The 1,045,146-nt window shown below is 36.8% G+C and overlaps 56 protein-coding genes, 6 long non-coding RNA genes and 1 other non-coding gene across 114 annotated transcripts; 30 read left to right on the plus strand and 33 right to left on the minus strand.

Moving 5' to 3' along the window:
• Positions 1–14,747: 14,747 nt before the first annotated feature.
• LOC145942085 (uncharacterized) lies at positions 14,748–389,407 on the minus strand. Its single transcript, XM_083048578.1, has 16 exons — positions 389,144–389,407; positions 388,487–388,608; positions 381,358–381,521; positions 367,021–367,275; positions 366,837–366,884; positions 357,790–357,910; positions 335,889–336,186; positions 335,657–335,702; positions 294,850–295,142; positions 290,907–291,075; positions 265,757–265,970; positions 259,334–259,730; positions 212,790–212,833; positions 179,388–179,659; positions 178,864–178,901; positions 14,748–15,465 (listed from the first exon to the last, which is right to left on the minus strand). Exons 9-11 carry the CDS (start codon positions 294,864–294,866, stop codon positions 265,932–265,934), a joined length of 225 nt encoding a protein of 74 aa, XP_082904704.1. The 5' UTR covers positions 294,867–295,142; positions 335,657–335,702; positions 335,889–336,186; positions 357,790–357,910; positions 366,837–366,884; positions 367,021–367,275; positions 381,358–381,521; positions 388,487–388,608; positions 389,144–389,407; the 3' UTR covers positions 14,748–15,465; positions 178,864–178,901; positions 179,388–179,659; positions 212,790–212,833; positions 259,334–259,730; positions 265,757–265,931.
• On the plus strand, positions 171,615–200,630 carry LOC145942083 (uncharacterized). 3 transcript variants are annotated; one of them, XR_014426304.1, is made up of 5 exons: positions 171,618–172,374; positions 182,293–182,423; positions 183,576–183,653; positions 199,110–200,322; positions 200,434–200,627. XR_014426304.1 is itself a non-coding variant. In XM_083048575.1 (4 exons), exons 2-4 carry the CDS (start codon positions 182,355–182,357, stop codon positions 200,136–200,138), a joined length of 1,176 nt encoding a protein of 391 aa, XP_082904701.1. In that variant the 5' UTR covers positions 171,618–172,374; positions 182,293–182,354; the 3' UTR covers positions 200,139–200,628. The 3 variants fall into 3 exon arrangements, 2 of the variants coding, with proteins under 2 accessions (XP_082904702.1, XP_082904701.1); XM_083048575.1 differs by having other exon boundaries at positions 199,110–200,628; XM_083048576.1 differs by lacking the exon at positions 182,293–182,423 and having other exon boundaries at positions 171,615–172,374; positions 199,110–200,630.
• Positions 368,467–368,538, minus strand: Trnap-cgg (transfer RNA proline (anticodon CGG)). Its single transcript has one exon. It is a non-coding gene; the product is annotated as a tRNA-Pro (tRNA).
• Positions 372,184–388,383, plus strand: LOC145942082 (knirps-related protein). The gene is made up of 3 exons (XM_083048573.1): positions 372,184–372,940; positions 378,843–378,920; positions 381,814–388,383. Exons 2-3 carry the CDS (start codon positions 378,843–378,845, stop codon positions 382,933–382,935), a joined length of 1,200 nt encoding a protein of 399 aa, XP_082904699.1. The 5' UTR covers positions 372,184–372,940; the 3' UTR covers positions 382,936–388,383.
• Positions 389,408–390,752: 1,345 nt separating the features above from the next.
• On the minus strand, positions 390,753–405,097 carry LOC145942263 (serine-enriched protein). Its single transcript, XM_083048824.1, has 10 exons — positions 404,835–405,097; positions 401,434–401,647; positions 397,396–397,516; positions 396,229–396,394; positions 392,508–392,701; positions 392,237–392,406; positions 391,945–392,127; positions 391,516–391,594; positions 391,274–391,452; positions 390,753–391,180 (listed from the first exon to the last, which is right to left on the minus strand). Exons 2-10 carry the CDS (start codon positions 401,628–401,630, stop codon positions 390,979–390,981), a joined length of 1,491 nt encoding a protein of 496 aa, XP_082904950.1. The 5' UTR covers positions 401,631–401,647; positions 404,835–405,097; the 3' UTR covers positions 390,753–390,978.
• On the minus strand, positions 393,183–394,021 carry LOC145942264 (putative small nuclear ribonucleoprotein E). The gene has a single exon (XM_083048825.1). It carries the CDS (start codon positions 393,936–393,938, stop codon positions 393,654–393,656), a length of 285 nt encoding a protein of 94 aa, XP_082904951.1. The 5' UTR covers positions 393,939–394,021; the 3' UTR covers positions 393,183–393,653.
• On the plus strand, positions 394,171–491,967 carry Fz2 (frizzled 2). 5 transcript variants are annotated; one of them, XM_083048820.1, is made up of 6 exons: positions 394,171–394,180; positions 395,985–396,074; positions 403,412–403,742; positions 403,897–403,952; positions 452,934–452,984; positions 486,048–491,967. In XM_083048820.1, exons 3-6 carry the CDS (start codon positions 403,681–403,683, stop codon positions 488,399–488,401), a joined length of 2,523 nt encoding a protein of 840 aa, XP_082904946.1. In that variant the 5' UTR covers positions 394,171–394,180; positions 395,985–396,074; positions 403,412–403,680; the 3' UTR covers positions 488,402–491,967. The 5 variants fall into 5 exon arrangements, with proteins under 5 accessions (XP_082904946.1, XP_082904945.1, XP_082904948.1 ...); XM_083048819.1 differs by lacking the exon at positions 394,171–394,180 and adding an exon at positions 394,887–395,077; XM_083048822.1 differs by lacking the exons at positions 394,171–394,180; positions 395,985–396,074; positions 403,412–403,742; positions 403,897–403,952 and adding an exon at positions 420,729–421,077.
• An 8,568-nt stretch (positions 491,968–500,535) lies between these two features.
• Positions 500,536–507,705, minus strand: LOC145941794 (uncharacterized). Of its 3 annotated transcripts, none has more exons than XM_083048094.1 (7): positions 507,270–507,705; positions 506,186–506,417; positions 504,817–505,078; positions 503,971–504,253; positions 503,318–503,506; positions 502,903–503,021; positions 500,536–502,823 (listed from the first exon to the last, which is right to left on the minus strand). In XM_083048094.1, exons 2-7 carry the CDS (start codon positions 506,249–506,251, stop codon positions 501,376–501,378), a joined length of 2,367 nt encoding a protein of 788 aa, XP_082904220.1. In that variant the 5' UTR covers positions 506,252–506,417; positions 507,270–507,705; the 3' UTR covers positions 500,536–501,375. The 3 variants fall into 3 exon arrangements, with proteins under 3 accessions (XP_082904220.1, XP_082904221.1, XP_082904222.1); XM_083048095.1 differs by having other exon boundaries at positions 506,186–507,177; XM_083048096.1 differs by lacking the exon at positions 506,186–506,417.
• An 11,296-nt stretch (positions 507,706–519,001) lies between these two features.
• On the minus strand, positions 519,002–520,199 carry LOC145941877 (uncharacterized). Its single transcript, XR_014426246.1, has 3 exons — positions 520,184–520,199; positions 519,956–520,002; positions 519,002–519,203 (listed from the first exon to the last, which is right to left on the minus strand). It is a non-coding gene; the product is annotated as an uncharacterized LOC145941877 (long non-coding RNA).
• Positions 520,200–549,250: 29,051 nt separating this feature from the next.
• On the plus strand, positions 549,251–571,370 carry Snrk (SNF related kinase). 2 transcript variants are annotated; one of them, XM_083047374.1, is made up of 9 exons: positions 549,251–549,477; positions 549,633–550,917; positions 561,970–562,173; positions 562,879–563,031; positions 563,301–563,547; positions 563,804–564,155; positions 564,256–564,384; positions 564,537–564,639; positions 564,771–571,370. In XM_083047374.1, the coding sequence occupies exons 3-9, from the start codon at positions 561,979–561,981 to the stop codon at positions 566,895–566,897; spliced, it is 3,306 nt and encodes a 1,101-aa protein (XP_082903500.1). In that variant the 5' UTR covers positions 549,251–549,477; positions 549,633–550,917; positions 561,970–561,978; the 3' UTR covers positions 566,898–571,370. The 2 variants fall into 2 exon arrangements, with proteins under 2 accessions (XP_082903500.1, XP_082903499.1); XM_083047373.1 differs by having other exon boundaries at positions 549,252–549,477; positions 564,534–564,639.
• A 125-nt stretch (positions 571,371–571,495) lies between these two features.
• Positions 571,496–592,500, minus strand: LOC145941315 (choline transporter-like protein 1). 4 transcript variants are annotated; one of them, XM_083047380.1, is made up of 17 exons: positions 591,558–592,500; positions 577,052–577,191; positions 576,650–576,763; positions 576,427–576,575; positions 575,987–576,064; positions 575,718–575,802; positions 575,037–575,100; positions 574,646–574,754; positions 574,372–574,480; positions 574,143–574,262; positions 573,902–574,027; positions 573,710–573,816; positions 573,182–573,438; positions 572,832–572,998; positions 572,670–572,762; positions 572,482–572,574; positions 571,496–572,401 (listed from the first exon to the last, which is right to left on the minus strand). In XM_083047380.1, the coding sequence occupies exons 1-17, from the start codon at positions 591,577–591,579 to the stop codon at positions 572,357–572,359; spliced, it is 1,878 nt and encodes a 625-aa protein (XP_082903506.1). In that variant the 5' UTR covers positions 591,580–592,500; the 3' UTR covers positions 571,496–572,356. The 4 variants fall into 4 exon arrangements, with proteins under 4 accessions (XP_082903506.1, XP_082903507.1, XP_082903509.1 ...); XM_083047381.1 differs by lacking the exon at positions 591,558–592,500 and adding an exon at positions 584,534–584,974; XM_083047383.1 differs by lacking the exon at positions 591,558–592,500 and adding an exon at positions 584,096–584,442.
• A 2,983-nt stretch (positions 592,501–595,483) lies between these two features.
• On the minus strand, positions 595,484–609,244 carry LOC145941318 (cell adhesion molecule 3-like). Of its 2 annotated transcripts, none has more exons than XM_083047391.1 (6): positions 606,326–609,244; positions 600,821–601,029; positions 599,211–599,346; positions 597,541–597,674; positions 596,219–596,525; positions 595,484–595,912 (listed from the first exon to the last, which is right to left on the minus strand). In XM_083047391.1, the coding sequence occupies exons 1-6, from the start codon at positions 606,360–606,362 to the stop codon at positions 595,896–595,898; spliced, it is 840 nt and encodes a 279-aa protein (XP_082903517.1). In that variant the 5' UTR covers positions 606,363–609,244; the 3' UTR covers positions 595,484–595,895. The 2 variants fall into 2 exon arrangements, with proteins under 2 accessions (XP_082903517.1, XP_082903516.1); XM_083047390.1 differs by having other exon boundaries at positions 595,484–595,885; positions 606,326–609,238.
• A 2,622-nt stretch (positions 609,245–611,866) lies between these two features.
• On the plus strand, positions 611,867–635,521 carry Nhe2 (Na[+]/H[+] hydrogen exchanger 2). 3 transcript variants are annotated; one of them, XM_083047375.1, is made up of 17 exons: positions 611,867–615,656; positions 617,929–618,192; positions 620,817–621,013; positions 622,307–622,563; positions 622,977–623,194; positions 624,420–624,622; positions 625,238–625,327; positions 625,824–625,894; positions 626,239–626,454; positions 626,544–626,679; positions 627,035–627,175; positions 627,281–627,353; positions 627,429–627,533; positions 627,777–627,878; positions 628,238–628,405; positions 628,659–628,817; positions 632,819–635,521. In XM_083047375.1, the coding sequence occupies exons 1-17, from the start codon at positions 615,191–615,193 to the stop codon at positions 633,076–633,078; spliced, it is 3,126 nt and encodes a 1,041-aa protein (XP_082903501.1). In that variant the 5' UTR covers positions 611,867–615,190; the 3' UTR covers positions 633,079–635,521. The 3 variants fall into 3 exon arrangements, with proteins under 3 accessions (XP_082903501.1, XP_082903503.1, XP_082903502.1); XM_083047377.1 differs by having other exon boundaries at positions 628,659–628,842; positions 632,819–632,958; XM_083047376.1 differs by lacking the exon at positions 627,777–627,878.
• Positions 622,496–630,965, minus strand: LOC145941320 (uncharacterized). Its single transcript, XR_014426164.1, has 3 exons — positions 630,722–630,965; positions 622,998–623,188; positions 622,496–622,631 (listed from the first exon to the last, which is right to left on the minus strand). It is a non-coding gene; the product is annotated as an uncharacterized LOC145941320 (long non-coding RNA).
• Positions 635,522–635,923: 402 nt separating the features above from the next.
• LOC145941314 (uncharacterized) lies at positions 635,924–639,600 on the plus strand. Its single transcript, XM_083047378.1, has 12 exons — positions 635,924–636,330; positions 636,600–636,677; positions 636,754–636,848; positions 636,930–637,007; positions 637,115–637,261; positions 637,582–637,657; positions 637,733–637,920; positions 638,051–638,195; positions 638,349–638,564; positions 638,857–638,978; positions 639,040–639,175; positions 639,286–639,600. The coding sequence occupies exons 1-12, from the start codon at positions 636,019–636,021 to the stop codon at positions 639,583–639,585; spliced, it is 1,893 nt and encodes a 630-aa protein (XP_082903504.1). The 5' UTR covers positions 635,924–636,018; the 3' UTR covers positions 639,586–639,600.
• Positions 639,601–639,709: 109 nt separating this feature from the next.
• On the minus strand, positions 639,710–644,483 carry LOC145941316 (uridine-cytidine kinase-like 1). 3 transcript variants are annotated; one of them, XM_083047385.1, is made up of 12 exons: positions 644,343–644,483; positions 643,633–643,756; positions 643,126–643,286; positions 642,930–643,078; positions 641,920–642,090; positions 641,691–641,797; positions 641,402–641,572; positions 641,240–641,311; positions 640,915–641,166; positions 640,614–640,823; positions 640,235–640,420; positions 639,710–640,145 (listed from the first exon to the last, which is right to left on the minus strand). In XM_083047385.1, the coding sequence occupies exons 3-12, from the start codon at positions 643,179–643,181 to the stop codon at positions 639,834–639,836; spliced, it is 1,686 nt and encodes a 561-aa protein (XP_082903511.1). In that variant the 5' UTR covers positions 643,182–643,286; positions 643,633–643,756; positions 644,343–644,483; the 3' UTR covers positions 639,710–639,833. The 3 variants fall into 3 exon arrangements, with proteins under 3 accessions (XP_082903511.1, XP_082903512.1, XP_082903510.1); XM_083047386.1 differs by lacking the exon at positions 644,343–644,483 and adding an exon at positions 643,917–644,046 and having other exon boundaries at positions 642,930–643,060; XM_083047384.1 differs by lacking the exon at positions 644,343–644,483 and adding an exon at positions 643,917–644,046.
• Positions 644,484–644,661: 178 nt separating this feature from the next.
• Rab10 (RAS oncogene family member Rab10) lies at positions 644,662–647,016 on the plus strand. The gene is made up of 5 exons (XM_083047392.1): positions 644,662–644,794; positions 645,478–645,538; positions 645,617–645,755; positions 645,845–645,934; positions 646,058–647,016. Exons 1-5 carry the CDS (start codon positions 644,668–644,670, stop codon positions 646,241–646,243), a joined length of 603 nt encoding a protein of 200 aa, XP_082903518.1. The 5' UTR covers positions 644,662–644,667; the 3' UTR covers positions 646,244–647,016.
• A 412-nt stretch (positions 647,017–647,428) lies between these two features.
• Positions 647,429–652,089, minus strand: Lfg (Glutamate NMDA receptor-associated protein 1 lifeguard). 2 transcript variants are annotated; one of them, XM_083047387.1, is made up of 6 exons: positions 651,833–652,089; positions 650,002–650,065; positions 649,358–649,462; positions 649,092–649,278; positions 648,738–649,008; positions 647,429–648,606 (listed from the first exon to the last, which is right to left on the minus strand). In XM_083047387.1, exons 2-6 carry the CDS (start codon positions 650,045–650,047, stop codon positions 648,247–648,249), a joined length of 969 nt encoding a protein of 322 aa, XP_082903513.1. In that variant the 5' UTR covers positions 650,048–650,065; positions 651,833–652,089; the 3' UTR covers positions 647,429–648,246. The 2 variants fall into 2 exon arrangements, with proteins under 2 accessions (XP_082903513.1, XP_082903514.1); XM_083047388.1 differs by lacking the exon at positions 651,833–652,089 and adding an exon at positions 651,181–651,775.
• A 289-nt stretch (positions 652,090–652,378) lies between these two features.
• Positions 652,379–655,299, plus strand: L(3)72dn (UTP4 small subunit processome component l(3)72Dn). The gene is made up of 4 exons (XM_083048182.1): positions 652,379–652,628; positions 652,736–654,275; positions 654,722–655,024; positions 655,110–655,299. The coding sequence occupies exons 1-4, from the start codon at positions 652,525–652,527 to the stop codon at positions 655,224–655,226; spliced, it is 2,064 nt and encodes a 687-aa protein (XP_082904308.1). The 5' UTR covers positions 652,379–652,524; the 3' UTR covers positions 655,227–655,299.
• Positions 655,300–656,206: 907 nt separating this feature from the next.
• LOC145941846 (uncharacterized) lies at positions 656,207–709,943 on the plus strand. 2 transcript variants are annotated; one of them, XR_014426229.1, is made up of 11 exons: positions 656,207–656,469; positions 657,480–657,797; positions 658,244–658,416; positions 660,345–660,654; positions 661,113–661,281; positions 663,686–663,992; positions 664,448–664,622; positions 666,172–666,555; positions 676,075–676,378; positions 676,600–676,639; positions 709,840–709,943. It is a non-coding gene; the product is annotated as an uncharacterized LOC145941846 (long non-coding RNA). The 2 variants fall into 2 exon arrangements; XR_014426230.1 differs by lacking the exons at positions 656,207–656,469; positions 657,480–657,797; positions 658,244–658,416 and adding an exon at positions 659,151–659,387.
• LOC145942042 (uncharacterized) lies at positions 667,484–668,328 on the minus strand. The gene is made up of 3 exons (XM_083048517.1): positions 668,091–668,328; positions 667,871–667,955; positions 667,484–667,767 (listed from the first exon to the last, which is right to left on the minus strand). Exons 1-3 carry the CDS (start codon positions 668,195–668,197, stop codon positions 667,492–667,494), a joined length of 468 nt encoding a protein of 155 aa, XP_082904643.1. The 5' UTR covers positions 668,198–668,328; the 3' UTR covers positions 667,484–667,491.
• Positions 709,944–710,138: 195 nt separating the features above from the next.
• LOC145941842 (uncharacterized) lies at positions 710,139–781,873 on the plus strand. Its single transcript, XM_083048187.1, has 4 exons — positions 710,139–711,714; positions 728,031–728,308; positions 774,152–774,442; positions 774,932–781,873. The coding sequence occupies exons 1-4, from the start codon at positions 711,477–711,479 to the stop codon at positions 775,340–775,342; spliced, it is 1,218 nt and encodes a 405-aa protein (XP_082904313.1). The 5' UTR covers positions 710,139–711,476; the 3' UTR covers positions 775,343–781,873.
• A 19,984-nt stretch (positions 781,874–801,857) lies between these two features.
• Positions 801,858–805,346, plus strand: LOC145941844 (uncharacterized). Of its 2 annotated transcripts, XM_083048190.1 has the most exons (3): positions 801,858–802,352; positions 803,165–803,439; positions 803,527–805,346. In XM_083048190.1, the coding sequence occupies exons 1-3, from the start codon at positions 802,276–802,278 to the stop codon at positions 803,856–803,858; spliced, it is 684 nt and encodes a 227-aa protein (XP_082904316.1). In that variant the 5' UTR covers positions 801,858–802,275; the 3' UTR covers positions 803,859–805,346. The 2 variants fall into 2 exon arrangements, with proteins under 2 accessions (XP_082904316.1, XP_082904315.1); XM_083048189.1 differs by having other exon boundaries at positions 801,860–802,352; positions 803,165–805,346.
• A 143-nt stretch (positions 805,347–805,489) lies between these two features.
• On the minus strand, positions 805,490–846,742 carry Src64b (Tyrosine-protein kinase Src64B). 3 transcript variants are annotated; one of them, XM_083048185.1, is made up of 7 exons: positions 846,359–846,742; positions 812,903–813,130; positions 812,242–812,373; positions 810,944–811,154; positions 810,611–810,864; positions 809,720–810,430; positions 805,490–809,620 (listed from the first exon to the last, which is right to left on the minus strand). In XM_083048185.1, exons 2-7 carry the CDS (start codon positions 812,943–812,945, stop codon positions 809,406–809,408), a joined length of 1,566 nt encoding a protein of 521 aa, XP_082904311.1. In that variant the 5' UTR covers positions 812,946–813,130; positions 846,359–846,742; the 3' UTR covers positions 805,490–809,405. The 3 variants fall into 3 exon arrangements, with proteins under 3 accessions (XP_082904311.1, XP_082904310.1, XP_082904312.1); XM_083048184.1 differs by having other exon boundaries at positions 812,182–812,373; XM_083048186.1 differs by lacking the exons at positions 812,242–812,373; positions 812,903–813,130; positions 846,359–846,742 and adding an exon at positions 812,101–812,119.
• A 650-nt stretch (positions 846,743–847,392) lies between these two features.
• Positions 847,393–849,541, plus strand: Uev1a (Ubiquitin-conjugating enzyme variant 1A). The gene is made up of 4 exons (XM_083048191.1): positions 847,393–847,695; positions 848,152–848,294; positions 848,708–848,833; positions 848,919–849,541. Exons 1-4 carry the CDS (start codon positions 847,671–847,673, stop codon positions 849,057–849,059), a joined length of 435 nt encoding a protein of 144 aa, XP_082904317.1. The 5' UTR covers positions 847,393–847,670; the 3' UTR covers positions 849,060–849,541.
• Positions 849,542–850,700: 1,159 nt separating this feature from the next.
• On the minus strand, positions 850,701–854,423 carry Cyt-c1 (Cytochrome c1). 2 transcript variants are annotated; one of them, XR_014426228.1, is made up of 9 exons: positions 854,135–854,423; positions 853,101–853,148; positions 852,724–852,872; positions 852,512–852,644; positions 852,254–852,418; positions 851,874–851,987; positions 851,636–851,770; positions 851,310–851,566; positions 850,701–850,845 (listed from the first exon to the last, which is right to left on the minus strand). XR_014426228.1 is itself a non-coding variant. In XM_083048188.1 (8 exons), the coding sequence occupies exons 1-8, from the start codon at positions 854,204–854,206 to the stop codon at positions 851,456–851,458; spliced, it is 927 nt and encodes a 308-aa protein (XP_082904314.1). In that variant the 5' UTR covers positions 854,207–854,423; the 3' UTR covers positions 851,196–851,455. The 2 variants fall into 2 exon arrangements, 1 of the variants encoding a protein (XP_082904314.1); XM_083048188.1 differs by lacking the exon at positions 850,701–850,845 and having other exon boundaries at positions 851,196–851,566.
• A 340-nt stretch (positions 854,424–854,763) lies between these two features.
• On the plus strand, positions 854,764–860,880 carry Tral (LSM14 family protein trailer hitch). 2 transcript variants are annotated; one of them, XM_083048781.1, is made up of 7 exons: positions 854,764–854,995; positions 856,514–856,668; positions 856,801–857,101; positions 857,889–858,084; positions 858,414–858,704; positions 858,925–859,101; positions 859,447–860,880. In XM_083048781.1, exons 1-7 carry the CDS (start codon positions 854,875–854,877, stop codon positions 859,736–859,738), a joined length of 1,533 nt encoding a protein of 510 aa, XP_082904907.1. In that variant the 5' UTR covers positions 854,764–854,874; the 3' UTR covers positions 859,739–860,880. The 2 variants fall into 2 exon arrangements, with proteins under 2 accessions (XP_082904907.1, XP_082904906.1); XM_083048780.1 differs by having other exon boundaries at positions 854,780–854,995; positions 856,801–856,996.
• Positions 860,881–862,826: 1,946 nt separating this feature from the next.
• LOC145941502 (uncharacterized) lies at positions 862,827–872,715 on the minus strand. Its single transcript, XM_083047612.1, has 12 exons — positions 872,434–872,715; positions 871,472–871,598; positions 871,108–871,214; positions 870,602–870,775; positions 870,137–870,270; positions 869,903–870,051; positions 865,392–865,555; positions 864,854–864,980; positions 864,631–864,737; positions 864,154–864,327; positions 863,792–863,946; positions 862,827–863,485 (listed from the first exon to the last, which is right to left on the minus strand). The coding sequence occupies exons 1-12, from the start codon at positions 872,524–872,526 to the stop codon at positions 863,254–863,256; spliced, it is 1,743 nt and encodes a 580-aa protein (XP_082903738.1). The 5' UTR covers positions 872,527–872,715; the 3' UTR covers positions 862,827–863,253.
• LOC145942244 (uncharacterized) lies at positions 872,434–873,940 on the minus strand. The gene is made up of 2 exons (XR_014426340.1): positions 873,806–873,940; positions 872,434–872,845 (listed from the first exon to the last, which is right to left on the minus strand). It is a non-coding gene; the product is annotated as an uncharacterized LOC145942244 (long non-coding RNA).
• On the plus strand, positions 873,926–882,894 carry LOC145941503 (uncharacterized). The gene is made up of 13 exons (XM_083047613.1): positions 873,926–874,060; positions 874,952–875,075; positions 875,742–875,865; positions 876,001–876,107; positions 876,547–876,720; positions 877,141–877,295; positions 877,573–877,684; positions 880,079–880,246; positions 880,738–880,864; positions 881,271–881,377; positions 881,457–881,630; positions 881,811–881,968; positions 882,371–882,894. Exons 2-13 carry the CDS (start codon positions 874,983–874,985, stop codon positions 882,504–882,506), a joined length of 1,635 nt encoding a protein of 544 aa, XP_082903739.1. The 5' UTR covers positions 873,926–874,060; positions 874,952–874,982; the 3' UTR covers positions 882,507–882,894.
• Positions 882,895–883,745: 851 nt separating this feature from the next.
• Stau (double-stranded RNA-binding protein Staufen) lies at positions 883,746–892,470 on the plus strand. 4 transcript variants are annotated; one of them, XM_083048528.1, is made up of 9 exons: positions 883,746–883,930; positions 884,704–884,779; positions 885,178–885,386; positions 885,468–886,079; positions 886,218–886,765; positions 886,849–887,374; positions 887,454–887,659; positions 887,842–888,028; positions 892,359–892,470. In XM_083048528.1, the coding sequence occupies exons 2-9, from the start codon at positions 884,727–884,729 to the stop codon at positions 892,397–892,399; spliced, it is 2,382 nt and encodes a 793-aa protein (XP_082904654.1). In that variant the 5' UTR covers positions 883,746–883,930; positions 884,704–884,726; the 3' UTR covers positions 892,400–892,470. The 4 variants fall into 4 exon arrangements, with proteins under 4 accessions (XP_082904654.1, XP_082904655.1, XP_082904652.1 ...); XM_083048529.1 differs by lacking the exon at positions 892,359–892,470 and adding an exon at positions 888,927–891,378; XM_083048526.1 differs by lacking the exon at positions 892,359–892,470 and having other exon boundaries at positions 887,842–891,378.
• Positions 891,946–893,094, plus strand: Bug22 (cilia- and flagella-associated protein 20). The gene is made up of 3 exons (XM_083048541.1): positions 891,946–892,135; positions 892,228–892,587; positions 892,676–893,094. Exons 2-3 carry the CDS (start codon positions 892,312–892,314, stop codon positions 892,979–892,981), a joined length of 582 nt encoding a protein of 193 aa, XP_082904667.1. The 5' UTR covers positions 891,946–892,135; positions 892,228–892,311; the 3' UTR covers positions 892,982–893,094.
• Positions 893,095–893,230: 136 nt separating this feature from the next.
• Positions 893,231–900,522, plus strand: LOC145942051 (uncharacterized). Of its 2 annotated transcripts, none has more exons than XM_083048536.1 (5): positions 893,231–895,504; positions 896,729–896,959; positions 897,056–897,282; positions 897,395–897,781; positions 898,036–900,522. In XM_083048536.1, the coding sequence occupies exons 1-5, from the start codon at positions 895,313–895,315 to the stop codon at positions 898,379–898,381; spliced, it is 1,383 nt and encodes a 460-aa protein (XP_082904662.1). In that variant the 5' UTR covers positions 893,231–895,312; the 3' UTR covers positions 898,382–900,522. The 2 variants fall into 2 exon arrangements, with proteins under 2 accessions (XP_082904662.1, XP_082904663.1); XM_083048537.1 differs by lacking the exon at positions 893,231–895,504 and adding an exon at positions 896,303–896,491.
• On the minus strand, positions 897,132–905,492 carry LOC145942057 (uncharacterized). The gene is made up of 4 exons (XR_014426294.1): positions 905,232–905,492; positions 904,990–905,118; positions 897,568–897,702; positions 897,132–897,269 (listed from the first exon to the last, which is right to left on the minus strand). It is a non-coding gene; the product is annotated as an uncharacterized LOC145942057 (long non-coding RNA).
• Positions 905,493–905,521: 29 nt separating this feature from the next.
• Positions 905,522–914,771, plus strand: Naprt (nicotinate phosphoribosyltransferase). 5 transcript variants are annotated; one of them, XM_083048530.1, is made up of 12 exons: positions 905,522–905,625; positions 905,992–906,168; positions 907,543–907,713; positions 907,801–907,927; positions 908,174–908,385; positions 909,129–909,247; positions 909,337–909,530; positions 910,484–910,669; positions 911,866–912,097; positions 912,176–912,496; positions 912,801–912,929; positions 913,221–914,770. In XM_083048530.1, exons 2-12 carry the CDS (start codon positions 906,093–906,095, stop codon positions 913,296–913,298), a joined length of 1,845 nt encoding a protein of 614 aa, XP_082904656.1. In that variant the 5' UTR covers positions 905,522–905,625; positions 905,992–906,092; the 3' UTR covers positions 913,299–914,770. The 5 variants fall into 5 exon arrangements, with proteins under 5 accessions (XP_082904656.1, XP_082904660.1, XP_082904659.1 ...); XM_083048533.1 differs by having other exon boundaries at positions 905,523–905,625; positions 911,866–912,091; positions 913,221–914,766; XM_083048531.1 differs by lacking the exon at positions 905,522–905,625 and adding an exon at positions 905,665–905,844 and having other exon boundaries at positions 913,221–914,771.
• A 416-nt stretch (positions 914,772–915,187) lies between these two features.
• Positions 915,188–916,600, minus strand: LOC145942056 (uncharacterized). The gene is made up of 4 exons (XR_014426293.1): positions 916,255–916,600; positions 915,661–915,740; positions 915,441–915,567; positions 915,188–915,356 (listed from the first exon to the last, which is right to left on the minus strand). It is a non-coding gene; the product is annotated as an uncharacterized LOC145942056 (long non-coding RNA).
• A 30-nt stretch (positions 916,601–916,630) lies between these two features.
• On the plus strand, positions 916,631–918,588 carry LOC145942052 (uncharacterized). Of its 2 annotated transcripts, XM_083048539.1 has the most exons (3): positions 916,631–917,116; positions 917,237–917,403; positions 917,628–918,584. In XM_083048539.1, the coding sequence occupies exons 2-3, from the start codon at positions 917,393–917,395 to the stop codon at positions 918,319–918,321; spliced, it is 705 nt and encodes a 234-aa protein (XP_082904665.1). In that variant the 5' UTR covers positions 916,631–917,116; positions 917,237–917,392; the 3' UTR covers positions 918,322–918,584. The 2 variants fall into 2 exon arrangements, with proteins under 2 accessions (XP_082904665.1, XP_082904664.1); XM_083048538.1 differs by lacking the exons at positions 916,631–917,116; positions 917,237–917,403 and having other exon boundaries at positions 917,410–918,588.
• Positions 918,589–918,617: 29 nt separating this feature from the next.
• On the minus strand, positions 918,618–920,242 carry LOC145942053 (stromal cell-derived factor 2). Its single transcript, XM_083048540.1, has 4 exons — positions 920,078–920,242; positions 919,571–919,766; positions 919,244–919,468; positions 918,618–919,094 (listed from the first exon to the last, which is right to left on the minus strand). Exons 1-4 carry the CDS (start codon positions 920,145–920,147, stop codon positions 918,926–918,928), a joined length of 660 nt encoding a protein of 219 aa, XP_082904666.1. The 5' UTR covers positions 920,148–920,242; the 3' UTR covers positions 918,618–918,925.
• Positions 920,243–921,306: 1,064 nt separating this feature from the next.
• On the minus strand, positions 921,307–922,431 carry LOC145941568 (single-pass membrane and coiled-coil domain-containing protein 4 homolog). Its single transcript, XM_083047714.1, has 2 exons — positions 922,276–922,431; positions 921,307–921,885 (listed from the first exon to the last, which is right to left on the minus strand). Exon 2 carries the CDS (start codon positions 921,873–921,875, stop codon positions 921,696–921,698), a length of 180 nt encoding a protein of 59 aa, XP_082903840.1. The 5' UTR covers positions 921,876–921,885; positions 922,276–922,431; the 3' UTR covers positions 921,307–921,695.
• Positions 922,432–922,579: 148 nt separating this feature from the next.
• Positions 922,580–927,066, plus strand: LOC145941566 (uncharacterized). Its single transcript, XM_083047712.1, has 4 exons — positions 922,580–924,675; positions 925,173–925,392; positions 925,493–925,695; positions 925,949–927,066. The coding sequence occupies exons 1-4, from the start codon at positions 922,926–922,928 to the stop codon at positions 926,353–926,355; spliced, it is 2,580 nt and encodes an 859-aa protein (XP_082903838.1). The 5' UTR covers positions 922,580–922,925; the 3' UTR covers positions 926,356–927,066.
• A 460-nt stretch (positions 927,067–927,526) lies between these two features.
• Positions 927,527–932,460, plus strand: LOC145941565 (uncharacterized). The gene is made up of 5 exons (XM_083047711.1): positions 927,527–928,042; positions 928,139–930,860; positions 931,002–931,242; positions 931,319–931,521; positions 931,697–932,460. The coding sequence occupies exons 2-5, from the start codon at positions 928,166–928,168 to the stop codon at positions 932,074–932,076; spliced, it is 3,519 nt and encodes a 1,172-aa protein (XP_082903837.1). The 5' UTR covers positions 927,527–928,042; positions 928,139–928,165; the 3' UTR covers positions 932,077–932,460.
• Positions 932,461–933,252: 792 nt separating this feature from the next.
• Positions 933,253–934,669, minus strand: Zfrp8 (Zinc finger protein RP-8). The gene is made up of 4 exons (XM_083047713.1): positions 934,302–934,669; positions 933,792–934,206; positions 933,605–933,707; positions 933,253–933,439 (listed from the first exon to the last, which is right to left on the minus strand). The coding sequence occupies exons 1-4, from the start codon at positions 934,663–934,665 to the stop codon at positions 933,254–933,256; spliced, it is 1,068 nt and encodes a 355-aa protein (XP_082903839.1). The 5' UTR covers positions 934,666–934,669; the 3' UTR covers position 933,253.
• A 499-nt stretch (positions 934,670–935,168) lies between these two features.
• Positions 935,169–936,506, plus strand: LOC145941555 (transmembrane protein 50A). The gene is made up of 4 exons (XM_083047697.1): positions 935,169–935,377; positions 935,621–935,727; positions 935,823–935,983; positions 936,064–936,506. The coding sequence occupies exons 1-4, from the start codon at positions 935,279–935,281 to the stop codon at positions 936,168–936,170; spliced, it is 474 nt and encodes a 157-aa protein (XP_082903823.1). The 5' UTR covers positions 935,169–935,278; the 3' UTR covers positions 936,171–936,506.
• Positions 936,507–936,962: 456 nt separating this feature from the next.
• On the plus strand, positions 936,963–942,359 carry Grp170 (hypoxia up-regulated Grp170 co-chaperone protein). Of its 2 annotated transcripts, none has more exons than XM_083047725.1 (9): positions 936,963–937,147; positions 937,336–937,473; positions 937,644–938,604; positions 938,699–938,961; positions 939,125–939,258; positions 939,364–939,605; positions 940,327–940,621; positions 940,739–941,168; positions 941,292–942,359. In XM_083047725.1, exons 2-9 carry the CDS (start codon positions 937,336–937,338, stop codon positions 941,676–941,678), a joined length of 2,850 nt encoding a protein of 949 aa, XP_082903851.1. In that variant the 5' UTR covers positions 936,963–937,147; the 3' UTR covers positions 941,679–942,359. The 2 variants fall into 2 exon arrangements, with proteins under 2 accessions (XP_082903851.1, XP_082903852.1); XM_083047726.1 differs by having other exon boundaries at positions 939,364–939,557.
• Positions 942,360–943,126: 767 nt separating this feature from the next.
• Positions 943,127–944,917, plus strand: LOC145941576 (uncharacterized). Its single transcript, XM_083047727.1, has 4 exons — positions 943,127–943,440; positions 943,529–943,731; positions 943,829–943,952; positions 944,360–944,917. Exons 1-4 carry the CDS (start codon positions 943,387–943,389, stop codon positions 944,585–944,587), a joined length of 609 nt encoding a protein of 202 aa, XP_082903853.1. The 5' UTR covers positions 943,127–943,386; the 3' UTR covers positions 944,588–944,917.
• A 108-nt stretch (positions 944,918–945,025) lies between these two features.
• Sbat (LSMD1 domain-containing protein Sbat) lies at positions 945,026–946,243 on the minus strand. The gene is made up of 2 exons (XM_083047728.1): positions 945,968–946,243; positions 945,026–945,488 (listed from the first exon to the last, which is right to left on the minus strand). The coding sequence occupies exons 1-2, from the start codon at positions 946,043–946,045 to the stop codon at positions 945,243–945,245; spliced, it is 324 nt and encodes a 107-aa protein (XP_082903854.1). The 5' UTR covers positions 946,046–946,243; the 3' UTR covers positions 945,026–945,242.
• Positions 946,244–946,513: 270 nt separating this feature from the next.
• Positions 946,514–948,144, plus strand: Nd-24 (NADH dehydrogenase ubiquinone). The gene is made up of 4 exons (XM_083048405.1): positions 946,514–946,719; positions 947,200–947,262; positions 947,339–947,797; positions 947,890–948,144. Exons 1-4 carry the CDS (start codon positions 946,591–946,593, stop codon positions 948,061–948,063), a joined length of 825 nt encoding a protein of 274 aa, XP_082904531.1. The 5' UTR covers positions 946,514–946,590; the 3' UTR covers positions 948,064–948,144.
• Positions 948,145–948,596: 452 nt separating this feature from the next.
• Positions 948,597–951,400, plus strand: Pms2 (mismatch repair endonuclease PMS2). Its single transcript, XM_083048137.1, has 5 exons — positions 948,597–948,698; positions 948,815–948,974; positions 949,061–950,256; positions 950,541–950,790; positions 950,953–951,400. Exons 1-5 carry the CDS (start codon positions 948,612–948,614, stop codon positions 951,276–951,278), a joined length of 2,019 nt encoding a protein of 672 aa, XP_082904263.1. The 5' UTR covers positions 948,597–948,611; the 3' UTR covers positions 951,279–951,400.
• Positions 951,401–951,466: 66 nt separating this feature from the next.
• L(2)09851 (WD repeat-containing protein 1 l(2)09851) lies at positions 951,467–953,452 on the minus strand. The gene is made up of 4 exons (XM_083048139.1): positions 953,327–953,452; positions 952,622–953,137; positions 952,121–952,522; positions 951,467–952,049 (listed from the first exon to the last, which is right to left on the minus strand). Exons 2-4 carry the CDS (start codon positions 953,113–953,115, stop codon positions 951,560–951,562), a joined length of 1,386 nt encoding a protein of 461 aa, XP_082904265.1. The 5' UTR covers positions 953,116–953,137; positions 953,327–953,452; the 3' UTR covers positions 951,467–951,559.
• Positions 953,453–953,746: 294 nt separating this feature from the next.
• On the minus strand, positions 953,747–955,936 carry Aps (diphosphoinositol polyphosphate phosphohydrolase 1 Aps). Of its 2 annotated transcripts, none has more exons than XM_083047733.1 (3): positions 955,293–955,936; positions 954,791–954,946; positions 953,747–954,618 (listed from the first exon to the last, which is right to left on the minus strand). In XM_083047733.1, the coding sequence occupies exons 1-3, from the start codon at positions 955,437–955,439 to the stop codon at positions 954,322–954,324; spliced, it is 600 nt and encodes a 199-aa protein (XP_082903859.1). In that variant the 5' UTR covers positions 955,440–955,936; the 3' UTR covers positions 953,747–954,321. The 2 variants fall into 2 exon arrangements, with proteins under 2 accessions (XP_082903859.1, XP_082903858.1); XM_083047732.1 differs by having other exon boundaries at positions 953,748–954,618; positions 954,776–954,946; positions 955,293–955,934.
• Positions 955,937–957,802: 1,866 nt separating this feature from the next.
• LOC145941579 (uncharacterized) lies at positions 957,803–962,660 on the minus strand. Its single transcript, XM_083047731.1, has 5 exons — positions 962,308–962,660; positions 961,698–962,084; positions 960,575–960,670; positions 960,206–960,311; positions 957,803–959,917 (listed from the first exon to the last, which is right to left on the minus strand). The coding sequence occupies exons 2-5, from the start codon at positions 962,077–962,079 to the stop codon at positions 959,860–959,862; spliced, it is 642 nt and encodes a 213-aa protein (XP_082903857.1). The 5' UTR covers positions 962,080–962,084; positions 962,308–962,660; the 3' UTR covers positions 957,803–959,859.
• Positions 962,661–963,146: 486 nt separating this feature from the next.
• On the minus strand, positions 963,147–967,466 carry Oxt (Xylosyltransferase oxt). The gene is made up of 8 exons (XM_083048901.1): positions 967,337–967,466; positions 966,764–967,180; positions 966,182–966,654; positions 965,959–966,101; positions 965,707–965,873; positions 964,968–965,349; positions 963,866–964,824; positions 963,147–963,774 (listed from the first exon to the last, which is right to left on the minus strand). Exons 2-8 carry the CDS (start codon positions 966,929–966,931, stop codon positions 963,316–963,318), a joined length of 2,751 nt encoding a protein of 916 aa, XP_082905027.1. The 5' UTR covers positions 966,932–967,180; positions 967,337–967,466; the 3' UTR covers positions 963,147–963,315.
• A 20-nt stretch (positions 967,467–967,486) lies between these two features.
• On the plus strand, positions 967,487–970,991 carry Ecd (ecdysoneless cell cycle regulator). Its single transcript, XM_083048904.1, has 5 exons — positions 967,487–967,760; positions 967,851–968,344; positions 968,421–968,928; positions 969,055–969,253; positions 969,364–970,991. The coding sequence occupies exons 1-5, from the start codon at positions 967,487–967,489 to the stop codon at positions 969,791–969,793; spliced, it is 1,905 nt and encodes a 634-aa protein (XP_082905030.1). The 3' UTR covers positions 969,794–970,991.
• Positions 970,316–972,838, minus strand: LOC145942305 (tether containing UBX domain for GLUT4). 3 transcript variants are annotated; one of them, XM_083048906.1, is made up of 7 exons: positions 972,552–972,838; positions 972,394–972,449; positions 972,056–972,305; positions 971,473–971,922; positions 971,033–971,390; positions 970,776–970,941; positions 970,316–970,690 (listed from the first exon to the last, which is right to left on the minus strand). In XM_083048906.1, the coding sequence occupies exons 1-7, from the start codon at positions 972,636–972,638 to the stop codon at positions 970,501–970,503; spliced, it is 1,557 nt and encodes a 518-aa protein (XP_082905032.1). In that variant the 5' UTR covers positions 972,639–972,838; the 3' UTR covers positions 970,316–970,500. The 3 variants fall into 3 exon arrangements, with proteins under 3 accessions (XP_082905032.1, XP_082905031.1, XP_082905033.1); XM_083048905.1 differs by having other exon boundaries at positions 971,464–971,922; XM_083048907.1 differs by lacking the exon at positions 970,316–970,690 and having other exon boundaries at positions 970,830–970,964; positions 971,464–971,922.
• An 89-nt stretch (positions 972,839–972,927) lies between these two features.
• Naa60 (N-alpha-acetyltransferase 60) lies at positions 972,928–976,183 on the plus strand. Its single transcript, XM_083048908.1, has 2 exons — positions 972,928–973,676; positions 974,468–976,183. The coding sequence occupies exons 1-2, from the start codon at positions 973,349–973,351 to the stop codon at positions 975,043–975,045; spliced, it is 906 nt and encodes a 301-aa protein (XP_082905034.1). The 5' UTR covers positions 972,928–973,348; the 3' UTR covers positions 975,046–976,183.
• Positions 976,184–977,105: 922 nt separating this feature from the next.
• On the minus strand, positions 977,106–981,050 carry Cmtr1 (Cap methyltransferase 1). Of its 2 annotated transcripts, XM_083048903.1 has the most exons (4): positions 980,717–981,050; positions 980,395–980,445; positions 978,285–980,298; positions 977,106–978,028 (listed from the first exon to the last, which is right to left on the minus strand). In XM_083048903.1, exons 1-4 carry the CDS (start codon positions 980,751–980,753, stop codon positions 977,545–977,547), a joined length of 2,586 nt encoding a protein of 861 aa, XP_082905029.1. In that variant the 5' UTR covers positions 980,754–981,050; the 3' UTR covers positions 977,106–977,544. The 2 variants fall into 2 exon arrangements, with proteins under 2 accessions (XP_082905029.1, XP_082905028.1); XM_083048902.1 differs by having other exon boundaries at positions 977,107–978,028; positions 978,285–980,445; positions 980,717–981,049.
• A 612-nt stretch (positions 981,051–981,662) lies between these two features.
• On the minus strand, positions 981,663–984,452 carry LOC145942249 (zinc finger CCCH domain-containing protein 15 homolog). The gene is made up of 7 exons (XM_083048792.1): positions 984,104–984,452; positions 983,729–983,936; positions 983,383–983,621; positions 983,077–983,280; positions 982,798–982,972; positions 982,522–982,716; positions 981,663–982,249 (listed from the first exon to the last, which is right to left on the minus strand). Exons 1-7 carry the CDS (start codon positions 984,170–984,172, stop codon positions 982,140–982,142), a joined length of 1,200 nt encoding a protein of 399 aa, XP_082904918.1. The 5' UTR covers positions 984,173–984,452; the 3' UTR covers positions 981,663–982,139.
• A 360-nt stretch (positions 984,453–984,812) lies between these two features.
• On the plus strand, positions 984,813–987,830 carry Eif3e (eukaryotic translation initiation factor 3 subunit E). Of its 2 annotated transcripts, none has more exons than XM_083048789.1 (9): positions 984,813–985,006; positions 985,075–985,191; positions 985,319–985,480; positions 985,608–985,730; positions 985,807–986,039; positions 986,136–986,253; positions 986,558–986,769; positions 986,858–987,095; positions 987,582–987,830. In XM_083048789.1, the coding sequence occupies exons 1-9, from the start codon at positions 984,860–984,862 to the stop codon at positions 987,609–987,611; spliced, it is 1,380 nt and encodes a 459-aa protein (XP_082904915.1). In that variant the 5' UTR covers positions 984,813–984,859; the 3' UTR covers positions 987,612–987,830. The 2 variants fall into 2 exon arrangements, with proteins under 2 accessions (XP_082904915.1, XP_082904916.1); XM_083048790.1 differs by having other exon boundaries at positions 984,814–985,006; positions 986,858–987,121.
• Armi (probable RNA helicase armitage) lies at positions 987,731–993,890 on the minus strand. The gene is made up of 8 exons (XM_083048788.1): positions 993,726–993,890; positions 993,413–993,632; positions 992,307–993,182; positions 991,298–992,192; positions 990,244–991,106; positions 989,427–989,999; positions 989,100–989,348; positions 987,731–989,011 (listed from the first exon to the last, which is right to left on the minus strand). The coding sequence occupies exons 3-8, from the start codon at positions 993,150–993,152 to the stop codon at positions 988,667–988,669; spliced, it is 3,771 nt and encodes a 1,256-aa protein (XP_082904914.1). The 5' UTR covers positions 993,153–993,182; positions 993,413–993,632; positions 993,726–993,890; the 3' UTR covers positions 987,731–988,666.
• Positions 993,891–994,586: 696 nt separating this feature from the next.
• Positions 994,587–995,244, plus strand: LOC145942250 (uncharacterized). Its single transcript, XM_083048793.1, has 2 exons — positions 994,587–994,995; positions 995,149–995,244. Exons 1-2 carry the CDS (start codon positions 994,587–994,589, stop codon positions 995,226–995,228), a joined length of 489 nt encoding a protein of 162 aa, XP_082904919.1. The 3' UTR covers positions 995,229–995,244.
• Positions 995,245–995,391: 147 nt separating this feature from the next.
• On the minus strand, positions 995,392–1,008,826 carry LOC145942246 (protein tudor). 5 transcript variants are annotated; one of them, XM_083048783.1, is made up of 14 exons: positions 1,008,703–1,008,826; positions 1,008,402–1,008,562; positions 1,007,232–1,007,921; positions 1,006,118–1,007,149; positions 1,005,623–1,006,027; positions 1,005,413–1,005,484; positions 1,004,394–1,004,950; positions 1,004,235–1,004,302; positions 1,003,183–1,004,100; positions 1,002,648–1,003,068; positions 1,002,258–1,002,451; positions 1,001,086–1,001,247; positions 1,000,729–1,000,883; positions 995,392–1,000,644 (listed from the first exon to the last, which is right to left on the minus strand). In XM_083048783.1, exons 3-14 carry the CDS (start codon positions 1,007,831–1,007,833, stop codon positions 996,558–996,560), a joined length of 8,673 nt encoding a protein of 2,890 aa, XP_082904909.1. In that variant the 5' UTR covers positions 1,007,834–1,007,921; positions 1,008,402–1,008,562; positions 1,008,703–1,008,826; the 3' UTR covers positions 995,392–996,557. The 5 variants fall into 5 exon arrangements, with proteins under 5 accessions (XP_082904909.1, XP_082904912.1, XP_082904913.1 ...); XM_083048786.1 differs by lacking the exon at positions 1,005,413–1,005,484; XM_083048787.1 differs by lacking the exon at positions 1,001,086–1,001,247.
• A 2,144-nt stretch (positions 1,008,827–1,010,970) lies between these two features.
• On the minus strand, positions 1,010,971–1,014,022 carry Rnf146 (Ring finger protein 146). 2 transcript variants are annotated; one of them, XM_083048383.1, is made up of 5 exons: positions 1,013,814–1,014,022; positions 1,013,303–1,013,554; positions 1,011,995–1,012,282; positions 1,011,614–1,011,888; positions 1,010,971–1,011,512 (listed from the first exon to the last, which is right to left on the minus strand). In XM_083048383.1, exons 1-4 carry the CDS (start codon positions 1,013,893–1,013,895, stop codon positions 1,011,641–1,011,643), a joined length of 870 nt encoding a protein of 289 aa, XP_082904509.1. In that variant the 5' UTR covers positions 1,013,896–1,014,022; the 3' UTR covers positions 1,010,971–1,011,512; positions 1,011,614–1,011,640. The 2 variants fall into 2 exon arrangements, with proteins under 2 accessions (XP_082904509.1, XP_082904508.1); XM_083048382.1 differs by having other exon boundaries at positions 1,010,971–1,011,888.
• A 1,375-nt stretch (positions 1,014,023–1,015,397) lies between these two features.
• Positions 1,015,398–1,042,011, minus strand: Axo (axotactin). Of its 8 annotated transcripts, XR_014426339.1 has the most exons (30): positions 1,041,569–1,042,010; positions 1,037,959–1,038,621; positions 1,032,486–1,032,817; positions 1,032,183–1,032,346; positions 1,031,996–1,032,099; positions 1,031,390–1,031,742; positions 1,031,146–1,031,314; positions 1,030,949–1,031,064; positions 1,030,450–1,030,556; positions 1,029,430–1,029,775; positions 1,029,073–1,029,350; positions 1,028,632–1,028,872; positions 1,028,300–1,028,530; positions 1,027,712–1,028,119; positions 1,027,379–1,027,582; positions 1,026,721–1,027,120; positions 1,026,341–1,026,588; positions 1,025,877–1,026,152; positions 1,025,595–1,025,794; positions 1,025,047–1,025,344; positions 1,024,624–1,024,774; positions 1,024,354–1,024,522; positions 1,024,076–1,024,232; positions 1,023,770–1,023,948; positions 1,021,873–1,022,311; positions 1,021,515–1,021,594; positions 1,020,856–1,021,059; positions 1,019,051–1,019,151; positions 1,017,334–1,017,391; positions 1,016,696–1,016,774 (listed from the first exon to the last, which is right to left on the minus strand). XR_014426339.1 is itself a non-coding variant. In XM_083048739.1 (29 exons), exons 3-29 carry the CDS (start codon positions 1,032,802–1,032,804, stop codon positions 1,016,626–1,016,628), a joined length of 6,048 nt encoding a protein of 2,015 aa, XP_082904865.1. In that variant the 5' UTR covers positions 1,032,805–1,032,817; positions 1,037,959–1,038,621; positions 1,041,569–1,042,010; the 3' UTR covers positions 1,015,398–1,016,625. The 8 variants fall into 8 exon arrangements, 7 of the variants coding, with proteins under 7 accessions (XP_082904865.1, XP_082904866.1, XP_082904861.1 ...); XM_083048739.1 differs by lacking the exon at positions 1,019,051–1,019,151 and having other exon boundaries at positions 1,015,398–1,016,774; XM_083048740.1 differs by lacking the exons at positions 1,016,696–1,016,774; positions 1,017,334–1,017,391 and having other exon boundaries at positions 1,018,284–1,019,151.
• Between the last annotated feature and the right edge of the window lie 3,135 nt (positions 1,042,012–1,045,146).

Raw genomic sequence — 1,045,146 nt, forward strand, 5'->3', positions numbered from 1 at the left:
GAATTAATAGATCGAGGGACCCAGGCGAATTTATCCGCTTCGCGGCGGCGAGCTTAAAAGCGACGCGGGTCTCCTTTGCATCTCGATCTTCGCGGCGACGACCGGGGGACGCACGCGGGGGCCCGTATCGCGGATACCCTGCACACTCTCTCACACGCAACGCATCGCAAAAGGCCCCGTGAGAAAGAGAGGAGACTATATAGCGAATATATAGGAGAAAGGGGAAGAAGAGGGAGGAGAGAAGGAGAAAGAGACGGCGCTGACGTTAAAGTCGAGAGCACAAACCGGGATATGCCTGCGTACACATCTATGCTATGTTCCTTCGGAGACAGAAAAGAGCCCGACTTGGCTCGAGTCGCACTCTTCTTTATAGAGAGCCTTGACCTTCCTCTATTGAAAGGATTGGTACGCCGAGAGGACGACGCGTATGCGACGGCTACGGACGACGAATGGGTAACGGGAGATAGCGTGTGGATGGATAGATGGATGGTGCGTCGGAAGTTACGCGTTACAAAGTCACTCATCGATCTTTAAATTTCGCTTATCGGCGAAAAATTATATAGGCAAGATTAAGAGTATATAGAGAAAATGCATTGTGTGTGTGTATGCATCGCGAGAGAGATATAAAATAATGCAACTATTTTCATTTTTTTGTTAAATGCATTCTAAATGAATATAGAGAGGAACAAAATGCTTAATAAATTCGCGGAAAATTCGATACAGTTTTTATTTCTTTGATACATAGGACAACTCTCTATGAGTTAATAAAGAGTTATATATAAATACTTTGAATATTTTAAAACTTTGCATAATATTGAAAATTGCGAAAATTATATTTAGTTAAACATCTGGAAAAGGAGGAAGTATTTGAAATAATGGTGAATACTATATTTAGAGATCAGAACGATGAAAAAAAAATGTGATTTGTTAAGTCGGCCTTCAGACCGCGCGCGATCGATAACGCGTGTATAGAGGATCTTTTTTTTGCAATTAAGCAACAATGTCTGTCTCCATGCCGCGATTATATGTACCTATGCACGCGTTGCACCTGCACGTCTGATCGCGGCGCGACGCATGTCCGATAATCGACTGTCGAAGAATCTTCCGGTGTCGGATGTCACGTTTGCCCACGTCATGGGGATAGTCGCAACGCGAGAACGAGCGTTGACTATAAAGAAATAGGAATGTGTTTCCATGTTTAAATCTCTGTATCATCTGTATTTGTCCGTATATTTTATTAGATTTATAATTTCGTTTTGATTAAATGTATTAATAATTTTTTTCATACATTATCGTATATAAAAATCCGTATGCAACATTCTTATTATCGTAATGCGATTTATGTTTTATTTTATTTTATTAGTATCAAAAGTATGGATAAATCAATTAAGACATAAACCACGTGTACGCGATAAGAACATCAATGACAAAACGATATTTAATATGACAGTCTAGTCGATTATGTGCGACATGCGACATCTAAACAACGAAAAGTTGTGAAAAAAGTGTCGGCATATCTTTTTTAGTTTTTATCAGGATATCGCGAGTTTCTTCAAAACCGCGCGGTGCTCATTCAAAAAAAAAAAAAATAATAATAACTTGAGAAAGACGCGAAGAGGATAAAAAAAGATATGAATAGAAAATCCGAAACATCAATGCTCGAAACTACACCGACATTAGAATTGTGTGTGCGTAACTAAAATGTATAAAATAAATGTGTGAGTAAATAGAGCCATCACAGCGATAAGATACGCAATGACAGATAGACATCGCTTGAGCGTACTTTTAAAAAAAGGACGCAAAGAGAGTAGGAAAAAGATACGAAAAGAAACTCGAAAATGCCAATAAGACGCGATGTTTCTCTAATAAGAACGAGATGTTTCGCGAGTGAACAAATTTAGACTTTCCTATTGATCATGCTCGATGACTCCGCGCGGATTATTTAAGTCAGGAAACTCGACATACCATTGATAAAAAGAAATTCTTTAAATACTATATTTGACAAATATGTACAATTATTATTTCTGATTCAACAATTAAATTTTATTCTTACTATGGATTGCATTGTAAACTTTACGCAACGCCATCGCCTTTATTTCAATCGAATAATCAAAATTAGTCGAGAAGTGATCAACAATTTTGCGCATCGTATCGAGATTGACAAGTAATAAGAGAAAGAGTGACAGAATCACTTTCATTCTTTGTATTACACATAATGCAGCATACTCATTAGCAATAAAACGAATTATACTTGTGATATTGTATATATCGTTCAATTAATTATCAATTAAATTGGTGAGATTGACATATTGCAATAGTTATTGATATTTGGCAATGATTTTCGTATTATTTATGTTTGTTCGCATCCATATATGCGTCGGTGTAATTCTGAATATTTTCTACGAGTGTAGGAAATAAATGTGTACAAATCCTTTTTGAATTCTCAACAATAAAATAATTGTAATTGTATTTAATTTGACGTATATTATTATTATATTTAATCCATTGATAATTTTTATTTGTCTCGGAAACGTTCTGTATCTTCTAAAAAAATATATAAGATTACTTTAGATATTTTTCTTTTCAACATTTTTATTCGTGAATCGACGAAATTGTGTTGAATGAATCTTTTATTATTTCTATTATTTCTTACAAAATTTGAATCATTTATATTTATATAATAATTTATTTGCAACGAAAGATCTAAATGTGCGTGGGAATAGATATATCTGGAATCTTTTTATTATGTACACCTCTAAATAATTTAATGTACGAAAATGCTGAGTTATTGAACGGCGATTGTGAAAGACATCTTCAGATGATATCACGATGACGATTCGCGGAAATGAATGATCGATAGGAGAAAAATTTATTCAAATCCTTTTATAAAATGAGACATCAAAAAAGGGGCTAACTCTATTTTTATATTTAATTTTTAAAAATTTGTACACTTTAGCACCAACACTTGTAGTATTTGTACACTATTTATTGAATGTGTATTTATGCGTTTTTATTTATGTGAATGTGCGAATGAAGAAATATGCACGTAATCAAGACAAATATTTTTTTGTCTTTGTTAACGATACTAATTATTATAAATAAAATTATGTCTACATAGAATGTTACGATTTTTGTAATATTTTATCTCATGCATAGATCTTATTTGTTATTTAATTTAATCGTGTTTCAGGATGTTTCAGAATGAATTGTACGTAAAAACATTTAATCGATTAACTGCAGTGGCCAAAGTTAGCCTACGAGAAGATGTACTCCACCGAATAATTCAGTTCAAATGCCTATCACCGAGGGGTCAATGGAGAAATCAGGTTGAATGTCGTCGGGCGAGCATTCCGCGAGCTCTCGTATGGGGGTCTTAAGTGCTCTGTGGTCTCAATCGCTCTGCCTAGGTCGCGGCTGGGTACGTTAGTGCTGCAGGGTGGAGAAGAGAAGCGCGCGACCGACGGAGGTCGAGCAATAAGGAACAGAACGGTTTTGCGGTTCGGTCTCGTGGTTCTCTTCAAGGGACCCGACTATCCTCTGTCCCCGCGCATGCACGTTCCTACGTATGCCGGCCGGGGCCGGCCATCATCAAGAAATATGATGATTGCAGGCTGCTACCATTTACAGTAGTGCGGTTTTGTCTCGTACTCTGGCGGTCTCCGCCGGGGCAGCTATATCCTCTCTCACGCACGCTCGTTGTTCCCCGGCATTCAGGCCCGTTCCGAATTTTAACTACCTTTTGCGCAACGTTATTCTTTCTCGTCGCATATCGAACTACCGCGCTTGAGAGAATGTATATAATCACACGGACCAGTATTCTCACTTCTTTTCTAAGCGTTCTCCAATATCCATAATTTTTTGTACAATTGATTATCATCGCTCTACAGAAAATTTCAAATCGCTATATTACGGTATCACGTTTGTCTGCCTGGGTTCGCGGATGCAAATTTGGATCTTTGCGTTTCGAATCTTTAATATCTGAAATGTCAATTTATTTCAATTTCATCCATTTAAATTTTCCGTTCCATTAAAAATATTAGACGACTGAGATTCCCAGATATAACGCCTGAAATTTACAATACGCGCCAATTAGTCGACGTCACTTGACAAGAACCGGAATAAAATCGACTTTATGGCGTTCTTCGGAATGACACGTGATTGCGTGCTTCGGCGAGACGACGACTTTCCGTTTCGGAACGTCCGCGTGAAGGTAGCGATCACCGGCGAGAGTCACCCTACGCGTTTTCGTATGCGATAAATCATTGCGTGCCTCCACGGTGCTCGCACAATGCCGTACTAATCTTCCATCACGCACGCACGATATAACTACGCCCGCATGGCGTCTTGTGATTTACCATCCTGCGGCTAACCTCCATTATGTATAGCGCACGGTGGAAACTGTTGAGAATACCGTGCACCTTGCACTCGGATACTTACGTACAGTGCGTTTGGAAAGTACGGATGAAAGAGACTCATCGATTTCGCGCAGCGTCTGTTCGATCGCGGCCGATCTTTCGCGATTTCCTTCCGCCTTTTACGAAACGACCAGTCAGACGATAAATTGTTATTTATTACCCGATCGCGAATTAATTAAATGTTGCGAGATATATTGATAATATTAATGACATTAATATTTTTAAAACAATTATTACACTCTAATTTAATATAATAGAGAGAGAGAGAGAGAGAGAGGGGCGGGGGAGAGAAGAGAGAAAAAAGAAATATTTTTGATATAGATATAAAATGCATACAGCATTCTTGCGTTCTATCTTCAATCTTTAGAATGACCTCGTTTTTCTAAGTAGACACGTAAAATCTTGCATATTTCCCACGATTTTTTATAGTCATAATATATCTTCAATGAAATGACACAATAATGCAAAAACTTAATTCAAATTGCAAATTCCTATTTAAATATTTCCGGAGGGCATCAAGCGATTGCTTTGTCCGCCGATTGTTGCATAGTCACGCGTACTTCCACCTGCAGATTTCTCGTAATTGTGTACGGAAAGCCCTTGGCAGCACAGAGGTTACATACACGTTCGTTACGCGGCGGCGGACGATCCAAAAAAATATTTCATTACCGAGTACTTGTACGCGCCGTAGCGATAGTATGGTTTCTTTATCGACGAGCCGAGATTAGAAAATTCGCGGAGAGAGCGCAAATAGTGTCCAGCAGAAATAAGGGGGCAACGATATTCTCTCCCGCGTACATAAATTCTCGCGGCAGATAGGAATAAGTCGCAGCAGCCAAACGATACACGAAGAATGGAGCAATAAAAGATGTTCTCGTATGTAGCGACCAGCGCCGGAAATTACAACAATTAAGCGATCATTCTGCAAAAGTTACGAGGTACTTGTGAATCGAGAGCTCGAATTTTAACGTACCATCGAAAGTTCTTCATGCTCGCGTTAAAATTTCGTACAAACGATAGAAATAGAGAGAGAGAGCTGGCGAAATGCAAAGGTAATACAATTAAACGGAGAGGTATAAAGCATTACTCAAATTGTGAAAATTAACATGATTCATAGGAAATTTGTTTGCGTAGAAATACGAAATTGGCCATTAATTTAATGTATGAGCTGTTACGAATTTACATTCGATACGAATGCATAGCGTGCATCTTAATAAAGCATTATAGTGCACATAAATATAACTGGACATCCAGATACAACAGAGAGAAATGTCTGAGTGTATCCTTTTTTTTCTTTTAATATAACAGGCACGGAAAAAGATGTTTGTGATCATTGAAAATTTTTTCTGCAACAAAGCGTGATATGCAACCCCACAAGACAGAGAGAGAATTGATGTTCGTAATAAATTTATAATATCCAACGAAAGGAAGGAAGATCTTGCGATGTATAAGAGCTGAACCCGTCGTTCTCCTACGGCTATTTTTACCTCGACGACCGGGGAAATCGAAAGCCGAGCGCGGGTTGTATTAAAGAGAGATAAGGGGATTTATGCGAGTCGCATCCGAATACGAATAGGTCGTCGTCGTCGTCGTCGTTAGTAGACCGGCGCGGCTGGAAGAATGGAGCAATAAAGGACTCCGACGTTATACGCTTACGAGTCTGGCACCGGTCTTTACGAGCGATTTTCACGGAGTAACGGTCGTCCGATAGAGAATTACGCCGGCGCGATCGGAGATCCTCTCTCGTGCTAATAGCATACAAATCGAGCGGATGATATTATTCACCGTTCGCGACCGTATATGTATCGATACATGCCATGCCGGTGCTTGCTGGATGCGTGAGGCCCTCGCCTCTGTCCTCTACGAGATTTGCGACGATGCTGGCTCGCCGATCGAACGAGCGCCTTTTAAGTTTTGCTCGCGACTCGTCGTATCGCGACTTCCGGAATTATTAGCCCCGGTGAACCGACGGATGAATAAATAGGGATCGAACAGTTCTCTCCGATTCTGTATCTTTACGATGTCCTATGTCTCCTTGTGATCGGAATTAGCAATTACAAACAATAAGAATTATTTCCTGCATAAATAATGTATCACGTATTTTTTAAATGATTATCCCTTTCTAAAGAAGGCATGTTATTGCCATTGTTATCGCTTTTCCGCGATGCTGATTGACTCTTGATTCGCGTTGTGCGTTTATTCATATCATCAAGCAGTTGTCATCGAGAGGGTTAGCAGTTTGATAGTTTGTCAAAAATAAAATAAAATTATATAATATATTATATTTTAAATAATAAGTTATAATACTTTAAAAACCTCTACTTAAAAAATATGTTTGACAGTTATCAGCTGATTTCTGTCAAAAAATATTAATCGCGGATAAAGTATTATAACATATTATATTATTTACAAAATATAATTTTATTTTTAATTATAATAATATATTGTAAATAATATAATATGTTATAATATATACTTTGTCCGCAATTAATTTTTTTGACAGAAATCAGCTGATAACTGTCAAAAATATTAACCGAATTTAAAGTATTAAAACATGTTATTTAAAACATATTACTATTTTATTTAATTTTATTTTGGACAAACTGTCAAACTACTAACTCTCGCAATGACAGCCTCTCGATGCTATGAATATAATGCATAACGCAAATCGAGACAGCTAAACATCGCCAAAAGAGGCAACAATACTTGCGAGAATCGACTTAATATGACTTTTCTAGAAAGGGACTAGAACAACACAAGCGCACGCTATTCCTCGATTTTATGTTAAAAAGAATGATACAGAAATTAGCTGATGTACATCACAAAATATTAAAACGTTAATTTACTCATTAAATTTTAAAATAATAATAGGTTATAAAAATTATAAAATATGTAGTAATATATGTCATAAATAATATGTTATAATGCCTATTAATCTGCGATTAATATCTTTTGACAGAAATCAGCTGATAACTGTCAAAAATATTAATCGAGTTTAAGGAATTATAATATATTTTATTTAAAACATATTATTTTAATTTTTATAACATATTTTAATTTTAAAGTTTAATTAACAAATTAACACCTTATTAATATTTTTTGACAGAAATCAGCCGATTAAAGAGTTAATTTGTTAATTAAATTTTAAAATAATGTTCTAAAAATTAAAATAATAATATGTTTTAAATAATATGTCATAATTCTTTAAACTCGATTAATATTTTTGACAGTTATCAGCTGATTTCTGTCAAAAAATATTATTCCAATTTAAAGTATTATAACATATTATTTATAACATTATTATTTTAATTTTTATAACATTTTTATTTTAAAATTTAATTAGCAACTTAATGCTTTAATCAGCTGATTTCTGTCAAAAATATTAATAAAGTTTAAACAAACTTTATACAAAAATATCATTCTTTTTTATATAAAATTAAGGAATGGCGCGCGCTTAGCTCGTGCTTGTGTTGTTCTAGTTCATTAAAAAATAGTCAACAGTTATATTACATAGAATCATTATCTTTTGAATTTAAGCTGTATTAGTATTGTAATATTTAATCTTGAAATACAGATGTTATTTTTACCCCAAACAATGCGAATACTATGGCATCTGACAAGATTTTTCACGACAGAGAAAAAATTACGGACAGTCATTTTTGCAGACTTTCTTAATATTAGAACATTTTAAACTTTTGCTTCAAGTAGGCTTTAAATTTCACTCTAAATAAATGAGTATTTAATAAAATATTTAATTAAGTAATAGAATGCTGAATATTTTAATTAAATTAAAATAAAATAGAAGATTTATAGTTATGTTGGATAAACATTTTCTAAGAAACTGCGAACATATTTGTACAGAGAAAGAAATTTTAGCAATGTTAAAAAAAGTAACGTTACATTAAATAAATAATATAAATAGACTGAAAAATGACGTAAGCAATAACAGAGCAGAAAGAATCGGTAGAAAAGCGAGAGACGACATCGGTGTCATCTTCGAGCGCGAAACGACGCGTGTGTCCAGCGCGCGGCGAAGCGTTCTCTTAATGCGACCCAAGTGCTCGGCAAACAGAGTCGCATTAGTGCGCACCCGATCCATTAATGAAATCAAAACGAACCCGAGAGAGCAGCGTTCCTTTCGCTCGCGATTGCATCATTACAGCAGGTCTGTTGGTCGATCGGTCGGTCGGTCCAGCGTGATGGATCAACCGTGGGATCATCGCGCAGGTCCACCCGCTGCCGACCGGTTATGTCACACCATTATTTCATCTTTTATATATCTACGCTATGTTCATTCGTATATTTCGTCAGAGCCTAGCCGTGCGTCATTAATGTACGTAATAACAAGCGACAAGAGAGAGAGAGGAATATCTTTGATATAAATTATATGTTGGAAAAGATATCGCCGGTCGTTCGTTAGCCATAAATTACGCCCTACGAGAACGGGGATTTATTTCGTTTCTGCAGCTTTGGGGTCTATTTCGATCGATTATTTCGAATTGACGTTGATCGAATTTTGGGACAAAACAATAAATGCGTATCAATGTGTGATAATGAAAATAATGTGTAACTTTCATATTTCACTTTATAAAAATGCTTAAGAATTCTTAGAAGTTAAAAATTTTAAATTTTTTCTCATTAAAGAAAAAAGATATTTAATAATATGAGAAAATAATATATGATATGTTTTTATCATTGTCTTTATCATTAGAAATTCAAATACTAAGAAATATAAGAATTTTGAATGCTAATAATTGTTTAAAAAGTTATATTTTAATTATTTTTGATGTTTTTTCTTATGTATGTACATAGATTTTATGCATATTTAATATAATTTTTACAAATCCACACCTTGAGATTATTAAATAACAAATCCTACCTTGAGATTATTAAATAAAAAAGAATTTAACACTCACCGGGATGAACAGCAGCGGAATTGTAGTACGTATAATGTTGATCTGTAAAAAATAAATATACATATATACATATATACAAATTATAAAATAACATCGAAACAATATTCCAAAAATAATTATATATATTGTGTAAAACTGTATTATTTTAACAAATAATAAATTTAATAAAATAAATATATGCATATACATATATAAATTATAAAGCAGCATCCAAATAATATTCCAAAAATAATTATATACTGTATACAACTGTATTATTTTAACAAATTAAATAAACTGTTCACCTCGTGGTTGCTCCGCTGTCGCCCGATGCCTCCCTACCCTGGACCTCCACCTCTTTTTCTCTTGTTTCTTCGTTCTTCTTTCACTCACACGATACTCGCGAAAACATAGTTAATTACGACCGCGCACTAATCATTAAAATATGACGTTTGCGTAGCTCGTTGTACACTGGCACACTTTATACTGCAATCAGAAAACAAAACAAAAAATATTAAGTATGTCTGACATTGTAGACGTTTTTAGTTTAAAAAGATTGCTATCTTATGCCAAATATGAATAGATATACAAGTAAAAATTAAAAATTAATGACTAATAAAGACGCGATGCATATGATTGCCCGAAAAAATATATATTTTATAATTATTTTTGCTTTAAATAAATTGTGCAAAATACTTTAAACGTATCTCGATTATTACTTTGATAAATAATCATCGTTTCAATACATGCAGTTCGTTAATTGTGATAATTTATTAATCGTTTGAATAAGCGATACGTGTATCGTCGTATTATGTTCCAAACCACGCAAGAAAATAAGTACGAAGAAATATGATTATTCTCTATTATAATTATTAAAATTCGTTCGATTTCTGCAACGTATAGCATTGTTTATATTTGATCGATTTGTTATTTGCATGATTAAGTGAGCAAACAGCAGCACAAATTGATGTGGCATCGTGTTATCTCTCTAATGTAATTATTATTATAAAATTATTCTAAAAGTTAAATTATTTTCTATGATTATTGAGATTTATATAATGATTGTACTATGAAACAACGAATATTTACTGAAATGCTATTCTTCATTTAATATACAATACTATATATATATTGATATATATGTGGAATATATTAAATTATAAAAGCATTTAAAAATAATTAATCGCGCGCACTGATAATTGATAATAATAATTATGCAAAATAATCGCATTTCGTATAACATTATGCATGATAATACGATAATATATGGAGTAGAAATTTCATTGTACTAAACGTCGAGGCTCTGAAATGTAGCGTGCAGGCTAGCAGATCCCCTAACCTTTATCACGGCGTGGCACTGCGTAAAATATTTCGGCATTATTATTATCACATTATCAGTAGCACGCATTAATGCCGGATTCGAGACGCGCAGCACGTTAGGTTGTATGGAGAGGTTACGCGCAAAGGAAAATCGTAATATATGTGTGAGCACCGAAGAGTGAAGGAGATAGAAACGCTGTTTCTATCTCCTTCACTCCACTTGGCGACCTTGGCGTGCTGCGCGTTTCGAGTCTGGCATCAATATATTCGCGGCTCGATTAACATACCGACCATCTCCCCTGTCATACTTACATTGATAGCGTTCTCCACTGAAGCAGCTGCACAATCGGATGAGGACAGCATTTTCCTCGCATCTCTCTTTCCAACATGTTCCCGAGCACTGTTGCAACTGAAATAGATTTGAACGCCAGATAAGCATACGTCACAAACATGGCGGGCGTAAAACGAGTGACGAAATCACTTACGTTAATTAGTCCGTTGACGATGATCCCTCGATGCTTCTCTCAATGCCTCCTCATGCTCCTGTCGATGCTTCGGATGCTGCGAGACGCTCGTAATATTCCTCGTCGACGAGGAAATGTTACGTTAACATGAAGTGGCCCCGTCTCTCGGACGGTGATAGTCACGGCGATCCAGCGAAACGGACAAGGACGGACAACGAGATCGCGAGTACCGAGATTCGCTAATTATGGTTGCTCGTAGGTCGACTGACACAACGGAAGTCTCGCCCGTCGCGAAATTCGGCACTTGCGATATTCATTTGTACGCGGAGCTCGCCCGAAACCGATAAAACGACGCGAAAATACGGAGCGATCACAGTCAGGCCGTACACCGACGCGCGCGACGACGCCCTCTGTGAATAGGTAGATGGGTGGGGGTTAGGTAGAAAATGTGATCACGTGATCGCGCGCGAGTACAACTTCGCGCGTTAACTTGGCACTGAACTATTACGACGCGGATCGATAATAAATCGATATTAATTGTACAAGTAATAATTATTCAAGCATTGTTAATAATTATTTAAATGTTAATGAACATATTAGAGAATTGATCTCATTTAATATTTATATATATCTCATTTAATATTTATATATATATATTAATATTAAAGTTACATTTACATTAAAGTATAGATTTTTTGTAAACTTGTGAGGTTGGTACCACTTGTTTCTCGCGCGTTTTGCATAGATAATTTGCGAACTTGACGTTGGTACAACTTGACGTTTCTCGCGCGCTTAAATGTATGCATAGATAATTTTGCGAACTTGAGGTTGGTACCACTTGATGTTCTTCGCGCTTAAACATATTGCAACCGTTTCCCTTACGCGTCTCATGCAACAAGACTATTGTTAACGAGAATCTCACTTCCAAACTTAATTTGTCTTAATAAGGTAAGAGTTTATCTCTTGTTGAATATGTATTTATGAATATTTCATTCTTTTTCACTTGTGAGAGGGAGAATTTCGGCGCTCGAATGCATACTAAAAAATTAGTGTAAAAAAATGTGTAAGCAGCGAAGCAAATTCCTTCGTCGTATTCGCGACAAATACACGGAGATAACAAATGCGATTGTTCTTTACGCGATTATTCGAATTAATGATTAACGAATCGTAAATGAGTTGAAGTGATATGTATTTATCGAAGCAGCTATCTCGCGCGATACATTTATTTAAAGTAGGAATAATACATTGATCTCTCTCTCTCTCTCTCTCTCTCTCTCTCTCTCTCTCTCTCTCTCTCTCTCTCTCTCTCTCTCTCTCTCTCTCTCTCTCTCTCTCTCTCTCTCTCTCTCTCTCTCTCTCTCTCTCTCTCTCTCTCTCTCCCTCTCTCTCTCTCTCCCTCTCTCTCTCTTTCTCTCTCGTAGGATATATATGTTTCGTGAGCAATATTGAATTTTGATTGTCTGTTTTCAGGGAATCTCTCATCGCATCTTAATTAACTTTATTCGGGTAATATCGCGCGATATCACGTTATACCAATGTGAATTTTTGTTTTAATCTTTTAACCGTCATTTTCGAGTGTCGAGCGGATCGTAGTTTTATATTTTATCAAGTCGCAATATAATAAAATGTGTCGTGTACTAGTGTCGTAACGTGCAAAATGTCGCGTAATCGTCGTAATCAGTTGATTAGTGCGCGCGCGATCATAATTAATTAACCGTGCTATCGCGAGTGAATACTACGAAAGTTATATCAAGTGCAATAAATAAACCAAGAGAGGAGGAGGAGAGCCAGGGAGGCATCGGGCAACAGCGGAACAACGATGAAGTAATTTATATATTTATTTATTTTATATATATTACTTGAAAAATTAATTACTTTCTCATTCACTTAATATTGTGTAATATACAATATATGTAAAATATTTTAAATTTTTATTTTATTTTAAAGAAATATTTTATTATTTAGATTTTATTTTAAAATATTTTAAAAAAATATATTATAATAAATATATATGTATTGTATAATAATAATTAATACATTTTTATGCAAATATATATAAAATATTTCAACATTATTTTTGAGATTTATAAAATGTTTAGATTATTCACATATGATTAAGTTTTATATAAAAATTAATTTTTATTTCATATTTTTCATAAAATTTTCTAAAAAATATCTTTTAAAAATTATGTAAATTTCTTATTAAAACACGGATAAAAATGCGATTTGTTTAATAATTATTTTTTAAAGAATTAATTATCTTAAGCACTGCCTAATTTGATTATGTATATTTGTATTTTACAGAACAACTTTAATATCAACAGTGCACTACAATTCCACCTTCATCGTTTTTCCTTCATCATTCCGGTGAGTGATACACAGAGAGAATTTTCTTTTTGTTAGAATTTACCCTGAAAATCATGGGACAAGGGTGAAAAGGTTTACAGCAGATTGAAGGAAAATGGAAAATGAATGGTACAAAATACATAAAATATTCAGAAATCGTCAAAAATTTCTATCTAAATACACGCACAAAAAGGAATATTAGATTATAGTTTATTTTGTCTCTTAGCAAACTATTTTTATCTATCAGATGTGTCTTTTCGCAAATCATCAGACATACTATTTTCATAAATTCATATTTTTTCGAACTTACAATAAAAGAATTATTAATAGATACATATCTGTTTATTCTTGTTATTTCAAAATACTTTGTTGCAGAATTTATTTGTCTTATCGATAAATATATAAATACATATAAAAATATTTATTAATTTTTAATTAAAATTAAAAACATGCTGAGTCTTCCTTTATATGTCTATGCTTGAACATCATTAAATCTTGAGTAGATATTCAGGTAAGAAGACCTGCTAACTCCGAAAACAATAAGCATCCTCTGCGATTGTCAAAAGTTTCGAAAGAAAATGAACATTTCACCCTTGATCTATCCTCTTTTAGGAATATATTCTCCTAATATCTATATCTCTATATCAACAAATGCAATTGTTTAAATAATAAATATAGCGATATTTTAATAATAAATTTTTATCTACAATACTCATGGATAAACGCACACACATTTTACTATTTATTATAAAAAATCGATAAAATTTATAAATGTTTATATTTACTAAGGAAACATATTCTGAAAAGAAGTAGGATACCCCACTCCCTCCCTCTAAATGGGATGCAATCTTTCAGAATATATTTTGAAAAGAAGTTCACCTCTATAGAGAAGAAACGCCTATTCTGAAATTTTTGAAAACTACAAAAGAAAGGGAGAAATGCCAAGACAACATACACATTTATACTGCTCTTTCACGGACTATTGTCAAAGGGAAAAGGGCGTATCCCAACTTTGTTACCTCTTGCAAACATATTTTTCTAATGAAGATCTCAGATTATAGTTTGTTTTGTCTCTTAGCAAATTATTTTTATCTATCAGATGTGCCTTTTCGCTAATCATCAGACATACTATTTTCATAAACTCATATTTTTTTGAACTTACAATAAAAGAGTAATAAAAGAGTAAATAGTTTGCTAAGAGACAAAACAAACTATAATCTAATATTCCTTTTTGTGCGTGTATTTAGATAGAAATTTTTGACGATTTCTGAATATTTTATGTATTTTGTAACATTTATTTTCCATTTTCCTTCAATCTGCTGCAAACCTATTTTCACCCATAGTCTTGCTTTATGTAGCTTTGTGCAGTTTCTTTTTTTTTTCGTTATTCGCGACTTGTACCGCCTAGCAAGGTATCTCTCGTCAATTCTACTATTCACATCAGAAACTGCCAGGCCGCTGCGCGGCCTAGCGAAGAATTAACACTTCTAGGCAGCGCACACGAAAGAATCGCCTCGGCGGGTTTGCTTATGCTAATCCGTATACGAGCAGTCGATCTCATACCGTCTCGAGCCACGTTGCCGACGCTTCAAATATATTAATTAACGTAGTCATTAAGCGATGCGGTTGTCAGTTTACCGGATCTCCTCCCGCGCTCTTCTCGCGGCGATTCGTGTCGCGAGGACGCGTTTCTTCCTATCTCTCCTGCTTTTCCATTTGCGCATTCGACAAGCAAACCGAGGGCATCCTCCGACCGAGGCTACAAGCCTGTCGCGCGTGTTTGCAGACGCATAATTCCATGCCGCGATCGTAATTGCGGTCGGCACATTGTCGACCCGCCGAGACACGAGACATTTCGCGGGGACGTGCTACATCGGTCGTCCGATTATGCTAATGCGATCGAGTAACGGGGCCCCGGTGGCGAGACTTCCGTGTCAAGAAATCAAGAATGCATATGTATAATATATTCGTAATAGACAGAATCATCTTCATTGAGTCGATCGAAAGCCGCCGCGTTTCGTTCACCTGTAAGCAGACATTTTAAGACGAAATTGAGTAAATCGGACGATAATATGTATCTCGTACATAAAGATTACGGTATATTTATAATATTTATAATATTTTGCGCTTTCTCTCTGGTGCAGCCGTAATTAACGTACGACCGGTTAAACGACTGCGCTGCTTCGTCGCTAATCATTTTCACCGTTGTATCGAAAATCGCTCGCGGAAGGAAAATATGACCCATCGCCACACGACATGCACCGGCCTTAACTCGATGTTCGATGCAATCGCTTTGACGATACATGATCGTTCTAATTAGACGGTAATTAGATTCGAGGTCGGCAGCAGACGACGATGCTAGCAATGCAGTTTAGAGATCTCGTGAAAATAATTAGCAAAAATTTTTGAAGTTTATCTTCTATTTTCGATGCGACAAAGAATTAAAATATAATAAAATATTAATTAAAATATAATAAAATATTGTATTTAATGCTTTAACGTATTCAGCATGTCTTTTATTAAGGGGGACATTTTTTTATAAACTGTCAATTGCGTAATAGGATGCGTGTAAAAATTATATTTTATCTTTTTCTTTCAAATGTAAAGAGTGCAGTTTTATGAATGTGATGCGAAGTCGTACAAAGGGCGACGGAGGGGCAACGTTATCAATTCAATTCCGACCCCAAATTCCGCTCGAACATCGGCCAGCCACTTCTTCCACTTCTTCTTTGTATACCCACTGTTATTTACCGCGCTCAAGCACGGCCGCGTAAATTATGGCGAGCCCGGGTTTCATAAATTCCAGGACGAGATATGGAGCGACAAATTCAACTCCCAAGACCCAGCGCCCGGGTTGCGGCGGGCGCAAAGTTACACGCGCGCATCGTGCATAAATACATGCGCTCGTGCGCGAAGACTCTTCGCGACCACGTAGCGCGCTGGGTTCAGATTATCATTTGTATGCCGACTTCCTGCTGCGATAAACACACTACCGGCGCCCTTGCCTGCTCGCGCGAAGTCGATTCGGACGCAAATCCATCTTTTCTAAAAACATCCCGAGATGTGAAAACATTTAAGCTGATCTTTCGAAAATGAATCAGGAAGAATAATGAATTTACTGATACAGTCAGAATGTCGAAATAAATGATAGACACGTATAAATAAATATTACAGTACTTTCAAAGTACAATGTTCCCATTAAATATATGCATTTTCATTAGTTTATCAAAAATATGTACATTTTTGTTTCTACTAGAACAACACAAGTGCGCGCCATTCCTCGATTTTATATCCTCGAATATATTCATTTTTATATTACTTAAAAAAATATATATACAAATTTTTGTTTTTATTACTATATTAATAATTTTCTAATAATTAATAATTCGCCACAAATCAATTACGAGTAGAAGCGATGAAAAGCAATCACGAAGGATTGCATCATGCGCGTTAATGATTTTCATAACAGAAAAGCGATGATAATGCCGACGCGGATTTATCGTCAATGATTTATCGAACACGGCATTCATACCACGAGACAAACCACGTCTATTTCCGACATTACAACACTAAATAGAGACCTTGTTACGTAGACGCGACTACCTGCTGGTAAATACAGAAGAAAGAGAAGTCGAATCGATCGGTGGAAGCCGGTGAAAAACAGCTGATAGAGAGTCGTGGGTGCCCGCGCGCTAGGTCGTATGGATTTCAGGTTTCCGTAAAAATCGGTAACATCGACCTGTACGAGGAGAATAGGTGGAGAAGGTGAACATGGATAGAACGGTGGACGGTGGAGGGTTAAGGTGGAAAAGGGTCCCGAACGCGACGTCGTGAAAAGAACCGTACGAAGATCCCAATCTCGCGTGGAGGCCTCTCGAGAGCAGTGAGTAAAAGGTGGCTACATCTCGAACATCGTCCCTGTAATCTAATGAGCACCTGCTAGGTGTGCGCCGCCTACACTGTACATATAGACACGGACGCTTCTACGTAAAGTCGCATATGTGATCCCAGGGCCGTATCCGTTCGTTTCTACCATTGTTTCCCTCAGTCTCGTCATTTGTATCGTGAGAAAATTATTCGGTTGTAAATTATCGGATTAGGGAAGGAGATAATTATCCAACAGCGAAGTGCTTAATAGATGACTCATTGTTAAATGTTTCGTGACAAGATAATAATATAATATAGATAAATGTTATACGATTATGATTCTTCGCACTTTTTTCCTTGACAATATTGTGTACGGGGAAACACTTGATATTCTTTATATTCTCGTTTTCATGAAACATCTCTCGAGAAGCGCAGAAGCGGAGAGGCGCAGATGTTGAGGTAGCCGAAGGTATCGGGTCTCGCTGGCGCGGAAGACAAATCGCGAGTCGCGGCGAGAACGTTCTCCTTCGGCAGCGCGCACCCGTTCGCATATATATCCTCGTGCGAAATCTCGGATCGCTGACGGATAACTTCCAGCAACGAATGCGCCCGCGAACGCGATCGCGGACTCGTGTCGTGCTCACGACGACGGCCCTGCGCCTCCACTCGCCATCAAACAAACGGCCAAGCATATAGCCCCGACACCCGCGGATACGAGGATACTTCGAAACCGGGAGAAAGAAAGAAGAAGAAAGAGAGACGAGGGGGAGGAAAGAGAGGGGAACTATATGTTATGAGGGTACAGGTGCCGGTTTGTTCTCTCCTCCGTCTCCACACACACCTCTATATACCCTCTCCTCTCATTTCTCTCGCGTTTGCCGGCGTTGTCTACAGGCGCGGTTCCCCTCTTCGTTCCCCTGTTCGCCATCTTCCTGCTCCTCTTTTCATTCTTCCTTTCTCCCCCCTTTCCCTGCTTCGTTTTCATAATTTCTTTTTTTCTCGATTCTTCCCATTCTCTTCGTTTGAAGAAGCCCCGCGCGTCCATGAGACGACGTTCGGGAGAGGATCAGCTCGCGTATGCGTGAGGTCGCGCCGAGTGCGGGTGAAAGTCTAACCGCGGGTCATCACCCGCCGCTCGTACCCCGCCTGCCACCTTATGTAGGTGCATCTATATCGCCGTTCGCGCACGATGGTCAACCTAAACTTTAAGCGCGTCTTTCTCGCGGAAATGCCGTACACGCTCTCGCGCTACCATCGCATCGATGCGATGAAGCGGCACGACCGGGGCCCGGCTATCCTATTATCTCTCGCGCAGCAGATTCGAAAGATGCGCCGCCGCCGATAAATCCGACGGCGAGGTTCCCTTCCGTGAAAAGAGAAGGAGGTTCCTCTCTCTTTCATCCCGAACGCCGGGCAAAATCCTCTGCAGAAACGTTATTATGATATCGCGAGTAATAACGCGAGTGATAGACGCGTTAACGCGTGCTAAGTAGCGGTTGTTACGTCTCTCCTGCGTTGTATCTGCAGATTTCAGCAGCTTACAGAATGTGGCTTTAATGTCTATTTAAGTGTTGCATGCGCTACTCGGACGCATGCTACTCCTCGTTCAACTTTCACGCAAATTGTTGCGAAAAGTTTCGACATTAACCGAAAATAGGAAGCGCATCGGGGATACAATTAATGAGAGTCTATACATGATACAATTGTGTATGTGAGAGTTCAGAGATTTATAAATCCAATCTATATTCGCGCCAGCGACATAATATTGATTCATCTATCTATCTCGAGAAAGAAATATTCTCGCTAAGACAAATCCGTCGAGACATTAATAAATATAAATTCGTTTAAAATTTATCCCATCAAATAATTATCGATAGCAATTTTATATTCTAAAATAATAAATTGTAAAAAGCTCTGATATATAAATACAAATTCAGATATGGAAAGAGATAGTAAGAGTCAAGCACACAGATATTAGATGCAATCAATTAATTTTAAATTCCTCTATACTTATTTTGAACGTTTCGGTCCTTTCATCGTTACCATATTAATTAGTAAAAAAAATTCACGTGTATAAATCCTTGCCCAATAAGCGTTATGAAAGCTACAGATGTAAGACGGGGATGCGAATTTATAAATGTGAATTGTTTTATTAATTGATATGCTAAGGATGGTTCAAACGTTCAAAATAAGAATAGAGAAATTTAAAAATAATTTGGTTGCACACTGTTAATATCTGTGCCTGGCTCTTACTAGTCTTACCTGAATTTTATACATCTCTGATATTTTTTCGCAATAAATATTCGAGCGCTCATAACATTTTCTATCAGCTGCACGTGAATCGTGTCTTCTGCTCTGAAAATTACGCGATCGCGAATGATCGCGAAGTTGAATACTAAGACAAGCCTCGGAATCGGTGAAAGCGTTGACTTGACTGTAATATTGTCGCGAGGCGTGGATCGCGGGGTTAGACCGTATGTGCTCGATTCCGCTTCATTTGAATAAGCGACTCTCTCTCGCCGGAAGAGAGACGTCGCGCCTTTTCCCCGTGCCGTACCATCGCGTTTGATTACGTGGCTCGAGATATCACGCGCACGCTGCAATCATTTGATTGATTGCCCGTTGATTAATTGGTGTCCCGACGATGACGCCATAGCCGTCATTGGGTGGTGCACCGATCGGTCTTACAAAACATTTGATACATGACAGCATTAAGAGTAACATCGCGAACATCTAAGCACACTTTAAGGAAGATTGCAACACTGATTGTGAGTGCAACAGATTAATTGCACAAGTAAATCTCGATCTTTCTAAATAATGACTGATTGTTGAGAAATTTCGTGAATATTCTATAAGCCGTAAGTTGCAATATCTATACTTATCTAAAGCGCATGCTTATAAATTATTACGAACTATTTACTATTTCACTTTCGCTAGGAATTTTTCATGCAGATTTCAGTCGCGCATCTGCAATATTCTTGCAAATTATTTCATGTCACACTTATATACATATAGGATGTTATGTCATTATATATGCATGTTGTTTGAACGAAAACAACATCGAAAGATAAAAAAAGGTATTCTCATCACGCAACTTGTCATTCAAGATACCACTTTCTTACGGGATATAAACCTGTAGCGAGGGATATTGAATTTCGAAGGTATCGAACATAATGAACTTCTACGAGCGAGCAATTGTGCACAGGCAGAGACAGCGCTTTCACGGAGCGTTGCGCTTTGGTCGCGCGTAACTCGCCTCATTCGCCGCTAGTCACGCGTCGCACACACCCGACGTTAACGCGCTTCAAAGCGTTTACCCGAACGTGTCCGTAATACTACGCGCGGATGAGACAGACCCCGGCAACGAGTCCGAGGAATACGCAATGAAATATATTTTTTAGTGTCCCCGTGGCGTTTCGCCTCTCGGTGACCGCTTGGGGCGATGAGCGTGCAATTATCTCGTTTAACATTAATACGGCGAACGCGCGGTACCGACGGCGATCATTACTCCCGTCTAACCCAATTAGCGATTCTTCGACCGCTAATTATTATTAATAGCCGGACGTACCGATACGTGCGCGATTAATCGCGAACGGTTATGGTTCGCGTTGCTCGTCCGGACCGAGAGCAAATAATCAGAATATACCGGTAATGATCGTTAGACGAACAATCGATACGCTTAATGGCCGATGTCAGTATTTTACTTAAATTCCACGCGGGATCAGCGAACTCCCTGACGGTAATTATCCCTCGTCCGGGACTTTCCGAGGTTAAAGTCAGCCGAGTGGACGAGTAATATCGAATCGCGAAGGGATAAGAGGTAGAGAGAATAAACTGAGGAGATGGTGGTGGTGGCTGTTTCTATAAGAAAGGAGGGCCTCCTGATTTATACTGTGTGCTTTATGAGCGGCATGCCTCTCATGATCGCGGTTTAAGTTTTGTCCGTTTTGGATCGGCGGGTTTCAAACGGCGGAGAGATGCATAGAATGACATCGAGGATGGCAGATCGCAACAAGTTGCGCGAGTAACCCAAATACCGAGAATTATAAGAGTACTTGATTCGTCTCTTGTATCTTCCTTCTATCTAGATTACGCTTTTATGTATACCATTCATTTAAATCTCAAGCTTTCTCTTTCTCTCTCTCTCTTTGATTCATTTTTTATTTTCAAGACTAATGGGATTCATAATTCGAGGATAAGTTCAAGACAAGAAATAATTTAGCCATATTTAATTCAAGAGTGATACTTATGTAACTCATCACATATATGTTTTACGTAGTAATAGATTTTAGAGAGATCATCCGACAACATAATAGCTTCCAAGAGCCGCTTGAAGGGGGAATGTCGCACGAATCGCGAAATAAATCCCGTCAGATCCCGCGACGATTTTTCGCGAGCAGGTATGTTGATTGCGAGCAGCGATGCGCATAGAGACGAGAGCATAGGATGCGCCGCTCGCATAGCTTGCACCGGCACTATGCACCGGCTGCAGCTATGCGCCACTATAATGCCGCAACAGCGCTTGAGCGACATCGGTTAAACGATCCTGTGCTCCCGGGTGCGCAGGACATCGAGGGATCGCCGGGCCCGTTGCCGGAGAAGAGAGAGAGATAAGCCGTGGACACGTGGGAAAATTACTGCGCGGCCACTCCGCCGATTCCTTATAGACCCCGGCCGTCCATTGTGACTTCAAGATCGCATACCACTATTGATTTATTCTAAATCGGCTTTACGCCGCGGTGCGCTTCGCGCGCCGATACGCGCGGTTATTTAAGATCGATCGGCACGTGGAAAAAATCGGCAAGTATAGCGCACTGATGAGGAAGAGATAATTAAAACGATCGGAGGGAGATTGAACGATAAAAGGGCGAGACAAAAGAGAACGGGACTCTTTACTCGTCTCACGCAATCAGGACTTTCCGTACCACGCAATCCTCGAGCTCGTTATTCAGATACCTATCCGTTAACGGATCTCTCTTCTCTTCTCTGGAGTTATAAATTGTGATTTTTGCAATAAAGAGTATCGAAGGATTTATACGTTCTATCTCGAATGAAGTCGAAGACTCTCTCCCGCGAGTAGGCAAGCCGGAACTTTCCTTTTTCCAAAATATGATTTATAATAACATTTCCAAAAATTGCATTTTTTTACAAAATTGTATTTTATTCGACCGATATGTTAAAATTCTGATAAGCATCGACTCGCACACAAAAGGTCGTATAAATGAAATCGCGACATTATCAAAGTTCCCCGCGGTCTTTTCTTTTGCCTCTCCCCTCCTTTCCTCGCGCTTCGTTTCACTCTTCGTCTTCTTGTACTCGTGTCTTTCCGACGATGAATGGTGGAGTTATTTCGGTCGGTTTACGAGGGAATTTCAATTCTTTTCTTTTTTTTTAATATAAAACTCGGATGGACCACGTGGTCCTTCCGATCGCGAGAAACGACGACAACCACGGCAATAACGGCGGCAAAGCGGCAGCTGGACGCGCACGAGGACAAACGGCGGACAAGAGGATGACTAGAGCGAAGAACGAAGGAGGCGGATATTCGCACGAAAACGAATGTTCAGACATGCACGAGCGAAAAACTGGTCATGCCACCTACACGAACGATACGGGGCCGCATAGCGAGGTGAAGGGTCGGGCCCCCACCGGCAGTAAAAGCAATTTTTGCATGGCGACCGAATGCCAATGAAAACCGGGTTATTAATAAATCGACGTAATCGCCGCCGCCAAGTATACGAAGAACGCGAAAGGGCGAGTACCCTCGAACGAATGCGGCCGTTCTTGAGCTTTTGTAATACGTCCGAATGAGAGGAATAAATTAAAAATAAAATATACAGAGGAAGGGAGAGAAAGGTCAAGCGTCGCGACATTGCATTAATAAACTCCCCGGGCAGCCTGCTTAAGGATTCTTGTGTCTTTCTTTTCCCTCAATCTCTACTTTTCTCTCATCTTTTCTTTTTCTCTCTTTCTTTCCTTCTTTCATTTTCTCTCTTTCTCTCTCTCTCTTGTTTACTTCGATTCATGATCAATGTGATATTTTTTTTCTTCTTCAATCGACGGTATCCCTTGAGTGTGACGCTTAATTCGCAGAGCCTTAACTTTCGGATTAAAAGAAGGGTGGTTAGAATTAAATTTTTGCGAACATGTTGGTTGTACGCGGAATATTTCTTTCGCAATAATGTTAACATTTTTTCATGACTATCTAATTTGTAAGAATGTTTTATCTCTCACGGATATATTGAAGAAAAATAATAAAACAACTAATATAAAAAAACATTTTAATTACATAATATAAATTAATTCAAATTAATAACAAGAGCAATTTAGTAAATGCTGTATCTTTCCTGATAAAATATTTCTATTCCTATAATATTTAGAATACATTTAACACCATATTTATACAACACAATAACAATTATCTTGTTATAATTTTAAATAAAAAAAAAAAAGTTTTTTATGAGGGGCGAGAGAACTATTCACTGACAATTGATATCGATCAATGTTTTCATGTTATCGGCCAATATTTTCATATGTAAATCGTCACACTCTCGTATAATAGTACGAACTGAGAGAAGCGATGTCGGTCTCTCCTTCTGGAAACGTTGTCTCGATACCGGTGGCGTACCGCGAAGAAGTAGTATCCTGGATACACCGGCATCTAGATACTTCCTCGGCCAGTTCGAGTCCAGTATCTGAGCGTAGATCGGAATTCAGGTACACGGTAGCGCTACCTCGGGGCATACAGCTCGTGAATACACCACCTCCGTTCGCAGAGATGGAAGGGAAAAAGTATAAAGGACAAAGGCAAGAAGTAGGAAAGAGACGCGAAGACAGGGCGAGAGGACCCCGGAGCCGGGTGGACCAAGAGAGTGGGAATCTCGCGACGAGAGAGAAAGAGACGGAGAAAGGAGTCAACTTGCGAGAACGGCCGATGCCGCGAGCCCCGCTGGCTGTCCGGTGATCTACCGTCCCGAGCCAAGCCCCTCATTAACGCCTTTGCTAAGAAATTACACGCAGTCGGTGGCAAACAAGAGCAAGAAGGTGTCGGCCGCGCGCGTTTCGATACATGGTAGAAACGAGCTCTTTCTCTCTCTCCGCCACCTCGCCACTTCCGTACAGTTCTTGCGCGATACCTGTGTACTTCCACCTTCGCCACCCGGCTCTCTCCTCTGCCGCGAAGCGTGCGAACCTCCGTAGCCAATTCGATCGAGATTCTGGTCCAGATAGCACGCGTCCGCGTCGTACGCGTTCGAGAACCTCCGCTTCAAGATCCGAACTTAAGGTCACCAATCGTATATTTCCGGCTCGGAACCCCGATTTTTATACATTTTGGTATACAAGAGACGAATCAAAGTATATTAAATCCTTAAAAAACAGATTAATAAAGTTTTCCCCAACAAAATTTTACGTATAGAACTTTGCTCAGTATTTTTTCAATATTTTTGTAGTTTACTAAAAATAACAGATTAAAAAAATATTATGTAATTTATTGGAAATAATTTTTTGGATCGTTATATTTTTTCAACATTGAATATAAATAATATGAAAGTGTATTGCAATCAAATTCTCTCTGCTACAAGAATATTTTTTTCTACAATCATGACCGCATCTTCGATCATCTTCAAAGGAATTGGACAGTGATGAGATCTAACATATGTATCGTCGTATTAACCGATTGAAAAGCCGGTTTCTCTCGTTAAACTAGGCAACACCCAGAAACGTTCGTTCCGCCTTTTCCCCCCTCCACCCGTTAGTACAACTAAGAGCTTGGAATACACTTCACGCATCGCCAATCATGAGACCAAAAAGTCATGAACTCGATCGTTGTATAAAGCGAGACGCGCGTCGGCCGAATTCCTGTAGGGTCGTCCTACCTACGCCTTCACCGACCTCTCGTCCTCCGGCGCTGATGCCTGGTGCCCCGGACGTGGTCGGTGTTACGATCGAAATGACTGACGTACTGACGGGAAACATTGCGACCCCCCGCTGTCGAATGTCGTCGGCCGGATCGGCCGAGTGACCGATGTGGGTGAATCTTCTTCAGCACAGGCGAGCGGCCGTGAGAGGCAGCGAAAGAGTCGGGAAGAGAGTAGACAAACATAGAATTTCTCGAAAGGCAGAAAGTTTTGAATGTGTATTTAATATCACAGTCAGGAGCGAGCTCTCTTGTAACGCTACGCGCTATGTGCAGACATCTTCTAATACGCGAAGTTAATTTACGTAGCTTTAATCCTCATCGCCGTTATGAGGCATGAAATAAAGTAACGTTGTTGAGAAAATACAAAGTCTCTGATAGCAAGCAGCCCCGAATAAAAGCTAACGTAACGATACATTTGAAATTACTTCCGCCATGTTTGAACTCTGGCAATCCGTGCGAAATTCACGGGCATTCTTGACAATAAGTAACGGTTGTTACGAGCTAACGGTCGAACGTCAACGAGCTAACAGTGTAGAGCCGACCGACGTCGTCTAACTGAGGGCCGATCAAAATTTTCACTCGGGCGATGCGCATAACTCGGTTGAGTTGTTGCATCCACCTACCCTGTCCGGGATGCCCATCATCGCGGCGCGGTGCCGGGGCCCGCGGTGCACCTGGGATGACGGCTCTCTGCAAGATTGTAGATCCGTTAAACCAGGTGGAGAGAGAAAGAGAGAGAGACGGAGAGAAACTCTTTCTGCGGCCGGCGAAAAGACGTCGGAGAACGTCTGGACAAAAAAAAAAGATATTCGCGTGCGCTTATACACGTGACTTCCGCTTCGTATCGAGAGTAACGCGTCGGCACTCGTGTTGAAAGTTTCGAAGGGGTCCCGAACGAGTGCAGAAGGACGAGGATGGATCGCCGGGGGTCCATCCTCGTGTCTCCCCATCTCATTCCGTATATACGCGCGGTTCCTTGTTAAGGAGAGCACGCGTGTCTCACGGACGCGAGACGCGACCGTGTAGGCGTGTAGAGAAGTAAGAGAATGTCTTCCCGTGTCTACCAGATGTCTAAATGTTGATAAGCCTCGGCGAGCGGCTAATAGCCGTTTAATAAGATTATGTCTCCGCGCGGACGGACTTGACGTGGCCGGAACACGGTTCTCTCTCTTTTTCTCGGACCGGATCCCGTTCTTATGCGTGCGGCTCGGTTTTACGGTCTCGCGGGGTACACACGTAGATTATAGTTATACACGTGGTCCACGTTGCAACGTGCTTTACATACGTAAGCGCTAGCGCGATCGTGCGTTTTTTCGTCGAGCGGATGAAAGCATCGATTTTTTTTCGAGATAATTTGACAATAATCGAAAAGCGAAACATCATCATATCGGATATCGCGATCGCATAACTCGTTTCTCTGATGTTCGACGATAATCGCTCGCGCACGATGTTCGTGGCTGACGGACGACTTTTTGCATCCGGGTAATTCCCGCCATTGTTTATGATAGCTCGAATAATAATTACGAAATAACGTTGTTGTTTTGTAACACCCCCGATATTATACGTCATGCTCGCTTGTAAGCGCTGGATGAGCGTCGTGTCGCTACATTGGACGTCGTTACACACATAGCACGACCGGTTCTACGCGCGAGATCGTGCAATTTATTGATGCATAACTCACTGTATTTTATTAGGTCAATTTAGTAATATAAGTAATTAGCAGCATAAATAATATCCGGTGTCGAGATGCTTTAAATAAGTGTACGCTTTTCCCACACACGGTGTCATAAAGCTATTCGTTTATATACGTGAAAATATACGATTAAACCTAAATAAAAATTATTTAATAGCTCGGTCAATGTAATAAAAAATACCTACGTCGTCACATAATGTAATTCAATCTTAAAACGTGTTGTCATTAACCGCACATATTATATATCATCTTAATAAGGTTAATCTATCTGAAAATTTGCTGTTTTATGAAGTATGCTATAAAACGCGCGCGTATTTATATATATATAAAACCACAAAATATAGCTCTATACACATATCATACTTTAAAAACGCGAGAAGAAAATTTACAATAATTATATACAATCATTAATGGTATGACTGGTAAAATGTATGTAAGTAGTAACGTATGTTGTAATAAAAGATATAGAAAATATCGATACGAAAAATACGAAGGAAGAAAAAAGAAAAAAATAACTGTCGAGTATTTTGCAATATAAGCATCGACTATAACAATTTAGGAGGGTACACGAGCACGGTGGCATCCGGGGCCCGGATTCAGCGTGGCCATTTGCATCCTCATTTCCACTGGGTTGAGCGGTTTCACGGGCAATATCGCGAAACTTATCGGGATACGGTATATATACGATGATATTTTACACGACGAGATCGGCGTGTGTGTGTGCGATCACCACGGGGCCCACCCATGGCGGAGTTCCAGCGCCACCCCATACATTTGGTGAGATAGAAGAAGGGGGGCCACCCCCTTCGACCGAGAGGCGGAGGGAAACGCCATAACCTCGCTATTATTCTGGTATTTATACCAGTGCGCCCGCTGCTCTCACCCACCTAAATCTTCTTAATACGCGGCGGTTAGTGCACTTTATTAAACTCGTGTTGGTGCCCTCGTCCCCCCTTCTCTTCTCTTTCTCTTTCGCAGCTTCCAACCCGAACGGGATTGAAAAGGAGAGATGCAAGTGCGATTTTAAATCCAATAAAAGTTCGATTTGTGCAACTCTCTCTTTGGTCTTCTTTTGAAATCGTTTCGAATAATTATGTGTACTTTAATTCTTCTCAAAACGTGACTTATAACTTTTATTCGGATGTATAATTATATATCGCGGTTTTTCTTTTAAATCGTAAAAATAATTTACATAAACCTTAGAATAATAGCATTACTATAATTGAGTTATACTGTAGATGTATATAATATTATAATATTGATTATTTATAGAATTATTATAAAATTAATTTTTACTAGCTAAAACTATTGCAGGACTATTTCGCAATTCACTGTAGAAATAGTAGAAAAATTATTTAAGCATTACTAAAAAATAATTTCTGAAAAATTATTACAATAATTTAAAACGCATTTTCATCGTCATTCTAAAATGAGAAAGCAATTCTCCCGGGTTATTCATTTAGAACAGGTATTCGTCGGTTCCGACCGGTGTGTATCTGCTCTCTCTCTCCCCCTTCTCCTCCACCCTGAATTAAATTTGCCTTCGAGGTCGAAGTTCTGTGTGCTCCTGAGATTTTCGAGTCACCTCAGCCGAGTCGTCTCATTTGCATACGCGACCTGACCCGGAGTCATCCGAAAGAAACGAAGCGGGTGAGGCGGCTTTATAAAACAGTCGAGGGGAGACGCATCTTCCCGCCCTCCTTTCCTGTGTTCGCCTCTCCTGCCTCCTCCACCGCGTCGGATCGCGTCGTAGCTTACCACGTAGGTGATCGCCGTCCGAAATTTATACTCTCGCAAATTCCACAGAATCGTCGGTGCCGGTCGATCCCCGGGTGTACGTTCGACAAAACGGTCGCGGGCCAACAGATTTATATAAAACTGTAATGCGGCATTGCGCGCGTGTAACGAGCAAAACCATAAGCCCTGCCTACCACGAGCGAGAGGTCGACGTGAAAGGGGGATTTTTATAGCGGTGGAGGGCCGTATCGGGGTTCGTTATACTTGCCGGGATTTATAGATTTGCCTGGATCTCGAACCCGAGCGCGCCCGGTAGTTTAGCGCACTTTTAGGACGCCACAAATAACGATCCTCTAAAATCCATCGTTTAACGACCGTTTTAAATTCGTGCATACGCACACCATCCGATACTTTCTTGCAAAATGTGTTGGTTTATTGAAACTTTGGCGGCTGATAGAATGAGTTCCATCGTCAGCCACATTATCTATTACGTCGTGAAATTATACATTTCGTTTATACAACACGTCTGGTAAATCAAATGAATAATTAATTATAGATATCTGCAAATTTACTCTCTAACAAATATTTATTAAATGATAATTGAATGTCTGGCTATTTAAGGGCTATATCCACTTGCTGTAAGAAAATACATACATTATTTTCAAAGAACAGCAAAATAAAGAAACTTTTTTTTATTATATTTTTTATTGATCAAATTTTGACAACTGCTAATTTAAAGATTTTTGTTCTACTCATAAAGTGTGAAAAAAAAGAAATTAGGAAAAAACATTTATGAAATAACTTTGAATATGTACATATACACAATATAAAAAATTATAGGATAGTTATATCATTTAATGATTAAATCATTTAAGAGATAACGAGTTAATTAGCCATTTGCTATTCTTGTTTTGCCTATCTATGTAATGGGTATAAAACATGTAATTCGCACAATTCACGCACATATTCCCAAGCCGATCGTTTTACGATTGAATTACGCGCAACGAGCGTCTCGTTATTTTCTACGATCATTTTTCTCGATCGATGAATATCGTAGCGACGAGCAGGAACTTCTCGTCGGAGAAGAACCCCGAGGAAGGGGTAAGCCAGCCTGGCTGGGGCTGGCCAGCTACAGGAAGAGAACTTCGTCTCGAGTAGGAGGAATAGGTAAGGCCACGTACGTGGAAGTCGAGTCAAGGCGGGTCGAGTAAGCACGAACGAGCGAAAGACAGCGTCGTAATCACATTACCGCGATTTTTTCGCGGCGACCGGCTATTAATTCCGCGGATGTACATGTATGCGCGCCGCGTCGAAGGAGAAAAGACAGAAAGGTGAAAGAAGAAGAGAGAAAGAGAGAGGAGGATAGGGGATAAGAACCCAAGGAACAAGGAGAAAAGGGCAGAGAAGGGGAGAAGCGAGAGAAAAGACAGAGGGCGAAGTAAACCGGTGGAAAGAAGAAGAGGAGGAGAAAAGGAGAAGGAGGAAGACGAAGACCTGCCGGATATAGGCCTGGAACCTCACCTAAGCATCTGCAAGCGCGGCCCCTAAGCATCGGTGTGCGGGTGTGGCGAATACGTGCCGGGGTCGGCGGGTCGGACCCCGATGGACCCTTGGACCTCTTGGAACCTAGATCTTCGTGCCCGTGAACGCACGCAGCGGACGCGCATGTTCCGTGTACCTACGTGTGCACCATGTGCATACATATACACATACATATATGCGTGTATACAGGTGTATGTATGGTGCATATATACATGTGTGTATGTTGTACGTGCGAGATACGGGCGTGCAACGTGCAACGAACAGGCCGAGCACACGCACACCCGAGCGGGTAGAGGATGAGCGCGAATAGGCATAGGCGTGGGAGAGTTCATTCAGCGGAGATACTATCGCCGATTTTATTTCTAGGCGGAGGATATATCCCTATACCCGTTAACCGGCTTATGGAAAGGGTGGCGGATTGAGGGACGGCAGGGAACGCGGACCGAACGGGACGCTCGATGCATTGCGGGATTTAAATTAGAGAGATAATTTTCTATTAGTTGCGCGTGATAAACGCGCCGTTGTTGTTACTTTCGACGCGAAGGTGATATCGTGCCGCTTTCTCGGCCTTTTTTTTTTTTTTTTTTTTACGACCCGATGCCGAATGCCCGAGGGTCGCTAACGTCGATCCGTGGGCGAGGGATTAAATCCTTTCTCGCAGCAGTGGTGATGCGCGGCGGACGATTAGACACCTGTTGTGTACAATCACTTGTAATTCAATGCGGTTACGCGTATCTTGTTAACAGTAAACTTTCCGCAAACAATCGTCGAAGATTCGATTATTTATTGCATCTCGCAAATGACAGTGATATATTTCTAGAGAGAAGATATTATTAATGAACGTCAAGAGAGTTACTTCTTATTCTATTTCTCTCGCTCAAAATATTAATATTAATTATATCATATATATTTATTTTAAAATATGTTAGAAAAATTAATTATCTTATACGTTAATCGCTTCTGAATAATAAGTGAAAGCTATAAGCTTGGATATAAACTTACATAATTTTATTAATACGCATCCATAATGCGATACCTGGTAATAATCTTACTAAGAAAAAAAGAACTTGGAACTTTCCTGCACACTTTGATACATTATGCACGTTTAATATTAATTTTTAATAAATTCTAGATTTTACGATGAGACTATATTGGATTAACTCTAAAATGATTTTTAGTAATTTCGCGTAATTTTGATACGTGATGGCCACAGATTTTTCACTGTCATCGGAAACTACCCGCGTATCTTCCGCGTTAATTTCCCGAGTATTGCGTGCCGCGTTGGAGACTTTCCCTTTCTCGTTGTGAAGAAAATCGTGACCCGCGGTCTAATCCGCCGCAGGTGAGCAAACTATTACGACGATATTTTAATAATGAAGAAAAACTCCATCCGCGCGAAAACGCGAATTCTCTCACGTCGCATATAAACGAAGCCGAAACGTGTTTCGCGCAGCCCTGATTCACTGGTCTCTCGCAGGATCAATAGTCGGACGCGTCGATAATCGATAATACACACGTAACCGCGGCACCGCTATGTCGTGGAGGCACAATAACCCGCGGCAGCGTCGTCGTTATCATCGTCGGAGAACGTCGAACGAAGGGAACGGGAAAGCGAGAAATCGCACGAAGGGAAAGGGAAATACGACGAAACGCGAGCCGGCATTGCGTTCGTTCGTTCGTTCATTCACCGCGTGCACATATTCAATCCGCACGATTCCGCCTAAATTATGCGTAGATATACGCGAGAACGCGACGGCGGATCATTTATTGTCCGCGCGAATCTCACGGAGCCAGCCGCGCTTTTCACAAGCGGACGAAACATTCGCCGCGACCGGGGTATCCATCGCGCCGGTGGTTCTCGCGCGGCCGGCGCCCCTACGTCTCGGACTCTTAATAGTATTGGAATTGCTAGTTAGACGCATAATCGAGTTACGACTTTTACCGCGAATGATGAAGGTGGATGCCATGGCCGCGACGTTGGTTCGCGAGATCGAGAGCCGCGCCGACTAATGAAAACGAAACCCCCCTTCGAGAGGCCTCCTCCCTCGAAATGCTCCCTTCGGGAGACGCTTTACGGGCTTCTTCGCTTCCTCTCGTTCTCTTATATCATCGCCGCGCTTCGTTTCCTCGCGGACGGCTACTGTGAGAAGCTATTCGCTCTCCCCTGTAATTTTCCGCCTATGCTATTTTCGCGTAGCGCCGCGGCGCTTTGCCGCAATGCGCGTTATTTAATTAATCGAGTCGTGTCTGATTGTCCGCTCGCGTCATAATTCTTAAGAACAGATATATATTTCTTGCGAAATATTAATAAAAATTAAATACCATTTTTAGCTTTGACAATTTCAAATCAAGATGAAAACACACCTGCATGATTATCTGATTCAAATATTACTAATATCTACTAATAGATGTATGTGAATGTCAAGTTAAGAAAAATGAAAGATATCTGTAGGGAAACTACTCGACAAACGTTACAGCATTGTTCCTTTCTCGAAAATTATTATCTAACTTCATTGAGCGCATTATCAAAGAAAAAAATTCAATGTTTGTATGTAAAAAGTGCACCAGTCAACCACGATATCAATTCGTTGGAATGTAGGCACGTAAGCGATCTTTAACCTCGGTAGGAATCATGGCACGTCCATGGGACGACATGATGGCGAAGCTATCGCGCGACTCTTTGTGGCATCTACTCTCTTCTCGCGCGCCACTCCGAAAAAGAAAAAAAAAAAAGACCGGCGAACGACACCGATCGTAGTCAAGCAGGGACAATGCTTCATTAGAGCATTGTCGATGCACAATATCACACAATTAGCCCGCTCGGCCGTTCCGAGCTTTTAAAAGGTCTCGCGCGGCGATCCCACCACCATCCGGGGCATCACTACCACGATCAGACGATCGGGCATCGATCGGCGCGATCCCCTCGATCGGCCGGTTACGTAGCGGCATTATGTGCCGGGCATAATGCTCTTCTTTATGTCCCCGCGCCTCTTACCGCTAAAACGTCCGTGGCGTCTCTCGAACATGTGTAAAGTCACAGCCACGTTTGAAAAATTCCAATCTATAACATCAATTCTTTACTCGATTTGTGTAATGTTTAGAAAAAAAATACATGCGTCTATATATGGATAAAACATAGGATCGAATCTAAGATAATTTTAATCTTCAATATGTTTATACATCGTGTGCGTTTAATCCTATCCAGCTACATCCAGCTAATGTACTTGTCAGATGTATATATTCAAGTTATATATAATTTTACGTAATTAGACACTCTCGGGGAAAAGTTATCTTCAATTTCATTTCAGACGAGTTGTTTCATCGTGCGTACACATTGTACAAAATTAAGAGTAACGTCAATTCTTCAGAGTGATTACGGAAAAGGTTTCGCGCGAATCCTACAATCATTAGCTTCCACAAAGTTGCGCTAAACGCGCGGCGCGACTTTTACATCGCGGAGTCGTGCGAACGGGCCGATTTTGATCGCAAGTCGAATGAAACCGCGATTCCCTCGTCGGAAGAGGCGGAAATTTTTGATAACGCGAAGAATCGTCCCGTTAGCGAGCAACGCGCCTCCAATGCATCTATGCGTCTCGGATGCATCTACGCGCCGCCGAGTAATAACTCTCGCGTAATTAGGAAACGGCACGAAGTGTGCATTAATCACCATCGAATTGATTTGTTACCGCGTTAAAAGGTGACTTTCGTGGGAGAGAGAGAGGTGGACGTCGTACGCGGGAACGAGAAGGAAAGGGGGACTCCCCCAAGGCGCGTCTTGGATGGATAAAGAAACGACTCTCGCTCACGCGATTTTCACGAAATTAGTAGGAGAATAGTATTTCCATCTTCGATGTAATAAACCAATTTCACTGCCGCCTTTCCTCGCTGCTCCCCTTCATTCGCCTCTCTCGTTCCGGAAAGACACACCGTCGTAGGTTGCACAACCAACCCTTCCCTAATTGGACCGCATTCCACGTGAAGGCCCTCTCCACGTATGTGCTGTGTATGCTTTACCGGAATTTTCATTAGCGCGGCGCTCCATCGTGACGGAAGGTCCTCGATACGTGGTGTGTTGCCTACGCCGGCTAACACCGATACACACGTAGCCGTGACTGTAAGTTATGCTCGGGGAAGAATCCACCGCGAGTGAATTACTATCGCGGCGAGGGTTGCTGCAGCGGGGAGTTGTACGATGACTGCTTCCCACTGTCTTTGATGAGCGTTGGCGAATATATGGCAGCGCGAGAGTATTATGAGCCTAGTGTGATCCTCGTGCGCGATGCATTAGCACGCGCGCGGATAGCCAGATAATTTATAGAAGTCTATATGGGAAACTACGACTAGTCATTTTCATGATGAACCTCCAATTACAATATGCTGGTATCTTTGCGAGACATCGCGCGATGTAAATTTATCCGAGTCTGCTTATTATTCGCGTAATAAATAAATCATATAAAAATTCGGAGCGCGCGTGATTAGCTCGCTTCCTTCTTTCCGCGATTTGCAACATCAGTTATTCGTATATATTCACCCTGCGCGAACGATCGACGTAGAGAAAGACGTCAACGGGGTCGACGGGGTACGCGCGATGACGATCCAACGGGATCAGAAGCGGGGTAGAGTTCTTCGAAGCTATTAACACGAACCGTGATTCATGATGGTGGAATCGTTCATCGCGCAGGAGAGGAACGGCGCCGTACTCGAAAGCTTTTAAACGATCAACGGGGAAAGGGGGGACGCGGTGAACCTGTCTGTCACGTCGCGGCCGAAGATGAGCAGCACCCACTTCTTCGGGGCATGCCGCGGACCCTGGTGAGAGGTGAGAGGTTAGGCAAACACGGGGCCTTATCTGATGGCCCGTCAGCGGTGCTCTCCGATCCTTTTGCCGATCCACTCTTCTGCTCTACCCTGCAACGCGCTGCCGCGCAGAGAGGTAGACGAAAAGTGGAGCCTTTGAGAGCGACGCTCTCGGCGCCGTATCTCTTTCAGTTTGATAGATTCAATTTCAGATGGGAAAGAAAAAGAGAAAAAGAGATATCTTTCACCCTTTCCCAGGTCGGCGTTCTGAAATTTTTGATCTCTTTCGTGGAGATGAATTACTTAGCGTGGACATATAAGCGTATTAATGTAAATGTTATAAAAATTCGAATTTTATCTCACTATTTTATATTTCATACAATGAATGTTAAATATAAAATTGCTATATTTTATGAAGGCAATATAATAATATTCATATTTTAATTTAATTTTTTTTATTGAATGCAATCCGTATTAAAAAGCAACATGCGTTTAATATATCATTAATATTATAAATTTTTTAAATTGACAAAACACAAATTTTTGGTAAATATCGGCAAACTTGTAAAAGATATCAGTTATGCGTGTAATCTTAATATCTTCAGGATCGACTCAAAATTTATAGTGTTAAAATAATTTGTTCGTACAATGTCGACTGCATAAATTCCAACAAATGTATGCACTATGGGAGAGCCCTATATAAAATTATGTAAGGTCAAAGAGTAAAAACGATATCTCATCCGTTTTAATAGAGTTGGTCCCGTATATGTTTTAAGAGGCACGCGAAGATTGGAGATCTGGACCGCTCAAAAAAGAATTTGTGGCACATCGTTTTCCTCGCACGATAAAAGGCGCGCGTCTTCTTTCGACAGGTATATCTACCTGCCAGTACGTCTTCTCGGGCAGACAAAATCGCCGCCGCTTCGTTCATTAATATTCTCGCTTAATACAAGATCTCATGCATTTTATAGCAATTCATAAAAATTATTGAATTTTATAGCATATAAAAATTACTTATAACTTATAACTATAACAAAAATAATTTTGCGCAATATTAATTTCGACATGCATTTTCTCTAACTAAAATTGATAAATTACAACTTCTGCTAAAATTCGACATATTTAAACAATTCATTTTCTGCCTCGCAGATAGAAAGTTGAGAATTATAATTCTTTTGACAATGTTTTATTCGATTAAATATCATTTAATTTTCACGCTACTTTTTAAAAATAGAAGACGTTAATTTATTTACTTTTGTGCCTCATTTTAGAACTCCTTTACGATAAAACAAACGAAGAGAAATACTATCTAAGTAGAGAATAATCGCGACAACCGCGTTCCAGGGAGATGTCACGTTCGATGCGCCGCGACCGTCTCTCTCGTTCGCGGGACAAAGTCTTTTACCGTAAATCGCCACGGTATCGTAATTGAGACGACTCTATCTAGGGACCTCTACAACACGAAGTATCCCATCTACCTTCCAACGCTACGCCGGGTGACTTACTAACGCAGAGACATTACCTCCCGTACACGAGCGGCGATCTCTTCGAGAATGCATTAACAAATTAATCCCGTCTGCGCTATCTTGCTCCTTCCCGCATACCCTCTACCCCCGGCGCCTTCTCGTATTCAGTCGCGATACAAGCAAGTCCCGGTCAGAAATTCCGGGAAGCCGTATCCCGCTCCGTCGACCAAATTTACGCGTATCGCATAAATACGCGATGTGATCATCGCGGAACTGATTCGGAAAGTATATGTATGTATACGTGTGTTGGCATTCCCGCCTTAAGACAAGCGACCGTGCCGATTTAGGATCCAATCGGCCGAGTTTATGCGAGCTTCGCAGCTGGGTGTACGGCCAGTCTTATTTCACGGTAACGTTATTACGTGAGTGGAGTCTTCGCTACGTAAGACCTATACGCGCGTGTACGATCTTACGTACTGCGTTCTATCGGGGCTCACAGGGTGTCTCGGAAATGTAAGAGAAATCTCCCACCGAATAAAACATTTTGTCGCTTTTCGTATCTCGCCGTACGTCGATTGTTTCTGAATAAAGACATTTTTGATATAGCTCGAAAATAAAAATGCCGCACCTGATAATTTTTGTCATTATCATCATGCATCATTATACATCATTTACTTCATTAGGTAAAGGATAATCAAAGAAGTGACTTTTAGAGGCTTCTATTTTCTCATTATCAAATTTTTTTGAATTTGTTTGATCGTTTAATCATTAAAAAAATTGCTGCTGATAGATTTAAATACGAATGAAATCAGAGCTTGATTGAATCAACATTGAGACACCCCGTAGACCTCTGTGATGATGCTGAGCAGCGTCCTCGTTCGGAGATAGGCTTGTTCGGTAATTAGGAGGTTGGAAAGCAGCTACGGGGGGTCCGTTTTGCCTCGCAAGCAAGATCGCGTGGGCGTACGCCATGCGAGCTTAAAATGTTGCCGGCAAAATTGACGACGATTCTCTAATTAGTCATGCGATCGAATAATTTTATCAGATCGCCGATACTTTTCTCACCTTTCCTGCGGTTCCTCATTATCATTCCGATCTAGAAAGTTGCCTTTGCTATAAAAAAAATACCGCATGCAAATCGGTTTTTTTCTTAATGATATATAAATAAGTATACGTATCTCAAAATGTATGATAATTTTACTGATTGTGAATGCAATTTAAAGACAGCTCTTGTTTTATTCACAGAATAAAAACTATTAGATATGTTGGACCGAAAAAAAAAATATATATATTTGCTTATCATAAAAGCATCCTATAAAGGTTGCAATCACGATATGTAATGCAAAAGCTATCGCGTGTCGTGTGTAACTTGTGCTTACAATGCACGTCGGTAGCGTCACGAAGGAAGGACATTCGCGGCTTCTTGCGATGTATCATAGGACAGAAATGAGAATAGATTCCCGGCGCATCATCGCGGCAAGAGAAGGCGTCCCTGCGCGGCGCCCACGCGCATCGCGAGCGTCCCTCGTATGAAGACATAAATCAAGTGCTTTCGTGGACGATGCTCGCAATTACACACGCGTAAGCGTAACGTAATATATAATGACGCACACGTACCGGGGCTCGTTATAATATACGCCTGGCTTCGTTTCCGAGCGAATCTCTCGCGCTGCCTTAAGCTCTCTTTCCTTCTCTCTCGTACGCGAGACAACCGACGTTAGTGTGGGAGTCGTGCCAATTTGCTCGGTATTTGGACCGCCCTTTTACATAACGAGATGCCCTTTCACCTCCGCGAGACGAACGATCGAGTTCACTCTTGCAGTCTTTCGACGGCCCTTCGATATCTCGTGGCGTAAGATATCGACGAAATATCGCCGCACATTCGCGTGGCTTTACACGCACGGAGCATATATCGTTTTTGCTTATTTTTACACAAGATACAAAGAAACGGATTTTCGTCGAAGAGGAAAATTGACGGTTGACTCTATTTAATGCACGATCATAATAAAAATTTATATTTCATGTTCAAATTTATGAATTTAAAGTAAAAATTTAAAGTAAAAATATTACAGCATACTATAATATTTTATACTTTTATATTTTTATAAGAAAACAATACATTAAAAATTAAAAAAATATTAAGTATTTATAAAGACAATTAATCATAATTTTCAATTCAATCGAATCATATAGTTTGTTTAACGTTTTATACGAGCCATTGTTTCTACCTGATTTCTTCGATTATCCCGTTATGAGTTTACGCCACTGCTATCTCTCGATAAAATCTAGTGCATCGTAGATCATCGAAGAAGAGCCTCAATAACGGCTTCACAAAACATAGCTCTACCTTCTTATCGCATTTACACTTTCGTCTTGATATTCTGCTCTCCGTCTCGACGAAAGGTCCGTATCGATAAATCATTCCGCGATCCGATCGATCTTGCCGTTCGTGCCAACAGGTCTCGTGAAGATGATATTGTTCGACAATGAAGCTTCATTCAGACTAGGATGCCATTCCATTACATTAGCATAATAACTAACTTACTAAGCAACAATTCAATATATTAGAAACATCTCTTTTTTAATAATGGATCATTTTTTTAACGCATGTTAAATTTTTTAGAGATAAAAAAAAGATTTTTTCTAAAATTATATTACATAATAATTTACTGTGTCCTATAAATTTTTAATCCGATATATTATAAATTATTATCGACTATATATTATATATCAATTATGCATTACGTTATTATGACGAAATTTCCGCCTTAAAGCGTAGGTAGCGAGCGAACGGAACGAACGGCGACGTTCGCGGATGTACGCAGTTGTTTGCTCTGCTTTAAGGTGCCCGCTGTCGTCGAAGACAGTCAACGTTTGCTCGGTAATTATGTAACCCCGTCAAACTGTTTCACCAAACAGCCGAAGACGGCTGCGTTCACACGACTCTGTACAGCGCCGGGCGGCGACAAAAGCCAGTCCGTTACAGATCACCTGCCGCTTATGTTTGACTATCTCACGATGGCGCGATAAGAAGCGGCTTCGCGCAAATGACTCGCCACCCGCGCCACCCTGACCGGTTCCGCGAAAGAAAAAAAGCGCACAATTACTCGCGGATTACCGCGTCGATATGCTATTAACTGTCAATTATCCCGGGCTAGATGGGCTTATCCGATACGAAACTGGAGAGATCAAGTGTTGCATTATTTTTTTTTTTCTTCTAAATATATGTAAAATATATTAACAAATTTTTTTCATTTTTAATTTGCTTAAAATAACTTACGCATCGCGGGACAATCTCAAGTCGATCGAGATACTTTCGTGTTATGGTCCACATCATTTGACAGAAGCTGCATTTCAAGTTTCGCACGAATCTTAGATCCCGAGGCCGGTCGGAGTCGTTAACAACAAATTATATCAATTTGTTAGTTGCACACGAGAGCGAGAGACCGTGGTCTGCGGGGGTGGCGCGTTGCATGCGTGTTCCAAGACCATAGATCAAACCGGGTCGGGTTGGCAAAGGCGTGGAAGAAAAAGGAACAGAGAAGAGCGATGCGAGATGCCGGCGGGAGAAGCGTCCGGGAACGAAAAGCGCTTGCAAAAAGGAAAGTGGTGCACCAAACTGATGGGCCCGTCGATGCGTAAACGCGTCTTAACATATCGCCTCGTTTACGCGTCTAATAACGCGGCGTAACAACGGCTTTCCCATCCCTGGCGCCGCGCCGATCGATGTCCGATTTGTCGACGGCTAAAAAATAGTATCGATTTGTCCTGTCAAAGTTAGTCTGTACATTTTTAGCGATCCGAGGACTGCTCGGTCCATCCATCAGGCCGCGGATCGTACACTATCCCGACGGTCCTTTACATTTTTCTCATCGGGCCTAGTTACGAGCGTGAAAAATGACGGCCGCTTCATCATGCCGGCTAATTTTGTACGCGACAGTGATCGAAGCGTATACGTGTTATCTGCCAACCAATGAATAAGCCCGGAAGAGACCACTTTGTTGCGTTATTACGTCTAGCGAAGCGGGCAGAAATCGGCAGGAGCGAGAACGGAACACTTGAAAGAGGACGCGATTCCAGGTAGAGGAGCAAGAAGGATCGCGAGAGGAAGATGAACGCGAGAAGAGAAAAGAAGAATGCGCGTTAAATGTGTATGCGTACGTATTGCGCTCGAAGGGGCAGAGGAACGTTAAACCGAGAAATATAACGACGAAATAGATCGCAGGTGCGTGGGTGAAAACGACACGGCACGGCACGGTGGAACGGAGGTGTTACAAAATATGAAATTGAGCCCATTTGTTCCAGTGGCCTCTGCGAGCCTCTCCGGGACCGCGCCGTGTGCCCCGGGGAACCCCGTTTGAGCCCCCCCCTGCACACTTTTGCCATCCCTCTTTTATCTTCGCTCTCTTTCGCTTTTTCTCCTCTCCGTCGAGAGAGAAAAAGCCTCCAGCTCTCGATACCATAAATCCTTCGAGGTGTTAATACGTTCGCACACTCGGCGGCTTTTTCGAGTGTGGCACCCACCGGATCTGGGCCCCCACGTGGAGAATTATTCGAAGATCTCTCCGTGGCCTTTGTCCTCGCGATATACCTACCTTATTTGTCTTACAGCGCGCGCACGTTCACAGAGTCACGGCCTGAGCACAAATGAGAGGAGAAGATATGGACGTTAATACTAATTGTATTCAGCAATTCTATCGCGCAATGTGTGTCTCCGACACACTTTAAAAAGAATTCAAATTGATAGAGTGCGAATCAATTCATTTATAAAAAAACAAAGTCTATATTTTGCTACTTTTAAAACGTTTGCATAAGTAAAAAATATGAAAGATATTAAAAAATGCTATGGCGATATATATATTGTGTATTTTTTTGAGAATGGCACGTGCGTTTTTCGAGGTTGAACCTTCTTTCGCCGTCTCCTTCGTTTCTCAACGTACTCGTTCAGACGATGCTTCGGAATTTTCGCAACGCGCCGTGAAACATAATAATTAGTTCCAGTTTAGCGAGGTAATGAGTGCCGGGCTCCATTACGGTGCCTCATAATTGTAACCAAACCCCTATTAAAATCGACCTTATAAACGTGTGCTCCGCACCCTTACTCCGTCCCCCTTACTGCGGTGCCCTGGACCAACTGAGCAGGTCGGTCAGCACTATCTTCGCTGAATCGCATATTCTCTCTCGCGCGCGCCGTGCAACGCGGATAACACCCTATAATTTCCGACATACTATACCGCCACGGCGTTATCCGAGCGATCCCCACGAATCGTCGGTCGATCGTCCGGTTTCGCTAGATTCCAAGATGGGAACTCGAGTAGGTGCGTCGATTAATGAAATACGGCTGTCTTTTTACCAAATTTTGCAGTCAAACGAATCAGATCAAAGAGAAAAAAATTATCTTTTATTTGTCTCTAGAATCATATAATTTTCGTAATTCTATACGTTACGTTACGTTATTCACGTTTTCTTTAAGATTTTTTATTATCGAACGTAGGATGATTTTATTAATATCTTTCAAATACATTCTTTCATTTTAGTTGTATAACATCACTTACGAATTATTTATATGACTGTAAATATTTAAAATCTTCAAATTAATATTTTTGTAGAAGATATACAGAATGTGTTTGAGAGAGATATACACAAATGAGACATGATGAATAAAAATCACACACATCAGCGGATATTTATATTAATATACATCAATTAAAACGTTTTTTTATTGAGAATTCAAAAAGGATGTATACACATTTATTTCCTACGTTCATAGAAAATGTAACTATACCGACAATTTTAATCGCGTGTGTTGCAACTATGAATGAAATAAATTTGGGTGGGTAAATCAAAAAATTAAGACATAAATTACGTGTACGCGAAAAGAAACTCAATGACAGATTGATACGTAATGGGACACTTTAATAGGTGATGTGCAGCACCTAACAATTAAAAGTTGAAAAAAGTGTCGGCATATCATCTTTTTTAGTTTTTCACGAAATGTCAATGCTCGAGATTACACCAACATTAGAATCGCATGTGTGTAACTAAAATGTATGAAAGAAATTTTGTGAGTAAAATAGAGCCATAAATCACCGCGATAAGAAACTCGATGACAGCTCGATATGTAGTAGCTAAACGATTTCACACCTAAGGTGTGATGTGCGACACCCTAAACAACTGAAAGTTGCGAAAAAAGAGTCGGCAAATCTTTTTTAGATTTTATCTGAAAGGAAATAGAGATAACACGAGAAGAACGCGAATAGGAAATTCGAGCCCCAATGAGAGAGAGACTGCACAGACATTATAATCGCGTGTGTGCGTGACTTAAGTGAACTAAATAAATTTGTGTAAGTAAACTGGAGCCATAAATCACAGCGATAAGAAACTCGATGAGCTATAGACGTCGCTCGAGTGTACCTTTAAAAATAGAGAAGGACGCAAAGAAAATACGAAAAATATACGAAAAGAAACTCGAGAACGCCAATAAGACGCGATGTTTCGCCAATAAAGACGAGATGTTTCGCGAGTGAATGAATTTAGACTTTTCTATTGGTCATGTTCGATTACTCCGCGCAGATTATTTACGTTAGGAAATTCGGTATGCCACTAATAAACCGTAAAACATGTCATGCGGATCACAATGCAAATTACGATTTTTTTATTGAACTGATATAAGAATAGAATGACTACGATTATTGGCTATTGAACGATGTGACTTCGCGTGAATTAATTAATATACACTTTAATATATGTATAAGAAAACCCTTGCCTGCACATCTCTAGTCTCTTTCTAAATAACAATTTTTATATTTATACAACTATTAGTCGATTAAATTTTATACATTTAGATGACAAATTGCGATGTTAAAAATGAGTTTGCGCTGCGAAACGATTGCACATCACCGATTAAAGTGTCACATTATATATCAATCTGTCATTGAGTTTCTTATCGCATATACGTGATTTATGTCTCAATTGATTTACCCACACAAATTTATTTCATTCATTTTACACACGCGATTATAATGCCCATGTAGTACCGAATATTTTCTACGAGTGTAAGAAATAAATGTGTAGAAATTCTCTTTTTAAATTCTCAACAATAAAATAATTTTAATTGACGTGTATTATATTTAATCCGTTGGTGATTTTTATTCATCATGTCTTGTTTGTATCTCTGAAACATTCTGTAGCTTCTAAAAAAATATTAATTTGAAGATTTTAAATATTTATAGCCATATATAAATGTTTAAATGTGAATGTGCGTTTAATACAATTCGCATTGCATCCTTTACGCAATGCATATCGCGTTTATTTCAGTCCAAATTACTTCGAACACATCACATCAAACACATGAATTTACGCTAATTTATATTGTCTTGCGACAACATTAATTTAATTTACTTTGCACAATGTTCAGCGCTCATTTTTATTGTTTATCGCGGGATTCATTTGATCGAGCTCTGTCATGTAAACAATCAGCAAATTTAATTTTTTAATTATAATTTTCAAATATAATAATCCGCAAATATTTATCTTTAATTTTAACTTGTACATTTATTAACTTATAAAATGCGGTATATCTTTCAATTATAAAATAAATTACAAAATTATATATAAATTATATTACAAAATTATATAAATGTAATTCTTCCAACGGATACACCTTGACGTTAGTAGGAGAGAGCTCAGTAAACACCTGAAAGATTTATCCCAAAGAGGAAGTACCCAAAATATATACACTGTACTGTCAGTTTTTAAGTATGCTACAGATTGTTCATAAACGGAGACGTAAAAAAATGATTATTAATTATATAATTATATAATAATTTATTTTTTTACATAATGTATCAATTTTATTCTAACTTTTATAACCCATCCACTTAAAATTAATAGTTTGGCTTATTAATTAATTTAAAGCAAAAATATTAAATTTAAAGTAAAATCTAAAAGATTTTATTCGACGAGAAAACTTTTTCATATAGATTGTAGATGCAGAAATTGTAAAGAAAATATGGGTCATGAGTCATGAGGTTTACAATGAGGGCGATAAATTCGACGACGAGCAGCGCGTTTGAGTTCATTTGGTAACGGAGGTTTGTTTTTGCCCCTCGTTGCTCCGTTCCGCTCCGTTCCAATCTGCTCGCGTACGCGTCGAGAACTAACTCTCACGACTTATGAGTTAGTGCTCTGGGAGAGGCACACCGGGGCCGTTAAAGATTTAGTGCCGGCCGTTAACGGTCCTTGGCGATTTGCATAAGCGAGTCGCGCGCGTGAGTAGGTACTCGCGAATTCACGCAAATTTCATTTCCCCCTTCCATCGCGTTGTCCCCTCAGTCTCACGAACGTTTATACCTTTTCGCGACTTTTCCGAGTAAGGATTCGCGCGAGAAAAATAACATGTCGCATGATTATTGCATAAATTATTATAATTAGTTGAACTTTTGCATATACACATATATATAATTTGTAATCAAATACACTATTGGGATCCCTTCCTTTTCTCGTTTATAAAAATATACATATATATAAATAAACTAAGTGGTTGTGAATACGTCAAACGATTGATCCATCGCACTGTTTCATAACGTTTTATCTTTTAACACTCGCGAATAGCGCGTTTCACCGCGCGGTGAAACGAAGTAACATACGTGTAGATGACAAGAATCCGACTCTGATAATTTATACGCGGTATCGCGGGACATAAATTAATACCAGGCAAGGGGCATATGATTGGCGTACGTTCCCTGGGACAGACGGGAGATCGGATCGAAAGTTCGCACTGTTCGCGCGGGAATCGTCAAATCACAAGCGGCGATATCTATCCGCGCACGTTCGTCGGGTTTCGTGCTAAAGACCCATCGGTTTATACCGACTTCTCGACGATCAATTATTGTCCCCCTCCGATGGACGAGCGATCTTCGAAGGCGCTCATTTTCGCGAATCCGCGCGATTCGATCTAACGATCTCGCCACGTCGAGATGCTCGTCGAGAGGATCCATCGATGCAATCGGCAACGCGATCGTTCTCTCTCGTCGACGAAAAGTCGAGAGAACTCGCGGACTTCCGGACAATAAGTGTTCCACCGGCGAGAGACACGCGATATACCGCCAATAGGCGACGAACAGGGGTCAGGGGTCATCCGCGATCCGTCGAGATAAGAGCTCGAGCCGCGATTTTACCGCGAGCGGCGTACTTGAAAGCGGCGCGGCAATAGTGATCGGGGTTCACGTGAGTTTCCGATCCGGATTATATTAAGATAAAGGCGTGCGATGGGCGTGACGGAGATCTCGTTACATTTTCGGAAAGGTGAAAAGAATTTCATGCCGATCGCGTAAAGCAGCGAGATAATCGCGCGAGGAAGAGATGCCTTCATCATCTTTGCCATGAAAAGGAATACGAGGACCTAACTTTTTGCGTATTTCTAGAATATATGTTGTGTGTATTCAATGCACAATTTTTTAGTAAATTATCTAAATTTAATATATATATAATTTCAGTGTAGATATTTTTAAAAAATTAAAGATTGTTTTTATAATAAGTTGCTTTTCTGGCGTCGTTCGTAGAAGTTTAAAATCCAATAAATATAGTTAAGCATATGTAAAGAAGAAGTTATGCGAATAATAATTTCTCACAGCTAGAGCTAATTTAAGAGAGATCATAAATATAAAGGAGATTATAAATCTCATTTAAATAAAGACAGAATATTCATGCTTTATGGCAGAAATGGGAAACCAATTTATTTTAGAAAAATTAATAAAAAAAAATATTGTTATACACCCAGCTTTTCCGCGTATAGCGATTCGTGGAAATCGGACGGAGTGATATTTCTCTCATTTGCGATTTGAAGAAATCACAAATTTAAGAGTGGACAAGCCGCGGTGCGAGATAGCTTAAACCCTCTCTCCGCAGCTTGTCCGCCGGGAAATTTATTCTTCGATTCGTGCGACGATGTTACGCGCGCACGCGAAACCTCTACGATGCATAAATAAACTTTGGAATAGTAATTAGTTATTCCGTTAGTTTCACGAGACGTTTGTTAGCGCGGTATTCGCGATTAGCGCGCGAGATTGCGAGCGGCGCGGCGCTTTCTCTATAATTTTTTTTTCTTTCTCTCTCACGATGAGATTTGCCAAGATCGTCGGGGCGAATGTGCACAAAAAACGTGCTCTCGATTAGCGCTGTTCGATTTACTTTACGAGAGGTCTTTCCGCCGAAGTTGCGAGATAAACGCCTGATTTTACAGAGGCTCGCGCGGAACCGTTTCGACTCGTTTCGTTGCTGGATCCCTGGCGTTGCCCGATCGAGAAAGAGAGAGTATAAAGGGTGCCGACGAGCATTGTCTGGCGTTTAGTGCTGGCCCGACCTTTGCTACATGTATCGAAGCCCCTTCGGCATCCCGATGAACCTCGGAGCTCCTTAAACCTTCGAGCTCTCCGGCACGTCTCGCGTATTCGCGGCGAAGTCGTAATACGCGCGCTTACGACTATTTTTCCTCCTCTCCGTCTTCCTCTCCTATGTCTAGTCGATTCGCCGTGTTGTTTTATACGCACCTTCGTACGTATAGCTTTCGTACAATTATTGTACCTGCTGAATTGCAATATTTATAGCTAGACATATTACACTTTTCATATATATCTTTGCATAATTTAAAACATAATTATAAATCACTCGTAATAGAGAAGTAATTTAAATTTAATATTTTTTATTACTTTGTTAGAGATTTACCTCACTCGTATATACTTTTAGAAAAATGGCTATAGATATCTTCCTAGAGAGAGACCAATGACAAAACTACTATATGTTTTAAAATAGATTTTGCTCCTAATCATTAACGTGATATTCGATACTCGTGGCATATAACATCGAGCTATACGTCGCGGCATTTTCGTTTTAACGCCTATCGTCGCGCGTCATTAGAGGAAAACACTCCTCGTCTCTCGTCCTTTTGCTTTAACGGTCCGATAACGGATGAGATTTTTTATCTCGTTAATTCTTTCCGATAAACCCATCGCACCGCCGCGCTTATGCCTTCGACCACTTCGATTGGCCATTTCGCGTTCGCGCGCTCATCCAAGAATTCCTTCCTAGGAAATTAAGCAGACTTTCAAAAATCGATGTGCACCTGGGGGGTCGTGGAAGGACACTCTTTAACAGAGAACGTTACGTGCACTGTGCAAATGTAAACGGCCGTTACTCCCTGACCTCGTCATATCTCCTGTTTTCCAGTTGTGTGTGACACCAGCTGGATACGCGTTAACTGGAGAATAGGATAAACTTTCTGTGTGCGCCGTTTTATGGATATACCTGCCGAGTCATAAAGGATAACGTCACGTGTACGCACGGGGAACGTATTACATTTATGTATGCGTATATCATGTATCTAATTGTAGGGTATTATCTCGATTATTAGCGTTGCGATAATACTAGACAATCGTTGATGAAAGATTTTTTTATTGTACGCGAATTATCACTTATTAGACTTAATATCCTGGATCTAGATTGCGGTCTTTACCTTGTCTTAGAAAAAAAAACGAATATACAACAAACACAGCGACTTCCTCAATTATTCCCGAAATTAAAGAAATCACTCTGTAGTTGAGAAAATATTTAAAACTTATTCATCCTTAGCTCTCGCGTTATCGTTATTACATTATACGATAATGAAATGCTGTCCGATATTTATTGGATTATTTTTAGCATCTTAACAAAGATTTGTGAAGACATGACAGAGAAGGACATTTCTCAATTGAAAGACTCGCGCTGTGTTATTTTTTTTCTTCCTATACCAATTAAACACCCAAGTTAATTAACTGTCTTTATGATGACGCGCGTCGGAGCTCGATCAATGACACCCCGATAAATCGAAGATGCGGGACGGTGCATTATTCTCGTTCGCTGGCAAGATGTCTGGCCGCGCGGTCGGTCTGAATTTTTCTCAATTGATTCGCGCAATTACCGATTATTAATGATCTGGGTGATTAGCGATGCGCGCACGCTCTCAGACAGGACGCGCCTGGACGTGCCAGGTGAAAAAGCACGGGACATATCCTATACGTCAAATTATTTACGTTGACATGTACCGCACGCAGACGGCGCGTCTCGACGCGACGCGACGTAATAAGGCGTTTATGGTGAATATGCGCGGCAAGATCGCGTTGTCTTTATATCAGATTTCATCAGCGCGTGAATGCATGTTACTTTGTCAATGTTGGTCGCTATATGTTGAGAGCACGATTCCGGTTCGCGACCGAAGACGGCGATGCCAGGCCGGCTGCTGGTCGGCAATGCATGCGCTTGCGCATTACCCAAAGATTACGATTATTTTATAGCGCTATACGCGCGAGTCGTAAAATTCACGTGCCATTTTAACAACTGGCTTCCTGCTGGTGTGCGGGTTTCGCGTTTGTAGCGCGCGGCGACAGGGCGGAGGATGCGCGCGGCCCAAGGGGGTGGATGGTTTTTAATTGATAAATAAATCACGGCACTCGCGACACTGATTGAGATTCGCATTCGACATTCTCAATTACCGCCGGCGACCCTGCGAGCCCCGCCGTGTGTCGGGCCCTTTCCAACGTCTCGGGCCATTTCTCGTCGCTCAAAATCTTGTTTATTGGCGAACGCTCGGTCTATCGCCGCGATCCGTCACCACTCAACGTATGAAACGAACGAGAGGCTGTCTAACCACGCGCCAACATCAGGCATATGAATAAATAAAGTCTTCGTGTGCATCTCTCTGTCTCTTTTTCTCGCATCGAAAAGTCTAATAAGATGAATGATTTATCGGGTGAACGAGGAAGAATGAGAAATTTGTTGTCGTGTGCATCGTGACATCTTACTGTCCTTTCGCGCATATAAATCTACTGTTATGAAATTTTTCCGTATAAGAATATACGGATCTTTGAGTTATGGGCTAAACCGTTATGCAACATCCTAACGCATTCGCTATACACAAAATGATAATTAGAGCCGATATTACCATGGGAAATATATAGGATAGCATCAACTTCGTCAAGGCGTTCTAGAAAGACCCACGGAGATTCTAAGTCAACTTCGAGAAAAATCTTCGAGACATGTCCATCTCCGCGCGATAAAGATTTGATAAACATCTGTGATTAAGCACCGAGAGCATTCACAATGGCATCCGAAGACCCGTATAAATAGCGAACACGTTAGGCACGTTAGGGGCGATATGAAAGAGTTACGGAAGTCGTGCGGCGATCATTGTGGTCCTCACAGTGGGAGCGTTTATAATATTCTGACCATTTCTAGCATTGCTTTAGGAAGCCCGGCCGACGTCTTTTGTGCGCCAGCCGATGATGCGCCGTCCTGAGTCGGCTACGTGTGCTCGCCATCTCCTCCTTGGCTACGTGTTGTACGGTAGCCGAGGTATTTACCTACTTACGCCTCACACGCGAGAGCGCGTACACGCTGTCGAGACATAATGCTCGAGAAATATGAGCTCACGACCCCCCGGTAGCGCGGATTCCTATGGTGACGTGAACAAAACGCGCTCGCCGTTTGGAGAACAGTCTCGTTGCGTTATGTATTAGAAGTTAGAAGCCTTACGTGGTATCAATTCTTAGATTTTAGTCGCGGGACATCTCTTTAGAAGAACGCTCTTAATCAAAACTTCATTTTATTTGCAATATGTATCTTTCTTATCGAGAATACATGTACATTTTTCAGAGAAATGACAGCGAATAAATATTATATAATATAGATATTGTGAAACAAGCAATGAATGAGAGAAATTATAAAAATTTAAATTTATTCGAACGATAATATATTCAGAAATGTCTTATTAAAATTATAATTGTTATTTTTATAAATACCAGAATCTAATCTTCTTAAAGAATTTTGATTATTCAATCGTTTCTCTGTGCAGAAGACAAAAGTCGCCAAAATTACAGATAATGTACGCTTATTCTACATTGATTACCATACAATACGTTCTTATTGTTAGTCAGAGATTCAATTGCGCGATATCCGAGAATGATCGTGCGCGAAATGACTCAATCAAAGAAGAGATTTGCACGTCGTCGACGCTGTGTCTCTCTTCGCGTTTTCCTCTCGTATTCTGCAATCGTGCACCATATTCAGAAGAATCTCGCGAATAGTAATCTCGCGATTGCTTCGGTAACGTGTACACACTTCTTCGTCCGAGTATGTGCACGCGTATACGCGCTCACTGTAAGCGGAGATAAAACACGTCCGATGCAATGTCGCGGCGAGGTACACAGGTGCACAATGCGCTCTCGAGAAACGAGAGTGGGAAGGAGAAAGAGAGAAAGAGGTACCGTATAGTAGACTACTTAAAATGCATTGGCAATAAGCCGCGTCGCGTTACGCGTCGTCCCCTGGGTCTGCGCGACTAGTCCAACGGCCTCGGTATACGAGGAGCTATAAGAGTTAAAGTCGTCTCTCGTCTAGTCGTATAAGCGGTCTCACCGACGGCGGCATTTACACAGAGAGAGGTTCAAAGCTCTCTTCTACGGACGCGACGGAGGACTTAGAGAGCAAAAGGGTGACGCGAAAGAGGCGATGCGAGTTCTGCCGCAGCGACGGCGTTGCGTTTAATTGCGAGATCGGAGGCTGTTGAACGTGCGATAGAAATTATTAGAGAATTACGTCGACTCTCTCGACGGTGTGTATAAGCAACTTAAGGGATAACGTCAATGTATAAGATGGAATGCGAGAATGAAGATGTCGGAAAGAATCGAAGAAATAAAATTAATCAAATCTCCTGTATAACAAGTTTTAATAAACATGATTCATCAAAGATCATGTTCGAAATCGAAAATTATTTCGTCAGCTTGTTTGCCGAGAATATTTACACTTTTTATGAAAGCATATAAAATTATCGATATCATTAATTTTGAATTTTATCGATGATTATAACTACTAATTAAAACTGCTAAAAGCCTTTACAATTTTCCTTCTCTCTCCAGCCACGTGACTCGCGTGTGGGATTCGCGTGTATAGCAAGGGGGTTGCATTAACGTCAAAGTATCCGGCGAAGGTACCGCGTGGCCGAACGAGGTGGTTGAAATGTAATACCGGTAACGAGTACCTAATTCAAGCGTGGCCGCGTCATAAGTCCGGCAAAGTATGCTGTAAGTTGCCCCCGCTGGCCATAATGGTGTTTATGGGCCATTCCCGCGACTATCTGTGGCGCGAATAGCATCCGGTAACTGTTGGCTAGCAACACAGGTATGCATCTACTCTGGAAAACCATCGATGGGACGGTCGCAATCGCTGACTGGAATTCCGCGATGAATGGAACTGGCGATATATTCAGGAGCGATGCGAAGGGGGGATTCGAAGAGCAAAAGCACGAGCGAGAATAACGTCGGGTATTGTCTCGAGCTGCGGAGTGCGTTGAGGTCGTCGGTTCAACCGCGAGGAGACTTTAACGCCCGAACAAGCGGTGTCGTTCGATGCGGAAGCCGCTACGGGAATGTTTCCCGCTAACGCTTTGTTCTTTTAAGTTTCAAGTCGTTAAGCCAGAGTATTCAATACATTCGCAAGTCAGTAATGAAAATATTCAAAATGGACCATTCGTGACGATTTCAGGAAAGAGTACTTAAATCTGTTCGAAGAAAAATTTATAAATGCTTTAATTTAATTATTTCATAAATATTAATAGATCTTTAAGTAAATTGCAAGGAGCAAAAAAGTTTATATACATTCTGATGACACATACAAGATACAAATATTAAATTGTCTAATATAATTAATGCATCAGGTATTGAACCGTAATTTTTATCTAGACAAAATGTTTTACATTTTTTTACGCGAGAACCATCCGTCCATGGCATATTACTTACAAATCAACTTTAACTTCGCGCCGTAATCTCCAAACCGAGATGCTCGAACGTGTTCTCGCTTTCGTTCGCGCGATCGTAAAGAGTGCGCATTTGAATATGAATAAATCGTGCGCAGTCGGTTTGCTTGCCCTTTTGTTCGTCCATTTGCTCATCCATGTGTCCGTTCGCCAGTCCAGCGCAACTATGGCGCGGCGGCTTGCATATCTGTCCGACTCGGCGGAGTGTTTTATACACACGTGCATTTATGGATTGCTTAATAGCGGCCGCCTACAAATTAGATGAGCGGTAAATCAAACATCGAACGGACCACACCGCGCTCGCACAATACATATGGTCTCCACCGTGAGTATTTTGTTGCTCGTGTCGTGGCTAATAAAATATTGGGTGCACAGGGGCCGTCCGTGCGACGTTATCAACGACGAAAAGTTTGATCTCCGTCATCTTCTCGCGGCTCTCTTTCGCATCGAGAGGAGGCAAGTCGAAGTCGTATATCACAAGCGAATAAAGTACGTCTCGGAAAGAAATAATGACCCGTCATGTGGAAATACGTGAGAAAACGCGGAGACCATTGTCCTCGCCGCTAATACGATAATGGAAAAAAAGGCTCGATCGTCGCTTCGCCGTAATAGCAATGGATTTTAATGTCAGTGGGTTATACGTCGTTGTTTTTCAGGCAGAACGCGCGAAATGTCGGAAATCGCATCATTTGATTGACGGTGAACCATAGCAGAAAGGTGTCTCTTTTTCATAATTCTCTCCTTCTCGTGCTTATTATATTCTTTTACTTCAATCAAAAAAATTTAAAGATTTGTTATCCGCGACATCTCTCTTCTTAGTATTTTTTTTTTAACATTAAATTATTGCAATAATGTGTTACGTAAGCAATATTAAAATGTTATTTGTTTTTCCAATTCGCTTTTGACCAGTTCACATAATATTCTATTTTAAACAAATTCAATTTTGTGAAATAATTTCTTATTTTCACGCGACCAAAAATCGTAACGTGTAGATGCTCTGCGGTGGTCCATGGATGGATGCCGGCTACAAGGAGGATAGCACTCTCGTGTTCGTCGAAGCGACGACGATATACGCGCGCGGCGAGTCGCGCACAGGAGCATTAAAAGACATACCGGCGCGCGCGAATAGTGATTACTACGAGGCTGCTCGGAGCTACGGCTGCAGGTTGATTATCTCACCTGTCCGGACTCTTTTACTCTCGCTGCTGCTATAATAGGTTCCTCGTCCCCCATACCAGTGGTCTACCGCTGCCGCACTCTCGCCGCGCGCGCGATTATATTTCTTGCTCCCCTATATACCCTCCCGCCTCCAACGCCGATCGGAGACCTCCTTCCGTGTTGCTTTCGCGACTTTGTTTTTTCCCTATATACTCGGCTCCCGTGTTCCCTCAGAAAATGATCGTCGGCAGCTGCTTGGACGCGATTTATTACCGATCGGAACGATTTCCCGATTTTTCAGCCGTCCGTAACGAGACGGCGAACGCGATTTTCTATGCGCGATGATTAGGTAGCAAAGATGTAGAATTATTTTAATGGCTGCATTATTTAATGAAAGAAATTGAAAAATAAAAAAAGGAGAAATACATTTAAAACAATTATTTTTAAATTCTCACTGAAATAATGACAAAATGTCAGAGATATATTCTTGGATTATTAATTTCATATATACGAAAATAATCTCGCAACCTTTTTCTCGTGTTCGGATAAACGGCGAACCTAAGCACGATCGGAGAACGTACATATGTATATCGCGCGAATATGCCATCCTTACTTATCCACTCTCCATTTACGAAACGAGGTTCGCGAACGCGCGCGCGGGCAATTACTCAGGCGATCGCGCTCGCGGAGGCGCAGGCGGAAGGAATAAATCGCATAATGGAGGAGAGTAAACGAACCGTCGTAGACATGATCTACGTCGCGGAATCAGATTTTTTGCCCGCGTCTATGTACGTGCCACATAGAAAACTCCATTAGGAGAGACGTTAGATCTCCTCTCCTCGTTCATCACGCGCGAGCGCGATCACCAGAGAGTGCATCGAGTCCGCCGGTGCATTCGCGTTCCCGCAACACTCGATAAAGCGAGGTAGAGACCGTTGCGAGGTAGGGGCGACCCGCGATTGGAAGGGGTTGCGCCGTCGAGAAGGAATAAAGCCGGGAGAGGTATATACAGAAGGGGAGAGGCGCGACTCTTTGCGGCGACCGCGGTGCCAGGGAGCAGAAGAACCGTCGCTTTTTTGTCCAAGTCAATATATCAGCGCGGGGGCCATGTCTAACGGGTAATGCACTGCTCGATCCCTCCTGCACGACGAAAGGAAGCTGCTGCTGCTGCTGCCGTTGCTGCTCTCGCTGCGGCTAGCGACTGTTACGCTGCCGCGAAACGCTCCGGGCAGTCGCACGATCGTCGTTGTCAGAGAAGAAAACTACTTCATTTTCCGCGCCGCCGACGACCGTCGACGAGGATGCCGTGGGGATCGAAATCGCCGGCGCGATTATTGTGTTTTTCAGCCGATACCGAGTCGATGCACCGGCCGACACTCTCCTTTCGCGAAACCGCCTTCGTCGGTACAAGGTGAAGAGATGACCCGTTTTTATTCATCCGATGATTACGATGTATATATACGTACGATGGACGTTAACACGTTTGTACGAAATGAAAGTTGAAATAACAGTAAGAAATGCATGGGGAAGATGTGCAAAATGCATTCGCGGACTCTTATATTGGCAGCCGAAGGTAAATAGCATAAATCTCTCGGAAGCGACTTGTCTAAGAAACAGATAATGCAGCGTTTCCCGCGATTGCGCCTAGCTAGACGATGGTGAGCAAGCCACTGATTTGACAAATTGCCGCCGTCTTCTCTCAGGTATAATAACTACTAGCGCGACGATATTATAAAATCGCGATGAATTTTCTTTTCTTTTTTTTTTTTTTTTTTTTCGATGCTTAGGTCAGGTCGAGACACTCTCCTCCGCTCAATTAGCCTCGCATTCCACGAGAGACAGATGCTGTTACCACCCGCAGTGTGCGACATGTGAATTTGATCACAGAGTTATAGATGAGTATATGTAATATATTCAGTGGACGAGAGTATGCACATGAGCGAATACACTTTAACTCTTCAATCTTCGACATTCAGATAATTTCGAGAAATCGATCGATGATGAATATGTTATTTCCATTCTTGCTTCAACGTTGTTATTTACAACATTCCGTGAAAATATACGAGAAAATAAGTTTACATATATTATATTTATGAATTTTTTAAAATTCAAATTCTCATTTCAAGTATTAAAAGAAAATATGCATCTTAACTATCTTTAAAAAAAAACGAAATTTACATACTTTGAGATACCTACAAATATTTCATACGTACTTTCGAACATATTTCATACGTACTTCCGAAAAAAATTTCTAATTCGAAGATACAATGAAATTACGACTTTAGAATCTAATACATACATGTTCGCAATCGTATACCGCGCAATGTTTCGTTAACTCATTTCACCCGTCGACGAATATAAATAATCGCGAATCGATTGCGTAATTGGTAAAATTGTGCGCGAACCTACGGTCGATTCTCCGTAATAGCATCCATAATGCATGCCAATTTCACCGCGGAAGCGTTTTTAGGCCGTCTCTAAATGATCATCGTTCTTCGCGGATTCGCCGAGCGAAGCTCATACGCCCCGGTGTTCCGAGACCCCTGACGTCAATCGATTAGCATCCAGACGATCGCTTGACAGCGACGAATTATTGTCACTCACGCGCTTCCGGGATACGTTAAACGGCCGCCTTCTTTTTCTCTCTCGCGCGCGTAACCAATCGGATGAACGAGACGGAACGCATGTCGTTTCTCGATCGTCCAAGGAAGTCCAGGTCATATCTCATCCGAATCGCTCAATTTTTTTTTCTCCATCGAAACAGTGTTCCTTCTCTCGTTATACACGTGCGCTGTGATTTACGGTTGCGACTAGATGTATCGCAAAACTCTACTAGAATTACTTATCGGCTTGGCGAGAGAGAATGCTCGGTTCACAGTGGTTGTCGAGTCGCGGAGTCGGTGTTATACTCTCGTGCAAGTAGCCTAGGAAGCGCTCGAGATAACTACAAGGCCATGAAAACCATAATTTATTATGATAGCTCTCGCGCCGGGAGGAATCTGGTTCACACACGATGTGCGAGCTGACCTTTTACGCATCGCCGTTCCTTCTTCGTCCCGTTGCTCTTATACAAAGGCGAGCAAGAAGCGAGAAATGAGTCTGGTTTTGTGCACTCAACTGAAGAGAAAACAAGATATACTTGGCATTTAACGCAAAAGAAAAAGAGAAGAATTATGCTCTCGCGAGTAAAAATATTAATAATATTAGTAATTTTATTAAATGTAAAAAAGAAATTATATATATTGATAATAAATATATAAATTTGATAAAAGCACGCAAAAAGTGAAACTAATTACAAGGAGAAAAGCAATCTGCATCTTAATAGTTTTAAAATGTTCTTTAAAAGATAATTCTTCAGCCAGATAAAAATCGTGTACTTTATTTGCAATATGTACAAATATGTATGTTTTATGCTGCATTTCAACTACATATAAATCAATCGTTATGTCTCAATTCATCAAACTTTACTTGATCAAAGTCGCTGCGAAAAAACAAGATACAGTCTATGATTATCCCTCTGACTCATTCCAATTTCAACGTCATTCTCTATATCTCAGCGGTTATAAGATAGAAACTAACCTAAGGTCAAGGCAAATTAATTAATTCTAGATTAGCGGCGCACTCTTAAGTTAATCGTTAAACGCGAAAGACATCCTTCCACCGAGACGGACGAAGGCCAGTTTAATACCGCTGATCCGAATCTCTTCGCCGATATTATTATCGTCATTATTGTCGTTATCATTATTATTATATGGTGAATATGCAAAATACACGAGTGAGTCGGCGAAGTCATCCTCGCCCTCGTCCGCCACGGTTAGAGAGAAGAAATCGGAGGGGACAAGAGAGGAGGAACGAGGTGCGCGACTATGAGAGGAAAGAGGCGAACATCTAAAGGCCTTCACACATCTCTCTCCCTCTTTACGTTCTACCTGTCTCTGGCCATCTCGTTCTTTCCTTCGCCTCTATACACTGTGCGCGAGTATTCGCCAATTAAGCTCTATTCAAGCAGCCCAGGCACCGCAAGGTGGCCCTCCCCTTCTACCTCACAAGCCCTCTCGCCCTCACGCCGGAGACCTCGCCGTTAAATCCAGATTAAGAGCGGCGCATGACACGTTGAATCCGCGGCTCGTCGATCCAGAAACATTTAATTTAGACGTTACCGCCTGTTGCCGGGAGGAGATATCTCTCTATTCACGAGACACGCCGACTCCTCTCCCCCGCGATGTTCAGGAGCGGACCACTTGAGGGCCTGTTCGCGTGCTCAGGGGAAAGACGTCTTCTGCAGTTCGAACAGTTAAGAACATAAAGATCTATACGCTCTTTCTCTATAATATATATGGACTTTAAAGAAGAAAATATATCTTCGAGCTTTTCAGAGTCCAAAAATTTATCCAAGTTTAATTTTCAACAATGCAAATTATGAATCCAATTTGATAGTTTTATTTTAAAATGTATATGAAAATATCTAAAAGTTTGAAGGCTTAAATAATCATTGGAAACTGCGAGGATATCTTTTCTCTATAAGCATGAACGAATCCGAAATGCAATTTGCTCCGAAAATATCAATCGAAGGATGCTGTGGAGTTTTGACTGAATAAGCAAAGTATGTAGGAAAGAGAAGGGCGTAGTAGCATGCCATCGTCAGGGGATTACGACTCGGAATCGCTAGTACAAGCTCGCTATACGTGTATATACCGAATGCCCGGCCGAACTCCACATCGACCTCTCGTCGCCTTCGATGTGTTTATCCAACGATAACAAATTACCGAACGAATATGTACAGTCATACTCTATAATTGCGCAACTACTGGCGGCGGAGGCTGGTCGATAAAGCGTCCCACCGGGGTTAGAATCCGCCAGAGAGAGTCGAAGGTGAGAAGCGCGATGTGAATACAAACGTGAATACACGCGTGTTCCGAGATCTGAAGGGGTCACCTATCTATGAGGGAGGCAGGAGGCAGGATGCGCCCGCGTCGCCTTCTTACAGACACGGCCGTATAGATCGCTTCTATTTCTATCGTCGTGCAACATCGCTCCCGCGACCCTTTTCCCGCCGCTCGTAACGTCAAATTACTACGTGCGCGCGGCCTGACCGAACGGTAACCGCGGGGCGAGATCGAGCAGGGGGGCCCCCGAGGAAAATAATACGTCAGACAGGTATTAATCCCTCGCGCGGTTCAAATATTTCCCCGCTCGGTAGTTCGCTCTGAAGTAATTCCGTCGAGAGCGGTGCGGGATTTCAAATCATTTGCCGATCGGCAAATGAAGCTATTTTGTTGTTCAAATATTGAATGCTGCCGGATCAATCTTGATAGATTGTTCAGCTAATGTATTCTATACGTTTTTTTTTTTTTTTTTTTTTACGTTCTTATCTATACGTTAATATCTATGAAGCGCTAATGCAAAGAAACATATTTAATATCATATATATTAAATAATATATATATTTAATATTATAGATATTTTACAATGTCATTGATGAGAAATAAAATTAATAATAATAGTAATTTAAATCCCTCCCATTTCAAATGTGTCTACACTTATTTGAGAAACTTGCCGGTGGCTTCTCGTCACCGTATTTATCACAGCATTCGCGCGGTCATCGATAATCTGAAAGTGTAACGTTGCAACGGTTCGCGTAGATGCTCCAGACTCGAGTAGAGAGTCCCGAGCCGCGAGGAGCCGGCAAACTCTCACGGCCTCTGAACTCGCACTCGTCATAACTGCAAATGGAATGAATACCTGCCTGCCCGCCTATAGTAGTAGCCACGAGTGGCCATTGCCGGTGGATGGTTACTGGCATTTACGGCACTAACCCACTGAATGCAAGCTCTAAGATTGGTTCGAGATATTAAGCGTTGCTGTACGTATACATACATACGTGTACCACCTACACGCGGGCGACACGCAATGCGCACGTAAACGTGCTGCACGTCGCCGTGGCGGATTCATCGCCATCATACCGATACATCGGTGCATACATATACACGTGCATGCATATATGTATATACACGCGAGAACATCGCGAGAGGTGAGGATATACCTATCTACCTGCGCGTACTACGGTAGGTAAGTAGATAGAGAACGTAGCCCCTGGAAGCAAGCCGAAGCAACGAATTACGCGATGACCCGACGACGAACGGTGCGACGACTATCGCGAAGAACAGAGTTACTATACAGGGTGAATATACTGGGTGAGAGTCACGTTTACGCCGATCGTTTCGGATGTTGCTGCGATAAGTTTCTTTGGTCTCGAATGTCACATGCGCTTTATAAATATTATTGATGAGTAGGGAAAAAAGGAATTTTTATTTTTTACTAAAATATCTATTCTTTCAATATTTTTTTACAATTAGATAGTGTATTTTTAATCGCTTCATCGCGATGTACAGCTCGAGATTGGTTCGAAAGAATTATAAAAAATTTATAAAAAATGATTTATAAAAATATTATTCGTATTCTTAGCTCCATTTCGTTGTTTTGCTCACCCTGTATAGATATCTACGATGTGGTAGGCACGCCGACGCCGGCGACGAGCGAGGTGCGAAGGTGGCATCGGCTCGAGCACCTGCTACCGTCATTATCATCAGCCCGGCACTCCAGAAAACACGGGAAGCAAAGAGACGAGATTCGAGTCTAATTTCTGCCTACGGGCGCAATCCGCTCTCGTTGCCTGCTCGTCGCTCGGCGGTAGAGCAAGCCAGATACCCGATTTAACTTTGCTTCTCGTCCAAGCCGATCATTACTAACATCGCGCGGCCGCGACAAAACCCGTGCTATCCGCGTGCGATTTGTTCGGACGCTTCCGGCGTTTCTCGATCCGTCGCGCGAGCGCGTTAATTCCCCACGACAGTTGCGCGATTATAATAGCGAGCTAATACAGCTGGCAATACTCTGGTAAATCTAATCACAATTTTTTTTTTTTTTTTTTTTCTTCACCTGGACGCACAATGTAGATCCACCGAAAGGATAAAACGTGGTTGCCTTGGTTGTTAGAATCAAATCACGAGCGCCATACGTGTGATGATAGTAGTAGTAATAGTTGTGTTTATTGACGGCCTAGGGCAAGTCTTTTAAAATCACATGACAGGCATATATTAAGCAGTACAATACGGGATACAACTTGTAAGTAAGACTGGAAAGGCATAAAGGTGCAAAGGTGTGAAGGCGTAAATTATGTACCTGAATTACGTACGTAAGCTTACATGTGGCAAAATTGACAGAAAAGATTAGGTTTCGAAAGAAGGAGAACAATAATGCCAAGCTAACGGACGTATAGCCTGTGCGAGAGATATTTGCATAAGCAGAGATGCTGTTTAGTTATATAAAAACTTTTTTATTTCGCGATTAATTTTGTATATGTTTAATTAATATTGCATCGCTACTTCATTGACATAGTAATCCCTTTTCTAAAAAGTGCATGTTAAGTCGATTCTCGCAAGTATTGTTGCCTCTTTTCCGCGATGCTGATTGGTTATCTCGATGTGTGCTGCGTTGTACATTACTTCATATTGATAAAAGCCTGTCAAGGTTGAGCGACGCATTTTGACAGTTCAAATGTATATACGCATTTTGACAGTTCAAATGTATATATTGAGAGGTTAATAGTGTATTCAATTTGTGAATGCAATTATTGTGGTTTATATTATGATATACATGATATTATGTGTACATATCATTAAATTAAATTAAAGAAAATATAGATAAAGAAGACGAAGAGATGGAGAATAAAAGAAAAAAGGTAAATGATTGAAGGAAAAGAGAGAATAAGGAATATATCAGATTATAATAATTATTAGGTATTAATTTTTTAATTGTTCGAATATTATTGTAATCTTAATAATCCTTTAAATATTTTATTTAAAGTTAAATGGGCTACTTTCGTGACAGAATTAAAATGTTCAGTTTAAAATGATCCGTGGCTATGATTTGTTAAATTTGAAATTTTATTAGAATCATCATAATTTCAGATTTGATCAATCACATCACACTAATCACAGCGTACAATTCATTTTAATTTGAATTATTTAAATTTTGTCGTGTAAGGGCATAGGAGACGAATTATAATTATTAATTATATCATTAATTTTATCATTTATAAATAAAGAGTAATAGAAAGAGAGAAAAAGAGGGAGATAGAAATACAGAGAAAAAAGAAAACAAAGCTTTATTTAAAATAAAAGAAGAGAAATATTAAGCAAAAGAGAGGGAGAAAAAAAAGATTATAGAAAAAAAGAGAAGAAGGAATATAAAATAAAGTAAATTATCTTTAAATATTTTATTAAAGTTAAAGAGATGAATTGTATATTATTAATTATATTATTAATAGATAAAGAAAGAAAGAGAGGGAGAGAGAGAGAAGAAAAGAAAAAAAGATAAAGGAAAATGAAGAGGAAAAAAGGAGGAAGTTTTATTTGAAATTAAATAAGAAAAAGAGAATAAATAAAAGAGAGGGTGAAAGAGAGAAAAAGACTGAAATAGGAAAGAAGGAATATTATATTAAGTAGTATTTTTTCAGAATTATAAAATATATTATTAAATATAATTAATAAGTTTTAAATATTATTTATATTATTTATATTATTTAATTTTTTAAGGTTCCTTAGCATTTGCTGCGGCCATGTTGGATTTTGACGTCGAAGGTGAGAAAATACACGCTAAAAATTATTGCGTGCTATTTTTAGATAAAAAAATATTTTGATGAAACATAACTTCAGATGGCTTTAGCATACTTTTAAAATAGTCCGAAAACTATTCTTTCCCTTCGAAAAACAATCAACAATCGTAAAATGATCGTGATTCAGATTTTGTCATACGAAATGCGCAGTAGAAATGAGTTTCGACATATATTACCGCGATATATGCATGCAGTCACGCATAACTCGTGATAATGTGCAGACAATGTACTGTTAAAATGTATATAAGATTAACTTTTTGCACGTTTTGAAATATCGAAAATTAAAATTATTAAGCCGCAAATCCCATACGGCGCAGATTTATATAACGTATATTGGACCAAAAAGATAGTACGCTGGTATGCTTATGGTACAAAGATAATCTGCAAACAATACATTATTGAAATATATATACGATGAATTTTTGGCTCGCCTTAAAATATTAGAAATCGATACTTTTTTACAGTTGACCCAATGCGACGCAATCTTATTCTATGTATATCAAGTTAAAACAATTGTACGCTGGTGTCTGTTTGGTACCAAATGATTCTGTAATCAATGTACTATTAAAATGTATAATCGATGAAATTTTGGCTCGTCTTAAAATATTAGAAATTGATACATTTTTGCCGCTGAACCTATGCGAGGCATAATTATTTTATGTATATCATATTAAAAAATTTGTACGCTGGTGTCTGCATGGTACCAAAAGATTCTGCAATCAATGTACAATTAAAATGTATAATCGATGAATTTTTGGCTCGTCTTTAAATATTAGAAATCAATACTTTTTTGCGGTTGACCCTGTGCGACGCATACTTATTTTATGTTTATCAAATTAAAAAATTTGTACGCTGGTGTCTGGTTGGTACCAAATAATTCTGTAATCAATGTACTATTAAAATGTATAATCGATGAATTTTTGGCTCGTCTTAAAATATTAGATATCGATACTTTTTTGACGCGGACCCTGTGCGACGCATACTTAATTTATGTTTATCGTATTAAAAAATTTGTACGCTGGTGTCTGTTTGGTACCAAAAGATTCTGTAATCAATGTACTATTAAAATGTATAATCGATGAATTTTTGGCTCGTCTTTAAATATTAGAAAACGATACTTTTTTACCGCTGACCCCATGCGACGCATCCTTAATTTATGTATAGCAAATGAAAAAGTTTGTACGCTGGTGTCTGTTTGGTACCAAATGATTCTGTAATCAATGTACTATTAAAATGTATAATCGATGAAATTTTGGCTCGTCTTAAAATATTAGAAATAGATACATTTTTGCCGCTGAACCTATGCGAGGCATAATTATTTTATGTATATCATATTAAAAAATTTGTACGCTGGTGTCAGCATGGTACCAAAAGATTCTGCAATCAATGTACAATTAAAATGTATAATCGATGAATTTTTGGCTCGTCTTTAAATATTAGAAATCAATACTTTTTTGCGGTTGACCCTGTGCGACGCATACTTATTTTATGTTTATCAAATTAAAAAATTTGTACGCTGGTGTCTGTTTGGTACCAAAAGATTCTGTAATCAATGTACTATTAAAATGTATAACCGATGAATTTTTGGCTCGTCTTTAAATATTAGAAAACGATACTTTTTTACCGCTGACCCCATGCGACGCAACCTTAATTTATGTATATCAAGTTAAAAAATTTGTACGCTGGTGTCTGTTTGGTACCAAATGATACTGTAATCAATGTACTATTAAAATGTATAATCGATGAATTTTTGGCTCGTCTTAAAATATTGGAAATCGATACTTTTTTACCGCGGACCCTGTGCGACGCGTACTTATTTTATGTTTATCGTATTAAAAAATTTGTACGCTGGTGTCTGCATGGTACCAAAAGATTCTGTAATCAATGTACTATTAAAATGTTTACTCGATGAATTTTTGGCTCGTCTTAAAATATTAGAAATCGATACTTTTTTACCGCTGATCCCATGCGACGCATCCTTAATTTATGTATAGCAAATGAAAAAGTTTGTACGCTGTTGTCTGCTTGGTACTAAATGATTCTGTACTAAATGTACTATTAAAATGTATAATCGATGAATTTTTGGCTCGTCTTTAAATATTAGAAATCGATACTTTTTTACCGCTGATCCCATGCGACGCATCCTTAATTTATGTATAGCAAATGAAAAAGTTTGTACGCTGTTGTCTGTTGGGTACCAAATGATTCTGTATTAAATGTACTATTAAAATGTATAATCGATGAATTTTTGGCTCGTCTTTAAATATTAGAAAAAGATACTTTTTTACCGCTGACCCCATGCGACGCAACCTTAATTTATGTATATCAAGTTAAAAAATTTGTACGCTGGTGTCTGTTTGGTAGCAAAAGATTCTGTAATAAATGTACTATTAAAATGTATAATCGATGAATTTTTGGCTCGTCTTAAAATATTGGAAATCGATACTTTTTACCGCTGACCCTGTGCGACGCATACTTATTTTATGTTTATCGTATTAAAAAATTTGTACGCTGGTGTCTGCATGGTACCAAATGATTCTGTATTCAATGTACTATTAAAATGTATAATCGATGAATTTTTGGCTCGTCTTTAAATATTAGAAATCGATACTTTTTTACCGCTGATCCCATGCGACGCATCCTTAATTTATGTATAGCAAATGAAAAAGTTTGTACGCTGTTGTCTGCTTGGTACCAAATGATTCTGTAATCAATGTACTATTAAAATGTATAATCGATGAATTTTTGGCTCGTCTTTAAATATTAGAAAACGATACTTTTTTACCGCTGACCCCATGCGACGCAACCTTAATTTATGTATATCAAGTTAAAAAATTTGTACGCTGGTGTCTGTTTGATACCAAATGATTCTGTAATAAATGTACTATTAAAATGTATAATCGATGAATTTTTGGCTCGTCTTAAAATATTGGAAATCGATACTTTTTTACCGCTGACCCCATGCGACGCAACCTTAATTTATGTATATCAAGTTAAAAAATTTGTACGCTGGTGTCTGTTTGGTACCAAATAATTCTGTAATCAATGTACTATTAAAATGTATAATCGATGAATTTTTGGCTCGTCTTAAAATATTAGAAATTGATACTTTTTTCACGCGGACCCTGTGCGACGCATTCTTAATTTATGTTTATCGTATTAAAAAATTTGTACGCTGGTGTCTGTTTGGTACCAAATGATTCTGTAATCAATGTACTATTAAAATGTTTACTAGATGAATTTTTGGCTCGTCTCAAAATATTAGAAATCGATACTTTTTTGACGCGGACCATGTGCGACGCATACTTATTTTATGTTTATCGTATTAAAAAATATGTACGCTGTTGTCTGCTTGGTACCAAAAGATTCTGTAATAAATGTACTATTAAAATGTATAATCGATGAATTTTTGGCTCGTCTTAAAATATTGGAAATCGATACTTTTTTACCGCGGACCCTGTGCGACGCGTACTTATTTTATGTTTATCGTATTAAAAAATTTGTACGCTGGTGTCTGCATGGTACCAAAAGATTCTGTAATCAATATACTATTCAAATGTTTACTAGATGAATTTTTGGCTCGTCTCAAAATATTAGAAATCGATACTTTTTTGACGCGGACCATGTGCGACGCATACTTAATTTATGTTTATCGTATTAAAAAATTTGTACGCTGGTGTCTGTTTGGTACCAAATGATTCTGTAATCAATGTACTATTAAAATGTTTACACGATGAATTTTTGGCTCGTCTTAAAATATTAGAAATCGATACTTTTTTACCGCTGATCCCATGCGACGCATCCTTAATTTATGTTTATCAAGTTAAAAAATTTGTACGCTGGTGTCTGTATGGTACCAAATGATTCTGTAATGAATGTACTATTATAATGTATAATCGATGAATTTTTGGCTCGTCTTTAAATATTAGAAAAAGATACTTTTTTACCGCTGACCCCATGCGACGCAACCTTAATTTATGTATATCAAGTTAAAAAATTTGTACGCTGGTGTCTGTTTGGTACCAAATAATTCTGTAATCAATGTACTATTAAAATGTATAATCGATGAATTTTTGGCTCGTCTTAAAATATTGGAAATCGATACTTTTTACCGCTGACCCTGTGCGACGCATACTTATTTTATGTTTATCGTATTAAAAAATATGTACGCTGTTGTCTGCTTGGTACCAAAAGATTCTGTAATAAATGTACTATTAAAATGTATAATCGATGAATTTTTGGCTCGTCTTAAAATATTGGAAATCGATACTTTTTACCGCGGACCCTGTGCGACGCAACCTTAATTTATGTATATCAAGTTAAAAAATTTGTACGCTGGTGTCTGTTTGGTACCAAATGATACTGTAATCAATGTACTATTAAAATGTATAATCGATGAATTTTTGGCTCGTCTTAAAATATTGGAAATCGATACTTTTTTACCGCGGACCCTGTGCGACGCATACTTATTTTATGTTTATCGTATTAAAAAATTTGTACGCTGGTGTCTGCATGGTACCAAAAGATTCTGTAATCAATGTACTATTAAAATGTTTACTTGATGAATTTTTGGCTCGTCTTAAAATATTAGAAATCGATACTTTTTTACCGCTGATCCCATGCGACGCATCCTTAATTTATGTATAGCAAATGAAAAAGTTTGTACGCTGTTGTCTGCTTGGTACTAAATGATTCTGTACTAATTGTACTATTAAAATGTATAATCGATGAATTTTTGGCTCGTCTTTAAATATTAGAAATCGATACTTTTTTACCGCTGATCCCATGCGACGCATCCTTAATTTATGTATAGCAAATGAAAAAGTTTGTACGCTGTTGTCTGCTTGGTACTAAATGATTCTGTACTAATTGTACTATTAAAATGTATAATCGATGAATTTTTGGCTCGTCTTTAAATATTAGAAATCGATACTTTTTTACCGCTGATCCCATGCGACGCATCCTTAATTTATGTATAGCAAATGAAAAAGTTTGTACGCTGTTGTCTGTTGGGTACCAAATGATTCTGTATTAAATGTACTATTAAAATGTATAATCGATGAATTTTTGGCTCGTCTTAAAATATTAGAAATTGATACTTTTTTCACGCGGACCCTGTGCGACGCATCCTTAATTTATGTTTATCGTATTAAAAAATTTGTACGCTGGTGTCTGTTTGGTACCAAATGATTCTGTAATCAATGTACTATTAAAATGTATAATCGATGAATTTTTGGCTCGTCTTAAAATATTAGAAATCGATACTTTTTTGACGCGGACCCTGTGCGACGCATACTTATTTTATGTTTATCGTATTAAAAAATTTGTACGCTGTTGTCTGCTTGGTACCAAAAGATTCTGTAATAAATGTACTATTAAAATGTATAATCGATGAATTTTTGGCTCGTCTTAAAATATTGGAAATCGATACTTTTTACCGCTGATACCATGCGACGCAACATTATTTTAAGTATATCAAGTTAAAAAATTTGTACGCTGGTGTCTGTTTGGTACCAAAAGATTCTGTAATCAATGTACTATTAAAATGTATAATCGATGAATTTTTGGCTCGTCTTAAAATATTGGAAATCGATACTTTTTACCGCTGATCCCATGCGACGCATCCTCAATTTATGTATAGCAAATGAAAAAGTTTGTACGCTGTTGTCTGCTTGGTACCAAAAGATTCTGTGATAAATGTACTATTAAAATGTATAATCGATGAATTTTTGGCTCGTCTTAAAATATTGGAAATCGATACTTTATACCGCTGATATCATGCGACGCAATCTTATTTTATGTATATCAAGTTAAAAAATTTGTACGCTGGTGTCTGTTTGGTACCAAATGATTCTGTAATCAATGTACTATTAAAATGTATAATCGATGAATTTTTGGCTCGTCTTTAAATATTAGAAAACGATACTTTTTTACCGCTGACCCCATGCGACGCATCCTTAATTTATGTATAGCAAATGAAAAAGTTTGTACGCTGTTGTCTGCTTGGTACCAAATGATTCTGTAATCAATGTACTATTAAAATGTATAATCGATGAATTTTTGGCTCGTCTTAAAATATTGGAACTCGATACTTTTTTACCGCGGACCCTGTGCGACGCCTACTTATTTTATGTTTATCGTATTAAAAAATTTGTACGCTGGTGTCTGCATGGTACCAAAAGATTCTGTAATCAATGTACTATTAAAATGTTTACTAGATGAATTTTTGGCTCGTCTCAAAATATTAGAAATCGATACTTTTTTGACGCGGACCATGTGCGACGCATACTTATTTTATGTTTATCGTATTAAAAAATATGTACGCTGTTGTCTGCTTGGTACCAAAAGATTCTGTAATAAATGTACTATTAAAATGTATAATCGATGAATTTTTGGCTCGTCTTAAAATATTGGAAATCGATACTTTTTTACCGCGGACCCTGTGCGACGCGTACTTATTTTATGTTTATCGTATTAAAAAATTTGTACGCTGGTGTCTGCATGGTACCAAAAGATTCTGTAATCAATATACTATTCAAATGTTTACTAGATGAATTTTTGGCTCGTCTCAAAATATTAGAAATCGATACTTTTTTGACGCGGACCATGTGCGACGCATCCTTAATTTATGTATAGCAAATGAAAAAGTTTGTACGCTGGTGTCTGTTTGGTACCAAATGATTCTGTAATCAATGTACTATTAAAATGTATAATCGATGAAATTTTGGCTCGTCTTAAAATATTAGAAATAGATACATTTTTGCCGCTGAACCTATGCGAGGCATAATTATTTTATGTATATCATATTAAAAAATTTGTACGCTGGTGTCAGCATGGTACCAAAAGATTCTGCAATCAATGTACAATTAAAATGTATAATCGATGAATTTTTGGCTCGTCTTAAAATATTGGAAATCGATACTTTTTTACCGCGGACCCTGTGCGACGCATACTTATTTTATGTTTATCGTATTAAAAAATTTGTACGCTGGTGTCTGCATGGTACCAAAAGATTCTGTAATCAATGTACTATTAAAATGTTTACTTGATGAATTTTTGGCTCGTCTCAAAATATTAGAAATCGATACTTTTTTACCGCTGATCCCATGCGACGCATCCTTAATTTATGTATAGCAAATGAAAAAGTTTGTACGCTGTTGTCTGCTTGGTACTAAATGATTCTGTACTAATTGTACTATTAAAATGTATAATCGATGAATTTTTGGCTCGTCTTTAAATATTAGAAATCGATACTTTTTTACCGCTGATCCCATGCGACGCATCCTTAATTTATGTATAGCAAATGAAAAAGTTTGTACGCTGTTGTCTGCTTGGTACTAAATGATTCTGTACTAATTGTACTATTAAAATGTATAATCGATGAATTTTTGGCTCGTCTTTAAATATTAGAAATCGATACTTTTTTACCGCTGATCCCATGCGACGCATCCTTAATTTATGTATAGCAAATGAAAAAGTTTGTACGCTGTTGTCTGTTGGGTACCAAATGATTCTGTATTAAATGTACTATTAAAATGTATAATCGATGAATTTTTGGCTCGTCTTAAAATATTAGAAATTGATACTTTTTTCACGCGGACCCTGTGCGACGCATCCTTAATTTATGTTTATCGTATTAAAAAATTTGTACGCTGGTGTCTGTTTGGTACCAAATGATTCTGTAATCAATGTACTATTAAAATGTATAATCGATGAATTTTTGGCTCGTCTTAAAATATTAGAAATCGATACTTTTTTGACGCGGACCCTGTGCGACGCATACTTATTTTATGTTTATCGTATTAAAAAATTTGTACGCTGTTGTCTGCTTGGTACCAAAAGATTCTATAATAAATGTACTATTAAAATGTATAATCGATGAATTTTTGGCTCGTCTTAAAATATTGGAAATCGATACTTTTTACCGCTGATACCATGCGACGCAACATTATTTTAAGTATATCAAGTTAAAAAATTTGTACGCTGGTGTCTGTTTGGTACCAAAAGATTCTGTAATCAATGTACTATTAAAATGTATAATCGATGAATTTTTGGCTCGTCTTAAAATATTGGAAATCGATACTTTTTACCGCTGATCCCATGCGACGCATCCTCAATTTATGTATAGCAAATGAAAAAGTTTGTACGCTGTTGTCTGCTTGGTACCAAAAGATTCTGTGATAAATGTACTATTAAAATGTATAATCGATGAATTTTTGGCTCGTCTTAAAATATTGGAAATCGATACTTTATACCGCTGATATCATGCGACGCAATCTTATTTTATGTATATCAAGTTAAAAAATTTGTACGCTGGTGTCTGTTTGGTACCAAATGATTCTGTAATCAATGTACTATTAAAATGTATAATCGATGAATTTTTGGCTCGTCTTTAAATATTAGAAAACGATACTTTTTTACCGCTGACCCCATGCGACGCATCCTTAATTTATGTATAGCAAATGAAAAAGTTTGTACGCTGTTGTCTGCTTGGTACCAAATGATTCTGTAATCAATGTACTATTAAAATGTATAATCGATGAATTTTTGGCTCGTCTTAAAATATTGGAACTCGATACTTTTTTACCGCGGACCCTGTGCGACGCCTACTTATTTTATGTTTATCGTATTAAAAAATTTGTACGCTGGTGTCTGCATGGTACCAAAAGATTCTGTAATCAATGTACTATTAAAATGTTTACTAGATGAATTTTTGGCTCGTCTCAAAATATTAGAAATCGATACTTTTTTGACGCGGACCATGTGCGACGCATACTTATTTTATGTTTATCGTATTAAAAAATATGTACGCTGTTGTCTGCTTGGTACCAAAAGATTCTGTAATAAATGTACTATTAAAATGTATAATCGATGAATTTTTGGCTCGTCTTAAAATATTGGAAATCGATACTTTTTTACCGCGGACCCTGTGCGACGCGTACTTATTTTATGTTTATCGTATTAAAAAATTTGTACGCTGGTGTCTGCATGGTACCAAAAGATTCTGTAATCAATATACTATTCAAATGTTTACTAGATGAATTTTTGGCTCGTCTCAAAATATTAGAAATCGATACTTTTTTGACGCGGACCATGTGCGACGCATCCTTAATTTATGTATAGCAAATGAAAAAGTTTGTACGCTGGTGTCTGTTTGGTACCAAATGATTCTGTAATCAATGTACTATTAAAATGTATAATCGATGAAATTTTGGCTCGTCTTAAAATATTAGAAATAGATACATTTTTGCCGCTGAACCTATGCGAGGCATAATTATTTTATGTATATCATATTAAAAAATTTGTACGCTGGTGTCAGCATGGTACCAAAAGATTCTGCAATCAATGTACAATTAAAATGTATAATCGATGAATTTTTGGCTCGTCTTTAAATATTAGAAATCAATACTTTTTTGCGGTTGACCCTGTGCGACGCATACTTATTTTATGTTTATCAAATTAAAAAATTTGTACGCTGGTGCCTGTTTGGTACCAAAAGATTCTGTAATCAATGTACTATTAAAATGTATAACCGATGAATTTTTGGCTCGTCTTTAAATATTAGAAAACGATACTTTTTTACCGCTGACCCCATGCGACGCATCCTTAATTTATGTATAGCAAATGAAAAAGTTTGTACGCTGTTGTCTGCTTGGTACCAAATGATTCTGTAATAAATGTACTATTAAAATGTATAATCGATGAATTTTTGGCTCATCTTAAAATATTAGAAATTGATACTTTTTTCACGCGGACCCTGTGCGACGCATCCTTAATTTATGTTTATCGTATTAAAAAATTTGTACGCTGGTGTCTGTTTGGTACCAAATGATTCTGTAATCAATGTACTATTAAAATGTATAATCGATGAATTTTTGGCTCGTCTTAAAATATTGGAAATCGATACTTTTTACCGCGGACCCTGTGCGACGCAACCTTAATTTATGTATATCAAGTTAAAAAATTTGTACGCTGGTGTCTGTTTGGTACCAAATGATACTGTAATCAATGTACTATTAAAATGTATAATCGATGAATTTTTGGCTCGTCTTGAAATATTGGAAATCGATACTTTTTTACCGCGGACCCTGTGCGACGCGTACTTATTTTATGTTTATCGTATTAAAAAATTTGTACGCTGGTGTCTGTTTGGTACCAAAAGATTCTGTAATAAATGTACTATTAAAATGTATAATCGATGAATTTTTGGCTCGTCTTAAAATATTGGAAATCGATACTTTTTACCGCTGACCCTGTGCGACGCATACTTATTTTATGTTTATCGTATTAAAAAATTTGTACGCTGGTGTCTGCATGGTACCAAATGATTCTGTATTCAATGTACTATTAAAATGTATAATCGATGAATTTTTGGCTCGTCTTTAAATATTAGAAATCGATACTTTTTTACCGCTGATCCCATGCGACGCATCCTTAATTTATGTATAGCAAATGAAAAAGTTTGTACGCTGTTGTCTGCTTGGTACCAAATGATTCTGTAATCAATGTACTATTAAAATGTATAATCGATGAATTTTTGGCTCGTCTTTAAATATTAGAAAACGATACTTTTTTACCGCTGACCCCATGCGACGCAACCTTAATTTATGTATATCAAGTTAAAAAATTTGTACGCTGGTGTCTGTTTGATACCAAATGATTCTGTAATAAATGTACTATTAAAATGTATAATCGATGAATTTTTGGCTCGTCTTAAAATATTGGAAATCGATACTTATTACCGCTGACCATGTGCGACGCATCCTTATTTTATGTTTATCAAGTTAAAAAATTTGTACGCTGGTGTCTGTATGGTACCAAATGATTCTGTAATGAATGTACTATTATAATGTATAATCGATGAATTTTTGGCTCGTCTTTAAATATTAGAAAAAGATACTTTTTTACCGCTGACCCCATGCGACGCAACCTTAATTTATGTATATCAAGTTAAACAATTTGTACGCTGGTGTCTGTTTGGTACCAAATAATTCTGTAATCAATGTACTATTAAAATGTATAATCGATGAATTTTTGGCTCGTCTTAAAATATTAGAAATTGATACTTTTTTCACGCGGACCCTGTGCGACGCATCCTTAATTTATGTTTATCGTATTAAAAAATTTGTACGCTGGTGTCTGTTTGGTACCAAATGATTCTGTAATCAATGTACTATTAAAATGTTTACTAGATGAATTTTTGGCTCGTCTCAAAATATTAGAAATCGATACTTTTTTGACGCGGACCATGTGCGACGCATACTTAATTTATGTTTATCGTATTAAAAAATTTGTACGCTGGTGTCTGTTTGGTACCAAATGATTCTGTAATCAATGTACTATTAAAATGTTTACACGATGAATTTTTGGCTCGTCTTAAAATATTAGAAATCGATACTTTTTTACCGCTGATCCCATGCGACGCATCCTTAATTTATGTTTATCAAGTTAAAAAATTTGTACGCTGGTGTCTGTATGGTACCAAATGATTCTGTAATGAATGTACTATTATAATGTATAATCGATGAATTTTTGGCTCGTCTTTAAATATTAGAAAAAGATACTTTTTTACCGCTGACCCCATGCGACGCAACCTTAATTTATGTATATCAAGTTAAAAAATTTGTACGCTGGTGTCTGTTTGGTACCAAATAATTCTGTAATCAATGTACTATTAAAATGTATAATCGATGAATTTTTGGCTCGTCTTAAAATATTGGAAATCGATACTTTTTACCGCTGACCCTGTGCGACGCATACTTATTTTATGTTTATCGTATTAAAAAATATGTACGCTGTTGTCTGCTTGGTACCAAAAGATTCTGTAATAAATGTACTATTAAAATGTATAATCGATGAATTTTTGGCTCGTCTTAAAATATTGGAAATCGATACTTTTTACCGCGGACCCTGTGCGACGCAACCTTAATTTATGTATATCAAGTTAAAAAATTTGTACGCTGGTGTCTGTTTGGTACCAAATGATACTGTAATCAATGTACTATTAAAATGTATAATCGATGAATTTTTGGCTCGTCTTAAAATATTGGAAATCGATACTTTTTTACCGCGGACCCTGTGCGACGCATACTTATTTTATGTTTATCGTATTAAAAAATTTGTACGCTGGTGTCTGCATGGTACCAAAAGATTCTGTAATCAATGTACTATTAAAATGTTTACTTGATGAATTTTTGGCTCGTCTTAAAATATTAGAAATCGATACTTTTTTACCGCTGATCCCATGCGACGCATCCTTAATTTATGTATAGCAAATGAAAAAGTTTGTACGCTGTTGTCTGCTTGGTACTAAATGATTCTGTACTAATTGTACTATTAAAATGTATAATCGATGAATTTTTGGCTCGTCTTTAAATATTAGAAATCGATACTTTTTTACCGCTGATCCCATGCGACGCATCCTTAATTTATGTATAGCAAATGAAAAAGTTTGTACGCTGTTGTCTGCTTGGTACTAAATGATTCTGTACTAATTGTACTATTAAAATGTATAATCGATGAATTTTTGGCTCGTCTTTAAATATTAGAAATCGATACTTTTTTACCGCTGATCCCATGCGACGCATCCTTAATTTATGTATAGCAAATGAAAAAGTTTGTACGCTGTTGTCTGTTGGGTACCAAATGATTCTGTATTAAATGTACTATTAAAATGTATAATCGATGAATTTTTGGCTCGTCTTAAAATATTAGAAATTGATACTTTTTTCACGCGGACCCTGTGCGACGCATCCTTAATTTATGTTTATCGTATTAAAAAATTTGTACGCTGGTGTCTGTTTGGTACCAAATGATTCTGTAATCAATGTACTATTAAAATGTATAATCGATGAATTTTTGGCTCGTCTTAAAATATTAGAAATCGATACTTTTTTGACGCGGACCCTGTGCGACGCATACTTATTTTATGTTTATCGTATTAAAAAATTTGTACGCTGTTGTCTGCTTGGTACCAAAAGATTCTGTAATAAATGTACTATTAAAATGTATAATCGATGAATTTTTGGCTCGTCTTAAAATATTGGAAATCGATACTTTTTACCGCTGATACCATGCGACGCAACATTATTTTAAGTATATCAAGTTAAAAAATTTGTACGCTGGTGTCTGTTTGGTACCAAAAGATTCTGTAATCAATGTACTATTAAAATGTATAATCGATGAATTTTTGGCTCGTCTTAAAATATTGGAAATCGATACTTTTTACCGCTGATCCCATGCGACGCATCCTCAATTTATGTATAGCAAATGAAAAAGTTTGTACGCTGTTGTCTGCTTGGTACCAAAAGATTCTGTGATAAATGTACTATTAAAATGTATAATCGATGAATTTTTGGCTCGTCTTAAAATATTGGAACTCGATACTTTTTTACCGCGGACCCTGTGCGACGCCTACTTATTTTATGTTTATCGTATTAAAAAATTTGTACGCTGGTGTCTGCATGGTACCAAAAGATTCTGTAATCAATGTACTATTAAAATGTTTACTAGATGAATTTTTGGCTCGTCTCAAAATATTAGAAATCGATACTTTTTTGACGCGGACCATGTGCGACGCATACTTATTTTATGTTTATCGTATTAAAAAATATGTACGCTGTTGTCTGCTTGGTACCAAAAGATTCTGTAATAAATGTACTATTAAAATGTATAATCGATGAATTTTTGGCTCGTCTTAAAATATTGGAAATCGATACTTTTTTACCGCGGACCCTGTGCGACGCGTACTTATTTTATGTTTATCGTATTAAAAAATTTGTACGCTGGTGTCTGCATGGTACCAAAAGATTCTGTAATCAATATACTATTCAAATGTTTACTAGATGAATTTTTGGCTCGTCTCAAAATATTAGAAATCGATACTTTTTTGACGCGGACCATGTGCGACGCATCCTTAATTTATGTATAGCAAATGAAAAAGTTTGTACGCTGGTGTCTGTTTGGTACCAAATGATTCTGTAATCAATGTACTATTAAAATGTATAATCGATGAAATTTTGGCTCGTCTTAAAATATTAGAAATAGATACATTTTTGCCGCTGAACCTATGCGAGGCATAATTATTTTATGTATATCATATTAAAAAATTTGTACGCTGGTGTCAGCATGGTACCAAAAGATTCTGCAATCAATGTACAATTAAAATGTATAATCGATGAATTTTTGGCTCGTCTTAAAATATTGGAAATCGATACTTTTTTACCGCGGACCCTGTGCGACGCATACTTATTTTATGTTTATCGTATTAAAAAATTTGTACGCTGGTGTCTGCATGGTACCAAAAGATTCTGTAATCAATGTACTATTAAAATGTTTACTTGATGAATTTTTGGCTCGTCTCAAAATATTAGAAATCGATACTTTTTTACCGCTGATCCCATGCGACGCATCCTTAATTTATGTATAGCAAATGAAAAAGTTTGTACGCTGTTGTCTGCTTGGTACTAAATGATTCTGTACTAATTGTACTATTAAAATGTATAATCGATGAATTTTTGGCTCGTCTTTAAATATTAGAAATCGATACTTTTTTACCGCTGATCCCATGCGACGCATCCTTAATTTATGTATAGCAAATGAAAAAGTTTGTACGCTGTTGTCTGCTTGGTACTAAATGATTCTGTACTAATTGTACTATTAAAATGTATAATCGATGAATTTTTGGCTCGTCTTTAAATATTAGAAATCGATACTTTTTTACCGCTGATCCCATGCGACGCATCCTTAATTTATGTATAGCAAATGAAAAAGTTTGTACGCTGTTGTCTGTTGGGTACCAAATGATTCTGTATTAAATGTACTATTAAAATGTATAATCGATGAATTTTTGGCTCGTCTTAAAATATTAGAAATTGATACTTTTTTCACGCGGACCCTGTGCGACGCATCCTTAATTTATGTTTATCGTATTAAAAAATTTGTACGCTGGTGTCTGTTTGGTACCAAATGATTCTGTAATCAATGTACTATTAAAATGTATAATCGATGAATTTTTGGCTCGTCTTAAAATATTAGAAATCGATACTTTTTTGACGCGGACCCTGTGCGACGCATACTTATTTTATGTTTATCGTATTAAAAAATTTGTACGCTGTTGTCTGCTTGGTACCAAAAGATTCTATAATAAATGTACTATTAAAATGTATAATCGATGAATTTTTGGCTCGTCTTAAAATATTGGAAATCGATACTTTTTACCGCTGATACCATGCGACGCAACATTATTTTAAGTATATCAAGTTAAAAAATTTGTACGCTGGTGTCTGTTTGGTACCAAAAGATTCTGTAATCAATGTACTATTAAAATGTATAATCGATGAATTTTTGGCTCGTCTTAAAATATTGGAAATCGATACTTTTTACCGCTGATCCCATGCGACGCATCCTCAATTTATGTATAGCAAATGAAAAAGTTTGTACGCTGTTGTCTGCTTGGTACCAAAAGATTCTGTGATAAATGTACTATTAAAATGTATAATCGATGAATTTTTGGCTCGTCTTAAAATATTGGAAATCGATACTTTATACCGCTGATATCATGCGACGCAATCTTATTTTATGTATATCAAGTTAAAAAATTTGTACGCTGGTGTCTGTTTGGTACCAAATGATTCTGTAATCAATGTACTATTAAAATGTATAATCGATGAATTTTTGGCTCGTCTTTAAATATTAGAAAACGATACTTTTTTACCGCTGACCCCATGCGACGCATCCTTAATTTATGTATAGCAAATGAAAAAGTTTGTACGCTGTTGTCTGCTTGGTACCAAATGATTCTGTAATCAATGTACTATTAAAATGTATAATCGATGAATTTTTGGCTCGTCTTAAAATATTGGAACTCGATACTTTTTTACCGCGGACCCTGTGCGACGCCTACTTATTTTATGTTTATCGTATTAAAAAATTTGTACGCTGGTGTCTGCATGGTACCAAAAGATTCTGCAATCAATGTACAATTAAAATGTATAATCGATGAAATTTTGGCTCGTCTTAAAATATTAGAAATAGATACATTTTTGCCGCTGAACCTATGCGAGGCATAATTATTTTATGTATATCATATTAAAAAATTTGTACGCTGGTGTCAGCATGGTACCAAAAGATTCTGCAATCAATGTACAATTAAAATGTATAATCGATGAATTTTTGGCTCGTCTTTAAATATTAGAAATCAATACTTTTTTGCGGTTGACCCTGTGCGACGCATACTTATTTTATGTTTATCAAATTAAAAAATTTGTACGCTGGTGCCTGTTTGGTACCAAAAGATTCTGTAATCAATGTACTATTAAAATGTATAACCGATGAATTTTTGGCTCGTCTTTAAATATTAGAAAACGATACTTTTTTACCGCTGACCCCATGCGACGCATCCTTAATTTATGTATAGCAAATGAAAAAGTTTGTACGCTGTTGTCTGCTTGGTACCAAATGATTCTGTAATAAATGTACTATTAAAATGTATAATCGATGAATTTTTGGCTCATCTTAAAATATTAGAAATTGATACTTTTTTCACGCGGACCCTGTGCGACGCATCCTTAATTTATGTTTATCGTATTAAAAAATTTGTACGCTGGTGTCTGTTTGGTACCAAATGATTCTGTAATCAATGTACTATTAAAATGTATAATCGATGAATTTTTGGCTCGTCTTAAAATATTGGAAATCGATACTTTTTACCGCGGACCCTGTGCGACGCAACCTTAATTTATGTATATCAAGTTAAAAAATTTGTACGCTGGTGTCTGTTTGGTACCAAATGATACTGTAATCAATGTACTATTAAAATGTATAATCGATGAATTTTTGGCTCGTCTTGAAATATTGGAAATCGATACTTTTTTACCGCGGACCCTGTGCGACGCGTACTTATTTTATGTTTATCGTATTAAAAAATTTGTACGCTGGTGTCTGTTTGGTACCAAAAGATTCTGTAATAAATGTACTATTAAAATGTATAATCGATGAATTTTTGGCTCGTCTTAAAATATTGGAAATCGATACTTTTTACCGCTGACCCTGTGCGACGCATACTTATTTTATGTTTATCGTATTAAAAAATTTGTACGCTGGTGTCTGCATGGTACCAAATGATTCTGTATTCAATGTACTATTAAAATGTATAATCGATGAATTTTTGGCTCGTCTTTAAATATTAGAAATCGATACTTTTTTACCGCTGATCCCATGCGACGCATCCTTAATTTATGTATAGCAAATGAAAAAGTTTGTACGCTGTTGTCTGCTTGGTACCAAATGATTCTGTAATCAATGTACTATTAAAATGTATAATCGATGAATTTTTGGCTCGTCTTTAAATATTAGAAAACGATACTTTTTTACCGCTGACCCCATGCGACGCAACCTTAATTTATGTATATCAAGTTAAAAAATTTGTACGCTGGTGTCTGTTTGATACCAAATGATTCTGTAATAAATGTACTATTAAAATGTATAATCGATGAATTTTTGGCTCGTCTTAAAATATTGGAAATCGATACTTATTACCGCTGACCATGTGCGACGCATCCTTATTTTATGTTTATCAAGTTAAAAAATTTGTACGCTGGTGTCTGTATGGTACCAAATGATTCTGTAATGAATGTACTATTATAATGTATAATCGATGAATTTTTGGCTCGTCTTTAAATATTAGAAAAAGATACTTTTTTACCGCTGACCCCATGCGACGCAACCTTAATTTATGTATATCAAGTTAAACAATTTGTACGCTGGTGTCTGTTTGGTACCAAATAATTCTGTAATCAATGTACTATTAAAATGTATAATCGATGAATTTTTGGCTCGTCTTAAAATATTAGAAATTGATACTTTTTTCACGCGGACCCTGTGCGACGCATCCTTAATTTATGTTTATCGTATTAAAAAATTTGTACGCTGGTGTCTGTTTGGTACCAAATGATTCTGTAATCAATGTACTATTAAAATGTTTACTAGATGAATTTTTGGCTCGTCTCAAAATATTAGAAATCGATACTTTTTTGACGCGGACCATGTGCGACGCATACTTATTTTATGTTTATCGTATTAAAAAATATGTACGCTGTTGTCTGCTTGGTACCAAAAGATTCTGTAATAAATGTACTATTAAAATGTATAATCGATGAATTTTTGGCTCGTCTTAAAATATTGGAAATCGATACTTTTTTACCGCGGACCCTGTGCGACGCGTACTTATTTTATGTTTATCGTATTAAAAAATTTGTACGCTGGTGTCTGCATGGTACCAAAAGATTCTGTAATCAATATACTATTCAAATGTTTACTAGATGAATTTTTGGCTCGTCTCAAAATATTAGAAATCGATACTTTTTTGACGCGGACCATGTGCGACGCATACTTAATTTATGTTTATCGTATTAAAAAATTTGTACGCTGGTGTCTGTTTGGTACCAAATGATTCTGTAATCAATGTACTATTAAAATGTTTACACGATGAATTTTTGGCTCGTCTTAAAATATTAGAAATCGATACTTTTTTACCGCTGATCCCATGCGACGCATCCTTAATTTATGTATAGCAAATGAAAAAGTTTGTACGCTGTTGTCTGCTTGGTACCAAATGATTCTGTAATAAATGTACTATTAAAATGTATAATCGATGAATTTTTGGCTCGTCTTTAAATATTAGAAAACGATACTTTTTTACCGCTGACCCCATGCGACGCAACCTTAATTTATGTATATCAAGTTAAAAAATTTGTACGCTGGTGTCTGTTTGATACCAAATGATTCTGTAATCAATGTACTATTAAAATGTATAATCGATGAATTTTTGGCTCGTCTTTAAATATTAGAAAACGATACTTTTTTACCGCTGACCCCATGCGACGCATCCTTAATTTATGTATAGCAAATGAAAAAGTTTGTACGCTGTTGTCTGCTTGGTACCAAATGATTCTGTAATCAATGTACTATTAAAATGTATAATCGATGAATTTTTGGCTCGTCTTAAAATATTGGAACTCGATACTTTTTTACCGCGGACCCTGTGCGACGCCTACTTATTTTATGTTTATCGTATTAAAAAATTTGTACGCTGGTGTCTGCATGGTACCAAAAGATTCTGTAATCAATGTACTATTAAAATGTTTACTAGATGAATTTTTGGCTCGTCTCAAAATATTAGAAATCGATACTTTTTTGACGCGGACCATGTGCGACGCATACTTATTTTATGTTTATCGTATTAAAAAATATGTACGCTGTTGTCTGCTTGGTACCAAAAGATTCTGTAATAAATGTACTATTAAAATGTATAATCGATGAATTTTTGGCTCGTCTTAAAATATTGGAAATCGATACTTTTTTACCGCGGACCCTGTGCGACGCGTACTTATTTTATGTTTATCGTATTAAAAAATTTGTACGCTGGTGTCTGCATGGTACCAAAAGATTCTGTAATCAATATACTATTCAAATGTTTACTAGATGAATTTTTGGCTCGTCTCAAAATATTAGAAATCGATACTTTTTTGACGCGGACCATGTGCGACGCATCCTTAATTTATGTATAGCAAATGAAAAAGTTTGTACGCTGGTGTCTGTTTGGTACCAAATGATTCTGTAATCAATGTACTATTAAAATGTATAATCGATGAAATTTTGGCTCGTCTTAAAATATTAGAAATAGATACATTTTTGCCGCTGAACCTATGCGAGGCATAATTATTTTATGTATATCATATTAAAAAATTTGTACGCTGGTGTCAGCATGGTACCAAAAGATTCTGCAATCAATGTACAATTAAAATGTATAATCGATGAATTTTTGGCTCGTCTTTAAATATTAGAAATCAATACTTTTTTGCGGTTGACCCTGTGCGACGCATACTTATTTTATGTTTATCAAATTAAAAAATTTGTACGCTGGTGCCTGTTTGGTACCAAAAGATTCTGTAATCAATGTACTATTAAAATGTATAACCGATGAATTTTTGGCTCGTCTTTAAATATTAGAAAACGATACTTTTTTACCGCTGACCCCATGCGACGCATCCTTAATTTATGTATAGCAAATGAAAAAGTTTGTACGCTGTTGTCTGCTTGGTACCAAATGATTCTGTAATAAATGTACTATTAAAATGTATAATCGATGAATTTTTGGCTCATCTTAAAATATTAGAAATTGATACTTTTTTCACGCGGACCCTGTGCGACGCATCCTTAATTTATGTTTATCGTATTAAAAAATTTGTACGCTGGTGTCTGTTTGGTACCAAATGATTCTGTAATCAATGTACTATTAAAATGTATAATCGATGAATTTTTGGCTCGTCTTAAAATATTGGAAATCGATACTTTTTACCGCGGACCCTGTGCGACGCAACCTTAATTTATGTATATCAAGTTAAAAAATTTGTACGCTGGTGTCTGTTTGGTACCAAATGATACTGTAATCAATGTACTATTAAAATGTATAATCGATGAATTTTTGGCTCGTCTTGAAATATTGGAAATCGATACTTTTTTACCGCGGACCCTGTGCGACGCGTACTTATTTTATGTTTATCGTATTAAAAAATTTGTACGCTGGTGTCTGTTTGGTACCAAAAGATTCTGTAATAAATGTACTATTAAAATGTATAATCGATGAATTTTTGGCTCGTCTTAAAATATTGGAAATCGATACTTTTTACCGCTGACCCTGTGCGACGCATACTTATTTTATGTTTATCGTATTAAAAAATTTGTACGCTGGTGTCTGCATGGTACCAAATGATTCTGTATTCAATGTACTATTAAAATGTATAATCGATGAATTTTTGGCTCGTCTTTAAATATTAGAAATCGATACTTTTTTACCGCTGATCCCATGCGACGCATCCTTAATTTATGTATAGCAAATGAAAAAGTTTGTACGCTGTTGTCTGCTTGGTACCAAATGATTCTGTAATCAATGTACTATTAAAATGTATAATCGATGAATTTTTGGCTCGTCTTTAAATATTAGAAAACGATACTTTTTTACCGCTGACCCCATGCGACGCAACCTTAATTTATGTATATCAAGTTAAAAAATTTGTACGCTGGTGTCTGTTTGATACCAAATGATTCTGTAATAAATGTACTATTAAAATGTATAATCGATGAATTTTTGGCTCGTCTTAAAATATTGGAAATCGATACTTATTACCGCTGACCATGTGCGACGCATCCTTATTTTATGTTTATCAAGTTAAAAAATTTGTACGCTGGTGTCTGTATGGTACCAAATGATTCTGTAATGAATGTACTATTATAATGTATAATCGATGAATTTTTGGCTCGTCTTTAAATATTAGAAAAAGATACTTTTTTACCGCTGACCCCATGCGACGCAACCTTAATTTATGTATATCAAGTTAAACAATTTGTACGCTGGTGTCTGTTTGGTACCAAATAATTCTGTAATCAATGTACTATTAAAATGTATAATCGATGAATTTTTGGCTCGTCTTAAAATATTAGAAATTCATACTTTTTTCACGCGGACCCTGTGCGACGCATCCTTAATTTATGTATAGCAAATGAAAAAGTTTGTACGCTGTTGTCTGCTTGGTACCAAATAATTCTGTAATAAATGTACTATTAAAATGTATAATCGATGAATTTTTGGCTCGTCTTAAAATATTGGAAATCGATACTTTTTACCGCTGACCCTGTGCGACGCATACTTATTTTATGTTTATCGTATTAAAAAATATGTACGCTGTTGTCTGCTTGGTACCAAAAGATTCTGTAATAAATGTACTATTAAAATGTATAATCGATGAATTTTTGGCTCGTCTTAAAATATTGGAAATCGATACTTTTTTACCGCGGACCCTGTGCGACGCGTACTTATTTTATGTTTATCGTATTAAAAAATTTGTACGCTGGTGTCTGCATGGTACCAAAAGATTCTGTAATCAATATACTATTCAAATGTTTACTAGATGAATTTTTGGCTCGTCTTAAAATATTGGAAATCGATACTTTATACCGCTGATATCATGCGACGCAATCTTATTTTATGTATATCAAGTTAAAAAATGTGTACGCTGGTGTCTGTTTGGTACCAAAAGATTCTGTAATCAATGTACTATTAAAATGTATAATCGATGAATTTTTGGCTCGTCTTAAAATATTAGAAATTGATACTTTTTTGACGCGGACCCTGTGCGACGCATCCTTATTTTATGTTTATCGTATTAAAAAATTTGTACGCTGTTGTCTGCTTGGTACCAAAAGATTCTGTAATAAATGTACTATTAAAATGTATAATCGATGAATTTTTGGCTCGTCTTAAAATATTAGAAATCGATACTTTTTTGACGCGGACCCTGTGCGACGCATCTTTATTTTATGTTTATCGTATTAAAAAATTTGTACGCTGGTGTCTGTTTGGTACCAAAAGATTCTGTAATCGATGTACTATTAAAATGTATAATCGATGAAATTTTGGCTCGTCTTTAAATATTAGAAATCGATACTTTTTTACCGCTGATCCCATGCGACGCAATCTTATTTTATGTATATCAAGTTAAAAAATTTGTACGCTGGTGTCTGTTTGGTACCAAAAGATGCTGTAATCAATGTACTATTAAAATGTATAATCGATGAATTTTTGGCTCGTCTTAAAATATTAGAAATCGATACTTTTTTGACGCGGACCCTGTGCGACGCATCTTTATTTTATGTTTATCGTATTAAAAAATTTGTACGCTGGTGTCTGTTTGGTACCAAAAGATTCTGTAATCAATGTACTATTAAAATGTATAATCGACGAATTTTTGGCTCGTCTTAAAATATTAGAAATCGATACTTTTTACCGCTGACCCTATGCGACGCAACATTATTTTAAGTATATCAAGTTAAAAAATTTGTACGCTGGTGTCTGTTTGGTACGAAAAGATTCTGTAATCAATGTACTATTAAAATGTATAATCGATGAATTTTTGGCTCGTCTTAAAATATTAGAAATCGATACTTTTTTGACGCGGACCCTGTGCGACGCATCCTTATTTTATGTTTATCGTATTAAAAAATTTGTACGCTGTTGTCTGCTTGGTACCAAAAGATTCTGTAATAAATGTACTATTAAAATGTATAATCGATGAATTTTTGGCTCGTCTTAAAATATTGGAAATCGATACTTTTTACCGCTGATACCATGCAACGCAACATTATTTTAAGTATATCAAGTTAAAAAATTTGTACGCTGGTGTCTGTTTGGTACCAAAAGATTCTGTAATCAATGTACTATTAAAATGTATAATCGATGAATTTTTGGCTCGTCTTAAAATATTAGAAATCGATACTTTTTTGACGCGGACCCTGTGCGACGCATCTTTATTTTATGTTTATCGTATTAAAAAATTTGTACGCTGGTGTCTGTTTGGTACCAAAAGATTCTGTAATCAATGTACTATTAAAATGTATAATCGATGAATTTTTGGCTCGTCTTAAAATATTAGAAATCGATACTTTTTTACCGCTGACCCTATGCGACGCAACATTATTTTATGTATATCAAGTTAAAAAATTTGTACGCTGGTGTCTGTTTGGTACCAAAAGATTCTGTAATCAATGTACTATTAAAATGTATAATCGATGAATTTTTGGCTCGTCTTAAAATATTAGAAATCGATACTTTTTTGACGCGGACCCTGTGCGACGCATCCTTATTTTATGTTTATCGTATTAAAAAATTTGTACGCTGTTGTCTGCTTGGTACCAAAAGATTCTGTAATAAATGTATTATTAAAATGTATAATCGACGAATTTTTGGCTCGTCTTAAAATATTGGAAATCGATACTTTTTACCGCTGACCCTATGCGACGCAACATTATTTTAAGTATATCAAGTTAAAAAATTTGTACGCTGGTGTCTGTTTGGTACCAAAAGATTCTGTAATCAATGTACTATTAAAATGTATAATCGATGAATTTTTGGCTCGTCTTAAAATATTGGAAATCGATACTTATTACCGCTGACCATGTGCGACGCATCCTTATTTTATGTTTATCAAGTTAAAAAATTTGTACGCTGGTGTCTGTATGGTACCAAATGATTCTGTAATGAATGTACTATTATAATGTATAATCGATGAATTTTTGGCTCGTCTTTAAATATTAGAAAAAGATACTTTTTTACCGCTGACCCCATGCGACGCAACCTTAATTTATGTATATCAAGTTAAAAAATTTGTACGCTGGTGTCTGTTTGGTACCAAATAATTCTGTAATCAATGTACTATTAAAATGTATAATCGATGAATTTTTGGCTCGTCTTAAAATATTGGAAATCGATACTTTTTACCGCTGACCCTGTGCGACGCATACTTATTTTATGTTTATCGTATTAAAAAATATGTACGCTGTTGTCTGCTTGGTACCAAAAGATTCTGTAATAAATGTACTATTAAAATGTATAATCGATGAATTTTTGGCTCGTCTTAAAATATTGGAAATCGATACTTTTTACCGCGGACCCTGTGCGACGCAACCTTAATTTATGTATATCAAGTTAAAAAATTTGTACGCTGGTGTCTGTTTGGTACCAAATGATACTGTAATCAATGTACTATTAAAATGTATAATCGATGAATTTTTGGCTCGTCTTAAAATATTGGAAATCGATACTTTTTTACCGCGGACCCTGTGCGACGCGTACTTATTTTATGTTTATCGTATTAAAAAATTTGTACGCTGGTGTCTGCATGGTACCAAAAGATTCTGTAATCAATGTACTATTAAAATGTTTACTCGATGAATTTTTGGCTCGTCTTAAAATATTAGAAATCGATACTTTTTTACCGCTGATCCCATGCGACGCATCCTTAATTTATGTATAGCAAATGAAAAAGTTTGTACGCTGTTGTCTGCTTGGTACTAAATGATTCTGTACTAATTGTACTATTAAAATGTATAATCGATGAATTTTTGGCTCGTCTTTAAATATTAGAAATCGATACTTTTTTACCGCTGATCCCATGCGACGCATCCTTAATTTATGTATAGCAAATGAAAAAGTTTGTACGCTGTTGTCTGTTGGGTACCAAATGATTCTGTATTAAATGTACTATTAAAATGTATAATCGATGAATTTTTGGCTCGTCTTAAAATATTAGAAATTGATACTTTTTTCACGCGGACCCTGTGCGACGCATCCTTAATTTATGTTTATCGTATTAAAAAATTTGTACGCTGGTGTCTGTTTGGTACCAAATGATTCTGTAATCAATGTACTATTAAAATGTATAATCGATGAATTTTTGGCTCGTCTTAAAATATTAGAAATCGATACTTTTTTGACGCGGACCCTGTGCGACGCATACTTATTTTATGTTTATCGTATTAAAAAATTTGTACGCTGTTGTCTGCTTGGTACCAAAAGATTCTGTAATAAATGTACTATTAAAATGTATAATCGATGAATTTTTGGCTCGTCTTAAAATATTGGAAATCGATACTTTTTACCGCTGATACCATGCGACGCAACATTATTTTAAGTATATCAAGTTAAAAAATTTGTACGCTGGTGTCTGTTTGGTACCAAAAGATTCTGTAATCAATGTACTATTAAAATGTATAATCGATGAATTTTTGGCTCGTCTTAAAATATTGGAAATCGATACTTTTTACCGCTGATCCCATGCGACGCATCCTTAATTTATGTATAGCAAATGAAAAAGTTTGTACGCTGTTGTCTGCTTGGTACTAAATGATTCTGTACTAATTGTACTATTAAAATGTATAATCGATGAATTTTTGGCTCGTCTTTAAATATTAGAAATCGATACTTTTTTACCGCTGATCCCATGCGACGCATCCTTAATTTATGTATAGCAAATGAAAAAGTTTGTACGCTGTTGTCTGCTTGGTACCAAAAGATTCTGTGATAAATGTACTATTAAAATGTATAATCGATGAATTTTTGGCTCGTCTTAAAATATTGGAAATCGATACTTTATACCGCTGATATCATGCGACGCAATCTTATTTTATGTATATCAAGTTAAAAAATTTGTACGCTGGTGTCTGTTTGGTACCAAATGATTCTGTAATCAATGTACTATTAAAATGTATAATCGATGAATTTTTGGCTCGTCTTTAAATATTAGAAAACGATACTTTTTTACCGCTGACCCCATGCGACGCATCCTTAATTTATGTATAGCAAATGAAAAAGTTTGTACGCTGTTGTCTGCTTGGTACCAAATGATTCTGTAATCAATGTACTATTAAAATGTATAATCGATGAATTTTTGGCTCGTCTTAAAATATTGGAACTCGATACTTTTTTACCGCGGACCCTGTGCGACGCGTACTTATTTTATGTTTATCGTATTAAAAAATTTGTACGCTGGTGTCTGCATGGTACCAAAAGATTCTGTAATCAATGTACTATTAAAATGTTTACTAGATGAATTTTTGGCTCGTCTCAAAATATTAGAAATCGATACTTTTTTGACGCGGACCATGTGCGACGCATACTTATTTTATGTTTATCGTATTAAAAAATATGTACGCTGTTGTCTGCTTGGTACCAAAAGATTCTGTAATAAATGTACTATTAAAATGTATAATCGATGAATTTTTGGCTCGTCTTAAAATATTGGAAATCGATACTTTTTTACCGCGGACCCTGTGCGACGCGTACTTATTTTATGTTTATCGTATTAAAAAATTTGTACGCTGGTGTCTGCATGGTACCAAAAGATTCTGTAATCAATATACTATTCAAATGTTTACTAGATGAATTTTTGGCTCGTCTCAAAATATTAGAAATCGATACTTTTTTGACGCGGACCATGTGCGACGCATACTTAATTTATGTTTATCGTATTAAAAAATTTGTACGCTGGTGTCTGTTTGGTACCAAATGATTCTGTAATCAATGTACTATTAAAATGTTTACACGATGAATTTTTGGCTCGTCTTAAAATATTAGAAATCGATACTTTTTTACCGCTGATCCCATGCGACGCATCCTTAATTTATGTATAGCAAATGAAAAAGTTTGTACGCTGTTGTCTGCTTGGTACCAAATGATTCTGTAATAAATGTACTATTAAAATGTATAATCGATGAATTTTTGGCTCGTCTTTAAATATTAGAAAACGATACTTTTTTACCGCTGACCCCATGCGACGCAACCTTAATTTATGTATATCAAGTTAAAAAATTTGTACGCTGGTGTCTGTTTGATACCAAATGATTCTGTAATCAATGTACTATTAAAATGTATAATCGATGAATTTTTGGCTCGTCTTTAAATATTAGAAAACGATACTTTTTTACCGCTGACCCCATGCGACGCATCCTTAATTTATGTATAGCAAATGAAAAAGTTTGTACGCTGTTGTCTGCTTGGTACCAAATAATTCTGTAATAAATGTACTATTAAAATGTATAATCGATGAATTTTTGGCTCGTCTTAAAATATTGGAAATCGATACTTATTACCGCTGACCATGTGCGACGCATCCTTATTTTATGTTTATCAAGTTAAAAAATTTGTACGCTGGTGTCTGTATGGTACCAAATGATTCTGTAATGAATGTACTATTATAATGTATAATCGATGAATTTTTGGCTCGTCTTTAAATATTAGAAAAAGATACTTTTTTACCGCTGACCCCATGCGACGCAACCTTAATTTATGTATATCAAGTTAAAAAATTTGTACGCTGGTGTCTGTTTGGTACCAAATAATTCTGTAATCAATGTACTATTAAAATGTATAATCGATGAATTTTTGGCTCGTCTTAAAATATTAGAAATTGATACTTTTTTCACGCGGACCCTGTGCGACGCATCCTTAATTTATGTTTATCGTATTAAAAAATTTGTACGCTGGTGTCTGCATGGTACCAAAAGATTCTGTAATCAATATACTATTCAAATGTTTACTAGATGAATTTTTGGCTCGTCTCAAAATATTAGAAATCGATACTTTTTTGACGCGGACCATGTGCGACGCATACTTAATTTATGTTTATCGTATTAAAAAATTTGTACGCTGGTGTCTGTTTGGTACCAAATGATTCTGTAATCAATGTACTATTAAAATGTTTACACGATGAATTTTTGGCTCGTCTTAAAATATTAGAAATCGATACTTTTTTACCGCTGATCCCATGCGACGCATCCTTAATTTATGTATAGCAAATGAAAAAGTTTGTACGCTGTTGTCTGCTTGGTACCAAATGATTCTGTAATAAATGTACTATTAAAATGTATAATCGATGAATTTTTGGCTCGTCTTTAAATATTAGAAAACGATACTTTTTTACCGCTGACCCCATGCGACGCAACCTTAATTTATGTATATCAAGTTAAAAAATTTGTACGCTGGTGTCTGTTTGATACCAAATGATTCTGTAATCAATGTACTATTAAAATGTATAATCGATGAATTTTTGGCTCGTCTTTAAATATTAGAAAACGATACTTTTTTACCGCTGACCCCATGCGACGCAACCTTAATTTATGTATATCAAGTTAAAAAATTTGTACGCTGGTGTCTGTTTGGTACCAAATAATTCTGTAATCAATGTACTATTAAAATGTATAATCGATGGATTTTTGGCTCGTCTTAAAATATTGGAAATCGATACTTTTTACCGCTGACCCTGTGCGACGCATACTTATTTTATGTTTATCGTATTAAAAAATATGTACGCTGTTGTCTGCTTGGTACCAAAAGATTCTGTAATAAATGTACTATTAAAATGTATAATCGATGAATTTTTGGCTCGTCTTAAAATATTGGAAATCGATACTATTTAACGCGGACCCTGTGCGACGCAACCTTAATTTATGTATATCAAGTTAAAAAATTTGTACGCTGGTGTCTGTTTGGTACCAAATGATACTGTAATCAATGTACTATTAAAATGTATAATCGATGAATTTTTGGCTCGTCTTAAAATATTGGAAATCGATACTTTTTTACCGCGGACCCTGTGCGACGCGTACTTATTTTATGTTTATCGTATTAAAAAATTTGTACGCTGGTGTCTGCATGGTACCAAAAGATTCTGTAATCAATGTACTATTAAAATGTATAATCGATGAATTTTTGGCTCGTCTTAAAATATTGGAAATCGATACTTTTTACCGCGGACCCTGTGCGACGCAACCTTAATTTATGTATATCAAGTTAAAAAATTTGTACGCTGGTGTCTGTTTGGTACCAAATGATACTGTAATCAATGTACTATTAAAATGTATAATCGATGAATTTTTGGCTCGTCTTAAAATATTGGAAATCGATACTTTTTTACCGCGGACCCTGTGCGACGCGTACTTATTTTATGTTTATCGTATTAAAAAATTTGTACGCTGGTGTCTGCATGGTACCAAAAGATTCTGTAATCAATGTACTATTAAAATGTTTACTCGATGAATTTTTGGCTCGTCTTAAAATATTAGAAATCGATACTTTTTTACCGCTGATCCCATGCGACGCATCCTTAATTTATGTATAGCAAATGAAAAAGTTTGTACGCTGTTGTCTGCTTGGTACTAAATGATTCTGTACTAAATGTACTATTAAAATGTATAATCGATGAATTTTTGGCTCGTCTTTAAATATTAGAAATCGATACTTTTTTACCGCTGATCCCATGCGACGCATCCTTAATTTATGTATAGCAAATGAAAAAGTTTGTACGCTGTTGTCTGTTGGGTACCAAATGATTCTGTATTAAATGTACTATTAAAATGTATAATCGATGAATTTTTGGCTCGTCTTAAAATATTAGAAATTGATACTTTTTTCACGCGGACCCTGTGTGACGCATCCTTAATTTATGTTTATCGTATTAAAAAATTGTACGCTGGTGTCTGTTTGGTACCAAATGATTCTGTAATCAATGTACTATTAAAATGTATAATCGATGAATTTTTGGCTCGTCTTAAAATATTAGAAATCGATACTTTTTTGACGCGGACCCTGTGCGACGCATACTTATTTTATGTTTATCGTATTAAAAAATTTGTACGCTGTTGTCTGCTTGGTACCAAAAGATTCTGTAATAAATGTACTATTAAAATGTATAATCGATGAATTTTTGGCTCGTCTTAAAATATTGGAAATCGATACTTTATACCGCTGATACCATGCGACGCAATCTTATTTTATGTATATCAAGTTAAAAAATTTGTACGCTGGTGTCTGTTTGGTACCAAAAGATGCTGTAATCAATGTACTATTAAAATGTATAATCGATGAATTTTTGGCTCGTCTTAAAATATTAGAAATCGATACTTTTTTGACGCGGACCCTGTGCGACGCATCTTTATTTTATGTTTATCGTATTAAAAAATTTGTACGCTGGTGTCTGTTTGGTACCAAAAGATTCTGTAATCAATGTACTATTAAAATGTATAATCGACGAATTTTTGGCTCGTCTTAAAATATTAGAAATCGATACTTTTTACCGCTGACCCTATGCGACGCAACATTATTTTAAGTATATCAAGTTAAAAAATTTGTACGCTGGTGTCTGTTTGGTACGAAAAGATTCTGTAATCAATGTACTATTAAAATGTATAATCGATGAATTTTTGGCTCGTCTTAAAATATTAGAAATTGATACTTTTTTCACGCGGACCCTGTGCGACGCATCCTTAATTTATGTTTATCGTATTAAAAAATTTGTACGCTGGTGTCTGTTTGGTACCAAATGATTCTGTAATCAATGTACTATTAAAATGTATAATCGATGAATTTTTGGCTCGTCTTAAAATATTAGAAATCGATACTTTTTTGACGCGGACCCTGTGCGACGCATACTTATTTTATGTTTATCGTATTAAAAAATTTGTACGCTGTTGTCTGCTTGGTACCAAAAGATTCTGTAATAAATGTACTATTAAAATGTATAATCGATGAATTTTTGGCTCGTCTTAAAATATTGGAAATCGATACTTTATACCGCTGATATCATGCGACGCAATCTTATTTTATGTATATCAAGTTAAAAAATGTGTACGCTGGTGTCTGTTTGGTACCAAAAGATTCTGTAATCAATGTACTATTAAAATGTATAATCGATGAATTTTTGGCTCGTCTTAAAATATTAGAAATTGATACTTTTTTGACGCGGACCCTGTGCGACGCATCCTTATTTTATGTTTATCGTATTAAAAAATTTGTACGCTGTTGTCTGCTTGGTACCAAAAGATTCTGTAATAAATGTACTATTAAAATGTATAATCGATGAATTTTTGGCTCGTCTTAAAATATTAGAAATCGATACTTTTTTGACGCGGACCCTGTGCGACGCATCTTTATTTTATGTTTATCGTATTAAAAAATTTGTACGCTGGTGTCTGTTTGGTACCAAAAGATTCTGTAATCGATGTACTATTAAAATGTATAATCGATGAAATTTTGGCTCGTCTTTAAATATTAGAAATCGATACTTTTTTACCGCTGATCCCATGCGACGCAATCTTATTTTATGTATATCAAGTTAAAAAATTTGTACGCTGGTGTCTGTTTGGTACCAAAAGATGCTGTAATCAATGTACTATTAAAATGTATAATCGATGAATTTTTGGCTCGTCTTAAAATATTAGAAATCGATACTTTTTTGACGCGGACCCTGTGCGACGCATCTTTATTTTATGTTTATCGTATTAAAAAATTTGTACGCTGGTGTCTGTTTGGTACCAAAAGATTCTGTAATCAATGTACTATTAAAATGTATAATCGACGAATTTTTGGCTCGTCTTAAAATATTAGAAATCGATACTTTTTACCGCTGACCCTATGCGACGCAACATTATTTTAAGTATATCAAGTTAAAAAATTTGTACGCTGGTGTCTGTTTGGTACGAAAAGATTCTGTAATCAATGTACTATTAAAATGTATAATCGATGAATTTTTGGCTCGTCTTAAAATATTAGAAATCGATACTTTTTTGACGCGGACCCTGTGCGACGCATCCTTATTTTATGTTTATCGTATTAAAAAATTTGTACGCTGTTGTCTGCTTGGTACCAAAAGATTCTGTAATAAATGTACTATTAAAATGTATAATCGATGAATTTTTGGCTCGTCTTAAAATATTGGAAATCGATACTTTTTACCGCTGATACCATGCAACGCAACATTATTTTAAGTATATCAAGTTAAAAAATTTGTACGCTGGTGTCTGTTTGGTACCAAAAGATTCTGTAATCAATGTACTATTAAAATGTATAATCGATGAATTTTTGGCTAGTCTTAAAATATTAGAAATCGATACTTTTTTGACGCGGACCCTGTGCGACGCATCCTTATTTTATGTTTATCGTATTAAAAAATTTGTACGCTGTTGTCTGCTTGGTACCAAAAGATTCTGTAATAAATGTACTATTAAAATGTATAATCGATGAATTTTTGGCTCGTCTTAAAATATTGGAAATCGATACTTTTTACCGCTGATACCATGCGACGCAATCTTATTTTATGTATATCAAGTTAAAAAATTTGTACGCTGTTGTCTGTTTGGTACCAAATGATTATGTAATCAATGTACTATTAAAATGTATAATCGATGAATTTTTGGCTCGTCTTAAAATATTGGAAATCGATACTTTATACCGCTGATACCATGCGACGCAATCTTATTTTATGTATATCAAGTTAAAAAATTTGTACGCTGGTGTCTGTTTGGTACCAAAAGATTCTGTAATCAATGTACTATTAAAATGTATAATCGATGAATTTTTGGCTCGTCTTAAAATATTAGAAATCGATACTTTTTTGACGCGGACCCTGTGCGACGCATCTTTATTTTATGTTTATCGTATTAAAAAATTTGTACGCTGGTGTCTGTTTGGTACCAAAAGATTCTGTAATCAATGTACTATTAAAATGTATAATCGATGAATTTTTGGCTCGTCTTAAAATATTAGAAATTGATACTTTTTTGACGCGGACCCTGTGCGACGCATCCTTATTTTATGTTTATCGTATTAAAAAATTTGTACGCTGTTGTCTGCTTGGTACCAAAAGATTCTGTAATAAATGTACTATTAAAATGTATAATCGATGAATTTTTGGCTCGTCTTAAAATATTAGAAATCGATACTTTTTTGACGCGGACCCTGTGCGACGCATCTTTATTTTATGTTTATCGTATTAAAAAATTTGTACGCTGGTGTCTGTTTGGTACCAAAAGATTCTGTAATCGATGTACTATTAAAATGTATAATCGATGAAATTTTGGCTCGTCTTTAAATATTAGAAATCGATACTTTTTTACCGCTGATCCCATGCGACGCAATCTTATTTTATGTATATCAAGTTAAAAAATTTGTACGCTGGTGTCTGTTTGGTACCAAAAGATGCTGTAATCAATGTACTATTAAAATGTATAATCGATGAATTTTTGGCTCGTCTTAAAATATTAGAAATCGATACTTTTTTGACGCGGACCCTGTGCGACGCATCTTTATTTTATGTTTATCGTATTAAAAAATTTGTACGCTGGTGTCTGTTTGGTACCAAAAGATTCTGTAATCAATGTACTATTAAAATGTATAATCGACGAATTTTTGGCTCGTCTTAAAATATTAGAAATCGATACTTTTTACCGCTGACCCTATGCGACGCAACATTATTTTAAGTATATCAAGTTAAAAAATTTGTACGCTGGTGTCTGTTTGGTACGAAAAGATTCTGTAATCAATGTACTATTAAAATGTATAATCGATGAATTTTTGGCTCGTCTTAAAATATTAGAAATCGATACTTTTTTGACGCGGACCCTGTGCGACGCATCCTTATTTTATGTTTATCGTATTAAAAAATTTGTACGCTGTTGTCTGCTTGGTACCAAAAGATTCTGTAATAAATGTACTATTAAAATGTATAATCGATGAATTTTTGGCTCGTCTTAAAATATTGGAAATCGATACTTTTTACCGCTGATACCATGCAACGCAACATTATTTTAAGTATATCAAGTTAAAAAATTTGTACGCTGGTGTCTGTTTGGTACCAAAAGATTCTGTAATCAATGTACTATTAAAATGTATAATCGATGAATTTTTGGCTAGTCTTAAAATATTAGAAATCGATACTTTTTTGACGCGGACCCTGTGCGACGCATCCTTATTTTATGTTTATCGTATTAAAAAATTTGTACGCTGTTGTCTGCTTGGTACCAAAAGATTCTGTAATAAATGTACTATTAAAATGTATAATCGATGAATTTTTGGCTCGTCTTAAAATATTGGAAATCGATACTTTTTACCGCTGATACCATGCGACGCAATCTTATTTTATGTATATCAAGTTAAAAAATTTGTACGCTGTTGTCTGTTTGGTACCAAATGATTATGTAATCAATGTACTATTAAAATGTATAATCGATGAATTTTTGGCTCGTCTTAAAATATTGGAAATCGATACTTTATACCGCTGATACCATGCGACGCAATCTTATTTTATGTATATCAAGTTAAAAAATTTGTACGCTGGTGTCTGTTTGGTACCAAAAGATTCTGTAATCAATGTACTATTAAAATGTATAATCGATGAATTTTTGGCTCGTCTTAAAATATTAGAAATCGATACTTTTTTGACGCGAACCCTGTGCGACGCATCTTTATTTTATGTTTATCGTATTAAAAAATTTGTACGCTGGTGTCTGTTTGGTACCAAAAGATTCTGTAATCAATGTACTATTAAAATGTATAATCGATGAATTTTTGGCTCGTCTTAAAATATTAGAAATCGATACTTTTTTACCGCTGACCCTATGCGACGCAACATTATTTTATGTATATCAAGTTAAAAAATTTGTACGCTGGTGTCTGTTTGGTACCAAAAGATTCTGTAATCAATGTACTATTAAAATGTATAATCGATGAATTTTTGGCTCGTCTTAAAATATTAGAAATCGATACTTTTTTGACGCGGACCCTGTGCGACGCATCTTTATTTTATGTTTATCGTATTAAAAAATTTGTACGCTGGTGTCTGTTTGGTACCAAAAGATTCTGTAATCAATGTACTATTAAAATGTATAATCGATGAATTTTTGGCTCGTCTTAAAATATTAGAAATCGATACTTTTTTGACGCGGACCCTGTGCAACGCATCCTTATTTTATGTTTATCGTATTAAAAAATTTGTACGCTGTTGTCTGCTTGGTACCAAAAGATTCTGTAATAAATGTATTATTAAAATGTATAATCGACGAATTTTTGGCTCGTCTTAAAATATTGGAAATCGATACTTTTTACCGCTGACCCTATGCGACGCAACATTATTTTAAGTATATCAAGTTAAAAAATTTGTACGCTGGTGTCTGTTTGGTACCAAAAGATTCTGTAATCAATGTACTATTAAAATGTATAATCGATGAATTTTTGGCTCGTCTTAAAATATTGGAAATCGATACTTATTACCGCTGACCATGTGCGACGCATCCTTATTTTATGTTTATCAAGTTAAAAAATTTGTACGCTGGTGTCTGTATGGTACCAAATGATTCTGTAATGAATGTACTATTATAATGTATAATCGATGAATTTTTGGCTCGTCTTTAAATATTAGAAAAAGATACTTTTTTACCGCTGACCCCATGCGACGCAACCTTAATTTATGTATATCAAGTTAAAAAATTTGTACGCTGGTGTCTGTTTGGTACCAAATAATTCTGTAATCAATGTACTATTAAAATGTATAATCGATGAATTTTTGGCTCGTCTTTAAATATTAGAAAACGATACTTTTTTACCGCTGACCCCATGCGACGCATCCTTAATTTATGTATAGCAAATGAAAAAGTTTGTACGCTGTTGTCTGCTTGGTACCAAATGATTCTGTAATCAATGTACTATTAAAATGTATAATCGATGAATTTTTGGCTCGTCTTAAAATATTGGAACTCGATACTTTTTTACCGCGGACCCTGTGCGACGCGTACTTATTTTATGTTTATCGTATTAAAAAATTTGTACGCTGGTGTCTGCATGGTACCAAAAGATTCTGTAATCAATGTACTATTAAAATGTTTACTAGATGAATTTTTGGCTCGTCTCAAAATATTAGAAATCGATACTTTTTTGACGCGGACCATGTGCGACGCATACTTATTTTATGTTTATCGTATTAAAAAATATGTACGCTGTTGTCTGCTTGGTACCAAAAGATTCTGTAATAAATGTACTATTAAAATGTATAATCGATGAATTTTTGGCTCGTCTTAAAATATTGGAAATCGATACTTTTTTACCGCGGACCCTGTGCGACGCGTACTTATTTTATGTATAGCAAATGAAAAAGTTTGTACGCTGTTGTCTGCTTGGTACCAAATGATTCTGTAATAAATGTACTATTAAAATGTATAATCGATGAATTTTTGGCTCGTCTTTAAATATTAGAAAACGATACTTTTTTACCGCTGACCCCATGCGACGCAACCTTAATTTATGTATATCAAGTTAAAAAATTTGTACGCTGGTGTCTGTTTGATACCAAATGATTCTGTAATCAATGTACTATTAAAATGTATAATCGATGAATTTTTGGCTAGTCTTTAAATATTAGAAAACGATACTTTTTTACCGCTGACCCCATGCGACGCATCCTTAATTTATGTATAGCAAATGAAAAAGTTTGTACGCTGTTGTCTGCTTGGTACCAAATAATTCTGTAATAAATGTACTATTAAAATGTATAATCGATGAATTTTTGGCTCGTCTTAAAATATTGGAAATCGATACTTATTACCGCTGACCATGTGCGACGCATCCTTATTTTATGTTTATCAAGTTAAAAAATTTGTACGCTGGTGTCTGTATGGTACCAAATGATTCTGTAATGAATGTACTATTATAATGTATAATCGATGAATTTTTGGCTCGTCTTTAAATATTAGAAAAAGATACTTTTTTACCGCTGACCCCATGCGACGCAACCTTAATTTATGTATATCAAGTTAAAAAATTTGTACGCTGGTGTCTGTTTGGTACCAAATAATTCTGTAATAAATGTACTATTAAAATGTATAATCGATGAATTTTTGGCTCGTCTTAAAATATTGGAAATCGATACTTTTTACCGCTGATACCATGCGACGCAATCTTATTTTATGTATATCAAGTTAAAAAATTTGTACGCTGGTGTCTGTTTGGTACCAAAAGATTCTGTAATCAATGTACAATTAAAATGTATAATCGATGAATTTTTGGCTCGTCTTAAAATATTAGAAATTGATACTTTTTTGACGCGGACCCTGTGCGACGCATCTTTATTTTATGTTTATCGTATTAAAAAATTTGTACGCTGGTGTCTGTTTGGTACCAAAAGATTCTGTAATCAATGTACTATTAAAATGTATAATCGATGAATTTTTGGCTCGTCTTAAAATATTAGAAATCGATACTTTTTTGACGCGGACCCTGTGCGACGCATCCTTATTTTATGTTTATCGTATTAAAAAATTTGTACGCTGTTGTCTGCTTGGTACCAAAAGATTCTGTAATAAATGTACTATTAAAATGTATAATCGATGAATTTTTGGCTCGTCTTAAAATATTGGAAATCGATACTTTTTACCGCTGATACCATGCGACGCAATCTTATTTTATGTATATCAAGTTAAAAAATTTGTACGCTGTTGTCTGTTTGGTACCAAATGATTATGTAATCAATGTACTATTAAAATGTATAATCGATGAATTTTTGGCTCGTCTTAAAATATTGGAAATCGATACTTTATACCGCTGATACCATGCGACGCAATCTTATTTTATGTATATCAAGTTAAAAAATTTGTACGCTGGTGTCTGTTTGGTACCAAAAGATGCTGTAATCAATGTACTATTAAAATGTATAATCGATGAATTTTTGGCTCGTCTTAAAATATTAGAAATCGATACTTTTTTGACGCGGACCCTGTGCGACGCATCTTTATTTTATGTTTATCGTATTAAAAAATTTGTACGCTGGTGTCTGTTTGGTACCAAAAGATTCTGTAATCAATGTACTATTAAAATGTATAATCGATGAATTTTTGGCTGCTCGTCTTAAAATATTAGAAATCGATACTTTTTTACCGCTGACCCTATGCGACGCAACATTATTTTATGTATATCAAGTTAAAAAATTTGTACGCTGGTGTCTGTTTGGTACCAAAAGATTCTGTAATCAATGTACTATTAAAATGTATAATCGATGAATTTTTGGCTCGTCTTAAAATATTAGAAATCGATACTTTTTTGACGCGGACCCTGTGCGACGCATCCTTATTTTATGTTTATCGTATTAAAAAATTTGTACGCTGTTGTCTGCTTGGTACCAAAAGATTCTGTAATAAATGTATTATTAAAATGTATAATCGACGAATTTTTGGCTCGTCTTAAAATATTGGAAATCGATACTTTTTACCGCTGACCCTATGCGACGCAACATTATTTTAAGTATATCAAGTTAAAAAATTTGTACGCTGGTGTCTGTTTGGTACCAAAAGATTCTGTAATCAATGTACTATTAAAATGTATAATCGATGAATTTTTGGCTCGTCTTAAAATATTAGAAATCGATACTTTTTTGACGCGGACCCTGTGCGACGCATCCTTATTTTATGTTTATCGTATTAAAAAATTTGTACGCTGTTGTCTGCTTGGTACCAAAAGATTCTGTAATAAATGTACTATTAAAATGTATAATCGATGAATTTTTGGCTCGTCTTAAAATATTGGAAATCGATACTTTTTACCGCTGATACCATGCGACGCAACATTATTTTAAGTATATCAAGTTAAAAAATTTGTACGCTGGTGTCTGTTTGGTACCAAAAGATGCTGTAATCAATGTACTATTAAAATGTATAATCGATGAATTTTTGGCTCGTCTTAAAATATTAGAAATCGATACTTTTTTGACGCGGACCCTGTGCGACGCATCCTTATTTTATGTTTATCGTATTAAAAAATTTGTACGCTGTTGTCTGCTTGGTACCAAAAGATTCTGTAATAAATGTACTATTAAAATGTATAATCGATGAATTTTTGGCTCGTCTTAAAATATTGGAAATCGATACTTTTTACCGCTGATACCATGCAACGCAACATTATTTTAAGTATATCAAGTTAAAAAATTTGTACGCTGGTGTCTGTTTGGTACCAAAAGATTCTGTAATCAATGTACTATTAAAATGTATAATCGATGAATTTTTGGCTAGTCTTAAAATATTAGAAATCGATACTTTTTTGACGCGGACCCTGTGCGACGCATCTTTATTTTATGTTTATCGTATTAAAAAATTTGTACGCTGGTGTCTGTTTGGTACCAAAAGATTCTGTAATCAATGTACTATTAAAATGTATAATCGATGAATTTTTGGCTCGTCTTAAAATATTAGAAATCGATACTTTTTTGACGCGGACCCTGTGCGACGCATCCTTATTTTATGTTTATCGTATTAAAAAATTTGTACGCTGTTGTCTGCTTGGTACCAAAAGATTCTGTAATAAATGTACTATTAAAATGTATAATCGATGAATTTTTGGCTCGTCTTAAAATATTGGAAATCGATACTTTTTACCGCTGATACCATGCGACGCAATCTTATTTTATGTATATCAAGTTAAAAAATTTGTACGCTGTTGTCTGTTTGGTACCAAATGATTATGTAATCAATGTACTATTAAAATGTATAATCGATGAATTTTTGGCTCGTCTTTAAATATTAGAAATCGATACTTCTTTACCGCTGATCCCATGCGACGCATCCTTAATTTATGTATAGCAAATGAAAAAGTTTGTACGCTGTTGTCTGCATGGTACCAAATGATTCTGTAATAAATGTACTATTAAAATGTATAATCGATGAATTTTTGGCTCGTCTTAAAATATTAGAAATTGATACTTTTTTACCGCTGACCCTATGCGACGCAACATTATTTTATGTTTATCGTATTAAAAAATTTGTACGCTGGTGTCTGCATGGTACCAAAAGATTCTGTAATAAATGTACTATTAAAATGTATAATCGATGAATTTTTGGCTCGTCTTAAAATATTGGAAATCGATACTTTTTACCGCTGATCCCATGCGACGCATCCTCAATTTATGTATAGCAAATGAAAAAGTTTGTACGCTGTTGTCTGCTTGGTACCAAAAGATTCTGTGATAAATGTACTATTAAAATGTATAATCGATGAATTTTTGGCTCGTCTTAAAATATTAGAAATCGATACTTTTTTGACGCGGACCCTGTGCGACGCATCCTTATTTTATGTTTATCGTATTAAAAAATTTGTACGCTGTTGTCTGCTTGGTACCAAAAGATTCTGTAATAAATGTACTATTAAAATGTATAATCGATGAATTTTTGGCTCGTCTTAAAATATTGGAAATCGATACTTTTTACCGCTGATACCATGCGACGCAATCTTATTTTATGTATATCAAGTTAAAAAATTTGTACGCTGGTGTCTGTTTGGTACCAAAAGATTCTGTAATCAATGTACAATTAAAATGTATAATCGATGAATTTTTGGCTCGTCTTAAAATATTAGAAATCGATACTTTTTTGACGCGGACCCTGTGCGACGCATCTTTATTTTATGTTTATCGTATTAAAAAATTTGTACGCTGGTGTCTGTTTGGTACCAAAAGATTCTGTAATCAATGTACTATTAAAATGTATAATCGATGAATTTTTGGCTCGTCTTAAAATATTGGAAATCGATACTTTTTACCGCTGATACCATGCGACGCAATCTTATTTTATGTATATCAAGTTAAAAAATTTGTACGCTGGTGTCTGTTTGGTACCAAAAGATTCTGTAATCAATGTACAATTAAAATGTATAATCGATGAATTTTTGGCTCGTCTTAAAATATTAGAAATCGATACTTTTTTGACGCGGACCCTGTGCGACGCATCTTTATTTTATGTTTATCGTATTAAAAAATTTGTACGCTGGTGTCTGTTTGGTACCAAAAGATTCTGTAATCAATGTACTATTAAAATGTATAATCGATGAATTTTTGGCTCGTCTTAAAATATTAGAAATCGATACTTTTTTGACGCGGACCCTGTGCGACGCATCCTTATTTTATGTTTATCGTATTAAAAAATTTGTACGCTGTTGTCTGCTTGGTACCAAAAGATTCTGTAATAAATGTACTATTAAAATGTATAATCGATGAATTTTTGGCTCGTCTTAAAATATTGGAAATCGATACTTTTTACCGCTGATACCATGCGACGCAATCTTATTTAATGTATATCAAGTTAAAAAATTTGTACGCTGTTGTCTGTTTGGTACCAAATGATTATGTAATCAATGTACTATTAAAATGTATAATCGATGAATTTTTGGCTCGTCTTAAAATATTGGAAATCGATACTTTATACCGCTGATACCATGCGACGCAATCTTATTTTATGTATATCAAGTTAAAAAATTTGTACGCTGGTGTCTGTTTGGTACCAAAAGATGCTGTAATCAATGTACTATTAAAATGTATAATCGATGAATTTTTGGCTCGTCTTAAAATATTAGAAATCGATACTTTTTTGACGCGGACCCTGTGCGACGCATCTTTATTTTATGTTTATCGTATTAAAAAATTTGTACGCTGGTGTCTGTTTGGTACCAAAAGATTCTGTAATCAATGTACTATTAAAATGTATAATCGATGAATTTTTGGCTGCTCGTCTTAAAATATTAGAAATCGATACTTTTTTACCGCTGACCCTATGCGACGCAACATTATTTTATGTATATCAAGTTAAAAAATTTGTACGGTGGTGTCTGTTTGGTACCAAAAGATTCTGTAATCAATGTACTATTAAAATGTATAATCGATGAATTTTTGGCTCGTCTTAAAATATTAGAAATCGATACTTTTTTGACGCGGACCCTGTGCGACGCATCCTTATTTTATGTTTATCGTATTAAAAAATTTGTACGCTGTTGTCTGCTTGGTACCAAAAGATTCTGTAATAAATGTATTATTAAAATGTATAATCGACGAATTTTTGGCTCGTCTTAAAATATTGGAAATCGATACTTTTTACCGCTGACCCTATGCGACGCAACATTATTTTAAGTATATCAAGTTAAAAAATTTGTACGCTGGTGTCTGTTTGGTACCAAAAGATTCTGTAATCAATGTACTATTAAAATGTATAATCGATGAATTTTTGGCTCGTCTTAAAATATTAGAAATCGATACTTTTTTGACGCGGACCCTGTGCGACGCATCCTTATTTTATGTTTATCGTATTAAAAAATTTGTACGCTGTTGTCTGCTTGGTACCAAAAGATTCTGTAATAAATGTACTATTAAAATGTATAATCGATGAATTTTTGGCTCGTCTTAAAATATTGGAAATCGATACTTTTTACCGCTGATACCATGCGACGCAACATTATTTTAAGTATATCAAGTTAAAAAATTTGTACGCTGGTGTCTGTTTGGTACCAAAAGATGCTGTAATCAATGTACTATTAAAATGTATAATCGATGAATTTTTGGCTCGTCTTAAAATATTAGAAATCGATACTTTTTTGACGCGGACCCTGTGCGACGCATCCTTATTTTATGTTTATCGTATTAAAAAATTTGTACGCTGTTGTCTGCTTGGTACCAAAAGATTCTGTAATAAATGTACTATTAAAATGTATAATCGATGAATTTTTGGCTCGTCTTAAAATATTGGAAATCGATACTTTTTACCGCTGATACCATGCGACGCAACATTATTTTAAGTATATCAAGTTAAAAAATTTGTACGCTGGTGTCTGTTTGGTACCAAAAGATGCTGTAATCAATGTACTATTAAAATGTATAATCGATGAATTTTTGGCTCGTCTTAAAATATTAGAAATCGATACTTTTTTGACGCGGACCCTGTGCGACGCATCCTTATTTTATGTTTATCGTATTAAAAAATTTGTACGCTGTTGTCTGCTTGGTACCAAAAGATTCTGTAATAAATGTACTATTAAAATGTATAATCGATGAATTTTTGGCTCGTCTTAAAATATTGGAAATCGATACTTTTTACCGCTGATACCATGCGACGCAATCTTATTTTATGTATATCAAGTTAAAAAATTTGTACGCTGTTGTCTGTTTGGTACCAAATGATTATGTAATCAATGTACTATTAAAATGTATAATCGATGAATTTTTGGCTCGTCTTTAAATATTAGAAATCGATACTTCTTTACCGCTGATCCCATGCGACGCATCCTTAATTTATGTATAGCAAATGAAAAAGTTTGTACGCTGTTGTCTGCATGGTACCAAATGATTCTGTAATAAATGTACTATTAAAATGTATAATCGATGAATTTTTGGCTCGTCTTAAAATATTAGAAATTGATACTTTTTTACCGCTGACCCTATGCGACGCAACATTATTTTATGTTTATCGTATTAAAAAATTTGTACGCTGGTGTCTGCATGGTACCAAAAGATTCTGTAATAAATGTACTATTAAAATGTATAATCGATGAATTTTTGGCTCGTCTTAAAATATTGGAAATCGATACTTTTTACCGCTGATCCCATGCGACGCATCCTCAATTTATGTATAGCAAATGAAAAAGTTTGTACGCTGTTGTCTGCTTGGTACCAAAAGATTCTGTGATAAATGTACTATTAAAATGTATAATCGATGAATTTTTGGCTCGTCTTAAAATATTAGAAATCGATACTTTTTTACCGCTGATCCCATGCGACGCAATCTTATTTTATGTATATCAAGTTAAAAAATGTGTACGCTGTTGTCTGGTTGGTACCAAAAGATTCTGTAATCAATGTACTATTAAAATGTATAATCGATGAATTTTTGGCTTGTCTTAAAATATTAGAAATTGATACTTTTTTGACGCGGACCCTGTGCGACGCATCCTTATTTTATGTATAGCAAATGAAAAAGTTTGTACGCTGGTGTCTGTTTGGTACCAAATGATTCTGTAATCAATGTACTATTAAAATGTATAATCGATGAATTTTTGGCTCGTCTTAAAATATTAGAAAACGATACTTTTTTACCGCTGACCCCATGCGAAAGTAGCTAATTTCTATCAAAAAATATTAATAAATACTTTCGTCTATAAAATCATATCTCGACGTTATGATTATCTCTATTCACAAAAGATTCTTATAGATAATTCTATTTTGTTCGCACTTCTGTTTTAGATTTAAATACTGAATTTTTATGTATTGCATAATTAATTAATATATATTTTTCTATGCCGTGATTGCAATACATGCCTGAGAATATGTCAATTAATTATGCAATGCATAAATATTTATTATTTATATCTTTAACAGAGAATTTAAAAAAATAGAATTTTCTACAAGAATCTTTCGATCAAAATATCTGCATTTCTATTAGATTCGTTCGTCTGTACATACACACACATCCATCGCGCTGCACGTTTCGCGCGAAACTGACCGCAAGACTCTGTGCAGCGGTATCGCCAAACACAGCCTATACGTCTATCACGCTGCGCGCCTCGCGCGAGACTGACGATCAGTCTCGCAATCACAATGTCTCGAGAATCAGTCTCGCGCGAGATGCGCAGCGTGGAGGATGTGTAGGGTGTCGGGTGCGCTTGGCGATACCGCTGCTCAGAGTCTTGCGGTCAGTTTCGCGCGAGACTGCAGTGTGTTGGATGTGTGTGTACAGACGCATGAATCTGATAGAAGCATAGATATTTTGTTCGAAAGATTCTTGTATATAATTCTATTTTTTTGGTTTTCTGTTAAAGATTTAAGTAATAAATATTTATGCATTGCATAATTAATTCACATATTTTTATGCATGCATTGCAATCAATACATAAAGAAGTATATATTAATTAATTATGCAATGCATAAAAATTCAGTATTTAAATCTAAAACAAGTGCGAACAAAAAAAATAGAATTTTCTATAAGACTGTTTTGATAATCGAGATAATCACAACGTCGAGACTAATTACGATTTTATGGACGAGAAGATTTATTAATATTTTTTTATAGAAATTAGCTACTTTAAACTCGGTTATTATTTTTGACAGTTATCAGCTGATTTCTGTCAAAAAGTATTAATCGAGGATAAAGTATTATCAACATTACTACTTTAATTTTTATAACGTATTATTACTCTGAAATTTAATTAGCAAATGAATGCTTTAGTAATATTTTTTGACAGAAATCAGCTGATTTAAGCGCCAATTTGTTAATTAAGTTTTTAAATAATATATTTTAAAAATTAAAATAATAATTTGTTTAAAATAATATGTTATGGTATTTTAAACTCGATTAATATTTTTTGACAGTTATCAGTTGATTCTGTCAAAAAAATATTATTATTTTAATAATTATTTTTTAAAATATGAAATCAAAGAATGGCGCGCGCGTAGCGTGTTGTGTTGTTCTAGTCAAATAAAACATATATAAGAATTTAATATTTTTAGTGCTTTATTGCAAATATTGTTACAGCTGTATCGTTAAAAATAATGTCTATGTTAAGCTTAAAAATAAAACGCAACCATATCAAAATAAAATTAAAAAGAAATTTTTTTTCTTGATGTTATTTTTGTTACTAATTGATTACTTTAGTTCCGAGTTTATTATACCACTTTCAATACAGGACAATTATTCTAATTTAAAGTAAAAAATATAAATATAGAAGATTGAGATTTATCGAAAGTATAGATATGAGCATACGGATTGTGGCTCACTTATAAATTGCGATAGATGGAAATCTTAGCAATGTACTGCAAAGAAAGATACACATAGACATACATACAAATATGTATCAGATAGTAAACGATAGAGCAGACTCGCGAGAATTGGAACGGAACAAAAATAATTATCACATTCAAATACCACCGAAGATTTTCGTAAGAGGAAAAAGACGTGCATACGCTTTCTCCATCGGCGAATTGAACGACTTACAAACAGCTTGATCTATCGTGCCGATCAAATTCAAAATAATTGGACGCTTATCCAAGGCAATGAAATCGATTCTGATCCGCGAAACTGATTGCTTGACCTCTTATAGATTCTCTGTTATCTATTTCTAATCCGTTTGCATGCCTGAATTATATCGACAAGTTTTACTCGTATTAAGCTATGAGAAAAATTATGCTGCAAAAAAATATATTTTTTAAATAATGTTGTGCCAATTGCTCTAAGCTAATTAAGATAACATCATTGTTTATTGATAGTGATTTTTACTTTATTTTGTTTGATTCTGCACATTATATGCTACTATTATAAGATAGAAGCGCCGAGGCTTCAATTTGATCAGAGTCTTGGCTGCAGATGATTATATCGTCAAGCTGCATTGTCCGCGAAAAATATATAGGCATATTAAAAATTTTTTTCGCACATATGCATAAATAAAATTCTTAGTATGTTCATGCAGAAGTTCGAGTCGAGATAAAGAGATGGCAGTAGGTACACTACTCACGCGTACTTTAAACTTCGAGTTGGTCCCTTCTCTTTAAACAGCTGAGGCGTCTTGAAAGCGAGAAGAAATTATGTGACGATACCTTATTAATACTTATATCATTTCGACACGATGATACGTGTTCGCGAATTATTTCGCAATCACTATCGAAGAGAGATGGACAATATAATGCGGAATAATCGGTCGGAAATCATCTCCTCGATTCGTATCGAATTTCCGAAGCGCACAATAGACGATCGCACGTATAGGTATAAAGAACACGGAAGGAAATGATGCTGGTCCGCTCGAAAGCGAGAAGGTGGAGATGTACTGGTGGGGATTTACCACCCAGCGAAAAATTAATAAATCCTGCTCTTAAACAAACAAACTCCACCTACTCGCGGATCGGATAAGAGCCTGGCTATTGATTTATTAATTTAGAGCTGCCCATTCTAAGACACGGTCAGGAAAGGGAAGGGGAGAAAAAGAGAGAAAAAGAGACGAGGAAAGAGCGAAAGAGAAGAGGTCGGGGAAATATATCTGCTCGCTCGCTCGCGCGCGCACAGACGCGCTTCCTTCATCGTGTAGCGCTTCGGGACCCGAAGTTAAGGGATCCGCTATCCAACGTGGTATCGGTAATTATAGCCCTGAACGCGGGCGCGCGTTGGTTACGTTCATTACTGAATTATCGGCTTCGCTCGGCAAACAATGTGCCTCTTTCAACCCCTCCGTCCCCTTCTTCTCCCCCTCTGTCTTGCCCCCGCACAACCCCGTTCCGTCCTCTCGATCTCCTCCTCTTCCCTCGGATGCGACGCGATCGAGAGAGCCGCCTTCCTTTCTCTTTCTCTCTTTTTCTCTTTCTCCTTGCGTTCTCGCCCTCCTCTCTCACCAACGGGATGTACCGCAGCATACCTTCTTCTCGCTTCACCCTTGAACGGAATCAGCGTCCTATCTGATGGGCCACGGGCTGAACTACGATCGTGTACCTCTCTTCGTGGTCTCCTCTCTCCCGAGAGAGAGACTCTTTTCTTATTCCGGCTCTTTGCCGGAATATATCGCGGCGATGATGCTTCTCTAGACTACACGATAACGCGATTATGAGAGATGCACTACGAAATAGATATTGTTACCGATGTAAATGGAGCCGAGCACGATTTTTCGGTAGTAAAAGTTTCGAAGTTCGTGAAGAGAAAGGAAACAAAAGCGTGGGGCTTAGCTCTCTATAACCGTCAGACGGAATTTATCGTTGCGCCGTTCGAAAGCACGCGAAACCAAAGAAGCTGATAGCGGTGTACTATTACTTCCTTTCTCACAGTGTGTGAACAGGAACTTAATCTTCCCCCTTTCCATCATAAGCGATGTATATAATATATAAAATACGCTTTAACGAGCGAGAAGAGCCGGGAGACGAGATTAACCGCGTAGAGGAAGCGGGAACGCTGAAATCCCGCGCGTACAGCTCCGAACGGTTTCATTTAGACGTCCGTCGCGCGAGGGGTTAAAGTCGCTATCTACGAATGTGAATTCACCTTAATACACGAAGAGTCAGTCCGCGGAGGCACAAGCAACACTGCCGGAACGATGAGCGGGCAAGGGGGACTTACGGTATATCACGCGGACTATACGAGAGAGATGCGAGTCCTTCTATGAGGACGCGCGGCATGCTCTTTCGCTGCGTCATCCACGATGAGGAACGCAAGAACGCGCATTACCCACGGATCGTCGTGGCTCCTCCGGTCGATCGTGCGACCACTCGAGCCACCACCACCACGGCCGCGCTTTATTCCGGGCTTCTTTTTCGCGGCGCTACACCATCCACCGCGGATTTCGATCCGCGGCGCCTATCAGCTACTACCGCACGACATGACGTCGCGAATAACTTTTATGAGCGGTCAACACAAGTTGGATAAAAATTATTACATTGGAGAACGGATATACATTTATCTGATGTGTAAGATAATCGGAGAATATAAACTGTATACCGTCAACTATATATGTATATATAGATTTAACTAATTTTTTTAATTTAATCATTTTTAAAAAATAAGGTGTTTTTCTCCATCTCAATTAAAATACCAAGTTTCATCGAACATCATCTGCACTCGTGTTTAAGTAGTCATTTCTACAACTGATAATGAAGCGAGATAAAATTGAAATTTGCAACACACCGTTTCTTTAATCACTCCTCATTATTCAATTGCACATTTCTCAACCTTGTTCTCAAACGAGATCCTGATATAAAGCGTTTATTCATCTCTCTTTCTTTCTCTCTTATCCTCCATGTAAGTAGCAGACGTGTCTTCCACTAGGACAGCCCGTTAATTTGTAGGACCATCGAACCGAACTTTTTATTAAACACGACGAGACCACGGACTCGAGTTTTGACACATTTTGACACAAGGACCACACAGAGAGTGCTCCCGCTCGTAAAACATTCGCTTGGCGACGGCTGATCTGCGGCGCAAGCATTAGGCCACGAGACACTCGATAGACGCGCAAGAAGCGGACGCTGGCTGCAACCGTCTACCGGATAAGTTATTAGCGGTACCGGCAAAGAAAACCTATGCGAATATCAATGGCGAGCTCCCCGCGGTCTTTTATCTCCGATCCGCGATGTATTTATTACCTTCGATCGACTTTTTCCCGTCTGGTGCGCGACGGAAGATCCAGGTCGAATTATTGTCGTTCGCTGTTGGTGCCGTTTCCGAGACGTCTTTAGCATTCTCAAACACTTCTAAAGCATTGATAGTAGATTATCGTCGAATGGTGGTACGATTAATAAAAATTTAAAAAAATAGAAATTATGCAAAAATAAAAAAAAGATAATTAAGTTGTTGTAACCATTTTTTAAAGTTAAAATTGAGTCGATTAAAATATTGAGCTACTTCTTGAATCTCTGTCTAAATCTTAGAGTGAGATCTCTTTAAGATAATTAAAGTCTCGTCCTGGCATAAATGAGTTATACGCAAGTGCTTTCGAAATATTGTTGGCATAGATCTTCCAGAATCATGGCATTGACCCCGGGTCCGTGGATCGAACGACCGACGTGGGGCTCGTAATAAAATCGCTACTGACCCCGGGGAGGTACGAGGTGTTAGACAAACAGCTGATTCGAACGCACAAAGACGCATTTTATACGTTCGGGCTTCAGCAATATTACGTACACCACTCGCGTATGTACATAGAAATTTCTTTTAGAATTTACCCTGAAAATCATGGTAATCGTGGGAAAATATAGTATGGAAAGTTAAAATTAATGATAAAATTAATCAAACATATTTTTAAAATTCTTTCCATACCATATTGTCCCATGATTACCATGATTTCAGGGTAAATTCTAAGAGAAAATTCTCTGTGTACGAGCAACGATGTGGAGAAAAGAGAAGAGGGAAACAGAAAAAAGACAAGGAGAATGAGAGACAAAGCTAGGAAAGCATCATCACGGAGAATGAGGAGAGACAGGGCGTATATAGATACGTCGAGTGCAAAGACTCGCCTTCTCTTCCCTCGCTCTTCGACCTCGCGTAAGCTGGCTCTTTTTCTCTTTCTCCTTCGCGTACCACCTTGCATCGCATTCCTCACGACGATAAATCCCTCGATACTGCGACCACGTGTCTCACGAACGAAAATCACGTCGTCGTTGTTCTATGATGTGTCGCTGAACCGTCCAGCTTGTCATCAATTCGAAAGAACCACAATTCTCAATTTCGTGAATTAATTAAATGGATTAAATTCGTAATTAATAGAATTTAACAATGATACACACACGAGATTAAATATTTTAATTGAGCAAATTGAGGTGCTGCTAATTACAAATTATAAAAAAATAGATGAGATTTATCTTCTTTCAAAATATTTTATATGTATATACTTTTAAATCTAGCTGATTAAATTTCGGATAAACGTAATAGACATTTAATGAACGAGCGTTGGGGAGACGCGTGTCACTGAAAGACGAGTAACCGGGCGTTCAGAAAACGGCGACGAGTTGAACGAGCAAGTTATAAGTTCCCATGAATCGCCCACGCTACGTGAAGAAGGTGCTCGGTGATGTCGTCGTCGCTCGTCGTCGGGAGCATAAAAGTGTCCGTGGACCGAGACCCGAAGATCTCAAGTGCTCGGACCACCTTGCACGCTGCGTGGGCGATCCGCTCGCGAGCAGTTAGCGAAGCTTGCGCAAGCTTAACTTCGGGAGGTCGGATCTGTGATCCGGTTAAGTGTTCGGTAGCTACGATGGGATGATGACTCATGGGTGTATATATACGAGAAAAAGATCTAATTAAATCTACACGCATCGCGTATATCTATTCCTTCGCATCGAATATCTAAATATGTGTGTGTGTGTAATTTTTATTTCATTAATATATTTTTTTTTCATTAAATATATAGCAAAGTAGATTCTCTTGATTTTATAATAAATCCCTCTCTAAAAAAAGGCATGTTGATTCTCGCAAGTATTGTTGCCTCTTTTCCACGATGCTGATTGGCCGTCTCGATTCGCGTTGTGCATTATATTCGTAGTATCGAGAGGTTGTCATCGCGAGGATTAGCAGTTTGACAGTTTGTTCAATAAAATTAAATAAAATAATAATGTTTTAAATAATATGTTATAATACTTTAAATTCGATTAATATTTTTTGACAGAAATCAGCTAATAACTGTCAAAAATATTAATTGTGTTTAAAGTATTATAACATATTACCGCATATTACTAAAACATTCTTTTTTAACAAAATCGAAGAATGGCGCGCGCGTACCGCACGCTTGTATTGTTCTAGTATATTATACATCTTAGAGTTTCTCAAAATAAGGCAAATACGAAACAAAGAAAAATCACTTCCAGATATTTATCTACCTAAATTATGTATAAGATGACGCACATAAACTAAGCGTAGACGAGCAACGCCGTATCTAATATATTGCCAGGTACAAAGGAATTACATTATTCCAGTCGTGGTTGGACTACGTATTACATTGAAATCCATTCTGTTATCATAATGTAACACGCCAGCGCTACGATTGCACGGCGTATTAATGAGGGACGAGAAGGAACGAGCATTAATCTTCGTGTCGTCGGAGATTCGTAACAGCGGTCTCTGCCACCCAGGCTGATATCTAAAAGCGAAATCCTGCAAAGTGACCACGCGGCTAAAGGGATGAGTATAGAGATTAGCGCGTTTTCTAGGAGGCCGCAAAGCAAGGAAATTCCGATTTTCGGCGAGAATCTTTTTTTTTTACAGCGGACGACGGAGATAATACCGAATAAAAAAACTTGCAATTATATCGCGGAAAAAGCTCGCCAGATATACTTTTATTACGCGTAATCTCGCGCGAGATGAACGCACACATACACACATGTCTAATATAAATTTTCCTTATTCCCGACCGCCAGCAAATTACTCTCGCTGCCCGTGGTTAGAGATATCGAGGCGGCTCTGTACGAGTTAATATTTCATTCCGACGATCCGCGGCGATCGTACGTTATCGCGATTCCGGTAGACCGCGCGTCGGGAAGTCAAAGTAATTCCCCCCTCGCGCGCCGACACGTCGGATCGCGATCAATGCGGCTCTCTTCCGGTTCTCGCGCGTGCACGAACGGAAGGGACTCGCTCCCCCCGAGGAGGAAAAGAGGACGAGAAGGATGTCCGACAGGAGGATCGCGGCCTCGCCGCGTGAGGGTTTCATCGCCGTCGTCTCCGCGCGCGACGCGCGATTCTCTTCTCGTAAGTAATTTATCGTTACCATTAAAATATAGCCTCGTCGTCGTCGTGGTGGGTACGCGCTGTTATGGTCGAATATAACCGTTTCTATGGGTGCACGAGGCGTCCACCGCTTGATTTACGGCACTCACGGAGTTATGATGCGAGACGTGCCCACACACTCTCGCATTCCCATACTATTCTATATGCTCCCGCTCTTGCGAACGAATGTACGAGCGTATCTCTCTCTCTGTGGCCCTTGGGAGTATTACGCCAATACCATTAACTAGAACTTCACCGGACAATTAATGCGCGCATCCGCGGAATGAAAGAGCTGTGTATATTAATAAACGCCTTACAATTCGTGTGTACATACTTGTGGCGCGCATAGCTTTTGCATTTCCAAGATGCTTTCCGACTTGTACAAACACGAAATGTGTAATGTACGCTAGTGTAAGAATAAAGTAAAGTCAATCAGGAAGAGAGATGTAGAGAGAATCTCGGTGATGTTATCGCGAAGTTGGTGCTGTTATTGCGGTTAAATAAAATAGATGAATAGAAGAATTGAAATAATTCACAGCTGTCAAATATTTAACTATTATTATCTCCTCTATTATCTGTATGTGCGTATGTGTGTCATAATTTTTTTTATTTTTCATTGAAAATGCGAAAACAACACGGTTGTAAGCTGAAGAAGTACGTATATACGCAAGCTAATTGAGTCTCTCATAATTGTGCAAATTGCAGAAGCGCATTTGACTAAAATCTGGGTAAACGTCTCCTGGAAACTATAGGTTCTCCAGCAATAATGAGAAAATCGATGCGATCGTTCATGTGAAGGATGTTCTTCCTCGTTTCGAAGTGATCGGTAGGTGATGCGATCAGGCCGAGACGCGCGTTGCTCGCTTCGCGAAGGTCTCCGTCCGATTACACGTCAGGGACACGAAGGCGATCGATGGCAAACGATCGACACGTCGCGTCGCGGCAGATCACCTTCTCTTGGATCAACAGCGACCATTCAGCCCGACGGATCGTTACGCGAATGCGGTTTCAAATACCAGCTCGGTGAAATACGGCCCAATAAAAGGGCACTCTGGCACAGTCTCTCGAGATGCTCGTCCATTGTTCGGCGAAACTCGGCCCGACGATCTCGAGAGAGCGCAGTTTCTACAAGCGCGCGTTTATCGCGGACGAGAAACGACGCAAATTTTTTCACGCGTTGAGAGAGCGCGATATGTCACGTTTCGATCGTAAAATCGATTGTCGGACGACACTTTCACGCATCTGGCGACAGGCCTGTAAGTCTGCGCACGACGATTAATTTCAAACAGAACTCTGACTATGGCGCGACATTAATTTATATGAAATGAGAAATAAATGATGCTTATAAAGAGAACCAATTTTTTTATACACGTCTTTTTTCAAAGACGTCTCTTGGAGATGTTAAACAGCTTTAGAACGTAGAGAAGAGCAATGTAGAGCGGATTTCATTGAAAGAGCAAATCGCGAAACGAAGAAACGGCAAGAACGTTTGGCATTCCGGGAAGGTAGTAACGAGCGAGGTCAAGTAATTAAGTGACGAGCAAACAGGGGACAAAAGGACTCGAGGTAGAGTCTCTAGCGAGAAGCATTGGGACGTATTTACTCACAATTAGTACGCTTCCATCGCGACTCTTCGCGTTCGCCGGCGGCGGCCGTAAAACCGTCCTCGCGACGAGGTGCGGCGCGAATTCTACGCGACACCAACGACATTTCGATAATTAACGTCAAGATTATCGACGCTGTAATCTGACCTCGCGCGCGCACGCAGCAGCCCGCCTAGTAATCCGCGATTTCACTCGGTATCGCCCAGCTTTACGCCGGGATATCCCTTACCTAAGCGCGCCACTTCTCAACAGGATCTCCGGAACGAAGGTGTCGCCGGTAGGGTGACGAGTTTTCACATTTAGTGTCAATAAAAATGGTGAAAGGCGAAGGAGGTTTCTTCGTGAGGCAAATGAAGATGTGCGCGAGAGAGAAAGAGAGAGGAGAGATAAGCCGTCTCTCTTTTTCGACTCCCTAATAAATTACCGCTACGGCGTTTGATCGTCGGCGTAACATTTTTCACGAGATCCACCAGCGTTTTCACCAATCTTCTTCCTCGATGGGGAAAAGGGAGAGGGGGCGATATTTTTTTTATGACTGTTGGCCGGATTTTAACGACACCGCGTGGTCCGATTTAAAGCCGCGATGTATCTCGAACGGAAATGGATTTAATAGCGACCGTATAGACACCTGCCACGTTTTCTTGCGTGCTTGAGACTCTTTCGTGTGTTACGGCATTCCTCCCGCTCGTCGAATGTCTTGTCCGAAGTATAATCATTATCGATAATAACCATCTGTGCAACTTTGTAAGGAACTGCTGGCATATATGCTTAAACTTTTATGTACCATAAAATTGGAGAAAAATTTATTAATTTTAACTTTTACATCACACACTTTTATATTGGCGCATTATTTTTATTCGACACAACGCGGCATGCAATTAAAAATTAATCTGAATACATTTATCGAATTAATTGCAAGATAAAATATTTAACGAATGATTCCTGCAATAGAAAATTGTCAATTTTATATACATACGTAATATATATGATTTATTTTTTATATTGGAAAGAATTGGAAAAGATTATTTAGCGTAAACCTCAATTACATAAATGCGTGTGACATATGACATATACCGTTTTCGATATCTGTCAAAATCAGCTGTTTTCGCTACGAGCGCGTTCCGCTTGTTTATCGCGAAAGATAATCCCGATTCGAAACTGATTATCCCTTTTTTCCGTTGCGTGACACACATCGCACGACTCAGTGTCGTCGGATACGCGTGAGGGAACCGATCGCACCAGCCGCGGACTCCCCGCGGCGTGTTACGAATCCTGCCAATCACCAGAGTATAATCGATATCAGGGCCCGAAGGTGAGTATCGGGCCGATACGATCGGCTCCGCCCCGGGCGTGTCGCCGGCCTGGACGATTTATAATGTTAATATCCCCGAAGCAAAAGAGAGGGGCTCCACATACTTTCCGCTCGATTTGCTTCCACCCTTCGCCTCATCCTGCCGCACACGTTTCTGTTCCTTTTTACTCCTCCTCGCTCTCTCTCTTTCTCGCTTTTTCTATGCCGAGTACAAAGCTAAGATGACCGCATGATGGGATCTCGAGGAAAATTAGGTTAGTTAGTTAAGTGGATAAGTTTGTTCTGTATTCCGACCTAACTACCGTCTACGTCCTAATGACTACCCTACACTTGGCCAGAAAACATAGAGAATTACGGTGGATAGCGTATAATTAGCGTTACTCAGCGGTGGTGAACAGACGGCTAGCGTGAAGCGTATCACATATTATACGCGTCCAAGAAATTCGATATCGTGAAAATTATAAAATTGAGCTTTATCTGGAAAAGAAGCAAGTAATAAAATTCAAAAATATAACAAATTTTAATGAAAAATGCTTGAAAAATTTCGGAAACCCTTTGAAACTATTTCCTTCACAGTAATAACGCTAGTGCCGATTTTCCACGCCGCTATATTTTACGCCAACGACCAGTTGAATAAAAATCTAGCGCGTCATAGGCCGCGAAGTCGAGAGAGCTTAGAGGTTTTGTTCGCGTTGAAGGGACTCTTGGCTCGTTCTCTATGTCGGGCGTAAATCTACGAGAGCGCCGTTACGAGACGAGACGAGGAACGCCCAGTTACATATTTGTATTTCCCACGATACGGTCACGAAGTGACTTGCAAACGTCATGCTCCGAGTGCACTCGCCGCCGGTGGCTTCGAGACTCGATAGCGTATATAGCGCCTTAACCGGTTGACGCGCGTTTCAGACGGATGTTTATACGCGCTGGAAACTCTCGTTCGGCTTCGACTCTCGACCGCTCTTCATCGTGTATATCGCGCGCCTACGACGAGCAGCGGACTCTTGGAGACTCGGATGGAGAGCTCCAAATTCGAGCTAATAGGCGGAACATTATCGTGATCCTGTCGCGCGAGCTGCTCGAGGATGTTGCAACACGGTGTGTACATAACGCGTAACGGGTTACCCGCAAATCAAAACGTTAGAATGCCGAGATGATATGGAAGAGCTCGTCCGACTTTGCGTTCTCGCTCTGAACGAAACTTATTCACCATCAACGGATTCCGCGATCGAACGACGATATTCAGACATGAAATTAATATTTTAATATAAAATCTCTTTTTTAATTATCACTCCATACAAGTCTCCATGACAAATCTTATCTTCTGTGAGCTCTGTTCTTATTCGAGAAAAATCTGGACTTTCCAATCTTAAATTCTTTCGATGCTAAATACAATTTACATTACGAATTTAATAAAAGTTCTGCGTAAAGGATTGGAAAAAAGATCGGGTACGCAGCATAACGAAATCGTACTTGGCGAGGACTACGAATTGTGTCGAGACTGGGGTCGAGGTCAAGTCTTCGCGCAAGAAACTGACGTTTAATATCGGGGACTGTATGTACGCGATCGATTTACAGCGTGGCGAGGAGAGGAGGTGAATTCTTTCGATATGCGTACAATAAATTAGCATTATGGTCGCATTATCGATGCTGTGACGCGGTTTTATATACGCGACGTCGCGCGCAGGATCAGCTCTCTCTAACTCTGATTTATACCGCTTATACACGCGTCGTATTCTCCTTATATCGTTCCCGAGGTACGTACGGAGTTACGCGAGCTACGCGTAATTTATCGTATCTGCTGGATCGCGGATGTAGAACGAATTTTCGAATCACTATAACGATGCATCATGATACTTGAGTCAACTTAAGTACGTATATCAATAGAACATGATAATCTCAAGTCGGACTGTTTCTCTTTTCCCACGTGCATCTCGCGTACAAATTTATATGCATTATATTTACTAATCATGTATCTTCCTTCATAGTTACGCGTACACGTTTTATTTACAATAAACTTGGCTGCATAGAAATATGAAATCCTCGAAATCTGCATACGTTACAATAGGCACACTTGTTAACAGATACTTTGAGTATAATACTAAAAAGAGAGTATAGCGAACCATATTATATTTGCGAATAAAGCGGAGGCGCGTACTTCGCCGCATGTACATAATTCAAGTTCAAAGAAAATGTCAATATCTACACGCGCATGTCCTCCCACACTCGTACATTGAACGTACGAGGAGAACGGAACGAGTCCGATGAGTACGACGATCTATCGAGTGGTTGCGATAATACTCGGGCAAGTATATGAGCGAGCGCGATTCTGCGGTGATCGCGAGAGAAGCGGAGGCGGCGACCGAGAATGAAGAAGAAACGGCGCGGAGAAAGAGAGAGAAGAAGGGAAGGGGGTGGCGGCGGTCCGAGGGCAACAAATTGCAGGATCGGCTATCGGGCGGAGTAATTAATTAAATACAATAAAGTTAGGTCGACCCTCGTATCTGGCATCGGCCACTCCTCCTATCGACCGTCCAACTCTCGCATCCAGCCGTCCTCGGTCCTGATGCGAGCTCGCGACTCGCGGAATACCGAGAAAGAGATGCGAGCCGTTCATTTCTGTCCCCCTGTGCTCGACCGACCGTGGGATTGCGCCAACAAAGAGACAAAAATGAGAATTCATATCGAACTACGGAGCGAAATGTGTATTAAACAAATTATTTTATTGCGATTTGCATTAAATTATTCTGAAAAATATATAACTATAATTATTGTGAGTTCAATCATTGCATTTTCTCACTCTGTGATAGATTGAAATTAATTCAAATAACATGCTGAGTAACATAACTTAATATATGTTGCAAATATCCGACATCGCTTCTTCGTCATAGGTCTACGAGACTAGCTAACGAAGAGGCCGCATAGAATTCTCGAGCGCAATGAAGAAGGGGAAGAGACCTTTCGGGCTATCTGATAAAGCGGAATATTCTGGTGCACGAGATCGACGGGGCGCAGGATAATTATAATAATTGGCCGATAAATCGGTAATTAATCAGGAAGTTAATTACGAATTATGGCCATCGCGAGACAATGCTCGGCATTGTTTGCGGGGACCGCGTACGATGGCAAGTGTGGGAAGTTAATGAGACATAACGTAGAAAGTTATAGGTCGAGAAGTCGCGCAATCGAGTTTCTTTTCTTTTTCTTTCTGTCGCGATCGTGGCGTCCAGACTAGGCAACGATAGCGAAATATACGCGCATCATCTGCATCGATCTTTGATTCGTGATTAACGTGAAGACCTCGAAGGTATATACCATTCGATGTACGTGATTCATGCGTGAACCTCGCACTTTCGACATCGTTCAGTCTCGCAGGTGTACCCAATTACGAGAACGGACATCTATTATCCGCGTTGCGCTTCGTCTATCGAACACGCCACGCTTGATTCCCTCCGACAGAGTACTATCATTACAGACGTAAAATCGGTACTATCGAGACACACACCCGCACGTGTTCAGTGTCGACCGTAGTAGTTAATTTCTTCATCGCATAAAGCGTGTCGTCACAGTTCTTAATTGTTAACGCTGCCGATTCTTCGGCTTCTTAGATTGATTTATATTTAGTAATAAGAGCAGATATAAAATATTCATTTTCATGTTGTAAAATTAACATTTATATTTCTGATACCGAGTATTTAAAACCAGATTCAGATAAATCAGTGCGTATTTCTATTTTTTGTTCTGATATACATTTATGTATTTACTTGTGATTGTAAATTAACGTATTTAACAGCTTCCGCTGTAACGCGTTAAATAGAGTTTTCGGGTGTGGGATTAATCGTAAAATAAATCTGAAAAATCACGATCCAGATAAATCGGAGCGCATGTCTCAACCTTTCGAAGAAGCCAGCAGTCAGAGAAGGGAGAAAGGTGATATATTAACTCAGTCGGAGATGACCAGTTCGTTTCATCCGTGAACGATCATTTCGCATCTTCGGCTACTCGTCGCGAGACGGCCGAATTGAGGAAAAAAAAAAAAAAAAGAATGACCGCTTCGAGGAACGAGAGCGCGAGGCAAGAATGAGAAAGAGAGATAGCGGAGGGCACAAGAGCGCGACGAGACGAGAGGGAATCAAAAAGAAATATTGTAGAGAGGATCCGAGGGGCAACACTCGAAGGTGTCACTCGGCGCATTCACGAAAACCCAAAACATCTATTCTCGAGCGACGCGGACAATAACGGACTCACTGACCGGGCCTGGCCTAACAATAGAGTCAGGAGCGCCCTGGCCACGGCCCCTCGGTCCAGATCGAAGATAAATTTCGCATTTCTAAAGGATCGACCACGCGCGACCAAGCGCTTGAAAAGTGGGAGGATCCAGCAAGTTCAGTTCGAGGACCAGTTCGATTTTCCTTGCGCGGGCCGATCACAATGACAGCCGACGTTTCTTTTATACCGATAATTGTCGCATTCCTCGAACGACAATATGATTCCGGGTACCCCTGGAAGGCGCTCGAGCGCCGATTTCACGAGATAATGACAAACGAATGAAGAGAGCCGGGGGATAGAGGAATAACTGGCGGGTTTAGCGCGGTCTTAAGTGGTGCAGCGGATCGTTTATACACCTGGACGATCCCGCGACGGTATCGCGATCTTTACGGCGCTGCTCGCGCGGCCAAATATTATTTCGAGCCGATACGATATATACGAACGAGCGCGCAGGTATAACAGTCCGCGGGTGCGGACGCGCGCGGCGTTACGATAATATTTTCTCTCGAAATAGAAGCTACTTACGATGCACTTGTCTCGTCGTGTGTGGTCCGCGAGATCTCCGGCTGCGGAGACGCGAATCTTCTCGCGTAAAGAGAAAGAGGAGAGATAGCGCGGGACGATAGTACTCGCCGATCGTGCGGATTTGTTGGCGCGATCGTGCGTGCCTCGTAAGGGCATATCGCGAATACATTACGTCTAAAGATTATTCCGATCCTTGGTTAGGTATTGTCATTTAATTCGGCTCTTTCGCTGGAATGCTTGTTGAATCGCGCACGATTTAACAAGCGAGGTCATAATAATTTCGCGTGAATAAAATTAAATTGAATTGTTATTTATCGGCCTTTATTTTATACGCGGCATGTTACTGGCGGAATTAAACGAATTCGATATTCGATATTTATCAATCGCGTCATTAACGAGCGAAAAATATCCGAAACGCATTCGCGAAATTTATTTGAAGAATACGCGCATGAATCAATTTTAAGCGCGTTATTAGACTTCGCATGAGCAATCATTTCGCGCATTTACGAGACTTACGAAAATGCGGCAATTATCTGAAAATCCTTTCGCTCTATCGCGAGAGAACGTGATCTCTCAACCAATCAGCGGATTGATTTTCATGTCTGGCGCATTATTACGCGAAATACCGCGTAAATTGCTTCCACGATCTCGCTAGCGCGCATTTTCGCGAAATCGTAGCAAATTCCGCACGATAAATATGTCGACACTCGCGCAAAATCTGCGTACGTCCACACCACACGAATGTGAGATGAGCGAGCGAACGAGCGGCGGGCGGAGAATCCGTGAAAGATATTGCGGGGAAAGAGAGAAAAAAAAAAGTCAGTCAGTCAGTCAATCAGACGCTGTACGCGTTAACCTTAGCGCGGAATAATCCGCGTGTAACTTCGCGCGCGCCGTGTAATGCGAGCCCGCTTGCGTACGTGCGCGCGCGCTGCAATGTTAATTGGAATTACACATGTGTGGTCACACGCGAGAACGCCTGATCTTGAGAGAGGAGCCGACCAGGCCGCATGATGTATGCATCATGCCCCGTGCTATCCGCACCGAGGTAGTAGACAAGGACGGACCGACCTCTCACTCGAGAGAGATCATCTTCGGCCAGGATACACTCTACTACTCCTAACGTTGGCGATCTCCTCCTCCGCACGACGTACACGCATGCGATTGCAAATCGGACTCTTTTTCCGTGAACACCGCGACTGAATTCAAAAGTCCAACGTGGGATATGGATATTTTCCTCGAACGCACGCTCGACTATATTAAAAGAGATTCTCTCTCTCGACGGTTCTCTTATATTTACAGTCCGCATTTAATCGTAAACATTGCTATACGCGACTCTATGTCCCGCAAAATTGTCTAATATGAAGATTCTAGTTGACGTTAAGCGTGGGCTGCGAATTATATGACCGTGTTTAGCATTAAATGTGGGATGTGAATACAAGATTATTGTTTCGTCTCTCGTACATGTTCCCAGGCATTTCGATCAAACGATTCGAAGTATTCGTAAGCTTGGAAACGGAATGCACCCACAATTCCAATATGTATTTCCTTACATGTATATAAACATTCACTCAACAGTAGATAATAATTAAAACACTTCTTTTTCAATTAATTTCAGAGTGTGAATTATTATAACTGTGCAAAAATGAACGATTATGGCAGCTGTCAAAATTATATCCCGCATTTCGAGAAAGAATAGATATGTAACGATTGATTATTGACGCATTGCTTTTTATTAACGCGTTCTATGAAAATTATTTAACAAAAAGATTCAATGAAAAGTATAGAAAGTATAGGAAGAATTGTCATAATCTTATGTGAGATCTTCATTAGAAAAATATGTTCCGTAAGAGGTAACAAAGTTGGGATACGCCCTTTTCCCTTTGACAATAGTCCGTGAAAGAGCAGTATAAATGTGTATATTGTCTTGGCATTTCTCTCTTTCTTTTATAGTTTTTAAAAATTTCAGAATAGACGTTTCTCTTCTCTATAGAGGCAAACTTCTTTTCAAAATATATTCTGAAAGATTGCAACGCCCATTGGAGGGAGAGGGTAGGGTATCCTACTTCTTTTCAGAATATGTTTCCTTAGTAAATTTAAACATTTATGAATTTTATTAATTTTTTTATAACAAATAGTTGAATGTGTGTGCGTTTAACCATGAGTGTATTGCAGCAAAATAAATATTTGTTGCAATGCCCATTGAAGGAAGGGGATATCCTATTTCTTGTCAGAATATGTTTCCTTAGTAAATATAAACATTTATAAATTTTATCGATTTTTTATAATAAATAGTAAAATGTGTGTGCGTTTATCCATGAGTATTGTAGATAAATATTTATTATTAAAATATCGCTATATTTATTATTTAAACAATTGCATTTGTTGATATAGAGATATAGATATTAGGAGAATATATTCCGAAAAGAGGATAAATCAAGGGTGAAATGATTCATTTTCTTTCGAAACCTTTGACAATTGCAAAGGATTCTTATTGTTTTCGGAGTTAGCAGGTCTTCTTACCTGAATATCTACTTAAGATTTAATGATGTTCAAGCATAGACATATAAAGGAAGACCCAGCGTGCTACGTACTTTCTATATTATAATGTTAAGTCGAGATCGCTCAAAAGAGTGAAAAAAAGGCAAGACTGTATCTTCTTATACTAATATAAAGGAAAGAAATGAGAATAGTCTATAATGTTCCTTTTCTTTCTTGTAACAAAATAGTATATATAGCTAGTGTTGAATTTATTTTTATATATCTGTGATTCAAACACGCTGACAATTATTTATTTTTATGTTCTCTCGCATTTCTATTTGCTGTTTCGTTTTCGCTTTTTATAAATCGCAGATAAAATTTTGGGAATAGTTTATAAAAGGAAAATGAAAATATTTCCCTTAACATCTCTCTCCTTTTCTTTCTCTCCCTCTCAGCAGCATATTTCAAATAAAATGAGATTCTATATATTTTAAAGTGGAACTTTAAATTACCAAAATACATGTTTAATCAATTTTAATTCATTCTTTAATCAAAATCAAACATCTAAACAATCGAAAGATTTGGGGCCAATTTTCCAAGCGCGTGGAATATTTTTATATTAACGCGTGCAATTTTTTTTCTTGCGCCGCTATTTATTACAATCTAGACGTGACCATGAAATTCCATAATCCTTTCGCAAAGATAGATGAGGGGAATCGACATCGGGGAACGGACGAGAAGAGGCAAAAAAAGAAGTCACAAAAGAAATCTCGAAACGAGCGGCGGCATTAATCGTCGGACCTTAATTGGGCCACATCGTTAGGCAAGCGAGAGCGACAAAAGTAGATATGTAATTGATCGTAGGCACAAAGCGCTCGATTGCGCCTTACAAGGAAGACGAGCGCAAGGTCGACGACGGTATTACGTGTCCGTGTGCCTATGCATGCACGTGTATGCGTGTCGCAATTACTCCCACGTCATGGCACATTGAAATACTCGTATACCAGACGGCAGTAGTCGAGAGCATATGTGTGATTATGCGAGAAACGAAGGAATATCGAGAGAAAAGAAAAGTATTAGTATTTTTAGAAAACATACGATATTTATTATAAAGATCGCGTCTCGAAAAGTAACACATTCTCGAAGAATTGTATTAAATATTGTATTAAATATTTCAATTTGATCTGACATTTCTGATTAATGTCTTTTTTCTGAAAAATTTCTAGAAATATCTAATATTTTATCCAAGATCTTTAAAAGCAATCTTTTGTCGAGAATTCGATTCGGTACATTAAAGCCAAAAATAAATTTGCGGAAACCCTGATGTGTCTACCGCAAGGTCGCGCTTCGGAATTTAAAATTGCAAAATGAGAAAAGCAAAGAGAAAAGAGTGAATAAAGGTAGTAAGATATTACACCCACCGCGCTTAAGATCAAGGCCCGTTGTTGTTCAAACGATCGATGAGCTGTGTCATACATTTCGCAACGCGTCTCGCATAATTTAATTTCGAGGCGCATCACAGCACGCATAATTGCGTAAAACGTAATCTCGATTGGATATCGACGCACGCTCGAACACGATCGCGATCCGCGAATCTCTCGGACCTTTCACGAGGGGAAAGAGGACGATAAATATATATATGAAGAATCGAATCGCTTTTATGCACGATGATTATATGTGAACGGAACGAGGAGGAAACGCGAGAAGAATAGGGTAAAATAAGTAGATAGTGACTTTCCACGATCGAGGGTAATCTTAATGTCCTTAATGTCGCGATTACATAAACCTAAGACGTCGTCGTCGTCGTCGCGATGACGAAATCTCCGCGAGAAGTGGCCGCATAGTGGCATCTCTTGTATCATCTGCTGATCTTGAACTAACACCTTTCAGGGCATATTCCGCCATTTATTACGGACACACAAGGTGTTCCAATAATTGCGCAAACGCAACATGGGATTGCCTGCATACGTAAGTCATCGGTAATCGTTCCTTCACGAGGAGCTCACGTTTCTGTCTCCCTTCTCTCAACGCTCTCCTTTTACGTTTTCTCTCTCTCTCTTTCTCTTTTTATTTTTTCATCATTTTCTTGTCCGCATGCTCTACCGAAGAACGTCATATAGTCCTCGCGATTCTCGCGGCACCTCTCGCCAATGGTAGCACGGTAATATTCTAGCAAAAAAAAACTACAAGGGAGAAAAAAGAAGCCGCTGGCACCCGTCACTTTCGACGAATGATTACAGTGCGCCGCTGTCTACGATAATTAAGCTGATGATAATTTATCGCACATTATATAACAATCACAGATCACACAGTCTCATTAATGAAATAGTATTACAATAGAAATAGTATTATATAAGAAATAATATTACAATAATATTTTAATATATATGTATATGCGAAAAGAGAGATAACATTGAGAAAGTATATTATTTAGATAGCTACTATTAGCATTCTCTCTCTAATGTAATGTGCCATTCTTCGCAAATTTTCGTAAATTCGTGCGATACGATTAGCACGTGCGAATCTGTGGCAAGGTATAATTCAGTTAAGTTGACTCTTGAATGGACCGGTCTTCTTGTAAACCTCTGCGAAATAATGTGTGCGAACGGTAGCCTGTGTGCGATCCGCGCTGTATCGATACGAATGGTTGGTACTATATCCGTCCCCGTATAAAAATTCGAATTTATCGAGCTGCAGTTCTGCGCGACATAAACAATCCGAGTGCAGAATCGCGAATGCAATTACACGCATTTTACTTTACAAAAAAAAAAAAAACAAAAAACGTGCCCGTGACACGCAAATCTATTGGTCTCGGCTAATTGATAAAACTTCATTGTTTTAATGCTGCGTTAAATAAGAGATAATAATTGTCCAATTATTCTGCAAAAGAGATAGTGATAGCTTGAATTTTTAAGTCCTTGTGCTAATTTCACGGGACTCTTCTTTTAATTTTAATTAAAAATTAATAAATATTTTTATATGCACCTATATATTTAAAGATAAGACAAATATGCAAATTATGCAAATTATATCTATAAATAAACCAACGGAGATTGACACGACTTTTGTCTCTCAGGCGACTCTGACATTTTTATTATTCCTTTTTTTTTACTTGGCTATATAGTATCTCGTAGTGAAGAGAACTCTTATTATCTGTTAATATAAATTGTTGTTAATTTAAAACAAGAAAAGACAGCAAAATTTTTAATATTTTACATCTTTTAAACAGAAACTAAAGTAAAAAATTCCATTTTTTACTTGTTCTCTACATAACATAGCATGAAAAAAGTGAAATTCGCCAAAATTAATACTTGTTATAGCAAATATACTGTTATATGACCGCCAGCGACGTGATCGATACAAAGATACCATTTTTATCGTTGCTGTAAATTTACCGGCGCGACCCAAAATCGTCGGTACCCGAATTTCGGAAAATAAGACGGCAATGCGCGCGACATCCACGCTCGTATTCATAATATATGGACGAACGCGCGTTCGCGGTTCTTTCTGCGAGCTCTCTCGCTCGCAAGCCAAAGATTGGGGACACGACGACGACGACGCGGAACGTAAAATTCACGAGCGTAACTTTTATCGTCACGTGGACATTCTCACGTTGTTGCTCGCTCGCTCGCGCGGCGCATCCGAGTGTGTGGGCGCGATTTTACGACAGAAAGCCGAGCAACGTCGAGTCGTTTTACGCGAAAACGGCTTTTTGCCTCGCTCCGACGTGCGTGCGGTCATCTCATTCGCCGTCGTAATAACGAGCCCGGAATGGGTCGACGCAGTTTGTCGGGATTCAACGTACGGAAGCCGCCGATTGCGGCGGATTATGGCTGCGGGTCCATTGTATCGCCGGCCGAGTCAGCAATACGTTCTAGCGGTTTCCGCTGACCCGAGCTGGCAACCGGTTAATTTTCAATTAGCATTCTAAAAATAATGCAGTGGCACACGCGAGGCACGTGGAACAGAAAACGCCAGCTCCTTCCGCCTCTTTTAATTAAACAAGATCGATATATTCTTTAATAGATGCGCTCGAATTAACGCGCTCACGAATAGATAATTATTGATAAATTAGGCGCGCTTAAAATAAAAAGATACAATGAAATTTTATAGTTGTACAAAATTATTTACAAACGATTTGTTGCAACGAATTCTCGCGTTGTAAATATAACTAGCCAAGAATGCCACTTTTGTGTGGAATGACTAAATTCTTCAAAGAAAATAAAAAAATAAAATGGAGAAATATTGGCTCTATTCCTACAGAAAAAAAAAATGCGGCTTTTTTGACACTTCAAAGGCAACTCGTGCAATTTTTTAAAAAGAAGAAAAGAAAGAAACTATTAGAATTTATGTATTCAGAAATTTTCTCTTTCGAAAGGCTGCAGACTTAAAAAAATCTTTCTCGAACCCGAACGAAAACCGGAAAAATAGTTGTGAACAACAGTTACTTTGAGGGTCATTGAATATCGTCGTATATTGAAAATGTACGGTATATATTGTATAACATCGTGTATGTTATGTGTTAAGCGATCTCTTATCGTTCATTATTCTGCGGTTTATGCAGCTTCTTCTCTGTCTATATCCTTTAGCTATGCACATGGAACTGTGTCATAATTAAACATTTACGTCAACGCGTATGCAATGAGATAACACACCCTTTAACGCCCGGTTTCTTCATAAGATGCAATATTTATATCCTACTTATATACATTTAAACATGTATGCATATTGCTACGATGTAACATGCAGATTTAACGTATATGAATAAATATGTGAAAAAAAAGTTCGAATTATCTCTTGTTGAAAGCGCATCGTGATCTCGAAATAAATTCGACAAGCGGAAGTATTCCACCGACATGCTTGAACGAGAGAGAAAGATGAAGGCAAGACTTTATCGGTGGAAATCTATAGTAGGCAAACGTTTCGCGCGACGTCTGGGAACGCAAACTGTGTCCCGCAATTGGATCCACTTACACATGTACGGTCGTGCATTCAACGCTCTGCACAATGGTTGCATCCTATCCTATAGAAAATCAAGCGTTCAATTCTATCGAACGATGCACCTCCGTTCGCCGCGAGTTTAAACCGCTGATTTTATCTCAATCAGAAGCGACCGAAAGCGTGGGGACGTGTCATGGGCAACAAAAAATGTTTTCATTCTGGCACAGAAGACGTGATTTTATATATCCTCTTTTGTAAATATCTATATTCATACGCTTTTCGTAAAGTTTGCGTTAATTTTATTTATATAAAATTGTTCCAATATTAAATTTAAATTATCAGGAAAATATTGCATATCATCCAAACTGTGCGTTCGCGCGATTATTTTCACATCATTGTCCGTAGCAAACGACGTAAATATTCGACGAGATTCGCATCTGTACAAGATTGTAAAAGAAAAAGATCATTTGTGTGATACGAGAATTGCAGCATGAACTTTCGCATTTATGGTGCAAAATACTCGCTATAATTTCTCGGCGTATCATTCCTCGCTGCATTTGTACGCGGTAGCGCGACTATAATTATCAAGGACGATCGCCTCTCGATCCATTCGATGGTCGTAAAAGCGAAAGAGGATTGTTCGTATGCGACGTAGGAAGGACGAGCTATGTTAGGAAGCGAATCGCCGACTATTCCCGCGAATATGACGCGAATCTTCCCATTCTCGATAAAAATTAGTTAAACATTTTATTTAAACATTTTTAAAAATATATACATATTTAACTGATTTTTCTCTTGAACTGCGAAACTGCAGATTTAACAAATTTCATCTCGCGAAATGCAATTACGTGCAAATTAATGGGAATATTGGAGTATATACGAGAGATGTATAAAAATATACATATCTAAAAAAAATATACTAATCTAAATCTTATTAATTAAAGAAAGCAATTCTCAATTCGAGACTACGGTAATTAAATCACAACGTGATTATTATATCATCGAAACAATTGAAACGATCAACGGGCGGAAATAAATAGCGGCTCTCGGGTTCGAGGCTGACAATAAGATGCGATGGCACGTGAACAAACGAAGCCCTTAATTCCCGAGCACGCGGCAGACGTTCGATGATTCACGACAAGCCGGTTATAAGTTGCCCTGCCCGTCGCTTCTCGCCGACCCGAAGCTATTTTCTCGCGGCGCTATTTTCTGCCTATTCGAGGGCGAAAGTTTATAGGGTATATAAGAGTGTCCGTAGCAGGGTCACCGTAGTCTAGCGAGAAATTCCGCGAAGCCGTAGCTGATCTCGTTCGAAATCGTTTCTCTGACAGCGAGTTTATGATTGTGTTGCGGCTTCGCCGCGAAAAGTGGAGCGAGCGAGACGCGGAGATGTTGGAAGAGAGGTCGAAAGAGAGAGAAGGCGACGTGTCCACCGGCAAAAGGCTAGCTGACCGATTCTACTAAGGTCTAGTCCTCCAGCATCGGGCATTATAGATATGCGGCCCGGTTGCGTTCGAGTTGCGTCGGCGGATAATTTATGCCGCGGCGATACCGCACCGCCTAGTTCGCCCTAAAAATTATTTATTTGATTGAACGCCGCTTCGAGGAAGGCTATTCTTAGTCCGAGTCGAACGATCGTCCGCTCGCGGGAACGAGTTCTCTCTTTCGAATCCTCTCGTCCAACAAAGGAAGGCAAGATTGTACGAACGGTGGCGCACAGGTGGCTAAGCCGGCTTCAAAAGAAGTGTCGTGATGGACCAGCTGATATCCGATCCTTGATGTCGATCAATCAGCATCGCGTCGAATCGAACTCACCACGTATATCGAAGGTATATAGCCGAAGAATCGGCAGTATTAACAATTAATAACTGTGACGACATTTTAATTGTGAAACTGTTGGATGAATTTCAATACTGTTAAGAAAATGGAGGCTGTAACCGAGAATAAATAGAAGTAGAAAAAGAATCACGAGAAAAACACATGTATTTAACGTCTTTAAGGCCACGTCAGTCACGCTCTGGTTACGTCATTGCACTCACGATTACAGTACGGAGATAATTGCGGCTACATAGTAGTATCGAGCGAAAACAGATGTTTTCCATAGCGACGATAATACGCCACGTCCATCGAGAATAAGTAATTCATGCATTCCGCGAAAACAGAACAATTTTTTATCCATTCAACCATGCAACGCCTTCGGAACAGGATTCGAAGCTGATTATCTGTCTTCCATATATAATTTATCTTTCGAATTACATTCCTACGATATTTTTCCTTCCATGATTGTTCACATTAATGTAATGTTTGTGTGTGTGTGGTATTTTACTCCTCTGTTTTGGAACACATTAAACATAATAAAGGATTTGTTTCTATATTATTGTGCTGCCTAAAATCTCTGCATATTTAGTGAAAATCTAGACATTAACATCTTGACTCATAAGTCATATTGTTCCACATATTGAGGCCACATGGCCCATCCGTGGGACATGATTCAGTTTCAGTATTCTAGTTTTTGAAGTCATATGAGCCATCAAATCACGCTGCAATATTACTATTTTTTCCAAATAATAAGCTGAATAATCAATTCTTTAATTTCTGTATAATAGTCAATGTTATAAGCTATTGATATATTTTAAATTATTTATATTTATAACATAAAATAAAAAGAGAAATATAACACAAAAAGATACATATTTAATTATTAAAATGAGTCATATTTTTGTTGCAATATATTCAATATAGCATTCAATTTAAATCAAATAAGTAATTGAACATTAGCATATTTTTCACATAGAAATAAAACCACTTTTGCTCGACAAACATGCGATTCCCATAGATAATTTGCGCCTGATGTCTCGAAGAAAATGGAACGAACATCTGTCATAGTTTTCCGACCGATCATTAGTACAAAGTAGCGACACGTTTCGAGTCCCGTAAAATCCCGAGAATCTCGTTATGCGTAACCGAGTACACGGAAGTAGTACAATGGACGTTTGGTCGGGGGGGAAAAAAAGGGAACGTTTCGTCCCTTAATCTGACGGCGCACATAAATTCGCGGGAACGAGTCAGTTTTCGTCGATACAAATCCGGGACCGCGCCTAAAAGGGTTTTTGCCAGATGTTCAATCGGGGTAGCTCTCGGCGAACCGTCAAGAAAAGTTATTAAGGTTCAATAAACGTCGAAAATATGCTCTAAAATAGAATTCAATGACAATAATGTTTACTAGTTTTATAAAGTCAGTTATCAAAAATTAGAAAAAAGCTACATGTAGCATATGGCGTGTCGTTTTTACAAATTCTTTCCTTGTAAATTTTCATTCTTATTTGTAGAAAAAATAGGGATATGCCATAATGAACGCCATTAGAAGGTAGTTTTTACGGTTGGTCGATGTTGCATGTCGCAGGGATTGACAAATGTCTCTGGTTATTTTTTTTTTTTGTAGAAAATGGAAGCAGATTACGGGAATAGGATTTTTAGGGACATATGTATAGGCTGGGCAATGTCGAACTCAAAATCTTCTCGCGGTTCTGGTGCGCGCGTGTGATGACCCCGGTGCACCGGCGGTGCGGAGGTAACACGCGCGCGGTGCGACCGAGTGCCCTTGAATTAAAATGGTAATAGAAATGTACGAGATTTGAATTGCGAATGTCATAGCGTGCGCGTTGCAGTCGAGAGCCCGGGATATGTATATGCTAAGCAGCGCCTTGTTTTGAATTTAGAACAGGCGCCATCTTGCCGCCAAGCGGTTTGCTCTTTGCCCCCTTCTAGCGAGCAATTCGTGCTGAAGATCGTCGCGACCAATGGGAATGCATTCAGGAAACCACATACAGTACAGTAGTAACTTGTAGGAGGTAATATATGTGTCTATTTCGAAGGGCAATAATGCCTTTTGCAGCAAGCGAACTTATTAACTTCAACCTCTTACCTTTTTCTTTATTGCTTTTTTTTCTATAGCCTGTCCTTGTGTTGTCTATACAATCCTTTTCACAGTTATTGACTATATAATATAGCCTGTCTTTGAGTTATTTATTTGAGTTATTAACTTTCTTTGTAAAAATTTCTTTTAAAACAGTAGTAATAAATACATACTTATTGTATGCCACATAGTTATCGTAATAGAAATATAAAAAATATTTTCATTCATATTATCCACGTAGATGAATAAAAATTATATATATATATATATATATATATATATATCCTAATATTAATAAGTAATTTTAAAAAATATGATTAAGACACAAAATATTTCATATTTTTTTCAAAAAAACTTTCTCACTACTACACAATACAATAAAACCATAAAAAAGTTATAATAATAAATCTTACAGCTTTAATAAATGTTTAGAATCCTCTTTTCTCTAAATTTAACAAACATATTTAGCTTCAAGAGTCAAACAATAGAGAAACTGTAGGGATATATTTTACTTTTCATTATTGTGTAATAGCAATTAAAAAATTGCTTGGAACTAGTAAGTAAGCCTTTCTTCTGTATATCTTCTATAATTCTTTAAATTAAGCGAAAAAAGAGTGTATTTTCAAACATAAAAAAAGATGCAAGCGGATGAGAAAAAGATGTAAAGAAAAAGAAAGAGATGATTCCGTCTTATTCCCCATGGGCACAAATCACCAGCATCCCTGCCATTGTTCGGATCTTTCTCCACATCGTATTATCCGCTCACCTAAGTCAACAGTTCCTTTTAAGACGTTGGCATAGTACAGTCTTCTCTTTCTAACTCTTTTTTATCCGTCGACACCTTGCGATCATCACTTGTGACCATCACATACTTTTCAATGAACGCAATTCGCCGACCAATAGCAGCAGAAAAAAGGAATTCAAAATTATTTTGACAGTTATGACACAGCAGTGGCAAAAACAAATAAAACGATGGAAAGTGTATCAGAAGAGCATAATGACAAAGAAATAATGTATAATGTAGTTTAAAGCTTTTAAAAGCTGGCCAAAATTAAATTTTAAAAAAATAATACATAGTAGAGTTCCAAATTTTAAGTATAATTTTTTAAATATCGAATTATAATTTTATTTATGATTTTATTGTACTGATATTTTATTAATAAGTCATAAAATTATCAGAGCAATTTTGCTCTTTTCTATCTAAAAAAAATGTTAAAAATGAATGATTTTAAGAATTTTTTAAATTGTTAAACACAGTGACTAATATTTTATTTCATTTTTTTCATTTGATTTTATTTCGTATAATTTATGCAAAAATAAAATCTCATTTAATATTAAAAATGAGATCATGTTTAATATGTTAATTTTGTTTCTTATAAAAAAACTGCACATTTTTATCTAACACAAAATCTATAAAATCTATTTAAAAATTCGTATCACAAATAGTTTTGAGATTAAAATTGAGAATAATATTTTTGGAACTACTAATATAATTACATTTTCAATATAAAAAAACCACAGGAGAATAATTCTACATGTAAGCTATTACATAAGATGCTCATACATGTGTAAAAGTGACCAAAAATAAAGTCGATAAAACGATTGCATTATCTTTGCAAATTTTTACGATCGCATTATCATATTTATGCATATTCTCATTTACCAATTTACAGAACATTCGTACGTTGCATACAAATTCTTAAAAAAATTGCTGACTCTGAAAGATCAGACGTACAGAATATTAACAAATCGAAATGACGCTTTCGAAAATTATTAAGACTCTTGTATATCTGTCTAATTGTATGATTTTAATTCGCTCGCGCGTCATTTCAGCGCATATTACGATTGGATATCGAAAAGTGTGTCGTAATATGCAATCGCGGCCATCCGCGTGATGTCCGATTTTAATTATGCCTTACAGTTTCAGTGGCATTACGTAAGAATAATAAGACGTGGATCGATTTCGACTGGATCGTGCCAGCCTCGTTCGAGAGATTCTTGCAAGCGGAAAATTCCATCCGTTTATTCTTGCGGAAAGACACAGCGGGTTCCGATAAGAATAATCCTCCTTCCGAGAAAAAGATTTCCGGAGGAACGCGCGCGCATATTTAATTGTTTTTCCGCACGCAATACCGACTTTACGCAATCGACAAATGTACATACACACGACGAGAGCGAGGTATTGGCGATGCGAGTTCAAAACCACAGGGCGTCGCGCAAATGTTTAATTGGCGTGTAACGTATGGATTATCTTGAAGTTTTATAAGAGTATCAAAGCGTGCGGCGGTATTTCCGGTAATAGAAATCGCCACATATATCGATGCGTTTTTTCAATACTCTTATTTCGATACGATGACATTACCGCACAATCGACATATCGCACCGGTTTAGTCAGCGGAGAACCGCCGTCTGCGGAACCATCCGCAAGGAATGTCAATTACAGGTGCTTCCCCTTTTGACCCAAGCATGCCTCTCGCGTCGGTTCGCGAAAAATTTTAATACGCTCGCGTCTCGCGTGAGCATTTAGATCTTAAATCTCTGCCAAAGCTGCGCTGCGCTCGAGAGCAGAGGTCTAGCGGAAACGAATAAAGCCTGGTAATTATGAGATATGTATCTCGATGTAGTGTTAATTTTAAAAGTATTGATGCGCGGATATATATTATAAGCGATTCTTAACAAACGGCTGTAAAAAAATAATAAAATGTGGAAAAAGTTGAGTTGGAGAGTTTATATCGCGAACATAATTTGTAATTTTTGCATACGATTAATATACAAAGTAGAATCGTATGAATTTTATATTATCTTTTATAAAATATATTTAATATTTTATTATATATATATTTTTTGTCTTTTAAGCTTTGCTTTTAGGATTAATTTAAGATTCTTTAACGCAAAAAATAATAATCTCGTGCATTCATGCTACAAGGTGTTTTATTGAATTATTTCGATTATTTCTATGAGAATTAAAACTTGTTTTATGAAGTAATAGATTTGACATTCTCACGCGTATTTTGAGTATCCTCCAATTATATTGTACAAATCAGAACTAATATGAATTTAGCCAATTACGCATTTCTCTCTCCTCTCTCTCCGCGTCATGTGTTGCGTATCGTTCGTTTTCGACGTGAGGAATCGACTTCCGCATCGATGGAAACGTAGTCATATCGATGCGCGGCCGCAGACACAACCAGTATCTCGTGTGTGGAGCGTTGTTCGCGATCAATAGATCGCTGTAGCGGCGAATCGGCGATCTGGCGGGATCTAGCAGCGGGAGATCGTGTAGCGATCGTTCGTTTCGCGATCGCGCACAATACGAATCGTACGTTCCGGGGTCGTACCGGGGGCGACCGTCTATGTACACACCACGTTAGATCCGTGAGAAGTATCACCGATCTTGCGTATAAAAGATATTTTTCAAGTGTATACGGGACCGTTTCGTACTGCTATCGAAAATCGAGACCGCGTTGCGAGACCGGCCGTAATTTGCGTTAATCGATGTGCCTTTTTTCTCGCGAAAATTAAAAGATCGGGATTTCGTCACAATAATTATTTTTAAAGATAAATTTTATTGAGTAATATGTATATGAAAGATTTTCAATTATATATCTCTGACGAAAACTAAAGAATAATTGAAATATGATTTTATGAAAGTTCAATTAAAAATAATTAATTTGCAAGAATAATTAAATTCAATTATCAATTAAAAATCAAGATGTGTGTCTTTAATTCATCCTCCAACTTGATATCTCTTCGTTGAGTCAAAATTTCTACGCAATTATTTCGTAAAATGTTCGGTCAAACGTCAAATATAATCTAATTTTAAAACATAATACGGAGCCTTTATGTCCTCCGCATGATATGTTGTTTAAATATACGCCACGTTCTTTAAATATTTGAGAACAAGCCGGGTATTCATATGTATGTGTCATTTACATGATTAGACTAGGCATGTCGCATGTACTTACGAGGCATATTCATGTTCATCTTCGTCACCTCCCTCTCGAAGAAACACGCGGAGTATTCATCGCTCGCGAAAAACATGCGATGTAAAGTATCTCGCCGCGAACATTATATTACGCCAAGAATATCTGATGCCGCGCATATATAGGGTGTCTGATAACTCGCGTTTTACAGGCATCTTTCTATATGGTCTCGCGAATAATTTAAGAGACGTAAAATTTCTTACACTTTATGACTCACTTTTCTAAGATATGACAAAATTTCGTTTTCCTCGTAAAAATCAAATCCCTGTTGTAAAAGATAATAAATAAAAAAAATTCCAAATTATTTCGAGTTTTATTTTCGTTAAATTGTTCGTAATGGCAAATCAAATTGCGTTCTCGTAGACTGCGTATATCGGCCACCTTGTATACCTGCATCCGCCACACTCATGTTGCGCCTGACGAGTACGAAATAATGTAAAGATCGGACGCGGCAGCTGCCGCCAGTCTGTGCCGTATCAAAGGATTTGCTGATTCAGACCCGTGGAACGAAAGGAAGTCTCGTTTCTTAACTAAGAATCGAAACATCGATCGATCATCGAGGGCGTAACGTCTTGAGCCGCGTGTATCTGGCGCAGAAAGCAGTTTTCAAAGACCGACAGTAAGAATTATACCGAAGATTTATTTCGTACAGCGATATATGTTGCGTGGGAGCAAGCACGGGTATTTCCCATAACATATATCTCCTATAAACGCTTTCCAATGTGTGAACGATCTGTTAAATATGATAAAACATTTTTACTTAGATAACTCAATTGTTTGAGAAATCCGAGATTATCTCGTACCATAATTTCTGTCATATTTTTTTAACTGTGCAAAAAAATATTTTCTCTTATACAAAGAAAATAGATTGCCTTGCATCTTGTTCGTATTTCGAATATGTCAAACGAAAATTTCGGTTACATCTATTCCAAACAAAATGATTAATGCACAATAGAATTCGACGATCGCGGCGTTTTATTGATCAAATACGATTTTCTACGATACGAAGAAAAAAAAATGCGTAAGAGATTATCTGCGCCAACCGATCGCGATGACTATCCCGCAGTCTCGTTTTTCACGAAATCAGTTTTCCCTCGATCGCGAATGACAATCCGTTTCCTGGCTTCTGAATGCGCTTATTTCGCTCGATGCAATCCGCAGGGTGTCCCGTACCAAAGATGTTTCGCAACGCGATTTATCGGCTGTTTAGTTATTTCGGTCGCTTCCCGTCAGACCGAGTCGACGATACCGTGGTGTCGATCGCTATCTTAATTTTGTATTGTGATCAGCCAAACCGGCCCGGTGTTGTGTGGGTCTTAATACAAGATAGCATATCTATACCTATACGCGATGTTTGTGGCCTCTATACTCTTTGTACATTTCAGATTACAAAGGGATCCTCTTGTAAAAGAAGACATAATGCCAACGAATTTCGTCATTTATGAAACGTCGTATCGCATCATGTCGAGAATCGAGCAATCAACACGTCCCGGAGATCGCGCGATCTAATCAATGCTTTTAGCATCGCGTATTTTACGTTTCACGTCATCGTCGTACGTGTAAGAATAGTTCAGAACAGTGTGCGATAAAGCATGAGGAATTTAACACAATCTAGATTAATGAATCATGGATTGTATATAACATTATTAAAGATAAAGATAAGATAAAAAATAAATTTGAGAACTTTCTTTTCTTAGAATATTTTGTTTTACAAAAATACGAGTATTTAGATTAATTTAAATGTTGCCAATCTTTTGCTGGGGGGGAAAAAAAATCTGTAAAGATCGAAACTAGTTTTACGAAGAACAGTTGGACGAAACTTGTATAACGCGAATATTTGTGCCGACTCGTGTATTAGCCTAGACACTTTTATTTAAATTATTAAAAATGTAAAAATAAGTACACAATAGCACAAATCGCGATCTAATAGATTTTGATTGATATATTGATTTTATATTTGAAATATATTAATATATTTCACATTTTACTGATTACTGTTAATGACGCTATAAAATATCTTTATTATTCATGAAAAAAATGCATATCGCGTTAATTAATTTATGACTACATTAACGATCAAGGTCAGTTATATCGCGCCTCGCCGCGAATCTTGCCGCTGCGCTCTTAAAGTCGCTCGTTAAATTCATGAAAATGGAAGGAGAGCACGGCAGACTTATAAAGTCGATAATTTACGCATTCGAGAATATCTCGGCTAAGAGATCCGCGGCTTTCGGTCCGAAAATTCCCGAGATGACAAGGCAGGTAGGTAGAGACGGAGGTATATATATAGGCCGCGCCGTGTCCACCGATTCAGATGCGTCACGATTAAGGCCGTAGGCGGGTCTCGTGATCAGATTAATGACGTCATAAACTCAATAAAATATCACCGTGAATGCCAACAATGCGGGCGAATCCCTCGGGGAATCGGGAGCGAGGCAAAGTATAGATCGCCCTTCTCGTCGTTCTACTTTTATATATTTTATTTTTCGTTCTCACCCGTTGTCGGTGTCTATCTCTGCTCTCCGGCATGGCACCCCGTGCTATATGATTTTCTTTTTTTCGACTGATAGATGATGCAAATAACTTTGCCTCGTTCTAACGCAACCATCGAACGTGGAGTCTCACGAGCACTTTTCTCAGCAGGTAGCTGGTGCTTCTTTGAAGAAGGAAAAACAGGAAACGAAAGGGATAGAAAAAGAGAAATACACATATATATATACATGTCCAGAAAATTCAGAGCACATCTATTTGTGTTGCTTCTTTTCTTAGTAAAGAAGAAATGAGGTGGATTATTTGGCATGTGAATAAATAAAAATAAAAGTCTACTTCAATGCATTGGGAGATGTGCGTCAAAATTCAAATTTTATAGATGATTTGGTTATGAAATAAAAAATAACTACATATCTAGCGATTTTCTATAAAAAAATGTTAAATATTATATTGTAAAAAAAATAGCTAAAAGTAATCTGTTTTCTACTTTTCAGTAATGAAAATATTGTATTTTCACATAAATATAACATCGAAATATCATGAATATTTGAAGATAATAAAAGATAATGTTACTATATGAAAGTACTATGTATAAAATAATAATGCATTATTAGATTGCAGAGATAATGGAAACTTTTAAATTTGGAAAGAGAGAAAGGTGAGTGACTCGCTTAAATCAGATAAAATTCTTTAAAAATATTAACGTGGGATGGGGTCTGGAGAAACGAGCTGCAGCACATCACGATCTACGCAGGTGACTCGTAAGACAGTCGACTATTAGATGAAGTCGATAGCGTGTGGCAGCGTCTAGTAATGAGTGAAGAAATAGTCGCGCGTCAAGTAGTCCAAATAACGGCATGTCCGCGACGAGCAGTCTGTTTACCAGCCATTCCACGTAACGAGCCGTACGCATAGCCGGACGCGCTGCGTTAAATGACATTAAATAACGTTTTACGCAATCCCTTGGCAATATATACTTGCGAGAATTGTATAATGGAAAGGCATAGAGCAAGCTAAGCTTCGGCTGCTTGCGGAATCCTCGTATGATCTTTATCCCGGTCTATCGCTTATACTACGTACGTTCGGATTCTTCGATCGGGCCGTGAACGCGCGATATTTAATCGCATCGACGTTTACCGCACGAACGAGCAAACGATGCGATCGGCCAGCGAGAGAATGATTGCTCCGGTCCAGCGATATATTGTGACGTAGCTTGTGGAGCGAGAAAGAGAAAAGGGGCAGATCATCTAGCTTCTCCGTGAGGGTACAACGACAAATTCGTGTCCCGTGACGAAGGGGGCGGATCTGTCACATCCGCGAAGAGTAATCAGAACCTGCAGCCTTCGCTGTACATCGGGCCGTTTCGCTCCGTGTAAGAGGCACGACTGCTATGACAAGCTGGGGTCGCGAAGGGTCGGATATCGATACCTTGAATCGACGGACGATGTCTCTCGTCGTGCTCATCAAGAAGCGACAGGATGGTCCGCAGGTTGCTGCGTCATTCGCACCGGGACACGAGATGCGTGTCTGCTGCTCGTGGCTCGGCCTCATCGTGTACTTTTGTTTCTACATCTCGCGCCGTATGAATATTCGTGTGCGCATTTGCATCAGGTCGAGTTGAAAATATTATTCTTAATAGAAAAGCATGTCGCATTTAGACATATGGAAATTTATAAGATTAATAAATCATATAAGTATGGGGGATTTTACAAAAATTAATAGCAAAAGAACATGAGAGAAAATTATATTTTTTATATATCTTAGTTTCTGATCCCTCATTCACATATTAAATTATATCAAAAATAAATATTTTACCAGTATTGCACAAGAACAAATTTATATCATTTTTCGCTTTTGACGTTATAATTCAATATAGCTGCAATGAGAAATCGTCTTTCAGTTAAACTATATAAGATACAAATTTATTTTATCACTTTCGCAATATGTGCTGTAAAAAACGAGCTGACATGTTTTATGGATATCAGAAATGTTAAAAAAAAGAAGCACAAAGAAAGATTCAAGCTCTTTTCTTATTGTGTCACTAGAACGAGATCGAAGAATAGAACATAATAAAATAGAAAAAAAATAAAAAAACCTTTTTTTACAACCAAAACAAGATATAGTCCTAAAAAGATATATCATGATTTGCAATTTTTGAAAGTAACAAACATCTGTAAATGTGTCCAAGAGATTTAATGATATAGATTTAAACTTTTTTTACCAACAAGAACTAGCATTGAGCGGGTAAATAAAAGTAGTTGCAGAAAAGAGAATTTATATAGATAAAATAACTATACATAAATTATTGTATAATACAATATAAATTGTAATTTTATAGGCTCTCTGGCTGGTTTTAGACAATTCCATTCGTAACGGTTACACACACAAAAGCGATTGTAAAAAAAAAACACAAATATCCGTTTTATAAAACCGAAAACTAAAGACAATATAAAGGCTTTAGTATAAACCTTGGTGATGTAAAATTGTCACTCTCTACGTATAAAATAATTTTATGTAAAATTCTGAATATCGCGACTAAATGTCGAGAAATAAGGACAGGTTCCTTACAATCAAGTCATTAATGAATTATTCATTATGCTCATTTTTCCCAATTTTATATATAAATATTAATAATAATCTTAAAGAAGCTCTGCTCAAAATTATAATTAATACTTATACATGAAAAAAAGGTGTGAGTATAAATAAAATGGAAACGTTAAAGCAAAAGAGAAAAGATAGAAGTAACGCGATCACATAATTAAAAAAATGTATCGGAGTTTATCAAAGCGCGATATGAATTTTCTTCAGTTGCAAAAAATCAAATGCATAGTTTGAAAAGTTGAATTTAATTTGCGTATTTTACTATATGTCTTATCGCAAATGACGAATAAAAAAGGAATCACATGAAGAAACTGTCGTTTCAAATTGCACTGCGCATGAATTAATGAATGTAAGTGATAGCGAAATATATCTGCATTAATGGTGTATTTCGTTTTTTTCTCTCATCTAATTCATCTGATCACATATATATCTTAATCACGAAGACCACACATATAGCTCCTGCCATTAATTATCAGTTTTAACCGTTTACACTAAATCGTCTGCTAGCTTATTGTTACAAGCTATTCGAAATATCTGCGAGTCACGATTCCGCAATTTCCCTTTTTTATTTTTATTTTAACCTTGCACTTTTTGCCATTTTTTTCGCTTCAACGATTGCGTTCTCGAGAAAAAAAGCGTCGTAAAGCAATTAAAATAAATTTTCTTTTGTGACGGCATTCTACTGCTGACATGATTTTGACCAAGAAAGTTACCGACATTTAATTTCGTCAGTAATGGTGCGGTACTATGTCCTACGAGACATCCTTTCTATTGTTAAAAAAATTCTATTCTTAAAAAATGTACAGTTCGCTTATTTCCGGTTCCGTTATCTATCACTCTAAGAAAACCAAAGAACGTTGTAAAAAATCGGCTCAGAAGGAGAAGGGTTCCAATAAATTTTCATTGTTCAGTTCAGGAAATAACAGCATCTAAAGTGTTTTTGTTCTCAGATTCAAGGATTTCATATTGTCACTTTAAGATTTATTTTTTTAATTAAGAAAGAAAATTGTATATAATACACACACACACACACATATATATTTCTAATATATATAAAAAATTATCTCTTTATGCATATATTTTCATATATAATTCCATTTTTTCAATATTAATAAAATGGTTTATTGTTATCGAAACACAATCATCGTTAATGCAAATGTATTTATGTATCCACATGTAATAAATCAGATACGAGAAGCGGATTCGTTCGCTGGCATCGCGTCGCGTCGCGTCGTATCGCGAGTAAATTCGTCCGAATCACGACGGAAGAAAGATCCTCGGAAAGGGGCTAAAGTGGAGCGAGCGTTCTTCGTGGTAGTTTTCGTGACGTATCGTTATGTGAAACCGGCATCATCGAAGCATAATGAGAGCCTAACGACGGGCATTCATGGTGCGCGCCCGTTTGCTCAAGTGATATGTAAAAATCACCCTCCCAGTACAGCTGAGATATAAGAGGCCTCTGGCTGAGGATGACTAGCCCGTCCAATTGGCTCCAAGGGTGAGGCAAAGAGGATAAGGAAGAAATATATTAAAAGGGAAAGGGAGAACGAACATTTCTTTCTCCGTTCTCCACTCCAGTTCTCCAATTCCTTTCTTCGAGAGCCGAGAGGATCTACGTCGAGCTAATTCAACCAACAAAACGGACGCTTACGCCCGTTTTACATAAGCGCTAAGTCACGGCGGTTCTATTTTTTTTCTTTCTCGCTCTCGTTTTACCGCCTCTCTCGCTTATTAGAAAAAAAAGAGAATCGTCAATCAAAGATTAGAGCATCTTTCGATATTCTGTCACAAGAAAAACAGCTGATATACTGTCATTCTTTTCCCGTCATTCTGTAAAATATATTATTTTGAAAAAAATAATGGGGAAAAAACGGAACGTAAAAATAAATAAATATTTTTTCCTCAACGATAATAAACAACGAAAATTAAGCAAAAAATTTGCGATTTCCTTTTCTCGCTTCCGGTCGTCTACCGTCGAAGATGCGCGAGTGCGTGTACCATCATCGAGAGTCAATATAATAACTTCGAAGAGCCTCTATCAGTTCGCTCTCGCATCTACTGGCAGCAACCCCGTCGAAAAGCAATATAAGCGCGACCGGACGGATCGCATGCAGAAACAGGAGTATGCAGAAGAACCGAAGCGCGCAGAGAGTGGATGGATCCCCCTGTCCCGTCTCGCTTTACCGTTGGCAATCGCTCATTCGGGATCACGGTATATCACGCTTCATATAGAAAGCCTCGGAGCCGATGAATTATTGACCGGACAGCGCCATTCGAGGCCGCAGTCCGGCTCGCAGAAGCGATCGACCATACCAATTCCGTTCGCGGCAATGATGAATCCAATCATAATTTAGTTACATCTTATTAGACTCCTACCGCGCCGACTCGCCGTGAGACCGCCAGGTATATAACCTTCTTAATCCACGAAATGCATCTCGCTGCTACCCCTTCGCCCGACTCTCTCTGCCTGGCTACCTTCACTCCCTCCCTCAATAACGCACGAACGGCAGCAACGGCAGCAAGAGCGTATCCTTCCTCGCTCGCAGCTCCCAGAGAGAGGTTGATATTCGTGACTATGAACCCCGGTCGCTTTTTGTCTCGTTCCCCGGTTAGCTCATGAGCCCGCTCGATTTCATCGAGGAGTCGATTACGGTCGAAATTTGTACCGTGTCCCGGTGTCGTATATACGGGAGAACGGCCGACTGGCGACGGACCACCCGCTGTTTTGTCCACGGAAAATGTCAAGTCCCCGTGGACGATTTGCTTTGTATCCTCCCGGAGGGATCTAATTGGACGTGCGCCTCGATTGGAGTCGTTCGGAGCAACGTTTATTAGGTCTTCCTCGTGGATGTGATCGCGGTGATTTAGTTTACTCGCTAATCAGATGCCGATGCCCTTTCGGCAGGACGGCATATTTCAGAATGCAGCGTTGCAACTTACATGTTGAAAGTGATTATTTTCGGAATTGATCGGTCACGTTTCATTTCACGTTTCAACGATCGTAATTTCTGTCATAAATATATTAATTATCGCAAATATATTAAATTAAATCAAATTAAATTAAATGATATTGGTCAAGTAAAGAAATAAACTAGGTCACGAGATAATTTACATTAAAGTATTTGTGAAAGGCGCCGAGGTAAAACAAGTATTCAACAAAATTCTCAAGAATCTTAAAAAAAACATGTAATTGAAATATATAAAGTCTAGGATATTTTTAATTGGTCTCACACCAAGTAGAAAGATAGTCGCTGTTGTATGACATATAAGTTGTTTATAAATCACAGTGTGACGCGTGAAAAGTTGCATCCAATTATGCAACACTTTCAGTTGCGTGTTACCGTGCGTTGCTAGGAAATTAAACAAAATATACGCGTTCGCCAACGGCGCATTCTGAAGCACCCGATGCGATCATAATTGCCGTGTAGGTCAGAGCCCGAGTCTATACTTTGTACCTGTCTTCTACCGACAACTCAGTTCCCTTCGAACGTATGCCCGACCCGACCCGACCTGTAACATTCTAATTTGCGAGATTTCGAAAACAGGCTGCGAGATTGAAGACCGAACGAAGAAGCACGACTGGCAAGAGTGCTATACGGCTTACGAGCGAGTATGACGAAAAGTACTCCCGCGTCTTTAAACGCGTCGGGCGCCAACATCCGTTTTAATCCATGTATACGATTACGTGCCTCGTCGCCGATCGGTATTTCCGGTATCGCACACGCGGTGCAACAATCTTTTCGTCGAACTGCATGTGTTGTGCGAGCAGCGCATGCGCCTGACTCATGAATTTTATGGGCCGCGACCCCACATTTCGCGGTTCTCACGCTGGCTCGCTGGCGTAGGAATGCTAAAAAGCCGTTCCTCATTAAACGAACTGGAACGGAATTCCGAAACGGTACTGCAAATTCCGAACCCCAAACGAACATTAACTAGAGGCGAGTGCGGATCGCGTGCTCGCCGCTGTGCCTTTCTTTCCTTCGCGTGTTTTTCGCGACAGATATATGAAATACAAATGTATAGATGTATATGGAAATTTCGACATCGAGTCGATCGAGATATTTCAGTTTCCCTCTTTCCTTCCCCCTTCAATCGATTCCTTCCAACTCGAGTCTTCGTCGCTGTCGTGAAATTCGTGTCGCAGCCGAAACTCGAGCTGATCTTATATGCAATTTGCGAGCCCAACTTCCGCGTGAGGAGTCGCGAAAGCCGGCGCGAAGTTCGCATCGCAGGAAGCTTTCGAGAAACGCCAGTCTGAACAATGACGACCAACAATTCTATACACAGGCACGTTTCGCTAATCAGCCGTGACTAACGATCTGAAGACTATCTCGGGAACGGCGGGAAAAGTTTTGACGCGGTTCATCGGCTTGTCGAATGTTTCCCTCCAGTCGCGCATGTGTACATTTCGCACGCAACATTATTATATACAAAAACATGATGTGCGATGTTAATATCTGTAGATTTATAGATAATAACCAATAATTTCATACAACAAACTCTTTTCGTACGTGTATAATCTAAGTTTAACGCAATATACTCGTATACTCGAAACAATTATCTGAAATAATATGTTTGTTGTATACATATTGAATTTTTTTATTAACATAATTAGATTCCAAATTGATTTAAAAGTTGTGATCAAAATTTATATCGTCGAAATTAAATGTCTCGTATAATTTTCATTGATTTTCTCAATTACTAATCTCTTATTATGCTTTTCTCTAATTAACTGCCTCTCATTGTAATTACGCGTCGATGATATTGCGTGTCTTGTTTCGTAATATATATATACATGTTCTTTTTTAAATTTTAATATTCCAACGTCCTTGAAGTGGACCGGTCAATGATTGTTCGTTCGAGCGGCGCGACTAGGAAGCGAGTACAAGCGGTCGGCGTCGCTCTGTGCTGACATTCACGTAAACACGCCCCGACGGTTGTCCGATCTGCCCGCGAAAAAGAATCCGAATTGTCGGCGATTAAACGTTTCGTCGTAAGCCATTAAAGGCCTGCCGTGTCGGCGTAGATCTCAGCGCGACGCGTGACGTTTCTTACGTTCCGGCGTCCCGGTTATGCGCGCACGCAACTAATACGTAGGTACGCAGGTGCGTTAGGAAGAAGCGGACAGAATCGTAAACGGGCACGCGGCGACCGTTAAATCGCGTACGGGTAAAATCGTGCGGAGATGGATAGATAAATGTTTATTGGGGATCTCGCGACCTGGGCCTCTTAAGAGCATCATAATTGTCGAGATAATGTTTAGATAAGTACACCGCGTCGCCGGGTGCATCGTGAAGAAATGGTAGGAAAGCAGGAAGTCTTGCATAATGTTCATCGGAGGAAACGCTTTTAACAGATTTTTTTTTTAATCAAAAACTGCTGGAAGAAGAACGAGACGTTAATATGAAAGTCGTAAATCTTTGGCTTGTTCCTTTTGCAACCCGGAAAACGCTAACACAATAATGTTATGAAACTTGATTGCGAGTAATGTCTCACGTAATACTGATATAGAATTTATTAAATATATAATTTATGAAATAATTCATAGCACTTGAAATTGCAATGATACTATTCGATTTCCTGTTAAAGAAAAATATATAAGAGCGACTGGACGATTGACACGATGCTATAATTTCGCGAATGTTCATTAAATCGTTTGCCAGTGCAGATTCGCGCAGCGATTTGTGATAATAATAAGTTCATCCGAATCCTCTTCGTATACGCTAGCATTGACTTAACGAGCAACACCTGTACTCTCGAGAAGCGACCGCGTTTTCAGTTAACCACCGCGTCGTGCTCGCGACGTGAAGGCGAGGAGGAGCAAGCCGCTCCAATTCCTCGACCCCTAACCCGGCCTTGCCGTTGATTTACGGTTTCAGCAATTCTTCGCCGATAGCGGCACGATAGAGGAGGAAGGATCCGCGGCGGTCTTCTCTACCTGCCGCGGGGCTTCGGGGGAAGATCGGGGAGGAACGATGTCGAAACGAACGAGAGCCGCTCCAGAATCGTGGTAGTCGTGCATCCGATAATGAGGCTCGCACGGCATTTTCGATCCCGTGCCGCAAATAATCCCTTTTCCACATGGGAGGCTCTCATTATCGTGCGGAGGCAGAAGAGATGAAAAGAACGGCAGAAAAGAAGAGAAAACGACGAGGAGGCAAAAGAACGGCAAATATGATATAGCGAGAGAAAGAGAGTCTCTCGGGCGGGGGAGAGACGATCTCGACGTTTTATTTTTTTCAGAAGCTGATTGAGATTGAGATCATTTACCGGTCGACCTGCTCCGAGGCCGGAGACTAATCAGATCAATCAGAGGGAATGATCGCGAAATGAGTTCGGGATCATTATCCTCTCGAGATCGCGGAGGGGCCGCTTCTTGATGACTCGGTCCACCATGACGGGTCCCCGTGACCGCAAATCGAATCGCGGAATCGATTTCAGGACGTGGTCCGTAAGGCCATCGCGCGCGGATCCCTTAAATACATACATGCGATGTAATTCACTTAGGTATCGGCGGCGGAATTCGATCGACAATATCACCGTATCGAGCCGTGTATATAACGCTATTCCGCGTAATGAAGAGATTCTTCCGTGAACACAAAACTGCTTACTTTCTGTTTCAAGATTCTCCGAGCAGTGGCGAACGAAATAAATCGTGATGTTGATTATGAGAGAGTTCTTCAAGCATATATTCCAATAACTATATATATTCAGATTTCAGTAATTAATTGCTGCTTAGATATGCGTAAATTTATGAGCAGATATCGTCTAAAACTATATACAGTTTAATATACAAAAATATATCAATTTGAAAAACAGAGGAAGTATTTCTATTTATTTTAAGCGCATTTAAAGCTCCCTCCAAAGTGTAATCAGAGTTTATTATAACAAAGCAAACTAAGCGTATCTCCTCCGTCTGTAGGATGTAAGATAAAATTTCTTATTGGACTGAGAGAGATAAAGATATTTTATGATACTATCTCCCTTGAATTGTGGATTTCAGTGTTACCCTCTTATTATCGGAATCATGTAATTTCACGCACACGCCCCTGACACTTCAGTATATCTCGCCCTACGATGAAGAACGCACTTGAGTCATTTTGTCCTATCCCACCTAATTATTCGCTCATTTGTTACTATAAAGACTTTGGTAATGATCCAAAAATGTCCTGCTGCCGTAACGTATTTTTTAACGGACTATATAATTCTTACGTTATATCCGTTGTTAATGCGAACGTTAATACGAGAAAATTTTCGTTAAGTACAATTTCCATTAAGTAAATAAAAAAATTATTAATTTACTTTTATTTTAAAAAGATTAATTAAAGTAGTGCCTAGAACAGCACTAAAAATACAATCTTGCTCCTGCAAAAAAGCGACATTTTTTAAATTAAATTATTTGTTTTAATTATTGTTGAAATTATTTAAAAAATTTTTATTCAAATTATTTTTTTGTCATGAATAATATTAATTTGATGTAATTTCAATGAATTGCAAATGTCCATATTATTTTCTCGTTTGTAAAATTGTACATTCTATTAGTTTTGCATTCTATAAAAAGTTATTTTCTTATGGAAAACTGTGTGATTTGTAATGCTGTCCATTTATTTTGAAACGCTCTATACGAGCACTGAAACTCATCACTCGCGATCAATCATCACATGGTCCGAAACAATTAGCCGGCACGTTAGATGAATCAGTACCGCGAGCGCCAACAGTACTCTGGTCTTTCGTCATGAAAATTACTTTCTTCAGCTCGTCAGACTTTAAGATCATGTCTCGAATTCTCATTCCCATGGAATAAATAATTTGGCTATAAATGTTTAGTAACTTATATCTTTTACATTCTCCTTATTGACTCAATGAATAAATATATAGATGAAAATACATGATTAGAGATTATATGAGATAAAACAAATAAACAAATTTAATTATATTTTACGATGCATCTCTCTAATAAAATTTTTCTTAAGCACTGTCTTTCTTTTTGTAATATGATTTTATAGAGTGAATTCTCAATCTGTTTTATTCATATAATTAACGAACCTCTCATTTTCCCCAAACATTAATAGCAGTATCTGATACAAAGCAAAAAAACTGAAAATCAAAGCGATGAGTAACCGCGTAAGAGCGTTCTCTGGAAAGCAGGACGTCCGACAGGATATCGGTCAAAAAAACCTTACATTAGGAGTGAATAATTATACCTGGCGCGTTTGAAATTAGAGACAAATTCCAGGCTTCGAATCCAAGCAGAACCCGCAATTATTTAAAGCCACGTGGCTTCGGTCACGCTCTCTTTTCAATGAACAGGTATTACATAAAATTGTTGCACAATCTCGAGCAGATTCCTTCTCGGCAATCAAAGTATAATATGTTAGAACTAATGCTTCTTCCTTTTTCAAATCAATTTTTATGTTACAACAGGTAATCTTGATGTTACTTTTTAAAAATACTTTAATATTTCTCTTTCTTGGCATCGTGCCTGCAATTATTATCTATTTTACAACGGAAAGAAAATTTCAGAAAAATCAAGAAAAAAAAATAAATCTTGCAAGAAATACATATCGATAAAACTTTCTTTTTCGACGTCTCAATAAACGTCCAAGTCGATTTTTTTGTCCTGGCAAATGTGCATTCAGATTTATTGATACTAAACGTTCAGGTCAAATTTTCGATTGTCCTTAAAGAAAGGTAGAAAGAAAGAGTCAATGATACGCGAAGCGATTTCTACCACTTCCTGCCGGCGAAATAATTTACGTGGGGAGGTCGGGAAAGTCAAACGAAGTCAAAAGTGAGGGAAAGATAATTACTGCGTAACAGCGTCGGGGACTTTCTCTTCTAGCATTAACGCTGCCGGCCGTTTACACGTGCGTAAACGCAAATGCTCGCGAGCGATGTGCACGCGCAGTAAAATTAATGTCATGCTAATAATAGGCGCATGTTTACATCATTCGCGTGATTTGAGGCGTTCAATTAAAATGCACAGAGAACGAACATACTTTTCGCTGTTCGCAATCTAATCTGTTCTTTTTCTCGCGACTCTCTACAATTGCAGAACTAATAAAATATTTCTTTTTCAATATTGTATTTTGCATAATTAAAAAATCCGATTTAACAATTATAATAATTGCAGTATATTAAAATATTCATAGTGTAGCAAAATATTTTTTGAAAGAGTAATTTCAAATAATCTTATTAAGAGAAACATTTTTCATCCCTATTTCATATAAAGAAATCTATTCGCGATTTCAGCATCAGTAGTGTACAAGACACGAGATAGTAATTGACACTCGAAAAATATAACGTATCGAATTATAAATCAATATCGAGGAGAATTTCCTCCGGAATTTTTCTTCCCCTACGGGGATGTCCTTGATATCGAAAGGACGCGGATCACGGCCGAAAATTTTCAGATGGGCGCTGCGTCTACCGTTGCTGGGAAAAGGCTTTCAGATCGAAGCGCCGCCGAGAGTGCGGCAGTTGCCATGCCTGGCTCATTTTGATTGATCGGGCAATATAGCCTGCTCGCCCCCCCGCGGTTCGTGCATTACCCGGTGCGACGTGGAAAAATTGCCGGATTGAGATGCACTCATTAATAATCCCCGTGTGCTATGTGTGCGCGCGCGAGCCGAGGATCGTTCGAGAGCTCAGCTTTCGCCTTCGCGTCTAAATGCCGTGACGTACCGCGAACGAACGTCTCGTGCGTGCGTGCGTGCCGTGTAATTTCACACATATACATATAGATTGTTGGAGGATACCCTCTCGCTCCCTCTTGCCTTCCTCCCGCCCCGATGCGCGTAATTCTTATGGAGCGCCGAAGGCCGTTTTCTTATTAAGATGAGAAAATCTGTGGAAAAGAGCACGGACACTCCTCTTGAATTCTTCCCTACGATATAAATGTGCGATATCTAGATACTTAATAAAGAAATAATAATGCGAGAAACACGCAATTTATATTTATGATTACGAATAAAATATAATTGACTAATCAATTAAATTGACACAGATTTTTTATTTTATTTGATGTTAAATTAGTAAAAAAAATGTATATAAAGGAAATATGAAAGATTCCCGATCTGCGTACAGTATATCATCGTCAGAAGTCGACTCTTTAAGAATGCCGAAACCCGATGCAAACGAGCTTAAGAAGGCTCTCAAACTCGCAATTCGCACGCATTTGCCGTGACGTGGGTAGACGCGAATCACGTCTTAAATCCATAAGGGCAAACGGAGGGAATAAAGGGTTTTCTGGCACGGGTCCGTAGGATTAGAAACGCTATAAGGATTCCCGCGAAATTCAATATCCGTTTATCAAGAGGCACCACTTTGCTCTCCAGATCCGGTGAATTGCCCCCGGTTTTTCCCTTGTCGCCGATCGGAACGTAAAGTAGGCAGGATACATACAGGATATATATATGCATAGCCTGCGTGCGCGGAACCACGGATAGTTTTATGACGGCCCCTCTGCCTTTCCGTAATGCATTCGGCTAAGAAGCCCTCTCTTTCCTCTCCTTTTGCAAGCGAAAGCGAGAGGGGGAGGAACGATCTTAATATCCTTTGATTTATCTCGGCTGGGTCACGGCTGGCGTTCGTTTCTCTACCTTGGCTTCGCCATCGCCCCCGCCCCCGCGCTCGCATGGGCGGGCCAATAAGTTTTTAAATAACCATAACTCCTGGTTTTATGGTCGAAACGGCGCGCGATGGCCCTCGGCCATCACATTCTCTCTCTCTTTCTATCTATCTATCTCTCTCTCCTCGCTTCTTCGTTTCGCGCAAAGTGTAGCGAAACAACTTGTTTGCTTTGTCCGCGGGCTGTCCGATCAGTTACGCGCGGATAATCGGCAAACGATCCGATGGGGCTGTTTTGCGAGCAGAGATTCTCGCCGTGCGATTTCTCCCGCGAGTCTTGTACGGCCTCCCTATCCTTTCTTGAATTGCAAACCGGGTGCATAAATAGCGGCGCGATGTATATAATATCCAATTGCTCGAATATAATCAGAAATTCATAATTATATTCATTCGTCGTCAAATAATGATCGACTATCACTATGAATATCGGTCTCGTGGGAGTTTTGGGAAAATAAAATACTCTAAACATGTTTCTCGAAATGTAATAAAGATACGTTAAACATAATTTTTTACGTGGGAATTTTTTATTAACGTTTAGACAAACGTTACGTTATTTATTGGACTGAAAGAATTTAATCGACGGGTCAAAAATCACATCTGTGTATCAGAAGTTGTGTAAGACGGAATGGAAGCTAGAACAGCGAGGTTGTTCGTTTATCTCATTCGGTAGACGTATCGGTCTGGCGTGCGGTTCGAATAAAGCATCATGTACCCGGAGATGCTCCTACCATGACATCGTTCTAGTCGCTGTTTGATGATGAACGATGGTCGTTTGTCGTACGATTGCTCGAGAGCACGCGTTACGAGGATATCAAGGCTCTCGAGTTCCTTTCGTATCGTTTCATTCCTTATTCTTTCCACCGAAGAAATATCGAATCGTTTCCTGGCGATTCATAAGTAACGTCGCGAACGAGCAATCTGTTAATCTGTCTGAAACGAGGTATCACGCTTATTAATCCTAACAGTCTGATCAAATAAATAAATTCGCCCGGCATTCTTGGGCAGTAAATTCTTGTCTAATAAAATTGTAACTATGTGATTATATAAATTCTAAATGAAGGGACATCTATCTCATTGTATACCGCATAATATCTATCTCTCTCCTTATAATAATACATAATGCAACTTTTATTTCGAATTATCAGAAAAGAAAATAATTGTGTAATTTGTAGCGACATTAACGTTTGACTTATTCTTGACAGGATCATGGGCCTCGCGCAAAAGCGAATGGATGGTCGCATGAAGTTACGTGGCGATCGAGAGCGAACACAAACAATCGTCTCTCGTTTTTTCGGGGCACGATGTGAACGCGTGACGGAGATAAACACACGCACGGATGTGGCACCCAATGAGTTTAAATCATGCCGACGCTCCGCAGGACTAAATAGTAAGTAGAAGAGAAACACGAGGAGGTCGATTTGGAGAGGCGAATTTATTTCATGACATTTCGAAGAACAGCTGACTGACTGACTTCACGCGTCGTGGGAGTTACGATACGAATTTAAAAAAATAATGAGCAGTATTATCGAATAAAAAATTCAAAAACGTGATCCCCTGGAGGTATACTCTTTTTTAATACAGTAGAACTTTCGAATGCTCGTTTTTTTTTAATCTGTCGGCTTTCAATAAGTGCCCCGCGTGAATCGCAGGATACTTCCGTCGCGCGCGATGTCGTTCTTAATCCTAACAAATCGAATTTAACCGTCGCAATGCCACGTACGAGAGCCAAAAAGGTCGCGCGCGATGGAAAGACGAAGAGATAGATCGCGCGAACGTTACCAAGATAGAAACAGGAGAAGAGAATAGGGCGAAAGAACAGGGGAGGTAAGGGGCCGGAGGTAGAAAAGGAGAATAATAAAGCGAGTCAGTGCCAGGTGCCCGGTTGGCATAAGAAGAAGGCGTCCAAAAGCAGTGCGTGTCATTAGAGAGCGTGAAAGACGTGACAAATGACAATCTGTCTGGTCTTGAATACGCATTGGCGCCCCCTATCGCTGCCACTCGTTTGTTTGCGGTCGCATATTGTCGCGCTGCAGAAGAGAGCACAGTGGACCTCTTCTTCTTCTTCGTTCATCGTGGAACCTCCGCCGCTGGCATTTGCCAGCGACGACGACCGCGTCGCCCCGTCTACTGTGAGAATGTGATTCGCTATGGATCCTTGGGGATGTTTTGACGGCCGCTTGACGAGCGATTGTCCTTTCGACTTTTGCGGCCCTTCGAGTACCTCGCCGTGCCTTTTTTTTTCCCCTTTGCCTCCGTTACCGATTCGCCTTTCTCTACTCTTCCCCGTGCGCCAACTACTTCCGGAATCGCGCGCGTTTTCGCCGACTCATCCTAAAGCTTCCATTTCTGAGAAAACATTTGCACAGCAACGATCTGTATTGAAATTTTTTGTACAGCACCTCGGGGAAAAATACAAGATGCTTCGTATGTTGATAAAATAGCAGTTGTGTGCTTTATATTAAAATAAAGAACAAATATAATAAGATTGAGTATAGCCAACTCTTTGAAAAATAACTAATACTCATCGTATTAATTAAAGGGCTTTTAAGATCATTTTAAATTTGATTTTATTGATGCCGAGCATCGTTGGTGGCCGACATTAATCACACGGTGTTTACGAACGGCGTTTCATATATCCCTGTCCACCAGTAAAATCTAATCGCATAATTATGTCACGCAAACACGTGTCCTTACTCCGTGACAAGTAGCGAACGTTATCGAGGAAGATCTAGCGGAGCACCTGATATAGCTTGAAAGCGTACAGATCGATATGTCACGTACGGATTCATGTATTAACACAGATCGGCGCTAATCGTTCACGTTTTCGCCATAATACTTGATTCACTACCGGCAGCGCTACTTTACGGCATTGTTCGACGCCGCGCTTGGATCGCTATCTTAACTAGCTGGCCCTGCGGGAGCCGGTAGCTTTCAACGCATCCCGGCTGACTCCTCTAGGCTCGCAGACACGATCGTTTCTTTCCATCCGTGTTCCACGTTCGTGTTCGACTTATACATGACGGCAGTAAAGCAAACGGTTCAACCACGAACTTCTACGATCAAAGTACAACAGCAGCAGCAACAAAGGCAAGTTGGAAAATTTAAGATCAAAGAGTGGTACAAGGAGTGCTAATGGTTTTTTCGTCTCGCCTTTGTCTCTCCTTTTCTCATCTTTCTTCGAAATAAAGAATTCTGCGAGAAAAAGAAATTATCTTGGAATTTTTTTTCTCTATCTTTATATCATAATTACACATGATGATATAATTTAATTTATTAATTAATTAATATATTTATAATAAGAAAAAGAAAGAAAAATTGTTTTACATATAATATGTAGGAGAAAAATAGAAAGATCTATTTCTATGTTCTTATTTATTTTTTTGTATTTCTTTCACACTTTTCTAGCATTATAACATCTTTTCAACAGATTGTGAAAGAAGGGTATGTTTTCTTCTTTGAAACCATACTGTATGTTTTCTTTTTTTGACACTATTTATTGTAAGTGTCTCGAAGACACAAAAAGATGGAGCGAGAGCTATCAATACACGAGGGAAAGCTCCTGCGAGGATGGTTACCAAAGATCAAATTGCGTTAAGTTTCGAAGCCCTTCAATGCCTCCTCAATCTTTCTCTCTCTTCTTTTTCCTCTTTCTCTCTTGGTCACCATATTTTCTCGAGGTCATGTCCTTCCCGCGTGCAACGATTTGCGGTTACACGATAATACACAGCGGGATTGTGATGACCGAATAGATACCAAGTACGAGCGGTTTCGTGTCCGCTATGTCACCGAGCGTTTATAGTTTCGAGCACAGCATTCTCTTTACGTCTACTTTATAATGATCATAAAAAACCCTGTCAATTTTAGATCGTTAAAAGGTTTTGCTTAGCTATCTAAGTAATTGATCGTAATCGTCGTATCGTTCTATGTCATAAATAAATTTATGATATTTATTTCACGATGAATCTAAAGTTTTTTCTCTAATAATCACAGATTATTACTCGCTTTCGCGAGATGAAATCCCCGTAGCTATGGCAAGCGACTTAGATCAGTTTTTAATGTCTTTGTTGTCGCTCGATCATTCGGAAATCGATCGGCTTGATGCATAAGACAAGATCCGCGAGGCAAACATATCGGCGACATGAGCGACGAATGAGCGAAACGAGTGACAGGGTATCGATCTTAATAGATTGTCCATCAACCGTCATCTATCTTCGGGCGCTTTGAATCAACACGGCGGGAATCGGCGGTTTTGAGTTTAAAAGCCTGTCGAAAAGCGCCGTAGCCAGTGTCGCACACGGTGACCGACTGCAACGTATAGGTGGAGTATCGTAACGATCGCACACGGGAGAAAGAGAAAAGAGAAGTTAACGTACGTGGGCACCGACGGCCATTCGTCTCTTTCAGCGTCGCTGGAAGTGACACGCGAGCGACGTCGTATTAATGCCTACTTAGCGCCGAAGATATACGGTACTACTCGACCAAGTTGAAGATCAGGGCCGCCGGTCATTACCATCGAGGCGTTTGTCGCGAGATTAGTAGCCGCCAACCAGAGATCGACGCGATATTCCACCGCGTCGCTCTCTAGAGATCTCTTTCTCTCTCAGTTCGCGAAGATTTATCTCACGCACCTGTCTTCGTGCGATTATTGTCATATAAATATCGGGCAATTTTCTTCAGCCGACTATGTACAACGGCTAGTTTTTCCACAAGGTGAAATTACACGCGAATGGTTTCATTAATAATGAATGTCGGGGCACCTAACTGACACCGCGAATGAAGACTCACGATATTTCCTAGACCTACTTTATCCTTATATCACTCGAAAAAGCAGCCGCCGCCAAATACGGAACACGCGGAACGAAAGATTAAGCGCAATGTATCTATACCACCATATGGTCGTCGCAAGCAACGTGTATCTACCATCAATCTCTCGACAGCGGTCTTCTTTCGCGAAGTTTTAGATTCGTGCGTCAAGTGTAATGCGACGATGATGTAAAAGTCGATTAAATTCTACAACAGATCGAACCTTCTCTTTTTTTATATCATACCGTATTATATTTAAACTGTCTAGCCATTTTTCGAATGCAATCTTCGCTCATGACATTTTTTATCCATTTCGGATGTAAAGAAAGAGATTTATCTCAATTCAATCGAGATTATTAAATATCGCGCTCTTATTATATTATCATATTTAAGTGACTTAAGGAAAGCAAAATCAACTTGTGAACGTGATTGAGAAAATATAAACCGAAAGGTGATTCGTACAATGACACGCCATGCGGCTCTCCTTCAAATCGATTATTATTCATTAGAGTGAAATTCCAGCCGATCGTCTAATTGTTGAACGTTTAAAAGTTTGTGCGTGCCGGGGAAAGTAGCGCTACAGAAAATCGCGCTAACAAAATTGTCTAGAATGTTACGACGTTAGAAATGTGACGACATGACTAGCAAGCAATTAATCGGCTTTCTTAAAACCAGGCGTACTTGACGAGACAAAATTAGTGCAATTAGTGCAAAACAGATTAAGAAATTAATCCATAATTAGTATCTGATATAATGAATACTAATGAATACTACGGCATATGTAATTGAAAATAATACGCGAGTTTATTCACATTGACGTCTTTCTCACGATGGAAAATAATACCTTGAATGATTATTATAGTTTGTTAAATTAGGGAGAAAAACAATTGTGATAAATATTATACATGTATAGTATTATTAATTTATTATAATTAATTTCTTCAATATCAGGTTTTTATCTAAACTCAAATTTTATATCGCTAATGTATTAAATGTCATCAATTTTTCGCCGTTTCCGATAACTTTGGCCCATTTCTAGCAAAAGTTTTTCGCTCCATATTAAAAGAATGAGTTTTTGTAACATATATTTATTTTTTATATTTTTGTATTTAATATCGTATTTGTATTATATCATATTCTCTTATCAAAATACTTGGTAATTACAGAATTAAATTTATTGCAGCAATGTTATTTATTTTTATAATTATTTAATGGCATCGAGAGCTGTATATTTCATCTGATAAATTTTAAATATTAATCTGTTTAAGAAAATAAAAACGTACAAAGTTTGGCAATGTTGATTAATGTAGATGATCATAAATTGATCTAATCGATTTATGGATGAGTGTAGTGAAAGTAATTAAGTCTTTTGTGCTGAAGATTAATGATACTCAATTCACCTTAATCGAAAGATGGCAAAGTTAGAGTAATTTATTTTTGCTTGGTTATTTTCTTAACAAAAAAAATAATTGTCAAATATAAAAAGCATTCTTTTATATAATAATAGCTGAAAGATCAAATGACAAAAATGTTTACAGAAATTGTATGGTTCCATTAATGGGATTGGAACTACCAAGAGCAACATATAAATCCTTTTTCTAAATTATTTTAAGCAAGACAAATGGTCTTTCATGAGATAACAAAACATTTTAAGATAAAATGTCAAATTCTAAAAAATCTTTTAAAACTTGAAAAATAGGAACCATAAATCTTATATAGAATGAGAATATTCATTGTAAGATGATAATCTCATTTGAAACAATTTCAACTCTTTTCTTAATCCAGTTCTTTTAAAATGTGCCGAAGAATGTTTGAGTTGTCTTCTTTGAATTATATTCTTCTTTTGACCTATATTCTCTTTTGAATTATATTCTTTTGACCTAAATTTGAATTTTGTTTCAAAAAGATAAAGACATTGACAATTCTTCTTATTGTTAGAAGAAATTTCAGATTCCATTTAGAAAAACCATTTAGAAACTCAAACGTTTTTCAAATAATAAAACTATTAATTATACCATAATAATTATTATTATACCATAATAATTCAAAACAGAAGTCTTTTAACGATACCGATAAAAACCTGTAATTGCGACATAACCAGAGATAAAGAAGACTGTTCAAGAAAAATAGACTAAAAAATCGAAGTAAAGAATCGAGTAAAATCTTGATACTGAAGTCGCTTCACGGAAAACTGGTATGACGATACGCAAATGATCGATTAGGGCCTGTTTCTACCAACGTCGGTTAACTTTAACCTCCGGTTAAACTATATCTTTGACTCTTTTTAAGAACATATCTGAAAAGAGATAAAGATATAGTTTAACTTATGGTAGAAACAGGCCTTAATCTCCTATTCTATCCTAAAAATTCCAGAGGATTACATATTATGCACGACTGCACATCCTAAATGCTAATACGGTTTGCGACTTTATTCCGCCCTTTATTTTGCTAATTCTCCACCGTAACGACTGACCTTTCGGAGAATCCTAATCTTACTTTAGACGTAACTTAACACACCTCTCTTTCGACCGTACGGATTATGCATACCGATTTTACGAGCGCTTGTGGTCGCGTTATGCGGCGGAGACGCATCCGCGAGTGACAAAGGTGAAACGGGACAGATCGGTGCCGATGTTGCGTTGACCGGACACTGCGGCTGGATCGTAATTAACTACACAACTAAACCTATAGGACAATGAGAAAACAAGGAAAATCTAAGAGCTGACCTAGAGTGTTTTTCTTTTTCATTTTGTTTCGAGTAAAGGATTTACTATATATACATATATATTATTTATGTAAATCCGTTTTCTTCTTTAAAAAAACTTTTTTTACCTGAAATGCAGATGCAGAAATCTTAGAAATCAGTTTAATCCCTTATTGTTTCGTTCGAAACAAAAAATATATATATATATATACTATAGAAATAATAAATCATATAGATATTTATTTTGAGATTTTTACTATGACAGATTATCCGAACCACTTTGTCAGAGACAGGAAAATGAAATTGCAAGAGTGCGAGAAGACGAGAAAGAGAGAAATAAAGGGAAAAGAGGTGCTCGTTATCTCTCTCGTGAGAGGACGACTTGTCCCGAACTCTTTATGCAAAGATCGTAAAAAAAGACGCGGCGATTTACAAAGCGCACCACCATAGAAATTGGGCCAGCTTACGACAGACTGAGAATGAGTAGAAAACACGATGCAGAGAAGTGGAGGCGAGAGAAAAGAGAACTCGACAAGAAGGAGCGACTTCTTAACGGAACACACTTGTATGCCGGAGGATCGTCAAGATGATCTCATTCTCGGTCGTCGCTATATTTTTCGACACGGAACACAAGATTCTAGCTGTAAATTGGCCTCGAGATCGTATCGGCGTCGTTTAAAGAGCAGAGCGGTGATGCTCGCAATTATGAGATTTTACGGTGCGCGTATCTGACATTTCTCTGAATAGCGAATTCCATACCAAAGATGACAATATTAGCAACATCATGCTAGTAAAAAAAGCCAAAATTCGGTAAACCACAAATAATATTTAAAAACTCTAAAGATATTTTTTTTTCTTTCGTGTCACTGACAAAAATATTCTCGTATATTTTATTATTTTCGGCACGTCGCCAGCCATTCGGCTCGTCCGACCGGAAACACAGATGCGTCCGCCATAAAACAGTAAAAAACTATTCAGAATCGACGCTCAATTAATCAATGCAGCATGGTTACAATTGATATTTTTGAAACTTTGATGGAAAAAGCATATTTCGGTGTTGTAAAGGATCAAGCGGTGTTATTTTATCGTTTATGGAATTCTTAACTTGACCGGTACCCGTACGCATTGTAAAGACGGCAAGTTAATTTGTCGATAAAGAATCCTACTTAAAGTTTGTCGGGTCGGCGATATAGCTCCGGCAATTTAAATGCTAATCTACGCATCACGGAACAAAGCAGCATCGAGAAAGTTTCACCTCTCTCTCCCTACATTGTCTCACGTATTCGCGGCGCGTCATACCGCCGACCATTAGCCAACCACGACACGATTTTCCGCCAGATTTGAATTAGATTTGCATCAGAGCTAATGTACCGCATTGTTCGTTAAACACATTACGCGACCCTCGATACTCAAAACAATCCATGTAATGTTAAATATATTAAGTCTCCTTTAAAACAAATTAAATTAAGATCTTATTTAAAATTAAATAAAGTAAGATTTTTGTGTTATATTAGATTTTTAATATATAAAGTAGATTTTTTTAGAATTATACATATATATATACACCTGCATATTGCTTCTTTCAATTTTTTAAAATTTAGGCTAATGTACCGCATTGTTCGTTAAACACATTACGCGACCCTCGATACTCAAAACAATCCATGTAATGTTAAATATATTAAGTCTCCTTTAAAAAAAATTAAATTAAGATCTTATTTAAAATAAAATAAAATAAGATTTTTGTGTTATATTAGATTTTTAATATATAAAGTAGATTTTTTTAGAATTATATATACATCCGCATATTGCTTCTTTCAATTTTTTAAAATTTAGGCGAGTGATGACACAAATACCTTTATCAGATTTATATAATAGTTACGCGATATATCAGTTCCGTCAAAATAATCAAATGACAAACGTCCATAGTATTACGAGCTTTTGTAGCAGATGAGATATATCGATTCCACGAATCTGTATTCCCGAGGGTGTTCAAGCTCGTAAACGCTGCTCACCGTCAGCGCAGCTCGCATGCTCGATAATTTAGCGAGGAAATAAAAAGGGAAACGGCGACGATGCGGATTCGACTCGGCACTCCCCCAATATTTTGACTACCGTGTCAACGAGCCGGTCTCGTCCCGCATTCAGTATGCTTGCCGGCCCGTAACGCTATTCATTCAACTCTCGACGTTAGCGCGCCAAGCAGATTTATCGAACGATGTGTCGCCGGTTCAACGCCGCGCGTCCGTGGTTAAATTTGTGGCTCTTGTGGTCTTGTCCTACGGGATAAAAGGGGGACCTTGCCAAAAGGCAGACCAATTGCAACGAACTTTACGTTTAGCCACCGTTCCGTCTGGAGCGCGACTGCGAATTGCCTTCGGAATTGATCGAAATCGTCGCAATTTAGAAGAAAAATCATGCTAATATCTTTATGATATGATCGAAAAATTGTAATAAACAGAAATGACAGTAAAATGACATTTCGCAAAAATTGTATATATAAAATTATATTTAAATATATATTAATTCCAGGGCAGATGCTACTATCTGGGTATTTTTGCTGTAAGTAAAACAATAAAATATAATCACCGATATTTTTTAAACACCAGCAATTGCTTCGCACGAAATTGGAAATAGCTAAATAATGTATGTTTACTACGCAGATAATTATAGCGAAATAATATATGGTTTTCAGGGGGACAGTACTAAGTGAAATATATATATTTAAAGAGATACATCAAAGAAATATTAGTATGCATATCCATTTTTCTTGATTTATATGGATGGATTCCTTTTAAAGATTTATAGAATGTACTTTCGTACTTAAATCACCGTACAAGCGAGATCCTGCCATCAACGATCGCGCAGGGTGCATCCGTAGGATATATCCAGATACCGGAACGTGACGATAACGACCAGCCAAGGGTCCTAGTGCTCCAGAGAGATCGAGAGAGCCTCGTGCGAGGGGAGAGAGAGGGAAGAACGCGTTTAATCGTGCGGAACGATATTCGTTCCGTGGTTCCGTGTTATGTGCTGCTGCGGTAGTTTATAGTTGTCATCCATTAAGTGTATTTAGACAGCAGGGTACCTCGTCATCGACGAGACGGATCGTTGCTGCTTGTCGTCGACATTAAATCGGCAAAAAGCCGCGGCGACTATTATCGATTCACGCGATATTCATTCGATGTTTTCGCTCGCATCGTATTTTCCTCGCTCAGGAAGATCCTTTATTTTACGGATTTACACTCGCGAGTGTAAAGTCCGTGTAGACGTTCGAAGGCCGTGCGATTTTCTGTAATTAAATATGCTGGACTCGCGCGCGAGTGGGCGGTAGGCGGTGGGGAGTCGATTTATCGTGAAAACTGTGGAAGACACGATATTAAATTTAAGATAGAGCTTGATAGTCTATACATATTGCATTTCAATGCCGCTTTTACGAGAATATCGATAATTTTGTTCTCGTTCGGAATAAACTCGGATTCGATAATACAACGCAAGATCAAGCATTAAAATTCACGGAGAAAATATTCAATTGGAATTTCCGAATATTGGAAAGTCTAAAGGAGTGTGTTTGGAAAGGCATTCGCGGTGACGCGTCGCACTTTGATCGACTTTTATAATTGCGATGGAGGTCGAGTAGAACGATCGCGGAAACCTCTTGTAAACAGTGCGGCTGGACTTTCACTCGGCCGATTCCTTAAGTGAAAGAAAATGCGTGGCCTGTAAAATGCGCCGCCGACAAATTACCTGAGAATCAGACGCGCGTAATAATGAAGATTCTTGTCAACGAAAGGGGGGACGCGAAATAAATCATTCCTCAGGTTTGTCATCAAATGAAAGATATGTATATACCTATATACATTCGCGCCGGGTATATCGCAGCCGTTTGATTTTCACAGGAAGTGTTTTTCCAACGCTGCGACATGATGCGCGATTGGATGCGGTCTCTCTCGAGAGAGAGTCGCGCGGCTTCGATCGAATCCGCCACTAGACTCTCGTTAGCGGTATTCAGAAATTATTCACAGCACGCCGAGCTCGTGGCCTGCTGCCGTCATTCTCGGAGCTTGCTTGAAATATCGCGCGGGAAAACGTCCCGTGACAAATCGGGCAGATGTCGAAGTAGTTAGGTATCCATGGTGTTTTGTCACACCGGCACTTCTAGACACTCGGTGGCGGACGTTAATCGGCCGATTCTGATCTTTGTTGATTCGTCATCCGTCGGCCGTTGCCCGTCGATACCCGAGCATGTATCCCGACAATTTTTTTTTCTCCTCGGGACTCTTGATCGATACGGTATACTCGTTAGTTTAGGCTTGTAAGTAACAGTGGGGCGCATATAGAATATCTATACGAATCTCGACTATGTTTGCTTTATGAAAAATCACTCACGTTATGCGTGCGCAACGAGACAGTTGAGATATTCTATTCTTTAAAGAATATGTAATAATAATTAATCTAAAACCAATATTTATCTTTTAAAGCGTACGTCCTATTCTAAAGTAAAGTCTAAATTGAAGTTAATAGACTTTAGCATTTCTATTTTTCTATTTAATTTTTTTTAAAATAAGCTCCATCGAGAAATAAACACTGTCAATATTTTTTTTTATTGCAAGATTTTATAAATCTAACTGCTAAAAAATCCAATTCGCGAGTCCATGAAATTTCGTGTGAATTCGCCGAAGATCGCGAGTCTTCTGGCTTGATTAAAAAAAAACTCGTATTTTTTAATAAAGAGATGAGCTACTGGCCACTTCTTTATTAGAGTTAAAGAATGTGTATTGTATGCAAAAATAAATAAAAATTAGTGATTGAAATTCATTAATTCAAACATGGTTTCTCAGAAGTGATTTTAAAAAGTAATATTACGACGTGGCCTAGAAAATTATTCGTTATACTTCATCGCGCTTTTCAACGCGGTTCATCATTTTCAACTACAGCTCATAAATCGCGAAACGGTATACATACTCGTAAACGTAAAGTGCAAACGTATGTTTTCACGACTGAGAGCCCACTAAAATCCCAGTGACAGTGATATCGGCTATCGCGGCCTCAGACAACGGGAACACTCGTAAACCTTTCTACGTAGGGCATGGAATTTGCATCGCGCTCGTATTTCCCGACTGAATTGGCTTGTCGTGCAAAAATACGATTCGCAATCAGACATAAAGCGAATCCCCACAAATATAAATTAGAGTAGAGAAGTTACAACCGCGATTCCACAATAATTCTCGCGTAACGATTGAATAAAAAAAAGGGTATTTTAATCTGCGCGACGACATTCCCCCTTCCAGATTTCGCAAATCATCAAGTAGTAATCTTCTGTTTGAAATTGAATATCATTAATTTTGTTTTCATCTATTGTACTTGAGAGACATTATGTATTCTAATAAGATATTTTTGAAATAAAAAAATGCATAAAATATCATAAAGTCTGACAACATTTAATCTGTTGGAAAAAATAATTGAATGTTTATTTTTTCCTCTCTGAACAGGTGTATAATTAATATTTAATACAGCGTGGCTGTCTTCCTCGATTTGTTAAATACGTATGGACAACAAACGTCAGAGAAAATATAAAAACGTAAGCATGTCATATTGCTAACACAAACGATAATCAATCACGCTTTATTCGATATATACAGGAATCGGTGATGAAATCAATTAGATTTATTATTTTGCCATTTAATTATGCTTTCTATAGTTACACGGTACAGTTATTCCTTAATGATCTAATGAATCTAATCTAATTAATGTTGTGAATATGAGGGCTCTTCATAAAGAAATTAAACTTTAAAAAAAGCGTCCAAAAATGCAATGGAAACCATTTGTCTTGTGACATTATGTAATGAGATTCTTTAACAATTTTCACAACATGTATACATATAACATTATCGTTCTCGGTTTACGTTTTATGGTGGCTTGAATTAGGTTTGCGTTTGACATACGTGGCGATTTTCTACCTTTAGACGAAAAAAATGAAAACTCTTGAAAAACGTGTGTGTTAAATTTTGTTTCAAATTGCGGATTTCAATGAGACTTTTAAAATGTTACAACAAGGTTTTAGGGGAGAGAAGAATGAACCGTACAAAATTTAGCACACACATTCTTTAAAAGCCTTCATCTTTATCCATCCTAAAACATAAATTAAGAACAATAGCGTCATGCACGTGAAATAATTTCTAAAGAACTCTTACACAATGCCATCACACAATTGCCACAAAACAAATGGCCATCGCATTCGGGCACTTTTTTTAAAGTTTGATTTCTTTATAACAAATAGTATATACACTTTTACCTGATTTCTCCACTTTTTCTTTAAAATTAAGGATAACCCCGCCAAATAAAATAGATCTACGAAGAAAAGAGTGAGATTTACAGTTTTACGAATGCGCGTTTGTGCGTAACGTTGGATTTCTCGAAATAAAATGTATAGTTTCTGGCGGAGAGAAGTGCGACATAGATCCAAGTCTTGATTATAAGATGATGTACTTAGCAAAGAAACGCCGATAGCGGTACGTGAAAACCGCGCTGAGAAATTAAATTACAAAGTTCGTTTGGCATTCGACGTGGCGAAAAAATGGCGCGACATCCGCGAGATTTCAGGAACGTGACGGCAACGAGGCGTTGAAAAGCGCCGATTGCTAAGCGGCACGCTTGGTCCCATTAATCGAAAACACGCGGAATGTTGTAAGAACGAGCGAGTCAGGCGTTTCTCTATGTTGCGGCTAGCCGAACGAACGAACGAGCGAGCGACGCGACGGCGTGCGAATCGTCGTTGCTGTAATTGATTACCACGAGAAAATTATTAAACGCAGTCGGCTTCGCCGAACGAAGAAATCTCATCCTACAGTGTGCGAGGTCAAAGGGCCGTCACACAGCCGAGGTGATTGTGCGCGCCCCGTGAAAACTATCGAGGATCTCGCAAACTACATTTCCGATTGCGAATCAATTACATTCACCTTTCTAAATTTCTTCTGAATTTTTCCGCGAATTATTACATCTGTCATTTTTTACTGAAAGCATTAAATATGTAGGAGACAAATATATGTTGCAAGTTTTTTGTACGATCTTTTCTCGGCATTTTGCAAAAAGGCACAAAATTACAAAAAATCTATTTTAGCAATCACGGAACTATCATGATTGATAATAATACGGGTTTTTTTTTCTACAACAGTGTGAAAAAAACCGAGCTAATCATCTTTTGTTTCGCGTCCTATAACTCATAGCCTATAAGATCAATAGTGCAAGATTACAGAGTAATGTTTCGCGGAAACCCCAGACATACGAGCAATTAAATTGTGGATTGATGGCTAGTTTATACTTCTCGGTGATTATTAATTTTTATGAAACCTTAGAAAAATATGAGATAACGAGATATACATAGATCTTATTAGCATTTTAATATAAGTGTTTAGTTGATAACTTATCTATGCATTATATATCAAGATATCATCTCAACACAGTAATTTTACCATTATATATATATTCTCTGCCATTATATAATATTTATAACTATACATACATATCGATATTTTATACTTTCATAATCTATTTATTGCACTCGCATCGAAATCAATTCGCAAGATTTAAGATGTCATTGAAAGTACTTCATCTGCATTTCCGAAGAAAGTGCGATGAAAGAAGTTAGACTGCGTACGGTGGCGTATCGATTTCACGAAGGTCAAGATCGAAGAATTATTTCTAGCGAGAGAGCCGCGAGAAAGAGGAAACAGGATCTCTCGCACGCGTGTTCTTCAACGAGGATCCTCCCGCGGAAAGAGAGGGCGTAGGCGAATCTTCGATCTCGAGAACTGAAAGTCAACCTCCGTCGGCGTACGACGGGAGTTGTCCTTCACTGGGAGTCGCGTGGTATCTCGAATCTACTTTGTGTCCTTTTATACAAAGCAAGAAGATATACAGATACGCCGATCTGGAGGATGTACGTTTCAGGTGAGTGTGAAGCTATGTTTATAATCCTTTAGTTTTAAAGAGTTAAGGTAAAATTTCGTCCTAAAATTCATTTCATAATAAAGTTTTAAGTTATAGTTTAAGTGTATAAATTATTAAATTAGAAAAAAATATAAGAGATCAATATTGTTTGTGAATGAAAAATTATATTCTCTAAGAATATAATTATTTTTGCATTCCGTAAAGCTTTTTCTCCTCTCTCTTTCCAATTAACAATTTTAAAATTAATGAGTATTAAAATTAATATATGCAAATATAATCTTTATGCTTTTTCTCTGCGTCTTCTAATTAAATTCATCTGTATAATTAATTTAAACGGATACAACAATTCGTCATATATATATTTTACATTTTAATTGTGTAAATTCTGTGTCGACACACACAGCTTGGAAATAACGAACAAACCGAATGATCTGACGCACACTTTCTCGCTCCTTTTCCTAGTTTCTTTTTTACTCGTGAATATCCGTACGATATCAGGCCGATTATGTTTTTTCAGTAACACGGGGCGATCAGAGCAACATGTACGGAACGATAAATCTTATTTGTTTCCGTGTCGATGGGCAGCTACGACACCTTCGAAAGAATGAGTTCATATCTTCGGGAACAGAATCGAGTCTATATTAGTCCCATCTGCCTTCTCCAAAAAGACTTCTACATGAGCGAGCATGCATAGTAGGACGAGACTGCGACAGACAAAAAGGAACGGACGCGTAGATACATCCGGATTATGCGCGGCCAATTGATCACGAATCTGAACGTGTCTGCCGTGCCTCTCTTGTTGCCATACATCGGCGAATTTACAGGAGTTTCTTTAGCAGAAAGTATCTTCACCTTATTGCGATCAATAAAACTTTAAGAGAACACGCCTTTATAAAAAAAATAATTGTTGTATATTATGCAAAAATGTTTTCAAGTTTTACTTAATTATCATTATAATCTTCATATATCATTCGAAAATGGCTACTTAAAATATTTTTGTTTTATGTTGCATACATGTGCGATACACATAATGCACACACATTGTCAATTTTATTTATTTAAATATAAAATATAAAACTTTTTTAAGCACACAAAATTTGACTAATTTATTTTATTAATATACATATTTAGAATATGCACTGTTGAAAAAAAATTAGATTTGACACGGAAAAAAAAAATAAAGATTGCGAATAAAAGACAAAAGCAGAAAAATATATATTCGAACAAATAAAAGGAATAGAAAAAAATGAAAGCTTAAAAAAATAGAGAAATAAACCAGAGAGAAGAAAAGACGAGAAATGATGCGCGTTCGAAAGTTTATGGTATAATTTTTAAGAGCGGACATCTTCCTTAATTTATAGTGCATTGTTCTACGCGAATTTTCGAATATGCTTGCATTTTCGAAAGATTTCAATATTATGAAGGAAAGAGTACACCTCTGATATAGAAATTGTTCGGTCGCGTATATAATTTAAATTTAGTTGATGCGGGGGGGTTCATCGCATGTACTAATTGCAGTAATTAATTTCGCGAAGATAAAATATAAAACAACGAAACCTTTTAATGATGAAAGTGTAAGAAAAGGACAAAAGAGATTAAAATCGGCATTTATCGAGCTAGTGCATTATAATTGAATGATTGGATAAATAATATTTGTCATATTACGGATTTTTATATTCTCATAAAATAATAGCTAAATTGTACGGCAAGTTTACATACACACGAATAATTAAATTGCATTGGAAGTAATTGTTTATTTTTGTATATAATTCTTTTACTTTGATCATGTTTCTTTGTTCTCTTTATTGTCAAATGATCTTTAATTGGTCGGTAGGACAGAAGTAAACTATAAGTATATGCATACATAGCATCATAATGCGAAAGATACACAAAGAAGTACAGGTAGTCGTAGCACAATTTTATAAGAACTGAAAAATTGCCTTCTTTAGAATAATCTTTAGGTCAGTGTACAACGACAATCATGATTAATTATTGAAATCTTTGCTCATTTACACACTTAAAAAAAATATGGGAACAAGACTAGTTCCTTTTGTAATAATTTTATGCTGAATACGATTTCAATTTTTAAGAGGGAATTTTTAAAAGGGACTTTCTTTCATGAGAAAAATTTTATTATTATATAAGATTAACTATTGTAAAATAGTTCTATTCAGTAAAAAAAATGTAGCAATCCTGCCGATTAAAAATATTAACAAAATCGTTAAATATGTTCGAAAACAAGATTTATGTTGCTTGCTCATTTCCAACGACATTAGTCACTGAAAAAAATGTGGAAAACATATGCATGTAAGGCGCTTAAGTCAAATCTCTGTCGGCACCATAAAGAGTTTTGTTGGAACTAAGTTGGAATTTTGTGGAGACTAATCTCTAATCTTTTGAAAATTCTAGATCATCGTAAGTTGTTTTGAATACCAGGTACCGACAAAAGAAAATTTTGTCTGTCTTTAAGAAAAATAAAACAATATTCGCATTAGAATAAATTGAAAATATTTTTAACCAGGAGAAAACGTGTTGTATGGAAAATCCATTGGCGTAATTTAAACGTTCGTATATATGATGTGAAAATAATAAGAAATTACTTATTAATGTATTAAAAAAGAGACATATCGTCACAGAAATCGGTTTTTTAAGGCAAGATATCTGAATGAATAAGATCAATGGAGATGTTTCATAAATTTAAATAGCAATTAGTAAAATAACATAGTTTTTTGTGTTTATTAATATAAAATAACGTAGCAAATCTAGTATTCTAGCGCTTAATTCTGTAATATAATAGACCTATCTAGTTCACACTATAAGAGAGACGAAAAGAGGGAAATGAAAAAAATAGAAAATTCACATAGCAAACTTGCTATGTCTCCGCTGCTCATACATTAATTTCTGTAACATAAGGGTTCAACGGTCAGCGAATAAACTAGCAAAGTAGTAGTATTTGTGGCTGACAAGAGCTTTCAAGAGTGGTGGACCCAGTTACAAGTGGGGACTTATGGGTGGCACTTATATAGCCTAGGTATCAAGAATCCACACCGATTGGTTGGCCGATCGGTCTCAGACTGGGTCCGTTGGCAGGCCCATTCACAGGCGTGAACCGATAGGTGAAGAACAGCTCCCCAGATGGCTCACTACACAGATGATAATCCTTTCCTTCGGTATAGAGCACGGGTCTCCTTCGATGCAGTCAAACAGGTCTGAGAACGGCTCCAGTCCTTTCTCGTCCATCGCCGTAGTCGCACCGTCACATGTGCGTATATGAGAGAGATAGAAAGAGAGAGGGGGAGGAGAGAGAGAAAGAGACAGAGTGTATACAAAGCAATCACGAGCAGCGAGGAAAAGAGGTGAAGGAAAAAATCGCGAAGAAATAGCAGGGCAATTAGAGGAGAGAAGGGAAGGAAAGATAGAAAAAAAGCGCAAATGAATAAAATAGATCAAATTAGACGAGAAGGTGCGTGAGTTACGATCAATCAGTGTCGTATACATTCAGCGATATTGAATCAAAGCGACGAAAATTACCGGTAGTGTTTTACAACAGAACGAGATTTAGAAAAAACGAGAAGATAGAAGTAAGCCTTTCTACGAAAAAATAAACTGATTTTCTTCGGATTTCAACATTAAATAACTGAAGGAGTGTGTGGTCCAAAATTCTAGAGAAGAGAGCGAACATTTTCCAAAAAATAGTACAAGAGAAATATAAAGTGTAACTTATAATAAGACTCAGTTAATCTTTGTCGGGAATAGATTCTTATTGTCGGCTTATTGTTAGTGAAACGGAACGAGCGGAACGGACTGAAAGGGGACTGACAACGTGGATACATAATTTATTTGAGGTGAGTAACCTTATTTCATTCATTTGACAGTGTCTACAAAAATATTTCGTACCGTATTAATGACATTTGTTAGTATTTGTCAGTTGCTATTGTAATTATATGTAATATTTTTAGTAAGTAAATTATAAGATAAATGTATCGTTAACGCAGTACGAAATACCGTTAAGTATTAGTTTGCGAGCATTTAAAAATTCGTGGTGAATATTTACACTTATTGTCAGAATATTAAAATAAAGAAGAACACTTTCAGATAATATAATTTCGCTTTGTATATGTTACGGTATAAATGCGATTACGATAGAATTTTATGATTGTTTCTTCTTTGCAACATATATTTTGTAACATCTATTTATTACTTTCATAGTAAACTAATTGTTAAATCCGTCCTTTTTATCTTTAAATGATCATGTATATAAAATAATAACAAACTTGCTCAAAATATGTATTTAAAAAATATATAAATGTGATATATTTTTTAAATATAAAATATATATGGCTAAATGTTATATATCTTTTTTGTTAGTTTAAAAAACCTTTTTAAGAGAGATAATTTGTTTTATTTTTAAATTATTGACAACAGAGCCAACAGACGTTTAATTTTTATTTGAAACGAAACATAAGCTAATTAAATTAAAAATCCAGTATAAGCTTTATTCTTTTTAATTACACTGTATTATATTCATTTTTATACTCAAAATGAAATAAATATAATGAAATTTAAAAGAAAAAGTATATATAATTGACTGTTAGCTGTTGACAATAATTTAAAAATCAAACATAAATTATCTCTTTAAAAAAAAATTTTTTTTAACTATATACATGTATAAAAATTAAAAATTGTAACTAAGAGTATCCCTTTGATCTCGAAAAAATTTTTATGGTTTTTATGCTTTCTTGACCGCCAGAGAGGAGGGGGTAGATGACGGAGCTCTCTCTTCAACGTGCGATCTCACGTGCGGTTAGCCATCATCAAATGAAAACATTATCGTTACCCCTCATCTCCCGCCTGTTGCTATAATATTTGCCTACTGGTAGTCCGTACAGTAATTCGGTAACACAAAGGGTCCAAGGATAACGTTATGCCCGTGTCCTTATATCATAAGAGCGCAACAGAGACAGCCATTGCAATTATTATACATAAGAACGTCGGCGAGGCTCTCCCATGTCAAAATATATTTATTGCTCTTCCCCTGCCCGCGCGCCCTATATCCTTGGCCCCTGCTGCTCTTTTTCTACATCGACCGCGGTGTGTCGGCCACCTTTGTTACCCTTTCATACGGTTATTACCCACTTGTATACCCGGCAAGCTCTATGCCCGCGAGAGGTCCGAGAAAAAAGTCAGAGAGAGGTGTGTATTTTCTCTCTTTCTCATCTCTGATCTTTCTCCTATTCTTGTTCTTCGCGTACCGATTCATCGCGCGCGCACGTGCACGCGTATATCCACGCACCGAGTTGCGTGCGCGTTCAAGGATGCATCTTCATTTCGGAACTAAATAAGAAAAACAATATAAATTTTCGCGCACGAAATAAGATCACGGACGAATTTACAATAAGATTAAAATTGACGAGTTAAACTATACATAGACTGACTTGTGAGATTTATTTAACTAAAGATTTATTATGTGTTTTTTGATCATGAGAATTATGAGAGAATTTTACTTTGATTAATTTTAATACTTAAATTTTGAATATTTTAATGACAAAATTATTAATTTCTTTTTGGAACCAAAAACTCAATGTAATATAGTAATCGGGGTCACAAGATTTCTCTTTAAAAAAATTTAAGAAAAATCGTGTATTAAAACTATGTGTATTATTTTTTTAAATCAAATTATACGTATTCTATTTTTTATATTTATATTTACATTACAAATACGTAATTGTGGAAGCATTTCCTCGCATCATCCTTGATCTAGTGATACACAAATATTAGATTTGCATGGTATCTTAGTGCAACGGGCGACGTAAGAACCTAAACGTTGTGTCGCATCTTATTTACATATTAACCCTTTCCGGCTCGTCGTCTCGTCACGGGGTCGTGATCTGACTTAACGCCTTTTTGCTGCCACTACATTGCTACCCTTTACAACAGTCATGCGGGAAGTACCGAGAATCGTGACAAATACGCGTATTATCTTTTTTGTCCCATTCCGAATGGAGCCCAAGACCCTGACCTAACCGCGGCGGTAAGGCATAAATGAAATACTCGAGAATTCCTAGCGTTATATATTTACATACACATTTCTGTAATGCATGTTAAGAATTTTCGAAATATTCAACGTCAATACAGATATCGGTCGAGAGAGAAAGATTATTTTCCAGTATTTCTAACACACCTGAGTCCGAGACTCGGTCGTTCTAAGTGAGTCTAAGAGTTCGGGCAAGGAGACCTAATACAAAACCAAATAAAGCAGTAGAGTATATACGTATAACGGAGTAACCGGATTGCGCGTGCTCTTAAACGGACAGACGCAGATACGGCTCGAGATAAATCGCGAAATGAAGAAAACAATAAGCGCGAAAAATTATGGCGCGAGAGTGTAAGATCGAGGTGTAAGAGCAAAAACGCGAGAACAGCGCAAAAAATTCCATCGTCCTAATAACCAAGGGAGAAGGGGGAGGGAAAGGACAAAACACCTCCGAGAAGCGGCGTGCATTTGCAATAAATCACGGAGAGCACACATATCAAGTCTTTGCGGCGAACATGTCGGCTGTAACTGGCAAACTGTTACCATTTACGCAGAGTCTATCGATTTTACAAAAAGATCGCGATGCAACTGTTATCGAGGGTATCTGCACATCGATGTGGGCCAAGGTTGATTTGTATCATCGCGACGAATTGATCCTTGCACGCGACATCGCGCCGACTTCGAAATATCTGGCGAGAAATCGTCTCGCATATAAATTCGCACATTATCGGAATAGATATCGGAGTAGATATTGTTCGATCAATGTAAAAATTACGCGCAATTTCTCTCAATTTGACCATCAATGTCATTGACATCTTCGAAAATTTAGTTCATAGCGCCGTACACGCGAAACAGATGAAATGAGAGAAGAGTCAGAAGGAGAAAAGGAGGGTCACTGGAGAAAAGTCTCGCACGTAGACGCACAGTGTAAATACACGGTGCCTCGTACCCCAGTTTCTATAGAGTCAATATTTACCCGGCATCGGCGCGTTAATGAAGTCGATCGACTCGCAGTGTCTCTGCTCTAAATATCAGCTTACGAAGTCTCGACCGTAACAACGACGACGACGAGGATGACAATGATGACGATGACGATGACGATGACGATGACGAGATCAAAAGGGTCAGAAAAGTCAAAACCCTTTCGGGTTTTGCTAAATGTCATCGCAACAACCCGTGTGCGTGTGCGTGCACGTATACCTGCGTACGGGGGCACATAGTAGTTTACGCGCCATTAAACACAAGTCCCGTGTGACGTTTATCCTTTTATGAGGCCTTTTTCACTATCCGACCCGAGTACCGGCAACGCTTTCTTTGTCGTCTTTACCCCTCGCTACCGTCATCTCAACCCTTGCCGACTTCGCACTCGCCGCTCAATCGTAATCTTCGTAATCGTTTTAATAATCGACGACGGGATTCTTTCTCTTTTATATATACGTTACACTTGACGGCAAAAATACAAAAATATTAGTACGTTTTGGCTGAAGAAAGAATGTGATATATAAATGTATTTATATAACACATCTGAGATTTAATTATTGTAAGAATACCGTAAATCTAAAAATTTTTTAAATCAACTTATGTATATAATTATACATATATGAAGTATATAATTTAGTGTAATGTGCATTGATATATAAAATTCAAAATTAATTTTAAAACATAAGAAGCGAATTTTTTTAAATTTCTTTGAAGACGTAATGTGTTTCGTATTGTGACAAATAATTTTTTTTTTAATTTTTTCTCGAACTAGTTTACATATTCAAAGTTCTTGCATTAGAATATCAATGGCAGCAATAACTATTGACAAAAAATGCATATGATATAAGTTTGCGAGCACGTGTATATGCGAGAATATCCAAGAAGAATGAAAAGATTACGAAAACATCTCGATTGCTTGTAATAGTGTCGGAGGAAGAAAAATCATTTGTTTGGTAAAACGAGATATAAGATTAAATAAGATTAGTGACATCATCATTTACATAGCGTCATGTATGAAATAATATGCGTTTCTTCGTATTTGATTTCTAGGATTTATGATTTAGAAAAAATAGGCCTTTGGGACACACGCACACTTTGAATATATGTATATATTCACCCGCGGAGATAATATATGGAGATCGTTTAGGTTTGAAGGTGCTAAATTTCAATACGCGAAGATCGACCGTTATAAGGAATCTCATCTTACGAAGCGTTTTGCGCAAACAGGGTTAATCATTTTTCAGCAATGTTCGCAGACGCGTTCATCGTTATAATTCTTCCCAGCAACGAGAGTACACATTAGAAACGCGGTTTGCGCGATATAATTAATCGACGGTGTATTAATTCACATATTTATTACACTCCGCGCTAAGAATGAGCACTTGATTACTGTCCGGGCCGTGATATACAGCCGGTGATTTTTCTCGTTGCGTTAATGAGTCAATGAATCTACTCGAAAGAAGGAGTCGATATATCACCCGGGATACGCATTTGAACACACGCGCGCGCGGACATTTGTGCACGAAAGTTCCTCGTCTCGATGTTATCGGTGCTTAATTATGCGCGAAAGGATTACGCGCAAATGAATGCATACGCCGTATATAATCGACTATTACCGGATTACATAAAGTAAACAGGATTTTGCACGCGCAAACGCGAAGCATAGAAATCTTATGGCGAAGTGCGAATGTGATGGTGGGAAACTTTGGCGCAAAGTACTGGTTCTCTCGTTGAACACATTACTGACATGTTTTTCGACTTATACGATAACATAAATTAAAGATGAAAATTTCTTAATGATTTTACAAAATTTTATAAAAATAGAGCCTTATAAGCAATCAATGAAATATCCTATAAATCATATCATGATTATAACTTTTTAAAGATATTTTTAAAAATTTTAGCAATTTTAAATAAAAAAAATTAATTGTCATTATTTGCGATATAAATATAAAAATAATTCAATATTTTTTTGCATTAAGATGTATCCCCTCCCTTATCTGCTTTCGGTTCACGTGTTATTTGTTAAATATGATCAAAACCAAGATGTAGATTGGAAATTACGAAATCGTTGATTCACGAAAGAATCCCGGAAAAGGCCCAGAAACGAAGCAAGAATGTAACATGCGGCTGGCGCAATTTGTATTGGCGTCAATGCGTTTTTAACGATCAGTTTGATGGATGGTGGTCGTTCATTCACGGACACGTCGATCGAATCCTTGAAAAATGATCCTGTGCATCGACGCGCACACATATCTTAGCGGGAGTATATAGATATAGCAGTGTACCCAGTATACAGGGTGTATATAAAAAATAGTGTAGTATATTTTTATAGAAAGAAAGATATGCAAAACTAAAAGAATAATAATTATCGTAATATTAGAACATGAATAATCCTGATTTAAAAAATTAAAATTAAATATTTTTAGCCAATTAAACTTTAGTAGCTCAAATAAAAAAATTTATCTAATAAATTTCAATAAATATTTATTTTTGAGGATTTAATTTGATTGAAAGATAATGATTAAAAAATAGAAAAGATGACATGAAACAAAAAACTTTTTGTCTCAGGTTTTTCTAAGAATCTCTAGTTGATACAGTATGCATGATTTTTCATCACACTCTGTATATATCGTTTGTACATCGAACATATGGCAAGGTAGAAAGCAGAGTTCCTTTTCGGTTAATGTTTTCGCGATCTACAATGCGCCCGGCCGGGAGCCAAAGACAATTAATAACCTTCTAGAGGATCATTTATCGCGACAGTTTAGCCTCACGTTAAAGAAACGAGCGAGCACGTCCTACCGGCGTATGGTGGAGCATATAAACGCGATGGCGCAGGTAGCCACGTCGTAGATGACGACGACGACATTGTCTGTCTCCTCGAGCCGTGACCGATCCGATTTTTAACAGCGATTCTGCGTCCGCCACTCAAGAGTCAATCGAGAACAATCGCGCGGGACCCTCTCGCACTTGTGGGAATCGCGATGGGTGCTCCTCTCGAAACTACCGTGATTCGTTATGCCCGCGTTATGTCCTCGTGCATGTGAATGCATGCATGCAACGCGTCGCATCAGCGTTTTAAAGTTTTAGACTAGAGTCAGCTGCCTCCATAAGGCACGATATGTTTCGCGAATGGCATGTTCTGAAGTGTCAAACGTAACATTGTCACGAATTCGATGAAAAAGATTACTGGCCGATTTAACAAGAACAGTTGCCGCATTATTAAATTACTTTGATTGTGTCTTGTGAGCAAGACATTCCATGTAATCGAATTATCGCTACAGAAATGTTATAAGATAAATAATTTCTCACTCACCGATGCAGCAACGGAGTTGTAGTACACAGCACGCTGATCTGAAAAGAAAATATTTAAATTAGTATATATTTCAAAGTAATTAATATGCGCAAATTTTTTAAAAATGTGTTTCTTAAAAGAAATGTTACTGCATGTGTAAACTTTTATAAAATATAATAACTATAAAAAAGTCTCCTATATAAATATAAATATCTTATATAAAATCTTAAATATAAGTATAAATTTTAATTATGTATTTATTAATATTTATTAATATTATTTGTTAAATATTTATATTGTTAAATATTAATAAATATAATTTTGTATAAATAATTTATATAATTATCTATATAAAAATTTTTATATATAAAAATCTCAATTATTATAAATATTGAAGCAAGGATTTTAAAATAAAATTTCTAAAATATTTTATATGTATAAAAAATAGTTGTTATAATGCAAAATAAATTTCATGGTATAAATCAAGTAATTTTACCAGCGAATTAATAAATTGAGTATGTTATAAATTAATTTATTTTGCATACCTCGCTGTTGCTCCGCTCTTGCCCGATGCCTCCCCGGGCCTCCTCCTCCTCTCTCGGTCCATGGTAGCACTCACGGCACTCACGACACTCGCGAAAACACGAATAATTACGACACTTTACACGGCACTCCCGACGCGACGCGTGAGTCACACGCGTATTTCGCGTATTGCACTTGCAATGAAAAAATACGATACGAAAACAATCGCACGAAGCAACGTCCGTTTGGCACTCGAGAATCTCGTAGTCACTCGCGTGCAGTTCTTATCAGCTACCTGTAATAACAAATAAAATACATACATTAGAGCAATCTTATTTTGCATTATAACATACATGATATAAATATGTAAGAATTAAAAATAGATATATCCGCGAGTCTCTCTCGCAACACATTCGTGCGCGCGAAAACAGATTAGGTTAGGTTGGGTTATGTTGGCCGGCATAGATTTTGCACTGAATTTCTCGCGAAATATACGTTTCGAACAATTACGACTACATACGAATGTTGAAATTATGATATGCGATTGATAAATATTACAATACAAAGGTTAGAAACAATTATGCTTACTAATTAATCACAGCGGGACGCAGCTCCAACTGCCTGATACTCGCGACGTTTCGGTAATGGCCGAGGCTATTCACTATTCTATAAACATCGGCAACTTCACTCTATTGGCGTGCGCGCGCGCGATATATGACTTAATGTTAATTACTAATTAAATATTAATATTAATGATTTAATATTAATAAATTTAATATTTAATTTAATATTAATAAATATTAAATTCTCGAAAACTGACTGGCGTCTCATCTCAATATCTATAGATATAGGTATTGTTTTTATTTTACCTTAATTAATATTTTGTTTTTTTTTGCTTTTAGAAGGCATAACTCTTTTTAGAACTCGTGTAGAATTATAATTTTTTTGAATCCTGATAATTACTGATAAAAATAATGTAGGACAAAGTGAGACGCTGCGTGAAATTGGTGTTTCAGTTTGTCCCAAGGTATTTTCGTTGCTTTAAAATGGCTAGAATTATTTGTTTAAATTATCAAGAACTCTAGAACTATTGAAAATAAAGCCAGAACTCTTAATTATTTATGAGTTTTATGAGTTTCCACAAAATCAGACGCCAGCTTCACACACACCCGAATATCTCCGAATAAAATAAGCGCGTTCATCACGATTATATTATAATGAATAGATATTATTCAAAGAAAAAAAATTGCAATAGAATAGTTAAATGTATATCCTCGATTAATACATTTATTAAATATATAACCATCCAGCACAGTTGTGAGAAAAACAATATTCGTATTGCATATATCATTTTTCGCGAAGTGAAAGAAATGAACAATTGTCGAGACGGAACTCGTTAAATAACCACGTATTATAATGATGGGTCCCTTCAAATAAAAGCTTCAGATTTATATCTGTCTTCCGTTTACATTCCAAGACAACACAAGACCGGTATATCTCGCTGGCGCAATTTAATCTCTCTTTATTTGACGATTAAGTGTACCATCACTGATTTATAATCTCATAAAAGGCCGAAGATACGGTCCTGTATAACGATGCCTGCAATATTGCAAACTGAAAGATTTTCACCGGAAAATTTTCATGTATATGTGTATATGTATCCATATCGATATAGTTTATTTGTGTATTCAATTATGTGATCGCGCGTAAGCCGCGATTTAAATACGATTTCCACGAAAGCGACATTTAAAATGTAATATGTGATCTTGTTGTAAAAAAATCTTCAAAGTTCTCGACGTTAACTTAATATAAATGCACAATTTAAGTAATGTAACACACATTGTCTAAAAATACATTAAATTTTTACCACGAATCTTAAAACTTTGCAGAGAAAGCGCATTTCATTTAAAATTATTTAAAAATATTTATATTTCAATAATTCAATAATTTTATTACTAAATAGCTATTTCATCATTTTATAAACATGACACACATTACACAACTATAGTTTTGTTTAATATGGAAATAATCACTTGCAAAGAAATTTCTCGCTGCAAGTTCTAACAGCTTCAAGCAACTGTATCACGCATAAATGCTCGAGAGAATGTATATTCGCGATTATCTTTCGCTCTCGTCTGCAACGAGTTTCACGCGATAAGACGATTCAATCGTCCACTCAACGCAGGTGCTTTTCGTAAGCACGTCGTCATCTTAACGGAAGCGGGACCAAGTGTAGATCGGTGTAATTCGTGTTATCGCGCCGAGCGAACAAAGAGCATCGATTTAGATTAGAAAAGTAACGGGTAATTTGCGTGCGTACCGTTAAATGCACCTTTTTAAACGATCTAGATAAGATAAAAGGAGAGACAGACATTTCCACGCATTTGCACGTTTCACTCAAGTCTCGCTCGACCTCATCGTTTTGCTGTGTCTATTCTAAGAAAATGTTCTAGTATATTTTTTTTCTAACAATATATATAAAGGATACGATTACTTTTTCTCACGTAAATCAACTTCAATTCAATTTATCTATAAGAGGAAAAAAATAATTTCAAATTTTTAGATGAACAAAGACTATAATCTAATAATCTAGTTTTGTGCATTACACATTAAGAAATTTCTATATTTATACATAAAAGATTTTTTTTTCCTGATCAATGCGACGTGACTATTACGAAGAGTTGGATTTGAAGACACAGAAGTCTGAGCATATTATATGTATAAAAAATTTTAAGCAAAGATTAAAACAAAGAAAAAATATGTGTGAAGATTTTATTTATATTTATTTTTATATTTTATTTTATTTATTTAACTTTTGTAATTTCTGAATTTTTGTATAACATCGCAGAGGATAAAAACATTATGAATACTTGAATAAATTTTGGGAATTTTTATTTTTTATTTATTTATTTATTTTTTTTTTTTCAGAACTACAATCGTGGAAACTGGTGCAAGTTGAAATCATTAACTTTGACCAATTGTTTGATCTGATGATTTTTCCGAACGAGAACAGCCAAATGCCGTCTAGAAGAATGAATGGAGGACAAAGAAATCGAGAGGTACAGATCTTACTTTTTTTTAAATAAAGCGCAATAAAACAAGTGAAAGAGGAGAGTTAGCAATCATGTCGCGAGAAAATTTTAAAATCTTAACAAACCGACTCTTCTTCAACTCATTTTCTTTAGTTCATTTTCGTTTTATCATCCGTCTTTAGCAACCCATTTTGGATTTTCGTTTAAATATTCCTCTCCCCCCTCCCTTTCTTTCTCCATGTAAACATTTTGCAGTAAATTTAAATTTTTATTTTCATTATTTAAAAAAAAATGTATCGTGACTTCAATCAAGCTCAATCATTTTATTATAACTATCAATCTTTTCAGCGTTACATAGAATCTTATTAAAATTACGACTCATAAAAGCTGGTCTTTCTGAATGTTGGTTCCTTTTTTCATCGTATAAATTTTAAGTCGAAAATTTTTATACCATATCGTCGATAATCAAAGAACTCGAGAACGATGAAAAACACCGTTAATTGTAATTTCCTTATCGGATCATCAATATATGGTCTAATTTTATTCAGTTTATTCGAAAAATAGGTTTCTCGCTCCGACACTAAGTCGAAGCAGATGGCACCGTTTGCCGAGATAGCGCTGATTTATGACATGCCGGTGGGTTAAAACGAGTTTCGATTCAAGCATTACGACAGGGTAGAGAAACATAGATTCGGAAAAGAAGAGAACCTAATGATTCTTCGGATATCCATTTCGTGCCCTTGGGCAAAGATGTAATCGTCCTCTGCTCAAAAACTCCGTGTCCAAAGAATATATACACGAAAACACTCTCATCATCGCGATATTATTAACATTATATATACTTTGTAATTCAAAGTTACACAAGACTTCATTTAAAAAAAAAAAAAATCGAGAGGAGACATTCTCGAAAGATCTTTATTGTGCTATCATTGTCAGCGTATTCGCGTATAAGAAGTTCCGCCATATTTCCAATTAGTTTTCTCGTACTCTAAATCCTGTTTAAACACATCTGTAAGATATTGTGGGAGGAAATAAAAATCGAAACGAACGTAGAGAGAACCGGTTTGCGCCCCACCATTCAACACCAATCGCGCTTTATTCATCCAAGGATGAGTCGAAGCAACTAACTCTCTGACATATCTTTTCTTTGAATAATTCTTATAATTTCTATAATTGCAGATGAACCATAAGTGCAGCGTATGCAAGGAGCCTGCAGCTGGTTATCATTTTGGAGCATTCACATGCGAGGGTTGCAAGGTAAGAGACGATGACAGATTTGTCAATATATAATAAAGATTACATGATAAAATCCGGGTTAAATTTTACGGACTTTGTAACATGACGCTGACAATTCGCACAACAATATCTCTCGTCACACATTCTGTTCGTGTTGCGTGCGTTATATAACATTTGTGATGCAAATTCTACAGCCTTATGAAGAGCAACGCAAATTACGAAGTCGCAGCTCCGCCACGTTTTCAAATAAGCGGTAAATAAGTCTGTCTTTATTTCACGGAATTATCACAACTTTGCATACACAATTCAGATTATAGTTCACATCAGAATTCACTCTCAATAATAAGTCAATAAGAATTGAAAATTATCATATCCTCATTTCATTGCCAATAGTATTCTGTTAATTTATATTATTAAAAAAAATTATACATATGATATACTACGTAAAATCAAAAGAAAAGAGAGATATTGTCTCCTAATAAAACCACTTGTGCGCAATTCTAATGTAGTGAAAAGAAAGAGAAACAAAGTAAGACAACGATTTATCAGCAAATTCTCATTGAGAAAAAAAACAATCTTTGACAAGAAATAAACGGAAGTAGTTTCTACCCGATATTAACCTGCTGCGAGGATTTTGCAAAGTCGTAAAAGTCGATACGCCGACGATGAGTCGGCGTATGCGATGCGTGCACGCGTTTCGCACTCTAGTTTAAAGAAGAAGCAATTTAATAAGCCGTGACAAATGCGAAAACGAAAAGACTCCGATGGTAGAGATCCTCCGTCCGTAGTAATCACGGTCAACGAAAGAGGTGAGAAAGTCTGATATATGGAAAAGGTGAGCGCACGCGAGAGGCAAACGAGAGAAAAAAAAAGAAGAAAAATCGCTTGCCCGACTCGAATCCATAAGTGGACGAGAGACTCGAGCGCGACTAATCGATTATCTCGGATCGTCCTCGTTCGACGAAGATGCTCGGGTTGCGGCGAGTCGCGACCAGTATTCCGGAAATAACGTATCGATAGAATAATAACATTATCTCAAAACATAATGGGCCGCTATACGTTATCACTTTAGCTAGGACCGCAAAGTAAAAAATTATATGTTTCTTTCTAATTTTTGATTTTATTCTATTACTTTGGCGCGATGTGTAATTAAAGATTTTATAATTGTTGAAACAAATTAAAAAATAAATAAATAAACAAATCTTTCTTGAATCAGTGCGGAAAATAATGAAGAAAAGCGGGGATATTATGTCGATCGCGGTTCGCTCCCGCGATTAGTCACGTGGAGCGTTACAGTCGCGAATAACATTCAACAGGTGGATTCAACAGGTGGCATTCAACAGGTGGATTCCGGCGCAACCACCTGTTGAATCCATGCGTACGCTTCTAGTAGTCAAGCACGCAGCATATATATGTATATGTATCGATAAACGACGACGACGGTGATCGAGTCTCGTTAAACTGCGCTTAGATCTTCGAGAGGTATTGACTCTTGTTCTCGTCCTCTCATTAATGTACATTACACCGTAAAATATCGATAGCCATACTAACATAAGTGACCTATCTGATAATAATTGAGGTTCATTAAGACAATAACGGGCAACAGTGTTGTTCTTATCGCGCGTTTTCTGAAGCGAAATAGCAGATAACGTTTGAAAGTCAATTAGACTTTCCTCTCGTAATTAGAATGAACTGGGAAAAAATATAGCTGTGCCTGGGGATCTTAAGAGAATAAAAAGAAACGTTTTAATTGAATTTATTAAAAATCCATTCTTATAAGATTATTATAAATGATATCGGCATTAAACAAATTAATTTATATTATATAAAAAAACTTTTATCCACATACACATAAGATCGATTATGAATCTTCGGGCGCGATAAAATTGTCTATAATTCTGTCTTTTTTTCATTTCCAAACTATGCCTTTCGACACGATTGGTTATCAATATAATTATCATTCGCGCGCAAGTAAAATTAATCGACATTTTACACCTCGCACCTTAATTAATTAATGAACGCGAATGACTGATTTAATAGTACGATACCACCCGAAAAATTAATATCACCATCGTATACGTCACGTCGTGTAGTTATGCAACTATATACCAGCGGGAAGGATCGCCGCTCTCACGAAGTTTCGATGTTATCGCGAGATATATAATAGTGTCATCGAAACCCTGATATGAAAAAGGACGAGCGAGGGAGAAGGAGAGAGGGGGGGAAGGACACAAAAGTATCGCGACGAGAATTAAAAGGTACTCGCTCGGGCGACCAATTTTTCTCGCACACACATGCACAACGACATAGGGCGAGCACCGCGGGTGCATAGTACTAAGTTCCATGATCTCTAACCTCGGTCGATTCACCTTCTCCCTTCGATGGGCATTTGGAAATATTTGAAATAATTTAGCGGTCGTGCACACACACGGCGGCCACGGACGAAGAAACGAGGTACACTCATTAGCATACTAACGACTGTCCCTCGAATTCTCCGCGTAACATCGAGAGGGGGGCGCGAGTTCCCCTGTGCTTTCTCTCTGTTCTACCTTCTTCACGTGCGCGACGGCGACGACAACCGCGTGTGGCCCCTTTTGCTCCACGCTCCGGATTTTTTCCTCTCTTCCATTTTTGGTACCAAGCGAGCAGCACGCGCGCGAACGTTCGCAAACATATGAAAGATCCAAAATATGATGTTACTTTGAACGCGAAGCAGGAGCGGATCGATCACGCGATAATCTCGCTCGAACCCGATTCTTTTTGCAATCGTAGAAATAAAAAATCTTTTGCCGATAATGCTGTACAAAATAAATCCTAATAAAATTAAAAGAAAACTACAATTATGATTAGTTTAAGCGTCAACAGCTTTGGTTTTTTCTCTCAAAGAAAGTGACGCGGTTAATTAAGCGAGAGAATTCGCGTGTTACCGATGCGTCCCTGTTTCGTGAATCGTCATGGTTTTTCGGATAGCGTCCGAATTCCACATTTGTCGTCCGGAACGCGTTCAAATAAAGGAGAGCCAGGTCGTTCGAAGGCCGAAGCATAAAGCAGAGCCGAAGGCAGGATCGCCAAAAGATGGTGAATCGTCGTGACGCGTCGCATATGATGAATATTAACGCGAGCGACCTGGCCCAGGGCCTTTTCCTCTCTCCGTCTCTCGCTTCTCTCCGGTGCACTAATTTGCAGAAGTTCGCTCGCTTGTTAAGAGGAACACAGAAGACGGCCAAGATCTAGATTCGGGTCAGGCGTCGCGTTTTACTTATAATGTAAATGCCATTGTTTTTCGAGACTTCAACGGTCCGCACATTATGCGCGGCCGACATTGCAAAAATTTTTCGCCGCTTCTCGTCTTGCCCTCCTCCTCCTCTTCGACCGAAGAAGAAGAGTATGATTCAGAGGACGCGGTTATTCATCGTTCAACAATGAGGGCTCTCGTCCGAAAAGTCAAAACCATTACAACCGATCCAGGACAGAGTTGGCATAAACGCGTACCCGACAAGGATTGCTTTCTTATGCATCGGAGTCGTCGCGTCGACCACGACTGACTTTTTATGCCGAGCTTCCGGCAACGACGAGAATTCGAAAAGACACTTAAGCGAAGAACAATGACTTCCGGCGAGAGCGATACACGTTCGAACGACGGAACAGGATGAAATATATTTCAAGGAGTCAACCATGTACATAGGGTGCATAGAAATTATCCTTCGAATTTAGTTACCGCGTACCATAGCAAATAATGTTTATTTGAAAAAATCCACAAAATGGCTATATATGTACTTTTAGCGTATTTAAATCAGTGAAGAGTTTTGATGAGATAAAATAACAAACATTAAAAATAAAATATCTAAGAGAGATTACTGGATATAGAAAGTAAATGAGATTTTTCTCGTTGCTAAAAAATCAAAATGTGAACAAATGGCCATTAAATGTGCACTTAAGGAAAATCAAGGAGCACGTTCGAAGTATTTGACGACGTCGACGACGTGTGTGCGTGTACACGAGCGAAACGAAAGTGGCAGTCCGGCGAAGGAGATAACACTCTGAGAATAGCGTGGTAAAAATTGTCGGCTCGCTTGATTTCCTCGAGCGATTTCTCGGCCGCGGTAGAGATTGTCGAAGTCCCGTCACGAACGACAAATTAGGCGACCAATTTAGCTTTTCCCTTTTTCTTGCCAAGTCCATCAGTCCGTTCTCTTGAGGTGATATATATCGACGCCCTTTAAACACGGAGTAGGTTCGCGTCTCGTGTGTCACCGTCGAGAATTGCGATCCACACGTTTTCCTTTTGTCGCAATCGTTTATTTCTTGAATCGCGACGATTTGCGCAAAATCACGACACAGAATTAATGCTACTGTTTGCGATAATCTCAACGAGTGTATATGTACATAGTACATGTTCTTTGTACAGTTTAAATGAGAGTAAAACGTATTAAATAATTAGCAAAATAAGAGCATAAAATAAATGTGTATAATACAATATAAGAACGGGGCAAAGCGAGATAAAATGAGGGAGCGGGACAAAACGGCAAAGGAGACACGGAGAGAGAATATATATTCGCATTATAAGAGTGCCGTAAAACCGATTATAGACCTAATCTCTTCGCCCTTATCTTTCCTAGTACAGTTAGCTCTCTCGTAAAGCGACATTACGACGAGAAAAGAAGGCAGAGAGAAATGGCATAAGTTGTGCTCTTGGCACGTGTTAACACGCGGCAAGAATCCGCGCGGATAGTTTTCCTCGCCTTCCTAGCTCCGTCGCACGTAAAGCGGATCGCCGACTTCGTGGAAGCGCGAGGTTGCAAAGCGCTTTTTAACTGCGGCTATTACGTCGCCTAATTGCCGGTCATTTAAATACCGCCGCTGCGAAACAGATAGACCGCGATACGAGGAGACCGCGGGCAAAGAGCGCGAGAGACTCGGGAAGGAAGCTTAGCTTAGGCGCCGGCCGACATTGACTCTCGAGCGCGCAGTCGTTGCATTCGATAATTGTAGAAGCGCGGCAGATTGCAGGGTGGCGAAGCTGCACCAAGAGTTTCGGATCGTGACGCTGAAAACCGCCTCGATCTATAAATCCGAATCACGAAAAAAAAAAAATATATTAGCTAAATTATTACACCTGAAATTTATTAGTTACCATGTCTAAATTTTAGCTCTCTCTGGTAAATTTCAGTGTCAAAAAAATCGGTGCAACGATTTACATACACATCGATTTGTCAGCATGCTCGGTTTATTCGCTCGTATAATTGTCCGCGCGATGTAATTGAATCGGCGACGCGATTCTGCCATATCGAGTTCTGAATCTCGCCCACGGAATCGGGAAAAGTGGCAACCTCAAGAGTCGTGGATGACCGTCTTTCGCGGATAAAGATTGCGTCGCTGAATTCCCCGAGACCAGAGATCGTCGTCGTCGTCGTCGACTGTACTCACTCGGTCAGCTATACGTACGGATAGTCGGACAGTTGTCCCCCGACAAAGGGGGACAACGGGATTCGCGGGATTGCGTAACACCGTGCGTGCGAGCGCGTGTTCGGCTTGGCTTTACAAGTTTTTGCACAATTCGGTTACTCGTCCGATCGTTGGACGTACACGGGGTTCGGGCCAAGATTGGCGACGCAATAGCGACGGCACCAACAACGACAAAACAACCGGTCCTCGTCCGCGCGGAGAAAAAGTACGCCATTTAGGGGCGCGTGCGACAAATGCCGAGAGAGAGGCTGAAATTATCTCAAATCAGCTGGCATGCCCGGAATCCTAGACCGATTTGTAACGCCATAAAACGACGTAGAGAAATCAAAATCGTCCGTGATCGTGAAAAGAAATGAAAAACTATTTATATAGAAAGCGAATGCGGCTAATAAATAATTAATAAATTAAAAGTAATTAAACAATAACAATCAAATAAAATAATAAATTACACGCTAAAAGGCCGATAGAATACGCAACCAACAACGACGTTGTAGTAATAAATTATTTGTGATGTGTAAAAATGTAATATAACGGTACTGAAATTACGTGATAATGACTATGTTCAAACATGAATATAAAAAAAACAATTGGAAATAATCTTGAGATGATGGGAAAATAGAGACAGAGAGTAATTCTCGAACGGTGGGAATCAGGGGAACTGAATATTTTTCCCGGATAAATGAGAATGTCACATTGCGGAATGACATTTCGGTAAGTCGATCAGCGGCGAGGCGATAATTCTTCTCGAGGGAGAAAACGCGACAGTTTTCCGTACGTGAGGAGAATCGAATGGAGAACCTCGCATTTTACGCCTTGCCAAATGGAGAACACGAACGGTGCGAGTCGCGTGATTCGAACGTCGATCTACACAGATCGGCGTTCCAGGAATTCAGTTTCCCGCGAGAACGACGAAACGTGTCGCCGGACCTCTAATCGCGATCCTATGAATTGATTCCGCGAATGAGTTACGTGCGCGTTTAGCGCGGCTATTATTCACGTGACGTTATGTAGTTCTTCGCGATGAGCTAAGTGACGCGGCAAATATAATTTTCGCTTTGGCAACGCGACACGTCGCGGATCAATACACGTTGCCGCGATCAAATGAGAAAATCTGTGCTCGAGGTTGCAGTAATTTTCATCGCCTCACGTTCGCGACCTAGTGACAAATTTGTCTTTGTATAAGATCTTTGTTGCCTTGAATTTGATTTTAATATGCTTGATACATTGAATGTAAATACTTGATTTTTTTGAAAGAGAATCAAGTTTATTATAATTTTAATTTGATTAATATTGCAGAAAATAGAATATAATTAATGCTTTATGATTTCGTATTTTATATAGAAATTCCGCATTATTAAATTTAATATTTATACCATTTAATATTCAATATAGAGGATTTATATTTTGTCAACATAAAATATATACACCAATACTTACTAATCTTTTAGCTTGAATCGTTAGATAAAAATTTGGTTCTTTAATTAATATTCAAATTTTAATTTTATTAATTTTATGACTTCGCAAAATACATGTATTATATGTATCTGTTATTCTTACGTATCATATATGTCATATGAAATATCGCTAAACGTTTGGTCCCACGCCAAGCGAAAACGTAATAGGTGCCGAGCGCGGCGATAGTCACGCTATTACCTAAAGGGACGATTAACCCCCGCGAGAAACGTGAATGACTCGCGAGGAAAAAGACGAAAATTACTTTTGGAAGTAAGAGCATAGGCTGCGGTATTATCAGATTTCTCGTATAAACGTTCTGCGAGAAAGCCCGTTGTGGCACATCTCGCGGAATTCGGCGTGCAGGATCCGTCGTGCACGAATCCCGAGGTCACGGCACGAACGCGTGACACGGGGCGATGAGGGCGATGAGGTGAGTTAGGTGCGTGATTATATATGTATATGCATGTATATATATATATACATCTTCGCGGAGATGTGCGGGGAGGGATCAGAAAGTCGAGAGACAGTCGACACGGCCACACCGCGACTCCAATAGCATCGCCGGCATAGCTGGACAGGCCATTTCACATTCCCACGTCCTTAATATAGATTGTTGATAGGCGCGAGCGAGCGAACGAGCGAGACGGGACGAACGGGAATATACATAATGGTACCGGGGTGATGGCGACGGAGACGAGAGGAAAGAGACGGGCGCACGTTTGCAGGGTCACGCGGTGCGAAGCGCGGCGAGGGACGAATGGAAAGAAATGGACCGAGAGAGGAGACTTAGATGCGCCGCGAGTGCGACGAGAACGCGATTCGTTGCGTTACGACCTAGAGAAAGAGAGAGAGAAACGTCGCGGCACAGGTGTCTCGCCAAAGAGGATGAGAAAGAGAGACACGACTGCCAGCTTCGGCGGTGGTCATATCATTGTGCGATCACCCAGCGAGCGACGTACAATTACGCGAATAATCGTCGAGTGTCGTCGCTACTCTGACAATCGATAGAGCGGATCAGCTGAGCGATTGACAGATCCTCGACGGAGTCCATCTCGTCCAGGCGCAAACCGGAATATTTATTATTACTTAATTATCCTCTTTTAAACAATCTAATCTCTAGCGAGATACCATTCACAAAATTTGGAGGTGATAAATAGCAACCGCGAGAGAGGATGCGATCATCAATCGTCAATGCGATTCCGCTTGTGACAACTCGAGGCGACTCGTTAACATCTCGAGCGAGCACGACATTAGCATATGAATGCGCGTATCGGCGAGTGACCCTGATATACGCTTGGTCGCGAAGCAGCTCCGTATTTGCGCGTCATCATTGCGCGACATCCTTGCTCGCGACCGATCCATCCTTTGCCTCTCCTGTTTCCTCGCTCGCTAGCTTTCCCAGATGAAGATGACGCGGCACGCGTAATTTACGACGATCTGGATTTCGTATCTTGGCACTACGTGGCACTTGTTCTACCAACGCGGTCGCGACTGCGCTAATAATAATCGATTACATAGCCACCGCGCCGTTTCCGCTGCGACATATGTCGTAATGCCCGCTAATGATTTTTCCTCTTTCCCGATTGTGAATTATCCCGCAATTTGCTCCGACACGGATTCCAGATAGAGCTTAAGCTACTCGAGGAAAGAGTCGACTGAGGTGATTAATGACGCTGTTTCCGCGTAAAAACGTATCTAGATCCCGTCTGGTTATTTTTAATCGTTTATCGTTTCGCGGCAGATCCGCGTTCATTACGGCACAGGATAATTGTGTGTTCTCGCAATTACGTAGGCGCGCCGTAACAGACGTATGTACACGTAAATCGCGATCCGCTTCATTACACACCGTGGAATCTATCCGATAATCTGCTTTCGAGATAAATCCAATTTGTTCGTATCCGCTAATAAAATACAATATCTGCTTAAAAACATAGCGCAACATAACGAAATACAAACATTTCGCAGCGTGACGTTTGTTTTACTCAAAACGCTATATAATTGAATGATCATTTTTTACCGATTAAAACTTGAGATCGGAGATTGTTTAAAAGGCAGTTATTATCATTATTTCTATTAATATTTAGATACACTCTACATTGCATACATTTATTCAAACGTTAACATTTGTTATATAACAATAAATATTCGCGTAATAAATATAAAGGAAGCAATTATCATTACGATCAAATGTATGATATTTATACGAATATCTGTAAATTTTGTTATGAAGCTCGAAAGTAACTATGTTACGGATTTTTTGGCGCGGCTCCAAGAAATCTAGTGAAACGAGATCGTGGAAACCACGAATGAGAAGACGAAGACGGACATGACGTCATTCGGTGGCATGAACCTTGAGCCTCGTGTGCTCTGCATACTTATTTCAAGCAGAGAGCACTCTCATTTTCGTTTCAAGTGATTTCTAATCACGACGAGCATTGCAGTTGATAAATGGGTGACGAGAGGCGTTGATATTTCCGTGAATCAAAATCAATGATGCAAATAACGCGCAATAATGACTATACATCTTAGATCGATTGAAAAATATTTATGCGATTTTTTGCATTGTTGTGTGTCTTAACGTGGGAATAGCATAAAAAGTATCTTGGTCAGTTAGTTAACGTCAAAGTTCTCGTTTTCATCCTTTGCTATAAAAACATCTGCGTCATTTTTATATAACATCTATTATAGCTGAATTTTAGTTGTGATAATTAATATTTTCAACTATAATTTAACGGAGAATTTCCTCGAAACTATAACTTAAAAATATGTATAAATTCATGTTGCTAAAATTTAGGCATAATAACTAATTTCAGGTGTAATATAGGGATGCCTAAAATTTAACTATGATAGCTAATATTTTGTTCCTTGCATATAAGATAAATTAAGAGTCTAACAATATTTCAGTCTCATTTAAAATTGTAGCGATTCATTAGCAATGTATTACTAATCGAATTATTTTTCGAAATGACGTTTCTGATACGTCGCGCGACTCGACATATTACAAGCTCGAGGGGGCAGTTCAGTTTATCACGTGTGACACAAAATGCTTACACGTCCTACGGTATCGCGCCGATTGAATTGCAGATAGGCACGCACAACGACAGTTCCTAACTACAGAAACAATGGGCGTCGGTTTATTGTATGCTGATTTTCTCTCGCGGATTTTGAAAGTCCGTTTCTCCGAGGAGTAAGCGCGCGCGCCGCAATAAAATTTAATAAACCGGTATATCCGGGGTATTCCGTGGCATCGCTTTTCACCGCCGATGCATATAGCACTGCGGAATATCTCGCCGTGCTTGATATAATAATTACGATATTTGATGACGACCGCGACGCGCAGAAACTCAATCACATTTTTCAAACGTCAGTATATCATGTGCTTTTCTCTCCTATCGTTGAATTGAATTTCCCTCATCAATTCTATATACGGAATAGTGTTCGCAAGAAAATTTAATTCTATATAAAAATTACGAAAAAGAACGAAACGTCACTTTCTAATCTATTGTAACAAAACAGTTAACAATAATTGCTGCAATTTCTTCAAACAATATTAAATTGCTCTCTCAGCGCGCTACTTCATAAATTGTCTTTTGACATACGAGTACAATACATTATCTCGATATATTTCTGGGGGGGTCCAAGTTAAATTATTTTATAACTACAATATATAGTTGTAAAAAAAAAAATTTACTCTGACTGGAAATATGTCGAGACGAAACCTCGTATGTCTCGTAAGACAATTTTTCAGAGTAGTCTCTCGAAACGCGCGTTAAAAAGTGACTCACAGTACGATGTTAATCACCTGAGAGAATGGACCGCGGCCGACCGCGGCCGGTCGTTCTGTATTCGCTTTACCCACGCTTTATGGTTAGCGTCGAGAACGGCAAGATCGTATGTTAGAAACTTTTACGACGCGCCGATATGGTCGCGGGGATTTGTCCTCGGGAGCTATTTGCTTACATTAGAATCCGCTTCGATTCAAGGGAAGAGGAAGCGTTTCGAGCCCGCGTAAATACTCTCGGTCTCTCTTTACTTGAGACAGAGACGAGTACGGATTGATGCACGAGGACGATCCGCTTCGAGAGAAAGAGAAAAAGGATGAGATGCGTGCGCGGCCATATACTCGACCAGATCTGCTTCTCACGGAGAGAGAGAGAGATAAGGCTTCTCTTGACGAAGAATGCGCGGGAAGAGCTATACGACTTCGCGGGGAGATAACTGAAAACTCCGCGAAATGGATCGCCGCGAACTTGAGAATTATTTCTTCAGATTGTTACATTCTCTCGAGTGAGGCTGTCTTCAACCACGGTTGTTAATGTAATTTTACTTCTTTGGATTATCTCGCGCTATTAAATGGCTTCGCTTCAGCGTTGCCGTTAACTTTCTTTTTTTTTGCTAGTAATCATCAGGCATGGGAATAATTTCGTTTAATTATAGTTAGTTCTCTTCTTAATGTCGAGAAATAAATGCAGTTTTTTAGGTGAACATATTTTGCGCATTTATTGCACAAAAAATATAGAGAGTCGAAAGTCTTTTTAATATATATGGTAACCCAGATGTTCTATTTTAGGCGAACAAGAAAGCTGGAGATTTATGTCTGCTTCGCTTTCACGGTGAAAGTTGAGGTAATAATATCGAATAATCGCGTTTTCAACCCCGCTTTGCGCGTTACTCGTTCATTGTCGATTACTGTACTTTTGTTATCGGAGCCGCGATATTCGCGTCTAGCTCTAAAGCATAAAATGCAATTGTGTAGTTCGGTATCTAAAGCCGACTACACGGAGTGTAATAGATGGAAACGGTAGTCTTTTATCGCTGCCGACCACATTAACGCGAAAGTAATGGAATATGTACTGTTAAGTTCTGAGCAAACGATCTAAAAGAGTTCCTGTTTGCGACAAACTGCAATGACAAGCATTCACGAGCATCAACGCGCGCGAGATGGAAGAAAAGAGATATATTATCCACTGTCATACCAATTATATATCGCGCGCGCGTATTGATAATCCGTGAAAGAATGACAAGTGTTAAACAAACTCGGTCGAGATGAAGAAAAGCGAGGGAAAAAAATCACAGCGGCAAATCGCAGAAACACAGAGGTTGCACGTTCGATTTATTCTATTACGGTTCTATGACTTCTGACAGCCGGGACATCTGGAGAACGTCCGACGCTTCTCGTTAATCCTCATTGACCTACGCGGTAACGGTAGCCGGCCGCAACCCTTTCGTCCGCGTTTCACAAAGAGACGACTAAGGTGAATTACATGATGCGTACATAGATGCACCTGGGACAACGCGGTCGCGAATCGTATTTATTTCTCCGCGGTTAAGTCGCGCGACGGCAAGCCGAGGTAAATTCTTCTCTCCGCGCACGATGAGAGAATTCGCGAGGATTGCACCAATCGATCTCCTTTTCCGTTTGCGCAACGCGATCGTTCTGAAAAGATCGACCGCATTCGCGGACGTGAGGTCGGCGTTGCGCAGGACGCGACGACGACCACGAAGAGAGACGACCCATACGAAACCGCGCGCATGTACGCTGAATGTTAAACGTCGTTGCTCAAGGGCGCGCCGGTATAAGAGCGCGATGCGATCGCGCACCGGGCGTGAACTGGGCCACATGCGAGAGCAGGCGATCGTTCTCGTGCGACTTTGCTATTTAGCTCGCGCGATCGTATCAACCCTTTGCGCGGTGCCGATGGCAGTCGTTTACGTCACGTTATCATTCGTATCTTCAACGTTTCAATAGACGCTCCAGTATCCGTGTCCCGATATGTGGGAACTTTGTCGAAACGTTTTAAATCGAGAAACAGGTGAAGATAAATGTAGAAAGATTATTATAAAGTTACGAAATATCTAACTTATAAAACTGAGCGACTATATCGGTGCGGTATTTTCGGATAATTGTGTGTCAGATATTAATATTTTGGAAATTCTGAATTCAGCGGTGAATTCAAAGCGCCGATTGTCCGGCAGCTCCGTGGAACGTTGTCTCACATCGAGAGATCCTTTCATAGATCGCGATTTATCGGGTCGTAAACCGGGGCGTAAAGCCAACGGTCGCCATGCGGTTTGGCCCACATATGTACGCGGTTCTTCCTTTCCACTGTGCCGCCTGGGTCGCGGCCGTAAATCGCCGTTTTATACGATCGACCGATCGCGCCGTGGTGCAGTTCGCGGTTTCCTTCCCGTAGTTCTAACGTGCCATCTCTAGCAAGCGCGACGGGTGTCGCGTCCTATACAAAAAGAATGAATCCGCCGACTTTCCGGCAAATATCTCCCGAAAAGTGCGATTAAATCAATCAATTTTTTTCCTATTCGCACGATCTAACAATAATAACTCGGCGCATTACGACAAATTCATTTTGATTAATCGAAATCACGATCTAAGATAAGACTTAATTACATTAAATAATTTTTACTGTAATCACTCTGAAAAATATCTGATTTGATAAATTCGAAATACGATAAACGCTGTTTGTTTAAACGAAGAATTGATTGCGCTCGATAAATCGGTCTGCTTTTACGCGTACCGATAATTATGATGTTTACGAGACAATTTTCGAGCATAACCGAACGATAAATATATGCTTCACTGATCATTGGGATATTCTACGAATTACGTGAGAATGAGCGTACGAGTTTTTCCAACAACCATTCCTATTATTCCGGATGACTCAAACGGTGACATAAATGGCGCGATGATCAACCGGAAGTCCAACGAATCATGCGAATATTATACCGAGACCGACATGTAGGTCGTGAATTGGCCGCCGTGGACACTTCATCGAACGACTCGTTATTCCCGATCGGGACGTGTACCGCTACACGCGCGAGCTTTCAGGATTTCGGACCGTTACCAGCTCGCCCACGTGGCTCTTCGGTCAGGTGGAGTCCGCGGAATCCGCGTCCTTCCGCGACGACGACACGGTGACTTTTTACGTCTTATCTTCCGCCTCTTGTTCCGTAACACGCGCGTGCTAATCGATCGTGACGTAATGATTTAACAACGAGGGAAAACGTGAGAACGCGGATACGCGGAGTTGTGCGTAGATCTCGTAACAGTTCTAACGTATGCGATAACTATATATTTTAACAAAACACGATCGTGCTCTATCTTAAGGAAATCAATCTCATGAATAAAAATCACATCTACTTATGCTTGAGCATGAAAATTAGAACAGATAATCATTTGGATCGAATAAATAGAAAAGATATAAACCAATTTTTTTTTAAATTAAATATTAATGTTGATTAAACTTATGATACAATCCACTTTATGTATGCAAATGTTTTTTCTGATATTCTCTCTATATGTTATTTCATCTGTTATTTTTCAAATATTATATTTTTTGCTGAATTCTCAATGTAGGTATTTTTAGATAAAAAAAGAAAGTAAAATGTATACATATTTCTAGAAGGAAAAAACTATTGCATGCTATTAAATTATTTGAATTAAAATTAATTTTGTCTTTGAGTCCTTTAGAGAATTAAGTATGTGTATACCTTTTTAAATAAATCATCAGATTCGATCAGAAATTTCGTTTGAACACGCAAACTTAATCGAATCGACGTCTAGCCGATCAGGTGGCGCGCGCTCGCATTTTTTGACGTCTCTTGAAATTTCTGGAGGGTGTGAAGCGGCGAAAAACTGCGAAGTCGCGTCGTAAATTAGTACTCGATGACCGTGCGAGCGAGACCGCGTGCGCGCCTTTCGAAGCAGCGGGGTTTTCTCGAGGCAGTTTTATCGTCGGCCGACAGGCGTTTAACTTTACGAGCAGCCACGCCACGTATATACTCTATCTCCTCCCCCTCGTCTTTCCGCTCTTTCTCTTGCATCTCTCTACCCATTCCCTTCGCCCTTTGCTCGCTTCCCTTCGCGCATCCTCTTCGTCATTCTCTCTCCTTCTTTTCCTTTCTCGTGCGCGCCTCTCTTCTAGGCGCAGGCATGCTAATTCACGTGACGCGCGTAACATTAAACTCTGACGTTTAATCCGGTAGAAATGTGCGTGGCTTACACGCGGGCACCGACCGTCGACCCTTTATATGGTTCGGTCGTACGGAGGTTTCTCTCGTGGACGTATCTGATAATATCCGGCGTGAAAATACGACGCGGGCCTCGATCGTGATAATGCTTCGTTTGTCTTGATAATCCGATTAATTTATACGAATGCGCCGCTTCGCGATTCCCCCCGACGTGTCGAAAGTCAAAGGTTGAGCCGGAGATTTCGCGCGAAAATTCATGATCAATCGACAATCGTAAGACTATTATAAATGTACAGTACGACGGATACATACATACATTTGTAGATCAATTTAACGAGCGTGCATTAATTTCTACAGATGCGTCAGCAAAATATTCCGTTCTTTAATCTCGTTATGTGATTTTCAGTGGCGTAAATCTGAAGGTGTTATCAAGGTGTTTTGAATGTGAAATTGCTAATTTAACGCTGTAATTGCAATAATAAATTTGCGACTTCTTTCATAAAGATTTCTTTTATATTTCAAAATTTTTATATTTCAATTAACAGCAATTATTATTATTTTCTGTTACAGTCTTTCTTCGGTCGCACATATAGCAACCCCGCTAGTGTGTCAGAATGTAAGAACGGCGGTAATTGCGTGATTAACAAGAAGAGTCGTACATCCTGCAAAGCCTGCCGATTGAAAAAATGCTTGTTAGCCGGTATGTCCAAGGCAAGCTCACGTTACGGCCGACGTTCGAATTGGTTTAAGATGAACCACGCATTGATCCAGTCGCTAGAGAAGGAAGAAGATAAAGGGAGCGAACATCTCCACGTTCCGTCCTTCTTTCATCTATCTTCTTTACTACCGCAATCTTACGTCCCTTTAGAGGATGAGAGAGATGCTGCGTCGACCAGTCAAGCAAACTCAGAAAATCATGCCAACGATGCCGCGAGTTCTCACAACAACTGGCTTGCCAAGTTTCAGTCGCAATTACCTGTCACACCTATTCAACCTATCCAAGTATCTACCTTGAATGAACTTGTATCATCGTCGGTAGATAATCAAATAAGGCAACAAAGCCCAATTACAATGCAATATGCAATGACTTTATCAGAGCCCTATCGATCGGCGGTATTGGAAGCAATATCAAGAACTACATCCGAGAGTGATTTCAGCGATGAAGAACCTAATCTCGATGTAGAGTCTAAGAGCAGTTCGAGCCGAGTTTCACCGTTCACCAACAAGATAGATGAACCAACACAATCCAATTCTAGAGTGTCGATCAATGGCAGCCTAATGCTTATGAACACTCATAATCCTTATTTAAACACGTTATATCCGATACCAAGTATGATCACACCGACGACATACTCGGTGAGAGGTGGTGACTCACTTCTGGTCAGTCCTAATCCTGGTGGTCTCGCCGACGAGCTGGACGAACCGATAGACCTCAGCATGCGGGCGAGCGGTAGCTCATCGCAATCTAATGAGTCGCCGAAAAAGAAGGGTGAGAAGGAGGAGCAGATAAATGACAGCGACAGCTCGTCTACGGAGGAAGGCGCGGCAAACCCACTCGATTTAACACTCGACGCTACACCCTTGAAATTAAATCTTTAAGATCTACAAGTCGATCTAAACAATTTCTAAAGAGAGAGAGATATCAAACGAAGAATCTATGATAATGATAAATTTATTGATGAAAAGGAAAGAGCTAAATAATAGTGATAAAGGAGATTACTTCCGCGATGAGAAGACAACAGCGATGCTGATTGAGAGAAAATGTCGGTCGTTTTGATTATTGGTAGGCAGTATCATCATGAAAATGTGTTCATTTTGTACAAAGAAAGGAGTGTACAAAGGAAACACGAAGAGTCCTTTGTATCTGTATTATAAATGATTTAATTTATTTCAGATTAGCTGAGTAATCTCGTACAGCCTTTGAATGGATGCCGTTTTAAACAAATCAAGAATCAAAAATAATAATTACATATAGTTACTGTTGCCTCAAATATTACACCGACATAACTATGTAAAAAGATATTACATGTATATCTATTCAGAAATTTCATTATCAAATTTGTCATTTTTTTTATTGCATTTTAAATAAAAGAAAAAAAAAAAGATATACACAAACTTAGTCATATTATTTAAATAGATTTCCAAGAAATTATTGATTGTGAAGAAATGCGCTTTTTGCTGATAAAATATAAAAAATTAATTATATAATTAATAATTACGCATAGTGAGCCAAAGTGAAATATTTTGATATTGTTTGAACTCTTTGCACTCATATATCTACTCTCAATTATGTAATGTATGTTTTTCTATGTTTTCTAAAATACATTTGAATTTATAAATATAATTATAATGTTTATTTAAGTGTATATAATTATTTATTTTTAGAAAATCATATAATTAAGAGTACAAAAAATGATGAAAAATCTTGTAAAATCTAAGTCACATTTCATCATTTCTTTCTTATATTTTGCATAAAAAACAGGTCAAACAATTTATTATTATGAGTTGGCTGATACACTGTATTTAAATTATTATGAGTGCAAAGGGTTAATTTAATATATTTATATATCACAGCATATTCAATTGTAGGGCAATTAAATGAGAACATTTAAATGTTTCTGTTGCTTTTAAAAATAGAAAAAAAACTTTTAGGAAAAAGATATTTTTACAAAAGTTGTTTTTAGAGATTTCAAAACTTTTTTTTTTTAAATATTATGTTTCTTTCTTATGCAAATCGATGCTAATCATGCATTATAAAAATAAGAAATATGAAAAGTACGAAAGCATTTATCTTTCGATTATCTTAATATGCATTTTATAGGAAATACGCAGAATAGGAAAAATTAATTCATAGAAGAGAAAATGATATGATCCACTTAAAAACACATAGTAATGATCTTGAAATATCTAAAACAATAATTTTAAAGAGAAATTTATTTCCACCCTCATATTATCCTCCCTCCATTCTCAATACATCAATGACATTACATTGGAGGATTTAATGTGGTGGATAACACTATTATTATATACACGTACGATTTCCATACATGTACGTATAGCTGAGCATGTGTGTATGCACGCACGTACGTATTAATGGGGATAACAAACGAGAGAGACAGACTTGAGGCAGTACATCAGTCCACTGCGACTGGTTGCACCAGTCGAGCAATAAGCAATCGTTTCAATCCGTCATGACTCTATGCATGAGTTAAGCAACACTGTTGTGTACAGAACAATTTTAACCGTCTGCGCGCGACTCCCGCTCGGCACGAATGAAATATCGACAAGTTGGCTTACAAGTCCGCGATTTGATCGCAACAAAAGCGAATTTCCACGAGAACGGTAGCGATCGGAGAAATTTCTTTTAACATGAGTGTAAATCTTGAGAAATGAAGTACATAAACGTAAGGAGTGATTGATTACTACCATTATTTGTTCTATTTGTGTCGGAAATTCGCTTAGCGCAGAATGGTAATTTGTATCATAGTAGATAGAAAATATTTGTTATTAATTTTAATTCAATGTATATATATAATTATCTTTAATTATTTTATTCTTTTTATATAATAGTTTTATATAATGCAATTATGTAGAATTTGAGTATTGTCAAGAAGAAATACGACTATTTTCTTAACATGATTTTTATACAGAGAAAAACCGAGATAAACCCATATAAGTTCGAATCTTATTTATATCCAAGTCTGCTGTTATCACGATATAAAAAAAAAAAATTCATCGAAAAGGAAGTTCCATCAGATTTGAAATTAAATCAAATTAATATAGCACGATGTTTTATTTATTTATTTTAAACAGTCCTAATGATAAATAGGCAATCCTATTAATTTCGATTTTCGTTATTATTAGACTTTTATTAATTATAACAAATAAAAAATGCAAAATTTCAGAAATTATTTAATATATCTAAAAATCATAATCTAATTACGTCCATTATTATGTAATAACAATGCGGCGCGTCGATTAAATAATTTGCGTATTAAAGTGTCAATTTAATTTTTATCTAAGATGTTATAATATTAAAAATGCTTTTAATTTTTATTTTTTGTAATTGATACTAAACAAAAAAATAATCCGCTTCGCTTATTATTAGAAATTTTATTTCTGCGAAAATTTATATTGCAAGTTCTAATATAATATTATAAATGGAGAATTCATTCTTTTAAACAATTTTAAAAAAATTCGGCACAGTTTGCTTTTAAGATCGTAGAGACGTAAAAAATTGTTGATAGATCGATCTCAATCGAAATGCGAAACCAACGAGGAAGAAAGCCATCGACAGACAGCGCTGCGCAGATTTCCGCCAGACTGGACGTGATCGAAAAGCCAATATCGAATAAGCTTGCTCGTTCCCGGCCGCGAGAGAGAAACGATCCGTCTAATGAACCGATCGCTGTATCGATTAACGCCGGTGGAGACCAATTGGTTGCGTGTCTCGTCAAATTTGTCAATGGGTGCGAACCTGCCACCGACGTAACGGTCTCACGTGCTCGAGCGTAACCATTTAACGAAATTAGACACTTGGAATGTAGAGGATATACAAGGATAGAAATAGGTGTTCGAAAAAAAGTGTAATGGAACTAAGAAGGTGAAAAAGAAATAAAGTGGTGATTAGCGGCATTATGCGACGAGGATGTTACAAATTGCCATGTTTGATTATAGCATGAGCGAAAGATGGCCGTGAGTAAAAAGTGTTTAACAAAAAGTGCAGTCGAATAGCAACGGGGCTTTTTACTGATTACGCCATGTCTGCCTCGTGTTAAAAAAAGATTCATCAGAAATAAATGGCGTTTCCTTACTACCAGTTAATTTGCTCCCACATTTTAGTATTGTCTCTTTCATCGAAATCGTCGTAAATCTCATTACTTATGCATAAATAATAATAATTCTTTAACTTTAATTTATTCTTAATTAATTTTTACTTAATTTTATCTCTGAAATTTTTCATAGTTTTTCACTTTCGCAAAATCAATTAAAGAAATCGTGATCATCGAATACGATCGAAACAAATCGAAAAAAAGAGTATGCAATAGGAAAACGGAAATAAAAAAAAAAGTCACGACTTGCTCTATTCGTGCGCATATATACTTCCATCAAGTACGTCCGCGGAAAAGATTTCAGTATCGTCGTTCCGTGTCGACGTACACGTTCATGCCGGCCAATCAGTAATTTACGATCGTCGAAGGGCGCTAAAAGCATCCAGATTGAGTCTCTTAAATGCAAGCTGTAACGTTTGCTCCTCGGGACGTCTCTCTTCTATCCTTTCTTCGCCTTTTCTCTCTTTACCTTTTACGTTCCTCTTCTCGTGCATGTCGTACGTTGTACGCGCATACATATACACGTAAACTCGCGCGTGCGTGTGCATAAGTGAGGCGTGTTAATACATACGAGAGAGACTCTTGAAGAACGGAGCCGCTCGACGCGGTCCAATTACTTTAAATTGAGTTATAACCGGATCAAATTGCCGATAATTGGCGATTGCATAGCTTAATCGGGTGCCAGGCCTCCTCTCGTCTTTTCCCTCCCTCAATTCCATCGAGCCGACACCGTCAACGAACGCGCCTCTCATCCTCTCATTTGACGTTGTTCACCTTGTGTATGAAGTTATTTTGCAAAGTGGTTTTCAAAAGAGAGGGTGGGCGTGCAGAAGAGAACAATGAGAGAGACGGATTGAGGGCGAGAGAGGTTTTTTTCGCGAGTATATGAGAGTGAGCGACTGAGCGCGTGCGTTCTTATCCTTCGACAATACAAATTGCTGATTATGCGCCCGGCTTTTATGTGCCTTCTAATTGGGCCGCCTCGACTCTTGGGAAAGATCGACCGATCGCACGATCGGCCCTCGTTAACCCCTAACGCTCTACGTGCACGCCAGGGATCTGTATAAGCCTACATACTTCACGACGTCGTCTATCGGTACCGACGAAAGCTCTCGCGTCGCACTCAACAAGCGCACTCAACGCGGTTATCTCCTTAACTTATTTATGACATCGTGAAAGAATCGGAATTAAAAAAAAATTATTTTTTCTTTTTTTTTAAACACGATTGTTATATTTGTTTTTACGATAAGAGAATTGTGGAAAGAACTATAGAATTTTCTGATAAATTTTTAGGAAGAGAATGCGTTTGCGGAAATGATTTAATCCGAAACTTACGCGAAGCACTGTTCAGATTTAATCAGATGAAATCGTACATCTAATCTCAGCATGCTGACTTAATCACCGCAGACTTAATCGCCGCGGTTTGTTTCTACAGTTAATTGAGCGCGGCTTATTATTATAGTTTATAAGAGTAACATATCTTCGTGCTCTCATATATATCCGTGTTTCTTACATCATGTATGTATAATAGGCTTATTCGAAATTGCAGCAGCGATAACATCTCCCTCGAAGTCTCGTAGTTAATTTGAATAAAACGTGTGAATATATAGAGAAAATACGTATGCTTCGTTACGTCAAGCGTGTTATAATGTTACGTTGTATACGTACAATATAAATGTATTATTCAAATAAAACTACCGCGATTGGTTGCCTTATCGTCGAAAACGCGTTGACATATTAACCTAAATGATTACAATTCCACACGAAATTTATTTTTTATCACGCGCGCACGATGTGCCTGTCGTCGATTCCAGCGTAATTTTTATAAACAAAATGGATAGAGCCACTTTATAAAACCGTCAACAGTTCTAAGAATTAATAATTACGCGGTGACACGGCTCATTACTCACGGTCGCGTTCGTGGTTTTACGCGAACACCGCGTTTTGCGCAATCAATTAGCGCGTCAATTTGCGCAATAAATTTAAGGTTGTCTCTTCGAGTTATTAATTTGCTTAATCAAGAAACGGGTAAATGAAAAAAGAACGAGAAATCGTGCAGGAACGAGCAGGTCGCACGTGAGATCATCGACGATTTCTTAGCGTCGCTGTCTGGAGCGGAAGCGAGTTGTCGACTATCGCGCTCGCTTCGCTATCTTGTCTGTCGGGTCCCAAGAGAGCTATTGGCATTCTGCTTGACGCATTATGCTCGCACGATCTACTGCATCTCCCTCTCTTGTTGTCGCCGCTTCGGGAAATTGCCGAACGTGTATCTTTCGCGAACTGCTTCGAGGAGAAAGCGACCGGTGCTTCCACTAAAGTCCAAACCGCGATGCGGTCCAGTTTTAATATATCTCTTTACAACTTTACACGATTCGTTCATGAGGATGATTTTTTTTATTCTAGCAATCGGACGATTTTAAATTAATTATATACATAATATAAATTTTCTAAGATAATTATTTAATAAAAATCCCTGTATCATATGTGTCAAACCGTTCTATTTATTCATACATGTAAATAAGTATAAGTATTTCATAAATATAAATGAAAGCGTGAAAAATAAAAATTCAAAATATATTTCTGCAGGATTGCGTGTGATTCAAATATTTGCAATTATTCAATTTCTTTCTATATGTACATATTTTATATACGTTCTAAGTTTATTACATCTATTTTCACATATATTATGTATATAAAGACTTTATGCGCGTGTACGAAGATTGGAAACGAGAAAAGAAAATGGAATTGTAAAGTAAACGCATAAATATATGGCTTAATGTGGTCTTAATCGGACTATTAATCCGCAAAAAAAGTTTAAATTGACAAACTTGATGTTCTAGCATTGTAACACAGCTTCGCCTCTCTTTAAACTCTCTTCCCGCAATTCACCGCATTGTTCCTGATGAGAACCTCGTTTCGCGGCGGATTTCGCGTGCGGTTTCTATCCGTCGCTAGGCGCGAAGCAATTTCCGTGAAACCCCATTAACCCTTCGTAGATGAACGACGGGGAAGTGGAAGGAGACGGCGCGAGGGTTTCAGAGAAGGATAAGGCGAATCGTGCGGAAGAGGGCGAGATGGAGGAGGGAAGACGCGGTGGATCGCACTTGTCGCTTGCCACGCTGGTGTGTTGCGAAGGCAGCCTCCACTATGCAACGCGGCGCGATGTTTCACCGTGAAACAGAAGGAAGGCGGAGTAGGAGGAGGAAGAGCAAGAAGAAGAAGAAAAAGAGGAAGAAGAAGTGGCCCTTGCGAGGCGAGGGGTCACAGTCGCTTATGTAAACCATATAGAAGCGTACACTATCTAGCGGCGCGCCGTTTATCTAATAATATTATGGTGCAACGCCAGCGCGGTCCATAAGAGACGCTCGAGATGCACCGGTCGCGGTGGTTCGCATGCACACGTACATAACAAACATACGTGCACATGCGGATATCCGTGCGAGAAGCTTACGTACACGACGACAACGGGAGAAGGCAGCGGATTCCGGCGAGGAGGGTAAATTCTCCTTCCCGTGCATCGTCCGGCTAGTCCGGGCAAGGTGTGCATGGGGGTGTGCAAGCACTTGTTCCGATGTTATCAGCTGATATTCCGCGCGATAACCGGTATGCGCACGCGCGCAAAAACTCGCGATATTATCATTGCGGAACCGAGCGTTTTTCCGCGACGCGCGCTGGGAACGCGCGGAAAGTGGTATCTCGTTGGAAGGATGAGAAGACTCGCGTAGCGTGTGGGCGATACGTTTAATTTCAGCGAAGGAGGAGGTCCTACGATACACGCGCGCGTGCGATAGTAATTAATTGTAGTAATTAATTATTGCATTCCTTCGCGCCTTAGAGAACGCGATTTCGCTTCGAAAACAAGCTTCGCTGAACGTCGAACATATCATCGTTTTTATATTTCCTAGATCAAAGTTTCTATAGAGGATCTAATAATATATCAATATATTCACATGAAAGGATGATTAAAAATGAAAATGCTGCCTCCTTATTTGTCTCATCGTTTTTATTTACGGGACTCGGTTCTCTTGCGGCGACAGCCCACGGCAATGTTAAAATTAGTACGGACATTAGCAAAAACAAGGCGTATAAATGATCATCGAAAGTCTCTCGCGATAGTTTCGAGGCGCGTCGGGAATCATTAGATGTTACTCTTTCGCACACAGCCGTGCTTTTTTCCAGCTCCCATACTCGTCGCCAGGAATGGTCATCCAGCACGCAACCAGTAGCACACGCGACGCATTAATTCCAGCTATTTTTCTGCCGTGTCGGCATTAACCTTTAAAGCAGGCGCGTGATTGCGACCGATCACGCGTGCTGTCCGTTAAATCGCCTATCGTTCCACTTTGCGCGGCGCGGCGCGCTCTGAACTCGCTACTCGATTTTTGCCTTCTTAATTCGATTCGGTCGTGCCGTAGTATAACGCCGCGATATATAGTATCCCCGAAGGAACGCGATCGTACGCGCGGCTAACGATCAACCTCTCTCGGCATTAACCTCCACCGCGAAACCGTAATAGCGGTCGATCACGCGTGCTGCCCGATCTTAAATCGTACCAGTTCTTTGTGGGGTCCATCACCATTTCCAATTTCTTGTTATTTTCAATTTCACATTAATATGGATCATTTCAAAGAGCTACGCTAAAAGCTTTTTAGCGAACCGTTTCCCGGTTGATCTTTAAGATCGCGTTCTCCAATTTCACGATTCATGTAATATTTCTTTCCTTCCATTCGTATTTCAGCATATATCAAATATTAAAAAAATTATTCATTAGCAAGAAGGAGCAAGAAGGAGCAAGAAGGAGAAGGAGAAAGAGAGAGAGAGAGAGAGAGAGAGAGAGAGAGAGAGAGAGAGAGAGAGAGAGAGAGAGAGAGAGAGAGAGAGAGAGAGAGAGAGAGAGAGAGAGAGAGAGAGAGAGAGAGAGAGAGAGAGAGATTGTCAAATCGTAACAATTTGCTTATACCCACAATCGAATTAAATTCGATAATCAAGCGAGAGTCAATTAGTCTATTTGCGGCGCAAACACGATGCTTCTTCGGTGAGGTAAGAAACGACATCTCCGGAGGTCTCGACGCCATGGGAAAAATAAAACGAATCGATAAAAGAACGCCAGATGCGTTTACGGAGGTATGCAAGATATGCTATTCTCTCGTAAGCGAAACTCAATTGTCGTACGGTATAAAGATAATTGCGCGCGAGTACCAGTACCACCGAGCGGCGAGCGAGCCGGTCGTAAAGATCGATGGTCTCTCTCGATGAAGTCGCCGGGCATCTTCACGCATAAAACCCCATGGACGATGTGTCGAAGGAGATTAACGCGCTGAGGCGAGGTGCGGTTAGAGACGCCGATGGGATATAACGTTGGCGAGCACGTTGGAAAGAAAACCGGGAGGAGGGCGAATGGGATGTCTATCTCCGCGCCTAGACGCGGGCGCGTCGCGGTTGCCACTCGAACGTAATTCGAACCGGCAAACTTAATTACGCCGAGCCGAGCTGAGCGACGAGATCGCGCCTCGCTATTTGCCCCTAACGACTCGTCGGATAATTAATTAACGGTGCGACCGTTTCTCGTCGCGCTCGAAATCGAATGCTATTGGCTATTAAATGCGGGAATCGCGACGGTTGAATCGTAATCGCGAATTATCGCGACATGGATGCGCCGATATCGCGATATCGATGATCTTGAAATCGGCGCTTCGCTTCCGGCCCGAGAATTCAAACGGTAGCTCGATACATATTGCAGCGAGTATAATAGCTACTTTGTAGAAAGTCGATGACTAGCAGCAGTTAAATAATTATCGAGAAGTCGTTTCTCTCTCTCTTTCTCTTTTTTCGCGGACAATTAGCAAGGCAGAATCCAGCCGCCCGCAGCGAATGCACTCTTATGCCAGATCTTTAAAAATATGCGCATCTCGGTTTTTATTGTAATTGCTTGGTCGACAACGATGTTATCAAAGTACGATCTAATGTGTGATTACATACTCGAATGGATGCATGCTGAGAGATAAAATCATATTTAATTACTTTTAACTTTTACGCGCTTTTACAATCTCTCGTCGAATTGAAAATTCATGAACCAATATCATAATCGGTCTTCGCGATTCACCGTTGATAAGAATGAAAAGTATGTCTCGTAATATCGGACGAAGCGGATCGGGATGGCACAAAGAATCCATCGCAATGTCCAATAGAAACATGCTTGCGGTAGTAAGAGATGCGACTCCTCGCGACGACCATAGTTGAATTTAGAAACGACAAGAGGACAAGAAATAGAAAGAGAGAAAGGGAGTGTGAGAAAGAGAAAAACATAGAAAGAACGGGATGGACTAAGGATAGCGAACTGCCCCATGAATATTTAGAGTCCAGTACTCCCGCAATGGAATATTTATTCGCGAATGCCGGTTTTATATATCACTCAACGAGAAGCGACGACGAGAGGCCAAGAGTCTGCGCTTACGCCCAAAGAGCTGCCGACTTCTCAAAGGGACTTTCCCGATTCACGAGATCGGATCTGACATTGAGTTTCACCGTAGAAGTATGTCCGCCGTTGGTTTAAAATACTGCAGCGATCCATTAACCACACTAAACATCCGGCTATTGAAAACCTCGGTGCGACGATTACCAATAAAAGGCGACTTTCATATAATACGTGCAATCTCGTTAATATATATAATAACTAATAATTATTCATATATAAGAAATTTTACTGAAAGAACAAGATATTTTTTATATGTATAAAAGAATCATTAATTTTTTAAATAAAAATATAAAAATTAAAATGTTTTAAATAATATATTATAATGCTTAAAACTCGATTATTATTTTTGACAGATATCAGCTGATTTCTGTCAAAAAATATTAATCGCAGACGAGGCATTATAACATTGTTTACAACATATTACTATTTTAGTATGTTATATATATATGTTTCTTTTAACTCTAATTAATATTTTTGACAGTTATCAGTTGATGTTCAGACTTTCGAGAATCAACTTAACAATGCCTTCTTTTAGAAAGGGATAATAATAATTTTATTTCAAATATAAAGGAGACCGAATAAAATAAACGCCGAGAATAATTAATTTTAAAGAGTACCAGTTTTTCTGCAAGTATGTCAATTTTATTTTGCTAATGCACACGATATATATTCCATTCATTAGACGATGAGAATTATAAAGCGATGAAAGATTCGAGCGCAGAAAAAGGAGTCGCGAATGAAACCGTCGAGAAAAGAACTATTCTGTTCTCACTGCCTTTCACCACTGCTTAATTCTCCCCCGAAGCCGACGCATCGATCGTGTTTACACGCGGTTGGTTGAGATTCGAATTTCCAATTACCATCCCATTTCGAGCTGCTAATTCCACGTCATTCCGTTGATGGACGAGTCTTCGAGGAGCGAAGAGATTTCATCACTCGGCACCTTCAGATCGGCGCGACGAGACGATTTTCTCGCGATCGCAATCGCAAAGCTTTGCACGCAATAAGTCTAACCACTACGATTTCGTCGGTCGAGCGCCGATTCGTGATTTATAGATCACGCGCGCGTCGAGAGTTCTCTCTGTTACAAAAACGCCGATGAATAAAGGAGCCGAACAATAAAAATGGAATTAAAAAACGTCGACGGGGTGTCGAACGGGCCACGAATTAATTTCGCGCGGCGCGAATCGCGTGAAATGTGACTTGCAAATCGCTCGTCGTCTCGACCTTTCGAATCGGCTCGATTTCCGCGACTTCTCAACGATGTTTGTGCACTCGTCTAATTTTTTTCTCGTTACACGCGCGCGCACGGAAAGAAATCGCCTGCTCAAGATCAAAAGAGATATACATGTATCTATATGCACGATCTATAATATAAGATGCGTGTCACCGACTGAAATGCAAAAGAGACATCCTCCTCGTAAAGATTCGCTCGGGAGATAGGAAGCAATCAAGCGACGATAACAAAGACGCGATAATTAAGGCAGTAATAAGAATGAGCGAAATTAGAAAGCGAAATATCACGTACAAAATCCGAGCGGAGAGAGGAAACGCAAAAAATGAATGCGAGATGAAAAGAGGCGGCAGCGATCAGCGAGAAGATGCCCGCAAGCGCATGTAATTTCATATATCTCTCCCTCCCCGCCCATTGCCGATAATATCGGCTTAATAAACTTCACACATAAATGCGATTTTTAATTTAGCTAATAACCGACCATTTTTTCTAGCCATTTTCTATAATGTTCCTACGTTGTATATGTTAATGAATCCGTAGGGTTACATCCGCTGAAGATGCGCGCGGTTCTTTCCACGTACGACCTACTTCGCTATCGTAGTTGAAGACTAACGGGATCAACGGACGTTTTCTCGATCGCGTCTTTAGTGTCCCTAATCTCACACGAATTAATGTTGTCTCTTCGTATACGATATTGTTTTTGAATGACATACAATTTCGTTCGGTTATTTCAATTAGATTTCTGATCACAAAGTCATATGTTATTTTCAGCATTCTACTTGTTTTTCGTTGCGAAAGAGAGACGAGCTATCGGAGGCGATTGATCGATAAATTATAGCAAGGACAGCTCAGAAAGGGTATACGTGTTATATGATATGTGTTGGTCACCAGTGTCGTAGTAACAATCTAACACCGTCGCTTATTTCTTTGCTAATAACTTCATAGTGTGTTTACTCGCCGTGAAAAATTATCAGTCGTAAATTCGGATGTTCGCAGAAGCAGCGAGGAGGAAGAAACGCAGAAATCGATGGACGATTTCATACGTCGCAGAATGCACGTGCGCTTTGTCGACGCAAGATGTAGCCGAATCTATCGCCCCGCAAGAAGAGGATGTCGGAGGGAACAAGGGGAAATTATTGAGGGGGGACCGCCCAGTTCTTCCCCCCTCGAGTTGCCTCACCTTGCACGCCACGGTCCACGTAATAACATGTTGCCGCCACGGCCCGACCAATATATTAATTACCGCTCAATATATTAATTACTGACCCTATAATCACGCCGGGACGCGCCGTGGAATCTCGCTACGGAACATTCGGACGCGGTCCAACATTCTACGGTCATCTACATCTTGCGTCCATTATTCGTTCATCGTCCTTCGTCCCTTTCTTTCACTCATCTTGATCCGCGAACTATATATATATATATATATATATATATATATATATATATATATATATATTCTATCTCTTCGTGTTCCATCATTCTACGGTCTACGGCTTCGTCAGAGTTTCCGACCGCGTATCGCGACGACATAGCGCAAATAATTTATTTTGAAGCTCTAAGGGATACTTTAGGGTACAAAATCAATCGACAAATCAGCGAGATCGTTAGTGATTGAACGATTGTATTATATGTGGGATGCCGCATATAACTTGAGAATAAATCAACGCGTCAAAAATTTCAGAATTAAAAAATAATTTCTCACTCACCGATGGGTACAATAGCGGAGTTGTAGTACACAGCACACATTGATCTGAAAACAAAATATTCAAATTATGTATATGCATATGTGTGTCGAATATCTCATAAACAATGCAGTTAGAAAAAATGTTTTCATATTAAAATAATATAATATGTTTTAAATAATATGTTATAATATTTTAAACTCGATTAATATTTTTGACAGTTATCAGCTGATTTCTGTCAAAAAATATTAATCAAAAATAAGATATTATAACAATGAATATACATCATGGCCCTAAGACAACAGAGCGTGGACTAGCGCAGCCCTTGTTGGAAGTGCGCTCTTTTTCCATTAGTCAATCTCGACACTCGACGACAGCAAGATAATGCATGCTCCAAACAGAACTCCCACGTAACAAGCGTTTACATACACATGCGCATAGACTAATGATTTTGCGTACACGTAGATTAAAGCGTCGACAAGTGCTACATTTTCTCCTCATTAAATGTAACTTGCGTAAAAATGCGGAAATTGTTAAAAACAAAAAATTCTATATATCAACCAACAAAATTATACTTTATCTATGCATTGAGAGAACGGGAATTTCGAGATAACTCATCAACGAACGCGGGCAGATGTTGAGCAATATAATATATTTCGCAATGGGGGCGAGACACAAAAGGTGAGGAATATGCAAATTTGTAGGCGCGTATTAAGATCAAGATCTCCATACTCCCCGTATATATTTTTTCGAGTGACCCGAGTTAACTCGCGAACATCGACGGAAACGGAGGATCGCGCGGAGACAAGAGACGGCTTTACGTAGCTCGTAAACCTAAAAGGCGATCTCGAAGGGCTCGCATACCGCCGGGTCCTTCGATGGAGCGAACGATACCCGCGCGGAATTCAAATGAGACGCCACGAATCCCGGTCGGCGTGCATTCCAACGAGCTCCTCGAGCTCGGCCGCGAGTCACGAGCGCGAGCTCTCGAAAGCTCGCGATGGTACAGCGGACGACGTTGCAGCACATTGATCGCTCGCATCACAACGCGTCAAGATCGCGTCATCGCACGGGGGATGAGGGAGAATTTTTATTAAATCAAAGCGACTGATCTTCGTCGACGTGATAAGGGCACCGGCCTGTCGACAGGTGGATTCGTCTCCTTCGTTCCAAACACAGGAGCGGCTCGCGATGGAGCCGCGATAAGCCGAAGGCTGAAAAACCCCCGGATACGAGTGTCACGCGCCGCGTTCATTCTCGCTTGTAACTATGAGTGATCAAGCATGAGCGAACTCGATACGATGGCTGATATGATTAACAAGCTGCGCGAGGGATATTAGACTTTGAACGGTATCGGTCCCGGTATATACCCGTGCTTGGTTTAATGGCTACACAACGAAGGATAAGTATACGTTTCGTTGTAAGGCTGAACGATGCTGAAAGGTATAGTTGGTACGTTCGCGTGAACTTTCGGCGCTTTCGTTTCTGCCCGATCGAAGGCGCGCGGCTTCGAGATCGCCGTGACGAATGTATTAATTTAACGTCCCTCTATTGATAGACTCGTAGATCAAACGCGCCGCGCTGGAGCGGAAGTGCGAGCGAGTCGGTAATTGTTCTTTCTTTCCTTGATGAAACATGTGAAGTTACATTAGAGGCGATTTTTAACGGTTTACGTTCTATCCGAGGGACTGGTCGTAATTCGTATTTAATAGGAGGAAGTTATCGATAGCGAAAATCAATTAATCCGCTAATCGTGCGCCTAAAACCGATTCTCGATAGGAATCGAACGCGACTCGCGCGTACGCTGTGTGTAATAACCATCACTTATCCGTAATTACCATCGCGAGTAATTTTAAGTGATCTTTATGACCACGTCGTACAAGATAATGGTAGGTTTAATCTAGGACCACATGTGTGTGCGACTAACCGCTCGTTCCGCGAGCCACGCAATAGGTACCGTTTTCCACACTTTGTTCGCCGTGAGAACGACCTTCGGAAGCGCCACGAAAATTAGAGGCGCAATACTCGATGTATGATCGACTGAATAAGGCCGCAATGTAGTCCTTATAATTCGGTCGGTCCGCGCGAACCTTCAATTATACCGGATGAGTCTCGCGCGTTTGGTAACTTCTGCCAAAATCCCACCACACTCGACTTTGAAGAAACTGAATATCGTTTATGGGAACTCGAAAACAAAGTGACAATAATTCGTTAGATTATTATTTGTCAGAGATTTAAGTCCATCATATTATCGATTATCCTCGAAATTTGTTTTTCTTCTTTTATATTTCAGTAAACTATATCTGATTATTTTGATAATTTATTATTTAATATATAATTTTCTTATGTAATCCTATAAAAGAATCTTGATAATGAATTGAAATTAATTTATCAATATTATTTTATATATAATAATATTTTATCATTATTTATCATTATTAATCAATATTAAATATGCTGATATTTATAAAATATATGTTCAATATACATTTTTTTAAATGTTTACATTACAACTTAAAAAATATAATAATTCTGAAATTTGCCAAACTCTGAATAATAAATTATTTTGAAATAAAAAATTATATCGATATAATTGGAAGATTCCTTTTCTGTAGTCAGCATCCTAAAAATGACCTCGCTCCAGCCTATTCGAATTGCGAAAGAGCCAGTTTGCGTAAAGGCTACAATCATCATACTTTTCGCACGATTATTTCTCTGATTATGGATCAACCGGCTCTCGCGTGTTTCAAGATTCAGAAGATATATTGCCCCAGATATCTTCGGCGGAGCATCGGGAACTACCGCGAGAAGAGAGGCCGCGCAGGAGCGAGAACGAGTCGTGATCCACCGTACGCGAACGGTTAGAGGACGACGGTGGGATCTTTTGCTTTCTAATCATCCTCAAGGTTAAACCCCGTTGAACCTGCCGGCTCCTGCACGATGTCGGCTAGAGCCTTGTCCGATACTCTCGTCCTCCTCCTCCACCCTGCCCCTTTTCCCCCGCCCCCCTCATGTGTGCTATATAGATCGTCGTATAAGGGTACGACCTTAGCCGCGGGAATAAGACGTCGTCGACCTGCTTCGCTCGCTCAGCCCGCGATTGTCTCTGTCGGTCGGCGAGGAGGATATTTCTATACCGTTAAGCTTAAGCGATCGGAACGCCTCGCGCTCCATTGTCTCCATGAGCGCATATATATGTTTATCTGCACAAAGAATATTTATGTCTACATGCCGGCACATTGCTGAGAGAGAAAGAGGGAGAATTCTCCTTCTCTTTATGGGTTAATTACCGTCGGACTGAGTGCACGCGCATCGATAGCAACGAGGCATCGATCTACGACGGAAATCTTGAACTCGATGACTCGGTGAGGCAATGAAAGATACGAGTTCTCGCAACGGCGTGAAATTGAAAATTGTTCACACGCGGTGATTCAAGATAGATCCAGTAATCGCTTCAAGTAAAGAAATCAAGACGTAAAATCATTATTTTACGAGATATTTGTTATTACTATATTAATAAAATTGTTTATTGTGTTAGAAAATTAATTACGCTGGCTAAGATATTTAAGATTGCTTCGAGACGTATATAAACAATGATATAGAATGCGCTTCTATTTCAAAAGTTTTATCTATTTTGAATATCTGCTTCACAATGATCGATGATATCGGGAGATAGTTCCCGCCCTTAGAATGTAAGATGCACATACACATACCCGCAGATCTCGCGAACAGAGAAGATAGTGTCTTAGGCATCGTTCGTCAACGTTTACGCGGCTTGTCCCTTTTACGTCTAAAACCACCCAAGTAGCCGAGTGTAACCAATCCTCGGTCGAAGCACGCCGCGGGAATAGGTGAGAGAACGAATCCAAACGAATATGTCCGTCGTGTCACGACAAAGGCCGCGCTATCGGGGCCCCGCGTTCGCGCGCGAGATAAGTAAGTGCTTTAATTTATTCGAAGCACCTCGGTTATTAATCGTCCGCCTCGCGGACCAGGACGCACGGGACTCACGGACCTCGGAGGTGATGCCCGGTCGGAGGAAAGGAGTTGGGGGCGCGACGAGAAGGGGTTAAAAGGTTGGTCCCCCTTTCCCTCCACCCTATGCGTGTGTATCGTATGTTCGCGAGTTCGTGCGCCCTTATACACACGCACATAGTCATATATACGCGTATAAATACGCGAGTACAAATAACAAACACGCGGTCGTGTCTCAGCTGTGAGGCTCGTTGGAGGCGCAACGCACCCAGAGCTGAACCAGAGAAATGTTTTAAGCGAGGCACTCCAGGCGCCCACGCTCGTCCGCGGCAACAGACGCGCCGACATGCGCGTGCACACGCCGGACCCTTATTTTAACCATAAATTAATGTTCCATCTTCTACGTATATGCATAATTGTGCGAGAGAGCCTTCTCCTCCTCCTCCTCTTTTTCTCTCTTCGTCCGCCCTTTGCTTTTTCGCGTCTGACACAGACCGGACCGACCGCGATGACATCGCTGCCACCGCCGCCGTGGTTGATATCAATGACGATGACACGTAACCAAGGCTCTAATGGATATTCGCGAGCACGAAGATACGCAACATACGCCGTGTACGTACACGGTATTATCGATGGACCGAATATGCACCCGTGACGCGTTACTTGCAAGAACAATACTCGTACCATCTCATATCGCGATATCTTAGACTACATACAGCTGTTGTACCAGCGCATGCTATATTTATAATTTGAATGCTAAATTTATGACGATTTTTAAGAAATGTGGAATATTTTCAACTTTCTAAGAAAACGTAATCTGAATTTCGTTCTTGTCGCGGGATACAAGTGCACTCACCAACGAGATAAATGGCGTGCGGAACGGCGTTATCGTCGCCTCCGCGTCCACGACGAAGTATGAAAAGGCGCAGCATCACGAAGGCGACACATGTGTACCAGCGTGGGTACACCGGCGCCGCGCCGGTGTATGCAAAAGCACGCGGCCGATAAAATCAAATCCCGCGTACGTACCCCGGTACGTGACTGACAGGTCGGCTTCGTCACCGCCAAGACCCGAGAGATAAAAGCTAGAGCGCATAACAAGGTGCCTCTCTCGCGAGAGCGCGACTCGCGGAGAAACAGCGTGGAACCCGAGCGACACGTACGTGTCGTGTCGAGAGAGACCGCGGTTCTTTTACGCGGTACCATTTTTCTACGAGGGTCCATTACTTCGCATGCTGCTTTCAACGTTTCCTTTTCGCGCAGCTAAATAAATAGATATGTTCATTCAAGATGGGGGAGGAAAGTAATTTTTATTTTTAATCGGTCAAGCACCATAAAACGTTTCTCACGACCCTGATGATGATTTTTGACACGATGACAATGTCTTAATTGTGCATGATATTTGCGCTTCGCTCTCATTATTACAAGATCGTTATGTAATTGAAAGACCAGATGTTATTATTTCAATATTGTAATTGAAAATGGTGGGCCGTCACACTGCATACTATACATGAATAAGTAACAATCGTATATCGCAGGACAAAGCGAGGGAAAGGATACGTATTATGCGCGTGCTTATTATGTACGCGGAGTATGGCATTACAATACTTACAATACGCGATCGTGTGGCCGAGAGCGACATTTGTTATGTCGATAGAGTTATTCGAAGATCGTGGGGGGCATTAAGTAATTTTACTTAACCAGGGCAACGGTAGATTTAGCGGGGGAAAGAACACGTAAAAATAGCATCGAAAGCGAATCGTGGTTCAAGAGCGAAGGCCTCGGCTTATTGAGCGAAAAAAAGACAGCCGGAGAGAAAGAGAGGAAGACAATAGGTCGAATGTAAATGCAGGAACGTGATACCCATCCTTATTATTTCGCCGCTTGTACGACGATACAAACGGAAAGTGATGCTCTGTCTCCTTCATAATAATTCAATGCTGAGCACTCGGCAGTCTTGTATGTGATCTTTTTTTGTCTTTTTTAATAATTATTATAGATCAAAACTATATGAAAGAAATCACCGCGCGCGTTTGTCTGTCCCTATTTCATTCATTGGTAATCGTCATTTTTTCTTCTACACGTATCGTAGGCTATAATCACGAGAAGTCATTAATCAAAATAATTTATTGAGACAACCGGGCGTAAAAGATATCTAATCACGCTCTTCTTGTTGATGTTAGTTTAATTACGATCATTAGTTTTGTGCAAAAGACACGAAATTGTATTTATCATAAATATATCATAAATACTATTATCAGCAATGCTATTTAATCTTCACAATGGATTATATGTATAAAATATGTAGAAAAAATAAAATTTTTATTTTATCTTCATGTACAAAGATGTGAATAAAAAAAAGATCATAGAAATATTTATATATTATATAATATATAATATTTGAAAGATATTATAATCATACATTTTTATTCGCGCGTGTGTAAAGAAAAATATCGGTATATGATGCCGAATATAAAAGGCAAATTCTGAGCACAGCTCTCCTTTTACGATACTTAATTATAACATATATGGTATGAAATAATTTTGTTTATCGCATTTTAATCAGTGAATTTGCATGTTCGTCTGCCACAAAGAAGACAACAAGGCAACCACGAGCGAGTGACTTGAATTACTTTGCCGGACAGCGATCTATAAATCGTGATGATTTTAATAGGCGGTACACGTCGGATGTTACTATTGGAAAGGCGACCTCCGTATAAGTATCATGGTCGTGCACCAAGAACATACAAGAGCGTATGTGGCTCGCGTTTAAAACGGCGAATTAGCGTTCCGCCCGCCTTAATATCAACCAGCAGCACGACTATTTTGGAACATACGACGATTTGTTCAAGGTCGGTCTAAAATGGCACGAAGATCGCGAACAGTCCGTCGTTGCGTCGGCGATCGCGATTAAGCAAATTTTTGAAGAAACCAATGAGAAGAGAGATACAATCATAGTGAGAGAGATTTATGACATACATATGTATAAGAGCGAAGAAATATGTGAGCAAAAACGCGGCATTGCGCGATAAATAAATCGAGGGAATCGTGTAAATTAAGAGAGATCGCACATATGGTAATGACGATGACGCGGCTCTATCGTGATTATTGTGGAAGATCGCGAATACGAAGGATACAGTATTCTACTAAAATGTTTAAGTGATGCGCAGAGACGATTCTCCTGAGCGAAAGAATGCCGCGCAGAAGGGAAAGTGAAAGATGCGGAGTTGTTTCAAGGATGTATACCAGCGCGCGAGTATAACCAAGTTACTAATTATATCGATTAACCGACTAATGTATCTATTCCGCGCGGTTAAAACTGCCCAAGGACTCGTGTCCTTGACTTTGCCCCAGCGCTCGTTTCCCGCTACGATTCCTGGACTCCTTCCTGTTCCCTGGCATCAAGATCGGCGATAACGATCTGACCCCAAACCTGCTAGCATACACCTACGCACGTGTCTGTTGAATACATTGAAAAATGAGAACTGAGATTTGATAGTGATCCTCTTGGAATGAAAGTTGAGGCTTAATTAAAGCAAGATAAGCCATCGCAGCATAATTTAATGACGTTCTAGAATCTTAATCGCGAAGACGGCTGATCTTTCCAGGAAGGAGAGTTAAAAATTAAATCATTAGGGAAACAGAACCTGTAATAATTTAATAAAACTTTCGAACTTCACAATCGCGTCAGTATTATAAACTCTACTATCGCATCATCGCGTTATATCGCTTCGCTTTCGTAATACAGACAGAGTCTCGCTTCATGCGCGTCAGCGTGATAGAAAATGAACGTTTGAGAGAAGCGCAAAAATATTTTATCAATCGATCGAAAATAATGGTATGCAGAATGTAACGCGGACGACGATGAAGGCGCTTCTTTGCGTTACTTTTCCCGGAGCTCGAGGGATCTCGAGGTTATAGACAGGAGAAGAGTTTATATTTTCATTAGCAAGTAACTATGCCAGCGGTAAGATTAAAATATTGTTTTAAACTGTTTAAAGGCCAGAACTATTATTAAAATCTATCGAAATGACTACTATGCGAGAACTGTCGACAATGATCAAAAAAGCGATGGAAATTGCTAGCGCCGCATAGTTCTCGAAAATGCAGTGCATGATTATAATAACAGTATGTTTGGTGCCGCGTTGTAATCTGTAAAGAAAAATGATAAGCGCGATGGGGAACAAAAAGCAGATGCCGTCATGAATAATGCTGATATTAATAATTTTTAAATAAAGTTTTTAAATAAAGTTTTTAATAAATTTATTCATCACTTTTTCTCGCAATGTATAAAAATTTAAAATCAAGAGAAGAAGGAGAGAGAAAGAGAGAGAACGAAGAACGCTTTCAACTATAGAATCGACAATTTTACATCTATATTTCATCTATATTATGTGCGACAACTCTATGAACACGTCAATCTCTATTTGTCAGCAACATTCATCCATCAATATCTACTCGCGAGAGTAAAGGACTCTGAGTATAGAAAGGCTGCTCGCAGATTATCTCTCGGCGATTAGTCTTCGCGAGATACAATGACGACTGAGTCAGTTGGCGTAATGCGCCTGCCATGCTTTTACGTATTTGTCGATAACAGAACGGCTGCGAGCGCGATGAATATGTAAAAGCTGGTAGGTAATCATCATTTCTCTCTCTACCGTGATGAGTACCATTCGAGAAGAGCATGATTTTTAACGCGTTTACGGACTCGGGAACGAGTATTGTGCGCGGCAACCATCTCCGCCGACACTTCGACAAACGTTGTCGCGATCATCGGTGTTGGTAACGAGCAATAAACGCTTCGCCTCATGAACTAATCGATTAAGAATCAGCGCAACAATTCGCCCCGCGAGTTATCATTCCTTATATATATGCATAATCATTTCCTGTTAAATTATCTTCCGAAAAAATCAGCGCGAGAAAAATTGACAATGCGACGCGATTATTCCCGTTGTCGATGAAATTGTCGAGCAACGTCAAATTGATGCAAATGATTTGTCAAATCTGTGCAACCTCAGGCGCTAAAACCTTTTAAAAAAGGAGGGCTATCTTTGATAGAATCTCGCGGGAGGAAAATCGCGAATTGGATGAAACTTGTCTGGACGATAATAAAACGATGTTGTCATCTCGGCGATCTCGGCGATCTCGGCGCGTTTGTGTCGTGATTAGCTTAGCCCCGCGTGTGTACACGGACGGCGCAACATGTAACGGTCACTGGATGCGCGCCTTCCCCTGGACCATTCTAATATCAAGGACACCGAGACACGGCGATGCGATGGATGCGACTGCGATGGTGTGCGGTAAAGGGGGAAAGGGGGAGGCGCGGATGGAGATGGGAGCAGATGCGGACGACCCCCGACCTCCGGCATGCTGAAACTCGGATATCTGACTCACGAGACGCGCGTTCTATCCTTCTATCCGGTGCGACACGCGGTATGCATACATCCGCGAATCCTGCTGTCATCCTTTAAAACTGCGGGACGAATCCTTTTCGATCTCGCTCGTGTCTGAATCAAACTTTGGACGTGAAACAAAAAGTCTGAGATTCGATCTTGAAATGAACGATTGAGCTGTCAATACGGAATCTTGTAACGCGAAACAGATTGCGTAATTAACATACTGCGGTCGATAAAGTGAGAAAAATTAATTTTATAATGTCTCGAGAGACTTGTAATGATTTTGTTTATCTACGTTTCGCTATATTTTCCGACGATTGAGCTAGGAGGAACTTGGGGGAGAGGGGAAGCTCTTCTCGTGCGCGGCTGTAAAGTAAAGCCGCGACGCTGCAAAAGACGGGGATGGCGCGTACGTGATCGCCGATTGCAATCGTAGACGAATGGTTACGCTATATGGTTACGGGATATGATGATTATTGGTCGACCGAAATAATAATTGTAATCATCGCCGGCAGATAATGACGAGTTGACGGCAGGCTATCGCGGTAAAGGCGCAGTGCCAGAGGTGACACACACGAACTCGCGCGACGCGTTAGCTCCCACACTGCCTCCCTCCTGCACAACTATCAAGTGCCGTCTAACGGATTGCACAGAAACGAGATTTATTGCGACGAATCGACGCCAACTGCGCATCATTATAACTTGTTCTCTTTCAATCAACATCGTGCGAGAACGACCATAAAAATTGCCAGGCAAAGACAAAGTTACGCTACTGAAATATCTTTAATTATGCTCTTTTTCATATATTATGAAATTATGCTTTATAAAAGCAATCTAAATTTTCTGACATTTAATTGTACATCTGAGACTGTTTGTTTTTGTATTTTATTTTCACAATTTAATAATATATATTTTAAATATTATTTTCACAATTATTATGAATAATATAATTGCTTGTACGTGGAAATATATATACGCTTTATAAAATGCAAACGCGCTTCAATATTTCTCGGGTCGGCCGATTGAAAATGGATAGGTTCACTCATATATTTGCACAGATCCTGGCGAGTCCCCGAAGATGCTTACAAATTGCTAGCGAGAAAGAATAACGAATCCGCGAGAGCGACCCTGAGATTTTGATCCTATCTTACCTCGATACTCGATCGAAGGCCATCTCGATTGACCGAGATGGAAAACAATGTACCGAAGAGGACGGGAGAGGATCTCTCGCGTATTGCAAATTATCCCGGCGGCGTAATTACACGGCGAAATGATGATCTTTCTCATAGGCGAGTGTCGACGGACGATCGATTTCGATCGCCGAGCGAAGCCGAGTACCATAACGAGACGAAATAGCTGCGCGCCTTTAATATCTTTTCGAAGAATCACAGGTGTGAAATAAATACATAAAAAATTGTTTAAAAATATTTAAACGTTAGATCTATTATTAAAATTTATCGAAACGGTGGGAACTAAGCGAGAATTGTCCAGAACTGTCGAAAAAGCGATGAAAATTATGAATAACAGAATAGAGATATGTTAATTAAGCTACAGAAAATTAATGAATAAAAAAATTATTTCATTTTAACACACTATATTTCAAATTAAATTTCTTTCTTAAATTAATCTTTATATATTTATCTATCTATATGTCATATCTTTGTTCTGTCATTACTATAATTATGCGAGATTATTACTAGTAAACCGCCCGAATATAAAAACTTTATATATTTCGTATAAAAATAAATGGAATAATTTGTGGGGCAAGCACGCGTGAGAATTTTTTTCGTGTAATTTACAAAGTTATATAATACGATAAAGCATATAGAGATCGAGAAGAATTAACGAATTCAAAAGGAGTAATTTGCGAGAATGGATGGACAACACTCAACGCAAGAGGCGAACGTGCGACTGCGTAGTCTGAATTAAGGATACAGGCAATAGTACCATGCATAGGATCGCGTGAACGTGGTCGCAAAAAAAAACGCATAATACACGGTTCTTAGAGAAGAAGAGGAGAACTGTTTTGAAGCGCCCGGAGCGATTATACGAGCGTGGAATCCGCGGATGGAACGAGCGGCGCGTCCGAGATATTTTTGACCGGTCGCGATCGGCGATCGCCTGCGATTACGCAAGGTAGAAGGCAGGTAGTAGATTAGGGAGATCGTCATAAGCCGCGCAGTATCGGAGGAGAGAGACCCAGTTCTCATCTATTAATGCAATTACCGGCAAACAATGTGATTACAGGCGCGTTTAAGTTGTTACGCGACGCTTACGGAGCCGCCTCCTTCAATCGACTCTTGCACTCGATTAGTGCCTCTTCCTCTTCTGTCTTTCTCTCTCAGTTTCTCTTTCTTCCTCTGACCGTCGTCATTTCGCCATCGACCGCTTCGTTTCACGGCCGGTGTTGTGCGAAGAATCGTGTTGCGTCTACGCCAGAGATCGAACCGTCCACCGCGACGAAAATCAATGATCGTCTAATTTGATACGATGAACGGCCGGGACGGGACGTTTTAACGAACGGCGGCGGCGACCGGTCCTCGCAAGGCCGATCGATCTTGTCGAGGAAGATCGATCGACTGCGCTCGGCAAATAACTCGACCGCATGCATTGTGCATTAGCGAAGGCGCGAGGTTCAAGGACGTTACAGTGGAGAACAGTCGTCGTCGAGAGTGTTACGCGTTTCGCCAAGTTCCGGTATCGATCGCTCGATGAGTCATCGAATGTATAATATAAGATGAAATAAGCGGGTGATCAGAGATATATATATAAAAAGCAGATATAACTTCTCTTAGAACTGGTCGAGAGCTTTTATCGTCACACGGATAATAGAAGGAAAAATGTCTGCTCGGAGGAATTATATATCCTTTAGCAGTTTCGTCACAATTTCTTACTTTTGCACCCGGAAGCTAGTCAGCTCGTCGTTAATCGTTCGTAAATTTCGATCGAGCAAAAAACTGGATCGCGTGATGCCGTAATATGCGTTCTCAACGGGCGCCAGAGTCCAAGGATGCGCACCATATGCGAAGATATTTAATAATGCATTAAAAGAAGTTTTACTGGTCCCTGCTGGATCACGAGACAGATATCTGTTCGTATTTCATCGAAGACCGCTCGTATAACATTATTACGGCAGAGTCTCAATTCACAAAGTTTCTCGAATTATGTAACAGTACTCGCGTTATTATTAAAACGAATGCTAAACTTTAACGCGGTGAGAATATTTCGTTGCGGCCATTTAAGACCGCTTTGCGGGTTGTCGCACCTTTTTATGTACGCCGTTCCGTAATCTTAATCCTCGTCGCTCCGAATGACTTTTATTGCGAGATGTAAGGTAATTAGGGATCCCGCAAAATTATCGCTGCTTTCGACCCGGATAGCAGTGTGTCACGATACATCGTAGCATACAGCAAGAATGGCCTGCCAGCGTTGAACCGTTAAACAATAATAGTCTCTAGAAGCGAATGCGCTACGTCATCGAGCGTTCACACGGTCGATCTGCTTATAAATTTACAATTTATACTGAAAATAAAATTTATTTGCGCATTTAACCGGAGAAAGAAAAGCGAGATATATGTGATGCATCGCTGAGATATGTGACACGTAAGCATCACAAAAAAAAATCGGCTAAAAAAATCTGCGCAGTGATCTCGATCATTTTCCTCAATCTCTCAATCTATAGAATCTATTGAATTCTCTCACGGCGTTCATTGAATTGATCCTGTATATCTATGTGTGCACACGCAGACATGTCATTTGCTTAGCATGTTAAACGAAAGTAGCGTGCGACGGATACCGCACAAATTGCTATGCTCGTAACAAATTCATTAATTAGAGACCATGACTCATGTCATCCTATCTATCAGCAACGCCTTTTATAGATGTTACATCGCGGCAGGTCTTTATACCGGACAAGGATAATGAGATGTTTCTCGCAACTTTTTTTCGTAATTTGCAAACCACATGTGAATTATCTTAAAATGAGCAGTTTGCGCATTGTCCAATAAAAATAAAAACATTTTTTGCTAAAATAAATAATTTTTAACGTATATCAGCAATATCAAATTTTAAAATAAACAAAAAATATTTATCAGATCATGATTTAGTTATTGAATTTGTATTTTATATATAACGATGAGTTTGTTAGTATTTCTAGTATTCTTTAGTATTTCTAGAATTTCTAAATAAATAAAAAATGTATTTTGTATAATTCCGGTTTGTCTACCTAGAGCGAAAGAACAATTGATATCATTCTGAGACTTAGAATTATCAAGAAGAAATTGTCGTATGTTACGTATAGGATATTGGTTTTTTTTATACGCGCAATCAACTGTTGAATTATTAGTTTCGAAATTAGGTTACGGACGGGAAATAAATTTCATACCCCCCTCCTGATTTTTAGTCGCACATATCGCGAGTAAGAAAGACAGCAGGTTCTGACGGCAGTGAATTATCGATGCTCGGGATGCTTCGAACGATTCGGGTCATCGAAAATTGTGGGGCTTAATTTTAACGACCCGTACGTCTTTCTGTGGCCGAGTCCGTGGCACGTTATATCGAGAGAAGAAACTGCGTCTTCAATTACTGGAGCAATTCAGAGCGTGATGGTAGCGATGACTCGCACGACCGCTTTCACCTTCGGATATTTTCGCCCACGTTGCAGAATAATTGGATTTTCCGCGACATAAAGAATACACCGTGCCGCGGGACTTACCGCGTGTTAGAGTGCGCGAATGAAGCGAACGTAAAGACCCGAGTTAACAAGAAAATTCTAATCGCGCACGTGACACGCGTGCACGTCGCTCGCGCGAGCAATAATAATGCCGGCACGATTCTAGCCACGCATCGTATGAGGACGCCTTTCGGCGCCGACTCGTAGAACGAATCAGCGCAAATCTCAAGGACTGTGAGAAAGCCCAAGGGCGAAGCCGTGATTAAGTCGGGGAGAATGGGAAACGGGGAGAGTTCCGCGGACTATAGAGACTGATAATATTAGTCGGCGATTATTGAGAGACGCCAGCTTCACACACGTATTAAATAAATAATCTAATTTTTTCGAAATGTAAAGGAGCCAGCTTAATATGGGGACCATAGACCATAAACTATAGACCATGAATCATAAACCATAAACCAAAGATCATAGACCAGAAACAAATTATGTTATTAAATTATAAATAAAAAAATAAAATGAGACGCCAGTTTCACATACATGTAATAATTAAATATTTTTTCGAAATGTGGAAGGGCCAGCTTAAAATAGAACCAGAAATTCATAAATCATAGACTATAGACTAGAAACCATAGGTATCGGCGGAATTATCGTAATCCGCGATTCTCGAATGATAAACGCGCTCTTAATGCCAACGTATTGTAATAAGTATATCAAAAGTGGAACTTCTCTGATTGCTTATGATCGCGCGAACTTTCCGACCAACATCAGCCGGCCGATCTCACGATCTTACCGGGCGATTGTCGAGACACGATCGACCTTGGTTAAAGGTAGATATAACGTTATGCGGCAACTGGCGAGGAATCCCGTAATCCGCAGCATCTTTACTTTCGAGAAGGTTGGGGAGATGCTTTGAATCTTCGGCGGCGGCCTAACAAACGAGAGTTCGCCGAAATTTGTCAGCAATTATTGTGCAAATCTTTTCAGCAATTGCTATTACAATATTCTCTTTTCTGCCTCGTACACGTATTTGTAACATATTATTTTATCTACAACGCGGCGAACAAATCACAGCCTCCCGTCGAGCCGGCATTATCCGAGAAACGCGCGGAAGTTCCACGAAAGCAAAGACAAAAGGAGCGCTCGCGCGTTGAGGCAAACCACACGCATGTCAATGCTCCGGCAATTAAACCTTGTTTGGCGTCGTGCCGTTTTGTTGCGCGCTCGTACTTCCCTCTCGTCCTGCCTGTCCGAGACTCGCCAACGCGAAAGTACACGCAGAAGCGCCGCGCTGATTTATTTCCGCGGCCTCTAAACGACCGCTCGCTTTTTTTTTTTTTTTTTTTTCCCCCCCCCGAGAATCTACGCACGTATGTACCTGTCTGCCTATCTCGCTAGTCGTTTGTCGTCGTCTTTGTAGTTGTGTTGTCGACCGCAGTCGTATTCGCAAAGTTTTACGATCCGCGAGCTAAACTGGAGCAGCGTTTTTCGCTGACGCGACCGACGAAAAAGTCCGGAAGACGAAGCCTTTTACGAATCAACTTGACGAGAGAGACCATTGACGATATGTGATTTTTCTTCGATGGTGTGTCAACTCGCGGTCAGATTCTGTCGCGATTAAACGGCAATTTATCAAGCGACTTTCTGTCGACAGTGATCGATGTGCGACGCTCTAAATCAGGTCGTGTCCCGAAATGGTCGCCGAACCGCGTCGGTCTTTTGATTGGCGACACGGCTGGCCAAACAGGATATCAATAAATTTCATTGATTGCGTTATTACAACGTATACACATTTATTAGCATGCGCACGAAAAGGTTATTGGACCGCGCTGCCGGCAGAGGGATGTACGACGTGCGCTGTATCTCGTCACCGTGTTAATTACAGTGCGATACCTAATTAGTAATTAGCCGATGATATTTCCCTCTACGAATAATTAATAGTAATTAATTAATAACCATGAAAGATTAAATCTATCTACGTGTATGCGCGCGCAGATGATTGCGACGAGCGAGAGCGAGAGATGATCCACGTGGATGCCCACGAGCCACGTGTCGCTTCCGTGAGAACGTCTGAAAGGCAGACGGAAACAAAATTTCTCGCGGCAGCTGGCAGGTGAGCGATTTTCAGGTGCTCGAGAGTTACCGGTTAAATTTTTTCCCGCGAGGTTGTGACGCACGCATCGCTACTACGATCGGATCGGATCCTCCGAATAATGACCGAAGTCCCGGAAGAAGAATGACAGTTTCACACGCACTATACGAATAAAAAATAATAGATATGACACGTGTCTAGCATACATACATACACGAAAGCGACGAACGTGTTACGATCCTGGTCATTAGCTACAATTAACCATAACAGTCCCTGCATTCCTCGCGGATTTATCTACTAATTACGCTAATTAATTAATCTAATTACGCTAATTAATTAATCTGCAGTGCATTCGCACCGGTTCTAATTCTTGGTTCACTTTCTGGCATATATATCAGTCGCGACACGCGCTACTCGCGGTTTCGTGTTGTGTAAGCGCGAGATTGCCTTAATTTTAGCCTGTAATTAGAAATCTAACTGACGCACATTTGATTCTTGCGATGCTTTCCGTTTCGTGATGAAGAGTTGGCATTTTATTGAAGATGTAACGCAGCTCAACGTTGCAGCCGGTTTTCAACTTACATAAGTGCATTACACTCATGAAAGTTTACGAAAAATTAAAAATTGTAAATTAAAATTGAAATAGCATGTTTTTTGTTTTATATATTTTAATTATAATTAAATTATTATAATTAATTATCGACCGTGTTAAACCGAACCATAAAAATAATATAATTTTTTTGAAATGTGGGGAGACCAGCTTAATATGGAACCAGAAACTATAGACCAGTGACCAGAAACTAAAGACTAGAAACCAAAGACCAAAGATTATTTCTCTTTTTCTCGAAGCAAAAAAAAATGATTAATGCATATCAATAATATCGATGTCATGCGCAAAAAAATCTTGTTTGAAAAAAAATATTAAATTAAAAGTTATAAAAAAATATTCTATAAAAATATTACATAATACGGAACATAATATATAGAATTTAACGTTCATATGTTATTTTTATGAGACGCGTGGCTATACAAATTACAAGACACGAGATTAAGACACAGTTTACAGCTATTTAATGATAATAATCATACAAAATTTCTCCTTACAAAATTTCTCCTTACCCAGCGATAATGATTGATTTTAGTTAGTGTGAAACGGGATGATAGAGCACGAAGGTCAGGGCTGTGTCGTTTGCAATCGAGAGAGATCTCTCACGAATTACGGATCCGTCGACGATGATTCGAAGATTTTGATCGACGCGCGCGCGAATCTACGAGTGAGTAGGATCGATTTATGGTCCAGCGACCGACAAGAAACAACGTCGCCCGGGGCGGGGTCGAATTGAAAAGCAACCGAGAGAGAGTTTCGGGACGTGGGAAGCGCTCGTTTTCTTCTCTTTCTCGCGCGCGTACGAAGACATAGGCCGCCGTCGCTGCCGCGAGCGAGTCAGTGAATAGTGAGTGAATGAGTGAGTGGTGAGTGAGTCACCTGTAGGAGTGGTGACTCGCCCCGCGATCGGCGTGATCGGCGGCTCTACGATCGTGTTCCGTTCGTTCCTATTGCGCGCGCGAGCGACCGGCGGAACTCTCCTCGTGTCTTGTAATCGTCAAAACGGATGACGTTCCGACGTTTTACACGACGGCCGCGAGTCCGGCGTTCCTCGCGGACGCCGACGTTCACGTCAACGTCGTCGATGGCGTGCTCGGAATTGCATGGAAAGAAAGTCGGTCGGACGAGCGTACGAGCATATCGTGTAGCGATACGTTTCGATCATTTAAACGAATGCAAATGTTTAAAGAAATTAGTATTTTGATAATAAGTCCCAAGTCAAGTTAAAAACGCCAAGAAGAAATGCAATGATCGACGGTTGTTGATCTTGATTGCAAAAAAATATTTATCGACTCGAATATAAATTTACAAGTTTAGCTGCAGTATATTATTTGGTTATTAATCGTTGAATTCTTTCGTCTAATATGTTTGCATATGTATCTATATATCATAATTATGCAATGCATTTTTCGTATGAAATTAAATAATTTTACCCGCGTAGAATATTTTTAGGTCCCGTAGACCCCATAATCAGAGACCATAGACATTTTTCAATACGCAATCAATTCATACTTAAAAGTTAAAAAAATTGAATATGATATAATAATTTATAGAATCTTTTTTTCGTTTACAAACAGCATATTTTTCTGTATTTATGCACGCATGTAAATGTTTTTATCATTAATTTCTATTATTTCTCAAGCTTATATCTTGTATAATATTAATTTTATTTTCATAATTTATAACTTTGTAATGCATTAAATGCGGGTAATTGACAAATTACTAGTTTCGCGGTTTGAAGAGAAAATTATGCTACCTGTGAATTGGACATGTTCTGCAGCTGACAACATAACGCGTTAATAATTATAACAAGCGGTAGCTATTTAATTGCTTCATTAGTACTGACGAATCATACGCGACCGCGGCGCGTTACCGCGGCAGGAGTGCTACGGCTCATTAAAATGCAACGATTGCGCCGAGACTGCGCACCGCGATGTAATAATTAGCAGTAACAATTTGTACTACCGTTATTATACCATTGACGAGTCCATCCACGGAATTTCCGGTACTTTGCGGCCGATAAAGCGCGTTCTACTCCCTAAGATAACAACACTCGCAACGGTGAAAAATTAGAAGCACGTGAGATACTGTTTTTTTTTTTAACGTCGAAAGCTCCGCGTGAGAAAAATCGAGATAGCTCTCTGCGATCAGAAACGATGTATGTTTATAAACGGTTATAGTCAGGAAAGTGTAGAATTTATGTTAGTATTTTCATTTAAAATGCAATAGATTTAAATTTTGTATTTTTTACGATCGCACATAAAATTACTCTAAAGCAGCATGTGATTATGCAGATCAGCTCCAGATCGATTTTTTCACCAAATTTATATACATTTATCGACTAATCAAGAAATATTTGTAAATAGTCCTCGTGAATAATCATTAAGCATTTCATTAAAAATAATTTACACGGGCGAGAAATAAAATACGAGAAAATAAGATTTAAATGCTGGAAACACAAACATTCCATTAAGACAGTATATTGCTCGAATACACGACAAAGTCAACGGCGTTTATACATTTACGAGACCTCGAAAAAAGAATCTGAGCTCACATTAGTTTTCAAACAGTAGGGAGCATGCATAAAAGACAGAGTACCAGAGGGGGGGAGAGAGATCTCGGCTCGCGTGCAGAACGGGCGCCGGCCGTTGTTGCATTCTAGATTGAGACGACTCTCAGCCAACCTCGGATACCGGGGGCTTGTTTACGAGGCCATATAGCCACTGATATTTACAATGATGTCGTATGTGCGCATGTAAAATCATTGCGTCACGATCGTGCGCGGACGCCCCTCCGGCTTTACGCTTAAACATACATACATCTCGACGTTGCATTCATGTCACCGATCGTTATCCGAAACTAAGCCAACGTTGAGAATAATTATGATATAGAAATTTTAATAATATTGTGAATAGAGTGATAATTTTTTTCACGTGCATAAATAATGCAGATATAATATCAAATTATTAATACTGTATCAAAATCATTATTTAGTTACTGCTTTTATTATTATAAAGATTAGATTTTAAAATTGTTGGCATGTAATCATTATATTATTTTAATTAGTTTTTTTTTATTATTACTAAAGCCGGTTTATATCAAAGTTTCACGAATTGTAGTTTGCATTTAATTCCGAGTACGTTTCCCTAAGAATGGAAGCGGAAATTGGAGCTTTTTTGCGCGCAGTCGCGAGAACAGAAGAATTGCAGAACCAGGATCAAAGATCGGACCGATCGAGCGTCTCAAGGGCGCCGATCTTCTGCGTGTCCTTTCACAGAAGTTTTTATTATATTTTATGGTTCCTCGAACTAACGATCCCACTTTTTTGCGATAATCATAATCAAATATAGTTGTTACGGATGAGCATTACTAGGTCGATAGGAAGCTTATAATTAGCATTTCATCACAATGTGATATCATGGTAATCGTAGATCTAATCGCATCACGCTACGTAATTCATCGTCACGCAAAATACCTAATGGCCAGCTCTCCGCTGTCTTTTCTACGTATCTTCTTCAAGCGTGTTTTCGTATTAGTAACGCGCGATCAATAAAATTCTCGTGACATTCAGCCGTTCTCCGTTCGATCAGAAAGAAACGATGTAATCGATCGATGGATGGCGCGATGCGACGATGCAATGGTTGGCGTACATCGTTAGTGTCGTTTCATCGTAGACTCGATCGTCTCGCAACAGTTGGAACGCAGAGACAGATATCGCGGTTAAATGTCACTACGACGTTTGCTTAATCGAGGGATTGGTTCACACGACTCATCCCGTTCCGTTTCCCCGATCGGCTAACTAGTCTACGAAGCGAGCCATTACCGTCACGCGAACCCGACAGAATCGTTTGACGTCCGGCAGCAGCGGGTGCAGGCCGGCCGAGGTCGTGCGGTATTAAAAGGGATCGGCAGCGCGGTAAAAAAAAAAAAAGCAGAAACTGGGAAAAGGTTGGCCGCCCGCCACTTCCTCAACTATAAATGTAAATAAATACGGTGTGTGGATATATATCTTAATTATATTTAAATTATTATAATTAATATTATCGATCAAGTTAAATCGAACCATAGAAATAATATAATTTTGTCGAAATGTGGGAAGGCCAGCTTAATACGGAACCATAGACTATAGACCAGAGACAAACTATATTTAATATATTAAATTATAAATTATAATAATAGTTATACTTTGATCTAAAGGGGAGTAAAGGATCGCTCGAATTTTTGAAATGGTAATCGAGTCGAGTGCCAGAAAGTCGGCCTCTCTCTTTATGCGTTTCGAGGTGTCCCACCTGCGGCGACGAGATGCCGCGTGCGATGCCCTTATCCGACCGAAATATACTTTCGCCGCTTGCGCGCGAATCCCCGGAGGCTCATCCTCGGATCCGATATCCCCAACGTGGTGTCCTCTCTTTGTCTCTCTCTCTCTCTCTCTCTCTTTCTCTCTTTCTTTCTGTCTGTCTGTCACCTGACGCCAATGGCATGTACGCGAGCCTCTCTCCGCTTTTGGCGCTCCTCGCTTTTCGGTGCCGCGACAAATTGGAAATTACCCTCTCGCGCGCGCGCGATCGCTGTGAGATTGAGATTAATTGATTTTTTCGACGAGAGCGAGGCTCTCACCGCGGCCACGGCCGGCCCGCTTTACCATTTTCGGATGAAACTCACGATCGAGATCGTGAGAAGCGTGACGCGCGCGGGGAGCGCCTCGGGAGAGGAAGAAAAAGCAAAACAAGGCGCAAAGAAGCTTCGCTTTTCTCTCCGCGCGCCGTATCTCGTCCGACGGTACGGGTTGCGTCACACACCGAAAGTATCGAGGCGAGTGCGTCGATGACCGGGATAATAACGATAAAGCGCGGAGGAGAAAAGAGAGGAGAAATAAAAACCACGCGGAGAAGCGACGCGACAGCGCTCGTAATTGCTTGCCGCCGAAATTGGACCGGTCCGCTTATTCGCGAGGTTCTCTACGAGAGAATGCTTTATCGAAGCAAGAAGAAAGAGTAAGAGAGAAGAATGCGTAAGATTGGCTGTCGGGCACGCCGGGATAATTAAGCGACCGTTTGAATTAGTCTCGGCATTAATCTTACTCAACATGCGGTCCGATCATCGATGACGTTTCCCGCGACGTCACCGCGCACGCGAAAGAAGATAAATGCTCACGCGCTCTCTGCCGATCGCCGATCGCGAGAAAAATCTCCGGGAAGGTGTTAATCGTCTCCTGTCGCTATATTGTAACGTCGAAATGAGAAGATTGTTTCGCGGGCGATCGCGACGATCCCGATTTTACAACCGCGATCTTTCAAACTGTCGTTTACTTACTCGACTCGCGCAGTAACGGGCGATCTTTATTAAGGGCGGAACCTTTAAAGGAAACTCAATGTCTGGCGGCGATATATTAAGGCGCGAGGCGCGAAGTACCTCGCTTTTAAAAGACCGAGACAAGTTTTAACGCCGAGTACAATGCATAGCCCGCGGCCGGTTGCGAGATATGCCTCTGGTACTTGTAACTGGACGAGTAATGTATGGGCACCATGCTCGTAACTCATAAGCAAGATTATTAAATTAATACGAACGGACCTACACCTAGCGAGCGAGAAGACATATAACCACAGGTTTTCTTTGGTAATACGTCACTAATGACATTGGCCGGTCGTTTAGACGCTAGGAAAGGTATGCGCGAAAAACGAGCGCATCTGCGAGGCAGCGCAACGAACGCTTTGATTGCTTCAGCTACACTCTTTTTGCATCGATTATTTATTATTCTGTTTTGTTACGAAAGAAATTGTTTCATTCTCGGTTTCTCAATTGCCTCGGAACAATATGGCAAGAAAGAGAATTATTTATTTAATTATTTAATTATAAAGCGATAGAATAATATTGACCAGAGTATTTAGGTGTTTCGTGACTATTTTTGATTCATTTATAAAGTAGCCTCTCTAACGGAAGCAAACGACCCGAAACGATCGCTCGCAATCAGACTATGCGACCGTCCATTCGTATCATCCAAGATATCGCGCAAGCTGTCATTTAATCATTGATCATTCAAGTGTTCCGCTGTCCGTGAGCCCCGTGATCCGGGCATAATTAATTGATTTTTTCCGTCGTATTTCTAAACAATAATCAAGAGCGAGCTTTCGGCCCTCGAGCGACATATCCTCATTCGGAGAACGGTCGGCGCGATTAAAAATCCTGGCGCGCTCAGTATTTATTCGAGAACGTTTTAATGATCGCGGGGACGATTTCGTCGGTCGGTCGAGCATTCTCTCGCACAGGCTGACTTTAATATCTCGCTCCGAGTCGGATTGTTACATAAGCAACGTGTACGCGCGTATCAGTCTCTCTCCGACGACGAGATAGGCGCGTTATACGGGTCGTGCTCGCAACTAGAGAAGAGACGTGACCACGATGCATAGAGCGGCGATCGTGAGCCAAGGGGTCTGTCTGTGCGGGGCCTCGCGGAGAAAAAATCCCATTAATTGCTTCTATGGTGATAAATTTCCCCCTGGCGGTGCACGATTTCTCTCTCAGGCTGTGAAGAGCAGAGCTTCACGAGAGATCCGCGCTCCTAACGCCTGCTATGTTAATTTTCAGTTTAATAAAATGTACCAGGAAGTGATACACCGGCGATGAGCTAGCGTGGCGACCGGGCTGGCTTCTCGCGTGCGCGACGAATGCCGGGTGAAAATGTCGCGGCAGTGTACTGACATTTCAATTAATGTTTACGGCCTTCGCGTGGGAAGAAGTATACCGATCTTCCACGATTCTTATTGCGATATAACCCGGGAGGACCAACCCCGGAATATGATAAAAGTACATCGGAAGTCTGGGTAGACTTCGCAATAAGAATGGAATAGATTCCCTAATTAGAGTTCGAAGAAGAATCTTTCGCAACGTGTTCCCGCGTATCCCGAGCCCAATTATCAACTCTTCTGTACTCGCGTACTTTTATCATACCCCGGGGGCAATTGCAGAAAATTTCTTTAAGAAGAAGTGAAATATTAAATTGAAGCGATTTTCAGAATTTTATTCTTTGCATTTTAGTGCTCGTTTCATTCAGCAAAAAAAATTATCACCCGAGATAGAGAAATTTTATCGCGTGTTTTTCCACGAATCCTCTTGCATAATCTGACATTACGATATGCTTAAAATATGCGTGAAATGCGACCACGGAGCATACAGGAGAGTATTTGCGCGAATTTATTACGACTCTGAATTTTTATTACCGAAGAACAATAAAAAAACAGCGGTAAATAGGAGCGAAAAAGTGACGGGAGCAGAGGCGAAGATTACTGGCGTATTTTCTCCGGACGTAAAGTCCAAAGATAGACATGTAATTTTATGCAAAGGAGTCGGGACCTGACTCGATCCGTATTGCCGGTACTATCGAAGGAGGGAGAGTAAGAAGCTCGGACGGACTGATGTACGTTACGTATATCTGCAGAAGTATCGAAAGAAAAGAGAAGTCGAGAGAGAAAGATTCAGAGAGAGAACCAGACTCCGGGAACGGGAAGAGCGAGTATGGTATGAGGACGTATGTACGTGTATACGTGTATATTTCGCGGAGGAGAGAAGCGCGGGAGGTGCAACGGGAGTGGGTAAGAATGTACTCCGAACTCTCGACATAACGGGTAGCAATGTAACCAGATCACGACGAGAACGCGGGCCTGCCTTTATCAGAGAGGAAAGGCGAGACGAGGAGCAGAGAGGAGGAAAAGAGCGAGGAGAGAAGCGTGGAAAGTCTGCGGATGGTGGTGTGTGTATCGCGACGGCGAGTATCGCAATTATTAATAATTCTATCTATGTATCCTTCATTCTTTTCCCTCGAATGTTCATCGAACTGGAACATCGACTAGCGATTAAAGTAGTCCTTCATCTAGAAATAAGATCACACATTCTGTCGACATTGTTTCGAACTCAAGACGTCACGGCGCGATACTACATGCAATAGATATCGGGAAACAATCCGCAAGATAGTCTAATCTGCTCGCGATGGAATACCGAGATTACGAGATGTAGAGAGGATTGCACAGATACGCAAAGAGCACGCTTAGAATGCAGAGAGCGAACGATGTATGCCGCAATGAGCGCAACCTTCATTAATGATTCATCTAATTATACGTATATATAACTATAATCTTGTGTGTATTTAAATAGTTAGAAATTTTTGCTTTCCTTCCTATGTTTTGTACCAAAATATGCAATTACTGTAAATCTTTTGAAAATTTCACACAATAGAGAAAAACTTATCTCTAGCAATGTTTCTTTGTAGAAAAATTAATCGAGAAAATATATTAAAAGTTTAAGAATTTTAGCATACTAATGAAACATTGTTAGTTCTTATGAAACTTTACGTAATTTAGACTTTAGTTATTTAATTTCATCACAGAAAAAATTATTTTAATAGTCTAAAGTTATATCTATTTCACTAATCGTGTCTAGTAGAATACAACTCAAGGGGAATATAAAAAAGAAAAATTGCGACAATTAAAACCAGACGTTTTCTAGATGATAATATTAAATAATAATAAATTTTCTGATAATATTAAACAATATCGAATAACACTGAGCTAGAATGTGCAAATCAGGATCCGTAAGCATGCTCGATGTTATTGACGATCGAAAAACATATCGAATGTACCATTATGAAACCAACATATGAAATCCTCGGACGTGGCCTGGCGCATCGCGGTACACCGGTAGCGCGAGACGATCAATCGTCGAAAGGAGGATCGTCGTATAGGTACGGAGGAAGCTCTTGGGTCACGAGCATCACGAGTCATCGGCGGTAGCGAGCGTGGTAGTCGGTAGGCCAGGTTGAATCATGCTTCCTCTATGGTATATACAGGAGTCAATTGGACGGTTACGCCGTCCTCGAACTAAAGGGGCAGCTACGAGCGGAGGCGCCTTCATCTTTACGATGAAGTATCCTCATAACTCCCGTCATTCTTCCTCTTGCTCACTCTTGTTGGGGCGAGAAGGTTTCGTTCACCCCTCCTGCCTCTACCTCTTTCTCTCACGATACGTATAAACATGCAAGATTCTTAAGCAGATCGTCACTTTCCTTTTCTTTCTCTTTCTTCGTTTCGTATGCGATCGCGATTTACGTCGTCTTTCGTCGGGACACTCCTTGCGAGAAAAACATGCGTCGTATTTACGCGATTTATATTACGAGAAAAGATTATAAAATGGGGTGACTGTAAGCGATATAATGAAGGAGATGTAGCACAAGAACGGCAGTGGCGTGTCACTATTCGCAGAATTATCTCACGAGCGTTAAACTTTCGTAATCGTGACTAGATCATTGCTATACCCGTGTAATTTGACATAAATATAATCTTTGTTTTTATAATGTGAGGATAAGAATCTTGCGGATCCTGAAACGTAACTCACTTGTACGCAGCGTTTAAACCTAATACGGCGTGTAAAGAGTTTATTACTCCGCAGCAGTCGTGCGGATCTACGAGACACTTTAATACGCCATTGATGTAACATGCAGACTTTTCACCACAGGAAGGTATCAGTAATCGGGCATAATTTCTTTTTCTAATCCGTCGAGCATCCCACGCTTGCGTCGCGCAAAACGTGGAAATCTGAGAGTCATATCGACATCAAACGATTCCTTTCAACCGCGTGCTTCGACGTGAAGAAAAAAAAAAATTTGTGGTTGGAAGGTCACGCGGCCAATCGTGGCTCATCGACACCGGCTAAGGTCGCGGCGCGCCGTGCGAAAGCAAGTGCCGACCGCTCCAATTACAGGCGATGGAAGTATCTTCCGCGAGTTACCCGCAGGCACTCGTGATACACGACTCGCACAACAAGTCGTCCTTACACGCCACTCGTGAGCGTTGCGTCGATCGGGCCTCACGCTGCCGATATACTCTCGTCTATCGCTGCCGTGTAACGCGGCGAGGGTGAGGCTACGCTCACGAAATAGCTTTCGCACGGTGACCGGAGCAACTTCGGATCGTTGATCGCATGTAGGATACTATCCGCGCGAAATGTATACGTGCCGGTATCCTGCATCGCGTTCGAAGATATAATTTCAGTCGTTTAATCGGCCGAAGCGGGATACGTCGCGATCGACCGCGTGTTGCTGTCGGAGGCTGATAATGGCGTAATTTTGATGAGAACCATTTTCCGACCAACTACGTTTTAACGCGCGTCAAGGGCTCATAGTCTCGTGATTTATCACCGTTCGATTAAGATGAATAAGACTATATACATATAATTAATTATATATAATTGTAATAGTTTTTTTATATATGTAGATTATATTTTTATAATATTTCTCATAGCAACTCAAAATTGATAATTAAAAATTTAGAGTTTTTAAGAAATATAATTTGTGCAGATAAAAAAACTTAAAAGAGATAGGAACGAATTTAACAGCAATAGGCATATCACGTATCACGTTTAATTCGCGATAATCCGCGCGCATCTACGACAACAATATTTCTAGGACCGAGGAAGACTGACGTTAGCTTCTTTTCATTTCGAAAAATGATAGGACAATTTTATTAAATCTGAGCGAGTTCCTGGCGCGATTCCGGATGCATCTATCGTCGTTGCCGGCGCAAGGAAAGCGCGAGGAGAGAATGGGAGAGATGGGAGGACGACGGAATCGGTGAGAGAATAATTTGGTTCGGGTCTCGGCGAGGGCGGTGGGCCCGGCGCTGACATCTCATTTGACTCGCGCGGGTAGGCTATTTTATTTAATCCGTGATTTACGGACGCGAACGAGGCGACCGCAAGGCATTCCCTCCGTGAACAGCGGACCGCGCTGCGGGTACGAGCGGAAAGGAGATGCCACGAAGATAAGTCACCCGGGTCGAGAGTCGGAAGGGGAGGGATCGACCGAGATGCATAACTTAACCCTCCCGCGCGGTCGCAGTATATAGGGGGAATTTAATCTCCACTTCGGCGCTGCCCCGCGCCTCTCACGAGCGGATAAAATAAATAAATAGGACGCCTTCGAAATATGTCCCCGTCTAGTTGAAATATATATAGAGCGGCCTGTATGCCGTCTCCGAGGAATTCTCGGGATGACCATACAGTTCTTTCCCTGCGCTCTTGTTGCTGTCCCCACCGACGCGACCCGCTCCTTATTTCTTACGGAGATCGAGAATTCTTGGCTGGCGCGACTCGTGCATCTTCCCGAGGACCTCTCTGCGTGATTGTATGTGCAACGTGTGCATATCTGTGATATCAAAGCGCACGCATACGACATACCATATCGTCGAGATAAATAAGCGCTCTTATTTTTAGGATGTATCTCTTTTATTCTTTTTGCATATATGTATATATAATCAGGAATTTGAATTGCAATTCGTATATTGTTCTTTATATAGTATTAATTATTACTTAATTTTCTATAAATTTCGTTAATGAGATTTTATATGTATATTAATTTCCACGATATGTCAGATATAGGATCGTTAAATAAATATCGTAACTCACTGAAAGATAAAACATTTTTATCTTTCATAACATTAAATAAATGAATCAGTCTATTAAATAATATAATTTTTTCGAAATATGGAGGGGCCAGCTTAATATATAATTATATATCATTCATCAACGCGTATATCACAAAGATGGAATTGTCTAACGCGAATCGGTGTGCCGGGTTGTCATTGTCAGTTGTTGTGTCGCCGTTGCCGTCTATTGATGTCATCGTCGTCGTCGTGTACCTGCCGCGCAGATAACAGTCACAAGAACAACGTGCGAACAGGTCGCGCCGGCGTCTCGAAGATTACAAATGTGGCGTTGACCCCGGTTGTTTCGGGGTCACGTGAGCGCTCCAAATTATATGGAGCGAGTCGACGGATGGCCAGAGCACGCCATGGACGTGATGGCCCGATCGTGGCTAGGTCATCACCCGCTTACCAATCGCTGTATACACACATACAAACACATACACACAACATACACAAATAAGTGACCAGCGTCACTCTATTCCTATGCCACATATCTGCACGAGGATCAAAGTCGTTCCGGTATATCACAATCGCGTCGATGATAACTAGAGAAAAATTCGATGACGATTACGATAGTGTCCACGATGAAAAATTTTCTCGATTTCTCTAGATTCTTAGTTATGAAATAAATATCTCACTGATAAATTTTCTAAACTATTTTCTATCGTCTTTACACATATATTTATTTATTTGCAATCTTGAAAAAAGAAAACTGTATTATATTAGATTCTAATAAATTTAATATTATCAAGATTTATATGATAGTGATATATTCGGTTATCAAGTCTTTAGTCATTCACAGATTTATTAGACAGATCTATTCGCAGGTAGAATAACATAATTAATAACCTGATTTAAATATATATAGATATTGTTAAATGGCAAGCACATTGCTCTGCGATTATTTTAAATTTATATCGCGCAACAATGTCTGCCTCTTTTCAGAAATGTATCATCGGAGATCTTAGACGAGAGACCATAGACAAAAAACCACAAACCATAAACCCAGAGATTATGTTATTAAATTATAAATTTAATTATAAATTAAAAAATATAATTTTTTCGAAATGTGGAGGGGCCAGTTTAATATGGGGCCAGAGATTAAAGATCAGAGACCGATATCATCCTTTTGCCAGGTTAAAAGTTCGCTCTTTTTCCTGATACACAACTAATATACCTGCCTCTTCCCGCTGCTTTGAATCTTAGCCCATTAAACAGGCAAGAGGAAAGATCGAGGTGAAAGAACAGGGATAGATATAAACGCGCTCGCGCGAGAAAGAGTCGTCCGCTCTCCTCTCTTATTGTTAGAACAATCGCTTCCTTTCGTTTCATCAAGTCTTAATCGACTTTGTAGGTCAGAACGTAAACGGCCTTCATCGTTGTTACTAATCGCGCGCAGCAGGATAATCCAGCGGATTACTGAATTGCAATGAATATTTAACGCTCCACAAATCACACGGTGTATCGCCATTTGCATACACATCCGATAAGCCTCCGGCGTCTGTGATATAGTATCCGCGTTAAAATATCGCGTACCGACCTGTTCCCCGAGAATTAGTAACGCACCGACTACTAATCTGCCAATGCGTGCACCCATAAATCACGCCTAATTAATTGAGTCAACATATCGAATCGCTCACGGGAGCTTTTCAGGACGACGCCCCGACGTAACTTCCGGTGTTCTCGACTCGCGCGCTGGACTTGGCACCAGCAGCTCTCGCAAAGATTACGTTCGGTGTCTCATTCTCTCTGTTTCTCTCGGACAGCCACGCATCATGCTTCGTTCTCCCCGTTACGAGCGAGTAGGAGATCGCGGGCCTACCTACTGCGCGCGGCCGCGATTTGCATCTGGCGCTTGTTAGCCGCTCGAGAGCGATTTTCTCAGCAGCCATGAAAAATCGATCTAATCTCCGCTGGGTGCCTTCTCGGATCGCCATCTGCCAGGTAAGTTACGACAGTGCGCGTATAGACGTCTCGCTCGCATACGTGGCAAGGTACCAGGACCACCGTGCCGCTATTCGCGCCGCGAATGAAAACAATTTCTCGCTCTGCGATTATATTCAATGGTAAATATCATATACATACGATAAATAGATCGAACATTCACAATGCTTTAATTTAAAGATTAGATGAAAAAAATTAGTGACATTACAGCAATGAATTATAATAATATAGAAATCTGACATATGGTTATATGATCGAAATTCAACTGTTCTAATTGCCCCTCACTTTCTTTTTCATTAGAGAAAAATGCAATTATGTTTTCCCTTATTTCTTTCTATTTATTTAGGCTAACAATAAGCTTAAATCAATGCTCGATCCATTTATATTACGTCTATGGTAAATATATATAACCGATATATATAGATATCATTTGAAAAATGTATAGTAAAGATATTTTGAAAAATATAAGACGGAATATATGTTATGTGTAACATGTGCTATACGAGCTTATTTTTCGAGTATTAATAACAATCTCTGATTGAAACAGAAACGCGCTACTCTTGTTCGGCGATATACATATACGTATAGGTTTGCGATTTAATATCACTCATAAGCGAGAAGATCCGGTCGAATAAAAAAATACGTTGACTCTCATCGACCCATGGAAGAACTTCAATTCTTTCACCTGCTTTCTCTCAGCTTTATAGTCAATTAATCACGGAGGACAGCTTCGTTCTCGGACAAGAGCGCGAGGCGTTGGCCTTCCGTTTGCGAGATAAACGCGCGAAATTTTACGACCCATTATCGGCGCACCGTTTATTAGGAATCCCAAGCAGAAGCGTCTCGCGGCGAGAGAGCTCGTTCGGCGCATTACTATTGCAACGGAGATGAATCGTATTCCCACAAGACACGTAGAGGGATTATATAACCTTTGATCTTCCTTACAACGGTTCATCCATTGTAGAGGTCTTTCTCCGAACCGCGGGCGCGCAGGATCTAAATTATTGCTTAGAACTTTCTTAAAGAGCGTAGATTATTATTTATCATCGTGATTTACACAAATGACTGAACATTTTGAGCCACCAGATGTTTGCGTTTAATAGTCATGCGCGGCATTTCATGCGCGCGATCATCTTGTAAATAACGTATTGGATAGATCGATATCATATCCCGCATCGTTTAGCATTATAGGCGATTTGAAAATCACTCGGAGGTCATTCGGAGCACGCGAACGTTCTCGATACGCACCACCACCCGCTGTCGTTCGTCCATGATACGCCTTGTCCTCGACTTCTCGCCGTCCCGAAAGGTATGTAAACGCGCGCCTCGGGATATCTCTGCGTGCATCCCGTGATCCATTAAACTATGAAGCATGACGATAATACGTAACGTCGTAAAGGTGATATCGTAAAGAAAATATTACATCGCTTTATGGGAATTTATTCGCGAATCAATATATGAATAATTCTTGAATACGGAATCGAAGTTACGAAAGATCTATAAATGTAAAAAAAATTGTAAATGTAAATTTACATTATTAAAATATTATTACGGACTGGAGAGAGTATTCGTTATAAAAAATTTGCCAAGTTTGAGTGCACTTCTTCAGCTAATCCTAAGTGGCGTGACGTGTTAAAATTCGAGTACGCGCGACTCTTCGGAACATCAGGTAATGTTTCTCGAGAAAATACGAAGAGGTCGATACGTCGCTGAAAGTGAAAAGGCGATTAGGGCTAGGAGGGAGAGATCAGAGGAGACGAGTGGGGAGAGGGAGAGAAAGCGAAGGTGCACGCAGCGCGCGCGCGAGATCGGTGCATCGGTGGTGGCGATGCGATGGTCGTTACAGTTGAAATTGCTCTCTCGCTTCTCTCTCGCTGACGCGCGCAAAAATCGCATCGCGATCGGCTCTCTCGGCGAGACGCGAGCACGCGCGCGCGCGCGATCGGGCAACCAACCCAGGCAAATGTCAGGTCGTGACTTTCATGCGGTCTACCACCTGCCATGGGATCGGTAAGTGCGTCGTTATTAATGGCGTCCCGATCCGATCGCATCCGGAATAGGCGTAGGTCTACGACGATGCCTCGATATTGCCTCGCTCTTCTTGCTGCGGGCATTCGATCGTTGTTTGCTCACCGATACATGCTGCTCGAATGGAACAGCTCGAGTTTATTCAAGCGCTTCTCGAACGAGAATGGTCGCGGAAAGGTGCGATGTAAAAAAGATGAACTGCCGCACTTTTGAGAATATCGCATTACTTCTGCTACGAAAATTTCTTTACCGATATATACGACTAATATTTTACAAAGAAAATTGAAATTTGACACATTATACGTCATAGTCAGCACTGGTATTTACTTCGTACCGCGAGTGCCACTTTGACAGACTGGGTGTTATAGTTACGTATATCCTGTTCGCGAGAGAGAATAATACTGTCCTTCGTTCAGTCGCTTGCTTGTTTTATTCATCGTTACAAATGCGTTACTCACGCTTTCTAAGAACTTTTCGAAACGTTGACAGTTACGCAAGGTTCGAGAATCAAGGGCTCCGTGAGTGCGTCGGCGGCACATGCTAGCACAACTACAGTGTATTACGATTCGGTGTGGAAATACAGTTGCCCCGTTTACATCCAGTAACCGTGTCGACTCCCACGCGACGCGGTTGACCCGCACGAGATTACGTGATCGTGTATTTTACTGCACAAATTCGGCGTCTACGGCGGATAAAGAATGATTGTGCATCGATGATCCTCTTTTTTCTCTTTTTTTACGGCGCAAAAATATCCCGCATCGTGTATACGAAGAGAGCGAGAGAGCGAAAATCATTTATTACGCCCTTTACATTTGCAAAGTTCAAGATGTCACAAGAGCGCTATTATTGTGTCCATTGAAGCTCGTGTTTCATCGTATTTTGCGTGAACGCGAATTCACATGATGAGGTACAGAGAGAGAGAGAGTCTTTTAGATTGTAATAAAGGGTATACCTCGCAAAGAGAGGCATTCCATACCGAGCACTTCCGTCTTCATTTCACTTTAAGCCAATGAAGTTCGCTGAAGTGATATGCTCATCCAATCTGACTTGGAAAATTTATCTTACGTATATAAATTTAAAACACTCGAGAGTCTCCTTACACACGTTCCTCTTTCGTACCTCTTTCTCGCGCGTTCTCGACTCGCACCAAAAAAGGACTGCCCGTTCTCTCTCGTAAATCGAGAACATCGCGGAATCTTCGGCCCGAGGCCAAATTCGTCGTACTTATACGTACGTATGTACGGTACACTCGTATACAGAATCGCCTGGATGCGCTCGCGTGATATATCGATGACACGAGCGTGGGTGTAAAGCCGGAAAGTCGATCTGGCCAGGACGAACGAGATGGAAAGATGAGAGAAGAGGAGAGGGAAACAAACTTATTAAATAAAAGATTTTCTCACGGTTAGAATGTAAGGAATTGGAGTACGTTGCGTCAAGTTTATCTCGTGGAGAGACACAGAGAGAGAGAAATAATTGCAACATATAATAATCTTGCTGTCTTAATTCCATAGAAAATAAAGTTCAAATGTAACTTATCCTATTATTATTGTATTATGTAATCTGTCCCGGTGTACGTATGTGGATTATTTCACACAATTTCTTTCAAATTTCTATTTCAGCTTACGCAATTTTCTGAAATTTATTATTTTGAAACTTTAACAAAACAGATGTTAAAATTAAAATTTGCCTCGCACAAGTTGAGAATTTTAGGAGCGCGTAAGATAGAGAAGGAAAAGTAATTATCTTTTCGGAAACGAATAAAGAGGCGAAAGTATGTTAAGGTATGCATACATCGTAGAATTAAAGAGTCGTGCCTGCACCATAATCGAAAGCAGGAAAACGAAAACGAAAACGAAAACGAAAACGGAAACGACACGGTACGGTACGCGTCACACGAAAGACGATCTCTCCCTCTTTTTCTCTCGTGCGCTCGCTCGACCGGTGTATAGGTATTATAAGAAAGGTAGGTACCACTCTTTCTTTTTTTTTCTCGTCTCCGCAACGAGCGGTTGCGATTCCGCGATTTACGATTCGTTCCCTGCCGTCGCGGATTCCCGGACAGGCAGCGCGACGCTTTATCGAGAGCTCCGCGGTAACCTTTCCATAACTATCGCGTCTGTTGCCGTAGATCAACGGTAACGCTGCGACGACCAATTTACCGGACGACCTCTCGGCCGACCTCTTCTCCGACCAGGCCTCCTTACCGCGGATAATACACGTACCTCGCACAAATATATATATCCCATCCGCGATGTGTAACCCGTACAGTACATCGCGTACAGCATCTTCGGATCCGGACGAACGACGATGAAGACGATGAGGCAACCGACGAGGACGAACGCGACTTGAGCGAACTGCGGCGAATAAATTTGCGCGATTGCGTCTCCGCCGCCCAGCAACTATGTCATCTCATTATCCGTTTAATAAGCCGCACGTTTACGCATGTTTACGAGCCTCGGTGTTGCTGTGTTGGCGCCGCTAACTAAAAGCAGTAGCGCACCGCGAGATTTGACGTCTCTCAATCTCAATAAATATATTCTGAATTTTGAAAGCGCCGTATCTCTCTCTCTCGTACCTCAGTAATGAATTACACGCTCTCATGTCTGTTAGTCAATCGAGGAATGCGGAGTCAGTAAACCGAAGGAATGCGCATGGCGCATATGCTTTATCCGCGTTGATAATGAGAAGCCGAAGACAAGGCCCATTGTATTAGGCGGACGTCGAGCGAATGATTTTATTGACGGGTCTTTTTTAAATCAGAGCTTTGCTAATTTGATCATTGCGTGAATAAAGCGAGTATATGCGGCATTTAATACACGGGATTGAGATTTAAATTTTTCACAACTTTTCGCATTCTCTTGCACAATTACAGTTGCGGTGTTAACAACGTCGTTTTGTTCGCGATACAAAAGATGTCCATTATCGTCAGAGTGATGAATATCCCAGTCATTAACGACAACGACGAACTTGCGTGTGGAAATATTTTACATCTATCTTTCCTCCATCTAAATTCGTTTTCCAGAATAATTTTACGGCTGTTATATTGCATATCTGCAATTCTCTCCTCGCCGCATTCCAGTGGCAGGTTCGTCGACGCGTCGCCGGAGCCAGGAGGAGAAAGGCCCCACGGCTTACACGTCCTACGTATATGTTAATTGCGTTAAACCGACGAAACCGCGATCAGCATAATGAAACGGACAATCAGTGAACGTTGCTCGGGCTCTCGTCACGATTTCACATTATAATGCCCCGGTGCAACCGTGCGGTCCGCGACGCACGGTGGCCCGCAGACCTTACGTCCCCGAGCGCGGCTAGGCGAGTGCATTAGATCGGGGTACACGTCGTTGCGGCATGTCGCGGCCTTTTTTTGTCCTGCCTGGTGAACGAGAAGAAAATCGCTGCTATACTCCGAGACCCCGATCGCAGGACGTATGTACACATCGAGCTTTACGATTGACCTCATACATTAATGTAAACGTTCCGGCTTGTGCCGGCAAGTAATACAGACGAAGGAAAGGAAGAGAGGAAGAGATAGAGATTGTCCGCGCGCGGGACAAGGAGGTGGAAGAAACAAACTCTTTCGTGAATCCGGAGAAGATGGATAGAAAAGAGAAAGAAGAAGCTGAAAGATAGATGGATAGAACTAACCGAGACGAAGCGCGGAAGAGCGCATCGAGGTAAAAGTACGGCTCGTAAAAAACGCAGGCTCGAGATGCATCGTCGGGACTGTACGTTTCGGTCGGTTAAATCGACTCGACATATCGCGTGCGACCGATCACGATCGATCGACTTATCCATCCGTCGATCGATTCTACGCAGCATGTACGTGTTGCATTGCCGTACACCGGGGATATCGCGAGGAGAACCTTGCTTCGGAAGCGACAACATGCGACGGAACCGCGTTTTGCGAGATGAGCTTTCCCCTGCGAATTCCGACGATCGGAAGGAGAACTCGCATACGTGTATGCATATACATATATATACGTATACGAGCGACCGTCTCGCAACCGGGCCATAAATCAGACTCCGTTTCTTGCGCGCCAATCGTTTGCCATCGCCATCGGGTCAGAGAGGATCTTGTCGACGCAATTCCGTTTGGCTACAATCTTTCTAGGCGAGGAGATGCGTATACTTTTTTCGTCTCGTCGTACGGTACGATTCGTACGATATCACGACACGGTGATCGCATACGGAAATCCCTCATCAATGAAGAATCACGAAAATAAATGAAGAAAATACCTTTCAATGATGAAAATTCTACTATGATTTATGCAAATTAATATTTTTATGCGTCTGTCGGTCATGTGATAAAGATTCTGCGTTATCTGGCTAATTCTCAGATCGTTCGTAAATGATATGGCATTTAAGAGAAATCGAAATCTTAGACTTAATATGCTAATAATATTGCAGGCGATCTCTCTCTCTCTACATAAAAAAATTAATTAATTTTCGCTAATTTCTAATAAGAACAACTAATAAAGACAAAAGACGATAAATAACTAGAGAAGATAAAGGACAATTTGTATTATTTTATATAGTGCAATAATGAATAAAACTTCAAAAATAAAAAATTTACATTATTTATCTTTTGAAATTTATTTTTATTATAACTGTTAATCTCTGATCGTGATATAAAGTATCCGGTAATAATCGCCCCGAAAAGAAAAGTTCATCTTGCGATCATCGTAATAATTAATAAGAAATTAATTTTAAAAATCGGTTAATCAATATAAGCGTGCGGCGAGAAGAAACATCCCACAATTATAAAAGGATATATAAATGATATGTATATATTTCTTACACTCGTAGAAAATGCTTGGAACTATGTTGATGTTATAATCACGTGTGTAACTAAAATGAATGAAATAAATTTGGGTAACTGTGAATTGAGACATAAATAAAACGTGTACGTGATAAAAAACTCATGACAAATCAACATGTAATGTGACACCTTAATCGGTGATGCGCGACACCTAAACAATTAAAAGTTGTAAAAAAGTGTCGGCATATCTTTTAAGTTTTTATCTGCATATCAAGTTTTGTCAAAGTCGCACGATGCTCATTTAAGTGTACTTTTAATAGAAAAAGAAATAACGCGAGAAGGATGCGAAGAGGGTAAGAAAAGGAACCCCTGTTGAGCTGGCCCCCCCACTTTTCAAAAATAAAAAAACAAATAGGGCATATTAATGAGCTATTTATGAGCTTTCATATGCCGCAAATTAAAATTTTTGAGCTCGTCATACCAAGTAGGAAATTAAGATTTTTTGTGGGGGGCTGAGTCAACGTTGACTCCGTCAAGCCGCGCGGTGCTCGAGCTCGAACTTAAGCGTATCTTATAAGAAAATAGAGATAACGCGAGAAGGACGCGAATAGAAAATCCGGGCCCCAATGCTGAAGACTACACATATATTATAATCGCGTGTGTGCGTGACTGAAATATACGAAATAAATTTGTATAAGTAAACAGAAGCCCATAAATCACAACGATAAGAAATTCGATGACAGCTAGACGTCATCGCTCGAGCGTGCTTTTAAAACAAAATAGAGGTCGCAAAGAGAATACGAAAAGAATGCGAAATCGCGAGAACAATAAAACACATATATTTACATACGAATAAACGAATCTGAACTTTTCTATTGGATTTGAGAATCGAGCGACTTTGATTGGTCATGGCTCGATTACTTCGCATGGATTATTTAGGTCGACTCCGCGCGGATTATTTAGATCAGAGGGTTCGGCATGCCATTGATAAATCATAAAACGATTATAATGCATATCCCAGACTATGATTTTTCTATTGAGCAATTATTAGAATAGAACGATTAATTAATTAATTATTGGCTACCGAGCGATAACTCCGCGCGAGTTAATTACATTAATACATATGCTAAGAAAAACCTTGTCTGCACCTTGCAATTTCTATTTTCTCTCTTGAGATTTAATATAAACTATTTGTCGATTATATTTTATATAATTATATGACAAATATTACAATGTTAAAAACGAATTTTGGAGATCATAGACCAGAGACCATATATCAGACAAATTATGTTATTAAATTATAAATTAGAAGATAAAACGTCAGGTTCACACGTATTAATTAAATAATTTAATTTTTTCGAAATGTGGAAGGGCCAATTTAATATGGGTCCAGAGATCATAAACCAAAGACAAATTATGTTATTAAATTGTATATTGTGTGTGTGTGTGTGTATAATGTATATAAAATAGGTGAGATGTGTTTTTACACTACATGAATACGAGGTTGAGAACCATAATGTCATCTCGCGGTGGAGTCACGGAGAGGTCGCTTTCGAGAGTTAGGCTCTATGATCCTGTGCGCGTAGCACAACCGGTTGTCTTCTCTTTTTTCAATGCACGCTTCTCGCTCTGTATGCGTGCACCTGTAGAGACTCACGCGCGTTTATTCATAGACGATGCGCGCGACGAATGGTGTGTCTGTGGGCGACTTCGAATGGTCTCACACGCACAATAAGCAAATATATGTAATTATATAAATCTCAAAGTACGCGGAATTTCGATACAATAATCCTGTTGAGGACGGAAATATTTTATTGTAAGTGAATTCAATGAAAAGAAAGAAAATTAATCGTACTGTTTATGATATTTTTGCGGATTGTGAAAAAAGCGCAAGCTCAACACGTTCAACTCAATAAATATCGATTCAAGAATAAGTTGACGGTCGGTGATAATTTTGAACCGTGGCATATAAATTGATTGCTAATCCGATCGACAAATTCCCACGTGGCATTCAAATGAGCGGGCGAGTTTTTATCTTGCGCGTTCGGATACTCGCAGAGTCTACTTAATGGTATAATTTCGCTATTAATCTCCGTATTGCGTTACTCGACCGCTACACGCAGAATCCAATCGGTCATGTATACACGATCGTGCGTATATGTATGCGTATGTTCATACAGATACGCACGATTGACATTTAGCGCGGTAACCCACTCCAATTATGCGCGATTTGATCGGGATTTAACGCCGTTATTCGCCATCAATTTCGAAGTCTTATCCGAAGCAGTCCGCGCGCCCCACAGTCCACCAAAACGAAGAACCGAGGAACTTTAAGATCCATCAGGCTCGCCTCGAACTTTACGATCGGTCATCCCAATATCGCACCGCTCCGAGAATAAATAATTCGATTTCGAAATCAGAGAAGACATATTCGCTTGTTCATCGCTATCGACTACGTCGTTATTTCTGGTTTCTCCGCTTTTCCATATAACCATCGTGCCACTTTATAAAATACATGCCGTCCCGCGTAACCATAAAAATCGAAGTACTAACGCGAACAGAATGCGTAAGAAAATATAATGGAATTATGTGTATTCCTCGAAAAGTCACCTCGGCATTTATTAATTGTTTTTGTGTGATATTGGATCGACCCTTGTGCTCGCGATAGTTGGATCCAAAATAGCGCGATTATTATCGATTTCGAAAAATATTTATCGAAATGCTTATTTATTAATTATAATCCAGTATGGATTAGAATACAATTTCTTTAGGTTATTTCTTAAATCGCTTTGAAATATCATGTTATCGTGATCGAGAGAGAGAGAGAGAGAGAGAGAGACCTGCAAATTTGGAGACACTGAAGTTAATCTAATACTTAAATTAGTGGATTGATACACGTGAGCCATCAACGATCCGTAGTCATAGATAAATTTTCGTATCTCGTAAATGAGCTCATCGAGAGCGAAAAGAAAGTGAAATTCTTAGAAATCTTTGTCTTAACTTAAGAACGAATATATTTCTATATTAGATTAAGATCTTTTTTCTAAATTATACTAGAACAACACAAGCGCGCACCATTTTTAATTGTATATTAAAAAGAATGATATTTAAAATAATAATATAAAGTTTGTTTGAATTCGATTAATATTTTATGAATAATTTTTTGAGAAATCAGCTGGTAACTGTCAAAATATTACTTTAGAGTATTAAAACATATCATTTTAAACATATTATTATTTTATTTAATTTTATTTTGTGTGAACAAACTGATTAATTTTTTCAGTAAATATATTAAACATTTATTAAAATTCATCATTCTGATTTTTAAGAATGGTATATTCGAGAAACCGCAATAATTCAGAAATCGTTGTCAAAGCGCTCCTTGAATGAACTGACTTTCGTAAAGAACGTTCGAAACTACACTAACGAGTGCAATCGCGAGTACATGTGACTAAAATGTATGAAAGAAAAAGTTTGTCGAAAGATATATATTTTTTGCCTCAATTTTTATCTGCGTATCGAGTTTTCGAGCCGTTTTTTATTGGATCATGATAACAGTAAAGTAAAAATTTGCTAATTAAATTTTGAAATAATAATACGTTATAAAGTTTAAAATAATATGTTATAATACTTTAAATTAGATTAATATTTTCGACAGTTATCAGCTGATTTCTGTTAAAAAATATTAATCGAGGATAAGGTATTATAACATTATTTACAACATATTACTATTTTTAATTTTTTAAACATATTATATCAAAATTTGATTAGAAAATTAACGCTTTATCTATTTTTGACAGAAATCAGCTGATTAAAGCGTTATTTAATTTGTCAATTAAATTTTAAAATAAAAATGTTTTAAGAATTGAAATAATAATGTTGTAAATAATATGTTATAATTCTTTAAACTCAATTAATAATTTTGACAGTTATCAGCTGATTTCTGTTAAATCCACGAATGATCGCAGCGCGTCGAGGTCTTGAAATAGCAAAGTTGCGATATGCTCCAACTACAGATCTCTTATAATCGTGGATCCAAATGTACGGCTTTTGAAATCGGATCCGCCAGATATTCCTCGACTTGGGACCCGGGTTAGGGGGGTCGAGTGGGGGAGAAGGGCCGCGAGAAAAGCACATCGTCTCAGTTACAATTTGTGTTCGCACTTAAAAGAAACATTACCTGGTGGGACCAGGTCGAGGATAGCGCGGACGCCTCGTGTGTGGTCCTACATAACGTTCCCCGGCGGTATCTCGAATCGTTCGTTACCGATTCGATTGGAGTCGCGTTTGGGGCGCACCTTCCAGTTGGGAAGAGATTCGCCCTCAAGAAGTGCTGCCACTTAAAAGTAGAGTTCCCCCCTCGATTTCATCGTGGCCGTAAAGGATACCCGGCAGATAGTGACGCGGTCGCTTTTTCGGAGTAGATCGCATAGAGAAAGAGACATTGACCTCATACGCCACGTTTTTGAAATTATTTGAAATTGTGCTCTATTTTGTTAAATAAATAATATAAAAAAGTATAATACAAATTCACATATATATACAGACACACACACATATATTCATATATATATATATATACATATAGTTAAAATTGTATTTTACAATTATAATTTTAGATTAAAAATTTTGTGGGTTTTATATATTATTCTTCAATAAAAAACTTTATTTAAGATAAAGTACGTGACTTGGAGTTAACATTAATTTTAATAATGCAATATTTTATGAAATACTAGCGAAAGTCTGATTAATCCGGTCTACGATTAGAGATCAAAATCTCGCAAAGATTTAGCGACAACAATTAGTATTTTTGGACATTTGGCTATATCGGGCTTAAAAGGAATATAAGATCATGGAATGTGTGTATGTAATCTTGCATCCGTTCATTTTTGTCAAGCTTTCTCATCGTCAGTATAAAAACGAGAGTATTTAAACCAAAGAATAATTAATTATTGATCTCAGGCACAGATTCGGCATGCAGGAGGAATAATTCACAGAAATAATTCTCACGGCTGACTTTAGGACACTCGCGATTACATCTCGCTTATATTCGACGACGATTTCGCGCGCGACATTTAACACACGCGGTGTCCTCGATACGATTCCAAATAATCTTGGCAATTGATCGCCGCAAGTCTGACGATTAAGTCGCGCGTTTTAATGTTAGCCACCGGCGTCAGTCGCTTTCATAACTTAAATGTAGCCTTTCACATTTTATGGTAATTACCGTCGCTAAATTATCACCGCGAGCGAAATGAATTTTCGGTACCGAGAGGACTTAAAGTATGCAAACTTATCACTTTCCGTAATGGAGAGATTTAATGTCCCCAAGCCATGTTATTAAACCTTTGATGTTCACACAAATTTTAAATATATATACAGTCCACAGTGACCGTCCACTGTGATTTTCTTTATCAAATAATTTTAAGATACAAAAATTAGTACGAAATTTCGAGATTATAAAGAAATTCGGGATGAAAAAATATGAGACGAGCGTTCTAATAAAATTGCGAACGATACATCCGATACATTCAATTAGCCAAATTGCTGTTACAACAAAAATTAGAATTTCAGATTTCAATCCAACATAAACATAGAATTCATTAATTTAGAAATCTGTCAAAATCAATCTGTTACATAAACAATTTATAATGAACGACACGCGCATTTGAATTCGGCCAAAGTGAGTCATCGTCGTTGTTAAAATCCGATGACGGAGAGCGCGAGAAGTAGGACACGGTAAATCTGAAACACGGCGGCAGCGATGAATGTTAATCCGCCTCCATTTATGCGACGTGACGCTACTATATGCAAAGAGGGGTCGCGCGCGACCACAGAACGGAGTAGATATAAGTATAATCGTTGGCGCGAATACGTGGGCATTTAATCGCGCGTCTTACGCGGACCACACCGGAGACGATACGCCTCGAAGGATATCATCGGAACGCGTTATCGCGACCTATTAGACACGCTCGTCTTACGACCTGTCGTAACCGAGTCTACTCTATGTCGCTTTACCGGTTCTCGACTTACACTTATCCCTGGGAAGAGAGTGAGAGGGGAGAGAAAGAGATACTAAAGCTAGAGATGCGGAACGAGTGTGAGCAACAAAGAGAGGCAGGAAGGACTGAGATAGGTCAAGGGTCAATTTCTTTCGGTATCGCAGCCAGCATCGTTGCTGGAACGAGGCGTCAGGTGTCCTTGGCCGTCGATGGCGATTATACGAGAAATCGACGCGTGTTGAGCGACAGTAAAACAGCCGAGAAAACGATAGCGATAATCAATCGATAAAACATGGCTGGTCGCGTTGTAAAGGTCTCATGATCTATCCTCTATAAACGACGCGGATAAAAAGGATCTCTCGGATAATCGATCGTTGTTGCGGGAACACGACGCGGACCTCGATGAGAAATGTCGAACCGCCGTAGTATTACGAATAAATCAGAACCGATATAACAGGACGCAAACGTTTCGGCGAGAATCTGCCGAATCTTACGTAATCGCTGCGCGCTCCGCTATGTAACATTACGCAAGCTACATCGTTCTCTCTACGTCTGCTATATTTTTTATTCGATTTTAAATATATTTCGAAAATATATAACTTCGCAATTTTATGCTCGAACATAAAAATAAATTGTAAGAATTTACGTATGTCATATGTGTATGTTAATTTTTGATTTTATTTCGTATACCACTAACGTTATAAAAAATTTATCCGTAAATGGATAAATAATGATCAAAACAAAAGAAAATTAAATAGTTTAGTCATAAACAAAATATATTTCTACATAATAGATTCCTATCGAATTATTAAGAAGCGGAAGAAGTCGTGAACTCGCATATAATTTTGGTAGCGGTTTTCATGTACCGGCTGTAAAAGAATACGCATTTCGTGAGAAATAAAAATATCGAATTAATTTATTCGGTTTTTTATCACACCGCCGGTTGTTACAGCCAGCAGTCGAATAAGATACAAACTCTGAGAGGCTCGCCATACATGAGATCGTCGTCGCACGTACATGTATTGGCTCGCTAAACGTGCGTCCAATTACCGACTGGACCGCCATGTAATACGAGCTTTAATGTTCACAGGTAGCAGCTTATTAGAGAACGAGGAAAAGGGCGACGAGAGAGGAGAAAAGAGCTTTCAACGCGCAGAGACGAGACGAGGGACGAAGGGAAGAACGATGAAGAATACGAAAGAGACGACATCCCGAGGAAGATCGATGGGTGAAAGACAGGGGAGAAAAAAGGAAGCTGATATTCTCGCGTGGCGAGCTACTGTCGGGCATCGGCAGATCTATGGAACCGCTACCAGTTTTTCTCTCCGCGACGGTCTCGATCTAACGCGATCGTGTTGCGTTGATTTCCGCGCGCAGCATGATCGCATTTAAGAACTTCGCGCCGACGACTTCCCGGGAGCGATGTCGGTGGCTCTTTTAACTCATACAGCTTTCCGAGATGGGTTTAATGAATTATTACGCGCACGGTGTGAAGCAGCGAGCGTGATACACGTGTAGACACGTGGCAATTAATACAACGCATCATCGTTTAAATTTAATTGAAAGTACGTCGTTTCTATGCTCAATATCATTAAAAAAAACAGGAAGAACTCTAAAGAAAGTGACAGATTATATCAATACGTTAAAAACACAACATATTGTATGTGTGACAGCAAAGTAATAAAATAATTCCCCTTTTTAGATTTTAGGAGTTGGGTGTGTGAAGTTGGCACCCCTATGTTATGATATTATAGTTCTGTTAATATGAGTTATTTAGAATCATAGGAAGAGTTCTTAATAATTTTTAGAAATAGTTCCGGTCATTATGATAATGAAAATCAATTTCGAAAAATAGGGGTACCAACTTCACATTTTTTTACACATCGAGTTCAAATAGTTCTGAGCAGAGAGTTTTAAGATTCTTTTAAATAGTTACATAGTTCCTGATTATTTCTTGAAAGAGTTCTGCAATTTTTAGATAAAAAAAACTTTTATTATCGAAGATATTTCTAAAATATCAAGTTCTGGTGAAAAATGTTAGAGTTCTGAATCGTACTCGATAAAACAAGAAAAAATGTGGAAACCGCATGGCTCTATTATAGTTTCCGAGATATCGATTTTTTCACTTTTTCCCACTTTTACGTCGGGCCAGAAATTTTTCTATGTTCCGATGAATAAAATTATGGCCCGACGTAAAAGTGGGAAAAAGTGAAAAAATCGATATCTCGGAAACTATAATAGAGCCATGCGGTTTCCACATTTTTTCTTGTTTTATCGAGTACGATTCAGAACTCTAACATTTTTCACCAGAACTTGATATTTTAGAAATATCTTCAATAATAAAAATACGTTTTTTTATCTAAAAATTGCAGAACTCTCAAGAAATAATCAGGAACTATGTAACTATTTAAAAGAATCTTAAAACTCTGCTCAGAACTATTGAAACTCGTTGTGTAAAAAAATGTGAAGTTGGCACCTCTATTTTTCGAAATTGATTTTCATTATCGTAATGACCGGAACTATTTCTAAAAATTATCAAGAACTCTTCCTATGATTCTAAATAACTCAGAACTCTTAACAAAACTATGATATCATAACATAGGGGGGTGCCAACTTCACACCCCCTTAGGAGTTTAGGTAGGCTTCCCAATAAGGGAGGAGAGATATCAATAGCGTGAAAAACTCTTTTGTGAAATAATAATTATATTAATTATATTATTTATATACTAATTATTTATATTTTGATATTAAAATTGTAAGACTTAAAAAAACGCAATTATTTTTGCGGACTATACTTTTATCTTAATTTATTTTTTGAAGCTGGAAATGCGGTTCTTAGTATTACAACGTTTCGATCGAAAGCGCATCTCGAAGATGACGAGCAATCTCGCCGCTGGCGAGAAAATGATCGACCCGATAAAAATAATATTAAAATAATTGAGACACGCACGTGGGTGATTGCGCGCGTATAGGTGCACGTAATATCGAGCAATCTCGAAGCCGGCCCCAAGCTTCTGACCGAGCTGTCGACCGAGTTTGACGTTAATTGGCTATAATTACGGGGCAAACCGCTTAATTAGGTGGACCCAGGTCGACAGAGGCGCCAATTCCGAAATTTATCGATGCACGGGGTCCGTTGCGGAGCCTTTCCGATCGCCGCGATCGAGCGAGAAGCGGGAGGATAAACGAGGTAAGAGAAAAAAAAAAGGCGAAGAAAGAAAAGAATCTTTCGCGAACGGTGTGACCGCTATCGCGCTTCGCGATCTCACCGATACGGCGTTACAACAGCGCTAGCCGATGCTGCTGAACGGCGTTAATTAACCGGGACCGTCGCTAGAACGCGTTCTTCTATACCGCGTTGCGCACGATCTCTGCGCGGTCTCTGTACACTCTGTGGGGAACGAATTTTTCTTACATCGCATCGATATCTGCCGCTCGGAATCGATGAGCGTCGAGTCTTCCGACATTCCATCCGCAATGGAGAAAATCGCGGAAAGAGACTTTAGGATTGCGTTAAACATAAAACCGAAAATTGCATCATTTCGATATCCACGAAATCCGGTAAATACTCTGGTTAATATTCTATCGCTTTATCAATAAAACAAATAATTCGACTCACATTTCGACGTTTTCTCCGGTCTCTAGGCTCCGGATTCCTCGCCGACAGCATTTTTCCTGTAGAAAATCAACCTTCTGGGTCGGGAATCTGCTGTCCTCGTAGAAGTAGTTGGAAACACTTTGCACTCGCGTTATTTTTTCCGTTCGCGACGCGCGGCGACGCCGGGTTTTAGCTAGTATATAACATTTTCGACGCGTTTCGGTAAAACGCGAGATTCGCGGGAGCTTATTCGCGCGCGCACAAAACCGATGCTCCATTTTCGCGTCGCCGCTTTTTTTCAAGGCCCGTTTATCGGAGGCCCTTATCGAACGACGATGGTGACTTTCCTCGGGACGCATTCAGGAATCGTCTATATTCTTCTCGACGTACTCCGGATTCCTCGCCGGCAGCATTTTTCCTGTAAGAAACCAAAAAAATCTTTTCAAAAAAATCTGTTTGATGAAAATAAGAGTTAATGCTACTATGCGGAAATTTTACAAGTATTGTTAATATTAATTAAATAATATGATTTTTTTCGAAATGTGAAGGAGCCAACTTAATATGGGACCAGAGACCAAGGAAGGAGAGACCATAAACCAGATTTTTATATATTTTAAACCCGCTAAAAACGATACAGTAAATATTACAAAAGAACTAGAAATAAATATAAATGAAAAAAATTAATAGTTTTGAAACAATTAATATTCGACATTTAACCGGCAACGAGGAAAATAAAGAAAAAGAAGAAAATAATAATAATATTATAAAACAAAATAATGCAGATATTATAATAATGAGACAGATCTGATAGTTAAAATTTCGAGGAAGATCTAGAAAATCTAGAAAATAATATTGCAAGTGTGTGTGAAGTTGGCGTCTCATTTTGTGGAAATTCATAAATAAATAAGAGTTCTGTATAACCTTTTAATTTGAACTGTTTGATTTTTAAATATTTAAATATTTAAAAATCAAACAAAGTTAAAAGATTATACTAGCACACACAGCATAGAAAATATAATAAAGGTTTATTTTTAAATGTAAATATTAATGAAAAAAATATGTTGTAAGAATATCTTCACTTTATTGGTTATAGCAAAATAAAAATAGTTTATCCAGTAATAGATTATATCGAGTTCGTGATATGAATATGAACGTTGCAAATAAGAATAAAAAATCGAGTAAAGAACTGAATGTGATTAAGAACGTCAACTCCCACCGATGACTAATTCAAGAATGTGCCATGGCTATTCGTTGTTATAGATGCAATACGTTTATTACATTTTATCAGCTGCGAATGCAGTCGATGCGAACAATTGCCGAATATGCAGTTCACGTTCAAATAAAGCGCTCGTTCGCTGATTAATTTTATATTCCTTCTTCTTACATCAGAGAATAAATCTTTGATCTTAGGAAGGAATTCTCTCTCAAAGTGTCGCAATAAACAAAACAGTAAAGATAGTAGATGTTACACACATTTGCGATTCATTTTAAGAGCCGGGTGCCTTTTTTATTAACTTTAAGATTGAATTTATCGTGTCATTAAACGCGATCTAGCCTCGCGCATCATTCAGCATGTAAAGCAAAAGGAAACGATCGCTTAAGCCGCATTAAAACGAACGAGCTGATAGTGGTGCGATCGGCGGAATGACTTTTATCGCGAGTATCGAGTTCTCTCCCGGTTGGGCGGCACGTGCGCTTCCTGCGAGATCGCACACGAGACACTTCGACGTCGCCACAGTATACTCCCACGCGCCGAGACCGGCGTGCACGTACATACGTAAGATCGTGCAACGGATGAGTGCGTATGGTAATGACAGGCCGAGAAACGCCGGCGAGGCGCCAACGGAAGCCCGCGAGCTATCCACAGCCACCGATATATAGATTCTCTTGAAAGTTGCCGAGATACGCGCGAGCTTAAATAAACGCCAATTTTGCGCCGAGGTTTCTTTATTAGCTGTTCGATTGTGAAGGGAGTGAATATTTGGCAAAAGCGATAAGAGATCTCCTTCATTAATTCCGTTACAATTAGATAACGTATCAAATCGTGTCATCTTTCGCGGAATAAAATATTTTGCTAAAGTTCGGCATACGTCAAATAAATTTGTTCAAACATATTATTAATTACATCATTATTCAATATATGTAAACTTTTAAGTGGTATTTTTTGTGTGTGTAAAGTTAGCATATCATTTCGCGGAGGATCATAAATAATTGAGTTCTGGTTTTATTTTTAATAATTCTTGATAATTTAAACAAATAATTCTGACGATTAAATAAAAAAAATACCTAAAGACAAACTATGCCAACTTTACGCAGTATATCACTTTGTCCTGCGAATTTTCTTTATCAATTAATTGTTCAAATTTAAAGTTCAACTATAAATCTTTTAAATTTGATCAATTATTGATAAAGAAAATGTCGTAGAATAAAGTGATATCCTGCATTAAGTTGGTATCAGTTTGTTCTTAAGTATTTTCTTTGGTTTAATCGTCTGAACTATTTGTTTAAACTATCAAGAACTTTAGAACTTTTAAAAACAAAGCCAAAACTCTCAATTATTTATGATCATCCACGAAATATGCTAGCTTCATACAAGATTTTTTAATTATTTACTTCTTTAGCTTTGACTCGAGTGTATAATGTCAGTAAATGGATACGAAGTAATATCATTTTCGACATAAATGTAGCATATACATTAATAGTTAACTATCAACTCACTACAAAGCAATTTTAAGCGTTCGCAAATGTGCGTTTTGGTGTAATTTGCAAACGATGTAGAGAGAGATTTATGAAAAATATAATAAGAATATAAATTAAAGAATAAAATTTATATATATATATGATAATTTGATATGAAATATAATTTGAATCATGAGAATATGAAGAATATTAACCATATAAAGTATAAAGAATATGAATGAATGGCATCTCTTGATAACGGATGAGAGCCACTGATGGCGGAAAGTATCGCCACCGGGATGCAGAACGGAGACCGTTCCGAGGCACAGAGGCCCCCATTACTTGTGTCCACAATGTCAAGATATTAACCCGCTTCACTTGAACGCTCGCCGTGCATGCTTCGCGTATTCCTCACGGTATTCCTTCGCCGAGAGAACGCCACAGCGATGCGGGGTGGAAGGTAGGAGGAAGCAAAGGAGGAGGAAGAAATACGAAGAACGACCGCACTCTTTACCCTCACCTTGCCCTCCCTCACCGGCACCTTCGTACGCTCGTAGAGTCGTGCCACTTGTCCTGGAATTCTTGGGGACAAGTGGCGTTCGAGTGGGTCGTCTTCCGCGTTCGGCGAACGCGCTCGAATTCTACCAAGCGCGTTCTCTACTTACAGTAAATAAGGCTACTCGGGGGAGACTTGCCTACTCTACACCGTGGCATTCGGAATAACTTTACCTGTAAGGTATGATAAGCATCGCGTATCACGCGCATACGGGATGCGTATCGAATTGTACACAGAGAGAATTTTCTCTTAGAATTTATCCTGAAAATCATGGTAATCGTGGGACAATATGGTATGAAAAAAATTTTATAAAAATTTCTCTGATTAATAATTATCACAATAAATATAATAATATCTACACGTTAAAATATAAAACATGTTTGAGTAATTTTACCATGCAGTTTAGTAAAATTAATCGAACATGTTTTATATTTTATTGTGATAAATATTATTGTTTTAATTGTGATAAATATTAATCAGAGAAATTCTCATAAAATTCTTTCCATACCATATTGTCCCACGATTACCATGATTTTCAGAGTAAATTCTAGGAGAAAATTCTCTCCGTGTACAGGTAAAATTATTCCACTATCTCCACTAAATATCCTCGTCGTGAAATGTCTTGCAAATCAAAACGTTTGTCTTGCGGGATAGATTTATAAAAATATAGCAAGCAAAACTAAGAGAAGATTAAATAGATATTAAGAATATATTATTTAATGACTCCATATATATAGTTATTATAAAAATATATATACGTATATATTATTTAAAGAATATATATTACATTTAAAACTAAATGTTCGTTTTGAATTAATTTATGATCGCGATTATTGTTTGATCGTTCGGCGATCTTTATTGCCATTCGTTCCATCGATCTATGAGTAAGAACGGTATCGAGTGCAAAGCGGGTGCACATTGTATGACAATGACTCCTCGCACGCGGCCTATGCGCCTACGTATTCCTTCGCAACATCCGAGACGATAATAAGGATTATAACTCGATTTTATTATCCACCTTTACTCTTTCTCTCTTTTCATCAGCAAGACATTTTCTGGCGTGACGTGCCCTCTTCCGATTCTCGCGCTACACAATGCACCGCTTTCACGCCGTTCTACTTATACTTAATGCACCGTGGCATCACTAAACGCATCTCTGATCTTAATACTGGCGATATAATGCGCGAAATTAAATTACCCGTTGTATCACGAGCAAGGTTCTTCGCACGAGCGTAACACCTAAATGGATCAAATATTTCTCTCCCGTCCTCATTAGTTCGCAACATGAGTGAGAAGAGAGCGTTAATACGGTCATTTATTACGGGAGACCAACAGACATGCATAATTTCTTTACTCGTTCAACTCTTTTTTCTCGATTGCATCTCATTAATCTAATAATTCATTAATCCGCACATAAATATTTTTTTTTTGCAATCGTGATCTTCAAAGATATTTATACGCAAAATACATTATTAATTAAATATAATATTAATAAATGTAATGCAATTATAAAGTATAAAACAAATTAATTCGTGATTTTATCACGAGTTGTCTTTAATTTTGTAATAATTTCTTCTGAGATCGTAGATTATCAAATGATTGCATTATAGGCATATTATATAACGGTTGAATCGCAAAGGTACAATTGCAGGAAGACACGCAAATCGAAGCAAAACTTTCGTGCTCCGTGACGCGACGGGGCGACTAAAATGCATCCGTGACGCATCATTCACGATGACCCAGCGCTACATTCTGCAACGACTCAAGAGAGGCGTAAACAGACCGGCTATATAAACCACCAACAGAGAACCGACGTGGAGATGCGAACGTGGTACAGTCGGCTGTGTAAACTCGACCTCGATTTTCCTCCACCGCGACAATCTTACATTACGACGCACAATTTACGCGCGCGCCATTCTTCGATTTTATATTAAAATTAAAAAAAAAACGATAAATATTTTTTGACAGAAATCAGCTGATAACGATCAAAAATATTAATCGAGTTTAAAATATTATAATATAAGTATTATCTAAAATATATTATGTTAATTTTTATATATTATTTTGAAATTTAATTTTTTGCAAATGTTCGCTTTATTAATATTATTTGAGAGAAATCAGCTGAATAACGTTAATTTGTTAATTAAATTTTAAAATACTAGAACACATAATTTTTAATTATTGGTCTCTGGTCCCATATTAAGTCGGTTTTTTGAAATTTTTCGACGTATGTCAAGTGAATCTTAATGAATGTTCAATATATTTACTGAAAAAATCGATCAGTTTAAAATAAAATAAAATAAAATAATATGTTTTAAATGATATGTTATAATACTTTAAACTAATATTTTGACAGTTATCAGATGATTTCTATTAAAAACTATTAATCGAGGATAAGATATTATAACATTATTTACGACATATTAAAAAAAATTTTTTATCATATTATTTGTAAATTTAATTAGCAAATTAATGCTGTATTAATATTTTTAACAGAAGTTAGTTGATTAAAGCGTTAATTAAATTTTAAAATAATAATGTGAAATACATTAAAATAATAATATGTTATAATACTAACTTGATTAATATTTTTGAGTTATCAGCTGATTTCTGTCAAAAAATATTAATCGAAGATAAAGTGTGATAACATATTATTTACAACATATTACTATTTTAATTTGTATAACATATTATTTTAAAATATAATTAGCAAATTAACGCTTTAATCAGTTGATTTTTGTCACAAAATATTATTTGAGTTTAAACAAACTTTTTATTATTAGTTAAAAATATTTTTTTAAATATAAAATTTAATATAAATGAATGGTGCGCGCGTAGCGCATGACCAGAGACAAATTATGTTATTAAATAATAAATTAATTATAAATTTAAAAGAAATTCGACACCAGCTTCACACACACGTATTAATTAAGTAATATAATTTTTTGAAAATGTGAAAGAGCCAGCTTAATATAGGATCAGAGAGCAAAGATTAGAAATCATAGATCAGAGAACATGGACCAGAAATAAATTATGTTATTAAATTATAAATTAAAATATGAATTAAAAAATAAAATGAGACGCCAGCTTCGCACACGAATTAAGTAAATAATATAATTTTTTTCAAAATCTGTAGAGCCAGTTTAATATAGGACGAGAGACGAAAAATTAGAAATCATAAATCAGAGATCATAGATAGAAGTACTCACCAAAAATCGATGAAGAAAAAGAAGATGAAAAAAACGCTGTCCTTTGTCTCGTACTGTCCATCCGTTGTCCATCCATCCACTCGTACAATCCATTGTAATCCATCTCTCGATGCCAGTCGACGCCTCTCGATGCTTCTCGATGCTTCTTGATGTTCCTCCACTTTCTTCGATGGATTCAATCACTCGCGAATTCAGTCACACAGAATGCGCATATCTGTAAACAAATCGTTCAATAGACGTGATTAACAACGAAATGCGATCGATCTGTCGATGCCGAAAAGTCTATTTGATTAACGCATCGCTCGTACTTATTCGACACTCCCGACACGGGATTGTACTCGTGAATAAACAACGTGTCCGTAAATAAAGTCTCGATCAACAGTTTTGACGGAACGCGATCTATATTGTCATTATTTCACTCGCGGTCGCGACTTTTTACTTTTCATGGCGTACTGACCGTTGACCGTTACGGACTGTTACCAGTTTCGACACGCACAACACGCCACGTCACGTCATGCCACGTCACGTAATGGAGGAGATGCGCAAGCGCCGGCGCTTATGCTTTCGTTGAACGTCCCCCCAGGTTATAGACTTACATGCTGATATTGAACAAATTATCGATGAATACGCCCGTAGATTTATTCGGCACTCCCGACCTTAGAATATATATATCAATAGAAGGGGAATTGCTTAATATTTTCATGGAATGAGCCTGAATTCAAGAGGTGTGTGTGTGTGTGTGTGTGTGTGTGTGTGTGTGTGTGTGTGTGTGTGTGTGTGTGTGTGTGTGAGAGTGTGTGAGAGAGGGGGGGGGGAGAGAAAGACAAAAACTATCATCCGTAATATGCATATGCTGATATCGTCGTTGTTACGGGACATGTTTGTTTGATTTGATACTGATTTTGAATTTGTCAAAATCAAATCATCAAACAAACCATCTCATGGCAACGACGATATCAGCAAATGCGTATTGCGGATGATAGTCAATCGCTATCGTTCTCTCTCGCACACAGCTCTTGAATTCAGCTCTCGATGCTCACAATTCCTCTTCCAGCGAATATATGTTATAAGCTAATAATTAATTATAATTAATATTTATTAATGCTCGAAGCCTGACTATCAGAACTGTTAAAAATTATTTATTCAGCGGGACATAGAAATTTTTCGACGTATGTCAACTGAAAAAAATGTTTTTAAAGTTTCTATAGTTTTCTTGACAATTTTGGGTACCACCTGACGAGTTTTATTAACAACTATTATTGCTCGAAGCGCTCAGATTGTTATATAAAAAGTTATCGCCACTTTTCGTATGACAGGTCTAAAAATTTCTGGCCCGACGTAAAATTTGCTAAAAGTGAAATAAATCGATATCTTTTAAACAATAATAAATAGAGACATGCGGTTTCTACGTTTTTACTTGTTTTATCAATAATTATTAATTCTCCAAGCCTCATTATCAGAACTGTTAAAAATTATTTATTCACAGGGACATAGAAATTTTTCGACAATAAATAAAAATATTTTTAATGTTTCTATATTTTTTTTAACAATTTTGGGTAGCACCAGACGAGTTTTATTAACAACTATTATTGCTCGAAGCGCTCAGATTGTTATATAAAAAGTTATCGCCACTTTTCGTATGACAGGTCTAAAAATTTCTGGCCCGACGTAAAATTGCTAAAAGTGAAATAAATCGATATCTTTTAAACAATAATAAATAGAGACATGCGGTTTCCACGATTTTACTTGTTTTATCAATAATTATTAATTCTCCAAGCCTCATTATCAGAACTGTTAAAAATTATTTATTCACCAGGACATAGAAATTTTTCGACAATAAATAAAAATATTTTTAATGTTTCTATATTTTTTTTAACAATTTTGGGTAGCACCAGACGAGTTTTATTAACAACTATTATTGCTCGAAGCGCTCAGATTGTTATATAAAAAGTTATCGCCACTTTTCGTATGACAGGTCTAAAAATTTCTGGCCCGACGTAAAATTTGCTAAAAGTGAAATAAATCGATATCTTTTAAACAATAATAAATAGAGACATGCGGTTTCCACGTTTTTACTTGTTTTATCAATAATTATTAATTCTCCAAGCCTCATTATCAGAACTGTTAAAAATTATTTATTCACCGGGACATAGAAATTTTTCGACAATAAATAAAAATATTTTTAATGTTTCTATATTTTTTTTAACAATTTTGGGTAGCACCTGACGAGTTTTATTAATAACTATTATTGCTCGAAGCGCTGAGATTGTTATATAAAAAGTTATTGCAAACTTTCGTATAACAGATCTAAAAATTTCTGGCCCGACGGAAAAGTGGTAAAAGTGAAATAAATCGATATCTTTTAAACAATAATAAATAGAGACATGCGGTTTCCACGTTTTTACTTGTTTTATCAATAATTATTAATGCTCGAAGCCTGATTATCAGAACTGTTAAAAATTATTTATTAACCGGGACATAGAAATATTTCAATAAATAAAAATTTTTTTAATGTTTCTATATTTTTTTTAACAATTTTGGGTAGCACCAGACGAGTTTTATTAACAACTATTATTGCTCGAAGCGCTGAGATTGTTATATAAAAAGTTATCGCCACTTTTCGAATGACAGGTCTAAAAATTTCTGGCCCGACGTAAAATTTGCTAAAAGTGAAATAAATCGATATCTTTTAAACAATAATAAATAGAGACATGCGGTTTCCACGTTTTTACTTGTTTTATCAATAATTATTAATGCTCGAAGCCTGATTATCAGAACTGTTAAAAATTATTTATTAACCGGGACATAGAAATATTTCAATAAATAAAAATTTTTTTAATGTTTCTATATTTTTTTTAACAATTTTGGGTAGCACCTGACGAGTTTTATTAACAACTATTATTGCTCGAAGCGCTGAGATTGTTATATAAAAAGTTATCGCCACTTTTCGTATGACAGGTCTAAAAATTTCTGGCCCGACGTAAAATTTGCTAAAAGTGAAATAAATCGATATCTTTTAAACAATAATAAATAGAGACATGCGGTTTCCACGTTTTTACTTGTTTTATCAATAATTATTAATTCTCCAAGCCTCATTATCAGAACTGTTAAAAATTATTTATTAACCGGGACATAGAAATATTTCAATAAATAAAAATTTTTTTAATGTTTCTATATTTTTTTTAACAATTTTGGGTAGCACCTGACGAGTTTTATTAACAACTATTATTGCTCGAAGCGCTGAGATTGTTATATAAAAAGTTATCGCCACTTTTCGTATGACAGGTCTAAAAATTTCTGGCCCGACGTAAAATTTGCTAAAAGTGAAATAAATCGATATCTTTTAAACAATAATAAATAGAGACATGCGGTTTCCACGTTTTTACTTGTTTTATCAATAATTATTAATTCTCCAAGCCTCATTATCAGAACTGTTAAAAATTATTTATTCACCGGGACATAGAAATTTTTCGACAATAAATAAAAATATTTTTAATGTTTCTATATTTTTTTTAACAATTTTGGGTAGCACCTGACGAGTTTTATTAATAACTATTATTGCTCGAAGCGCTGAGATTGTTATATAAAAAGTTATTGCAAACTTTCGTATAACAGATCTAAAAATTTCTGGCCCGACGGAAAAGTGGTAAAAGTGAAATAAATCGATATCTTTTAAACAATAATAAATAGAGACATGCGGTTTCCACGTTTTTACTTGTTTTATCAATAATTATTAATGCTCGAAGCCTGATTATCAGAACTGTTAAAAATTATTTATTAACCGGGACAGAAATATTTCAATAAATAAAAATTTTTTTAATGTTTCTATATTTTTTTTAACAATTTTGGGTAGCACCTGACGAGTTTTATTAACAACTATTATTGCTCGAAGCGCTGAGATTGTTATATAAAAAGTTATCGCCACTTTTCGTATGACAGGTCTAAAAATTTCTGGCCCGACGTAAAATTTGCTAAAAGTGAAATAAATCGATATCTTTTAAACAATAATAAATAGAGACATGCGGTTTCCACGTTTTTACTTGTTTTATCAATAATTATTAATTCTCCAAGCCTCATTATCAGAACTGTTAAAAATTATTTATTCACCGGGACAGAAATATTTCAATAAATAAAAATTTTTTTAATGTTTCTATATTTTTTTTAACAATTTTGGGTAGCACCTGACGAGTTTTATTAATAACTATTATTGCTCGAAGCGCTGAGATTGTTATATAAAAAGTTATTGCAAACTTTCGTATAACAGATCTAAAAATTTCTGGCCCGACGGAAAAGTGGTAAAAGTGAAATAAATCGATATCTTTTAAACAATAATAAATAGAGACATGCGGTTTCCACGTTTTTACTTGTTTTATCAATAATTATTAATGCTCGAAGCCTGATTATCAGAACTGTTAAAAATTATTTATTAACCGGGACATAGAAATATTTCAATAAATAAAAATTTTTTTAATGTTTCTATATTTTTTTTAACAATTTTGGGTAGCACCTGACGAGTTTTATTAACAACTATTATTGCTCGAAGCGCTGAGATTGTTATATAAAAAGTTATCGCCACTTTTCGTATGACAGGTCTAAAAATTTCTGGCCCGACGTAAAATTTGCTAAAAGTGAAATAAATCGATATCTTTTAAACAATAATAAATAGAGACATGCGGTTTCCACGTTTTTACTTGTTTTATCAATAATTATTAATTCTCCAAGCCTCATTATCAGAACTGTTAAAAATTATTTATTCACCGGGACATAGAAATTTTTCGACAATAAATAAAAATATTTTTAATGTTTCTATATTTTTTTTAACAATTTTGGGTAGCACCTGACGAGTTTTATTAATAACTATTATTGCTCGAAGCGCTGAGATTGTTATATAAAAAGTTATTGCAAACTTTCGTATAACAGATCTAAAAATTTCTGGCCCGACGGAAAAGTGGTAAAAGTGAAATAAATCGATATCTTTTAAACAATAATAAATAGAGACATGCGGTTTCCACGTTTTTACTTGTTTTATCAATAATTATTAATGCTCGAAGCCTGATTATCAGAACTGTTAAAAATTATTTATTAACCGGGACATAGAAATATTTCAATAAATAAAAATTTTTTTAATGTTTCTATATTTTTTTTAACAATTTTGGGTAGCACCTGACGAGTTTTATTAACAACTATTATTGCTCGAAGCGCTGAGATTGTTATATAAAAAGTTATCGCCACTTTTCGTATGACAGGTCTAAAAATTTCTGGCCCGACGTAAAATTTGCTAAAAGTGAAATAAATCGATATCTTTTAAACAATAATAAATAGAGACATGCGGTTTCCACGTTTTTACTTGTTTTATCAATAATTATTAATTCTCCAAGCCTCATTATCAGAACTGTTAAAAATTATTTATTCACCGGGACATAGAAATTTTTCAATAAATAAAAATTTTTTTAATGTTTCTATATTTTTTTTAACAATTTTGGGTAGCACCTGACGAGTTTTATTAACAACTATTATTGCTCGAAGCGCTGAGATTGTTATATAAAAAGTTATCGCCACTTTTCGTATGACAGGTCTAAAAATTTCTGGCCCGACGTAAAATTTGCTAAAAGTGAAATAAATCGATATCTTTTAAACAATAATAAATAGAGACATGCGGTTTCCACGTTTTTACTTGTTTTATCAATAATTATTAATTCTCCAAGCCTCATTATCAGAACTGTTAAAAATTATTTATTCACCGGGACATAGAAATTTTTCGACAATAAATAAAAATATTTTTAATGTTTCTATATTTTTTTTAACAATTTTGGGTAGCACCAGACGAGTTTTATTAACAACTATTATTGCTCGAAGCGCTGAGATTGTTATATAAAAAGTTATCGCCACTTTTCGTATGACAGGTCTAAAAATTTCTGGCCCGACGTAAAATTTGCTAAAAGTGAAATAAATCGATATCTTTTAAACAATAATAAATAGAGACATGCGGTTTCCACGTTTTTACTTGTTTTATCAATAATTATTAATGCTCGAAGCCTGATTATCAGAACTGTTAAAAATTATTTATTAACCGGGACATGGAAATATTTCAATAAATAAAAATTTTTTTAATGTTTCTATATTTTTTTTAACAATTTTGGGTAGCACCTGACGAGTTTTATTAACAACTATTATTGCTCGAAGCGCTGAGATTGTTATATAAAAAGTTATCGCCACTTTTCGTATGACAGGTCTAAAAATTTCTGGCCCGACGTAAAATTTGCTAAAAGTGAAATAAATCGATATCTTTTAAACAATAATAAATAGAGACATGCGGTTTCCACGTTTTTACTTGTTTTATCAATAATTATTAATTCTCCAAGCCTCATTATCAGAACTGTTAAAAATTATTTATTCACCGGGACATAGAAATTTTTCGACAATAAATAAAAATATTTTTAATGTTTCTATATTTTTTTTAACAATTTTGGGTAGCACCTGACGAGTTTTATTAATAACTATTATTGCTCGAAGCGCTGAGATTGTTATATAAAAAGTTATTGCAAACTTTCGTATAACAGATCTAAAAATTTCTGGCCCGACGGAAAAGTGGTAAAAGTGAAATAAATCGATATCTTTTAAACAATAATAAATAGAGACATGCGGTTTCCACGTTTTTACTTGTTTTATCAATAATTATTAATGCTCGAAGCCTGATTATCAGAACTGTTAAAAATTATTTATTAACCGGGACAGAAATATTTCAATAAATAAAAATTTTTTTAATGTTTCTATATTTTTTTTAACAATTTTGGGTAGCACCTGACGAGTTTTATTAATAACTATTATTGCTCGAAGCGCTGAGATTGTTATATAAAAAGTTATTGCAAACTTTCGTATAACAGATCTAAAAATTTCTGGCCCGACGGAAAAGTGGTAAAAGTGAAATAAATCGATATCTTTTAAACAATAATAAATAGAGACATGCGGTTTCCACGTTTTTACTTGTTTTATCAATAATTATTAATGCTCGAAGCCTGATTATCAGAACTGTTAAAAATTATTTATTAACCGGGACATAGAAATATTTCAATAAATAAAAATTTTTTTAATGTTTCTATATTTTTTTTAACAATTTTGGGTAGCACCTGACGAGTTTTATTAACAACTATTATTGCTCGAAGCGCTGAGATTGTTATATAAAAAGTTATCGCCACTTTTCGTATGACAGGTCTAAAAATTTCTGGCCCGACGTAAAATTTGCTAAAAGTGAAATAAATCGATATCTTTTAAACAATAATAAATAGAGACATGCGGTTTCCACGTTTTTACTTGTTTTATCAATAATTATTAATTCTCCAAGCCTCATTATCAGAACTGTTAAAAATTATTTATTCACCGGGACATAGAAATTTTTCGACAATAAATAAAAATATTTTTAATGTTTCTATATTTTTTTTAACAATTTTGGGTAGCACCAGACGAGTTTTATTAACAACTATTATTGCTCGAAGCGCTGAGATTGTTATATAAAAAGTTATCGCCACTTTTCGTATGACAGGTCTAAAAATTTCTGGCCCGACGTAAAATTTGCTAAAAGTGAAATAAATCGATATCTTTTAAACAATAATAAATAGAGACATGCGGTTTCCACGTTTTTACTTGTTTTATCAATAATTATTAATTCTCCAAGCCTCATTATCAGAACTGTTAAAAATTATTTATTCACCGGGACATAGAAATTTTTCGACAATAAATAAAAATATTTTTAATGTTTCTATATTTTTTTTAACAATTTTGGGTAGCACCTGACGAGTTTTATTAATAACTATTATTGCTCGAAGCGCTGAGATTGTTATATAAAAAGTTATTGCAAACTTTCGTATAACAGATCTAAAAATTTCTGGCCCGACGGAAAAGTGGTAAAAGTGAAATAAATCGATATCTTTTAAACAATAATAAATAGAGACATGCGGTTTCCACGTTTTTACTTGTTTTATCAATAATTATTAATGCTCGAAGCCTGATTATCAGAACTGTTAAAAATTATTTATTAACCGGGACAGAAATATTTCAATAAATAAAAATTTTTTTAATGTTTCTATATTTTTTTTAACAATTTTGGGTAGCACCTGACGAGTTTTATTAATAACTATTATTGCTCGAAGCGCTGAGATTGTTATATAAAAAGTTATTGCAAACTTTCGTATAACAGATCTAAAAATTTCTGGCCCGACGGAAAAGTGGTAAAAGTGAAATAAATCGATATCTTTTAAACAATAATAAATAGAGACATGCGGTTTCCACGTTTTTACTTGTTTTATCAATAATTATTAATGCTCGAAGCCTGATTATCAGAACTGTTAAAAATTATTTATTAACCGGGACATAGAAATATTTCAATAAATAAAAATTTTTTTAATGTTTCTATATTTTTTTTAACAATTTTGGGTAGCACCTGACGAGTTTTATTAACAACTATTATTGCTCGAAGCGCTGAGATTGTTATATAAAAAGTTATCGCCACTTTTCGTATGACAGGTCTAAAAATTTCTGGCCCGACGTAAAATTTGCTAAAAGTGAAATAAATCGATATCTTTTAAACAATAATAAATAGAGACATGCGGTTTCCACGTTTTTACTTGTTTTATCAATAATTATTAATTCTCCAAGCCTCATTATCAGAACTGTTAAAAATTATTTATTCACCGGGACATAGAAATTTTTCGACAATAAATAAAAATATTTTTAATGTTTCTATATTTTTTTTAACAATTTTGGGTAGCACCAGACGAGTTTTATTAACAACTATTATTGCTCGAAGCGCTGAGATTGTTATATAAAAAGTTATCGCCACTTTTCGTATGACAGGTCTAAAAATTTCTGGCCCGACGTAAAATTTGCTAAAAGTGAAATAAATCGATATCTTTTAAACAATAATAAATAGAGACATGCGGTTTCCACGTTTTTACTTGTTTTATCAATAATTATTAATTCTCCAAGCCTCATTATCAGAACTGTTAAAAATTATTTATTCACCGGGACATAGAAATTTTTCGACAATAAATAAAAATATTTTTAATGTTTCTATATTTTTTTTAACAATTTTGGGTAGCACCTGACGAGTTTTATTAATAACTATTATTGCTCGAAGCGCTGAGATTGTTATATAAAAAGTTATTGCAAACTTTCGTATAACAGATCTAAAAATTTCTGGCCCGACGGAAAAGTGGTAAAAGTGAAATAAATCGATATCTTTTAAACAATAATAAATAGAGACATGCGGTTTCCACGTTTTTACTTGTTTTATCAATAATTATTAATGCTCGAAGCCTGATTATCAGAACTGTTAAAAATTATTTATTAACCGGGACAGAAATATTTCAATAAATAAAAATTTTTTTAATGTTTCTATATTTTTTTTAACAATTTTGGGTAGCACCTGACGAGTTTTATTAATAACTATTATTGCTCGAAGCGCTGAGATTGTTATATAAAAAGTTATTGCAAACTTTCGTATAACAGATCTAAAAATTTCTGGCCCGACGGAAAAGTGGTAAAAGTGAAATAAATCGATATCTTTTAAACAATAATAAATAGAGACATGCGGTTTCCACGTTTTTACTTGTTTTATCAATAATTATTAATGCTCGAAGCCTGATTATCAGAACTGTTAAAAATTATTTATTAACCGGGACATAGAAATATTTCAATAAATAAAAATTTTTTTAATGTTTCTATATTTTTTTTAACAATTTTGGGTAGCACCTGACGAGTTTTATTAACAACTATTATTGCTCGAAGCGCTGAGATTGTTATATAAAAAGTTATCGCCACTTTTCGTATGACAGGTCTAAAAATTTCTGGCCCGACGTAAAATTTGCTAAAAGTGAAATAAATCGATATCTTTTAAACAATAATAAATAGAGACATGCGGTTTCCACGTTTTTACTTGTTTTATCAATAATTATTAATTCTCCAAGCCTCATTATCAGAACTGTTAAAAATTATTTATTCACCGGGACATAGAAATTTTTCGACAATAAATAAAAATATTTTTAATGTTTCTATATTTTTTTTAACAATTTTGGGTAGCACCAGACGAGTTTTATTAACAACTATTATTGCTCGAAGCGCTGAGATTGTTATATAAAAAGTTATCGCCACTTTTCGTATGACAGGTCTAAAAATTTCTGGCCCGACGTAAAATTTGCTAAAAGTGAAATAAATCGATATCTTTTAAACAATAATAAATAGAGACATGCGGTTTCCACGTTTTTACTTGTTTTATCAATAATTATTAATGCTCGAAGCCTGATTATCAGAACTGTTAAAAATTATTTATTCACCGGGACATAGAAATTTTTCGACAATAAATAAAAATATTTTTAATGTTTCTATATTTTTTTTAACAATTTTGGGTAGCACCTGACGAGTTTTATTAATAACTATTATTGCTCGAAGCGCTGAGATTGTTATATAAAAAGTTATTGCAAACTTTCGTATAACAGATCTAAAAATTTCTGGCCCGACGGAAAAGTGGTAAAAGTGAAATAAATCGATATCTTTTAAACAATAATAAATAGAGACATGCGGTTTCCACGTTTTTACTTGTTTTATCAATAATTATTAATGCTCGAAGCCTGATTATCAGAACTGTTAAAAATTATTTATTAACCGGGACAGAAATATTTCAATAAATAAAAATTTTTTTAATGTTTCTATATTTTTTTTAACAATTTTGGGTAGCACCTGACGAGTTTTATTAACAACTATTATTGCTCGAAGCGCTGAGATTGTTATATAAAAAGTTATCGCCACTTTTCGTATGACAGGTCTAAAAATTTCTGGCCCGACGTAAAATTTGCTAAAAGTGAAATAAATCGATATCTTTTAAACAATAATAAATAGAGACATGCGGTTTCCACGTTTTTACTTGTTTTATCAATAATTATTAATTCTCCAAGCCTCATTATCAGAACTGTTAAAAATTATTTATTCACCGGGACATAGAAATATTTCAATAAATAAAAATTTTTTTAATGTTTCTATATTTTTTTTAACAATTTTGGGTAGCACCTGACGAGTTTTATTAATAACTATTATTGCTCGAAGCGCTGAGATTGTTATATAAAAAGTTATTGCAAACTTTCGTATAACAGATCTAAAAATTTCTGGCCCGACGGAAAAGTGGTAAAAGTGAAATAAATCGATATCTTTTAAACAATAATAAATAGAGACATGCGGTTTCCACGTTTTTACTTGTTTTATCAATAATTATTAATGCTCGAAGCCTGATTATCAGAACTGTTAAAAATTATTTATTAACCGGGACATAGAAATATTTCAATAAATAAAAATTTTTTTAATGTTTCTATATTTTTTTTAACAATTTTGGGTAGCACCTGACGAGTTTTATTAACAACTATTATTGCTCGAAGCGCTGAGATTGTTATATAAAAAGTTATCGCCACTTTTCGTATGACAGGTCTAAAAATTTCTGGCCCGACGTAAAATTTGCTAAAAGTGAAATAAATCGATATCTTTTAAACAATAATAAATAGAGACATGCGGTTTCCACGTTTTTACTTGTTTTATCAATAATTATTAATTCTCCAAGCCTCATTATCAGAACTGTTAAAAATTATTTATTAACCGGGACATAGAAATATTTCAATAAATAAAAATTTTTTTAATGTTTCTATATTTTTTTTAACAATTTTGGGTAGCACCTGACGAGTTTTATTAACAACTATTATTGCTCGAAGCGCTGAGATTGTTATATAAAAAGTTATCGCCACTTTTCGTATGACAGGTCTAAAAATTTCTGGCCCGACGTAAAATTTGCTAAAAGTGAAATAAATCGATATCTTTTAAACTATAATAAATAGAGACATGCGGTTTCCACGTTTTTACTTGTTTTATCAATAACTATTAATTCTCCAAGCCTCATTATCAGAACTGTTAAAAATTATTTATTCACCGGGACATAGAAATATTTCAACAATAAATAAAAATTTTTTTAATGTTTCTATATTTTTTTTAACAATTTTGGGTAGCACCTGACGAGTTTTATTAATAACTATTATTGCTCGAAGCGCTGAGATTGTTATATAAAAAGTTATCGCCACTTTTCGTATGACAGGTCTAAAAATTTCTGGCCCGACATAAAAGTGGTAAAAGTGAAATAAATCGATATCTTTTAAACAATAATAAATAGAGACATGCGGTTTCCACGTTTTTACTTGTTTTATCAATAATTATTAATTCTCCAAGCCTCATTATCAGAACTGTTAAAAATTATTTATTCACCGGGACATAGAAATTTTTCGACAATAAATAAAAATATTTTTAATGTTTCTATATTTTTTTTAACAATTTTGGGTAGCACCAGACGAGTTTTATTAACAACTATTATTGCTCGAAGCGCTCAGATTGTTATATAAAAAGTTATCGCCACTTTTCGTATGTCAGGTGGAAAAATTTCTGGCCCGACGTAAAAGTGATAAAAGTGAAATAAATCGATATCTTTTAAACTATAATAAATAGAGACATGCGGTATCCACGTTTTTACTTGTTTTATCAATAATTATTAATTCTCCAAGCCTCATTATCAGAACTGTTAAAAATTATTTATTCACCGGGACATAGAAATTTTTCGACAATAAATAAAAATATTTTTAATGTTTCTATATTTTTTTTAACAATTTTGGGTAGCACCTGACGAGTTTTATTAACAACTATTATTGCTCGAAGCGCTGAGATTGTTATATAAAAAGTTATCGCCACTTTTCGTATGACAGGTCTAAAAATTTCTGGCCCGACGTAAAATTTGCTAAAAGTGAAATAAATCGATATCTTTTAAACAATAATAAATAGAGACATGCGGTTTCCACGTTTTTACTTGTTTTATCAATAATTATTAATTCTCCAAGCCTCATTATCAGAACTGTTAAAAATTATTTATTCACCGGGACATAGAAATTTTTCGACAATAAATAAAAATATTTTTAATGTTTCTATATTTTTTTTAACAATTTTGGGTAGCACCTGACGAGTTTTATTAATAACTATTATTGCTCGAAGCGCTGAGATTGTTATATAAAAAGTTATTGCAAACTTTCGTATAACAGATCTAAAAATTTCTGGCCCGACGGAAAAGTGGTAAAAGTGAAATAAATCGATATCTTTTAAACAATAATAAATAGAGACATGCGGTTTCCACGTTTTTACTTGTTTTATCAATAATTATTAATGCTCGAAGCCTGATTATCAGAACTGTTAAAAATTATTTATTAACCGGGACAGAAATATTTCAATAAATAAAAATTTTTTTAATGTTTCTATATTTTTTTTAACAATTTTGGGTAGCACCTGACGAGTTTTATTAACAACTATTATTGCTCGAAGCGCTGAGATTGTTATATAAAAAGTTATCGCCACTTTTCGTATGACAGGTCTAAAAATTTCTGGCCCGACGTAAAATTTGCTAAAAGTGAAATAAATCGATATCTTTTAAACAATAATAAATAGAGACATGCGGTTTCCACGTTTTTACTTGTTTTATCAATAATTATTAATTCTCCAAGCCTCATTATCAGAACTGTTAAAAATTATTTATTCACCGGGACAGAAATATTTCAATAAATAAAAATTTTTTTAATGTTTCTATATTTTTTTTAACAATTTTGGGTAGCACCTGACGAGTTTTATTAATAACTATTATTGCTCGAAGCGCTGAGATTGTTATATAAAAAGTTATTGCAAACTTTCGTATAACAGATCTAAAAATTTCTGGCCCGACGGAAAAGTGGTAAAAGTGAAATAAATCGATATCTTTTAAACAATAATAAATAGAGACATGCGGTTTCCACGTTTTTACTTGTTTTATCAATAATTATTAATGCTCGAAGCCTGATTATCAGAACTGTTAAAAATTATTTATTAACCGGGACATAGAAATATTTCAATAAATAAAAATTTTTTTAATGTTTCTATATTTTTTTTAACAATTTTGGGTAGCACCTGACGAGTTTTATTAACAACTATTATTGCTCGAAGCGCTGAGATTGTTATATAAAAAGTTATCGCCACTTTTCGTATGACAGGTCTAAAAATTTCTGGCCCGACGTAAAATTTGCTAAAAGTGAAATAAATCGATATCTTTTAAACAATAATAAATAGAGACATGCGGTTTCCACGTTTTTACTTGTTTTATCAATAATTATTAATTCTCCAAGCCTCATTATCAGAACTGTTAAAAATTATTTATTCACCGGGACATAGAAATTTTTCGACAATAAATAAAAATATTTTTAATGTTTCTATATTTTTTTTAACAATTTTGGGTAGCACCTGACGAGTTTTATTAATAACTATTATTGCTCGAAGCGCTGAGATTGTTATATAAAAAGTTATTGCAAACTTTCGTATAACAGATCTAAAAATTTCTGGCCCGACGGAAAAGTGGTAAAAGTGAAATAAATCGATATCTTTTAAACAATAATAAATAGAGACATGCGGTTTCCACGTTTTTACTTGTTTTATCAATAATTATTAATGCTCGAAGCCTGATTATCAGAACTGTTAAAAATTATTTATTAACCGGGACATAGAAATATTTCAATAAATAAAAATTTTTTTAATGTTTCTATATTTTTTTTAACAATTTTGGGTAGCACCTGACGAGTTTTATTAACAACTATTATTGCTCGAAGCGCTGAGATTGTTATATAAAAAGTTATCGCCACTTTTCGTATGACAGGTCTAAAAATTTCTGGCCCGACGTAAAATTTGCTAAAAGTGAAATAAATCGATATCTTTTAAACAATAATAAATAGAGACATGCGGTTTCCACGTTTTTACTTGTTTTATCAATAATTATTAATTCTCCAAGCCTCATTATCAGAACTGTTAAAAATTATTTATTCACCGGGACATAGAAATTTTTCAATAAATAAAAATTTTTTTAATGTTTCTATATTTTTTTTAACAATTTTGGGTAGCACCTGACGAGTTTTATTAACAACTATTATTGCTCGAAGCGCTGAGATTGTTATATAAAAAGTTATCGCCACTTTTCGTATGACAGGTCTAAAAATTTCTGGCCCGACGTAAAATTTGCTAAAAGTGAAATAAATCGATATCTTTTAAACAATAATAAATAGAGACATGCGGTTTCCACGTTTTTACTTGTTTTATCAATAATTATTAATTCTCCAAGCCTCATTATCAGAACTGTTAAAAATTATTTATTCACCGGGACATAGAAATTTTTCGACAATAAATAAAAATATTTTTAATGTTTCTATATTTTTTTTAACAATTTTGGGTAGCACCAGACGAGTTTTATTAACAACTATTATTGCTCGAAGCGCTGAGATTGTTATATAAAAAGTTATCGCCACTTTTCGTATGACAGGTCTAAAAATTTCTGGCCCGACGTAAAATTTGCTAAAAGTGAAATAAATCGATATCTTTTAAACAATAATAAATAGAGACATGCGGTTTCCACGTTTTTACTTGTTTTATCAATAATTATTAATGCTCGAAGCCTGATTATCAGAACTGTTAAAAATTATTTATTAACCGGGACATGGAAATATTTCAATAAATAAAAATTTTTTTAATGTTTCTATATTTTTTTTAACAATTTTGGGTAGCACCTGACGAGTTTTATTAACAACTATTATTGCTCGAAGCGCTGAGATTGTTATATAAAAAGTTATCGCCACTTTTCGTATGACAGGTCTAAAAATTTCTGGCCCGACGTAAAATTTGCTAAAAGTGAAATAAATCGATATCTTTTAAACAATAATAAATAGAGACATGCGGTTTCCACGTTTTTACTTGTTTTATCAATAATTATTAATTCTCCAAGCCTCATTATCAGAACTGTTAAAAATTATTTATTCACCGGGACATAGAAATTTTTCGACAATAAATAAAAATATTTTTAATGTTTCTATATTTTTTTTAACAATTTTGGGTAGCACCTGACGAGTTTTATTAATAACTATTATTGCTCGAAGCGCTGAGATTGTTATATAAAAAGTTATTGCAAACTTTCGTATAACAGATCTAAAAATTTCTGGCCCGACGGAAAAGTGGTAAAAGTGAAATAAATCGATATCTTTTAAACAATAATAAATAGAGACATGCGGTTTCCACGTTTTTACTTGTTTTATCAATAATTATTAATGCTCGAAGCCTGATTATCAGAACTGTTAAAAATTATTTATTAACCGGGACAGAAATATTTCAATAAATAAAAATTTTTTTAATGTTTCTATATTTTTTTTAACAATTTTGGGTAGCACCTGACGAGTTTTATTAATAACTATTATTGCTCGAAGCGCTGAGATTGTTATATAAAAAGTTATTGCAAACTTTCGTATAACAGATCTAAAAATTTCTGGCCCGACGGAAAAGTGGTAAAAGTGAAATAAATCGATATCTTTTAAACAATAATAAATAGAGACATGCGGTTTCCACGTTTTTACTTGTTTTATCAATAATTATTAATGCTCGAAGCCTGATTATCAGAACTGTTAAAAATTATTTATTAACCGGGACATAGAAATATTTCAATAAATAAAAATTTTTTTAATGTTTCTATATTTTTTTTAACAATTTTGGGTAGCACCTGACGAGTTTTATTAACAACTATTATTGCTCGAAGCGCTGAGATTGTTATATAAAAAGTTATCGCCACTTTTCGTATGACAGGTCTAAAAATTTCTGGCCCGACGTAAAATTTGCTAAAAGTGAAATAAATCGATATCTTTTAAACAATAATAAATAGAGACATGCGGTTTCCACGTTTTTACTTGTTTTATCAATAATTATTAATTCTCCAAGCCTCATTATCAGAACTGTTAAAAATTATTTATTCACCGGGACATAGAAATTTTTCGACAATAAATAAAAATATTTTTAATGTTTCTATATTTTTTTTAACAATTTTGGGTAGCACCAGACGAGTTTTATTAACAACTATTATTGCTCGAAGCGCTGAGATTGTTATATAAAAAGTTATCGCCACTTTTCGTATGACAGGTCTAAAAATTTCTGGCCCGACGTAAAATTTGCTAAAAGTGAAATAAATCGATATCTTTTAAACAATAATAAATAGAGACATGCGGTTTCCACGTTTTTACTTGTTTTATCAATAATTATTAATGCTCGAAGCCTGATTATCAGAACTGTTAAAAATTATTTATTAACCGGGACATGGAAATATTTCAATAAATAAAAATTTTTTTAATGTTTCTATATTTTTTTTAACAATTTTGGGTAGCACCTGACGAGTTTTATTAACAACTATTATTGCTCGAAGCGCTGAGATTGTTATATAAAAAGTTATCGCCACTTTTCGTATGACAGGTCTAAAAATTTCTGGCCCGACGTAAAATTTGCTAAAAGTGAAATAAATCGATATCTTTTAAACAATAATAAATAGAGACATGCGGTTTCCACGTTTTTACTTGTTTTATCAATAATTATTAATTCTCCAAGCCTCATTATCAGAACTGTTAAAAATTATTTATTCACCGGGACATAGAAATTTTTCGACAATAAATAAAAATATTTTTAATGTTTCTATATTTTTTTTAACAATTTTGGGTAGCACCTGACGAGTTTTATTAATAACTATTATTGCTCGAAGCGCTGAGATTGTTATATAAAAAGTTATTGCAAACTTTCGTATAACAGATCTAAAAATTTCTGGCCCGACGGAAAAGTGGTAAAAGTGAAATAAATCGATATCTTTTAAACAATAATAAATAGAGACATGCGGTTTCCACGTTTTTACTTGTTTTATCAATAATTATTAATGCTCGAAGCCTGATTATCAGAACTGTTAAAAATTATTTATTAACCGGGACAGAAATATTTCAATAAATAAAAATTTTTTTAATGTTTCTATATTTTTTTTAACAATTTTGGGTAGCACCTGACGAGTTTTATTAATAACTATTATTGCTCGAAGCGCTGAGATTGTTATATAAAAAGTTATTGCAAACTTTCGTATAACAGATCTAAAAATTTCTGGCCCGACGGAAAAGTGGTAAAAGTGAAATAAATCGATATCTTTTAAACAATAATAAATAGAGACATGCGGTTTCCACGTTTTTACTTGTTTTATCAATAATTATTAATGCTCGAAGCCTGATTATCAGAACTGTTAAAAATTATTTATTAACCGGGACATAGAAATATTTCAATAAATAAAAATTTTTTTAATGTTTCTATATTTTTTTTAACAATTTTGGGTAGCACCTGACGAGTTTTATTAACAACTATTATTGCTCGAAGCGCTGAGATTGTTATATAAAAAGTTATCGCCACTTTTCGTATGACAGGTCTAAAAATTTCTGGCCCGACGTAAAATTTGCTAAAAGTGAAATAAATCGATATCTTTTAAACAATAATAAATAGAGACATGCGGTTTCCACGTTTTTACTTGTTTTATCAATAATTATTAATTCTCCAAGCCTCATTATCAGAACTGTTAAAAATTATTTATTCACCGGGACATAGAAATTTTTCGACAATAAATAAAAATATTTTTAATGTTTCTATATTTTTTTTAACAATTTTGGGTAGCACCAGACGAGTTTTATTAACAACTATTATTGCTCGAAGCGCTGAGATTGTTATATAAAAAGTTATCGCCACTTTTCGTATGACAGGTCTAAAAATTTCTGGCCCGACGTAAAATTTGCTAAAAGTGAAATAAATCGATATCTTTTAAACAATAATAAATAGAGACATGCGGTTTCCACGTTTTTACTTGTTTTATCAATAATTATTAATGCTCGAAGCCTGATTATCAGAACTGTTAAAAATTATTTATTAACCGGGACATAGAAATATTTCAATAAATAAAAATTTTTTTAATGTTTCTATATTTTTTTTAACAATTTTGGGTAGCACCTGACGAGTTTTATTAACAACTATTATTGCTCGAAGCGCTGAGATTGTTATATAAAAAGTTATCGCCACTTTTCGTATGACAGGTCTAAAAATTTCTGGCCCGACGTAAAATTTGCTAAAAGTGAAATAAATCGATATCTTTTAAACAATAATAAATAGAGACATGCGGTTTCCACGTTTTTACTTGTTTTATCAATAATTATTAATTCTCCAAGCCTCATTATCAGAACTGTTAAAAATTATTTATTCACCGGGACATAGAAATTTTTCGACAATAAATAAAAATATTTTTAATGTTTCTATATTTTTTTTAACAATTTTGGGTAGCACCTGACGAGTTTTATTAATAACTATTATTGCTCGAAGCGCTGAGATTGTTATATAAAAAGTTATTGCAAACTTTCGTATAACAGATCTAAAAATTTCTGGCCCGACGGAAAAGTGGTAAAAGTGAAATAAATCGATATCTTTTAAACAATAATAAATAGAGACATGCGGTTTCCACGTTTTTACTTGTTTTATCAATAATTATTAATGCTCGAAGCCTGATTATCAGAACTGTTAAAAATTATTTATTAACCGGGACAGAAATATTTCAATAAATAAAAATTTTTTTAATGTTTCTATATTTTTTTTAACAATTTTGGGTAGCACCTGACGAGTTTTATTAACAACTATTATTGCTCGAAGCGCTGAGATTGTTATATAAAAAGTTATCGCCACTTTTCGTATGACAGGTCTAAAAATTTCTGGCCCGACGTAAAATTTGCTAAAAGTGAAATAAATCGATATCTTTTAAACAATAATAAATAGAGACATGCGGTTTCCACGTTTTTACTTGTTTTATCAATAATTATTAATTCTCCAAGCCTCATTATCAGAACTGTTAAAAATTATTTATTCACCGGGACATAGAAATATTTCAATAAATAAAAATTTTTTTAATGTTTCTATATTTTTTTTAACAATTTTGGGTAGCACCTGACGAGTTTTATTAATAACTATTATTGCTCGAAGCGCTGAGATTGTTATATAAAAAGTTATTGCAAACTTTCGTATAACAGATCTAAAAATTTCTGGCCCGACGGAAAAGTGGTAAAAGTGAAATAAATCGATATCTTTTAAACAATAATAAATAGAGACATGCGGTTTCCACGTTTTTACTTGTTTTATCAATAATTATTAATGCTCGAAGCCTGATTATCAGAACTGTTAAAAATTATTTATTAACCGGGACATAGAAATATTTCAATAAATAAAAATTTTTTTAATGTTTCTATATTTTTTTTAACAATTTTGGGTAGCACCTGACGAGTTTTATTAACAACTATTATTGCTCGAAGCGCTGAGATTGTTATATAAAAAGTTATCGCCACTTTTCGTATGACAGGTCTAAAAATTTCTGGCCCGACGTAAAATTTGCTAAAAGTGAAATAAATCGATATCTTTTAAACAATAATAAATAGAGACATGCGGTTTCCACGTTTTTACTTGTTTTATCAATAATTATTAATTCTCCAAGCCTCATTATCAGAACTGTTAAAAATTATTTATTAACCGGGACATAGAAATATTTCAATAAATAAAAATTTTTTTAATGTTTCTATATTTTTTTTAACAATTTTGGGTAGCACCTGACGAGTTTTATTAACAACTATTATTGCTCGAAGCGCTGAGATTGTTATATAAAAAGTTATCGCCACTTTTCGTATGACAGGTCTAAAAATTTCTGGCCCGACGTAAAATTTGCTAAAAGTGAAATAAATCGATATCTTTTAAACTATAATAAATAGAGACATGCGGTTTCCACGTTTTTACTTGTTTTATCAATAACTATTAATTCTCCAAGCCTCATTATCAGAACTGTTAAAAATTATTTATTCACCGGGACATAGAAATATTTCAACAATAAATAAAAATTTTTTTAATGTTTCTATATTTTTTTTAACAATTTTGGGTAGCACCTGACGAGTTTTATTAATAACTATTATTGCTCGAAGCGCTGAGATTGTTATATAAAAAGTTATCGCCACTTTTCGTATGACAGGTCTAAAAATTTCTGGCCCGACATAAAAGTGGTAAAAGTGAAATAAATCGATATCTTTTAAACAATAATAAATAGAGACATGCGGTTTCCACGTTTTTACTTGTTTTATCAATAATTATTAATTCTCCAAGCCTCATTATCAGAACTGTTAAAAATTATTTATTCACCGGGACATAGAAATTTTTCGACAATAAATAAAAATATTTTTAATGTTTCTATATTTTTTTTAACAATTTTGGGTAGCACCAGACGAGTTTTATTAACAACTATTATTGCTCGAAGCGCTCAGATTGTTATATAAAAAGTTATCGCCACTTTTCGTATGTCAGGTGGAAAAATTTCTGGCCCGACGTAAAAGTGATAAAAGTGAAATAAATCGATATCTTTTAAACTATAATAAATAGAGACATGCGGTATCCACGTTTTTACTTGTTTTATCAATAATTATTAATTCTCCAAGCCTCATTATCAGAACTGTTAAAAATTATTTATTCACCGGGACATAGAAATTTTTCGACAATAAATAAAAATATTTTTAATGTTTCTATATTTTTTTTAACAATTTTGGGTAGCACCAGACGAGTTTTATTAACAACTATTATTGCTCGAAGCGCTGAGATTGTTATATAAAAAGTTATCGCCACTTTTCGTATGACAGGTCTAAAAATTTCTGGCCCGACGTAAAATTTGCTAAAAGTGAAATAAATCGATATCTTTTAAACTATAATAAATAGAGACATGCGGTTTCCACGTTTTTACTTGTTTTATCAATAACTATTAATTCTCCAAGCCTCATTATCAGAACTGTTAAAAATTATTTATTCACCGGGACATAGAAATATTTCAATAAATAAAAATTTTTTTAATGTTTCTATATTTTTTTTAACAATTTTGGGTAGCACCTGACGAGTTTTATTAATAACTATTATTGCTCGAAGCGCTGAGATTGTTATATAAAAAGTTATCGCCACTTTTCGTATGACAGGTCGAAAAATTTCTGGTCACACACACACTTATTAATTAAGTAATATAATTTTTTCAAAATGTGAAAGGGTCAGCTTAATATAGGATGAGAGAGCAAAGATTAGAAATCATAGATTAGAGAATATGGGCCAGAAATAAATTATATTATTAAATTATAAATTAAAATATAAATTAAAATATGAATCAAAAATAAAATGAGACGCCAGCTTCGCACACGAATTAAGTAAATAACATAATTTTTTCAAACTCTGAAGAGCCGGGTTATTAATATAGGACGAGACGAAAGATTACAAATCATAAATCAGAGATCACAGAACAGAGATGATAGATAGATGTACTCACCAAAAATCGATGAAGAAAAAGAAGATGAAAAAAATCCTGTCCTTTGCGTCGTACACATCCATAGAAATCCATTATCTCTCAATGCTTTTCGATGTTCCTCTATTTTCTTCGATGCATTCAATCACTCGCGAATAATCATTCAGTCGCACAGAATGCGCACATCTGTAAACGAATCGTTCAATAGACGTGATCAACAACGAAATGCGATCGATGTGTCAATGTCGAAAAGTCTATTTGATTAACGCATCATCGCTCGTACTTATTCGACACTCCCGACACACGATTGCAGCGAATAAACAATGTGTCAGAAATAAAGTCTCAACGAACAGCGTTTTGACGGAACGCGATCAATATTGTCATTATTTCACTCGCGGTCGCGACTTTTCACTTTTCGTGGCGTACTGACCGCTGATCGACCGCAGACTGTTGCCAGTTTCGACACGCACAACCGTCGACGCTCGTCACGCCACGTCACGTAATGGAGGGGATGCGCAAGCGCCGTCTTGGCGTGCTGCGCGTCTCGAACGTGGTATCTTATTTCACGTCTCGTCTCGTCGTATTATATTATATTTCGTATTATATTTCGCTGCTCGCGCTTAATGCCGGACGTTTCCCCGATTATAAACTTACATAGATAGCGATTCTCCATTAAATTAAAGCAGCTGCACAAGGACAGCATTTTCATTGCGTCTCTTTTCTTAACATACTCCCGACTTGTTGCTATATTCTGACTGAAATAGATTCGCACGGGAAGATTAGCATACGTCACAAACACGGCGAACAAAATGCGCGTGAAATCATTTACGTTAATTAACTTATTGACAATGATACCTCGATGCTTCCCCGTGCTCCTTTCGTTTCGGATGCTGACACTCGTAACGCTCGGCGACGAATAAGGTCAATATTATATTTGTCGTACGACAAACTTTTCAAGCTCATTGATTGGCTACAAAATAGAGACTCGAGAAGTTGCAGCCAATCAGTGCGCTTAAAAAGTTTGCACATCTGTAAACGAATCGTTCAATAGACGTGATCAACAACGAAATGCGATCGATGTGTCAATGTCGAAAAGTCTATTTGATTAACGCATCATCGCTCGTACTTATTCGACACTCCCGACACACGATTGCAGCGAATAAACAATGTGTCATAAATAAAGTCTCGACGAACAGCGTTTTGACGGAACGCGATCAATATTGTCATTATTTCACTCACAGTCGCGACTTTTCACTTTTCGTGGCGTACTGACCGCTGATCGACCGCAGACTGTTGCCAGTTTCGACACGCACAACCGTCGACGCTCGTCACGCCACGTCACGTAATGGAGGGGATGCGCAAGCGCCGTCTTGGCGTGCTGCGCGTCTCGAACGTGGTATCTTATTTCACGTCTCGTCTCGTCGTATTATATTATATTTCGTATTATATTTCGCTGCTCGCGCTTAATGCCGGACGTTTCCCCGATTATAAACTTACATAGATAGCGATTCTCCATTAAATTAAAGCAGCTGCACAAGGACAGCATTTTCATTGCGTCTCTTTTCTTAACATACTCCCGACTTGTTGCTATATTCTGACTGAAATAGATTCGCACGGGAAGATTAGCATACGTCACAAACACGGCGAACAAAATGCGCGTGAAATCATTTACGTTAATTAACTTATTGACAATGATACCTTGATGCTTCCCCGTGCTCCTTTCGTTTCGGATGCTGACACTCGTAACGCTCGGCGACGAATAAGGCCAATATTATATTTGTCGTACGACAAACTTTTCAAGCTCATTGATTGGCTACAAAATAGAGACTCGAGAAGTTGCAGCCAATCAGTGCGCTTAAAAAGTTTGTCGTACGACAAATGTAATATTGGCCTAAATGTTACGTTAACGTAAAATGAGAATATTAACGTCATTTAATATTTATATTAAAATATTCTTAGTATTTATATAATACATATTTATATTAAAGTTACTACATTTTTACGAACTTGAGATTGGTAACACTTGACGTTTCTCGTATGTTTTGCGTAGTTAATGTTGCGAACTTGAGGTTGGTATCACTTGACGTTTATCGCGCGCTTGAATGTATGCATAGATAATTTTGCAAACTTGAGGTTGGTAGCATTTGATGTTTCTCGCGCGTTTAATATGTTGCAACCGTTGTTCTTGCGTGTCTCGTGAGAAGACTATTGTTAACGATAATGGTAAGAATTCTCTTGAATATGTAATTATAAATATTTTATTGTTTTTCTTGTGGAGGGGGAGAGACGGTCGATTTTTGCTCGATAAAGCACGCACTCTTGTTTACACTTTTTTGTTGTCATTTAGGCGACGAGATTCAAGTGTGTAGGCAGCTAAGCAAATTGTCGCTTTATCTTCCCAAATGTGATTGCGATGAATACAGAATATTAAACGCGATTATTCTTTATGCGATTATTTGAATTAGTGATTAACGAATTGTAAATGCGTTGATGTGATATGTATTTATTTCGCGCGATTCATTTATTTAAGGTAGGAATAATATGTTGATTTATCTCTCTCTCTCTCTCCCTTCTTCCCTTCTCTCTCTTTCTCGTAGGATATATATATTTGGCGAGCAATTTGAATTTTGATTGTTTGCCTTCAGGTATTTATTGCATCTTAACTACTTCTATTCGGGTAATATCGCGCGATATCAAGATATACTTTGTGAATTTTTTAATCTTTTAACCGCCGAAATCTTAGAGTATCGAGTGAATTATATTTTTATTTTTTATCAAGTCGCAATATAATAAAATGTGTGTCGCGTGCCTGTGTCGAGAGTCTAACATACAAAGTGTCGCGCGATTGTAATCGTAATTCTTCGTGTATTATTTTTCGCTTACCTTTAGCTTGATGCCTTCTAAATATGACGTTTCGATATACGGCGGATTACTTTCTTTTATATACTGAAATATTCTCTTCTCATCCTTCATAAATTCTATTTTGTGCAGCAAGCCGAGACGGTATGGTTGCAGAACAAGATAGCCTTCATGTGCTCTGCCAGCTTCGTGTCTGCAAATCGTGGAACATATCACGTTAGTATATACTATCGTGTAATTCTGACAATTGACGTGAGTAAACATTGAGCTAAATATTATTACGAGATTGCACTGACAAGGATTATGAAAACGTGTTAATTTATGTTTTCATAAATGACAATGCAAAATATCTATCAAAAGAGACCAAAAGTTTAAATATATTTTTATATTTTTGTACATACTTGATTAAATTTTACAATAGACTCGATAGAGGTTTAGTTATTCGCATATTTTTATTTTATATTATCATTTATTATTTATCATTTGTTTTGACTGTATATTTTATAGATTAAAGAATATTGAAATCTTGCAAATATATTAAGATATACGCGTTGAAAAATTATTGTACAATAACAAGATTTTTATGAAATCATAAAATCGTTATTGGATATATTTTACATATTCTACAAGTTATTTTTGGACTTTGTTTACAACGGAGAATTTTTCTTATATATACATAGATCGTACTGACGCGATGGATATGCAAATTATATGTATTTACACCTGTGTATCCCCATCACGTAATAATGTCAGACGATAGGTTAAAAAAATACATTGTTTTATTATATAAACAAGAATATGATATAACAAAAAATAAAATATATACATGCACATATAAAATATATTTAATACTTCATAAATTGAGAGAAAGTTAAGATTTAGTATTAGTCTATTAAACTTAAAAAAAAATATTACTGCGTTATGTAATTATCGAAATTTAAAATCTTAATAAAACAAAAATGAGATACGACAGGATATATCTAATTTTTTTTAAGTAGATAATTAAACATAAAGATTAGAATAAGTTCAAAATTAAGTAATATCTTTTATGAAGAGATCTAAAGAAAAGAATTTGAAATATATTTGGGAAAACTTGTTTTCACTTCGTTTAGAATGATTAGAACTTAAAAGCTATTTATATTAAAATCGTATTGCAAAAAATAAAATCGAATCGTCCAAATACACGATTCTTTAATTTGTTGGAACTTTTGAATTATTAAAGACAAATGCGACTTCCGTTACAAAAATAGAAATTTCTCTAATATTCATGTTTTATACGATAATATAGATATGGATATATTTAATATATAATGGATAAATATGGATATATTTAATATGGATATAATTAACTGCAGATGAATTGAGATGTAAAAGTTGATGCACATCAGTTTTGGTCGTGCAAATTTGGCATAAATTTTATGCAAAAGTGTTATTAAACCTACATGCCTATTATGATGCGAGATATGTCTTTGCGATAATTATGGACTTATATAGTTATTAATTATATATAATTATTAATAAATATGCCAAATAACGATATCCAAGATATTTATGAGTAATAAAGAATAAGATAAATCAGTTAATTACCGCGCGCGATCATAATTAATTAATCATACTATGACGATTAATTTAATTCGTCATCAATACAAAGAAGATACCTTTCTCAAAAAGCATAGCTCGAGATTGTAGAGCTGTTTTTTTACGTGCAATGACTTTTATTCATTTGAAGAAAAAGAATAGCCGCGAATTTCAATAGCGCATGAAAACCGTAATTCGCGACGTGCCATTTTAAATTAGTTTGCAAATTTTATCTAAAATAACAATAATTATAATTTAATAAAACTAATAATTATTATATAAATGCATGAGAAGAGGCTATGCGCGTACCACAGAAAAAAAGAAATGTCAAATCAATACTTATATACTCGTATATACGCAACACAATATCTATAATCTTTTTACAAGAATTTGCTAAATCTTAAATTTCAACAATATTACAGTCTTATTTCAATAATATAAGTGTCATCTGAAGAATGTGAAAAAATATATTATTTTATATGAAAATATGTTATTTTCTATCCAACATTTTCCTTTTCCATTCAAAAAATTATTCTTAAATAATAAGATTAATATTTTTCTTGGTTGAACTATATAAAATGTTTTTATTCAAGCAAATTTTATATAGTTCAACCAAGAAAAATATTAATCTTATTATTTAAGAATAATTTTCTTGAATGAAAAAGAAAAATATTGGATAGAAAATAAAAAATTTTTATATAAAATAACACATTTTTTATATTTTTCAAATGACAATTATAATATTGAAATAAGACTGTAATATTGTTGAAATTTAAGATTTAGCAAATTCTTATAGAATTCTTAATAAGATTATAGATATTATTGCGTATATACGAGTACATAAATTTGATTTGACACTTCTTTTTTTCTTTGTATCCAGTTTCGCAATTCCTCGATATATGAGATGTGAAAGTTAATTAATAGAAGAGGAAATATAGTGTACAGATATTATTTTCAAAGACAAATATAACAATTATATAGGAAACAATCTTTAAAATTCTCTACCGGCAAGGTAATTCTGTATCATCTCAGAAGACGATCTCCACCCATTTCCATCTCGCGGGCTCAATTTTTAATCCGAATCGCCGGGGATAATTTAGCCAAAGTAAGATAATTTAGACGGGGGTACAATAATGAACGGTAGCGCCGGCACAATCGCCGGCTAGATTAAAGAAACAAGAACGGATACGGATTATATCGCGAGAATGCGCCGCTTCTCTATAACCGTAATAACCAGTTAAACGTTTTCGCGATCGAGTTCGCGGAGGTGGAAGAGAGAACGGAAGAGAGCCGGAAAGAGGAGCGGGTGGACGTGAAGCGAGGACGAAAACTAATATCGAACAAACCCGACAGGCCACCGGCAATTGTGGTTGCCAGGAACGGCCCTGGCTACCGGGCGAGTTCCACGCCCGGAGAACTTTCGTCCGTGATGAGGCCGCGGACATCGACCGCCACGTCCGCGAATCGGACTCAATAATTTCGCGGCCAGTAGGACTAATTTTGAATGCCATTAGTTAGCACATGCCGCCTGGAATGATCCGACCGGCGCAACGGATTGTTATTTCGTTCATTCTTCCTCGCTGCTTCGTCCTCCTCTTTCTTTTCCACGACGTTATTTTCGACTTTTGCTTTGAAGAACCACGTTTCTGCTATCTCGAAACTGTTCATTCGCTTCCTCTTTGTCTGCAGATTAATGCTACTGTATTATTTCTTGCAAAAAATATGAATGAAATTAAAAAATTTTCATATTTACCATACACTGAGAGAATTTTCTCTTAAAATTTATCCTGAAAATCATGGTAATCGTGGGACAATATGGTATGGAAAGAATTTTATGAAAATTCCTCTGATTAATATTTATCACAATAAAAATAATAATATCTATCACAATAAAATATAAAACATGTTTGATTAATTTTACTAAACTACATAATGCATTACCATGATTTTCAGGTTAAATTCTAAGAGAAAATTCTCTCTGTGTATGAGAATATGAAAATTTTTAAATTTAATTTTCACTCAAATTTTTTGCAAGAAATAATACAGTAGCATTAATCCGCAGACAAAGAAGAAGCGAATGAACAGTTTACTGTTTATTATAGAAGTAATAAAAAAGCTAAATAACTAATTTTCTCATATATTTCTGCTCCATTTATAAAATTCATGTCTTATAAGTAAATTAAAAGGAATTTATTAAAATTTATTCTAAATAAAATTATAAATTATATTATTATAAAATTAGAGAGATTAGAGATATAAATTTTAAGATTTTTCACGTTTAATAATGCATATTTCAATCAAGATACGTACATATAAAATATTATGCATCGGGCTTAAACCTTTTATTTCCTTTACCGTTCTTCTCATCCGTCTGAAATTCTTCACCTACCTTTGTACAATTCTCATCTTCTCTCTCGCTTCCTGCTTTATATCCTTTTCTTGGCTGGCCGGCGCCACCTCTGATTGAATCGATCGTGATATGGACGACGATTCGCCACGTAGCTATGCGCACGTCCACGCACTGTCGACTATGCAAATTCCACGGGATCATTTCTGCCGAGCATTTCCCAGCATCGGCTGGTTGGAACGTGTGATATTAGGTCAGCGAGCGCACGCGGCCTCAGCTTTGTTCTTCTTGTTCTGTGTAGATAATGTATACCTCGCCGCCCGAATTTATGTTATCTGCAATTACGAATATTGGGAATTAGATAATCATTTAAGATGGGTATTGAAAATACTTGTCATATATAATATTCATATTCCATACTATGACAAAATATAATTATTCTTTTGAAATGAACAATTTATAAAATAAAATATATATCAAGAATGAATTAAATATCTTATTAAAAAATATATTTATAGTTATCTATTAATTATAATTAATCAAAATTAATTTAGAAAGCTGTAATAGGAGACATAAAAGTAATTGATGCATGTATAAGAAATATAGAGATACATTCATAGTACATATCAGTTTTAAATAACACTTTAAAGGCAAATATATATAAAGACATCCCGGATATTCTTCAAGCGCCGAACAATGTGTTATTCGGTGATCAATGCGGCGTATCGATAGCACGGCAGAGCCGGTCTGGTATTGTCTCGTAGTCGCTCACGTAGCCATAGCTTTGATGTACACCGCGCTGCGGTGCATTGTTGATGCATTATAATGCATACCCGCTAAGAAGCACGCGGGTATATGTCGGTATTATGAAGTACGCGCCTCTCCCCGGCACCGGTCGAGGTTCGATAATCAAAAGCGTCCTCCCCGCGCCTATGTACCCGGCTAGGATTATATGAATAGAAAGGCGCCGTGATACGTGATGGGCGTATGCAATTGAAAATCGTATTACGTAAAGGAGATGGGGTAGCGGCACGGGTATATACGAGTGAAAATTTGCCGTTTCTTTTTTCGGGACGACCTCTCATCCCCTTCGCGCGTGTGGGATTAACAGTAAAACCGTTGTCCGGGTATCGGTCGTCGCGAATAGGCTGATTATTAGGCTGGACACTCTTTCAGGAGAATGTAATCTTCTGGGCATGTAGAGTGGCCCCGACGTGCACTATGACGAAGGAAAATGAAGCGCTTGTAGTCCTCAATAGGGGCGACATAATGTAAGAGAAGGCTCTCTTGCCATCTTTTACGTAATAATATTGAATATTATTAATGACGCGCGTGTCAAACACTATGAGTGATTGAGTCTTTCTTCAGCTTGTGCGTATGGGTGCGTATATACGTACGTAAAGTAAAGTATGCGGCTCTATAGCTCGAAGCATACTCTGATCTCTCAGATGCTATTTGCACTGTTAAAAAATTGTTTAATGACGCGTCGTTCCAATCAATTAAACTGTTAACTGTGTTCCTGCTGCTTATTGAGCGATATGCTTAATCATTGGAAAGCTTTTTGCTTGATACAGATTTATTATCACGCTTCTCATTGATATTTTTATTATTATATATTTATGACGTAAAATAAGAGATTATATAAAAGTACAAAATATTTTAAACGCGAAAGAGAATAAATACGTAAATACAAGTAGTAGTATAAATTGTATGTATAAGTTAACACATAAATCAGCAGCGATAGATACAAAGGAACATAAGTCTGGATCAATCGACAACAGCTCTCTCATTAGACGGTGCGAAGATCTCGGTAATCACGCTCGGTGAAGCGATGCATAACGCCGTCCAATTAGTACGGTGCGCGGCTTCCCTCGCAAGGGATAGCCGGAGTCCGTCGTTCGCGCGAGTCCGCGTACACGTGGAGAGGAGAGGAGAGGAGAGAAGAGAAGAAGAGCGCGGAGAAGCGTGGTCAAGCTTCCGTGCTACACCGGCGCTATACTCCCGCTGGCTTCTACTGGCTTCTGCTGGCGCTAGTCTGTAATTTGCGCGGTCGTGCCCTGAGGATCCATGGCGTCGTCGTCCTCCACCTTGCCTTCATCGTCTTCCCGAGAATGATATTCTTTCTCCCTTCCTCTCTCTCTCTCTCTCTCTTTATAACCTTCTCCTTCTCCCTCGGGGTAGGACAAGGGGCAGCTTTGTACCCTATTTGTATCCCTGTTGCTGGTCGGTAGCGGCTTTCCCCCCTTTCCACCCCTTCTTCTCCCCGCGCCGCTATCACTCGCAATTACAACGCTCCCGGTCGTTTTTAATCTCGGACAACCGGCAAAAAACGTAATAACCTTTTTGCCGCCGTTCGTCGAACATTACGCACGGTGGGCCCCGCTACCACTCTCGGCCGGCGGGGCCCGGCCCGCGCGAGTCGAACCCTTGATACGAAATTGGGGACTCCGCCCCCGCATCCTACCACCGCGCAGGGAACGAGGATAACGACCAAGCCTGTATGCAAATGCCCGGGGTTTGCTTAGATTTCGCGAAGATTATTACGGCGGTCGTGCGTGCCGCGGGAACCCCTTTTCGCCCCCCATCACGCTTTGGGAATTACGCGCATTGAAATGGGGCTCGCCGTGCCCGTTTCGCAAAAAAGCCCCTCGCAGTGACATTACCGCGGGCCTATCCTACCCGCGAGGTAAGTCGCTGACAAGTTTTTAACGAGGACGCCACTAATTTTACTTGTCGCCCGCTCATTTCGTAGTCAAGTAGATACCACTCGGCCGGTCGTTTGGCGCCGTTAAGCACCGTAGTTTGCACACGAGTACGCGGGGGTACCGCCCTAAAAATCGCTTCTCAGCGTTATTAACCCCTCGATGCTTTTTCTCCGTGTTCGTCAAATTCCCGCGGACTAGAAGAAGATTTGCTCGACGAGCGTTTTGCATACGTGATCTCTTGTAATTGCATACATAAGTATACGATTTACGCCAAAGAAAAGGAACTAAAGTCTCTAAAGAAATTTTACAAGAAAATCGCTACCAAAAATTTATGCGAGCAATGTGTGTACAATTTATTTTTTTTTTCTTTCGCACAGTAAAATTTAATTTTACTACACTTTATATATACATATATATATACACAGTCAGATTTTTTAAATCGTCTAATTTGCCTTTTCTCCACCCATTTGCAACGATAATTTGATAAATAAGATAAGCAAGAGATATTTATATATACATACAAATTTCGATATAATTATATGTTGTAATAAATATTATATCCTCGACGTACGCAAAAAACGTATATAATATGTACCTAGGTATAATTCCTATAATCTCAACGCGTGCGCGTGATGCATTCCGGATAATGTCGATTCGCACAAGCAGCTGATATACTATTTTCAAGTATGATAAAATATCCGCGAGATTCGCGATAATCTCTCTTTCTCTCTCGAGATAGCGGTATTTTTTCGTCACCAATATATTGTTTCAACTCTAGCTATTTCTGAATCATCGCGCCCGCATTTGCGCGGGATACGAGACAGGAGTCGGCGGAGGCGTCATTGTCGCTCCTTTCCTTCGTTTCTACAATTGCGTCATAACGCACGAGCGGCGGCGGTTCTCGTAGATAGAAAGCATACAAATCGAATCGCGCCAACGATCATTTGTCAAGCGAGAATGTCCGCGGAGCGTTGGCGCGAGCGGCTATCGCGCTTAAGACCGCGGATTACCGAACAGGAACATGCAGAAGCGAAGAACGAGAAGAAGTAGGAGTAGGAAGGAGAGGAGAAGCAGGAACGCGAATGCTGGTAATGCTGGTGGTGGAAGAAGACGGTAAAGTCTCCTTGCACCTACCGTATCTCGCCTGGGAGAGTGATATTTCTATCGTCGACGTTGAAGCAGAAACGTGTTAACAATCCTCGCCACGGCGTTCCGCGATTGATGGCCGTGGAAAGCGGGATTTATTAATCTCGACTATTATTATCACTGTCCGCCGCGACGCGACCCTTGATCGACGTTTGAATCATGTGCGAATAATAGTAAGCGATATTTTCGAAAGGATCATTTTATCATATTCTTTACGTAACTTGTGTCTTTATGCAAATATATCATTAGGACACCTCGTTGTTCACACTCAAAAACGAATTCGAATTAAAAAAAGACTATGTTTTTTTTCAATTATAAAAAATACATTAATGATATTGAGCTTTTTATATTAATATAATTACACTACATTTTAAACAGTATAAAGAAAAGTTTTAAAGAATTTGCAAATATTATATATATAAAAAAAATACGTTTCTGCATTTAATTGATGAACACAACGCGAGGGAAATATTTGGTGAGATAGAGTGTGATTTTGTGCCACACACATAGTTGCGCAATTATATGATACGCAAACGGTCACTTTCATCGGCCTTTCGAGGCGCAAACGCGCGATCGCGGTTGAGAAAGAGAGGAATCGAGATGTCGATGCGTGGATTGCTTTATTAAATTTTGCGCAATGCAAACGATTTTCTAACTGCAACGATGCGCGCGTTTAAGCAATAAATCACGCGACGCAATGACATATAGGCACGACGATTCCATCGGTTCTCCAGTGTCCATCATCCTTCCTACCCTCCTCAATCTCTCTGACGTGTTCTCACTTTTGTGTCACCTCTGATCTTGTCATGCCTAAGTGCAGACCTAAATTATACTTTGAGTTGTTTATACGTTTCGCTATATAAAATTATCGAAAAAGTTTTAAAATAAATAATGTATTTTTAAAAGTCTCTAATGTAGAATACATATTTTCCAAAGATATCGAATTTATCTCTTAACTTTTTTTATAAATTAAAAAAAAATTATAAAAGATTAAGAAAAAAGTATTAAGAATTTTTTTTAAATCGATCGTTCGTAAACACAAAAAATATATCTCTTATATGTACTTTCTCGCTTTTCGCTCGAGGGCATACCGCGCATCATTTACTTACATAAATGCCTCCTAACGTGGCCAACTGGTGAGAACACAAACACCTCGACCGAGGCATTAATTTAAAAAGCGAATTTCGAAATTCCGATAAACCGGGAGAGCCGCCCACCCACGACGCGATCGAATTTTCGCTACGTTCCCTGGGATTATACATTCCGCGTGTAGACTATAATATAAGGATTCAGCAAATTATCCTGGTGCACGCATAAAATAAGGTACACAGAGATTACGATAATGTTTATTCTTTCGAATCATTAAGAAATCATTGATGCAGTTATCCGTGCAGCTTCACGGTACATTAAAGTCGAGCACACGTGATTGTATATACCTGGTGAGAACGAAGCGGGAAACGTGCGCGCGGTAATACTCTATAATACGTGTGCATTGTCTCTCATCGCGCGAGATTAATTCCCAAACCTTTCTTATTGCAAAATTCTCGTTCGGTTAATGCAAGCTAACTCGATAGTACCATATATGTATATAATACCGAGAACGCAATCGTTCAGGTGTATCACACGCTTAATATTCCGAAAAAATATCAGGCGCGATTAATCACGACGCCCGAAAATTAGATTTCTGCTCGAGTCCGATAAGATCCGGCGCGCATCATCAGGGATCTCGACAGCCACTTTATCCCGATCGACGTGCCGGCTCGTTGAGCACTGGAAACGTCTATCAGGAAACGTCGAAACGAGCCGAGGGATCGGTCAGTCTCGCGGGGGTGGAAACACCCCGCGGGTCACTCTGGACGAGTCTGGTGTGTACACACAAGGTTACGATATTTCCGTGTATGTATATTATACGAGGCCCGAGAGTGGCTCGCGGTAGAATGATTGATAATCGATCGTGCCGAACTGGCTGGAGTCTCGCGCATCCAACGAAGATGAATTCGTTCTGCGCCGAGGCCTAATTGTGCGCAGTCAGTGGTCCACCGTCAGTGGACTTTGTACCGGGTTAAAGCACATCCGCACCTACGCCGAATGAGAGAAAAACGAAGACTACGAGGCACAAGAGGAGAGAAGAGAGAGAGAGAGAGAGAGAGAGAAAACAACAGGAATGAGAACAAAGTTGGAAGAGATAGAGGAAGAGACGAGGCTAGGAGGAAGAAGAGATTGTGCGGTAGAGGAAGGAAGACGAGGAAAAGAGAAATGAGAAAGGCGGCAGCATCGGCTCGTGCGTGGCTAACTAACCTCGTGCTGACCCCCTATCGATATTTCCACCTGGAGTTCGACCCCTGAGAATTCCATTTCTTCGCGCTCGCGTACCTCGAGCGAGAATACGAGCTCTTCCAAGGAGGAGCGCTGAAATTCTTTCTCCCCGAGACTCCTCTGCCTCGACTCTCTGGCTCGATATCCGCGCGCGAGCAAGCGAGCGAACCGAGCGGGCCGCATAAAACCCCGCGGGGTTAATGCACTGCTATAAATATAACGCCGTTGAGCCGTGCTTTGCGCGAAATTAATTACGTAACGTATTTACGCCGATGCAGTGCCGTTAGGCGTGATCGAAGACCCCGTGCGGTGAAAATGAGACGAGTCCGCGCCGCATGGAGATAATGAATTATCAACCGTTTGGCTGGTCGCGCGATAGCGCCACACTGTGCAAATTGCACGCGTTGTCTTATTCTTGTTCATATTTTTAGGGAGACATTTAAATGTGATCTTTATCAGATCGTAAATTTTTATGCTCGATGCCACTATAAATCATAAAATTATATTTGAATACAATTCGGTACTTGACGGTAATTTTTATTTAAGTTTGGATTTAATGTATTATTTCTTGTAATTAATCAAAGATTTTTTTTTTAAGAAGAGTATCTTACAAATTATTCCCTTACAGAATAATAATAATAATAATCGTACAATAATAATCTTACAGTTTGCAATATTTGAAAAATAATATTTCTCTTTTGACTTTATATATATTTTTTTAAATTTACTTTCGAAACTATTCCAATCCAATTAAAGCAAGTGTATCGGTTAACGCTAGAGTTGAACGTATTGGAACAACAGAACAAATCGATTCTTCAGCATTGTATCGAACGTATTTTCTAACGAATTCCTTCTTAATTGAGCACGAGAGCGACCGGTCCATCGTAAATTCCTCTCCAAAAATTTCTCCTAACCTTCGACCTACCCTATACCGTAAACTGGCATATCCAAAAGTGAGCGGCCAACTAATCTCTTTAATCAAATGATAAATTATAATAGAAGACACCATATAAATTGCGTGTCGAATAGAAACGAGGACATTCCGGTCAAGTTTCATTACAGGGCCAAACTGCTGACTTCAAACAGTAACGAACTTCAAAAGACGACTTTGACTGCGCGACGCATAGTGATCGATAGCTGAGCTAATAGATCGATTTGATCGATAGATCAGCCATTTGAGTTTTAGGGAGAGAAAGGATTCATCTGCCACGCGGATGTCGGTCGACCCATCACGCGAAGAACAAACGCTATATATGTGGTCTGTGTTTGCGTGTGTATTATTTTTAATTTCTTTACCCATTTCTCGGAGAGATTACTTTCGAATCCATGACGATATCCTTGACTCATATTTAGGTCAAGAAATTTTCAAAGCATCGATTATTTTTAACTACTTAGTTTAGATATTCAATAAGACATTCGTAGAACTTTCCTCATTTGCCATTTCGCTATATATAGTTACAATGTGAAATTTACTCGCGACAACTTTATTAGATAGAGAGAGAGAAAGAGAGAGAAAGAGAGTTTCGTGTAACATTTGAGATTGTGCGTTTTAGATTATGATGCTGGGACGCGTCGTTCTCGTCGCGGAGAAGAGGAGTCGCGCGGATTCTCTCTCCCGTTAAAGGTCGCGCTTCCTGCGAGTGCCGTACGGATACGTTATAAGTATTTTAGCACGCTGTTTGCGGTTTCTACGGGCACGGCTTACTTACGACCGCGGCGATCTCGCCTATTGACGGTTGATTAGTTTATGGTGATAAGACTTCACACACAGTCGGGAGAGGCGCTCCGCGGGGCGCGCAACGGGACCTCGGCTGCGAGACAAACGGCGCGATTGCATAGCCGGGTCGGGCTAAGAGCGATGTGTAACGAAGTAGCCAAGTATGCATCAATCGTAGTGACGGGGCACCGGCGCGATATCTCTCGCGTCGGAAAGTCAGTCTCTTCTGGCGTAATCTTGGTCGTCGGATAATCGGGCATCGATTCGTTGTACGGCAAGAACGGGGCGATAAATCTCGCCGACACCGTTACACGAGCGATGCGTACCTGGATCTGGAAATCGCATATTCATATCCCTCGGACGTGGCCGGTGTCATATCGTTAAACCGCTGCGAGACCAGCCGTCGCGTCGGCTGGAAGGGAAGAAGAAGATAGAAGACGAGGAAAAGAAAACGGTGTGCGGCCGAGTTCGCGGGAAAAGTCAGCCGGTATTAGCGTCAACGACGACTGTGTCGGCGGTTGAATGCGAAATTTCAATTGTTAATCAGACCGCGCCAGCGGGCAGCCTTTGTCGCCCCTGAAAATCACCGCAGGGTTTCGCGGCTCGCGCCAATTTTGCCTTTCATCGTGATTGCTTCCTTGTACGGCGCCGACTACCACGAGTACGGTGCCCATGCGGTGAAACTCAAATTAAAATCCCCACCGATGTGTCAGGCGATAATGATAACGAACCACGTCGGAGGTGCTAATAGCCTGACAGGCGTGGATCATCGATTTCGTAGTGACAGAAGCTCCATCGACTGTTTGCGGAAGGAGGCTTGTCGTTAATCAGATTCCTTTCATCTCGCGTGCGTTTACCACGGCCCTCTAGGACGATCGAAGAACGTTAGCATTATTCCAGCCGTCGTATAATGTTTCATTCTCCCCCCATATTATCCGAAAAAAATTATTCTCTATTCACTTTATAAAAATACAAAATTTGTTCGCGCGTCGTGAAAGAGTCTTTTTAATTTTCTAATAAATAATGAATTTTTAACATATACATACATTGATGATCTTTAACAAAAGCCATTTAAATTTTTTTAATGAAAACACTCGTCAACTTTATCTTGCTTGAAATTGATAGATGATAAAAATACTCCTGCTAGAGTTGATCGAGCGCGAATGAAGTTAAATATTCTAAACGCAATTAAGTAGAAAGCGAATGCAAATGAATGTACAATTGTGTTGTCTCTAAGAAAAGAGCCGCTGGCGCAATTTCTCGGCACAGCCGTGCGATCATGCACATTCTTCATGATCGCGCGGTAAATGCACTTTCCATAGAATTTTTGGTCGCCGGCGCCATGAACTCGAACAAGATACACGAATATGCCGTGTATATAAGCTGTGAATTCACATAATCCGCTCGCGGCACGGCCGTGTTGGTTCGTGCCAAAATAAATCAACGGTTCGGCGTATGAAAAATAGCCCCGAGGCGTCGTAGGTGTATATATTCGGGTCGCGAGGGCGAACGATCCTAACAAATTGGTCCCGAAGCAAATGAGCCCCACGATGCCGATTTATTATTATCTATTTACGATGCGCCTTAAATCACGCGTACCCGAGAGCCGTCGGCATCTCGCCGAGGAAATCGTGAAGAGAGTCGAGAGAACAACAAGAAGCAGATAGTAGTATCCGAGGTGCATTACGAACCATTTAACCACCCGATGGGCACCTCGTAACTCCGAATAAAGTGTAGTAATATGTGCCAAGTGTTATTCCTTCATCTCGGACATAGAACTTGTAATTTTCTGCTACAGTTCGTTCGCGTTCTTTTTACGTAAATCAATCAATATTATTTTTTTTTTTTTTTTAGATATTGATATAAAAACGTGCAATTTTAAGTTTAATTTTTAAAAATTCAATACCACCGAGAAAATATCCCGTGTATAATTCAAGAATGTGGTTTAGTTTATCAATTTTTCAAAAATGAAAAAAAGAGAAGGAGTACGTATTTCATATGTAATTAAAAATGTTTAAGATTAAATTACATGGCATACATATGTATGACATATATATCTACAAAATATAAGTATGTTATATTGATCACGTACCAAGACGTCGGATTTAATCGCGTACTTTATATTCGCTAACGAGCGATCGGCAAAAAATGCAAAGACATCGATAGATACCAATTGTTCGTGATCTCGAGTAGTTTAATCGCGCAAGTAGTTTCGGCCTGAGCGAGTCCCGGCGGGCGGCGAGGGATCGGTATACCTATCGGTGACGTATTGACAGACGTGAACAAATGACACGGCGCAGCTGGGGGGTGCCCGTAGCGAGCCACGGCTAACAAAGCGAAGAAGGTCCGGCTGTATATCGCGGGACCCCGGCCACGGGACATTATCATATTATGCTCGTTTGTAACTACAAATTGAGTTACCCCCGCGCAAACCCCGCGGCAGTTCGCCGAGATCTCTTGTGTGTGGACCACTCTCATTGTCAGATACGCATCTCGAAGAAGGTCGGCGAACGTCAATCCGCGAACGATACCTTCCTCATGCGATGGATCCTCGACACGCGTTGGAAACAGGTCGACACGATCGCCGGCGGGTGGTCGATAGATTCCCAAACAGCTCCGTTTCAGTATGCAAGGTATTTTTTTTACAAGGTTTTTACGTGAAACTTTGACACGACATTCTCTGACATAATTGGAATAGAGATTTATAAGTTGAATCGAGAAATAGCAGAAGACGTACGATTAATTTCTCGCATAGTCGATCTAGTGTAATAAATTTCGAGTCATCATTTTTAAGACTAATTGCAGGCTGAAATATTTTATGTAATTACAATGTCTCGCAACGTCATATAATCTAATCACACATGTACGTAAGTCTATCATAATCTATATTTAATCTGAATCTCGTGTGTCGTGTGTCAGATCTCTCACTGATTAAATAATGCGGACTAGACAGGCACGTTTAGCACTAGATGTAGATTATGTATGCGTCATAGTGCCCACACTTCCGAAGGGTATCCGAATGAATAATATAACTTCCGCGTTCAAAGAAACCTCTCGCATATCTCAGTATATCAAAATTGGAGTTACACTATTTCAAATTTATGTGCGCGATACGTGACGCGGTCAATAGCGCGGCGTAACATTAAGGCGTTATTATATAATATGTACACGTTAATAACGTCTTGCCTGGTTCCTATATGTCTATGAGATTACGAAACCGCCATAATAAGCTCGCGAATAAATAATAATAAAAATCGGTGTACATAAAAACGTTAGAGTCTCACGGGAAGGCGTTAAATCCGGCTCGTTCCCGGCAGATGAGTAATCCTTGATTTGACGGGACAGCCGTGAAGAAACTGTTATACATTGTTCCTTGATCACGACTGTAAGTTGTGTGGGCGATTCTCGCTGTTAGGCTTATATGCCCGTGACGTACACGAGACGATGTCTCGTTATGTTTACGACTCGGTGGGTCGCTATGATTTCACGAAATTCTCTCATTCTGTCGAATTTATTTCGTCCGTCACACTACTTTGTTTGCTTTGTCAAAAATAACTGACAATGAAGAACTATTATGTTCCGAAAAGCATTTTCCATAAAGTGTCCGGTTGTTTTTTTCTTTATTGACGTTTCAACGAAATCTAAAGAGTATAAGTTGTAGTTAATGCGACAGTTATTTCTTCCTCTTTTTTTTCTCAATGCGGAAGAAAACTCACAATAACTATTAAAAATGAATGTGTGTAACACTATTTTTTACTGTCAATGTTATTCGACACATAAATTGGATCCAGTTAATGACTGGTTATTTGATCGCGCAGCTTTCATTTTTATTACTCTTTATTTATTTGTCGGCCGAAATGAGTTACTCAAATGTGGTACTTAAAAGGCATCAAAATATCCTGTTCTCGAAAACTCAATTTGTTATCAAAAGAGTACGTCGTTAACCATTTCTGACATATCTTAAAAAATGATACCCCCCTCCCTCCCTTCCATAAACAACATATTATACCAACATTTATACCAACATTTATACCTATATGCATTTGCAATTTTGAAATTAGATTTATTTGAAAGTGCAAGATTTTAACAATATATATTTTTATATTTAATAAGCTAAAAGTAAAACAAAAATATTTTCAAAGCAGTCACTTACTGCGCGAACAATCGCGCAGGACAACAGCAACTTGCTCGCGATACGTCATAACGCTCCTCCGTCATTTCCGATATCATCCAAGCGTGATGTCTCGCGTCGAATTAGCATAAATCGTCGTAGGAGGACAATAAAGAGAAAGGGAGAGCGTGGCACGAGCGAAAAGATTCGCGCCGGGTGCATTCACTGCCGCAATTGTATGTACATGCACTGCATTTGTGAATACTGCGCATCTGTATGCGATTGCGCAAGAGAAGCGGCGGTAGCTTCCTCCACTCGATGGTGGTACACTCGTTTCCGCTGGCCATTTAGGGCCGGCGGGGGTTGACGGAGGTCGTGTTCCAATTACTCAACACTCGAGGAGCACCCACCTTCGTTCTCCACCTCCACTTGCGCGCACCACCTTTACCCGACGTCGACGCTCTCTGCTGCTTTTGCGCAGCAAAAGGATGCAACAACCGCCGGAGAGAGACGACAATCGACCGGTGGGTGGACAAACGATCGTTTACCTACGTGCGCGCGCGTCTCGCGACTCGGATTCGCTCATATTACGTTATATTTCGCCACCGCTTCTTCGTAGGTCCTACCCTACCTCGTGTGCTTTACGGAGATAATCCCGATATCTCGTATCCGCCTCGTTTCACGCGCGTCTCGCCGAGGCGTAGAAACTCATATCTTAGCGTTCTCTCTCGCTCGAGCGTACTTGTCAATTAACGGGATTTAAATTGCCCGATGTGTGTCTGGGTATACAAGGCGTTTCGCACGGTCCGAGAAAGTGACTAGCGCAATTAAACAATTTAAAATAAAATTTATTATTCCACATACGGGACGCCATAGGTCGCAGCATTGCATATACAGGCTAATAATTTAATTAAACTCTGTCTATATGCTTTCATTTTGTATATAATAAAAGACAAAAATTAGATTTTTCTAAATTTAACTTCATAGTTACGTAATCGTAAAGAGATTTTATTATTTTCCTTTCATTATTATTATATATATGCGCGCCGCAATGTTTTATGGAGCGTGATTAATCAGTTGTCTGTCAAACCGAAGTCGCGAAACATTTTATGAATTCTAATGTCTCGGAGCGCACGTGGAGAAATAATTAAAAGCATCACACCTACGTGCAATCCGCCTCGGGGAACTTACATAAATAGCACGCGCGCGTCCAGAGGAGCCTGAAGCGTGATTCACACGCGCGCCCTTTCGCTCGTCACCCATCAATTAAGAGATCGAGCGCGCGTCCGCGTTCACGTCCGCTCGATGCGTCGCGTCGAGCGAAAGTGCCGCGGCAGGAAGTATTTACTTACACGCTCGCGAGAGAAGGGACGGACAGCAGCAGCCGCTTTGGGAATTGTCGGAAACTTACGAGCTGGTTCTCGCCTTATCGTTGACGCCCGCGCAAGATACGATCGATACCCCGTCGCCGATACCGATCGTGTTACAAGCGCGGAGTCCGCTCTCGCGGTTAATTTACCTACTTGCTTACGCGATGCCCGCTTCCAGCTCGCCGGAAGATATATGCGCGACCAAGCCGGACATCGGGTAATTATCCCCGCGGATTTCAATTCCTCGCGGTTTATCGCGGGTTTCTCCGCACCCACGCACACGCGCGCATGCGATTGTTCTAATTTTGTTGCCGCAACTTGGCCGCGAGATCCAGCGGCGTGAATTGCATCATCGGGCAACGGCGCGATATCGAAACCCGAAGACACATTTGGAGTTAGTCATTCGTAGTTGCGCGAGCGTGAGAGAATCAACGTGGACTCGCGTCGATTCTTGCGCATGAATCACCCGGCTACGCCTCGATCGAACTTCCGGCGTCGATCCTCGTGATTGCGCGCGAGAAATCAGAATTATTATTATTATTATATAGTGATTATTGAACCCCTGGAGCAAGCTTTCTAAGGACAGATGATAGCGGAGAAATGCAATTACAATCTTAAAAATTGATGACTTAAATTATAAGATTATAATGGATATAATTACAGATATTTAAAGACTAATGACATCGTGCGCATTGAAAGATGAAAGAAGAATAAATTCGAGTAATATTAATTATAAAATTGAAATAGTATGTACGTGGTATGCAAAAAGAGTTTGATTCTATTGAGATGACTATGATGGTATCGTACGTTATAAACAGAGCGCGGAAGTTTGTTCGAGGCGAGTTTTCCCAGACCGAGCACTGAAACATATTCTATCGGTAATCAAACTAAGGTATCTCATGCATCTCGCGTATCAATCTTCTATATATATATTACAGTTCATCCTACTGATGATACTTTGTCGTAACTCTTATGATGAATAGATAGATGCGAAACAATCCGGACCTAGATGTAACTATGTTTACTGCCATCACTTATAGGAGAAAAAGGTAAAGGCGCGCGGTAAGATTGTACTTGGCACGAAACATATATTGTATGTATACACACTTGCATACAGATATATAATATGCACGTATAGATATAGTGCCTCCTCGCCAGAAGCAGTTACACTGATTGCCGTGTTTTCAAACTCGAAAGAACTCCTCCCGGTCCCGTCCGTGGGAACCCACCGAGCCCGCAGACGTACGTACGTATGAGTGTGGTCAACCATGGAAGGAAGAGCAGGACGAGAACAAGAAGGAGAAGGGAAACTGAGGTACAGCCGAGGGGAAAAAGGGAGCGAGAGACGGCAGCGAGTGAGAAAGGGAGTCACTCCGGGCAGCTCATCACTCGCGAATTAACCCGCCGCTTCCAGTACCACCTCTTCCATTTGCAGCATCAAGCACGGCCGATTCGATCTCTGATGAGAATTTACGAGCAACTAGCGTAGCTTTAAACGGTAACGAAATGAACGGATAAGTTTGTCCGAAAAATTAGTGGTCGATAACGGATTATTCGCTACTACCGTTTCGCATCTTGATTTTCTCATGATGAAGAAGCGACTATGAGAGTCGTCAAACTTTACGCGAGATTTTTCCGTAGATATACGTCGTGTGACGGCGTTATCGTTTTGAATGATTCTTAGCTTTTTATCTGGGAGATCCTATTGTCTCGCATCTTCGCCAAAAACACGTCGCGTCTACGCATCGGCATAATTTTTCAATTTGCTAGACCCGCCCCGAGATTTTTATCTACTCTCTCCGAGTCCTCGTCGGGGTTGCTCCCTTGAGGTGCTGGCGGATGCTCCGCGGCGAGGGACGCGGTAGGGACGATACGGAGGAGAGAGAAAGACACGAAGAGAATGAGGAAGAGGAAGAAGGATAGGTGTAGGGAAGGTGGTCAGTTTCTTCGTACGTGACCTTTCGCACGAGAGAGGACAGGAGCCCCCCTCGCGAGGCACTTCACTTGCGCCATAACTTTCCGTGCACGTATACTCGTATTGGTTCCCTTCCGATATGTCCGCGGAATCTTAAAATTCTCCGACGATGATCCTTTCCATGGAAATCCCGCCAAACTGAAAGCGCGTGATCGGTCTAACAATATTCGGATGATCGACGACGTTAATTAACACCGTATCCGTAAAACATGATCAACGGAATGACAACCGTATAAACGACGAGTCACTAATAATAATTATCATTAATGCGGCTGTAAAGCAACGAGCGGAAAGAAGCCGGGCATTAATAAGAGCCGTTCAACCGCACGCGACTCTTAGCACGAGAGAAGTTACAAGTTCTTTCACCCGTAAACGATCGCCTCGAACTGTGCTTGAACCACATCGCTTTTCTCGTGACCCCACGTCGAAGGTTCGAGAGAAGTTTCCCTGCTCTTACCCGTTATTCCATTTTATATGGCGGTCGTCGCGTCCTGTCGCCAGTTACGAGCAAAATGTTCGCGCGATTGTCGCCCGAACCATTAGGTATACAACATCGCAAATCGTCCCTCCGCGATTCTGCGGCGCGGAAAGGCTACGATTTTCGTCGTCCTCTCGATCTTCCTCTTTCCTTCCGTTTTATTTGCGTTTTCGCTCTCCCTCTCTCTCTTTCCTTTTTTTCGCATGTATCCTCCAGGCGAGATCCTCCACCCATCCTGAGAACCGGCGAAAGAGACTGCGGTGCTCAAAATCGATAAAGTACCACGAGAGAGATTCTAAAAACGTGAAAGATGATCTTCTTCGCGAACTCGATGGTACATGATTTTCGGCAGTTTGAAATTCAACAACTTAATCCTTCGATAAAGAGTTTTACGCTTTTCGGAATAATGTTGCGATTCGCGAACGGGAAGTCCCGACGTTGAGAACCACCTTGGTGTGTCTGCGACCTATGACCCTTCGCCCACACGAGGACGCCATGCACCGCAACGCGATGCAACGCAGGCCAGGGGCTAGTGGGAGGGCGGCTGCTCGTAGAACCCGGCAACGGAGCCCGCGGGGACCCGGGGGTGCCCTCGGTCACCGAGCCCGTACAGGCAAGCCCGATCGCGCGCACATCGCCTCGCGCAACCTGCAAACTCGTACCAACGGCAAAAATGCTCTCCCTCGCGCGAGACACTCCCGCATACGTATCTTCGCCGACAGGCTTTACCCTAAAGCTCGTCTTAGCCGTTGCACCTATGCGCCATGAGAGAGAATTTAACTAGACAATAATCTGCGAACGCGATTATATACAAGTTAACATAATATACAGTTAATGCTTGTTTAAAATGTGATTTTTATAATAATTTTAGTCGTAAGCAATATTTCAATCAAAATGCTACACGCGTATCTAATCTCCTTTATTTTATACTGAATTTTTTTTAATAATTAAAAAATTAATCTTCAAATTAAAAATATGCAAAATGTATATAAAGAGAAAGTATATTTTTGTAAAAATTTGTGCGAAAATCTATTACGTAAAAGTTTTGCACTGGACTTAATTCGAACAAATGTGTTTTACAAACAGTTTTGCAAGGTATGGTAATTAAAAAATTCTAAATTATACAGGATGTACCGGATACCCTTTATATATCCATTATTTAAATAAGTACATAATGATCAAACGATTTGTGATTCTAAATCGGATGTCAGTAATTTACGTTGTATTTATAAATTCATGATAAGATAAGTAATCGGTGTTCGATAAAAGAAATGAGCAAATAAGTCCGTCGTGATAGTTCGTTATCGGAACCAGTTCTTATGGAACGCGAAAAAATTTAACATTGGACCATTCCGTTGTGGGTCGATTGAACTTGTCCAACGGGACGAGCATGACAACTTTGTCATAAAGACGACCGAATGACGACGATGTAACTGGAGGCGCAAGTCATAAACTTGGCACCATGCGATAGGACGCAGCCATAATTCGGCGCGTTTTATTACAAATTAATCGTTTTTTAACGGTTATTCTTAATGATAATGAAAACTTGAAATGAAGGAATTATCGCAAGTTTCTCGCTGTTACTTTATCCGAAGAAATTCAACACATGTTTTTCTTTCACAACGTTTTAAAAAAATATAAGCATAAAGTTTAAAATAAATTAAAGGGCTTTTATTTTAAAAAATATATTTTTAAAAGAATATTGATCAGAGACTTTTTTTACTTCGCCGGATATGACAGAAAAATATATTCAAAAATATATGTGATAAATAAAAATATAGCAGAAAATTCTGGAAAATAAATTTTGTGTCATCTAGCTTGTTTATGCAAATTGGATACTGTTTTCTCGCTTCCTCTTTGGAATACAAAACCTATTGTTGGTCCCGCATGACCAAGATCAACCTGGCCACGACTCGCACTTTCTATTCGGTGGTCGATTGTCGCTCGTGCCGCGTTTTCCCCGGAGCGGAGCAAACCGAGCAGAAGCGAGATATCGCGGCGCTTATTAAAGCCTACTTTGAAATCGGATGGTTGATGGCGCATTCACCGCGAAATCGGCCACGAAGCTAATCCGAATTACAGCGGGATATTTCTTCGTCGTCGAGAGCAGCGCACCGATATTATAGATCCCGCAGAATATGCCGAGTCGCGATTCGTGCCATGATGAATGATACGCCACGACGACGTGCTTCGGTGATGATGATCCCGCGAGGCAACCGGAAGCGGGCTCTCGATCCCGCGGCATAAACAATCGATGGTACCTGTGCTGCTTACGTAACGAATTGACGCGGAAGTCGGTCGTCGCGAGAAGTTATCGTTGTTATGCTTGCTCTTCCCGTTGAAAGCGGCCCGGCGAAATTGTATTATCCAACGGGTTATCTTATTGAGCCATCAAGCTCGTGCAAATGACGCGCCGCGACACAACGAAGTCACGTCCTCGTGACAGGTGAAAGCTCAAGTAAAGATGCAAAAATTTGATTATTCTCTATTTCCATCGCGAACAGTGATATTCGCGATAGCGGATCGTAATTAACCTTATTTCTCCATTATATGCGTAAATGGAATAATAATTCTTGTTGCATCTTCGAGTAAAATAGAATATTATTAGACATTCGATTTTATCAGACATTTTTTAATTATTTTATTAATTCGATAATGTAACGTAAATTAATTTACGTTGGAGTGTCATCAAGATGCAACGCGATATACCGATCTTTGAGCTAGAAGCAATAAATTCTACGTCTCGCTCAGTTCGCCGGCTTTCAGTTATATTTATGCATCGACCGTCTATCTATAGCGCCGTCCTAGGGTGCCGAGTTATGGAATAAGGGGGTATCCGGTAAGGGGGAGTGTGAGAACTTGGCATGAGTTATGGTCGACCCCATAAATCGCGCCTGGGTCACCTGGTAATTGGCGGGCTCCAATTCTCGCACCCAATCAGCACCATGAACCCGATGACGTCACACATTATCGGCGATATACACGAGGAAATTAGAATCTCGGCACGTGTGCCTCGATATTTCACAACACAACGTGCCGGCATAATTTGTTTTGAGAATCTGATTAAGCAAACATGTCTATACATCTTCTCTCCATAACGTTATCCTCTATAATATCAATCATAAATCTTTTAAAACATTATTTGTTTTTTTATAATACAGAGATTTTAATATAAGGCAAAGAAAAAAAAAATCCTTTAATGTCGTAACGTTATAAATGACTATCTAAAAGATCGCGCAATTTCTTCATTTGACTAAAGATACTTAAACGTCAGGTTTTTACATATGACACGTGTCGCTGTCACTCTGCGTTTCATTCTACGATCTACGTGAATCGGTAGACCATAGACTCTCGTAGTGTTAATCTCTCTATCGCTTTTAGCAGACTGCGCTGTAATTGTCGCACGTACAGTTCCATAACGAATAAGCGACGAGGAGAATGAGAGAATTGTGGCGAACGCGGAGGGGCACGAGAAAGCGCACACGGGAGCGAGAAGGACAGCGGATCTACAAGCCGCTTAACTCTGTTAATCATCCGACCAGCTGTCTTAGGATTAATTGCCTGCGATTTATTCGCAGCACTGTTAGGTGTCGTTTGCACAAACGGCCGTCAACTAAGACAATTATCCGCGGGAGGCTTCCGCTACGACTATTCTGCACGAGCGAGGTCAATTACGTGCCCGATAAGACGAATATATATTCGCTCATCAAACGTAAAGAGCAGAACGACGTCTACCTTTCAATTCGCGAGTTTCGAGTTTACGAGCAATAATTTGAATGAAAGTTAATTTATACAGCGTGTCCCACATAGACGCATATCAGCCGTTTATTTTGTTCGCATTTATATTTTAACAAAAAAAAAAACTAATTCTTTAGTAATGATTACTCGGAAAGACGCATTTGTCTGTCTCATAAACTGAATAGTTTTAAAGCAGCTAGAAACTAATGATTCATAATAGGAGCGTCTTCGCATCCAATCAGTCGTCGACTAACACGTTTCTATTTTCGAGATTCGCTCGCTGCCTTACGGTTCTTTCTCTTTCTCGTCTCTTCTTCCTGCCCTCGACTTGCCCGCCGTGCCCGTCTTTTTTCTCGCCACTTGCCGATCCGATCTCTCGACACTCCTCGGAGAAATTGCACGTGACAGTGATCATTAGAGAAGTAGTGAGGTTTCATTAAGCAGCGAAGAGAAGTACCATCGATATCGGACGGACACGATGCTGAAATGACTGGTTTCGGTAATCGCGACGCGGATGGCCCGCGTTTAGAAAGTTGAAAATCTATCGTCGTTATAGAGGCAAAAGAGCATCATAAACGAGAGCGCGAATGAAAGAAAAAGAGCTTCTCTGAAAACAGTAGACGATAGATACAGTAGAATCTAGTTCAAAGTATTTTTTAAAAGAGACAAAGATTTCGTAAAATTTTAAATTTCGGGCAATTTTTTTCATTCTCCATAAAATTACTAATAAAATGACAGTTATGATTTCATGGAAGATAATAGCCATTTTTGCTACATAAGAAAAGAGGCTATATCGTGCGAAAAGAAAAGAAGCAAAGAAATGATAAAAGAAATCCGGAATTTCCACGGCATTCCCGGGCGAAACCGAGATCGTCCGATCTCGGAATACGTAAATATACCGCGAGGCAATTTACAAGTATTTTACGAGTCAATTTGTAGTTTGTACGCTTCTAATTTAAACTGCGGGTTTCGGCAATCTCCGCGTTTCTCATGACGACAATTCAACAAGCTCGGGGCTTCTCTCTCTCGAATGTTGCCCACGACACGGCTGGCACATCCGCAAACCTAGCAACTCTAGCGACCGCAAAACTGGCCTATTATTCCCCAACGACGTTTTCATCCTCTTTCTTCTCCTTCCTTAGATATGCCCGCCGACGTTCTCGTCAACGACATCTTTCATCTGCTCGGATCGGTAGAGTAAAACTGCGACCGTGCGATCGCGTGTAATGGAATTCGCGGATTGTCAGCGTAGACAGCTCGTCTGCGCGTCATTCTAAGTCAGTCATCAGTTCTAATCTCGACAAAGGTGAGATTGTTTGCAGCACGTGTTTGCGCGTAAAAAAGGGACGCCATAATCTACCATTTAAGAAGAGGGACGTGAGATGCGGTAAACGATTGTGTGCCGCAAGCCCGAATCTCGTTAGCGTTGGTGACGGCAGTCGACCAGGCAGTCGAGGTTGAATCGCAAAGATGCGCTCGGGATTCGCTTCGCGCCGCGAGCAAAACGGTTAAATATCCGTTATTTATCGGTTCTCCACGTGGCAAAGTGCACGTAAACGCAACAATCTTTTAGCGCGGGATACTCGCTAGGAATGCATATTTCGCCGGTGATACTCGCCCACGCCGTTGCTGGTCGGTAGGTCCGATTGTTCTCAGGATATACCCCGGGCCGCTTCACTCGTCTGGTTAGCTTTAGCTGGTTAGTTGACTGCCCAACCTTCAGCCTGGATACCCGGCATAGTTCGCCTACAGGTCCTGCGCCGGCGTGCGCACACTCTCCTCTTTTCTTCTTTCTCTCTCTGTCTCTTTCATTTCTCTCTCAATCTGTCTTTCATCTCGTCTCGTTTCGTCTCATCTCGTTTCGTCTCATCTCATCTCGCCTCGTCTCATTGCGCGCTTGTCCTACCTCCCTCCTGCCTCTCTCTTTCGTCGAGTCTTTCCTCGCGCGATTCGCGCGTGTGACGCATCGCAGCCACCCTGAGAAACGCGCCCACGTAACGCTCAGACTCGCTTGCGATTCATCGCCTGCAGGCTACACCTGCTGTGTTCCTACCAATACCGGATAATTCCAAAATCCGGATTCCGCCAACGCCTGTACCGAGAGATGCCTTTACCTCGCGTCTCACGATCACTTCCTGCTCCGATGCGAAAAAATTATATTAAATTCTTGAAGAGAGAAAAACGCGGAACTTGAATATTTTTATAAATTTTTAGACGTATACCTTTAAATGTTCTTGAAACGCAGAATTCTATAAAATAGGATTAATTGACGCAGAATTATGCAAAAAAAGTCCAGGATAACTTTCTTCCATTTTAATTTAATGAAAAATTAAGGAAAATTAAGAATAATTCTTACGGGTCGAGATTTATCGGCGAATCAATTTCGAAAAATTTGCACATGAAAGATTTGTGGGATGGTTTGTCAGTCAATGCTTATGCATACGCCTTCCGCAAAGACGATACCGGATATAAAGGGAAGCAGACAGGAGGGAGAGATCCGCAATACACGTAATTACAGGTTGCTTCTCGTTCGGCGTTGGCTCCAGGGGCCTATTGCGTGTGCGCGCACGCAGAGGATACAGTACCTTCGTGCCGGTCGAAGGAGAACGTTCTGGTCGCGATGGCCAGAAAGGGGCAGGGCGCCGTATACTGATTTATTGAAACACGGCACGGCCGTAGCCGCTAATCGCGTTTTAATTATTAGACGTGTCCCGGCCACACTCTTTGAAAAAAAATTCGGGAGTCTAAAGCTCGCAAGCTTTATCTCTATAAAGCGGCTTTGGGGGGATACTTCCTAGATATTTCCTTGTGAGATTTCGGATAGAGGAGAAAAGAGTCGTAAGAGTCTCGAGAATTATATCTATAAGATGACAATCGTTAGATGAGATCTTATCTAGTTTCTTGTCTAGACAGTTAGATCAATTTCACTGTCATATCGTAGCATCGATACTTTTGCCTAAAACAGGAGAGAAAATTTGGAAACTCGATATTAAATGTTTTCCGCAAGAAATGCAATGTTAAAACATTTTTTAAATGTAAAAGTTGAATATAAATGTTGCGAAAAATTGTCAAAATAATTATCTGCGTTGTTTGCGAAGAGATAACATAACAATATCAAAAATATTCGCTACCAAACAAGAACGAACGATAGAAAATATCAGGTTATCTACATAGCCGTAGGAATATCCGGACGCCGGCATCGTAAATCTGGTCGAATGAGACATATTTTATTGCGCAGAATGTAACGAATGGATACCCTCGCGCCGTGGTACGCACTGCGTGAGTATCGGTTCCGCTACGAAAATATTAATGCAACTTCATCAATCACGCTGCATAAACAGTGGGTCAAGAGGAGGATTTACTGCTCGCAGCACAGTACTTGAAGAGTGCGTGCGGCAGCCTGGAGAACGAAACCGCGAACGATTTTATGCGAAACGTAATGTAGCATCATTTTATTATCACGCATATTCTCATGGGGATTTCTTAGGAAACGATATGAACGAGCGTGAGCCTGAGAAAACGAGCGTTTAGAATGGTTCGTGAAGCCTGCCTTTGGATTCGCCTCGATGATTTTTAAAACAGCGAGGTGACGACAATTTTAAAGACAGGTGATTTCCGTGACGACTATTTAATTGTAAAAAAAAATTGACGTCTCTTTAGATATTATAAGAAATTATCTTCGCATTAATCGAAGAATCTGTCATCAAAATTATTATGATCAAAGATCTCGAGATATTTCAACGTGGCATCTTTCTCTCTTTGTTCCTGACAGCGCGAGTTCAGATATAAGATGCTAGTTAAAATTGCGCGTTAAATTTCAACAGATTAAACGCGTGTCAAAGCGAGCGACCTCAATTTCTCAAAGAGAGCTAATCTCGATATAACCGAGAAACGATGAGTCAACCCGTGGTTTCGCCCGTTTGCCAGGCCCTCGGGCATATCGCGAACGTCGTGACGAGAGGGAAACGAGGGAGGGACGTGCGTGAGTTTCACCGAGCGCGTATTCCCATGGGGTCACGCAGCAGATTTCTGGATTACATACGATCCGGGTCTTTGATAGAAACTTATATGGCAAGGAAGCGGATGGCGCATTCGGCATTAAGGAAGTACGTGAGTCTAGAACGCGCGGTGCGCTTATGGGTGCGTTTTCACATCTCTCTCTCTTTTCGCAGATGCGCGTCTCCTACGGGTCCACGTCTTCCGCGTCCTCCCTCTCGTTCACTGATCGCCTATAACTCCCACTTAAATGTCATCCAGTAAATCCCTTTCTATTCGTGCATAAAATAATTTTATTTAACAAGTTTTAGTATTGCAGAGCGATTTACATTACGGTTTCCGGTTCTGCGTAATATTGTTAAAATTTATTAATTTGGAAAAGAAGCATCTTTCTGAGATCCTATATTTGTAGAACTCTTTTCTATTCTTATACTCATAAAATGAATCGAACATGAACGCGGAAGGAGAGCGCGATATGAAACGATGAGACATCTTTGTATGCGTACACGCGGTGTGTTTCGGTGTGATTTAGCCGAGGTGTAAATCACACAAGAAAAGACCGCGCAAGAGAGGCACGTACCTCTTCTCGAAGGAAAGCTCTCTCTCTCTTCTCTCTTTCGCTCCTCTTATTCTCCGCGCGCGCTTCCTCTCGTCTGCTTTCTTTCTCTTTCCCAGAGCTGTCTCTAACCGCGGTCACGATGGGAGCAACTCTTAGCCGGGGCCATCTCTGGTCGCTAGAGCGGGCATCAGCTGCCTGACAAGGCGTATAATTAATCCCTAATGACGCTGGCATAAATCCATCTCGGTAGGCCGTTTGCCCGATCGCCGAGGCTCACGCGCCGCTGGGTTTACTAGCGAAATCAGCGCCAGCTTTGTCGCTGTCGTCCATTTTCCGCGTTATTTATGCGCCCATCACTAGAACCGCACTGCCGCAAGTTTCGAATCGTGGCCGGGAAGAAAGCTGTGACTCTTCCTTGATGGATCCGCCTGTACCGCTCCCGCGGAAGCGCGACATGATCTTCGCGACGAGCTCGTTACATTAGAAAATATGGAAAGTCATTTCACTATTAAGTATATATATCATCCTATTTAATTAACACAAGAGTTGATAAAAAAAATATTTTTTTCTGATACTGAATTTTCTTAATATTATAACAATATAAAAAATTTATTTATATACGATTATTTCGCGATACACTTTATTTCATGAATCTCAACTATGCTGCCGACAATGTCGAGCACCATCGGCGACCTCGTGCTCGAACGTTTAAATTACCGGCCTGGCGGTAAAACGCCACGGAACAATGGAGCGATAAAGCCGTTGAATAAAACGCAACGCCATCAGCTATAAATCCCGCGGTGATCCAGTTTACAGCGCAGTGTACCATATACACCACTGCGAAATACAAGACGACGCGGGGTTGACGTTGTGAAACTATAATCTCGACTTATGTCGATTCGCATAATCCCTCGTGAAATAAGACTTGGTTTTATTGTATTACCGTATATCTTTATAAATGTATACTTAAAAATCGCAAATTTTTTAAATCATTTCTCTCCGCATTTTATGAAAAATGCTGCAAATGTATTTTAAATTGAAGAAATTAACAGAATATCAAAATATAGCAGGATGCACCCAAAATACCCCCCGTACTTATGCAATTCCAGAAGCGAATTTATGCAATTGACGTATAAACGGGCAAAGGAAGGAACAGGGAGGGGAAGGGGGGAGGAGGAGGGAAAGGGAGCGAGGAAAAGTAAGTAAGCATTTACTGATTCCTGGATAGCGGGTCCTTCTTGGAAAGGATCGAACCGCTCGCTTGTTCTTTCGAGCACGAAGAGCATAAGCGAGGGAGGAACGAAGAGGGAGAGGGAGCATAAGCGTGATGCGCTTCCACGGAGCTTCGCGCTCGTCTGGAACGGACCGCAACGCGGTCCAGGGCAAGGAAAGGGCGGCAAAGGAAGGGAGAGAAGACTCGCGCGTTCGCGCACGCGGCGCCGTGAACTCCGCAAAGAGGGAACTGGCGTACCGAATTGATGCACACGAAACGGCATGCCCGGAATGTTATAATCGCGAACCTTTGAACCCAAAGCCGAGACTCCCACACCACCCGGGATCGCGCGAGCGCGCGGGGGGCTTCGTTTCCATCGTTGAAATTACTCGTGTTACTCTCCTCTTTCGTGCCACACCGGTATCGCGCTGATACGCTTCCACGAAAGCATCCCGACCTAAGAAGAAAAAGAAAGAGAGAGAGAGAGGAGAGAGAGCACCATCGTGTGCGCTCGTATAATAATTCCTTTGCGTTTCTTCTGGATCGCAACCGAACCGATACGCTTCGGGACGCAGCATAATTCGGAGATTTGCTTATACCCTCTTCCCTCATCTTCCCTGTCGAGAAATAAATTCTCTCGCGTTGCGCCCTCGTTGGGTTAACCGGGCTCGCAAGTGAGAAAGAAGATCGCGCGATGAAAATTAATCGCGAGTTATCGCGCGATATTTTAGCGGAAATTACGAGTGAGATGTCGCGAGGCGATAATTCGAGTATACCCACACGGCGCATTTGCATATCCCGCCGAAGGAAGGAAGAAAACGGAAGAGAACACGAGGACACGCGAAAAAGAGGACAAAGTAGTTTGGTAGGAACGAGTCCAAAAAACTTGGGGGCATCCTAAGAGCTAGACAACGGGCGAGTCGCTATGTACTCCCACGAGTACCCTACGGCAAAGTCCTCGCCGCCTTCGTTCGGGCGTGCAGCCGCGGTGGGCGTTACGGTAATTAATTTTTGCTCGATAATTAAGATATACCCGAAGAGCGGACGCTGAGATATACCCTGCGGTAGTATCATTTTTCAAGCGCCACTATCGTATGCTCTCGCTGCGCGTGGCCTAAAAACAGCCGACGACTATATATGTCGAAGCCGCGAAGACACGACGCCGAAGAATTGTTTTGTTCTTGTTGTTCACTTTTAGAAACGGGCAGCTGCAAAAAGCGATACGTTAAGATACGGAGCCGGCGCCTATGTTAATTCTGCGCGTTTGCGCTCCTTCGACATATGTAAGAAGGCTCAGATAAAGCAGTCGCGTATCATCGTCTATCATGCTGTCCTATCCTGCCGTGTACGTGATACCCTTGCATGTATCATAAACAAATAGCGTTGCAAATTGGTGAGTTTTGTCATTAGCAAGCATCAGCTGCACGCGGGACACGGGACGCAAAAAATTCGTGATTAAGATATGGAAAGTCGCGATAGTGAAAGTTTCGTAATGCGGCGTGAAATTTCACCAATTTTTTTTTTTTAATAAATTCCGCATAAACGCTCTTGTCGTTTTCCTTTTGTTCGTGTCGCAATGGTGAACGGCAGAAACGCGACATGAGAGAAAGAAAAAGAGAGAGTAAGAGAGAGGAAACGGGAGAGCGAAGAGGGAGACGGAAGGAGCACGTCACGGAGCTGAAACATCTGGCCCACGGTGCTGGTGTGTTTCGTAGCCTCGTGGGGATTATTAATTGTTTCATCTCGGCCCTTATCCGCGCCTCTCCGTTTGCACGACTAAGCAAATACAGGAGGCGTAACCCACACGGTGATGTACGAGCTTAAAAGCCCTCGCGATCGGCCACGAGAAGCCTCTCTCCTACGTCGAGAAAAAGAGAGAGAGAGAGCTGGAGAACGAGAGAGAAAAAGAGGCAGATGGATAGATAGATTAGAGAAAGCGAGAGAAGGTGGGAGGGAGATGAGAAACGGAGTCAAAGGAAGAAAACCGAGACAGGGTTATCGTCTGATTTATAATTTGAGGCTCTCTGGGTGCACCTCCGTGGAATACATCCCGAGCCGATGTTTTCCGGTTCAGGAAACGTAATTGGTTGCCAGCACGATCATAGATAGCCGCCGGTTCGAATCGGGCCTCGAAAGCGTTCCGAAGCCGATTGGAGAATAGCTTCGTCTCTTCCTCGCCTACCCGAATCCGTAGCCTCGTGTCTCGGCTTTGTATTTTCTTTTGCTGCCACTTCTGCTCGCTGTTATCTGCCGGAACATTTTTAATTCCTGTTCGAGATCACGAATATCGCGGCCGGGTACCAAAGGGTATAAATTGTGAATCGATCCGGGTAGCTGTTGGAAGTCGACGAGATACCTGCCGCCTTCGCCGGAGCTCATCTCTAAGAGCTCAGGCATTTTTGCAATTAGCCGCGATTTCACTCTCGCAGGCATCCGCTTGCTCCAAATTAACTGCACGCTGCAGTCATAGTATCTAGACTCTAGACATGTATCCTCTATATCTTGAAATTATTTTAATATACAATATTATTCTCCTTGTATATGTAGAGAATGTGCGATATATACAATTGCAAATTATTATACATATTTAACTTTAACGTAAAAGTGTGTATATTTTTTTAAAGACATATTTAATGTAAAGTATATTAGAAATAATTATTTTTGTTACTTTGACAGGATGACATTAAATTGTCATCACATTGTGAGAACCGCTATCATATAAAACGACGCGCGATGCATGGCTGGATGATCCGATCGGGAAGGATCAAAGAGAGATCGGAGTACCGGTCTATCTTCCAAAGCGTCGGATTAAATTGAGTCGATCGGCAACACGCGAGGGAGCGATCGCGCGGAAGGACGGCGGCAGCGATCTCGTCGGACGCACGCACGCACGCACGCACGCGTGCCGCTCACGCATCTTCTTCTCGCCCCGCAGCCACTCGATGGCTTGCACATATACATGCCGACGATTTGTTATAACCGCGGGCTCGCACGGACGCATTTGTATCTTTCCACGTTGGCTCTCGGTGCGTCAGCGCCGACATCTTCATCCGACTCTCAACACGACTCGACTCCGACGCAAACGCGAACGCAACCAGGTCCAATCGCGGTCCGAGTGTAAAACACGCGCGCGCGCTGAATTATGGGGTGCGAGAACACCCACTTCCTGGTCATCGAATCCCACGCATACCGACGCGTCTCATCCGGGCGCCGTGATAGATCCGCCGTGAGCCACCAGCATCCCAAGTCTTCCTCTCGCCGTTTTTCTCCCTCCGCGTCACCGTCATCACCCTCTCCCGTTCTCCATCTCTCTCTCTCTTTCGAAAACGCAACGTTATATGGTGCGCGTGCACGCGTGCCCTATCATTATTCGCCGAGCGATTCGTTAATCAATCATTTTATCTAATTGGCCGCCACGCTGTAGCGGAACGTTTCATTTCACGCGGAGTGAACCATTACATTCGCCTTCGTAACGAAAGCCCTGGATCGCGGATTCTCGACGGTCTGAGGAAGACGTATGTATTTGTGGCGAGATGCAATTGTCTGGCAATCGCAATAATATATGAATGTCAGAAGGGCGAGTTCCCTGTTGTGTCCCGACACTCTTCTTCTCGTCGACGGGCGCCGAGGAGACGCCACGAGAGACGCGTTCGCGAAGAGAGAGGCGAAAGGAAGCGAGAAAGAGGGCCCATAGACGCGGACGGTGAATTCTGAGATGGGACAATAAATTGTTATGCATCCGGCATTCGACATGTCGGTCGGATAAAAGAAGAAGGAGCCACAGGAGAGACAATGCCACGGCGTCGTCGCGCCCGAGAACCCCCTCGGCGCATCCGGTGCGTTTTCAAGGAAGCTTTCGGTGCGCCGTGACACATATCAATTGATTTTCACGGGCGCGAGTCCCACACGTTCGACATATCGCCTCGCACGTTCGAGCGACGAAAAATGCGCGCGGGTATATATAAAGGACGGGCCCCGTTCGATCGAGACACGGCCGCGTATAATCTTTCTCCGAAACCTCGGATATTACATGCGTGTGCCGTGACGCGTTTTCGGATTTCGGAGCCGACCACCGGCTGCGCCGACGAAACTTCGATGAGAATATATCGGAGTTTTGGTCATTGTTAGTTATTACAGAGACATTTTACTCCACCTGACTAATAAATCAAAATTGTTGGAAGACTCTTGGAAGGATTTTTCACGAGAGTTTGTTGAGTAAACTATAAAAATAAAGCTGCAAAAAAGATTAAATCAAATTTCTCTATGTGATTATCTTTATATTCATCAATCTAATACAAATAAAATTCCAAGTCACTAATACAAGTCTAATGAAGCTGTCGTTCTTTTGTTAAAAGGAATTTAAACTCCGCTTTTCAATCTTAGAAAACTCGATCACGCTCAAAGACGAATCGTGGTGAATGAGTAAACACGATCGAGCGATCGTCGAAACTTGAAATTATCCGGACGATGACGCCGATGGATCGATCAATGGTTCCGATTGATCCATCGTCATCGCGATCGCGCGTCACCTATAAATTCTATCAAGGAGCTGGAACGCCTCCCTCTTTCCTCGGAAACTACTTTGTTTTACGGCTCGACACCCACGTCTCGTATCTATGCGCGTGCACGCACCGTCTTTGCGTTCACAGACGAAGCCTCCCTTACGGTCGTCATCTTACACAGAGCACGCGCGCCGTTCAATGTAAAGCGTTAAAGCGCTACGTGATCGAATTTGACAAGCGACCGGACACTACGCCAGTCCGAGCCACCATTTCGCGCACGTTGGCCGAATATCAAGGAGAGAGATCGTTAGAAACGTATAAAATTAATCGCAGCTTTTAACAAACAATGATTCGGATCAATCGATTCGTGCCAGAGTTACATGTATTGATTGCATACACACATTCCGTAGATAAAATAAATCGCCTCTGTGATTCTCGATACATAATTCAATTAAAATACGTTTTATTATATTTTTATTGATTCATAATATTTATTTAATATTATATAAATGTTTTTTTAATATAATAACACATCAATTTTTTTTTGAGATCGAAATAATTTTTTATAAGGCTTTAAAGTAAACGTCTTTGCGTAATCAGTGTATCGATCATGAAACACAAGGATCACCTTGATCCACGAGACGTTCTCTCGGCGTTTGTCTTCTTCTAACTCCATCACGAGGTCGGCTCGTTATCTAGTTATACATATCGCAAAATTGGATCACGGAGCTGACCGTGATTTATTTATCGTGAATTTATTTATCTTGGATTCTTTAAGGCGTATTAATGTTCTCAACATCTTTCAATGCACATATTTATATGATAATGAGAATTACAAGAAGCAATTAAAAATCCGTTCAAATGATATAAATATTAATAATTGTGTATCTCAACTTGTGCATCTGACGTGTGCATATAAATTACACGCTTGACATAAAGGACTTATTATAAAAACAACATTTGTTCTCACGAGTGATCCGAGTGCAAGATGAACGCTGAGGCACTGTATCTCAAGAACGAAAAATTCTTTCCTAGCCATCGCAAGATTTTCAGAATGTATCGATTTCACGGTAGGATAGATACGATAGGTAGATATACTCTGAGCAGACGAGCATCCGTTTCTTCGTACGTATCCGACGCGATCGACAGCCGGGATCTCTACGTATTACTCGCAGCGTGTTTCGATTCAGCACGCATGTTCGAATTCCGATCCGATCGGGGGGAACAACATGCGCGCAACGTTCACGTAATATTGTATCCGACGCGCGATTCATTCGCCCACACCAGAGGGGAGCTGCCGCGAAGAGATCGTGAGAAGTACTCCAGATCGAGCGAGCAGGATCTGCCAGGTACATATCGTCCCGGCTGGCCGTTAAACTCAGATCGCTAACAAAGTGAGGATCAAATAATAACACGTTATGATCGCGCTGCTTCGAAGATAGATAGAGCACGGTGTGAGTGAATAATTTGATAATGGCGGCGGCGAAGCGTCTTGTCGTACTCTTTTCGCCCTCGCTGCCTCCGTCCGGAGAGATCGAGGACGACGAAGAGCACGGCCCAAGAGGGAAGATGATCTCCGATCGTTGCCCGAGATCTAGCACTCGTCGCTCTCCCTCTCTTCCTTCTTCTTCTTCTTCTTCTTCATGTCCTCCCTCTCGACACGTCGCTCTTTCCTCTCCTTTCCCTTCTTTCGTTCACCACTCCCGTCCCCTCTCGACCCCGTCTTATTTTCACGCTCCCTGTCTCACCCTCCCTTCCCGCCGTCCGCCCGCAAGATCCACCGATCTCTTCCCTTCCGATCTCGAAAGATCATGCCGCGAAGATGCCAGAGCTGCTCGTGATATATCCGGACGGACGGATTATATACCACGAGATCGCCTCCGCCGTCTCATGTAAAAGGATATTCCGGTACTTTGGATATTTTTGTAGACGGCCCTAATGGCGGATGATTGTGTGGCAAAGGTAACTTCAGGTGAAAATGAAGCATCCCCGAGAACCTTGCCCTTTTTTCTCTAGCTCTCTTTCTCTCTCTTTCGACTCTTTTGCGCAACGTGATCGACTAAAAAGGTTTCGCGCAGCCTGGGAGTTTTTATTGCACTCGTTCTCATACATCATTTGCCAGCGATTCATGTCGGGTGGGTAAGGTAAATGGATGGGCGTCAGGTAAAAAAATAATTTTTCCCGGCGAAACTTTCGATACGAATAACGATAATTAGAGAGGTAACGAAATAATATATTTATTATTTCACAATAATATATGAATACTTATTTACACACGCATTGCGGCGAATCTCATTGATCTTAATAAATATTGTGGAATGGTGTGTATCATGATATTGACAAAGGAAAATATAATTATATTTTTGACGTAATTTATGAAAGTAAAAGTTCTCATCAATTTATTGAATTTTCTATTTAAACACCATCATAAAATTTCCGCATGGAGGGCTTTCTTTTATGCCGCTAAGGTTGCAGAAGAAAAAGTCGCGCTGAGTTTTACAATCGTAAAAATGGAAAGGTAATCCCATCAATTTTTTCGATAACTTCACACCGGTATATATTGGCACTTATTTCACGGAAGGACTTTACGTCGAACCCAGGGATACACACTCCCGCATACAATACTATTATTTTCCACACACACACTTTCCGCATCGTAACCGTGAAAAGATATCCGAGAGAAAACGGACGGCGACGAGGGAAAGAGTATGATATCTGGCAGCAAGAACAGGTACGGGAATCGGCAACACAACGAAGGTCTCGAAACACGAGAAAGAAGAACCGACGGGAAAGAAAACGCGAGAGGAGAAAGAGAAAGAGAAAAAGAGAGGAAGGAGAAGGAGACGAGGAAGATGAAGAAGAAGAAGAGGAGAAGATGCTCGCGGCTCGTGAGGATCAGGCATAGTAAGTGGCACTTATGTTTAATACGTGAGTGTGGATGAGTAGTCGGTCCTGCACGCGATCCTCGCGTCGGCACGGTCTTTCCTGACCTCGCGTTCGCTAGAACCAATTTCCGCGGATAATACGAGCGCTCCGTAAAGTCTGAGGCGTATCTCTCGAAATGGAGCAACGAGAAGTATGAGGGATACGAGCAGACCGATCTGTCATATATGTTTCTTTGATATCGCGCTGAAATTGCATCCACGCGTACCTACTCAATTCTACTCTGATATAAATTCGAAATATATACGATTAAAAAAAAATCAAATTGCTGACAGTCAGCTAAACGTCCGCGCGGTGTGATTGTAAGTTTTAAAATGTGAATATGTGCACCATCGGCAACGAGACGGAATTTTAAATGCAAAGATGCATAGCTCTATATTTCTCGTTACATTTATCAAGTCTGTTGGCAGGTAACGAGTTGAAGGCACGACTAAAGACGATAGCGCACGACGTTGATTTTTCCATTCGACCGTCGTCGTTTCGAAACTCGAAACGCAAGGTGCGGAATCCACGATTGCACTTTTTCACATACATTCCGCGATCTCTTTGCGCGCCTTTTCCTTCCAAAGGCAAAGTAGTGGGGAAAAGACTCGTTTCTCACGTTGGAAGGACTCGCAAGCTGAGGACGATCGAGCATTTACAACTGTCTCAAATGAGAACAATTTAATTTTCATATCGCAAACGCACATCCTTCTCAGTTTAAAAAAAAACCGCGGAAGAATATTTAAGAAATGCTTCTCTCACTATTTTTTGTTTCGACGAAAATTTTGATCAGCCTGCATGAATGAAAAATTGCGATAATCGAGTATATCCTTGAAACATTTACATTGAGATGTGACTTTCGAGAGTAAAGTATTTAATTACGAATAAAAACAGACAAATGCGCGCTTAGGCAGATGCTCAGACATTCGACTGAAAGCGGAGATTAAAAGCCAATCGGAAAAAAACTAAGAACGGGTTAGGTCCGTTCGTGCATTATCCAAACCGCTAATTAGGTTCCGCCATCGAATAACCCCGTTCCCGTTTTTATCAGGCCACGAGGATACGAGAGTGTCCCGGCCCTCGTTCTAAACGCGACGTTCTTATAGGCGCCGATGGTGTACTTAACTAGCGATGTTAGGAGCAAATGGCTGGCTTGATCGGCTCGAAACATACCGCGTTAATGACCAGCCGAGAGAAGTACGAGCTGCTGATCGGTGAACGTCCGTGGGAACGAAGGAGGTCACTGCCGGATGACCTTTGCCGCGGCTGGCGGTGACAAATCGAGCGAGCGATTAGCGCGTTTGCGAATTTTATGGCGAGTATTTTATGTCGAGCACATATAATAAAGTGAAAAGTGAAAGTTAAAGAAGAAGCGACCGATCTTTTTTTTCCCCTTTATTCTCTTTATACGAGGAGAGAGAACCGACCTATTCTTCATTCCGTGCGCCATAATGCGGAAGGACGAAATGCCGATCTGATAGAGTATCGACTTACGGATGCGTCGAGGGTTGGCAAAGATCTTCTCGGTAAGCAGAGCCCATCCGCAGAGGACAAAAGGAAGAGTCCTAGAGATACTTTTGACGGATGGGGAACAATTCAAGTATACCTCTCGGATCTCGCACAAAGAACCATTTATATAAAAGATGACTCTTCGACGTTTCAGGCGTCTTCATTCTCATTTCATCGACTTGTCGTGCGTTCACCGTAGCGTCGTAAATGTGAGCCACGATAGATAGTACGTACGTACATACGTACGATGCAGACATATTGTATGACTTGAGAAACGGACGTTGCAATTTCCATTGTTCTAAGACAATGAGACGAATAATATGACATAATAAAAACAGAAATGTCTTTTATAGACTATTTTCATTGCGCGTGCAAAGCCACGACACATTGATTGAGATTAAACGCGTTAAATAAAATTCCTTCCTGCTTTTCATCCGCGTGAATAGTAATTAATAATTTTTTCACCTCGTTTACACTCGCTTGAGCTACACTCGTCGCGCTGACGACCACTCGGGAGGATTTATCGTCACGGTTGATCGCGCCGATTGTGCGAGCCGAGCAGAGATTTCCAAATCTCCAAGTCGTACGTGGAGACTCGCCACGGTCAGGAGCGACTCATTTGCATTTTCCCGGAAAGGATGCGCATCGCGTGCATTTCAATCCCCGGGGACACCCCGACGAAATATGCTCGAGAGACGGAGAGAAAGAAGCAGCATCGACGAGAAAAGAGGAGGGGAAAGCGTTACGGTTGCACGTACGCGGATGGTGGTTTAAGAGCAACCGGCCGCGGTATCCAGAGCACGTCCAGAGCGCGAACAACTTATTGTCATGTGCGGTGGCCGGCGGGGCATTTTAATATTTCCGCTGAATGCAACGCCGAGAACGGGAGTGTGCATGCGTTCCCTGTGCTACGAGCCAGGAGGGCTACGAAAAAGGAGGCGGAATCGTCGTTACGCGACCGCCACCAGTCTTACCCGGAGAGTCCTTTTTTTTTTACGAGTTTCCTGCGGCCGAGACGACGCCGGCGCGCTCGTCCAGGAACTGCCGGCGTGAAGAGCATAAGCGAGAGACCGTATTTGAATATATTCGTGACTCTGTCCTTCTTCCTTTTTTTTTTTTTTTTTTTTTACTGCGTGTCGCGTCCATTATCTTAAAACGTTCGTTAAGAGGCTTTAAATCATGGTATGTATATGCGGGAGGCTGCGCTATACATGGTTACATAATTGTAATCTGTAGATCTATGAGTCCCTCTACGAGGTTTAATAGGCCTTAACAGGGTCGTTTGCTTTTAAACTCAAAATATGAATGCAGCATGTAGGATCGCGATCGCCGGAAGCGATTAAATGTCAATACGTAAGAATAGAACAGCATCGGAACAAACATAAATATATTTCACAGCAAAGCTCGGAATTTTATCGCTGGTAGCCCGAAACAGTTTGTCCATTCGTCGCCGTTGTAAATGCACAACGGCGTTCACCTGCATGCGGATCGCATCTTAAGGAAAGTGCATATATTTCCCATCCATAGAAGCGCGAGAGAGAGAGAGAGATCTATCGTTCGAATTCGCCGTGCTCGGTCGTGAATCGATTTCGAATATATCGCGCCGCGGACGTAGTCGTCGTTGATTCACGATATCTCTCGCTTCTTGCCAGCCAGCTAGCCTTGATATAAATCGCGAGACTCGTATTACCGTCGTGGTTTATCGCCAATTCGCACGATACGAATTGCTGCTTCGCCGCGACGCGTCGCGCCCACGTATTATGCGCGCACAGTAGCCGCTTCGATAGCGGTGATAAACGATTGCGTTTCAGCGGATTGTACCCTCTCTGGACTGGACATAAAGAATTCACGTCTCGTCCTTGCGGAGGACTCGAAAGGGAAACGATTCGAGGCGATTACGAGGCAGGAAAGAGAGACGAATGGTTCCCAAATGCATCGCTGTCTCTCCCACGAATGGCAGCTGAACGGAAGAAAACGCAAAACCGGATGATTACCTGTCTAGAATCCGTTATTTTTTTTTATCCGGAACGAAATCTAAATTTTGACCGAGAGACGAAACGAGCCGCAGAAATATTTTGTCTGATAGTTTTTTTTTGTTTTAAAAAGTAGGAAAGATTTTATATATTTTTTTTATTAATTGAATTAAAATATATTTTCTCTTCTCATGCTCTTCTGATATCAAAGATATTCTAGAAAGATTCTTCTTCTTCATCTTAACTTCATCTGCAACTTTGTCCGCATCTTAAGCAGGTTCATTGAAAGTGATAATTGCGTCCTTCACCGAAACAAAGTACACGATCTCATCTTCATTTAGCGTGAGTGAAAATTACCTTGTTACATCGAGCCGCCTCTTGACGGATTATGGTAATTAAAGTAATCGTCATTATCTCTTGGCAATGTTAGAAATGTCAGGGAACAACGAACACGATCGTTTCGATTTTTGCGTTTACATGTTTTGCGGAATATACGCTGTTCCCTCGCGAGTAGAAATAGATTCAACTTTTTAATAATAATAACCGCCAACGAATTAATCGTCGCTAAAAGAGCAAAAGAAGTTTAGGAGAGACAAAGAAGATAAAAGCGGCGCGTGTACGCGTATCGGCAAAAATTGCGACACGCGTCCATCGGGTCGTTTAGTGCACCCGGCGCAATTGCTATACACACTGTAGCAATACGAGTGTTATATCGTTTCTCCTGGCACGCGATCGAAGCGGTCTCCTCCTATTGGTAATCGTAATTGCGAGGAGCATGGTATTTACGCTGCGCCTTACGTAACGAAATCGCCAATAGTGCGGCGCCCGGGTCTCGCGAGATCTCTGGATGAGCCCGACGAAGAGGAGGTAGACGGCGGTTGGAGGGGAAAGATGTAGAACTCATCCCTTCACGCGTGAGAGTGATCAGCGCGGATCTGCCCCGCGCACACATTGCAATGAAATCTTCAAATCGTCCTGAATCTTAAGTTACGAGAGAGAAAAAGGGAGAGAATAGAGAGTGGTTTTACCGGCGAGATAGGTGTAACATGCAACGCGAACAAACGACTGATTTACTTTGATCGTTGAAGCGAGTTCGGGAAAGAATGTCCCTTGACAACAGAGATGAACGGTGCTAATGCCAGAGTGCCACATTGTCTCTCTTTCTTTTTTCTCTCTCTCTATCTTGAAAAAGCAAATCTTAACGCGCGGCATCGAGTAAAAGAGCCAGTCAGTCGTTTTGGAGCGATTACTCGGGTAATAGCGGCGATTCCGAAGTGCGAGAGAGTAGCGATTCGCCGCTCGTGAAGTTTAAAGCCTTGATAAATGATGTGCTGTAAGTAATATAGACCTAAGCCACGAAGAGTGAAGAAAATTTCAGCAACTATCTGATTCGAGTAAATAACTTGCACCTGTGTTTCGACACAAAGATCTCGAATTACAGGAATAAATAAATAAATCATCCTCATGCGCAGAGTTCAACCGCGATCATATATATATATATCTATAATTTCATTTTAATAAAAATAATATTTTTTTCTATTTCTATACACACAGACGGCGACAAGGTTTACTCGAAAAGAATCATATCTTTCTGTCTCGCATGACCGGATACGCGTATGCCTCCCTCGCTTCCGGTCGTTAAGGCCGTCTAGGTTCATTGCCATGCGCCTCGCATCGTCTGCCCTCGGAATATGAAAACAAAATCATATTCTTCGTCTGTCGCTTACCGATGAGCCGCGCATCTCTCCGTTCCCTTAATTACTTTCGTTATCTTTCCTTCCTCGTTTTCCGTCCCCCTCGGCCATTCACGCCACCAACTTTGTCGCCCGCTTATTCTTATTCTTTCATACGAGAGCGAAGATCCACCTGCCCTTTTGCTCGGTATCGGGAAGATCCGACCGACCGCGGAGTCAGCGTCTTTCGTCAGGCCAATGCAGTTTCTCAAGATGGCTCGTTAAGCGGCAAAACACACGGCCGGATAATTGCGGCGATCGTACGTTAGTTAGGTTAATAACTTTGCATTATAAATGTATTAAGCTCGAATCCAATTACAAGCGCGCGAGGGATCGAGCAAGTCGGCGAAATCTTGCAAAATGACGCCAAGTAAATGCGAGCCTGAGCGTCTGAGCGTAATCTCAAGGCGATGAGGGACTGCCGGTGAAGTAAGGCGAATCGTAAATCAGAGAATCGAAGTTGTACTTCATTATACTAACGTGTACATACGTATACCAGCGAGCTCATCGAGAGAAGCGACCCGGGTGAATTAATCCGATCCGGTGGAGAACACGCGAGGATCGAGGATCGAAGTTCGTCGTTATTTGTACAAATAATTGCGCTCTCTCGCGAGCGTGTCAACCATTGTGAAAGCGTCGTGGCTGGAATCGCAACGATCATCTGTATACTGCGACAAGCCGCGATGCCGTTTCGAATACTCTTCCCACAATTTGCGATCGTGAACGCGAAGCGCATCTGGTGCCCTCGGACACGTCACGCTCTCGACCGATTTTAGCACGGTTAAAACAGCTGTCGCAGCGCGACATTTCGCCAATCTTCCGCCAGTGGAGCGGAACAGACTCGGTAAATTATCTTGACTTTTGCTCGAGTTTACGCTGAATGTGGCAAGAAGATAGATCTCCGGATCGAGATACCTCAGACTTCCCGGACAAAGTGTTAAAAATATATTTAATAATCACAAGCGTGGATAAATAAATAGGTATTTAAAGAGACGACTCTGAATAAAAACAGACGTTAATTTATATTTTAAAAGAGGATGAAATTTTCCTGTCCGCGTGTATATGACTGATGAATACAGAAATCGTGATTTTTTTTTTTTTTTTTTACGAAAATTAATAATGTCGGTTTGCAAGAGCAATAAATTTACAAACGATAAAGCAACATGAACTTGAACGTAAGTAGCAAACTAGAATTAAAATTAATGACAGCTTAAATAAAATCACAAAAATTACGAAACGTTATTAATTATCGTGTCTAGGACGGGGGGGGGATAGAATTCTAGAATTCATTACTGCGTCCCATCACTTGTGCGCGAGCTCGAATGAAAAGGATGCGCGCTGAATGAGGGGCTGTGCGAATCGTGACAGCGCAACGCGATGCGGTCGTGAACCCGCGTGCAAACGCGCGTAGACCGCGATGAGTGTCGCTCGCGGCAATTAGCCGCACCGCTGCAAAAGGTCCGAAAGTTGCGAAAAAAAGCGTGATCTCCCCACGCTGTAAACGCGCGGTTAAAACGAAGGCTAGGGGCGGCTAGGGGAACGCGCGTCGCGGAAAGAGGGGCGTTACGCGTAAGCGTGCGCGAGTGTGTCACGGATGTCATAATCTTACGTAATTGGAAGCCACCGTCGGACATTTGTAAGCCGCACGCATGCGAAAACGGGCCGCTCGCAACTCGGCTGCAATGCACAGCAATTTGCTTTGATTCGATACTGTAAACTGTGTCGCGGGAAACGTATTGTCCCTGGTCGAAGAAAGGATGGCGAACGATGCGCGAGAGATCGAATGTACGAATCGGCGAAATGTGTCTTATCGGAAACTATCATCGAGCATCGTCGTGAAAAAATTTTATCTTTCACGCATATTTTACTTATCTTTTTGGAGATGAAAACTCTCGCGAAAAGAAACGCATGGACTGTCAATGAAATCATTCATAATCTATCAGCGATCATGAATGGATGCTATTTTAAATCTTTGACATTTCTCATATTTATGTGTATTCTCATCCTTCTCTTTCCTCTTGTAATAAATAATATGTAATATATATTTCCTCTTCTCGCACGACGAAGAGCGGTCAAAATATTTGCTATTCGCGACACGAGGTCGAAGAATTTCTTTCGTAATATGCCTCGATGATATGCGACGGACGCACCACCCGCGACCATTATGAAATAACGATATATATATATATATATATATATATATATATATATTTCACACGAGCATACCTGAATATTACAAAGGCGTTACGGCGATGCGCGATTACCTCTGCTCTCGGATACTTTGCTCGTGTCAACAGGACACGATTTACAGAGCGCGTACAAGATACATTTTGTCACGTTTGAATCTATGCCTATCGCTAACGAGTAGATAAGTGCAATTTATGATAACTCCAAGTCACGCCAAAGAGCAAGCGGTATATTATATAAATGTCAACGGTGCGATAAACAGATCGAAAGAGCGAGACTAACAATAAGTGATTCGAATAAATTTGTGAGTCGGCGAGAAAAGAAAAAGATATACACATATTTGGAAACAAACATAAATTCATTTCTAAAACAATTAATCCATTTCTATAGCGGTAATGTTCTAAATGTTTAAAAAACAACGTGACGATTGGCGATCGTCAGCGGTGCTACTCTGAAATATTTGCTCTAGAAAAGCCAGGAGAGCGATAATTAATTACTGAAAGTTATGATTGTAGCGGGAATCGGAAGTTGCGAGTAATTGATTTAATCGCGAAGCTATCGTAACAATGTAATTTGTCTTGATATAATTTCAGTAATGATCTATTTTAATACACAAAATATTTTATATCAGGAATAGCTTCATACCCCCATTACCGCTATATAAATGTTATATAAAATAAACAATTTCTCACTCACCAATACGTGCAATAGCGGAGTTGTAGTATGTACACAGCACATTGATCTGAAAACAAAATATTCAAATTATGTATATACATGTGTGTTATCAGTGTTATTATAAATATTTTATATGCATAAAAATAGATATACATATAATGCAAAATAAATTCCATAGAGATAAATCAAGTAATCTCACCAAGTAGCGAATTAATAAATTGAGTATGTTATAAATTATATTTATATTGCATACCTCACAGTTGCCCCGCTGTCGCCCGATGCCTCCACAGGTCTCTTCTTCCTCTCTTGGTCCATGGTAGCTCTCATGACACTCGCGAAAGCACGAATAATTACGATCGCCCGACACTTTACACGACACTCCCGACACGCGAAACTTTACACGGCACTCCCGACGCGACGCGTGAGTCGCACGCGTATTTCGCGTACATTGCACTTGCAATGAGAAAAAAACGATGCGAAAACTAATCGCGCGAAGCAACAATCCAGAATCTCGCAATCAAACTCGTGCGCAGCATATCAGTAATGCTTACCTGTAATAACAAATAAAATATATATAGAGATACTTAAATATAACAAAAGTTATGTATATCAAATTTTCGCTTTATTAATATTTTTTGACAGATTAACAATTAGCTGGTTAAAGCGTTAATTTATTAATTAATTTTTAAAATAATATGATATAAAAATTAAAATAGTATTATATATATGTTTCAAATAATATGTTATAATATTTTTGACAGTTATCAGCTGATTTCTGTCAAAAAATATGCATCAAGAATAAGGTAGATTAGATTAGTTTTAAATATATGTTATAAAATATTTTAAACTCGATTAATATTTTTGATAGTTATCAGCTGATTTCTGTCAAAAAATATTAATTGCGGATAAGGTATTATAACATATTATTTACAACATATTACTATTTTAATTTTTTACTATATTATTATTTTTAAATTTAATTAGTAAATTAACTCTTTAATCTGATTTCTGTAAAAAAATATTAATCGAGTTTAAACAAACTTTATATTATTTTTTTTTAAATATCATTCTTTATAACATAAAATCGAATAATCGTGTAACATTGAGAAGAAACATAATCACGTATTACGAATTCGTCGGGAGACAAACACGCGGTGGAATGTGCTTTCGCGATATCGTTATTTAATTTCTCATTAATGACCGCGATCTTACGGGTAGAAAATCAGGGTGGTCGGCAGAAAAAGAATACGTGGGGCGTGTCGATGGACAGAAGCGACAGCGGCAATCAATCGGGTTAATCGATAGTTCGCTCGATCGGACAATTTGACAAAAACGGGTAGCCGAGAAGACGAGGCTTCTCGCGATAAAACACTTGGTGACGGCGTAGAATGCTTCTGAGTCGAGAACTCCGTTGAAGAAAAGGGGAAGACACGGAGATGGAAGAAGAGAGAAAAAAAAACGAAAGAGAAAGAGAAAAAAGGCAGAGGAAGAGAAAGAGAGAGAGAGAGGGAGATCGTTCTCTTCGTTGCTTAAACCGCCCCTAAGAAAAAGCGGTCTCGCTGGGCTGCACCGCCTCCCTTAGGCCGAATTAGCAAATCTAACGTAATAATTAAATTATCGCCGTACGGGCCGCCGAGGCAGTTAAAGGCGTGCATTCCCATACGGATCGTGCTAATGAAGCGTCCCGCGCATACGACGACGGGAATAAATTTGAATTTCTATTACACATCGCGCTAGTAACGCGATGCGAATTTCTATTTAAGCGAGGATGGCGAATAAGGGCGGGAGAGGAACAAGGGCAGAGCGCAAAGGCGCGAAAAAAGCTCGAGCAAAGGGAAGAGATATCTTTCCCGCGGGTCCGCCTACTTGTCTATCTCTTACCTCGGTAGCATACGATTAACATTCTACGAGAATAGATCTCTCGCTACAGCCACGCGTTTATTGCTAGATTTTTACATATTCATTAATGCTCTTGCATTATTTTCTTTTTTTAGCAATGGTCTGTTTTTGCAGACTTGTATGGAATCCCGAATAAGGAAACGTTGTGCATTTATTTGCGAGTTCGAGATCAAAGGTATACTTAAAGATCAAACGCATCTTATAAATTACAAAATAATGATATCGCAATAAATATCGCATTTTTAGTAAGTTAAAAAATATTTTTTAAAGGTATGATTTTTATTTTAAGAAATGTAATCAAAATTTCTTTTAATCTATTTTTTGTAGTATTAATCATTCACTTAAGTTATTACGTCTAAATGGGTAAATATGTCTCTCTGTCCTTTATCGACTATCCTGATTATCACTCGTTTAATTTGAAAATACGTATCAGTCGTTATTAATATTAAACTCCTGCCATAAATCTAACATTTGCATCGTTGCATATTTATTGACATTATTTTGCGATTCTAAATATGCATGCCATATCGGGACATGACTGCGAGAAATTCAACTCGTTCAAATTCTAAATCCTATTTCGGAATCCTAAACGAGATGATTGCCGGGCCAAATGTTTAAAACACATAATATTATTTCCGATTCGATAAACACTCTCGAAAACTCATGGTACAACCAATATTATCATTTCAACCATCTGTTCGCTCGATCGACGATCGTCAATGAACGAAATCACAGTAACAACCGATTTAGAGCTCCGTGCCGAGATGAAGGTTCGCTGATCGTAAGACATGAAAATAACACCTATGATTATCGTAGCAATTACGCGTAGATTCATGCAATAAGCGCGCGAATCGACGTTAACGATCTCTCGATCCGATCAAATGGACCGCCTTGGAAGTCGACAGTTGATTACGTCGCTGGAGCACGCTTTTTTTACGAGTTTTGATCACGTAATAGTATCGCAAGACAGTCGTCGTCGTTCATCCGTTTTTATTCGCGCGACGAGCGAGCGTCGCCGGTGCGAAAGTTCAAGATACCGATTGCGAAAACGAATTGCACGTCGAGGCGCGCACGACGAGTGCCAAGATCGACACGAGACCCGCTATCGTGAACCCGGGATCACTTGTCGTCGTCCCAGCGCGATCCTTAACCCATTTGCATAACGTATTAATTTTAATTATTATGAGGATGTACAAAGCGATGCAGAATACAGTGTGAGAATATAAATTGTGATGTCGATTGATGATTTCAGATTTATTATTTCAGAGAAGTCCATCATATGTCGTCTCTTTTTACAAAGTATAGACTGTATTTTTTTTATTCGAATTAAAGAAGCTTATAATATCATATAAAATGTATAAAATGTTTTTATATTAAAAACTTTTTATACTAAAGACATTTCAAATCATATAGTGCCGATTAAAAACTAAATAGTACACCTATATTCAATCGTGCAAATTGGTGCAAAGACAATCGATTCAGAGTATTAAAGCAATCTTAATTCACTTTTATATCCCGTGTCTACCAGGATGGCGAAAGAGAGAACGGTCCAATGCTTACCGCAACTCAAGAGATCACACGAGAGAAACAGCTGACGTGAATTACAGAAATTTTTATTTCTACAAATCGATTCCATATTCCCTCGCTTCTTCTAGACTGTATATTACGACATCGATCATCAAATATGACAAAATATTTTTTATTATACCTGATATTTAATACAGAATTTTTTTTTAAGGCAATAGCTCTTCTTCAAGTATTTTTAATCGCGTAATAGCAATGGTTTCTCGAAAAATCGTTCGAAATTTCGCGCAAGCGACGATTTTGACGCGGCTGTTTCTTTTTTTTTTTCACGTAAACTCATTTCATATTCCCGTGCCAACGTCAGGCACAATGCCACCATGTACATTCTAAGAGACTGACTCAGCCAACTGAGTCCAGTGCCTCCTCTTCATCGACACAGGACGCTCCGCGTCTGGTCACGTTCCGCGGTACGGAGAGGTGCATTACGCACCCTTCGTACGCGCTTCTATGCGCGCCCAAGTCGTAACCAGGTGCATACGACTCACGCGTACGAGCGATGACACTTGGACGAGTTCCCTTGTCGAGCGAAGGAAACAATAAGTCGTTCGCTGCGTTTGGGTAACGTTGCCTCGGCAGAGACACTATTATATCTGCACCGCGGAAAATTTTATGAACGTGTCATTCAACTGTCGCACGCTGCCTGAAAGTAAACTGAACGAGGACGGCATAGAAATAGCCGCGTTAAGCAACGGTATGGCTTTCCGTAAGTGTGTTTTTAGATTATATACGTAACATGACTGCGATATGTGCAAAGTAATGGCGAATTTATGACTTTAAATTTAAGACAGATTATATTTTTTTCTCTTTGATATGGAAAATTTACGACTTAAAATAATAAATTTGCTATAAACCTAATTTGCTAACTTATGCATTACATCTACATCAACACATTGCGTACGGAGCTCGTGCGAAAGAGTCTGTCGATGCGTATCCGACTGTCCACGTGCCGGGCGTTGCGTGCGACACGCCCAGTGCGTGGCTCGGACACCGCACGCATATACGTGACGCACGGACCGAGATTTATGCCATTGGCTGCGAAGCGTGCACCTCGTCGCGTTTATCGGCGACCGACCGTTTCAGGCGTGCAGTGCAGATTCGAGTGAACGCTCGACAGCATCTCTCGATCGGTCGTTCAACAACCGCGAATCAGATCGGCGATCCTTCACGCCTGTCGATTGCTATTCGATCTATTCGGTCGACAGCGTGATCTTCCAATAAAAACGATATTTTTTAAAGAATATTATAATTATAACATCAAAACTTTATACGTCAATTAACATCTTAGTGTTAAATTCAAAAGGAATAAAAAATATTTGGCAACTTGTTAATTAATTCATTGGTTTTACGTGAAATCATGGAATAAAACGCATTAGACAAATTTTAATAGAACCGAGAACAATTAAAAAATAGTCAGAAATAATAAAATATTAAAGGGCATTATTTATTTTTAAATGTTAATAGTGAAATATAGATGGCTTAGATGGAAAAATTTATTTAAAATCGATCGGACGCAACCGGCGAGGAGATTGATCGTCGTGAAATCCGGTAACATACATCAGAGCGGAATGAAAAAAAAGGGAGAATGGAATAGGAAAAAAAGCGAAGTTCCGCCAGTCTCTTGGTTCGGCGACGACGCGACGAATTTCTTTGTCGTCGTCGTCGTCCCGCACTCATGGCCCGCGAGCTTGCCGGATGCGGCGCCTGCTGCATCTGTAACGAAGGGATGCGCGTCTTCGATAACCGTGCTGCATCGCACCCAACTAGGCGCGCGCGCTGCATAAAATCGCCGAGCGGTTGCATCGGTTGTCGCGCTCGCGATCTCGCCGCTGTTGTGCGCGCGCGTTACTTATCCAGCCCGGGGCATTGAAATGCAATCCCTCGCGCGGATGATTTATACCTTGCCAGTGCCCGCCCGCGGGGCAGGATGTCGCACGTTCCTTCTTTATGTCTCTATCGTTCGTCTCGAAAATATCCTGCAGCGCGAGCGGATCAACGAACACGGTTTGACAAGTACGTTTATTCGCGCGACCAGCATCGCTCTTTGCGGATCAAAACGGGCGCCAACATACCGGAAGAATGGAGGAATACGTAATGCGAAATCTTCAATATACGTTTCATCTCTAGACAACTCGAAAAGACTCGATAATTGGCGCTTGCATCATTGAACATTATTTTATATACGTATACATGAAATTTTTTTAAATTAATTTTTATATAAAAATATTGCCTCGCCTACGGATTTGCTAATGTTAAACTGCTCTGAAATCAATTTGTCGTGTTTTATTTATACACCCGACCATGTAATCTTCCGGCGTTATACGTCAAACCATTAGTCCTAATTGACAATCATTCCGTGTTAGCGTTCTAGTGCTAAAATATCCGATTGCACTTAGCGTGCCGCGAGAGATCGAAACGAGATCTACGTCGGAGGGAGCTCGCTAGCATCGAGTTAATAGCCGGTCGGGAATTCGCCGGCTAAACACGGAGAGAAAGCGGTTTAACGCGTCATAGAAGACGACGGTTCCTTTGTTTCTGGTTATAAAATCGAGCGCGAGCGGGCGGGATCGCGCCGATATCAATGGAATAAGCGCGCGGAGAAACTTAGGGCGTCGTCCTAAAGCGAGCGGATTGCAACGCGGAGTCCGTCGCTCTACATCCGAACGCACTGCGGGAACGCCCGTGCGCGTAATAAGCCGGGACTTAAAAATTAGCATCTGTCGGGTCTCGGAGACAATAGCTGATTTGAATAACAATGTTCGCTACCGTGTGGGCTTCTAAGTCCTAACTACGGGTTCTCCAGACGCGACGCGAGCCCGCGCTACACATATATCGGACTCTCTTATACCAGGCACCGGCGGAGCAAATGACAATGCCTCTCTGCCCCCACGATTCCTTTCTTCCACCTAAGGATCTTGTATCTCTCTTGAAAAAGAAAAATATCGCGCGAATGATAGAAAAATAAAAGACACCTCTTTTATAAAGAAAATAATAATAATTTGTTAACAAAATAAATGATAACTGTCATTTTACAACATCGACACAATATATATATATATATAATTATAGTTTATTTTCTTAATTTCCTCTGTATATTTCATCCATCTTATTTTCACGGTGTTCAGATATGATTCAGTGATAAATACGTGTCATCGCGAACTGAGAGAAATAGAATTTATATAGAAACCGGATATCGGTGGTATCTTAATCACGCTACAGCACGGATAGTTATGCATAACTCCCGCGTGATATAAACTCACGCGAGTGGTATACGAGGGCCACATATCGATGCGTGAACGGCTGACCCTGAAGTGTCTTCACCCTCTTGTTGCCGAGTCTTCTTTATGTTACACGTTACACACGACCGAATGCTCATTCGTGAGACAAATATAGTTTGTGCGTGACCAGGGCTACAAGTTTCGTATACCACTATTTATATTCATCTAGCAAACTTTATTCTGTACGATCAATCTATCTTCATCCGACTTTTATCCATAATAATAACCTTACAGAATATTTCGAGGAAAATTAATTTTTATAACAACTATTTTCTACAAAATGTGATGTTTTCTATTATATAATATCGAGAAAAGAAAAACGCCCATGTTTATTTCTCTTTATTTACTCGAAATAAAATTTTCAGTTTGTTTGCAACACAAAAATTTGTTTACAAGTTAAAATTCGCCAACATCAATCAGACGTGATGAACGAGATAAATATCGGAAAATATTTCGGAGAACATCAGACACCGCCGACCGACACTGCCAACTTGACCTGAAGTGAATGCGCGTTCCCGAGTGCTAAAAACCGATCCTAAACACACTACTCAACAATGGTCCATAATCATTTCTTTTCGACCGCCGCTGCACACGGACGAATGCGGGCAGGTGCGCAGCAGCTTCCTCCTCGGGGCTATAAAATCTGGACTGTTCGACAACCGTAAGAGTAAAGATAAGATAGAAACACGGACGATCTTCGTGTTTGGGACACTGACGAATCAATTTGAGCTTTAGTTCGTCAAGGGTTTATTGCGGGCAGATTGCGGGCCGAGATAAACTTGGGGAAAAGTGTGCCTTTCTCAAAAGAATGCCGCCGAATGCAATTTGGAGTAATAAATCGTATATTTGATCCTGCACAAAAGGATCTCGCCGACAGGATGCAACTTTATCGAAATGAGTTTGGATGCTGATTCGAAGTAAATTGACATAATGCGTCGTCGACGTAGGTCACATCATGTTTCGTGAACCTGCTAACGGATCTCGAATTCGCTCACGGGAACGTATCACCTTAGGCCGTAGATCGTGCCACTCGCCGGTTCTTGTTGAGAACGTTTTCTTCTTATTGGCTATGTACTGTCGATTTCTGGACTACCTAATCGTAAATCACGGCCGGGACAGTACTCGTGTGCACGTACATATCCATGCATTCTTGAACGTACACGCTATAACTCGACGGTCGGCATAAGAGCACAGTCGAAGACTGCGCATGTGAACACGATAAGAGATTAAAGTGACATCGATAATAAGCTTTAGCGTAGGAACGCGTTCGATATATAGCTTGCTGATAGCCAAAGTTGTTTGTTCACTGACATTTCTGTCGCGTTATACATAAAATTATGTTGCCATATATTAGTTCTCTTTAATGAGTATAAATATAAAATTTCAAGAATTTTGACAATTTTAAATCGATTAACTTCTCTATTAAATTATGATACCGTTGTGTCATGTCAAGGCTCTCATGAGATGTTTGTTGAGATTTTAATTCCTCGCGATAACTGCAATGAATGCAACCGGCGTGATGACCCCGCTCATTCTTGAAGAATAGCGCGCATTTTCGCTTCGCTCTGTCGAGCAACGAGAGAGCGAGCGGTGGGTCTCTCGATCTCGATGGCTGCAAAACGGTTTCAAGGTTTCCTCTAGGAGCTTTCCGCGCGCGAGGTAACGAGGGCGCGATGCGCGTCTCCGCGGGGCACAGGTAGGTCAAAACACTTGCACAAGAACGGTATCCCCGTTCACCGCTGCGGCCCATTCGCTACGACACGTCCGGAGGAAAGGAAAAGCGTGGATCTCGCAAGGCAGAGGCGCATCGCTCTTGTCGGAGGTGGTAAACGAGCTCTCGGGAGTCGGGAGAGTGAAATGAAATCGGTGGAAGAGGAGAGAAAAAGATGATGTATGTACGTACATACGTACGTACCTATACATGCGGATACACATACACGCATACGGGACGGAGAGAAGAAGGATTCGCCTCGTTGGTCGTCGCCTGACGCAAGGACCCACGCTCGCATTGTGTTTCGCGTCCGACTCCAACTTGTCGCTCTCGCCTGTTCATTCTGCACCGGCCTTTTCGTCCCCGTCTTGCCATCATACCCGCACTCGCTCTTCCGTTCGGTGAACGATCGGACGAGCGGGCGAGCGGGCGAGCGGCGGCGAGCAGTATACATTGGATTAGGTGGGTAGAAGACGCGTATGAGTCACCTGGAGCGCACGCGAGTGAGATTTTCTTATGCACGCGGAGAGTCGACGCCCTAACCCACATAAATCCGTGGCATTAGCCGGCCAGGAAAGGCCTTTTCTCGTATGTGTCGGCATCGAACGAGCGCGGCTAAACCGAGTGAGGACGGTGGGAGGCCCGTCCGTCGCCCCTTTGTTCGCCCGCGGCGGATGGAATCTCATCTGGCGTAATCGGGATTCTTTTATTAAGTCATTCAGCATCGATGATGCACGAACGAGGAGGCGTTACATTATGCGCCTGTGATCGAAGGCGTTGCGCGCTCGCTTTCGATATCGGTCGGAGATATCATCCGCGGCGGGTGCAGGAGGATCGTTCTGCAAGCGCAAGTCGGCGAACGCGAATCCTGCGATCCCGGTTCGTAGAAAGTTGGTGTACATTAAGAGAGCGCGAGACTCGACCAGAGAAGATTGTCTCGGCAGAAGATGAGAATTCCTATAGGCTTTTGAATGAGCGTGGGTGGTGGCAACCGAATTTTTTCTTCTACTCGTTCGATCTACACCGCGAGGTAATGCTCGACTTTTCGACGAGCGTGGGTTGCATCGCTCGTTGCGGTGTGTGATCGATCCATTAACGTGATAGAATATGATAGAACACTATTGAAATCCTCGGATTGAAAGCATGATAAAATATATATTAACAATTTACTTCGCTATTTTCCTCGTGTAGCATTCTATTACATTCTTCTCCCCACGCTGACTTTTAAATTAAATATTTCAAAGAGTCAAGTTCTATAGAGAATACCGACAACTCTCCGAGAAAGAAGCGTAAAGGTAAAGAGAATATTACGATCTTGTTAATTTAATTAATTTTGTAATACAACAATGCTTTATAATTTGATATGATTTTTTGGAAGCAAATAATTGTGCGATCGTGCATTTTTATTAAAAATTTTAATTTTAGTTTAAAAAAACATCTTGATGTATCAAGAATTTCCTCCGAAATTCGTAGATCTCGATGCATGTACAAAACAGCTCTATCTCATGTTCCCACAAAGATCTTGTCAAACATTGCTAGTGGCATGTAAAATAAAGTTAAGATCATTCGGATAAGTCTTATGATCGGCATGCGCATGAGAAAATTATCCTCGTCTATAATCAATCGTTCTTTTTAAAAAATTTTGCACTTCATTTATTAATTATTATGAAAGAAATCACTAATATTCTGAATTTGATTGGATAGTTTCGAACGCTAGTAATTTAATAGCGTTCTACAAGCGAGAGAATGATCGCCTACACCGGCATATCTAGCGCAATCGAGCGATTCAGATCGCGACCAATCGAAGTCGGAACGTAGGTCGGCAAATGAAAAAGAGAAAGAGAGAGCGGGACCGCCATAAGATGCGGGTGGTGTGCGGCGGGGGAGTGCGTGGAACAATGGGAACCACTGTCCGAGCATTGCCTGGCTGTACCGCACAACTCGCGCAGGAGAGATCCGATAAGATAGGGAGAAGGTCCCTGTATCTCTCGCTCGTAGCCACCATTCATCGGCGCCGTATCGTCGTGGGCACCTCTTTACCCTTTTCACGGCGCGGCATATTAGAGCCATTGTGTTATCTGTCATGTCGGGGATATCCGAAGGGCCAACAGACGGGACGCGGTGTCCCGCCAAAGGAACTAGTCGCGTCAGAGGCGTGAAAAGCACCTCGCGTGGGTGGCACGAGGCCCCGGCGCCGCTTTCGGGACCGAAAATCGATGAATGCGCGACCGAGATCGACGAGTATATATGTATGTATACATGGCGAACCGGTAAAATGGCCTGTGTCGAAACGCGACGCCGGCTGCGATCGATTGATCGATCCGACCGATAATTATGTTTGTCTCGCAATATCACGCGCGACGTGTCTTTCATAAAAGTGATCCGGTTGAGTCACACATTATGAGGAATACTAATACTATAGAGCCACCTCCCTCGTCCCCAGACTATTACGTATACGCAAGATTGGTCTAACGGCCACGCAACGATAACTCTCTTTCATCACCGGAAGCTATTATTTTTTTAATTATATTATTGTGCCCGCTCGCGAGTCAGTCGTTTCCCTAATTGCGCTCCAGTAAGAATTGATTTCTGTACACGTGCGCGATCCGCTTCATATCGACGACAACAACTACGATGAAGACAGGTTGGGAGGAGCGCCTGCCCACGTGTTGTACGGAGAGTTATCTATTCATTCGTTCATCCACCTACCTACTTGACACCTACCCAACTCTATCCCTTCATTCGAACGTCTAGCGCACTCGCTCGCGCTGTTACTTTCGCGCGCCCCGAATTATTGTAAAAGGCCGCCGTAATATACTTGCAACTCGCGAGTTCGCCCGGATAACTGCCGCCGTGCTACAATAGCGGTACACGCCACTCTGACGTTTCTCATGGCGATTAATTCGCGAACAATACGCCGATTGCATCACGACAATTAGCGACAACACTTTTGCCGACAGGCGAGAGAGAGAGCGAATTCCGCGCGAGCGAAACGGAAGAGTCGCGTGAGCGCCGCACGCACTCACGCAAGCACACGCACTCGTGCGCGCATTATTACGACCGCTCCAGTGTACGTTTTGCTTACGCTTACCTACGCGCCGTCGTTCGCGCGTGCCTACCGCGCTTTGCGTATGTAGAGCATGGGACCGCCATTGTCTATTGTTGTACGTTTTATTATTCCCCAGGTCATGGTCGGGTTGCGCCGACTGCTTGACTCGAAATCGCACCACCACCTAATTCCCCTCATCTTATTGTTAGATAACCGCGATATACCTTCAAATATATCTTGCAAACATACGATCGCTTGTGCGATTTAAATCGTTAATCTCGTGGTAAAAAATTTCTATAAAAGAGTTTTCAAAAAATTTCTTCCGCTGCTCTCGTATGTCAAGTTCTATAATTTTCTGCAATTTATTTAGCAAAATTAACCTGCAGTATTTCTGCTTTAAATTAAAGGAGCTATTATGTGGAACTGTTCGAAAAGATGTTCGATTGGAAATTATCATCTTGTTTCGTCTTTTGACCTTCGCGAATAAAAGACCTAGCGAAGACGTCTTCCTTCTGTCATTCAAAGAGAATCGTGGTTCTATTAGAGAGCGAAACTCATTTTTGAAACTCATCTTTCTTAAAGAAGAATGAAGAAGATGAATTATCATGAGATATGCTGTTGTATCAACCTTTCAAACATGACACAGATGATGTTTGACAGATATTACTTGTAATGTCTATTATTAATAGCCTATTAAAATATACATATAAATATACGATTAAAAATATATATATATTTTTTATATCATATATTAATATAATATATTCTAGTAATGGCAAAATGAAGATCATTAAAAAATGATGCGACAATAATCGAAATCGTTAATGCTGTTTATTACATTTCTACAATTCATTAGTTGCTCGTCAGATGCTCGGTAAATCACGTCGATTACAAATGAAGCAGATACTCGCTCGAGACATGTTTATTCACGCACGTCCGACTATTACTAAGCAATATAGCATCGCTCGCAGATGGTTCTCGCAGTGGGAAGAGGGCGACGTACGGCAAAGGAGAGTAAAATAGAGAAGAGAAAGAAGAAAACGGAGGAGAGCCTTATAGGAAGAATAAAAGAAAAGGCAAGGGGGCGAAGAAGGCGTCGGAACGGTCGCCCGCAGTGCCGCTGACTATTTATCATAAGATCGATCGGTATCTCGAAACGATACCGGTCCGATCGGCGTCGTATCGATTCTTCTAAGGGCTTCAATTAACGTTATTAAAGCACCATTAATCTCCGGGTCGACACGACATGCGGCATGCACGGCATCCCGATCCGACCTCCTACGATTCTTTCCTCGCATTCGATCCCGCAGGAGGATTCACCGATATATGGATCGATCCGAGCTCTCGATCCATTTATTTTACAATTCCCTATTGTGTCCAGGTACGTAGTCGAGTCAACGACCATGTTCGAATAGAACACGTAAGCATATATTTGTAAACGTAAATACTGAAATTATTCAACCATCTATTTTTAAACATCCTATAAATCCCGCAGTGATTGAAATGACAAACACCGAAATTAAACAAAGAAAAATATATATCCACCAATATTAATTATTTAACATTATATACTATAAAACACATAAAAAGAGATATATTAAATTTTATTATACACAAAGTTTTATTTTACTGTTTACGAAAAACAGTCAAGATGTTTATTCAAAGATTTTGTCAAGAAATATAGTATTTTTCGCGCAAGAAGATGAGAGACTAAATTCCAAATACCTTTGTCACTAGCGCAACCGTCACGCTTGGCTTTTGCCAAATTGCATCCGTCGGAACTGACGGACATTATTTCTCGAAGCTTCTTCTCTTTTTTTAGGCATAAGAACTATCGTTGCGCGAATGCTGTAATACTATACAAGTACCTTGAATAATTGCCGCATGTCCATTACCAGATACATAATACGCGAGGATCGCACGCGAGGGGAAAAAGTATAAAATCAAGCGTTTCTTTGAGACGAGCGATGGCTTCTCGTGGTGCGGTGCGTAAATCATACCGTGAAAGCTTTACGATAGGTCGTGGCTCTAAGTATGCGCAGGTACTCTTGTTAACTAGCAAATTAGAAGCATCGGCGGCGCAAAGACCGTTTGCAAAATCGCGTTTCATGATTAAAGTCCGAACATCTGTCGAGCATATTTGTGTAACTGTAGCAAAAAAAATAAGGAGATATCATAAATTCCGAAATTGCGCAATCCAATATAACGTTATATTTTACAGCATCTTAATAAAAATACCAAAAGTAATTATTCGCGGAAAATTTTTATCATCAATTCTAGTCTTGACAAATCATCACATATTTTATACCTATTTATTATGTGTGTGTGTAAAAAATAATTTAATGTTTTATAAAGTTTTTCTGTTTTCGGAGTAAGATTATATAAAGAAAATAAAAATTCAGCAAGATATATGTATGCTTGCATTGTGACATGTAGATTTCGCCAGAGACGGATGAATCTTTTCTATCAAAGCTTCAATACGACGGAGACATGCTGACATAAATTCATGCGCGATTAGCTTTCGGTGTCTCTCGTGTTGTATGTAAAATCGTGTTTTAAGCACGTATATACCCGACTCGTTCAGTCCGCGCTAATGAAGTAGACCAGACGCTGAAGCAAGAAGCACGGTCCATACCGCACTACTACTGGGGCGTGGTCGCATACATGAATACGAAAAACGTGGTCCCCGAACGAACGAGTGCACGAGGCATCAAGAGGCCCGAGAAGCGTCAGAAATAAGGGGGTATAACGTCCCTCGGGAGGCGTCATCACATCACCGATGCGTTCGGTAGAATCGCGATTCTGCGAACGTCAAGTATAAGAACTAGAAGGAGTAATTCGAGAAAACAGTATTCGTTTATGTATCGTATCTCAGATAGCCGTCAATTACACGCAAAAAGTTTATAGAGATGTATCACGCAGATGCGATCCTTTTCGATTATACATCCGTATAATCGTGATTTGACTTCATGAATTTTAAATTGATTATATAATATAATTATATATAATTTGATATATATATATATATATATATATAAATATATATTTAATTATAATTGAATATAATTTGATATATTCAAATTTTCCTACGTTTTGTTATATACAGAGTTTAGCTGTTTTCTTGTTATTTTTATCTGTATACTTCTGTTTATCATTCGTCAATTGCGGCATCGGCTTTTAAAGTGGATAATTACATTTCCGATGAATCAAAGGGTAATCGAGTTCCTCGACCGCAACAAACCGATCTCCAACCTATCTATCTCCGCGTCCTCTTTTCCGTGCATTACGAAAACCGTGGCTTAACCATATTGTTAAGAGCGCATCGCATCGCGACAGGTCGCACGGAGTATATTTGTGTGCTACGAGCCGCGAATTTCCGTTTCCAGCAGTCGCAGCACGTAAAAGAAGAAACCTAGCTAGCTTGTGCAGCGAAGGATGCATCTGGCGCGAGGTCCCGGATTGTCCTTGTCGATTCTGTCGCCGGAAACGCAGCCTCTCGATCCCCCTCTCTTGATCTCATGTACGCAACTCTTCCGGCAACCAGGACGATTAGAGAGAGCTCGAATTCGTTTTACTAACAATAAAGGAAAATGTCCAAACGAAATCGCGATTGGATATATATAAAGTCTACGTATTGCAAGCACAGCAAAAATAGCATTAAAGAAAGGGTTAAAGTTGCAGTTATCCGCTGCAATTTTTGACTTAATCTTTTTTACAGTTTAAAGAATTTTTGATGCATTGAAATGTATCAAAAAATTAATTTACTGTCACAATTCAATAGATTTTTTAAAAAATAAAATTTAATAAGAATAATAATAAGATTGCATGTTTCTAATTAGCTTAATGATATTTTTTCTAAATAAATCGCAGTGAAAAGCGCATTACTTAATCAATATGCCCTTTTGCTGTACCTACTCGCGAATTACGAATCGAGCGAGTCCTTCATCAGAACTTTCTTGGGATCGCGACACCTGCCGCGAAGTAGGGATCGATCGAGAACGAGACAGCGGGTCGACGTGGAAAGGGTGGCAAAGCGGAGTTGAGGGAAGATAGAAGAAGCACGAGGAGAAGAGAGGAACGCGGAGAGGATGTCCAAATGGAATCAGGATCGGCATGGGCAGAGAACCGTGCACTAAGCAGCCTCGTCGACATCCTGCCAGGATTGCGACACCATCAGCTTCGTGGCTCGCGCACGGAAAACACACTGTGCCTCGGGAGCGGAAGCAGATCTTGCGCAATCGGGCCGCCTATTGTCTTGGGATCCTCCGCCACGGAGTCGGCTTCAGCATTAACGTCGACATCTTTAACACCGCGCCGTATCTGCCTGCGCGAACATCTCGTACTATCGGGTCACGCTCGACCTTACCACGAAGCATATCGATCGCATTTCGAACGAACGACTTGCAATCGTTCGATTCTTCTCTGCCTTTGATATTTCGCGTGTCCCGGTATTTCATCATTAATTCTCCCGCGTGAAATAGTCCTAATGCAAATAAGTCTAAAACAATCGCGTGTAATTGCAATTGGATTGCACGCTACACCGTTATTTTTAGAAAATTTGCCATTGTTATTATTTTTAAAGGATTCTCCTTTTATTATTTCTCCTAATTATAAGTGTCAAACTAATGTCATCTTTAAGTATATCCGCAAGTATAACCGCGTTTTACGGTCTCAATCAATCTTGCAGTTTTCTCATAATGAAGTGTTCAGGTAATCGTGATTACGGGGGAGCGAGCCGCGACTCTACGATTCTGCGTAAGTACGCAATTTTGCGAAGGACGCGTAGGCATAAGGTAATGCTCGCGCGGAACACGATTGCTACACTATTTCCTTCTCGCGCAATTTTACACTTTGCGTGGTACACATGCGACCGCATGTACTGTACGTACGCGGCGTAGGTCGAGCGCCAGAAAAAGAGGCTCGCGCACATGTGAAATCTATGAATCATCTCTTCTCGCTTGCCGCGCCGTCCGATCTAGTAGGTATACAAAAGCGAAGCAAAATATGTAATAATTCTTAGACGCGTCTCCTCTTCGGTTAACTCCGGCAGACCGGAACGCGTTTATCGCGCCGCGCTAAAACGCGTTCCCAGCGTGGGAGGATTATGTAAAAGGCCGACCTCGAGAATGTGCACGCGATAGAAGTAAAATAGGTGAAAATAGTTTCAACGGAACTATATACGTGCGTAAAATGACGAAATAATTCTAACAAAGCGCAAACTAACTAACGAAATTGCCTAATGAGCGATTACTATTTTCCTCACGTGGACCACGTTGCCTTTCTAAACGGATAATCGGCGGTGATTTGTTTTTCTCTCTACGATCGCGCGATTCTCGGGCGCATTTCCTGGCGATGCGCTTTGATTTTTTTTTTTTTTTTTTTGCGCCACTTTCTCCGGTCGAAATGTCCCGAGTTAGACCGGCACCGAGATCTTTTGGAACGTCGCCGTCGCGATTAATTAAACACGACAAGCGGTCGCATGAGCGCACTTATCGCGAGTACAAATGGCGAAGGCGGATTAAACCGACGTGCCATATTTTTTTTCTTTTAGAACCGCTCCAAGGCAGTCGGGTGGCACGATCATAATCGAGACGAGCTTCATCCGGCAGTGCAGGTTGCTGCAGATACGCAAGGATAAAATATTACGCGAGTGCTAGATTTAGAATACGATAAGGAGATTGTTAATCTCCGGAACGACGCATATGGAAGAGAGAAGACGCATATGTTTGTATAGCATTACATCGTTGTAAGTGAAATCGTGTTAAAAGTGAATGTCAAATCTCGCCACAGATAGAAACTTACGCAAATGATTGACCTTGAGGTCTTTGATTATTATCCATCATATAATTATTATAATGCAAACACATATATAGATTTATAACACTCGTACACGATTTATTTGATCGAGTTTCAATTTCACGCATCGGACTAGGATTACACTTTGTATTAATATGTAAACGGATCAGTGTGACACTGTCACCCTCCTTATTCATGTATATGCGGATGAATGAGCAACGGAATCGCGTAAGGTATCAATGTAACGCAGAGAGGAGAGAAGAACTTGACCCTCCCTTCCCTCTCGTGCGCACATACGCATCTACATTAACCTCCCTTACCACGAGATCACGTTGCGGCGAAAAGACGATTCTATTTATGCGCGCAACCGACTCGGACCTGGGGTTAATACGATGATATCATTCACGGGATATACTTACCTACGTAAGTCGATTAGCGCAGGAAAGGCAGGGACGAGTTTTGCGGTCGAAACCGAGCACGGTGGAGCCGAAGTATATCTTTCTTTCGACGTAAAGAGGGTTCGTCGAGAAACGTGAGGGACAAAACAGGTGAAACTAGTTTTCTAGCTCTTCCTCGAGATATTTAAGCTTCTGATCCGTTGTGAAAAAGTCTATTTCTGATATTATCTGCGTAAGTTGCATACGTATCAAACGAATCAATCTGCGAATGAAACTTTTAGCATTTTGCGGGGTTTAGATCTGAATCTAGTTTAATAGAAAAGAATAATCGAATAAGCGATTCTTTCAACATTCAAGATAATGTTGATCACATAATGCAATAGAAGAAACGGAAAACCACGAAAAAGGAGAGAGAGAGACGTTCTATCTCTCTCATGAATTATATTATAATATTATATTAACACATAATTGTGTATAATTACATATTACATCTAAGAAAACAAAAATTGAAGATATATATTATTTTATATCTCATCCAACATATAAGAAGAAAAAGAGAAACCGCTCTAAACTCGAATACGTGATTCTGGATCCGTTCGGGTCTAGAAAAAACGAGGACCCTAAACGACTCGTACGGTACTCGCGAGGTCGGCAATAAAATATAACTCGCTACGTCGTAATTATACTCGGCGAGCCCTAAATATTTTCTCTCCGCGCCTTCCTCTCTTTCGATCTGTCGGAATGCGGCGTACGAGACCGTTCCTCTTTTCTCCTTCTCCTCGTTGTTTGAAAGGTAGCGCGATCGTTCTGTCTTCCCGCTCGTCTTTAGCTATTTTTTTTTACTCTCCCTCTGGGTTCCTCTCCGCGCCGCGCTGACTCGTGAATACATCTTCGAGTTAACGAATTTCGTGGCGCGCGAACCTGGCACCCTTCTAATCCTGACTAACGTCCAGAACGTCGAGAAGGAAGCTGGCGGAATACGCGAGGACGCGGGGTGACTAGCGGCTTAAGTCTTAGGGATCCGCAGGATCCCGACGGCTCCGACCCTGTTTCGCAGATCCCCTGCGTGAAGGGCGCGAGATGCTCTGGGCGACGTCTTTATCGTCTCGCATCTATCTCGTTTCTTTCGCTTCCCGTGTGTCAAGGTAACAACTCTAACATTTCATCACGACGTCTCTTTAGATGCACAATTATCTCGCGAGAAAAAAAGCTCATTAAAGGCTTTAAGCTGAAATTTTATTAATAAAAACGGCACTCTCTTCACGCAATATCAAGATAAACGAACGTCTGCAGAATATTATTTCCATTCTTCAGAAATATAAACAGATGTTTATAATAAGACACTTTGGAAATATTTCAATTGAGTACTTATCATTATTATCATAAAATATATCATTTCGTAATATAATGAATAGAACTCATTTACTTAAATTCTTCTTAATTATAGATACCTTAACGAGTCGGAATTCTTCATTCGATTATCTTTCAATTTATTTATTGATAAAACTTCATGTCGCGATAATTGCAATATACAACATTGACGTATACTTAAGCTAAAAAAAAAAGTGAGTACAAGCACGGACTTGTGGAACAATGGTAAAAAAAAGTGCTGCTCCAAAATAGTCTCAAACGTAAGTACCATCTACTTGAAAGACACGTGTGTGAATGAAAAAAGTTAACGCGACGCGCTATTATTAGTCTCATTGACAAAGCGTCGCGGAGTCTGGTTAAGGTCTGGGCCGAGGAGGGCTCGTCAACGTTGAGGGCGTCTTGTCGAAGCGGCGACAGAGTTGCTCTCTTTATTTTTCATCCTTTCCTCTGCTTTACATACATCGCGTGGTGACGGCGCGGCGGGGCCATCGTCCTCCGACCGCTGTTGCAATGTTGCAACGATTATTGTGCCTCGGTACCTTCACACGGTAGCAATGTGCGGTAGCAACAAGCAACTTCTTTTGTGCGAGGATGCTGCGCGTCTCGCGCGGCGACACAATGGCTCGTTTCAGCGGCGACCGGATTTCGGAGTCCGCGTCGCTGAATGGGCCATTGGAGCGAAGGGCAGACGCACGTTGCCGAAGCCAATGAGGTAGTAGACATCACGATAATAATGTGCATGGGTGTTAACATATTAGGAGCGATTTCCGTTACATTGTTGACCCGTTCGGCTGACGGTCTTCCGCCGAGCGGAACGATCTCTCAAGCTCATCGCGTCATTTTTCGCTGCACTGTTCAAAAATCACAACTCGGTTCAAGTGACGTCAATGCCGTATGTGGAAATTATCGCAATGTGAAATGTAATGTCTTGAATAAATTAAGAGACGGAGACTCGAATAGTTTTTTGACTCGATGATATTAATCTCGTTGAAGTAGAATAACCAAATAAATGAATTATATTATAAAATGAGACTATTTCAGACGATGTTATATTATATCCCAGGTTAAGAATGATAATTAATCAATTGTTTTATTAAAGAAATCATTATCATAATGGAATGAAGAATTGAAGAAATAATATACAATGTAAAATTTATATGAACCGGTTTGCTATAGACAATTATCTAATTCTTCTTCGATCCTTCTTTAATGCGATACGTGTCTCACCGCTTAAAATATAAGCAGATCACTGTATTAGCATAAGGATGACCAATTAATTAAACGAATATATGTTGGCACGCAGACGCTACGTGATGACGAGATTGCATTGCGTAACCTTGATTTTGTTCGTGCGTAAAACTATTGTCCGCGAACGGTTCTTCTTCGACGAGCGGATGAGTGCGCGAATTCGAGAATTAAGAACGATTCGTTTGCGGCATTCGACTAAAATTCAAGGTCCCGGATTCCACTTCCGCGATCTTGTCTCCGTCTTGTCGATAAATGTGTCCTCGACTCGCTCTCCGGATTATCCAAATTTTTTCAAGGACGCGGTTCCACACGGACGGGGACGGTGTTGGTCGATTCGGGGAAACCGGCTTGCACGATACATATTACACTTACGGCCGACATAAAATGCACGTGTTTCGATATTTCAGACAGTCTTAAGTGGCATCCGTGTTGCGATTACGCAAGATAGCGTACACGGCATTCATTGCCGAAGCCGCAACAACGAATCATTACGCGCAGCCAGGCGTTACGGATATATGGAGCAGTATTTTACCGGTGTTTTAGCAGTAACAAAATCGTCTTAATTTTTCTATCGACTTTGTATAATCCCGGTAGTGAAAGATCGATAAGAGATAATTTAATATATGACACATTTGATGGTATTTTTTGATTATTTCGGAAGAAATATATAGAACAGAAATATCGAAAAAAATATAATTTTATATAAAATTAGATTTAATCTTAATAATCTCTATTTTATTTAATATATAAATTTGCATAGTTTATCAACTTATACTGAATGACATAAATACTGTTGCTGTATAGTCATAAGTACAAATTGGCAGATTACGCAAACGAAATTGGATGATAATAATGCGCGGTGATAAAGAAACAGGGAGAAGAGGGACGCAGAGACGGCAGAAGAAGGCGTAGGGCAGAAACTGGAAGGAAAAAAAGAGGAAGTATAAAGAAGAAGCGCGCGAGATCGCGGTAGCAATCGGCGGACCCATCATTAAAAATCAGTTAACCTCGCAATTACCGTGCGAGTCCCAGCCTATTAAGTGCGCGTAATCGGAAGAGGCTTTTTTCGAATAATCATTCGCGGAGAAACGAGCTCGCTCGCGGGCTACCTGCCGATTATGCGACCGAAGGAAGCGCTTTGTTTCGTAGCGAGGGCACGAAGGTAATAGCCGGAGTCTCTCCTTCGAGCCAGGACATTTGCGAAATGGGTTATTTGCGCAAACATTGCTTGATAAATTCGCTCATTGCAGAAATTTCAGACGGTCTCCTAATGACGCATCTTCAGAAAAGAAAATTTCCTATCTAAGAAATAGACGAGCTATTCTCTTTTTTCTATTCAAATCTCTAAACTAGTTTCTTTATTACAGTCTAACAATGAAATTTTCTACACAGAGTTTCAACCTTTTCTATTGATAAAAGAATTTGACAAATTAGTTTTACTAATTAGTCAATCGTACGTCTCTTTCTTTCTCTTTCTCGGAGACACGAACAAAACTATTAAGCGAGAAAGTTTTTATTTAGTAGCGTAAATGGCCATTTACGAGTCTATAACTCTTTCTTTACATTGCTTCGTTAAAGCATTAAAAAGCATTTTTTCCTCTCCTAATTTCCACCGTTCGAAACGGTTGACAGAAAATTATTTGTCGGAGTTACTTCCAACTATTGCCACTCGTGCACTTAATTCTTTGCCATAAGACTACCAAAAGAAGTTTGTTTTCGATACATTCGACGAGATATTGAACAGAGCAAGAATAAAACAGAGCAAAGGTCTCTGTTCAGCGTAAAAATATAATATCTGAACTCGGTATTGACGATACACTTACCTTACTGAATAAACAGCAACTTTGAGGTACAAAAGGAAGTGTTTAAAGTCCACTTGGCTGCTTCGATTGATATGAATAATCCGACGTTTTAATCAAAGCACTGGTCAACAGCTTAGTGAACCTGAAACATTAATCATAATGTATTTACTCTTAAGTATTAGATATACAACCGTACTTATGCATATATATTAGTATTATGTAGTATATATATATATATATATATATATATATATATTTATATTAGTATTCATATATTAGTTTTTAAGTGCATCAAACACATCAAAAAGATACATAAATTAAAATTTCAATATTGTATGTGTATATTATTGTATGCAAATATTATTTATATATAATATTAAATAATATCATTTGATTGCGCGAGTTACTATATTCTAATCATTGTATATATAATGTCCACGTTAAAACACTGTTTTCTCCTAAAACGATATAATGAGAGTTTAAAAATAACATTTACATCTACAATGGATGATGCAAATGTATTTTTACTACGATGATATCAATTTTGCATACAATGATCTTCTCTTGATAAGATCGGTCATATCACGTCGCTCGCTTTTGTTGATTACTCGCGATGGGAAGACAGGCGAAGCGAGTCGCAGTGGACCAACAAAGTCAGAGTCTGGCTTGTGGGCCTCGGCTGTATATGATTAATGCGACCCACTGTGGCGAACGCAATATAGAACGACGTGCCTCATTTGCATCTGCGTTTCGAGGACCACCGTGTTTGACGTCGAAAACCTCTTAACGAGAAATTATTAAGGAACAATTAAACTCTCGACGAAACTCACGGTGTACATTGTCGACATCTTGCAAAACGAAAACCGTCCAAGAAAAAAATGTTCAAGCGTTGTAATTGATCGTATGTTTTATCTGATGTTTTCTAATGAGATGTGTTTATTTTTTTCTCACGACAATCTGACAGAAAGTCTAACAATAATATATATTCCCTAATTTTCCATTGATCTACTTATTTTTTATATTATGTATATGAAATATAATTTATATATACATATATAAAAAAATTTTTTGTTATTTTAGATTACTTAAAATATACATAGTTGCCTCTCTCTTATACTCTATATTTTATGTTCTCACTTTATTAATAACTATAGATATAAATATAGATATGTGTAAACTTATAATTTATGTTTAAGAAGAATTAATGTAATAAATTTAAAGTAATAGATATTACTTTAAAATTGCTACTGTGTCTTTGTATACGAGATTTGCAACATTGTCGCAAGGGTACTTCCAAATTATTACTTTATAACAATAAGAGGTCTCGAAAGAAAAGTGTCCGCGCAAGCAGCAACATGTATTCGCAACCGCGTGGGCGTTTATTGGCGACCTGTTTAACACAGGCAACAGTTAGTGGATTCAATGATCGTGTAATTGTCAGCGGGAAACCGGACTACCTCTTCTTCGCTCTGCCCGCAAGCTATTTTGCAAATCTTATGATTACTCCAAGGCAAGATGAAGCAGCACGAGAATCGATGGGATACCACTAACATAAGTTCTTTTGTGCCAATAATGTCGTTTATTTCATTCAAATTTATGCAAAACTGTTTCACAAGCGTCACTTAGTATGAGAGGTAAAAAAAAAAATCAAACACATCGCAATATTTCATCGAAATTCACATTTTTCTAGAATTATCACACACATTTACTACGTTTTCTCAAATAAGTAATAGAACTGACAATGAGAAAAATATTCTTAAACTCTGACTCTTTTAACTCACACTAGTCTAGCAAAAAAAAGTTTTATATCTTTGCGAGATCTTTCTGAGACTTTCCGATGCAATATTATACCGACGATTTTCTTGCGATGTGTTGACGTTTCTTTCAATGACGTCACTCAATAATCTCATCAAGCGATCGTAAAGATATTGCTTCTCTCAGCTGGAAACCGTTTCTCATATTTTCCTACGGCTTTCCGCGACGCGATAAGCAGCCGCCGATGAATCCGCGAGCCGCGGATAAAAATGATCGGAGCGCTCAGAGAAATCTTCCGCGAAAGACGATGTTCCATGTAAATTCGCATATACGCCTACGCGAAGGGACACGCGCAGGTGCGTGCCCACGGGTTCGCGGGGGTTAATGCGTCGAGTAATAATTAAAACGCCATTTCACGCGGAGAAAGGAGAGAGAGACGCGAGGCGCGATTATAAAGGCGCTGCCGCGCCTATTTCGTAACGGTTTGGTAAATGGACCTCGTATATATTTTTTTATCTGTGGACAATCATATTATATATATTGTAGGTATAGTATAGTATCCGGTGAATACGAACGGAAAGATATGTGTAACGACGAGATCGCGTACATCTAGCGGAGAACGGAGAACGCAACAAGATTGTTCGCGACCTCTCGAGAGACCTCGGAGTCATCTCCTCTCAGATACCAGAAACCATCGACTTTCGGTCGAATCGGTACTCGATCTCTCGTCGATGTACTGTATCGCGCGTACGATCGTGGATACCGACGACGTTTTATTAAAAAGACCGGCGGCCTCGGTGTGTATATCCCGGTAATCTTAATAATGGCATCTCGGCGCGATTCTCCGCGGTATAACGTAACGCGCGATATGCGAGGAGGAAAAATTTTTTCAGTTCGTATCGGATCATTCCGTATGCAGGCGCATATACGCGCGCGACCGGTCATAAGAGCGTTAAACGCGAGTACACATTATAAGAATGATCGCGCGCGAGCGCATGTCGCAATTAACACTTACGTAACAAGTAATTGAGAAACCGCGCAGCTGCTATCTCGTGGGCAAGATGTACCGTATCGGAGGAGGAGGTTTATAATAATTCGGTACCGTCGCGATGATCCACGTATTCACGTTTACGTTTAATTTCCTGACAACCGTGCCGCGGCCTCGTTTGACTCAACAATCGATCCTGTGCTCCACGCATTAAAGTTTCCACAAGCGCATGTGTATAAAATCGCGTATGTATAGCGTTTATCTCGCTCCAAGCGATTTATCGTTACATACGTCTTCTCGTATCGATACGGCATCTTCTCGTTGATAAAAAAATTGCTTCTCTTTATTTTGTATTTTTTTTCTTTTACTTGTCGGACACGATGTGTCTTATATGTAGATGCGTTTATATGGTAATTTGAGATGTACGTATATATATGTATTAAAAGGATCTGAGATCACTAAGAAGGATAAATTGATGACGATAAGAGATACACGAGACGATTGGCTTTTGAAGGATAAGATGAAATCTCTTAATGAGAATGAATAAAATTAAAATCGAGAATTAACGAATCGATTTTGTAGGTGACAAAATAAGTAACGTCAAGATTATTAAACGAAAACCTTCTTACGATACTGTACGAGGAAAGTCTGTTAATTATGAAACGTACGTGTTAAATTTAGTCACGATCGACGACCGACAGCCGCGCCTCGGACTCCTCGTCCTAATCATAGACGATTAGACGCGGTGAAGCGTTCACGAGACATGACAAAGAACGAGGTGTCGATTTTTGCCCCTCGCGAGCAATTATTAATCGCACTTAGCACTAATGATGACCGCGCCGCGTTCGTATATATATGCTAATGAAGCGTTCTCCTCTATTTTCCACGGCTATAATATAACATTGAACGCGCCGCAATGTGATTAGCGGTGCGAGCTTCGACGATGAGGCGATTCCTCAGGGCGGCCGCGAGCGGATGAGTGCATAAGGGGAATATCCCTCAATGTCGCGCCGGCCCGATGAAGACCTCACTTGGACCTCACCTCACGGGGGTGGCCGGGAGCCTTGACCACGTACCATCGCCTTAATCCAGCGTTTTAACACGAGCGAATAAGGAGGCATGACTCTCTCTCTCTCTCTCTCCTCTTTCTCTCTCATGCCACTTAAACGAGCGGTCAAAGTGCGACATCCGGTTATGCGTTAACCGGCGTCAAAGCGAAGAAATATTGCCCCGTATGCTTGCCCTTTCATATTTTCATGTATTCTCATTTATTTTCTTGCTCGTAAAAAATTAATAGCGATTCGCGGCGTCGTTAGTAGAATGAGTTTTCTATTAGATCGTCTCTTAATAACCAGGGAGATAGCATTCTAGCAAATATTATGCTGCCTATGTAGACTTTATTAGTAATTATTTTTGTTTTAATTCAATATACGATTTTTTTTTCGTATCGTTCAATATATTAATTAACGCATTTTAATGTAATTTTTAACAACGACGACGGTTTGGAACATACCACGCAAGTCGCAACGAGTAACAAGATGAATAATTAATAGCATTCTCGGTAAAGCGAAACTAGAATAATTGAACGCTTCAAATACCGATTAACTACGCAAATTTATCGTGTGTTGCAACGTCAAGGCTCGCACGGCTCGCGATATGCGTGAAATTGATTTAAGATTAAGTCACAGACGCGTAGCTATTAATGGTAAAAGAATCATAATTTACGAGAAATTTACTACGCCACGTATAGTATTTAATATACTTATTTGAAAAACAATGCGAAAACATATTTTATTTAAAATACGAATGCATATGTACAAAAAAACTAATATGCACATTGTCATAGTAAAATACTTATTGTATTTTATTTTAGTTATACCTTAAAGATTGCGATTTTCAGGCCGAGAGTAGCACGTAAAGTCGCATGTAAAGTTAGCGCAAAATTGCCGGAAACTGCATTGCCAAATATCCGCGGCGATGTACATCATTCGTGAGAATAGTTATTAGCAGTGTGACACAAGACGCAATTAAATTGCGCGGACGAGTCCCTGAGTACGTGATGCACGCATCATGCGACGCGTATCTTTCTCTCTTCGTGTCTCAGATGACGCTGCTTCGAGGGTGAATTAATACGCGAGTGAGACGCGACGCGCGCGTATTAAAGATAGAGAGAAAAAGTACGTAATTACGAATAAAAGTTTCAATTAACTCCCGTCTTAACGTAAGCGCGTCCCCGCTCGTGATTCATAGGCTATATAACTGTGCGCATCGTAGTACCAAGCATAAGGTGCACCGTCGAAGGATAGTGCTCCTTTCACTTTGTTTTCCCGGATGCTTGGCTAGATGTTAACCTCCCTGCCGGAGATGAACATTCTCCCTCCGATATCGCTGCTCTAAGGAGTATATCACCTCAATTTTCGAGGAATCTTTTACTTTAGATAATTTCAAGAAAATTAAATAAAAATATACGACACTGTTAGACTCATAACATTATGATAAAAATTTTAAATATTTTACGCGCGCACATATTTTAAGATATAAATTAAAGCAGAATAAATCGAATTATTTGTGGGAGTGGGAGGGAAGGACAGTTGTATAATTGCTGAAGACAATATGATAGAACATTTGAATAAAATATATTAAAAAGGTCGAAGAAAAACATCTTGAGCTGATCAAGTTTCGTATTCTCCTAACAGCATCTCTTTCCTAGAATTTTATCGAAACATCGGCTATTCGCTTACAAGCGTAATTCGCTCGTCTTCCAGCATCGCGTCCAGTCGGAGCCGCGGGTGTGACGTTAACGAGCAACGCGACCTGTAATGGGATTACTTTGCGTAAATCACAAAACTAGCCGGTCAGTCTCACAGCGTGTCGTATACGACGTGTCTTCGACGGCTCGCCTCTTTCCTGCTTTGAGATATGTCGGACGTTTAACCCTGAGGTCCGCGTTATGCTGGAAACACCCGGAATCAACCGCTTGTCTACTATACGTCGCATGACACGCAGGTTCTTGTTGGCGACTTGTTGGCACGCAGGGTGTCAGAATTTCAGTTCAATATCGTGCAACAAAATGTCGATAAATTTTTTTTTAAATAAGTTAAGTCTAAATGTAATGTAGACTTAACTCTCCCTCTAACGATAAATTACACATTAATAATAAAAAAATTATAAACTTTATGATATTATTTCAACTGTTATTTATACTAATATTACATACAAAATCAATTTCTTAAGTTAAATTTTTATAATTTCCACAAAAATGTAATATACACTAAAATTTTGGTACATGTTAAAAAATGTGTAATTTATTGATTCTAATTTTAATTGAAAATAATTTAAAATAGTTTCAATTTTTTAATTAATTTTTTAATTCTTTTCTAGCACTTTGACAGTAATATAAAAACTGTAATAACTGAAATATAACTTGCACAAAAAGATTGTCTTTGCAATACATATCGCAGCTCTTCAGTGATGTGCATCCGATAATAATTTTACGGATCAAAAACATAGGCCCACACGTAGAGAAAAATAAATTAACGACTTGGCCCTAATTGCACGTTCAAATTTTTACGGGCGACCCTGTCATACGCGAGATGCGTGCGAGATTACAAACACAATCGAGTGGAAGAACGTGAGAGAAAGAGAGGGACGGTGGGGAAGTATATGACGTAGGGCTATAATTACTGCGAGCGTGCCCTCGTGAGCGGTAAAAAATCAGGATAAAACGATGCCTCTATTAATTACCTATTACTTAATCGCACGTTCTTTCTCTTTCCCCCTTCATCGAGCAACGGCGCAAAAAGCGCCGAAGAAGAAGCGTAAAGAATAGAAACGCATTCGCCTTTAGTTGTCGATAAAAGAACTCGTGGTTCAAAGGTTCTTCTCTGTGTAAGATCAATTGCACAAACACACTTTTGCCGAAACATTCATTTCTGCAACTTTACAAACAATTGAAATAATTTCTTTTGCATCGTACGATCTTATGGTTACGCAATTCAATCTTTCCTTCATTTTTTTTCTTGGATGTATCCGACACAGCTTGTCAAATGTCGAAACTTTTGCCCCGAATTAGCCGCGATTGTGTGGCTTTACAGATTCGTGAATCGCGCAAGTAGCGATGGCTACGAGACATCCGTGTGTAAGGAAACAGATTTACAAGGTTATTTCTTACACAAAAAATGAGAAATAATATAAGACCGAAATAAAAATGTTATGATAAAGCATCATAAAATTAACATACGGCATTATTTCTTAAGTTTAATTATGCCTGTGAAGCTGTTGATTTCGTGCAGTCAAAAAATTCAATAAGACGAAATAAAGGAGAATAATCGCGTAACGTTTCCTCAAAAAAATCATCCACGGGGTTACATCGAATATACATATTCGTAACGAACTAAAAAAAAAAAAAAAAAAAAAAAAAGATGAGATTAATGGTCCAGGCTCCATTTCCAACGCGTCAGCGAATGTCGTTCCTCGCATAAATCGTCGCGCTTCAGATATATTTTCCTTCACGAAATGACTCACACAATTTCGGACACAGTGTCGGAGATATGCGCGCACGGTAGCGGACCCACAGATTTAAATAACCGGAGTTTACGATCACGATGTGCCCCGATCTTGCGAAATATTCGCAGAATATGTCCGTCGGTGGACAATTTATTATCGCGATAAATCGCGCCGAGGTTCGCCTCATGATGTTGCAAAATTTCAATTCCACGCTAATTTGATATTTCGATGTATAGGCCGATTTTTCATATTTATTGCCGTCGTCGCACGAGAAGTCATCGAAAGATGACCGCCGATTGACATTTATAATTCGCGCGGCCTTTGCGTTTAAGAGGCATCAGAAAAAAAGTAATATAAAAAGTATGCAAAATTGTACAATAAATAATGAAAATGTATAACATGAATATCACAGTTCACCAAAAATATACTAGTCAATAAAACGAGTTTCGTCGACGTGGTACGCTCGTTTCCGTCACTACGCGTCGAAAAAAGAAATAATTGTTGCTGCTCGCGCTATACATGATGTTGATTATCCCGCAATAACATTTGACATGCGATTAAGGCGAGAGCCAAGTGGCAACGGGCACTTCGATGATTTTAGAAACTACGTCATCGTTAACGGGCCGACAATCGATCACGACGAGGATCACACGACGCGTATTTTTGTCCTATACACACCAGCGATAATCTACGAAGCAGGAGAATTCTTATTTGTCAAGGTCCTTTAATATCGCGGGTCTTATTCGTGAATCTGTTCATCGAGCACTGCCTCTGTGTGGCATGTATGTATGATATTAATAACTGTGTATCAGCATTTATTTAGATTTAGTCAGCATAAATAAGTTCATTGTCAAAAAGGATCACACATGTTTCCAGTGTTATTACAAATAAAAAATCATTTCCAGCGTTACAAATAAAAAATCGTGAGTACATATCACAATATTCAATTTATTGCAAAATAGAAAAAGTTAAAAATACGACTGATCCCTTTCTAAAAAGGCATGCAAAATCGATTGCCTCTTTTCAACGACACTGATTGGCTGTTTCGATTCGCGTTGTGCATTATATTCGTAGCATCGAGAGGCTGTCATCGCGAGGGTTAGCAGTTCGACAGTTTGTTCAAAATAAAATAAAATAAAATAATAAAAAGTTTTAAATAATATATTATAATACTTTAAACTCGATTAATATTTTTGACAGTCAGCTTATCAGCTGATTTCTGTCAAAAAATATTAATCGAATTTAAAGTATTATAACATATATTATTTACAACTTATTACAGTACTAATAAGTAAAAAAAAATAGTAAAAAATATTTAATATATTTAATATTTTTAACATATTATTTTATTTAAAATTTAATTAACAAATTAACGTTTTATTAATATTTTTTACAGAAATCAGCTGATTAAAGCGTTAATTTGCTAATTAAATTTTAAAATAATAATATGTAAAAAATATTTAAATAGTAATATGTTGTAAATAATATATTATAATACCTTATCCGCAATTAATATTTTTTGACAGAAATCAGCTGATAACTATCAAAAATATTAATCGAGTTTAAAATATTTTATAACATATATTTAAAACATTTTATTTAATTTTATTTTGAACAAACTGTCAAATTACTAACTCTCGCGATGACAGTCTCTCGATGCTACGAATATAACGCACAATGCGAATCGAGACAGTCAATAAGCATCGCGGAAAAGATGCAACAATACTTGCGAGAATGGACTTAATATGCCTTTCTTAGAAAAGAATGTTATAATACTTTTAACTCGATCGAAATAAAGAAAAAACAATTTCTCACTCACCGATACGTGCAATAGTGGAGTTGTAGTACACAGCACACACACACTGATCTGAAAACAGAATATTCAAATGATGTATATATATGTATGTGTGTGTATGTATGTGTACAGGGTATTTTGAAAATCTGGAAACGGTCGAATATCTTAATGCAGTTTAGAAAAAAATGTTTTCAGGTATTTTACATACCTCACAGTTGCACCGCTGTCGCCCGATGCTTCCCCGGGCCTCCTCCTCCTCTCTTGGTCCATGGTAGCACTCACGACACTCGCGAAAACACGAATAATTACAATCGCCCGACACTTTACACGGCACTCCCGACGCGACGCGTGAGTCACACGCGTATTTCGCGTATTGCACTTGCAATAAGGGAAAACGATACGAAAACTATAATCGTACGAATCAACGTCCATTCGACACTCGAAAATCTCGCAGCAATGCTACCTGTAACAAATAAAATAAAATATTCCTATTTTAATTTTTATAACATATTATTATTTTAAAATTTAATTAGCTAATTTTCGCTTTATTAATATTTTTTCACAAAAATCAGCTGATTAAAGCGTTAATTTGCTAAATAATTTTTTAAATAATATGTTATAAAAAGTAAAATAATAATATGTTTTAAATAATATGTTATAATGTTTTTGACAGTTATCAGCTGATTTCTGTCAAAAAATATTAATCAAGAATAAGGTATTATAACATATTATTTACAACATATTACTATTTTTATTTTTTACCATATTGTTATTTTAAAATTTAATTAGCAAATTAACGCTTTAATCAGCTGATTTCTGTGAAAAAATATTACTCGACTTTAAACAAACTTTATATTATTATATATTTTTTTAAATATCATTCTTTTTAACATAAAGTCAAAGAGTGGCTTGCGCTTGTGTTGTTCTAGTTTAATGTAAAAAAATGAATCTTATAATGTGTAACAAAACTCATTTACTGTAACATAATTTGTCAATTTATCATGTATAAGATTAATCGCGTTTAGGACTAAAAATAGAGAGTTTAGAGAGGGTTTAGCACGATTTTATACAGGACCCTGTCCTTGAGAGGGCAATCAGGATGGATATCCCGTTATCGGCCAAATAAAAAGTCTATCTTTAGAAACGCATTAGAACATCAAAGAGGCCGGTGTTCGAATTAGAGGGCACCGCGTAGCGCGCGATGTCCTAACACAAATCCGGGTCATTAATGAGATATAATTCAGGGATTATACAAGTCCTCACTGTGCTAAAAAAAGGGCGTTACTCTGGCTGGGCAACAGCGTGTGACCCAGATATTAATTGTCCACTTTGTACATGGAGCGACTAACATGCGTTTACGCAATACGTCGAGATATCATTCTTAGCATTTCTATTTTTTTCGCACGCAGATAAGGAATTAATTGACGATGATAAATAGCATATAATTATCTACGTCACGCTAGGAAATCGAAGAGTAATGATTCGGTATTTTTTTGTAGACAGATCTAATTTTTTAAAATAAGGAAAAATATAATCTCTAAAATTATATCTGAAATCTTTAATAAAATCTAGACACTTAATATCATATGTGTGATATAATATGATTCACAGTGATGTGTACTTAGGAAGGGGAAGCAAAAATAAAGTACTCCACGGGCTCGTCCGGGATTTGAACCCGGGACCTCTCGCACCCGAAGCGAGAATCATACCCCTAGACCAACGAGCCATCTTGACTGGCTCTTTCTTATGAAAATACTAATACAACAGCCACAAAGTTACATTGGTCTAATTAGTGATCTTACAATACGATTATATGAAATATGTGTGATTAGTGTTCCAGTTACCGCACAAGTCCAGTCACGCTCGTGTGCGTTCCGCGACTTATTTTTATCTCGGTAAGAAACGGAAACAAACATTATATCTACGATCTAACCAAGATATATAAATGAATTTAGCTTTTAAAAATTTTAAATTTAAAATACTCCTTTGATAGTAATTAGTTTATCCCAATATTTAACTATTGAATATTTCATTTTGTCATTTTATCCGTATTCTTTCGCGATAATACTTAAAAATATTCTTAAAATTGTTTTCTCACCAACCTTAAATCGTCAATCATTACGATGATACTTTGATTACGTACCTTATATTATACAGATGATAAGTGTTTCGTATTAAATCTGTGTACAAAAGGCACAAACGAAAAGTAGTGATAAAGTACATTTAAAACAAAATCACAGAAATATACTGACATATATGCAAAGCGAGGGCGCTTGATCGAGATAGTAAGAGGCACAGAGGAGAGATAGGTGGATAGGTGGGAAATCGAAGTCGATACGAAACCCATGGCTCCATCTGTAGTCAGCGGTAAATTTGAGTTGCGTGTTACTCGCCCCAGCATCCGCGCTTCATCCCATCGTGGAATAAGCGGCGTGTTTTGAGAAGTGCATGTGGCCTACAATAAAGTTGAGGAAAGGTCACGAAGCGTGGGTTGTGCAATTACTTTTCATCGAACGTAATTGCGAGACCTATTCGCGCGCAAAAAAAAAAAGATGGGAGAAGCAAAGGCGAGGAAAGAGGGAGGAAAAACTTTTCTATGTATCCGTTTCGCTCGAACCTTGTGTTAAATGCAAACGAGGGTTTCGTGAAGTAAATTTTCAGCCAGGGGCTAGATGAGTAGCTTCTTTAAGAGATGCAGCCTTACTCGAAACAGGCGAAAGGAAAGTGAGCAAGATCATTTACGCGACATTATAATGACTTTGAGAACGGAATATATAATGCTACATTTATCATAGAGGGATTTCCTTACATCCAGGCTTAATCCTCTCACAGATACATTCTCGAACAGATTATCAAAGAATAAACTTAAAAAATAATAAAAATTTGAAAGTCACTCTTCCTTTCTTTCTTTTTTCTTTGTGCTACATAATAATAAAATTTCAATATCCAATCTTTTGTGTTCTCCAATTGTCAAAAATATTCTTACAAGGAAGATAAATGAAACTCTTTAAAACTTTTTCTATAAAACTATTCGACTATGAAATATCAAAAATAATAGCATTCACAGGTAAAAAAGGAAAGGGTCATGCTATTCATAGATGTAGATCTGCGAAAACCTCAATATAAATGCAGACTTCAAAACGAGAGCAAATGTTTCAGATGTTATTCTAAATACAGGCCGTTTTTGTAACGTTATTAACGTTAAACATGTAATTTTTAATTAAACATGAGTAATTTTTGATATCGTAAAAGGCCAAGGGATAGTTTAAGTGATTCGATAACTATCACCATCGCTTTACGAAATTTTGATCCATATCGAGACAAAACATAATAATGTTGGATTATTGTTTTTTTTTGCTTTTCCTCTCCGTTTTCATTCCTAAAATTTCAAACTTTATCGAGATTTCGTTAAAAGTATGAAAATTTTAAGAATGTATTTAACTGACATGTATTGTTTATAATATTACATTTTTTACATATTTATCTGGTACATTTATTATGCATTTATATCATTTTAATTTTAAATTATCTACACTTCTCTCTCTTACGCATATTTTCTACAGAACAAAGAATATAAAACATGTAAACAGCAATAGGTATTTGTAAATAATCTTTAATGTTTTATATTCTTTTTTCGAGTACTTTACAAAGAAGTACAAGAAGTAAACACAAATGCTAAACAATTTACTAAATACAAAACTAAAGAAACGAGACTATCTGGAAATAATACTAAAAAAAAAAACGCTAGTAATCATATATATTTATAAAGCTTTGTAAAAAAGGCGGAGGTGCTTAATATCAGAAGTCTAATATTCAATATATATATACATTTGATATGTAGACATTATTATTTAAATATTTATCATATCATCTACATATAACTTTAAGAATAAAGTTTACTTTTTTTATATTGATAACGTATTTGTTTTAGGCAATATCTTGTTTCAGACAATACTAACTCGATGATTAGGAAAAAGACGCCGTAAAAGAAAAAGCTACCAAGTCCATAATTTCGATTTCGGTAACATTTATCATTATTTTAAATATGTCTAAAATTAGGTTAATCACCATTCAATTAATTACTCGGTCTTTATAACTCCGGGCAAAATATCACTTTCCAGTTCCAACTTTTTCGTTTTACGAAATATCATTCAGCATAGGCAGATATGAGAAAAGCGGCGTGTTTTAAGAGAAAATACCGACAAAAATTCCTGGCATACAAGCGAGCGATCGAACGTTAGCATTGAATTTATTTGCCATCGAACACAATCCGAGATCGCCACGTGTTACCACGATCGTTCTTTTAAACGGCGTGTTTCGAGAATCATCTTATTACATGCATTAGTGTAAGTACGTAATATATTTGCTTAAATCGAGTCATATAAAAACGCATAGTTTTTTTTAACGCGTAGCACATTAACGCATTTTGCAAATGTCACATTTTAAATTCTAGCAAACTGTTATGTAAAACAAAATGCTGTAAATTATTTCCTTGATACAGAAGCGAAGTTTCGACGTGTCATCATTGTCACTATTGCTGAAAGAGTTTCCCACGTTAATACTTGAAAAAATAACACGAAAATGACCCTAATATGTGCTGACATTAAGTTGACATTGCAGAAGAAAGTATAAATAACTCACTGTGATTAAAGATTTTTTTTCTTAAAGTTTTATACACTTGAAATTTATGATATATACGTAAAAAAAAAAAAATAAATAAAAATTAATTACTCAAAGTATACGAAATTGATTTCAATCGAGTTCTTCTTTATATCATCGTAAATTTTAGCTTTAAAAAAAATAGAAGTAAATTTGTACAGATCTTTTTAAGATTTATTTTTCCAATATAAAAAAGGATTATGAATATTTTAAGTTAAAATTTTAATAGTTAAAATATACAAAATTGAAAGTTAATATGTGGTAATGTTTTTTAGTATCATTATATTCAAATAAAATCAAAGCTCATCTCTGAAATTTATTTTATAAACAATCTTTTGTATTGTGTATTCTCTTTTGAATTTAGCCATCGATTTTTATATGGCTCAATATAGCACTGAAAAATTATAATAGAAATCGTAAATCCTTATTTTCTTTACAAAAAAAAAAAGAGGAAAAGTCGAACTTATTCATATATCGCAAAGGCTCTGCTTCGAGAGTCTGAGGTCGTATGTTGTAGGTAGATATCTAAGATTCACACAAAGGGTAGGAGAAGATGCAAAGAAAGAAGTAGGAAAAGACGAGAGGAAAGGGTAAAGAGTTGAGGCCCCTCCCTCGTCATCCCCCACCGTGAAGTATAGAAGGATTATCCGGTCGTTCAGCAAAATCCCCACCAAAGCTACGACAGGACCGCAACCCACCTGTACCACTTGGATAGACTGTGCCGATCCGACGCACAGTATGCCTATAAGGCCCATTCGAGAAACACTTACGAGAGCGAGCCGTGCCGTACGGCAGACGAGCGAGCGAGCGGAAACTCGATCCAAGTGGGACCGTGGAAAATAAATGTGCAGAAGTGGGGGCCGATTCAAGAATCGACGTGGACACCCTCGCCTACCAAAGTCATTCACCTAACGGTCATCGGCGCGTCAAGAGTCTTCATTTTCTTCCGTTATCCGGTCGCACCAGTCGCGAGAATTCGCATTCGCCGTCGTCGGTTCGCGACCTTTTGCACGAAACTAGTCGCGGCAAGGTGCAATCAAGAGGCACACGGACTGGTGCGGTTCAACTCTGAGGTTCAAACTGTTCGATGCTGTTAGTAGTGATTTCTCTTCGATGTCGAGCGGATATCTTTTCGGATAGAAAACTTGACACATGATAATAGCGGCAAGAGACCTTATTTAGAAATGTATGCATTGTGGAAAATACCCTCCTAAAGTGTGTTTGATTGACCGTGGAATTTTGTGACGTGTTACTCTATAATCTGTGATTATTCGAGGACAATGAACAAAAATTTTCGGTGTCTTGTGTCTTGTCAAATGCTAATGTTGAGGTGACCAGTGGTGGCGAAGAGCGCCACTAGAAGACTTGCTTTCAAAGATTAGTGGTGATTCAGTGGAATAAAATCCAACTGAACCAAATTGCTGCTGAATGCTGTTCACATCTGTCGTTAATTTATCGTAACAACAAAAGTACGTATTATAATATTTCCTAATAATTTCGTCGTCTCATTGAATTAAGAATGTTTTATACCAGAACGCGATATCGGAGCAAATGTCGGAGCATTATCGAAATACTTAACGCAACATTTGATTAATTTTAACAAAATTGTGTTGTTGAAATTATCTAAATAAATCTCTAATAGCCTGCATAGAAAAAATAGAATTAGCTATAAAAAAAATAATTTATTCAAAGCCGTGCAGTCATAGAGAAAACATGGACATAACGATGTTTGATTCGATAAATGGTATGTCAAGATAATCAATGATAATCAAAACTTTCGATCAATTAGAATTTTCTATATGATTCATTGTAATTAACTAATTTTCTAGCCGCGTTTCGTGTTCGATATGATCTTAATGATATCGATCTTAATGATGTCGTGCCGCGAAAACGTCGATCGAGAACGCGAGAGCGATGAGAATCTGCTTCGGAATCGTTTCGTCGCGGATTAGGTGCCGTGATGAGGTCTCACTCGTGACTCGTCAATTTTGACAGACGCGCGTGCATCCGCGAATTTGTTTGTCATCGTAAACCGTAGCATTTGAACTGCGATTTCATACAAGCCGCGACAAATCGTCCGCGTGTCGATCGTGCGTCGGTTGCAATAAATAGAATAGAATCGGAAACATTGTGTCGCGCGCAGCTCGATGCAAAGGCCGATTGGCAAAACGTACGTTGCGGAACGTCGCTCCGTTTCGAAAGAACGGAAGTTGCTCTTCGCGAATTGGAGCACCGCCGAGATGAGGTTGCGAGATGCCGGAATCGCTTCCTAGCAAGCCGATCGATCGCCGTATTGATTGGCGATCGAGCGAAATATCCTCGATCAATTTGGGTGAATGTGCACGTGCGAACGATCGACTGATATTTGGTATCGAGCGACCTGTAACCGATCGCAAGATGAATCCGTCGGCCGCCGCTATGTCTAATATATACCTATACATTGCAAATCTTACATACATATGTATGCCAAGTTTTTTGAAAAAAGAAGCATAGGATCTTTCTTTGTTATTTAATAACACATCAGTTGTTTGTCAGTGTTTGACCTTCTATAAAAACAAACAGTAAAAATGTATCTGCCTTTCTACGTTTTTATCCGGGTTCATGTTTAAAAAAAATTCCGCATTGTTTATTTCTTTGTTTATAATCATTCGTTCCACTAAAGCCAATTTTTAACGATTAAAAAGTAGAGACGCAGTTTTGTCATCTTATAAAAAAATGCAATATTCAATAGAAAGCGAAAAAGATGTGAAAAAATGAAAATGTACGCAGTATTTTTCGCGATGGTACGCTATAATTGGCGAAAATATTTTTAAACATTTTTTTCTTTTCCAAGAACGATTTTTAAGGATTTATTTTAAAGGCACATTTTTTTAAGGACACATTTTTTAAGGATTTTAGGTATACAATTTGGAGCATCTCTGTCCCTTTGTGTCCTACATAGCCTTGAAAATACTAATTACAAATCAGTTTTTTAGGCTTTATTTATTACCTAGTGATTTTTTCACAATACAATGGACAAAGGAATTTCAAAGTTTTATTTCCATATATTTCTTCCTGAGCGGAAAAATTAGGGTCAAAATAAGTCTTTCGGATTGAAAGAATCGAGAAGCATTTTTTTACGTTTTGGATTTTCTGTTATCATCTTTTTAAAAGAATATAGATTCATTTTTTATCTACTCAGCGAAAAGCTTGAGGATGAAGTGAGAATGATTTTTTCTTTCTTTTCTTTTTTTGTTAGAATTATGTGTCTTCCATTTTTTTGACCGACGTGAAAGTCTATTTTTTTCGATGAAAGACACAGTGGGTGGTTGTTTGTGTCGACACCGGGAAAGGAGAACAAACGCGGCACGGTCTGCAGGAATTGCAACGATCAAATGCTTTGCGAACGTTCTTAACAGATGTGCAGTCGAATGTCTCGCAGTCACCGTCGATGATGATCATCGGGCAGAGACTTTGCGATCCGCGGGAGTCGTTACGATTCTCACGGCTCGCTCGAATCCGCGCTTGCTTGGCGCAACAGTCCGCAAGGTCAGGCCTCGTGGCGGTCGATCTTGGCGATGATCGTTGCCGCCGAGATCCGCTCTCGACGATAATACGCGCCGAGTCCCGTCGTCGGTAGACAGGAGTGCCGAGAGAGAGACGAGTACTTATTACGGAGCACCTTTGCGCCCGCACGAGCGGGCCGCCGATCGGCGGCGAATCGAAGATCGGGTCGGGATTTTTTATTATTGCCGGAGACCAGATTCGCACGCTCGTGTCCGGGTGTCTCGGGAGAAGTGACTCGCTTCCGCGGCGACGCTTCGTTATGACAATCGTAAAAAATGGGTATAACCGAGCGGACGAACAATGAACGTACAACGTATCCATCTTAAAGAGACGAGAAGCAGACTCTCTCGCTGTCGTGAGGAAACGATCATCGGGAAATTGCAGGGAAGACAATACGTATAGCTCGCGATAATAGCTCGTAATCTCTAATACCGCGTGCGGAGTCGCGCGGGCTATTACGATTACCCAGCCGTGAATCAGCTGTTTGCATGTGCCGACCGAGGCGGACAGAGATCGGCGTAACAAGCGCGCGGCGACCACTTACGTTGTCAAGTGTAATTGTGAAATTCCCGATTATATATACGCCGAATAATTCTCGCGAATTGAGATAGGTAGATAGCGTGTATTAATCACCTAGGTAAAACCAACGATTTCGTTTATAATATCATACAGCGCAAGTAAAAATCATCCAACATTTTATTGGAATTTTTATGTCTACTGTCGTTAAGGTTTTTCTATCATCAAATTTTTAAATATTTTTAATAATAATTATTTTGTATGTGTATAATATTTCAATTTATTGTTTCATGACATGCAATCTTCCTCTCTTTTCTCCTTCCGATCTGCGGTCGCTTTTTTCCGTCACATATTTTATTAAGTTTAAATATTTTGATGTTTTTTTTTGCATTTTATTTGTCACGTTATTATTAATCTACTTTTATCTCTTAATAAACTTCTTGTCGTAGTTATAGAAGTACAGATTTCTTATCTTGATTAGATCCTATAGCAACATAGTATTATTATCTCGCCTTTTGCTTGTGTCTATTAATTTGTAATTTTTTTATATATAATACCAGTAACCTTATTTGCCTTATATACTTATTGAGTTTGCACTGAATAAAGTTAATAAGTAATGTGATTTTTTTAGATCTTAACATTATTGGTTTATATTGCAAAATAATTATTATTAAAGTAGATCGAAGTAAGTAAATCGAAATTATTCTATATATTATTAATTAATTATATTTTTTATACATTAATATTTTTATTTATACCTCATAATATCATAATTATTTATATTTCACGGCTATTTTTTATTTGTTTAGCAGAATCTAATTCGCTAACCTCGTTCGATTTTATCTAACGACATTGTGTGTATCTCGTTGCGACACCTCAACACGACACAATATCATTTAAACATCGCGATTGCATCGACGTGGAACGCGATGGGCATCCACCGAATGAGATTTACCTGTTACCGGATGTACTCTACCTCTATTAATACTGGTTGCTATTGGTCAAGCATTGGGGTCCATGATAGTTTATCAAAAATATCATTTAGTCCTTATCTACGAAGAATTCAAATTTGAAAAACGACCAAACAGGCTCTCAGGCTATTGTTAATGAATAGCGTGTAGAATAATTTGATTACAATTGAGAAATACTCGGCGACGTTGCTCAAATTTATCATCGAGCGTTAACGAGTAAAAAATGCGACACGCGAATACGCATTTTTTAACTATATTAGAAAAATATCGCAAACTGTAGCAATAGAATGATCACGTAAGAAGAGATATCTGTGCACTGAACGCCACACGTAACAGTGCACTTTAAAATAAACTATTGATTGTCGATATAAATCAATTTACAACATCATAATATAATAATGTAATGTGTAATTTTATCCTATGTGTGTAACGCGGCGGGAAGTAAGCGTGCGAACGCAGATAAATGAAAAAATACAAACGCGGAATTGCGTGATGCTTACAAGCGTAAGCCTGTAGAATATACCGCGGCAGAAACGGCGGCATCCGCGAATGACAAGTGTCAACGACTGTTGGGTGTAGGTCAGGAGAGAGAGACTCCGTTGATCAAACAACGTAGATGTCTCTTCCATTAGTTGAGATTTACTTTCCCATTTAGCGACAGTCCGTCACGTATGAAAGTCGTCGAAGGTGGGCACAGTTGTGCCCTCGGGCCGCGGTACAAACATCTAGGTCACAGCTATTGTCCCATATATTCGTGATCTTCTGACATTTTGTTAAAAAAAAAAAAAATAATAAATAAAAATCTGGTGGATTGCCAGAAACTCGAATGACATTCGCGAATGAACGAGTTGGAAAAAGGAGAGACGTAAGAAAGAACAAGGAACGTTACAGAGTAGAAGTCGATTGTCTCTGTTTTGGATCGCGGCATCGCTTCGCTGGCCTACACAAATGCAAGTTATGCAAGGAATCGCGGCGAGGTATAAAAGCGACGAGGTGTGAAAACGAGACCGCGGAGCCACGGTCCGTTTTCTGGACGATCAGCCAAAGAAGGCGAAAGGAGTCGCCTCGGCGGAACGGGCGCGAGAAAGAGAGACGGAAAACAACTGACTGAAAAGGGGAAAAAAAAGCAAGCGCAAGAGTTTTCCGCTCGTTGAACGTAACACGCACCGCTTTGCCACGATCCAGCGATTCGCGCTCGCGCTCGCGCGCTGCACTGCAAACTGCAAAGCGCATTATGCAACGCGCCTCTTCTCTTACTCAATCGCGCGCTCGATCGGTGTAGGCGCACTATAAAGATTGCATCGCCGACTTGTCAAACGTACCTTCGTGTATCTTCGACCGATCCACTTTCCGTTTCCGTTGCATAGGAAGTGATTCATTAGATTCATTAGAAACATCGCATTATCGTTTTATGGTATTGCAATGAGAATTTATATTAGCTTTTCTTTTAGTATCTAAATCTCTATCTCTAATAATTCATAGATTTCTAATATCTCCTAATGACATATATAAGTCATTCGACAAACATTTAACACGATAATGATAATGTGGAAGATCTGGGACAGAGCGTAGAAATTATGAATAAATATAGAATTATAAATGAATTAAACGTAGCGCAAAATGAATCAATTTTGCTACGAATCTCTATTTCACTTATTACTTTGAGGCACTGTTTATATATTATTATTGCACAAAAACAGTGCAACAATTATCTAGTAAATAGAGTTCACTTTCAAATATTGTATAATTTCGTGTATATATAATCAATAATATTAATGATAATTTTAGTTATCGCTGTAGCGATAACCTACGCTATTAGCAAGAAATGCTTGATATCTAAATGAGAACGAATTTCTATTTTTGATAAAATTTAGAGAAAACAAAACGAGAACTAACACACATATACACACGCACGCACAGACACAAGACATGTACATAACATGTCACAAAGATCGCGAACACAATAATAAGTCAATAACAATCATATGTTATCAGACTTTTTATTTTACTGTGAACCAATACTGTGAACAATTCAGGCTGTTAAATATGAAAAAAAGTTTAATATCTTTTTTTTTAAAAAGAAGGTATTTTTTAATGCAATATCTACACGGAAAAAAATATTAGTTAGCCATAGCAAAATTTTATGTATCTCTATATTACACCTGAAATTTAGCTAATGATAGTTAATATTTTTCTGTGTAAGAAATTGAAATTTTTCTTGCTTCAATCTCTGAAATAATATATGTGCGTTAGCATTTGTATAAAATATACACGAATTTATACGCAGCTCATTAATGCAACCAGAAATCGATTGTACTACTATTGTTTTCTCTTGCAGATGAACCAGCAGTGCAAGGTATGCGGCGAACCAGCGGCTGGCTTCCACTTTGGCGCATTTACCTGCGAGGGCTGCAAGGTAAATCTAATCGTCTAATATTGAATGTCTTTTTCTTTTAACTTTGGAATATTATTAAATTGAAAAAAAATCATCGACAAAATATCATCGATAGCATAAGTCTCCGACTTCGCTTTAATATTAAAATTTAATAATAAAATAAATTTAACATCTTGTGCAATGATTTTCGGTAAACAATCTAAAATCTATGGCGTTCTAAATATATATATCATCTGCATAATCATTATCATTTGCATTTTTTATATTGAAATATTGAGACGTAAATAAAAACGGAAATAAAAATTAGATGAGACAGAAGGAATAAACATTAAACCGAGTCGAAACTTGTTTCCTCACATAATGTGATCGGGATATCGTCACCGCAAGCGGGGACACGCGTTCCGGAGAATCGCTCTACCGAGAGACAATGAGCATAAAGGAAATCGATCTCGCTGCCAAAAAAGCGCGGCACGTTTGTGACCAAGAGAAGAGAACCTCGCTCCTGATCTATCGGTCTAATAGCAGTTTTCCTCGGTGGCTCGTTCGCGCATTTTCTCGGTCTCTCGCGACACGCTGCGCCGAGCGGGGCGACGCTCTTTCTCGCGGTTTCGCAAAGGCCCAGAGCGGCAGGTCGACAAGCGAGCGGTCGCTTTCACGAGCAGCTCCGTAGCCGAGGTTAAACGTTCGGTCAGGCATGCGTGTCAACCTAGCTCGAGGGGGTCCGAAAACGGCAAGCGTATATATACGCGCGATTCGATTAAAAAGCGACGAACACCAGGTCGATCTCCGCGCGGCATCAGCTCGAATCGCTCGCTCCGAGAAGCGTGAAGCGAGAAAAACGAGAGCTGTAACGACGGGGGAGGGTCGCGGGATTGCGCAGAGAAGGGAGAACTGACATGCTACGATGGGCCTGAAAACGAAAATAACGAAACGAAACAATGTCGTGCTGACGTAACCGTGAACTAGGGCGGAAACAATTGTGGCGGACAAGTGCGAAGCACCGGAAGCGGCGTCTCGAGGCGGCACGATGATCGGAACGAGAAAGGGGGATCTCCGCACGTGCGTCCGGCGGGGGGTCCTCTTCTCTTTTCGTGTTGAAAAATCTTTCAACGATTGTAATTAAATTCTCTCGCGTGTAGGATTACAAACGTCATAACAAAGTATTAAAAAAAAAACCATAAAAATAGGATTAAAAATAAATTAAAAAACAAATTTACTTTTCGAAGAATAATAAACTGTTGTTTCTCCTAAAATTATTCAACATTTAACGATGATAATTGCGAGATAACGCAATACAATTTAAATTTCCAAAATTCATTGATTTCTCTCTCTTTTTTTTCTTGCGAATATATTAAAACAAACTTGCCAAAGATTCCTCCAATAATGATCGTAGCAAAGCTAGTGCGACGAAACGAGCGTGTCGTGGCTTTCAAGTAGGGCCGTTTGCATAACTTCAGCGTGCACAACGAATAAAGGGGGCGTGCAGCCGAGAAGGGGGGGAGGGCACGTAATAACGGTAGCATTTTCTCAATTGTGTCATCGCTTCTGAAGCGTCGCGCGTTCCTTTTCTTACTAGCGTAAGCGACATCGACAAGAAGGTGGAGGACAAACGTCGACGACGTCGACGGCGAAAATAAGTGGAACGCGATGCCGGCCCATAGGTCTCGGCAATGCGCGCATCGGGACCACCAGGCCGCAGGAAGAGCTCGTTTCCAGGACAAACGAACCAGAAACGATTAATAATATAGCGTGCGTACGGGCAGAAAAAAAGCGAAAGTGGACAACGCGGCCGCGCGCGCGTCCCTTTAAACGCTCGACGATTCGCGATGTGACAGTCCGCTGTGCGCCGAGCGACATATTAATCGCGACGATTGAGAAATTCTAGCTGTCAATTCAACCGAAACTGTTGTCTCGCAACGATCCGGTTGTAAAAGAAGCAACATTTCGCAATAACGATACGATTTGAAACTATTATAAAACGATTATTTAAGATTCAATAAAATTAATTGATATGACTTCTTCTCTATGACGAAATTTGATAAGTTTTTCTAAAATTTATTTTAAGATAATGGAAATAAAATTAGAGATGTCCATATACATAATTAATTTATTTTGATTATTATTTTGATAAAATTGGAGAGATCCATTTATATTTCGGTCGAAATATGTAATATGTAAAACAGTAAGATAGCTTTGTATGTTTCCTCCTACGCAAAAAGAGGATAAGAGAAAGAAGCGTATATAGGCACATCGTTGCTCGCCATCTCCGACACGAAAGCAACGAGCACGGTGTGTCGGAATCACGTGGAATTGCACCATTTGGGCAATTAGCACGAGAACAACAGGCCGCACGCGCCTCCGACCGTCGACCTCACCGCACCTCCCCCTGGCACTCGCACGTCATGAATGAGACAACGAGAGCGTACGGTTACATGCTAACAACTCGGACGTTACGTACCTTTTACAAGTGTTACAATGCCGTTGCAGTATCGCTGGTTTCCAGGCCTTTCGTCTCTCGTCGCCGTCTTCGCTGAAACGTGGCTTACATGATGATTCCGCGATACCGATTCGACGAGTCGACAGCAGCTGATATTGTTTTCAGTAGAAACAGCACAAATGTATCTGTAAAAAAATATACAATAACGAAAATTAAAACAAATGTATTTTTAAGAAAAATACGCGGTGGTTAATTTAACCTATGTTAGCTAATTAACATAATCGTCTTAATGAGAGAGATATCCCCTAAAAATTAAATACGGTTCAAGGTTAATTAAATAAATTTGATATCTTACAAATAGAATTAAATTAAATGTTTTGTGTAACATTAAATTCTTCTTTGGAAAATGATTTAATCTCATGTCCTGCAACGTATATTATATCATTAGTTTTAATTGATTTATGATTTTTGTTACAGTCATTCTTTGGGCGCTCATACAATAACCTGAACAGCATCGCCGAATGCAAGAATGGCGGTGAGTGCGTGATAAACAAGAAAAATCGTACTGCGTGCAAAGCCTGTCGCTTAAGAAAATGTCTCCACGTCGGCATGTCCAAGTCTGGTTCACGATACGGCCGCAGATCAAACTGGTTCAAAATTCATTGTCTTTTACAACAACAACAGCAGCAGCAAATGGAACAGCAACAGCAACAGCAGCAGCAGCATCATTATCAGCCACCTATGATCGGTCGACAGCAGCTGCAGCATCAGCTCTCGCAGCAGCAGCCGACGAATTCTCCTATTCACGGTAGCCAACGCAAAGACGAAACCATGATGCTCAGTCTAGACGACTACAAGAATTCGAATTCGCCCAGCATCAGCTCGCCTGAGTCTCACAATAGCGACAGCTCCGTCGAGGTCTCCGAGAAAAGAGCAGTTTTTATCGGACATCCCACTTTCCGACCGCTGCACCCGCCACTGCAGTTACAGCAGCCTGATCTGTCCGTCTTGAGCAAGGAAATGATGGGTCTACCGTTGGGTTTCCCACTCAGCAACATGTCGCTGCTGCCGTCGGCTTTCCTGCAGCCGCCCGGTCTTACCATGTTCTCGCCCTACGCTCACATCTATGCGACGCATCACGGCGCATCCCATCCCCTCGTGCCGAACCATCCGACAAGCATGCTGCGACGTTCACCGACAACGAATGAGGAGAATGATAGTCCTGTGACATCCACCGTGACGTCGTCGACGACGACGACGATCGGATCAAGAGTCTCGACGTCGTCCATCAATGAGAACGACTTTTGCGAGAGGAACAACAATAACGATCGATTCTGCCTAGACACGGCCCTGAAGAACGAGCGAACGTTGTCGGAAAGATCGTTGACTCCGAAGGAAACGCGAACTTCCGAGGACGAATTATTCGAGTGCAGTCCGGAACGGGAAGACGCTTGCCTGCCACCGCAGGATAATCCGATGGATCTTTCCATGAAAACCATCGCGATACCCGTGAACAATCATTTACAGGACGACGAAATAGAGAGCGACACAGAGAGTTCGTCCGCGAAAAAACCAATAGATTTAACGACGAGGTCTTAAAAATTTAGAAAAAAAACTTTAATTAGAAAGAACAGAAACAATTCAAATAATATTGAAAAATACATTTAATAATACTATTTACTTATTATTTATTTTTTATTATTATATTTTATGTTCTTATTTCGCTATTACAAAATGATCCAACAGAAACAAAATATATCGGAATATCTCCGTTGCATATAAAAAGTGAAAAAAAAAATATCTACCCGTGTCAAAATGTTGCGTCTATTTTTAATCTCAATTTTTTCACATTTGTGCATTCTAGAGGATTTCAGTAGATTTAATTTATATAGAAATTGAGCTTCTATTTTATACCTCAAATAGAGTAAATGTACTACTTAATTTAAGTATACTTTTCCTACTTAGAGGTTTAAAAAAAGAGCTTTTGATAAAACTATAGGTTAAATATATAGTTTCAAAAAAAAAAGATAATTTGAACTGTTTAAAATATCAAAATGTTGGATGAAAATTGAGATCAAAAGTAGAAGAAAATTTTTGACTCGGGTGAGGAAAAAATTTTGTATAATTCAAAGTGGCAACACTATTGCACAACTTTTTCTTTGGATATTTTTTTATTCTTAAATGCAGTGGAAATATTCCGGTATTGTTTCTGATGGACTCTTTGTAAGATCCATATATACATGATTATTTTTCTCATCTTATGATTGTTTTATCGCTCATGATTCAAAAAGTATAATCGCCATGGGCAATTCTTCAAAAAATTAAATTTGAAAATGAAGAGCGTTAATGACACAAAGGATCTGCGAGAAAAAAATCAACAGATTTAACGTCTTTATCTATAGAAACTAGATTAAAAAAGAAATAAAAAAAAAGCAAAAATATTTATTTTATATTTTTGCATCTCATTGTTCATTATAAAATCTGTCTGTACATGTGAGTGATTTTTTTCATTGCATTGTTTTATCACTCGTGAACAAGAAGTCGTGTACATACAATCGCCATTGACAATCCTTCAAGAGAGTAAATCCGAGTCGTTTAGTATTAATGTATTAGATTAGATATACAAAGCTTGTGTGATATTTAAACAAGTACGTTTAAAAATTATATATTGTATATCTTTTATTTTATTTAATGAATTATTTTATTTAATTGACTTGGTTCAACGACAAAAATATTTTAATGCAATTAATAAGTACGCAAGAAAAACTTATCTAAACTGATTGATATAGCGAAGATAAGTATATATCTATTATGATCTATCTAAGAGCATGCTTATATCATCGAATAAATTCGAAATTATTTTTATATTATTTGAAAGAATATGATAAGGCATATATACATTATATAGGTATATCAATATACATATACATATACATGTCTCATCATATTCTTTTACGTACATATATACATACATATATACATATATTTATGTCGCATTTTTTTGGAAGAAGGCTGAATTTATATATAAAACCTGCGACAAATAATTAAAATAAATATTAATATACATTATGTGTCTGTATATATATGAATATCTCTCATGTACCGATATATAACATTAATAATAATATATGTATATATAAAAATATATATTAGTATATGTACATTAATATACATGCATGCATGCATATTATAGTTCAAGATTATATTGTGCGTATGCGTGTACAAAAATCAAATAGCTATTAAGATCTTGTTACATTTATACATAGATATTATTACATATACAAATTAGATATGTCATATTTTTCTCTTAAAGGTACAAATGTAAAATATGTTCTAACAATAAGCATCGATAGCGGCGTCAGTGATTAGTGTTAGACATAATGGCCATAATATTCTCACCGTTATTTGCAATGTCAGTTACATGTCTTGACTTATCGATCTGACAAACTGATATTTAGTAAGATTTAATATGAATGTTTGTATCATGAGAAGTTATGCAAAGAAGTTAATCCATCGCATATGCAATATTTTCAAGTATACAGTATTTCTGAGACGCGCAATGCAGACGATAAAGTCAAATTCGAGATGCTGCAAATGCATCATAAATAAAAAAAATTCTAAAATATATATAAGATATATGTATTACATATATATAAATGTATATATACATTTTATAAAATTATAAAATGTATATGTATATAAATGTATATAGATATAATATATCAAATATTAATATCTCTCCCTTTTCTTATAATTCTATAAATAAGAAAAAAATATTTTTTTATCTTTTATCTTTTGTACTTTTTATATTTTATTTTTTATTCTACATTTTATTATTCTCAAGATAAAAATTCTTTAATTTTTATCATAACGAAAGATTATTTGAATAGATCTCTTTCCGCAATCTTTATTCTATAAAAATAAAATCGAGATATAAAATTACAAAAGTATTCACAAAATCTGAGAGATTTTTCAGTGCATAAGAATCCTTTTAAGACAAAAATAACTTCTTTAATTTTTCATTTTAGGATTGAAAAAAACTCATAATGCAAACATTTCAGATTAAATCCTATTAAATATCAGTAAGGTAACTGACATAAAAGAGCAGCGCGTAATGATATAGCGTGTATGACAAGTTTCATCTTGCATCCCTTAATTACCTGCTCGCGCGCGAACTCATCGAATTTCCGATGACCCCTTCTTCTTCGCGCACCCTTATCCATGATCGAGCCTAAGTAAATGCGAGACACGCGCGTTCTATTCACACAAGTAAGCCTTGGAGAAAAAATTACGACGGCCGACATCTCAATTCCTACACGAACGAGCCGTCGATCGATGGTCACTTACGCAACAGTCAATCGACTTTAACGAGATTCCGCCGTTTTAATTAACGAGCGCACGCGTTCGCTCGCTCCCTCATTCGCGGTAATTATGCGAGACGAAGACGAACGACGGAGGATAGAAACGTCGCCCGATAAATACGTCGTTTCAGCGCATATGTCGCGTACGCACGTGTTGGCGTGTACACTCACGTACATCGGTGGCCGTTTTATCTTACAAATGCTCACCGATGTCGATTCCGCCGCCGTGGCCTTCTCGTTTCCTCGTGAAGTATCCGGAAGCAAAGAGGGAACGCGTGCGCGAAAAGAAAGCTTTGAAGATATCGGCATTCTCGTATTTTATTCATTTCATTTTTTAACACGATAACGTGATGAATACGTACTGTCATGCGGTATATGTGTTATGACAGATACACAGAGAGAATTTTCTCTTAAAATTTACCCTGAAAATCATGGTAAACATGAGACAATATGGTATGGAAAGAATTTTATGAGAATTTCTCTGATTAATATTTATCACAATAAAAATAATAATATCTATCACAATAAAATATAAAACATGTTTGATTAATTTTACTAAACTGCATGGTAAAATTACTCAAACATGTTTTATATTTTAACGTGTAGATATATTATTATGTTTATTGTGATAAATATTAATCAGAAAAATTCTCATAAAATTCTTTCCATACTATATTGTCCCACGGTTACCACGATTTTCAGGGTAAATTCTAAGAGAAAATTCTCTCCGTGTAGAAATTAACTTAATTATGCAAAAAATAATTAATTTCGTTTTGTAAAATTATGAAACTTATTTTTGCGAAAAATTATTATATTGTCAATCACATATTTTTTTTTTGCTTGTAATCAATATCAAAATATTTTAATTATATGTAAATATATGTAAAACATGTATAAAAATTTTATAACAGTTTTATACCTTTCTAAACTTTAATTTTACTTTTTAATTTTTTTTAAATTTGAACTTTAGATATACGTGATATATATTACTCATTTTATTATTATTATCAACGTCTATACTCGAGAAATCTGTTCTCTCTGAGATAAATTCGTAAGGATTCATCGTGAATGCCGAGAATTTCGAGTAGATATTCTCTCCTGCGCATCCAAATTCTCACACAAGTGTCACGGACGATACTTTTACTTGTTTTTTTTTCCGGCAGCGTAACTGTCGAACACAACTTCGCTTTTAAGACGGAATCACGGCGCGATTTGTAGACCGGTAGTGCCTTTCTGGAATTTAAAGCTACTCGGAGAACACATAAATAGTTTCGCGATCCGTTTCATGTATCTCGTATCGGCTACATGTCCGGCGATCGATGCTTTGAGATTTTCATCGGGGAAAATAAATGAGAAAGAGAAAGAGAGAACCTGGTGACGATTGTATGATGAGTCACGATAATTATTTAACATTAAAAATCAAAATTGTATCACATTTTACATAAACTAGACATTGAGGATGTAAATGTAAATATATATAAAAGTTCTCGTCCTTTAATTGTTTCTAGCTAGTCGTTAGCTTAATAAAAAAAACATCTGATATTAATATACCTTATATGATAATCACGCGGTTGCCACCTTTTCGAATTTACTTCCAGAAATAAGGTCTTTTGCTTAAATAGAAAATCTCCTAGCTATATGGAGCGAATCATTATTTCTCTAATTTTTTTAGAAAAAATAATTTAGTATTATTAAGTAATAGGAATATTTTAGGAACTTTATGTTGTAATTGTTATTGCGTTCATATATTTTATCTTGTAAATAATGTGATCCTTAGTAATGTGGGTTTGTATGTACATATATATATATAATATTCTCTGAGGAAATAAAAGTTGCATGATTTAAAAATATTTGGAAAATGATGTCTCTTGTTTTCTTTTTAAAGAGAATGTAATAATCTAATCATTGAACAAAGATTTATATTAAGTGGTGGCAATCGTGGTACTAAAAGCATGAAAAATTATCGCGGATGGCAAAATTAAATTGCATAGCAAATAGCAATTAAGCCCAAGTTTTTTTATACGACGCTTCTGGATAAATACTCTCGTAAATACTATACAACTTTACGTATTCCAAATGTAATTCTGAATATTTAGAAAAGATTCGTGTACATATACATATAAAATTTGTATATATAAGGCAGACGTATGTATATTATCATACATTATCACATACGTTTGTTCGTAGAGCAATGCAAGATTCGTCTTGTATTTGATGTATAATTGTTAGATATAATTTCAACGAATTACTTAATTATTGTTGATCACTGTTGACACTACGTCTCGTTAGCATTCTTTGTAGATTGAATGTAGTCAATAAAGGCCAGTAATATGCAATACTAAGAAATCGTTTTATCCCGGACACATGTATAATATATATATATATATATATGCATATTATTATACATATATTTTAAGTCTATTGTATTTAATTGATCGTTTTGGTCAAACGTATGCGAAACATGTAAAATATTTCGTATATGTTGTTTAATAGTGATAAGATGAAGACAATTTGTAAATAAATGATAGGCATGGAAACGGGACCGGGCCAGTAAGTACTTACTTGTACATTGATAATGGATGATAATAAATTTATTAATGAAGTTAAAGGCTCTGGTATTAAATATATATCCAAAACATAAACGAGAAAATAAGGATTAATTAAGAGCCAAATGAAATATATTAACATGTACACTGTTAAAAAGAGATTTTGCCAAAAAAACTCATCGAGATTTTCACGATTTGCTCGTGAGATGGAGAAAATGCGAGTACATTATTAAAGGTACTTACAAAAAACTTAATTGATGAATAGATGTATCTCAAGAGCCTAGTGTTAAATTCATAAGCCGGACTGTTCGCTTCGAATTGTCATCTCGTCAAATAATTCACTATAGCTGCTGGCCATGCATCATCTGTAATATTATCGAATGAAAGACTTTTATTAATATTTTCTTATTATTATATACATATTCATATATACATATACCTATTCGCGTATATATATTCATATAGATATTCTATAGAGAGATATTCGATAGATATATTCATATAAAGAAATGTAACCTCGCTTCGCGAGAGACGCGAAGTAGGAACTCGAAATCTAACCTCACAGCCAAGAATGAAGCGGACCCGGCGAAAACATTTCTCTTTCTAATCTTTTTATTAGACTTGTGCGTTCTATGCGTTTGCTACGCTGCATGTTTTCGCGTGAGACTGATATTTATTTGTATTATAGCATCATTATATATATAATTTTCTCATTTCGTTTGATCTAACTGAATTACACGCGCGAAGCGAAGTTATATTATCTTTGATAATAAAATGTCGAAAATTGCAATGCATGCATAAAACTACCTATATTAATTAATTATATAATGCATACAATTAAATATTTACAGAAAATGCGAACAGAAAAGTAGAATTTTGTACAAAAATCTTTCAAAGTACCTGCGCTTCTATTAGGCTCGCACGTCTCTATACGTTACACTGCACTTCTTCCGCAAGACTGGAGCATGGTTCGTGGTGTTGTCGCCTGACTTCATAGTCAAGCCTTCCAGCCACGTAAGAAGAAGAAGATGACTTCATAGTCAAGACTGAACCGAGAATTTCTAACGTCTGCCACGCTGCACGTCTCGAGGAAGATGAATATGGTCCATGGTGTTATCACTTGACGTCGAACTGATTTCACAGTCAGGACTGAACCGAGGATCGAGGATTTCCATACGTCTGCCATCTTGCCATGTTGCACGTCTCGCGCGAGATCGAGTATGGTCATGGTGTCGGCATCTGACGGCGAAACCTGACTTCACAGTCAGGACTCAACCGAGAATTTCCAACGTCTCTGTATATTAGATTCGTGCGTCTCCATGCGTCCTTCACGCTGCACGTTTCGCGCGAGACTGATCCCAATCACCAATCAGAAGCCTCCATACGTTTAGAGGCTTCCGATTGGTGATTGGGATCAGTCTCGCGCGAGATGTGCAGCGTGAAGGATATTGGACACATGCGAATCTGATATACAGAGTCTTGCGAGTGGTGAGTGGTGATCAGTCATCAGTCTCGTGCGGGACGCGCAACGTGGCAGACGTTGGAAATTCTCGGTCCTGACTGAAGTCAGGTTTCGATGCCTCGCGCGAGACATGCAGCGTAGCGGACGCATAGACACGCGCAAATCTAATAGAACCTTTGATCGAATCCTGCACATCGGTGTTGTCGCCTGATGACAAAATTTCACTTCCAAGCCAAGAATGAAACCGAGACGTCGAGAACCGAGCCACGGTATGTTGCCGAGCTTGGCGAAGACTACTTCGTCTGATTAGACCTAAAATTTCTTTTCTTTTCTCTTTAAGTATCAAATGCCAGTATCTGCTACTTTTAACTGACAATGAGTTCTAAAAATTGCAATATATATGTATATACATTTGGTACTTAAAGAGAAAAAGAAAAGAGATATATAAAAGAATTAAAAAATTTTAATTAAAAAGCTTAATGAATATGAGATAACATTTTGATATTTGATTGTAACATATAAAGATAGATTCTTAATAATAATAATAATATTGTTCTAATGCATTATTAATAGAATATATATACATTCTAATTGTAAGATTATTATTAATAATAACAGTCTTGTTCTTTAATACAAATATGAGCAATTGAATCTTGTGTCTCGATGTTAATATATACATGAATTCACGAAAAACAAGAATACAAGGTCGGTTAAACTGATTTTACAAATGTAACTGTTTAACATAGTAATGTTAGGTGACAGACGGCCGCATTTAGTCATAATACTTTGATATGAATATTCAATGTACGTATGCCAAGAATACTCGAGAGGTTAAGTTAGTTTCGTGAATACACATTCGTGTTGCCTACGCTGACGTGTCTTTTTCGCAATGTTCTATTTAACAAACATAAGTCATGTATTACGTATAGTTCCACGAGAGTATAGAATACTTATACCTACTTTTGTAGACTATCGAAGTGTCGAGTGAGTACATACTGAGTAGGTAAATTTGATATTTATTTGAGACGTTATTACAAAAAATATCAAATAAGTATTTATACAATAAAAGTAAAATATAATTATATAAAAATATAAAATCAGTCTTTTCTATGTCATTTTTTGAAATAATATTAATATAAAAATATAATTGATACAACTCGGATAAATTATTGCCATTTTTTAATATGCGAATAAACTGTGAACGAAATGTAATGAATAAAATAAGTATATTACTTAGCGAAGTATTTGTCAAATTAATTTCAAAATGATTCATTCAATGATTCGACTTGGGAACAGGATGACTTGGTGTGAAAACTTCATAGTCGATTACCGAGAAGTGATAGTCTCCCATAAGTAATTGATTAGACGCATGATCCCCTTCGTAACTATGTGGAAGATTGCTATAGCTCTCCTTGTTGACATTGCAGTTACTCGATATAAGTAGATCAGCTCCGGCACCAAAGATCGGTCCTATGCTGTAACATAGATTAAATAAAAAATTAATTTAATTTGAGAAATTTAATTTTTAATAACTATAAAAATTTTCTACGAAAATCGTGAATTTTTACTCGGGATGATAGCAGATTGCGAACGATTTCTTCACGATATCGAACTTTGTCGGCGGTACATCTTGATTATTCGTCAATGTGAACAGAAAACTCTTTTCTGAAGCAATATATTGTGCCTTTGAGTTAGTTTTACCCCATGGAACGTCGCTGAATCCTCCGCATATTTCACCGCGTACTCCCTAAGATATAATAAAAGATACAAAAAATGAAATAAAAAATTAAAATAAAAATATTATACTCACCAGCACTATCACATATGTTGGGCAAACGTTATCACAGTGTCGATGAAAAGACGCAGCAGAATAGCCATGAGTGGATGCTCTGAAAGCAATAGTTTGTAAATCATACAATTATACAATAAGATATACACATTTGACATATTATTGCATATTTCTAGCAAATGAATTTTAGTAAAACAAATATCTACATTTTTCCACAGACAATAAAATTATATAAACACATGTAAACAATGTTTAAAATATTGTTTAATAATTTTATAATTATGTATAAATGTATGCATAAGTCTTTGAGAAAATCATTTATTCATCAAAACACTTTGACAGATAAAAATAAAATTCTTACGCAAAGACTGATTTTATTAAACTATTTAATTCATCGTCATTTAATGAATTGCATTTTAATGTATTGCTTTTGAAATAGTTGAAACCTACCGGTAGACTAATCGCCAACTCTGTTTAGGTACTCCGTACCATTGATTCAAGAGTCGCTGGAAACTAACTTTGTCCCTGGAAAGGATCTGCGAGCTTGGAAAAAGGAATGGACTCACTCGTGGATGCAATCGTTTGTCAGAGCAAATCTCCGCGTACTTGTTTGGCAGAGCTGCATACCTGTACCTAAAGCAAAACGTCGACATTGAAGGCGATATCACCAAACAGTGAGTGACCGTTAAATCACACTTGAAAAATTTTGCCATTTAATCAATTAGGATTGTAAAATTCGTACCTGTCCAACGACATTTCTATTGGCACCGCTCCAGTCGGTTCTACCTCTTCTGCAAACACTTGGCTGTCTATCAGCAACAGCCTTACATGATTTATCACACCAGACAAATGCTGACACACCCTTATACGTTCCTCCTCGGTCCAATGTTGCGTGGGTTGTGTCACCCCAGCCTAAAAGAATGATACAATTAAAAAATATGCTTAAATTGTCTTAAATTGTTACGGTAAATTTAAAGCAAATCAAGAAATCGAATAAAATAAAATAAGCAGACCTGATATTTTGCCCAATTGAGAACAGCCCGCCATACATCCTCTTCTTCCAAACCGAGATAATCTGATGATATCAATTTTACCAAAGCATCCTTTGGAAGATTACAAAATGCTGTCGTCTTTACAGTATCCACAGCATTCTCTCCGATAAAAGCAAAGCATTTCTCGATAAAAGATGAACATGCAGTTTTCCCACCTAAACAAATAAATAATGTTTATCTATAAAATCGTTCTTGTAAATATTACTTAAAATTAAACTGTTTAAAACTGATTACTTGCTTTTTTTAAAATAATTAGAAAGAAACAAATTTATTTTAAAAATATAAGAAATATGTCTATAAAATATAATAAATATATATTAGATTTTTTAGTAAATGAATCATTTTAGTATAAATAAATCATGAACGTATATCCTCACCTTTTATAATTTTTTGAAAAATATATATATATATATATTCTTTTGTAAACTTATCTTATATAGATTTCTTTGACAGTCTATTCAATCATATAACTCTCTCGATATATATTTAAATATTATTTCTTTATACACAATATCATGTTTCTTTACTATCTTTTCTACTATTTAGAGATCATATATTTGTAATAGGTAGTCGCGTAGGTGAAAATAAATAGAAAAACATTTTTTAGAGAATATGAAACTATTAATTATTTATATTTATTCTAATCACTTCTTATAGTCACACAATACACATTCAGCATGAATTTCAAAAACCATAATACAATCATGGAATCCTATGTTTGTATCGATAATAAGCACTCGCAATGTATGATAATATATTGTAAAGAATATTTGTTCACATAAATTTAAAGTAAATAAATCGAATATTGCGCGTTGACATAAAATATCGAATGATTCTCTTTCATAACAAAATTTAATCGTATTTCGTATTCATCAGCATTTATACAGCAAAAGTTTGTATCGAATTAACTAAAAGTATTTTACAAAATAGAAAATCTCCATCGATACATTCATCATTCACGCAAATATATTTTTCTTACGCCTAAGGAAAATCGTCTCTTTTTACAGGTCAAACAATCTCCCTGAGTGCTCTTCCCATACAGTCCAAGAAAATTAGGAGAATTCAGGGTCTGTAAAACTTGCTGGGTTGAGAGGTTATCCAACGCCATTAATTCACACTGGGATTAGTGTTTTGTATCAGCGTAATATTATCGCCCTTCAACATGATCCGTCCGAGCGGCTTCTTGATTTTCGTCTTCTGGTGATACTCCTCGGCGTCATCCAGCACCAGGTTCATGTACTCGTCGAAGCCGACAATGTGTCCCTCGATACGCAGATTCACGTTCTCGAAGAGCCAGACTTGTACTCGCGAACGGTTTTGCAGATAACGGAATATCAAGTTGATGGGCTGGACCATCACCTTCTGCACTTTCTGCGGCCCCTTGTACGACATTTTCGTGCCGGTACGTACAAAATTGGATAATGAACAACGAGCAGCGTACTTGGTAAATAAATGCTCTGTACTCTATAGCGTGAGCTGCGTGAGACGCCGACAGATATGGCGGCAATCACGCGGCACAATGTTGCCAACCTGAGAACTTGCTCCACTTTCTCAGCTACTTTGTCTCGATTGGTCAGTCGAACAACCAAGTCCGCTCTATTCTCTCGCGGTGACAACCCCATCAGTAATATTCGGTATATATAATAATTTATTGAAATTAGTTTTATATATCTCGGGAGATCATATTTCTAATATTTATTGGAATATTTCAAATCATATTTCCGTACACATGTATTGCAATTAAGGGCCACTTCGACCATTAAACTATATCTCTCTCTCTTTTTAAGAACGTATCTGAAAAGAGACAAAGATATAGTTTAATCGTCGATTAAAGTTAGAGTTGGTCAATTTCACCAAGGTCGGTTAACTTTAATCTTCGATTAAACTATATCTTTGTCTCTTTTCAGATAAAAAGAGACAAAGATATAATTTAATTGCAGGTTAAAATTAATCGACGTGTTGGTGAAATTGGCCCTAACCCTAAATCATTCTTTCAAGAGAGAGCCTCCGTGTTCTCTCGATCGTTTCGAGCTTCGATATATCGAGAGTCGCGCCGTTCGATAGATCGCAGTGATGTCGGGACGAGCCGTTGCCAAGTCGTGTCTACATCTACATTGCTCCGTGTTTCTCGTGATTCTTATCCTCTCAACAGAGCTTTCCGCGCCAAAAAGTTACCGCGAATCTTTCTCAAAGTGTCGGACATAACGCGTTGAATATCGCGTGCAATCCGTATTGTGCGACTTTGATAATCTGCTCCTTTATATCCGGAGGATGTCGGGACGCGTCGTGGTTATGTCGTGAGGTCGCGTTTATCGCTCCGTGTTTCTCATCCTCTCAAAAAAGTTTTCCGCGCAGCAAGTTATCGCGAATGTTCCTCAAAATGTCGGACATAAATTCGTCGCCGTTAAATATCGCGTGCAATCCGTATTGTGACTTGGATCATTCGCTTAATTGTTTGTATCCGCAGTAGTGCCGTTTTCTTCTCGAAATGCAATGCGCCGCAATAAATGTGCAATAATTATTTGCATCAGGTATTTGCATATTTTTATTTCTACAATTAATATCGTCAACGATAAAAAGTTGCCGAAATAATGTTGCTGAGTTCATATTTGAATATCATTGCATACGATAATAATTCTTCTGTTTATTTATGAATAAATAAAAAATACGACATAAGGTTCTTTTTTGCATATACGTCGTATTGAAAATTAAACACGCCGAAATTATATCAATTTTAATTTTTCGTTAAAATTCAGTTATACATATTTTTGTTTATAATATTCGAATAACAATAAATGAATAAGACTAAATGTTGCCTTCAATCGATGAAATGCTGTTAATGCTATTATTAATAGCCATAATTATAATACACGTGTTTAATTAAAAAATTATTTTACTAAAGCTCGCGATATTATAATCATTAAAAACAAATAGTTTTTATCTGAAAACTTGTCTTGTATTTTATCTTTTTTCAGATGTTTTTCAGCAAATAGTTTTTTTATTATAAAAAATATTTTACGTTTAATAAAATATTTAAATAAATTATTTTGCAAATATTTGATCAAATATAAATAAAATATATATATATATATATTTCGTTCGAGCTTTATTTGAACAATATTAAATTAACACGATGATGATTTTTATTGTTAAAGATTATATAATATCATATTGTTTTATATCTTTATATTATCTTTTTTTTATACTTTGTTATTATTTTAACGCAACATTTTTATACAAATGCATTATTACAAAAATTTTAAATAATTTTTTTTGAATCTGTGTTGAGATTTTATATATTTTATTTAGAAGCACATATGTATTATAAAAAATATAAAGTTTTCCTTATTAAATTATGTATACATATTTAATATAATATATTAGTATGATAATAAATTTATTTATCCATATATTTCATGTTTTATATTTTATTTCTAGGCAAGATGAATCGAAGATTCTTCTGTAACGTGCTGCCGAGAATGTGTATGCAGCGAAACATGATATCGATGAGAGAGTAATCTTTGTTTGGTAAGTGAGTAAAATTTTTCTATATTTTTTTCATATAGGTATATGTATATTATAATAACGCGAATGGCGAGTCGAAAGTTTTCAAAGTATCTAATTTGCGGCATGCAATATGCAAATTGCGAGAAATTATTAATGTATGTGTTCAAATAAATACCTGGAACTCGTTCTTGAGCCTCCAAAGCGGCAGTTAAAAGAGCACATGCGTTTCCGGGACTTAAAGTGGCAGATACATGTTCCTCGCAACTTCTCCAAAGTTCTTCAATACCAAGTTCTTGCGCCAATCCTAGCATCTCAAAAATCCCACTATCTTGTAGTATTATCTGCAATCAATTAAGAAAGAATTTATGATCATTTATCATAATCTTGCAGAATACAATAGGTTTATTAAATTATGCACACAATAACTTATCATTTAAAATACAGTATAGAGATTTAAAAATTTACTTATTCTACATGTGCAGTAATTAAAATCTAATATTGAACTTTGTGAGATAGAATTTTATATTTCTCACAAAATTAATCACTACACTGAGAAAATTTTCTCTCAGAATTTACCCTGAAAATCATGGTAATCGTGGGACAATATGGTATGGAAAGAATTTTATGAGAATTTCTCTAATTAATATTTATCACAATAAAAATAATAATATCTATATCACAATAAAATATAAAACATGTTTGATTAATTTTATTAAACTGCATAGTAAAATTGATCGAATATGTCTTATATTTTATTGTGATAGATATTATTATTTTTATTGTGATAAATATTGTCCCACGATTACCATGATTTTCAGGGTAAATTCTAAGAGAAAATTCTCTCTGAGTACTAGAAATAGATCAAAAATGCAAAAATAATATTAACTTTTTTTATAAATATAAAAACATTTTAAATCTATAAAAGTAACTTACAAAACATTTTATGTGATTAATAATTTTTGTACATATTTTCTAATTAATACCAAACAATATTTCGTAGATATGAATATTCATTTAGAGTTTCTTCGCGAAATTATCTTCGTAAAAAATATTTTTTTATAACTTTAGTGTTTTTTTGATAAGAACAAAAATTTTTAATATTTTTTGAAATTAATTACAATAATATCAACGAGAAATAATATGTTATATATTTGTGATATATTTATTTATGAAATTTCCATAAATTTTTTATTCATTTAAAAATGTTTCCTTATTAAATAAAACGAGATTATGCGCGGTGTATTAAAATGTGCTAAATAACAAAATGCGATATTGCAAAATCGCTGATCTGATCTTGTTGACTGCATATAGAGAACTATCAAATTGCACATATGATACCTACCATGCCGGTGTAGATGTAACGAATAAACTGACGGAATGTTTCCGGATGTGCATGCGGCATTCGTACCGGTGTTGGATTACCGGCTGTACCGATCCTCTTGGTGGCCGTGAAATTCTTGCACCTGCGAAATGATTTTTTAAAACAAACGTGTCTATTGCTCGACGTCGCGTTGCGCTTTATGCAGTCTGTTATTCCGATGCATTCTCTCAGAATAAACAAGGGCCTTTCCGCCGTTTCTCGTATACGCTATTTTTCGCACAACGCTTCTCGTAACGAAAGAGCTTAATTGACTTCGTCACGAAGCTGTAGAGACACACGAAACCGAGGCAGAGGCGTGTTCTTCCTACCTTTAGAAATTAATGGCAACCTTCAGAAGTACCCTCGCGTCACGTATCTCTCTCTGCATTACGCCAGGAACAAGATAGTGAATAAAAATACGTTGATCGAGAGGATATCCCTTCCGTTCTCCCTCATATAATCCATTAATTATTCGATCTAGACCTTTCAAATCATACGATAAAGTTTACTCTATCGGTGTAATAAACGCAAACATATGCGTGCAAAGGATGAGATAAAATAGGTCGATAAACTTTAATAACGTAATAAAAACTTGTTGCTTTACAGATATTTTCATTATTATTTAAAAATAAGATAGTTTCTCTCTAAATGTGAATAAGCTGTATTTGATGCTAGCAAATATCGAGTTTCTGTTTTATTATCACCTTCGAGTGAACGCGTGCAGCAATATTTCAAATATTGACATTGAGTTTGTATAAAATTTTAACACACAAAGCCAAACGTTTCACATATGTCGCTATTCTATTCGGTGAACAACATAATATTGCATAGAATTTATTGAAACGAGAACTGATATATAATTAAATGAAAAATCGAATAAACGTCGGGTCCAGAAAAATACAATCCGACATTCTAGTGATATATACTATTGTGACTTTCTCGATATATCGAAACGAAATTGAATTTACGAAGTGGAGTGTTTTCCAACAAGGAGAAAAACAGAAAGAAGCGAGGTTACGCAGCACAGAGCGTAAATTGATTCGTTTTTTTAATCGACTCAGACGGACTTTGTTTTTATTCCGCTTAGTCTTAGCAACGTTAATTAATTTTGCCAGACAGCTCCATAGAAAGAAAAAGAAATCCATGATAATTCATACTTTCAATAACGATGCTCGGAAGTTAAATCCGTTAATAGCTCTTGTAAAATTCTGCTTAACTGCTATTCCGCGAGCACTCGTTGCAAGAATTTTTTTTATTAAATATATATTGTGTATATATATATATATATATATATATATATATATATAGTAATTTTTCTTTTCACGAAATTCTGTAAGATTATATGACTCTAATATTGATTTTAATACGATTTAGTATAATGTAACATGTCATACTCATTAATACAATGCACTGGTATTGTTTTAATTTCATATTTATTAGCGGTGGGAATAAATATTTTCATTTCAAATACTCTATTGATCTATAAAATCTTGTTACTGCTTTAATCAATAACATTTTTACTGATTCAGTTTAAGAGAACAAGCGCGCGTTAGGAACATGCAAAATATATGAAAGGTCTAGATCGTGTGAGAAAACCGGAGGTAAAGTGGATGAAAAGCGCGAAAATACAGCCGAGCGCTCCGGTCTCAGTTAAGCTGAGCGTTTTCGACGTGGCAAAGTTTCGAGTTCTCGACACGAAACTCGAGAGTGTTGACAGTGCGTATAAAATCAGGGAAGGGTGAAATGATGTTTATCCAAATAAACTGGTATTTTGTAAACGCGCGTATTACCCGAAAATATTATGTAAAAGATTACTCCTGTGCTGAAGTTTGGTGAAAAATTGTTTTGCCATTCGACAAACGAATCAATAATTAATTTTCATAATCGATTCATATATAAATAGATTGAGTTTTTACAATTCATATCTTTTTGTATATGATATAAAGGATTATAAATGTCATTTATTTCATATTTAGTTAATTATCAGTACTATTTTAATGTAATTGTAATGTAATGGAATTGTCACAGGCACGATCTTTTTCATTGATGCAAGACAAAAATTTGTAAAAATTTCTACAAAAACTCAACAAGACTAAAAGCATTGATTTGTTTTGAAAATTATATAATCGCAAGAATTTCTGTTTAAATATTTATTTTTATTTATTATCAACTATTTATTATTAATATCGGTATTTTAATTATATCCTCTCTTTTTGCACTTATACATATACATACACACATTATATATCGTTTGGCTTTAACTTTCCTGCCATTTACATTTGTGCTCTAATATCCTCCGCCGGAACTCCGTCGAAGTGAAGATTACCCGAGGCCTACTCAAAGGGAGGGAACAGTAATACGCTCTTAGAAAATTTTATTTCCGCCTTTTTAGCTAGTACTCATCGCTGATGGCGAATTCAAGTACGCGTCTCTTTATCACGATTTTCAATGCGGAAGAGCGTCGTAAAGAGTTTGAGCGCACGGTAGCATGCATTGTCCATTCGTTTCGACCGCGGACATCTGTCACGAGCACGCGTAACTTAATTTTCCCAGGTTCGCATTGGCGGATGGCCAAATCGAGAGAGCGAGAAAGAGACAGAGAAACAGAAGAGAGATAGAGATAGAAATAGAGAGACAGAGAGAAAGAGAGAGTGCCAGAGGGTGGAAATGACGGCGCGATGACAAAGGCTCCGCCGTTACTTTCCGCGCCCGATATTAAAGGGATTCACGGAAATGTCATAATTGACTTTACAATTAGCGCCGTCTTGTCTCACGATGCGCCAACCCTTCGGACAAGTTCGCCCTTCCCCTAAATATCAACTGAGTCCTCTCCTTATGAATCCGGGTAAGGGAGAGGAAAGAAAGTGCGTCGAAAGATGGAAGCGACGCAGAGTTCCGGAAAAAAAAAGAACGCTCCTTTCAGTCTAACTAATTAGAACAGCCGATCGATTCGTTTCGCCGTAACTATCTTTATAAGCCGTAACATGCCCTTAATTAAAATTCATTAGTCGCACGAACTTCGGCGCGGAAGAGTTCAATAAATCGCTGCCTTCTTTCGACAATCGTACCTTTCCATTTTTTTCTAATAATATTATTTTCTGCGCATTAAGAACGACCAACTTTATTCTTCACTTCATCTGCAGTTCGCGTGAAAGGGAATCGTTGGTATTTCAATGGAAATGGCTTTGATTCTTACAATAACATTTACTAATTAGTCGTTAAGTAGTACATTTCTTATTGTCATTAAAGATTTGCAAGAGAATATCCGTTTATATACAACTATTTCATTTAACATGAAACTTAACTCTTCGCATATATTGGCATTCAAATTATCGTAATTGATACTCGCAGCGAAAATATTATGTATCAGTAGCATGTGCATTATTCTAAAATCTCGATATTGACTCTCCCATGATGATTCATCGCAAACTTGTACAGAGTATTTAAATTCTCCGAGGAAATCTCACTGGTGGCAGTTTGATGGACAAAATAGCGTGGTGGGATGTTAAAATAAAAATTACTGTTGGCAATTAATGCAATATTCCCAGAGTGCATCACGCTTCTTCATTTATCGAAGTAACTTGCATGCAGACTCGTAATTCGAATTGTACGCTATCGGAAAATATCGGAAACTACTCAATACAGAACGATATTATTTCTTCTTCGAGAACTTTACACGAATAATTCATCGGGTTGCATTATATCCAATAAATCTCTGGTAAAATCTCTAATTACCGTAATTACATTGTGATGCGCCTAACATTTTTAAAAACAATGTACGGTTTTAAATATTTTTATTTATAAATATTTATTATTTAATTACTAAATTATTTAAGAGAATATGTTTTATATAAAATATTTAAATATTGCCGGAGCTTTTCTTGCAATATTTAAAAAATTTTATTTGCTACTTACGTAACTTATTAAAAATATCACGAGAGGGATACTATTTTCTTGTTTCTTTTCAAATTAAGAGTAGAATTAATGCATTTTCATAAATAATGGCTCGTTAAGACCGACCTGGCTTGAAGTATTATTCTGTGGGCATAAACTGGGGTCTCGTCCCTCCCTAGCAGAAACACGATATCAGCTGAGTCCTTATCCTCAGAGAGTCGCGCCAGATCTTCCAACAGTCTCGGTACACCAGCCAGCCCTGCCTCGCCAGACATCCCGGCAGCACCTGCCGCCGCCGCAACGGCAACGGCCCTAGTACCCATTGTTCTCGTACTTGTCCCTGTATACAGACGATCGTTAATCAAAAGTGAATTAAGTAATATCGGCTCGAGTAATTAACAAAACAAATCCTCCACAGCAGAAACTTGTCGGCCGCGCTATAAATATTCGCATTACGTTCGCAGATCCCACTTAATTCTTACATCAAAAGCACAGACGTGAATAATGATAATTTATTTAATTATATTTAATTATATTAATATATAATATTTAATTTATATTTATATTTGTCCTCTTAAAAAGAGATTTAAACGTACTGTGGCTCTTTTCTAAAAAATATTAAAACTATATATATAGGAAAATAATTATCTAGAATTAAAATCCACAATTTTAATTGGGATTCAATTCTCAAAGATATAACCAAAGAACGTATTTGTTCTAAAGGAAGCATTAATTTATCATTTATTTCTTATCGCGTCCACATTGCCGGGAAAATCTCATTACGGAAGAACAACGGCAGCAATTTGCGATAATCCGAAATTAATAGGACTGCACAAGAGGCAAGAAGATGACAGTTGCGCCCGCGCGCGCGGATAGCGAATTTTTTGCGGATGGCTCGCGACGCGTCACGGATGTGGAAATTTTGTGGGTGTTGGGAAAAAAGCGACAAAACCGATTAAGGTACAATCGGCGCTAATTGCGCTATTAATATTTAATTTGCGCGCGCGTTCGTTGATACGTTCGGTCGATCGCGGCGCGCGGCCGAGAGGGAATTCTCTGTGCGATGCGACAGCACCAATGACGACCGGGTCTCCTTGATTCCCTTTTAATTAGTTCGGGTTTTGTAGTTTTCGAACGCATCGGACGTCGATTGTACCGTGACACGAGAGCTCGCAATCAGCGGCAGTCATTTACCCTTCCAGCGCATCGCATTCCGGGCAATGTGATTCGATTAAAATGTCATTGCCAGAGATGCTCTAACGTCCGTCTCTGATGATTCCATAAAGAACTAATTAACGTTTAGATCGCCTCTGCACACGCGGACAAAAGTTTATGGGGCAATATATGCATAAAATTGGTGCGTGTGAAGCTATACAGAGAGAATTTTCTCTTAGAATTTACCTTGAAAATCATGATAATCGTGGGACAATATGGTATGGAAAGAATTTTATGAAAATTTCTCTGATTAATATTTATCACAATAAACATAATAATATCTACACGTTAAAATATAAAACATGTTTGATTAATTTTACCATGCAGTTTAGTAAAATTAATCAAACATGTTTTATATTTTATTGTGATATATATTATCATTTTTATTGTGATAAATATTAATCAGAGAAATTTTCATAAAATTTCTTTCCACACCATATTGTCCCATAATTACCATGATTTTCAGGGTAAATTCTAAGAGAAAATTCTCTCCGTGTAGCATATCATTTAATGAAAGATCATAAATAATTGAGTTATGGCTTTATTTTCAATAGTCCTAGAGGTCTTAATAGTTTAAATAAATATAGTTCTGGCGATTAAACCAAAGAAAATGCCTAAGGACAAATTGATATGCCAATTTTACACAACATATCATTTTGTCCTACGGCATTTTCCTTATCAATAATTGTTCAAATTTAAAAGGTTTATAGTTCTACAAGAGTTCTAAGAAGAGTTCTGCCTTCTAAAAATAAAAAATATTAATTGAAATCAAATACATCGATCCGTGGATATCTATCGTTAATTCTAGTTTACATATTTATATTGTGTATGTTATAATGCGAAATAAGATTATTCTAAAATATATATGTATGTATTTTATTTGTTACAGATAGCATTGTGATACACAATGCGATTTACGTGTCGTGTCGGGAGTGCCGTGTAAAGTAAGCGCTACTGATAAGCCGCGCGCGCGAGTTTGCGAGATTCTCGAGTGCGAAACGGACGTTGCTTCGTGCGAGTATAGTTTCCGTATCGTATTTTCTCATTGCAAGTGCAATGCGCGAAATACGCGTGTGTCTCACGCGTCGTGTCGGGAGTGCCGTGTAAAATGTCGCGATCGTAATTATTTGTGTTTTCGCGAGTGTCGTGAGTGCTACCATGGACCAAGAGAGGAGGAGGAGGCTCGGGGAGGCATCGGGCGACATCGGGGCAGCTGTGAGGTATGCAAAATAAAAACATTTTTTTCTAAACTACATTGTTTATGAGATATTTGATCGTTTCTAGAATTTCAAAAATCCCTGTATATATACCTATATATACCTATATATACACAAACACACATGTATGTATATAATTTGAATATTTTGTTTTCAGATCAATGTGCTGTGATGATCGTGCTGTGTACTACAATTCCGCTATTGCATCTATCGGTGAGTGAGAAATTCTTTATTTTATATAACATTTTTATAGTGGTAATAGAAGTGTGTGAATAGCTTCACATACACATAATATAATCGTTACTGCTTTTCGCTCAAATGTTTAATGTATATGCGTTTTTCATCGATGTTTCTTCAAACGGTTTTATTAAGTTTCGACTGTAACGATGTATCAGACATCATGATGAGTTTACACTCGAGTTTTACATCCCTACATTTATACTCGTACGATCATGAAAATTTTTAATCGTAGCAATTTAAGCATCCTATTTGTAATACGTAAATTGGAATTTATTATATAATTTATTGCATCACATATAGATATTTTAATGGAATGCAAAAGTTTAAGATATATTATTTAATAATATAATATTATATTATTAAATCCTTTTATATTTAAAATATTTGAATAAATTTATGGATGTGCTTATGTCTATTATAGATAAATTTTTCTACGCAAAATACATATACGTAAATTTTCCTGGCTCCGAATATAAATCAGATTTCAAAATAATCTGTACTTAACTAATTTAATTAAAATTAATTTAAATAAAATTACATTAACTCATTCACCTCATTCTTTAAGAGAAACTAGTCTATATCATCCTCGATTCCCTGATGTTCGAAAAAAGAACAAAAAATTAATCCATTTTAAAATTTATTGTAAAATTTATCTATCGTAAATAATTAATCTTAAAAATCACTTAACAGTAATAATAGACATAGGCACGATTTCTCCAAATTTGTCTAGACATCGAATATATATTATCAATTACTAATATTAGCATCGTTAATAGAACAATTAAGAAACGTCGTTTCTTCGTTAAAATTTTCGAAAAATCTAATAATGCGAACGATCAGTTGGGCGATGCTTACCTTTACGCACGACCGAATCAGCTAAACACGAGTCGAGAGCAACAGAGGAACAAGTATAGTAGATCACATGGAGTACGCGGGTCTTATACTATCTGTACTTCTTCTCTCGTATGGCTGCTACAGCGTCCTTGATTTTAGATAATTCGACGCGAAGAAAAACGCCGCGAGAAAAAAGATCTTCGGGAAAACTTTAGCCTTTCTCACTCGTTTCACGATCGCTGGACCAGACCTTCGCGCTCAACTATGCTGCTTCTCGGGCATTCTCAACGGTCCGCTCTTTCTCTCTTTCTCTGTCTCTTTTCACCTCCCACCTTCTTCTCAGCTCAGTCGCACTACGGTTGGGACTTACACGGTTCCTCTTTTCGCTCGTGTTTATCGTATCTCTGTCTCACGAGGCCTGTACTCCCGCAAGATCACTGCTTCTTGGGCCCCGTTGTTGCCAGATCGTCCGTGGATCACACGGTCGAAAAGCGTTCACGATATTACATTCTCACGAACTACTCTTCCACCTCTTCGGGTTATTATGCCTTCGTAATTTATCATACACAAATTTAACAGTTCTAATATATCCGGAGTTAATATCTACTTGAAAAATTAATTGGAAATTAAATTTTCATGTTAATTAAGAGAAGTAATATATGTATGCTTAATTGTAAGGAATTTAATTCTCATAAAGTTCAGTCAGCAATCTATTTGTAACCGCACTTCCTGAAAGAAATTTTACATACCTTCGAGTTTGACATTATATGACAGGAAATATATAGTTACATTTGAAGCTGACGCTATTTTGAAAATAACTTTGCATACTTTGCGGTTTTGCGGTGAAGCGATCTATACAAGGCGGTTCCGTTTATTCCTTGAAGCAGGAAGACTCTTTTGTTCGCTTTTATCATTATATTTAAACTTTCTTCCGATTTGGAACAAATTGTTGGAAACCGCGGAAACAAGTGCAGTCGTGCGCGTAATAATTTTAATTTCTTACTCGCGATATAATTGAAATATTTTCTTGTTAATTATTTATAACAAATGAAATAGTTTACATTTATAAGAACATTAGTGTTTTGTAAAAAGTGTATAGGACAAAATATCTTTACTAAAAATAAATTCTTAGATCCACTTTAGACGATCTATAATTTGCGAAAAAATAAAAGAATTTATCTATATGTTTTATGTGTTCGTATGATACAGAAATATTTAAACAAAACACACATCTTTACAAAATATACACATTCATTATATAGAATATGCGGTATATAAAATTATAAATAGATTTCTGTCTTGAATTTTGTATCGCAACTTACAGGTCGTTCTAAAGCGTGTTTTAAATATATAAGAACATTTTTTACAATATATATATATATATATATATTTTAAAAATATTATCATACATTTGCATCAAAATATTATATAAAAACATAAAAAGACTCTTTTATTATTAGAATATTATATTTTGTAAGAAGGATTTATGTGTGATTATACGAAAGAATAGTCATTTATTACATTGTCTAGAAACAATAAATTTGAAATCTAATCTGATCAGATTTTTAAAATGAAATTTATAATATCTTAGCTGTTTATTCTTTTTCTGGTTTTCTCACACTTTCTTCTCTGATTCGTTTTCCTCTTCTGCGACTCCGCAGATATTGAGGCTGCTCTCTCGTCAGGTATACAACAAATACAAAGATGATTGAGGGTGTAGAAAACCGGTCTTGTTAGATCTGAAGAAATCATCGGTTGACGGTAAAACAGCCTTAAAATTTTCGTGATCCTTCATAGATGTCCAACATTGATCATTGATCTCGCACAGTTAAATTAATCGTGCAATACATATATGGATTATAATGCGATGATTGATTTTACTATCACTATGCAATCTAAACAATTGAAAAGATATCAGTTAATTATTTTTTAATTAGTCTATTTTTGTATATATTTTTTTAAATTTATTTTTCTTGTTATTTAATATTAACATAATATTACTAAACTATATAGTCCAACTATTTTAAATAATAAATATAAATATATTGCCCAAATATAATTAACATAATTTAAGCTCAATTAGATTAATTATTATGTTTGTAATATCATGTAAACTTTATCACTCTATCGACGAAATTATCGTACAAATACTCACCATGTCATTAAGGTGATAGTAACGTCAAAGCTTTTTCTTTTGCCGAAACAGAGTCACAGCTGACATGTAATTATCGCTAAAAGACCATAATGACCCCTCGGGGAAAGGGTCAATGGCAATTGTTCGCATCTCTGAATTCATTTTTCTAACCGCTAACAAAGTTGTCGCATTATATTACTTATAACGGAAATTGCACGAGGCACGAAGATAGGCAAAGCAAAAAGAACCATAAAAATGAGAGACGCAGCCTTGCGGAGAACTTTGTCAGAACGAATTGAATGATGGGAATAAAAGGAGACTTAAAACAGATAGAGATATTTTGCATAATAGATTTCATGTTGATGCATGCTAGTGTAAATAGAAACGAATTCCTCGGCGCATTCGACGTAACAATCGAATCGGTAATCAAGCCGGCCTGAATAATCGAATCAGAGCGGGTACACGTGTAATTGAAATTTCACAGTCGACCAGCGCAAATACTATGGCGCGCAGCCATTCTTCGAAATTACGCCAAATTTCGTTTTGCTTATCGGGGACATAGATGACACAGGATGAACTACGCTCGTGGGAATTCCAATAGCAAACGTGTTTGATTTAAAGACTAATATGAACTATACGGGTCAATAATTGACAACGAGATACTAACCGAGGAAACTATTAACGGGGAAATTTAATGGGGATTGATAATTTACTGCGACTTGATTAATTTTCGGCATCGACTATTTTAGTGTAATTAAATCTCATACTAAAAGTCTACTAGACCTCTACTAAAAACTAAGATACATTTGAAATTAACTTAAGTAATGAAGCTCCGCGTATACACTTATTTTATACTCCTAAATTCATACTTATTATACTCTTAAATTTAATTTACCAAGAGCCTTTAACTCTCAATGTTAAGCAATTACAAGTAATTGAGGTAAAAGAAATTCATTAGAAAGTTTGTTATTTCGTTAATGGAAAGGGTAATATTAGTAAAACACAGTTCTCTCGTGTAGCTGCGATAAAAATAATTTCAAGTACATCGTGACTTCGCGAAAGAATCTTGAATACGAGGCAGACGTAGAAATTCTAGTGATCGAAACTAAAACAATTGAAACACCGAGTAAATCAAGGAGCCACGAGTACTCTTGGCGAAGGATTAATTACCATAGAACGGGATAGACACTCAATTATCGCAACCACTCGCAACGGGGGCGCTTTTATTCCCGTGGGCGGAGTCGGTATCGGGGTGTAGTTCAGCGCGAGGGTAAGCAACCGACGTGGCCGAGCTTTAACGTAAAAGAAAGAAAACAAAGACAGCACAGAAAACGAAGATCCGAAGAAAGCGGCGGCGAGTCGCCGTCCCTCGACCTCGTCGTCGCCTTCTTCGTGCAAATTGACCCTAGCAAAGAAAGCTTTTCTCGCAAACTACATGCCTTTCCGCCACCCCCGCGAACATTACCCACCCCCCTGGAGCGCGGCTTTGTCCTCCGGGACAAGTCCCGCGAATCCGTGGAGCGTGCACGACCTGGGAATAATGCGCCAATGTCTCTAGCGACTCTTTACCAATACCAAGCGACGGCCGTTATTATCATGGAACCCCGACTACCCGGATAACCAGCACCACGAACCTCGAATCACTTTCCATAGTCCAGAACACCTTGTTTTCAGCGCGTTCAACAACGACTGCGGGAATGCCAGGAACGTTGAATGCAGGCTCAATACATTCTCCGCGTAACGACAGGTGCACCGACATCGGTTAGCGTAAATCACGTTTAATCTTCCGCGTTTATCTTCTACGTTGTACATCAGAATGCGGAGAAAATGTTGACACAAGTACACTTCGAGGATTAGTCGCGCTCGTAAAAAAAATAAGTGACAAAACTTTTATAAAGCTAAGTTTGACAACCATTTGTTGCCATTCTCGTTTATACAGTCTTTTTTATCACGCATTCTCTATTGCGTCGTGTATTTAAAAATTGTATGACATTCTTGTCTATTATTTTGTCTTCAAATTATTTTTTATGATATTATATATATATATATATATATATATATTATATTTTATAATATATATTCTGCAGAGACTGTTCACAGCAATAACACCAATGATATATCAATTTCAAAATTAATTTGCGAGCCCTCCATCCGTGCGTTCTATTCATCTTACATCCGGTAGCGCAGCATCCATCCTCTTTCTCTCTCCCTCTTTCTTCTCGCTTTCTTTCTCTCTCTTCATTTTATTATTACGATGGTTATTATTACGATGTAAACACAAAACTCGCATTGCGAAAGGCATACGACGACCTTCCGTCATGTATATGTATACACCTGCCGAGAACGTGCGCGTTGGATATTTTTTCTAAAGACGGAAGACACACAGGGAATGCGTAATACGCCGGACAATGCTCGACACGCTTTCCAGCGACTTTACTTACATTCACGCATGGCTCGCGCCATTATCTTTTCAAGAACGTCCACTTTGTACAGTTTGCGCGACTCGCCTGGACCGGAACGGTTTCACCCCTCGCACAGATACGAGAATCTCCGGTTCTCTGGTACGAAGTACACGTCAGAGCACACGTGCGCGTACATCACGAATTTCATATCAACGATTAATCAAACTGGCAACTGGCTTCAACCCTCGCACGCTCCACGAATGATGATGCATCATCACCTATTTATGATTTTCAAGAACTAAAACTGCATGCGTATGGCGAACGTTAAAATTTATATACGATATCAAACATCTGCCTCGAGCTGTTAAAAGCGCGGTATATAAAGATTATGTTACAAAATAAAAAAAGAAACGAAATTAAACGGCAAAGATCGCGAGTATCTCTTTGCGAAGATATAGCTACAATCATCCTTTAATTTCATAACGAGGCGGATTCGCGGAATGGCGACGCAATTGACTAAATTTCGTGTGCAAGCGCGAAAATTACGTGTGTTACGCGATACGAGAGAGGCTCGTCCGTGACGTACGAACAATAGTCCAGTATGCAAAATAAACGCGGCCGCTGCTGGCTCGACAGTTGAGTGTATCTCGAAAACGGACGAGGCGTTTCGCGCATATAATATTCGGCGTCGCGCTATTGTGACCGCTAATGGAGAGTTCGATGAGAGAAAGAGAGAGAGACTGAACCAGGGGGAATAATGGAAGAGCGATATCGACGTATATTTCCGCTTACGCGTCAACGCGACGGGCGTCACCAGCGTCCCTCGCTCTGGAGCTGATTCTAGAGCGCCAGAGCTCTCGGCTCTCATAGAGCTCGTGTAGAGAGTAGAGCACGTTCTGCGCTCCCACAGGACACAAGCGCTCACACGCGAATCCACCTCTGTCATGACGACCGCGTTTGACGCCTGGGTTCTATCTCTACCTCTTCCTCTCTCCCGTACCCCTCTGTGAGTTCCACCGCGGCTATTATGTGCGACTATGAATGGAGTCCGCGTTCGAGTACGAGATTCGAATCGGCGCGGCACCCCCGGCCCACACTGCGTCGACACTTCGCCTCTGTTCGAATCGTCAATGGAGTGGGACCCGCGCCGAGAGGGAGACGCGGGAACCGACGCTTTTCGACAATGGAAAGACCCCGCGCCGTCGAGGCTAAGCTTTTTTTCTTCCCGATACCGATTCCCGGTGGCTGTCACTCTCGTGACTGACACTGACGTCGTACTCCAGCGAAAGGAGGTCTCGATGCTGAAGTTAGAGATCGGGATAACGCGAGAAAGAAAGAAAAAAGAGAGAGAGAAATAAAGAGTGAGCTGGACCGCGATGCAGAGTCAGCGCAGGATTCGTAATTAGTTTCATCACTAGAACGACCACCAAAAATTTCCACGAGACTTTCGAGAGAGATCTTTGAGCTCGCAAAGCGGATTATGTTGAAGTTCACGATGAAGATTTTTCATAACTGCATTTTTTACTAGAACGCGTGCATTTTATTGAATTCCCTGAAGCACTTTTTATTCTTACGCAGGAGTGTCTCATAATCACTAGACAGTGTTGAGCGTTTTTATTAAAAAATTTATTATAACTTATATATATGAAATTATATTGCGACTAAAAAAAAAATTTCTAATAAGTCCAAATTCACGATTAAGAAACATAATTATTTGTACCTTTTCTATTTTAAAATAATGGTTCGAACGATAACATAATAATTTGATAAAGACATCGCTTTCTTTCAAGTTATCAATACATTTCATATCTTGGATGAACACGCGTCGATTCTCAAACAAGCGAATTTGCTCTGGCAATCGGACGACGAGAGCAAATTCCATCCGAAGTTCGTGGATTAAATCACTTGCGCTATTCCGCCCTCGAGTTAATCCGATTACTTTCTTTGATTCGCGATTGCTCGCAGGCACGCACACACCAGATTACCCTCCGATCGTTCCGTTCGAGGGCGATTCGCGTTGCTCGTGACATCACGACGGATCGGACGGTCTTGCTCCGAAATCTCGAGAAGTAAATTCGAAATTGCGGGTCGCCGGTGGTTGTTCCGGTTCGTACGCATGCAACTACCGAAACGTAAGAGACGATAACGAAGAGAGCGACTTTCGCCCCCCTGTGGCGACCAATTACTCGCGAGGGGTCCGAAGAAATGTCGGGGGCTCGCCAACGCTTTGTAACGACAAAATCGTTACTTCGTTTTGACCTTTATGTAGCTCCTATAACTCTCGTCGAATATGCGGACAATCGCGCTCTCCGCCGGTGGTAGCAAAGCCCGTGGTTTGCCCTTTACTCCAAGTACTCGTGCCAAGGGTTTGCCAAGGATCACCTGCTGTGTAACGTACTAGTTGTAATCGTACGCGCAAGAATTTGGCAATGCCGTGTAGCAGTTACACTTGTTAGTTAATGATGTAATAATTATTTCTCTTTCAAATTCGTTTATCAAGGTGCAAAAAATTAAATGATATATATATTTAGAAGCATTTTACGTACATTTGCGCACTGAACAAGTAAATCTTGATATCGACGTTTTATCTGTTCAAAGACTAGATTTTATCTATCAGTTAAGAAAAAAATCGAGAGGTATTTCAATTCTTAATCAGATTTGCGCAATTTACTTTTTATATTTTATCTCATTAAAAATTATAAATTTAAACATTCTTGACTTCCTTTTATAATTGATCGAGTTGAAACATAATTTCAACTTATCTCAAACTGCTTCTTATCGTTCCATGAATAATTGTTCGTTACGTGTCAACCCTCCGGCATAATTATTATCGTCGTTATTGTATCGCACGCCCACAAGTTTATTCCTCCGGTATTCGTTTGATCAATAGTTCAATCGCGTATTCAGCTCGCGGCGTCTTTTTTGCAGAGGTAGAGAGGCGGGTATCTCAGTGCGATTTCAAGGAGGCGGCGACATTTTCGCCGTAATTCTCGTTTCGGAGCTGCTTGGGTAAAACCACTAATGCCGCTTCCATTATAACGTCACATTCGATTTGGCATATCGCTTTGGCGAACAACGGGCGAGCACACTCTCCCGTGGGGCGGGTTCGTGCGAGATTCGCAGAGAGGCGGGAAGGGAACACTGTTATATGTATCGAGATTCAAATTTCCATGATGTAATTCCAAGACTACGCATATACAATAGCGACTCTCATTTGCATTCATTGGATTAAAAATACCCGCGTCGCCACCCATGACGTATCAGTGTAAAGATGAAAGCACAAATGGAGATTTTTTCAAGTTTTAGACGAATGACAAGTTCCTTTTTGTAATATGAAATAGTGTTTCGTAATCAAGTCATAACAGTATAATTTTATGCGAATAAATTAAAGAAAATTAAATATAATTAATATAAATAACGGGGTATATGTATATTAAATGTATGAAATATATATTTTATATCCATAAAAAAATTGATCTTCAAATTTTGACGAAAATATCTCAAGACCGCGACTCGTGCCAGGCTGCGTGCAATGTTTATAAAATTTATAAATAGCCGGGAGATTTAAACGCTATAATTTTTTACCAGCGACTCGACTTTCTCTGATTTCCTTTCATCTCACATCCTCAATTTTTCGTCTGTCAAGTGGTCCGCGCACGCGGAACAAAGTCAGGCGATATTGCAACGTATATACGCGAGTTTCTCGAAAAGGATGCTGCGGCGCATCCCATTTCACACGGATGATATTTAACGCTCATGCGAACTGCGCAAGAGCGATTCGAGGAAAACAACCTCAAAGGAAAATAAATGAAGTTCGGTGGATTACGTATGAAGGGAACAAAAAATGTGGCAAAAAGAAAGTGCGAGAAAGAGGAAGAAAATGCAATGGTAAAGACGAGGGTGTGAATGAGAAATGTAAGGAAAAACGGGATGACGAGGGAACGATCGCATGGTAGAAAAGAAATACCTATTTGTAAAGCATTGCATCTCCTATCATAAAATGCTCAGAGAGAGAGAGAGTAACGCGATACGAGAACGTCAAAGCGCATATCCTTTAATCCTTTAATTGACATTGCCTTGCGAAGACCCTCCCCCTTCTTAACTATTGCAGTTGTGAACTTTCAAGATGGCAATATGCCGACAATAAAAAGTACAAGTTACAGAATGAATGAAATCTTTCGTTCTCATAGAGATTTATGCCAGAAAATTATCGATATAAAATTTGAAATTTAAACGAACATCGCGTTATGCGTTTTATTTACAAAGACAATTCGCCAAATCTATGATTTTATTGCAGTTCTTAATGATATAGAAAAATATATATTTTTCAATTCTTAATTTTAAATGTCAACATATTAAGTCGATTTAATAATTATTTAAAAATAATCCCGCATCACATTTCTCCGAAGACACATATGTATTTAAAACGAAAAAATAAAATCAACATGAAAACGAGAGAGATTTCATCTGCGCGTGGTTCAGTATAATGGATATATATCAGAAACAGCAATACTATTTCTTGACGATGGGACGCGGTTGCATTTTTGTGATGGATTTCGCGTCACGATCATGCGCAACGAGTAAGAAAGAAAGAAAGAACATTTGGAAAGCGAAGAATATGGCAGTAAGAAGAAAACATGGCAAAAGTCCATGTGCCATCATTGATCGGAGTCGTAGCGCAGAACAAAACATTTCAACACAATATCTTTAAAAAAATATTATGTTACTTTTTTATGATTGTTAGTCTTTCCAAATTTTCTTTTCAAAATTTTTGAATACATAGAACGTAAATATTTTTAGCAGTTTTAAAATTTACGTAATATTATATTATTTGTGATAAATGTAGCTGTAATATTATATTTTCTTAAAATAATATCTTTTCGTGTAGTGAGTTTTCTCAATATAAAATGAATATCAATTTTGAATGAATGTGTGTTCACAAAATGATTTTAATATTAATTCAATTTTAATATTTTAATATTAATTCAATATCTTTTGGTAAATAATATGCTAGCATTAATCTTTAAATGAGATATAAGATATAGTTTTACACAAATAATAATTAATATAAATAATATTTAATATATTAATAGAATTAAATTAAATCCAAAACAGTTAATTTACGAAAAGTGCATTTTATTCCTAAATACGTGCTTTATTATCACGCGATACACACACACACACACACACACACACAAATGATAGGATATAGAAACGCGCATTCCCTCAGCAAGAAATTGCACAAAATACGCATGTATACCCGAGATTGCACATACGCAAAGTATTTACATACGTACAATACAAGCATTCGGTATCCATGAATACGAGACTGAGAAAAAAGACCGAGATAAGTAAAGCCGCAGTTCTTTCCAGTAATTAAAAATTACACAGTTGTCGCCCCTATGTGTTAAAGCGCGCGACTTCGTTAATACATTCAGCTGTGACTCCGGTCTTGTGAGGTGTGACAAAGTCAATGCTGATTTCTATTTATTTTTCTTTTTCTTCTCTTTCTTTGCATCATCTTTTTCATTTATGTCTGAAGCTTCGTTTTCTCATCGCGCAAAATCCTTTTAGATTCCATTCTCGTTAGGGAAACAACTGCTTTCATGAAATCGTTTTACGCGTAATATTTCTTAAATAGATTCTTTCAAAGTTTCTATTTTAATGTCATTCGAAGTTTTTTAAATACAAAATAGTGATTCGCAAAAGCATGTTATAACAAGCGATATTTTCTTTTTTAGTAATATAAAAACAAGTTGCGACAAAAATATTATACCTATATTTGTGCCTTAGTTTGTCACTTCTTTCATTAATCGTTCCAGTACAGTTTTAGTAGTTATATCAAAACACATTTTGTATACATATTCGTATTTGTGTTATATATTCGTATAATAAGAAAAACTGATTATTTTTTAATTCTATCCAAAATTATTTTAACATTGGTTAAAGACTTTTTAAAAATTCAAGAAAAGCTGTAAAAAAATATCCGAATGTTGATGATTTAACGAGCCATTTCTACGATCTAAAATCATGTTACAAGGGCCGATCTCGCGTGTTTCTTTCTTCTCTAGCTTTGTTATTGCGATAGGGCTGGAATAACAAACAAGAGAAGACGGAACGTGGATTATTTTTCGGCATCGCCATAAAACTGTCTGGAACATCGTCTAGCAATCATCACTTTCAGACACACGCTGCTCGATACATAATACTCGGTACTCTGTCGCTTGCTATATAATGCTTACAAGAAAGAACAACAAATTTTGCATATGTGATTTCTTGTCAACATGTCCTATCAACATTTATACGATAAAGGTTTTTTTTCTTCACGAATGACAAAATAATTTAATTATATAAAAAAACCAATTGAGAAAAGTATTATAAATAAATTAATAAAGTTTGCGCGAAACAAATAATTATATCATTTAGAGCTCATAAAAATTTTATAAACGCACGTACCATTAATTCTGCAATATTTCGATCTAATTGCTAATAAAATCAAATCACAATAATTATTTGCGAAACTTTTATGGCGGGAGTCAATAAAGTGATTTGTCGTTGTGCTTTATTATCATGTTTTATGATAGCGTTCCATACGCAACAGTATATTATGACTTGCGAAGTGATAAAATGTTTACACGCTTCGGGCATATGTTGAAGGTAAACGAGAAGTTTGATTAAACCTTTGTTACCTGTGCAATCAATACATTAACTTCTCGCTTGGTAAGAGAAATAACACTGAGTCAACGAAAAAATTAAATATAAGTGCACACCTCGTTAAGTTTTATCCGTGCAAGTTTTATCGTTAATTTCGTTACGAATATTAGTAACAACAAAACTAGAATGCGGGACACCTTATCACATGCTCTAATTCTTTGCTATCAGTGACTAGCACAATGAACGACCTATATTGAAGCGTTCGCTTACTTGCAATTTTCCACTTTAATGAAATTTGCCACTTCGATAAGTCACTTCATACGATCCACATTTACACCGGCTTAAATTTAGGTACCTATTGAGGAGACTCTTTTAGTTTTAAAACGTCGAGAAACGCACTTTGCGAAACGCAATCGAGTGACAATACAAAAATAGGCTAACATACGATGTAAAAATAGAAGAAGATATAAAGATCTATCAAAACACGCAAAGAGAAACTTTATCAGCGCGTGATATATGCATATATATTTTTTATAAATTATATTTTGCGAAACAATTTTTTAACAACCTATTATTGAAGATTTATATTATTGATTAAAACAGCATTTTCTTTCTCAGCTTCACGCAGCGAAATCGAATTAACGATAATGCAACTAATTAATTTTTTTTTCATCAGGACTAAATAATTAATTCTGACGACCGCATAAATTTGCAACGTATAATTTGGAGCGAGATTGATAATTTAAATGCGCGAGAGCTTATACAGTTGTTATTCGTCAATAATTATTGGTTGTATCTCCGGGGCGGACGCTAATTTTTCCGCGATGAAGGAAAATAGCAAGAACTCGATACGCGCACGATACCCTCGACCCTTCTTCTACGGCGATCGTTATATAATGTTTCGCCTTAATTGCGGATTCAAATCCCAGCCATCCGCGCGCGCAACGGGACTGCCGTCGCTGCCGGTGATACACTTTTAATTGCATCCAGATTTACAATTCAGATTTGTCAGATTCAAATCGCACGCTCGTCCCTCGCCCACACATCCTAAATTCGCCCGAGTGCATGGACCGAAATATGACACATTGCGTGCGGCGGCGATACGCGCGTGGCTTTCAATCGATGGATTAACTAAAAAAAAGAACGGTTTGATGAAAGTGCGATACATTGGCGCGGATATTGTAACAATATTGTTCCATCGGATATTCTCACGCTTTCCGGAAACGAGACTACAATACGTTTGTTATTAATCTATTCTAGTTTACTATGATCGAAATGAAATGCTCTCTCTCTCTCTCTCTCTCTCTCGCGAAAATGTATTTTTTTTCAATTTTAATTTAAAATAAAAAAAAAGATTTTCGATGATCGCATATCTTATTAAATAATTTTAAAATCTTTATTGTATAAAATTATTTCTATCGATATACAATGTAATCCTGTTTTGCCTAATACATGAGAGAAACACGTGTTTCATTGTGCTCACACGTATGATTGGCATTGGTGTTTCTTTAAATAACAACACCGCGGTTCTTCAACTTCGCGTGTCCGGAGGGTATGACGGGAAAAAGTTTGCCAAGCTAAAAAAGAAAACGACCACATTTATTATTTATTGAAGTCTGAACTTTTTATAATCGCTCGCTTTAGAAAATTCGCATTGCAAAAATAACTTAGCAAAGACAAATTCCCACGATTCAATAACTATAAATATATCTTTAAACGAGTTTGTATTCGGCAATAAAAAATTAATAGATAGCTAACAACTGCTACAGTAAGTCCCTTTCACGGAATATCGCGCGCGAGACCCGGTGGTGAATGTTCGAGCAACGTAATTCTTGGCCGTCTTTCTTATCGCTTTTCCAATATGCTCAGCACACGCTACCGTCCGTCCGATAAAATGGCGAGAGGCGCAAGCATCACGCCGGATGGGAACTCGATCGAGTGGCCGATTCTCCCTTTTGAAGGAGCAGACCGCGGCTTCTTCATCGCCGCGGCGCATTCTCTCCTCTTCTTTCCTAGCCAGCCCTGTTGGCAGTGTAACGGGGAGCCAAAGACGTTCTCGACGGGTGTTGCCATGACACCGTGAAACCTGCATCCCACGTCGAAATCTCTCTTCTTCGGAGAGCACATTTTTCCCCCGCGGCGTTTCTCTCTCTCCCGAAAAAACTGGCGTTTCTCTGATAGGCATCTAAATGAGCGGCGAGGGGTAAAACCGTCGAATTGTATGAATTGTGTATGAATTGTATCTATTCATCGAATCCATATATCTTGAGCGGGATACGTTATAAAAATGCTTACAACACGTGAATTATTCTCAAAAGTACAATGCAGCTTTACAATCGCCGTATTTGCTTGCTCGCCGAACGAGCCATTTCATTAGACGAAACTTACCACGATGCGCGATCATCATTTCGCAGTTTAAAGGATGCTGCTTAATTCTTTCTGGCACGAGCCCTGCGGTAGGGAGTATCGATGCCCATTTGAAAATGCAACCTGGCTGCGTTCCAGTTTATTTCTCCAGTTCTCTCCTCTATCTCTCGACTTTTATTGTAGAACGATGCGTTTCTCCTTTCCGTTTTCCAACGTTTCAATTCTGACGTCCGCAGCTCAGTACATTTTACAATTGCTTCCGAAACAGTCTGGATCTGTATTTGATCGCCAGTTGGAACTTTATCCATTATTTATGCTTCGTCTGTCGTTATTCATCGATATCAATCTTATTTTTATCGCAGCGTAACCGGATCGATAGAATCTTTTGAGTTCGTACAGGCGGTTATCGGGGAGGGAAGGAGTTAACAGCAACGTTTTTAAATATATTTTTAAGCTGATACAATCAATGTCTTTTACACGATATGCCAAGTTTGCAAATAATTTCTGTTGATGAAAGAAATTTCACTGTAACGCTTAGTTGCATTAAAAAAGAAATTTAGTTAAAATTTTTATTAAGCCTTAACATGTTAACTGATATACTGTCATTAAAATGCAATTTTAATATAAGTGGGTGTGACACATGCTTTTAAATTTCTTTCTATTTCTATTCGCAAAAGTTTGCAGTTATTTAAAAGATAATAAACGTTCACACAAGTTTTAATATTTTATCATATTTGAGACCGCGTTGTCGCATTTTACTGCAACCGCGCAAATAAATCTCGAGCCTATTCCAGCGGTCAAGTTTAAAACCGCGAACTATTTTGCGTCTGGACGCGAGAAATTTATCTTCCCTCCGCAAGAACACTCATACTTGTAAGGAACGCCGCGAAATGAATCTCTGGATTTTTCTTTTCTATGAAAATTTGCCGATGTACGCGCTGAAATTTACGACTGCAGAAATTTACTGGAAAGCGTGGCCCGCCGGCTATCCTTTCCGAACGATAAATTCCTTGGACTTTATCCAGCCACGTTTATCCGTGATTGTCTTACGCATAGTTTGTTCTACTTTAGTTTGCTCTTTCGCCGCTTCGTTGATTCCTTACCGTTTCTCCTACGTCGTGCGTTACCGACGACGCAATATTTCGTCGCACTAACCCTCGAGCGAAGTGGAACAAGCTGAAACAAATTTCATCTCAAGCTGGATCGCACCTCTCTGGTGCGATCTAGCGTAAAGCCTGAAAGGAGAGAAGAAATCATTCTCCTTTTATTTTTGCTTAAGTGAATTCATAGTTTATTAACACACCCCCGTAAATCATAATTTCTGTGACTCGTAAAAGTTTATGTCACGAGATATACACATTAAATTAAGAACAAAGAATGTTAAAAATATAAGAAAATTGGATAGAAAAGAAATAGAAAATGAAACATAAATATAAAAGATTTAAATTTAAATTCATAATCGGGATTTGTATAAGTTTAAATAATATCGAAACTTTAAATGTGTATATGTCTCGAAGACTTTATAAATCCAGCTAATTTACAAAAGACCTGGAAAGACTTTTATAAAAAGTTGGTCTTTCGATTTTTATACATAAATTTTACAAAGAGCTGATAATTAATATATACATATGTATATCATATTGATAAAAATATAAAATAAAATCGTAATATGTATAATTAATTCTTTGAGTATTTAATAAGTATAAGAGAACAGTTTAAGAGGAGGTTCTCTTTTTAGTACAGGGAAAACTTTGCATACTTCACAGTAAGTACATTGCAACATTATTTAGTATGACAGGTATCTCTAACTATGATATTTTAGAATATATACGCGAATGACTCTCGGGAGTAGGGTTTCTTCTTTCGCAAGGTTCTCTAAAAAGAAATATCTCTAACATGATGCGCTCTTTGCGCGAACGATTGTAATACACCTTCGAGGGATGCACGCTCCGCGATCATGGTAAAGAGTCGAACGGAGGCACGAGAGAGGACGAAGCCCTCTCGTTCCGGAAAAAAGCTCGCCGACGAACAGAGGAAAAGAAAGAGGAAGAAGAGATACACACAGAATGGCAAACGCGCGAGAAAGAAATTCCCATTACTTTGGCGCCGGCGACGTCTACAACCCTACCGTCCGCGTCTTCCTCTTCTTCCGCTTCCTGCTCGCAATCCCCCCGGTCGCCTTCGCCTCCTTCGCCTCGTCGTCGTAGGTTTCTCCCCTATAGCAGGGGAACGATTGAGAGAGAGAAAGAGAGGGTGGGCGGGAAGAAAGGGGAGAGAAACTGTGATGCACGCATGTGCCAGAACCATTCTATCGATTTCTCTGTTTCACGCGGTACTCACGGGGAGTCTCCGGTGTGTCGCGTCCGCGTTTCTCCCGCCGGCACTAAACGCGCCACCCAAAACAGCCTCGCGTATACGGTCGTCACCAGGTTTCCTTTTCAAGGTTAACCCGTTAACCCTCGCTCGCCATCTACGTGTCAAACGAACGTCGGTCGTTTGCTCGAGTAGAACCGTCGAGGTGATCTTCGCGCGACTCGTCCGGTTTTGCTCCGATTGTGCGCCGCGATTGTGCGAGTGACCCGAGATAGTTTTTCGAAAGAGCACCGGAATCACGAAGGCAACACGTTCGAGAAGAATATCTCCGCCGTCGAGACCGAGAACCAGCGTGTACCCCGAACAGGATCGTAACACGTACTTTCACTTTCCGGTGAGTAGATATGTTTCGAAAAAAATCTGCGAGAAGAAATCACAATTGAACACTGATAATTCCAATAAATTCAGATTTTTGAGGGTAGAAAGAGGGTAATAATTTTTTCTTGATAATTAAGCTGCATTTTCCGTATCTTTGATCGTCGAAAAATATAAAATTAACGACTATCTGTTGGAAAAGTCAAATCTCGTAGTAGACTTCTGTAATGTTCGTATGACGTTTGTATTACACAACTGTTTGACAACATATTTTTTAGTTGTCATGTATTAGCGTCAGTTAGCGGTAGAATTCCTTTTCACAATACAGAAAGGTCGGCAATACATAAATATAAGTTCTTGGAATTTGAATGTATTTAATGGATTATATGTTGTGTCTCTTAACGGTTGAGAAATTTCGATTTGATTATTAGTACAAACTTGTTTCTTCAATCTTGAAAGTTTTTCATCATAGCCCAGGTAAAATGCATATAGCGTTGTCTCGTATCGCTGAAATATTCATGTATAGCAATATGAATTTCATACATAACATTAAATTAATCTAATATTAATGAATAATATATTAAATATAATCAAATCTATCATGTTTCGCTCGTATTATAATCTCGTTTTCAGCATACATATAAAAATATTTTTGTTCAAAAAGTATATCCGTTATCTGAAGTATAAAAATATATCCGTAAAAGTATATCCGTAAATCTGAAAGTTAAAAATAAATTCATGATAAATTTATGATATTTTTGTAATAATGATAAAAATGAGAAAAATACGTAAATATCACTTCTTGACATTTTTTAAGTATATATTTTAAACTAAGTTTGACATATTTATTTATTAACTGTTATTCATCGAGACTTTTTACAAATCTTTTCTCTCACAAACGAGACTTTTTTACAAGCTGCTCTACCGTGTATAGAATTACATTTACATTTTAACTGTCCTTTTAACCGATGCGATTTATAACGGCATCGTTAATAACAAAGTTCTCGTATTCAACCGCTGTACAATGGCACGCGACAATTTTTCTCGACGAATACCGTTACAAATACGTGAGGCTGTAAGCGCAGCCGTGAGCGATGTTGGCCGACAATATGGGTTTTTTTTTAACGACACTTTTCCCTCCTTCCATCCGCGATAAGCGCCGTTATCTTTCACCGCATGGATAATCTAAAGGATCGTTTCAGCCCTTCAGGGAGACTGCGGGCGCGCGTTATCAATGAACAGATGATGCATTCGAGAAAACGCATAGCGAGTAATCCACAAACTTGTTACTCGCTCTTTTTATTCTCTCCAGTCATTGCCTCTCTTCCCGACCGATCGCAGCAGCCAAGAGAGACTGCATCATCGCTCATTTATCCATTCTTTTAGCACCTCGGTCTTTCGTACACATTCGCACGTTCTCTTCGGTGCTAGATAATTTGAGAGCAATTTGAATTGACGTGCCGTGCCGTTAGAGGAAAGTAATTACAGGGTGGCGAACTCTGCGCGAGAGAGCGGCGGACTTCACCGCCAGGATATTGTACGATATGTACCAACCTGTCCACCTGTGTGCGTAATCTATGCGTGGAGCGTACGTGGCGCACGTGTGCCCGCGTAGCCACGCATATATTGTAGTTTGCGGTAACGTTGATTAAAATTACTATGCAAATTAGATGAAACCGGGAGATAGGGCGTGTGCGAGAGCTAAAATGCAGAGAGAGAAGAAGTAACGAAACTCTCTCTCGCTCGGAGAAGCGCAGAGAAGCTCGGCGGCGCGGCGCGGTCGTTAACGTTTTTAGTAGCTTGTCTACAAATTTTGTCGCCGTCCGTACGATAAGCGGCTTGTTCTTAAACGGCGCTGCGGCACAGATAAAAAGTGATCTTAATCTTCAGCGTACCGTGCCGGTGTAATTTGATTATATAAATATTTCTTCATTATTACTGCATGTACGTTATAATTGTCTCCATAATACATTTTTAATTACTAATAGATGTATTAATAAATACAAAGCTATTTTATTAAATGCATTGTTGGAAATATTTCTTTATTGATATTCATTGATATTCTTGCAAATTTTAAATATTAATTTAAAGCAAAATTTGTCAATGCCTTTTTTATTCATAATTTATAATGCTAGAATTTATGTTTTAATTGTATGTTAAGTTATAGATTTTTTTGTAATTTGCATAGAGTTGATGATTTAGAATTTCGTTGTGTTTAAAATATACATATTAATTCTACAACTAAAAACAAAATAATGATTATTATGAGAAAAATACTTTAATTTCTATTAATGCAGTAATAATGATTAAATTTTATCTTTGGAAACAAATGCGTTTCTTTCTTTCTTCGTGCTTTGGTTGGCTTTTCAATTTGATTTCTATCTGAAAACCAAGGAATGTAGGAACATTTCTTTCATATTGTCCCGACGATTCGTAACTTCCATCGATTTCATGAGGAACGCATGATCTCTTCCTGCCAATTCGGGCTCTCGTAAGAGAGGAATGCATCTTCTCGCTAGATCGAGAGGAAGCGTCGCGATTCCTCAACAAGCAGCGAGCGGACAAGGCACAAGGGTAAGCTTCACCCTCGAAGCATGTGCGCGTAGGGCAGGCGAATTGATCGCGTTGGGGTAGAATCATCCATCACCGAGTGACAGTCCCGAGCTACCTACCTACCTACCTACCCTATCCCGCAATCCCCTTCGTCCCCTCGTCCCCTCGGCTTTGCTTCTCCTTCTACGAGAGGGACGAGGCGGCGCGGCGAAGGGTGCAAGAAGGGTGAATGTAACCGAGGCGGCGAGGGAGGATGATGGCAAATGGTGGCGGCCTCCAGCAACGGGCGACGAAGCAAGCAAGCAAACCCTCTCGACAATGCTCAAGCTGATCCCACGGGACAACGCGTGCCTCTCTTCGTTCCTTCTCTCTCTTTCTTTCTCTTTCTCTCAATCTCTCTCTCGTCTGGCGAGATACCGGGTGTTCCTTCTCTCAATGCTACACCTACCGCTACTCGCTTGTGTTCGACTCTTCTGCAACGAACTGCTTTACCTTAATCGCCGTACTCTCGCATTCTCGTGCCTCATCTCGCGGTATTTAACCCAACGTTTTCGCGAGCTATTACGACGTACTGAACGGGTAGTTTTGTTAAATGCTGGTATCAGCGCTCTCCTCTATCGCCGTTTACCGCTTACATTACGGACGCTTCTCTACACGCTCATTTACATACATTACCGAATCATTAACAACTTGCTGCAGCGAGTAGTATATTTTGCACGTTCCAATACTATGGTGGATTAATAACTAATTTTGATGTTGCCAGCTATCGCTATCTGCACGTCAAATAAATTTTATGATAAATTCCGCATAACGTATTTTGCCTTAAGGACGTTTTTAAACCGCTCTTTGCGTTATCGTCCCGCATGTATCCGCGGCGCTTGGCAATCACCGCAGGCAACGCGACGGGTTTTTTAAAAAGATGCAAATGCAAAAGGAATCGAAGCGCGACTACAAACGGTTACGCCGTGGATTACGTATACCACTTGTCCCACGATGAGCGATGAATATTCAGTCGGCTTCCTACCGCGCAGCGATCCCGCGGAAGAACGATAATAACATTACTGTATCACATCGGGCTCGCGGTGCATTACTCAGCGACGGGTAATCGCATCACCGATTCCCGACCCCTCGGGCCCTGCGTCTCCTTGCCCTGCGCTGCTGCAATTTTCTCGATCACGCGACACAAAGAGCGGAAATCAATAATATTAGGCAAAGTTCCTATTACGAGCCAAGCATTTCTTTCTGACCAGAAAATTTCCGACATTAATATTTCCTCGTTATTCGAAATCGGTTTTAATTTATAGATATACTCGATTATCTATTTTAAATCAAAAACTACCGAGTGATCCGGAGTGCCTCTTTCATGTTTTTCTCCAAAATACTCCAAAACTTGAGTTTGTCTCATTCTTTATGAACTACAATGGTAGAAAACGTGTTCTCCAAATTGTTACAAGGACAATGACCGTTCGCGCTTCAGTTTTCCGTGGCTGAGACTTCAGAAAAGGGCCGCGGGTATTAGATATGTGCAGACCCTGCGCTTCTGTAATCTTGAGGCAATATTTGCGCTGCGCGTACTCCGCCCGGGGGCGATATCACGCGCTCTGCCTCCACGTTGCCGCCTACTGTTCGCGAACACCGATGATTTCGCGCGTGTGGTTAGTGCCGTAATTGAAATGCTGTACAGGATATCAAGAATATCGCACGGATGTTGGGAATAAATTCCCCTGAATTTAGAATCTTTCTCAGGGGGGGAGACTATTACTTTATAACTACCTACATACATCAAATATATTAATAAATGCCTGCTAAAAATCTTTATTTACGATCTGAATAAAATATTGAGAATATCGTATTGTAATTGTAAGTCGCGATAAATATTAATTCTTCATAATTGAAGAAGGATATTTGAAATTCTAATTTTATAAAGATTCTGATAGCGCATGTTATACAACAATCGATAGTAGCCTTCAACAATGGAAACGATTATTTAACCGATTATTTTGCGTCGACAGTGCGCCATTAATTATATCCTCGATGTAGGACTGCATAAAAAACGAGGAGGAGTTGCAGTTTTAGTTGACAGCAGGAGACACGAGGGCGTTTATCACGTAGGCGGAGGACGCACATGTGCGTTTTACATACGTCTCAATTATGCTCCATTCGCTCTCTAATAATGAATTTAGGAACTGCTCGTGTAGGATATAGTAGACCCACCTACGTGATGGTCGCGACGTTTAATGTGAATCTCATCTGTCCGTACATTGTGAATACAACGTTAAATACATATGTGACGAGGAATATTAAATTATATACAAATATATTTTTGAAGTATAAAGATTAATTACTTATTAGAAAATTTATGTATTACGGAATTTATCTTTTCCTTTATTTATTCGATCTCGCGATTCGATTGTTTTATTGCGCGTTCTAGATTCGAATTATATATAATATACATATATCGATCATCGAAAAGTTGGCGGAGCGTTTCGCTTCATTATTTTTCTATTCGGCGCGCGAATAATACACAGCCGCATGTCAACAATAACGCGCTAGATGACACCAAGGCCGAATGCTTTGTTATTGATAATTCGTTGCCGAAATAAAATATTTTACACGCTAGTGGAGATATACAAACGGTCTGCGCGATACATTCCACAACCTCTCGTCATCATTCGCAGATTCAATCGAGAAAGTAAGAAGAGCTTCAATATATAAATTCCATAATACATTAATTAAAAAAGAAATGAACAAATTTTCATTAATTATTTCATCGTTTGTCGTATTATTGATAACATCGAATAACTGCGTCTTACATTTATGGATATTTATTTTCAATTTATTTTATACACCCAGTAAACGGAAGACAATTTAATTTTTCGCGTTCTATTTTGATGTTTCCTATATTGATATGGACTGCACTGTTGTGTATAAAAATAAATAAATAGATAAAAATAAATATATATAATATACATTTTCCATTTTTTATATATATAATAATATTTATTATTCGCAAAAATTCTTTAAAATTTTGCGAATTGCATCAATAATTAAAGCTCACATAACACGCTGCAGTTCGAGTCTCGCGGAAGTAATTTTTCATTAGTTACGATTACTTTGATAAAGCAAATGATGCAACGCTTTCGAAAAAGAGTGCATCTTCCAGCTCGTGCTTTTCCAATTTTGTTGACATCATCGGTCTTGTATTTCGCTTTAATTTGATCAGTTTCACACACATCAGTTCATCCGTTCTCCTTAATATCGCATCGATGCGTGCAAGGTGACTTGTTTCAATCGCCCTATGAGGAGCTCTTTTGAGGTTAACGCTATGCACAGTACGTACGAGGTGAGAGAGCATTGTGATCTCATAATGGACCAATATTTGCAATATGCACGCTAGGGGTTACCGCGGCTTACACTCACTCGCAACCTTTGCTGCGTAACCATCGCTGAAATTTAATGAAATAATTACGAGCAAGACTTTTCCATAGGGAGGTGAAATAATAACCGATTTATATCAACACTGCGTTGTTAATATATAAAAGATAAAAAATTATATGTATTATTACGTAAAACTATAATACTTTTTGCCATAATAATTAATATCACACACAAATCTATTCTGTTTAAAAACTACTAATTAGAATGTTAAAATGTTAGGATATAGATTTTAGATCTTTAATGATTTTATGAAAATTAGAAAAATGCTTCTCCGCAAAATTCTATGCATGCAAAGTTATTTTAATTAAAAGAAGAAATAGTTGAATAACAATCAAATGTCCAATAATTTTTCTTTCTGATTTGAAACTTGAATTAAATATGAAATGAAACAAGATTGATCTCTTTATAATAGCACTCATACAACGTAGGATTAGGATGTGTCGGAAAGAATAAACGTGTGAAGATGCATGTTTGTGCGACACTTATACAGCGGGCCATTTTCGCCGGTTATGCCGAATCTGTCGACTTTATTGAGCATCGTTGCGCGTGGGATGGTGTTTCGGTGGGTCGGCTATTCATATGAAGACGTAATTGAGCCGGTTGACAGTTTCCGAGTCACTCATTTGACATGTAACATGATTCAGAAGCGTCGAGTCGTTGTCACATCTTCAATTGGCTCCTCCGTTCGAACAATCAGCGTCCCGCGACCAACAAGAATCGCATCGCCTTCGTCATCTTTGTCCACTATCGCTTGTCTCATTGCTCCTTGTTTGCCACTTCGAAGTTTGTGCGACAATCGCAGCCCTCTTTTTTTCCGCGATGTATTGGAACAATTCCATTCGCGACACATTTGTTTAATATATATATTTGATCTAGATTTTCTTGATTATATATATAATAGCGTTTATAGAACGCAGAATATTCAGGCGAGAATTTTACAGTTTTATTTTTTTTCCATGTGAAAATTGTGTTTAATATTTGATAATTGTAAAAATAAATATATAATACTTTCTCGACTTTCTTAGAAAGTCAGCGAAATCGATTTATCGGTAGAGATATTATATAGGAAGAAATTAATATATCATCATTATAAATTCAGTCATGACTTTCAAAGAACAGGCGTGCTATTGACATCTTCTTTAATGTCAGTTGGTATCGGTAGTAATGCACACGAACGAGGAAATATCGTACAAGGGAGATGGTGGCAGCTGAAAGGTTAATCGTACGGCGTAGATTTTCCATCGATATGTCAATCATATTGGTCGCAGGTGGCACGTTCCGGATATCGATAACGGTATACGACCCGTCCGTAATGTACGTTATTATGCACGTACGTCGGCGTTACACCTGTCTAACTCGAGGGTAAATAGAAATCCTACGCGATAACGAGCGACGATGACGAACGGCGAGGAACGCGAGATTCGCTGGTGTTCGGTTCGGTTTGGTATATGCGGCTCTCCTCGGAATTTGTTTATCAAAGCGTTTAGTCGGAAATGATAATTTCCAGCGGACATTAATCGTAATTATACCCGACGCGCTAACCGTACATTATTAGACGTTCGCCAAGTGCCTGACATACAACTGCGCGCGGTGTCGAGATCCGTACATAGTATATCCGGTGTTCTCGTCTCATCAGACGCCGATCGTTGGAAAGAGCGGCCACAATCCGACACTAGAAATCCGCAGTAATCTCTCGCGATTCCCCGTAAGCTCGTTTGCAAATGCAGCAAAACACCGGACGAGAAGGACGCAATAGGAGACGGATGGTGAGATTGCGTCAATCTGGGTGAACCAAAGTGTGTTGTCAATCGTGCGAACTCGATGCGTTATCAAACGGGATCGATCTTGGGCGAGGCAAACGCACGATTGAGCACCCCTGCGTGGTTGGCAACAAATCAGCATGACAAAGAGTACGGGAAGGAGGAGGTAGTGGTGGTGCTCGAGCGAGTTCGGCTCGGTATACGCGCTGCCGGTTGAAGACTGAAGGGGTGTGTGGCCAGTGAAATCTGTCACCCGGATGTCAATCAATATTTCGTGGGGTTCGTACGCGCGTCCCCCTCGCGCCAACCTTCTGCTCAGCCTCTCTTATCCGCGCGTCCCCCCCTCGTGCATATTCTCGTCTATGTCATCTCTCTCATATGTATACGCGTCGACCGGCTAGGCGAAATTTGCAGGACCGCATGTGCGACCGCCGCCGACGTACGAACGACGAACGGACAGCAAACCCTCCCTCCAAGTGATTAATTTTCTAGTGGAAATTAATCAAGAGGAAAAAATACGTGCTGGGCGTGCGCGAACGAACAATGAAGCGATTTGATGGGAATGTAACAGCCGGTCGTAATCGTATCGTTTCTCTTCTTCCTCCCCTCTCTCCCTCCTCTCCTCACAACACATAATGTCTAAGCGAAGTACTCTGTCCATTAATAAATCATAACAGGTTCTTCCGATTGCATTGCGTTAATACGCCAGACGTACTATGGATGGCTGACATGCTTCTCTATTATCTCGTGACACTTTAATTTTCCACTAATGAGATCGATGAAAGATCACATTGTCTTTTAACTCTAGCTATTAACTTATCACGATTCATTTTTCTTTTTCGCGAATGAGATATGCCACGCACATGTGAAGAAAGAATACATACATCTGTACGTTCAAATTAATTCTATAACACTTGGCGAGTTTCTCGCGCTAAAGTATCTTCACGTCGCGTCATAGCTCATCGGTATTAAAAGTAATTGCCACCAATTCGCGATAGACATAATCGAGCGAGAGATAACCCGTTAAAGAGTGAAAAACGAAATGCGAATCGTGATTTTCCCGTGAATGCGAAGCGACCAGACGTACTTCACATTCAATTCCGCGTCGACGCCGACATGAACGACGCTCCCCATCATCATCGTCATCATCATCACCGTGTTAGCCAGACGGCTCTCGCAGTTATCTGCGCGCCACGGAATATTACGAAAATCGGGGGTGCGCGTTACTCGTGCGCGTCCCTCAAAATAGAGTTACGAAACTGTAACTACGTTTCGATGCATTAATGCGACATAGGGTCTAGGGTCGGACCCTGGAAACTTCGTCGGAATTCATAGCGGCGTGGCGCGGCCGCTCGCTGTAACGAATCGATCGCGGTTACATCGCTTTTCAGTTCGCCAGGAGGTAAAGCCGTTTACGACAGCCTGATCGCTTCGCTCGCTTGTGAATGTTACTTTACTATAATCATCGAACAAAGAGTAGAGGGTCGGAGACGTGATGGCATAGTGAAACGGATTTAAGATCGTGTTTTAATCCACTTATAATAAGAGCATAGGGTTATCTGTTGCTTCGGCAAAAAAAAATAAGACAACATTGTGATTATAAATATAATATAAAAGTAGGATACAATGGAGAAAAAAATAGTATATCGATTAATTCATCCTGCAACTGTATTTTTTAACACGAGAGATATATATTTTTCTGCAATGTATAAGAAAATGTGATGATAATAATAATGACGTGAATTATTTTAAATATTATCACTCATTTCAATTGTAGCAAAATCAGTAAAAAAAAGCGTAATCGTTTGTTGTTTCTCAACAAACAGCTTAAAACGTTTTTTGTTGATCCTCGGCATATGTCTACTTTTACTTCGTTATATTGTTTCGTGCAGAATTTAACCGGCGTTCTCGCATAAGAGGATTATCCTACAAGGTTTAGCAGCTAACTAGCGAGTGCTATGATAACACAATTTGCTTTGTGCATTCATTACACATTCTAAACTTATTGTCAAAAAAGTGTAAAAGCATTTTAATTTGTCTAAAGAGATTACATATTTTAATATTTATTCTATAATATAAAAACGATGAGACAAAAAATCTGACAGCATGGATGCGACGCGTCGCTTTCTTTAGAAATATCTTGAAGGCATCGTGGAACGCGAAAAGATGCATATTTTTCGTAGATTCTTGTTACATCAGTAACAGCAATGCGAATCACTCGCAAGTGGATCGCAAGCTATGAGTACAAAACCAAAACTGACTTCGTGACTGATCTTGAGAAACTCGAATGGCGTTCGGATTATCCGCGCTTGGTTTCTACACAGATGCATTAAATTCCTACACCGAGACGCTTGAGCTTTCGTCGCAGCAGCCCACCGACGTCGCAGAATGTCTCGCGTCGCGACTAGAACCGGTGACGGTACTTTAAGAGCGCGGAGTGCCGCACTCGACAAGCGCCTCACAAGCGTCGACCTTCGTCACTGGCGCGTATTACATTCAAGAATATTATTTTTTTTTTCACCCTTTCGCCGTTTAATGAATTTCCTCGAAAGTCGCGAGATTTATCGGGCAGAATACGGACTCATAATTTATTATTAAAAAAACATCAAAATTACGTTTGCACGATAAATAATTTTTGCTTATATCTTATCACTAATAATGTAATAATTAATACACGCAGCAAACAAGATCAGAAACGTGTACAGAAATTAATAAGTAATATTTTCACGAGACCGAAAGTCTGCGCGTAAAAAAAATCTATGCATACATATGGTACTGCGTCATTCGTCTGCTATAGTGCTCCTCGTCGTCAATGACGGTGTCGCGGAGTAAGAAAGAGGGAGGGTGCGTCGCACGAGAGTAATCCTTTCTGCTTCTCGCAGCATTTCCTCGATGCAGCAAAGCCCTCGCGGCATATATACAAGCGCAGGCTACTTTGATCGCCACTAAAACATTTTCGCTACCCTTCTTCGCTGAATATCGTCGACCCCTTGCCTCGCCGCCGCCGATAGTAGTAGCTGCTGCTATATACACCGCGATATGACGACGGCGGGCGCGGTCGCACATTGCCCGCTACCAACTAATTACAGCGCGGATCAAAGAATTCATCGACGCGACGACGCGCGCATGGAAACGACATTCGAGCAAGAGGGAACACAGCAGCCGAGGCTGCTTACGTGTTATGTAAAACCCGGGTCTATATGGACGCGTTCGTACTTTCACGCCAGAGAGAACACGTCACTATACATTTCTATTATATACGCAACGGACTGTGAGCATCCGGACTAGCCTGAGACTAAGGTTACCAAAGAGATAAATTCGTTTGTGGATACCGAGATCCATGAAATGCAATTTCATGAATTCGACACAAAGGATTTTAGCACAAACGAGTCGTGATACGACTTTGACGAACGAACGATCGCATAATGTTCTCCTGAGAATCATTATAACGTTATCTACAGTTGTTTTCACTCAGCCAGGTTTTTTTTGCCCCTCTACACTTGTATCTTATTATATTAGTATCGTGGCGTCTCTTTGACATTTGACAAGCGCATAAAAACATCGAGAACATATTTTTCCCCTTTCAAGAAGACTTCGATTCGTTTCAAGTCGTCATCGCTGTCGACCCATTTTTTCATCTTGGTTTTTTTTTCAATTTTTTTCTCCTCTAATCAAGCGTGAGTAGCATAAGTAAACGAATTCGTATGTTATGTCGATGAGAATACAAAGCCAAAAACGTTTTCCTTGTCACGAGCGGCTCCACTCGATGCTGTAACGTGATTTACATCGCAGAAACTACTGTCGCGTCTCATCAACGCGATCTCTCCCGTCGTAGCCTTTTCTTTGCAAAAAATTTGTCAGGCAAACATAACGAGCGACGGGAATGGCGAAGAGAGAGAGAGAGAAACTTAGAGTCCCGACGCATCAAAGCAAGAATGCTCCCTCTGTCGGAAAATTAGGCCGCGTGACGTCTTTGAGGATTCTTCCCCCCGTCGCCAACCCGTCAGCTATCGGCTCCGACATTACTCCGTTTCGACATTAACGAGAACATTCCGCATCGGTAAAAAACAAAATTATTTCTGCGCGCTCATCGGAGTGCGAACGAGAGTTGCGCGCATCGTCTTTGAGATCGTCGGGTTCCTCCTCTCGTGCTGGATCTTCGATGAGATCGCGAAACCAACCATCTACCATCGAGGACTGCGATACGCGCGCTCGAGTATTACGAATTCATGAAAAAGCAAGCACACTCATTAAAGGTCTCATCGTGGATTTTTTCTTCTCTTTGTCCCTGCGTACGCGAGCGAATGTACTTTATACCGCGCACTCGACCGTCATTCGTCACAAAGACTTTTCGGCCGTTGCTTCCCGTTTTGTTCCTTCATCCAGCTGTACGAAAATTAGCGTGCAAACGACGAGTAGCTGATGGAAAGGGGGAAAAAAGGAAGAGAGGAGAAGAGTGGATCGCGTGTTCGATGTGCACGCACGTGGGAGCTATCGTCAAGCAGATGAAGAGCGTGAGATCAAATTTGTAATAGGATTCAGATGAGACAGAGAAAACAGCATGCCGAGAGAGGGTGAGGAATATAAGGAAGAAGAAACAGAAAAAGGGAGCCTCTTTTGCTCTTGACCGGCCGATGTCACAAAGTATAATACGAATTAATTACCTCAGCGTTGTCAAAGCTACACTCGACTACCACTAGGGGACAATAATAAGTGGGCACTTTTGTCAACTTTTGCATACGTGGCATCGGAAGCGAATTCTCCTTTAAACCTGAGAAGACAAAAGGAAAGAAACAGTAGGAATCAAAAATCTGGAACAGGAAAAGAATAAGAGAAAGAGAGAAAGGAAAAGAACAGCGGAATGTCCTCGAGAATCCGCAAAAGATCGACAGAGACAAACTTGGAAAAGTTTCTTTTCGGCTGATTAGACCTGCAATACGAAAAATGTTGAAGAAGAAGAAGAATGAAAGAGAGAAAGAGCGAGCGCATGCATATTGTCGCCACAAAGTTTCATCACCCTCGACTTGCTCTTCTCCTCTCTTTTTCTCTCTCTTTTTAGCGTGCAATGCTGCGTGCACTAGGGAATAAATCAAAGTAGGTATCATCCAGTTACGATGACCATCGTGCTTCAAGGGAAAAAACACTGTAATTAGCCTCTTCAGCGTACCATCTGGATCCCGTTTTATCAGTCGGAGACACGTTCGACAACATTATCACTGTATCTCTCATACTCGAAGAAGAGGCATAAGAGAAGGGGAGGGTTAAGGGTGTCGGACATGGGTGCGTACATGAGGACTTGTCTCTCTCTTGTTGTTATCGGCGTCGTCGGTCGTCGTTCCTTTTCGCAACGCATTCGAAAAGGCCGACGCGGGGGACGAGAGCGAAAAACTTCAAAGCCACCGAAACGATTGTTCGGCAACGCTCGTTCTCGTGCGTGTGTGCCTCGAGAGGCAGGCGAAGGGGCGCAAGCACTCGCGAACGTGCGCGCCCACCCCTTTGATTACCTTCGAGCTACTCGTACTCTTGCTCCTTTCTTCTGGGGACTCTCTCCCTCTTTGGACAGAGAGAGAGAGAGAGAGGAGCGGAGAGAGCCGAGAAACGGTGAAAACATACGGGCGAGATGCGTACGGTTCTTCCTTGTGCGCAAACGAAGAAAAAGCATCTACACGATGAAGAAGCGTCCCGATGTGTTAAGGCGATGAGGAGGGCGTCGCGATGGAACGGAGTTCATTGATTTTACGAGCGTTCTTTTGATCTCGCCCTCAAGGCGAGGAAGAGATGGCGGTAATTATTGCATCTCAATCTCTTCGTTCGTTTTCACCGAAATGATTTTTAAAAATCTAAATTGTCATTAGCTTAGATAAAATTTTTTTTCATACGGCGTTTTATTCACGTTGACTTTTAATACCAAAAACTTGTAATTCTCAAAATTTATGTTAATTTTTCAAAAAGTATAAATAATAATTGTTTTTATGTCTGAATCTCAAAGTTCTATAAATCATAATCAAACTATGACAAGTCAAAATTATTCGTGAGTTTTTTATAATTAATTTAAGCTTTTCAAAAGTCTGACAATTGTGACTCGACAAATTAATCTATTGTGTATTATGATTGCAGGTTTTTGCAAAGAATAAACACGAACAATTAAAGCTTTCAAATAATCCAAGTTAAATAATTTGCACGCCATATGAATCTTTTCGGCTTTTGTTATCTGTCAACATGGTTTTAGTCAACTATTCGTCGATATTGTGAGAATAAGGCTAAATGTCCGTTATGAACATCATAACTCGCGTAGTATTGATTCTCAGAGGCGTCATTCAGCCATTGCGATCTGAATATTATCGTCGAGAATTACGAGAGCCATTACATCGATCGGAGTAGGATCTGACTTTTCTCGTGCTTCAAAAGATATAGATCCTCGCCGTCGAGGTATCCGACCAGTAAAGCGTGTTATATATTATTACATCACCGTCACGTCAACATAACGTCAAATATTATTATATGGATTTTAAATGTCGACAACCGTCCAATTCTGTAATATAATAGTCTGTGTATATTGCATGTGAGACACATGTAAAAATATTCGATATTACGTTGACACGATGGCGACAGTATAGTGTGTATAAAACGATAATAAGCTGTTACTCGATTGCGTTTTGTAATTAAAATTATGACTAAAATTAAATACGATTAAAATTGTTATGATTAAAATTAAAATTACCTGTAATTAAAATATGTAATTACATTCAAACGTGACCGCGAAATAATTGTCAAAGCTATAAATTCGACTTGGTCCACCATTTCTTCGTGTTTTGCCTACTCTGCTAGATCATCTAATTTACTTAATGAGACGATTTTGCTTCGATGAGAATTTTTAGTGATCTCGACTTATTTTCGAACTTGAGTCTTCTCGATTCAATGTTTTCAGTTCGGGATTTTCTGTTTTATTCCATACCCCGTAGACCCGTTCTCGATTATATGACGCGAATAACAGCTGCGCCCGAAAGTTATTAATATCTTAATTACGACAGGCTTTCGTTTTTGCGAGGATGTCTGGTCGATCGATTCTTCAAGGCAAGACAAGAGTCCGCTTGCACCATTAGCTTTAGATGCGATATACAAGATTGTCGTCTTTTTATTAGATCTTTATTAAATTCCTCTATCATATCATACAACTGGATTATTAACAATTATCATAATTATGCTTAAAAAAACTTGTAGAAGTGTTGATTCCGTTAGACAAGTGACGAAAGAGCGCGAGTAAATTTTCATCTCTGTCTCTCTCTGTCATTCTCAACATTCTCAAGTCGTTTTTCAAAAATATACGCTTCTATATCATGGTTTTTAAATTTACAACATTTGCATTCATCGTATCTCCGGTCTGCGAATCGGCAAGTCATAATTTTACATAATCGCGCCGGTTCATTGGCGCCGATGTCAACCTACAAGGACTTAATCGCGGGCGGCATATAAATTCGCGATGGACCCCTCCATTAGGTCGCGTTGCGTTGTCGCGCGATCGCGAGTGATGGTACGCACGCGCTCGCGATCGAACGCGCCGAATCGGCTGAAAAATTAGTGGCGACGAGCAGAGGAGACGCGACGTCGTCGGCGTCAAACGGGGGAAAAGAGTCACGAAAAGTGCGACGGCACACGCGGACGTGCGCAGCTGACGCGCCGATAAAAGCCGAGGGTCGCCGTGCCCGCGTACATTTGTCACGCATCCGCGAAACTGTCATCACAACCGCGTAGCACGTGGGAAGACGAAGACGCGCGCGAAAAGATCTCGCGTAAACCACGAAGATACCTTGAAAACACCGCATAAATCGCCCGTCATCATCTTCTGTGACCGCGAGATAAACCTCGCAAGATAATCGGCGCGTGCAAGTTTCATGCTCGGACGCAGACACTCCGAAGAGAAGATAGACCGACTGCTCCGACATTCTTGACTTTTTTTTTATCGCGCTTCGGACTTCGAACGGAGATAAATCTGGTCGCGTGGGCAGCTGGTTGTCCAAGTTATATGACGATTTGAAGCAGTGGCAAATGATGCGAAGGCGCCGGGAGCGCGATTTGCCGCGGAGAAGCGACTAAGACGAATCGAAGGTGACAGCCCGGGGCTTGGATCCAGTTGAGAGGAAAATCGCATCGGTGTCACTCGGACCGTGATATCGACGACATCGTGGAAGACATCACTGACTGCGACAAACGCGACGAAACGAGGATCGAGAAATCGAAAGAGAGAGAGAGAGAAGAGAAAACGAATAAAAGAGGTCATCCGTACGATTGCTCGACGCATCAACACGCATGACTCAGTGAACTGATGAATAGTGAGCGAAGTAATCGTTGCGTGATAATAACTGGAGACTACATCGATACGTTATCAGTGGACAGAAAGTTCGTCTAGAAAAGAAAATATTGTTCGAGAATCAAGGATCCGGCCGCCAACGTTGTTTAATCTAATCAGCATCGAATGTCAGGTGAGAATCCGCGATAACGAGATGTAGAACCGGCAGTGTATGTGTATTTTACTGTTACATCGCGTTATCGCGAATTAATCAGTTGCCACGCGATCGAATTATCTCACCGGATGATTCGCAACGATTAGATGCGCCTCGGTCGTTGCCTCGAAACGAAACTGTCTCGTAAGGAAGACAAATGTCTTCCACAGCAATTAAGAACAGGAAGATAGATATTCATCTTGACGAAATTCTCCTTTTCTTTTTTTTGACATAAAAGAGAGATTTCCGTGTCTTATTGTCGACTTGACATCGCAGACCGGAAAAAAAATCGAGCAGAATACGAATGACGATTTTATTCGCGTGCATATATCAGCAATAAATATACATTATAGGAGAAAATGTAGTGTGTCGTAATATACAAATGCAAATCACGGCGATAACCCATCCATATCTAATTGTCGTTAATTAAAATGATTAATGAAAAAAACCCGTTAACACGCATGCAGATAACAATCAGATTCAATCAGATTAGCGAAATTTCAATCTAGATGTTACGCACCTTCGTAGATGTTCACGGTTTATTTAAAGTCCAACGTCGCATGCAAATCATGAATATTTATGAATAATAGCACAAGCATTGCCTGCACTAATCATTCTTACTAATCGCATGAAATCACAGTGATAAGAAGTATCTCAATCTTTCAGTCTATATCCTCATTGCGCACGTCACGAGCTATCTAAAATCTTGCCGGTTTACCGTTCTGTAATTCGATATAATTTATTAGTACCACTAGAATAATCCACTTTTACCCTGCTCTTATCAGCAACAGAGAGTCGCAGTATTTTTTGCCACAAGTACTTGGCGCGAATAAATTCGCGCTCTTGTTATAATACGAAAATGAAACCGCAATCCTCCCTGTCGTATACTTCTTAAATCCGATCGTATCGAGATCGAGGAAACGCGCGTGCTTCCGGGCACGAAATAAGTTTCGCGAATTTTTCGCTCGCAGCGGAATTTCGCGTCACGGAAGAGATGAAAGTCACGCTAGAAGGAAAGGAAAAAGACCGAGCCGACTTGGCCAGGGCGTTCCTCGAATTACCGGGCGGAATTAGCCGCGGCGGCGGTACATCACAATTAATTCGTAATTAAATCCTTCGGACGGAGGGAGGGAACCGGTGGTTCCTCCCTTTCGTGTGTACGTCTCGCGTGGGCGGTCGAAAGGGTGCTTCGAAAGTGTGCTTCAGCGAGCGAACGCGACGATATGGGGAAGAGAGAGAGAGGGGTCGCGTATCGCCCGCGCCGGTGTGACAGCAGGAAATAAAGGGCAGGCCGTGCATTAGTGTCGACGGTCAAAGGGTCGCTCGAATATCGACCGAGACGGTGTTAAATTGCCATTTGTCGGTCGGGGAATGCCCTCGCTTGCACTCGCAAGCGCCGACTGTCGTCCGATATATTGTCGTCCACCTTCTATGCGCTTTGCCTTTCTCACAGTGAAAATAATACTTGCAAGAACACAGACACACTTACAAATCATCAGATATTTTATGCGTTTCGACTCATTTTTTCATTTACATATCTGCCCGAGATTCGCGACTTTCACCGCACGAATAATTGCGACGAAATATTGGAGTAAGAATTAAATAAATCGTGACACTCCTTCTATAACGAGGTTTCTCAATTGTTTCTTCTCTCTTTCATTTTATGCATTTCGAATAATACGGAATAGTATTTAGAATTTCGAGGGAGAAAGAAGAAAGAGAGATACGGTATGTGTAAAACGTACGAAACAGTCAGATCTATTTTATTATTTGTCAGATAAATCTGTGTGTGATTCTGACACATGATGCTTTCTCTGTGCCTTGGCTTTGAATTTGTTTTATATTTTAAACTTTTATATAAAAATATATTTAAAATATATACAATCGATTTATATTTTTAAAATACTAATCTTAAGAATAATTCTTATCAATCATATATACATTATATCAATCACACAAATATGAATTAAACTTAAATAATATTATGTAAAAATAACCTGAGTTTTTACGAATTTCTTTGCATTCTTTCAATTCTATTTTGGTCTTACTTTTAAAATTGCCCTTTAATTATCACAGTTTATAAATTAATAAATTATTTGTATTTATTAGCATCTTTAAGAATCTGATTATAACATTCGGTTATAATATCTAATTCGTAAATTATTATTGATCTAATAGTTTGAAAAAGATTAAAAAAGAAGCTTTATTTTTCACAGACTTAAGTGTTCTAAAAATAAAATCTGTAGATTAAAAAACTCCTTCTTAAACTGTTATTAATAATAGTTTATGAGTTAAATATTATAACCGGAGTCGGATATGAATTTTCAAATGTCAATGAATAGCTATTTATATAAACGACTTATTGACTAATAAACTGTAATGATAATTAAATGACAATCTTTTTTTTTAAATTTTATCAGAATAGAATTGGAGAAGTGCAAAAATAAAATTCGGGAAAAAATTTCTTCTTAGAGAACTTTCTCACAAATATAGTAGCTCTCAGATTGTTTACCATAGAATCGTGTTTGACGCGGCCGAAGATTACTTTCGCCATCCTGATCGCGTTTCCGATCGAGTTCCCGGGCAGCACGGAAAACTCGATACGAATTACCGCTTCGGGGTATAATATCGGCCATTCGAGCCGAGTTGCATCCCCTCCGACGCCAAGTGGAAATCCCGTCTGATCCTTTTTCCCGGTTTCGCGTGCGTCACGTTCATCCTCCCTTCACTCCACATCGCGTGGCTTTTATTGCGCTCTTATTATTAAGACGATACGAAGTGTCAATAAAGAGCATTGACGAGAAGCGTGAATCTACGAATAATCCTGAAACAATTTCCACAATTAAACCACCATCGTTCGCGCCAATTATTGATGAATACTTTTCGATATTTAGAACGAATATATATGATATATATATATATAGAATGATATATATAGATATATATGATATATAGATGAATATATCTTTTCCAGTATTGATTATTTCATTCAATATAAATATTGCTAAAATATTTTATTCCAACGCCAATTCTTCATTCAATTCTCCAATCTGGGATTTCTATCTGATTAATTTTTTTGGTTATCTTAATCTCGGGATATAAATTCGGAAAATTAGAGTAATAAATTTCAACAATAAATTAACACTTAATTATATTATATATCGTCATGTATTAACAAGGTCAATCATCTTTTTTGTTACAATATATATATAAAAATTATTTTAGAATTAATGTCTATAAAAAATTATTACAATTCCCTTGTAGAATTTTTTACAATGTTTTATTAGATATCTCATTTTTAATCAAATGTCTAATTTATGAATGCTATGTAAATTATAAATATGGAAGGCTGAAAATTTATATTTTTCTCCTTTCCAAAAGCCCGATTCTTTTTATTTTCGACAGTAGTATAATGTAGCTTCAAAGCGCTGTAACAGACAGATAACGTGAGCGGCACACAAAATATAAGCAAAACGCGAATTCCCACGTTTCTCGTTTAACACATACACTCCCATAAAGTGTTTATCAGACATGACTACATATACAGATGCAAGATTCACCTTCGTCTCCTGAATCCCGCTATTCTCATTCACCTCATGAACAAATTTTAAGCCAAGTCCTAACTGAGAAACTGGATAAAAACAAGTTTAAGCCGCACAATACTACTTTGAGAAAAAACGTCCAAAATTTTTAAAATCCCTCTAATTTTAACAGAAGAAAAAATATATTTTGTGCGCAGATTTATATCATTGTATTTACAGGATTAATTTTCTTTTCTAAAGATACTTATTTATGAATTGTTATTGCCTCCTCCCCCTTAAATGGATTCTTATATACAAAATTCTTACAAAATATATATCATCCGTGACAAAAGATGCAATTCTCAAAATAAGCTAAATAGGAAGTAATGTTTTTACAAAATCCCGCCTGGCGCAATATCAATAAATTGATCAGCTGATCAGCTGTCATCTGTCAGCTGACATTATTGTTGCAGTCAGCTTCTCGATTCGTCTGATCGCGGATGTATAATCAGTAATACAGTTTTATTCTACGTTGCGACTGTGCGAAAGTCTGTCGAGACAGAACGAGGAAGACATAGTCGCGTTACCGGTAGCGCCATTAGTACTATGTCAAAGGGGTAAACCGGTCACGCACACGCGCCCGCTTAGGAGTGCGCGCATAATAAATTCACTCGCGGGTGACTCGCGGGAGCATACTCGTTAAAAAATGCACTCCCGCGTTTATTATACATATTGCATACACGTGTGCGCATCTGAGGGAGTGCAGCGCGCCGCGACGCTTTTGTCGCGTCGACATCGCTCGACTACCGCGGCAAACCGACGCCGGAATTTCGGTAGCGCGCACGGAAATGCTCTGAGAAATCATCGCCACCGAGTTCACGTATTTTCATGCAAATTCGCACCGTCGCGACCCCCACGGTCTTTCTTCTCTCTCTCTCTCCTCTTCCTTCGACATGCCACCGTTCATTCGCCTTCATGTTCTTAACTCGCGTCGCGTCGTCCTCCCTGCGCCATCGTCGTCACATCTTTTGTCTCTTTGCTGGTCCGCGTAAAACGGTCCCTAGAATTAGTATTCGACGCCGCGTCTCCGCGGCCTTTTTTCGTATGCCTCGGGGCAGCTCCAAAGCCAACGAAACACGCGGAGGCAACCGAATTTTTTCTACGACTTTTCCCGCTTTTTTGACGCCGAGACGAGTGATGCACTCATTGCACGGCCGCTGGGTATGTACCTTGAACCGGACGTACCTCGAATGCGAATTGCCGTTTACCACAATCACGGTTCAAATACCGAGAGTACCGCCTTACTCGACGAATTCCTCGTACGTGTAGATGCGAGTTAAAAAAAAATTACGTAATTATACACTGCAGTAAGCAAGTAAATTAATGCAAATTAATATATTAAAATATGGATAGATAAAATGTTTTATCATATTGATATTAGCGACTTTTCTACAGCGACAATAAGATAAATGTTTTTTTCTTAAATTTGTTAATATCGCATATGTAAATCTACGAGTTAATAATTCTGAGAAAGTAAATTCCGTTAGCATCAGACTCTAGAAAGGTTTGAGTAGCTAAGTTTCTCACTTATCAAAATTATTGCTGGCCCTTTTTATCTTCGTTCGTTTTTCAATCCTAAGTGTAAAAATACTACTCAACTTGGACTCTTGAAATCCGAAGATCCGGTTATCTATCTAGATGCTCTGTCTTTCTTTCTCTGCTTTTTGGCAGACGATCGTCGAAATATCATCATGTTTCGTCGCGCTCGAGGAAGAGCGACGACGGACGGATCTCCATCGAAAAGAGGCTTTCAAATAGGCGAGATTAGGCCGCGTCGAAAGTAGGTAAATCCTTGTCAAAACAGAATTCCAGCGCGCGGCCTGAAAAGCAGGTCTTATCGTTTCATGTCTTTAAGCATGCCAGATTAGTTTTATGCATTGACAGGTATGTCGCGCTCGTTCGAACGACACGAATCCGAACGATCGTGATGCATATTGATTAGGCTCCAATCGTCCGTCCGTTAAATCGCATCGGACAAAGATAGTTTGATTTTTCGTTAAATAAACTAATGCACACATGTTGCAACATCTAATTTATATGATAAATTTATTATGATAAATAGTGATTTCCATACAAGTGTACAAATATAATTATATATACATGAATATAATTAATAATATCAATGTAGAGTTTATCACATGTTTTTAAACACAGAATACATCTAATAAAAACAAAAAATTTTAATTATATATTAGAAAATATAAATCTATTTTTTTAAGAGCTTTGACCGTTTGAAATTTATATCTTTCCTCATCGCAAACTAAATTGATTCTCATACATTTATTATTATTTTTATTAATTATTTCTCTACATTATATTTCTTTAGCCTTAATTTTTCGTTATCATTTAGCATTTTGCATTTCCAATCACATGCTTTCACGAAAATATTTTATGCAAAGATATTCCATATCCCTGTCAGCATTACCGTTGCATTACCGTTTGACGTTATTCCTCGGAGTTCGTGACTCGAAATCACTTTGTTTCCTCCCCGCTTCATCTCTCATCGATCCTGCAATTATCTTGCAGCGCTTCTGTTTGCTAAACGGACGATAGGTATCTCGTATCTGAGCTTAAATTGCCATTATTTATACGCGCGGCACGCGTCTCATTGTCTCGTTGCTCACCGGATAGGTCGTCTACTGTGCAGCAATAAAGTAATGAAACATCCGCGCGCGCTTCCGCAACATTGCTTCGTACAAGATAATCGCAATGTTCCGATGTCCGATTGCGAATTCCAGCATTGAGTTACGATGAGAGTATACCAATAAAATTTGCCATTATAAAAAAAATATTATATAAAGCAGAATTAAAAGATCTAAAATAATACTTATGTCAATTATCAATTCGAAATTTGTTGAAAAAAAGGCAGTAAATATAATATAAGGTTTTAATCCTGCATTATTATAAGCATTATAAGTAATAAAAAAACTTGTGTATTTTATTCATTTTTCTTGCTAGTAAAAAAATTTTGCGAGAGATTCCATTTCTATGATATTTTCTGATCGATCTTATATTTCATTTTATTTTTTTCTGCGCCATTTTAAATGAAACTAGCACACCGCACCTAAAGCAGTTTCGTGCCAGCGATTTATCAATGAGGAATATACAAGCATGCCGAAGCAGCGCATAAAGCGCGCTCGATGAAGAAGTAGATCGTGAAGGAGGAAGAAGCAAACGAGAGATGCGGGAAAGGCAGCGGCCTGCGCGGGGAGGATCGCGGAAAGAGATGGGAGAGAACGAGGAAAAGGGGTGCAAAAGGTAGCGACAGGGAGCGCCCGTAACTAACGCACCGTGAAATCCACTGGGCACGCGCCATTTCACTTAGCCCATGGCGGCTTCTTTTCCATGCAACCGCGAACGTTATGCCGTTCTTCCTCCCTCTTTGCCGCGTCGCTGGTTTTCCGTTCTCGTCTCGTCGTCCTCGCTTGACGGTCATCGATTCTCGAAAGTCAGGAACACGCGAATTCAGAGCCGTTTCGCGGAAATTCGCCGCGTAAAGCGTATAGAAAAAAAAAGAAACAACGTCTCTGTATATCTTATCTACGCGTCTGTTCGTCTCGACGAACCTTCTGTTTCCATTCGACGAGACGAGCATTTTGCTCCTACAACGATCGAAACCGCTAACGTAGTTAGCGTTGATCGTCGAGAATTTTCGCCGTGTATTTTCGCTTTGCCGAGCGCGGCGAATCGTAACAAATGTATCGACCACTTTACCACTGCAGCTAACGACCTTTTTCGATAAGTCGCGCCACACCGTGCTATCGTACAAAGCCGGTCGAATATTCAAAAGAATTTCTAACTGTCTTTCTCTCTCTCTCCGTCGATGCTGCCTAGCGAGCAGAGCGCGAGTTGAAACGCGAGGGGCAACGAACTTTGGTTGAAGTCACGGCAGCAGACACGGCAAACGCCACGTTAGGGATTCCGTAGTGATATGTGTCGCTTAAATAAACTTCAACGAGAATAGATCGTCGAAGTGGAACATTTGATTTTAGCTACGACTGTCAAAGGTGTACGTGTGTTTTTATCACGTTATGCAAAGTGCGATATATTCGCGCTTTCACGATTAGGATTTAATTGCGACATATCTCGTCGCACACTTGGTCAATTTTTCATAGAGTTTACGTAGAGCGTTATTATATTTTTAGTTAAAGATAGCATTTTTTAAGAGTCAAAGATGTATCGAACCTCTATATCGAGATCTAAATATAATCTCTTAAATGGAATCAATGTATTATCACTAATAAGCAGTAGTTTCAGAATCAGCAATAATAGCTATTTCAATCAGTGATGTTTAAAAAAATGCATCTTATATTATAATATTTATTTATAATATGTAATATATAGAATGTCCAGTAATAGTCGCCCTATTTATTGTGTCCAGGTAGAACGGGTTAAATGTTAGTAATAATTAATGAGAGATTAATTAAAAATGGTCGATCAATTCGCGCGAGTATAAGGGCACGACGAAAACGATAAAGGTCTTTCCTACTCGATTTAACCCGCTCTATCTGTACACGACAGGTGCAATGATTATTACCGGATACCCTGTATATATATCCCCCTATACTTTCTACATTAACCAACAATGTGTAAAACGTTAGCTTCCGGCATTTAGATGGAACTGGAAAGTCATCGTCAATCGTTCGATCCGTTAAAAATACGCATTCACGAAGCGAAAGATGCGATCGATCAATGTGACATGTACAATTAAGTTTTGACGGAGAATGATGCGCGAAATAAATGTCGTATGTAATGGATGGTCGAATATCGAGATTACTCTGCTATAGAAATTATGTAGAAATAAAAATAAATTGCTCAATTACGTTTGTGAAAAGATCTCTGAAACACTCGCATTATATCTGTCATTTCTCCGTTTGAAATGATAGCGCCATTTAATACTTTGTATATAACGTGACGAATCCCGGCTATGCGTTCAATTTATTCCCCCTTCAACCCTCCCCCTCAATCCAACCCCTGTGCGACAAACATCTTCGCCTTCACCTTTCGTGCCGTTTCGCGTCGTTCGTGTTCACGTCTTCGAGAGTCCTTTTACCGCGCGGTTAGCGGAGGGACGAGGTGTGAACGAAGAACCACAAGTGGCCCAGAAAGGGGGTGTCCCTTCTCGCCCTCGGGGGTAACTCAATCCGCCGGCCGGCCAGGTCGGCCGTCGCCCGCGACTTTTACGGAGTTACGCGTTTTCCTGCCGCCATTACATTCGATATATATACGGGACGTCGGTGAAGGTCCGATCAGCCACGGTCGATTGGAGCTACGCCCTTACACCACGGGAATAAGCCGCGTGCCAGAAAGGGACAGATCGAGCGAGAGGGAGAGAGAGGGAGAAAGAAAACGGGACCTGAGGGGGTTTGGCGGATCGCCAGGATATCTCCCCTCCGCAGGCCGAAGCGGAGATATCACGGCGCGATGGGTGATTCACGTGCGCGCGAGCGAACAGTTACCGAGCGACGATGCAACAAATTAACCGGCAGTAATTGGTTGTCGTATAACGTTACCTCGCAATTCGCGGAATTCTCTAGGGAGAGGCCCGCGGGGCGTGCACGTCAAATAGCAACGTCCGTCGTATTATTTCAATAACAGACCGAACCGTTACATGCTGGCTGGCAAATGTGTTACTGCCTGCGTAAATCTCACTTGGCTTAAATCACTTAATCTCTGGCTACAATGCGCGGGGATTTCGGAATTTCTTTTCTAAACGGTGGGTCCTGCGTAGCTTTTGGGTAGACGTGTTTATTTATGTTAGGACTGCCGTGTGAGTTAGCATCTTTCGAAGAGTAGAAGCACGAACAATAGCGTACCCTCTGAATGATGGATGGAAAGAAAAAAAAGAAGTAGCGGTTGATTTTTTTTTTTTTTTTACATTATATTGCGTGCGCGCACGCGCTTTCATTTTATATATTACTTATATTATATATCTATGTATGTATACGGAGAAACACGTAGCGTACTTATATATACACACACGTATACATTTGACAAGACATTAATTTTGATACAACTTGTCGCTCATTTATCTTCAGAAATTTAATACGCAATTTAATTACCAAGTCGATTAATCGCGCAGAAAATTTATATTAATTCAACGTTTAGAATATTCATTCGCTCCTCATCACTTGTGTTAGGGTACTTGAATAATTTTTACAATGTATAATATTAAATATTATACACACAACACATAAACTTATGTTAAAAGCCAATCCAATTTTCAGACAATCTCCGAACAAATATTTCGCCAGTTCATAAATTTTCCGAAATTTTCCTTCATATAGGACGGCCGTATTACAGCTATGGCATTAAAGCGTAACAAGTATCACGGATTAAAGAGCCGCCTCCGAAAATTAATTGGCGCGCGACGATCTCCACGGCAGCCGTCCGACATAGTAATTGGGAAGAGAAACGAGCGGGCCAATTGTGGCCACCTGTTCTGTTATGGGTGCGTAAACGGAAGGGGCGCCTTAAAACACTTCGCGTACGCGTTTCACAATTCCCAACCGTTACCTAGCTCGCTCCCTAAAGCGTCGAGTACACTCAAATAATCCCCAAGCAGGACCTCGCGCACCACGAATATCAAAACTCGGTGAACCTTCGCGTAGAGTCTACAAATGTCAGTTAACATCGATCAAATAGAATTACCGAATATTAAAATTTTATTTAATTTTTTAAGAAATAAACCAACTTATACAATATACAATTAAAATATATAATTTATATCACGAGCATGAAAAAATTGTGATTTAAATTCAACTTGTTTGAATTTAGAAGTGAGAAAAAAGAAGGAAGCACATATGGCCATTAGAAGTCATTAGCTAAATAGGTTATGCATAAAAAGAGGATTTACATAATTCACACGTAGATTATTGTTGCTCGTACGACCGCTTGAAAGTTTCTTCGTGCCATTCATCACACTATAGTTACTCATTTATATTGATTCTCGAGAATCTCGAGGTATAAGCGTTTACGAAAAGGTACGCGTCACGCCATGAAACGCGAAACTTTCACGCGAGAGAGTTCTCTTTTATATTAGAGAAATTAGGACCCCCCGATCGCGTCTCCATCCGGCGGCTCCGTTAATAATTTTTTTGTCTCGCGCTCGTCTCGAGGGGATAACGACTCTCTCGAAAACTAAATAGCGAGCAAGCAAACCTTGTGAAACCCGTCAACTGTTTCCAACGAGCGACGGACTTATACTCTCTCCCCTCCGATTCTCTCGTTAAACGATGCTTACTGTGAGATACAAGAGACGTAGGTAGCATCTTGCCGGTTCCCAGGGATACATGCGGGCGCGCGCGATAAACATCGAGATAGGCTGAATCGTGTCGAAGAGGGAGCAGGTAGAAATTGTCGGGACAATTTTTAACGACGGCCACTACCGTCACCCACCGTCAAAATGCGCCCGTGTCTACCAGCTGTCCTCGAGATGATGGCGCCTCTTCTCTTGGCAGTCTCAAGTATTGCTCGCTGTTCCGGCACTCGCTACCTACACTTAAACAGGGACCATATTTTTCGGAAATAAATTCATGACGTTGATGTTGTGGTCAGCACCCTTTTGTAACCGCAGATTCGTAAAGCAAAGTCGCAGTAGGTTCGAAGCGAAGCAGACATTTTTAAACGCTGCATTTCAAATAGGATATGATGAGAAATACTATTCGAATTCAAAGTTCTTAATAAAAAGTTCGGTTGCCGTAGGGTTATCTCGTCTGATCAATCAAGAAACTAATGGCAGGTGGTTCCCAGCAACACACTAGAAAATCGAGGAGAACGGCGTTTTAACTACTTTTGCGTAAGATAAATTTATCATAAATCTTTCCTGTCCGAGATTAATTGCTAGATGAAGATTAAGCCATGAATCTTTCCAAAGAGGAAGAGAATGTTAATAAACGATTCGATGGATTCTTCGCTTGAAAAATGTCGTTGTCAACAACGAGAGATTATTACACAGTCGGAGATTCCATGGGAAGTTATAGAGCGAGATTGCATCTTAATGCCTTCGCGCGCGCAGAGAACGAGAGAACAAAGTTTATTTATCGCCTCTAGTGCACACTGCCGCGTGTTTGTCATTACCGTTAATGCAGTTTTAATAACTCAAAGTTTCTACTCTTCTTTGATATTAACAATCCTACTTCAGCATTTCTCTGTCCGCCATTGTCACGATGATGCTCGCTTCCAGCATCAAGTATGCGAGATGCAAAAAATTATCAGCGTGGATGCGCGCGGTCAAGCAAGCAGTCGCTGTTCTCCAGCACTTCTCTTTCAAGCTGCACGACCGACATATCGTATGTCGCGTTCGTTTTTCACTCGCATATATCTTCCGCGACGCTTACAACCTCTTCGGCAGAGTATTCAGGCCGCGGCGAGTGTCCCGTTTCACGAAACCGACCAGCCACCAAAATGGTGCCTCTCGTAATAGGATCTACCACTACAAGGAGTAATCGGAAGTTTCCTGTGCAGATGGAACGGCAAGAGAATTCAAACGTTGCTCCTATAAAACCATCCGCGCTAACGACGCTAATAAATCCCACGTCGTACCGACGTCTTCAGAGGGACAGGAAGGGGCGGGAGAGGGGAAGAGGGCATATCACCGGACGTTGCAATATATTGCGGGAAACGGCGGGATCGGGATGAGAACCACTGCGATATCGCTTGTCATAAGTCACTCAGCGTGTGGCATACAACGAACATGGGAACACGTACGTAGGATCTCTACACACAAGCCCGAGTCTCTCTCGACTTCTCTTCCCTTTCATTCTATTTTCCTTGGTGCTCTTCTCGCGTTGCCTCTCAGCCTCCCTCTGGCTCTCTTTCTTTTATCAACCGTCTTCCTCCAGCTTGCTCGTCTACCTTTTCTTCTTCGTCCTTCACGCGCTCTTTCTCTCTCGTCGTCCATTCTCTCGTTATACATTCAACCAGTTGATCTTACGAGCATTTTACGGACACTCCCAGACCAGGACATCGCGCGTCCTGCATCCCCGCTGGGCTGGTCCATCGCTATAGAACGAGCGGGTTCATCTTGCACGCTAATCTAGTCGCATCATCGAATTCGGTATTGCGATATAGTTTGGTTTAGTCGTTAAACGAGACAAGTAGAGAAAACGCCGATAATTCATTTTACGATTCATGTTTGAACAAATTTCATACAAGAAAGAGAGGATAAGAAAATAAGAGGATGGAGAAAAAGAGAGATGAGAGTCAAGATATTTATTACGCATGCCGACGCAAATCTCACGACGAGTCACGGTGATAAGAATCTTTTGATATAAGACATTACTAAAAAATAAAGAAATTTCGAATTAAATCCAATGCGAGCTCTCTTACCACTTGCGATATAAATAGTGATCTCGAATAAAAGATAGGATTTAATAAAATATAACACCATAATATAAGAAAACGTATATAAGAAACTCAAACAAATGCTTTTCTTCTGTGCGTAGAATTCTTTATGTCGAAAGAGACAAGCAATTTATCGCTATAAATTTATGTCTCCATTTGACTTCTCTAAGCATCATATAAATATAATTATTATCAGTTTTTTTAAATATTACCGTCTTAATATATCATCTGTCGTAATATATAAAATGAAAAAGGCTGTTATTCTTTACACACAGCAAACGTTTATAAAGAATAGAAGATACTATCGACGTTGGATTATTTGCACAAGTGACTGAGCACAAGAAAGAAACAAAAAAAAAACCAAGATTTATAATAGTCGTAAAATCAAACGAAGAGGAACTCTCCAGGAGGTACATTCTCGGATATATCTCGGGTTTCCGATTTCGAGAATTTTTTTTCTACTCGCACGCGGGGTCCAGCGCGCTACCTGGCAGAGGAGAAAAGTTTCTTACGCTGTCGAGTCCAATGTGACAACACGGTGTCATGTGACAGTTTATTCCGAGTCTCGAATTTCCCGGCAATATTTAATCGATCCCCCGAACGAGAGAAGTTCGAACGGCATTTCTCAACGTGCGACACCTGGAAGTTAATTAATGTTTCGAATTTCCAATTCAAAGATATTTTCCCGCGATCTTTCTTTCTCTCCAAATCGCAGTGCGAGCACCAGTAAACGTCGATATTCTCCGACGAAGGCGCGCAATCGTTCACGCGGGTACAAAAATAGCATTAAGGCATCTGGCGCGTTGCTTTGAGACAGTTGTGGAATCGATTCGTTCGGCCACTGGTAAAATATACATTAAAAAAAAAAAAAGATTGTATAAATTATAAAATCCGCGCGCGCGCGTAAATACATAGCTAAAGAGATTAAACTTGCAATTCATCTTTTCGAGGTCGTGTGTTGTATTTCCGAGGATTTATGTATGTAGCAGCGTGACTTGTTCCAGACGATGTAAATCCATATATATATATTCTCTGTCTGATCAAATTTTTTTTAGCATCCAATTTATATGTAGCGCGACGCGTTCTTATTTACACGATTGTTTTTACACCTTGTGAATATGAAACGTTTCACCGTACATACTTCTTCATTGTGTATTCTCTCTTTTTTTTCTGTGTTTTTCTCATTCCTCTGTCGAAACAGTGCTCGCTTCCGTTTGCCACCCGACATGACGAACGTCTACGAGGCGAGAAACGAAAGAGAGAGTAAAGAGAGGAATCGGGGGAAGGAGGGGTTTGGGGAGAAAGAGGGAAGACACATAATGTCTATTCATCGCCGATCGAAGATGGACGTTCTCTTTCGAAGGGTCTGCTAACGTAGCACGCATTTGAATATGAAAATATGCCACGAATTAAAATAACACTGACTGTGGTGAGCTACGTCGGGCGCGATCTTAAATAATTCATGGGATTTTTCACTTTACCGCAACGTATCCCGGAGTAACCGCGATCTTGATGCTGAAGCGCCCCGCCCGATCTTGTTGAAGAATATCGTAGGAGTCAGCTGTTTTTTTAAACGATCTAAAAAAAGACTTGTGATAGCTGCGAGAGAAGCTTTCCGAATTGCATTATATTTTATCAAAGAGTCTAGAGAATTCTAATTCTCTTGGCGCAATATTTCTTTGACATTTTGTAACTCGAGTAAAATACGAAATTGATATAAGCATTATCATTAATTCGCGAAAGTTCAAGACGTTATCGGGGAAAAAAATTTTATTTGCGTATTGTGCCATAATGCGGTCCCCAGGCATCATAAACTATTAATATACGAGACTGACACAAAAAGATTGTGCAATATCAACTACTTAAATGAGGTCACGCATAAACGATTTGTCGTACATCAATATAAAGAAGTCTCTCGATTCAATGTAAATGGACATGTAAATCACAATTTTTCGTTTTTAAACATAATTGATTTTCTATTATTCTATAACATTTACAACATTTTATTATTATTGAAGCGATATTTATTTAACGAAATAAAAATTCTCTCATACTCAATATTATATAAAATAAATAAATAATTTCAATGAAAAAGAAATATGATACAACGATATTTATAAATATATCCACATAGCTAAAAATATGAAAATACGACATGAAGGCGGAGTTTCGAATAAAAATAATTGAAAGATCACTAACAGAAAATTAATCAATTAATTAGAAAGAAAATTAATTTACTTTTTAACTAATCTAAATCTTCTCTAAATAATTAGAGAAATCGAATAAACTAAAAAGACAACCTTGCCGTATTCTTAGACACGAAGAATTATTGTAGGATATCTCTTTGATCTAAAGAATGCGGAAGCTCAGGTCTTAAATTCCTTAATACTGACTTTACAAATAATTGTCATTGTTCCAATTTAGAAGCGGCACATCTAAAAAATTTCACGTAAACTTGTCAAAAATATTACCGAGTTTAAAGTATTATAACATATTTTATTTAAAACATATTATTATTTTAAAAATTAATTAGCACAAATTAACGTTTTAATCAGCTGATTTCTGTCAAAAAATATTAATAAAGCGAAAATTTGTTAATTAAATATTCTAGCTTACATATTTATATTTATATTGTATATGTTATAATGCGAAATGATAAGATTATTCTAATATATGTATGTATTTTATTTGTTACAGGTAGCATTGCGGTACACAGTGCGATTCACGCGTCGTCTATTGCACGTATCGGTGAGTGAGAAATTGTTTATTTTATAACATTTCTGTAGCGATAATGGGGGTGCATATAATATGTTGAAAATATTAAAATAATAATGTTTTATGTTTTAATGTTTTTTTTTTTTTGCGAACAAGGATAACTTGCGGGAAGCGTAATTAAAGCGAGACTTAAGTGAGACGGTAAATGTGATTTGAACTAACAAACTTTCTCTCGCGCTGAAAAGAAAACTTTCGTCCGTAATCTCGGGATTTATGAGCGCACGCGCACGTTGTAGATACCGGCAATTTACACGTTAATCTATAGCTGGGCGTATATTATCTCGCGCCCCATCGTTTCGCGATTTTGTAATCATTGCTGTATAAATCAGGTAATAACTGACTGTCTACGTTACATATTATACTCGTTAAAGTCGTGACATTACGTTAGCCCTTTGAACGTAACTTTCTCTACGGCCGGCTGCGACACGTGTCACGTACCTTCTCTTACCTTATCGTTATTTACCTGAGTTTGTCCGATTTTTAAGTAAATACGGACCACCATGCAGCTTGCAATGGTACAGAGATTTCTTTATGCCTGATTGTCGAAAGGGTCTAACTTGAAGATAAACCAGACAGTTGGTCAAATTTTTTCGCGAGGCTACCGGTAGTTATCGTAGTAAAAAGAGAGATAAGGCGGTATATTTCCGCCACCGAAACAGATAATCTTATAACATTCTCGTAACATTACTCGCAAAGAATTTTACCTCTATTATCATTTCTTACCTGATATTTAAAAAGTCGACTTCCGACCATATTTTTTGTGTATAGACTCTACAATAGAAGTTGATTTTTTTCATTTTTAGAGACCTTCCTTTTTTATTCCTAAAATTCTAAAATTTCTTTATCTACTCATTTACATAACAATTATCTGATAAGCAGCTTAAAATAAAAATGACTGATCAGGTGACGTTGTAGGTAAAAATACAAAAAGTTAGCAATAATTCAAGTCTCATGATTAAAATATACATTTAAAATATTAATTTGTATTTGATATTCTAGTATGTAAGGTATTTGACTTAAATTTTAAAAATGACAATTCTATTAATATTAGGACATCAATACTTTTTATTTTTAGGAGATTAAGCGTTCAGGCAAATTATAAGCTTGAATACATATGAAACTTTTTTCTCGTTCACATTGATTGATTTCGATACAAACAGGAATTTTTGATTTAACATTCAATCATCAGGATACTTTCGCTAAGAAAAATCAAAATCCAATGGATAAAAAAAATAGTGCATACATATTGCGCGAGTGCGGAAGACACCCGGTGCGCAAAAAAATGTACACGTCGTACAACAGAAATTCCGTTTTACGCGTAACATTTTCACACGTCCGTGCTTTTAATGGTCCATTTTAATGTACATAAAAAAATATAGCGGCGTAAAAACGAGCGTCGGCGAGAGCGAGAGAAATTAATTGCGAATGGCAAGCACCGCGGATGGCGGCGCGTTCCAGGAGATTACGCCGTGTCCCTGTCCCTGGTGTCTGATGCGGATACCGTGTAGCAGTGGTATAGAAATCGGTGGATTCGACTCTCTGATAAATATACGCGCGTATATGTACACACACGTCGCGTTTACACGCCGAGAGGGCCGAGAGAGAGGCGTGCATGCGCGGTTTTATACGATGAGAACCGACACGTCGGTAAATTTCAGCATGATCACCGGCTACAAGCCTTACGACAAACGAAAGGCGCGCAGGCCACGTATACCGTAATATTCTGTCGAATTTACGGGGCGCCGTATGTTACGACTTTATTATAGGATCCGCGGCGCGCGCGGAGGCTCGTAAGCCACGAGGGTGATGTTACGTTTCAATGCAGGAATGTATTTCCATTTCGCTCCGATTCAACGTTGATTATCGTGAGACTTGGGTGTACTGTCGCGCGAAACAGCATACGAGGGATCCGCTTGTCGTAACAACTGCGACGTGTAGCTCGGATCGCTCGTATAAAGCCCCGACATCATTAATGTTGTCTTTACAATGTATGTATGCCACACGTGTCAATAATTTTCCCAGATTTCGTTACGAATTTTAGTATTTTATTATTTACCAAACAATGTAATATTTAACAATAATATTGTACAAGTCGAATTATTATATGCGCGCTCGAGAGAAATACATTTTTTAAACATTTTTCAACCGATTTAATCACAAAGAGCTTTTTTACGGACCTATTAAATTATTGGAACATTAATTAAATTTGAATATGCATTCTCCGCGATGTTATTAGACGCCATACAATTAAGTCGAGTGACTGCACTCGCATACTCGATGTAAATTCTGATTTATGGATCATAATGGGTCCTCGTTATTCACTGATAGATTATTATCGGCACGTCATGTAAAGAAAACTATCGACATGATACAATTTTCTCTATAAGAAATTACGGATAGAACATGATTAATTTCGATCGTTATCGTGAAATTCTTTAATTAACTAGCGACATGCTAAAACGACACACATGACGAATGTATATACCGCAGGATGCTAATGAAAAACGCTTCGTCATTTGACGAACTTCACCGTGTATATGTATATACGATGGCACCGTCGGTTTGATTGACAATCCGAGTTTATTACGTTCCCTCTTGCACAAGATAGAAATTTACATTTTTCCACAAGCCGTTGAAAATCGCTACCTATGAATATTATTTGTGAAAAGAAGCTGGTTACACGACTGGTTATACAGACCGGTATAACAAGGTCACGTCGTTTAGCACGGAAAAAATGGTTTTACATGAAAATAGAGGGCAAATTAAGGGCTTAGTCCAGGAGCCCATATAGTTCCAAGAGCCGTAGTCGAGTAGGAGGGACCCAGCAGTCGGAGCGATTTCAAAAGTTGCAACCATTGAGACTGACAGAGGGTGGTCAATGCTATTGAAATGCTGTTGAAATATATTTTACATGCCGAAAGGAAGTGAGAATTTTGCTACGCACCGCATGCCGAACATTATTGTTGCCGAGAAACCAAAGAATTAATATTCAGAAGCTCACGAATTTTCAGAAAACTATAAATCTCTTGTGTGTATTTACACTTTTACACCTCCGGAAATCGAATCAGAGATTTGTATCCTGTCGCTGGATAACAAGTTATAAAAATATTTTTTTTTCGGACGCGCTCCAAAAATCTCACGGACTTATTTACACAGCCTGCGAAAAATATATATGGAAAAAATAAATATTTCGAATAAAATGTATCTTTTAAAGTACACAGATCAATCAACGTACAAAAATACTTAAAAATATTAAACTTGAAATACTAAGAATATAAACAATTTAATCAGATCAGATACGATTTGTTTAGTAAATTTTATTGCACAAAAACTAATTTAATTAATTGATATATTTTCTGTACAGTTGAAAATTTTTTCTTATAAGATATTTACAAGAATATATGTAATGTCTACGATCGAATCGCCGTCGCAGGAACTGTTAATTAGGACCTTTGTCCCCGAATCGATAGCCTAAAGCGGAAAGGGATTTGAGAGAGTGCAGCCTAGTAACACAGATGATAGAATCCGATAGGGCCACGTAGTGGATCATGCAGATACGATCGGGATTCTGTATTTTCGCGACTAAGCCAGCGCACCACTGCGCTCCCCGGGCGGACTGTTATATTTTGGTGAGATGCATCGATCGTCGGGCGGATACACGTCCCACGAGGCTCGTTAAAGGGAGACGATCACACGTATGCGCGCGCGCGCGCAACAAGGACGGTATTATCGTAGAATGGCAAGAAATCCGACTCCCCGTAGGCGGCTTTATAATGCTAAGACGTCGCCTACCTGTGCATCGTGGCACTTATTAAATCTCGCTCCGGCATCTCTCTCCTCGCCACGTACATACCTTTCATCTCGGATTACCGCTCGACCGGTACTCGCAACCAATCGTGCTGCCTACGCCTCGAATGTCAGAGGCTTCGCGCGTCGCGAGATTTGTTGGAATCAACGTCTTTTATTCTCGTGTTTCTCGAACATTTCATCGTCAGCCGAATGTTCGTCGAGGTCGTTTTAACTTTGTATCCTCGTCGACATCTGCAAACTTGCATTCGTCCTCTTTTTTCCACGCGCAACATGCTCGAGAATATATATGTATGTAGCTGTATACGTATATGGTATATATATATATACATATATGCGAGCAGACGCATGAATCAAAAGAATCCTTTCGAGAGCATCCTCAACGTCTCGAAAAAGTCGGAAAAGCGTATCGGTTCGTCAAGAAGTCTGTTATTAGATTTTTCATTGGAAAACTTTCTTTGACAAGTTTAGACGCACATTGCGCAATACAGTTGCATCGTGCAAGTTTGCTCGCTACATACAAAATGTAAAAATAAACGCGCATATACGAAAGATTTTCAAAAGAAGCATATAGATGAAAAAATAGTTTGATACACAATTGTGTATCTCTATAAATTTTTCAATAAAATCTTAGATATTTTCTATATGAATGGCAACAATTTCGTAATCTCTCTTTTACATAAAATAAATAATTGCAATCTTTTAATGCAGGGGGGAAAAATTGAATAACAAAGAACAACAATTTATATAATAATTATATATAAATAATAATAACATTCTATATTTTTTATCTATCATTTATTTAATTCAGCCTTTCAAAGATATTTAGCCGATATATGTATATAATCGCATTTCTCAATTCCGACTTCAATTGTTCGGAGCAACGTGTGAGTTCGATTGAGAGGCGGGGCGGTCTTTTTATGTTGTTTGCAAACTTATGCGTGGGTACCCGCGCGGGGAGGGTGATCGCGCGCTTTCCAAAAGCGAACAATAGAAGGGAAGCTGCCGTCTAGACTCTAGACGTAAAAGCCGAAAAAGTTGTGACTGCATCTTGCAGCGAAGGATTCGTGAGCGAGACCGTATCCTGAAGATGGCCGACAGACCCCCGGAGAGCTCATATAGTATATCGCCCGGAAAGTATCCTTCGTCGTCCTTTCCTCTCCGACGCAGCCGACCGACCTGGCAGACAGAGAACGAACGTTTTGGTCACTTGACTCTAATATCAATTTGTGGCACTCAAAAAAGAAACGTCTCTACCTAACATATACATGATGAGGGTTTCTCAGAGAGCCTCATCTCTCTCTCGTTTGGAAAGCACTTAATTTACATTAATTTTATTCCACGCTCAGCAGAGAGAACGTAGACTCTCTTAACAAGACTATATTTCTTTAAAAGTAAACACTTGCTCGCGCATTTTGATTGGCATTCTGATGCCGACGAACGGCTTTCATAATTCCTTTACCAAACGATCGTGCAAAAAAAATCAAGATGCGTGTGCGATTATAATTTAGACTCGTCTCAAAATTACTCGCTAGACCCATCCAAACATGTAATAAACTCATGTCGGATATGTTTACGAGTCTCAAATGAACCAAGACTAAATTATATCAATGCATGACCCATTATTATGAGAATCTTGACGCATTGTTATGAGAACCTTAAAAGCGCGATGCAAGAGTGCACCTGGAACTGGTGCAGTGTTCGCGCTGATATGACGGCGTTATCAACGGCGGACCGTGATCACCCGACTCTAGCGGTGTGAGCGCGACGCATTATGTAGCACATACCATACGGATGATAGGTGACAGGAAGTCGTAATCTACCCCTTCGCTATCTCCCGACAAAACCAGCGATTGTTTACATCGTGAGATTTTTAAATAAGCTGCTAAGTAATTTATTCACGCCCCTCCCTCCCGCTCCCTACATCTCGTCTCATTATATGATGCTCCGAACCTCTAACGATTCACACGATAAACCATAACACAACGGCGTGCATCGCGTGTAGATCTGCGATTGACTCGTGAGACAATGCTTCGTCGGCCGTGGAGAGAAATCCGGAGAGGGATGGGGAAAAGGGGGAGAAGAATTCGGAGGATTCCCTTTCTCTCTTTCTTCCCAGAGAATCTTGTAGACGATTCACTCGAGATGTGAAAGCCGCGCGTCGCATCTATAAGCTAATTTCACGTTGAATAAAAACGCGTAATCCTCTGAAAGGAAAATCCATTTAACGTTCTCCTCCGTCCTCTCAAGATAAATTGCTTTTCGGGGGTGCCTTTCTAAAACGACGTTGCAGGAAAGTTCGGGGATGACAGAGTTTCTTTGCAAAAGACCTGACGAGACCTCCCCCGAGAATCCCCTATTTTGGTTTCGTTGACTGGTGGACGCCAAGCGTAACTGTCAACCATGACCTGACAATGAACACGAACACACGTTGCCGAAAATCCACTAGGGGCAAATACTTTAATGTAGACTTCAATATGCGTTGGTGTCGTATTCTGTATATATGTATTTCTCGTTCCTTTATGCGTCTCGGCGGTATTGAGTATTTTCGCTCCTTCAGAAAACTTATCAAACATTCCACACAACGTCTCTATCGTATCTAGGAAAAATTCGTCGAATTTGGTGTGAAATAGCAGCATCAATATTTTTTAAAAATAATTTTTCAGATAGTCAGCATTAATTCTTTTATTCTATGAAAGAGAAAAAAATTATCACGGATAATTTTTTACTTTATTCTAGATCGTTTTATATGTATTAGTGAGACATGTTGAAATATAATTGACGCTGTCTGCGTTCTATTTATAACTTTTCTTGATAATAAAAGGAGATTAAAGGGCAACGACAATCGTGAAAGTAATAAATTGAAAAATAAATGACAACTTCGTATAAATAGATTATTATCCGCGCTTCGTGACGATTATTTATCACCCCCTGAGAGAAATTATATTTATATGCTTGTAAATCACTTTTACAAATGGTGCATTCTGATAAACCGCGTTAGCAAAACATTTGATTATTTGCTCAAGCGCAGTGATTCTCATAGCTCGATGAACGATCTGAAATGACATTTACGCGTCTCTTTAAATCTTCCTTATTTAATCTTATATCTTGCGTTGGATTACCATCGACGCGTAGATTGGAAATAGATTGGTCGCATTCTCTCGTATGTAATTCACCGCATGTTGCAAACGCTGTCACATACCGGCGCAGCTCGCTGTTAAATTGGATCTAAGCTGCTGCGACCGCAAACCCGCGAAAAGGAATAGACAGTCTCGCCGTGTTTTGACCTTTAAACTCCCGTGTAGAGAGCTTCCTTCTCCCTCCTCGATCCGATTACCAAGCGAGAGAGATTGCAACGCGGACCACCTGGCTCGTACAGGGAATTACATTCGCTCCTCGGACGAGTAACGCGTCTATAGAAACTCTAACGTCTCTGAAGCCTCGCGAAATGGTAATCGGAACCAATTCCGAACCGATCGTCGCCGTTCCTTTGCGGACGCCAACGGCAGATGCTGAGGAGAAGACGCGAATCATCCCTCGACTTCCTTCCTCCTCGTTATTGCTCTATCAGGGAAAAGCGTATGCCCGAGGGTCTTGTGTCCCCTTGCAGAATCCGCGGGGGATATCGGCCACTGCGAGGATATTACCTTCGCTCGCAAGAAAACCGATGATATATATGTATATATATATTTATTCGCGAGAATATAGCAATATATTTCAAATAGTGATGTCTGTGCGCGATGAAGGAAGGTGTTTGGCGTCAGATCGCGATACGATGCGAAATTTATACGACGTCGAGAACGTCGGAACGAATACTTAGCATGAATGAATCTGTGAGATATCGCTATTGACACAAGGCGATGGCAAAGTATGCACACATCGCCAATGTGTCAAACTTTAACAGAAGTTTCTCGACGAGTATAGAGCTGTTTTTTTTAATTAGAAGAAAATCTTTCGTAGCTGAAAAAATATTCTTTCCACAACATTTTTATATTTTTATTATACGTCTCTCGAATAAGAGATAAAAGTTATTTAAAATGGACTAACAATATATAAGATTTTTTATTGTCTGTTTATATAATTAAATATTGCGCCGTCTTCTATTATATATTTTTTCATTATGTCCATATTGTGGGGACGCCTTACATAAAAATAAAACATACGTAACGTTACAGAGATTCCAGCGTACGCAAGATATAACGATATACTCGCTTCCTCGCACGTGGCTTTTACGACCGTAATAAACATGCCAGTTCTCGATTTTTTTTTTAAACGCGAAAACCCTAATTTTTCGCATGCGTGTCCGCCACGGACGACGTCCGCGAAAGCACATAAAATTCGGACAGTAGCAGACAGTTACGCGGTGCTCCTTCTTCGGGAACGAGGCTGGACAGTTTCATTTTACATCGACGTAACTCTCGAACGCGATAACGACGATCGAGTAGAAAAAAAAACGAAGGTCGACGGTATTTTTAGCTTGGAGTTGTGCGACAAAAAAGTTTCTCGCACGCCGCGTTTAATCAGCTTCGCGCATCGCAAGTGTTCCGGATGACGACGAGGACGAACGACGACGTTATTCGACTCATTAATCCGCTTGTCCCGAGATAGACTATTTAAAATAAATTATTATGCATTTTTGCAGACATTTTTATCGGGGACACAGAGTCTATCGCCCGAACGAACATCGGCGACAAATCGGTCGTAGCATAACGAGACGACAGGCGTTTCATTTAACAGCGGCGACGCGCGAATTGGAAAGTTTATCGCGTCTCGACCCGGGATCGTCGAACTCCGCCGCTTCGTGTCCTCGAGCCTCGATCTCGATCTCGAAGAGGTAGGTCCTCCTCTCTCGGGAACCGGTCGTGACCGTACCTACGCGAGACGTCGTTAATGTCGTTCGCGAGAGAACGAATCCACCTACGAGTCGAGGGGGTGACCACGTCTCGCCGCTCGTAACCAGCCCGAAAAGAAAGCAGTAAGTCGCTCGAAGAGCCTTCAGAGAATAGAGGAGGAGAGAGAGGAAGAGAGAGAATCGCGGACCGATAATAAGCGCTCGTGAATCCCGAAGACCCCGAGCAAGGAGAAGGATCCTGCCCGAGAGAGACCGTCTCTCGTTATCCACGGCGCCCGAGCGTGACGTCATCTCGCGTGCGATGCACCCGCGGAGGGATGCATCCGTGTCGTGTGTGCGCACACCTGCGTGTACACACAGGTGTGCGCACACACGCTACAGGCCGTGAACATCTACACACGTACACGCGTGCATGGTTAAACGCGAGCTAAAGTCGGACACTCGCTCGCGCGAGAGTTGCGACAGCCAGCGTCAAGAGAGATGCACGAGAGATGCTGGATGCTGCGTGATTCGCTCGCGTGTACCAGTCGAGCCGAGGACCAAAGAAGGGGGGCAGGCAGAGCCGAGGGGCCGGTAGCCCCGTCGCGCCGAAAGTCGACGAAAACACACGAGCATAAAGCAGCCGCCACTTCCACTTCCACCTTCCCCACTCGCCGTTTCCTTTTCGCTCCTTCTCTCGTAGCGATCAGTCGCGCTTCGTCGTTGCGTTGACTCCGTCCTGGCGCTCTCGTCGTGCTTTCCCGCTCGAGTTCGCCTCACTTCGGAGTCGAGTCAGTGCGCCCGTGTCCGTCGTTGGGATAGGGTCGCGATTCGTTTGTTTAGTCACACGTGCTTCTCTTTCTTCGTCTCGTGAATGCGCGCGTCTGTTCCAAGCAAAATATTTGGAGAAACTACTGTCGCGTGTCTGTGCGTGATATGCGCGCGAGACTCCGGAAGTATATCGATATATACGTAAATACGTAGCCACGAGACGTTTCATGTGCGCGAGATACGAGACGCTTGTTTACGCATCTGATTTAGTGCTCCCGATCGCTCATACATCGTGTATACACGCGCAGTAGCAAGAAAGCAAATGTGTTCTATCCATCGGGACTGAACTCCGAGCTTCGTGTGTTTTTATTCTGAATCGAGGCTCCATTCGTTTTTATCAGTACACCAGGGATATAATGGATTAATTTTCGCCGGGTGGCTACCCGACGCGGCGGCTGCGACTACTCGACTCTCCGCAGGCCGAACAACCGGAGCGGAGCGCAGCAGGAGTCCGCGATAAATCAAGGTGAGAATCCGGCTTTGTTTTCGAGAAGGGTTGGCGCGCGATAGCCGCTCTCGGTCTTCCATTGACCAGCCTCGCCGCCCGGTGGAACTGTTTTGCGTCCTCCTCCGTACCTACCTACCTTTCTCAGGTTCTCTCAATCTGTCTCTCTTTCCCTCTCAGACACATCTCGTTCCGACGAGGCTTTCTCTTCCTCCCCTCTCCCTCGACCCTCGACTCTTTCCCGTTGCTCTGTCCCGGGGCCCTCTGCGAATGCTGCAAACGAGCATCCACGAGCGCATAGCATATATTCCACAAGCCTCCTCCACCTCCTGGTCCTCATCCTCCGTCCGTACAGCCGCACGCTGTTTCTCGCGCACAAGCGGACCCAAGGGAGATAGAGGAGAGAGAAAGAGAGAGATGCGAGAGACGCGTCGTTTCTCCGGGTTCGGTTCCGACGTCGGATCTTGATTGCAATTTTGCTCTCTCTCTCTCTGCTATATATCGCCCTGTCTCCCTATGCAAATCCACGCCGGCGGAAAGTCGTCACAGTTGAGAGACGCGCGTGAGGATCTATGTTTCATTAAATAAGTCCTCTCTTTTTTGCCGAACGGAACTCGCGGATCGCGAGTTCGACAACCTTTCTTCGAATTAACGACTGTGAAAAATCTGACGGTCTACCGTTATTACAGTGAAACGCGACGTGAAAAAATTGACTATCAATTCGATGTTTCGATGTTTCGCTCGGAATAGCGTTGGCCGGACAATCGCGAGCTAACGGAGATCGATGAAGCTAGATAAATCACATCTTTAAGTGAGCGTCGAAGAGTTCCGAGAAAGCGACTGGTGAAATCGATCATTAATATCCAACAGAAATTCAAGTTGATATAAGACTTCTTTCTACGATGTGCAAATTAATTTGAGATATATGAAACAGATATATATCTGTTTCTTTAACTAAAATTTTCTCAATAAACTAAATTATTTATGAAACTAATTATATATGAATTATACATGACTAATTATATATGAGATTTTAGAAATAAAAACTCATTTTCAAATGTTAGATTCTGAAACAGAATGCGCGACGATTCGCGAATAGATGTTATGCTTTATCGGATATGTACACACCAAGAGTGCTTAATACAGTGCAATCATTGTTATCCCGCGGGATGGCGGATGCTTATTTGCTTAATATCCCAGTTGACTGTACGAATCTGTTGCCGCTTTCTGCTGTCTTGAAGTCCGCACGGAACTTCATATTAGCAAAATGTATACATTATGAATTACACGTAATAATATTTAGATATAACTACTAAAGAGATGAGTATAATTATATACAGATTTACAAGCATTTCAGATTACATTTATTAATATATCAGTATGACATATATAACAATAAGTTATAATTTATTCTCTAATATAATTTCTCTCCACAATTTTATAATATAAAAGAGATATTTTAACGTCGTTTTTTTTTCCAAGAACCGCGTGTCGGAATTTAAATTACGATCATTAAGACGCGAAAGATTCACATTTTCGCGAACGACGAATTTTCGAAAAGAGAGCGCTTTTTTACTCATTTCACCATTATCACGTAACAACAGCGCGGACGAATGAGACACCATGCTAAAACGTAGGGATTGCGCATTACCAACGTATTACCATAAATGCGCGACAACAATGCGAAGTCGCGCAAGCAAGCGATGCCCTTGGCTTAGGGTTCGCGTCGACGAGAAAGAGGCGATGTTCGCGTTTGCTCGTAGCAAACCCGTATAATGGAGAATCCGTCGATGTAGCAGCAGGTATTATACGCTCGATGCTGCCGCGGATGTAAATCACCGGGAAAAAGTCGGGCCGCGCGATAAAATGTAGCGCTTGTCTGGACTCGTCCCCGCATGATCATATGATCCGATGAGAGACAGAAAAAAAGAGAGCGAGAGAGAGAAAAGAAAGCCCTGCAAAACCGCACATCCGACGTTTATCTGTCAGCCTTTTTAACGACTATCGCGCGCAGCTTCCGGCGTATATACTATCGGTGTTCTCGTTAAATTTACGTCGCGTACACACACATATACACACAGAGGCTATTTACGAGCGCGCGCGTATTTTTCGCCCTCGCGATTATTTGCGTTCTCTCGCTATCGTTTGGATTTGGCGCGTGATGCCGTTAAACACCCGCTTTATCGCGCCTTAATTTTCCCGGCGGATGGATCGGATATTTACGAGCGACGATAAGAATGACACCCGCTTTGCTTTGTAGTCGGGAAGTTCGTCGTATAGGGAGCCCGCAAAAGAGCCCGCCCGTCGTAACGCCTAATTACGTTCGCCGCGGACATATTGTAGGTACATTATACATATTTGCATCGCAAATCTTCCACCGTCGTCGACGCTGTTAATTTTGTTACGCCGGTCTTATATAAGTACGTCAAGATGGAACACACCGATATGAGTGTCGGAAGGGAGTATATCGATATCTTTTAACAGTTTTCAAAATGATGTATTGCATTCTAAAATTGAATCAAGAGATATTTAAAGACGATTTGCGATCTACATAATTTCTATTTTACTCGGAGGAAAAATATATTGTGCCTGTATAACGTATCATAATAATACATATTTGATACTGAGAGACTCTTTTATACGATATTGATACATTATACTTTCAAAATATCGGAACATCCCAAAGTATCGGAATATTGAAGCACCCACAGTATCTTCGATATTTCCATCATATATATCGCAGTATATCGTTACTTATACCGTCGTAAAAAAAAAAACTCAATGGAATTTCGACAAAACTCTCGAATGGAATTTCACATCGCCATAGCAGAAAATGCTCGAATAGTCTTACCCGCATTTAGGAGGGACAATCTCTTCGATCGTTGTTGGGAAGCGATGTTATCTTATCGTCTCTTCGGAGCTCTCGCGTGACTCTCAACTGTTTCGTTACGCGAAGTCGCAAGTTTAACCCTCGACCGGAGTCACGATGTTTCAGAGTGAACTTGAAATCGCGGAGTCTCGTTCGAGTTCCATGTATATATATAATGCTGGCCGCGCCAGGACAAAAGCCTGAAACAATGTAGCAGCAGTAAAGCAATACTTTAGAGTGTGCTTCGGAGAATAAACAAAGCTCGAAGTTTCGCTGGCTCGAGACTATCTCTAAACTCTTTTGTATCTCTTCTCTGCAAAAACTATTGAAAAATATTATACCGCACGATAATACTGAAATATACATTTTACATTCTGTTAATTAAAGATTATAAAATGAGAGGTATAAATTAGCTCTCTTTCCTTCTCGAAAATAAAATTGAAAGACTCGCGAGCGGTATTTAGGGACAGTAATAATTACTTGTTTTAGTCGTGTGCTGCGATCGTCGCTTATATAGCGAGGCAATAAAAAGTCCGAGTTCTCTCGTTTGTAGTGATATATCGTCCTGTGCAGGTGGGAGACGTCTATGAGCAGGCAATCTTCTCCTTTTTTGTCTCTCTCTTTCTCTCCCTTTCTCTCTCTCTCTTTGCGACCCTTTTGGATATTTCAGAGCCCGACTGGAGCCTTTTACAACTCTCTCGGGCGAGGCTCTGCTACGTCGCCTGCGCAATTAGAACACGCTATAATTGACTCGTTTCGAATGCCGGCGAGAAGGTGAATTATGTCGCGAACGCGCCGAACGGCTTCGGATAAAACCGGGTCGAGTGTACGGTAACACACATCGGAAAACGATACAATTCGCCCGGCAGTGCGATTATTTTATGGCCACTTTATTGGGGGGGCCGGGCTTTGGGGCGACAACGCGCTAAGCCACATAGAGCGATTTTATAGACCTGCGCTCCCGCTGGAAGAGACCATAAATCATTAACGCGATCGAGGGTTTGCCGTTGCGGTTCTTGTATTTATTCCCGTAATTCTTGGCTAATTGTTGAAACTGAACGTTCTTTGCTTAATCGTCAAGTATTTTAACTTTTCGAGCGAAACATGTATCAAGATTTATCTTTTGTTCGTTTTCTTATTTTTTTTTTTTATTCATTTTTTTTGTTTCTCTTCTGAAATACTTTTACATAATTTTAATATTTTATTATATAATTGCATAATTTAATTTTTCAGTAATACACGTAATTTAATACATTCAAGATCTAACGCATTCTTGTCTCCAATTGTATGTTTACTTTATTCTCGCTTTAATTTACGTTCAATTGAATGGCGCGATCGAACGAAAACGCATGACGCATGTTTCACGAGAGACACGCGAGCTTATGTAAATGGAGAATACATTTTCACTCGCTTCTCTTTGCCAAAAGTGTACTTTGGCACACTCGACACAGGGTTCTGGCGACATGTCCGTCCGTTTTGTAAATGGATTCGCCGAGGCTCCAGTGACTTTTCGAGAAGTCTAAAAAAAATTCCGCGAATAACAGAGACGATTTGGGGAGCGGTGTGAAAAGAAGGAGGCTTAATGAAAGAAAATGTTTGCGGAGAAGAAAGGTGTTCTAAAACCTGCCTAAGTTGTCGTTCGCGCACTTCTTTTTTTCCCCCCCTTTTTTTTATTCGAATACTCGTTAAAGTTTACGGCTCTCTATGTCGCGATCGAGCCATATAGATGAGAAGCATCAGATTTGCAGAAAAGAATGTTATCGTCGTATTTGCGATCTTGGAGATAGTTATTACTTGCCGCGAAACTTGGCTCGTTCTCTTATTTGCGAATGATGGAACGTAAGATAAAGTTCTATCTTCACGAGGGCAACATTGAATTTCCATTATTTCTCGTTTCTGATTATTCAGTTACTACTTATCGAAGTGGCTTGTCAAGATCGCGATTTGCGAAAGAAATATATAATAAATTTATTTATTATGAAATAATAAGCGCGCTCGCTATTCAGGAAGAGAATATGAAGGTAACAAAGTGCAGGCAAGGAATTTATTAGCATTAATTAATCCGCGCGGAGTCATTGTTCGCCAATAATCATAATCATTCTATTCTCATAGTTCGATTGAAAAAATTGTGATTTGGGAGATGTATTCTGTATCCGCATAGCACGTTGCATCTCACGATTTATCGATGGTATGCTGAATTTTCTGACCTAAATAATCCGCGCGGAGTCATCGAGCGATGACCAATAATCCAAAGTCATTCGACTCTAATCCAATAGAAAAATCGAAATTTATTTGACTCGAAAAAGGTCTCGTCTTATTGGCGAAACATCGCGTCTGATTGGCATCTCGGATCTTCTTCTAGCCATCCTTTCGTTCCTCCTCGTGTCTCATTTTTTTTCATTCGAGTCCGCGCGGACTCGAGCTCGAGCGACTTTTTTCGCATCTTTCTCTACTCCTTTCTCTCGTCTTTTTCGCGATTATCTTATCTCTTATTCCCTTATAAGGCACGCTCGGCCTCAGTTCTTCGATAGGTAAGCAAAAACTGAAACTAAATATGCCAACACTTCTTTTTTTACCACTTTTCGATTGTTTAGGTGTCGCACATCGCACCTCGAGGTGTGAAATCGTCTAGCTACTACATGTCGAGCTGTCATCGAATTTCTTATCGCGAAGATTTATGTCTCAATTTAGTTACTCGTACAAATTTTTTTCATACATGTATCTATACACGCGAATATATCGTCTGTGTAGTTTCGAGTATTGACGTTTCGGATTTTCTATTCGCATCTTTTTCTTATTTTCTTCGCGTCCTCTTCTCACTTTATCTCTAATTCTTTAAAAGGCATGCTCGAGCCTTGTCGAACTCTGTACACAAAAAACAAAACAAAACCGAAACAAAAGATGCCGATACTTTTTTTAACCACTTTCAGTTCATTTAGGTGTCGCGCATCACCGTTTAAGGCTTTAAGGTGTCACATTACATGTCATCTTTCTTATCGCGTATGTATATACACGTGATTTGTATCTCAATTTTTTCATTTACGCTCAAATTTATTATTTCATTCATTTTACAATTAGTTATACACGCGATTATAATATCGGTGTAGTTCCGAGTATTTTCTACGAGCGTAGGAAATAAATGTATACACATCATTGATCTTCTTAAATTCTCAGCAATAAAATAATGTTATAATTAACATATATTAATGCTAATCCATTAATTATTTTTACTTGTATTTCTCTTGTGTAGCTTCTAAAAAAATATTATTTATTATCAATATTTTATTTATTATTAATAGTGTGAAGATTTTAAATATTTATACTTATACAAGTAAATGATTTTGCGCCTGAGATGTAATACTTGTCATATGTTTCTCTGAAGCACTATATGCAAACAAATACATAATATAAAAATCATTGCCAAATATAAATATTTCAGTGCACAATGTCAATCACGCCGATTTAATTTAACAATTAATGTGCAGTTAATTAGGTATACATATAACTTATACATTATAACTTATTAATTATACACATGAATCTTTCAATCAAATAAAATAAATGAATAATAAAATTATACGTAAAAATTAGTCTCTATCAAACAAATTTAATTTGTTGGGAAAACTACTAATGAAAGACAGCACGAAAACTAACTGCGTGTCACTATAATACACGCATATCTTTTGTGGTGAGCTTATTCTTTCGTCATTTCCTCATTGCATTATTCTGACATTATGAAATAACTCACGCATTTGTAATATGACTCATGTTAGCGAATCAGAGTATATATGAAAGGTTTTCGTGCTTAATAAAGAAACAGATAGAGTATGTATAGAAGATATATATAGAATATGCTTGTTAGAAACACTTCTAAAATTCGCGTGCTATATCGACGTGATAACGTGGATTTATCGATAAGAGAGCGGAGTAGCGATAGCAAGAGATATCGTCTATCAAATCCAATATTTGACAACCTATGATTCGTCAACCGTATGTTCCTACAAGCTGTTAACATATTTAATCCCCGTTCTTTTGTGACATCTTTTCGACTCGTCACACAAGTCAGCACGAGGTGAAAGGGGGAGAAAAAATGTGTCGGCAAAGTTATGCATGCAGCATCAGCAACAACTCTTCTCTTAAAAAATATCAAAACAACGAAAAATCCAGCATTGTCAACGCGCGCTTGAGTCGAGAGAGTGAAGATGTATTATAACATCTATTCTCGCGTAACATTTTTTTTTAATTCAGCCGACATTTTTTTCACGGCGCCGTAATTTTCGCGTGAATTTTTTCGACGCGCGCGGAGGTTAAACGTAATTATTTTCGCCCATTATACGCGCGTCCGCCACGGTGTTTCCGTTCCTGTTGTTTCGCGGAAAAGCTCAACGAGCGTATCTCGCTCCACCGGATTTTTTCACTTCCTTCCCTCCGTCACCGTCGCTGTTGCTGGTGCTAGCTAGTGCTGCTGCTGATGCTGTTTCCCTCGCGGGCGAAACGTTTTACAAGGGAGTTCGCGCGCCGAGCCCACTTCCGAACAACTCGTTCCACCTTCCTCCGCTGCTACGGCAGTTCGTCACGGTATAAACGGAGAAACGAGAAGGAGCGAAAGCGACACCCTCCCTTTGTCTTGCGTTTCTCCCTGCGTCGAGGCAGGTGAAACCGGGATACGCATGTGTGTGTTCACTCGTGCGTGCGAATGCATCCACGCTCTGCAACATTAGTTATTCACTAACTATAGACTACGGCGAAGACTGTGGTATCGAATCTTCGCGATAAACTGCTCATTGTGGTATGGAATATAGTAGTCACTCTTATATACAGAACGATATTCATCGTAGGAGCTTATTGTTTGGGGTAGACTGAAAATATATAATATCTATTGTATTATTTCATTATACTTATATCCATTTTGTTACATCTTCTTCCTAATTTTTATGAATTTGTTCCTTTTCTTCTTAAATGTAATAATTTTATTTTTAATTCGTGTTATAATGTTTAATCTAACTCAACTGGCAAACTGAAAAATATATATAAAGGGATTCTCTTTATTCTTTATTATATTTTACGTTAACTTGCGTATTTATATTTGTGTGTGTAAATTGTAGTCTATTATATTATAATGTTCTGTGCTCTTTGTTCTATTAGAATTCACGAGAATAAGTCATTCTCTTTTGTAATATCTTTATGATGTATAATGAAATGACGCAATATATCGAAGCCTTTTTTTATTTCAAGATTATTAATAAATATATAACAATATATATACATATAGAATATTAAGAAACGAGAGAAATGGTATAGCAATTACGTTGACTGTATATTTAATATTGCGATTTTAATAATACGTACTTCCGCAGAGACGCGAACTGGTTCTATATATATTAGCTGTACTGTTTTCTTGATTAATTGCCATGCGGAAACGAGCCACAACGACAACGACGGGTATTTTTTTGGTCGCTTTACTGCCATTACTCTGGGTCCTAACGCGGTTTTCGCATAACAATTACGTCGTTAAATCACCTCGTGCGCTCATCGTCGTTAGCGGTCGAATTGTTGCCACGTTCGCGATTCTTCTCATTTCATTTAAACCGGAGGCGGGAGATGGAGAATCGCTTCGAGGTGCGCTTTTTTTACGACGCGCCCGGTAGAAACACGATATCTCGCACGCCTCGTCGCGCTGACCGGAAGAATACGCCATTAAGAACGATTTATCGCGGATTTGAGAGAGGCAGCCGCGGGCTTTATTTACCTTACAAAGAGTGCCAGTGAGTTAAGCGAGACAATGTCGAGGGAAGCGCACACGCAAAACTCCTTTCGTTCATCACCGGTGAACCGGTTACGCACCGACAACAGTCCGGTTGAGCTAACTCTTAGTTAACGATTCGCCATGCCTCCCTAGATTACAGTGTTAGTCGTAATATGCGGAAAAACTCACGGCGTTCAGAATCGCTCCGAATTTACCAAATCGAGAACACAAACACGCGTTAATGATGCGCAATCTTGCGTTAACGTTTTTCACATCCTGCCTGTAGAGTATCTACGTAGGTGGCAAAATCGAACCTCTTTCCTGCTTACCGCATATTCTTTTTAATATAATACATGTATTTATAGTTTACAAGCATATTGTCTTTTATTATATTTAGTTGTTGCGATCTCAATATGGATATATATAATCAAATATATATACCAATCAAATATATATTAAAAACATATATATTACTTTTAAATCGATTCACATAATGTTCCACATACATTAATTCTTTGCTACTTGCATTATTACTCAACGTAAATTCTATGCTTATATTAGACAAAAAAATATGCAGTTACTGAATACATGAATATTTCCAGAGAAGCACGAGAGGCTTAAATTTAAATTAAGTTAATCTAGATTAACAGCAACCCGCGTAGGTGTAACCAGCCTCGTGGCGCCCGCCCTCGGTGTCGCGATATCCACAATGCACCACCTTCGCATTTCCTACGCGAGAGAAAGACGGATCGCGTCTCAGCGTAATTAGCGCAATAGCGTATAATTCGCGCATTTCGCTAACGCGTGGGCCGCGCGTTTCCTCGGAATCGCAAATGCATCTTAACGTCGCCGAAAAAAAAAATCGAGAGAGGAAAAAAATTACCGACCGTCTTCTGTGCGTCGTTCGTCGTTTAAGTCGCGCGAGTTAACACCCGAAAGAGAACGGATGGTCACAAGGACAGAGGGTCGAGGAGGAACGGGGCAGTTAGTCTCTTGGGCTTCTTTTCATCCTCTTCCTCGCCTTTCGTTTGTCCGTGTCGGTCGTCTCTATTTTCTCTCTTTCTCTCTCCGCCTTCGCCTCCTCCTCTCAGCAGACTACGGCAGGAATCTGCATCGAAACGTGGAGGTCCCTTCTAGGGAGGTCAGGGGACCCCCGTGGATTGCCGCGAGATCCCCGATTGTGATTCTTCGACTGGGAATCTGTGGGTCCCTCCGTCCCTTCATTCCAGCATGAAGCGGTGCGCTTCGCGAATAAAGAAACGGAGTGTCACCTTTCGCGCTGCAGGTTGCCTGATTTACTGAGCGGGACGAGAAACAGTATGCAGAGACGCGAGAGGGTCGGAAAATGTAAGAATAGGATATATATAGAGAAAAAAAAGGAATAAAAAATTACTGTGATGCACAATAGAGCAATAATAATGTACTGCACGATATATAAAAGATACAATAAAACGCACATTTTCACGTTTATTGGACGGTGCGACGCAGAAATAAAATATAAAAAGGAAAACCGTACACGTTTATTTATGTGTAAAATATTTAAAGAGAATTCACACACACACATAATATGCTGATTTTATTAACTTGTTAGTTATTTTTTATTATTTGTGCTTTATTACTGTTCTTTTTTAAATTCAATTATTTTGTGGGTGTATTATATAGGAGAACAGGAAAATAATTACGAACTAGTTTGATCGCGTGCCGCGAAATCATAACTTTGTCATTTCATCGGGACGCGTAATTCGGAGGCAGACACAATTTTGTCGCGCGAGATTTTGTTCACCACTTTATCGTCAACCTATACTTAAACTTTAACCTGCATAATATATTGTAATAGAGTGTTCATGTTTTTGCCGCAAGCTAATTTTCGAAATTGTAGCTTTAAGAAACACTTTTCTGATAATTAAAATCCAAAATCTTTCTTTCAAATTATTTCAACAAATTTTTTTTATGATGCACATGGTAATGAATGTATGCAGTTACAAGTATAAAGCTTATACAAGTTCAATGTTGAATCAAATTGATCATCAGTTCAATTTGTATAAATTACAAAGTAATGTTTTATAGATATTTCTTTAAAGTGCATCTAGAATTTGAAATAGATATTTATTCTGTTCTATTGTATTTTATCTAAATTGCATTGCATATATCGCAGAAAATACTAAAAATTGATTTTGATCTTAAAGTAGCAAAGTTTTCCTCAGAGATATAAAATTTTCTCGGCAAAATGTATATCTTCTTCGTATAATAATCATTTACGAAATATCGAAAAGCTTTCGAGTTGGCGCTTACTCGCTGTCGTTTCGGAGCAAAGTACATATGTATATACGTGTATTTTTCAAATAACTATTTACGTTTACGTTACTCTCGTGTCCGAAGCGCGATGGCTGATTCTGAAAATTTAGCATACAGCTCTCGCGGGAGGCAAGGTTGGGTCGATAGCAACACCACCCTTGGAAAGCTCTTTCAAGGGTGAACCTACGGTAGGGTGGGTGACTCGTCGGTGGTGGTAATGCCGGCGATGGAGGTGGTGGTTACGCTACGCTGATGGTGGTGGTGTGACTATCGACCGAGTGCCGACGACGTGGAACATCGTCGTGGTTGCGCCATAAGATTTCTTGTCGTCTGGAGCGCGGTTTCTTTTTTTTTTTTTCTTCTTTTTCTTTCTTTCTTTCTTTCTTTCTTGCCGAGAGTTTAATCAGGCGTACGTTCTTCTGGAATACCCCTTTATAAATAACATTTTTTCCGCCGAAAAAAAATGAATAGGGTTAGGCTAAATGAGAAATGTTCACTTTCTCCATCAAATTTCAAGATCTCTGCTTCTCTCGCGAGACACGATATATTTTCTTTACAAATTAATTATTTTCCATTATACTTTTTAATCATATTTAATTGTCTATTTACTTTGGAGTAGAAATCATGCTATAAATCAGTTAAATACTTCTCTCTTGTTAAGATACGCTGAATTTCAAGTTCGTCTGAAATTGAACCATATTTATCTTGCAACAAAAGCTCGCTCCGCGCTGATCCACGCGCTCTTCGTGGAAGCAAACGAGGAACGTACCCGAATCTTAATTAGTTTCCTTGTGGAAACTGCGGAACAACAAGAAGCCGGCAGCGTAGAAAGCTAACTTTGCCGTATTCCATGTTGGTCAGCAGGCGTTCGATCGCGGCGGCCGGTCTCGTTTCATCCGCGATCAATTAATCCTCGTCGGCGAGAGAGTTCGCGATCGCGATCGAAATAAGATTTCCATGCAGCGCGCAAGTAATTCCGGTCGCGTTCACGACCATGCATACGTGTATATGCTCGGGTCCAGAGAGAGAAACGCCGCCTCGGCGACGGTTTCTTTCTTTTTCGCCTCGCTCCCGCTCGAAAAAGCCACCGTTTCCTTAAAGGAAGCGCAAAATAATGACGTACTTACCTGTCTCGTCCGAGCGAATCGTTTTTAGACGACACCGCCCTATGCACCCTTTGCAGGTGTGCAGACTTTCGTTCCAGAAATCTGCAGGTTAATGCATACAAATTCGTCGATACATTAATAAAATTACGCGATATCTTGATTCGATGATCATCGATAATGTGTAAGAATTTTTAATCGACGAGAAAACTACGATAAAAATTGCAAATTTAATATTTTTAATGCACAGTTGCTTATCTATTAAAATTAATAAATTTTAGTCTTAGTTTAGAATTGATTTACATCTTCCGAATTTATATATATAGGTATATCGTCACGTGCAAAGTAATAAAAATCCTCACCATCATAAATCGTATAGTTTCATAAATCATAAAATAAATCAACTTTGTATCAATTCTGCTAATTAATAATCTAATTCTTTTGAAGGATTTTTCTACAGAGACTTCAGTTTGACTTTCGGTCGAAATAATATCCGACGAAGGACATTCAAAAATATTATCGTGCGCAGACGTCGCGTTATGCGCTTTATCTCGTTAGTCCACAGATAATCCGTGTAAACGCGTTGGATTCGTTTTATGTTAGGCACGTTAAGCAGGGACGACGCATAGGCGTTTGCGTATCGGTCGTGCCCGGCCTGTTTCTCCCCGGGTCCGTTGAAGCGGACGACGACGAGCGGGAAACTTTATCGCGAACACAACGAACGGTTGACAGCTCCGTGATGCATCGGTAGCGATTTGCATTGGCGTCGACCGCACGGGAACCAGCTGGGATATCTGTGTAACGTCGACGATGAAATTCTTACCATACTTTGGTCGGCATTCCGCTCGCATACTTATCGCTAAACACGCCTGTTAGATTCTCATCTCACGTTCACGTCGTATACTAGCTTCGTTATTAAGTAAATTGACTTTGAAACGAGATGATATCACATTTGACACTAAATGATGTAAACAATACGGCGGGAATATAAATATTTCTGATACTGATATTTGATTTTTTATATTAATTTCATTGATATTATATGAATATATATATTAATATTTTAATATATATACTTAATATATATTATATAATATTATATAATATCAATACATATTAATATTAATATACTTAATATTAATATATATTAATATTGACTTGGTATTAATTCAAAATTCAATTTCGAAAGGTATGTATGAGATTCTGATTAAATAGTGTTTAGCAATCTGTAATCATTTAATTATTGGCGTTAATTCGCTTTAATTTCCTGGTTATTCGGATGTTTGTAAATGTGTGTAAATAATAATAAAAAACCATTAGGAAATTGATTTTCAAATTCAAAAATACAGACATCTCTCGAATGAGAGCGAATCGTATCTTAACTTTGTTAATCTTTCCATATATTCTCTGCGATATTGTCGCAAAGTCGAGTACCTACGATAGACACGTCAATCTAGTTCAATTAGAAAATCGTAATTATATAGGAAATCGTAATATTCGCAACAGCTTGATATACTACCATTTTATCTTTGCGGTTGTTTTCATTATTGTTATCACATTATTGATTCGATTTTATCGTTCTATCTCATAATTAGCTTATAACTATCTTTACTTGGTATTGTATGATTACTTTGATACTTATTGTTATCATATTATTGCTATTATTATTATCATTTAATTTTTATACATAATTAGTTATTATATATATTTTCAATTAGTTGATGGAATATATTTTTTGTGCTGAACCTATTTATGTTTATAGAAATAACATACATGTGTAGTAAAAATTTTCATGTCTAATATCCGTTGTTCTTAAAATTTAACAAAATACTGATGATAGGATTCTATGCAAGCACATTGACAATCTCTTCCGCAAAAATTACTTTGACTCTCGTAGATTTGTCAATTCCGGCATGCAAACTACCGCTATGAATCATCTTTCATCGAGCTTGTAAAATTCCCGCAATGGTCCGATTATCATCGCGACGCGCGCAGATTCCGTAGATATAGTCGACGCGATAATGTTGTTAATTTGTCTCATGGAAAACGCTTCCCACGCGCTTGCACTGGCATTCATTCTCTAGCAGTGCCGTGGGTTTCTAAGGCGCGGAAAATAATCAGCACGGTAAAACGAGGTGACATCGATTAGAACGTGTACACATACTGCATATATAATGTATGTACATACGCAAACGTAATTAAGCTGGTTATATATAGAATATCGGTAGAAAGAAATGATTAGTAAAGCAACATAAGAAAATTTAAAACATAAATTAGATCGGAAATTTTATTATATAATCCAAAAAAAAAAAAAAGATTAATCAAATTTAATAATAACAAAAGTGTATAAAATAAGATATTAAATTTGTGATATTAAATTATAGATGAAAAAGGATAATGAAATCAAAGTCCGAAGCTATCATAATACAAGTCTTCTCTGTAATTTATAAAATAGCGAGCATAGATAGAAGTGCATATATAATGCGGCATTAGTGAGAAACCAGTTACGAGAAATTTCCCGTCCGTGTTTCTCTTAGTTCGCGATAACATTAAACGTGATCTCTTCATATCAGATAATTCAGAGATGAACAGCAACGTTTAATGTTATAACGGTGAAAATGCAGATATATACGCGAGTTTCTCGGTCTCCGGGCAGAGATCATTTCCCTTGGAGGATAAAGGAGATGCTGCTGTTTTCCTCTTTCGTCTTTCCTTCGGATTTTCATTTAAACCATCGCGGGGAGACTTACGACACGCTGCTTAATTCTTACAAGTAATTAAACGGCGCGAGACTACTTGCAAGATGCTTGTAAATGTCGGCCCAAGCCGGTCTCTTATCTACGTTCGTCGCGTTAAGAGTGCTTATAAAGGACAACTGCTATAAATCGGGTTTCTGTGATCTTAATTAAGGGCCAACTACGGAATCTACCTTCCGCCAAATGCATCCTACACATCCTCGACATCCTGTTTCTGGCTCTGAAAAATATCATCAAGACGTCAGTAATTAAAATGATACCGTCTTCATCGCTAAATATTAAGTAAAATGCAACATTAAGGATATCGAATTGATCTATTAGAAAAATTGTACGGAGAAAAGCGATAAACATCTAGAAAATTAAAAAGATTTAATAAACCGTATGAATTAAAATTCCACAGCGAAACATCGAAATGTCACTGAAGCAAAAAATTAAAAATCTCACGGCTGTCGCGCGATAAATATCATTGTGGAATCACCGTGTTATCTCATGCATACGATCGAAGGTCGAACTGCAAATTAACCTCGCATTCGTCGAACGGTTCGCATAATCATCCAAAAGATTCGGTGGGACACTTCGATCGGGGTCGAAATGTCAGGTAAGCGACAGATCATCCCGGATACGAGTATTAGAAACCGAAAGCAACCGCATAACGAGCATCTACCTCTCTCTCTTTTTCTCTCTAATCCCTCCTCCACATCTCCACGCATCTCCGGCCTACCTGTTTGCCCATTTATCTCTCTCCCGATCTTTCCTTTTTTTTTTTTCCCCTTCGAGCTTCTCTTTGCTTTCTCGCTTCCTCGCACGCACCGTCATTCGCGCAGCGTGTAAGGACGATGATTTACGGTTCTAAAGTTCTCTCGCTCGCGCTCATCGCCGACGAGAGAGTCAGGAGGGTCTCTCTCTCTCTTTCTCCGGGAAAAACTACTCGGCCGGTTCCAGCTGGCTTCTTCGTAGCGTCAAGACGCGCCTGGATGGTCGCTGCTAATGCTGCCCGTCGCACGTGAAAAGTAAATAGCGAACGTGGCAACGACTTGTTCATCTTCCACGGTTTGCCCATCTCTCCTTTTGCAGGTTGGCTCTGCCTTCTGCCATCTTCTCCCTGTTAGCCGCGAGCGAGCTTTTCTACGATCGTCAGAGGCACACGGCAGAGAGCGAGTGTGTATATATCTTATCAATGTTTCCATCATACATTCAGGGACGTACGAGCGTGAGACGCGACTAACTTTTTTCTCATCCTTGCCGTTTTATATATACAAAAGATGAGATATATTCGAAATACGGCGACAGCATGACTCTTCTATCTTTGCCTAATATTCTTAGAACTGATCATCAAACGATTACCGTTCATAGAATTCAGATCGCTTCGAAAATTAATTTTGACCCGGGAGCGATGACCGAATTTCTCTCGGAGAAACGAAATCTTCTGTTCTTGCCCTCTTCCATCTCCGCGAAATAAACAAAACTCTTCAACGATCGCGGCGATAACTCGCTAACGACGGACTCATTATGGGGCGGATGCTACTCGGTGCGAAGTTTCGGGCAACACGCGATACATCGATAAACTCGTCTCGATGGCAGAGATATGTCGATAGCAACACGCGATGCAGTTAGAAACTACTGCCGCGATTATCGCGAGTGTTTTCTCTCTCTCTTTTTCTTTTAAGCGCGAGCCAAGGTGAATCGCGAGAACGAGCAGCTCTTTCTGAGACCGAGAGCTTCGCGCCTCCACGGGGCGACGGATCCAATTAGGCGAGCATGAATCCATAATTCATTCCCTGATTAATTAGCGCGCATACACACGAGAGGAAGGGAATGCGCGAGGGACGAGAAGTCGGAGAAGGGATGTAGAAGAACGTTGAAGAAAGGGGCGTGACGAGATCAGTGATCCTTCTCGGCCGCAGTTTATTCGCGAGAGGTAGTAAGGTGTGCGCAGCCTTGTATAAGCGCGTCGGGAACAAAAGGGTATCGCCTCTCCGGCCACACAATCCTGCGATATAGCACCTACCATACGCTTTTATTCGTATTCGCGACCGCAAGGTGTGTGCGCTCTCTTACATCGTTTTATAGGGAGATAAAAGGTATCCCGACATGACAATCTCGCTTACCAGACCCCGCAGGAGATTATTATGAGCCTGTGTATGTGCGAAATTCGGATTCTCCACGCAGGATGTTGTAAAGTTATTATATGGAAGGCTTCCAACACTTTGCACAAGCGTTGCGATAATGCGCGCTAAAGATATGATTCACCTGATTATAATTTTCACGTGGAAATTATTTCATACGTATAATTTCGTTTCTCCGTTGCGTTTATCGTTTGTCCAAAAGTCTAATTTTCAAAACGTTTCAAATTGAAAAGGAAAAACTTTTCTACATAAATATAATTTATATATGTTATTCTTTTGCATATATGTATCATGGAATTTTTAATAGAAGATGATGAAGGCGCTTGTAAGGTATATTTTAATTGATACAATTGGCAAAAAGATTTTCGAAGAATTACAATAATATGAAACACACAATCGCACGAAGAAAAATGCCCCGACTTGGAGTTCATCGACTTCCGGTCGACTCGCGCATCACAATAGAACAGGATACGACAACGTCCAATGTTGCTCGCGCGAAAGAAGCGTGTTTTCGCATTACCTACTGTTCGCTGTATTAAACGCGATGATTGTTGAGAACGTGATGAGTATATAGCGCGTGCTCGCTCGCGAGAAAAAGATCGCTACACCTCCGGTTTCACATCGAAGACAGACGGTACAGAAAGGAAACTCGAGACGGGAAATAGTTATATCAAAATCCGCCCCGACAAGCATTAGCGTCGACGATTACACGCAGGTAGGCACATGGGGGATCTTCAGCTTGGACAAATGATATGCTCGTGCATGTCGTGCGTGCGTATATGTCTCGATATCTGCAGCAACTCGTGCAAAACTCGATGATGCGATTATCGGGCTTTCGCATCCTGATTGAACGAGCGATGTATCATCCGGCTGTTACGATTCCCTTCATCGCGCTTGAACGGTGTGAGCTGCGAGACGAAAATAGAGAAAATGGAAGGTGATGGATCGCGAGCGCGGTTTGCAGTTTGCCGCACGTCGACGCAATTACGAAATACAAATAGCCGAGCCTGAGCGCGATACGAATTTTTATTTTTATTTTAACGATATTCGATCGCGCAAAATTTCGATTTAATTCTATCGCGAGAAATAAAACCCCCTCCGTTCTCGAAATTGATTCAAGAACTTGGCACTTACGCTCTTTATTAGCCTTCGCCTCGGAATCCTTTAATTTTCAAGATCAATCGAGTCAATAATTACGTTTCCGTTTCAACTGTCACGAGGGAGAGACCGCCGCCAAATTGATCAAAGAATGCGTCTGAAGTTTGACGAAAATTTAATCGGAAATGCCATGTATACCGTCGCAAAACGTGCCGCGCTTTCACGCAGGCTTTGGTAAATCCGATCTTACCCGTGTATTCTGGGAATTGGGCGATTCAACTAACTGCGGCACGGTCTCTCGCATAGCTGCGGCGAATATATATGCGAAAGAGGGAGGCAAGAAAGACCGTATTTTCAGTTCGCGGAGGTTCGTGATATCGGAAATATCCTCCTTTTTATATCGGTGGTTGAGCGTTCCCATAATCGCGAAAAAGATGTACCTCTTGTGTCGTATTGTGTCGTATATATAAACACATCGTAGGAATATCAGTATACTCTATCTCGTAGCCATACACATTCTATTAGAGAGAAATTTGCATTCGTAAAGTTTGATTTTTTTTAATGTCAAATGCTGCGGGCAATATTTTTAATTAATTGATATTATAATTAACTAATATTTTTAATTTACTGTAATTAAATTTATTTGGAGCAAATCCTTGCAACGTCTCTCTCCGCATTCATTCAAGAATTATAAAATGTTATTTAATTGTTTTTAAGCTGGTTTTCTCCTAATTTTGGAGCCGCAAATATGTTACAAAGACGAGAGGCGCGACGAAATATCAAAATATCCTGTATATTATGACTCGCAGCGAAACGTGACGCTTGATAGCGTTCTGTGTATATTCGCACAAAGGCCCGAGGTATACAGTTGTCGGGCGCGAATGTGCGTATCGCACCCGGGGGCTCTAACAAATAGTTCCGGTTATCGGTGCTTTCGCGCGCGACTTACAATTAGACTCCCTTTCTCTGCTTCTCTCGCACTCTTTCTCTCTCCGCACCGTTGCATCGTTAATAAACTCGCCCAGGAGGAGAGTATATGTATGTTCGAAGGCCAAGTTTAGATGTCCAGATTCGTCGGGCAAGATAGATACCAGAAGGAGCTTGCATGCTGCGCATGTAAACTATGCTCAAGTTAACTTCCTGAGATACTATATACCTATATATATGCAAACTGTACGTCAAACACTCTATTCATATCGAAATTGTGCTATTTTATATTTCCAATGAAAGTTGTTTCAATGACGAATGCATCCTGTGTGTATAATATTTGTTAAGAAAATACATTCTTTCGTAAGAAAGTCATATGCACATTAAAATAAACTTGAATGCATTTTTCTTATGATATATAGTACTCTTTATATTTTATATTATTTATGTTTTATTTATTTTTATTTATTAATTATATTTTATTTATATTTACTAGAACAACACAAGCGCACACTATACGCTATATGAAAATAGTTATATGTTGTAAATAATATGTTATAATGCCTCTGCGATTATAATATTTTTTGACAGAAATCAGCTGATAACTGTCAAAAATATGTATTAATCGAGTGAAAGTATTGTAACATATTATTTAAAACATATTATTATTTTATTTTGAACATAGTAGCAGCAGTGAACAGCTGAGCCTTCCTCGGATAATTTCTACAAACGACAGTGTAAACTCTCTCTCGGGCGATGATGCAAAATCATCGAGAGACAGCGGGCGTTCTGTTCCTTGTTTTTCTTAGGCCTTCGCCGTAGTTCAGGGTGGCGGGGGTGAGCACAGTGAATTCATGATTAATGCTCGTGACGCGGGATTTGATATAAAACCCGACACCAGTTCGGACCGCCGTCAGTTTTACCAACTAACGAGGGAGCGTAACGCATACCTTATCCATACTTCGCCATAAATCTCACCACGCGTTTTGATTTACGTACCTTTAGCAGCAGCAGCGTTCGCAAAGAATCTCGCGCGATATTTCGCCGAACCGCTGTTGCTTCTGCTCGCTCTCTCTTCTTGTGCCTCATCGCTGTTTGTCCCTTTTACGAGCGCGAATACAATCCCGATCCTCTGCCCTCGGCGAAAATTGAAAGTCTCTCTCGAAGAGAAACGGATTGACAGCTGACAAATCGCTATAAATAAATGCGTTGCATTTTAACGCGAAAGGACGCCTTTCGCGACGACGTTTTTTCCTTTCCATCCGACTCGCCGAGGTGAAACGAACTTCAGTCGACATCGATCGAACATGTCCAAAATTAAATGCCACATATATATTTAAAAGGATTTGTGAGCTATTAATATGTATAAACTTTTAATTAGTTGTTGCGTCACACAACCGAGAGCTAGGCGCATGTTATTCGTAAAAACTAGTTATGAACGAGGATATAGAGAGCAAAAAGAGCGCTAAATTTCCATAAAAGAGGAGTGTATCGTAACCCACACACAACATCGGCCCCCGCATATTCCAGGCAGCAAGGGCTAGACTTTAAAAGTGATTTATGGCCCGAGTCCCTCCTGCCTCTTACCCCCCAATATTACCTTTGCTTTATGCGATACATTAATGGATATTCATTTCATCAAATAAATTTAGTGTTATTATAGTTCCACGAATCGCTTGCTGACATACCAGCAGCCCGCAGGATCAAGTTCGATATATCACGCACGATCCTTGTAGTATCGATCATCCTCCTACGTCCTACGTAATCCTCTTCTCTAAAAAAAGATTCTCTTCTACCTCGATAAAAAAATGAGTGATGTAAGAGGCGAAATTTTCGCATTCATTTATATATATGCATTTGGTAAACTAATCAATTAATTATTTTTGAGATGATGCAATGAGATGTGAAATATTCGTGTGATATTCGCAAACGCGGAAATATATTCGCCGACGATTATATGATCGATGCGGGGATTTATTATATCATCGAGGCAATCGTTGCAGAATATGATTTATAATAAAATGTATCCTCTCTATAACATTTTATTGAAAGTGCAAAAGAGCGGAATTATATCGAAGGGATACATATACGTATACATATGTATCTCGTTGACGGATTAACGATACTCCGAAGCGGACTTCGTAACGAGGCGAAAATCGAAAGCGCGTACATCTCTATTGAGCGGCATCGGGGGAGTCTCGCGTTGCAGCTGCAGCGGATGCATCTCGCAGATGCATTTCGTACGCCAATCGGCCGTATCGGGGATACACGAGCCACACACGTAGCAGTTTCTCCTCCTTTATTTCAACGTGGTTAAATGCACGCCGTCCGCTACGGCGTCTTATAAATAGCGACGCGCCCGCGTCGAGGCGCTAGCACAGTTAACAAACGGTAAAACTAACACCGCCTCCTACAATAACATTTCGCTCCGGTCACGTGTTTTCCGCGGGTCGACTATTATAAGATCCATGACTGCTTCGATCCCCTCTGTCTCTTTTTCTCTCCGTCTCTGATTTTCGCTCTCCTTCTGCCCCCCGTCCTTCCTCACTCTTTGCCCTTTAGCCTTTGCGTTCCCTCTTCGTACCCTTTTCTCTGTACCCGATCTCCGAGAGTCTCCGTTTCGACACACAGTTGTATTTTTCGAATAAATTTTTTTTCAGTTCGTTAATTGCGCGAATATAAATTTTTTTTACATTATAAATATAATATGGAACGAAATAATATGTATTAGCATTTATTGGTATCATCTATTTCACATAGTAGCATAAAACGGTGTCTTAATTAAAACTCTAATTAAAACGTTTCATGTAATTTTTTTTCAATGACAATTCAATAACAATTTATTCACCCCAACTTGAAAGATTCTTTATGCTCATCATAATTTATATATTATAATAAAATTTTATTCGAATATAAATCATATCAAATCATAAAACAAAAGTAGTGAGAATCAAAAATAAATCAGACATTCCTTGAGGAATTAAAGCTTCGACAAAATACCTAAATTTTTTTTGGAGGGAGGGGAATTTTGATTCTATCAAAATGCAAAACAATCAAGTATCATCATAATCAGCAAAAATTAGCCGTCGCTTGTCTACAGAAAAGAATAGCCACAAATCATAAAATAAAAGTAGTGAGAGTCAAAAATAAATCAGACATTATTCCTTCAGGAATTAAAGCTTCGACAAAATACCTAAATTTTTTTGGATGCATTTTTATTTCTTATCCATGAATAAAACTTTATTATTTTCTCTCTCGATCTCTTGTGTTATTATTTGCTATTTGTTATTGGTGAATTTATTCGGGCCCTCGAGTGCCGAACCCCACGATTCTGCGAGAAGAGCATACCGGTTTCGGGTCCGGGTATCTAGCCAACGATCGAAACCCCGACGTTGATTTATGTACGAGACATCCGAACGCTACGCCCTTGCTCGTTAAGGTCGAGCGAGCTGCCAGACGCATCCCGCGCCGGCCGGCTATTTAGGCATCGATCGCCGGCTCGAAACTTTTACGAAACAGCGCGGATACACGCAGCACGACTCGCTGCTGCAGAGTTACCCGACCGGGTTACCGAAACGGCTCGGCTGCGTGTGTGCTTTGATAGTCCGAATTGCAAACGAAGCGGCGCGTGCATTCGACCGGGTCGGCTGTTCTCGCGCACGTTATTCCCTCTCTTTCGCTCGAGATTAAATTCGAATCTATTCGGTATTCCCATAGTTTCCTCTGTGAAACGCGAATGAAATACTCTATCTCCAGTAAATATTCTCTCATTCTGCGAATGGATTACAAGCTATTCCGAGAAACGAGTTATTAGCGAGAATTGACTCTCTCTTGATGCTGGAAAAATATTACTGAAAGAGTGGATTATTAATACGTGGTGTATGGTGTATCACATGTAAAAGATTATATAAATTATTAATAAGAGACTTTTTTTAGATAAATCAAACTCTTTAAATTTATCTTTCACGTATATTAAAATATAATTAGAAAATATGATTCTTATTATATTAATTATTAAATATTATATTGTATTAATTCATGAAACATTTTTCAATGTTTACTGATTTATAATTATAATTAGCAATTAATGAATAAAAATGAAATTATAGAGAAACAATGGCTAAATATGTTGCGCCACTATGCTTCTTATAATATAATTAATTCCATCGTGGAAAATGATAAAAGAATACCATTTGTTGCAGGCGGCAGTTATGCGAGCTACGCAGTCATGAAGAGAATATCCTTGAACATGAGACCCGCACGACGGACGAAGCTCTTTCCCGCACGAACGATGACGTGCCTCTTGACGTTACTGCTTTTCACAATCACGTTGTCAAATGTACAATCGGAATCGGTGATGAATCCGATGGGTACCATCGTCGGCTCGGGATCGGCAATTTCATCGTCGTCCTCGTCCTCGTCCGGCGGCTCCTCATCCTCTTCATCGTCGGTGATCGGCGTGGTGTCGGACGGCTCCGGTTCCGGTGGCAACGGGGTGAACGGAAACGGCGGTAACGGGGTAATCGGTAGCGTCGGTGGAGGCGGTATAAGCGGAGGCGGAGGTGGACATTCAGGCATCGGGGCTGGCGGCAACAACGGAAATGGTAGATGCGAGGAGATCACGATTCCCATGTGCCGCGGCATCGGTTACAATCTCACCGCCATGCCCAACGAATTGAATCACGACACGCAGGACGAGGCCGGCCTGGAGGTTCACCAGTTCTGGCCGCTCGTCGAGATTAAGTGTTCGCCGGACCTCAAGTTCTTCCTGTGCTCCATGTACACGCCGATCTGTCTACCGGAATATACGAAGCCACTGCCCGCCTGTCGTAGCGTCTGTGAAAGAGCACGCGCGGGTTGCGCCCCTCTTATGCAACAATACGGCTTCTCGTGGCCGGAGCGAATGGCGTGCGAGCGTTTGCCGAATCACGGCGAGGATCCGGAGAATCTGTGCATGGAACAGGACAATCGCACGAGCAGCAGCACCGGTCCAGGCGGCGGCAACGGGGGCACGGCGAGCATCGGTGGCGGGGCACCACCAGGTCCACCGGCGCGGCCCACTCGGCCCAGCAAGACGTCGCAGCCGGCTCGCTGCAAGCCGGGCAAGAATCAAAAAAACTGCCAACATCCCCCAGGGGAGAGGACGAGGGATTGCTCGTGCAGATGCAGAGCGCCTCTCGTGCCTCTGGGGGCGGGTGGCGCGGTGATACCGGGTCCGATAAGCGCCATCAGCGGCACCGTCATCGGGAGCACCGGGGCCAACGCGGGAGCTGGTCTGGCCGGCATGGCCGTAAGTGGAATAATGCCGGCGCCGGCGCCACCGTCGATGGGGGGCATCGGACGAAGCATCATCCAGGAGATCGCGGGGGTGCCGGATTGTGCCCTGCCGTGTCGCGGCGCGTTCCTCACCAACGAGGAGCGCGAGTTCGCGGCAATCTGGCTGGCGTTATGGAGCGGCCTGTGCGCCGCCAGCACTCTCGTCACCGTCACCACGTTCCTGATCGACACCCAGCGTTTCAAGTATCCTGAGCGGCCGATCGTCTTTCTGTCCGCCTGTTACTTCGTCGTCTCCGTGGGCTATCTGTCGCGCAGCATCTTCGGCCACGAAGAGATCGCCTGCGACGGACCGGCTCTGAAATCGGGCGCCCAAGGCCCGGGCGCGTGCGTTACCGTTTTCCTCATGATCTACTTCTTCGGCATGGCTTCCTCCGTGTGGTGGGTGATCTTGGCGTTTACCTGGTTCCTCGCCGCCGGCTTGAAATGGGGCAACGAGGCCATAGCTTCGTATTCACAATATTTTCATCTGGTAGCATGGTTGGCGCCGACGGTACAAACAGTTTGGGCGTATGTGGCGGGTGGTGTGGCCGGTGATCCGGTGGCTGGAGTCTGCACGGTTGCTCCCGAGGGAGTGCGCAACTTCATCCTGGCGCCTTTATTCGTTTATCTTCTGCTTGGCACGAGCTTCCTACTGGCCGGTTTTGTGAGTCTCTTCCGAATCCGATCGGTGATCAAGCGCCAGCCTGGTGCCAAGGCGGACAAACTCGAGAAGCTGATGATACGAATCGGCGTGTTCAGTGTTCTCTACACGCTACCAGCCGGCGCGGTGTTAGCTTGTCACATCTACGAGTCATCTCTGCGGGACGAGTGGCTCAGCTCGCTGGCATGTCCCTGTCGACCGCGAGCGAGACCACTCTATTCCATCCTAATGCTGAAGTACTTCATGGCTCTCGCAGTTGGTAGCACCTCAGGCGTCTGGATCTGGAGCGGCAAGACGGTCGATTCTTGGAAGCGACTATGGAGGCGTTTATTCGGCGGTAATCGCGGTTCGGGCGGTCATATGGGCCCGGGCGGTGGCATGGTGGCTGGCGTGACCGGCATGAGCAGTGGCATCGGCAGTGTCGGCATCAAAGGCGTCATGGGTCGCGGTATCGCGGTACCGTATCAAACGGCACCTGGTCCGGGCAGCGCTTTACTACCGCCGGGCAGCGTCGCCAGTGCGTCCCAGCATCATCTGCACCATCACGTACTCAAGCAACCGCCGCTCTCACACGTATGACGTCACCAATCGGCGGGGGGCGACATGAACACCGCTGGATGCGGCGATCAACAGCCACAGCAGCAGGAGAGGCCTTCCGCCCTCAGCAACTACGGGCCCATCTAGCCCTTCGCCTCGGCCTCGCGCAGACACAACGCGACGCCGCACACAGCGCCGCATACGGCACCGCATACTCCCCATTCGGCGGCGACCATCTACTCCAGGAGGTCGCTCGCGTCCACGACGGGGCCGCTGACGCCGGCGCACGGAATCGCGCCCTCCTACACGCAGGCCACCGAGGTGTGAAGGAAGAAACACGTGTGGAGACACGCGTGGAGATTGGACGACGAGCGGCCGCGGTGCTTCTCGATTACCGATATACGTATTTAGCCTGTACGTGTCTTCTCCCGCGGGAATCTCGAGGAATCCTCTCTTCAGCAACGGACCATCTCGTCAGTGTCTTCATTTCATGTTGATTAATTTCAAAGAAATGGTATATCGCGAAAGAATGAATCCTGGTGAGTGATTGGAAAAACGATGCAACACGTTCCTTTTTTTTCTTCTTTTTTTATAACATCGACGGGGAGGATCGCTCGAGTGCCGCGGTATAGTGAGATTGTGATTTAGAGGAAAAAAAAACTCAGTGGCACGCGTAGAACGTACATACGTGCGCACGATAGCAATGAACGTGGTGTCGATAGATTTATCTGTCTTTAATCCGTATCTCTATCTATCTCTCTTTAATCTTTCTTACATCTTCTCTCGTAAAAAGCGGTGCTCGTAAAGCCCGCTAACGTGTCCGTCTAACGTGTATCGTCTCGTCTATTTATCTAATCTAGCCATAAAAAGCCATGTCGGGAATGTACACACACGGATGCGACGCGAAAAGCGGCAGCTTGCTTTTTCCTCTCTCCGTTCCTGAAAGGGGAGGAAACTTCTGTATCCTCCACGAAATCGCGCTATAAAGTCCAGGCTCTTTTCATACCGACTCTTCGTCACTGCCGCTCCTCGCAATCGAAGGGAGTCGCGAAACTCTGAAAGTATTTCCGATGAAAGCAAGCTGTCGCTCGCCGCTCGCGACGATGAACCCGCGACGATGGGCAAAAGCGAGTGTACAGGACAGACAAGTTAGAGTAAGTGGGATGGACTATTGTAAATATTGTTCTTAGATGTTAATTGATGCTGTAAATAAAAACGGTCGCCAGGTACGTTGTAGGGTGTTGACGCGAGGACGATCGTGCTCGTGGCGAGCGTTGCACATTGTATCCTTCCACAAGCCCTTATCAGCCAAAAGTTGTCGCACTCGATGTAACCGGGAGAATCCGTTAATTGAGGACGCTTTGTGTCAAGTTGTCAAGCCGAACTGGAATACGCCGCTATTTTGCCAACTTTTCTCGAGACAGATAACATTCAATCTCTTTGATAGTTAAAAGATCTTATTTTAATCATATATATATTACTTTATTTTATTTAATTTAAAATTTATTGATCGTCAAAAGTTCTTTTAACTCAAAAAATCGAATCTGTGGTGAAAAAATGATAAATCATCAATGATTTTTTATTGATTGATTGATTTATGATTTTTGTTGAAGAAAGAAGCTTGAGGAAGGTTGATGAAATTTGGCATAAATGTTATTTTGTTGAGAACTTTTATTTGATAAGTCTATAATTAATATTATATCACAAATTATATATATATATAAAGTTATATATTTTTTAGTTTTATGATAAGAATAATTTAATTTCAGATTACATAACAATTTTTGAGATCTGCTTCCGCAATAATAGACCGACCAAAAAGCGTCATTATTGCCACGAGGGGACGATCGTCATGAAAACTAGGTCCACAGTACGCATTCGTACAGATATATAAGTATATACATATAGGTCTGCCTCGCGAAGATCGTACGATATAATTTAACAAACATGTCAATGTATTAGATCGAACTTTTTTTATACCGTAAAGTAAGAGCGTGTCAGAGTCTTGTCGCGTTCATGTCTTAGATCATCATAAAGAACCTATGATAACGGAGAAACAAAAAAAAAGACGCGACGCGCTTTTTATTCTAACTACATTTCAATGCGATGATCGGCTCTTTTGCGCCACGTGTCGCGAATAAGGGTGAACGAAACGAGCGATGGGACGATTTTGCCTTACGGCGGGCGCAAAGGAGCGCGAAAGGAAATCTACATGCACCCCGAACCGTAGTAGATGGAGGAAAATTATGCACGCGCGCGTATGTCATTCTCATGTAAATCCCGACGATCTAGAAGTAGCCCCCAAGCGTGAGATTACGCGCGAGATATAACGGAAGTAACAGCCCTTAAGTATATACATATTATACGTGTGACGACGTCTTGTCACTAGCAATATCAGCAGAATCTTTTCTAGTATCGGAAATCGTAGACAGAAAATTTGAATCAGAGAACACTATGGCATCTCGTAATAGAACTACGATCGGATATATTGAAACGTAATTATTCCGACAATATTTGAACGAAAATTTTAGATAATACATATATTTATTGGACTGCGGGTTTTTTCAAAATCCGTAAGAATGTTATAATGTGCAATTTGTAATGCAAAGTTTTTTATTGACCGTAACTAAAGATGAGAACAGAGAGACGGCATGACGATTCTAAATCACTGCCCAGCTGTATTTCTTTACGAGATGTTGCGAGTGCACAAAAGCGAAACGACTGAAAACGAAAACTGCCTCATCCAACTTAAATGCCGTCGAGACCGTCGTGTCTTGGACGGAAACCTCTGCCAAAACGGAACGTACACGCGTAATAGTGTTTTAGAGTAGCAGGAGTAAAGACGTCTTATAATTAGTATTCACATATCACGCCAATACATAACCGAGAGGGAGAGGAAAGGGGGAGGGGAGGGGGAGAATAGTCGATATCGCGTTTAAACGAAAGTGAGAAAGAGGAAAGAAAAAGGAAAGTGCCAGAATGCGAGTCTTGAATACAAATACTGAGAAACGCGGTTTCTCCTCCGCGGATATTCAAGATATCCCCAAACCAATCTGTAGAGAGATGACGTTAGAGAGAAACCAATACGGAGTTAGGAGTCTTTATAAGTATTTGTAAGCCACTTTTTGTCACACTAATTGTCAATAAAAAAGAGAATACTGTGTGTATCACGAGTGTGTGTTTCGAGAACACGTGTTCCGAGATCGGCATGTTAGAATATATCGTCCGCAATATTTTCCGTGCTTCGCCGAAGCGCGATACACATCGGAGCCTCTCTCTGCTGCCTCCCCTTCTTTAGTTTTCATCCGTGCGTTTTTCCTCGTTCAAGCATTTTTACGTTATTCTCTGACTCGCGTGACGAGTTTCACACGCGGCCGACATTGGTCGCTTTGTACAATTTTTACGTTGCCATAGTAACTGTAGATGTAAAAAAAAAAAAAAAAAATTAATCGACCGTCTCTGTCGCGGTCAGTCGCAAAAAATAATATAAAATATATAGATATATATATGTGTATATATATATGCACACACACACACGTCCGCGTGTATATACATACGCGTATATTCAAAAATGTATACGATTTTTAATACATTTTATTATTATTTAATTTCTCTGCGTCTTAGTTGTGCTTTCCAGTGCCTCATTTTCTCGTCGACGACGATTTCCCTTTCCCCATTCCCCCGTTCGTTTTTCTTACCCCAGTTTTCCTCGAGCACCCCTCGGCGCGAAAGCGCGAATGCTGAAGGGCGTGGCGTATCGACGCTTTGCATCTCACGGATAAAAACTGCGTTTCTCACCGTTGCTTGGTAAAACAACGATTTATTTATTGATACTTTTTTTACGTACATATAATCTTCACTGATAACATTTACACATTTTTATTTGTGCTCTGATTGTTCTTTTTTTATTATTATTTTTCTTATTGTTGGAAAGAATGACATTTTTATTCTAATGAATTTATCTACTTCGTGTTAAAATACGTATCAAAATTATTCTAATCTTATACGAAGAACGCCACTCAAAGAGATAGAAGTATTCTTTATTTAACACCGCCTCGGTATAACTTACATAACTTGCGCATTTTAAAGAGGAAATATATTTCGATCTCCTTTTATTCAATTTACAAAGTTACCGCTACGTTAGAAAGTTTCGTATTCCTCTCGCACAACCTTATAACAATAAGAAGAAGAAGAAGACAACGACTGCATCGGGCACACCGCCAGCCAAGTCAGGGGCGAATCACCCCCATAACGTGAGTCACCGTGCAATGGGGCTGAAGTGGAAGGAGACGAACTGACGGAGAAGGGTTGCGGTTCAAATTTATGGTTCACTTGGAGTGTTATACGTTTACAGTCTGGTTACTTGGGTAAGAGATAAGAATTTCGCTCTATCTTTCTCTCTATCATAGCTGCTCATAATTATTATTAAATTAATAGGTCGAATTATATACTGCTTTTTTCTAATTGGATCGTCTCGGACGAAAAATATCGCCGCGAAAAAAGATTAACTGCAGTATCATAAACGTTCCAAACGAGCATTATATCGTATTAGAATATTCATTACATCATATAAAATTAGTTTTCAATATCATATGCAAGCAAGTTGTTCGAAATTCTTTATAATAAATTATTGGTACATTCAATGATCTTTTTATATATTACTGATGAGCTGATTCTAATTATATCCGAGAACATAATCAGTTCTTACAGTTTCATTTATTTCACAATTAATCTAAATCCGAATCGAATTTTGACCTAATATAGCTTACTTATATAATTTTAATAGAATCTGAAATCAATTGCAGAAAAAAAGTATTTAAAACATTCGAAATAATTTAAGCTTCAAGTTGATATGAAAAACGAGACAACCAATAATGACAAATAAATCACGAAATAATGTTATGATTGGAAATCTGATAACATTTTTATGACCGACATTTCATGCTAGAAGGAAGCCTATTAATAATTAATAAAGCAGTAATTTCCTTTTGCGTTACTAAGCGACATGGAAATATGACTCTTCGTTCCTTTCGATGACCAGTTCATTCGATAACTCGCTCGTTGGTCAATAATTAATTTGAACTGCGAGTCGCGGGACATAAACGTTTATCGTGCCTCGTTATTGAAATAAACGCTCACCGTTGTTGTCATCTCGAGTCGGCCGAATGTGAATTATTATTTTCCGAGGGAGAGAGAGAAAGGCGTCGCATAATAGCGCTATATCGACTCCGCAAAGTCATAAAATCGAGGTTTCATTGGCGGTATCGGATATCGGCCAACCGACTGCATTTGCATTTATACATTCATTATGTGCTCTCATATGTACAGGGTATCGTAGAATCACCGCTATTTATGTCGACTGACAATTCTTTGGTCAATTCATCTTTTTATAGAATATGAAGTCACTCTTATTATTAGAAGTATTAGATATATTGAGATTAAAACATAAATTGTCATACAAAATTAGAGAAAAAATTACATTTTTTATTCGATATCAAGAGTTGTAATAAAATTTAAGATATTTTTTTTTAAATTGTGACAAATCAAATTTTGACTAAACAAACTGTGCCTCAAAATTAACAAATAAATGGATCTGAAACACCCTGTACATCGCTTTGAAGTACACAAGCAGTTCTTGTCTCAATGGCAAAGGTCGCGCGCGGTTGCGATAGCGGGCGATTCGATTTGTTTTTCTCCGCGAAATCAATCTCCGCGGTAATAATATATAAAGAGTAATGATATACAATTGGAATGTGCAATATGATTCTTTAAAGGGGTCGACGTCGCGTTGACCCCTGAGACGATTGATTGAAAATTCCCGAGAATATCAATGCTTTCCCGTTTGTTTGCATTCGCAGAACTTAGATTACCGAAAAACGATATATGTACGTCGATGGCTTCCGGCGAAAAATCCTTCTAAATTAGATCACCCTAGAACATTAATCCTCGCTGCAATTGCGAGAAAGAAGATTGGCAGCCGCTGATCCCTCATGATTAATTCATTCTGGAAGCAATTAAACGGAGAGAGGACAGTCTCTGTCTGTTCTTAAATGCACGTTGATCCAACTCCTTCCGTTATTACCATAAGGTCGCATTAATTAAATAATTATTTCCATTTAGCTCGTGCAATCTCAAAGAAACATAATTGGAAGCATTCAGCAAAAGTACGCATTTAGAGAAAAAAATCAATATTATCCACGTGCAAAATTTTTTAATTATATACGTGAAATTTAATTGAATGAGAAAAGCAATATTATGAAAAATTATATAAAATCAGAATCAACATCTCTACTTATTCTTTGAAAAAGAAGGAATGCATATTGTTGTTTCATAATGAATACGCAACTTCCGCCTATTCGATCGTCACGTTAGCGAATGAATAGCGTTTAGGCCAGATATTAGGTGGCGACGTTAATGCCAACAAAGAAGAAGAAGCCTCGTCATTTTGGCCCTGAAATAATAATATGAGCCTGCCCGCGGAGTCTCGGCGCGTTGAAACAATATTTTCATAAGGGCGTCTGTCCGTCGCGTCGTAACCCAGAATCCCGGTTATAATATCGTTGTTTTTCGACCAGCCATCTCTCATCGCTCCGGAACGTTCCGACGTGCTTCGGTCACCGACATCTCGTTGTGGATCGATCTGCGGAGAGGTAAATGCGCCAAATCTCGCGTTCCAGGAGAGCAGCACGAAACGGCGGAACCCGAAGCTATAGAGAGAGTGTTTTTCGCGAGTGTTTTTCATACAAAATTTACGTACAATTTTGTATGAAAAAATCCTCATCCGTATAAAGCGTGTGTACATATATCTGTCGTCATTTATATAGCGCAACCAAAATATGCAGAGTTTATAGGAACTGATAATTTCGCGAGACCGTCTGCTCGGCGGAGCAGAGAGAAAATAAAGCGTAACGAAGTATGTTCGCATATGCGCTACACGTCCTGTGTCATATTTTATCGTTCACTGCGACACTCGTGCACGGTTATTCGAGCGAGGGTGGCGACAGTTGGACACTGTAACCCTCTGGGTGTTCCCGATATGTATCTCGCCTAAGTATGCTAATTTTTTCCTGCCCTAGGAGACGGCGCGCATTCGTTCGATGACGCATAATGAAGGCATCGCAGAGATTGCATCGAGGCTTATACGATCGCAAAAGTGCATATCGTAAATATTTATACAATTTTTTGTTTCTAATATTTTTGCATGCATCAAATGTTTTCTTCACACACACAATAGTTTAAACTTTGATCCAAATTTAAGCTATTATTGAAAAACCAGCCCTAAATCTCTTATATTTTATATAATACTAATTTTCATATCTCTTGTACTTTATTTAAGTTTTCAGAAAAAAATTATTCTCGGATATAAATATCACAATTTGATTTGAATAAGGTATATAATAACTAGCCAGAGTTTCGCGACTTTAATATCGCATTTATAACAGCAAAGTATTCAACTTGTGACGAAAACGTTAATTTCGCTTCAAGGAAAAGAATTTCATTCTCACCGTACAATTGTCAATGCGTATTTAAGACTTATTTCGCACAGCCAGCAAGGAGCGATATACAGTATATTAGTCATACGCAGTCGCCCGTGTCTTATGAGATAAGATACGTTACTGCGCGGCCGCATTATCGGGATGAATTTACAACGCCGTTTGGCGATCCGCACTTCACGTGCGTGGACCATAACGAACCTGTTAGTGCAGAATGCGCTACATAGTTACGGCGCCCACACACAGCGAGTACGGTTTTAGCCAGCAGCATCTCATGTGCGCGACCACCTTTTTTTCCCAAATAAATCTGAAAGCCGACGATATCGTACACGCGCAGAGTCGTATCCGATCGTTTTAGCGAACTTTTAGCTAAGTTAATTAACGGAACGACAAAGACGTCAAGACGTCAAAGTGTGGTATAGACAGGAAACGACCCTTCGCAAATAGACGAGATGGCCTTCGATCGATTGAAAGATATAAGATTCAATATCCTATGGCTTTTTCCAATAAGATATTTATTTACGAATAATAATAATTGACTGTTTAGATTTTTATGACGTTTCATTTATCGTTGTTTACACTGTGGTTTTAAATATTTAATTTTCACGTTGATAGACAATCGAGACGTGTATAGCAAATCTGTATTCACCCCATTGAAAATATTTCATTTTTCGGTGTAATTTCATACATTTAATTGCATACTACGCGACGTGGAAATTTGTTAATTCGATAATGACACACAGTTTGAACAGTTTTACATTTATTCATTAATTGTCCCCGAAACTGATAGTACATACCCGCGAGAGCATATCGATATGCATTTTGTATTGCCATAATATTGATATTATTTAAATGAATATTAAATTTCATATATATATATATATATATGTATGCGAACGCTTTTGTATACCAAATTGGATAACTAAAATATCGTATGAAACTTAACAGCACATTGATATTCAATTTTCATCTCATCAATGTTTGTCTACATTCGTGCCCGAGAGCAATTCCATTTCACGCATCGTCAATCGGTCGTTGAGCTTCTCGGGATAAACTGCAATCGATGTCTGCGTCGTCCTCTTCCCGTCTCGGTGAAAGGACGAGAAAAGGAGGACTAGGAAAAAGTTGACGATTAGGGATTTCCCTATACGTTATGTATGCATGTGCTCGCATATGTTTGAAACGCTTTCATCTCTCGAGTCTGCGAGTTTACCAGAATACATGGAAGGAGACTCGCATCCGTTTCCGTCTCGTATATAAAGATGTTCACAGCATAGCTGTGCAACGTCAGTCGGAGTTTTCTCTCCGCCTTCGAGTTTCTCAATTAAAGAATTATCGAAATATTTACTCGGTGTGTTTGTAATTAAAAAAAAATAACATTTATACCCGAGACATGAATATAATCAAAATGACGTATCTCAAGTGACTGAAGGAAACTAATGTTGCAATACTAACAATACTCGGATTAATGACTGTAATTGCAAGACACTAATCAAGACAAGAGTCAAGTCAGTGATTGAGTTTGTACTTTGGAAACTTTGGCCCGGATTGCTGTTTCTCGCGTCATCGTTGTGTCGAGTTCTATCCTGTCTTTGGTATTCCGAGCCTTCGACCGGAGACTCAACCATTCGAGACTCGAAAGTCGGTCCGAGATTAATTCAGTCCTTCCGAACACCTACGTAGAAATGGAAGACGGTAATCCGACACTCGGTTGTCATCCCGACAGGAAACGGACGGAGAAGAAGGAAGAGGAGACGTACGCGCGAGCAGGGAGAGTGTGACGAGCGACATAAACTTGCTCGGCGACGACTGGGGAATTCGCTCGTCGATATATTTTATTGTCGCGCGGATCGTAAAAGAGCGAGAGACGCGTCTTCCGCTCGGCGTAGGTATATATATGTCCACTTTACGCGACGATTATAATAATCGAGGGACGCACCCCGGGGGATTATTGCCGCATCTCGTCGCGGCGGACGCGTTTTAATCCACATCGGAAACGGCGACGTCGGCGGCCGACGATAAATCGAATACCGCATTTCGAATTAGCGACGGGAGCCGGCGGTGCCCTGGCAATCGTTGCGCGATGATTGCTTTCGATTTGATCCGATTTCGAGCGCCGACGAGGACGAGGACGAGGACGAGGCGACGGGGAGGCGAGAGCAGAGAGAGCGATGGGGTCGCGCGGCCAGTGTTGCATTTGCACGCTCCATAAACGATTAATACGCTCTCTCGTCACGTCCCACGTGTCGGGTAACGTTGCAACCTAGCGCGAGATCGGCAGTTCTCTCTTTTCGCGACGGAAAGGTCCTTCCTCTCGAAGCCGATACTCTTTTCGCCCGCTCGAAGGGTTCCCATGTGAATATATTGTCCCACTCACATACTCGGTGACAATTCGTAGATTTAGATATTCTGATACTTATCGCATGTATAATCTGCAGATTCATTAAAGAAACATGCATACATACATCGTACATTAATTATTTTATTAAAAAATGTACGAATGTATATTTTTCTTGCGACATTGGCTTCTTTAGTTAAATGTAATCTAATATATTAAAAAATGAATAAAGTTTGTCAAGTATTTTATGATAATTAAAACAATAAGAAAAATAGAAATGTTTGATAAAACGAAAACATGTGTGACACATGGTTTCTTTAATTTATCTAAATAACAACACGTGTTCATATTTGATATAAAATGCAGCAGTTGTTCTATGAATTGATGATAACGCCGAAGGTTATTTTTTATATTGGACCAATGGTTTTTGTACATACAATCTTGTTAAATTGCATTCACCTACACTTATTGTTAGCTGAAATATTTTAAGAGTTTAATATTTTTAAATAAATGGAAAATCTGTCTCTCTTTTAGCTTTTTTTTTCAAATACATACACACGATACACATGCAATATATATGCAATAATGGTTATCAATTCAATCGTAAAATCAATAATCTGAAAATACCAAATATTAATCTTTTGGCTACTTGCTCTTAAAATTAAAATTGAAAAACGTGCAAAGAGTAAATTGACGTTTCCATGCGGAAAATTTGTAAGGGGGGAACTATGGTTTTATCCCTAACATTTCATACGTCTTCATGAACCGAGCTTACGCATACAGATCCCTGACTTCGAAACAAACAAATCCAATCGATCCCGAAATAGATGTCGAAAGCGATGTGTAACGAGGATGCAGAAGGTTGTTGGATGGTAACAACGAGGGGGAAGTTGTGGTACGCCATTAACACCAATTGTGGTTTCATCAATTTTCATCCGCATGGCTTTTGGACCGATAGCAAAGGTGTCGAGCGTGACGCTCGGCAGAGTGACGATCTTCTGTCAACTACGTTGATAGCTGTATTCTATGATCGTATCAAGGACAATCACGATTATATTAGTGAACGGACACGATCAATAATTATTTGGCAGCTCCCAGTAGTCCAGAACAATTAAGCTCGTGCAGTACCATTGATTCTGATATTCCGAAGGATATGCTATTAAAGCAACCGTATAGTTCATAATTTATTAAACTAGGTAGTATCCTAGTAACAATTAATTAATTGATCGATATATTAATTTATTAACAATGTCTATGAAAATACATCGCAATCGTAGAAATGGATGATCTCGTCTGCCATGTGGATGAATTTATGTAATAGTATGACGCGCATTATTAAAAAAAAAAGTCAATTAGTCAATTCCACGAATAACGTTAAACTTGAACATTAATTAACGCACGCGTCGGGAAAGTTCCGAGTTTTCGTGTGCCGCAATATTCCGCTCGTTAGTTCCCGACGATAAACAACAAACTACCTTCGCGTCTCGCGGTCCTTCGTATCTTTCGCACGTCGCCGCGTTACTTCTCGGCGTCAAAGACGACGGTAATTGCGCCTCCTGCGCAATATGCGCTACTTACGTATCTCTTAATTAATTCGTGCCACGACCCGCGTCCGGGGAATTATTTTCACATCGCCAAACGCGCACCCTCTCGTGGTCCCCCGCTGCTCCGTCATTTCGCCCTTCTCTCCCTTACTCGCGATCCATCCTTACGTCGTCCTCGCTCTTCGTAAGAGACGCTAATAGCCGCGACATCTCTCTCTCTCTCTCTCTCTCTCTCTCTCTCTCTCTCTCTCTACGACGGCGCAGTTTGGAGTTTAAGCGGAATTCGCCGTCGAAGGAAGCTTATCTAATAGTCACGGCTGCCGCCGCTCATAAATCAGGTAATATCAAACACCTACAACTTATTAACGACGCGACGCTGTGACATTAAAGATCTATCTCTTTACCTAGCAGTCGTACACCAGCAAAAGTATCATCTGTTGTAAACGGTCATGTATGCTGTATCAGAGATTCTTTTTGTTAATCTGCTTCAAAAATGGCAGAAAATGAAATATGATAATTCTATAAATGATCAGTGCAATACGTGTATCAGCTTATATATAACATAGATAATATATATGCACGTATATTGTAAAACAGCATATGAGTTTGAAGTGGTGTCGTATAATTTATTCAAACATTGTATCTCTCCATAAAACGTCGAACGTATCTCGCTTTAGTATTTTTATTAATCATTAGTGCATGAGCGAAATAATAATTTATTGCAAGATGACATATAATAATAGAATAACATTAACATTTTTGATAAGAAAAATAAAATAACATGAAATAAGAAATATCTCCTTTCAATAATAATGTGGCTTTAAATAATAGCAGTACAAATCATCGCTTTACATATATTTCACATTCTCACGTGTCACGTATCCTTCAAGATTTATTAAGGTTGTATTAAATGGTGAGCTATATTAATCCCTAATATCACAAAAAGCACATATACATATATTTAATTAATTCACATTCCGCGAATCTTTTTTTGTATGCCGCTCCCAAAGAAAGATATCTGATGTAATAATATTGTAAATATCAATAAATTCATATTAAAAGAATGGAAAGAATACTCACGTCATCGACGATACGAATAAAATTTCTCATCGTTTCTCCACACCATCGAAAACGATAGAAGGCTAACGGCTTCGACGACATTCTTGCACGGTGCATCTCTTTCGAGACGTGGCACTAATTTTATCCCGTTATGCTTGATGAAGCGAGCGACACGTGGCGATATAAGTATCCCTTAAAACTAATGAAGTATGATGCACGTAACGCGATGTCCTCGTCTGTATAACGCGCTGTCCTGTTATAATATTATTTTCGTAACAGCTTTATTTTACCTGTAAACATCGCGTAGTATCTTATTTCGGAATTCTTGGCAATTTCTGAAGCAACAACAATATCAAAATTATTAGATACAGTGTCAAAATTATTACACAAATGTGCATTTTAAATTATGTTGCTTGAAATATTTTCGTTTCTTTCATAGGTCTCTTCATTTACATTGAATCTCATCGGAAAAGTACTTTTCGCCAAATATATATCTCTGACAATATTTGATCAGCTTCGCAAAAGCTTTAATTCGTCTGCCATCAAGGATAATTCGAGGATAATCATTTTTTAGTTTAAATCTCAGTTGCTCGCAGATCGGTTGCCGCTACCAGTGGAATCCTGTCTGACAATATTGATTCTCATCGGCAGTAAGGCACCCTGAGCGATGCCGTAGTGTTCGTATGCATCTTTGCCGTAAGTCATGGTCATCTCCTCGGTTTGGTGAGCAGGTTTATTTACGTTTGACGACGAATTCGCCGGTGAGGGTGACGAGGATGTGCCCGCGATACTCTGCAGAGCGTTGAAGCTCTGCATCGCCAAGTGAGAGGCGGCGGACATAGCGAATGCGTTCGTCGCTGTTGTAATTTGCGACGAACTTTCGATTCGGCTAGGAAGAACGTTATTCGGATGCTGGGGCTCGGCCAGAATCGCGTTAGCCGTCATCGACATCGCGGATGCTCTATCAGTTCGAACGGCAGATGGAACAGCTGATCTAGTCATTCGCGATGACGTAGCGACAGAGGTATTGTCAGCTCGATATATCATCGGATGCGGCGTTCTCGTTGATGTCTTCGTTGACGTTTGAGGAGATGGGCCCTCTGAACTGGTTTCCGGGGTTTGCAAAACTGTCGCGGATTGCGTCCTCCTCGCCGAGTCTCGATTTCGATTCTCGGTCGATCGCGCGTCCGAAAACGGCGCGGTGTGAGCGCGATTCTTCCTGGCTGGGATTTGCGGGCTCATCGGAACTCTACTTTCAGCTCTGGCTTTAACTGTGTCCGGATCGCTCGACGTAATTTTCGGTGGTGACCGTTCAGCCGAGAAAGCAACAACCGCAGAAACCGGTAATTCATCTCGAGGACTATCGACGTTAGTTTTCGCGGAAACCCTGGTGTTTTGGCCGTTGGCGCTGAGCACGGGAGATCGAAGATCGCCGGAGGGTAAATTGTTCGTCGTTGACGATACGTCGGAAGTGGTAATATCGGTCACGATGAGATCGCGCGTCTGATCGCTGTCATTTCTTACAACGGCGAGACTCGGATCGCCATTGGGGAAACTGGCGAAGCGTGCGATCGTTTCTCGTTCCTCGGCCACTTGAGGAGCAAAAGGTATTTTCCTTTCGATGGGCTTTACGGCCACTTTGTTTTTCGACGCGGCTCTTCGGGCCGGCGCGACCCTGCTGTCTCTTCTATTTCTAAGATCCTTCGTCGTGACGCTCGGACGTCTCTCCGGGAAATGTCTGCCTCTCATGGGGACCGGCTCTGCCTCTTCACTCTCGTTCCCCTCGTTGTCCCCGTCTTCATCTTCATAGAATTCCGAGTCCTCGTACATATCCGACTCGTCTCCCTCGGTCTCCTCAACGATCGCGCTGGCCTGTATCCACTCCCTGATGCGATCCTTTTTCTTCGAACGGTCCACCGTCGTCTCGATGCCATACGTCGTGAGCGTATGGAGAAGCTGATTCTTCTCCTCCAAGGAACTATGGAAGCTGTACATAGACGGACAGAGCTCGTCTCTCTCGTCGGCGCCGCCTGCGGGAATATAAAAAGGAACGTCGCATAAGACATTTCGATATATCGTCAACAATGTCGCGATGCAAAGCCAACTCACCGTTCAATGCTTTTTCGGCCCCGAGTTTCGCCAACCATCTGTCCTCCAAATATTTATTTACCTCCAGCACGCTGATCGGCCGCTTGTCAACCTTTGGATCCAGCAGCCTCTTGAACATTCTTCGAAAAATATCAAAATGTATGTAAAGCGAATTAATTAATTTTTTAAATTTATTTACACGTTCTGTATTATAACAGAGCGTGGTTGTAATTTAAATTTAAATATTTTATTGTTTGTCACACGAATAAATTAAGTGCTGGTGACAATTTGACGAGATGATTGAATAAGAGAATAATCTAGTCTAGAATATAAACTGACAGCTATATAACTGCATTAAATTAGATATTCTTGGAATGCACGCCGATTGTGGCGCTTAATCTCGCATTCTCTCTCTGATTCCCGAGTAGTAACCCACCTCTGCGCCCGCGAGCTGATCAGCTGAAATAATTTCGGTTTCTTGGCGATGTTGAGCGTTGCGTTGTGCCAGTTTTGATACCTCGTGTACCGCGGATCGTCCAAAGCCGCCTTCTGCCACGGCAGGCATCCGGTCAAGCAAACAAATAGGACAATGCCGAATTGCCAGACATCGTGCGACGTGCGAGCTCTGAAAGTTGTCCGTCCGTTGCCGTTAGAGTAATATATCTTTGATAACCGAGAGCTATACGTTAAGTATCATTCATACGACGCACGAGAGCGCGGTTTTCTCCGCGGATGTCACGCTCTTGACATCTGACCAGAAAATTATGCGTTCGTTTAAACAAAGAAAAATTACAAAAGATTCAAAAGAAAGTAAAAAAATCAAGCAAATATTTTTTTGCAAAAGATAGAGCTACGAATACGTCAAAGAGATTATACATTCTTTTCTTAATGTATACATATTGAACAGCATCATCATAATATTTTCCGAAAAAATAACTTTATTTGTCTCTACTCATCAGTTGATTTTATCTTCTGCTCTTCTCTATCTCTTGACTTTCTTTTTCTCTTTAATTTCTAAGGATATATATATCGCGTAACGTTAATGGCGCATGTGTAATAATTAATCACAGCATATCACAGTATAATTACTTGTACGTCTCGTCAGTGTCGATCTGCAATACCTCGGGCGGCGAGTACGGCAGCCACTCGTTGTGCCTTCGCACGACGGTGTTGACCCGCCTGGTCTCGCCGAAGTCGCATAGCTTGATACGCGAAAAGTCGCTGCGAAACACGAGTATGTTGTCGAGCTTGATATCGCGATGCACCAGCTCGCGGCTGTGTATGTGATGCACCGCGGCAGCGAGTTGCCTGGCCACCCTCTTCGCGTGAAGCTCGCCCAGCCCCGTCTCTGTCACGTTTGACGTGAGATCGCCTGAAAATCGATGACTAAGGAAAACCGCGTCTAAAACGTATTCGCGTTATACAAATGCGAATGCCGCTTCCTCGCTTTCTGTTACGACAATCACTTGAAACTACATCGTTTACTTGCGATAATCGATGAATTATTTGAAGCCATTGTTCAGTCTCGTTTGTATATCATAACTATACAGTGAGAAGTACTCAAGTTCAGTTTCGTTTCAAGGAAAACAAAGATTAATGTCGCTCTATAATTTTTGAATTTAAATGGAGCGTTACAGATTTAGTAACAACAAAAAAATTTATCTTTTAACAAAAGTATCCTTAATTGATTTTCTTTTCAGATCTGCAATATATTTTTCTTAATTGCGATAATTAAATAACTTGAGCTGTGATTCTCGCGTATGATTTTAACTATTTGTCAAAATGAGATAAACGTTATATAACTTACTCTTAAGTAAGAAAATAAATTGCACTAGGAATTCGAGCGTAAAAAACTTAAACTCGTTTAATTTGCAAGATATAAAAAAATCCAGAGCGCGCACGTGCGAGCGAATAAACATTAAAAAATTCTCTCACCGAGCGGAGCGTATTCCTGACTAAATACGTAAAAGCCGGCCGTCTCGAAAGCCACGTCGTAAGTAGTTATGACGTTTCTGTGCGCCGACAGATGTAATCCATAATGAAATTCTCGAAAGAAGTCCGAGATGCCGGTGTACGCCTTCGGTAGCGCCTTCAGCACCATCTCGGTTTGCGTACTGCGGTGCTCGGTCAGCAGGATCTTGCCGAACCATCCCTCGCCGACGATCTGCAGGATGTCGAACTCGTCTATCAGATTTACCTGGTCCAGAAAGTGGTTATTTCTCGAGGCGTTGTCCTGCATAACGCGGTCGTGAGATCGATTCACGAGAGTCACGTCGTTACTGTATACGAGAATCCCGAGGATGAGGATATCTAGGCACTTTCGCAGTCGAGGCGCGACCGATACTCAAACCCGAGAGACCGAGCTTTGGAATAACTGAAGAATCCGAGCTTCGGGACAAAGAATACGAGCGCGAGCACGCACGACGGTGTCGCAAGGGAAATACAACTCCGAAGGGAGACGTAGGGATCTCGCGAGCACGACGGCGTTATCCGCGCCGCAAGCTGAATACAACGTCGACGTTCTCCATTCGGCGCGGATCTGTACGCAACATCTATTTTTACTCCAACGCACGCTTCGAACACACGTTTCGATCCCAATGCGAACCCGACACGCTGCGACTGAGACGGTTTCCCCTTAACATGGTTTCATTGAACCACATATCTTACTACAACGCAAACATTATCGCCTTCCGAACTGATAGATAAGGAGCGAATAAAAATTGCGAGAATTTTCTTAAGAAAATAAAATTACTTTTTATTCTAATATTTTTTTGAAGAAGCGATTAAATGTCATAATTATAAATATTGTGAAAAATGTATTTAACGCTCAAGAGTACTCGCAAAAATAATTTTAATTAAAAATAATTTAATTAATTAATTAAAAATAATGAAAAAGTTTTAACTGAATAGTAAAGTTCTTAAGCTCTGCGTCATCATCAAGAAAGTGATCACAGAAAAACTATGAGTCTGATTCAGTATTAAATATGTACAAAGTCACAAAGCAATCCAAGCGAGCGACGACGAATCACGGCAAAACGTCGTCGTCGTCATCATAGATCTTCCGTTAGGAAAACATTGATGCAATGCCAGACATAGGAGAATGGCCATTAGTCGAGCGAGCATAATGAAATACTGCTCGTTCGCGAATCCTATTTCGGGATTCTCAATGTCTCGAAACTGGAAAAGTTTCGTCTCGGTCGTTGTTTAGGCTTTATTCTCGACAGATGCGTCCGGGCTTTAGCGAAATCCGATTGCGACCGATTTTCATAAGAAATACGATAGAAGAAAAGGAAGAATGCATTACCTTCTCGAGTTCGAATTCACGTATTCTGTGAATGGATCCACCGATCGCCTTCTTCATTCCGCTCATCTCGATAATCTAAATCGTTCCTTTTTATCACGAGAATAGATTTCACTGTTCGATATTTAATTGTGGATTGCCAGCGATGTCTTACATCTTGTCGTTTATGAATTTTTGCGATATCTCACGAGTCATTGCCCCGCGTTTTGAAAAAATTCCGCTTCTTGAAACGCAGCTAAAAGATTTTTGCAAAATATTTAATCGGCTTATGAGAATAACATTATGACTCGATATAGAAATAATAAAGATTATGCAAAGCTATGATATATCGCGTGACAAAAGGATTGTTCAATGCAAATGCGCAATAAAGAGATAAATAGAATTGAAGGACATGAGAATTAATGACGCGATTTTATTCCCAATGAGAAATTATTAATAGCTCGAAAAATTGCTATTTTACGAGTGCATTCTGTCGGTGCATCTCATTAATCAAATAAACGCCGGCTAGTATTTTTATACCATGTACAATTGTTGTGCAAGACGCCGGGCGAAAAAAGCTACAAGTTTTACAAGGAATCTACACGCCGTTTATATATATATTTTATTTGGCAAATTGCATCATCGACAATAGATAGAAGATGAACGTTTCTAGCAATTGGAAAGCGAACGTATTTATGCGATTTGCTGATGCACAAAAGCATTGCAAAATATTTGTGAATAATAAATCAATTATAAATGGTATTTTTTATTTCCGGTCATCTTTTATTCGCACACAATGAAAATAAAAGTATATATGTGTGTGTCTTTCCCGCATTTTTGACAAAATATGCATCGACTTATTAAGACCTACGATATTAAAATTATTTGACTTTTATAAAAGGCAATAATATCGAATTAGATTAATCAAATCCAATTCTTTCAGCTGGACAAATGCAAATTTTATCTGTCATTATTTTATTGTTAGATTACTATATATAAAAGTCACTACGTCCGCACTGTAAGAAAAAAACTTTTAGTACGAAAATTGACAGAACACCTGCAATGAATGCATTTTATTTAAATTCCATACATAGGCGTATAAACTTACGATTGATAAAACTGGCAGCGAGTTGATTTTCCGTCTTTCTCGTTCTCGTTATTTATGTAAGTGCCAATTTCCGCATTTCTCGTAATTAACAGAAACGCGAATTCAGAAGTATAAGATTGTCCGTATAAGTTTACAGATCGCGTGCTTTCAGGTTTATTCACATGTCGCAATTCAAAGAAAAGAAAAGCACACAGTACGTGAAAAAACACAATTAATACCAACAAGGAAGTGCACGTTTCTTCCCGAGAAGAAAAAACACATGCGCGAGTAAAACTGTCGCTTTAAAACGCGAACACATGCATGCGTGCAAGGCGAAACTGGAGAGAATCCACGTGAGAATATATTAATATATCCTCTTTTCTCGAAGAGGCGGATACGTCGCGCTCGGCCACGCACCTCGAACGATTTCCCGACTGATCCACCGTGTTCGCTGCACTGTTTGCCCGTCTGCAGTATTTATAAAACGCGAACCGGAAAGCGCGGCTGGCGAGCTGATCTTGGCGCCTTGCCTTGGTTTGCTCGCGCGCTTGCTAAGGGTGCGCGTAACGTTGTATTATATACTTTCGAAACGAAGGACTATTCTATTAGAATTTTCCTACATTTTTTTTTTTTATACCATATTCTATCATTTTTTAAAAGAGTTTTAATTAAAAGTACATTTAATCAATACTAAGTGTATTTTCGTACCTAAGCGACACTAAGGTTTATACAATTGGTTTTAAAACTTATTTGCCAGTATCAAATTATAATACGAATATATAAGACGCTTATACTAAATAGTAATAACATCAAAGTGTTGCTTTTTATAATGCAATTTTTTTATAATGTCAGACTGTAAGCTCTGATTGGCGTTTAATTTATGTGTGAAAATAATTCTACAAATGATAATACGTGAGAAGAAAGAAGCAAAAATTACTTCTTGCATAATTTTACTTAGGGAACTTCTTTTATGACTGATAGGATGAGCGTAGGATGTATGATAATTACTAATACAATATGAAAGATTAATAGCTTTTTTACCGAAATTGTTTTTTTTTATTTGCATTTCATAGATTTCTAGCGCTTTAGCTATAACACTTAATGCAACTATTTGTATTGTATAATTTTTTATGCTTGATGAATACAATAGATTCCACATAAGATTTATGAACAGAAAAAAATTTTGCAGTCACGGACAGTTTCTGTATCATCGGTGTATTTATTTTACATTGTATATACATGATTTGAATTTACAAACGAGCAATGAAATTAAACATTCATCACGTCATCCGAAACGTGTGACGCTGCGTAACTCCAAAATCAACACAGACGGGTTTGCAATATTCATTGGACATTCTGTTCAAATTTTACCTCTGTGACACGACTTGCCATACATCAACGAAAAGAATAGATTTTAACATACTTGGTTGCTTTTGTGATTAATATTTTTTTTTAGTAAATTTCGTAGATAATTTATATCTATTTTTTAAATATTTATTCATCTTTATAAAAAATTGTTCTTTTGGTCAATATAATGTATAATGTATAATATCCTATAATTTTTTACATCAGACTCAGCTTTATTTTTAAAATTAATTGTAAAAAAGGTTTAATTATTATTTTTAAATGTAAGATGTGCATTAAAAATAATGTGCAAATATTTTAAGGTTTTTGAAAAATAACATTTTTCATTGCAGTTAAATATCATCTTACGACATCACTCGGGAATTTATCGAACGTCATCAACAGGAGTAGACCGACTGAGTATGTTATCGTTCTTTATTAATTGTAAATATATTTACCAAAAATTTTATTTTACTCTAAATGTGAGATATACATATATCATTAAGAGATATATATATATATTATTAAGTTTTAATTGCGTTTTATATATTTTATATATTTTTTCTTTTTTATTCTTTTATGAAAACATAAATTATCTATCATAACTTTTAATTGCAATAAATACAGAAAAATGCAATTAGCATTTTTTATTTACATGCAGCAAATCTTGATTTAACAAAAATGAATTTTTATAATATCGTATTTGTAATTACAAATGTATAATGATGTGTGCATAAAAAACAAATTGTCAATATTTGACATTATAAGACATTACTTTCAAAAAATTGCCACGAGCTAACGTCCTCTCAACAAATATTGCACAGTTATAATATATTGTCGTAACTCGATACTCAAGTATTGACAACAATCCCTATCTAAAAAAAGGCATGTTAAGTCGATTCTCGAATGTATCGAAGTCATCTCGAAAGTCTCGAAGTGTATTGTTGCCTCTTTTCCGCAATGCTGCTTGGCTCTCTGTCGATTTGCGTTGTGTGTTATATTCATAGCATCGAAAGGCTGTCATCGCGAGGGTTAGCAGTTAGCAGTTTGACAGTTAGTCCAAAATAAAATTAAATAAAATAATAATATGTTTTAAATAATATGTTATAATACTTTAAACTTGATAAATATTTTTCCGGAAAAGAGGCAACAATACTTGCGAGAATCGACTTAATATGTCTTTTTCAAAAAAGAACTAGAACAACAAGCGCGCGCTACGCCATTCATCGATTTTATATAAAAAAGAATGATGTTTTTATATAAAGTTTGTTTAAACTTGATTAATATTTTTTGGCAGAAATCAGATGATTAAAGCATTACATTGCAGATTAAATTTAAAAAAAAAAATATGTTATAAAAATTAAAATAATAATTTTATAAATAATATGTTATAATGCTTTATCTGCTATTAATATTTTTTGACAGAAATCAGCTGATAGCTGTCATAAATATTAATCGAGTTTAAGGAATTATAATATACATTATCTAAAACATTATTATTTTAAATGTTATAACATATATTCTTATTTTAAAAATTAATTAGCAAATTAACGTTTTAATCAGCTGATTTCTGTAACAAAAATATTAATCGAGGATAAGGTATTACAACATATTATTCACAACATATTGCTATTTTAATTTTATAGTTTGCTGAATTTGCCCGATAAACGTTTAAACTTGAAAAGATTAAGGCCTCTATAAAGCCTAATAGAACATTTCTTGTTCTAGGCTTTATAGAAGAGATCTTTAAAAGATTTCTTCAAGACTTACAAAATGAGCCGACAGAAAATGTTCTGGGCTTTATAAAGGCCTTAATCTTTTCAAGTTTAAACGTTCTTTTAAAGATCTCTACAAGACGAATTTTAACGATCTTTTAAAGATTTCTTCAAGACAAACAAAATGAGTCCTCATAAAATATTCTACGACTTACACAAACCTTACTTTTTGAATTCAAAGTTTAAACGTTTTTTGCGAAAATTAAGGCCTGTGTAAGTCGTAAAACATTTTATTTGCACGTGTTTTAAAAGTCTCTTCAAAGTCTTAAATTTTAAATCAAATTCTAAAAGAAAATTCTTTCTGTAAAATATTATTATTTTATTATTTTGTAACATATTTTCATTTTAAAATGCATTTAGCAAATTAACGCTTTAATCAGATGATTTCTGTCAAAACATATTAATCAAGTTAAAACAAACGTTATATATAGATATCAATCTTTTTCAATCAAATCAATAAATGGCGCGCACGTAACGCGCGCCTGTTAGATCGAAAAGTTTGTACGCTGGTATGCTGATGGTACCATCATAATGTGTAGTCAATGTAATGTTAAAATATATGAAAGAAAAATTTTTGGCTTGCTTTAAACAATTGAAAATTAAAATTTTTAAACCGCGGATCCCATACGGCGCGGATTCATTTTACGTATATTAGATCTAATAGTTTGTACGCTGGTATGCTGATGGTACCATCATAATGTGCATATAATATACAATTGTAATAAATACAAGATTAATTTTTGGTTCGCTTTAAAGAATTGAAAATTAAAATTTCTAAACCGCGGATTCCATACGGCGCGGATTCATTTTACGTATATTAGATCAAAAAGTTTGTACGCTGGTATGCTGATGGTACCATCATAATGTGCATATAATGTAGAGTTGAAATATATACAAGATTAATTTTTGGCTCGCTTTAAACAATTGAAAATTAAAATTTTTAAACCGCGGATCCCATATGGCGCGGATTCATTTTACGTATCTTAGATCAAAAAGTTTGTACGCTGGTATGCTGATGGTACCATCATAATGTGTAGACAATGTACTGTTAAAATATATGAAAGAATAATTTTTGACGCGTTTTAAAATATTGAAAATTAAAACTTTTAAGCCGCGATTCTTATACGGCGAACAATTATATTACTCATATTATATCAAAAAGTTTGTACGCTGGTATAACAATAATTAAAATGATTAAACTTATCACACATCTAATTTAATTAAATTATATAAATATTCAGATGGGACCAATATCGTAAAAATGAAATTATTACATAATGAAGCAAGAATCAAATTCTTAATGAAAATACATTCAATGTCTTTCAAACAGTAATTAAGATGATTGAAATAATCTTAGATCTCAGTTATTTAAATTATATAAATATTTAAATAGAACCAATACCGTAAAAATAAATTTATTACATAATCAAGCACAAGTCAAATTCTAAATAAAAATGCATTCAATGTCTTTCAAATAAGTAATTAAAATGATTAAACTTATCACACATCTAATTTAATTAAATTATATAAATATTCAGATGGGACCAATATCGTAAAAATGAAATTATTACATAATGAAGCAAGAATCAAATTCTTAATGAAAATGCATTCAATGTCTTTCAAATAAGTATTTAAAATGATTAGACTTATCACACATCTAATTTAATTAAATTATATAAATATTCAGATCGGACCAATATCGTAAAAATAAAATTATTACATAATGAAGCAAGAATCAAATTCTTAATGAAAATGCATTCAATGTCTTTCAAATAAGTAATTAAAATGAGTAAACTTATCACACATCTAATTTAATTAAATTATATAAATATTCAGATGGGACCAATAACGTAAAAATGAAATTATAACATAATGAAGCAAGAATCAAATTCTTAATGAAAATGCATTCAATATCTTTCAACTAAGTAATTAAAATGATTAAACTTATCACACATCTAATTTAATTAAATTATATAAATATTCAGATGGGACCAATATCGTAAAAATGAAATTATTACATAATGAAGCAAGAATCAAATTCTTAATGAAAATGCATTCAATGTCTTTCAAATAAGTAATTAAAATGATTAAACTTATCACACATCTAATTTAATTAAATTATATAAATATTCAGATGGGACCAATATCGTAAAAATGAAACTATTAAATAATGAAGCAAGAGTCAAATTCTTAATGAAAATGCATTCAATGTCTTTCAAATAAGTAATTAAAATGATTAAACTTATCACACATCTAATTTAATTAAATTATATAAATATTCAGATGGGACCAATATCGTAAAAATGAAATTATTACATAATGAAGCAAGAATCAAATACTTAATGAAAATGCATTCAATATCTTTCAAATAAGTAATAAAAATGATTAAACTTATCACACATCTAATTTAATTAAATTATATAAATATTCAGATGGGACCAATATCGTAAAAATGAAATTATTACATAATGAAGCAAGAATCAAATTCTTAATGAAAATGCATTTAATGTCTTTCAAATAAGTATTTAAAATGATTAAACTTATCACACATCTAATTTAATTAAATTATATAAATATTCAGATGGGACCAATATCGTAAAAATGAAAATAATACATAATGAAGCAAGAATCAAATTCTTAATGAAAATACATTCAATGTCTTTCAAATAAGTAATTAAAATGATTAAACTTATCACACATCTAATTTAATTAAATTATATAAATATTCAGATGGGACCAATATCGTAAAAATGAAATTATTACATAATGAAGCAAGAATCAAATTCTTAATGAAAATACATTCAATGTCTTTCAAACAGTAATTAAGATGATTGAAATAATCTTAGATCTCAGTTATTTAAATTATATAAATATTTAAATAGAACCAATACCGTAAAAATAAATTTATTACATAATCAAGCACAAGTCAAATTCTAAATAAAAATGCATTCAATGTCTTTCAAATAAGTAATTAAAATGATTAAACTTATCACACATCTAATTTAATTAAATTATATATATATTCAGATGGGACCAATATCGTAAAAATGAAATTATTATATAATGAAGCAAGAGTCAAATTTTTAATGAAAATGCATTCAATGTCTTTCAAATAAGTAATTAAGATGATTAAACTTATCACAAATCTAATTTAATTAAATTATATAAATATTCAGATGGGACCAATATCGTAAAAATAAAATTATTACATAATGAAGCAAGAATCAAATTCTTAATGAAAAGGCATTCAGTGTCTTTCAAATAAGTAATTAAAATGATTAAACTTATCACACATCTAATTTAATTAAATTATATAAATATTCAGATGGGACCAATATCGTAAAAATGAAATTATTACATAATGAAGCAAGAATCAAATTCTTAATGAAAATGCATTCAATGTCTTTCAAATAAGTAATTAAAATGATTAAACTTATCACACATCTAATTTAATTAAATTTTATAAATATTCAGATGGGACCAGTATCGTAAAAGTGAAATTATTACATAATGAAGCAAGAGTCAAATTCTTAATGAAAATGCATTCAATGTCTTTCAATTAAGTAATTAAAATAATTGAAATGATCTTAGATCTCAGTTATTTAAATTGTATGAATATATAAATGGAACCAATATCGTAAAAATAAATATATTACATAATAAAGCACGAGTCAAATTCTAAATGAAATTGCATTCAATGTCTTTCAAATAAGTAATTAAAATGATTAAACTTATCACACATCTAATTTAATTAAATTATATAAATATTCAGTTGTGACCAATATCGTAAAAATGAAATTATTACATAATGAAGCAAGAATCAAATTCTTAATGAAAATGCATTCAATGTCTTTCAAATAAGTAATTAAAATGATTAAACTTATCACACATCTAATTTAATTAAATTATATAAATATTCAGATCGGACCAATATCGTAAAAATGAAATTATTACATAATGATGCAAGAATCAAATTCTTAATGAAAATGCATTCAATGTCTTTCAAATAAGTAATTAAAATGATTAGACTTATCACACATCTAATTTAATTAAATTATATAAATATTCAGATGGGACCAATATCGTAAAAATGAAACTATTAAATAATGAAGCAAGAGTCAAATTCTTAATGAAAATGCATTCAATGTCTTTCAAATAAGTAATTAAGATGATTAAACTTATCACAAATCTAATTTAATTAAATTATATAAATATTCAGATGGGACCAATATCGTAAAAATAAAATTATTACATAATGAAGCAAGAATCAAATTCTTAATGAAAAGGCATTCAGTGTCTTTCAAATAAGTAATTAAAATGATTAAACTTATCACACATCTAATTTAATTAAATTATATAAATATTCAGATGGGACCAATATCGTAAAAATGAAATTATTACATAATGAAGCAAGAATCAAATTCTTAATGAAAATGCATTCAATGTCTTTCAAATAAGTAATTAAAATGATTAAACTTATCACACATCTAATTTAATTAAATTTTATAAATATTCAGATGGGACCAGTATCGTAAAAGTGAAATTATTACATAATGAAGCAAGAGTCAAATTCTTAATGAAAATGCATTCAATGTCTTTCAATTAAGTAATTAAAATAATTGAAATGATCTTAGATCTCAGTTATTTAAATTGTATGAATATATAAATGGAACCAATATCGTAAAAATAAATATATTACATAATAAAGCACGAGTCAAATTCTAAATGAAATTGCATTCAATGTCTTTCAAATAAGTAATTAAAATGATTAAACTTATCACACATCTAATTTAATTAAATTATATAAATATTCAGTTGTGACCAATATCGTAAAAATGAAATTATTACATAATGAAGCAAGAATCAAATTCTTAATGAAAATGCATTCAATGTCTTTCAAATAAGTAATTAAAATGATTAAACTTATCACACATCTAATTTAATTAAATTATATAAATATTCAGATCGGACCAATATCGTAAAAATGAAATTATTACATAATGATGCAAGAATCAAATTCTTAATGAAAATGCATTCAATGTCTTTCAAATAAGTAATTAAAATGATTAGACTTATCACACATCTAATTTAATTAAATTATATAAATATTCAGATGGGACCAATATCGTAAAAATGAAACTATTAAATAATGAAGCAAGAGTCAAATTCTTAATGAAAATGCATTCAATGTCTTTCAAATAAGTAATTAAGATGATTAAACTTATCACAAATCTAATTTAATTAAATTATATAAATATTCAGATGGGACCAATATCGTAAAAATAAAATTATTACATAATGAAGCAAGAATCAAATTCTTAATGAAAAGGCATTCAGTGTCTTTCAAATAAGTAATTAAAATGATTAAACTTATCACACATCTAATTTAATTAAATTATATAAATATTCAGATGGGACCAATATCGTAAAAATGAAATTATTACATAATGAAGCAAGAATCAAATTCTTAATGAAAATGCATTCAATGTCTTTCAAATAAGTAATTAAAATGATTAAACTTATCACACATCTAATTTAATTAAATTTTATAAATATTCAGATGGGACCAGTATCGTAAAAGTGAAATTATTACATAATGAAGCAAGAGTCAAATTCTTAATGAAAATGCATTCAATGTCTTTCAATTAAGTAATTAAAATAATTGAAATGATCTTAGATCTCAGTTATTTAAATTGTATGAATATATAAATGGAACCAATATCGTAAAAATAAATATATTACATAATAAAGCACGAGTCAAATTCTAAATGAAATTGCATTCAATGTCTTTCAAATAAGTAATTAAAATGATTAAACTTATCACACATCTAATTTAATTAAATTATATAAATATTCAGTTGTGACCAATATCGTAAAAATGAAATTATTACATAATGAAGCAAGAATCAAATTCTTAATGAAAATGCATTCAATGTCTTTCAAATAAGTAATTAAAATGATTAAACTTATCACACATCTAATTTAATTAAATTATATAAATATTCAGATCGGACCAATATCGTAAAAATGAAATTATTACATAATGATGCAAGAATCAAATTCTTAATGAAAATGCATTCAATGTCTTTCAAATAAGTAATTAAAATGATTAGACTTATCACACATCTAATTTAATTAAATTATATAAATATTCAGATGGGACCAATATCGTAAAAATGAAATTATTATATAATGAAGCAAGAGTCAAATTCTTAATGAAAATGCATTCAATGTCTTTCAAATAAGTAATTAAAATGATTAAACTTATCACACATCTAATTTAATTAAATTATATATATATTCAGATGGGACCAATATCGTAAAAATAAAATTATTATATAATGAAGCAAGAGTCAAATTCTTAATGAAAATGCACTCAATGTCTTTCAAATAAGTAATTAAGATGATTAAACTTATCACAAATCTAATTTAATTAAATTATATAAATATTCAGATGGGACCAATATCGTAAAAATGAAATTATTACATAATGAAGCAAGAATCAAATTCTTAATGAAAATGAATTCAATGTCTTTCAAATAAGTAATTAAGATGATCTGAACATCTGCTCTTAAAAATGCGATTATATATATATTTGAATAATTTTAATTCATAATTTTAATTTTATATATAGTTATACAAATATAATATAATAATTATATATATTGTTATCATTTACGTATACATTAATCTATTTTACTATGTGTTACATCGAAAAAAAATTTATTATAATTTCTTTGAATATTATTGTTGAATTTAATGTGAAAAAATTATCGTTATAAAAAAAAATGTACAAAATTTTTTTTAAAAATATTTATATCAGATAAAATTAATTTCATAAGAATGTGATAATATGATGTAAATAATTTGTTATAATATTTTAAACTGGAATATTTTATGACAGAAATCAGCTGATAACTGTCAAAAAGAATTATGACATTATTTAAAACATATATTATTATTTTAATTTTTATAACATATTATTAGTTTAAAATTTAAATTAATCGTTAATTTGCTAATTAATATTTAAAATAATAATAGGTTATAATAATTAAAATAGTAATATATGTTGTAAATATATGTTATAATGCCTTAGCTGCGATTAATATTTTTTGACAGAAATCAGCTGATAGTTTTCAAAAATAACAATCGAATTTTAAGTATTATATTATATTATTTAATACATATTATTATTTTAATTTTTATAATATATTATTATTTTAAAATTTAATTAACAAATTTTCGCTTAATTAATATTTTTTTACAGAAATCAGCTGATTAAAGTGTTAATTTGCTTATTAATTTTTTAAATAATATGTTTTAAATAATATGTTATAATATTTTTGACAGTTATCAGCTGATTTCTATCAAAAAATATTAATCAAGAAGAAGGTATTATAACATATTATTTACAACATAATACTATTTTAATTATATTACTATTAAATATATTACTATTTTTACCATATTATTATTTTAAAATTTAATTATCAAATTAATGCTTTAATCAGCTGATTTCTGTGAAAAAATATTAATCAAGTTTATACAAACTTTATTTTATTTTTTTTTAAATATTCTTTTTAACAAAAAATCGAAGAATGGCGCACGCGTAGCGCGCGATTGTGTTGTTCTAGTAACTAGTATATAAAATCGAAGAATGCGCGTAGCGCGCACTTGTTTTTTTCCGGTGTTTAAGAAAAGACGTGTCATAACTTGAAGTTATGATAATTAAATCGCGACATTAAACAATCAAAAAAATTAATCATTGCACCTAATAATTAAAACTTGTTAAAAAAGATGAAGAAAGAAAGAGCGCATTTAAATATATGAGAAAACATGAATAAAATAATTCTCACTTCGATAATAGAAAATATTTAAAAAAGACTATAGAAATTATCTTTTTTTTTTTAAATTGAAATATTCATCCTAATTAATTGTGTGTTTATTCATTTTGAGGTAACGGATAGTAACTATCTACAATCTACAGTCTACAATCTACATTCTAAATCTACATCTCTACAATCAAATATTTATGAAACCGTTACCTCGTAATAAAATAATAGTTTATCACTTACCAATCGATGTTCAACAGCAGAGGAGATAACTGCATCGAAGCTACGTTGATCTGTAACATACAAATAGAATATAAATTATAACAGTGTTTTAAATAATTATTATCTAATTAGTATTTTAATATCTAATTAGTATTTTACACATTAAATTTTATATTCGACGCGTACAATAATCAGTAGATAGGTATATATAATTGAATAATTTTATAAATTTTGTAAAGATTATTTTTTTAAATATAAAAAACTTTTATAATATTTATACATATAGAGTTATTTCTCTCTAATTTTCCTTTATTTAAATTATTCAATATATAAATAGAATTATATAATATCTATGCGTAAAAAAATACGTGATTTATAACAAATCAAATATTATACATATACATCATATTATATAATTATTATATAAATAATAAACACTCACCATAAAGTTGCTCCGCCGGTGCCTGATGCCTCCTAGTCCTGCTCCTCCTCTCAGGTCAGATTGATCAGGATTGTTCAATAATTCAAGTCAAAGTCTGCTGATTGATGATAACGCGCGATACTTTGAACGATACTCCCGCACTTAAACGCGCGATACTTTGAACGACACTCCCGCACTTGAACGCGCGACACTACCGTCCGATTGTGTCTTATTGTTAGACCGTCGTGTTGCCGATCATATCGCTCAATTTTATGGCGATGTCAAGCACACCATATGTGCTTCATTAGTAATAACTGTCATTTCTTAATAATTACTATTCTATAATATCGATAACACCCCCCTTTAATGAAAATTATAATAAATTAATATTATATATAAAAGGAATTTTGTACGTTCTTTGTTATGAATCCGCGAAAATTCGATAATCAATTTTAATATATTCGCGGTTTGCAGTTTATTTCCGAATTACACGATAGCGCAATCGATGAATCACAAAAGTAAAAAAAAATAAAATAAAATAACATAATTCGTACTAAAAATTTTAAGATATTATCATGAATTTTTCTGCAAATTTTATATCACTATTACTTTTTCTTTTAGTCCAAAATTATTATATATTCTCAAAATATCCGCAAAATATCTGATATGTTATATATTTTAAAATATAACTTTATTTTAACTAATGTAAACTCAAATGATCAATCAACATAAATGAATGGATTACAAAATATATAATATAAAATCTGTACATTATAATAATAAGTAATTATAATTATTTAATCATTTAAAATTTATAATCACACATACAATTAATATAATTGTTAGTATGTTCTTTTAAAATAAATTAGATTGAATATATTATGTATTACTATATAAAATGTTTCTTTTCCTTTTCTTAAACTGTAATTTTTAAACTGTATTCATAATCTTTATTATACTTTTAATCTTTAATAACCCATTCATTTTAAGGTAACGGAACTATCTACAAAATCTACAGTCTATACACAAGCTACAATCTAGATCTACACATTTCCACACAATCTAATCTCTACAAAACCGTTACCTTTTGTAATAAAATAATTTTTCACTCACCGGTCGATGCACAATAGCGGAGTTAACTGCATTGAAGCTACGTTGATCTGTAACATATAAATAAAATTCAAATTATAGAACTGCTCAAAATAATTAATACTTAAAAAAATTATTATTTTGTATGCATTAAATTTTATATTCGATGCATACAAACAATAAACAGCAATATAATTAAAAAATTTTATAAATATTTATTTAATAATAATTGAATTAATAATAAATACTTACACAATAGTTGCTCCGCTGGTACCCGACGTCTCTCCCAGACCTCCTCCTCCTCTCAGATTGTCAAGATCATCAGTCGTCAGTTACGTTGATCTGTAACATACAATTAAAATTCAAATTGTAGTAGCGCCAAAAATAATTAATGTTTTAGAAAATTATTACTGTACGCATTGGATTTTATTTTCCATGCCTACAATAGAGAGCAAGTAGAAATATAGTTGAATAATTTTATAAATTTTTATTTAATTTATAATTTTTATTTAATTTACAATTATTAAATTTTTATTTAATTTATAATTATTTTTTATTTGATTTATAATAATTTTATTATTTTATTTTATTTTATTTTATAAATTTTTATTTAGTAATTGAACTAAATAAAGTCAATAAATACTCACTCCATGATTGTTCGACTGGTGCCCAATGTCTTCCAGACCTCCTCCTCTCAGATTATCAAGACAGTCAGTTATGTTGATCTGTAACATATAAATAAAATTCAAATTGTAGCAGCACACAAAATATATAAATATTCAGATGGGATCAATATCGTAAATATGATTTTATTACATAATGAAGCAAAAGTCAAATTCTTAATGAAAATGCATTCAATGTCTTTCAAATAAGTAATTAAGATGATTGAAATAATCTTAGATCTCAGTTATTTAAATTATATAAATATTTAAATAGAACCAATATCGTAAAAATAAATTTATTACATAATAAAGCACAAGTCAAATTCTAAATAAAAATGCATTCAATGTCTTTCAAATAAGTAATTAAAATAATTAAACTTATCACACATCTAATTTAATTAAATTATATAAATATTCAGATGGGACCAATATCGTAAAAATGAAATTATTACATAATGAAGCAAGAATCAAATTCTTAATGAAAATGCATTCAATGTCTTTCAAATAAGTAATAAAAATGATTAAACTTATCACACATCTAATTTAATTAAATTATATAAATATTCAGATGGGACCAATATCGTAAAAATGAAATTATTACATAATGAAGCAAGAATCAAATTCGTAATAAAAATGCATTAGTGTCTTTCAAATAAGTAATTAAAATTATTAAACTTATCACACATCTAATTTAATTAAATTATATAAATATTCAGATGGGACCAATATCGTAAAAATGAAATTATTACATAATGAAGCAAGAGTCAAATTCTTAATGAAAATGCATTCAATGTCTTTCAAATAAGTAATTAAGATAATTAAACTTATCACACATCTAATTTAATTAAATTATATAAATATTCAGATTGAACCAATATAGTAAATATGAAATTATTACATAATAAAGCAAGAGTCAAATTCTTAATGAAAATGCATTCAATGTCTTTCAAATAAGTAATTAAAATGATTAAACTTTTCACACACCTCATTTAATTAAATTCCATAGAATCGTTTTCATTAGAGACTTTTTAGAAGTCATTAAAATATTCATGAGATTGTTAATACAAATGCTTATTGAAAATATATATAATGTATAATTTAAATTTCTTTCTGAGCTAATTTAAAAAATAGATTTTTTTAACCAATGTTATATTATTGCGTTTTTGGAAAAAAAAAAAAAAAGAATAACTTTAAGATATTTATGAAATTTTTAATGCGAGTACTTATCGAAAATATTATAAATTTAAATATATGTATATATGTATAATGTAAATTTATTTCTGAGCTAATCTCAAAAATCATTTTATATCCTAAACAATATTATGTTATTATTATATTAGCGGTTTTTATGTGCTGGCTAATATATATTTCAAATAAATGGCGATGATAGGTATAATTAGTTAAATAAAATCAATTTACTCACCGGTCGTTGAAACGCGGTTATATTTTCGTTGATTGTTGCGTCGCTTCGGAAAGTCGTTCCTATAAATAATATTATATTATTATTATATGAGCGATTTTCATATGCTAGCTATATATTTCAGGTAAATGACAATGATATAATCAGGTAAATAAAGTCAATTTGCTCACCAGTCGTTGAAACGCTGCCATATTCTCGTTGATTGTTGCGTCGTTTCGGAAATCATTCGCCGAGATGCATTTTCATCGACCAGGCATTACAGATTTCGATTTCCCGCATTAAATAATACGATAGAACGATCACCCGTTACTTTATACGGCATTCTCGACACCGATTGCACGCACTACGCACCGGATTGCATAAATAACAACGGATAAATAAGGACGATATATAACCATCCGCCACTTTCGATATTCGCGATATGTAGTGAAGTAGTACGCTGTGACGTAGTACATCGTGACGTAATGCAACACTTTGTGCGGCGCGAACTTCGCGCGGTTCGCGCGCGACACAATCATCTGAAAACGATAAATTATGTATTGATTAAATATCTCACATCCAAAATATAGTTTTCCCAAAGCACAAAAGCTTGAACGCGATGCGATTCGTATAAATAAATGACGCCAAATGATACATACCTCTTAATAAATAGAATGTTCAATGAGATCGATCGATTCGGAGAAAAAGCGGCTAAGCGGCGTAGCCCGGCGGATGCAGACTGTCGTAGGTTGATTAACCGTGATCGCACGAGTTAATTAATACTTCCTGCTAATTTCCCGTGGCACGATTCAATACTCCCAACATTTGTTTGTACGCGGAATTCATTCTTAACGGGAAAAACGCGTGAAATATGCGGAGCCGATTGAGCGCGATACCGTGACTAGCGAGAGGACGCGAGGGACGAAGGACATGACGTAGTAACTACGTAAGTCGACACTCAGCGCGCCGCGCGCCAAATTCAAAAACCATTATAGGCTGTAACTTTTGTACTTGAATCATCGTCTAAATTATTACTGTGTATTTAAATTTATATTATATACGATTCAATATTTCGATTTCGTAATCACTGCGATTGTAATTTCAAGTGTGTCATTTATACGTGTGTGTACGGAACCTGACATACATACATATTAATTTCAAATTTCGAAAGACTGATTAAAGATTAATCGCGATTGCATGTATTAAGTAATATTCCAATAATCGTCCATCAATATTTCTTGCATATTGAATATCGCTTATTCAAGTTTAACATCGCGTAATAAAAATCACATAATGTATCATGCTCGTTAGCAATTAAACAGATTGTACTTATACTTAATATCGTATTTATCATTCAATTAATTGATTAATATTTTGTTGCAATATTTATGATATTGACAATAATTTTTTTATTATGTTAAAATGTAAAATATATTAATATATATTATAATAAATAATATATAATAATAAAATATAATAAGATATAATTTTTCGATTAATTTTTAATTTTTAATTTTCTTAATTCTACTAATTAAAAATATAATTTTAATATAATTTTTTTTTTTTTTTTTTTTTTAGATAAGTGAATCCGTAATTCGGTCGTCTGATAAAGGTCTTCATCGTGTCTTCTGTCGACCCTTGAGTTAATTTTGCATAATGATTTGATTTTATTATTATAAGTATTATCACAATTAAATTATAAATTATCAGATTGTAATCGCCATCTAAGAACGATCTGCAGTCCCGAATTATGTCAGTGTGATCATATGATTGCATAAATACTTACTACACAAGAATTATTTTCATAAATTAACATAGCAGCATTAATAAATATCTATGTATCATTTTATATTCGCGTTTCATATTAAAAATTAATTGATACTATGATCCCTGTAGCAAATTATTATATTCCGTTTGCACCCGGAATAGCATTTTTATCATATAAACTTTATGGAAGGGCATTGTACATATGTGCAACTATACGGGAACTGTTCTAGAGATAACAGAACTCTTGAGATTTAGCCCGATCTGATCTTCTTATTCGAAAATACGAGTTTTTCGTAAATATTAATTGTTAAAACTAATTTCTATTTATTTTTACCACATAAACTTTATGGAAGAGCATTGTACATGATTGCCACTGTACGAGAACTGTTTTAGAGATAACAGAACTCTTGAAATTTAGCCTGATCTCATCTATTTAATCAAAAATACGATATTTTCGTAAAGAATAATTGTATAAAAAATATTCTATTTATTTTCATTAAATAAACTTTTGGAAGAGCATTGTACATGTGTGCCACTGTACGAGACCTGTTTTAGAGATAGCAGAACCGTTGAAAATAGTAAGTATTACAATTTTCTATGCGAAAATACGAGTTTTTCGTAAAAAATAGTTGTTAAAAATATTTTCTCTAAAAAGATCAAAAAGTTTGTAGGCTGGTATGCTGATGGTACCATCATAATGTGCAGGCAATGTACAGTTGAAATATAAAAAAGAATAATTTTTGGCTCGTTTTAAAATATTGAAAATTAAAATTTATTAACCGCGGACCCCATACGGCGCGGATTCATTTTACGTATATAATACCAAAAAGTTTGTAGGCTGGTATGCTGACGGTATCATCATAATGTGAAGACCATGTACTGTTGAAATATATAAAAGAATAATTTTTGGCTCGTTTTAAAGTATTGAAAATAATTTTTAAGCCGCGGATCCCATACGAGGCACAATTATATTACGTATATTATACCAAAAAGTTTGTAGGCTGGTATGCTGATGGTACCATCATAATGTGAAGACAATGTACTGTTGAAATATATAAAAGAATAATTTTTGGCTCGTTTTAAAGTATTGAAAACTAAACTTTTTAAACCGCGTATCCCATACGAGGCACAATTAAATTACGTATATTATAGCAAAAAGATTGTAGGCTGGTATGCTGATGATACCATCATAACGTGAAGACAATGTACTGTTGAAATATATAAAAGAATAATTTTTGGCTCGTTTTAAAGTATTGAAAATTATAATTTTTAAACCGCGGATCCCATACGAGGCACAATTAAATTACGTATATTATACAAAAAGATTGTAGGCTGGTATGCTGAAGGTAGCATCATAATGTGAAGACAATGTACTGTTGAAATATATAAAAGAATAATTTTTGGCTCTTTTTAAAGTATCGAAAATTAAAATTTTCAACCCGCGGATCCCATACGACGCACAATTATATTACGTATATTATACCAAAAAGTTTGTATGCTGGTATGCTGATGGTACCATCATAATGTGAAAACAATGTACTGTTGAAATATATAAAAGAATAATTTTTGGCTCGTTTTAAAGTAATGAAAATAAAATTTTCAAACCGCGGATTTCATACGGCGCACATTTATATTTCGTAAATTAGATTGAAAAAATAGTACGCTAGTATTCTTATGGTACCAAGATAATCTGCAAACAATACACTATTGAAATATATACATATACGATGAAATTTTGGCTCGTCTTAAAATATTAGAAATTGATACTTCTTTGCAGCTTACCATATGCAACGCATTCTTATTTTGTGTATATCAAATATAAAAATTTGTACGCTGGTGTATGTTTGGTACCAAATGATTCTGTAATCAATGTACTATTAAAATGTATAATCGATGAATTTTTGGCTCGTCTTAAAATATTAGAAATCGATACTTTTTTGACGCGGACCCTGTGCGACGCATCCTTATTTTATGTTTATCGTATTAAAAAATTTGTACGCTGGTGTCTGCATGGTACCAAAAGATTCTGTAATCAATGTACTATTAAAATGTATAATCGATGAATTTTTGGCTCGTCTTAAAATATTGGAAATCGATACTTTTTACCGCTGACCCTATGCGACGCAACCTTATTTTATGTATATCAAGTTAAAAAATTGTACGCTGGTGTCTGTTTGGTTCCAAATGATTCTGTAATCAATGTACTATTAAAATGTATAATCGATGAATTTTTGGCTCGTCTTAAAATATTGGAAATCGATACTTTTTACCGCTGACCCTATGCGACGCAACCTTATTTTATGTATATCAAGTTAAAAAATTGTACGCTGGTGTCTGTTTGGTTCCAAATGATTCTGTAATCAATGTACTATTAAAAAGTATAATCGATGAATATTTGGCTCGTCTTAAAATATTAGAAATTGATACTTTTTTAACGCGGACCCTGTGCGACGCATCCTTATTTTCTGTTTATCGTATTAAAAAATTTGTACGCTGGTGTCTGCATGGTACCAAAAGATTCTGTAATCAATGTACTTTTAAAATGTATAATCGATGAATTTTTGGCTCGTCTTAAAATATTAGAAATCGATACTTTTTTACCGCTGACCCTATGCGACGCATCCTTAATTTGTGTATAGCAAATGAAAAAGTTTGTACGCTTTTGTCTGCTTGGTACCAACAGATTCTGTAATCAATGTACTATTAAAATATATAATCGATGAATTTTTGGCTCGTCTTAAAATATTAGAAATCGATACTTTTTTACCGCTGACCCTATGCGACGCATCCTTAATTTATGTATAGCAAATGAAAAAGTTTGTACGCTGTTGTCTGCTTGGTACCAAAAGATTCTGTAATCAATGTACTTTTAAAATGTATAATCGATGAATTTTTGGCTCGTCTTAAAATATTGGAAATCGATACTTTTTACCGCTGACCCTATGCGACGCAACCTTATTTTATGTATATCAAGTTAAAAAATTTGTACGCTGGTGTCTGTTTGGTACCAAATGATTCTGTAATCAATGTACTATTAAAATGTATAATCGATGAATTTTTGGCTCGTCTTAAAATATTAGAAATCGATACTTTTTACCGCTGACCCTATGCGACGCAAACTTATTTTATGTATATCAAGTTAAAAAATTTGTACGCTGGTGTCTGTTTGGTACCAAATGTTTCTGTAATTAATGTACTATTAAAATGTATAATCGATGAATTTTTGGCTCGTCTTAAAATATTAGAAATCGATACTTTTTTGACGCGGACCCTGTGCGACGCATCTTTATATTATGTTTATCGTATTAAAAAATTTGTACGCTGGTGTCTGCATGGTACCAAAAGATTCTGTAATCAATGTACTATTAAAATGTATAATCGATGAATTTTTGACTCGTCTTAAAATATTAGAAATTAATACATTTATGCCGCTGACCCTATGCGACGCATCCTTAATTTATGTATAGCAAATGAAAAAGTTTGTACGCTGTTGTCTGCTTGGTACCAAAAGATTGTGTAATCAATGTACTATTAAAATGTATAATCGATGAATTTTTGGCTCGTCTTAAAATATTGGAAATCGATACCTTTTACCGCTGACCCTATGCGACGCAACTTTATTTTATGTATATCAAGTTAAAAAATTAGTACGCTGGTGTCTGTTTGGTACCAAATGATTCTGTGATCATTGTACTAGTAAAATGTATAATCGATGAATTTTTGGCTCGTCTTAAAATATTAGAAATCGATACTTTTTTGACGCGGATCCTGTGCGAAGCATCCTTATTTTATGTTTATCGTATTAAAAAATTTGTACGCTGGTGTCTGCATGGTACCAAAAGATTCTGTAATCAATGTACTTTTAAAATGTATAATCGATGAATTTTTGGCTCGACTTAAAATATTAGAAATCGATACTTTTTTACCGCTGACCCTATGCGACGCATCCTTAATTTGTGTATAGCAAATGAAAAAGTTTGTACGCTGTTGTCTGCTTGGTACCAACAGATTCTGTAATCAATGTACTATTAAAATATATAATCGATGAATTTTTGGCTCGTCTTAAAATATTAGAAATCGATACTTTTTTACCGCTGACCCTATGCGACGCATCCTTAATTTATGTATAGCAAATGAAAAAGTTTGTACGCTGTTGTCTGCTTGGTACCAAAAGATTCTGTAATCAATGTACTTTTAAAATGTATAATCGATGAATTTTTGGCTCGTCTTAAAATATTGGAAATCGATACCTTTTACCGCTGACCCTATGCGACGCAACTTTATTTTATGTATATCAAGTTAAAAAATTAGTACGCTGGTGTCTGTTTGGTACCAAATGATTCTGTGATCATTGTACTAGTAAAATGTATAATCGATGAATTTTTGGCTCGTCTTAAAATATTAGAAATCGATACTTTTTTGACGCGGATCCTGTGCGAAGCATCCTTATTTTATGTTTATCGTATTAAAAAATTTGTACGCTGGTGTCTGCATGGTACCAAAAGATTCTGTAATCAATGTACTTTTAAAATGTATAATCGATGAATTTTTGGCTCGACTTAAAATATTAGAAATCGATACTTTTTTACCGCTGACCCTATGCGACGCATCCTTAATTTGTGTATAGCAAATGAAAAAGTTTGTACGCTGTTGTCTGCTTGGTACCAACAGATTCTGTAATCAATGTACTATTAAAATATATAATCGATGAATTTTTGGCTCGTCTTAAAATATTAGAAATCGATACTTTTTTACCGCTGACCCTATGCGACGCATCCTTAATTTATGTATAGCAAATGAAAAAGTTTGTACGCTGTTGTCTGCTTGGTACCAAAAGATTCTGTAATCAATGTACTTTTAAAATGTATAATCGATGAATTTTTGGCTCGTCTTAAAATATTGGAAATCGATACTTTTTACCGCTGACCCTATGCGACGCAACCTTATTTTATGTATATCAAGTTAAAAAATTTGTACGCTGGTGTCTGTTTGGTACCAAATGATTCTGTAATCAATGTACTATTAAAATGTATAATCGATGAATTTTTGGCTCGTCTTAAAATATTAGAAATCGATACTTTTTTGACGCGGACCCTGTGCGACGCATCTTTATATTATGTTTATCGTATTAAAAAATTTGTACGCTGGTGTCTGCATGGTACCAAAAGATTCTGTAATCAATGTACTATTAAAATGTATAATCGATGAATTTTTGGCTCGTCTTAAAATATTAGAAATTAATACATTTATGCCGCTGACCCTATGCGACGCATCCTTAATTTATGTATAGCAAATGAAAAAGTTTGTACGCTGTTGTCTGCTTGGTACCAAAAGATTGTGTAATCAATGTACTATTAAAATGTATAATCGATGAATTTTTGGCTCGTCTTAAAATATTGGAAATCGATACCTTTTACCGCTGACCCTATGCGACGCAACTTTATTTTATGTATATCAAGTTAAAAAATTAGTACGCTGGTGTCTGTTTGGTACCAAATGATTCTGTGATCATTGTACTAGTAAAATGTATAATCGATGAATTTTTGGCTCGTCTTAAAATATTAGAAATCGATACTTTTTTGACGCGGATCCTGTGCGAAGCATCATTATTTTATGTTTATCGTATTAAAAAATTTGTACGCTGGTGTTTGCATGGTACCAAAAGATTCTGTAATCAATGTACTATTAAAATGTATAATCGATTTTTTTTGGCTCGTCTTAAAATATTAGAAATTGATACTTTTTTAACGCGGACCCTGTGCGACGCATCCTTATTTTCTGTTTATCGTATTAAAGAATTTGTACGCTGGTGTCTGCATGGTACCAAAAGATTCTGTAATCAATGTACTTTTAAAATGTATAATCGATGAATTTTTGGCTCGTCTTAAAATATTAGAAATCGATACTTTTTTACCGCTGACCCTATGCGACGCATCCTTAATTTGTGTATAGCAAATGAAAAAGTTTGTACGCTGTTGTCTGCTTGGTACCAACAGATTCTGTAATCAATGTACTATTAAAATATATAATCGATGAATTTTTGGCTCGTCTTAAAATATTAGAAATCGATACTTTTTTACCGCTGACCCTATGCGACGCATCCTTAATTTATGTATAGCAAATGAAAAAGTTTGTACGCTGTTGTCTGCTTGGTACCAAAAGATTCTGTAATCAATGTACTTTTAAAATGTATAATCGATGAATTTTTGGCTCGTCTTAAAATATTGGAAATCGATACTTTTTACCGCTGACCCTATGCGACGCAACCTTATTTTATGTATATCAAGTTAAAAAATTTGTACGCTGGTGTCTGTTTGGTACCAAATGATTCTGTAATCAATGTACTATTAAAATGTATAATCGATGAATTTTTGGCTCGTCTTAAAATATTAGAAATCGATACTTTTTTGACGCGGACCCTGTGCGACGCATCTTTATATTATGTTTATCGTATTAAAAAATTTGTACGCTGGTGTCTGCATGGTACCAAAAGATTCTGTAATCAATGTACTATTAAAATGTATAATCGATGAATTTTTGGCTCGTCTTAAAATATTAGAAATTAATACATTTATGCCGCTGACCCTATGCGACGCATCCTTAATTTATGTATAGCAAATGAAAAAGTTTGTACGCTGTTGTCTGCTTGGTACCAAAAGATTGTGTAATCAATGTACTATTAAAATGTATAATCGATGAATTTTTGGCTCGTCTTAAAATATTGGAAATCGATACCTTTTACCGCTGACCCTATGCGACGCAACTTTATTTTATGTATATCAAGTTAAAAAATTAGTACGCTGGTGTCTGTTTGGTACCAAATGATTCTGTGATCATTGTACTAGTAAAATGTATAATCGATGAATTTTTGGCTCGTCTTAAAATATTAGAAATCGATACTTTTTTGACGCGGATCCTGTGCGAAGCATCATTATTTTATGTTTATCGTATTAAAAAATTTGTACGCTGGTGTTTGCATGGTACCAAAAGATTCTGTAATCAATGTACTATTAAAATGTATAATCGATTTTTTTTGGCTCGTCTTAAAATATTAGAAATTGATACTTTTTTAACGCGGACCCTGTGCGACGCATCCTTATTTTCTGTTTATCGTATTAAAGAATTTGTACGCTGGTGTCTGCATGGTACCAAAAGATTCTGTAATCAATGTACTTTTAAAATGTATAATCGATGAATTTTTGGCTCGTCTTAAAATATTAGAAATCGATACTTTTTTACCGCTGACCCTATGCGACGCATCCTTAATTTGTGTATAGCAAATGAAAAAGTTTGTACGCTGTTGTCTGCTTGGTACCAACAGATTCTGTAATCAATGTACTATTAAAATATATAATCGATGAATTTTTGGCTCGTCTTAAAATATTAGAAATCGATACTTTTTTACCGCTGACCCTATGCGACGCATCCTTAATTTATGTATAGCAAATGAAAAAGTTTGTACGCTGTTGTCTGCTTGGTAACAAAAGATTCTGTAATCAATGTACTTTTAAAATGTATAATCGATGAATTTTTGGCTCGTCTTAAAATATTGGAAATCGATACTTTTTACCGCTGACCCTATGCGACGCAACCTTATTTTAGGTATATCAAGTTAAAAAATTAGTACGCTGGTGTCTGTTTGGTACCAAATGATTCTGTAATCAATGTACTATTAAAATGTATAATCGATGAATTTTTGGCTCGTCTTAAAATATTAGAAATCGATACTTTTTACCGCTGACCCTATGCGACGCAAACTTATTTTATGTATATCAAGTTAAAAAATTTGTACGCTGGTGTCTGTTTGGTACCAAATGTTTCTGTAATTAATGTACTATTAAAATGTATAATCGATGAATTTTTGGCTCGTCTTAAAATATTAGAAATCGATACTTTTTTGACGCGGACCCTGTGCGACGCATCTTTATATTATGTTTATCGTATTAAAAAATTTGTACGCTGGTGTCTGCATGGTACCAAAAGATTCTGTAATCAATGTACTATTAAAATGTATAATCGATGAATTTTTGGCTCGTCTTAAAATATTAGAAATTAATACATTTATGCCGCTGACCCTATGCGACGCATCCTTAATTTATGTATAGCAAATGAAAAAGTTTGTACGCTGTTGTCTGCTTGGTACCAAAAGATTGTGTAATCAATGTACTATTAAAATGTATAATCGATGAATTTTTGGCTCGTCTTAAAATATTGGAAATCGATACCTTTTACCGCTGACCCTATGCGACGCAACTTTATTTTATGTATATCAAGTTAAAAAATTAGTACGCTGGTGTCTGTTTGGTACCAAATGATTCTGTGATCATTGTACTAGTAAAATGTATAATCGATGAATTTTTGGCTCGTCTTAAAATATTAGAAATCGATACTTTTTTGACGCGGACCCTGTGCGACGCATCCTTATTTTATGTTTATCGTATTAAAAAATTTGTACGCTGGTGTCTGCATGGTACCAAAAGATTCTGTAATCAATGTACTATTAAAATGTATAATCGATGAATTTTTGGCTCGTCTTAAAATATTAGAAATCGATACTTTTTTACCGCTGACCCTATGCGACGCATCCTTAATTTATGTATAGCAAATGAAAAAGGATGTACGCTGTTGTCTGCTTGGTACCAAAAGATTCTGTAATCAATGTACTTTTAAAATGTATAATCGATGAATTTTTGGCTCGTCTTAAAATATTGGAAATCGATACATTTTACCGCTGACCCTATGCGACGCAACCTTATTTTATGTATATCAAGTTAAAAAATTTGTACGCTGGTGTCTGTTTGGTACCAAATGATTCTGTAATCAATGTACTATTAAAATGTATAATCGATGAATTTTTGGCTCGTCTTAAAATATTAGAAATCGATACTTTTTTGACGCGGACCCTGTGCGACGCATCTTTATATTATGTTTATCGTATTAAAAAATTTGTACGCTGGTGTCTGCATGGTACCAAAAGATTCTGTAATCAATGTACTATTAAAATGTATAATCGATGAATTTTTGGCTCGTCTTAAAATATTAGAAATTAATACATTTATGCCGCTGACCCTATGCGACGCATCCTTAATTTATGTATAGCAAATGAAAAAGTTTGTACGCTGTTGTCTGCTTGGTACCAAAAGATTGTGTAATCAATGTACTATTAAAATGTATAATCGATGAATTTTTGGCTCGTCTTAAAATATTGGAAATCGATACCTTTTACCGCTGACCCTATGCGACGCAACTTTATTTTATGTATATCAAGTTAAAAAATTAGTACGCTGGTGTCTGTTTGGTACCAAATGATTCTGTGATCATTGTACTAGTAAAATGTATAATCGATGAATTTTTGGCTCGTCTTAAAATATTAGAAATCGATACTTTTTTGACGCGGATCCTGTGCGAAGCATCCTTATTTTATGTTTATCGTATTAAAAAATTTGTACGCTGGTGTTTGCAAGGTACCAAAAGATTCTGTAATCAATGTACTATTAAAATGTATAATCGATTTTTTTTGGCTCGTCTTAAAATATTAGAAATTGATACTTTTTTAACGCGGACCCTGTGCGACGCATCCTTATTTTCTGTTTATCGTATTAAAGAATTTGTACGCTGGTGTCTGCATGGTACCAAAAGATTCTGTAATCAATGTACTTTTAAAATGTTTAATCGATGAATTTTTGGCTCGTCTTAAAATATTAGAAATCGATACTTTTTTACCGCTGACCCTATGCGACGCATCCTTAATTTGTGTATAGCAAATGAAAAAGTTTGTACGCTGTTGTCTGCTTGGTACCAATAGATTCTGTAATCAATGTACTATTAAAATATATAATCGATGAATTTTTGGCTCGTCTTAAAATATTAGAAATCGATACTTTTTTACCGCTGACCCTATGCGACGCATCCTTAATTTATGTATAGCAAATGAAAAAGTTTGTACGCTGTTGTCTGCTTGGTACCAAAAGATTCTGTAATCAATGTACTTTTAAAATGTATAATCGATGAATTTTTGGCTCGTCTTAAAATATTGGAAATCGATACTTTTTACCGCTGACCCTATGCGACGCAACCTTATTTTAAGTATATCAAGTTAAAAAATTTGTACGCTGGTGTCTGTTTGGTACCAAATGATTCTGTAATCAATGTACTATTAAAATGTATAATCGATGAATTTTTGGCTCGTCTTAAAATATTAGAAATCGATACTTTTTTACCGCTGACCCTATGCGACGCATCCTTAATTTGTGTATAGCAAATGAAAAAGTTTGTACGCTGTTGTCTGCTTGGTACCAACAGATTCTGTAATCAATGTACTATTAAAATATATAATCGATGAATTTTTGGCTCGTCTTAAAATATTAGAAATCGATACTTTTTTACCGCTGACCCTATGCGACGCATCCTTAATTTATGTATAGCAAATGAAAAAGTTTGTACGCTGTTGTCTGCTTGGTACCAAAAGATTCTGTAATCAATGTACTTTTAAAATGTATAATCGATGAATTTTTGGCTCGTCTTAAAATATTGGAAATCGATACTTTTTACCGCTGACCCTATGCGACGCAACCTTATTTTATGTATATCAAGTTAAAAAATTAGTACGCTGGTGTCTGTTTGGTACCAAATGATTCTGTAATCAATGTACTATTAAAATGTATAATCGATGAATTTTTGGCTCGTCTTAAAATATTAGAAATCGATACTTTTTACCGCTGACCCTATGCGACGCAAACTTATTTTATGTATATCAAGTTAAAAAATTTGTACGCTGGTGTCTGTTTGGTACCAAATGTTTCTGTAATTAATGTACTATTAAAATGTATAATCGATGAATTTTTGGCTCGTCTTAAAATATTAGAAATCGATACTTTTTTGACGCGGACCCTGTGCGATGCATCTTTATTTTATGTTTATCGTATTAAAAAATTTGTACGCTGGTATCTGCATGGTACCAAAAGATTCTGTAATCAATGTACTATTAAAATGTATAATCGATGAATTTTTGGCTCGTCTTAAAATATTAGAAATTAATACATTTATGCCGCTGACCCCTTATCGACGCATCCTTAATTTATGTATAGCAAATGAAAAAGTTTGTACGCTGTTGTCTGCTTGGTACCAAAAGATTGTGCAATCAATGTACTATTAAAATGTATAATAGATGAATTTTTGGCTCATCTTAAAATATTGGAAATCGATACCTTTTACCGCTGACCCTATGCGACGCAACTTTATTTTATGTATATCAAGTTAAAAAATTAGTACGCTGGTGTCTGTTTGGTACCAAATGATTCTGTGATTATTGTACTAGTAAAATGTATAATCGATGAATTTTTGGCTCGTCTTAAAATATTAGAAATCGATACTTTTTTGACGCGGATCCTGTGCGAAGCATCCTTATTTTATGTTTATCGTATTAAAAAATTTGTACGCTGGTGTTTGCATGGTACCAAAAGATTCTGTAATCAATGTACTATTAAAATGTATAATCGATGAATTTTTGGCTCGTCTTAAAATATTAGAAATTGATACTTTTTTAACGCGGACCCTGTGCGACGCATCCTTATTTTCTGTTTATCGTATTAAAGAATTTGTACGCTGGTGTCTGCATGGTACCAAAAGATTCTGTAATCAATGTACTTTTAAAATGTATAATCGATGAATTTTTGGCTCGTCTTAAAATATTAGAAATCGATACTTTTTTATCGCTGACCCTATGCGACGCATCCTTAATTTATGTATAGCAAATGAAAAAGTTTGTACGCTGTTGTCTGCTTGGTACCAACAGATTCTGTAATCAATGTACTATTAAAATGTATAATCGATGAATTTTTGGCTCGTCTTAAAATATTGGAAATCGATACCTTTTACAGCTGACCCTATGCGACGCAACTTTATTTTATGTATATCAAGTTAAAAAATTAGTACGCTGGTGTCTGTTTGGTACCAAATGATTCTGTGATCATTGTACTAGTAAAATGTATAATCGATGAATTTTTGGCTCGTCTTAAAATATTAGAAATCGATACTTTTTTGACGCGGATCCTGTGCGAAGCATCCTTATTTTATGTTTATCGTATTAAAAAATTTGTACGCTGGTGTCTGCATGGTACCAAAAGATTCTGTAATCAATGTACTATTAAAATGTATAATCGATGAATTTTTGGCTCGTCTTAAAATATTAGAAATTGATACTTTTTTAACGCGGACCCTGTGCGACGCATCCTTATTTTCTGTTTATCGTATTAAAAAATTTGTACGCTGGTGTCTGCATGGTACCAAAAGATTCTGTAATCAATGTACTTTTAAAATGTATAATCGATGAATTTTTGGCTCGTCTTAAAATATTAGAAATTAATACATTTATGCCGCTGACCCTATGCGACGCATCCTTAATTTATGTATAGCAAATGAAAAAGTTTGTACGCTGTTGTCTGCTTGGTACCAAAAGATTGTGTAATCAATGTACTATTAAAATGTATAATCGATGAATTTTTGGCTCGTCTTAAAATATTGGAAATCGATACCTTTTACCGCTGACCCTATGCGACGCAACTTTATTTTATGTATATCAAGTTAAAAAATTAGTACGCTGGTGTCTGTTTGGTACCAAATGATTCTGTGATCATTGTACTAGTAAAATGTATAATCGATGAATTTTTGGCTCGTCTTAAAATATTAGAAATCGATACTTTTTTGACGCGGATCCTGTGCGAAGCATCCTTATTTTATGTTTATCGTATTAAAAAATTTGTACGCTGGTGTCTGCATGGTACCAAAAGATTCTGTAATCAATGTACTTTTAAAATGTATAATCGATGAATTTTTGGCTCGACTTAAAATATTAGAAATCGATACTTTTTTACCGCTGACCCTATGCGACGCATCCTTAATTTGTGTATAGCAAATGAAAAAGTTTGTACGCTGTTGTCTGCTTGGTACCAACAGATTCTGTAATCAATGTACTATTAAAATATATAATCGATGAATTTTTGGCTCGTCTTAAAATATTAGAAATCGATACTTTTTTACCGCTGACCCTATGCGACGCATCCTTAATTTATGTATAGCAAATGAAAAAGTTTGTACGCTGTTGTCTGCTTGGTACCAAAAGATTCTGTAATCAATGTACTTTTAAAATGTATAATCGATGAATTTTTGGCTCGTCTTAAAATATTGGAAATCGATACTTTTTACCGCTGACCCTATGCGACGCAACCTTATTTTATTTATTCAAGTTAAAAAATTTGTACGCTGGTGTCTGTTTGGTACCAAATGATTCTGTAATCAATGTACTATTAAAATGTATAATCGATGAATTTTTGGCTCGTCTTGAAATATTAGAAATCGATACTTTTTTGACGCGGACCCTGTGCGACGCATCCTTATTTTATGTTTATCGTATTAAAAAATTTGTACGCTGGTGTCTGCATGGTACCAAAAGATTCTGTAATCAATGTACTATTAAAATGTATAATCGATGAATTTTTGGCTCGTCTTAAAATATTAGAAATTAATACATTTATGCCGCTGACCCTATGCGACGCATCCTTAATTTATGTATAGCAAATGAAAAAGTTTGTACGCTGTTGTCTGCATGGTACCAAAAGATTCTGTAATCAATGTACTATTAAAATGTATAATCGATGAATTTTTTGCTCGTCTTAAAATATTAGAAATTGATACTTTTTTAACGCGGACCCTGTGCGACGCATCCTTATTTTCTGTTTATCGTATTAAAAAATTTGTACGCTGGTGTCTGCAAGGTACCAAAAGATTCTGTAATCAATGTACTTTTAAAATGTATAATCGATGAATTTTTGGCTCGTCTTAAAATATTGGAAATCGATACTTTTTTACCGCTGACCCTATGCGACGCATCTTTAATTTATGTATAGCAAATGAAAAAGTTTGTACGCTGTTGTCTGCTTGGTACCAAAAGATTCTGTAATCAATGTACATTTAAAATGTATAATCGATGAATTTTTGGCTCGTCTTAAAATATTGGAAATCGATACTTTTTACCGCTGACCCTATGCGACGCAACCTTATTTTATGTATATCAAGTTAAAAAATTTGTACGCTGGTGTCTGTTTGGTACCAAATGATTCTGTAATCAATGTACTATTAAAATGTATAATCGATGAATTTTTGGCTCGTCTTAAAATATTAGAATTCGATACTTTTTACCGCTGACCCTATGCGACGCAACCTTATTTTATGTATATCAAGTTAAAAAATTTGTACGCTGGTGTCTGTTTGGTACCAAAAGATTCTGTAATCAATGTACTATTAAAATGTATAATCGATGAATTTTTGGCTCGTCTTAAAATATTAAAAATTGATACTTTTTTGACGCGGACCCTGTGCGACGCATCTTTATTTTATGTTTATCGTATTAAAAAATTTGTACGCTGGTGTCTGTTTGGTACCAAATGATTCTGTAATCAATGTACTATTAAAATGTATAATCGATGAATTTTTGGCTCGTCTTAAAATATTAGAAATCGATACTTTTTACCGCTGACCCTATGCGACGCAAACTTATTTTATGTATATCAAGTTAAAAAATTAGTACGCTGGTGTCTGTTTGGTACCAAATGATTCTGTGATTATTGTACTAGTAAAATGTATAATCGATGAATTTTTGGCTCGTCTTAAAATATTAGAAATCGATACTTTTTTGACGCGGATCCTGTGCGAAGCATCCTTATTTTATGTTTATCGTATTAAAAAATTTGTACGCTGGTGTTTGCATGGTACCAAAAGATTCTGTAATCAATGTACTATTAAAATGTATAATCGATGAATTTTTGGCTCGTCTTAAAATATTAGAAATCGATACTTTTTTAACGCGGACCCTGTGCGACGCATCCTTATTTTCTGTTTATCGTATTAAAGAATTTGTACGCTGTTGTCTGCTTGGTACCAACAGATTCTGTAATCAATGTACTATTAAAATGTATAATCGATGAATTTTTGGCTCGTCTTAAAATATTGGAAATCGATACCTTTTACAGCTGACCCTATGCGACGCAACTTTATTTTATGTATATCAAGTTAAAAAATTAGTACGCTGGTGTCTGTTTGGTACCAAATGATTCTGTGATCATTGTACTAGTAAAATGTATAATCGATGAATTTTTGGCTCGTCTTAAAATATTAGAAATCGATACTTTTTTGACGCGGATCCTGTGCGAAGCATCCTTATTTTATGTTTATCGTATTAAAAAATTTGTACGCTGGTGTCTGCATGGTACCAAAAGATTCTGTAATCAATGTACTTTTAAAATGTATAATCGATGAATTTTTGGCTCGACTTAAAATATTAGAAATCGATACTTTTTTACCGCTGACCCTATGCGACGCATCCTTAATTTGTGTATAGCAAATGAAAAAGTTTGTACGCTGTTGTCTGCTTTGTACCAACAGATTCTGTAATCAATGTACTATTAAAATATATAATCGATGAATTTTTGGCTCGTCTTAAAATATTAGAAATCGATACTTTTTTACCGCTGACCCTATGCGACGCATCCTTAATTTATGTATAGCAAATGAAAAAGTTTGTACGCTGTTGTCTGCTTGGTACCAAAAGATTCTGTAATCAATGTACTTTTAAAATGTATAATCGATGAATTTTTGGCTCGTCTTAAAATATTGGAAATCGATACTTTTTACCGCTGACCCTATGCGACGCAACCTTATTTTATTTATTCAAGTTAAAAAATTTGTACGCTGGTGTCTGTTTGGTACCAAATGATTCTGTAATCAATGTACTATTAAAATGTATAATCGATGAATTTTTGGCTCGTCTTGAAATATTAGAAATCGATACTTTTTTGACGCGGACCCTGTGCGACGCATCCTTATTTTATGTTTATCGTATTAAAAAATTTGTACGCTGGTGTCTGCATGGTACCAAAAGATTCTGTAATCAATGTACTATTAAAATGTATAATCGATGAATTTTTGGCTCGTCTTAAAATATTAGAAATTAATACATTTATGCCGCTGACCCTATGCGACGCATCCTTAATTTATGTATAGCAAATGAAAAAGTTTGTACGCTGTTGTCTGCTTGGTACCAAAAGATTGTGTAATCAATGTACTATTAAAATGTATAATCGATGAATTTTTGGCTCGTCTTAAAATATTGGAAATCGATACCTTTTACCGCTGACCCTATGCGACGCAACTTTATTTTATGTATATCAAGTTAAAAAATTAGTACGCTGGTGTCTGTTTGGTACCAAATTATTCTGTGATCATTGTACTAGTAAAATGTATAATCGATGAATTTTTGGCTCGTCTTAAAATATTAGAAATCGATACTTTTTTGACGCGGATCCTGTGCGAAGCATCCTTATTTTATGTATATCAAGTTAAAAAATTTGTACGCTGGTGTCTGTTTGGTACCAAATGTTTCTGTAATTAAAGTACTATTAAAATGTATAATCGATGAATTTTTGGCTCGTCTTAAAATATTAGAAATCGATACTTTTTTGACGCGGACCCTGTGCGACGCATCTTTATATTATGTTTATCGTATTAAAAAATTTGTACGCTGGTGTCTGCATGGTACCAAAAGATTCTGTAATCAATGTACTATTAAAATGTATAATCGATGAATTTTTGGCTCGTCTTAAAATATTAGAAATTAATACATTTATGCCGCTGACCCTATGCGACGCATCCTTAATTTATGTATAGCAAATGAAAAAGTTTGTACGCTGTTGTCTGCATGGTACCAAAAGATTCTGTAATCAATGTACTATTAAAATGTATAATCGATGAATTTTTTGCTCGTCTTAAAATATTAGAAATTGATACTTTTTTAACGCGGACCCTGTGCGACGCATCCTTATTTTCTGTTTATCGTATTAAAAAATTTGTACGCTGGTGTCTGCAAGGTACCAAAAGATTCTGTAATCAATGTACTTTTAAAATGTATAATCGATGAATTTTTGGCTCGTCTTAAAATATTGGAAATCGATACTTTTTTACCGCTGACCCTATGCGACGCATCCTTAATTTATGTATAGCAAATGAAAAAGTTTGTACGCTGTTGTCTGCTTGGTACCAAAAGATTCTGTAATCAATGTACATTTAAAATGTATAATCGATGAATTTTTGGCTCGTCTTAAAATATTGGAAATCGATACTTTTTACCGCTGACCCTATGCGACGCAACCTTATTTTATGTATATCAAGTTAAAAAATTTGTACGCTGGTGTCTGTTTGGTACCAAATGATTCTGTAATCAATGTACTATTAAAATGTATAATCGATGAATTTTTGGCTCGTCTTAAAATATTAGAAATCGATACTTTTTACCGCTGACCCTATGCGACGCAACCTTATTTTATGTATATCAAGTTAAAAAATTTGTACGCTGGTGTCTGTTTGGTACCAAAAGATTCTGTAATCAATGTACTATTAAAATGTATAATCGATGAATTTTTGGCTCGTCTTAAAATATTAGAAATCGATACTTTTTACCGCTGACCCTATGCGACGCAAACTTATTTTATGTATATCAAGTTAAAAAATTTGTACGCTGGTGTCTGTTTGGTACCAAATGTTTCTGTAATTAATGTACTATTAAAATGTATAATCGATGAATTTTTGGCTCGTCTTAAAATATTAGAAATCGATACTTTTTTGACGCGGACCCTGTGCGATGCATCTTTATTTTATGTTTAACGTATTAAAAAATTTGTACGCTGGTATCTGCATGGTACCAAAAGATTCTGTAATCAATGTACTATTAAAATGTATAATCGATGAATTTTTGGCTCGTCTTAAAATATTAGAAATTAATACATTTATGCCGCTGACCCTATGCGACGCATCCTTAATTTATGTATAGCAAATGAAAAAGTTTGTACGCTGTTGTCTGCTTGGTACCAAAAGATTGTGTAATCAATGTACTATTAAAATGTATAATCGATGAATTTTTGGCTCGTCTTAAAATATTGGAAATCGATACCTTTTACCGCTGACCCTATGCGACGCAACTTTATTTTATGTATATCAAGTTAAAAAATTAGTACGCTGGTGTCTGTTTGGTACCAAATGATTCTGTGATCATTGTACTTGTAAAATGTATAATCGATGAATTTTTGGCTCGTCTTAAAATATTAGAAATCAATACTTTTTTGACGCGGATCCTGTGCGAAGCATCCTTATTTTATGTTTATCGTATTAAAAAATTTGTACGCTGGTGTTTGCATGGTACCAAAAGATTCTGTAATCAATGTACTATTAAAATGTATAATCGATGAATTTTTGGCTCGTCTTAAAATATTAGAAATTGATACTTTTTTAACGCGGACCCTGTGCGACGCATCCTTATTTTCTGTTTATCGTATTAAAGAATTTGTACGCTGGTGTCTGCATGGTACCAAAAGATTCTGTAATCAATGTACTTTTAAAATGTATAATCGATGAATTTTTGGCTCGTCTTAAAATATTAGAAATCGATACTTTTTTACCGCTGACCCTATGCGACGCATCCTTAATTTATGTATAGCAAATGAAAAAGTTTGTACGCTGTTGTCTGCTTGGTACCAAAAGATTCTGTAATCAATGTACTATTAAAATGTATAATCGATGAATTTTTGGCTCGTCTTAAAATATTAAAAATTGATACTTTTTTGACGCGGACCCTGTGCGACGCATCCTTATTTTATGTTTATCGTATAAAAAAATTTGTACGCTGGTGTCTGCAAGGTACCAAAAGATTCTGTAATCAATGTACTTTTAAAATGTATAATCGATTAATTTTTGGCTCGTCTTAAAATATTGGAAATCGATACTTTTTACCGCTGACCCTATGCGACGCAACCTTATTTTATGTATATCAAGTTAAAAAATTGTACGCTGGTGTCTGTTTGGTTCCAAATGATTCTGTAATCAATGTACTATTAAAATGTATAATCGATGAATTTTTGGCTCGTCTTAAAATATTGGAAATCGATACTTTTTACCGCTGACCCTATGCGACGCAACCTTATTTTATGTATATCAAGTTAAAAAATTGTACGCTGGTGTCTGTTTGGTTCCAAATGATTCTGTAATCAATGTACTATTAAAATGTATAATCGATGAATATTTGGCTCGTCTTAAAATATTAGAAATTGATACTTTTTTAACGCGGACCCTGTGCGACGCATCCTTATTTTCTGTTTATCGTATTAAAAAATTTGTACGCTGGTGTCTGCATGGTACCAAAAGATTCTGTAATCAATGTACTTTTAAAATGTATAATCGATGAATTTTTGGCTCGTCTTAAAATATTAGAAATCGATACTTTTTTACCGCTGACTCTATGCGACGCATCCTTAATTTGTGTATAGCAAATGAAAAAGTTTGTACGCTGTTGTCTGCTTGGTACCAACAGATTCTGTAATCAATGTACTATTAAAATATATAATCGATGAATTTTTGGCTCGTCTTAAAATATTAGAAATCGATACTTTTTTACCGCTGACCCTATGCGACGCATCCTTAATTTATGTATAGCAAATGAAAAAGTTTGTACGCTGTTGTCTGCTTGGTACCAAAAGATTCTGTAATCAATGTACTATTAAAATGTATAATCGATTTTTTTTGGCTCGTCTTAAAATATTAGAAATTGATACTTTTTTAACGCGGACCCTGTGCGACGCATCCTTATTTTCTGTTTATCGTATTAAAGAATTTGTACGCTGGTGTCTGCATGGTACCAAAAGATTCTGTAATCAATGTACTTTTAAAATGTATAATCGATGAATTTTTGGCTCGTCTTAAAATATTAGAAATCGATACTTTTTACCGCTGACCCTATGCGACGCAAACTTATTTTATGTATATCAAGTTAAAAAATTTGTACGCTGGTGTCTGTTTGGTACCAAATGTTTCTGTAATTAATGTACTATTAAAATGTATAATCGATGAATTTTTGGCTCGTCTTAAAATATTAGAAATCGATACTTTTTTGACGCGGACCCAGTGCGACGCATCTTTATATTATGTTTATCGTATTAAAAAATTTGTACGCTGGTGTCTGCATGGTACCAAAAGATTCTGTAATCAATGTACTATTAAAATGTATAATCGATGAATTTTTGGCTCGTCTTAAAATATTAGAAATTAATACATTTATGCCGCTGACCCTATGCGACGCATCCTTAATTTATGTATAGCAAATGAAAAAGTTTGTACGCTGTTGTCTGCTTGGTACCAAAAGATTGTGTAATCAATGTACTATTAAAATGTATAATCGATGAATTTTTGGCTCGTCTTAAAATATTGGAAATCGATACCTTTTACCGCTGACCCTATGCGACGCAACTTTATTTTATGTATATCAAGTTAAAAAATTAGTACGCTGGTGTCTGTTTGGTACCAAATGATTCTGTGATCATTGTACTAGTAAAATGTATAATCGATGAATTTTTGGCTCGTCTTAAAATATTAGAAATCGATACTTTTTTGACGCGGATCCTGTGCGAAGCATCCTTATTTTATGTTTATCGTATTAAAAAATTTGTACGCTGGTGTCTGCATGGTACCAAAAGATTCTGTAATCAATGTACTATTAAAATGTATAATCGATGAATTTTTGGCTCGTCTTAAAATATTAGAAATTGATACTTTTTTAACGCGGACCCTGTGCGACGCATCCTTATTTTCTGTTTATCGTATTAAAAAATTTGTACGCTGGTGTCTGCATGGTACCAAAAGATTCTGTAATCAATGTACTTTTAAAATGTATAATCGATGAATTTTTGGCTCGTCTTAAAATATTAGAAATCGATACTTTTTTACCGCTGACCCTATGCGACGCATCCTTAATTTATGTATAGCTAATGAAAAAGTTTGTACGCTGTTGTCTGCTTGGTACCAAAAGATTCTGTAATCAATGTACTATTAAAATGTATAATCGATGAATTTTTGGCTCGTCTTAAAATATTAAAAATTGATACTTTTTTGACGCGGGCCCTGTGCGACGCATCCTTATTTTATGTCTATCGTATTAAAAAATTTGTACGCTGGTGTCTGCAAGGTACCAAAAGATTTTGTAATCAATGTACTTTTTAAATGTATAATCGATGAATTTTTGGCTCGTCTTAAAATATTGGAAATCGATACCTTTTACCGCTGACCCTATGCGACGCATCCTTAATTTGTGTATAGCAAATGAAAAAGTTTGTACGCTGTTGTCTGCTTGGTACCAACAGATTCTGTAATCAATGTACTATTAAAATATATAATCGATGAATTTTTGGCTCGTCTTAAAATATTAGAAATCGATACTTTTTTACCGCTGACCCTATGCGACGCATCCTTAATTTATGTATAGCAAATGAAAAAGTTTGTACGCTGTTGTCTGCTTGGTACCAAAAGATTCTGTAATCAATGTACTTTTAAAATGTATAATCGATGAATTTTTGGCTCGTCTTAAAATATTGGAAATCGATACTTTTTACCGCTGACCCTATGCGACGCAACCTTATTTTATGTATATCAAGTTAAAAAATTTGTACGCTGGTGTCTGTTTGGTACCAAATGATTCTGTAATCAATGTACTATTAAAATGTATAATCGATGAATTTTTGGCTCGTCTTAAAATATTAGAAATCGATACTTTTTTGACGTGGACCCTGTGCGACGCATCCTTAATTTATGTATAGCAAATGAAAAAGTTTGTACGCTGTTGTCTGCTTGGTACCAAAAGATTGTGTAATCAATGTACTATTAAAATGTATAATCGATGAATTTTTGGCTCGTCTTAAAATATTGGAAATCGATACCTTTTACCGCTGACCCTATGCGACGCAACTTTATTTTATGTATATCAAGTTAAAAAATTTGTACGCTGGTGTCTGTTTGGTACCAAATGATTCTGTGATCATTGTACTAGTAAAATGTATAATCGATGAATTTTTGGCTTGTCTTAAAATATTAGAAATCGATACTTTTTTGACGCGGATCCTGTGCGAAGCATCCTTATTTTATGTTTATCGTATTAAAAAATTTGTACGCTGGTGTTTGCATGGTACCAAAAGATTCTGTAATCAATGTACTATTAAAATGTATAATCGATTTTTTTTGGCTCGTCTTAAAATATTAGAAATTAATACTTTTTTAACGAGGACCCTGTGCGACGCATCCTTATTTTCTGTTTATCGTATTAAAGAATTTGTACGCTGGTGTCTGCATGGTACCAAAAGATTCTGTAATCAATGTACTTTTAAAATGTATAATCGATGAATTTTTGGCTCGTCTTAAAATATTAGAAATCGATACTTTTTACCGCTGACCCTATGCGACGCAAACTTATTTTATGTATATCAAGTTAAAAAATTTGTACGCTGGTGTCTGTTTGGTACCAAATGTTTCTGTAATTAATGTACTATTAAAATGTATAATCGATGAATTTTTGGCTCGTCTTAAAATATTAGAAATCGATACTTTTTTGACGCGGACCCTGTGCGACGCATCTTTATATTATGTTTATCGTATTAAAAAATTTGTACGCTGGTGTCTGCATGGTACCAAAAGATTCTGTAATCAATGTACTATTAAAATGTATAATCGATGAATTTTTGGCTCGTCTTAAAATATTAGAAATCGATACTTTTTTACCGCTGACCCTATGCAACGCAATCTTATTTTATGTATATCAAGTTAAAAAATTTGTACGCTGGTGTCTGCATGGTACCAGAAGATTCTGTAATCAATGTACTATTAAAATGTATAATCGATGAATTTTTGGCTCGTCTTAAAATATTAGAAATCGATACTTTTTTGCCGCTGACCCTATGCGACGCATCCTTATTTTATGTATATCATATTAAAAAATTTGTACGCTGGTGTCTGCTTGATACCAAATAATTCTGTAATCAATGTACTATTAAAATGTATAATCGATGAATTTTTGAGGTGCAGTCAATGTACTGTTGAAATAGATGAAAGATTAATTTTTGGCTGGCTTTAAAATATTGAAAATTAAAATTTTTTACCCGCGAACCCCATACGGCGCGGATTCATTTTACGTATATTAGACCAAAAAGGTAGTACGCTGATATGCTGATGGTACCAAAATAATCTGCAAACAATACACTATTGAAACTTATATATGATTAATTTTTGGCTCGTTTTAAAATATAGAAAATTAATATTTTTAAGCCGCGGATCCCATATAGCGCACAATTATATTACGTATATTACACCAAAAAGTTTGTAGGCTGGTATGGTGATGGTACCATCATAATGTGCAGGCAACGTACTGTTGAAATATGTAAACGAATAATTTTTGGCGCGTTTTAAAATACTGAAAATTAAAATTTTTAAGCCGCGGATCCCATACGGCGCGGATTCATTTTAAGTTTATTAGACCAAAAAGGTAGTACGCTGGTATGGTGATGGTACCATCATAATGTGCAGGCAATGTGCTGTTGAAATATGTAAACGAATAATTTTTGGCGCGTTTTAAAATACTGAAAATTAAAATTTTTATGCTGCGGATCCCATACGCCGCGGATTCATTTTACGTTTATTAGACCAAAAAGGAAGTACGCTGGTATGCTTATGGTACCAAAATAATCTGCAAACAATACATTATTCATGCATTTATGTTAATGATTAAATGATAATTTTATGTTAATGATTAAATGATTGCGCGACGAAAAGGCGTACTGAGAAATTGTTGACTCGTACTACTTAATTTCTCTACATTCTTACTTTTTCGCATAATAATGTCACGATATATAAAGTGCGATTTATTATTTTATTATTTTTGACTCGAATTTAATATTTTATGCTCATGGCAGAGTAATTGCGTGACAAAAAGGTTGAATTATTTTCTTTTCTAAAAAAGATATGTAAAATCGATATTCGCATATATCAAAGCTTATTGTTGTCGCTTTTCCGCGATGCTTATTGGCTGTCAAGATTCGCGTTGTATGTTATATTCGTAGCATCGAGAGGCTGTTATCGCGAGAATTAGCAGTTTGACAGTTTGTTCAAAATAAAATTAAAAAAAATAATAATATTAGTTTTAAATAATATGTTATAATACTTTAAACTGGATTAATATTTTTGAAAGTTATCAGCTGATTTCCATCAAAAAATATTAATCGAGAATAAGATATTATAACATATTATTTACAATTTTACAACATTTTACTATTTTAATATTTTAACATATTATTTTAAAATTTAATTACCAAATTAACGCTTTAATCAGTTGATTTCTATGAAAAAATATTAATCGAGTTTAAACAAATTTTATATTATTTTTTAATAAACATAAAACCGAAGAATGGCGCGCGCTTGTGTTGTTCTAGTTATATAAAATCGAAGAATAGTGCGCTCATTGCGCGCACTTGTGTGTTGTTCTAGTAAAGATAAAATTAAAATGACGATTAGTTTGAAGATAAAATGATGATTAAAGTGAAACTAAATTGTACATATTTATACATATATGATTTTGCTTATGTACGTACATATAATATTTATTTATATTTATTTGTATTATATAGTATCATTATATATATTTTAATTTTTTATTTTGTTTAATATAACTGAACGAAGCGAAGATATACCTATTATCTTTGATAATAAAATTTTAAAAATTGCAACGCATGTATAAAAATTATTATTGCAATGCATGTATAAAACTATCTATATTAATTAATTATGCAATGCATCAAATTCAATCTTTTCTATTTAAATCTTTAACAGAAAACTTCGCAGTCAGGAATGAACCGAGGATTTCCATACGTCTGCCACGCTACACGTTTCGCGCGAGATTGAGCATGGTCCATATATATTGTTCATATATTGTTGCCTGACGGCGAACCTGACTTCACAGTCAAGACTGAACCGAGGATTTCCAACGTCTGCCACGCTGCGTGTCTCGCGCCAGACTGATCCCACTCATCAGTCGCAAGACTCTGTATATTAACTCGCGCGTCTCCATGCGTCCGTCACGCTGTACGTCTCGTGCGAGACTGCTGATTACTGATTCCAATAACCAATCGCGAGACTCTGTATATTAGACTCGCGCGTCATTGGAGTGCCTCATAGGGAGAGAGTGGCAAACTCGATCGCGTGACCTTTCTTCTGATTGGATGAGGCGTTAGAACAGAGATGTTCTAACGCCTCTATCCAATCAGAAGAAAGGTCACGTGATCGAGTTTGCCAATCTCTGGGCTTCTGCACACAGGACGCGTTGACGCGTTACGCGTGGTGAGAAGGCGACGCGATAGCCAATGGGTGCATCCAGTACAACGTCCTTTTAGTCGACGAGTGTACGTCTCGAGCGAAACTGATTCCAATCGCCAATCTTAGGACTCTAAACGTATGGAGGCTTGTGATTGGTGATTGGGACAGTCTCGCGAGACGTGTAGCGTGTAGTGCGACAGACGCACGGAGACGCCTTCGTCACGCTATTGGTTATTGGAATCAGTCTCGCGCTAGACGTGCAGGGTGACGGACGTGTGGAGACGCGCGAATCTAATATACAGTCTTGCGATTGGCATTATTCTTGCGCGAGACGCAGCGTGGCGGACGTGTGGACATTCTCGGTTCAGTCCTGATGGTCCTGATTGTGAATTCAGGTTTCGCCGATCAGACGACGATACTATATGGACCGTGCTAAGTCTCGCACGAGACGTACAACGTGGCAGACGTATGGAAATTCTCGGTTCATTCCTCAGGTTAGATTAGGTTAGGTTTCACTGTCAAATGGCGATACCGCTACGCAGTCTTGCGATCGATGATAAGGATCAGTCTCGCACGAGACGTTCGAGTTTTAATATATATATATATACATATATGTGCAAAGTTTATTAATATCTGACAAAGATTTTAGTTTGATTCCAGATTACAGAGAAGAAATACTTCATATCATCGCGCCACTCCTTCACAAGAGTCCACGAATCGCCGCGAGATGTCAGCTGCATCGGACAGCCGGCTAGCGCCGCCAGCGTTCCGAATCCAGAGTATCGTCGACTGCGTCGAATACGCTCTCTGATGCTCTCGAGTCTCCAGCTTTCTCGTGTGTCACCGTGTCGTGAGTGTGCGTGCATCCGTCTCGTCTTCGCGGGACCGTTTCGTCTTTAGTCGAGGAAACAGAACCGAGATTCCGAGTGTCGAGCGTCGGTTTCGAGCATCCGTGTCGCGGATCGTGCGTGCGTGAGATCGTAGAGGCGAGTTGCGCGATCGAAACAGTGAGAGAATAACGGAAAAACGGTCAACGGGACGACGTGTACGCTTTCCCGAGTGCGCGGCGCTCGTGTGTGTCCCATATATGTGTTGTACGCGTGCGCGTGCGAATGCGAGGAAACGAGACAGGCAAAAGTGTTGAATCGAGGAGGAAAAGAGAGGGAGAGAGAGAGAGAGAGAGAGAGAGTGAGAGAAGAGGAAAAGTGGGTAGTGAGTATTGCGCGCGCGGCACACATCGTCGTCATCGGCGAGGAAACTGTCCGGAAGTCACCTTCTGCTGGCGCGAATATCTGCTGCAAAAGATAGACCGATAGAGAGAGAGAGAGAGAGAGAGAGAGAGAGAGAGAGAGAGAGAGAGAGAGAAGCGCGATCGCGAGTGGGCGAGGTAACTCGATAGAAGAAGGAGAAGAAAGAAAAGTAGTGAGAAAGATAGAAGAAGAGGAGTTCAGAAGACAGTTGTATCAAGAGAAAGAAGAGGCGATCCATCAACGGTGCACGAGTTTTGCGAGACGGAGAACGAGAACAGTTAGTGACCGAAAGAGAGAGAGAGAGAGAGAGAGAGAGAGACGGAGATTGCGTCGCGGACGAAGGAATGTGAGAAGCGACCGAGCAGTGCCGTGTAAACACGAGAGTCTCGAGTGAAAACGAGGCGACCCACCAGCGACATTCGATGTCATTGCCTCTCCCGTCGTCGCCGTCGACCTCGTCGAACGGCATCCTCGACGGTTCGACGTCGTAGAGAAAAGAGAGCTTGTGCATCCGTGTGACATCGATCATCATCATCGTCGTCGTCGTCGTCGTCGTCGTCGTCGCCGCCACCACGCGTACATGAATTCGCATCACAAATGACGGCGCACCGGATCGTGGGCGGATTAGCAGCGAGGTGTTGGCTCGACTCGTCGTCGTCGTCTTCGTCAGTTTAGGACAAAGAGGTAAGTAACTCTATCGTGTCTATGTTACCTTTAGGTTTTTTAAATCGTCTCTTATATACGGTCCTCAGTGGACTCTTCGGTAAAAATGGCTTCGGGAATTCCTCGTTGCAAATACGATTGTATTATTTTTAAGCGGTCGTCGCACCGATCTTTACTCGATAACATATAACTTTGACGCAAGATTATATATTGACACCGATGACGTTCCGTCAATGATTGCTTTCGAATGATCGTATCGATTGTTTGACGAATTTTGATTGCGACATCTTGCTTTGATCGAAATTGAGTTAATTATTAGAATATTAATTTATTTATAGATGAGCAAATTCATTTTTAAATTAATTGCAGTTGGTATATATCTTTTCATAAATCTCATCTCATTCTTCTTCTCGAAAGATTTATCGTGTAATATCTATATATAATTGTTCCATTTCAATTGTATAATTGTAAGAAAGCAGTTTAAAGAGAAACCTATTATATGCATATATTGATTAACTCTTGTTCCATTATTCGTACGAAAATGGAGTATCATTTTCATACATTTATGCTTATCGTTACTGCGGTTATGTCAGAAGTGGCACATTATCAATACATTGAGGGAAAGACTTTGATTTTCTATATTTTCATATTAAAATAGTCATCTTCAAAGTGAACATCTGATATTTTCTCGATTAAATTAAAAAGATTCTCACATTTTGATGTACGTCATTGTATAGCAATCTTGTCTTGCCGGTAATATCTTGGCAATATGCATACATATTTGCCAATGAATAATATATGCCAGTAGTTATTAGTATAGAGACTATATTTACGACGTTATCGCGCAATATAATATCGATCCTGCAGGAGCTCTACTCCGAGAATTTCTCCTCTCCCCGAGATATTTGGGTGGGTCCAATAAATTCACGATATCTTGCACGATCTATGATTTCGCGTGAGTTTAGATGAGTAAACACAAGACAAATACACAATGTAATTCGAGTTGAAGGAGTTCTCCGTCTCCTTCATCGAATTGTCTATATAACTTTGTATCGCTTTATACTATATGTACATTGTGAAAGATTGACGAGGAAACAATAAGAATTTCCGTGGGCCAATCAATTACCGCTTTACGAGAACTTGGTATTTCCGAAGTAGTTGTAGATTGTCTCTCTCGCAAAGCTCTTTTCAATGTTGATAATTACAATTGAAGAGAAAAAAACTGAGTAGATTAATATTTATTTATGAATAAATGACTCCTAAATAGATCAAGAGCGATAATAATTTTGCATTGCATTAAACTTGTAAAATACGACGCTGATATAAATATTTTATTGTTTCGATTTCTAAAATAACGGATCAAATTGCGCAGCAGTATATATAATAATAAAAATAAATCGGAGAGAGAGAGAGAAAAAAGAAAATCTATATTATTACAGAACAGAGAAAATTATGCTTTATATATATTGTATATCTTTCGTTTATATCTATTTAATAACATAATAATTATATCTATCGAAATTATTAAAATAATAATTCTTAATACCATATTCCAATATTCGTCAGAATTATTAATAAATAAACCGATTCTATTAATATGTAATTAATTGGAAACGGCTTTGTGATTCTAATAAAACAGAAAAGAGAGCTTTGTGCAAATCTCTCTCGCATAAATTGCATCTTTGAAATTATTTCATATTCTTTCATCTAAATAAACATCTAATGTTTGAATAAGCCGGCGAAATTAAATACATGAAACAATAATATGGCTCTTTTGCAGAAATTGCAATTTGGACATAGTGACATAAATGATGATACAGCTATTCTGAATTTAATGACGATATTATATATTGAATATTTGTATTGAGTTTTGTCTGAAATATTTGACGACAAATATCAAGAATTATATTTACTATATGAAAATATTTTTATATAGAAAATGTAATTATCAGAATATTTCTTACAATAACACGCACATCCGATATCGTAACAATGGGAAAAAAAAAAAATGCCACGAGGAAATGGAATTTTATCTGTCGCGAGTCTTTCGTGTGTAGATAAGAAATAAATGCGATCTACGATTATCGATACATAAACGATCATATATATGTAACCCATATTCATGACCTCAACTAGCACGTTGCACGATAATAATCAGTGTGATATCATATGATATGTCTTCATTGTAAGGTCCAAAGTTTGCGTACTTGTTCGTTTACAATCGACGATTTGTCATTCATATATCTATAATTCGAAAAGACGAATAATTTCGCGCTTTCGGAAAAAGTACTTTAACCCAATTTAATTATTCGATATCTATTGAGATTAAGATAATTTTTCGTTAAAAGAGAGGACAAATAAAAATTCATCAAATTAATGAATTTTTAATTCATTGTTATTCGATATTTTTAATCTGTCTATTTAATACATCCCGATGCTGTTTACTTCAACAAACTTTACCGAGATTATCTAACTTTATCTATTTGTAAGCTTATATGGGCAAGGCTTTTAAAGTTTTTATAAGTATTTTCCAACGAGTGTTGTGTATTACCTTTAACAGAAAGATGTTTTACTTTACTAACAATAAGTTAAGATTCTCTTCCAGAAGTGCCAGACCACGCTGTAAGACAAGTTGGAAATTCCATTAAATTGATATAAATAGTTAACTGTTATATAATTGACCGTATCGTTGAAGTTAATAAAGTTTTCCCGTCATCGGCCACGCACAGAGATGTTTCTCTCTCGCCGCAATAAAACGGACGGAAATGTTAGCCAGTAAGATTGAAGTATTCCCGGGAACGAGAAAAAGCTGACCATTATTCCCAGAAACCGACATTCCTCTGTCTCGACCCCGAAACCCTTGAAAAGAATTCGGTTAAATCGCAGGTCGTTTCTGCTCGCTAATTCTGTTCGCGAACTATCTGGCTCTTTTCGAATAATTATTTGACTTTTCGTAGTTTTTTCGTACATACATGTCAATCCCTTCAGATATTTCCATCTCTAACATATTTTTCGTAAAACGCATAAATCTTTGACGAATAAATTAAATCGATTTTTTAAGCAGAATTTTGATAATCTTTATCTTTTAATTTATGAGGATATTTTTAAGAAATAAAATAAAATAACTTGTTAATCAAAATTTAGATTATAACTTGTATTAAAGCAAAAGGCATTCGAAATTAAATAATATAGTTTTGTTACTTATTTGTCTTTTTTTAAACTTAATTTAATTGTTCAAACTAAAAAAAAGCTAATACGCAGCAATGCTTTTGTCTAGGGAAGATTTGACTTTAAACCTTTGAAAGAATATTTTTGTTGAGATTGAACAGACAGGAAATAGAAATAGGAGATACAGTATATATTGTGTTATATTCTCTTGCAGAATGTTCTGTGCGTCTATTCATGCGCTCGGCTCTGTTTAAACATGTGGTACTATCAAGACTTTTGACATATTAAAAATTGAATATTCAATATTAAGAATGAAATATTCATTAGGGAATATTTAAGAAGCTATGATAAAGTATGATTACTTGTTCGTACGTCAGCGGGATAAATGACGAAACATTATTGCATAATAATAATACTAAAATGGAAAAAAATCTTGACATTTTATTACAATACATTTTTTATCTGTAATATTAATCCATCGCTAATAAAATTATGCTAACATTAATTATAGTCGGTAGATGCAATAACATTAATTATAGTCGGTAGATGCATATATAAATATTTTGTCGATGTATATTAATATTTTTTTCAAGAAGTTCTCTTACATATCGTTTCTAAAATAGTATTTTCGTTATTAAGTTCTCCTTAAAATTAATTCAACAAAAAATTTAACCAAATTTGTGCAGAAGATATAATATAGGTGCTGTATATTTATTATATGTTAATGAAGTACATAATAATATTTATGCATTTTATCATTCAAAAGTTTTCCATCGCTCGAAGTGGGACGGATGAGTTTTTAATTTGTTTCTGAATGAGAAATTATTTTTCACTTGCATTTCCACCCACATGTGTGAACTATTGTTGTTTACTACCAAACGGCCAACGGTGTTTGCGAACGAAACGACTAGCGCAACGGCTTTCGGAAGCGGAGATCAATCTGCTTGTCGAGTGCATTATCTCAAATTACACAGATCCGGTCGCGTCAAATAATCCGCTCGGTGCCAACTCGCACTAGTAGAAATGACACTGGCGCGTGTTATGTTTCGAGAGCGAAGAAGAAGCGAGAAAGGCCGTCAAAAAATATTAGCGTCTCTCCTGTCATGATATCTCCATATCAATAAAAAAAGAACGTAACAAGGAAACGAGAAAAAAGTTCGCAGAACGAAGGGATAAAAAATACCGCGTACTATATTCCGTTTCATGCATAGAAATTAGCAATAGTCTCCATCGTGACATTTCCGACATTTCTTTCTTTTTATTTTTTTTTTATTTTTCTTCTTTTTTCATTTTTTATCGAACAATATGAGGAATTCGCGTACGCAGATTCATTTAAAAAAAAAAATTTTTCGTCAGATCTTTACGTAAAAGATTTCCATATATTTCTGATAAATTATCGATACTGTCTCCGCAACTTTATTTATCAATATTATTTAACGACATCAAATATGTCATCGAGCGAGTGAATCAATGCGAATGCGGATTAAATTTATAGAACTGTGAGCAGTGTTTATGAAAGACCGGAACATATTTCATAAGGTTTCTATCAGACTGTAGAAACGTAATCTTCGATGACTTCCACCGCTGCGAAAGTTTAATTGGATGGCGTTCCTAATTGGATTTTTCCTTGTGGCTTCTGACTTTTTATTTTTCACCAACACATTGCGTCGATATATTTCTATTATACATATACTTTATTAATATTAAATAAATAAAATCTCTTACATAAAAAAATCTTTTTTTTGTATATACAACTTGCTTCTTTTATTTGGATCGTTATATAATGCAACTCTTTCAATTTTTCTTTCTACAAGGGATCGATTTATTTATTAACAATAATAATAATCTGCGATAAACCGAAATCTATAATATACTTTCTCTTTCAGTATACTTGCCTCTACACTGACAATGCAAGAATTTTCTCTTATAATTTACCCTGAAAATCATGGTAATCATAAGACAATATGATGAAAAAGAATTTTATGAGAATTTCTCTAATATTTATCACAATAAAAATAATAATATCTATCACAATAAAATATAAAACATATTTGATTAATTTTACTAATATTTTATATTTTATTGTAATAGATATTATTTTTATTGTGATAAATATTAATCAGCGAAATTCTCATAAAATTCTTTCCATACCATATTGTCCCACGATTATCATGATTTTCAGGGTAAATTCTAAGAGAAAATTCTCTCTGTGTATATTATGTTTAAAGTTCTTTTTCGAAAGCGAAGAACTGTGCTACGATTAATTTCGTCCTTGTTCGCACATAGTTGCTCTCTATATGCATGCCCGGCGTGGCAGTTCAAACGCTCTAATCGGCCGTAATTATCATCCTCGTGAGGATGAACGCCGCTGTTATTCCCACCGACGGCGGCGCGGATTAGTCGCACTCCCCAGATATCATCGTATATTTCTTCCTCGCGAGTAGTGGCGCCGTGAAATCTCGGTAACGGTACGGTGAGCATTACCTGTTACGTGCCCATATACCTACCTTACGTACGTTACGCATTGTTATCACGAGCCGTATTATCTCGTCGCTTAGATCCGCGTAGGAGGCTATCGCGCGCACTAATTACCGTTATAACCGCTGGTACCTTTGGTTTTTGCGCGAAGAAAGCGATTTTTACTCCAATAGAACATCTCGCGTATAGAAAATGACATGTTTTTACGAGAAAAACATGTCATTTTCTATATGCGAGATGTTCTATCGGAGATACGCAAAGGACTTTTCAACTCTTCAATTTGTAATAATGAATTCATTACACTGAACTTGAAGCCAATTCTTCCCTTTAAAGATGAAATTTCGTGAGAATTACTCTGACAAGTTGTGCTTTCGTAAAATCCATTATAGAGAAGATTGAGAGGAAGAGAAAGAAAATATATATTATTTATATATGATATAAAATATATAATTATAAAATCGTTGATAAAATTTGTAAAAATTTTATAAGGAAAATATCTTCTCAGAGAGAAATGTATATGTGGATTTTTCATGTAGAAAAATCTTTTAGTTAGCATCAAATAATTATAAATTTTATTTTATAAATATTTTTTTATTGTATAACTAACAGAAAAAATATGATATAAATTAAATATAAAATAAATTAAGTGTTTATTCAGTGATTATGTAGAATTATGTGAAGAATGTGCGAGGGTGGAAACTGCGCAAGTCTTTGTTAATAATTTGCGATTGCCTTTTCTGACCTTTGATAAATATTGCAAGAATACTGAAAAATTCCTTTTTCTATCTCTCTTTTTCAAGATATTCTAAGAAAATGTGTCAGTTAGATTTCTAGATAGATAAGACTTTTTAAATCCGACATTACTCGGATATTTCGAACGTTTTTCGATAGAATGAAATAACAGAACTGAAATAATAGGATTGAGAAATCTCTCTTTTTAAAAATGATAACTCTCTACATAATACGGATAAATAATTTCCATTGCGCTAAAAAAAATTGTTATGGAAATTGTTAATTTATAAACTGCATTTTTTTACATTTTGTGCTAATTTACATTAGTTCAGAATATTTATGCGAAAGACTACTTTAATAAAACACTTCATAGAATTAATCTAGATTACTGTGCGACAAATATATGTGTAATTAAAACGACTATTGCAAAATCTTAGTGGTTTTTCTTATGAAATCATTTCAATACGTCATCTCTCTGCATATAAATATGAAATAAGAACGGATCGTGCAAGAATATTTGTAGCACAGAAACGCAAATTAAATTTCGTAAAATCTTTCTATATTTTACCAACCGTATGTCCATTCATCTCTTAATGACTAATCGTATCCTCGTAACGCTGCTCTTTTTTTATTTTTACACAGCCACATTATGCCCGCTCGCCGGACTCCGCGTGCTACATATTGGAGAAGCAATCGTTTTTTAAATGTCACATTTTCCAATAGACAATAGACCACTTTTCACGAGGCGAGATACGCCTCGTCGGATAGATTAATTGATTTATTGACCGAGAGAAAGACGCGCGCGGCGCAACATGTAGATCAGCGAACAACACAGTTCACTCGCGAGTATATATATTCATGAGTAATGTGTCGACACTGTTATCAACTCGATTCTTCGGATAAAATAGTTGTCGACCGCGTTGGCACTACATTGTCGATTTTTCTGCAACACTCCATGAAGTTTCATCGCGAAAAGCGCTCTGTCACAGTCCCTAACTATTATAAATCGTATACTGACTATTATAAATCGCAACGGTACATTTATTTCGATCCGCTTCATCGCGAATCTGGAAAATCTATCTCACGATGTTCCATATACATATACTTGACGACTTCCGCATCGGCGCGAACGCGAAAGTAATCGAGAGAACATTAGCGTTTCTGTTTCTCAATTGTGCGTCCCGGAAACTACGCTGTTGTCTACGGAGGAGAAATGTGTAACAGGATTTAAATTTCAAATGCGAGTCCATACGCGCCACGTTTATTATTAGAACGGATTACGCTTTCTATGCGCGAAGTTTTTAATGCGGAATTTTTTTTTTAGAAAATCCATATAGCCGAGAAACCGCTTCCGCGCTTTTTCGCGAGATAAACCCATTCCGCGCTTTTTGATGCACCGAAAAGATTATCTGGAAGGAGTATTTTTAGCCTTAAATATTATTGCAACATTGAGGGATATATATCAGAGTATTTATACTTTACACATAATCTCAGTTATTATTTTTTTCGTGTTTGAGGGAAATCGAGAACGGGATAGTTTTCTTACTTTTTAAGAAGACACTCGTCTCTTGAAATAAAAACACGCAATGTATTATATCCGACATCTCGTTTAACTCTTGTCACAGTTGGTATGAATGCTCATTCCATATACTCTCGCCCCGAACAGTCGTAAACTTATTACGTGTAACCGACGCCCATGCATCTCATTACACGGACACATGCGGTAAAAGCAGGTCAGACTGATATTACGGATGTGCCGCAACCAGGTAGATGTCGTGATATCGGACGAGCATCGTTATCGGTTAAATGCCAAGTTCAATCCGCCGTGACATGACGGATCCGAATAAAAGATGATCGTCCAGACTTCCGTTTTCCTTAGAAAATTACCACGGTATAGTAACTGACGTGTGTGAATATCCAAAATCGATATTAATACTGTGGTTCAAATGACGAGTTATTACACAGTGACAGATTGTTACTTGTAAAGATATTGAAAAACAAATGCTATTTATTTTAAAAAATCTTTTAATTAATATAATGAATTTCTGAATAGAGAAAATTAATTTAAAATATATTATGAATTTTATTTAATTATTTTGATTATATTAAATCGCATATTTTTATAAGGTTGTATTTCGAACTTCGCGTTAGATTATTCGACAGTGTATGGGTGATGTTTTACTTAATTTATTTTCTTTCCGCAGTGTATTATTCCTGCACGATTTGCCCCGCGCTACGAAAACGTTCGTATTTTCTCAGGATCGTAATTTTCCAAAGCGCTTGTGTCGCAAAACCACGGTGATGGTTTAGAAATCTCCTTGACCTAAATAGCTATAATATTGTTTACTCGGGTCGAAAAACTAATATGTGAAATAACGGAATTAAAGTTATTCATTCATATTCACGCGTAGCTGTATATATTGTCGATCACACTCTGGTTGTTAATTGGGATGAATAAGTCGAGATAAATCTGCAATGGCGAAATTGTTGCGGTAATCGCATTACTTCCCCTCCTCGTTATAATGATATCAATTGCAATTACATAACCGGTGATTAATTTCCCATAGCAGCGGGAAGAACTCGAATTAAACGCGCGTCAATATGACGTCCGCGCCGTGATTTATTTTAATTGGATCTCTGCCTCGAAACGCAATCGATTATCTCGTCGTGCGACAAAACATTCGTCTTCGCGTATATATATATATATATATATTTAATATTCGCGCGGATATTTTTTGATATCTGCTAATAAATCGATCGTTTTGATTCGCCTCAATGGATTAACATACATCGACAACATAATTCATCATCTTAACAATGAAAAAACGAAGCGGCGCGGAAAACGTTTGTCCGATGTAATAATAAATACTGGCGAATGAATACTCGCGTCTTATTTATATCGCGACGTAGGCATAAAAAGGCGTTCACGCAAAATAAAAGCCGTAAACCTCTCGGTGAGTGAATCTCTCTCACAGTCTTGCGTCAGCGTTTGCTATAAATTGCATAGCAAAGCGCCGCCGGATGAAATTCGATCGATGAAGCATTAATCCGATCTGTTTTCGTCCGAGCTCTGATTGAGAGGAAAAGATTTTCAGCCGGTTTCTTACGAGGAGAGAAAATTTCGCGCGTGACGAGATAGCAGAGAGCGATCCGCCGAGACGAGAGGTTCGCCTCCCTTATATTGGTGCCTTCGCCGTTCGGGAAGGTTTATTTTTACGTTCCTCGTAATCCTCGTAAAGAGCATCCGGAGCATCCGCACATAGCAGAGAAATGATTCGCCGCAGCTCCCAAGCGAAATGCGGCCGCGTTCCGCAAGACGGAAAGCGCGCGGCGGAGACGCCCTTGTGGATCCCGAAGGAAGTTGCGGGTATATATATGTATCGAGATTTTCGCGACCCGGTATTCATACATCGTATATTTTCGTGCGTCCTCTTATACATATATACATACATACACACGGAATGCGAGACAGACGTCGCGCCGACGAATCGCGGTCCGGTTCAGCGCGTCGCGTCGCGACACGACGATGTGTTTCGCAATTACGAAGACAATGCGTTCTCCTCCTCGAGGCGGCAAGCAACGTTGGCTTGCTATTCCCATCGCCGTCCAGCGCTAAATTTGGTCCCGCAGTTCTTATCCCGTCCTCGCATTATATAAGGCTTGTTAGACGAATGGAAAAGAGCAGGTGAATGAAAAAGGCTCTCACGTTTACGATATTTTTTATGAATCATTCCATCTTTTTATAAAAGTACCATTTTATCGAATCGGATTCCGATTTGATGCGATCAATGAATGAACTAATTTTCGCGTTTAATTATTTGAATTTTTCATTCGATACCCGCGCCGAAGAAAAATCAAGAAAATTATGTATGATTTCTAAAAGCTCTTCATAATCCTCGATGTTAAATCTATTTGCCAATAATAGTAATGTATAATATATATAAAATACATATATATAGTATATATATTTTATATATATATTATATATATATATATTATAGTTGGCGCACGTTTAAAGTGCATCGCGTATATATACGGTCCATTAGTTTCACACTTTTTGAATTTTTCCGAATCGATAGTTTCTTCTTGCTGTCATTCTACCGAGTGTACTTTTTTCTACCATTGCCGATCACATGTTCACGAAGCGATTAATTATTGCTCCTACTTACGCTAAAAATAATAGTGACCTCTTTCTCGGAGTAGACCGAACAGCTGTGCTTCGCTATGCGACTGTCGTACAGGGTTTAAACAATCGATAAGAATTCGATATTTGGAATACATCGATTCACCCGTTATCGTACGGACGCGAGTATATATACATACACAAAGACGACGAAGAATTTATTAAAAAATTGCAATACTCATAAAAATCAACACGCGTGTAGAATAGTTAATCAACTTTGACAGAGCAATCAATACTTGTCTCTCTTGTTCATAAACCTCGAGAATCTTTCAAAATGTACATAATTCAATGTTTAGAAGATTTTTAATTTACGAAGATCTCTCATATCCAGATAAAAATCTGATTTAAACAAACACACTCATCTGCACTTTGTCTCTTATTAGTATCACATTTTATTCATGAATGAAAAATATTTTCTAATTTATCTAATAATTATTTTATTAGATAGATGACGAATAACATGCCTCTTTTTCCATTCACCACGTAAAGAGAATTCATGATTTGCATTGCAGTGACACGAAATGTATCGAAGAGTAGGATACAGCAATTACGATGGCAAGATCGCCGGGCTCTACGACTTGGAAGAGACCCTCGGCCGCGGACACTTTGCCGTGGTGAAACTGGCCCGGCACGTTTTCACTGGTGAGAAGGTCGCAGTGAAGGTCATCGACAAGAGTAAGCTCGACGAAGTCTCGAGGGCGCATCTCTTCCAAGAGGTGAGAGAAATTGTCATTTTTTTACGGCTTTGTTTTACCATTCTCTTGTATGCCGCGGTTGTCAGCAAATATATTCCAAATTCTTCAGCCAGTTTAAGCTTTTATATATTTTTTTTTTTTTCAACGGAAAGGAAACGAAGAAAATGTCTCTCTGCTAAAAATAACTAAATGTTAGAATGTAGAAACAGAGTTTACAGAAAACATATGAATTTAAATTGCTTTTCTTTCTCTCAGCTATTTCATTTCTCCTTTTTATTTCTTTTATATAAAATTAAGTTGCATTGCGCTGTATTTCAGATTTATTTTTTATCTCAAATTTATTTCAAATCAAAATACGACAGATAAAATTCGAATGGTATTCGTTATTTATTTCTATTTTGCATAGTTCATGAATTTGCAATCGCGTCAGAGTTGCTTTCGGTCTCGAATCTATTTGATGCTTAATGGATATAGCAGAGTCATTGAGAGGACATCCTGATTCGCGTAATGTGATTTTAATGGCTGGTTCGATAATATAATCGGAGATCGAATAGTCTCGCGCAGTTACATCGCACGGACTTTATCGCGGCGAATCTCGTTAAGGTCAACGAGATAATGATGCAATTGGACGGCTGACAGAATCGTTGACCCTTCCGGATACAGATTCGCTCGGGCAAAACAAATTTTGTTCTTGCGAATTATGATCGCGAATAATCTGTGTCGCAGGTGCGGTGCATGAAACTGGTGCAACATCCCAATGTAGTGCGGTTATACGAGGTGATAGACACGCAGACCAAGCTATACTTAATTCTCGAGCTCGGGGATGGCGGAGATCTCTACGATTACATCATGCGGCACGACAGCGGCCTCAGCGAGGAGGTATTTGTTACATGATTATTGTCATTTTGTTATCCTTATCAATTTTTAATTATCGTGCAAAGAAAAAATACGAATTTAATTCTGATGCATAAAGTTGGCATATTAAATATTAATACTAAATACTAATAAAATTAATTAATTTGACAAGAACCTATTTTTGTACAAAATATATGTCTATTAAGTAATTATAAAATTCTTCGTAATAATTGGCCAAGAATTTGCCATGCATAATGTTTGAAATATAAAATATAATGATTTTTATTTGTCAGCTGGCCAGGACTTACTTTCGACAGATAGTTCGGGCCATATCGTACTGTCATCGCTTACACGTAGTGCACAGGGATTTAAAGCCCGAGAATGTTGTGTTCTTCGAAAAGCTTGGTACGGTGAAACTCACGGACTTTGGATTCAGTAATAGATTCTGTCCTGGTCAGAAGCTCGAAACCTCGTGCGGCTCATTAGCGTATTCCGCTCCAGAGATACTTCTGGGTGATAGTTACGATGCCCCCGCAGTAGGTAAGCTCGTTAATTAATATGATTAAAGATCCAGAAAGATGACTTAAGTTATTAAGACTTGCTATCTATTTAACCATCTCTAAGAATTTTAACGATAAGTAAAGTTATTTCTTTTGTTAAAATTTTGATTTAAAGTTATTTTTTTTGTTAAAAAAAAGTCTCTAAATTGGCTTGATATTTAAGGAAAAAAAAAAAAAAAAAAAAAAAAAACAGTAAAATCTTATTTTGATAAGTTACGTTTGTCGTTTTGTTGCAGATGTTTGGTCATTAGGCGTGATATTATACATGTTAGTATGCGGCCAAGCACCGTTTCAAGAAGCGAACGACAGCGAAACGTTGACGATGATTATGGACTGTAAATATTCGATCCCGTCTCATGTGTCCGACGGTTGCAAGCGGCTGATCGCGAAGATGCTCGTGCGGGAACCCGAAGGCAGAGCGTCTCTCGAGGAGATCGCGGCGGATCCGTGGTTAGCGATCGGTTCCGATTTGGACACCATGGAGACGTTACCGCTCGTGTCGCGTCAACAGGTCTCCGATGATCATCATAATCATATAATTACCAAAATGGTTAACGGTAATATCGCCACCAAGGAAGAGATATTGGAGTGAGTAGAAGCCTTGCGGTGTTAGTATATATTTTAAGCACGCGTGTTCGCGCCGGCGCGATTTTCTACTCGATAATTCTCACCGTGGATCTTCTTGCAGCGCGCTAGACAAAAATGAATACAACCACATCACCGCGACATATTTCTTGCTGGCGGAAAGGAAGTTGCGCGCTCATCGTCAGGAACAGATGCAGAAAACTCGGCCGGAGGCTCTAGATGTTTCTTCGAAGTACGTATGTTTTAAATACTGAATCACACATTTATTAGTGTTGCTTCTACGTGTGACTCACTAAAATATGCGAGTTCTAAATATTTATACCACACGTCAACTTGAATGACATCACTAACATACTAATGTACGTTGCTAATTTTGTACAGCAGGCAGGATGAGCTGACAACAAATCTGCGAACAGATCAGAACTCTCTGGGCACTGTTAATCAATCGCTATTGAGCGTGCCACGGACGCCTGGTGATGTACCGCAGGTACGTATCACATGCTCATTCCGTAAAACGATGTCGACTAATGTGACCAAACGTAACGTTAAGGAATCAGACATAAAATACCGGCTGCCGAATAGCGCTCGAGAAAATAAAGATGGCTGTTCTTATTGCAGAACGTGCGTACGCGCAAGTGCAGTATAGTCCAAGAGGAGGAAGACGAAGATGATGTGTCCTCCTGTTCCGGTCGTGATGAGCGCGGCAGTAATTCGACGTTAAATTCCTTTAATCGCCGTGGCTCCCGTTCCGAGGGAAAGCTTTCGCATATCCTGCAGGAACGGTTATCACAGCTTCCGGAGAAGACTGGCACAAAACCCGTGCAGGGTCAACGGCATTCGAACCAGAAAGATGATACCGTTATCGCCGACAGGGGAGAAAGACTGAAGCAGAGTTCAAGAAACGAGAAGGATAATAAAAAATCATCGTCACCGGTACACTCGAAGACGGCAAAAGTCCAAACGGGTAACGTTCTCTTGGAGAAGCTGCCCACGTCACCGCGGATTACCACGACTTGCGAGGAAAATCTGAAGAATCGATTAAGTGACGCAAATGCTCCAACCACAGGATGGTCTAGGAAAACCAACAACACGGAGGTCAGACCCAAATCGGTGACGGAATGTTTAAATCGGACTGGCGCATCGGTACCGACAAACAAGTGGAGGATGGGTACTCAGCATCATCGGTTCAGCGTGCCGCTTACGGAGCCCACGATTTCCTCGAAAACTCCGTCCCAAGTCCCTACGAAAACAACAGTGACGACAACTACTCTACTCGAATCGTCAACCGTATCTATACCTCTTCATCCGATTAGCGACAATCAAGTGACGTTAACGCCTAAATACAAGACGATGCCGTCCCCCGGCAGCGGTAATTCGTCTACAACGCAACTCAATGAAATCCTGGAGGATGGGGATGGCACGCAGGCATCGGTGAACTCCACAGAATGCGGAGGTTCGACGACCAAGTGCCGCGTTGTGAGGCGAACGGCGTATGAGCAGCGAAGAAGCAAATTCCATAAGACGCGCACAACCTCCTGCTCGAGTTCCGACGCCAGCGACGACGACAGCGAAAGCAGAAAGAAGAGGGCGCACAAACTTGGAGCCTCCACCGGCAAACCCTTACCTCCAAGACGCGACAGTCACGATGACTCGAGCGACTCGCAGGATCCAGGAGGATGCGGCGGCGGGCGAGGCGGGGTGGTCGGCGGTGGAGGGAGCGGTGTGAGCAACGGCGAACATACGACGACCGAAAGCAATCGAAACGACAATAGTAGCGGCACTAACACGACGAACACAAATACAACGACGACAACCGGAGGTGGAAGACATCGATGTACCGAGAATCAGGTTATATTCGGTAGGAGACATCGCGCCGGTAGAAGAAGAGCCGGCGAGACGCGTTTGCGAGAGAGCCAATCGTTGAATCGTATCACCGAGGTGCAGGAAGCCGAGGCCCCTTCGTCCTGTCACAATCACTGTCATGTATCGCGTAATTCAACCGTAATCGGCGCGACAAACGTCTCCTTGTCATCATCGTCAATGTCACAAAACAATATGACTTCCCAACACGGCGCTGTTCAGCCTGCCTCTCAAGCGGCAACCACTACGGTACAGAAGGCCAAAGGTCTCGGAGCGAGGCTATTGCAGTCGCTCGGCGGTGGAAAGTCTCTATCGCAAAACTCGAACAAACACTCCGCTCGTAGTCCCGATGGCAGAAATAATAACTATCGTCAATCGGACAACAACTGTCAAACGATCGGCAACGACGAACATCGCGGAGAACATCACAAGTGCATCAGTCAAGCGGCGTGTAACGACAAGGAGAATCGTAATAGCAATGGCTCGATGAATCGAAACGAGTGTAAAAACCGGAAGATTCGGTTGCTGAGCCGTTATTTCGCCATGCACAAGAAACTCTGCGTACCGTTGCCGGGCATCTTCGGTAAGGGACGCCTATATAAGGCTCGCTCGTGCGGCAGCATCACGCGCGATCGCGTGAGTCCGCCGTCGCCCAAGTCGATGCTGTTTTGCTCTACAGCAGCAGCCGAGGACAAGTGGCGGGAGCGTCGTCAGTGGTGCGATACCGCGACGAAGCAACATCGCGGCAGCGACGGCGACATTAATCAGAATCTAGGTCTCGCGCATCTCGTGCAGGAGAGCATCGTGGGCAAGGGCTGCGCCAAGCTGCCCGCCGTGTGCCACATTCATCTCGGGGACGCTTCCAAGTGCTGCAGCCTTTGTTGATGAATCGCTTACGCTCGGAGGAGGCGGAAAACTCGAGTGCAAAATGAGAGACACATGTGCGGGTAGGTAAGTGAGTTTCCAGTGCCAGTGACATAGCTAAATAGCGTAAAACTTTTTTTGCGCGACAATCTTTTCTGTAAATTGTATATAATTTCTAGCGAGTTATTTTATTGATACAAAAATATTCTTATCGTTTAAAAGATCTGATTTTCGGGGTTTTTTGGGAGGGGAGGGGGGAATTTTTAAAGCAACATAGATGCCAAATGTCTTGGCATCTTTCGCTTTCTAAAAAGAGACAGCTGTTAAGGATTTTCGAAAGTCTCGAAGTATTGTTGCCTCTTTTTTACAATGCTGATTGGCTGTCTCGACTCGCGTTGTGTGTTATACTTGTAGCATCGAGAGGCTGTCATCGCGAGGGTTAGCGGTTTGACAGTTTGTCCAAAATAAAATTAAATAAAATTAAATAAAATAATAATATGTTATAATACTTTAAAGTTGATTAATATTTTTGAGAGCTGAACACATTTGTATCAGCTGATAACTGTCAAAAATATTAATCGAGTTTTAAATATTATAACATATTATTTAAAACATTATTTTATTTAATTTTATTTTGGACTAACTGTCAAACTGCTAACCCTTGCGATGACAGTCTCGATGCTACGAATATAAAGCACAACGTGTATTGAGACAGTTAATCAGCATCGCGGAAGAGACAACAATACTTGCGATAATCAATTTAACATAACTTTTTTAGAAAGAGATTAGAACAACCGAAGCGCGCAATTCGCGCTCGCTATTTTTCGGTTTTGTATTAAAAAGAATTATATTTTTTTAAAAATAATATAAAGTTTATTTAAACTCGATTAATATTTTTTTTTTTTTTTACAAAAATCAGCTGATTAAAGCGTTAATTTACCAATTAAATTTTAAAATAAAAATATGTTATAGAAATTAAAATAATAATGTTGTAAGTAATATGTTATAATACTTTAAAATCGATTAATATTTTTTGACAGAAATCAGCTGATAACTGTCAAAAATATTAATCGAGTTAAAAGAACTATAACATATAATTTAAAACATATTACTATTTAAATTTTTATAACATATTATTTTAAAATTTAATTAGTAAATTAACGCTTTAATCAACTGATATTTATCAAAAAATATTAATCGAGTTTAAACAAACTTTATATTATTTTCTTAAAAATATCATTTTTTTAAATATAAAATTAAAGAATGCTGCGCGCATAGCGCGCGCAAGTATCGATGTCAGATATGTTCATATATAATATATAGAAACAACGTCGTAAACAATTCAGAGTGCAAAATGTGTGTACTCGCAATTAATATTTCTTCCCCCCCAAAAATATGATCTGTTCCTCTCGCTGATACCGAAATTAATATTAAGTTAAGGACACGCAATGCGATTAATATCAATTCGTATGGTAACCTTTAATCGCGATATATTACGTGGTTTTGGTCTGCCATCGATTTATTTGACTGATTACATCATATCCCCGCTGGTCTACAGAGCACAGGGATCAAGGTAAGAATAAGAGAAAAAAAGAGAGTGTACTGATTCGTTGGTCACTCCGAGAGAGCTGTATCTAGTCCATGAACAAACAATGTATTAAATATTGCAGAGTTTATGATGATTATTATTATTATATTATTATTATTATTAATATTATATATTATTACGATTATATTATTATCACTCTACACTATTCTAATGTGCTCTATTACTATTATATCCGCTACTATTACTATTACAATCGCTATTATTATTGTGAGAGATCAGTATCATCTCCACGATTATCGCTATTGTCATTATCATCATCGCCGCGTCTTCATTATCCTTCTCTTCCCCATTTCTCTTTTAAAAACCTAACGATATAATAATGCATAATGCGTCGAAAAAGTCATTTGCATCACGATTCAGATGCAATTTATGATCGATTGGGTACAAAGTCGCGCAGTGCGAATAGTGTCTTCCTCGTCGTATTTTTTTTCTTTTTCGATTCCTCCATTTTCTCGAAAAAAAATACGATCTCTTCGTCCTTTTTCCTCCCAATATGACATTGCCTTCACACAAAGCTTCCTGACTCGTTAACTTATTAAGTACGGAGTACAGATACCTATAGTTTCCGAATGGCGATTGACTATATATATATATATATATATATATATATATATATATATTTATATAAATTAATGCGAATTGTAACCAAACACAGAGAGAAAGAAAGAGAGAGATGCGAGTGCCCTACATCAGATAGCCTGAGTTGCGTTTAAACGAAAGGAATGATTAAGGGAGAGAAAGAAACTCGCTCAATAATGTTTGTGTGTATAATACGTTCGTTAAAAACGGAAGTGGAAGTGTATTTCTTGAGCGAGCTATATGCGCGACGTGTATATAAAAGCCCACCGAGCGCATAATACTGCGCGCAGATATTAGAAGCTTAAGAGTAAGCGACGAGAGCAATCGTCATTTATTGATCTATTCTCTTCTAGATCTATAAATAATCGACAGCGAACAATAGGTATATGAAAGATCTGTTTTGGAACGTGCTTGCCGGTTAAGCACGTCTCGCGATGTTCTTCGATCTCGCGTCTACGGATATCGTCGATATTAGTCATCGTCGTCGTCTCTCTATCATCGTCATCATCGCGAGTGCTGTCGACTTAACTTTTAATAAAATGCCGCGTTACAATCATAAATATAAATGTGTGTTTATTGTGCACGATGCAGCGAAAACTTGTCGGGCGATCTCGTCTTTTCTTTTATATCGCGAATATTTTTTTTGCAATTTATTATCACCCGATCGTTTATTCGCTTGTTCCGCGATTCTTTTCTTACGCTTTTGCGTCACTTTTTACGAGTCTCGATGATCGAGTGCTGGACACTCGATATATATAAACGCCGAAATATTTAATTAATTTCTTTCGAGTTCACGTTTTCAGCTTCCTCTCATTTTTGTATTAATATTATTAAGACGAAAATGTAAGATATATATATCCATTTAAACTCGGATTATACGTCGTATGATATTAATTATTTATTAATTATAAGACGCAATTAGTGGACTCGTAACGTGGCGACTGATCGTCGAACTCTTTCCTTTCCTTTTTTTATTTTGTCTGTCTTTAAGCTCGCAGGACAAAATGCGTCGATTATAACTTCTTTGATAAAGACTGAGAATTTTGCAATAACTTGAGTAATATATTTCGAGTATCACAGCTCTATATTTATGCGTCGCACGATGACGATGACCTAACGAGACCAAAAAATGATAATTCGTAAGATTCACAGACCTAAGTTTGCGCTAGCTACAAAGTGCAATACAAAGTCGTACAAAGCCAAGTACCTTGCGTCGGTGTAGTCGTTGATTTTAAGGATTCGATTCGATTTTATCTTTTTCACCCTATTATAGCGTATTGCAACTCAGAATCTACTTTTGAAACTCGGAAACTAACAATCGCGGTGTATATGGGCATTAACGTTATTTCGGTGTGATGAGAGAGTATAATATCTCGGGGAATGTTAGAGCAAATTTTAGGATATATACAAGGATCTCTCTCCGCCATTAATAATCGGACAAAGTTGTAAGCGACAAAAAGAGGGAGAGAGAGAGAATATCTAATGCAAAGCTCAAGCAAAATTTCCTCGTCGGGAGATCACGCGCGGCTTGTGTCGGTCCTATATATTTATGTAATAAAAAAAGCGTCCCTCGCGCGAAATTCGAACAATGTATATTCTGGAGCTGCAAATAGAGTAAAGTCTCTTCCATCAACGTAAAAAGTGTACATATCTTTGGCATTTTCCTGTCTGTAGGAAAATTCATTTATTCTAGACGAGCTATTGATAAATAAAAAGAAGAGAGAAAAAGAATAAGATATTTTCGTGCTATAAAACGGAATGTGCTATAATCGATCTACATACACATATACACACACACAACATACACATATATACATTGGGTTGATTTCCTCCTAAGATATGCGATATACGCACATAACGTATATATAATAAACGTATATGTCGCCAAAATGCAAATTAACGTAATCACATCGAATGCATGTAGTTCTGTTGCAAACCTCGGCTTCGTTGTTGTTACGCTGTTCGTAAATTGCCCCCTTCCTTCTTCACCACCGATCACAGATTTTTAGCGAATAAAAATCGCTGTTTCGAACGTGTTGCATCTACGAGTACGAGAAATAATTTTTTTAACGATTTACTCATTTGACTCTCGTCCTAATGCCTGAATCCGGCCTGAACAGACCAAAGTCCCCGCGTTATGTCCCGTAGCGTCCGATTCCCGTCATTATCCCGATTTACTGCCAGCTAAGAGTGTTAACGACACACCACTTTGCTAAGCCGGCAATAAGATGAGATCTGTAAATCGCCAAGCATGATTGTTCATGCACTGTGTGCTCGGACAAAATAAACTAAAGTGACAATGTTAACACCTACGTCGTGAAAATATCGTATTCCTCCCGTCGTATACTTTTTTTTTTTTCAGTGTATATATGATCTTCGTCTCATCTTTTACAGACGAAAGGATAGAAAAAAGTAAGTAATTAGACTTACGTGTATCATAAATTTTTATATATTTTTTTTTGTTCGTCAATAACATACAATGTAATATTAATCTCTGCTTATACGTATTATAGATACATAATATTTTTTTTTCTTTCTTTCAAAATAACTACTATATATCATCGTTATCATCATCAAGCTGTTTAATTGTATCTTACATCTTACATGGCATTTGTATCAAAATAAAATTATCTACATATAGGCACTTGTTTATAAAAAAGAAATATTTACAGCGCTGAGAATGAATACATTGTAACTTTACGTATATAAACTCTAGAACGCGGAATAGGCATCTTATATATAAATAAAATTGTTCGTTAATCACTTTTCTAACAATACGAAATAAGTTCGGGCTGCCAATTAGCGTCTTTGCATTAGCTGCACGAACGTCGCATCTATTTCTCAACTAACATTAGATATAGAAATACGCTCATTCTCTTGTCATATAAAAAATATTTTTAGAAATAGGAACTTCGAAAAAATATATAGAATAGATCATAACATTTTTTCGTAATGTAATCAGTCCGTTGAATCGATCGTTGGAACGATCATTTGTGTGCAACAATGCGCTTCGTTGGTATGGAACGACTTCGGTAACTATGCTATATAGACTAATAGAAGACAGCTTGTGCGTATATAAGAAAATTCTTCCGCGATTTCGTAATTATCTTCCGAGAAGATCATTAGATCCAATACTATTTACGCAATATTTCAGCGCGATTTCCACGTCGATAAATATTATACTTATAGTATTGGTCTTATAACATTGAATTTTCGAAACAATCAACGCGATGCATTCTTTCCAGAGAAATATTCATTTAAATTTTAATTCTTGTTACGCAGCCGCGGATCCTTATTCCAGCTGTCTTAAAGCTTTCTTACTGTTCTCCACGAATTCCTAAAGAGAGAATTGTTTTTCACAAATAATTAGAATTATTAAGAAATGTATGTGCTGATGCACGGTGATATAATACGAACCATTAAACCGCGGCTCATGAAATAAGGTCGGCTGATGCCGTCGTTCTTTTCGCAATCTTCGCAGAAGCAGAGGAATATCGTGTCAATAATCATCTGCGAAGAAATAGTTTTTCCACAGAGATTATTTAAATATTTCTTTAATGATATATATTTATTATATAAAGGAGGATTTTTTATATATTATTTACCTCATAAATGGATATGAAGCAATGCGCGACCAGGAATGCAAATATCCCCGCGAGAGTGATTGGAATCCAAGGATGATTAAGCCCTTCTTTTTTCTGCGAAATTAAAATATTTAATAAGAAGTTTTTGGAATAGAATATTATATATGATTAATTTACTTGTACCTGCATCAAATAAATCCCTGAGATGACTGTGAGGGTGACAACGAGGACTTTACCCAAAAATAAAACAAAGTCACCGACACTATTAATTGCTGCTACTCGCAAAATGTTGCTGGACAAAGCTTGAAATGCCTTTCTTCCGCCTGTGCAGAAATTGCATCCGTATATGGCTGAAAAGAATATATTATTTTTTATGAATATATATTAACAAAAATACAAAAATATTTTATGAATTTCTACAATTATATTCTACAATTATATCACTGTTCGCAAGAATTATGAAAAAAGCTTTCTATCGAAAAGGTTCAAATCTCTAAGTAATCGATGATAAAATGTATTGCGATTATATATACCTGTTTCGATGTATGCATTCCTAGTGAGGAATTTTAGAGCACACTCGAAGCACCAGAGACAACATTGACAACACCATATTATTCCTTTTACGAAAGCGTTGTCATATTGTTTCAGATGATTTTGAACGAAGGAAATCATGGCTCTGATCAGTCGAACAATACCTATTATCAAAGCTCCGAAAGCAACTGTACCCATGTGATATCTTATAAGATATCCGAAGCCTTTTACCACTGGTAAAGAAAGACGTCTTTTGTCCCTATTAAAATAGTTTTCGATCAATTTTCTGATGTATGATATTACAGTACGATTTTGATGGCTTAAATATCGTGTATCGACAAGAACACATATAAGAGAAAATATTAAAAAGAGATGGAGTAATATTACATAAAAGGGTATTAAAAAGAAATGGATAAGCTACCAAACATCAAAATTGATATAACAAAATATTCCTGTGATTATCAGCAAAATAATATAATATTTTGTAAGCGAACCAATTTTTATTTTATTATTATTGCTAAGATTCTCACCTCGTAAAAAACCATCGAGCAACGGCGCAAGCGACGACCATATGTTGACAGCCCAGGTAAAATTCGCACGCCACAAAAAATAGGAACAGATTGTACCATCTCGTCGCCTAAATTAATATTTCACTTATTAGAAAAATATGTTTTTATCACAGTCTGGATACGACAAGAACTGACAAAATAAATAATACGTACAATGAATAACGCATCTTTCTTGAAATGCACATGGTTCTTGCTGTTCAAGTAAATGTCACCAGCACTCTCGATCCATAACATACAGTAAATCCACGCCACCACCGTGAATCCGATGAACAGATACGTCTGAAAATAAACGAGAATAAACCGCATTTGCGAGAATCCGATTCGTTGACATGAAACGACGATATGAGACACTGATGTAATCATTGATAATAATTGAATGAAGATATATGCTCACATAAATCGGCTGAAACAGCAACGCCGGCATCGCGCACACGGCTTTACCCGCCTCCCGGAAGAGCTGCATGACCAGCTCGATTCTCTTTCTCATCACCAGAATCACTAGTAACACGATAACCTACGAATATAAGTATATATGTATATATATATATATGTATAAGTATATAATATATGTATATTGTGCGCGCGTGTGCAAAATGTTCACAAAGTTTGCATGCTCGTCTTACAGTAACGACCGACATAATGATAGCGTAGATGAAGTAAGCCTGCAGGCTAGAATCCTCCGGGTCAATCTCTTGCCTGTCCAGGCTCTTCTTCTCCTGATACCATGCCAACCTACATTATAAAAAGGATTAAATTTCTCGTAATTGTATACTAGTTGATTGTAGTAATTAAATATTCTATTTATATGAAAATTTCTAAATTCTAAATTTCTAAAAGATTTTATATGTGCGATTTTTATTTCAATTTAATCTTCGGTTTTGAAATAATTCCCTTTACCAGAGATACGTTGTGCCACCGATGCATGCCAAAACTGCGCCGATCAATACGATATAGATGACGTATTGTACCATATAGCGGAAAGCCACCAGGATACCGAGAGAAAGTGCTAAAAAATTGTCGATCGTAATCAATCACTCAAAATCTCTATTTTATGTCACTCGAAAGCGATATAAGAATTTATTCCCGAAATTTAATTCGCAAAAATCACATTCTCGATAGAATGAAAAAGTTATACTGTTAACGCAGAAGAAATTATTGAAATTTTTCAGATTTTCATTACACTATAAATTGTTTGGAATATTTTTGAATTCAATAAAACGTTCGATTTAATTGGAAGTTTTAAATAATATAATTCTGAAACAATAGATTGTATTTCTGGAATACGTACCCAAAGCTATAAGTAAAAGATAAATTAATTCGTGCCATGCAATTCCCAGATCGGTGACTGCGTCCTAATAATAATATAAATTATTGTTATTTGTTTGGCTAATTAAGAACAATTATATAATTACACTTTATTTTATTTAAACTAATTGACATAAGCTGATCTATTTATTTAAAAATTTTTAATATATTTTTTAAATATATTTAAAGAGCATTTATGTAAAAGCAGTTAATTTTTAAGCAAAAATTAATTTAAATAAGCTTTATTTAAGTATGATGTGATCATCAAAATAGATTATTTTTTTCGAACTACTTTAAATTAAAGTTTAATAATTTTTCGAGCCTGGCAGATGATTCTTTCTCGTAGAATAAACGCATTTTCTCTCGTTTTTCGGTCAATAATATGAGCAGAAAGAAATGTATCGATTTTTGATATAAGAAAATAGAGTAAGATAATATAACATGAGAAATATATTCTCGATAAGTGCTAAGCCATCTCTTATTGATGAAACTGCGCAGAAATACAATCTGAAAATATATGAGAGACATTGACGAGACATATAAAAAAAATTATGCATGTTCCTTTAAAGCTCAGAATTGGATTCCAGCAAAATAAAGAGTGGATGTTTTTTTACCTAAATATAGTGATAATTATAGACAATTTTCGCAATTTACGATTACTTACATTGTAAAAACTGTCCAAGCGAAGAGTCCTTATTATGGAGCTAATGGTGTCCGTCACCTTCTTGTGCAAACAACGATTCAGGAATCTGCGAGATAGAAACAAAACTTTATATCGAAGGAAATGAAAAATAAAATGATCGAGTTTGCATACTTGATATGCAATATCTTTTGCATTCTGTGATTACTAATTACTTTGATTATCGCGAAATATGCAATCGGATATGCAAGGAACAGAATATTATACGAGTTTCAATTTCATACAATACTAACTTGAATTCGTCTGTCGTGCAGTTTGCGACGCATGTACGTTTTTTCACTCCTGTCGATTCGACGTCAATCTTGAGATTCCTAAATAGACGTGGGATATAAGTTATTAACGAAGACACAACGATTTGTATGATTTTTCGACAGCATAATAGTTGGACAGATAATAGATAAATTGTCAAATCATCGCGATTATATGTTTAAGATGCATTTTAGCTTTTTGTCGATTTTATGCATTTGTTCTTTTTTGCTTGACTGACTTTATTAGAGATCTGATACTATAAAGACTTTATTTTTAATTAATTTGTTACTTAACTTGTTATTTGTTTATTTATATATAATTAATTAAGAAAATATATCATCTCGGATTTTTTATAATTCTTGGCTCTGATATGAATAAATTACAAGGAAATTTCATTTTGGAATAATACAAAGACCATACTCACTTTTTATCGGTGTAATCGCCGCCTTTACCACGGAATTTCGGATCGCTTTCGTACGAGGTTACGCGACCGCAAACATTTCCCCAATCGTCGTATCCATTTATCACGCGGTAAATGTCACCTTTCTTTGCCACGTTCGTCATCAGGAAGACCTGCGTGCGCGAATCGCGAAACGATATTTAGCAAATGTATTGCCTTATGCAAGAGAAAAAATGGTATCACTTACGAAACCACCCGCGAGAATAAGTAGAACAAGTAGAGCTAGAATGTCGGTACATGATCGATCCTTTACGAAAATCTTCTCTGAATAGCTCGTCGGCGAACCTTGACCTTCGGGTGTCTAAAAGAGTAAGAATCATAAAAATAACCATGCAGTTGTCGAAGGAAATTTACTTTTGTATATATATAAAAACATTAAAATTAATTAAAACGCACATATATAGAAACACATTAGATTAATTAGTTTAATGAATGAGACTATATTGTGAGAGCTAATTTAAAAAGTTCAAGTTGCGTGTATAAGAAACTTTATGTTTGAATAATATACACAATTATTTCTGACGCGAAAGTACGCCACATTTAATAAATATTTGATTAATTTTTAATATGCGAGAGAGGAAATGCTTACCGTGGGCTCCACCTTACGCGAAGGCTCGTCCCCACAGCCGCAGCAACCCATCTCTAAACTCAGAGCCGCTAGCTGCTCCCAACAGCGTTGCTCGTCCTCCTGATCACCCTTTGACAAGTTTATCGCTTCCGATGCGCCAGCTTTAAAAACACAAACATCAGAGATTATCACTTTACTATTGTTGACGTTAGTAAATCTTCGAGGATGGCCTTCGAGATGGCTTACGTAATAGCTTACAACACGTGCAATAAATACAAATACAAATGAGTGTGCGAGATAATCATTTTCAAGTGTGAGAAAAAAAGAGAGAGATTTGTTTTATCTGTGTTCCGATGTATATTAAAATAACCCAAGTCAGATTAAAACAGCGATATCCCCCTGAATTTGCGTTGGAAACCTGTTGAGGCAAAAATATTCGATATACTGACCTTTCAGAATTCCACCGAAAATTTAATAGGAATTTTTATTAATTTAATTCTTGATGATTAAAGAATCAATTCTGAACACGCGGTTTGACTTGTATGTGTTACGAGTTACGACATATAGAAATGCACGATAATTGGGGATGTGACTGCGATTCGATAACGATTGCCATCGCTGCTTTCCGGAAGGCGCTCTTTGAAAGAAACCTGGGTCACGCTCTGATCGATCGATTAATAATCGCCTGGAAAATTGCATGGTCGGATATTGTTGTCGCAACGCCGATCAGAAATACATATCATCCATGGTAACATAGGCGAAACATAATTACGCGGTCATTCAGAGAGATAAAATATTGAAAAATTATTTAATACATTAAAAGTTTTTTATAAACTCGTAGGAAATGAATAAGTGACCTGGTCAATTCATTCTTATCAAATATGCATTAAAATGAGAAATAAAAATAATTACTGTATAAACAAAAAATTTAATGTGAATGACATTTATTTAGTGATAAATTGCACTTTTAATTATTCTAAACCAAACATAATTAATATTTAATATTATTGATAATATTTATGATACGATAATGGTTGATACCTTATTGTAGATTAAATCTGTAAACTATATACATACGTGAGATATATCGTATAAAGAAGAAGGCGCGTGTATATACGATTTATTTAGTGAAAACAGCTTTTATACCGTGACGGAGAATTTATAACAATTACTGAAGATATACTATGGAAAAGTCACACGAATATATATATATGTATATATTGAGTGCAGTAGGTTAATGTTACTTTCGTGTTTCAGTAAGAAAGAAACACGAGGGAAGTTTTATCAGGCGTATATAAAAGCGTAAGAAAGCCTTAGTCACGCGTATAGTGTTGAGTGACAATCATGGATATGGTTTATCGCTCAATTGAGAGAGAGAGAGAGAGAAGACATTACAATTACGTCATTAGCTAATCTTACAGCGAGATATTTCGAACAAAATCACCAATCGTTTTCGGCATATCACTCCGCATGTTTTTATTAAATTGCAAACGTAATAATACATCAATTTATTTCTATATAAAAAATTTAAAAAAAACGTTAATTTTTAATTAGTTTTGCATAAAATTGTCCCTTGAAATCGGATTAAAATTTAATTCTTCGTTGAAATATAATTATCGGAACGCTCAATCAAAAATCGACGCGATCGCGAATGAATTAAATTTTAACGCGTCTGGCCCGCGATATAATCAAATTGTTCCTCCATGTGTGCACACCGTCGCAAGAAATATTCATTAGATATAACATAGATTAACGCTTTCCTGACCCGCTCGATATCACTCTGTATCGAGTATGACGAGAGACATGAACATTGTCAGCAATTTCGCTCGTTTTAAAATTATTTATCTGGAGCTAGCTATGATGACGTTTAATCATCACGTTAGTTATATCGTGTTTTTTGCACGATACAAATAATCAGTGATTGGTTATCATTATCATAAATGATAGGTTCGACATTAATATACATAAGAACTAATATTGTTGTGTGTAACACGTGTATTATTTTTTTATTATTTTACATATATCTCTCTCGACTTTTTCTTTCTCTCTCTCCTTTAGTTTAAAGCACCATGTGTATAGATTATCGATTTTAAAATTACGTATACGTGTATATGTAGTGCAATGACTCGTAACCCGATTATTCCGGAATTACTCTTTCCGAATGGCTTTTCTGAAAAATGAGTCGTTCATCGCGCCATTTCTTATCATAATTACCCGCGATCTATGTCTGAGAATCCTACTCATTTACACAGCAAATCGGCGTAATCCGACATTTTGAATTTGTGCTGCTTCGAATACGCTCTATTTAACTTATTGTTAAATTTAAATGTAGAGAAAGAGAGCGAGGAGAGGGGGCTTAAAGCTAATATTAAGGTGCCTTTTCATGCTGACGCTCGACGCTCATTTTTAGCGGCAAAAGACGTCACGTGACCAAAATTGACGAATTGGTATCTTTATTTTTGGTCACGTGACGTCTTTTGACGCTAAAAATGAGCGTCAAGCGTCAGCATGAAAAGGCACCTTTAGATGGCTTATTGTTAGATTGCCACACACACGTACATGCATTATGTATGATTTATCAACAGAGTACCTTGCTAATAACATATCTCAATGAAATCATAGTGTAGGCACTTGTAAAGATACAGCAATCATCAGAATGCATCGATAATAAGGACTTGCTAACCGCTTTGGCATTGCAAATTATTTTCGCGCTGGTGATCTGCCAGTCTGCATCTATTTTCGCGTATCCGAAGGCATTACCCGTAGATTCAGCCGAGTTTCGCGCAAAGTTATGAAAGACGTATTTCTTGGAAACTTACGGGGGCATCAGGCGACGTATACCTTTTCAATGAAACTTGGATGAAAAGCCTCCAGAGAGAGAGTTGTACGTATTTTCCCGAGGAAAATTTTCCAGGCAAGAAGTTGCGAATTTTTCCTGCGGATCAACACTCCTCAGCCAGTGACTGGATATATAATCTCGTCCCCACCGTCTATAGATCGTTTCGATGGTATGAGAGAGAGAAACTTAGCCTCAGGAACGTCCCACCGTCTGGTAAATTTTTCACACGTTCACGACAATGAAGATCATCCGAAATAATACACGCAATAAAAAGACGACTAAATGGCGAGTTAGAGCGAGCTTTGCGCTAATTATATATACACTTGTACGAAGACACAAGAAGAATCGTGAGTCACACACAAACATCCGCGAAACGTACTAAAAGTGCAGTCACGACGCATATCGAGAGCATAATGCACACAATTATGTTTCTGATTTTGTTTATTATTATTTTCAGTTAAATTATATCTGTCTATCTATATGATTAATAATTAATTATTCGGTGTCACTTGCCAAATAATTATTTCAGTGTAATTTATACATCTTCTTGTGTTGTACGGATATATTTTATTTCACACTATTATATTTAATTATTTAATTCACACTATTAATTATTATCGCGCTTTTACTTGTTGAATTCGATCAATATATGTACATTGCAAATAAAACGATTACAATCAATTATGGACAGACCGGCACGCTAGGTCCAAGTAGAATAAAGGCATGTCTACTTATTCACGCGACTTCTTCCCCTCTTCGAGCTCAAGTACTTTTTCAATCGGCAAATTCGTCCAACGATATCATTACAAAAGAAAGTCTCGTTCGCCGATGATAAAATCATGATAACACGAAACGCCGCGCCGTGTCGAAACAATATCCATCAGATATAACTCGCGATTCGACGATATCTACGAATTACATCCCTTTATTGTGTCTTTCTTTGGAAGACGTCTCGCGTACACACGTTTCCACGTTCCGGCATTTGCGGATCTCAAACACGTGTGAAATATCGGAAGATAAATAACGAGTCATCAACACTCAGATATCAAATAAATGGAGAGGAAACGAAAATAGCTTTGAACATTTTAACCGACAACTAAGATGCACGAATATTTAGACAAGATATGCATTCGTCTGACTTTAGAAAAGATCTACCTGATGTGATTCTGAACGTACAGTTTTCATGGACCGAAGAAAAGTATCTGGACGAAACGTTATACCGAGGGATACCGAGACGAACCGACCAGGTCCGATTTGCTCGCAGCTTCTCTTTGTCCCTGATCTTTACCACCCGCCTCTCTGTCCCCATTGACGGTATATTTTCTACGTGCAGGTATATTTTTAGATTCCAGGCTCTCTGAGGTTTAGTTTAGGTCTATTTTTCCAAAGTTTAATATTACAAATGTATACATAAGTATCGTGCATCAATGTCACGTTTCATTAAAATTATATATGTCAGCCATGTATGCTTAATCGAAAGATATCTAATCTTGTTTCAATTATGTAACTTCTAACGAATAATGTAAATTCGCGTTGTTATCCTAACAACGTGGAAATCGTTAACTTTGAATGGATGCAAATTGTCAGATGATACCTACGTCAATCGCCCAGGCTCTTTTTTGCGTCGGTTATTTCTTATAATGATTTATGAATAGACTCCCGGATATATCCAACGGATCTGGTGATTTCAAAAATTACTTCCGGTTCCAGTACTTAACTTTGTCAATTTCACCGGAGCTTTCATAACGAACTATCTCACAATGGAATAATAACGACCGGCTATGTGCAGAATTCTCGCGTAGGTGCGAAATTATTGCTCCCGGAATTACGCAAGAAGCTCGTTGCCCACTAACGATATATTAGGCTTAAAAGTTAAATCGCTCTACAGTTATGCGTCTAACTCTCCGAAATGGAGCAAATTACTGAATAACAGATTATATCGATCTATCTTTATCCGTAAGATATAATATCATCTAATAATGTCGGAAATTTTACGGATTTATCTAAAAGCCTAATAAATGAAATCGATTCGAATAAAAGATGAAGATGATTCATTCAAATATATTTATCAATGAGAAGATAAAAAGAAGAAGATAGAAAAAGCACAATCTCTCGTTTCGTGAATTTTATTTTACTTTTACATTTATTAAATACGAATTTATTTAAATATGCACTTATTAAATATTGAATTATTTTAAATTTTTATCACTTTCTCAGCGTTTATACAACGTTATAAAAAAATATCTTTTCATTAGACGTATGAAAGACAGACATACTCCGTCTCAAGTTTAATCTCGACAGAAACAATAGTAATATGTAAGGATTATTAGCAACGTAAATGGATGTAGGTCGTACCTTGATGAGGATTTCTCGCGGCGTCATTCACACATTATGATAATCCTACATTCGTCGCTCTTTAATTATTCATGAAGCTCGCTCTAGCAACGGATCTCTTTTTGGGCTTAGGTTTCTCTCCTTCTCGCTTAAACTTTTAAATCATTCTTCTCATGATCCATTCTTGAAATTACGATTCTCCATATTTTGCAAGTGAAAATAAGTATACAACGAGCAATGAGAATATCTTTATACTAAACAGAGAACACGCACACACGCACACTAATGTATATCCTTGTCCTTGCGCATCATTCGAACTCATGTAACCTCTGAGTTGTTACGATCGATGTACTATCAACATAGCTGCTTGAAGATAGCGCAGTTATTTGCCCGATTTGATACATATGTATGTACCGTATGTTTCCGTAGAGATATAAAAAGAAATGCAATTTTGTCTCGTACAAGATCTCATAAAGACACGACATCGATGTCTTACATGAAATATACGACGAATTATATTTTGCATTTTATTCAACAGCGTATCATTTCGTATCGTTTATCCGTCTAACATTAATAAATTTTGCGATAACAAAAAAAAGATATTAAGTCGAACGAGATAAGCTAGATTCTGCAAAAAAAAAGATGTGAAGGATAGAATTTAAAGACACTTAAACTAGGACTGTTCCATTTCCGATCAAGGCTCTTTGTTTTTCTCGCATGATTCACCGACCTTCGCGAGGTATTCTTTAGCCTCTCGATTCATTGTTCGTTGTTCGTTGAGCGCGGTAGACTTCAATTAAAATGCAGAAAAGGTAACAAATCATGTGCTCTATGAGTTAGGAATTTGCATGCGCAACATAACATTAATCTGTGTTAATATGCATACGTAATTAATCGGCGTAAAATTAAACGATTTTGCATGCAATTATTAGCTCTCGCCGGTAAATTCAAAGTCCGCAGGATAGAGCCGTTTGTGTAAAGCACATTTGAGGATATAATAATGCGGTATTATCGCATTTTGTTTATAACACAATTACTTGTTGCGTTATAATTATTGAAATTATAATTGGTCCACTTTATTTCAACTTTGCTAATGGCTCTTCGGAGAATCGTATTAAGTTAACTGATGTGTGTACACCAGCATCAAGTAGTACTTTTTAATATTAACGTGACGCACACAGGAAACGCTATTATTAAGACGCATTACCGTCGCCCTGTTGGTTTTTTTCTTAATTAGATGCAACGCGCGGCACATTTGTCATCGTAAGCATATCACCTCATTCATCGTACGTACATCACCCATATGCATCCAAGAATTTGCACGTATACGTGTGCACCTGCGACCATAATCCGCACTTACGGATATGGAACTTGTTCGATTTTTTTCTGAAGATGGAAAAAATATGTTTACTCGTCTAATCATCCCGAGAGAAGATATCGATATTTACTTTTCTAATGGTCTGATAAATTATCAATGTTGACAAATATCGAAGAATTGTTAATACCGAGAGTAATAAAGAGGCGACTTCGTGATCCGCAAAATATATCCCGCGCGTTGTCAATAAATATTGATAATTCAGGTCACATTTTCACATTATTATTATGATGAAATGGCTGAACAAACTTTCTCGGAGCCATATATCTCTTCACCGACGTGAATTGAATAACAATAAATGTGTAGAAATTAACATCCATTTATTAATACGTATATCAACAATGAATAACATTGGTGCTCGCGTATGTTTTAAAGCGATACAATGTTGTACGAAGAACGTACAGCAAAAAGACCCCGAGCCATGCATATTATTCGCAAAGCGGAAAAAAGATCTCCATCGTTATGCAACTGCGCCAAACCGTAAACCGTCACAATCTGCGTAACGATCGTGACACACCTGTAGGCGCAGCTTGGAATGGACGAGGGAAAAAACCGTGCAAAGACTTGAAGCGTAGAAACAGCAATGATTCCAACCGACAACGTCATTCAAACTGCTCGTCTGTTTCCTGCTCCGATATCAGCTGACGTCTTATCGTGACCCGAGGCAAAAGCGACGAGACTAACACGCGCGTCTCTCTCTCTCTCTTTCTCTGAATCATCCCAAAAAAAATCCTCCGATCTCGATAAGATTACAACAACAAGCATGGCGACGCGACCAGTAAACCGTTAGCATTCCAGCGAAAAGGAACGGCAGGCAAAAACGCCATTATCGTGCCTCCTGAAGCGGATCGGTTCGCCATCCAAGGTCCCGACAAGTTGCGAGGTTGCACTGCATCATCGATCACTGTGCACTGCGAATCGATGTATCGAACCGGTTTAAAGCTTAGAGACGTACCTCTCTCGGATCAGTCTTCCCGGACCTTTAACTCTCTGATGTCGGCGGAGACTGCTTCGGCGGAGACTGTCTGATCCGCGCGAGAAACTTCCTCCGATGAGATCACACGTGTTACGATCTAGACGAGAGCGAAGGGACGTTCGTACGAGCCATCGGAATCCGAAAGTGAACGCGTCGCTCTGTTTTTGCTACGACGCGCGGACTCGCGACGAGTCAGCTCGCACTCGAGCTCGAGCACAACACTACGCTACGGACTACGGTTGCCGACTCCGTGTGATTACCAGCGGGGTCTGGTCTGGAGAACGGACTATCTTGTGTGGCCGCTGGTTAACGATACTCACAGTCGTGCAGTCATGCTTCATTCTTCGTTCACCACGCTCGCTCTTTCTCTCGCACGCTCGCACGTTTTCCTCCCACTTTTACGCATACTCTTCTCCCACATACTCTTCTTCCTCCCCTCCTGGTCTCTCTTTGAATCGGTCTCTTTGTCGGGTCGTCCATCCGTCACGCACACATTCTCTCTCTTTTTCTCCCTCTCTCTCTCTCTCTCTCTCTCTATCTCTTTCTCTCGCCTGTCTTGACCTTTCTGCCTTTGCTCTTTCTGCCTCTCTCTGCTTGTATTTCGCTCTCCAGCTGTCTCTATTCTCTGGTTACGTCGTCTTCCGGATCTCGCTGGTATATCTCCTTCGGGTCGAGTTTACGAATTATCCGCGACGCTCGAGTCGAGTTTCGGCTTCATCAAGGTCCTCATGATACAAACGCTAACGAGTATGTTACGCTAATCACCGTGATAACTTTGTTAAGCAACTTGTCGAGGGCAATTTCGGGCATTGCGCGATAGCTTATCAATTTCTGGCCTGGCTGATGTAAACGACTTATGCTACGCGCACAGTTTGTTAATTGTTTGCCCTGTAATTTCGTGTTGTTGCAAGCAAATTACGTGGCAATTTCTATAAATAATTCTCTCTCTCCTTTTTCTGGCCTTTGACGAGATAACGGCGGATCTCTGCCTAGTTACGTTCTCCAGCGATTCAAAGCAGATTAATAAGATCTTGCGCAATGGTCCAAAGTAACTATCGTTTCTTTTTATGTGAGATTTTAATCTCTCCTCGAAGAAATTGGAGTCGACTTTTGCCGGGCAAAAATTACCGGGCAAGAACTTATAATTACAGAACTATTTACCACCGAGAAGTTAAAGATTCTCGGTCTTTGCGAAAGAGAGAGAGAATGTGTAAATAGATAATAGAACTTTATCTTTTGGCTAATTTTAAGTGGACTTTATTCAAAATTTTATTCGAGAGAGATTTTTAATAGTTAAAATATTCCTCTGAACACATTTCTTTTTAAATTGCAAAAAAATCACCGATTGCTTCGTCGATTTTCCATCGAGGAAAAAATCAATTCCGGAGAGAGAACCGACGTCGCTGAACTCTTGTCATTATATTTTTATGCCGCGCCAGCAGTGGACAGTACGCTGTAATGTCGCGCATTAAACATGTCGTGCGTGTCAAGCGTCGTTTTGAGAGAGATTTGTATGCGTATGCACTTTCTACATACGTATATTCTACACACGCAGGAGCATGCAAACATTCGCTATGTGCGCGTAATTGAAATAGGCAAATAATAAAAAAGCAACGGAGTATATAACATCAACCAGTGTTTTTCTCCGCTAAACATTTGTCTTGTTATTGCATAATATTATTGTATACGCGGGTATATACATATAATTATCCAATGCTGCGCTGAAATTCAGCCCCCGAATTTTCCGCGCGTTTCCCTTTCGTTTAATATCGGTTTAAACGAGACCGTCGAGTGCATTTCAGCAAGAGCGAGCTCGCCGGCGAGCTCTTTGCGCGCTAATAAAATATAACGATTCTCGCTTCTGGCACTTTCTCGCTTCGTAAGAAACGAATGCTCTCTCTGTATCGTCGTTGGCTCTGACCAAGAGAGCGCCTTTGAAATTCCACGGAATTGTCCGCGGAAAAAAGACCGGGGGACGCCTTGTGAATATTTCAGGGACGCTCTTTGAAAGGGCAGAGCGTAATTAAACCGCGCCGGTAATCCCGCTGAGTGAACTATTGAAAAACTGATTACCTTCAAAAGACGGTCCCCGAAAGAACGGATGAGGTCCCCTGATAAAGAAATTTTCCCGTAAGAAGGACATTCTTTTGAAAGACATCTTTGCGCGGACATTTTCTCGCATTGGTATATAGTAGACCCACACTGATGATAATGACCGATCGAAGGCGATCGATGTAACGAGAGTCGGACGACGAGGAAAACGTCAGATATATTAATGCATTCGCGCAAGCGTGACATAATCGAATAATAATCCCATCCCGCGTAATTTTTATCGGTTCGCACCCTGTGTCTCTCTTTATCTAGTCGGGGGCTGCGTAAAGCTCTTACGGCTTTACATACTCTTGCGTATACTTTCGCGTTCGCTCGTATTCCGCTTGGACAATATCGTCGGTTGCGACCGGTTGAAAAATAGCGGTCATTGCACCGTGAATTTTTTATGCGACGCGGACGAGTCCGCACAAGCACGCGACATGTCGGGCGATGCGTTACGGATAACTCGTAACGTGTATACGGTCGCTGAATAATAGCTGCAATGCGCGCGGAGAGAAACCGTGCTGCTTCGATTCCGCCAGGTTACCCTGGATACGGTGACACGGAGACGCTCATCGCGTATCGGCATGCGTAATATACGTATTGGTAATGATACCGGTAATTACGCAATGTCAGAGAGCGAAGGGAATGCAATTGCGAGCCGTGGCGAGAGACCAGCTGATGCTCCGCAACTGATCGTGCGCGAGCGCAGCACGAGGATAACTGTGTTCAACTAATGACATTATCTTCTGTCATCGTACCGCGTCATTTATCGCCGGTTCTGCAATCGACTGCAATTATAAAGGACATTCGCTCTGTAAACAAGCCGCTATCGGCCTGCAAAAATCATTAGGTACATATAATAGTACATAAACTTCCCGTTGGTGAAGGTTCATCGATAATGAACCTTTGTGTCTCGTAATCTCTCTCTCGCCCCTTCTATCTGATAAATTTATATCCAAATACATACTTAATTTAATATCTAAAACAAATGGAGAGAGAAGGGTACATATTTTTTATTGTGCCTCTCTCTCCATACGTCTGGAAAATATTATTCTGCGATATATTTATTAAAACTTTGACATATTAAATGTTATATTTTTAATTTAAACTAATTTTTATAATACACACAAAAAGATATTATAGTATACAAAGAATTTCCTAAAACTGATGAAGGATTAAAGCGTTAAACGATTTTTCCTTTAATTCCAATTAATTACAGATAATAAATGCAGAAATAATCGATTTTTTTGATATTTCGATAAGTGACGAGGCGATAAGATAACGATCGAGTTTGCGTAAGACTAATGCGAGTGTAGTTTCGAGATACGACACGTTGTAACTTTTCGCGAAAGAGGCGCCAACTCTCTATCTAGGCGTTTTAAAATTTATCGTAAAATACATTTCTCTAAGAGCCCTTCACTCGAGAGATCGCCTAAATATTTATTTCCGAAACGTTGAGTTAAATTTTTCGAGTCGGCGAAAATTGTTCTTGACAAACTCGGGAACAGGGCGTAACTTGCGTCCCCGTGGAAATGGAGCACGCATTTAAAATCCAGACTTCAGGGTTTCATATTCTCATATCGCGCATTTATGTTTCGAATATGTTGTATATATTGATATTAATCCTAAATAGATACGTATGCACGCATATTTATATCTCTATCTATGTGTTACGTTTGTCATAAAAGGAGAAGCTGAGGATTCCTACATACAGGGTTTCTATAAAGTCTGTTGTCACCCTTATATTTCGCAAACGGCTCAAAATTATGAAAAACCGCGAAATACGTGTATGAACGTTTCGAGGAGCTACTCTTTTAAGAAAGTTGAAGGGGATGTTCCTTCAAGAGGTGCGTATTTCGCGGTTTTTCATAATTTTGAGCCGTTTGCGAAATATAAGGGTGACAACAGACTTTATAGAAACCCTGTAAAGGGACGACAATTGACAATTTGAGCCGATCGGGGAACGAAAACGCTATTAGAATCGCACAACTGCGTTTGACGCTGAATGCGACGAGGTGGTTTAGATAGACGAACCCAGGTGACCCCGGATGGTATATTTGCTAGGTATACGAGAGGTCGTACTTGAGCACGCACGCGTAACGGCTCTGGACGAGCACCCCGAAAACGACGTTAAGCCAGTCGCACGCGGTGCATGGCGCCCGGTGCTGATATATATATATGTATGCTGGGGGTGGCAGGGAGAGAGAAGAAGTCTCTCACACAGACTCGTGGCCGCGAGATAATTCGCCACAGATAGGAGCTCCTGAAAAATTTAAGCCCGCATTAAATTAAGAGCGGCGAAGCGCGCGTCGCGACTCCGCGCTCGTTTCAGCTCTACAAAGTCGGGAACTCCTGGCGAAACACGCCCACACCGTGACGAATTAAGCCATTCAATTAGAGCCGCACGAAATACGCTCTTTTGGGATGCGCGTGTATCGCACCCCCGCTGATAATGAACACGCGCGTCGGACACGTTTCCCTCTCGCGAACGCACACGCTCGATAAATCGCGGATCGGCGAACAAAAGCCTATGTCGGATGGTCTCTGTACAATTCGGAGCAAAATTCGTTACTCGAGAGATATCATGTATAATTGTCTACAAATAATATCTGCATATCTAAATACGCGGAAGAAAACTTTACATTATGCTAATCGTGTTCGGCTTCTAATTATATATATATAAAATTAGTTATATATTAGATATATAATTTTATATATATATTTATTTATTTATTTCAGTGTATAATCAGATTATTTTTCCATCATTTATTGTTTTCAAATTTGCATTATCTCGTTGCTTATAATTATTACATTTTATGCATTCGTATATACGATAACTTGATAATGGCACATTTGAATAAGAATTATTTAAATCTCCGTTGTTGGATATATTGTGTTAACTAAACGTGCAAACGTAATTGAATAGTGAATTGTGGATTAATTATTAATCGTTAAATTTCTTTATTATATTAAAAATAAAAAATATATATATACATGTTTTACGGATTCTAATTCGTCAAATGTACTTTCCATGTTACATATCACATTACACACCTTGTGAATTCTCTTGCGAATTCTGTCGCGAATACTGCAGATCGTCTAAAATAGAGTTAATGTAATTTCGCGCGAATGTAACTTTTATTTCAAATGCAACTTGCGTATCCCGCGTGTAATTTCATCGTTTCGTAACGTGCAAACTTCTCTCTCTCTCTCTCTCTCGAATCATTATTTTCTAGTCTCATTTTATTTTCTCTTTCTCTTCCTCCTCTCTCTCCCTCTCTCCCTTTTAATAATAAGAACTTCTGTGACGAAACTTACGTTTGTCGATTTGCGGCACTGTCTACGATGTAATAAACGTGCGTATCACCATGTCACTCGCAATTCATGGTGACGATCGCAGATTCCGCGATTGCATGATTCCTTGCCTCGCTGGAGCATCGATAGGCAAAATGGGAAAAATTATTGACTTTCCGGAAAAAAAGGAAATAAAACGGCAGATAATTCCACGAGATACGGAAGTCGATACGTTTCGCGGAAATGACACAGCATAAAATATCGGAATTAATCCTCGAGTTTTTTTTTTCATCAATGAAATCCAGCACCAGGCTGAAAATGGCACGTTATTCTTTCACGTATCATATATCAAAACCCAACCGGGGGTGGAAAAAGGGTGAAGGAGAAGGGGGAGGAACAAGAAGAAACAGGGAATTGTCGCGTATCGCCGCGCATATTTTATACGAGCTTTACATAGTCATGTAAAATGCAGCTGCAAATGTAACACGCTTTATTAGCTCGACATATATTTCGTGTGCACATTAATTGAGTGTAACTTATTCATACGAGCGATGTGTTTACAAGCGCGAGCTCGAAGCGGTAATTCGTCGCTTTTGCGCCGTCGCGATCGAAGATGATCGGAATGAATATTCACGAGCTTTCGCGAGGTGCGCGCGTCATCATCAGCTCGTCCGACCTGAGCCTTCTGAGCGATCGCGGAATCATCGAACGTTTATTTTCCCAGCTCGTTATTTTTTTATCGCAGGGGGAGAGAGAGGAAAAAAAACCCCGAGGAAGAGGGTGGGGAGACATTATCGCAATTAATCAAACGTCGTATCGATCGTGTCACTGACGCGCGCAAATTGCGGCGCGATTATCTCCGCTTGATTCCGCTGGCGGAATCTGTGGTGCCATCCGTTATCCAGGGACAGAAATGTTTCGCGGGAATATATATTTTCATCTGGTGTGCATGTATTCTCCTAGAAAGCACGTTACCTGTGCAAGATGCGGGTGAGCTCTCACCGAATGTGTTGCACTTGGCAAGGCACAGTTTATCGGGAGCACCAGTTTTTCTCGTGCTCGTGCGCTTTGCAGTTCACCCAGTTATCCTCGGCGCATGCGAGGCCAGAAAGTGGAAGCATAAATGTTGTGACGGGCAACACACATGCGAACGTTTTATATATAATACATATAGGTGCCTTTGGCAGGTTCGATCGTCCAATATTTTACACGTCGTACATTACAAAATGTCACGAGATAAATTTATATTGAATCTTTTTCGTCATGTCTCATCTTCGTCATAATATATCTTTATGAAAATATATAGAAAAATTATAATTCTTAATTTCTCGTGATAGAGACAGTCGCGAGTAAAGTTTTTGAATATATCTCAATTAAACAAAAAAATTGAAACTTTCTCTTCGATAGACAAAGACTCTGAGATAATGAAGAGTAAAGCTTAAGTAATGCAAAGTGCTCTGTCATACCCAGAAAATTGACAAATTTCATGCGAATTTATTGACGTGTCGCAAATTGTTCTGCCCGATACATTTTGAAAAATTTGTCGAGAAACTTCGAAAGCAGAGAACTCTCAGGTGTATTACAAAACAGGCGACATGCAGTCTCCGGGACTTACTCTCCTCCAAAATCGACTCCATGGAATCTCGGGCAGAGGTCCAACAAGAGAGTTCGCGAAAATTTCTTTACGATGACGGCAGGCTGCGAATATTCCGCGCTTCCGCTGGTCCGGCGCCAAGAGATCTCGCTGTTTCGTGCCGCGTATTCATCTGTCGCGATTTGTCATCGTCCCGATTCACAAGCGTCCGCGAAATACTAGTAAGACGCGCCCCATTTTCCGCGACCGCGCATCAATATCGGCCCCGCCGAGTCAAAGGTCAAAGTAGAAATACACGGGGAAGTAATTCCGACCTGCGTTATTGGATTCTCTTCGCGGGATGCTACACACCACCCCCAACGTACTCTCTCGTAAGAGAGCGATGCCTTTGTCGGAGATTTCTCACGGAAGGTCGGAATGCATTACGCGCATTAATGCATTTCCATTAGGGTTGTCGATTGTCGAAGAGTTTGTGTGTGTCTCGGGGTGGTGCATCGTTTTACATCTCTCTGTAGAGAAGACGGTACTTCGAGGGAATTAATTATTAAGATAACGAACGCGAAGCGTAAATTGCGTGCTCGCGGTTTAGTCGCAGACGATCACCCGGGGCGGTCGAGGACAATATCGAGAAGGATGAACGTGGAAAATTAACTCTCCTCGAATATCTCGTACCAATCTGAGTATATCCTATGTAGAGGATCGATTAGTGTTTGCTTTTAGATTATACTTCCAAAATTCACGATAACGCTTATACATGTGAAAAAAGTTAAATCCGCGCACGCGAGTACTTTCTACCCCGAGGGAGACCCCGAGGAGAGTGAGATGGCAGAATATTATCGTCGTCGCGATCCGCGAACCGGAATCGAGGTTTTCGCGAACTTTCGCCGCGACGGAGCTCGATTTGAGTGAAATTTTCGCGAGGCGAGAATTTTTTAGCTCGCCGCCCCGATGGCAGAATCGTCCAAACTGCCGGCGACGACCCTCATCCTTCCTCAAATCCCCGACGTGACGCCGCTCCGGTTTTCACCGTCGCCAGGCAACGGAATCCGCATTCGTGTGCGAGTACTCGCGTATTGGGTTTAACTGGTGTATCCCGTACACCAGTATCCGTGAGCGTCTGATATATACCTATATATTCTCGTGGCCTGGCGCCATCGATTGCCGCCAGCCGCTCCTGGCCTCATGGACCACATCCGAGGATTGAAACTAAGGCGCATTCTCTCTCTCCCTCTCTCTCTGTATTGAGTGAAATACTCTGTATTGATTGCAATAGATACGCGATAAAAAAAATCTTGCACATTTACAATTAATAATAATTAATTTTATTCTGTTTATTTCGGCGGAGAGAAATTTAATGTTTTTTTTCGCACAAACGAGCAGCATCGAATGAGCGAGATTATATGTATAAGCTTCGAGTCACTAAATCACGCAATACGTGTTTGCAGCTGCCGAATGACGTCTGTTTTCTTTCATCATATCACGGCAATTACAAGTGGCAACTGAAGTGACGAGAGGATCCTTTATTCTACATAAATTATGAATGTTTAGCTGTGAATTGTAATTTTTTTTTTTTTTTCGCTCAAACCGCATTTATTTCATAAAAATTTATTCATATATTATTTATTCATGTAGCGATTGCGTGAAATACTAGAAAAATGTAAAACTGAAAAAAAATTTATAACTTCGGGGCGCGAATAAAGAATTCAGTTTCTTCGTTATTGAAGCACCTTTACAGAACTCTTTGAGAAAACTACAATCTCCATGCTGACAAGAGGAGCATTTCAGTCAATAATCACGTTCACAGATTGTTATACTATTGCATTCTGCGAGCACTTCAACCGTATATTCAAAACGATGCTTAGGAGATAAAAGAGAAAAGAGAGATAAGAGAGAGAAAGAGATTTTTTAAGACCATCTTATCGCGATCATTTCGATTAAATATTCATAAAATGAAAATTTTTAAATAATTTAATATTTCTTTGTCAAATTATAAAATTATATTATTTTTGAAAATTGTTTTTAAAATTGTTCTGCTCGAATTTGTCACATTCATCAATTCAATTGCGCGTATCGTAAAAATTGACCGTAATAATTAAAAAATTATTAATAATTGGAAATTATAGCTGAAACTTGTGAGATCTAAAGAAGAAGAACAAGAAGAAGAAAAGACATAATTGTCACAGTCAGCAAAGTCGATATCTCAGGACAGTAACCCGCACTTCCTGGCACTCTATTACAAACTCACAAGTATCAGTACTCGCCCAGTTACATATATGTGTTTCACATAGCGGTATACGGTAAACATTACGGCGTGCAATAATCGAGTTATCACATTAACGGCGTGTGCACACACGTCGGTCATGCATAAATAAATATAATAATCCGCAAAGCGGCGTTTCCTCGATTCGCCAAGCGAATTAACGCGCGCTTTTGTCGAACGATATTTTATTTAATGTTCGTGGGAATCATGTGTGCGTTTTCACTGTGGCATATAGCCCTCTTCTTTCGCGTTCGCTTGCATTATTTATGCAGCGGCATTGTTTTAACACCGATTCGGATCGTTTAAAATGAATAAAGATATTGGGTATATAACGTATATATAGAAAATAAAATTAACACACCGTCGACGCAACGCATAAATAAAATAACGAGTAACAATTAAATTCTGCTTCCTAGCAACACGCAGAATATAATTGTTTTGTACTGGTATCGCTGCGCTTATTATTGTAAGAATTATATTTTTTTATAGCCATATTAGCGCCGAGATGCCAATATTCATCCAGAGATTGTTATACGCAAAAAAAAGTATTTTATTCGACACTCTTTTTTGCGATATTCTATTCTTATAGAATAGAATTTTGCGTTTTTCTTACAGGGCGATTTGAATGCGATTTACAGACACATCAAAATATTCGCCGAAAATGCTCAATTTAAAATGAAAATCGATAAGCTGAAATTGCGGGCGATATAATTTATGATTTCATCAGCCGATATTTGATGAATACACAGCGGACAATAGAGTCTATTTGCATAGTGAAGAAAATATTAGAATATGAACGGTTTTTTGAATTGCAGCCAAATGTGAGAAATGGAGGAATATATTCACACACGGATAAACACACACAGGAGAACACAATTTAGTTAAATGAATTTATAATAAACTCCATAAGTCTGTACATCAATTAAATCAGCTTTGTTAATAAATTAGTTACACTTTAATACGAAATATGGAATAATCGAGATACACAAAGTTGTCGTTATTATATAACTCGATATAGCACACATTTTTTTCCTCGCTTATTAGTATATTGTCTCTAAATAGCAACACAAAAGAAGTTCGCGCGAATATCCGATTCAGGTACATCATCTCGCACACTGTAAAATACTTAGGCGGGCCGCAATATATCCTCGATCACTTTTCACTTATCGATTATTCGTACAGAGAGAGAAAGTGTATGTGGTGTTGATAAGTGTAAGCATGTGTGTCGAATAATGTTTTTTTTTTTACGCATTCGCGTTTGTCGCGTACATACATGTCTCTGCATATGCGTGTATTATATGTATTATGTGTGTATGTATATTTGTATGCTGTCGAGGAATACGCACGTACATTCATGTTACACATTATAGTCTCTTTCTGAGTTATAAAAGTACGAAAAAAAAACTATCTTTCCATACGATGCGACAAAACGTGCTATATATATAATATATATGTATACCTACACATTGCAAACACATTATCCCGCTGGAAGGAAGCAAGAGTACATGATCTAATAATAATAAAAAATATCTCCCGATATATATATATCGTAATATACATATATATCGTAAGAATATCCAGCTGTATATCCAGTCGTCGCTATAGTGCTTTTTGCAACATTCGTTGATCATTGGATGTGTGAACGTCGAATAAATCATCTCGTAAGAGTTTGTCCTCGTATCGTCAATTGTTTTTTTTTTTTTTTTTTTTTCTTTAGTTTCTCCTGTCCCTCCCCGAAGCAGATCGAACTCCCAGCCGCGCCCCGTCACTTCCATCCCTCCGCCATACGAACAAGCCTTTCAGGTTTCAACGCCTTGACGTGGCCCAAGGAGCTCCCTGTGTTCGCTCCGGTTGTATATTGCTGCTGTCGTGGCGATCCGAGGCGATCCCATAGAGGAAACGTCATCATCGCACAAAGCGCCTCGCGAGCTCTCCTCTCACAAGCACGTCGACATACGCAAAGTGTTCCAAAGCGCGTTTCCCGAACGATGCACGATACGCCTTTAACGAATGACGATTAGAAGAAGCGCAAACAATTCCAATACGAGCCTCGTCGAGGGTCGCCGGTTCACCGTGGAGGACCCCAGCACTGCAAAAGATTATCGAACGAGACGGTCTGTGATAATAGATCCTTCTTGCTTTTTCTCGCTCGATTAAGACGTGGAGGAATTTAGAATGCTTCAAAGACCACGGTTTTCTGAATGCCTCGACTGTACGTAATACAAACGTGCTCGTTCAAAGAGCTCTTCGGATGTTGTGTTCAAGCTCGGTTCAAAATAAAGCGATCTATATAGGCACCCTCGTTCGTGTTAAAATTCTCGAGGTTCTCGAATTTCGATAAATAAGCGAGAAATATTCGCGAGAACGTGTATTTTATCGAACTGCTCCTTTGAAATAATAAAAGATAAGAAGAAGCTTTTACCTTTCACTCCGACCTGCCCGTCGGGCTTCTTCTGACCGGTCTGAAAATTCGGCGGCGGCTGCAAGTAGTCGATGCCGACCATAGTCGCGGCCGGCTCGTAATGTATCACCCGTGGCCGATCTTCCTCGGTGCTGACCTCCGTGCTCTGCCAATAAATATCGTATATCGACGCGCTGCAACGTATTTTCAGTTTGCCGGTCATGAAATGCTCGGACGTAACCAGGAACTGGAGGCCAATTTGCGAGACTTGCCACTCCGATTCGTTCGTGTCGAGCGGGCTGTACATGCGAACGTACGACTTGAGAGGCTGAGGAAGAAAGAACATAAAAAAGACAAAAATCAATCAACGATATCTAAAATTTTTCTGAACGTATATGTGGACAACTATAGAGATATATATGTATGTGTGAAAAAAAAGTAATAATTGATAACGAAAGCTTATTAATTTTTTTGATCACTCATGCATTTAGAGCCCATACATGTGCTTTGACGGAAGTATAAATTATTTCAAATAATTTTAATCTTAAAATATAAAATAATCAAGTTTTATTAATCGATTTAATCGGTACGCAGTGAGTTGACAATATAAAAGGATGAACACACTATTGCAAGATAAATTACAATTATACATTTAACTGATATTACGTTATAAAAATGAAAAATCATTCTTTTGCGTTATTTCATACGTTTTTAATGCCGTTGTTATATAAATTGTTGGTAGGATGGCGATTTCATTTTTCCATAGTATTCGTATCCAGCACGTGAAATAATTTACGTACGTGTACGTTAATGTAAGGTAATTATGAAAGCTATTTTGTGAAAATAATGTTTTTATGAAAAAGTATTTTAAATTGTAAAACTCGCTATAAGCTTCTAGAAAATTTTCAATTTAAGAGCACAGTTTCCAGAATATTATCTGTAACATTTAGAATTTAAGATATTTTGACGTATTGACGTATTGGCTACTTAAAGATTTAAAAGAATTTCCGAACATTCCAAATTATCCTATTTCAATAGCATCTTAATTAAGTCCAAAGGATATTTATGGAAATATACTGTACATCGATCGCGAGAAGAGATCAGAATGTTGAATGATTTCCCATCCTGCGAACGTTGCCCTCTCTAACTTTGGAACATGTCGAGGAGGAAGGTATCCCATAAGCTCCCTTGTCTCCGACGTTTGATCAGGGATAATGGATCAAAGCCAAGGTAAACTAAATAGAGGTATCTGTTTCTCTCCCTCCTCCACCGTTCCCATTCCTTTCCATCTCTCCTCTCGTCTAACCACACGCGCATTACCATCATTAGCAGTTGGAGCATACCTGTCGATCGTTGATATACCAAGTGAGATTCGCGGCTGGCTTGCTCCGGCCGGATGTACAGTTCAAACGCAGCGTATCGTCAACATGGTATTTCCTCTTTAGCCCTTGTATCGACGGCATCTGAGAGGGTAATTCTGCGAAGGCAAGATATATTCCGTGTATAATACCGAGTGTCCCAGATCTAAGCTCTTCAATCTTTATGAATCGTCATATTTTTGATAAATGTTTGCTCAGCGAAAATATCGAACTGTCATTCTTTTTTTTCACATAAGTTTTAAAGAACTTTCTTTATTAAAAAACATATTCTTCTAAAAAATATATTCTCAAATTATAAATCTCAAAGAGTTTATTGGAAACTGATGATGAGAGAGGATAATTTTCAAGGAAATTCTTCTCTTCTTTTTAACTGCACATAAATTAATAAGTATTAGCTTCTCGATAAGGACTTTCTGACAAGGACTGACATTGAAATCACAGAATACATATGTATGTAAAAGGTGACTGGCTAGGTCTGGGATACCCTGTATGTATGTATACACGCGTCTAAACATTCGCACGAGCTTGCGTGCAGCCGAGTCGTCGTCGCTTTGACCGGGCTTGACCGGACCCGTCGACGTTCACCAAAGCCCGACACAGCCCGAAACTTTCGGCGGTGGTGACGGTCGGTCGATACGAGGGAACGAACGCTCTCCCCTCGTATTCTCGTATCGCTCGTAGAAGAAACTCTCTTTTCTTACGATATGGCTTCGATTTTTGCGTGTCCGACCGTCTCTTTATAACGTCGTACGCATGTATATACAACGCATGTGCACGCAATTATTACAAGCATCCGCACGTTGTGTCACCGTCAGAGTCCCCGCTCGCGAAATATTACTTTTTTTTTTTTTTTAGCTTTTTACGAAGGACGTAAATTCGTATGCTTCGTCGCGCCTTTACGGCGGCGGAAAACGCATGACGGATAAAAATGTCGCCGCTCTGACGCGAGATGCGCGAATATTGAGCGGATCCGTTCTTTCGAAAGATTTGTGTCGCATCGGAAACACGAGCGAGCGTTTTCACGGATATACATATATTTCTTGTTTTTCATTCGCGAGCGAGGCTGGTTATGACGTGCGCGAGAGACACGAGAGTAATTAAAAAAGATATTTAATTCTCTCCGATGAGAAGAAGAGAGCTCCGCACGTATACGTAATATCGGAATAGATTACAGGGTATTCTTCGGAAGGAAGTGGACCCGGGTTGTTGGCGCTGAATTTATCGGATGCCACATTTTAATGACAGAATCTTGCAAAATTGCAATTTATGTTGTCGGAATATATAGCCGGATACGACCCTTGTAAATTTCGAAAGATGACGCTTTTTCTCGCTAAAACGTTCCGCGCGGGCTCGTCGATCGTATAATAAATTGTCGTCGATCGTAAAAGTTTTATCGACGCGTCGAGAAAGTACGATTTAAGTGACGCGCTTATTATTATTATTATTATTATTTCCCTTATCATAGGACTCCGCGATATTACGAGGCCCGATGGGGCACTGTAAAGCGAACGCGCGCGTCAAATCGTCCCCCTTCGCGATGATTCTCCAACGTGTTTTTACACAGTTGATCCTAACGGCGTCCCGAGTTTATTAATGTACGAGAAATAAGAGGATTAAAGAGAGGAGATACTTACCGACGACGTTCATCGCCGCGTAAACTATAGCCGTGTGGAAAGAAGGTTCATCAGCTGATACTTCGCAGCTGTACTCGCCCGCCGCCTCCAATTCCAACTTTGTCAGCACGACTTGAGTCGCGTTGCTCTCCGTTTTCTGCGGAACAACGGTAATTCGTTACTACATCCTATGGTTCCTTCTGGCACGAGGCGTTCTCGTCTTCGCGATTATCGAGGACACCAAAGATCGCGGGAAAAAAGTCTCGCGGCGAAAAGTTCGCGCGGCACTTTATCACGAGAGAGAGATACAGGTATAAAAAAAAATCGGTTCAATCCATTAATGATCGATATTTTTGCCGATCGCGCGACCCGCGACCAATCCGGTTATTCGATACATCAGCTCTCTCGTTTATTCCCAAATGGGATACCCTCGTCTCGCATCTCCGGCCGCGCTTTTATCCCGTTACGTTAAATATTCGCGATGCATTCGTGCTTGTTTTTTTTTTGCCTTTTTTTTTAACATCATCCAATTGCCAATCCGAGTGCCAATTGCGCGCGAATCGTTATCGACGATATTAAAAGTAATAAATATCGTAGCAAGGTGTCCGGGCTTTTCGAATTGAGTTTCGAACGAAAACACGTCCGCGGCTCTCCGGGTACCTGGGGATGATCCCGTAAAAATAAGCGTAAGCAACCGGGAGAGAGTCGACGTTAAAAATCACGTGTATGCGAATGCAAAACGTTCGCAAATCATGACAGAGTTGTATCTCACTGTAGGCATTCGTTAAACAAACATTATTAGGTCGTAATCCGAGCTGTCACGTGTCTGAAACGCGAAATTCTACATTGGGCTTTGCTAGACCGCATCTCTCTACATGGAGCGCGCAAAATTATATTTGACGGTGTTTTAAGCAACTAGGTTGAAGCGTGTAAATGAGACATTCGCGGATTTCTCCTAGTATATATATATATATATAAAGTAGAATATTCTTTATTTAAGATTGAATATTCTCCGCAGACGTATCTCTTTATTAAGCAATATAATGTAAAATATCAAGATATGTTCAAAATATGTTGAAAGGTTACGAAGATATATTTAAAGAGAAAAAAAACTCTCTCTATATGAAATATACGATTCTATAAATCGAGCATAAAATTGCAATAAAAGATACAATAACTCCTGTACGTTTAAAAAAAATCAAAAAGAAAAACAAAAACGCGTGAAATTTAATGGAGAGAGAGCGCGCGACACCAGAACGAGCAGCACACATCGACGAGGGCCATCAGTTACCCCTCTCGTAGGGAGACAGCTCGAATTCAAAAACTTCGATCGACCGATATGTAGAACGCGCCTCGCTATACATCGAGCAGGAACTGTACGTTCCGGCGCGTTCGGTGTTATCGTGTTCCATTCGCAACTTCTCGACCGCAATAAATCCTCGCTTTTGCCCTCTCCCTCTCTCTCCTCTCTCACTCTTCTCGACACGGTTTTTTTTCTCCGCCCGATCCCACTGGGACGCGAAAGGATCTCTAGATTTCGCGATGACTCGCGGGACATAGAAAGGTTGTAAGCTCGTTCGTCAGAGGGTTCGTGAAGGAGGGAAGGAAGGAAGCAGGAAGAAGGAACTCACCTTCACCGTCAGATTTCCGATGGGGAAAGTCTTGACCGGCGGCTTCTCTTTCGGGGCATAGCGATAAAACTCTCGACGCCCTTTGTACCACTTGACGGCGTACAACGGGTCGCCCTCGGTGTCGTACCAACAATTCAACGTCGCCGAATCGCCCTTTTTCACAGCCGTCGGCAACTGAATGCGTACCTCCCGCAGACCCGAGCAGATTCCTGAGAAAACAAGGAAAGAAGAAAAGAGTTAGTTAATTATACTTAATTGGTTACTTCATCGGACAGAGAGGGAGCAGGAAGGACCGTATTATACGTCGTTAAAAACGACAATACGAGATAGTTTGCGTTTGGTTCTACGGCTCATATCGGAACGGATGATCTCGGCGCGGTTATTAGGGCAGATGCAGAAGGGGACGGTTCACAGAGGATACTCGCGTATGGATCCGAATCTCGACTCATGCCCCCGGGGGAAAAGAGGAAATGAAAGCCGAAGGTGAGTTTCTGCCGTGTCATGTCATGAGAGGCAGCTCTGAATATCGCCTCGCGATGCATACCTCATCGATTACGTTTGCGGGCAGTGCCTCCCAAATAGGAAAAGTGACGGGCTCTTTTATGTCTTGCCGAAGGACTAGTTGAATAAAGGTATGTACGTGCCGCGGGTCTCTCTCTCTCTCTCTCTCTCTCATAATATTCTATAGATATCGATTTTATAAAATTCAAGAGATAGTCTACTTTGACGTGGTATTTTCGCGCATGGACCACTTTTCTCCGTGTTTCAACGTCGCTAAAAATATCACCTCGCTATCTTTAGATTGATGATGCGACGATATGCGAAAGTAATAATCTATCTCTTTCTTGAAATCGCGCACAACCGTAAATGAAAATAATCATATCTTCTCCTTCTATCGTGCCTTATTCGTGCGCTACGCTCGACGACGAAACAAAAGGCCGATAAAAAGGATACATTACGTTAATTAAAAGATTATATTTCCAGGACCGTTCTGCGCGAACGTCGTAAGGAAGCCTCATCTTTTAATTAGATCAAATGATCCTGCGTTGCTCAAAAGAGAGCTTTGGGAACCACTGGGCTTCGTCGTCGTTGCAAACAGCTACGCGACTGGTTATCAGAGCGACATCGTCATTACGAGGAAGTCCCCGTAATGAAAGCAGCCGCGAATATAATACGACCCCGCGAGAAATAGTTTCTTATAATAATGACGATGCGCAAAATGCGCTTTACCTCTCTCTCTCATCCGCGAATTCGAAATTATTCGGCGTATCCCCAACGCCGACCGTCGGAATCCTCTATCGATCGCGAATACAATCCTTTCGCGTTGCCCCTGTTCCCCTTTGCCCCCTTTGCCGTCCTCGCGGTGCCGACCAAATTTTCTCATTCACGAGAAATGGAATCGATCTCACACGCGAGAAACAGAACTTACGCGTTTCCGTATGAATTTCGGTCCGTGCCGCGCGCTTCGGGAAATTTTCGCGTGCCGATATATTCGAGAGACGATTGTTCGACCCCCTTTCAGAACCGACCCCCTTCCATTTTACAGCTATTTATGTCGCGAGTTTTGCACTAAGCATTATGTAATAAATCTATAAATTTCCACACATATATTCCGTGCCTTGCTCCATGAATTGGAGTCCTATTATGGACGATTGTTTACTAATTGCGGATCTTCCAAGCGTATTGTATCTTGAAAAAGAGAGTAATTTAAAACTTTAAATTTTATACATATGTATATATATATAAAATAAAAATTTTCTCATTTATCACGTTCTTCTATAGTGAAACAACATAGTTAAATTTAAATTGGAAATTCTGTTTATGTAAAGGAAATCTGCGATATTAAAAAGTTGCCGTGTAAATGATTCATGTGCAGTACACGTAACAAATAACGATTTCAACGCGACATTTTCAACGCGAACTTTTCCGCGCGTCGGAGAAGAGAAGCTCTTAACATTTCTTTTCTCGGGATCGATATAATCCGACTCGCAGTTCCGCGGATTGGATGAAAGTTTCGGGGAAGTTGTAGGGAAATATTGCCCCAGCGCATTAAAGGGTGTGACGATCCCGGCGTAATGCCCCCCTTTCTCCTTCTTCCACCGTTTAGAGGCACTTTACGGAGAGCTTACGGGTATTTAGTTACAAAACCACGAGAACACAATCTCTCTCTCTCTCTCTCTTGCGCAATCGGTCGTTAGTCGTTAATAAAAAGCAGATTTGTGCGACAAGACTGACGAGTAGAAGAAAGAGGGAGGAACACTGAAGTAAGTGTCCGCCCTTACACTCGAGACGCCAGGACTTGCTATCGTCCTGTCGAGACTGAAAGTGACGAACGTGCCGTCGTGCGAAAGAAACAGATAAGCACGCACGAGGAACGTAACCACCCTCTCGGGCGACGACGATTAAGGCTGGAAGGTTTAACGAGCCGAGTTGGCTCTCGAATCACCCGGGAGAGAGAGAGAGAGAGTTTTTCGTCGTTGAACGCGTTATATTCTCTCGCGAAAAAAAACCAGACAGAAGAGGGGTAAAAAAGAAAAACGGGCGTGTGCAAATCGTCTGATGTGTCACGCAATCATTTTCGCAGTCCAGGGTCCGAGTATGAAGTGGCGAAGTGAATAGCACATCAGAGAGTCTCTCCGCTCGAGAAGCAGAGACTCATCTCGATTCGGAATATCCCGATGCCGATACGAGAAACGGACTCGGCTTAATTCGCTTACACTAGTCCCTAATGGCGATACGCTCGGTTTAACGGACTGCTCTCGCGCAATGAATGCGATTTCGCCCGATCGGACAATCGCGCGAGCAGATCCGCAAAACGGATATGATGTTCGGTAGAGCGATCGGCTTAATTAGCTGCCGAGCGAAGCGACGCGTTTTCCAGGGAGAGAGAGAGAGAGAGAATGAGGCCCGTATCACTTCGACGTTTCGCACTCCCGTGAGCCTCAATAGGGAGCTTATCTTTTGTCAGAGAGCCGGCGAAGGCTCGCACGATCGAACGAAATCATCGACTAGCACACACATGCTTCCTCGTAAGAGTACTTTGAGATATCGCGAATAGCAGCGTTATCTGAATTATACCATTGTTCCTTTTTTTACAACCGATAAATCGCAATAACGTAATAGCGGAACAATTGCGAGCACCCCTCCTGGATGCTACATTATGAATGGTGCGCGTATATAGATAACAGCCAAGTTCTGTCACTTTTCCAAGAGCGAGAAGGAACGAATTTTTAATAATTCGCTTTTCGCGAGTATAAAAACGTTAATGTTCGACGTGAGAGAGATACGTACCTCGTTTAATATCGAATTTTTGCATCCGTTCAATGATCAACTTGTACGGTACTCATCGTTTTCGAAACAAAATGTTTGTTAACGACAGATGCGTTAGTCTTTATGATATTGATAACGTGGAATGTGTTTTGCACTTCATTTATCAATCGTTATTATTTGTAAGAAATTGTTATAATTTTCAATAAATCTAATTATCGATATCCTATAGAAAAAAAGTATCTCTTTGTGCCATTTATTTTTGTTATGATGAAAAAACATTGAAATTATTTTCCCATATATATCTATACTTTTAGTATTAAACTCTTAAATTATTGCCAATTTCAGTTTGTCATTCGTTATTGATGCATATGGAATGTATTCTTTATGAGTGCCTCTTATCAATATCAGCGTAATAATTTCGACAATTTTGGTTTATCGATTTAATGATTCATGACTTATTAGTAATTTCTATCGAACAAACCGATAAAGATGATTTTTTTAAGTATATATTAATCTATTGTGATACAAAATTATGCACCACAAATAAGATGAGGATAAAAAAAAGATTGTCAAAAGAACTAATATCGACAAAAGCTATTTTCGAAGTACATATATATGCATTTTTAAAAGAAAAGCAAGCGCCCAAAGCGGCGAACACATGCAGCTTCCATTTGCAAGCTTAGAAGAGTCGCGAATAAAGATCGGATTACTCCGCAAAGTTTCAAGACGATCGAATATTCGATTGTTCCAATGACGTTAGGGAAGAAAGACATCGACGACAGACAGAAAGGGAGAAAGAAAGCAGAGAGTATCGAAGCGGCAGATCGTCGGAGCGCGAATTCATTCGCGGAGAGCTCTCCGCTCTCTGCGTGTGTCATAAAATCGCATTCGCCGGAATGCCATTAATGCGATTATACCGTCGAGATGGGAATTCGTTAAATTCGTTAATGCCCCATTACGAGGAACGCCCGCACGTTTTACGGCGAACGGCCAACGACCCTGTCATTCCTGGAGTCCCGCCGCTGATCTCTTCTCGCTAAGAAGAGGATCCCTCTCTCATCCGGAGAGACGCGTGTGTCTGTGTCTCTCCGTTAATAGTTTTTACACTTTGTGTTCTCGCCGCAAGAAACAACGCCCATCGAGTTTCGTACTCCGAGAAATCCATTTCGCGTGCCTCCGTGAAATCCTGACAATCCAACAAACATCCCTCGACATTCATCCCTAACATCGTTCGCATCGCGTTACCTATATATGTAGGGATATACATATATGCGTACTTACGACGTTTCGCAATCCTCGCACGTATGTATGTACATGCATGATATATGCGTGCACTTTATGCTAATATCCGTAATGAGGGAACTTTCTTGGAGATATCATAAAAAAAGTGTCTCTCTCTCTCTCTCTCTCTCTCTCTCTCTCTCGCTGACCCAGAGCGCTCAGGTACCTTTTACGACGGAACGAAATTATCATGATAGAAATGTATATAGTCGTTCTCTCTCGTGACTAGAATTTCTTATAGTTTGGCACACAGCATGTTTGGCATACACCACAGCATTTTTGTATGATAATGATAAGATAATTTAATTATGCTTAATATAATATCGGCGTAATTTGATTTAATCCCAATTTAACGTAATCAATAATTAATTTATTGTCTGAGCTTAACGTAGTAATAAAATTGGACCGAGAAAAGTCGAATATAGGTGCACATGTAAAATTTATACCATCGGTCTGCAAACAGATATTCTCATATAATATTTGTGCATGATTCAGTTTGTTTTACAGTGACTCGAAACTTAAGGTATGTCATTGATGACGCAAAGATCCATCTCGATGTTTCGATAGGAACGGAATAGTTTGCGTACATGCAATCTATTCTCATCGATAGCTATCGGGTGCAAGCAATCCGCAATTCGGTCGACGGGGGACACGGATCTATATCGAATATATACTGCCTGTGGGGGCGATGTGAACGTATATAAAGCAGCCAGCGAGCGAGTCGCACACTTGGGAGACACGCGATTTTTGCAGAACACGAAAACGTTCCGGAGAACGCCTGTCTGTCGTCGACATAACAGCGACGACAGAACTGTAACATTGATAAACCGAATGTGTGAAAAAGAAGGAGATTCTATGTGTCGCATGCGTGTGCGGAGAAACACGCAGTGCATCATACGCAAGGGATGCAGGGGATGAAGGCGCGTCACGTCGCAAGAAGGCCAAGAGACTTACCCACGATGTGAACCCACAGCAGGATTTTCAATTCCATGGATGCTCTTGTCGGTCGTCCTCGTCGACGTGACTGACTAGGGCTGTCTGCGATCCTCGCTCGTCGTCTATCGTCGTCGCATCGAAAGCGTCTCTTCGCATGTCGTCCGGAGAGGCACCTCTCCGCGCGGCTTCTCTCTCTATCTCTCTCTTTCCCTCTTGCCTATATCCGTGAGGCTCTTCAGCAGCAGCAAAAGCAGCAGCAGTAATAACCGACGACGCGTAACGTAGAGAGAAACGAGAGCGACGACAGAGGCGGCAACATTTCCCTTACATAATATACGCCGGGTGATGACTGGGGTCGTCGACTCTGTGCGTTTACGCGGCGATCTGCGATTACCCGAATAAAATACCCCGGATATGCGCGATCCGCCGAGCCCGGCTTCTCTCTGGTGGTTGCACGGCTGGCTCCGCTGGAACCCCCCCGGTTGCGTTTCGCGCAGAATCAATTTCCTCGCGAAACGACGACGGCGCGGAGCCGACGACGCGCGCGTCGCGAATGCGCGAACACAATCGTGCGAGAGCGCGCTTGCGCCCCCGCATATGGTGTCTTGGTGTGACTTGGATATTATACATACATATAATATGAAGACACGTACACGAGGCAACACGCATCCCCCGATGGCGCCGCGGGGGTGAATGTGCGTACGTATACGAGTAAAATCTGGTCCACCGATAGATTCCGAACAACCCCGAGAGCTGGGGCTCCCCTTCGATAGGCCAGTTCCCCTTTCTGCCCCCGTGTGTATATGTGTGGATGAGGATGTGTATGCATTTGCGGGATAAACGCGCTCTTGCTTACGTGGCGGGCGGTCTTGTAGTGCGCGATGTATTTCCTTCGTCCTTTTTCGAGAGATCCCGCTATCGATATTCTATCAGACCAACCTATCCGTTTGTCTATTTGCAGGTCTGGCTGTTCTGTATCGCTGTATTTTATCCGAGTGTCTATTCGAGCGAAAAGACTGCTTTGTTCCTTGTTTAGAGTATTTGTACATTCCGCCTCTCTTGCCAGGATTGATCTTGATAAATAATTGCGATTAATTTTTCGACAAAGGGTAATTGTTATTTGATTGTTATATACCTCGATTGTGTAGTTACTTAGTTATTTTTTCATATATTTGTATACTCTTACATATGTATATTTATATATCTATACGTCTATATCAGAGAGTATATAAAACTACCTTACTTTAATAAAGAAATAAGAGAAAAAGATTTATGGCCAAAAGTTTAAATAAAAGAAACGATCAATCCAGGATATTTGTTCATCTGTTTGCTTACAAAAATATTGTCCCGTCCTGGCTATTTCCGGTAGAGCAGTTAAAACGTAACACAATGAACGCGACTTGTCGGCAGCATAGATATTGTTCAGCCTTTATCCTCCAGAAAAATGTACGAACATAACTTACATGAAGAGTATCATACACACGGGGAGGAATACACGGATATCCTCGATTATTTATCGTTGTCGCCCACCTCGATGTAATACAAGAAAGTGGAATGGACAAAGAGGGTCGTATCGCAGTAGTACAACACGATTGCGTGGTTTGCGTAAATAACATTGGCGTGTGTTTGTACATCGATTGCATGACGTCATCAAATAAAAAAAAAAACGTAAATCACAGAACCGGACATAGACTCCCGCAATCCCCTCGAGTAACTTTGCGAAAGGATTGTTCGATTCTCAATCGGCGCAGCTTGCGTAATCTCCGTTCTCTTCTTTCAGATGATGTTAATTTTAATTAAAAAACGAATTTACGTCCGCCGAGCAGCTTTCGGTCTCGCGTGTCCAATTAAGAAACTAAGGCGAAATAATAATCCTCCGAAACTTGAAAAGTGTCTCTCGACTTTGATGGTGCATTTTTATATTAGCTTTGTCACTCGTCGTATCCGCGTTTCTCCGCGAAATCAAGCCGCGCGTAAATCTCCTCGTTGCACGTTCCAATTTAGACTCCGACTCCTCGTCAGGAATATAAATAACTTTAATCATTATTGCATCTACGCGTAGCTGCATGTCCATTAAATGGCATCGACAAACCAATATTTGTGTCGTTACGTCGGACGACACATTTACACGGGGAAATTTAAATTCACGCCGGACACTTCTCGCACATACATGTACCGCGCGTTTCCGGATAAACTAATTACACTCACCCATCGTCCCCCTGATTGAATTACCCGCGATGCGCCAAGCCGGTGAATTTCCGCGCGATAAATGTTCCTGTCGTAAGTAAATCGCGTCAACACGCATCGCGAATGCAAGAGAGAGAATGAATATACGAGTCGCGCCTTTGGCGGTGTGCGCGGGTAAATGATCCTTCTGTAGGTCCTATTTACGCTGCAATAAACCTGAAAGGTCTCTGGTGAGACGCGGGAAGATCGATGGTACGTTTTCAGCTCGAGGCAGCAGGTCGTTCGCGCTGAAATGCATCTGATTGTATACGGCGGACTGGAGCCGTGAAAGAAATCTCTCTTCCCCTGTCGCAAAAATGAGAAGAGGTAGAGCGGTTAATCGCGCGAGAAAAAATATACTTGTTAGAAAAAAAATCACACGGCTAATTTTTTCATTCCAGTTTGCGTGAGTGACGTTAATAATCATCTTTGCACTTGTCAATCCGGCCGCGTCTGGTGACACCGTAGAATTGCGCTACAACAGGCGGATGATGATGATCGCGGAGGGAAGGGAAAGGGAGGAAACACGATCTCATTTCGGATTCATAGGGACGCGATTGCGCGAATGAATAGCAGGCTAATTAATAACCCATTGGCCCCGTGTTCGGCGTTTGTTTAACATCTTAATTACGATTCATTCGGGAATTCGCTGCGAATTATCCAACAGACTACCGTGTTCTATCGCAGCGAATCGTGAATTTATCATAAAATTATAATACGATCGATTCAGACTAGTCTCTGCAATCGTGTCAATCCGATATTTTTTTTAAGAGAAAACAAAAAATCGCTCGTCTAATCGCGCAAGTTATAAAAATATTGAAAATTGCAATACGAATTTTCCCTGTAATCTAAAACGTCTCAATAAACTCTGACGCGGATACTCGAGGGATGTATAAGCGCCCTCAATCGCCATTCAATCTTGCCGGAAATAATCCCGATTGGGGGAAGAATCGCAGAAGTTAACGAACTCGAATCCTTTCTCGTATAAATAGAAGATGTTCGTTTTTATGTCCTCGAATGTTCCATCAGTCTCAATGAAGGACGCGCAGCATCGAAACGACCGCTACCGATTATATAAATAGCGCTCATCCGGGATAGATGCATTAATATGCAACGAGCGACGAGTTATCGTTCCAACATTTCGCCGTCACTCTTCGGGAACGGGGCGTCGCTGATAAACGAGAATTCGCGACGCGCCGTCGATCGTTTCGCCGACGCCGACATTTTCAAGGCATGAGCTCGCTCCGTAAAAGAGAATCGCTACTTTCTTCTCCCTCCTTTCGCGTCTCGCCACCCTCATCGCATGGAACCCTCGCTCTCACCCTCGTCGTCGCTGCCTCTCGCATCGGGGGATGGAAAGCGAGCGACGGGGATGACTAGCGACTCTGCGTTAACGCAGCATTGACCGAGTCGAGGCGAGGCGTTGTTACTTCTTTCGAATCATCGAGCGATACACGAGCGTAGTTGTGCGAGATACACCCTCTAAATAACGTAGAAGCTCATCCGTGCGTTGGGGGGATATATATATATAAGCGTCTCTACCTACCCAATCTTGCCGGGAATAGAGACAAGAAATAAGGCGAGCGAAATAATTCGCGACTTCATTAAATCTCGCGCGTACTCTCTCGGAGAATTAGGGAATATTGGAGCGGAAAGCGCTGATCGCGCTGAAAAACCATCACCGATATATCCCGCGTGTAGAACTCTGTATTAATTCTCTCCAAAATGATATAAATTTAATGGATTTTACGCTTTTATATCCGATTGGAAAAGTTGCGTTTATCTATATGCATATTTTGTATTCATATCAGAGAGATATATATATATATAGCTATAGCGAATATATATAGATGTACATTTGTCAATACGCATTTAAACTTTAGAATGAAAAATTGCTGCTCTCGTATTACAAGAATACGTTGTCATCATATTCGATTACGTATAATCTTGTTATATGACAAATATATAGCTGACATATAATTCACATGTTATATAACTGCGAGATCCAACTTATATACAAAAGGAAAATTATGGACATACATGTATATATGTATGTATATATGTATGTATATATGTATATATAGATAGTCTATTGTTATTTTAGTTGCGCGATACCACTCGCGAGCAAATATCTGTTTTGGGTGCAATAATATCTCGCATTGTAAATCCTAGTCCGCGCGTACAATGATCACCGAGAAATTCATTGTTAATATGTATATGCACCCCGAGCCCAATCTGATTAAAAGTCTACGACGGTCGTAATTCACGGCTATGTGTAGAGTATATACGTCGCCGTCGAGTCCAGAATGCCCTTTAAATTATGGAGCACGGGAAATGTTGTACGTTACGATTGCGTGCCCGGTTGCAACAAGCGGTCGTTCCCTACAGGGTTGTTTGCAAACCCTTGCCTTACTCGCGCAACTCCTATCCGTAGGTAGGTATAACGCCGCCCGGGAATGATACCCAGCAGGCTAATTTCAGGATAAGCCGCTGTAATACCGCGTACAATCGTCACGCGGTCGGCGACACGAAGAGGAAGAGGATGAATTCGGAATCCGGGCAGCCAGCGTCTCGTCGATATACGACTTGGATCAATGTTGCCTCCTTCATTAGAGTACCATTTGGCCGACCCTTATCCGTCAGGAATATTAATGGCGAAATTACATTAGATTTCTCTATAATTACCGAAATATGGTATAACGATCGTATAATATACATTTGTTTATACAAGCAGACAATAATCGTGATCTCTCAAATTTTCACCCCACCTTCGTGCTCGTCTGACTTGATTCGTGTACTTTCACTTGGTATTGATGCGGAAATAATCTCACGATTATGCTCGATGAAAAACGCGACCAATCCAAGGTTGCACGTGGCGTAAAACATAAAATCGATACTTGCTAGGCACGAACGAGTTAACGAGAGAGAGAGGCGGAAGGAAAATAAGTATGTAGGGTGCGATATCCGCCGCTATCGCGCTGCTCTTATTATATAGATAGATTCTGCGATGATATTCAAGAGACGATATATATAGCAAAAATATCGTTTAAATAATTCAACGTATGGAGTTTTAATGACGTTTCAACAAATTATACAGAATGTATAATAATATGAGATTTTTTATTTAGTTAATCGGGGATGAATTTAAAAAGAGAAACTCGGTTGTGTTAAACCACAAAACAACAATCTCACAATAAAATATTTGTGAAGAAGAAATCGACCCATTTCCTTAATCTGTCGTCATTAATGGGAGCAGCGACAGTGACAAAGAATTACCGTGTGTAAGAATGGAGAACAAAGATAGAGCCATTTTTCGAGCGGTTTGCGTTACTTTTATCGTCTCGTCCCGATTTTTCCATCGGATAGCGCGATAATGGGTTACACTAAATCAAACAGCGAACCGACTTCATCGCATACGGTCGTGTACGAAAGTCCACAAGGATGAGCAGATCGTTTCTTATCGTTCTACAGCTAATCGTACCTTATCGTTATACAAATAAGCTATTCCTCGTATGCTGGCGTATACAAGCGACAGCGTAACCAAATTGATTGCGCTTTCCGGCCGGATGATTATCTTTTTTTTATTAGGCAAACGGACTCGTCGACCGTGGAACACGCGACGAGCAACTCGGAAAATAGTCAAATCGAGACGTCGTAGCAACTTAAAGCAGATTCGTTTAATTAATCGTCTACTGGGAAAGAATGAAATGCGAGAGAGACGGTACCTATGTCAAATGCAGCACTCGGACCGGCAATTTTTACATCCCGGTGGATTTGCCCTCGCGCGCGACAACGTACGAAGGGGTTACCGTAAGCTGTTAGATCTTGATAAACGTCAGACGGTTGTCGAGAAGTACGTACGAGGTGAAAGATAAGGGCGACGAAAAAGGGAGAAATACCGCGTGTCTCTCTATCGCTCCGCAAACTGCGGACGCCTTTTCTACCGCGAATCATTTGTCAAACAGAGAGAGAAAAAGCAGCTACTCGTGATAATTTTTTTCTTATGCAAATAGGCCGCGCCATAAATCGTTATCTCTCCGACTGCACATTTCCTCATCGCGCGCCGCGTAAATTCCCCCGGTCTTACGTCTTACGCAAAGAGAACGTGGTTTCTCCTTCTCGATTAATCCGTCGCGTATCGGCGTCACGATAATTACCGGAGCCGTCAAGGAAAGAGAATCTCTAACTAAGAGAGAGAAAAATCCTCCTGCTCCTCTCGCCTCCGTAGTTCGCGTCCGCGCGTCGCCACGATAATACGCGATGACTGATACGCGTCACCGCGCGCGAGATGCCAAACAAGCTCTTTCGCGCATACGCCGAAATCTCGGAGCCGACCCGCGGAGCGGATCCGCGGGCGGCATCGAGCGATGCCGGGCAAGGTCAGGGTCAAAGCGCGGTGCGATGTGTGTCTCCGAGACCAGCGACAGCGACGTGACTCCGGTTTAAGGTCGGCGTCAGTCAGGTCTCCTCGTGCGCGACCGGTAGACGCCCGGCATCGTGACGCCTCGTAATAAAATGAAACGTCCGGCGCGTGTCATCGCCACGAGCGAGGGTGAACCGCTCCTTGTAATACGGGAAAAACAACCCCGGAGCGAGGAGGCGGGCGCTCTTCGTCCCTAGCTACGAAACGAGAACATTGTCTCGCACGACGTGGTGCTACGAGGTCGCTGAAAACCCTTAAAACAGAGACGGTCCGTAAATCCGGACTGCAAACAAGCCGCACGTAATAAACGCGTCGGGAGAGACGACGTCTCGGAGTATTTCTGGAGAAACTCTGGAGAAAAGAAAGCATCGGCGTAGCGTGTGGCAAACGCGAAACGTGCAGACGCATATACTTCTCGACGCCGCTGCGACGTCAAGGGTGGCTATATCGGGGCGTCGCGACGCTTGCGCGGATTTCATCGACGATCAGCTGGTTGGGAGCGCGCGTCTATCGGGTGGGAGCGATTGACGAGAAACTAGGCAGTAGGTAAAGGAGGAGGAAGAGAGGGCGGATGACGAAGAGAAGACAAAGATAGGTAGAGCGAAAACAGGGAGAGACATCGGGTTCTATATCCACCAAGTCACCCGTTGTACCTATCGTCGCCGACGACGAGGGCAGTACCGACTACGCGCCTACGCGCGTCTTCGGCAGCGCTTTCCCGTTGCTCTCGGCGTTCATCGGCGTCATCACCGTCGGTCGTCCACGACGACGACGACGGTAGTGCGCGTCAGTACGCGGCCGTGCTGTGCAGTTGCTACTGCTGTTGTGCTACGTCGTCGGGCTGGTCGATAGAGTCCACGCCGGCCAGAAGGTGCGACGACGGTTCGTCCGGTTCGATGAGTCCGTTCGCTTGTGCTTTATCATAATGCGGCACATCCGCGTTATCATCGTCACGCTTCTTCCTGTCCCTCCACCATGTCGTCGCCGTCGTCTTCGGGCCGCCGCGGCCGCGCGTCGATCAGCCTCGCGCTCGCCGCCGGGCGACTCCGTCAAGACTTGAGAACGTCGCGGTTATTCGCGAGCGGCGCTCAAGACGAGCAGCGTCGCGCTTGAGACGAGCGTAGCTCCCGTCCCCGTCGTGGTTCCCGGTCGTTTCCTCGTCGTTTCCCCGTCGTTTGACAGTCGCGATCGTGTTATCGAAGTTACATTAATTTGCATAGATATATACGCGTTTGCTCGCACATGTCAAACCAGTTGTGAGAAGAACAGTCCAAGACGGAGTCAACCTGAGCCAAGTAGAGGCTGTTTTTTGGCTCCTATAATCTGCGACCGCAGTTGAATCTTCATTCAATTTCGGAGCAGGTGCGAGTATTCCCAACGACAGTGGTTACACTCTGACGACGTCGTTCCTCTCGATGCTGTTTCGCGCGAGGAACATGGACCAGCAGCTGCTCATCGTTGCGCGCGATGTTTTTTGGCGCCGAAGCAGTGTGAGTCACGCTTAATTATTGAGTTTGACATTTCAATGATTTACGGCCGTGATTTGTTATTGTCGTTTGTTTCGATCGTAATTTATACTTGATCGCCGGTTTTATTTATATGTTTATTTACCTCAAAAACAGTTATATCCTTACTCGTCACTGCGAAGACAACATTAGCTCTTTGACCAAAGAGAAGTACACGCGAAATCGCGAATAAAATAAAATTATTCATCATCGAGGAAAAACCTTTTACTTAATAAGAGTTTAGAAAGGCGGAGGAAATCGTGTATGACGTGTCTCCCAGGAAAGAAGAGCAAACAATCCTTCTACCTGAAAACGGATTGGCGTGCTGCATAACGTGACCCAGGAAACGACCACGCTGTGTTGGGACGTGGCGTTGGGTAGCGCGGTGGGTCTGTGCATGTGTACGTGCATACGTGTGCCTGTGTATATGTGTGATTGTACTCGGAGGGTAGCGAGCTCGTCAAAGGTAAACCGCCCCTGATCGTTCCACTACGCTACGGAGAGATTAGGGGAGTCGGTCGCGGGGGAAGTTCATATAAAAGTGCGAGCGTGTGCTTGTCCTGGCGGTTCCCTTCTGATGGTACAGCGAGTGGCAGCAGTGACTCACCGGCGACGAACGAGCGCGGACGACGACGCGGACAATCGTCGTCCACAACAGAAGCACCATCATCGTCGTCGTCGTCGTCGTCGTCGCTGTCAATCCGTCATCAACCTACCAGTAACGTTATCATGGGGCCCACCGCGATGATCATTCCCGCGCTCCTCGTCGCCGTGTTATACTGTCCAGGATGCGGTCTCGCCGCGCTCGCGCGTTTCCACGAGTTCGGATCCGCGGAGCGGATCCCGGCGGAGAAGCATTCCGCTCCGCATGGATCGCAGGCCGACACCGGCGAATTTTCCAGTGATCTCCACGCGACGTATCCCGGCCTGGGCTTCGGGCCCATGGGTCCGGTCGTCCGTTCGGCTCTGCCGAACGACGCCACCCTGCGCAGCCTCTCGTCCGCCAGCGGTGCAAACGATGCCGCGCAACATCCCGAGGGTACCCAACAACTGACCGCACGCGACTCTACCTCGGAGCATGGCGTCGAGCAGTCGCCGAAGCCTGAGTATCACATCATCACCGTCGAGTTTCCGCGCGTCGAGACGCCGTTCGTCATCGGGATATGGATCTTCTTCGCCAGTCTCGCGAAAATCGGTAAGTGTTGGCTAGTTTGAGTTGGGAGATGATGGTCGAAATTTATTTTCCTTCTTTTCTGAGATGATGGGCGAAGATACGTGTAGGTGTGAGATGTTAGGCTCTTTGAAACACATCGTGTTCAACATAAACGAGTTCTCGATGTTTGAGGACGAACTTATTGTAGGAGATGACAGGCGGATATGACATTTGCGATAAACATTTCTGATAAATCAAATAAGTTCTTAAATAAATTCGATATGATCGAAGAAACTAACGTTTCATATATCTATGTATTTTCTCTCGAGACATTTACCAATACTTATCAGTATACTTATCTTTAGGAAATTTACTCTTTATGACGTCAAAAATTTTTTAAATCAAATTCTATTTTTGTTTCTTACTATAAATAAAGCGTAATTTCTACCACTCCTTAACATAGTATAATAAGAAGTATAATATAATAAGGGTGTGTAATATAGTGTAAAAAGAATGCTAAAATGAATAAAAATTTCCGTTCTAATTATAATTCTGAAGTCATTCTTACGTAATTAAATTTTTGAAATCATAAATATGGACGATAAAATTATAAAACCAGTAAAACTAGACAATGTAATATACGTAATATATAATTTTAAACCTCACGATAAACAACATGTTATTTGAAAATTGTACTGTAATATGTTTTGTATCCATTGTTGTAATCAAAAACACATCTGCCATACTTATTATCCGCTTATGCATATCAGACCAATATAAATTTTTATAGTAGCGACGCTTTTCGATGTGAATACATTAGCACGCATCATATTTTTCCGCTTGCTTACGTAACAAAAACGTGGCAAATGTCATTGAAAAAGCAAGTTGTAATATTCGTTACGTTATGCAAGGCTCATTATACCGTTTTGCTGCGATAAAATTTATTTTTAATAATTTAATATATTATATATTTGCGATTATTCGGCATGCGAACAAAGAGTCCTCATTGTATCGAAAATGTAGCTGAAAATTTGCATTTAACGCATATTTGACCTGTAATCTATTTCGTATAAATCAGCGGAATATATAACAAGAGTTCGCATGCAAGAGCTCTTGAGAAATTGCTCGTGTGACGAAGATATTATGATTTTTTTTTGCATTTTGCAGTAAATAAAGATGTAGCTTAACGCATCGAAAAATTTGAGAATGAAATATCTTGTGACATGTAGATTTATTCTTGTGTGCGTAACGCACGATAACGATGTGTATATTTGTGTGTGGAGAGATCGGACAAACTCGAACGTGAATATTCCATATTTACCGGATACCTGTTCGAGCAATCTGATACTCGATGGATGCAATTTTTCTCTCCGATCCGTGCAATTTCACTTATGCACACGCGTAGAGCAAGTAAGCACGCGACAAGACGTGGCTAATCGAAAAAAAGCATTTTTATTGTATGACGAGTGTAAGATGATTCGAAATATTTAATATTTAGCTTATTATAAGCTACTTATAAGTCGAATTATTGCTTTGAATAAATATGGAGAATTTAAATACAGAGAATAAACTTTATAATTTGCGATGAATGGAAAGGTAAAATGTCTCGAAAGAAAAGAATCAAATTTAAACTGTGTCGCTAATATTTCTATTTCGTTTGATGGCGAATAACGATGAAAGAATTTCGAGTAAATCGAATTTAAGAATATAAAAAAATGTACGTAAGATTTCAGATTTTGTTCTTTTTATAGAATTCCGCATAAATATTTTCTATCGTATAAATCAGTGAAAATAATTGACTGTTTTCGTGAATCTTGTTTTCGATAATAAGTCAACGTGATTTATACTTGTTCCGTTTAACGAGTCGATTATTGCATTCGGGTTGCACATGATTGCAGCAGATTTTATAAAAAAAAAAAGTATATATCTATATATAGCACCGTACATAAAATATCCGACACCATTCTCGAATGGCGCGTATTGTTGTGCGATATAGCACAATGCGGCTACACGTGAACGAGACACCTCGGCGAGTTATCGTGTCGAATGTTAAATTATGGGGCACGCACGCGACGCGTTACACCATCTGCTGGAATCTTCGATGCACGCCGTATATTTTCAATATAAAGATCGAGATCAAGATCCCTTTGATGAGTTCAATTTCCGATGCTGTGACTAGAGGTGTCATTCTCACGTTTCTTCAGCATCGGAATTCGAAATTCCGAGAGAAATCTGATTTTCGATCATCGTTTTTCAATTAATGATGATTCGTTAAATAATTAACAAAAATATGACACGACCTTTCGACGTACAGGCTTCCACATGGCGCCGAAACTCAGCAAGATCTTCCCAGAGTCCTGCTTGCTGATCACCGTCGGCGTGATCATCGGCCTCCTGCTGTTCCAGGCGAGCAGCGTCCACGTGTCACCGCTGACTCCTGACACGTTCTTCCTGTACATGCTGCCGCCCATCATCCTGGACGCAGGCTACTTCATGCCCAATCGGCTGTTCTTCGATCATCTCGGAACGATACTGCTGTTCGCCGTCCTTGGGACTATATTTAATACGATGTCGATAGGTCGGTAAGACGACGACGACGACACACGGCGCGTTCAACTGACGCACCGGGCAAATTTTCGAATCGAATTATTTCCTTTCCCTCGACGCGAACCGGTCGTTTCTAACTCGGGCGCGATTTCGCCTCGCCCACGTATAACGTGCGGATTTTGTATCTAGAAACGTGGACACGTATATCCACCCACCTATCTAGGATCCCAGGAGACACCTGAGCATGTTATTCGAGTGATTTCAGGCATAAAATGTCATGAAATATAACTTGGATATTGTTGTAAATTATGACAGTCACGTATCGGGATCAAAAAATAACTTTCAGATTATTGCATTATGATTTTTATTGTATGACGAGTGTCAGATGATTCGAAATATTTAATCTCTTTATATAAGTCGAATTATTGCTTTTAATAAATATAGAGGATTTAAATATAGAGAATAAACTTTAGAATTTTCCATGAATGGATAAAAAGGGAAAATGTCTCGAAAAAGAAAAGAATCAAATCTAAATTTAACGTGCAAATCTGTATACAAAATTATCAAGGCTTTCCAGACTTTGTGCAATAATAGAAACGATCATAAAACGCTAAAACTGAACGTGTCATAAAATATAGGAAAAATTAATAGTCATAAATATTAATAGTGACAAAATATAAAAAAGTAATTAAAAAATATTTAAAAATTCGAATAAAAAATTCACAAACGAATTGATTTGTGTATACATATACAAGGAAGCACATGTGGGGAAAATTGATTCCGCCGAAATCGAATAAAGTTTTCATTCTTCGCTTCTATGCTCGCAATCTGTTCGAGCAGATGTTCGATCTGCGAGAAAACACAGCTTAAGAACGCGCGAACGAAAATAGCGCGTGCGTCGAAGGGAACGTCGCGATGACACGCGGGAACATGCGCGTTATTCGTGTCTATGTGGCGATGACTATCGCGCACATCCCTGGTGATAACTACTATCACAATATGATACCGCGATTATTTCGATGGTGACTCCATGATAATCTCGAGCGAAATTATCGTCGCGACAAAAAATAAAGAGAAACTGGCGAGCGATGTTTGATGGAGTCTGAATTAAAATTTAACATCCGATAAAATCTCGTTAAGAGAAGCAGATGTGACGGGCGTAAACGACGGGCGCGATAATCGATTAGGATTGAAGACTTCATACATAAAGAGATTGTCAGTGTCATATATTTTCAGGCAATTAGTTTTTATTACAAGGAAGACGCCAAGAAAGCTAACCAAGATTAATAGCGAAAATAAAATAAGAGCTATTCGTACGATCATGTACGAATAAATTATAAATGCAGAAACCACTTTTTTTTATAAATAAATAGAATGTTATAAACTTTTCCCCGCGTACGCGAGAGAAAGATTTTCTTTAGCTCTTGTGGCCTTAATTTATATTAAGTCTTTAATTATTTCAATTATAATTTCGAATAATTAGATTTTATTTAATAAGCACACGGCAGCAGAGAAACGTGGACTAGTACTGTCACAATTAATTAGAGATTCTGTTTTTTACTAGATTCTCTAATAAGAAACTAACTGTCAAAATCATAACTTACAATCTTAATTAATGTACAGATGAACGAATAAATATAAAGACATGAATTTCTCATTCAGAAAACAAAATTTCAAAGATGATTCTTGAAGGAGAGCAAAGCGAGATAAAAGGATTGAAAAGGCCGCGATAAGACGTTATGTTAAGACTTAATTATTTTTAACGACGTTTATGATAATTATCGCGATAAGTCTCAACGATCTTAACTGAATTAATCAAGGAAAAAAAAAAAAACACGGCGGAAATGAAAACTCCTCGCCCTTTCCAGGAACGTGTCATGCATAACTTTCAAGTAGAAATGGTTCGGGGGTAAGCACAACAATAGTGTCGATCGATAATAAGAAATTATACGGTCTTAATTAATGTACACGATCAGAGCAGATTAAAAATTATACCGTAATCGTCGTGAATCCTCGGAGAACTTAATATCTCGACTGAGAGCGAGAAGGAAAGCCTTGATAAGTACGATAACACACGTGGGCGGGGCGCCGGTATTCGATAATGCAAATTTCTATCTTTGGCAACGTTAATCGTTCTCTCTCACTTTCTCCCTCTCTTTCTCTTTCTCTTCCGTATCGCGGTAGCGTTCAATGACTTCGCGAATCGATAGGATAATAATAATCTCGTTGAATTGACAATTTATCCGGATGTACTGAAATCGGATTAGGAACGATAATTCAACGATATACAGAGAGAATTTTCTCTTAGAATTTACCCTGAAAATCATGGTAATCATGGTGGGACAATATATGGTACGGAAAGAATTTTATGAGAATTTCTCTGATTAATATTTATCACAATAAAAATAATAATATCAAACATATTTTGTATTTTATTGTAATAGATATTATTATTTTTATTGTAATAAATATTAATCAGAGAAATTGTCATAAAATTCTTTTCATACCATATTGTCCCACTATGATTACCATGATTTTCAGTGTAAATTCTAAGAGAAAATTCTCTCTGTGATACGATAATTAGCCCGGTTCGATAACAATATCGAATATCACATACGCGTTCTTATTAGACGAAACGCTCTACGTTTGCTTTAGGTGCGTCCTTATGGTTATTGGGGAAAAGCGGCATATTCGGCTGTGATACACCTATCCTCGACATGTTCCTATTCTCGGCGTTGATCAGCGCGGTCGACCCCGTGGCGGTGCTTGCCGTCTTCGAGGAGATCCACGTAAACGAGATACTCTACATCGTCGTGTTCGGGGAGAGTTTATTGAACGACGCGGTCACTGTCGTGAGTATTACATTATTTATATTACACGATCCTGTGTACGTCAAGGAATTCGCTATGTGGGTGGTACAATGAAGCTGCAAGAATCTTTGTCTTTTTTTTTCTCGTAAAGTGTTAAAGGTTAAATCTCTCTCCGAGAGATGCCCGATCAACTTTGGTCGCGCGAAGATCTTTGTGTCCCATGTTCGATAAATAGGCATCAGAAGGAAATATATCCAAAGGAAATATATCTTTCTCCTTTTGAAATAATTAATATGATATAATATGACATAAAAATATCTCTAACACAAGAATGTTAGAAATTTTTATAGAAGTGTAAAATATAAAGTAATTAAATTGAATACACGCAAAGAAACAAAAAATGATGAAGCATATTATATCTTTCCGCGAAAAGATAAGTCAGTGATTGCGAATTAACACGAATATATAAATAATCGGTAATATGTGACAAGAGAGAGAAAGATCAATATACCCGCCATATCATTTTATGTATGACCCGATCTCTTGCTGTTCTCACACCCGTGTTCAGGAATTGGCCCTGAAGCTGACGTAGATTAATATTTTTCTGTCAAACGCTTGCATTAGAATATCTGATATCGTAGAATATTAAAGTTTACTTGTGATTTCGCGAAACGACAAGCAACTCGTCAACCGAGCGATCGATATAATATCGATCACGTTGTCCATAGTAAGCGAGTCAAGTACCAAATACCTTTGCCTCGCTTGAAAATTAATATCGTATTTATTCGTGAAAGACACGATCTGCGATCTATGACGCTTCACTTGAATAAAACAAAACGATGTAATGCAAACGCGTTTTGTAAACAGGATCGTCGCGATGACTTTACTAAATGCACTGGCGCCTCGACGATTATTAATATCATTCACGGGCAATTAATTCTCCAAAAGTATCTGTGTATCGCTCAGTCAAAAATAAAAATAGCTGCGCAAATTGCATCGACTATAAATTCATTTGCGCTAATTTTATTGCTTATACACAGGGAGAACATGAATATTCTATAAATAAATGAAATCGCGGTATATCACTATTTCTGAATTATATTTATAATTTATTTAGTACTTACCGGGTCATTAATTGGTCGGAAAAATGTTTCCTTTTTATCGCGATAACTCAAGTCAGATCGGGGCTAAGAATGGTATGCGAAAAAGGTTGCGCCGTTAACGATCCGCTGCTCATTAAATTCGTGCTATATAATGCGAATAAGCGAGCGAAGGAAAGTGTCAGGGGTTATTGCGACAACTTTAAGTAAAAGACCATTTAATACGGATACGCAGGTGCTCTATCACATGTTCGAGGCGTACAGCGAGATGGGCCCTTCCAGGATCATCTACACGGACGTACTAGCGGGTTTAGCCTCGTTTTTGGTCGTGGCGATCGGCGGCGCATTTATAGGTATAGTTTGGGGTTTAGCTACCGGCTTCGTGACCAGATTTACTTACCAGGTGCGCGTGATCGAGCCGATCTTCATATTCGTGATGGCGTACTTGGCTTACCTCAGCGCAGAGATCTTCCACTTGTCCGGTATATTGGCGTAAGTAAATGATCCGTTTCGACGTATTGCGTTGGCATCTCCAGCCTCGAGAAATAGTTGCAGCATCGCTATATTAAAAAATTTTAAAAACTCGAGGTTATTTGTCTTTGTCATGATTCGCGAAGAATATTATTAGTCATGAAATAAAAATTCATCAATGAATGTCAATCATTTATTAGTTAGTTAAAAAGAATTGAAATAAATGCGCTAAAAACTTGTCGTAGACGAAAGATTAAATGAAATAGCATTAAATAGAGAAACGCTTTAAATAGTAAACGCTCTAATTCCCGTAGTCTGTCATAATTGCTCGCGTTTTTAGATAAGACTGCCACTCGCGCGCTATTAAAATCATCGAAATAACGACGATTGTCATGCTATTCATTTTGTATCTCCCTCTAATTCTTTTATTCCAGAATAACCTTTTGTGGCATTACCATGAAGAATTATGTCGAGGCCAATATATCACACAAGTCCCACACGACCGTCAAGTACACAATGAAGATGCTGTCGAGTAGCTCGGAGACAATCATTTTCATGTTCCTCGGTGTCGCCACAGTGAACAATACTCACAACTGGAATACATGGTTCGTCGTCATGACGATAGTCTTCTGCTCCGTTTATCGAACTGTGGGCAAGTAAAAGCCAGATTTTCTAATTTTAGGAACTTCCTTTCTACAACCACACTAAATTCTTATCTTTAAATAGCTATTATGAAATACGCAAAGAATTATTTAAGCTTTTTACACGAGTAATTATGTTTTTTAATTACGCGCGTGCTCTTTATATATAAATCAACGTATTTGCTTACTAATTCTAATTTATAAACTTTCTCTTGTGATATAATCATAAGCGATAATGGATGTAGAGTTTCAAAATATTTTCTAATAGGAAAGCCAACTACTTGATATAAACAGATAATTATCTTTAGCCAGAAAGAGAATCATATATTTAGAAAATTTATATAAAAAAATATTTTTAAATCTAGGAAGAGATTTTAAAAAAATTATTTTTTTAAATTAATGAATAACAAAAGCTTTCACTTTTTATATGTATGGTGTGTGCGCGTGTGTCTTTATTTTGTTCATTTTTCTCCTAATAATAATTTCAACTTGCAAATCTATTAGCGTGGAAAAGAATTGAAACAATATTACGAGAAAAGAAATGAGGAAAAGTGGCGTGAGATAAAAAAAGTGGAAATTCGTGTCGAAGAATTCTTACACGATCGCGCGGACCTTGACCAGGCTAGCTGGACGAGGCGTTAAGGGCATCGCTTTGCCAGCGAGAGAAACGATGATACGATGTAAGGCGATATGATTAAACGATGGAATCATAATGGGACTTAAGACAATTGACTCCTGCTTACACGAGCATCTTACGTCACGCGTATTAACGCGTGCGACGCGCTTCACTTATGGCTTCTTCTACTAACCGGACAATTCGTCGTTCGATCATGCGGAAAGTTTGTAATAGGGGCGAGCCCGAAACGCGTTTGTTCTATTAAACGTTCCATTAAACGTTCTATTAGATATATTAGGCTGGCATTCTTGCGCATCTTTATAATTGATAATTATGCATTTACAATCGAATAAAAATATATGTGAACTTGTATAAAATAAAGATTATATAATGTCCAAAAATATAATTTAATAAAAACTAGTTTTTATTATATTATATTTTTAGACATTTTGTACATTTTTTATTTATACATATATATAGCACGATTTTTATGTGTGAATTCCTCTAAAAAAAGTTTTTTTTAGTTATCGTGAGTTGTAAAACATATTGTATCAAATAATGTTACACGCGTTCAGGATATGTGTGACAGTTGTAATCACGCTTGACCTCGTGTGCTTCAGGCGTGATAGTGCTCACGGCGGTGGCGAACCAGTTCCGACTCCACAAATTGGACAAAGTGGAGAAGTTTGTGATGTCCTATGGCGGTTTGCGTGGCGCGGTGGCATTCGCTTTGGTGCTTCTCATAGATCCTAAGCACGTACCCCTACAACCCATGTTTGTCACCACGACTATCGCCGTCATCTACTTCACCGTGTTCATCCAGGTAAGATTACGGTTGTATAAGATTATTGTACGATGCGTGATCACGAACGGCCAAGATCGATAGAAGAAGAAAACGCGATGCAAACTTCGTCGTTGCGTAACGTCGCGCGTGTTACTTCAAGAGGTGCAAGATGTAGACCTTGCACGAGTGAAAACCGGACAAACCCAGTCAGCTCTTCCGCGGAACAGATGACTCGTGCGTATTTTGAGACGCGGCCAAAGGTAGGCACGCGTGTGCATGCCGAGAAAAGCATCTTTCTCCGATGAGAGATTATTTTATTTTCGGAGCAGGAGAACGCGAAGAGAAAAGAAAAGAGATCGCGACTCCGTCATTACATAAATCGATCGTCCGTTTGATCGACAATTAATGAGCGGCAAGAGTTCGATGAAGAAAAGTCGCAAAAAAAAAAAATAGAAAAAAACTCTGTTCTCGGCACGTGTGTCTTTGTTGCGCGATCGATCGGAAACCTAATATCTCTATGTCGTACACACTTGAGCGTACACTTTTGCGTCGAACGTTTTATCAGCCGCTTGGAGCCGACCGATAATCCGGTTCACGTCAGAAACGGTCGCGTCTCGCGATGACAGGCCATGCTTAACGCGCTCTTATTTTTAGGGAATCACCATCAAACCCCTCGTCAGGATTCTGAATGTCAAGAGGGCTGAAAAAAGGAAGCCGACAATGAACGAGAGAATCCATGAGAGGGTATGTTTCACAATATGAATAAGACGGTTTTTTCTACTTTACGTTTTGGTAACTGGAAAATCGAGGTTATTGAAGAAATATATGCGTCTCCCGATCGAAATCGAATATGCAAATGTAAAAAATTCGATAAAAAATTCGATGTAAAAATTCTATTTCGGAGAGAATTGTTATCGTCCTCCCCGACGAGCCTGTTGGCTCTCGAGTTCCGACGTATTTTTCTTGAACGAAACGACAGAACCAGCCGTACAATCGATACGAAGAATAAGGTCGAATTATGAAATAGGATAACGTTTGTCATTGTCAAACCGCATTATAGAATGTGTACATAACGGCAATTTTCACCAGGACTTTGATACAGCATTCTGCTTACGTTTGCATTTGTCGCGTAGCAAATCCTCGTATTATAGATACGTGACACATCTTGTTCGTCGCATAAAGTGAAAAATAAATAATTGTTTTCTAATCTGATTATCTTCTAATTTAATCTAATTCTCAGATAATGGATCATACGATGGCGGGTATCGAGGATATTTTGGGAAAACACGGCAATTACCACGTGCGGGATAAGTAAGACGCTTAGAGATAAAACTTTGTTTAATTTATTCAATTCACTGACATTTGCGATCAATCAAATAGAAATGCATAAAATTATCGATAGACTAAACAGAAGTAAGATAAAATTAGTGAATCTGTATCTTTCATTCAAATGAAAGTAAAACTTTTATAAGATTTTTTAATTAAAATAAAAAATAATACAGAATTATATTTTCTAGAGTATAATAATTGCATGTTTATAACAATTATAACAAAGTTTCAATTATTGTCATTATTGTTTACTAATTATTTATAACTAATCGTCAGACTATGTTCTATTTCCGGATAAAAATAGCATCTGATCTGGTTTGCTGTAGATTCAAACGATTCGACACCAGATTCATCCGACCTTATCTCGTAAGAAATCATTGTGGCGCAGAGCCGAAAATTTTGGAAACCTATTCGAAGTTGGCAATGAAGGATGCGTTGGATTATATAAGAAGAAATGCCTCCACTATTGGCAATATTAGCGGCACCGAAAGTATGTCGGCAATATTCCGTAATTACAGTAATACCGGACAATTTAACGGAAGGTGCGCAAAATCTCGTTGTTTCTTTCTCTGCTGACAATTGTCGTATTCAAATAAAAGCGCAGTCTAAATCGCATTTTTTTCCTCTCCAGTCCCAGCTGCAGCCAGCTTGAGGCCGGATGGAATATCGATCTTCAGGAACTCGAGTACAATCCTTCTAAAAAAGACCTAACGGACGCGAGAATCCACCATCTACTTGCCGAGGAACTTTGCAAACCATACAAAAGGGTAAGAGATTATGGCCAAATTTAGATTTTTTTAGATCTTTTCATAATATATGATCTCTTACATGTAATATATTAAATATAAAATAGTAATTCTATTAGTCTATATTCTATCTATATCTAATTTTTTAATCATATTTCTTGACGAAAAATTTCAAAACTTTAATTTAATCAAATATCAAATATCATCTATTTTAATTGTTAATTATAGCTTTAAAAACTTATTCACTATAACTTCGATATTTCGACATTTTGTGTTTAAAAGAAATTCCAAATTTGTAAGAGAAATTGTGGCCAAAAAAATATCAGTACATCTTGCATATATTGTATCTAAAGCATAAAGAGAATTTTATATTTAGCATCGGCGTTTGAGCTACAGTCGACACGCAGTAAACGATCGGGATTTGTCAACACAAGTCAATTACAAAATGCACATGAATATTCGACGGATGATGGGAGAACACAAGCATCGCCACAAACGTAGCAAAAAATTGCTCAAAGTAAGACTCGATTAGTATTTCTTCAATTCATTTCTCATATGTTTAATTTCGATATTTTTTTTCTTTTATCGATTTCTTTTTTATTTATCGATTTCGATTGTATAGGACGGCAAACAGAATCACGTTAGTTTCCCAGAATTTCAACAACAAAACGGCTCGACAAAATTATTTACGCAAGGTATGTGTAAAATGTCGCGGATAATTAATCGTGTCACGAAGTATCATTATTTTTTCATGTATTATCGTGCGATAGATTACATCAATGGCGTGCTGTACGAGTTAGAAGACGGAGAAACCTCAAAGCCTTCTAGCAAAGAGGATTGGGATTCGGCGATCACATTCACCGCACGAACGTCCGGTGAGAAAACTTTTTTATGAATTATTGAATTAGATCGCAAAGAATTAAATCAAGAGAGTAATGAGTGTATGTCGACGCGAATACAGCGATTAAGCGATCAAGACGTCAAGAATAACCGATTTTGATTTTTTTTTTTTTGATAGTCAAAATTATATCTCTCACGACACATAAGTGTACTTAATTGCTCTTTCAAGAAAAAAAACAGCCATATAACTAATAAATTTAAAATCTCTAAAATGGAAGACTCGCCCAATGTAAACGCGGAGAATCAACATGCTACCACTGCTACTACGTCGATGGATACGATAAATACGGATGAAGGAGATTTGAAAATAGGACGCGACGGTACGTTCTCGCAAAGAGAAAAAAAAAGAGACCAAGCGTTGATTTTGTGTTGCTTTGCGAATCGTTCTTTTTTTTGCGTATTTGTTACATTGATCATCATCAAGCGTTAACTTTGTATTACCGCGAATTGCTTTTCTATATTTTTGTGTTTTTTTTTTTTTACTGCTAATAACTATTATTTTTTCGAGCGCTTATTCGTCTTATTTAGAGAGGTTGAATCCGATACGATTTCGATGCATTCGAATCTCATTATAGCTACAGTAACGAAGACTGCATTCTTGCTGAAATCGTAACGGTTTCAGAAACTCCGTTTCGGTATTCCTTTTAAAATTGTATGGCATCTGCGGTATTTGGTTTAGGCGCAGAAGGGTATAGGGTAACCACCCCCACGGCCACGGAAACTATGTTACCGTGGAAACGTGAAGACGATTATGAGTCAGGTCATCCGATCAAGCAGAACGAATTTCCAGCTTGGTGCTCCAATAAAGAATACCTCGCCTACAGCTCGCCTTCTGCCACTTTCTTAGGTAAATAATGAGGACAGATCGATGGTTTACTAAGTATCAATTTGCTACTACATTTTCGATGGTTTTTATAAAAAAAAAGTAATGACACGATTGTTATATGTTTACTTCCAAAAAAAAAAAAAAAGAAAATTTCTTAAAATTTGTTTTAAGAAATTTTCCAAAAAAAAAGAAAAGCTCTTAAAAAGTGTTTAATATTCAAGAGAGCTGTCTGTTCACTACTAGCGAGATCCATTATGTCTTTCCGTTTTTTTAGGTGGGATCGAACAGCCGAAAGTTCAATCCGTGTTTGGCCTATTTCGACGTGAGAGCGTGTGCACGCCCGACAGTATCGATTGCCAGGAGACCGTCGACGAGGCGGACGAGACAGACGAGTACACCCCCGCGCAATTGGATTCCCCCGTTAAAACCAAGGGTACGTGACGCAAAGCAGAAGGAGGGTACGTGTGTCGCTTTTTATTTCTTCTTTATTTTGTTCCCCTTTTTCTCTCACGCGTTTCTCGAGCGAGACAAATTAAGTATGCTACTAACTATCCTATACCCTCGTTTACAACCGCGTGGAATAAGTGCTCTTGACCGAGATATACATACATCGGCGCATATGTCTGAAAGAATGTTTCCAAGAATTGCAGAGAAATACGTAACTAACGTAATTCGAACAATATATCAAACAGGAAAGATTCTCAATAACGATTATAAATTATAATTGTAGTATAACGTGATAAATAAATAATTTAAGCGGCTGAAAGTGTTCTAAATAATGCACGAAGGCGCAAAATGTTGAGAACCTCTGGACCTCTATACTATTTTTTCATGCGTGCTGACGGGTGTCACTCATATTGCGTTCTATGTACATCCGGAGCTATTTTTGCGAGCAATTGCAAAATGAGCATCGACACGAAAGGCGCCTTACAACGTTAACTGCTAACTGTTTTGCTATAGAAATATTTTCTAAAATGTATTGCATGCATAAATGTCTAACTTGATTTGTAGAAATCTTATTACTTTGCTATAAATTTTGCAATAAATATTAATGTTGTTATCTTCTTTCTAAAAAAACAGCATGTTATTGATATTGTTGTCGCTTTTCCGCGATGCTGTCTCGCGTTGTGCATTATATTTATAGCATCGAGCAGCTGTCATCGCAAGGAGGGTTAGCAGTTTGACAGTTTGTCTAAAATAAAATTAAATAAAATAATATTAGATTTTTTAAGTAATATGTTAGAATACTTTAAATTCAATTAACATTTTTGACAGTTATCAGCTGATTTCTGTAAAAAAATATTAATCGCGGATAAAGTATTATAACATATTATATTACTTACAAAATATTATTATTTTAATTATATAATAATATGTTGTAATTAATATAATATGTTATAATATATAAACTTTATTCACGATTCAGAAATCAGCTGATAACTGTCAAAAATATTAATCGAATTTAAAGTATTAAAACATATTATTTAAAACATATTATTATTTTATTTAATTTAATTTTGGACAAACTGTCAAACTGCTAATCTTCGCGATGACAGCCTCTTGATGCTATGAATATAACGCAATAAATCGAGGCAGCTAATGAACATCGCGAAAAAGAGGCAACAATATTTGCGAGAATCGACTTAACATGCTTTTTTTAGAAAGGGACAAGAATAACACAAGCTATTTGATTTTATGCAAAAAAGAATGATATTTGGACCCTATACTGCGCATATATAAATTATATATATTAAATAAAAAAATTTGTACGCTGGTGTCTGCTTGGTACGAAAATATTCTGCAAACAATGTATTATCAAAATATATAAACAATGAATTTTTGGCTCGCCTCAAAATATTAAAAATCGATACTTTGTTGCCGCGGACCCGGGGGGCATTTTTATATTACGTATATTACTATTTAGAGAATATATTTAGAGCATTGAATTTCTGGGCTATAAAGTTTATGCTGTGAAATTCCACTCAATTTCTTTAATAACATTAAAATGTCGACAGTTTAAAGGGATGATGTATTTCTTATTTTTCGGATTTTTCGTTATATGTATATGTATATGTATATGTATATATTTTTTTCTTATTTTGTTTAATCTAACCGAATATAATTACGCACGCGAAGCGAGGTTGTTATTCCTTGATAATAAAATCTTCAAAAATTGCAACGCATACATAATTATTATTATTGCAATGCATGCATAAAAATATACTAATTAATTATGCAATGCATAGAAGAATTCATCAATATTTAAATCTTTAACAAAAAATGCGAACAAGAAAATAGAATTTTCTACAAAAATCTTTTAATCAAAAATCAAAATACCTGCACTTCCGTTAGACCTGTGCGTCTCCATACGTCCATTACATTGCGCGTCTTTATACGTCTGTTACACTGCACGTCTTCATAGGCTTGTTTTCTATTCCTGCACTAATGAACTGGTGCAATAAGTTAGAATGAGACAAGTATATTTTGTCTCACTCTAACTTATTACACCAGTGTGCACAGTTCAGCCAGTGCAATATAAAACAAGACTCATATGTCCACTACACCAAAACTACACTGCACGTTTCGCGCGCGACTAATGCACTAATGTAGACTACCGATCGCAAGACTTTCGTACCGGTGTCGCCACCTGACGGCGAAACCTAACTTCACAGCCAAGAAGGAACAGAACCCGGCGAAGCATCTCTCTCTTCGTATCCGTTCCGTTAGACACGTGTGTCCCATGCGTCTGCTACGCTGCACATCTCAACCAAGACTGATCCCCACCACTGACCACAATATTTTGTGCAGCGGTGTCGCCAACTGACGGAGAAACCCAACTTCACAGCCAAGAATGAAGCCGAGGTCGAGAGTCGAGAGTCGAGATCAGTGATCAGTCTCGCGCGAAACGCGCAGCATGATGGATATGTAAAGATGTGTGAAACGTGCAGCGTGGCGGACGTATAAAGACGCGCGAAACTTGCAGCGTGGTGGACGTGTAAAGATGTGCGAAACGTGCAGCGTGGCGGATGTATGAAGACGTGCGAATAGTTCTAATAGAAGCGCACAGGTATTTTAATCGAAAGATTCTTGAGAAAATTCCATTTTCTTGTTCGCATTTTGTGTTAAAGATTGAAATATTGGATTTTTATGCATTGCATAATTAATTAATATATTTTATGCATGCATTGCAATAATAATTTTTATGCTTGCACATTGCAATTTTTAAGATTTTATTGTCAAAGAATAATATAACTTCGCTTCGCGCGCGTAATTATATTTTAGATTAGATTAGGTTAGATTAAACGAAATAAGAAATATATATATATGTATATATTGCACAAGATCGTTTTTTATCTTGCTAAGAATTAAAAGTTGTTCTCATAATTATCTACTATTTATGATCGTAAACTCTCTCGCTATATACGTATCTATGAAATGAAAATCTGAAATCGATATTAATGAATGGAATTTTAATATTATTTGTATATTTCGATAGTATATTGTAAAAAGATTATTTTTATACCAAACAGATATGAGCTTACAAATTCTTTTATTTTATATACATGTATGCACAGTATAGGGTTCGCGGCAACAAAGTATCGATTTTTAATATTTTAAGGCGAGCCAAAAATTCATCGCTTATATATTTCGATAGTATATTATTTGCAGAATATTTTGGTACCAAGCAGACATCAGCGAACAAATTCTTTTATTTAATATACATAATATAAGAATGCGCCGCATAGAGTCCGCGGCGACATAGGCCCATATTCTAACTTCTTTTTATTGATAAAAGAAAATCCAGAATATGGGCCATTGTGTCGACATTTAATATTTTAAGACGAGCCAAAAATCCATCGAAATATACGAGCGATGAATTTTTGGCTAGCCTTTAAATATTAAATATCGACACTGTCTGCTTGGTACCAAAATATTCTGCAAACAATGTACTATCAAAATATATAAACGATGAATTTTTGGCTCGCCTTATAATATTAAAAATCGATACTTTGTTGCCGCGGACCCTATACTGTTTAAACAAAGTTTAAACAAACTTTATATAAAAATATTCTTATTTATATAAAATCGGGGAATGGTGCGCGCGTAGCGCGGCACTTATGTTCTAGTATGTAAGAAGTAAGAAGAAAAGATGGTATAAGCTTCTTTAGTTTCTTCACTTGTTTTTCTGTGTATGTAAACACAGTTCTTTTAGAGCTAGCTTCTTATACGAACATTGGTATCCGCTACGATACATATTTGCGATAGTGCCGCGGCGGACATCGATCGTTTAATAAATAAATTTAGCATTCAGTTAATGTATAGCTTGAGATATTCAGTTCCTATGACGTATCAATTTTATTATCGCATTTTCTGCATCAAAACAATGTGCAAAATTGCGCCTTTCTCGAATAAAATGAAGAATTATCTCTGCAGGCAACTCGAGAGTGCCCGCGAGACGGAGGGTGTCGATGATGGAGCTCTGTTCCGTCGAGCGAAAGAACTCGATGGACAAAACACCAGGGGACGACGGTTCTCACTCCTTGCCGGACTGCTGGAGCGGTCAGAGAATGCGTCTTAACTCCTTCGCCTGCTCGTCCACCCAAATGCCGAGCCTGTCAACCGCCCTGATCACCTCCTCCACGTCGGAATCGTCGGAGGACGTGGAGGACGATGAGCATGAGGAGAAGGCTTGACCTTTAGGGACCGTCGCCGAGGAGCGACCGTCCGTATACACGGACGACGTCGAGCGTCGACGACGTCGTCCCTTTCGACGACCGCCGCGACATTCGTTGCTCACGTCGCTCTTGCGACGCCCAAGTGCCCCCGTTTGAGAGGACCTGCTCTTGACAAGTCACCTTTTGCAGGAGGAGACTTATTGCGAATCGCGACCCGAATCTCATTGATGCGCCTCTGCTCTGTAATTGTGTAATTTTTAATCGCAAGAAGCGATGGACGAATTTCAGAAAGGACGGCGAAAAAAAATGCGTTGATGTTTTTCGATTCGGATTTTGTACGAGGAGAAATATATTTATAGGGAAGCGCGAAAACCCTCTCGCGCTGATTAGAAAAAAAGTTTACGCGAGGAGAGAGAAAAGAGAAAGAAGATATTTTTCTAAAAGTTAAGTAATAAGTTTCTCTGCTTATATAATATGATGAATCTTATTAAAGCGGGATCTTTTGCTTGCGTTAGAGATACTCTGATCGTTACGCGATTCGAAGAAAAACGGAACAGGACAAGTATACGAAGATAGGAAAATTTTAATCACCGTTTTTTTCCTGCAAAAAAAAAAAATTATTCGCGAGAACGAAGGCGCTTGTCAAGAGCAACGGCTTATTTCTAAATCCGTCTGTAAGACGTCTTGGAATCGTGGCCTTAAGGACTGTGGAAGTACTTGAACGCCGACGATCGGTCGTAGTCGTCGGCGCAAAAAGAAAAAAATTCATTTGTCGGTGCTATCGGTAAATATCTTGTAGAGAAATGATTGCGCGGCGCCGCAAATGACTTGTCCCAAGATTTACCACGAGTTCCTTCTCTCGGAGATTGATTTGATGATGAGCTCACACACCGCGATCGCGTTCGATCCGATCATCGCTGCTGTGTGCTTCACGACTCGAGCTATGGTCAAACTATCGACTTAATAAAAAATTATACATGCGCAAATTCGAACGAGAAAATTGTACTTTTTGCAATTTATCATTTGATTAAATAAAGCGACGTTCATTTTTGGTGAACCAAGTCGCTAGTTCGATCGCAGCTATCTCGCAATCTAGCATTAGGTGTGTCGCATCGTTAGCAGTCCCGTTTGTCACGGTTTCTGACGCATGTACGCACGCATGCATGGCACGCAGTATGCCGCGGTATAGATGATATCCCATATAGCGGTGCATCCCCGGCCGAATTTAGGAAATTTCTTTTTATTAAGCAAACGACTTGACAGTCAAACTATACCATTACATAGAACCAGCGCGAGTGAGATAAATAGCGGACGCGTCGTTCTCCCTTCGAGTATGGCCTTAAAAAAAAATTTTCCTGTAAAAAACGGATACTCGTGTGTAATAACGGTGCATGTGGTGCGTATAATACACTGTCACACATTGTTAATATCGGCACCACAGCACCACTTGGTCAATATTTAGAAAAGAAACAGCCAGCATGTACATACAAATTTTTCTTAGAAGAAGATACGCTAGAAAATTGTCAGCATCCTCATCATTTTCTCAAACGGCATTTTCATCCTTACTATTTTTGTTAACGTTTAGTATTATTTCGTCGCTTCAGAAAACAGAAGAGAAAAAAAGAGGCACGGAATGCGAACCATTTAGAGCATTCGGTAATCTAGTTATTATAGTTACAATTGTTACTCTATCTCGCTAGTGATGAATGCTAGTTTTACTAATAATCAATAATGCGATTATATAGCCATTGCAGACAGGAAGCGGAAACGCGTCGAGCTCTGCTAGATTTCGAAAGTCGAGGGGAACATCGACTAGAATTCTTTGACAACTGGAGATCATTAATTTTGATTATCAAAATATTGTCGAAAAAATATTACATAACAGAGTTATGTTAAACGAGATTATCTCGCGAATGGTGAACCTTGTCATCGAACGTCCCAAAAAATTCAATATATAGAAAATAAAATTGCGATCTTTATCACTTTGTTCTTTTTCGCATCACTTATGACAATTAATGGCAATTTTATTAACGTCATCATTAGCCTTAGACTTTTAATAAAACCGGATCCTTTTTAATCTTTGACTATATTATACTCCATAATTCTTGGAGACATTTTACGCTTATACTTCTTTTTAAACGATATTACGGAGCACTTGATTGAACATTCATGATCTCTAATATTGAACCACTTTTGCACAAGGGTGACAGGGTAATATAAATTTGCTTTGTCAAAAAAAAAAAACAAACAAAAAGAAAAAAATGGAAAATTTTCTCTGACATAGATAAAAATGATTTTGCACGGATATATTGGGAGTTCCCCTCGCATGGAATATTCCTCGCGGCCTTTAGTTACTTAGACCGGGTAAAAAAACGTGTCAGACTAGTTTCTAGACGCTAGTCTCTACGCTGTTGATTTGTTAAAAAAAAAAAATAAATGTTTATTTCTTAAAAGACCGTTACATCGACTTTTGTATTTATTGCATATATCGCTTACCTGTATGATCTCCTTGAAGTAGCCTGTCCTCTCGCCAACGACACACTTGAGTATTAGACGAACTTTTTCCAAGTCTCTAAATTCCCTTCTTTCTCTTCTCCTTTGCTGATATTCTCCTTTCTGGAAAAAAAAATAAAAATTATGAAATACAAAAAACTACAAATGTTTTTTAATTAATAATTCTTCAAACATTTCCAAGGAAGAATATTTTTAACATCAAACACAGGTCTTCAATCATCTGAAGACAGCATTATTGAAGCCGTCGTCATTCGCTAAACAATTACGAGCCAGGCAATAAAGTAATTATCGTTAGCTAATTGATCGTTAGAAATTGGTATCTTCGATCTTTTAAAGATCGTTCGAGATGAAACGAAATAGAGAAGCCTTGACGGTCGGACAATACAGATCGCGTGAGTGATTTTTGCATTTTTGATAAAGTTTCGTCGACTTTACGGAACAAACATGCCCGGGGGTGTCGTATTTCTTGTCTGCATTCCCACCTTGAGTTACGAACACGAACTTGTGTTCGGTGTACCGCTGAAACGTTCTAAGAAAATCGAAAAGAGCAAGAGTAAAATCGCAGCATCGCCGAAGGTGGATCTGCGTCTGAAAGGAGCGAAAACACGCGCGCAATTGCTCTCGATCGACGACGATCACGGCCACATCGATGATGACGACGACGACGAAGACGACGACGTCGGCATCAGCTCCAGGAAGCGTATTCACGGATATCCCGCGCGGTCGAAAACGCCAGTTTTCGTGTCGATGGAAACGGTAGAATATAAAAGAAAACATCACTATTAAAATTCAATGATTCAATCAATTATTATACAGAATTATGAAAAAATGAATTATGTTGCCAGATTTTTCAATCAAACGTATATATACATTTATATAATTTTAAATTCCTCTTCGTGACTCGATCAATTACTCTTCTCCAACTATTCATCTTTAAAAAATAAAAGTCAAATTATTCTTTGACATTCATATAATTATCAAATTATTATTCATTGTTTCGCTAAGTGTTGTATTCCATATCGCAGGTGCTGGAAGAGCTCCTCAAAAAGCTGAAAGTAGAACATGTCGTATGGTGCAAAGATAAAGAGGATATGTATTATGAGGTATAGAAAAAAAATTGCAAATATTTCTTTTTCTTTTCTAAATGTTTGTGAATCCAAACGAAATTTTCCGTGGAAGGTAATATTTCCGGTCCCTGCCGGCGAACCCTGCGAAAATTGCATACATTGTCTCACTGAGATGGGTATCGGCGTTAAAATGAACTCGATAGTAAGGTGATTTTATGCTAAGCTAAAAATCGTGTACATATATAATATGAGTTCAACATTATGACAATATTGGTTAATTTTTCATAGCGTAATCCCGACGCAATGTACGTATAGCGGTATGAGCGCTGCAGGATTGTCGGCTATCAAGGATGACGTTGCTCGCAGGTTTCTCTAATTAATTCTGTTAATGAAATTAATATGAGAGTAGAGTTACACATTATATTTAAAAATATTGACTAACATATATAACATATATATTTTATGCCATTCAGACGAAAGGAATCGGAAGATCGTAAGAATGCTTGGAATGGTTTCGTAGACTCTATCAGATCAAAATTGACAGTGAAACAGGTGGTCGATGGTGTTCGCAGCGGCGGTGATCTTACTTTTGATTATGTGCTACTAGTATTAACTGCAGAGTAAGAAGGCAAAAATTATTACTATCATTTTTTTTATATACGCCATTCCTAGATAAATAATTGATCAGATAACAAGACAATTTTTTTCGATAAATTTATCTAATATTACCAAAAACATTCTTATCACTTATTATTGACGATTTTTATTTTGTTGACTGCATTGTTTCATTTTATTATTACGCAATGCTATTATCACATGATTATTTCACATGAGAATTATCAAATGACTATGAAAATATAAAATACCATATTACTCCAGTAAATAAATTCTAGTGATAATCGCGCGTAACTTTTAACTTGCAAGAATTATAATCTTACAGCTGTCTTGCTGCACTCGGTCTTATCGAAAACAATGCGCCTAACGTCGTTGCAGCTATGCTAGTTTCTCCTCTTATGGTAAAACCTTTTAATGCAACATTATTAATTATTCGTGTTCACATTTCTCTGATCATGTCATATCGTTGATCAAAGGGACCTGTGATGTCTCTGACCTTCGGGACTATCATAGCCGACAGAGACCTGCAAGTGGTCGGCCTGAAGAGTTTGATGCTCGGTATTTTCTTATCAATACTCTTCGGCTTTATATTTGGTCTTATCCTCGGTACAACCAAGATGCCTTGGGGCTACAATGATTGGCCAACCGAAGAAATGAAGGGTAGGTACGTATCGCTAAAAACAATCAAACACATTGCAATTCATCATTTAATAACTATAGCTACATAACTGCAGCTTTAAATTATAATCGGATCGTAATCATAAATTTTATCTAAATAAAATTTTTTCCTGTAGAGGCAACTACAGATCGCTCTGGATGGGTGTTCTTTGGGCTCTTCCATCTGGCACAGGTGTCGCAGTCGCCTTGCTACAAGGTAGCAATGGGCCATTAATTGGCGTCGCTATATCGGCTTCATTACTGCCACCAGTTGTTAACTGCGTAAGAAATAATGAGCGCATACAGTAGAAAAAAATTAAGTCTATGATACAATAATTACAATTGTAAAGATATCCATTGTCTTCTTTTTTTTTGCTATGATTGTCGTCAAGTAATCGCATATTGATCGAAGAGACACACATTTATTTTTTCCAGGGTTTATTTTGGGCTCTAGGATGCATATGGCTTATATATCGGCCTATAAAAATGCCCCACATCAAAGGCGAATCTTATACGGATTTTAATAGCTCGTACACGTACATCTACAGCAATTATTTGCCCGTAGAATTCTTTTGCAACGGCATTATCAGCGCGTGTCTGACGTTTATCAACGTAATATGCATCTTTATTACGGCGATAATAGTCTTGAAGGTAACTAAATTAACACGCGATATAACGACTGATAATAGTCGAGAACAATCACAAATTATTGCTATAGTTTGCCTCGCTTTCATTACGTCACCGCGATAAAAAAATATATATATAGCGCAACGTATTAATTATAAAATTTGATTATCAAAATACATATATATAAGTATATTGATACAGCGCGCGATAGTTTATCAATTTTTTTTAATACATTACGCGTACATTATGTACTTTGTTATCGTTATATGCGCCGATTATTTTTATCTCCGCTGTAATCATTCGTTCACAACCGCAGATTAAAGAAGTGGCCGCACCGTATACATCCACACCGGAATTGCGCCGGTTTTGGGAGCACGATATCCGTTTGGTTCGCGATAAGAATATCTCTTCCAGAGATAACAGTTCCCTGGATTCGAGGTAAAAAAAAAAAATTCGAATGTAAATATCAAACATTATACAATTTATTAACTTCATTCAGTTTTTACGATGGATTGAGCAAAACTAAACAACGAGCGCTCGAACGCACATTAAACGAAGCGGTCAGAGAAGCGATGAATGATGAAACTTTCCGAAAAGTGCAAAGACTCAGTTACGGACAACACGGACCGGAAGAGGTACTGCAATATTCTTAATATAATTTGAATTTTTAAATATCATAATTTGCTTTTTAAATTATTATCAGAAATATATATTTCTCATAATTAAAAAAAAATATATATTGCAGATTGGATCTCGATTTGGTCTTCAGAATCGCGGAAACGTAAAGGAAAGCGATCGTGTCGAGGAGATAGTAGGCAGAGATCTACGTTCGCACAAAGGTTTAGCGAATTCTGGCAATACGAGCGAAGACTTGGCCGCATTGGACCGTTTGATCACATACCTTCTGAGCCCAAATAATCCCCCTAATAGCAATTTAGATTCGTGGAGACGTTCTCATCGAGCTAGTTCACGAGGATATAGACAGTTACGTGGCAATGCCGCCGATCTCGCCGAAACTGGTGATGTTGGCACAACGCCTCTTTAAATATAAATTAATATCTAAACAAAAATCTCAACACATTGCAAAATTAACAATATAATAACAAGTTTTTTAATTTAAAAGCGATAAATAAAATACCTGCAACATGGATGTAATAGATATAAAAATGTTGATATAACACACTTTTTATTAAAGATATGACAGATTATTTTAATATCTGTATCATGTATCACAATGTACACAACGTAGCGAATATATATATATGTAAGTACTTTAAGAGATCTATAAATCTATTAATCATCGGATGGTTCGGTGCCAAAGTACCTATCGCCAAAATTGCCGATGCCAGGCAATACATAGAACTTTTCGTTTATCTCAGGATCAAGTGCGGAAGTGACGATCTTTACTCGAGGAAAGGCGTACGCAATAGAGTGCACGCCGGATTCCGCCATGAGTAAAGATGCCAACAACACATTTTCCTCAGCAACATCATGATCTAATAAAACTCTGATCGCCATGATAGCGGCGGCACCGGTCGCAACAGTGGCATCCATCAATATTACTCTGTAGTCTTTGATGTCCTTTGGTAATCGAAGGTAATACAACTATGTGCCGGAAATTAAATATATTACGATTGGTCATGAAATTTATAGATAAATTTTGTTTTAAAAGAAAAGTTTACACAAGTACTTACTTCGGGCTCGCCAGTCTGTTGATTAGTTTGAATAAGAATCTTTCCTATGCGTATGTCTTTACATACGTCCCGAACAGCCTGTTCCATGGTTTCGCCGGCACGCAATATCGACACGCCGCATATCTTATCTGTTGCACCCCGCTTGCCGCCATACAACACTCCTTGTGGTGTTTCGACGGTTACGTCCTTCATAAAAAAACAATACGCTGTGATATGCCAATTTCTCTTTAATTCGCATACATAGATATAAATTTGAACAGCAAATTGAATATATTTATTAGTGAACACAATGCGCGTCATAAATAATCTAATTTATCAAAGTTCACTTATAGGCAACAAAAAAAAATAAAATAAAATAAAATCTCGCGTGCATATTTACCTCAAAAGGCAACAGAGACAATGCATATTCGATGACCAGGCGAATCAACCGTTTGGAGTAAAAAATAAATTCGTCTCTATACGTCTCCTTGTTACGTATAAACGTATGAAGACCCTTTATCTGCGGTGTGTCTGGAAGTAAGTACAATGATGAAGGCAACGGCTGACCAATGTACGAGTGCGCCAACTTCTCCCTCAATTTGAAACCTCTCTAAAAGTGACACAGACAAATCGGTAGCACCGATAATGATTTTATAAACAATTCTATTTAAAATAAAGTTAAATAAAAGCTGGCAATTTACCAATTGAAGTTGAGTGTGAACGTGTTGTACGATAAGTTCTATGGCCACTTCGTTTTCTCCTCCGCGCGGCACAATGATATCCGCATGAACCATGAGAGGCGCTATATAATAATAAAACGCCGGCTGGACATGTTTCATATACTGTTTCAATACACCTTCCAGATCTCTGCCTCTTTGCAAAATGTCCCTCCGCAAACGTCTGGCTAGTCTGACATCCGCATCGGTATCGACGAAAACTTTCATGTCGCACATCTTATGAAACATTTATTTTGTTATTTTCGATCTTTTACGTTATGCAATCTTTAATATCTTTTTGTTGGCTTACTTTCAATACGTCGACATTGTAGAAGGTTAGTATTCCTTCGAAGATAATGACGTTGGCACCATACATGATTTTCTACCAAACAAAAGAGGAAACAACTGTACAAATTGCGTTGCTTGCTTGCACACAGAATAAAAAAAAATAGTAACGAGTATGTCAACTTACCGTTCTACTTTCCCTACAATGTGTTACAAAATTATAAATAGGAACTTCTATCATGCGTCCTTCCTTCAATCGTTGCAACGTAGTCTTGAGGAGCTCAAAATCAAATGCATCAGGGTGATCGAAGTTGTACTCATTGTGCGCGGCCATCTCATGCTGCTTCTCATTTAATACCTGTATTCGATAATGTCTGTTACATTATCGAGTTATTTTCCATCATACTAGTGATAAACATGCTAAATTGTGCAAAGATATTTTCACTACATTCTATTGATTAGAATATTTAACGTACTTTATAAAAGGAGTCCATGCTAAGGAGAGTCACCCATGGTACATCTAAAGATTCTATAATTTTAGTTGCAACTGTTGTTTTCCCAGAAGCGCTGCCACCACAGATACCTATTGCACAAAATATCTTTTGATAATATACTAAAATTTATTTCTATTTTACATAAATAATTTATATCATATATGAGATAATTAAAAATTAATAATAATTAACAATAAATAACTATACTAACCAATTACAAAAGGTTCTACTTGTTGACCAGCTGAATTGTACCAAGGAGGTCTACCAGCTGTATAAATGGTTCGTGTTTTGCTTCTGAGGATGGATTCCGCAGATGTCTTCTTACTCGATTGTGACATACTGGTAGTGCGTTGTCTACGTGATCGTGGAGATTTTTGTGAACCTATTACAATTATATAATACATTTTTCTTTGCTCTTTTGAATTTTTGATTATAATATTTATATAATCAATACTTTATCTAGAATATTAATATAGTTATATGTGTAATTTTATTTTTATTTCATATATGTGTGAAATAAATAAACAATAAAAAGATTAAAACATTTAAGATTTCACACATTTAGGACATTTAGGATCTTCATTAAAGATTTAAATACAGAAAAAACGAGAAATTCATATATATTAAAAAGATTTAACATTTAGAATGGTTAGGATTAAAGAAATAGAATTAAAAAGAGGAGAAGGATTTTCTATACTTTTACTATTAGTCTTCATTATGAATTCATTAGGGATTTATGGCATTTGATTGTTTGCATCTTCTCTTACAAGTGCAATTTCATGGGACCACTGAGTTTGTTACCAATGTATCTGTATGGGGCTTAAAAAATGACACATAAATTATACAATACACCAAAAAAATCTACTTTTATTTTCTTAAAATAAATTTCATTAGAATCATTTCATTTACTGATAAGATTGATTCCGCTGATGCAATATCAGCTGATTCATTAACAAATCATGACTAACTTTGGTCAATTAAGATATCATTCCGTTATCAACATCATATCTAAATAAATCTTAATAATATTGATATATATAGATGCAAAGAATTTCTATAGAAAACATGTTCAATATAATTTTATCTTACAAATTCCACAAGTAAAATAAAAATCGTCGACGATTTGTAAGACCACGTTGAATTCACATGTAGCCATATTTAAATTGTCCAAGGGAAAATCGGACGTGAAGCCGTACAAAAAAGTTGTCTAAATGAATTTACCTGTGGACGGTGGACGCGGGGATTGTGGTGTCGGAGTGCCGACGTCAGAGCGTCTGTAGTGTTCGGCATCCTCGCATAACTCGTCAGCGAGAAAGATCTCGCGATCGTCCAGGCACACGTCGCCGTCGTCGCTGTGAAAAAATGTCCTTCTATTTACTGTTTGACGAAGGGAAAGCAACAACCTCGTAGCCCTTACCTCTCGGAACTCGCTGAACTTGGTGGCTCGAACGGAGGTTGCACCTTAGCTGCCATATTCCGTCGATTCTGGCTCTCGGGAACTCGTCACCTCCCGCCGACAACGTCAACGTCGACGAGGACGATCGCTTGCGATCTACTACGTCGTTCGTGAACGCGACACTGTGAATAGGAAACGTATATACAATGAACACGCGGCAACGCACAGTATCGCACATTCCAATGTCATTTCCCAGATCGTGGGAAAAATCCCCACCATTCGGTCACCTCGCGATGCATTTCACGCATGCTTGCAAACGCGCGCAACCGATCACGTGACTACTTTGCATAGCCAGCAAAATCTCAACGTATAACATGTTATGTTTCAAGATGATGCATAAATAAATCAATCTTTCATGTTTTTTCGTTATATGTACGTAATGGCAACAGATTTCAAAAAAGATCATGCTTGCGTATATTAAAATTATTAGCAAGATTAAATCAATAAAACTTGTATTATGTCCATTACCGTATTTTCCATTATTTCGTTACTTCCGTAGATACTGTCTAGACAATATTTAAAATCTAGGAAACTTCCTCTTCCACATGATATTCCAAGTAATATTCGAAATAAAAAATCCGGTATTTGGAATCTGCAATAAAAAAACAATAATGTAAGCAAAAACTATATCAAACCCAAGCACAAGTTTTAAATAGATGATTTAAAAGAAAAAGAAAATGCAAATTCCGGTCAAATATATATGATAATTTTACAGTTTACGAGACGCCAAATACAATTAAAAAAGCACTCACAAACATTTCCGCAGAAATTGCACGAGAAGCTTTATTTACTACGTTCACACAGAGATAAGTGATGACGATCTCCCGCGATATAAATAAGGGTTGCGTTCCAAAATTTCCCCCTTTGAAGTAGAGTTCGATTGACCAATCAACAGAAAAGAAAAAAAATTCTTCGTCCCGATTGGTCGATTAGATACTCCGCTCCAAGAAGTATATTTTGGAACGTGACCAAGCGGGGTCCTGTCATCGGAGGATACATCAGTCAGTCGTGCGTCGTCGCGCCTTACGTCACGTCGCGCCGCGGAGAATCGTGCACTCATTCAGCCGGTAACACTGGACCGCTCGATCTCGTTGTTGGCCGGCCGAGTAGTAGCGTATATAACGTGCACGTAGAGAAAGGGAGAGACAGAGAGAGAAAGAGAGAAGCAAAAGAGTTACCCCGAGTCTACCCCCGATGGCTTCTGCGTCGTGTCGACTCGGTCGCGTCGCGTGACGTCGCGCCGTCTTTTAATAGTACGCCGCCTCCTCTCCAACCGGTTCGCCCGAGGATATACGTGCACAGCTCTCTCGTCGGGAGAGACGCGCCCTCGTTCGACCTTGAGCGACTATAACCGGTGCGTAACGTTCGATGAACGTAGCGGAGAGTCATCGCCGCTGCTGATCGCTGAATAAGTCGAGGTCCCGCACTCCTTCCTTCGTTCGTCTGTTTACTTCCCTCTCGGCGGCGGCGCCTAACTCCTAGCGTAATAACCGCGGCCACGAAATGGCGAAGAAGACGTACGATCTGCTCTTCAAGCTACTCCTCATCGGTGACTCCGGGGTCGGCAAGACGTGCATACTGTTCCGCTTCTCGGACGATGCCTTCTCCACGACGTTCATTTCTACAATAGGTAAGAAAAAAATAAGAAAGAAGAAAAAAAAAATATATATATATATATATTCTTTATATGTATACGTATATATATATATTTATATATATATGTATATATATGGATAGAAAGACCGGGAATCGTGAGTTCCTCCGTTGACGAGTTCGACTCGCAATTCTTGCGGACGATTAGGTTAGAAAACGCTGCACTGTCGTTGGTAAAAGAACAGCCGTCACGCCTCATTCTTTAAAATCAAATGCGATGAAGCCGATCTGCTTCGTTTCCGTGTGCGAAAGTTTATGGAGTATACATACACGCGCACACATGCGGATGTCAACCAGGATGCGATTACGAGCGTTTTTTTGCAAAAAAAATTATCGTACTTTGCTTTCGCGAGATTTCACTGGTCGTACATGATTAATTTAACGATGACAATCGCTTATTGTACATGCTGCAAAAAAGATCTTTTATATAAGCAATTTTTTTAGTTTATATGAATATGTATATTATATTCTTTACATGTAAATAAAGACTGATTGGACATATTGATTAAACATATATAAAAATAAAAATATATAACATATAAAACTGTATATGCGTATATAAATATTTGTATACATATATATAATTTCTTGAAATTCTATAGAAAAATATTTTATTCTTCTTTTTAATGTGTAAAATGTAAAAAATTTCTTTTTTTATAGGTATTGACTTTAAAATCAAGACAGTGGAATTAAGAGGAAAGAAAATCAAATTACAGATATGGTGAGTTGTCATATATATATATATATACATACATATACTTAAAAAGAAATCAATGTATTTATGTTTATATATTTGTAGGGATACAGCTGGACAAGAAAGATTTCACACTATTACAACATCATATTATAGAGGAGCTATGGGAATTATGCTTGTTTATGATATTACTAATGAAAAAACATTTGAAAATATTGTGAAGTGGTTGAGAAATATTGATGAAGTAAATATATAACTTATTACATATATATCAGAATATTTTAGCATATGTTTAAAACAAATAATAATTTTGACTATAAATATTTCCTACAGCATGCAAATGAAGATGTGGAGAAAATGATATTAGGAAATAAGAGCGATATGGAAGAAAAACGTGTAGTCAGCACTGAAAAAGGAGAAGCGGTAAATACTTTCAATTATTATATACATATTTTAATATATTATGATAAAACAATATAGTAACTAATCATTTATCACACAAAAATATAAGATATAATTTCAATAAACGAAATTTTTTATTTATAGATAGCGAGAGAACATAGCATTAGATTTATGGAGACGTCTGCAAAAGCAAATATCAATATCGATCGAGCATTTAGTGAGCTAGCAGAAGCAATATTGGACAAAACACATGGCAAGGAACCACAAGATGCGCCCGACAGAGTGACGGTTGATCGAAGAGTAGAAAGAAGTTCGAATCGGTGCTGCTAATTTTATATATTATTTATTTTATTAACGGTGCATGATGAACTATATATCAGCTCGTGCCACACTTGGGATAGAGTTCTCGATAGATTTAGAGCATAATTTAAAGCATAATAACATACTTAAACATTTCAAGACACTGCCTGATCAGATGTAATCCAATCTCACTTTTGCTCTGGTAAAAACACATTTTTCTATGCTGCAATCAAAACAAACTTTGCTAAAAAAAACGATTATTCGATTATTCAATATATTTGAAACTTTGTGTATTATGTTTCTATATTTGAAAATTGTATTTCGGATTCTATATTCGAAAGTTTTTAGTATAATTATATTTACACAAGTGTCAATAAGTTTTAAACAATATGCTTCTCCTCATGTATATATTATAGAATTATATCTATAATATATAACTTGAAATTTTATTAGTTTACATGGATGACGAAACAAGTTTGCATAAACATGCAAGTTTTTGTAATGGATCTTTATGTTTCACGTGAAACGCCATTGCATTGTTGCACGAACAAAGAAAACTAGGACATATTGTTTATTATGAGGCTGCAATTTGTTACCATGTTGAGTGATATGAGTATGAGTGTCAGCTTTGATCTTTATAAATCTTTAGATATTAAAAAAAAGCTTTCCTCCATGGATAATTGCACCAAACACGTGCTTATTTGTATATTAAGTTAAGGTGAAAAAGTTTAAAACCAAAAGCTTTTACCGTTTTGTGTACGGCCGATTTACTATAAATATAAATATCCACAATTTCGATATTATTTTGTTGTTATTTCCTAAAAACATACACATACATATATGCATTTTGCATGAAATCTTTTTAGATCCAAAAATTACAGCTATATAAATGTCAATTTATATGTAAACAAATTATGTATCAAGAGCTCTAAAAATATTATACGATTCAAATTATATATTTCATATTTTTTGTATATATGTATTGATAAAAATCAGCGACAATAATCATTAATTATTTCTTCTATATTATATTGAAAGATATTATAAACAAGATTATTATGCATTACGTAACATTACAGGAGACCTGAAATTTTGTCTTATCATATATACATACATAAGAATATTAACATATTTATATCTTTAAACAAATGTAGATATTAAATATAGAATTGCAATATACATTGTTATTTGAAATCGGAAAGAAGAGATCAGAAATATTGGAGAATAATTTTATTATTTAAATATATATGAACAAAGAAAACACAATCGTAATTTTCTAAATATATATATATGTATATGGGCAACCACAGGTACACACCAAGCATCTTTCAAGGTTGCTTCTGGAATTACAGTCAGGTCCAGATAACACAATACTACAACTAATGTGGTGTTTTAATCACATTAATAGACATGTATATAATATATTTATAATAATTATATTAATAATCAGTTTTGCTCTTAATTAATAATATAATTAGATATATACTTTTAATCAATCATATTAGAAAATCCAAAAGAAAGTCTTTTAAAGAAATAAAAATAAAAAATATAAATTTTATGGTTGTTTTTATAATAAATGATTCTGATGATAATTACGTATACCAGAAAAAGAAAATAATACAAATAAAGAAATAAAATTGATACTTTTTTTATAATGACAATAATAATATTATTAATATATGCTATCCTATTAAAGATAAGAATTATAAGAATTTGGTTTCATACCCAAGACAATAGGAAACACTTTGTTGTATTATGCCTTATAGAACTAGACAAGGGGCTTCGGAATCCAAAGTGTGCTGTTTGTACACAATCTTTGAAAATTTGTAAAAGCTATCTGTTTATAGAAATTAAAGTCTTGCCAATATTATACTTCTTTACATTTATACTTCTCATTATTTGCTCGCCTACAGTGCACTCTCAGGATGATAACTGCAGAGAGCCAGAGCAGGACGACAATAAGTAAAAGCTGGTTGTGTATTTTGTAGTAGTTATAACACAACAAGTTAAAATAGAAAGAGAATTGACAGCAATTAGTCTCGCGAAGCACCAATAATAGTCAGAATGTAGATAAAAATGTTAACGACATCTAGATACAGGCTCAACGCGGCAAAGATATACTCCTCCGGTGAAATTGAATATTTGTGCTTTCCGCCTAACATCATTTGCGTGTCATAGACCAGATACAAAGAAAATATTAATGCACCAATTGACGCATAAATCAAAGTCATAGTTTTTCCAGGCCAGATCATCGCGACTATGCCAAAAATAAGCAAGACGAGCACAGCGACAAATAGGGCACCGTGTAACCCTGTAAAATCAATTTTTGTTTGAAATGCAAATATTGTTAATCCTAGACAAACTGCCGCTGTAATTCCAACAGCTAACATAACCTGTAAAAGCATTATAGACATCAGTAAAATTTTTACTAATTACGATTTAATATAATGTAGTAAAAAAATTATTCGCACATATATACACATATTCGAAAAAAAATCGATATATTACAATATTAAAATCTTACTTCCTCCTTCTTGTAAGTCGAAGCAGCTATAGCTAGCAGGAAAGCCTCCGCCAGTGTAAATAAAAACAGGAATATAAAGTTCATCGGGGCCTTACGTCTCACATTGGTACAGCAAGCCATACATATAATCAAGACAATTGTTGCAGCAAAGGCGATCCAAAACAATTCTGAATGTCTCATGACCCATTGCTGTGTTGGTCTATGATAGAGGAACAAACAAATCATCCCAAATGTGATGAGTAACTGACACATCAGGATGCTGTATACTTTCCTGAAAAAGAAAAATATATATTTATATTTTGTTATAAATTACATATAGAGCATGTTAAAAGTTTTAGAAGTCATGAAATTTACCTGATGAAGCCATTTCTAATGGTTCTGTCATTAAACTCAAATCCTTTGACCTCATCCTGCAGAGGATCTTCTCCATAGCCAGACCCGTACATTCCTGATTGAACTGGTGGTACTGCTCCGAATCCTGAACCAATTGGCGGTGCCTCACCGTAGGATGGAGCACTTGGTGGAGGTATAAATCCTGGACCTATTCAAAAACAGTAATGCTCGATGAATAAATAATGTTATGATATTTTTTAATTGCTTAGCATTTATGTTATATTTACCTGGTGGATTTCCACCGGGATAAGGTGGTGGGTATCCTGGATTTGGAGGATACGGATAGCCTTCTTGTGGTGGCGGATACCCTGGATTTTGTTGAGGATATGGACCTGCACAATCAAATTCGAGAAAAACATAGATATCAACGTTGCAATATCATATTCATTGAACCTTGATAAGCAGTAGCAACTTGAAGAACTTTGTGCACTAACAGCAGCTACTACTTTTTACATAGTGCATGTTTTGTGCTTTTGTAAGATTAAGTTTCCATATAGTTGTGCAGTAAATTGGCTTCTCTTGAAGACACTAATTATATTTGATATAATTTGCTGAAATATATGTATATTTGTAAATATATTATACAAACTATAATCTTGATGAGATGATATTAATCAGTATTTTTTCTTTTAACACGCTATACTTACATACATATTAACTTACTAATATTTTTCTTATTCTCTCAAGTGTCAATTAAAAATCATATTAACAAAGTGCTTTAAAATGTATAGAATGATATATCCTTTTTAAACAAGTGCTATGATGCTAACTGCTGACTGAACGGTCGGTATAGATTCAGAATTATAAAAAAATAATGAAATATAATAATAGAAAATATATTAAAAACACAAGGAAAAAGAGAGATCAGAACCTTGTCCTGGATAGAATCCCGCACCTGGTGCTTGCCAAGTTGTCATCTTTTGGTTTTGTTTTAGCTGAAAAAGAACCTATCATTATATATATAGCTAGAGAGAAATCTCTTTTACAAAAAAATATCAATAAAACTGTATGAATGCATCAACAATATTAGAAATATATTTTTTTAAATGTTTGAAAAATATTTATTCTGTACATCTTTCATTCTTTCTCTTAGATTAACATATATCGTTAAAAAAACATAAAAACAAATTATTGTAATAAAAACAATCATTTATATAAACATATTAATGTGTATGTTTTACAAATTCATTCTTGTGAGAATATTATTTATGTCGCAATTTACATGCTTGTAATTCTAAGCTGCTAACTTACAAATAACATCATTTTATCATTTATCATTTTTTAATATTTTTTTCCTATATAAAAATGCATTGTAAGTACATAATCAGCAACAAAAGAAGATTAATGTTTCACATTTTGGCATTCAATGAGTCATGGGTTAACGCCTGAGAAAATATATACTTGCTCTAAAAAATGAAGTACTATTTTGGCTCATGCAAACTATAGGCTACAAAAAATTTAATAGCTCTATCTCGCAATCTTACTCAGATTTATTTTTTCATTATCTTATACCTTTGAATAATCTTTCGAATAAATAGATACGATTAACTCAACTTGATGCAATTGTTAATAATTGAAAAATTCGAAAATTAATAATAATATCTCTTATAGGGAAAAATACATTTTAATATGCAAAAGTACAGGTACTGTTTATCAAATAAATAATTTTAATGCACAGTTAGTAATATATGCATTGTATATGCATATATGTGCATATACCTACATATGTGTCTATCACTTTATATAAAAACAAAGAAAAAAAAAAAATAAACTCGCACTGCACATTAAATTAATTAATATATATATATATGTATCAATTAGAGTATTACTTTGTCGCAAGCTATAGTTTAATGTTTGTGAATGATAATAAGGACTGGTTTTTCACCAAAATATTAATATTTAGTTGTAAAATGGAACAGGATATGCAATTACCAAACACTTTTCAACTCCAATGCATTTGATGCAATACTTTTAACACATGTAATGCTCTTTTCTTTTCTTGTCAAAATATAATAAATAAGGTATATGACGCTGTGTGTGTTTTTCTCACCGAAACACGATATCTTGTCGTATATACGGATGCGTGTGTATGTGCACACACACGTTCTCACATGCCAAGTAAATATACATAATATAGTATATATATATATGTATATATGTGCGTATGATACGTCACGTTATTTAATCACGATAAAACGTCAAGATGTAGAACAATAGATGCGATGACACGATGTGTCGAACGATATGGAAAATAAATAAATAAATAATACCTCTCCCGGAAAATTTAAAAATGCGAATGTTTTGAATTTCGAACGCGATGCCACCCCGTTCTTTTCAATGTATTTTTTTACGTTACAGCAAGGTCACGCGGATTATCGAGCCGCGGAAATGTATCCGCGCGATTATAATCCTCCCCTTCCCGCCCACAAGGCGATGACTAACGTAAGGAAACGGCGCTTTCTTCCTAAAGCTTGCTGCATGCAATGTCACACCGAGTGCGCGAACGACAATTTTGCATGCAATTGTTATACAATGCGCGCCTTCGATGCAAACTTGGTTGTTCGCGGGAGCGAAGGAACGCGATACGTCAAGATTCGATACGTCGTTCGTTCTTTACGGAAATAGTCGCAATCGATAATTCGCGTTCCTCGAATGCGGCCCCGAATATTGCAATGCGTTGTGTGTGTGTGTGTGTTATTTACCTCGTTACTTCGCACAGGAGCCCGATGACGCTCCGGTCAGCGGCACAGTAATATCGCGTAGCGCAAGAAAAAACAAACTTCGTTATTTACTTCGATCGCGGACGATGCAATCACACGCAACACACTTCGCGCGAACACGTTACGTTAGGAACACCCGCGACAACTATCCGGCTTTGCCTGTCGACTGAAGTTGCACCGCCGAACAACATGAAACGGACCGATCTTTCTGGGGAGTGTCAGTGGTCAGTGCTGGCGCCTGCGTGTTGCGTCCAGTGTTGCCAATTTCAGGTCGCGCAACCATAGAATATATAATATATAATACTAGAGCGCGTGTCGATGTGCGCGGCGCGTTCGACTTTTGAATCGACTTTAACCTTCAAGCGGCGCTGCGTCGCGACCGCGAGCTGCGACGGGCGGTGGGGGGAGCGGCGTGGTGGGGGGTGCGCGCGACGTTTTGTCACGTGACCGCGTCACGTGGCTGCGTCACGTGGTTTAGTGGCTGCGCAGAGGTGGGGGTAGGTGGTGGCTAGGTGGTGGGGGATGCGCGCGCGGCGCACCGGCGCGCCATTCCCCCACCCCGCATTGGCAACATTGGTTCCTTCACTGATCTTTTGATCCTTAACCTAATATGCAATTTGTACCACGTGCATAACAGTTACGATTATGTTAATAATAATATAATTATAGAAATTATGGCTTCATATCGCATACATAATATAAGATTTTACAGTCTAGAACCGAAATCCGTGACTTGTTTGTCTCACGAACCAAAAACGAAAAAATTAGCTCTTGCAAGGTTAGTTATCATTTATTACTATATAATATTTATATAATAAAAACGCATTATTTAAACGTGCAAATTTTTGTTAATTATCTTTAATTTTTTTTCTTTATTTTTTAAAGGAACAATAACTCCATAGAAATCTGGAATGTCGAGAATGCGCCGTTTGTTGAGTGTACCATAGCCGGTCATGGCGAGAACTCGGTGGAAAGTATACTCTGGATCGGTCCCAGACTGTTCTCGACTGGATTACAAGGTGCTGTAATAGAATATGACTTAACGACGTTGGGAATCAAATATGAAGTTATGGTGATTGGAGGCGCAGCTTGGTGCATGGATGTGAATCATGAGAAAACTCGCTTGGCTATTGGCACGGAGGATGGATATATCAATACTTTCAATGTACATAAGGATAAATTGAGTTTTGAAAGAATATTTGATAAGCAAAAAGGAAGAATCTTGTGCATTAAATGGGATAATACTGGCGAGATGATTTATACAGGTTCCCCAGACACTATCAGAGTGTGGAGTGCCATATCTGGACATGCAATACATAAAATGACGACTTCTAGAAGTAATGTTAGGAAAAATACAATAGTTTGGTGCCTTGCGGTCACTGATGACAACATAATTATCTCTGGTGACTCTCAGGGCTTTTTATGCTTCTGGGATCCGCACATGGGAGTATTGATAGAGTCTCATGAAAGTCATACAGCTGATATATTAGCTATCACTTTGTCGCATGATATGAATGTTGTATATTGCGCAGGCGTGGATCCAGTTGTAAGAAGTTTTTGCAAGGTTATCCAAAAATCAAGTGGAAAGTTTCAATGGGTAAAAGGAATCGAGAGGAGGCTGCATATTCATGATGTCAGAGCACTTGTAGAAGCCAATGGAAAACTTTATTCAGCTGGAGTAGATGGGTACCTCGCTGTATCGAGTTATCCGCCAAAAAATCTTGTAAAATATCCTCCATTACTGCAATCACCGTGCGCTATAATTTGTCGAAAATCTAGATGCATTTTGTTGCGGTACACAAATTATCTGGAGCTATGGAGACTCGGTTCGATCACTAAAGATCCCCCAGAATTAGTACGCTCGTCCATGCTACACCAACTGGATGAAGAACCTATAAAACTATTACAATTACAAACAAAGGGTGATGAAAGCATAATCTCGTGTGCCATTAATAAGGATTCCAAAACAATCGTGTATTCAACGGACACTCACGTCAGAGTTTTCAACTTTGACGTGGTCGAGGGAGACGCCCAATTGTCTAGAAACGATACGGATCTATCTCTGAACCGAATACAAAAGATGCTGTTTAGTCCGAACGGTAAATTATTCATCACTATTAACAATGATGGCAATGAAAATACCGTGACGCTATTTAAGGTGGATAAGAAGAGTTTGAGATTAATCGGTTCGTTCCACACGACAAAGGAGTCAATTACAAACGTCAGTCTCGTCTGCTTCTCTCCGGACAGCAAATATCTCATATGCACGGACCGACAATGCGGAATCGCTGTGTATTTCATCGGTAACGGTGTAACAGCGGAATCTTTAAAGTCGTGGCGATTACCTAAATACAGTTGCCCAGCAACGGCGATTGCAGTGCAAAAAACCACGCTCAATTTAATTATAATTTATTCTGATCATAAGGTGAGATTATAGCATATCACATATATATATGATTCAATAATTTTTAAATCACCTAATACACAAATTTCCTCTGTTCTAATATAATGCACTATCGTAAAATATTATACAACATTAATAACTTGCTATTAAAAATTCACAATTTACACATGTTATTGCAGCTTTATTTTTACATAGCGATTTTATACAAATTGTTTCTATTTTCGTTATTGAATTAACTGTTTATATATATTTTATAAAGTCTTTTGTTATAATTCATTATCTTGGTGTTAATGGGCAATATTAACTTTTAAGATGTATTTATGGAGGGGATATAAAATCATACAATCTAAATTGAAAATTACAATTTTAAAATTAATATGAAACAATGAGCACAGCTAATGTTCTTCTCAATGTTCCAAAGTGTTAAGATGTTCTTATCGATGCTAATATAAACAATTGTTTTTCAGATTGTCGAATACAATATTCCTGCGAGACAGTACACAACGTTTTCCAATAATTTGCAAAATTGCTTGCCAAAACAATGGTTAGCACGTCCATTCCCGATAACAAATATTATATTTGATTCGCACAACGAGAATATTATAATAATGCAGGATGATTCAAGCGTTTATGTTATCAATAAAAATAGTGAATTGCCAGAAAAAGAAGCAAAGATACCAAAACGTGAAAATGGAGAGAGTACAGAAGACAGCAATTCAATCTCTAGTTCACAATCTCAGCACGCATTTCAAGTTGTCAAGAAGTACAAGGTAGTGTTGTCAATGGAAAAGAAACATTTTAAATAATTAAATAATAAGAAGGAAAGAAAACATCTCATGATTTTATTATTTGCAGCATCTCGCCTATTTAAATTGGTTAAATGACGAAGAATTGATTGCGGTTGAGGTGAATCCAACTTCGTTATCAGAGAAGTTACCACCCACGCTAAAGCAAAAATTCTTTAACATGTAAATATTATAAAATAATCATCTAAGAATACACCAAGAAATAGATGTCTTTCAAGAAATAAATGATATTATCAAAAGGTATTTTAATAATACTAATAAATAAATAAATTTCATATTATATTTCTATGTTATGATTAGAGTTCGCTCTATTTCATTTTGATATTGCAGTATTATTTTCATCATCGGATAATTTTGTATATATGTCAAATAAATTATTGCGATTCCCTATTTCGACACTTTTAATTATATGTTCAATATATTTTTGAAATTTATTTATATATTATATATTTAAAAATTTATTATATTTTGATCATTTCTAATATTTATTGAAATATTGAATTTTTTATTTCTATACGAGAAATAATTATAAATATTATCATTTTAATGATTTATAATTATCTTTCGTAGAAATAAAATAATGATAGAATAATGATAAATTTTATTATTTTCAAACATTTCAATACTTGGAGACTCATACTATTACATATCGAATCGTCATTACGCGAAACATGCCGAGACGACAGGACACGCTCAAAACTGCTCCGTATTTTTCGCAGGTATTATTGTCTAAAAGTCAATCTCGTGCGCAAAAAATTATTGCAAGTATATCTCATAACGTCGAGCGTTCGTCTAAACAATATTAAACATCGTGATTATCATTATTACAATATAGGAATCTCTGTGTCGTTTTTTTGTATATTTTATTTTCGTATATATATATTTTCTCTTCGAAATAAATCATGGGAAACAGGTACATAATTATCATCTTGTATATATATTTTTATTTCGTAATTTATTGTATTGATTATATTTTTATGTGTAATAATACATTATACGTTTCGATCATTTTTTGATATAAATGTCTAAAATTTTTTTATTTTTACGGGAAATAGTCACTGCCATTATCTAGTAGTCTCGATCGATTCGATATTTCGAGAATCGCAATATACGTCATATCGATACATCTCTGGCAGCCATCTTGGTTCATTCGTGCTCGCGCGGCGACCGTTGGGTCGCACTCAAAACTGCTCCGTATTTATCGCGGGTTTTGGTGTCTAAAAGTTCGTCTCGTGCGCGAAAAATGATCACGAATGTCTCTCGTAAAGTGTCGGGCATACGTTGAAACAGTATTAAACCGTGTGTTATCGTTATTACAATATGGGCCCCTCTGCACCGGCGATCCACGTACCGAAATCGCTCTCTCGTATACTTCACTTTTCCTCTTGGACCTAAACCATGGGAAACAGGTGCATAATTATCATCTCCTATATATAACTTTATTCTCTAATTGATTGCATTGTTGTTTGTGTAATAATTCGTTACATATTTCGACCATTTGCTGATATTTATATGAACGTCTCGAATTTCTTTATTTCTAGGAGAAAATGTCGCAGCCATTTTGTGTATGTATGTTGTCCCGTTTTCTCAGTATTTTTCAATCGAAGAATAATATGATACACGAAGTCCTAACATGACTTATAACGCGCTATCGTTTGTCACGCACGTGTCAGTCGCATGTGGCGTACGCTTTGATGCCAAGTTCGAGTCGCGCAGCACGTAGTTTTATCCTCTGCATTACGACTTGGCGTGCTGTGCGTCTCGATTCTGGCATCAGGTATCGTCGTATCGTGTCGGGAAAGACAGCAGCTCGGATTATAAAGTTTTCATTTTAATATCTTTTCGATCATTAATTAACAAGTCATAAAACGAATCTACTTTGACTCTTTGAGTAGTGTGGCGTTATGACGCATTTTAAGTATATATAGTTGTATTTAATCATTTATTTTAATTACATGTTATATTTATTATATAATATTATATTATTATATTTATATCTTACTGATATATTATATAAATTCGTTTTAATTCGTTTTAATTCGTTCTAATACATTATTGCTATATGTATAAATAATGAATTATTAGTATGCAATTGCGTAATAACAAGAAACAAAGAACCATCAACACTTTTATTGATATATGTATGAATGTAACACTTTTATTGATACATGTATAAATATTGAATTATTATTTCACAGTTGCGTAATAATGTGGCTTTATATTGTATATATAATATAATATCTTACAGTTTGGAATCAAAATTCGTGACTTGTTTGTATCATAAACCAAAATGTAAAAATTAGCTCTCGCAAAGTTAATTAACATTTATTATAATATAATATTTATATAATAAAAACGCATCATTTTAATGTGCAAATATTATAATCATTTTTCTAATTTTTTTCTTTTTTTTTTAAAGGAACGATAACTTCAAAAATCTGGAATAGTGAGAACTTGATGGAAACTATACTCTGGATCAGTCTCAGATTGTTTTCGACTGGATTACAAGGTGCCATGGTAGAATATGATTTAAGGATATTAGGAATCAAATATGAGATTATGCTGATTGGAGGCGCATCTTGTTGTGTGGATGTAAATCATGAGGAAGCTCGCTTGACTATTGGCATAGAGGATGGATCAATGATATCAATACTTACTTAAATACAGTTGCCCAGCAACGGTGATTGCTGTGCAAAAAGGCACGCTTAATTTAATCATAGTATATTCTGATCATAAGGTGAGACTATAGCATTTTACATATATATATAATTCAATAATTTTTAAATCACCTAATACACAAATTTCCTCTGTTCTAATATAATGCACTATTGTAAAATATTATACAACATTAATAACTTGCTATTAAAAATTCATAATTTATACAGTTTATTGCAGCTTTATTTTTACATAGCAATTTTATATATAATTGCTTCTATTTTTGTTATTACTTGTTTATATATACATATTTTATAAAGTCTTCTGTTATAATTCATTATCTTGGTGTTAATGGGCAATATTAACTTTTAAGATGTATTTATGGGGGGGATATAAAATTATATAATCTAAATTAAAAATGACAATTTTAAAATTAATATCATGAAATGAGCACAGCTAATGTTCTCAATGTTTCAAAGTGTTAAGATGCTCTTATCGATGCTATTATAAACAATAATTGTTTTTCAGACTGTCGAATACAATATTCCTGCGAGACAGTACACAACGTTTTCCAATAATTTGAAAGAAAAAGAAGTAAAGATACCAAAGCGTGAAAATGGAGAGAGTAGACTGAAGATTTAATCTCTTACAGTCTCAGCTTACAATCTCAGCACACATTCCAAGTCGTCAAGAAGTAAAAGGTAGAGTTACCAACGGAAAAAAACATTTTAATTAAATAATAGGAAGGAAAGAATATCTCATGATTTTATTATTTGCAACATCTTGTCTATTTAAATTGGTTAAATGACGCGAAGAATTGATTTCGGTTGAAGTGAATCCAACTTTGTTATCGGAGAAATTATCACCCACTAAAGCAAAAATTCTTTGGCATGTTAATATAAAATAATCATCTAAGAATACCAAGAAATAGATGTCTATCAAGAAATAAATTGATAAATTTGATAAAATTGATAAAATGATTAAATAATATTATGAAAAAGTATTTCATTAATAAATTTATTAATAAATTCACTAATAAATAAATAAAATTTATAGTATATTTTTATGTCATGATTAGAGTTTGCTCTATTTTGGATCATGCGTTTTGATATTCCAGTATTATTTTCATCATCGGATAATTTTGTATGTATGTATGTCAAATAATTATTGCAATTCTATTTTGACACACTTTTAACTGTATGTTTAATATATTTTTGAAATTTATTTATATATTATATAATTTAAAATTTATTATATTTTGATCATTTCTAATATCTATTGAAATATAGAATTTTTTTATTTTTACGGCAAGTAACTGCCATCACTCCATGTATAGCTGTCTCGATCGATTCGATATTTCGAGAATCGCAATATTGCGTCATATCGATACATCTCTGGCAGCCATCTTGGTTCATTCGTGCTCGCGCGGCGACCATTGGGTCGCACTCAAAACTGCTCCGTATTTATCGCGGGTGTTGGTGTCTAAAAGTTCGTCTCGTACGCGAAAAATGATCACGAATGTCTCTCGTAAAGTGTCGGGCATACGTTGAAACAGTATTAAACCGTGTGTTATCGTTATTACAATATGGGCCCCTCTGCACCGGCGATCTGCGTACCGAAATTGCTCTCGTATACTTCGCTTTTCCTCTTGGACGTAAATCATGAGAAACAGGTGCATAATTATCATCTCCTATATATAACTTTATTCTCTAATTGATTGCATTGTTCGTGTAATAATTCGTTACATGTTTCGACCATTTCCTGATATTTATATGTACGTCTTGAATTTCTTTATTTCTTGGAGAAAATGTCGCGGCCATTTTGTGTATGTATGTTGTCCCGTCCTCTCAGTATTTTTCAATCGAAGAATAATATGATACACAAAGTCCTAACATGACTTATAACGCGCTATCGTTTGTCACGCACGTGTCAGTCGCATATGGCGTACGCTTTGATGCCAAGTTCGAGTCGCGCAGCACGTAGTTTTATCCTCTGCACTACGACTTGGCGTGCTATGCGTCTCGATTCTGGCATCAGGTATCGTCGTATCGTGTCGGGAAAGACAGCAGCTCGGATTATAAAGTTTTCTTTTTAATATCTTTGATCATTAATTAACAAGTCGTAAAATGAATCGACTTTGAGTAGTGCGACGTTATGACGCATGTTTAGTATATATAGTTGTATTTAATCATTTATTTTAATTACTTACATATTATATTTATATATATATATATATATTACTTATATATTATATAAATTCGTTTCAATTCATTTTAATACATTATTGCTATATGTATATACATATAATGAATTATTATTACGCAACTGCGTAATAACGAGATACAAAGAGCCACCAACACTTTTATTGATAATGTAACACTTTTTGATACATGTATAAATATTGCATTATTATTACGTAGTTGCTTTATATTGTATATATAATATAAGATTTTATAGTTTGGAACCAAAATCCGTGACTTGGTTGTGTCATAAATTAAAACGTAAAAATTAGCTCTTGCATAGTTAGTTAACATTTATTATAATATATTTATATATTAAAAACGCATCATTTTAATGTGCAAATATTTATTATAATCATTTTTCTAATTTTCTTCTTTCTTATTTAAAGGAACAATAGTTCCAAAAATCTGGAATGGCGAGAACTAGATGGAAACTATACTCTGGATCGGTCCCAGATTGTTTTCGACTGGATTACAAGGTGCTATGGTAGAATATGACTTGAGGATATTAGGAATCAAATATGAGATACTGATTGGAGGCGCATCTTGTTACGTGGATGTGAATCATGAGAAAGCTCGCTTGCCTATTGGCACGGAGAATGAATATATCAATACCCACTTAAATACAATTGCCCAGCGATGGCAATTGCTGTCCAAACAGCCACGCTCAATTTAATCATAGTATGTTTCGATCATAAGGTGAGACTATAAAATATCACATATATATGATTCAATAATTGTTAAATCCTCTATTATGTGGATTTTCTTTGTTCAAGTCTAATATGATATCATAAAATATTATACAACATTAATGATTAGGCATTAAAAATTCGCAATTTACAAATGTTATTGCAGCTTTATTTTTACATAGCGATTTTATATGTAATTGGTTTTATTTCCATTATTAAATTATTCATTTATATGAACTTATATAAAATCTTTTGTTATAGTTCATTATTTTGGTGTTTACGAATATTATTAATTTTTAAGATGTATTTTATGGGATATTATGTTACAAAAATCATACAATCTAAATTGAAGATTGAAAATGGCAATTTCAAAATATTTTGAAATGAGCACATCTAATGTTCTTCTCAATGTTCCAAAGTGTTAAGATACTCTTATTGATGCTAATATAAACAATAATTGTTTTTCAGATTGTCGAATATTCCTACGAGACAGTACACTACGTTTTCTAATAAATTGCAAGAAAAAGAAGTAAAGATACCAAAGCGTGAAATGGAGAGGGTAGACTGAAGACAGCAATTATTAAATTGCTCTAGCTCGCAATCTCAGCACACATTCCAAGTCGTCAAGAAGTACAAGGTAGAGTTATCAAGGGAAAAAAACATTTTAAATAATTAAATAATAGGAAGGGAAGAAAACATCTCTTATTTTTATTATTTGCAATATCTTGTCTATTTAAATTGGTTAAACGACGAAAAATTGATTGCGGTTGAGGTAAATCCAACTTTGTTATCGAAGAAATTATCACCCACTAAAGCAAAAATTCTTTGGCATAAATACAGAATAATCATCTAAGAATACCAAGAAATAGACGTTTATCAAGAAATAAATGATATTATCAAGAAGTATTTCATTAATACTAATAAATATATAAATTTTATATTTTTAATATTTTTTATTTTTATATTTTTATGTTATGATTAGAGTTTACTCTATTTGGATCGTGCATTTTGATATTCTAGTATTATTTTCATCATCGGACAATTTTATATGTATGCCAAATAATTGCAATTCTCTATTTCGACACTTCTAACTATATGTTCAATATATTTTTGAAATTTATTTATATATTATATATTGAAAAATTTATTATATTTTAATCAGGTCTAATATGTATTGAAATCGAATTTTTTTATTTTCAACGAGAAATAGGGTCAGTTTCGCCAACGGATTTTTGTCTGAAAGTAAATCTCGTGCGCGAAAAATTATCGTGAGTTTTTCTCATAAATTTGGGCATTCGTCGAAATAATATATTAAACATCGTAATTATCGTTATTACAACATGGGACTCTACATCGGCATATCACTCTTTCGTATTTTATTTTCATATATATATTTTCTTTTTAAAATAAACTATGAGAAACAGATGCATAATTATCATCTCGTATGTATATCTTTATTTTGTAATTTATTGTATTGATTATATTTTTATGTAATAATTCATTATATATGTTTCGATCATTTTATGATATAAATGTTTAAAATTTTTTTATTTCTACGGGAAACAGTGCCATTATATGGTAGTCTCGATCGATTCGATATTTCGAGAATCGCAATATGCGTAATATCGATACATCTTTGGCCGCCATCTTAGTTCATTCGTGCCGCGGCGACCGTTGGGTCGCACTCAAAACTGCTCCGTATTTGTCGCAGGTGTTAGTGTCTAAAAGTTTGTCTCGTACACGAAAAATGATCACGAATGTCTCTCGTAAAGTGTCGGGCATACATTGAAACAGTATTAAACCGTGTTTAATCGTTATTACAATATGGGCCCCTCTGCACCGGCGATCCACGTACCGAAATCGCTCTCTCGTATACTTCACTTTTCCTCTTGGACCTAAACCATGGGAAACAGGTGCATAATTATCATCTCCTATATATAACTTTATTCTCTAATTGATTGCATTGTTGTTTGTGTAATAATTCGTTACATATTTCGACCATTTGCTGATATTTATATGAACGTCTTGAATTTCTTTATTTCTAGGAGAAAATGTCGCAGCCATTTTGTGTATGTATGTTGTCCCGTTTTCTCAGTATTTTTCAATCGAAGAATAATATGATACACGAAGTCCTAACATGACTTATAACGCGCTATCGTTTGTCACACACGTGTCAGTCGCATGTGTTGCGTACGCTTTGATGCCAAGTTCGAGTCGCGCAGCACGTAGTTTTATCCTCTGCACTACGACTTGGCGTGCTGTGCGTCTCGATTTTGGCATCAGGTATCGTCGTATCGTGTCGAGAAAGACAGCAGCTCGGATTATAAAGTTTTCATTTTAATATCTTTTCAATCATTAATTAACAAGTCACAAAACGAATCTACTTTGAGTAGTGTGGCGTTATGACGCATTTTAAGTTTATATAGTTGTATTTAATCATGTATTTTAATTATTTATATTTATATATATTATTATATTTATATTATAGATATATTACTTATATACCATATACATTCGTTTTAATTCATTTTAATACATTATTGTTATATGTATATATAATGAATTATTATTACGCAATTGCGTAATAACTAATAACAAGATACAAAAGAACTACCAATACTTTTATTGATATATATATATATATATATATAAATAAATGTAACACTTATTAGGTCTGTTCGTTTTGACTGAACTCGCTGCACTAGTTCAGAGTTTTTCTTTTTCCTTTCAATGTCGAGCAAAAAAGATAGACTCTGAACTAGTGCAGCCAGTTTAGTTAAAACAAACAGATTTATAGATACATGTATAAATATTGAATTATTATTACGCAGTTGCTTCATATTGTATATATAATGTAAGATTTTAGTTTGGAACCAAAATCCGTGACTTGTTTGTTTATGTCATAAATTAAAATGTAGAAATTAGCTCTCGCAAAGTTAACATTTATTATAATATAATATTTATATAATAAAAACGCATTACTTTAACGTGCAAATATTTATTATAATTATTTTTCTAATTTTTTTCTTTCTTTTTTAAAGGACCGATAATTCCAAAAATTTGGAATGGCGAGAACTCGATGGAAACTATAGTCTGGATTGGTCCCAGATTGTTCTCGACTGGATTACAAGGTGCCATGGTAGAATATGACTTAAGAATGCTAGGAATCAAATATGAGATTATGCTGATTGGTGGCGCATCTTGTTGCATGGATGTGAATCATGAGAAAACTCACTTGCCTATTGGCACGCAGAATGGATATATCAATACTTACTTAAATACAGTTGCCTAGCAATGGCAATTGCTGTCCAAAAAGCCAATTTAATCATACTATATTTCGATCATAAGGTGAGACTATAAAATATCACATTTATATGATTCAATAATTGTTAAATCCTCTATTATGTGGATTTTCTCTGTTCAAGTCTAATATGATATCGTAAAATATTATACAACATTAATGATTAGGCATTAAAAATCGCAATTTACACATGTTATTGCAGCTTTATTTTTACATAGCGATTTTATATGTAATTGGTTTTATTTCCATTATTGAATTATTCATTTATATGAAGTTATATAAAATCTTTTGTTATAGTTCAACATTTTGAAGTTAAAAAATAATATTAACTTTTAAGATGTATATCATGGGGGATATTATATTTCAAAATCATACAATCTAAATTGATTGAAAATGGCAATTTCAAAATATCATAAAATGAACACAGCTAATGTTCTTCTCAATGTTCCAAAGTGTTAAGATGCTCTTATCGATGCTAATATAAACAATAATTGTTTTTCAGATTGTCGAATACAATATTCCTGCGAGACAGTACACAACGTTTTCCAATAATTTGCAAGAAAAAGAAGCAAAGATACCAAAGCTTGAAAATGGGGAGAGTAGACTGAAGACAGCAATTATTAAATTGCTCTAGCTCGCAATCTCAGCACACATTCCAAGTCGTCAAGAAGTACAAGGTAGAGTTATCAAGGGAAAAAAACATTTTAAATAATTAAATAATAGGAAGGGAAGAAAACATCTCTTATTTTTATTATTTGCAATATCTTGTCTATTTAAATTGGTTAAATGACGAAAAATTGATTGCGGTTGAGGTGAATCCAACTTTGTTATCGGAGAAATTATCATCCACTAAAGCAAAAATTTTTTGGTATATAAATATAGAATAATCATCTAAGAATACCAAGAAATAGACATCTACCAAAAAATAAATGATATTATTAAGAAGTATTTCATTAATACTAATAAATATAAAAACATAAACAAAAATATAAATAAATTTCATATTATACTTTTATGTCATGATTAGAGTTAGCTCTATTTGGATCATGCGTTTTGATATTCCAGTATAATTTTCATCATCGGACAATTTTGTATGTATGTCAAATAATTATTGCAATTCTCTATTTCGACACACTTTTAAGTATGTTTAATATATTTTTGAAATTTATTTATATATTATATATTTTAAAATTTATTATATTTTGATCATTTTTAATATCTATTGAAATATCGAATTTTTTATTTTTATGAGAAATAATTATATAAATATTATTGTTTTCAATTGTTTTGATACTTGGAGACTACTATTACATATCGATAGATCTCAAATCTTCATTACGTGAAACGCGCCGAAACGACGCAGGACGCGCTCAAACCGCTCTGTATTTTTCGCGCATTTTTGTGTGAAAGTAAATCTTGTGCGCGAAAAATTATCGTGAGTTTTTCTCATAAATTTGGGCATTCGTCGAAATAATATATTAAACATCGTGATTATCGTTATTACAATATGGGACACTACATCGACATATCGCTCTTTTTCGTATATTTTATTTTCATATATATATTCTTTCTTCGAAATAAACTATGGGAAATAGGTGCATAATTATCGTCTTGTATATATAGTTTTATTTCGTAATTTATTGTATTGATTATATTTTTATGTAATAATACATTATACGTTTCGATCATTTTTTCATATAAATGTCTAAAATTTTTGTATTTTACGGGAAATAGTCACTGCCATTACATATATAGCGGTCTCGATCGTTTCGATATATATTTCGAGAATCGCAATATTGCGTCATATCGATACAACTCTCGCCGCCATCTTAGTTCATTCGTGTCGCGGTGACCGTTGGGTCGCACTCAAAATCGCTCCGTATTTATTGCGGGTGTTAGTGTCTAAAAGTTCGTCTCGTGCGCGAAAAATTATCACGAATGTCTCTCATAAAGTGTTGGCCATATGTTGAAATAGTATTAAACCGTGTGTTATCGTTATTACGATATGGGCCCCTCTGCACCGGCGATCCACGTACCGAAATCGTTCTCTCGTATACTTTACTTTTCTTCTTCGATCTAAACCATGGGAAACAGGTGCATAATTATCATCTCGTATATATATATTTATTCTCTAATTGATTGCATTGATGTTTGTGTAATAATTTGTTGCATATTTCGACTATTTGCTGATATTTATATGAACGTCTCGAATTTCTTTATTTTTAGGAAATAGTCACGGCCGTTACATCAGGGGTCTCAACTTTCGATGTTTCGAGAATCGCAACATTGCATATCGATATATCTCCAGCCGCCATTTTAGTGCCGCGTCGCGGCGATCACAGAGTCGCATTCAAATCGCTCCGTAGTTCTCGCGAGTGTTATTGCGTCCAAAAGTGAACGCGAAAGAATGTCGAGAGTGTTTCTCGGAAGTGTCGGGCGTTGGTCGAAACATTCGTGTTAAATGAGCGTTATCGTTGTTATACATCTATATGGATATCTCTGGGACAACGTGATCCGCCTGAATTGCCTGGACATGGATCGAAAGCGCATCTTCGCATCTTTCACGTCTTCTCTCCGCAGTGCAGCAAAAGTGCAACTTATGCACGCCAAGTATGTGCATGTCATTGTTCTGTAATTAGCTGCGCCGATACTTTTTGTAATAATTCAATATTGTGGTCACTTTTAAACTTTGAATTTTTATAGCTTTAAATAGCTGTTCTGTTTACGACTTTACGAGTGTTCACGTCAATGGTTTAAATATCATGAGAATCATAAATGATCTTGATCATTTTGGTTATCTTGAAGAGACGCAGCTTCTTACTTATGTATATATACATATGCCTGATATTATCGACAGTTTCCAGTTATTTATATATGTAATCAACTTTATTCTATATTATAATATTAATTTTACTAGTTTTATTTAAGATTGTTCCAACTGTCTACTTCGTAGATATATTATGTATACATATAACCTATATATAGCTTATTTATATTTACAAACGCAATATGTTATATATTTCCGTGAACTGAAAACAGTCGATAATGTCAACATTCATCAATACTGTCGCTTGATAATTATGAAAATGTCGTAAGGCCAGCCTTCAATGCTTCATCGTTTATACATATATATGTATAAAGTAAACTTTACCCCAATACTTAACCCAAAACATAACCCTCATAAAATGTTTCGAGAAAAGCTATTTTTCTAAGCAAATATAAAATTGCTATTTAGTCTTTCTTTAAAAAGTATATGATATATTTTTTTAATACAGAAAAAATTAATTTATAAAAATATTATTAGGGAAATAATAATATTTATATTGTAATAATACACATTATTTTTTCACTCTTTCGCTTTTATAGACATGTTATATTTTAACTGAAATATATGATACAGAAAAAATTAATTTATAAAAATATTATTAGGGAAATAATAATATTTATATTGTAATAATACACATTATCTCTTCACTCTTTCGCTTTTATAGACATGTTATATTTTAACTGAAATATATATGACATCATTTTCAAATAATCGAAGCTTCAACCTAGAAAAATAAATTTTTGTTGCGTCACGCGTAATTCGTCAGCTTTCGTGGGGGGTTCGATCGTCCACTTTGGCGAGATAAATAAACGACCCGCGAATTCCAAGCTATATTCCGCGCGAGACGAACGGTGACCGATCTGGGCGGATGTCGTTCTCGGGAAGGCCGGCGAAGCTTTCAAAGGAATCGGTGAACGTTCGATCGCGTCTTCCGGCGAATCATGCTCGAAGGTATTCACCGGAAGTCCCGCTTTTTTGCATTCCTCCGCCAACACCTACGGTCAGTGACACGCGTCGAACACATTGAAATTTGTCTATGGTCGCGAGTTTGTTATTTTTTTTCTGTCGTACTCGAAGGACTGATAGTTTTTTTTATACCTCTCTGAAAAATTGCCCACTTAAATGCTCGTATTTCTGCGACCATAACCGTTGCGATACGTTTTCGAGGAAGTTTGTTTCTTTGCTGAATTTAACGAAACAATTATCTCAATTAATGTGACGTATGTTAGAATGAATTTATATATAATTATTTTGCGTGCGAGCAACAAAACTATTATTATTTTAATATTTCCCATGACAAATACGTATATATTATTACCGAATATTATCAGCGACCACTTCGTTTCTGAAAAGATCACCGTGTTTTATAAGTATCACTCTTTCGGCCACTTTTTTGCTCTCTTTATCTTTCTTTTCCGCAGACATTCCGATATTATTCACACGACGAACGCAGCCTTTAATAATGAATCCGACTAAAGCATGCGCGTGGTTTGTTCGATACTTTGGATTGTTGCTATCGTTATCGCGCGGTAATATTGAAATTCTTAACCTACGTCTTTCGGAATAAGCATAGAAAATTTTCGAGTGAAATATATGAATTGTATTGTGAATAAAACTTAAGTAAAGTATCGTGTGCCAAAAATGCCTCGTTTTCTTCTTGTTGGATAGTTTCAAATTTTCAAATTTTATCAACGCGATTTATATCCGTGATGATGTGAATTTTTTAATTTTTCCATATTCGAAATACACTTAAAAAAATCGGAATCCGAAATTTAAATGATAGAATGGACGAGAAGACGCTTTATCTCGCCAAAAATCCCCTAAATAATCTACTATCCGGTAACGTTTATCGCGATTGCATAGTAACATCGTCGTTGCAAAGTCAGCAAGATGAGTATCGGGAATTTTTTTTTTCGATTATCAAAGTAGCCGGAAATATAATGAAACGTTCGACATAATATTGTATCGTAGCCGAACCGATTTCATATATAAAGTTTATGACTAATAATTGACACTACAGTACATTGATATTGTATATATAAATTGAAAAAAAATTTGTTAATTTAACTAAACCTTTCAACTAAATTACTATTTTGTTAATTGAACATATATTAGTATTTAAGTTAAATATACGTTTTGTTATAGATTTAATGTTATATTTAATTTAAATATTTCTATATGTTCAATTAACAAAATAATATTTAGTTATTTGAACGATTTAGTCAAGTTAACAAATTTTGTTTTCAATGTACACATCGATGTTCAGATATAGAAAATCGTACGACTAAAATAGGGTGCTGATATCGAGAAAAAAGAGAAAAAAAAATGCGTAATCTACTACTTAAATCTATTACTTAAAATTAAGACTTTTTTAATTTAAGCTTTTATAAAAGAGGATAAAAATCTAATCAATCTTTCATATAAAAAAAGAGAGTAATCTAAATATTTATAAACTTCTTAAATAATGCAAAAATATTTATACATATTAATATAGTAAAATATTATTTTATAATATTATTTTAATATATAGTAAAATATTATATTTTACTATAAATTATTTTATAATATTTTACTATAAATATTTGGAAAGTTTCGAAAGTTTTATTTAGAACACTTTATATGTGCATTATATTACCATATGTAAAAAAAATCTACCATAGAAAACGAGCAATTAATTTTATTAGTAATCAATAATAAAGAAATTTATAAATGTTGCTTATTCTGCTATTGCTTCGTTTGATGTTTTCTTGGATTTTCTTTTCTTCTCTTGTTTATTTTTTATTGCTCATTCATGGCATTCATAAAGTATTCATTCGCGAAAATATTATTAATTACGATCGCACGCGCATTGATTAATAAAATACGGTACTTCCGATTTTAATCACACAGAAAGAATTTTCTTTTAGAATTTATCCTCATAGTAAATTGTCATAGAAAATCATAGTAATTGTAGGACAATATGGTATGGAAAGAATTTTATGAGAATTTCTCTGATTAATATTATTTATCACAATAAAAAATAATATCTATCACAGTAAAATATAAAATATGTTTGATTAATTTTATTATATAGTTTAGTAAAATTAATCAAACATTTTATATTTTATTGTGATGGATATTATTATTTTTTATTGTGATAAATATTAATCGGAGAAATTCTCATAACAATTCTTTCCATATCATATTATCCCATGATTACCTTGATTTTCAGGATAAATTCTAAGAGACAATTCTCTCCATGCATGTGACTTTATTATATTGAGAACATCACGAAAATTATAATCTACTCAGTATTCCAAAATCGTATGACGAAATTCACTCGATGTTATTCGTTGCAACAATGTAACTTTGTTGCCAACAAATAGCGTACTTCCATAACTATTGTTTAACTATCTCATAATTATATCATAAACACAAGTAGTTGTACTCAATCGTGTATTTTAATTACTTGCAATTACGTAGTAATAATTTGGTATTTATACATATATATAATTAATGTATTAAAACGAATTTAAACACATATAATGTTTTACATGATTTGTCGAGATCTATCGCGCAAATAATCAATAAAGCAACGATATACATGTTTTCGGATAAAGCATTTTGCAATATTTATATTTAATTTCAATTTGATAATACAACGCGAGATGATAGAGAAATAGAGAATTATAAACAAAGAAAGAGAGACTGAATTTGTGGCTACACGATTTTAGAAGTTAATCATAATTTCGCGTTGTTCTCTAAATAATAAAATACACGTTTTGTGCAATTAATGTCGGGAATGTTCTGTGCAAAATACCATACCATCGCTGTATTCTAGTGATTAATACGCGATCGTTATTGTGTTTTTATACGAAAATTCTTATGAGTGTCATGAAGAAAAAATAAAGGATAAACAGAGAAAAGAAAAAACCTAGGCAGCATCAACTGACAGTGATGCAATCATAAAGCACAAATTTTACAAATTATTTATTACTTATTGTTAAATTATGTAAAATATTATAATTGCGATATAGTAATTTATTTAACATTATTATTGCAATATAATGTATGTATAAAGTATGTTAGATTTTACTTAAAAATTTATAAAATATTTATGATATTTATTTTATATACTTATATATATTACTTTTAAATTGTTTAGGTTTATAATTATTTACATTATTAAATTATTTAACTAAAAATTAAGTATACTTTTTAAAATGCAACAAGGTTGCTTTGCCTTATTTTTCAAGCCGTATGCAGACGAATATTTTGTGCTTTGGAATTTAATTCTATAATTATAGAATTACAATACACAATTATAGAATAATTGCCGTAAAAATCTAACTATATGGGAGGGAAAATCGAATGGACGATTACATTCAAGCATTAATAAAAAACAACTATACATGTATACAATTTGCTACGCAATTAATTTACAAAATTTTGAATATCCAAATCTTACTAGCAATATCTACTAACTAGCATTGTTCTACTAATTAGCATTAAATGCGTGATTATTAAAATCTCGATAAAATAATTATTTAAGTTTTATACAATAACAATTAATAACATTATATCATTCAGTGCAATTATTTTGTTTTTTACGAAATGCTTTAAATTAAGTATAAAAGAAACGATCTCACAATTTAGATACGAGATTTACGATAGCGTGACTGAACTTTCGATCCTAGTCACTCGAGCTGGTATCGGATGGCAGAAAAATGAAGAAGCGTCAGACCGGGAAGGGCGGGAACGGATGAGTGGGACCGAGAAGGGGGTATGCGGAAAAACTCAAACGCGAGGACGTGCAAGCGCGATCTTACAGAAGAACGAAAGAGATAAAAAGAGGAAAAGAGCGATGAAAAAGAAAGAATAAGGAGAAAGAAAGAAAGAAAGAGAGAGAGAGAGGGTGAGAGAGGTAAGATGGGTTCGTGGGTGTAGAGACACGGTGGGGTGCGCTGTAAATTACAAGCGGAGCGCCAAACCGCTATGGTCTTCTCTCGGTGGCGCAGGGGTGTCTAGACGTATAGATAATGCCAGGCTGGCTTGGTGCGGGGTAGACGCAAGCTAGACGGTCCCCGGTTGATCCAGTCAGCCGAACCAGCCAGCCAGCTACTACCCGAACCAGCCAGCCAGCCAGCCAGCAAGCCATCAGCCAGTCAGCCGGGTTGCGCTAGACACATCGACCATGTTCCGTTTCTCTTCGTTTCTCCCGTTTTCACTATCTAGCTATCTATCCGTGTCTCTTTCTCGCGTCCACCGCGATATCTACAAGGTGGTTCTAAATTAAAAACTTGTCAAACTTAACGAGAATATGCTTTAAAAAAATTTGCACTCGTGTTTTTCTTCGTGTAGCAAAAATTTGATCGATAATTTTCATTATCAATCCTCAATAGGTATCAAATTTTGTTAGATTTTTTAGTTTAATAGGATTCTTTTTTATATGAAAATTTATTTGAAGAGAGGTTTATAAAATCTATAAGAAAACTCTCGTATCATTTTTTAAATATTTATTATTGATTATGTAATTATATTACTATTAAATGTGTAGGCACAGATTTCTTGCATTTCTTATGCTGTGATCTAAATCTAAAAAAAATCTTACCCTATTGAAGATTAAATGCCACTTTGTCTCGATAATTAAAAACATTAAATTAGCAAAAATTTAAGAAAAAAATGTAATTAGAGAACACGCGTATAAAGTTATTACGGTTTAATTCGAAAGCACCCTGTATACGTACTGACTGCATCCTCGTCTTACTCGCCTATATATGCGGTGCAACCGGATTTCCCATCGTTCTCGTCGCGCCAGCCGGCTCACGGACGAGAACCTCACCTCTCATGCATTCGGCGCGGCCAGGAGATGCAAATCCCCAATAGCATCACCTGATATCCAAGATCCCATTGGCAGCGATCGTGACGTGGATGATGCACGAGACCGTCGCCCGACCACCATCGTCTCTCCTCTCGCCTCATCCATCTTTTTCTCTTTCTTTCTCTCGTTCTCTTTAATTCTCTCTCGACACCCGCGCCAACAACCACTCGTGTATGCACCACGAGCGCATAGAATTATTCCGTTTCTCCGCGTGCCAGGGATCTCTAGTCTTTGTCGCGTCCTGGAAAACACCCGACCCTTAAACGCGAATGCTGCACGCTCTTGCACTGACTGCAGCAACGGCTGCAATCTCGAGAAAATAGGACTCTTAGACGCCGCTCGCAATCCTCGCGTTGTAAGATGTCCGGATTGTTGTATTTTTAAAAAGCTTATTTTTATATAAAATATTTTTCATTGTTAATTTAATCGCTTTTCTCGAAACATGTTTAGAAAAGAGGAAAATCCCTTCTATTCGATTATAAATTGCGTGACATTTAAAAAATAGGATGTTAACTTTGTAGAGATAATATTATTGCAATGCAAAAGTATTCTTCTTTATTTCTTCGAAAATGGACACGTCTTTTCATAAAAAGTTATATAAGATTATTGTAACCGTGTCGCTATGATGATGGTCCTGAGCCTTCAAAATGTAACATTGCAATGTTGATACTGACATCTACGTCGCATTGCATGATCGCGCGCGGCTTTGTCACATAAAATTTCTCGTATGATGTATTTTTTTTCATTCGCGCCGAGAAACCAGATGTTTACAACGCGCGTCGAAGTACTTTGATCGCCGGCGTAACTGTTGGCTAAATGGAAGACGAGTCGGACGCATTAAGTCGGATCACGCGGCTAGGACTCGCACGTCGCCGAAGGTAGTAACGTCGTCGCGTAATCGTTTTCCGTATTTTTCACCGGCGGTGATCCTCCATTCCGCCGGCGGGAGTTGCGGCTGTTTATCAGAGCGAGCTATAACGAGGGATTAAGAGCACCGAGATACGACGGCGACCAACGTCTCTGTATCCTTCCTTCTTCTCTTTCCTCCTTCCTGCTTCTCTCGAGGCAGCCATCGCTAACCGCGGTAGCGTTTTAATCGGCCGACTCCAATGCATAAATCCACGTTAAATAATACGGTAGTTAGCAGCGTCATTAAGCCGTTTCGAGATACTACCGTGAAACCAAAAGCGCGAACCGCCGACAATATTCCTGCAAACTCAGTATTTATTGATATACCGTCATAGAAAAAGAAAAGCCAATGTCATTCGATAGCGTCGCGACGCGTAACCGAGAAATATTGTATCATCTGATGGGACCAAATATGCTTCGCAATTCTATCTCTGACCGCTGCATGCATAACACTTCTCGTGAATCATTCAAAACACAAAATATTCGCGAATTAATTCGACTGAATAAAGTATATTGTATATTGTATTTGACAGAAATTAGCTGATTAAAGCGTTAATTTACTAATTAAATTTTTAAATAAAAAAATGTTATAGAAATTAAAATAATAATGTAAATAATATGTTATAATACTTTAAACTCGATTAATATTTTTTGACAGAAATCAGCTGTCAAAAATATTAATCGAGTTAAAAGAACTATAACATATTATTTAAAACATATTACTATTTTAATTTTTAAAACATTATTTTGAAATTTAATTAGCAAATTAACGCTTTATTCAGCTGATTTCTATCAAAAATAATAATAAAGTATTAATTTGTTAATTAAATTTTAAAATAGTAATATGTTGTAAAAATTAAAACAGTAATATGTTGTAAATTATATGTTATACTTTCCGCGAATATTTTTTGACAGAAATCAGCTGATAACTGTCAAAAATATTAGTCGAATTTAAAGTATTATAGATAATCCATAGACATATAATCATATCTATGTATTTGTTAATATTAATATTTAAAACATTATTTTAATCTTTATAACGTATTATTATTTCAAATTTTAATTAGCAAATTTATGCTTTACTATTATCATGATCCAATAAAAAACCGGAACTTTAAAGAGTTGTTAATTTGATAAAGTATCTCGCGATTTTTATTGGTGTAGCGTCTCATATTATCTGAATTAAATAATTCGCGTCAATCGATAGCCAATAATCGTAATCATTCAATTTTTATAGTACAATAGAAAATCATTGCAAGACAAATTAATTATAATCCGCGTAACACGTTTCACGATATATCGATGACATTCTGAATTTTCTGACCTAAATAACCCGCGCGAAATCATTGAGAAATTGCCAGTATCGCTCTATTCAATGAAAGAAGAGAGATTCACTGTGACTCTCGAAACATCTCGCATCCTTCTCTATTCTTTTTCACGTCCTTCTCTTTCGAAACCTAGCATCTCGCGTCTTTCTTTATTCCTCGTCGTGTCCTTCTCACGTTATCTCCAATTCCTTTACGCTCGAGTGAGCACGGCTCGGAAACTCGAAACGCGCGTCCGAAACTCGATACGCAGATAAAAACTGAGGCAAAAAATATATCCTTCGGCGACCTTCAATTGTTTCGATGTCGCGCGTCACTAAATAAGGTATAAACATAATCGTCACGTACATACCAGCTGAAACCAGGTTTCTTATCGTGCATACTTATGTGATTCATGTCTCCATTTACTCACACAAACTTTTTCTTTCATACATTTTAGTCACCTATACTCGCGATTGCATTCGTAGTGTAGTTTCGAACGTTCTTTACGAAAATCAGTTTATTCAAGGTGCGCTTGGAGAACGATTCTGAATTATCGCGATTTCTCGTACCATTCTTAAATATCAGAACGATGAATCTTAATGAATGTTCAATATATTTACTGAAAAAAATCAATCAGTTTGTTCAAAATAAAATAAAATAATGTTTTAAATGATATAGGATGTTTTTTAAAATGATATGTTATAATACTCTAAACTAATATTTTGACAGTTATCAGCTGATTTCTGTCAAAAAAATATTAATCGAGTTCAAATAAACTTTATATATTTTTTTAAATATTCTTTTTAATATAAAATTGAAGAATGGTGCGCGCTTGTGTGTAGTGTTTTAAAATTTTATGTGTAACGTGACGATATACTATTATTCTTATGTTATTTATTCGTGTCACGCAGCGTCTTTGTCCTACGGCATTTTCCTTATCAGTAATTATCAGGATTAAAAAAATTTATAGTTCTACATGAGTTCTAAAAAGAATTCTGCCTTCTAAAAACAAAAAAAATATTAATTAAGCTAAAATAAAGACCGGATATCTATAGATATTCAGATGAGACGCCAGTCGATTTTCGAGAATTATATTTATTTTAAAGCTATATCTTTTCGAACCTTCTTCTAGTTTTAATTATTGTTAGCTATATATTTATATCATGTATGATATAATGCAAAAAATAATAAAATCTAATATGTATGTATTTTATTTGTTACCACAGGTAGCATTACTGATCAGCTGATGAGTTTGACTACGCGAGATTCTCGAGTGCCGAACAGATTGTTGCTTCGCGCGATTATAGTGTTCGCATCGTATTTTCTCATTGCAAGTGCAATACGCGAAATACGCGTGCGACTCACGCGTCGCGTCGGGAGTGCCGTGTAAAATTTCGCGTGTCGGGAGTGCCGTGTAAAGTGTCGGGCGATCTGTGTTTTCGCGAGTGTCGTGAGTGCTACGAAGAAGGTCGACCAAGAGAGGAGGAGGAGGCCCGAGGAGGCATCGGGCGACAGGAGGGCAACTGTGAGGTATGCAATATAAATATAATTATAACATACTCAATTTATTAATCCGCTACTTAGTAAAATTACTTGATTTTTTCCATGGAATTTATTTTGCATTATATACATATATTATTTTTATGCATATAAAATATTTTATATTTTCAAAACCTTGTTTCAAAAATATTAATAATAAAATATTTATAATAACACACATGTATTACATAATTTAAATATTTTGTTTTTAGATCAAGCTGTGATACTACAACTCCGCTACTGCACGTATCGGTGAGTGAGAAATAAACATTTCTATAGCGTTATTTCTATAGGTAATGGAGGGATGTATGCAGCTATTCTTGATATAAAATAATATCTTGTGTATTAAAATAGATCATTATATATACTGAAATTACGTCACGACAAATTTTATTGTTATACGATAGTTGTTATACGATAGCTTTGCGATTAAATCAATTACTCGCAACTTCCGATTCCCGCTACAATCATAACTTTCAGTAATTAATTATCGCTCTCCTGGCTTCTCTAGAGTAAATATTTCAAAGTAGCATCGCCGATCGCTATAATCGTCACGTTTCGCCAGTGCTGTCTTGGCGCTCGTTTACGCCACGACGAATAAAGATTCAAAGCGGATACGGATCGTTAATCAACTGACCCGGACTCGCGCGTTCTCGTTGGTAGACAGGGGGACAGGGGGGAACATCTTGTTTCCGGCAGCTTAATGCCACCGCGCGACGCGATTCATTTTTCGTTTCTGAAGTTTTCGACGAGAGCGATCGTCGGGGACGATTCGAGTCGTTGGCCACAGTAATTTCACCGCCATGTCATCCCGCAACATTAATAAATCATGAGAGCGGCGCGACGTGTCCCGCTCTTAACGACAGACTCCTTTGATTATTTCTATAACGAAACGCCGAGAAAGTGATTCCAGGATGTCCCGGGGGAGGGTAGGTGCATGTAATCGCATCTCGGGGTAACGCGGCAGGTTGTAAAGCCGCGGCCGTGCGGTAATAATCATAACTCGCAAGGACGCGTACCCGTCTCTCTTTTGTCCTTTCGCGCCGCGGGTCTCTTCTTTTTTCTCCTCGCTTTAACGAGCGGCCGCGACAATCAACGCGATGTCTGCAGCACCGCCGTCGTCGCGACCGCGCGACCCAATCTCGTTCGCGCGCGCGAGCAACTTTTTACCGCTGCTCCCTTCCGTTGTCCCGCCCCGCTCGCGAGGTCACGAACCCCCGTGCATACATCCCCTTCTCTTCGCGAATTACGCGAAAACGGTAATCCTCCGACAGACAGTTTTCTCGGCGCTGCGTCGCGCCGAAATGACTCACTATTTCCGTACCCCGTGCTGTGAAACAAGAAGTTAACGCTGCCCCTCGTTTACTTCCGTTTACAGTCCTCTTTAGTTTAAGGGATACGACGAGAAGATCTTATCGCGGTCTCGAGACTTTTCCCTCCGAGAGAGAGAGACGACCCTCGTCTGCAGAAATTGCGTAAAGTTCTCGGAAACCTCTCCATATGCATTCGAAATGTCGAAAATTTTCTCTTGGTACTATTAATTATGAAACGTTGCAATATATTACTGACAATGAATAACTGTAGTATATTAAAAGTAAAATAGTACACCCACAAATAAAACTCACAAAGTTTTTAAAAGAAATAAATTAATTAATTTATATAAAAAGACATATATATATTTTTATATATAAAATAAAATATTTTATATCAAAAAAGCTGATATTACTCATGGCAAAATGAAAAACTTCGAAGAAGATAATTTAATAGTTTATCGCGTATATTACGGATGCGCACACTTACTGATAAAGCAAATTAGACATAACAAAATCAGGCGATGTGTGCAAGTAATTAACACTCTTTTCTCGACGCGTGCGTATTTAATTCGAAGAAAACATCGTCTCTTATCGTGCGTGACTTTTATCGCGTATGACGTCAGGTTGTCGTCTGTAAAAATACACGAGGAATCGCGTGAGATCTTAAAATAGCGGAAAATAGCGGACAATAGCGGAAGTTTACTTTCTCATGACGCAATATTAGTTTTTTTTATACGCGCACGTGTATGTGCATCTGTATACGCTTGATAGAAACAGACTCGGAGATGCGACCTTCATCTGCACGTGCAATAGTTAATAAGTACACAGAAATTGATAGAAGATGACATAATGGCATAACATATTTGCCAATCGTATTGCTCAAGCGCTAGACTTTGCATTGCGACATCGACGCTGTTGTGAACTCTCTTGTCGCATCTCCAGAATTGCATATAAAAAGTGCTTATACGTGCGCGCGTGTCATCATTCATGTAATGTTCGGATATTAATTAATTATTGCCCAGTAAATTGATTGAAAATAATTTCATCTATCAAATAAAATTTTTGAAAATAGCGATTACAATTTGGGAATATATGCTACTTACATTATTTTTTTAAATTAATTTAAAAAAATAATCTTATAAATTCTTATACTCAAAAATCATAATTTCTTAAATATTGTCGTAGATTACTAGAAAAGAAACTTCAAGAATTTGTTCCATTGAATTAATTCCAGATATTTATAATTTCTTCCTTGTGACGATTCTTATCGATCGAATCAAATGAGATCGATATTAGTAAAATGTAAAAATATAGCGCAATTAAAATAAACGGGTCTGTTATTTCGTGATTTCGAGAAAAACAGAGAAACGTAGAACGATTATTTCGCTGTCGACTTTTGATCTAAGCGGAAAGTGCTTAAATTGCACTTTAATTCTATCCTATCGGAGCAGGAGGGGGCAACGCGTACGTGGCGAAATTCCGAAAAAAGGTGCATCAAAGCGGCAGGGAAACTGCAGGGCTGTCTGCTGCAGACGCGAGATGTGGGATCCATCGCCGAAAGAAAGACGGAACGATTCGAATAAAAGCTAAAGTCCTCGGAACCACCCTGCGGAATCGTTCTGTGCGCCGAGTATCACGTCCGCCACCCCGTATGGCGCCCCTTCTCGTAACCCATTCTCAGTCGCCTCTCTTTTCCCCCCCGTCTATCACCCCTTAGTGCATTTCACCAGCGCCAGACGTCAGACGTCCTCACCGCAGTCGCAGCCACAACAGTTATAACCGTTGACGTTTTTGCCCCTTGTTTCATCGTTGTTTCGTCCTCGAATACAACACATAGTTTCGCGTGAAATTCTCTTTCTCTTTTTCTTCTCTCTCTTTCGTCGCGGTTCATCTGGTTATTATCTGACTACTTGCAGTCTCTTCTTGGCCTTCAATTAACGCCTTTAACCTGCCATTGCCCGTGCCATTGAGAAAGCGCTCCATTAAGTTCTGTCTTATTAGGTATATGAATGTTTAATTCTCGGAATAGTATTATGAGTTCCACGTATCTCTCTTAAAGTGAAATTGACAGCGAAACGTTAAGAGATTTATATTTAGAGTGACTTGATCGTCACGATGATACTAAAATACTGGAAGAGAAAAGTTATTCTCGAGAATTATTTACTCGGTTAATATAATATATAATTATATAAGAGATTTTGCGTTTCATATATTATATTTTATAAATACTAAATTAATGAAAATTATAATCAATTTATCTACAAATTCTCAGTTAAACAAAACCAAAGTTATTCTCATAATTTTTTTAAATAACAATTTTTTAATTAAATCTATATTTATTTTTTTCCTAACGTTTTCTTCAACCGATGCTATCTCGCTGATGCTCCTCTAATACTGAAGAGCAACAGGGGAGTCGACTTAACACCAATATCATATATTGTTTCCCTTTCATAGATGCAATCGCATTATTCATGTATATTCATTGTCGTAACTGCAAGGTCGCCGTCAAGGTGCCTCATTCTCGAAAATGGATCGATGCGACCGTCTCGAAGAAAAGCGTTCGTTTATAATTCATAGGGATTGTAGAGTGTAAAATCGTAAGGACTATGCATCAAAGTTAACGCTTTAAATAATAATGAAAAGTATCTATTTTTAACGAAAACGTTTACATCGAAAACAAAAGAAAATCTTTGTTCTACAATAATAATTTAAAAAAAAAGTTCATATATTTTAAATGAGATCGCGATATAAAAAAATAGATGATAAATGATTATAAATAGCTGAACGTACTTTATCGAGGACGCGAAATTTCGCACATAGTCCTCGCCGATCGCTCGTCCGCTCGAAGTCACCGAGGGTGACTTTTCATCCCTTCCCCCCCTTCCCCCCAAGCGAAGTATCGTGGAGACGTAACAAGGGGAATCCCGATACCGGCGAGCTCCTCGGGGAGAAGACGAAACGAGACGAGACGGGCACGCTATACGCGATGTAAGACGTCTAGACGCCCCGGAGATGCCGTGCCACTTGGAGATGCCGTCTCGCCCGAGCAAAGGATCGCGTTATATCCCGACGGGAGGAAGTGCGGGAATAGTTGGATTTCGTATGCGAGATGGTAGGGTAGGTAAAAGGAGAAAGAGTCTCGGAACAATGGCGCGTAAACGGTATGTGCACGTGCACCGCACCGGTGCGACGAGGTGTCGCGACGCGTCTCTCCGCGGACGGATGGACGGCGCTGCGGGAAATTACGTCGTACACACGGAACCGACCGCGAAACCGTAACTCTCCTGTGTCGTCCTCCCCGACTGTCTGTCTTCCTTCCCCGTCGTCCTCCCTCCGGTATCCCTCCGAGGCATTAGGGTCCCGCGATGTCCTCCTTCCTGTCCACTTGCGGACGTCGGTCAGCCACCTGTCTCCCTGCCGTATCCTGCTTCGGTCCCTTCGCCGTCGCCTCGTGTTCACGCTTCCGGGAGACCGACGATCACGGTTCCACGCCGACGAGAGACGGATACAACGTCGAAAGACTCGTTTTCACAATTCCCGCCGCCCGTGCATATATGTCCTAGAATCAGCAATTGTTTTTGATATATTATATATTTTTTATTACAATTTTTTTGGTTAATTTATAGGTTTTATGTTAGCAAGAATATAAAAGTCATTCTTTGTTACATTTTTCCAATCTTTAACATCGTATTTAACATCTAATATTTAATACTGTGAATAATATTTATGTTAAAGTAATTTAAGAATATGATTTTATCTTCTATTTTAACTTATTGTATTCCATTCTTAATTATTCGAAAGCTATAGATAATTGATTTTTTTCAAGAAAGAAACTGATATTAAATCGGTCAAATAATCTTTAATTAATAAAATATCATTGGGACACACACATAAATCAGCAATTGATACATTGATTACAAATTACGGTCATTCTTGATCCCGAATACTTGAGATATTACCACAAATTATCACGAATAATTACTGTATCACGCGAGTAATTATAAAAATTGCAGTAATCCTGCGTTACGGCAATTGTCATAATTATCGATAGAATTGCAACTCTAATTCGCAATTTTAATACATCCGTGGAATTCGCGCGCGAATAGGTGCAGTAAAGGATTAGTGGAGGATAAAAACGCGATGCGAATTCACGCGTATGGATATCGGAGATATACGTAGTGAGAATTCCGTCGCCTTGACAGCTCTGTATTCTTTAAATTGTGCGTGCAAGCGACGCAGAAAGTCGAGTGTTACATCAAAGAGAATGAATAACACTTTTGCAACGTCAGTAAATCCCTTTTTTATCTCGTGCACACGCGACCTTAATAGCAATATCTCTTTTTCAATTTTATAACGTACGAAGCGACGACGATAGTCGAGCTATCTCGCTGTGCAATTTTTGCATGTTATTAAATATTAATTCTCAACACGCATTAATTCAATCATCATCTCGGCCACGAAAACAAATTTTCAACTGATTATAACAAGAGATAGCAAGTCGTATTTATTTTTTTTCTTAAATGATCAAACGCGAATCATTTGCGTTTCATATCTCCTCCTTAATAAATCGAAAACATATACATCTGAAAAAAATTTTCATTAAAACAGCAATTGTTAGGTATAACAATGTTTATTATGAATAATAATTTTCAAACTATCAAAATTTTGTTCTTTTCTCTAGAAATATAAAGATATAAATAAGATCTCTCACAAAAATCAACTGAATATAAAAAAATATTTGCCGTTTTTCTTTTTTAAAAACTAAAGAGAGAAATTTTTTTATTACAAAAAAATGTGATAAAAATCTTATTTGCTAGATTCATATTTAGTGAGTTAGAATGTTAGAAAATTCATATTTATATAATAATATCAACATTAAGACAATTTTAAGAATTCATTTTTTTATGCAAAAGCATTGCAAGCGGGAAAACGCGAATGATTCGCGCGATATTCTTACGAGAAAGATGAGAATGACAAATGTCTTCTCATCTAGAATACCTCTGTCTCGACCTGAACCGATCCAACTCCAAGTGCGAACTCTCTATCGTCACTTGATAAAAAACAGTTCGCCGTATCTCTGGTTCATTCCGATGCATTGGCGTAACATGCTGCAGACCTCGAATGCATCAAAACAAATGAATCTAATATCATTGTTGATACAAAAAGATAAGCGTTAGTTTTAAAAAATGCTTATTATATTTCAGTATTATCATAAAAAATTTATTGAAAGAGATCTGTCGTATAAATATCTTTTTATTGCAAATATTGTTACGTATTATCATATAATTTATCATATAATTTATCCGTAAATAATATGCATATTAGATATGTTAATTTCGTTGATTCTGGGTAAGTTAAAAAATGCATCTTAAGAATTACTCGTTAATAAAATTATTTTTATCGCACGATTCTGAAATGTTATTCGAAACAATTATTCGAACGTTAAATATCAAGTATCTACAGCACATGGCACCTGGACAAGCCATCGATGCACACCGGTCGTGCATTTGCGCCTTGCATATCTAATCGAGACACGTGCGTCCCTCGACAAAGGTCGGTGCAGGTGCGAGACGACGACGATTCCGGGAGGTCGCGTCGGCGTCGTTGCACAAACGCTTGCTTACGCCAATTTCCATCGAAATGTCGTCGAATGTGTCCCGGTGTGCGTCGACGCCACTGTAGAAATTATTCCCTGCGACCCCCTGGACCGTCTGAGCGGTGTCTAGCCAGCACCCCCTACCTCGAACCGGCTGAGCTCTCGCCCCCGCTGCGCCCTATCTATCTATCTCTATTTCTCTTTGCCTTTCTCTCCCTTCCTCCCCCTTCTCTCCTCTCTCTTTCTCTCTCATTCGGTCACCCTGTTCTCCCCCTTGCCCCTTTCCTGTCTTCCGTTTTCTCTGTCGGGCACGTTCGCGCCCACGTTTTGTTCGTTCTCCCTCGTGGGGCCCGCCTGAAACCCAACCAACCAACCCGACCAACCACCCGCCCACCCACTTTGCCTAACCCGTCGCCGTTCCCCGCCGGTATCCACAATCTCGCGTTCTCTCTCTCTTTCCCTCTGCACCGACCTTTTCTCCTCGGTCAGATGCAGGGGTACGGGGGTGCAGTCTAGCCAGCGACTATAGTTCCCATGTTATATTATATATCAGGCGGCCAGATGCACCACGTCGAACGGATCGCGCGAACTATATCCGTTGGAAACCCATCGATGGGATGGAGACGCCGCCGCCGTCATTGAATCGCGGAGGAGTCCGTTTTTTTTTTTCGCGCTTGCTCTAAGTGCGCCCGCGCTCCGTATATAGCACCAAATCGACAGATTGTATCTAGTACTTATTGGAAAAGAAATTTAACAGACATATACTTATGTAAAATAATTGCTTACATATAAATTCACATATATTTGCGAGGCAAATGATAAATTTTATAGAATCAAATATTTGTGTACTAATTCTTTGTGAGATAGTTAGATATCAAATAGACATCTCTACTAGTACTGCTAATACCTAATATAATTTAATAATGTTTTAGTAATATAAGTTACATACTTGTACCTACTTAATTTATATGTATATACTCGTAATGTATAAGTTAAAATCTTAAAAAATTTAAAGGTTTAAAAAAATTTTCCCAGAAAGTCATGATTATATATTGAATAACAAATTTCTATTTGTTTAATATTTTGATTTTGATAGCAAAATTTCATTATATTTATATCATGAAATTATTTAATTATTTATACCCAATTTAGTATCTAATTTAATAATTTTTCTAAATTTTAAATTATAAAAAAAATCAGAATTTTTAAAATACTCCAATTCAATTCAATATATAAAGGATTTTTAAAAAAATTAATTGATTAAAAAGATAACCGTAAAAAATGAGTTTTATTCCAAATGTTAATTAAATTCTTTGTCACCGAAAAAAAAGATTTCCATCTATTATATGGATTTACTCACGATTAAGAAATGTCTGTTGGATATAATATGTCGATTTGTTTCGGTCGACAGGATGCACAGTTTTTAGAGGGATCGTTTGCAAATCCCGTGAAATACAGTGACCGAACCGCCCGATTCGATAGGATCGAAGTGATTTAATGGTCTCGCGTATTAAAGGAGCTCTAATCCCGTTAGAGAGACGGATCAGATGGGCGGGAAAGGGGATGATCTTGTTCGAACAACAGTATCTCGATGTTTGCGATTCAGATAAATTAGACGCCGGTGTTTTGCGATTGCTTTATCGTTTTATAATTGTATGTTGCACAATTGAAATATTCCATATATTAAAAAAGTTTTACACAGAAACAAAGTTTCTTTAAATGCCACTGCAATAAACTCTCGAATTAAATAAATCTGTTAAAGTAAAACCGCACTGAATTTTATCGGAAAAAAATAAGATTTTTAAAATTGATTTATATTTAATGCATATGTATGTAATTCGATAGTACCCTGTAATTTCTGATATCAAGTGACTCTTATAGTATATTCATTAGAAAAATGGAATACATTAATAAATCTACCAATTTATTAATGTCAATAGTAAGACTTTTTGCGCGTTTAGTGAATGATGCAATTCAATAATGTTAGTTCAATAATGTTGCCGTTTAATCGTACTGTGAAAGCTTTTCTTGCTCCGCGAAGATTTCGATGGCATCATCGCTAATGTTCGCCAAGCCGCTACCAAGTGAATGGTGGAACGCACGCGACAGGCTCCCTTGCGCTTTTCAAACTCGCCTTCTTCTCGTCGCGTGACTCAAGACGATTACTGTGCTTGTGCCCTAGCAGGGAGCGCAGTTCGTTTAGTTGGTCTCGCGTTTGATTGGGGTAGGTCCCAACCGTAACCGGGGCGTTATCGCGATGCAACGGCCAAGGAAAGATTTTCGTCTGCGCCGAGGTCAGTGATGATCGACCGGCGTTAATTACTATACATACATAATATCTTGGAGTGGCATTAATAAAAATATCCGTGATGAATATTAATATAATCTGCATAATTTAAAATTGCATTAAGAATTGTTATTCTTTCAATGTACGATAGAAAACATTCTTTGATTCGTATTTTCGCTTCTATTTAACGTCGCTAAATGAAGAGATAGCCAGTATCAACACGGGATGCAAATCACGATGGCATATTTATAACGCAAGCAAAATAAACGTCTTTAGCCGAAGTTTTCATTTACACTTAGCATTTGGTTGATGTTGCTCGTGCTTTGAGTATGACTAATACCACGAGCGCGTCGAATGTCAACACGAGACGAGAAACGGACGGAGGCAGACGGGGGGGGGGACGCTATTTAGCGCTAAATATGCGCCGAGAATACGCACGGCCTTTGTCTCGCGTACATATACGTACGTACGATGTGTCAGAGTGGTTATTGACTTTGATATCGAGGTGAGCCGTTATGTACGTAGCCAATGGTAACGTCGCCGAACAGGCTCGCCCCGGCAGGGCAGGAGCCAGATGGTTGTCGTAGGTTAGTGATCGATAAAAAACCCATTTCTTCCGTGCATCTGCGCGCACGGTAGCCGTGCATTTACGCGATTTCCATTACCAAGTTCTATGCACATTTTAACGCGCGAGGGTTCGAACGGCGTCATCGTCATCGTCATCGTCATCGTCATCGTGGGGTGGTTTTGTTGCGTTAGTTCGCGTGGAAGATCAATGGACGGACTTGACGACGACGACGACGATGATGACGCCAACGAAACTTATTGAAAAGCACGGAAATTGGACGAACATACATGAGCGATAATGCGAGCAAGGAAGTACAAGTCAACTGCGTATTCAACGAACATCCTGCGAGTTCGTTTTACCGATACGGGAAATTCAAGGCCGATTCTTGATACGAGCTTAGTCAGGGATATTTGTTTGATACTATTTTTCAGTAATTTTGTTTTTTAAGAATAAAATATAAAAAACAATTTCAAATTATTTGTAAATAATTTTAATTGACTCTTTACATTGCAAAAGTCATAACGTTTGATTTTACTTGTCTCAAAATTGATTGATTTTAAATTTAAATTTTCTTTTTGTCACGTTTTATAATCTCGACATTGTTAAATTTATAAATATATTTCTGCTGATAACGCTGAGTAAAGTTCTATGAGAAAGAAAATTTCATCTCAATATATAGAATAGGATCGCACAAATATCATTACAATCAGGATGATGTGGGATATCTCTCGTTGCAACCCTCGGCCAGTTGTTGGAGAAACACGCAAATAAATTGGATGCGTGTATCTCTTCTGCGAGTCCAATTTATTTGCGTGTTTGTAATATAAACGTGTGGTTACAATGTCTCTCATCGAGCGAAATTGCTGTAACACATAATAATCGCATAAATACGTATTTACGCAATTATTATATAATATCCGGTGAACTGGATCAGTCAGCTGACTAGATGCATCTCGATAATAATTAACTTAAGTTACCTAAAGTTAATATAAAGTTATATATATGTGATATGGAGAACTCGATATTTATTTGAATAATTTTTTCAATATATTGAATAATTTTATTGTACATATTTTGACATCTATAAAATACATAAAATATTTTTTTAATAAGTAATATGTAAATACATATAGGTAATACACATCCATAATATATACAATATTTGTGTATATGTAAAGGATGCAATTTATTCTCTGTGCAACGCTTTTTTTTACTTATGAATTTTTTGATAAAATTAGAGATGCGATTCTATAAAGTACTTATCCCAGGAAAACTTGTTTTTATTGATTTCACAGATCTTGAAATACATTTTCGCGCGAATAATACAATCAATCGTCTTTAACGAACGCGCTATTTCTCGCAAATTTCTCGAACCGCTCAGTCGCGGAAATATACATGTTCCCCGAATGTTTTGGTACATGTTCGCCGGATGTTTACAATTTTTCGCATCTTGAAAATCTTTTCATGCGTGTTTAACCGTGTGATGTAACGCGGCGATGTACTACACGCGGGGCCGCCCGCGCAAAAATACATGAGGACTCACGCACTCACGCACGCACGCGCCGGTATGCGCGTTCGAACGAAAACACGCTTCTCTGTGTCCAAAAATAGTCGCGCGTGAGTCAACTCGAGGGTCTAAATAGGAGGTTTGCCGCATTTAGAGCTCGTATCTAGATTATATACGGTCCTCAAACGCGAAATAACCCAGAAAATGCACGACTGCCGAAAGAGGGTCGATCGTAACGCAACGCGCTGACGCGCGAATCAGCGTCGCGGAATAACGCGATGAACCGCGAGATGTACAAGATACATTACTCATCTTCTCTCACGTCGGATTCGCGAGCGAGCGTTTCAACGCAACAAATCAGGAATTTCTATTGTCAACGAAATTCGATACTCTTTTCGCTTCGATCCTGACTGCTATGTGATAAAATTGCTTGTAATAAAATTTGAGAATACTATGACAGTTGCTGGTAATAAAAATACAATGCTTTCGCGATATACATATATGTACGTCCACAGCGGTATAAAAGCTATGAAATTTTTTAGTCGGAATATTATTTAACTCTTATATATATAATTATTGTTTATAGCAAAACAATTTGGGGAATTGTGCCGTGATAATGGCCGAAAGTAAGTGAAATTTATTCTGACGGATATAACGGAAAACTTTCATCGATGACAAAATCGTTCGTCTCGCTTCGATCGAAAGCTGTCAGGCGATAATTACTCATTCGGACCCATCGTCGCGATAAATGAAATAATTCGTGCGTTTGCGGCCGCGCCTTTGATTAAAGAGAGCGGACCTGAAGGGATAGGCCATAGGGTCGCGCGAGGAGAAAGAGTTGCCCAGGTCATCGAGGGGTGAGGTCGGAGAGGGGATACTGGGAGGCAAAGTCAGAATTATACACACTAACCCCCTCCCCTCTCCCTCTCCCCCGCCTCCCTTTTTCCCTCCGCCCCGAGGAAAATTCAATTCGCGGTCACTTTGACGTGTCCTCTCTCGTTGAGTCGTCCGATACCCGACCGATACGACACTTTCTCCACGAGGTGGTGGGTACGTCTTTTTGTTCGGGCCGTTCGAGTATATACCCACTTCTCCATCCCCCTCGTCGCCGCAGCGGTCGCTGCCGCCCCTCGTCGTTTACGAGCGCACAATCTCGACAGTTTTATCCCGCTGCCTATATCACGTCGTGCTCTCTCTCTCGCCGACGCACATGTATAGGGATACACGGGCACGGCCGCAACTCGTACGTACGCAGGGCGACCGGTAACAATTCCTAACCAAAAAGCCGGAGTCACCCTCGCCTCCTTCTCCCCTTCCCGGTGCGTCTGACTGCGACCGTCATCGGAGCGCGGCATCGAGACGGCGGCTGACGCCGGGGGTGGCGACGGGGAGGGCGAAATGAGAGACAAGAGAGAGAAAGAGAGGGAGAAAGAGGGTACCAAACACCCGGCGTAGGACCGACGCGGAGAGAGTCGGAAAGGGCGAGAGAAAGAGAAAGGGGGAAGGAAAGAGTCCGCGGGCTTTGCGGGGACATATACCGAAAGAGATGGCAGAGGAGAGAGAAAGAGAGAGAAAGAGAGAGAGAAGGACGACGGGACAGGCAAGGGTGACGGCACGATTGTCTGCGCAAGGGAGCAAGCGAGCGAACGAACGAGCGACCCGGTCGCGCGAGACGGAAAGGGGACGACGAGGGGGAGATGTACGGACCGACGGCGGCGGGCCATGGGGCCGCGGCTGGTGCCGAGGGGACGGGGCTAGGTATTCGCGTGACGTTGCGTCTAGACGCCCCCTCCATCTCAACCCAAAACGACGTGGTGCGGCGCAGAACGACGGCGGCGGCCGTGTAACGCTCGTTGTACGAGCAACGTTTCGGCTCCCTCTGGACCAAGTGCACATGAATCGGCGGCCGCCGGCGTTTCGGACTCATGTTGTTAGATGGCAACACGCGGAGCCTGTTGGATCGCGAGATAAAATATATTTCTTTCATTTAAAGATAAAATAAATAAAAATAGAGAGAGAGAGAGAAGCATAAACAAGTATCCTCCAATTTGAAATATTTCAGAGAAATGTCTTTAATTTTGCATATTAATGGTGTGATTATCATACTTCAAGTCTCCTTTGAAGAGATATAAAAGTTTGGAATAATATGTACACATACATATTTTATACTTTACTAGGTTTATATTAAAAATCAAAACAGGGTCTCGGCTCTTAAATTTATTTACTTAATCAGTAATGGATATTTTTATTCGCGTTTACAAAAGTTTGAAATACGAAAATGTTTGAAACTTCGTCGAAAAGTATTTATTACACAATAGAAATTTATATTATAAATTTTATTATTAAAGAACAGTAGAATTATATTTTTATTGCGTTGAAAAATTAGTGCTTTTTCGAATTTTTCATTTCTTGCTTAATCTAAATCTTTATTTTTATTTTGAAAGATTTGAATTTTGTTAATAAATATTAGTAATATATTGACTTGGTTTTTTTATCGAAAAGTTACGCTTGATTACGCACAATGATTCAAAATAATCGCTTACAATCGCGAATAAACGATCGAAATCGCATAACACGGTTGAATTATTACTGGAGTAGCATGCCAATCGATAATTACGAATAATTATCAATCAATAGAAATGGCGCGCAAGAGAGCAAGGGTTAGTGCCTAAACAAGTATCACATCGTATCATTTGAGCGCGATGATCCGGATTGCATTCTCGACGAGTGCGTCGATCGTTCAATACGCGACGATGTTGTTAAATCTGCATACGATCGTGAATGTGGACTAGGTCTCACGTTCAGACTAAACAGTGTAGCAAAAACTGTTTGCATTTCTTTCTAGCGTTTCTCGCGGTATTATTGAGGCCAAGGCAGTTTGCGACTATTTTCTATTATGACTGCGACCGAAGGATAATGATATAAACTGCAGCTGAGAAAAAGATTGTCGTGTGAATCGCCTGCGTCATGCATCGCTGTGTATACATATAATATAGAATACATATACACACATGTGCTAAATGGCACTGGCAAAGAGGATATTTCACAGCTTCCTTGCAGAAATAAATAACATGGAAAAACATTTTTTTAATAATATAATTAATTAACTCTTATTAAGAAAATAATAAAAATATTATGACAAAAATTACTATATAATTCGCATAGTAATAAAATATAAATTATTTTTATATAGTGTTAGAAATAAAACAAGATTATGTAAATTATTTCATATTGAATGCTGGGAAGTTTGAAATCCACTTTCTGGTTCTCGCGTCATGGCTATAACATTGTTAGGACGTATCGTTGCGTTGCTTACATACCTACATGGCAAGCTAAGAATGGGAACTATTTTAAAAACGTGCTTCTCGATCGGCGACTAAATTTAATTGCAAAACGAAGACGCACTTTCTCCGTGCTTGCTTCATATGTTCTCACAATCTACGTCTCTCTCTTGCCAGTCGATTTTTATCTCTGCGGGATTTGATAAAAAGTACGAGTATCGATTTTATTAAATGATTTTATTATTCCTATTTATTTATATTTTCTTGGGAGAGTTTCTAGGTTTTTCTAAGTTCTTATAAAAATAACATGTAGAATATAGTTCAGTCTAAGAAATCTTGACAAAAAATGCTGATATGATCGATAATTCTTAAATAAAATCTGTATTATTTTTGATGAAATCGAATTTTCTTCGCGTTCTAGAATGAAATCAAGATTAAATAATTAAAACGAGACCCATATTCGCCGATACAGCGGTAAAATGCATATATAAATCCACTATTCGATCTCGCATCCGCCGCCTCCGCTTTCCTGTCGACAGGGCATTCGTTCCTTTTATGACATACCACATAAGAGGTTTAACCTGCCTGTGCATACGTGCGCAAAATCTTTCTCTCTATTTTCTGTGATCGCGACCGCAAAGAATGTCCTCGCATCTTTCGAAAGCGCGGCAATCCGTCTCCTCCCTTTGTCCCAGCTCAACTTCCCCACTTTCTCCTTTACATTCTTTTTCTAGCATTTTTGTTTCCCCGATCATCCCGCGTGCCTCTGTTTCGAGCGAATCCTTACGTAAATTTCGCCGACGATATCGCCACCGTTTGCGCACAGTCGAGACGCCTTGTATCCTTCCAGAGTGAAGGCAAATCGAATCGCTCGCGTTCATTGTTGATAGCGACAAACCCCGAGCAACACGACCACGTTTCGAATCCAATTTTCCACGAACGCGTATTTTCTCGTGAACGACGCGGTATAGAACGACTGAGAATGAAAAAGAAAACAAAAAACGAGTCGAAAATAAGCCATTATATGTTGAAATAATCGATTATTTACTTAATCCTTTTCTTTCTCAAACAATATGGTTTTTTTTATCCATTTTGCGTATCGTGCCCTTGCTATATTATTTTTGCTACTGATAAAATCTTGTTGTCAAGTTATATACATTCTCACACAGTGCAATCAATATTTCTTTTTTACTTTGAAAAATGTGCTGAGATCACAGGCAAGACATTTCTGTCTTATTCTGCTACGTCATTTATAATCATACTCATAATTCTAATTTTCTACAAAAATTAATGTTTAATTTATTATGTTAGATTTATGGGCAAGAGCGAGACTTTCTTCAAAAACTTGTTTGTCGATTATCGCTAATTTTTTTATGAGTGTTTGTCATCTATTACAGTTTTCCTCGTTGTTATTCGACAAAGCCTTCTTTATAATTGGTTTTCGAATGGTATTTGTATTAATGATTTAATTAATGTCTGCGCATTTCTCAGTCGTACGTATCGATGATCCCGCTACAAAGACTAATCGCGCATTTGCTCGGCCTTAAAACAAGGAGCGCGGGACACCGAGGATGCCTTAAGGGGCCAGCCAATCGAGCTTTACGAGCGCAGACTGCGATCGTCATAAACACATGCAGCTACTGCTTGTCACGTATTCGATTGTTATAGCTCTCGTTGACGGCTGAAGAAGCCAAACGAGGCATTGAATCTGGATCGAGCTTTATTTGCCTGTCTGGCGCATGAATACGTATGCGTAGCGTGTACGTGAAAAAATACCCGCCAGCAGAGTGGCCAATGTCCCGGGATAATATTAAGATTGTCTGTTAAGCAAGATAAGTGTCGAGAGATATTGATTGTTCTTTACAGACATGTAGATTACATAGTAGGACGAGAATCGTGGAGCGAGAATTCTGAATTAAATCTGTATGAATTAATTGTGTATATACAAACAAAAAAAAGATGTCGTAACATTATGTCTAAATCTAAATACGACTATAATTAACTACTGATCGGTTTCAATGTGTACATGAAAGACAGATAAGCGTGTCCTCTATGTGCTTTAAGTGCGTTATAGATTTAAAAATACGAGAAAGTAAGAAATTTATAGCCGCGCAAGGAGTCTTTGGAAAAAGGGTCAGAATATCTTTTTTATTAGTCCTTTAATATTGAATTTGACGCTGCAATGATAAAATCTTATTTTTTATTTAATGCCAAATGGATTTTGTTTCAGCAGCAATTTTAATTCGAGAGTTAATTATTACCAAGAAGATTAATTTTATTTGGATTAATTTTTTTAATTCGGAAAAAATTAATTATATTTGAGGCTCAATTATTAAGGGATATTTAATATTGAAACTGTTGGGAAATATTGTGTGTGCACAGTTACACATCAATTCGTTTTATTTAACATCGCTTAATCTCGCGCGAAAGAAGGACCCCCGATGTAATACGGTTGTATTTGCAATATGGTCGCGGCTATAAATCTCCGATCGAGAGCACGTACCGGCGGTGGTTTACATCGGCGAGAGACACGCGAACGAACGGGGGGAATCGCGACAAAAATGTTTTTGTCGGTGCCTCCGTGCGCATACTTCGACGGTCCAACAATTACATTCCGCGCGTCGTTCATCCCTGAGAGTACCGGCGTCTCCTCTTCGTTCCGGCGCGCCCGATCTATATTCCATCTCTGGCAGTTTCTCCGGACGACCCTCCCTCTCTCTCTCTCTCTGTCTCCTCTCTTCCCCCGTCCCCCTCGTCGGGAAAATTTCGATACACGAGACGCCGGAAGGTCACTCGCGAGATCAAAGCTGCACCCCTTACGTGCCCGGCATTTCAATACGTCTCCGTCCTGTCCTCGGCGGACTTGGCCCCGGATTCCGCTTCTGATTTCGCACGAGGAGGGCGTCACGTCGTGACGTTTCAATTTGTACCTTCCAAGCAAATTTACAGGGCGACCTTCGAGATTTACGCTATATTGGCCCGGCGTCGTCTCACGAAATTTCGATACGCATCGTGAATTAACAGTTTACCGAAAATGCTATTCCTATGCAAATAAAATGCATGTTTCGTATATGCTTTATATGTGCAGACGCATAAAATTAATTTTTTTTATTAATTATGATAATACACAATTGCTTCAAAATGCTGTATATATAATTTTTTTTAAAATCGATCGGGATTATTAAGAATAAAATATGATTTGGATCGTGATCTTATCACTAATCATATTTTATTCTCAATAATCTCGGATCAATTTTTTAAGAAATATGGTCATGTGATCAAAATAATTAATCTATCCTTGTTGGAGCGCTTTGAACGTGCTCGCAGTCTTTGTTCCTATGTGCAATATCATATATTCTCGCAATATCTTTCGTGCATTATCCTGCGCCATCTAATGATATGGGATACGGCGGCTGCATACATACATGCATGCGTATGCACATCCGTACGCACGCACACTGCTACAATTGTCGTCGTATTATCTAATGTTCGCAGCATCACGTGAATTTTAAACTTTCGTCGTTGAAATTTGGGACACATTTTCGCCATATTTCTCCGCGCTTATTTTTTTTAATACATAATTTTTTTAATGTAGGAAAAATTTACATTGTTTAATTTATTAAATTAATTTTTAAAAACTATTTTTGTTTCCGCGAATTTTTGTAGAGTTGTTATTTAATACGAATAGGGAAAATCACCGACTTTTTAATCGATCGCAAACTATTTGCAGCGTCATATCCACGACATTCTTCGACACTCAAAACATGTAAAAATGCCGACAATATTTTTTTAAGCCAGTGAAAAAGTTGACATTCAATTTATATAGTACAGAGATTGTATCCTATTGATATGGATTAACTGTCGTATCACAGATATATTTTTTTCTGGAACTGCAACTGGACGATTTATAAATCTTGTAAATTGATAACACCCTATTCGTTAAAATAAATAGCGCTTTTGCACTAAAAAAAAAAAACCGACTGTTTTTCACTAATATTTTATAGGCGACATTATAAAATATAGCTATATAAAAAAACAATGAACACTTTAGCTAATGAAAAGGTACTACATCAACAGTTCTTCTTCATTCTTAAAAAAAAAACAAAGGATTTAAAAGATTAAAAAAAAACAAGTGCTAATATATCGAATAGATTAAAGTCAAATTAAACCGTAACAAAGTACTTTTACGGCTTTCTTTTTCATTTTCATAAAATCAGATATCAAAGCCCAAGCTTTAAACGCACACAAGGTTAATTGCGTGTACGGTGACGCGTGCGTTGCGCGAATAAAACGACGATCCTCTTTTTTTTCTCCGTCAAGCAGGTCTGTGGCGAAAATTTATTTGGCCAAGGGCATCGTCGGCGAAGCTCTCTCTCGCTACGACACTGTACTCGCAATCTGTCTACTCGCAGTCTGAGTGGTGGTGTAGCGGCGGCGGCGATGTTGGTGCAGACGGCGTTGCTCCGCTGCCGGAGAGAGGGTGGAAGTCGGGGGTCCTCCCGTCTAGACTAACCCCCCGATCCACCCCCGGCAGACAGGCCAACCAAACCGTTCGAGTGAACTGCTCTCTCCGGCTCCTACTCTGCACTGCCGCCGCGCACCCCCTTAAAAAGTTAAAATACTCTGTCCTCGCGCCTCCGTCTACCAACTCTTCCCCTCCCTCTTTGAAGCCTTCCCCCTCAGACTGTTTCACCCCTCGTGCTGCACCGATCCGTGTCGGTCCGCAGGCTCCTTCGTCGTTTCGTGCCAACCCTTCTAGATTTTATTATTACCATTTCTAGTAGACACCTTCCTTCGCTCTCTCTGCTCGTTCTTATTCGTTCCACCGTCCCGCGTGCCTTTTTGGCACGAATGGGAAAGAAAGGGCTGAAGGGCACGGGGGCACAGCCTAGCGCGCGTTTCCGACAAGGCTTCTTTGAATTTATTTCGCGTAGACGAGGCGCGGCTGAGTAGCCCCGTCTTTCAAATTGTTTTAATGGGGGATGTATTGTACGCCGTCTGTCGTATCGCGATCGCGTCACTTGCGAATCTCTCTCTCTCTCTATCTCTGTCGAGAAAAACGTCCTCTTTGGACGGCAAAATAGATGTCTGACATTTAAATGCGAAAGCGCCCGTTAATTTGAAATTCATTCCTTTGATAGTCGGCTCCTCTCCGCGTTTGATTCGCGCGCGAAGTTCTATTCGTTCCCTTGTCCTCGTCTCAAGCCTTTCTCTCGAATAATATATCCATCGTGAGTATCGAACGGGTCGCACCATTGAGAAACTAGAGGATATATGAAACGTTTATATAAATTGGCCTTGACTTCTCCGAAAGTCCGAAGAGACGTCTCTGAGAACGCAAACTTATTTTCTCAAGTTTTCTGAGGACTTTAAAGAAGATATTGTCTGTCAAAATATACATCTCTTTAATTAAACTGCATTTTCACGATTTCTTTTCTTCTAGTAACTGATTAAGAGACGATACATTGAGCTAAAATAATACAGAGGGGGAACGGTAAACGTCATTAATGTTTTATAACTTCTTACGACTGTGCGCTGAGCCGTGAAATTTTCTCTCCCCATGTTTCAGCACTTAGATTAAGATAGGTATATAATTTCAGTGAATTTAACTTCTCTCATAACGTTTTTTCGAGACCTTGAAATGTTTTATATGAGTCGCTCCATTTGCACACATGATCGTGGATAAATTATTAAGACTTTTTTCCATTTAGATTATTGTTAGAGATTATCAAGATTATTAAAACTGTTAATTGTCTAGATTATTATTAATATAATATGAAAAATTTGTTATCGCACAAATTAATTTACATGTGTGTAGCTCCATATATAAATACTAGTTAAAATTAATTGAGTCTAATTTTGTTTATGTAGAGATATATACAGAGAAAAATTTAATATTTGTGGCTAATTAATCACTATAATTTATTCTACACATTTTATTTTTTTCTACATTGTATAGTACTTGCTCTGGATAAAGATAAAATAAGCAATTTAGTTGATTATAATTTGCGCTAACCGACATTATTAAAATCAGACTAAAGTCTTGCAGCATTGAAATCCGAGTTCTGCGAAATTCAGATTTCAATCTCTCTGTTAGCGCATTATTACCCTTGACTCCTAACAAGCAAACGAACCGAGGATTTTTGCTACACTAAGCGCTCTGACATCATCGTCCATAGTGCGAGAAGCTACATCTGCGATACGAGAACGGCTTGTTGTCAAAGGACATCTGCCGCATCTTCGAACGAATCAAATCGGATGATTGCTCTTGAACTCTCGCCGAATGTTTATTGGATCGATTTATATTTTAGCTGTAGGTACTTTTCCTCTTATTCCTTGCATTTAAAATAAAATATATATTAGGGGGAGCGGGAAAGAAGAGGCAGAGAGAAACACAACGTATATGTAGAGTGCAACCAAAAAAAAAAAAAAAAAAAAGAGTATCGCGACACGGGATGCATCGGGAACGAGCGTCGGCGAAACCGGAGGGCGGTCGAGGACGTGAAAAGGGGGGGACCGTCGGAGGAACGGAGGGAAACAAGAAGGAGAAAAAAAAGGAAGCATCGCCGGAACGTCTAGAGTCTAGAGTAACCGTCAGGAGAGCGCCGGGAGTTATCGTCTGGCGATAAAAGTCGATGGCGATAATAACGGCGATATACTCCTTCTCTCTACGGATTTCTTTAACCCCGCCGCCACCGTCCTTGTCCGCGCTTGTTCGTTTCTCCCCCTTCACTCTTTTGCTGTCCCCCGCCTTCCCCCCTTTCCGACGCTCCGAGCGGGCTGATGCACTGGTCTGGCCCACGTCCGCCCGTCTGGCTGTCAACGGGTCGTTGAACCCCCCCTCTTCGCCGCCTCTTATCCCGCTGTTGACCGGTGTCTTCAAAGCCCCGAGACTTATCGCCGTTTGTGAATGCAACACCGCGCGGTCCGTCACGGCTGCACGCAGAGAGAACTCCGGGGCTCTTTTTCCCTCTCTTCCTCCGTCTCCCTCTTGACCTCGATCGTACCCTTCCTCCCTCTCGCCCGCGCCCGCCGAACGCACACTCGCGCGAATTTCAGCGATGGGTACCGATTCCCGAGGGAGGCGCGATACCGATGAGGTCGCCGCCTCGGCGATTCGATTGCTGCTGGCCGAGTACGAATGCACAGGTCGATGGGCGATGTGCATGTGCACGGGTGTGTGCACGTGTACGTACGTGCCGTATTACGCGCCGCGTGTGTCTGCGTGCGTGATTGGATGCGTGGCAATTGTCAATGAAATTGTCCGCAGTTACGCCGGCGGAACACGAGGGTCGTGTTCATCGGGTGACGATTGATCGTCGTGAGCGACGGCGAACAGGATCGACCGTTCCACAGGTATTCAGAGTGGAAGGTCGAGCGCAATGAGAGTGAGAATGGAAATTCGGCATCTTTTTTTCAACGGGCAGACGAATTTTCTCTCATCTATTTCATTAAAAAATTGACCACACTACGTTATACATATAACTCCCGTAGTGTTCGAATATATTTTCGCTGCCATTTAAGATCAAATAATAATAATAATTTTATTTCTTTTTTGAAACTATAATACATTCCATCATTTCTATCTAATTTGTCTAATAAGGACATCATAATAATTGCATTAATAATAGATCAATATTTATTTCAAGTGTGCATTGTTATTCTGATGATTTCACCAAATCACCAAGCAACATTGCGTTCTATCTATAGTGAAATTTAATGTTTAATATTTCCAATACATCCCAGCCGTCTGGGATGCGTCTCTTATCATAATTCCCAAATCGCTTAATTCGTCGTCGTCCGTTGTTTTTATGTTTGTAGCGTTTGTGTCCTCTTGCATAGATATTTTTCAGCGAAAGGGGGCAATAAATCCACCCGTTTCTCCTCTGTCTCTCTCTTCGCACGGATGTTAAACGCCGTCGATGTTCGGCGATAAGACGCGCGGCACAAAGGATGAAGTCTTTTTTCAGGGGGATTTGATCGAATCTCGCGTTCGATTATCGGTAATCCAATTTACCCTTGACGCGTCTCGCGAACTGGTATTGTAGATACAAATATACGCGCCGTCGAAACGTACATTTTTCAACGAACACGTCGGCCAGATGCATCCCATCGTCCAATTATCCGAAATGATGCGTATCGTCATGATCAAAGCATCAATGAGGAAGAAAAGGGACATTCCCCCGTTCGTCATCGTACTCTTGTAAACACTGCGAGAGCTCGGCGATGCAGTGCTGTCACGTATAACTGATGCGCGCGCGCGGCATATCAATTTTTTTCACGGTGCATTCGACGTGATATTTAACTTTACGCTGTCGTTTGAACGCTATCGAGTTTGAAAATTTTATAAATTGAGTAATTGAAAAGAATAATTGAATGTGGATCGAGATTAATCGAATCAATCAATTCCGTACGTGTGTCATTTCGTGTATATTTATTAAAACATCGGTGATCTTTAAATTAATTAAATCTATAAATATATGCCATCTTTTTAATCACAATTTTAGTATTCAGAGAAATATACAAAATTGAATTAACTATGATTAATGCTAACGGACGTTAACGTAAATATAGTTAGGATTATATATATATGTTAATATCTCATATATAATAAATAAATTAAAATATGAAATGCTTCAAATATATATAGATAATGAGGTGTTTTTATAGGAAAATAGGTATCTCTTTGATTATTTTCACGTCTGTTAAATTCGTAACTGACTCATCCATCATGAGACATATGCTACCGACGACGAGATATAATATTCAACGTAATTTACCATAATTACACGTAATTTATATACATTCATTACGTAGTATATATTACAACATAATATACACATCATTTCCATTTAATTACGGATAATTACATGGGACATTGCATTCAATATTATCGGGCTGAGAGAGATGAACCACGGGCAAATTGTCGCTCGCTGCAATGCGGGTAAACAAAGAGAATTTTCCGAGTTACAAACCGATTTCTTTTATTTTTTTTACAGTCGGGCTCGCGTGACTGACGCGTAGGTCCGCGTCATAATACCGTGACTCAACGAGGAACGCGCATCTGCTTTGTCACGACGAGCGCGATCCGTGCTTTCGTTTCCTCTTTTTTTTTTTTTTTTTTTTTTCTTTCCTTTTCTCCGCCGCTGACGATTCGCGCTATCTTTCTCTCCTCTTGTCTTTGCTCGTCGCATTGTCAGTTTAGCACACAAGACTCGTCCGCATATGCCACGCATGAGGTACGCGGCGATATGACGCCGTTCGCTGTGCGTGACGTTTACGATCGGTGTCTTGAAAACGGCAGGTGTAGCCATGTACACATCAGCCGTAAAAATTCAGTTTGTAGTAGCAGAGGAGAGAGGCTCTACGCCTCTGCCGTGTGCATTTCTCTCGTGCCTGCTCGTTGGCTTGTTCATGTTTGATGAAACAATAACATTCGCGCTTAAATGCATACGTCGAAGTATCGCTCTGTACATTTCAACGAAATCTCATAATTGCTTGACACAAGACAATGGATTTTTTTTTATTTCGTTAAACAAATAAAAAAATTTGACTAGACAATTATTTTTATATTTCACATGTTTCAATAGGTATATTTTTTGGGATACTTTTATTTCGTTTTGATAATATTAATCAAAGAATATAAAAATAATTAAAGATATAACAATACAAGAATTATTAATGAAAGGATACGAGACTCGATTCTATCAAGTAAAACTGCGATCTAGAAAAAAAAAATAAAAGATTAGTTAAAATATGTCGGCAAAGTTTAATTTAAAAATCATTCATGCATTTGTCTTGCAGCAAACAAAGAATATATTATTTATTCCTGACACTGGAATGATGGGTCACACCCTTTGCCGCACAGTATATTTTAAACGTGACAATAATACTCGCTCGTTCGATTGTTTCTTGTTATCTGCATTGAAGCCGTCACGCATGGATTTCCATAAGAGCATAAGCATAGCGCGTAAGAGTGTGTATCGTCAACCGAACGAGAGAGAGGCCTATCCTCTCTCGCCGAGTATTGCAAAATAATGCGGCGTTTCGCGCTCGTGCGTCGCGCTTGCGGCGTTATGCAAATCCGCGAAAATCAAATCGTCACCTCGAGCGGATGCGATGCGTACAAAAAAAAAAAAAAAAAAAAAATACGCGAGTGGGAACGAACGAATGGTCTTCATCTGGCTAACGTGTCTGGGATGCAAGGAGCATAATAAATTCCAACGAGCAGCGATGCCGTGCGGTATATCTCGCCGGGGCACCTCGGTGTATAGATCGCTTTTGCCATTACGGGACATCATGGGGCCGCCGACAAAAATAAACTCGCCTTGACAAAGACAGATCGCCTCGCTCATCCGCGAGTACTGTACGCGAGCGCGAATTTACTCGCGCGCGTCCCCTGCAATCGAAAGAAAGAGAGAGAGATCCAGGGAGAAACTTCACCATCTCCCGAAAACCCCGGGCGGGAGGAATCGCGATTGTGCACACTAAAGACACGGGGAAATGCAACATTGTTGCAACGGTGTTCCTTTGGTCTTCCGGTTACATTTCGTTGTGCGATGCCCGGCGTCGGCTCGTCCATCGTCAGTCTGTTTGTCTGTCTCTCTGTCCGTCCATTCGTCCGTCTGTCTGTCCGTTGTCTGCCGCAGACAGAGTGCATCGCCGTCTGGCCCCGGCTCCAGAAGGGTCTTTGACCGATTATCACTTGGTCTTTATGGTCTTTGAGGTTCTTTTAAACCACCTCGCCGCTTCTCTGCTCCGTGTCCGTCTGCCCTCCCTCCCTCATCCCGTGCGCCCTCCCCGCCCTCGCCGCCGTCGTTGGCGCCGACACGACGAACACGGTGACCGAAGGGAAGAAAATCGGCGGGACGAGGAAAGGTGCGAACGAGCGACGAGGACGGCCGGTCATCGCAGGCGGCGGTAAACAACGCCGTACATCCTACTCTCGCGAGAGTATATACCTTTGTGCAATGCGTAAAGCTTAATGCATCGCGGCCGCAATGGCCACTCATACGCGGTTTTTCGGGGCGACGACGAGCGAGAATTAAATTACGTTTATTGTTATAACGAATGGCGATTTGCCAATTAGTTCTCTCTTTGGATATTCGTATCATATACATACATAGCGAGTGATGGAGAGAAATAGATGGAAACTGTATTGTATCGTACACGTACATATGCAATAAATATAAAAGATCTATGCATGAAGAATTTAAATTGATAGACGTGGAATTATTTTAAATGTCGAAATTAGATGGGCTACGAGAATAGAAAGGGGAGTATAAAAATTGTGAAAGATTAAGATGCTATATGAAAGAGCGAGCGCTATGAATGCCGAGCCTGCAACATAATCAACGAGACATTTCTAACATTCTCCAGTCTCTTATTGACACGACTTATATTCTACATACATATTTATTCGCAACACGCAAAAGCTCTTGACCACGCATTTTTATTGTTTTTCTAATAACATTCGACATTCCACTTGCGTGACGTAATGACCATGTCGTGGATAATAATATACATATATGTACATATATGATGCAGAGACGGTAAATAACGAAGTCTTCGATCGAAAAGAAAATTTGCGCGACATCGAAGCGTACTGTATTTTTCTTTCTCTCCGGAGGGAGTATTTCGAAATTCCTACGTCGAACGTCACGAATTCATTAAGTAACGAATTATTGAGGCCGATCGCCTGGTTAAGCTCGACTCTGACGTCTTTTGTCGCTAAATAAAGGAACCGGAGTGTCGTGACACCGATATTGTAATTTCGCGAAGGAAAGGGGACGTATGAACAAAAAAACGTAGAGAGAGAAGAGGGGGATCACTCCGTCTCGTAGATATGAAAACACACGAGCGCGTATCATCACGCGGTATCTGTGTTCCACGATTACTCCCAACTCCCCCATCCACATCTCTTTCCTCCCATTAATTATTTTCACTGACCCGGAATACGTCAGCACATCCGAGCGTATGTCAGCGCGGGCGAGATATGTCTGTTCTTTCTTTTCTCGCTACCGCGAAACAGATCGACAGATTTAATTCGATCAATGTCAGCCGAGATGTTTCGCTTCGAATCTTTTATTTTAAAAAAGTAGTGCTTAAAAGTTCTTACTATGATACATATGTCAATCAAGAGACCAACATGAGAGAGCAGAAAGCTTCTTAGCTCGTGCATATTAATCTTTAATATTCTTTTCTATCTTTCTAATCCAATCAAACCTTTCTTTTATTATAATTTTGTAGCTACATAGTTTATTTTTTTATTTTATGTACTGAGGAATAGTAAAAAAATGTATGCTATCTTACTTAAATGGATCAGTTTTGACATTTAATTTACAACAGAATATAAAAGTGCGAAATAATATATGAAAGCATTGTCTTTCAGACAAATATCATAATAGGAATATTACATAATATAGAACGCATGTAATATTGTCATTCTTTCAAGATTTCAAGAGAGATATTAAATCGTCAGTCTACAACATATGATCGACCGACGCGGCCGGACAATACAAATGTCAAATCGAATTTCCAAGATGACGAGAGAGTCTCGCCACCCTCGCGAGGGTGTCGCGAACTTAGCGCGAGAGATATCGGAATACGCGATGGAACACGTACCGTACCACATACTCTAGACCTCGAGAGAAGAGAGCAGAATGCCGCGAGGGGAGGGACGTGGCGCAGCATATCCGATGCATACTCGTCGGGACGGAAAAGGGCGGAAAGCGACGAGCGTCGCCGAGATGAGACGAGACGAGACGACGAGGGCCGAGGAGGGTCGCGCACCGCGGCGCTGAACGCAGTGCCATCCGATAGGCAGCACCGCTTGCTCCGTGGATCTTCAGCTCGCTCCTCGACTCTCGAGCTCTCTCTCTGCGCTCTCGTCGTAGCTCCGCCACGCTCTCTCGCATATCCAGCTCTCTTCTCTCTTTTATATACTTTCTTTTTTTTTTCTCTCACGCACTCTCTCTTCTTCCTCCCCCTCACCCCTTCCCTCCTTCGTTTCTGTCCGCTGTATCTTAAGCGTGGCGTGGCAGCCGCGACAACGATCAAGGAAAAAGCAGTCGTCGCGGGTGGAAAACGCGGGACGCGGTGCAGCGAATATACGGCATCGTATCTCTCTCGCGTGTATATCCGGCCGCGTGTGCCTCGCGCGTAGAAGACCTCTCCTGTACGTGTGTGAGCGCCCGGCGCGCCGCTGCACCACGAGCGTGTATATCGTCGTTCCTCGTCGCGCGACCGAAGAGTGGAGGCCTCCCCTTCCCCCGACCTGGATGCGCGGCAGGCTGTATGGTGCGTGTGTGCAGTCTATCTTCTTTCTTCCACCCTGTCTGTGTATATCTCTGCATCTAATATTTATTTATCTGTGACCGAGGTCTGCTCGCTTCTCTGCTTATATCTCTCTCTCTCTCCTTCCCTGTTTGCCTATCTGCCTCTATCTCTCTGTCGCGCACGCTCCATTCTTTCTCTTTCTCTCTCTAGCGTTTTATCTCTCCTCTTTCATTCGTACGTTGATCTCGCTCCTTCATACGTTTGTATCTCGTGATCGAGACGCCCGACATATAACGTGGCGTGTCGGATGAATGTCGGTTTACGGAGATATCGGTTCTCGAGATACCGCGGTTGCGCTGCTTTTCAGCACATATGCAAAAGGTGCCTCATTCTCAGAACGCGACGGAGACGCAGCATGGCCGCCTAAGCACGAAACGAATCGGAGTTCCTTGCCGGTGTCCACGCTTACACACAGGGACAGGCACACGTTCGCTGTCTGCTTCTTACTTTCGCAGTGCAGCCCTCTTTCTCTCTCGCACCTTTCGTGTGTCTCTCTCGTTGTCTCCGTCTACCTTTGCGCATCTCTCTCCTCTCGTTTCTCTCTCCGCATATTCGCAGACTATACTTCTCTCTCTCTCTCTCTTTCTCTTACTCTCACAAACACACTCTGTCTCTGTCTCTTTTTCTCTCATTCTCTTCAGCATCGTCTCCGTCTCTTCTCGCGCCGCCGCAAAGCTTTCGCTCTCTCGTGCTTCGTCTCGCTTGTTTTTATATTGCATCTTTGTTGCGCGAATGTACTTTTCCTTTCGCTTCAGCTCTTTCTCTCTCTTCCTATTCTCTTTTCTTTTCTCTCCTTTCGCGACAGCTCTTGTGCCTCTCTTCCCTTCTCTCTGTTTTGCATCTTCTCTACCAGTGGTAGCGTCTCTCTCTGTCTCTCTCTTTCTCTCTTGCTCCCTCTTCTCATATTGCTCGCCAGAGCACAAATAAAGTCTCTCTCTCCTCGTTCCTCTCGGAGGGAAGGGAAAGACAGGGCTCTCGTTCTGTGTCTCCCTTCTCCCTTCCCCTCCCAGCGGGTTTTTCTTCCCCTCTCTCCCCGATTTCTACATTAGTCTCTCGTTCGTGTCCCCTGATCGTGTGTTTCATTCGAAAATAGAATGTCAGCGCGCGTGCCACGCACGCATTTTTGTCGTGAAAACAGCGAATTCCCGCGAGCAGGCGAGCTCGTCCGAGCACGCGCTCGATCGAGCGAATGACCGGCTTGTATATTTCGTACATTAACTCTTTGGAAGATTATATATGCGACCGTTTCTTAACGAGCTCACGCGTGCACTCATTGACTGGAAACGGGCATCTCTCCTTCATACTCTTTCCATCCGAACCGCATATCGCATCGCCGAGATGATCGCATATTAATCTCTAGAAATCGCGAGAGAGTTTTCACATAATCTATGCGCATGATGATACGCTGATGACAACACGAACTGCGACTAATTTGGTCGGGATCGGCTCTTGGTCGACTTTCAGAGAACTACGAAATCTACTTTTCAATATGTTTACGATAATCTTGGCTTTTATTACGATATAAATTTATTATTAAACTAAAATGATGGCGGTGAAAATACTTTGCTTTTAATCTCTCAACGTTTTCAAAAATTTGCTTAGAAAACAAATCGTAAATCTCCTCTTTATATAGACACCTTGGAAAATGAAGTTAAATTTACTACATGTATGTAATTAAATTACAAATCATCAAAGATAATTAAAAGAGATTCCCGCAATTTTGCTTTTGAAGATAAATTTAAATCGCAAAATTCTGTAAATCGAATGTGAAATAATTTACTCACAATATTATGTTATGTATTTGATTACTATAGACATTTATCCATCGATTAACATTAATCGTTAAATCGTGTATTTGCTGCAAAAAATAATAGTAGCGATTATACAAATATAGTTATTTTTTAAATAAATGTCTGAAATTATTCATGCATACATTTTTTACCGTATTTTGCAAACTACATTGAAAATTGAAAACCCTTTCCCTCCGCGATCAACAAAATATTTCTCTTAGAATCACCGCGAAAATCCACGTCTAGCGTATCCGTCCGATCGATACGTCGTAACCCAAATAATCAGACACTTTAATACACCAACTATATCGCATACTCCGTTCTAAATTAAGTTACTTTAATTATTCACGCACCGTGATAAAATACGTCACGTAACACAAAGGTGAACGCCTGTCGAGGAGAAGAGGAGCGCGTGGCAGACGCGCGCGACGATATTTTGGCGGGAGAGTCGTAAAAATAGTGCCTCCGCGGTTTCCTTCCTTCGGCTACGGGACTATAATTAGCAGATATTCCGCGTTTTACGTACGACGGATACATAGACGCGTGTATTCGCGAACGCGCGCGCGCGTGATCTCTCGCGTTTTAGGGATAAGAAGATCAATCGGCCGCGTGCCGCAACTCGCGAGCGGGTCCACCGCGCGGAGATACATACCGATCCGCGTGTATCCTCCAATCGTTATCAACAAGCGTACACGAATCTCGCATTAGACCGGCGCACCGAGTAGAAGCGGACCCTAAGTCTAATGTCCCCTGGTCTTTTTTGAGATCTCTGCCATGCCGACGACCCTCCACCACGTAGAAATTCATTATTCGTGCGATACAGGCTGTCCCACGTGATTTTAAAATCTTCAAATTGTTTCTTCCTCGAGAAGAATGTCGAGACAATTAATTGTAACGATTAAAAATAGATTTTCTTTAATAATATCAATACAAATTGTTATTAATTATGATATTAATGTTGTTTAATAGCGCTTTAACAATAATTAAAATTGAAATAGTATCAATGATAATAATAAAGTTGAGATTTGTTACTTTTATTGTCCCCCCAGAAAGCAAAATAAATTCTCGATTTATAATTGACGAATAAGATACTTAATATATACCTATATTTTTTAAATTTAATTATATAAATTAAAGGGATGAAAATAATTGTCAAAGACAAAAATACGATATTTTCTCTTGTCTTTTATGTATAAAAGTTTTTTACACGCAAAACAACAAGAATCTCTTCGTTACAAGTTTTCTTCTCTGAAAATGTTTTTCAATGATAAAATTATTGGTCATATGTTTAGCTTTTAATTCAGGTAATCGTTTTAACCCAATCTTTATAGTCACACGCGTGTCGCAGCGATGATGACGATAATCGCGACGACATCAACGATGACGACTATACGACCCGGTCGACGGCGGCGTCGTCGCCGAGACACAGTCGATCGGGTACAACAATGTTCGCGCGGCGCGTGCTCATAAAAATAGCATTTTCGCGGTTTCTCCCTCCTTACGGCTATACTTAGCCCCGGGCACCGGTGTCCCTCGGCGTAGTAAACAAATTTCAGGAGGGTCGACCCTCGTGTAACGAGAAGCGCCGCCCGTATATTCCTCACTCACTCGCCCATCTATTTTTTCAGCGCGTGTCTTAAATATTTTTAGAGGTAGCACACCGTGTGTGTAAAAATTTTTTTTTCCCCCACGTCTCCGTTTAAGAAAATATTCAATAAATAATTATGTCGTAACGTATATTAGGCACGAGATCTCAAATTTACCATTCCTTCTCTTAATGAGGAATGTGTTGTGAAAGTCGAATTAAAAAGAAAAGAACTCGAAAAGAATTGGTTTATTTTATCATGTAAATAATATGTAAAGAGAAATAGGGAAGTATTACAACATTTTTGAAAGATTTCGGAGTTGTGAGATAATATAGAAGCAAATGTGATTAAAAATAAGATTTTTAAAGAATTAAAATTTAAGATGACGAGACTTTTGACTTGTTGTTTTATTAATTAGTCTCAAGCGAGAGGTTCACTTTAATAATTTGGAGCTTAACAGCGCTTTATAGGCTCGCGCGATCTCCTCTACTCTCATTTCCCTTTATATTTCCTCCGTTACACTTTTAGATCAGTCACTCCCATCTAGACGCCCGTATTTCTGTGTTTCTTCGCTCTATGCAGATGGCTTGCCGTGTCACCTTCATTATGTACGGGCATCAGTTTTATATTTAAGCTATTTTGCTATTAGGGAGAAGAAACAATGCTTAAGTATTTGAAATTTAGAGCATGCGAAAGCGCGGTCGATTCTTTTTGCGTTGTAACGCGCGATTCCAAAATCGGCCTGCTGATTAATGAATGGAATATCGAAAATGTATAACCCACTTGTCGAGAATCAATTGGAGCTCGGCATGCTATATTCAGATAATATAACGATACTTTTCAACATATATATTATAAAATAACATTATCAAAAGAGATACATTTGATGCATCACAAATAAAATATCGTAGTTTTATACACAATGTATTATATATAAAACTGTTTCAAGTCTAAAACACACACATATATATATATATATATATATATATATATATATTATACGCAAACATAATCTGTAAACACTGTCTGTAAGATCACTGCCCACTATCTACAGATTGTATATGAATAGTCAACATAGTTTTCCGTCCACGTTTATTCGATGTGTCCAATAAAATTTGAAATTGATTCATTTTTTCATTGCTGGTCTTCTATAATACTTTCAATTTATAACACTTCTAAATTTATAGACTTTTATTTAATATTTCCATTTTGAGCGGGATATTATTCGCGTACAGTCTGCAAATACGCAGATTCCAAGTATATTATCCGCAGAAGCATATCTGTGAGCGTAGATATATTAGGCATAATGTAAAATAAATAATATGTATTAGGCTTATTAGATTTTAGAATATCTGAGATTATAATAAAAGAATTATAATAAAACAAAATTTTGTTAACGATGCTTTCGACAATATATAACGGTTGTTTAAACTTTTGTCGGATTCCCTAGTGAGTCTTATGGAAAATGTTTTGATATTCACATTGAAACACATATGTACTATTACATTTGTACTTCTGCTCGTTATTGGACTATTTAACTCTTCTACTCCCGACGGGATAATTGCGTCCTGTGAATAATTGGTGGCAAATGGTATACATGAGCTTGATCACATCTCATGTTAACTAACCGACTGTTAAGTGAACCGAAATTTTCGTATAAACTTGTCATAAATTCTTATCTTCATTTTGTGCAACGTTTATCACTTTATAATAATTATACATATATCTCAAGTATAAATTATAAATTCTATCAAAGTCAATTTGTAATTAAAAAAGAAATATAGTTTTAATTAATTTTAGTTCAAACTAAATTTAGTTTATATATAGAAAGAGTATAATTATAGAATAATTATACAGTTTAGGAAAACTAAAAGAATAGAAAATAGAGAGAGAAAAAATTTATAAGCAAAATTTAAATAATCAGTAAAAAGATTATTTAAAAGAAAATAAAATAAGATTCCGATTGATACATTATTGACAAATTTTAATTTAAAAAATATTAAAACATTAATTCTAAAAGTATATACAAAATATAGTATTTTAAGTTATAGACCGAGAAATTATCGCAATGGAAAAATGTATAAATTTCTGTGCGAAAATGCAATATTTATCGGGCAAGAGAATCAAGTTAAAAGAGTCAATTCAATCGTGGAATATTAAGACGCGGACTTTCTCGATTGTTTCAGATCGCACTGTCTTGTGAGCGCTATCCGGACCTCGAAGTAGATAGCGAGGACGCGGAGGAAGAAGCGGAGAATGCCGGGCGACGGGCAATATAGATGCACCGAGCATCGCCGGGACGCGGGTCGCGGTACCGGCTGTGTTTCGCGGGGCGCGCGATGATGGCGGAATGCGCGCGGACAGAACATACAATATTGTCCGGCCCGTCGATCGAGCACATGGTGGAGTCGATCGCCCATCGCGGCGGCAACATCGAGCGCAAAAGGGGCAGCAGCACGTGGCTGGTACGCGTGACGGAATAATAGATGCCAAAACGGCACTCCGCCGGCACGAGCCGAGGTGGACCAATCGTCGTCGCGACGCGTCGGGGCGTAATCGTCGAATGCGGACAAGTGCTCGTGGAAGAAAACCGCTGGGCAACCGCGTGGTTGCATGTAGATCGCGAGGAAAAGAAGAAGGAGAGAAAGGAGGAAGAGAGGGAGAGAGAAAAGAAGAGAGAGAACGACGACGAGGCGCATCGTTGCTAGCGGATCGCGGACAACTAGACTGAACGGCCGCCTCGCGGATTTTCATCGCACGGCAGGGGGTAGCGGGTGCCACCACGGGGGCGGGGGTGGGCTTGCCCCTGCTTCTTCTCGTTGTTGCTCTCCTCGACGATCTCACGCGCGCGACGACGGCCGCGCCGGTGATAACCCAGCCGCTGGACAGCCTCCATCCAGCCGACGCCGCTGCATCTATTCATCTGCCGTCGCGAACGTACGATCATCCGTTCGCGCGGCGTCTATTTCGAAGGACGATTCGAAAGTGCGCGTCCAGCCTTAACGAAATCGGTACCGAAGATCGCGCGAATCATAGAACTCTGGATCATCTTGCTACGTTGACGACGCGTCTTTCGCCTTCGTCCGCGCCGCCGTTGTTGTTGACGTCGTCTCTGTCATTAACATCGCCGCTATTGTTGACGCCACCGCTGTCGTCGTCGTCGTCGTCGTCGTCATCGTCATCGTCTCCGTCATTATCGAGAGCGCCGTTGAATATTGTCGTCGTCAGGCATCAAGATCTCTCCGCTCTCGAGATCACACCGGATCGTAACAACGAGGATGAAGAAACCGCAACGCGACGAGAAAGAGCTAAACGAGTACCAATCAGCAAGAGATCGAAGCTAAAAGATCAAATCTCTCCGAACTTTATCAACCCCTGGCCGGAGGCATGGCGACACAATGACGAACACTCTCTACAACCTCGCAAGCTGGAATCCGCGCCGCCCATCGACGATGGCTTTCGTCCTGCAGTCCAAGCTTTCACTCCGCTGTTAGAGCCCGTCTTCAAGTTCGGAGAATCGATATTGCGCCCGGAGAATTCCCTGCGGGATATCCTACTTCACGAGAGCGCTTCGAAGACAACGTCGACGACGACAACGGCGGTGGCGGCGAGAACGACCACGCGGGACATCGCGTATCTCGGTGCTACTCGGCGAACCGGAAGCACCGAGAAAGATGACGTCGGGGAAGTGACCGAGGACGGAGTGAAGGATGGTAATAAGAGCGGGAGGGAGTTGGTGCTCGTGGGGAACAAGGATAATGGTGCGGTTGTAGTTGATAGTGATAGTGTAATCGAGTGGACAACGACGACAGTCGCCGGGCCGATGTCATCGTCGCGGTCCGCGTTCTCCGGAGACGATGTGCAGGTGGCCGAGCGTGTAAGAGTGCGCGCGAATTCCGAACGAAATTCACCGAGGAACGAAGAGAGCGACGAGGAGCAGGTCAAGGTAACCGTCGCGCACGACGTCGAAGATTCGTTCGTATCCTCGACGACGACCACGACGACGACGACGACGACGACGCAACGTCCACCACTGACTCAAGACACCTCTATGGAAGCACGTGAGTACATAAATAATATTTGAACTGAATAAATGTCTCGCTTAATGTGTTTGTGTGTGTTAAAAAATATTTTATTCGGATATACTAAAGATATTTTCTTTGTGAAAAAGCAAAAACTTTAATTCTCATATCATTCTCATACTACTGATCTTCAGAATCTTATACTTGTCTACAAATTTTTAGTATGCAGAATGAATAGTAAAAATTGATTATTATGATTTGTATATTATAATATTAAGATTGAGATTATGACGAAGATATTCTTTTTCAAATTTACTAAGAATTGTTACGCGTATTTTTCGTGCGTTTAGCTAGCAACTCTCTTTTAAACCCGTGTTATAATTCTTAGAAGAGAATACGAATTTTGCGCGATTTGACCCTCGTATCTACCCTCGTTAAAAAAGGATCTTCTATATCGAGGGATTAAAGGGTTATAGGCTTTTTTTCGAAGCGATATAAAAGGGCGAGAAATTTAACCGAGCGATCGACTCTGGGCGATTTTCATCGGTTCTCTTTGGCTGTGTCGCGCTCTCTTATTACGACGTATATCTCCGGGATTCGAGGCCGGTACAACGCGTTAAGGGTAGCGGCAACGGCAGCCGGTAGGTTACCGCAGAGCAGGACGAAGGGGGGCCCGCGGGCCAAGAGCGAAAGGGCTTCGTCGCTATGGAAACCCTGGCACACGGCTCTCCGACTATTGTGGGGTGCCTCAAGTTTTTTATGGCCCGAACGATCGGAGGGTCGAGGCTCTAAAAATCGTTACACAGACCTAGATACTCGTCCTCTCGTCTCCCCTTCTTTTTCTCCTCCCCCTTGCTGACGCCCGCTGTCGGGCTGCTCCTGTAACATTCGCCACCCTTCCGGTCACGGACCTTACGCAACAACGTTTCTGCGCTGCGTTATTTCGCTAATTATTATATCGGGCAATCTTTATATCAAAGGCGCATAGAAATCAATACAACGTATTCTGCCTCGAAGACTTCTATCTCGCGTTTTTGTTCTTGCCACATTGCGACTGTTACATTGAGAAATATCTAAATACTTCGTTTGTCTTACTTTGACTTAGGCTTTAATAATCGGATAAAATATTCACATCGTCGCGCGAGTTTATTTTAATTCTATATATATAAATATAAGACTTTTATAGTAATCGTTTTTGCAACTTTAAAAATATTTTTTCTATAATATAAAATGTTTTCTAATTCTAATATACTCTTTTCAACAGTAAATTCGCAATAACGAAATAGGCAATAAATATTTTATAATTCTTATTCTACCCAATCAGCAAGCTTATATTCTTGTAATATTAATATTACATTCATGTTTTATTGAGTATTTGACATAAAAAAATCTTGTAACTTTTTTTATACCTAAAGTTTTTATTTTTTAAAAAAGATATGAAAGACTTACAATATTGTTATATACGAAAAGATTGAGAGCAAAAATGAGAGAGAGAGAAAGAGAGGCGCAGAAAATAATTTTATTTAATTTAAAAATAGGATGAGAGAGAACCAAGCTTTTCGAAATGATTAAAATAAGAGATTGCACTGGTTCGTAATCGTCATTTTTACGCATTCACAATTTTTCGCGTAAAACTCCAACCCGTCCCGGTTTGGTTGCTCGGTGAAATTTACTTTCTCGCTCCCGGAAGTCGCGTTATTCCTTCCGGACGGAGGCGAGTCCCGAGAGCCGTCTGCCAACATTATAGACACGGTGCTTACGGTGCTCTCCCTACAACGGGGCGAGTCAATACTTTACAGTTCGAAGTGAACGCTCGCTCGTATTTCGCTATCACCTCCTCGTCGCGCGCACCCCCTTCGGCTACGAGCCGTCGTGGAGGGTGCCAAGAGCACCGGGGGCTTTACATCGTTCCTCTCCTGCCCTTTCTGCCCATCGTGCGCAAATACGACCAACGTATCGCGAACTCTGTCGGTCTGGAAACGTTCTTTACGAATACGAAGAATAAAGGGATATATAAACGATTTAAAAAAAATTCACTAACGTTTGACAACTAATAAGGAAAAATATTTGAAAAATAATTCAATTTTCAAATTTTTTAATTACATTTCATATAACAATAATTGTTAATTTTCACACTTAATTTCACACTTTAATTTTGTCATGCTTTTCGATTGAAGTATGCGTAGGTATAATATTGGCAAAATATTTGCAATTAAATTGTTGAAAAAAATTATATAATCATGTATTTATATAATTTATTATTCAGAAATCAATTTTTTTCTTTAACATTACCGGCTCTTGAAATAAATTTTTCATCAAGATTAATCTACAATGTCTTCATATATTATATATTCTTCATATTTATATATTATAATTTTTAATTTTAAAATTTGCAATGTGGAGGGAGAATTTTATGCAAAAGTAGATGCGGAAAGCGCAACCGTGATTGCTCTGATTTTTATCTTATGAAAGATTCAGCCGTAGCACATTCTGCAACGGGGCGAATGGCGGAAAGTTAAGTATTCGGATATTGACAGCTTCGCCAATACGCGCGGCAATTATACACGGGGCGATAGTTTTGAGAGAATACAGAGTCGCGAACGACCGACAGACTAAACAAAAATAACCTCTTGTGGTGCACGTTCGCCCGCATGCACGTGCAAAGGATGTCTGGTTGCGACACCAGAGAAGTGGAAGAAGTATATGGCATGCCATAAACACACACAACTGAGAGAACTAACGGGGCTTATCGGATTATATTGATATTTACCTTCGATAACGCGAATTATTAATACTATTCCCGAACGTATAGTTAAAGTATCGAAGAACTGTCAATATGTGCCGGAAATTTTCGAGATATTGTTCATCGGAGGGGATATTTTTCGCACTGTCGATTAATATTGATGGCACATGTAAGGTGATGTACCGATATGTTTAGAATGGCTGTCGGTTGCTAAATTTGACGTAGATTATATCAGCTTTTTCTTGAGCGAATCGTTTCGTATTCATAATTACCACATCTAACGCTAAATAAAACCTTATGATTCTTAGAGCATACAGTGAGTAATATTTAGTAACATGAATAATTTAAGAGTTTTCACACACATTTACATAAGAAATTTAAAAATTAAATTATGATACATATAGTTTTGTATCGCATTTCCATAAACATATTTATTAAATATCAAAATTACATATTGGGGACGAGAAAAAATATATTAAAAATCTAATATATCTACTAACAATAAGTACTATAGATTTGAAAGAAATATTTGTTCTGATTGTTTTGAATATTATATAATCACGAATTTTCTTAGCAACATAACAATTTTTACAAACGCTTTATTCAGTCATTACAAAGAACTGTAAACGTCTTTTTCAGTATTTTGAAAGATATTACATTCTCTACAAAGTATAAGACGATCTCTCGTTTGATCCTTTAAATTCATCTGAATGAGATTCGCGCGCGTACTTTTGTATCTCTCGCCAAAATCCCTCTCGGATCACCGGTTCACACACGCGAGTATGCGATCAGCGTCGTATTCGTTTTGCCATGCTTGAGCTCGCGTTTACAGGAACCGCAGGATCCTCGCGGTCAGAGTTATTTTTAACTATTCCAACCGTGCGCGCAGCCACCTTCCCCATTTCTCCCTTGTGCTTCTTTTTTTTTCTTTCGTATCTTCTCGTGCACAATCTCGCGCTACCTTTCGCTCACAACGAACAGAAATCGGAGCATCGCTCCGTTCGACCGGATCGAAAGAAGGGAGGTGCTTCTTCGAGAACTGGTCGGCCCCTTTTTTTTTCTCTTTCTCCCGTTGTTTCACCTAGCAATTTTTTTTATTATTTTTTTCCTTTGTGCTCGCCATTGCGAAAATGCTTTTTCCGCGCGCGCGTAAAGGATGATGGATTTTCAGACGTGCTCTGTACTTATTCCTCGCGCGACTTTTGTTTCAATATCCCCCCGATATAAATATAACTTTCGTTAACGAAATGCGAAAATATTTTCCCACGCAGCAAAGTTTAACTCGTGCTCAATTTAATTTGTCATGAACCGTCACAAATCAGCTAAAGATAAATGTATATCAATAAAAGAGAGAAGGAGGGAGAGAGAGAAAGCGTGTGTTGATACAAGACCGTGTGTCACATAGTTTGCATATATCGTGTGTTTTTGATTATGTCTGACTGCGTACACGGATCGTGACTTCGCGTAGAAATCAGCCGATCAGTCCTTTCGCGCATCGACCGAACGTGTACTTCTTTTGTTTTTCCCGTCCTTACCCCTTTTATACCCTATTATGTCTTGTCGCACGTGCGAATTATGCAGCGCGGCCACAATACCGAACGGCTACAACGTCGTTGAAGAACGACGATCGAATCCTCATCAACCGCGACACATCGTTCGCGTAAACTTAACTTTCGATTCACGTACAAGAGTGTCAGCGAGAGAACAAAGCTCACAAATACTCGTATTCCTCTTTAAAATTTGATGTGGACATTTCTTTCGTGAAATTTCCAATCCCAAAGCGCACAAATTAACTATGGTATATCATGATTTATTAGTGAGAGAGTTCAATTCGTCGCATAACGTTTTAATTCTCGATCGATATATCATATCTCTAATAATATAACAAGCGTTACTATGACTGTTCATTATATTTTGATCTCTAGTATATCGAATTAATATAATTACGAGAATACTGATACGTTATGTTGCCTAAAATTATGTTGTCTATCACAAGAAAGAGGTAAAATACAATTAATCGACATTCCTATGAATGTGTGCTATAAATATGCTCGAATTTTCTAAATATCGTGTATTTTGATTTAATTTGGCCTGAATAAAAAATTCGCTATTTATTTGCCGTTCGATTGCGGTTATTGCGCGCTACCCGTACATTTGTATCATTACTTAACGCGTTTATTTCCGTGCTCCTGCAAGAGAGCGGAGAGTCATCCTTCTCTTTTACGATCTAATTCGTGATCTGGACAGTGCCCAACGATGAGTTCTCGTGACTGCGTGATACCCGGTATACCCGGTATAAGAGGAATGACTAAATGGCCTGACTAACCGGTCAGGCATCCCAAAACTCGCGATTTATTTTCGTATCTCTAGAAAAGAACTGACGCGCACCGGTGATACACCGACGGAGAGAAAGTATGAAATTTCTTCGTCGTGTGAATTCAAAGAAATATTGCGCAGAATCATTGTATTCTTTGCGAGAACGCCGCTTTCGAAGAAAAAAAAAAAAAAAAATTCTCTATTGACTCGTATGTCTCTTTGCAACCTAGGGTTGTAATAATTTGTGATTATAATTTGCGGTAATAATTTGTTAAATTGTAATTTGTGGTCTTTGGTCTCTCGTCTCTGGTCTATGGTCTTTGGTCTCTCGTCTTTGGTTTATGGTCTCTGGTCTGGTCTATCGTCTCCGGCTTCTGGTCCTATGGTCTTTACATATATATTAAATTAAAATTTTTGTGCATGTAAATAATTGAGCAAATTTTTTTAGTATTTATAACGTACATTTATAATGTACATTTCTATATATTTTGCTCACAATCATGCTTTATTCATGTAGAATCAATTTCTAATGCTACTCCGCGAAAATGAAGAGTACCTGTCACATTAATTCCGCGACACATTTTCTTCAAACAAAAGTGACACTTTCGTGGCATCGATTCGTGCCACGCATTATTATATCATCAAATAAATATACAACTTCATATCATGATTAATCATGTGAAATATATACTGTCATATATTTTATTAAATATGATTTTCAATATAGTTTAACAAAGTAAAGATAATATCTAATATAGGCGCGGGCTAATATCCTGAAACGAATCTTTGACATTTTTATCTCTCTTACACCCTGCTAAAAATAATACTGTTTCTTAATTTTTATTCGTATCCAAATTTTGCATTAGATACTTACAATCGTGCACAAACGGTACTGCAATTTTTTATAATTAACGACTATTACATAACAATTGTACGAAAGATCGCGTACCATATATAAAAATTTTTATGCATCAGTTTTCAGCTCAACTATTTAAAAGTAAAGGATATTTTTATGAGAGTTATTATTTAACATATAATGTGCGTTGCACATTCGCGGATTAACGAGAACAAGCCTGTTAAAAGACAATGTTATGCGACGAGACTTCTTATTATATGCATCATTAATTATCGCGTCTTGCACAAGAATTTCATAAAAGTGCAACGACTACTCTCGCAAGATATTTAAATGCCGAAGCGACGTTTAAATGCCGAAGTGGATTTACGAGCGTGGGGGCAATGGGTGGAAAGCATTATTTACTACGTTAAACTCCGTTCGCGCGCAGACTAAGCCGTCTCGATTGCATAACGACATAAACAGCCGGTGTAATAGTGGCTCAAGGTCTATTATACGCATATGCATTGCGTCAGTCGCCGCGATTTTAACAAGTTACATCGCCACGCTCGGCACGTAAAACCCACCTTTGAATCTAGCATATTAATTGATCTGCATCAATATAAGTTTGATCTATCTAATGCAATTTAATTACACAGAATATTTTATACACAAATATTTTTAAACTGCATAATATTCTTTTATCGCTGTTATATTCAATGAAATTATTTATAAATTAAGAAATATTTTTTTCAAAATTATTTTTTGTTTTCAATTCTATAAACAATGCAACTAGTTTTCGTGTACCAATGGTTTTTATAATTATTTCTTCCCTCGATATAATTTTTATGTGATGTATATACAGTACATGGATTATAACGGGACATTCTATATTTACGTATAACGTAATCATCGCAATCATCGCAACGCGCAACGGAACAATAAACGGTCTGTGAATTTCATTTCGTCATGCTCTTTGATATACGATACTGTCTGGCTGATTGGTTATCCAATTGTGCGGCTTTTTAAGAATAGACCTTTATTCAAGGACTTTGGCCGAGCAGACGAGGACCAGACGTGCCCGCGGCACATGGACAGACGACTAGCTGTATTTCGCCAACATAAGTTCTCTGCTTGTTTCCACACATGCGTATACGTGTGTGTGTGTGTATGTGTGTGTATCCTTCTCTGACACGTAACTAAACAATTCTCAAGCCAAGTTTATACTTATTTTATCACGCTTTACTTTATTTAATTTCAGAAAATGGCTGTGATTTATTCACGAAATTTAAGCATGTATAGAAAAACATATCTTGTTTGATGAATTTTAAAAAGTTGGGTGGGATATAATTATATAAATATTCTTTAGATAGTATGTCTCAAAAAATTTCTTCATATATTTGTCATAATTAATTCAGTATTTTATGAGTATTTTTTTTTTTAATGTATTTTTTTATATATTCAACAAATAATGTAGCAGAAAAAAAATTATTTTTTATACGCGCAATATATCGAACGCAATATATATTCCAGGATGAAAACTCTTCTTAATTAAGAACCTATAATATATAAACGTTCTTATTTTTATCACCTTGATTCAGGTTCTCGGCGATTATTATGGTTTATTATCGCATCTGTCACTGTACCACGCAAGTTTGACCGATGCGTCACATTGCGTAGCATTCCACAGCAGGGATTCCCAAACTTTCCAGTCTTTCGCTCAATTATATTGTCGAAAATCTAACAACTATTCGACTATTAAACATAGATGCATTATGCATGATATTCATTAAATAATGAAATGACTTAAAAATATCTATTTTTAATCTCCTGTAGCTCTTATTTAATTTTTTATTATTTTAAAAGAATGACATAAATTTCCTGCATAATTATTCTATAATTTATTCCAAAAAATAAATGCGATTAATATTCTTCTATCGCGAAAGATGATTAGAGAATCGAATTTACATACATGTACAACAAAAGAACTTTGTCTTTAATTTTTACGTGTTTCCTCCAATTAAATATTTTTATTAATTAATATTTTGTTTGGATTTTTTCGACAACCCCGCCTTGCTTCTCGGGCAACATATCTTCGGTTTGGGAACCAGTGCACTGGAGTGATGCACGTGAATAGTGCGCTGACATCCCTCAGAGTTGCAAACGAGAGCAGCACGCACGCGCTTCCCTTTCCTCGCGTTTCATCGTCACTCGGTCGAGCTATTGTTTCTTCCATATCAGCGTTGACAGATCATGTCTCGCTCTTCTAACATTGATTTGACACGTGTCAATGTCGATGCGTATACTGGCTTCGCACCTCCCGGAAGAACGAAACGTGTCGATGACGCGAATGTACGATTCAAGAAAGATTAATCTTCAGAAATTTCCGACAAAGTTTTTCCCTGCACTTTTCCGATCGAAGTTAATGAATCTTAATGAAATAAATTCTAACATAAAACGAGATATTTCTGATCAATAAATTCGTCATTAATCTTGATGAAACATGTAATATATTGATTATCTTAACATTAAAGATTGTGACAAATATCGTTGTAATCTGTTTTAAAAAATATACAAGTTAGCTAATTCAAGATAAATACAAATATTTGGTTTTTTTATATTACTTTTATAAACTTAATTTGTAAATTAAAAATAGTTCATTTTTCAGAAGAAAATACATGTTGTCAATAGAATGTTAATTGTGCAAATAACATCCTAAAATATGCTATCACATCTATATTATTATAGAAACTTGCGCTATTTCTTCAGGAAAATTACGCGTAATTACGCGTAGAAAAGGAATGCGGAAAATGACAGTGCTTGGCGAACTAGCGATGATCGCGAGATAGATCTTCGATGCATCGTCTTCGAGATGCAAGCCGCGTGCATCGCGCTGCACCGGCGGTCGGTAGATATTCATAGCCGTTCTCGTAGTTTGTAATCTGTAGTCGGTAGGTAGGGAAGCTGGTGGTCGTGTGGCCTGTGATGGGATCCGGGACCAGTCCTAGCGACGAGCCCTACGAGATCGCTAATTTCGATCCGATTCACGCTCGAGTGGCTCGGCTTCGTTTTTCCGATCTCTATCTTCGTTTGATTTACCGCGTTCTACCGCGATACTCTCGGTATGCGATCGGCGTTTCTCTCCTCCTTTTTTTTTCTTTCTTTTTTTTTTTCTTCACCTTCCACCTCACCGTGCACAGCCTTCGGCTCCTCGCTTCTCGAGACGATGACGCGCGCGAAAACAGGAATCGCCCCGCCGGGCGCGCCTCGTATTATTTACATTCCGCGGTCGCACTTTCAGTTTTTTCTCTTGCAACCGCGACACTCTCGCGCGTGCTTCGCCGCGATTTGTCAGCGAGAAATTGCACCGCGTTGGCCTAAGGTAGAGAAGCGCATGCTCTAAAGAATAAAGATGCAGATACACGAGAAAAATGTAGTTTATTCTATTTCTCTTATTTTTGTCTAAAGTTACACTCTTCGAGATTGTAATTTACGCACAAAAATGAAAATTCTATCTACAGACATATTTTTCCTCTCTCACACGAGATGAAGATTCATATTTCTGTATTTTAGACACTTATTACATCTCATTTGTCGCGTAAAAAGATGACAGTTTTCGTTGTAAAAAAATTGAAAAATAAAAATACGTAGAGAGAGATCAGAGGGAAAAAATTCCTTCTAAAAATTTCAAAGACATTCTTTTACGTTTACGAGATATAAAACTCCATTTTCGCATTTGACTGTTTTTTAAATTTTACTCGTCATTTCCACAAGCATCAGTAATTTTAAACGCGATTTATTTCGCGCCAGATCGTAATCTTTTCAAAACGTCAGTGTACAAAAAAATTTTTTTCGAGGCATATTTCTTCTCTCTTTAGCGAGATGATCATTCATCTCCGCGTTTGAGCGATCGTCAAATCTCGTTCGTCGCTGCGAGAGAAGTCACCGTCGTGTTTCATTCATCGTTGAAGATTCTCGAGGATAATAATGCAGATGAGACAGGAGAGGCCGCGCGTTTTGTACTTTATCTCTCAAACGCGTTACCTCGTCGACATAATATGTAATATTGGTCGCGCCGACGGAAACGCGGCCGTCTCGCGAACATCCCGTGCAAGACTACTTGACGTTTAGCGCGAATGTCTATCTGTCGGTCCGCTGGCCAAGGACGCACTTGTCGACGGCGCGAGGCGTAACACCTAGCGCGATAGAGTTACGCGCTACTAATGTGTGTCACGCGTACGTCGATTGCGTCACGTCAGTCTCTCTCGTCGGGGCCGGCCCCGTCTTCACGACGGCGACGCGACGATCCGTCCAGACCGAGGTAATCGGTGTCAAGTGCCAAAAAAACCGAGACGTTCCCGGAAATAGCGATTAATACGTACGGTCATCGTGCGTACAGATGTTTGATGCTCTGACGCACGAGTCAATCTTCATCCTTCATATACGAAAGTCGCGTGTAATATCTTTTAGAATTATATGGGATTATATAAAAAGCTAAGTTCCATAATTATTCATCCTCATCAATCTTTTACAATTAAATTGTTATATTACATCTTCGTAATTATCTTTTAATGTGTAATTTGGAAAAAAGTAATTTGTGAGTCTACTTTCGCACTAAAGAGAGTTTGCGTACTCGGTTATTTTTTTATTTATTCAATTCGATATTTTCAAAAAAATTATATCATTGTTTTTCCAAAATATTATGCATTTATGATCTGTATTATGAAAAGAGAAAGACACATTATTTGCTAAGGAATTCTCGTTTATAGAACAATTTGTTTTGAAACTGATCTTTTAGAGAACATCAATTTTATTAAAATTGCATCTAATTTATTAAGAAAAATGTTTAAAAGATATATTCATGGAAAAAATAGCGCATTCGCGCTTTTCGCATCACACACAAACGCATTATTGCATCAATATATATTCCTATGTTGAAATTTGTGAAATTTTTATCTAGATAGGAAATTTTTTCTTTAAATGTATATTAGCCGCCGCTAACAGCGAACGGATCTCTATAGAGTTTCCATCCGCGAAAGATAAGTTAGGATGCAACATGTGCGCCGAAACGCGTGTAGTTAAAGCGGACTAGCTCTCGCCTAGACACTCGACAGACTCGCGCGCTTTGCACAATAGTAGGAAGCGCTAAAAATAATCCACCCCGGCACATCACCGCGTTCTGGCCTTGGCCAGCTTCGGTCCTCGCAACCTGACCGTACCGGTACTCTCTCTCTCTCTCTACGACAGCCTCCTCTTTCTCCTCCTTCGCCTTCATCCTCCGTACACAACACCTACACATTCTCGCACGTGACAGCCGTTGCGTGGGTGCGAGCCGTTTTTTAACCTTCCTCGCCGCGCGGAGGATCGATTAAAAGTTTGCTCCTTTCTTTTGCCGTCTCACGCGACCCCCGTTTAACCCTTTTACTCGGCAATAAAGTGAAAGAAAGACGGAGAAAGGATTATTTTTCCACGTCGAAATGAGAAAAGCAGCAATCTATCATATATCGGACAAATTAATTTCATTATAACGCGGTTCTCTCTGCTCTCTACATCGATTTTACTTAGAATTTTTTGTGAGGAGAAGCGGTTGATTTTAAGAGATTCGTCAATGAGTCGATGTCCCGGGCGAAATCCTCGCCTACCGAACGAAAGATAAAATCGGGAACAGCGTCGTTAAGGATCGTCCTGGTACGACAAACTCGACAGCCGCAGATCGTCGTTGAAAAGCGATCATTAAAGATATTTTAACGAGAAGCCACGTGTACAGACGGGACAATAGTGACAGGAATCGCTGTTCTCCCCCCTTTAGATCTCTATTGGACGAACGCATGCGAAATCTGCTCGGATGGATCGCTCGACGAGAGAATGAGATATTAAATCGAAAAGGGAGACATTAAATTCCCTGTCGCGTGATTTACTTGACAAAGTAGCGCGTTCGCGGAGATGCGACTCTAAACCTGGCATGCGGTCTCTCGTGGCATCCTACGGATATTGCCGTAATGCACATGGCAACAAAATACGAACGGGGAAACACGACCCCGCAGACTATTTTAAAATAAAAAAAGTCATTGTTTAAGCGTCTTTCGGAATCCGATATCCGCGTATTAGTGTTTAGTCTGGCGTCGCATTTCACCGGGTAGACGCGCCGGCTTCATACTGCACGTGCCATCATTTTTCGATTTTACCCTCTTCTTCCATCGTCCGCGATCTGTTTTCGTCACACACTGCCGAAAATTTTGCCATCGAGCATTAATTACCCGGGTGCTCTTCGGCAATGTGCACAGGCGATACTGTGTAATACAATGTACGATTCAGTGTTTTCTAACTCCCGCACGAGCTAAAATGCTGTATTCGACTTTGTCGTCGTTTTGTGTCACTCCATAGATTTTTTTTTTAATTTTACGGAATGGTATTTTGATAGAAGGTAAACTTAAAAAAAAATTTTAATATTTAAAACTGAAAAAGCTAAGCAGCGTTCTAGCCATAAATCGACACTGTGTAACACAGTGTATGATTGTGTTGCTGGAAAGCACCCTACAACATTTTTTGTCGGACAGAAATATTCGCTCCATTATGCCTCTCTTAAAATCTGATTGCTTATAATTCGTGCGGAATATTAATAGCTCGACGCTTTTCTATTCGAGAGTATAATCGATCACAGAATTTTAAATCCATCGGAGAATCTTTCATTAAAATTCAAAGCGAGAAGACATATCCTATAAAATACACTGTTTAAGAATTATGAAAAAAATAATGCTATTCGATTCTTCCCTAAATCATATCGTTATATAATTTTTTTCTTTATCTTCGTGATGAAAAACGAACGCCTTTTTAATTTATCGCGAAGATGGCGAATCGTGAGATCGCGCCTGAAGCTACCTCGCAGTCTCCAGCTCGTAGATCACGAGACGACGGGGCGTATTGTCTCTCCCTCTTGCTCGTTAACGTCTGTGTGTGCGCCTATTATCCGACTCTATTTTCCAATCTATCCTCGTACGCGAGGCGCACCTTGTCTCGTCCAGGCCGCTGCTAGTCTTCCTCTCCAAGCGAGTGCGGAGCGATGCTCTCTTTGTCTCGTAGCACTCCAAATAGGCGGCACTCAAGACTCGGCACAAAGAGCGGCGAATCCGAACGACGTGATAACGGAAAGCTCAAGATAAGACCGAGGGGCCTCTCGCGATATCGCGCCGCTCTCTATAACTTCGACTCATTCTCGAGGGAATATACACAGACACGCATACGGTACGTTGTTCGTACGTTGTTGATAGCCTAATCGTCAGGCTAATCGAGTTGAGTCTCGAAATTGAATTGATCGTACACTATAGAGAGAATGACTTGCCATTAATTTTATATTTAATTTGACTACACTCTTCGAAAAATTTTTATTCATTTCTGCAACGATATTGTCGCTTTATTTTAGTATAGATTAAATTTTTTTAAAAATCTGTGATAAAAAGAGAACATTAAATATTTTTTTACGAATGATTATATATATTCGATTGCCGATTTCTCTTTTCAACATCCCTAGCTCGAACAATCGCGAAGTCTCGCTCATCGTATCGCGATGCACGCGATACTCGTGGATGCACTCGGCGAAGCCGCGCAGCGCATACGTTGCATACGCACACACACGTACGCGATGCTCATCGCGAATGAGAGGGAGAGAGAGTCGTTCAAACGAGGGGCCCGCAGCGCCTGGGCTTTGGGCCTCGTCACGTGTTTTTGCCCCCCGTCTGGCCCCCACCGCGGCTCATCGTTTTTTGTCTGGTGCACCGCATGCTCTGCACAACTCACCTCACCTCCTCTTCACCTCCTTCTTTTCCTCCACCCTCTTCATTTTCTGTCGAGTTCTCGTCGTGCTCGCTCTCGCTCTCCCTCTCAATCAGGGCCGGCGTAGATAGGTATACGCTTACGATAGGTATGCTTCGTTTGCAAAGTATCAATGCTGAATATTTTCGATTGCTATAGCTTATTTTCAAAGGTATATTCTCTCTTCATAAAAAAAATATATATATAGATAGAGAGAATTTTCTTTTAGAATTTACCCTGAAAATCATGGTAATCGTGGGACAATATGGTATTTACTAAAAGTATGGTAAAATTAATCAAACATATTTTTAAAATTCTTTCCGTACCATATTTTCCCACCATTACCATGATTTTCAGGGTAAATTCTAAAAGAAAATTCTCTCTGTGTGTGCGTATATATATATATATAAAGAATTCAAGTTTTTATATAAAAACTGGAAAATAGACTTTTAAAATTTTTTCTGGAAACAAAAATTTAATAGAGATTTATGTCTTGATAATTTTACTTGAATTTTTCCGAGCTGAAACTGATTTGAATTAATTTTCCCTTTAAATTCCGAATCAACGAAAAAAATCGTATCATTTTTGCTTTTCACCAAGAAGAACTTTATACAATAAATATAAAAGATATATCGAAACGTAACTATTTTTATAATCAATATTGCTCATGCAACGACGTGCTATCATGACGCCCAATGAAATAATTATTCGTATCCGATACAAACAAATTTAAGTAGAAACTTGAATAATATTCATTATCAAAATAACTCGAGCCATTACTAAATTTTTCTACGAAATCAAATGTATACCACGGAAGATGGATGTTTCACATCCTCGTATTTCGTGAAAATTAAAAACATTATCCATAGAATTCATTAAAAAAAAAAAGACCAAACTGTTTTACATTGAATCGTAAAGACAAACGGTTAAGGAAAGCGAGCAAATAAATCGATGAATCGCCGGTTCGGCGAATATTCGTAACCCGTCCCTGCTCTCTCAATCTCGTCGTCATCGGTCCTTCGCCGCGCTGCATCCGGACGGGTATCTCCCTCGGGCCCCGAGACACGCGCACGGACACGCGTGTCCCTGCCACGCGGTAGAAAGAGGAGGAGAACAAGGAAGCGGTGGAGGCCATCGCGCGTCGAACGAAGCCGACGAGACCGAGAAGCTGTTCCGTGATCGCTACCACAGGCGAGTAGAGAAGGGAAGATACGGTCGCTCGATCTCCCGATGCACCTGCCGACGTTGACGTTCGCGGAGCCGAACGGCGTTTCGCGAGCTCTCGGACTCGGACCGCTCGTAAGATGTTCGAAAAGAATCGCGAAATCGCGGATAGGAACGATTTGGCCCTTCTGCGACTCGCGAGTCCTCTTTGTGAAATTTATTGATGCTCCTCGATTAAGTGCTCCGCCAATCTTGATTAATTATTTAAATATTTGCCGAAAAATTGCATCCAATAATGTTAAAGAATATTAAGTTAAATCGCATATTATTATTTTTTTAAAGTCTCAGATTAATTTCTCAACAACAATACATATATCAGAATGATTTTTCTGAAAAAGTATATATAAAGAAATGTATCTCTCTAAAATCATTTTACATGCATAAAATTTTTATTGTGGCTTTATTAATGGTACACGTGGCCTGACTTAAGATACATAATTTGATAGGTGAACACTTTTATGGAAATTTTAATAAAGAATTCAGAATGCCGGAGAAAGACAAGATCGCCTGTTTAACACTTCGCTTGGAATCAAATACGAATGTATCGTATAATCAGACGCTAATTAGAGACTAATCGCTCTCTAATGAATTTATTACCATAATACATGCTGAATACGTGTTTCTTTTGATTTATGTGCGTTTAGCCACACATTCTGAGACGATATTACGTGACTGATAACACGGCGGCTTCGCTCTTCGTATATGTTGCGAGACGCGTCTTTATGACCGCGATTATGCTCGCGAGTCCTTGGCAGCAGTAAGGAAAATGACATTTAATCGTTTCCACGTGTCGATGATATGTGTGCCGACTCGGCGAACCGCACATATAGGACATTACTCGCGTCGCGATCGTTTGAGTTCTAACAACTTTGTCCTGAGATACGACACGCGAAAATACAGGCGACATTTTAACACTATTTAACTTTATATCTTAAATTTCTGTAAGTAACAAATTATTCATCTTTTTTATTCGCATCATTAATATATCATTTAATGTATCCTATTCTCATTTTTATGTTACATACATAATGTAATATTGAAAAATTATGTAATATAATGTAATATTGAAAATTATTATATTATTTTATTATAAATGTGTGTGTTTGTGTGTGACGTGGCGCGGAAAAAGAAATATTTATTCATATACCTTTAAGAGTACGTAAAATATATTGACATGCATTTAAGAAAGTCATTTTGTGCAATACTGGATTAAAATATATCAATTAATAAATATCTTTGAATTATCGGCTAAAACTCACAAAAAAGAGAGTGTTTCGCATATATCGAATAACTCAGCATTAACGAGTAACTTTTCGTCATTGAGAAATCGTGATATGGAAGGGGTAAATGTGAAAATGACCAAGATTGACGCACGACGAGTTTTTCGATGGAAATGGTTTACTAATCGTAATGTCTAATTTTTGTTCGCAGTGAGTGCGAGCGGCTACATCGTCTCGGCGGCGCTCGTGCTGATAGTCGGAGCACTGGTGGGTGTCCTGGCGACGATATCGCGTCATCTTCATCATCGTCGATTGCTGGTGCACGAGCCGGTCCCACCCGGCTCCGCTTCCTCCTTTTCCGCCTCGATTCTCCATCACCATTATCGGCATCACCATCATCGTCATCGACATCGTCGCGAAGAGCCACCGCCGCCGCCGTTACAGCGCTGTCTTCTGCTACAGGATCATTGCCGTCATCCTGATACACCGGTGAGTGATCAATTGAACATTATTTTCGCATGAAAAATTTTGAGAAATTATTTCTCCGCTAAGAAAACCGTAAACCATGTCGAAATTCGATTCCAATACTGCCATATGACGTATATCAATATACATATATGATGTGGCTAAAGGGATAAAAAAATAACACGCAACCAACAGGTATGTGTGTGCGCGAGAATGTTTACCTCTACAATATATATATATTTATATATCCCTCCGTCTCTGTCTCCGGAAAATAAAATATCTAATATTAGCGAGCATTGAAAGAGAGATGAATTTATAACGATAACAGATGAATTTGCAATAAATCGCGTTATTGATTTATATATTTATATTATCGCATTTTCTCTCGAAGCTGTGTGTTCGAAATAAAACTTCGAAAGCAAACTTCCGCGTATATTCGTTGAAACTGTATACGTCGTACTAATTTTAGCAGACTTGACCGAGTTCGTCGAATAGCTTCTTTATACAAATAACGACTCGAAGAACGAGTCGACGTATCACATTCCAACGGAACAGGGTTCTCGTTCTTATTATTTTCTGTCGCATATTTCGCCGAACAATCGATCAGTCGTCGTTACACATTCTTGATATCGCGAGTGCAAAAGGCAAAATGCGCTTCTTTCCGCCAGGCAAACTAGATAGACGCGACGTTATCGTTGCAACACATAGTTTGCCGAACACGAAGAGAACTATGCGTAGGTCAAAAGAGGGGAGGGAAAGGAAACGCGATTTCTTATCCAGCGGAGGTGGTTATCGGTGACGTTGTCGACCTTCGACAAGATTATTACGTGATTCGCGGAACGTCGAAGGCTCTTTGTCTAGGAAAGAGCTACTGATAGCTTATCTAAGTCACGGCGCAGCTGTGTCTATCTGGTGCGTTTTTTCCCTCTCTTTCTCTCTTTTCTTTTTACTTAACCGGAAGAGCAGACCATACAGTGGCACATAACTTCCCGTTTCTCCATTTTTCTTCTTCCGTCCCGGTGTCCCGATTCAATTATTCCAAACGTGCGCGATAACACGCAACAACGAAGACGAATCTGGGGCACGAGAATGATTCACATAACTTCATCTACAACCGTGATAGATAATAGGTACGTGCTACAGTTTCGCTACGAGTTTTCAGATGAAAAGATCTTGTATTAAACAATAACATTCATATTTATTTGCACAAAGTAGAGATCCTAATACACGCCATAATATAATACATTAAATAAATAATATTTATTAATGAGTCATTCATTTATAATAATTTTTATTTCTCTTTCTCTCTTCTTCTCCGTGAAATATAATTTTAAGATATTAATTTTGAGATGTATTAATTGCAAAACTCGATAAAATAATTTTAATATTTTATTATCATAAAATGAAAAGCAATAATTAAACGATTTAGGTCAAAATTTCTTTTTAGATTTCCTTCTTCCTTAATTTCTTGTTTCTTAATTTTTAAGTAATCCAGCACGATAAGAAAATATTTTACAAAAATTGTTGCCTCAAGAAATATTTAATTCAAGACAAATGCATTTGAAAATATCTGTGATGTGTGTTGAATATATCGATGAAGTTTTCGGCACACGATAATTTCTCCTTGCCCAAATAAATTCTCCAGACAATTTTGCCGAGACCAAATCTTAATCTACCTAAGCAGCATAATGCATCTCAGTACACTCCACTTATCGTCTCCCGATGGCGAGAGACGCCGGATCCCGGCATCGATCGGTGGCGAAGCCCCTTCCTTCGGTAAAGCCCCGAGAGTAACGAGAGGACGAGGTCTCGTAGACGAGGTTGGTCCACCGCGCGCGCTTTCCTTCGGTTTCCATCGGCATCGGGGCGGCGGGAACTTAATTTGGAAGTTACCGGTCCCGTGATTACGTCGAGGAGAGTCGGCGGGAAGTTCCGTCTTTCCTTCTCCAAGTCTCGCACCGCTAGACGTTGCGATGCACGTTTCGTACCGTCGTCACGCCTGCCCCTTTCCGCCGCGACGTGAACCATTGTTATTCTAGATTGCATCGCAAATTAGATTACGACGTACTATACTAGACTCTCTCTGTGTCTCTCTCTCTCTCTCCCTCCCTTCTCTCGCCCGCTCCGACACCGATGCCGACGACGACGATGTCGGCGCTCTGCTCTCCGCTCTTTGGCGGAGAGACCGACGAGATGCTGCCACTTTCTCCGCTTCTCTCTTCTCCGTGATCCTCTCTGTCCCGGATCCGCGCTAGATTATGCGAGCGTGCTCTTCAAAGCGCAGCCTCCTCCGCGTGCATGAAGATGCACCGAGTGACACGATGGGACTTTGGTTCACGCGACCGCAATGTCAAAAATTTACTCGGTGCAGCGATTTCCCCTTTCAATATTCTCTCTCGGAATTTTTATACGCAAATTCGTATCATCGTTTAGATACCGACTTAGAACATGCAAGAATTTATTTTTTGCTTAATTTAATTTAATTATATAAAGGAGGGAAAAGGTTGATATAAGCAAATTAATTTTAATTACTGCTTTTGAACGGTAATTTAAAGTTTTACAAATTTAATTAATTGTAGCACCGACTATTCATAATTTTTATTTTTTGTCGGAAAACATTTTCTGGATACGCGTGCATTTCTGACCTTCCGGCCGACCTTTTAAGACGACGGCGGAGTCGCCGACTGTAGACAGTCTGCAGACCGTAGAAGGGTAAAGAGGGGTAAAGTCCGGGTAGGAGTAAATGTTATGTCTAGCGTTCTGCAACGGTAGTCTCCGGTTACTCCTATGCGCAGACTTGCCATTGTTTTTCTCGTACCCTGTGCATACTCTTTTGTATTCGCAAGAAAACTCTCGCGGACAGGTTGCGATAAGATAATACTAGGAATCGATTTCTTTTTTGGTCTTTCCTGCAGACGCTCTCTGTGTAGACATCCATATCCATAATCAAAACATTCCAATGTATATTCGCGTTTATATTATCTCGACCTTGTCTGGTCATTATCTCGAAATAGCATCGTCTATTATACGTTTTCTTTTATCATAACTGAGAGTAAATGAGAACGAGAAAAAGTTGACAACGATAAAATACAAATTAAAAAAAGCAGAATAAACGTCGGCATTTTCCATGACGGAACGAAGCATCGTGGAAAATGCCGGCGTGTCGCAATCGTATACGGCGATATCGGACAGTGGTGTTTATCTACTGTCGCGTCGTCGCCGAGAGCGTCGTCGACAGATGATGCACCCTAAACCACCGCGCGAGAAAGAGAGAGAGAGAGAGAGGCGACGTTCTATGGCGGGCGCTGTGTAAATCCCGCAAATCAAACGACACCCGGAGGCTTCCCCAACGAGTAACGTTAAACTCTCGTGCGCGCGGGGAAGCAATGACCTGATTTACAATTTATTACGTTTGGGCGACGTCCAAGTACGGCGCATTGGCGCCGCTGCCAAAATCGGCGCGGTACGATCAGGGATGTAGCGACGTTCCCGCGTGGAGAAAAAGAAGAGAAAAAACGAGAGCGACACGCGGCGAGAGGAAAACAATCGACGAGACAGAGTGAGACGGAAAGATAGAGAGACAGAGAGCGAGAGAGACGAGTAGACAAACAGAACCGCGAATACACGCGAGATACGCCTCGAAATTCCGGTACACGGACCGCGAAATCGCGAGTCGAAATTTCCGGACGCGTTCTCCGTCTCGGCGACGATGGAGTAAACACGCGTCGTGACAAATCGCTTCGGGCGAAATGTTTCTCGATTCGCGATCGTCGGGTTTACCTGTTCGCGTTAGATTGATTCCTCGGTTCTCGCGTTTCCAATTGCGAAATCTCGCTGTCAATGAAACTAGATTCATCTGTAATCCAAGTCACCTATCGAAAACATTGTAGCCTTCCCTTTGAAAATGATATCTCATCTTAAAGAGAGAATTCTAATTTAGCCTCTCCCGCTAAATATGCAATAATAAAGATATGTATAAATATCCTGTAAGATATTTATAATAAATTCCAGTAAATTCGATTAAAGAGTTAGGAGACTCACCAACGATGGTGGTCTTTTTTTATCAAATTTCTGGCGAGGGAAAGCTAGACTCTAATCTGCAAGTAAAAATGAGGTCAATGTGCTTGAAAAACATCTGGTGTATAAAATAAACGCTATTCACACGCAGGCGATGCTATAAGTGGCTCTCGTACAATACCTACTTCCCGGCAATCGGTTACAGGCTATTGACATTTTGGGAACGGTTGGAGGCTCGTGAACGGCCGGCATCCATATGTGTCACGGGGATTTGTAACTTGCGGATGGAATTATATAGAATACAGTACATATGTATATATGCGTAATGTGATGTAACACAGAGCGACCGCCTGATCTTCTGGTGACGTAACGTCTCGCTTCGCGATAGCGCAGCCTTCGTCGCGACCGCGTGATACGCGAATACGCGGTGCACGTGTCTCTATTACCTTTTCCGGGAAATAACGATGTCTAGACGTACGCGTGAATCATCATCCGCCGATGCAAACGGTAGCGAGATAAAACGCGAACGACGATAAGGTCGCGAGACCGCAAAGCGTCGCAAATTAAGACCCGTACTAAATACGGTTTTACGATCTCTTAGAACTTGGGTTAAAAATAAAACAGGATAACACTCGATATGCGATTCCGTGGTGCATGTTAATATTTTAACGAGGGATCCAGAAGACGTACAAGGCAAGAGAAGAATGTTGTGTGAACGTAGATCGTACGGTTTTATTTTTTACGTGTCATAGTAAATTATAGAAAATACGTGCTCAAAGTCTTCAATATTAGTACTATGCCTTCTATCTTTTTTTTACTTATTTTTATTTATTTTATTAATGAAGCAACTCGTTGAGATCCTGTAAATGTATGTTCGTTAAATTATTAATGAAATTATCTAAAAAAGGGTAAGGTATTTTATATTCTCTCTATAAAGGTTACTTTGCACAGCGAAAGAGTTAATTACGATTCCGCGATTTCTGGAGCAAAATGAGAGGAATTTGAAACGAAACTACGCCTATGGCAAACAGCTACGCGCACGTGCTAACCACGACATAACTACGCGAGTATCTATCGTCACGTGCTGACGTCATAACACACACCGACGCCGAAAACAGTATCGACGACGTCTACGCGGCGTCGAGCCGCGACGAAAGTACGAGGGCCATTTATATTTTTCGCGTGAAAAAATCTAGATCGAATCGGTAATAAAGTGACACTTTTTTTGTTGCACAAGTCAAAATACAGAAAAAGAAAAATTCTCCAATTTTCCATTTTACAAAGAAAAGTATAAATAAATAAATTTTTCTAAATTGATTGACAGTTAAAGAAAAAAAAAGCTAAATATAAAAGGAATTCTACAATAGAAAATGTATCTCGATAACACACCGCAAAACATCCGAGGTTGCTTTGTGAACATAAAATATTTTTATCTTCAATTTGTTTACGTAAACATCTGTTTGCGTCAATAATTTTATATCGCAGTATGACGAGAAGAAAGAAATGTCGTCTCGTATAAAAAAAAAACTCGTTTTATTTGCCGCTATAATACAATGTGTAGCACTACAGTTTAACGTGGTGGACGATTAACGCGCGACATCACAAATATTTACACGTTCCGCGCGTATTGAGGAACGCGTATTGCAGATAAAAAAAAAGCCAATATTTCACCTCCCACTCGACCAGAAATAAACGTCTTCGCGACGTTTTAATTCCAGACAGCTCAGGAAAATAATCGTAACGTAACGGAGAATTTCTCGACGCGCAGGTGGCTACAACCGACAGTCTTTCTCCTCCAACATCCTCCAGTGTTTTTCATACGTCGCGAAAGTCTCGCGTGCCAAATATCACTAGTAACGAGTTCTCTCCATCCGATTATCTGCCGGTGGAGGAGGACCCGCGTTCTCTATATATTGGCCGATATATCGACTATCGCCCCGGTACAGGCGGCAGCCCGATTTCCCTATCGACTTTCCCGCGGCGGCGACCCTGACCCAACGAGACGCGGCTCCCCGTCCTCCTCTGGGCGAGCCAAACACATCCGACCGACCAACCACCAGCCGCCCTTCGAATCGACCACCCGACACAGGCCTACGGCGCGACGCGGCGATGTTGATTTTGATCGTTTTCGAGGCTGCTCGCAGGTAACCCTCGGATACGACCTACTTTTCTTTCGCGCTCGCTATAGCGACGCGCCTCGAGGGTGGTGAGCGTGTTACACATAGAGGTCGTCTGCCAAGGGCGTAGCCGCTATGTATCAAGAGTAACGGGAGAGTGAGGCATTAATTACGCGAATCCCCTCCGTTTATAATCTTTCTCGCTCTCTCTAATATTTATGTATAGTAATATTTCTAATGCATATATGACCTCTTTCTTCTTCAATATTATCAGACGTCTCTTGCAATATATTGTAGTTTATTCAACTATTATCATCTCTCCTTCATACACACATGCACTAGTATTCACACTCATGTATCAATGTATCAAATTGAATGTCCATTTGTCATTCAATTTGAAGATAAATCACAAATTAATCAGACTCGATTGTAAGTAAATAAAAATCCTTTAAATATAATATATCATACGATAAGTAAAGAAGGGAGATGTATTTACTATCTTTGTAACTTTATTACATTAGAGAGCAACCTCTCTTTCTTCCTCTTCTTAATTACTTCTTAATGTTTCAATTTAAATGACTGGTTCTCGAATGTATTATTAATTTTCCCTGGGTCTATATACTCTCTACAGAATTAATTCGAATCTTCGCACTCGAGTCTTGCAAGCTTCGTCAGTGACTAGCCGTGAGAAGTGCGGGGCAGGCCGCGCACCGCAAGCCGCGTCTGCGGTCCTTCCGGCGGCGTCCGTTCTCTGCTACTTTTCGGATTCGCTTCCTTCCTCTCTCTCAGCCTCTCTCTGCCTCTCTCTCTCTTTCAGCTCCGGGTCCGCCTGTATTTATCGATCGCTCCACGTCGGAGTTCCGGGCGACGAATTAAGCTACCGACTATGAAAATGAGCAATCAACGGCGCTCCGTAAAAGACGATAATAGCACATCTACAAAGTATATTCAATCGAAATACAGTCTGTCCGAGTGTAATTTCGTTTCTCCAATTTGCGCGAATATTTATTTGAAATTTCCGCAAGCTGCTAAAGTGAAAAATGCGAATATAATTATTACTTTCTTTTCGGTGCACATATAGAATTTGTCTACCGTTATAATAGATCACTTGTGTAAGAAATAAAAGCTGCACAAGTAGAAATTACAGAATAAAGATACGAAATAAAGACATAGTAAGATAATAAATATACAATTGAGAGTTAGATATTATAATTAGTGCATTTTCACACACACAAAAAGATTACAGGATATATAATTTGAGATACAATTAATGTTTGTGTAGTTTATTGTTGAAATATCGCTATTTATACACTTTGCACGCGCGAATGTGTACGCGAATAAATAAACTTGGGAATTTTCTCTTCTGTCGCGAAAAAATAAGCCACTACAGTTGTCATTCTCCGCCACACTAGCGCATAGTAAATTTACATCATATTTCGAGAGAAGCTCTTAATTCTGAGATGAACGACACGACTGTTTATCAACAAGGAGCGTCGGTTCACCGACCGGTCCCGTTTCCGACCGAGACGTAAAAGTAGCTGCATGGTGGTATAGAGGCTATACACGCGAGCTAACGCGCGTACATCATCTCCGCTGCGGTCAGCTCTGTTTGCGCGCGTTTGGCACACAACGAAGCGAATCTCTGTTAACATAATACTCCCATCGCTAGAAATCACACAAATTCGGATTTATGGTCAGTATGATTAGGTACTAATTAATTGCAAATTTATGGCTCAAATTTATCGTTCCTTCACATTAACAGGAAATTAATGTTTAAGTTACATGGATTAATATATGTATCACAAGTGTGCTTTTAACATCTATTTGCGAGACCAATTAATTCTGACTTATCTTTTTTTGAAATTTATTATTCAGAGGTGTATGAGAAGGTACTTTAATATTAATTTCCCGCTAATATAGGAGCAATAAATTCTCGGGATTAAACTAACAAATTAGCAATTAATTAGCAGCTGATTAGACCATTAATCCGAACTTGACCCCCTGAGAGCATCAGATTAATGAAGGTACTAAAAGCAATCACGAAGATATTACTCTTTTGCCGAGTCTATATGTCACGTGTATCATCGTATCGCGTCGATTCGAGAAAATTCGATCGCGCGTGCATTTTTCCTCTTCGAGGCAAAGGCCAGGATGCGAGCGTACTTTTCCGACCACCGTCGGCCGTCACGCGATTTAACGAGGTTGATTAACATAATGAAAACATTTGCATTCATTATAACGTACGGTAACCCTGACGAACGTTTTGCCTTAATTGGCCCTGCCCTCGCGCGCGATCCGCGAAGTGCCACCGCGATAATAACGCGATAATAACGCGATGAGAATCTCTCGGAACGTTTCTATTATGTCTTCGTTGTTTCTTGTTACAATGCTGATGACATAAATCTTTTTTTTTACTGGTTTTGCTGTAATCGCAGAGATCTCTCATATTGAATTTACATTGAATTATGTCTACAACTTAATTGCGCGAATAATTTTTCACTGAAACACCGCGAGAGAGATATTTCAACAACATGTTAAGCGACGAACGACAGATGACTTCGTCCTCGTCGAAAATAATACGATTCTGCCAGAAAGCAGGGGGAATTGAAATAGGACAGAACGGGTTGTAGGACATTGGGACATTTACTTTATCAAAAGATGAGGAAGAAGGGGACGAGAGGAGAAGAGAGAGACTGGTTAGAATTGATGCGGACGAGACGACACTTCGCGGCTTACGCAGCGGCGCCCACGACCGTGACTTCTTTTATGGAGCGGGGCCCCAAGCAGCCTCGTCCCAGTCCCCGGACGAGGCCGCGACCCGAAAGCCGACGGTAACCGGGTCTTAACCTCGGCCTCGCCGTTGTCCCCGCGCTAGCCTCTTGGACGATACCGAAGCGGTCGTCTTCGTCGTCGTCGCTCGACACAAGCGCGAAACTAGTAAACAGGGCGTGTTAGGGATTTGCATACGGGGACCCGAAACAGCTTCGTAGGACGACCTGTCGCGTTCTTGTCTCAGTCAGTCGGCGGACGAGTCAGGCGAGAATCCTCGTAGGAATACCGGACCTTTATTTACGAGCTGGTCTCGAGTCGCTCTAGCAGGAGGAGTATAATTTTTTGGATACAAGAAAGTAACGTTCATCTCTTTCCCTCCCTCGCTTTTTCGTATCAGAAAGGTTTTACGACTTATCGCTGTTTTGTACTATGCAAGGTGTTCCACTTTTGCCGCGTTATTTTTTTTGTGATTCTTAATTCTATGGCCAGTTTGTGGAATAGATTGTTCTTCCACGAAAATATATCGAGACAAGGGACTATCTAAGGGCGAAAATGGACGAAAAGATATTTTTAAGTTATTCTCAAATAAAAATTAATTTTATTTCGGTTAAATTAAAAAGAAATATATGAATTATACAAACACTTATAGAATTTACAGTGTTTGTAATTTCAACATTGCGATAAATAATGAGTTTTCTCGAGATGTTTTCGAAGAAGGAAAATAAGTAATCAAAAAATTTATTATTAAAAATTATAATACTATGGCTTAAAAGTAGCACATTCAACATTTGCGATAATTGATATAATGAATAGACAATCAAGATCTATTATTAAGACGACGTTTTTATAAAATATAAATGCATTAGATTTGATTACATAGCTGATTGCATAGTGTGTGTATGTGCTATAATAATTGTTATTATATGTTCACCGACGATAAAGTTATGAAATATCTCTGCGGCTGACGAAAACTTTTGGAAAGTTTCATGAGTCAGGGACTGCAATCGCGTCTACAACGAGCACCGCGAGAATGCCCCAAAAAACATGAAAAATTCTATACATTCATGAAAAGCCGCTTGTTAGGGCGCATTTGATTTCCCTTGTGTTACCAGGATAGTACAATCTTTCTCTAGAGTCTAGAGTATCTCAGACATAACTGGGCATCGCTGACAATATAAAAGTTAACACCTACATGTAAAAATAACGTAAGAAAAAAAAAACCTCTGACAAATAAGAAATATATATATCAATTTTAATTCTTTCAGAAATATAATATTCAGCTGCAATAATTACGATTAATTTTCGATAATATGAAATTATTAAAACGAAGACAATTTTACTTTCATATTTCAGTAATATTATAATTGTTGTTGACCGATTACGACACGATGTCTGGAAAGAAACGTCAGATTCATAATAGATCGTGACACGTGACATTCGAAGAATGTTAGATAACGCCCATGTGTTACATTACATGTTAGATACGCCGATGTACATCGGAGAATCTAATCTTTTTAATTTTCTCAAATAAAGAGAGAATCACTCGACATATTTATATTTACTTAAAGAGCTAGACAGCCATTTCACCATTACGTTATATCTTTCACGCTATCGCGACAAAAGATTCGGTGCCGAGTTTCGAAAGGCTGTCGACCGGTTTACTCGTCTTCGTATCGACAGCCACTTCTGGCAATCGAGCTTTATGTCCCGCGAGGCGTTATCCAACACCTCGTGATCGTGCACGGGATACTCGTGCGTACCTACCTACCTACGCGATTACGCTTACACGCATCTCTCAACGACGTAATAATATCCCGGTGCGTCGCGCTCGTCATCGCCATTGACTGCCCGCGCGCGCAATCCGTCCTTGGCGAAGTCGATAAGAGCGATAAAACGCGCGGCGGCCGGCTAGTCTAGACGATTACGCAATCCCCTGAAAAGGCATTGATTGACGTCCCTACGGAACGGAACGGAGAGCGAGGCGGGACAGGACGGGACATATACCGCCCGTCGTCCCCGAGTCGTCATCGAGTTACGTCGTCGTACCCGTTCGCTCGTAAAACCATCGCGAATTCCGCAACGAGAAGAGAAAGAGAGAGCGAGAAAACACGGCTTTCGCGTCTACCTACGCTTTTGATACGATTGAGATGCGATTGTCACCGCGTTTCACTCGGTGAAAATTCGCTGCAAAATCGAGTTGCAACAAAAATGCGAAAACTGGCAAACCCTTAAGCGTATACGATATTTCGAAAAGGCAATTTAATGTGTTTTCTCTACGTTGCTCAAAGTCGATTTAACAATTGATAATACATGTATATACGTATACCTATTTGGACGATGTTAAAAACCGGAATATATTTTATTAAATTTTATTTTATTTTATTTTATTGCGTTATGATTCATTTGTGAGTGATCTGCTGAAAATTTAAACTGGGCTATCACAGTTGATTGCATAGTAGTGTGGATATTTTAAAGACCCGTAATGGCCTCGGTTAATAATGCAAACGTTGCTCCATATTCTCTCACTGCGCGTTTAGCGCTAAATGTGACTGTCTGATCCTCTTCTCTCGTACTCTCGACATTGAATGCAATCCTCATATCAGACTAAATTAGACCGATAAATTGCAACACATTAACTGTGGGTAGCGCGTTTAACATCAAATGTACACGATACAAGACATATTTCCCATCAGATTTCTAAATTTGCAAATATAAAAGTAATATATATATCAGCTTGCTATTTATATAAAAGTAATATATACGCATGCTATTTCAGGATAACTCTTTCAAATAAGCAGAAGCAATTTTTAAAAATGTTATCTATCGCACGAGAAAATAATTTTGCTACAATCGTGTGCACTTTAATCACCGTCTATTACGAGCGGAATCCGCATTTTGGAAAAATCTGTTTATAGCTGCTAACCATCGACCCACGAACAGCTAAGAGATAAGAGTTAAAAGAGATTAAGCGTTAAGCTATTGAGCACGTCCAAGCCGATAGGTCTAAGATTCCACTTTTACGCGGACTCATTCGCATCGGAAAGGGCGGTAAACGGCTCGACAGCTGATTCATCAGGCGCTGATTCTCTCATTATTCGGCCGTATTGTCATTATGAAAACGAGTAACGACGCGGGCTTAATCGGCTAGCGAAATCCGGACTGATTTCTACGTTTATATACATAGCTGCAACATTCAAAAGATTTAACAATCGTCATAATATAAATTAATGTACAAGTAGTTCAACACAAATTTAGCAAGTCACTATTTCCTTTGGATTCAAATTTGGAATCGATTTTTCCTTAATGAAGCTGTGCATTGTTTTTTTAAAATATATTTTTCAATAATTTTAAACTTATTAATAAATGTCAAGATAAAGGCTGCGTGTCGTAAATGAATATATGCAACAGAAATAAAAATAAACGCATATACGAATATGCATTATACGACGATGTAAAAAATGTGTATTCCTGAAATTTTTTTTTTACATTCTCTGTAGATAAATTAAACTATATGCATTATAAAATTGATAACTGACAGTGGTAACCTATTATTACGTGCTTAAGCACCACAGCATCATCGGCTCTAACCGTAATCGTAGAGAGACAGAACTAGTTTACGCAGTTTGCGCGCTAGATAACTACGTCTTTACGTCGCGATATAATCGGATCGCGCGTGATAGCGTTATTACACATTATTATTATTATCGTATACGCGAGACGTAATCCGCTTGCGGGCAAATCTCCACTAGTTTTCTAGCTCGTTAACGCCAACGTACCCGCCGGACGCATTCGCCATCGTTATATTATCCCCTCATTTCCCTCCCGTGAACACCATCGTGCTCGGTTCCACGGTTCGATAGAGATCGAATCTTCCTCGGCGATATGGGGGAAATTTTTTTGCAGCACCATCATTTTACTGGTATACATAAAAGATGAGCTAATCAATCAGTCTCTGAAAAATTTGGCTTATTATAAGAAGGAATTTCGAGTACGCAATTTAATGGTTATATATATTGCAAAAAGGACATGTTATAAAAAGAAAGCAATTTTTTAAGAATCAGAAAATATTTTTATAAAATTATTTAATATATATTTTCCATTTCACAAAGATTGTTGTTAATGAAATAAATTTTGATGTGCCCTCGAAATTATATCTTTAAAATCGATACTCTTTTGTAAAAATGACATATTTAAATGCTCCAGTTTATTTTACTGTAGAAAATTATTTTACATCATTTCCGCAATTGCGTATATGAATTCATCTGAAAATTACATGTTACGAGATAAATCATGAAATTTACATTGTTTATTAAGTTATTACAGATTCAGCACATTTCGTAAAATATCGCGCGCGAGACTTTACGATGAAATATCGCTGCGCTTTTTAAAACTCATTTTTCCCCATTTACCCCCGGGCGAGTTCGGCTTCCCTCTCAGGCACCATCCTCACGAGGCAATAACACACGGGATTCGCGACTACGCGAAATCGCAGCTCGGGAATCGGTATCTCGATTACGTGTCCTCGCGCGCGCACGTACGCCTTATCAACGAGACTACGTGGCTGAAACGTCCAGCAAGCGCAGCTTGCGCAGAGTCGGCAAAAAAATCGGCCGTTGACGTGGTCCCCGACCCTCCGTACCTCCATGTCTCTCTCTCATCGGCGGGCCTGACCGCGACGTCGGCAAGACGCGACATCGAGGTCGGTCACCCTGCGGAAGATCGGCCGGTCGGAGAAGAGAGAGAAAGAGAGAGAGAGAAAAAGGGAGAGCAGGAATGCAAGAGAGACACCGGCCGGCCGGTCGCTGAGCCTTCTTCGGTCGTCCTTGCGCTCCTTCGCGAACCGAGAATAATCGCTTCATCGTCTCTTCGTCTTCTTGTCGGCTTAGATTTCGCAAGCACCGCACCGAAACGATCGTCTGTAATCCGATCGATTAATCCAGGCCTGGAACTGTCAGCCGACGACAGTGTCTTTTAATCCTTACCCACGTGAAAAAATAAACGGCGGTCTATTCGGCCGACTTTGCCTTTTCTTTACCTTCTCGCTTACTTTGCTCTTTGCGTTCAAGGCAATATCAATAACCGCCGAGTATTGCAATTTTTATTTGATACCTTGCCACGAGCAGTTTCTTATAACAGAGGCTTCTTATAATGTTTCTTGCTTCGTATAATAATTCTACTGGACTTTATGAAATACAATTATTTTATTTCACTAGTATCTTTTAGCAATAAATTTTATGATTATTATCATAATTTTAGCAATAAATCATAATTAAATATTTTATTTTAAAAATATGATAATCGATTTATCATACTCAACAGAAAAGAAATTTTTAATTTGAAAGAGAAAGAGAAAATTATAAAGATTTGTTTAACAAGTAAAATATATAAATATAAACTACATACATATACAATCAGGATTTAGATTGTATTTAATTTTTGGATAGATATATTAATAATATAATAAATTGCTGCATTTTACAGTACATTTACCGTTTTAATTCTCGTCTATTGGGCTCACATAAAAATTATTTTCATTAGTTTATTATCTTATTAGATTTATTACATATATTTACTTTGTATTATTTGTAAAATATTTCTCTTTCTCTACATGTGAGAAATGTTCCGCGTCTTATCGAAAGAGGAAAAAAAATTCCACAAGGTTGCGACAGATTTTTCAATATTAATCGGCGCAGTCTAAACATCTCAGATATTATCATCCCCGGGCTTGCGTCATTACGACCACGAATCCGTCATGTCCGCAGCTCGGCCACGACTAATCGGTTTCGACGCGTCGACTTTTACGGCGCGCGAATTCTTCCGATTATCGTGGGGGTCACCGCCGTTAATAAATCACTAGGTGTTTCGCGGACAGGCCATGTTCCTCCTATCCGGTGTTTCGCAAGCGGCGATGAGATTAACGGGAAATCCGCGAGCGAAAATACTACGTGACGGCGTTTTATACACATCCTCGGCACCGCGTGCGTACTTTGGCACGCATTTAATCGCAATGGAAACGATTACGGTTCCGCGCGCGTTTTCGCGGATAAGAGATTAATCGGGACTCACGCACTCCTGCCCATCCGTGTGCGTATCGGCCGAAATTATCGTTTCCATTAAAGTTCATCTTATCATGCTTTCTCGCTCGCGGACTTTTGTACGATAAAAGTAAATCATTCCGATCGCCTCTCTTTCTCGTCGCCGCTCGACGCATCGCGCGCCTTTATCGGAGTAATTAATGATATTATTAAAGACACAGTCTTGATAAGCATTGCGAGAGAACTCGCGAAAACAAGAAAACGTAATGAGCTATTAAAGTCCCCGCAAGAGAGAAAGAGAGAGAAAGAGATTCACGCGCGTGCGCAATTTATCTGTTTATGTTTTTCCTCTCGACGACGACGACGACGACGAAGACAACGGTGGTTCTTATCCGCGTGTAACTCGTTTGCTCGCGCGCGTCTAATGCATCGTTAATTAACATCGACACGATTGCCACGAGCGAGCGCACGCGTGACCGCTCGCGCTCGTGGCATCGCGCACGTTTGTTTACGTATGTACAGAGTGCTTGAGAGAACTCTGTCGATTACCGATACGCGATTGAGCACACGCGGCTCTTCTTCACGTTTCACCACGTGTTTGTGCTGGTAAACGGTATCCCGACCTATTAGACCTTTGATTTTAATTCATCGCGAAACGTTCTTGGATATATGTTAAACGTCGGGTTATTAAAATTTAATTATATGTGTAAAAGACGCCATTTATACGCCATGTAGAAAAGTAACATTCTGCATTAATTTTATTGCATTAAAAGTTTTCGCGTTTCTTGCGAAATTGATAAAATGATATGTCCAAAGTCGGTTTAGCAATATTATTCATGTATGTAGTAATGTAATGTAAAAATATATTTACTCGCTCTAATATATTTATTTCATTGACTTTATCGATATTATTCTTGATTATGTAATTAATGTAGTTGTACTAATATTTCGCAATTATCATTTTATCATTCACTCCTATAGCGGAAAAAAAAACAGAATACATTATGCATGGAGTTATCGTTGCGTTTATGAATCCGCGTGTTAAAACGCACGTTTCAATCAACTCATTTCTCGGACGAGAAATTATTTGCAACGAAATTATACAAATTTAGGCATGTATTTGCTCGTCGAGTTGCCCGAATAATTAACCTGCTAACAACATATTTTCATGTCGAGACAGCCGCTGACCAAAGAGTAATAACTTACATAATCGTGACACTAAGAGAATGTATAAATTTATAGATTATTTAAGCTTTAATAATAAATATATAATAATATAAGCGTATATATATGTGAAATAATTAATTTTAACTTACATAAAAATCATAATCATCTGGAAATATATATCTAATCAAAGATTTTATTAAATAAATAATTCAACAATATTATCGAAAACTACGTTAAACGTGGAAGATACAAAAAAATGTAAGAAAATTCTAAATAACCATTCATTATATTTGAAATATGTACATTTATCGGTAGTATAAAAATATAACGATACGAAATTACAAAGTTGCATATTCGCATCAATCAGCTCGAATAACATTTGCGTGAAATCCACATTTATTAGCGCTTTTACGTGCGCGAAATTGTTTCATAAAATCACGACGTTGTAGCATCAATGCACAAACACCATTGGTGCTCTCTCATCGCGGTAAATCATCTTCAATTATTCGTGACAAAATGTCGCGTATACCAGACGGCCAAGAGCGGTTTTGCGATATGGCCAATGCGAGAGTGCACGCCAACATTAACGGAACATTGCCAAAAATGATTATAATACCGCGGTTGTGCGGCACACATTTTCGCCAAGAAATCTCGCGTATTTCACAAACCGCGAAGACGTAAACAGAATTCTCTTCTGCAAAACGTTTGGAAGACTTCGACGAGAAATAACTCGAGCGAATCCGATTCCGCATGTTCGAAAGATCATTAGTTCGCAAAAATATCTCAGCTTTTAGAGACGCATATTTCGAAATACATATTTTCACTTTGATTTTATTTCGAAAAACTGAAAACTGAACTTCTCTCTCTACGCATTCCTCGGGAGAGAATCGATGAAGACCAAAACCTATTCCGCAAAAAGGCCTCGATGGAAAGCAAGTCGAGCGAAATTGAACCCGTTCGGAAGATACAAGGCGTAAAATGCGGCGAGAGAAGAAAGGAAAGAGGAGGGTACGAATTCTTTATCGCCATCCCCCTGTGTGTTCGAAATCAACGAACGACTGCGACGAGTTGACGCGTCTCTCGAGTGCATCGCTCTTGATTGAAGCTGCAATGAGCACTTGCTCCCCCTTCGCCGATAACGCACCGAAGTCTCCGCGAAGGGCAGATAAGAGTAAAAGAAAGAAAAAGAAAAAAAAAAAGAAAGCGTAATCGGAAGAAGACCAAAAAGAGTTGTGCGGCGGAGAGGCGAATAGAAGAAGAGTTATCGCGCTCGTCTGGTCTCGTCGTCGCTCTGCGAGGAGGATAAGGAAGAAGAGAGCGGCAGGACGACAGGAGAAAGAGAAAAAGAAAGAGTGAGAAAAGAGCGAAGAGAAAGAGTAGAACGAGAAGGAAGAGCAAGACGAGTGGGTCGGAGGAAGAAGAGAGGAGGAAGAAATCATACGAAGAGGTAGTGGAAACGAAGATGGAAGTGGTGGTAGATAGCGATGGTGGGGTAGCTAGTGCCGTGATCAGTTTGTTTGACGAAGGTAGCATATATCCAAGACATTATTTTATTTTTAAATAATTTTTTTATATTTATAGAGAGGAGATAAAATTTTATTTCTGATTTTTCTACGAACTGTGTTTTATTTCAGATATATTAATTTCGTTTTTGCTCTTCATACATTGAAGATTTAATTAGCTATGACAAGTCCTGGCTACATTATTTTTTTCAGATAATTTAATTTCGATAATTTTGAAACCATTCGTATTTTTTATCATAATATCAATTTTATTTATATGCCATGTATTAATTTTAATCTGTAAGTTATTATAGATTAAGATATTAACATCACGTGTAAGTTATTACTCTTCGGATTGTCTCATCACGAAAATATGTCGTTAGCAGGTTAATTAATTATTTGGGCAATTTGACTAGCAAATACATGCCTAAATTTGTATAAATTCGTTGCCTTTAATGCAAATAATTTCTCGTCCGAGAAATAAGTTGATTGAAACGTGCGTTTCTCTCTATATATGCATTTTTTAAAAGAATATAGAGAAATATTATTACATCTTTAAAAACAAAAGAAGAGAGGCTAATATTTCTTTGATTAAAAAAACAAATTATGTTATTAATTATAGCTTATTTATATATATATATATATATATATATATTAATTTGATCTTTACGTATATAAAAGGGGGAATGAAAATGTAACCGTACCGATCTTCGTTGAGGGTGCGAACGGCAGTTGTTACGGATCTGGAGGTGGTGATATCGGGTTGATGGTGGCGGCGGTGGCGGGTGATGGTGGCGGTGGTGGTGGTGATGATGATGGTGGTGGTGGTGGCGGAGGAGATAGAAGTTATGCCGCGGATCGGCGCGCCGCAGAGACGAGAGAGTGCGACAAGGAAGGAGGAAGGGGAAGGGATCGTCGGGGAGAGAATGGGGAACGGAGGACCCGCACCGACGACCCTGAGATATGATAGCCCAGGGGTGGCCAACCGAGCCTGAACCGAACCCTCCAGAAGGTAATCATACCGCTCGCACGACAGCTGCTGCTCTGAAGAAGTATAAACAAATCGTCGTATTTCCGAAGCCTGTTCGAACTTAATTTTTCTATCTCTTTCTTTCTCCCCCCCCCCTTTCTCTCTTCTTTTATTGGACGTGCACTCTATGCACAATAAAAATTATGCTCCGAAAATATCGAATAAATATTGCAAAATCAAGAAATTGCATCGTCATGAAGAATATCGATACCAAATCATATTGTTTTCAATTTAAATACGCAAGATTAATAATGCAACCCTTTAAATCGATGATCAGAACATCTTTACGCTTATACTCTTGTCGGCCAAAAATTTGATTGACATTTATCTTTTTACGCCCCACGTGGAAAGAGAGAGAGAGAGAGAGATGGGAAGGGAGCAGGGGATAAAGCGCGATCCTACGAGTGTATCGTAGCGACTTGGACATTTGAATCGCAGAATCGCTGAATGATCACCCCGGTGATAGCCGGTTATCATGCCTCCTCCTGCCCGCTATCTCCCCGCTGTCTCGCTGCCCTCTCTGGCCTTTTTCCACCTCCGCCGAGAGCTGCGCTGCTCCTCGGTCCCTTCGCCGCGCTGTTGTCTTTCCACCCATTCCCGCCGCGACCCTCGCCTTCGGTCCCAACAACCTTCCGTCTAGACGGCGCGCGCACTCACACACCCGGAGCAGCCGTCTCTCCTCGCGGAGACTCACGGAGGAGACTCGTTCGTCGGCCGTGTATTAAGCGGCATACACACACGCATGACGGGGCCATGTCGTTCGCAGACACGCGCCAACGATAAAGCTTGAATAGGAGATCGCCGTCGTACTCGTCATCGTCGTCCTTAGGTCGTACGTGAATCGGAGGAAAAGCGCAATACCGCACGCGCCGTCTCGCGCTAGTCATCGTCGTATAAAGTGCAGCTATAAAATCTCGCGTTCTGCAAGAAACACAAAAAAAGAGACAGTCATCTTTTTATCGTACACCATATATGTATAATAAAAACTATCGTCACGACTCGAGAATACAAATTTTGTTTTTATAAGAGTTGTTTCTTTCACAACATTATAAATTAGAATAGTTTCATCAAACATCGGGGACACGTGAATTTCTGTCCACTTCCGCGTGGACGAGCGACGTGGGGAACAATTTCCTCATCGTCTGGTCTCATCTCGCCTGCTTGGCGCGAGTCGGGCGCGACGAGGAGTTAATTATACGCGTTATATCGCCGGGCGTATATGAAGCGGTTAATTCGAGCTGGTAAACAACGACGTCGGAATTTCGCGAGCGTGCCGCGAGCGCACAAACACCGGCTGCGACGAAGACGGCGGCGACGGGCGTCTGCACGTCGCGCGGGTAAATAAGAGATGCGAGAGAGAGAGAGAGCGCCTTGGTTTTCTCTCTTTCTCTGTCGCGCGATGATGACTATACACAGTGTGCATCGGGATCGTCGACAGACGAAACGACGGTTCGCCGACGACAGGCGACCTTGATCGCGGCGAGGGTTCCCCTACATCGCGGCTGGGTGCCCCTTAAGGTGCGACTCCATCGACGACGACGACGGTGACGTCGTCGCGAAGGGTGCGCGAGAGCTCACCTTTCTTTCACTTTCGTCTCCTTTTTTTCTCCCTTCGCTTCTCGCGCTCTTTATCCGGTCGTGGGTTTCTCTTTCTCTTCCCTCTCCTTTCGATCCCTTTCTCTCCGTCGCTGTGTTTTTCGTCCCTCATCGTCATATACCCTGGACACCGGTGCGGTGCGACGTCACCGCCATTACCGGCTTTCTCTCCCTTCTACTTTCTCTTTTTCTCGTACCCGGTTGCTCCGCTCGACCGTATACTCTCGCTAACTCGCTCTCACGGGCGCGGGTGTGAGAAATCGTCGGTGGGACCGACCGGCTCTCTTTCTTTCTTTCTCTTTCGATACGGGACGACGACGATGACGACGACGACGACCGGTGGGGGCGACCGACGTCTGGTAGTATCTTAACAGCGTGCGTGTACGCGCTCGTGTATCGCGTGTTGTTGTTGTATATACGCATCCGTCACGTAGACCCCCGAGCTGTCTGCTCGTGATCCGGGGCAATGTGGAAACTCTGTCAGAAAAACCGACCGCGTCTGCCGCAGCCACGATTTCTTTTTGCTAGATCGAGAACGAGGACGCCCGATCTCTATTGCGTCACAATAGGCGACTAATAACATAGTACGTGAACGCACGTGGAAATCCGCCTCCGATGATTTCGTCTTTGCTTCATCCTTCATCTTCTCTCCTGGCTCTCCTCGCAGCAAGGCGCGATCAAAACATTTCAATGTTTGTCTCGTGAGACATGCGATGAGATTTTCCAATAATATCTTTTTGACAAAGCTGACAGTCAATAGTGCATTGCCAAAAAATTAAGAGACGTAATTAAGAGAAGGAGGAGCAGAATTAATTAATTTTATAATATTTATACTGAGAGTTTCAAAGAAATTTGTGAATCAAAAGATGTAAAAAGATAAAATCATTAGATGGATTTCTAGTTTAGAAAACTGCATTTTATTTTAAAGTTTAATTTTGTTGAAATATATTTTTTTAATTATAATTACAAGAACATTTTCGTGCAGATTTAAAGTATGCACAGTAATCATGTTTTCATAAAGGAGAAACCGAACACATTTTTCTAATAAAAGAGTCCTACAATTCTAGAATAATATTATTCACCCTCGCAACTTTTAAACACAATATAAGTACATAGTAAAATAATTGAACGAAAATATATAACGATCTAATAATAATAATTAAGGTATGATGAGATATATGAGAATATTCTATAATTAATTGGTATGTATTTTAAAATTATACGAGTAATAACTATGTTTTTTTCTATATTTATTTAACATTTAATATGTATATTATGATATTTTTCTATCTGGGGGGGGGTATACTCCATTTCTATTATATATATATACTCCATTATATTATTATATTCCATTTCTCTAAAGAAGGAAAAGATATTCTGCATTAATGATATGCATCTAAAACCGGATTGATTTTCTCCAAGAATCTGAAGCGGAATTTCTCGAGTTTTGCGGATCATCGCAGCGTATAATGCTGTTAATAAAACGAAGTCTTGCCTTTTAGTGTATAATGCGCGAATGCAATTTTTAAGAACGAGACGAGATCGCATCGATATTTCGCGCGCGGATTAATCGGAGTATCTCTCGATCTACGACGCATTAATCTTGAACCGAATGCGGCATCGATCGATCGAACGCCGGTGGAGACTGAAATAACAAGCTAATATAATTTCAAGCGTAATTTCATCCTCCACAGAGAGTACGATGCGATGCGCGCGCGAATTAACAGAATCGATTGTAATGCCCCGTTGTTACGACTAACTCGCGCGAATTACGCGCACTTAAGCGCTCGCGTTGCGCCGATTTTCTGATGATTGACCCTTCGGCACTTTGCCCGTCTCGATTTTTTCGCCGCGCTATTTGAAGACCGAAGAAAGAAAAAATAATAACCGATTCCACGATTAAATTTCGTTAGCGAGCATTTCATCGTTTCCACGCTCTCATCCGAAGCGTTTTAATAACTGTGATGGAAAATTTTATCCTTGGGGGGGAAAATTTTTATCTCTCTGACTATCGATCTCGTAATTATCTCATAATTACAGAAAAATCGTTCTTGAAAGATTGTGTTTTAAATTAATCACGCGCATTAAATCATGGATAATTATCAAACGAGATTAAATTTTGATTAGACTGGAAATTTCGAAAGTGTGGTGCTTCGATAAAAATAATAATCCCTCCCATAATAAAAGTTTAATCAAAGTGCAACAGGTGAAAAGAGTGCGTCGAAAAAAATGTATCTTATTTAGAATCTCGCATATATATATCGCTGATCTAATTCATCAGTTTCATTGTCATTCGCTGAATTCAATTGCATACGCGACTTATCTCGCGATCTGAAAATCTGAAAATCAATCATAATTAAAGCTATTTTTCCAATCTACGTTCTATTAATAACATGCTACGCTACGGAAGATCAATTTCCGTTATATCTTCGTACATTACACATTCTTTCAAAAGTCAAACCAATCATTATATCGGAGCAGCCGCGCGTCTTAATCGGAAGCCAGTCGAGGCGTTGCCGATGCATCGCTGCGTAGCTTGCGTCAGGGGAACGTTCGAAGAAGAGAGAGAGAGAGAGAGAGAGTAGACCGAGCGTGCGAGCGAGCACGCGGAATGCGGATGATTTTTGCGTCGTGCGACGACACGCCGGGCTAATCAGCCGGTGGATCGGCACCCGCGATACATACACGCAGAATACAGGATCTGATGGCGTGTCGAACGAGCGGGAATGAGCGAAGAGAGAGAAAGAGAGAGGGAGAGAGAGAGAGAGACATTGGAAGAGAAAGCGACCGGTGGTGAGTCTCTCCGCTGCCTGCACCCTGCGGGGAGACGAGACGAGACGCGACGCGGTGCGGCGCGACGCTTCGTGAGGAGCGGAGTGAGAGGAGAAGGTAAATGCGGCCACTGCGCCGGCGGCGGCGGCGGCGGTGGTGGAGCTGGGTTGATGGTAGTGGTGGTGATGATGATGGTGCGATGGGAGCCGAAGGGGAAACGCTCTGCGGCTTCGAGAGCGTGGAGAACGGAGAGTGGGAAGAGCGAAGGGGACAATGTTGAAGAGGAAGGGTGGCGACGGTGCTGCGGCCTGACAGACACCGGACGCGTTCAGTCTGCCGCCGAACCTGGAATGCGTCGGGTGTTGTGTCGACGAGTGTCCTCGTCGTCGTCGTCGTCGTCGTCGTCGTCGTCGTCGTCGTCGTCGTCGTCGCCGTCGTCGTCGTCGTCGTCGTCGTCGTCGCCGTCGTCGTCGTCGTCGTCGTCGTCGTCGCTGCCGCTGTCGCGACACGAAGGACACCCGCGTCCTCTGGTCCACCTAAACTGGTCGTCTGAACACCGACGGGGATAAACGTCCGTGTTCGTCCGGAGTATACGTGTTTGCGATACGACGACGGGACGCGAGAAGAACGAAACGAACGAACGAATACCGTCCTCTGGGGATACGACGTGTGACATCATAACGCGCCGCGTGTGACTTTCACAACGACGCGACGCGTTGACATTTCTCTTGTGCATCCAGAGCGAGCGGCGGGAACTCGGCCAACAGCTTGTCCCTCTTGCCGCTTATCCTTTGCCGGATCTCTCTTTCTCCCTCTCTCTCTTTCCGCGCTACTCCAATTCCCTCTCCGATTGTCGCCTTCTCTCCCTGTTCCCTCGACCGTGAGACGAATTCATGTACGAGGGCGGAGATCCCTGATAGGACGTGTAACGGTGTGGTGGATCTCTCGGAATGAAAAGCAAGAAGGGTCTCTGATGGAAAGATCGAAAGATCTCCGCGGACTGGCGGACGTGCAACGACGACGGCGACGCGAGCGCGCGAGATGATTTCGGGAGTCAAGGTCGGGCCTGTCTAGACTGCCGCTGCCTGCTATACATCTCGCCGTCATTCAACGTCTGCGAGACGGCGCGCGCGCAGACCTTTCCGATAATACTGACTGGCCGAGAGTGCACTCTCCGTGTGCACTCGTCCCTCCTCACTCCTCCTCTCTTGGAAATCTCTGGGAATCTCTACATTACGACGAGATAGCAGACGGTTGTGTCGACGAAGAGCGAGAAAGAGGGAAGCCAGCCTCCTCCTCTTCTCTCCCTTTCTCTCCCGGCGATATACACACGACGGCAGGGAAGGGGATAACACGACGACGGAGTCGCGTCGCTGCTCCCATTAGATGCAAGCCGTTAAACGACCGTAACGCTTATGGTCAAGTGGGATCGCCGGCGGAGCACCGGATACAATCGAATTAAGTGGGAACGGGGTCGCTTCCTCCTAACGGGCCCCGCCGATCGATCGTCGTCGTCGTCGTCGTCGTCGTCGTCGTCGACCGGGGTGAACCGAGCACCACGAGCGCGTTGAAATATCGATACGACGAGAACGGAGCGCGTAGTAGTGCTTCATCAATTAGCGAAATGGGAAACGTTGCGCGACGAAAAGATTAATAGTAATTATTAGTGATCAGGAAGAGGACCAACGAGGCTTCCTCGCTCGAGGAAAATTGTCCGAGGAAATCGCGGTGGACAAAAAGTGTCTTTCTCAGTGGTGGGGCGTTTATGTCAACTCGACAACGGGGACGGCCGACGTCGACGGCCAGTGGTTGTTTCCGGCACGCCGACGACAACCTGGCGGTTTCCCCGTTCAAATGAAGCTGAGGCGTCGCTACATGCAGACGCTCGGCGTCTCCGTGAAACAGCTGCGCAGGAAATTACTCGAGCTGGGCGCGCGAATCCTCCACGTTCAGGGGTCGAAACCGCGCGACATGGCACTAGTGGTACGTGTCCGGAATTGTGTTTTTCATTTTATTCTTGTTCCTCTATTTTTTTTACATTACACGACTGCTCTCGATTGTCGCACGCATCTCCGTTCGCATCGTTTCCGACGAGTATCGAATTTTCGTTGCACCTTGCACGAACGAGTGGTGCAACGATCGTGCAAGAGAGAACTATTGTATTATCCTATGAAAAAAAATTTTTTTTTTAACTTTATATTGCACTTGTTTTATTTACTCTCTATATCGAAATAATAGAGAATATTTGACACCGTCGCGATGTCAAATTTTAATGGCACATTTTTGACGTATCTCTGAAAGGAGACTGATCGATATAATTTTCGGGAGTTAATGGAATTGGTCGATATAAGTTCGCGAGTTGAAATTTCGATATTACAGACACTCTCATATAGAAGATAATCTATATGTTTATCTGTGACAATTCCCGTCAGGATATATCTTTTGCGAGCACTCGGAACTCTGTAGCATTCAAGATCTAAGTCTGTCATTTCTCTCTGCGAAAATTTAACGTGAGTTTATTCGCGCTTCTTCAATCTCCATTATTAAACATCCTGTTAATCAAGCCTCAAATGAAATTTCCGCTGAAGTAAAACTAATTTAAAGTTAACCGAGAGACAAGTTTCTGCTCATCCATTTAGACGCTTAAAACTTAATTTGCAAAAGCCTTCAATTTTCAATGTAAATATCCTCATAATTAAAGCGATAAAATCGATTATAGGAGCTGTCGTTAAAATTTCACACGTTAAATATTCATTGTTGTAGTATTCTGTATATTATATATATTTCTCTCTCTCTTTCCTCGTCTCTCTATTAACTTAAATTAAATTAAATCGATATAACGAGAAACGTAAATCGAGACAATTTCACAAAAAAATGCTCTTTAGTTCGTCCATTATTTACGAATCAAGTAGCGCAGCGAATTCTCTAAAGAGGGAACGTTGCGGCTGGATATTTACGATCGCTCACGAATATTTAATATCGCGGTTCTAGGCGAAAGTATTGTCCGAGATTTTATTTCACCTGACAGCCGACACATATACACACGTATACTAGCGCGTATACTAGCGAAATAAATTATAACGGGCTTGCGAGATGCGTCACACATCGGTGAAAGTATTTTATGTTGACTGTGTGCGCGAAAAAAAAATATCAATTCTTCACCGAGGTACCCCTCGGTGTGTTGCACCTTGCGTATAGATGATTTACATACGTAGCACGAAGGGATATAGTCGGATATAGTAGGATCCGAATATTGCACCCGACATGGTTTTGAATTTCAAAGATCAGGCCAGTGAAACTTAATAATAATGCGGTTTCTCCCTCTGTGTGCAGATTTTCATTATATTTCTCTCTTTCTCAGATGTTGAGATAGATAACTTTTTGACCGCTATAAAAAAATCTTTATCCAATTTTCAGGTGTTAGCTGTAACCATAAAATAGTTCATAAATCTTTATCTTTCTTCATTTCTCATATCTTTTTTGTAGTCCCTTATACATTAATATTTATTAGAATCTATATAAACGTTATCTTTAGCTTCATTTTTCAGCTATATATTTTCTACTTTTTCTAGCTTGTATTTTTTGTTTCAAAGCTGAAAGAAATATTATATTTTTTTTTGTACTAAAATGATTATTTATGTACACACATATATCTGCGAATATAAACATAAATTAAATTGTTAGAGAAAGGAAACGAGAAAGCCCAAGTGCTATATATGTGATGTCTCTCGAGATTATCACAAATACGAATTTTGATCAGATCATTTTATTCAAATTATTCTTATTTTAAGGATGGATTTCTATATTGAATATTTAGCAAATATATAACAAAACAAAAAATAAGATATAAAACATGAACAAAGAACAATTAAAAAATTCTAGTATAAATTTTGTGTATGAAAAAAAAAACCCTTAAAGGGAAATTTGATTAAGAATTATAAGCGTACACGTTCAATATCGTTTGATACGGAACTAGTACACGTCCGGATATTACACGGTATCTGGAACACCGAGATCTATTTTGTCGTATTTCTCTTTCCTCGGGAGGATGAGCCGAACAGGCGTCGCGACGATGACGAGAAAAAGGAAAAGAAAAGGGATGAAAACGGGGGTGGAAAGGCGCGTTCGAAAACGCTTGCGAGAGCGAGAGGTGGTATAATAAAAAAGAAGAGAACACAAGAAAGAAAGAAAGAGAGAGAGAGAGGCCATTACACTGTCTGCCTTGTATGTTTCTTCCGTCTGGCCCAGAATGCGAGGCAGGCTTTCACTGCAGTTTTCTCGTCTGAGTCGACTGCTCCGCTTCTACGTCTCGTTTCTTCTTTCGCGCCGACGTGGCCTCTCTTTCTACATCTCTCTCTCTTCATCTCTCTCTCTTCAGTCTGTTGTGAAAGAAAGAGCGAGCGAGCATGCACGTCGGTCGATATCTTCACGTGGCACTTTTAAATGTCATCAGCCTGCGAGTCTTCTGAGGTCGGTTTCAAGCGCGAATCTCGAAGAATGGCAATTCATTAGTAGGCTCTGTGACACGCTGACCTTTAACCCTCGGCTGATATCACGTGGGATCTTAAAGAGTCTTCGTTTTAATAATCGTTTTTCAACCAAGTCACATGATACCGAAATTTATGGCGCTTAAAATTAATTGCGAAACGAGTCCGTCCACTTACATCCTTGACGCTTAATTTACCAAAGCTGCTTAATATCTTATGCTAATTATCTTTGTAATTCCGTAAAAAAAACTAAAAACGTGAATTTTAATTTATAATCAAGGTTTTCGGTAAGGAAAGGTCGAATTTGCAATTTCGTCAAACTTCAAGTAAAATCCACGACTCTTTTTTTTTTTTTTTTACGATCAGCTAAAATTGACAATATTTTGTAAATTATTCTTTATTTATATTGGAAAAGGAAATTGAATCGTAAGATGTATTGTTAAAAATTTCTTGATTGTCTTCTTGAAATCGATTAAATTAAAGAATGCGATATGATATCGCGAGAACTATAGAAAGCATTGCAGAATTTATTTTATCGCCAGACGCGACGCGATATATAAAAGATGAAAATATAAAAAATATTTTTGCGCGATTGTTCTTTCGTATTATTCGCGATATCTCTGTAAACAAGAATGTATCTTTATTCTACCTGGATTCTAGTCGCTACTCCAATACGAACAAATTGAAAGGCATTCTGTTCGGTGGAAGATCATAAAATGGCTTTAAAGACGCTCCGTTTTATGAACCTTCTTTTCAAAGTAGGACTCCGTTTATTCATGTCGCTACGAAAGCGATAAAAATGTCGACTCTGTTGCGACGTCCTCGACGTCACTTTGCGATAAGCGAGTCATAAATACATTACGCGCGAATTCGATTCATCGTTTACACATGAAAAACAATTTAACAAATGTGTAAACAATCTGTTTCTCTCTTCTGCAAATATGCAAGCTGCAAATCGAAAGATTATTGTCCGCCAATTTTTATAATACATCTTGTCTAAAAAAATATTTAAATAGATAAAAAATTAATAAATAGATCAAAACGATCACGTCACAAACGACGATGAATCTGTGGAACGTATAAATTTTTAGAACGTGTGATATTGTGCGTAAAAATATATACAATATAGAAAACTTTCTCCGTATTTTTATAGTATGAGGATACTCTGAAATCGGGCGTTCTTTCTCTCTCTCGTTTCTCAGAAAAACGCTAATGTTTCGGCGGAGATTCGTTGAACAGCGGATCTAACGGTTGCTCTAATCACGCTCGTTAGTATAGCGAGCACGATATGCTCGTTAACATGCGTCGGCTCGTAGCTCGACACGCCGCACGCATAATTCGTACTTATGGTAAGTGCATGCGCGTATTTAACCGCTAATTGTAAGTAGGAGACACTGCACAATGAGTGGATCGCTTTTAAACCCGTTCGCGAATAAAACCGTCTAAAACGGAAAATAAAACATATTACTGTCATATTTAAACAATGTACTCATTAATTTTTACATTAACGTTGTGTGAAAATAATTGAAAAGAAATTGTGCTCGGAACAAACTGAATATATACATAGAAATTACACTAGATTCATCATAGGAATCGCTTAAAATTATCGCGAATTAAATCATCATTATTAATTTCTTAACATTTTACTATGCGTTATTAATGGAAATTAATGTCCAATTAAGTAGATTGTATAAAAATTTAATTAGATTAATTAGATCCCTAGAAATATATATTTGTTTAGAAATTTACCGTTTATCAGGAACTATATCATACTTTTTAAACCAACACGTGGATAAATCGTGAACGGGATAAACAAATTAAGAATGCAATATTTTTCGTTTTATTTTTAGATAGTTTTTACTTTTAAATAGATTACATAGATCGAAAAAAATCCCCCATGTGCGTATCAGGCGCGGCTGTCACCGTAACAAAAAACCATGCTTGTACATGGCCGCGCCTACGCATAATTGGCAAATATTAGCTCAAATCGAAAATTAGGTCAATAGTCGACGATTTTTTTTGTTTTATTGGGCTGCTCGGACGAGGGCCGTGGGAAACGACAGCGAGAACGTTTACACGAGTGCTTCCTTGTGCAAGGGTGACTAGCTCGATCATATCTCATGCTCACTGTATGGAAGATATGATTTGACGAAGCCCATCGTGTCTGATAAATTAAATATCTAAATAATAAATGTGTGTAAGATTTTGTTTTTTTTTTTTTTTTTTTGACACGTAATATACTATTTACTATAAATGAAATCACAAATCGATTAAAAGGGAATATTTGTGGATGCATCACAGATATTGGCAAATACTCTCAATTAAATGTTAAATAAAATTGATAAAATATAAAATTCACGAAAAACTAGAAAAATATAATATTTCATAATTTAATTAACGATTTAAACATTGAATATTATTATTTACGCATTAAGTATCTAAATATATACACATTTATCATTATATATCACGTATAAGCTCTGCCAAGCTTTTATTCGATTAAATGCTATACGGCATTAGAACTGTAGAAAAATTATATTCTTTGAACGATTACGTTTCGCAGTGTTTAATTAACTCTGCAAAAAAGTCTGGCAATTTATCAAAATTCGTAATATGCGCTCAAAGCGTTCATTTGGAAATAATATTACGGACACTAAAAAGTTTACGCTATAAATATCAGAACTGTAATAATTCTTGAGAGAAAAAGCACGGTCCGAGCAAAGCTTTAAATTTATAATCATATAAAATTTATCTTGAGTACGGTCAAGCATTTTTATTTCAAAATTTGCATAACACTGTCAATACTAAATTTGGTAAATACTAAATTTCGGAAAATGTCAATTTGTTGAAGCTTAAAGATTAAACAATACTATTCATTTGATATATATATATATATATATATATATATATATATATCAAATGATTTAAACATTATTTTAAAAAAATATACAATAGTTGGAAGAGAATCTTGAACATAATCGTAAAGCCTCGTCTACAATAGTCGCAAGGACTGTGTCGTAAGTAGTGGTGTCGCAAAAAATTTGTCGCATATCGTAAGCGTGTCGAATGTCTACAATAGTCGCAAGGATTGTTCGCGATACGTCAAGTCGACTGCAGCCACATGGACGTGATGGACGATCGGCAGCGATTATTTTTACTTTTTCTGCAACTTTATTCCTAATTTTTAAATTTAGTATCTTTATATATGGTCAATGTACTGTGCTGTGATTGAATGATTCATGCGACATGCTTGTCGCAGATGTCGCAGTCGCAGAAAGTTGAACTTGGCTCAACTCTGTGCGACAAGGGCTCTTGCGACTGCGACAGCCTTACGACCGGAAAAGTATTCCTACGACATGCTCATACGACATACGACACAGTCCTTGCGACTATTGTAGACGAGGCTTAATAGACTTTCTAAGGAAAATTGGAAGATATTCTAATTTATTTTCGAAATTATGAGACTAATATTGTGCACGCGCGAAACATAATTTCGTATTAACATTCACTTGGCCAGGAATGAAGCTACTCGTTTAACGAATGTCGCAAATAATCGTGACGTTTGGCATGTCTTGTTGCCGATGACGAAAGATTTGTGCATGTATATATCTCTCAAGGATCTCTCGTCGATGGCAAGAGAGAGAGACCATTATGACGCACGAGAAACTCGTCGTAGAGAACAAACACTTCGAATTATTCGAATTTTTAAAACCAATTTCTGCGTAATGTGTCTGACTCACTCTACTACTATACGTCTACGGACGATCAAATTTCAATGAAGATATCCTTATTATGTATACATAATATATGCAAACTGTACTATAAGATATAAGTAGAATTTGCAAGAATTCAGTAGCATCCATTTTTTAGAAAATTATAAAAAATTAAGTCAAAAGATAATTATATAAAAATTAAATCTTAACTTTGCGAGTTAAATTTTTAGGCAAACTCTTCATGGGAAGAATCGCGAATTTTCTTATATTAATTATATTCTACAATTAAGTTATTTTAATTCTATCAAATCATACAAGTATTCATGAAACAATACTATTAATTTAATATTTGAATAAAAATGCATGACTTTATAATTAAAGAATCTAAAATATTTACAAATTCTACGACGATTCGCTCAAGAGAACGATGAGACAAAAATTTTCAACGCTATTATCCGCTACCGAAAAACTTTCTCATCTTAAAATTCACGTTTTTACGTAATTTTGTCTGAGTCAGAAAAACAACGTTACACTGACGCAGTTCTTGCGTAAAAAACACATTAACGCACGCAAAATATCTCACGCGTATCCCGCAAATTGTAATCAAGCGACTCCTCCTTCCTTATTAACTATTCGAAGCAACGTGAAACGCGACGCGCCTTGTTCTCAGCCTGAAATTGATGTATTTCGCGCCTCGATGTGTGAAAAATCCGTTCATAAGAATATATATGAAAAAAATAAACGCGTTTCCGCGCATGTCGACATAAAGCATAGCAGTAGAATAATTTTCTCGTCCATAAAGCGACGCTTCGCCAGTGGTGCAACAACGGTGAAAAGCTTGGAAACGAAGAAAATTACATATCCGCGTTTACATTCTTTTCCGCGGTAAACGGCCGCGCGGGAAAGAAAACCTCGAGCAACTCGCGATCTTTTAATCAGTTTATTTTCTAATTTAACAAACCGTTAGAGAGAGATAGAGAGAATATATGAAACGCTTGTTAAAAGAAATAATTATTTTTTATATTCATTCGCTAATTAATTTTGATGGCATAATATTAGCAAAAGGGCTAAAAGCCTATACCAATTTCTTCCTTTAGTGAAGCTGTTCTATTTATAAAGAAGAAATATGCTAAAAATATAATCAAATTTAAAAGAGGTATTTATATTAATATGATAGTAATTAAAATGGTTTGTTTATCGTGAAAAAGAAAAAGATTTTTCCTTTTTAATTAGGTATATAAAATTCAATTAAAAATTATCTCGTTATTATCGAGCGGTGTATTTACACATATAAATATCACAGATTCAAGACACAAGCTGAATTTAGAAGAATAATATACTAACGGTATCCTCGAAAAAAAAAATCGCGATTTTCGCATCGAAACGGGTCGCCGCTTATCGCGGCCTAAAAAGCGTCGTGGCGCCGTAACGTTTTAAAGGACATGTCGCAATCATCGCGTCTAGACGGTGCGCCGACGCTATTATCCGGGCCTCGTTAACGCTTATCTCTGTCAAACGGGAAGCGTCTACGCAATCCCAGGCGAGAATGCATAAGTGTGCGTATATATGTATACTATATATTCCCCGTCCCCCCACGTATATTCATGCACTTCCACCTATTCGAACGCGCGAATTGCGTCACGTTTTGCGCTTTTCTGCCTCTCTCTCTCTCCATCTCGTTTCAGCTTATTGACCTGCGTCTAGCCGGACACACGTAATTAATTCCCTATAGATGCGCGTCGCCGAATCACACACGCGACATTCACTGACGCTAATGTTTCCGGAACTTTTACGCACGTGACACACGCTACCGTCGTTCGATTTCTGCCACGAATTCGCGAAATCCTGAAATAATTCTGCGACTTACTGTTGGACGATATTTTATTCATAGAATTATAGCTAGTTTTATTTTTAGCTTAATAACACTAACTCAAAGGATTTATATATTTTTAGAATTTTTATTATAAGAATATATAATTATTTTTATAGAGAGAGGAAATATATATTTTGTGCAACTAATATTTTGTCACACTAGTATAGATTAGATTATGTTTAATAATATATATGATACTGCATATATTCAGAATATATATTATGCAAGATTAAGATTATAATATATATAACTTAATTCTCTAAACAAAATAATTTTATAAATACAATTGTGCATTTTATTTTCTCTTTTTGCTGGTTAATTAATTTTGCTACAAATTAATGAAATTATTGACGCGAAGACGAGAATTACATACGTTGAATGATAAATGACAGAGTATAACGAATATCGTATAACGAATATGCAACTGCGACATAATTTGTGTGCCACTTTTCTGTGCTGATACAAACATAACGGGAGTTAGTCACTTTATAAATATGGCAATGTCAGGATTGGCGTCATGCAAATTGGGAAACCCACGAAAGATCTGATGCATGCGTGTAGGATTGTCTCTTCGTGTATCATTTGACGTAATCGCGAATAAGTGCTCGTACCGCAAACGAAACCGTTAGATCATCAAGTTCTGCACGCGTGGTATCCCTGCATATTCATATTTCTCTTAAGTGAAATACCTCAGAATATTTCTCCACGTTTTCCTATTTTAACACATAATGGGTAACAGTAATCGATATCCAATGCCAATCAAAACCAAATAAATGTTCTCAATTTAATTTCGCGAAGAGAGAAGCGGAACGAACAAGTATAGGAAGAGATATATTTTTTCTGCGTATCGCACATTCAGCGAGAATGCATTGGACAAATTGCATTAGACGAATTTTGCAAGAAAATTCTGAATCATAGTCGGGAAAATTTATTTATCGATATCGTAAAGTCGTAAATGAAGCGCGACTTCGCCTCGCGTGCGTCGATCAATTGATAGAAACGTGTATCTATAAAAAACACGCACAATCTGAATAGTTCATTGTTCAAATGTTAAAAATCGTTGCAGATAATTTTCCCACGATCGAACGCTTTTGCGGGGTCAACGCGAGCTCTCAGCGTACCCGGGGCTTTATTATGCTCGCTCACAACGCAGAACGTCAAGCGCGCGCGTTGATTTACAGTCACTCCGTATCGAAGGCAAAGTATTGTATAAAATACGATTCGCTTCGTCGAGATCGATAGGCGGGATGACGAAACGTTTGCCCTTAAAGTGCAATGAAAATGTAGGGGTAAAAACCACCGATTAAAGATTTGTATACACTATATTCACATAATACGTACAAATGTATTAAATGAATATTGAATATATAGTAATATAAAATTTAATGAATATTGAATATATAGTAATATAAAATTTAATGAATATTGAATATGTAGTAATAATTATTAAATAATTATCTGATAGCAATTTTAAGCAATTCTTTCTATGACGTATCTATATTAATAATTGTAGTTTTAAACTTCGAGTTTTAAAAATTTAATCAATTTTACTTTATTAGATTTACTGCTGAAGAGAAAATATGTTTCGTACATATTTACAGAACTTTATTTTACTCGGTACATTTTTCACGCACAGAACTTTTATATTTAAAATGGAATTGCTTATAATCTTAGGGAACTTGATTAAGGAACGATTCTTATTGCATGTACATTATATTTGAGTGACAACTCACAGAGTTGCTTCGATATATTTGCTATATAGTACGCTGATTTGCCGTCACTCCGTATCGCAAAGTCTTTATTTGTCTCGGAGGTCTTTCTCAATCCGAAGAAGTGCGCGTACTTGTATGAAAGTAGTCGAAACAATTGAGTCTCTTATCGCTCGTTCCCCTTATATTCGTTCCCCAACTCTTCCGCCTCTTTTCTCTCGCATCTATGAGAGTAGCCGACTATTATTTGCAGATCACGAAGGGAGGCATAAGCAGTGTTCTGATACTGCCTTTATCGCTCTTCTTCTCTTTCTATTTCTTCTTCTTTTTTTTTTTTTTTTGCTCGCAAAGTGCCGTAAGTCAAGGATATTTACGTTGTTTCTTTAATACGCTCCGTTTGTCGTCAGCGTACGATGATGCTTCGAACTGAGAATCGATTTATGTCAAGTCGAGACACTTACATGCAATAGGCAAGAACATATCTTTGAATATTTTCTGTGAAATTCGTAACTCACGTCATAAATAACAGAGAAAGAGAGAGAGGATGCGTAAAAAAATTTAGAAAATTTTTATTTTTGTGCCTTCTAATTCGTGTTCTAAATCAGTTTTTGATTGAAAATATGGAAAGAGCGCATTGTGCGATTTTTAGTGAAGAGAAAATAAATTTTCTCTGTGTCAAAATTAAAAGATTATTTTAAATTTAGACTTTTAAAATGGAATTTCATATAATAGTGACGTGCATGTATAAAACTGCTATATTATTTCATGCAAATTCATAAATTATTACAGTTCTATTATACAAGTTCTATAGCTTTATTTTCGACAGCTCTATAGTTTAAAGAAGTGATCATTAAATCAAAGAAATTATCTCAGGGCAAACTGAGCCACCAAGTTCACGCAATATTTCATTTTATTTTGAGAGACCTTCCCTATCATTTTTTATTATATTTCAGACAATATAAATAGTTTAAAAAATTGTTCACATTTCTTATCACATTAGAATTTTTAATAATTCATAAGTTTCTATACATAAAAAAAGACGTCAGCTTTATACATACAACAATAATGTATGTATATATAACTTATTTTTCGAAGAATCTAACAAAATTAATGTACATTTAATTTTCTTACTAGAATTTCAGTTTTCTCGACATTTTTTCGATAAATTCCCAAAAGAAATAAATTAAATTAACGTTGTGAATTTTCGAAGTATTCATAGAAAGTCAGAGAAAGTTATTAAATCTTTGTAATACAAAAATAATTCGTAGAACATAGCAGTGAAAGAATCCTAATTTGTTTAATAAATTACTCATTGACCATCGCCCTTTAGACTACTGCGAAAGATCAATAGCGTTTAACTCTTTCTATATAAAAACTCCAGACGTGATGACCCAAAAAGCCGATCAGACTTTATAATAATTTCTAAGAATATATCTCTCTCTCTCTTTTAATAAAGAGTATGTATATAATATATGTGTCTCATAGCAATGCCTCTCGTAGTCGCATGTGTCTCGTTAAATTATAAAAATGTATATGAAATACTACGAATATCATTATCAGAAATTAGTCGATCGGTTTAACTTGCACATCTTAATTCTCACACGCTGTTAAAATTTTTGCTCGCGATTCCATCGAATGGGAGCAGATTGCGTGAAACACGAAGGTGCAAACGCGACATCGTCCCGCGACACGGCAGCTCTTAATGAAAGCCACGATATTTCTTCGCCCCCTAATTAATCACGTGACGTGTGTCGGATATGACGTAATTTATGAACCATCAGGAAATCGTAGCTCGAATCTTAATCCAGTAGGAAAGTTGCATTATTTTTTTCTTAATTTCTACATTTAACTTCTATCTTATCATTGCTAAACAATATAAAAAATATACGCGCTATACTTTTCAGATATTTATGAAGATTTAATAGAATGTAGCGTATATTTTTTTGTTACTTATTTTTTTCATATATTTATAATATAACAAAAATACTCTCTTCGCAAATGTATGCAATTATACTATTACGTAAAATGTTAAATTACTAATTGTGTAATTAAATTAGAATAAAAAATATAAAGCGAACATTTATGGTAATTTCAGAGTTATAAGCAATTAGCGTAGTACTTGAATTATAGCCTATCGATCATTCTATTAATTTTCATAATTCAACTAATATGTCGACTTTAATTGCGCTATTTTATTTTTTAGTTGTTATAAAGGGAAATCTCTCTACTGCTTAGATTATGATTTTGATTTAATCTTGATTTAAAATAAGACTCAGTTTTTAAAGTTTTTATCTTGATTATTATTTATAAAAAGATTAAAAGTTAAATGTTTAAGACTATAAAATTTCAACAATTTTCATTGTCTCAGATATACATATATTCTCAAATATATATTATACATATATACTGTTCATTATTCTGAGCAAAAGATTCGTTTATTCAGAATCTTTGCATTTACATATTTTTTTCAAAATTGAATAATTAATTACAATTATACGCTTTATCTTTTCTTTGCGTGTTTCTTAATATTTACTATTTATAAATACATACATCAATCACATTTTTTTTGGTAGAAGAAAAAAGTACGTCAAGTAGTTGACGTAAGAATGTACCGTGCGAGAACCGAGAAGACGATTCGCGAATATTTACATGAATGTGAAGTGAGACTGATGCAATACATTGCATTGATACTACCGATCTGTCTACTGGCCTTGAGCGATAATTAACAATAATTGGCAGCGTGATTACGCGCGTATTGTGGGCAAAATACTGTTGCGCGATAGATTAGAGCCGCACCTCTAATAGCACTAGTCGACAGATCTCGGAAATCTAATCTATATATATGTATATATATATATATATATATATGTATATGTATATATATGTATAATCCTTTCAACTACAAATACCATTTATTATATAAGGTGTGCCAAAACTTATGAGCTTAATTTAAAGATATGTCAATTTTTTTATATATTAATTTCATGGAGATAATTTAACGTGTCATAGATAAAAGATTAATGCTGTGAATATATATACTATATATATATATATATATATATATATATATATATATATATAATCACGATGATATTATTTAATAAGGGCTAATATTTAAATGATAAAGTGCGAAATATTTTTAACATTTTACAGGATAATATCGATGTAGGAATTATTATCTCAGAAAAAGCTATAAAATTAAAATGAAAGACAAGTATGAAATATAAATGTGAAACAATCGTTATCAGTAATTTTTAGCGTGTTATAGAAATTCGTATCTCACGCGCGAGTACATATTTTTTTAAAATTAAGTATTAGTAAGAGTACGATCACATTTTATATATAAAATCGTTAAATATCCCACGTGGAATGGAATTTCTCATTACGACGTTCGGAAATCGATGTTTTGCGCTCTGGAAGGATTTTTTTTTTTAGAACGACCTTTGTGCGCGCGCGAAGGTGTAGCAGGTGCTGTGAAAGTATAGTCGCAACGCTTTACAGCGTGTGCATGATATATCCCCGGTGCATTGCCCTCATGCAGGGTGGTACGTTCTCTTCGATCGATACGTTTTACCAAACGACGACGACGACAACGACGACGAAGAAGACGAGAACGACAACGAGAACAATGTTGGAAAGCATATGGGAACAAACGATTCTTTAAAAAATTCTGCAGTTTCAAATACACACTTTCGATACTCTACAAATTGACAATCAAAATTATTATTTGTTGCATTCTTGTAGTATACGCGATATTAGACTAAATCAATAATTATTAAGATAAGATATTTTCAATTGATCAATGCGTGACTAATTTAACGTGAAATATTGCAGACTGCTATCTAGACTCTATTTATTCATTTTACAGTAAAATTTTTTAATGCAGATAAATAATATTGGAGTAAAAAGGAGATTGTTCGAGTATTTGAAAAGTGCGTGAGTTTTCGCGAACTATGTAAAGAAGAGCAAATGTAATCACGCCGAATTCGATTTATATCCGATGTGATTTATATACGTATCTGTGACGAGCACGTTAGAAGGAAGACTTACACGAGTTGCAGCTTATCGTCGGATCACTATCTCCCGCCGTCGTAAAAGAGATGTCTACGAATCGATCGCGATATAACGTCACCGGAAGTTCTTTCGATAGGAAAATTGCGTACGCGAACGTAACGCGAGAGACTACGAACGTTCAATTTTAGTCCTCGATATTCGACGAGAAAAATAAGTTTGATCTGAAAAAATTCTTTCTCTTTCTCTCTTTTCTTTGTCATACATTTTAAATTATTAATTGTTTGCATGCAATTATATTTTTGCCATTTCTCATTTATATTCGATTATACATGCTGCATTAATAAATTTTATGCACATATTTTATATATCGAAATATCTGAAGACAGTGAAGTGCATTCGCACTCTGTGTTGAACATAATATTTTCAATGGAAAGAGATAAAGTTAAAGACGGCGACGCAGAGATTACGTAATCTTTAAAATACGCGCTTATGTCAAAAACGTCAAAAATTATACACGCTTTATCGGTGACATACGATTGGTTGATGTATATATTAATCGTTGTTTGTCAGCACGAGACATTGATCGAACGATGCGAGTAACGTCGCACAAATATAATTTTTTTCATAAATATCTTCCGGAAGAAAATATTTTTGGTAGATTGTCTCTGGTAAAAAATATGTCAAAAATTAGCTGACATGAAGAAATGAGGAAAGAAAACTATTATTACTACTATTCTATTATTATTACTACCGCTATATATCATACTTTCTCCTGAAAAATTTTCCAAAAGAAATAAATTTTTTTCGGAGATAAGTATTTTTTTCACTTAAATTATCACAGTATAATAAACTAATTGATTTTTTTACTAATAAATTATACATATTTATTAGTCAAGAAATAAAGGCCAATTATTTATCATTAGCGCGGTCAATCGATATCAATTCCTTGCGAAATATGTCTTCGCTTTCGATCTCGATATCCGTCGTTTTAGTATTCCGATATGAGCGACGAAAATAACCGACAATACAGAGATTCATCGATCGCGTGACTGCAGCGTCGAGAATTGAACTTTGTATTCCAAAGTTACGTACGCCGACGAAGCCTCCTGGTCGAAGTATCGCTCCATTGTCGCCGACGACTTTGACGTTCACACTCCCCTAGGGAGGCAGCGACTCGGGGTGGAGGGGAGCGGGAAAGCGAGTTTCTCAGGGCATACAATACTCTCGCGAGCGAGAGCGATCGATCCGACCAAGTTTACCCTTTTCTGAAACTGCAATTTCAATCGAGCCGAGCAATGACGGTGTGTAACGTTTCGAGCGAGCTGCAACCGCGAGCTACGGTTTTATGGTCCACCAGGGTGCCAGCGTGGTTTTCGGAAGGCCGTAAAGTCGGTTGTATAACACCACGTTTCCCCAACACCGGCTAACTCTATCTCCGATCGATCGACCGAACAACCTCGCACTCTCGTATACTTCTTTTTCATCTTCGTTCGTTCTCGCGTTGTGTCCGGATTGTTTTTCACACAAAATATTTTCCAAAAAATATCTCATTCTTTTTCAGAGACGAGTATTTCTTCCTTTCGCGAATTATTCAGTCATTATGCAAGTGTGGAAACATGAAGTAATAAAATTAATCGACTAAAAATTAAAGCAAAAATAAAAGCAATTTCTGTATTCAATCCTTTAGAACCAAGAAAATTCAGATACACTTTTTGAAATATTTTTAAACTTTATCAGATATCTGTTTTACTTTACTAAAGAGAGGAATGAGATGAGAGAAATTCTTCACTTTTTTGCACACTATATTCGCCAGATTTGAATTATTGGATGGAGATGCAATCTAAATCAACATTTTAAGCATTAATAAATTTTCGGATGACATGTGTCATATGTCACATCGACTGTGATACAATAGAACATAATTCTCTAATCAAATAATCCGCTATTAAACTATGTTCCTCTTCGTATAAAATGTGAAATGGAGGGAATGTATATAAACCATATATACATATATTCGCTATATATATAATAAATCCTTTTATCTCAAAGAATGACATTGGTTCTCGTTTCGACGTACGCTTCGACAATTTTCTCTTTAAATCGCAATTCCCTGCTTTTCATAAGAGCATTATCAGAATCTATATATTCTCATCTCTTTTAATATTGTATCGAAATGGATATACATACATTGAAATAGAAGCAGATTTTTGTCATTTTCTTCTATATGCCATCCTTATTTACATTTCTCAACAGAATAACTTTTCTTTTGAGAAACGTAATGGCAACAAATAAACAAATGTAGTCATCGGGAGATGTAAGAGCGCTTGAAACGCGAATCTGAGGGAAAAAAATATCCGAGACATCTTCGTCAAAGGATGCACGTCTGCGTTACACCGAGCGGTAACGAGCGAGCGTAATGTTGCATCGCGAATCGATCGATACGAATGGTACACGAAGCGGCGCGGGATGGGACATTCATCCCTCTGTGTGTCAGTCGCTCTTGTCGTTGCCGTCTCCGCCGCACACCCTCGCTCTGTTGTCGTCGCAGCCGCCGCGTTCCTCTTCCGCTTTCCCTTTCGACGGCCTCGGACGAACGCGAGAACGCGAGCGGAGGGGTGCTGAAACCCCCTTTAAAGCTTTAACGCGACCGACCGAACCGTCGCGTCGGTCGTTAACGCGCGCACGTGTCGGCGAATGCTCGCGACTTCCTCTCTCTTTTTTTCTCTCTCTCTCTTGTTCGTTAAATCGCAATCAAATTATCGTAAAATCAAACCATACAAGTAGAAGCATACTTCGGTCCAGAGATACAGTCTAGAGATCTTTGCACTTGCATATAAAATTAATAGTACAAATTTTTTTTTAGAAAAAAAAATATCTTATTATAAGTAGGTATATACAGAGAGAATTTTCTCTTAAAATTTACCCGGAAAATTATGGTAATCATGGAACAATATGGTATGGAAAGAATTTTATAAGAACTTCTTTAATATTTATCACAATAAAAATAATAACATCTATTACAATAAACACAAAATATAAAATATGTTTGATTAATTTTACCATGATTTTCAGGGTAAATTCTAAGAGAAAATTCTCTCAGTGTATAATAGAAAATATATTTATGATAAAATATATTTCATATATTATAAGTTATACCTATTATATGTATAATGCATACTCTTTTATAATATAATTGTGAATATATTGTTCTAATGTCAATAATGATTTGTGGGACATAATTTTTTCCAATATTTTTTTATATATTTGTTGCATTGACAATTGATAAGAATTGTATTATAAATTTGTGACAAATTATTTGGGGTGTGTGAAGTTGGCACCCCTATGTTATGCTATCATAGTTCTGTTAAGAGTTCCCGATTATTTTTTGAAAAAGTTCTGCAATTTTTAGATAAAAAAACGTACCTTCAATATCGAAGATATTTCGATATCTTCGATATTAAAAGTATGTTTTTTTATCTCTATAAAAATTGCAAAACTCTTTCAAAAAATGATAAGGAACTATGTAACTATTAAACAATTTAAATTTACTCACCTCACGGTTGCTCCTTTGTTGCCCGATGCCTCCCCGGGCCTCCTTCTCGTACAAGTTTCGAAACACTTGCGCTCGCGTTATTTTTTTTCGTTCGCGACGCGCGGCGACGCCCGGGTTTTAGCTATCGCGATTACGATATTGGTACGTGCGACGCGATCGGATTTATACAATAATTAACCACCAAAGACGCTAATTAATACACTCGTCCTTTCGCGGACCGGCAAGAAGCGCGCGACCGAAGAAGAGGACTGGAGGTGGAGCTAGACTGGCACTGCCAGGTTCGGAACGCGCAACGATACGTCGCGCCGAGTCGTAGTGGTGGGGCATTGTGGGGATCGCGACGTGGGAGCTCGGCGAATCACGTCGCGACCCCCACCAGGTCGTAGTGATGGGGGTATGTAGTCGCGACGTGATTCGCTGAACCTCGCACGTACGTTGCGTCGCGTCTCTTACAATGCCCCACCACTACGACTTGTCGCGACGTGTCGTTGGTCGTTGCGCGTTCCGAACCTGGCAGTCTCAGTCGTAGTGGTGGAGGTATGTAGTCGCGACGTGATTCGCTGAACCTCGCACGTACGTTGCGTCGCGTCTCTTACAATGCCCCACCACTACGACTTGTCGCGACGTGTCGTTGGTCGTTGCGCGTCCCGAACCTGGCAGTGCCAGTCTAGCTCCACCTCCAGTGCTCTTCTTCGGTCGCGCGGTTCTTGCCGGTCCGCGAAAGGACGAGTGTATTAATTAGCGTCTTTGGTGGTTAATTATCGTATAAATCCGATCGCGTCGCACGTACCAATATCGTAATCGCGATAGCTAAAACCCGGGCGTCGCCGCGCGTCGCGAACGAAAAAAAATAACGCGAATGCTGCAAGTGTTTCGAAACTTCTACGAAAAGGAGGCCCGGGGAGGCATCGGGCAACAAAGAAATTTTGCGACGTATGTCAAGTCGACGTATGACATACGTGAAGGTACGTTTTTTTATCTAAAAATTGCAGAACTCTTTCAAAAAATAATCAGGAACTATATAATTATTTAAAAGAACCTTGAAACTCTGCTCAAAACTATTGGAACTCGATGTGTAAAAAAATGTGAAGTTGGCACCCCTATTTTTTGAAACTGATTTTCGTTATCGTAATGACTGGAACTATTTCTAAAAATGATCAAAAACTCTTCCTATGGTTCTAAATAACTCAGAACTCTTAACAGAACTATGATAGCATAACATAGGGGTGTCAACTTCACACACCCAATTATTTGTTTTATTCAACATATATAACATAGCATGTTTAAAAATATATTTGCATTTCGAAAAACTAAAGTAGAGAAATTTATTTAAAAAAAAGTATTAAATATATCAAAAATATGAAATATATATTTGATATTATATGAATATCGCGATTGGAATTTTATTTTACGCGGCAGAGATTTTCGTCGCGAACGCGATCGATCGATGCTACGATCTATGATCGATTGGGCAGATGTGCGAAATGATCGAAGACGCATCGAACGAAAACGAAAGCACGCTGATCTTGAGTATATATGTTTGCGACCCCGTTCTTTCGCCGTTCGTCGGCACTTGAAGCTCGTACGACCTTCTCTTCGTCTTATACTATCTCTCGAGGTGCGTACCGTGAACCTCGCCATTCCAACTGTCACGACGTGACGTTTCTCGGCCCGCCTCTTACGAGCGTGTCGTACGCGTGCGTGCGTGCGTGCGTGAGCAGATGTTTTAAACCGGATCCATTTCGGTGTTTGAAGGAACGAACGAAGAAATTTTCGCTAGAAGGGAAGGAAAACGATCCGAATGAATTCGGTTAATTGTAGTTTTACCGAGAATCGGATTCCATTCGAAGAATTATATACAGAATCTAAAATTATACATCGTAAAATGTATAGAATTATATACGGAATCCGAAAGAGGAGATATGTATAGGGATATACAGGGTGTCCGGTAATAGTCGCATCAACCGTCGTGTGCAGGTAGAGCTAGTTAAACCGAGTAGAAAAGTCCTCTACCATTTTGCGATATTCTCAATAATAAGAGAGATATTAATTAATAAAGATCGGCCAGTTCGCGTGACGACGGCGAGAAGAGACAGCCCAGTTTTATGTCGTTACTAAGCATGCGGCGAAAAGAAACAGTATAATGTTACACGGTTGCTAAACGCGCGATGAAGCGGGGAGGAGCGCTTTACAAAAGACAGTAACTCCATACGAGTAGCGCTAACTCTGGACCCCAGAGTGGGCTGTCTCTTCTCGCCGCACGCTTATCATCGCGCGAATTGGCTGATTTTCTTTAATTTATTTCTCTCTTATTATTGAGAATATCGCAAAATGGTAGAGGACTTTTCTACTCGGTTTAACTAGCTCTACCTGCACACGACGGTTGATGCGACTATTACCGGACACCCTGTATATATAATCGATTAAACCTTGGTTAATTTTAAATAATATTTATGAAAGCAATCTCTAAAGATTGTCTTGTGGAATTTTTAAATTCACGAATATCTGCACTACATAAGCATATAGCATTCAGCGATTCTTCTGATACTGTCAATTATATTTAAAATATTGCTCCAACAAATATTATTTATTTTTGTTTCCATTAAAATATTTATAAACGCGTATCTAAAAATGCATTGCAGATTTATCATAGGTTTACATATATAATTTTTGTTTAAAGCAATGTGCGTTTCATATACGATGGAAGGGATCACGAATCAAATTCGAGTATTGGATTGTATGAATAGTCGATGTCACAGAGAAATTAATCCGGCGGATATAATGGTATGATTTATATGCAAGTTTATGTGAACCGAGTGCAACGACACGATACTAATGTCTATATCCACGTGTAATGGGCGCTTTCCTGATCGAATGGTTGAACAATTTCATTTTCTGCACTAATTTATTCACCGCTGTACATCGTCCAGGGTATACATGATCGGAGTACGCCGAGTAATAATAGCAACCACCCTGTGTATATGCCTTATTAAGGCGAAACGAACAAGTTTATCGTATTTTTAAATATAAATATCCATTGCCGGAATAAAGTAAAATTTTCGAAGAGAACAATTATCCTTTTCTCTTATTTTTAACTCTATTAGCGACAAAGTAATCACGAGTACAAGACGCGATGCTGCATGAAGGACGATTGTCAGGTGTTGAATGAAATGTGAATAGAAAAAAATCAAATAATATAATTTAGATTGTCTAATTTGGAACAATACGTTTTAATATTATAGTTTCTTCAAATGATGTAAATTTCTCAATAATTTTAATTTTTTATGAAAACAAAAATTGATTATAATCTTATAACAATCTGAGCAAAATCGATCTCTCCTGTAAAAAGCAGAGCAATTGTATGTATATAATATTCTTTTACATCTCACGCGGTCTAATAATATCGGAAATTTATTTATAGCAGTATTTTTACTACGATACAACAGATATATCGCGCCATCGTATCCTGGACATTTTTCAAAGGCGTAAAATCGATCGTCGACTTTGCAGATGCTGTCGGTGAGCCAAGGAATGGAGGTCGGCAGCAGCGGACGCGGTGCATCGGCGGGAGATGACCCGACCGCCGGTGCGGCGGGCGGTGGAGGCGGAGGCGGCGGCGAAGCTAGGAGACGTCGCGACATACAGGAGGTGATGATCGCCGCGGCGAGGGATCGCGCGATCCGCGCGGACAGCGTCCGGCAGGATCTCGCTCTCAATCTACCGCCGCGACTCGAGCTCCCGGACGGCGAGGAACACCCATACGGGGCGCACTCGGATCTTCATCTCCGCAACCCGGAGCAGGTAAGAGCAAAGGGCGCAGTTTCTTCAAATCAATCAGCTGTTTTCCGCTTTTCAGCATTTACGATGAATTTGTTCGTCTTTTTTTTTGTTAGCATTGCGAAAGATTACTCGAAATAATATCTCAGTTTTAAAAAATGCGGTATTTATTTCCAATTTCTATTTACATATTTCGCATAAAATAGTTCTTCAAAGAGCTTCAGTATATTTTCCTCTTCCTATCTTGAATCCTTTTAATATATACTATATCCTGAGTACCTACCTGCTTTTGAATTAGATTTTCTTTTTAATAAAGTTCTGCATCCTTTCATTCATTCAATCATTATCCATTTAAATAAAATATACAAGAAACTTCATTTTTATCTTCTCGCGTCCAGCGCGAGAGCTGAAGAAATGTCGTCAAACCTCGACATCGACCCAGGTTCTATTATCTTGAATCACATAAGTCTGTCATTCTCTGACCTTTGTACTAATGAACTTTCTCGTTTCCAGGAGAGCGAGATTTACCAAAAGTGCGTGCGGGCGCCTCCGAATCGCACAGTGTTCGACAGCGAGAGTCCGCCGCCTTATCGGACCCCGCCGCCCGGTAGCAGCCAGCACATCCACACGGGGTTGTTCGATCTGCCCGGCGATCGGATATCGCGAAGTCAGAGCCCCAGCAGCAGCAACTTGTTGCTGAATACCGCTCGCTCGATGTTCAAGATGTTCCCGAGCCACACGACGCCGTCGTCGACGTCGGTGCCGGTCAGCAAACCGCCCTTTTCCAGTTATTCCGAGTCCAATAGTAACATGAGCAGTAATCTGAGCAGTAGCAATCTGTCCAACATCACCGTGGTGCCCTGCGAGACCGATGAGAGCCGGCAAGAGCAACAGCATCAGCAGCAAGTCCATCAGAAGGTCTGATCCGCGGCGTCCTTCTTCGATGTCATTGTCGCAGTCGCAGTCGCATCGTCGCGTTCGATTCTGAGAACGAGCAATGGTTTTCAAGATCGCTTCGTGTAACTGCAACGACAATGACGATGCCCTTCAAGACTGATTATCGGAAGAAACGTCAACAAAGAATCCCATCGGTCGTTCCATCATGTTCAGCAACGAATATCGCATATACGCGAGAGGAGATGATATCCCGGCCGATGGTATCCAGGTTGGATCGTTCTTTCGGCGTTCTTCTATAAAGAAAGATAGAGAGAGAGAGGGTCATCCGTTCGTGGCCTACAGGAGGGCCGGCGGAGATATAGAGAAGCCGGCTCCTGGTATAGTGATTGACTGAAGAGTCAAATCAGTCATCGAGACTGCGCTCAATCGCCGTGCGTTGATTCACGCCTTTGTTCTCTTTGTCTTTTCCATTGAGTGAGAGTCGATGCGCCGCCACCGTCATCGTCGCCGACGCGTCATTGTGCAATTCCACACGCGGCCAGTGTCTAGCCTAGATCTCAAATTATTCCAAAGCGGTGGCACGAAGATTACGATTGTTGCTTCGAGCGTCGGCATCAGAGAGGAGGATCGAAAGAAGAAGCGCGCAGGACGAGAGCGAAGGAGGCGGTCGAAAGCCAGTGTGAAAAACGGGGCGTTATCAACGCGCGGCGCAAAGCGATGGCCTATCCTGGATAGACAAGAAGCTCCCCTGTCCGGGAATTACACGGCGAGAAGCTTCGCTTCGAGGAGACACGAGTTTATTAGCGATTCCTTTCATATGGACTCCACCATATGGACTCGGCGACGAAGCGGATCCGCCGGATCACCCTCTTCCAGCTCTCGACGGAGGCTCTCGACATCGCGGAGGTTTGTTCATCGCGCGCGACAAAGACTTAGTAAATTATTTATTGCCAATATAACATTTTATTCGCGACGGACGGCTGCTGCGCGACGGCCGGACGGGACGAGTGCGGTTTCACGCGATGGTGGTTGTGGAGAAGAAAAGAAGAAAAAAGAAATGAACGGACAGGACACGAGTTGTTGTATGATCGTTCGTTGCGTGAGTGCGAGACCAGACGTGCGTACGAGTAAATGCAAGCGCGCGTGTGCGGAACGAGTAGAACGAAAGACGCGCAAGAGGCGCGGCTAATTGCAGGGTCGAGAGAGGAAAAAAAAGGGAGAAAGAGCGAACTTGTGCGCGCGCGCGCGCGTGTTTGTGTTGTATGCGTGTAAGGAGATATAGGAGGATAATGTAGTGCCAAGAGTGAAAACGGAAACTCTGTACATATTAGGCTAGGTAGTTCAATATCAATATACTTATTACGACTAAAAAAAACGATATGCTACATACCGATTTAAAAGTAAAACATCAAACATACGTTACAACACGCATACCATTAAAAAACACGAGATGGCCGGCCGTATGAAACCGTAACGGGACGCGCACACGCTTTAGATTGTATATTCTTCTGGCATATGTATATATATTGTTTAAGTCGTCGAATATATTCTACTTCGAATGCTATATATTTTGCAATTGACAATATTAAGATTCTAGTTGACGCTAATAAATAAATTTATTAGTTTATTTTTAATCTTGATGGCGCGTTTATATTGCATTTGCGTCAATTCGATGTATCGATGTATAGTTTAGAGAAAAAAATTGTAGTCTATTATCGCATTATATCGATTTGACGCGAATGCAACAAATAAATGCGCAAGTTCTTACAATGAAATAAGATTTACGAAATTGCAACTGCGATAGTCGAGTTGGAAAGGATTAAAAATTGATTTTTTCCTGACGTCTCAGTGTTGAATTAGCTAAAACGTTCCTTTTCTTTAATTTAGAATCATGGTTGTAATATGAGGAGAGCTGGAGCATAAACGATTCCATGGCAAATATTATCTAATTGAATAATTTTTGCTTTTATATATAGCTACATTCGTCTATCTCTTTTTAGATTATCGATGTAAGATAATCGATAAATATAAGAGAAAAAGAGAGGGAATAATGAATTAATAATCAATCATAGTATATTCAAGCATCGAGGAAGAATTGAACGATCATTTTTTTATATTTATTTTACAGATAGACAAATTATGTTCAAAGCGTACGGCGTGCGTAATAAAATAAATAATAATAAATCGATCAGAATGTGCGTCCCCTTCGCGTTTCAGAACGGCTCGCACTGTGTCCGACATAACGCTATCTTTATTATTATTCAAATAGATAAGGCCTCAGTTTTGACAAAATAGGACGAGTTCTGTTCGGATGAGGATTCGAGCTCGATGATGCGTTTTATGTCTTGCTTTGCAGTCTAATAAATAAAAAATCGCACTTAGATTTCAGCATAATTCACTCTAGCAAAAATCGATACGATAGATTTTCAATTTTATAGATTTATAAATTTATCGATGACTTATATCTATAATGAACCGTCAAATTAAAAATACAAATTGAATCGGGATTACTTTTAAGATATCGTCGATATTTTATATTGTCGGGAAATTGTATTTAATTTTCGGGGGGAAAAAAACGAAAAAGCGAAAACGCCTCGTTAATTTCGAATCTCAATTTCGAGACAGAGCGAATCACTCGATTATTTCACATGAGAAGTCACCAATTATTATTATATTTCTTAAGAGTCCGCGACGCAGGGAGAAATTGCAATGAAATTATACATTTCCCTTTGTGATTACGGATCGTGCGTGGCAAATATTCGAAGAATTGTCGCTAGACAAGCGACAAAGAGAAGGTTTGCCGCGCGCGTAGAGCCGAATATCAACTCTCGTGTGCACTTCGTTGGCGTGAATAATTTCGCGAGCTTCCGCTTCGTTTCCGAGGAAATGCCGAATTAAACCGGGTTGTGGCACCCTTAGATCTTTCGGGATAGATTTCGGATTCTAGTTAAGCGCACAAAATTTCTCAAATCACTCCCGCGAGTAATTCGCCCACATTATTCGGCATCCAAACCGTAACGTGTCTCGAGAGACGGCGGCGAGGTCCTCTAATTATTATCGTTACACAGATTCTCTTCCTAAGCGAGAAAGAAAAGTGAAATTGTAAATTGTAATCTTTGAGAGAGAGAGAGAAAGAGAGAAGTGTCCGGGCAATTGTGTGCGCACGGCGACGTTGTTTCGTTTCATATTCATTAAGTCGCTGTGTCGCGAGTCGAGGGAGGAAATATATCGTCTTTCTGTTTCACCTTTAAAATGTGTTCACACGCGCATGCAATATTAGACGACGAGGTTTAATCGTATTTTATTCGTAAAGAAAAAGAAAAAATTAATTAAAGCGCGTGCGGAGCGAAGCGATCGAGAAGGAATATCGGAAAGAATGTCTGATATCTCTTTTTTTTTAATTATTATTATTTTTTTCGAATTTACCTCCATGTCGCTCTCTCTCTTCGTTTCATCTTCTCGTTCACTACACATCTCACATATACGCGCATTCGTTTCTTTAATACGTAATAGAAAAGATGTATTTGCATACGCGCGTTTGAGATTATGGACGAGAGACGAAACGGAAGGAGAGAGGAAACGACGGGAACGAATTCAAGAAAAAAGTTGTATAATTCGATGGGTCCTGTGCAAGTTTTCGGTTAAATTTGCGACGTCGTCGATTATAGATTGAATTTAAAAAACGACGACGCGCGAGCGCGAGATATTTTAGACGATAAGTTCTAGGCGAAGTGAAATTTTTAGCGAGCTATTATCGATTACTATTATCGCTATCGGACATCGTGATATATCTAGCAATTTGTTAATTGGGATTTTGAGAGGTGCGAGACGTATGAGTATAATCGTGGCCTTTCGACACGAAAGAGAGAGAGAGAAAGAGAGAGGGAGAGGGAGAGAGAGAAAAAAGAAAGCGACGAGATAAAATATTCTTTTGTATCTCCGCCCGAATCCACAGCTCAACCATCGAAAGAGATTGCTATTTTAAACGATTTGAAAGCGAAAATTTTATCTTACGTAGAGTTTAATTGTTTAGCAAAGTTGCGCTAAAGTTGTTAAAGTTCACTAAATTATCAAACCAAAGCTTTCGAAGCGTTAAAAAAAAAGAGAGAGAAATATAATTCTTTAATTAGTATATTTAAATCGGACGTCACTTGTTATCGTTATCGAGTCGAGCAAATTTCGTAAATAACTCTTATCGAATAAATATGCACTTTCAGCGTCGCGCGAGTAAGATTCCATTCTTAGCGATCTCATTGCAACGCGAAGCGCTGGCTTGATCATGTCATATCGTCGCCGGTTCACGACGTCAGCAAACGTTCCACGGCGAATCGTAATCGCAATGCTTCAAAGTTCATCGTAAAAACACGAACAAGAAAGTGATAAAATATCGGAAACGCATGCGAAAGCGGAGACGACTGACCAATTAGATCGATCGTGAGAATAAAATCGAAGGTTTCTGTAAGATCGATTTAATTTTTATTATATTTAAATAATCGAGATAAATAGAATATATATATTAGTTATTAGCTATCTAATTATTGTGTATAAATATATTTTGATTAATAATCGTTCAATAATTATATTACTTTTTTTAATTTTAAGAATCAAAAATCGTTTATATTTTACTTCGCGCGTTTCTCCATCTTGATTGCAACGAGTTCTTCAAAGTTAAATGACGTGCCGCGATCGGTCGAGCGATCTGCAGTTCTCGCGAGGTTCAAGATCGAGAGATGTGTGATCAAGTCGGCAATTACCGATTAATCTAGTCACGTTGAGCTGTGCGTTCGGTCGGGGAACATTTGCCGGTCCACCGTTTCGGATAAACGTCGCCCTTATCAGCGAGTTTAACGGCGGAAAGGATAAAGAGACTTTCTCTCTCTCTCCCTCTCTTTTTATCTTATTAGGCGCAATGTGATTTCCCAAGGTGTTCCAAAATAACTCGCGTCCTCCCTCCGACGAAATTGCGACGCGGAGCGGAGCGGTTGCAAGCGAAAGAGGGGTCGCAAGCGGTCCCCCTCTTTTCAAGCTTTTGTTTCTAAGCTGTATAATTATAATTGTACTGTTGATAAGATCGGTATGTGTGTCTAGTCCCTCGCGGTGGAAGGGAGGTCGAGAGCTTCGTCATTGTCCCTCTCGCGAAATCCATCCCTTTAAGTCTTTCGACCAATTGATCCTAATTTTTTTTCCCCTTACCTCTTCCTCCCCTTGAATCAATCATTCGTGGCGTTGAATCCGTTCGATTCGTCGCGATTCGCGATTCTTGCGTCCATCAGTCGATTCGCGAAGCAAAAAGCGTGTTCAGTCGTCATCCCATCTCGACAGTTTTTTTTTTGTTTCTTTAATAACATCCAAAAAACTTCGCGCTTTTATGACATACGAAAAGCCTCCGGAATGACCCGATTGACGGATGCAAAAGTGCGAATCGTATCGAACAAACGAAGACAACATCAAGGACGATGTCTCGTCATTGTTCGTAGGTGCGTTGCGTCCTGCAATCAACCCTCCTCCAGTTGCGTGCTGATGAAGGGAGCCCGTAACGTGCGATTCTTTTTTTTATACGATTCAATTGTTCCATGTTCACAAAAAAAAACGTAAGGGATCGATGAATCGCACGTCACGAGCTCTCCTTATGAGTGCAAAAGTGTTATTATCCGAGCGAGAGAAAGAGAAGCGCGTTGCGGAGAAGTGTGACGAAGGCAGAAGTAAAAAAGACAGAGCTTGTCGAGTTCGGCAAGTTCAAACAACAAACTGTGGCAATGCGCGAGTGCGGGCGAGAGTGAGAGACAGCGAGAGAAATAAGAGAGAAAGAGATAGCGGAAATCAGGACTCCTTTTTTTTCAAAGTAATCGATCGATGTCGTAGGAACAGTGTCGTTTAAAGTAGTAGATCGCTTCTACCGAGAGTAACACGAAAGAAAATCAAGATTTACAAAGTAAAAAAATCTCATCTCTAAGGAAATAAAAAAAAAGTTTGCATGGTTTGGTCGCGAAAAGCAAAGAGAAAGAAGAAAAGATGCAGACAGAAAGAGAGGAAAAGGAAAGATCGTGCGAATTCGTGCCGCACTCGGAGAGAGGCGCGTCGCGTTTGCGAAATTGCAAATTTCGAATGCGAGTCACGTTTGTTCGAGCGCGCCAGGATGGCAGGATGAGAGAGTGAGAATGAGAGAGAAAGAGAGAGAGAGAGATTGTGAGCGAGAGAGAGAGAGAGAGAGAGAGATGTGAAAGGGAATTCTTTTTATACACTATAGAGAGTCGTACCACACTATCACATAGGGAAAAAAAGAAAAAAAAGACATGTTCGTTGTTCATTGCTCTGGCTTGCTAGGAAAAAAAAAGAAAGGCAAACGATGTAACACACGACGGGTCGACGGGGAGATTGTTCGGATCTTGACGAGGAGTTTGATGAAGATCGAAAGCCGTCGTCGTCTCCGAACAATCCTCCCCGCCTTGCCTCCAATATAAATCGGCAACACTTCGACATTGCAAGATTATTGGTGTACTTATCACGCAGTTTTCTACAAAATAAAGAAAACGGTTTTGACAAAAAAATGACAAAGAAGGAGACGCATTTGCGCGCGATGATTATTTCGTATAAAAACACCCGCTTCCCTAATCCATTCGAATACCTAAAGCGTATCAATGTTAATATATAATATATATATATGTTATTATATTTCTTTCTATTGTTAATTTTTAAATAGGCATAAAAGATTGCAATAAGCGGGTATATAAAATAACAGGTAAATGAATTGAAACTATTTAAGCTCACATATGTATCACGTATATATTTAATGTTAAAGCTGATTTTAAGTTGTAGCTCTGTCAATATGAAATTTTATATACTTTATTATATGTTATTTCTGTCAAATGTTATTAATTAGGAAATATTTTTTATTTAATTAGTTAATTGTTTAAATTAAAACTAATTAATAACATTAATTAGTTTTAATTTAAACAAATATTTTTAGATATATTTATTTAGTTATATATACCATATCGAGGAGACTTTTTATGTGCAAATTGCATAATATCAAATTTATTTAAAGCGCTATATTTGAAACTACGATGGTATTTTTCACAATAGTTGCATTAATGAATTTTCAAGTTATAAAATTACTCGTAATGTTATCTGAAATATTCTGATTGATTATTAGAACTTTCAATTCTCAATTGGAGCATTCATCGTAATTTAAACGGATGTAATTAATCAATGACATTATATTTCGTAAGACTGTGTTTATCACGAGAAGCTACATTCTGCCGATAAAATGGCGTTTATTTGTATATAACGTAAAAGACAATAATTTCCTACTTCAAATTCAACTGGATGTTAAAAAAATGCGCAAATATATAATACATATATATATTTTTAATTGTATATAATAAACATCTTTATTTTTAATAAATAATTCTAAACATTTTTTCAATTAATATATAGATTATATTTTCAAATATAATTCTATTATTTTGAAATATATTTCTATAATAATATTTCTGAACATTCCAAAGAATCTAAATATATGTTTATATATTATGAGATAAGCATGAAACACATGAACCGCCATTAGTAAGTGAAATAATTCATCAAACGACAGCGTCCGAGTGCAAGTAGAAACGTTGGCGTGTGCTTTTACCGCAAGGGGAGAACCGCAAGAGTTGAACGCGCAATTACAGTTGTTTAAATGCGTTCGCATCCGCGGCGAGCGCGGTCGCTTAATGAACGTGAGAGACCGACCAGGTCCGCCAAAATGGCGTGCGGACGTGCGGGTGGCAGGAAGAGAGACGAACGCGGAGGGAAACTATATACGTCGTAAAGGCGAGTGGCGTCGCATATATTTGGTAAGCCGCACATCCGGAAATAGCCGTCCCTTCTTACATTACCTTATGAATGCGCTTCCACTTCTCGTTGCCATGCATTTTCGCCGTATACTCTTACGCGCCCTCATCGATCTTCGATCATCCTTTTACATTCCTTACAATTTTCCTTAGTAAAGCCTGATAGCCATTCCAAATATGGAAGAAACTATTAAAATTATAAAGTTCATAAAATTTGGAATAAAATTTACTTTTTCTCGCTATAAATATGCTTACTGTAAATGTGCGCATTCGATTTTTTTAATTTCTAGTCTTTGAATGGACTGAAAAGCCAAACTTTCTAATTACCGAAGCTAAATATACTTATTAATAAATCTACGTTTTTTTTTATTAAATAAAATTTTAAAAGTTAGGGTGGATAAATTCTATGTCACGTTTAGACATTTCGCTAATTATTAATTATTAATTCGTTTCACTCGTAAAACACAATAGACAGAGCCTATTCATATAATAAATAATGTATATTATATATAATTCATAAAATATTATCCCAACTCTAAAACTAAAATTTAAAAGAATTATTGATAAAAAGAAAGCTGAAAATAACTTTTCGTACATTTATAAATATAAAACAATCAAATGTTATAATGCTTATTATAATGTTATTTTGCCATTGCCTTTTTTTCGCGCAAAATTCCAAATTACAGCTGTAAAAGCAAATATCTTATTATTATTATTATTATTATTATTATTATCTAATTCTTTTCTTTTTACTGAAAAATAGAAAATAATAGTTATCTAAAAAAGTCGGAATAAAAAATGCTCGCTCAAGTTTTATTTTATGCGTTTCTTCTTGATTCTGCTCGTCGCTTTTTCTCGCGATGATCGAAGATGAAAATAGCTTATATATATTCTTGGGTTGAGGGAAACGCTAGCAGACAGCCGTTCAGTGGATCATCAGACTTTTTCATTGGCATAACGAATTTTGATATTAAATATTCTAAATATTACACTGAGAATTTTTTCTTAGAATTTACCCTGAAAATCGTAGTAATCATGGGACAATATGGTATGGGAAGAATTTCATGAGAATTTTTGATTAATATTTATCATAATAAAAAATAATAATATCTATCACGATAAAATATAAAATATATATTTGATAAATTTTACTAAAGTATATAGTAAAATAATCAAACATATTTTATATTTTATTGTGATAGATATTATTTTTTATTGTGATAAATATTAATCAGGGAAATTCGCTTATAAAGTTCTTTCCATTTACTATCCATATTATCCTACAATTACCATGATTTTCAGGGTAAATTTTAAGAGAAAATTCTCTGAGTGTATGTATATGTTAAAAGAAATATATAACACGTAATATGTAGCAAAATAAATTTTTTAATTTAATCCATAGATACATATATCTATTCAAAATTATATTCCACGATGAATTTTGTTATTAGAGTCGATAATTAATTACATAGGTAACTATCTGGCATTCTGAATTTAATAATTTAATCTTTTATTATTTTAGATAATGTTTCTTTCTCTCAGTTGTTTATATTTATATTTATGGAATTAAAAATTTAACATATTTACCGCAGCATAATTTCAGGTATCCGCAAATTATTGACGGATTATCGCGAAGCTTTCGGGCGAGTCATAAAGCGCGGAGAATCGAAGCGACGAGTTTGTTTTTTTATATATCGCAAATCCAGATGGCCACAAGTTTTATTTCAACGACACCCAGCCGTTTAACTGTATCATTTGGCGTCTATTTTTGCTTAACGGAAGTTTCTCCGAATATTCTTTGCTTGTACGGGAAAATTACTTTAATGTTACCCGAAAACTAAATAAAATAAATAATTGCAACTAAATAAAATAAACTCAGTGCAATTTACGATTAACAACATACGAAAGAAAATAAATAATATAATTTTTTATTGTCTGTTTTTATAAATGTGATGTATAATAATGAATCGCGTATAATAATAAAAAAGTGAATTCTGTAATATTAACATATTGCAAAATATTGTTAATTAGACCATTTCTTATGATAATTTCTCTATTCATTGTAGCAAGAAAAAATGAAAGTTTTTATGGTTTCTTTATTATTTCCTGATATGCTTTTGTCATTTCTAATTTTAATATTTCAATATTTTCACAGTTTTCTAAAATTGTGCGACACATTACGAATGTATGTGTCTATAAAAATGCAGCATCTTTGTCTGAAATATTTGGTAAAAAATGTGAATTCTATAGACTAGTTCGTCGAAAACATTAAATAAAATTAAGTGAAGCTATACTGCTTTTCGCAGACCTGCGATTACATAATATGAGATATCTGATTTTTATTTCGGGATCTACAATCGCGCATAATTGTCGAGTGCAAGCCTATAATTTTTCTCCCTTTACCTCTTCTCCTTCAAGTATGTTGCATTTAGAGATTCAAAGTTGTGGTATCGCGAAGGCGCGTCACTCAAGCATCGCGATTCGCTTTGAAGATACGACGAGTGTCGAGTTTGAAAACTCTCAACTGCGGATCGTCGATCATCGATGTCGATCATTGATCTCGCGCTAACGATCGTCTCTCAAGAGTTTCTTCGGCCTATAAAAACAGATGTGATCGCACGATTCTCAACGACCCTCTCGGCCGATCTATTCACGGCATTCCAGATTTAAAGTTCCGAAGAGACTTAGCTATTATTGCACACTATGAGATTTATTTTTTACTGAAATTAATCATTATTGCAATATTTTTTAATAATTATCGCGCCACTATCGGCAGTTTAATGCAGCGATTGCCAGTATTACATTTAATTGAAAAAAAGTTCGTATTTTTTTTATCAGGATGAAATAAATATATTTATAGATGAATAGAAGAAACTCAATTTAAAAACATTTTTTTTTAGAAATTTTTGAAACTCTTCGACTGTTGTTAAGTATTTTTAAAAAATTATAAGAAAATTTTCATCCTTTTTTTAGTTTGTCAAATCTATTGTGGTCATTAAAATTCTTAACACACTTTTTTAACTCTACATAAAATTAATATTTGACGAAATAGAATAGAATAAAAAGGAATTATTTATTATGCAACAAGATTGCAGTATTGAAGTAAGATAAAGATGCATTCTACGAATAAGATTATATTAATATTGTTATAATTACATAAGAAAATTTTCAAAATTTCAATTCCGAAAATGCAAATTAAAAAAGAAACAAAAGTTTTATTTTTCTATAGCGTACACTGAAATAATTTTCTCTTAGAATTTACCCTGAAATTTATGGTAATCGTTGGACAATATGGTATGGAAAGAATTTTATGAGAATTTCTCTGATTAATATTTTATTGTGATAGATATTATTATTTTTATTGTGATAAATATTAATCAGAAAAATTCTCATAAAATTCTTTCCATATTGTCCCATGATTACCGTGATTTTCAGGGTAAATTCTAAGAGAAAATTCTCTCTGTATATAATTAATAATAAATATAATAATTATGGATTTGTTGCAAAGGCAATGAAAAAGGATGTATCGGTCTATTAATATCTAAAATATTTTTAATTGATCGAAATAAATCTGAGAACGATACTCATCGCGCGTGCGTAGACGTGTGTGTAATTGCGTGGGTGCAGCACGGGCCCAAATAGATGACGGAAGGAAGAAAGGCGGCGGCCGGCGCGTGCGCTTTTGATGCTAAGCGTCGCGACGCCTTCTTGAATGAAACACCGACAGTCAGTCGCATCGAGGTGATCGAGGCATCCACCCTCGCATCGCTATCACACTCGAGGGGTATCAGTCAAAGAGAACTTGTTGTTCGGGCCGCGATTTCTGCAGAACGCACGATGAGGATCGCGCAGACTCAGAGATCGGGAAAAGTGCGACAGTGATTTAATCTTTTTTTTTAGAGAACTTGAAGAGATCAATCTTATACAATAGAATTCAGATTTGTATTTAAACTTAATTTCAAATTTTAGGTTTAAATTCAGGTCGTGGAATTTTTCAAAGTCTCTAAGAAAAGGGTTGAATCACTGTTGTATCGAAGTCTTTAATAGTCGAAATTTTATAGATCTCAAGGAATTCAAATTCTAAAGTTTCGTAGATGTACGCGGTATTTCCTGCGAAACTTTCATGTATCTATCTGCTTTTATTTCCGCCTGTTCTAAGTTAGTCTACTTTCCCGATTTTACTTCGCATCCTATCCTTAGATTCACCGACTTGTCCGAACTTTCATTTTTTTTCGCAATTTCATCGACCTCGCAATACGCTGCACGGAACCGGAAACGCTTTAACTTTGCTGTGCATCATTTCCACTTCCGGACAAACAACAAGATCATGTGCACTGATGGTATCATGAATTTGAAGAAAGAGAAAGCTCAAAAAAAGTAAAAAGAATTTAAAGAAGAAGAGTTGAAAAATGATAAAATAAAAATGTGAATATAACGGAGGAAAGAAAAGAAGATAAAAAAATATTAAGATGAAAACTAATCATATTTGGCTTTCGTCCAAAGAGAAACGCTTTTCTTGATCTAAAAAAAATCTTATAGCTCTATAAATAATCTATTATAAAATTAGTCTCTACGAAGAGAGTGCATATCTTTAAATTTAATTATAATACGTATAAAATATCAAGAACAGATAATTACTAGATTTTAATGACTAGTTCTTAATTTAATTTCAATGAAAAGAAGTAAAAAAATAGATATATGTATATCTCTGTACAAACCTTTCGAGAGGAAAGGCAACGAATGTTTCTCTAAATAATATCCTAAGTTGCATTTCTCTTATAATATGTATGGTCTCAATTCCAACATGGAATTTGATGTTCAAGAAGAATGTTGGATATTAACGGTTGCATTTCAACATTGCTATTATATCGAAAGTGTACCACAAGCTATGTTAGAAAATTGCATGTAGAAAAGTTCCCGTTGCAGACCTTAAACATCTTCTTGTATGAAGTTTGAGTACGTAAGTAATATTTATATATTATTTCTTGTATTATTCTGGATATATATCTATAAAAAATATATATAATTGCTTTTTTATAACTTCTAACTTTTATACTATCCACATAAATTGCTTTTTATACGTTTATGTTATAATTAAAATCGAAAATTGGCTTACATTTGATAAAGGAAATATACTGCTATGTTCTCAATTTTCATTTAATAATACTAAAATAAAATCGTGAAAAATGCAAGATACAATGCAGTGAAAAACTGTAGAATATTCCGCAAATATTCTATTTTGTGTATGATTTAAATGTATAACTAAAGACATATAAGCTGATAAAGATAAATAGCAGTTTTCATCTGTAAGAAATTTTATATAAAGAGAAGAGAGAAGAAGAGTGCGAATTCTCTCTCTTTATCTCGCGATGTAAAGAATGTATTATCTAAATTTTATATTTGAATATAAAATATAAAATATGAGAGAATCGAATCAAATCGATTATCTCATCACTAGGCAATTGTCATGTTGAAATACGCATAGTGCCATATATGTTAGTATATGTCAAACAATACTAAATATCTTTGAACGATGATAGAATAATAGAGGCGTAAAACTTGTTACGGAACTTAACACGAGTTTGAAATGCCAGAAAAATATATCCCGTATATTATATGTATATTAAACTTATTCTCGTTGTATGTGTATTTATACAGGACGACTAAATTGCATACTTTCGTAATAAACAGATTTTGCAAGATGTGATTATATTTTAATAATATATTTAGAGATTTAGTAGAAATCTCTTTTGCGATGATTATAGTTCTTGAATATAAACACAATAATAGTTTCAGCTTTTCATAATAATAAAGCGACAAATTCGAGGAAACAAAAGAAAATGAAGTGATAGTAATTTCATATGTGATTTAATTTATGATGAAATAAAGACCAAAATCGTATTTGAATTTTTATTAGTTTGATAATATTTCTTCGATTGTCTTTGCCGCGATATTTTCAATTAATCATTAAATTAGTGTCTTATATGTTGTGTGGCATATTATATTGATTCTATTGCATATCTTATAAAAAGTATAGTAAGAAGTTGGGATAAATATGAGTTAATTAGGAGAATTTTACAGCTCAATTATATATATCTATTTCAAATTAATTGTAAGAGGCGATAAAGTGGCAATATTAATCTCTAATATAATTATCCACATATATAAAATAGAATAATTAAAATATAATTTAATTATCATTCCTTATTTCGATATTATATACGCTAAACATCTTGGCGAGCAGGACGAAAATTAAATGATCATCTTCAATTATCTCGCGCTGTATATATCATTTAGCAAGGGAATCATCACAATGTTCAACTTTCTACAATGTATATAGAGCCAGTTTCGTCAACTGCACTTAGCTGCAACAGAGTTGCAAATCGCGACTTAACTCGCGCTCGAGTTCGTCGAAATTACACCGCGCGTGCGGCATATTAAATGTTCATATACATTCGCACATGGATATGAGTATCCGTTACGTAAGGAGGATCTTAATATAGCGAAACACTCGCTGGATCTTAGCCACGACTTCGCACGCGGATATTCGAATAATATCGTCGCGCGGGTGGAAATGCGTGCGGTGGATTTTATCGTTATTCGATTTCAGATAGCGTCTGATGATCTCGCATGCGATGATCTGGACCGTACCAGTTCTATCTCAACAGAGATCTGCTCTCGAGAGAATATACGTAAATGAGGGAACGAACGCGTTAAGATCTCAAAACTTTACTTCAATCATTCTGTCCCTAACAAGAAGGAGGAAGATAAGGCGGATTTTTTCTCGTGAAATTATTGTCTAGTCTCTCTGCATCTTAAATTAATTGCGGATTTATTTATGAAATTGTTTATTGAGATAGAACTGATTTATTCGAGAGATTTATAAGAGGTGAGAATTAATTTATCCCCGAAATTTATGAAGTGCGAAACGACGATATATTCCTTAGCGTGTGAGATGTAAATTAAAGTCATGAACGCGCTTTCTCCCGGATACTTCTCCAGAATTAGCTTGAACAGAGCGAAATCGTAGCTTTATTAAACAAAGAGCGATATGATGGTGCATATATAATCCTCGTAAATATTGGAAAGAGAATACAATACTTTGCGAATCGATTTTGCTTCTTTGAATTCATTGTATCGCCGAATGATATATAAATAAATAGAATGCACATTTTTCGATATAGTTATTATTATTATCATCGCAAAAGATATCTTTGGAATGCGAGGCGTTAAAATGGCAACAATTAGCGTTGATGTGTGGCACCGAGGGAGAATTCGGATAAAATATTCTCGCGCGATCCTGCGACATCCTCCGACATGCGATCCGTCACCCGATCATCTCGCGTCATTTACTAAACAAACAGACTGACGGACGCCTCTTCCACGTATATTTTCGACCTGCCGTAAGTGCCAAGATCTCATGTCGACTTGATTGAGTCGCCGAGATCATGCCAGGCACCTCCGATTAGTACACGTACAAAATAGTCGAGATGCAACAGGTACATTATTGTTTGAGACATCTAGATGCATTATGTCGTTCACACAGACCTGACAAGTACTATTTACAACCATTATTCTTTAATTGGCAAAAAGTATATAAAATTCAGCTCCAAAATTTGTGATATTAAAATTGAATTTGCTAACAATTATTGCAACAAATATCTGTAACGCCAATATTTTTCTTCGTTTATGATAAAAAAAGTTTTGTCATTTATAATTAAAATATGTGATCCTTTTCACGTGAGATGAGATTTAATAAAAATTCAAGATTTTTCAGATCTGTTGAAGGAGAAGTATTTCGAGGAAGAAAGCAGATCATGAGACGAAACGGAAAGCACAACGAAATCGGATAAACTCGGAAGATTCTCTATGACACGAGCTAACGTATGTTTGAAGTGTTGGTCGAGGATGTGTCTTTTTCCGCTTTGCTGCCGTTGATATGAAATTCGCCAGCAAAGGGGAACAGGCCGATCCTCTCGCACAAAAATAAATAATTTTTTATAATTTTTAACGAGCAGTACGTTGCGCGGCACGAAAAAGTTTTCATCTACCTCGTGTTGCCATGGTAAGTTAATTCATTGTCAGTCTGATAAAAATAGTCCCAAGGAAATAGTCGCGACATCCTGATCTTTATGATGACATTTTCATTTTTTTTGTCAAAATAACGTTCGTTAGAGTGTAATATAAAATTTATAAAATTGTCTTAATCTAACATCTTGTTTACATATACATATACATGTAATAGTATATGCAATTTTATATATTAGAAGGAGATTATAATTAGATTATAATGATTTAATTTGCAATTGTATATTTTCGTTTTTCCATCTGCTTTTCTCGTTTATTATGCTATAAAAATTTTATCTTTCATGGAAAAGACGATTCTAGAGCGTATATGATTATTACTGCGACGATCGAATTTGTTGGCTCGTAGCCGGATGGTAGTATTGATTCCCGTCGTAAACGACATGTCAGTTAATTAATGAATACTAGAGCGCGAACACTGATTTTCGACGCATGTCGCATCTGTCGTCGAGGATGTCGGTTTCGCCGAATGATACACTCACGAATCGGTTCAAAGTCAATGACCGACGAGCGAAAACGACGAGTGGTACCGAAAATAAAGGTGAACGAAGGGCAAAACGCCTTCCGTCCGCCTTATATCGGTCAATTTATCCTGCTCACACGCGATTTATTGTGAAAAAAATCGTCTACTGAGAATTATCCTGAATAAGATCGAAACGAAAGTAAAATAATTGTGGTATCTTCTTTATGTAATGTATAATTAATCTGGGCAAATTATATTTTGTTATTACTAAGGAGTGTAAACAACTGTCATATAGTTTAGTTGAAGTAATAAAATGATTATTATTTCAACCAAATGCGATGAAGGAATCACATTTAAAATAATCTATAAATTAAATTTTTTGGAATGAATTGTATAATGATTTAATAAAATGTAAAACTATAATTTAATAAAATGTAATATATGTATAATTTTGTGTATAATAATTAAGTTATATATTCAATAGCTAGATTTACATTCCAAATATTTTAAAAACTTTTTGAAATAAAATTTTATTCAAAGAATTATAGTAATTAACTTAGAAATTGAGCAATTTATGTGTTCCGAGTCATCTATTGTCATGAAAAATTTAACTTCTACACTAATAAAAACTCTAATATATCAGTAGCATTTTTTTCATCACATCCAAGTTCTTACACTTTCCTATAAATAATATTACTGAACTTTCTAGACTCTAGACAATGGACGTAACAAAACTTATATAGTGCAGATATCTGTCGCGAATATTCACGGCGGTCGCCAAAGAGGAGAAGTGCGGCGGATGATTTATGCAAATGCGTTTAATGACGACAAGAGCATCAGGGACAGAGAATGTCGGATTCTAAACGTTTCATCTGCGTGCAAGCAGACCGTCCATTATAATCCGCGTAACCGCTATATTTTCCTGACAATGGACAATTTTAATCACTGCGCCGCAAATCATCTCTACGGTATGCTCTTTACGATCGTTCATGCCGTCACACTTAATATGATTTACGAACGCTAAAAACGTTCTGTCTTACGAGACGTACCATAATCGCGATGCTCCTAAAAACGTTAATTCGACGATATTACTTCGCGGTTCCTGATGTTCACGCGCGTCGAGTGCGCGCATTCATTAAAATAACTCTGACATCGCTTGGCAGTTAAAAAGATTTTCATTCTTCGTATATAAAAATTTATTTCCCGAAGAAAAAATAATGTTACAAAAAATTATATTAGTATAATTAAAATATTAATCAAACGTAATTACTATTTTGTTTATCGCGAACGAATATTGAGATCTTGTTAAAAAATAGCGCAGTAATAAATTATATATAAAAATAATATTTTGTTAAAACTGAAAGAGATATATGTATATATAAATGAGTTTTGTATTAAATAAAAATTATTATTAGAATTCTATTGATTTTATTCAAAAAGACAGATGCGAATCAATAAATGATCCTTGTTTCTTAGTTCATTTAACAACAAAGCAAACAAATTTTAATTGAAATATAAAAACAGTTATAATAGATCCAAAAATTAATACGTCTCTTAAAAGCAGTACGACGCGTTTATGCATTCATTATGCGTTAAGTTATGCGACTTTTATGAGCTTTCCGTAAATCTTTACGCGCATGTTGAATTTCATGTCGATGTAACTGATGCTGTCAACTTATTTCTTCATCGTAAAATAGGATGCGAGTGATCTAAAATGATGCAAAACGCGAATAGTGTAGCCATAATTCCAACGTCGATATTTTATCATTAAATAATGCCTATCCTACCTTTTCTTCCTTCACATATTCATTCGCGGAAAAAAAATTAGCTATCATAGTTAAATTTCAGCTGTTTCTATATTGCAACCTGAAATTTAATTATCATGCCTAAATTTTAGCTATGGTAACCAATATTTTTTAGCTATAGTTTAACGGAGATTCTATAGTTAAAAAATCTTATTGTTAGCTAAAATTTAGGCATGATAACTAAATTTCATGTGTAATATAGACAGCTAAAATTTAGCTATGGTAGCTAATTTTATTTATTACTTTATTTGTAACGCTATTTGAAAAATATACTTTTTAAATAATTATCTTAAATAAATGATTGACGAAATATAATTCATTTTTATTATGTTCAGGTTTTTATTTTTCGTAATTTATATATATGAAAATTGATATTGTCAAATGGAATATGTGAGGGATACGAGAAAGTAAAGGACGTATTCTTATATATGTATATTCAATTTTATTCCTATATCCATAGAATTAAATTGGACTCTTCTAGTGCAGGATCAAAAAAGATTGGAGAATATTCGTTTGTTTTTACAACCACTATTTTCAACAAACACAGACTACAATCCTCTTTCTGTATCTATTCTTGTCTAACGAGAGTTTGGAAAGCAAGTTGGAAAGCGCGTCGCGCTGTTCAACTAAATTTTATACGCAATCTGTTATATTGAGGCAATCAAAGTATGCCATAGATTTACAATTATGTAGCAACAACCGAGTATTAAGGGGCGAATATTATTAACAAATGCATACGACGTATGCAATCGTATGCGATTTCATCCAAATCCCGAAAACTGAAAAGATCATCATGTCTATCACACTTGACGAAGTGCGACACGAATTGTAAATATCTTTCCGAATCATCAATATGCAAGACTACAACTTTGCCTTTTGGTTTGCTAAAACGTAAATATCTGTTTATCAAATGTTTTAAACAAGTTACAACGCATAAGCATTTAACCCTTAACTGATCTAGAATAAGAAATTTATGAAATATAACTTTATAATATAATTATGTAATAATAATCACGTATCACGAAAAATGTATTTTTTTTTGCTGTATATTAGATTAAGTAGGAAAAATTAATAATTCTCCTGGGTGCTCACCGCGGCCATATTGGAATCGTGACGTCAGAGGCGAGAAAACACACGTTATTTTTTTTAGATGCCATTTCTAAATAAAAACATATTTGCATAAAATAACACTTAAGATCTCTTTAATACACTTCTAAAAAACGCCGAAAACTATTCTTTTCCCTTGACAGTCAATCAACAACCCTAAAATGATCGAGATATCAGACTTTGACATGCGGAATGACCGCATGTGCAAAGACCAGAAGGACTGGGCCTCACAATATTACATTTTACAGCTGTTGATTGATTATAAAGGGAAAAGGATAGTTTTCGGCGTTTTTTAGAAGTGTATTAAAGAGATCTTAAGTGTTATTTTATGCAAATATGTTTTTATTTAGAAATGGCATCTAAAAAAAAATAGCGTGTATTTTCTCTGATGTCGCGATTCCGACATGGTCGGCAAGGTACCAGGAGCCTTAATATTTGATATAAGAGAATTCTTCCTCATCTGATTATAATATAATACACATATTCAGTTTTTATATTGAAAGAGATTGTTACGTGATTGTTACTTGTTCAATTATAAGTCAAATGAAAAATTACTTTCATAAACAAGCAAGAGCAATAGCATCAGGTTTATTCATAGCTTGATTACTCGAAATAGTCGTATAAACTAAAAATATAAATTTTCTGCTGTATACAGTTAATTTTATACGCCTTCCGAGCTATAATAACGTGCCTTCAACAAAATATCGCTTCTGAAAATACAGTGTTCTATTTTTCTGCTCGATTTTCAGTTTGCGAAGTGTTTCAGTCACTTTCAGATCGGGACACTGTAACGAAGCGCGACGCGCGTTTCTCAACGTCGTCGCGGTTACAGTAAAGGATCCTGAAGAAAATAGCGAACAGCACGGGCAGGAAAATACGATGGAACATTAGATCTCACTTGCTACCAGGTCAAGTCGCTCTACTATGTTGGATTATTTCCGTCATCGTTTCTCGCGCCTACCGCCCCCGCTTTCTGCCAACACTTATATACGCGTGCCAGCGTTTCTCGTAAATATCGCCCGGATCGTGAACTTTTTGGTCATGGCGATGTCGGCGCAAACGCACAAATATAGGCAGAACGAAAGTATCGTTTCTCTACGAGAGTTTAGTTTTTGTCGCTGTAGATATGAAAAAAAATTTCTATCTTTATTCACGACAAAGAAATCGTAGCAATTGATATGAGATATTTCCCAAATAAGCTGAATTGTATTGGTTTCGATTTTTGTGCGAAACAGAATAATATTTATTAAAAAAAGTATGCAATTAGAAAATATATTATAAATTTTTCTAATACACAATAATTATATTATCATAAAATGGATATTATTTAACCCTAAAAAAACCTTTCTACACACAGAGAATTTTCTCTTAGAATTTATCCTGAAAATCATGGTAATCATGGGACAATATGCATAATAATATCTATCACAATAAAATATAAAACACGTTTGATTAATTTGATTAAACTGCATAGTAAAATTAATCAGATATATTTTATATTTTATTGTGATAAATATTATTATTTTTATCGTGATAAATATTAATCAGAGAAATTCTCATAATATTCTTTCCATACCATATTGTCCCACGATTATCATGATTTTCAGCGTAAATTCTAAGAGAAAATTCAGTGTACAGAAGATAAAAAACCAAGTATATAAAAAAGAGTATTTAAATCCATGTACGCTACAAATATATGTATACGTTTAAAAAATAAAAAATTAGTGAATTGTCAAAAAAATAATTGTACAAAAACATTGTACAAAGACATTGATGAAATAAATGTTTGCAACTAGTTCACTAGAGTTAATTATACGCTATTTATAATTAACTAGAACAACACAAGCGCGCGTTACGCGCGCGCCATTCTTCGGTTTTATATTAAAAAGAATGATATTTTTAAAAAATAATATAAAGTTTATTTAAACTCAATTAATATTTTTTGACAGAAATCAACTTATTAAAGCGTTCATTTGCTAATTAAATTTTAAAATAAAAATATGATACAGAAATTATAATAATAATGTTGTAGATGTAGATAATATGTTATAATACTTTAAACCCGAATAATATTTTATGACACAAATCAGCTGATAACTGTCAAAAATATTAATCGAGTTAAAAGAACTAATATATTATTTAAAACATTATTTTAATTATTAAAACATTATTTTAAAATTTAATTGGCTAATTAACGCTTTAATCAGCTGATATCTGTCAAAAATATTAGAAAGGTGTTAATTTTTTAATTAAATTTTAAAATGATATGTTATAAAATTTAAAATAGTAATATGTTGTAAATAATATGTTATAATTCCTTATCTGCAATTAATATTTTTTGACAGAAATCAGCTGACAACTGTCAAAAATAATAAGAGTTTAAAGAATTATGATATATTATTTAAAATATATTATTATTTTAATTTTTATAACATATTTTTATTTTAAAATTTAATTAGCAAATGAACGCTTTAAATAAATTACTGTATTTTAAATTGCTTATTTTGAGTAGATATATATATATATTTGACAGAAATCAGCTGATTAAAGAGTTAATTTGCTTGAATGATATCGATCACTTCGAAAAACATCGGATGAAAAATATTTGTGACTCGAAAAGTTAAACGTTAAACAATAAAGAGTCGATAAAATAAAGGACGATATATATTCGACTCTAATAATAAATATTGCCGAAATATTTTACGTATTATGTGATATATATGTATATATATATATATATATATGTATCTACTCGAAATATTAAATTATATATAAGCAATTTAAAATACAGTAATTATTTATTTAAAGTCGCTCGCAACACTTATCCGAATAATCCTAACCCGATGATATATATCTTGCTGTATCCGGTTGCAAGTATCTCCCCAATTCTTTAATTAGCTCGCTATATCCATATCCATAGATGTGCCACATAACTTCCTGCACATTCGTTCGCGTTTTATATCAATGATTTCCGGATAATTTCGCATTTTTAAATGTAATATATCTTTAGTTTAAATAATATTATATCTTTTATTTTAATATTAAACTCTTTTTTATATTTTTTCAATGAGAATTTGATAATTTTAGTTTAATTAAATTTAGAAATTTTTATTCTTTCGATATATCACTTCTATAAAAATATATACATAGAATATTTTTAATAATTTTTTATTTTTTTATAATTTTTTTATTTTATAATAAATTTAACATTTTTTTGGAAACAGAACAAGCAGTACAAATTCTTCTTTTCTTTTTTCTCTAGATATTATGAAATAAATTAAATCAAACAGTTTAATTGTTGCTATTTTTTATTTTCCAATACCTTTTAAGACTTAATGATATTGAATATGGATATTTATATATATATAAACTTAGACTTAAGTTTAATTTGATATTAATTAATCTCAAAAAATCTTCCGAAAATTAATAAAAAAATACACGCCAAGTATATAAAAAAGTGTATCCGAATTTTCAATATTGAAAAACATAATATAAAATATAAGATAATATATAAGATTTAAATCATAACAGTGCTCAAAATAATTAATATTTGTAGAAATAATTGTACGCATTGAATTTTATATTCGTTGTCGTAAAACGAACGAATGTGCAGGAAGTTATGTGGCACATCTATAGATATAGCGAGCTAATTAAAGAATCGAAAACATATATCAATCTTATACAAGAAAAATATTATTAGATTTTTTATTATGCCATATTAGAATTGATTTAAATTAAAAACACATTTTACATTTTAAGATATCCAGTTAAACTATTTGGTGGCATTTCAACAATGCCATAAACATAATTACACGACCAGTCGCTTTTTGTAATAATAAAACTAATAACTTTATAGTGTTAAAAACACAAAGTATATATACAATAAAAGAATAGAAAAATATAAATAAACGAAAGGCTGGACGCCAATAAATGGGGTCAACAATAATGCTGCTTTTATGCCTAAAATTTTTTAACATCGCGACGTTACCGCTTTTTTAAAATTCTTATTAAATATTCAATATATTAAAATATTGAATTTACATTGCAAATTATTTCTACGACACGTCCAACTGTAAATCTTAAACCAATCTTAACTCTTAAATTAATCGCTTTCAGGAAGGAATATCACTTTTCAAAGAATTGATATTACTTTTCCTTAGAACGATTCAATTTACATCCATTTAATAGCCAGTTTCAAATGTATCAAGTGCCATGCGAGAGTGCATCAGCAAAATTGCATAACGTGTTGATTTGCGGAAGAAAATACGGCGCGTGTGCGATCTATAAAGATCACCCGAGCCTAATAACGGTGGAAAACATAACTTTACCGTAAGAGAAACATGGCGTTCCGCACCGGCGATTCGCCGGGTGATCGCCTCCTGGACGTTGCAACGGATATGCGTAGGTGCAACGTGCATCTGTATCCCGATGTCACGTTGACTCGGAAACTTCGTTGCACATTAATGTAGACGAAATTTTGGCGCGTCGCCAGAGCTCATTTCTAACCGATTAAATAGCTAAATTTTCGAACTTTCTCGCTGCTCTAAAATTTTCAATACATTTTTTTTTTTTCAATTCTCGTCTTTTAAACAAAAATTTTATACATAATGTACAGAAAAGAAGTCGTCTATAGCGTACACTGAAATAATTTTCTCTTAAAATTTACCCTGAAAATCATGGTTATCGTGGGACAATATGGTATAAAAAGAATTTTATGAGAATTTCTCTGATTAATATTTTTATCACAATAAAAATAATAATTTAAGAAATATTTTTTAATCGGCTCTCAATATTAATAAATAAATAAATATGATGTTTTAGAAGTCGGCCAATAGAGCCAAGCTCTATGAGTGAAAATTAATTTTTAATTTTTCGGAACAGTATCTCTTGGTTTCCGTTGTAAGTTCGAGGTTAATTAATAATTAAACAATGGAACTCAGTAATCTCAAACCAAGAGATACTGTTCCGAAAAATTAAAAATTAATTTTCGCGCTTGGCTCTATTGGCCGACTTCTAACACATCAAAAATAATAATATCTATCACAGTAAAATTTAAAATATATTTAATTAATTTTACTAAACTGCATAGTAAATATTAATCAAACAAATTTTATATTTTATTGTGAAAGATATTATTATTTTTATTGTAATAAATATTAATCACAGAAATTATCATAAAATTCTTCCCATACCATATTGTCCCACGATTACTATGATTTTCAGGGTAAATTTTAAGAGAAAATTCTCTCTGTGTATAATATACAGCAATAGATTAATAGATAATACTGCTATATCATGCTGTATCATGCGATGGGCAATTTCTTTCATGTTCTCTTTCCCGACTTTTATATAATATTTATATCAAATAATTCTATAATATTTATATCAAATAAAGAAGAAAATCTAGATTGAAAGTCCCCAAGTAGCAAAAGAATGTATAAAAAATGTTTAAAACTCATTTTCAAAGATATTTTAACATTTTTCAAATATCTTTGAAAATAAATTTTAAACATTTTTTTGCTACTTGGGAACTTTCAATTTAGATTTTTTTCTTTATTTGATATAAATATTATAGAATTATTTGATATTATGAAAGCCACGAAAGAGAACATGAAAGAAATTGCCCATGATACTGTATGATATAACAATATTATCTATTAATCTATTGCTATGTTATACGCTATAAACGACTTCTTTTCTGTATATTACGTATAAAATAAAATCATATGCTTCTCTTGCAATTACAAATTAATATCAGAGATGAAAAGAAATAAATTTTCTTGCTATATGTAATACCTAAGTGTTTCAATCGATCTCTCTCTCTCGATAGTATATATAATGCATGTCGAAGATACTCGATGATATAACATTGTATTGAAAATTGAAAACAATTCGGAATGGAACGCGCTTTTAGCGAGAAATAGAGACCAGCCGTTTTCTCCTTGCTTTCATGCTTTTCGGAGCAGCGGAAGAGAATTCGTAAATGTTTCAGCTGTACGTTAAAATAAAGTTGAGCTGCGAAAGTGCGTCAGCATGTAGCGAAGTTCGCCTACTGAATCATCGAATTTTATATGCAGGGAATCGGCTTATATATGCCAAACTCAGAATTACAGTTTTACACAATGTCAATCTAGTAAAATGTGCTAATAATATATTTAATTCTCTCTCTCTCTCTCTCTCTCGGACATTAGGAAACAATAAATAAAATAATATGACATGACTGTAAGCTTGCAATCTTTAATTATGCTCGTCATAAACGTGCATTTTTTGCGTCCCACGAAAATTCGCAGAGCTATCTTTAGTCTGGTGACATAATCTTCGATTATATTGAGACGAGAAAAAAACGAGTGCAATATTTCAAAATCTTTTCATTGCTGATAGTTTCGGATAACGCATACATGCGAAAGATTATAAGGATATCATAATATGGCAAGCATTTTTTAAAAGAAATCTTGAAAAATTGAAGAGACATAAATCGATGAACAAAATAATATAACAAACAATGAACAATATAATATAACTCATCATGTTTTCTATTGTGAGAAGTTTAAGAAAAGTTTACAAGACTATTTACGTAACATTTATTAATCATAAAAAAAATAATTGAAAAATTAGTAAAAAAATAATTTTCGTATTATATTTTTTAAAGAAAATAAAATTTTAACAAATGAAAGAAAATGATTATATATGTATATTTATTTAAAAAGAAAAACTTGTTTATATATTGCCATTATATGTATATATAATTATATTATATGGATATATGCTCTTTTTCCTTTTATATACATAACCTTACCCTTACCTTTTATATATACCTTTTATATATAATTATATAATTTCTATCAATTTTTTTCTCAAATCATTTTTCAATTATTCTTATGATTAAATATTATATATATATATAGTATTAAATTATAAATAATTTTATATATATAACCATATATAACCATACATGAATGGATATTTTACCTGGACACTGCGTATTTCGTACTGTGAATTTCTGCTTCCACTAATTTATACCACCGTTGCAACAATCAATTTAGTTAGAATCTACCAATATTAATATTTATTCGTCGAATATTTACACCATCTTAATAATAATAATAGGAAAAAGATAAGAAAAGGCGCGGAAAATATCTCTCGATGCTACCGGTCTTCGCGGTTAACGACAAAATGTCGCGTCGATTTAAAGCAATGTGGTCACGTGATCTCGCGCAGCGCCATCTAGGACGACATCTTGTTCCGGTGTCTTCGGGAGTCGCTGGTCGCTGGTCTCCGATGCCGCGCAGTAGCAGTGTTTATTTACGTACGTCATCGTGTCGTCCGATTAATTGATCGCGAGAGTTTACGCGCCTCCGAAACTCGGGTTCAACGCGAACGCGTATCTGTCATTTCTTGCGAGCGCGTTCAACGCTCGCGCGGAAAAGCGTACGCGAGCTGTCAAAGGCGACAAGAGGACCGAGGACGGGGAATAATCGCTCGCTACGCCATCGTCGTCGTACATAAGTCGCACATAATGTCGTCATCCCCGTCCCTGCTGTCTACGTTCTAACCTATCCGAGCGATCCGTCGTGTCGCAGTTTGTTGTGTTTATTCTGGATCCCTTCGAGATACCCGTCTGTCAAATCCGATGCTACGCTTAAAATAGCTCGTAGCTAAGTGACTATGGGCGACGAGGAGGACGTGCTGCCGGCGCGTCTACAGAGGCTCGAGATTGATCGTCGTTCCAAGAGTTCCTCGCAGTAAGTCTCTAGTTACGTATCAATCGAGATAAATTATTCGTAAACGTTGAAGAAGCGAGGATAATTCTCCGTCGAGATCGTATCCCCCGCAGGTTATTCTCTACGTTTACATTCGGGATCGTCGACGGATTGTTGTGTTGCATTTAAAGTTCTTCCGCACTTCTAGCGTCTTGAAAGTTTGGCTTCTTTCTCCATCGACGTGCCTCCCTGTTGATCAATCGAGCTGTCGAGAAACTGTGTATACTCTTTGCAATCGCGGTCAAGGTCTGCCAATAACGTCACGGTACATTATTTGCGATCATACGTACGAACGTGCTTTGTTTGTCGAAAATCGTCGTTTTAAGTATCGGATTCTCCGATTTCTGCACGATGGAATTGATCGAATAAAGAGTACAGCTCGATTTGATGGAAAAAAATATCTTAGACGCTCTATTTTTTAGACACCGAGATTCCCCGTGATGCTGGAAATAACGTAATAGTCTTAAGAAAGAAAGATCAAGCGAGGGAAAGGATATAACATTAATAAAGCATTTGACAGATTTTTTTAGACGACGTAATAATATTTATGAGTGATATTTAACGATTGGATAGAAACTTGTATGTCTTCAATGTTGTTCGATGAAGCTAAGAGCCAAATATTTCTTGTAACGTAAAGTGCTTCTTTGCTTCCTTATTTTTCACCGCTGTATAGCTTGATGTCTCGTATCTTAAAGTTACTTCGGGTAAAATTAATAAATGAGACATTTCAGCAAATTTATTATCTGTATTTTCATGATGTTTTCTTGCAAACTAATTTCTTAATTTTTTTTCAGCATTACAGCGACAGACAAATCAAAGGTGACAAATCTATTCAGGATATATGGCGAGACTTCTGATAGCAGCTACTTATTTCGAAGGAGATCCATGCCTGACAGGTTCTCAGTCAATCCAAAGAGCATTAAAAGTACAACGAACTTCAAGCCGTCTAAGAATGAGAGAGCAGTCGAGAAGACAAAGCTGAGCATCCTTAGAGATATTCTGAAATCAAGCGCTTCTGGAAGTAGCGGTCCTAGTGATAATTCGGTGGATGCGCTGTTCAAGGACACGTGTAAGCTCAGTATTCCCATTAAAAATTCCAAGATAATCAATCATAAATCGGTCATGAAGGACTTCAAGGCGCTGAGAATCAGTAAAGATTGTAGACAGGCCAAGGACGACACTAGCATTCAAGATGACGAGTGCGAGGCCGGCGGTTTTCAGCGTGCTCGTAGTAACACGATGCCGAATCTGAAGAGGGGTCCTGGTCCAGGTGGCGGTGAACAACGAACGGCGGTCGGACAGTCGGATGCGAGTAGCAGCTCGTCTGGCCAACAGTTGTCGAGCTCGCCAAACACTTGTTCGGCCCAGGCGCGAATATCACCACCCTCTTCGAGCGACGTCACGATCGGCGAACTCGCTGGTTACTTCGAAGAGTTCGTCCATATTCCAAAGAAGATGTCACACATGGCGGAGATGATGTACACTTAATATCTGTAAAGTATCTTGAATCTTGCATATACCGGATACAGACTCTCTTTCCGCACACAGTTATCTCAGACTGTGTATTTCATTCTCTATACGATATCATATATCTCTCTGTTTGTTTATGCCTAATTTAATTCACTAAATTATTCTTTTAACATATTATACTTATAACAGATAACATTGGCAAAAGAAAAAGAGAGAAAAAGATATATTCACTTTTTGTTTGTGTATAGTCTCGAAATTATTTAAATATCTTATATATTTAAAAATGTAGTAAGATATACTTTTTTTTTATTTCTTTGTTTTCTTTTTTCATCTGTGTCTGTGCACTATTTGGTTTTCTTTAGTGTATAAAAGGGAATATGGAATATATTATCTGTATTTAAAAAAGAAACTTTTGTATTACGAGAAAGAAGAATAATTGGTTTTAGAATAAATCGCATAAACTGAAAATTAGTATCGAAGTATCTTTCGAGCACCTACATAATCAATAGATATTTTTATACGAATATTTCTGTATCTTTGCATATACTTCGTCTCGCATTAGCTATATTTGATTGACGAATAAAATTTCTGTCTTGCGCGAATAAAAAAATCCTAACATTTTCTATATAATACATTCATTAATAAAGGTGCGGCATTAATATGATACATAATATATTTATCTGCATAGGCTTACGACAATTAATAATAATATAAAGTAATCGTTAAGTTACTTAATGATAATAAGCTTTGGTATATAAACAATGACAACAGTGTATTGATCGTTTTTCGCTTTAGATACAATACGAATGAAAATGCACGTCGACGCGTGATGGTGATACGATGTGAAGAAAACTCGAACGAAAGAGAGCCGGGCGTACGAGAAAATATTATTGGCTACTTGATGTGCGCATCACGTGAGACAGTTCTGTTCTATAAACGATTATATCGTGGATAATCACTGTCCTTTTTAGTGATACGATACTTTTGTGGCTGCCGCGACAATTAATGTCGTTATCAAAACGAGTGAAAGAGAGAGAGAAAGATTGGTTCCTATATCACAGATTTACCGAAAATTTTATTTGAGCGGGGCCACGACGATAGAGTCTTTCTCTCCGAGGAATCGCGCGAAATCCACGATTAATTGAGAACGCAATTTTAAGTACAATGCATAAATTCGCCAATCTCGCCCTTTGTTAGGTCGCCGTATAATTTAATAAATGTCATTTGCAAATAAAAGCATGCGCGGGAACAATACGTCCGAAGTAGTTTCCCCGATAAGTTCTACAATGCGTACGATTATATCATTATCAATATATTGCACGAGAATTACATAATTAATTATACCGGAAATTTGAAAATATTGTTCATTTATGAAATTTATATCTTTTTCACCGCGTATTAATAATAAATATAATATTTGTTTTGCAATGCTCAATCGATCGAAACATTATACAATTATGCAAACGATAAAGTTATCGCATTGAAAATAATTTGAAAAAAAAGAAACTCGCACAAATAGTAAAAGAACAGTCGGACATACGGTTCCCTTGTCGAGAGCAAAGCGCGTGAGCTTAATTTAAACAATATCAGTCTCTAAATCCAGTGGAAAAAGGCCACGACGCCTTTACCATAATAATTTGTAAATACGTGGTCCAAATGTGATCCGAATGAAAACAGTCTACGCGAATATATAACGCGAACGCTTCGGGTCGCTTTGACAACTCGTCACTTTCTTCAAACAACAGAAAAGTCTGAGAAGCATCTAGAACATTTAGAAGTCTTTTCTTCTTCAAATGTCTTTCAAAGATGTCTAAAAAGACATTGAATTTTTCATACATCCTTTAGACGCTGTAAAAAAATTTCTAAAAGATGTTTTAATTTTTAGTCATATTATATGTACACTTATACGAATTTTTAATTTTGCACATGTCTTTACGATGTTTGTGAGACGTTTCTGTTGTCTAGATCGTTCCGGTTGATCTTAATCAGTGTTCAAACCCTATGCATTTCTAATCTACGACCTACAGCAGCGATCATCATCATTATCATCATCGTCATTATTATAGCGAAATTTCCAAGTGATCGTTCATCATGAGAAAACAAGTTTATCGGTATAAAACGCTCATAGAAAAAATGTACTGGACGTAATACACCTACTCTCTAACGCTACGTAAACGCGAAAGCCTTTTCACGTGCACTCTTCCATATGACGTCGTTATAATTTCATTGAAAACACGCTGCACGACGTAAATATCGCCATCAAAACTCCATTTATGGATCCCTTTACAAAATAAGTATCGAAAGTAAAGATCCCGACATTAAAAGCTATGTCTATCTTTATTTTATTTTATAATATCTAGTAAACCAATTTTTTTTTTGTTTGTTTGTTAATGTTATTTCTAACGAAAAACGAAGAGGTGAAATTCATATTACGATTTTTTAATTTGTCGCGCAATAATTGATGAATTCATAAGGTTGTATAGCGTTATTGCTTACGATATTCTATTGTTTGATCGGAAGACACACGTGAAAAGAGGACCGCGCTGACACGTGGATGTAACAATTCTCTACGTTCGTATGCGCGCAACACACTCGCATTTTGCTTCCGCTTTAATCACTAATATCTATCGTATCGTAATGGCTCATCGTATTTATCGTGACAATAAAATGTATACAGTCGGGATCGACCGTACCTCGGTTAACCAACTCTGGTTTTGTATATAGTCGCATGTTTCTAAATCGATTTAATTACGATATAGATAGAGAAAAGGGGGGAGAGAATTGATTACTACCTCTTAAATTAAACAAAAAGTGACACAATTATTGTTTTAGAAAAAAGTAAAATCTCAAAATTATATGTTCTATTTACATCAGCAAGTCATTGATTTTATCTTAATTTATATAGATATAGAAAAAAAAATAAACCGTAACTATTAACAATATTGACAGCGATGGAAATCCAGATGATTGCATCAACAATCTAGATTGAACAATTTCAATTAGTGAATTGCCAACTCTTTCTATATTACAAATTACAAATCTGATCTTACAGCGCAGATCAAGAAGCAAGTAAAGGCAGTACTCATTACAACATTAAAGTTTTATCCTCCCGCTTAATAATTTTTCGACACGACGGTTCTTAGTATATTCAGTATTATATAATATATATATATGTATAATAAAAACGCCTTTACAATATTTTTCCGTTATCCGCGATACTATTAATAATCTATTTTACGTATTTTTTTATCTTCGCTTCTTATAAAGCTTTAATCGCGTTAATATTGAGGTAATTAGATAAACTGACATTAAAACCAGGGCTGGTTTGAACCGAGATTTGGCACAATCGATTCCGTCTCGTGTGACACGCCTCGCAGAGACGACATTGGATTTTGGAAAATCGGATGCGGTTCGCGAGAATATTTTTTTTTCCGGCGAGCCGCGAAGAGAGCAAAATCGCCGATCCCGGCGAGACTGACACGCCTATCACCTAAGAATCCCTATTCTAAATCCGTCGTTTGTGTGCATATCTCCTTTCCTTTTTAGTAGAAAATTTACAATTCTTCAAACACTTTGTACGAGTAACATCGATGACTTAAGTTTATCCGAGATTGCATTTCCGATTTTACTCCGTTACTCCCTGGGCTGCGTAAAAAAACCCATCGCATCGCTCGACGCAGAGCTCGGAGATATTTTTTTTTCTTTCTCAAACGTATTCATACACGCACATTCGCATTTATCCGGATATTAGTAACTTTTTCGCCTCTCTCGTGTATTTTAATTTCTATATCCTTCTTGTTTTCTCTCTCTTTAACAAAATCAACGATACTTCGCAAAAGAGCGTCGTAATTCACACACTGTCAAAATAAAAAAAAAAAAGAATGACAACGCCAATTTGTGCGAGGTATTTACTGCGCTTTCGCAGAATGCTTGGATCAGGCTCGGAGACATATATATATATATATATATATATTCATGCGTACGTGAGACAACTTATATGCTTAGAAATGACGACGATATTAAATGCATCAATATATTGCGCCAAAAAGAAAGAGTTGTACAAACAAAAAAAATCAGTAGAAAGCTACAGGATCTGATTTGTTTTTGGCAGACACATTTTTGTGCATACTCGGAGAGACTTTCGAGCGAACAAGTTGCTTTCATGGAATAAAACGCCGAGACTTTCGTCAAAGTGATATACGTATCATGCTGTGATTCGCGTGTGTCTTTTTACAATCAAGATAAAATTATTGCATAGCAATAACAGACAAGCGTACGTATTATATAAACTCGTATACACGGTTCTTAGCACTTAGGAGGAATAAATCGTCGAACGTTATAATATCGTCTCGAAAATAAAGCTCCGCGCGGCTGTGTGCAATAACCATTTCCATTTTGAAAATACTCTTTTCTTTCAAACTTCTCTCGATGGACAAACTCTACATGAAAAATTCATATTCTTTATATCTAATTTTATCATCCGTTAGCGTATTCAGCCTTCGTTTGAAAATTATGTACTCACGATTGAGTTTCACCACACAAACACAGTAATATGTGTACGTAATACCAAAATTTTTCTCGAGGACTGTGTGTATCCAAAAACTGGATTTTAGGAAAATTCGGATATAACCGCGATGAATCGGATGATCCGAGATCAATAAAATGTAAATACAATGTACTCTTGTACGACAAAAGTCACGTTCACAATATACACGCAACACATACACACACGCATACATTCTTTCCTCTCTCTTTTTCACGCTATATATATCTCGTAATCATACACACTAACATACGATTATATTGTATAATCTATAATTTCGAATTTCATTCTCCAAGCTTATATATCACGTTACTCTCTAATACCGTTTAAATTTACCGGCATTGCTAGTGTCTTTATTGTGGTTGCTCATCGTCAAAAGTATGAAAACACGTTTAAGTAAGTGATCGCAGATTTCCAAGAGGGAAAAGAGGGGGCAGGTAAAGCATGTCTCTCCCTGCGATCTTAGGATTACGTTTTTCGTTTCTAAATACGATTAACGCCTGATTGGTCGTAAAGATTAGAATCTTTAATTTCTTCAATTCATTTCTGAACGGTACTCTTACAAAAATACCGTGACACTCGACTTGCGATCCGTTTTCAATACTAACGTTAACACTAAGGACATGTAAAGGAGTGGGAAGGAAAAAGAGTGGGGAATCACGATGGAATTTTCGGCAGCATTTGACAGTGATAGTTCAGTGAGTTCGCGGCATTTTTTTTTTCGTGAGGATTGATCGCAAAAAATCTATCGGTAGAAAAATTTCGCAGTCGAAAAAAATGCCACTCTCGCGACAACGATGCGGAATATTGCGAGGGGGAGGGTCTCCCACTAAAAAGTCTTTTCTCTCTGCGAGAACGATACAGCCAATCTGCGATGTTTTTAATAAGGGCAACGAGATATACGCTAAATAATTTACTTAGCAGTAAATACCATAAAATTCCATGGCACAATTGATGTGGGCTGGATGAAAGTGACCGTGCGGCGGCAGATGATGGTTTTGCATATACTGATGGGCTGTATATCAGTCCGTCGGCGGTTCGAGATACGGTATTTCGCTAGTGACATTAAACGACTCGAAGTAGTGATTCAGGAACTCGAACGTGGGTCGCTTCTCGGGACTGGCATCCCAACACTGTAGCATCAATCGGTAGATGCTGTCAGGCAGCGGATGACTCAACGGTTTCGGCATACGATAGCCCTTGTCCACTTGCTCGATCACTTCGCGCCCGTGCATACCTGAAAGACGAAATTAACGTTAATATATAGAATTCTAAAATGTAAATTACACTGAATAATAATAATCGTCGCGCGCGAAAATAAAACAGCGATACTCACCGGGATAAGGAACTTGTCCGTAAGTGAAAAGCTCCATCAGCAAGATTCCGTACGACCAGACGTCGCTCTTGATGCTGAACCTACCGTAAACGATGGCTTCCGGCGCGGTCCACTTGACGGGGAACCTGCTGCCCTGCTTCGGACAGTACTCGTCGTCCTCGATCACCCTGGCGAGGCCAAAGTCGCAAATCTTTGCCTTGTTCTTCTCGCCGATCAGTACGTTTCTCGCCGCGAGATCTCTGTGTATGAGCTGCTTGCTTTCGAGATACTCCATACCGGAGGCCACTTGAGCCGCGATGTAGATCAAATCTTCAAACTGCATGTACTTGCCGTCTCCCTTCCGAAGGAAATCCAATAGGCTACCGTTGCACATGTATTCCTGTACGATGTAGATGGGCTCCTCCTTTGAGCAGACCGCATACAACGCAACCAGATGCCTGTGTCGGAACTGCTTCATTATGGCAGCTTCTTGCAAAAACGCCTCGGTCGACATAGTCCCCGGACGTAACGTCTTCACCGCCACTTCGATCTTGTTTCGCCACTTGCCGTAATAAACCTTGCCGAAATTGCCGTTACCCAATTCCGAGATCAGCTGTATCTCGTTCCTATTGATCTCCCACTTGTCGCGTAACTCGGGCCCGAGATCCCACATATCCGGTTGTGGTTTCGGACAAGGCTTCGACAGTACGTGACAGAGGCCCAATGCGTTTTCTAGATAACAGAAATACGAAAGATGAGTATCATTCAATACAAAGATATTTCGTTAACTCTGATTTTATTTCTGAAATCATTAATTGAAGAAAACCAGTAGTAAAAGTAAAAGTATCAATATAATATTAATGCAAATATATTAACGTTTATTAAGACATTATAAATTCAAGAAGCACTTACTGCTGTATGCCATAACGAGAGCCGGTAAGCTGGAAAAGGTTTGATTGGTGGCGATAAAGAAACCGCCATTGTCGAGCGGCTTAATCTTATAATGTTTTACGTGATGGCCCCTTCCTTCCTCCCAGTCCTTCACCGACAAGCTGTAACCCCGGGGATTGTGCTCGCTCGGCCTCACCAAGAACGTCCCGCGAGGATTCTCGTCCACCAGCAACAGCTTGCCCGCCTCCTTGCGCGATACATTTTCGAAGAACCAACTGCAAAGAACGCGATACATTAGATACATGATATCTCAAGAGGATTGAAGAAAGAATAGAGAAAACAATAAATGCTCACTCTTCGCTCTCGACTGATCGCTCGACGGCCACGAAGTTCCAAGGAATCAGGCCTTCCTGCAGGGTCGTTAAGTGCAATACTCTCCACCAGTCCGCTTCGGAATCGTCGAGGACCTCCATTCGGTCACCTTTCACAAAACTAACATCGGTGCTTTCCCGCGCCGTATAATTGTACAGGGCCACCACGATCTTGTTGGATCTTTGTGAGTGTGCTGTATAACGGAGAGAAGCACAACATGTACGTCTGTCTCATCAAAGTATTCTCCGAACAATGGAGAAACCAAGAAACTCGAATCGGTTAAAAGTGATTTAACTTTGAAGAACTTATATATTAAAGTGACTTGAATAGGAAACCTATTATCATTATTTAAAGTAAAGAACCGGAATATCCTAAAATACATAGAAATATATATGTAGTGTCTCGATTTGTATTTATAGACATAAACATACACATCGAATTTATATTCTAAATTTATTTTCTAATTTTATAGAAACATTATTTTAAAACAATTTAATACAATTATAAGAACTCTCCTGAATATAATGAAATCGAAATAAAAAATGTGATAATAAGAGCCAAGCGCAGAGTAAGTAAGGCGCGTATATTTTATTGTAAATATTACTGTAAATATAAAATATGCATATCATCAGTATAAATATCGTTTCGGTCTTCTTTTAAATATAGATTAATATCACATAAATAAAATCGCAACGCAATCAAACGGGTAAAAATAATAAAAAAAATTATTAATATAAAATTCAAATTGAGAACTCTCTCACGTCGTCCAAGCAGTGATGAATTCAAAGTATAACTTTCAATGCATTTACAGATATCATAGATGCATATTTTATATTTAAAATAATTTTATATTTACAATAAAATATACTGCGCTTGGCTATTTATCTCGATTTGATTATTTTTAAAACTTTATATAAAAAACTAGTATAATTTTAATGAGTTTCATTTTTGAATTAATAATAAATTTAACGTAAAATTTCATTTTTTCATTATCGTCAATAAATATAGTGATCATTCTTATGCGGAATGATATGATTAAAATTAACCGATTCGAGTTATCGATAGAAACATTTAAAAAAACAAGACAACGATTAAGCTAACGCTAAGCGATTTCGCAATAAAATGTAAAATTGGATTACTTGCAACAAACGAAATTCTCTATCTTCGCCCAGACGGCCGTTCTACATAAAAAATAAAAGAAGAATAACATAAATACACACATGCAGACTTAACAGGCGGATTCGTTTTACGGGGTTGTTGATGCGATATCTGTAGCTTACAGGGTGTCGGTCTCGGTCGGATAATATCCGCCCGAGCTTGCACGCCTCTCTGATTTGGGTCGGCGGTGTATCGGTCCAAGGAACCTCCATTGCTGTGCTTTGAGCTGAGTCCCGTCTCTGCCTTCTTATAACCTGAACAGAGAGAAGAATCCGTCTCTCGTCAAAGGGGGGACCGATCCGATGAGAAATATATCTTTTGTTTGTACAAATCTTAAGTAACTCTCTCGACCTGTTTATGCACCGTCTGATCTAAAATAAACATTTTTCTTGAGAATTTATCCCGGTTTACGGGTCACAATATCAATGTAAAAAGATTTAGAATAAAATTGAGAAGACAGAAATTAGCAATAATTAAATTTAATTGACAATTACTGTTTTTAAAGAATTACTTATATCGCCTTCAATATAATTTTTATCCATTTAAGACGACCCATTTAAGACTTTAAGACGACTTTTTTTTAATACTTCGAAAAATTAAATTCGATTATTATAGACAGAAAGAGAGAGAGGGAGGGGTGGAATTTTTTTTCTAATCGTAGTGGTTTTTAATGCAAACAATCGATTTTCATGCAACATGTTTTGCTGGTAATTATTACAGTAAAATGACGCAATAATTACTCCTATAAATAACACGTGTTATCGATGAGGATAAAAGACTCACCGATCGGTTGAGGCTCTTGCCGTTTACTGCAACACTTCCCCATCCTGAATCTCGTTCCTGATCTGCCTCTGCGCGAGTCCTACGCACCTTCTATCCTGGATCCATTTACAGGACAAACCTCCATCGTCCGGTGAAACTCGACCCGGATGACCTGTGCGATGTATCGCTACGAACTCTCAAAATCCTCTCACCAGTCCACCCATCGCCGTATTATCAGACCTGCCACTCCTGCAACATAAGACAGACAAGATCTGTCATGATTTCGTGCGAGGATTATTATCACAGCGGCAATAATCACAGGATGCAGTGTCGCGATAAAGGCTCGCGAATTAACAATCGTTCGACAACGGAAAGTGTTGATATGCTTTGATGAAGTCGATGACGTAATTGCGAAGTCACCATGAAAGAACATCGCGTAAAATGACTAATTACAATATTACTGATAGCGTCATTCCACGGTTATTATTTATTATTCCTTATCGTTTTATTATTTTCCGATTAGTTTCTTCATAATCAAACTGATTATCAAAATTCTCCAAAATAAATGTCTAAGAAGCAATTTTTTAAAAATATTTAAAGCTCAGAAAGACTTCGCTTGCTCATCCTCCAGCTTGCTCATCCTCCAGCATATACAGAGTTTTTAATTAAACAGCCAAGCCAAATGAGAAATGGGTCATAGAATTTTCAAGGAAAAAATATAGTCGAGATATGTGTAGGTACATAGAGTATGTTCAGTAATGAACATATGTGTATTGTAACATTCAACGATATTGTCGGAAAGTATAAAATATTTTTCCCTTTACACAAAAATGTGTCGAGATGTGAACAGCAGCGTTTAAAATAATTATCAGTTATAAAAATAAATAGTAAAGATCGTCAAAATCATTATTATATATTTCTATATTCTGAAATGCAATTAATTAAAAGAGCAGATTTTTGAATCGTGTTTTATAGCTATGAATAAAGATTTAATAGATCCTTATATCTTTAATTCGTTCAAATATTTTAAATAAATCTTAATACTCTTGATTTAAAGTTAGCTTTACGATGATACTTAACGTTGAGGATTCGAAAACTGCGAAAAAATGTGCGCTGCAATGAAATTCTCATGAAGGGGGAAAATGATTTCAGTTATCAACAGGCAACATGGTCGGCCCTGCTTAACGAATGCGTCCGTCACGGACCATCTCCGCGTTCATGGACACGAGAAACAATTGTCGTGGATCGATTTTGGATGTGGGTCGGTCCTACCCTAGTGCCAAACGCCGCGGAAGCGATGGCGATACGACCACTACGTTGTCTCTCGTTCGATCGGTAGAGCTCGACTACAAGAAACCGCTATAGGATGTACAATTCGTATACTACACCATCGCTAACCCCTATCCATGTTCATATGTGTATGCTTATGCACATGAGAAGCAAAACGATCGATATCCCACGGTGTGGGTTCGCATATACTATACGATATACACTCGCCATCCGGCAGAGCTTTTACGTGGCGAACAATGCGCTTCTACCGTGGACAAAGACATATTAACGTTAGCATCAGGGCGAGACAGCCTGATCCGAACCGACGTCAGCTCCCATAGGGAGTTGTTAAGTTTCATAAGAGAGCGGAAAATTGTAACAACTAATTGTAAGCTTGAATAGCTGCAGTTATCATAAAGTCTTTACTTAAATTCACTACTTAACACTTTTAGGCAAGTTCAGTCGAGTAAATTTTCCGTCTATCTAAAATGTATTTAAAATTCAATATTGAATAATTATTAAAGTGATTGAGAAAGATATCTAATTTTTTATTTGTACACGGAGAGAATTTTCTCTTAGAATTTACCCTGAAAATCATGGTAATCGTGGGACTATGCAAGTTTAGTAAAATTAATCAAACATGTTTTATATTTTATTGTGCTAGATATTATTATTTTTATTGTGATAAATATTAATCAGAGAAATTCTCATAAAATTCTTTCCACGCCATATTGTCCCACGCGATTACCATGATTTTCAGGATAAATTCTAAGAGAAAATTCTCTTACTGTAGTATTAAATAAAAATTGGTTGAAGAATCCTGTACTAACGTAAAGAACGCGAATTTCAGTATATATTTTTTTATATATGTATGTATATATCATGAAAGATATTTAGAATAATAAAAAATACATAGAAGCTTCTGATTTTAAATATATTATAATTTATTTAGATAAAAATTGCTTTTCCTGATAAAATATTTTTAATTATTATTCAAAAGAAATTCTAATGCTAAAATAAACTAATAAAGGAATTATTGAGTATTCTCAATAAATGTATTCGATGATTATTTTATCTGGAATAAAAGGCTATTGTTATCTCAATATAACATATTTTACAATAAAGAGTTGTATTCTTATCGCGTTTTTACACATGAGATATAGAACTGCATAATATCAAACGCATAATTTCCCTTCAAATCACTGCCACCAGCATACTCGTCCTTACTTTTACTTCCGCTTTATGATTTCGCGGTACAACAAAGTACTCTATCCTGTCTCGTACGATAAAGTATAACAGCTAACGCGTTTTAGAAACGACGTGAGAATTTATCGGCCAACGACGCCGCGTGTAGATACTAACCATAAAAATAGATCGTAAAAGCAAAAGAGTTAGTTATTGTTGCCGATGCAAAGTATCTCTCTCTCTCTTCCTCTTGAAGTAACAACTTTGTTGTTTTCCTACAGATTGCACGCCGACAATTTCCCACATCGCCTGCATAAAGTCGTAAGACATACAGTCAGAACATCTTAATGATATTAAAGGTGACAAGGAGAACTTTCTATAAGTTCTCTGTTGAAAATATATATGCACATAAAGCGTTTCAAAATCACCAAAATGCCAATTTAAAGCCAATTTTCTCTCGTATTCATTATTACTAATTTGTAGCACAATTTTATTTAGCAATCCATAATATAACAATTATTTGTCTTGTTAATTATTTTTTGAAATTATTATTCATACAAAAAATTATTATTGTAATCCAATTTTTTTACAAACGCTTTTATAGCTTCCTCTCTTGGCCAGAACAAATTAGAGAATATTTTTATCTCTCAATTATATTAAACAAAGTGAAAACGTGCGTGCGTGCGTGCGCGCGCGCTCGCGCTCCCCTTTTGCTAATCTTATTTTCGTACTAATCGATAACGCTTACGCGTCCGAGGTAGACAAAGGAGCAACCACGATTGCGAAGTACAAGGTAAAAGTTTGCGCGCGTTGAAATTAAAGATAGAAGAGACGGTATACGTAAATCTCGAGTTATCTCGCTGACGTTATATGGGTGGAAACGTAAGTGCGTCATCTCTTTAGGCTGACTAAATCCGCTAATTAATGCTTCAAATCGATCTGTGAGACATTTAATTGAAGAACTAACTTTTAATTCGTGAAAGTAATTCGGTAAACTAAAGATCATATAATTATTTTATTCGTAATAATGATCGCGTATTAATTTTTTCCATTTAATTTATTTCGTGTATTAGGCCCTGCGCACACACAATAGGAAAAATATTAGGAATAAATATTAAATATTAGGAATAAGAATTATTTTAAAATAGTAAAATCGGAAAAACTCTAATATAAAAATACAAATTTGAGTATAAAGGACTAGTAAGGGCTAACTACTAAGAGTCCTTTATACTCGAATTTGTATTTTTATATTAGAGTTTTTCCGATTTTATTATTTTAAAATAATTCTTATTCATAATATTTAATATTTATTCCTAATATTTTTCCTATTGTGCGCAGGGCCTTATAAATCATTGTATATGTAAAGAATATAATTTTTTTAAATATTGAAATTTCTTTCTACTATGGCGAAGATAAAAGCATAGAGATTACGAGTAAAGTTTGAATGACAGATTACAATCACATATTGGAATCTGGATTGAATCATAGAGTTTCGAAACTTCCGCGTGTCGTGACAAGGATCATAAATGACTGCAATATCGCATGAAAAGTACGAATCTTGCGATTCGATTTCCGATTCCAATCGGTGATATCAATCTGCCGCTTTATTTAAAGATTTAATCAGGAAATCATTTGAATGCTCTAACGATTCGGATTTGAAACTGCATATTTTGTTTTATATCGTTATATGTATAAAGCGCTCGTAAAATTTTATCTCACAATAAAAAAAATATTTTAATAATAGATATTTAAATTTTAATATATATTCATACTTTTTTTAGAATCGCATATTTTATTTAGTTCGAGTTTAACTTTAAATTAGATATATATGTTTATAAAATATTTAATATTATCATTTTATTTATAAAACTACAGTAAAAAAAATTTAAACTTTTAATTTATATTCCGGTACTTTCAATTATTGTGTCTTAAAGGTGATACCGTGAGAAAATTTATAGAAATATCTGCTTTCATTATTTGTACGAAGAAAAAATTAAATTTTTTGTTGAGCAGCGGAATTAGCGCATTTCCGTTAAAGATGTGTCGTGATTATAGGAGTGGAAAAGCTGTTTACGAAGAACTACTCGGCTCTCTTGCCTCTCTCGTCCAAGCCAATGTTTCTCAATCACGAAGCAAAACGGAAATGCGTTACTGTCTATTTTTCCTTGCTACTTAGCGGTAAGACAGACAAGAGCTTCTCTTGGTCGCGCGACAATACAAGGCGTGCGGAAGCAAGAAGATGTTCTTGTCTTCACATTTTAATCCTCGCCGTTCGCGCTATCAGCTCTCCTTCTTCGAGAGAAGTCCGGGCTTTCGCCAAGCGTTTAATTCATAAAACATTCATCAGGCTATAACATGCCGTGACGGAGGTTTTGTTGCACGGCAAAACGCACGTTACTAGATTCTGTTTTTCGCCTCGATCTTTCGTATCAAGAGGAAAACCCGCTTCTGGTTGGATCCTTCAGCTGCACATGATATATATCAAGCCTTGACGCGCCATTTAATAGATAATAAATTACTACGCTTGAGAGATTTTAGTTGGAAATTCAAATTGATGGCATTTGGAACGATAACTAATATAAATGTAATTAATATAGTCACTATAATAGTTGAAAATTAGCAATATAGATTAAAATCGCGATTTTATTTAATTAAACATTGATGCGAGCTATTAGTATGAGATATTTTGTACGCGTGTAAAATTGTGTCACAAAAAATTTAAATTTAAACAAATACAATTTACTAAGTAAGAAATATTAAAATATGAAATAATAGTGAATATTAATAGTGCATGGCATAAAAGTATGTGCTGAAGGATTAATAAATTCATTGAAAAGCAATCGCGAAAAGATAACTTAATAATTTTTAACGAAAAAATCTATCATAATAAAATTATATAACCAAGTGATAAATTTTTCGTCGAGAGACTGGAGATAATATTTTTAGAGATCAAATTCTACTATAAAAGAGAAAAAAAACTGAAAGATTTCTTTTTTCTTTTTCGTTTGCACAACTATTTCAACAGAGATATATATAAAACTATTATCTTTCGTACGTTCGTCATTATTCGACAAACACAATCAGTAGCAGTGAGACTCTCAGAAAACTATGCCGAACAAACACAAACATTAAAACAATAAAACTTAAAAAACTTTCGTTCCGCGCAGCTCCACGCCAAGCACGCGACTAACTGGAGAGGAAACGTACTTTCATCATTTCCGACAATGATGTAAAAAATAATATTCTACACCGCAGTCGTTGTATATATTTTTAGTCGAGCTCGCGAACAATGGAAAATGACAGATGCTTTCAGGGAATTCAACGAGTAACATGCCAACAAAACTCCCACTATGAATTAACGTCACGGTAAGAGAAAAAGGGAAGCAGAAAAATAGACTAAGAAAGAGGGAGTTTAATCGCGCAGATTTCCGCGAAGCCCTAGACAAAAATAAGGGCCTGATACATGTTGTTTCATGGTCGTTCCCGCGCGCACGAGGATGCGACAGGACGCGCATACTTACAGAAGGAGGGCTCGACTGACTTGCCAGCAGTCATGACTGACAATGAGTCACGTAAGGTCTATGAGTCACGGGTGCACCTCCCTCAGGAGTCGAAGAATAGACGTCGTTAAGTGGTACCGACCTGAGAGAGAGAGAGAGAGAGCTCGGTGCATCTGGGTCCGCAGTGAGACCCGGTAGGGCCTCCTCGCGTACTTACGATTCCTTTGTACAACCTAGCTCATCGGTTACTGACACTGGCAATGCGACACGTGAAAAATAGAGCGCCCGAGGGATAAGTCATAAAAACGCGCAGCGTAAAGACATCCCTACTTCAGTCCAAGTGTCGGACATACGTCTTTTTATACGTAGCTCGAAGATAGAGAGACAGAGCGTATAAAGGCATATATAAAGTATACCTTTGATAAAGTCCCCCTCTGTCAGTAATGGTCGAGAGACACTTTTTGTTTCTCTCTTCTTCTTTATATTCCAGTATATAATCTCTGCATTGATTTATTCTCGTGTATAAGTCAAGAAGATAAAAATGTGTTTTCATAGTTATTAACACGTTAAAAACAAAATGTATTAACGTTTCGAGACAGAAATATTATATCTCAATTCGTATAACTATTATTTTTGTATTTTGGTATTATTATACTCTAATATTTTTTATAATATAATAAAATTATTATATTACAGTATTATATTACATTATATAATTTTATTTCAAATTAAATCTGAAATAAAAAGAGAAAACAGTTTAACTTACAAAATTAAATAGAAAATATATTTTCCTTTTGATTGTAACGATGATGTGATTAAGAACTTTGTTTAATTGCAAGCATAAAATATTCGTAAATATAATAAAAGCAGATGAGAATTTGTAGATATTTGTTACGAGACTCTATAGGGCGCTATTCTGTCTAGATCAAGACATTAGTAACCAAAAATGAAGAAAATAATTCTGCGGGTCATCTCGTGTACAAAATACTGTTCGCCTCGTTCGCTATCTCGTGAATTACGTGATATTTCACTCAATTGGAGCGGCAAATCGCCTTACTTCTTTCTTTGCTCGCGCCGCACCGGACTACAATTTTTCTCCTTATCCGCTCGATGCAAGCGCGGGGAAAGCCGTAGAACGCGTTTTGAGATACTCCAAGGCCTCGTCCGACAGTTAAATGGGATCGACTTTGCCTCCATTCTCGTCGTTTTATATCCTTGCTTGCCTGCCTGTGCTCTGCTTAACGTGTTTCGAGAACGCGTATCGTATATATTCCTCCTCTGTATATATGTATATAATATATATATAAAAGACTAGACGCTTCTCCTGGCTCTATCTTCCGCACAAGTATGTGGAAAAGTCAAGGAAAACGAAAAACCTGAGAAATAATTCTGCCTGGGAATCCGAAGCCGAGAGACTCACACGAATCTTTTCTTTTTAACACTTTTAATCCGATAGCGGTAGTCTTTTAACCACAAATTTTTAAATTTAATTTGAACTTTGTTTTATATGCAAAAGTAAAAGTAAATTAAAAGGCAATATAAAATCCAGTTTTCGTTTTATGTTAAATTTCTATCTCAAATTTAGTTTATTTAAATTAAGAAAGCTTAAGGCGTGTGAAAAAAACTAAAATAATATATATGTAGACTAATATTTGACATATTTTTAAATTGTCTTGATTTCATTAATATTATTATAGAATATCGTAATGGCATAATAGCTTTTTACCGAGTCCTTTTATATATTAATATTATTTTTTATCGTTATTTTAATATTATTAATATATTTCGAGATATTCATAATATTAAAAGAATGATAAAAAATACATATATTATTAAAAATATATATTCCTTCTGATTAATTTCTGTTTTTCATCAGAAAAACAGAAAATTTATTGCAATCTATTAGGAATTTAGTTTCTGCTTTTTGTTGAATAATCGGAAACCGAGCATTTGACGTTTGAAACTTCCTCGCAGAGTTTCTAGGAGCGTATTCCGAGAGAATTATAAACGATGGCCAACCTTCCGGGGGGATATTAAGAATTCAGGGAGTACCGCATGGTTCGCCGCACGTTCAAGCATATAGATGTGCGAGGAAGCCATTATTGCGCGTTACGATCTACCAGCTACCAATAAGTTCTACACGTACATATATCTACGAGCCGAATATTCCGAATATTTCACTCGTCGCAGACACTAAAACCTATGAAGCTTGTTATGGGCTATCATCGTCGGGGCACATCGTTACACTCTACGTGTTAATTATAAAGCTTAATGAATTGCCCGCAAATTACCGCGTAATAGGATACAGGCTACTCCATACCTAACGAGCCACTTCTCTAATATAAATTCCGCGGAAAGCCAAGTATGTGGCGACGAATATGACAACAAAATTATTTAAATTCTTCAATAAAACAAGATGTGTAATTGGTGATAAATTGCGGTCCTGATTAACTCGACGGCGTTATTTTTTGCAAAATTTCCATTTTTTCCATATCGAAACAATCGAGAAAGGTCATCACTTTTCACAACCTTTCACATTTCGATATTCGATGTCTTAGTAACTGAGCCTCAAAGAAATTCTGCTGAAGGCCACTTTCAGTTGAGCGATTGAACGATAAATAATACTCTATATAATTTATTTTTAATAATTTATAAACAAACAATAATTAAAGCGTCTCGATATCTTTTACCAACAAATTCGTATAAAGAATGATGCCCGAAAAAAATTTCAGAATGTTATATAAATTTCTATAATCATCTGCAATATATTTTTCTCATTCACATTTTCATTTTCAGACAATCCATAACCATCTTAATATTCAAAAAGAAATGCATAATATTACAGTTTTATCGCTTCCAAGTTCCCGATATTGTCGATAAATAATTCCATTTCAAATATTCGTACGAATATTCGAGCGCGCACGCGAATCAGTTTTGAATAATCATTAATAATTTAAAGGTCTCCATACGGTCGCGATAAATCGTATTATCCTGTCATTCCCGATCGAATGCTTAAGACCCGACTTTCACGTACCGCCGATATCGGGGGCCCAGATCTAATCATGGCAAATCTATGCGCGAGCATAAACGGGCGGGCGTGAAAAAACGCGGCCAATGTCGAAAAGGTGTCGACACGATCATTGCATTGCATTGCATCGCGGCAGGCAGGTGACTATGCACCATGCAGACGCGTTAAATCGATCCCTTTACCCAGACTCGAGAGTGAAGCGATTAACTTCGCGACAGCGAGCAATGAGAGAAGAAAAGATGCGAAAAAGGGTGAATAATCGAGGAAGAAGAGAAAGAGACTCGAGCAAGAACATAATCGAAGCAAGATGTAAACTTACAACTAGAAGGTCTTCGAAGCTTTCTTTTTCTAGGTAAAAAATTATATATTTTTTTAAGACATTTCTTCCAGCAGAGAGCTGGTTGAATAAAAAAATCAAAATCATTCGAAAAAGCTTCCTTTCACATAGCTTCTTATCGTTCAATTTATTGAGGGGTAATCAGAAAAAATATTATAATTTATTATTTGAAATATTATAATATATTATTTGAAATGTTATAATATATTATTTTAAATATCATAATATATTAAAATATTATTTGACGTTAATAGGAAAAGAATATTTTGAATAATATGTTAGTGAAAAACTGTTATTGCAAAAGATAAAGTTTTGGATATTAGCTTTAGAGGATACTAACTATTTGACTGAGACGACAGCTTCTGAAACAGTTCAACAACGCGGGGGTGGCACGCGAAGCGCTATAACATGGGGTAAACGTCTCTCTCTTCCATCGGGCCGTGCTAATGCTTCGAATCTGCTCGGTCTTCCGGCCAACGCGCCGACAAAGCTTTGATATACCCTCGTACAGTTGGAAAAAAGCTCGCGGAAAAGACTAGTAAGATGACTTGACGGAGGGGGATTACCGCAGGGAGATGCGAGCAACGAGATTGGAGAAAAATGTAATTATATGCAAGATAATTTTAAGAATACTTAAGAAAGAATTAAAATTATGCAGTAATAATGTATGTATATATAATATGTGTGTATGCTGGATATATAATAGGAGATATATTTAATAAACGACATAAATTCGCGCGATTTATGTTCGTGTTACGTTTGCATTTCATTGTACACAGTTGGAAAATTTGTGTTTTCTTGTTAAAAACGGTCCCCGTTAAAATTTTTGTGTTAAATATTTAACACATTCATGTGTTAAATTAACATATTGCTGTTGTGTTAATTGAACTTAAATGTTAAATTATTAAAATAACTGAAAAAAAGTGTAAAAATAACACAATGTGTATTTACTTTTAATTTTACACAATAAATATGTTCGGTATTATTAGTGACAAGATTTATCTGTTAAAATTTACAGAAAAAAGATGTTAATTTTACTTTATAATATAAGTAGGGATGATAAATATTAACAACTTTATTAGTTAATTTTTACATTAAAACTATGTTAATTTAACACAAAATTTATTTTAAGTTTACTTGAAGTTTGCATTTCTTTTATGTTAAAATATTAACACAATATTCGTGTCATCATTTAACATATCCGTATTATGTTAAATTAACACAAAAATTTCTGTGGACCGTTTGAGACATGTGATATTTGTTAAATTTAACACAAATTTTTCAACTGTGTATCAATAATCAGTCGCCATTCGATAGAGCGTAAAAAAATTGAAATCAATTAAGCTAATCGTACATAAATAATTTCGTTTTCAAGATCTATATGGATTTATATTAAAAAGTTGTTATTAGATGCATTTGGTGCACCGATTTACACACAAATAACAAATAATTGGTTATTCAATCAGTCGAAAATATCGCGTTACCAAGCGATTGCTCCGCTTTTAACACCCTTGCATTTTCAGAGACATCCATCTAAAGAAATGCGCAGAGATCCGGAAGTAGGTTACGAACGAACGGCTGCGCATAAACTTTCCGGGCGCGCGTAAATTACGCATACATACTGCACGATTCGACGATATTTTTTCTCGCGACATGTTGAACGCGATAAAATATTGACCCGCGCGTTCGCGTCTTAATAAAGAGCACGCACGCAATTGCAATTTGTCGACCGGACAATCTCTTTCATGTGTTGTAAAATTCTGCGGATTTTTACCGGAATGCACACGCGAGAATTTCGCGTAATGTAGTCGCGCTCGATGCATCCGTGCATTTGACGCCAAACGGGAAATTCTCACGCGCGATGCAGCATTTCGTCTCGCGGAGTCCCGGCGCGACGACTGCTACACGTTTCTCGCGTTTCCACTCGTCGGATCGGATTTTCCATATGCACGTCGGGGAATATCGTAAGGACAAATATATGTACGCGAGAGGGCTGCAGGGAAAACTCTCTCTCGTCGAGGGGAGAAATCGATCGATGCGCCGGTTCGCCCGGAAACTCCGTCCAGAAATAAGCCGGCGAGGGAAGAAGAAGATGGGGCGCAAAGAGACGACGACGAACGTGGCTTTAATGATAACTCGTGCGAGAATTCGATCAGCAATTTTATCTTTTTTTTTTCTCCTCGGAGTCTCTAATTCTAGCCTCGATCCATTTCCTAATTCATTTTCTGAATTATGGATTTATTTACTATATATCTATTAAATTATTTATGTAATGCTTCCAGTATTTCGATTGAAATCATTAATATATTATTTTTGATATTATGATGAATATATAAATGAATTTGATTTTAGTAACTGAACAGTTCTTAAGATTATATCTTAAAGAAATAAATTTTTCCTCCTGAACAAACTCGTTGAATTCTTATTAAATATCTCGTATTATTTATATTTTATACTCCGGCACACACATATATATATATATATTATACATTATTACTGCACAAAAAAAATCAACTCTTTCTCAAGTATTCTTAAAATTATCTTACATTTGAGAGATAAATGTTTCCTTTATTTTACCTCCCCCATTGTCGCGCTGCATGTATAATAGCAACTGTACACTTGAGAGAATTTTCTCTTAGAATTTACCCTGAAAATCATCAAAGAATTTTATGAGAATTCTCTGATTAATAGTTATCACAATAAAAATAATAATATCTATCACAATAAAATATAAAACATGTTTGATTAATTTTACTAAACTGCATAGTAAAATTAATCAAACATATAGTATATTTTATTGTAATAGATATTATTTTTATTGTGATAAATATTAATAAAAAAAATTCTCATAAAATTCTTTGATGATTTTCAGGGTAAATTCTAAGAGAAAATTCTCTCTGTGTATTTATTTATTTACGTGCACTTTCGTCGCGATAATATTGCGCGTCGCTTTTCAAAACGAGATGGCTGTTATAATTTCCAGATTATAGCGCGATCATAATCGTGAACCAAATCAACAATTTTCAGGTTTCTGGAACACTTGGACGTACAGTTTCAAGGGTCGGTGCCCTGTTCCCCCCCTGGCGCGACTAGCTTACAAGCTCATCGCTCGATATCTCGAAGCTGTTGTTAGGTCGAGCTTAAGGCGACTTCCTGACGGGCGAAAACTACAACACAACTCGCCGTTGAATTGACGCTGTGCTCGATAAGGCATCCCTTGTTAAGGATGAGTTGGCAAAAATTATGCAATCGGAACACTCATCGATCCTCAACGAGGATGCCGCCTCCGTCTTCCTTCTCTTACAACGAGTCTGTCTAGACTAGATAATTTAGACTCGCGAAAAAAATCGTACATAAGGACGTTATCTCTCGAGTTATAAAAATAATGTTTATTTTTGTCGCTAAAAAATATTTAAACACGATTTAAATCAAACGTCTTGTTGCAAATTAAGCAGTGTTACTACTTCATGGGATGCAAAAATAGATTGATCTCCTCAGAGTGTTAAAATTAATAGTAATTCGTAACACACAATGCTCAATCACTTTAGCAAGAAAGAATCGCATTAAATCAGTTAAAGAATACATACATTTGTAAATCTCATATCAACAATTTTCGGACAAACACTGCTCTTTTTCTTTCCCTCACGCAATCGCCATTTGTGTGTGCCTGACTGCCTGACCCTACTCTCGACGCCACTGTGTGAAAGACTCGAGGGTAAAGTAAGTAGGTACTTGAAGCCGACGACCGAACTATTGATAGCACTGCCAACGTGGCTGTTGAGAGATTCGTCTTGGCCTAGCTTTTTTTTTTTAGACGTCTTTATTCGACTTTCTGCGTGGGCCTAAACACGTGATGCCTATTCACGTCGTCGTCGTCGTCGTCGTCGTCGTCGTCGTCGTCGTAGATTCTACAATTTGGCTTAGAAACTTCAGCTAACTGGAGCTTGACATACGAAAAATCGCGCATTGTGCCTCACTGACAGACTACACAATACCAGTCGAGTCGCTATCATTTATTCGCGTCGTATCGCGATGTGATGTAACTGGCTAACGACCTGCGAGCAACATTTCTATCGTGGACTACATTTGCGATATCAAAACAGAATAGCAAGACGTCGTATCTCTCCAAGAATGAGTTCATTAATTATTTTCGCGCGTGATTATTCTTTAACATAGAAATAAACGTGTATCACTGCTCAGTAAAATATGTCTCTCTGAGAAGGAACTTTTATGAAAACTTTATACCATAAAAATTTTATTATCTTTAAGAATTGTTCTTTTGTAAAGAATCTTCCTATTTTATTTTATTATGAGGAACTAAAGTGATACTTTTTTTTTTAATGAAGTAAAATCAACTGACGTGCTAACACATTGAACAATTTTTGCAATATTAGAAAAGCATATGCATATATCTCAATAAATATGATAAATTTTCTAAATTATTAGAAAGCGGAAATTTATTGATAATTCCGATGAAGTATGAAATTGCCTCTAGCATATTACCTTGCCGATTGAAGTGTAAATTACAGTTTGATCATTTTCGAATTAAACATGTTTGGCACACGACGATATTCTGCTATTTAAAATCAAGCGAAAGTCAAAGTTAAAAATAAAAAAAAAGGAATATAATTATAAGTCAATAAGTCAATATATTGTAAAATTATAGCACTGATTATAAATACATAATATATAATTAATATATTAATACTAAAACCAAATTAGTATATCAACTGTTTAGAATACGTCGATAATCGAGTGCAGAAAGTTCGATTAAAAATGCAAGAGGTTCTATTGAGAAAAGCGAAAAATCTAATACTATCGATAAACAATGGCGGTAGCGGAGAACCGAACGCGATAAGAGAGAGCGTACGTTGTTAACCGCGAATTCAATCACGAAAATTCACCGGCGAGCCTATCGAAACGAATTGTGTGCGCGCTTCGATGTAATTACGGTCCTCGATATTGTATCCTTGGTCGCATTAGCAGCTGTGATTTTCGATAGGTAATGTTGTGCCGCGCATACAGGGGCACGCGATCGATAATTTACAATATGTTCTGTGTGTACACAATACGTCGCGGAAACTATACGCTGTTTTAACGCTAAGTAATGCGATCGACATGCATGCAAACTTCTCAGTTAGAATTCTTGGATTAAAGAGTGAATATAATTTCTGTGTGTGTCCACAACGCAAAATTGAACATAACTTCAAACACGAAATTATGCATCGATGCATTTCCACTATCGAGCGCAAAATCGTTTCAAAACTGCGAAATGAGCATCTGTAATTTTATAGATGATTAACATTTTCTGAAATTGTAGCTTTATTCTACGTTATGGTATGACTTCGAAACAAATAAAAAATATTTTGTATACCACATAAATTGGTAAAAAATGCAAAAATGTGCGAGAAAATGAAATTGTTATAAAATTCTGAAATGCTTATGTGAAATAAATATGCATTTAATGTATAAAAAATAGTAAAATTTCTTTAATATGAGATCTATAAATATATGGCATATTATGCACTAAAAATACATATAAATTATCGCAATATAAAACAATATGATTCTGATTTAGTATACAAACTGCAATCTTTAGCTAAAAATATAAAAAAATAATATAATTTTCAATGCATATCATTATACAATGAAACACATATAATTCACATGTTCACAAAGTGAAAAGACTTCATCTAGTTGATCTCATTTGAGGCATTTAAGCAACAGAAGGGCGCGTTGAAACATGATGATAGGGCGCTTGTACTTGTTTACCGATACTTCGACAGGAAGCTGAAGCGACGCATACTTTAACAGGGCAAAGGCATCGCGAGAGTCGATAGAAGCGTCAATAAATCCGCGTGTTCATAACCGCGAAAGAACGAACGAACGAACGAACGAACAAGCGAGCTTCCTTGTTGCCACACGAGATCCGAAGCTACGGCCCTGGAAAATTGCTCTGCTTTGGCCGAGAGATAGAGGGAAAAAGAGGAAGAGAAAGAGAGAGAAAGAGAGAGAAAGAGGACGAAAGAGCGACAGAAACGTAAAGGGTGGTTACCGTGCGCCGCTGCCGGTGTCTATTAATGTCGCGGGCCTATTTCCGGATATATCTCGTTGCTGTGCGAAAGTTTACCTCCCTCTCGCGGAACGGATATCGATCGATACCGCGCTCGCGATGCGCGGTCGAATAGGGGTTCGAGAGAGCGCGAGCGCGAATGAGCGCGCGCGCCTTTGCCGATTTCGTAATAAAAAAAGAAGAATATAAATAAGAAACGACGAGAGAAAATGAGAGGGAGAGAGAAATTCCATAGGACCGTAGAAGATCATTTATAGAAAAGCCTGCTATTTTCATCGCGCATTCAGAGCTGAAAGTGATTCTGCCATTTGATTGCAAATTCTGATTCCATTTAAACTAATCCCAGAGATTTTGTGTAATTAATTATATTTCATATATATCATATAATATTTCGTATCTATCATGTATCAATATTAATTGAAATTTTAAATCTTTTGTAGATTAAATACTTTTCGTACTTTTCCTCGTCGTTTATTTAAACAAAAAAAAATATAATTTTTATTTCAAGTTTCGATTAAACGTATATTCATTCTCTATTTTATTATAATGTACTATATAAACAGTACAAAAATAAGAACGCATATATAATTAGAAAGAATATATATTATCTAAACATGTTCTTATACATTAAAATGAAAAATCCGGAAAAATCTTTTTATATATATTTATAAGTTTTTTTTTTGTTTTCTCTCTCTATTTCTCTACTTCTACCTTATTTTTTCCTTATTTTTATTTATCTTCATCATCGATTAATTTAGGCAAGATAACGATCGAATGTGACATGACAATTTCCAGCGTATTGTATTAAGCGAGATATTTGCAAACAGATATATCAATACCGATGCAAAAATCGATAAAAGATGCGATTTGCGATATTGCATAGCATTGGGATAAACGCTCGTATATCAGGAGTGCAAGATACTTCAGTTCGCGGACGGTATATCGAATGAACGAACAAATTGCTCGATTGCAAGTCGCGGCACGGCCGACCGATCGATGCCGCCGTAGAGATTTCGCAGTTACGGGATGCATCGCGAGTGAAATATCAATTTTATTTCGCTGCAACCGGACGCGAGTACCTACATATTATAAAATGCAATATGCATCAAGTAATCGAAAAAAAATTCTTCAGATAGGTATGTTTCGCAAGTTTGGCATATGTATGAGAACATGGTATTTTTACAATAAATTTCAACTTGTGTACTAGTATAAAAATAAAATGACGTAAAATTATGAGGAAAACAACGCGAGATCATTTTTATTGTGATAATAAGAGGAAGAATCGTATTGTTAATAGTCGAGATAAAACAATACAGGAAAAGGAAGAACAGAGAATCTATATATTTTTTTTAAACGATCGCAGCTGCAGTTTGTATATTGAGATTAGATAATACTAGTTGCTGTATCTCATATTCTGACGAAATCTCGCGTGTGCATCCTGCTTCAATAAACATATATCCTTCCCGAGAATGACATTTCTTTACACAGGGAAAATCTTATATAAGGTAAACATTGTAATCTTATACTAACATATTTATCGGATATATTGTAGGGGACTGTGTTTAAAGAGCTCAGGAAGAGAGCATTTTTTATCTCGCAATAAAGCAATTTTAATCATGATATTTTATGTCGCAAATTTTATATATAAAATCAATAAGAAATAAATATTTTATTTTTTATGAAATATTAATAAATTAAATTAGCCTAAGAATTTATTAAAAATATTACGCTATTAAAATTTTAAAGCACTATTTAAATATCCTTTAAATTATTTGAGACTTTATATTATAAAAAATAACGTCATTATACTCTCTTTCTCTCTGCATTTCTTTTACGAAATATACCGCTATTATATAAAAATTTATGCACAATCAGGTAAATAAATTTGTTTAACACACAATTAACATGCACATGTTAATCATAAATAATTTTATCCCGACACATAGTGTATATTAATCTCGAACGATCGAAAAAGCAAAGAACGCAATGCAAACAAGATTAGCACATATTCATCGTTTTCAGCAACTTTTATTTAATTTGGGAAAAAACCTATTCCCTAAATGCCAATGATCATGAAACTTTAACCGCGCCGAGCCAAGGTACGAGGGAGGGCTACGATAAAGAATCCTGTGAAGCCGGTTGCACGAGACGAACGTACGCGTGTAGATGTTAAACGGGTGAACGAATCCCGAGCACGTTTCCCAAGCTGACAAATTGCATGCGTAGACAAAATCGAGCACAAGAGCGAACAAAAAATAACCGCGGACGACGCGACGGTACCGAATCCATTTCTCGATCATCGTTAACCAAAATGCCGTCTAATATTTATTTCCCTCGTCAAAACAGGGAACAAGAGGACCTGGAGCATAATAGCATTCACCACGTGGCGCACAGATGGGCCCCTGGTGAGTCGGTTGTCCGATTGTATGCATTCATGCATGCGAGCACGCATATTAAACCCTTTAAGCACCGTAAAGATATTTTTTTCGATTGTTGAAAATAAACTCGGTTAAATCAAGAGAGAGAGAGAGAGAGAAGATGATGGGGTCCCCCGAATTCGCGAAGATAGAATGTGTATTATTTGTCTCGAAAAATATGTATTTATATTTCAACGATTTGCAAACGAGTCTCTATATAGAGAGGATATTTTATATCTATTATTTCAACATGTAAGAAATACACTGAAAAAAATATTTGTGTAAAATTACATGATTACAGATATGTAATTTCATATAAAATATATATTTTCAGGATTGAAAATATTCCACTGAACATAGAATTACACATACGAAATGTTAGTAATGTTATAAAAGTATAAATGCTATAAAATAATGTTATAAATAAAATGGATAAAATAAAGTTCTAATAAAGTAAAAATACTAAATTTTAAATTACAAGTGATATTTGCATAAAAATAGTAATTTTACTGATATTTTATATATATTTTACAATATGTATTTTTACTTTAAAAATTATGGAAAAAAAAATTTCAGTGATAATTAGGTAATTTTTTCAGTTTTGAACAAGTAATTTCCATGTAAAAGTACATGAATTTTTTTCAGTGTACAAAGATTTATTGATTTCTTTTACTGAAATTATCTTGTAGTTACTAAAAAATAATTTTTGTAATTATAATTCCTGAAATTTCGATGTGAAATTAAAACATCATGTAGACTTGTTTTTTTAAAATTATTTTTATATATATATTAATAACGTATTGTAATAATCACTGCGTGTATACAACGGGCAACACGATTCGTTTGAAGGATTCACGGTCGAGGCCGATTCGAGGACTATTAACCCTGCGATGGATGAGTGACGAAATGGGACGCGACTGGAGTCGAGTCGAATCGCGATGTCTCAGAGATTCGAAATAGGAAAATCACAAGAAATAAATTGCCCCGTCTATTTCGATGTCTTGTACCGTTTATTTTAGACGTTTGTAATATATGCGCGAGGACATTAAAAATATTTTTAAAATAGATACATCGAGACACACATCAGAAAATATATATTCACTTATTTATATATCTATATATCTATATTTGTATTCTTTCTGTTTTAAAATACAATCTATCGTATTTCAAAATATGTTGGAAAAATTTCTAATTTCAATAAATTTAATTATCTATTGTGTTACTTCCACTATAATCTCTCATAATGATTAATCTTTCTCTTTTCAGAGAAACTATAATTTCTTGCTAGAAGATTTGTTCATGTATTGTTTTTTTTTTATTTTATATTTCCAAGATACAAGAAAAGCTGATTCAAAAACTGAAATGTTCAATTAAAATTGAAACAAAAACCGCGAGAAACATCTGAAATGCATAATATTATTACATCGTTATTTAATAGCAAGAAATTAATGATTAAAATTGCCTTTCATATATAAAGAAGATTGATTTAAATTTAACTGAATGAAATATATGCGAAGGAAAAACTCAAGAGCCTGTCATATCTACAGCTACATTATGTACACGAAAAATAGCTATTTTTTAAATAGAATATTAATGTAAAAAGAGGCAAATCTCCGGGATATCACGGGAGGTTGATCGCTAGCTCGCATCTCGTACGCGACACGTCCTCTCTCGCGGTATGCACTTTTAATACTCGCGGAGTGCATTTCGTGTCATCTATACGGTCTCTCGACGCTGTCATCCATGCGGGGCGATGACTCGCAGAAAGCGCGCGTGTTCCTTTTAAGAAGCATTGGCTTATGTTTTATTTATTCCCATGCCCACACACATATGCGTTAGACGCATCTCGACCGAATTCTTGTCCTTTCTTGCCTCTCCTATATCATACTTTATCTCTTATCCTTCCCCTTCCCTTCTTTAGGTAATGCTCATCTGAATAAGAAAATATTCGCAGGATATAAAATCAAGAAATATCTACTTTATTGAAAATTGCATGACTGATTATATTCTATCGCGTTGATATTTTATCATTTATTCGTCTATCTCGCTCGTCTATTTATTTAACCGACTATAAATAAGGCTAAGTACATGACTCTATCTCCACTACATCTTCTAAATGAGATTCGCACTTGTACTCTATTCTGCCGAGCATCTAAGCGACATTGATAGCACGTCTTCCGTAATGTATATCTCTCTGAGATTTGATTAGCTCTGATTATCTGTATTGAAGTCGACGTCTGACCTACAATCTCACAATTCACTCAGGGCGATACGATTCGATTTAATCCTTAACTGATGGTGCGGAAAAAGTCGACACAATTGATGCTGAAAGGGTCTCTTTCTTTTCTCTTACTTCTTATATTTCTTTTCTTGGATGAGTTTTTTTGAAGACGTAATAAAGTAACGAGATAATTACTTTTATTGATTATCTAAGATATCTAAAGCTCAAATAGAAGCAAAATTATTATAATAAGCTATCTTTATTTTATTCATTTTTCGTACAAATAAGATCGAAAAACTAAAATGTCCGGAGATTTTATATATCTTTATTAAAGATTAAATTTAATTCGCAAAGCAATAAACATATATCTTGACAAGATAAAACTGTATTCTCTCTCGCTCTCCATCTCTCTTTGATCTTTATCGCCTTTTAAAAGTTCATTTCAATATAAAGTTGATGTAAATGTTTGGAAAAGTTAGATGAAAGATATTTAAAGTTACTCAAGAGAATTTAAGAAAAATTATTTCGTGGAAAATCATCTCATTAGGGGAGACCTCAAAATGTTAGTTATTCGAAGGAAGGATGAAAGCAGAGAAAGAAAAAGAGCAGACAGCGCCGAACGAATGAAAGATCGCCAGCTGACTCGCGTCTGCTGCTGAAACCGCCTCGACGGCGAAGAAATTATTGGCCACGCGGCCGATAAAATTGAGCTGCTCTTTCCCCCTTGTTTCTTTCACACTCGAGTGCGTCGATCCACAAGAAGATAGGCTATCGATACGGGTATCTTTCAATGACTTCTACATAACTTAGCGCGTCTTAAGAATAAGTACTCCATATACGCTTGAATTTGTTTGTACATAAGGAAGAAAAGAAACGAACACCTGCCGCACTCAATAACGAAGTCAACAAGGATTGAAAGAATTCCGATAGTTTAGACTTGCTAATGTGACCTATTCTATGTTAAATACTATCAGCTATGATATTTGTTGAAAACTTCCACGTACGAAAACTAAAATTGAATATAGAGAAAAAAGATGAATAGAGAAAAAAAAAACAGAATTCCAAAAGAGACAAATATTTTTAAGAAAAAGAAAATGAGAAAATAAAAAAACGTTAAAAATGTAAAGAGATGTATAGCACATAAAATAAAGTTGTAAATTTTATTCTTTATATATAGCAGATTTAAAAGTAGCGTAATTCTCTGATTCAAATTTCGATATTACGACAATATATGAAAATAATATGATGATTTATTTGTAACACTATAAATCACAGATATTTTTTCATATTTATAAAATATTTAAAAATAAATTCAAACTAGTTTTTATTTTTTACATAAAAAGTGTGTACAAATCTCCGATGGAAATCTATTTGGCATGTTTCTCTGATTGCTTTATTGTGTTATACATCAAAGTGTTAATTATTTTATTTCCTTTTTAACAATTTTATAAATTTTTAATTGAATCCGAATATATGTGTAACTATGCTCTAAAAGCAAACTTTATCTCAAATATTTTTCTCGTTAAAACTTTAGAAATTTTCTTAAATGACAGGCAGCGACCTTTCTTAAGTAAGATGTACGTCGAATCACAACGTCTATAAGCATCGATACTAGGTCACCGCGGCACGGTTCGATGAACGCGATATTCACATAAGGCCCGGCTTCTTAAGCTCGTGAAGAGCGCCTAAGCGCACTGAATACCGATGAGACCTTCGCATTGTCAGGTAACGTTCCAGTTCCGTTTACGCATTTTTCATTCGAAAGAGAGAGAAAAAAAGAAAAGGATACAGATGGAAAACCTTTCACATGCCATACGCCTTACGTAGCTAATCTGTTCGGTCAGTAAATGAATTTTATTGTCTCTCCGTGTAAAGAGAATGAAGTAAGTTCGTACATAATAAATTTTATACTTTAGGCATAATTATACACCTTTGTATGTCTTTTCATTTTGTAACTCCTGTATACATTATAAAGTTACTTTACATTAGAAGTAGCGTAGAGCATAAGTATACAGCTACAAGATGATGTTTGAAATCTTCTCGAGAGAAGAAGTGAGTGCATAATTTGTAAAATAATGTAGCACGGAACGAGATCGGAATAAGTTCATAATTCGTGAGGAACAGAGCGAGGAAGATAGTGAAGAGAAAGAGATTTGCTTTAAATATAAAGACGCTTCTAAAGCGAAGAGAAGTACGGACTTATAAATTATGAACTTGGAACCGTTGCACCAACAAGTCACTTGGAGGAGCTAACTTTAAGCGAATTTTCCTTCTCTATCTATATTAAAGATGCAGCTATGTAATGTCAAAAAGAGAAGAGAATATAACGGATTTTGTTGCTAAGCCAGGCTTACACTTCATTCAACTGTCGGCGCAACCAAATCCTCATTTCGCTCTTGATCCAAACGCGATGCAAACACCGCATCGCGCGGAAATTCCGCGACGCGTTACAATGCTGCATCGTTAACAGTTGGAAAGTGGCCCCGTCGTTCCTGCACCTTTTGTTCGCCAGCGAGTGCTGATTAAACTTCGTCCCCGGCGTTTCACTTTTAACGCGTCACGCCCGTCGTTACGCTCCCGTTTCTCGATTGTCGCGTGCGAGCAATGGAAGTTCGCGAATTCCGAGCTTATACGCTCCACCCGATTACAATCAAGAATTTTCGCGTGAAAGGATTGGAGTTCCGGAATCGAGACCTTGCAGCAGAACGCGACTATACGATTTTCTTACAGCGGTTATATAAAGTTATTTTGTAAGATACTTTATAGCTTTTTAATGATATATCATTATTCACGTATTTAAAAATTTCTGATATGAATTAGATTAGATAAAAAATTCTAATTTATCATCGTAACGCGAAATATATATATTTACGTCTTATACAATTAAAAACGTGATTTTTATAAAAACAATATAATTGTCACATATTAAATATTTAATTTGTTCTCATAAAAAAAAGATAAGATAAAAAGAGTTCATTAAAAAAATGTGTGGTACAGTAATACTTTAAACTGATACGAAAAAATCAAGCTTATGTACACGATATAAACCGCGGGAACAGCAATTTGATAGCGCTTTTTTCTCCCCTTCTCCCTTTCCCTTCTCGATGAAACCTGTGATCATTTCGTACGCGTTCAATTATTTCGCGAACGCAACACGCACCGCGCCTCGTTACCGGTTAAAATCGGGGAAACAACAAAAAGTGGAAAAGAGCCTGTATAAGGGAGGCAATCTCACCCCTCATAATTCCAATCATTCGGCAGATTTATTCTCTCCGCGTTGTTTCAAAAGCGTCCAACGCACCGCATTTAACAACGCATCGCATACAGGGTGATTCGTAATCATCATAATAAACATCCGCAGGACAGATAACCTGCCAAATGCAGTTGGACAAATTCAGCTTTTAAAAATAATAAATAAATATATATATTAATAAAAAAATATATCAATATAAATATGTATATTAAAAATGCATCAAACAAATATAAATGATTTGATATAATTAGATTTCATGAAGGTCAATATCAAATTAAATGTAGAAATAAATATTAATTTAAATTTGATGCGGGTTATATAATATGATAGACCGGGTTATAATATATCCCGCATATAAGGGCTAAATCTGAGACGAGAATTCTTATAAGAGACTATATTAGGACAAAAACTCTTCAAATTTCTAAAGTTAAATATATCTCGGTAATTGGACTTGAAATAAAAATTGTTTAAACTCTGTTAAAACAAAATCTACTTAAAAGTACATAAACGCAATAAGGAAGTCCTGTCTATTCACATTTTAAAAATTTTGCGAGAATTTCTTCTTCACTCTTATTCATTGACACAAATGAAAATGATCAATTTTTCAACATTCTCTCGCAAGAGTTTTCGTCTTAGATTTAAACGATCGATCCTCGACCCCCCGTTTTCTTACATTAAGTCGCGCAAATCACCGTGTATAACAGCCACGTTACCGCGTCTCCGTCTTTGTCATGGGGTCGCACATTGCCGACGACGAGAGATCGCCCACATAAAAGAGAGACTCTCGATAATTCAACGGAACAGGGCGAAAAAATCAATAGTACAACCACCCCGATGGTGGCGCGCGGACGTTGCCAAGAGGGACGGTTCCGCGGGGGTAACGAGCGGGGACAGGGGTGGCGGCGACCGGGGAAAAGGGGAGCCCCCTAACTCACCCGGACACGCGTGCATATATGCGAGAGAGCGCTACGCTTTCTACCGCATATACTTAATGAACACACGGCAACTGACACCCGGCCTGCCGACCGGCGAACGACTCTCTCGTCGTTTATTTCCTTTTTCTGTTTTATCTTTCTCTCTTTTTGTCCCTCTCTCTCTCTCTCTCTCTCTCTCTCTCTCGGGGGAGCGCAATAACCTTTCAGCCTCTGCTCACTTCGGAGATACGCCGTCGCTCTTCAGAGAGCCACCTAGCCTCCGCTTGTCTCCCCGAAGTGCACGAGGTGCGAAAGCGGAATTAAATTGAATTTTTCCGGCAACCATTTCCGTGTTATTTTACTCACGTAACGATAATGGAAAAATTAACAGATAGAATTGAACACGCTCATCACTCATTTAACAGTTCATATATATATCATGTGTCATTTCTCTATGCCTCAAGTAATACTTGGTGTATATCGTACCTGAAGTGAAGTTTATAATTTATGAACTCAATTTACACTTACATTGCACGATTCATTTGCTGACTGAACGCATTGGCTACGTAAGGCGTATGGCATGTGTAAAACATTTCTCGTCTATATAATTTAATTATCAGAGCATTATTAATTGTGAATAATATTTTAAATATAAAAATAATATCGATAGTAATATATTGGGAAATATAAGAGATATAACTCTCTCCCTCTTTTTTATCTTTTAAAATGCTATCTGAATAATCATATTATTACATATTGTAGGATTCATTTAGTCACTGAATGCACACACACATTGTTGCGGAGACTGTTTAGGTTCTCGCATTCAAACTAATACGACTAACAAAGCCATCCTTCGTAAAGTGACATATCTGATTATGCGCAATTAGGTCATCGCGATATACATATTCCTTGAAACACGAACAATGCTACACGATTATTTAAGAATTATTTATTAAAATCGTGCAGCAAAATAAGGATAATAAAGATAATAAATGCAAGAGAATTAGATTTATCTTTTAATATATCGAAACACTTCTCTTGTGGGATTGCATTTTTTATAATTTATTTATATAATACTTATTTATGGATATTTATTAATGCAATAGATGTACTAATTCGAAAATTTGAAAAAAAATATATATCAAATTTTCTTACATACGTGCTTTTAATGCATAATATGAATGTGTAAATCAGCAACTAACCTCTTTGCGAAAAATTCAGCTCGAAAGAAAATAAATGTCACTTTTCTTAAAGTAATGGACCACATGACAATGTCGTAGAGTATTCGCCAAATTGGGTCATTAACCACTTTGAAGTTGTACAGCACCGAAATAAGATCACAGGACTTTCAACGTCATTTAAAACGGTAGCGAGCGATCTGAAGAGGGATACCCTTTTTAGATAACATCGTGGATCTTTGCTTCCTTTCAGTCTTTTATATAATGCGCTAAAGTCGATTTATATAACATCGTTTGTTTCAAGAACTATTTAAAAAAATGCAAAAAAGATATTTATTCCATCTTATTCTCTTTTTTAAATCTATAAATATGCATATTACAAAAGTAATACTTGTATAAATCGTCTGAAAAATAAAATCTAGAACTGTATTTGCACAACTGTATAAAATTGAGATATGTAATTAATTATCTGCCAACTAGTTTTCATTAGTAACTCAAAATATTTTAAACACACAAATGTTTTAATAACAACTAATACATACATCTGTAATTCTGTAAATAAATTTCAAAACCAAAAAATTTAAAAAAATTGTAAAGTTGGCAAAACTTGTACTCATTAACTATGAAAAGAGTTTCAAACTTAAAATCAGTTACAATGCTGAATGCAGTACCAATTTCAGATCGCTCTACGTACCAAAAACAATGGATAAAACATAATTATCGGTTTAATGAGTTAATATTCAAATTGATCGTGAAATAAAAGCCCCGACGTTTAGTCGGCCGAGCTCTCGACGCAGCTACGTGCACGATTTTCACGTCGACGCTGATCGAATTGTGTTAGCATTAGCGCTGAATCATTAACGAGGGGATAGACCAGCGCGTATACAGATATCATGGCGCCACGAGTTCGCCGGCAAACCAGATAAAATCATTCCCCATTCTAGGGTTTGCGGAAATGACCGGGACATCAAGCACCCCTATATGTAAGCTCTCTTTCGTGTATATCCAAATTTATTTAAACCTCGTACCTTTATATCGTCAAAATGTCTGCTTTAAAATCAATACAAAAAATGATAGAAAATATTTTTGTGATATAAAATATTATTATTACTCTCGTATCTATTTCATGAAAAATTCTTGAGTTCCTATAAACATTAATTCATTATATTTTTATAAAAATATATCAATCATTTCAATATTATGTCAATTATTTCTTGTCAAAAATCATATCGTCCGTGACAAATAAGTCGTTAATCAAAAATTTATATATTAACTTAATACAATATTATAATCACATAATAATATGATAATTTTTTATTCATTATATACAATAATATACTGTTAAATAATATTTTTACAACAATATAATTGTAATTATTCTAAACAATGTTTTTTTATGTTTAGCCAGTTAAGCAATTTTGTGAATATTTTATTCAAGTAATACATGTTTTGTCATGTCAATTTTATACTGCAAAATATTTCAAACAATCTATTCTCAAGTATTATCTGATGTATAATAAAAAATAATTTTGTTTTACAGGAAAAGAAAGTATATAGTGACATATGTTATTATGTGACTATGTTTCTTCGTGAGGATCCTCATTGGGATCGTTACTGCATCTCGGGAAAAAAAAATAAGGAAGAACACCTATTTTCTATCTCTTTTTCTTTCTCTCTTTCACATATACATACACACAACAGCAGGAGCAATAAAAGTGGCAGGGCAAATGGATCTAATCGCCTTCTGAGATGCATAAACGACCACGAAAGTACGGACTTTTCACAGCATCTGAACTAGTAAAGGACCCCGAAATGAAAGAAGAAAAAGCCCAATCCCGTGTACTGTACGTCATTCAGCAAATTGTGATTTTCCGCGACTTAAACGGGAAATTCAAAAGAGAGAACTTAACGTTGCAATTTGTGCTCGTCTAATTATTTCGTTTCTCGCGCGAGAAAATTGTAGTTCTCATCATCGTTAAAAGATTGCTTATAACGGAAATTTAGAAAGGAAATTTAGTTCAGGTTGAAAGGAAAGTTGATTAAAATAGTAGTTATATATTCAATAGATGGCTTTACGGTGCTGTATATAATTTATAGCAGCTATTGAAAATGCCATTAACACACATATTAAAGGCTTAATTAGTAAATATATAACGCTTTTAATTAAAACAATCAATTTACCAATTTAATCTATATAAAGCAACGCCATTATACTAATTTTTCAAATTTTAATATAAATAATTAACAAAAATACGAAATGCATAAAACTGGTCGATTATCATCACATTTATGTGTATGTATAGATAGAAAAATTAGAAATAAATTCTGAATTTTGCAAAGATACATTTGTACGAAATTTACGTTATATACACGGAGAGAATTTTCTCTTAGAATTTATCCTGAAAATCATGGTAATCGTGGGACAATATGGTATGGAAAGAATTTTATGAGAATTTTTCTGATTAATATTTATCACAATAAAAATAATAATATCTATCACAATAAAATATAAAATATGTTTGATTAATTTTACTAAACTGCATGGTAAAATTTCTCAAACATGTTTTATATTTTAACGTGTAGATAATATTGTTTTTTGTGATAAACATTAATCAGAGAAATTCTCATAAAATTCTTTCCACACCATATTGTCCCACGATTACCATAAATTTCAGGGTAAATTCGAAGAGAAAATTCTCTCTGTGTATATTTTCCAAAATGTCTTTTCTTCTGCCGCAAATATTTTTGCGGCAGATACGAATAACATTGATTGAACTTAAATATTTACTATTAATTTTATTAATTTTTTTTATTTATTAAAAAATAAATTTTGTATCCATAAATATTAAAATTCAATCAATGTTATTCGTAAAAATAAGAGTACTAATATTTTATGCCTTTCATCTTGGAAGCCATACAACGATGTGTTGGTTGTTTTAATCGCGGAGTATTAATAGAACCCAGCGGGACTATCAGGATTGAAGTGACAGCGTGCTAATAACGCAGTCCGGTGGGATATCTATTATCTCGTTATAGTCAGCATCGAGACTATCAGAGGAAGCTCGATCCTGAGCACGCGCGCACGCTCTTTCTTCCTCTGATAATGGTTTCCGCAACAACGACAATGGCATGCGGAATTCCCCGTGTTACGAAATGGGAATGCCTTGTCTGATGAATTGATCTTAATTGCGCGCACGACATGACGAGCGATTATGGCGAGATACCGAATAAATCGCGATGCAAACTCGATGTTCCTAAGAATTATGCGTTAATTATGCATTACTTTATGCAACTTTCTTAATTAACAGCTACGAAAAGTGTAGGTGAGAGTATTTATGAATAGAATAGAAAAATCTTTTCTCAACGCGCGAACTGTGATTGAAAATACGAAAAAAAAGCACGCGGACAATAGTCTCAAAATAAATTCATGTGATAAATATATGGATTGTATAAATTATAAATAAAGAACACACAAAAAGTATAAATAAAATTTAGAATAAGACCAAAAAAATCTTTAAAAACTTTGTTCTCTCTTGTGCCTAATAGAGACTTATTCGCAATAGCGTGTTTCAGATATCGTAAACTCTAATATGGTCAAGTCGCATGTACAGTAAAGGCCAATATAAATGTGAGATAAAAATCGTCACGACAATCTTGTAGTCGAACTTTGGATAATTACGAAATCGAAATAAGATTTATAGTAATTTAATGTATTCGCACGTGCAATATGGTATTACCAAAACAGCTGATATACGACGATAATAGCAAATTCGCGCATACTTGTCAGATGACACGACGAAAGTGCAAGTGAGAGGTGCGATGTGAAAAGAAGAATTTATTTTTCGTCGGCAACCTCGGAAAAAAAAGAACTTGCTTCCATAAAACGTCCAGGTTTATAAGGCGGCCATTCATGCGTCAGCAGGCAGCTGTTTTGCCAGGCTGTGTTTCATTTCGAGCATCGCTCTACGAAAGATGCAAAGGGTCGCCTTTTCGTGTAATTATACGGTGAAAGAATTTTAATTAAAATTAAATAGCTGCTATATATTATAATCAAATTAGAAAAAAATATATCAAATGCATTCGCATGTGTGCATGAAACTATCATCGAATAAATATTAAAAATTTATTCATTTCACGATATTGTGGAATCTTTAATAAGTGCGTAAATATTTTAATATAACTGTTAATATTTTTTCAGAATTTTTGTATTATATATATATTATAGTTCTAAAAATTTATTACTATTCTTAGCAAAATACATTATAAAATTCATCATTGATATTTAGATATAGCCTAAATTCATTCATTATGCTATTTCCCTCCAAAAGAAATTTTTCGAGAAATCTACGATTAATTGTGCATAAATAAAAATTAATTAAATAAAAATTATAAAGCGATTAAAATCAACGTTTTATCGAATCCTTTCCCTTTTCATTGCCGCGCACTCTCAAGCACGAAATGAATTTATCTCTGCATCGCGCAATTCCTGATTAATGTTCCTCGCGATACAATGATATCGGATACGAACGATAACACTCGCATAGCAAACGGTGAAAGCTTTGTGAGCATAATGCGTGCGCGTGCCGATCACCGTGCGTAATGATGAATTTTGCGATCGTGGAAAGTTTGCAATGCGATTATAGAAAACGCTGTATGAATAGACCGAGAAATAAAAAAAAAATTCACCATTAATATTTATCGTTTTAGACATATTTTACTGCCAATAACGTATTGTTTTAGAAGCATTCTATTTACATTATATGACGATAATTTTCTAAATTTAATATTCAACAATTAAATAAAGAAATATGTAATTTATACTTAAAATATAATGACAATTAAGAATAATCTCTGTAATAAAACATCTTAATTGATTGTAATCTCTGTAGTAAAATATGTTAATTGATTGATTCACAAAAGAAAAATTTTATTTATAACCTATTACACTGAGAAAAAAGTTGTTAACTTTACTAAATGCGTTCAACTAATTACTATTTTGTTAATTAGACATATATATAAGTATTTAAATCAAATACGTTATGTATGTATTTAGATAGATTTAATATGTTGTATTTAATTTAAATACACTTCAATATGTTCAATTAACAAAATAGTAATTAGTTGAACGCATTTAGTCAAGTTAACAACTTTTTTCTCAGTGTATATTATATAATACAAAAATACGTAATATGCATAAACAGTAGATGCGTGGAGTAATATTGAAATAATTTATTTAATAAATTTATTATACGAAATGTACTCACCAAAACGATCATATTTATAGAAGAAAAAAATAAAACTCATATTTAAAAAGGATAGAAAAGAATTGCTCCAATATATCTAGACCGTTTGCATGAAAAACGAAAAGTCTCTCTGTATATAAATATTGTACAATTCTGACATAAATTGTACAATAGCGATTGTCTCATTTCTAATTATGGTTAATAGTGGAAAAGATTAAGAAGAAGAGATGTATCTTCGTAAATGCAACACTCACAAGTGACAACTTGATTGACCCATATAACAAATGATATACTGCATGGCAAAATATCGATATATCGAATATCGTGAATAAAAATTGTTAAAATTATTAACAATTTATTTGATTATATGTATTTAATATATACGCTTAATATATGCTTAATATAATCAACTCTGTATATCCGAGAAATTAGGAAACCTAATACAAAATAAAATTAATAAAAAAAATAAAAATAAAATAATATTTGAAAGAATAAATTTGTGCATTCGATATACAATAATATCGATATATCTTTAATTAAATGTTCGCAAAATTAATTAAATTGAATTAATACAAATTAAAATTATAGTTTGCGCGAAAGATGCAAAAAAAGGTGTGTTAAAAAAGTTGCTGCACGATTCCGTACAGTTTTTATGAGATTTGCGACCAATTCGTGGTTCTGCCAATCTCACCAGATATCTCTCTCTCTCTCTCTCTCTCTCTCTCTCTCTCTCTCTCTCTCTCAGGCGCGTGTACACGATATTTATCCCACAAGGATGCATGGTGACGCGTGCAATTTCCGATGGAAGCGAGACCTCGCCGCCAACGTGATTTAAAGGTTAAGCCGAGGTTGGCCGCGCGCGGTCGGCCAATCGACCGTAAGGGCTCCGTGGTTAAACTTAAATCAGACCTGCACATCGATTTAAGCGGGCCCGATCGAGTGCTCGTTACATTTAATTTTTATCTAAAGGTGCATCTAAAAATTCGGACACGACACTTAATGTCCCTTGATATAGTGTTTCTCTCTCTCTCGATTCTATTTAATTTTATTTAGACGAATTATTCATGGAGAGTAGCACAAAAAAAGAGAAAGCGACTTGTTTTTACTAATCTGTTGATTAATAAAAAGAGAAAGCGATTAGTTATTACTAATCTGTTGATTAATAATGAAAAAATATAATAATTAAGAATAAAAAATATGTTTTATATTAGATTTATATATTAGTTTTAAAAAGCATTATTTCCACACAAAATACAATTTTATTAAATAAATCTGTTACTATATATTAACTGGAATATTGTTTTCAGTATAATTTTATTTCTGCTTTAATTATATAATCTTTCTTTTCTCTCTCTCTCTGTCTCTTGGTATGTAAAATGCAAATTTACGGCATCGATCGCAAAGTTAATCAAGGAAATGTCGAATACGTGAGTTTCAAGCTTATACAATACTCCATTTACGCGATTAAATGTTTCGTAAACTATTGGTATAAGTTTGAATGCACACAAATTAATGGTTAACATAATGGAAGAAAGCCATGTCAACTTCAAGCAAATGTAAATGATAGAATGCTCCTTCCTAAAGGGTTTCCGTGTAGATACGATTAGCCGGATACGCCCTTCTTATATGAAAACAAAGCAAACTTCGAAAGAGTCCTTTTTCCCAATATTTTCTCCATGGATTATTTACGGCGAATATTCGATCGAGACACACACAAACGGTTAAAAAACAAGCATAAATTTTTCATAATTTTAACAATCACGTGCAGCGATTAATCCACTGATAATTAACGTAAATTAATAATTAATTAAATGAATAATTAAATAATTAATAATTAATAATCGATCGCGTTGCCAACCGATAATATTATTATATTCAATTGTGATTTAGCGCACAAATCATAAGTATTTTGTTCGACTATTATGCTTTCTCTCTAAAAATTATATTTTTATATAATTAAGACAATGACGAAAAAACAGAAAAGATCTTGTTCAAGATAATAAATACAAATTTTATTTTACTCTGTAAAAAATACTCAAAAGTTTATATTTGTTAATTAAAATTAAAATAATTAAACTAAAATAATATTAATATTTAAAATAATATTCTGCAAGAGAAAAGAACATAACTTTTCATTTTTTTTTAATAAAAAATAATCACTTTTTGTCTCTGTCGGCCGCTAGGTATGTCGATAATTATTATGCATTATTATGCGGTGAAGTTTGCTTTACTTGAACGACGTCGACAGCGTTCTATATATCGACTTATCGAAAAATAAGAGACGCAATGTCAAAGCATTGAAGTCTCCTCAAAGTACATCGATATTCAAATATGCGTTCAAGGTATCCGTTATCACTAACTGCGTCCTTGTATCGGCGCCACGCGCACCACGGAAACTAATTGCATTCGTAATCATTCGTGAACGCGGTAATGACATGACAGGAACGACGATCAATGTCACAGGAGCGTCCCATATCGCGTATAAATGTAACGCCCCCATGCAAGCGCAGAGACTCTCGCGCGATTGAGAACAACAAATCATCGTTAATGGCGAGCAGCACCATCGTGCACTTTGTCCGAAATCGAATCTTCGCGACCGAATTATATCTATATCCGAAATAATTAATTCGAAATTAGTCTCCTCGACGATCGCATCTATCGGACGAATTCCGCGACGAAGGTCAAAAAACGAAATCCGAAAACTCGTTCGCGCAACCGACAGAGAGAAAGAATGTGAGAGAGAGAGAGAGAGAGAGAGAGAGAGAGAGAGACACGCGCGCGCGTTGTCCCCCATCGGGACTCGCCGCGATCAAAACACATCAAAACACAAACAATAATGCACAATAAATCGCTACTCACCACTCTGCTCCGCACTGCTTTCTCGTAATTCTTCACCGCGAATCTCCTCTGCTCGCACTTGTCGCCGCTCTCTTCAAGTAATCCACGTCGGCCAACGTCGGACGGCAGGACACACCAACTTCAACGATCGTCCACCGGCATCACGGGCGGCACATCGTCGTTGTCTCTCTCTTCACAAAACCGGCGGCCACACGACGCATCGCGCGACGACGAAACGCACATCCACACGGAACGCGAATTGTTACGAGTTATCGCGCGTTGTTCATGTTATCGGAGGGAAAAGGGAGGAAAAAAAAGTCTTAACTTGCGCTAGCGCGCCACTCGCGACCGTTCCGATCCGACGCCGATGCTGCGATGTTGAATACTGGCAAACTTCGCACCGCTCCCCACTACCGCCCCCCTACTGCGCGGCGCAGCGGCGCGGCCGCTCCCCCCACCACACTCCCCCCCCCACTGCCTGCGCATCTCTCCGGCGCGGCGGCCGCGGCGCTTCAATCACCTTGCGACGTCATGACCTTTCGGTGTTCACTCTCTCTCTCTCGCTCTCTTAGACTAGACGTTCCATTTGATCTTCCCAATGCTCCTGGAATTATTTCGACAAATTTTTATTCTCTTTATGTGGAAAATGTATATATCTTCTTGCCACAAGTTTTATTTATCTCCATTATTATAAAGTATTTATTTGCTAAAATATATATACGTATACATATATGTATACATATTTTCCATACCTTGTGCATTTAAAACAAATGAAACTTTGGTGGGACAAGACGAAACAATAAATCTAGCGTAAAATGTGCAATTAAAATTAGACAAATAAATATGTCGGCTACACTTTCCCCACATTTTCGGCGTTTAAAGTGAAATAAACTGATGTACGTACATATATTCGAGCTTCGAAAGTGCCAGTAAAGGAAGAAAATGTAGACGGTAAAACCGAGAGGGACAAACCCATGGACAAACCGTTTCGAGATGACACACACCCTGTCGTCGCGAGGCGCGCGACACTCGCTCGCGAACGCGACGATGACGTGATCTAGAGTGCGACTAGTCCGTGGAGAGACGGGCGATCTCTCGCGGAGCGCGGAGGTTGGCTGAATTTTCGCAAAGTGTATTTTCGTATCGGGGCGAGATAGCGCAATCTGGTCCGCAGGATATCGCGACGTCCCCCGGGTGATGAGAAGCGCACGCCGCAATTAAAAGCCGCGCCAGCACCACGTGTGACATCGCCGTGCGCGCGTTCGCCCGCCTTGTACTTTAGGGGGGAAAAAAAAAAATACGGCGCTTCGCAGAAATACAGAGTACAGAGATCATGGCGGTGCCCAACACCGGTGTAGGTGAGTTATTTTGCCGAGCGAAATATATATGCACGCGCGCGAGCGCGCGCGAGACTCTTTCAATCCGCGACGCGATTATTATTCGGAGAAACGGGATAATTTCGAGAGAGCGGGATATCTCGCTCGCGCGTCGAGGTGCTTCGTCGCGCACTTTGCAGAAACGCGAGTTGACAGCGGATGTCGGGGGGGTATCGCGAGACCACCTTGTATTTCTCGCGCACGCAGGATGATCGGGACGAGATACAGGAATCCTTCTATCGTTCGTCGAAATCTTCTTTCCCTTACCTCGATCCAGCTTCTACGCGAGGCATCGTCGAGAGACTCGGTGGTGTTGAGAGGTTAACCATGCTCAATGCCCGCCTCGATCCATAACCTCGTATCGGGCGCGTAATGTCGCGCGGGTATATTCGTTTCAGCTGTGACGATGTGAATTGATCGCGATGAATCTCGTTTCAGTCGTGCCCCGAAACTTCCGTCTCTTGGAAGAACTGGAGCAGGGCCAGAAAGGTGTGGGCGATGGCACGATCAGTTGGGGTCTGGAGAATGACGATGACATGACCCTCACGCACTGGACTGGCATGATAATTGGGCCACCTAGGGTAAGATACGTTTTATTTATGTCATTTTCTCTTCGCAATTGTAGTAGGAATTTTTGTCATTTTTTGTATTTGATATAAATACACTTGTACAAATTTTTCTTGTATATAAAAGCGACATTATTTGACTAAACTATTTCTGAAATTCTTTTTACGTTAATAGTCAATTGCAATAAAATATTTCATTTCTGATGATTAATTGTATAATTTGTAACAAACAGATCGTAGATATAAAAATATACTTTGCTATCAATATATAAATTATAATGTATATTACACTATATAGAAAAAATAGGAATTTTATATTAAAGCAAAAAAATGACTATAAAAATTGATTCTAAAATGGATGTTTTTGATATAACATCAGAGAGACTTATAAAAAATATATATTAGTATACACTCATCTTTTTTTTTAGACGCCGTATGAAAATAGGATGTATAGTCTGAAAATTGATTGTGGTCAAAGATATCCAGATGATGCACCTAATGTAAGATTTTTAAGCAGAATCAATATGAATTGCATTAACAGTGCTACTGGAGCTGTAAGTATATAAGATTGTAATGTGTATTTATAACGAGATAAAAAAGTACATATACTTAGGATAACAAATAAAATTTGCATACCAGGTGGATAATCGCAGTGTTCCAGTCCTTGCAAAATGGCAACGAGAATATACAATTAAAACAGTTCTTCAGGAGCTCCGTCGTTTGATGACGTTGAAAGAAAATATGAAACTTTCTCAGCCTCCAGAAGGCAGCACTTTTTAGCCTACCCATACAGAGACATCTTCCTTTTTGCAATAGCACGAGGCGAGATCTATAATGAAGGTACCAAATGATATTAAAATGGTGCCCGCTAAAAATATATGTTTAAAAAGAAACAAAAAAACACGAAAAAAACAACTTTGTGAAAGAAAGGAGGTAATAGCTTGGAAAGTTGAATGAATGTGCCGAGTTTATGTATAGATAGAAAAGTTGATAAGATATTTGTGTTTGACACAACTGTCTAAAACTTTTTTTATCGAAATTCTTCATTAAAAATGTAGCATCCTTCTCAAATTCCGATTAATTTCGCAAATATATTATCATATGTGCATATAATAATAATTAAATTCACATATGATCTAATTTATAGAAACTCTGCTCCAGCTTTTCAAGCTAGTACAATGTAAAGCGAAAAGATCATATTTTGAATCTTACAACCGAAGACACAGACTGTGTAATAAAATGGATAATCAGTAAGAATATAACTTATGCCTTTAAAGTTTTTTAACGAGATGAAAGATAACGTCTGGTATTGTGAATCATTTTAAGACTTCTTCTGTTTGCGCATAAGTGCCATTTCATCTCTTGTGGAGGTGTCTCTCACTCGGTAATGTTATAGAAAATTTGTAAATTCCAAATCATAAGTCTGTACATTCATTTTACTTTTCCATGCTGCGTACCATTTCAACTGGCGATCTTTGACGTGCATATATTGGCAAATTTTGTCCTAGAAACGGCCTCTCACGTTAAACGAATTACGTTTTGTAATCGTCGAGATGTCACTTCGTAAATGAAACATACGTAAATGTTTGATTTTGTAATATCTCATATGATGAATGATACATAATGTTGTATGGCAAAGTACATCAACGTATGAAGCAACGTGAATGAGATCTTTTATTTAATATCATATTTGAATATGTGTATTGAAAACTACCTATTGAAATACATATGTGTATGTATATTTGATTATAACTATTAAAATATAACATAATTAGCATACAGATCAGGCTTCATGATTGATGTATTATGAATACAATTATTTTAATTATAATTTTATTACAATTATAAAAAAAAAAAAATCATATATCTCTAATTCTTAAACACATGTAAAATATACAAGCTGCGTATTCATTGTTACAAAATCAGATTTATCTCACCTTTAGTGCAATTATAATTATAAATTATATGCATTATATTACTGAAAGAGAGTCGAATTGTATGCAGCCTATTGATGATTCCCGATAAATGACATGTTATGTTCCAACAAGAGCATAATTATATATAATATTATTATGATGTCGTCTTGAGATTTATATCGTCCAATTAATCGAAAGGATATCTTTATACCTTAGACTAAAGCAAATGCCACCAAAGTAGATTTCGAAATATCTTCACATTTGTGTAATTAACAAATTTTCGATTACCCAAACGTGCAACGCATACACGTGGAATATACATACCTCTTTGTCCGCTTTGCATTTCAGTATTACACTATCGATAATATAATAGTGTAATTTAAAAATCATCCTATTGAAAGAGTAATGAGTCAAGAACTCCATGTGGACGAAATCAAGCTTAAGGAGAATAAAATGATTTCCTTAGAAATAAGCGTTGCTTTTCTTTTTTACCCTTGTATACTAATGGCCTTTCTTTTTAACTTCTTGAACAAATCGATGCTTCATCAAAATCAAACAACTTTATATATATTTAGGCTTGCAAGTATTCCTCTTCATGTGTTTGGATAAATTTTTAAAACATACCTTTACTTATGTGATCTTGGAAAATGCTTTAAATAAAAATATGTAATAATAAAATTTGAAGTAATTTGTAAGAAATGTTGGAATACAGAAAATCTCATATATATATTTAAACAAAACTCACAGAATATAAATTTAAGTACATTTATGAATATTTCTCAATGTGCAAGAAAGATATAAAAGATATATTTTAATTTTATTGAATATATTATTTCTATTGATTTTTAGTAAGTTTTAAATATGTTTATGTGTGTGTGTCCTCTTTAATTTCTTTTGCAGATTGAGAAATATTCATAAATGTACTTAAATTTATATTCTGAGTTTTGTTTAAATATCATCAATTGCATTGTACATAAACATCATATTAAATAAATGGATGTTCTTTATGTTTAACAATTTATTTAAATCAGACGATGGATCCATTTATATATAGCTATGTACAATGTATAATTTAATTAAATTTGGTGATGACAAAATTGACAATTCAACTCACGTCAAATGCTATATGAATAAATTTGAATCTTCAGAGAGGAGCCATAACTTGCCGGATACATTGCTTAAATTGTGAAACTACATTCCGATACCAGCGCAATATTAGCTAACATCGCAGTGTTAATTTCCAGCACGAGCTATAGCTAACTATTTATATTTTTTAGGAATAAACATCAATTTTGTGTTCTTTATAGTCGTCCATTTATGTCGTTTGAAATAATATGAAGCAGCAGTGAGAATTCCCAGTATTCCAATAGCCTAAATAACATTAAAGTAATTGAGATAAGATACATTAGAATAAAATAAAATTCATGGTCTTTAGTTTACCTTGATAGCCATTCTTTTTCTATCATCGAACTCATGATTGGCAGTCCACATTAGGAATGTGGTAATATCTTTTGATACTTGAGAGGCAGTTGCAGGAGTACCATCTTCATATTCCAACACTTCGTCATAAATAGCCTATAAAAGATTCGAATTATGAATATATTTTTTCTTTTCTTTTCTTTTATTTAAAACACAAAATCTTGCTAACATTTCCCATTTAAAAAATGATACGACTTACCTGTGCCATACTAATGGCACCGCCTACGAAATATGGATTGAAATATTGTCCCTCTCGCAAAGTTATACCAGCTGGCGGATCACAGTATCCAGTCAATAAAGAGAAAATGTAATTCTGAAATATGAAATACACTTTCAAATAAAAGTTATTTGTAATAATATTAGAAATCATTTCAACATATATGTCTAATTATATATATAATTATTCTATAAGTCTAATTACACACATATATATTTCTAAAATCATCTGTACAATCGAGTTAAAAATTTTAGAAAAGAAATTAAAGTCGATCTTTTTAACAAAAATTTTGCACATAAAAGAAATTGTTGTAGATTTAATCGTATCTTTTCTCTTTCTATGAAGGCTAAGACCTCACTTACTTCTCCATTATGCCTGGCGTTGAGTAAATAAGATAAATCTGGTGGATAAGCACCATTGTTCGATGCTCTGGCAGCTTCTTCATTTGGATATGGAGATGGTACATAATCGAATAATTTTCCTGGACGTTTATAATATTCTCCTGTTTCATTAGGGCCATCTTCTATCTATTATCATAAAAATACATAAACTATTATATTTTATATTCTATCAAGTTATATACATGGAATATAATTTCTTGTAATTGATATAAAATATACCAAGACTTCTTCTGCGAGAGCTTTGGCTTCTACTTCAGTGTGAGTAACATCAATAAGGTGACGGTATGCGACATATTGCAAACTGTGACAAGCTGCACACACATTCTTATAGACCTCCCATCCTCGTCGCATACTATAAAATAATATAGATTAATAATAATAGTAACATTTCTATTTTTGGTTAATATTTATTTTTGGCTAAAAAATTGTACCTAGCATGATCCAGTGAATTAAACATTCCGTAGAAATCCCACTTATATGTCGGTGGATGAGCTATCAAATCGGTAGCTCTTACTGAGCTATCTAAAGCATAAATGAAGGCACTGATGCCTCCGGCTGTCACTCCTAAGCATGTTAATAACTGTAATTAAAAATGTTATAGATATTACTATTTGCTTTCTTGTAGTATAGTTTATATAATGTCACTGGCACATGTTACATAATAACATTGTTGTAGTGAGATAAATAAATAAACTAGAAATTCTCTAACTTACTATTAATACATGCAATTTGAAAAAATTGTTTCTGATAGATGAGGAATAGGACAAGGTTGGGATATCTTCAATCGAGATAAATTAAATTCACATACCACTTTTCGACCCCTAGACCAATCTTTCACAGTGGAGAAATTGTTGGTCTGCAGAAATAAAATTCAAAGTTCAAATAACATAATATATAGTTTATATTTTACAAAAATAGGGGGAAATAAATACTCGCATTACTACTTTATGTATGCACGTTTACCTTTATTATATATATTTCTATTTTTCTTTTCTCACACTGGTCAGTTTGATATTTTTTACTTCAATTATTTTAAATTTATAAACATCTTTTATTTATATATTTCTCACATATTTATTATTTATATATATTATTTATATATAGATCGACTGTAAACTGAATTGTATGAAATTAAAGTATATACTTTCTGTTAATCAAGTCAAAGATACATTAATACCTGCTGATAAATAAAGAAATTTGAACTTGCAAGTATTACATTCGTTCAATTTTTATAAATATTACTGTGATATAAAGAAATTAGAGAAAGAATATGTGTGATAAAGAGGATGGCTTAAAGTAACAAGTATAATAACACTCGGTTCAACATTGACAATCATATACAAATGACAATTCGACAATATATTTGTTCTTCCAATTAAGAGCGACGAGATCATGTCATGCATATTGAATAATTCATTTGTGATAGCGAGTACGATAATACACATTCACCTGCGTATTCACCGCGCATTGAAGCTACATCACCAACACATGTTTATCATGGCAGCATCTCGATTTTCGGTATCGCTCGCTATTACGTAACATCTGTTAAAGCATCGTCGAAACCGCCACGGGATGACGTTCGCGCGACGTCGCAGCCTTCGCCGACGTCCGGACGTCTCGCGAACGTCCCGTGGGATATACAAATATGAAAAATTATGCTGTAACATAGCAGCCGACACGTCGTGTCGCCCACGAGTCGCCCACGAGTCGCCCTCGACGAGCCCTCGGGTCAATATCGGGTTACGTTATTGACACTTGAACCATCGTGATTTCTAGCGTGAATTTTCACGTGAAAAATACCCGCAGACGTCGCTATGATGCCGGCGCTCGTCGTTCGCTTACCTGGCCGATCAGGGTGCCGTAATTCGGTTTTAAAAGGCCCGATTTACAAATCCGACCTAACGTCGCCGCCATGTTGGCCAGAGATGCAATGTGCGAAGGGTTGCTTTGCTAGTCAGATGAAGGGTGCGTTGGACGATGGACGAGGATTCGCGACTCTCGGAAAAATCCTTCCGCGATTATTCCGATTTTTTTGTCACCGATCACGAGGTCTCCGAGGGAGGTTAAAAGAGTCGACGGAGGGGATATCGAGATGAGGACTCTCGAGATCGAACTCACGCAGGGATGCCAACGGAACCACAAACGTCACGCGTTCAAATCGGCTCATTCATGTGCGGGATAGATGCTATGTAAAAAATATAAATAAATAATATATAATATATAATAAATGGAAAATATATATATATATATTTAAATATATAAAATTGCCGCCGATATCACGTTACATACGTTGATTTGGAACTGCAAGCCTGAAGCTTTTGATCGACCAATCAGAGCGAAGACTCCTTCGTTCCGATTGGTCCGCGACTGACGTCGCGAATATCGCAACGCTTGAAGATCCGCCCGAATCGAGCGGCGGGTGTCGAAGTGGGGGGGAGCGCGTCGCGCGCACGCGCGGCGTGCGGTTGGCGCTCTTCGGCAGTCCGCCGTCGACCATTGCTGTCAGCTGGAGGGTATCGTCAGATGGTGTCGTGAATCCCGTAATATCACATCGATCAGTGCGCGACGGAGATAGAGTCAAGATGAGCGGTGGTATGCCAGAGCTGGGCTCCAAGATCAGCCTGATCTCGAAGGCGGATATTCGCTATGAGGGCCGACTGTTCACCGTCGATCCGCAGGAGTGCACGATCGCCCTGGCTAACGGTGAGTGGCATCGACGGGAATCCAAAATGGAGTCCCGGCCGCGCCGCATCTACCATGCACGATCCGCCGCCAACGCCACCGAGAACTTTAGTATCCTCGAATTAGTATTCTCGCTCCCGTACAAGAGTCTCACCGCTAGTGAGGATCTCTCGCGATAGATTAATTTCATCGATTTCAATTACGTGGTATATCGCGCGTAAATTACACTTTCGTGCGATTCGCTTCACGTTTTCGCGGATAAACACAAGAGAGGTCATCCTCTCGTGACTCCCGCCTATGAACTCCGATCGGATCGAGCCGGTTTCGTTCTTTGTTCGAAGAGAAACCTTGGTCGAAACCGCTCGCGCGCTTGATTAACGATGACAATTCGCCGTCTAAGATTCCTTTGTCGGCACGTCATGTCGCCGATTCTTCCGCCTCCGTTCGTTATTGCAAAGCGTTGTTCCGCGATTCAGCCGGCGGACATATCGCGTCGCAAAACAATCGGGGTCGCGGTGACCCCGGTCTCTTCGCTCAACGAACGTTTTCCAGAGGACACGCCGGTTCGATTCTCGAGAGTTTCCTTCGTGATCGCAAAGTCCTGATTTCGCCAAATATATTAATCACCCTCGGTGTCGCGCGATTTAATCTTGACGGAAACTTGACGAGTATCAGATAATCATCGAGATGATTGTTAAAGGTCATTCAGTTGAAGATTATTATGATAAATTCATGTGATTAATTCGCCGCTAACGAAAATTGTCGTAAATTGTTGCATTTTTTTAATATTATGATGGTGAGTATTAGGTTTTTTTGATAATTTTCAATTACATCGAGTATAGATAGTAAATTTGGCAAATTAAAAAATTTGTGCAAACTTTTTGAATTTACAATTTGTTGCGTTGCTATAATATTATTTTAAAAGTTTATCTATTTTGTAGTACGTTATTGATGATGATATATAATTTTGAATTTGAATTTGGTATGTGTAACGTTTATGTGGAATGTTTGTTCTCTTTCTTTAGAATGTTTACATGTCCTTGAACTTCTTGTCTCCTTAGATCCAACATGTAGACAAATGACTTTGGAGTATCTCAAATCTGATGAACAAATATTATTCTTGGAAATCCACTATATCGAATTTATACATTGTTCTCTGTATGTGTTACACGAGTAGAATAAAAAAAAGAACAAAATTTAAATAAAATTTTATTAAATATTTATAACATTACATAAAATTTCTCTTTTTGGATGATGCTAATTAATGTTAAAATATTAAATAAAAATTGTATACAATAAATTATTGCAATATAAGTAATAATGTTGTTAGGATAAAATAATTTCTAGATATTGTTGTGGACATATTTTATTATTTTAAATATTACTTTTTAAAAAGAGAAGCTATTCTAATTACTTTAAAATAATTTAGATATATCTCTGACTACGTAATATAAACCTCTCAATATTAATATAACAAGAAATTGTAGCAATGTTTCTTTAATTGCAAAAACTTGAAATAAATTATTTATCGTTTTTTAGTGCGCTCCTTTGGTACTGAGGACCGAGAAACTCAACTTCCTGTGGCACCGCAAAATCAAGTATACGAGTACATTCTGTTTCGCGGATCTGACATCAAAGACATCAGAGTTGTCAACAACGTTAGTTCTATTCCCAATGATCCAGCTATTGTGCAGGTAATTATTTTAGCAAATTTCTATGTTTTTCGCAAAGAAATATTCTTAAATTTAACACAGACGCAATATGTCTAAAACAACAGTGAAATTAATTATATTACACATTATTACATTGTAATGCATTTTGTTTAGATGACAGTACAGCCCTCTATGGGTCAGCAATCGTATCAACCGCAGCCCAGTTATGCCCATCCAATGATGGGTCAAATGGGTCCAATGGGTGGTCAATATGGAGCTCCTTATGGCATGGGTATGGGACCCATGGGTCCGGTAATGGGAATGCCAACCGCAGCTAGAGATCCTCGCGGAACGATTAATAAACAGCCAAGTGAGTTGAGCTTGGGCTCTGCTGAACCCAATGCCATCTCTATCCCAAACTCACTGCCAACGGCCAATATCGACCCATTACCAAAAGATCAATCTCTGGAAGATGGTAAACTGTTTTTGCTATGAAATATCCCTTGCCTTGCTGGCATGCTTCTTGCTGCTCCTGCTTTGGTAATGCCTGCAAAGCTTTTTTTCTATTAAACTTTGTTCTGTTACAAATTGGTATAAAATGTATGAGAATATATATGATGATACTTTAGCAGCATCTTTTTATACTTATGATCAACTTTACAACGAATTTTAAATTGTCTGCTCTATTAACTAGCCACTCTTACACGCTATTATTCTGCAAGCTTTTTTGCACCTATCTTCTTTGTATATGCATCTTAAAATGTTAATCGAGTAAATTGCTTTGTACTTTTTACGCATGATAAAATTTCTGTATTTTAAAATCTTAATATTTTGATAAATTTTGAAAAAGATTTTTAATAATGACTATTTAAATTTTGCACATTGCATAACTTTTATATATGTAATTCAATACTTTTATATTTGATCATTTTTAATGCATGATATTTTTTGCATATGCGTTTTTCGATTTTATTCCATTTATGCTTATATCATACCAAAAAGAAAAATAGCAAGAACAGTAATAATGAACAATAATAATTGTTGAAAAATCCTCGAGAGATTTCTTTTACATCATATACGAAACTTTTGTAGAAGTATACAACCTTTTATTTAAAGTAGGGAATGTGAAAAATTTTATATTTTTTTATATACTAAAAAGTTTCGTGTGGAATTAGGAATGCTTACATCTTCAATCTGCTATTATTGCCTTTTTGTATTAATAAAAATATACATTACTTAATGCATTTATTTGGAAATAACAGGTGTATTGGATCTCATCAGTGGTGGTTCTCGTTCTACCACTCCTACATCATCCTTACTGACGAGGAAAAGCCCAACTATGGATCAAGGTATTCAGGTAGGACATGAACAACAATCGCAACAACAGAGTAACATTGGAAAAATGAATGATAAGTCAAACATGAGGACCGTCCAACCACCTCGTCGAGACCATGACAGGTACTTATAATTCTTACCTACTATATCTACGAATTAATCAATTTAATATAATGAAACTACAAAGGATTATTAAAAAAAAATTTTATTTGTTTAAAATTGATATAGAAATGTGATTGCATTTATAACTTTTTATACTTTATTTTTAGTTATTATTTAGTATTGGATTTTCTAATTATAAAATTGACTTATATATATATATATATATATATATATATATATATATATATATATAGACACACATACATAGACATTTATTACTGTTACTATTAATGTTATTTGGTAAATAAATTGTAAAACTTTAGAATCTTAATAGAACATTTTTTTCATAGCCACGGAGGACCTAAGGTCAATATGGGCATGTCTCATTACAATGATGCAAAGAGGGATATGATGAAGCATGATGGCCACCATGGTCATCCCCAAGGTGGACGGGGCAACCGTGGTCATCCCCAAGGTGGTTGGATGAATCGCGGTAACATGAGAGGTAGAGGAGGGAATAGAGGACGTGGTAATTTCCGTACGATTCAAGCAGGCAACGCTGGTGCCAAGCCTAAGAATACACTCAAATTTGACAACGATTATGATTTCGAGCAAGCCAATACTGAATTCGAAGAATTGAGGTAAGAATAAAATATTCATTGAATAATTAATTCTGCATGGTTACGTGCCGGATTCATTTCAAGTAATCGTTGAAATGACCAATGTGGACACCATGCAAAAGTAAATCAATGTGAATTTAAAGCAATCATATGTCATATATGAATTGTTTACGCTTCACATTAACATTGCGATATTATAAAATTACTTTCAATGATATAAAATATATTTCATATATTTCAGGTCGCAATTGGCAAAGACGAAAATCGATGGTGCTGACAATGAGAAGAAAGACGACAGTGGGAATGAAACAGGTGCGGGTGAAGGTGAACCCGAAGAAGAACCAGAGATTGTTCACTATGATAAATCGAAATCATTCTTTGATAATATTAGCTGTGAAGCTGTCGAAAGGAGTAAAGGGTAGGTGTTATTAAGAATGTCCAATGGTATTACCAAATATAATTACTGATGCAATTAAAAACAAATCAATCATCACAACAGCATCTTAACACGCGCGTATAAAAAAATTTATTAACATCTTATAAAAAATTTGATAAGAATATTTAAATCTAAGTTCCTCTGTTTATTTTAATTCAAATATAATCTTAATTTTCTCAACTTCAAAATTAATTTTTTCAAAGTTTTTTATTTATATTTTAGACAAGATTGTTACATTAAATTCTTTAATTATTTCCTCACCAATATATATAATTTGATGTGATATAAATTATTCTTTTAATAAATTTGTTTTAATAAATTTTTTAGGCGATTCCAACGCACGGATTGGAGAACGGAACGAAAACTGAATTCGGAAACGTTCGGCGTGGCTTCCACGAGACGCGGAGGATTCCGCGGCCGTGGTTATTTCACTCGTGGAATGGGAAATATGTACAGAGGCAATCCCGGTGGCGGCAACCCTGGTTTCCGGGGTGGTTATCGAGGTAGCAGGGGCGGTAACCGAAAGCCACCTAATCAACTACAGAGTAATACGGTGAGTCAAAATCGCGCGACCAACGAACAGTCTGCCTCTCAATCGCAGACGAACTTAAATATTTAACGAGTTTAAATATAAAGGAAGAATGTAATTTGTCACCGGTACGGCGTAAAAGAGTATAAATGATATGCCGCGGAGTATAAGCGAGATGCGCTGCTATATATAAGTATTGAACTATAGATTAAGATTTTTACGATATGTGGTCTACCGTTACGGACTGATTTGGGTTAGAATTTGGCAATCGAATAATAAATAAAAGATACACGCGGCCGGCGTAAATGTAGATTATATTGTATAAGGAAGCGCGCCTTTTTTTTCTTGCAAGCGCCGAACCGGTGGTTACGTGTGGAGTTAGATGACAAGAATCGCACATGTGGACGTTTCTGGCGCATGACTCTTTGCATCGATATTTTGCGACTAGATGATCGAAGAAGGTACTTTTAGAGACAAATTTTCTTACCGTTTAGTCGACAATGATCACGATGAGTTGGTGTCGAGAAAAAAAGTATTTTGTCAGAGAAGCAAAGTCAATTACAACTAGAATGTTGTTCTTTATCTTTCTTCTTTTTTATATTAATACTTATTTGTGAATTTACATACGCAAAAGAATTTGAGAAAGAAAATTATCTGAGAAGAATAGTCATAAGTTTTATTTGAAGTATGTCTATTGATAAAATTCTTAATCTGAAGCCATACTTTAAACAAATTAGTTTGTAATTAGTTGAGGAAAAATTGTACAATTCGATCGTGATCATTCTTCAGTCCGGTTTTCTCAAGACTTGACTATAAATAATTATGGAGTGGCTTTATGATGATGGTGACTTGATGATACTGGTCGTTATGGAATAGTTGGTTTGTATCCGTATATCGGAAGTGGATGGCAATAGACGCGCATAAAAGTACTTTCTCGTCAAAGTATATAAAAGTCGATTATCGATATCTAATTGCATTTGTCGAGAATAGAAATATTGTGAAATATATAGTACAAGGCAAATTTGGCAAAAAAGATACCCTTTTATTTTGTTGTTTTTTTTTTTTTTTTTGAGCGTACGCAGACAAAATTCTTCGAGTGCTTAGCATGAAGTTCATGTAAACATATAATTTTATTAAGGTGGATCATTATATAATAAGTGGGAAAATGAGGGAAAACCAATTTATACAGAATTTTTCTATTATTAATAAATTGGAAGCTTGCGGTCTGTTTACTCTTTCTTTGTATGATCTGCGTTTAGAATAATGAAAGCTGTAAGCGTCAGTCGTATTGTTGTAAGTAGCTAAGTTCTAAATCATGTTACATTATTGTCATCGTGCAACTAAGGATTCCTCGATTGCTCTCGAATAAAATTGGACTCTAAATTCACATTATATATAATCAATGATAAATTATATAAAATTTATAATTTATGATGTACCTATTAAAATTTATATTCTTCAAAGGTGCACGCATTATTTATAATTATATCTTAAATCAATATTTTGCCAATTATATATATGTACCTTTTTCTTTTTTCTTTTTTTTTTTTCTTTTCTTGTCTTTGAAACTCTAATAATGCATACTCAGGAAGAAATTGAAATCCTTATATTCAATATACATATATGTGGAGAGAAGAAACAATGTATTTAAATAATTATTTATGTAAAATAACATACATGTATATTCGAGTAAAACTGTAATTATTTAATTGAGTTTCATTTTCTAAATTTATTCAATTGTTCTAGTCTTGAAACAAGAACAGGTTTTCTGTATGCGTAAACGACAAACTGTGTTTGTACGCGTCAAGTATAAAAGTGAATCATGGCAAAGATTTCCAAAGCGTTAAACGCAGAGAGATAATTTTTGTCATTGTAATTCGATTGTAGTAGACGCTTTCGAAGAATCCTTTTTGATACACGACGATACTGCGCGTAGAATTGTGTTAAATGGCGATACGAATAAGACTAAAAACATGATAATGTCCTTAAAGATATAAGACGTGGAAGAAACAAAATAATATTATTTGCGACTATTATTTTTCTATGGCTCGTACAGAGTCCAACTCATACAGATATTATATAAATACATACATAAAACATACACACATAACTTGAAATTTATATAACTGATAAGCAAATCTCCAATAAGCTGTCAGAGGAAACACAGAGTAAAATAAAAAGAATCATAGGAAATGTAAAACGAAACACGCGAATAGAAAGAAATATAGTGGTGAGAAAATTTAACTTTAAGTTTCATGCCTTGCGCATGTTAAAAGAATAAAATAAAAACATAATATACGCGAGAATTAATTTTTGTTTTGTACAGCGGATATATTGTGATTCCCGATACTGAATAATATTGAACTGATGAAATAACACGTCGTCGTGTCATTTCCAATCTCCTACGCACTTCTTTCCATAGTACTCGAGTGTAACATAAAAAAATTTTCTCGTTTCCTCACGAAGTTGTAATGTCGAGAAAATATTACTGTAAAATATTCATATAGATATCCTTCTCTTGTGCTTCCTCTTCGATGAATGCGTGAGAGAGTTTTACAAATTTAAATGCCAGATTACGTGAATTTAAAGGAGCGATTTGAGATGTGTAAAAGATAAGTATTGTGCGGTTTCCAAAAAAAGAAGAAAAGATACTTGGATGTAAATAGAATTATATAACGTCTTTACGTAGGACCCTAACGTATGTTAAATACAAGGCTATCGTGTGCTTAATACTACTGAAATGTGCTGCGTATTACATACGATGTGATTAGAATGTGCGTAAAAAAACTGCGTCTTCCACGCGCTACATCCAGTGTTTTTTTAAATGCTTGATAAGCGATACAAACTAGAGTGATTTATTATCGTCCTTTCAGATTAACAGGTCGCGTTAGTTTATCACGAGTCGGACATACCGAGAGCAATTATGTCTTTCTATTTCTGCACATGTGGACTTGTGTTTTTATGTTTTTAAATGGCGCATTTAAATGATTCGAAAATGATCGCATACTTGTCGTTATTGTGCATACTGACTATCAAACTTTTAATATCAACGTAACCAAAAGAAATTCCAATGTTCCTCTGTAACGAATTTTGAAGTTTACAGGATATAAGGAATTAAGTAAAAGTATTCATATGAATCTATGAAATTTGCTTGGGATCTCATTTCTATACATCGATATCATTTTTCAAATTATTTATTATAAATTTTATCACAAAAATATCTATATACAATCTAACGTATTTAAAAAAAAAAAAATAAATAAACTCAAATACGTACGCAATGTGCCAGAAAATTATGATAGAAATATAGACCATCTCGCGAATACAGTCAGATGGCAGAAAATGCGCGTAAAATTTCTTAATAATCGACGGAGGATGCGTGATAATCGCGAAAGAACATATCTTTTGCGAACTTATCGCGACTTTTCGCTTCGACTGCACTTCATCCCTTTCGCGCTTTCGATTATATTTGTGTGTGAGATGTCGTAATTGAAGTCTCGACGAATGACCGCATCCGCCACGTGGACGTTGCGCGAAAAGATTTTTGACCCTAGAGCGAGAGAGATACGGTGTCGAGCCCTTGTTTAATTATCGGCGTGCGTTCGTCAGGCGCAGCTCATCAGGCCTGTTCTACTGTTGTCGCAGACTTCCCTTATCGCGCGACCTTTCACGACCTTAGTGTCGACGTACGAAAAGTTGTTCTTGTAGTGACGGCGTAACGTTTGCGGATTCGGCACGTAAATCTCGTAAGGCGCTCTGCCGTTCTCGATGACCCAAATACTGCCGGACTCGCCGGTCCTCAATATCGTCATTAGACCCTGCGCGACCACATAAGGTCTGGAAAAAACAAGAATACGATTAAATAACGAACATTGAGAAATTTATCTCTCGAGTTAGTGATTACACGTAACCACCGAAGGAGAGATAAGTAACGTTTCACTACAGGATCGGATTTACAAGCTAAACGCGAGCTACATCTTCTTCGTTACGAGGAATCTCGGCACTCGCGGGAGCTCAGAGAAAAATACTTGTAAATAATTTAATTGCGATTAAAATATTGCACAGCGAGCATAAATTCAGCGCTCTTATCCGATTCATCTATCATGTCGATGATGTAAAGACAATAGCAATGGTATAACTTACGTCTGTATCGAGTATTGTTCAAGACTTTTGACGAAATCCGCCTTCATGACTCTGGAGAGTAACTTGTTGGGACTATCTACCGTCAAAGCGGTTTCCGTCAGTCCTGGACACAAAGTTATTACGGAAACACCGGTCTTCTCATAGTGACAAGGATCCTGCCAAGAAGTGTGAAGGAAAATTGAATTCGTGGATGATGAAAATTGAAGACTTTGATATTTCTTATAATTTAAAAGATCCGCTCTAACAGATAATAGTATAAATTGGTCAGAAATTTTATACAAATAGCCACTTGTACTTGCTTAAATAATTGAAACATTTATAATTGTATTTAATTTTATTTATCTAGATATAAATATAATTACCGAAAGAGACTCCGATAAACCAATGACGGCGTGTTTCGTGGCAGTATAAACCGGAAGCTGAGCCGTGTTTCGAATATCCGTGTGTTGGCTCACATTCACCAAAATACCACCATGACCACCCGTATCTCTACTCATGAATTTCATAGCTAACATCGCAGTATTGATCATGCCACCCTATAATGAGACCGATGTATTACATTAGGATTTAAAGTCAATTCTTCGATTTCTACTATTACTCTTATTAATAATGTTTATTTTCTAATTCTTTTATTGCTTATGCGCAATGTGCTTGTGAAATTATTTCGCAACAACAATCTTGAAGAACTAATTGAAATGTAAAATTGAATATGAGATATTCAAGGTCTTAGGAAAGTATCGTGTAAGAGCACAGGGTAAGGAAATCATGAAATTAAAAAATTATCATTAATAACATTAATAAATTACTAATAAATCAATATTGTTATTAATGATACTCACAATATTTACCGCGATTTCCTTTTCCCATCTTCGCTCGTCCAAAACTCCGGCGTTGTTAATCACGATGTCAATGCTTTCCAACAACGACGATGCTTCTTCAAAAGCATCTACAAATTGATATAGCAGACGCAAAATAAGATAAGGATATTCGATGGAAGGTCCAGCGATTATAATGTCCGAATAAACATCTGTACGCAATTTTAGAATATTGCCTCATATTTACCAGTCATTCGCTTGTGATTAGATACGTCGGCGTGTATAAAGTGTACCTTCTTCTCGCCGCAAGATTTTTCGATGCCGAGTGCGATCCGTTCCCCGGCTTCAATATCGATGTCCAATATAATTACTTTCTGCAACAAATACGAGTAAAAATGTATAACAATTATAATATATATATAAAAGGACCAATATAATTTTGTAGATTTAATAAGTAGATGAAAAAGAATATCTTTAGAGATATTCATATTTAGATATATCATTTTTTTGTTTATACAAAATATTAATTGTTCTAATTTATAAAGATATTAATATAAAAAGATACACATTTATAACGAAGAGTTCAAGCTTTATTTAAATATAATAGATATTAAATAATAGATTTTATATATATATACACATGTGATTTAATGTCTCATTATAGATTTTCTTCATAGAATTATTTACACATAAAGCTATTTTTGTAGATATTTTTATAGAGAGAGGGAAACAATTTTTTTTAAGTCTTATATTATAATTTTGTTTATTTTAATCATGATGCTTACATTTGCTCCGTGCTTTAAAAAGTGATTGAGGAAAGCGTTGCCCAATCCTGCTGCACCGCCAGTTATTAAAATATTTTTCCCAGAAACTATGCAATTAATTGCTTCTATTTCCTTCGCTCTTTCGGATGCTGACGAACGTCGGCGAAACGTTATCGGTTTGGGATCTGTAATATAAAATTTGCTCAATAAATGGAGAAGAAAATTCATTTTAATATATTGAAATAATCATAACAATTCGTATTAATATTGCTTTATGTTATTTAAAATTATATTATATTTATGTTTATTATTATTTATATGAAATTAAATGTGTAGATCTCTTGAAAAAGCGAAAGTACAAAAAGGCAAATTTTTTTATATTTTTTAGCAATAGTTTGTTTTTATTTGATATGTATTGCATAATTATCCATTTATATATATAAATATATATAAATAGTAATAATCATGTCTAGATCATATATCTCATGAAAGAAATGAATAGTCTTTCCAGTTTCAATTCTTATTGCATCAAATCTATATGTTTTACTTTAACATTTGAGATATTTAATAAGTGCAATAACTTTTACATTTTTATTCATTTATATATCATTAATGAAATACTGCAGCAAAACGTTTATCAAAATTTTCAAATGTCTCTTTAGTAACTTTTTCATTTTTTCGTAACTTAAAAAAAATAAATATTTGATTCTTTCATTTATTAACTTTTTAATACTTATAAACTTTCTCCACTGAAAATTTATTGTATTTAACTTCCAAAAAGAACAATCTGTTGACAGCTGTTCTGCATTTTTAAAATAAATATCACATAATTTTTATGCGATTTTTCAAAACATCTCGAAAATCCGAAGAATTTCACAAGATTCAAGAATCCCTTCTTTATATTGCACATTTTTTTTCATGTCGAGGCACTTTATCGAATCGCAAAGTGACTTCGAAATATGGTAGATCTCGTGATAAAGACCTACCCATTTTCTTCTCTGTATACGAAACCATTATGAATACTTAAAATATAGGCACAGCCAATTTTCGAAAAGTTTAATTTAAAGTAAAGTTGAAACGAGAAGAATCGAGAGCTCGTGCTAATACGTACGTTTTGACTGAACTTCGAGACGGTCCTCCAAGTATTTATATATGCAGTAAGCAGCGATGTGGGATTCTCCACGATGCCGCGACTTCATCGTGGACTTTCGTCGTGGCGGGGATGTTCAGATGGACTTTGGATTAAGCGTAGATCGAACGATTACGATCTCTCAAAAAGAGAATTTTCTTAACTTTCCTATAAAAAGTTAATATCGTCAATGGTTTCAAAAGCTTAAAAATCGACTATCGTCTTGCATTTATCTCTGATATACTTATTCAACAAAAGTGTTCAAACAAATACATTAGATTGATTATATAAGAAGTGTTGTTAGATTCATTAGATTAATAGATAATTTAATTTTTCTACGAAAAACATTTTTTAGATGTATTATTTCATGTGATTACTAAAATAAGAAAAAAATATGATCATTATCATGACGAATAGTTCATTATAGTAAACTTATTTTATATTCTTATGCTGTGAATCTCAAAATCTAGAGCGAAATAGACCTTAAAATATTGAATTTCATGTAATAAGTGATTTATTTTACAAGATTGTTATTTTCGATAGTCATATTTTACGATTTTTTAATCTATTAATCGTGATTCTACGCTTTTTCATTGTCTCTTGCTTATCTTCCCTTTTGCTAGACTAACCAGATACTTTTCCCGTCGTTCTCTTTTCGCGCCGCATTCTTGATAACACACATTTCCCCTAATTAACCCCTTCCGCGAAGGCTAATTAATCGCGTCGCAACTCGCTTTCCGATACTGAACATACTGGACATAAATCGAGAAACATTAAACAGTTGTACTTTTCCTTTTACTTGAGGATAATAGCGGTATAGTTACTATATCGCGACAGGTCATGATCCAAGTAATGCGTCGCATTAGGTGATTGCGTTCTCTACAATTATGTGTTTGCTTTTCATTATTAGCAGTACCTTTTACTAATATAAGAGAATGTAAATTTTAGTAAATAAAATGTGTATAATGCTAAATCCATAAAATTTCTAATCATTATTGATCCTTCAAAGAGATGTATCGGCAATTTGTCTATTACATTTATTATTTAAATGCTATACTATTCTTGTTTATTTTTAGCATTATACACGAGATATTTAAAAAAAGACTATTAAATATTTTTAAAGCAATATAAATAATGTCAACATAAAATATGCTAGAAATGCGGTCAATGTTCGAGCGGCGAATAAAATTAAAATTTATTGAAACGCACTCCAGTTACGTGCATTTAAAAAATTTTTTTCACGAAATATTTGTTTTGCATATTTGATCTCACCCTAGCGAGCTTCCATTAATAAAAATGTATGACAGCTACGGGACGCAGAGCTGGCTGGTAGATCATACATTATATTCGCAGCACGAGGTGTGATGAGAAGAAATATTTTTGCCCTTTTTCCAGTCTTCTTATGAATAGCTCTCGTAAACAAATGTGTATCTTCATAATACTTTTAAATTACTTCTTGTTTTATGCCTCTTAATAGTTCTTAGTTCATCTTTGGTACAATTGCAATTTCTTCTCTCTTTTTCTGTAAAATATAAATATACATACATTACATTTTAAATAAAAAAAATATAAGAAACTGCAACTAAAGCAGATTCCATATAAGAAACGATTGCATTCGATATCTTTATATCATTTTTGTCAATTAATGAAACAAGCTGAAATTGCGTGTTTTATTGAAAAATAACAGAGTAATGGCATATGACGTAAACGACATCATACTATTCATAAAATATGGCATATAGTTTATAAAGGTCAAGCCCAAAGCTAACTATCGGTTCCGGGTATTTAATATGCGATGATCATCTTATATGATAACTTTTGATCGACGAATTCGAACTGCATTCGCATAATTGTATTGCTGCAATGTACATAAGAGCAGTGCGCAATAAAAAATTATCGATCGCCTTATCGTCGTCAGTCGACTCTAATCAAATGTGGCTGACCTTCCGTGACCTTATCATTTAGTGGTCTTTTTGCATTCTCGAGTTCGGGTATACAGATAACACGAAAATTCAGAAAAATCGATGAAGTATTTATTTAGCTTAGACAATTGCCGCAATAGAGATGAGTTTTTATATAATTTTTATATTTATTACATAATTATATTATACCTCTATATATTTATACATTGAATCTATATTAATATATAAGATTGATATTTACATTTAAAGTCATCTGATATCTTCTTTTTATCTCTTTTTTTAGCCAACTTATTAAATATGTATGCATAAGAGTTCAAGACCAGAAGAAGAACGCGAAAGAAGCTGATGATCGCTGCGTTCCTGGAATATTTTCAAATTATCTGGCGCTTATCACCAATCACTTCGTGGTATCGGCGAACTTTAGAAATAACGCATTCAGTGCAGTCGTGTGGCACAAAGCGGTGATAAGAGCTTGACGTGCGCACAGCTCGCGCTCGCTGCGTCTTATCAATAAAAAAAGTGCACTTAACGTCCGGTCGGCGTCGTGCCGACGATAAATCAGCAAAGGAGAAATCCACGAGGAGGAATCAGCCTCGAGGAGATACCAGTATCCGGCACGAGTCGGCTTCGATCGAACTTTACTCCGAATCGAGACAAAAGTAATTTCTCTTTTACGATTTTTGCTTAATTATCACATTTACTTAATTATCACGTGTTACATTGCGCATGGTGAAAACGCGAAACTCTTTTCTGTGTATGTTTATGCGTTTATCGGATTCGAATGCATCAGTTCACGAATACGTTCACGCATATCTGCATAAAATTACAGTTTAATTGCCAAGCAGTTAATATCTGACTTAATGACTGTAGTTTGTTATTATTCAGGTATTATTATCGTAATTTCTTTTTTTTACGCAGTGGCAAATTTTTTTAGATATACATGCACGTGCGTAAGTATGTAATATTTTATTTATATATAGTTTTGTATATTATATAGATTCAATGTGTATATGTATTTGTTATATATATTATTCTGCAACTTGCCTTTTACAATTAATATAAATCATTTAAAAACGCAGACGAAGGTAATAAATATCCATAAAATCGGAAAAATGGGCTAATTAAAAGTCAGACGCGGTAAACAAAGCGCGGATTCCTTTCTTCTAATGAGATTTATTGATTACTTAGATAAATGATGCAATATTTACCTAACAATAAGTAATCGCGTCTGGCTTTTAATTAGCTCGCATAACAATAAAAACGTTACAAATGAACAACATAACAAAATATATAACAATGTTTATTTTATTGTTATATATATTAAGTGTTTGTTATAAATATTTCACATCACATTATAATTTTTATTAATCAATAATAAATTTATCGAACAAGGTACTTTATATAAAACACTAACTATAATCAATATTATTTGTTATTTGATCGATGTGAAATATTTAATTTCCGATCAACTTCGTATTAATTTTCCTTCAAGTCGATCTCGGTTTTCTTCTGCGGCAGAGTGTCGGGAAGCTGCACCTCATAAACTGGTTTTCCATCCTCGCTAATCCACACGCTGCCATTTTGCGCGCAACGGATTACATATATTAATCCATGAGCAACGCTATCCATCCTATTGACAGATTTTATTTTTACATTCTATACAAATTTTGAGAGCTCACTAAAAAAGATATGGATAAATGGTGGATTAATCTTACCTCTGAGATCGATACTTTTGCAAAATGTCAGTGCTTGAAATATCTTGCGGGAGATCTTCGAAAACTGGTGTACCGATCAAACCAGGACATAGAACGTTTACTTTTACATTTGTTCTGTCATAGTGATAAGGTTGCTATAAGTCGAAAATATTAGATTAAGACGATTCATTAGATGAGAATTTCTATTTGAGCGTTTTTTTTACGTAAAATACTCTAGAGATATTATCATCAAAGTTTTAATTTAAAGAAGAGATTTCTTGCTATAGAACAACAATAGAGAATAAAACAAAAAATAATTCTCACTCACTTATATTGTTAAAACATTATACAAATATATATATCTTGGCTTTCGCAAAAAAAAGTATTTCTGTATACTGAAAAATCTAATGTTTCTTCCTCTATTAATTTCTTATTTTTTTGTTATACTGGATTTTTTACAGTTTATTTTTTCATGTAAATACTCACTGCAAAAGACCGGCTGAAACTAACTACGGCATGTTTCGTAGCAGAATATACCGGAAGCTGAGATACTGCTTGTAATCCGGCAATGGACGAAATATTTACGATAACACCACCTTTGCCTCCAGAGTCCTTTCGCATTTGTTGAATTCCCAGGAGGGTCCCACGAATTACAGATGTCTGTAATAATAAGATTAATAATTCAAAATCTTATTTTACTTAAGATTAAGTCCCTCATTACGTGATTTTATTTATAATTAAGGTACGATTAGTCACAAGTTCGTATTAATAAACTTTTCTTTTAATTAAATGTTTAATGTAACTGTGTAAAAGCTTGCTTATATGTGATTATATGTTCGCAATACTGTTGCAATTACATACAGAAAAGACTATCTTACCAAAAAATATTTCACGAATTCATATATGAATCTTAAGTCACTTTTTTCTTAAATTCAATAATTGCGTAATTGATAAGTGCGAAATTGAAACAAAATATTAAAAATAAAACTTACCACATTAACATCAATAGCTTTGGAAAAATCAATTTCGTTTATTACGCCAGCATTATTTATTAAAATGTCCAGTCCACCGAGAATCTTGATCGCCTCTTTAAAGGTGACTGCATTAAACAAATTTCCACTTTAAATAGACATTCACCAAACATAACAAATTTAACAGCGTATAAATATAATTTTTGCATCTCGCAATAAATGCAATAAATTTGATTTTTGCAGATTATTTACACGCAAGTAATTAATTTGCAAATTAATAAAATATACATTAACGTAAAGTGGATTGCGTGAAAAAAAAATTTCTAAGCATGTATCCTTTAATGGTAAATATTTTGTTTTTGCTGATATGTATATACATACTTACCGTCAAATTCAGAATTATTCGCCACATCGCAATGCAAAAATACAGCACGTTTACGACCAAATTCGTTATTTAAACTCTCTACAGCTTGTTCTCCGGAAGATTGCTGAGCATCGATTAAAACTATAATCTAAAAATATTTACGTTCCTATTGTATAAAATGATTTACGTGCACTTCATAAATATTTCAGAATTATTATATACCGCATTTCACTGATTAAAGGAACTGTTATTTTTTACTATTAATGATCAACTTTATCTTGTAAACACGAATAATATTATCCGTATTTTTAAATGATAAACATTATCGTTTATTTTTATTTAAATTACGTTGTATAAATATAGCAATAATGAAGCTATTTCGTATTTTTGCGTTTTTTTTTTGTATATTTAAGATGTATTTCGAAATCAATGATAATAAAAACTACTTATTAAGTAATACGAAGAATTTTAATTTTATGTATATGTGTGTAATTGTTTGTATCTAAAGTACGATATTTCTTTATAATCATTTTTAATATTATATTAGTCTATTTAGATTAGATTATATTAAAATATAAATACACTAATTATATAGTAATTTATACATTGTAAATAATTTATATACTGTAAATAAACTGTAAATAAAATGTAATAAGCTAATAAGATATTTAAAACTAAATATAAGTCATAATATAATATCAGAAAGTATAGGTTGAAAAACTCTATTGGCGTTTAACTATGTTCATTGCTCTATTAATCTTTACAAAAAACGATTATTCTCATTGATAAAAAAAAAGAAGATTAAACAGAATATGTAAAGTCATTAATAAATCTAACGAATATTTTGTAGAATAAAAAGAGAATGTATACAATAATATATGTGATGTGTGTGTGTATGTATGCGTGAGGAATTATTAATGACATTCAATACGAATACATTAATATTAAATGTATAATCTAATTATTATGAAATAATAACGTACCGAGGCACCATTCCGCAGCAGCTCCCTGTTAAATGTCAGACCCAAATCACTTGCCGCTCCAGTCACTATAACCCGTTTATCCTTGATCTGCATCTTTCTTGTCAATTTTGCCAGCTACTGATCTTTTCTGAATTTACTCTTCACTTATAAAAGAACTCAACACTTTTAAAATCATCAACTTTTGTTCGCGAATTTTACGTCGAATTTTATGTGAAATTGCACGTAATCGACAAGCAAATATGCTGCTTTGGATGCTGTGATCACCAGTTGCGATGCGGATCTTCGACCGGTCTTGAGAACCTCCTTGAACTGATAGAGAAGAACCCAGTGTTTTCGTTTGACGATCTTTGACCCAGCGATCTGCGTGTGACGTTCGATTTATCAGGGTCTCTCCTCGCGCGAGATGCATTATCTGCAAAAGCAATGTCGTTTTAAGCGTCATCTCTTGATTATCTAATTAAGATTTCTATTATTTACATTACATTTGAGAAAATTTTTTAAGATTTTTTTTAAGATTCTTCTAAGAAAATTAATAAAATAATTGTGTTAATTAAATCTTACAAAGATTTCTATGAAAAATAAGAAAAAGTCGGAAATAAAATTGGACAGCTAATACTTTGATCCGAGATGAGATGCTGTGCACATTTAATGTATTAATTTTTAATATCACATTATAATAATGCTTTTGCGAAAATAAACAAATATTCAATGCGACTCTACTTTCTGCTACTTCCAGAAAACTTTTAAAATCGATTTTTTATTCAAATCTCTTTATGATAATAAAGTACTTCGTAAACATATATATAGTAATGATAAAATCGATAACTTTTTTGAATCATTATAATTTTATCACTAAGGGGAATGACTGATTATATATGAAACTGAGAAAACGAAGTATGTCGAAAACTGTAGATTGAGATATAATTACATTGCCTAATAATTTATAATTCTTAGCAAAAATGCAAAGATTTAATTATGCGATTTAGATAATTGCAAGAATCTTCTAGTTCGATCAGCTTATTCAAAGTATTATAAACTCTAGAATAAAAATTATCAAGATGTAAAAATAACATATTACAACTGAGAAAACGAAAGTAAAAGCGGAACATATTTTTATACAATTAATTGCCACTAATGAATTAATTGTAATATGCTAAACTTTAAATTTTACATTTGCAAGTGCGAGAATCGCCAAAAAAGTCCAGTACTTCTGGAGAAAGATTTCGAACTTTTGCTTTCGGGGCGCGGTCGTTTTTTCGGCGCCGTTCTAAAAATAAAAGGGACCACGGGACCGACGACGATGTGCAAGATCGCCGAATAGTCTGTCTCGGAGAATCACACGCATTTACGCACGTGCGTGAAGGGCACGTACCGGTCGACGTCGCGCACACCCGCATGGCACGCAGACGCACCAATCAATATCGGGCTATACCGGGTGTGCACCCCAACCGTCCTAATCGTCAGTCAGCCAGTACACTATCAACCACCAACCACACCTTCCGCTGCTTCGGTACTGTCAATTACGTCTCTTCAGAAGAAAAGCATCGTCTGGATCACTGTATCCGAACCCGCAAGCTGTCCAGTTCGCCAGTCGCGAAAAGTCAACGTGGGCGGAAGAATCTAAAAGGTACACAGTGAAAAGAACGAATTAGTGAAACAAACTTAATCTCGACAAGGCAGACAGAAAGAACATCCAGACTAGACAATACATAGATTTTTTGTTGTGGATGTGTTTTATTCGCGAGTGGTTAATATCAATTTTGAAAATTTGATGAATTTCTTAAATTTTTGGAATTAAATGTGTTTAACTTGAGATCCTTGATGCCTGAATTTTGACCTTTCACTGATTTCGAGATATACTGATCAAAGTGACAGGTGAAAAGGCGGTGAATACTAACAATAAGTGTGCGAATGTCCGCGTGAATTCTATTGAAACACATAATGAATTAATTTTTCATAAGAAAAAAAGCCAAGGGTGATTTGTAAAAATCCACAGACGTGTACAGTGTTAGATTGCTGAAGGAATTCAAAATTATTTTTTGAAAAAGCTTTACTATATAAATACAAAATCAGGTATAAAGGAGTAACAAGACGCAGATATTAGGCATGACAAAATTGTTTTAAAAATTTCCTCTAATTATTTTGAATGTTTTGGTCCTTTCTTTGAATTATCTTCAACAGGTTGACTCAGAAAACTCCAAGACGAATTCAAAACAAAACCTTCCTCTGAAAAATATACAAATTAATCAGACAAGTATCAAGTGTTAAATAAATGAAGAAATTTTGAAGAATCTATATTACATTAATTGTGACAAAGTAGCAATTAAATTCGATTTAATTAATTTTAATGCGCTAAAATAAATAAAAGATTCGTTTTTATGCAAAGAGAGAATGTTAAAAACAATGTTATACTTTTCCTATTATATAAAAACATTAATCTAAGCATATTTTTATAACATACTTTTATACATATAGCTATATTTAAAAATTTTTTGTATTTTATTTTTTAAATTTGCAGGCTCAAGGGTCGACAAGAATTTAAGGAAAAGATGGAGATAAAAGGGCGAGTTGCCCTAGTGACAGGTGCCGCATCTGGCATCGGCAAAGCATATGCCATTGAATTGTTGAATCAGGGAGCCAAGGTATATATCTATTATATTTTTTAAGAGAGAAAAAAAAATATATATATATATATATATTTATTAAATTTTCTATACTTTTTGTACTGTTAAATTATCTTTCTTTTAAGAAAAAGAATTACTTATTAATAAGACTATTCGATTTTCTTTCTGAACAATGAGTGTAGTGTGTTTTTATGAATTTTACGCAAAAACAACGCTTCAGGAATCCTTCGTGTTTTTTTCCAAAACAACCAATTTAAATTTAGATTGCTCTCAGACGGAGGAAAAACTTATCGCATACTCAAGATGAAAGCAAATCATCATTTTTTGGCAATTGATATATGTATAATGTACATATTTCATTACATATTTTGAATTATATTTATTTAACATTCTAATAAATTTATTTAACACTCTCCCTTCACTCTGATATTTATCAATATATTTTATCTTTTTAGAAACTTTTATTTTATTTTCTATCAACCTCGACAAAAATAACACTTAAAGTTTTTTAAAAAGGAGACAAATAAACTTAAATTATTTTATAAACATATCAAATTTAACAATAAATTTTTATGAATTTAATAAATTTAATTTAATAAATCTCTATCTTTCTTTTTTCTGCAGTTTATTTTAATTAAAAATATTCAAAAATAATAATTAGCTTTTAAATTTTATTACGTATAGGTGGCTGTATGTGATATCAATACCGAAGAAGGGGAGAAATTGGTGGAGACATTAGCCGCGAAATATGGCAAAGATCGTGTGATCTTCTCGCAATGTGATGTCACGGATTATCCGCAATTCGAAGGTATGATAATTCGCGCAATCTTTGCTCTATTGCACATTTATTTTTATTCGCATAAGCGACTAAACGCATACATATATACGTATTTTGCTTTTATTCCTAATGCAATTCTTATGTAGCATACGATTCAATTTACAGAATCGTTTCAGACAACGATCGCAGAGTTCGGTCATATCGATATCGTTATCAACAATGCTGGTATCATGAATGATCGATTTTGGGAGCTTGAAGTAGACATTAATCTTGTAAGCAAATATCCGATAGATCCCTTTCATTATGCTTGCATGTTTTATCTTATAGTGTATAGTGTGTTTTTGAAGACTTTAATCTGTTATTCCTCACATTGAATTGAAATAATCTGTATAGCGATCTGTCTGCCTTCCTTCTATATTTGTATCTTATAATTTATGATTCTATATTGTGTATATTAATTGCATATAAATTCGTAAAAATTTGTTGTTAAATTTGATATGTTTATAAAATAATTTAAGTTTATTTGTCTCCTTTTTAAAAAACTGTAAGTGTTATTTTCATCAAGATTAATAGAAAATAAAATAAAAGTTTCTAAAAAGATAGAAAAAAAATATAATGATAGCATTATCAATAAACTTTCGATAAAGTAATTTTAACATCTGTGAACGATATCTGTGTTAAAAATTTAACGTCGTTGCAAATAATTTATAGAACGGAGTGATACGCGGTACTTTGCTTGCTCAACGATTTATGGGCACGGACAGAGGTGGTCAGGGTGGAGTCGTTATTAACACCGGCAGCAACGTCAGCATCAACCCTTACGTCAGCGTGCCAATTTATTCCGCGACAAAAGCGGCTATCGTCAGCTTCACCAGAGCTTTTGGGGTAAAAGTCTACTTATATCTACTTATATATCAATTTTATATTATCGATCATAACTACTGGAATAACAGAGATGTAGATCATCAATTTATCTATCATTTAATGCGTATATCTAACTATATAGAGATCAGTTTGTTTGAATCTACATTTATATTATTCTATCAAAAAGTATGCTATATTAATTTGCAATTAAAACATTTTTTGACAAAAATAATATTTTATATAAAGATAACAGAGAACAGAAATACAGTATTTATTCAAAGTTAGCATTTGCTATTTGCAGCGATTACAGACTAATTAGACAATAAACAACGAAATTTCTACTTGCAATAAATTTAGAAAACTTTTAAATATATTTAAATTTTTGTTAAATTAAATGCACATATAGAGAAGTATAAATTTTTTTTCTCAATTTTTGAATAGGATCAATATCACGTAGATTTGACGGGCGTTAAAGTGATGGCACTTTGTCCAAGCGCCACGGACACTAAATTAGTACGAGATGTCAATAGGAAGCTTCTATTGGCTCGTTACGAAGATGCCTGGCAAAGGGATACAGCCTCATCAAATCCTCAAAGGTATACTATCATACTCTTTTTTGAATCTCTGTATAACTAGCTTCATAATTATATATGGTTTGCTAATTATAAATATGATAATGAGAGTATACTATTTTAAGTATACTAATAACTATTCCTAACACCTTATTTGCAATTAAAGATCTCTTGTCTCTATCTAATAGAAATATAATAATTGTAGCGTGATAAACAATATTATGTTTAGAAAAATGTTATTTTCTCCAAGCATGGAAAAATATAAATACGATTTGAAAATAATTTGAAAATGATACTATAGGGCGGAACACGTGGCAAAGGCATTGGTACAAGTGTTAAACACTGGCAAAAGCGGAAGCGTGTGGATGGTGGAGAAGGACCAGCCACCGCACGATATCAGCTTCGCGAAGCACTAAGATAGAATCGACACGATCCTCTCTCGCTTCGCTGCAAATATCTATGCCGTACCGCACAATTAACTGTAATTTGTATCGAAATATATCCCGTCACCTGCCAGAGCATCGTTATCGTCGTTATCAAGAAAGCGGACGCGAGCAAAACTTACATAACAGTTACTCACATTTTCATACGATGTATATTTTGGAGAACCGGTACGTTTTTTAGTAATGACAAAACGAGTGTAATAATTATTCAAAGCTAACGTCACTTCCAATTTTTGATAGAAAGTTTTAAAATACTTTTGGTACATTTTATACTGACTTATATTAACAGAATCCGCGAGACAGAACGTGAATGTGAATAATACTCGGATTTAATAATTATGAGAGAGAAAGATAATCGCGATATTTATAAAGAGGGAGAAAAATCCGCGCAATATCGACGTGCGTCGCGATAACGAGAACATTTATTATATATATATATATAAAAAAAAAAAAAAGAAAACAATGTAAAAACGTAAATGGCTTTCGCTTCCGTCCCGCACTCCCGAATGCAAATTTGCGTCGGTTTTTTGTACGGGCTTTAACAATGCACTCGCTTATTGGCCCCAAAAAGATCTCGATCTTGAAAAATAATTTCTAAATGTTGCGCGGACATTTGTGTATTGTATACCGATGAAATATTATCGCAACGATATCTGAATCCTGCCACACTCTTTGTAATCGTCCCATATAACTTACTCATTTTTCTAACGCATTCAACATATTAATATCGTCGATTCCGTTTAATCCATTCCGTTTAATAACGCTAAATGTAATGTAATCACATTTCACTAGGTCGAATATAATAATGACACTTTGTATTTATTGCTTGTATGAGAAAAGCAGAAAGAAGCGCGTGTGAAAGAAATAGAGTGAGAGATAAACATTTATTTTGCGCTCTCGAAGCGTAGAAAAATAACAAAAGAGAGACAGATTACGTCCCTTACTTTTCACTGATGCAAATAACTCTGGCTCGATGGAAATTCCCTTTACGGAATGTCATCACAAATCTTTATATTTATTATATTTATTAATAAGAGGAGGCATAATCAATAATTAAATAAAAGTGAGATAAGTCAAATGTAAAAATGTACAATATCAGACACAGTCTTTCACATTGAAAATATATTTACGCATTAATTTAAATATATTTATTGGAAGCATTAAAATGACTTGGAAAATTAGAGCATCTTACAGAAATATGATAGCCAAAGAAATTAAGCAATTTCATTCAAAAAACATAAATAATCCACAACATTCTTTATGCCTTTTTAAAAATTTATATAAAAATTAAAATTTTACTTGTGCCAATTCCCACTTCGAAGTTCGATAATCCTCGTGTGTCAAGGGTTATTTGCATCAGTGTAATCGCGAATGCAATTAAACCGAAATCCATCGGACGATTACTCCAAGCGAAACAACATATTTCAATAATATCGTGTCTATAATTTTTCTAATCTTTTTGAGGGAAACAAAAAAAATTAGGAATATAGTATATAGCGATAGAAGTTAGAATCTATACAAAGAGCCTAAGTGCAAACACGACGCGATCACGTTTCTTGATATTAGATATTACGACTCACGAGGAGATATATGTATGATGCGCGATTGCATCGAGTTGCAAAACTCAGATACAAAATTCAAATACAAAATTCGATACATCAGTTAGATATCTAGGTAGCTATAATGGGTTTTGTTCGAGAGATATCGCCCGTAATAATTCTTTGTAGCTTTCAATCGACGACGCGATTAGTGGCGATTGTTGATTTTGTTTTTGTTACGTGTTATAGTATGTATGTTGCTAGCCTGCCAATAAAATGCATTGCCTTTTAATAAAATCACTGGACGGAATTTGTATTGTTTTATACGAGAAAAAAACTATCTATATTTTCCAATTTATTCCCTGCAAAATCTCTTTGATTTAAAAAAGATGAACTGTAATATTATACGTTAGTTGAAAGATTACGAAACAGTACTAACTAAAGTTTCAAAATAAAATAATAAAATTCTTTTGTATCAATCCAATCCTATTACTGCTAATGCGATATTTTTTTGCATATTTAATACGCCTGTAATGATAATCCTATCCATAAGAATAATGATATCTTATACGAAATAGATTTACGCTATTTCTCTCATATTCAGATTTCGATTATTCAACGCGCGTTCCTCGTGCAGCATCAAATGATTTTGTTCTCGCTGCCTCTTGCCTATCGGTGCAAATCCGATCTTGTTTACCTCGAGAACGGGTTCACATTATCCGCATCTGATATTCTATCACATACCGTCGACATCTCGAATGTCAACATCTGCGGTGTCATCCTCTTCAGCGATACCTGACAGATTCATTTGCGAATTAGTGCCTGACGAGATCGAGCCGAGTCGAGATCCGAAAATCGTGATCAGCATTTATCGTCTCGAAAAGAGCAAGACGCGTCTGTAATGGAGATTCAGGAGAAAACCGTGCTTATCACCGGCGGAGCCAGCGGGATCGGTTATTGCACCGCTCAGGAATTACTTCGACGAGGAGCAAAGGTGATTTAGCGAAATTCCACAAATATATGGAATATAATATAGTACACAATCTGCGATTAAATTATGTGTCACATATTGGAATAATAATAAAATAAACTGCGCGCGCGAATGTAAGCGTAAATGGAAAGATCCCGGTAAAAAAATTTTTATATATAATCATATATAACAATATAAAATTATATTGAAATATATAAAATTCTGTGTAAGTTATGTATAATTATATATAATTTTATATGACTTATATTATATAATTATGTATAATTTTATATTAATGTTGGCTCCTAGCTCTATAATTTAAGTCATAAAATTATATGTAATTATACATAACTTATGCGTAGAATTATATATATTTCAATATAATTTTATATTGTTATATATAAAATTATATATAAAAATTTTTTTACTGGGTAATATATTTTAAATAGTTTAAAACAGATGCAGGAAGGAATGTATTATTAATTAATTTGATACTTACATACTATATTTTGCAGGCTGTCGCAATCGTGGATTTGCCGGACTCGAACGGCGAAGCTGCTGTTGCAGAATTGAAGAAAGAATTCGGCGCAGATCGTGCCATTTTTCTCGTCGGAGATGTGGCGAGTATCGAAGAACTGACAGGTATTGTATATCAGTCCTACTGCTGAACATATCTGCATCTGTAATCCAAATATATATTAGTAATAATATAAATTAAATTATAATAATATAAAGTAATAATATGAATTAAATTGAACTACAAGTTAATGCACGTGCCTTCTTATAAATCATATTCAAGATGAATTATGAAAGCGAAATCTTTCTCTTTCTTTATATTTTTATATTTTAACTATATTCATATCAACAATAAGATGCATCATACGTAAATAATATCAATAATCTTATTACGAATCAGTTTATTATCAGCTATTGCAAATTATATGACGTTACAAACGTTTATCTTTAAACTATTTTAAAATAAAATAAATAAAGATTCTTTCTTTTTGATTTTAACTGAAACACTTTTCATTAACATTTATATTTGCAGCTTGTTTCGACAAAGCGGCCGAGTCATTTGGTACACTGGACATTGTTATTAATAGTGCCGGCATCATGAACGACGCGGAATGGGAGCTGATGGTTGATATTAATTATGTGAGTCATGCTTTTTTTATTATATCCATTGGAAATCTGTTATCTTCAGATATTCTTAACATATTATCTTTATAATCAGAACGGAATTATACGCGGCACAATATTGGGTTTGAATCACATGGGAAAGCACAAGGGTGGAAAAGGCGGTACTATCGTTAATATGTCATCCATAGTTGGATTGCAAAGTAATCCGCTCGCGCCGATTTATGCCGGGACGCAGTTCGCCATCGTCGGATTTACTTTATCATTACAGGTAAAAATACGACTCTTTTATAATAAATAACGAATCTGAAAATTTATCTATTCATTCCCTCTCTTTCGAATTTATTTAAATTATATGCTATTATTGTTATTTTATCTTTTGGATGCGCGATATGCTCAAAAAGTTAAATGTTATAGTTTTAATAAAGAGTTTCACATATTTTCTTCGCAGACTTTCTACGAAAAGACCGGCATACGTGTTTTAGTAATATGTCCCGGTCTCACGAATACTGCCATGGCCTCCAAGTTCATGTCAAGCAAAGTCTATTCAATGGACATTCTCGACGACGAAATCGCTGCCAAGGAAATGATAACGATGGAGAGTCAGCCGTAAGTCACAAATATATGCCAGAGAGTTCTGCATTTTTATATAATAAAATTTATTTTCAAAATTACTTATCTAATTTTAATAACTAAAATAAAATTATGAAAATAAATAAATCAAAAATATATCAAATAAATTAGAATTTACATAGATAAATCTCGTTTTGTATATAATTATATAAATTAAAAAAATAGATTAAATCTAAATTATATAAATTAAATTACGATGAGTTAGTGGATGCTTTTTTATAAATCATATTTAAGATAAATTATTAAAAATGCAGTCTTTTTCTTTTTCTTTACATTTTAACTATATTTATTTTATTTTAACTATATTCAAAGAACTGATTTATCAAAAAACTCTTCGATAGATATATATATGTAATAGTATTTTATTTTGTTTAACAGACCTGAGCATGTAGCAAATGCTATCGTGGAGTTGATCGAAAAGGGAGAGAATGGTGCGGTCTTTGTCAGCGAAAACAATCAACCTGCATATGCTGTGCAATTGCCATCTTACACCGATCTGAAAGTTTCAGTCTAAATTGTAACGAATCATTTTTGGTACACAGATATTTAACGTCACGATTTTTCATGATTCATAATAATGGTTAATTCTTGTTGGAATGGTACAAATTTGTATTTTTTTCTCATTGTGACAAAAATTTTTCAATCATTAAAAATCAACTTGCATTGCATTAAAATTTTTCTTCAGAAATAAAATTTATTTATTAATTTCTTTCTACATGTGTACAATTAAAATATATATTTAAACTCATAGTTGTGAAAAATTGAAAAATAATGACGTTTAATCGTTTGTTTCGATAAATATAATTATATTTATCGAATTATATGTTAGAGAAGCATTGTAGGACTTTTTTCTTTTAAAAAAGTAACATTAAAGTAAATTCTTACCTCTTGCACTTTGTCGAAGCTTGAATTAGTAGTAAATATTTAAAAATAGAAATTCTTCTTCTTCGCTATAATAACTGTAATTAAATATTTGTTTATTTAACTAGAATTAACAGAATTAATAATATAGTAATAGACATATATACATATATAGTTCATCAAAAAAATAAATAAATATCGCAGACTCTTTATAATGAATCTTTTTCCTTCTAACAAAACTAAATCAAATAATTATAATTAATTATCGTATAAGTATAATTTGAGATATATGTATAGGGATATATCTTTAGATATTCATGCATTGTAATTAAAAACTGCCCAATAATTTTAATAACAGCTGCGATAAGTATTCAACGCGAGAGATTGAACACAAAAGATAAAATCACAGATTATGCAATAATTAACAATAATTTAAAAGAGAGAAGAAAAATATTTATTACATTCTAATAATGGACAAGCACGAATATATTCAAACACGATACATGCATTCGATACCTGTGTGAAAGTGTATCTAACTAGAGATACTTGAAGATAATAAATGGCGATAAAGAATTCGCCATCGAAAGAGAAAGTTCGTCTCCCTGAGTGTAAAAAATTCTGAATAAATCTCTCCAAATTTCTCGTTTTAATCCGTCCGTTACTACTTCCCACGGTTTGATTCGTACCACCCCTCTCTCGAGTCTCACGGAGAAGAAGGGTGCGTTCGAGGATCCTACACTCGCGAGCTAAGAGTAACTTCTGCTCGACCAATCGGGACGGGGGAAGTAAAAATTTCCTTCATCCCGATTGGTCGATCGGAGGCTACTCGCTCGCGGGTCGGATTGCCGAACTCGCCCGACGAAGCGTGCCGGCGTGACGTCACGCGCCGCCGCCAGCCGAGCCTCACATCAAAATGGCCGCATTTTAGTCTACAGGACACTTTTCTTTACTGTTTGCCAATAGCCGTGCCGTGGGCCTGGCGGTGATTCTCTTAACGTCGTGGCCGGTCTGTTTCGCCGGAAATTTCGCCGTGTCGCGCCACCAAGTTTCCGTGAAATAGAACGAACGTTAATAAGGGTAAGGATAGAAAGTGCGTGCGAGAAAAGCGTGTTCGCGGCGCGAGTTCCCACGAGTTCCGTGAAGATCGCCCTCGTCGTCGCCGCCTCGGTCGCTCGACCGAGCCCATTTCATTCGATACCGAATTTTCTTTACTCGTAGACAGACGTCCCTCGATGTCGCGACGTACGAAATCGCGCTTGCCATCGTAACCGGCTCGCCCTTCCGCGAAAAGGTTATCTTCCTATATATCGAAGTCGATCGGATTATCCACGCCCACCGTCAGTCACTTTGTGCGCGTGAGATTTTGTCTCAAACGTTCGAAAAGCGTGAGAAACAAAATTAAGCCAAGTACCGCGTGTACAATGACAATTCGTTTCTGAGTCTTTTTTTTTTTTTTTTTTCCTCCCTTTTTTCTTTCTTTTTTCTTCATGTAGTCGAAAGAGCTCGGTTGCGTCTCCCTTTGGCACGAGCGATACAATTCGTGGACTATTTGTAAATTGTTTATTCACTGGCAATGTTAAAGAGAGAAATGAACGAATTTGTCTTCTTCACTACTTAGCAAGATAGCAGAAGAATTGTTTATATAGTCTGCTGATTGCTGTATGCGACATACTCATTCGTAGAAGACAAATGTATTTTGATGAAAATTCTTGTAATTTTCTATTAGCCGATTGTGTAGCAATGTGACAAATGCACAAATGTAAAAATTTATATATGTGTGCAATATAATTGTGTTACTTGTACTCTGTAATATATGTTGAAGTTGGATTAATAAGTTTTTCGTTTTACAGATTTTTCTGCGTATTTTAATAAGATGTTACGCCACCAACATCACACAATGCAGAATCAGCTACGGGATCATAATAGGTTAATATCGAGTCAATTTTTATATTATATTTATTTTGACAAAACATACTTAATATTTATATGAATTAACTAAGAAATTTCTTAACAAGTGTATTTAATGATTTGATATAAATAAACTTGTTATATTAATGACTTGTCTACATAGCATCGACATTTCTATATAGAAAAATTTTTGACGAGCCATTATATTGATTTTTTATATATAATGAATGTATGATGGAAACTACTGCATTGTCTCTTTGCTTTGAAAAGATTAAATATCTTAGTTAGGTAAATTACAGATGCAATAATGATTACATATTTATTAATGTAGAGAAAATTAATATCATAAATATTAAGAGTGTATTTAGTAAGATTTATTGATATTAATTACAATAGAACAAAAATAATGTTTTCAGAATGGCAGGACCGATGCGGCCTATGCAGCAGGCTAACATGACCCAGTTACATCAGCCGCAGCATCTGCTGCCGCATCGGAATCCTCATCAACCGATACTGTCCATGCCCCCCCATCAACAGCATATGCATCACATGCAGCACCCTGGCCCGCCGCATGGAAATCCGAGGCAGCCGATGTTGATGGGCATGAATGCGCACAATACAAATAGTAAGCATAGATACATTGTAAAAGAATTAATCTTTGTTCTCAATTATTAAGGCAAAAATTAATTCAAAACGTTTACTTTAGATACCATGGTTAGCGTTAGCATGAAGGACCAAACAAACACAGTTTCTGTGACTCTTCAAAACGTGCAACAACCTCAGTATCAACATCAACAGTCGCAACAACAGCAGCAGCAACCGAATAACCAACAGAATCAGTCTGTTCAACAGTCACAATCATCGCAGCAGCAAGTGCAACAATCCCAGCAGCAACAACAGTTGCAACACATGCCGCAGCAATCGAACATAGAACAATCAAAGGCGATAACAAACGATGCCAATGGAGAGTCCAGAGACGACAATTCGTCCAATCAAAATCATGCTAACGCAACTAATCCAGCCTTGGCAAACATGAAAGAAAAAACACCCATGTGCTTGTTGAATGAGTTAGCGAGATTCAATAGGATTCAACATCAGTATAGGTTGACCAACGAGCAGGGACCGGCGCACAAAAAGAGATTCACGGTGACATTGAAACTCGGCGAGGAGGAATACGTCGCGGATGGTCCCAGCATAAAGAAGGCTCAACACAGCGCGGCGACAGAGGCCTTAACGAAGACGTGGTATCGTCAACCTCCGCCTAAACCTACCAAGGCCATGAGAATCGGCCATTTGGGCAAATGCCCGACAGGTTCTGGTAATTTCATATTAATTCTATTTGTGCATACAATAATATCGATTTATAAAATGATCTTTGTATTTAGTTTCAATTTTAATTCTGTAATCATTGTTATTATTACACAATAACATTATTTTGTATTATTTTGTGTTACAGGACATTTACCACCCACCGTTGAACTGAACGCTCTAGCGATGAAACGAGGTGAACCAACCGTTTATACGTTCCGACAAGCTCCGCCGGCTACATTGCAACATCAATTTATGCCGCACAATTTTAATAACTTTCAGCGAATGTACAATCCTCGAGTCGCGTATAATCGCGGAGTTCACACGGATATTCAAGGATTGTATCTCGTTACGCTGAAGGTCGGTGAACGCGAATTCACGGGCAGAGGTCTGACAGGTCAAGCGGCACGACACGATGCAGCCAGCAGAGCTTTGGAGCAACTGCGACAATTGCCTTTACCGGAAGAAATCGCGAGCGTCAACAATAGTAGTGAGAATGGTACGCTGAATGGTATCGATGATCCAAACGCCGAGTTGAAAAGTCCGGTATCACTGGTTCACGAGACCGCTCTGAAACGTGGATTGTCAGTCAGCTTCGAAGTTGTATCCGAGAGTGGTAAACCTCACATAAGAACCTTTATGACGAAATGCATCGTTGGCGAAAAAGTCACTGTGGGAGAAGGATCTTCAAAAAAAGTAATCATTTGTATTTTTTTCAGGCAACGAAAAACAACAACAATATGTAATTTTTAATACTCGTGCTTTTCTTATTTCGTCAGGTATCGAAGAAACGCGCTGCCGAGTTGATGTTAGAAGAATTGAAACGTCTTCCTCCTTTACCGGCTACAATACAGAATCGATCGATGCGAGTAAAGCGTAAACCACCGGCAACAAAAAAGAAATCTCGTAATTTAATCAAGGTTTACCAGGAGCCCCGTTCAGAGAGCGAAGCCGCAGAGGAAGTCAATCCGGTCTCCCGGCTAGTTCAGATTCAGCAGGCGAAACGTGAAAGAGAACCGGTTTACAATTTGATAGACGAGAAGGGCGCCCCAAGACGCAGAGAGTTTGTCATGGAAGTAACAATGGGTCAACACTCCGCGCAGGGAATCGGACCTAACAAGAAATTGGCTAAAAGAGCCGCGGCTGAGGCTCTCTTAGCGCAATTAGGATACAGTAAACCGTCGCCGCAACCCGCAAAACCATCTATAAAGACGGGAGAAAGCGAGAACGCGGAATCGAAACCCAGAAAGGTAACATTTCTTGAAGACGAACAAGTGAACGACACTCAACCTCACTCGGTAGGAGGTAAGAGAAAAGAACGTAGGTAGGTTAGGTCGTCTGGACTACATTCAATAAATTTAAAAAATTTATTTTTATTTATTAGGTACTATAGGCCGTCAACTAGTACCTGGTCTTTTACTGGTGGATGGAGGTCAAGAATCTAAATTAGGAAATGGACCCAGTGTACAAATAGTTGCTGAAGAACTACGCGGACAACAACAAAATGTAGCTGGTGTTTCCGCTAAGGATCAATTACATTATTTATCTCAGTTATTTAATTTTACCGTAGAATTCAGCGATTTTCCCAAGGTAATTTATCATGATTATTTAGTTTGTACTAAAAAATAAAAAAATTAAAGTTTTAATTAATCAAAATAAGATAAAAAATGCATATATAAACAGGAAATAATAAGTATAATATTAATATATCGTGTAAATGGGCAGTTATTTTCTCAAATTATTCAAATAATTAATTCAAATTAATATTCCAGGGAGTATCTATAAACAAGGAATATTTATCACTTGTGTCATTAAGTACTGATCCACCACAAGTTTGTCACGGAAATGGGGCGACAATAGCCGCGAGCCGCAATCAGGCAGCGCTAAGGGCACTTCGCACCCTCAGTAAATTGGGACTTGACAATGCCTCGAATGCAGCGCAAGTGAAGAAAGACAAAGGTGCGTCTGGTGATGGAATACACATTAGCATTCAAGTTAAAAATAACATGGATGGAGCTATTGATAAGTAACCAAATAGCTTAAGACTTATATATGATGTTGAGTTATATTTCTGCTTCTTTAAGACATTGCAGAAGAAAATTAATTATCATAGTTGTTAAAGTTTTCCACAAAATTGTTTGATATTCCTCATTTATTGCTTTCATTATCATTCTTCATTCATTTTCATTCATATTGAGAAATTATGTTGCTGCTTTGTGTAGATTTTTATCCATTCTTGTAAAAGCTTAATTTTTTTATATGGAATCTCTATATTATATTATTACTCTGTATAATAATTTGGTTGTAATTGTAAAAATGCATTCATCTATTGATGCAAGAAATTGGATAAAGATTTAAAGCACATTGCATGATTTATATAATTTTTATTTTATGCATTTATATTGCTGAAATGTTTATTCACATTTGTTTAAATATGATAAAAAATCGAACAGAGATAAATTTTAATCAATTTATATACAATTATCTATAAGTTATAATTATCAGCATATATTATGCATAACCTTCCTAATCTTTTGCAGTGTCTTAACTATATTGAAACGCTGTTCAAGCACCAATAAATGAGTATTTAATAATTTATGCAAGAATTTTTTTTATTTTTAATGTATAAGAATGTCTGATCGGTTACATTAGGTAAAACCAAAAGAGCATCTGTGACTATCAGAAATCTATTGTTATAAAAAATGTTGGTATATTGAACGATTCGATATATTACAATGACTCTTGCAAAATTAATAGTACTGTGGAATCACAAGAAATATTGGTGCTTGATCATGATTGCGATCCTAGCAGTGACAGCTATAACTGCTATATTTATTGTAACATTTTTCATTGACAGGATCACAATTGCGATATACTTATCTATGATAATTCAAAATGGTCATTCTCCAGTTTTGGTCTATGATCATATGAACACCGTAGAGAAACAAAGTCACGACCTGGAGATGAAATGCGACCATCTCTTAATTTCTCAATCAAATTCCTTGGCTTTCTCATTATCATGAATAAAGAGAGCTATGTCTTGTTACCTAATACACAAATTAGCAATCGTAATAGTTTTTTCTTTTTCTTTTTTTTCTATCCTCAATCTACTATCCAAAAAATTGATTGTTTTATGGTGTATATTTTTCATTGTTTTATTGAACAAAACAAATTAACTTTTTATTGAGTCGCATATGGAAATTATACATAAAATCACGTCTGTTTCCAGAGCAAACTCTGGCTATGTGCGGCAGAGGCGCATATGAAAATTATACATAAAATTACGTCTTTTTCCAGAGGAAACTCTGGCTATGTACTGATTAAATAATTTTATGAATTATTAAGTATCTAAACTTTTAATTGGTAAACATAGGTAATGGGATATATACTGTCCCTATGCCCCAACTTGCTTTTTTATAGGGGCCAGAAGCATCCTGGGGTTACATATTCATGTATCGTGAAATATTGAGAAGTAAAGAGAATAGAAATTTCCCATGCACCCCTATCATTAGAGATACAGGATAATGATAGGCTGCATTGAAAATTTCAGAGAACGTAAAAAGATAATAATTAAAAATCTGTCCCATTGCGTCAAGACCATTACAAAATTATTTTAATCTCGCTAAGAAAATAATCCGTAAACAGCTGCGAATTTTGTCTGGTTAAGAAACAAAGGGAATAAAGAAATTTCCATATACACATCTATCGTTCGCAGATAAATGGTAATGATAAGCTGTATAGGAAATTTCGAATCTAAAGAGAAAAAAAAGAGAAGATAATCCAAAACTTGTCCTATTACGCCTCAGGATTATATTACAAAATTATTTTAATTTTGCTAAGAAATAATTCTGAAATAATGGCAAATTTTGCGTTATTGCCGAATAAAAATAGTAGAGTCCAAGAAACTTAATGAGTGAATATAAACATTGAGAAAACGGTACAAACTTTGAATATCCGTCTAATAATTTTTACTCAAGTTCTATATACTTTGCGCAAAATACAACGCTGCTTCTTGTAATTTTGACGATGTAATGATACAGAGTTATGTACCGACGTTCTCAATCAAGTATCTTGCTATCTTCTATTCATTATTCGTATTAAATGGAATTTATTGAACAACAAATACATACGGTTTTAAGTAAATTGTATTATTGTTCATTAAATTTGTACGCACTTTATTCGTAATACTCGATGCTCGATATATTGAAAATATGTAACAAGTGTTTGCGACGATTGATCTACCGAAATTAACGCGAGTTACATTCGATCAATTCGAGGATAATTTAAAAGACATACACTGAAAATTATTTATTGATTTTTCGAGACGCTAGTTGGATTTTTTGTCTGATCGCTTTTATAAGTGGGCCTTTCTTGTTCATGTCACGATTCAGTATTATGAGATACAGTAGTAGATTCCATTATGTATAATTTTTCGAGAGAGACGAACAGAAAGGAGAAACGAATTGAATAGCTTGCGTCATGTACGCTGCAAGAAGAACAATTTTATGCATATAAACTGTAATACCATATAGTTAACATTAATGATAGATAAGGAAATAAGGTATCAATTTACCGAGATACCGAGAAAAGGGAAGGAGAGCCTGCTAATACTAAGAGATCAACTTAGCACATTGTCGGGTTTGATTCATAAAGTGTTAAAGAAGTACTAGCCAATGCATCGATGAAAATTGGTCGATGAAAAAGGAGAAAAATAATTGTGAAACATTAGTTTCATACATTATTTATATTGCGTTTTGTAATTTCATTTTATATACAGTCACACATACATAAACGCTGTGAAACATTTGCTTACTTTTGAGTAGAACTAACTTAGAAAACTATTTTTTTAAATTTGTTATTACTTTGGTAAAATATGTTATATATTCTCGCAATTTTTCACTTGGTTGACTGAATGAGTATCGAGCGCAAGAAAAAGGGATATACTGGATATTATAATATAATTTAATTATGTTAGATTTATGTCTAAGTAAAGCGATTTGTTCTCGTATGCTGTAATGTATGCTGTAACAAAATACAGTTACATAATGCGAGTTTTCAGCAGCCTCCGTATTGAAAATAATTGCTTCTTGAATACGTAAGTCCTAAGAATCGAAAAGATTCTTCATACCGACAAAGCTTTAATTGCATTTTGAAAATGAATTATACAATGTATAGGAATCTACTGCTTTCCTTTATCAGCATCAGTTTGTATTTGACGTTGATAAACAATTGTAGAAAGGTTTCACATATATGTATATGGCCTTTTTACTATGCGTTTCAAATATACGCATGACAAGGTGGCACACGAATCTCGGAATATATTTTATTTACCTCTATGAAAGATTTTGTTCAAATATGTTCTTTTTATCAAATGTATATTAATTTATTTGCAAGATTTAATTTGTTAATTGAGTTATTTGTAAAATTTATTATACTATAGGTATATTATATTGATATTATTATACTATATGTATTAAATTAATATTATATTTGTAAAATTTATTAGTATTATAAAAAACTGACACACGTTTTTATACAAATTTTAAGATTTGAAAAAGTGTGAAAAATTCTTGTTACAAATCTGAGAAATCTCGTAAATATGCGATGTGAAATTCAAAAAACTATTTTCTTACTAATTTTAAATATCTATAAATGCGAGCTCTTAATGTATATTTCATTTGTATTTGTTATTAATCAAATTTGTTTTGTAAAATATACTGATTGGTTACTATTGGAGGAAAATTGTTAGAAAAATTCTCTAGCCAATAGTTAGCCAATCGGCATATTGGACGAATTCGTCGCGCATGAAAATCAGCCTTAAAGTTACTAGCGACTAGTGTATAATAGAAAATGGCGTATCGATCAAACGTTTGATTAGGTTAGAGTTGCCGTTAAATATTTTGTGAAAGACGACACTTTATTAAGAATGGTGAATTGAGATTGATTGAGATAAAATGAAAACCGATACATGAAAAGCAGAAAAATCATTCTCAAATATAAGCATGAATTTCTAATTCTCTCGTTTAATAATAAGTTTTCAACTCGATTTTGTCAAGATGGAAAAAGGTTAGCTCTGCGATTTTACATTCTCACTCACTCAGTTTTGCACGCAAAATACGACATTGAATCTAATTCCATCATTAAAATATGTATTACAGATTTGAAAAGAAGATAATAGACGAATAACTTTATTTTGATAGAGCAGAGAAAATTATCGTAGCAGCGAAAATATAAATAAAAAAATGTTCAAAAATACTTTTCAAAGTGGGTTCTTATCCATTTTGTACAGCATTGGCAGCAAGCCGTTACAAATTTGGGATAAAAAGGTGAGAAATGGACATATCAAGAGGATCACCGACAACGACATCCAGAGCCTTGTTCTAGAAATACTGGGCAGCAATGTTAGTACAACATATATTACATGTCCTGCGGATCCAAGAAAAACTTTGGGTATAAAGTTACCTTTCTTGGTGATGATTATTAAAAATCTGAAGAAATATTTCACATTCGAGGTTCAGGTAAGCTCTTATTGTACTAGTTTGTCAGAGAACCTATTCATCAACTTTATCCGATCTTTTTCTTGATCTAATAATATTTATGTTACAGATAATTGATGATAAAAACGTACGTCGTAGATTTCGAGCTAGCAACTATCAATCTACAACAAGAGTAAAACCATTTATCTGTACTATGCCGATGAGACTGGACGATGGGTGGAATCAAATACAATTCAACTTGGCGGATTTTACACGTCGAGCTTATGGAACAAATTATGTAGAGACATTGAGGGTCCAAATTCACGCTAACTGTAGGATACGACGAGTGTACTTCTCAGATCGGTTGTATTCGGAGGACGAATTGCCAGCGGAATTCAAATTGTTCTTACCCATTCAAAACAAGGCGAAATGTTAGGATCTACTGAAGAAATATGCGTTTTCAAAAGGAAAGTTTTTAAAAGGAAAGTATTGTCCAATTCTTTTTAAAACTTATTTAAATTTATTAAAATAAAACATTTCGTATATTGATGACTGTCTTTATAAATCGATTGTCCTCGATTTATATTTTGTTCTTATGCTCAAAAATTTCAATTTGTTAACTATTTCCATGATTTATTAATTATTCTAGAGAGAAATACTATAGATTATGTTCTTTTCTCATTTATCTGCATTTGTTTCTTTTATTCGTTCTTTTTATCGCGATTGTCAAAAATACTAGCATAATAAATATTTTTGATATAAAAATGATATTTATTTTTCAACAAAAACTGATATAACTAATAATTTTATATATTTTTTTTTTCCACAAATAATAAGTAACAAATGCAGTAACATATACACAAGATGTATTTTTTTAATTTTCTCAAATTTTTTCGGGAATTATAACTTTTTTAAATAAAATTATAATAATATTAAAATAAAAAGAAAATATATAATATTCATATTTTTTTAAAGATAATTTTATTAATACAATTATGGATATATATTTGTATTATTTATTTTTTATACTTTCGTTCAATTTATTACATTTTGTAATAACTATTATACATTACAATTAATTCAGTTTGTCAATGAGATAAGATGCATAACTAGGCATTGATTATAAAGACATCTTTATTATTAATTATTATCAATTATCAGTCATCATTATCATTATTTTATTACATTTTCATAACTCCACACGTATCTGTATCCTCGCAAAAACAATTTTCTCTATTTTTATATATATATTTCGAACAATGAAAAACGACATATATCGCCGGGGAACAAAAAGAGAGAATATAATAAACGTCGATACGAATAATTAATGAAATAATGATTGTATCATTATACGAACGCGATATGTGATTAAGGGCGGGGCGGGATATAGACGGAGAATGGTAATCGGCAGACACACGCGCGCACACATAAACTCCGCGCGCGTATTAATTGCTAATTATTAAGTATTGATTTTTTTAAATGGGGACGCGTAGCGCCAACTCCCGTTCCTCCCCCTCCGCTTAAGGGTGAGGAACGGGGGAGTCGCGTCAAGCGTATCCGCGGACTATTTTCCGCGGCGTGCAAAAACGAAGCGCGCGTAGTAACATCCGCCGCCGCAAGAGAAATGGCGGGAAAGCGCGGGATCGCGAGGCGGATATTACAAGTATACAAGCGCGTTTACGAATAGGAAAAGGCGCGCGGCTTGCTCGCCGGAACGCGCGGTTGACAGGAGGGCGATCGGCGACGCGGACACGTGGTTTCGCGGCGCGAATCGCGCTCGCGCGATCACGATCGAGACGAAAAAAATTGACGAGTCCGCCAAGATGGCGGACTAATTAAGAGAGAGAGAGAGAGAGAGAAAGTGCCCCGCGCGCCGTAGCATTTTATTCTTTGCGCGCCGCATGGCCGCGTCCTTGTCATCGATGTAATAATATGGGATTTTCGGATGCCAGCGGCGCCGCCGCCGTCGACGACGCCGCAGATATATGTATATATATAAAAGCGGAGAGCGTCGCGCGCCGCGCCGCGACGCGGAGCGCCGGCGGAATCCATAAATAAAACAATTGGTTATATACATATGTTTTTCAAATCGACGAATGCTATTATATATTTTGTATTGAGCACTCTCTCGGGGGGGAGAAGGACGGACGGACGAAGGCACGCCGACGCCCGACGACTATCCGCGCGTCTGTTTTTATTAAAGAGTGGCACGACGTCTCGCGTCGCGTCGCGCCGTGCCGTGCCGTGGCCGCGCGGCTTATAATCTCGCCCAATCCGCGGCTTCACTCATAAAGTATACGGCGGAACAAAAAAAGAGGGAAAATCGTTATAGAATAATCAGCGAGGGCCGTCGCTCGCTCGCTCGCTCGTCCGTTCGTCCGTTCGTTCGTTTGTTCGTTCGTTTCGGCGCCGGGAGACATATACACGCGCTTCTTCTCGCTCGCCGCCGCTCCTCGTAACCGAGGATGCGTCGCCGTTCCCCGTTGAGATAACGCGTCTTATTAGCCGTCGTTAAATTCACGCGAGAGAGAAAAAAAAAATAAAAAAATCGCTCGTCGTGACGTTACTATACTAATAATATATTGCGCGAGGATCATCGTAAAGAAAAAGTCTTCCAGCCGTGGAACAGGAAGAAAAAACTCGGTCCTCCCTTCCCCTGGCGTACTATTTTTTTATCATTTTTTCCCTCGCCTCTCTCTCTCCCCCGTCTGTCTCTCGTCCTGCCTTTCTTTCTCCCTTTTTTTTCCCTGCTCCCGTTTTTTGAAATATGGGTACGGCGGCACACGATCTCGAGCAGCAGCGCGATCGGCGAGCGGACGAGGACCGGCGAGGATCCGCGACTCAGTGCCGGATCTGTGCGGCCGACATCGCCCTCGTCGACGACGGGATGCACATCTTCGCGGAGGACGGCCGACGTCATTATCTGCAGACCAAGATACGGAAATATCTGCATATCCTGGTGAGTCCGCGAGCGCGTCTCGCGCGCATTTTTTTCGCTCCTCCCCTCTGCCTTTTTTTTTCAAAATTCGTCTCCCTCTATGCGGCGGCGTCTGTGTACGTGTGTGTATATTGTATATGCGTGTCTGTCACGTGCCGGTCGCGATAAATTTCGGAGAAACTCGCGTTGCCGATTTTCCGGATAAGCAACGATTTCCGGCGATATCGAGAAACGAGAGATATGAATCTGTACAGCAATTTATTTCACGATCGCGCGATTTTGATGCGAAAATCGTCGTATCATATATATGCCGATCTTTCGCGCAAAAAATCTATTGAGAAAAATTATTTCTGCTTGGATAAATTCCTTGGGCTCGAATATCCGATTATATGAGATTGCGAAATAGAGATATAATTGTCAAATTGGTCGTCTCATTAATTTCCTTTTTTTTTTTTTGGGAGGGAAAAGGGGGATTAATGACATTTCCCGAGTCGCGAATAAATCGACTCGTTCGTCTAAAAATAACGACGACATTTTCGGAATTTATAGATGCTTAAGGTGCGCAGTGACGTGTCATTTCGTTTCGCGAAAATTATAATTGTACCGATCCTTAAATCTTAATCAGTCGCGAAATGTCAACGAACTTATCGTATGCGCATAGAATAATACGATAGAGGTGATTATATACGTGCCAAATATATTGTCTGTCGAGCGCGACCATTTTGTGCGGAGCTACAAAAGTGTTAAAAATTAGCATTTTATTGATTGCAATAAGTATACCGTGTTCTGTATATATGTGTACTATATAAGTACTACATCTATAAATATATAATCGGAAATGAGGGCCGCGCGTCGGGGGAGCGGCGTCAGACGGAATAAATTACGGAAAATGCGTCAATCAAAATGTATTGTGTAAAAAAATACGGCGGCTTTTTCTTTAAATAAGCGGCTAGACCTTATTTCTACACGAGCCGAAATTGTCGGCGCTTGTTACGAGCCGGCAGCTAGGTTAATTGCAGGATAAGATAAAAAAATTACAATGCAAATAAGAAATAATAAATATAACGAAAATTAAAAAATAATTTAAACAATAATGAAAATAAAATACAATATTTTGCAGAAAGATAAATATATTTAAATTATGACATGCAAATATAAATAATAATGTAAAAATTTTGCAATAATGTTCTCTTTTGTTACTAAAGATGTTAGAATTATGTACTTATTTTTAAAAATATTTTTTAGGTGTCATTGGAGGACAAATTTTCAAAAATGGTCTGTTCTATATGCATTAAGAGACTGGAGGGTGTCCATCGCTTTGCAATGATGGCATACCGTACCCAAGAAAAGTTGAGATCACAGCTCTATAGTAACATTGACAATACAAATCTTGTACAAGATGATGAAATGCAGAATATTAAAGATACTTCAAAAAAGACAGAAGATCGAGGGTTGTTACATTCAATATTGACAAAGGTACGTGTTATATATTGTAATTTTATTTCTAGTAGTTTTATTTATATTACATGTGTTTATGTATAACGTATAAATCATTATCACTATGTTCTGCAGGGTGTGATAGAAATTTTAACTGAAGATGAGCCATTGGAACCATCGGAATTAAATTCCCAAGAGGACAAACGTCACACTCCAAGCATGGAGGAAATGGAGGTAAAAGTGGATCCAATGTTATTTTTACAATGCGGTATGGAACAGTCTGCATCGGAAGCTTCAGATTCTTCGGACGAGGAAGAAATAATAGGAACACATTCACCTGAGCCACTACCTTTAACAAACAAGTAGAAATTTTTTTACTATTAATATAAAGCATAATATTATATATAAAACTGTTGTTTATCTAACAAAATCAACAGCTGGACTTATTTAACACAAGTTCGTTATTTATTCTAGAAATATTGAACCAGAAGAAGAAGATGAAGAGAAAGATGAAAGCGAGTCTAAATTGCACGAGGACAGTGAAAAAATTACGTCTAACGCATCAACCAAACCGCATGAATGTGCAATATGTGCCCGATCTTTTATATCGCAAATCGGTTTGCAAAATCACTTGTGGTCACACTTACCCAGAGAAAGAAGATTTGACGGAAAGCCTATTTTACGATCTCAACATGTTTATTCCACAAATGGTGTACTTCACACAAACAATGATAATAATTCGTCCAGCAATTTCATCTGTCCAATCTGCAGTAAAAAGATTTCTACAAAGGGAAATTTGAAGGTGCATTTAGAGACCCACAGGCCTAAGGGAAAATATGGATGCGACATATGTGGCAGAATGTGCGTTTGTATTGCATTGTAATAACCGTCATAACACTTAATTTATAAGAATTTTATTAAGACATATAAAATATTAGAATTGTAGTTAAATTCTTAGATAATAATTAAATTATTTTGTACAATTTGCATATTAATACTTTTTATATTCCAAGTTTTTAATTTTATAATATATGTTAATCATTATCTGTTAATTTGCTAATTATTTTCAAGAGATTTCCATAAATATTCACTAAAGATAATTTTATTTCTTACAGTTTTAAAACGCAATCGAATCTGTTCAGACACAAGGAATATCATGGTGGCATACAGTTTCCATGTAACGTATGCGGGAGAGTATATCCAACAAATTCAACGTTACGTGCCCATAGTATAACGCATTCGGATTTAAGACCGCACGCATGCCCACTTTGTGATAAGACGTTCAAGCGAAATCAGGATCTAAAATTCCACATAAATCAGCATACGGGTGCGAGGCCTTATCAGTGTCCTTACTGTCCGAAAGCTTTCGCGAGCTCCGGCAACTGTTTTTCACATCGTAAAAGAATGCATCCTCGGGAGGTCCATCGGGATCGACAAAGAGCGGCGGATTTAATGAGATGAACCATGGGTAGTCAGTATGAAGACTGGTCTTAGAATCTCAAATTAATATTCTGTCGAGTGATGATCATGTATCAGTATCTGTCGTAAACTTTATTTCCAAAGAGTAACGGTGCTAATGTACGAAAACGGAAAATTTTGTATACTTTATTGTTTTTAACTTATTTATATACATTTAGCATTAAGTATGTTGTTGTTGGTATTATATACTTTGTTAGTTATTTAATGGATATGTCTTTCTACTGTCTGGATAGGAGGATGTTTGTTAATATGAGATATTGGTGAACTTCCATCGTTGTTAGTGAACCTAGCGATGAAGTACTTTACTACAGTAGCAGAGAAAGTAAGTTTGAAATTTCATAACCAGATTTAAGTATTGATACTTCTAGTCTTATTTTCAAAGCATATATATATATATATTAATGCAATTATATACATTACTTTAATAATAGTAAATAATTGTGAAATGTTTTTAGAAATATAAGTATTATTTAAAGTTGATAGATGTTATTTGTTATCAGAAATTAATTTATCAACATATTTTATTTTTGTGATAAAAATATCTCCACACTGCCATTTTACGCATACTTTATTTTTAATATTTCTTTGATACTCTCTCTTAAAACAGTATTGGCGTAGATGGTGAAAATTATTATTTATAATTTATTTTTATAAAAAACGAATTTGTATATGTAGCAAAGTATTGTAAAACTAGTTTTATACTCTATACGTACATACGTGACATTATCTTAACTACTCTGTGATAATTGTATTGGTACTGATCGTTTTTTTATCTGGTTATGAAATTTACAACTCACCGGCTGATATATATAATAGGAATATTATTATATGAGCATATAGATTATACATGATTGTAGCATTATTCAAACAGTGAAGATTCTAAAGAAAGACAGTTATTTTATTCACAACAATCGAGAAGGGAATTTCACAGGGAACTTTATACGGGACATATATATCGACCAAAAAGAGAAAAAAAAAAGAAAATTTGTGGAAAGAAAAAAAGTTTTGTAGTCTGTGACATATTTTTAGCACAATACGAACATCATCATAAATATTAAGACTGTATACGAAAATTATGTGTCAAATTAGGTAGTAATTTTAAGGATAAACACACAAGACCGAACGTTTCAGTCATATGAAACAAATCTAGTCGTCGCAGTATTAATTATCGATAAGCAAGACGTAGAAGCCGTAGTCGATATTATACAAATACGATCGTGACGTTATTCTTATAAGCAAGATATATGAGATAAATGTTAAACAGAAGTCTGAGTAGTTTTATAGGGAGACATAATTAAGTTAATTTATTTATTAGTTCGTGTAAAACGTAGATAATAGTCCGTGCTTCCGTATAATGTATACATCCACACACATGCTGAAACACCGCAGAAAACATAAATAAAGAGTATACACATGTCCGAGAAAGAAGTATAACGCATATAACAGTCAGTACACACATTCACAGAAACAATAATAAGTAGTGTACTATATATCACAGAAATGAAGAAAAATAACACATGTAATCACATAATTAATGCAGCATTATTAGCTCATAGAGATACAAGCGTGTATTTTGCGATTACGTTTTTCTGGATGCTTGCCGACGTATGTTATATATACATACTTATAGAAATAGGCAACAATAAATATGTATATGTATACAAAAATAATCAATTTTTGATAGAAGGAGAGTGTCCGAGGTGATCTAATGCTCGCGGCTCAATCGTCATCATACTTGCATCTTTAGATCTTAGAGAATCAAAAATTGAGTATTTTTCTAAGCGCCAAGACACACCAAAGCCCTAGTAATCGGGACTAGTGATTAACAATACTTCAGAAGTGCCAGTTGTAATGCAAAAAAAAATTAAAGTAGTGTATTCAGCAGCAGACAAATACTGAAGGAACATTTTGTAGAGTTAGTTAGCGAACGGAATACACACCATCTGTGACATATATATATATATATATATAAATAAATTCGTTGTATAAAATATGAGTCGAATTGTATTCTGCATTGACATTCGCATGACAAGAAAGACGCGTGTCGCTTCAAAATTGATACGTGTATTATCGATAATTAAAACGACGACTATGTAATTACGAATAAAAGCGATTTCAAACAACATGTTATTGATCCGAGATGAAGTAAAAATTTTATGACATTTTATCGATGCGTGCATAAATAAACAGCGAAACTGTGAAATGTGATATTGTAATCATGGAGATATCTCGAGAGAAATTTTATGAACGTTTTGTTAAGCTTTACATTTACAATATCGTTTTACTGCAAGCGGATGGACGTTAAAATCTTATCAAAGGAAATGCTTTGATGTCTTCTTATTCAAGATAACTATTGCTTTTCCATTCCAATATACTACGCATATCTCATAATTTATTGTTTATTTAAATTTATTCATCTATAATCTTCTAATGAATGGATTTTTAAGTTTTCCAATAGAGTTAATTGTGTTAAATTAAGATTATATATATATATATAAAGTATTTGATAGAAAATTTACAGACAAAATTGAAAAAATAAAAAAGCTAGTAAAATATACAAATATATATATAATATATATATATTATATATATATTTGTATATTTTACTAGCTTTTATTTTTTCAATTTTATGTCTGTAAATTTTCTATCAAATACTTTATAGATATGATAATTGCAAGTCCATTTTTAATAAAGGATTGACATTAAATGATACTATGGATGATGAATATTTTGATCGCGATAAGATGGCATGTGGAATGAGCAAGTTAAGCCCCTCGCACAATGCCAGGCAACAGGAAATAGGAACAGGAAATAGAAAGTATCCATCAATAAAAGCAGGGAATAATATCTATTCCCTGCTCTTATTGGTGGATATTTTTTATTTCCTGTTCCTATTGCCTGTTGCCTGGCATTGTGCGAGGGACTTTAAACGTAACAAGTAAATTTCCATATATTACTTAAAACTTGGCAAAGACAACAAGAATCTATATCGGGCTCAAAATACATATAAAGTCTATCTCCCCACGTGACACACATATATAGAGATTGAGATATACAAGCGACCAGTTTGCTTCGGTTTATTACGTTTTAAGTTAATGAGGAACAACACAGCTATTAGAATTAATGGTCGTTTAATGATAATTAATGTACTTTTTTCTAGAATTTTAGGATAAGTTTTATTTATACGCGACTGCGTAGTTTCAGATAGTCATATATTTGAATATACTTGATTAATTGGCGTAGTATTTTTCAGATTGTCGCAATATATTTCAGAAATTTATTTGTTTTTCTTATCTGTGGATATATATATATAGTTTTATAAAATTAATGTGCATACTTACATAATGAACAATCTATATAAGTAACACGCAAAACTAATATGATATAAAACATGGTAACTATTGATTTGTTTTAATTGTTAACAGATCAAATGATAAATTTTAATGATTGATGTTTAATGACAAAAGTCACAGTATATTTATTAGATCTTCTATTTACTATGAAAACTAAATGAAAAAATCTGTATCTTTTACAGGAAAGTTTTATTTATAGAAGTCGTGTCAATGTGGAGCGATATGGACATGGTCATAAATAATCTTCGTGCAGTGGAATTTCTATGAAGAACAAATAAGATAATATATTATGCGTCATTAATACATTTTTTGACACATGGAATTACACAGCAACATTAAGAAATATTGATCGCGATAAATTTGGAATCCTTCCTCTACGCTGCGGAGTTACTACTGGTTACCAGTAAATAATTTCATCAAGAAAATTGACATATATGTGAGTTTATATATATACGTTCAAAATATATGCGCATTGCGGATATAAATTATTACAGGCAAAGGATATCTGATTGTCTGTTCCACACATACACAATTTTTATAAAGTGCATAGACACTGTAACATTTCTCTAACAATCATCATAAAATAATATTAAAATTTGTATTAACTTTTATACTATATTATAGCTTATATTTTTTTAAATTTTTTATATTTGTCGTCATTAATATATTTTTTTATTATTAGTAAATGATAATATTTTTTGTAAATTTTTAAAACTACGCGTATACTTTAAATATTATATTTAAATATTTTACTGCTCTTCTCTCTAATAAGAAGAGAAATCGCATTATAACACAAATAGCGAGAAATTATTGCCCTTTGGATTCAGAAAAAGAGTTGATTGATTTGCGTTCCGCAAAGAATAAATTAAAAACCGAAAATGAATTGTAGATCGAAATACAAGTTCAACGGCCCTGATATCGCATATCAGCAATTAATGTCATTCAGTTATAATACTTTTGCAAACTCGATAAAGATATACAGTCTTAGTGCTCGAATGCGTAGTAATACGCAATGGACCTAATAATTAAAATTTATGATTCAATTTTGAGAAATTCACATCTATAGATAGATAGAACGCGCCTGATAAGATATAATTACATAATCGTCTAAGATTTATCAGTATATATTCAACGATGCAGCAAACAACTAAGAATATGCAATTAAATGATAATGTGTAAGTCGCGTGAAATCATTTTATAATCGTTAATTTTTAAATTCACTAATCATATCACACACAAAGAAAATTTATCTAGACAATTGCTAGAGAAAAACCGCTAAATTAATTCTAATAATAGAAGAAGAATAAATCTATCATATCATGAGTCATGAGATAAAATTGTGAAGAATTTTAATATAGACAATTCTTATCTTTCTGTAATATAATATTAAAATGACTTTATGCGGAAATTGATTTATTATCAAATATATTATCGAAATAGAGCTTCATGAAAGACTCAAATAAAAGCACTCTGCGGAAAAAAGGGATCCATGTAGATATATTATCTAGTCCACGTAATCCCGATTAAATAAATATAAAACAGTTTTAAATAATATTATAACGAGTAATATAGAATGGTTAATAATGTAAACAACAACTATATTAACATAGTAATTATGCGATATTACGAAAACATTATATATAATGCCAGTAGTGTGATACATTGGAAAAGTGATGAGTCTCGAGGCCCCCTGTAACCCCAACTTCTCTATGTAAGAAAGAGATATGATTCATAAAGTAAAATTCCGCATATATACATAATAATTCTCTTTTTCCCGCAGACGAACTTCGATCGGTCGAAAAGCTTTTTTTTTATTCTTTTCAAGACAGAGACGAGATATTTTGCCGCAGTGCGCGACGTCAATTGCAAGGTCGGTTCAACAACGTTGTTGCCCCTAACGATACATATGTTTAATCGAACTATCATCTAATTGCCATCGTTAAACGCGCACTATTATATATATATTCCACTTCCCTTACCGCGATCTTCAGATGTGATGTAATTCGATCTCTGAAGAAGTATTTATAGGAGGATTTCGTGCGAAATTAAAGATTTTATATACATACATATGCATGTATCATATGTATGTATATAAAGGAAATACGGAATTTATTAGATGATAGTCGACGTGTAAATCTAATTTTTAATTACGAATGTCTTATTAAAGAAAAATCAATTAATATAAATTCATTAAAAAGTGTCGTTATAAAGTTATACGCGAATTTTTAAAGGCATTCTGTCTATTCGATACTTCAATCGATCTTTCTTTGACGTATAATTGTATTCTTCTGTTAATTTGAAGTAAACTTTAATAGAGTAATTTTAAATTAAACTTTACATTTATAAAAATACATAATATCAAAAATTGAAAACATATATGATAAATGCGGTGACTTATAAAATTTTAATAGAGCAATTAAGTAGCGATTAAAAGAATGATTAAAGTATCTTGTGTGTGATCGTTATTTGCATTTAAGAAAAACTTCACGAAATTATATATGCATGCAAACATTTTTTTTGTTACATAGATTTTGTTACAAGATTATGCGTATAATTGTCGTCCTTTTAAATGAAACTTTATAGTAATTTAAATTAAACTTTATACTTATAAAAATACATATAATATCGAAAATTGGAAAAATATATGATAAATACGATGACACTTTATTTTCCATATTTTTCCTAGGAAAAGATTTGTAAAATTAAAAACGTTAGAATATTTTTCAATTTTAACACAACGTGTATAACGATTAAGAGAATGATTAAAGTAATATCGCATCGATCGATATTTGCAGAGAAAAACTTCACGGAAATAAAATTATACGCACGTAAACAATTTTTTTTATCATTGCGTTATATTCGTTGTTACATAAAGATGATGCATATAATAATAATATATGCCATCCTTTAATGTCTCTAATCTAGTATTATATTATTGCATAATTAATTTATATATGAAATTTGAGAATTTTTATATAAAAGAAAAAGAAAAAAGCTCTATATATATATATATATATATATATATATATATATATATATATATAGAGCTTTTTTCTTATATATATATATATATTCATATATATATATATATATATATCAATGAAAAAGAATCATATATTATTTATAAATTTTCGAAGATGAAATCAAACAAAATGTTAACATACATATATATGTGAGCTTCGAAAGAAAAAAAGATAAAAACTAATGTAAAAACTAATAGTAGTGCGTGCATCTAACCTGAATGAATTTTTCATTCTTTATCATCGGGCAAATTTATAAAGCATTCTTCTTCTCTCTCCAATGAATACATCTTTCCTCTTGCAACGCATCATCACTCGTGTTTTTATATCTTTCAAAAAAATTACACTGAAAAAAAACAAGAAAAAATGAGGCAATACGCTAGACTTCATATATATATGTATATATATATATATATATATATATATATGTATTATGTGTGTGTATGAATTTATACGTACATCTGTCTATATATTTCTTTTCTTCTTCTTCTCCAAATAAAAAGATAAAAAAAGCCATCGATTCGCGTGTGCGAAATCGATGATGCTTCGCCTCTAATCTCGTCAGCCATTAATTATATACTCGCGCGCGGGAAAATAGATAAGAGATGTAAGCGCGCGCTCAGTTTCGGGCGTCTAGTGATTTTCTACGAAGGCGACGGTGATTGGCGGAATCCGCGGGGTGACAGGCTGGCGTCAAACGTCCTTCAACGTTCCCTATCGATTCCCGCGCGCCTGTAACATAGCACATATATATACATCGCGGCCCGCGCCGAAGCATGCTAGTTATTGCTATCACGTCGACGTTGTCGGTTGGTGACGGTGCGGTCTTTGCCGGTCTTTCATCGGTAGCGAGGTTTGTCCGAGCGTTCCTATTTTTTCTATTTTATTTTTTTCTACACACCTGCACTTTCTTGTGCCTTTTTTCCCTCCGCTTGCACGAAACGCGCGAGTTGCATAGTTTACCTACATCGGGTCGAGCGAGTTTTCATTCGGGCCTTACGCGAGAGAATCGGGGAAAGAAAATTTCACATCGATAATGAGGCGTTTAACTTAGAAAACTGGCGCAAGTATCGTAAGCTAATGTGTCCCGATAACCGTGTGTGTGTTATCTTTCAAATATATAGATAAATCTTAGATAAATCTTAGAGGTTAGATGCGCGCGATATTGCAATCGTTGCAACATGCAACGTAAGTATATCTGTCTTGTTTTTTGATGCAGAAAGTGAAGGGTGACAACAACGGAGAATCGGCGGGGGACGAGGAACGGAGAGAGACGTCACTTTCCCGGAGCGAAGCACGCACGCGAAGCGGCCCTGCAAAATGTCAGCGGACGACGACGGCGGGAGGACGTGTTGCAATTCGCGGCAGAACGGCGTCGTCCAACCGTTGCTGACAGGTACATACAGATCACGAGGTCCTCCTTTCCCTAGGAACTCGTCGATACCATCATGCGCGTCGAACTAACCTCAACGTCGCCTTCCTTGTGTCGCGGCATATTTTTTAATGACTGGCAAAATTCAAGGCAAAGTTGTGAGGAAAAATTTAATAATAAATGTACCAGCTTTTTTCAGTCAAAAGCGCAAAAGGGAACAAATTCATGTTATGTCATGTAAACACTCTAGAAAGGAGCGAAATTTATTTCAATATAAAAAGAATGTTAAAAACTTTAAAAAATGAAAATAAATAGACGCAGATATGTAGCGGGAAATTGTGTTTTTAACATTCTTTTTTTTTTTTTTTAATATGAATTAGAGATCATGTTCCATTCACGTGCACAGGGAACAATTTTCACAAACTCTCGCGCGTTTGATTGTAAACATGTTTGCGTATCTCCGATGGATTTGGAGATAAAAAGCGAGGTCGTGCAAAACGTGATCTCGTCGTAAAAAGTCTCGTCGACAATAGCGAGTCGAAAAAGCAACGTTCGCGATAAGTTTGCACACGCGAAATTAGGTTAAATTATTTATGACCGCGACACCGGAAAAAGCACTTAATTCATCCTTGCACGAATGCATGATGGAAGAGCATGATTATGCTTGTAAATATGGACTGATCGTCACGATGATGTCAGTCACGTGCGTTTCAACATCTCAAGAGAGAGAGAGAGAGAGAGAAGGAGAGAGATATTGGCATACCTTACAGAAATCCATCTTACAGAAATCAACATAAGATTACTTAACATGCGACATAAAATTATACCTTTTTTAGAAATCCATATTTTCTTTGCTATTTTTACTGCACATATAATTTCCAATATAAAACAATTGTGCAATTTGTTCTGCCAGCAAAAAACGCAATGTACATATTACGCAGTTTTTAATATGTAAAATGTAAATCATCATTAAAAATATCAAATATGTGGTTTAAATCTTTTAGTTTAAATAATTGTTTCTTGTATGACTTTTTTATTATTAATTAGGAAAATTTTATTAATAATAAGTCCCAATCTGTTTTATACAGGGTGTTTCATTTTAATTGACGCATTGAAATAAGTGGAGAAAGACACGTGGGATTGAAAAACGTTTGAGACAAAAGTTGTATGGATCGGAGGGGGAAATAAGGCCATCTTATTTCCCCCTCCGATCCATACAACTTTTGTCTCAAACGTTTTTCAATCCCACGTGTCTTTCTCCACTTATTTCAATGCGTCAATTAAAATGAAACACCCTGTATAAGTTCTTTTGAATAGCTAAAATTATCAAATGTTTAGTCATTTTATATATTTAAAGAAGAAATGACGAAAAGGAAATAAGAAGAATATTACTTTCAGATTTGTATCAAATTACCATGGCATATGCCTATTGGAAGAGTGGCAAAATGAATGACCAAGCTGTATTTGATTTGTTCTTTCGCAAAAATCCTTTCCAGGGGGAATTCACAATCTTTGCCGGTCTTGAGGAGTGTATAAAGTTCTTGAATAAGTTTCATTATTCCTCCAGTGGTGTGTACTCACAGACATTAATTGTTATGTATTTTATTTTACTGTGAATTATATTAGATAATTTTATATTACAATTTTCTATTACAGATATCAAGTACCTGAAATCAACTATGCCTGCTACAGTAGACCAAAGATTCTTCGATTATTTGCAAAGTCTTACTGCAAAAGATGTCACGATATATGCTATAGATGAAGGCTCCGTTGTATTTCCAAGGTGAGTTTAAAAGAGAATCTTATCTATTATATTATTCATAAAAATTGCGGCTTCTCAGCAAAGTAGAGTATTATAACAAAGATATAATTAGTTCTTAATTTAGTTTAGAATTATAATTTGTAAAAATAATAACTGAAAGAATATTTTTAATTATATTTTTGTTGGCACACAAGCTTTACTTTCTTTTCTATAAATTGATTGAACAGATTAAAATTTTCAGATCTAACATGATTTAAATGTTTATAGAGTTCCATTACTAAGAGTGGAAGGACCATTGATAATGGTACAGCTTTTAGAAACAACTCTATTAACGTTGGTGAATTATGCAAGTTTAATGGCGACTAATGCGGCGAGGTATCGCATGGTAGCCGGGAAAAATATAACATTACTGGAATTTGGTCTTCGAAGAGCACAGGGACCCGACGGAGGATTAAGCGCATCTAAATACAGCTATGTTGGTAAATACTTTATTTATATTCACTTTGTAATCATGCAAACCACTTTTCGGAGCACTTGAAATGATTTGTCATGGAATATTGATCATTGTGAAATATGTTGTAGTTTAAAGGATGTCTAAGTTTAATTTACTGAACATTTTGCAAAATTTTGCAAGATATATTTTTCGTAAAATCACAATTGTACAAATTGTACAAGTGTAATTTCTTCACAGTTCAGTCTTAGATCTCATTCCTTGACACATATATAATATATTTCAAACTGATAAGAATCACATAAGATTTTAAATGCTCCAAAAAGTGATTGTTTTTGTATTGACTATTTATAATTAGCATTATAGTTATTTATAATTATAATTTGGCTAGTTTAATTTAATAAATGTCATGTATATACATATATAATATATATATATAAAGTCGCAATTTTAATTGCCAGCACTATATAATGAGTGATGGAGGTGTCTGGTACCACTCTGCCACTACACTCGCACACTATACTTAACAATTTCATGAAAAGTGAAATCAATACATTGTTCCACTCAGTACCAGTTGGTACTGCCTAGGTGATGAGTAACAGTTTAGGAGGTCAAGTTGAATGTGTATATATAACTTTTATACACACACACACAGTATATATATATATATATATATATATATGTGGATGGATCTAGATAAAATTTGCAGTCATATATTTGCATATATAAATTAAACTAAATTAAATTAAATTATATTTTGGTGCGTTACAGGTGGATTTGATGGTACTAGTAACGTTTTGGCTGGAAAATTGTTCAATATACCTGTATGCGGTACACATGCACATGCATACATAACATCCTTCACCAGCATCAATGATCTGCATGGAAAAGTAAGCATATTTGATAAAAAATCTGGTTATCGATTAAAACAAATTTTTCGACAAATATAGCAAAAAGAAAAATTATCTCTCTCTTATAGACATTGGCACACAAACAAACGGGCGACATTCTAGATATACTGGAGCTCGCTTGCAAGCATCGCGAAACTATAGCCGACGATTTAGGGGCTTTAGCCTCACAGGCATCTGGTGGAGAATTGGCGGCTTTGATCAGTTACGCCGTCGCTTTCCCGGAAAGATTCACTGCTCTCGTGGACACGTATGATGTTAAAAGGTACGTACTTGCGTTGTATTTGTTTAAAATTTCTAAATTTATGTAAACTTTTTGGTTATATTTTTTTATTTATATAAAATGCATCAACTTTATAGCTTTAAATCATTTCTAATCTTTTGCATGAGCTGCTTTACTATTTGGATTTATTTTTATATGAATGTTTGTTATTAGTATATTATCTCAATTTCACATCTCATAATGTACACTATGTTTTTGTGATTATTATTACATACAAGTGATAATATCTTACTTCTGTTTTATACTAATTCTTTGATATTATAATTTTGACGTTATATTTTTGTCATATTTACTAGTATTATCATGCATTGCAATTGTAGTCATATTTACTAGTAATACTAGAGTATAACATAGTACGCCTAAAATTTATTGATTATATAACATGTTTAAATTATACATAAAATGCACGAATGTATAATATTTCAAAAGGATAGATTCTTTAATAAGTTCAAAATCGATCTATTTAATTCAAAATTGGATTTAAAAGAAAATATGTAAATTACAAAGTTAAAACATTACATATGTATCACATAAACATATTAATTGTTGTTTATATATTTTATATATTTAGTTTATACAGTTTATATATTTTATGTATGTGGTAGTTTTTGCACACATACGCAACAGTTGTTTGCATAGATAATATATATTATCTATGTATATTAATATATGTTTAATTATGAGTTCAAAACTCAATTATATATTACGACTGTACAAAGTCTCTCTTTTACAGTTTTCTCTCATTACTCATCTCCCAGATAGATGAATAAAAAATAATTGGCATACCCTAAAGTAAATCCATATTTTAATGAGACGGAAATATATTCTCTCGTAATTTGATCTCGTTGGCGGCTATGTAATTTAGTTTTGTCAGTCGCCCACAGCTATAACAACACACATGTACACACGGTAGCCTAATAGGAGTGTGTTTATAGCATTGAGGCGTCAGCCAAGGGGCAGGCACAAGTGGCCAGCCTAAATGTAAAGAATAAACTTCTAACTAATGGGTCCAATACACACGCCCAAAACAGTGTGAGAAACAACTCATTTATATCAGAGTCAACTACGCAACTTCAGAATGGCTTTTTAAGACGAGGTGAATTGGGTGAGCTCTATGTGAGGTACGATATTGCTACGTTTGCCTGTTTTGCAAAATGCAGATTTCTTTATTTCCTCTCTCGATTCTCAAAGTTTACGCTTCATGAGCGATACATTTTTTGTGGTACCAAAACTTATTAACACTTTCTAACGTAATACTTTATAAAGATTTAAATCACATTTTTTTAAATAGCATACAGAGAAAGCTAATTTCTATATATTTTTATAAATCAACTCTCCTCTCTCTCTTTCTTTCTCTCTACTCTTTCTTCTTTTATTGAATTCTTTTTTCCTTTAATAGCTGAAATAATATGATAATTTAATTCTCTGCTGTTTTATTTTAGAAGAAATATTCTGTAAAACAGGCAAATTGCAAACTGTTTATATTATCACATCATGTTACTTTCATGACATGCCAGTTAGAAATAAAACGATAAGAATTTCATTTTTCATTACAATTTAGTTGTTAATCTTTTCACATTTGTGATCTTATATAGTGCCCCTCCCAATTCTACCCTTTATTCTCTCAATAATTAATATGAGGACATTTCATTACACAAATGTTACACGAATTCCGATGTATTTTGATTCTTATTTGAACAAATTTCAGCAAATTTTAGTTCTAAAATATTATGTAAAAAGAAATATAATACAAAAGGCGAATATTTTTAAATCAAATTTACTGTGATTTGAAAGTGAATGATATTTATTCTAATTAACAACAATAAATGTGCATATTTAGGTAGTCTCTTAGCCATTTTATTATGCTTAATCTTTTATGTATGAGATATTTCCTGTCTATAATTCTAAATTAAATATAAAAATGTGAATCTGATATTGTAGCGAAAAATACAAAGATAATATGATAAAAAATCCAACAAATTAATTTTTTAATTATCTTGGACAAGTGTGTAGTAAAAGAATTTTCTTAAGTTTTAAAAAAGGAAAGATATATCTTTTATATAAACATACACTTTTCAAATCTTTTAATATTAAATAAGCAAAGAAAAACAAGATTATTTTTATATAATACACTATTAAATTTAACGTTAATAATAATAAATAAGTGTGTTATACAATATTATATAATGTATTATAATATTATAATATACAAAAAGTATGTAATGTGCATGATTAGATTAGTTTTCAATTCAAACATTTAATCATCAAATAGAGCTATCACACAGTAACGTTTCATAGATACATATTTTACAAATAGGAGCGGACTGTTAAACTTCTGCGCGGTAGCATTAGCTCTGAACGACTTGGGATACAGAGCCATCGGGATTCGGATCGACAGCGGCGATCTGGCGTATCTCAGTAACGTAGCGAGGGATATCTTTGAGAAAATTGCCGTCAAGTATAATATACCTTGGTTCGCGAAACTGATGATTTGTGCGTCGAACGACATCAACGAAGAGACCATCATAAGCTTAAACGAGCAGGTAAAGGTGCGAGTAGATTTGCGAATCGCGAATGTACTAACAATAGATAAATATCGTAACATGGAGATGTGAATATTTTTTTAGAGCCACAAAATCGATTGTTTTGGAATCGGGACCCATCTCGTTACGTGTCAGAGACAACCAGCGCTGGGCTGCGTTTATAAAATGGTAGAGATCAACAACGAGCCGAGGATTAAGCTCAGTCAAGAGGTCGGGAAAGTCACGATACCAGGCAGGAAGGACGCCTATAGATTATACGGCTCCGACGGTTATGCATTGATAGATCTCTTGCAGAAAACGACGGAAGAGCCACCGCAAGAAATGCAAAAGGTTCTTTGCAGGCATCCATTTCAACAAACGAAAAGGGCTAATGTTACGCCGTCCCGAGTAGAATCTTTACACAAGGTATAATCTAATTGAAATAATAGATTTTTAGATAATATTGTATAATACATATTATGTACCATATATGAATATATCAAGAAATATTATGCACCGCTCTATTTAGTTTACATTCTTTGATTAATTTGAAATTCTGGAATAATATTTGTTTCTCTAGCTTTTTTAAATTAATAGCAATATGGGATACATAGCAGAAATATTATTTTATAAATAGCTTTATATATGTCATTATTGGTATTATGTATTATCAACATATATATTAATAATATCTATATAAATTGTAATATAAGTAAAAATGTATGCACAGATATACTGGAAAGATGGCAAACTATGTCAACCATTACCAGCATTAAAAGAAATTCGCAACAGAGTACAAGAATCTCTCAATACGTTGCGTAACGATCATAAAAGGATCTTGAATCCAACACCATATAAGGTAAGAATAAATATTTGATATTTTGGAAGCTATTTTCTAAGGACAAATTATTAAATAAAGGATATTTTTTAAAATTGAACTAGGTTTAAAATTGTTTGAAACAAACAAGTTCAACAATCTATTACAATTATACAACAAATATGCAATTTTTTATATTTGTGTCTATAATATTTTAAAATTATTTTCAATTGTATGCATATTATTATAAAATAGGATTCGTATTACTCATTGTGAAATTTTGGGAGTTTACAGGAGATTGTTTACATGTTCTTTTCTTGATATTTGTTACAGGTTGCTGTCAGTGATACTTTATACAAATTTATAGATGAGTTATGGTCTCAAAATGCGCCGATTGGAGAACTACGGTGAAGCATACTACTCTTATACAGAAATATTGTTAAACTAGTCTCTAGCAATTATGAGTGATAACACAGAATCAGGATTTATCGATATATTATGGAAAATATATAATAAATCCTTCGCTAAAAGCAATGATAATTTATCATTGCAATTGAGCATATATATATGCGCATCGTGATTTAATACGATTGCGCTGTAGAATATATCACGAGAAAACAAGGGTCCTAGAAACGTATTTTTTACAATTTCGATTGTTGAAGAATTCGAATTATATTATCATCACGATCTATTTTGGTAAATTTTTTGCAAATCATAGTATAAAACATATTTATATAGTTTTACACAATTTATATAGAACGAATTATTTCGTTACAGAAATCTATTTATAAATCTATATTTTCTGTCGCATATACATACACATGTACTTAATTCTCTTCTTTCTTTTGTTGTTAAGAAAAGTACAAAATAGTACATGTGTGCGTGATTTTAGATATGCACAACTCAAGTTTCTAGAGTTTTAATAATAATTAACTTTCGAAAATTAATCTAAATAAATATATATACACACGATTAAAGTACTGCAAAAAAATGGCAATGTAAGGTAGCATAATTATTTAATTATGTTTCGATTTTATTGTTATACTGTTTTTTCTTTTCTTTTTTCTTCTTTCTTTTTTTGATCAATTTGTTTCAATTGTTATATATGTAAATTTCAATTATTACAATATTTATTACTAGAGACTGCTTTAAAGATTATTCTCGTATAAGTGATACATTCGATTATTTAACATTGTTTACTCAAATATGCAAAGAGTGCAAGCATAATTATTACACATTTTTATCATTTTACATGTATAATATGTATAAAAGTCTATTGATAGAGAAAATTATGTACCAGATGAAAGAAAAGAAAGAAAAGGAGAAGAATGTATTATACCTCAAATTAATATCTGGCAATTAATAGTTGAGCAAATTCAAAAGCCAATCTTTTATTGGCTATGTTTTATGTAAATTCGTATAATGCTTTAATTATTCCACTATTTGTTCAGAAAAGTCTGTCATATTCTTGGCTGAGTAGTTTTTAATATTAGCCTATATTTATAACATAATAATTATAGGTTCTACATTTTAAATCATGATTTATCTTATATTTTTAATATAGATCTGTTGTTCTTTTTTTGTAATGCAATTCGTTTATAGTATTATATACAGTATAATTGTAAAGTATACCCATGTTTTTTATAGTGAGAATAAATAGCATATAACTGTTATACAACAGTTTAATTATCAGATCGTGTTTTCCTATAATCTGTTTTATTCTCTATATTTATAATCTAATTTTTTCAAGTCGGATAATACAAGAGGATTCTAGCTGCTATAATTATATATATACACTAAACTCATACATTATTTTTATACACTATACTTATATGCTATTTGTAAATGTTTGTTTTTTTAAAGCTGCACATTCTATATTCTTTATAGTTACTTGATTCTTCGATTTTATATTAAAAAAAATATTTTTTTTAAATAATATAAAGTTTATTTAAACTTGATTAATATTTTTTGACAGAAATCAGCTGATTAAAGCATTAATTTGCTAATTAAATTTTAAAATAAGAAAGTGTTATAAAAATTAAAATAATGTTTTAAATAACATGTTATAATTCCTTGACTCGATTAATATTTTTAACAGTTATCAGCTGATTTCTGTTAAAAAATATTATTTTAATTAAATTTTTATAATAAAGATTGCTACGAAATCTTATTAATTGTTAATTTGAATTTATGTCATTTCATATTAATATATTAATCTAAACTTTACAATATATTAATTGGTATAAAACTCTATTCCTGAAGAAATATATAGTTACCTCACGAATAATAGAATGCAAAAGAGAATATAAATAAGTGTATTTTTCAACACTGCAGAGGATTAACAACGAAGGGATATGATTATCATTCAAGACTATACACTCCAGTTCAATTACTTCTTCACGAAATGGTTCAAGCGCCTGATCCATTCCATCTCACAAAACGCGTATCTATAGGTCAGAGTGACACATTCTGCAAAATATAAAGGAATCGAATTATAAACATAGAACAATTATGCGATTTGTACTACATATTTTATCTGAATATTTCTGAGACCTTTTGTATCCTCACTGTTCACTGTGTGTATAAAGTTTCATATGACATTGCATTCCTTCGTAATGTCAAATATTTTATTGAGTTACGCTCATTCCCCAGGATGTAGATATTTATCAAGATCTATAGACTGTAAGAGAGATTAGTAATATATATAAAACGATAATACATAGTTATAGTTACGATCTTATTTTTATTGTGATTATGATATATGTATACTTACATCTGTCTCTATCATCTGCAGGTTGAACATTCCCAAAGTGACAATAAAATCTCAGGCAACATTTTGAGAATCAAAGATACCTGGTGGTTAAAATTTACTTTAAACAATTGTAATAAGTCTGTCGATTTGATGCACAAATGCAATTTCACATAATATTATTTGAACAAGATAAATAATCATATTGTATACAAAAATATTTATTCAAATTATATGTATAAAATGATATCTATAATATATATATAATTAACAGGGTAGTTAAATTAATCGACCACACTAGCCAATGAATTTTTCTAAGTTTTTACTTTATCGACCATATGGTTGTGGTCTTTATAAAGTACAACTTGAAATTATTAATTACAAATTTTTCATAAGTCACTTATGAAAAATTTGTAATTAATAATTTCAAGTTGTACTTTATAAAGACCACAACCATATGGTCGATAAAGTAAAAACTTAGAAAAATTCATTGGCTAGTGTGGTCGATTAATTTAACTACCCTGTTGATTATTTTACTAGCGATATAAAAATAAAAAACATATATATATAATTGTTTATCTTAAATCTTATGAACATGTTATAAAGAAGAGAACGTACCTATTTTAAACGTAGTCGCTCATTCTCACTTTATTTCTATTATCGCTTTATCATTATTAATTTCAAATTATATAATATAATCAAACATCTTGAAGTTTTTTAATTTGTTTGTAAACATTAGCTTTGGAAAGCTCGAAATTATAACCTCTGTTTATTCTCAAAGGCTACGTTCCACTTAACGACCGCAACGCTCGCGAGCGTTAAGTGGAACGCAGCCAAAACTAATCTTGAAAATACGTGTTTTTTAAAACCTCTTCGCACAATATGGTCTCCTAATACATACTTCTTTGCAACATATGTTTTGCTATTAACTTCGCCTGGCGACACGGAGAACATACTCTGTAAAGAAGTATGCATTCGGAGATCATATTGTGCGAAGAGGTTTTAATTTCAGGCGTATTTACGAGCATTTTACGAGGCATAAATGTATATGTATATGTATATGTATATGTAAAATGACTGATCGCAGTCGTAATGCGAGAATTAAAAGTAGACCTACATTTTCTATTAAAAATCGCGAATGATATATGGAAATTATTTTTTATAATTAATGCGTAACAAAGCAAAATAAAAACAATATAGAAAAAAATATTAAATTATCAATAATATTAACTAATGATAAATCATCTCTAGTATCAATTGTATGCACATCACATATACATGCTATATGCTATTAGTGTATAGTGTGATACAGTGACACATATGTCAAAACATGCGTTACTACTATATGAGAATATGCAGTAATAATTTAAAGGAAATTGAATTATAACAATCATCTAGCTATTTCGAAGAAGCTTCGACTTATCAAGTTGAACAAAATTGGCGAAACGTGTAAAAATGATTCATTAAGGTTATGGCCAAGGTTAGTGAATATAAATCAGTTTTATAAAGTTAAAAGATAATAATACAATATTTATTGATAGTAATAATTTAATGTTGAATCGCATAATAATTTATCTATTAAAGAAACATTTTCTTTCAGCATAAAATAAATCAGAATAAGAATAGTGCTCATACACATCAAGAGAGATATCTGTCTGATAAATTATCTTTACAAAAATATAATACATATAATATTTCAAGAGAAGTTTTTTTATAAAATGGATAAACTTATACATTATATCTAAAAATTGGATTTATGTATCACGTGTACGTATAAAGTTAGATATTAATATATATATTCATTGTGAGACAATGTCTCAGGCTCAGTATATAAAAATTTGTATAAAGATTGTTAAAAAATTATGTCCATTAGTGACGTTAATATGCACTATATTTGTCATTGTGATTACGATTTACATCAATCAAAAGATCTCTCCGATCTTTGTCTTTCTTTGTATACAAGTATACTTGAATTGGTACTCTATATATAGCATCAGTTACAAATCAAATCCAATGAAAGTTAAAGAGGTACAAGATAACTTGTACAGTGTGATCACCCAACAGCGCAAATTTGAACAACCACTGCCTAATGTGCAGCAGCCACCGGCTCACAACACGGCCTACAGATTCTGGCATTGCGAGAGATGTCAGAGTTACATGTGTAAGCCGACGCAGCATTGCACCTTCTGCCGAAAATGTTTTCACTTCAAGGATCATCACTGCTTCTTCTTAGGTGCTTGTGTACTGCGCCAGAATATGGGCAACTTTATATTGTTTTGCTTTTACACTTCTTTGACGTGTTTATATTCTCTATGCGTACTGGGACCATACATGTACGAAAACATTAATCACATAGTGAAAAGCGACGCGGATTACTTTAACATATTCCTGAACTTTTGCTTCCCTATCGCCCTGGCAAGACTGCTGCACTCCAAAGACAGTTCGAGTATACTTCTAGTCACGATATTCGACATGCTGATGTCGATTTTATGTATTTGTTTAGTACTTGGTATTTGGAAATTGCACAGTTGTTTAACCGGCAAACAATGTTATGTGAACGTAACGGGAAAGCAGAATCTGAAGGAAATCTTTGGAAACTATGGTCTATCAAATATTATCTTTCCATATAATGGTCTCATAGGCACAAGAGATATCAATGGCAAATATGAATTAAAGGAAGTATGAAACTAGTCAGACAATGGATCGAAATTAAGTCTAAGACGTATTTTTTTTATTATGTACTTGTATTGTAATAAATATAATAATAATAATATATACAACGCATTCTTACATACAATAGAACACAAATAGCGCTCTTTAACGCGATCAACGGAAGATTTAAGAAAAGAGGGAATTGTTTGTACTAAATCGTAGCATGAATTAAATACATATAATCTATAATCCTTATTAAGAAATAAGTGACACTTTCTCGAAATGACAAAATTGATACAATTGCTCTGATAATAAAAATATGGTAGCAAAAGCTGGGAACATTTGTTTAACTTTAACTTTAAACTTTCCAATATAATTATTATATTACTTCGTGAATTTAAATAATTATGTATAAATTCTGTTTCTTTTTTAAATAAACTATAATATTATAATTTTATGAAATTCTTGAAAGTGTAATTTTATGAAGAATTAAACTAGTCTCATAAGAAAATATCAATATAAAAATGACATAATTGAATAATGATTTTATCAATAGGATAATATAATGCATTTTCCCAATTTATTTACGCATTTTCGTATAGATAATGCTAAAAAAGTTGCTATAGAAAAATTGCCTTTATAATTCTGTGTGTCGATGATGCTGTGCCTTGAAGTCATTGGGATGAATAAATAATCCTTCCATTGTCGTCCATTGCGTGTGAGCACTATTTGGAGAATATTCGCTCATTACTTCGAGTTGTCCATTTATTGGAGCACTATAAGCTCTGCCACTGACAGCTAAATATCTAAATATATAACATTTAAAAAATTAAAGCTATGTGCTATTTATTCTCACTATAAAAAATACAAATATATATGTAATGTACATAATTACTTTGCAGATTTGGTATTTTTTTTTATTTACATTTAAATTCATGGAGGGGTGTATACTTACGTATCAGTATCAATATGCTTCAATTTAATTGTATCATCTCTCTCCCAGAAATCATTATTGCATAATAACATCCAGTTGTCACCAGTATCACCCTCTGCTTTGTGATCTCCGTATGCCGACACTTCTTGCTTTCCACTCAAGGGTGAACTAACGAGATGTGAATGAAGATTTTTCTTTGTTGTAGTGTGTTCCAATCTGATAATTTCTCCACATCTGATTGGCTTTCTATAAAAAAATTTCCACAAATTTATTCATATACAGTGCATATATATATATATGTATATAAATTGGCAAAAAATTGTATAATAACCATAAATTATATCTTACCCTCGCAAGCATTGTTTTCCTGATTCTGCTTTAACAAGCCAATAAGAATTACCATCTTCTTTGACATTTGTACCTGTTACTGATTGCTGTCCACTACCGCTTCCATATTTGATTTCGTGGGAATGTAGCCTCACATTATAGTCTACATTCACTAGTTTCACTACAGACCCACAAGTTACATGTTGTGTTCCTCTACCTGCAAAAGATTTTAATAAAATTAGTATATTTAAATAAAAATTACATACATAAATTAACATTTCACATTATGTCAAATATTAACCTATTCAATTATACATATTAAAGATATTTATATATGCAATTGAATATATTTTTAATTATAACATAAATATACGATCAATTGTATCATAAGTATAAAAATACATCACAAAACAAATCGGTGATAAAAAACTAAAATATAATATAGATGACACGATGATAGTAATAACATAACCCATAAGTATATTTATTGATAATTGTATTCTTATGAAATAAAAATATGAAGAGTACCTTGGATGCAACTTATATAAAATGAAAGTATTGCGAAACTTGAAAGGAGCAGACGCATTGAATAATCCATCGCGATCGCGTATCTTGATAATAATTGAACAAAGAAAATTTGAGCGAAAAAGCGATACCGGCACGATGACAGCCTCCAATTGCCTCCAATCAGCCCCAATAGGGGCGTAAAGACGTGTTAACTTTCCATTGGTCACATTTCACGTTCCACGTGCCTAAGTTGACACAAACACTTGACGATGTTTTTTTTTTTTCTTCTGTCCTTTTTTATATATATTATATATTATGTTGGAAAAATATTTAGAATATATTCTTCCACCATGTTATATATATTTGAAAAAGATAAAAAGAAAACCTAAAGCTTTTTTTTTTAATTATTTGTGTTTTTTTTTTTATTAATAATATATATATATTTATGAAAATATAATTTAAAGCAGTGTAAAATTATTTATACATTATTATTATAATGAAAGAAGAAGCAGAGTAATTAAATTGAAAAAAATATTGGATTTTTCTCTTATTTTTTTCAAATATAAATTTTTGTTGCAAATATTAATAATTATATTATATATTTTTTTTTAATTGGCCTTTAATCATCTCTTAATTCAATCAATATTTGTATTAGAGATTGATAAGTTTTTTTTATAAATTCTTCGAAATTATAATATAAAAATAATCTTTACTTTTTCCTGTTTCTCTCTCACTATTTAAATTGTGTAATAAAATTAATAAAAAATAAAATATGAAATTTGTATTCTTTTTGAAGCATCAATATTAAAAATTATATTTTTAAATTCGAAAATTTATGAAGTTTTTTTAAGTTCAATTTTACTTAATTAAAAAAGTATACACAGATAAAATTTTTGTATCAAAGTGACAGAATATATAGTGCATAATTTTTAAATTGGAAGAGAGGAGAAAATACATAAATACAACACAATTTATATATAATAAATATATTTTTATACTGCATTGAACCCATATTCATTATTTAAATGCTTTACAGACTAATGTCTTCCCCCAATTTAATGTAACATTTATTAGAATTTATATTTAATAGATATGGACTTTTCTTGGTTTTTTCTTACATATAAGAGATGAACTAATTGACAGAATTATAAAGTGAAATATATTATACTTATATATACTTTTTTATCTAACATTATATTAAAAACATGCATATGAAAGAATTAAGGAAGACATAAATAAATATAAAGAACTTATATTATTCGACGTTAATCAATTTTATTATTTATTAGAAAAATGCAATGTATAAATTAACTAATTCTTCTCATATAATGCTTTTGTAAAAAATATTGCCCCTCTTATACCTTATCCAATAATGACATCTTAATATTACGTAATATTCTTGGCTTTAAAAATCTCCTTATCAAATCAAATGATATTTGCAAAACATATCGTTTCCAATATGATTTAGGTACAAGGTATTGTAAAGAGAACAGTGGAATGTGCCTCTTTTTAGAAAAACTTTCACACATTCATAAAAATGCAATGAGAAATTATCCAAATATAGCATTGCTATATTGCATTGTTCAAATATAGCGCATATCTTGTTTCAATAAATGGATGACAAAAATGGCATGTATCGTTAGTATTCAATGAGTTTTGGACGGGTTTTAACATAAATGTATGCTGCTATTATCACAAATATTGCAGCTATAGTGGGCAATACAATTGTGAACAATCTCTGCTTATTCTCCAGAAATTCCTTTTTCCGTTCTTTCTTCTGTTTGTTTGTCTCTTTCGTCTTTCCCTTTAGCTGCCGCATGTTTTTCCCACTGTAAATCACAATGAAAAATTGTATTAAAATACAAATTTATTTGTGCGTATATATTTATCTCCTATTTTATTAATATATATTAATAAATCAAAGAAAAAATTAATATTAATCTTAATCAAAATTAATATATATTAATAAATGGAAAGAATGTATGTAAATATCGAAATTGTTTTTTAATCTTTCAACTAGTGTCTAATTACTGAAAGAAATAAATAAAAGAATAAAATTTTATAAAATATCAGAGCGATGACGATTGAAACTTGAAACTTGTCACATATGTTTTATATAACATTTGCTTTGACTTTATGAAATAAATAATTGAAAATTGCGCGATACGCGCGATTCTCCATCTCGCCGAATGGATCGAGAAGCATCGAGATGCCGGTACCTTGAACTTTACTCGCAGCGAACAGATACGAGAAACAAGTCCGGAAAGACAAGGCCGCGCCGAACGTCAGTCGCTCGTACAAACAAGATTTGCCTACATGACACGTAGCAAAACGGTTAATGCACCACCAGCTGGGCTGTCACTTTCGTCCGCGCACAGGTGATCGCGTCAAGTGCGTTCGAAAAACGCGATATGTGTGAACGTGCCTTTCCTTGCCCCTCATTCGCAATTTCTAATTAGTTGCAATACGATCACATTCGTACGACAAAATGTTTTATGATTGGTTATCGGCTAGAGAATTTTTCGTGACTCTAGACGCCAGCCAATCGTCAATCGACAAACATTTTACCGCACAAGTGCAATTTTATGCTGCGTTTACATACTTTTCTTTCATCGATGGCGGCGAGGATATATCCGATCCACGTTGGGGAGTCTCTTTTTTTTATTTTTTATCAAATGTGTAGGATAAGAATTAAAGTTGATATACATATACATGATAAAATAGTTAAAAATGCAAAAAAAGAAGATTAAGAAGAGCGCGTAATTTCGGAGATTACGAAAAAAAAAGAGGTAGGAAGAAATATTTAGGAAAAATATTTATGTTTACTTAACATAAGGGTTATGTGCTTCCGAAAACGTGATCGAACGTTATGGAGAAGACGCGGGAATATAGTAAACTTTCATCAAATATATTCAGAGAACAAAATTTGACAGCATTAAATCTGCGCAATAATGAAAACGGCGTAATAAATAATGAAACGGAACGAAGAACTCGGGGACTTTTTTTCGAGAGAAAGAAGAAGAGAAGGCAAAAGAAAAAAGTGGCATCTATTCCTTTTCAAGAGAATAACACGCAAATCCATATAGAAACGAATGATTCAAATAAATCTCGCAGTTTACATCTCGTTAATAATAATTCCATTTTGCCAGAAACAACAGATTTATCGAGTACTAGCACTGAGGAGGATAAGGTAATTCAAGCAGCAGATAATTCAATCGATTTAAATACACGTACCTTGAAACATTTGTTAAAAGAAAATACTGGAGAAGCTTCTGGTACGAAGAAGGAAGATAGAGAGACATTCAATTTTTTGCAACAGGACGAAGTAGGAAATAAACAAATCGACATAGATAATTTGATTGCTGGAGTTAACACTTTACAGCTTATTAGGAATAAAGACAATGACAATGCTTCTGTTTCACCAGAAACAGCTGATTTACCAAGTACTGCAAAACACGATTTAAATAAAAATATCTCTACTCTGCAAAGCTCATCGACAGAAGATATTCCAGAAAATGTTCCTTGCACAAGGAAGAAGAAGAGAGCATTTAATTTTCTGCAAAAGAATGGCAAGCAAACTGATGCTAATTTACCGAATACTAATGCTGTCAAACATGAGAGCATAGAAGACACGAATGACAAAGGTAGCTCTACTTTACAAAGTCCAAAACTTATTTCTTCTAATATTGATTATGAGTTTCATGAAGCAAATCATGCCATAATCGAGACGTTTGCTCTCAATATATATTTTTCTCTGTGTGCCGATGACAGGAAAACTTATTGCTTAGTGTGTGATAAAACCTTACGAATTCAAAACAATTTCCAGGAACATCTTTGTAAACATATTCGATCAAATAAGCATATTACCCTATTGTCCCAGATGATAGAGGATGATAAGAAATGTTTGAAGGCTGGAAAACAATTTAGTAAGCTAGGATTGGCACGAGAATACATGAGAAACAAAAATGGTATTGTTGAATGCTTGTTATGCGATAGTAAGAATTTCTCTAGCGAGGTGCAGAATGACGATGTATTGTTACACGAACACATATTAAGTAGCGAGCATGAGAATTTTAAATTGTCCTGGACATCGTCGGTAAAGGATATACTGCGAGACATTCATAATAAATTCCGAAGCGTGTACAACGTCAAGAATTATTGCTGCGAATTTTGCAATTACGAAAGCACGTCGGAGATCTATTTCGCGAAACATCTGCGTGTACCTCATCACACGACACGATTAGTTGCAATTCCCGATCATACAGAGAAATTTAAGTTTTATCACTGCGCTGCATGTCTGCGCTTGTGGTTCGGAAATTCCGATATGTTCGAGCAACATTGTGAGAAGACAGAACACATACGCAGCGTAACATACGGTTCTGATTTCAATCATTTGCCAGAACAAATAATACAACTCTTAATTATGGCCAACCAGAATGCTGAAGCATTGCTTATACAGTCCAATAGCATATGTTATGATAAAACGATTAATTATATTTTGCGCGACTTGATAATTGAGCTACAAAAATTTATCCCAAATATAAAGGCTTATCCTTTTGGATCCAGGATTTCAGACTTAGGTTTCCGTGACAGCGACATTGACATCTTCCTGGATTGTGGTAAATTCAATTTTAATCTATAATGTAATTTACATATTTTTGTCTACATATCACATCAATTGTCTATATATCTTTGTCTACATAAGTGTATAATTTGCATCAAAATGTTTATTTGAATATTAAAATTTAAAACAGACTATATAAGCACTATTGCATTTGCTATAAATTAGGAATATTAACATTTTAGTATAATTCTATTATATTACTTTCTATTTACATAAATATATATATTTTTATAAATTATTTATTATGCAAAGATAATCATTTTAATACCAGTTAATATGTATAGATTATATTATATATCCACACAATTTTGAAATATTACAACATTAAGAAAAAACTTACAAAGAAAACTGTTTGTTTCAAATGTGTAATAACATGTAGCATATATAACAATTTGAAAATTATTTTTTCTAACTTTTATTTAGTCTTTTCTTTCTTTGTTGTGAATTATACTTATTCATTAATATTAACTTTTGTTTTAACATTTTATACAGGTAATATGTATGAAGGAAGAAATTCATCATATCAGCGTTGTCAGAACCTTATTACACACATTGTACATTATCTATCCCTCAATAAAACAATTTGGAAAGTGCAGGAAATGATATTACATAGTAGAACGCCAATTATGAAAGTACAGCATAATCCCTCAGGATTTATATGTGACGTTTCAGTTACAAATGGGCTAGCAGTGGAAAATACAAAAATAATTAAGTAAGTCTTTTACTGCCTCCTGACATTTAATTCAATAAAAATATCTTTAATATATTGTATATATTTATGTATTATATAAATTAAAAAAATGTTTTTCAAGGTGTTTTAATCATGCTTTTCCACTATGTCGAAAATTGATTTTATTTCTTAAACAATGGATGCACAGCAGTGGTTTATTAGGATCACATCTTATAACAAGCTATGCTCTCACATGGTGCGTTATTTTTTATCTGCAAACTCTATTAGTGTTTCCCAGTATCTCACAACTAATAAAATTGAGAAATAATTCGTGGCGAATCAGTGGTAAGTCATTATACATGTATACATATATATACATATAAATGTTAATATATATATATGTATATGTGTATTAGGTATATAGAATGCAATAAATTTTTTTCAAAATTTAATTTGATTTTATTAAATAAAAATTAAAATATTATTAAATGTGTATTTATTATACATTATTTTTCTAATTAATATGTTTGATTTATGTTATATACTCTTATTATGTATGAATTTCTTTATATATATTTTTTTTATTTTTTTTATTTAGGTTGGGAAGTTGGTGTAAGCTACAATTTTCCAGTTAGGAAAATAAATCACACTTTTGAGGACCTTTTATTAGGATTTTTTATGTTTTATGCGGATTTTAAATACAAAAGTCTTGTGATTTGTCCATTGTTGGGTCAGCCAATAGAGAAAAATGCATTTGCCAATACATCAAGTTTACCGCAAGATATGGCACCATATATTGCTTATATGCGTGATGTTCGTACAAAAGAGAAACCTCAAGCTTTTTTCTTATCACCATTATGTGTACAAGATCCATTCGATTTATCACATAATCTCACAAAGGCAATGCATAATCGTAAGTTGAACAAGTTTCAGAGCAATTGCAATTATAGTGCAAATGTACTGAAGAAGACTTTTCCGTACCTGAAGCCACCATTGTTATCTTAATTTAATCAATATCTGTATAGAAAATGTCTGTATTTTTCTTGATATGACTTGATAATTTTACAATTTTTGTTATGTCTTCATCTATAATAACTATTAATAATTGACAATTTACAGTAAAATCATTGAATTAATTTTTTAAAAACTGATATATGGCAGTTACTTATGTTTAGATATATTATATTCATGAATTGATATAATAGTGATATATCTTGATTTAGAGATTGAATACCGAAATAATTTCGTTAGCGATTATATACCATATCGTTTAAACCTCTATTAAAAAATATTTATCAAGATCCTAAACTATATGATAATATCCTAAACGATGTTATATAATATATTGAATATTAATATCTATTGGGATATAAAGTATAATCATTAATCTGACTGACTTAATATATTATTTAATAAAATATTTAATGAAATAATATTGTAATATCAATATAATACCGATATTATAGCGGTATTGATATCGGTATTATGTATATACCGATATTATATGAAAATTTCGGTTATTATACTGGTATTAAATGTTCAAATATCGATATAAATTAAAGATTTTTAGAATTACGATTTTTTAACAATAGAGGTATATACACAATACCGATATATAATTACTGGCGAAATTATTTCAATATTCTCAATCAAAAAATACTAGTACATAAGCGGTATTTTTCGTCCCTATTAGATATATCAGTAGCTCAATAAATATATATATATATATATATATATTTTTTAACGAGATACTTTTTATATATTAATTGATTAAAAGTATCAATTTTTTAGTTTGATTAGTAATTAGTTTTATTGCTAATTATATATATATATAATTTTTAAATATAATACTTGTGCTGTGATGTTATTACATCTATATTGTTTTGTAAAAAGAGATGACTGTAAAGGCAATAAAAAAATCGAAAAAAGTTATGAAATGTATATATGTATATATTGATTTCGATTATTATAGCCTGAATTTTTTAATAAATTCATTATAATGAAAGTTACTACTAAATTTTATTATTGTTTTTCAATTTAAAAGATTAATATTCTTATTTGTCAAAGAAAAATTGTATTATGTATGTGTGATTTTATTTGTATATTTTTTCAATCCTTATTTAGCTTTATAACTTTATATATTTTTTGCATTTAACATAAATGTATATATTAAGAAAAATATAATGAAAAAAATGTAAAGTTGAAAAGGCTTATTTTAAACCTTAAAGGCCGTATTACACAAAATTACGAGCTCGATTACCATTAACGCGAATTCACCAATCAGAGCAAAGCAGATGCCAACTGATTGGTCAATCCAAGTAGTAATCCTAACCGATAGTAAATGCGTTTCCGAATGGTATGATTCATTAATGAGGAATGTGTGTAGGTGTAGTGTGTGTAGGGAATCCCAGAACTTTCAAAACTGTTTTAATTATAACAAAGACTTTTGTGTGCGTGCGTGTATCTGTTACCTCAAGTTACCTGAGCCAATCTCATTGAGCCGTTACAAGATTGGAAAATAAAGAAATTCTTTGTGTGATGGAAATCCGTTATATACGCACTGTGTTCTGTGTTTTTTGTCTCTTCATTCACGTGTGTGCTGCGTACGTATAATTGTCTCATTATCTGTGATTAATGCGAATTAAAAGCTGCGAATGAATGATACAACGATAATACGCCAAGTAATAAACAGGTAATTAACCTAGCCTAGCCAGTCTAGTTTAAAAGCAATCATAGTTAATTATGTACTTTATAATAATATATACTGTATTATATTATTTAATTACAGATTATTTGTACATATACATAAAAGAACATGGAAAAGAACATGAAACTTGTTGAACTGTACAAATATGTTCGAGCACGATATATAACATACTGCAATGGACAATGGGATTGTTACTTATGCAAGTTGAAAAATTTAACAGATATATATAGTCATTTGCAAGAAGTTCATCCAGATATTACAAGTTCATCCAGATATATTCCGATCTCAGATCTTTCGAATAAATCTATCGAATTGTCAGATACAAAATGTAGAGAATTATTGAATCGCGGAATAGTAATGAATGTATCACATAAGTACAATATAATGTTTTTTTGTGTACCATGCAAATGTTCGATACATGCTTATACTTTATATCATGTTTATGAACATTTGAAAGGGAGAAGACACCGAACACGTACAAATAATATAACTATACCAGATGTTACAAATGAGCAACAAAACTCAAGTGAAAATATAAATGGCAAGCAAAGCATTGTTTCTATTAATGTAAAAACTCAAACGGAAGTTGCAAGTAAATCAAAAATACAGCCAATTTGTAAAAATAAATTGGCAAAAGATCACTCGACAAAAGAAGCTATACTTTCTTCTTCCTCTTCTGACTCTGAGGCAAAAGAAGAAGAGAAAAGTATAGTTTATGAGAAAGATAGGAATAGTAATGTTTTGCAAATTGAAAGAAGTGTGAAGAATATGTGTTTCTGTAGTTTGTGTGATAAATTTATGCATAAATATTTTGTAGAGGAACATGTACATAATAAAAAACATGTTTCTGCTATATCTGCATTAAAAATTTCCAATCAACAAGCGACATATATCATAAAATTGGAAAAAGATAGAAAGATTGTTAAGCCATTGCAATTAAACAGTAGAAAATTAGATGGAACAATGTGGCCAGAATACATGACTACATCAAGATATACTTGTGATCAATGCAATGAAATAATAGAAAAAAATGATATAATAAATCATGAAGCAACAGTACATAGAAGCAACATGATTTTTTCTATAAATTACAGCCCTAATTTGAATGATATTCCTAAATATTATCCAATGTTTAAATGTTCATTCTGCAATGAAATAATACATAACATATCACTGTTACAAGTTCACTTTTCTAAATGTCAACATAAAGAAAATATTAAATTGTTAATTGAGACTAAAAGACAAGAATATAATAGCTCTAAAAACATAGAAAGCTTTTTTGAACTTCTCGAATTTTTAAATCTAATGTCTTTTGAGAATAATGGCAACACTGTTCAAATCATGGACCAACCTGTAATTTATATTAAAAATCATCACAAATCTTTCTGTGATTTGAATAAAAATAATTTTACTTACATTTGCATTGCCTGCAAATGTAAATTTTATGCAATTGAAGATGTAATTGGTCATTTATGTAAAAAGAAACATTTAGAACACTTTCAAAATATTTTGCTCACATATAATCACATACAAACCATAAATGCAAGAATAGAACTTGATATAAGTAAAACACAAGCAATGGAATCTCCAATTTCTACCAAGGATATATTAATTGATACATTGGAAAAATGTAGTATTAATGAAACACCAATAGTACAGCATATTGATGATAATAGCGACTTAGCTAAAACAAATACTGATAATAAAACTGATACATTATCTCAAAGTGGAGAAAGTAATTCTGGCTTATTCATGTCTCCTGATATATTTGCAGAAATTAATAACTTAATTACAAATCAATTTATTGCAAAACCAGTAGAAAGAAATTGGTATAAGTTACAAATAGAGCAAAAAAAGAGTAATGCCTTGTATCATTATAATAAAATGTATTATAAAAGATTTCTAGATTTTGAGAAAATCATGTTTACTTGCAATAAGAAGAAGCTGAATGAGATTAAATTAAGTTTACGATTGTATGCTTTTAAAGGCACAAATATGCATTGCCTTGCATGTAATGTTACACATTCGTACAATATACATATATTGTATGGACATATTCGTTGTGAACAACATATTATGCAACTTACACAGCTGTATAAAAGCGGCAAAGAGCAGAGGCTAAAATTACTACAAGAATTAATTGAGATAGAGTCTACAAACTTGAAATGTTATGCTTGCAATAAAAATGAAAAGTTGATACATGATAAATCTAAGAATAAATCTAAGAATAAATCTAAGATCGAGGAACATATGCATTATTCTGTACACAAGAAGAATCGTAAAGAAGTACTTGAAAAAACTATGTATTTATTACAAGAATTCAATAATTTATGGTATAACATCCGATACTTTGCTTGCGTCGAGTGTATGGCAAGATTCCAAATAAAGATAGAATTTATGGAACATCTTGACAAAAGACATAATGAACTTCTAAGTACACAGGATAATTCAAAATTTGATTTCTGCTTAACATGTACCACTTTGTGGTATAATAAGGGGAATTCAGTTTATGAACAACACTGTCGAAAGCAGACGCATCAGTATTTAGCAAAAAGTAATGACTTTGCAGTTATGTCGCTACCACAATCTCTGCAAGAATTACTGAAAGATGTTAATGGAACTGTCGTTAATCTGTTTAAACTATCGAACGATACATTAAAGGATTCAAGAACAATTCAACTCGTGGATGCTTTAAAGCAAACTTTCGAAGCTCAACAGTTTCACGTAGAAGTGTATATGTTTGGTTCGAGAGTTACTGGTTTAGCGTTGCCAAACAGCGATATCGACATATATCTTGATTTCGGTAAATATATATTTGCTCTATATAATTTATTTTACACACACACACACACATATACACAAAACATAAGTCATAAAACTTTATAAGAAATATTAATGATATAAAAGAAAAAAGAGAAATTATAAAAAGAATTTTCTGTTTTAGATAAAATTGAGTGTACTTCAGTGAACTATATTAATACATATTGTGACAAGGCATTAAAACTTCAGATGAGGAGTAAACAAATTCAAAAGTATTTATGTACTGATGGTGAGAATTGGGAAATAGAATTAATTTTGAACAAATGCAGGACACCCGTAATAAAAGTAAAGCACAAATTAACAGGAATACAATGTGATATCTCGTATACAAATGGCCTTTCAGTAGAAAATTCTAAACTTATCAGGTATGAGAAATGTATTTTAAAGAGTATATTTTAAGAGAATGCTTGTAAGACATATTTCATAAAATGTTACTTCTAGGTCTTTCAATACGACGTATCCGCTTTGTCGAAAATTAATATTGTTTTTGAAAAAGTGGATCTTGTTGGGTAATTTGACTGGTTCTGATGGAGTAACAAGCTATGCTCTCACTTGGCTAGTCATCTTTTATTTACAAGTTAAATATAAAATACCAAGTATTGCTACTTTGATTAAAAACCATAATCACTCGAAAATTATATGTGGTAAGTTGAATAATTTATTCAGAAATAATATATCTGTATAGCTTACATGAAATCTCTGTATGATTGAAAAAGAGAGATTATCTCGTTTGCTTTATAATAATAAATTATAATTCTACATATTCTCTTTTCAGTGTTAATAGCACATAATATAGTCTTAATACATTTTATATTTTAGGCTGGGAAACTGGAGTCGGTAATATTGTTCCTATCAATGTACCTGAATTACATACATCAATACATACATTGTTATTAGGATTTTTTGAATATTACGAACACTTTGATTACATGGATGACGTTATATGTCCGTTGTTAGGCGAGACATGCCGTAAGGAATTTTTTACAGAAAAATCATCGTCCTTACGCGATACCATGAAACGTTACATTACGCAATTGCAAACTGCAAAACCGGAATATTTTCGTATTGATTCACCTATGTGTGTGCAAGATCCGTTCGATCTTTCGCACAATTTAACAAAGGCTGTGCCAATTTTAACGCTTAAACGCTTTAAACAATATTGTAAAGAAAGTGCATCGATGTTACATCAATGTCGATAGACATGTTTGTTGGAAGAAAGATACGTAATGTTATAGAATCCATCTTTTTTAATTAATTAATATGATAGAGATCAATGTATTTTTGATTGGACTATAGGATTAATGATCTAACTAAAAATATTTCACAAGATAATTGACAATGACAATGACAACTATTTTCTAACTACATATTTCTTGTAATATCCATTCTGATGGTGATAAAGTATTATACATAATATGCATATTTTAATACAATATTATTATAATATCAATTTGCAGTTTATATCTTTAAAAGATTATAAATATTGATTCGATTTGTAAAATAACGATAACTGTAATTATTTTTTTTTATTTGATTCTCTTGTATTTAATATACATTTGAGAATTTTTATTGTTATAACAGAATGTTGCCTAAGAAAACTTTCAGTGATGTATTCAATGATATATTCATTGTCATTTTACGTTTTCAAGAAAATGTAAAGTAATTTAATATGTAATATATTATTGAAATAATATATTTTGGTAGTTTTTATTTTAGTATCCTTTTATTTTATTATGTGGTAATGATATGATCATAGTGAATTGAAGATTTTACGACAAACTTTTATCGATTTACAATATTATCATTGAAAGTAACATGGTTCTTAAAATGCATTTTGTTTTAGGAGACATTTCTCACATTAAAATATTACATATCTTTATACTGTATTTTTATAAATAAATATAAACTGTATCTTTTTTATTGTAATATTGTTCACTTTAAGATTCCTGTATCCCTACTACAGCTATATTGAATTATAACATAATAAGAAACGAAAAATCATGAGTTTTATTCTTGTGAAATACATCAAAATAAATAAATTTCTTTTTTTAATTAATCTTATGACAATCAAGATTTACAGTTATTTATTAATTCACGAATCAAGAAGAGTTTTCGGTATACTTTATTAATCCATATTATTTAACACAAATGTTTGCATTCAAAAAACTTATTTATTTCGATATATTTTGCAAAAGTAAAACTCGTATGATTTCCATATCAGCTTTATTGTCCCATTTTATAATATTACGGTTTACTTGACTAACAAAACTTGTAACAGTAGAACACAATTCGTATAACCAAAGTGTAAGATTTGTAAGTGTAATATTCAAAAAAAAATTGTTTTTAATGTATACCAAAAAAGCAAGGCGAATATATTCATGCATCTTTGTTTATTTTCGAGTCAGTTTCTTTTTGTACAATATCTTGCTTCCATATGTATTCTTTTATGTACTTACCATTAAGTGCACAAGATTGTTTGCATGTAAAAACGACTAATATTCCCCAGTCAAGACACTTGACAATATCTTTGAAGCCTAAGAAGTTTAATAGCTGCGGCATTATCTGCAAATTATTTTATATATTTTATATTTATATAATAACATATAGACAATCAATATGTACATAACATGCAAAAATTTATGCACAATTTGTCTTTCCAATCTCAATGTAAATTTTGAATCATTATTTTGCATTACAGTATGTATTATATAAGTAAACTCTACATACTTGAAATTCAAACTGTCTATTGCTATTGCATTTTGGACATTTTGGTATATCTGTTATCTGGTTTTGTTGCGATATGTATAAAACTTTTCCTCCTCTGTCATATCTATTAAATAAATACAGATTGTTATACTAGATTAGAATACAGATTGTTACTTACTTCAAATTTTTCTACAAAGAAAAGATATACCTTAAAATCTGATCTGGATAATTATCTATTCCCATACGAAACTCTGCAAATATTTCATCTTTTTCGTCACTAGCTATCTGTAATAAATCATCATTAACGTCTTCATGCTGAAGACTTCCAGCTTTATCATTTTGGATCATTGCATTATACTTTTCAATCTCCTTCTGTTCCTTTTCAAAATCGTCTTGCTCCATATTATCTTTCATAGAATTATCACTCTCTACTACAATCTCATATTCAGGAAACAAGAAATTATTGTCACTACTTGCTTCAGTGCCACATGTATGTTTATGTCCATTCTTCCAGTCATATACTTGATGCGCACGACAGCAATAATTGACAACTTTACATTTGGCACAATGACTCGGTGCTGCAATCCCACATATACAACATGTTTTTGTCCATCGTGACACGTCTGAAAACAAAGAAATACATATTATTCTACATTATTCCATGCACGTTTACAAAGTCATTAATAAAAAAAAAATAATGTGTCATATTACAATATACCAATGTCTGTTCTCCAGTCTTTCTGTTCGACAGGCGGTTCAGACGGATAAAAAGTATTGACTCTACTCAATTGCGATCGAAAAACTTTCAAGTTTCCATTCTGATTCGGTCTGCAGCAATCTACGTTCTTGCATATAAAAATATATATAGTCCTGTGAAACGCATCGTCGTTCTCCTCGTACGGTGCGTAAATCTGGCACAGAAATACGCAAACCTCGTTGCAGTACTCGCATTCTAGATCACTTTTACCGGGAATATTTTTTAGCTCGAGCCAGGCCGGCTTACCGCCCACTTTGCTAGGAAAGAATCTGCTTGTCAGTCGCCACGATTCGCATTTCTCTACGAATCCTAAATCGATTGCCATATTTAAGACAAAAGATGTCACGTGACCAAAAATAAAGATACCAATTCGTCAATTTTGGTCACGTGACGTCTTTTGACGCTAAAAATGAGCGTCGAGGGTCAGCATGAAAAGGCACCTTTAATCCCCATGTTCCGATATTACTGCCAGGGACTTGATTCTTGAATTCATTCGCAAGAGAAACGTATACGCAAATTCGGCTCTTACAGAAAAGTTGCAAGTTGATTGGTTATCGTATGGCTTTTAGCCAATCAACTTGCAACTTTTCTGTAAGAGCCGAATTTGCGCATACGTTTCTCTTGCGAATGAATTCAAGAATCGAGCCCCACTGAAAATATATAATATACGTAACGTAAACTATAGCTTTTCAGTACTGGCAGTGTATATCGGAACATGCCCAATGTAGCATGTAGCTTCCATGTTGAAAATGACTAGTTCATGCTAATCGCCACTTTGCGTTCCAGCGCTGTCTGCATCGAGGAATCTTTTGCGATTCGCCCTTCTCAGTATTATATATACAGTTGTATATGTTGATATCTGTCATTGCGTTTAAGGTTAGCTGTGTAATCGCGGAATCCAATATATCCTTGTATTTCCGATAAAAAGCCCCGAGAAAATGACGTCCTGCTTCGAAAGCATGCAAGTTCCGACCTGCGTTTGGTTCGAGGGCGGCGAGAAGAGGAATGCGCTGGTTTCTATGCTCGCAGGAACACTGGTAAAAAAAAATCTATATTTAAGTTTATATAGTATATATAGATCTACGTTTAATAAATATACGTGTTATGAATCGTAATATCTTATCTATAAGAACGTGAATATTATTTCTTTCCATTGAATCCTATTACTTTATTATAAATATTTATTCAGTTATAAAGATACTGTGTTTTTTTGTCTCATTTCATTTTACAGGTAATATATAAATGTCATATATAATAATTTCACTGAGGTATTGTTTTAGTTTTTCGTAGGATGGTGGTTTATAATAGATGCACATGCAAAATATTCAGATGAAATGTCAAATGCATATCATGTATGCGGAGTGTTTGGTACCATATCACTTTTTATGTAAGTAATAGATTAATAACATTGTTAATTGGATTTTTTAAATTGTAGTATGATAATATTATTATATGCTGATTACTGGAAAAATATTCTTGTAGGGTCAATTCAGTGACAAATGCACAAATAAGAGGAGAAGCTTACAATGGCGGTTGTTTAGGAGCAAGAGGTGCAAGGAGTTGGCTATTTGTTGGATTTGTTATGGGATTTGCAGCGGTAATAGCAGCCTGTTGGATTTTATTTGCTGATTTTGTGGCTGCAGGTATTTTCTCTTTTATATAAAATGTTATACATGTACAATAGTTGTACAAAAAGAGATATGTATTATTATTATTTTTATAGGTGCACCACATCATTGGCCAGGTGTGGGATTGTTCCTGCAAAATGTGTTTATCTTCTTGGGTTCACTCACATATAAATTTGGACGGTCTGAGGATCAGTGGGGCTAATAGAGCCGTATCATTGATTGAAAATATTTTTACTACTATAGGATCAAATTAAGCACAGCACGCAAAACTCGACTGAGAAAAAATCGCAAACTTAATACCCTGTACTGCTTCAAACATAAAATCTAATTACAGCGGCGTCAAATTATTGCTATAAATTATATAATAATTTTTATTTATATTCATTGGAATTGAGAGTGATTACACGTTACATGTATGTATGAGACTTATGATAATTTAAAAAAATAAGAAGATTAGATTATAGTGACTTTTGTGTGATAGCATTACATGCTAGTTATATTCCGCTAATAATCTTTCCAATTATATCAGATAATTATATACACCTTTCAATCTTTGTATTTCCATCTTTATATTTATTCATTTTGTTGTAAGATGTAATAAGATGTATATCTTTTGTCTTAAAATTTTTATAAAGAAGATAATTATAAGTATCTGGTATCGAAATTAAATAAAACATTAAAGCAATGATTAGATCATTATTAATTTTTAATTAAAACTAAATAGTTATGTACATTCGTGAATATGGAAATAATCAGACATAGAAATATATTTAGAAATCAATATTACATTAATTATATTATTATTATATTTATATTTATTTATATATTTCCTATGTCTATGGAAATAATTCATCATTTTTTTTTTTTTTTTTATGACCGCGAACACTCCTGAGAATTAAACAGCGCAGTCGCACGAAAATTGGCTCCGATTTGTCAACGCGGCCCAATGTGAGCCAAGTATTCTCTCATCCTTTTACCAATCGCGATGTGCCACACCGACACATGGTGTCTGCGATGCGGAATATTGCGGAATTTCACGGAGAGCGGTGGAAGAGAAAGATTACGCTTAGACATTTGTTGATTTGATAAAAGATTGCGATATGCACATACGTGTTTTCTAAATGGTCTACAGCTGAGAATCGTTCTCGAATAACGTGTTGTCGAAAACGTGGATACAGGGTGAGCGTGCGTCATTATTTTGCCATTGACATATTTTACGGCGCCGGTATTCATAACCAAAATTGACAGCTAGTGCCTCGTGTATCAATTGACACATCTCATCAATGAACACGTATACGAGTCCCTGAATTTTTTACGATTTTTCTCTCGCCGAAAAGGTATATCTTGGATTTCCATTTCGTTTCCAGATGGAGTTTTCATCAAGAAGTATGTCGATGGCATCATTAGCTTTACTCATCATCGCTACCTTCATCGGTATTAGTGAAGAAATTGCCGTTATGAGCATCGACCTTGGTAGTGAATGGATGAAGGTCGCTATTGTTTCGGTACGTAACATAAATAATCGGTTTTTCTAGTGACTATGTATTTAGTTTACAGATTGATGATTCTGTATTTGAAAATTATTAATCGAACATGTTTGCTGTACTTTTTGTATTTGAAAGATCGATTATATTCCTTGTTAAATAAGCCTTGTTTATTTTGCTCTGCTTTATAGCCTGGTGTTCCTATGGAAATAGCTTTAAATAAGGAATCCAAGAGGAAAACGCCAGTTGCGATTGCATTCAGAGATGGGGAAAGATCTTTCGGCGAGGATGCCCAAGTGGTTGGAGTGAGATTTCCTGAGAACACTTTTTCTTACATCCTAGATCTTTTAGGAAAGCCTATAGACAATCCAGTAGTACAACTTTACCTGAAAAGATTTCCTTACTACGACATCATTGCTGATGATGAGAGGAAAACTGTATTGTTTAGATTAAATACAAATACAACATATACTCCAGAAGAGTTACTCGCACAAATACTGCACAAGGGCAAGGAGATGGCGGAGTCTTCGGCCCATCAAAAGATAAACGAGGCAGTTATCACTGTGCCAGGATTTTTTAATCAAGCCGAGAGGAGAGCCTTGATTCAAGCGGCGGAACTTGCCGAGTTGAAAGTATTACAGCTCATAAACGATTACACAGCGGTCGCTTTGAACTACGGTGTATTCGGCAGAACTGAAATAAATGATTCTGCACATTACATTATGTTTTATGACATGGGAGCCAGTAGCACTACGGCGACGGTTGTCAGCTATCAAAACACGAAGACGAAAGAGAGGGGTTTTGTCGAGACAAATCCTCACGTTAATGTATTAGGCGTGGGATATGATCGTACACTTGGCGGACTAGAGATGCAAATTAGATTACAGAATTATTTAGCAAAAGAATTTGACGCGCTAAAAAAGACACCAAATTCTGTATTTACAAGCCCGAGAGCGATGGCAAAACTCTTCAAAGAAGCCGGACGCGTCAAAACTATACTCAGCGCCAATGCAGATCATTTTGCCCAGATAGAAGGCTTAATAGATGACATTGACTTCAGAATGCAAGTTACAAGGGAAAAACTGGAGGAAATATGCGCTGATTTATTTGAACGTATAACAAATCCTGTGAAGATTGCTTTAGAAACTTCAGGTGAATACCTTTTTATAAGTAAAACACAAAATTGTGATTCTTTTAATAGCCAAATATTTATGTACATACTCAATATATTATAAAATTGTTTCAGCTTTGACAATGGATGTTATATCGCATGTTGTACTGGTAGGAGCAGGTACTCGTATGCCAAAAGTACAAGAGACATTGTACCAATATGTAAAGACAGAATTGGCAAAGAATGTAAATACAGATGAGGCAGCTGCTTTAGGAGCTGCATACAAAGCTGCTGATCTCAGTCAGGGTTTTAAAGTGAAGAAATTTGTTACAAAAGATGCTATATTATTCCCAATTCAAATAATTTTTGATAGAAATAACGATAATAAAGTTAGAAAGGTATGAGCTGATTGTATGTGTGTATTATCTATTAATGTATTTTATTTTTTTGTATTGAATAACTATATTATATATATATATATATATATATATATATATATACACATATATATGTACATATATATGTAACCACAAATTTTTCAAAATTTATTTTTATGTACAGGTGAAAAAGATGATGTTTGGCAAAATGAATCCTTTTCCACAAAAGAAGATTATTACATTTAATAAACATACACAAGATTTTGATTTTCATGTGAATTATGCTGAGTTAGATTATTTATCTCCAACAGAGATAAAGTAAGTATTTGTAGTTTTTATATTTAGCTTTAATATTGGAAATAAATTTCAAGTATTAGTCGATATTATTATGTTTAAAACTACAATATCTAAATTTTTTTACAGGTCTATTGGAGATTTAAATATATCCACTATATTGTTGAATGGCGTAGTTGAAGCTTTAGAAAAGCATGCTAAGGAAGATGCCGAGAGTAAAGGAATCAAAGTGCATTTTAATATAGATGATAGTGGCATATTAAATTTATTAAATGTAGAATTAGTATCGGAAAAATCAAGCACTGTTGTTGACGAAGAAGAGGGTACTTTCTCTTCAATACTTGGCTCAACTATTAGTAAATTTTTTGCAGGTTTGTGCTGAAGGCAATGCAAAAAATGATGCTATTAATTTTTGTTGCATGGATCTCAATTTATTATATTTACATGATTGTCGTTCTTTTTTATACTTTGTGTATATTAAAGAACTATTTATTTTTCAAAAAAATGTTTTATTTGTATGTGTAATGGAAACAAAAATATGTCATATTTGCAAGAATATATGCAAGAATATTTTGTCACATTTTGATATCATTTTTTGCAGAAATTTTTACAGTGATAATAGATTTGTACAATAAATATGTAACAAAAAGTATATAATTATTATTGAATCAAATTATATTGTTGCAGTGATAATTAAATACTAATTAACTGTAAATGTGCTTGTATAACAATATAATTTCTCGAAAGTTTATATATATACACATTTACAATTAATTAGTATTTAATTATCACTGCAACAATATAACTTGATTCTATAATAATTATATATTTTATTATGTTTAATTATATGTTTTATATGTATATATTATATTCTATTTAATTTATATATATATATATATATATATATATAAATTTAATAGAATAGATCTCATATTATATACATTTTTTACTTATAAAATGTGTGCATCGTATTCTATTAAATGTTATTTAAACTTTAGAAGACCTGCATTTATATATCGAATAAGTTTTAACCACTAATTATATATTATTCAAGTATTTAAAAAATTACATAATAAAATCTTGATCTTTTAGGTTCTCAGACAGAACAAGATCCACCATCAGAAAAAACAGAGGAAGTACCAAAAGAGGATATAAAACCAGTGCATGAAGAACCAGAATCTCCAGAGCCGTCAAAGGATACAGAAGAGAAGGAAAAGAAGAAAAATGAGACGAAAATAGACGATGATAAAGCTCCAAATAAGACCGAGAAAGCGGATAAAGAAAAGAAATCTACCATTATTCAAATCAAAGAACCTATCAGTTCAAACGAGATTAAATTAGGATCACAAATCTTATCCGGCAAGAAACTTACGGAATCTCGAGAAAAGTAAGCAAACATATGTTTACATATACATATTCATATATATACATATTTAGATACTAATATTTGGCACAATTATATTTATATTAAACAATATTTATATTTGATAAAACTGTATTTTAGAATACATCGTTTGGATGTGCATGATTCTGAAAAAGTGCGTCGAGAGACCGCGTTAAACAATCTCGAGTCGTATGTAATCGACGCGCAGCAGAAGCTCGATTCCGAAGAATATTCGGTTGCAGCTAAAGACAAAGAGGCCGAAGAAATCCGCAAAGCCTGTGCCGAGATCTCCGAGTGGTTGTATGAAGATGGATTCACCGCGACTGCGGAAGTATATGAGGAGAAGTTAATAACATTGCAAAAGCTAACTAACGATGTCTACGAGAGAGTTTCCGAACACCGAGATCGTCCGGAAGTTCTGAAAGGAATGGTTTCTTTACTCAACGGCAGTAAAACGTTCTTAGAGAATATGCGTAACTTGAGTTTAACGACTGAGATTATTACGCAAGTTGAAGTCGAGACGTTAGAAAAAGCAATTAACGAGACGCAGGTAATTATGTAACTTTGATGATATTTCCATTTTAAACTAATAATGCATTATGTTATTATTACATATAATAACATAATCTTTATAATGCTAGTATATGATATATAAAAGAGTAATATTTTTCAGGATTATTACAAAACAATTTTGAACTATTTCGCGGAAGCACCGTTAAACGTACCAGTAAAATACAAAGTCCGCCATATCGTAAATAAAATGGAGCTACTTGACAGAGAAATTAAATATCTTTTGAATAAAGTGAAGATTTGGAGGCCGAAACAGGAAACTGTGACGAATCAAACGACTGATAGTAAAACAGAAGAAAATGAAGAATCAGCTGCCCCTGAAACTGAAAATGACAAATTTACTGAAGAACAAACTGCATCAGATAATGCGGAAGAACAACAAGAACCGATATTGAAACCAATGGACGCTACACAGGATCCATTAGTTTTATCAGAAAGCGAGGAACCGCAATTAAGTGACAAGCAAGAAAAAACCCATCAAGAACTATAAAAAATAATTTATTTAAAAAGAGTGTGTGATTCTGTTTGTTATTGATCGACGATATCTGTCGATTTAGGCAATTTCTGTAGATTATCTCTTCATTCAGTGCATTTAAAATCAGAACGAGAATTCTTACGTGTGCTGTGGTTGGATAATTATTCTGCGAAAATGTGAATACAAGTTGTTCCCTCTCATTTAATTAATAATATGTATTTATACCAGGATATACATAGTTTTACTATTCATTCATTATTAAAGTTATTGGAAAATATTAATTTTATCTGGCACTATTTGCGATAATTATGTTACGTGCCAAACAATAATGCAGATTTAAATATTCAATTTATTTGATATGAAACTTGTTAAAATTTATTACATAATTTATTAGATACAAAAGAGAAAAGAGGCTAGTTCCATGAAAATTTTACCTCAAATATCCTCACAATCCTTAACATAAATTTTTGAACTTGCATATGAAATGTCTTTTGCTGCAAGTATATCTTTTATATATTATTACATAGAGAATTACATAAGGTATACTACATATTTGTAAAAATGTGAGTAATGAAAACAAAGATTTTGCATATATTTCTTAAAGAATAATAATCTTTTTTTTTTGTAGTATATAGTTTTATATGCTTATATTACATTTGTATCTTTTTTAAATGAAAATTTACATGCATAAATCTCTTTCTATTTTTTATTATTTATGAACATATTGCATAAAAATTATTTTAGATTATATATATATATATAATATATATATATATATATCTAAAATAATTTTGTAGTATATAATAGATAAAAATTTATCACTTAAAAATAATGATAAGATTGGTTTTTCAGCTCTCTTCTCTCTCTCTCTCTCTCTCTCTCTCTCTCTCTCTCTCTCTCTCTCTCTCTCTCTCTCTCTCTCAATGTTTAGAAAAATCCTCTAATAATCAAAAAATCATACATGACATTATTCTATAAATAGGCATTTTGATTCAATGAATTCTTATCCTTCTAATAAAGACAATTGTGTAATTTCGAATGTTACTTTAGGGCATTTATTAATTTGAATAAAAAAAAATAAAAAATATATATATAAAATATTATTGTGTGATATATACGAAAAACAAAATTGTCACGATAAAAATACATGATTATGCTTTTATTTTTCTTAATTATATATATGTATGATATTGTGTGTGATTATGTAAGACATGTTATTTTTTATTTTATTTTTATTTTATTAAATCGAAATTTTGATAATTGAACATTTAAAAATGTTCCGTGACAAATATTTTATTTTTAATTTATTTATTTATAAACTAAGATTCTTTTGCATAAAATTGATTACACTTTCTACATTTAAAATATATGCCCAGTGTTGAAGAAAAAGGAAAAATTAAACATTAACAAATGTCTATATTCTTTCAACCTTTTTATTCTTAATTAATCTTCATAAACTTAATCTTTACTCTCGTGCTTCTCTCTTTCTCACTACCATCTGATTTTGACAAGTGAGGTTATAGAGAATATAGTCTTCTATCGTACTCGCTTTCTTTTAATACGCGCAATGACATTCTTATTTTATAGATATATTAAACTCTTTGAATCGAATAAAGACTAAAAGGGATAAATAAGAAAAAAAAGTTGTCAGAGGTTACTCGATTTGAACATTAGACAGTGGTTCGACTATCTATAAGGTTAATTATATATATTGTCAACAAATATGTCAATGCGTCAGATTTTTAGAAAATTATTAAAAAATATTAAACCTGCTATGGTGAGAATATTTTATATTAATTGTCATTTAATATTTTAATATCTTTCTGCATTGTAAAAATTAATAAATTTCTTGTTTTGATATACAGTATACATCAAGCATGTTATTTACCTATTGTACTTCTTCTGAAAAGCCTAGTGCAGATAAGAAGTTACAATTTGAACCCGTGGACTTAAACAAACTAACTCACGAGTATATGATAAAACAATCTGTATTGAATGCTGTCAATAGTGCAACACAGACATTAACTGTCACTTTTATGACAGTAACGGATTTGAGTATTGAATATAGGTAAATAAAAACAAGATATAGATCTGTGAAAAATGAAACATTTCTGTGATATCGTTCACTATAGAACATTATTGAACAAGCTTAATTTTTTTTGTAGAGAATTACTGAACAAACTCATTTCACTTCTTCAAGAAACTTTAACGTACAATGTAAGTGATGAGCATTGGGATTTGATTGTAGAAGTACGAAATGAAATGCACGAAAAGAAGGAGCAACTTGTGGTAATATTACTGCAGAAAATAATGATAATGCTATTGCATACAATAATGATTTGTGCTTAACATCATATTTTAAACACCTTTCATATATAGTAAAACTTCTGATAATTATTTTAAGAGCCATCTTTATTACTGACTTTGATTTTAATAAATGTTGGAGTAAATAATTTTTAGAACATACATTAAGATCAAAATTATGAATAAAATGGTTTCTAAAGTAATTAATATTCAAATAAAATTTATTCTTTTATACTATACATATAAATAATATTGTGTAATTTAATGTCACAGCATACAAATGTATGCACGCATGTGTGACATACATATAAAACACAAACATGTTAAAAATATGTTGTTAAGCATTATAAAAATTATATATAATTATATATAATGTACAAATATCTTTTTAGAAATTATCTAACTCTATGGAATATGTATATAATATAGCAACAACTACCTCACACCTAAGTTATTTGTGTGAGATGGAAAATTTGTGCAACACACTTTTACAAAGAATAGATGATACAATGAGTAAAATTAAAGCAGAACTTGATAGCAATAGAGAATTAGAACTCGCATACTGGCATATACAGGGAAAGTGTATCAAAGACAGTAAGGAAACAACTGAAAAACAATAGTACATTCTTCTAGGGAATGGTTTTCAATGCTTGGAATATGTTTTATGTTTAATTTTATTAAAAAAAAAAAAGATTAAAAATTTATGTCATATTATGGTAGATTGTATTAATGAAACATTTTCCTCTCATATTTATTGTGAGGTGTACTGTACATATTTAATGTTGATCTCACATTCAATTATCTCAATTCTTGTCGTTATCTATTTTTCAGATAAAAATGCATTTATGAAATCAAAGATATTTAAAGCAGTAGAGCTTAATTGTTCTCATAAATCTTCCATTTAGGATTTACCTTCATGATAAAAATAACTAAAATGCCTTGCTATTCTATGGGTGTGTCTAGTCTAATTATACATTGAAAAAATTACTAATAAAGAAAAAAAATTTTTTTTGCATTATTTCTAATTTTTTAATATTTTTCAAATAAAATTAATCAAGTAATACGAATGTTTGTTATATTTGTTAGATCAGTAATTAACAGTATCAACAATTAACAGCAGTATTTATATCTTTTAATTCTCACTAACTTATTTATGTCGCAAAAATTAAGCTGTCAAAAAGGCAAATATAGTATACTCATAATATCTATGTCAGTAAATAATAAATAAGCATAGAGTGGATTATATATTTACAGACTTGTAAGAGCAGTGCCGTTTTAAACATCTAGATGTATGGAAACAATATGTCGACCAGGCACCATTACCAAACCTAAAACTCTTGCTTCCGTATGTTCGGTAGATAGATATTCAGTGCACGAGCCAAGAATAACATTAGCATCACGATCAGTACACAAGAATGCTCCTCTTAAGACTCTTCCATCAGTCATTTCAATTCGCAAATGTTGGTTTAGCCAACTTCTTAATTTCTGCTTTGCTGGTGACTCCTCAGGAACAATTGCCTGCTACAATTATATAGCATAATAATATTTTGTTCAAGAGAGTATAATAAAATTTAAATATCTCTAGGAAAATTTTATTCTATCAAGTTTTTTAATAATTCTTTTATTACATTGCATAACTTGTGAGAGATTGCTTGATAAATGTATATAAAATATTTGCATTTGAAAAAGCACATATTTTGCATAAATATAATTATCTATTATTACAATAATTTTAATGTCAAGAAGGTGAACAAAGATATATATATATATATATATATATATATATATATATATATGATAATATCTGTCATAAATTTATATATAGATCAATAAATTTATGGAAAAATTAATATAACATAACCTATAAGCGCACTTGACGATTTGAAATTGATCTTGTAAGAAAGATAAGTCGTCGATAAGTTCTCAAACAAATAATAACAAATATCATAAAAGATTAAAGAAATTAATGAAAGAGTCCAAGATAGAATTTGCAGAATTACCTCTACATTTCCATGGATATGTTCGTTGTTCACAATATTACTCAAATTATGCATTGTTTCTTTCATACTTGCACTCATTGCACTCTTGTTGTCTTTACTTTTATTTACAAATATGTAAACTTTTTCTCAAATATATATATATATATAAATATATTAGAGATAAATTGCACATTCTCTTCAGATATAAAACTAAATTTACTTCTCTCGCGATTATACATATGATTCAAATTTATTTTGATTTGCTCACTTTTGGCTTATCCACATGAATTTCTGCAGCAGCATGCAGTGTTGCCAATTTCAGGGGCGACCGCGTGCTGTGGTGGGCGGTGGGGGGAGTAGCGTGGCGGGGGCCCGGGGGTGCGCGCGCCGTTTCGTCACGTGACCGCGTCACGTGGTTTGGCGGCTGCGCAGAGGTGGTGGTGGGGGGCACACCAAACCACGTGACGCAGCCACGTGACACGGTCACGTGACGAAACGGCGCGCGCACCCCCGAGCCCCAACACGCCATTCCCCCCACCACCCGCCGCGGCTCGTGGCTCGCCCCTGAAATTGGCAACACTGGCAGCATGGCGTCTCATCTCATAAGCACGTAATTGATTACTTTCTGTGTCGTCTGCTTTTTCATGAATATAGCGGAATACGAGTTTTTGACGTATGCTCCAAGTGTTGTGAACAAGAATTTTCTCGTATCGGGCTTGACATTCAGCTGTATTGACATGTTGACGTCTCTACGTCGAGCTTGTGGGCTCCTCGTGAGTGTATATTTTAATTTTATTGTAATATTTTGCGGAAACTTTATCATTTCTATATATTCGCCGCAATTTATTTCTCTGCTATAACCTCAAATACCTTACATAATCTTTGAGCCTTTTAATTTGTGTAAATTGACTTTGTACAATTAGAGACGATTCGTTTTTTGTCGCGAAAACTTTGTAAATTATATCTTTTTAATTATAATATTTTTACACACGCACAAAAAGTGACAAGAGTCTCTATATTTTATTCAATATAAAGTATGCATGGTCTTATTTAAAAAGAATATTTTTTAAATATTTTTATCTTTATACTAATTTTAAATTTATGAAAAGCAAAATAAGTAAAGAATAAAAATATTTGAAATCTGACAAGAAGATTATTTCTCTCTCTCTCTCTCTTTGCCTATTTGACATCTGTCACTTGACCCCTTGCTCGATCATATGGTTCTTATTTAAGAGTAATTTTATTCTTAACAGGCTCCAAGAAACATTAGGGGAGTGCAGACAACAGTGAATCGCGCATCAGATCAGCTGTTTGTGGTATGTATGATAAATAATAACATATCATTTCAATCAGAAGATATTAACATGATATTACATTGTATTCCAATTTTAGCACAGAGATAGCGAACATGATAATCCTAATACACCGTTCGAATTCAACGAGTCAAATGAGAAACGGATCCAAGCTATTCTCGCCATATATCCCGAAGGTCACAAGCGTGGTGCCATGATACCTCTGTTGGATCTAGCACAGCGGCAACACGGCTGGCTACCTATTTCTGCGATGCACAAAGTCGCAGAGATATTGAATGTGCCACGTATGAGAGTTTACGAGGTAGCCACATTCTATACGATGTTCAATCGCAAGCCCATGGGCAAGTATCACGTACAGATCTGTACCTGCACACCGTGTTGGTTGAGAGACTCAGATTCGATAGTAAAGGCTGTGACGGCGGCTACGAATTGCGAACTCGGCGGCACCTCCGCGGATAAACTGTTCACGATTTCGGAGGTGGAGTGTCTCGGTGCTTGCGCGAATGCTCCGATGTTCCAAGTAAACGATGATTATTATGTATGTATAATTATCATCTTAAAAATAAAGGCGATAATTTTAACAGTAATGAAAAACTATATTTATTTTTGTTTTCTCTTTCTCTTTCGTAGGAGGACTTGACTCCAGAGACTGCAACAGCTGTAATAAATGCTCTTAAGAAAGGCGAAAGACCTCCACCGGGTCCACAGAATTCTCCAAGATTCGCGGCTGATCCTGCAGGTGGACTTACATCATTAACATCTCCACCACCAGGTCCTGGATTTGGAGTTAGATCTGACTTGTAAAATTATTTGTTTTCGGTAGGGTTCCAGTGTGTATATTAATAATGTAAAAAAAGTTATCAATAAATATATCAAAATGTATTATATATTGACACACATTTTGATATGTCATTTCTGTTATTTTTTTATGTTATAAATGAAATCTTTTTATATCTACAAATATCTAAATTTGCCATAATTATTTTTTCCTATTGTATAATTGAATATAGTTAAATATCGTCTATTTTTATAAAAACGAAAATGAATACAAACTATATTTGCTATATGAGAGTGTGTGTGTATATATATAATTTTCTATTATTGAAGAACGTGATAAAAAAATTATAATCACTCGAAATTCAAAGAATTTCATTGGCATAAAAGAAAATATATATTATCGCACATAAATATATCTTATATATAATATGTAAATATACGTTTATAGGATTTTATCCAGTGTAAAAAGGTTATGCCGGTAAATACATACCAAACAACGACACGGGAAACTGTAAAAATTATTAGAATCATTAACGTTAATTTGAATGTAATGTAAAGTACAAAAGGGCGAAACGATGGAGGAACCTGTCGCAACAACAGAAAAGTCGAAAAAGATAGAAGCTATAAATAAAGAAACTATTCATCACATTTGTTCCGGCCAGGTAAGGTTAAGTTTATATAAACACAAGTTTGTAACATAAAAATTGATTTGTTATAAATCAATTTTTCTTATCGTATAGAAAAGAATTGAAATTATATTATATAAATCTCTTACTAGGTAGTGATCGATCTCGCAATCGCCGTCAAAGAGTTAGTGGAGAATAGTTTGGACAGCAATGCCACAGTGATTGATGTTAAACTTATTGACTATGGTAAAACCTGCATTAGTGTCAGTGATAACGGTAGTGGTGTTTTAGAACAGGATTTTGAAGGCTTAGGTAAATCTATAAATAAAAATAATAATTAAAAATCAATTTATTTGGTTAAAATAATTCTTAAAAAAATGTTTTCTCTCTACTCACAGGCTTGAAACATCACACATCAAAGCTGCGGGAATTCACAGACTTAACTGAAGTAAATACATTTGGCTTTCGTGGTGAAGCACTGAGTTCATTGTGCGCCTTGTCCGAATTGAGTATTGTCACCAGGCATTCGAGCAGTGAGCATGGCTTCAAATTGGAATTTGATCACAATGGCATACTTACGAAAAAGGAACCATGCGCTAGAGAAAAGGGAACCACTGTGCATATAAAGAACATATTCAAAAATCTACCTGTAAGGGCAAAGGAGTTTCAGAAAAATCTGAAGAAGGAGTATGCACGCACAATTCAAGTCTTGTATAGTTACTGCTTGGTTTCCACCAACATCAAGATTGCGTGTTCCAATTTGATAACGAGCAAATCTCCTCAACTTATAGTAGCCACAAGAAATACGGATAGCATATTGGATAATATAAATTCGGTGTTTGGCAAAAAGGCTCTAGATGGAATAATTAAACTTGAATTACAGCCTCCAGACGAAGCAATATTGCAAGAATATAATTTGTCTAACGACATTACAATAGACTTTGACTGGGAATGTTATGTGAGCACTTGTGATCACGCGATCGGACGTTCCTCGCCCGATCGACAATTTTTTTATGTCAACGGTCGGCCGTGCGATCTCACGAAAGTCAGTAAACTGGTGAACAATGTGTATCATAAGTATAATAATAAGCAGTATCCATTTGTTTTTCTAAATATCAAGTTAGATCGGCAGTGCGCCGATGTTAATGTTACTCCCGACAAGAGAACGATATTTTTCACGCAAGAACGTCTCATATTAGCAATATTAAAATTTAGTTTAACGACAAAATGGGATAAACTCCAAGGAAATTTCATAGCCAAGCCTTTAACGGAGTTCAAGTCTGGTTTAAAAAGGACAATTTCACCTAATTATGCTCATCCACCAGCAAAAAAGTTACAAATATCATCTTCAGAATCACATACAGTAAAAAATGATTATATTCAAACGAATATTAAATCAATGAAAAAACCTATAGATGTAGAAATGATGATAAGCTTTATAATGATCAAAGAAAAATTAGAAGAAAAAAAAAATATTGTTAAAGCATCTATCAATACAGGAAAAAGAATAAAATATAGAATACAAATGGAAGCCAATCAAAGTGAAGCTGAAAAGGAACTGCAAAGAGAATTGACAAAAGATTCGTTTGGCAAGGTTGGTAAAATTATATATATGTATACATACAATTTTTTAACTGATTTTGCTACATAATCAATTGATATATCATTATAAATAAAATATATGCAAGAAATATGTTAATATTATACATAATGCATAAATATATGTATATATATTAATAATAAATAGTAAAAAATAAATGTAAAAATAGTAAATCTGTTTATATATTATAATATATAAACATATATTTATACTATGTAATATTAATATTTAAAAAATACATTGTATATTTATATTTTTAATCTAAACATTTTTTATAGATGGAAGTAATAGGTCAGTTTAATCTGGGTTTTATAATAGCTCGATTGGAAGATGACTTATTTATCATCGATCAGCATGCTACTGACGAAAAGTTTCGCTTTGAGAAGCTCAGTAACGAAACAAAGCTGAAAACCCAAAAGCTCATCGTGCCAAAGCCACTGAATTTTTCTGCATTGAACGAAATGATACTCGTAGAACATCAACAAATGTTTGAGGATAACGGGTTTACCTTTAATATCAATGAGCAAGGTATGTACACGTATTTAATTCTCATACGACAAATTATAACTAATTTATAACTAATTTATAATTAATTCGATTTACTCGTTTGTAAAAAAGTTAATGAAACAAAATGTCATATTGATGAAATATTATAATTTTACTGAAATGATATTGCAATAATCGTTTTAGCTGAATCTGGCAAGAAGATAGAATTAGTAGGAATGCCTGTGAGTGGTCATTGGCAATTTGGTCCAGAGGATATAGAGGAATTAGCATTTCTCATCAGAGAAGCGGGTAACGAAAATAAGGAGAAGCAAATATATCGTCCTAGTCGTGTTAAACAAATGCTGGCGTCCAGAGCGTGTCGAAGTGCGATAATGATTGGCACAGCTCTGAATACCAATGAGATGCACAAGCTAATAATGCAAATGGCACAAATGCAGAATCCATGGAATTGTCCGCATGGCAGGCCTACCATAAGGCACTTATTGTCGTTATTATTAATAAATAAATGAATAATCTACAATGTCCTAATAACTATTTTATGAAAATAATGTTTAAATACATACAAGTGAGCAATTCTGCAACTTTTATCCAAATCTGTCTGTATATAAAATTTTGACTATTAAAATTAAAAAATTAGATAAAATAAATCTATTTTAGGAATTAATTTAAAAAAGGAAATTTGTTGGATATATTTTACATAATATATTGCCAAAATAAAATATTTATATACTGTCATTTATATACAAAATATTTATTTCTATTTTTTTTTTTTAAATAGAGGTGTTCTCTATTATATGCTAATCGTACGGAATATATTGAAACCTGAATGCGCAGTTGTTATCATAGTTCCTGTACATTGTGGATGCCAGTGTAATTCTTTTATTTCCGACTGACCTTGATGTATAAATAACAATTGCGGCGGCAACTTGGCCAATTCACTGTCTTGTGGTTCCTCTGTACGATCTACTTCTACTGACAAATCCCATTGAGCGACTACATCGTCGGCTCCGCCGGAAGCGAACACCGTGGCTTCTGTTGGATGCCATTCCACAGTGGTAACTGGTGCGATATGTTGCTTGAAAGTAGCGACTGGACTTGCACCGTTAGCTCCAAATTGTCGTAAATCCCATACACATAGCAGCCCGTCGTCTCCGCCTGATATCATAAATTGACTCTCTTTCGGGTTCCACGAGATAACATTGACATCAGCTGTGTGAGCGCCGGACGCCGTCAACATGCATGCATTCTGTGGACTCGCTCGAGTGTCCCAAATTTTTATGCTGTTATGAGAAATCTTTATGAAATAATTTGCAAGCTATATAAAATATATATTTGAGAAGAATATACGAACCTCTTATCTACTGAACACGATGCCAGTACATTCTTTTCATTTGGCGACCATTGCAAATCTTCCACACTGTGCGGAGCATGTGAATTGTATGGTCTTTGATCTACATGCCAGGATGCACCGCTACTGTCAATTCGCCATATGTGAATGTTACCTTTGCAATCGCCAGACGCTAAAGTGCCCGGTTCTGTACGGCACCAATCGAGACCAAAGCCTTCAGAGAGATGGCCTTTGAATGTATACAATGGTTTAATACCACTATCTGCTTTGGCGTACTTGTTACGATATGCTGTTAATAAGCTGGGATTTTCAACTGCACTTAACTGCTCTTGCAAGTTCCAAATATTTACACGTCCCAATTCGCTCCAACTAGCAGCTAGTATTGTTTCACCAAGCTTTGTACATCTGCAAATGTTACAAATTATAAAAATGTCTAAGTATACATTTTTCTCACAAGTCTTTGTCAAGAATTACTTTTCTATAACATAAAATATTATAAAATACCTCACTCTGTTAACACATCCCTGGTGTTTTATAGACGCAACATTCATTACTGGCTTACGTTCGTTGCTCTCATCTTCAGAATCACTCGATTCGCTTTCTGAATCTTCGGAGCGTTGTTCAGTGCCATGTAAATTAGACATTTTCATGACAAGGAGATTATTGACGTGCGTCTTGGCAGCTTGTGTCCCAGCAATTATGTACGCGGTCAAAGGATAGTTCTCCCTGCAGTTGCCTAAATCATCTGGTATTATGTCAAAGCTGAGACATGGTGCACCAGATTGCGCGTGATGCAATAATTTGTACGCTGATTTGTCGACAATAAGTTCCTCTCCCTCTTCCAAGGCCTTTCCTGGAAGGTACACTTTCGATCCAGTCTCCTTAGGATCCTCGTTCGCGTTTTCCATGGATTCGTCATCACTGCTCTCGTCTTCGTTCGCGACACCTTCCATCGGTTCCTCCACTTCCTCGAGCGTATCATTAAAATAGATAGGCATATCGGACGGACAACAACGTTAACTGCAAAGACGAATTTTATAATTATTAATAAAATATTTGGAATAATTCGTATATTCTATTTAAAGTGCAAATATTGTATACATGTAATATATATCCTAACCTAATCAAAGAATGCCGATCTTAAAATATAAATTATACAGCTAATTAATAATTAATTAAACATATTTTCGAAATTAAATATGTACTTACTTGAAGAGATATCACGATAAATCTATTATTGATATTATATCTTTCTTAAATTACGAAATTAAATGAGAAATTGTTTATCAGTTAAAAACCACAACCACGTGTGATTCTCTTATTCGCGCATGCGCATTCCTTTGAGCTTTGAACCTGTTATATATATAAAAAAATATTGCTTTAAATTTTAAAAAATAATAATAAAGTAAAATGCAAAAATATAGCTAAAAAGAAAAAGATCTAAGATTTGTTCGATATATATGTATATACTTGCACTTATTTCACATTTAAAATAAAATAATTATATGCAACTTAATGTTACATCATAAGATTGTATTATATATAATTATATAAAATAACTCATAAATAACAAAACTTTGATATTTTTATCGAACAGAGTATAAAGTGATATTTTCGCACTCATTTTCTTTATATACTTCGCAGAAATCATTACAAAATTTATTCAAGAAGTTAATATACAAAGTACATAATTTATCATTTTTATGCTAACAAGTACACGTAACTTTTTCTTCGCCTTGAGAAAATGTAGAAAAAGTTACCAAGATATTCACACAACGGTGTATCCAGGGTATGAGATGTGTGTGGAAAAGAATCATGTGTATGACATTCTACGTACATATTAGGCACAAAACGCTAAATATAATAATGAAACAATTGACTTAAATTATTCTTCTCTTCCATAAAAAAAATCACATCAGAAATGAGAACCTACTACAAAAAAAAGTGTTCCTTTACGAAACAATTCATCATCAACAATCTATATATAAGTAAACGTAAATACAATAGTAATAGTAGTAATAATTAACCTAAGAATAATATCATGATAATAAAGATAAGTGTAGGTAGGTAATATAAATTTATATGTATAAAACACAGCGGAGTAAGTTGTTACCGTGTAAATCCCTTAAGGGGAGAAAGGAGGAGCAACAGCGATACTTCATGGCGATCGAATTTTCGATAGAAATGTATGATTCACGATGATATTAGCTGTGTTCACTTAAACGTGAATTGTTACTAGAGTTATTCATCAGCTCGATAGATGCCATCGTGGAGTGCGAATGGTTGGACAGCTGAGAAATGGGATTATGTCGAGGATTAGTGTTGTGGAGGCTGTGCAAGTAAGAGCGTTGGACGGGCTTGTGCTGGCCAAGTTGCAGCAGGGCCTCTGCTATGGTGAACCACTTTCTCTTCCGACCGATAGCACGCGAGTCTTCCCACTCTGGCAGCTCCTCGGTCACCCGCATGACCCACACTTCCGTTCTGTGTTTGTGTTCTGTGTTCTGTAAAGGGAGATCATTGGCGTGTCTCAGACAGCAGTACGCAATATACAAGATTGCTATACATGATTGAGATGCATAGAATAGCAGCGTATGACAACAAAATCATGACGACACTGAGATGGAGCGTAACATAATAATATCTGTTTGTATGGCATACATCACGGGTTATAACCTCAAATGTGCCGAGGCAACGGCCCAACTGTCCTAGAACGCCAGCCTCTTCCCGGACCTCGCGAAGAGCCGTGACCGCTGGTTCCTCCTCGGGTTCGACACCGCCGCCTGGTACTATCCAACTGTCGGGTCTTCGACTAGATGTAACTAATAGTACCTGCAATTTGCAAAGAGAATTAACAACGAGAAGCTACGCAAGAGAATTCGCTCGATCTTCGTCGTCTCGACGATAAATGTGTCAATCAGCTGATTGACAGATCATTTTTTCTTCTTTTTTTCGCAAGCAAAATAATTCGCTCGAGAACACGCGGGATATAAATAAATGTAACTAAACGATTTGTATATTCGTCGTCTCGACGATCAATCAGCTGATTGACAGATCCTTTCTTTCTTTTTTTTTTTTTTCCAAGAAAAATAACTCGCTCGAGAACACGCGGGACATAAATAAAAGGATCCACGTGCCGGCAAAAATATCGGGAGGTGCCATCTGCTGGCTGGCTCACCTCGTCCTCGAGATCATTTTTGACGCAGATGCAGGCAGCTCTACGTCTGTAGCCCTCGGAATCGTAGATGCGGATCGAATTCGCCTTCTCCTTCACCATGTTGTTGTATCGTGGACACCCTCTTTTCAGACCCCTCCGTGTATTCATAAATAATCGTCAAACGGCCCGATGGGCCATCCTGTGCATCCGCGTCGTCCTGAAGTCGTTTGTGGCCGACATATTATCGACATCGAGTCCACTTTGCCGTACGGATAACGCCGTGAATGTTGAATTCACGTGAACGCTGGGCTGGCTGCTGTCGTCGCCGAAAATCGCTCCTGCCACCCAGGATCGGCTGGACTCGCGCGTCTCTTCGCTCGCAACGACGAAACGTGTCTGCCGGATCTATGATCGCTCGCGCGTTGATCCCCCGCAATTCAGAGAAGCACGATCCTCGCCGGACGATCCCGTTCGGTATAACCTCAAAAATCTTCCCAAGCCACCATTACAACCAACCAGCAGCCAGCCCTCGCCACTGCGCCCGCGTCGCAGCCAATTCGATATATCCCTATGCGTTCCTTTTACGAGTCTTGCACATAGGACCACAAAATCGCCGGTGACCAATTAGCCGCTGCGTATTTCTATGCTCGAAAAAGTGGGAGATGTGTGAACAGCCGCAAACATAGATATACCCTTGATATACCTACGAAAAAAATTAAATGTTATTAGAATTAGAAAAAATAAACAAGCCGCAAATTATGTGTATTAAATATTAATGAAAATATTTTTTAGATTTTTTTTAATCAACAAAAATCGCAAAAGAGTTTCAAATATAAAATATATATATTAATTTAGACTTGAATAGCAACGTAAAGAAAGTATAGAAATTGCATTGAAAAAAATGCAATTAAGGATAGATTTTTAGTAATGCGATACATTGTTTCGAATATGATATAATTAAATCGCAAATTAAAATTCTCGTTTCTGTAAAAATTTTTCTTCAGTTTCTTCATCGCAATTAAATACAGTTAAACTTGTAATGTGTAAAATCAAGCATATGGTATTAAAAGATAAATAACACGCAATATATACAACATTAAATTGACAAGAAAAATAATTCTGGATTCTTTTAATCAACAAAGTGTATATCTCTATTAATCTCCTATTAAAGTTATTCAAAAATCTTTTAATTATAAATTATAATTATGGAAAATCTTTTAAATTGAGTACTATAAAGTTAGTTAATTAGTTTCAAATTTTATAGATATCTCGATGGATTTTCTCTACTATATTCGTGTCATATATCAACTTGATATCGATTAGGATTGATTTGAAAAAATAATAGAAGCTACGTTTTAAGTTAAAATTATGCTATTCATAAATTATGTTGGCTTTAGATGCACTTACAGTGGATATATAGGTCCTTTCAAGTCGCTGAGTCACATGTAAAGACAGAGACTCGGTCGAAATATAAAGATTAAATTCCTTGACAGCCGATAAGGAAAGGCCATTAGATAAAAAAGATTTACACATAATATGTGATTCACCTAAATATATATCCGATATGTAATGTCCTATACATATTTACATAATGATTAATATAGCAAGAATTTTTAGTCGAATTAGAATAAAAATATCTAAATAAAATTATTCGGAGTATTAATATTAGTAACTTAAAATTAAGAAATTTTTCGCGAGTTTACCTTCAAGTTATATGTGCGAATAAATGGTCAATTTTATTTAATTCTTTTATAAATTATAAATAAATTTTACTCTTAGACATTTTAAAATTCAATTCAATACGAAAAATAGGAAAAAATGTTTGATTCAATTTCGAAGATAAGAAAAAAAATCGATGTCGCAGTCTAATCAAAAATTAATTGTACGGAGAATATGTACGGACTTGTCGCGTCTCGTGTATATTACAATTGTCCAAAATATTTACCCGTATAATTTACCGCGATAGGCACGATTCATCGTGCTGCTGCTCGCACATAAAAAAGCAGCTCCTAAAATTATATTATAAATCGAACATAGCTTATAAACTATATATTTAAGTCAATAGTGTCATACATACAAATGTTTCATTACAACCTGTGCATCCACAGTTACAATCCTGTGAGATTAGGCTTCCTCCGCCTTTCGCGATTTTTTTTTATTCTACGGAGCTAATTAAGCTACGCACTTTTGGGCTCTGGCGATTTATTTCGTGATGTGATCAGATCGTTATTGTTATATAGCCCCCTTGGATAGAGGAATTCCGTATTGTACGTTTAGTATCGCGAAAAATATAATTTTTAAATTTTAGTAAATAAATAAATTTATTAAAATAAATTTTAGTAAAATTTTAATTTGAAATTTCTTTTTTGTTATATCGAAAATTCCAAATTTTTACTAAAGTAGTTTAGGGACACTTTGTATTTCGAATAACAAAAATAAAAAAAAATAAAATCTTGCATGTATTTATTTTGTCAAATTTTTTTTTTAATAAAACGCTAACAAAGTTATTGACTCTTTTCGTTTCAGTTGCACTTCTTGCATTTTATTTGTTCCCGCTTGCTTTTTTCAAGCCTTAAAATATATCTTTTTTTTTTTTTAACTTTTTAATAGAAAGAGTACAAGAAGGTACAATACTAAGACGAAGAGATTCATTTAATATGCAATACGGAATATCATCACGGGATTGAGAGTGAGGCGAACGCACATGTTACATATATATACACATACATATAATAACATGATTCCCTCCTCTTCCCGTGAACCCGTCGTGCGCGCTATATAAGATACGCGATCTATTTGCGTCTCTCCTCGTCTCACTGCTCATTACCCTCTACTTTCTTTCTCGCATTCTGTCTTTGTATATAATCGGCGCATATAACAAACCTTACATATCGTAAAATCGATAAACGACAAGCCGCGAAACAATCCACGCCTCGATCAGTATAACGAAATGCAAAGAAAATTTCCTTGCAACATGTTATCGCTATTTTATTGATGTTCTCATAATTTTATTCTGAATTCTTTACACGTGTTTTTTCCTTTTTCTTTTTATTTCTTTATGAAACCGGACCTATCGTCTTTACGATCACTTACCTCTCGTAGCTTAAAAAAGATACATACATACATATATATGTACATATACATACACAAAGGATGTTTAGGCACTCTCGCACACTTTCTCTTTAATACACATATAAGATTTTTAATATTAAATGCACATTTTATATACACAAAAGATTCTTTATAAAGATTATTTGCAATTTAACTCTTTTTACTTATCAAAACTGTTCAATTTGTAATCGGTAATCAGTGAAAAAAGTTTTTAGCATGTTTGGAAATAATTGCAATCGCAAGAGAAAATGCACGAGAGCATACATATGTATACATGTGTGTATGTATATATACAGATACATACATACTCGCACACACGCGCACACACATACATACACGTTTATATGCATTCAATTTAATTAACGTAATTTATTTTTAGTTCCTTTTGTTCACTTCACTGTTCTCATTTTTTTCCTATGTCCTTTCACACATCGCTTTATTAGCTTTCATTTTAATGTCACGTAATACAAGTCCGAGCCGAACATATACGGTTTGTGTATATTACTGGAACAATGATAGACTTTGATTGTTCGTATTACAAAAACTACTCCTGCTGGGTTATGTCAATCCTTATCCATATACAAAAGAGATTAATTATATAGTAGGTAATCCTCAGTGTAATCGACAATAGACTGTACATCTCAGTAACACACGGAGCGTGTCAATTCTCTCTAATAACAACAAAAGAGATTATCACATTAGTATGAATCTCAGTAAGGAAGGTTAAATCAGAACCTTTATTGTTACTACAGCATCAACAGCATTAACGTCATCTCCGGCGCTCGAAACTCTTACACATTCTGGCTCTCCCTTTTATGAAAGTATCAAAAATATCCTTTCTAGCACTCATCCCCCAACAGACAACGAAAATTACGATACATCGTCTCGATACTAAAAATCAATAAAAGTATAACTAACTTATCTAAGGTAGAGCTCACCTGCTCTTGCGCAGGTCTCCTTGACTAAGATTCGTTCTGTCCCTTTTTTCCAAAAAAAAAAAGAAAAAAACAAAAATATTAAGAAAAGAAAAAATCATGATCGATAATAAAGATTGTCCTGCTTAAGCGCTAAATCGAGTTCAAGATGTAAAACTAAGTAAAATTTATAAATATGGTACAATTGATAGTAAGCGATAGAGCAATAATAGATTAATTATAGATACGTATAGGTAATAGCATTGTGTGTATCGTTGAATCCTATGGCGATTTTTTTTGTTATTTAAGTTCCCCGCTTAATAATAGAGTTGAGGATTGAATTAAACATGTGTTTCCATGTATTCGATTTGATGAGCGAGTCTCGTTCAGTCGAACAATTCACCGCACGCACCAATCACCATTGCGGACTAGCAGCCTCCTTGACTAGCTTCTTTTTTTTTTTATATTTCTGCCATTTTTTGCCATCTCAATCCCATTGAGGTGAATGTCCTCTGGGCCAGCATCTTGTTCCACTGTGCTCCGCTAAGTTCAACAGGTACAAATCAATCTCCAGGATGTTCAGGGCAGCTACGATTTACTTGAAACCACTTATCAATGCAGCTAAAAAGAGAGGCACGTCACAAACTTTATACTATCCATCCTATATAAATAATGTTATATTATTTATTATCTATTTAATTTATATTATTTAATTATCCAAGTGATTAATTTTTTATTTTAAAATATAATTCCATTATATATTAGAAACTAATAAAACTTTTGTAATTTAATATTATATATTTTTCTTACTACAGCAGTTTTTGAAATAATCCTAAATATATCTTTACTGCTAATAAAATTTTTGTCAGCAAGGAATAAGAAAAAAAATAATAGATAAATAATACATACTTTTTGTGATATATACAGAGACAGGGCAAGCGAGCTATAAGATCACCAGATTGTAACTCCTCAAGGCAAATGACACATTCACCCTTACCATCCGTTAGCACGTCCTCTGTCATATCAATAAAAAGATACTTAGTTATCTTCCTAACAATTTCCTAACACTTCCTAACATTGTTGATACAATACATATCAAATAAAATCATTTACAATAAATGTATTAAAAATATAAAATGAATATTAAGATATTAAATAAAACAAAAGCTTTGCTCCTCAAAGCTATAATTCACTGACTGGCAAGTATCAAACCAATAATAATGTAAAGAATAGATTATTTATCAAGTAAATGCAATTTTATCACATTTGACAGCTTACCATTGTAACTGAGCCGTGGTTTGGTCAGGCACATGACCAGGTGACATTCTATATCATCCGGTAGGATAAACTTGGAGCATACAGGACACTTTAGACCTTGAAACACAGACGAAGAATCTCAGTAAAAAAAAAAACCCGAAGAAAAGTGCCTGTACGTGAGAAGGGGAGGTGGGTGGAAGAGACAGGAGACCAGGGGGAAGGAGGAAGATTGACGGAGAAATAAACGACGTGTTCAGAAATGAAAGAGAGACATTATAATGTACCGTAAAGGACCCTCCTCACTCGATTCACCGGAACCACCGCCTCATCTTCGTTCTCGTTTAAACACGAGCTCACTATAATTCCCATAATAGACCCGACATAACCTCAGCGGTGACCCGTTGTCCCGCGCGATGATCCTCTCACGAGTCGCATCTTTCTTTCTCTCTCTCTCTTTTCGCGCGACGATCACGCTAGCCCTTTATTTTCCGGTCCTCTGCGTCTTTTCGCCAACCTCTCGATATTTATCGCTTAAGCCAACATTTACCTAGACCGCTGACGCGCGGCCCCGAGCTCACGTCTCATCGATTGTGGTACGCGGTTACCGGGCCAACCACCCCGGCAACACGCGTCAAAACAAAACGCCCCCTGTCCCACCCGCGAAGTTTCGCGATCGCGCCAACATAACCTCGTTTATGCGGCGATTAGGTTAGAGCGATTAATGAGGAATCGAATGACACCCGTTGTTTTATCTAAACAATTTTGGCCCCCAACAGATCGATACGCGTCGATTAGTCGGAAGCTAAAAAGCAATTTATCTTATATCTCTATTTGCGATATCATTTTCTCCCTCACCCCCCTCCTCACTCTTTCTCCCTCGCTCTTTCTCCCCCTCTCTCTCTCTCTCTCTCTCTCTTTATTTAAAGGTAGAATACTTGAAGACCTCGATGATTTATGACGCCAAGAAAAGATAAAATAATGATTTACATATGTAAATTTTCTCGGCATCTTGAGAGGAAATAAATTGATGGTTACAATTGCATATGCATGCGCAATAGACAAATTTGACGATTTACGATTATAACCTGAAAGATAGTGGTGAATACATAATACAAGCGAGGGGAATAAGTCGAGATAAGCTTACCGTTTAGGGACCAAATGTGCGAAGGCAAGCTATGAGCGGCGTAAACGCGACCGCTCTCCTCGTCCGTGTCGTCGGAATCCAGCTGCGGCAGCCCGAGCGCCTGGCCGACTCCGACCCCAACCGAGGTGGAGAGGCCGGCCTGCTCGGTCGAGGAGAGGTCGGGAACGGAGCTGAGAGAGCGGGCACGCTGCCTACTGTCCCCGGACACGCGTGTGTTCTGCGACTGATTGTTGGCCTGCTGATGCTGGTGCTGGAGTATCCCGACACCGCCAGGCAGGGAGCGGAGCATGGAGAAACCCTGCATCGTGGTCTCGTTGGCCCCAGTGGAGGACTGTCCGTTGCCATCAGCGGATTGTGCTACGGTGCTCGCCTTGGCTCCCATTCCAGCTGAGATTATCAAACTGTCACCACGTGTTCGCTCGCAATTCTCCTATTTTATTTTTTTTTTATTTTTTTTTTCCTTTGTCTATCTTTCCTCCTTTTTTTTTTTTTTTTTTTTTTTTTTACGTCTATATCTATGGGTCTATCTAGCTCCTCGGCAAATAATTTAACAATCACTTGCTCGGTTTACGAGAAAGAGAGGAAAAAGAAGCGAGAGATATTCGGGTACCTCGCAGGTCCTGGCAGTGGTACGCGCGGACACACACATACACTGGCACAGTCCTTCGTTTTGGCTCTCGTCTCCACCGTTCTTTTTTCCGTTTCGGCGTCGACGGCGACGGACGACTGGACGACGTGGCTCGGCGCTACCGGCGTCGCGATGCTCACAACACTCTGGGATTTAATTTAGGCCGGGATTTAGCAGACGTGCGCCACGACAAGCAAGTCATTTCGTCGTCCGCGAGCATACCAGCGGCTCGTCGCACAAAACATCCCCCGACATCTTGCGATAAACTTCCTAGATGTCAATGCGATCGCGCAGATATTCCACTTCGTTCGGAACTTTGTTACATAGACTATGAAAATTGACTAGATTGGCTAACGAGATGTCCATTTCGGGCTCTGGTTTTGCGTGAATCTGATTGGCTGCGCCATATTGTTGTAGTACTGAAAAATCATTCATAATTTATTATAATATATGAACCTAAATATGATCTCTATGTATTATTATCTATAGTATTTATATATCAAATTTAAGAAATTATCTTGTTAAATAAATACAATATGTACATTACATTACAAAATTATCATTAAAAAGCATTTTAAATATTCTTCAAACTATTTTTCTTGATATCTTAAGATAAAAAGAAGTATAAAGACACCCATTTTTTATCAATATAATTCCTTTAATGTGAAAATATTAGACAGAGTTATTAATTATAACATATACCAAAAGTTTATGTATATATACATATATATATATAATATATATATATATATATATATATATATGTATGTATTAATTATGTATACATATGTGTACATGTTTATGTATACACATGTATACATATTTTATATGTATGTATACATCATATACGGCTTTTTCTTATAAATATGAACTATATGTACATAGTTAAGTTGATATAAAAATATCTAAAGACATTTTATAATCTTTATATACACACATATAATAAGTTTCAAAACGGCGAAAATGGCACGTAGTTGATAGAATAATTAATCAGTAGTTTTGACATAGGTTACGAGTATCAGCCTTTAAATCGGGGCTCAGAGAGCTCCAATGGGTATCGACACACTTTTGTAGCTTTAATTCGGTCTCGACCTCGCCGGCGTCACATATTTCGTCGATTTTATAATGCTCATATACTAACCTATCTATCCAATCATTGAGATCTTCACCGATTCTATTTTGACTGTGCGTAATAATCTGCTCATTTGCCATCGTAGATTTCATTAATTTGGACCAATTTTTGTTCATTTCCTCTGTAATGTGATAAATGGTGCTCCGACTATCTATTATTTCCTTGAGTTTCTCCGAGTCTATCTTCTTGGCCCTCCAATAGGACAATGGAATTACCAAAAATTTCAATTTTATTATCAATTGAGTATCAACAATTAACAATAGTCGCCAGGTACCAATGGCTAATTGCTCGTTCAGTTGTGGTTTAATGTGTCCTACCTAAACAGACATATATAACAAAGTTACATAATATTATATTATAAAATTGGAGTAGAAAAAAATGTAATAAAAAAATTAATATTATAATTACCAAAGTCATCTCCTCAAGCAAAATATGATTCACATCAGCGAGGCGGCCATATGGATCGATCCACAAAACTGATATATTTTGTGGTACCGTAACACCTGCATCAAATTCGTAAGCTAAAACCGGACTCGAATACGGTCCTATGCTCCCCATCAAATTTCTAAACTTTTGTTCCTTTTGATCGTAATCCGTACCAACTGAGAGACTCCGTATCTTTCCCGACCATCCTGATCCTAATCTAGCAGCAGAGAAGTTATATTGCATAGAAATCAGAGCTTCCACGCGTATCGCGCGATTAGATATCGCAGGCATGTCGGAAGATTCATCTTTATATTCCGCAAGAATTAATACACCGATGAATCGATTCTCGCGAAAGTACGCGGTGTTTTCCAATAAACGGACGTTTTTACTATCCATCTTTAATTTACGATAGCTTAGCCTTGCCAAGGAATACGAAAGCGTTAGTAACGCATCATCCGGTAGCGGACTCAGATCCGCGTGATGATACAGACTTTGCCAGTACATGTTGTAACCCCTGACAGTTTTATTTATTCTGTCGGGATACAGCCATTCTTCCACGCGGTCGATAATTCTATGATCGATGACGGGTTCGAATTTACGAGCAAAGAATATATTACGATTCTCCGTGTTTTGTAATCGATTAAAATCCTCGAGTTTAAAATCGTTTGGACTGCATCCACACCAATCCACCACGGCCTTATACTGGCACTTGCAACCCAACTTCCTCTTCCAATTAGTCATGTGCAGATTATTGTCTATATAAGTGTTACAAAATCGCGAGTTTCTCAAGACTGTATGTAAGAATGATTCGGCTGGCAGCAGGGTGTACTTGAACAGTTTCAATAGATCGTTTACCAAAGGATCAGGATTCGGACTCGCGACGTACTCGACAAAGTCGCGACTTAAAGCGAACCAATCACTACCACCGTCAATTTGAATACCTAAAAATAGTGAAACAAATGTATACACGACATTTATGCAATTTATAAAAACAATGCTTTACTATGTGTTTAAAAAAACTAAAAAAATATATATGTATATAAAATATTATATATAAATAATATAATCTAATAAAATCACATACCATTTGGCAATTTTCGATCGCCGACTCGCCACATGCGCGCCTCACATTCAACAAAAGTCTTATCCAGACCTTGTTTCGCTATAAAACGTTGAACTTCTCTTCCATGTGACTTTGCAAAGTTCATATCCTTGTTCCAACTTAGAAATTCGGTCAGTTGGCTATTGTTTTTCAGAGGAAAGTCAGATTCCGAAAGATTTACAAGAAAATCCCAATGTTGATGATGTGCGAGCATTTGTTGCGCAGACTTAAAAAATGTCGTCAAAAGACTTGCGCCACCCCAAATACTCGCGTGTCGCAAACCTTCCCCTCTCGCCACTTTGATATTGTTTAATTTACATGATCTTTCTAGTTCTAACATTTCTCGATATAAATAATCTTGTCTCTGGAAATATATCAATGACTCGATTGAAATATTGCTTTAATTTATTTATCAGATTTAATATCAATTGTGTGTTAATATTGTATTACATTTAATACTAATGCATATATATATATATATAATAGAGGAATAATCTTTTTATAAAAATCATTAAGGATCTAAGAATCTAAGAAGATTAAATTCAAACAGAAATATATACTGAAATTGTAATTAAAAGAAATTTATGTCTCTTCACGATGTAACTCTTTATAATTTATATCAATTCATCAAATGTAATATATATAAATGTAATATAAAATTCTATCTTTTTAATATATATAAATATACATATAAATAAATAGAATTTGTTGCACTACTTACAGCATCAACATGAATATAGAATAAATGCGAAGGATGATACAAAATACCAATGAGTCGTCTCACTTGCCTACTCGCCCTGCCATTCACCGTCAGAAGATAGGCTATTCGCACAGGTTGCTCAAGTTCATTTCTTAAACTCGAGTTTCTTGCCTCTTGAGGTTTAAATTCTGCCAAGTTAAAAAAAAATCTTTAATAATTCTATGGATATCCATAGTAGTCGAGTATAGTATATAGTTTCGTGCATTCACGTACTTCGAATTCCAGTCCAATATACATTAATAGTTAAATAGCCACCACACGTTTGTCTCGGATTGCCGGAACATTTCATATTGCAGCTAGAATCTGGTAACCGTTTCGTCTGCAATGGTTCCTCCATTCCACAAAAGCACTCCATTCTAAAATTATATAAAATTTTATGATGTATTTTAAAAAGATTAGACCAATGTACATGCTGTAAATTTTCAGAGACACTAACGAGTATTCTGTACCGGCGTATGGAAATCCCGATTGAAGACACATATAAGCGCAACGCTCCGGCGTATTGTTCCCTTTAAAGATGTGATAATAACCAGAAAGCACTCTCAATGTCTTATCATCTTTATAGCAGCCCAAGTTGATCGGCATGCCTGTAAAACCTGGAGAATGAGGACACGAAGATTGTATTCTTTCCGGGTACAATAAACCCTGCTGGCTAAGGCACGTCACATTGACAATGCGTTGCTTGCATGCTTGATTCTGAGCACGCGTTATGGCACTCACTGCTTCTCTGACCGTAACCTCGCACATAGGTGTAAAATTTAACGATTTACGATCTAACTTAATTCGGGCAGTGCGATTTCTCAATTGCAGTGTTTGCTTGTTGAAATTTGCTTGCTTGTCAGGTGGAAGTTTCAGTTGACGTAAGCCTTTCGGCAAGCCTTCATCTTCTTCAGGTTGAGAAGAGCCACCCTGCGATTTAACAAAAAAATATCAAGTAACGATCTATAAATCGGTAAATTTTTCATCATTATTATTATATATATGTTTTCTTTCAGGAGAAAGGTTAGATGAGAATTACCTCTCCGGACGACAGCCGGTTGGCCTTATTTCTGCCATTGTCCAGACCGAAAAATGTATGTAGGTAGATCTGGACGCATAATACGGTTATGCCGAAGGCGAAGAGCAGCCGATACTTGCGCAAACAGCTCGACGATCGGCCGCCCGGGTGGCTTTTGGTGGTCGCCATGTTCTGCGAATTTTACTCGCAATTACCGTATATCAATTACGATGTACAACCCGAGGAGCCGGGTCCATCGAAGCCAACGATCTTATCAGGACGACAGCTTCATTTGTACAGCCCGGATCGGTCCGCATCCCGTTTTTCTCTTTCAGGGAAAAACCATCGAATCCATTTCTCCACTCATGCGCCTCATATCGCATTCCATCGCATGCACTTTGCAGTTTGCAAGCACCGTGATGTGACAGACAGCATCCTCTGAAAGCTCGCGAGTGTTAGGTTAGATTAGGTTAGGTTAGGTACGCGCGTCATAGCGCGTGCCTGAGCTGCACCAATTCGACGACGTTCGCATAGGTTATGGTTCGCGTATCCTGAATAATGCAGTAAACAACTTTAGTCACGCTTTTTTATCACCTATGCGGTGGTGATCTCCGAGGAACGCCCATGGGAGCCGAGCATCGTGAGGTCGTCCATTCCAAGTTGACCCGAGTGAACGAAGTGACGTAGAGGGTACGCGCGCGTTTTTGACAGATACTGACGTTTTTATTTGGAGAGAATTGTCAGATGTCACGTCAGAAAATGGCAAATCCCGCGGTCACGCACAAGGCCAAGGAGGAGGATATCCTCGAGTGTTTCCTCTATCCCAAGTTCTGCTACGCGTCCGACCCGGACGCGGTGACGGAGGCGAGATTGAGCGAAGAAATCGCCAAGTACAATGAAGAGATCGCCCCGTTCATCGCCGATCACATCTGGCACGGTGACAGCTTAAATTTCCGTCCTAGAACCAAGCAGGCGATGTTACTGAACAGAATTCTCGAGGGATCAGCGGTGGAGGAGGGTAAAATATTTCATCCCTATATGTGTCATATTTTTGTTTCTCTCTAGAAGAATCACTAATCAATGATAATAATTCATCATTTCTCATTAGATTACCATACCTTGCCTCATATTTATGCGCATCTGCGTTTCGACGAGGACATAGGCGACGAATGGCTGACAGTATTCCTAATATTTAGGCTTACCAAAGTTTTCGACGGATTGATCGCTAGAGTAGTGGACTCGGATGGAGAATTTCTTCTGATAGAAGCCGCTAATGTCCTGCCACTGTGGGCCAGCCCCGAGACGTGTCAGGATCGTGTGTTCATTCACAACGGTGATATTCATGTCATCAGAGAAAGAGGAACGTCGTTCCCTAATTTGCTAAATAATATAAATGGCAAGCCGCACATCTCCAAGATGTCTGAGAAGGTGCAGCTTGTATTGCAAAAGCGAATCGGTATTTATCCCGATGAAATTCAGAAGAGGAAACATAAGACTAGGGCGTTCCTGCCGGAAAAAGCGGCCTCCATACTTCGCCTAGAACCAAGACTCATAGCTCCAGTCATTAGAACCATCTGTCATTCGGATCCACTCGAACGCAAGGTACGTACATATAATTAAAGTTATATATAATTGCCTTATATTACATATGTGAGTATACATATTACTATTTTTCTAGGTTTGTCGCGCCATGAGATATTTTCCACCCGAACAACGAACCATGGTCAATGTCAGAATGACCAAGTGTTTGTACGCGATGGCGACGCACTGTCGTTATACCGGTGATCCAAGAACAGGTTGGAACATACCACCTGCGACTTGCTCAAAATACAATGCTCATGTCCTCGGAGTTAAGATAGCATGCGGTTTAGAGATGCTAGTAGCTCGGGCCAATGAGGAACGTAGAAAACGTACCAAGGAACAGTCGGACGTTCCCGATGACGCTGAAAAATTAAAGCTGAACGAACCAGCTTTCAATGCTTACCTAGCTCGTTTAGAAGCGAACGGTTACTTTAGAGATCTGTTGGAAGGTAGCCAGGAACGTGAAAAGTTGCTGTCTATAGCAAAAGAGTATTTCTTGAAGCATGCGACTTTATTTGATAATCTGTCAGATTTGTACGAAAGCGATGCTCAAAAAGTTTTAGAAGCATGGGAGAACATTCAAACGAATGACATTGAGATGCATGGTAATTTGTTATCTATCACTTTGAATTTATATTTTTAATTGAGACCTATTATAAAGTAGCATAGTAATTTTTCGATTATGTTAAATCATATACTTGTTGCTACATTCAAATACTTTTGACGCATAGCTCAAGATGAAACTATGCTCAGTCCTGCGGATAGCGATAGTTGGCTGAACGTGGATCCGGCGCAATTGGAAACGTACTTGAACCAACAATGGGGCAACGTCAAGGATAGAAAATTTGAGCAAGAATCTTTAAGTCTCCGAGAGAAGGTGCAATCATTCCTCAACCAAACTAGCGACGTTGATGGCGTGCATTTCTTAGGGTATGATATCTATATATCAGGAATAGAATATATTTTGAAGAACCTAAATCAACCTAATTTATTCGTAATTTAGTCGAAAATAGAAAATACAATTGTGCATTTAATTTTAGGGAACAATCGATGGAGAATGACATGCAAGATGCGGAGGATGGTGCGCGAATAGACTTCGACGCGGACGTATTCGATAGTACATTGAGAGGTATCCTCGATTTAGTTGTTCCGGGAGGAGAGGGGGAGTTCGAAGGTAGCTCGGAGGGATCGCTAGGCGGCGACGACGAGGACAAAGGCGGCGACATGGACAAGTACATGCGACTGTTGGATTCGCAACTGCAATCGCAGATGGTAAAAGATGAGAGCACGGTAGCGAATGACGACGCGGATAACAGCGCGGATCCCGTAGAGGCAAATTTGCGAGAAAGTATCGAAGCCGAGGCCGGCGGTTCCGGCCCGATCGGGAACATAATCGGTGGTCCTGTTCGAAGGCTTATGCACTTGCAATTGCAATCGCCCACAACGGTACCGCCCGACTTACAAAGTTAATGGCACCTCGACAAGTAGACGATTAATATAGTCGATTCACATTAACAAATCGCAGACATTATTGCAATCTTTCGCTTCATTCTGCAAAATACATAAGCATTCACCATTTAAAAAAGAAAAGAGATAACTTGTGATTAAAATCTCGTTACACTAATATTCAAAAATTATTTATTACTTAAAAAAAAATATATATATATACTTAATGTTATATCGATCAAAGCACCTTTATCACACAGTTACTACCATTGCTGCATATTTCACACGATTGTACTTTTCATCACTCGACTCTCTATATAACACCGTTTTTCATACAAATTATATATATACACAGATATATAAAATGTTATTACTGCGGCCATAGAATTAGATTGTAAGAACTTTACTATTTGTATATGTAGCATTTTGTTTTCACTTTTATAACTAATTTTACTAAACATTGAACTCTCTCTCTCTCTCTCTCTCTCTCTCTTATGTGTACAGCTTTGTACATTTCAATTGGAATAATGAGATACACGTTGGACGTTTGTTGTGTACAGATTTGTATATTTTAGACTTGCTGAAAGGACGAAACATGTACCCACATACATGTTCACACCATACATGCGCGTACACTAGTAATTTGCATAAAAACCCCGTATAGAATATTATTTATATTACAATTTGAAAAACCATCTCTTTCTCGGTGCTATTAGCAAAATAATTAATAATTATTTGGAACCTGCCTGTTTGAACCATTTTGGTGTCTTGTTTTGATTCCGAGCTGTTGACGATGACGATGACGATGACGATTTACCGCTACCACTTGGTCCCGGAGTAACATGATTGCTTTTGCTCTCGACAACTGTATCTCTATCATCTCCAGGCGCTGTATCTTGTTCTTTTCGTATCGTAGCGGTTCTATATAGATAAACATAAAATTTAAAGACAATCGACATCAATAATACAATCATATAATACAGTCACATAATACAGTATACTTTACCTAGATCTTATAGCTTCGATACCAGCAGCTCTAGGATCTGTCAATTTCGTTTTAACATTCGTCCTGAGCGGCGATTGTCCGGAATAATAAACGATAGCCGAGGGAACAAGATCTTCATCTATTAATCGCGCGTCAGGATTTAGGATATGCTTTGGCGGGCTAGTGTCTGCAAAAAGTAATAAAATTTTACTACAATAAAATTATACGTTTACTTCATTCACATGGAATGAATACGATAATTGCATGTTATTACTCACAGATAACGAATTCGCAATTCGGATCGTCCAAATAATTCTTGATAAAGTTCTTCACAGTTTCAACAGTCTCTAACGGTCCGAACAAGCCCTGAAGAACAAATTGATCGGGGAACTGTATGCGAATTACAGTACGCCGATACTTGTTCAATCGGTCCAAAGTGCGAGTATCTTGATCCAATTGACGCTGCGCCTCTGTCAGAAGCGGAGCTTCCTCGAGTTGTTCCCTGCGACGCTTAGCATCTCGAAGGAGAGTCTTCACGTCGTGTAAATCGAGTTCGAAGAAGTTATCCGGCAGTTCGTCCCTCGGAAATGCCTGAGTCCCGGCTTGATTGAATACTAGAGCGTTTCTCTCCCCTAACTGTAACATAAAATTAACAATAAGTAAACGTGTCATTTGAATGAGATTGCACGTCTGCACAATTACACCTTACAAACTTCACTTTGTACACATCTTCATCGACTTTTGTGCTCGCCTCTGTACTGCACCGATCTCTTCTATTCTGATGACTCTCTTTGCGATTAGATGCAGCAGCATGACTTTCTTCTATCGTACATGTATCCCTTTCTTGTTCTTTATTATCGAGCACATTTACTCTTTCATCTTTTTCATCGATCTTTGCTTCAGATTTTTTATTTTCCACATTTGATACATTTATCGATGAATCATCCAGTGTCTTACTACAGTGCGGTATGGGTGATGGCATTCTCTGGGAACAATTTTCATCGCTTGATGTTTTATCCACCGCTGACTTTGGAAGCAAACGGCTAGATACATGTGCTTGAGTTTTTAATTGTTCGGGATCGCGATATATCAATCGTAATATTGCCTTTCCACTATTGAGGCCTAGTGACTTCAATGTTGTCTTTTCTAATGCTTCTCTCCCACATATCTATATAGAAAAACTTTAGATATATTTTTCTTTTTTTTTTTTTTTCACACTTGCGGTTTATATTTAATAACAGATTATAATTAAGATATCAATTTTTTTCTACGCAAATACATATGTATATGTGTACACATACTTCTCGATGCATATAGATTAATACAGCCCTCTCAAGATCCGAATCGGGATATACTTCTAACAATGCTTGAGCTAACGTTGTTTTAGGCGGAAATTCGCGCATTATTCTCTCTCCCTCCTCCGGTTGAATGCCAATTGTAACATTCGACGTCGAACGCGTCTTTGTGCAGACTACCATCTCCAGTTGAGCGTTATTTGGTAAACCAGTAAAACGAAATATCGTGTTAGGATCTAGTATCTGACGATTGTGTCTGTAATAGAGATGAGAGATGTAACATATGAAAAATTATATCACACTACATTGTGCAAAAATATTCAAGTGTAAAGCGTTATACTCACTTTATGTCATAGTCATCGACGTTGAAACCCTGCCTCTGACATACTTCCTCCAGAATCTGCAAAGAGAACCTTCGTATGAAGATTTTTCGAGAGACGGCACTGATCCTTATTCAGCGAACGCAAATGTCACAAAGAGCCGAGTCGATCCATTTATTTACCTGTAAGATCGTCGTGTTGATCGTAACCTTCACATTCTGCCGGCGACCGTTCGGCGCAAGAACGTTGACAGCTTTGTTTGCCGCCATGGTGATTATTAAAACTTGAAAGCGGTTCTATAAGCGGCCATCAACAGCTGATCCAAAGCAACGTCACTCGCGCAGACGTTTCACACGTCACTTTCGCGACCGCATTAAAGTCCCGTACTTATGAACTATCTTCTATAATTTAAGCGTCATTTTTGCGATTGACCAATCGGAGCAAAGGTTTCCTCGTTCCGATTGGTCGAGTAGATGTTCGAATCGCAATCATGAAAATCGATTAATCCGTGAAAAAAAAAAAAAACGCGAAATTTGCGCGTTGATCTTTGGCGGAGAAACTGTCGCATCATCCGTCGTGGGATCATCATCGGGGGACGCATTCAAGGATACAATATACATCGTCGGAGCTGCTGTCATCGGTATATCTGCAACAAAACAACGATGAATGTGCAGGATCGTTTACACGGCGCGCGGCAAGAGACAGCGGATGCGCGAGTTGGCTGTTATCGCGGCGTGAAGTGCGGGTTCGCGTGAATCGCGATAACAACAATAACAAATCGGACCTACAACAAACGGAGGAAAACAAAATGTCGACGATGTGCCGCCGCTGCGTCGTGTTTACGAGCGGCAGCGGTCGCTGTCACTCCGCGACGACGTGACGTACTCGCGTATTCCGCGTATTCAATCTGTAGCCCGCGATACGATATATACGCAAATGATAAGCGGTAAGATGAGAACAGGCCAGCCGCGGTCGCGCGATGGCCGTATCCTTTAACCGATATTTACCGGTGATCCTACCGGAGATCGAGGTCAGCGAGTCCGGCCGCGTGGTGAACGGGATCGAGCCGCTTGACAGCTCGAAGCAACGCGCTTCCTACATCACGGATGAGACGGTCGCGAGGGACTGTCCGACAGCCAGCAGCATCTGTAGCGGTTGCCCAACGACGACGACGGCGGGAGCAGCTTCCGTGACGACGCCGGCTGTCACGGTGCCGCTATGCGTCCTGGGCGAGGTGCAGCTGCGCTTCCTCTGCCCCGACGACCTCGAGGAGGTGCGCTCGCTCTGTCAAGATTGGTTCCCCATAGGTGAGCGCGCACACTTCGAACAGCGTGTGCAAGTGCGACAGGATTGAAAACATCTTGCAATGTCATTTAAATGCTTTATCTTTTTTTATGAAATCGCCTCTAACTTCTCTAAAAGAAAAATGTAAATATTTGGGAGAGAAGAGAGAGAGAGAAACAAGAAGGCGAGGAAATGATTCTATATAGAGACAGAGGATGTAGGCATAAGAAAAGAAGAGTTTGAAATTAAAATAATTGTAATCACAAGAAAAAAGATTCGCTATCTATACAGCATGTCCAATTTTAAGGAGGAAGTGTGTGTGATTGTAGAGAAAAATGTTTCGTACAAAAGTTTTTTGACTTCGAGAGGGACATAAGATGGTTTATTTTGTAATATCAATAAAAATAATAGGTTCTATTTAAGAAATTGAAGGTGATCTTCATGTAATCTTCAAACAACTATCCAACGTCAAACCGATGACACCATCTTATGTTCCCCTCAAAGTCAAAAAACTTTTGTATGAGACATTTTTCTCTATGACCGCGCCCTGCAAAGTTATGAACAATGATAGATTAAAATTGGACATCCTATATAATGTCAAATTTTTCTTTTAAATTTTGTTTTATATTGATATTTTTAAAAATATTTTTTTAAATACTTTTCAATTACTGGAATATGATTTCATTAGTTTTAGAATTGTATTGTTCATAATAATAGGAATGTAAAATGCTTTTTACTAAAAAAATATAAAATTTTTTCATATGTCAAATTATATATATATAATGCAGCTAATGTTTAATTTTCATCTGTACAGATTATCCTTATTCATGGTACGAAGACATTACAAGCTCGTCGAGGTTCTACGCGCTTGCAGCGGTGTACGGTGGAGTAATAATAGGGCTGATCGTTGCAGAGATAAAGCCCTACGCCAGATTGAATAAAGAAGATCGTGGAATCTTGTGTTCCAGTCTAGGAAAAAATTGTCTAGTAGGTTATATACTTAGCTTAGGAGTACGTCGCGCGTATAGGAGAAATGGAATAGCTTCGTTGCTGTTGGAACAATTGCTGGCTCATGTCACCGCTCCCGAACGTTCCTCTGTAAAGGCAGTCTTCCTACACGTCCTCTCCAGCAATGCTCCTGCTATATTGTTTTATCAGAGGTGTCACTTTCGGTTGCATAGTTTTCTTCCATACTATTACTCGATACGGGGAAAGTGTAAGGACGGTTTTACGTATGTTCTCTATGTCAACGGTGGACATGCACCGTGGGGCATCTGGGATTGGGTGCGTCACTTGGCCGGCGCGATGACCAATCTTGTGCCATGTAGAGTACCGCGTTGGATCTGGCAACGTCTTCTATGGGCGACCACCATTCTTTCTTATCACAGATGATACATTTTGTGATTTATCATGTTCCATGTATGTTTATTTTTCTTTTTTGGATTTTAAAACTATATGCGCATTAAAGTGCCATACATCATCGATTCACTTTTATAAGGGATTTAGTTAACGACAGAATCTATACGATTTTATTATTAGATTTGTGCTGATGCAAAGTTAGAAACAGATATTAATGATCCGTGAACAATGCCAACGAATATCTAAATTCGTCTAAAGCTTGGGGGAAGCAAAGACTACAAAGTATTTTAGCACAACTTTTGTTACCAAGGATTACTAGTTGTTGAAAACTGTTGCTATAATAGTATGATAATAGTTCAAAATATGTAACTGCCAAAAATAATTAAGTTGAAAATAATTTGCATGTTAATTATCTTCCATTGTACTCTTAAGATACAAAGTAAAATTTTATTTTGAACTTAAAGAATAAGAGCTTCGAGGTAATTATATTTAATGTGATATGAGACTAAAAAAAGACAGTTAATTGCTAGCGTTTATAGAAATTTATACATTACATATGCATCAAAAAAATAAATGTATACACAGAATGGAATGAGCCATTATGTCTTTGAATGTGTTCAACAAATTATTTCTTTTAAAATATATCTTTCAAGAAAAAATTATATTAGCCATCTCTTAAATATCTAAAGAAAAACTTTACATAGTGATAAATTATATATCTTTAGAGCAACTTTTTGTAGACATACATATATAACAAATTAGATCTATATATAATAATATTACACATGTTATATAAAGGCACAATATTAATCGAGTGGCATAATATTTCAGTGATAAAAATATGATACATAAAGTCTCATTTCAAACTGTGTATACATATACATATTTAAGAAAATATTTATAAAAAATTATATTTAAATTTAAAATTATTTATATTTGTTTTTAAATACTTGAGATAAACTTTATTATTTTTTTTTACACATATTGAAATATGGTTACTTCTACTTTAAACAGGATACATTTAAAAACCGAGTGCGAAAATGACATGTGAATGTGCGTGCAGAGTGATATTTATACACATAATGTAAATATAAATATACATATAAACATTAAAAATAGCTGTATATAATGTATTGAGATTGTTTATAATAAATTAACATGTTATAATTTATGTATAATTACATTGTTTCTTTGAGTAATTATAATATTTATATTATATTAATATTTATAGTAATTATAATTGCTTATAATTGAAAATATTTTTTTTAACAGTATATTAAATAACAAATATATATATATTACAATTTATTTTATTAATATTATGTTTAATGAAATATAATTCTTGTCAATATAATAGATAATTTGTACCTCAGAAGCATATATACACAAAACAAACATTTTATGAAATTAAAATAAAATTATTACTATTACATAACCAAATTTTAATTTGCAAAATAGGAGAGTAATTTTTCTATTCATTAAAATTTTTTTTAAATATGTAATAAAATACAGAGAAAATAATAAATAAGTATAAATTGTAAATAACATATATTGAAATTTAATATAATTAGCATATAATAGCTTTCGAAATTTGTATGAAAAATTTCTTATAAAAAATTTATGTAAAGATACAATCCACACACATTTCTCTTTCCTACTTATCAGATTGCGGACTGACAGACACTTTAAAAGTATGTCTGGTGTGGTTAAAAAATGTTCTCCTATATTAGCGTTGAAATGCACATTGTTTAAGGCACATGTGCGTAATCATTAATTCTTATAATAATATTTTGTTTTTTTTTATTTTGTTTACAATATACAACTATGTTTACAATAATTATGTACAGATTAAAACAATTATCAGAACAATCATTATTCGTTAATATATTAATATAGATTATTTACATAATTGTTTCGACATAAAAAAATACATAATCACAAAATCGTATAAGAGATCGCTCTTATATTTTTCCTATCTAAAAAAATTATTTTTTTTAATTTTCTAAATATTTTCTAACAAATTCTGTTCAATTTCCTATAATTTTTAAGATATTAACTAAATGAAATTAAATGAAACTGATACACAAATTACTTTTGATCAAAAATAATGTTGAAAATAAAAAGACTGACTAAAATAAAATTGAAAGGAAATTGAAAAGAAATTGAAAAGAAAAAGTTATATGCATATAAGTTTGCATAATTGTACAATAAACAATGATAAATGTTTCAAATATTTTGCGATGGATTTCTCATTATATAAACTAAAAAATATTATATATATAGAAGATGCAGTCTTTTAAATCTCTTATGTCACCCTAAAAATGAAAATTTACTACACCATAATTTCTTAATAACTAAATTTCTTAATATTTTCTAATAATTTTTTTTAAAATTTTGATAACATTTTTGAAATATTGACTATTAGCTGAAACTATGGTATAGTAAATTACAAACTAAAAGAATGTGTTAAAAAAAAATACTAAAAAAAATTTGGTAACATAAGCTTACGATATGTACAATATAATACATGACTCAGACATGTTGCGGTGGACTGATCATCTCAAGTAAATTGTTCATATTCAATGCACCATCGCTAGGCCATGTCCAAATAATACGTTTCTCGAATGCTTGTATAAAACTGGCTTCGGCTGTGCGCGGTCTATTATTTTGACCGTTTCGGGTTTCGTATTCTGATTTGTTAGTAGCCTCGTTAGAGACATAAAAATGTTTCGTTTTTTGACTAAGATGACGTGACCAAGGTTGAGCGATGCTTGATAAGAAAAGTACGCTGTTGAATGTATAATATACAGGTTCCGTATCGTTGTCGTTCTCACGTTCCAATAAACTCTTTGGCCACTCAAACGTAATGGGAATTTTCATACGACGTTGCGCGGGACGCAATCTCTTCTCTATATCCATGGGATTCAGCATGAACATCGGTTTAGGGCGCACACATACGTACTCGTTCGGAAATGGTTTCCACAGTGCGTCGCAAAATTTCCTAATAGATCTATACCTGTGACAGATATTGCAGAAAAATATTAGATATAATTAATACAATGACACTATTTACTTGTAGCAAAAATTCCTCTTTAGTAACTACATTCTATTAAACTTTTGCTTAAGAGTTTAAATCAATAGTAATATCAATAGTAAATTTATTTGTATCCATTTTTTAAGCGACATGTTACTATATTAATAGCTCAGAGCATGCAATTGCTGATAGCTTAGAATTTTCTATTATATTTGATAAATAAAAGAGATTTTCTTACCGATCACCTAAGTATCGTTTGCTTACATCTTCTCCACCAAGCATATAACCATCCAAGATATGTAACGAACGTGTCTTGGAGAAGTGTTTTCCTGTCCATGTTGCTTCATATACTAGTTCGGCGTATACAAGAGTATCAGGTGGCAGTTCTATCTGTACATCACCAATCGTTTCCCACTTGCCTTTTGTGTAGCGAAACACTTTCCGTCTTCCCAAACCCAAATAAAACGTTGCTGCTTTATCCTCTTCGACATAGGGACCTGAACCGCAGGGCATGCAAAACCAATTGTATGGTCGATTCAATATACTTTTTACATTATCGCTTTTCAGTTTCTCTGCTTCGGATCTCATGAAACATTCAGAACTGCATTCAGAACGATTTAAAATCTCCCGTATTTTATCTTGTGGTCTAACGATTTGCGGCCTCACGCGAGTTTTATCGAGTATATTCCAATAATTTAAACATTCCTTCCGCATATCCGCTTGTTTTGGCTCGGTCAGCATCGGGTCCTCGCAAAAAGCCGCGATCTTTAAGAGTCCTATTATCTGTTTTTTTCCTAGAGCATCGTTGGAGCTTCTCAAATACGTTACAAACGCCTTATCTGCTTCCAACACGTCGGGCGGTACTAGTTGAACTACATCGTTGCTGTCATTTCTCGATAGAAGTAATTGATTAACATGAGAAAGATAAAACATTACTGCTTCTGTATCCAGTTTTTTCCTTTTACATATTAAATAACGTTCCGAATTAGCTGGTCTAGAAGTATTGGGCTTAAAGATACAAATATTTTCGAAACATCTATACATTAGATAAATAAGTCCAACGCTGAAAGGTGTAAACAAGTCGAACAATTTTGTCACAAAGTGTCCACCTGGCCTTACTATCATTAATGCCACCAAGCACTGACACAGATATAACTGTTTAGACAGAATCTCTTGTATGTTTTCCTGACCTTCCACAGAGAATCCTCCATCTGACATCATAAAATGTACACCATTGCCATATGTGTGTTTCATTACCAAAGATCTAAATTCTTGCTGATTTTTTGGGTCAAATACGTCTCCGTTGCCTTTAGAACCGTAGAAAGGATGAAAGGTTTCACACGGGCCTGCAAAAAACTCGTCCAATGTAAAGTCATTTTCGTTCTTTAAAGTGAATCCAAATCCTTTGGCGTGCCATTTCTTTCGAGATAAAATATACTCGCTGAAACCTCCTGGACCAGCACATACATCGGCGAAGTACATTAATTCATTGGGATGTAAACCCTTTGGCTTGGTAAACATAAAATTACATGCTCTGTCTATATTTGCCATTTTGACAGCTGCACGATTCAAAAAATTGGCAGTACGAATAGTTTCATAAGGATTCGAACGTGTTCTCGCTTTACGCAATTCAACTTTATCCAATTTGTCAAATACTGTTTTCGACATGATAATTTGCTCTAAAATCTCTGGATTGCAAAACGTGGTTTCGTCGTCTATGGTGAGTTTCTTCCGTCCTAATTTTATCCAATTCATTATAATCTCACTCAGAAGCATATGAGAATGCACATTTGGTAACCATTCGATATCTTCCATAGCTTTAATTTCTTCCTCTTCAGGATCCCATTTAAGACTTGCTTCCTTGAGACCTGGTACAAAATGTCCAAATCCTCTTCGACCTCGTTGTGTAATTGCTTCTATTGGTTCTACGCGACCTTGATCATCTTTTCCAAGACCTTTTCCTAGCTTGTATCCCATTTTCACCATCATATTTTGAGCTTTGGATGTATGAGATACATTGTTTTTGCTTTTATGATTAAATATTTTTGATGACACAAGAAATTGAGTATGTTTTTCTTGCTCTATATTATTAATTGCATCTTCATTATGTAATTTTCTTCTTTTATTCTTCTGATTGCACATACTTTCACCGTGATTGTTAATATTCATTTTGAATTCATATGTTGACGAATTACTATATTGTTGATCATTGTCATCAGAAGAGGAGGAGTGACTGGATATTTTTTTGTGATCTAAATAATTATCATCGTTATCAAAAGCAGTCAGTATTTTGTGTATCTCAGAATAATGGGGACTTTGATGATCTTGAGAATAATTATCAAACGAACCTGCTGTTTTCAAATTAATATCTTCATTACTCAAAATGCTATCGTCCGTGCCTAGAAAAGAAACAAATTAAACCAATTAGACTTTGGAGTTTTAGATCTAAATATGAGAAAAATGCAAAAGAAACGGGTAATTATGAAAGAGAAGGGCTTTCTTATCGATTTGGTTACTTTTTTCCTAATTGAGAGCGACAATTTTAACTTGCAGATTCGTGTTTTACGCACCAAGATACACAAAATTGCGAAGTTTCAACCAAATCGGTGAGAAAGCCCCCTCCTCTCCTTTATTATAATTACCAAGAAACGGAAGATAAAAGATACTTACTGCTATCCATTTTTGTTGATGTCAATTCTATTAACATAGGTAACACTTTTCTAAAAAAGTATAATGTTCTATAAAGAATTCTAGCTTATAACCGACTAAAATAATCTAGAATCTGGAAACTTATTAACTTCACTTTGCTCAACTGATAATTATACTGTTAATGATAAATGGGCAAAAGAAATATAAAATAATTAATAAAATAAGAGAATCAAGCAAATATTGAGTCTAAGCAAAGAGCACAGAAATATGTTTTAATACACGTCCTATCTCAGCCACGGCTAACAACGGTGTGTAATGTATAGCGTCGTATAGTTTGTGCGAAATGGCGATGTATAACGGAAGTAGATGGCCCTGATCGCCAACCTCATAATAAATCGACCAATCACAGTCCAACGTGCTTGACTGTCATTGGTCTAGCTCTTTTTAGGGCTAGAGGCTCTTTTGTACCGGAAATACCAACGCATAATTCAACTTATTGTTCGAATTTTTTTCATGTTAGGTTATTTTTCTCAAATATTCTCGAATTTTCTGGAATATTCTACGAATTTTAGGGCCGGAGCACAGACCTTTGCATAACGCATAAAGAAATCAACCAATCAGAGGGTCCCCAGAATAGAAATGAAGAGCTCTGATTGGTTGAATCTCTTATGTTTTATACATTATGCGTTATGCAAGCTGTTCCAGCCCTTACCTATTATGAAATATATATATATATTACCATAAAAATTGATTACTTTAAATTAGCACAGACTAGTTATATTAAATTATTACACCATGAACAAATTTTTGAAATAATCGATTAAGTTATAATTTTTATTTTTTTATCTATATTTCTAATTAAAATTACATTTATAAAAAATTTTGATAGATTAATAAATTTCTAGTCTTTATTAAAATTCTAGAAATTTTCTAATCATTAATCAATCAGTTAAATACAGCCAAACTTTTTGTTCTACTAATGTACATCAGCCTTTTATTATATTTAGTTTTTCTCTATTTTTTTTTATCAAGAAAAATCATATATGTACACAGGAGTGTTATAAAAATAAGATATGCACATGTGTATTATTTCATGTGTAGCATTAAATATTTTGATATTCACAGATAATCATTGGATATAAACTCGATATTATAAAAAGACAAATTCAAGAGCGAAGATAGCAATTGAATCAACATCGGATTATTATGCTACATATCTAGGTATCAGGTGGTTTATGCGAGACCAGCTCTTTGTATACGTACCCGAATACACAGATTGAGCTGCAATTGATGATACAATGTTGTGTGAGAATAGGATGCAAATTATATTAATATACAATACATCACATTTGAGACTGGTTATCTGAGTGATACGTATTAAAGGAGATAAAACACAGGAGCAACATGATGTAGTGAGGAGAGATGCACGATCGGGACAACTGGATTACTCCTCCAAGTCCAGGTCCCCCAATTCTTCTTCTAAACCCTCTAAATCTTCTTCTATGAAAAGATTTTCGTTAATAGCTACCGCTGCGGCACCGTCTTCCACAGTTACTAGAATAGAAATTTTTATGTTAATATTACACACTCAACAATACAGCACTATAATTAATATACATTCATTGTTCACATTTTGTGTGCGAGATAAAAAATGTCTTGTGTTTAGAAAACCATAATCTATCGATTACAATGACAATGATTATAATTTATGGGCTTCTAAAATTGTATTAGTCTAACTTATACATAATTTACAAACACTTCTAAATTTGAAATGTTTTACTAGTAGATTATGAATATATTAATATAATAGTTATAATTATAATAACCTGTAACATCTTTATCGTTATCGGTGATACTGTTGACCTTTAATCGATCTGCAGCAGCCACAGTGATACCATTACTGTCGATTTCGCTAGCTTCAAAAGCGAGACGTTCCATATCGAGTTCTCTATATTGTACATCTTCGAAATCATCTTCTTCGAGAACATAACTAGATATTGCTTCATCTCCTTCGTCGATACCTATTAACACGATTAAATAATAATTTAAAATTTATTATATTAAGAATTTAAGCAAATTGTATCTCGCAAACAAGATCTTACCATCTCCCATTGCAAGATCTGGATTAAAGTAAAACATTTCTCTTCCTGATATGCCAATTTGGCGACCAGCCTTATAATCATTTCTTTTCTTCTCTTCATCTTTGATCGCCTGTTCTTCTTTTTCTTTCAATTTTCTCTTTTTCCAAGCCAAGAATGTCTCCAATGTTATCTTGGTCTGTTAAAATTTTGTATTGCATAAAAATATAATCAGAATATTGAGTTTTATGTAAAATTAATTTTTGTATAAAATTCCTTATATATTTAATGCAATATTCATACCTGATGAGGTCCTAAATTGGCTCTTTCTCTTTCTATTAAATCTTCCAGGGAGATTTCATCCTTCTTGTCTTCCTTCTTTTTATCTTTCTTTAAGACAAATCCAGGAGGTAAAGCATGCCTGTAAATGCACTTCTGACCGGATGGACACTCCCAAAACCAACCATATTTTGACTTTTCTACTGCTTCCAAGAAGTATTTGCAGATCTAACGAGAAAAAAACATTTTTATTTCATATTATTCTTTCTTGAGCAGAATTTTAAATGATTGATTTTTCAAGAATGCTAGTTAATTCTTTGCACAACTTACAATGTCAGTAGTAGGACGATTGCCACCACCATGTTTCTTCTCTACAACTTCTTTCAGCTTATCTTCATCCCATTTATCCATTGTATCCTCTTCCTTATCATCATCTCTCATATCGCAATACAATGAACGTTTTTCAGCTTTTCGTTCAATGCTCAAATCATGAGAGAATTTACATTTATCTCCCTTTGTACATTGTCCTTGTTTAAAAAATGCACACACAACAGACTTGGGATCTATGCCTGTAAATGTTGTTTCATTGTAGTATTTTTTTTTTTTTTACTTGAAAGATACATCTATTTTATATAGTATTTCATAAGTTCTCTTACTTCATCAATATATTCAGTACCTTTATCTATCTTTTGTATTTGAACAGGTTTGAAAATAAGCGCCAATTCTTTTTGCTCTTTTAGCTTTTTTTCTTTTTCCAATTTTTTCACATTAGGATCCTCGACCTTGCGCGGATTTACGCCGCCCGATTTTACTTGTTTTTCAACTTGCTGAATAAATTTTTGCTGCTTTGCACCCTTTTTGTTTTTTATACCAAATGTCTTGTCCTTGAATAAAAGAAGAAAAAAGTCTAAGTATTAATAAAAACATATATTTCATACATATTAATAGAAGCTAAAACATAAATTATAAATCATAATTCCACATTTCATTTAAGAAACATGTGGAAATCTAAAATTTTTTGGTTAGAGGTGAAGTCGCGATCGCTTCTTACCTCGATAACCTTTTCCTTTTTTTTTTGATCCGCTTTCTTGCTCGGCGCTGGTGCCTTTTTCGGTGGCATTTTTAAAAAAATTCGAATTTCTCTTTAGTCAATAGAAAAACGTCTAAAATTCTAAGGAAAGTCACAAAACCTCCATCCCCCACATTATTTGCATATCAGTGGTTCTCTCCCAATCCCAGGGTAGTGAAAGATTTTTTCACGCATGCGCCTTCATCACTCTTGTTGATAACTGACCATTTTTTATTTATTGTTAAAATAATATTTTAAAAAATACAGATATTGCTTAATAAATTAATCGGGCTTGATCAAAGTGATCCTTAAATTCACGAAGAATGTTTGATTATACAGAATAGAAAATCAAGGCGACATGTATATGTATATGCAGTGCCGTAACTAGCTTTTTATATGCCCTGGGGAAGGTTTTATTTTTGAGCCCCTTAATTTTTTGGGGGGAAAAATAATAATAAAGCAAAAATGATATAACAATTGTTTATAAATAATTTTTGTGTACACAAGAAATAAGATGAGAAATTTAAAATTTGCAAATATTATTATATTTGAACAATTTTTTGTTCAGTTTTATTTCAAGACCCCCTCTTCGTTCTGGGCCCTGAGCCTGTGCCCCTGTTACCCCTGCCTAGTTACGGCACTGTGTATATGTATACGTCATTGTATTGACGTCACTGCGCTACGCATGCGCGAAAAACCCGGCCCATTTGGAGTGACCGTCCGTCACGCACGCGGTAAATGTCTCCGTCTCTTGTCGTTGACAACGCAATTAACGCGAATATAACGGGAAACACAATGGCGAAATTCGACTTGACGTCTCGTATAGGTCAATATTTGGATCGACACTTGGTATTTCCTCTGCTGGAATTTTTGTCGGCGAAACAGGTACGAGGAAACTAGAACATTGCAATGCGGTGTGACGTTTTGGTTATGTCACATGTGATATGTTGCAGATTTACGACGAAGATGAGTTGTTGCAAGCGAAACTCAATATTCTTAGTAAGACAAATATGATTGACTACACTATCGACATTAGGAAACAGCTTTATCCAAACGTGGAAGTGCCGGAGGTACGTTTTACTGTGTTACACATATGCCATTATAGGAGCGTACAAGAATTGTGAAATTGTGTAAGAATTGCAATCATGTATGCATATTCTATGATGGTCGTAAGTTAGAGCAATGTGTTTGTTGCAGGAGATAAAAGCCAGACGTGCCGATGTACTCCAAGAGCTCAGTGTACTTCAGAATAATGTCTCTGTAGTCTTAGCTCTTATGAATAACGAGGAAGTTATGAAAAAGATGGAGAACATGCGTGATTCCAAAGCACTTAATAATTATCTCACCCAAGAATCAGATGTAGGTAGAATATACTACATTAAATGATAAAAAGATATTAGATCTACTATGTATCGAAATGATGAAATATTGAGTAAAAAAATTTACTTTATAGATTTAATGATCTAATTCTGTTTGTATTTTGTAGTTTAGGGTAGAAATGATGGATAGCTTTGTAAAGCTAGCAAAATATCGCTACGAGTGTGGCAATTATTCTGTCTCCACATCGTATTTATACTTTTATATGCTGATTATGCCCCCTACTGATAAGGTATTATTAGTTTTTCATAAATTGAAGTATTTTTTATATAATATGCTATACTGAAAAATATATATTTAATTTCTAGAACTACTTGAATGTCTTATGGGGAAAATTAGCATCAGAGATTCTTGTACAAAATTGGGAAACAGCACTGGAGGATGTAAACAAGTTGCGAGAATACATTGACAGTAATGTTATTGGCAATTCACTGCAAGTATTACAACAACGCACATGGCTCATTCACTGGAGTTTGTTTGTGTTCTTCAATCATGTGAAGGGCAGAGATCTCATTATCGAGATGTTCCTCTATCGGCCACAGTATGTGGCACAATTTAAAAAATATATATAATGATAATTTTAGTGAAAATTGGTTTATAAAAGAAGCTAAGAGATGCTTTTAATATACTGTTACAGTTATTTAAATGCTATTCAAACAATGTGTCCACATATACTGCGTTACTTGGCTGCTGCAGTTATTGTCAATCGTTCCCGGCGTTCTATTTTGAAGGATCTTGTAAAAGTGATACAACAGGTAAAATCTTAAAATTATATTTAGCATTTTTATATAAAGCATATGAAATTGGTCATTCATCACTATTTGTGATCAAGTTTTTTTTATCAAATAGTTAATTCTAATTAAATCAAATCTGTGAAAAAGAAAAAGATAAAATATATTTAATTTTGTTGAGAAAAAAAGGATTTTAAATTTGAGAAATTTATAATTACAAGAAACTATGCAAATTTTGATGCTTGCTCCATATATTAGTGAAATGTTCTATATACAGATAAGGGAAGAGAGAGAGATATTTAACTAAAATTTTTCTTTTTATATATAGGAATCTTATACCTATCGAGATCCCATCACAGAATTTCTCGAGCATTTGTACGTCAATTTCGACTTTGATGGCGCTCGGCAAAAATTACAAGAATGCCAGACTGTTGTCTTTAATGACTTCTTTTTAATTGCTTTACTGAATGAATTTGTAGAGAATGCACGATTAATGATTTTCGAAACATTCTGCAGAATTCATCAATGCATTAGTATCCAGTATGTAAACCATATTTTTATATTATATTATATGATTGCAAAAACAACATTTCTATTAATATTTATCAATTATTTTTATTTTTTATAGAATGCTTGCGGAAAAATTGAATATGAAGGCAGATGTAGCAGAATGCTGGATTGTGAACTTAATCCGTAATGCACGCTTGGATGCTAAGATCGACAGCAAATTAGGACACGTAGTAATGGGTGGGCAACCAGCGTCGCCATATCAGCAATTGGTCGAGAAGATTGAGACTTTGAGCGTACGAAGTGAGGCACTAGAGAATCTAATTGAGAGAAAACTGAAAGCAAAAAATCAAGACCCAGTAAGTATAGTGTGGAACTAACAGAGGTCAGTATCATTCACAATCATATTACGCGCACAGTATCATATTTATTTAATAATTTAATGCATAACTTGTGATAAATAAAAAAAAAGATTTATATATCTTGAATCATAGATATATATATACTAATACACAAATGTATTAACTCAATGCTTCAAACATAATTCATTTAATTTGTATTTAATTGTATCTAAAATCTAATTCAATTTCCTTGTAATTAACATATTATTTCAAGATATGTTTATTTATATTTTGTATTTCACAAATGCAAGTTATGTTGAATAATTATCTTTTTGTTATATTTTTGTCCACCTCCTTCTCTCCTTCCTTTGTTTAGCTTTATCAATTATTATTTAAAGAGATTTTCTATATCATTTTGCTGTTACATATAATTGTTATAAGTTTGATACTCTGAAATGTATTTTCCTTGCATTTGTACAATTCAAACATTTGTTTTCGTTTTAGTATCAACACTCATGGAATTTGGATTTGTGACAACTTGACACAACATGGAGAAGTAATATCTAAAAGAAGTATTCCAACTCCGACTATAACAACTTGAGATGTAATGTGTCTCAAGTTTAAAAAAGTAATGACAATTTCACAACTTGACATTATGAATGACGAATGTATTTTTATTCGCTGGTGTATTGTCAATATTTTGGAATTGTTATTTGATATTGTAACAAATAATAAACAATCTGTAACATTTTATACATATAAGAGAAAGTATCACATTTATATAATACCCTGTATATAATACCCATGTCTCTATAAATGATACTTTTAGCTTACGAGTTCTTACACTTAGGACACATTAGTGCGTTCGTGGCGATAAGAAGCGACATAATAGCCGATTTAACTTCATAAGAGTGAAAAGTTGATTAGTATAACGCATTGACATATCTTGCTTGCAAAAGTCAAAAGAACATCTATGACTATAAAAAATCTATTATTACAGAAAATGTTTGTGCATTGAATAACTCGTATATTATGATTCACAAAATTAATAGTACTGTGGAATAAAAAAAAGTTGCTTTATTATGATTGCGAACAGTGGCAGCTATATTTATTGTAACATTTTCATTGACAGGAATATAATTGTGATATATTTATCTCTAATAATTCAGAATGATTATTCTCCAGTCTTTTTTTTATATCTTATATTTAAAATATTTTACGCTAACACACAAAGTTTTGAAAAATAAAAAAGTTGCATATTTTAATCAAAAATTGAAAAATATCATTTAGCTTCTATTGATTAAATATTGATGGTTTTGTCATAAAATAATGTGCAAGAATTACAATTTGCTAACCACTATGTTATATATATTATTAATATATTATATTAAATATAAATATATACATAAAATATAATGGTATATATAATATTTATATACATGTGTTATATAACATATATAATATATATACCGTAATGAGATTAGCAAATTGTGATTCTTGCACATTTCATATTATAAAAAAACCATTAAAATTTTATATATGTATATATAAAATATAAGAATTATAACTTCGAATTATATTGCGAGATATTATATGAAATCTATCATATGAGGAGATACGAAATTACACCCTGTATATGCATCATTTTCGGTACAATACATCAGAATATTTCTCCAATATGGATCTGAAGAGAGTAATTTCGGATTTCCTACGATAATAAGCAAAGCACGTGCACGAGTAACCGCAACATTAAGTCTTTTTGGCGAAGCGATAAATCCTAGTGCATGCTTAATGTCCTCGTCAACTAAATCATCGCATGATCTGACAGTCGATAGAATAATTACTTTCCTTTCTTGACCTTGAAATCCTTCCACACTGCTAATTTTTGGTAATTTAAGATCTAACTCCAATAATAAATCTCTAATTTGCGATACCTTAATTGGGAGAAAGAGTTTTTTCGTAAAAGAAACAAGGTGATTTTTATAATAAATGATAGAGAATTGTTTTAAAATATCTGTTTACCTGCTTTTGATAAGGAGTTATAATTCCTACATCATCCGGTTCAAGCCCATATTTGTATAGCTTCAATAAATAGAGGTAGACTTGTGTTGCTTCTTCGAGATTGTACCAACTTGGGCTGTCAGTATCTCGATGATTCTCACCATTGACTCCGTGAAAAACTACAGCCGGTGGTGATGATTCATATCTCTGAGGTAGCTCCGCTCTCAACATTTCCAATAGTTCAGCTTCTTCACTGTTTTCGGATGATATCTAAATAATTAAACAAATTGCAATTAACTATAACGTAATACACATTACATTTTAAACAATAATTTGCACATGGCATACTTGTGGTTGTAATTCCGAATCGTAAAACAGCGAATTTGTTAAATCCAATATCTCCGGTAAACTTCGATAGTTCATAACGAGTTTCGTAACGAGTCTGGGATCGTAACGGAATTCTTTGAATCCTTCCGGATCTTTTTGATAAGGAAATTGCTGCAACAGTCTCGATAGGAACGATTCGTCGAATCCAAAATGTGCCGCTAATTTACTGTGCACGACAGGTCCGAGTTGCATCGGATCACCCGCAAGGATCACTTGGCCATTCTCGGAATGAATGAAATTCAAGGGAATCATAATCTCCGGCTCGGTCGCTTGACCGGCCTCGTCGACCAGAACGTGCGAGAAATGTCCACGGGGAAAACCCATGTTATACAGTATTCCCAATGTAATGCAGGTGCCGACGGTAATTCTATGACGACCCAGAATCGACATGGTGCAATTCAATTTTGGTCCATTCTCGCGATGACAAAAACGATTGACCGAACCCTCCTCGGCTAAATCTGCCGTAGCGCAATAAGGTAGCAGTCTTTCAGGAATAGAATCATCATTCAGGCAATGACGAGCTATTAGTCGAATCTACGGCATAACAATATCGAATATACAATGATTATAAACGCAAGAGTATGCAATAAAGAATAAAATATTTAACGATTTTTTATTATTTTTTTTTTTACTTCTATTTTCAATCGATGTCAAAATTTTCTTAACTTCGTAAATGGAAATTTATTTATTGAGGAAATAAATATATAATTAGCAGGATTTAAAAATCACACCGGATCATAAAGCATTAAAAAAGGATTTACATAAAAAGAAGTCATACCAAATCACCAGGCTTGAGTATGTTGCTGTCCAACAGACGTTCTGTTATTAAATTTGCCGAACTGTTTGATGGGGTCGCTACAAGAAGTCTGCTTTCAGGAATCACAGCTAGAATTTGTAAAATCGTCTCACACAAAGTCACTGTCTTTCCTGTTCCAGGCGGACCAAATATCACATAGGGTAATGGACGCGCTAATCCCTGTATTATGTTCCTCACAGCTTCCTTTTGATAATAATTCAATTTTTCATTGAACCAATTTAATTTCCGTTTTTTTATTTGAGCAATATATGATTCTATTTCATTATCGCACGCAATCGTTTCATCTGGTTTCCTCGAAACTGTGGTATTAGCTATGTTAATTTTACTATTACTGGTATTCTTTGGTAAATTTGTTTCAAAATTCTGATTTATTTCTATGCTTGCATTCGATGTTTCTATTTCTTCAAGTGAGGATGATTCAACGGACTTAACGTTGAAAAGTCTTTCTGCTACTGAATGTCTTCGTGGAGACATTTTGATTATGTTATTGAAGCCTGACAGACTGTCACTGAGAGAAATACTATTAGAAGATTCGTTATGTTCGTGACAAACTTGCGTGTGACTGGGTTTCTCCTCGATGTCATATTCTTCCAAATGAAACTGTGGCTCTTTTTCCACCACTTTGGTAGGAAACAGAAAATCAGATCCGAGACGATTAATGGCTAAGTTGACAGCATTGTGACAACGTTGAATAGAGGTCTCTGAGCATTTAAATGTCACCTGACAGTCCTCTCTATCGTACTCTTGATGAAACTTCTCATTAAATTTCAAGAAAATTTCATTGCCTGTGATTCTGTGAATAAATCCCTCGTATTTTTTCTGTCCTATGTTATAAAGAAAAAATGAAAAACATAAGTATAAATGTTACGATAGGTCAAAAATAATTTTACAATTACTTTATTTTATCTGGATATACTATTTGTAATCCAGTTTACATTGTTTACAAATTATTCTTATGCATATAGGAGTAAGTAGATATAAAAAAGTAGATTTTTAAGTCTTTTAAATATATTACCTTGAGACGTATCCCATTTGAAAGATACTATAGCTCTATCACCGACAATAAGAGAAGGTCGTTTTTCCGCTAATCCTGGTACTTCGAGTGCAAGATAATCTCCGTGTCGTCGCATAACTGCGCTTTCCATATTATATTGTTGCAAGTGGAGCTTTTGGTGTATTTCCTCGAGATACAATAAAATGTGAAAACGGTCCTTATATGTATGAAAGGAAAGCGGTTTCAGAAGACAAGGTATCTGATTTCCAACAGCGACTTTCTGCTCATTCAGCGATTTCTCACTCTGCATAATATTCAGAACTGCGTCCCAAATATATCGCGGTACTTTGAATATCCCGTTACGTACTTTGATAAATGCAGGTGCTTTATACGGCCTTACACCAGGAATACATGTAGTCTCGTTTAATTCATCCAAATCAGCTATGTTAATTTTACGATACTTTTTTTGTCTACTAGACGCGGAATCAGTCTTTTGTGAAATGTTTATGTTTATCGCATTGATAGTTATATAAAATATTCTACCGATTTTGAAATCTTTAAAATTAAAGGTAAATAACTCCTCGGATATGCCGACAAATTTTGCTTTACATTTGAATGTGTATGTAACACTTTCAGAAGGTTGTATTACTGTATTAATATCTGTATTTAATGGTGATTGTAATGACAACTGAGATTCAGTCTTTTGCAACACGAAAGAGCCACCCCGTAACACGTGAGTATAACTGCCATTATTTCGTATAGAAACTTTCAAGATGCTTTCTTCTTCTATGTTCAAATTGAATTTCAACTCATCATCTATGAAAATTCCATATTTGTTTTTTAATAAGTCATCGGTATCTGCTAATATTGAAGAAATATCAGTTGTGACTGGTGATTTAATGGATTTCTTTGAAAACTGAAAAAAAATATAAGAAAATTATTCAGAAATTATATTATATATATTATATATAAATATATGTGTATATGTGTGTGTGTGTGTATATGTATAAAATGATATAAATTCTTTTACCTGAATTAATGGAACTATGGTTAGTGATCTCCAACTGTACTGTCCTTGATCGCTTTCTATGCTATCGCTTACGACTTTATCACCAATGCAAGGAATGTAACCTGGCTCACATGCGCGTTTGTGAAATATGACACACTTATCAATTACTCCCACTTCACTTTGTGGATCATATTTCGATACCACTCCAATATCTAGTTTAGATCGTAACGATTTGATTCTATCCACTTCTAAGACTTCACCACTCAAATCTGTAGAATTGCCATTTAATTCGACCAAGGAGTCTAATGTTAACCAATCGCCGACCAGGGGAATAAAGTCGGATTGCACTTTGCTTAAATCAATACGAATATTATTCGGCTCAACAAAGGCGATTCGGCCTTCGCGTTTCGTTACTTTGGCGACTACACTTCTTGGTATCATACGAGTGTGAATTATGTCTTTCTTTGATTTGGCATTTGAATTATCCCAGGCGTCATCTATCACATAGATAATTTTTCGTACTTTTGGCTCCGCCTTCGTATCTCGCAGATATAGCGAATAGTAAATTTCATCACCTACTTTCAGATTGCTGGTCATTTCATCATCTTTTTCGTACGCATAGCAATTATCTATGAGAACATGATCCTTAGCAACATAAGTGATACTTCCTGTTTTGTAATAACATCCTTCTTCACCCAGTGTTCCTTTTTTCTCTATATTCTTTTGTCCCTTTGCATCCACATCTGCATCTTCTTTTATATACTCTATACGAGATATGATCTCATCTATGTTTTCGTCTTCCTTAGTTTTATCCAAATGTATAAAGCTTAGAGCATATCGAAATCCCTTATAGATTAACGACAACATATTTAATTTCTCTGACTTCTATCCAAATACCTGTAAATGTAAATTGATAAGATCTAAGCATTTTATATGACGTTAAGCTTAGCGTTTAGGTTTCTTCATTTTTTGAAATTGAACTGATCTCTATGCTCTTGCTAGCTAACAGTATATTTAATAATGTAAATACATATTAATGTAAATACATATTATATTAAAAAAAAAAAAAAAAAAAAAACAAAGGCACAAGAAAGTCAGAGGATAAATACTAAAAAACAATGATTTACCGGTCTATGGGCTGGTATCTCCACTCCGTCGCCTTAAGATAATCTAATTCCTTTCGCAAGGATTGTACGCGCTTAGCATGCAGCTCTTTGAGAAATTGTTTACGCTGCTTTTGCTCCTGTAACTCGGCTTTCATCTGATTTAGAATCTTGGACGTTTGAGTCGCACTAGATGTTAGTTCCGAGTCCTGTGATTCCGATGTTCTCTGTCCCGTTGAATGTCCTAAAGTGCTCGGCGATAAAGTGGACGAATTCATAATTTGAATTGTAACTCGAGTCACGCTTGCCTCTTGTTACGATATTAACCTAATCTAACCTTAAACGAGAGTCTTCATAATACTGCATATTTGCACGTAAAAGAATTAGGACTCTTTAAAAAAAGGTTGCAAAACGTTATGTTAGAAATAAAGACAGACTTCCTTTTTAAATAAGCAAGAGAAATGCGTTTATTTGAAATTCTATACCATTCCTCTCCCTCTCTGCAAAGTTGCGTTCGAAAATCTATTCCTCCAAGTACAAAACCTTTTGATTGGCTAAGATTCCTTTGTCCTGATTGGTCAGTCAAAGATGAATAGGTTTGCGAACGCAACCCGGAAATTTTTAAAATTTTGAAATTTTATTGATAGAGCATAATTATCATCACATGTATTGAACGATTAATAATTATTTTTTTAATGAAGAAATTGAAAATTACCCAAAATATCTCTCCTTTTTGAAGAAATTATCGATAAATTTGAGCTATTTCTTTCTCTTTATAAGCTGTCCCCCATGTACAAAACCTATATACAAAAAATCATTAAATTAATTAAAATTCGAATGGCAATTATCATCTTTTTATTTTTAACAAAGTTTTTTTTAAATAAAAAATAGACCGCAATTTTACAAACATATAGAAACAGAAGTTAAAAGAAGGACTAAAGAAATGAAAAGTTTTTCCAACATTTAGTATATGATTAGACTTCTCTCAATTGTTTTTCTTTAACATTAATTCACAAATAAAAATCAAAAGAATATTTCACAAAATTACAATCAAAATAATGTGACTTTTCAGCAATATTAATCGCGGTAAAACAGAAAAATGATTCTTAAAAAAAAGAACATATATATTCGACTAAAGGATAATATATCCTAGAAAATGTATGCAATATATAAATGATTGAAAAAAAATTACGATAACATGAAGAAAGTATCGAGCAAACGGATCCTTCCGAAACTGCCTCCACGTTCGCAGCTACCTCAGAAACCGTACGGATTCTGTTGCGAGGAGAAATTTCAAGACCTTGAAAAACGTTACGATATGCGAAATCCGCCCTACGTGTCATCCTTGACGGACGTAATCCTGGACAGTGGCGGAGCCGGCGTAAAGTTCCGTGTCCAGGACACCGGTCGACCACCGTATCCGATTCAACGCAGAATTCTCGAAGCCAAAGGCATAGCTTATCTAGGACGTTGCAAGCGTTGTCGAGGTCCCCTGCGATGGTACTTGGAGGACGAAATTGCGCTCGCGCGCGAATTTTTTGCTAAAAAGAGACAGGATAATTACAATGCGAGTGTAAAAAGAAATCTGATAATTGCCAGACAAAGAGGTAAATTATACTTATATCTTCTATAGGTTTCAATATGTGTGAAAGAAAATCAGTTTAATTGTATCTTGATAGTTTGAATTTTCTTTCGCATAATATGTATATTTAATTTAATTATAATAAATCATTTATATTTTAATTGAATTTTCAATGAAGCAAGAAAACGCAAAAGTCGCATTAAGAGAAGAAATTTGCGGAGGATTATTCCAGAGCTGAAAGTTACACAGGACAATTAAAAATTGGAAAAATGAGTCTGAAGAAATCCACTATAAATTTCAAAGCAATGTAAGAAAATATTTTAAATATAAATTAATAATGAAAAAATTTGCAATATTGTTTATAAATTGCGAATTTAATTAAATGTATATAAACACGATAATACATATTTTGATTGTTTATTAGAAAATATATTTTAGCAGAATACAAATATTTATACAGCTTTACCTATTACTTACTATAATTGTAACATTTTATATTAATGTTGATATACAAAATATTGTAGGAAGCAATAAAGGGAATTATATAGAATAATATATGGCTCTTACATATATATGTAGGAGATTTAGAGAATAAATTCATCATAATTACATATTTCCCCAATACATACATTTCAGAGTATGTGGAAAATGTACATAACGTAGTTACGACACAAAATGCAGTTTTTCCTTTTCCTGCAAATTTTGAATAATTATACGTTATTAAATGTAAAAAGTATATATAGAGCCAAACATATTTTAAATCTTTTTACAGTGCTCAATCGAATTTATTGCAATACAATTACGTTTTGGTATTATATAGCTTATGTTTTATAATTACATCATACAAAATAATTTCTAAATATTATTTGCTTCTTTTATAAATTGTGCATTAACCGAAAACAAAAAGGTGATTAGTGATTGCACTATTTTCTTTGTTATTAAAAAAAATTGTCGTGGTTACGTTATGTAATTAGTGTAATGTAATTAGTCACATGTAAAAGACATATATCAAACAAATAAAACATTTAGTTTTTTGTTCTTATATCTCGTTTAGTCACAAAAGCAGTCTGTTATATGTATGATTATATTTTATATATAGAGTTATGTAAAGAAATTTAATTATTTGAAACTGAAAGCAAAGTTAATTACCAAATTTATTGCAACTTAAAAAAATTATGAATATGAAGCAAAATTGTGATCATTATTTGATATCACAGGCAAATAAAACATAAAAAACAACGTAAATATAAAGTCGTCAATTAGATGAATTAATCTTTGGTCGCATACCTGATGGTCTGATATGTGCATTGTAGCGACAACATATAAATATAGATTCATAGGAAACGTAGCAGATTTCGTGTAATAAGAGAGAAAACAAAACGCGATCATTAAGGCGTGATATAAATATTTCCTTCTATCTATAATATATATTTATATAAACATAAATAAAAAAAATAAAAAAAACAAAAAAATAAAAATGAAAAATAATGTAAGCTTTGTTTATGAGAAATCTGCATTTTTATACTGCAGATGTATATACATTATCTATATATACATTTGCAGTATATGTCCACTTCATTTATAAAGCTACGTCATATATTTAGGAATGTTGTCCTCTACAGAGACAGTAAGTATCTCATCCTCTTCGTTCACGCTATAGGGGACTGGTTGTACGATAGGATTTACAACACCAGCTACGAGCTTCTCCGAATATGGTGTTTTTGGTGTGACAGGTCGCTTGCTAGCTTTCGGCTCACTGGGTGACTCGCCTTTGGAGACACATTCGGGAATTATCTTGTCCTCTGATCGTCTTTTCGAATTACTGTGTTGCTCAGATATATCAGTCTTAATTACGTATGGCGTCGATTCCGCTGCTTTTACTGTACATGTCGATCCTGAGGAAATGTTTGAATCATTATCCGTACTTGTAGTCTCGGATTGAGTTTCTAAATCGTTATTCTTGTCCATGCTTTCAGGAACAGTCTCGCTCTTCGTTAGACTTTGTTTCTGTTCGAAGTTTATTTCTTCTTTCGCCGAGCACGATACTGTTTCTAAAATTTGGGAGTCGTTCAAAGGTTCGTTTATATCAGACTGTATCTCAGGATGTATTTCTTGTTCCTTGATGTGATTATTATCATGTTGCACGACATCTTCAACATCCTGCGAGTCATTCGTTACTGATAAAATTTTCAAATCTTCTACAACTTTTGTCGCGATTTCCAAAATTTGTATATCTGAAGAATTATTTATATCTATAGATTGCATTTGAGAAAGTAATTCTTGCTGCTCGTCAGTTTGTGCGCCATCAGATAATTGCGTTTCATTTGCGATTGGTAAGTCTGTATGATCGATTTTTCGCGGTTCTAGATCCTCCACGGTGTCTCTTCTCATATTTTGAACTATCTCGTCAACACTAAGTTCTGTTACGTGAAGCGAGGATTCCTCAAATGATGTAGTGGATGTAATTGCGTTTATAGGAGTCGTTTCATTCTTGACGACATCTATATCTTTACTAGTTTCAATATCTACATCTTTACTAGTTTCGATATCTACATCTTTACTAGTTTCGATATCTACATCTTTATTAGTTTCGATTATATTTTCCGATATTTCTTCCATATTTGAGGTACACTCAGCTACCGTAATTTCAGATTGTTCATTCTTTTCTTCCTCGATTTTATCAAGGTTCTCGCTTTGTTTCGGTTGTTCTTCATTACATTCGTTTTCTTCATTTATATCAGAAATCATAAACGATTTATTCAATATATCTTCGCAAATTCCGTTTTCACACTTTTCCATTTGTTCATTCTTTTCTTCCTTGATTTTATCAAGGCTCTCGCTCTGTTTCGGTTGTTCTTCATTACATTCGTTTTCTTCATTTATATCAGAAATCATAAACGATTTATTCAAATCTTCGCAAATTTCGATTTCACTCTTTTCCATTTGATTAACGCAATCTAGATTATCTGTTTGATTGATTATATGTTCTTGTTGAACTTCCTCTTGCTTATCTAAATTTGAAGTTTCTTCACTGTTGTTTACTAGTTCGTGATTCTGGATCTGGAAGACTGTATCTTGTTTCTCGCTTGTATTGGAAGTAATCTCTTCAACTACCGATGATTTTTCGATTACTTCTTCAATTTCTGGAGAAATATTTTCTTCTTCAATTGCTGGAGAAATATTTTCTTCTTCAATTGCTGGAGAAATATTTTCTTCTTCAATTGCTGGAGAAATATTTTCTTCTTCAATTGCTGGAGAAATATTTTCTTCTTTAATTTCTGGAGAAATATTTTCTTGTTTAATTTCTGGAGAAATGTTTTCTTCTTTATTTTCTGGAGGATTATTTTCTTCTTTAATTTCTGGAAGAATATTTTCGAATCCGGCCAATAAAAGATCAACAACGTTCGTTCCGTTTAGATTTAATAGAACGTGCATCGGATCGTCTTCGTCAAGATTCTCAAATTGGAACATAGTCGCTCCTTCGGCAGCGAGTTCTTTAAACTTCTCGCAAGTTTCTTCGCTCCACGCAGCAACGTGGCTTGGCTTCTCGAGTGTGCATCGTTTCGACAAAATAGAAATATTCACAATATCCTCTGGCAGTATTCTCAATTCTTCCGTGACTGCAGAATTGCCATAATCCATGTACAGGACTTCCGTGCCCGTTTCGTGACGTGCAATTATCTTCGCTCTGTACCAACATTCGTCCTCCGGATATCGAGCGGCGCAAATCGTGCCGATGTCGGGGTTGTTCAAGGCGAGGAAACTCTCTGCGTCTCGCAGACGATCCGACATCACTTCCAGTTCGCTTATACTACTCTCGGCTTGAATCCAAAACTCGTTCGGAGTGTTGATATGACTGACTACTACGTTGGGCGAATTTTCCTCGCCTAGCGGTGGCAGCCTTTCTTCGATAACCGGTTGTTGCTCGCACATACTCGCAAGAATATCTGCGACATTTTGGCCGTCCAGTGTGAGCTTCACCAATGACGTTTCCTGGTCCTTCAATACATCTAGGAGGAAGATGGTCGCACCATCCGCGGCCAACTTGACGAATTCTTTGTGAGCTTGCTCAGACCATTCCTTGATGTGCGGTGGCAATTGTAAGCAGCATTTGCGCGACAGAGGCGATATACTCGCCAGATCTTCCGGAATGGCGCAAATCTCAGTGGACACAGCGGAATTTCCGTAGTCTATGTATATGACTTGCGTGTCCCCGTTGTTATCGCGAGAGATTACGCGCGCTCTATACCATTGTTCGTCCTCTGGATATTTGGCGACGCACAGCAGATCTTCCTTTACATCGTCGACTTTCGGGAACATATCGGCAACTATGAATCTGTCTGCCATCACTTCCAAATTAGCAACCGATTTCTCCTCCTGAACCCAAAACTCACTCGGCGAATTGACATGGCACACGAAAGCGGAATGTGGATCGAGCTCGAGATCGACTATTTCATTCACTAGCTCTTGCTCGGTATTAATTATAATGGCGTGCTTCTCCTCGACCAACGTCTCGCTGACACTCTTGCCGTTTATGAACAGTTCTACACGTTTAGATACGGTATCCGCTATTATTTGAGCCTGAAGAGCCTCTGTGGACGTTACTAGATTCTCGAATCTTTCGCAAGTCGACTCATTCCAATCTTCCGCGTTTACAGGAATAACATCGAGTCTGCATTTCAGTGCGAATCTCTCTTGGTTTTTCCAAGCATCCGGTATTTGTCGAATATTGTTCGTCTTATTATCAATGACGTCCGTATTGCCGTAGTCGATGAATCGAACCGTTGTAATGTCCTCGTCTGCATCCAATACCTCGGCGCGATACCAAAGATTATCAATCGAAAAAGTAGCAACGCACAAGGTACCTTCTTCCGGTATACCGTCTATCATCGAAAAATTAGACACTTCCAACTGAAGTTGTTCTTGTTTCTCATTGAGAGACGCGATCTCGTCTACTCGTTGCAACCAGAATTGACTCGGAGAATCAACGTAAGATACGCATACGTTGAATTTGTCTATCGTTGACGCTTCTTGAGTTTGGGAGTCTGATGGTTTAAGCGCTGTCTGTTCTTCTGTAACTAGATTTAGTGAGCGGAATTTATCGCTGAGTTTTTCTTCGTTTTCGATCAGATCGACAATCCACTTCTTGTGTACGTTATAAAAGATAGCCGTTAATTCTTTGTCCATCAAATGAGTTTGCAGTACGTTTAGCTGTTCTGCCTCAGTACCGATAAGAGTTATCGATAACGATACATTTGTCGCTAACTGATGAGGTTCGTAAAACTGCGGTTCTAAAATCTTGATCGACTCCAGAGGAACTTCCTCGTTATTGCCGTAATCAATGTAATTTACATAGGCAGTCGTTTCGGTGTGGCTAACGATTCTTCCCCTGTACCAATTTCCGTCCTCCAAACATTTGGCCGCGCACAACAGATTCACTTCCGGTTTCAAATTTTGTCCACTTTTAGTGTAATATTCTTGAAGATCTGTTAATAATGTGGTCTCGAGATCTACGTCTGAAGACCGTTGCAACCAAATGTTGGCAGAAGTCTCCAAATATGAGACAAACACTTTGTGAGTCGAGCTTAAAATAGGCGTCGGACATATGGGTGATATTTTTTCTTCTGTATTCATTATTCCATTGCCAAAGAGATCGTAAAGTTTTACGAGAAGTCTATACAAATAAAAAGATACATTAAAAATTAAAAAACTGACATTTTTATATTTGCAATCATTAAGTGAAAAGAAATGTACAAACCTGCTATTATCGACTTCTTCCACCATAATCAGTACTTCTTTTCCTTCAAGCTCTTTCAATCGTTTATCTGAGTCGGACGACGTTGTTACATTTTGCAGAGAACATTCTAACGCCTGGTTCTGTATGATAGCGAGTTCTCCAGGTAAAGCCAAAGCCTAGATTATATATATTATATTGTTGTATTAAAAAAAATAGAAATCTTTATATATATATATATAAAATTATAAATTTCTAATCAACAGATTTAATATATCACAATCGCATGTGATAACGATGTATGGTATTAGCTGGAATCTTACAGCCGAGAAAATTTGTATAAAAAGTTTTTGTGAACATCTAATTGAATATCTGACTCACACCATCCAGGATCTCTTGACACATTCCGGTATCAATGAGTTTTACACTAAATCCGTTGGATTGTGAACAGTTAATTACTACAGCTCGTTTCCATGTTCCATTCACATTGATTAAACAACCCGCATCAAGACATATCTCGGCGCTTGATAATCGCGGCATCACCTAACATTATCATAACTTTTCCTTATCAATATAACTTGAATATAATTCATGCGATCAATTATACATACATTAAAGTGAATGACATGGTGTAAGTTATTTTAATATTAAATTACTATGATTTCAATTAAATTAAAATTTAAATATTATGATGACAAAATGAAACATTCACGAGAATATTATAATTAAATATTGATTATTTATGTCGTTAATACCATACATCGTGCAAGATTAAATACGTTTTTTATGAAGTTGTAATTATTGTTAGAATTTCAGAAGAATATGATTTAGTTGGCGATAGATATTATAAATATTTTTATACGATTAATAAATATATATATATATATATATATATATATATATATAAATCGATTTATATAGGTGGTACATATATAACATTAACCATTTACATCAGTGCTTAAAAATTGCATTTTTCAACTAATTTTTGACAATTCTTAACTTAGCATAACTTGACATAAAAATTTCGAACACTTATTTATATATTTTATCTATCACATTGTAATGTATTAAATTTGAGAACTATAAATGTGCAAAAAAATCATATTTTTATATATAACATAGAGATTTTGATCTTATCTCAGATCTCTCTTCAATCTCATTTAAAAAACTCATGAAATTTATTATAAATATATAAGATTTTTATTATTTTTATCATTATGCAACTGCAGTGTTATAAAACAGCTTGTTATTAAGACGAGCTGTTAGTAATTATGTGTTAGAAAATTGGAGGATAATAGGTTGAATAGATTTGTAAGAATCTAGGTTTAAAAGCAATATCATAAGCAATAACATTTTGCTGATGCTTAGCTTATGAAATTCTGTTATATTTTTAATAAATAATTTTTTGTGTATGGCACCCATTTAATAAAATTATTAAAATAATTTTTTATAATATTTATGATCAATATATATATTAGCATCTGATAATATCACAAATTGCAAAAATATATATATATATATATTTGCAATTTGTTATCAGATGCTAAACGTACCTCTGTATTTTTATCAGCCATGTATTTGTGGACAATATCTATGCATTTTGTGGCTGATAGAAGTTGGACATGAAATAGAGTTATGCCTTCTACATTAGAAATTTTCATTTTGAGAGTTTCACCACTCAAAAGACTTATATCCACTCTTTCTACATCATTGAGCGTTTTTACTTCTGCATCAGATGCTTCTGCAGCTAAAAGAGATATGTTAAACTTATATTTTCAATATATTTATCATATTTTTTATATTTAATATATCTGCGGAATATATAACTTTCATTATAAAAATAAAATATCTCGTGTGATTTTTTAAGTGGATTTTAAAATAATCTATTAATCTATTAGTTTAAATTTAAATATTTTATTACTATATATTAAAATAATCTTTACCATAGACTGTATCGACTGAAGTTTTTGTAGCAAAGGCCGCAAGATTTTTATTTATTAACATATCACCCACATTTTGTCCATTATGGATTAATGAAATCATGTATTGATTGTCATTAAAATCATGGAAGATGCATTTATACTTATCGGCATTAAAGCAATTATCGAGCACATTGTTGTCAATTTTGGACCAGGTTGAATTATTATTAGGTACAATATCTCTCAAGGAACATTGTATTGCTAATTTAGGCAGTTGCATAAATTTCTTCTCAACAGAATATATATTTTGTAGGTTTACGCTTGCGCAATTTCCAAAATCTATGTACTGAACTATGTATGCATCCTTTTGCGCACCAGTATTTACAACTTCCGCTCGATAAAGAGCTCTATCTTCGGAAAATATTGCTATGACCGCTGAACCAACCTAAAATAACAATTATATTTATTTATTTTATACACACTATACACATTACAGAATTGCATTTAAAATAAAATGTAATAAATTTTGATAAAATAAGTGTCTAAAAATATTAATTACCTGTAATTTATGTGTTGTAGGTTTTCTACCAGCATATGTTTCCTGAATCTCACTCATCATTGCTTTAAATTCTGTTTCTTTAGTTAATAGTTGACAATAAAATTTATTAGGATTTATGAACCATGTAACAATAGCATCATATTCAGATTCAAAGTCATATAAAATTGTTTGCCATTTTGAATCAATGGGGGCATAATCTGGAGCTCCTTGTACACTCTCCGTCGTCGTTTTAAATGTTTTTTGAAGTGCTGCAGTTTCCTTCATTTTTATTATATCTGCGATTGCGCAAAATTTTTCATTTATATAATTAATATTTGGTACGTCATTGATAATTTCGCGCAACAGTACTTCATATATTCCATTTTTTTCAGCAGTAAATACCACCTCTAGTGATTTTCCTTCGACATTTTCTGAGAAAATCACATGTTCGCTCTCCTTATCATTGGTCAATCTATATCCAAGTAATTTACAATGCACTGCTTGCATTGGCAATTCTAGAAACTTTTCCTGAATAGCTTTAATTTTCGTAAAATCGACTGATTCCGTATTTCCATAATCAACGAATTCTACAGTCGCACTATTCTTTTCTACAGATTTGATTATCACTCGGTACCACTTAAGATCTTCTGAGTATTGAGCGATGCAACATATACCACATTGTATCTCAGAGGCTTGCATTGTTTCTCCATCATTCTCATAAGTTGCAGCTATACTTTCCATAATAGTATCTAATTCTAAGCAATCAGGATTTAATTGAACAAAAAAATCCAATGGACTGTTGATGAATACCACTTCACAATGTTTTACAGAGCCAAGAGTAATATTTATCGACGAAAATTGGGATTTTCTATTAGCAGCAATATCATTCTGTAGGTTTTTATTAGAATTATCTGTATCCCAGGATTCACAAGTATTTATCTGCAAATGACAATATATACATATATGTAATGTATTTGATAAAGAATTGACACTTATCTCAAATGTAAATATATTCATAATACTACAGTTAATTTATATAATACTAATTATTAATTAATATTTTAATTTATTACCTGATCATGTAAAACATTGCTTGTATCATTTTCTTTATCCTTAAATTTCTCATTACTGTTATAGTCATCTATGTTCAACAAAAATTGTTAAATAAAAATTATATTCATATTATATAGAGATATAAAGTATTATAAGTAATATATTTAAATGTTAAATACCGGTGAATTTTCCATTTTTGTAGTTGGACCTATGAGTCATAGCTGGTTTTCTATCACTCCACTTTCCAGTTTGCAATCTGCTTGATACTCCACTATCATAGCTCTCTTCTCGTCCATTGGTGAAACTATCACGATCAAAATTATTTCTTCCGCATCTACTTTTAAATGAAGTATCCAAATCCTTGTTGTCGTTATATGGTTTATCAGAATTATTACGATTGTATCTCCGTTCGTGGTCATTGAATTTATTTCCATCATTATTTCGTGAGGTTTCTCTGCTACCTCTGTTGAATGTATTTACTTCACTCTTATCATATTTATTATATGATCTATCTCTGCCAGATCTATTGTATGTAGTTTCATTTCTAATAAACCGATCATTCTGCGAATCATCACGATGGGAATAAGCGCCGGTTCTATCATTTCTATTATCATGTTGTTTCTCTTGAGATTCATCTCGCCAGGAATTTGATTTGTTATCTTGAGAAGATTTAACATTTTGATTACGATTCAAAGAATCTATGTTATTTTTTTTATCATATCGCTCTTTATTTCCACTGCAAAAGAAAAGTGATGTATTGAAATAACACGATATAATAGACAAGAAATAACATAATAGTGCAATAACATCAGAATTATTTAATTAAATATATTTTTTCTGGATTTATACATATTTATACACAACATTTATACATGCAAAGAGGATAAATTGTCAAATCATTGAAAATTAAAATATAAAATTTATTGCAACATAAAGTCATGTAGCACAGTAAATAGATTGTGACTAATAATCATAAAATGCTACTATTTGCTAACAATAATAAAAATATATATTTCATGGCTAATTTTAATAAAAGTGCAATAAGAATTCTATTTCAATAAACGTTCATAAAAAAATACTACTAATAATTACTACAGATAGTAAAAATATATAATTATAATTTACATATAACAATTAATCTTTTCTCTCAGCAATGTTATATTAAAAAGCTAAAAAAGCATTGTGTTATTATGTTTACCGTGTTGCGTTTATATTTTTTAGTCTTAATCTCTGTCCTTGAATCAAATTTGCTTGATTTTTCATACGAAACCTGTGATGCAATAAAATTGCATCTTATACTATTATACTTCTGATGTTAACTTAATTCTTATTTGTACATATAGATTATTACAAAATATTTTATAATTTTTTAAAATAATATTAAAATAATAACAATATTTTCTCTTACCTCTGGAAATTATTTATTGGCTTGATAGAATGTTGAATTTCTTCACTTCGTGAACTTGTTGAATTCTTATCACAGTATAAATTGTTTATGAGTTGCGAATGAATGCTGTTCATTGTGTCAAATTCGAATAAATCGACTAATAGGCCTTTGGGTTGTGCAGCAACTACTTGCATATAAAAACGTTTCTCGAGTGTCAATCTTTCGAAATGATTGGAGACTTCTTGATCTGACGAAAGGAGTTCGTAACCATTTAATGCACACTTTACAGCTTGTGCTGGTAAATTTGTAACTAAATCATTATGAATTGCACGAATGGACATTATGGGTAATATTTCTTCATTTCCATAATCAACATATACCACTTTAACTTTATCTCCAGTAACATTAAGAATTTGTGCACGATACCTGAAAAAAAGAAAAAACATAGTTATTATTATTAATTTACAGAAATAATCACAAGAGATTAATAATGGAGAATGCAGTTTTAAAATTTACCATTGTGAATCATACAGAGCTGCACAAGGTAATTCTGCCTTTAGTTGTGTTGTATTTAAAACAGATGCCATTTTAGCATATTGTGCTAAGCCAGCCATTATTGATTCGAGAGATTTTATTCCACTGTCAAATTGCACAAAGAATTTCTTACATGACTCTACATAAGATACATGCACAACTTCTTGAACATCTTTCGATAATTGTTGTAATTGTGGGTACGAATATGTTATCGATTTTGTTACAATAGGTGATGGAAATGCTTTCTTCAGCATATCCTTTATGTTAACACCATTGTCATACAAGTCGCCGTATTGAATCAATGGCGGCCCTTCTGGCGGACGAACATGTAGAATAAGTAATTTTTTGTGTACCAGTTCTTTAAAGCACTCTTTCATTTCTTTCGTAATGTTGAGTTCCCTCAGACCACTTAATGTAAATCTAATGGAAAGCACTTTGGGATTAATGTATTCAGGTGGCAATTGGAAGATGTCTGTATATGGTAAAACTTCCGTATGACCAAAATCAACATAATACAATTTGCATTTATGCTCCATCACACACATTACAACTGCCCGACATAATACTCCATCTTCCGCATTCTCTCTGTATCGTCCCAAGCAAACCGATCCTGGCAACGGTGGTTCTTGCAATGGTTGTTTTGGATGGTTGTTTATCTCATTCATCAGTTGACTCAATAGAGTTTGTGTGCTTTCAACTTGTACAGAAAACTTATGTGGACCATCTTCCACATGTGATACTAAAACTTCATATTTTGAATTTACATCTAATACTCGAGATTTGAATACAAGTGCTTCTTGAACAGGCGGCGGTTGTGAAGGACGTTGATGAGCATGTTGTTTAATGTCAGCAGGAAAAGTCTTATGAAATCCTTGAACACTGGAATTCTGATTCATATTTAGATTCTGCATTATTGGCATTGCTGCACAGTTATTCATATTGCTCTTATTTTGTTGTTGATACACTGGCAATTGAAGTGGTTGAAGCATTTGAGGTTGCAGTACATGCTTTGGTCTAAAAAATAAATAATTATTTAGGCAATTATAACATACAAGTGGAAAAAAAAAAAAAAGACTAAATATAAAAAATATTATACCTGGACATATCATGTGCCGCAACTGGTAAAGCCATGTGTTGCCTCACTAACAATTCGCTAAAGTCTTCATTATTGTACCACAATTTTATTAAACAGTGATTATTCGTCATATAAAGATGAGCTCTATACTCATTGTAACATAGAGTTTTTTTAATTGCTTCAATTGTTCCACTTTCCCAAACACCATTTATAGGCAATACATTAATCAATGTGAACTCTGCTGCCATAGGTGGATAAGCTCGCAGAGGTTCCATTTGCGGGATGTTATCACACAAATGGATCTCGTTCGGTGATACAATTTCCACATTGCCATAGTCAATAAATTGTACAACTATCATGCCATCGGGACATACACTGAGTATTTTTGCCCGATAATAGCCATCTGACTGAAATCTGGCACAGCATAATGTACCAACAAATAATCTGGTTGTCTTGGAAGGACAACCATATCCCTGATTGAACTGTTTTATCAAAGGATATATGTAATGCTCTACAGTAGTAGCAGCCTGTTTATCTAATTGACCCCAAATTTTCAAGTATACATCATCTGCCTCAACATGAGTGATGAAAATGACAATTTCATGGGGCGATTGCTGTGACATTTTGGTTCACTCATTCACACTTTTAGGTTGAATCGCTTTTGTATATAATAACCTCGTTCGGACGTTCAATGCACAGTAGCTTATCAATCTGCAAAATATGAGATATGTTAATTTCTAAGATCACAATCTTTTGTTTCAACTGCTAATTGAACGAAATTGAGTTATGTATCGCGACATTAATTATGCATACGCAATTTATGTAATCGAAAAAAAAAAAGAAAAAAAAAAGAGCGGCGACCGAACATCTTTGCCCTAAAATCGAGCTTCAACTTGTCCTAATTCATGTTTTAATTGTTTGCAATTTTATCCCTTACGTTCTTCCGATTCATACAACGACGTAGTAAATATTATTTATCCAAGATACTTTTACCATAATCGCGATTTTTCTTCTTACGTTTTCCGACAAATTCACGTTCATTGAATCTCTGTGTCAATTGTTAACACAATCAATTTTGTCCTTGCTGTCGACCCCGAAAATATTTGTATACATATCGACGCTGCCGTACGTAAACTTTTGACGAAACAACGGGAGGTAAAAAAAAAAACGATTGAACGTTCATGCGATTACCTGAATATATATCGCAATATTCCTTTCTCGCGCTGCTTCTTCCTCGCTACCTTCAATCTTCAATCCTTTTCCGTATCGTTAACGACGCGGCTTCTGTCGCATCTCGATGTAGCTCATGTTACACTCTCGTATCAGTTACGGTATCGGATGTGATCCTTTGTCTAGCGGGAAAAACTTTGATAAGACTCTCTTACATAAAAACGCGCTAAATTCGCGCAATTTGAACGATTGTGCGAGACCGATGAACTTGTTTACGATACTTTATATTTTAAATAGTAGCTTCGTTATTTTATTCAGATACCTGTGCGTTTGTTAAGATCTCTCCTTGATACAGGATAAAATATGTCGAATTATTTTCTTCTATTATATGTTTATGTAGGCCAGATGCGCAACTATCTGCGAAATACTTGCTATCTGGTTTTTGCCAATGCGATTTTTGATTAAATTACAAGATAACCAACGATGAGATGTAAAAATTTCTATCTATATTGTATATTAAGGCGCGTTTCATTCGACGTTACAAAAGTTTCTATCGTTTGAACGACCAATCAGGAGGCAAAGATTTCTTCGCTCCGATTGGTCGATCAAACTTTGTCGCAACTTTAGTTTCATACGAAACGCACCTTTAGATTGTGGTAGAGGAGAAGTTAGAAGCATGTTTGATTGACCAATCATTTTTTTTTTTTTTTTTTTTGCTCCATTATACTCCTTTTTATCTATTTATATTTTCCCGCCTCAATGCAATGATACTCTTTTCCACCAGTTGATGGCCGTGTTTACGATACGCCATAAAGATGAAGAAGACAACGAAGGGAAACTCTCTACGCAAAGTTGCGCTGGAAAATTCCGCGATTAGCCTCCATATGTTCTAGGGACTTTAGAGAATGTTCGACTGTGATTCGTCGATTAGCTTACGGCGAGAGGGAGAGAGCGCGTATCGATATGCGCGCGCGTTCGACTTTAACCTTCAAGTGGCGCTGCGTCACGTGGTCGCGCGGCGGTCGGAATTCGGCGGCGCGGAGTGGGGGAGAGTGGTGGGGGGATGCGCGCGCGGCGCACGGCGCACCCCCCACCACTCTCCCCCACTCCGCGCCGCCGAATTCCGACCGCCGCGCGACCACGTGACGCAGCGCCACTTGAAGGTTAAAGTCGAACGCGCACGCATATCGGTGGCTGATGTTCCATCTTATTTATTACGTATTTTATTACGTCTGTGGGCCGTGTTTTTATTCCTCCTTCCTACTGTTATGGCACGTGAATTTTTCAATCATTTCTATCATTTGAATCATTTGATTGATCAGAGCGAAAGAGATAAGGATTTCTCTATCCCGATATATCGATCAAATATTTGTAGCGTCAGTTTAAGCGTTAATTTAATTTAATCTCATTGTGTTGTATATCAAATGCGTTAGTTGCACTTTGTATATACCGGTGAGCGAAGTGAAGTTAACCAGTTACTGTTTGATTTAATTTTAATATAAGGATGCGATTTCACTATCAATTTGTCGCTAGCGTCTAATTGATCATGTGATCTGATTTGTGACGCTAGCGTCAAGAAAAAGCTTGATTTGTTCAGCTTTCAGAGAACGAAGAACGAGACGCTTGTCATAGTGTAACTTGGACGCTAGGCTGTTTTCACGCCAGCGTCAACAGACGCTAACGTCAATTTGTTTTTATTGATGCTTGACGCTGAAATCCAGCGTCATAGCGTCAAGTGAAAATGCACCCTTAGACGCTAGCGACAAATTGATAGTGAAATCGCACCCTAACGCGATCGTGTAGGAGCCAATAAGAAAAAGAAGAAGATTGACCAATCAAAACAAAGAGTGAAGATTCTCTTCGTCTTGATTGGTTAATACAATATTTCGAATTAGTAACAGTAACGTCTGTACAGTAACCCTGACCGCACAATGAAGATTGTTAGTTTGCAAATTAATTAACAATCAAGTTTAAACAGCGTTAATAAGACAAGTATCAGTCTTCAAATATATACAATTGCGACTGGAATATTGATATGTATGTATTTCTCTCTTTGTATATTAAAATATCAAACTTAAAATTTTTATATAATTATATAATTAAGATATATATATATATATTTCAATACTGAAAATATATATATTGAAAATATCGAGGAAAGCAATGCATTCTTTTTAAGTGTCGTAAAGTTCGACAGGAGTTATATACTAAATAAATTATAATTTTTATATATTTTTTGTGTATTAGAGGATGAATATTCTTGTAAAATTTATATTCTATTTGAGTTTACTTTGTTTAAAGAACATAATTTGCATAAATTGCTGAAGAAAATGTATCTTTTATTTCTATGTGTAATACAAAATAATTTCAATTTTAAACATCGAAGATGTCGAGGAAAGCAATGTATTCTTTTTAAGAGTCGTAAAGCTCGACAGGAGTTATATACTAAATAAATTATAATTTTTATATATCATGTGTATTAGTATGAATATTCTTGTAAAATTTATATTCTATTTGAGTTTATTTTGTTTAAAGAAAACATAATTTGCATAAATTTGCTGAAGAAAACGTATTTTTTATTTCTATATGTAATACAAGATAATTTCAATTTTAAACATCAAAGATTACACGGTTCATTCAAAACTAGCAATTATATTGATTATTGAATATTGCACTTGATTTTCATAAGAATAAATAACCGTTTTTTTTTTTATTATATTAATTTTCTTTCACGGGCCTTTTTCTAAGGCATGAACACATTTTTATTAGAAACTTTATTACGTTTTAAGACTATATTTTTACTTTACCTTATATGACTAATTGTTTACACTGTATATGTATTGCTATACAATAATACAGTGGCTTTTAAAATTAACTTTTAAGTACATTATTTATCAACAATTACATTGTAAATTATACATCTATCTTTGTAAACTATTATTATGCTCAATGATAATTTAATTAATATCTTTTGACATATAGATTGATAAATAATAAGTGGATTTTAAAAACAAGAAATTAATATTTTCCAAATAAGGAACTCGAAAGACTTAATTGTACATCAACTTTCATACGCCTGTAGTTGAGCAATCCAGTTTGCTAGATCAATATGTTTTGTACATTTACGCATTTCTAGCAAACATAATGTATATTAATGTATTATATTATCTTATTGAATTGAGCAGTAATACAAAGAGTTTGGAAACAAATTGGAGATTCTTAAGTGTAATTACCACGAATTCCGCGTTCGATATCTGTAGCTATGAGAGAGTGAGATGATCCGAAATCGTTGCATCCTCCGTATCCTCTTCAAATTCGTTATCACTATTTAAGGATAGATGTTCCCTTAGAACCAGAGAACGCATCTGTTCTAGAACTTGATGCAGAGAATCCGATCTCTGATCTATTCTATCATTTAGAGGTGTTGCATCACCACTCGCTGTACCACCTGCAGGTGTTTGCGGTGTATTACTAGGCGGTATGGGAGTGTTTGTGCCATCTCCTGTACCTGTAAAAAAAAATATTTTTTATATTAGATAAAAATATTTAGAATTTTGATATATGTGTGTATACATATATATTTCTACTTTATCTTTTAGTTTATTGTTTCATACCCATACTATCACTCGCGGGACTAGCTGGTCGCTCTGCACCTCTTATTTCCCTCACAATCTCCTCGTCCTGCACGTTGAGACGTAATCCGGCAACTCCTTTTCTTGGCACATTATACAGATCTCTTTTAATCCTCCTTCGCCTAGAAGGATCATTTCTGCGCAATTGTAACATTGAGCCAAAATCAGCTATGTAAAGGAATCCTGCGATCAGCAACTCACAGGTCCTTTTGCCCTGCTTATACGCCGTTTCTAATTCGATACTTGTACGTTGATCATATTGCCACCAACCTGCAAACATTTGTTTAAAAACCATATATTCCATACATTATAATGAAAATAATATACATATATCATTCATTTATAAGCAAATTGAAAATACGATAAAAATAATTTGAAAAACATGATTAAAAAAGTTGCATTTGGGAAAATATAAAAAGAAAGATAATTTTAGTTGTGTAAAACAGTTTTTTATTATAAGGGCATATCATCTATTTTTATATTAAAATAGGCGTCTTTTTTTATATTTTTTATATATATTTTAATATTTTATTTTTGTTCATATAATATACATTATATTATAATAGTCATCTTTCTCTCTCTCTCTATTTAAAATTAACTGTTAAATATATTAGTTTTTTTTACATATAATGTACTTTTTTAAATTTATAGTATTATATACATCTTTCATGCATGAACATTTTATATTTGATATTATCTTAATTTTAATATAAAGTTTTATTATGATTATAGTAATTGTGACAATACAATTTTTATATATAATGACATAACAAAAATCAATGAGCTCAATAAGTTGCCAAATATGAATTTAAAAATGAAGTGTTTTAATAGATAAATTATGCATTTTATATAACGAGTTATTGTACACCCGAGACACCCTTGCAAGGAGCATCTTTTCTATCACGTTTAATATTACGTTTGTAACGTGAGTTATTTTTTCTATATTGACACTTGTTTTCAAAGTCAATTACATAAAGCATGCCACAGATCAAAAGTTCGCATCGCGTATCCCCTAGTTTGTAAATTGTTTCCACATCATTGCTTGTCCTTGGATCATATTTCCACCAACCTAAGAAGGGGTACGATGATATCAACTCATGTGCACCTACATATATATGTTTCAAAGGCATTGTAAGCTAGTGGTGCTTATACAAATATATTTAATATTAGATAAGATGTTAATAAAAATATTTCCTATTAAAGAAAGATGACAAATGCACATTTTTAATATTAAATTAAAATGCGATTGTCAATCACAAAATAATTATTTGTATGTAAATAATACTTTACCATTTCGACCTTCATAAAACCACTGGTATTCTTCCTCAGGATGTTCCGATTCCTTTTGAGACTCTTCAACTTCTACCAGCTGAGGTCTTTCAAGAAAATCTGGTGGAATCTCTTGACGACACATTGGACACCGTTTGCTCTGATTGGCAACACCCTTTACGCACAGATAGCAGTATATGTGGCTACAGGGTAACCTCGCTGGATGAATACAAGGCTGCAGGCACACGGGACATTCCGGTACGACGGTGAGACCTATTAGAACAGCATATAAAAATTTATAAATAATTATAATAATTTATTTGAAAAGAGCTAATTAGATAAAGATTGATTACCAAGAATAATTACCAAGATTGATAAAGATAAATCATTATCTTCCAATTGTAAGGATTTTTATTAAATTATAATTTGAATAAATACAAAGAAAATTCCAACGCGATTATAATATATCCCGTATTATATTCGACACGATAATTCACGAGTGAACATGATAATTGATGGGATAAAAACTCGCCTTCTTTTTCCTCGGTATCTTTATCCTTTTCTCTAATGGTGCCACCGGATTTCTCCGGTACGTTGAGCTTCGCTTGTGCCATCGCGCGAGTGAGGAGGTAAGAGCAAGGTTAGACCTTCATCGATGTAGCTGTAGAGCCTCTTACCGTTTAGTTTGTAAATAATAGCATGCGTTGTGTCAACATTCACGAGTCGCGATAGTCGGCCATATTGCTTGTTTATGACGTGTCCGGGATTCTCAACCAACTTCGTTGTGTTCGTAAACCAATTCAGAGTGGAGTGACGTTGGACCAATCGGTGCAAAGGTTCCTCTGTCCTGATTGGCCAATCAAATCCACTCACTCAACGAATAGATTTCGGAACGCAATTCATAATCGCGCCAATTCTTCGTTAAAGTCATTGCTGTTCCGTTTCTTTTTGCAACACAAGTGCTTGTTCCCGCGCGATTTCGCGTTTCTTGCAACCGCGATTGTATAAAACCATTACAGTCGCGAGATAACAGTTTCGTTTGAACGCATGTGATCAATTTCGATTTATATTTGTGCAGTATAATCTCATTATCGATAATTCTGATACCTTTCAACGGTTTCACGATTTCGGTTTCCACGACTTCGCGTGCTATAAGTTTTCGTTCGCTGTTTTGATGTTCACGATTTCGTTTTTCGCAAATTCGCGTGTGATATAAGTTTTTTCAACATAAGACAATAGTCTTAATAAGATAAAAGTAAATAATATTCTTAACACACACCCACACACCCACACACCCACCCACCCACCCACCCACACACACACACACACACACACACACACACACACATCATATATACATATACAATATATGTAACTACATTTTTTGCTCGACATAGTTTCTATTTTGTCATAATAAACAATGAAATAAGATAACAAATTTATTAATTCTGATTGTATACAATATAATATAATATATATATTATATTGTATAATATATATTGTATACAATATTATATAATTTTATCGCTTCAAATAATTTTTATTTCTCTTGTAATGAAAATATATGAGAAAAAAACAATTTTTATTTTGTATATTATTGCTTTTTAATATAATTATGTTTTTTTTTAATAATATAATTTTAACATAAGCTTTTTGCTTTGTTAACAGATTTGCAAGAAGTTTGCTTCGTTCAAATTAACGCCTACAAATTAAACCTGCAAAAATAGCGTAGAAAGTGACCATTGTGTCCTGCAAGAGAAAGGTATGTTTACTATAATTAGGAATTAAAAAATAGATATCTTTATCTTGAATTTCTTTGGAAATCTTTTTTATTTATGCGATCAATTATTAAATATATTGCATATTCTGCACACAAAAATGGTCCTTTTCTTATTGTAACGATGCATTTGTAATTTATTTTCTTGTAATGAAAATATATAAGAAAAAAACAATTTTTATTTTGTATATTGCTTTTTAAATATAATCTGTGTTTTTTAATAATAATAATATATATAATTTTAACATAAGCTTTTTGCTTTGTTAACAGATTTGCAAGAAGTTTGCTTCGTTTAAATCGACGCCTACAAATTGAACCTGCAAATAGCGTAGAAAGTGACCATCATGCCTCGCAAGAGAAAGGTATGTTTACTATATTTAGGAAATAAAAAATAGATCTTTATCTTGAATTTCCTTGGAAATCTTTTTTATTTGTGCGATTGATTATTAAATATTGCAATATTATTCTGCACACAAAAATGATCCTTTTCTTATTGTATATGATGCATTTATAATTTGTTCTTATATTGTTACGTATAACAATACGTAAGGCAATCATATACGTTAAATTATGAATAGTTATTTACCACGATGCTGTACAGAGAATTAATTAAATCTTGACTAGGGTGAGGAATATGAGTCAGTTTGAAACTGAATCACTTTTATGTACTTTTTATGTACTATTTACTTTTCTTTTAAACTTTTCTTTTATTGGACTTTTCTTTTATTGGAGAAAAATTTTGGGGGGGATAAAAATGGAATAAATTGTTTTACTTTGTTGATATTCTTTAAGATTAGAGAAAGTATTTTGGTGTGTAATAAGGAAAAGAAATTTACGGGGAAAAATTTTACAAAGAATTTCTTTTATAAGCATATCTTATATTGAAATGAAATATATTTGAGCACAACAGTTTCTTATTAGCTGCGAGAAAATGTATCGAGTTTATATTACTAGTTACCACATTAAGCTCGTTATCACGTTTTAAATCTTTATCAGCAACTATATATAATGTCTTGTCACGGGTAAAATTCATTGATCGTGAATTTGTTGGTCCTTTCTTGATGAAACTATTTAGCTTATAGCTCGTCGTGAGCTATTAACACGAGCCTTTCGAGAAACGGATGACTCTGTGATAATGAGAGATGAATTGAAAAATGGAAAATGTCAAATGTGTTGATGCATACAGAATTATTTTTAAATACATTTTTTTAATATTAATTAAATCCATAACTGAGAAAAAGAAATAGAAGAATAATTCATGTATTTCTTTATATTTATATCAATTATTAGAGTAAACAATTAACTCATAACAGTTTTTTTAAAAGAGAGAAAAGACATACGTTTTAAACATCTTTGTAAACGTCTTCCTAACGTGTTTCTAGATTTCTATTGTGTTCTTTGGATATTCTATTTTATATGATAATATATTTATAAATTTGTCGTAAATTATATTTATTGATTTGGCAATCAACACATTTGAGATTTCCCGTTCTCGTTTAGAGAATACGATTCGTTGTTCCTGTTCACGCTCAATGATCCCTTAGAGCAAAGTACGGACGATCCGCGATCAATCCAAAGATAGCACCGATTCGATAGATCTATTCCTCGGCGGTAATATCGGACCACCGAGATAACTTAATGGATTGTTGAAAGTCCGTTGACCATCCGGTAAGAAGATGGTGGACATATTGAAAATTTTCGGCCTGCTGCCGGGTGCTAAAACGAATAGAATATTTTTTTAATTAACCCTAGTTGATTGAGTAATTTTATTTGAAATCGCATGTATAAGTAATAAGTTCCACGTTAGGAAAATTGTGCAAAATTGGTCAAAAAATAACGTTCTTAAATCTTTTTTTAAATTCTTTTCACAATTATTAAAAAAATTAAATTATTAAAAAAATAAAATTTTTTATCTTTAAAATATAATAGAAAAATTATATATATGTATATAATTTTTATTATATTTTATATATTATGTGTTAAAAATTCATTTAACATAATATAAAAATATATACACATTATATACTATGTATTAACATATATTAACACAACACAATATTAACATAAAATACGATAATAAAAATTATATATAAATATAATTCTTATATGATTAAATTTAATGAGAAATTACTAATAAACTTATAGAAACTTTAATATTCTTTACATTGTAGGCGAATCATAATGGAATTACTCTATTTCCAAATTCATTACACAATTGCATAATTTTGAAATTTCTTATATAGGAGACATTTTTTCTTTTGTTCATATTACTGACCTAAGCAGGTGTTTCCTTGCATCTTTGATTGTTGCCCAATATCTCCGTTTGCAGACGCCTAAATGGATCGAAGATATTTGTTTAAAATCTCTAAATTTTTTGCCATATATATGTGATGGCATATATCATAATGGCAAAATAAAAGATTTATTTTAATTAATACATATATGCAACAAGTATTCGACACTTTGAATAGGCTTGTTTAACAGAGTCAGTGGCTTATAAAGCGTGCATGCGATGAAGTAAATGTCTCTCGCGTGCCATGAACAAATCCTTTTTCGACATTAAGCAAATTAATCGTTTGTGCAGTATTCGTGCACGTTCGCGAGAAAAGGTCTTATCGATGTTTTCGTGGAATATTCGTAAATCGATGATTAATTCAATGGAAATGGTTGTGTCAGCTAATTTATATCAAACATCGATGTTTTATATGTATATATAAATAAAATATCGATATTTTCAAATTTCGATGCTTTAAACAATGCGATATGAATATGATTTCCATAATTATTTATGGTAATAGAATCGCGATGTATTTATATTACATTTCTACGTAACATCAAAACTTATGTCAGTTTTTTTCTCTCGGTTTAATCTTCGATTTACACTTTTAGAGAGATCTAGAATCGAAGAGATTTCCCAATTATATTCCTCGGATTTTACATATTTACTTTTTTAAATAAATTCCTTTAATTAGTAGAACAAAATATTTAATTATCATATATCATGCACATGCCTAATAGCGGGAGAGAAAGTTATTCGTTATACAAAATTAAAATATAAATTATTTTAATGATTCGTAAGTAACGCGTAAAATCAATCTGTCGAATAGTTTGTCCACTCTTTAATTAAGAGATTTTGTCATGAAAAAATCGGAGAAATTTGCGACAAGATGCTTAGCAGGAGAGGCAGTATGAGAGATGGTTGCAGCGATGCAACAAACTCGAGTCAATGGAAAAAAATTGTATATTTTCTCTGTCATTTTATGTATATAACATGCTATAAAATGTGTCTCTCACGCGAGACTCTCACGGGTTAATATCTAACGGCTAATTATTTTGGAAGAATATAAACCTTTTTATCATTCCGAAAGAATATAAACCTTTTTATCATTCCGAATAGGATGCATCGTCGCGTTTATATCATGCATTCGAAATACTCAACGCGTCTTTTTCGTTTGCCAGTTATGCTATTATGAGCTGTTCATGCAAGATATTAAATTATTAAAAGAATTATTATTAAAAGAAACCTGCAATAATAAAAATGCAATAATACCCAGAAAATAAAATCATAAGTTGCAAAACTGTAATAACCAAATAGTTAAACAATTTCAATATAATACAATTTTTCGTACAAACCTGATCTCTTTCTCTTATCAATACTAATAACAAAGAATTTTATAATTTAATTTACTTTTTATATAGAAATAATATAGCTTTTGTTTTTTTTTACAGAGTTATAAAATAATCGCAGTGATATTAATAATGTATAGCGTTTGTTCTAATTCAATTTTCGTAATAGCATAGTCGTAAGCGACTTTCCGTTAATTGCCAATGCATCCAGGGAAGCAGATTTAAGTGCATAATTATTGAAAATAGTAAGTTGCATCCCGCGATCGAGAAAAGGACGAGAGACCGCGGAGAGTAAATCAAAATGCGATTTTCGAGTTAACATTCGTACGGTTTATTATCGACGTGCGTGAAAAAAAACCTCGTACCTCTAAAGTTCGCACGGTGTTTTCGTTTCATCGGGTTTTAAAATTGAATCTAACGGTATAATGCTCTCCTCGACACTCGTCCTGACAGACCAATCCCTGTGCTGAAAATATGACGCCTAGTATTAAAGTCTGAGGAATTAAACCAGACTTTTGGATGATTCGATTTTCGCGATATGCTTTGTGCAGGAATTTTATCGCATGATTATTTTGATCGCCACCAAAAGCACACAAACGTCACACTCGCTTTGTACAATTGCGCACGAAGCAGCGAAATCAAACTAAACAGGCTCACAGGTGTACACATAAAGCGAACTATACAACAAAATTATTGTACGTTATATTATAATATTAAAAATAAATCTCTCAAAATTTCAAAAAAAAAATTCACAATAATTCAAAATAATTTTATCGATAAATGAACAGTTCGTTTGGCGTACACCGTAGCCTTCAATGATAATAACATGAATCTATGCTGGTGACCTTTTTTTAGTTACCTCGATACAACAGTATCGTAAAAATATTAATTTTTTACGAATTATTTTAATTGCTAAAATATTTTGTTTTTTAATATTTATCTTTTTTTTTAAAATAAAACTACATGATTCGCACGATACGGATTCTTATCATCCTCATCTTATCTCGAAATACTCGTTGTAAATTTATTTTTAATGCTAGTTCAACATTATTGTTTTATTATATAGGCACTAGAATCTTAAAATAATATTTTTCTCGAGCTAAATAAAGGCTCTTCCTACAGCTAATCAATACTGGAAAAATACTGATATTGTGCTATGTAATAAAAAACAAGTGTTTGACTACACGCTAATTTTAAGTACATTATTTGAACGTCTTTCTCTCTCCGAATGCGGCTATTATGTGCCAAACTTGGAAAAATGTATATACTGACTTATGTAATAAACTCATAAAATTAAGTAAGTTAAAGATACAATTGTGGCTTACCACAGAAAATTAATATTGACGCTACAACGAGACGTAAACATTACGTGACTATTTCAAGGCAATAGAAGCAATTTACTGAATCTGCATCACTGATTGTTATTTTTCATCATTTAAAGAACGCGTTGCTGTTTTATTTTCTAATGATTCTATTCTTTTTACGTAAGAAACGTGATTTTAAATGGATAAGATTACGAGTAACCGAGAGTGCAATAAATATCTTCAATTCACAAGTTTCTCGTTTGAATAAAATATTTTGAATTAGAGATCTATGACAAAAATTGACCACGTCACATTTTAACCACATTCAACGATTTTGTTAATACTCTATATATATATATATATATATATATATATATATATATATATATATATAGCTAAATTATACTGCCCTAAAATTTATAGATGTATACATGATTGTCAATTAAAAACGATCGCTCTACGCGATATTTACAATGGTCGAAACGTGCGATTATTCTGAACGTATTAATTATTGTCGTCAGTCGATTTAATTATTTGTCCTGAGTGCGATACGCATCGATGTAGCCTCTACCTCGAGACTGGAGACTCACTTCGTCACTGTCGATCAACCTCGCCGTGACCTTCTCGGGCCAAGATCCTTCGCGCAATTTTCTAAACTTGATCGGCGCGTTGAGATCAAGACTCATCGGTCTCTTTGGTATCGTAATATTTTTCGTGGCGTTATTTACTCTTGGTATTATACGCTCGGTTTTGATTTCATTTAAACCCGTCACGGAGAAGTTGGTCTCGAGGAGGGCCTGCGTGTCGTCTTCGTCTGGGTCCAATTCATCGGTCAAGGAAGCTCTCCTTGCCGCCTTGTTTCTTACCGGCCTGACGAGAGGCTCGTCATCTTGATCGTTATTCTCGTTCTTTTCCTGCTCTTCTTGCTGCCCCTCTTGCTGCCCTTCTTGCTTCTGTGATTGATCTTTGTTCTCATCTGCCTCCGGTTCTGGGACGTCCTCTTCTTCTTCTTCCTCTTCTTCCTCCTCGCGTTCTTCCAGTTCAGGTTCTTCCGTCAGATCTTCCATCGACTGTAGAAGAAAAATAGAATGCCTGATAGTTTATTGAATTGCGATGATGCGCAAAATATTGTGCTATGTCTTTGTTTGGCGTTGCGAAAAAAGCGCGTGAGTATATGAAAGTCGTATTTGGAGTGTGCTAATGAAAGTTTGCACAAGCATTGTTGTTTCGATTAAATACTTGTACATTTTCTCACGATGCAATATGTTTGTTGATAGACTTAATGAATTGTGGATTTAGTGCAAATTGTGTGATTCAATGCAGAGTCGCTGTATTTTGAAGGAAAAGCGATTTAGTTTTACTTTGCGCATTCAATGCGAGTGTGTAAAAATGCATCAATTAATGTGCATGAAATGTTTAGCATATAATATCAATGTCGAATTCGAAAAATACATGCAAAAGCTATTTTGCAAGCCTGATAAAGCTTAATATGCAATTCTTTATGAAAAAAAGAAAAAATCTTTACGAATGGGTTCAGTTTCGCAGGTTTAGTGATGATGCCTGTATTTACCCCTAGGAGCTCCTTTTTCTCTGCTTCTTCGTCTGCTGTAATAAACAGAAAAACACGAATTAAATCTCACAATAGGACAAAATATTATATCATATTAAATATCTCATTCTTATATGTTATTTATTTTGTAGAACATTCAAGAATAAAGGGTCTTTTCTTTCTTATATGCAATGCTGATAACAAATACAGTCTTTGGAAATTTTATAGAAATTTTTATTATAGAAATTTTTTATTATAGAAATTTTTATTATAGAATTTTTGCTATTAGATTTGCATAAAAAAATCATCCACTTGACATAAAAACAGATTGTACCTTTTATGTGAACCTTTTTATCGTTCATCAAGTCCTTTGGTTCCGTATTCGGCAGTGGTTTATATTCCTTGGCACCAGGCGCTTTCATGTGCGTGCCATTCGGCCTCTTGTCGTCGTCCATTACGTTCTTGAAGCCGACAGCTTTTACACCGGTCGTGGTCACTAGGGAGTCCGTGTATTGTTGCGGCTGCCAACGTTGCGAACCGGAAGCTGCGACGGTCGCCGCAGCTCCCGAGGCCGCTCTGCGACGTCGTTGACGATCCTTGCGAGCGCTTCGCCACACTTCGTAAATGCATCCGATCACCGCAGCCACAAAGACACAGCACAAGGCTATGAAAATGTACGTTCCCGCACCTTGCTCTTCCTGAGTCGCGCTCGAATATTGCGACTTGTACGGTATTCTTTCCGGCGGATCCTCGACCCATTCTCGATCACGGCCCTTTAACAAGATGTTTCGAGACTTGATGATGTGTGTGAAGCTGGTATCTGATATCGTGGAAATTCATAAATAATTAAGAGTTCTGGCTTTATTTTAAGGAGACCATGGTTCTACATAAATTCTAAAAAGAGTTCTGCCTTCTAAAAAGCAAAAGAATATTAAATAAACTAAAATAAAGACAACCGGAAACCTATATCCACAGATATTGAGATAAGATTGCTTTAATATATGTATGTATTTTATTTGTTCACAGGTTCTCGCAGTCAAACTCGCGCGCAGCTTATCAGCAATAATATCTGTACCGAACGAATCGTTGCTTCGTGTTCTTTTCGATTATAGTTTTCTCATTGTGCAATGTACGCGAAATACGCGTGCAATTCACGCGTCGTGTCGGGAGTGCCGTGTAAAGTATCGCGCGTCGGGAGTGCCGTGTAAAGTGTCGGGCGATCGTAATTATTCGTGTTTTCGCGAGTGTCGTGAGTGCTACGAAGGACCTAGAGAGGAGGAGGCCCGGGGAGGCATCGGGCGACAGCGGGGCAACTGTGAGGTATGCAGAATAAGAACATTTTTTTCTAAACTGCATATTGTTTATGAGATATTCGACCCTTTCCAGACTTTTAAAATACCCTTTGTGTATATATATATATATACACAAAGGGTATTTTAAAAGTCTGGAATATATATATATATATACACACAAATTTATATATACATAATTTGAATATTTTGTTTTCAGGATCAATGTTCTATGTACTACAACATCCACACCTGTCGGTGAGTGAGAAATTTTTTTATAACATTTCTATAGTGGTAATGGGGGTTGTATGAAGCTGGCGTCTCATTTTGTGAAAAACTTATTTTTTTGTATCGAATAATATTACGCTACTGATAAATAGAGACTTAAAAAATTTGATTAATTCACTATAATAATTATATCTTTCAAAAGATGTTAATTATGAATTATTATATATTCTATAATTTAATGAAAAATTTAATATAATTTGGAAGATAATTTAAAAAAGATTTCAATAATTTTAAATAAAATATAAAATATTTTATTGTAAATTCCCTTCTCTTATTAAAATTAAGATGTATTTAAATGTATGTTTTTATGCATTTTGTAATACGATATTTTGTGTATAACAACAAAGATTCTTTTCTTTTCACAAAGAAATTTGGTTGTAATAAAAAATAAACTTATGTTCTATTAGCACAATTTTTGGCATAGTCCTCAATTGTTTTTTAACATAAATTTTAAGTAATTATTTTGTGCAATTTATCATCAATCTAAAGATTGCGAATTATTTCAAATTCATATCAAACGAAAACTCTTAGATTTGTTATTAATATTATTCGCTTTTACTTATAATAAGAGATAAAGATAAAGAATAATATGTAAAAAATTGATCACATTGTTTAATAGTTTAATTTAATATTGTTTAATTTCGAGTCTCTTACCACACTGTCGTTTCTGGGCGGCTCAAGACCACCTGATTGAGCATGAAAAACTGCGCATTGAGCGCTTCTAACACCAGCGGGTATCGTTGCCCGGACAGTCTCACTAGCTTGTTTCGTAAAAAGCATATATTCTTCCAACGGCTTCATACCAGGACCCCCATTGATCGATATCACGACATCTATAAAAAAAGCATAAATAATTTGCAAAATATGACTAATATTTTACCTAACATATAAGAAAGACCGATGACATTAGATAGACAGAAAAGAGCGTCGATAAACTCGATTATTTATCGATAGACTTACTGCTAAGACAGCCGGTGTACCCTTTATAGGCGATGAATCGCGAATCGGTCGTGTTTAATCCACCGAGCTGAATCTCTGTGGTACCTGGACTTTCGTCCTCATCTGCTGGAATCGGTAGTCCCGGAAGCGGTAACAATTGGACGTGTTTGCGGTCAATCTATAAAATTATATACATATTATCAAAATTAAAACAGTTAGCTTTTTATAAAAATTTTAGGAATATTATAAAATAAAATAAAATATATAAATATAAATTTATAAAATAAATTATAACTCACCAAGAGAGTGGCGGTGGTGTTATCGCGAACGTAATAAACGCTGTGACGTGCGCCATTCAGGAAATTCCGGTCATTCAGACGCACTCCGTAAGCCGCCGAGCCATCTCTGTCTTCCTCGAAGATGAGCTGCCCCTCGGACGTTAAAGCCACTAATAGGTAGTAGCTTCTTCTGAAAAAAAAATCGTTAAAAGATATCCGGGACTTTTTAGACTTCGATGTCAGGACGAATATATATATAGCATTAAATAAATATTAAGATCGATACTTTACTTATTGTCGGTCTGTACCAGCAGCAACGCGGTAGTTCGCTGTCGCAGTTCGTTCGTCGAGAATGCTAATTGAATCTTCACCTGATTTACCTCGCCCTCGAGTTCGAATTCTCGTTGAAGTACACTCTCCCCGCTAAAGTCAGCGCCCTTTTCTACATGAAAGATAATTTTTATGTGAAAACATTGAAAAATCTCTCACGTTGCTTTTTTTGACAGATCTTCCATAGAAATAAATAATTTGCTTTTCTATGGAAATAAATATTGTTTTGAAATATAATGAATATTTTTTGTATTTTCAAAAAAAATTTTTTAAATTCTGAATTCTCTTCGAAAAATTCTTAAAATTTTATATTCTTGATTTTTAGATATTTCTGTTTAAACTTAAGTATGCAATGTATTACATAACACGTAATAAAAAGCTCACCATCGGCACAATATTCGCCAAAGTAGGACGTTAGCTCGCAATTGCAGGAAGATTCCTGCCTGTTAAAATCTTCCGTACAGATTCCCAAATTTTTACAAGGCATCGTGTCGCACTTCATCTGACAATTCGGTAAAACGCCTTTGCTGCCTTCATGATTCGCTTCGCTAGCTAAATTCGGCAGGTCGACCAGATATTTGCCAATCATAAGTCCTCGCAAACAACCAACGTAACCTTGAATTAAGGCACCTTCTTTTCCGACTCTGAGCAAATTGTCAGGATCGAAGCCTCCTAAATTTACCTATAAATATATTTATTATTATATATTTATTATAAAAATATATTTTATTTTTATATGTTTCTCACTGATTATTATATATTTAAAAATAATCTAAAAAACTATTCTTTTGCATACTAATCATGCTTTGTAATACAAGAAAATTATAAAAAAACAACGCAATTACTTTTATAGACTTTATATATTTTTTGGTTTTTTAATATTATCTCTGCGATGTGAACTTGAATAAAAAATTAATCTTTTTTTTTAATACTTGGAAATAATCGGTGGGGGACGCCGGCGGCCGCTGCGGTGCTAAAACTTCTTTCTCCGGATTCGTCCACGGCTTATTCGAGTATGTATCCAAAAGTATGGGTGTCGCATTCAATGTGACGTTATATTCATTCACGTGCAGCGTGGTCCAATTTTCGCCTCGAATAATAGCAATTTGCACAGAGATTCCCGTGTTGACGTCTAATAAAAATCACGAGTTATTCCTTTCAAAATTCTAATATATATTTCGCTTAAATAAATATATCAGGATTTTAATTCGTACGTGGATTCGACACGGTGATGTTTTTGATCTCGTTTCCAGCGTTGAAAAGGTACACGATATTAGTGCCATTCGAGACGTAAAGATGCACGAAGTTGTTTAAATGATCGTTCGCATAAAGTATTAGAGAGTGTGTGTCGTAAGTTCTTAAATTAATCAGAATATTTTCCTGCAACATGCTCTTCAGTTGCAATTTCTCCTCGTTGTTGTCCGATCCGAAATAGTTCTTCTTCAGGAACGCTCCGGGTGAGGTAAATGTGAGAGATTTGTTGTTGATGTCTGAATTTAGAAATGTTATTTTTAATAATAATTGCCATATTCTAAAACTATTAACGAGTTTATTTTCAAGTGATTTTAAAAATCCATATTAAAATAAAAAATGCAATAATCTCTACATCTTGAAAATAAAATTAATAAATTTAAAACAGTTTGAGAGAAGCTCTTCAAGTAATCGAATAAAGGCTTACTTGTCTCGCAATAAGTGCCTAAATGCGCCCATTGATTTTCGCATACGCATTCGAAATTGCTCCATAGCTCGACGCATCTGGCACCGTTCTGACATTTATTAGGTTGACACGAAGGCTTGCAATCCTTAATGATTTCCGACAGATGTACCGACATATAACTATGGATATCTAATATCTCTCCGTTGACAACGAGCCCGCGAAAGCAACCGATGAGGCCTTGTCGAACGGAAGAAGTCTTCAAATGCTCCCTAAAAGTATTATTAAAGTGATAGTTTGAATAAAAAAAATTAATGTAGGACTAAAACCGTTCTTTTTCGTTATATTAAATAATTTCATTATACATATAGAAATTAATTGTTTAATACGCGAAAATTACTCACGCGGTGGCACCGCCGATGAACATTGATCCTTCGAAGGGTCCGAACTCTTCCTCGGGTAATAAATCCACCATTTGAAAATCGGTGTTGATCATGAATCTCACGTGATAATCGTTGTAATCGATCCAAATCTTCTGCCACTCGCCATTGTTGAGCTTGCGTCGGCTTATTATTTCTAACTCGCGAATAGTGCCAGTGTTTAGGGTGAAATTAAATGTCAAATGATACTCGGACGTTAGCGCGACCATGAAGCAAGGATATTTGCTCCGGATCGGCGGTTGATACAAAAGAATAGCCTTCTCGCCTGTCGTTCGGAAGCTGAAGGCTATATCGCCCTTTCTCCAACCCGGCACTTCGATATACGATTGCGACGTCGTGAATGTTACCACATATTTTTGTGTATCTAAAAATCGTCACTAATTAACTTGCTTAATCTTCACTAATTAATCTGCTTAATTTGTTGTTATTTCTAAATATTTTCTGCTCTTTGCATACAATATTCGAAAAAACGAAATAGTATTGTTTGTGACCGATTAAACACAATAATTAATATTTGTTGTAAATAATTGCTTGAAAAATGTTTTAGCATTATCACTTAATTATAATATGCGGGTGAAGTAAAATTTTGTTAATTAAAAATAGAAAGCATATTTTCACATACTTGTCTCAACGCATTCTAATGGTCCTAAAGTGATACGTCCTCGAGCATCTTCCTCGAGATCTCTTTGTTGTAAGAATACCATTCCCGTGATGCCTAAAGAATCAGGTGTTTCGTAGTGTCCTTCGTCTGAAAGCCATTTTCCCGCATTTCCGGCGGATACGTCGCAATTACAGCTCAAATTGGAGTGAACGCATGTTCTGTTCACTAAAGTAAAAAAAATAAATAACATCCTTCGTGCGAGGCACAATTAAGAATTGCAAACGCACATCTTTTTAGATTAATCGCTATAAGCTATAAATTGCATTAATGCTAAATTTACTTGAGAAAGCTTACTTCCGCAAGGGCATGATCCGCGATTGACGTTTCCAATGTAATCGACAGTGGTGCCTTTCGAGCCCAGAAACCACGTGGCACTATGCAGGTCCAAGGGTGCTTTGTAACAGTCGTACTTTACGTATTGGCTGCAATAAAGCGAGTGTGAAATCAGTTCCTGAAGCATCTCGGCTGTGAACTGCCTGTATTTGATGTTGAAGGAAAAATCGTTCTCGGTGCTAGTTCTAACATCCACTTGAGAGGGTAAATTGTGCTCGACGATTGTCTTGGTCGAATCCTCGATCGATTGAAATTCGCATTTTACCGTAGCGGGCGGAAATCGACCATTTCCATCGATGTCGATTTTGTAAACGTCATCTTGAGTGAATCCCAAAAGAGCCAATTCCTCACAGGTTTTTCTATATTGCGCTGAAAAGCGTAAATTACGAAAATCGAATTAAAAAAATTATAATAATATAACAGTTTAAATAATAATAGCATCTATATATAATAATAATATAGATAAAATAAATTTTATATGCATACGAAAACTGACATTATTGTATTAATTTTGGTTGTATTAATTATCGCGCATACAATTTATCTTACCAAAATGACAATTTTTTCCCATGTATCCGGTATCTGTACAGTCACACTTGATCCTGTCTTCTTTAACCGAGCATTTACCGCCATGTTCACAAGTGTTCGGTCTCTTGCAGGGATCCACAAATTGACAATTGTCTAAAGCAACTTCTCCGATTACTCTCTCAGTGTTTATCACGTATCTAGGTTCGATTCTTTGATTATTCACTCGTATCTCGCGCATGCATCCTACCAAACCTAAATTGCCAATTTAAAAGTCTTATTATAATCATCTAGTTATCATGTAGTTTTATATAATCTTTCAGACTTATTATATATAAAAAAATTATTTAATTTACCGGCATTGCTTTTACCACTTCCTATAATAACTTTATCACCTAATTCGAACGTTAAAGTAAAGAATTTGCTCTGCTTATTCTTGTAATCGAGCAGGATACTGAGCTCGCCCTTTGTGTAATTAAGTTCAACCGCATGCCAGGAGGTATTATAAGGCGGAAACTTTACCGAAGTTATTACCGTAATATTCTCCGTTACAACAGGTACCAATTGGAAACGAATTTCGTCATTGACTTGACGTAGCTATAAGAAGAAATATACGAAAAAATATAAGTTATTATAATAGATTAAGTAAGTGAATAAAATTAAAAAAGGAGAAAAAAGATTTTAAATATATATGTATTATGCTCTTTTTTTCTTCTTTTTTATTTTCATTTATTTATTTAATTTATAATAACTTATATTGTTTAATCTATAATAACTTATATTGTTTAAAATCACACCTCCCAGTAACCAGCACCGTGACTGCTCTTTATATCTCCCGAAGCAACAACCGCGATTGGCTTTGAACTCTTGAAATCGAAGTTTAACTTCAGTGAATCGGTTCGTTCGACGGGCCACCATATATGACTTCCCGCGAAAGGATACGTGATCGGGATAACGTCGACATTAGCTTCATAGTATTCGGGTTCTAATACGCCAATATAATGCACCATAGGATTGGAGCGTTTCAGTTCGTATATAATCGATTTATCGTTGAAAAACACGTACTTCAAGGAACCTAAGAAAATATAAAATTTTATTGATTAAATAACGCGGGATTCTATGATATTAGATGCTGACGATAATTTCATGCAGACCTGCAAAATTATTGTGCGACAGAAGACCTTTCTTCTTGTGAAGCTCCGGACCGCCACCGATGTATATCTCCGGATCAATAATCATATTGTAATTTTCTCCCGGTACTTCTAGTACTTTCACTTCGTCGTCTAAGCTGACGAAGACGAGGGATCCGTTATGGAATATAGTCAAATTGTTCCAATGATCAGACGTGACGTAATCGCCTAGCATAGTGGAAATTTTTGAATTGTGTCCGAAATCGAGTTCAACGTAGACCGATCCATTTATAATGGAAGCTGCAACGTAATGCGGTGTGCCATCGATCTCGCCGGAAGCGTAAAACAAGGCGGAATCATCCCATTTTGTCTAAAAACAAATTTCTTGCTTGACGACATTGATATATTTGTTTTTTTTTTTTTTAATATTTTCAAAATTTATATTATGTAACAAATATTTTGTTCATTGTAAAGTTTGTGTTTATTCGCCTGAAAAAATTATTCAATATAAATTTATAAATGAATAATTAATTAATAATATATAGCAATCTCTTTCTACTATAGGATTTTTTTTAAAAGATAATTCTTTAATATTTATTTTTCTATTAATTTTTTATTAATCTTAGAAAAAATAGAGAAAGAATAAAAAATCAAAGCAATAAAGAAAAATAAAATTTTACTAAAAAATAAAAATCTGTATAATCGATATTATGATTGATATTTTTAATTTAGTCTTACTATAGCGTGAAGCGATTATTCAATAATACTAATTGAATATTCAATGTGAAACGAATTTCATTGTGTTTTCACAATGGTCCGTCGCGATACAATTCGTGAAGTGGAACTCGACACTTTCTCCAAGAATTTCCACTGTAAATTTTTCGTCATAGAAATTGATCCATGAGTAAAAGCAGCTGTTCGTAAAAGTACAAAGTACGACCCTCTCGACTCCGCCAGAAAGATACGTCTCGCTATAATGAATCAATGAACCCACGACAAGGGAAAGGAAGGTCCTATTACAATAAGCGCCCGTGAATGAAATACCTTAAAAGCTAGGCTGATCCTGTTGACAGACGAATGAACACGATCCTTCCAATCGTACACACGGAAAGACACGTATGAGGAGCCTCTTAGCGTCAGTATCGTCGCGGCTAAAAAATGATGTTATATTTCGAACTCCATTAGTCTCATATTCGAATCTTTTTAGATGCACATAAAGGCCCTATCTCTTTTTTTCAATACACAAATGTAGTCTACTTATCGTTTCTATATAGATAATTGAATTCTTTTGTGCGATAAAAAGTAGCTTATTCTTTATAATTATAAAGACTATAATATCTTAAAATTATTATATTTTAGTCTTTTTTTCACTTTGAATATCTTTTTAATGCTAGCAACTTATTTAATGTATTTATAATTATAAAATGTTTTAAATATTAAATTAAAAAAATTAAATTATTTGAGTTATGAATATAAATAATAAAATTTGAATATTTTTTTGTAAAAAAAGTATTCATATCAAATTCAATTATATTTTACGTACTATACACGTCGCAACGTTCGCCCTCGTACTTTGTTCCGAAACAATCGCATGTCAGACTATTGTAATGATTCACACATTGATCTGGAACGAAGCACAAGTTCTCTCGTGTTCTGCACCTGAAATTGAAATTTCAGATATAATCGCAATCTCGAGAACATTCGCCTCAATTGCCTTAGAAATTTTAAGCAAAGACATACTTATCGATACAGCCTTCCTTAACGTTCTCATGCTTGGTCGCGATCAGTGGTCGAATGGGCAGCAAATCGCTGGCGGATTTTCCGGAACTCAGAACCATGTCCCTGATGCAACCGACGAATGATTCTATTATATATTTTACTCCGTGTAATCGTTCTTCGGAGCTCAGTCCTGTCGAAACAGAGATAAAGCAATAAAAATACGAGTAGCAATCTTTGAATAGTTTCGCGAAGATCTTTCTCTCACCTCCGATAAGAACGACCGAGGCCAAGTCTTCGGATACTCCGTAATTAACAACACGTTCGAGAACCTTTAGAGTGATCTCGGCCTTCTTATCGTCAACTCTAGCGATTAACTTTGCTCCGTGCACGTCGATCCTTACAAGAACGCTGTGCCATTCGTCTCTGTTAAGACCTTCGCCGACCGTCAGGCTGGTCGACTGTTTGCCGAACACATGAACAACTTTCAATTGACCCTTTTCCACTATCACGTAAAGAGCGTAAGGGTCAAGGCCTTCCGGGCGATTTTTGACGCTGTGATAAACTAACAAACCGTGCGGAAGCTTGGTGCGAAACTTGAAGGATATCTCGCGGCATAATCTGTCAAAGCATATTTTAAAAAAATAACATATATAAATACATTATATTTATATATAATTGTATAAATTATATATAATTGTTATATATTTTTTTTTTTACGTTATTAGACATGGAGTATCTTGTTCATATAAAAGAATATTAATTTTTATTATAGAGTATAAACACGATATATTAAAATATATATTTTCCTTTGCGGATTGGAAAATAATGTTCAAGATTAATAAATATTAAATTAAGATTGCCTTACGTTTACCTCAATTGAAAAGTTGTGATACCAGGACCATCGAGTTGAATGAAAGTATTGCTTTGCGCGAACATGAACGTTTTGTCGTGACCAGATTCCATAAAAGTTAATTCCTTCGGTAAAAAGATGTGGTGAAAATAATTTTCCTGATTTATATAAAAGGTGAGATATTTATATGAGTTAACGATGGCTTTACCTTTCCTCGTTCGTGCCTCGGTACTGGCGGCTTCGTCGGTTTCGGGGGTGTAAAGGTCGGTCGTGGTGTGCTGGAAGTCGTCGGGGGTGGACTATTACTTGTTGTTGTGGCGCTCGTTGTGACAAATACGCTACCTTTCGTCACAAGATAAGGCGGTAGCGTATCTTAAACAATAAATTATTTTAATATATAATCAAATATAAAAATAAAAATCTTGATACAAAAATTTGTAATTATATATTTTATACAATTTATTATCAACCCAATAAGTTTTCGGAAAAACAAGAACTTTTCAGTACTTACGATCAGCGCCACCGACACAGTAATGAAGACACTCGTCTTCCGAGTTATATCGATTATCATTTCCTTTGCAACCGCCGTAAGGAAACGTTCGACATTTCCCCTCGACCTTATTAAAGTACCATTTTTGAACAAAGTGCGTGCAAGGTCCCTGTTCCATCTTGGCTAGACATCTGTCCGGCAGGATCCTTTTGATCGTAGTGAAAACTTCTGTTTCCTCTACCATGTCCGTTTTTGGCGAATCCGTTTGATTCGTCGAAATTTTTACTATTACGTTGAGCAAGACAAGGATCGCGAGGATCCTCTTGTCGCGGTAGATCATTGTTCCTCATTCGCTGAAAGAATAATTCAAAATATTTGTCCTAAAGAAAACTTAGGCCCTGCGCACAATAGGAAAAATATTAGGAATGAATATTAAATATTAGGAATAAGAATTATTTTAAAATAATAAAATCGGAAAAACTCTAATATAAAAATACAAATTCGGGTATATAAAAGACTCTTAGCAGTTTATTAGCCCTTACTAGTCCTTTATACTCGAATTTGTATTTTTATATCAGAGTTTTTTCGATTTTATTATTTTAAAATAATTCTTATTCCTAATATTTAATATTTGTTCCTAATATTTTCTCTATTGTGCGCAGGGCCTTACGCATTTAATAAAATATATCTATAACAGCTTTTTAAAAAAATTTAATTATTGAATTGTATTTTTAAAACGCACATATGTTTTTAACTTATATTTTTAGACAGATTTTAATTCTTATAACCTTGATAAAAATATATATAATTAAATGTATATTTAATTATTATATAATATAGCGATGCACATACATACACGTGCATTTATTAACAATTCTCTAACCATGTCTGTTAATAAATCACACGTTGCTTCTAATTGTTGTAGCTCAATGAGTCGGTCTAATTAAATTTACGATATCAAATTGAAGAACATATAGTCAGTTGCATTTTTACAATACCGTCGTGTTTTTTCAGATAGTATGATATAAAAGAAAATATAATCAACATCTCATTTGATGTGCAAAATTTTAAATACTATGAAATTTAAAAATGCTGCTAATTAACTTCGAATTGCGCGAGCTTTGAATCATTCTTCAAGATTGCATTTCTTTTTTTTTAAAGTAAAACAAATGTGTAATACACTGAAAAAAATATTTGTGTAAATTTACATGATTATGCTGGGTTTTTTTCCGACCCAGCATAATCATGCAATATTGCTTTTATATGGAAGATTACAGATTATATATAATTTCGTATAAAATATATATTTTCAGGATTGAAAATATTCCACTGAACATAGAATTACACATACGAAATGTTAGTAATGCTATAAAAGTATAAATGCTATAAAATAATGTTATAAATAAAATGGATAAAATAAAGTTCTAATAAAGTGAAAATACTAAATTTTAAATTACAAGTGATTTTTGCATAAAAATAGTAATTTTATTGATATTTTATATATATTTTACATTAATATGTATTTTCACTTTGAAAACTGTGGAAAAAAAATTTCAGTGATAATTAGGTAATTTTTCCAGTTTTGAATAAGTAATTTCCATGTAAAAGTACATGAATTTTTTTCAGTGTATGTAAAACGCGTTGCCTCGTTAAGCGATGTATCCTCTTCGCTTTAAGCGCGATGCAATCGATTAAATCGGGTGAGGCACGGGCCGATTAGGATCAAGTCTAACGCATTTTCATGCTCGAAAGCCTTTCTCGCTCATCTCGTGCGCTTTAAAAGAACGCTCTTACGATTCAATCCACGTGGACACCTACGCTCTCTCTTCCATAAAGCGCTTAGAACCGCTCGTCCTTCCGGTGTTCTCGGTTAAGCCTATCTTAATTACGAGTCCATAGATACATTTTTGCGATTGCAGCTGCCAGGATTTATGACTTCCCCTCGCGTCGCGATACCGGCTCGGGAAACTCCTATGAATGATGCAACGAATAGCGTATCCTATGCGACCGGTCTTTAAAGCTAGTTATTTCGATACGATCTTTCATTTTTCGTCTCCTGAAAGAGGTACTTTCCATTTACATCAAGTATTCGGGAGCCAAAGTGTGTACACGCTATCGAATGGACCCTTCTTTATACTGTTTAACTGCAACGCGATACACCAAACCAGCTCTCTCTGATAATAAGGCATTAACATACGCGCGAGACGAAATAAAGTGTTAGCTTACGATGCCATGTAATACGCTACACGGTGCGTAATCTGACCGCAAACATCGGCCGTTTCCTCGAAGAGGAACCTCGCGAGAAGAGTATCGTAAGATCATACAATTATCTTTTTTATGCGGTCAATTGATCTAATAATAAGAAAGAAAGATGACTCATGTCGCTGGCCGGGACTTCCTGTCGAATTTATTCATTTTTAATGAAAATTCTTCGGGAACGCGAACTATCTTCGTTGATGAATCATCGCATTTACGACTTAAATTTCGATGTTCATCGAAGCGAGACGCATACGACGACCTTGACAGATAACGAAGATTAAAGGGAAGAAGCCGCGACTACATTGCATACGCGAATCCGGAAAAAAATCGTTTATTTTATTTGTCGTATCTTCATCGCGATGACCAATGTAGAGTTAGTTTCTCTTTCTCTCTCTCTCTCTCTCTTTCTCACGGTGCAATGTTCGTTTCGCGTAACGCCCTAGTTAATTAGGAGATGCCTCTATCATAAGTCATCTGAAATTTCATGCCGCGGCGAAGAATCTCACACTTCACGAAGACGTTACCGGTTCGCGACATCTAACGCGGACGCGCGCGATTCTCACAATTTTTTCTGTACAATTTAAGAAAATGCTCCAAAGTATCAATATTAATGTAAAATATTAATTGATTGCAATATATTACATTTCTTCAGAAATGTATATATACTATATATCCAAATTATTGTGATATTTGCATTCCTCGCGGATAATTACAAATATTTTCGATATTATCAATAATATATGAGAATTAATCTTTTTATTATATTTCGTATTGTAAGTATATAAAATAAAAATTAATTTATCTTTTTACTTATAATTAAACAAATATGATTAAATTCTCTATTTAAAAAATTGAATAGTATCACAACATTTGTTCTTCAAGTAAGAATATTCATATTTTTAATTACTGCAAAGAGGCAATTTGACATAAGTTGATTTTAGAAAATTCAATATTTTTGGATCTAATTTCAGTTTGCTTAACTTTTTTTCTATATGAGTTTTTTTCTTATACGAGAAATATCAAATATAATAGATTAATAAAAGTACTCCAACTAGGTATATTTTATTGAATCAATGTCACTATGGTGATCTTGTTTACTAATGCTACTAGCTATTTTAAATGTATTGATGAATTCGATACGTACATTGTACATATCGCATGTTAATCCACGTGTGTTTAATAATTTATCTTTCATCGTTAGCTCATTATAGTGTTTAATCACGTCTTATAAGTTAGCGGAACAAAATGATGATAAAATATTGATTGTTCTTCGTTGGTTAGTACATCCATTTAAACATGATATTTTTTGTTCAATACTTGGAAAATCTATTAATATCTTATTTGTAACATATCCGACGCTAGAATAACAATTTACTAAATTTATGTTGCTTTGTATGCTTGGGGTTAATAAATTAAATAAAATGTTAGCACGCAATCGATATGTTTTTGATGTGATACCTGTGAATAAAAGAGATTATGATCATAAAAAATAATTATCTTATGTAAAAAATTAGCCACCTATTATTGTCAAAAAATTTTATCGCAAAATTGAAGGCTAATACCGAATAACTTTGCACGCTGTGTGGTTCTCGGGCATTATTTAATAATTTATTTTGCAAGCAACAAATTCGGAATTTGCATATTTCGAGAGCAACAAATTTAGGCAACATATTAGTATCAAATTTAAGCGAGCAACATATTTTTTTCCAATAGTTTACTCTTGTAAGTTTGCACGCTGAGCGGGGTTTTCGGGCATATTTAAACTTATTTTGCAAGCAACAAATTCTAAACTTGCATATTTCGAGAGCAATAAATTTAGGCAACATATTAGTATCAAATTTAAGCGAGCAACATATTTTTTTCCAATAGTTTACTCTTGTAAGTTTGCACGCTGAGCGGGGTTTTCGGGCATATTTAAACTTATTTTGCAAGCAACAAATTCGAAACTTGCATATTTCGAGAGCAACAAGTTCAGATAATATATTAGGATCAAATTAGAGCGAGCAACACATTTTTTTCTAAGGGTTTACTCTTGTAAGTTTGCACGCTGAGCGGGGGTTTTCGGGCATTATTTAAACTTATTTTGCAAGCAACAAATTCGAAACTTGCATATTTCGAGAGCGACAAATTCAGACAATATATTAGGATCAAATCAGAGCGAGCAACACATTTTTTCTAAGGGTTTACTCTTGTAAGTTTGCACGCTGAACAGTTTTCAGGTATTACTTAAACGTATTTTGCAGGCAAAAAATTAAATATTTATAGAGCAACAAATGAGCAACAAATTAGCAACAAATTCTTAGATTATTGTTATGACAATTTTATTGATATATGTATATTGTTCCGCTAACTTAATCTTCCTTTAGCGGAACATCATTTTTTAAAAAAAGTAACAGCAACAAATTTTTTTTTTTGGCAACTTTTGAGCAACAAATGAGCAACAAATAAAAATATTAATTTGAATCGATTCTGCTCATTTTGTTCCGCTAACTTATAAGACGTTGTTTAATCGATCGTTTTATTACGAGTTTATATAATGTATGGTGTTTGTATAATAATGTTTGTTCTGAATTAATGCGGTGATCAAAAATTTGGCTTCTTAAGCCAAATTCGTGAAGCAATTTTTTATTTAATAATAATTTTATTTAATAATAAATTTTTCCTACAGACAGACTATAATCACTCAAACATTTTGAGATTTGAAGACTGTTGCGGCAAATTAATTTAATCTAGGATTCTTAATTCTCTGATTAATTAAATTTATTTCTCCAGTTGATGTCAGACTATAATTAAAAAAAATAATTTAATCAAGTTAGCATTAAAACTCGCGTCTGAAATAATGATCGTAAAGACGCCTCGAGACATTTTGGGGACGCGTAACGAGCGAAAAAAAAATTAATTAGTCAGGCTTAGTACATATTAGTATTCATTCGTATTGCTGTTTAGCGATATGATTCTAAAATTCCGAGATGTTCGAAAGCTGCATATAGCTGCTTAGAAAAGGAATGCATCGCTAATTAGATACATCGAGACTGTCGATGCTAGACTACGGTCCTAGACGGTGATTTCTCATCAAGACGAGAGCCCGAGGCGTCATCGTTTCATCAGGATGAACACATCGGCAGGGGAAGAAAGGGGGTTGGGGAAGGGAAGAAGAGTATACATCTCTCCGCTTATCCGAGCTTTTTAAGCTCCAGCGGGCTTTGCGCCGTGCCAAGTGCACGAATCTGCGTACCTTCGTGCGCCGTGGTCCAGATGAGATCGCGGCTCGTACAGGCCGGATGTGACGTCAGAAGGCCCCTGTCGAGTCGAGCACCGTCCGACGGACGGCGGTTGCGAGTCAATTGTCTTCTTTCACACTGACACACTGGCCAAATCCCCGCATCGACACGGCCGCCGGTCACACGTATTCGCACGCACGTGAATATATATACGCGCACACACCGCACGCACTCACGCACTCGAGGTCCGCGCCTCTCCTGCCTCTTCCTCTTTGCGTTCTCTTCCTCCTCCGGACTCCTGCTATTGCTGCCGCTGCTGTTGCTTGTAGCAGCAAGTAGACACTAATTTATTAATGCCACTCCGACCACTATACTCTCCGTTACTCATCACGGTTTATTGACTTTCATTGCGATCTCGTCTCGTGCGCCACGCTCTAACGTTTCTTCGCTCTTTTCCTCCCCATATGACGAGTCCTCCAAGCCGCAACCACTTGTTTTATCTTCTTTTTCCGTGCTCGCGAGTGCCAGGATCATCCGGAACGCTCGTCGATCATCCGCCAATCGATCCGCCAATTATCTTTCGCGAAACGTTATTTTTTGAGACGCTCCTTGAATTTCTCCCAAAGGGGATGTTTCTAGAATCTCGTCTAAAAAAAAACGCCGATTATCCCGACATCCTGAAACAAATCGATATTACATTAGCGAAATGAGGCGGGTATTATTTTGATTTCTCAGCGGATACAAATGAGAAACTTTATTTAGAGTACTAGGTAGAAGATTTTTAAAAAATAATGACAAAATATATTAGAAATGATTCTTCGATAATTTATAATAATTATCATGCAAATGTATGTATGTGTTTAGCTTGTGCTATTGATAAGAGAAACTATATCATATATTTTATCTACAAAGTAGCTCGATCTTCTGAACGAATATCGATATCCTGTATTTGAATATATAGATTTACATTGAAATCAGCGGACGTTTTCTTTCTAGCAGCCGACTTTGAATTATATATATATATATATATATATATATATATAACAATATTTGAGTGTGAGTAATGGACTGCATGCAAGCGAACGTACACTGCTAACAGGGAAATGTTCACTGCTAACAATGAATTTCTCTAACAGTAAATAGATTGTGTACGGACAGTTATTACGTTTACGCGGTTATTAGTATCACGGAATCTTTCATAGGGTGATATCGATATTCTTTTGATAACGGTATAAAACGGAAATTTTTTAGTAACGAAACTCTTACGCGTGCCTTCCGGCGATTAATATTCGCAGGGTGGTCTCGAGGTAGCGCGTACTTTCCGACGTGAGAAAGGGGTCGTTGAGTCAAATCGATAGGGTGTGTATTGTAGCAAATAATAGAACATAGGGTATGCATTTATGTACGATGCATGACGGGACGTGGTAGGCGACGAGTTATTATCGAGGGCGTTTTACCGATATTGTATTTCGAGTAGGAGGCGACTCTATTTTTTTTTTGCACAGATGTACACGGCTTCTAAAGCGAGCTCGAAAACTTTCGGGCAAACTCCTTGATTTTGCTCCATTTTTCGCGAGTATATCTCTGACAAAAACACGTCGAGAGAGCCCGCTTGGAATAGAAAATCCTATTTGCGTCGACGATCTCGCACTTTCGCGACTCCCGATATTTACAGTAGCGTGTTTATCAGGGCCGCTCCTCTCTTTCTTTCTTTAGTCGTCGGAAGATCGATATATCGAGCAAAACCTGACGACTGGGTCATCATAGAGTGTCCACGCTTTTCGTTCGGAGTAATGCCTTGCTATGAAAGGACGTACAAAGACGCTGCTTCGAACGCGCCGGCAATCACACTCGGGTTTTCATTTCTTCGCGATAAAAAATTAACGAGATCTATACGAGCGCAGCACGTTTGTGCTCCAATTCTCTTTAATGTAACGCGAATAAAAAATGGATCGTGACCGACGATCATCTGTTAGATAATACATGGACGGACAATATAGTTAGGTATGTATCTCCGCGAAGATAGACGGTGTTGATCTATAGGCTCTTTCGTTGAAAAGAATATTTCTCGTGTGTTAGTCACGCACGTAAATGACTCATACCACGTGTCGAGCTCTACTAGTCCGCGGGCTTTTATGCAGTTCAGGAAAGACGTCGTCGTCTCGTGACGTGCGACGTCATTGTTAGTTTGGACAAAAGTGACGATTTGCATGGAGGAAGTCGGTCGTGTAACTACGGAATAGGCTACACGAAAATCGTGGAAGGAATCGATTAATGGATGATGATAAGACTGATGATTCAGGCACGTGATTTGTTGCCGAAACATCAACTCTCTCCCCTTAAATTATTTCTTTTTAGAAAATTATATCTTTTGATTAATTGGAAATGACTAAATCGAAAGCTATAAGAATTAAGATAATAAAAAATGTAGAAAATTTATAGATATTCTTAATCTTTTAAGTTGATTTTAATATTTTTATAAAGTATTTTTGTCAGTGTGCAATATTTGCATTGGTACATGCCAGGTAGCGATAAAAAATTTATTTTTTTGTGTTTTCCGCAAAATAATACTCCGCGAATATTATATGTAAAATATATTTTTTAGATTATTACACTAAAGCTTTCGACGCACGAAACTTCAAAACGCAATAACAATTAAAATGCAATAACAATTATAAATTAAAAATATAATTTATCTAAATTACTAATTAATTAAATACTAATTAATTAAATAAACTTATATATAATCGAATTCTAAAAAAATTCCTTATAAACACATTCTTGGACAGATCTAATTTACAGCTGTTTGACATCTGCTTTTGCAGATATTATCAGTAAAGCGTTATCAAGAAATTGTTGTTTTTTTGCGCGATTGACATAAGCACTTGAAATTTATAAGATAAATTAAGGTGGACAGTTGAAACCCCCTCAGATCGGCGATAATATACGAAGCAATAATTGCAATAATTAGCACTACAAGAATAGTCCAAGTACTATGTCTCGGCACGGACGTCACGAAAATCATAATAATGTCACGCAAAACAAGCTATTACGTATTACAAAATTCCTTTGCCTCTGCTGGCAAACCTCTTCGTGTCCGTGCGTTTTGATTTTACATGCGAAAGCACTGCGCTTAAACGGATTGTTAAATTAATTAAATCGTTTTTTATTATTTTCTGTGAAGCCTCAATCAACTTATATATGAAAACACATTGTTTCTTTTTTTATAATATCTTACGATAAAAAGAGATAATTTAAATTATGATATTAAATTCCAACTAAGTCGTGGAAGCAACTTATGAAGCATTATTTGTCACGATTTGATACTTTATCGCAGATTACTAGTAATTAAGGTCATCATCTTTTATAAAGATAGGAGGTTAATCTGTATGTGTCAAGAATATTTTTCCTTTTCGAATTTCGCGACGTATGATATATACTTGTATCTTGTATGATATATACGTATACTTCCTTGTTACGAACGGGAAGCACGTGAGAAGTCATGCAGTTTCGTAAACGAGGATGAGCTTCCTGTATTCTAAACTTATACACGTTAAAGAAACTAGAACAGAATGATACGACCTCGTGCTTAAATCATTAATTAATTACATCGTTTATCCTTACCGACAATTGCGTCTCCTTGAAAATAATCGAGCCAAAAACTATGCACAGAATCGTTCAGCGGAGATCCCCAACATTTACAATCAATCTAGACTCGCGAGATGATTGATGGAGATCTTCGGGAATTCGCGCGCACACGCGGAAGACGCGTCTCTTTAATTCGACTAGGAGGAAAAGTTCCGTTTCGGTTCTTCTCAGAGGCAGGAAGAGGCAATCGCGCGGGAAGACCGGTCGCTTCCGGTCGCGTCTCCGACAGCGGACGTGGACGGACTGAACGTTGAGTCCCGACGCGACAATCCCCTCGTCAGGAGAGGGTCCTCTTCTTTTTCGGGGGCTCCCTCTCTTCAAGCTCCTTTCCACCCTCCGTTCCGCCGCTTCTTCGCCGCATGCGGCTCCTCAAGTACGCGGCGCGACGGAATCGCGCTCACGACTGGCACATCAACTTCATTCTTCTCGTATGCCGGTCGTACTACCAGGCTTTTCCTCCACCCACACACCCAGTTGCGTATCAAACGAGGGTGCCGCGACAATAGAAGCTCGCTCGTTAAGATCGAGTGTGTAATTTTCGCGTAGGAAAATTTTGCCGAAGAATCCTGAGAAAAGTCATCTTAAAGAAAATTTTGCAGAAGAATTCTTGTGTAATAAAGTTAAGCATAATAGAAATTATGAGAGAATATAGTTTCATCATTTTTCATATCAGTTTTCATAATTTTGAAACGTAAATTCTCTAATAAGAGTACAATAGTATAAAAATAATAGAAAAAAAATATGTAAATATAAATTTAATTTAAAGAGAAAAATGATAAGAATATTGATGGTGCGTTATAATTAAAATTTAAAAAAACTAAAGTATCAATTTATCAATTATTTTGCACATTAAAAAATTCTGATATATATAGGAAATATTTTTTAATTTAATTCCAAGATTTAGAATATATACCTACTACATTACATCGAAATTATGTCTATAAAGGAAAAGGCACATAGAAAATAACAAATGTTTCAATACGTTAGATATTAGTTTAGGGATCATTCAATTTAATTACAAACTTTTGTGTAAACAAATCGCTACTAGAAAGAGAGTATCGATCTCTCAAGATTTGGTCACGCAAAGTGCGTGAGTACGTCAACGACTTTAAAACAAGCACGGTCAAGAGAAATCAGAGTTGATTAACTTGCACCGAGGAATCTCAGACTGATGGAAGAGTCGCACGTATATGTACCACGTCGTGAGAGACGTTAGAGAAGTGTAATAAATAAAACTGACAACGAGATAATAGACAAATTGACCCTAAACACATCCGACTCGTTAGCGGAGTATCAGAAGGTCGGGTTTCGTCGTCGTAGAGGGAGGCGACCCGTACTTTTCACCATCTCGTTCCAGGAGAAAACAAAGACGTTCAAGATCTCTCTCGTGTAAATGCATTGCAATGCACGTTCAAAGAAATTTCATCTAATTACAGAAATCTAACTAAAAATGTTTACGTCTAATTACCGGTAAAATTGTCTTATTCGGAATATATCCTGATAACGAAATACGAGGGTTGTCGACCTGACGTATTCGTTACGATCTCTCTGCGATCATTTCCAAGCGCAATTCAGCAATAGCCTTCCATGCTAGGACGACCAAGAGATTTGAGATATGCAATTACTTCTAAACCGGATAAATGTCTTTTATCCGCGAACGGTCCGCATCCGTCGTCGTATTTTATTTTCCTCGCGAAATATTTGCTTTGCATTCATTCAAGACAAGATAAAAATTTCATCCATATATTATAGGTACATCTATATATTATACAAATTATCAACTATATATATTATACAAATTAAAAAAACATTATGACATATGTATTTATTAATCTATATATACTGCATATATTAATCTCTCTATGCTGTCAATTCAATGCAAAAATAGGATAAGTTTACATAATAAATGAGATCATTTTAGGTAGAATTTTGTGTTTAAAGTACACGTTGCATGACGTAGATTTAATTTCGTTTTTTGTCAGCAGACAAGCTTTTAATAAAAGAAAAAAAAGAGGCAACCTCTTAAAATAGCCCCACTTTTTATTTATGAATTTTATAAGTTCAATTTTCTCTTTAACGTAAATTATTTTTATACATATAATGTTTATATGTATATAATTATATATATACACATACATGCATGTGTGTGAATGTGTGTGTGTATAAATATGTTTTAAAACAATGCAAAAGCAAAAACTTGGACGTCTAATAAATAGAATCGTGATTTACGTTTATTACAATAATAGACATATTGCTTACAATGATTTCTATTGCATGTACCTTAGTTGCTGCCGTATGTCCAAGAGCGATTTCTTCTCGGAACGACAGCTCATTCAAACCCATACTATATATATATACCGAACTTCCTTGAAGCCAATTAGATGCAAAATGTTTGCGATTAAACGCATAACGTTCGCGCGCTTCTTTTTTGCAAAACAGGTTTTTAAATTGGCGACATGCAAAGTAATCTACAAATATTTTTTGGCGTTTATATTCATCAGTGCTTTTCAGATTACGTACATTCGATATAACATACGATAAGGTGTCTATGCGTGTGTGTATTTTTTTCACTCATAGAGCTCAGAGATAAAATAACAAATGCTTTTTCTATTTAAATATACAGCACGTCCAATATTTTTTTATTATAGCAAATTTGGAGCAGATTTTTCTTTAACAAAAATATCGAGACATAATTATCAGTTGTGAAAGATTAATAATCTAAAAATTAATATAAGATTTATTGATGTAAAAATTAGTAGTTTCATTTATTAGAGATTATTTTGTTCTCGCATAAAATAAAATATCATAGATGGAGTATATTTTTTAAAATTGATATTATATATATATATATAGAAATAATATTTTGGTATGAAGATGGCCTCTGATATTCGTAAGGTCAAGGCGTAACACATATACCTATATTATCGTGCACGCATATACGACGAGAGCTCTCCATGCATATCGATACGCGACCAGCTGTACTACTTAACTCCGTTTGCTCTCTTCAGGGTTGTTATTCACGCATGTGCACGTGTTTTGCCATGCATGCGCGAACGTAATCTCGAAATTGCAATTTATAGACGAATGACATTTATTTCTATTATATTCTATCGCGGTGTGTACATTTGATAGAATATTATAATATAATAATTTTTATACTATAATAATATAATAATTTTTATACTATAATAATATAATAATTTTCTAGTTAGAATAGTTAGCAGCTATTATGATATTTGTAATCAGAAAATGATTACACGCTTATAAGCACAATTAAGAGATGTTTAAAAATTTTTTAAAATGTTATATATAAATTTTTGAATAATAAATCAATTTTTAAAATATGTGAATTTAAAAACTAAACTTGCTGGAAAAAGGAAATATTGTTTGTTTTACATTTAAGAAATCAAAAGAAAGAAGGTCTATTCTATTCTCCATGAAAAAACGAGGTCATAAGTATAAGCCTACGATAACTATAACCGGTTATTTCTAGTACGAACAAAATTTAATTGATTAGGAGGAAATGAGAACTTGAATTATGAGAAAAATCGCAT

The sequence above is a fragment of the Prenolepis imparis genome, unplaced genomic scaffold (genome assembly GCF_030444845.1).
Source record: "Prenolepis imparis isolate NDT839.2.m4 unplaced genomic scaffold, iyPreImpa1.0 SCAF_10, whole genome shotgun sequence".
Lineage (NCBI taxonomy): Eukaryota > Metazoa > Arthropoda > Insecta > Hymenoptera > Formicidae > Prenolepis > Prenolepis imparis.

Bases quoted from the DNA above. Each gene is read 5' to 3' on its own strand.
- LOC145942083 (XM_083048575.1), top strand. From the start codon at position 182,355: ATGATTTTTCCGAACGAGAACAGCCAAATGCCGTCTAGAAGAATGAAT. The intron at 182,424-183,575 runs GTACAGATCTTA...CTATAATTGCAG, and splicing joins GAGGACAAAGAAATCGAGAG to ATGAACCATAAGTGCAGCGT. The intron at 183,654-199,109 runs GTAAGAGACGAT...TTTCTGTTACAG, and splicing joins TCACATGCGAGGGTTGCAAG to TCTTTCTTCGGTCGCACATA.
- LOC145942085 (XM_083048578.1), bottom strand. The intron at 265,971-290,906 runs GTAAGCGAAAAA...ATTTGTTTACAG, and splicing joins TAGAAGGCATCAAGCTAAAG to ATATGCGCATTCTGTGTGAC.
- LOC145942082 (XM_083048573.1), top strand. From the start codon at position 378,843: ATGAACCAGCAGTGCAAGGTATGCGGCGAACCAGCGGCTGGCTTCCAC. The intron at 378,921-381,813 runs GTAAATCTAATC...TTTTTGTTACAG, and splicing joins TTACCTGCGAGGGCTGCAAG to TCATTCTTTGGGCGCTCATA.
- LOC145942264 (XM_083048825.1), bottom strand. From the start codon at position 393,938: ATGTCGTACAAGGGGCCGCAGAAAGTGCAGAAGGTGATGGTCCAGCCC.
- LOC145942263 (XM_083048824.1), bottom strand. From the start codon at position 401,630: ATGGGTACTAGGGCCGTTGCCGTTGCGGCGGCGGCAGGTGCTGCCGGG. The intron at 397,517-401,433 runs GTCGGTCTTAAC...ATCATTTCGCAG, and splicing joins AGAATAATACTTCAAGCCAG to GTGCAAGAATTTCACGGCCA. The intron at 396,395-397,395 runs GTAGGTATCATA...AATTGATTGCAG, and splicing joins GTTACATCTACACCGGCATG to ATAATACTACAAGATAGTGG.
- Fz2 (XM_083048820.1), top strand. From the start codon at position 403,681: ATGGACCAAGAGAGGAGGAGGAGGCTCGGGGAGGCATCGGGCGACATC. The intron at 403,743-403,896 runs GTATGCAAAATA...TTTTGTTTTCAG, and splicing joins GACATCGGGGCAGCTGTGAG to ATCAATGTGCTGTGATGATC. The intron at 403,953-452,933 runs GTGAGTGAGAAA...TATTTGTTACAG, and splicing joins TTCCGCTATTGCATCTATCG to GTAGCATTGCGGTACACAGT.
- LOC145941794 (XM_083048094.1), bottom strand. From the start codon at position 506,251: ATGAGCGGAATGAAGAAGGCGATCGGTGGATCCATTCACAGAATACGT. The intron at 505,079-506,185 runs GTAATGCATTCT...TTTCTGGACCAG, and splicing joins GTGAATTCGAACTCGAGAAG to GTAAATCTGATAGACGAGTT. The intron at 503,507-503,970 runs GTAATTATACTG...GACAACTTTCAG, and splicing joins GACACTGACGAGACGTACAA to AGCTCGCACGTCGCACGATG.
- Snrk (XM_083047373.1), top strand. From the start codon at position 561,979: ATGTATCGAAGAGTAGGATACAGCAATTACGATGGCAAGATCGCCGGG. The intron at 563,032-563,300 runs GTATTTGTTACA...TTTATTTGTCAG, and splicing joins ACAGCGGCCTCAGCGAGGAG to CTGGCCAGGACTTACTTTCG. The intron at 564,640-564,770 runs GTACGTATCACA...TTCTTATTGCAG, and splicing joins CGCCTGGTGATGTACCGCAG to AACGTGCGTACGCGCAAGTG.
- LOC145941315 (XM_083047380.1), bottom strand. From the start codon at position 591,579: ATGGAGTCGATTTTGGAGGAGA. The intron at 573,817-573,901 runs GTACGTATTATT...ATATTAATTTAG, and splicing joins AGAAAGATGCGTTATTCATT to GCGACGAGATGGTACAATCT. The intron at 572,763-572,831 runs GTACAAGTAAAT...TTAATTTCGCAG, and splicing joins CAGGGATTTATTTGATGCAG to AAAAAAGAAGGGCTTAATCA.
- LOC145941318 (XM_083047390.1), bottom strand. From the start codon at position 606,362: ATGGAATTGAAAATCCTGCTGTGGGTTCACATCGTGG. The intron at 601,030-606,325 runs GTAAGTCTCTTG...TTGTTTTCTCAG, and splicing joins GCTGTGGGTTCACATCGTGG to GAATCTGCTCGGGTCTGCGG. The intron at 595,886-596,218 runs GTAAAAGCTTCT...AATCTTTTGCAG, and splicing joins CGGGCAGGTCGGAGTGAAAG to TGCTGGGGTCCTCCACGGTG.
- Nhe2 (XM_083047375.1), top strand. From the start codon at position 615,191: ATGGGGCCCACCGCGATGATCATTCCCGCGCTCCTCGTCGCCGTGTTA. The intron at 626,455-626,543 runs GTGCGCAAAATC...TTTCCTCTCCAG, and splicing joins ACCGGACAATTTAACGGAAG to TCCCAGCTGCAGCCAGCTTG. The intron at 628,406-628,658 runs GTAAATAATGAG...CCGTTTTTTTAG, and splicing joins GCCTTCTGCCACTTTCTTAG to GTGGGATCGAACAGCCGAAA.
- LOC145941314 (XM_083047378.1), top strand. From the start codon at position 636,019: ATGCCCGGGGGTGTCGTATTTCTTGTCTGCATTCCCACCTTGAGTTAC. The intron at 636,678-636,753 runs GTATAGAAAAAA...TTTCCGTGGAAG, and splicing joins AAGAGGATATGTATTATGAG to GTAATATTTCCGGTCCCTGC. The intron at 637,262-637,581 runs GTAAGAAGGCAA...ATAATCTTACAG, and splicing joins CTACTAGTATTAACTGCAGA to CTGTCTTGCTGCACTCGGTC.
- LOC145941316 (XM_083047385.1), bottom strand. From the start codon at position 643,181: ATGGCAGCTAAGGTGCAACCTCCGTTCGAGCCACCAAGTTCAGCGAGT. The intron at 641,798-641,919 runs GTTAGTATAGTT...TTTGTGCAATAG, and splicing joins AGTAGAACCTTTTGTAATTG to GTATCTGTGGTGGCAGCGCT. The intron at 640,824-640,914 runs GTAAATTGCCAG...TGTCACTTTTAG, and splicing joins TTCACACTCAACTTCAATTG to AGAGGTTTCAAATTGAGGGA.
- Rab10 (XM_083047392.1), top strand. From the start codon at position 644,668: ATGGCGAAGAAGACGTACGATCTGCTCTTCAAGCTACTCCTCATCGGT. The intron at 645,539-645,616 runs GTGAGTTGTCAT...ATATATTTGTAG, and splicing joins AAAATCAAATTACAGATATG to GGATACAGCTGGACAAGAAA. The intron at 645,756-645,844 runs GTAAATATATAA...TATTTCCTACAG, and splicing joins GGTTGAGAAATATTGATGAA to CATGCAAATGAAGATGTGGA.
- Lfg (XM_083047387.1), bottom strand. From the start codon at position 650,047: ATGACAACTTGGCAAGCACCAGGTGCGGGATTCTATCCAGGACAAG. The intron at 649,463-650,001 runs GTTCTGATCTCT...TTGATTGTGCAG, and splicing joins GGGATTCTATCCAGGACAAG to GTCCATATCCTCAACAAAAT. The intron at 648,607-648,737 runs GTAAGATTTTAA...ATGCTTTTACAG, and splicing joins CGACTTACAAGAAGGAGGAA to GTTATGTTAGCTGTTGGAAT.
- LOC145942042 (XM_083048517.1), bottom strand. From the start codon at position 668,197: ATGTCTGCGGAAAAGAAAGATAAAGAGAGCAAAAAAGTGGCCGAAAGA. The intron at 667,956-668,090 runs GTAATAATATAT...CGTTAAATTCAG, and splicing joins GTGGTCGCTGATAATATTCG to CAAAGAAACAAACTTCCTCG. The intron at 667,768-667,870 runs GTATAAAAAAAA...CACTGACCGTAG, and splicing joins GTGGGCAATTTTTCAGAGAG to GTGTTGGCGGAGGAATGCAA.
- LOC145941842 (XM_083048187.1), top strand. From the start codon at position 711,477: ATGTCATCGTCGCGGTCCGCGTTCTCCGGAGACGATGTGCAGGTGGCC. The intron at 728,309-774,151 runs GTGAGTGATCAA...TCGACTTTGCAG, and splicing joins GCCGTCATCCTGATACACCG to ATGCTGTCGGTGAGCCAAGG. The intron at 774,443-774,931 runs GTAAGAGCAAAG...TCTCGTTTCCAG, and splicing joins ATCTCCGCAACCCGGAGCAG to GAGAGCGAGATTTACCAAAA.
- LOC145941844 (XM_083048189.1), top strand. From the start codon at position 802,276: ATGGGCGACGAGGAGGACGTGCTGCCGGCGCGTCTACAGAGGCTCGAG. The intron at 802,353-803,164 runs GTAAGTCTCTAG...ATTTTTTTTCAG, and splicing joins CGTTCCAAGAGTTCCTCGCA to CATTACAGCGACAGACAAAT.
- Src64b (XM_083048184.1), bottom strand. From the start codon at position 812,945: ATGGGGAAGTGTTGCAGTAAACGGCAAGAGCCTCAACCGATCG. The intron at 810,865-810,943 runs GTGAGCATTTAT...CGTTCTTTGCAG, and splicing joins CGATCAGTCGAGAGCGAAGA to TTGGTTCTTCGAAAATGTAT. The intron at 809,621-809,719 runs GTGAGTATCGCT...TTCGTCTTTCAG, and splicing joins CGGACAAGTTCCTTATCCCG to GTATGCACGGGCGCGAAGTG.
- Uev1a (XM_083048191.1), top strand. From the start codon at position 847,671: ATGGCGGTGCCCAACACCGGTGTAG. The intron at 847,696-848,151 runs GTGAGTTATTTT...ATCTCGTTTCAG, and splicing joins GGTGCCCAACACCGGTGTAG to TCGTGCCCCGAAACTTCCGT. The intron at 848,834-848,918 runs GTAAGTATATAA...TTTGCATACCAG, and splicing joins TTAACAGTGCTACTGGAGCT to GTGGATAATCGCAGTGTTCC.
- Cyt-c1 (XM_083048188.1), bottom strand. From the start codon at position 854,206: ATGGCGGCGACGTTAGGTCGGATTTGTAAATCGGGCCTTTTAAAACCG. The intron at 852,419-852,511 runs GTATATTTTATA...TTATGATAATAG, and splicing joins CTCTCGCAGAAGAAGTCTTG to ATAGAAGATGGCCCTAATGA. The intron at 851,988-852,253 runs GTAAGTGAGGTC...TTCATATTTCAG, and splicing joins ACGCCAGGCATAATGGAGAA to AATTACATTTTCTCTTTATT.
- Tral (XM_083048781.1), top strand. From the start codon at position 854,875: ATGAGCGGTGGTATGCCAGAGCTGGGCTCCAAGATCAGCCTGATCTCG. The intron at 854,996-856,513 runs GTGAGTGGCATC...ATCGTTTTTTAG, and splicing joins CACGATCGCCCTGGCTAACG to TGCGCTCCTTTGGTACTGAG. The intron at 857,102-857,888 runs GTAAACTGTTTT...TGGAAATAACAG, and splicing joins AGATCAATCTCTGGAAGATG to GTGTATTGGATCTCATCAGT.
- LOC145941502 (XM_083047612.1), bottom strand. From the start codon at position 872,526: ATGCAGATCAAGGATAAACGGGTTATAGTGACTGGAGCGGCAAGTGAT. The intron at 871,599-872,433 runs GTACGTTATTAT...AAATATTTTTAG, and splicing joins TGCTGCGGAATGGTGCCTCG to ATTATAGTTTTAATCGATGC. The intron at 864,981-865,391 runs GTAAGCATCATG...TATTTGTTGCAG, and splicing joins TTTTAAAGCACGGAGCAAAT to AAAGTAATTATATTGGACAT.
- LOC145941503 (XM_083047613.1), top strand. From the start codon at position 874,983: ATGGAGATAAAAGGGCGAGTTGCCCTAGTGACAGGTGCCGCATCTGGC. The intron at 875,866-876,000 runs GTATGATAATTC...TTCAATTTACAG, and splicing joins GGATTATCCGCAATTCGAAG to AATCGTTTCAGACAACGATC. The intron at 876,721-877,140 runs GTAAAAGTCTAC...ATTTTTGAATAG, and splicing joins GCTTCACCAGAGCTTTTGGG to GATCAATATCACGTAGATTT.
- Stau (XM_083048526.1), top strand. From the start codon at position 884,727: ATGTTACGCCACCAACATCACACAATGCAGAATCAGCTACGGGATCAT. The intron at 887,375-887,453 runs GTAAGAGAAAAG...TTTATTTATTAG, and splicing joins TCAACCTCACTCGGTAGGAG to GTACTATAGGCCGTCAACTA. The intron at 887,660-887,841 runs GTAATTTATCAT...TTAATATTCCAG, and splicing joins AATTCAGCGATTTTCCCAAG to GGAGTATCTATAAACAAGGA.
- Bug22 (XM_083048541.1), top strand. From the start codon at position 892,312: ATGTTCAAAAATACTTTTCAAAGTGGGTTCTTATCCATTTTGTACAGC. The intron at 892,588-892,675 runs GTAAGCTCTTAT...TTTATGTTACAG, and splicing joins ATTTCACATTCGAGGTTCAG to ATAATTGATGATAAAAACGT.
- LOC145942051 (XM_083048536.1), top strand. From the start codon at position 895,313: ATGGGTACGGCGGCACACGATCTCGAGCAGCAGCGCGATCGGCGAGCG. The intron at 895,505-896,728 runs GTGAGTCCGCGA...AATATTTTTTAG, and splicing joins GGAAATATCTGCATATCCTG to GTGTCATTGGAGGACAAATT. The intron at 897,283-897,394 runs GTAGAAATTTTT...TATTTATTCTAG, and splicing joins CCACTACCTTTAACAAACAA to AAATATTGAACCAGAAGAAG.
- Naprt (XM_083048530.1), top strand. From the start codon at position 906,093: ATGTCAGCGGACGACGACGGCGGGAGGACGTGTTGCAATTCGCGGCAG. The intron at 906,169-907,542 runs GTACATACAGAT...TATTACTTTCAG, and splicing joins CGTCCAACCGTTGCTGACAG to ATTTGTATCAAATTACCATG. The intron at 912,497-912,800 runs GTATAATCTAAT...ATGTATGCACAG, and splicing joins GAGTAGAATCTTTACACAAG to ATATACTGGAAAGATGGCAA.
- LOC145942052 (XM_083048538.1), top strand. From the start codon at position 917,449: ATGTCTCAGGCTCAGTATATAAAAATTTGTATAAAGATTGTTAAAAAA.
- LOC145942053 (XM_083048540.1), bottom strand. From the start codon at position 920,147: ATGGATTATTCAATGCGTCTGCTCCTTTCAAGTTTCGCAATACTTTCA. The intron at 919,469-919,570 runs GTAAGATATAAT...ATTTTTTTATAG, and splicing joins GGAAAACAATGCTTGCGAGG to AAAGCCAATCAGATGTGGAG. The intron at 919,095-919,243 runs GTAAGTATACAC...TTATATATTTAG, and splicing joins AAGCATATTGATACTGATAC to ATATTTAGCTGTCAGTGGCA.
- LOC145941568 (XM_083047714.1), bottom strand. From the start codon at position 921,875: ATGCGGCAGCTAAAGGGAAAGACGAAAGAGACAAACAAACAGAAGAAA.
- LOC145941566 (XM_083047712.1), top strand. From the start codon at position 922,926: ATGGAGAAGACGCGGGAATATAGTAAACTTTCATCAAATATATTCAGA. The intron at 925,393-925,492 runs GTAAGTCTTTTA...ATGTTTTTCAAG, and splicing joins GAAAATACAAAAATAATTAA to GTGTTTTAATCATGCTTTTC. The intron at 925,696-925,948 runs GTAAGTCATTAT...TTTTTTATTTAG, and splicing joins TAATTCGTGGCGAATCAGTG to GTTGGGAAGTTGGTGTAAGC.
- LOC145941565 (XM_083047711.1), top strand. From the start codon at position 928,166: ATGGAAAAGAACATGAAACTTGTTGAACTGTACAAATATGTTCGAGCA. The intron at 930,861-931,001 runs GTAAATATATAT...TTTCTGTTTTAG, and splicing joins CGACATATATCTTGATTTCG to ATAAAATTGAGTGTACTTCA. The intron at 931,243-931,318 runs GTATGAGAAATG...TGTTACTTCTAG, and splicing joins GAAAATTCTAAACTTATCAG to GTCTTTCAATACGACGTATC.
- Zfrp8 (XM_083047713.1), bottom strand. From the start codon at position 934,665: ATGGCAATCGATTTAGGATTCGTAGAGAAATGCGAATCGTGGCGACTG. The intron at 934,207-934,301 runs GTATATTGTAAT...CTTTGTTTTCAG, and splicing joins AGACTGGAGAACAGACATTG to ACGTGTCACGATGGACAAAA. The intron at 933,440-933,604 runs GTATGTAGAGTT...AATAATTTGCAG, and splicing joins ATAGACAGTTTGAATTTCAA to ATAATGCCGCAGCTATTAAA.
- LOC145941555 (XM_083047697.1), top strand. From the start codon at position 935,279: ATGACGTCCTGCTTCGAAAGCATGCAAGTTCCGACCTGCGTTTGGTTC. The intron at 935,728-935,822 runs GTAAGTAATAGA...ATATTCTTGTAG, and splicing joins GGTACCATATCACTTTTTAT to GGTCAATTCAGTGACAAATG. The intron at 935,984-936,063 runs GTATTTTCTCTT...TTATTTTTATAG, and splicing joins TGCTGATTTTGTGGCTGCAG to GTGCACCACATCATTGGCCA.
- Grp170 (XM_083047725.1), top strand. From the start codon at position 937,336: ATGGAGTTTTCATCAAGAAGTATGTCGATGGCATCATTAGCTTTACTC. The intron at 938,605-938,698 runs GTGAATACCTTT...AAATTGTTTCAG, and splicing joins GATTGCTTTAGAAACTTCAG to CTTTGACAATGGATGTTATA. The intron at 938,962-939,124 runs GTATGAGCTGAT...TTTTATGTACAG, and splicing joins ACGATAATAAAGTTAGAAAG to GTGAAAAAGATGATGTTTGG.
- LOC145941576 (XM_083047727.1), top strand. From the start codon at position 943,387: ATGTCAATGCGTCAGATTTTTAGAAAATTATTAAAAAATATTAAACCT. The intron at 943,732-943,828 runs GTAAATAAAAAC...TTTTTTTTGTAG, and splicing joins GATTTGAGTATTGAATATAG to AGAATTACTGAACAAACTCA. The intron at 943,953-944,359 runs GTAATATTACTG...ATATCTTTTTAG, and splicing joins AAAAGAAGGAGCAACTTGTG to AAATTATCTAACTCTATGGA.
- Sbat (XM_083047728.1), bottom strand. From the start codon at position 946,045: ATGAGTGCAAGTATGAAAGAAACAATGCATAATTTGAGTAATATTGTG. The intron at 945,489-945,967 runs GTAATTCTGCAA...ATATAATTGTAG, and splicing joins ATATCCATGGAAATGTAGAG to CAGGCAATTGTTCCTGAGGA.
- Nd-24 (XM_083048405.1), top strand. From the start codon at position 946,591: ATGAATATAGCGGAATACGAGTTTTTGACGTATGCTCCAAGTGTTGTG. The intron at 946,720-947,199 runs GTGAGTGTATAT...TATTCTTAACAG, and splicing joins GTCGAGCTTGTGGGCTCCTC to GCTCCAAGAAACATTAGGGG. The intron at 947,263-947,338 runs GTATGTATGATA...TTCCAATTTTAG, and splicing joins CATCAGATCAGCTGTTTGTG to CACAGAGATAGCGAACATGA.
- Pms2 (XM_083048137.1), top strand. From the start codon at position 948,612: ATGGAGGAACCTGTCGCAACAACAGAAAAGTCGAAAAAGATAGAAGCT. The intron at 948,975-949,060 runs GTAAATCTATAA...CTCTACTCACAG, and splicing joins ACAGGATTTTGAAGGCTTAG to GCTTGAAACATCACACATCA. The intron at 950,257-950,540 runs GTTGGTAAAATT...CATTTTTTATAG, and splicing joins CAAAAGATTCGTTTGGCAAG to ATGGAAGTAATAGGTCAGTT.
- Aps (XM_083047732.1), bottom strand. From the start codon at position 955,439: ATGAATACACGGAGGGGTCTGAAAAGAGGGTGTCCACGATACAACAAC. The intron at 954,947-955,292 runs GTGAGCCAGCCA...TGCAAATTGCAG, and splicing joins AAAATGATCTCGAGGACGAG to GTACTATTAGTTACATCTAG. The intron at 954,619-954,775 runs GTATGCCATACA...CTCCCTTTACAG, and splicing joins TTGAGGTTATAACCCGTGAT to AACACAGAACACAAACACAG.
- LOC145941579 (XM_083047731.1), bottom strand. From the start codon at position 962,079: ATGGGAGCCAAGGCGAGCACCGTAGCACAATCCGCTGATGGCAACGGA. The intron at 960,671-961,697 runs GTAAGCTTATCT...CTGTGTTTCAAG, and splicing joins GCACATTTGGTCCCTAAACG to GTCTAAAGTGTCCTGTATGC. The intron at 960,312-960,574 runs GTAAGCTGTCAA...TTGATATGACAG, and splicing joins ACCACGGCTCAGTTACAATG to AGGACGTGCTAACGGATGGT.
- Oxt (XM_083048901.1), bottom strand. From the start codon at position 966,931: ATGGCGACCACCAAAAGCCACCCGGGCGGCCGATCGTCGAGCTGTTTG. The intron at 966,102-966,181 runs GTTAGTGTCTCT...ATATAATTTTAG, and splicing joins TACGCCGGTACAGAATACTC to AATGGAGTGCTTTTGTGGAA. The intron at 965,874-965,958 runs GTACGTGAATGC...TTAACTTGGCAG, and splicing joins ATATTGGACTGGAATTCGAA to AATTTAAACCTCAAGAGGCA.
- Ecd (XM_083048904.1), top strand. From the start codon at position 967,487: ATGTCACGTCAGAAAATGGCAAATCCCGCGGTCACGCACAAGGCCAAG. The intron at 967,761-967,850 runs GTAAAATATTTC...ATTTCTCATTAG, and splicing joins GGGATCAGCGGTGGAGGAGG to ATTACCATACCTTGCCTCAT. The intron at 968,929-969,054 runs GTAATTTGTTAT...TTTGACGCATAG, and splicing joins GAATGACATTGAGATGCATG to CTCAAGATGAAACTATGCTC.
- LOC145942305 (XM_083048905.1), bottom strand. From the start codon at position 972,638: ATGGCGGCAAACAAAGCTGTCAACGTTCTTGCGCCGAACGGTCGCCGG. The intron at 971,391-971,463 runs GTAAGGTGTAAT...TTTATGTTACAG, and splicing joins ATGTGTACAAAGTGAAGTTT to TTAGGGGAGAGAAACGCTCT. The intron at 970,691-970,775 runs GTAAAGTATACT...TTATCTATATAG, and splicing joins ATCGAAGCTATAAGATCTAG to AACCGCTACGATACGAAAAG.
- Naa60 (XM_083048908.1), top strand. From the start codon at position 973,349: ATGGCCGTATCCTTTAACCGATATTTACCGGTGATCCTACCGGAGATC. The intron at 973,677-974,467 runs GTGAGCGCGCAC...TCATCTGTACAG, and splicing joins TCAAGATTGGTTCCCCATAG to ATTATCCTTATTCATGGTAC.
- Cmtr1 (XM_083048902.1), bottom strand. From the start codon at position 980,753: ATGTTAATAGAATTGACATCAACAAAAATGGATAGCA. The intron at 980,446-980,716 runs GTAAGTATCTTT...TTTCTTTTCTAG, and splicing joins ATCAACAAAAATGGATAGCA to GCACGGACGATAGCATTTTG. The intron at 978,029-978,284 runs GTAAGAAAATCT...TATCTGTCACAG, and splicing joins AAACGATACTTAGGTGATCG to GTATAGATCTATTAGGAAAT.
- LOC145942249 (XM_083048792.1), bottom strand. From the start codon at position 984,172: ATGCCACCGAAAAAGGCACCAGCGCCGAGCAAGAAAGCGGATCAAAAA. The intron at 983,622-983,728 runs GTACTGAATATA...CAACATTTACAG, and splicing joins AATACAAAAGATAGATAAAG to GCATAGATCCCAAGTCTGTT. The intron at 982,250-982,521 runs GTTATTATAATT...TTTCTATTCTAG, and splicing joins TAACGATAAAGATGTTACAG to TAACTGTGGAAGACGGTGCC.
- Eif3e (XM_083048789.1), top strand. From the start codon at position 984,860: ATGTCTCCGTCTCTTGTCGTTGACAACGCAATTAACGCGAATATAACG. The intron at 986,040-986,135 runs GTATGTGGCACA...ATACTGTTACAG, and splicing joins ATGTTCCTCTATCGGCCACA to TTATTTAAATGCTATTCAAA. The intron at 986,770-986,857 runs GTATGTAAACCA...TATTTTTTATAG, and splicing joins CATCAATGCATTAGTATCCA to AATGCTTGCGGAAAAATTGA.
- Armi (XM_083048788.1), bottom strand. From the start codon at position 993,152: ATGTTGTCGTTAATCTATAAGGGATTTCGATATGCTCTAAGCTTTATA. The intron at 992,193-992,306 runs GTAAAAGAATTT...ATTTTTTTTCAG, and splicing joins CCATAGTTCCATTAATTCAG to TTTTCAAAGAAATCCATTAA. The intron at 989,012-989,099 runs GTAAACAGATAT...CTCCCAATTAAG, and splicing joins TAACTCCTTATCAAAAGCAG to GTATCGCAAATTAGAGATTT.
- LOC145942250 (XM_083048793.1), top strand. From the start codon at position 994,587: ATGAAGAAAGTATCGAGCAAACGGATCCTTCCGAAACTGCCTCCACGT. The intron at 994,996-995,148 runs GTAAATTATACT...TTTTCAATGAAG, and splicing joins GATAATTGCCAGACAAAGAG to CAAGAAAACGCAAAAGTCGC.
- LOC145942246 (XM_083048783.1), bottom strand. From the start codon at position 1,007,833: ATGTCACAGCAATCGCCCCATGAAATTGTCATTTTCATCACTCATGTT. The intron at 1,004,951-1,005,412 runs GTAAACATAATA...TTTCTTTTGCAG, and splicing joins AAAAATATAAACGCAACACG to TGGAAATAAAGAGCGATATG. The intron at 1,004,303-1,004,393 runs GTATTTAACATT...TGTTGAACATAG, and splicing joins CAAAAATGGAAAATTCACCG to ATGACTATAACAGTAATGAG.
- Rnf146 (XM_083048383.1), bottom strand. From the start codon at position 1,013,895: ATGGCACAAGCGAAGCTCAACGTACCGGAGAAATCCGGTGGCACCATT. The intron at 1,012,283-1,013,302 runs GTAAAGTATTAT...AAATGTTTGCAG, and splicing joins GTTTTATGAAGGTCGAAATG to GTTGGTGGCAATATGATCAA. The intron at 1,011,889-1,011,994 runs GTATGAAACAAT...TTTTTTTTACAG, and splicing joins TCCCGCGAGTGATAGTATGG to GTACAGGAGATGGCACAAAC.
- Axo (XM_083048733.1), bottom strand. From the start codon at position 1,032,804: ATGATCTACCGCGACAAGAGGATCCTCGCGATCCTTGTCTTGCTCAAC. The intron at 1,027,583-1,027,711 runs GTAAGCTTTCTC...TTTTTACTTTAG, and splicing joins CGGATCATGCCCTTGCGGAA to TGAACAGAACATGCGTTCAC. The intron at 1,024,775-1,025,046 runs GTGAGCTTTTTA...TCTTTCATGTAG, and splicing joins TGGCGAATATTGTGCCGATG to AAAAGGGCGCTGACTTTAGC.